Source organism: Stegostoma tigrinum, chromosome 1, assembly GCF_030684315.1.
Source record: "Stegostoma tigrinum isolate sSteTig4 chromosome 1, sSteTig4.hap1, whole genome shotgun sequence".
NCBI lineage: Eukaryota > Metazoa > Chordata > Chondrichthyes > Orectolobiformes > Stegostomatidae > Stegostoma > Stegostoma tigrinum.
In genome coordinates, this window is record NC_081354.1 from 28080594 (window position 1) to 29080336 (window position 999743).

General features: G+C 41.1%; 2 protein-coding genes and 1 long non-coding RNA gene across 14 annotated transcripts; 2 read left to right on the forward strand and 1 right to left on the reverse strand.

The window, feature by feature from the left end:
* Positions 1-11900: 11900 nt before the first annotated feature.
* LOC125456096 (interleukin-15-like) lies at positions 11901-70291 on the forward strand. Of its 4 annotated transcripts, none has more exons than XM_048538807.2 (9): positions 11901-12700; positions 38500-38543; positions 38636-38745; positions 54298-54406; positions 54500-54526; positions 57497-57523; positions 60817-60849; positions 65022-65162; positions 70165-70291. In XM_048538807.2, the coding sequence occupies exons 2-9, from the start codon at positions 38538-38540 to the stop codon at positions 70261-70263; spliced, it is 552 nt and encodes a 183-aa protein (XP_048394764.1). In that variant the 5' UTR covers positions 11901-12700; positions 38500-38537; the 3' UTR covers positions 70264-70291. The 4 variants fall into 4 exon arrangements, with proteins under 4 accessions (XP_048394764.1, XP_048394793.1, XP_048394774.1 ...); XM_048538836.2 differs by having other exon boundaries at positions 70168-70291; XM_048538817.2 differs by having other exon boundaries at positions 11901-12666.
* A 97277-nt stretch (positions 70292-167568) lies between these two features.
* On the reverse strand, positions 167569-866400 carry inpp4b (inositol polyphosphate-4-phosphatase type II B). Of its 9 annotated transcripts, none has more exons than XM_048533444.2 (25): positions 866369-866400; positions 866166-866230; positions 642160-642244; positions 590874-591086; positions 586964-587008; positions 561668-561786; positions 525186-525302; positions 457512-457591; positions 383369-383480; positions 376239-376311; positions 352516-352663; positions 341464-341594; positions 338808-338915; positions 324391-324499; positions 305119-305296; positions 290390-290596; positions 287190-287328; positions 284311-284483; positions 268137-268260; positions 259281-259413; positions 251307-251447; positions 238988-239085; positions 235990-236102; positions 223589-223743; positions 169638-174678 (listed from the first exon to the last, which is right to left on the reverse strand). In XM_048533444.2, the coding sequence occupies exons 4-25, from the start codon at positions 590950-590952 to the stop codon at positions 174510-174512; spliced, it is 2751 nt and encodes a 916-aa protein (XP_048389401.2). In that variant the 5' UTR covers positions 590953-591086; positions 642160-642244; positions 866166-866230; positions 866369-866400; the 3' UTR covers positions 169638-174509. The 9 variants fall into 9 exon arrangements, 8 of the variants coding, with proteins under 8 accessions (XP_048389408.2, XP_048389401.2, XP_059498171.1 ...); XR_009443252.1 differs by adding an exon at positions 194929-195030 and having other exon boundaries at positions 174620-174678; positions 866166-866391; XM_048533451.2 differs by lacking the exon at positions 169638-174678 and adding an exon at positions 167569-169558 and having other exon boundaries at positions 866166-866391.
* Positions 721009-729112, forward strand: LOC132207224 (uncharacterized). Its single transcript, XR_009443363.1, has 3 exons — positions 721009-721047; positions 723449-723553; positions 728630-729112. It is a non-coding gene; the product is annotated as an uncharacterized LOC132207224 (long non-coding RNA).
* Positions 866401-999743: the final 133343 nt, after the last annotated feature.

Below are 999743 nucleotides of genomic sequence, written 5' to 3' on the forward strand. Positions count from 1 at the left end.
CTCCTACCCACCTTCCTGCAAAAATTCCGTCCCCTATTCCCAATTCCTTCGCCTCCGACACTTCTGCTCCCAGGATGAGGCATTCCACTCCCGTACATCCCAGATGTCCTCGTTTTCAAGGACCGCAACATCCCCCCTGCGTTTGTCGAGAATGCCCTCGACCGTGTCTCCCGCATTTCCCGCAACTCATCCCTCACACCCCGTCTCCGCAATAACCGCCAAAAGAGAATCTCCCTCGTCCTCACATATCACCCCACCAACCTCCGGATCCAATGCATCATCCTCCGACACTTCTGCCAGCTGCAATCCAACCCCACCACCAAAGGCATTTTTCCCTCCCCACCCTTGTCTGCCTTCCGGAGGAACCACTCTCTCCGTGTCTCCCTTGTACGCTCCACACTCCCCTCCAACCCCGACCCGGCACTTTTCCCTGCAACCGCAGGAGTGCTACACTTGCCCTCATACCTCCTCCCTCGCCCCCATCCCAGACCCCAAGAAGACTATCCACATCAAGCAGATGTTCACCTGCACATCTGCCAATGTGGTATACTGCATCCGCTGTACCTGTTGTGGCCTCCTCTCCATCAGGGAAACCAAGTGGAGGCTTCAGGACCACTTTGCAGAACACCTACGCTCAGTTTGCAATAAACAACTGCACCTCCCAGTCGCGAACCATTTCAACTCCTCCTCCCATTCCTTAGATGACCTGTCCATCCTGGGCCTCCTGCAATGCCACTACGATGCCACCCAAAGGTTGCAGGAACAGCAGCTCATATTCCGCTTGGGAACCCTGCAGCCCCATGGTATCAATGTGGATTTCACAAACTTCAAAATCTCCCCTTCCCCTACCACATCCCAAAACTAGCCCAGCTCGTCCCTGCCTCCCTAATCTGTTCTTCTTCTCACCTATCCCCTCCTCCCACCTCCAGCCGCACCCCCATTTCCCACTTACTAACCTTATCCCATCACCTTGAACTGTCCGTCCTCCCCAGATTGACCCATCCCCTCCCTACCTCCCTACCTACACTCACCTCTACTGGTTCCATCCCCGCCTCTTTGACCTGTCTGTCTCCTCTCGACCTATCTTCTCCTCTATCCATCTTCGATCTGCCTCCCCCTCTCTTCCTATTCATTTCAGAACCTTCTACCCCTCCCCCTTTTCTGATGAAGGGTCTAGGCCCGAAGCGTCAGCTTTTGTGCTCCTAAGATGCTGCTTGGCCTGCTGTGTTCATCCAGCTCAACACTTTGTTATCTCGGATTCTACAGCATCTGCAGTTCCAATTATCTCTCACTTTTTACATTATTGTACTTCAGTTGTCAAGTTTTTTAACTAATCATATATTTAATATTCCTTCAAAGACTCTCTGTATCCTCCTCACAATTTGATTTCCTGTCTATTATGGCATCGCAGAAAATGTAATGAGAATACAGTTAGTCCCTTCATTCAAGTCACTGATATATATTGTAAACTTTTGAGGCCTCAGCATTGATCTGTGTGGCAGTCCACCAGTTATGGTTTGTCAGCCTGAAAATGATTCATTTTATACCATTTATCTGCTTCCTTTCAGTTCGTCAATCCTCTATCCATCTTAATGTATCACCCCAAAACAGTGAATTCGTACCTGTGTGATAACATTTTATGTGGCACCTATATTGAATATATTTCAGAAATCCAAATATATTGTGATTCCTGGTACCCCTTTAACTATTCATTTTATTCTATCCTTAAGAAACTCTCATGAATACTTTCCTTTCATGCCTCATTAGTAATGATTCCAGCATTTTTCTCATGACAGATATTAGTTTAACTGGCATTTGGTCCCTGCTGTTTGTCTTCCTTTTTTACCAAAATCCAGGGGATTCTGAAGGATTACAATCAATGAGTTCACTGTTTCAATGACCTCTCCTTTGACAACACTCGGATACAGACCATCAATCCCAGGGGATTTATCCCATTAGTTGACTAACTATTTGTCTCCAGTGACCATGATTATTTTAAAATTCCTTCCTTTTGGCTCCTGATTTGTTACTGCTTTTGGAATTTTTTTGTATCTTATGATGTGAAGACAGATAGAAAAACCTGTCAGTTGGAAACCATTCTTGCGTCCCATGATTAATTGCAAAGTCTCACTTTGCCAGGAAACAAGACTCACTTTAGCTACTCTATTTTTTTATGTACCCATGATGTTTTTATTAACGAGCTGGGCTGGTTTTAGGATGCTGTGGGGCGGGTGGAGGATTTTGAAGCTTGTGAAATCCACATTGATACCATTGGGCTGCAGGGTTCCCAAGCAGAATATGAGTTACTGTTCCTGCAATCTTTGGGTGGCATCGTTGTGGCACTGCAGGAGGCCCAGGATGGACATGTCAGCTTTTGTATTTCTATGTATATCTCATACTTCAATTGCTCTCACTTTTTTGCCAGTTTCTCAGATTTTGCCACTCCTCTGGTCTGTCACAAATCTTCATAGCATTGTACATTGATTAGATTTCAATTTGATGTCATCTTCAAATTTATTAATTAGCCACTCATCCTTCTCATAGTCTTTCTTTCTCAATTAAATGTATCTTTGTTGAGAGTTGATATCATTTCTTAAATTATTCATCACTATTTCTCTACTATGTAACATTTTAACCAATTTCCTAGTTCACTTTAGCCAACTATTCTCTCGTAATTGCCTTAACATATATTTCAGACTCTAGACATGGATGTAAATTTCTAACCCTCAAACAAAATGTGGTATTGATCGCTTTAATCCATAGGATCCTTTACTACAAAGTTAATTGTAACACAGAAGTAGCTTAATAAGCCTAACTAGCTTGCCTGAACATTTATGATCCACATGAGACTCCCCTCATCTAGTCCAACCTGCATATCCTCCTTTTGCTTTCTTCCCCACATAATTATCCAGCTTCCCAGTAACAGCACCAATCAAATCCATCCAAACAATTCTACTTGGTATCAGAGATAATGGGAACTGCAGATGCTGGAGATTCCAAGCTAATAAAATGTGAGGCTGAACGAACACAGCAGGCCAAGCAGCATCTCAGGAGCACAAAAGCTCTGATGAAGGGTCTAGGCCCGAAACGTCAGCTTTTGTGCTCCTGAGATGCTGCTTGGCCTGCTGTGTTCGTCCAGCCTCACATTTTATTAGCTAATTCTACTTGGTAACAAGTTCCACATTCTAACTAGTCTTTGGCCAAAGACATTTCGCCTGAATTCTTGATTTTATTTGGTAACTGTATTATAGCCTTGATATGAAAACTCAACAGTGAAATCAACATATTTTCTGCCTTTGGGAGAGGAGGGTAGAAGCTAAGAAAAGAAACAGTTTTGAGCACATGCAAGACAGATTGTTGGATTTCCAGATCATGAAGCCATCAAGGAATATGGGGATAGTGTAGTAAAATGGCATTAAGGCAGAAAATTAACCATGATTTAGTTGAATGACAGAGCAGGCTCAGGGGTGTCAAAAATATCAGAACATTAAAAATAAATCACTGTTGTACACAATAGGTCAGAAAACGATTAATTAAATATTTTCTTTCAACCTTCACATTGTATTAAATGTTTTGCCTCAATTTGCTTGAACACAGGGTAATAATATGACCACAATGTCAGTTTCATTTCTGAGAGCTTATGTACATTGAACTCAAAAATCAATTTCTCTATCCTATCACTTGGCATAAAAACCTGCCAAAACCTTACACCCATGTCATGATTATAATGTGAGTGACCTATGATTTCTGGAAAAATTTTAGTCCAATTTTTAAAAAGTTGACAACATGAAAGAAACCTTTTAAAACATTTCACAACACGTTAGAGAGTAATTAGAGGTGCTTTGCTTTTACACGTAGAGAAAAGTCTCAAGATGAAAAGAAAGGTTTTCAGAGCTGTGCAGATGAAGATTGGCAAGTCTTTTTAATGGTGGACAGGAGGCTATTGAGGACATCAAGGGAGAGGGCTTTAAGGATGATATATATTGCTTTATGGGAGGGGCAGCAGTGACAAGTCACTCAACAATGTTTTGCCAGACAGACTAGTGCCATACATTGTACAACAGCATCATCAGAACTGGTATGAGAGGATTTCTCAGATAATTTTAAATTTGTCAGTCTGCCAATATACACTGAGGGGAATTAAATTAATTTACTAATTGTTTATTCACGGCTGATGCCGAAGGCAAGTGAGTCAGAAATGCTAGTTGACGTGGGAAATGACCTTTACAGACTGATGAATTTCACAGCTTAATTTCTACTGAAGAGAGACAATTGAGGTCACCAAGAGAAGCCTCTCACTGTCCTTGTGACAGTCTCATTTGTTTCTGCATACAAGGCTAGATGACACACACTGTATGTTGGAGACAAGTGGGATACTTATCTCCTGGGAGGCAGGGATCTGCAAGGCTTTTGCAATATGATAACATCACACTTTAGGTACAGATCTGGTCCTGGCAAAACTGAAACAACTGTTGGTGATGAGGGAAACCAAAGGGCCATCACAACCAGAATTGAAACGTTTTTGGATCCAGAGAGACCAGATCATGGTAGCGGGTGGCATATTATCATGGGTATAAGCAGTGATTGTCCCAAGCAAAGGTCACCACCACAAACAGACTGCACACCACCAGGGTCATCCAGGGGTTTCCAAAATGAAGACGCTGTCGAGGAGTTATGTCTGGTAGCCTTCAGTGGGGCAGTGCCCAGAGCACCAACAAGGACAAAATTTACCATCAGCAGTTCTCCCACATTCTTGGGAATGGCCGAGCAGTCGCTGGACTCAATTACACATCGACTGTGCAGGTCTTTCATTGGCTCAATGCTCTTAGTCATTACAGATGCCCATGCAAAGTGAATGGACATACATAGAGTTCATTTGTCAAACACAGGGATAATGACAGAAAAGCTGCCTACATATTTTGCAATACACGGATTCCTGGAAGTGTTAGGAACAGATAACAGGCCAACATTTACCAGCAGGGAATATGAATAATTCCTAAAGCTGAATGGTATTCGACATATAAGGACAGGTCCATACTATCCATCGTCCAATGGTCTGGCATAAAAAGCAGCCCAAACTTTGAACGTAGACATACAGCTTCAAAACCAAACTGTTCTTGGTCCTATTTGAGTATAGAACCACCCCACATGCAAGTACAGGGATAGATCCAGCAGAGTTGCTAATGGGGTGAAGTCTTCAAACCAAGTTAAAACTGATCTTCCTGGACTGTGGTGGGTGTGAAATGACATCAAGAATGCCAATGCTAGATGCAAGACTCAGTTAAGTGATAAAGAGGGTTTACTTCAGGAGATGAAGCTTGGTGTAGGAACCACGGGAATGACCCTGCATGACTAACAGGCATGGTTGACATGAGGTCAGATCCAGTGACATATAAAGTTTTGGTAGATGCAACAGTCCTGAACAAGTATGTGGACCATATGAAAGCTGCAAACTCACAAATGGTATGAGAGCAAACATTGTATCAGAGATAATGGGAACTGCAGATGCTGGAGAATCCAAGATAATAAAGTGTGAAGCTGGATGAACACAGCAGGCCAAGCAGCATCTCAGGAGCACAAAAGCTGACGTTCGAAGGGTCTAGGCCCGAAACATCAGCTTTTGTGCTCCTGAGATGCTGCTTGGCCTGCTGTGTTCATCCAGCTTCACACTTTATTATCTATGAGAGCAAACATACCTGGGTCCTCTGTGCAGTTGGAAACGCTGGCGAAACCCCATGGGTTTCACTGTCTGTCAAGTGTTGAAGATACCTCAGAACTGGAGATGGACAAGGCAGATGTCACCTCTTCGGTGCCTTTGCTGCCTGAAGTAAAGAACACATTTCTTCTGAGACACTCCAGGTGCAAGAGGTGAGCTATTGTGCATTATATGCTACCTGTATCCAAGATAGAGTTGTAGGAACTTGACTCAGTGTTAAAATGCCCCAGGAGGAGCAACAAGAAAAACAACCAGTCTATATCCTCAGACTCACGGAGGGAGGGATGTAGTGATTATAACAAGTTCACCTGAAGGAGCCAGCTAGCTCTGAGGGAGCTGGATCAGAGTCAAGGGCTTTCCATGTGTGGATAAAGGGTGACTAGTTGAGGGGATACTGGCCTCTTTGGAGTTATTTCAGTGGCGTGATACCCATTCTGGTCAGCTTCTACCCGGGTCCTTCACTCAACAGGCCTTGTACTCTTTGGTCCTTTTCATTAGCAACAACAGAACACCAAGTGGATAGGCAATTTTCTTTGGAGTATTACAATAGCTTTTTGCGAGACTCAGAAATAACTAGTTGCCTGCTGGAAAGAATATCTACTGTTTGCTCCCTTTCTGGATGTCTATAGTTTAGTGTCATCTAAGAACCATACACCATGCCATTAAAGGGATCTTTATGAGAAGAGGGTCCTTATTGGCCCTAATTGCTTTGGTGAGAATTATATTCTCATTGAGTGTATTTAAGATGGAGATACTTAGATTTTTGATTGACAAAGGGATCAAGGATTACAGGAAGAAAGCAGGACAAAGGGGTTGAGAAACTTATCAGCCATGACTGAATGGCAGAGCAGACTTGATGGCCTAATTTCTGCTCTTATGTCTTATGGTCTTCTTCATTAACATCCAATATCAGGCAGTTACATTATTGTAATAAAGTTCAATGGGGAGTTCATCTGCAAGAAGACAACTTTTATTCGAACTTAGGTGATGCTAATACTGGTTGAGTGGTGAAAACATTCAGCAAATTGTGGAAAGTCAAAATTCATGGCATACCTCTTGATCAGCACAATTTGCAACAATTTGTGAACTAATAGTACCGATGAATCACAATTTTCCTGAACATTTCTGGCCCAATTCCACAGTCAACTTACTCCTTAATCCATGAAAATGCACCAAGCTGCTTAATCACAAATTCAAGTGGAAAGTATGAAATGCAAAGTATGTTTGCATTGCAAATGTAACCTTTGCAATGTAGATTTAACCTTCGTATTGGTGCTACCCAAGCTCTAAATGTAGACATCTTTAGTTGATTTTCACAGTTTTATGGCAGGAATAATTGGTCTATAACAAATATCAGTTGATGAGTCAGAGGAATGCACAGAATATTTTCTAAGTATCATGCTCTAAGTCATATATTGCACATCTATTTTCCATCCAGTTATCTGTTCTGTAGTTTTTACTGTGGACTGAAATGAGAAAACACAGTTCTAAAAAACAAGGATGGCTGAAGGATTACTGTAAGCTTTGGAAACAAATAACTTGACACTCTTGGTAAGTGCCTACTACACGGTATGTGTTCAAGCAGTAGGCTACAGACAAGCTAGAACCGAGGGGTGTGTACAAATGGAGAATCAGCTGGCAATAAATAGCTGATTGGTAACTAGTTAGATTAGATTAGATTCCCTACAGTGTGGAAACAGGCCCTTCGGCCCAACAAGTCCACACCGCCCCTTGGAGCATCCCACCCAGACCCAAGCCCATCCCCCTATTACCCACACACCCCTGAACACTACGGGCAATTTAGCATGGCCGATCCACCTAGCCTGCACATCTTTGGACTGTGGGAGGAAACCGGAGCACCTGGAGGGAACCCACACAGACACGTGGAGAATGTGCAAACTCCACACAGACAGTTACCCAAAGCTGGAATTGAACCCGGGTCCCTGGCACTGTGAGACTGCAGTGCTAACCACTGAGCCACCGTGCCGCCCTGTGGTGGCAAATGCCCCTCTGCCTGCTGACAACTATGAGCTTGGCTCTCAGGTGGCTGAACAGCTTGCAGTTGTGAAAAAGGTACAGACAAACCTACAGATCTCCATTAGCTTATGAGTTTTCTCTGCACTCTGCAGTCAAAGTTACATGAAGAAAACCAGCACAGTTTTCCCCAGCAATCGCTGTAAGCTATGGCTTTTAATTAAGAAGTCAGAGATCTTTACTAGTGTGAACCAGTTACATTGTGACTCTTAAAACCAGTGAAAGCATCTGCAAAAGGAAGACTGAGGAATAGTTTCAGAAATAGTAGGAACTGCAGATGCTGGAGAATCTGAGATAGCAAGGTGTAGAGCTTGTTATCACTGAGGTAGTGTTCTGATCAGCCCAAGAATCAGCTCAGCAGATTTATGAACAGGGAATACTGCTTTCCTCGTATTTTTTTCCGCCTATGACACCCATACGTTTTTCCCTGTATTTTTCTGTCTGGAGAGAATTTATGAGGGATTTAAGTTTTATCTAGTAGAGTTACAGGCTGATGGTTCTTATTGTGTCCCTGTAGTCTATTAAGTACAGGTTGCGAGCAGGAATCTTGTTAAGTACAGGAACCTGGTCCACACCTTCAATAAACCTCGGTACGAAAGTCAGTCTTTTTTTATTCATTCATGAGATGAAGGCGTCGCTGGATTGGCAGCATTTATTGCCTATCCCTAATTGCCCAGCAGGCAGTTGAGAGTCAACCACACTGCCGTGGGTCTGGAATCACATGTAGGCTAGACCAAGTAAGGATGGCAGTTTCCTTTCCTAAAGGACATTAGCGAACCAGATGGGTTTTTCCTAACAATTGACAATGGGTTCATGGTCATATTTTTGGGATGCAATTTCCACCATTTGCAGTGGTGGGATTCGAACATTATCTGGGTCTCTGGATTAACAGTCAAGTGATAATATCACTAGGCCATCGCCTCCCCTTTGTTAAATAGGGAAATCTACATACTTTTAAAATTCTTTAACTTCTGTGATGATTCCATGATTTCTAGTGCACTGTCCCAGTGAGACGTAACAAGTATTATGATAGATTGATAAACATATATATATTTTTCAATTCTACAATACTTAGGCTTGAATTCTTCTTTATCTTAAAACCAAATACAATTGAACTTTTATGTCAATTTTCCAAGACATGGTTTAATATTTGCTATAAATATTATACTTTAAATGCATACATCACTAAATAAATTGTTCTCTCCAATGGAAAGTTGCCAAGGCTTGTTGGATTTTTTAAGCTGTAACAATACTACAGGTAAAGAATGTAGTCTACCTGTATGACTTTAGGCAGGTATGAGTCAATGCCCCTGGACTCAGGGGACCTGTTTGATTCTACAGGAAGATCTGCTTACCACTTTTTCTGTTGATAATCTCAAAAAGAATCTCTTGTTACTGCACTCATAAAATGGTCACAGCATAAACTCTGGCCATTTGGCCCATCATATCAATGCTGGCATCCTGCAAAATAAATTTAGCTAGCCCGCAATCTCCCTTTCTCTGCAGCCCTGCAAATGTTCTTTCTGCCCTTCTGAAAGCTGGATTGAATCTACTTCCACGACACTCCGCTGGGTGGAGCCACACCTAGCATAAAATAAGATGACTATGGTTGCTAGATATCAACAAACTCAGTGCCAGGACATATCTTTGGGACTCCCTCAGTGGAGCGTCTGAGGCCCAAGCATCTTCAGTTCCTTCAATGACCTTCCCTTCATCATAACAATCAGAGGTGAGGATGTTTTTTGATGATGTAAAATGTTTAGCTCTATTCATGGCACTTCAGATACCAAAGCCTTGTCTGTGTTCATGTATGGCATGATCTGAAGAATGTCCAAGCTTGAACTGATAAAAGGAACATGATCTTTATTCTACAGATATGGGTAATTAATGGAGGAGGCAGCTTTAAAAATGTCTTCATTCTCATTAATGGGTGAGTACAGCACATCAATGATAACAATAAGGCTGAAGCATTTACATTATCTTCAGCCAGGTGTGCTAAGTAGATGATTGATCACCATGGATGCTAGCAATCGAGCAATTTGAGTGAATATTACAAAATGGCTAAAAGCACTGGATAGTGCAAAGGTTATGAGCCTTGACAATAATCCAACTATAGTATTAAAGATGAGTGCTCCAGAACCAGGGGAGCACTAGATATTCCACTACTGTTACACTATTAGGATCTATCAAGCAAATGTGTAGAATTACCCAGGAATGTCCTGTTCACAAAACTGCCAGGCAATGACCATTTCCAACAAGGGAGAATCCAACAATCTTCACTGGCATTCAATAGAATTATCATCGCCGACTCCCTCACTATCAATAACCTGTAGTTACCATTGACCCGACTGCACTGGTAAACTCTACAGCAGAGGCCTAACAACACTCAATAAGCTTGACATCATCCGGGACAAAGCAGCCCATTTGAATGGCCCCCATCTGATGCTTTCAACATTCACTCCCTCCAGCACTGACACACAGCAGATACATGGCAACAACACCAAGTCTCCTTATTAGGCAACTTTCAAACCCATGACTTCTACCACCTAGAAGGGCAAAAGCAGCAGATACATTGGAACACTACCATCTGAAGGTTCTCTTCCAAGCCATATACCACCCTGACTTGGAACATTATTAGCATTCCATCATTATCACTTAGTCAAAATACTGATGCCTCTCTGCAACAGCACTATGGCTGTCACTGCACCACAAAGACTGCTGCAGTTCAAGGCAGTAGCTCATCATAAGTTTCTCCAGGGCAATTAGGGATGGACAATAAATGCGAACTTAGCATATCCCATGAAAGAATGAAAAAAAATCTCACGCAGTATATTGTGTTAAATACGTTAACATAACCAAATTTTAATAGTGAATCAACGGGTAGTTATTTGCATTAATGTCCGTGTATGTTTTAGGAGCTGTAAGCGAAATGTCAGTTAAGTACGTGATAATGGGAACTGCAGATGCTGGAGAATCCAAGATAACGAAGTGTGGAGATGGATGAACACAGCAGGCCAAGCAGCATCTCAGGAGATGACTTGCTGCTGAGATGCTGCTTGGCCTGCTGTGTTCATCCATCTCCACACTTTGTTATCTTGTCAGTTAAGTAATCTGGGTTTTAGAACGCTAAACACACTAAACGACCCTTGTACAAATGTACAATAATTTCAGGGTCATGCTAAAATAACGTTGGTTAGTCAATTTTCAGGTAGAAATGCAGCTTAAGAGCAAGTACAGTCACCTAAAAGGGTTGTCACATACATAACTGATAACTGGCCGATTTTTCATTTTGACACAGATATTTTCAGCTTCCTTGACTATTAAACATGGTTTGAGAGCTAATTTTAAAAAAAGACTCGAGATAACAAGGGTGTAGAGCTGGATGAACACAGCAGGCCAAGCAGCATCAGCGGAGTAGGAAAGCTGATTTGGTCTGGAATCTTTTCTGAAGAAGTGTCTAGACCCGAAACATCAGCTTTCCTGCTCCTCTGATGTTGCCTGGTCCGCTTTATCTCAGATTCTCCAGCATCGGCAGTATCTCTTACTAAAATCTCGCTCGTGTCTGTACTGAGGAGAATCAAGGGTGATTTTGTTTCCTTTTTAAACAAAAATAAACTCCCCTTTCTGCTTTTTTTTGTTTCAACCACAGACTGAATCATCAAACTTTAAGTTAGGGAGCAAGCCACTTGCAGAGGTTAGATCCGCAAACAGCGTTTAGTCCGCCTCCCCCGCCCCCGGCCCGTTTCTCTCACGGAACGGTTCAAATTTCTCGGTTCACAGAACGGTCAACAAGCTTTGCTCTGTCTCCACACACACCCCGTACTACATGACCAGCTGTTGTTTCAACAAATGAAAATATGAATTGCTGAGCTTCCCTTTAATTTCACATGATATCAAACTCGACACTGGGTGCCCAGCGATTGCGATCAATCTACAACAATGAAGAAAATAAACTGGCTCGGACATCAACCGTTCAAAAACAACACTGTGCATTTGACTAGTGCCTCTCATATAATGTTCCAGTCGCTTCATTCGGGGTGAAGATCAAACAGACGATGGAAGGACAGAAACAGTTCTTTTTCCTATGTTGGAAATCTGAGATGAGAAATGAAAATGGTGTAAATACTCAGCAGGATACGCAGCGAGAAAGAGAGTTCACGAGAAAAGCCCTTTCCCGCGTCCAGATATCCTTCTTTGCTCTGAAGAAGGATCACCGGACCCGAAACGTTAACTCTGATTTCTCTGCACAGATGCTGAGCTTTTCCAGCAACTTCTGTTTTTGTTCGTGACCCTTTGCTGTTTCGCTCTCTGTCTCTTTCCCCATAGGTGCTGCGAGACCCGCTAACTTTGCTTCAATTTCACATTTCCAGCGCCCGCAGCCTTACGGTTTTATTGAGTCAGAAGAGTTCAGGACCTGCCTATCAGCACTGTGACTGGTGAAGGAACCGGTGGAAGCAGGCACACGCGCAGTTGCGTCTGGTCGCGATACGTGATATTTCAGGCTTCCTCGACTTTGGTTTGCATTTTGAACTTTCTCTTTCACAAGTGTCTGAGTGGGGGCAGACAGACAAACAGACTGCCGCTGACTACATACACAGGCTGTCTCCAGCTGCAGTTCACCAGCCTCTTCCTATTGAGCTGCGGAGCCACCTTGACTTGGCGCTTGTCTCCTTTCCTCAGTGTCCGAGCGGCCCATTTGTGTGTGCTGTTTGCGTGAGTGAGAGAGAGTTAGGAGCTTGCCCTCCGTTGCTGAAGACCCATCCTGACACCGACAGTAGCAGCGCCGCCGAGATTCACAGGAACAGCCGGCAACACCATGAACACCGGCCTGCGGTCACTGCGGCCCCTGGCGTGAAGTCGGTGTGAAGGGGGCGAATGAACCCACTCGTGTGCATCTTCGCTTTAACTTTCTCCAGGTTGTCGCTTATGCAGTTCGCTCTGTTCACACAGGTGACTCGCTACGCGTTGGGGGGGAAAATAACATTTTGTTCTCCAGTTGACGCTTCTGTTTTGTCCCGAAAGGCACGAAATGAAAACTAAATGTCAACCGCACGCTTTCCTTGCCTAATTGAGCTGATTTCTGTTGTAAACTTGTACCGTGTATTATAATTCCTCGCCTCCCGGGCCAGCAGGCGCTCGGAAACTCTTGAGGGTTTTTCCATGGAGCACTCGGCAGTGGGTGATCGCTCTTGTGCTTAGGATCGGCGAGGGGCCTGGTCGAGGCAAATTGTGGGCATTTATTTTTCTCAGTCTCTCCCGGGCACCTAATGACAAGCGCGCTGAAGCCAGTCAGCTTTCAATGCTGCACGCTTTCCTGTTCTGTTTTAGCTTGTGTTAAGGTTTCAATTTGTTCCCACAACTAACATCGTCTGTGGTGGCAGTGACCCTACTTCCGAGCCAGGAGGCCTTGGGTTCAAGTCTCATCCACTCTAGAGATGTGTTATTGCTATCTCTGAACAGGTTGTTTCGAAAATATCCAGACTTTAGCAAGAGTTGTTATGAAACTTAGCCTCTCTCCCCTTCCAACAGTCATTTTTATTTAAATATCCCGTTTCAAATAAGTGCAATGCGTGTTTCTCCAGCGGTCAGACCGGCTGACATAGGAAGGGGGTGCTGAGGATAATTTTAACATTAGGGAGCGTGCACAACAGATATGGGACCAAAGTGTTAGCTCATGGAATAAAAGGGCCAGTGACAAGTGGATGCAGGGTTCCGTTCACTGGACTGGTTAGTGAGGTTAGATCACATGGGATCCAGGGGAAGCTAGCAAATTGGATGCAAAATTGGCTTGAAGGTAGGAGACAAAGGGCGATCGTAGAGGGTTGCTTTTCAGACTGGAGGCCCATGACCAGAGGTGTGCCACCAACACTGCTGGGTCCACTGCTTTTCGTCATTTATTTTGTCAGTGATTTAGATGTGAATATAGATGGCGTGGTGAATACTTTTGCAGATGACACCAAAATCGGTGGAATTGTGGACGGTGAAGAAGGTTACCTCCTGTTACAATGGGACCTTGATCAGATGAGCGTTTGGGCTGAGGAGTGGCAGATGGAGCTTAATTTAGATAAATGTGAGGTACTGCGCTTTGGAAAGGCAAATCAGGGCCGGACTTATACACTTAATGGTAGGGCCCTGTGAGTCTTACCAGACAAAGAGACCTAAGAGTGCATGTGCATAGTTCCTTGAAAGTGGAGTCACAGGTGGACAGCATGGTGAGGAAGGCATTTGGCACACTTGCCTTTATTGGTCGGAGCACTGCATGTATGAGTTGGGACGTCATGTTGTGACTGCACAGGACACAGGTGAGGCCACGTTTAGAGTACGGCACACAATTCTGGAATTCTGGTTGTGCTTCTATAGAAAGGATGTTGCTAAACTTGAAAGGGTGCAGAAAAGATTTACAAGGGTGGATGGTATGAGTTATAGGCACAGGTTGAAGATGCTGGGTCTGTTCACCCTGGAGTGACAGAATCTGCCGGGTGACCTTGTAGAGATTTATAAAACAAGACGGGCATGGATAAGTTGAATTGCCAATGACTTTCCCAGGGTAAGGGAGTCCAAAACTAGAGGGCATAGGTTTAAGGTTAGTGGGGAAACATTTAAAAAGGACCTAAGGGGCAACCTTTTCACACAGGTGGTGATGCATATATGGAACAAGTTGCCAGGGGAACTGGTGCAGGCTGGTACAATTATAACATTTAAAAGGCATCTGGATGGATACAAAATAGGAAAGGTTTAGAGGGATGTGGGCCAAACGCTAGCAAATGGGTCTGGGTTAAGATTGGGATATCTGGTCAATGTGGACAAGATGGACCAAAGGGTCTGTTTCCACGCTGTATGACTCTATAAAAGTTGACTGGGTGATAATAGAGAACAATGGTTAATTAATGCATGTTTTGAGGGCTGGGGCATGTTCAATGGTAGAGTTCCCAGCTCTGTGGTAGACTCTTGCTTTTTCCAACATGTATTAGCACTTTAGACCTTGGTGCACAGGGCACAAGTTACAAAACTTGGAAACATTTTAAGCTGAGTGGAAGGTTGTGTAGAACTTCAAAAGAGCCTAGACAAAAGGGTGGATGAATTGTACATGAAGATCAATGTGCAAAAATGCGAGGTCATGAATTTTGGTATGAAGAACATGAAGAGACAACATAAAATAAAGGATACAATTCTAAAGGAACAAAAGGATCTGGATGCACATTTGCACAAACTATTTGAAGTTACAGATCAGGTTGAGAGAGCAGTTTCTTAAGCATCTAGTATCCTAAATCTTTACTAACTCAGAGAAAAGTTCAAAAAATTACGTTGAACATTAGTTTGGCCTCAACCGAAGTTCTGGGAGCTGCCTTTTAGAAAGTATCTGAAGGTATTGGAGAAAGTGCAAAAGGGGGTTAATAGAATATTTCCAGGGTTGAGAAATTGAGGATTGTTGTAGAAACTGGTACTGGAACACTGGATTTCCAGTATTCGTAATTCTTTCAGCTTTTTTTTTAATAGAAGCTGAGATTGTTCTTGATGGAGAAGTGAAGGCTGAAAGGAGATCTGATTGTAAAAAATATACAAGATTTTGAATTCTTCACACTAATTGAGCATAAAATGTTTCTGCTCATGAAAGAACTGAGAACGAGAGGGTACCGATAATAATTAGTGAAAGAAGCAAGAGTGATAAGGAGGGAAAATCTTCACACAGTGAATGATTGGGTGTGGAATGCAATGCCTCAAAGTGTGGTAGAATCAGGTTCAGTTGAGACATGCAACGGGGAATTGGGCTGTTATTTGTAAAGAAACAATGAGTAAGGTTATAGGAGATGGCAGGAAAGTGGTATCTGAGATGCTGATTTGGAGAGCTGGTGCAGTCACCATGGGCTATGTTGCCTCTTTCTAAATTGTAACAATTCTATAATTCTTTTTAGTGGCTGTGTCTATAATTGTACATGGAAGAAGCAACATAACGTTTTAACAATTTTCATAATGCCTCAGGTTTTGGCATGTGAGCATTATAGTTTTTTTTATAAAATTACCCCGATTGTGCTGCATAATTGCTTTGAATAAACAAACCAGAATACATATTTTAACCCCTCTTGACTCTTGTCTATCTTTGCTCATTCCTATTCTTTTGCGGGGTGAAGAGGAAGAACTTCATACTTTAGTTTTGCTTTCAATTTGATGCTCGTTCAGGAGCTAAATCAATTTACTCCCTTTGCATTTCTTGAGGGGAGAATCCAAGACATAATGTGACATTATTCAGTTAAAATGCCTGATAATGTAGCTGAATACTGTGTAATATCTAGTTCTGGGTTTCATGGGCTGTAAAATTGAATTTCTCAAAATGAGACTCCTTGAGATATTAATACGGGGAAGGCTTACTCAATATATCCATAATCCTCAAATTTCCAACCTCCAAGTCTTTACTTTCCTTTAAAAGCTTACTTGATGTCTTGTACTGACATTTTCTATAACAGCACAAGCATGAAATTGCACTGATGTGCTTACCATAACCTGCATCTCTAGTTCATCCACACTCATAGCAATGGGAGCATTGTAATTCAACACTTGCGACTCGCAGTACTGCACTAGCAAGCCCAGTTTGACAGGGCATAAAATCCAGGAGCTATAAACTGTGAAGCGTTTTTTTTAACTTTTAATGTGCTTTATGTGCTTAATGACATCTATTTTAGAACTTACTGTAGGCTATAGAAAGTTCCAAAATAGAATTTCTTGTCCTGGAATGTCCACCAAATTAACAGACAGGAAAAGTTGCAATGTGGAGTTTCCCATTCTCCCAACCCTACAATCGCAACACAAAGAGAACTTAACGGAGATGGCCGAGTGAAGTTAAATGCACTCTGTGATTGCAGAAAGCCCCAACAGCAGCGTGTTTTGAGAAAATGAAAATACTAACATGCCAAAGTGTGACTTCACATATTACAAAAATGATTAAAATTATCTGGTGGATTCTTCCACATAAGGAAAGTGATATCTCCTCGTGCTGGAATTACACTTGATGTCTGCTGCCCACATTATGGCAGCCAGTTTTTTTTGTTGCAGAAACACATACTGCATGTCATTTTAAATCAAAATGATTGTTTGAAGGAGAACTTAAGTTTCAGGATTCCAGAAGAAACTTGGCGTTTTTTTTCGGGGTAGCAATTCTATACCCGACAATAGATGGCTTGGTAAGACCAAGATGGAAAATGCAACATAGATTCTGTTTTCAGGAGTGCGGTGGGTAATGGATATATTACTGGACCAGTCCAAAAACCCACTCTAGTAATGCAGGACATGACTTAAATAGCAGCGGAGAAAATCTAAATAAAATTGAAGAAAATCTGGAATAAAATGCTTATGTCGGTAGTGCTGACACCAAAACTATAGATTGATGTAAAAAGTCTTCTGGTTTGTAAACATTCATCAGGAAAGGTCGTTTGTACTCAGTCTGGCAATAATATGGTTCGAAACCCACAGCAGTGTGGTTATGTCTTAACTGCTGTCAAAGTGGTTTAGTAAAATCTTTATTTAGTTATATCCAAGAATGTGGTTAATCACCTTCTCAAATGCAATTAGAGATGGGTAGTAAATACTGTCCTTATTAGCAACACTTGTGTGTATGGATGGAAGAAAAACATATTCTCCTGATAAACACACTGTAATTTATGAAAATTGCATAGCAATGACAGACAGTCTGCTGCAAAACAAAACTTTCAAGCTCTCCTTCTAATGTTTACATTACAGATTTGGTGCAGTACGTTATTTCATGACAGAATGGTCTTGTCAGAGTTTTGTTTAGAAACCCATAGTTTAGCAGAAACATCAGTTTTGACCCTTTCCCTGACTAGAAGACATTACAAGAAGCCAACATCCCATGGGGAAATACCCAGCTCTTTTATTTAAACAGCATGTTGGACATCTTATGAAACACATGTGGCACAATGGGACTTGAATATTTTGACTCAGAGATAGGGACACAAATATTGTGGTACAAGATCCCCATGAGAACCCAAGACCTTGTTTATTTATCTGTTTATATACTTTTTCTTTCTGTCCAATGATACTCTTATGGACCTCGGATATCTTTTATTGCCACCATCAAATCACACTTGTTACAAATTAAGCAAACAATTATCAAGCTTTACTCACCAGAGCGAGTGTAACCATAAAACAAAAGGGAACGGCAAGGAAATAGGAGGGAACTAAATTAAAATAGAGTTGGAGGGTTGAATGATGAACTCCAGCTCCCACAGTGCTCAACTGTCTCTGAAAACTTCAGAATTTTAAGTATTGGTGGACGTCGCCTGCTTCCTCGCCAAGGATACCTGGAATGAACATTGCTGCAGAAGAGTGGAAGGCAGTCAGGGACTATGACCCCCTCCACTGTCTGCTGCCTGGCCCTGTTGAAAGTTGCACTGGCCAAGCCCATGAGCAGATCCCCTGACTTGACTACCCACCTCTGCACAGTGCCAAAGACCAGGAGCATGAGGCTAAAGTACAATCAAAACAATAGCAAAAGTCTTTTTTAAACAATTAGAAAGGGTGTAATCACCCACCACTAGTAAATACATGGTCCATTTAATCCACAGCACAACAAAATAAACAAATGGACTGTGAACCACTGTAGTCTGCAATTGTACAGGACTGCTGCATGCAACATCCTCCATCTCGGGTCCCTTTTGGAAAGCGGGGGGACTCCAGTTTAGAGAGCCCTCCACTGGGGATCCCTGTCTGGTGGTAAAACAGAAAGTTACAGTGTGCCCGGATTCTGAATAAAGGAGAAGTGGATGGTGTACAGCAGCAGCCAGACTGGAAACCCCCTCAAACCAGGCGGAAGGATGCAGAGAGCATTTCCATGACATGGCTCAGGCTGTTGTCCATTAAGTCCTGAAGGCAGCTCTGGAGCCCCAGGTCTGATGTGAAAGTTTGTATGAGAAGGGGAACATGCAGGCCGGACCCTGCTGCACATTAGAATGACCTCTGTTGAGTCCGAGCACCTGCGTGTTCGATCAGCTAATAGAATTGGCTGTGAGCTGGGCATTCACCACCACCCTGTTTGCCAATTCTGGCTTCTACCACCCAGCACGTTCCTGACTGTGGTCACCCCTCCCTGCCTGCACCAAAGTTATCTCCTCCGCCTGCCGCAGGAGCCCGCGATGGTGAAGGTGCAGATTTCTGAGTAGAGGCTTTGTAGCAGCTGGTAGAACTGATGTTGAGAAGACCTGACATGAGCCAGCCGTCCATGTTCCAGACATTGATCTAGTCCTGCCAAATGGCAGGCAGTGTCTGAGGGAGACCTAAAGATGCTCACAGCCCTGACCAGGAGCTTGAGAGGAGGTTTGATGTGAAGGTACTGTTGTAAGGTATGAAGGTGGAAAGTCACCACCTGATTATGGAGGCATATTTGTGACTGACTGCCGTCCTCCATGGGGGGACTCTCGTACTCTGCAGTGACTCAGTGTATCTTGATCCACCATCTTCTGATCTTTCAGGATGAGAAGTTAAAGGAACCACATAGTATCACAGCATCGAGGCCACCTTCCAGCTTATGACTAGTGCTCAAGCCCCGTAAGATAACTATGGTTGGTTGGCTGTCCAAGCCGGTTTGTTGTTCCGCAGACATTTCATTATGCTGCTGGATAACGTCATCATTGCAGCCTCCGTTGAAGCGCTGATGCATTTTCCCGCCCGTTACTTAAACTCTGGTATCCATTGAGCTGAATTACCCCACTTCCAGTTTTCCTTCGCAATGGACTGGATATGGGGTCTAGCTCTATGTGTTTATTGATGGCTTTCTTAGTGAAGTACCATGCTGCTCGGAATTCCCGTGCTTGTCTCTGCTTTGCCTGTCCCAGGATCCTGGTGTTGTCCCAATCATATTGGTGGTTTTCCTTATCCATGTGGATGGAGATGAGTTAGTATTGGGTGTGTCTTTTTGTTGCCACTTGATGTTCATGTACTCTTGTGGTTAACCTCCTTCCTGATTGTCCAGTGTAGTGTTTGTCACAATCTTTGCAGGCAATCTTGTATATAACATTGGCCCTGTCCATAGTGGGTAGTGGGTCTTTGGTCTGGGTGAACAGTTGGCATAGGGTTTATGTGGGTTTGTGTGCTACTCTGAGGAACAAGTATTCAAAGACAATGGATACTCAATAAAGTGGGTCAGAAGATGCCTATCACAAGAACGACACCAGGCAGATACTACGTGCCCTGACACACCCTGCATGCTACCTTACATCAGGAACACATCTGAACTGACCAAAAGGCTCCTACGATCACTGGGCATCAGAGTAGCACATAAACCCACATCAACCCTACGCCAACTGCTCACCTGGACCAAAGACCCACTATCCACTATAGACAGGGACAGTGTCATATACAAGATTGCCTGCAAAGACTGCGACAAACACTACATTAGGCAAACAGGAAGGAGATTAACCACATGGGTACACAAACATCAATTGGCTACAAAAAAAATGACTCATACTCACTCATCTCCATCCACATGGATAAGGAAAACCACCAATTTGATTGGGACAACACCAGGATCCTGGGACAGGCAAAGCAGAGACAAGCACGGGAATTCCTAGAATTCTGGTACTCCACTAAGAAAGCCATCAATAAACACATAGAGCTAGACCCCGTATCCCGTCCATTGCGAAGGAAAACCGGAAGTGGGGTAATTCAGCTCAACGGATACTAGACTTTAAATAACAGGCAGCAAAACACAACGGTGCTTCATCGGAGGCTGCACTGATGATGTTACCCAGCAGGGAAGTGAAATATCTGCAGAACAATGAACGAGCGCGGCGAGCCAACCAGCCACAACATCCACAACCCGAGCTACAAATCTACTCTAAGACCTGTAAGATAGCATTCAGAGTAGTCTAGCACAGCACTCTAGGCAAATGGAGACTTTGGCCTCCAGTTCCTGCTGGTTCATTGGCCAGACTAAATAAGGAACCTACCTAGAAGGTAGTGTAAGGTGCTTTCTAATCAACCTATTCAGAGATGGTATTCTGGAGCGAGTGGGACTTGAAGTTGCTTCTTCTAGCTCAGAGATAGGGAAATGACCACTGTAGCACAAGATAGTCATGAGAACCCAGCTTTTTTTGAAGTTTAAGAACTTACCATCAATATGTCAATTCAGCAAATTTAAGAGCCCAGCTTCTTAAAAAGTTTAAAACACTGCAAGTAGCCCTAACTCTGGAATACATTGTCTATGTACAAATCCCACTTGCTTCAGAGGTGTGTCACTAATGTGACTGAAGAAATTGATCAAAAATAGCAAAAGTATCACCAGCTATTTAGTGAATCACCAGGTGACAAGTTATCAAACATTAACAAAAAGGCTGTTTTGGTTTTAAACTCATCATCAAATCACCCATTTTATCAATTACATAATTAACACATTACAAGCACTGCCCTCAAAGCTATTGATACCTTTAGAGCAAGGTGGGTACCATGGGATATAACAGTGCTTTATTTTCCCCCTCCAACTCCATTTTGATTTAGCCCCTTCTGCTCATTCCCTCACCTTTGATTGTTCACGTTGTCCATCATGGGTTTTGCTTTTCAATACCTAATTGGCTACACGGGTGTTTACTGATAGTAGTTAGTGTTTTAAATAGGTAAACAAGAAAAGAGTCACGGTGATTTTGGTGATGGGCAAGTCACAGAGTTGTGTGTGATGACCCTTGTGGGTATAAATAAAGAGAGAAAAAAAAATACAAGCACTGCTCACCTAAGTCACAAACCCAGCTTTTTACTTTAATCATTCTGTTCAGACATTTTGCGACATATCTCTGGAGCAGGTGGGATTTAAACATTGGGCCTTCCAACTCAAAAGTAAACCATTGAGCCACAAGAGCCCTGAGAACATTTTCTTTTTGATTTTTTTGTATCCAGAAGTGTTCTTACACACAATAGAACATTATTTTCCCATTCACCAAAACATTGGTGGTATTCTTTTTCATCCAATAACTATCACCAGTAAATTGCCTGTGTTTGTGATTGAATAACGTACATGCAAAGCCCATTAAAGGCAATACAAGACATTACAGGCAAGGGGGAGGGGTCTAAATCAAAATGGAGTTGGAAGAGGAAATAAAGCACCTCACTCCCTGCAGTGCCTCTGTCTCTAAAGACACTGAGAGTAATATTTTTAACCAAACTGTTCTGACACACTTCTGGAGTATGTGGGAATTGAACTCAGACCTCAAGGCTCAGTGGTAGCAACATTATCACTGCACCACAACAGCCCTTTTTTCTTTTGAAAACCTACCTTCAAATTAACTAATTCAAACAACTAATGATCATAATTAACAAGCAGTGTCTGCCAGATGCAATGCAACAAGAACTGAAATCAAAAAGGTGAGGAAAACAAGGGAAAGACAAATTTAGAGTGGTCTTGGAGGGGGAGATAATGTACCTCAGTCCCCATGGTGCCTGTAAGAACTCTGCTGTCTTTTTTTATAGCCACCACCAAATTAACTGGTTAAGTTACTAATTGATTAATAATGAAGAAGCACTGCCTACCGGGGTGGTTACTTTAATTACCACGTATGATTAGTTCATCTCTACCTTCAAATGAGAATCTAGTTAAAGAGGTTATGGGGGCATTGGTGTGGTGGCTGTGAAAGACATATTATGGCACACCTGTAGAGCAGGTGAGACTTGAAGCCAGGACTCCTTACTTAGGAGTCTGCAGACCAGGTGAGGACAGAGGTCTCCTTCCCTAAAGGATATTAGTGAATCAGATGGTCTGCACCACAACAGCCCCTTAGTTCCTCAGTGTATAGTTTTTTTTCCAATCAAGCTCTACAGGAATGTTATTACACAGTTCTGGAGTAGGTAGGATTTGAATTCAAGCCTCCTGGCTTAGCGGTAGGTACATTACCATGTGCCACAAAAGGGCCTTGCTGGTAGTGTCCTTGGTCCAACTGTCTTCATCGGTTTCATCAATGATCTTCCCTCCATCATAAGGTGAAGAGTGAGGATATTGCTGATGACTGGAAAATATTCAGTGGCATTTGCAACTGCTGAGATACTGACACAGTCATATTCAATTGCAGCAAGATGTTGACAATAGAGATAACAAAGTGTGGAGCTGGATGAACACAGCAGGCCAAGCAGCATCTTAGGAGCACAAAAGCTGATGTCTCGGGCCTAGACACTTCATCAGAAAAAACAATATCCAAGTTTGGACTGAGAAGTAGCAAGTAACATTCCTGCTATACAAGTGCCAGGCAATTACAGAATCTAACCGTCATTCCTCATCCAGTGCGATAACTATAAATGAGTCCCCGATTATCAACATCCTGAGATTACCATTGACCAGAAACTGAACTGGACTAGCCAAATAAATACTGTGGGCTCATGACCTTATCAGAAGCTAGGAATCCTGCAAGTTGATGGTTGTGGTGGAAATTCTCAACACTTTTGAAAGAAATCTGGATCTGCACTTGAAACACTGTAACCTGGACTTCGTGCTGGAAAGTAAGACTAAATTGGGCAGCAGTGTGGAGGCAGTGGCCTAGTGGTATTATCAATTAACGATGCTTTGACCAAGATAATGTACTGGGAACCTGGGTTTGAGTCCCACTATGGCAGATGGAGAGTTTGAATTCAATGAAAATCTGGAATTAGGACTCGAATGATGACCATGAATAATTGTCAACTGTTGTAAAAACCCATCCGATTCACTAATATCCTTTAGGGAAAGAGACCTCTGTCCTAATCTGGTCTGGCCTACATGTGACTCCAGACCCGCAGTAATGTAGTTGTCTCTTAATTGCCATCTGAGCAATTGGGAATGGGCAGTAAATGCTGGTGTAGCCAGCAATACCCTCCTCCTGTGAATGAAATTTTAAAAAGCTAGTTTATTCTGCTGGTGCAGAATCGATGGGCTAAATGGTCTTGTTTAACACCGTAACTTTTCGATAGTCCTATGGATGGGTGACTGAGAGCAAAAGTGAAGGATACCAGGTGGGGAGGTAATCATAGTGGAAGGTCTGCCTCATACACTGCACTGTGTTGAGATCCTCTGTAAAGAAAGGACAAAATAGAGCACGGCTCAGACAATCCCTGTGAAGCCCAGACTGAATTTTTTTGACAGGAAAACTGTCACTAGATTGCAATGGCATGAATCCCTGGACTTGCACTAGACCAACTGCTTGACTGTGGCCTGTCTGCTAGAGTAGAAATGGCCCAGCCCATGGACTGGCCCCTGAATGACTGGAGTCTGCCCTCACCTCAGTGAGCATTCTCCTTCTCATATATTACCGTGCTGTTGGCACATGCATCACATCAACACCATATTAGACTTCAACATGTACGCCCCTTTCACATTGACTCTTCATTATGTTTTACACCCATACTTGCCTGCCTTTCCACCTGTGCCGAAGTACCACTTGAGAAGCTGTAGCTAGTGCATTGTTATTAATCAGTTGGGTACAGATATTCCAGGGCCAAGTGGTATGTTAGGGAACATGGTGGTGCCCAATGCAGTTGTAGTTGCTTCCACAAAAGTGAGGGGAAGGAATATTGTAAAGATATCATTAGAGGAAGTGAAAGCTGTGTACTCACTTGAGCAGATATCCGAGAGCTTCATGCTTGGTTTCTGCAGTTGAATTAATGAAGTATTGAATATCTCAATCGAATGGAAGTTATTTGGGAAGAAGAAGTTAGTTCAAGTGTTTGGGGTATTAATGAGATGCATATATATGTATATCAACTTTTCACCATCCAGTGTTAAGAAAGTGACCAAATGAGAGTTTACTTGTAGAAGTTTAACTTGGTGGTGAAAATCTGATTTTTAGACATTTGCCTGATTTAGGTAATCATACCTAGCATGATTCATTACCCGAGGGATGGGGAAATCCTTCCTTAAATGTTGTGACAGAAGTTAATAAGGCCATGACAGAATCATATTAAGGACCGGCTTTACTTGCATTAATGTGTAAGAGCAGGTTGGGCATTGACATAACTCCACAGAGGCCAAATCACCCTTTATTTACACGTGCATAGTACTTGATACTGGCTTCCTCAGAGCCAGCTCTCAGAGTGAACAGAACTGACACTCCTGTTTATATATGTCAGCCAGGGCTCCCTGATTGCAGCTGTTAATCTGGTCCAATCGTGAATTCATGTTCTATGAAGCGCCCTTGACTGACCTTGTTCTAACCATTGCAGGTATATGATTCATGGTAAGGAGAATATAGGGATATAGGAACAGGGCAAGCGCATGAAGTTAAAAATAGGGTTGACATGAAGGATAAGTATCAATGAGTTCTGGTTGGGCTGTGGCTTGTTTCTGTTGAAGTTTCAAGTGCTGGCCATCACAGTTTCCCACAAAATACTTTGTAGGTTATCCCCTTCTTCAAAGGAGCTTTTTGTCTGAAATTGATAGTTCTCAAATAATTTGAGTCATTTGATTTCTAGGTGCATTGAAATGAAGATGTATTTGCAAACAGAAAATGAAGTTTATATAAATGTTGGTCAGACATTGATAATGTTTAAGTATGATGATATTTATATCTAGATAATGTTGAATCTAGTTCTGACATTGAGAAATTTAAAGCTGCAGTAAAATAAATGCATAATGAACAGTGAAAATCCAAAGTAACTCTTGAAAGAAAAACCCTTGAACAGTGAACTAAATTTGGAAGGTAATGGACCAAGGCTTCCCAAACTAGGAGCCGTGGAAGCGGTACCCATCCATCGTGTCACAAGATGAGATTTCTGGTTTGCGAGCTTAGCGGGAGCAATGGTTCCCAGACTGAAGCTCTTGTAAGCCACTTAAAATCAGGAAATGAAATATGCCAATTTAAAACAATGTTAAAGGATGTCAAACTTTAGTGGGATAATTAATAATTAATAATTGAACTTAAGAATTAATGATTACTAATGTGATGCTAATCATGTGTGGAAGTGAGCTCAGACTGAATAATAACAGCTGTGAGACCCCTTTAAATCAAATTGTGGGTGACCTAACTAACCAATCTTGAGGTATACTTCTTGGTCCAAAGGAACAATGAGAACCCTGCTGTTTAAACACTTTGCTGTGCCAAATCTCTCCTGTTCTTTGCATCTAGAATCTCCTTCTGACACAACCCACTCTTAGAACTCTTATCAAAAAGATATATCTTGGTATCCTCTTATAGTCTGTGCTACCAGCTACTGGAGCATATTGGTGAAAAGCACTGGAGAGAAAATAAATAATACAAAAAATGGTATGAAAGCATGATTGCAGGAGGTTTATTGTAACTGCACTTAACTACAGTCTTTGCAAAGTTTTAATTGTGTAACTATGTCCACATTTGAGCCTAAGGGGAAAAATGCAACAATTATTTATTGTAATCTTAGCAGGTAGATTGACTGGAATCCTTTAGCCTCTGGTTAAATAAGGGAAGAAAATAAATCAGTTTAAAGTAATGGGTGGATTAGACCAGAAATGGCACATCAACTTTCCATGCGGCTGTGACATGATGCAATATGATGACAAAAATGCTTAAATTCCATTAGATTTGAAGCAGGTACAGGAATTTCTTTTGGAAGGGAGGAGGGGACTGTGGAACAATCATAAATCATAACTGATTTTAGTTCAATTTCTTGCAAAATTACAAACTGAAATAGGACTCCAAAAGTTACAGAGATAACATGGTGTAGAACTGGATGAGCACAGCAGGCTAAATAGCATCAGAGGAGCAAGAAGGCTGACACTTCGGGCCTAGACCCTTCAAAATGACAGCCTTCCTGTTCCTCTTACGCTGCTTGGCCTGCTGTGTTCATCCAGCTCTACACCTTATTCTCCAGCATCTGCAGTTCCTACTATCTCTATCTACAAAAGTTACACTTGTACTTAGAGGTGAGCAATGAGTAATTGAATGATGTTTATCTATTAAAGTTCATGAGAAAGTTAGGGTTCTTTCCTGACCTTCGCTATGACTGTTGCCTATCAGGAGGATAATGGAAACAATTACTGCTATTGTTGTAAATAAATTCAAAATAATGCGGATTGTTAATTCTACCAGGTAACTTTGTTCATCCAGCTGAATTGTGATTGCTTGAGCATGTGGTTCATTCACCTATCATGAAGCATTTTGAAGCTCAGTGTTCTGGTGGGCGGTAAACATGGTTTTGGTCAAAAAAAACTCAGTTTTGCCAGACTGCTAATGACCTAGATTCAAGTCTTGATAGACATGAAACTATGGACGCGGCAATACTAGATTTATCAAAAGCTTTTGACAAAGTTACTCATCAAAAGCATATGTCCATAATTCACTACTATTGAATCGGGGACATTTTTAAATTGGATCTGCCATTCCATGTCAGCAGAAGACAAAGGGATAGGAGACAGTGTGATTGGGGAATTGTTCATCTGAAGGCGATCTTCTTTGGCAAATCTCAAGGGACTGTGTTTAATTGATAATGTAATTATGTAAGTTGTCAGTTGCCAACCTTTCATACTTTGACCTCCTTTTGCTAAATATAGTCATTGTTACAATGCAGCATCAATTAGTGTAATTAGTCCAAAGATAACATGTTTAAATTGGAATTATACGTATGTGATTCTGTATCTATGCGTGTGCTACTATTGTCACTCATGGAGATAATGGACTAAGATTTATGCTTATATAATATAATATTTGATGTGATGTCTAATTTGGCTAATCAGTGACCCAAGCGTAGACTTATTCCATTAAGATATCAGCTGCAGCCTAGCTAACAATCAATAATATAGTGGGACTTCATTGCATTTTAAATGTTAGTTAAACTCCAATCTTTCAAGGACTTGACAGCATATGGTCCAGTTTTTAGCCTAACTCATCAGAATTCATTTGGTGCTATGTGCAATAAAATTGACCTAGATTTTATGGTGGCCTGATGTTTATTTCTGAAGCATAGATGGAAATTATGGGTGTGGACTTTGCGAAGTCCCAGATGTAGCACATTCCAAAGGAATTGCCCAGGGATTGGCAATTAAAGCTTGGGCGATTCATCTATGCCTGGAAACTTTAAAATGCAACTGTTTAGATCATAGAATATTGGAGGATTCTGCTGTGGTTAGTTAAGTAGTTGCTTGGGGAAAGTTTAATGATTAGATATCCAGACAACCCCGAACAATTATTCAACTAGCCTCCCAATTTAAACTCTAATACTCAAACTGCACCTCCTCCAGACCATGACCTGTCACCCCGACCTCTCTCCTGTACCAGTCCCAAACCTCCTCACTTCTAGGACCTGACTACTGTGGTCCTGCTGCTGGACTTGAGCCCCCATTGCCCAGTTGGTATTCCTGACACCAGCCCAGTGTGAGCACCATGTCTTTTCCCCCTTTTCCCCGCTTCTGGACCCTTTATGCCAATCTTCCTCCACCCCCAACCCCATTTTTTCATGTCCCAGACTGAAGCCCCCAACCCTGCTGCCAGACACCCCCCCCCACCCAACAACCACTTCCTCCACCTTGTGCATAGACCCAATCTCTACCTTCACCCACCTTTGGACCCAATAACAACTCTACCTCCCTAGGACCTGATATCACCTGCCACACCCTTCCTCGCTCCTGCCAAATTTGATATTTCCCTACCACTCTAACCGACCCAAAATGGGCTCCTATTTCCTTGTCCCACCCCCAACACCCTCCCCTCAGCACTAGACCCCTGTCCATTTGCCCTGTAGCTTTACTTGCCTGGCACCCTATTTTCCCAGGCTCTTAACATAGAACATTAGAACATAGAACATTACAGCACAGTACAGGCCCTTCGGCCCTCGATGTTGTGCTGACCCGTCATACCGATCTCAAGCCCATCTAACCTAGACTATGCCATGTACGTCCATATGCTCATCCAATGACGACTTAAATGTACCTAAAGTTGGCGAATCTACATCCGTTACAGGCAAAGCGTTCCATTCCCTTACTACTCTCTGAATAAAGAAACTACCTCTGACATCTGTCACCCCTCAATTTAAAGCTATGCCCCCTCGTGCTCACCGTCACCATTCTAGGAAAAAGGCTCTCCCTATCCACCCGATCTAACCCTCTGATTATTTTATATGTTTCAATTAAGTCACCTCTCAACCTTCTTCTCTCTAATGAAAACAGCCTCAAGTCCCTCAGCCTTTCCTCGTAAGACCTTCCCTCCATACCACGCAACATCGGCCGCACCAGAGTTTTGTACAGCTTCACTATAACCTCTTGGTTCCAGAACTCGATCCGTCTATTAATAAAAGCTAAAACACTGTATGCCTTCTTAACAGCCCTGTCAACCTTGGTGGCAACTTTCAATGATTTGTGTACATGGACACCGAGATCTCTCTGCTCATCTACACTACTAAGAATCTTACCATTAGCCCAGTACTTTGCCATTGGTTACTCCTACCAAAGTGCATCACCTCACACTTGTCCGCATTAAACTCCATTTGCCACCTCTCAGCCCAGCTCTGCAGCTTATCTGTGTCTCTCTGCAACCTACAGCATCCTTCATCACTGTCCACAACTCCACTGACCTTAGTGTCGTCTGCAAATTTACTAACGCATCCTTCTACGCCCTCATCCACGGCTCCTGCGCTATACAGCTTCCTCCCTGCCTGACAGGTACATACTTATCTAGGACACACAGGAGCTTTTCCTTGAATAGGATCCACATTTCTAATGTGCCGATCCCCTGCAGTTTCCTTCCCCATCCTATGCTCCCTAAATCTTGCCTAATCTCATTGTAATTGCCTTTCCCCCAGCTATAACTCTTGCCCAGTGGTATACACCTATCCCTTTCCATCACTAAAGTAAACATAACAGAATTGTGATCGCTATCACCAAAGTGCACTTTGCACTTATCCTTGCACTTATCTTACATCGCTGTTGACAGCAACTGGGCTATTACATTTCAGGTGATGACAACTAACTGCTGTGAAAATGGGTCTGTTTTCCTTTTCCTCCCCCTCTTTAACTGTTCTGTTCCACAAAAGACCTGTTACTTTGGAAGTATAGCTCAGCATTTCTGAAAGAACCCTGATCAGAATCTTCTGTCAGAAATGCAGACTTGTTCATTTTGTTAAAAAAGGAAAGGAACAAAGTGGGAAACTGCATGTGGTGGCCACTCCTTGAGAATGTAGCATTAGTATGGCATGTGTTCACTTTCATATAGTATCTGTGCTGAGCAAAGTAAAGCTTTTGTAATTTCAATTTTCCACTCATTGGCTGACTGAATTATGGATTTGCACTGGCCTAATTTGAATAAATATTTATTACTTGGATTAAAGTATTCTGAAAAAAGTACCATTGTTATTTATCTGTCAGCTGTCTTAAAAATAATAAAAATGGACAACCACAAGCATTAAAAGTCTGTATTAGAAACTGGAAATTTTAGAATTATGAGGCAGCTCAGTAGAATTAAGGGATTCAAAGGAAAATATGCATTGTGGTGAGGTTGGAAAAGTAAGTTATAAGGAAACGTCAAGAGTCAGCAGATACAACAGTTGCAAAAAGAGGCATGTCGGTTTTTTTGTGTTTGTTCAGAGTGTGGGCATTGCTGGCTGGGCTGCCCATCCATAATTGCCGAGAAAGCAGTTAAGGGTCAATCATATAACTGTAGGCTAGACCAGGTATAGAGAGCAGATTTCCCTTCTTTAAAGGACATTTTTGTTTTATGACCATTGACAATGGTTACATGGCTGCTTTTTAAGGTAGTGCTAACCCTCCTTCTACTGACCCCTTCTCCCACTTCCAATGCAAACCCTCCTCCTGGACACCACCCCAAGGCCTCCTACCCTCCCTTGACCTCTTCATCTCCAACTGCCGTCGAGACATCAATCGCCTCAACCCCTTCACCCCTTTCACCCACTCCAACCTCTCCCTGCAGAATGGGCAGCCCTCCGCTCCCTCTGCTCCAATCCCAACCTCACCATAAAACCCACGGACAAGTGAGGTGCAGTTGTAGTATGGCACACTAGCCTCTATATCGCTGAAGCCATGCGCCAACTCTCCGACACCACCTCCTACCATCCCCGGATCATGACTCCACCCCCCTGAGCACCAAACAATCATCTCCCAAACCACCCACAACCTCATTACCTCAGGTGACGTCCCACCCACAGCCTCCAACTTCATTGTTTCCCAACCCCGCACCACCCACTTCTATCTCCTTCCCAAAATCCACAAACTCGCCTACCCTGGTCGACCCATTGTCTCTGCCTGCTCCTGCTCCGCTGAACTCATCTCCACCTATCTGGACTCTATTTTCTCCCCCTTGGGGTCCAGGAACTCCCTACCTACATCCGTGACACCGCCCACGCCCTCCACCTCCTCCAGAACTTCCAATTCCCTGGTCCCCAAAAGTTCATAATTACCATGGACATCCAGTCACTATACACCTGCATTCCCCATGCAGATGGCCTAAAGACCCTCTGTTTCTTCCTGTCCCACAGGCCTGATCAGTCCCCCTCCACTGAGACCCTCATCCGCTTAGCCAAACTCGTCCTCACCCTCAACAACTTCTCTTTTGATTCCTCCCACTTCCTATAGACAAAGGAGGAGGCCATGGGTACCTGCATGGGACCAAGCTTTGCCTGCCTCATTGTAGGTTATGTGAAACAGTCCCTCTTCCATACCTACACTGGCCCTAAACCCCACCTCTTCCTCCGTTACATTGATGACTGTATCGGCACCACCTCATGCTCCCACGAGGAGCTCAAACAGTTCATCCACTTCACCAAACCCTTCCACCCCAACCTTAAGTTCACCTGGACTAGCTCTAACACCTCCCTCGCCTTCCCGGACTTCTCTGTCTCCGTCTCAGGCAACCACCTAGAAACTGATGTCCATTTCAAGCCCACTGACTCCCACAGCTACCTAGAACACACCTCCTCCCACCCACCTTCCTGCAAAAATGCCATCCCCTATTCCCAATTCCTTCGCCTCCGCCGCGTCTGCTCCCAGGATGAGCATTCCACTCCCCCACATCTCAGATGTCCTCGTTTTTCAAGGACTGCAACATCCCCCCCGCAGTGGTCGAGAACGCCCTTGACCACGGCTCCCGCATTTCCCGCAACTCATCCCTCACACCCTGTCCCCGCAATAACAACCAAAAGAGAATCCCTCTCGTCCTCACATACCACCCCACCAACCTCCAGATCCAACGCATCATCGTCCGACACTTCCGCCATCGGCAATCCGACCCCACCACCAAAGACATTTTTCCGTCCCCACCTTATCTGTTTTCTGGACGGACCACTCTCTCCGTGACTCCCTTGTCCGCTCCACACTAACCTCCAACCCCACCACATCCGGCACTTTTCCCTGCAACCGCAGGAAGAGCTACACCTCCCCCCATACCACCCCCCTCACCCCCATCCCAGGCCCCAAGAAGACTTTCCACATCAAGCACAGGTTCATTTGCACATCTGCCAATGTGGTATACTGCATCCACTGTACCTGTTATGGCCTCCTCTACATTGGGGAAACCAAGCGGAGGCTTGGGGACCACTTTGCAGAACACCTACGCTCGGTTTGCAATAAACAACTGCACCTCCCTGTCGCAAACCATTTTAACACCCCCTCCCATTCCTTAGACGACATGTCCATCCTGGCCCTCCTGCAGTGCCACAATGATGCCACCCGAAGGTTACAGGAACAGCGACTCATATTCCGCTTGGGAACCCTGCAGCCCAATGGTATCAATGTGGACTTCACCAGTTTCAAAATCTCCCTCCCCCCCCCCCCCCCCCAACCACATCCCAAAACCAGCCAAACTCGTCCCCACCTCCCTAACCTGTTCTTCCTCTCACCTACCCCCTCCTCCCACCTCAACCCCCACCCCCATCTCCTACCTACTAACCTCATCCCACCCCCTTGACCTGTCCATCCTCCATGGACTGACCTATCCCCTCCCTAGCTCCCCACCTACACTCACTTTTCCTGACTCCATCCCCGCCTCTTTAACTTGTCTCTCTCCTCTCCACCTACCTTCTCCTCTATCCATCTTCAATTCGCCTCCCCCTCTCTCCCTATTTATTTCAGAACCCTCTTCCCCTCCCCCATTTCTGATGAAGGGTCTAGGCCCAAAACGTCAGCTTTCGTGCTCCTAAGATGCTGCTTGGCCTGCTGCATTCATCCAGCTCTACACCTTGTTATCTCTGCTTTTTAAGGTAGCTGTCTTTGAAATTCCAGATTTTTATTCATATGGCACTGTCCTCCACTGTGGCATTTGAACCCATTAGCCTGACTTTCAGGATTGCTAGCTCGCCACCATAGCTGTTCACAAATCATTCAGTTTATTAACTGCTCTTTTCTGACTTAACCTATTAACTCCAATTTTCCAATTAGTACATCTCTGTTTTCGGTTTCTGTTTCAATGTACGCTCTCTTTTGCAACACCTCAAATAGTTCAGAGTTGGGCAGCAAAATAACTTGATGGCTTGGTGAAATGGTTTTGCCAATAATGAATTCTCCTGAACCTTAGGATGACATCACATATTCCAAAAAAACCAAACACAGATAATAAGATGTAAAGATTGTGTGGCTTTTACAAACAATCAGGCCTAGCAGAACGCAAAAATACCTGTATATAACATGGTGACACTACCGCTATGCTACTAATCAGGTTGGGCCAATTACAAGCCCACTGTCAGAACAAGCATGAGCTAATCTCAGCATTATTGACACTGTCAAAACCCGTGGTATATGACCATTCAAAATTGTGCCCAGACATCTTGCTTCAAGGTTAGAAACAATCCAGAATACTAATAGTAAGGGCTGTACTATATGCTTTATATGCTCAACTGATCAGACAAAAATTGGACAAAGCTTGTGAATTTCAAAACACAGAGGAAAGAATTGAGATTTTAGCAGATCTACCAGTGCAAAGGCAACTGCACCATTCTCACAATTTACAGTGAAAGAGAAAAGATCCCATCCCTGAACATTTTCAATTCTGCACTGTCTTTGCCTGCATTAGAGTGCACCTTCGCAATATTCAATCACAGAAGGATTCTGCCATGGGAATAACTAAACTAGTAGCACTGGAATCCACAGAAATCCATCACCACAGACCATTATAAACGGTGGAGCGTCAGATGTAAAAGCAATCTAAAATGCCACTTATTAGCGTGTTCTAATCTGTATCCACAGAATATTTATCTTAAGTAATCTCTGCTTGGCTGAAGGGCATTTCTTCTATGAAAGTATTAAATCGTGCATCAACATGTAAAAAACATTCCTTTGGCATATTTTCCACAACCACCTTCAAAACTGATTCATTTTTAATTCTAAACCATGAAGTAAGCACTTCATCTCAGATAATCTGACCATCAATAACAAAAATATCTGCTTAATCAACCATTTAATTGATGCAAGCCGTGCCTTAGAAACTGACATTTCAAAAGTAGAAGTATTTGTGATTGCACCTGCACGTGCAGGAAGATGTATTATTGCTATTAATTTTGTCCTCAGGATTTTAATTTGTATTTTGGTTTTTTGCAAGATTGTGAATGTTGTAACCTCATTTTAACCATAACCTGCACATTCACTTTACTGACACAATTCTTTGAGAACTGCCGCCCGCAAGAAGAAGTGCAGAAAGCAAACTGGAGAAAAGAATGTAAAGAATCCTAAAGTCAACGACAAATTTCATCTTCCAAAACACTTACCAAGTGTGTGGTCGGGGTGTGAATCTTGGATTGGGATCATCAGTTGTGCAAGGATTCACAAAACTTGTGACGAATGACATGGAATTTGCTTAGTGGCCAATGGTACTCGTTAGTGAGTGATTGCTGCTATCGATGAACACTTCGGTACTTTCTGAACTATTTTGTTAGTACCAGCTAAAAGGATGAATTATTGGTTATAATTTCCAACTTATGATTTCAACGTATTTCAAATACAAGACTGTTACAGCCCGATTTTTAGTAAAAGCTGAGACCAGCTAAGTGAAACATGGCTATGTGATCAGCATTGGTATTTGAGTGTTGTAGGTTGTAACATATGTAATAAGGGTTTGGAAGGAAGAAGAGTAGGTGGCTGTGCTAATTAGAGACAACATAATGGGTCGTAAAGTAAAAAAAAGTAAAAAGTAACAAGAATCAGCACCCATGTGGATTGAAATAGAAAATAACGATTGATCATACGTGGATGGTTATGCAGCTGGAAGAGGAAAGCTGTGAGTAAATTTGTGAAATGACTCAAGGCCATTGAGTAATAATAATGGGAGACTTTATCTTGTCCCAAATAACTATCTGGAAAGATAGGGTGCATTAAGGGAATTGAATTTTTGCAGTGTGTGCAGGATTTCTTTCTTAGCCATTATGTATAAATGAATTAGATTGGTTCTGGTAATAAATAAAGCACAGCATCTGTGAGAAATCAACATAGAAGAACTTTTAAACAAGAGCAACCCACACCACCATTAACCTAGAATAAGGATTTACAAAATACACAAGTGAAACAATGCCAAAATAATAGGTTGGGGGAAAGAATTTCATACTTTTGTTTATGAGAGTGGAACAGGGGAACAAAACTGGGCCAAAAAGTAAACAGAACAGAAATACATTTTAAAGGGTGACCAACTAATTTCATGAAAAAAAGTCCTGCTGATACATTATTGGCCAATATGGATGTGTATAGCACCATGACTGTACAAGGAGGTAAAACTAAAACTAATGAAAAAGGCATTCATAAAACACATGAACAATGGGGGGAGGTGGAGAAGAACAACTAAAGAATGCAAAGTTATTTAATAAGAGAAATAAAAAAGATACAACTTAATTAATCAATCATGAAAAATGCAGTTAAATCCTGAAGCATTCTACAGACAAACTAAAAACTGGGAATTGGACCATCAAGGAATGCATACAATAAGGTCATGGACAATGATAACAAAACGGCAGTAATATTATTTCCTTCAATTATTATCAGAACAGCAGGGAGGCTTTGGCATTATAAATGTTATTGGCAGGGGCAATACTTGATGAACAAGCTAAACCCAAGAGACAATAAAACACCTGAATTATATTTGCACAGATTAGAAGAAGCACAGAAAGAGAAAAATGGTTATATTTATTCAGCAGAAATCAGCACATGTTATGATTCCAGGCAATTGGATGACAGCTCAAGTTATTTCTATATTTTAATAAGTGAGTTAGAACGAGTCCAGGGAATATAGCCATAGATCCAAATGTCTATGATAAGGAAAATAATGGAGTCTTTAATCAAAGATGTAATGCAGAAACATGTAGAAACAAAAAATATAATAGTCAACCTATATTGCAAAACGAAATATCATGCTTGATCAACCTTTTTGAATTCTTTACTCATGTCAACATTGTTACTTCTTTAATTTACTCGAAGGAATATCCTTGGAATTTCAGAGGACCTTTGACTGAGGAGTGGATTTGTGTGTGATTAGAGCATGAGAGAAAGGGCTCCTGTGGTGCAATGGTAGTCATTGTTCCCTCTAAGCCGTGCCTGGAGTTGCTCCAAGGTTCCTGCTTCGCGATTAATATCGGCGTGCCAATTATGGCACTGACATCTGTTTCTTGAAATCACTTCTCGGCACGGCCTCGGAAGCTAGCACAGCTGGAAAGAAAATTGAATGGAACACTGTTGTAGCCAAGAAACCTGGGTTCACCAGTTCTAGAGGTGTGCCATAACATCTCTGAGCAGTTTGATGAGAAATCATCTAGAGCATGGACCAGTACCAGCATAGATTAAAGAAGAAGGCATATTGAAATCTTGAAATGCCAAATGCTGCAAATGTACAGCTGAAAGAGTGATGTAACTTTTTATTCAAGTTCTTTGCATATTTTTGAGCCATTTAGAAAGACTATGTTTTATGGGCATATACATGTGTAACATGCACTTGACTCAAATTTTAATATTTGTAGATGTTGCCTTATCTGGTATCATTCACAATAAGTCTAATTGTAAGGAGAGAAGTTTAATACCAGTTAAAACATAATGTTACCTGTTTAATTGGAACTCTGCCCTGTTAAAATAATAAAAATAAAGGAAATCTGAGATTAATTGTTGGTTAGTGAGGAATTTCACATTCTGCTGCAATTTTGACTTTGGATAATGGTATCAAGTGGATGATATTGAACCAATCAATAAGTTTTTGGAAAAAAAAAATTGGAAGATTTATGCAGTAGTCTGAGAAAAACAGTCTAATTTTATTTTTAAGTTTAAAATGCAAGTTTATAATATATTCATTTTGGGTGGACATTATCTCAGATACGTTCTTGTAACTGCGTTGCTTAACAGTTATCTAACCTGAACTGTAGTTCACACTTATCGGGCACTTGCTAAAATGCCTATATTCCTCTTTTGCTTTCCAATCTCCAATCATGAGAGCACCATTCTGTTAACTCCAAATGTCATTTTCATGTGTGACATCTTATCAAGTATATTTTGAACATCCACTTAACCTGCATTAACTACATTTCTTCTCTGTGAAAAATTAGCAGAATATAATCTTTATGTTTGGCCAAAAATAACCTGCATTTTAAAACAGACTATTCGACTGGGGTTGGTGGGAACTTCTGTTTCTCCAACTCCTTAGCTATTTTCCTTTTGAAGAAGACTTCAAGTTGTTCTTCTCTCACAATATCTTTTTATGTACAATTTCGGAAAATTATAGTTGAAGCTCCCTCTATTTTTTCTCTAAATTCCTTAGGAATCTTTTATGTTTCCATCATGGTCCATTGATCTGTCTGCTTGAAATAACTTCTTTAGGCTGAATTCACTTTCAAGTAATGAACTCCACTAACTGTTTTATACAAATCTTGACTGTGCTATAATCTCAATACACGAAAGTACAAGAAAGTTGAGAATTCTTAATTACAAACACACTTGCCTGTATTATGTTTTCACAATGTAACCTGCAGCATTTCATGGTCTTATACCATTCTGAAGAGGAGTGATCGCAATGTTGAAAACATTAACTCTATTCCTCTTTCCGCAGATACTACCAGTTGAGTTTCTCTGCCAAGTTTCTCCTGCGTTCTCTGTGTTTGTTGTGTTAGTATTGTTCCATGGCAATTTGGAGAATATGCTGAAGCATTTTTATTTGAAAAAGACACCAGGCAGATGGTGTGCTGAATGTTTGCACTGTCTACTTAACGGCATTAGAGAGAAGTCTGAACCATCATCATTGTCAGGGGTCCTTTCAAGTTGAATGATGAGCTGCCAGTACTTAACAGTGTGGGATGTGCAGGTTTGGAAATCTAGTAGCCCCTCTGTGCAGCAACATTAAAATAAACCCTTGTTGGAAAGACAATCCTGGGGAAGGAGGGCATTGAATACCTAGAAGTAAATGGGAAAATGAATGCTACTTTCCCCTTTTGTGATGTTTTCAAAGGGGCCTTAAGTTTTTTATTTAAGGATTGTTAGTTAGGCCCCTATATCAAATAGCAAAGCAGCAACAGGAAATGTCGATTTTTAAAAAATAATTTTGACATTTTGAAATGTAACTTGTGTTCTTCTGAAGACATGTATATCTGTTTTTATTCGTTCATAGGATATGGACATTGTTGGCTAGGCCAGCATTTGGTTTGCATTCCTAATTGTCCTTGAGAAAGTGGTAGTGAACTGCCGTCTTGAACATTGCAGTTCTTTGGGTGTAAAGACACCCACCATGCAGCAGTTCCAGAACTTTGACAGTGAAGGAACAATGATATAGTTCCAAGTCAAGCCTGTAAGTAATGCAGAGTTTCAAAGAATTTTTGAAGTGCACTGGTCCTTATTGCCAATTCTCTTTGTTTTTTTTTAGGAGACAGCTCCCCTTCGTATAAAAAACAGTCACTACTGATGAGGGTAATGTGTTTACTTTTCAATGGCAGTGTGGATTTTGTTCTGGTCAAGATTGAAGCATGAGATCTTTATTACATTTTCTTTTCTCTTTGCAGAGAAGGCAAGTGAAACGAGTTTGTTTCTACTGTTACCTCCATCTTAATCTGGACTGCCATATTTTCACATTCATAAACACTGAGACTGGGATTTCTCTGCTGTTATTATGGTAATTTTTTTTTCTAGACATCTATCACATTTAAGTATATAATAAAATGCTTATTGAAATGGTAAAATGCACCACACTGTAGAAAATTGATAATTGCTAACCTATTGCAGTCATTAATTTATTTGACCATCTCTGATCTGAAGATTTCCTGATTATTTATTGTAATCCAGTTGATGTTGCCTGACCTGCTGTGTTCCTCCAGCTCCACACTAGTTTGAGGTAGTGTCGCAATCAGAAAGTTTGTACAATTTCTTTTATTGTTTGGGGGTACTGCATCATTTACATATAGTAGAACAAAATATTCATATTAATAACAGTCTAGGTGGTTTGACTGATAGAGAGTAAATGAGATCCAAATTGTTTTGCATGTTTAAAAAAATGAAAAATAATCGAGATGTTTTCGCCTGAAGACAAAGGCTTATGTTCTAATAGTGGATAGACTGCAAATCTCCAAAGTCCTAACAAGATGTAGAGGATGTCCAGCTATGAACATTTGTGCTCTCATATGTCAACTTACTTCCAAAATCAAAGACAGCTAGAGCTTTAAGCTTAGCTGTTAGTCTCAGCTTGAATACAAGACCCGTGTGATCTGTATTGCCGTGATGCTGGGCTTTGTGATGGGAGCAATACAGAAGAAACTATTGTAATGTTGAGTTGTCGGCTTTTGTAAAATATCACTAAACATTACAGAAAATTTAATCTGGCATGATCCAGAAGAAAAAGTATAGCCAGTGATTAAAGATTGTGCAGTTCACTATCTCTGTTCATGCAGAGATTAGAAAGATCAAATTTGTGAGGCATTAAAATAAGGCTGGAAGATCTGTCTAATTGTGGGAAATTCTGTATTGTCAAAGTTGTCTCAAGAGATATCCTGTCTTCCTCCAGCAGAGGCAATGGGATGGTTGTAATGCCATTGGACTGGTGATCCAGAAACCCAGGATAACATTTTGAGGGCACGAGTTCAAATCACTCAATGGTGGATGATGAAATTTGAATTCAGTGAAAATCTGATATAAAAAACTAGCCTAATGACAACTAATGTCTGTCAATTGTCATAAAAACCCTTTTGGTTCACTAGTATATTTCAGGGAAGGAAATATGCTATCCTTGCCTGGTGACTTCAGAACCATGGCAATGTAGTTAACTTTTAACTGCTCTCGGGGCAATTTGGAATGGGCTATAAATGTCAGTCCAGCCAATGGCATCCACATCCATGGCTGAATATGAAAAGGTTAAACGTTTCCAGTTTAGGAAAGGAAAAGAGTTGATTAAAAGATTAAACACTTGAGAGCTAAGTATCTATTTGGAATGATTTGGGAAAATTGAGTGTATATTTAAAGGATGATGTAAAGTATGGTGTGAAGTGTAAAGTGTAACGTGAAGTGTATTTTAACAGTTATGCTGAAATTTAAAGGGGAAATTTTATGAAGTGTGGTTTAAAGTAATAAGTCACTTGAAATTATTAGTAGTTTTGGAGAATGGCACTTGACTGTTATATCCAGCAAGCAGGTTACCACATGCAAGAAATTAGTCACCCTTTTAGACCCAAGTCCACAGAAAATGACACTCCCTCTGAAATTCAGAAGATCTAGTTGCTAAAATTGCTGCTGGACTGTGAAGCAACTATATTGTTTTGTAAAGTTGTAGCGCGCATTTTGGTTGAAGGCCGCAAGATTGGACATTCTTTCAGTGTGGTATTTGGCTTATCATGGTGAAGAATGTGCCATCTTGTATGCCTTTATATTTTTGACTGATTTTAAATTTTTGAAAGAGGGATTTGAAATGTTTTCTGAAGAAATGGATATTTAGTCGTTAAATAATGATGGGATCATTGCTACGAGATTGCAGTGTTTGAATGTGTACAATTGTTGCACAATCCCACTTGGACAATTAACAATATTAGAAACAGGAATAAGAGCAGGCTTTTTCATTGCTTAACTCAGCTCCACTGTCCAGTAACATCAGCTGATCTGATTGTAACATTCAATGGTTGAAAGGGTGCTTGAGTTATGAAAAATCTTCCTCAATTTATTCTCCTTAACCATCAAATCCTACACTAGCATTGTTTATGCCACACAGTTACTGTTTTTAGGAATTTCTGTGCAACTGTGTTGTTCAATACATTGTTTCAGTCTTGTTGATTAAAGCACAAAGACACTGACGACTGCACTTTTTTGCCGGCCCTGCCTCATAATCGTGGATTCCCTAGTAGTTCAAAAATCTGTCCATCTCAGCCGATGAATCCACAATGAAAATCATGTGGGGCTGATACTGCTAGAAAGATCCTGGATTGCAACGTTAGGAAATAGTGTAACTTGTATTTCTGTGTTGAAAATTTTGCACTTTGTGACCTTTTACAACTTGCATTCCTACTTATCTCTGTGTCATGAACAATCATCTAAAGACTCAAAACTTGAAGTGGTATTCATAGAGTTAGCTGACTGCAGATAACTCAAGGCAGTTTAATTCTAGTATGTGTAAGAAATCCATTTGTATGGAAATTTTACATTTTACAGCAAATAGAATCATTGAGTCATACAGTGAGGAAACAGTCCCTTCGTTCCAATTTGCCCATTGCCAAACAGGTATCCCAAACTAAATTAGTCCTATTTGCCTGCATTTTCCCCATATCCTTCTAAACCCCTCCTATTCCTGTACCTGTCTGAATGTCTTTTATATGTTGTAACTGTGCCTGCATGTACCACCGCCTCTAGCAATTCATTCCACATATGAAACACTCTCTGTATGGAAATGTTGCCCCTCAGGTCCCTTTTAAATCATTTTCCCTTCACCTTAAAATTATGCCGTCTAAGTTTTGAACTCCCCTACCCTAGGGAAAATATATTTGCCATTCATCCCGTCCATGCCCCTCATAATTTCATAAACCTCTGTAGGGTGACCCCTCAACCTCCGGTGCTCCAGGGAAATTAGCCCCTGCCTGTCCAGCCTTGCCCTATAGCTCAAACCCTCCAACCCTAGCAACATAGTAACATTCTTGCAAATCTCTCTGAACTCTTTCAAGTTTCACAAATTCTTTCCTATAGCTGGGAGACAGTTGGTGTTCTACATCAGCTCCTGGCCTCATTACAGCCTTGGTCGAAGCATAGACAAAAGCGGTGAATTCCAGAGGGGAGAAGAGCCAATGTCTTGGAACCCAAGGTAGTTGTTGAGTGATTGTGGTGTGAGGGAACCCGAGCAATACTGGAGTCAATGGGAATCAAAGAAAGCTGTCCACTGATTGGGATCTTAATGAGCATGAAGAAAAGTGGTTGTGGTTATTGATGGCTAATCATCAAAAAAAAGACTGTGGAGGCTGGGTGTTGGGTAAGGTAAGCTTTTTTTTCTTTCTCTTTATCTCATTTAGCATTCCAGTATAGAGTGGTGGAAGCTAAGACAATTGCATGCTCCACTTGTGGGATGTGGGAGGTAAGCGTCACTACTAGTGTCCCTTCTGACTTCACCTGCATGAAGTGCACCCAAGTCCAGCTCCTCACAGACCATGTTAGGGAACTGGAGCTGGAACTGGATGAACTCTGGTTCATTTGGGAGGCTGAGGGAGTGACAGATAGGAGTTATAGGGAGGTTGTCACACCCAAGTTACAGGTTAAAGGTAGCTGGGTGACTTTCAGGAAAGGGAAAGGGAATAGGCAGACAGTGCAGGGATCCCCTGTGGACATTCCCCTCAATAATAAGTATACCGCTTTGGATACTGTTGGAGGTGTTACCTACCGGGGAAAGCCATGGCAATCAGGTGTCTGGCACTGAGCCTGGCTCCGTGGCTCAGGAGGAAGTGGGGAGAATAGGAGAGTGATAGTGATAGGAGATTCAACGGTTAGGGGAACAGACAGTAGATTCCGTGGTCTCGAACAGCATAGTATGTGGCTTCCCGGGTGCCAGGGTCGGGGATATCTTGGATAGAGTCTTCAGGATTCTTAAGGGGGAGGGTGAGCAGCCAGAAGTCGTGGTACACATCAATCCTAATGACATAACTAGGGAGAGGGATGAGGGCCTGAAAAGGTGTTATAGGGAGTTAGGCTGGAAGCTAAAAGTTAGGATGAGCAAAATAGTAATCTCAGGATTACTACCGGTGCCACAGGCTAGTGAGGCTAAGAATAGAGAGCGAGTGCAGCTGAACTGGTGGCTACAACTCTTGCCTGGGAGGAGGGCTTCAGATATGTGGATCATTAAGATACCTTTTGGGGTATGTGGGACCTGTACAAGAAATACGGGTTGCAAGGACTGAACTAGAGCGGCACCAATATCCTGGGCAGGAGGTTTGTTAGAGCTCTTCGGGAGAGTTTGAACTAGTTTGGCAGGGGTTTGGGAGCCAGAGCTAAAGATCAGAAGATGGGTAAGCCGTTGTACAGGCAGATAGAGCATGCAGAGAATCTGTGAGGAAGGATAGACAGTTGATAGGGCAGTCAGCACGATGGGCTGAAGTGTGTCTATTTTAACGCAAAAGTGTCAGGAATAAAGGTGATGAACTTCGAGCGTGGATGAGTGCTTGGAGCTATGATGTTGTGGCCATTACAGAGACTTGGATAAGACACGAGTGGTTGTTGGATGTTCCAGGGTTTAGATGCTTCAAGAGAAATAAGGAGGGGGTTAAAAGAGATGGGGGAGTAGCATTGCTAATCAGGGATGGTATCAGCTGCAGAGAGGGAAATTGCCGAGGAGGGTTTGTCTACTAAGTCAGTATGGGTGGAAATCAGAAACAGGAAAGGAATAGTCACTTTATTAGGAGTTTTCTATAGACCGCTCAGTAGCAACAGAGACATTGAGGGACAGATTGGGAGGCAGATTGTGGAAAGGTGCAAAAGTAATAGGGTTGTTGTCACGGGTGACTTCAATTTCCCTAATATCGACTGGAACCCCCTAATTCCAAATAGTTGGGATAGAGCGGATTTTCTGAGCTGTGTCTAGGAAGGATTCCTGACTCAATATGTGGATATGCAACTAGAGGGGAGGCTGTATTGGATTTGGTGCTTGGCAACAGGTGTCAGATCCCTTGGTGGGAGAGCATTTCGGTGATAGTGATCACAACTCTGTGACCTTTACTAAAGTCATGGAAAGGGATGGGACCAGACAGTGTCAGAAAGTATTTAATTGGAGGAGGGGGAATTGCTGAATCCCCAACAATCAAAATTCTGGAGGTTACCTCTGACCAGAAACTGAACTGGATTGTTTGATTGATTTTATTCTCACATGTACCGAAATATAGTGAAAAGCTATGTTTACGAGTGGTACAGACAGATCAAGGCAAGCAAAGGATGGACAGACTGAAAAGAGGCATACAGGTTACTTTGTAGGTTACATTATTTGAGGCTAGAGTCCATTCAACAGCCTGATAATGACTAGAAAGAAGATGTTCCTGAACCTGCTCGTGCATGTGTTTAGGCTTCTGTATCATCTGCTTGATGTAAGAGTTTGTAGGAGGTCATTACCAGGGTGCCAAACAGATCCTGAAGCAGGGTTATACTCAAAATGTTGACTGCTTCTTTCCCCTAGATGCTGCCTGGCTTGCTGTGTTCTTCCAGCCTCCTGTTTGTCTACCTTGGATTCTAGCATCTGCAGTTTCTTTGTTTCATTACCAGGATGCAGTGGGTCTTTGATGATGTTAGCCGCTTTTCTGCGGCTGTGTAAATAGATGGAAGTGATAATGGGAACTGCAGATGCTGGAGAATTCAAGATAATAAAATGTGAGGCTGGATGAACACAGCAGGCTCAGCAGCGTCTCAGGAGCACAAAAGCTGACGTTAGTATGGCGCACTGACCTCTACATCGCTGAGGCCAAACGCCAACTCTCCGACACCACCTCCTCCTGCCCCCTCAGTCATGACCCCACACCCGAGCACCGAACCATCATCTCCAACAGCATTCATGACCTCATGACCTCAGGGGACCTCCTACCCACAGCCTCCAACCTCATTGTTCCCCAACCCCACACGGCCCATTTCTATCTCCTTCCCAAAATCCACAAACCTGCCTGCCCTGGTCGACCCATTGTCTCAGCCTGTTCCTGCCCCACCGAACTCACCTCCACCTATCTGGATTCCATTTTCTCCCCTTTGGTCCAGGAACTCCCCACCTACGTCCGTGACACCACCCAAGCCCTCCACCTCCTCCAGGACTTCCAATTCCCTGGCCCCCAACACCTCATTTTCACCATGGACATCCAGTCCCTATACACATGTATTCCGCATGCAGATGGCCTCAAGGCCCTCCGCTTCTTCCTGTCCCGCAGGCCCGACCAGTCCCCCTCCACCATGGACGTCCAGTCCCTATACACCTGTATTCCACATGCAGATGGCCTCAAGGCCCTCCGCTTCTTCCTGTCCCGCAGGCCCGACCAGTCCCCCTCCACCGACACCCTCATCCGCCTAGCCGAACTCGTTCTCACCCTCAACAACTTCTCTTTTGATTCCTCCCACTTCCTACAGACTAAGGGGGTGGCCATGGGCACCCGCATGGGCCCCAGCTATGCCTGCCTCTTTGTAGGTTACGTGGAACAGTACCTCTTCCGCACCTACACAGGCCCCAAACCCCACCTCTTCCTCCGGTACATTGATGACTGTATCGGTGCCGCCTCTTGCTCCCCAGAGGAGCTCGAACAGTTCATCCACTTCACCAACACATTCCACCCCAACCTTCAGTTCACCTGGGCCATCTCCAGCACATCCCTCACCTTCCTGGACCTCTCAGTCTCCATCTCAGGCAACCAGCTTGTAACTGATGTCCATTTCAAGCCCACCGACTCCCACAGCTACCTAGAGTACACCTCCTCCCATCCACCCTCCTTCAAAAATTCCATCCTCCACTCCCAATTCCTCCGCCTCCGCCGCATCTGCTCCCACGATGAGGCATTCCACTCCCGCACATCCCAGATGTCCAAGTTCTTCAAGGACCGCAACTTTCCCCCCACAGTGGTCAAGAACGCCCTTGACCGCGTCTCCCGCATTTCCCGCAACACATCCCTCACACCCCACCCCCGCCACAACCGCCCAAAGAGGATCCCCCTCGTTCTCACACACCACCCCACCAACCTCCAGATACAACGCATCATCCTCCGACACTTCCGCCAACTACAATCCGACCCCATCAACCAAGACATTTTTCCATCCCCACCCTTGTCTGTTTTCCGGAGAGACCACTCTCTCCGTGACTCCCTTGTTCGCTCCACACTGCCCTCCAACCCCACCACACCTGGCACCTTCCCTTGCAACCGCAGGAAATGCTACACTTGCCCCTACACCTCCTCCCTCACCCCTATCCCAGGCCCCAAGATGACTTTCCACATTAAGCAGACGTTCACCTGCACATCTGCCAAAGTGGTATACTGCATCCACTGTACCCGGTGTGGCTTCCTCTACATTGGGGAAACCAAGCGGAGGCTTGGGGACTGCTTTGCAGAACACCTCCGCTCGGTTCGCAATAAACAACTGCACCTCCCAGTCGCAAACCATTTCCACTCCCTCTCCCATTCTTTAGATGACATGTCCATCATGGGCCTCCTGCAGTGCCACAATGATGCCACCCAAAGGTTGCAGGAACAGCAACTCATATTCCGCTTGGGAACCCTGCAGCCCAATGGTATCAATGTGGACTTCACCAGCTTCAAAATCTCCCCTTCCCCCACCGCATCCCAAAACCAGCCCAGTTCGTCCCCTCCCCCCACTGCACCACACAACCAGCCCAGCTCTTCCCCTCCACCCACTGCATCCCAAAACCAGTCCAACCTGTCTCTGCCTCCCTAACCTGTTGTTCCTCTCACCCATCCCTTCCTCCCACCCCAAGCCGCACCTCCATTTCCTACCTACCAACCTCATCCCACCTCTTTGACCTGTCCGTCTTCCCTGGACTGACCTATCCCCTCCCTACCTCCCCACCTATACTCTCCTCTCCACCTATCTTCTTTTCTCTCCATCTTCGGTCCGCCTCCTCCTCTCTCCCTATTTATTCCAGAACCCTCTCCCCATCCCCCTCTCTGATGAAGGGTCTAGGCCCGAAACGTCAGCTTTTGTGCTCCTGAGATGCTGGTTGGCCTGCTGTGTTCATCCAGCTCCATGCTTTGTTATCTTATATACTATAAATAGATGGAAGGTTGGGTTCCGTGATTTCGGGGCTGTGCACTCTGCCTTCTGTAGTTTTTTACTGTCCTGGGCAGAACAGTTGCTATACCAGGCCGTTATGCATCCAGACAGTATGCTTCCAATGGTGCATCTGTAGAAGTTGGTGATGGAATTTATGGACATGCCAAATTTCCTGATCCACCTGAGGAAGAAGAGGCATTGTTTTGCCTTCTTGACTGTTGCATTTACATGGCAAGTCCAGGACAGGTCGGTGGTTATTGTCACTCTGAGGAACGTGTCGCTCTTCATTGTCTCAACCTCAGTTCCATTGATGTAACTGGGGGTGTGTGAGTGGGCCAGAGACTAGGATTTCTGTGATGAGTAACTTAACTCCTAACTCTCAAGAGTTTGTCCACCATCTACAATGCACAACTCAAGGATGTAATAGTATGTTCTCTGCTTGAAGTGCAGATCAAACAGATCTCAAGAAGCTCGGCACCATCCAGAACAAAGCAGTCTGTCTGATTTGAGCCCATCTACTACCTTAAACATGCTCTCCCTCCACTACTGAAACACAGATGCAGTAGTGTGCATTGTGTACAAAATACGGTAGAAACTCACCATGCATCTTTCAGTCACACCTTCAAAATCCACATTCATTGCCATCAAGAAGGACAAGGGCAGCAGATTTTGGGAACACCACCACCTGCAAGTTCTGATACAAGCCTCTCACGGTCCTGACTTGGACATATATAAGTGTTCTCTATCTTTTACTGAAGAAATGTTTCAGTCCTAAATGGTCGATATTATATTCCGATACTGTGTCTCCTGTTTCCAGACTCCACAACCAGGGTAATTTCACTCTGCGTCAAGCCATATCAGACTTTTATACATTTCCATCAGATGCCCCTCATCTGTCTAAATTCTAGTGAATACAGGTTAGTTGAACTAATCTACCTTCACAGGATATTCCTGCCATCTCCAATATCAGCTTAGCAGACGTCCTCTGCGTTCCCTCTATAGCAAGTACATCCTCTCTTGTGTATGTATACAAGCTTTTATGGTCAGTTTTGATATTCAGTGCAGTTTGGCTGTTGTACTGTATTTTCTTTCTCTTCCAGCTTGCTAAGTTCTAAAATACTCCTGATCCTGAGGCTTGCTGTTCTATTTTCTAGCAATTTTACACGTTTTCTGTTTGGATTTAATACTAATCTAATTTATCTAACACTGGATCTAAATTGAAATTAGCTTCTTTTGTACGCCATGGTTGAACCACCTTTCCTGGTTAATTCTTGCGCCAGGGAGGAATGGATAATTGTGGTAATTCATACACGTATTCTTTATGTATGAACATTGCCAACATCGTCAACTCCTTCCATAAAATCCATCCTTGCCAATCTTTGCTTCATACCCTCTTAATTCCCTTCATTTAGATTCAGGAAACTAGTCTTAAATTCAACTAATTCATACTCCACTTTAATGAAGAATTCTATCATATTATAATATTATAATAGCTTTTCCCCCAGTGGACTCTGCACAACAAGATTGTTCATTTATCCTTTCTCATTACATGATTCCCAGTCTAGAATAGCCTGGATCCTCAAAGTAGTGGTCTAAGAAAACACCATGTGCACTCTCTAGGAAATGCTACTCCACAATATCATTGCTAGTTTGATTTGTCAAATCTGTAACTAAATTAAAGTCACTCATGTTTAGACCTGTACCTTTATTGTTCTGTATCTTTGATTTCTAGGGATGTAAGGGAAGGCACTAAACAAGAAGTGCTTGGGGGCTTATAGATAATCCTCAACAATGCTTTCTGTCCCTTGATGTTTGCTATCTCCGTCCATACAGGTTCCACAGCATGATTTCCTAAGCAAAAATAAAGATTGTTTTTTGAAAAATTATAAATCCCAGATCTTGAGAGTAACTAAGGGTAATGCACAATTTGCTAATTTACCTTGAAGGATGACTGCACCGTTGGCATTCAGATCCAGGCCTCTGATAAGAAGGATAATATCACAGTTCACTCTTTTAAGAAACATGCTTGTCAGAACAAGATTTTACAATCAGAAAAGGCAAGGAAATAAGTTTCAGCAACCATCTATGCATTAGTCTTCACTTTCCAATTTCATCTAGTTATTGTTAGTTAGCTATTGAAGATGAGTAACTGCCTCACTTTTTTCTTGAATGCCAATTGTTTTATGACTGGGAGGACTTGAAGAGTAGTAATCCCACAAAAGATTTTTTCAGCTTGTTTCTTGTAGAAAGCACAATGGACTTGTTCTATTAGTTGCTTCTAAGCAGGAGTGACAGGAAGTTTTCCCATGTCATAAGTCCTTCAGAAGCTCACTCACTTCTATAATTTTTTTTGCTGAAGCACAAAGTCAATATCCTGGTCAGACATATGTATCAGAATAAATTACAAGGCGTTTAGGAGACAGAAAATTAAGGAAGTCTTTCTACAATTATATAGGATGTTGGCAATACCACGTATGGAGTACAGCACATAGTTACAGTCTCGTTATTTTCGGAAGGGGAAACTTGTCTTGGAGCAGATGTAACAAAAGTTCACAAAATTGGTTCCTGAATTGATAGGGCAGTTCTGTGAAATAGACCTACATTGTCCAAAGTTTAGAAGAAGGAGACGTGATCTCATTGAAACATAATGTGTTAGATGATCAACAATTAACTTATTGCTTGATAGTGCATGTTCAAAAGGCAATTTGCCTTTCTCTTACTCCTTTACATTCTTAACACCTAATTATCTACTGATAATTATTGAGAAACCTGTTTCATAACTCACATGCCTACATTGCAGAATGAAATTTTAGCTCTGTCATTAACCAGATTATAAATTTACAATGTTGACTGTTTGCAAAAAGAGCTGGGTGATGAACGATAATATAGGACCCAATAACCTAGAAGCTCTAGCTCACCAGCAGTAGACTAGATGGGTTGAATGGCCTGCTTCTGCTCCTATGTCTTATGGCCATTGGGTTCAATTCCTGCAGCAGACACCCTGAAGGGAGCTTTAGTGTAGGTAAGTTTGGTGAAGATTTGCAATGTTTGACAGCAGGTCTCAGGTAAATGGTGAAAGGGGGAAAGACAGTCAGTTTAGGAAGTAACAGTGATCAAGGTGGGGATGGTAATGGGTGTGGCCAAATTTCTACAGTAACGTTTAGAATCCTGTTTGGAACAGGGGTGTATAATCTGTGATGTGTTTTTAGTTGAAGATTAAGGTAGAATCGCACAGTTGAGTGGCTGTATTAAAATCCTGGAGTTGATCAGTCTGTGTTTTCTCATTCTTCTTTCTTTTCACCCTTCTTTCTTTCTCCCGTTCACCTTTCTTCTCTTTCTTTGCTTCTTTGTCACTTCCTTATTTCTTTCCTTTGTATTAACTTGGGTTTCAGTGTCCTGACCCATTATCAAGACCATAAGATGCAAGTGCTGAAGTAGATCAATTAGCCCAGTGAATCTGCTCCACCGTTCAATGAGATTATGGTTGATCTGATAATCCTCACTTCACTTTCCTACCTCTTCCCTGGAACCCTTGATCCCTTGTTGATTAAAAATCTATCTCAATATTGCATATACTGAGTGACCCAACTCTACAGCCCTTGAAAGAAGAAATTTCTTTTCATCTCTGTCTTAATCTGAGGCGTACCCTTGACCTGGACTTACCCACAAGGTGAAAGAACCTATCATATCTACACTATTAAGTATTCTAAGAATCTTGTTTGTTTCAATAAGGTTGTGTCTTATTTTTCTATATTCCAAAGGGTACAGGCTCAAACTATTCACCCTCTCCTCATAAGACAGTCCTTCCATACTGGTACCAGCCTAGTAAATGATCTTTGGACTGCTTCCAATGCCCATATGGCTTTCCTTAGATAAGAAGCCCAAAAACAAACTCAAAGAGTACATCTCACACTATGTGGGTGGCATGGTGCCTCAGTGGTTAGCACTGCTGTCTCACAGCCCCAGGGACATGGATTTGATTCCACCCTTAAGTGACTGAGTTTACACATTCTCCTGTGTCTGTATGGGGTTCCTCCAGGTGCTCCAGTTTCCTCCTACAGCCCAACGATGTGCAGGTGAGGCGGATCAGCCGTGCTCAATTCCCCAAGTGTCTAGGGTGGGAAATGCAGGGGCGGCACGGTGGCTCGTGGTTAGCACTGCAGCCTCACAGCACCAGGGACCTGGGTTCGATTCCGGCCTCGGGTAACTGTCTGTGTGGAGTTTGCACATTCTCCCTGTGTCTGCGTGGGTTTCCTCCGGGTGCTCTGGTTTCCTCCTACAGTCCAAAGATGTGCAAGCTAGGTGGATTGGCCATGCCAAATTTCCCATACTGTTCAGGGGTGTGTGGGTTATAGGGGGATGGGTCAGGGTGGGATGCTTCAAGGGGCGGTGTGGACTTGTTGGGCCGAAGGGCCTGTTTCCACACTGTAGGGAATCTAATCTAATCTAGGGTATAGAGTGAGTCTGGGTGGGATGCTTTCTGGAGGGTTGGGCATAGATTTGATGGGCCAAATGGCCTGTTTCTACACTGTAGGTGTTCTACGGTGATTTCCAAACCATTAAATTTCAATTTTGAGCATTTTAATCTTTTCAAACAAAACCATATTTTGTGATGGAGTCTCTTTTGAAAACCTATCAAGGGTACTCCTGTATTTTCCACGTATTTCTAAAATTTCATGTGAAAGCCCGCACAGCAGACCAGAGAATCACTCTCATTAAAGAGAGAGATGACTGGTAGTGGTTTAAGGTGATGATCACCATGCCTCAAGGAAGGGGAGATGTTGAGAAGGAAAGTCTTTCATGATAACCTCATCCAGTGCAAGAATTGAGCCCACATTTTTGGCATTACCCTGTATTACAAAGCAGCCATCTAGCCAATTGAGCTAAACAATTATCATGACTGATGCTCCTAACTTTTCTGTTAAGTATTTGTTAGTGGCATTCTGGAATATTCCAGTGCCATTGTAACTTCCTGTTTTACTTGATGTGTTTTTACTTATAATCTAAGACTGCTGTTTCTGTGCTTTGAAAACTTAAAATCCAATTAAACTACTCTTATTATATTCTGAGGGTTGGTTAGTAACACCTTCTCTGGCGTAGTGGGCAGTTGCAATTCCTTTAACCGGACTTGCCTTCTCCCCATACTCAGTTGTTAACTTTTCAAAGCTCCCTGAATTCACCTTGCTCTTTACCTTCACCAGCTGTAACTACTGACTTGCGGTTTCTTCCTAAATTACCATTAGCTCATCTACATAGTTGCAAATATAAATTATCCCCTTTTGTTCTTATCCTTCTTCTGATTCATGTACTAACATTTATTCCCCTTTAGCATTCTCCCGATTATTTTTGACTGTTCTTCGGCTAGAAACCTCTTGATGGAACAGTAGTACCCATTCTCTCCATTCTTGACTGTGTTTTAATTTTTTTCTTATAATCAACGAAAATACCACCAGTAAATTACTTTCTGAAACCTGTGAGAGTTCTACCAATGCAGGTTCAGCTTAACTCTGATTTCTATGTGAATTCAGGCAACATGGAGTTTGACTGAACTACAGTATCTGCACAAATACTACCAATGCAGTGTTTCAGGCTCAACAATGATTTCTGTACAAACTCTACCAACACAGAACCCTCATTAGCAACCTCTCCCTTCTTAGCATTTCTACACTTTAGTGCTCTTCCAGGTTTTTTGACACTCAGTCTGAAATGTCTTTTGGTTGGCTTTCTGTACTAGCTATAAATGAAAAACACACTATACTATTTTACAGTGCCACCCAATGGTCCCTACTCGCAGCACCAGATGTTCTGGTTACAGATTTTTGATCATTTAATCAAGCACATGCAATAAGAGTGTATTCAAGTGCCAGCTCGAAGAACTGTGAGGAATACAGGAAAAGGCAGTATTTTTACTGCAGGATTATCTCATTTTCTAAATTTTCCAGTATAACTCCTTGAAAACATCAGTAATCAATGTTTACTCTAGGTCATAGACTAATGTCTTTGAAGTTCACTCCTTCACCCAGTCAAGATTCATTTAGTCAGGTGTTGTTTTTGCACCCCTAACCTTTATCGGTGTTTGTCATCTCCTGGTCTCTCCCCAAGGTCTCTCTGGAATGTTTTGATGCCATTAATTATTGTTAATAGATTCCTGCTGACAATATCCCCTGAAATGTATAAGGTTAATCTCGTATAAGGTTGATTAATTGAAAACTGTTCAACTTTTTCCCTATTTAACCCTTACAACACAATTCCTCTAATAATGATGCTTCCTTATGCAGTATCATTAGCATTGAACTGAGTAACTTGTGGAGCTACAGTCACCAGCCCAACTTCTACCGTATTGTGGATGACAAATCCTTCTGTTTGGTATATCATATGATTACTTGGAATGGTGCTCCCTAAATTAGAAAAATGTCCAATGCTGAAGAAGTCCTTCTACTGAAACTGTTAAGGTGCTCCTGAATGTACGAATTTAATTAATGAACATCTACTACCATTCTTTGCAGTCTTTTATTTCCATGTACACTTGGAATTCTGCCTGAATTGAGCAGAAGCACAATATTTTCATTTGAATTCTGAGTTTTTGGCTGGTAGCTGTGAGCTATACTTTGATTTTGGAATAATTGACAAGAATGTTGGGTCACCTGGTGAGGCATTTGCTCTCCATCCAGAACATGGTGAACATGGTTGGATGCCAATTACAGTGACATGCCCTGTGTCAGTGTTGAGTTGTTTTGGCTTGTTTACCTCTGGCCTGAATTGGATATTCTGAGGAATCAAGCTGATTATAATTATCGGTATCCCCACCACCACCATACAATGTTTGTTTCTGGTGCTCCTACGCTGCTAAGGCCCAGTAATTTCACACATGTTGCACATAATTGTAACCTATGAGCAATGACCAAGGAAGTAAAGCATGCAGACAGAGCGATCATAAAAAGTAGTTGATCATTCTGCTTTACATCCAGCCACGTTAATAAAAGCAGACAAAAAAAAATATAAGCTGCTTGGTGCAAAAACATGGATTGTAATAACCTTTCAGCTAATACTGTTGTAGTTGGTGTTTTCTGAGAGAGGTTTTCGTGTTTGAGGATATTATTTTAAGTGAACATCAGAACTGTATGTAATTAGATGTACGGACCTATTAATGAGTGACTGAGCATTTAATGTGCCCACAATGTATCAATGTTTGTCATATCATTACTTCAAGATGGGAGGGAGGGGTGTGGAGAATAATTGTTCAACTGTGCCTGCAAGCGATGAACTCTAACGGTGTGAATTGAAAAATTAAACTGGACAATTTAAACAAAGACTCATTCAAGATCTATAATGTTATTCATTACAATAATACAGCAAGATCATAACTTGGCACTTAAAATACAAAGGCCATGCGTGTGGAAAAAGCAAATCTGGAGGTTAGTTGTATGTTCTGATTTAAGTATTTTTTTTCCTGCATTTCCAGCAATTTTGCTGCGTGTCTACCAAAAACAGATGTACCTCACAATCATAATACAGGCAAAGTGAAGCCAGCAGCGGTGACTGAAATGTTGCAAATGGTGACAGGGATGCAAGTTAGTATTCAGTGTATTTCTAAAATCATTTTGCTTTATATTTTTTGAAGAAAAGTTTTCATTTCACTAAAACTTCTTTTTTATCTTCTTTAGAAACAAGTGGAGGAAAAACGTAAAGAAGTGAGTACGAAGTTTCCTCCAATTGGAGAAAATTACAAAGGCGAACGTTAGTTTAATATCAACGGTTGCAACTGAAAAGTGTAAGATTATTTGCAGCATTTCATAAAAATTGATTATACAAGGGTGAAAGTAACATGGTAAAATTCATCACAGTTGAGGAATTTAAAATTAAATTGTAAATTTGAATCTGTGCTCTGTTTCATGGGGAATGAAAATTAAAGAGTGCTATGTTATCTGAACGTGTTGGGCTTATCCACTAAGAGTCAATTTTCTTCAAAAGAATTAACTTCCTGTTTCAACTTTTTCGACTGATTTTTATTGCAAACTTCCTCCCAAGTTGTCTTTGACACACAATTGGGTGATCTTGTAAATGCTGCTTTGTGATTTTGCACTTTTTTCTGTAGCCATTCCATTGTAAAATATTATTGACTTCAAATTATCTTCTTTAGTTGAGGGGTTGAATGCAGTCTAGGGTACTGAGCATTATCATTTCAGTGTAGACATTTCACCCACATATTTTACTTGTGCCTTGAAGATTAAACAACTGGTTGTTAGTGTACCCCTCAGTATTTTTGATTCAAGTAAAAAAACGGTTTTAGTACTGATCTAGGAAAATTTCTATTCCTTACAAACTCAGTCCCAAGCAGAAGTGAGAATCAAAATTGCAAGAACACTGGACATAAATGTCTGGTCTTCCCCAGTCTTGGTTGAGAATATAAATACAGCTGTTACAGATCTATAATTAGCAGTCAGATGGTAAAATATGGGGTGGTTACAAAGATCCAGCATGGATTTATAAAGGGGAAATCACATTTGACTGTCTAGCTGGAGTTTGCCTTGAAGAGGTAACAGTAGATGTCATTGAGGCTAATGCTATTGATATGGTACACATGGACTCCCATGATGTGAGAAGCTTTTTTATAAGTGGTTTGGGTCTGGGATACACTGTCAGAAAGTTTGATGGAAGCAGGATCAATGGGAGTATTCAAGAGGGCATTAAATGATTACCTGAATAGAAACAATGCGCAAGGGTATGGGGAAAAAGGCAGGAGAAGAGCACCATGTCACAATGCATTTTGAACACCTTGTTTGGACATGAAGGGCTAAATAGCCTCCTTCTTCTGAGTCGTGACAATTCTGAGAAGTAAGGATAAAGGTGCCCTGGTCAGTAGTTGCTCTGAAGAATTCAAGCAATTGCATTGATTAGGCCATTTTCTGATCAGTTCCACTTCTTAATTTATAATCAGAGGGTGGCATGTGGTTCAGTAGTTGGTTTGCTGCTTCACAGCACCAGGAATCCAGGTTTCATTCCACTCTCTGGCGACTGTCTGTGTGAAATTTGCACCTTCTCCCCGTGTCTGCATGGGTTTCCTCTAGGTGCTTCAGTTGTCTCCCACTGTCCAAAGATGTGCAGGTTAGGTGGATTGGGCATGCTGAATTGTTCATAGTGATCAGGGATGTGTAGATTAGATGGGTAATGGGGGTTAGGTCTAGGTGGGATGCTCTGAGGATTGGTGCAGACTTGTTGGGCTGAAGGGCCTGTTTCCATGCTGTAGGGATTGTATGATTCTTGTAAGAACTGTTCAAGCTGCTAAGTGTTTTGTCACCTTTAATTTTTAATTCTTGAAATTTTTAGTTCATTCATTTGACTGTTGAAAGTTGCTGTTAATTCACTGAAATCAGCAGGCTACTGTATTTTAAAGAAACCCTTTTTCTGGTGTGTTGCACCTTGCATCTTATCTGCTTTGTATGTTTCAGTTTCCTCCAGCTCTGCTTCCTCCAAAGTCAGCAATTAATGTGTAAATCACAAAAGCTTTGTACTTGGAGTCTTTAAAAGACTGTTTAAGATGTTAGCCCCTTTGTATGTTAAAAGGGTTAATGTTCCAAGTGATTGCCTCTCTTTTCATCCTCCAGACCTTTATACTTCTCTCCCACCAAATTTGGCAGAGGCCATTTCTACAATGCGATATTTTAAAAATTAATAAATGAGTTCAATCTTTGATGGATTTTAAACATTTTTTCATGAGTGCGTTGCCAGATCTGATTTAGAAGATACCACGCAAGGCACACATGTTGCACTGAAGTGGTTTAGACCTGTTAGTGACTTCTTGTGGTGTTCACCATAAAAAGCATTCTATCCAGATGCATCAAGGGTTGGTGGGGCAACTGCTCTGCCCAGGACCATAAGAAGCTACAGAGAGTTGTGAACACAGCCCAGTTCATCGTGCAAGCCAACCTTCCATCCACTGACTCCACCTACACCTCTCTCTGACTTGGGAAAGCAGCTAACACAATGAAAGCCATCCCCCCCAAGCCCCACCACCACCACCCTGGTTATAATCTCTTCCAACCTTTTACATTGTGTAGAAGATACAAAAGCTTAAACACATGTACAAACAGGTTGAAGAACAGCTTCTTCTCCACTGTTATTCGACTTCTGAATGGATCTCTCAAATTTTAAATTTAATGTTGATCTTGCTGTTTATTACTCGGGTGCACTTTGTGTGGTATGATCTGTCTGTACAGTACGCAAAACAAAACTTTTCACTGTACCCGGGTAAATGTGACAATAGTAAATCAAATCAAAAAATCTATTAATCTGAATTTGATTAATTTTTATTGACCTTCCTTTTGTTTCTCCTCCCTCTCTCTTGTTTTTATTGTTTTTGTGTGCCTCTTTTCCTCTCTCCTCTCTACCCCCAACCCTGCCTCTGCTTCTTCTCTGTTCCCATCACCTCCAAAACTTTCCCTTTCTGTTCTTGCAGAATCTTTCCATAACACACCCTGCTGGCAGCAAAACACTGGTTCTATAGAAGTGGAGAACGGTTTTGATAACTGATATATGAAAAGACCCTAATTGAAGAATATGATGTTACATCCTTGAACCTGCAAATGAAGATAAAGTGATTCCTGCACCACTATGAGATATTAAAGCCATTTTAGAGAATAACCCTTCCTTTTTCTTTTTAGGGTCTATTCCCTCCTAAAGACATACCTGTAAGTATTAGACAATGGAATGCCAACTTTTTCTGATCTATTAAACAGATGAAATGTTGATCTCTTTCACTGTGTAGTTTATTAGCCAGTAGAACAATAAAACTGACAACGTAGTCCTATAATATCATGTAGCTACTGAGTAAGTATTTGACCCTTCTTCATTGTCTTACTGAACATGTGTAGCAGAAGTAGGTGGTGAGGTTGTGTGTGTACATGGATGCAACACAAATTGCTAAGTTGGCATTTACAATGAAATTGTAGATTTTACACTGCAACTTCATCCTCCTAGGGAGATAGTGGTTCAAATGTGATAAGTAGTTTCCACGATAAATGTGCACATTGAAGTTTCTGATGGGGTAAAAACGTTGACAGGAATTGTACATAAATATAAGTGATCAACAAAAATGCAGAAGAAAAAGTGCCAAATAAAAGCAAAAGAACTGAGGGGAAGAAAGACAGTTGAATCTAACATGGGAAAAAATAAAAAGCAGTGAAGAAATGGTTTCATAACTAGATGGTCAAATGAAATCTGACAGCTTATTTTAGTGGAGCCCTTTCCAGAAATAAAATTTGAAGACTAATGAATCCGTTGAAAATTGTCAAGATGTTTGGACAGTACTGCAGATCCCCAATGTTCTTGCTGATTTTTATTGATTGCACTCATAATTCACCCATTATTATGTTATATTCTGTCCTTCATTCTCCTCGCCCAATTTCTTATATGCTTCCATTCTAAGCAGCAGTAACACACCATTTCTGAACGATTTTATTAGTTTAAGAAGTCCAATGCTAAAAATCTTTTCAAATGATTTCGGTTTTTAAAATTATCAATTTAGTTTTTATAAATTATCAATGTACATAGTTTGTTTTTAGTGACCCACCCACCACTCAGTGATGTCAGAATTCTTCTCTGTTCTTCTTTCCATTAATTCACCTTATTCACGACCTCTCAGTATGTTCCAATCCCTATTATTGTAAATTAGCTGGCAGCGTCAGTGGAGACAGAAATAGAGTTAATATTTTGGGTGTGATACGATTCTTCTTCATGGCAGTTCTGAAAACGTCAAATTGGACTTGAAATCTTAACTCTTTCTCTTTCCACATATGCTGCTAAAGCTGCTGAACTTCTCTTGCATTATCTATTTTTATTTCAGATTTGGAATATATTGCTGCTATCAGAAGTTTTACACAAAGCCACAATTTTCACGTTTTGCTATCTGTATTCTGATGGCCCTCCACCAAATTTCAAACTTCCTGGCACCACACAATGAATTCATCATTACAACTCTAATTCCCAAATATTCACTAAAATGCACTCTTGTACCTAGTCATAGATTCGTTGACCTTTTTCTCCCTAACTAGACTGCTTAAGTAGGAACAATCCCGTCCTTCAACTAGTTGGTGTTTTCCAAACTGCACACTACTTGATACTGCCTCACCTTATCTATCCAATTAACTTTTTCAATAATCTTACAACAAGTTCTTTTAAATGCAATAAACACCAACCACTAATCTTATTGCAAGAAAATGAGTGCCAAAAGATTCTTTTTCATATTAACACATTACACGATCATGATAACATGTTGTGTATTTGTATTTGATAACATTAGCAAATTTAATGTGTTGTAATGAGGAACGAACCTCATATCATGTTAGAACATAGAACATTACAGCACAGTACAGGCCCTTCAGCCCTCGATGTTGTGCTGACCCGTCATACCGATCTCAAGCCCATCTAACCTACACTATTTCATGTACGTCCATATGCTTGTCCAATGACGACTTAAATGTACCTAAAGTTGGCGAATCTACTACCGTTGCAAGCAAAGCGTTTCATTCCCTTCCTACTCTCTGAGTAAAGAAACTACCTCTGACATCTGTCCCGTATCTTTCACCCCTCAATTTAAAGCTATGCCCCCTCATGCTTGCCGTCACCATCCTAGGAAAAAGGCTCTCCCTATCCACCCTATCTAACCCTCTGATTATTTTATATGTTTCAATTAAGTCACCTCTCAACCTTCTTCTCGCTAATGAAAACAGCCTCAAGTCCCTCAGCCTTTCCTTGTAAGACCTTCCCTCCATACCAGGCAACATCCTAGTAAATCTCCTCTGCACCCTTTCCAAAGCTTCCACATCCTTATAATGCGGTGACCAGAACTGTATGCAATATTCCAAGTATGGCCGCACCAGAGTTGTGTACAGCTTCACCATAACCTCTTGGTTCCGGAACTCAATCCCTATTTAATAAAAGCTAAAACACTGTATGCCTTCTTAACGGTCCTGTCAACCTGGGTGGCAACTTTCAATGATTTGTGTACATGGACACCGAGATCTCTCTGCTCATCTACACTGCTAAGAATCTTACCATTAGCCCTGTACTTTGCCTTCCGGTTACTTCTACCAAAGTGCATCACCTCACACTTGTCTGCATTAAACTCCATTTGCCACCTCTCAGCCCAGCTCTGCAGCTTATCTATGTCTCTCCGCAACCTACAGCATCCTTCGTCACTATCCACAACTCCACCGACCTTAGTGTCGTCTGCAAATTTACTAACCCATCCTTCTATGCCCTCATCCAGGTCATTTATAAAAATGACAAACAGCAATGGACCCAACACCAACCCTTGCGGTACACCGCTAGTAACTGGTCTCCAGGATGAACATTTCCCGTCAACTACCACCCTCTGTCTTCATTATCTCGCTTCATTGTCTATTTTCTCCATCTACTATTCCACAGCTGCCCTGCTTTGTTAACAAGGCTAGCTTATATAATTGTGAACAGAAAAGATGCAGGAAGGATCTTTGTCCTGGTTGGGGTGCCGAGAACTAGGGAACATTGTCTCAGAAAAAGCACTATGTTACTTAGAATTGAGATGAAGAGGAATTTCTTCACTTTTAGGATGGTGATCCTTTTTGAGTCTCTACCTCAGAAGGCAGTAGAGACTCAGTCATTGAATATATTTGAGATCAAGATCAATAGATTACTACATATTAAAGATATTAGGGGATATGGGAATACTATGGGAGAATGGCATAGATGTAGGAGGCTAGCTAAGACCTAATTGAGTGATGGAGCAAATCTGGTGAGACAGATGACATTTTTCTGCTCCTATTCATGTATGGTTCTTAAAAACCATCACATTAAACAAGCAATCAAAATAGTTACTGATGGAATTCTGTGATCTTTCCATATGGAGATAAAAGGGCTGATTTGCAATTAAGGTTGTTTGCACACATTTTAGAAGAATAAATATGCTTTATATTTTCATCAAAGCACTTTTTTTCTCTTTTAGGAATTACGATTATACACTCCTGAACAGATATCTGTAAGTATTAGGCACTGGAATGCCATAACTTACTGCAATAAAATAAGCTGAAGGTTTGTACCCTATTATTGAGTAGATAATTTGCTGCTGGATTAATAAATAATGGAATAATCAAACTGATCTTGTAGCCCGAAGAAATAAATAGTCGCGGTTGTAGCACAGGCTTAGGTATAAGCAATGAGTGTGAGATAATGATGGGGGAACAGGTCTAATGGTACACATCTATGTCTCTACACAAGTCCCTGTATCCTCATTTATGATGGAGCTATCTATCTATAAATAGATTTATAACCTCACAATAACACCTCAGGTTCTTTCCCTCCACACTTCTTGATTGGCCATTTTACTGAAGTGTTCTAACTTTTTTTTTGCTGGGACAACGTGCACAATTCAGAATCGTAATGAATGACCAGATATAGGCAAACCCAGGTTCCAAATCCAGAACTGCTAATGAATGACTTCCAACATATTGCTGCCGTATGAAGGAAGTTGACAATTTATGCTGGAGGGTAGGCTGATTTATAACCTAGTTAGAAACAAAAAAAACTGCAGATGCTGCAATCCAGGCAGACAAACAGGAGGCTGGAAGAACACAGCAGGGGAGACAGCATCTGGAGGAAAGGAGCACAGGTCTTGTCCAGGAGCTGCGGATAAAGAGGGGCAGGGTTGGAGGTTGAATGGTGGTGAGAGGTGGACACTTGTAGTAGGTACCATACCTGTAGTACCAGTGTCCACCTATCACCACCATTCTGTTTCCACCTCTTCCCCCATCGCTCTATCTGCAGCTCGCCCTATCCCATGTCCAGTCCTGAAGAAGAGTAATACCCGAAATGTTGACTGCTCCTTTCCCCCAGATGGTCCCTCCCCTGCTGTGTTCTTCCAGCCCCCTGTTTGTCTACCTGACTTATAACCTAGTTTTGTTACTGGGTGACCTATCTTGGTGTTATTTGTGATAGGACTGAAGTATAGCTCTTTGTAAGCACTTGTACTTTAATGTCTAATAAAGTTAGGGGGAAGTGTTGATTCCTTGAATCTGTCCTTTCTTGGCACAGAGTTGATTGTTCTTGGCATGATTTGGGGATTTTAATTGATTTTATGATGGGAAAAGTGTATAGTGATTTGGAGATATTAAAATTACCTGTCTCATAATTCAGCACCAAGTTTTTGGGAGTAGAAGACTGCAACAACACTGCCATTATTTGAATGGGCGGAAGGTCAGACTACTTACACATGAGTTAAGGAGCTGTATATGGTGCTGAGCATTGTGTAGTCATAGGTGAACATCCCTGTTTCTGACCTTATGATGGAGGGAAGGTGAAGCAGTTAAGACAATTGGTCCCAGGAGACGACTCTGAGGAACTCCTGCAGAGACGTCCTGGAGCTACGTTGACTGACTTCCAACAACACAACCATTTTCCTATGTGCCAGGTATGACTGCAGACAGCAGAGAGATTGCCCCGTGCCCATTGATGCCAACTTTACCAAGGACCCTTGATGCCACACTGGTCGAATGTGGCCTTGAAGTCAAGAACAGGCTCTCTCACCTAACCTCTGGAATTTAGTTCTTTTGTCCATATTTTAATCAATGAGGACAAGAGCTGAGTAGCCCTGGCAGAGCCCAAACTGGGCATTGCTGAATGGGGTATTGCTGAACAGGTGAGGCTTAATGGCATGGTTGGTGACATATTCCATTATTTTACTCATGGTCAAGGGTAGACTGACGGAGCAGAAATTGGGACAGGTTCGATTTGTGCTGCTTTTTGTGTATAGGACATCTCTGGGCAATTTTCCAGATTGTTGGATTGATGCCAGTGTTGTAAGTGTTTTGGTACAGCTTGGCTAGGGATGTGGCAGGTTCTGGAGCACGAGTCTTCAGTGCTATTGCCGAAATGTGGAGCCTCCTCCTGCAGTGAGTTGTTTTAATTGTCCACCACCATTTATGACTGGTTGTTGCAGAACTGCAGAGGTTTGGTCTGATCTGTTGGTTGTGGGTGGCTTTGCTCTGTCTGTCATTTGCTACTGATGCTGTTTGGCATGTGAACAGTCCTGTTTGGTAGCTTCACCAGGTTGACACCCCATTTTTAGGTCTGCCTGGTGCTCCTTCTGGCATGCTGTCCTGCACTCTCCATTTTTCCAGGGTTAACTCTGATGGTAATTTTTGAGTGGGGGATGTGCTGGGTTTAGTGGTTGCTTTTTGGGATGGGATATAATTCTGCAGTTTTTGATGGCCCACAATGCCTCATTTATGGTCAAACTGGAATTGTTCAATCTGTTCAAAATCTGACCCAATTAGTACAATGTGAAGGCAATGTGAAGGCAAGATTTGTCTCCACAAGGGCTGTGCAGTGGTCACTGTTACCGAAACTATCATGGACAGATGCATCTGCAGCTTGGTAAAGTATGTTTTACTCACTTCTTGGTCCCCTTGAGACCTTGTGTAGACCCTGAGACATGGATTTGAGACGTTAGCACTGTCTCCCTTTCACAGATGCTGTCAGATCTGCTGAGTTTCTCTAATAATTTCTGGTTTTGTTTGTTTCGAATATCCAACATCTGCAGATCTTTGTTTTATATCCTTTCCAATATTGCATCAGCTAGTTTTAAGCTTTCTTTATGTAATGCTAAAAGAAAGTTGTAAGTTGTAGAAGATGGTAATTAAAAATAAATGCTGTATTGTTTTTTATTTGTTCATTTGTGGGATGTGAGTGTCACTGACTGGCCAATATTTCTTGCCTGTACTTAGCTGCCCTTGAATGGAGTGGCTTGCAAATATACTATGATTCAACAACAACACGAGGTCAGCAATACTAGGGGAATGCTTTCTGCACATACACAGGCACTTGCCAGTGTCTTGATTTCTCTGAGAGCGATATTCTGGACAGCTAACCTTTAGTTAACTTGGATAGATCTGGGGCGTTTCCCAGAGCAATTCAATACTACCTTAAGAATTATTAACTGGTACAACATTTGCAGAAGATTTTTATCAATCATCTTTCTTCAGGCAACATTTCTGTTGAATGTCTCATTCAATTAATTAATAATACTACGATTATAACTTTGAATCTGGCAGCACCAGTTATGTGGGTAATAGCACTGAGTCAGTCAGAATTAGGGACTAGGCAATTACTCATCTGTTTAGAGAGAAATGACAAAACACTGCTCCAAATATTGCAGTACCAGTGCCAGTTAGAAAATGAAATTTGTGCATTATTTACTGGAGCAACTGTACTGTTTGATGCATAGCGTTGCAAAAATATCTGCATTTCTTTGGTTACCCTAAGAGTGTCAAAAGCTTGAGAATTTATCTGAGAGCAGCTTTTCCTCCTCCCTGCTCCCCTCTCCATTTCTTCTTACTTGCTACTGCTCTGTCACAATGCTTCTCACTGTATTCTTTGCTGTTGGTTCACCTCCAGAATGGATGGCAGGGAAGCAGAGAAGTTAATGCAACAGTGAAGCACTCTGTGACTGGGTTGATGCTTGGAGAGCAGGGGAATGTAAGACGAAATGGCAGGGAGAGTAGTGAGCCCATTAGGAAAATAGGAGAAGAGTGCAGAGTTGGCGTGGGGGACTTGAAAGAAGGGTGTTGAGGGATGTAAGAGGAGTGGAGGGTGCAAGAAGACCATTTGTGGGGGTGGGGGGAAAACATGAGGAGAGCAGTGAGGTGTTTGGGGGTAGGGGATGTGTGGAAATCAGGACAAGGTGATGATGAGCCTATGACTGAAGTGAGAGCTAATTTCTTGATTTCCATTTCCTGGAATTAAAAGAAAAATGATAAAGTATTACACTTCTAGGAAATTCATGATTTCACTGAGAATCGACTTAAAATTATTTCTGTTTTTTTTATTTTTCGTTTTGATTCCAAATTGCATCAGTTTAGACCTATTCAGCCTGGACCATCCATTTCCATCCATTCTTTGTATGTTGCCTGGTTTGCAACTGGCAGGAAAGAAGAAAAAATATCTAACACTTGTTGTTTTATCTTGTCATTACAGCTGACTTAGTGATTGCGTGTTGAGATGATACAAACTAATGTGTTTCTGGTCATAAGGATCTGTTAAAATTGCTTTTTTTAAAATTAAAAATGGTTGATAAACATACAAATTCTTTTGAGATGCATACATAAGTAATAAAGAAACCATTCTGATGAACCAATTTGCTTATCCTCCCTCCAGAATGATTGTTTTGAAACTGCGTTGACATGCTTCATTCAAGAACTGAATGTTTTGCGGTTTGAATTTGCGCTCGAGTCTTACGAATTACGAAACATGAACAGAATGAATAGGAATGCAAAAGCATTTTCTAAACTTAAGCAGGTAAGTTTCTGACTCACTGTATCTGTGAATAACCTTTCATGGTAAGCTATCTGCAGTGCAGAATTCTTTGAGTACCAGGGAATTAGTTGAAGAAAGGAGTTGTTTAATATCTATCCCAATCTCTCACATGTCCTTATTACGTATGGCAGTAGGACCCCTCACATTCATCAAGGCAAATAAGCTGTGTTATTTTCCTTCCTTAATCCAAATGATAGTTGTTTCTTTTTTCCCAGAGACAGGTATTTGAAAACACGTCTAGTTGCTTCATTAAAGAACTGAATGCTTTACTGTTTTTGAGGTAGTACTGTGGAGGATTGAGGAGAATTTTCTCTGATTGATAACAATGATGAAATTATGAACAGGTGTTTTTATTCAGAAGTTTTGTCAAACCTAGATTCTAGCTAGTATATGTCCAAACAATAAATAAGTAATTAGTTTCAAATTCATTTTATTGTCAAAAATGCATGCAAAGGGATAGTCATTAGTACCTCTGTAATTTCTCTAGTAGGAAATTGGTTGATAAATGAGACACAGTGAAGGACATTGTACAAGAAGTATTTAAACTGGACCAAAATCAGGTAGTCTTTGAGCTCGAGTGATTTTATTTTAGTTCCTAGTAACGTATTTTATTTAAGAAGTGTAAAATGGACAAATTATTCAGAGATCCTGTGTCACTGGTGCGGCCATGCATTCAATAGGCACATTATCAGAACGTTCTGCATATTTCATCCTTTTGAAACCTGTGGACTGAATCTCAAGCAGTGTACCCATGCTTTTCCGATATGTTGGAATGCTTTGAAGTTTGGAACAGTTTTAACGTTTTAGTGACTTGCAAAGAACATTGAAAATCATTGGATACAATATGTAAATAACCTACCAAAGAATATTTGACCCTGTCAGTAATATAGAATAGAGAGCTGTCTTGTTAGATTGATTAGATTGTGGAGTATTATCCATTTATATCATCTCTCTTCTTTCTTTCTTCTTCTTCCTGCATTTTGTGCTCTTATCATGTGAAAAGTCATTTTGTGATTAGAAATCAGAGACACTTCTTCCCTTCAATATGACTGATGAGTTTCCTGTGAATCTGTGCTCAGGAACATGCATAATCAGGGCACAAAACAAATAAATAACCAAAAATATCTAAAGAAAATTGAACATAATTGATTTAGGGGTATAATTACAGTGTGTCCAAATCTTAATATTTTAATGATCATAGTTACAGAGCCTAGTAGCTTACTGTCAGTTCCACTTGTTCAGAGCAGGTATATATTGAAGGTTAGGTTTGTGGGCACAGATGCAGTTATTGTCACATGAATCAGGTACAAACCGCCTGTTCTACATTGCCCTGAGGTCGTTAATATATTAATATCCCAGTGCTTGTTTGAAGAGTTGATTGTATACCTGCTGTACACGCAATGCACAACAATCAGATGTACACTTAACTATAGGCTTGAAGATCACAACGACCCATAATTACAGACCTTTATCAGGAATTGATGAAAGCCTCGTGTAGTCCTCTTGAAATGAATGTGAACATTGCATTTATCTTCCTAACTGCCAACTGAACATGCATGCTACCCTTAAGAGAACCCTGTAGTAGGACCCTTAGTGTTTCAGATTTCTGAAGCCTTTACCCATTTAGAAAATATTCTATGTCATTATTCTTCATGCTGAAGTGCGTAGTCTGTCACTTTCCTGCATTGTATTCCATTTGCCTAGCAGCCTCCCCAGTTCCTCAGTCCCGGCTGTCCCTCCACCTACCTTTGTGTCCTCTGCAAATTTAGCATTAATGCTTTCAGTTCTTTCATTCACTTGTTAATGTATACTGTAAATAATTGTCCCAACACAGACCCCCGTGGAACTCTGTCAGTCGTGAGCTGCCATTCTCCCCATTCTCTGTCTTCCACTAGTCAGGCAATCCTCTAGCCAAGCCAGCACCCTGCCCCTAAAGCTATAGGCTGTTGTCTTATTTAGCAGCATCCTGTGCAGCAGCTTGTCAAAGGCCTTCTGGAAATCCAAACTGATCACATCCACTGGCTCTCCTTTGTCTAAATTGCATGTTAACTTCTCAAGGAATTCAAACAGACATGACCTCTTTGACAAAACCATACAGACTCAGCCCTGTTTTACCATGTACTTCCAAGTACTCTGCAATCTCATCCTTAGTCATGGACTGAAACCTTACCAACAACCAAAGTCAATTTCATTGGCTTATAGTTTCCCATCTTATGTCTCCCTTCCCTCTTTAACAGGGGTGTTACACTAACCGTTTTCCATTCCTCTGGGGCCCTCCTTGACTTCAAAGATTCCTGATAGATCACCACCAATACTCTACAATCTTCTAAGCTATTTCCTTTAGAACACTAGGATGTAGTCCTTCTGATCTAAGTATGTTATCCATCTCCAGACCTTTCAGCTTCTCCAGTAGCTTCTCCTTCGAGATGGTCACTACACCCACTTTAGCCCACTGACTCTCTTGAAGTTCTGTGTGCTGCTGGTATTTTCCACCAGGAAAAGTGATACAAAGTACCCATTCAGTTCCTCTGCCATTTCTTTGATCCCCATTACTTCAATAATACAAAGCAAAGAGTGGGGATGGTGGAGACCTGATACAAAAACAGAAATTGCCAGAGAAACTCAGCAGGTCTGGCAGCATCTGTGTGAAGTAATCAGAGTCCAATGTTCACTCTTGCCTTCTTCTTAGCTTTTATATATCTAAAAAAATTTCTGCATTCTTCTTTATATTACTAGCTGGCTTATCCTCATACTTCATCTTTGTTCCCCCTTATTGTGTTTTTAGTTATCCTGTGTTGGTTTTTAAAGTCTTCATAATCCTTTGGTTTTCCATTAACATTCAGCACCACATTGTATGCTTTGTCTTTTGTTTTTATGCTGTCCCTGACTTCCCCTGTCAGCCCTGGTTGTCTTGTCTTCCCCTTAGAATGTTTCTTCTTCCTTGGGATGAATTCTGCTATGCCTCTCAAATGATCCCCTGAAACTTCCACTGTTTTTGCTCTACATCTTCCGTCTAGGCTCCCCTTCTAATCAATTCTGGCCAGCTCTTCTCACATGTCTTTGTACTTACCTTTACTCAATTGTAATACTGGTATATCTGATTCCAGCTTCTCCTTCTCAAACTACAGGGTGAATTTTATGGTCACTGCCCCCAGGCATTCCTTCACCCTGAGTTCCCGAATCAAGTCTGCCTCATTACACGGCACCAAATTCAGAATTGCCTGCTTCCCAGTGGGCTGTGCCACAAGCTGCTCCAAAAAAAAATCTCACAGATGTTCCACAAATTCCTTACCTTGGTATCTGCTAGCAATCTATTTTTCCCAGTCTTCATGATTATCATAATGGTATCTTTCTCAAATGCTTTTTCTATCCTCTCGTTTATTTTCTTTCCCACATCCTGACTACTGCTAGGAAGCCTGTACACAACTCCCATCAAGGTCTTTTTTCTTTTGTGGTTCCTTAACTCTACCCACACAGATCCTATGCCTTCCAACTCCACATCAATTCTTGCCATAAATTTAATTTCATTTCTGACCAACCCATCCTTCTGTCCATCTGCCTGTCCTTTCAATAAGACACATAGCCTTGGATATTTAGCTCACAGTCCTGATCCTCTTGCAGCCTAATCTCTGTGATACCCACAACATTATACTCGCCAGTTTGAATCTGCTCTACACGCACATTTACCTTGTTTCGTGTACTATGTACATTTAGGTGCAACACCCTCCCCCGTCCTGCACTAACTGACCCCCTTCTCATAATTGTCCGCCATATTTGCTGTTCCTGATTGCTGAGCCTTTTCACATTCTCTGTGCTATTACTTGTTACGGAAACATTAGTAACCTCTGCTGAGTCCTCCCCCTTTAACAATTTCCATAATTTTCCATGTGGCACTGGCAATATGGTGGCTCGATGGTTAGCATGCTGCCTCACAGCGTCAGAGACCCAGGCTCGATTCCAGCCTCGCGTAACTGTCTTTGTGGACTTTGCACATTCTTCCCATATCTGTTTGGGTTTCCTCTGGGTTTCCTCCCACAGTCCAAAGATGTGCAGGTTGGGTGGATTGGCCGTGTTAAAAAAGAATTATCCCGTAGTAGCCAGCGAGGTGTAGGCTAGGTGGATTAGCCACAGTAAATGCAGGGTTATGGAGATAGGGTGGGATGCTCTTTCAAGGGCCAAATGGCCTCCATCTGCTCTGTAGGGATTCAATGCAATTGAACCCACTTTCCCATTATTTAGTTTAAAATCTTATCCACAGGCTTCGTTAGGCATGAGCTCACAAGTTGAGCAAGGAATTTGAGTATAGTTTGACGTCAGTAGAATGGGTGTAATGTTGTCTCCAATTTGTGTCCCTGCAAGAAATTTAAGAAGTAAACCTAGAGAGGCACTTGAATGCTTTGGCACAAGTTACAGAAGGCTCATAAGTGTCTTTCTGTTTAATTCCAGATTGTTCCCCTCAGTTTTCTGAGATTGTGAACACATGTATTAAGACCATATATACGTTATCACTTTAAATAGATCAAATAAGAAATATTTACACTATAACAGCAACATTTTGGTTCCTTTTTACTGTTCACCGAATAATTGGGTTGTCTTTCAATTGTAATAGACAACTTTCACACTTCCAGTTCTTACCTCAGATCAATGACATTACAATATAGTTAAATGTCTCATTTGAGTAGCTTTTTAGTGTTCTATGCCCTGATTTATTTTTGATTAACATTTAGAACCTATTTTATGCTTATCCTTTCATCCCTTTTTCTATTCTGCCTTGTCTGTTTACATGCACATTTGTATCAAAGTTCTCTCACCAGTTCTTATACTTGCACTTTAAACCCGTCCTGCTGCTATTTAGTTGATGTGCCGTATTTTAAAAGTAGGATGTGCTGTGTTTCAATAATTGATTAAGTTAGTCACTGTTTATTACATTAAAATTACTATTTAAAGTTTTTGTTGTTATCCTAAACTTGTGTTTTTAATACAGAAGAACTGCAAAATGTGTGAAACATTCCAAGAAAAAAATGCAACACATTTTCTCATGGCTTTTGAAAATCTTCTTCAAAACAAGTATAGACAAACATAAACCATGTTTTATGGTATGTAAATAATGAATTGTGAAAAGCTATTTTTATAAATGCTCATTTGTATTTAACTTAGCCTCACTGTATTGTATGTAAATATGGAATGTCATGTTTATAGTTTTTATTAAAATGTATACAATATAATCTTTGTAAATAAAGAATCTATGAATTCCATAAAATGAAGTTTGTAATGTGTACAATACTTAGAAAGTGTATTAAAGCCTGTTAAGTTAAAGATTGTATACTAATTGAGTCATTAAGGAAATGAAGGCATCTCAAAACCTCTTCTATCCATACCAGTCATCAGTGTTTTAAGGAGTTTCCAGGCCTGGGGGTGGGGGTTTTGGTTATTAATTTCTGTTAGTCCATCTATTTAACAATCAGGTTGAGATATTATTGGGATGCATTTTAGTAAACAATTAATTTAAAAATGCTGAGAGTTTTTCTCTTCCGAAGTAAGAATTGTGACCTCCACTGCCGCGTCCACCCTCCACCCTCCCACCACCATTTTAATTTTAACCTGTGGGCAAAAGATGATGGAATCAGAAGGAGACCATTCAGCATATTTTGTCTAGACAGGAATGGGGAGGTTTCAGTACTGTACAGTAAACCGTAAAACTTTACACCATCCTGTGGCTCTTATTTGATAAAGCCGCTTCTGCTCCTTCAGGTTTTAATATATTTCTGCATACTTTGGACTCCTTACATAATGAGCAGGATTTTTCAGATGATGGACTTGCTCGCACCACCAGCTGATGAGTTGGTGGGAATGCAGCTGTTTAATGTTCCATGATGATGTCTGTCCTCCCATCTCAGAGTGCTGTAAGCCAGTGTGATCGGCCACCAACTCTGTAGTCCCAGCAACACCACTGGTCGCAATGACCATGACTGGGGCTGCGAGCAGCCCTCAATTTCCAAATCCTGGACTTCGGGGCCAGGTAAGTGTAGGCATGGTACTCACTGGGGAGGGTGGTGTCAACAGAGAGCCTGACGGGGTCTTGAAGGAGGGCAGGGAATGGGAGGGAGCCCCTCAGCAGACTGTTCATGGTGGGGAGTGCTGGGGCATGCCCAATGTAAAAGGGCTGCCTTTGAGGCATGTGCCCCACAGAGTTTTGCTTGTTATTCTCCCTACAGGGCATGACCTGTGCCCGTTAATGTCAATAATGGCAGAAAGAAGCACTTAAGTGGGCATTAGTTGTCTACCTAAGAATCTCAGTTAGTGGGGAGGTGACTTTAAGTGGGATTAAATGACACCCCTACCATCAAACCCATCATGGGTGAAGGTATTAAACTCCACCCATTGTCTTCAGTTTATACTATTTTGCAGCAAACAAATCAACTAATGACTTACGTGACTGGACTTTTAAATCATACTGCTGTTAGTAGGTCACAAATTACTTCAAAATTAGACTTTAAAACCAGACTGTGTTTTACATTTCTACACTACTCATGCAAATCATGATGCCCCTCACCCCAGAAATTTTTCTTGCAACATTTTTCGTAGCTCCACTACATTTCATATCCTTCTTTTATGTACAGTATTAAAAATTGTTATGATGTGGAGGTGCCAAGTGTTCGTCTCGGGTGGACAAAGTCAAAAATCACACGACACCAGGTCATAGTCCAACAGGTTTATATGAAATCAAATAAACTTGTTGGACTATGACCTGGTATCGTTTGACTTTTGACTTTAAAAATTGTTGGAGATGACTTTGCCTTTAAAAGTAAGTTTCCCATTGGGCAGTTCAGAAGGGCAAAAGCTAAATACATAGTCTGGCCTATTGTTAGCTCAAAAGCAGGAATTCACATTCCAGGAATTTGTGTTCTCATTGAGATGGCATGCATCGTCAGTAAATACATTCCACCTGGCTCATACAGACAAGCGGAGAGTCAAGAGCTGATGTAGTTGTCAAAATTATTTGTGTTATCATTAATCTATCCGCTCCAGTGATGGACTACACACCAATGTAATGACAATCCACCAATCTTTAATTGCCAATTTACAATTCAACAATAGGCTGTTAATTTAAATAGAATGGAGCCAGGCTGAACAATGAGCCTGACACGTGCACATGCTTGTTGTAGACACCTGCGCACCTTGTTAGAATTGTTAATGAGCCCAGCAAAACATTACATGTTAACTAAGTGGAAAGAAAAATGGTGGGGCACGTGGCTTCAAAAGTGAAATGGTTGAAAACTCCTATGGTAGTGGAGCCATAAATGTAGAATTTTTTGCTCTACATCTTGCACAGTAAAGAAACTTATAGTCCTAGAAAGAATAATTGATGCTCAAATCTATCCATTTTATATTTCAACAGTTTCTGCAACTTTGTGTTCAATCCTTTTCATCCTTGTTTTCTCTTTTCTTCCTTGTACTTTGCCTGACACTATTCTAAAGTTTACTGTTCAGTTCCCTCCATAGCTGGTGCTTATTCAATCTATATATGTATAGGCACATGCACTAATCTTCCCTTAAGTTGCATTCCTGAAGAAGAAACTAGACCAGTCATAAAGCTATCAGAGATAATGGGAACTGCACATGCTGGAGAATCCGAGATAACAAAGTGTGGAACTGGATGAACACAACAGGCCAAAGGTCTAGGCCCGAACCATCAGCTTTTGTGCTCCTAAGATGCTGCTTGGCCTGCTGTGTTCATCCAGCTCCACACTTAGTTATCAGTCATAAAGCTACAGTTTCGTTTAGAATCCAAGGTTCGCTGCAGTCTTCAAAAGAAAATGCTAATTTCTTCATTTATAGTTTTAGTTGGATTTTCGGGACAGCCATTCGCAATTTGGCATTTAAACTGTCATCTGAATTATTAAATGTTTTTATATTAATCTATCATAATCACTTTTAATTCACTTTTGTAGGGTCCTTTTAAACAATTAGGAACAGTTGGTTGTGATGTGTACAGCATTTTCAAAACCATACCTTACCTAAAAACTTAATCTTAAGTAAAAGGTGTATTTTAGTTTAAGATAATTAATGACCTATTCATATTTATGCAGTAATATTATTGGTGCTGGAATTGAATGTGTTTTTCTATATAAAATATGGCAGTTCTGAATTGGAATGAAAACAATGTTATTCATTATTATGAAATCTAATCCTGTGCCATTATTGATGACTTTTTATCACAGCAGATAAGGAAATGTTGAAACTTTTCCACTAACATTACATAAGATTCCTTCTTTAATTCAAAACTGTGTTAACATGAATGCAATCAGCTATAATTTGTATTGAATTTCAGCCATTGCTGGTTCACAAATTTGATTTCCATAGATAAATAATTTGACCAAAAACCAGATAATTTCAATTGATTCTGGTTAGCTGAAGGAAACAACCAGCTAAGGCTTTGTACACTTGATGCTTAGGAGAATAACAACAGCAAATCTTCAGTACTTTAAAAACAAATTTTGTTGCAAAAACAGATTTTTTAAAAATTGTTTTTTCTTCAGTTTTCATGATTATTCACGCCAATGAGAAAAATTCAGAAGTAATTTGAAAGAGGAGGTCTGAAGTATTATTCTTAGATGGCTGTGAAGAAAATGTGCCTGTAAGAACGATTGCGATTCAGTTGTTTTAAGATTGAAATAATACCAGTTGTTAATTTTGAAGGGACACAACCATTATTCTGTTTGTAAAATTGGATTCTGAGTTAATTTCATGCCAGGGGTTACATTCAAGAAACTAGAACCTACCCATGTGTATGTGATGAAACCAAACACGATATGCACAGTACCAGAATATATAACTTCAGATCCAGGTATGCTGCTGGGGCTGTCCCCAGATGTTGATATTTATCTAAGTCATTAAATCAGCCACATCATACAGGCAGAACTGTACAAGCTCATGTCAGATACATTTGGTGAATGGAATGTGCTGTAAAGATCAAAGTCAAACTTCAATTAGGCTATGATGATGGGACGATTGAAAAATACTTGGACGTGATAGCAAGCAAGAAAAGCTCATGTTAGAAAACAACAGGAAGCAACAATTTTATTTACATACTCCTCCTTGTATAAGTATTGAGGATGCACAAGATGTCAAACTTGGAGGAGCACAGAGTTGTAGGCCTGGAGGAGGTTACAGAGATGGGAGAAGTGGGCCATGGAAGGAGTTGAATATAAGGGTGAGAATTTTAAACTTAAGGTTTTGCCAGATGAAGAGAAAATGCAGATGCAGAAGCTTAGCAGCAATGGGTAAATGATACCTCGAGTGAGTTTAAAAATGGGCAGTAGAATTTTTAATGAGATCGAAGTTTATACTGAGTGGAAGATGGGTGGCCATTCCAGAATATCTGGAATAGCTTATAGGTAACAAAAGTCATGAATGCAGGTTTTAGCAATGGATGAACTGAAGAAGGATGGAGATGGGTGATGCTACAGAAGGAGTCTTAGCAATGGGGTGGATATGTGGTCAGAATGTCATCACTGGGTCACACAGAAACCTAAAGTTGCAAACACCCTGGCCCAATATGAATAAACTACCAGAGAGAGGGATGGAATTGGTGGTTACAGAACAGAGCTTGAGTGGGGATGAAGACAAATGGCTTTGACCTTCAGAATACTTAGTTAAACAAAGTGGTTGTTCATCAGTTCCTGAATGTTGAACAATGTAACACACAAGAGGCAATAGCAACGTTAAGAATGATGGAGAGACAGTGTTGAATATCTTCGGTGAATACCTGGAATTGGAGTTGGGGCAGGAGTTTTCCAATTGGCTTGGAAGAAACAAGGGCTGTAGTGGAGTTAGTTCATGGATCAAACTTTGTGACAGCAAAGAAAGTACATAAGAGTCTTGCATTTGTTACTGAGGTGGGGGTTTAGGATTTCATGGGGTTCAGGATAGCAAACCACACTGGAGAAAAGAGACAGGACTTATTGTTGCACTTCCTGGGTGATTCTTGATGTTTTAGCAAATGACATTTGGGAAGGGTAGGGCTTTATGTGCTGTAGTCAGATCTGGTGATGAATAGAGCAATCAATTGTTTGCCATAGACATTCAATTCTGCACAATTGAATTTCACAGTGGATGAGGGCCATACTAGGGGGCACAGACAGGGTGAGTATGTGTTTTAATACCTTCAAATGTGGAGTTCATGATGTAGTTGAAAAGATTGAGAGCTGTTGAAAGCTCAGTGAATGAAAGCCAAGGCCTAGACAGTTGGAAATTTGAAAATGTGGTTGCAAGTTACTTGAGGGTAAATTTGCTTCAGTGTCAGGCACAAGGATGTAGCTTTATGAAGGGTAAGGAAGATCTGGGTGGAGACACAAGAAGGGTCCCGACCTGAACCATCAACTTTCCTGCTCCTCTGATGCTGCCTGGCCTGCTGTGTTCCTCCAGCTCCACACTGTGTTATCTCTGAAGTGTGATTAAAGTTGACTGTAACTATGAATGATGAGCAGTGAGGCTTTGAGAAATAGTGAGATTGAGGGAATAACTATGAATATAGCCAGAGTACTTTTAATGGTGGGAGAAATTTAGGAGGGGGCAAATGACACTGACTTCTGAGGTGAGAGACCATAATAAATTATAGTGTTATAGAGTCATAGAGTGTGGAAACTGACCCTTTCATCTAATTCGTCCATGCCGACCAGATATCCTAAATAAATGTAGTCCCATTAGCCAGCATTCGGCCCATGTCCCTCCAAACACTTCCTATTCAGATACCCATCCAGATGCCTTTTAAATGTTGTAATTGTACCAGCCTCCACCACTTCCTCTGGCAGTTCTTTCCATACTCACAGCACTCCCTGCATTAAAAAGTTGCCCATTAGGTCCCTTTTAAATCTCTCCCCTCTCACCTTAAATCTCTGCCCTCTAGTTTTCCACTCCCCCACCCTGGGGAAAAGACCTTGTCTATTCACCCTTTTGGAGTTGAGTAAGTTTTACCCCCATGAAAACAAGAAGTCGCACAGCAGAGTCCAAGTGAGGAAAAGACAATAAATGGCTTGATGGAAATCTTGGCGTGTGAGTGATAGGGCCCGAAGATTTTAAATGACACATATGAGGGATGGAACAAGACCAGAAGATCAAACATCAAAGAGGAGAAAGGAGGCAAGTGAATTTGTGCCAGTGCAACAGTTGGAGTGGGGCAGTGTATAGCCAGGCAAGCTATAAGAGGAAATCTATTAAAAACCATGGTACTGATCACATCATACATAGTAAGGTCCTAGATTTCAAGACACTTGCTCATAGCTGAGTACGCTGTACAAGAAGTATAGAAAGGCCCTTTGAGGCCTGCTGCCAGAGAGACTACACGGTCACCACTGATGTTAATAGTGGAACAAGTGGGGTGACACATTTATTCACCAGGCAAAATGCTGGATGAGAAACTTGGACAGTCCAGGATGAGAAGGAGCCACTGATGCATTGAACCCTTCAGTGGCTACCCAGCCAAAAGATCTAGAAGGAAGCAATAGAATTGTTCAAGAGGAAGCCAACACTGTAATGATGGTAGAAAAATAAGAAAGACATCTTTAAATTACAATGTAATCCAAAATCAGCATGGTTTTATGAAAGAGAGTTCATGTTTGACATTATTAAACTTTGAGAATTTAACAAACAGGGTGGATAGCAGGCAACTAATAGATTTGCTGTATTCAGAATTCCAACCTGCATTCAATAATATGTCACATAAAAAACTACTGCACAAGATGAGAGATCATAATGTTTGGGGTTATACATCGATAGAGATAGAGGACTGGCTAAGCTAACAGGAAGCAAAGCTTGGATACAAGTTCAGGTTGGTTAGCTATAATTAGTGGAATGCCACAGGAATCAGAACTGGGGCCTAAACTGTTAATGATCTACACTAATGAGTTGGTGGCACATCATTGTAGGCATATATGCTGTCAATGCAAAGATAGTTGGAGAAGTAAGTGAGGGGGTACTGATTCTAAAAATGAATGCAGATGGATCTACAGAAATATAATACAGGCAAAATGTTGTTAGATGGAACTTAATGTGGAAAATGTGAAGCTGTTCAGTTTGACAAGATCAAAAGAAAAGCAAAATATGACTTAAATGGAGAAAAGTTGGAATGCTACAATAAAAAAGGCCATGGGTGTCGTTATATATGAAAACCAAAAGGTTAGTATGCAGGCAAAGCACGCAATTACGAAAGTAAATGGAATGTTGGCATTTATTGAAAAGGCGATGGAGTGTATAAACAGAGAAGTCTTATTATAAATGTGTAGGGCAATGGTGGCACCATGCCAAGACAAATGAATACAGTTTTGGTTTCCTTACCCAAGGACATTGGAGGCAGTTCAGAAAAAATTCACAAGGTTGATTCTTGGAATGAATGAGGAAAGGTTAAGTATGTTGGGACAGAACTCATTGAAATTTAGAATAATGACAGGTGATCTTTCAGCAGGCTTAATGGCTGAGTGTTCTGTCCTGCTTCTGTAAGACCATAAGATAAAGGAGTAGAATTAGGCCATTTGGCCTGTCAACTTTGCTCTGCCATTTGATCACGGTATGGGCTGAGGTTACCAAGGGAGGTTTGTCGACTGAGTGAGTATGGTTGGAAGTTAGGAACAGCAAGGGATCTGTCACCTCACTGGGGGCTTTCTACAGACCCCCAAATAGCAGTAGAGAGATCGAAGAACTCATTGGCTGGCAGATTGTTGAAAAGTGCAAATGTAGCAGGGTTGTTGTTATGGGTGACTTCAACTTTCCCAATATAGATTGGAACCTCCTCAGTGCAGATGGTTTGGATGGAGCTGTTTTTGTCAGGAGTGTTCAGGAGGGTTTCCTTACTCAGTATGTGGACAGGCCGACGAGGGGGGAGGCCATTTTGGATTTGGTGCTCGGCAATGAGCCAGGACAGGTGTCAGATATCGCCGTGGGAGAACACTTTGGCAACAGTGACCACAACAGCCTCACATTTACCATAGCCATGGAAAGGGAAAGGAACAGTTACCAGGGGAAGATATTTAACTGGGGTAAAGGAAACTATGATGCTATCAAACAAGAGTTGGGAAATACAGATTGGGAGCAATTGTTCCACAGAAAGGGCACAGCAGACATATGGAGAGAGATAATGGGAACTGCAGATGCTGGAGATTCCAAGATAATAAAATGTGAGGCTGGATGAACACAGCAGGCCAAGCAGCATCTCAGGAGCACAAAAGCTGACGTTTCGGGCCTAGACCCTTCATCAGAGAGGGGGATGGGGGGAGGGAACTGGAATAAATAGGGAGAGAGGGGGAGGCGGACCGAAGATGGAGAGTAAAGAAGATAGGTGGAGAAGGTGTGGGTGGGGAGGTAGGGAGGGGATAGGTCAGTCCAGGGAAGACGGACAGGTCAAGGAGGTGGGATGAGGTTAGTAGGTAGCTGGGGGTGCGGCTTGGGGTGGGAGGAAGGGATGGGTGAGAGGAAGAACCGGTTAGGGAGGCAGAGACAGGTTGGACTGGTTTTGGGATGCAGTGGGTGGGGGGGAAGAGCTGGGCTGGTTGTGTGGTGCAGTGGGGGGAGGGGATGAACTGGGCTGGTTTAGGGATGCAGTGGGGGAAGGGGAGATTTTGAAACTGGTGAAGTCCACATTGATACCATATGGCTGCAGGGTTCCCAGGCGGAATATGAGTTGCTGTTCCTGCAACCTTCGGGTGGCATCATTGTGGCAGTGCAGGAGGCCCATGATGGACATGTCATCAAGAGAATGGGAGGGGGAGTGGAAATGGTTTGCGACTGGGAGGTGCAGTTGTTTGTTGCGAACTGAGCGGAGGTGTTCTGCAAAGCGGTCCCCAAGCCTCCGCTTGGTTTCCCCAATGTAGAGAAAGCCGCACCGGGTACAGTGGATGCAGTATACCACATTGGCAGATGTGCAGGTGAACCTCTGCTTAATGTGGAATGTCATCCTCACATTTTATTATCTTGGAACAAGTTCTTTAAGGACCGCAACTTCCCCCCCACGGTGATTGAGAACGCCCTTGACCGCGTCTCCCGCATTTCCCGCGACACATCCCTCACACCCCGCCCCCGCCACAACCGCCCCAAGAGGATCCCCCTTGTTCTCACACACCACCCTACCAACCTCCGGATACAACGCATTATCCTCCGACACTTCCGCCATTTACAATCCGACCCCACCACCCAAGACATTTTTCCATCCCCACCCCTGTCTGCTTTCCGGAGAGACCACTCTCTCCGTGACTCCCTTGTTCGCTCCACACTGCCCTCCAACCCCACCACACCCGGCACCTTCCCCTGCAACCGCAGGAAATGCTACACTTGTCCCCACACCTCCTCCCTCACCCCCATCCCAGGCCCCAAGATGACATTCCACATTAAGCAGAGGTTCACCTGCACATCTGCCAATGTGGTATACTGCATCCACTGTACCCGGTGCGGCTTTCTCTACATTGGGGAAACCAAGCGGAGGCTTGGGGACCGCTTTGCAGAACACCTCCGCTCAGTTCGCAACAAACAACTGCACCTCCCAGTCGCAAACCATTTCCACTCCCCCTCCCATTCTCTTGATGACATGTCCATCATGGGCCTCCTGCACTGCCACAATGATGCCACCCGAAGGTTGCAGGAACAGCAACTCATATTCCGCCTGGGAACCCTGCAGCCATATGGTATCAATGTGGACTTCACCAGTTTCAAAATCTCCCCTTCCCCCACTGCATCCCTAAACCAGCCCAGTTCATCCCCTCCCCCCACTGCACCACACAACCAGCCCAGCTCTTCCCCCCCACCCACTGCATCCCAAAACCAGTCCAACCTGTCTCTGCCTCCCTAACCGGTTCTTCCTCTCACCCATCCCTTCCTCCCACCCCAAGCCGCACCCCCAGCTACCTACTAACCTCATCCCACCTCCTTGACCTGTCCGTCTTCCCTGGACTGACCTATCCCCTCCCTACCTCCCCACCCACACCTTCTCCACCTATCTTCTTTACTCTCCATCTTCGGTCCGCCTCCCCCTCTCTCCCTATTTATTCCAGTTCCCTCCCCCCATCCCCCTCTCTGATGAAGGGTCTAGGCCCGAAACGTCAGCTTTTGTGCTCCTGAGATGCTGCTTGGCCTGCTGTGTTCATCCAGCCTCACATTTTATTATCAGCAGACATATGGAAGCTGTTTAAGAAGCAGTTGTTGCGAGTGATGTATAAATTTGTACCTCTGAGACAGGTAAGAAGGGGTAAGATTAAGGAGCCTTGAATGACGGGAACAGAGGCGCTTCTTGTCAAAAAGAAAAAGGCAGCTGATGTAAGGTGGAGGAAGCAAGGGTCTAGCACAGCTTTAGAGGGTTACAGGCTTGCTCAGAAGGAGCTCAAAAGTGGACTGAGGAGGGCCAGGAGGGGGCATGAAAAAGGCTTGGCAGGAAGGATTAGGGAGAACCCGAAGGCATTTTACTCATGCGTGAGGAATAAGAGAATGATCAGGGAGAAGGTAGGGCCGATCAGGGATAGCATAGGGAACTTGTGCATGGAGTCTGAGCAGATAGGGGAAGCCCTAAAGGAGTTTTTTGCTTCAGTTTTCACTAATGAAAGGGACCTTGTTGTGAATGAGAACTTTGAGGAGCAGGAAAACAGGCCTGAACAGATCAAGATTGAGGAAGTTGATGTGCTGGAAATTTTGGCAAACATTAAGATTGATAAATCCCCAGGGCCAGACCAGATTTATCCTAGGTTGCTCCAGGAAGCGAGAAAGGAGGTTGCTAAGCTGCTGGCAAAGATCTTTGCTTCCTCACTCTCCACGGGAGTCGTACCGGAAAATTGGAGGGAGGCAAATGTTGTTCCTCTTGTCAAGAAAGGGAATAGGGAAATCCCTGGAAATTATAGACCAGTCAGTCCTATGTCTGTGGTCAGCAAGGTTTTGGAAAGAATTCTGAGGGATAGGATTTATGGCTATTTGGAAAAGCATAGCATGATTAAAGGGAGTCAGCATGGCTTTGTGAGGGGCAGGTCATGCCTTACAAATCTTATTGAGTTCTTTGAGGAAGTCACGAGACAGGTTGACGAGGGTCGAGCAGTGGATGTGGTGTACATGGACTTCAGCAAGGCATTTGATAAGTTTCCCAACGGCAGGCTCATTCATAAAGTCAGGAGGTATGGGATACAGGGTGATTTGGCTGTCTGGATTCAGAATTGGTTGGCTGACAGGAGGCAGAGAGTGGTTGTAGATGGTAAGTATTCTGCCTGGAGGTCAGTGTTGAGAGGTGTCCCGCAGGGCTCTGTTGTTGGGCCTCTGTTCTTTATAGTTTTTATAAATGACTTGGATGAGGAGGTTGAGGGGTGGGTTAGTATGTTTGCTGATGACACAAAGGTTGGAGCTGCCGTTGATAGTATCAAGGGCTATTGCAGGCTTCAGCGAGACATTGACAGAATGCAGAGCTGGGCTGAGAAATGGCAGATGGAGTTCAACCTGGATAAATGCAAAGTGATGCATTTTGGAAGGTCGAACTTAAATGCTGAATATAGGATTAAAGGCAGGATTCTTGGCAGTGTGGAGGAACAGCGGGATCTTGGTGTTCAAGTGCATAGCTCCCTCAAAGTTGCCACCCAGGTGGATAAGGTTGTTAAGAAAGCATATGGTGTTTTGGCTTTCATTAACGGGGGATCGAGTTTAAGAGCCGCGAGGTTATGCTGCAGCTCTACAAAACCCTGGTGAGACCACACTTGGAATAGTGTGTCCAGTTCTGGTTGCCCTATTATAGGAAAGATGTGGAGGCTTTGGAGAGGGTGCAAAGGAGGTTTACCAGGATGCTGCCTGGACTGGAGGGCTTTTCTTACGAGGAGACGTTGACTGAGCTCGGACTTTTCTCTCTGGAGAGAAGGAGGAAGAGAGGTGACCTGATCGAGGTGTACAAGGTAATGAGAGGCATGGATAGAGTCGATAGCCAGAGACTTTTCCCCAGGGCAGGATTGACTGCCACGAGGGGTCATAGTTTTAAGGTGTTAGGAGGAAGGTATAGAGGAGATGTCAGAGGGAGGTTCTTCACCCAGAGAATTGTGAGCACATGGAATAGTTTACCAGTGGTAGTCGTGGAAGCGGAGTCATTAGTGACATTTAAGCGTCTGCTGGACATGCACATGGACAGCAGTGAATTGAGGGGAATGTAGGTTAGGTTATTTTATTTTGGATTAGGATTATTCCACGGCACAACATTGTGGGCCGAAGGGCCTGTACTGTGCTGCACTTTTCTATGTTCTATGACTGATATGTTTCTCAAGCACATTCTCCTGCCTTCTCTCCATCACCCTTAATCCCCTTACCAAGCAAGAACGTATTTGTCTCTGTCTTAAATACTTTAAAAGACTTGGCCTCCACAGCTCTCTGAGGCTCGGAGCTCCACAGGTTTACCACTGGCTGAAGAAATTCTTCCTCCCTCAGTTCTGAAGGGTCATCCCATCGCCGAGGCAGTGGCTTCTCAGTATTTTGTAAGTTTCAATCAGATCCCCTCTCATGCTTCTAAACTCCATTGAGTATAAGGTCAGAAATCACAAAACACCAGGTTATAGTTCAACAGGTTTATTTGAAAACACAAGCTCTCAGAGTCTTACTCCTTCTTCAGATGTCAGTGAGAGAGGCTGTATCAGACACAGAATTTATAAGTAAAAGATCAAAGGGTCACATTACTTATGTGGATTTACTAAACAAACCTTAACTTTTTAATGTTAGGAAGTTTTAATTGATTAATATGTATATGTAAATACCTGAATTCCTTTGAAGCCACTGTCCTCAGAAAACTAAAGGTTTTATCAGTGTAAAGAAGAGGTGACATTTTAGGCCAGACAGTACATGTTAGGTGTGAGACCTTGTTTAGAATCTGTTTGTGTTTTGGTTTAGAGTCAGACTGGTTTTATTCCTAAAGTAGGAACTTACAAAGTTGCTGTCTGAGGATCTTTGGTGAATTTCTGCAGTGCATCTTGTAGATAGTACACACTGCTGTTATTGAGCATCAGGAATGGCGGGAGTGAATGCTTGTGGATGTAATGCCAATCAAGTGGGCTGCTTTGTCCTGGATAGCGTCAAGCTTCTTGAGTGTTGTTGGGGCTGCACTCATCTGGTCAATGCGGAGTATTCCATCACACTCTTGACTTGTGCCTTGTAGATAGTGGACAAGCTTTGAGGAGTCAGGAGGTGAGTTACTCGCTGCAGTATTCCTAGCTTCTGGCCTGTCCTTTTGCAGCCTTCCTGCTTCCTCAACACGACCTGTCCCTCGCCTGTCACTCAACCAATTTCTCTGCCGTGTTATTACTTACCCTCAGTTTCATGGGCTTCTATATTAGTTAACAGCCTCTTATGTGAGACTGTATCAGATGCCTTCAGGAAGCTCATATAAATAACACCCAAAGATATTCCCCTGTCCACTATCTTGGTCACTCTTCAAAAAGATCCAATGAGGTTTGTCAGGCATGACTTAACTGTCACAAATCCATGTTGGTTCTCCCTGATTAACTGAAAATTTGAGATAGTCAGTTACCCCATCCTTGATTACTGACTCCAACAATTTCCCCATGCTAGACTGACAGGTCTTTAATTCTTAGTTTTCCCCTTTCCTTCTTAAAAAGTGGAGTGATGTGCAATTTTCCAGTCTAGATGGTGACTCCTGTATCTAGGAACTCTAAAAGATAGTTAGAGCATCTACAATGCGCTTCTCCTATTTCCTTTAACATCCTTGAATAAAAACCATGAGGTCCTGGGATTTGCCACAATAATTCTGTTAATTTACTCTTGACTGATGTTTTACTCACATTCATTTTATTCAGCCCCTATTCCCCAATCCACTATTAATTTCCTTGGACTTCTGGCAAGCTATCCTCCTCTTCTATTGTACATACTAAGGGAAAGTAATTATTCAACATGTCTGCCATTTCTCCATTGTCATTTACAATATCCCCACTTTCAGTCTTTAGTGGGCCAACATTGCTCATGAATACCCACATTCCCTTTATGTAACTATGAAATTTTATCTTATGGATTTTGATGTTCCTGGCAAGTTTCCTTTCATGATCCCTTTAGTAGCTTTTATTAACTGCCTTGTGGCCCTTTGCTGGTCTTTGCATCGATCCTATTCAGCAGTATTGTTTACATCTTTTGTAAGCTCTTTCTTTTAGTTTCATGCTGTCCCTTATCTCTTAGTTGTCCATGGAAGTCCAAGCCCATGATATTTCTGTGAAGTGGAGCTTTTCCCTCAGGGGTATAACCTGGTTTTGTATTGTGTTCCTTTAAACATCTTCCATTGTTCTTCAGTTTTTATTGCCTATTAGCAGGTTTTCCCAGTTTACTGTGAACATCTCCGTCCACCTTACCCAAGTTAGCCTTATCCAAATCTAAAAGTCTAGTTGCTGATTCATGTTGTTCATTTTCAAATGCCGCATTGCACTTGTCATGTTATGATCACTATTCAATAAATATTCATGCACGTTTAGGTCACTAATTGAATCTGGTTCATTACTAAATCTGATATTGCTTGTCCCCTTGAAGTATTCCAGAACATATTGCAGTAGAAAACTATCTCTGACACTCTCCAGAAATTTACTACCTTTGTTATACCTTGTCAGCCTCTCTCAGTCTGCATTAAAGTTGAAATCCTCCATTAACACCACAATTTGCTGCACTCTTACCCAGTTTCTTTGTTTAAAACATCTAACACTTCAGAGGTGCTACCAGGGAGTTGATACCCAAGGGCTAGTTACAGCTTTAGATCCTTTAGTGTTCCTCAGTTCCACTCATATGTTCTCCACTGAAAGCTTTCCCTTCCTTTCATCCTCCCACGCTGCTGAAGTACTATTTTTTCTAATCAGTAAGGCTACACTAACTTGTCTGCCAATTTCCCTATCTGTCTTGTAAACCTTATAACTTAGTATATGCAGTTCTCAATCCTACAGCCAAGTCTCAGTAATAGCTGCTATATCATAATTTCCACTTTGAATATGTGCCTGCAGCTTAATTAACCTACTCCTTACTCTCCATTGAGTTTGTATGTAGAACTCTTGTTCAGGCCTTACAATCTAACTTGTCCCTCAGCTTTCTACGTCTGTTTATTATTTTCTCTTTTGGTTTAATCAATAACACTTCTTATAGGTTTGCCATTATCTGCCATACCTGAAGTAGGATTCCTGTCTGTTCTTTAACTCTCTGTCATGTTCCTTGATTTTAAAACTGTGTTAACTTCCCTTGAGCCTCCTCCACACTGCCCCCATTTAACTCAGATTTAAAATTAATAATTGAAGAAGCATTAATTGCTGTTGTGAAGAGAATTCCAAACTTCTGCCACCCTCTATATTTAGACACAGTTCCTAATTTCATTTCTGAAAAATTAAACTCCAATTTGTAGACAGTGCCTTCTGGTCCTAGACACCTAATGGTTATAAAGGTTTTATTTCTATTGATTCCCCATTATATCTCAAACTTTGAGTGTGTCCCTTACCTTGTTAAATTCCACAGACCACATTACCAGCTTGCGTTAACTCTTTGAGTGCAAATATCATTCCAATAGTCTATGTTATGCTGATCTGGCAAGATGGTAGCAGGGTAAATAGCTCCAACTGGTCCTCCACTCTGCTTGCCAGTTCCCTTTACTTTTCCTTTCTTTCTCTCTTCTTCTTCTCTCTCCTCTCTGCAGAATTCTAAACCCCATCCTTTTAACTACCTACCAAAGGAGTTGAGATGAGACCGGGAAGCGTGTAGCGGGAGCTGAATGTGTAGGTTGTGGCCTGCAGTAATGGCAGATCAAGCGTGGGCCAGTTGAGAGTGGGCCCGTTCGGTGTTGAGAGCAGGCTGGTTCAGTTGTGAGAGCGGGCCAATTCGGTGGTGAAAGTGGGCCGGTTCGGTGTTGGGAGCAGGGATGGTGAGGTGACAGCAGTCAGTTGGAGCGGGATGGTGAGAACGGGACGGTGAGAGCGGGATGGTGAGGCGGTGATGGCGGTGAGAGTGGGGCTGGTGAGGGGGTGACAGTGGTGATAGCGGGGCTAGTGAGGCGGTGATGGTGAGACTGGGACCGGTGAGGCGGTGACAGTGAGAGAGGGGCCGGTGAGGCGGTGACGGTAGTGAGAGAGGGGCCAGTGAGGCAGTGACAACAGAGACAGCAGAGCCGATGAGGCGGTGAGAGTGAGACAGTGACACCGATGAGAGCAGGATGTTGAGGAGGTGATGGCGGTAAGAGCAGGGCTGGTGAGGCACTGATGGTGAGAGCGGGGCCATTGAGGCAGTAACAGTGATAGCAGGGCCGGTGAGGCAGAGACCGCGAGGCGGTGACGGTGATGAGAGTGGGATGGTGAGGTGGTGACTGTGAGAGTGGGATGGTGAGGTGGTGACAGTGAGAATGGGATGGTGAGATGGTGACGGTGATGGTGGTGAGAGCGGGATGGTGAGGTGGTGATGGCGGTGAGAGTGGGATAATGAGGCGGTGACAGTGAGAGCAGGGCTGGTGAGGCAGTGACGGCGGTGAGAGCGGGGCCGGTGAGGCAGTGATGGCAGTGAGAGCGGGGCCGGTGAGGCAGTGATGGTGGTGAGAGTGGGATGGTGAGGCGGTAACAGCAGTCAGAGCGGGGCTGGTGAAGTGGTGACGGTGAGAGCTTGAAGGTGAAGCAGTGAGAGCAGGATGATGAGTCGGTGACGGCAGTGAGAGCAGGGTGATGAGTCGGTGATGGCAGTGAGAGTGGGGCCGGTGAGGCATTGATGGCAGTGAGACTGGGATGGGTTGGCAGTGATAGCAGTGAGAGCGGGGCTGGTGATGTGGTGACGGCAGTGAGAGTGGGATGATGAGGTAGTGATGGCGGTGAAAGCAGGGCTGGTGAGGCGGTGACGGTGAGAGCTTGAAGAGGTGGTGACGGTGGTGAGAGTGGGATGGTGAGTCGATGACGGCAGTGAGAGCAGGGCTGGTGAGGTGATGGCGGTGGCGGTGAGAACTTGAAAGTGAAACAGTGACGGTGAGAGCGGGGCTGGTGAGGTGGTGACGGTGAGAGCTTGAAGGTGAGGCAGTGACAGCATTGAGAGTGGGATGATGAGGCAATGACGGTGGTGAAAGCCGGGCTGGTGACTGGGGAGAGGTTGAAGGTAGGAGGATAGGGAGAGGTTCTCAACAAGAGCAGATTGAGTGAGAGTGGGATGGTGTGGCAGTGACGGCAGTGAGAGCAGGGCTGGTGAGGCAGTGAGAGTGGGGCCGGCGACGTGGTGACAGGGGTCAGAGTGGGAAGGTGAGGCGGTGACAGCGGTGAGAGCAGGATGGTCAGGTGGTGACGGCAGTGAGAGTGGGATGGTGAGGCGGTGACGGCGGTGAGAGTGGGATGGTGAGGCAGTGCCAGGGCAGACCTACACTGCTGACCATTCTGCATGTCTTCATGACATCAGTAACTTTAGATATACATTTCTTTTCCTATACTTAAGCCACAGATAAACGTGGTAAATAGTTGAGGCCTTAAGATAGATCCTTGTCGGATATCACAGGTTGCTTGTCATGTCCTGTCAATCCTTCAATCCCCAACCCAGTTCAAAATACTTATTTTGTTCTAATTTCTCTTTAATTTCCCTTAGTTCCCTCAGTGAACGCATCTTATCCATGAGACCCGCCGTTTGGTTCTCTCAGCCCTATTTCTACATGGAAAAGCTAAGCTGACCTGGCAACATCTTGAAGAAAAAGTCAGAGTTAATGTTTAGGTTCCAGTGACCTTTCCTCAGAACCAGTTCCGAGGAAGGGTCACCACACCCAACATGTTGACTCTGATTTTTTTTCTTCACAGATGCTGCCAAACCTGCTGAGCTTTTCTAGAAACTTCTGTTTTTGTTCCTGATTTACAGCATCTGCTGTTCTTTCAGTTCCTATTTCTACATGTCTGTTTGCGACATAACATCCAATCCCATTCCAAGAGTCTAGGCCCAAAACATCAGCTTTTGTGCTCCTGAGATGCTGCTTGGCCTGCTGTGTTCATCCAGCCCCACACTTTGTTATCCTGCATTAACTGATATTGTTCATGGTACTTTGTCTTCAGGCACTGCCACTTCCTCTTTTAAATCTATTATCACCCCCCACCTCTCAAAACATCACACTGCTACCCACCCCCCACCCCACTGTCCTTGCAAACATTGTTTTCATTGATCTTTCTCTCCAATATCCTTGAATGTTTGCTTGCCTCCTAAGTTCGTGTTCATTTTCTTGAAACTCTTTATGTGAATCCCTCTGATCAGTTTTCCATGCTTGTTGCAGTACAGAAAATGTTCCTTTTATTCATTCATGGAATGTGGGCCTCGCTGTTATTGCCCATCCTAAACTGCCCTTGAAAAGGTGATCTTATACAAGTCACAAATATTACCTTATGTAATTGTGACAAAAGTTGACTTTTGTCTCTCTTGACTTGTCTGCAGTTTTAGACTTGATTGACCTCCCTTTCCTCCTCCATTGCCAATGCATCATTGTACGGTTGGGTGGAACTGCTTTCAAATGCTTTCATTTTTATGTATGTATCTAGACAAAGCCAGAGAATAATTTGCATTGATTTTTCCTTCTGCTCCAATACAATAATCTCTGATGTTCTCCCTACAGTCAATTTTCACCCTGTTCTTATTTCTCATCTGCAAACAGCTCTGCTGCGACATCATTCAAGTGGTTTGAATGTTCATGCAAATGTCGCTCTGCTCTACCTCACCAACATCTCTCTCGGTTCTCCCATTGTTGCTTAATTATCAGACAGTTAATCTGACGTTCGCTACTGGAGAAACAAATTACCTTCACCTAAATATAGGGAAATCTCAGGCAATAGACAGCCATTGACTTCAGTCTTAATTAAAAACTCTTATCCCCAGCCATCAACTTCATCTCGATCCACCAGAGTGAACCAAGACCTCTCCCACATCCATTGCAACATTAGCATTCACTTAATTCCAGCCACTTGAGCACCATTATTTCACTTTTGATGGTCTTGATATCAGCTGCCTATGCCATAAAGTTAAGAATTTCTTCCCTAAACTGGGGAGTTAGGACTCTCAAATGTATTAGTGATCTCACAGGTTCTCCAACCGAAGGATCATTCTCTGGTCAGATGGCCAACTGACTGGAATAGGCTATAACAGCTGGTGTCAAGAATCGGGCTAGACAAGATCACTCTCAGGGTGATTTTGAGCAGAAGGAAGTTCAGTCAGGAATTTTAAAAACGGAGGCATGATCAATTGAGATTCAAAAGGTGAAGAGCGAATGAGGAGCTGGATCAGAAGTCAATTAGATGGATGCTAAGAAGGCTGATTTGATTGGGCAGAGGTTGAGGGTAGGAGGGTAGGGAGAGGTTTTCAACAAGAGCAGATTGAGGGAGCACTGTGTGGGGTTTCAATCTGGAATAAAAAAAACAGAACTACTTGTGTGACAATCCATATAAGTAGCAAGTGATAGAGCTAAGCGATCACGCACAATGGGTCAGATCTAGCAACTCAAGACTGGGCATCCATGAAATATTGTGCGTCTTCAACAGCAACAGAATTATACTCCAACACAACCTGCAACTTCATAGGAGGCTGGAACCAAAATCATACCCTTAATCTGTAACAGTTCCCCAGTATATGTTCTCAGTCTGGCCTAAGTCTTGCACGAACTTAACGTTTAGAGTGCAGAGAAAATCTTGTTAAAGACTGATTCTGCAATCACTGATACAGCTATGCTGGGATCAACCTCCACTAGAACCTGGAAATCATTTGACCAGTCATTTATTTTGATTGGTTCTTACTTGGATGTTGCTAAGCAATTTACCTGTTCCAAACCACGTGTTAAGTGGACTTTTCAGAGTGTGCACTCTCCTGGATACCGGCTTATGACTTCCCTTACTCAATTTAGTCCGTGGAACTCTTTTGCTGTCTCAAATCCACATAGCAGCAGCAACTACAATGGCTTGCTGGCTCAGATCCTGAAGAAAATTTTAACCGTTTGGCCAAGATTTGGCTTTGTTCTGAGATTTCACTGTGGGCTGAACTAGAGTCTGTCTGTCCAGTAAATGTCCTGAGGGAGGCTATGCAATTGCCTTCACCTAAGTGGTGTTCCTGAGCTAAGTTGGATTGCTGAGGGTGTCTGCTTCCAATGGGATGAGCTGTAGTTCATATGCTGCACTTGCCTCATTTTCTTTTGATAAAGCCAGTTGTAATGCTTGTTTGAAGTCCAGTTGGGCTTCAGCTAGTAAGTGCTTTTGCATGGTTACATCATTAACCCCACATACCCAACAGTCTCTCAGTTTCTCATTAAGGGTTAAACCAAAGTCAAATGCCTCTGCCTGTCATCTTAACCTCATCAAACATCTTGATACAGATTCCCCTGATTCTTGAATGGTTGAGTAAAACCGATAGCATCTCAGAAGAACAACAAAATAATTACTGTCACTTCTTCATTTTATGCATGTCAGGCTTGCTGCCTAGGTCAATAGTGAGTGGTCTATTTTATTTTAGCCCTTTTTATCACTGTTTGTTACAACCATTTGCCTTGCCAGGATGTTTCAGAGGGAAGTTAAGAGTCAACCACAAGTCAGTGATTCTGGAGTCAAACTATTACACCACGTTAGGGCAGCAGATTTTCGTCCGTAAAAGAGATTAATGTGCTGATGAGCTTTAATAATAAGATAGTAGTTTTATATTCCACTTTTATTTATTTAACTGAGCATTTCAAATGTGTAAATATATTAGCACTGTATTTAGTAACTAGGCTTGTTAGAGACTCATATTGCAGGCTCAACTTTAATGTGATAATTCTAACTACATGTTGCTATGAGAAAATGTGTACTCTTGCAATGTGGGCATATCCATGAAGTAATAAAGGAGAAGCAAATTGGTACTTAGTAATGAGTTGCTGTCCAGATGTAACAGTGGGATATTCGCGTTGCCCATCATAAACCATAGTTAAATGGTTGTAAAGTGTTTTGGGATGCCCTGAGGCCATGAAAGCTATTGCATAAATATATGTCTTCTTTCACTTATTTACTCAGTCTTGGCCAAATATGGTGTCACTTGATCTTGGAAGTGATTTTAAATCTAACAACTTCTTTCTCATTTGACACAGATCTTCTGAGTGATGGACACAATGTTTATCTTCTCTGCCACTTCCCATGGAGTTAATCAACAGTGTTTTCTGTTGTCGGTGGTCTTTCACTATATCAATACTGGATCAAAGACCAAGAGGCTGATCAACTCACCAGACAACACATCCATTCAGTTGCAGAAGACTCACTGTGGGCTAATAAAAAAATAAATTCCAGACAGATATAGTTGCAGGAGCATGAGCAGGAGATGGGAACATGGGGGAATAAAGACAACACTCCCATTAAACTGTACAGATATACAACTTACTGAAAATTACTATGCAAGCCTTATCCTGCAATAAATAGTGCAAGTGTGTGACCACACACTGAAAAAGATGAAGCCTGGTGCAAAAACTAAATTCCAAAGAAAATATTGGAAATGGAGAATTAAGATTAGAACAATACAAGTGGAATGTTTCTATAATTTAGTTTGGGATATATATCTTTTAAGAAGCTCTTCCTCATGAGAAGTGATGCTCTGCCTCACTGTTTCATGGAAATGCTAATCACTTCCTAGCTATACCATATAAAATGACGTGTCCTATCTGTTCTGGGAACTCCTGTCACTGGACACTCAAAAGAAAAGCATTTCTCTTCTCACAAAACATGCAAAGATACACTCTGAAGCATAATGAGTGTGTCTGCTACCATCACTGATTGAGTGAAGTGGTTTTCTTGTTTTTCTTCCTCATTTGATGTTATTTGGTGGGTTTAAAGGCTGAAAGCGGTCGGTTAGGTCAGTTGAGTGGATGGTGGTTTGCAATACCAACAGTATGGGTTCAATGCCCATTGTGGCTAAGCTAGCCATGAAAAGTTATCTTTCTCAACCCTACCCCTCCCACCTGAGGCATGGTGACACTGTGGTTAAACCACCAGCAGTTGCCCCTGTCTCTAATGTGGGAGCAGCCCTCTAAGCCTGGTAAAACTACCCTTCATTGGTTGTTTTAAAATAATGGAACTGCCAACCCAATGTAAGTACTTAAATATTAATGTGGTAGTTGTAAACAATTAGCCTGACAGAGTTTCTTAAGTTTTTGCCAAAGTAAGAGTTCAAATTTATTGATTTAAAACTGACCTGGGTAAAAATATTAAATGGTAAAGACAGTCCCCAAAGCGCAACACAAACACTTAAAACCCATGCATACAGTTACGAATTGAATGTAATGGTAGGTAAAGCTAAAGGTATGTAAATTATCCTGTCTCTGAGATAGGATTGCAAGTCATACACAATGACATAGAGTTGAAACTTTACCATCTTCAATGCAAAGTCAACTGCACAATAACATTACAAATTGGCTGCCACCACATGCAGAATGGAGCAAAGCTACAATATCTCTTTGATGGTGAGGTAAAATTGTTTGAATATAAGGCCTCTTATCTTCCAATGTTAGGGACCTGGGCATCAATGTACACTTCATTGGCAGGTCATTAATTGTCCAAGAATGTGCATTGCAAATGATGATCTCAAGCAATCATGACCATTACAGTAACAAAAACAAAGTTGCTGGAAAAGCTCAGCAGGTCTGGCAGCATCTGTGAAGAGAAAAACAGAGTTAATGTTTCGGGTCCAGTGACCCTTTCTCGGAACTGATGGTGGCTGGGAAAACATCAGTTTATATGCAGAAAATAGGGAGGTGGGTGGGGTAGGGAGTAAACGATAGGATAGAGCCCAAAGAGAGAGAAAGACAGTTGGATAGACAAAGGAGTTGCTGATTAGGCCCTCGTTCTCACACGCCACCCCACCAACCTCTGGATACAACGCATCGTCCTCTGACACTTCCGCCATCTACAATCCGACTCCACCACCCAAGACATTTTTCCATCCCCACCCTTGTCTGCTTTCCGGAGAGACCACTCTCTCTGTGACTCCCTTGTTCGCCCCACACTGCCCTCCAACCCCACCACACCCGGCACCTTCCCCTGCAACCGCAGGAAATGCTACACTTGCCCCCACACCTCCTCCCTCACCCCCATCCCGGGCCCCAAGATGACTTTCCATATTAAGCAGAGGTTCACCTGCACATCTGCCAATGTGGTATACTGCATCCACTGTACCCGGTGTGGCTTCCTCTACATTGGGGAAACCAAGCGGAGGCTTGGGGACCGCTTTGCAGAACATCTCCGCTCGGTTTGCAATAAACAACTGCACCTCCCAGCCGCGAACCATTTCAACTCCCCCTCCCATTCTTCAGATGACATGTCCATCATGGACCTCCTGCAGTGCCTCAATGATGCCACCCGAAGGTTGCAGCAACAGCAACTCATATTCCGCTTGGGAACCCTGCAGCCCAATGGTATCAATGTGGACTTCACCAGCTTCAAAATCTCCCCTTCCCCCACCGCATCCCAAAACCAGCCCAGTTTGCCCCCTCCCCCCACTGCACCACACAACCAGCTCAGCTCTTCCCCTCTACCCACTGCATCCCAAAACCAGCCCAGCCTGACTCTGCTTCCCTAACCTGTTCTTCCTCTCACCCATCCCTTCCTCCCACCCCAAGCCGCACCTCCATTTCCTACCTACTAACCTCATCCCACCTCCTTGACCTGTACGTCTTCCCTGGACTGACCTATCCCCTCCCTACCTCCCCAACTATACTCTCCTCTCCACCTATCTTCTTTTCTCTCCATCTTCGGTCTGCCTCCCCCTCTCTCCCTATTTATTCCAGAACCCTCACCCCATCCCCCTCTCTGATGAAGGGTCTAGGCCCGAAACGTCAGCTTTTGTGCTCCTGAGATGCTGGTTGGCCTGCTGTGTTCATCCAGCTTCACACTTTATTATCTTGGATTCTCCAGCATCTGCAGTTCCCATTATCACTGATACAAAGTATGGATTTGAGTCTGTTTAAGAATATTAACAGTGGTGGCCAAGGATAGTTGGACTGAAACATAATTTTTAAGAATATGATTACCCGTGCTGTTTTCTGAAAGTGCGTCTTATGATGAGTGGAAGGATGAAGTCACAATGTGGACCTGCCAAAGAGAACTCAAGGCTTCCTCACTTCTGTTACCGTATAGAAGTGGGATAGAAAACAAAGCTTTTTTTTCAGAAAATGGAGCCAGATGATTTGAATACAGATGAAGGTTTGGACAGATTGCTAACTTTAATGGGTAAAGATTATCAAAAATATATTTATCAACTGTCCTGAGGCATGGTCAGATTTTGACAGATTTAGAAAGACTGATCATAGTATCGTGTAGGAATACATAATGGTATTCAGTAGACTGGATGCCAGACTGCTGAAATTTCATTTGGAAATTCCCTAATCTGAGTCGGCATTTAATGTATTGGATCACCAAAGTATCAAGCATAGAGAGAGTTTAATTTTGACAGGAGCTAAATTTGCAAATAAACGTACAGTGCTGGAACAAAAGTCAGAAATGGTAAAAAAAAAATTCTACCATAGCTTTCCTTTCTAGCAGCATGAGAAGTATAAAGTAGATGATTGGTGATATGACACAATGGAGGGTGCAACCATCTAGTTATAGGTCACAGGGCACAGTATGAAAAGAATGATATAACTAAGATACACAGGGACAGAAATGCTATTGATAATTTTAAGAAGCAAAAAGAATTTGGTATTTAGAGTAAGTGAAACTTCAATTCTAAGTTTGTCAGAATTATTAAAAATGTTCTCTTAAATCTATTTTCAAGTTTAAAGATTCTATGACTGACAAGGCTCCACTAACCAAGCTGGAACTGCAAGCCCAGGGGAACTAAGGGCCTACTGGCTTCCTGCAAACCTGTCCTTCTAAAGAAATGCAAAACCGAGGCCCAACCAGTATAGGAAACAGACCTGACCTCATGGTGGCCTGACATCAGACGGACTGCAATACCCCCCACCGCCAAGCACTCATGAAAAAGATTAGCACCCAGGACCCCCCCACACACCTAATTATTTTGCCGACCTCCTGAAACTCTGAAGGCCATGACTGGTGTGCAGGAGCCCATCGGGAGCACATACTTACCTCTTGGAGCAGCAGACTTCCTTCACAGACGCCCAGGATCGACTAAAAGGAGCTATCTACCCAGGAAACATGGGAGACAGGCTGGACTTCAGGTGAGACTGGAACTTGAGGTTTTCAAGTCCCTAACCCCCAGCATAGTCCAGGCAAACGTCCAAACTATTGAGAACAAAATGGATGAACTTAAAACTAGACTCCAAAGGGGATTAAGAGACTGCTTTGTGCTCTGCTTTACAGAGACAAGGCTCACTCCTGCTACACCTGATTGTACCTTACAACCTGAGGGATTCTCAGTTTACTGAATGGACTACTTGGGCAAGGCAAGAGGCAATGGGGTCTGCCTCCTAATCAACAAGGCTTCATAGTCAGCCCAAAGATTGAGTTCCTAGCGGCATGGTGTTAAGACAACAATCTCTGCATAAATGTTAGCAAAATGAAGGAGATGGTCATTGGCTTCAGGAAGCAGACTGGAAGAAATGCACCTGTCTCCATCAATGGTGCTGAGGTGGAGTTGGTTGAGATCGTCAAGTTCCTGGGAGCGATGATCACCAACAAACTCTCCTAGTCCACCCACGTCAATGCAACGGTCAAGAAAACACAACAACGTCCTTACTTCCTCAGGAGACTAAGGAAATTTGGCATGTCCACAAGGACTCTTATCAATTTTTAATGATGCATAATAGAAAGTATCCTATTTGGATGTATCACAGCGTGGCGTGGCAACTACTCTTCCCAAGACCATATGAAACTACAGAGAGTCATGAACACAGCCTAGTCCATCGCGCAAACCATACACTTGCTGCAATGTTGGAAAAGCAGCCAATGGAATCAAAGACCCGTTCAACTCCAGTTATACTGTCTTCCACCCTTCTCCATCAGGCAGAAGATGTAAATGGTTGAATACATGGACGTAGAGATTCAAGAACAGCTTCTTCCCTGCGTTACCAGACTTTTGAATGAACCCCTCAAGTGTTAATTTCGACCTCTCCCTCTCTCTCTCTCTTTCTCTCTCTCTCTCTCTCTCTCTCTCTCTCTTTCTACCTCCTCTGTGGCTGTAATGTTGTATACTGCACACAGTGCTAGTGCCCTGATGCACTTTGTATGGTACAATCTGCCTGTATAGCCTGCAAAATAACTCTTTTCATCTGTATTTCCATACATGTGATAACAATAAATCAATCAACTAGAATGAAAGCAGAAAACCTGAAAGTATCATCAATGTTTCAGGTGTGATTCAAAGTATCATTACACCATGAACTATCCCAAACAGCAGAGTATTTTAATTATGTAGTATTAGACAGTGAATGCACATCCTCAGTATGTGGTATGGCCAAATTTCCATCTAGACTGTGTGAGTAATTAGGATTAGGACAAACTTAAGGAATTTAAGAGTTTTAGATTTGAGATGACCACAAACTAAAATATTTGAAAAGTGTGGGCATGTAAAATAGCCAAAATGAATCATTTTATTAGCGCAGATATAATTTCCAGTGAATTCTGATTAAGAAGATAATTAATAGAGAAAGCACCTCTGAAGTCAATCATAGAAAACAACGGTGTACCTGATATCAGTGATAAGGAAGCTATTGGAGAAGATACTGAGAGACAGGATTTATTCACATTTGGAAGTGAATGGACTTGTTAGTGAAAGGCAGCATGGGTTTGTGCGGGGAAAGTCATGTCTTACCAGCTTGATTTAGCTTTTTGAGAAGAAGGCAAGAATGCTTGTTGAGGGACGGCAGTAGATGTTGTTTACATGGCCTTTACTGAGGCATGTGATAAGGTAACTCATGATAGACTGGTACAGAAGGTAGAAACTGATGGGGTCCAGGGTGAGTTGGCTTGGTCATAGAAGGCAGAGAATAGCTGTGGGAGGGTGCTTTATGGAATGGAGATCAGTGACTAGTGGTGTTTGTAGGGATCAATGCTGGGATCTTTGTTGTTTGTAATATATATATAAATGATCAGGAGGAAAGTGTAGATGATCTGATTAATAAGTTTCTGGTTGACACCAAAATTGGTGGAGTTGCAGATAGTGAGGAGGATTGTCAAACGATACTGTGGGAAATAGACAGACTGCAGATTTAACCAGAGAAATCGTAGATGGAGTTTGATATGGACAAATGCGAGGTGTTACATTTTGGAAAATCAAATTCAGGTGCACATTATACAATAAATGGCAGAACCTTTAGTAGCATTGATATGTAGAGGCATCTGGGCATACAGGCCAACACATCTCTGAAGGTGCCAACACAGAGAACGTGGTAAAGAAGGCGTATAGCATGTTTTCCTTAATCAGCCAGGAAATCGAATATAAATGGTGATAAATTATATTAAAGCTGTACAAAACTTTAATTAGGCTACATTTGAAATATTGTGTGCAGTTCTGGTCACCACACGACCAGAAGGATGTGGATGCTTTGGAGATGGTGCAGAGAAGGTTTACAATGATGTTACCTGTTCTGGAGAGTTTTAAGTTATGAGGAGAGGTTGGATAAATTCGGATTGTTTTCACTGAAAAGACAGGCTAAGAAGTGACTTGATGGAGGTTTATGCAATGATGACAGCCATAGGTAGAGTGGATAGTCAAAGGCTTTTTCCCAGGGTGGGAAAGCTAACTACAAATCGGCACGGGTTCAGGGTGGAGTGGTGGGGAATGTTTAGGAGAGATATGTGGGGAAAAGTTTACATACAGAGAGTGATGGGTGCCTGGAACACACTGCCAGTGGAGATAGTGGAAGCAGGCACGTTAGCAATGTTTAAGTGTATCTTGGTAGACACATGAATGTGAGACAAACAGAGAAATAGAAACCACGCATGGGCAATAAGTTTACATAAGGACTAGGAATCATCACAGGCTTGGTGGGCTGAAAAGCCTGTGCTTGTGCTGTATAATATTGTATTTGTATTTGTATTGTATTGAGGAAATCTGTGAATTTGTAGTTCACACAATTATTACACTGTTGTATCCTTTTGGTGAAACATAACCTCTCCGCTAAAGAATTAAAGACATCTAATTTCCACTGGGGTGTAGGAATTTAGATGACAGAGTCAATTGTGTTAAAATTATGTAGGGAATTTGCTCAACCATCCTTAAAGGTTAAAAAAGTGCAATGAATGCGGGAATAAAGGATGGAGTGTATGATAAACTCATAGTAGAGATGTCGTAATGTGAGATTTTGCAAGAAATACCCAAAGGTGTCATTAGAGCTTATAGTAAGTCAGGCCTTAGCAAAAGATTTTAACAGGACACTGACCATGAATTTAAACCTTTCCTGTGGATTGCCACCTTGAGTGTTCCATTGATCCCGAGAATGATACCATCATGAGTTCTCAATTCTTTGCACAGTCACCCAGGACAGTGAGGTTGAAGGAAGGAACCAGACAAAGCACAATTCAAAACAGGTCCTCCATGACAATTCAGGCAGAAGATGTTTGTATGATACTGTGTGATATTCATGTGATGATAAGTGCAGCAGGGGACGAAGGCTGCAACAGTAGAGAGGTCCCCAGTCATTGAAGTTTCCTTGCCACTGGAACTGAATCAGGCTCTGTCAAGGACCTGCTCATGTGCAGCAGCATTCCCATGTTAAAAGATGTACCGCACAAGGTATCTACCTAGAGGAATTAAACCTGCTCACACACATCACACAAATCCTGCAGTGATGAGCAAGAGTTAATGGGGACAGCATTGTGAGATCTGGAAGTCTCTAGCTTCAGACCAGCGTTTAGGTGGTGGAATTTGACTGAGCTGTTTTGCTGTTGAAAAAGGAACAGAAGAGCGTTTTGGCAGCTTTCTTCACGACTGAGCTGCCATCTTCCAGATCCACCGCATAAGGAAGGTGTTACAAAAGGCGCTCTAAAAATTTTTTTCTGCACCTGATGGACCTGTGGTCTGAAAACCAAAGTCAAGTTCAGTCTCAGAAGCTGGAATAGTCCAGAATGGAGAATTGCCCTTGTTCCCCATGAGCTCAGGCATCTTAATGCTGGCACCGCTGCCCTACAGAAGACTTGAAGAGCAGGCAAAGGGCAGCAGGGAAGAAGGTGATTACACATTCTGGAGAGGAAAACCCAAGGATCAATCTAGGATGTATGGAATTGGATTTGCTATCAAAAACTCGTCAATTGCTTCTCAGAGCTCCCTGTTCACATCAATGATTGCTTCACAACTCTCTGTCTGTAACTCACCACAAACTAAAAGGCAATGGTTGTGAGTGCCTCAATTCCAACTCTTGGTGCCACAGATGAGTCCAAGGAAGGCTTCTATTCCTCCCTGGACACCAGACTCACCAATATTCCTAAGGAAGATGTAATCGTTCTCCTTTGATACTTCAACAATATGTTGGAAAAGGTGTCCAACTCTGGAAAGGAACCATCGTAAAGGAAAGAGATGGAAATTGCAACACCAAAGGGATTCTCCTGTTTATCAAATGTGCAGAATGCTAGCTGATCATCAACAACATACTGTTCCACCAAAAAGATGAGTTTGAGGCTTCGAGGAGACATCCAAGATCAAAGCACTGGCACATGATAAATTATGTCATTGTTCAATCCCAAGACCAGAATGTATGCCCTCATCACCAGGGCAGATGATTGCTGAAAAGACCATTGGATCATCTGCTCCTCAATGTCTGTCAAATTCTACCATTACAAATGAAGGTGAAGCTACAGTTTAGACAAAAAGTCAATGTTGAGTGGCTTCAAGGACCAAATAGACTTGCATATTTCCAACAATGTCTTCACCAAAATCACCAAAGAGTTAAATTTAGTGAAGTGGAGGAAATCTGGAAAGAGCTGAAAACAGCCACCATGTCATGCTGTGAACAAATCATCAATAAACCCAGAAAACAATAAGTCTGCTTCGATGAAAATGACTAATCAAGATATTATCAACAAGAAAAGAAAATAATATCATCAACAAGGCAAAGAGCAGAGCTTGTCAAACAGCAAAAGCAGAGTTACCAAAGAAGGCTTAGGAAAGTCAAGAACCAATGGCAGACTGAAAAAGCTAAGGAGCTACAACTCCTCGCTGACAAGCATGACCCCAGGGATTTCTTTAGTGTCACCAAGTTCATATTCAGATCCAACACCCCGGCTCCAAACCAGTGTAAGAGACAAAGAAACATTTGCTTCTAATGGAGAGAACACTTCAAAGAATCCTTATACCATGATACAATCATCGATGAGAACATGTTTGAGAAAATCTCCCACTTTCCTATCTAAAATGGTCATGCGTTCTCACCTAGTGTGACAGAAGTTGATGCCTCCATTAGACATGAAGAATGGAAAAGCTGCAGGAGTAGACGGGATTCCAGAGGAGACCTTCAAACTTGCAGGAGCAGAGCTTACCCATTATCATTATCCCTGTTCCTGAAAATCTGGAAAGCAGAAGAAATTTCTGCCGATCCCCGGGATGCTGCCATTGCCACCATCTTCAAGAAAGAAGACAAAGTGCACTGTGGGTATTGCTGAGGAATCTCTACAGTCTCCATCACTAGGAAAGTCAGTGCCTGAATCTTCATTAGACACGTTCTCTTAAGCTCTGAGGAAATCTTTCCTCAAAGCCAGTGCAGCTTCCAATCAAACTGTGGAACTATGGACAAGGTTTTCACTGCTTGACAACTCCAAGAGAAATGCCAGGAACAACATCAGACACTCTACATGACTTTCATCAATCCAACTAAGGCTTTGACTCAGTCAATTGAGAAATGCTATGCAAGACCCTGTCAAAGGCCTGCTATCCAGTGAAATTCATCAACAATTTCCTTCTCCACCATGACAGGTGTGGTCCTCACTGACAGTATTATCACAGTGTCATTTGATTAGGATGCTTGAGTAATGACTACCGGAGCAAATCTTCTTCACCCAGCTCAAGGAAGGCATTTGAACAAGAGAAGGACACAGAAAGTGTTTTAAAGACTTCTTGAAAACCTCCCTCAAGAAATACAACACAGATGTCAACACATGGAGACCCTCATTTGGAAGAACTGACTTGGAGGTAATCGTTGTATGAAGGGACAATTATTTGAGAACATTTGGCAGTAAGAGAAGGTATGGGAAGAAAAACAACAGAAGGAATGGCAGTGATCTCAAGGCCAAGGACCAAGCCCACCTCCCTGAAACACCTATCAAATGTACGGTGGGCGATGTGGCATAGAAGCACACAAGGAGCAATGGAACCCATGCATCAGTGACACAGAATTTCCTAAGTAGACAATCATATTAGAACTTAGAACATAAAACATTACAGTACAGTACAGGCCCTTCAGCCCTCGATGTTGTGCCGACCTGTCATACCAATCTGAAGCCCATCTAACCTACACTATTCCATGTACGTCCATATGCTTGTCCAATGACGACTTAAAGGTACTTAAAGTTGGCGAATCTACTACCGTTGCAGGTAAAGCGTTCCATTCCCTTACTACTCTCTGAGTAAAGAAACTACCTCTGACATCTGTCCTATATCTTTCACCCCTCAATTTAAAGCTATGCCCCCTCGTGTTCGCCGTCACCATCCTAGAAAAAAGGTTCTCCCTATCCACCCTATCTAACACTCTGATTATTTTATATGTCTCAATTAAGTCACCTCTCAACCTTCTTCTCTCTAATGAAAACAGCCTCAAGACCCTCAGCCTTTCCTCGTAAGACCTTCCCTCCATACCAGGCAACATCCTAGTAAAACATTCATTAGTGAGCGATTGCCAATGACAGATTTAAAGTTGTGATAAAAAAATTGTTATGCTTTTATAGTTTGGCAACCCAAGCTTTTTTCATTCATCAAACATACATACTAATGATGAGAAAGTAATTGTGGATGAAGTCATGGAAAAGTGAATAGGAACTGGATTTGGACCACCACCAAGATTTCTCACCAATAACAGTGGTGGAGGAAAAGAAGTGGTGAATTTGCTAACAATGAATTTAATGATATAGTATGAATATGAACATAATAGTTATGGATATGGCAGTACAAAGCCCCTTTAGCCATGGGTTTGTGAAAGGAACCATGCAATAATAGATAAAAGGTTCATAAAATGTTAGCACATCAGCTAAGCTGTAAAGTGTCACTTGCATTGGCCTGGACTGTACATGTTAAAATTTTTTGTGGATGGTTAAAGGACAAAGTCAATATCAGGTTTTGATAAGAATCTAAAGCTCTATCAGCACCAAGTGATTAGCCCCCACCTTCGGAAGGCATTACACGTAGATGTATTAATTTGGAGTATTTGAATCACTGCATGCAGGAAGAAAGGCTTTCATTAATGCAGAAGTTTCGTAAATAATTTGGTGATCCTTCTTTTACGAGGAAAGGCAATTGAAAACTAGCTTCAATCAAGGAAATATGGTTTATATTAAGAGAGGAACTTAAAGAATGGAAAGGCCTGGGGCAAGTTTACTGGCAAGGACACAAAAATAATAATTGTAGAGCATGGGAATCAGACTGCTTGGGTACACTCAATTAAGACTGCTTGACATGAATTACATGTTTGCAGATTCTGAAGGAGTTATAAAAAAATGACAAAAGACAGGTAGCTCTCACACCTAAATATCATGCAATGTTAAGAACCAAACTGCCACAATTGACAGCTTGTAATGGTCAATATGAAGCTATTTGTTCCGAAGGACAACTACCAGAAATGGGTACATTTGTACCTGTACTTAAGTCAAATATTTGCCAGAAGGGGCTGGTCAAAGGAGAAATACATCTATTATAAGTGGAGCAAGGAGTGCCATTGGAAAATATAAAACTGGATGAATGCGTGGGATGAGGGACAGGGGGTCAGGCTGATGGATTAGGAACATGAAGTACAAAGGTGGGAGGCAAGAATATGTGGTGTAAACTCATACAGTGGGCCTGGGAACAAGCATGCTCCTGGAAGGCAATCACAAGCCATTGAAATGAGTTCCAATGATAGCTAAAGCTTCGAGTCCAATATGACTCTCCTTCAGAACTTCCATGCTGATTATACAATGGATTCAAAGTTTCATCTTTGTTTCTCTCTCCAGAGATTCTGCCAAATCTGCAGAATGTCTCCAACATTTTTGTGTTAGATTTCTTGCATCCACATTATTTTGCTTTTATTCATAATTGGAAGTCTATCTTCTGATGCTTTTAAAGATATTGGATTGGAAATCAAACAGAGTGGATCAAGTGTCATTTTGTATCAACAATCTTATTTCGAAAACATTAGCCCCATTATTATTCGTCAAAATGGACCCTCAGCAATACGCCTCCCAACTCATTTCAGAGATTTTGTTACCATGGGACTATCTCTCCAACAACATTGGATTAGATGATGAAATTACTGACTGCTTGATAAAAGCAACCTTAGCATTTGACCAGCTCACCCACAGGCTTTTGACAGAGTACGTAATTCATTTGAAAATGACAACCAAAGTGTTCTCTCATAACTTCTCTGTGGCTGAGAACTATGGACAATATTCCAGAAATAGATTTCACCTTCAACACTTCTTGCCTCATATAGATCTTTGATTACAGGAATAATTCATAAGTGCTGAAGTTCTTGCAAGTTGTTGCATACCTTAATACTGATAGCATGTTCATTAGAGCTCAGTTTGGCTGGGTCAGTTATATGGTTTACATGGAAGTTTCCTACACACCAAAAGCAGTACCCTGCAGCCAGTTGACCACAGAAACCCACACCACCGGATTTGTAAAATGGAGGGACAAATGAATCACTGTTCAGATCAAAATAGAACATAGAATATTACAGCACAGTACAGGCCCTTTGGCCCACGATGTTGTGCTGAACTTTTACCCTAAACCTAAGGTTTATCTAACCTCCACCACTACCTTATACTATCATCCATATGCCTATCTAATAGCCACTTAAATTCCCCTAATGAGGCTAAATCCACTACCCTCTCTGGCAATGCATTCCACACCCCTACCACTCTCTGAGCAAAGAACCTACCTCTGATGTCTCCCTGATATCTATCACCTTTCACTTTAAAACTATGTACCCTCATAAAAGCTACCTTCACCCGAGGAAAAAGTCTATGGCTGTCTACTCTATCTATACCTCTGCTCATTTTGTACACCTAAATGATGGCAGAGATTCCACCAAGCAGTTTCAATATTTGAAAAGAACAAACTCAGGCCAAGACAGTACAAGCAGCCATGCCACAAAAACATTGTCTTTATTGATCCCTCTGAAAGTGACTTCACATGTCAAACATTTGAATCTGCAAATCAAGATTTAGTTTAAGATTACATATGAAGCAACACCAACCTAGACAGTATAAAAATTAATTCCTTCACATCCTTTCTGAAGTCCGGTGCCCAGAACTGAATGCAATCGGAGGTTAACATTGAACTAGAGTCTTATACAAATCCAGCATGAACTTTTTGCTTTTATACACTAAGCTCCTATTAATAAAGCCCAACGTACTGTATATTTTATTAAATGCTGTCTTAACCTGGCCTGCCACCTTTAATAACTTATGCATGCACACATGCAGGTCTGCCTGCACCTGCACTGCCTTATAGATGTGCCCTTTATTTTGTATTGCCTCTCCATGTTTTCTCTACCAACATGTACTATCTGTCACTTCTTTTCATTGAACTTCATCTGTCAACTGCCCAATAATTCCACCAACTTGTCCTTGCCCTTTTGACATTCTATACTACCATCCTCACCATTTACAATCCTTCCAAGTTTTGTAAATCCACAATCATTCATCCACAGATTTTGGTGTTGTGCCCTTACATTAATGTTGAGTTCATCAATATGCATCAGGAAAATCATTTCTCCAGCACTGACCCCTGCTGATCTTCACTACAAACCTACCCGAAGCCTGCAAAATATCCATATATACAGTACTTATTAAACACAGTCTATTGCACTTAAAATGAAGCTGTACTCATGCAAAAGTAATTGCTGTAACTACTTAGCTGGAAGAAAAAACAACTGAGTAAATCGATCAACAGACAAAGGAAAAGGCTCCTTAGTTTGCTGATATAGTGCTTAGGAAATCTTGCCAGATTCCAACTGATTCTTCACCCAGGCTGTGTAACAGACTGGGTAGAGGTCAGCATAGCACAAACATTAAATCCTGCAGAACCATTACCTTCTACAATGTCTCCCCTAAGTTTTCTTCTTACCTTTGTTGTATAATCAAGTGTATAATTAGATTGCATTTACCATTAACTCATCTCCCTCTAAATATCTGACCTCATGAATTCAATTGGTCTGGGCTATTGTCCAAAACACCTCAATTTTGGACTCTTACTATTAATAGGTCGTTGGTTTGAGGATTGACTATGACTATGTTATTTCTCCACTGAAGAATCTTTTGTCCTTCACCTAGGTTGCTGTGCTGTTTAGATGCTGAAGTTGGCCAATTAGGTTTTTAATTTGGGGCTTTTAATTTGGTAAACATCTATCATGGAAGACATGCCAACTATTGAAACAAATACTTTCTTCCTGCAGGATCCAGGAGTTTTAAATCAGGCAATCTGTTCATAATCAGAAGAGGTAGTCTTTTTTTGTGGTGACCTAGATGATTAGACTTCTAATGGCTTCTGATGAAGATGGTGATCCACTGTGTACAGTTCTCTGCTTGTGGTCACTAGTACTTAAGTTGTTCTGGAACTGCATCTGATTTCTGCACATCTTTTGGAAGTGACTTTTTTATGGACACAACTGTTTAGTGATAACTGGACACCACTTTTGCTGGCAAAGCTTCTTTACTCCACAGCTTGGAAAATGATTCTTAGTTTCTGATGTTTTGTTGGCTTGTCATGTGTCTCTTTGGTGCTTGTAATGCATAAAGTTATAGGTTCTGTTGTTTTGCTATGGTAGGGCTGTACTTTTCCTCTCAGAATTTCTCTATGATTCTCCGTGGCCACTGAATCCAATACAATTTAATAGTGTTTTCCAAACAAGAATCTTCTTTGTACTGTAATCCAGCTGGCAAAGATTGATCAAAAATTCCACAAAAGTTCTGTCTCTAATGGATAAAACAAATAATCACGGATGCTGGAGATCTGAAACAAACAAAAACAGAAAGTAGAGGAGAAATTCAGCAGGTCTAGCAGCATATGTGAAAACAGTCCAGTGATCTATCTGTGTTTCTCTCTCCATAAGTGCTTTGAGACTGTATAAATGTCTCCAGCATTCTTTGTATTTATTTAGACTTCCAGCATCAGTTTGCTCTTCTTTAAAACATACAAATTTAATTCCAAGTGGTCCAGTGATTGCTGGTTGTATGTTCCAAGTTGCAACCAGTTACTCATCTCTCCGTTTCAAGGCAGTACACATCGTTTAATCAGGGAGTGAAGCCTTAATTTATTTTAAGAACAATGCCTATGCATAATTCGCACAATGTTTATTACTATAAATTAGTTACAGGTTTTGATTGATTTTTAAGTTAAAAAAATGCAACCTCCCTGCTTATTCCATCTATTTCTCCTCTCCCCCTCCACTTGTAGTTGGTGAATTCTTGCAGCAGTATTTTCTCTGGATGAGTGCCGAGTCAACGTGTTTTACATATTTACTATTGCAGTATTTCACTTTTCTATTTAGCACTTAATTCACCACAGTTTCTCCTGTAGGAACAGCGAGGGGAATATGCCACTGCCTAGTAATCCAGAATTCCAACTAATGTTCTGGGGACATAGGTTCAAAACCCATGAAAACTGAATTCTATAAAATCTGTAATTAAAAGTTGGCCTAAAGGCAACTATTGTCATATAAAAATGAATCTTGTTCACCCATTGAAAATCCTGGATGTTGAGGGATATATTGCTTTGGATAAAAAAGAAAAAGTAAGCATATGATAGATATAAAACGCTCAAAACAGCAGATGACTTAGAGGGGTATAGGAAATACATAGGGTCGCTTAAAAGAGGAATTAGGAGAGCAAAGAGGGGACATAAAAGTAAATTGCCATGCAACATTAAAGAAAATCCAAAGGCATTTTATAACTGCATTCTAGAAAAGGGAATAACAGGGGAAAGTGTTAGGCCCCATTAGAAACCAAAGTGACAATCTTTGTGTGGAGCCAGAATACATTGTGATGTTTTAAATGAATGGCTTACATCCCTATTCACTGTAAAGAAGAACAATGTGAATGTGGAAAACAGGGATGGCTGTGTGTGATATGCTTGAACTAATTAGGGGCGAGGTGTTAATGGTTTTAGTAGGCTTGAAAGTAGATAAATACCCATGCCCAGTTGGGATGCATCACAGCAAGGGAGGAGATTGCAGGGGCTCTGACATTAATTTTTACATTTTCCAGCTGTGCTGCATTGGTGGACAGACACCTGATGATTGGGGGACAGCTAATGTCTTATTATTATTCAAGAAGGGTGGCAGAGGTAAACTAGAAAGACAAATAGGTTAGTGAGCCAAACATCTGTAGTAGGGACGGTTGGAAAGATACTGCAAACAGCATTGATCTCCACTCAGAAAGACAATGACTCATCAAATATAGTCTGCATGGCTTTGAGAAGAGGAGATCATGTCTAACAAACTTGATTGAATTTTTTCAGGAGTTTGTTGTTTGTTTGGATTCCAATGTGGCTTTTGACAAGGTCTCAAGTGGCAAACTGGTTAAGAAGCTAAGAGTCCATGTGATCCAAATTTGGCAAATTGGATCCAAAATTCACTGAGTGGCAGGAAGCAGATGGTGATGGTGGAAGGATGTTTTCCTGACAGGAAGCTTAAGTATAATGCTACACCATAAGATCTGTGCCGGTTCTCTTGCTTTTTGTTGTGCACATTAATGAGTCACACATCAGTAAGTTTGCAGATGACTTGAACGTTAGTGGACCTTTATTATTCAAGATATTGATTACAAGGAGTTTAAGATGGAGCTGTATATAAAGCTGGTTAGACCACAGTGGAGTGCTGTGTGCAGTTCTGATCTCCACGCTACAAGAAGAATGTGATTGCACTAGAGACAGTGCAGAGGAAATTCACAAGCTGTTGCCTGGACTGGAATGATTCAGCTGTGAGAAGGTCAAGATAGGCTGGTGTTGTTTTCCTTTGAGCACAGAAGGCTGTGGGGGAATCTGATTCAGGTGTGCAAAGTTCTGAGGGGCATAGAAATGGTGGATAGTGGGAGACTTTTCGGTTAGTAGCGGGGTCAATAATCAGGAGAGGGGACACTGTTGCAAGGAGTAGGACTTGCAGAAGGCATTTGAGAAGGGATTTATTCCACCAGATACCTATCTATATATCTACCTATCTTCTTTTCTCTCCATCTTCGGTCCGCCTCCCCCTTTCTCCCTATTTATTCCAGAACCCTCACCCCATCCCCCTCTCTGATGAAGGGTCTAGGCCCAAAACGTCAGCTTTTGTGCTCCTGGGATGCTGCTGGGCCTGCTGTGTTCATCCAGCCTCACATTTTATTATCTTGGATTCTACAGCATCTGCAGTTCCCATTATCACTATTCCACCAGATAGTTGTAATATCAGAAATTCACTGCCTAAAAGGCTTGTAGACGTGGGAACTCTCAAGATGATCAAGTATTATTTAGATGAGCATTTGAAATACAACAGCTTTTAAAGGCTATGATCCAAATGCTGGAAAGTGGATTAGAGTAGGCCGTTTGATGACTGTACTGTCACAATGTGCTGATTGGTTTCTTGCCATGTTGTAAAAAATCCCTATGACTCTACCGTTTTGAACTGTAACAATGTTCTTCTAATAATACTTCTAAAGTTTTCTTTGTATTTCAAAAGTTGAAAATTCCCTACATCAGAGAAAAAACCACCAGTTTAATCTTCTTGATTCTTGGAATCAATATGAAATATTGATTTATTTGGTTTTATCTTAGGATCTTTCCTGACTTAATGAACAATGTGCAGAATTCTGCAACATGCACCATGCAAAATGCAGGGAGGCAATAACCTATTGTATTATTGCTGGACTGTTAATCCAGAGACCCAGATAATGTCCTGGGAACCTGGGTTTGAATATTGCCACAGCAGATGGTGGAATTTGAATTCAATTAAAATCCAGAATTATAAGTCTAATGACGACCATGAATCCATTGCTGATTGTTGGGAAAAACCTATCTTGTTCACTATTGTCCTTTAGGGAAGGAAACTGCCATCCTTATCCGGTCTGCCCTACATGTGACTCCAGACCCACAGCAATGTGGTTGACTCTTAAACTGATTACACTTCAATTACAGATGGGCAATAAATGCTGGACTAGCCAGTCATGCCCTCATCCCATGAATGAATAAAAAAAACTCACGCTTCTCTTCTTGTCTCTTTTGTTTGCTAAAAAAACATTGCACATTCATGCTCTTCCTATTATTAAATCATATTCTAAGTTTTTAACTTTCTTCTGGCCTCTGAAAAGCTTTATTGATGTTTAGCTTATTTGGCAGTGGACTTATGATATTTAAATTTGTTTTCCTTATTGCCAAATTTGATATAAATCAAAGTTATAATCAAGTTTTGAATATTACAGATAACCCTTACATTGTCTCTTTGAACAATGCTCTTTTTATCAGCAAATGCTCCCATTTTATATTTCTAGCATCCTGGCCTTGCAATTGTGTCACTCAGATAGGGTTTTGACATTTGCCCCTCAGGTATTTAATTTCCTGCTGTAGTGCTCAATGTCCATTCACTGTACTGCCAAACCCCAGCTCGGATAAGCTTCTTTTGGACCCAGGTCCAAGTGTGACTCTGCAGCTAAGATTGGCTTTCCTCTGCTTTTATCCTTGAATGTGACTACCTTTGCACCTCAGAGTGTAGCTACTAAGCAGTTACAACTTCCATGTATCTGTACTGACTGATGTCTGTTTAAATGCTTTCAGCTGCTGATTGACTTGCTGAGACTTTGTTAAAACTACAATGCTCTTAAGGTGATAATTCCCTTGTCTGCAGAAAAGAAATCTTCAATTTCTTCAGGTTCTTCTGGGTTCTTTTCACTGTTAGGTCTCTTTTGGACTAACTACAACAATGTGCACCACAGGCAGAATGTTGCAACATACTGCAACGTTTGGGTGCCAACCATCAGTGGCCAACGTCCGCTTTAATTTATTTCTCTGCTTTGTGGAGTTCTGAGGTCCATGGGCAACAGCAGTTTCCAGAAGCACAAGCCAACGTGTCTGCACCATCTCTGCTGCCTATGATTTGTAGGCAGAAAGCAAGCACCAATCCTCCTTCCTATGATCTAGGTGTCTTGTACATCAGTCAATGAAAGCAAGCATGCAGATACAGCAGGCAGTGAAGAAAGCTAATGGCCTTCATAACAAGAGGAATTGAGTATAGGAGCAAAGAGGTCCTTCTGCAGCTGTACATGGCCCCGGTGAGACCGTACCTGGAGTATTGTGTGCAGTTCTGGTCTCCAAATTTGTGGAAGGACATTCTTGCTATTGAGGGAGTGCAGCGTACGTTCACAAGGTCAATTCCCGGAATGGCGGGACTATCATATGTTGAAAGATTGGAGCGACTGGGCTTGTATAGACTTGAGTTTGGAAGGATGAGAGGGGATCTGATTGAGGCATATAAGATTATTAAGGGATTGGACACTCTGGAGGCAGGAAGCACGTTTCCGCTGATGGGTGAGTCCAGAACCAGAGGACACAGTTTAAAAAATAAGGGGTAGGCCGTTTAGAACAGAGTTGAGGAAAAACTTCTTCACCCAGAGAGTGGAGGATATATGAAATGCTCTGCCCAGAAGGCAGTGGAGGCCAAGTATCTGGATACTTTCAAGAAACAAATGGATAGAGCTCTTAAAGATAGTGGAATCAAGGGTTATGGGGATAAGGCAGGAACAGGATACTGATTGTGGATGATCAGCCATGATCATAATGAATGATGGTGCTGGCTCGAAGGGCCAAATGGCCTACTCCTGCACCTATTGTCTATTGTCTATGCTACTGTTAGGACTGTTCAGTAGTCTATGGTGGAAAGTGAACCATAAATACGTCTCTGTAGACAAGACACATCTTTCTTTACAAGATGTAGTTTATTATGCAACAGTAATTATATAAGATGGTCAAACAGCTTAGTTTTAAAATATTTCATTTGTCTTTACCTTTAATCCAAACTCTCATGACGGTTTCAATTTTATTTAATCTTAAATCTCGCTTTAGCTTGACTAATGTTGACTTTCAATTCTGTAACCAGAGTGCAAATTACATCCTGTATAATATCTTTGGACTTTTGTCTCTTTTTTTTGGGGACCAATGCCCAAAATTCATTCTTTTTAGATAGTTCTTGACCCCTTGTGAACTGGAGGGGACTCTTTGTCTGGCAAATATCAACATAATCATTACAAACATAAATTCATGTAACTAAGTACATGATATGCCTGATATGATTTCTATGGCTTTTCAATAGATATTTAAAAAACCTGACTCAGGTCTATGACTCAGGCTACAAATTTTCAATGTTATGTAGCAAAGACAGAAGATTGATTTATATTAACAAATAAACTGGCCATTCAAATTTAGAGTATAGAGGATGACAAACAGTTGTGTATTCTTCTTGAAACCTTATGGAAAATTATCATCACGTAACTGAATTTTGTCTCCACTGAGTAATGTGGGCGATGGTAAGAAATTTGGGAAAATGCAGCAAAAATGATAAGGCAGAATTCAACATTGAGAAAAGAAATTCGAATTTGCCCATTAAAGGTTAAACAGGAAGTTCAGAATCTCACTTAAGAAGTACATATATAACTTATCTGCGTGTATTTACATCTCATTAATAGCCCAATTCATTCCAATTCTCTTTTGCTAGGAAACTAAATAGTGCCAATTCCTGACATGAAAGTCAAAGCTATAAGCTGGCAGCTACAGCTCACTGCTTCTCAGGCCTTCATCCAAATTTGTCTTCTTGACAATGTCCCTGCATGCTCCGTGGACACTGACCTCCTCCGTCTTTCATCCACACAAATCAGCACAGCCAAACAAACAGCCCCTGGCAGCTCTTGGACCAACTCAAATTCCACTTCAGCCCTTCAAGACTTCCACTTCAGAGCTCAGGAATGAATCATAGGATCGTAGAATCCCTACAGTGTGGAAACAGGCCCTTCAGCCCAACAAGTCCATACCGACCCTTGGAGCATCCCACCCAGACCCATCCCCCTATAACTCACCTAATCCACACATCCCATGCTTCTGCCAGGTTGCTTTGTTCACAGGTACACACATGCATCTCATGGCTGTTAATTTACTTTGTTAACATTCACTCACTTTGTGTCTTCTTGGGGCCAGCTTCTTTGGCATGCAATGTTTTTCAGCTGATAGGTTCTTCAGTGCTAAGTTACAGGCTGACAAAATTTCTGGCTTGCATTGTTTTTTACTACAGGCCAAGGAGACAGACAGTTTGTCATAGTTTAGAGCACTGAACAGCCAAGGGTGTGGTCCTGTTCCTCTATGGCACCATGCCACGTCAATGTCAAATCTACAGCATGTGTCAACAACTTACGTGGCAAATACATGCATGAACTTCAAACAACTGGCTATGTGTGAAAGCCAAAGTGTTTTTTTTGCAAAAGGGACATTCTTGTGATCAAACTGGACCTTGCTTTTGCTTGTCTGTTTTCCTTTGCTCCATTTGTTGGACAGTGACTCATAGAATCAAAAGATTTGAACACTTTGTTTTGATTGGCTATGTGATTTGAATTAAAGTTAGAATTGGCTTTATTTTCACATGTACTCGAATGAGTACAGTGAAAGTGTACAAGTCACTGCTTACATCTCCATGATACGTATGAAGGTCCCTAGATACAGCTACTTCATATAGCCCTGAAGCAATTTTGTAGCTCATAAATAACACAGCGTGGAGTTGGAGGAACACAGCAGGCCAAACAGCATCAGAGGAGCAAGAAAGTTGACTTCCCTGCTCCTCTGATGCTGCCTGGCCTGCTGTGTTCCTCCAGCTCCACACTGTGTTATCTCTGACTCCAACATCTGCAATTCTTGCTATTTCTTTGTGTCACATAAGTTGTGTTTTCCATGCTGAAGGTGGTGGATAGCATGCCAGTCAAGCATACTGGTTTGTCCTGGATGGTGTCAAGCCTCTTGAGTGTTGTTGGAGCTGCAGTCACCCAGGCTGGTGGAGAGTATTCCATCACTTTCCTGACATGTATCTTGTCGATCTTGGACGTGTGCTGCTGGGGAAGGAGGTGAGTTACTTGCCACAAAGTTCCCAGACTTTGACCTGCCCTTGGAGCCACAGTGTCTATATGGCTAGTCTATTTCAGTTTCTGGTCAATCATATCCCACAGCATGATGACATTGGGGATTCCCTGTGTGAATGCCATTAAATATCACATTGAGATGGTTACTTTTTCTCTTTTTTGAGGTAGTTATTGCCTGGCACCTCTTTGGAGCAAATGGTGCTTGCTACTTCTCAGCTCAAACTTGGATATTTGCTGCAGTTAGAGCTTAATTGGGGAAGTTTGTTAATCCCAAAATGTATCAAATTCCAATTAGGCTACAAAGGCTACTAAATTGTCCAACTGAATGCTGTTGAGAACAAAAGCAATTCATGCCAAGTTTAGTCAGTAGCAACAAGGTAACTACTTACTGTAACACCATTAACTTTAACAAAAATAAAATGCATTTCTAATGTATTGCAATGCTACTTAACTGTACCTCTTCAAAAACTAAAACCTAGGTATACTCATTCATGATTAAAACAGGTAACAGGCTAACAGTTTAATGCAGATAATTTGAGTGGAAAAATAACGTTGAGTTGGAGACATTATACCCTCAGGTCACATGCTATAATAGTGATGATGTCACAACCACATGTCTTAAATGATATTGTATTAGCTGTATCACTAGCTGTGAGACATGATACAATAGCCCCCTTTTACCAAAGGCGAAAAATTGTACTAAATGGACAGACAAAACTTCAATGTAACATTTTGTATGTTTGACAACTCAGCCAACTCTGGTCATTGTACACCCATTTCGAGAGGTATGTGTTATGTTTGGATTTTCTTGGTGGTCACCCTGGTCTTGCTGCTTGTTGCTGTCACTCATCATTGTCAAACATTTCTTCTTGGTTTCTTTGTGTTCGGTTAGCATGTTGTATATTGGTCTGAGTTGGTTTCTGTTCCTTTACAAGGTAATACCATCAATCATGATTTTGTACAATCTGGGCTGGCTACATAATCTGGATATCATTGCTATTATTCAAGGATGACTGTTTGAATTTCAGACCTGCACCCTTTGCCCAGTGCAAGTTGTGGTGGTTATCAAATAGCTTGCTGGTCATGTATTGTTTTCATTCTCCAATATCTTTAAAGAAAACTATCCTGTTTTTCAGAATGGTTAAACAGTTGGTTATTGGGAAAGTCTGATCAGACTTGCCCTCTGTGTATAATTTGCGCTGGAGTAGTCCCATTGGTGATGCATGTAACTATAGCAATACAAGGTGAAAAACTTGCATTGTTTTTTAACACTTGGTGGTCATTGATTTGACAGTATGTACCATACATTCTGTTAGACTGTTTAAGTAAGGATAATATGGGCGACAATGTGATACAGGCTGCTCGTCACTGAATGCATGTCTTGAAATTCTTTGTCAGTGAACTACAGTATGTTGCCAGACACAATCCATTTTAATAAGCTTAATAAAGTCAAAATTGTGGTCAGCATGTCAGAGAAGGTTGTACTTATTGTGTTTTTAATTCATTGAACAATGGGAAATATGGGGAAGTAATGTGACATTGTGACACAATCTTTACTGTGCATACTGAATAAGTATGTTACTATTTTTTTCCAAGCAGTGGATCGAACATTGAACATTGTGCCAATGTAAAGGCTTGCCCCACTTCTGGGCTTGATACACTTGACATGTGCCACATGCATTCATGAGTCATTGAAAATTCTGACTTATCTCAGGTCAGTACACAAATTCACATGTTATCTTTCTTGAGCATTCAATGCCCATGCATCCCTAGTATGATGTAGACTTTATATTCTGGCATAATGTTTTTGATATTAGGACTAGTTTTCACTTGGAAATGACTTGTCATGATATATAAAGTTCACTCCTGTATTGCCAAAAATTAATAAACCCTCTCAGGTACTTCCTTAATACTTCCAGGCCATCCTGGAGTTTTGCATTGCTTGTAGTTGTTCAACTTTGGAATTTTCTACTTTTACAACTTTTTATACAGGCTCTAGCTGAAGAATTACAGATCTACATCAAGAATGTCTTCAACTTTAGCTGACTTGATTGAGTCACATATGACCGCACTACCACAATTAGCACGGCTAGAATCTTGGGAATTATGACAATACTGAGCCTGGTGCACAGTGGAAGTCCTACTGCAGCTGGACCATTGGATTATAAGGGAGATGTTGACTTAGGAAGTTGCCCTGCAGTTCCTCAACATTGACTCTGGATGTCATTAAGTCTCATAACACCAGGTCAAATATGGGCAAGGAAACCTCCTGCTGATTTTTTTTTCATTCATGGATGTGAACGTCACCAGCCAGGCTAGTATTTATTGCCATCCCTAATTGCCCAGAATTCGGTTGATTACCACAGACTGTCCTCCCTCAGTATATGAATCAGTTCACTTCTATGTTGAGGAGGAACCCAGGAGGAAGCAAGGGCAAGGGCACAAAATGCACTCAGCGTGAGGAATTTCAATGACCATCACCATGAGTGGCTTGTCAGCAGCACTTCTGATCAAGCGGTTGGGTCCTAAAGGGCATAGCTGCTAGACTAGGAGAGGTGACAGTGAAGGAATGAACAATAGGGAAAGACATTCTTGACTTCATCCTTGTAATTTGCCTGCCAGAAGTGCCTCTGTTCATGACAGTATCAGTAAGAATGACCACCATACAGGCCTTGTGGAGACAAAATCTTACATTCATGTTGCAAATACTTTACATCATGTTGTGTGGCACTATCAATGTACTAAATAGGACAGGCTTCAAACAGATCTCTAACAACACGAGGCAGGGCATCCATGAGATGTCTTGGGTCATCAGCAGCAGAATTGTATTTGAAAACAATCTGCAAACACTGGCCTGACATTTTCCTGATTGTAATACTGTTAACCTTCTTTTGCTGCTTGTGAATCCTTTCATTATCTTGAAGATCTCCATCATTACAACTCTCAGCAATTTTTCCAACAAAAAGAGACTCAAGCCAATCAGTCCTCCTCAGTAACAGTTATCGAATCTTAATTCTGATACCATAATTGTGAACTCTTTGTACAGCCTCTCGTGTATGTAGATCATTTTATTACAGCAAGATCAGAGTCATGCAAAATACACCAAATACCGTTTGAGCAAGGTTCTTGGCCAGTCACCTGCTTTTCAAACTAATTCCTCTGGAAATGTGTCTCAGTGTGTGCATTTTATTTTTAATGGCATCACTGAGGTATTTTTACTTTTATAAATTATTTTTTGCATATTTGCACTTCCAGATCCCGTTACTCTTGGTCCCATTTATATTCTTGTAATCTAAGCAGTAGATCGTCTCCGTTACCTCTGATCCAAATGCATCATGTCATACTTTATTAAAATTCATTTGTTATCCTGTCTACAAGTATTTTGATATCTTCTTACTTTATTTTTATCTTTCTGGTAATTACAGTGCCCCAATTTTTGATATTGCCCACACTTATGTTACAAGCATCTGATTATGTATCTAATAGCATATTTGGAAGAGAGTTAAGATGGGAGTCATTCGTTTGGGCCACTGTCTTTAAAATGAAACAAAAACAGGGACTTTTTTCTCAAACTAGACGCACTTTTCTGAAAAGTAGTTGTAAACTAGTGCCTTTGAGATTTGTCAGAAGAAGTTTAATTTTCTGAAAGCTTAATCTACTAGCGAAAGAAATGCCAGAGCTGGGTGCAAAATAGATTCTGCAGTGGGTGAGGTAGAGAATTCTATTAAAGGGATAACAGAATGCATTCATGGTTCTAATGTGCTCATATCAAAGCACATATTGGATGGAAAATAGATGTAAATTACATTTGAGGCCTTGTCAGAAACAAACTTCTTATGACAGTCTGAAATCTTTGTAACATCAGTCATGCAAGGATTTTATGTACACACATTCTGTGCCAAATTGCAAAATGACTGGGAGAACCGATGTAAGATTAGTTGTGCAAGATTTTTATTTAATTCTACTTTGCACCATTTTTCACAACTGGGTTTAGAACATTTGAAGGCTGCTTATTTTATAGCTGTGTGGTTTGTTATGAAACGAACACAACAAAGAACCACAATGTACTAGTGGTAAAGACAAAAGCTGTTGAGGGAAATGCATGAACATATGGTGTATATGCACATATAGATAATGAAGATTTTATGCATGTCTTGCCATTTTGGAACTCAATTTTCCTGCTAATGCCTCCCTTAATCATACATGGTTTACAGGCATTCAGCTGATGGAAGGAATCATCAACAGAGTCATGTCTCAGCTGTTCGCTTGCTTCTGAGTGACAAATGTCTGGGTTCAAGTCCCACTTGGGGTCTCAGCACAAAAATCTGAGTTAGCACCCCAGAGGAATGCTTTACTGTCAGAGGTGCTATCTTTGGATAAGATGTTAAACCAAGTCTTCATCCACCTGCTTGGATGTAAAAGACCCAATGCACTGTTCTGAAGATGGTCTGGGGAGTTATGGTGTTCCGGCCACCATTTATTTCTGATTAAAAAAACTGCTTATTTCTGTTTGCTTGAGTTTGCTGAGATGATATTGGCTGTTGCACTTTCTTTTTACATTATAACACTTTGTCAAGTATTTTACTGGCTAAAGTATTTTGGTGGTTGAGAAAGCGCGATATAAATTTAAGTCATTCAAGTTAGCTCCTGATTAATTTCTGTGTGTTGCAATGTTTTCTAGAATTCTTTGTCATTGTTGAGCTCTACAAAGAGCATATGGTGCACGCTGAAGGTCTTGGCCTGAAAGATTATGTGCAAATCAGTTGTTCCCAGGTATTCATCATCATAGAATCCCTACAGTGTGGAAACAGGTCCTTTGGCCCAACAAGTCTACACTGACCCATGTTGAGGCTGTTGGGTATGTCAAATGAAAAATGCACATTGGTAGATTCGTAAAGATGATGTAATGTGGAAAAGTGCCTGCTTAAGTTACATTCCCCTGCCTTTTACTGCAAATCAGCTTAACCAAGAGAAATGTGTCAGTGATTATGGTGCAGTATTTATGTTTGATATGGCTGCTTTTGGTTGAATGGCTGAAAGTGCTCGCAAGCTGTGAAATGCAGGTGTAAGGCACGCAGTCATTTCAAGCATTAGAGGATAAGATTTGGCGATAAATGCTAAATATGTATCCTTATATATAGACAACAAAAACAGAAATTGTTGGAGAAACTCAGCAAGTCTGGCAGCACCTGTGAGAAGAAAACAGAGTCCCATTTCAAGCCCAGTGAGTTTTCATTTAAAGGGATTGTTGGTAGCTGCGCAATAACAGTGTGGTGCATTGAACGGATGTTGTGTTAATTTGTGTGTGACACTGGTGGGATGTGACATTTGAAAATTCATCTGCTAATCCTAATCATGTGTGATTAGATTGAACTTGTTGGTAGCACAATATCCAGGTCCTTTGCCCTACATGTGTGGCATTGACTGACATAATGATCTGGTCTTACTACTTTCTGAGAGTTTGTCTAGAAAGCTCCTTTTGGATAATGCACATCTCTCTTCTTCTCCACCTCAATTATCATTTCGTTTTGCATGTGAAATTGAATTTCACAATAACTTCTACTACCTACTTTAACAAGAATGCATTTCCCTTAAAGGTGCAGGCTGGCTTTATTCAATGCTAGGTAACTCTAAGTAGTAACTCTAGCTCGAGCCTTTCAAAATTATGGGACTTCTGCTGAAATGCATATCAAACAATATTGCACTTAGAGTTGACATCACATTTGTTGAAGCATGCTGTCTGTATCAAGGACTTTTAAAAAACCCTGCCCTGTAATCACCATACCATTTTTGGGCTGTGAAATTTAGTCCGCTCAGAGTTTAACTGTTTTGTTTCTGCATGCTTTGGATTAATTGCACATGGAAAACGATTTCAAAACTTCTAACCAGGTTTGAAGTTCATAAAAATAAATAGTTATGTTTTATGAAGTTGAAATTTCTTTTCACCTTACTGATAGAGTAATTTGCCAAAAATTAGTTTCTTGTGTAAAAATATCTCTGCAAGAATGTACCTATTTTGGTGCTTTACACCACTTCCCACAACTGGTCTTGGACAATTTAGAACATAGAACGTAGAACATTACAGCACAGTACAGGCCTTTCAGCCCTCGATGTTGTGCCGACCTGTCATAGCGATCTCAAGCCCATCTAACCTACACTGTTCCATGTACGTCCATATGCTTGTCCAATGACGACTTAAATGTACCTAAAGTTGGCGAATCTACTACCGTTGCAGGTAAAGCATTCCATTCCTTTACTACTCTCTGAGTAAAGAAACTACCTCTGACATCTGTCCTATATCTTTCACCCCTCAATTTAAAGCTATGCCCCCTCGTGCTCGCCGTCACCATCCTGGGAAAAAGGCTCTCCCTATCCACCCTATCTAACCCTCTGATTATTTTATATGTTGCAATTAAGTCACCTCTCAACCTTCTTCTCTCTAATGAAAACAGCCTCAAGTCCCTCAGCCTTTCCTCGTAAGACCTTCCCTCCATATCAGGCAACATCCAAGTAAATCTCCTCTGCACCCTTTCCAAAGCTTCCACATCCTTCTTATAATGCGGTGACCAGAACTGTACACAATACTCCAAATGCGGCCGCACCAGACAAGTAAAATAATACAGAGCCAGTCACAACTAAAAGAATAGTAAATAAAACAAATATGATTTTCACAAGGTTAGGACTATGTGCAGAGTACTCAAGATCAGGTTTTATTTGTTTTGGAAATATTTAATGGTTAGATGTTTTGTTGACAAATGCAATACAGAAAAGCCCTTTAGGAATGGCCTCTACTGCACAGTAAACTCTTTATAAGGCATCTAGCTTTCAATAGTGAAGCAATCCCAGCTTAGGGTCATAAATGTTTACATTACAAGGGGAGACCACTTGACTCCTTGCACCTGTGTCAACGAAAAAAACAGCTATCTAGCGTAATTCTATATTCCAGCTCCTGGACTGTTGCTTTGTGGGTTATAACACTTAATTGTTCAAATATATTGGACCTCATGGCCCTCATTTTAAGATTACAAAATAGCATCAATTAAATTCAAATTTGGGGGCCAATATAAAATCACATACAAGCTACCAGAAAAGTAAGCCTGGCAACTAGAAACTCTCTCAATATTGTTACAAAGGCTGACTAAAGCAATGGAAGTATTTAACTACCTAACGTAGTGCTAAGATGCTAAGATGGGTGGGTTTGATGAAACAGTTAGTTACAACTAATTAACCCTATTTTCAATTTTCACCACTTTACACCACTTGTTGCAAAATATTTGCTGATTTTTTAGAGAATGTTCAGTCATGATTCCACCAGCCAAAGTTACCATGAATGATCCTCCTTTTCAAATGCTCCCATACCTGAAATATAGTGACCCCCATGTTAAACCACTACCAAGATAATAAAATGTGAGGCTGGATGAACACAGCAGGCCAAGCAGCATCTCAGGAGCACAAAAGCTGACATTTCGGGCCTAGACCCTTCATCAGAGAGGGGGATGGGGAGAGGGAACTGGAATAAATAGGGAGAGAGGGGGAGGCGGACCGAAGATGGAGAGTAAAGAAGATAGGTGGAGAGAGTATAGGTGGGGAGGTAGGGAGGGGATAGGTCAGCCCAGGGAAGACGGACAGGTCAAGGAGGTGGGATGAGGTTAGTAGATAGCTGGGGGTGCGGCTTGGGGTGGGAGGAAGGGATGGGTGAGAGGAAGAACCGGTTAGGGAGGCAGAGACAGGTTGGACTGGTTTTGGGATGCAGTGGGTGGGGGGGAAGAGCTGGGCTGGTTGTGTGGTGCAGTGGGGGGAGGGGACGAACTAGGCTGGTTTAGGGATGCAGTAGGGGAAGGGGAGATTTTGAAACTGGTGAAGTCCACATTGATACCATATGGCTGCAGGGTTCCCAGGCGGAATATGAGTTGCTGTTCCTGCAACCTTGGCATCAAGGGGTGGCATCATTGTGGCAGTGCAGGAGGCCCATGATGGACATGTCATCTAGAGAATGGGAGGGGGAGTGGAAACGGTTTGCGACGGGGAGGTGCAGTTGTTTGTTGCGAACTGAGCGGAGGTGTTCTGCAAAGCGGTCCCCAAGCCTCCGCTTGGTTTCCCCAATGTAGAGGAAGCCACACCGGGTACAGTGGATGCAGTATACCACATTGGCAGATGTGCAGGTGAACCTCTGCTTAATGTGGAATGTCATCTTGGGGCCTGGGATAGGGGTGAGGGAGGAGGTGTGGGGACAAGTGTAGCATTTCCTGTGGTTGCAGGGGAAGGTGCCGGGTGTGGTGGGGTTGGAGGGCAGTGTGGAGCGAACAAGGGAGTCACGGAGAGAGTAGTCTCTCCGGAAAGCAGACAGGGGAGGGGATGGAAAAATGTCTTGGGTGGTGGGGTCGGATTGTAAATGGCGGAAGTGTCGGAGGATGATGCGTTGTATCCGGAGGTTGGTAGGGTGGTGTGTGAGAACGAGGGGGATCCTCTTAGGGCGGTTGTGGCGGGGGCGGGGTGTGAGGGATGTGTTGCGGGAAATACGGGAGACGCGGTCAAGGGCGTTCTCGATCACTGTGGGGGGAAAGTTGCGGTCCTTAGTCGCAAACCATTTCCACTCCCCCTCCCATTCTCTAGATGACATGTCCATCATGGGCCTCCTGCACTGCCACAATGATGCCACCCGAAGGTTGCAGGAACAGCAACTCATATTCCGCCTGGGAACCCTGCAGCCTAATGGTATCAATGTGGACTTCACCAGTTTCAAAATCTCCCCTTCCCCTCCTGCATCCCTAAACCAGCCCAGTTCGTCCCCTCCCCCCACTGCACCACACAACCAGCCCAGCTCGTCCCCCCCACCCACTGCATCCCAAAACCAGTCCAACCTGTCTCTGCCTCCCTAACCAGTTCTTCCTCTCACCCATCCCTTCCTCCCACCCCAAGCCGCACCCCCAGCTATCTACTAACCTCATCCCACCTCCTTGACCTGTCCGTCTTCCCTGGACTGACCTATTCCCTCCCTACCTCCCCACCTATACTCTCTCCACCTATCTTCTTTACTCTCCATCTTTGGTCCGCCTCCCCCTCTCTCCCTATTTATTCCAGTTCCCTCTCCCCATCCCCCTCTCTGATGAAGGGTCTAGGCCCGAAACGTCAGCTTTTGTGCTCCTGAGATGCTGCTTGGCCTGCTGTGTTCATCCAGCCTCACATTTTATTATCTTGGAATTCTCTAGCATCTGCAGTTCCCATTATCTCCCTCTCTTAAACCACTACCAGTCATCTCTCACTAATGAGAGAGCAGCACTATGGTCCAGCAGGAATAAGGTTCCTTTTCTTTACTTCATGGATCCATTATTAAGTTAGCCTTTTGGAATATCTGATCAAGTTTCCAATTATAAGTAAAATGCTAAAGCATAGTGGACATTTATTTTACCTAACATTGATTTCCAATCTATAATGGAAGATAAAATGCTTTAATTGCAATTAATCAAAACTGTAAACCCACATGGACTTCAAAGGCATAATGGTTGCCTTTTCAATTTCTGATTCATTTAGATCAATTGCAAATGCAAGACAAAACCAAGCTTGGGGGATTTTGCTTCAAGGTCTCTGATGTATAGCTATTCCTGAGGCCAATAATAATTGAAAATAGAACAGACTAAACATAGGCAATTTAGTAGTCTGGCAATCAATATTAGTTTTCTGCGTCACATGTCAGTTCTTGATCCTCCGGCCTTTTTTTATCCATTTTTGGGATGTGGGCATCACTGGCTGGCCAGCATTTGTTGCCTGTCACTAGTTGAGAAGGTGATAGTGAGCTGCTTTCTAGAACGCTGCAGCCCATATGCTGTAGGTTGACCCTTAATGACATGAGAGAAAGAATTCCAGGATTTTGACACAGTGACAGGAGAGGAATAGCGATATATTTCCAAGTCAGGATGGTGAGTGCTTTGGAGGGGAACTTGCATGTGGTGGTGTTCCCATGCATCTGCTGCACTTGTCCTTCTAGATGGAAGTAGTGGTGGGCTTGGAAGGTGCTGTCTAATGATCTTTGGTGAATTTCTGAAGTGCATGTTGTTCGTAGTGCACACTGCTATGACTGAGCATCAGTGGCAGAGGGAGTGGATGCTTGTGGAGTGGCACCAGTCAAGTGGTCTGCTTTGTCCTGGACAGAGTCAAACTCTTTAAGTTATGTTGGATCTGCACTCTTTCAGGTAAGTGGGATTCCATCACCCTCCAGACTTGTGCCTTTTAGACGGTGGATTGGTTTTGGGGAATTAGGAAGTGAGATACTCACTGCAGTATTCCTTAACTCTGACCTGATCTTGTGGCCATTGCATTTGTGTGGCAAGTCCAATTGTGTTTTTGGTCAATGATAACCCCAAGGCTGTTGATAGAGGGTAGGTCAGTGATGGTAACAGCATTGAATGTAAGATAGTGGTGGTTAGATTGTCTCTTTGGATGATGGTCAAAGCCTGGTATTTGTGTGGATTAATGTTACTTGCCACTTGTCAGCCCAAGCCTGGATATTGTCCAGATTTTTCTGCATTTGGACACGGTCTGTTTCAGAGTCTGAGGAGTCACGAATGGTGCTGAATATCATGTAATCATCAGCAAACAATCCCACTCTGATGGAAAGAAGGTCATTGTTGAAGCAGCTGAAGATGTTTGGGCATAGGGCACTACCCTGAGGAGCTCCTGCAGAGATGTCCTGGAGCTGAGATGGCTGATGGCTGATATCCAAGAACCGCAACCATACTTATATATGCCAGGTATCCTCCAACCAGTGGATATTTGCCTCTGGTTCCAAATGATTCCTCTTTTGCTCAAGGTCCTTCTTTGCTATACTCAGTGAAATGTGGTCTTCCTGTCATGGGCTGTCGCTCTCACCTCACCTCTGAAATTCAGCCCTTTTGCCATATTTGAACCTGGGCTATCGTGAGGTCAGGAGCTGAGTGGCCCTGGTGCAATCCAAACTGGGCATTTGCAGGTTATTGATGAATAGGTAGCAGTGTTAATGACACCTTCCATCGCTTAACTGATAAACAAGAGTAGATTGATGGGGTGATAAATGACCAGGTTGGATTTGTGCTATTTCTTGTGCACAGAACATACCTGGTCAATTTTTCACCTTGTCTCATAGATGCCAGTGTTTGATCTGTGCTGCAAGATCTTGGCTAGGGGCGCAACAGGCTCTGTAGCATGAGTCTTCAATATTATCGCTGGCATGTTGTCAGGGCCCATTGCCTATGCAGTATTCACTGTCTTCAGCCATTTCTCGATATCATGCAGAGTGAATTGAATTGACTGAAGATGGATACCTGTGATGCTGGGGGCCACTGGAGGAGGCCGAGATGGATCATCTACTTGGTACTTCTGACTGAAGATTGCTGTGAATGCTTCAGCCTTACCTTTTGCACTGATGTGTTGGGCTCTCCCATCATTGAGGATGGGGATATTTGTGGAACCTCCTCCTTCAATGAGTTATTTAATTGTCCACCACAATTCACAACTGGATGTGGCAGGACTGCAGAGCTTAGATCTGATTCATTAATTGTGGGATTGCTTAGCTCTAAGTATCACTTGCTGTTTATACTGTTTGGCAGGCATGGAGTCCTCTTTGGTAGATTCAGCGGGGTGACCTGTCATTTACAGTTATGCCTGGTGCTGCTCCTGGCATCCCCTCCTGCACTCTCCATTGAACCAGGGTTGATTCCCTGGCTTGATGGTAATGGCTGAGTGTGGGATATGTCAGGCCATGAGGTTGTAGTTTATGCTGGAGCACAATCAATGGAAAAGAGTTAAGTCACTCACTTTTAAATAGGTGTATATATATAAGATATGGTTGTGCATCCCTCAATATCCTCAAATGTGCAAAAATAATCTCATAGTTGTTACAATACTGGAAAAGGAACAGGTTTCCAGGATAACATTCCAGTGGACAGATGCTGTTCTGGTGATAGAGTGCACAAATTCTATATGCTATTCAAAATACGAATTTTGAAGTTGGGCTTAAAAGACCGCAGTAGACAGAAGAAATATGCAACAGTTTTCCCAAAAACATCCCTGGTTAAATCTTAAATAATACACCTGGAGTAGTACCTTTCGTTAAGCGCCATATATTATCATGCATTTAACCACCATACCATTGCAAAGTACAATTGTATTGGTATTCTAACGGCAGAATAAAATTGGCTGTTTTTTTTAATCAGAAAATAATACAAATATAATGATCCTTTATATCAGAATATTTGGAACACCTTGACAAGAAATTAAAAACATTTTCAATTTCTGGTAGAAAGTCTCTTCAAAATTGTTCCACTCCAATGGAAACTAAACATTTTCATTAAAAAGAAGCTATTCTTAAAAAAATGTAAAAATATGGGCATATTGTATTACCTTTGTGCTGGGAAATGAAATGCACACTGCCAGATTTTCACTGTCCCTGCCTGGAATGCTGAAGAGGCTGAATACCTGTTCAGTGCAAGTGTGCGGCAGAGCAAGAAGAACCACATTCAACTGTAAGGAATAAATTGCTGTATAAAAGGTCCCTGTGATTTACTGGCAGTCATACGATCACTTCCCTACATATATCATAATTACCATGTAAATAGAATTTTTTTGAATCCCAGTTTTGGCTCCTTGCCATATCAACTCTCTGCTCGATAGTCATTAGCATTCTACGCACTCAGTGGCATGCCTTTTTACCTCCCATATCTACCATCCTGTACCATAAATGAAACACACAGTCCAGTGCCAAAGTTAGGCATTCCTTAGAATGAGAGTGTGTGCCAAAATACTTTACAATGACAATATGTTCACAGATCTTAAAACACAAGCGGTCTGTGCCTTTATAATAGTTGGTGCCTTTTAAAGGGTAATTGTCTACCAGCAATGGTGCCTGATACAAAATACTTCAGTTTTGGAAGAATGTCTCACCAGCCAAGGGAAAGAGTGTTCCACTTTAGCTGCATTTGAAAGGATACTGTCCGAGATACACTACAAGTAGGAGGCAATGGGTAGAATCTTATCAGCCCTGAGAGGCCACCTTTACTGGTAGCGGTGTAGGGAAAATTAGTAAGTTGTTCTCAGGTTGCTCCTTGACACTCTCCTGACTCCAGGCAATTTTCCCAAGAAGGGATTGCTGGAGGACTTGCCAACTTGCTCCTCAGAGGTGGACATGTAATTCAGACTATTTTTAGAAGCTGTGGGTATTGTAGGCGCATTAATCAGACCCCATGTTCAACAGCAGAATCTAGCAGTTGCTGCCATGTGCCTTCCTGGTGCGGATCTGGGGTGAAGGGTGGGGTCAGTGGTGCCTCTCCTCAAGCCCCCTATTTTGGAACCATTTGGGTGAAAGGCCCCACAGGCATTTCACAATCAATCTCATGGACAGAGGGCTCCCTTCAAAACAACAGAAGCGGTACAGTGGCTCAGTAGTTAGCACTGCTGCCTCATAGCACCAGGGACCTGGATTTGAGCCCAGCCTCAAGCAGCTGTCTGTGCAGAGTTTGTAAATTCTCGCTGTGTTTGGGATATGATTGGATTGGTCCACCAGTAAGCTTTAATCAAAAACTCTCCAGTCCAGAAGAAAGAAACATCAAAAAAAAACCTGCTCCTTCTGATTTTTAAGAGGAGGCGTCTCTGTCTCAGACTTCACTCTAGCAGCAGAGAACTCGAGCTTTTAGCTCAGTAGCCAGCAGAAACTTTCTCACACACTGAAAGCAAAACTAGGAGCCTTCGTGGGTTTGTGTGAGCCCTGACCCCACCCAGGCGCTCTGGTTTCCTCCCATGGTCCAAAAATGTGCAGGTTAGGGTGGATTGGACGTGCTAAATTGCCCACAGTGTCCAGGGATGTGCAGAACAGGTGAATTAGCCATAAGAAACTGAGATAGGTTAAGGGGTGGGTCTGGTTGAGATGATCTTTGGAGGGGCGCTGTGGACTTGTTGGCCAAATGGCCTGCTTCTAAACTGTAGGGATTCTATTTTATTCTAAGAGCACATTTGCAGATCTTCTAAATAAAAATTAATAGTTTCAACAGGTTGGAACAGCACCAGCATTTTGAGATACCTTTATGGTCCCTACCAATTCAGCAATAGCTACTTTTTTCAGTTGGGCTGTCAGATATCAATACCTGCCATCTTGTGCTGGCCATTTGCTCATCCAAAGTTGCTGGTCATCCAGTGCTTCAGGCCTTCCCTATGAACCTGTGGGCTGTCCTTAACTGAAGGGTGATCATGAGGTGGATTCTCAATTAGCATGGCCAGTATGATCGTGAAGGAAGATGCACTGGAGAAGAGAGTGGCATCTCCAATTGATCCTGATGCTTGAAGACTTTGAAAGTTGAAAAAAGTTTCACCTAATGTTTTGCTCTGTGGGAAAGAAGTTCTCCAAATTCACCCTTTAGAACAAATAGTTGCCTCACACACAGGGGATGAAACACCACGATCTGACACCACTGCAGGTAGAAATGCAATGACTTCACGTGGCTCAATGCTCACAGTAAATTCCCTGCCTACCTCATCAATTTCTTACCCTACTCGATGCACCACACACCTATCACTTGCCCAGAACATTCTCTGGCACTTGGGACTCATCAGGACATTGTGCACCTCACCCACACATTATCTACTAAAGCTGTCACCCTCACAGCCCATCTCTGCCTGTCTCTACAACCCTCCAATTAGTCATCTATAACAAGCACATCACACCTAAAATCATGGTCACTGTTCCCCTTCTTTTGCAGTAGTAGATTGACCATAATAAAAGGTTCAAAATGTGGACGCCACAAATCCATCACCTCAGCAAATCGGAAGAGATGATACAACACAGGAGACAATGCATACTTTGGTACATGGAATCATAGATGCAGTTTAGAAATGCACCTTTACAACTCTCTCCTCACCCTCATCCTGGGATGCATAAACTAAAACCTAAAGAAGGCGTGACCACGCATCTCCTGCTTTCCTTCCCATCACTGTTCTAAGACCTAAAATCTCTCCCTCTGCTCATATCCTTTCAGATACAGAAGAGCTAATGCCTGGATTCACACAAGTGAGGCAACAGGAAGGGAAGGAAGTACCCTATGAAAATGATAAGGTACATTGTCTCATGATCATACACTTGTAGCCAGCAGCTCAGATACTGGCCCTGCACCCTTCGAAGGTAATACAGTGTCACAGTCTCACTCAACATGAGGGAAAGAATAGAAATTTATTGTCACTTCTACATGAAAAACACAGTGAAAAGTTTTATGAGGAGCCATTTCATAGTACCTGTATTAATGACAGAGCTCATGTACAACAGTAAAACAACAAGTAAAATTAAAACAAAGTTCATCACAGTTCAGTTAATGGCTGTGGGCTTGGGGAAAGCCGATTAAGGAGCAATAGAAGGCACAGCCAGGATGAGACTGCCATTCAGAATGAGAATACCATGCATGGTGCTCAGTGAATAGCACTGCTACCTCACAGTGCCAGGGACCTGGATTTGATTGCAGCCTTGAGTGACTGTCTAGAATTTGCATGCCCTCCTTGTGCATGCATGGATTTCCTCTAGGTGCTCCAGTTTCCTCCTACAGTCCAACAATGTGCAGGTTAAATGGATTGACCATGCTAAATTGTCCATAGTGTCTAATGGTGTGCTGGCTTGGTGGATTAGCCATGGGAAATACAGGGACAAAGGAATAGACAAATAGGACTGGTTTAGTTTGGGAAATCTGGTTAGCATGAATGAATTGGAATGAAGGGTCTATTTCCATGCTGTTTGACTCTCTGGCTCTACAACAGGTTATCAGCCTTTTCTGACTCAACCTCTCATTGCTCAACATTTGACCTTTCCCCAAATTCACAAAATTTTACCGAAAGCCAAGTTATTTTATATGCTTTCATACAAAGAAGCCACATATTTTACACTTGACACAAACCAATCTGCAGAATATGATCATTTTGTAACTGGCAAGGATCACAAACATGTCACATTTTCCATGTCAGTTTCATCAATTATTTCATGAAAACCTGCTTGTGACTCTTGTAAAAACACTTATTTCTGACAAGGAAGACTGGGTTCAAGTCCCAACTGTCCCAGATGTGTTTGAACAAGTTGATATAAAAGACAGGATTCAAACACAGAGAATGTGGGAGAAACTTGACAGGTCTGGCAGAAGCTGTGGAAAGAGATGCAGAGTTAATGTTTTGAGTCCACTATGATTCTTCCTCAGAACTGAAAGGTTTTGGATATTTTAAATGCTTTTAACAGAGGCAGAGAAAGTGCAAGGGGGCAGATGGTGTAGAGGCCCAGTGCAAAAGGCAAAGGTGTTGTTAATGGTGGTGAAAGAGAAAAAGAGAGATGAAATTGGTGTGAATTATGGTGTGAAAGGAACAGAATTGGTCCACTCAACTAAGAGCAAAGTAAGGAATTCATTTGGAGTCTGCTACTATGGAAATCCCGCAGAATCCCCTGCTGCAGCTCTCATCGGCACTGGAAGAGCAACTGTCTGACCTTTGGAAAATCCAGGACCAATGAGACTCACATTGGAAATTTCTTTAACACTTAAAGACATGACAAGTTAAGAGTTTGGATGATGGAATAGCACATAGTCTCTTTTTATATTGTTGATAAAGCCAAGTGAACAAAGAACAAAGAAAATTTCTTTGGCCCTTTGGCCCTCCAAGCCCACATCACAAACTAAACCCCCTACCCTTTGGGTACCATATCCCTCTATTCCCATCCGATTCATGTATTTGTCACCTTAAAAGTCACTGTTGTATCTGCTTCCACTACATCCCCCGGCAGCGAGTTTTAGGCACTCACCTCCTTCTGTGTAAAAAAAACTTGCCTTATACATCACCTTTAAACCTTGCCCCTCACGCCTTAAACCTATGCCCCCAAGTAACTGACTCTTCCACCCTGGGAAAAAGCTTCTGACACACTACTCTGTCCACGCCCTTCATAATCTTGTGGATTTCTACCAGGTCACCCCTCAACTTCCTTCATTCCAGTGAGAGCAACCACATTTCTCCAACCTCTCCTGATAGATAATGCCCTCCATACCAGGCAACATCCAGGTAAATCTTTTCTATACCCTCTACCTTTTGGTAGAGTGGAGACCAGAATTGATATAATATTATACCATAATATTCCAAATGCAGCCTAGATCTATGTCCTATCATATTCTCCGATGGGCCTCATCGCTATCTGCAATTCTACCAACCTTTGTGTCATCCGCAAACTTAGTAATCAGACCAGTGACATTTTCCTCCAAATCATTTACATATATTAAAAATAGCAAAGGTCCCAACACAGATCCCCAAGGAATGCCACTAGTCATAGCCCTCCATTCAGAAACATACCCTTCCACTGCTACCCTCTGTCTTCAATGACCAAGTCATTTTTTACCCATCATGCTCACCTCTGACCCCGTGCGACTTTACCTTCTATATCAGCCTACTATGAGGGTCCTTGTCAAAGGCTTTACTGAAGTCCATGCAGACAACATTCACTGCTCTAACTTCATTGATCATCTTCATCACTTCCTCAAAATAATCAATCAAGTTAGTGAGGCACGACATCGCCTTCACAAAACCATGTTACCACTCACGAATATGCCCACTGATTTCCAAGTGGAAGTAAGCCCTATCTCGGAGAATCTTGTCCAATAATTTCCTTACCACTGATGTAAGGCTCACCAGTCTGTAATTAGCTGGATTATCCCTGCCACCCTTCTTAAACAAAGGAACAAATATTGGCTATTCTCCAATCCTCTCAGATGTCTCCTGTAGCCAGTGAGGATATGAAGATTTTTCTCAAGGCCTCAGCAATTTCGTCCCTTGCTTCTCTCAGTATTCTCGGATATATCCCATCAGGCCCTGGGAACTTATCTACTTTAATGTTTATCAAGACCCCCAATACCTCCTCCCTTTTCATCTCAACATGACCCAAACTATCTACACTTCCTTCCGCAGGGTCATCATTCACCAAGTCCTTCTTTACAGCGAATACTGATGTAAAATACTCATTTAATAACTTGCCCATTTCCTCTGGCTCCACAGATAAATTCCCTTCCCTGTCCTTGAGTGGGCCATTTCTCCCTCTGGTTACCCTCTTGCTCTTTATATGCGTATAAACGCCTTGGGATTTTCCTTAATCCTGTTGGCCAATGATTTTTCATGACCCTTTTCTGCTCTCCTGACTCCTTGCTTAAGTTTCTTTTGACTTTCCTTGTATTCCCCTCTTTGCTTCATGTGTTTGCGACCTCCAAGCCTTGACAAATGCTTCCTTTTTCTTTTTGACTAGCTCACAATATCTCTTGTTATCCAAGGTTCCATAAACTTGTCATACTTATCCTTTATCCTTGGAATGTCAAACTTTATCGTATAGCATACATCATAGTTGAAAAGAACATGAGAAATGAGATAAATCCAAGAGAAATGGGTAGGACATATTGTAGAAAGGCTGGGAGCTAAAATGGTTCAGTGAAAAGGCAGCTTTTTTTAAATCCATCAGTGAAAACCTTTGAGTATCACTCCCCAGTGGAAACATAGCGCTGTCCCTAATGTGCCTCATTATTTCCCAACCATGGAAATACCAGGGTAATGATTTGACTTCATGTGAGTAATATGGCAAATATCAGAAACAACAGATGCCAATTGGAATCAAGCCTGGTGCTGTGAGGTAGCAGTGCTAACCACTAATCCACTGTGCTGCTCCAAGGGGTACAGATGGCCTAGAAGTCTATTTCATTATCAGTGATGATATATTTCTATTTTCTGACGGTGTTTTGTAAATGTTCTTTTCTGCAGAAGAGCTTCTTCAAACTAAAAAACTAAAGAATCAGTCGAACTGATACCATTACCTACAGAAAGTGACATTCCCACCCTAGGAATAGAAGGGAAGTTTTCATTCCCTCAACAGCAATCTGCTCTTTGTCCTTTATCTTCCCTCAACCAGATTTATCCATGCCTCAAAGTGCACCAGATGACAGAGGGAATTGCCAACCTTTTCAATGAATTGTGATAATACCAGAGCGTTGTCGTTTCAAACAATTTTTCTCTGATCGACTGCTACACAGTCCAAAACCTAACTGACCTGAGAAGCTGTCATCCTACTCCACCTATGCACTCACTTTCCAAGACTATGACACAGGAACACATGCATCATTTAAGAATGTTGAAAACATTTTGGAGATTAATGCCTTAGGCAAAAGAGACATGTGAGGTTGATGGTGGCAGAGTGGCTGTTGGAGATTATGGAGGGAACATGCGAATAAAGAGTTAAACATTTAGTTAAATGTTATTGGTTATAAAGGGGCATCATGAATAGTGCCCTCCAAGCTCCCACAAGCAGAAATGGAAGGCAGATGACCATCTGTTTTCATGATATTGACTGAGGAATTAATATTGGTCCAGACACTATATAATTCCTATGCTCTCCTTGAAATATGCATAGGATCTTGTATGTCCAATTGAGAGGCAAGAAAGCCTCAATTTAATGTTTCATCTGGAAGTGCAGTACTTCCTCAGTACTGCAGTAGAGCATTAGGCCAGATGTTTAGGCTCAAGTCTGTGAACTGGAAAATGATCCCACAAGCATTTGGCTCAGAGGGGACAGTGCTACTAACATTTTCATAGCTGATGCCTCGAGGTACATTATTACTGAACAATAACCCGGAACATCTTACAATGATTTAGGGATCATAAAATAGTATTCGGTACTAAAACCAGGATTCTGTCATGTTGCAATCCTTAAATTCTAAAAACTTACGAAGAAACTAAATGAATAGCCCAGGGTTACAGCCTGGTCCAGTCTATGAGCTGGGTGTGTGACCCTGAGCGCTACGTGTCCTTGCTGCTGCATTATATTGATAGTTGCCATTTAGCCCTGATGCACAGTGTGAAAGTGCAGAAATGTACTATATATAAGTGGATTGAAGGTGTGCCACAAGAGATCTTAGAGACTAGTACATGCCAGATGCCAATGTCTGTGGTCATGGATGACATGCTCTGAAATGTTGGTGCCTGGTGGCCAAGGTGGAAGTCCTTTGGAGTAAGCAATGAACTAAAGTCACCAGATACCTGTGTTGACTTCTTTGTCGAAAATGCTCAGTTTCTAGTTTGCTCCAGGTGAGTGGCAATTTATGAAGCAAGATGTGTAATTAACAATGTTGTTAACAAGCAATAATCTCCTGTAATAGGCAACACAGCGCTGCCATGTGAGAATCTCACCTTTACACACAGAACCTAATTAAAGTTGTAGTGAGTTGTTCCTGAAGATTGAGATTGACCTCACTGAACTTCTCACTCGATATTGCCATATTTCTCACCATAACCAACATCACTTAGGCCCCTATGATGTTCTGTCCAGAAAGTTCCTGGCTCACATCTTACAGTCTGGGTCAGAAATAGGGATTTTGACTCAGGTCAGAGTAATAATTACACGGTTAATTATGTTTGAAATTTTGAATATGCCTTTCAAGGTAGGATTGTGCAAAACTCATTAAGTATTGGAATCTTCACAGATAGGCAGTCAGGAAAATTTCTTGGAAGCCATGCCTCTTTTATTTTATGGCACTAGTTGCAGTATTCTGGTAAGTAAACATAGTTTATATGCCCAAGGCATGGTTGGGAAGCTACAAGGAGAAGGTAGGTGTCTAAGTTAAGTGAGTAAGACATTAGGGGCAAGACTGTGAGCAAGGGAAGATGTTGCAGGAATTAATGAGAGTGGTAGAGCATGACCCTTGGTAGAGTATGACCAGAAGCAGATAGAAATGGGGTCACTTCTGATAGCATAACGAAGAGGATCAATGACCATCTTACCTTGCTCTGCATTCCTCCAGATGGCTGAGACTGCATTGAACCAGGTGGCAATTTTGGGCCAAGTTGGCTTGGTCTGGTGTTCTGACTTCTTCTCCTGGTCCAGGGGGAAGACATTATCTTCCACTGCACCGCCTTGTCCTCCAGGATCTCCATGAAGTCCTCGCTCCGCAAAACAGGGCATAAATTTTCCATTGTCCTGCCATATCCATGGGAAAATGTCAGGAACTGGGTGTGGCTATTCTGAACTAACAAAGCTTGTCTTGCTGCACAACAGGCTTTCAAAGAAAGTGCTAGTGCCAGAAATGCCAGGCCATTAAGGGATATCCCAGCAAGGGCAAGTTAGTACTGTGAGTGGTAAAATGGAGCTAGAATCAGATAAGAGGGCGTCAAAGAGGGAGGGTAGATAGTTAATTAGCCAGGATAATAAAATGTGAGGCTGGATGAACACAGCAGGCCAAGCAGCATCTCAGGTGCACAAAAGCTGACGTTTCGGGCCTAGACCCTTCATCAGAGACCTCTGATGAAGGGTCTAGGCCCGAAACGTCAGCTTTTGTGCTCCTGAGATGCTGCTTGGCCTGCTGTGTTCATCCAGCCTCACATTTTATTATCTTGGAATCTCCAGCATCTGCAGTTCCCATTATCTCTGAGTTAATTAGCCAGGTTTGGCAAGATGTAGTGATAAAACCTGCAGGGCCTCATGGAGAGACAACTTTCCAAATAACTCAAGAAAACTAGCAGCTAAAATAATGTAAGATTCAGGCCTCTGCATCTCTATACCTGCTGAGTGACTCCAGCTTTTGCAATCAAAATTGTTTAATCTTAGGATTCCAATAGCCAAAAGGTCAGGTACAAATTTAAACGCAATCCGGCAGATTACTGGTAGTTTAACAAGATTTTAATTGACATGCAAATCAGTTAACCAGGGAAAATTTTGGTGTAAATATCTCTCCATCTGATTTTTTTCCCATTAGTATAAAACACATTTCAGTTTAAAAATAAATTTCTTGGTCATTTTCATAGCATTTTAATGTTACACGGACGCATCAACAAGTTGGAAATATGAAGGACAAGGCTGAACATATGGATTTGTTAAAAAGGACTTCAAAAGAAGTCATTCAAGAGTCCAAAATGTGAATTCTGTTGAACACATGCGAACAAATTCTGTCAGGATGAGTTTCAGTAGCTCTTCCTACTTTTCCTTCAGTTTCCCAGGGTCAGTATTTTGCTTTTACTTTGTTACAATGTTCCCTTTTATCAGTTTTCAGATTCAAGAAGAGCAATGACATTTTCATTCAGTGCTGGGAAATCCAACCCAGAATTGGCAAAGTTGGAATTCTCAGCTGCAGCTGTGTCATTTCACAATAAGGTCAGAGTGACATTACACTCACAAAGCAGGAAAATTGAAAAGTATAAACTGAATAATTGTGAATTACATAATACAAGGCTCATTATTTAGTTAATCACTGCAAAATTAGACTTCTTTGGCAGAATTTTTCATGCCTTGAACAAAGTTGGCAATGACAAGCAAAATAACTCCACAGAGGCTAGTATGCCATTACCAAAGCACCCTTTATTTACATGTGCACAGTACATGCATTCTGACCAGCTAGCTCAGAGCCCATCCCTAGTGAAAGGGGAATCTCTGAGACTCCTGTTTATATCTATCAGCCAGGACTACCTGATTGGCCCAGGTTAACAGCACCAGCAGGTAACTCATACTCATTGAGGTCCACCTGGCCAACCTTGTTCCAATCACTATAGCAAGAAAACTAAGAAATTACTGTGAGATTGAAAAACCCAGATCCCTGACATGGAGAAAAGGTTTTCCTGTTTAACGTTTGAACAGCAATCTGAATCTTGCAAATGAACAACAGTTATCTTATTTCCACATCATTTCATTTCATTAGTAACTAATCTTGCCTCATTTCTCTTCAGTTCCCAATTCTCCTCTCCTTCCCTGAGAAACTAGGTGGACCAATTCCCAACATGAATATCAGAGTGGTTACCTGGTCACACAGTGGTCGCATGCTTCTCTGTGTCTTCATCCAGCTCCACCATTACCACCACTGAGTGTTTTTACTGCTTCCCAGCTTTCTCCATATTCACTGTCCTCTCCTGCCCCTTCGCCATGGAACTGAGAAATCACCAGCCTCTCAATATCATCATGGCAGCTTTCAGACCAACTCACACAACATTCCTGGCCTTTAGGACCTTACATTGGAACCCATGGACATTTACACTTTGCATGCTACTGCCAGGTCACTGCATGAGCAGGGACACACATCTATCTTTATAGGATCCACCTTATTCCTCTTGGCTTGATTTCCTAGCACTCACTCATTTTGCATTGACTTGGAGACTGCCATTCTCTCTTGGTGGCTTCCATTGCTTTTCAGCAAATAGGCTCTTCAGCCATAACTTACAGGCACTTTGGCTTATATTGCTGCTAAAGAAGAAGGAGAGGCAGGTGGCGTGTCACTGTGCAGAGTGTGGAACTGTCAATTAATGGACACGTTGCTCTGTGGAACCAGGCCAGGTGAACATCACATATGCAGCATGTGTCAGCAGCTTCCATGGCAAACACACTGCTTTTGCCTTAACCAAAAGGCCATGCCAGGAAAACAAACATAATGGGAGACTATAGTCAATTAGTGGGTGTCACCACACTCCAACACAGAGCTTGTCTGATCTCCATCTAGGGGATTAACCACATTCAGTCCAGCGCTTGGTTTGACTAGAATCTGGGATTCAGTGTCCTTGTAGCCTGGGAATTGGACCATGGTCAGAATTTCAGTTCAAGAACAGTCAATTCAGGGATCACAAGAATATCAGTTGGGGTGCTGGGAATACATCTAACTGAGGTCTGGGTTGTGCTCAGTCACAGAGTCGGAGTCATAGAGTCATACAGCACACAAACAGTCTCTTCGGTCCAAATTATCTGCACCAACCAGACATCCCAATCTGACCTAGTCCCATGTGCCAGCATTTGGTCCATATCCCTCTAAATTCTTCCTAATCATGTACCCATCCAAATGCCTTTTAACTGTTGGAATTGTACTAGCCTCCATCACTTCCTCTGGCAGCTCATTCCATACACACACCACTCTCTGTGTGAAAAAGTTACCCCTCAGGTCCTTTTTAAATCTTCCCCCTTGCACCTTAAACCTATGGTCTCTAGTTTTGGACTCCCCCAACCCTAGGAGAAAGACCTTGGCTATTCACCCTATCCATGCCCCTCATGATTTTATAAACCTCTGTAAGATCACTCCTCAGCCTCTGACACTCCAGGGAAAATAGCCCCAGCCCATTCAGCCTCTCCCTATAGCTCTAACTATCCTGTCCCAGCAACATCCTTGTAAATCTATCCTGTACCCTCTTGAGTTTAACAATACCCTTCCTATGAAAGGGTGACCAGAATTGGACACAGTGATCTAAAAGTGGCCTCACTAATATCCTATACAGCGTCAACATAACATCCCAACTATTATATTCAGTACCATACTTGGAAGTCAACATTTGGGCCAATGTCACTATGGGAGTTTAGATATTAACAGTCAGGGGCTCATCAGGGCATCCTGTGCAATCCTGGAGAAAGCAGGAAACTCCCATCTGAGGTTGGGGTTCATGAGACTGGGTCACTGAGGCAATCATTATGATGAAAAGGGATAAATTTGAGATAAAAGGAGGGGAAAGGAAACCATATGAGGACCAATCACATATTTTACAATCTTGCTAGTCTCAATTTGGATGTGAGTGTATGACCGACATGGACAAAGTAATGTGGCTAAGGCTCAGGGATTAAATGGGGAACATTAGCAGTATTTTTTAATTAACCTGTTTACAGATGTAGTTACATGCCTCAGGAGCAGGTGGGACTCAAACCTAGGTCCCTTGGTTCAGGGGTAGGACACTAACATTGGCAATAATATAAAGTAGCTGATTAGAAATGAGGGAGGCTGAATGTAATCAAGGACCCAGGGGCAGTAACACAATAGGGAACATTGTAGATGGGGAGATCATCTTTAGTCTCAGGCAAATCACTAACAAGGATACGGAGCTGAAACTTTGCTACCTTCGCACAAAACTAATGTGAGTAATAATGAGACAAAATGCTGGTATCATGTGCAGAATGGGTGAAATAATTTGCTATTTTTCTCTTCAAGGCCTGGGTATTATTTACATATGAAACCTTGGTGGGGACAATTGCCTTAACCATGTATCCACTGTTTAAGTAATGTTGGTCCTCTGTCATCCAATTGGATTCTACTGAAATATAATTTGTTCAACAACTATTAACATTATAAATTATTGTCTCAAGCAATCATCATCATTCCATCGTTTGCATCATTTGGCTCCCTGTCATGTCAGAGTTGCAAAATGATGCATGAAGGTGTCACTTGGCTTTGCCATTCCTACATCACTTCTCATATTGGGACGCTTGACACTAGGGAACCTTTGTGCTGCCACATTTCACACCTAACCGTAAGCATGTGGAGAAATGATCCATGACATAAAATAGGGGCTTTTTTTGAGAGGGGCTGCTATCCAGTGGAGAAGGAGCTGTACTAACTCTCCTAAAGTTGCATTTGCACCTTGGTTCTGCAACATATATCTGTGCAAGATTACATTGCTCAGAGCTCCTTATCTTGGCAATGACATTGGCCTCCTCACAAAGACAGCCTCTGTACCACAATGTGTGAGGTAACTGCCTTTGTTCTCATCATTGTGAGGGATCAGGACTACATTACTGACACAAATACAGAAAGCGCTGAAATATGGCATGTCTGCCAGCATTTGTAGAGAGAAAATCAGAGTTAACATATTGAGACCAGTGACCCTTCACCAGGACTAAAAGCAACAGGAAAAGGATGATATTTGTGCTGATGCCTGGGGTAACCAGTACAGAACAGGACCTAGGGGTGTGTAGGCAGGCAAAGAAGATGGGGGAGGGCGTTCGTATTCTGAGGTTGTTAAACTCACGGATCAGTGTTGAAGCATGTAAAGTATGTAGGCAGAAGATGAGGTATTGTTCCTCCAGTTTACAGTGAGCTTTGCTGGAGCATGGCAGCAGGCCTGAGACAGATGTTGCCCAGGAAATGTGGTTGTGTGTTGAAGTGGCAGGCAACTGGAAACTCATGGTCATTTTTACTGATAGAATGCTGATGTTCCATAAAGCAGTCACCCAGTCTTCACTTTATCTCCTCAATGTAGAGGAAGTCACATTGATAGCAGCAAATAAAGCAGACGAGATTGAATGACATGCAGCTAAATTGCTGCTTCATCTGGAAGGAGTGTCTGGAACATGGTTTTAATGAGGGAAAAGTTAAATGGACATGTGTTGCATCTTTTGCAATTCCAAGAAAGGTGCCATGGAGAAGTGGGGAAGTGGAGGAACAAGGGGACCAGGATGCCCCAAAGGGAACAGTTCTTGCAAAATATTAACAAGGAGGAAATGTTACTATTGGTGGCATTCCATGAAATTGACTGAAATAGTAGCTATGATCCTTTGGATGTGGAGGCTGCTAGGGTGGAAATGGAGAACTGGGGACCTTATCGGTGTTGAGGGAGGGAAGGAACAGGGTGAAGGCAGAGGGTGAGGAAAGGGGTTGGACACGGCTGAAGACCCTTAACGACAGTAATGTAAATGTTTTGAAAAGGAAATGGAGATTTCAGATGTTCCCTCTGTGAAGCTGGCATCATCAGAATAGATGTGATGGAAATGGAGAAACTGAGAAGATCAAATGGAGTCCTTGCAGAAAGCTGGTTATAAGTTTACAAGATCAGGTCAGGGGCTAGGAATATGTGGGATGTAACTCACCTTCTGACTCTCCACCTACAAGATACAAGTTGGGAGAGTGATGGAATATTCCCCATTTGCCTGGATGGGTGTAGCTCCAAACAACGCTCAAGATAAATGGGAACACCACCACCTGCAAGTTTCCCTCCAAGCCACTCACCATCCTGATTTAGAAGTTTGTTTTCTGATGGCTGAGTCAAAATCCTGGAATTTTTCCTTTGTAAGGGCATTGTGGGTCCACCTATAGCATATGAACAGCCACAGTTCAAGAAGGCAGCAGTACACCACCTTAAGGGCAACTAGGAACTGGCAATAAATGCTAGTCAGCTAGTGATGCCCGCATTCCATCATTTAGATTGAAATGCAAATATAAAAATGTCTGTCTAAACTGCCCTAGTTATGCAACCTCTGCCATGTGGTAGTGATAGCACAGTGATTCAGTGATTAGCACTGCTGTCTCACATTACCAGGCATCTAGGTTTGATTCCAGCCTTGGGTGTCCAGGCTGGGTGGATTAACTATGGTAAATGTGGGGTTACAGGTTTAATGTAGGGCAACTGGGTCTGTGTAGGATGCTCTTTGGAGAGTCAGTGCAGACTCAATGGGCCAAATAGCCTCTATCTGGACCATAGGGATACTTTGGTTCTAAGTACATGTCCCGGAAGCTTCACTTCAATAAAAATCTTCCATTGAACATGGAGCCAGACTACACTAAACAGTCCCCTCAGCCCAGATTCCCCATTTCCTGCAATTAGACTGGAGGGATTGATTATGATGGAGGTAGCTGGGAGAGCCATTGGTGATGATAGAATGTCCGGAAAGGTGGATCCTCAGTGAATGAGTACAAAGCACTGAAAGCAGGTAGGAGAGCATGAGGTGGGTGAAAGCCACTAAGTGGACATGATACATGCAATAGTAGGAGTTGCAGTCTATGAGCCTTAGTGAGAGGTGATCAGAGATAGGGTGAGTAATGGTGGTTCTGAGATTGAGGTTGCATAAAGATGATGGTGACATCTGCCCTTGCAGGAACAGAGGGTCATTAACCATCTTTCGACACTGTGGGTGTTTCCCTTAACCGAGGGCACACTAAACTGACCCAATTGACTAACTCTATCCAGGCTGGCTACGCTTGGCGATGTGGCCTTATTTGATGTTCTGGAGGAAACTGCCCTGTCCTTTTTTTAGCCACATCATCTACCAACCCTGTTGGAGAAATGAGATGGCAGCTTCCCCTTCTGAGTCACTTGCTGAGTTCCAACATGGAGGACTATAGTGTAAGGGGAAGTTCCTGTTTTGCAACAACTGAAGTACTGCACAGCTGGGGCATAAAGATGGAGAAGGCGACGTGAACTTAACGAAGTTCTGACAGAGTGAGCAACTCCACCTGTCCTGCTGCAAAATTCCATGGAAGAGGTTGGTGGCAGAACCAATGAGCTGAAGAGTGGCCTCATGTGAGAAACGTTGACATGTGCTACAGCAGTCCGCGTGCTGTGATTCTACCCAAAAAAAAATTGCCAAAAAATGGGAAATCCAGCTGTAAGTATTTTTGCTGGAATGGTACAGACGAATTGTGCAGTCTAATTTTTGATCAGCATCTCAGACATACCAACACCAATGAATTTTACAGGTGAGGTACAGTTTAAAAGTGAAATTCAGCAGTTCATTTTCAATCTCACAGAAGTGCTCTGAAATCTCAGGATATTTGACAAGAGAATACTTGAAAGTTATATTAGTCCCTCTATGCATGCAGACCAACACCTGTTTCAGGACTGAGCATATGTATCCAGCTGGTGTCCCCGTACTGTATGTGGCTTGAACACAGACTACCTAAACTTCAGATCTGATTGCAACTTTATGTTCACTTTTCCAGTTGCCCTAATCTGTACAGCTCCACCCACGGACCTTGATTTCTTCGAGCACAAAAAAATTGTCTAACTCAGCCTCGCATAGATTCAATGACCTTCTCCTCTTCATTTCAAATGGGAGACCACATATTTTGAAATTTTGTCCCATAGGCTCTGGATTCCTCTCCTGAAGGAATTCTAGCATCTACCTTGCTATGCCTCTGATTCGTAAGTGTTTCAATAAGATCACCTCTCATCATTACTGTAGTGATTGGAACAAGGTCAACCAGGTGGACCCGTAGAATATGAGTTCCCTGATTGGGGCTGTTAATCTGATCCAATCAGGGAGCCCTGTCTGACAGATATAAACAGGAGTGTCAGAGGTTCTCTTCACTCTGAGAGCTTGCTCTGAAGAAGGCTGACCACTGTTAACTATTCTGCATGTGTAAATAAAGGGTGACTTGGTGATGGGATACCAGCCTTTGTGGAGATATTTCAATCACTGGCACCACAGGACAAATACAAAGTATCTTGGAAACATGCATGACCTCAGTATAAACTTGTACCTTTTTTGTGAAAAAGGAAATCTGAACTCCCAGATATTTGTTGAAAACATCAAGCCACAAGATTCCGTGGATTAAAACAAAGTTATTTTTACAATATCAGAGTCAGATGAGGCAAAATCTATATTCTATATGAGGTAATCACTTACACTTTAAAATCCAAAATTGGCATTAGTCAATGGTGAATCAACAGGTAAATTGCAGTCAATTGTAAACTGAGTTACACATTAAACATCAGATACAACTAAGATATCGCCAATTTTCACAGCAGTGTACTCAGCATATAAGTCATCAATATCAATCATAAAGTTATTTAAAACTCTGTCTTTCACAAGAAGAATTGCAGCTCCTTTTGTTATCTGAATTATTTCACTAAAAACAGCACATGTCTGCAGAACTTCCTCAACTCTGCTCACGATGGTCTAGATGTCTTAGGGTCGACCAATGTTACCTTCAAGTGATAGTAATAACTGTAGCAACAGCAAATTTGCCTATTCGCAGCTTCCATCTTCTTCAGTCTGTCTGTACTGCGCCAACGTGAATATCATCTGAGTTCCAATGTCTCTTTTAATTTCTTCTGTGTGGGATGTGGTATTGCTGGGCTAGGCCAACAGTTATTGCCCTTGAACTGCACATTTCAAAGGATTTTTGAATCAATCAGATTGCTGTGGATCTGGAATTACATGGAGGCCAGACCAGGAAAGGATGGCAGATTTCCCACCTTAAATCCTTCAGAGGTTTTGCAACAATTGACAATGTTACATGGTTTCCCCATTAAGCTAGATTTTAATGTTTGACTTTTTAAAAATGGAATTCAAATTTCACCACGTACCGTAGTAGGATGAAGAACAAGAACAAAGACATTAACTTGGGACTCTGGAAGCATTAATTTCCTTTCCTTTTGTTTCCCTTTTTCAGTTAATGTCTGACACCCAAAAGCAATAAGCTTTGAAAGCATGATTACATCACAAATAACAAGCTAAAGATTGAGTGAAGGCTCGGAGAGCACAAAAAGACAAGAAGGCAAGTGACTATTTTGGCTTCTCCAGATATTTTCAAAGTATAAAATGTTTGCTGAGCATTTTGTGTCAAATGTTGCCATTGTATTTATGAATCAAATGTGTGTGCTTTTTGCAGCTCATTACAAGCACACATTTCCTGCAGTTGGGATGCATCGTGTGGCTTTTAAAAATTTTTAAAATTTTGCATAGCTCATGATAAAGTTATCAAAAAACCAATTTAGAATTATGACCTTGATTACTTGAGGTTCAAGACCTTTGGAATCCTGTCATTGTCAGCAAGAGTCTACTGCTTCAGGCAGCTGTGGAACAGCGGATAATGCTGTACAATGGATCACGTTAAAATAAACATCAAAAATAGCTAAAACTGTTGGAACGAGGGACCGGTGAGAAATAAACAGTACTACTGCAACTTTGGTGGTGTTGAGAAGAAGGAAATTTAGTTCATCCAAGCGTTTGTACAGGACAGGCAATTAGATAATATTACATCTGGCAGAGTGCATTTATTAAAGGTTTTCTTCAGCATTAACTTGAGGACTATAGATGACAATGCAGATCAGGAACAGTGGTAGCTGAAGGCTTTTGAAGAAATGCAATGATTGTGGCTGCACATTTAAGAACAAAATCAAGAAAGCGATACAAAGGATGGTTATGGATGTTCAGAAATAAAGCAGTGTTTAGTGCTAAATTCAGCATTCAACAGCTAAAAGCACTTATGCAGTTTAGAAACAATTCTATAATTGGGAAAGCAGAAAAAGATTGTTGCTTTTCTTAGGCAGTTCCTTAGGATTGAGAATGATTTGCTTCCATTCCTCTTCTAAGATGGCTGATAAGTCCAAAGCATTACCTGTAGACTCTTCCATGTGTGATGGATGGTGATTTAAGAGCTGAACAAATCGGGTTTTTAGAGGCTTGCACATACTCTCTAATGCCGCAACATCACCTTTGCATGTTTCTGACAAAGTTTCTCATTATGTACTATACCTTTACAAATGAAATCTCTCTATTTTAATCACTAACATGCTCGTGTTGATGGAATGTTTAAAACCTTCAGGATGCTCCAAGAGCATGCCTAAAACAATTCCACTGTCTTTCTGGATGTCTTGCAGTGAGACTTAATTCCACTTTTGAGAGTCTGGTGTCAGGAATGTGAACAAAATTGTGAAATTTCACACCACAGTGCTAGGAATCTGAGATCCTGGACAAGGAGAAACATTATACAGCACATACACGACAGCCAAGGATACAGAAATTGGATATCACTGAGACTGAGCCCTGTGTCTTAGCTGTATTTAATTATTTATATACCAGTATCCAAATATAAATTGGACTGGAAATCTCCTCTAAACTCCTAACTGTTCTATCAGTATAGGTTAGGCAGTTGTTTGGCATTAACTTTGGGGTAATATTGCCAAGAACTGGAAATCCAGAATGATGTTTATTGCTAGTCAACCAAGTATTATTCATATTGTTTAAATGCATATGGGAGCTTTCCTCATGTAAATTAATCACAGGCTACAATTAGGAAATCAATGAAGGTTGGTATTTGAACTATTGTTTCAGATTACATTTACAATATGGTGAAATTAAAACTTTGAACTTACACCTTCGCTCAAAACTTGCTCAGAAGATTTTTCAACTTCCTTGACTTTTGAAACATTTGCTAACTTGTGGAATTGTATATCATTATTTAATTGTCAATTGCTTAATATCACTAATCTACTTTCTTTAAATTATTGATGTTTATAGAATTGTGGAAACTTTGTTGCAATCTTAGGTAGTATAGTTTGTGCATTTGTCTGCTCAGTGTTAATCCCAATCTGATGCTTTGTGTTTTAGAAATTTAGTAGGTAAAGACCCAAAAACTTTAGGAGTAACACATTCCACAATAAACATTTTTCAACTTCACTCATTAGATCCTAACTATTTTTTGCTGTAAATTTCTAGAAATGCAAGGAAGAGAAATTTAAATTTGGAGTATTGGGAAGCCAGGAGCCAATATAAGAGGTGATGGGTGAACAGGAGTTGGTGTGGGATCAGATATGTGCAGCAGAGCTTGGAGTGTCTGAGATAGGAAATTGACTGGGAGAGTTTAGAATGGTTGAATCTGTATATGTCAAATACAAGGATAAGGGTTTCAACGGCAGATTTATTAAATTGGGGTGTTGGAGAAACTAATTTTAGAAATCATGAGATGCATGGATAGGGTAAATAGTCAAGGTCTTTTTCCCAGAGTAGGGAAGTCCAAAACCAGAGGGGATAGAGTTAAGGTGAGAGAGCTAAGATATAAAGAGGACCTAAGGGACAATTTTTTCATGCAAAGGGTGGTGCACGTATGGAATGAGCTGCCAGAGGAGGTGGTGGAGGCTGGTACAATTACAACATTTAGAAGACATCTTGATGGGTACATGAATAGGGAGGGAATAGATGGATATAGGCCAAATGCTGGCAAATGGGAGTAGATTAATTTAGGATAGTGTTGGCTTAGGTAAATTGGACCGAAGGGTCTGTTTCCATGCTGTACAACTTTATGACTCTAAATGGATGCTGGCTGTCTTTTGGTGAATCAGCAACCAAGAGAGATTTACAAACTTGCTTTTGTTTGATGACTCCAGACACAATAGGCCAAAGGGCCTTTTTCTGTGCTATTAAAAGTACTCTATGACTTCTAACTAATACAGAGGTACATATTTCAAATGTAGAAACTTCACTGATAGTATTTTAAGATTGCAGCAAAGGCAGACAAGTCTTTTGAGGAAGCACATTTGGAGTTATCTACCTAGGAGATACTGCAAAGAAAGATATCTTTGTGATCACGTACATTGAAGCAGTATTTCCCATGTACAGAACAAAAACCAAGTTGCTAGAAAAGCTCAGCAGGTCTGGCAGCATCTGTGAAGAGAAAAACAGAGTTAATGTTTCGGGTCCAGTGACCCTTTCTCGGAACTGATGGTGGCTGGGAAAATATCAGTTTATTTGCAGAAAATAGGGAGGTGGGTGGGGTAGGGAGTAAACGATAGGATAGAGCCCAAAGAGAGAGAAAGACAGTTGGACAGACAAAGGAGTTGCTAACCATGAGACTGGGACAGTGAGTAGTTGTTAATGGGGACTGCCAGTGACTAACAACAGGGGGTGTGTAGTGGTAGGCTGTGTGGTAACAAGGCCTGGTGTGTGGGGACAGAGACAGAGATGTTGGCTAGAGAGCAATGTGGTGCATTGAAGTGGAAGGCAACAGGTAGTTCAGGGTCTTTTTTGTGAGCAGAACGTAGATGTATCTCTGTCTCTTGCTTGCTACAGTGTTCCAATGAAGCCCAATGCAACCTGGAGGAACAATGCCTCAGTTTCCGCTTGGGGACACTACAGACCTCTGGACTCACTATTGAGTTCAATAATTTTAGAGACAAAACTCTCCCACGTCCCAGCCCCCCACCCCCCCATACCCGGCCTTGTTACCACATAACCTATCACTACACACCCCCTGTTGTTAGTCACTAACAGTCCCCAATAACAAATACTCACCCTCCCAGCCTGATCGTTAGCAACTCCTTTGTCTGTCCAACTGTCTTTCTCTCTCTTTGGGCTCTATCCTATCATTTACTCCCTACTCCACCCAACTCCCTATTTTCTGCATATAAACTGACGCTTTCCCAGCCACCATCAGTTCTGAGGAAGGGTCACCGGACCAGAAACATTAACTCTGTTTTCTCCTTCACAGATGCTGCCAGACCAGCTGAGCTTTTGAAGCAACTGTGCTTTTGTTCATGATTTACAGCATCCACAGATCATTTGGTCTTTATTTCCCATGTATAGGAACTGGAAACATGAGAAATAATTTTTCAGGATGAAAATTTGGCAAGGTAAGTGCCTTTCTTCCTAATTTAGACATATAGTCATGCAATAAATGGCAATCCGTGTGCTACTTTACTGGGATACATGCACCACGCTCAGGAAACCTCTGCTGGTAATCAGACCTACAATGCTAGCACACAAGACATGCCAGATATTACATGAAAATCTTGCAAGTCCAAGCTGACTTAACATGAACATGAGTCATATTTCTGGCAAAGAACAATTACACTCCCACAATATCCTTCCCAGTCCTGCGGGCCAACATTTTAGAATAATTTTGAGATTTTCCTTTGAATTCTTTTTGTTTGATGGATTCTGCAGATCTGTTTTTATTCACACATGGATGTCATTAGCTGGGCCAGCATTTATTGCCTTTCTCCAGTTGTCCTTGTGAAAGTGATGGTAAGCTGCATTCTTGAACATGTTAGGTGTTAATTTCCAAAGTGCTAGCACTTTTATAAGTGCCAAATATCAAACATGGCGTATGGGAAACACAGACTTTATGTTAATTCAATAACATTATTTGATACAGGAACAGGAGTAGGCCACTTTGTAATCCAGTAACATGGCTGATATAATTGTGGCCTTAACTTCACTTTCTTATTTATCTTCCATAACCCTTGACACCCTTATTATCAAAAATCTGGTCAATATTCATGAATAGTAGAAGTAGTCATTCTCATATTTTAAAAAATTCTTTCGGAGGCAATGGGTGTTACTGGCGATTCCTAAATCTCCAAATTAAGAGCCAACCACATTGCTGTCCGTCAGGAGTCACATGTAGAGTAGATTGAGTATGGATGGCAGATCTCCTTCTATTAGTGAACCATATTGGGTCTCTCCTGACAATAAGCAATGACTTCACAACATCATAAAACTTGTATTTACAGATTATTATTGAATTCAAATTCCACCATCCATCATGGCAGGATTCAAACCCAGGTCCCCAGAACATTAGTGATAATGGGAACTGCAGATGCTGGAGAATCCAAGATAATGAAATGTGAGGCTGGATGAACACTCAGAGATGAAGGTCTAGGCATGAAACGTCAGCTTTTGTGCTCCTGAGATGCTGCTGGGCCTGCTGTGTTCATCCAGCCTCACATTTCATTTCCCCAGAACATTACCTGGGTCTTTAAATCAATAGTCTAGTGACAATACCACTTGGCCATCACCTAACTTATTATCATTCAGCTGTCATTTGACCAAGGAACAGTCAATACACTGATCACTGAAACTTTCCAAGAAATTACCACAACATTTTCACAGCTTGGGCAGTTCTCCTTCCTTTACTTAATGGAGGAACAGGATTTGGCTGGCTAATAGGATAAAGGGGATGATCCACTGCATCTGTGACTGCCAATTACACTGTAAGCCCCTTAAAAGCAATAGGGTACTTCAGGAGTGGGCTTCACAGCATATGGTATTATTTCAAAGAAAGTGTGTCATGTAGCTTGGATGCAGTTGGGATAAATTTACACCGGCTTTTTTCTGCTTTGCCACAGTCACAACATCTTGCTTTTCTGAGAAATCCTTGGAAAATGCACTTCATATCCATGAAAAATGCATATAAATTGAAACAATGCTTCAAATGGTGTCTCTCAGAGAATGTAGCATTTCTCAGTTTAGGTTCATGCTATGGTTAATAATTTGATAAGATAAATTCCAAAAATAAGGAACAGACATAGCCTTGTTTTACTGATGATACCGATAAACTTATGCCTTCCATTGATGCAATTACCAGGAATTCGATGGCTATATTAACCTACTCAACGACCGCCTCTTGCAGTTTACACCAATGTTTTTCCTGGAGGTAGTCTTTAGCCTACATTCAGCTATGGTACAACTTTTGAAATAGGACCTACAAACTTTCAGGATTAAATTCTTCTAGACTAGATTTAGGTCAATGGAGAGAGTAAGATAGGGGTGTTCCACGGCATTTTTCCTTCTATTATCAATGTGGAGGTTTTATCATTTTCCCCCTAACTGGAGATTGCATGGCAAGACTAGCTGGGGATGAGTTATAGTTTCATGCAGCACGAAAACAACTCTTTGGTTCAACCAGTCCATGCCGAATGTAATCCCAAATTAGATTAGTCCCACCTGCCTGCTCCTGGCCCATATCCCTCCAAACCTCTTCTATTCATGTACTTACCCAAATATCTTTTAAATGTAATTGTAGCCATCCCCACCACTTTCTAGGGAAGGTCATAACACTCCAACATCACAAGTGCAAGGCAGCAATTTCTTCAGTTTCAGACTCAGCAGACCAGCTCGGCCAATTGTTATAGGCAAGCTTCCTCTTCTATTAGTAGCAACAGTAATGGCTTTTTGTAAAGTTGTATAATAGGTAATCAAGTATAATGATGGCACAGACTTTGGCATTAATATGATTGTGACATCTAACCAAGCATGGGAGCCTGGATTTTCTGCTGGTCAGAAAAGTCTGAGACCATAATATCATGAAGCTGTAAGACATAGGAGCAGAAGTAGGCTATTCAGTTGACTGAGTCCACTCTACCTTGAAATCATGGCTAATCTGACAATCCTCAACTTCACTGCCTTTAACCCATAACTCTCGTTTCCCTCACAGATTAAAAACCAGTGTATCTTAGCCTTGAATATACTTTTAGACCCAGCCTCAATAGCCAACTGCAGTGATGAGTTCCACAGATTCACCATCTTCTGAGAACTAAAATGTCCTCCTCATCTCTGTTTTAAAAGTGTGACACTTCATTCTGAGATTATACCCTCCGGTCCTAAACTCTCTAAAAGAAGGAAAAAAACATCCTGTGTCCACCCTGTCAAGTCCCTCAAGAATCATATATATTTCAATAACATCTCCTTTCACTGTCCTAGACTCAATTGAGTACAAACTACCTACTCAATCTCCTTCATAATAAAATCCTTCCATACTCGGAATCAACCTAGTGAACCTTCTACGGATAGCCTCCAATGTCAATATATTTTTTCATAGATAAAGTGACCAGAACTGTTCACAGTATTCCAGCTGTGGCCTGCCTAATGCCTTGTATAGTTTTAGAAAGAGCTCCCATTTTTGAAATAAAGGGAGGCATTTCATTTGCCTTCCCTATTCCCCACCGAACTTGGATGCTAACTTCTTATGATTTGTCCACTAGGATCCCAAAATCCCTCTGTGCTGCAGCTTTCTACAGTCCTTCCCTACTTAAATAATATTGATCTATTCTATTCATCCTGCCAAAGTGCATTGCCTCATATTTTCCCACATTATATTACACCTGCCAATTTTTTGCCAATTCACGTAATCTGTCTATATCCATCTGTAAACTTCTTGTGTCATCCTCATTATTTGCTTTCCTATATATTTTGTGTCATCTGCAAATCTGGAAATATTACTACCATCCAAGTCATTAATATATTGTAAATGATTATGGTCCCAGCACTGATTCCTGTGAAAATTCACCAATTCCAGGTCACCATCCAATAAAGTAAACTTTTGTCCCAATTCTCTGTCTTCTATTAGTTAACCAGTCCTCTATCCATGCTAATATACTATCTTCAACATCATGGGTTCTTTTTAAGTAGTCTTATGTACAATACCTTATTGGTAGCCTTTTGAAAATCTAAATATATTATATCTACTGTTTCCTCCTTATCTACCCTGCTTATTACTGCGTTGAAGAACTGTAATAAAGTTGTCAGGCATGACTTCACATTCATCAGGTCATGATGACTCTGCTTCATTATGTAAAAGGTTTTTAACGGCTACTATACCCTTTATAATAAACTCTAATGCTTTCCCATCCATAAATGTTAAACTAACTGGACTGTAGTTACCTGTGTTTTTTTTTGTCTCACTTCCTGTTTCAAAAAGGTACTTATATTAGCAGTTTTCCAATCCTTTGGGATTTTTCTAGAATTTAGGGTTTCTTGGATGATTACTACCTGTGTATCCACTCTTTCAGTAGCATTTCCTTTAATATCCTGTGATGCATCACAATTTGTCAATGGGACTTACTGGCATTTAACTCAATTAGTTTCTCTAGAACCTTCTTGCTAGTGATTGTTATTGAGTTTATTCCTACTCCTCCTTAGCCCCTTCATTAATTAGACTGTTTGGAACTTTAGTGGTTGCGTCTACTGTGAAGATTGATGCAAAATAATTCATTCAACTCATTTGCCATTTCCTGACTCCCTATTATTATATCCTCAGCCTATTTCTCTGAAGAATCAATATTCAATAATGCCTCACTTTTCCTTTTAACATATTTAAAGAACCCTTAATCTCTGTTTTTATGTTACTTGCGTGTTCGCCTTCATAGTTTTTTTTCCTCTTTATTATACTTCGATCATCTTTTGTTGGCTTTTAAAACTCATCCAGTCCTCTGATTTACAACTAATCTTTGCCATATTATACACTTTTTTCTTTCAATTTGATATTGTTCTTAATGTCCTTGTTTAACCATGATTGGTTTGTTTCCTTTCTAGAACACTATGGGGCAATTTACTATGACCAATCCACCTAACCCTGCAAATCTTTTGACTGTGGGAGAAAACCCAGCAGAAACCCACCAAGACACGAGGAGAATGTGCAAATTACATACAGACAGTCACCCAAAGCTGGAATTGAACCCAGGTCCTTGGCGCTGTGAGGCAGCAATGCTAACCACTGAGCCACTGTGTTGTACAAAACTAATGTATTATTTCCATCTCACACTAACAATCCTAACACACCCTTCCTTTCCTGTGTGTCCTTTCAAAACTTGGAAACTCTTGAAATTTTAGTTCCCAGCTTCAATTTCCTTGTAACCATGTTTCCGTAATGACTACAAAATTGTTATCATTAGTCTCTATTTGAGCCACTAATTTGTTAATTTATTCTGAAAACTATGCATATTGTGGTAAAGAGTCATTAATTTGCCTTGCTATCTTTTGTTCCCTTTTGTCCCTATTTGCTGCTTTATTTTATGCTTGCATATTCATTCTCGCCGTATCCTGCTCTAGGTATCATAGGCAAGATAGATGCCCTGCAATGCTGCCTTATCCAATTGATTTGAAAGGCAATATTACCCTCTTCTCAAACTCTTTATCTTCATTATTCCAGTGTGGAAGAGAGATGTGCATGAGGATCCCGCTGAATCTTCATCATAGCAGACTGTATAGGAATTGCCCAAGAAATTGACGATTCTACTGGGCCGTTTCCATTTGCATGGAACTGTCTGAATGTCTCCATTTAAATTCAGAAGGCTCTGAAAGAATTAAGTAAAATAGTTACTCAAGAAAAGTTAAATATTTAATCGAACTTCTGAGTAACAATTCAACAGAACTCATGCCTATTTCACTCATCCCTAACCACCCAGAAGTCACCATTGGGCCTGACCATTCTCCCTAATAGGTCATATCCAAGCTCATCCCAATCTCAGACTAAACCTGGCACAGCCCCTTGATGCCAGACCAAATTCATCTCCTTGCCATCCACTGGAGCAGACTGGGACTGGACCGTCATCTCCCTTATTCCAGCTCCCATGGGACCCAACCTGACCCCAAACCCTACTCAGCTGTTGACCCAAACCTTGCTACCAGCTCACCAGATTGGTCCTGACAATTGTGCTGCCCAATTAGAACAAATGACCCCAGAACTGACATCCATCCTGTCTACCTTTTCTGCCTGACTGAACAGGACCTGACTTTCCATTTGCCATACCAGGACACCTCCCCCACCAACCTACAGGTTTAACACCGCCTCTTCCTGTGTTCCAGTGGACCTAATTTCTCCCACGGAACATGATCAACCTTAAACAATGCATCACTTACTCGGCCCACTTGCCAACTTGCACATGACACTCTATACCTTTCTCACTTGGAATCCTAGCCAGCTAGCACATAACCCCTTCTTGGCTGGAACCCTACCTCCTCCTCATTTGGCATAATTTCCCTTTCAGCCTACCACTCCCCAACTGGCACTATATATATCTGGCATTTTACCCTGTTATCCATTTTGCTCATCTTCCTAGAACCCTACTCAGCTGGCATCCTACTTAACTGACACTCTATCCATCTGGCACTCTATTCCACATCTACCTAGCACCTTACCCTCCCAGCAACAGAAAATCACAATTACCTTATGGATTTACCACTTGACAGGAGTTGTCAAAGGCTGTCAGGACCTTTACATTTCAGAATTGGGAGCTGACTGCTGTGAAAATGGGGTGCAGTCTGCCTTCCTCTAACAGTTCTGAGCATCATCAGAATGGAAATATGGCTTTGCATTTCTGATGGAGATCTGATCAGTTTTGCCTCTTAGAAATGCACAGCTCCCTTCTTTTGTCAAAGAAAGGGCCGAAGTGACAATCTGCATGCGCTCATCACTCCTTAGAAAATCCAGTCCTGCTGGTTTAACACGTTGATTGAATCAAAGGCTTGTAATCTGTAAACAGTCATTGATAGATTTAGAAATGGAATGGTTACACAGCCCATATGATTGCCAACGTTTCATGATGTGGCAGGATAATGGTTTGCAAACTGGAATCTATGGAATCCTGGTAGTCGATTGGCATTTCCTGGTTTTATACAAAATAATCTATTCTGAAGAACAGTCACTGGACCTGGAACATTAACTCTGCTTTCTCTCCACAGATGCTGCCCAGCCTGCTGAGCTTTTCTAGGAGTTTATGATTTTGGTTCCAATTTCCAGCATCCACAGTTTCTTGTTTTTTGTGCAATAGAATGTCCATTTCCACTGATACCAAATACTGGGTCCTATTTACTGGAATAAGCACCAAGGATGCCATTGTTTATAGCAGTGGCATTAGCCTTTACTTCCAGGAGGAGTGGAAGGGAGGTGACAGGCATTAGATTTGGACACCTGCAGTGAGCTAGTATTATTATAACACTGCCTGCATTTCTAATACATCTTGATAATATCAATCTCTGGTTAGATAACAACAATCTCTTGTTCTAATCATGGAAACTTTGTCTGTTTGACGAACTTAAACTATCTACCTTGTTGTAATAATGTAAATTCCTTGCCTGTTTAAATAACGTAAGATTGGGTTTGCACAGGTCTTTAAACTATTGCTGAAAATGTCTTAATTGAGGGTGTCATAGAATTGAAAGGTAGCAAACTCCTTTGTTCTGGGAAGTTATTTTTCTAAGTTCGTAAATGCTAAATCATCTTAATATATTGAAAATGCAGTTCATATTTGTTTGGTAAATAGCTGTTTACATTGGATGTGAACCCAGTGGGTATTTGGGAGATTAACAAGCAACCTCTATCCATATTAAAGGTAATTTAGTTGGTATACACTAGAGTTTTACTCAAATTACACTTATCCCTTACGTCCAGTTTGTCTGGCCTGTCTCACTTTCTATTTCAGTGAAGTACTTTTTAAATTGGTACAAACATAGAACCATGTAGAACAGAAGAAGCCCTTTGGCCCATCGAATCCAAAATATACTATTTGCCAAAATATACTATTACCTACTTTAGTTTCACTTTCCCATACTCGGCCCATAGCCTTGAATGTTATGACATTTGAAAAACTTGTCCAAGTACTTTTAAATGGTTGTGAAATTTCCTGCCTCATCTGCCCTCCCAGGCAGTGCATTCCAGACTCCCACCATAGTGGGTGAAAAATCTTTTCCTCAAATGCCCTCTAAACATTTTGCTTTCACTTTAAAATTATGCCACCTTGTTATTGATCCTTCAAATTGCTTTTTATTCACTTTAGTCTTATACTCATCTATCAATTTCCCCTCAGCCTTCTCTGCTCCAAAGAAACAACTTGAGCTTCATTGCTGAAATGCTTTATCCAGGCAACACCTTGGTGAATTTCCTTTGCATCCTCTCCAGTGCAATCACATCCTTCCTATAGTGTGGTGACCAGAATGACATACAACATGCCAGTTAGGGCCTAACCAAAGTTCTGTACAGCTGCAACATGACTTTCCCACTCTTACAATCTGCGCTAAGGGCCCCATGCGTCTTCTTAACTATTTTATTGACTGTTCTGTGACCTTCAGGGATTTGTGGACAAGCACCCCAAGATCACCTCTGCTCCTTTGAGCTTCTTAGCATTTTGCCATTCATTGAGTTATTCCTTCTCTTTTTCTTCTTCCAAAGTGCATCATCTCATATTTATCACAGTTAAATTCCATCCATCACTGATCTGTCCATCTGACCAATCCATTTATATCCTCCTGCAATCAAACACTTTCCTCCTCACTGTTAACCACCTGCCTAATCTATGCATCATCTGCAAACTTACTTATCAGATTTACCTAATTATATGCTTTCGTAAACACATTATGAAAATTCGATGTATATGCAGTACTTTTGTGTTATGAATATTATATGGTATTCTATTTTAGATTAGGGGTCTGTGATTACTAATCAACTTGAAAAGTTATTCTTCAAACTAAAATGTTTGCGAACCACAGTATTAAAACGGCAGGGTCCATTAGGCTCAAGGAATTATCCTACTTCTAAAATAAGCACTGCATTCACCCGATTAGTTGTGGTTGCCCTAAGATTATCCCTTTACACAAGGATAATTCTAAATATTAAATAAGGGGAGGCAATGGCCAGTGGTATTATCACTAGACTATTAATCCAAAGACCTTGTTATGTTCTGGAGACATGGTTTCAAATCCTGCCATGCTGGATGGGGGTATTTGAATTTAATAAAATAATCTAGAATTAAGAGTCTAATGATTATCATGAAACCATTGTTGATGGTCAGAAAACCCATCTAATTAACTGAAGTCCATTAGGAAAGTCTTACCTTCATGTGACTCCAGACTCAGTACAATGTGGTTGACTCTTAACTGCCGTCTATAAAATTAGTGATGGACAATAAATGCTGGTCTAGCCAGCAATGGCAACATCCCATGAATGAATAAAAAAAATCGACATTGGTCTACCTTTCTCTGTTAATATTAAGGTGACCCATACAGATGACACTGTTGCTTGTCAGACACACAGTTAAGAATTCTTTGGTCTGATGTGCTTTGTCAGTAACATTTATTTGAGTTTATGAAAATGTAAGACAAGACATTTCTGTGTCCTTTGCCCTAATAAATGCATTAGTGCAAGAATACCACTTACCAATCCCTGTAAATGCTGGTTACTTTAGAAATCCCAGTGTTCCTTGCTTAAAATAACATTAGATAGAAAAAGAAATTGGGGGCCTAGCAGCACAGGATGAAAACATCTTTGGAATTAGGGTAACTAAGTATGAAGCTGGATGAACACAGCAGCCCAAGCAGCACCTCAGGAGCACAAAAGCTGACGTTTCGGGCCTAGACCCTTCATCAGAGAATTAGGGATGTATTTAGAAAATTTGAGATCATTTGTTACATTCAATGGCAAAATGCACTTTACAGAGCAAGCCTTTTCAGTAGAAGTCAAACCAGCCAAAGCAGGGTAAGAAACAAACTTCACCAGTTGGAGATTATATTAACTTGATGAAATGGTAGGCATGATGGCTTTGGCTTCTTGCCCAGCAAACTTTGTTGCACATGAAATATTTAAGGAATTGAAAATGACAGCACCTGGCAACTCTAATCTTTAATTACCATTCCAATATTAACATAAATGCTATGTGACTTGGCAGTCTTTTATCATAAAAGCTTATAAGTTAGATAGTAAGTGCTCACTTCCCGTTAAGCTATTCAGATATTAATTTGTAGGTCTTAGTGCCAGGTCCACTTTGTCACTTGGATCCAACTAATTCTCTTGCCTGTGCGTCTTAATTTTTGAAACAATAATCTTTACGTCTACAAATGTTATAATTGCGATCCATTTTATTATTATTGTTACATATATCATAATTATCCTTTAAAAGTTGAATCATAACAAATCAAATGATAGCTTCAGAGACTGTTACAGGTTACTGTTACATTAATAAATGTATTAATTCTTCCTGCTGGAGAAATGAGATGTAAGAACATGAGAAGTGGAGGGTACAGTCAGGCATACAGATATTAAACCCTTTACCTTTTATCTTCTGATGGTGCAATGTCCCTAAGAAAAATCCTTCTTTGGAAAGCTTCCAATTAGGCAACTCCCTAAACCCTTACAATCATTTCTTGGTAACACTAAATACCAGAAATCTCTCATCATGAATGATTAAAGGAAGGCACTGATAAATTTTGGTCAGATTGAAGGGAATAGATCTCAATGCGTCTGAAACTTCAACACAGCAAAGGATGTACCACCTATCTCATTTCTGTTAGTTCATTTCTACATTGAATTGGCTAATTAGATTCCAGTCTCATTGAGGTACACTCGTTAAGACACCTGATCTGAGCTGTTTCTAATGGCTATTGTATCTCAACATTTGTTTGGACCTAAGAAATACCTTATTTATGACATTTGCTTGCAACATTTTGGGTGGTCATGCCGTTTATTTATATTGCAGGATTACAAACCTTTATTCATGACGCTCCACATAATTGAATTCAATCATTTATTGTCAGGCGTATTCAATGTATCATAGTGAGAAGTGTGTATCTTCGCCGCACATACATGGCACCATTCACATTAACTTAGAATAAGATAAGAAGAAAAAAATAACTTAAGATAGTCCAACCCTCCTTTCCACTGCTGCAGTCTCACTCCAGTCTCGCCACACCACCACCTGCGTCCTGCTCTGCTCACGGCTGCCTCATTGGCCCGATCTTGACATTTGAAGTGGAGATGGTTTTGAGCCAAAAGGTTGTTCACATGTAGCCTTAAAGATCAAGAAGGTCGTCTTTGTGTTGAGCCTCAGGAGATGGGAGAGATACTAAATTAATACTTCATGTCAGTTTTTACTGTAGGGAATGAAATGGAGGCTAGAGAACACTGAGAAATAGATTTTGATGTTTTATAAACAGTTCACATCACAGAAGAGGAAGTTTGAGAAGTCTCAGAGAACACAAAGATGGATAAACCTCTGTGACCTGATCTAATGTATCCCAGAACATTGTGGGAACAGAGGGAAGTGTGAAACACCTTGCAGAAATATTTGCATTATCTATAACTACAAGTGAGGTGCATGATTACTGGAGTGTGGCTAAAGTTGTACCTTTGTTTAAGAAAGGTTGTAAGGAGAAACCAAGGAACTATAGACCTATGAACCTGAATTCGGTTATGAGTAAATTGTTGGTGGTGACTTTAAAAGGTAGGATTTCTGGGCATTTAGAGTGACAAAAACTGATTAGGGATAGTCAGCAATGGTTTTGTGTGAGAAAAATCGAGTCTCACAAAATTGTTTGAGTTTTAGAAGAAAGTTAACAAAAGGATTGATGAGGGCAGAGCAGTAGGCATTGCTTACTTAGGTTTTAGTAAAGCCGTCAACACGGTAGACTAATTAGTAAGGTTAGGTCATATGAGACTCAGGGTGAGGTTGCCAATTAGATACATAATTGGCTTAATGGCAGGAGACAGAGAATGGTAGTGGAGGGTCACTTTTTGGACTGGAGGCTTGTCACCTGCAATATTGCAAAGGAATTGGTTCTGGCTCCTCTTTTGTTTCTCATTTATATAAATGATTTGGATGAGAATATAGGTTAGTAAGTTTGTGGACTACACCAAAATTGGTGTCACAGTGGACAGTGAAGAAGGTTATCTAAGATTACAAAGGGATCTTGATCAAATGGGTCAATGGGCTGAAAGATGGCAGAAGGAGTTCAATCTGGATAAATGTGAGGTATTGCATTTTGGTAGAACAAAAAAGGGTAGGGCTTATATAATTAATGGTAGGGCCTTGGGTAGTGTTGTAGAACAGAGGGACCTACGGGTTCAGGTACATAATTCTTTGAAGTTTGCATTACATATAGACAGGGTGGTTAAAAAGACATTTGGCACACTTGCCTTCATTGCTCAGTCCTTTGTGTACAGGAGTTAGGAACTCATGTTGAGGCTGTACAGGACATTGGTGAGGCCTCTTCTGGAATGCTGTGTGAAGTTCTGGTTGCCCAGTTATAGGAAGGATATTATAAAGGTGGAGAGGGTTCAGAAGAAATTTATCAGGATGTTGTCGGGTATGGAAGGTTTGAGTTATAAAGAAAGACTGAATAGGCTGGGACATTTTTTCACTAGAGTGTAGGAGGTTGAAAGGCAATCTTAGAGAAGTTCATAAAAATAATGAGGCGTATAGATAGAGTTAATGGTAGTTGTCTTTTCCCATGGATAGGGGATTTCAAGACCGGGGGTACATTTTTAAGGTGAGAGGAAAGAGATTTAAAAAAGACTTGACTGGCAATTTTTTTACATGGAGGGTAGTTCGCGTATAGGATGAACTTCCAGAGGAAGTGGTGGACGCAGGCACAATGTTTAAAAGGCTTTTGGATAAGTATGTAGTTAGGAAAGGTTTGGAGGGATATGGGCCAGCAGCAAGCAGGTGGGACTAGTTCAGTTTGGGATCATGGTCAGCATGGACTGGTTGTACTGAAGGGGGTCTGTTTCCATGCTGTATGATTCTATGACTTGTAATAAATTGTCATTCTTGTTAAGAACAGAAACACGGCCCGTGACTTCATTTTGTGGGCTTTGCAAAAATCAAAATTGACTCGGCGCCAAGTTCAAAAGGTCTTGCTGAGGTCATGTTTCCCTTCTTTGCGAATGATGCCTTCTGACTTATCCCCATTGTCTGAAATTGGATCAGTTGAAAATGGGGGTAGGGCTTGCTCATTGTGGTCCAGATGTTATTTTGAAAGGCCTGTGAAGTGTTCCAGAAGATTTCAAGGGCTGCTTAAGCACAAGGGACAACTTGAGCTATAACCAAGTCACAACACGTTTGATACTTCTAGACAAGCCATGACACGTTTAACACTTCTTGACAACTTTGACAGCTTCTCAGAGGTTTTGAAACGTTTGACTTCCTGACATGTCTTAAACATTTGACATTTCTTGATGTGCCATGATATGTTTGACATGATTGACACTTCTGGATACTCATGACAGGTCACAAAAGTTTTGACACTTCTTGACAGGTCTGGAAAAGTTATACAGAAAAACAAAGCATTGGTGAGACCATGGGTAGAATCTTATTGAAGTGTGTACTTGAGCTAAGGTGAAATATGTGGCAGAATCAAGCAACAAGTGTGATAAGACCCATCTCAACACTGAGTTAATCTCAGTCAAATTTTCTATGTTTTTCAGAAGCAGCGTGGTGAGACTCGCTCGGCAGCAGCAAACTGTCAGTTGACAGGATTTAACATTTGTTGACCATCTTCTTAATGACATAAATAGCCCTATTCATATTCTAAAATTGACAAGAAGCCAGGGCATATCCTTGGTGGGTTTAGCTCGGCATTTGCTCTGATCAACCCCCATGCTGTACAGACAGGGGTAACAGCTCAGGGCATGAAATGTGGATACCAGCTGCATGCATCACTCCCCTATGGACACTGGCATTGAGCATCTGATGACACTTTGTGGCCATTCTGGCACTCCTCCAATGCACTGGCACTCCAATGCACTGGCAGTGCACTCTGGAAACACAGACTTGTATTGCAGGATGCAACAAGCTTTGAACTGTTGCAGCAGAGATACTTAGTGCACAGGGACTAGCTCTCAATTTGCAGACTGGACCAGGCTGAATCTCAGGGATGCTTGTTCTCTTACCACCTACCTGTATGCTCAGAGCATCCCTGCTTTACCTCGTTGAATCAATTGGTGCAAACACAGGAACAGGAAGCCAGCCTTGCTACTAAGCAGTCCTTAATCTAAGGGGCATACATCTTACTGTACAGCAATGTACTACATCAATCTCACACATACTCCATGAGCTAAGCAGCTTACATAGGAAATACATTGCATTTGCAGCAAGTACCAGTCATGTAGTCAACTGATGGAAGAGCAGTCTTCACTGAAGCCCATGTTACTGAAGAACCCATCAGGTAGGTCACCCTGGGAGAGTAAGTCAAGGGCAGCCTCCCAAATCAGGGGTTGGGCCATGTCAAATGTTCAGTCAGGGTCGGGCGTTCACTCTCAGGGGTTCTCTGCCACTGTTGTCCAGGGAGTAAGCCACAATCTGTTCATTGCTCTGTCGTGGCAAGTACATGAGTTAGAATGAATGTCACAGGGAGATATATAGGCACCAGTCAGGGGTCTGATCTGGCTGTTACTTCAGTTGATGAGGTGGGCCATGGTCGGGCCATCATGTCTGTTCACAGAAACTGATAGGGAAGGATATGGAAAAGCACGTCTAGTGCTGCAGGATTGAGCCTCAGCTCAGGTTAGTCTTTGGGAGTGAGGTGGTGGGGGAATGGTGGGTGCTGCAGGCTCTGAGCAAGGGCACAGTACATTTGTGAAGGCAGGGGGATTGCAGCAGGACTGGCAAGGGGCGGACATACAGTAAAACATGGTTGGGGAGGGAGATAATGTGGGAGTAGTTGGGACGGGGGAGTGGCAGTGGCACACATGGTTAGGGAGCATCCTTGCTTTGATGGGGAGAACAGCGAATGATCACAGTAGCTATGGTCACCTCATATGCTAGGGTCTGGGGGGGGGATGTGTAGGCAGATGTAGGAGCATGTAGATGAGTTGCGTGAGGACTTGGCGAAGTGTGATTAATGGGATGGATTATCAGGAAGGGTATGTGGATGTTTGGGGGCTCACTGGTACATTCAAGCAGATGCTGGGAGTCACTGGCAGAGTAGCGTTTACTGTCCTTCCAACGCACTGGAAAATGTTGTGGCCACACCTGGTGTGGGTGGGATAGTGACTAGACCTGTAAGGGAGGGAGGGGCTATGGTACACACTGATCATCTGGTTTTTAAAGGGACAGAACATTGGTCACAGGGCCATGCAGTATACAACCCAGGCATGCAGACTGGCTACTCCCATTGCATCCTGTTTACCTACATGCCGTAGTTGCCCCACCCTGTGCACATGAAGGATGGCCACAATTGCTGACATTACAATGTCATCTCCTCTCTGGGGCTGAGCAGGTGCCTGGTCTCCAGCAATTCTCCAAGTGTTGATAGCTGGGTCGATTCTTTCTGGCTGAGCTGCAAAGCTGCCACTGACCAGGCTGTGTACCCACACTTTCTATTCAATTGTTCAGTTTCTGGGTGAGTACTCCTTTGAGGCTTCAGTACTCTCATGCTCAGAAGTCAAAGATGGCATTGTTGGTAGACAGGGGACACAGGAAGGCTAACAGGACTTGCAAAACCAAAGAGAGAGAAAGCATAGCAGCCAGAGGTTAGATGTGGTGTGCAATGATTGAGAATAACTGCGGGGTTGCAGCGGAATGAACGATGGTACTTATTTGTTTGGCTGGGCAAGGATATTTCTGCATCCCTGCAGGAGCAGTCCCAGGCTTCTCCTATGAAAGCCATGATTCTCTCTTTGCAGTAGGAGGAGGATGATGTTAGGCATCCTTCCACCTCCCTGGTCTCTCTCTGCCCTGGTATGGACTGTCTTCTCCTGAAAAAAGGTAAGGTGGATTCAATAAGTAAGATTTCAGTGAGTGGCACATTGGTGCATGTGAGGAAAAGTGGTAATGTATACTGGAGAACTGAGCAGGTCGGACATTGGACATGCACAGCTAGTAGGAGGATGGAGGTTGTGGGGTGCAGGGGAAGCAAGAGTGATGAAGGGAAGGTATTTGCAACAGTAATAGGTGGGAGATGGGTCCAAGACCAGAAATAGAGTGAATTGACATGACAAGGAAAAGAATGTGGTGTTTATCCTGGCAGAATGAAGAAGATTATTGACTTTCTTTGTGAAACGTTGGCATTCCTCCACATCTTGGACACTGCACTCAACTGGGTGACACCTCAGTTAAGGGTTGCCTCCTCTGAGGAAAGGATACTACTCCTCCAGACCATCCCATCTGTCAGGCCTCCACGTTCCTGTTGGAGAATCGCAGTGCCATCTTCTCTTTCTCCACCATGTTCTGACTCTGAGTGTCAATGACCAGGATAGACTCAGAATGTCAGTGCCTGTCTGGGTGCACAGCTGCCTTTCAAAGATAGTGGTCTTTGGGTGATATCCACTGAGTGGGCAGAGTTGTTTAGAGAATGGCACATGGTAAGATGCTAATAGAATCTGACATGAAAGAACAGTTAGCGGTTAGTGCAACAAGTTGGTGAGCTAGACAAGAAAACATGTTAGACTCACGGTGGAAAAACTTCCAATAAACTTGGACCTAGCCAAACAAAGGTAAGCTTAAGGCCCTGCGGTTTGAATCCTGTAAGCAGTTTTAGCTTCTTTATTTAAAGAAGGATGTAAACACTTTGGAGAGTGTTTAGAGGATTTTTCCTAGGTATATACCAGGAATTAGTGGTCTGTCTTATGAGGATAAGTGGACGGCTGGGTTTCTTGCCCCACTGTAAATTAGACATGTGAGGGTGATTAGATTGAAATATGATATCCTGACTGGATCCAACAGGATAGACATGGAAAGGATGTTGCTGCTTGTAGATGAGTCCAGATCAAGTGAGCATTGTTTTAAAATTAATTGTTATACATTTAAGACAGAGATGAAGAGATTTTTCAGATAATTGAGAGAGTTTGGAGCTCACAATTTCAGAAAGTGATGGAAGCTGAGTCACTATTTTTGAGGTGGGTGATTGATTCCTTTGCCTAACAGAATTTGAGGTTACTGCGGTATATCAGAATGTGAATTTGAAACACAAATACTGAATTACAAGGCAGACATGATGGGAAGAATGATGTAGATCTATCTCTATTTTTGTATTGTCATAACCTTGACAGTTCTTAACAATGTTTTTTTCTTAACAATTGTTCCTTCTTGCACGTTTGACATTTCTGGCAAGTTCTTGACAAGTTAGAAAGTCAGTGGCAGATCTTGACAAATGTGACATATAACAGATTTGGAACTTTGTGATAAATTATGACACTTCTTGACAGTTCATGAAAATCCTGTCATGATTGTCACTTGACACAACTGGCACACCTTGAAACCTTTGACCTCTATTAGCATGTCTTGATGTTTGACATATTTGACAAGGTTTGAAAAATATGATAATTCTCAACAACTCTTGACAATCACTATCTGACACATCTTGAATAACACTGACCCTTCTTGACAGGTCATGTTAGGTTTGATATGGCTTTATGGGTCTTGGCAGGTTTGACTTATCTTGAAAGGTTTGCCACTTCTTGACAGGTGTTGAAGAGTTTGACACTTAGTTCTTGACAGGTTTGATGCTTATTAAGTGGCTTTGACAGGTTTGACCATACTAAAGGCTTTATACAATTTTTTACTCAAAATCTTCCAATTTGCTGATAAACCTAAAGGGTACCTGACCTCCATCCCCCAAAGGATTCTGACTCCTAATTCCAAGGTCCCCTAGTAGCATATTCATATGGATACCTAAGATCTGTAAAGACGTACCTTCGGTTTCCAAAAAGATACACTAATAGTTTGCTCTTAACAGGAATTCCAAAATATGACATGACTAAAGGATAATTTAAATAGTCTGGTCCATGAACTGCTCATCCATGAAACACATTCTATCCTCAACTCCACCCACTGAAAATCAAAATGGTGCTTTATGGACATGACTTAGGATAACCAGCAACTTCTACCATTTTTACCATGACAGAAAGGGTCTCCAACATGACAAAATATAGGTCACAGACTTCCAATTCACATAAGGATGACTGCAACACAATGCTCTTAAAAACTTTTAGAAAATTAGGTTTATTTAGATTATCAATTAACTCCAAAAAATGTGTGCTCTTTTCTGTTGTAATTGTTCCAGTGATCATGTGAACATAGTGATGCACAAATGTTACAAGAACACCATAATTCAAACAGTTAATCTTCACACACACACACACACACACAGATAACATTGCTCTTTATATCATTGTGATAAATAGATTATACTGAAGATTGGATACAGATGATAGCCTTTTACTGGCTTCAGCACTGTACCAAGTTATGCTTCACTGTCTGAGAATTCTGACCAACATTTCTCCCTGTCCTGAAGATGCAGAAACCCTCGATGGGCCCATGGATATCTTTGCAAGAGTCTTTCTGAAATGCCATTATTCATTTCAGCTTGGTGCCTTACTTGCTGTGATTGCAGTTGTTACAATTATCAGTCAATTTGACTTGGGGAGCCAAAGAAATCTAACCTATGAAGGACCACTTGGACAAAAAGGCATCATTTATTCTATGAATTCAGTATTGAATGCCTTCTATTATGTATCTGAGTCTATTTTGTAAAGTTCAATATTGCAATAATAGTTTTCAGCCTTTCTTTCATATTATTTAACAGAGATGTCCATATTTTAGAGTCATAGTCACAGAGTTGTTCTACAGCATATAAAAAGGCCCTTCATCCCACTACATGTGTGCCAGTCAAAAACAACCACCTAGCTATTCTGAGATAACAACGTGTAGAGCTGGATAAACACAGCAGGCCAAGCAGCATCAGAGGAGCAGGAAGAGTGACGTTTCAGCCCTAGACCCTTCCCAACTAACTATTCTAAACCCATTTTCCAACAATTAGTCCATAGCCTTGTATGCCTTGGCATACCAAGTGCATATCTAAGTACTTTGCAAAAGTTATGAGAGTTTCTGCTGTTACTGCCCTTCTTAGGTAGTGGATTCCAGACTCCCATCACCCTCTGGGTGAAAATGCTTATCCTCCAATCTCCTCTAAACCTTCTGTCCCATACCCTATAGCTATGCTCCCTAGTCATTGGTCATTCTATCAAGGCAAAAAGTTTCTTCCTGTCTACCCTTTCTATGCTCACCATAATTTGATACATCTCAATCATGTACTGTCTCAACCTTCTCTGCTCTAAGGAGAACAACCCACCCCCCCACCCCCAGTTTGTCCCATCTCTCTTCACAACTGAAACACTCCAGTGCAGGTAGCATCCTGGTAAATCTGCTCTGCACCCTCTCCATTGTTATCACATCTCTCCTATAATGTCAATTCCAGAACACTAGATTCTCGAACTCAGAACAATACTCTAGCAATGGCCTAACCATTGTTTTCTACAGTTCCAGCTTAACCTCCCTGCCCTTAAATTCTATGCCTCAGCATATAACCGCAAGAATTCCATATGCATTCTTAACCATTGTATCTACCCATTTTGATACTTTTAAGGGATCAGTGTACATGCACACCGAGGTCCTTCTGATGCTTGGTCCCTCCCAGGGTCCTACTTCTTGAGGTTGAACCTTTGGAAAGTGACAGGCCTGGAAGGAGTCCCCAGCCTTCCATGCAGATCCTGCATGAACCAGCTAGTGGGAGTATTTGCAGACATCTTTAATCTCTCTTTACTGTGAGGTGAAGTTCTCTGTCACTTCAAGAACTCCATTATTATCCCGGTGCCAAAAAAAATCAGGCAACGTGCCTTGATGGCCACCACCCAGGCTCTGACATGTATCATTATGATGTGCTTCAAGATGTTAGTAATGGCACACACCAACTCCAGTTTTCCAGATTGTCTTGACCTGCTACAGTTCACCTATCATCTCAATATGTCCACAGCAGATGTCATCTCCCAGTCTCTACACTCATGCTTGTAACATCTGGATAACAAGGACACCTATGTCAGACTGTTATTTACTGAGTTTCCAGACTCTGAGACGCAGCACTCTGCTCCCCACTCTGCAATTGAATTCTCAACTTTCTGACCCACAGATTGTGAACAATAAGGTTAGGAGATAACACTTCCTCCACAATAATCTTCAACACGAGTGCCCTGCAAAGCTGCGTACTCTACCCCTCGCTATACTCCTTTTACTTTCCTGACTCTGTGGCCAAATTCAGTCTAACTCAATCATTTAAAAATTGCTGACGACACCACCACAGTGGGTTGGATCTCAATCAACAACGAGACAGAGTATAAAAAGGAGATAGACAGCTTAGTGGCGTGGTGTAAAGACAGCAATCTCTATCTCAATGTCAGCAAAACGAAGGAGCTGGTCATCAGCTTCAAGAAGCAGAGTGGAGGACACACTCCTGTCTGTACCAATGGTGCTGAGGTGGAGGTGGGTGAGAACTTCAAGTTCCTAGGAGTAAATATTACCAATGATCAAACTGGGCCAGCCACACTGATGCTACAGTTAAGAAAGCACACTGATTCTTCTACTTCCTCAGAAGGCTAAGGAAACTTGACTTGTCCACAATGACTCTTACTAATTTTTATAGGTGAACTAAAGAAAGCAATCCTAACCAGAGGCACCAACGCTTGAAGAACAAAAATAAAGTTGCTGGAAAAGCTCAGCAGGTTTGGCAGCATCTATGAAGGAGAAAACAGAGTTAACGTTTCAGGTCCGGTGACCCTTCCTCAGGACTGAGGAACTTTCCCAGTTCTGAGGAAGGGTCACTGGACCTGAAATATTAACTCTGTTTTCTCCTTCACAGGTGCTGCCAGACCTGATGAGCTTTTCCAGCAACTTTGTTTTTGTTCTTGATTTACAGCATCTGCAGTTCTTTTGGTTTTTATTTGGTACGGGAACTGCTCTACCCAAGACTGCAAGAAATTGTGAATTGAGCGTTGTGAATGCAGCCCAGTCTATCACAAAAACCAACTTCCCTCCATTGAGTCTGTCTACACTTCCCATTGCCTCGGGAAAGCAGCAACATAATCAAAGACCCCTCCTATCCTGGTTATGTGCTCTGTGATTCTCTTCCATAAGCCAGAAGGAACAAAAGTATGAAAATAAGTACCATCAATTTAATAACAGCTTCTTCCCTGCTGTTGCAAGGCTTATGAACAAACGTCTCAGATTAGAGTTGATCTTTGTCTGCACATTCTCTGTAACTGTGACAATTTATTTTACATTCTGTTCTATTACCTTGATCTGCTGTTGTAAGCTATAATTTGTCTGGTTAGCACACAAAACAATACTTGTCACTATATCTTGGTACATGTGACAATAGTAGATCAAATCAAACCAAATCAATTTGATTTGGGAATGCCATCAGTTGAATCATGTTGAATGCATATTTCCTGCAATTTATATTCTTCTGTGCATTTTCTATTCAACATCCTTCTCTGGTAAAAAGGAAAAAAAAATACACCTCATAATATTACCATAAAAGGAAAATTTGTTGATTGAGATCCAACCCACTGTGGTGGTGTCGTCAGAGAGGAATTCAAAAATTGTCACAAGTGTCCCTGCTATTTACACCCTTGCCTCACTCAACAACTTGGGAAACATTTCATCTGGACCTGAAGGTTTAAGTCTACCTGATCACTAAAAGCCTCTTCTCAATCTATGCTAACACTTTAATTGTATCACAGACTTTCTCCCTGATTTTCAGTCACATATCGTCCCTTTCACAAGTGAACAGTGACACAAAGTATTAATTTAGAACCCCACCTACATCCTCCGACTGTAGTCCTTAATGGGCCCTACTCTTTCCCATGTTATCATTTTACTCCTAATGCACCTGTAAAACAACTAAGGATTAGGTTTTGAAAACTGATATGGGCTTTACTGCGTTAAAGAAGCTATTACGGCAATTTCAGGAAAAGAATGCACATTGAAATCCTGTGACTCATGCCCCTACATTTTGTTTGGGTGAATGAGTTGCAGAAACTCTGAAGTTCTAACATCAATGTTTAAGCATCAGCACACAGATGTCAATTAGAGCAACACACACTATGATCAGAGGCAGGAACACATTATACTCATTCCTTTGTGAGAGTACATTGCGCTGATTACTGCTAATAAAATGTTTGGACATAAATATCACCAGTAAATACAGTAATTTCTTCAAGTCACAGATTATCTGTATTGCACTTGAGCTGGGTATACTGTTTAACCCTGGCACATCTGGTAATGAATATTTCCTTGAAGTAATGAACAGTTGCTTTTAAATATTACTTGTTAACTTTAAACAGCAATCATAAAATGTGAAGATGCTGCGCTGCAACAAGCATTGTCAACATAATTTGTACAAAAAAATTTCATGTACAATTGTTTTTTTGGATAGAATTGCATTGGCACATTTTATCATTGGTGCTCTTCATGCAACATCAGCAAGGAGAATTGACTATGTCCTAGTCCTCAAAAATAAAAATAAATGAAAAGGGCTATACACAAATTCTAAAATTTCCATTGACATGAAAAAGATCACTAAAGAATTTCAATCTGGGTGGGTGCTTTCAGCTGAAATCACTCAGTCACAAGTAGTAGATAATTACTCTTTCTATTTAGAGCTAATTAAAACCTGAATAATTTTGTAAACTGTCGGCTTACAAATGTTACTATGTTTAAGTGTCTGCTTTTCCATATGTTCCATCAGGTGGCCTGTAGTATTTTGGGAATGCCATCAGTTGAAACATGTTGAATGCATATTTCCTGCAATTTATATTCTTCTGTGCATTTTCTATTCGACATCCTTCTCTGGTAAAAAGGAAAAAAAAATACACCTCATAATATTACCATAAAAGGAAAATGGTTTCATTTATTAAACATTGGCTGCAACATTTTCAATAAGTAAAAATAACTAGGTAATCATCTACATTTATTTAACACAAGTGATGATACATCTTACACAAGTCAATCTGTAGAGCAGACCAAAATAATCAATTGTTCATTGAATTGGAACTTTTCATTACATAATTTAGTCTCCTAAAGAAAATTTTCATAAGCACAAACAATCATAGTGCTTTGTTTTGCAAATCAAACCAACAAAAATCAATGGTGCACATTTATGTTACTCAAACACTATGATGTAGACTTTCTGCCTCAAGCACCAACCTACTCTATGGATATTTAGCATGTCTGTGTCAGGTATGTGTAAGTGCTCTGTGGTAGATGCTGGAAATACTCCTGAGAGCAAGAGAACCTAGAACAGTATAGCACAGAAACAAGCCCTTCAGTCCACCATTTCTGAACTGACCATGGTGCCATTCTAAACTATTCCCATCTGCCTGCCTGCACACAGTCCATATCCTTTGATTCAGTCCATGCGTCTGTCTAAATGCCTCTTAAACATTGCTAACGTGTCTATTTTTACCACCTCCCCTGGCAGCGCATTCCAGGCACATACCACCCTCTGTAAAAAAACTTTCCCCTCTCACCTTAAACCTAGTCCTCGGTAACTGACATTTCTACCCTGGGAAAGAGACTCGACTATCAACCCTATCCATGCCTTTCATAATTTTATGCACATCTATCAGGTTGCCCCTCAGCCTCTGACACTCAAGTGAAAATAAACCAAGTTTGGCAAATCTCTCCTTATACCTAATACCCTGCAATCCAAGCAACATCCTGGTAAATCTCTTTTGCATTCTCTCAATGACTTGATCGATGAAGGCAAGCATGCCATATGCCTTCTTTATCACCTTATCCACTTGTATTGCCACTTTCAGGGAGCTACAGACTTGCACCACAAGACCCCCCTGTATATTGAAGCTCCTAAAGGGCGTCTCATTACTCCAAGATGGCGGCAGAGCAGGGTTGAGCCCAGGGCTTGGCCACCTCCACAACAGCGGCAACATTGCCAGGACAAGCCGGATATGCTCCATCTCAGCCTGGCGAGCAAAGAGCAGGTCTGGGTGACTACTTCAGCCCAGACTTGCAGGCTGAGGCAAGGCTTCAGGTCTGAGGCTAGGCCTGGGCACCTGAAGGAGCAGAAGCATCAGGAAAAAGGATGGCAGAGGACCCCGACAGCCAATGGCTGGCAGGAGTGTTGGAAGGGGAACAGAAGAGACAGAATCTGCACATCCCCAGGCCCATAGCTCAAGCTCAGACACAGCAATCAAGATTATGATGGTGGTAGAGGCCCAAGAGCCTATTTCACAAATTCCAGCCAAGGTCAAACAGAGATTGAAGGAGCAGCAGAGGAGGAACAAGAAACAGAGAACAATGAACTTGACTGCAGTAAAATCTTGCATTACGTTCAGTGCTTCAACTTGGCTGGTAGGGCCTTGGGTAGTGTTGTCGAACAGAGAGACCTAGGGGGGCAGGTACATAATTCTTTGAAGTTTGCAGCACATGGACAGAGTGGTTAAAAAGTCATTTGGCCTATTTGCCTTTACTGGTCAGTCCTTTGAGTACAGGAGTTGGGAAGTTATGTTGAAGTTGCATAGGACATTGGTGAGGCCTCTTCTGGAAGAGGCTGTCTAGTTCTGTTCATGTAGTTATAGGAAGGAGATTATCAAACTGAAGAGGGTATGGATGTTGCCGGGTACGGAAGGTTTGAGTTACAGAGAAAGGCTGGATAGACTGAGAATTTCTTCACTGCAGCGTAGGAGGTTGAAAGGCATCCTGAGAGAAGTTTATAAAATAATGAGGGGTATAGATAGAGTTAATGGTAGTTGTCTTTTCCCTAGGATGGGGGATATCAAGACAAGGGGGCACATTTTTAAGTTGAGAGATTTAAAGAAAACATAAGAGGCAATTTTTTACACAGAGGGTGGTGTACATGTGGAATGAACTTTCTGAGGAAGTGGTGAATGCAATTACAATGTTTAAAAGACATCTGGATAAGTATGTGAATAGGAAAGGTTTGGAGCAATATGGGCCCGGAGCAGGCAGGTGGAACTAGTTTAGTTTGGGACTATGTTCAGCATGGACTGGTTGGACCGAAGGGTCTATCTCCATGCTGTATGATTCTATGGAGCCAGAGTGTGGCTGCATTTTGTGTAGAACATGCAAAAAAATTTATGGTATTTTTATACAGGTGATAATAAATCTAAATCTAATTTATTGCACACTTTCCTCTTGCATTTGACTTCCCAAAATGCATTACCTCAGATGTGCCCAGGTCAACAGATAGAAAACAGAAAATCTGACAGGTTTTCAGGTGGGCTTACGATGTGAATGGAATGAAATTATGGTTTATCTCTGTGACATTTCCATGGTCATGCTGATTCTGAACTCATTGCGTTTCACTCATGGTATCATCAAACGTAATTTGCAAGGCTCACTGCAATTGTACCAGGCATGAATAGCAAAATTGCCCAATAAATCACATGAATTATAAATTGTACTGAACAAGAGCCTGTTTCCTGGTATAACAGCAGCCTAAATAGTGATGCTGTACATTGCAGCATTGAAAAACATGGGCATAAAGGGTTAGATTTGCCAAGAAGAGGTAATTTCACGCAGATTGCCACACTGGTCCTTTTTTTTTAATGAAGGGAGATAGCTTCACAATTCTGAAATGATATTCCAATCAGAGGTACCTTTTCCGAGCAGTCAGCTGCTATAAGCTGAAATTTAAAGGTTCTGACAGGTGCTGGGAGAATAGGGTGACAGATGTTTTTTTGGAATAGGGTGCCATGTAAGTGGGGTGCCAGCTGGAAAGGATAATATGGTGCTGGGGTAAGAAGCCAGATGTGTACAGGGTACTATGATAGGTTAGTAATGCCAGCTGAGTAGGGTGCTAGCAGTAGGGTGGGGGGAATAGGGAACTAGGGTAGGGTGCTGGATGGGAATAGAGGTAGGGTGTCAGGTAAGTAAAGTGAAAGGAGGGCAGGATGCCAGATAAAGTAGGCTACTAACCATGTAACTTGCTACCTGAGTAGAGGACAGGACGCCAAGTGTGAACAATGTAGGCTGCAAAGTGGCAAGGCAAATGATGCCATACCAAGGGTACAGCAGGTTGTACGGGAGAAATTAGAATGTCATGACAGGAGGGGTGGATGTTAAGTCTGGGGCTGTGGGTTTGGGTCCACAAATGGTAGTGGTGCTGCTGGTGGTTTTGGGGATGGGAGTTTGGATTGTCGTGTCTCGGGTCTGGGCTGGTGTGGTCTGGTCCAGCAGGGGTTGGACTAAGTCAGGTCAGATCCACTGTGGGGTGGGGAGTGAGATGCCAGTTTTGGTCTGGTAAGAAGGGCAGGAGCTGGGTTCAGCAGACAGGAAATGGGAAGCATGTCATCTCCGAGTCAATAGGTAAGTGTGGGATTAATTTAGTAGTCATTCAGGAGTTAAACAATGTATTTCATAGCCTAAATTTTGCTGAGTAAATACTTTATTTAATTTAATCAAAACAATCCAAAGTCTCCAATTTGGAAGGAGACATTTGGTGGATCCCACTTATAGGGGGATTGCCCAGCAAATAATTCAACTTCCAGGCAATTCCTTCGGAATGTGTAACAAGGGGATTCTCCAGGGTCCCTATCTATTTTTGCATAGTGGCTATCCGGCCATTGGAAAATGTAGGCCATAACGTAGTTGGAGAACTAACTACATTATTCTAACATGTATGACTAAACTATTTTGAAACAGGTTAAAAACCACAATTTTGCATAGCTAACTTCTCCTGATATGTAATGTTCCCAAGGTATTTGCATCAATGTTACTTAACTGCAGCTTTCTGGCAGTGTCAAGGTCATGTGGGGCAAGCAGAGGCTTTGTCAACTTGATTGAGTCCAAATAAATTTAAAAAGCATTCAGACCTGGTAAAGTCATGAAAATATCCTTTAATAGCCCCTATCCTAAACTTCTTTTCTCACTCCTGCAACCACCATTGGTTCTGATCAGCCCCACTTTCGCCCTCATCCCTCATCTGGCCAGGGACTGTCTACCTGTACTGCAGAGACTATGTATGTATATAGAGATATTTATATGAATACGATATATTTTTGGAATTAAAAAACGTCTACGAGCCAAATCCAGCTTCCTGATGTATGATTTCCTGCTTACACTCATTGGTCATCTGATCATTAACATTAGCTTAGTGAGGTCAGGGGTTAATTTCAAAAAAATCATGCATATCTCATGATTTTAAGTGTCTTTTCAGTATGAATAGAAATCAGGCAAACAAAGGAAACACATTAAGTATGTGCTCATATTGCACTTTCTGGAATGGCGCCATAATATTTAAAGCTCATTAAATTTCATAGATAAAACAGACCTTGCATCTCTTTTCATGTACATCAAATCAAATATATAAATTATTTACAATGATTTTCAGATTCAATGAACTTTTTTTTAAATTTAGGACTACCCCCAATAGATTTCTGACCAAAAATATGGCATGATTTTATACATTCACTTGTTTTTAGAATATTTTGCTATTTTAAGAAAACAAATATTTTTTACAATTACTGTAGTCACCCGTTTAGAATAACAGACCAGGATTTTATGGCAAACACTTGAAAGTAAATCTTAATAGTAGTACAATACATAACTCGAGCTAGAAGCAACAAACTGATACAAAATAAGCAACAAAATTATTGACACAAAGACATTGAGATAAAGTAAGTTGTTCAGACAGTTTCCCAAACAAAAGGAGTACAATTACTTAAGACTTACAAACATGTCAGTTCTGTTACAAACCAAGTCATATATATCTACATGAGTACATTGTTAGTTACAAAATGATATAGTAAACAAGTGCATTTTATTGATATTTGGCCAAGAGTAAAGCAAGACTTAAAATCAGCCACACTACCAACAAGTGTGAACTGACAAGCAGCAAGGCGACAGGATAGAAGTGGCTTGAAGTTGGTCTGTTATCAGAGACTGCCTCAGGGTCATCGGTGTCATTCATTGCTCCCTTGGCATAACTGCTGTTAGTCAGAGAGGAAGGCCAGTAATGCATAGCAAAAAGTGAAAAGAAAACAATGTTACTTCAAGATTATTCATTAATTAGAGGCGATTGTTGTGCTCCAGGAAAGACAGGCATCATATGCAAGGCATGGGTAAAAGCTTGTAAAGGACACTATGACTAAAGAAAATTAGATTTGAACATTAAAAGAGGAAGCTGCATGAGGAAATTTACCCAATTTGTTCAGCCACAGACTGATATCGATAAATTCTCAGGCAATCCTGTAAGATTCAGAGCCCACTATTGGAAAAAAAACTTAAAGTTGACACTGCACAAAAAAAATCACATGGAAAGCTGATAGATTAAAGCAGCCAACAACTTCAGCTCTCACTTGTTATTGATGGTACTACATAATGTTGAAGAACAGCTAGCTCAATGAAACTCAGTACTGGGCAAACACGAAGCAGCACAGAGGTGGTGATAAAGTATAGGGCAAAGATTGAAAGTTAGAGCTCAGAGTCCATAAAAGATTTGTTACGTTAAACATATTTCTATGGGAAATTTCAGTGGGGGAATTATTTACTTGAGAAATAGAAAGGAGGCAAAGATGAAGTTTGAAATATTCCTGGGGTGACAGGATGTGGGCGGAAGTAAAATTATTGTAGATAATGTCCTGGCTATTCTGGTATGGACAGGGATTTTATGTAAAACACCTGAAAGTAAAGCTTAATAGTAACACAAAGCACAACTCAAGCCAGAAGCAGCAAGTTGCTACAAAATAAGCAATGAAGTTATTGAGGTGATTCCAATGGAGATGGACAACAGAAATTAGTGGCAATGGAAAGCGTGGTCAGTTGTATAAGATGGCAGTAGTGCCCCTGCACTAGGAGGCCCAGATTCATGTCCTGTCTGCTTCAGAACTGTGTAATAATACATCTGAACAGATTGATCAAAAAATAAAAATACCTACAAGATGCCAAGATGTTGTTGAAGAGCATACCAAGAACTAAAGTGTTAGAAGGGATTATAAGAGATAGGATTTGTAATAATCTAGAAGGGAATAATTTGATTAAGGATAGTCAACACGGTTTTGTGAAGGGTAGATTGTGCCTCACAAACCTGATTGAGTTCTTTAAGAAGGTGACCAAACAGGTGGATGTGGTGTATATGGATTTCAGTAAAGCATTTGATAAGGTTCCCCAATGTAGACTGTTGCAGAAAATACGGAGGCATGGGATTGCGGATGATTTAGTGGTTTGGATCAGAAATTGGCTAGCTGTAAGAAGACAGAGGGTGGTGATTGATGGGAAATGTTCATCCTGGAGTTCAGTTACTAGTGGTGTACCACAAAGATCTGTTTTGGGGCCACTGCTGTTTGTCATTTTCATAAATGACCTGTATGAGGGCGTAGAAGGATGGGTTAGTAAATTTGTGGATGACACTAAAGTTGGTGGAGTTGTGGACAGTGCAGAAGGATGTTGCAGGTTACAGATGGACATAGATAAGCTGCAGGGCTGGGCTGAGAGGTGGGAAATGGAGTTTAATGCGGAAAAGTGTGAGGTGATTCAATTTGGAAGGAGTAGCAGGAATACAGAGTACTGGGCTAATGGTAAGATTCTTGGTAGTGTGCGATGAGCAGAGAGATCTTGGTGTCCATTAGCATAGATCCCTGAAAGTTGCTGCCCAGGTTGATAGGGTTGTTAGGAAGGTGTGCGGTGTGTTAGGTTTTATTAGTAGAGGGATTGAGTTTCGAAGCCATGAGGTCATGTTGCAGCTGTACAAAACTCTGGTGCGGCCGCACTTGGAGTATTGTGTACAGTTCTGGTCACCGCATTATAGGAAGGATGTGGAAGCACTGGAAAGGGTGCAGAGGAGATTTACCAGGATGTGGCCTGGTATGGGAGGGAAGCTCTTATGAGGAAAGGCTGAGGGACTTGAGACAACAAAGTGTGGAGCTGGATGAACACAGCAGGCCAAGCAGCATCTTAGGAGCACAAAAGCTGACACTTTGGGCTTCAGATTGGTTTCACAGGTCGGCGCAACATCGAGGGCCGAAGGGCCTGTATTGCGTTGTAATGTTCTATGTTCTATAAATTGTAAATGTTGGAGGTACAAATAAGATCATCAGTGAATTTCACCATGACAACCGAAATACAGGAAGCAAAAATATAAACTCGATGAAGGAACTGCATACTACAGTGATTTAATATGCTGTGCTGTTTTTCTGTTACCAAACTCACTACACTTTAGCAACAAAACCAAATTTAAATGCTTGTCATCAATTTAACCTTTCTCAGTAAATGTTCTATCTTGCGGAGTTCTAAATCATCTATCACTCAATGACAATACTCCTTCAGAACAGTTGCAGGAATTTCAAATGATAGGTGGACATAAGAATTAAATTTCACTTATTATTTGATCCTAGTTTGGAACTGGCGCTGGTAACTCATTGTACCGGAGAATAGAGCAGTGGGGGAGCCAACTCTTGAAAGGCAGCAGTACAGTTTTAAAAGGATATTATCAAAAAAAAATGGCCACAATAAAATTAAAAATAGTTGACACCTTTCCAAAGAATATAAAACACAAAAGAGGCCACCGCAAAAGCTGATGAATAACAAAACAGGCAGGAAACAGCTTGGCAATGATCACAGAGCACAACACATTAACACCTTCCTCCCACAAGAAAGAAATGCTCCCTATTATGGAGTAAACCATTGTGCACAATATCTGCAGAACCTGCAAACAAATGTGAAGTTAGTGCCTCTGCATTTGGAGTTATCAATGTAAGAATAATTAACTGACAGACAACATATATTAAGCCAAAGTGCACAGATTCATTAATTTCATTCTGAACAATGACTCAAACATATATGCATAACTGAAGGAACAGGGCATACAGATATAAACACCTGCCTTATACACTTGCTCATGAATATAAAAGTGAATTTTTATTACAATATCTGTGATATTTCCTCAACCACAACAGCAAGATTCCCTTCTTCATTTTGAAACAGCCTATTCTTTGTCTGAATATCATTCATTCTGACACATTAAAGGCTTTAGAACTTTTCATTGGGTGGATTTTTAAAAATCTTTAAATTACTTTGAACTGTTCCTAGCCCATCTTTTGTTTTTCTTCTATATTTAATTGTTCTCGTTTTTGCAAGCAATATCCTCAACACCTACCTTTACCCTCAATCTTATTTATCTATAGACTTAGCCTTTGGTTCACCATTAATTAGAAAATATTTTATCAGGACAAAATGCATATTTTTTACATTATATGGTTTTTACATTACAATAGTGACAGCATTGACTATAGAACTTTACGGTGTCATGAGTCAATAAAATGACCTTCATAAAGTACAACCTTTTCAAAGAACTCTAAAATATCTTGGAGGCATGTTCAAAATTATAACGAATTACAAGGTGAGTCAAAGCAAAACCTATTTTCACTGCTAAGAGAACCAGTGAGAGCCAGTAATGAGAAGCCTTGAAGTGAATTTTGATATTGAGGATCAAATTCTGACTGCAGGGCTGAATCTGGGAGCTGACCAAACACTTATGAGCTCCAGGACCCTGGAACAGCATTTTACTGGTGGTGCGAATTTACAGGCTGCTGCTAGTCTCTGAGGAAATTTTTGTCTTTTCCCTCAACAGAAGGTTGGAATCTCAGCAGTCTCACTGGTATGATGGAATCTGGAAGAAGCTAAGGCCAGTCATGGATGGGAGGAAGCTAAGAGGAGTTTATTCCTGCCACAACGATGCAAGCACAGGGATGGCCATTACTCGTGGAGATCCCTCGTGGAGCCACCAACTGACCATCAAGGAAAGTAGTTGCTGGACACTCATTGGAATGCCACCAGGACCTCTGACGTAGGGAGCCTGTTGGGGGTGGAAAGTTCTAGGGAAGGTGATGGCTCAGTGATATTATTGCAAGGCCATTAGTCCAGAAAATAAGCTGATGTTTTGGGGCCCAGATTCAAATCCCATCGTGGCAGACGGTGGAATTATTTGTTCCATAATTATCTGGAATACTCTCAAATAGCTAACAAATCACTCAGTTGTAACATTTGCAATGAAGTCGTGGAGTGCAGTGGACCAAGAAGGCAACTTGCCACCAAAGGTAGAGACAGACAATAATTGCTGGCCCAGACAGTGAAGTCCAAGTTCCACAAGTGAATTAAAAAAACGTTGTTTGCAAGTGACATAATTCGAAGCTTGACGGACAGCTATGAGCTGAGGTCGCCACCTAGCACTGCAATAGAGGGAAGTGGTGTAGAGGGAAGACATTGTGTATGCCCTTGATGCCTTCTTCTGCTATCTTGCCAGCCCTATCACCTCCCAACACAGGGCTGGGAAAATTCAGCTCAAAAATTTAATACAACCACCATTAGAACAAAGCACATTTTTGACGCCATTTGTGCCAGATGGCAGGGAATTCAGAGGCTCTCAAGGGAAATTCTGTCCATGAAACAACACTAATCACATTGCAAGGCTGAGGAAGTAGCTGTAGCTGGGTATTGGGCTGGGTGCTAGGGCTGTGGGGAAGACAGCCTTCCAAGAACCACATATCAAGTGATCAGAAAGATAGACCCGTGCCCCCCATGACACCAAATCTGCCAGAAAGTGCCAGTGCTTTGTCCACATGGCTCATTCATATAGTATAGGTACCCTGAGCCCACCGCTCCCCCTTGTACTGGAGAGAGGTGGACTACCAGTTGTGCCAAAATGAGGCCTTTAAGTAGCCATTGTTGGCCACTTAACCACTTCAGTTAGCTTTCAGGTAGGAAGGCCTTCCTCAATTCTTGCTGCCCCGACTGAATTTGACTGAGTTGGGAGGGTATCAGGCACTCCGCATTTTGTCTTCCTTCTGATTCTACAATCAGCCCACTATCAAGGTGGACTTTAATTCTTCCCATCATCTGCTACAGCACATTGTTGGAATTGGGCCACCTGACCAAATGACACTTTGTCTTTTCCTTTTCTTATCATCCATTAATGTTGTATATGATCATCATAATACCTGTGATACATGGGCAAATGTGAACATGTGCTAATGTCAAAATGTCCAGAAACACTTAAGGACAGGGATGAAATGTACATTGATCTTAAACATGCCAGATCCAGCAGTTCACTGTCCCCTGTTAGAATAGTGTTGCTGTCTAGTGATGACCACCACATCACGCTCCCACATTACCACTTTCCCTCCAATGTTCTATTGAGGTTTTCCTAAAACCACACAAGGCACTAGTCAGACCTCAGCTGGAATACTTGTGAACAGTTTTGGGCTCCTTATCTAAGGAAAGATTTGATGGCATTGGAGGAAGTGCAGAGAAGGTTGTCAAAACTGATAACAGGTATGGTTAGATAGATTTGACAAGAGTCTTGAATGCATTAGCCAGTACTCATTCGAATTTAGAAAATGAGAGGTCATCTTTTTGAAACATACAAGATTTTTATGGGGCTTGACAGATTGGATGCAGAAAGGTCTATCCCATTGTGGGAGACCTTAGGATCAGAATAAGGGGTCACACATTTAAAATAGAGATAAGGAGGAATTTCTTCTATCAGATGATTGTGAATCTGTGGAATCATTTACTGCAGAGGGCTGTTGGGGTTTGCCCATTAAATACATTCAACACTGTGAATGAGTAACAGAATTTAGAGTTATGGTGAAAAAGTAGGAAAGTGAAGTTGAAGATTATCAGATTAGCCATGATCTCATTAAATGGTGGAGCAGACACAATGGTTGAATGGTCTGCTGATGCTCCTACATCTTATGGTCTCATGTACTGAGTTGCCTCTTTTCTCAATTGTAATCCCTTCTGCATCCCAGCGTTCTATCTTCAATACCTGCAATTAAGTTCCCCAGCTTCCCTCCTGCTGCCCCAGCCCCTGATAACTTCCCACTGAGCTTTAGTGGACTGACTCCCAGGAGTGACAGTGGCCCACTCCCTGGACTTTAGAGATATGGGCATTATGGCTCTGAACACCCTGACTGGTAGACTGGATGTGCCCAAGCTTGTAGAACGATATCAGAGATAGCTCTTGACTTGCTGTGCTGGGAGCCCGGACTGAAGGGCATATCATAGGATTGATAACTACTGACAATTTAACAAGTTACCTGGCTTTATGTATGTGCTGAAAGGTAAGGCAAAATAGAAATGCTGTGAGTCTGTTTGACTTGGCTGAGGAGTAAAAACAGAAAAATGCGAAGTCAAGACAAGCATGCTGTGAGTATCCAAGTACAAAGTGAGTGAGTGGTAACAGAGTAACTGAGTAACCGTGAGATGCAGTCTAGTCCGATTTGTGAACTGAGTGCCTGTCCCTGACTGCAAGGTCTCCTGGCAGCAACAATACACTAAAAGATAACAGTACACTTCAAAGAGCAGCATGAAAGAGTAGAGCCGTACTTTAAGTAGATTAGAGATGTGCCAAAATGATGTGGTGAGACTGGTACATGTCAGATACCAAATTCTGTGAACGTGAGATGAGTACATCTGCTGCTCATGGAGTGTGCCCTGAGATACTGAGTGCCCAAAGTGGGGATCCAGAGGAGCAAGCAGCAAGATGGAGTCAAGAGATTACCACTCTGACTTTCATGTTGGGAATCTTTGGCATCTAGTTGCTATGCAGTGTGGGGCAGAATGGGCAACTGCGCATTAATGAGGCAATATGAAGTAATAATAAGGCCATTAACTAGAGATAATTCATGCAATTAGGCTTCTCCCCACCTACCAGTGAGAATCCAGTCTCACAGTTCTAATCTTAATTGCTAAATTGTCATTTTTTTTGTTGTTAATGTTGAGAAGACCTTTGTTGGACATCTCCCTCAATTTTTCCATGATTCTTGCCATGGTCCACATCATTCCCAGGCCAAGAAGATTGCACCAAATATATTTATCAAAAACGTACGATAGCTTGCACCTCAGCTAAGTTTGCAGAATTTTACTGCCAGCAGAAAGCAATTTATTCAATTCAAAACTCAGGTAAATCTACGAACCTTCTAAACTGCAAGAGTTGTCAGCAGGAAATTCTGTGGATCTACAACTCAGACTATATCCACAACTTTTCTGGGCCCAAAACATCAGCCTTCTTGCTCCTCTGATGCTGCTTGGCATGCTGTGTTCATCCAACTCTGCACCTTGTTATCTTTGACAAAATAACCTTGCCTTATGTGCATCCAAGAGAAAAGTACCTCCTCCAGGCTGAACCTTACTACAAAATTAGTTAAATGCCACTTTTCTTGAGTTTCATGGACAATTTCTTCCACACAGATAAACATGGATTCATCCTAAACCTTAACCCCTGTGGCACCTGGCCTGTCCGATGCTAGCCCAATTCTCCACTCATCGTAACCTGAAGTACTCAATGCTGCTGGGATTTCTGGTACTGGCATAAATGATACTGGCCATTGTGCACCTGGTCAAGCAGCATAGGTTCCAGAATGGCTTTGCCCATTTTGATTTGCTTGCCCCAGACATGGCAGATAAAGGGAAATTGGTACATCACTTTGTGGAGAGAAACCCACACATCCTGGTGAATAGAATTGTGTAGAGGGGATACATCCTCTTTTTCTGGGCCAGTAGAGGAAATCACACCTTAGACCATGTTAGCCAAGGTTGATCTGATGTCATTTTGGTTTCCGCAGTCTGGTGGAACTGCCCAGCCTTACTGTGCGAACATTAGTAACATCAACTGCTCCATTAGGTCTCTCCGCTATCTCACACTCACTCAATCTCATATACTACACCCATCTCCCACCAAAACTCTTGCTCTACCACTCTCACTATTACTTGCCACATCTTCCTTCACTCACTCTTTCCGACCCGCAACAGCAGTAACCCTGCATGCCCTGTGCACTGCCTACTCACTCACTCAGGACACTTCCCCTCCTTTCTCCCATCGTACTCTAAATGACCCTATATCTGCGTGTCATCTGCCCTAGAGATGTGTCATGTCATGTCTGAATAGGTTGGTTAAAAGTATTTTTACCTCTTGGAGGAGCAGGAAATTTGTTGTGATATTACCCTGTAGAGTATTTATTTTACTATAATTTTTGACAGTTTGTCGAAAATGTAAATAATTTGTGATGCAAGTTAATGCATGATATGGTACTTGCAGCAGAGTTGATAATCAAGTAATATGTGAATGAACAGTTCTCCCACAATCCTGTCATTCTTCAATAAGCAACCCTTCATTTAGATCACCAATGATTCTTACAGGGCTGAAGCTGACATTTATTGCTTGAGTGTCAGTTTTGTCATATTTCATGGACAGTATCTCTGTGTTAGGCCAAACAAGTTTTCTCATAGTTTCTTATCAAACTCACCTATCTATGGCAGCCCTCCAGTCAGTTCTGAGGAAGGGACACTGGACCCAAAACATTAACTCTGATTTTTCTTTCGTCACAGATGCTGCCAGGCCTGCTGAGATTTTCTAGCAACTTCTGTTTTTGACCCAGAATGGATTGACATGCCTGGTGCTAGTGCTATCCTTAAAAGGGCTTTGTGCACCTGAAAAATGACCACTGGTGCAGAGCTGCCCTGCACAAAATTTTCCTTGAATATGGCAGGCAAAGAGTCTTGCACGCAGGGACCTGGAGGTCTTGGTGATGCCTGGTGAGGACGGATGTTTTCTTCATCACAGGACCAGCAATGGAGGCTATGAAAGAAGACCATGCTGGCCTGGTCCGTGGTTGCCACTCGGGTCAGTCTATGCCATTCAGCACACTGTAAGAGGAAGGTTGCCAGGGTAAGTGCCACCTCCTTCTGTCCAATACCTCTCACTCACTCAATCCCTACTACTGCGGCCACCTCCAACCAATGGCCATGTCATATCTTTCTCATAACATGTAACCTGCAACATCTTTCCTCACTTACTCCCACCCACCCCAAGCATGCTGCCCAGTCATTCATTCAGAACACTTCGTCACACATCAAAAGCAACCGCTGTGCCACCCACTTTCAACTCCCTACCACCTTACTCTCTCTCATTCCGTAAGCTGCAAGCCCAGAGGTCTTCCCGACTGTCACATGCCCAACCTCCTTGACCTTGTGGAAACCCAGAACTAAGGCCCGAACAGCACAAGGACAAGACCAGACATCAAGTTGGCCTGAATACACTGGCCACAAGACCCCTCCAGAACAATCAAAGCTGCAACTGGTGCCCAGGACTCCATTGGGAGCACATGCTTACCTCTCAGAACAGTAGGCTTCCCTCATCGACACCTGGGATAAACTAGGTGGAGCCATCTATGCAGGAAATGTGGGAGACATGCTGGACTTCAGGTGAGACTGGAACTTCTGGGTTTCAAACACCACCACCACCACAACCATCACACACCAACCCCACCATGCCACCCCCCGCCCCCCGCACGTCCCCACCCCCACAACCCAGCCAGTGTACTGCTGGCAAATGTTCAAGCCACTGAGAACAAAATGGATGAACTTAAAGTTAGACTCACCAAAGGCAACTGTGAGACTGCAATCTGCTTTGCTTTACATAGACGTGATTTACTCCTGCCACATCTGACTGTGCCTTACAACCTGAGGGTTTCACTGAATGGAACCCTCACCATCCTTGGACAAGGCAAGGGGGCAGTGGGGTCTGCTTCCTAATCAACACATCCTAGTGCTCAGATGCAGCAACCCTGGTGAGTTACTGCTCCCTAGACCTAGAATATTTTACAGTAAAATGCCATCCTTACCACCTGCTGCATAAATTCACCACTGTTATCCTAACAGCGGTCCACATCTCACCCAATGTGGAAGTGATGAGTGCACTTGACAATGTATACAATGCTACAAACAGTCTTGAGACAGAATACCCTGAGACCTTGTCCATAGTAGCTGGTGACTTCAACCAGATCAACCTCAAGTACATGCTACCAAAATACCATCAGCATGTCTCCCGTCCCACCAGAGGTCTGAACATCCTTGACCATTGCTATACAACCAAAGATGCCTATTGCTCCATCCCCCGTCTACATTTTGGAAACTCAGATCACAACACTGTTCCTCCTCCCAGCTTACAAGCAGAAGTTGAAGTGTGAGGATCCTGTACAGAATGCCATTTAGGTCTGAAGCAACGGAAATGCCTCTATGGGACTGCTTCCAGTTAGTGGACTATTCCATTTTCAAGAACTCAATGGCCAACTTAAATGAGCATGCCACTACCATCACAGACTTCATTAGTAAGTATGTGGAAGAATGCATGCCAAATAAGTTAATCTGAACGTTCCCCAACTGTAAAGCATGGGTGAACCGGGAGATCTACTCCCTACTGAAATCTAGGTCAGAGGCAAACAAGTCAGGCAATCCTGACCTATACAGGAAATCTAGTTATGACCTTAAGACCTTCACTGCAACGCTGTGTTCTACAATCCATTCTGCTACCTTGATGCACATTGTATGGTACGATCTGCCTGTATAGCATACAAGTCAATACTTTTCACCGTATCTCAGTACGTGACAACAATAAATCAATCATTCCAGGAGAAAAACAACCCCTAATAGGGTAGAAAGAATCAAGATAGATGGTGAACTGCCGAACCTTCTGCTCCTCACCCCTCATAAGGAGAGGATCCTGATTCCGGCTGCCCTGAGTGGCTGACTAATTGCGTCCAAGCCCTTGAACTAGCATTGGAGACCGCACCTAACTTACTGTGGGGAACACTTGAATGAAGGTTAAGTCCTTTGACTCCATTCTGACTTGCATAGCAAGGCTGGCTATACAACACAGCAATACAGCACTATGGAGAGTCTGGTATCTTTGGCTGAGAGACAAGGTGCAGAAAGGCCATGAAAAGCAGTGATGTTGCGAGCAAACATCTTTGATCTGCGAGCAAAGCATTACAATATTAGTTGTGTCATGAGATGCAGTGGTGAAGTGCAGAAATGTCCTGTGAGTGGATTGGAGATGTGGCATGAGAGTTCTTAGAGGCTGGCACATGTCAATGCCATTGTCCATGGATGGAAAGTATGTGTCTTTGATGTCCTCTATAAGTTACAAACTCTCTTAATAAGCAACTCACACTGCCAAGGAAGAATCTTGCCTTGATGCCTCATCCAGGTGCGCTATGGTTTATAAAGCCACGATACCATTTTTTTTAACCATCTATGATCTTGTCCCACCACATTCAAAATCATGTGTATGTACATCTCTCTTCCTGAACTGGCATTATATTGACTCACACAATTCTTCCAACTAAATTAATCACTTCAAAGTTCACTGCATTATATCTGCAAAGAACTTACCAATTTTATCAGTCTGTGAAATGTTAATATTCTCCTCTGAAATGTCTCGCTATTCCCATATTTCTGAATTTTACACCACCTACAAAATTTGAAAATATATTCCCAGATTCACATTAATAATACAGCAAAAGGATCAGTCATTTACTTTGAATAATATGAGGCTCAATTTTACCAGAAGGTCCAATATGGTACTTTATGAAATATTTTTTAAAACTGCCCAAATATTCTGCTACAATGCAGTCTTCTGCTTATGTTGCCAAAATGGTGTGGGAATAATAAAACTGAATTATTGGCTCTTGTGGGAGGATTACAATTAAAATTGACAGAAGACTACAGGAAGCATATAAGCATCTTTATGGTATGCATCCCCTGAAGTCAAGGCTTCATGCCAAGAGTACAAACAAGCAGAACTGCCTTTTGAAGTTGATAAGTTACACTGCCCTTTAACATACAGAAAATTTTAACTATTTATAAAGTCAGCTGAACCTTTCATATTTTCAAAAATATTTTCACAATTTACAATAATTCAGATATTCTCTATCTGCCTCAAAATCCAGTCATTAGATCATAAGGTGTAGACAAAGAGCCCGGGACAGGAGCAGCATCTGGTTTCTGTCCACGGCTCTGACACAAACACTGATCTGCCTGAATCAAAAGTAATTAACTGCATACTTTTAACATTTTGTTACCTAATTAGAATTTATACTTTTCTTTGGTAACTTTTGTGTCTCCAGTTCCATTATTGAATAATTCACATACTTTCACAGAGTACCACCTCTTTAACAGAATTACTAAGCTACAAAGTCAAACTGGCCACACTCTATCAGAACAATTGTCAGAACCCCAACCATGGTACAGAAATTCCTATTACACCACTGTGATATTTCCATTTTCTGTGTCACAGTTTAGCTCCTCTAAGTCAGACTGTCAACTTGCAACAAATCAAGAGTAACTTTGAACTGTAAACTAGTTATTTTAGAGGTGAGGTGAAAGTGACAGCCCTTGACACCAAGGCCACATTTGACCAAGTGTGGCATCAAGGAGCCCTAGCAAAACTGGAATCAATGGGCATTAGAGGGCAAACTCTCCACTGGTTGGAGTCATGCCTGTCAGATAGGAGTACAATCAGCTCAGTTCCAGGATATTTCTATCAGAGTTCCTCGGGCTGGTGTCCAAGACACAAACATCTTCAGCTGCTTTATCAATAACCTTCCTTCCACCATAAAATCTGAAGTGGGGATGTTTCCCAATGACGGCACAATGTTCTAGACCATTTGTGACTTCCCAAATGCTGAAGTAATTCAACAAATGCAACTAGATCTGAAGAATATCCAGGCTTGAGCTAACAAACGGCAAGTAACATTCATACTACAAGAAACAATATGAACACTATCCCTTTACACTCAATAGTATTACCATCACTGAAAACACCAGAATTAAAATCCTTGGGGTTGCCATTGGCCAGAAACTCAACTGGACTCATCACATAAACCCAGTGGCTGCATGAGTTAGTCAGAGGCAAGGAATGCTGGGGCAACTCATCTTCTGACTCCCCAAAGCCTGTCCACTATCTACAAGGTATGGGGCAGGAATGTGATGGAATACTCCCCAAATGCCTGGATGAGTGGACTCCAACAACACTCAAGAAGCTTGACACTATCTAAGATAAAGTAGCCAACTTGATTAACACCACATCCACAGGCACCAATCCCTCCACTACCAACAGTTGGTAGGAGTGTGAACTACCTACAAGCTACGTTGTAAAAATTAATGAAAAATCTTAGACAACACCTTCCAAACCCACGACCACTTCCATTTTGAAGGACAAGGGTGGCCAATACACTATCACCTGCAAATTCCCTTCCAGGTTGCTCTCTATTCTTGGAAATATGTCATCGTTTCTTCACTGTCGCTGGGAAAAACACTAGATTTCCCTCCTTAAGGACAATGTGGGCCTTCATACTGTGTACGGATTGCAGCAGTTCAAGAAGGTAGCTCACCACCAAAGACAGCTAGAGACAGGCAATAAATGCTGGCCACCCAGTGATGTCCACTTCCCAAAAGTGAATAAAAAAGAGAAAAGAGATATAGATCCTATTAATTACAGGCATGCAAATTCCTTATAAAGCCCATAGTCCTCTGACTTGTCTTGCCTGAACCAGTCCCTTCATAAACTTATCTTTTACGTCTGATAAATTGTAAATCCCTCCAACAAAATAATGTCTACAGTTAAGAATAGCCATTTATGAATTTCCTGATGTTTATGGCATGAACAGCAATAGAAGTGAAAATCTTTTTTGATATAGCTGTTAATTAATTTTTTTTCTAGGACACAGTGTGGGTGAACGTGGGGAGAAGTTTGAACTGTATTATTGCAAGGGTGGACCAATTGATTGAACAAGTTAACACAGGACAAGAATGTGAGGTTGAACCTTCAGCAGCTAATCAAATCACCTTTTCAGTATCTGGTAGGTTCTGAATCTCACAAACTTCATAAAGACCAGGCAAGTATTCTTCTGTGCATTTTTCATCTACTGTCCTTTAACCGTCTATACTGTTTAATTCCTCAATTTACATTTGCCATGAGTGGCATGTCATTTATGATTGATTTGTTTCCTTTTCCACATAAATGGGTAGACAGTTGTGGGCTGATAAGAGCTGGGAAGGAAGACTGCAGTGTAGTGTTTCATTAAAGCACTTAGACTGTGAATTTTGGCACCACTTCCCAGCACTTTGGATGGCATTACAGCTCTAAAATGGTGCATGCTCAGATGTGAGCTACACCAGATGTCATTTTAGTAAGGGCAAAAGTGTGCATGCAGGAAGTGGCCACAGAAGTACACTGATTATGATAGCAATCAGTGTGTAGCGCTCTTATGCCATTCCAGCTCATGCAACTTCTTAAAGATGCACAGCTGAATTTACAATTAGTAGCAGCCAAAACCCCCCACATATTATTTAAAAACTAAACATTTATTTGCTGATGGATATCTACTTAGTTCTACAAGTAAAAAAGCTTTCATATATTTTTAGAACTTTTTAAAGATGTGTGCATCTATGGGCACAAACTGAAGGTCTTTGTCCTGACTTTCAGGATTCAATGCAGATCAGTTGCTCCTAGACACTTCCATAACTGTGCAGAGTTTGAGCAGAGTCATTCTCCTTTCTGTGCCTCAGTGCGGAAAGTGTGAGAGACATCTGACCATCAAGATGAACAGCTATTGATAAGCCACCAAAGCTGTAACCTCAGAACAGGACAATGATACCATTTCCATTTGTTTTGAAGTTGATCGTGGACACAATCTTTTATGAAGCTTCCAGTCTTGGGTATGTAATTTTAACAAATTTCTACAAATGTTTGTCCATGTTGTTCCCAGAGGCTCTATATTTCAAGAGAGCTCCACGCTTTTAATTCTCTCTTGCCAGAAAGAAGCACATGCAACAAACACACGCCTTCAAAAACATATCATGCATCCCATGAAGGAGGATCCTGTCATCAACATGAATGCTTTGTAAATATTAACTTTGAGAAGTACCATGTGCTCTGGCTCCAACTGGGCTGTGACTATACATAGTGTACGATGCAGAGAAATGTCTGGTATCCTAGCATCAGATGCTTTCACCCTGTGAAGCTCTCTTTGCCATCAGCCTATGAATCACCATGACAGTGCAGAGGGTGTTAACTGTATGGCAAAGGCTATCCTTTGAAGCAATCTTACCACACAAAATGGAGCAGGCCAGAGGGCTACTGAAATCAAGCTTCTGTTTCCTTGACCACTCTGGACAAATCCTGCGATACCTGTAGACTGCTTGTCAAAATCCATCCTAGTCTGCTGCAAGGTGCCCAACCATACCATTATGAGGGCACAGCATTTCTCATCAGCTAAATGACAACAATTTAACGTTGTGAGGGAACAGCAGGAGGAATACATAGAAGCCCTTTTCTGGCTGGGCTGTCTATGACCTACTCATTCTATTGCAGTAAGAGAAAACACAATCCCAATTTCTTATTTATCAACATGACCACATCTACCCTTCTCCTAACACTGGCCTGTCAGATGCAAAAATAAAGTGCACCACAAAAGAACATTTCCAAACCAGATGCTTAAATTAACTCATGCGTAATCACAAAAGCATCAACAAATCAACCTTACTGCATGTCTTCTGTTTGCCAGCACTGGTTGCCTAGTGTTCAATGCAGTACCACCCCAGTGGCTGCAACATGACTGGTGAAAATCTGGTGTCTTTCACTTGGGAGAATGCAGACAATAATTCACAATGACCTCCCACGGTTTAGTGAAGAAAGCCTAACTTTGGACTATATCTTCACTGCATGGTGCAAGAAGCATGGGTTGGCTGACATAAACAGCAAGCATAGTGTGGCAGTGATGGGAGGACAAATGGGAGGACAGTAGATTCAGTTCCACATAGACATTGCATTTCTTCTACGACAGGACCTCAGCAAATCTAATAATATAATGGAAAACAGATAGCTAGAGTACTGTAAGCCCATCATCAAGCCAGTTTCAGCACTGGTATCTGCAGTCATTGTGACAGTGGTCTGTGTACATAGCAACGAGCTCCTCTTAGAAAAGAGAAATCTGTTCTTGCACAGCAACATTCAGAAGTTGGCTTCTGCATGTCTTATAAAGGAAACTGAGACATCTGCCATCAGTCACTGCATCATGGTTAGATCTAAAAAGCATTCTCCACCACCTTTTGTTCTTCTACCACTACTTGGACCACCTGAAGTTCTTGGGTATCTGAAATGGAAAAGCTGCAGCGTAACATTGTTGTGAGGGGAAATGCAGGCCAAAGTAACATGTAGATGCTTACCCTCACACAGTTTGTAAATGAGAACAGATTCTGAGATGAAGGGGAAGTGGGATGTGAGAAGGAGGATGAGGTACTTTTGCAGGTCACAACCTTAGTGATGGTTGATCTAAATGTGAACCTGTCTCCTCCATCAAGGAAGGATATGTAATTGTGCCTGACCCCCAACCAGATGTCCTCTGCCACCTCCAATGATAAACCGACTTGTCCTGAAAGAGTGCAGTGAGTGTGTTGCAATCAATATTTTTGCATGATGTGCCTGTCTTAATTGAATAGCTGGTAGTTTATCCAAGCTGTGACATATGCTTATGGAACTTGCAACAATGCTGAGTGGGTGAGGGTGACGTGAAGCTAAAATACGAAGAATGAATTGTTATTGAGGGGGATTGTTGGCAGGTGGGTGAAGGAGGTTCGGTACGTCAAGAATAATATGAGCCTAGTGGTGCAGTTGGTAGGATGTGATCATTGAAGATGATTTCACTGATCTTAACTATTCTTGTGAGGTCATTGAATTGACTGCAGCACTGCATCCACGTCCTCAATGCTTGATATGTGGCATTGCTTTCACAAAGTTTGTTTTGACAGCCTCCTGACATGCTATGGATAAAGCATGTCTTTCCTTTCCAACTGCTCCACCGAGGTATCTAGTGGAGTTTTTGAGAAATCTGTTCACTCATTTATTCGGTCAATCTTCCACAAACAGTCCCAGCATTAGCATCGACCAAAATGCACTTGAGTTTCCAGAGTAGCTTTCAGTGAGGGCAGTCTGTGTTGGAGATGTTATGGACAAATTACTATAAGCCACCTTTTGTTAGACTTATTAAGAAACCGCAGAGGCATTCAAATATTTCAACAATTATTTAAACTTTATTAAATGTGGCAACCAAATAAGATCCCTCAAGTAAGCAAATTAAGCCTCACAAGTCAATTTAGCTATTTCTTGATCAATGGTGAAATTTAGCTAAGATTTCAACTGAACAGTGCCTGTTTCTGATGTCCAGGGTTTGCCCCTTGAGCAGTGTTGCTCTTCAAAGCTCTGCTGGTGAAGAATCCGAGAGTTGAATTCTTATAGAATTTTCCTGTCTTTCAAAGTTGAGGTATGACAATTATTGATGGTCTTTTTGATTCTTTCATTCAAAATATTGATTACTCTTCAGGAGTCCTCAAGTCTGTAGCTTGTTGTCTTATCAGAAGTAGCTTTCCTGTTCCTTGTCACATTTGGTGTTAGCTAGTTAGCTGTCTTTCAAAACATAGCTTGTCCTGACATTAACACTTCACCTCAGGACATTCTTTCTGAAGGCAATCTTAACTGCCAACAGGTTATCCAACAGATACTATCTCTTCTCTCCCAAGAAACAGTTTGCTGTCTTTCTTCCCAGGAATAGCTGATTGCTTTCAATTCCTGTAAGCAACAGTTTGTCTCCTAACAGTTTAATCCTGAAACAGCTACTGTTGATTCCTTCAATCCATGAACAGTTAGTAAAGTTCTGAAGCTTACATTTTACAGAGACAATGGGCATGAGTTAATCATGCTTCACAATCCCTTTGCAGGGAAATTATATTTTCCCTCTTGAAATTATAATTGAAATGTTTTTTATTTTGTTATAACATATGTAAAACTATGATATGTCATTATCTATTAAAGGTAAGCCTTTAAGAAGTAACCCTTCTGTGAATGTCCATGTTAAACTCACATTATTGCTAAAATGAGTATTACATGAAATTAAGGACTCTGGTAATAAATAAAAAAATTGAGATATCATACATTAGACAAATAACGGGAGGAATGATAAGGAAAGGCTGCGGGACTAGTACAATCAGGAACATTCCTTTAATCTTGGGAGTGAGGAGCGATTTCTGGAACCAATTAAATACTGGCAGCCGTTATATAGTTAGGTTCAATGAGAGGGTGCAAAGTGACAACGAAGATAGTGAATCAAAGATAATAATTCCAAGACTGGAAACAGGCAGGATAATAGCTTGTAAGTGTGTAACGCCTTTAACATAGATAAACATTTCAAGGCACTTCATAGAGGCATATCAAGGAGGGATATTTGACTGGGCAGAAATTTAATGGAAGGGAATTTAAGCCTGGGGACCAAAGACAGGGAGACAGCAGGACGGGGATTCTGGCATGCAACCGTGTCAGGAGACACCTGACCACAGGAGGAACCATATACACACCCCTCAGAAGTCTCCAATCTGGACAATCCACAGGTGGCCTTTATGCAGTTCACCACTACCTCCTCCACCAACCTGCTCCTCCAGGAACAACAGGATCCACTGCCAATGGGCCCCCAATTCCAACTGAGGAACCAGGGAGTACACTAAGGTGTAGTGGGAGGAAGAGGTAGAAAAAAAAACTTATTGAGGACTCTGGTGATGCATGTTACATTGCACTGCACTCTATTTGGCATTTTAAACAAAGGTCACTGCTTTCACCTAGACCTGGTGTTTTGTCTCTATGTGTCTCTCTGAATGTAACAGTGCATGAGGCACAGACTTGTTATCCACTTGGACAGAAACTTCAGACTGCTTCAATCCAGAGGCATCTGGGTGTCCTTGTGCATGCATTGCAGAAAACCTGTATGCAGATACAGCAGGTAACACGGAAGGCAAACGGAAATCTGTCATTTATTGTTGCAAGAACATAGTATAAAATTTGGGAAATGTATACCACAACTGTATAAGGCATCAGTGAGATTGAATCTGGAGTATTGTGCACAATTTTACTCCCCTTACTTGAAGAGGTAGTTGTATTGGAGGCAGGTCAGAGGAGGTTCACTAAATTGATTTCAGGGGCTTGTCTTATGATGAGAGATTGAGTAGTTCAGGCATATACTCTTTCAAGTTTAGAAGAATGAGAGAAGATCTAATTGAAGTATATAAGATGGTCAAGGAGATTGACAAAGTATATGTAGAAAGGATGTTTCCCCTTTTTGGGCCATCTAGGATGAAAGATCATAGCTTTAGGATAACAGGTAGCAGACAGAAATGGAGAGAAATTACTTCTCATAAATGGTCATGAATCTTTTGAATTCATTACCTCAGAGTGTGACAAGATGCCAGGATACTGAGTAAATTTAAGGAGCAGATAGATAGATTTTTATAATTAGTAATAGGTTGACGGGTTGTGGACAACTGGCAGGAAAGTGGAGTTGAGGCTGAGATGAGGTCAGCCATGATTGTATCAAACATAGGAGTAGACTCAAGGGGCTTAATTGCCTACTTCTGCTCTTGGTTCTTATAACTACAATGTCATGAAGGGTATACCATGGATTGATGTCCGTGTTGAGAGCCTTCTGCTGCATCTGGAAGAAAGAGGAACAATGTATGTCCAGAGAAATGGGTACTGCTGGCACCTTTGGATCTTCTCCTACAACTTGGCTGTTCTTTCCCTGGCTCGTGTCCATATGTTTGATATGAATGAGTTGGTCAGCAATATCTGGGACGGGGATGTGTGGAACAAAAAAATGGGCAATACATTCAGATCACCAGGGACTATGCATCCCTCAGGTCTGTGTCCTGAACACTGCATTGGTCTGTATGTAACATTACTTTTCTCTAAAGTACCTTGTGTCAGTGAGTCTTGCAGTCCCTCTCTCACAGATCAATATAGTCACACTGCCCACTTGCGTTCTTCTGTCTTATCTCCTTCAAATTATAAAGGCAATATTCATCCCTTCCTACCACTTTACACTCATGCATGCCGAGCTACATCTTTCCTCTCATCCCAAATTTCTTCTTTCTCCGCTCAGCAAATGCCGTTACTATCCTTTCTTCCCTTCCCATTTCCAGTTACTACTGATTCTTTTTGCTTCCCACCCATCATAAGTATTGTGGTTATAGATGTGCATGCAAAATGTGAAGAATTGATGCATCTGGATACTGTAAAACTTCTAATTTAACTTCAGTATGATTGTTCAAGGTATCTCAATTAAAAGAGGTTGAATGTGAGGTGGGGCGCAATTCTAACTGTACATCAACGGATTCACTGGTAGGCTGTGATTTTATACAGGACAAATGTTTGCCTGTGCTAAGCTATGTTAGAATCAGTACATCAAGGGGTTTAGGCCACAGAGTCCAAGTGCAACACAAAAAGAAACTTGCATGCACAAATTCCTGAAAGAAGAGCAAAATGTAGATCTATTTTCTGGATGGGTTTCTTAAATAGTTACCTGAGTTACATGACTCTTCAATCACTGGTGAATAATAATAACTCTTGCTCATGGTCTGTGAGCTTTCTGAGGTAGCAACACTGCCTTCAACCTGCAGCAATACTGTGAAATGAATGTGACATTAGATAAGCTTTAGCTTGGTCCAGTGCCTATTTGCAAGAATCAGGCAGTGGAATAAATTTCATAATTATATTAAAAATAGGAACAGGAATAGGCTATTCTGCCCTTCAAGCCTGTTCCACCATTGAACTAAATCATGAGTGATTCAGTGTGCCTCATGTCTACCTTCTGCTTTTCCCCCATAACCTACTATAACTCCCCGGCTAATCAAAAATCTATCTATCCATTTCAGCCTTAAAAAGGACACTGCCCCACAGCTCTCTGTGACAAGGAGTTCCAAAGACTTACAACTCTCAGAAAAATTCCTCCTTATTTTAAATTGGCATCCCATTATTGTGAGACAGTGCCTTCTGGTCATATTGTCACCCGTGAGGGGAAACATCCCTTTAGCATTTACTCTGTCAAGCCCCTTAAGAATCCTGTATGTTTCAATCAGATAACCTCTCTTTCTTGTACACTCCAGTGAGTACAGTCCCACCTTGTTTAGCCTTTGCTCATCAGACATCCCTCCATCATGGATCATCCAAGTGGATGATCAGAAATGCTTCCAATAAAGTGATATCTTTCCTTGTGTAAGGGAACCCAAACTATGCACTGTAGTCCAGTTGTGCTCTCACCAGCAGCTTGTACAGTTGCAGTAAGACTTCCACACTTTTAACCTCCAGCTCCCTTGAAATAAGGCCAACATTCCATTAGCCTTCCTGATTATTACCCGTAACTGTGTGCTAGGCTTCTGTTAGAAACAGCTTTGCTTAAGTTGGGATGTACTGTAAATGAAATATCAATTAGATTTGTGGATATCATAAATAAAGGCAGATATAAAGAGAAACAAGTGCTGAATAAAATGCTAATAATGTGCAGGTTAGGGTATAGCACAGAGCTTTACTGCTATGATAATTGGTTTAGAAAATACAAAAGATTATGATATTACACTTGTAATCAGGATAACATGAATCAAATACAAGGTATATTTATCACCACTTCAGTTATTAATCATGCAGTATGTTACCACAAGTCAAGAAACGTTCAGGCTTAACGCAAAGTCCCAAGATTGAATAGTCTGCCAAAATAATCTGTCTTATTTCTATGTGGAGGACGTCTTGTGGTGCACTGTGTATCATCCTTGCCTCTGAGTCAGAAGCTCAGGATTCAAGTCCCACTTGAGGATGTGATAGCCAAGAAAGGCACACACATTTTTTCAGAGATAGTAGGAACTGCAAATGTTGGAGAATCTGAGATAACAAGATGTAGAGCTGGATGAACACAGCAGGCCAGGCAGCATCATAGGAGCAGGAAAGCTGACGTTTGGGCCTAGACACTTCTTCAGAAATGGGAGAGGGGAAGGGGGTTCTGAAATAAATAGGGAGAGAGGGGGAGGCAGACAGAAGATGGATAGAGGAGAAGATAGGTGGAGAGGAGGCAGACAAGTCAAAGAGGCGGGGATGGAGCCAGTAAAGGTGAGAGTAGGTGGAGGGGCGAGGAGGAGATTGGTCAGTCCGGGCATGGACAAATCAAAGGGGCAGGATGAGGTTAGTAGGTAGGAGATGGGGGTGGGGCTTGAGGTGGGTGGAAGGGATAGGTGGGAGGGAGGACAGGTTAGGGAGGCAGAGGCAAGCTGGGCTTCAAAATCTCCCCTCCCCTACCACATCCCAAAACCAGGGCAGCTTGTCCCCACCTCCCTAACCTGTCCTTCCTCCTAGCTATCCCCTCCACCCACCTCAAGCCCCACCCCCATCTCCTATCTACTAACCTCATCCTGCCCCCTTGACCTGTCCATCCTCCCTAGACTGACCTATCTCCTCCCTACCTCCCAACCTATATTCACCTTTATTGGCTCCTTCTCCGCCTCTTTGACCTGTCTGTCTCCTCTCCACCTATCTTCTCCTCTATCCATCTTCTATCCACCTCCCCCTCTCTCCCAATTTATTTCAGAATCCCTTTCCCCTGCCCCATTTCTAGGGTCTAGGCCTGAAACGTCAGCTTTCCTGCTCCTATGATGCTGCCTGGCTTGCTGTGTTCATCCAGCTCTACATCTTGTTATCACACACAATTTTTATTCATTTGTGAGGCATGTCACTAGTTAGCCAGCAATTTATTGTCCCTCGTTGCCCTTGAGAAGGTGGTGGTGAGCTGCCTTCTTGTGCTGCTGCAGTCCTCGAGCTATAGGCTGACTGACAATGTCCTTAGGAAGGGTATTCCAGGATGGTGACACAGCGACAGTGAAGGAATAGCAATATATTTCCATGTTAGGATTGTGAGTGGCTTGGGGGGGATCTTGAAGGTAATGGTGTTCCCATGTAACTGCTGTCCTTGTCTCTCTAGACGAAAAAAGTTATGATGTGGAAACAGCTGTCTAAGGATCTTTGGTGAATTTTTGCAGTGCATCTTGTAGATAGTACACATTGCTTTTACTGAGCATGGGGGCGGGTGGAGGCCTGGATGCTTGTGGATATGGTTCCATTCAGCAGATTGCTTTGACCTGGATGGTGTCAAGCTTCTTGAGTGTTGTTGGAACTGCACACATCCAGGCAAGTGGGCAACATTCCATCACACTCCTAACATGTGCCTTGAAGATGGTGAACAGGCTTTGGTGAGTCAGAAGGTGAGTTATGCACCACAGTATTCCAAGCCTTTGACCTGCTCTTGTAGCCACTGTGTTTATGTGCAAGTCCAGTTGAGTTTATGGACAATGGTAGTCCCAAGGATATTGATAGTGGGGGATTCAATGATGAATGTTATGGGGTGATGGTTAGATTGTTTCTTATTGGAGATATTCATTGACTGGCATTTGTGTGGTGCGAATGTTGCTTACTGCTTGTCAAACTGAGCCTGGATATTCTTCAGATCTTGTTGCATTTGAACATGGACTGCTTCAATATTTGATGATTTATGAAGGGTTCTGAACTTTGTGCAATCATCTGTAAATCAATCCACCTGACTTTACGATGCAGGAAAAGTCATTGATGAAGCAGCTGAAGGTGGCTGGGCTGAGGACACTACCCTGAGTAACCCCTGCAGAGATGTCCTGCAGCTGAGATGATTGACCTCCAACAACCATGACCATCTTCTTATGTGACAAGTATATCTCCAAACAGCAGAGTGTTTGTTCTCTGTGATACCCACTGATTCCAGTTTTTCTAGGGCTCCTTGATGCCACACTCAGTCAAAGTGATTGCCCTTGACGTCAAGGACCGTCACTCTCATCTTAGTTGAGTGGCCATGGTGGAACCCAAACTGGGCATCGCTTATGAGATTATGGCTGAATAGGTGCTACCTGACTATACTGATGATCAAGAGTAGACTGATGGGCAGTAAGTGGGTTAGATGTGTCCTGCTTTTTGTGCGTAGGACACACCTGTGCAATTTTCTACATTGCACGAAAAGCTAGGCCAGGGGAGCAGCAAATTCAGGAACACAAGCCTTCAGTATTATTACTGGAATGTTGTCAGGGCCCATAGGCTTTGCATTATCTAGTGCCTCCAGTCATTTTTTGATATCACATGGAATGAATCAAATTGGCTGAAGACTGATATTTGTGATGCTGAGGACCACTGGTTGAGGCCAAGGTGGATCATCCACTTGGCACCTGACTGAAGATTGCTGTGATAATTTAGCCTTATCTTTCACACTGATGTGTTGGAGTCTTCTATCAGTGAAGACAGCGATATTTATGCAGCCTCCTATATCTCCAATGTTTAATCTGAGGCCATGTGACTTCATAGGGTTTGGAGTCAATGTTGAGTGCTCCCAGGGCAACTTGCTCCCAACTATGTACCACTGTGCTGACACCTTTGCTAGTGCTGTACTGTCAGTGGGACAGAACATATCGAGGTGTCTGGGACAAAGTCATACTCATGTAAGCATACCTTACAGACAACGTCAGGCTGCTGCTTGACTAGTCTGTGAGATAGCTTGCCCAATTTAGTCCCCAGAAGTTCATAACTTGGTCAAACAGTATGAATATCAACTTGGAAATAATTCTGACAGCATGCCAATGGCATTTTATAAGAATGAAAGCACTATATGTAGAAGGCAGCAAACCACTGCTGTACTCTGCCATACATAATTATGGAACTACACTGAAGTTTATTATTGCCAATATCCTTTCTAGGCATTGTACTTGAAAAGACAGAGACAATGTGTAGGGAAAGGATTTCACATGGAAATGTCAGTCCAGCTGATTTAAGGCAGATAGGAGATTAAACCTTGAACCTTCATGGTTGTAACCAATCGAATAAGCTATTGGTGAACGGTTGTCGGTTAGGTCTCAGGATAGTGGCATTACTTGCTATCACTGCCATGTGACACATCCACACAGAAGTATCAATCATTATATGATCTGCGTAAGTCTACATATGAATGTTGATTGCTGGGATAAAAGTTGGGCCAATACAACTGAGAGTGCAATAATGGATAATAATGAAATTTGATATGTGGATCATGCATTTTATTCAGAACTCATGTTAAATACCCACAGTATCTGTTATTATTTAAGGTGATGTTGCCTTTAGCATTGAAAATACCTAAGGCACAACACTGTAACATTCATAGAATCCTTACAGTATAGGAGGCCATTCAGCCAATCAAATCACACTGACCCTCAGAAGAGCAGCATCCCAAGACTAACTCACACCCCCACTCCCCCAACCATATCCCTTTATCCCTGCACTTCCCCATGGCTAATTCACCTAGCCTGCACATCCCTGGACACTATGGGCAATTTAGCATGGCCAATCCACCTAAGCTGCACATCTTTGGATTGTTGGCAGAAACTAGAGCACTCAGAGGAAACACACACAGATATGGGGAGAAAGTACAAACTCCATACAGTCACCTGAGGCTGGAATTGAACCTAAATTCCTGCACTGTGAGGCAACAGAGCTATCCACTGAACCAACATGCCACCCATTCAGTAGCTACTATATTATAGTTTTAACATTAGCCTGTTGTGAGGATTCTTGACTACTTCAGTTAGAATGAAAGATATTTTTAGTTGCTAACTTCTTCCTCAGTAAATGAACTTCTTGGTGTTCAAAATAAGGGTTTGAAAAAATCTTTAGAAATTACATATTTCATAACATCATTGATTGACAATAACCTAATTACTTTTAGTCATCAAATGATCTTAAGTGTTTTTCAGTACCTTCATTAAAGTTTTATTTTGAAGACCTCTGCCTTAACCATTATCAGGATTTATACATGATATCCCTGTCCTGGGCTAGGCTCCATGATATTTCCTGATTTTCCACAAGGAATCAATAGATGGGTGTAGGTCAGTTGAGTGCAAAAACAACAGCATAAATAATTTGACAGGATTGTTCAAAACATAGAAGGGAACTGATGAGATAAGTGATCAGGAAAGCAAAGATGCCAAATATTCAAAGATAAAAATTAAATAAATGTAAGTGTATCCATCTCATGAGGGGAGGGGAGGGACAGAATATGGGAAGGAAGGGAAAGCTTGCAATTATACAGTGCTTTTATGACAAGTCTCTTTAGGAACTTTACAGTTAATTAATTATTTTTTTCAAGGATTGTCACTCTCGTAATATAGGAAAATAAGAAAATTCAGAAATAAACCTGCAAAAGCTCCTTCCCCAATCCTTGTCCCTCTCCATGTCTGATATTCCCACAGATAACATACAAATTAGGAGAAGTAGTCTATTTGCCCCCTTGAGTTTGCTCTTCTGTTCAATAAGATCATTCTTGATATGTGTTTCAAATTCCGCATTCCAATCTATCCACGACAATCTTACACCCAATCATACTTACCTCTATCTTAAAAATACTTCTAAAAAACCCTCTTGAGGCAGAGAGTTCCAATGTCACACAACCCTCTAAGAGGAAAAAAAAAATTCTCATCTCTGCCCTAAAAGGGTGATTACTAATTTTGAAGTAGTGCCACCATGTTCTGGACTCAACCAAGTGAGCGAACATCTTTTTCATGTCCATGCCATTCAGGATCTGACAGAATCATTCTTTTTCATGTTGATGACCTGCAACCAGTGGAGTTCCAGAGGGATCAGTGTTGGGATTGCAACTGTTTTTAATATATCTTAATGACTTGGAAGAAGGAAGTGAATGCCAAATTTACAGGCAATGGAAAAATAGATGGAAAGGCAGGTTGGGACACAGTTTACAGTGAGAAATTGATAAGTTAAACAGGGAAAACATTGGCAAATGGAGTATAATGTGGGAAAATGTGAAGTTATTCAGATAGTATGGATAAACTAATTATTATTTAGATGAGGGAAAAAGTTGCAGAAAGCTGTATGCAAAGGGATTTGGGGGACTTGTGCATGAAACACAGAAAGCTAGCACACTAGCGCAGCAGGTAATCAGAAAGGCTATTGGAATGTTGGCCCTTATTTATTATTTCACTGGAGGCAATTATAGAGTCATAGAGCTATACAGTATGGAAATATGTCCAACTCGTCCATGCCAACAAGATATCCTAAATTAATCTCGTCCCATTTGCTAGCATTTGGCCCATATCTCTCTAAACCCTTGCTATTCATATACCCATCCAGATGCCTTTTAAATGTTGTAATTGTACCAGTCTCAAACACTTCCTATGGCAGCTCATTACATATACACATCAGCCTCTACATGAAAAAGTTGCCCTGTAGGTTCCTTTTAAATCTTTCCTCTCTCATCTTAAACCTATCCCCTTTAGTTTGGGGCACCCCAACTCTTGGTCACAGAAGGTTCACTAGGATGATCCCCATTTTAGAGGGACTGCCTTAAGAGCAAAGATTAAATAGGTTGACACTCTACACATGCAATTTCGAAGAATAAGAGGTACTGTCATTGAAAGATATAGGATATTTTCAGGGCTTGATAAAGTAAAGGCTGAGAGGATGTTTCCCTTCAAGGAAGAGTCCAGGACCAGACGGAATAGTTTCAGAATTAAGGGGCATCAATTTAAAACTAAATAGATAGATTCTTGATCACAAAGGGAATCAAGGGTTATGGAGAAAGGTCAGGAAAGTGGATGTAAAGCGTGTTGGATCAGTTATGATCCTTCTGAATGTCATAACATGCTTGAGGACCGAATGGCCTACTCTTGTCCATATTTCTTGTGGTCAATCTAGTCACTCTCACTCTTCTATAGCTCAATGGAAACAGGGTGCGTTGGTCAAATCTTTCCTCACAAGGTAAGAAAAGGTATCAATGTCTAAAACCTCCTCTGAACTTTACATCCTTTTCCATTTTTACACCCTTTTCCAAATTAAGATCCTTTCTGTCATTGATGGTACTTTTATCTTTAGACTCTCTTCATCCTGCCTCACCTCAAACTACTGAGAGCTTAAAATCGCAATTAAAGTAAACCAGATCATTAAAAGCACTCAGATAATAAAATGTGAGGCTGGATGAACACAGCAGGCCAAGCAGCATCTCAGGAGCACAAAAGCTGACGTTTCGGGCCTAGACCCTTCATCAGAGAGGGGGATGGGGAGAGGGAACTGGAATAAATAGGGAGAGAGGGGGAGGCGGACCGAAGATGGAGAGTAAAGAAGATAGGTGGAGAGAGTATAGGTGGGGAGGTAGGGAGGGGATAGGTCAGTCCAGGGAAGACGGACAGGTCAAGGAGGTGGGATGAGGTTAGTAGGTAGATGGGGGTGCGGCTTGGGGTGGGAGGAAGGGATGGGTGAGAGGAAGAACCGGTTAGGGAGCCAGAGACAGGTTGGACTGGTTTTGGGATGCAGTGGGTGAGGGGGGAAGAGCTGGGCTGGTTGTGTGGTGCGGTGGGAGGAGGGGACGAACTGGGCTGGTTTAGGGATGCAGTTGGAGAAGGGGAGATTTTGAAACTGGTGAAGTCCACATTGATACCATTAGGCTGCAGGGTTCCTAGGCGGAATATGAGTTGCTGTTCCTGCAACCTTCAGGTGGCATCATTGTGGCCTATACTCTCTCCACCTATCTTCTTTACTCTCCATCTTCGGTCCACCTCCCCCTCTCTCCCTATTTATTCCAGTTCCCTCTCCCCATCCCCCTCTCTGATGAAGGGTCTAGGCCCGAAACGTCAGCTTTTGTGCTCCTGAGATGCTGCTTGGCCTGCTGTGTTCATCCAGCCTCACATTTTATTATCTTGGAATTCTCCAGCATCTGCAGTTCCCATTATCTCTGATACCATTAAAACAACTCAGTCAGCTTTACAAAGCATAGACTGCGTCCAATAATAAAATATCCTTAAGCCTTCGCATTTTAAAAATCAGCAACACTATCGCAGGAGAGAATAAACCTACAAGTATTCAATACCAGAAACAACTTTTTTTTACACTTAACCAATGTCAGCAACTTAGCATCCTAACTGAAGGTTTCTGGGATGTTGTCATCTAGACGTGGGATGATGTGATTTAACTATGAGGCTACAGATCTTTTAGATCCGCTTATGATCATTTATTTTTAAAAATCAACTACAAATTAAATTACAATTATGATTATTATAGTATAGAGTATCATGTTTCTGACACGTATTGCCTTTATAATTTGTCTCTGTAGTGGTAACTGAACGGCTCTCTTTGCTCATTGCATATCAATAAAAAAAAACTGTGTTAATTTTCTTCGTCTGCTTTGTCCATCAATTCTTATGGCTCAACTAGCCTTGTGTGCATCACATATATGGTTACCTCCCAAGGTCCTTAAAAGTTCCCTACTTTTCTGTACATTGCTTCATGGTATCCATTGAAATGCTGTATATAGTGCATTTTAATTCAAGCAATTCATTTTTAAACTTAACTAACCCTTCAAGTTTTTTCATGAATTGGTCAAATCAGTCAGTCAAATACAGCACGGAAACAGACCCTTCAGTCCCACCAGATCATGCTGACAATAGTCGTTTTACACTTGAATAACAAAACTAAACTGCACACAGTAGTTGAGATGTGGTCACACAATCTCAAAAGAACTGATACATAACACCATTATTTTTATGTTCAATTTCTCTTGTAATAAAGGACAACAAATGTAAAGTCACCACTGTCTCAGAGGACTATAGGGTTCCTTTCTCATCAGAGGCTACCATGCCTCAGTTGAGGGGTGAGGTTGAGAAAATGGGGCCTTCATTGTACCTTCAACAGATGCAGGGATTGAACCCACACTGACAGTTTCACTCTACATTGCAAACCATCCTCCAGCTAAATGAACAAACTAACTCCAATAATAAAGGATAGCATTCTGTTAGCCCTCTTAATTACTTGCTGAATGTGCACACCAGTCTTTTGTGACTCATACACTATAACAATAAGATCTCTTTGTACTTCAGAATTCTGCAGTCATTCTCCATTTAAGTAATTCTCTTTTTTTAAATCTTGCTGCCAAAGTGAACACCTTCACTTTGTTCTGCATCATTCTCTACCTACCAGATTTTTGCCAATATGCTCAACCTAGCTATATAAATTTTATCTATATCATTATATCCTCATCTCACTGTATTTTCCTACCTATTTTTGTGTCATCTGCAAATTTAGTTATCATGCTTTTGCTCCCCTCACCTAAGTCATTGAAATAAATTGTGAAAAAAATCTGACATCTCAGTATGGATCCTAGTTGGACTCATTTACAAATACTCTGTTTTCTGCCATATAGGCAATTTTCTATGTACAAACAGGCTTCTAAATGGCACCTTGTCAAACTCCTTTTGGAAATCCAAGCACAATATTTCCACATGTTCCTTTTTATCTACTGTGCATATTATTTCTGCAAAGAACTCTAATAAATCCGTTAAACATTGTTTCCTTTTCATTAAACCATGATTAACTTAGGTGTTTCTAAGTGGACGTAGAAAGACCTCTTCAGCCAATTCCAGAAGCCTCGCTCTGCAATGCCGCATATATTAACAGTACCATTCCCAGACTCAAACTTTATTCGACAGTTTCATTTTCCCATCCAGTCTTTATCCCACTCTACCTTCTATAACTGCTCAATGTTCCCCCTTGTCTCTACTTACTGGCAGCCTGGCATCTACAAATCTTTTACTTTTCACTCTTGAGTTTATAACCCACTGTCCTTTATTCATAACTGTCATATGTTGCACACCAACCACTGGAAGCAGATCCTCCCTTCTATTTTTTTGTTAAGTAAAACTTTAAACAGGTTAGACAGTTTGTGGTGGGTTACTACAACATAAATAAAAATCAAAAGGTTAATGGAAATTTACAGAAATCCTGTGCTGATGCTAAGGGCCTATTTAATTGTGGTAGAGGATAAACTATTATTGTGTCTTAACAAGAAACAGCAATTTTCGTATGCCTGGTGTAGTATATTACATCATAGCAATAGATACAAGTTAAATTGACCAGTTAGGCATAATTACAAAGACACTCTCCAGCTAGATACGGAACAGGTATCTCAATGGGGATCTCATGCTAAACTTCCTTTCCATCCAAAGACTGTCACATCTTCAGATGAGGCCGAACTTGATGTAGCTTAGACATTAAACTCTTTCAGAACCATTTCCTTATACCTAATTTCCTTCCAAGCTTTTCTCCCCCACTTACATTTACACATTCAGGTATATAGCTACATGTAATACTACTCAACTCCATCCCAAGTTTCTGAATTCTCAACTTCAGGCAATCTAAAAGTTTCACAATTCTTTCAGAACATATTTGTTTCTGACTTAAAAGGTTGCTAAATTCTTTGTTTAACTGTTGATACTGATTCTGATCTTGAGGTTAATTGGTTGTGAACCGTTGATTTTCTGGAGGCTCTTGTGTCTCTTGGATAACCACTAGATCCAATATTTGCCTTCTTTTGACCTCTGTGAATGTGTTCACAGTGAGTTAGGCATTTTCACATCCTCAGTTGTGATACTGGAGGATCGCTGCTGACTTCACATTATCCTTGTGTCTGGAACTGATAATTAAGACAAACAACTTAAATGTTGCTTTGTGTCAGCTCAGCGTAGGGTATCAAAGTTAAACCTGCTATATCAATTGGTTCAGTAGCCTGTTTTGCTACTTGAAAGACCTCTGTCAAAGATTCATCAAGCTGCTCAAGCACTTTCTTCTGACAAAAATTGCTGCTTTCTGTGTTCTGATCCATTTACAGTAATGGCCAGAGAATCCCTACAGTGCAGAAGCAGGCCATTCAGCCTAGTGAGTCTGCACTGACCTTCCAAAGAGCATCCCACCCAGCCCCATCCCATTCCTGCACTTCCCATGGCCAATCCACCTAACCTGCACAGGGGAGGGGAAACTGGAGCACCCAGAGGAAACCCTCACAGGCACGGGGAGAACGTGCAAATTCCACACAGGTAGTTGGCCAAGGGTGGATTGAAACCCAGGTCCCTGGTGCTGTGGGGCAGCAGTGCTAACCACTGAGCCACCTGAAGTGTTGACTGTAAATTACGTAAACATTTCTAACCATCTTATGGTCATTGTGTAGCAGTATTACCGAAAGCATACCTTTACTCTTAAGATTTATTTATGTAGTTTCATGTCTGTAAGCTGTTATCTCTCTTTCTGAAGCCATGGTATTTATCTGAGACATCATGAGCAGTTCTAAGACACCACATGCTGAGTGAGACTCAAATGGAGTGTGCATATGAATCTGGGAACTTGGAGCACAGTGAGAATTTGATGCAGTGGGGAAAAGGTGCCTTTTGATCTTTCTCCTGGTTTATTGTCTGTAGGGTCTTTTTGTGCTTTACAGTTTTGACAGACTATATTCTACAGTAATGAGGGCCAGCGAGTAAGGACCTAGGGTAATTGATATTATTTCATATGAAGCATGTTCCAAAGTGTTTAAATTAAAGTGATAAGGCATGGTAGGAAAACTCAAAACTGTGGCCTGCGGTCTTTGTATTCTCTATATCGAGCCCAGCACTAGCAAGTGTGTAGGAAGTGTCTCCAGCTGCAATATCTGGAACCAAAACAAAGTTGCTGGGAAAGCTCAACAGGTCTGGCAGCATCTATGAAGAAAAACAACAGAGTTAACATTTCAGTCCTGGTGAAAGTTCTGAGGAAGGGTCACCGGACCTGAAACGTTAATTCTGTTATTTCCCTCACAGATGCTGCCAGCCATGCTAAGCTTTTCCAGCCACTTTGTTTTGGCTCCTGATTTACAGCATCCTCAGTTCTTTAGGTTTTTATTACCCAATATCTAGAAGTTCAGTTTTTAGAGGTAAAGCGGCAGCTTGGAATACTGTGGAGCCTTCGCAAAGCTGGGGATATCATCGATAGCACATATAATGAGGTAGTCACACCGCAGACTAAAACTCCACAGGCAAAAAGGAATGGATCATCACCAGGCACAGCAAGATGTCTGCATAGGCGATACAGGAATCTCCTGTGGTGATTCCCCTGAAAAATAGATATAATGCTTTGAATACTGTTGACGGAATGGTTTCTCAGGAGAAAGCAGCAACAGCTAAATTCACTGTGCCACAGTTAGCTCTGCTGCACAGGGGAGGAGTAAAAATGGTGGGAATGCAAAAGTTATAGGGGATTTAATTGTAAAGAGAATAGACAAGCATTTCTGTGGCTGCAAATGGAACTCCAACTGACAAATTGATTTCCTGGTGCTCGGGTTAAGGATACCTCAGAATAGTTATAGGACAGTCTGGACGGAGAGAACAAACAGCCAGTGGTTGTGGTACAAATTGGTACAAATCACATATGTGAAAAAAGCAATGAGGTTCTAAAAGCAAAATATGGATGTTAGCAAGTAAGTTGATAAGTAGCACCTCAGAGGGAGTAGTGATTTCAGGATTATAACCAGTGCCACTTTTTAGTCAGGGTTAAAGAAGCAGGACATACCAGCTGAATGTATGGCTGAAGAGATGGTGTGGGGGTGGAGTGGTTTAAGGGGGAAGAGGTCGGACAATAAAACAGCAGGAGGGTTGGGAACCTCTGCAAGGAATCATAGAAAGGACAAGAACAAAAGACAGAGAAGGGAATAAAAGTGATTGGCACAGAACTTAAGAACCAGGATCAAATGGGGCCAAGTGAAAAATAATGGGAACGGAACAAGTAATGTTAAAAGGGTAAGCTTTAAGGCCTTGTTGTTATTGTGCATAGTTTAAACAAGAAAGTGGATGAATTAATTGCACAAATAGATAAAATCAGATTTGATATAGTCAGTATTATGGAGACATGGAATCTGAACATTCAGTATTTAGGAAGGACTAGACAAAAAGGAAAAGGCAGTGGAGTTGCATTGCTGGTTAAACAAAAAAAACAAATTAGTGAGAAAGGTTATCGGCTCCAATGTTGTGGAATCTGTATGTGTACAGCTGAGAAACACTAAGGGTCAAAACCATTAATAGGGATTGTATAAAAACTCCCAACTGACGGAGTAATGCTGAGAATGACATTAAATGGAAAATTAGATAACTTTAATCTGCAAATAGACTGGGGAATTAAATCGGTAACAGTATCATAGAGGAGGAATTCCTAAAGTGTATATGGGATGGTTTTCTGGACGAATAGATTGAGGAAACAACTAGAGAACAGGCAATCCATGGGTACTCGAGATAATGGGAACTGCAGATGCTCAAGAATCCAAGATAATAAGGTGTGAAGGTGGATGAACACAGCAGGCCAAGCAGCATCTCAGGAGCACAAAAGCTGACGTTTCGGGTCTAGACCCTTTATCAGATGAAGGGTCTAGGCCTGAAACGTCAGCTTTTGTGCTCCTGAGATGCTGCTTGGCCTACTGTGTTCATCCAGCTTCACACTTTATAATCCATGGGTACTGTTTTAATGAAAAATGAATAATTGCCAACCTAAATATGTGAAGCCCCTTGGTGATAAGTAACATATGACAGAACATGTAATATAGATTAAGTGATGTAGTTGATTCTGAAACTAAGGTCCTGAATCTAAACAGAGCGAAGTATGACAGCATGAGGTGCGAGTTGGCTATGAAAGATTGGAGATAGTTACTTCACGAGATGACAGTGGGAAGACAATAGTGAACATTCAAAGAGCACATTAAATCTTCTAAGCATTTCTAGCACTTGCCTCACTGTCAGCGTCAGGCTGACTGGTCGAAAAGTAAAAATGGGAAACGTGGCCAAATCGTGGCTTACAAGAGAAATTAGATAGTTTTACATCCAAGGAAGAGGTATACAAATTGACCAGAAAAAGGAGCATATCGGAGTGGCAGCCATTTAGAAATCAGCAAAGGAGGACCCAGGGATTGATGAAGAAAGGGAAAGTATAGCAGGAGAGTGAGCTTATGAGGGCCATAAAAATGAAACAGGGAGCGTTATAATGAAAACCAGAGATAGTTGACCAACTGAAAGCATACTTTGGTTCTGTATTCACTAAGAAGGACACAAATAACATACTTGAAACGTTGGAGAAGGGTTTAATGAGCAAGAGGAACTGAAGAAAATAAGTATTAATAGCGAAGTGTGTTGGTAATTGATAGAACTGAAGGCTAATAATTTCCCAGAGCCTGATAATTTGCATCTGACAGTATTTAAGGAAGTGGCTCTAGAAATAGTGGATGAATTGATGAATTCTTTTGACTCAGGATCAATTCTTACAAATTGGAGGGTAGTCAATGTAATCTACTTAGGAACGCAAATGGGGAAAAAAATCCAAGAATTATAGGCCAGTCAGCCTGACATTGACAGTGAGGCAAGTGCTAGAAGTGCTAAAAGATTTGATAGCATAGCACTTGGAAAACAGTGGCAGGATCAGACAGAGTCAGCAGGGATTTACAAAAGGGAAATCTACCGGTAAAAGATGCAACTGGTAGAGTTGATGATGGCGGAGCAGTGGATACCATTTACTTAAAAATTTCAGCAAGTTTTCAAGAAAATCTCACATATCATAGAGTCACAGAGTACAGGACAGAAGCAGACCCTTCAGAACAACTCATCCATACTGACCAGATGTCTTAAATTAATCCAGTCCCATTTGCCAGCATTTAGCCCATACCTCTCTAAACCCTTCCTATTCATATACCCATCTAAATGCCTTTTAAATATTATGATTGTACCTGCCTCCACCACTTCCTCTGGCAGCTCATTCTATACACGCACCACCACCTGTGTGAAAAAGTTGCCCATTGGGTTCCTTTTAAATCTTTCTCTTCTCACCTTAAACATATGCCCTCCAGTTTTGGACTCCGCCACCCCAGGGAAAAGACTTTTTCTTTTTATCCTATCTACGCCCCTCTATAAGGTCCATGAGTCTGTAAGTTCACCCCTCAGCCTCTGATGTTCCAGGGAAAACAGTCCCAACCTATTCCGTCTCTCCCTATATCTCAAACCCTTCAACTCTGGCAACATCCTTGTAAATCTTTTCTTAATCCTTTTAAGTTTTACAACATCCTTCCCATAGCAGGGAGACCAGAATAGCACACAGTATTCCAAAAAAGTGGCCTAACCAATGTCCTATATAGCAGCAATATGACCTCCCAACTCTTATACTCAATGCACTGCATACCACATATAAAATAAACGTACACAGGATTGGGATTAGTGCATTGAGATGGATAAAAAAACTCATTGGCAGAGATAAAACAAAATGCAGGAGTGAACAGTTTCTTTTTCCCCAATGGCAGGCAGTGACTAGTGCGTAATCACAGGAATAAGTGCTTGGACCCCAGCCGTTCATAACATATATATTAATGACTTACATGAGGAACAAAATGTAATATCTTCAAATTTTATCTTCAAAAGTTGACACAAAGCTGTGTGGCAGAAGAGCTGTGAGGAGGATGCAGAAAAGCTTCAGTGTGGTTTGTACAGGCTGTGTGAGTGGGCAGATGCATGGCAGATGCAGCATAATATGGTTAAATGTGAGATTATCCACTTTGGTAGCAAAATCAGGGAGGTAGATTATTATCTGAATGACTGTAAATTCAGAAAGGGGAATATGCAGTGAGATTTGGCTAATCCATATGCAACAGTCGCTGAAGGTAAGCATGCAGGTTCAGCAGGCAGTAAAGAAGGCAAATGGTAGGGTGACCTTCATAGGCAGAAGATTTGACTGCAACAGCAGGGAGGTCTTGCTGCAACCACACAGGACCTTGGTGAGATCATACCTGGAATATCATGTGCAATTTTGGTCTTTTTATCTGGGGAAGAATGTTCACCAAATTGTTTCCTGATACATGAGGAGAGGATAAATAGTTGGAAATGTATTCATTGGAGTTCAGGTGAATGGTAGGGTGTGGGGTGTCACAGAAACCTATAAAATTCTAACCGGTCTAGACAGGGTAGATGCAGGAAGGTTTTCTGGATGGCAGGGGAGTCAAGAAAACAGTCTGAGGGGTACCAGGTTTCGCATTTAAGACTGAGATAAGGAGACATTTCTTCACCCAGAGTGTGGTGAGCTTATGGAGTTCACCACCACAGAAAGCAATCAAGGCCAAAATATTGCATGACTTTAAGAAATTGGATATAGCACTTGGGGCTAAAAGGATCAAAACACAAGTTATGGTGGGTGGAAACAGACAATTGAGTTGGATGACTAGTCATGACCATAATGAATAGTGGAGAAGGCTCAAGGGGCTAAATAGTCTATCCCTACTCCTACATTCTATTTTTCTACATTTCTACACATTGAGCTTCAAATTAATGGGACACCTATTGACATACATAAGTTCTGTCAAATTTGAATCAAATGAATCTTTCATTTTTCCTACAAATTCCTCGGGTAACTTTTCTGATGAAGACATCTGACTGATGTGCGTATCTATTTAAAGGCTATATCCAGTGCAAATTCAGTGGTGATGTTCAACTGAAGGCATAAATGAACGTGAACCAGCAAGTTGTTTCAAAATAAAATAACAAATGTTTAATGTTTTAACAGTAAACAAATGTTGAACAGATTGAACGTGCTGGTGCTTTGACAGACTGGAAGTTATTTATTGTACACATGCAACAATATCAAAGCAGGAAACAAGAAACAGAATAGCAAATGTAATACTACAAACCCAGAGGAACAAACATATGGGCATCAGAAACACAACCTGACTCTTTAGCTGGTACAACCTGTACATCCTTCTTTCCCATACCTTAACAGGACTGTAGAAGGTCAGTGATATTGTATTATGGGACATCAACTAATTATAAATTACACCAACCTAAAGTAGAGTTCTGGATTTGCAGTAAAACGTTAGCTGACATATTTGTGCTCAAAACATTGTGACTGATAGCAACACCATTTATAGATACAATCTCTATTCAAGTTTAAAACAGATATATTAGATTAGCTGCAAATTGTCCCAAAATAAATGAAACTTGGCAACATTACCTAAGGTTAGTGGATTTATTGGCAGCAAGAAATTTACTTACTTTCATTCAGGCATCATTACACAATGATACATTGATTTCATGTTAGAAATAAAGCAAAGTAATTATTTTAAACAACAGCATTGAAAATGATCCAAACCAGTTTCACTGTATTCTGCACAGAGATAATGGGAACTGCAGATGTTGGAGAAGCCAAGATAACAAAGTGTGTAGCTGGATGAACACAGCAGGCCAAGCAGCATCTCAGGAGCACAAAAGCTGACGTTTCGGGCCTAGACCCTTCATCAGAGAGGGGGATGGGGTGAGGGTTCTGAAATAAATAGGGAGAGAGGGGGAGGCAGACCGAAGATGGATAGAGGAGAAGATAGGTGGAGAGGAGAGTAAAGGTGAAGAGGGGATACGTCAGTCCGGGGAGGACGGACAGGTCAAGGAGGCGGGATGAGGTTGGTAGGTGGGAGGAGGGGATATGTGAGAGGAAGAACAGGTTAGGGAGGCGGGGACGAGCTGGGCTGGTTTTGTGATGCAGTGGGGGTAGGGGACGAGCTGGGCCGGTTTTGGGATGCAGTGGGGGTGGGGGAGATTTTGAAGCTTGTGAAGTCCACATTGATACCATTGGGCTGCAGGGTTCCCAAGCCGAATATGAGTTGCTGTTTCTGCAACCTTCGGGTAGCATCTTTGTGGCACTGCAGGAGGCCCATGATGGACATGTCATCCAGGGAATGGGAGGGGGAGTTAAAATGGTTCATGACTGGGAGGTGCAGTTGTTTATTGCCAAACGAGCAGAGATGTTCTGCAAAGCGGTCCCCAAGCCTCCGCTTGGTTTCCCCAATCTCAGGCAACCAGCTAGAAACCGATGTCCACTTCAACCCCACCGACTCCCACAGCGACCTAGAATACACCTCCTCCCACCTACCCCCTGCAAAAATTCCATCCCCTATTCCCAATTCCTTCGCCTCCGCCCCCAGGATGAGGCATTCCACTCCTGCACATCCCAGATGTCCACGTTCTTCAAGGACTGCAACTTCCCCCCCACCGCAGTGGTCGAGAACGCCCTTGACCGCGTCTCCCGCATTTCCCGCAACACATCCCTCAGACCCCGCCCCCGCAATACCCGCCCTAAGAGAATCCCCCTCATCCTCACATACCACTCCACCAACCTCCGGATACAGCGCATCATCCTCCGACACTTACGCCATCTATAATCTGACCCCACTACCCAAGACATTTTTCCATCCCCACCCTTGTCTGCCTTCCGGACGGATCACTCTCTCCGTGTCTCCCTTGTCCAGTCCACACTCCCCTCCAACCCCACCACGTCCAGCACCTTCCCTTGCAACCGCAGGAAGTGCTACACTTGCCCGCACACCACCTCCCTCACCTCCATCCCAGGCCCCAAGATGGCTTTCCATATTAAGCAGCTATCCACCTGCACATCTGCCAATGTAGCAGATTGTATCCACTATACCCAGTGTGGGTTCCTCTACACTGGAGAAATCAAGCGGAGGCTTGGGGACCGCTTTGCAGAACACCTCCGCTCGGTTTGCAATAAACAACTGCACCTGCCAGTCGTGAAGCATTTTAACTCCCCCTCCCACTCCCTAGACGACATGTCCATCATGGGCCTCCTGCAGTGCCACAAAGATGTCACCCAACGCTCGCAGGAATAGCAACTCATATTCCGCTTGGGAACCCTGCAGCCCAATGGTATCAATGTGGACTTCACAAGCTTCAAAATCTCCCCCTCCCCCACTGCATCCCCCAACCAGCCCAGCTTGTCCCCTCCCACCACTGCATCACAAAACCAGCCCAGCTCGTCCCCGCCTCCCTAACCTGTTCTTCCTCTCACCTATCCGCTCCTCCCACCTCAAGCCGCACCTCCATTTCCCACCTACCAACCTCATCCCGCTTTCTTGACCTGTCAGTCCTCCCCAGACTGATCTATCCCCTCCCCTCCTCCCCACCTTTACTCTCCTCTCCACCTATCTTCTCCTCTATCCATCTTCGGTCTGCCTCCCCCTCTCTCCCTATTTATTTCAGAACCCTCACCTCATCCCCCTCGCTGATGAAGGGTCTAGGCCCGAAACGTCAGCTTTTGTGTTCCTGAGATGCTGCTTGGCCTGCTGTGTTCATCCAGCTACACACTTTGTTATCACTGTATTCTGCAAATGTCTGCAATACTTATAGGTTGTGGCATTATTCATAAAGGTTTACCACATTTCCGTCAATTGAAGCATTTTATATTTAATATTGCAGTGAGAAGGAAAAGCTCACACATTCAAACACAATCGTACATTCCTTGTAAGAACATTAATCAATATATATATACTAGCTGTAAAATAAGCTGTATGACGAAATCTGCAGTTTTGCAAAACTCCCCATCTACTCTAGAAGGACTGACATATTATTATCCCATTTCCCATGATTATTTTTATTTCCATTACGCAACATACTATTTGTTATAATTAAGGTGGCTGAAAGGTCTGTTTTAGTTCTCTTTCAATGTTGTAATCCATTTGATAAATTTGTGCTGTAATATTATTCTGTCAATCTTGGCAAAGAAAATATGAGTAACATGTGGAAAGGAGTAAGCTATTCATCCTCTCAATCCTGTCGTCATTCAATCAATTATCGTTATTTGGCAGGCCAATTCCGAGTTTTCTGTCTTTGATTCATGCTCCTCTCAACTTTAATCTAACTAAAATGTATCAATTTCTGTCTTGAAAATTAGAATGACCCTCTCACCTAGAATCTTTCGCAAGTGGAAACTCCACGGGTAGGAATTGGCATTTTACGTCTGGATGCTGACAATCTGTTAAACAGAAGTCCCAGCACTGCATTGCACGAGGAACAGTCACCCAGAGGAAGGAGAAGTGGGGGGGGGGGGAGAAGAGGGAAAGCGGGGGAGAAGGGTTGGCCCAGGAAGAAAAGACTTGCTGCTTGCCTTTGGCAGTCAAATTTTGCCCGTCTATCTCTGACAATTGGCCTTAATTGCTCTTTAACCTGTCACTTGCAGACAGCCAGCCCACCTGCCCCAATTCTGACTTGGGAAAATGGCTGAGAAAGTGCTTGAAAACTGGCACACGTGATGGTGATGGAAAACTGTGTAGTCACCCACGTCCATTCTCATTCCCATATTGATGTAAATATTTTGCACAGAATTCTAGTTTTTCTGGAAAAGGGGTCATCCTGATTTCACTCTTGAATGGCTGAGTTTATTTTTAAGTTTGTATTGTTTTGTTTCGAATTCTTCAAAAGGAATTAATTTATTGATAATCATCTTATCAAATTCATCTGTCATTCTAAACACCAGGATTAGTTTACTATATTTTCCATACTCAAGGAAATATAAGCCAAATGTATACAACCTCATAGTACTACCTTCTAATCTCTATTCTGATCCTACTGAATCTTCCTGTATTCCCTCTAAAACCAAGATGTCCTTTCTGGCGTGTGGTACCTAGAACTGGATTCAATACTCCACATGGTATTTAACTAAATCCCTGTATTATTTCTGTCACCATGACGGTCCCTACCTTAGGTATATAATCTCTCCATGCATTTTTGGATTCATTGGGCAGTATTTTCAAATGATAGCCCCACCAAACACAGCAGTAGTTGTAGCAGACTTTGCTTTGCCTTTTAAGTGAGTCACAATGCTATCAATCCTTTTCTGCATGTCTAAATGGATCAAAACAATTTGCCTCAGAGGCACTAGGAACTGCCGATGCTGGAGTCTGAGATAGCAAGGTGTAGAGCTGGATGAACACAGCAGGCCAGGCAGCATCAGAGGAGCAGGAAAGCTGACGTTTCGGGTCTGGACCCTTCTTCAGAAATGGGCGAAGGGAAGGGGACTCTGAAATAAATAGAGAGAGGGGGAGGCAATGTTCAAGGAGGTGGGGATGGAGCCAGTAAAGGTGAGTGTAGGTAGGGAGTTGGGATGGGGGTTGATCAGTTGGGAGGGAGGGAAGACAGACAGGTCAAGGAGGTGGGGATGAGGCTGGTAGGTAGGAAGTGGGGGTGGGGTTTGGTCAGTGAGGTGGGAGGAGCAGATAGGTGGGAGAGAAGGCAGACAGGTCAAGGAGGTGCGGATGAGCAGGGCTAGTCTTGGGATGAAGTCGGGGTTGGGGAGATTTTGAAGCTTGTGAAGTCCACATTGATACCATTGGGATGCAGGGTTCCCAAGCGGAATATGAGGTGCTGTTCCTCCAGCCTTCAGGTGGCATCGTTGTGGCACTGGATAAGGCTTAGGGTGGATAAGTCATCCAAGGAATGGGAGGGGGAGTTGAAGTGGTTCGCAACTGGGAGATGTAGCCATTTGTCATGACCAAGCCTAGGTGCTCCACAAAGCAGTCTCCAAGCCTCCACTTGGTTTCCCTGATGCAGAGGAGGCCATGTTGGGAACAGTGGATACAATATATCACATTAGTAGATGTGCAGATTTTCTTGGGTCCTGGGATGGGGGTGAGGGGGTGGGGGCAAGTGTAGGGCAGGTGTGCTTCCTGCGCTTGCAGGGAAAAGTACCAAGGGTGGTGGGGCTAGTGGGGATTGTGGAGCAGACGAGGGAGTCACAGAGAGAACAGTCTTTTCGGAAGGCAGATAAGCATGGGAAGGCAAAAATGTCCTTGGTAGTGGGGTCAGCTTGCAGGTGGTGGAAGTGGCAGAGGATGATGCATTGAATCTGGAGGTTGGTGGGATGATACAGGAGGACAAGGGGAATTCTGTATTTGTTATTATTGCGGGGAAGGGGTATGAGCGTGGAGTTGCAGGAAACGCGAGAGATGTAGTCGAGGGCGTTTTCCACACTGTGGACGGGAAATTGCAGTCCTTGAGAAGTGGAATGCTTCATCTTGGGAGCAGATGCAGCAGAGGCAAAGGAATTGGGAATAGGGAGTGGCATTCTTGCAGGAAGGTGGGTGAAAGGAGGTGTATTCTAGGTAGCTGTTAGAGTTGGTAGGCTTGAAATAGATATCAGTTTCCAGATGGTTGCCAGAGATAGACGTTCAGGAAGGAGAGAGAGGTATCAGAGATGGTCTGGGTGAACTTAAGGTTGGGGTGGGGAATGTCTTAGTAAAGTGGATGAACTGCTCAAGATCCTCATGGGAGCATGAGGCGGCGCCGATATAGTCATCGATACAACAAAGGAAGAGGCGGGGAAAATGGGACCTGTGTAGCTGCGAAACAGGGACTGTTCCATGTATCCTACAGAGAGGCAGGCATAGCTTGGGCCCATGTGGGTAGCCATGGACACCCCCTTTGTCTATAGGAAGTGGGAGGAGTTGAAGGAGAAATAGTTAAGGGTAAGGATAAGTTCAGCTAAGCGGATAAGGGTGTCGGCGGAGTGGGACTGGTCAGGCCTGCGGGAGAAGGCTTTTAGGCATCTGCACGGGGAGTGCAAGTATATAGGGACTGGACATCCATGGTGAAGAAGAGGTGTTGAGGACCAGGGAATTGGAAGTTTTGGAGGAGGTGAAGGGCATGGATAAAGGTGGGGAGTTCCTGGGCCCGGGGGGAGAAAATGGAGTCAAGATAAGTGGATATAAATTCGGTGGGGCAGAAACGGGCAGAGATAATGGGTCGACCAGGGCCATGCTGGGTTGGGGAACAATAAAGTTGGAAGCTGTGGGTAGGAGGTCACCTGAGGCGATGAGGTTGTGGATGGTCTGGGAGATGATGTTTTGGTTATTGGGGGTGGAGTCATGATCCCACCCAAGTGACCAACCCTCATCCCAAATCCTCACCTACACTCACCTTTACTGGCTCCATCCCCACCTCCTTGACCTGTCCATCTTCTCTCCACCTCTCTACTCCTCTATCCACCCTCCATTATCACCTCCCCCTCTCTCTATTTATTTCAGAGTCCCCTTTCCCTCCTCCATTTCTGAAGAAGGGTCCAGACCCAAAACAACAGCTTTCCTGCTCTTCTGATGCTGCCTGGCCTGCTGTGTTCATCCAGCTCTACACCTTGTAATCTGAAACAAACTGACTGACCTCGACACGGATTCTTTATGCAGCAACAACAGACATGCAAGGAGGACCTGGAAAGGCTCCTTTCCCAAGGTCTCTCACTCTTACTCCTGCATGCTGCTGTAGAATCTGAGAGGCTGGAGAAAGATATCTTTCCCAAGAATGCAAGGCAGGGAGCTGCTTCACAAATCAAACTTGCATGCATGAGGCCAAGGAGATCAGCAGCAAGTATAAAGTGTGCCCCTATATGTGAAGTCAGTACATCATCAAGAATCAAAGAAATTTTGAAGGCAGGAATGGTGAGAATTATAACACTTTCAGGTGCTGTCCTGCAGTCTAAATTCCATGGCTGTAGAGCTGGCCACTCCAGGCCCCTGCTCATATTTCCAACTAAACAAGCAACACTCACATATACCAACTTATACCCTCTCCCTACAACGGCCCTGCAGAAATCAAGACATATATGAATTTGGAGGTGTGGGACGAGGTGAGGACAGAGGGGGTGAATGAAAATGTAGCACACATTCAAGGTACACCCTTTGTACAATTCAATTTTCATGGTCACTAGTCAAAAATCACATGACACCAGGTTACAGTCCAACAGGTTTATTTAAAATCACAAGCTTTCAGAACAGTACTTCTTCATCAGGTGAAGTGAACTGACCAATTCACCAGAAGGAACGCTGCTCCGAAAGCTTGTGATTTTAAATAAACCTGTTGGATTGTAACCTGGTATCATGTGACTTCTGACTTTGTCCACCTCAGTCCGATACTGGCATTTCCACATCATGGTCACGAGCACTGCCTGCTGCCTCATTAACTGGTAATGCTGAATAGCATCTTGATGTTTTGTGATTATGTTATCCAGTAAGGCCTTCCTTTGTTTCTTTTTAATGTCTTGAATTTATACTTGTGGTTAAGTGTAACCAATTGTAAGGTGGGTCAACATCCTGAGCTCAAAATGGGGTGTTAGGAAGACAGAGTTACAAAGCAAAAAGAATCAAACAAAATATTGTTGGGGAGCTATGGTTATCTTTAACTAAAACAGGAACACACACCCACTAAAGGAGATTTCAGAGGATATTTTTGAGGCAATTGCCTAACTACCAGACATCTGTCTACAGCAGCCAATCTAAATACTGGACTCTCAGCTGCATGCGGATGGCTTTCTTCCCGCCTTAAAGATACAGGAATCAGATCTAATGCTCGGATGTGTACCCGGATACAATGTTGCTGAGCTCAAGATGTAACCACATTTAAGTAGTTTTGCATTTTGCCTGGAGAGTAAAATAGGTCAACATTTTAAATGAGTGATCCACTTGATCCAGACAACAAGCGCATCATCTCTTTCAGTAGATATGTTGATGATGATCAATAATATTTTTAATTTTTGCTGCTTCTGATTAAATTTCTTCTATCTGAAATTTAACTTTCTTCACAGGTGCCAACTGGCCATCTTATTTTCAGTTTTTTTTTATTTTTTCAAGTAAATCCAGAGTAATTTGCTGTTTTACTAATAGAAAAGAAGTGAAGAGCTGAGGATGAATTTTACTAGATATTAAACCACAGATGAATACAGAACAGTGGAGCACAAGAATAGGCCCTTCAGGCCACCATATTTGTGCCAATTATGATGCCACTACACTCACCTTTACTGGCTCCATCCCCACCTCCTTGACCTGTCCATCTTCTCTCCACCTCTCTACTCCTCTATCCACCCTCCATTATCGCCTCCCCCTCTCTCTATTTATTTCAGAGTCTAAAACTAATCCCAGCTATCTGTATCCTTCCGTTCCCCGCACGGTGGAGTTTTCGACACCTCATTGTAAAATGTATCGTAAAATTTGTGTTATTTAGCATGCGCTGGGGGTGCTAGTAAACTAAAAATGCCAGTTCACCAACTGCAATTGGTGATAGGAATCAGACAAAGTCATGCCTTTATGTAGACAGGAAAACCTGCACAGGTTTTGAGCCTCTTCACGTTTGGTTTATTCACTGTAAGCACCAACAGAAAGGGTCTTTGGCACTATGTGTTTTATTGTGGGCTAATTTCTCCCAGAATGACAGAAAAGGAAGAATTTAGTGAGATCAAGGCACAGCTGTTTTTATTGGTACAAGTGGGGGAATAGTGGTGAGAAATCTCAACTGATTGAGTAGGCAGCAGAGAGTCCATGCAGGGTCAATGGAATGTGGGACCTGGGTGGGTATGAGTGGAGAGAGGAAAGATGTTGCATGTAATACTGAATGTGAGGTATTGGAGAGAAGCTGGTGGCAGTGAGATGGTCAGTGGCCTTCTTATACTGCCAGCCATTTCCTCAGAAGGCTGAGACTGTATTGATGGGGATAGGAACATTGGAACAGGCTGGCAGGGTCTGGTGTTGTTGTTCATAGAATCCTCTAGTGTGGAAGCAGGCCATTCGGCCCACTGAGTTTACACCAACCCTCTGAAGAGCATCCTACCCAAACCCACCACTCTACCCTATTTTTTAGCCCTACATTTTTCATGGCCAATCCACCTAACCTCCACAGTTCATAGTTCCTTGAAAGTACAGTCCGGGTAGACAGGAAAATGAAGAAGGCATTTGGTATGCTTGCTTTTATTGTGGACTGAGTATAGGAGTTGAGAGGTCATGTTGCGGCTATACAGGGCATTGGTTAAGCCACTTTTGGAATATTGCATTCAATTCTGATCTTCCTGATATAGGAAGGATGTTGTGAAACTTGAAAGGGTTCAGAAAAGATTTACAAGGATGTTGCCAGGCCTAGAGGATTTGAGCTATAGGGAGAGCCTGAATAGGTTGGGCTGTTTTCCCTTAAATGTCAGATGTCGAGGGGTAACCTGATAGAGGTTTATAAAATCATGAGGGGCATGGATAGAGTGAATAGCCAAGGTCTTTTCCCAGGGTAGTGGAATGCAAAACGGGAGGACATTGGTGAGAAGGGAAATGTTTAAAAGATTCTTCAGGGGCAACTTTTTCATGCAGACAGTAGTACAAGTATGGAATGAGCTGCCAAAGGAAGTGGTGGAGGCTGGTACAATTATAATATTTAAAAAGCATCTGGATGGGGAGATGAATAGGGGAAGCAATATACTGCTAAAAGCTGGCAAATGGGACTCCACTCCTCCCACCTCAAGCCCCACCCTCACACCTACCTACCAACCTCATCCCCGCCCTCTTGACCTGTCCATCTTCCCTGAACTGGCCAACTCTCACTCTATCTCCCAATCCACACTCACCTTTACTGGCTCCATCCCTGCCTCTTTGACCTGTCTGTCTCCTCTCCACCTCTCTGCTCCTTTATCCATCTTCCATCCACCAACCCCTCTCTCGTTATTTATTTCAGAATCCCTTTCCCCTTCCCCATTTCTGAGAAAGGGTCCGGGCCCGAAACATCAGCTTTCCTGCTCCTGTTTAACTATATCGCTCTTTTTCATTGCTACTGGGTCAAAATCCTGGAACTCTGTTCCTAACAGTTTTGTGGGTGTACCTACACCTCAAGGAATACAATGGTTCAAGAAAGCAGCTCAAGTTCTCCAGGACAATTAGGGATGGCAGATTAAAAATCATGGCTGAGCCAGCAAAAGCCTCATGCTCTGAGCAAGATTTTTTTAAAAAAAGATAAGAATAACGGATTGTCACAAAAATCCATCAGATCCACTCCCAACTGTTACCAAGTTGTCCAAAAAAATCTACACGGTTCACAAATGTACTTCAGGACAGGAAATCTGCTGGGTATTGAGCTGGTGCTCCAAGCCAGTGACAGCTGAATCTAACTGAGCCTCTTATACAATGACAGGCTCCCAGCCTCATCTGACCCCAACTGAAGCTGCACATTACTAATTCTACTTTTATTTCAAACATTATTAATATTCTGGCATGACTTACGGATGACTCCACATACTTGACTTTTAACTGCATTCTGAAATAGCCAAGTAAGGCACTCAGTTGTATCAAAGTTGCTACAGAGAAGTCATAGAAGAATAAAGCCTAGTGGACTAACTGTACTGAACTCCCTCCCTCAGAACATTATGGGTGGCTGTACTTATCCATGGCCTGCAGTGAATAAATAAGGTGGCTCATCATTATCTTTGAGGGAATTGAGGGATAGCCAATAAAGACTTGCCTTGCCAGCATGTTTCCTCTCCACAAAGTAATCGAGAGCATGTTCTATTAAGTACGTTTCCATGCCATTGGCCTCCTTTAAAGCTACGTCCATTGCTATCCCTCTTCCCACAGGTAAGTGAATCTTTATTTAGTTGACGGTTCTTCCTAATTTACTTTTTTCTCTTGATCAGTTTGCATGTTTCACAGTTTTCTTGCACTATCCTCCTTAATAGCAATGGCCTCTTCAGTCACTATTCAATCATTTTCATTTTTCTTTTGCTGACTTCCCCGTACATTCCACGATTTTCTTCACGCTACATACCTTCAGCGCACACAATGTTCATTCCTTGTGTGGTGAAATCACACAGGCAATGAAAATTTGTCTTCTTTCAGAGAATTCTGTTCAGCTTATTTTTCTGCATTATTGCTAAAATGATTGCTATTACTTTATTTATTCCACGTCAATAAAGTCATTATATTACCAGTGTGCAGCTTCCTCTGATCCTTATAGTATTTCTATACAAAGCTAAGAACTCATTTGCACTGAGTGAAGGATAATTTACAAGAGTAGTCCTTGGCATAGAACACAAAATGCTAACTTCCCTTGCCAATTTGGAGACTGGAGCTCAGTTGAAACATGCAGGCAAGTTCTTTGCTTTCCAGTGTGAATCATGATGTAGAAATTATAGACTAAATGCCAATGAAATTATACACTATCAAAACAATAATCGATGTGCAAGATGTAGCTTTAATTGAATGCTTTAGTTGATCAGGAAACTCTTTGCATTAAACATAAGATTCTGTCTTCACATTTGTATCTTTATTAAGAGGGATTTTGGACTGAAACATAATCACCCTATTTTATAGATAAAATTAAACTTTTGGCAAAGGACAAAATTGGTGGTAATGCGTTGGCTGCCTCATGTTTTCCAAATCCAAAATATTTACTTAGTTTCAGGAACTGGGTACCCGAGCTTTATGAGTATTTTGACCCACAAGCAAGCTTTGTAACACTATTTCCTTTCAGATTACTAGACTTTTTGAGGAATATATACAGAAGTAAATATTCCAAATCTTATAAACCTATTTTCTAAGTATTTGCATTACCAATTATTTTTTATGCTTCGATGCAACAATTTTACTATTCTTTTTCTGTATAAATTGACACAATTTTGTTAAACTTTGCTTATTATGAAGCCCTACAATTGTGCGCTGGCAATTATCCAATTATTACTTGAGAAATGCCTACCTCCTCATGCAGTCCAATGCTCTGGCAAAATAGTCCGGGTGTAGACTATGTTCTTCTTGAAGAACCACACATTGTTCCAATGTGACTGACATGGATGTCCTGTCTTTGGCACTTTTACAACTTGTGAAGCGTATTCCGTTTAACCTTCGGCAAATCTAAACAGGATTTAAAACAACTTGAATTACTGAAACTGTTCTATGAATACTTTCATTGTCTTTGTCAAACAACAAATTTGAATAAAATTGTAAGCAAGAGGTGTCAGGAGTCCAAAATTAAAGACCATAAATATAAGACAATCAGCAATAAATCCAGTAATGCACTCAGGAAGAGTTTCATTTCTTTACTTAATGTAGTTAGAATATGAAACTTGCTACTGGGATAGCAAATCAGACCAAATCAGATGTACCAACATGAATTTGTAACACAGTGAAATTAAAACATTTGATGACCTTCAAAATTGCCCAGTTGTTCCTGGTCAGACTTTACGAATGGCAGATATCATGCACCAAGTTTATAACTTAAACAGAAATTAACCATTAATTATTAATATTGGAACTTCAGTACAGCAAAGCTAAACAACAATCTAATGTCAATGATATAAACATAATCGTTTTTGGTTGTAATCTCCATTCAAATAAATATACAGACACACAGATAGACATTAAGGGATAAATTTAAAAGAAAATAGAAAAGTTGTAAATGTTTGAACAATGATTATCACACCTTTTGAAATTCCTTGAATAATGGTTAAATTAAAGGTTTGAATTCTGAAGTCACAGGTCAATACGAACAGCTTCCAGCAGGGTCCAAGGAATATTCACTTATTTCCTATAAACTATGACTCCTCTCAGAAAATTCAATAATTCCTCAACTGAATGTAAAACAAGGCAGAATAAAACTCAAACACAGCTTCCCAGTCCAGCAGCTTCTGAGTACACAGTCTTCTGTCAAAAAAAATCAGTCAAACCAGTTCAATCTATGGTTTCTCTTTCTTTTTCATTCTCTGTGGGTGGTTGACCAGCACTAGCTTCTCTCTCATTGACCAACGCAACATTCAGCCAGCTGCCAGTTCTTGAGAATAGCACATGATGCTGAAACATCTGCAATGTTTTTAAGAACCTTTCCAATCTAGTTCCCATGAAGAATCACCAGTTTGCTTGCTCTCTCCTCCTTTCAAAAACAAGCCGTTGCTCAAAGTCCAAAGTTCAATTCACAACTCAAGCTTCAGAAATTAGACCAGAAATTGCCGTAAAAATGCAGTAGGTCAGGCAGCATCTGTGGAGGGTAAGTAAACATTTTGGGTGCAGAACTTATTTTAACTAGGAAATGGTTGGTATAGATGCTGAAGATGAGGTAGGCGTTTTGTGGGGTAAGTAAATGATAGGTGGGGCTGGAGCCCAGAGAAAGAAATACAGGCAGACAAAGCAATGGCTAAATGTCAGTCTGGAAGAAAGCGCCAAATGGAAACCATTAGTTGACAATATGTTGTTTGTGTTAGCAGCTCATGTGATGGCAAGACCTGTTGTGAGAGGATTCAGGCAATGTTATGGAAAAGGTGCTCAGGCTCTAAAATTATTGAACTCAATATTGATTCCTAAAGACTACAGGAGCCCCAAGTGGAAAATGAGATGCTGTCCTTCCAGCTTGTGCTGATCTTCACCTTTACTTGCAAGCCTAAGACAGAGAAGTTGACCAGGAAACACAGTGGTGTGTTGAAATGGCAGGCAACCAAAAGCTCAGGGTCATTTTTATAGACAGAACGTAGATGTTATGCAAAGCGGTAATTCAGTTTGGGTTTTGTCTTCCCAGTTTACAGGACAGCAGCGAATACAGTAGACTAGATTGAGTGAAATGCAGGTAAATCACTGCTGTTGTGTCTGGGATCCTGGATAATGAAGAGGGGGGAAGTAAAAGGGCAGATGTTACACCTTCTCTGATTGCATGGGAAGATGCCACGTGTGTACCATGAGAAGAAGTGATGTTCCAGAACAAACAGTCCCTGCAGAAGACTGACGAGGGAGGGGGGTGGTGCAATATGTGTCTGGCGGTGGCATCCCACCAGAGGTGGCGGAAATGGCAGCTAATGATCCTATGGATGTGGATGCTGGTGGGATGGTAGGTGAGGATCAGGTTGATTCTATCGTTGTGGTGGGAGAGAAGACAAGTGGTGGGGACTGAAGTGCAGCAAATAGGTTGGACACGGCTGACAGTCCTGTCAACCATAGTGATGGGGAATCCTCAGCTGAGGAAGAAGGTGGACATTTCAAAGGTCCCCCAGTAGAAGCTGGCATCATTGAACAGACGTGATGGAGATGGAGAAACCAGTAGAATGGAAAAGAGTCTTTACAGAAAAGCAGGGTGTGAGGATGTACAGTCAAGGTAACTGAGAGTTGGTTGGTTTGTAGTGGATATTGGTGACTAGCTTATTCCCAGAAATAGAAACAGAGATAGTGAGGAAGGAAAGGGACGAGTCAGAGATGGACCCAGTGAAGGTGAGAGTAGGTTGGAAATTGGAAGCAAAGCTGAAAAATGTTTCCAATTCTGGATGACAGGGAAAGCAGCATTAAAGGTGTCATTGATATACCAGAGAAAGAGTTGTGGGTGGAGACCTGAGTACGTCTTGAGCAAGGAATGTTCCATGTACCATCAAAGAGAATGGCATAACTGGGGCCCATGTAGGTACCCATGGCCACACAGCTGAACTGAAGACAGTGGCAGAAGTTAAAGGAGAAGGTGTTTAAAAGGAGGGCAAGCTCAGCCAGGCGGAGGAGGTTGCTACTGGATGGGTACGGTTCAGGCCTTTTTTCCAGAAAGAAGCAGAGAACTCGGAGACCATCCTGATGGGGGAATGGACACGTAAAGGGATAGTATGTCCACGGTGAAGGGGAGTAGCTGGAACTCGCAAATTGGAAATTTTAAAGTGGATGTAAAGTGTCAGAAGAATCGTAGATGTACATGTGAAGGGACTTGACAAGAGGAGAAAAAAGTCAAGCTGAGGTAAGAAAAGAAGGGTTCTTTGGAGGAGGGGCAAGCAGAAACAATAGGTCTGCCTGGGCAGTCCTATTGTGGATTGAGTTCAATGATTTGACAGCCTGTGTACATTCTCCCATGCCCTTACCCCAACCCCCAAAACACAGCAGACCTTGTCATCACATTGACTACTACCATAAACAACTCACTGTCAGCCACTAGTGGTCTCCATTGGCATCTACTGAATCCCCCGAACTGACCTGTACCCATTCTTTTGTCTTCTAAAGTTCTCTCTCTCCCTCTGGGCTCCAGCTCCACCCATTGTTTACTCCAACACCAACCCACCTTCAGCATTTATACCATATTTTTCTAGCTAAATTCAATCCTAGAGAAGCGTCACTGGACCTGAAATCTTAACTCTGCTTTCTATCCACAGATGCTGCCAGACCTGCTGAGATGTTCCAGCATTTCTGTCTTTGTTTCTCAACTTAAGCCCACAGTTCCAAATGAAATATGAGAAAAATAAAGAAAAACAGTGATGGTGCCTATATATGGAGTAGCAAATAGAATCGGTACATTGAATACAAAGCTAGCCAAAGCATTAGCAGTGAAAGAATAAACAGAAGGGCATGCAGAGACCAATTGTGGGTCAGAGGAGTTACCAAAACAATACGCATGTTAATTTTAAATGAATTATTCGTAGGCATGAATTTTTCATAAAAGTTTTAAGCACTTGTCGAAGGTATGTCCTGCAGCTTAGCTTCATCACCAGGATTTTTCCAGCCTTATGTGAAATTGTTCCTAATTGTCTCAATTTTAGCTGGTGATGTTAAAACTATGAAAACTATGTGCTTTACTTGTTATTGTTATGTACATGTTCACAACTAAGCACAAGTGCCCTGTATCTGCCTTTAAATTACTACGTAACTAGTCTTGCAAATCTGTTATATAGCTAGAAAAAGGCTGATCTTCAGCAATTCAATGAGAAAGAGGAGGACAGAAATCTGCTGATTCAAACAAGTGCACACAGAGGAACAAGTTCTAGGAAATTATCGGTTTGGTTATTCTAGTAATTACTGGGGAAACAAAAGCCAGAACTGAAAGTGATGCTAGAATATGACAAGCAACCAAACTGAGATTCTTGTGCATCAGTGTCCTGCTCACAAGATTTATTTTATTTCTGGGAAATGGTTCTGATCATGAAGATATGTAACAGATGGCATTATTCATTTGTCTATGACAATGAAGTTGCAGCATTAAAAGTGGCACAATTTAATTTTTCAAATGTCTGTAAACAAATGTTTCAACATGAACATTTGAAGGAGACATGTGACAGGAAATATTTTTCGATAGTGGCGTTTCACAAAGTGTCTGCAGGGATTGGAACAGGCCTGCAGCCACTTGGTGCTTCAAGGGCATTAAGTGACAAGAGGAAGAAAATCCCACCTCAGAGAGCCGGTGGTCTATCTGACCGGCTGGCTGATTGTTAGTCCTAGCAGTATGAGTGGCTGCAATGTCCAGGACTGGAACTACAAACAGAGCCCAGATTCTAAAGCTGGGACGTTAGAGTAGCAGTGAACAAGTTTTATGCTGCCAGTTCTGCCATGGATGCAGAAGGCATTATCTGATGTAACTGTTCATCTTATCTCATCATTTATGAAAGGGAGATGTTAGGCAGGTTACTCGTCGAATTTCACAATGAGACACAGAGCCCTGTCTCACTGCAGTCAGGACCTTTCAGCTTCTAATGCTCTGGTGTCATTGTTAAAGACCAACTGGACACCACTTCAGGTGCTGTAAGCCAGGAACTACCTGTCATACTATGGTGCTTGCCTCTAAACCCTCAACACATGGTACAGAAGAGAAAGAAGTCAGCCCCCCCTTTACAGAGAAAGGTCTCGAAGTGCTGGTGGATAGGGTGATGGTGTGAAGATGTAATGTAAACTGCAGCATTTATGTATTATATTATATAAGTAATATATAATATCTATCTGATTTCATTATATTCATTATAATTTTCAGTTTTTGAGTTAATAACTGTCTGAAGTTAATAATTAAGTATTATAAGCTGTTTCTGTAGCCATCGACATTTCTTTAATACAGTTTTTGAGGCCCAGTTTTAAAGTGAATATGTTTGTGAAGCACTAACGGATTTCTCTTTATTTTACAATATTTTGCAACCCAGCAATGTAAACAGTGGGACCTGAGGATTTGTTAGAGACTTTGGAAATTGTTTTAGTAAGCTTAGGGAAAACACTCATAGCTTAAGGGAGGCTTTTGAGTTTCAGATTTTCTTTGAAGCAGTCTTGTGAAGTATTTGGAACAGAACGACGGAATTGATCAGTGATCCTGAGATGGGATGGATAAACAGTGAACTAGGTCACCTTACAGTGAGAAATTAATGTTTGTTCCAGATGAAATCCAGAACTGAAAGTGATACTTGAAGGTGAAAAGTGACCAAATTAAGGTATCGTAGATTAATGTCCTATTCAGAAGATTAACTTACTTCTGAGAAATGATTCTAATTACAGAGACATGTAACAGATGGCCTCAATCCTAATCCTAACCTTTATTTTGCTTCTTTTTAATTTATAAAGGAATGTTTTGGGATCATATTTTAACTTACTAAAGACATTTGAATCTGTTACAAATAGGTGATTGGTCAATTATATGTTATCTTTATTTCTTCCATTAAACTTCTACTTTATTATTAAAGCAAAATCTGCAGCATTGTGGGCCCACCTTTCAGTGAGGGACTACTTCATTAGAACGAGAACAAAATGAAATATGATCTATCAAGCAAGGTTTCTGTCGTATCTGACTTGTCATGCAGTAACATAAGCTGAGTTCACAACGAAGGTAATTTAAACTTTAAAGTTCTTTCTAAAATCCATTAACATCCATAATTTTGTTAATAATTACATGGACGAGTTTAACGGACTCAGAAATGGGGCAGATGCAAAACATACTCAGCCCCACAGAATAGCTGGAAGGGCTGTCTGAACACATGGGTTCTCCCCTTCTGCCCCATTGTCATTTGCCCAGAAAAAGTAACACAGTCTTTTCACATACTGGACCCAGTCTTCAATGGCAAGACCAAATGAGTCAAGCTTCTCAAATAGCAGCATGATGCCAGAAGTGTACCAGTTTAACAACCCCAATCAGGGAACACATATTCTATGAAGTCCACCTGGCTGACCTTGTTACAATCACTACAGACTGATTTACGGTTAGGGATGGAGATAGGAAAAGATGGACACAATTTTGGCATGATTATAGAAAAGTAACATCACCATACTGTCCAGTGAGGATGAAATGCATTCATTTCCAGAAAGATAGACATGAGGATAATTCTAATCAGGAAATGTGTGTGGACTGTGGGTAGGTGGGTGAGGTGATTGAAGTAATTAAAAATGCAAATACACTGAAATTCAACTACATATCAACTTCTACATTTAATTTGGCCAATTGGAGAGGTATGCCAAATTTAATAGCACACCTCTGAATTTCATAGACATTCTTAAACTTGCCCATGAAGGCAAGTCCAGAACATCGTTGCAATTGAAGTGGTTTGAATAAAGCAGCCAATAAGAACATGAACAGAAATTGGCTGAGGGACAGACATGGGAGTCATGAAGTTTATAAAGTTATAAAGGTTCAGACAGAAAACAGGAGCTAAAATACAACCAGATCGGCGACGATCTTTGAGAATGGTGTAGCAGGTTTGATGGCCAAATGGACTATTCCTGCTCCTATGATCCTAATAAATTGGAATAAAGTGTTTCTGTTGATAAAAGGATGAAGAATCAGAGGGAGAATCAGAAGGAATGGATTTAAGGTAATTGACAAAAGAAGCAAGTGACGTGAGGAAAAATGTCTTCAGGTAGCAGGTGGTTAATTTCTCGAATGCAGTGCCTGAGAGGGTACAGGCAGGATCAATTAAGCTTTTAAAGAGGATTATTTGGATTATTTTCTGAAAACAAAATGTTTTTACTTTCATGAAGAAAAGACAAATAGAGCAGGAGGTGAATTGTTCCTTCCAAGGGCCAGCTCAGATGCGAAGGTTAAAAGGTTCCCTTCTGTGCTGTAACCATTCTATGAAACTCATTGAGATACTGCAATCGATACTCAACATTGACAACTATTTTCTTAGCTACTAGTGGGAAGGGGTTAGTTGACAATACTTTTGCTTCGACCTTGCTTTCCACACTTTGTGTGTTTTCTGAATCACATCAGGGTGCTGGAGTTAAGGTTGCCTTTGACTGAATTGAATGAGGACCAAATTACCAGGAGCAGCAGCAGCCTGTATTTGAGACCTACAGCTGAACAGCAGAAAGGACAACAAAGGAAAAGAGAGCAGCAGGAAGGAAGGAGCTGAGAAGAACACTGCTGAAGCACGTAGTTCACAGTTGACACTATGTACAGTGCAGGGTGTACAAGTAGACACTGAGATTTCTTGATATGTCTGAACAGAAGGGTCTCAAACTCAGATTGCTTCACTAAGTGGTGCCAAAAATCTCCAGCCACCTGAAATGTCACCAGCTATCTGCTGGTCCTGGTGCCCATGTGCAACTGGTGAATGTCAATGTCACAAATGCCTTAAAAAGCAGAATAACATTTTGCAGCTGCTGCTAATGACCTACACGAAGGGTCGAAGTTCATGCATTTTTGGCCACACAGGACGCACCCTGGATCAATGTCTGTGTTGAGAGCCTGCTGCAGCATGTGGAAACAAGATGAACAAAGTGTATGCAGGCCAATTGGCCCAGCTGACAACATTGCCCCTTGTCCTATTGCATTTCTATTTATTCATTGCTCTCTGTGTCCAAAAGTGTTGGCATAAATGAGGTGATCAGTTGTGTCTGAGAAGGGAAGTATGCAGCACACAAGGAGCCAATGCATTAGGAGTGTCAGGGAATAGAGACTCTGCAGCTTTGCACAATGCGTGGGGTTGTGATTAATGTTGTTTCCCATTAAAGGACATTACTTTGGTAAGTCCATATCTCACTGGTGTAGATGCATATTCCATCCACTCCAGGTGAGGTTACAACCATGTTCTTTCCCATCGCATACTTTCAATTTCTACCAACCTCTACCTCTAAGTGAGTCCCCAAATATCCAAATTCCTTTCTTCTGAACCTCCATTTACATTATACCACCCCAGACTCAATCTGTCTACATGACCCTGCATCTTCCTACCTTTGCCCCAGTCCCTGGCATATGATGCAGTCATACACTGTCCCCACTTTGAGGACAGGGTGATCCTGACCATGGATGAAACCACCCGCCCCACCCCCACCACACATTCCCGTATTACCCCATTCCCAATAATGTTTCATTGTACTCTTTCCTTACAAAGGCAGTAGCCCCTTCACAATTGCCATCCTCACCATTCCCACAGGCTCCAGTTCAAAAGAATAGTGTCTGAGTTTCCGCCTTATGGCAACTGCCTGCTTTTGACACCCAAAATCTTTTTTCCCTGAGTTTATGTGAATGGACCCAACGGATTGCCTGTGGCCAATCCTCTTGTGGGAATTAACTGGACAATCCCAGATGAGGGGTGCCCAGAACCCCAGTTGATGACTATGCTTCTGAGTGCACTAGCCTAACTCTCGTGCTGACCATAAAGGAATCAGAGGTTTCACTATGAACGTTGGACTGCAGAGCTCCATGGACCCCCTCACTGACATCACCCCAGGTATAATGTAAGGCCATAGCAAACCCCCGGATTGATACTGGAACTGCTCCTGACAGGGAATGGCTTGGTCATATTATTCTTAGACTATTAATCCAAGAGACCCAGGTAATGCTTTGGGGACCGAGGTTCAAATTCACTATGGAGGAATTTGAAATCAATTTGAATCTGGAATTAATTGCCTAATGATGGCCAAGAAACCATGCTGATTGCCAGAAAAACCCTTCTGATTCACTAATGCCCTTGAGGAAATAAAACTGCCACCCTTACTGGGTTTGGTCTATATGTGACTCTAAACCCACAGCAGTGTGGTTGATTCTAATTGCCTGCAAGGCAAATAGGAATGGGTATTGAAAGTTGGCCTAGCCACCAACTCCCACAATCTTGTGAAAGAGTTGCAAAAAAAAAATTTACTGTGTTGGGAACCCCTGAGTGATGGGTGCCTACATGGACTTCAGCAAGGACAACTTCCTCTAAGACTTTGAGACGTGGATTCTTGCTCAGTGCACACAGTGTGCTTGTGGTGGAAGTGGCAGTGAGAAATTGACGAAGCACACTGCAATACTGAGGATTGCTGACGAGCAAGTCAAGCTTCTTGATTACATGATCGTGCTAATTGGTTTTGTAAGACAAGGACAGTTAAGGCTTGGGTACTGTAGTAGGCAGGTCACAACTAAACAAATGAGCGTAATAACAGCAAGTGAGAAATGCTGTGAGGTAGCGTCGACGAATCTGTGAGCTGGGTGCTTGTCCTGCATGCAAAGCGTCCCTGCAGCGTTGATTTAATGCTAGTTACCAGGTCACCCTGCATTTCAATGCTGTGCGTCCTAAGTAGCCTTCAAGTGGATCAGAGGGGTACCATGATGGTTGTGAAGGATTGGTAGGCATTGGACGCAAAGTCTGTGGATTAATGGTCCATGTGGCTGATGCCAATGAGGTGCTGAACAACATGAAGGCTAGATAAAGCCAACACCAAGCTGAATTTGCCAGGTACCTGCTCTAGATTCTCTATGTCCAGCTTGTTTGCATGTGTTTGTTAAGATGGAAAACTGAATATTAATGAGGTAAGTTGCAGCATTCATAAGGCATTTAACAAGCTGCAATTCCCCTTCATTGGCTACTTACTATTGCCAAAGAGGAACGTACCTTACGACTCAACAAATACATGAAAGTTACAGCCAGTCATCCTGATGTTCAGATAAGCCTCACTGGACTTCTCACCCCTCCCATAAGATTCTACTCCTGGATTTTAGCCCTAGCATAAAACACAGTGGTTGTATTACACAACAAATCAGAGCATGTCCTCAGTGGGTAGGCAGAACCCTCAGTGCCCTTGCTGTCAATGCTTCTTCATATCATATTCATCTAGGCAGAGTACTGATCCATTAGTCAATGGACAGCATTGGTTTGTAATCAGCAAATGCCACATTCACTATGTCCATGTATATCATGGCTACAGCCAAGAAGACTACTACATGTCTCAAGAGGAAAATCTTTGGAAGTGTACTTTCTATTGCAGTGTAGAAAATGCAGCTCCAAATGTGCACATTGTGTTGACTGTTAACAGGCAAAAACTTTCTTCTTTTCATCTTGCTGGCTTGAGCACTGGAATAGATATGGTCAGGTGGAAAAGAACCACGTATATCTAGCCATTTTCATTCTCATTGTTTATGATTTTACTCTGTTAGCTTACCACAATTATGATGTTTTAAGATATAAAATACTTAGAAAGGAGTTTGTTCTTTTGAGTTGACATCTAGTTGGTTTGGGTTTCCGAAGTAGATTTTATTGCGTGATCAGTTAAGAAATATAGCATAATTCACTGTTTACACAAACAGGAAGAATTTATGAGGAACTAATTGAAACCTTATAAAAAAGCTTGGAAGGTACAATGTAGTCTTCAAAGTTTGAGAGAGCATTTTAAGAGTTTAATGTTAGAAAATGTAGCCTACATAGTAGAGAAGTAAACTGTCAACAGAACAATAGGTGATTCTAAACATCTGAAGAAAAGTGAAGGTGCAAGACTAGCTAAGCTGAGAAGAAGGAAGATAGGGAAGTAAAATGAGGATGACAATTCACCAGGGCACACACCAGGTCAAACCCTCAAGCTGAAGGCAGGATGTCAGTTCAATAATCATTAGTTGCTTGGTTGGGATCGGCAGAAGCATAATGGCGGACCTTCAATGTTTGATGCCTTTGAAAAGTAAATGTTATGCTGCATTTCATCGAATTGAATCGTAAATCCAAGTATAGTACATTTACTTATCCACCCAAGTACTTGCATCGTCTAAAAGCTCTCATATTTGTCTGTCATGATTCCCTGTCCTAATATGGTGATGTCTTTGCAAGATTATGCAACAATTTGCTACGTTAATTCTTAAGATTCCCTTCATATTTGATTCCAGAACTTTCAGGCTAACTGATCTGCTGTTCCCTGCAATTGGTCTCCCTACTGTCCAGAATAGCAGGGTAATATTTATCAAACTTCAATCTGCTCACAACATTCTCATTGTAAAATACAATTCTTTCATTTGTGAACGACAGTGTCTCTGCTATTAATTTAATTGATTGTTCAGTTATTAGTATATTTCAATGTGGATTATTCCAAAGTGAACACAAATTGGAAATTACACAAATACACAACTAAGAAATGCAAATCTAATTTTTTCTGATAATTTGATGCATCTGTTATTCATTTGCTGATACAGATAATATATTAGAATATGGAATACAAATTTTGAATATATTGTGGTTTCCTGTACAGGATTTAGAATCAGTAAGTCCTACCTGTAAACATTTAAACAGTAAATATTTAAGAACAATTAGCAAGGTTGTTGAGGAGGCAAAGAACCAAGGAAAAATATTACAAGGAATTAAATATCACATAGATGAAGATAACTCAAAACTTAAAGAGCTCATGAAAACCCAATAATGGTATTTGGCAATAATTATGATGATTTGTAAAGTAGATTGCCAGGGAAACCAAAAACGTAAGCAAATGTCTGGTGTGAAGTAAAGGACATTTTAGAAGAATAAAATACAGTACAAGCAATATGGACTCAATCAAAGCAAAACAGGAATTATTAGCTTGTAAGGAAAATATCAAAAATCAGAATGCGTAGGTGTGGCACAGACTGGAACTGAAACAATTTGATTGACTTGTGAAAAATGGCCAAAGGACAGGTATGAACATAGCCTTTCATAAATCAACAGGAAATACACATCTGTGGTTGGCAAAGAATAAAGTCCAGAATAATTGACGATTTTAAAAAAAACTGTATTTTGTACATGGAAGAAAAACACATACAGATGTGCAGGTTAAAACATTTCCCAACGTGAAATTTGTTGTAGAACTAAGGAGATACGACTGAGTGAGAATTCAAATGTTGTGCTTTACGGAGGGGGTGAGCTTGTTAGGGCATCTATGAGTGAGACAATCATTCAGAGTGCGTTAAGGATAGGAAGCCAATGGGGGTCAGGGCTGAGGAGTTATTTTTATTTGAAATGGTTTTTACAACAGGAACAAGACAGGAGACATGTACATATTTAACTGAATGTGATACAGGTGCTAAATATTAATTGGTCAAACTCAGAGGCTATTGCCAAGGTCAGAGTTGAATTATAAGGTGATGCATATTGCTTTGAATGAGATACATAGCTTATTCTTATTTAAACCAGCAATTTATGCATTTATAACTAGGAATTTTTAAAAGTCAAATAAACAAAAGGAACTTACCAATGCAGCAAGTTTTAGGACTTCCACATTTTTTCTTTTCCGAACTTGGATGTTTTGGCTAAGGCTTTGAAGTAGTTCTTTTATATCAATCTGAGTTTGAAATCGAGGCTGACCTGCAGGAAAGGAAAAATGTTTGAATCATAATCATAATTTATTGAGTAATTACAAAGGTCAATAGATTTTCAAACTTCAGTGTCAGCATTTAGTGCTGACCACTTCTGCAATCAATATTATTTGTCAATATTAAAGCTGGTATTCATAATGAAAGGGAATTATGTCTATTAAATAGAGAAATTGACATAAAATATTGATATTCTAACTAATTAAACAAATAAAAGAGATTTTTAAAATTGATTGCTTAGACTTTTTGACGAATGAGACATTCCTCTTCTGAAAGATATTTTAACAACTTCCCTCATTTCCTTACATCTTTACTCCACCTAAAGCTGACAACTGGTCAAGTGACTTAGTAAACAGATTCCACGCTTTCTAAGTCAGCGATTCCCTCACATCTACAATTAGCAACAGTCAAGAAAGGTCCACAGTTTTCTTAACCATTTCAGGCAATGTCTGAGACACTTTTTGGTGCTTCTACAGAAATAATTTGATATAGGATAGACAGAATGTGTAAATCCATATCCCATTATTTAATACCTAGGCTTACACTGTTTACCATGATAAAGAACGGCTTCTGCTCTATACCTGAGGGGAAGTTTTAAATGCTGAAGTTATAGTACAAATCTTGTACTTAAGATGTTTACTCTGTAAAGTCTCTCAGGATTGTACAAAACAAGTTACTAAAATGTGAATCTCTTTAACAGCTGTGGCTAAAGTTCATGCAATGTGTTTGTTTAAAAAATTATTTTAAACTTAAAACCTCTGGTTAACAATTTACTTGCTGGAGAGAATAGTTTCTTTCTACTTGCTTTAGTAAGACCATTTAAATTGAAAATCTGTTTGGGTCCCCTAGATTTCCTTGCTCAAAGCAGAAATTTCTATAAAATTAATCTGAATTTGCTTTTCTATTTCCTTCCTATTTACTGTGGAGTATATAGTAATATTCAACAATTTATTATTGGTGTGTATTATTTGCACCATACAGATTCCTAATCATGAATTTCTGAGTCAATATTGTTTCTCACTATTATACTGAGCTCACCCTTATTAACAAAGTTACCCCACTCTCTTCCAATTTTTGACTGTCCTTCTGCAATAATGAATATCCCTGGGTATCCAGTTCCCATTCCTGGGCATCCTGCAGATATATCTATGTAATCATAACTATGTCATAACAGTTTATATCTATTTGCATAGGTACAATATTTATTTAATTGAACATGCTATTAAAACATAAAGCCTTTAGACTTGTCCATTTAACCTTGCAGTTTATTAGTCATCTTCGCTTTATTTTGCACTACGGCCCTTTTTGGATTTTGTCTTTGTTTTTCCTGACTTCCACTTTTGGTTCTTACCTTTCTGCCTTTTGTTTCTACCCAACTTTCTTTTCTGCCTCCCTGTTCAGATTCCCATCCTCCTGCCATTCTAGACTAAAGTCTTGCTTAAATGTAACCCTTCATGCTTTTACCGATCCCAACTTCCTCAAAACCAGTTGAATGTGCCAAAACTCTAAATCTCTCCCTCCTACACTATTTCTGTGACAACATCAACATCTGGTATATTTTGCTATTCCTATACTTAGTAACATATGGCACAGGTAGCAATCATAAGATTTCTACGTTTGAGGTCTATTTTTTTAATTTATGTCCTGACTCCTTATATTCTGCTTGTAAGATCTCATCCCCTTTTTTTTAAAAACCTATTAAACTGGTACCGACATGTACTGTGACTAGTGGCTGGTCACCCTACCCATTCAGAACAGCCTGCAGCTACTCTGAGAAAGCCTTGATCCTAACGTCAGAGAGCCAACACACCATTCTGGACAATCTTTTGCAGTAGCGGAAGCGCATGTCTGTTCCCCTCATTATTGAACCTGCTATCATTATAGCTCTGCCAATCTCCTCTTGTACACCAGCACCATCCATGGTGGCCATCATCTCTAGTAGTTCCCCACCACTGACATTAGACTGATTAGCATATAATTGCTAGCTTTATCTGCTCCCTGTCGCAGCTCAATTTTTGAACCACTCATAATCTTCCAGTCCTCTGGCACCACTCCAAAATCAATGGCAGCTTAAAAGTTTGCGGTCAGAGCTTCTGTTATCTCCACCCCAGTTTCCAACAGCAGAATAGGTGATAGTCTATCTGTACATGGTAGCCTGTTACGACTGAGTGAAGTTCCATACCACTGCTTTCACATTTCTCTGAAATTTGCCTACAGTTTTGTTTTTCTATCCCCTTGCTACTATTTATGGGTTCGCATAAACTCATAGCAATATAACACATCCTTTTCTGTTCCTTTACTTCAACTAAAATAGATTTAGTCTGAGTCTAATATGTTATCCTTCTGCAGAACTATCGTGTTATCATTATTATCAGTGTCCCTTTATTTTTACATATCCCACTTCTCAAGTAACTTGTGACGAAGAATTTTTAATTCTCAATATGTGCTATGTTTAACAAGACTTCTGTAATAGTCATTTTATCATTACTTAATGTTAGCGAGTTTTGAGAAGATTTGTACCTCAGGTTGAGTTTCTGGATGTGAGTTTGCTCGCTGAGCTGGAAGGTTAGTTTTCAGACGTTTCGTCACCATTCTACATAACATCATCAGTAAGCCTCCGATGAAGCTTCATCAGAGGCTCACTGATGATGTTACCTAGAATGGTGACGAAACGTCTGAAAAATAACCTTCCAGCTCAGCGAGCGAACTCACATCCAATTATTTAATGTGGAAGATTGTGCTAGTACTCATCAACATTTTTTCATAACGTTAGGAAAATCATATTTAGGAATTTTAAAACTAATGAGGCTGGAACCTCACAGTGACACTTAGCTATTTGCCTAATAATTAAGAATATTGAACAAAGTGAATACTTACAATTTGATATTAGTTTTTCTTGAAATGTTTTATAATATTTATTGAGTAATTTAAAATTCTCTTGATTGATAATTTCCTGCAGAGAAATATCCCCAAACCTAAGGATAAAGACACATGCTGATCAGTCTATTTCAATTGATCATAATATTTAAAGTAAACCTAAAGAACTTCTAAAACTTGAGTTTATTAAGTAGCTTTCATAACTTTAATGTATCTAAAAATATTTCGTAGATAACAAAGTACATTGGAAGGCACAGGTATAATGTGGCAAAGTGCTGGAATTAGTTTGTACATAACAAGGTTGCCTCAAACTGCAATAATGAGGAAAAAAGAAAATATTCTATTTTTTAAAAGGATAATAATTAGACAGAGCACCACTGCAATTTTACATAACTAAATACTAAAATCTGGAAATTACAGTGTACAACATTGAAAGAACACTAAAAACGTTTCCCATTGAACAAACTTTTAATGGACGCATTAAACAAACAGTTATGTTCATACAACGGCAGCACACGGGGCAATTTCCAGTTTAAAATGATCAAGCATCTATTTACTTTATAATCTAGAAGAACACTGGCACTACATTTGTAATTCTTCAGTTTTGCCCAAATGGTTTACCAAGTGCTGGGAACATATATAAGGACAGTCTGGGAAATACTTGACATTTTCTGCATTGAGAATGGTTTTACCACGTGATTTGGTAGGAGTACCAGTGAAAAGGATTATTACTTGAATGGTAAAAAGTTGCAGCATGCTGCTCTGCAGAGGGACCTGGGTGTCCTTGTGCATGAATCACAGAAGGTTGGTCTGCAGGTACAACAAGTGATTAGGAAGGCAAATGGAATTTTGTCCTTCATTGCCAAAAGGATTGAGTTTAAAAGCAGAGAGGTTATGTTGCAGCTGTATAAGGTGCTGGTGAGGCCATACCTGGAGTACTGTGTGCAGTTTTGGTCTCCTTACTTAAGAAAGGATGTACTGGCACTGGAGGGGGTGCAAAGGAGGTTCACTAGGTTGATTCCAGAGTTGAAAGGGTTAGCTTATGAGGAGAGACTGAGTAGATTGAGATTATATTCATTGGAATTCAGAAGATTGAGGGGGGATCTTATAGAAACATATAAAATTATGAAGGGAATAGATAAGATAGAAGTAGAGAGGATGTTTCTACTGGCAGGTGAAGCTAGGGCAAGAGGGCATAGCCTCAGGATTAGAGGGAGCAGATTTAGGACTGAATTGAAAAGGAACTTCTTTACCCAGAGGGTTGTTAATCTATGGAATTCCTTGCCTAGTGAAGCAGTTGACGCTACTTCTGAAAACGTTTTTAAAGCTAAGGTAGATTTTTTTTGAATAATAAAGGAATTAAGGGATACGGTGAGAGCACAGGTAAGTGGATCTGAGTCCACGAAAAGATCAGCCAGGATCTTATTGAATGGTGGAGCAGGCTCGAAGGACCGGACGGCCTACACCTGCTCCTAGTTCTTATGTTCTTATTATGGCTTATCAACTCAGCTACTGGGCAGATAGTATACTAAGATTATCAGGTTCATCCAAAAGTAGTAGCTGAAGAAGGGACTGAAATCTGCGGCAGAGGAATGGAGTTTGTGACTTCAGTCTTCTCACGTTTACTTGAAGGAAATTGCAGATTACCATAATTTTGTTGATATACAGATTTAGTGGAGGGGTCAAAAGAAGTGGTGGAAAAGTACAGCTAACTGCTGTCAGCACTTATATGAAAACTTACTTCTTACCTGTCCATATTCATGAGGGACAACATATGGATGAGCAAGATGAGTGTTTAAAGGTCAAAATCATTGGATATTTCTGAACTAACAGAATGTTGATGGAAAGAAAGATCATTGCTAAAAATTACTTTCATTCATTCTTGGGCTGTAGCCACCACTAACAAGGCTACAATTATTGAACATCACTCGAGATCATGTTGGCGAACCTTCCTCTGGAATTGTTGTAGTTTGGCTGCTGAAAGTAGATCCTCAGTGCTGTTAAGTATGAAATTCTAGGATTTTGATCAAGTGAAAATGAAGAAACAGTCAGGCATATTTAGTGCTAGACACTGTGTTGACTTGGAGGGTAACCTGAACCTTATGATGCTACCATACCACACTGCCCACCTTTCTTCTAGTTGCTGGTGTTTGTATATTTGGCAGGTTTTAACAAAGAATCTTGGACAATAGCACAGCACACCAGTTATTTAAACTGAAAGACAGGCTACCAGTCAAGCAAATTGCTTTTTTTTTGGTTATGCATCATTGCAACTTCACCCATCCAGAGGGCAGTAGGTGTAGCAATATCATTATAATTTATGCTTTTAAAGGTTTTGAAGAGTCAAGAGGTGAGACCCAGCCTCTGGCTTTTCTTAGCCACAATATTTATGACAACAATTTCTGATCGATGACTGGTCCTTAATGTAAACACTGGAGGATTTGATAATGGTAATGAAATTGAGTGTTAATGGAAGGTGATTAGATATTTATTGTTGAAAGTATTTGACACTCATGTGCTGAAAATATTACAAACAGCTTGTCAGCCCAAGTCTAGTATTTGTTCAGTTATCACTGTCCTGGTACGGGCTGGTTTACTCTCTGAAAAATTGTAAATGGAGCATAAAAACATGGATCCTTCAGTAAACAACTCCATTTTATGGTATGGAGGAATGCTCATTGACATGTAAGGACAGTATCTTACTTTTTGTGTCTTTAAAAAGAATGGACTGCAAGGAGGAAGAACTGATTTTAAAGACAAGGATTTACCAGGACAACTGCATAATTTCACAGCAAAATATTGAATACCTATGTGAACTATGTTTATTGCGGCAATGAGTTCCTGCAATGCACAAATGATCAGGAGCTGAGGAGTCTTTTTTTTAGAAAACAAGTGAAGTGGATTGGTTCTCAGCTAGATGAACATGTTGGCACTGTTGTTGTCTCCGGAACAGTGCATGTTCTCAGCACTAAAAAACACCGATTAAACTTGAGGGAAACTACTTACCTCTTCTGCAGCAGTTGTTATAAGCCATGATTTTTGAACTAATAATTCAAAGATATTTTTCAAGTGAATCAGTTGCACTGTACTTCTTACAAACTAACAAAAGCTTCCAAACAAATATAACTAAATACCAAGGGTCTGGCTAACTGAAGGAGCATCCTATTGACATTGCAAACAGGAAGCAAAGACAACTGAATTGACTTTTCAGCCTTTTTCCACCTCTGCTAATAATCTAATTTCCCTATTTGTGTCTGTGTGCGTGCGTGTGTGTGTGTGTTTATCTATAGCTGTAGTTTAAGTAACTATGATAAATGATAATTTTTGTACAGTTTGGAAATCTGTTCTGTGCTTTCCATCAAGTTTTGTTTGAAAATCAGGTAAAATGGGGTAATGCATCTTTATGAAAACAATTTTGATGTTTGGTACAACTTCAGAAATTGCAGGCATAGATTTACAACACATTAGCCTTGTGAATCATAACAGATATCGCTGAAGATATTTGTGCCCAGGGCTCTGCCTTGATGATCTCCTGCAGTACTGTCTCGGTGCTGTGATGACTGGCCTCTGAAAACCACATTCATCTTCCTTTGTGTTATATATGTTTCCAGCTGCTGAAGCATCCTCCACTGACCCCAAACCCTATCGACTGAGTTTTAACAGGGTTCCTTTGAAGTTTCATGCAGTCAAGTCAAATGCTGGCTTGATGCTAAGGGCAGTCACTCTGATATCAACTCTTTTACCCACATTAGGAGCAAGGCTGTAATGAGGTCCAAAGCTGAGTGCCTTGGCAGTATTCAAAATGGGCACAGGACAGCAGATTGTTGGTAAAGTAGGTAACATTTTTCATGCTTTCCTCCATCATGTGGTTAATGATTGAGAGCAGGCTACTTGGTCAGGTTGGATTTGTCCTGCTTTCTATAGAAACAAAAAAGTTGAACCAGTTTGCACGTTGTTGGGTTTATGCTTGTGCTAAAACAGTTTAAGGTGTGGCTATCGTGCTGAAGCAGAGCTCTTCAGCAATTAGGCCAGAATATTATCAGGAGACTTACGTAACCATTGCGATGCAGTCAGCTCTTTTTTGATTTTCTGTGGATTGAATAAATGCAGTGAAAGATTGGTGATGCTGGAAATCTCAGCAAGATCATCTGCTTAGCACTGAAGTTGGTTGCAAATGCCTCAGCCTTTGTACTTATGTGATGGACTCAAACATCATTGAAGGTGGGGATGATAATGGAGCTTTTCCAACCCTTATACTTCTATGTCTACCACTATTCATGACTAAATATGACAGGTCGACAGAAGTTCAACTCAATCTATCAGTGAGATAACCACTTGGCTCTGCCAATAGCACATTATATTCGTTATTTTAAAAGGCACATAATTCTTGTCAGGTTGGCATGCTGTTCTACATTCTTCATTGACCCAAGAATGGTCATCTGGCTTGACTGTAATGGAACAGTGAACAATATGCTGACTAAAATTACACATTGCGTGAAACACAATCGTGCTGCTGCTGATTGTCCACAGCACCTGCTGGATCTCCAATTTTGGACTGTCAACATTACACCTAACCTATCCCTTAAAGTACAACTGTGTATAAGAAACAGTAGCAGGAATAGGCCATCCCACCTCTAGAATCTACCATAACATTCAACAAAATCATGGATAATATTTGACCTCAATTCCATCTTCTCACATGGAGTTACAGAAAGTACAGGCATATATTTGAGGAAGTGACAAGGTATTTAAAGAACTTACAGAATAAAGAAAGTTTGGATTAGTAACTTACAAAGTTAAATGAATGGAGACTGTTTATTTTATACGAAAGGAAGTGAATGATAGAGGTTTTAACATGAGAGAAAAAATATCAAACGAAAAGGAACCAGCAAAACATTTTGAATTTTACAACAAACAATTTCCACTGATGATATTTGGCTTGAGCTGAGCACAGGAAACATCAGCTTGGTGACACATATCTCAATTCTCCAGGAACAGAAAGCACCGCAAGTGACTTTACTATTGGTTGAATATTAGAATTAAATCTGAGCACTGAGGAATACAAACCCACATCTGATTTTGTTTCATCTCTAAATTATTACATTGTAATAATTTATGTGTTATAAAAATAAGTGGGACATGACTGCCAATTTTGAATAGAACCAAACTAAATAAATCAGAAAATGCAAGAAATCCTGAGCAGATCTTGCAGTGTCTGCTGAAGGCGTTTAATACTTTGTCTTTATTTCAAATATCCACTATCCAAGTATTTTGCACTATTTAATAGCAGCTGTGTAGTAAAGCATTCCCCTTTTATATCTCATAATGGTGGCAGGATAACAAAAATGCATCAGTAAAATATATGAATTGGAGATGTTCCATCTAAAGTTTGGACTTTGCGGTTTACTTCATGTCAAACAATTTTTACAGCCATGTGAGGCCTGCTGAATCAGCCCTCCACTTTTTAAGGCCCCATCAACAAAGGTTAATAATTCTTTTTCACACGTTAACTATCTGACAATTCAATTAAACAAGGTAGATGTCAGAAATAAGGAGCCACTTGCAGGTTTTCTTGACTGAAAGAAAAATAATTTTTATTATTTAGTGTCCAAGAAAAATAAAAATGTGACAAACACAGTCATATATATGATTATAACATATAAATGAAAGGAAATATAGAATAGAATAGTTCACATCAACCCTCCCAAAAGCATCTTACCCTGAACCACCTCACTAACCTATCCCTGTAACCCTGCATTTCCCATAGCAAATCCATGCAGTCTGCACATCCCTGGACGCTATGGACAATTTAGCATGGCCGATCCACCCAAACTGCACATCTTTGGACCATGGGAGGAAACTGGAGCATGGGGAGGATACCCACACAGAATATAATGTGCAAACTCCACAACAACATTCGCCCGTGGATGAAATCAAACCCAGGTCCCTGGTACTATGAGGTAATAGTGCTAACCACTGAGTCACCACGCTGTCCCATTGACTAGTACAAAAAGGAAAATAATTGGATTATACAGTTTAAATGTCTTTAGAATATTTGAGCTGTTAGGTTTTAACCTGAAACCATGGTGAGATCATAAGATACAGGAGCAGAAGTAGGCCATCAGTCCACACAGTCTGCTCCACCATTTAATGAGATTACACCTTATCTGATCATTCTTAGCTCCAGTTTCCTGCTGTTGCCCTATGACCCTTGATTCCTTTCCTGATCAAAAATGATCTGTCTCAGCCTTGAATATACTTAACAACCACCACCCCGCCTTCAGCCTCAACAGCTCACTGTGATAAAGAATTCCGTAAATACACAGCCTTCTTAAAGAAGAAATTTTTCCTCATTTCTGTTTTAAATGTGTGACACCTTATTCTAATATTATGCTGGCTGATCCTAAGCACTCCCACAAGGGAAACAAACTTTCTGCATCTATTCTGTCAAGTCCTCTAAAGAATCTTGAATGGTTCAATAAGGTGGCCTCTCATTCTTCATATTATCAACTAATACAGGCCAAATTTACTCAACCTCTTCTCATAAGATATCCTACCATACCTGGTATCAGCCTAGTGGATCTTCTCTATACTGTTTCCAATGTCAGTTTATTTTTCCTTAGATAAGGGGGCCAAAACTGCTCACAGTACTACAGTGGTGCTGATTAGTTCCCCATATAGTTATAGCAATGTCTCCTGACTTTTATACTCCATTCCCTTTGAAATAAAGGCCAACATTCTATTGATCTTCCCTATTATTTGCTGAACTTAGTTGCTAGTTTTCTGAATCATGGACTAGGACACCCTAATCCCTGTTCTGGGCCGTGTGCAGTCTCTCTACATTTAAATAATATCTAGCGCCTCTATTTTTCCTGCCAATCACACATTTTCCCACGTTACACTCCATCTGCCAGGTTTTTGCCCACTCACTTAACCTGTCTATACCCCTCTGCAGAGTCTTTTTGAGACCCTCACCCCTTCCTTCCCACTTATTTTTTGTGTCATCCGCAAACTTGGCTTTAGTACATTCACTTTCCTTATCCAAATCATTAATATGTATTGTAAATAATTGTGGCCCCAGTATACTCACTGTGGATCTCCCCAGTTATATGTTACCACCTTGAAAATGTTCCTCTTATCTTGACTCTGTTTCCTATTAGTTACTCAATCCTCTACCCTTGCGAATAAATTACCTCTAACACTCTAATCTTATTAAGTTGTCTAATGTGTGGTACCTTATCAAACACCTCCTAAAAATCTAAATACATTATATCTATTTCCCTTTATCTATCCTGCTTGATACCTCCTTCAAAGAATTCTAGAAAATTTGTCAGTGATGATTTCCCCTTCAAGAAGCCATGCTGACTCTACTTGATCATTTTATATATTTCTAAAAGCTCTGCTTTTAGACTCTAATGTTATAATAGAATAACAAGTTTTCCCAATAGCAGATGTTAAGATAATTGGCTTAGGTGAGAGGAGAAAGATTTAAAAAGGATATAAAGGGCATTTTCTTTTTTTACACACAGAGTGGTTCACGTGTCAATGAACACTCTTTTAGAGAAAGTGATAGATGCAGGTACAGTTACAACATTTAAAAGCATTAAGAAAAGTTCATGAATAGGAAAGGATTTTGGAAGAAAATGGGCCAAACACAAACAGGTGGGACTGGTTCAGTTTAGGAACATGTGGACTGGTCAGACTGAAGGATCTTTTTCTGTACTGGATGGCTATGTTTTTCTTATCTCCTTACCTTTTTAAATAAAGGTGCTACATTGACAGATATATGTAAGCATAATAAGTTTGTAATGGTGGGGGATTTTAATTTTCCAAACATTGACCAGAACTAACATAGAGTTAAAGGTTTGGATAATGAAGAATTTGTTAAATGTGCTCAAGAAAATTTTCTTCATCAATATGTGGATGCTCCTACTAGAAATGGAGCAAAACGAGACTCTCTTTTGGGAAATAAGGCTGGGCAAGAGATGGAGATAAAAGCAGGGGAACACTTTTGGTCTAGTGATCATAATTCTATTACTTTCAAAACGGTCATGGAAAAGGATAAGCCTTCCATAAAAGTTAAAGCTTTTAATTGGAGTAAGGCAAATTTTAATGATACGAGACAAGAACTTTCAAAAGTTGATTGTAGTAGACTATTCGCAGGTAAAAGGACATCTGACAAATGGGAGGCATTCAAGAGTGTGATGACAAGAATTCAGAGACATTATATTCCTAATAGAGTGAAGACTAAGGATGGTAAGATTACAGTAAAATATATGAATAAAGATGTTGAATTTCTAGTAAAGAATAATAAAGATTTTTAAAAAAGATATAGACAACTTGGTTCATTCGAAACTCTTAATCAATATAAAGAGCGTCGTGGCATTCTTAAAGAGAGAAATCAGGAAAACAAAAAGGGGATAGAACATAGAACATTACAGCACAGTACAGGCCCTTCGGCCCTCGATGTTGTGCCGACCTGTCATACCAATGTAAAGCCCATCTAACCTAAACTATTCCATGTACGTCCATGTACGAGATAGCATTGGCTGATAAGGTTAAGAATAATCCAAAGAGATTCTAGAAATACATAAAGACCAAGAAGGTAACTACAGAGAGGGTTGGGCCTCTTGAAGATTAAGGAGGTCGTCTTTGTGTTGAACCCCTGGAGATGGGACAGATACTAAGTGAATATGTCGCATCAGTTTTTACTGTGGAGAAAGAAATAGAATCTAGAGAATGCAGAGAAATAAACCTTGATGTTTTAAAAACAGTTCACATTACAGAAGAGGAAGTTCAGCAGGTTTCAGAGAACATAAAGGTGGATAAATCTCTGGGACCTGATCTAATGTATCCCAGAATGTTGTGGGAAGCAAGGGAGGAAATTATGAGATGCCTTGCAGAAATACTTGCATCATTTATAACTCAGGTGAAGTCCCTGATGTTTGGAGGGTAGCTAACATTGTATCTTTGTTTACAAAAAGGTTGTAAGGAAAAACCGGGGAACTATAGATCCATGAATCTGACATCAGTTGTGGATAAATTGTTAGAGGCGATTATAAATGATAAAATCTACAGACATTTACAGAGGCAAGACATGATTAGGGATAGTCAGCATGGTTTTATGTGAGGAAAATTGTGACTCACAAATGTGGTTGAGGTTTTTGAGGAAGTTACCAAAAAGATTGATGAGGGAAGAACAGTAAACATTGTTTATTATGATTTTAGTAAAGCCTTTGACAAGATTCCACATGGTAGACTAACTAGTAAAGTTAGGTTACATGGGCTTCAAGGTGAGCTTGCCAATTGGATACAAAATTGGTTTAACAGCAGGAGACAGAAAGTGATGGTGGAGGGTTGCTTTTTGGACTGGTGCCCTGTCACCAGCAGTGTTCCACAGGGATTGCTTCTGGGTCCTCATTTGTTTGTCATTTATATAAATGATTTGAATGAGAATATAGATTGCATGGTCAGTAAGTTTGCCGATGACATCAAAATTGGTGGCATTGTAGACAGTGAAGTCGGTTTTCTAAGATCAGAAAGGGATCATGATCAAATGGATTAATGGGCTGAAAAATGGGGGATGGAGTTCAATCTGGATAAATGAGGGGTATTGCATTTTAGTACAAACAGGGCTTAAACAATTAGCGATAGAGTCTCAGGTAGTGTTGTAAAACATAGGGACCTAGGGGCGCAAATACAGACAGGAACTATGATAAAGGCTTTTGGCACGCTTGCCTTCATTGTTCAGTCCTTTGAGTGTAGGAGTTGAGATGTTATGTTGAGGTTGTACAGGACATTGTTGAGGCCTCTTCTGGAATGCTGTGTCCAGTTCTGGGTGCCCAGTTAGAGGAAGGATATAATCAAGCTATAGAAGGTTCAGAAGAGACTTATGAGGATGTTGCTGGGTATGAGAGTTTGTGTTATAAAGAAAAGACTGGTTAGGCTTGGACTTTCTTCATTGTAACACAGGAGGTTGAGAGTTGACCTGATAGAAGTTTATAAAATAATGAGAGATAAAGATAGATTTAATGGTAGTTGTCTCTTCCCTAAAATGGGGAATTTCAAGACTAGGGGGTGCATTTTTAAGGTAAGAGGATAGAGATTTAAAAAAGAAATGAAAGGCAAACTTTTTTACACAGAGGGTGGTTCACCTGTGGGAATGAACCTCCTGAGGAAGTGGTGGATGTGGGTACAAATATAACTTTTAAAAAGACATTTGGATCAATACATGAATAGGAAAGGTTTGGAGGGATATGGGCCAGGAGCAGGCAGATGGGACTAGTTTAGTTTGGGATTATGTTCAGCATGGACTGGTTGGACCAAAGAGTCTGTTTCTGTGCTGTATGATTATGACAATTTTCCAATCCTCTGGGGCTTTTCCAGAATTTAAGGCTTCCCAACAGATTACTACCAGTGCATCAATTCTCTTAATAGATACTTCCTTTAATTTCCTAAAGTGCATCCTATTTGGTCCAGGGGACGTATTGGTCTTCAGATCCTCTATGTTTATCCGCAGCAGCAAAATCTGTCAATAGTTTTGAATCCACTGGAATGAATGTTTCTCTCATTTGCTTTTCCAAACTAACTCAGTTGTCCAGTTTCATTGTTAGTTCAAGCTAGGTAATCTGCAAATGACTTTCATCCCATTAGGTGGAACTTCCAGAAAAGCATTAATCAATCAGGAGTCACAGATGTTAATTTCAGTGCTTTCTCAAAATGATATTAGTTTCAGTTCAGACCGATTCTTGTTTATTGATAGTTTCACAGGCTTAGCTCAACCTAGTCAGGTGACCACTGTTGCATCTTAAGTCAATGTTTTCCTTTTTCTAAACAAAAAAATCATCCTTTAAAAAGTTCCCAAGTATTGAAAATCAGACTATGGCATTTGAAAATTGATAATAGATATTTACCACTATCGTAACACATTTCAGGACATCACCTATGTTCCTTCAAGAGAGGTGGAATGATTAACTTTCACAATTTTGTTCTTCATTATCTCATACCTTGTTGGTCCTTGTTCTTGTGTTTAGCTCATCAAAAGCCACTGCAGATGAATCTATCATATCCTCTGTGTTCTGGTCTTGAATCATAGAATCCCTACAGTGTGTAAATTGTCCCTTCGGCCCAACAAGTCCACACTGATACAAAGAGCATCCCACCCAAACCTATCCCCCTAATCTATACATCCCTGAACACTAGGGACACTTTAGCATGGCCTATCCGCCTAGCCAGTACATTTTCAGACTGTGGGAGGAAACTGGAGGAAACCCACGCAGACACAGGGAGAATGTGCAAACTCCACCCAGGCAGTCATGAGGGTGGAATCGAACCCAGGTCCCTGGTGCTGTGAGGCAGCAGTGCTAACCACTGAGCCACCGTGCCGCCCTATCTTCACAAAAATCTTCATGAAAAGTGAAAAACTGCTCTTTTTGAGGAACAATTGGTGCCAGCTTTAACCTGGCTGGGTCACAATGCCTCAGATTTGGGGCAAGGTTGAGGGGGGTATATCCTTCATAGTGGCCTCAGCATGGGAATTGAACCTATGCTGTTGACATCATTTTGCATCACAAACCAGCCTCCCAGTCAACTGATCTAAGCAATTTTATTTTCGGTGCAATGACATCATTATTCTTCACATTTAAATCCTTGATGCCTTCTGATTTCTGACGTGATAGATTCTCAAAGAAATAGTTGTAAACTCCAAAAATCTCTTGTTCATTATGCCTTTATCTGACCTTCCATATAGGGATTTGCTGGTGAGACTTTATGTGTACAACCTTTTCTAATAATGACGTTTATAGTATAGAAGGAAACTATCCATCCTTTCAGATGAAGTCAGTTTTTTGTTAATTTTAAGTTAGTTTTAGAAAGTGCAAGACTCAAAATGTAACTACAGTATTTGAAGATATTCATTGTCATTATATTTACATGTCTGCTATGGTCAGTTCTAGCATTCTTGCGTTAGTCTGAGATGGTGGGTCAAAATCTCACCTCAGACTACAGCACAGAATCCAGGCTGATAACCAGACAGAGGATTGAGGCCTTAATGGCAGGGAGAAAGAATAAGTTGAGTGGACAATTGATTCAGGTGTTTAAAATGCCAAAAAGAACAGGTAATGCAGATATGAACAAACTATATAACTTGCCCTTCAGTACAGATTTATACTACAAAATTGGCAAATGTGCAACAATTCAAAAATTCCAACTCCAATGTTCCATTGCACAGCAAACATAATTCTCATTGAATTAAGTTACTCAAAAACAACGCTGTACACAATCTGGGACACACTGTACAAACAAATTTATGCATATGTACCTCTCTGCCAGAGTCTGTTGTTCATTTATTCCAATATTAAAAAATACTGGGTACACACGTAGCAGCTTTCCATCTTTAATCTCTTGCGGCAGAACTTCAAACAACTTACTGGGAAGCTGAATCTCCACTGTGTAAAAATCTCTGCAATAAAGAAGAGAGAAGTGAAGAGACACAGATATTTAAAATAGTATCCAATCTAGATGTTCACACACGCCAAATGATGGAGCAGACTATAACTCTAGGTTGGTTCAGTGTGTGTGGATCCTAAAGCAGGCAGTGCAACTAAAGACAGAGATAAGTAAGGACCAGATGTTAACAATAGGCCTCAATTTGCCTTTACCTATGACAGTTAGGATTGGTGCAAATGTTGGAGTGTGGGAGGTGGAATTCAAGTGATCCCAAGGAAAAAAGGGGTATGGAGGGTAGGCTAGGTAGAGAAAAGATTTACAGAACCAATGCTATTTCATCTGGAAAAGAAAAGACTAACAACCATAATGTTCAGAATTACTTGTTGGGCCCTGAGGATCATTCCTTCCAAGAATTAAAGAAATTCCACATACTCTGATCTCTTCTTGCCACTGAAAGTCCCAAACAAGTTTCTGTATTAGGCATGTGACTAGGTACTCCTTCAACAGTCCAGCATCAAATCTGTCATGTTGCCAATGATATCACTGGGTGGCAACATTTACCTTTCAATTCAGCCCCAACTATCTTTAGTTGGAGCCTTAGTTGGCTTGAAAAAAAGCGAAGATATAATAAAATGGCCCACAGTAAACAAGCCAACTTGCCCAATCCTAAACATCCCCCATTTGGCCAGCATCTCACATTGTTCCCAAATACGGTCAGAATGAACATAACTTCTCACAAAGTAATGTGTTTATTATGCAACACTGAGGTTTATAGCAGCAGAGCAAAAATACAAATGTAAGCAAAAGGTAGTCTGAAAGCCCAAGTATAACAGCTTAATAAGCAACAATTAAGCAATTAGTTTTAAGATGTTAACCATGGTCTTTCAGTAACAATTAAACAGAAATAATTTTTTCTTAAATTTATAAACTATTAATAAATAACAACATTCCTTATATTTCTAATTTCAAACTTGAGTTTCTCTGTCCTGACGCCATATATTGATTAGATAAGGTTAAGACAACTGTTTGTCCCAAGCATCTGTTGTTGCTAAAACAGGCACGGTTTATCCCTGAATGAACACTTAATCTCTTTGTGTAAACACACAATTTCCACCTTGCACCTTAGGCAACAGTGCAGTCTAAAGCTGGAGTTCAATAACTGGAAGGACTCATGCGCACAAACCACAAAATAGCTGGTTTATGGTGAAATATATTGGTACTCCACACATGGGAATATGAGATTGTTTGCAACTTTTTGGTTCCTTTTTCATTTATCTAAGTTAAGTTTAATAATGTCAGGAGATCTCACACCCGTGTTGTGCTCCTCTTGCTCAATGTGGGAGCTCAGGGACAGTGCAAGTAGTGTGTCCAGCTGCAGCTCTTGTTAGACCGCATGACGGCTCTGGAGCTGCGGATGGACTCACTTTGGAGCATACGTGATGCTGAGGGGTTCGTGGATAGCACGTTTAGCAAGTTGGTCACACTGCAGATTAGGATTGCTGAGGGTGATAGCGAATGGGTGACCAAAAGGCAGAGGAAGAGCAGGAAGGCAGTGCAGGTGTCCCCTGCGGTCATCTCCCTCCAAAATAGGTATTCTGTTTTGGATACTGTTGGGGGAGATGGCTCACCAGGGGAAGGCAGCAGTAGCCAGGTTCATGGCACCATGGCTGGCTCTGCTGTACAGAAGGGCGGGAAAAAGAGTGGAAGGGCGATAGTCTTTGGGGATTCATTGTAAAGGGAGTAGATAGGCGGTTCTGCGGTCGAAAACGGGACTCCCGAATGGTACGTTGCCTCCCAGGTGCACGGGTCAGGGATGTCTCCGATCGGCTGCAGAACATTCTGAAGGGGGAGGGCAAACAGCCAGTTGTCGTGGTGCATATAGGCACCAACGAAATAGGCAGAAAATGGGATGAGGTCCTACAAGCAGAATTTAGGAAGTTAGGAGCCAAGTTAAAAAGTAGGACATCAAAAGGTAGTAATCTCAGGATTGCTACCAGTGCCACGTGCTAGTCAGTGCAGAAATGAAAAAATAGCCAGGATGAATGCGTGGCTTGAGAGATGGTGTAGGAGGGAGGGGTTCACATTTTTGGGACATTGGAACCGGTTCTGGGGAGGGTGGGACTATTACAAATTGGACGTCTACACCTGAACCGGACTGGAACCAATGTCCTTGGGGGTGCTTTTGCTAATGCTGTGGGGGAGGGTTTAAGCTAATGTGGCAGGGGGATGGGAACCAAATATTGGACAGAAAAGAGGTAGAAACGAAAGCCTGTAGGGAACCAGATAATGGAGTCAGTGAGACTAAAGGGAATAGTAGTCGGGGAGCAGATGATGAACACAAAGGGACAGGTGGTCTGGGGTGCATTTGTTTTAATGCGAGAAGTGTAGTAGATAAGGCAGATGAGCTTAGGGCTTGGATCGGTACCTGGAAGTATGATGTTATTGCTATTACTGAGACTTGGTTGAGGGAAGGGCATGATTGGCAACTAGTTGTCCCAGGATATCGATGCTTCAGGCGGGATAGAGAGGGAGGTAAAAGGGGTGGAGGAGTTGCAATAATGGTCAAAGACGATATCACAGCCGCACTGAAGGAGGGCCCCATGGAGGACTCAAGCAGTGAAGCAATATGGGTAGAACTCAGAAATAGGAAGGATACAGTAACAATGTTGGGGCTGTACTACAGGCCTCCCAAAAGCGAGCGTGAGATAGAGGTACAAATATGTAAACAGATAATGGAAAGGTGTAGGAGAAACAGGGTGGTGGTGATGGGAGATTTTAATGTTCCCAACATTGACTGGGATTCACTCAGAGTTAGGGGTCAAGATGGAGCAGAATTTGTAAGGTGTGTCCAGGAGGGTTTTCTAGAGCAGTATTTATGTAGTCCAACTCGGGAAGGGGCCATACTGGACCTGGTGTTGGGGAATGAACCCAGCCAGGTGGTTGATATTACATTAGGGGACTACTTTGGAAATAGCAACCACAATTCCGTAAGTTTTACAATACTCATGGACAAGGATGGGAGTAGTCCTAAAGGAAGAGTACTAGACTGGAGGAACGCCGACCATACCAAGATTCGGCAGGATCTGAGGAATGTAGATTGGGAGAAACTGTTTGAAGGTAAATCCACATTTGATATGTGGGAGGCTTTTAAGGAGAGGCTGATTAGCGTGCAGGAGAGACATGTTCCTGTGAAAATGAGGAATAGAAAAGGCAAGATTAGGGAACCATGGATGACAGGTGAAATTGTGAGACTAGCCAAGAGGAAAAAGGAAGCATACCAGTCAGCATAGGTGACTGAAGACAGACGAAGCTTTGCAAGAATATCGGGAATGTAGAGTGAATCTGAAACGAGGCATTAAGAGGGCTAAGAGAGGACATGAGATATTGCTGGCAAGCATGGTTAAGGAAAATCCCAAAGCCTTTTATTCATATATAAAGAGCAAGAGGGTAACTAGAGAAAGGGTTGGCCCACTTAAGGACAAAAAAGGAAAGTTATGCGCTGAGTCAGAGAAAATGGGTGACATTCTTAACGAGTACTTTGCATCGGTATTCACCAAGGAGAGAGACATGACAGATGTTGAGGTTAGGGATAGATGTTTGCTTACTCTAGGTCAAGTTGACATAAGGAAGGAGAAAGTGTTGGGTGTCCTAAAAGACATTAAGGTGGACAAGTCCCCAGGTCCGGATGGGATCTATCCCAGGTTGCTGAGGGAAGCGAGAGGGGAAATAGCCGGGGCCTTAACAGATATCTTTGCAGCATCCTTAGACACGGGTGAGGTCCTGGAGGACTGGAGGCTTGCTAATGTTGTCCCCTTGTTTAAGGAGGGCAGCAAGGATAATCCAGGTAATTATCGACCGGTGAGCCTGACGTCAGTGGTAGGGAAGCTACTGGAGAAGATACTGAGGGATAGGATCTATTCCCATTTGGAAGAAAATGGGCTAATCAGTGATAGGCAACATGGTTTTGTGCAGGGAAGGTCATGTCTTACCAACTTAATAGAATTCTTTGAGGACGTGACAAAGTTGATTGATGAGGGAAAGGCTGTAGATGTCATATACATGGACTTGAGTAAGGCGTTTGATAAGGTTCCCCATGGCAGGTTGATGGAGAAAGTGATGTCACATGGGGTCCAGGGTGTGCTAGCTGGATGGTTAAAAAGCTGGCTAGGCAACAGGTGACAGAGAGTAGTGGTAGAAGGGAGTTTCTCAAATTGGAGACCTGTGACCAGTGGTGTTCCACAGGGATCTGTGCTGGGACCACTGTTGTTTGTGATATATGTAAATGATTTGGAGGAAGGTGTAGGTGGTCTGATCAGCAAGTTTTCAGATGACACTAAGATTGGTGAAGTAGCAGATAGTGAAGGGGACTGTCAGAGATTACAGCTGAATATAGATAGACTGGAGAGTTGGGCAGATAAATGGCAGATGGAGTTCAATCCGGGCAAATGCGAGGTGATGCATTTTGGAAGAACAAATTCAAGGGCGAACTATACAGTAAATGGAAAAGTCCTAGGGAAAATTGATGAACAGACAGATCTGGGTGTTCAGGTCTATTGCTCCCTGAAGGTGACAACGCAGGTCAATAGGGTGGTCAAGAAGGCATAGAGCATGCTTTCCTTCATTGGACGGGGTATTGAGTACAGGAGTTGGCAGGTCATGTTGCAGTCGTATAGGACTTTGGTTCGGCCACATTTGGAGTACTGTGTACAGTTCTGGTCGCCACATTACTAAAAGGATGTGGATGCTTCGGAGAGGGTGCAGAGGAGGTTCACCAGGATGTTGCCTGGTATGGAAGGTGCTAGCTATGAACAGAGGTTGAGTAAATTAGGATTATTTTCATTAGAAAGACGGAGATTGAGGGGAGACCTGATTGAAGTCTACAACATCATGAGGGGTATAGACAGGGTGGATAGCAAGAAGCTTTTTCCCCCAGAGTGGGGGACTCAATTACTAGGGGTCATGAGTTCAAAGTGAGAGGAGGAAAGTTTAAGGGAGATATGCGTGGAAAGTTCTTTACACAGAGGGTGGTGGGTGCCTGGAATGCGTTGCCAGCGGAGGTGGTAGACGCAGACACGTTAGAGTCTTTTAAGAAATATTCGGACAGGTACATGGATGGGCAGGGAACAAATGGACAGACCCTTAGAAAATAGATGACAGGTTAGACAGAGGATCTTGATCGGTGCAGGTTAGAGGGCCGAAGGGCCTGTTCGTGTGCTGTAATTTTCTTTGTCACAAAACTCAACAGCAATACCACAGACTACATGGTTATACAGTGCATTCTTGGAAGTAAATTGAAGCACTTTTGTTGTTGGCACAGAAATGGTTATGTAATCTTCAAGTATTATTTAGATGAAGTGTGAAGGAACTTCTATGCGTAGGGTATTGTGATATGACTGTGGATGATGGTAACTTGGAATGATGTCATTCAGAAAGTTAAATTCAATTAATTAAAGCGGTGTTGAAGAAAAAGTTAAACAATAAGTAATCATAATAATGACTGATCATGAAGTTAACGGATAGTACAAAAATCTCTTTGGTTCATCTATGACCATCCGGGAATGAAACATGCTGTCCAGACCCAGGTATACCTTTCATGCGACTCTCGACAAACAGCTATATGGCTGACTCTTAATTGCCCTTTGAAATAGCTGAGCGAGCCACTTAGTTTCTCAAGTTGCTGTTGAAAAGTTATACACTTGAACCAATTGCCATCAACTTATTGACTGGAAATGACAAAAATGCACTCTGCCCAGTTAACCCTGTAAAGTTCTAGTAACATCTGGGGACACATGTCAAAATTCAAAGTGATGCCCCATAGACTAGTCAGGAAACAGCCTGACAGTCATTTTCACTGTCCTACGACCAATACCTGATTTCTCGATCACCATTTCTGGGCATATCCTGTCCCATTAATAGGTTAGACACACCTAAGATGGCAGCAGAGTTATATAATCAGGAAAAAATCAGAAAGGAGTCACTGAGGGACCCCTCAATATTGATGTCCCATGGCATCAGGTAAAACATGGGCAAAAATCTTCTTGCTGATTCCCATCTCCCACTCACCCTCAGCTGATAAATCAATGCTCTGCCATTCTGAGCAGCATTTGGAGCAATATGGTTGATAGGCGGAGCACAGAAAGTAGTCTGGGTGGAGGACTTCAATTTCAAAAACTAAAATGGGAAGTTCCACAAACCTTTCCATCCCCAACGACAATGATGCCCAACAAGTCAGTGCAAAAGGCACCGCTAAAGCATATGCGCCAGCTTAGTTAGTTCAAAAGTTTTTAGCCAATTCAAGTCACTCTACATGATTTTAAGAGGTAGCTAATTACTACAAAGACTATGGGCTCTAACAACATACTGTGTGCCCACAGAAACACATTAATTAGGAGGAGTAGGCCACTTGATCCATCAGGCTTACTCTGCTTTACAACAAGATCATGACTGATCTGGTAACTCAACCGAACAAATTAAAAACCTCTCGCCTGCCTTCTATAAACTTTCAACTTTTGCTTCATAAGAATCAATCTATGCCTTTTTAAGTATTCAAATGCTCTGCTTCTGCAACCTTTTGAGGAAGACAACTCCAAGGACTCATGGCTGTCTTTAAGAAAAACATTTTCCTTATCTCTACCTTAAATGGGTGACCACTTATTTTGGAACAGTGACTGCTACTTTTAGATTCTCCTGCGAGAGGAAATATCTTTTCCATGCACCTCCTGTGAAGACGACTCAAGGTCTTATATGTTTCTGACAAATCACCTCTTACTATTCTAATCTCCAACAGATAAACTGCTATCTTTATCTGGTTTACCTACATATGACTCCAGGCCACAATAACGTGGTTGACCCTTGGCTGCCTTCTATAATGGCCTACTGAGCCACTCAGTTGTAAAAATGCCTGGAGATATCATTAGGTTTGGCATCAGCTGTCTCAGTTGCAACAAGGGTCTTTCTGACGGTTTTAAGTTTTGTCAGTAATCAAATGCTATACTTTGTTTGGATCTTTATTGTCTGTCGGTCAGTTAAAAAAATAGACAGCTCTCTTTTGCCTCAAATTATCCAGTAGGACTTTAAATGCAATAGCTGCTAATGTAAAACTACATTGCCAAGAACAATCTACTGTTCAGAAATATTGGCAGACTTAAACGTTTTTCCCTTGTCTTGCAGATAAGACTGTAATTGTTTAAATTCCTGAAGTAATTTCTTATCTTCTGTGGAAGTGCTTCTTCAGGGAGGTTAATACATTGGCAGCCCACATATTCAACAAGTTATGTGAATTACAAATCTTTGGTTAAAAAGGGTCAAACAAATTTTATGAATGGAATTCCTTGCAACATTTCATTCCTATTCAAAACATTTAAACTGCAAATTTCACTTCATAATCACTGGTGCAGGCTTGGAAAATTTGAAAGATTAGGCAATTTGTGTTTTGGCACTTGCTGGGATTGAATATTAAAAAAAAACTGAGGTACATGATCCAGTTTTCAACATTCAACAAATCTAGTCTCCTTACCCCAGCAGCAGACTTATTGACTAGGTTGGACATTTTAGAATGGTATTTCAATTCCAAAGAAAGCATACAACATGAAATAGTTTCATCTCCTCATGTGGGCAATAACAATCTGGTTCCTACATGCACCCATCATTCTAATCATGTCCACAACGTATCATGTACACAATGTCTCAATTCAATGATCTATTATCAGTTTTAACTTTGATTAGAAAATTCGATACAGTATATTTTGATATTGTATCATACTGTATGTAATTGCAGCTTATTGATCAAAATGAATGTGGTAAGATTATGCAACTCCTTGTTTCTGTTCTGAAGAATATTACTTACCTGATTCCAGTCACAACAGGATAAAGATTGGTACTAGCATTCTCTTCCAACTGTGCTTCAACAACTTTGAATGCCACTTTCTGTAAATCTACGATTGCAACTGACATGTCCTCTAGCATTCCAATCTCTTCACCTGAAAGTTAAGAAAATCCTTTAAATGTCAGCAACTTTTCTAAAGACTCTACAAAACTGTGTCAAAAGTGAAATGCTCTTGGTTAAATAGGAATTATCTTAAAGTAAGCTTAACAGAACATATTACTGTGAAATCCCAATTATCTGGCATATATTTGGAATGGAGGGTGCCAGCTACATAAATCAACTAGTTACATAAGAAATAAGGGTGAATGTATGAATATATTAGCACGTAACTTCAAACTGACGTTTTTCAGGAAACTTTATCCAAATGGTAATTTTTTTGAAATTTTTGCCATTTGCATGAGAATTCTGGATGCTTGGCTACCACATGACTGGGACTTTACTGTACAAGACCTTTTGCGCCTTTTCTGCTATACCTTTTGTAAAAAGTCCAGGGTTGCTGAGTTACCTTGTTAAACAAACACATTAGTCCATCTTAAGAGGTAACAACAGGCAGCCCATGCCCTGGTCTGCTGAAAATAGTCTGAGGTACACGGAAAATGACCCAGTACCGAAAAGGTCATGTACATACAGAGACTGAATCAAGATAATTGGGTGACATGGTGGCTCAGTGGTTAGTACTGCTACTTCACAGTGCCAGGGACCCAGGTTTGATTCCAATATTTGGTGACTGACCGTGTGGATTCTGTATGTTTTGTCCATGTCTGTGTGGGTTTTTGCCAGGTACTTTGGTCTCCTCTCACAGTCCAAAGATGTGCAAGTTAATTTGATTGGCCATGTTAAATGGCCTGTGGTATCCAGGAATGTTCTGGCTAGATGGATTAGCCATGATAAGTGCAAGACAGAGTTAGGGTTGTGGGTCTGGAGGATATGCTCTTCAGAGGGTCAATGTGGACTTGATGGGCTGAATGGCCTCTACTTGCACTGTAGAGACTCTAAGAGTCTAAGTTTTCCAAAGTTTTGTTTGGTTAATAGCAGATTGGCAAACTATTGCCAAATGCAGCAGAAGCATGAGATTTCCAGCGCTTTGAAAGACAAATTGTAATTGGTTTGGAACCTTTCAGGACCACCTTTTCTTTTGAAAAAAAGACATTAAAAGGATCACTAAGATGTCTAAAGGTCAGCCGAGTTTTATGATTTTGTCACAGGTTACTGCAGGTCTTCGGAAAGGTCATAATTGAATAATTTGGTTGGGGCGTGCTGTGTGTGGGTTGGCACTTCCTCTTGGATGGAAACACTAAGATAAAACCCACCTGTGGAATTTACACTCGTGTGGTTTATGGGCTTAACCAAAGCTTAGTTTATAGAACTTAAACACTATGTCTCTGAGCTAGAATACTGACAAATGAAATATAAACACAGTACAGGAGTAGGCCATTCATCACTTTGAGTCTGCTCTGTCATTCAATACGATCATGACTTAACATCATACTCGGTTCACTGTTCTCATTTTCTCCCTGTGCCTTTTGATCCCTTTAGTCCACAGAACTATACATAACTTCTTCTTGGAAATATACATTGTCCGGGCCTCAACCACTTTCTGTGGCAAAGAATTTCACAGGCTTACCAGTTTCTAGGTGAAGAAATTTCATCTTATCTCAGTCCTAAAAGGTCTATCCCATATCCTTAGACTGTGACCCCTAGTTCTGGACTCCTTTGTCATCATGACTATCCTGACATCAGAGTAAGAGTCAGCAAAGTGCAGTACTACATTGTACCTGCTGTTTCAACCCATCACATAAGGTCAATGAAGTTTGGAAACTGAAAATCAGCTGATTTCCTATATGAATGCTGATCTACCAATAAACACTCTCATAGAGACCATTCATAGCATTAGAGACAAAATGCCAACGATTATGGCTGAAACTTTTGAATAACAGCTTCAATTTTATTCTAAAATTTCAGACGTTTCTGAACAGTCAGGTACATTCCCAAGCAGTAAACTGCATTAAAAAATAAAGTACTAAATGGCATAAACTAGGAATATCTCAGCTTCAATCACCAGATGAGGCTTACTTAACATGCCTCAAAGAGGGCTGTATTAGTCGTCCTAGAACTGTACTGGAAATTTTTTAAATGTAGGTACTTTAAAGCGTTTAGCTGTAATGCATGGAATTTCAGCTCTTCTACAGGCTGCAAATATCTCCAAATGTTAACCAGGCTTTCCAAAAACCTAGATAGTACAAAAGAGGCAGCAACGCTTTGTAATTAAATTCCAGCTGACTAAGAATCTAAGCAGGGAGTTGTTCTTGGTCATTATCAAAAGCTGCAGATTTGACAAGTGATAATAATGGGGAAATAATGGAAGGGTATTTGCTCAGGTAGGCAGTTAGCTCGCACAAAGTTCAAACCCTATTCTAGCTGTACATGTGGGCCCTATCTCCTTGCCCTACCCATTGTAAAACATCATGGGCACTTTGCCAAGACTTGCTGAATAACCTCAAATGATTTGCCTTTGGGTGGTGAACTCAAGATGATGATGATGAAAATTGGAGGGGTTAGCAATCTACCTCTGGTGCTTGATATCCCTAGTTAACGTTTTACAAGTTCTATAATGAGTTACAATATATGGGTCATTTCAAAATCAGCTCCCCTTCATGAGCTATAACTACATTTGTTGGTCATTAAGGATTCTTCAGTTAGACATGTTGTCAGTCCCTGAGCTCCTGTACAAGTCAGATATGAAACACAGATGTTACAAGTCCATTAATTTTATACATTTTTCATTTCCGATGAAACACTGTGAATGTATCTAAATATTTCAACTGCACTTTGCTTTCAAGTGATTGAGCAAACAATTGGTTACTTATTTGTAAATACCTACAGTTAGGAAGAAACAGAATCTAAAGGTAGAATACTAACAGTATAAATTTCAATAGAACTGTTATGTGGGTTATCTGAATTTTCACTGAGCATTTGAAGAAGTATCAAATACAAATCTATGGTAAAGATAATGGTGTCTGAAATTAAAAAGAATAAAGCACATCAATAACTTATAGTTAGTGGGCAGAAAGAAGCCATATGTGGAAATAGGATACTCTCAGAATGTGCCAAATCATGTTTCAGAAGGACTTGTGTTGGGACTGATTTTATTTCCTGTATACACCAATAATGTGTACTTAAGAATTGAAGACATAATATCAAAATTTGGTTTGACACCACATAAGAAGTAAGGCAAATTGAGACAGTCAAGAAAGCACAACAACACCTCTTCTTCCTCAGGAGGTTCAGGAAATTTGGCATGTCCGTAAGGTCCCTCACCAACTTCTACAGATGCACCATTGAAAGAATACTGGATAATAAAGTGTGAAGCTGGATGAACACAGCAGGCCAAGCAGCATCTCAGGAGCACAAAAGCTGACGTTTCGGGCCTAGACCCTTCATCAGAGAGCTCTCCGATGAAGGTCTAGGCCCGAAACGTCAGCTTTTGTGCTCCTGAGATGCTGCTTGGCCTGCTGTGTTCATCCAGCTTCACACTTTATTATCTTGGATTCTCCAGCAACTGCAGTTCCCATTATCATTGAGAGAATACTGTCTGGGTGCATAACGGCCTGGTGTGGCAAATGCTCTGCCCAGGACTGAAAAGAAACTACAGAAGGTGGTGTGCACAGCCCAGACCATCACAGAAGCCAACCTTCCATCCATGGACTCTGCTTGCACGGCCTGCTGCTGTGGAATGGTGGCCAACGTCATCAAAGAACCATTGCACCTTGATCATTGCCTTATATGACCTCTTTCATTAGGACACATGCATAAGCAGTTCAGGGACAGTTTCTTTCTGGCTGTTATCAGACTGCTGAATGGAGTTTAGCCCAAAATAATGTAACCCGCATGCCTGCAAGTCTTTTTGATCTGTACATCTTTTGCTTGCTGTGATCTGCCTGTATCGCTTGTAAACAAAGTTTTTCAATGTATTTCAATACACATGACAATAAAATCAATCAAATCAAAAAGTTGTGATCATAATTGGATTCAGTAAAGATTTACAAGAATATTGTCAGAGTTGGATGGTTTGAGCTGCATGGAAAGGCTGAACAGGTTGGGGTTATTTTCCCTGTAGCATCAGAGGCATGGAGGTGACCTTATAGAGCTTTATAAAATCATAAAGGGCCTGAATAGGGTGAATAGTCAAAGTCATTTCCCCAGGGTAGGGAAATCCAAAACTAGAGGGTGTAGGATTAAGGTGCGAGGGAACAGATTTTGAAGGGACCTCAGGGGCAACTTTTTCAAGAAGAGGGTGGTGTATTTATGGAATGACCTGCCAGAGGAAGTGATGGATGCTGGTAAAATTACAACATTTTGAAAGGCATCTCAATGGGTACTTGAGTAGGAAGGGTGTGGAGAGATATGGGCCAAATTTTGGATAATGGGAGTAGATTAATTTAGGATATCTGATCAGCATGGACAAGTTGGATCAAAGGGTCTGTTTCCATACTGTATATCTCTATGACTCTATGACTACAGAAGTTTGCAAAAGAATATAACTATGTGGTAGATGGAATTTAATATATATTGCATCAATTTTTGCGTACCTTACTTTAGGAAGAATGTCAAGGCCATGAAAAAGAAATAAAAGAAAACTAAGAAGATATGAAGGATGACAGACTTTCATTATGAGAAGTAATTGGAATTCATTTCCAATGATGAGAGAGGAATAAGATCTGTTTGGTGTAGTGTTAAAATAAGTTTAATTAGATGGATTAACGCTTTATAAGGTAAAACAATCTATCTTTCAGCTGATGCTCAACAACATTAGGAAACAGTCAATGGTAAGACTGGGAAAGAAAGGGAGAACAACGCTATTAAGAACATCTATGATGTATAATACATTATGACACTTGTGAGGGGCTCTCTTGAGGCAGGGTGGTAGTATCCTCACTCCTAAGCAAATGGCTCCAGATTTCTGACAGAACAAAATCATTAGAAAGAGAATGGCAAAGCACAGAGATCAAGACAGATGATTAGAAACAACACAAAAGATGACCAGCAAAGAAAAAGCTTTAGAAGTCTCAAGTAGAAGACCTTTGGTGTCATCTTCAGGCCTTGACATGCAGTTACAACAACACAAAACAGCCGTAAAATTTGTTATTCATTTGAAACCCAATGTGCATTCAAATAATCATGGAAATTAGACTAGTGTGGAGCTGGAGGAACACAGCAGGCCAGGCAGCATCACAGGAGCAGGAAAGTTGACGTTTCAGGTGGGGATTTCAGATTCCTGGAGAAGGGTCCCAACCTGAAAAGTCAACTTTCCTGCTCCTCTGGTGCTGCCTGGCCTGCTGTGTTCCTCCAGTTCCACACTGTCATCTCTGGCTCCAGCATCTGCAGTTCTTGCTATCTCTGACGGAAATTAAACTGACCTTTTTCTTTTCAAGAAAGTAAAACATAAGGAAGTTGTGAAGTGCACAAAATAAAGACTACAGAAGGGATTTATATTTTTGTAAATGTACTATATTACCTTTAAAGGTAGAAATACAGGAGTTTTAAAGAACTTTAAAATTTTATTGTTACACCCTCATGGCAAAATAAAATTCTAGAAACAAGTATCATGGACTTTCAGTTTTGTTCAAACAGTTCCTGTTCCAGTGCAATAACTTCATCAGAAGCGATGCTTATATATGTGAACAGGATTTCTTGCTTATTGGCAGTGTTAGAGAAATTCAGGACCATGATCTCAGAATTATTTCGTTTTTGTTATATACAAAGTGAAGCACAACCAAAGGAAGTTGCTAGGAGCTATTAATGCTATTAATAAACGTATTAATATCTAAGATTGTACTCATTCTTAAATAATCCTTTAAAAGCAATTTTACTTTGGTTTTTAATCTTGTTGTGCCATAGACATTTAAAATACAAAACCAAAGTCATGCTATAGAGGAGGCCATTTGTTTCCCCCATGTCTATACAAACTCTGCAAAAGCAATCTAAAACTAACCCCACTTCCTCTTCATATTTGTGTACCTTCCTTTGTTCAAATATCTCTTCAAATCTTTTGTAGAACATGCTGTGGTCTTAACCATGTGTTAACCAGTCTCTCTGTCAAAGTACGTAGGCTTTAACAATCTTCCATGAAAAGAAATTTCTTGTAATCTTTCTCTTCAATATGTTTGCGGTGACATTAAATGAATAACACCCTGTATCCTCATCAGTAACTTCCTGTCAAGGGGAAACATCCCCATTTCCTCTCGGTGATAAGTTTGAAAATATGCTATTCGAGAAGTCACATAAAATTAGTTGGTGAAACACAGTGTTTCCAATTTCTTCATTCTAAAGTATTCCCTCTCAATTTCTTGGGCAACTTCATTCATCAATATCCACATTTTCTGGTAGACTGACACCTGGGAAAAATCTCTGGCATTATACTGGGAGAATATCCAAAATAGAATATATGCAAAAAGAGGTAGGTGTAAATATACAAGATATTGGAAAGAACTATAAACTGACAGCAATGTCTATTATTTATAATAATAGATTATGTAGCGTTCAAAAGCTGAATTTGTTACCACAGCACTTGGGAGTGGTGACACCATAAATCTCATCATCTAAATTCGCAAAACTATGTATTAAAAAAATCTTTTCAGATAGTACATTAAAACCCCAACATGAACAGCTTTTAAGAATCTCATTGTATGAACGTTGGCAGGCACTATAAATGAGAAGATAACAAAGTGTGAAGCTGGATGAACACAGCAGACCAAGCAGCATCTTAGGAGCACAAAAGCTGATGTTTCGGGCCTAGACCCTTCATCAGAGGGGGTGGGGTGAGGGTTCTGGAATAAATAGGGAGAGAGGTGGAGGCGGACCGAAGATGGAGAGAAAAGAAGATAGGTGGAGAGGAGAGAATAGGTGGGGAGGTAGGGAGGGGATAGGTCAGTCCAGGGAAGACGGACAGGTCAAGGAGGTGGGGTGAGGTTAGTAGGTAGGAAATGGAGGTGCGGCTTGAGGTGGGAGGAAGGGATGGGTGAGAGGAAGAACAAGTTAGGGAGGCAGAGACAGGCTGGGCTGGTTTTGGGATGCAGTGGGGGGAGGGGATGAGCTGGGCTGGTTTTGGAATACGGTGGGGGAAGGGGAAATTTTGAAACTGGTGAAGTCCACATTGATACCATTGGGCTGCAGGGTTCCCAAGCGGAATATGAGTTGCTGTTCCTGCAAACTTCGGGTGGCATCATTGTGGCAGTGCAGGAGGCCCGTGATGGACATGTCATCTAAAGAATGGGAGGGGGAGTTGAAATGGTTCGTGACTGGGAGGTGCAGTTGTTTATTGCGAACCGAGCAGAGGTGTTTTGCAAAGCGGTCCCCAAGCCTCCGCTTGGTTTCCCCAATGTAGAGGAAGCCACACCGGGTACAATGGATACAGTATACCACATTGGCAGATGTGCAGGTGAACCTCTGCTTAATATGGAAAGTCATCTTGGGGTCTGGGATGGGGGTGAGGGAGGAGGTGTGGGGGCAAGTGTAGCACTTCCTGCGATTGCAGGGGAAGGTGCCGGGTGTGGTGGGGTTGGAGGGCAGTGTGGAGCGAACAAGGGAGTCACGGAGAGAGTGGTCTCTCCGGAAAGCAGACAAGGGTGGGGATGGAAAAATGTCTTGGTTGATGGGGTCAGATTGGAGATGGCGGAAGTGTCGGAGGATGATGCATTGTATCCGGAGGTTGGTGGGGTGTTGTGTGAGAACGAGGGGGATCCTCTTTGGGCGGTTGTGGCGGGGGCGGGGTGTGACGGATGTGTTGCGGGAAATGCGGGAGACGCGGTCAAGGGCGTTCTCGACCACTGTGGGGGGGGAAGTTGCGGTCCTTGAAGAACTTGGACATCTGGGATGTGCGGGAGTGGAATGCCTCATCCTGGGAGCAGATGCGGCGGAGGCGGATCTTGAAGAACTTGGACATCTGGGATGTGCGGGAGTGGAATGCCTCATCCTGGGAGCAGATGCAGTAGAGGCGGATATAAATGAGAACACTTGAACTGAAAACCCTGACTTTTTGTTGGAGGATAATAATGTCAATGTACTCACCTAAAAGTTCTCTGTCATTTCAACAGATGCATTAACTTGTTAAAAGCAAGTCACCAAAATCATAGAACAAAATTCCATAGTCAATTCTAAGGTTTGACTGATTTTTTTAAAAAACATATTTATAGATAATCCATTCATTAAGGCAGAAAACACCAGTCTTTTTTTAATATGCCACAAACAATGTTCACAATGACTTTGTTAATTAATGAATCAGTGGTTCTAGTAATGTAAGATCAAACTCTAAAAGTAAAACTTTAACACTAAAGCAGTTACAGTAAAATTATACAACCTACGTAATTATATAGCATGTATTTATACGTGGGCTATGAATTTTTTTTTTCTTATCCAGGGCTCATATGCTTGAGGCAACATTATCTTTTATTGTCCAGTCCTTAGTTAGTTGTTACATGCATGCACTGTGTGTCTCGTTTGCCCAATTCACCACTCTACTTTTACATTTAATGCTCCTGAAAGCGGTGTTCTAGTCACCAGCGAGGCAAATTGACCACATCCAACAAGCACCTTAAACTGCTGACAAAAAACAACATGGATTACTTACTGAGATAATGAAATGTGAGGCTGGATGAACACAGCAGGCCCAGCAGCATCATCTGATGAAGGGTCTAGGCCCGAAACGTCAGCTTTAGTGCTCCTGAGATGCTGCTGGGCCTACTGTGTTCATCCAGCCTCACATTTCATTATCTTGGATTCTCCAGCATCTGCAGTTCCCATTATCACTGGATTACTTACTGTATGTGCTGAGAAGTCCTTCAAACTGTACAAGCAAACCCACAGTGTGAAGCTGCAATAGGAAGTCCTGGTCACGTAAACACGTGTGCAGCTTGATCACAAAACCACAGACGAGACCGGCAAGCTGATGCAAAGAAATGTAGTAAAGTATTAATTTGAAAATAAATTGTGTAGTTTTATTTAATAAACAAAATAATTTTCAGGTATAATTTCTTCAAGACTTAATGCAAGTGTTACAGGGCAGGATGAAATTAACAGTATTACACTTCCTATTTCAAACCTATGGAAGCAACAGGGAAGTCGTTCTCTGAAATATGGAATTCGTAATAGCACTAAAACAAAAAATTGAAAACTTTCTAATGCAATGGACATTATCTTGAATTGTCAGTCAAAATAGTTTGGTTGGGAGAGCGTTAGACTGAAGATCTAAAGGTCTCTGGTCCAATCCCTGCTTTTGGCAAAATGAGCGCTGGCTGATCATGTTAGCTGGGCGTAGTGGCGTGCACCTGTAATCCAGTGACTCGGAGGCTGAGGCAATCGGATTGCTTGAGACCAGGAGTTCTGGGCTACTGCCAACTATGCCGATCAGTTGTCCTCGCTAAGTTGGAAAAAAAATATTTTTAAGAGGTCCGCGATAGTGTAGTGGTTAGTATCCCTGCCTGTCACGCGGAAGACGGGTTCAATTCCCTGCCGGAGAGAATCCAAGCATTTTTGGGGCCTTTCCACAAAAAAGGAACCAAGCTTTGATTGGGGCGGCATGGTGGCTCTGCTGGCTCACAGGTCCAGGGACCTGCGTTCAATTCCACTCTCGGGCACCTGTCTGTTCAAACTCTACACGTTCTCCCTGCATCTGCGTGGGTTTCATCCGGGTGCTCCGGTTTCCTCCCACAGTCCAAAGATGTGCAGGCTAGGTGGACTGGTCATGCTAAATTGCCCTTAGTATTCAGTGATGTGTAGATTAGGTGGGTTTTAGGGGGAGGGTCTGGGTGGTATACTCCAAGGATTGGTGTGGCCTTGTTGGGCGAAAGGACCTGTTTCCACACTGCAGGGATTCTTTGACCTTTCTTTATAAAACCCACTGCAAAAGCAAAAAGTGGCAGATAATGGAACGTTGAAATAAAAGTAGAAAGTGCAAGAAATAATCAGTCAGTCTGTCAGTCGGGCTGACAGCAACCATGGAGAGAGAAAACAGAAATAACACTTCAGGTCAAACACTAATGGTGAAACACTTTCTGTTTTTGTTCCTTTTACAATCTTGTTCAGTTTCAAAACTGAAAATTTTGCAGTGGCAATCTTTAAATAGTTATACAGCAGGATTGGATGATCTCAATTTATAGTTATCATGTTGTCCAAATGCATTAAAAAGCAATGACTGGATCTCCCAAGGTGCTGTCAACATTATCAAGAATGAACTGATCTGTGTGTGACAATAGACAATAGGTGCTGGAGTAGGCCATTTGGCCCTTCAAGCCAGCACCACCATTCATTATGATCAGGCTGATCATCCACAATCAGTATCCTGTTCCTGCCTTATCCCCATAACCCTTGATTCCACTATCTTTAAGAGCTCTATCTATCTCTTTCTTGAAAGTATCCAGAGAGTTGGCCTCCACTGCCTTCTGGGGCAGAGCATTCCATATATCTACCACTCTCTGGGTGAAGACGTTTTTCCTCAACTCTGTTCTAAATGGCCTATCCCTTATTTTTAAACTGTGTGAGAAAATAACTAAACATTAATCCATATGTACTGCTTGGCAGTATGGAATTTAAATACTGATAAAAGGAAACAAGTGAAGATAAATGAGAAGCCAGAAGTTTGGGAAGCCTCTAAAATCCAGCTGACAACAATTAATAAAGCAACCTGGGGAGAAAATGAGTAGGAAGATAAGCTAGCTAATAATATAAAAGAAGACTGCAAGCGTTTTTTTAAATATATAAAAGGAAAAAGAAAGCAAAAGTGGACATTAGACCACCAGAAAATGAAGCTGGAGAAGTCATTATGAGCAACAAAAAAATAGTGGAGGAACTGAATTTGCATCAGTGTTCAGGGTGGGAAGTTGGAGTAGTTTCAGAGAGTTAGGGAGCAGAGATGAGTGTACTGGCCATCACTAAGGAGAAGGTACAGAGGAAGCTGTCAGGTCTGAAGGATAAATCACCCAGACTGGACGATTCTGAAGGAGATAGCTGAGGAGATTATGGAGGCATCGGTGATAATCCTTCAGAAATCACTGGAGTCAGAAGGTCCCAGAGGAATGGAAAATGGGTAATTTAACATCCCTGTTTAGGAATGGAGGGAGAAAGCAAGAAATTATGGTCCAGTTTCCTTGACCTCAGTTGTTGGTAAGATTTTAGAGTCCACTATCAAGAATGAGATTGTGGAATACTTGGAGTGCGTTGTAAAATAGAGTTGGTCAGCATTGGTAAATCAAAGGGACGTCATATCTGACAAATCTGTTTGAAATCTTTGCTCATTACATCTTCAAAGGAGGACCAGTAGACATGATCTATTTGGATTTCCAGAAGGCCTTTGACAAGGAGGCTGTTAAATAAATTAAGAGCCCGTGTTACTAGGGGCAAGATACCGGCACGGATAGAGGATTATCTGATTGGCAGAAGTTGGAAACTGGGGATAAAGGGGTTTTTTTCAGGATGGCAGTGGGTGACAATGGGAGTCAGTGTTGGGACCACAACTATTCACGTTACACACTAATTATCTGGATGAAGGAACTGAAAGCATTGTTGATAAGTTTGCAGATGGCACAAAGATAGATGTAGAGACAGTACTGGGGAGGTGGGAGACTACAAAACAACTTAGACAGGCTAGGAGAGTGGTCAAAGGAGTGTCAGATGAACTCTAAAGTGGGAAAGTATGAGGTTATGCACTTGAGTAGGAAGAATAGAGACGCAGACTATTTTCTAAATGTGAAAAAGCTTTGAAAGTACAAGGGGACTTAGGAGTCCTAGTTCAGCATTCTCAAGGTTAACGTGCAAGTTCTGTTGGGAGTTAGGAAGACAAATGGAATGTTAGCATTCATTTCAAGAGGGTGTACAATACAAGCGCAAAGATGTACTGCGAAAGATTTAGAAGGCAGTGGTCAGAACATCTTTAGAATATTGTCAGCAGTTTTAGGCCCTGCATCTAAAGAAGATTGTGCTGGCCTTGGAGTGTGTCCAGAGGAGGTTTATAAGAATGTACCCAGGGTCTTTAGAAGAATGGGGGAGGGGGTGGAGGGTGTAATCTCATTGCTGTTTACAGAATATTGAGGGGTCTGGATAAAGTGGATGTGGAGAAGATCTTTCCACTAGTACCAGGGACAAGGACGTGACGGCACAATCTCAGAGTAAAGGGACAAACCTTTGAAACTGAGATGAAGGGGAATTTCTTCAGGCAGAGGGTGGCGAATTCATGGAACTCATTGCTACAGAAGGCTGTGGAGGCCAAGTAACTGAATGTATTTAAGGCAGAGATAGATAGGCTCTGGATAGTAAGAGGATCAAAGGTGATGGGAAAAAGGCAGAAAAGGGTTGAGAAACATCAGCCATGATTGAATTATGAAGCAGACTCGATGGGTCAAATGGCCAAATTCTGTTCATTTCCCTTGTGGTCTTAAATAGAGAAATATTTCACAAATCAACATAATTGTAATAACATTCAAATATCATGAGGGATGTTGCTCACAGATTTATATTCAGCAGATGATGCATAGTGTTATGCAGAATAACTTTAAGCGGAGTCCTGCCATTTTGCCTCAAAGCAATATTAAGCTCATTAGGTTCATTCTTTGCCCTAATCTATGCAGTTACTACCATGTTCCACTTTCCATTTATTTTTCTTAAATGAGTACATAATGCAGTAGCATAAACCAATTCAGGAAGTCATCTCACTAGTTCTTCCATAAGTTGTGCTTGGCAAGAAAATTGAACTTTCAGAAACCTACTGGCTAATTTGTAAACAAATTGGATTTTTGACTGGGGAGTAGCTCCTGGCAATTGTCACCTTCTTAGGTGGGGGGGGGGGGGGGGGGGGGCTCGCTTTCTTTTCCAATACAGATCCTAAAAGGGAATTAACAGTCATGGACTTCTGTATTATCCATGGTTATTTCTGACACAGTACTGCAGTGGTTGCTGTTGCCTCTGTTGCACTGGGCAATACACACAACCCGATTGCAAGGCTTCCAAATATGCAGAATTGACGAGCTGGGCACATACCATTAAGAGTGAAAGGGAAAGAATTCAGGGCATTCAAAAAGACAGATTTATAGGTGTTTGTGATTTGTTTCTGGTAAATATTTTCCATTTCTCGTAAATGTTATTTTTAGAGAAATAAGAGGAGGTGGATTAAAGAAAAACAAATAGTGGAGAAACTCAGCAGGTCTGGAGCATCTTTGAAGAGAGAAACAGAATTAACGTTTCAAACACATGACTTCTTCAGTTCAGCATCCGCAGTATTTTGCTTTTATTTGAGGTGGATATAAGTTATCTTGTAGTTGTATCTTGGAGCATTTTATTTGCTGGGATAAGAAATGACACAATTAGTGCATTGGAATCTGAGTGGATAGGAATTCATATTTGTCTTAAGACTGATGAATGATGCAAGTGAAAATACTGAGGCAAAAAGATGGACTTAATATTACAAGTAGGTAAGAAGAAAATTGTCCAATGGTTTGATGTCATGAACAAACATAACGTACTTAACCTGACGGAAAATTATATTCAATTTCTGATAACCAATGGTATAAAAGGTTATAGGGATTTTATGGGTAAAAGGCATTGAAGCATTCGATCAGCCATGATCACGTTAAATACAAGGGCAAGCTCAATGGGTTGAATGGGCTACTTACATTCTGAAGTAAAAAATAAATTTTGTATCATTAACAAAACATCTATTAATTGATTACTGTTCTTTATTTGATATGTTATTCCAACAGTAAATTGGATTGCAGTGCAACACCTTATTTAAAATATTGATAACAACATAATAATGTTTTCAATTTTTAATTGTAATGGATGGAATATTTGGTTTTCTGCAAGCTGAATTTGGTCTACAGGATTTTATTTGCTTTGGTAACAAAAGCCAAGTCAATCAAACAATTTTAAATAATCACAAGTCAGAAGTGTTTCACAGGCAATTAAATGATCAAACAAGAACAAGTAGCATTTTACTTCAGTTTCAGAGATTGGCAAATTGTAGTTGGGATTCCTGCCTTCTTTGGAACCGAAACTTGAAGATTTCATTTGACATGTTTGAATTCTTTTTTTAGAAAATGAGATGGCTTGGAGTACGAGTGTTCCAGAGTCCTGATAAGAATTGCTCAAATGTAGCATTTACAGAAAATGCTGAACTCCCAAGTATTAGAGCACTACAATATATCAGTCTGATACTGACACATCTGTATGTACATTCCTTCTGTGCTATTATCACACCTCAGATAGTATTGTCCTATGACTACTCATTATGAGTATATGAGCCTACAGGGGACAAAGTTATTGAATGACTTAGCACTTTCACTTTTGATTTATGAGTTAATGAGGTTAAGTACCACTCCAGAATTAGAACACACACCTAGGAAGGAATACAATTGCAGTATTCTGCAATTCTTTTATGATCCAGACTTACATTATGAGCTGATTTCATCATGACTCACATTGACTTTTCTTATGCCATTTTCCACTCCTCACCTGATTAATTATCCATCTAGTCTGACATCCTTCTTATGCAATAATACTGTGAGAGAGATGAAATTCACACTACTGTCTTCACCTTCCAGCTTAAAAGTCATTGGTGTCATATTTAAAGACCAAATGCAGACCACTTCAGATGCTACAAGCCAGGAATTCCCTCACACATTCTCTTCTTGGGAAAGCAATATGTCTCAGCACGGGAAGCTGGCACCCTACAGTCCAGATGGAGACCTGAAGCTCCTGCTGGTTGAGAGAAGGGCCATCATCTACTTGGAGGACAAGCAGAGGGAAAAACATCAAACACAGGCAGCCTGAACACAGAGTGGCCCAGGACAGTCCTGTCTCCAGACTCAGATGGAACGCACAGCAGTGCAGGAAAAAGGTCAATAACCTTCTCTGCTGAGCAAAGTCACCTTTCCTTTGCTACTCTTACTCCTACTTTTAGCTCTGCCATTGCGTACAAACCTTATTAATATTCATGGAGTACCAACTTCATTCTGCATGCAGCATCTCAATAGTCCTCCACAATTACAAATCCTTCCAGCCCTCTGGCTTAAAAGCAGTGCATTCCACGGTGGCTAGCAGCCTCCAAGTAAACACAAAGTGAATAGGTGCTAAGGATTCAAGCTAAATACCTTTCTGTCCTTGAATTCTACAAATCACAGATTTCTGGCTTCAACACTGATGTAATGGATTGAATATTAAAAAGAATTCAACCTAATTGTCAGCATTCTTATTTTTCAGATGAGACAAAAAACTGGGTTTTGATGCTTGGCTCTTTTTCACTCATGGTGCTGGCTCGAATGGCCGAATGGCCTATTCCTGCACCTATTGGCTAATCATAAAAAAAATGATTTCTCCTTGTCTTTAGGCCTTCCTCTCAATAAAATTAATTAAAAACAGATTAACAGGTTAGTTATCACATTTATACTTGCAGAATTCAGCTAACCAAAGAATGGTTACCCCCTATAGTTCACTATTGCACAGGAGGAATTTTGAGCCTTTTCATTAGAATATATTAAAGGCTTTTCTTCTGTGCATTATAAGATGGGGATTTCCTGATCTAGATGGCTCTGTGCCACAATGTTGATTATAGAATGAACTGAGCCAAAAAGAAAAAAATGATGTCTAGTCATTTACTAGGGTGTTTTTTTTTAAATTATTCAATCAGAGGATTTGGGGATTGTCGGCCAGGGCAACATTTGTTGGCCACTCTTAATTGCTCTTGAGAAAGTGATGGCTGAATTAACTCGAGAGGCCAGTATCCCACCGCCAAGTCACTCTTAATTGATACACGGAGAGTCAATGATGCTGATCCAGCTCCCTCAGAGCCAGCTCAGAAGCTGAACAGGATGTCTGATATTTGTGTACTTATCAGGGCTCCCTGTCTGGACCAGATTAACTGCCACAATCAGGGAAGTCAAATTCTGTGAGGTCCATCTGGCCAACTTCGAAAGGATCACTACATCTCTCCCCCTCTGAGTCCAAGGACATTGGCTAGTTTTTTTTTAGTAGCTCATCCAGGGGCATTTTAGCAGCAGATCAGGTTTCTCCAGCTCTGCCTCTGATATGGGCAGTGTATAACACATAGTAGCTTGCCTCTTGAGCTCAGAATGTCTCGGAAGAAATTAATTCTCTTCTTCAGGTGGCAAAGGTGTTGAGGTAGTGATATCTGCAGTCTCCATCTCAGATTCCCACGTATCTTCACGCTTCACGGAGAGTGAGAACCCATGGGTTCCAGAACAGTTGGAAAGGCGGTCAAGTAGTTGGACATATTTTTTTGAGCACCATTTGTGAGTTTGCAGCTTTCATATGGTCCATGTGCTTTGAATCATAGAGCTATACAGCAATATAAACAGACACTTCAGTGCAACACGTTTGTGCCGACCAGATATCCCAAATTAATCTAGTCCCATTTGCCAGTATTTGGCACATATCCTTGTAAACCCTTTCTATTCATGTTCCTATCCAGATGCCTTTTAAATGTTGTAATCATACCAGCCTCCACCACTTCCTCTGGCAGCTCATTCCATACACACAGCACCCTCTGCGTGAAAAAGTTATGCCTTCAGTCCCTTTTCAATCTTTCCCCTCTCACCTTAAGCCTATGCCCTCTAGTTTTTGGGCTCCCGTACCCTGGGTAAAAGACCTTAGCCTTTCATCCTATCCATGCCCCTCATGTTTCATAAATTTCTAGAAGGTCACCCCTCAGCCTCTGGTACTCATGGGAAAATAGCCTCAGGCTATTCAGCCTCTTCTTATAGCTCAAAATCTCCAACCCTCACAACATACTTTTAAATCTTTTCTGAACCCTTGCAGGTTTCACAACATCCTTCCAAGAGCAAGGAGGCCAGAATTGAATACTGTATCCCAAAAATGGCTTAACAGTGTCCGATACAGCCGTAACATGACGTCCTAACTCTGAACACAATGCGCTGACCAATAAGGACAAGCATACCAAACACTTTCTTTACTATCCTGTCTTACCAGCGACTCCAGTTTCAAGGTACGAAGAAACTGCAATCCAAGGTCTCTTTGTTCAGTAACACTCCCCAGGACCTTACCATTTGCAACTTGATCTCCCAACAGCTTCCAATTTATAATTATACGCACCTAGAATTAGTGCCCATCTTGGAATTTGGCCTGAAGTGAAGGTTGGCACTGCCTTGTCCTCTTTAAGTAGACCTGGCAGGGGTCTGACGTCTATTAATATTACAAATTTACATTCATAAAGATATTAATGTCCTTTCCAGGCTGTGCACTCTTCTGAATACTGGCCAATGAGTTCACTTAATCAATTTAGGTTCAGTGGGACTCTTCTGCTGTGTCAAGCCCACGTACTAACAGCAACTGCAATGGCTTGCTGGCTCAGATCCTGAAGAAAATTTTAACGTTTTGCCTTTTGCTGTCGGCTGACGTTTGTTCAGGATATATCCTGAATGAGGCTATGCAATTGCCTTCACTCACAGAACATAGAATAGTACAACACAGTGCAAGCCCTTCGGCCCACGATGTTGTGCCGAACTTTTACCCTAAACCTAGGGTCTATCTAACCTCCACCACTACCTTTTCTAACATCCATATGCCTATCTAACAGCCACTTAAATGCCCCTAATGAGGCTGACTCCACTACCCTCTCTGGCAATGCGTTCCACGCCCCTACCACTCTGAGTAAAGAACCTATCTCTGACGTCTCCTCGATATCTACCTCCTTTCACTTTAAAACCATGTCCCCTCGTAAAAGTTTTCTGCACCCTAGAAAAAAGTGTCTGGCTGTCTACTCTATTTATACCTCTGATCATTTTGTGCATCTCTATCAAGTCACCTCTCATTCTTCGTCGTTCTAAAGAGAAAAGCCCTAGCTCTCTCAACCTTTCCTCATAAGTCCTTCCCTCCATTCCAGGCAACATCCTGGAAAATCTCCTCTGCACCTCTTCTAACACTTCCACATCTTTCCTGTAATAATGTGACCAGCACTGGACACAATACTCCACATGTGGCCGAGCCAGGCTTTTGTATAGCTGGAGCAAACTTCACGGCTCTCGAACTCAATCCCTCTATTAATGAAAGCTAACACACCATACAACTTCTTAACAACTCTGTCCACCTGGGTGGCAGTTCTCAGGGAACTGTGAACATGAATCCCAAAGATCCCTCAGCTCCTCCACACTGCCAAGAATCTTTCCGTTAACTCTGTATTCTGTTTTCAAGTTTTTCCTTCCAAAATGAATCACCTCACACTTCTTAGGGTTGAACTCCATCTGCCACTTCTCAGCCCAGCTCTGCATTCTATCAATGTCCCTTTGTTACCTAGAATAGCCCTCCACACTGACCACAACTCGACCCACCATTGTATCATCCACTAACTTGCTAATCCACCCTTCCACTCCTTCATCCAAATCATTTACAAAAATCACAAATAGAAGGAGGACCCAAAACAGATCCTTGTGGTACACCACTCTAAACTAAGCACCATGTTGAATATTTTCCGTCCACTACCACCCTTTGTCTTCTAAGGGTCAGCCAATTCTGAATCCTATCTGCTACATTTCCCCGTATCCCATGCCTCCTTACCTTCTGCATGAGCCTACCATGGGGAATCTTATCAAACGCCTTACTTAAATCCACGTATACCACATCCACTGCTCCACCTTCATCTACATGTTTGGTGACCTCTTCAAAGAATTCAATAAGGTTTGTGAGGCATGATCTGTCCCTCACAAATCCATGCTGACTATCACAAATCAAACTCTGCCTTTCCAAGTGATCATAAATCCTGTCTCTCAGAGCCCCCTCCAACAATTTGCCCACCAGTGATGTAAGACTAACTGGCCTGTAATTTCTGGGGTTATCCCTATTCCCTTTTTTGAACAAGGGAATGATGTTTGCCTTTTTCTAATCTTCCAGCACTACACCTGTGGACAGTGAGGACAAAAAGATCATCACCAAAGGCCCTGCAATTTCGTCCCTTGCTTCCCATAGCATTCTTGGATAAATACCATCAGGCCTGGGGGACTTATCTATCTTCAACTTCCTCGGAATTCCTAGCACATCATCTTTACTGATCAACCTCCTCTAGCCTACCTGCCTGTTTCACAATGTCCTCCTCTGCAATGAGGTCCCTCTCAGATGTGAATAGTGAAGAAAAGTATTCATTAAGGACTTCTCCTATCTCTTTAGGTTCTGTGCACAAATTCCCTTTACTATCCTTGATCAGCCGTACCCTTTTTCTGGTCATTCTCTTGTTCTGCACATACGTATTTAAAGCCTTGGAGTTTTCCTTGATCTTATCCGCCAAGGTTTTCTCATGCTCCCTTATAGCTCTCCTAAACTCTTTCTTTGGCTCCTTCCTGGCTAACTTGTATCCCGCTAGAGCCTTTTCCGTTCCTCTTTTCCTAAACCTTACATATCCTTCTTCCTCCTAACCAGTTGTTCGACCCCTCCTCGAGAACCAACACTTGAACGCATCTTCTCTGCCTGCTAGGGACAAACATATCGAGCACATGCAGTATGCATTCCTTAAGCAATCTCCACATTTCTGTGGTGCTCTTCCCTGACAACATCTGTTCCCAATTTATGTTACCCAGTTCTTGCCTAACTGAACTGTAATTACCCTTCCACCGATTGTAAACTTTACCCTGCCATATGTACCTCTCCTTATCCATGACTATCGTGAAAGAAACAGAGTTATGATCGCTACTGCCAAAATGCTCTCCTATCAACAGGTCTAACACTTGGCCTGGTTCGTTGCCAAGCGCCAAATCCAAAGTGGCCTCTCCTCATGTTGGTCAATCTACATACAGTGTCAGGAATCCTTCCTGAGCGCAGTGGACAAAATCTGCTCCTTCTAAACTATTACAACTAAAGTCTTTCCAACCAATACTTGGAAAGTTGAAGTCACCCATGTTTACAATCCTGAGACTTCTGCATCTTTCCAGTATCTGCTTCTCAATCCGCTCCTCTACTTCTTTGCAACTATTCGGGGATCACTAAGAAAAACTCCAAAGTGACTGCTCCTTTATTGTTCCTGATCTCAACGCAACTGACTCCGTAGACATATCATTCTCGAACTGCCTTTCAGTAGCTGCTATACTCACCCTGACTAGTAATGCCAGTCCCCCACCTCTTTTTCCACCCTCCCTATTTCTTTTAAAGCATCTAAATCCTGGAACTTCCAACAACCATTCCTCTCCCAGAGTTACCTAAGTTTCTGTAATGGCCACAACATCGTAGTTCCAAGTACTGACCCATGCTCTCAGTTCATCCACTTTATTTCTGATACTTCTAGCATTGAAGTATACACGCCACAAACCATCTCGGTGTCCTCAATTACATTCCATCAACCGCATTTCTTCATAAACCACCTCACTCCCTGTTGTATCTGTTGGAAGACCGAATATCTCATCCTCTAAATTATAAATCCGGTTTCCCACCCCCTGCCAAACTAGTTTAAACAATCCTGTACAGCTCCTGCAAACCTTCCTCCCAGGATGTTTGTGCCCTTCTGGTTCAGGTGCAACCCGTCCTTACTGTGCAGGTCCCACCTTCCCCTGAATGTGCTCCAATTATTGACATAATGGAAGCCCTCCCTCCTACACCAGCCCTGTAGCCATGTGTTTAGCTGCATTCTCTCCCTATTTCTTACCTCGTTGTCACGTGGCACTGGTAGTAATCCAGAGATCACTACCCTGTTTGCCCTGGACTTCAGCTTCCAACTTAACTCCCTGTACTCGTTTTTCACATTCTCAGTCTGTTTTCTACGTATGTCATTGGTACCGATGTGTACCATGACTGCTGGTTGCTTACCCATCCCCTTAAGGATCTTGAAGTCATGATCCGAGACATCACGGACCCTGGCACCCAGGAGGGAACATACCATCCTTTCATCTTGTTCGTGTCCACAGAACAGCCTGTCTGTGCCTCTTACCATTGAATCTCCCACTACAATTGTTCTCCTATTCTTCCCCCTTCCCTTCTTTGCCACAGGCCAGGCTCAGTGCCAGAGACCTGTCCGCTATGGCCTTCCCCTGGTAGGTTGTCCCCCGCCACAGTATCCAAAACAGTATACTTATTATTGAGGGGAACGGCCACTGGGAATCCCTGCATTGTCTGCCTATTCCCTTTCCCTTTCCTGACAGTCACCCAGCTAACTTTTTCCTGTGCCTTGGATGTGACCACCTCCCTGTAACTCCTCTCTATCACCGCCTCAGCCTCCCAAATGATCTGGAGTTCATCTTGCTCCAGTTCCCGTTCCCTAACACGGTTTTTGAGGAGCTGGCGTTGGGCGCACTTCTCGCAGGTGACGTCTGAGGGGACATCCGCAGTGACCCTTACAACCACTCAAGTGTTGTTCCCCAAGCTCAGCTGAACTGGTGAGGGTGTCCACTTCCATTGGAATACCTTGTAACTCTTGGGCTCCACTTGCGTCATTTCCAATGATAAAGCTAGTTGTAATGTCTGTTTAAAATCCAGTTGGACTTCAGTTAGTAAGTGCTTTTGCATGGTTACATCATTAATCCCACATACCAGTGTCTCAGTACCTCATTAACGGTTAAACTAAAGTAACATGCCTCTGCCAGTCACCTTAACCTAGTTAAAAATCCTGATGCAGATTCACCTGGTTCTGGAAATGCTGAGTAAAAGTGATAGCATCTCAGAATTACAGGAGAGTTGAGATCAAAATATTCCTTAACTAAATCCATCAACTCTTGAAAGGTTTTAGTATCTAGTGCCTCATGGAAAGTTAGGCTCTTAATAGCCAAAAAAGTTACAGGTCCTCAAGCTGTCAGGAGAATACTTATTGCTTTTCATCTGCCCCCATGCCACCTGCCTGGAAAAAATAGAGCATTCTTTTCACATTCTGGTATGGTGATGCAGTCACTTCACAAGGTTACTTGTCCGGATTTCTTTGAAGAGAGGTTGTAAGGCAGAGGTTAAAAACTGGCTACTGGAAGACGACTTAGGTAAACAGCTTATGAGGCCTTTGGGTATTTTTTAAAGTTGGAATGATGGAAGCAGCCTTAATCGAATGTGGCTAGCTCTCAAATCCAGATTTCTGATTTTGGTCTTTTATAATAACATCAGAAGCTGTTTAAGGTCTCAAAAAAGTTGGAAGCTTCAGCGAATGTCTCTTGGCTTCTACACTCCCTGAACTTTCTCTTGATGTCTCTTCCTTCTGGATTGGAGACAAGAATGTAAGAAACTGTGACTGAATTTGCCTTTTTGCCAAGGAGTGTGTTTATGGGATATTACTATATTGGAACAGTTCATTACTAATGCTTGGGTCTGTGTGGGTTTCCTCTGGGTGCTCCGGTTTCCTCCCACAGGCTAGGTGGATTGGCTATGCTTCATTGCCCATAGTGTTCAGGGGTGTGTGGGTTATAGGGGGATGGGTCTGGGTGGAATGATCCAAGGGGGTGTGGACTTGTTGGGCCAAAGGGCCTGTTTCCACACTGTAGGGAATCTAATCTAATCATTAGTGTATCGATGATTCTGTTAAGTTTTCCAATAGTTAAGTTATTCTACATTCAGCTTTCTTTTGTTTGTGTTTTAACTATAGTGTTTAAATAAATTGTTTTCTTTTACTGTTGAATAGTTTGACCAGTCACATTGTGCCAGGAACACAAAGCTTCACAACTTCCTTTCAAATAAGAAAAAGTTAGGGTCTAATTTAAAATATTTTGAAGGGGTCTGGTCTGGTCCATAACACTGGGCCCAGTCGTCAATGGCAGGATTGAATGTGTAAAGCTTCCCAAATAACACCATGATGCCAGAAATGCTTACCCCCAACTCAAAGAAGATTATTGCGAGCAAATTTCTTCAGGAATGTGCTTTTTCTCTCATTTCCACTGAATTAACTCTATAGATGCTGGTATCCCATTACCAAGTCACTCTTCATTTACACGCAGAGAGTCCTTGTCACTGATCCAGCTCCCTCAGAGCCAGCTCTCAGAGTAAATGGAACGTCTCACAATCCTGTTTTTATCTGACAGCCAGGGCTCCCTGACTGCACGAGATTATAAACCGCAATTAGGGGACTCATTCTATGAGATCCACCTGGCTGACCTCTTTACAATCAGTATGGTGGTCAGTTGCCTTACTGAACAGTTGCAATATTTGGGATGGAGAGAAAACTGCAGTTCCGACAGGAAAGAAATTCCAAGGTTTTGACCCAATGACAGTGAAGGAACAGTGATATAGTTTCAAAGTCAGCGTAGTATATGGCTTGCATGGGAACTTGTAAATGGTGATGCTAATTTGCATTTGCTTCCTTTGTTCTGGTAGGAGTTAGAGGTTTGGGTTTGAAAGGTCCTTGGTGAGTTAAAGCGGTGCATCTTGTAGCTAACACAGGCTATTGCCACTGCCAACGGTGAGGGGAGTGAATGCTGAAGGTGATGAATGGGGTGCCAATCATGTGGGCTGCCTCATTTTATAGATATTAACCTACTTGGATTTTGTTGGAGCTGCACTCATCCAGACTAGTGGAGAGTATTCAATAATGCTCCTGATTTGAGTATTGTAGATGGTGGACAGGCATTGGCAGTCAGGAGGTGAGTTACTTGCTGCAAAGGTCAGAATATCCAACCTGCCTTTCTCGCTACAGTTTATTTATATGTTTGGTTGAATTGAGCTTCAACATTAAAGGATAGCCCCAGAGTATCGACAGTAAAGGATTCAACAATTGTAATGCCAATGAATGTCAAGAGAGGATGGCCAGGTTCTCCTTTGTTGAAGATGGCCAGGTTCTCCTTTGTTGAAGATGGCCATTGTCTGGTACTCATGTTGAATGTTACTTGCCATGTACTGGGAGCTTTGGTATGTACAGAGATTGTTAATGTAAAACTTTCAAGTTTTTACTGGTAGATTCTGTTACTATTTCTATTGTCCTGCCTTTTACTAATATGATTAGTTTCTATATTTATTTCTCCTGGTGTTTCAGTTTTCTTTACCCAAATAAATAAAATGTATTTTACCGCAACATGTGATGAGATTTCTTTGTAGTTAAAAGCAAGGAGGGAAAATTACATACTTGTATATCAAACAAAACGTAAATCCCACTAGACAACATTGATTATATGTTCTAAAGACATTCTTATCTGGAAATTTGAGATATTTTTATACGTTTTCAGAACAGCAGACCAAAGGAATTTATAATCTACATGACAGAGATCCACAATGAGATCAGTAGATGATAACTTTACCCCTCATGAGATATGTGATCCCATTAAAGACAATCCATTATTGAAGTGCTGTAGTATTTTTCCAATTCAAAATGGTCTTCTACTCGTCTAATGTGGAACATTCACTCAATATGCTGGCAAAAGTGAACTCAAACTCTGGCAGTCAAGTAGAGCCTTTCATAGTTCTTTTACTGGACTTGGGCAACTTATGTTTTAAATCAACACCCAAATATATTTCCTGATGGCTCAACAGGAAATTGCACAAACTAACATATATAAACTAGAATTATCCGATTGTCAACCACAGATCTGAGTCACATTCCCCTATGTCAGCCACAGCCACAATTGTTTGCAGGGTCCAGAGGATGAACTAGTATGACAGGGTACTTACTAATCATTATCAGTAGTTCCGATCAGAACAGGTTCATATCTGTGCACTAAAGGAGTACAAAGTCAGACATGCTGTGACATTGCTTGTTAGTCAGATATTCACTGCTTGAGTCTACCTGTTCATCATTTTTGAATCAGATATCATATGAAAGCTGTGACTGTGGAAATATGCTGAAGCACGAATCAATGCTCTTGAGAGAAAGGCAAAAGATTGGAGGGAAGCAAATTAATGCAAATGCTCATTGTTAATAGCAATTTTAGATAGCCACACCCAGAGGCTTATGATTATGTAAGTAATATGTGCTTGATTATCATGACCCTGAGTTCCTACTGTATGCTGTGGAACATGTAATTAAATGGGTTCATACCATCTAATTTATTCCCTTTGTATTGCATTATGAGGTGATGAAATATGCACTTACTGCTTGGCTGAAGACAACATCTCTCCTCTGATGCAACGCCAGGGCCTGAGATATATTGGAACCATAATCTTGAAGAACAACAAATACCATGGCCTTCTTTGCTCTGTCAATCACTTCCTTTACACAGTCCTTTAAAGTAACTACCAGAGGGTACAGCTGTTCATACCAGTCATCTTACAAAATAAATCCAGCACAATGAATTAGCAAACCATACCTTAAAAGTGCTGCTTTGTTCTTATATAGATGAAAGCAAAACAATTGTAAAATGGCAGAAATATAATAAACACTGGTTTATTTCAAGATTTCCAGGCCGGCCTAGTTATCTTTCCCACATTTGAATTATACTTCCCACTGAATCGCTAAAAGAAAACCTCATAATGAGAAACGTTTAAAGAAATTATTAATTGGTTTCTTCAAGTCCTCTGGAAAACAGAAGTTTTACAGCACGAATACCCTTCAAAATAAATACAGGTTAAGAAACAGCCTGTACTACAAACTAACACATATTAAATAGTTCAATTCTTGTCCTAAATGAAACTTAACACAAACACTTTATAAAACAAATGGAACTGCAGGAGTTTACAACGTAGATGGAGGCTTGTTACTCTACCATTTTCTGCCTGGTCTTGGTGAGAGGATTGAAAAATTAATTTCATGGGTCAGTACTTTTCCCACAGCATTTTGTTTCAGATATTGCGGAAGCTTTCCCTTAAAAGTCTCTGTCTCAGTTGCTTCCAACAATTTGGAATGAAATTTTTTTATGACATACTTGAATACTTACATACAAAATTTAGATTGATGATCTCTCATCAATGACACTCCAACAGACAAAATAGACATTCCTTATTCCGCATTAAAGCCCCCCATGATTTTTTTTGAAGATCTAGGATGTAGGTCATTAGAACTCAGTGTCTTATGCACTTTGAGCTTTTTTAAAAAACAAAAACAATTCATTTTAAACAGTTATTTGTATCATTGTTTCGTATCAAAGTCGAATAGATTTAGTCCATTTTGATAATCATCTGTGAAACGCAATGTAAAATATACTAAATGATTGCCATAGCTTCACCTTCTGCAATTAGGTACTTTCTACATTACCTTTCATTCTTATTGTTAACTCCAACTGTCCTTTTCAGCTTATGTAACTTTGATCGCTTTGTAAGTCTATGGAATTCTATTATTCGATGTACACAACTTTCATTCTATGAGAATATATTATTTGGTTCTAAATTGATCTCTATTTTAAAAATTACTATTGCTGTACCATCAGCCTGTTTGCTAACTTAACTACCCAGGCAAATATCCTTCTCCTTGAGTATGCCTCTATGAAGTCTATGTTAAAGGCATTACACAATTACAAAGTTATTATTTGGTCTGCTTCCAGTCTTGGGTTTATCATCTTTGATTCACTATCTCCTTGCACTCTCTGGTTGAACCTCAATATGTAATGGCTGCCAGTATTTAGTTGGTTCCAGAAATCACTCCAACTTCCCAAGATTAAGGGAATACTCCTGATTTTAGTCATCGTGCAGCCTTTCCTTACAATTCCTCCCTTAATTTAACTACTCTATGATACCCCAATTCTTTAATTTATTATCATAGGCCTTAATTTCTTATGACATTCTCAAAGTATTTAGCTTTCTGCTAATTTAAAGAGAAATTTAATTTAATGTGACAATCACAGATGGCTAGCTTCATATTCGATTATCTTCACTGAAGTAGTGAATAACACATCATAGTTTGCAGATGCGTTATAACAAAATAAAAACATTGTAAAAGTAAGTTCAAGAGGGAAAATGTAATTTCCCTGCAAACGGATTGTGATGTATGATTAACCAACATAGGAAACACATCAACTTGGCACTGCCGTTCATCTGTATAATTAATTGTCAGATGCAGTCAATATGGTGTGAGACCTGCATGCTTCAACAGGGGTCCCACATTTGTGCAAACCAGCCCAACTCAAAGTTAGTCTGGAAGGTTAACTGAATTTTGGTTGTACACTTTGTTACGAAGAATGGAAGCACAGACAGTATTTTATATTGAGAAAAGGCTCTGGAAATCTGAAACATAAAGAGACTGTCAAAGTTAACATGTAGGTTCACTTGGCAGTTAGGAAGGCAAAACAATGTTAGCATTCATTTTGAGAGGGCTAGAATACAAGAGTAGAAGTAGACTGCTGAATCTGTGCATGGTTGTTGTCAGATGACATTAGGGATGTTGTGAGCTGTTCTGAGCCGCGTATCTGAGGAAAGATGTGCTGGCCTTGGAGAGTGTACAGAGAAGGTTTAGAAGAATGATCCCAGGGAATAAAACGCTTGTCACATGAGTGGTGGTTGAAGACTCAAGATCTGTACCCAATGAGGTTTAGAGGGATGAAGGAGGGGGCTGATTGAAGCTTACAGAATTTTGAGAGGCCTGCACTAGAAGGACAGACTAGGATCCAAGAACACAGCCTCAGAGTGAAAGGATTACCCTCTGGAACTGAGGTAGGAGTTCAGCCAGAGGGTGGTTAATCAATGGAACTCACTATCAAAGTCTTTGAGTGTATTGAAGATAGAGATAGATAGGTACTGAAAACAAAAAATGTCGGAGATCACAGCAGGTCAGACAACATCCATGGAGAGAGCAAGCTAATGTTTAGAGTCTAGATGATGCTTCATTGGAGCTGAAGTGAAGGGTGAAGGGGACAGCATTTAAGCTACAGTTGGGGAAAGGGGGCAGTGTGTGGGTGGTGGGTGCACAGTGCTGGAAGAGAAAAGATGTTGATTGTTCAGATTAATTGATCAGATTCTCACAGGAGGCAGTTAAAGTAGATATACATTGCAGAGGAGAACAATTGTCTGTTCATTATATGGTTTGTGTGATTTGAAACCTACCAGATGCTAAAGAGGTGATTTGATTAACTGCTGAAGGTTCAATCTCACATTCTTGTCCTGTGTCAACTTGTTCAAGCAGTCGGTCCACCATTGCAATAATGCAGTTCAAACTTTTCCCCACGTTCACCCAAACTCTGTCCTAGAACAAAAAAGTCGTTATATCCAGAACAAAAGTGGATCTACTGTACCGCTGTTATGCTGTACATGTCAGGAAATTTATTAATTTATTAAAATAAACATTGCCTTAACGGAGGGACTTACAATATATCATTCATAACAGAAGCTCATGGAAGGATGACTAGTCAGATGATTGTGAGCTTCATTAGAAATCTATGTTTTTAACTGGTAGGTTTGAGGCCTTATCTCTCTGTCAGTTGTAAAGTTCTAAATTAAATGAATCTTGAATTTCTTGTCAACAGTTCAAAGTTATCCGTGATTTGTCATGAGTTAACAATTTGACTTAGTGTAGCCACAAAGTAACATGAAAAATGGAGATGTCACACCAGTGTGTTAAGAATTTCTTCACTGAGGTCAAGGTTATGACAGATTGTTCTGATAAAGTATAGCCAATTTGACTTTGTATCTTGGTAGTTCAAGGGCTGTTACTCTATGAAAGTAAGTGTGTATGGATTATTCAATACTTGCTTTGAAAACACAAAAGTTACCAATGTTTAACCAAGAAATAATCAACAAAATGTTCAAGGTATGCAGAGAAATACTTTTGATTCAGGCAGGCTGGTGTTCATGACAGGGCCAGGGACATGACAACCCCCAATATTGCTCCTGGCCCACAAGCCCAGCTTTTGTCCTGAGCACAGTGTCCACTCCCTGACAGCCAAGCCCACCAGGCCCACTCCCAACAGAAACACAGCGAGCCCAAGCCCCACCATGACAAAGCACATCAGGCCTACTAAAGCCCAGGGCCTGGTTATTGGACTCCCTGATGTACTCCAATATACCAGGTTCTGGTTCTCGTAAGGTGAGTACATACTGACCATCAGTTGATATTAATGTAAACACTGAGTGGTGCAAAAGATGTCTCCCTTTATGAGATATAAATTATATTGTGGGAAAGTACACAGTTTGTTAATGATATTTGTCATTCTGTGTTTCTCCAGAGGGTACAGTGTTGAAATTCTTATATCAGTGCAATCCCTAAACAATCAGCAAATTCACATCATGGTATAGCCCTTAAAAAGTTAACACTGCTAATTTGGGTACACCTACTTTTAACAAAGCAGTAACTCCATAATTATTAATAGTATAGGCCCCCAGCCTTAAAAAGCTAACTTTATATTGGAGAAATGTCAAGCTGTCCATTACAATAAAAAAGTTACACAAATAAAGATGTTTCAAAATTTGTTCATAATGATACTTCATTTTGGCTTCTTCTAAATTCAATTGTAATTATTTATTTCCCTGTCCGGAAATGTAAAATAAAGACCAAAGGTTATAATGTTAACTTCGTGGGATGCCACCTGAGAGAATACTTCAATATTCAGCTATTTTGCTGCATGACTGGAGATTCCCACCAAATTTGTACTCTGTTCAAGAAGGCAAGTCTGCACAACAGACAACACTAGATCTGTGTGCGCGGTTTTCTTTGAGGACAGCAGTGAGAACCACTGCTTTACCATTGTCCACAAAAGCAACATGATTTGAACTGAGTTCTGAGGAAGGGTCATTGGACCCAAAATATTAATTCTGATGTTTTTCTTCACCTTTCAAACAGGTAGATGAGAGTAAACCGGTTGATGTGGTGTATATCGATTTCAGCAAGGCGTTTGATAAGGTTCCCCACAATAGGCTATTGTATAAAATGCGGAGGAATGGAATTGTGGGAGATATAGCAGTTTGGATCGGAAATTGGCTTGCTGAAAGAAGACAGAGGGTGGTAGTTGATGGGAAATGTTCATACTGGAGACCAGTTACTAGTGGTGTACTGCAAGGGTCGGTGTTGGGTCCACTGTTGTTTGTCATTTTTATAAATGACCTGGACGAGGGCGTAGAAGGATGGGTTAATAAATTTGCAGACGACACTAAGGTCGGTGGAGTTGTGGATAGTGACGAAGGATGCTGTAGGCTGCAGAGAGTCATAGGTAAGCTGCAGAGCTGGGCTGAGAGGTGGCAAATGGAGTTTAATGCAGACAAGTGTGAGGTGATGCACTTTGGTAGGAGTAACCGGAAGGCAAAGTACTGGGCTAATGGTAAGATTCTTAGTAGTGTAGATGAGCAGACAGATCTCGGTGTGCATGTACAATGATCCTTGAAAGTTGCCACCCAGGTTGACAGGGCTGTTAAGAAGGCATACAGTGTTTTAGCTTTTATTAATAGAGGAATCGAGTTCCGGAACCAAGAGGTCATGCTGCAGCTGTACAAAACTCTGGTGCGGCCGCACTTGGAGTATTGTGTACAGTTCTGGTCACCGCATTATAAGAAGGATGTGGAAGCTTTGGAAATGGTACAGAGGAGATTTACGAGGATGTTGCCTGGTATGGAGGGAAGGTCTTACAAGGAAAGGCTGTTTTCATTAGAGAGAAGAAGGTTGAAAGGTGACTTAATTGAAACATATAAAATAATCAGAGGGTTAGATAGGGTGGATAGGGAGATCCTTTTTCCTAGGATGGTGACGGCGAGCACAAGGAGGCATAGCTTTAAATTGAGGGGTGAAAGATATAGGACAGATGTCAGAGGTAGTTTCTTTACTCAGAGAGTAGTAAGGGAATGGAACGCTTTGCCTGCAACGGTAGTAGATTCGCCAACTTTAGGTACATTTAAGTCGTCATTGGACAAGCATATGGACGTACATGGAATAATGTAGGTTAGATGGGCTTCAGATTGGTATGACAGGTTGGCACAACATCGAGGGCCGAAGGGCCTGTACTGTGCTGTAATGTTCTATGTTCTAGATGCTGCCAGACCTGCTGAGCTTTTTCAGCAATTTCTGTTTTTGTTCATGACTTGAACGGAAATGTGATTACATAGTATCACTTGATACTATAGTAATATCAGATGCAATCTGATTACACAATATATATTCACAAACTATAAAGCTGTACCAGTGCACAGAAAAGTCTTTTGATTATTTTCATATGAAATTATTTTTATTGAATAACTAATTAGAGAAAATGGATCAGAAGGTATAAGCACGGTTAATACGTCAGGTGATAAAATGCAAAATTCTTCTAGGTATCACTTGCCCAATCTTCTTCGTCATATTCAGCATGATGAGGTATTGAATCTTTGCTGGACCTGCGTTCACTGCTTTCATACTGTTGTTCGCTGCCATCTGGATTATGGATAGGATTGGGGTGTCTTTTGTTGATGTAGCTTGGACGAGCCTTATGTAAAGCTAACAGGGCACTTCTCAGCAACTGGTCTTCAAAAGCATGTATAAACTGTTCAGTCTGTGGAAATATATGTTCACAATGTTAAGTAACAGGTTTGGATTTTATGATGAACAAATCTGTCAGTCATTCTCTAAAATGGGATGATAAAGCTATTGCTCCCCTCACTAACCAGATGATAGCTGAACTGTTGATCCACTCAAAGTCTTTTTGTTTAAATAAAGAAAGATCTGCTGCTATCTCAGCAAAAGTTGATGGTGTGAATTACAGAGAAAATAACATTGTGATGAATTACATGCCTGTCAGACAAGTTTCTTTTAATTACTTATTGTTCTTTCAAAAGTAGGCAGTAAAAGTGAGCGCACCAGTAAGAAAATCAGCAAGCTAAGCAACATCAGGAGGCACACAGCAGAATCTAATTCTGTTCTTAGGTACAGACATATTCAGAAAGGATTGCTGCTCAGGAATTATGACCGAACTGATTTGTACCTAAGTTGATTAAATCAATTGGGGTTCTCCCTCTGACTGAATTCAACTAAGCAGAGAATTTCAAATTTTAGGTCTGCATCATTCAATTATTCACAAAATAAACCATCTGCCATTAGTTAGACTAGTTTTGATGTTTTAATGGCAAAACGATTGCTGGAAAAAATATTAAAATCAGACAAAACACTTGGCATTCTATTATATCTTTCATATTCTATGGATGCTCCAAAACATTTTGCAACCAACTAATTACTGCTGAACTGTAGATGTTGCTGTTTTGTAAGCAAACGCAGGGAGTTTTCAAACAAGCATCCATAAATATCAAATAAAACCATTAACAAAACATGCTCTATTTTTGGCTGTGCTGGTTGAGAAATGAACGGTAGCCGGGATATTGGGAAGACTTCCTTCTTTAGAGCTATGGATTTTTTTTTGCATGTGCCTGATAAACCACATTGTCAGATTTCTCAATCTAATCACCATTTAAATAACATATGGAGATAAACTCTGATAACAGTCTACTCATATAAGTTCCACTCTGGCAGCAGAAGGTTGTCAGTTCTGCCTGTAAAATGGGGATAAATTGTGGTTAAAAGCTGCAACTGCCCAAGTTTTTCAAAAGCACTTGAATCCAAAGTGTGCAATTTATCTCTCTGCATTTTCAATACTGTTTTTAAAAATCTGTTCAAGAAATGTGGGCATCATTCTACAAGATTAAGCAGAGGAAATGGATGCCAGCATCATAAATGTTATAAGAAAGCACTGTCAAAAAAATCATTATCCTTCCACACTAACAGCATGAACGAAATTTCATCTGTGGAAGATATTAAGTGTTTTTCTTTTTCCTTGAGACATTGTACTTGATAATGGAAAATTCCTGAGTTTATTACATGTTAAATCTATTGATAAGCATTGAGAAAACTTCAGTTAGGTGCACAAAAGCAAGAAGACTAAAATTATACCAACAGAATTTGAAGGTCAAGTTTCCAGAACTAGCAATCTAAGACTGCAGCAGAGCTGACAATTTTCTTCCCCAAAAGTGAATTTATATTTGAAGGACATGAGAATGTAGCTCCTGATGTTGTTACTTAAATGGTGTTTTGACTGTCAGCTTTTTCCAGGATAGGATTTGTTAGATTGAGTCAGTTCATTATCACCTAGAAGGTGGTGATTGCACAAAACAAGTATAGCATTATTTCTCCCAATTATAAAACTGAAAACCTGTTTGCATCCTCTGATGCTACTTGGCCTGCTGTGTTCATCCAGCTTCATACTGTGTTACCTGTTTGCTAGACCCTGCTTTACCAGCTGCTAATCAAACAGCTATCTGGCATTTGTTCCTTATTATTTTAATGATTTAGCATCTTCCTAAAAACAAATACTTTTCAAGCTATTACCTTTATGTTCTAATATCATACCTTGAATTTTCACCCCAAAAATGCCATTCAAAGTTCACATTTTATAAGCAACTTGTAGTGGGCAATCCTTTGATATTTACCAATGGTTGTCTTGTATTCAGTTTCCTTTTTCAAAATAACACAAACTCTTTCCAACATTTATGTTGTACTAACGAAGCATGTCTGATGCAATTCATTCAAAAGTCATTTTATGTGATAACCTGTTCTGCACACAGGTAGGAAATAAGGTACAGATTTAATCATAACTCTTATGTGCTGCTAAAACTATTTTGTTGTTTATCAACCAGAAAGCTTGCTGTCAGCCCTATTGATGCACTGTTAATATATCACAATGCATCCGTTACAGGTAAAAACACATTATCACAAAACATTATAAATTACAATCAAAAGAAAAGATGAGAGTTTTTCTCAATGCTGAATAATATCTCATCATTTAAGGAAAGACTGCTAATTTGTACTACACCTTGTCAGTTAATGTCTTCCTTTGCATCTCTAATCTGGCATGAGAGTACCAAGGCCCACTGGATGGCCAGTTAAGTTTGATTCTAAATGTATTTAAGTTGATGCTTATCAGATGATGATGAGGCTTCATCAGTTTAAAAATGAAGCTAAGGTGGAGAAACATTGGAGAACAATGATTTCTGGTAAGTATTATTTGCATTAATAATTATAAAAGCAAAATGAATATATAAAAAAGAGTTGGAAACAATTACAAATAATTGTCCTAACATATTGAAAAGTCATCACTTCAAAAAAAAATCACACTTTGCACCATCAATTTTCTTGACCTGTACTGAAGTTATCAGATGTAACTATCAAGGAGAAAAACCTTCAGAATAGACAGCATCCTTAGGTAAACTGATGTTCTGATCTGTAACGTGGCACATGTAGATTTGTTCACATTCCTTTAACATTTTAACTTCTTGAGAACAATAATGAAATTTCACAAGTGCCTGATTAAAGCTTCTACTGAAAACTAAGTGTAAACAATTAAAATTGTTCAACTTCAGTTTCTGCCATTTCGGATTTTCTACACACTAAAGGGTAAAAAGTGACTAGCTTCAGCCCTGCAGTCTTCCACCAATAAGAAAATTAGGGCTGAGCCTTACCCTGTTTTGGCAAAGTGTCATTTTCATCATGTTGCTCTCCATGAGACCTGGCAAGTTTTCTCATGCTATCATTCTAAACTCAGCATATTAATTATCCAACATGCCCCTACAGTACCCCTCCTGTCCAATGCTAGTGTGATTCTCCCACTCACCATTGTCAGAAGTACACAGCACTGCAAGAATATTCCAGGATCTCTGGCTCCACCTTGATCTTTAAAATGCCGTTATGTGCCCAAACAAGAACCACCAGCCTGGAGCTGCGCTGATATTTGCCAAAGAGGAAATTGGTGCCCTACTTGGTATGTAGGGATCTGGAGAGATATCTATTTTACACTTGATCATCAGAGGACGCCATAAAACAAGACCCTGCTGGCCTTGTTTGGGATTGCCATTGCTTCTATACATTCTCAACCATCCGAGGGACTGCCTAGCAGGGTAAGAAGGTCAATGACCATTACCCTGCCACCTCTTTCTCTCCAAAACCTCACACTCAGTATTGCATGCAACATGTTTCGTCTGTCTTAACCAATTGCAAGACTGACATAGCATGATGCCATACTGCAACATGTCTAATCTCTTGACTGACGAGACTGCTAAATATGACAAGTTTCCTGGCTTTGTGTCAGTACAAAAAGGCAAGTCAAGACAGAAGTACTGTGGACCTGTTTGCTCTGGCTAAGAGGGATGAAATGCTAAAAGGCAAGGCAAGGAGATTCTGTGAGCATTCAGGTAGGTGCTAAGGTGAATGACTGCTGAGAAAGCAAGTGAACAGCCCTGAGATGCAGGCTGGTTCAATCCATGAGCTGTGTGCCTATCCTTACATGCAATGTGTCCTTATAGAATCACTCCAATGCTAGTCATTGGTGAGGTCCAAGATGTAGCACTGTAGTGCAGAAACATATTATAAGAGGATTAGAGATGTATCATGGTGCTGCAGAGGCACTGGCATGCATGCTAATATTTGTGGATATGGGCTGAATGCAGCTATTGCTCATGGAGCATGATTTGAAATGTTGGTCCCTGGTGCTCGAAGTGTATCCAAAGATCCTGGCGGTCTGGAGGGGCAAGTAGTGAGCTAGAGTTGCCAGGTACCAGTACTGACTTTCATATCAGTGAATCTCACTGTCTAGTTTCTTTCCAATGGGTGGTAAATTAGAGATTGCATATTAATTAGGTGAGGTTAGGTAATAATGAGCAATAATCTCTACTAATAGATCTCTCACCATTCACTCATGGGAATCTTATCTCAATGTCTGGAACATAATTGGAAAATGTGACTTGTTGCTCCCAGTGGCGAGACAGTCCTTGCTTGACTTTTTGCACAATTTTCCCAGATTTCTCTCCATTTCTCTCCGGGAAGATTCTGCCCCTAATAACAGTTTTATTTTTGCTACATGCAGTCAAATATGTGCAAAAAGGTTTTAACTGACGTAATATTTGTTCTAGAAGGCAAGCATAAATATAAGCTAAAACAAACTATACTATTTTCATTAGAACAGAAGTGATTTGACAGAGTTGATTTGAATTTGTGTTTAAGACTTTGATGGAATGGCACAAGCGAAACAGAAATGGACAGCTGAGCGAGTATATATATGAAATGTAAGAAATTTAGAGCATTTTAGTGCAAGCCTTTTAAACAAATAAGACTTTGAGACTGTGGAAAACAAAACCCAAACCTAAGGATGAAGCTGATACCATGAGCACATACTTACCAGTCACCCATTGCTCATTTGAAATTTTGTGAACAGCATTCTAACTATTGCCAATGTGCAATTTTCCATAAATCTTTGCAAATGGGTACACATCAAGTCTATTATACAAGATAATGGTTCGGAAAAGGTTAAGGCTCGCGGTACTTCCACTCCACACATTCTATTAAGGTCTCATATGATCTCTGAGAGGCACCCCAGACTTCAACTCTACCTTTCAGAGGGAGGAGACGTACCTGTACCAGTTCTCTATGGTCCTAGGAATTCTGATCAAATGGAGCTGCTGACATATAATAATTTCTTAATGACATCAAAGTACAGTGCCTTTTCTGTAGACATTCTATTGTGGAACATTCTACAGCACCAATCACTAGATAGGCCCAGGACAATGTGATTGCAAAGGAAGACTGGCAACAAACTAGCTCATACAGCCCTTAACTGGTACCACACAACGACATAAGTGGAAAACACCATAAAAGGCTAGTAGAGGCTAGGTGAAGGGTCTAGGCCCGAAACGTCAGCTTTTGTGCTCCTAAGATGCTGCTTGGCCTGCTGTGTTCATCTAGCTCCACGCTTTGTCATCAAAGGCTAGTAGTGATCGTTTGGAAAATACTACAAGGTTTCAGCAGTGGCACCCACCATGAGGAGAATAAATCCAGGAGGGAAATAAAAACCACAAACAATTGCACTTGAGAGATAGTAGGAGCTGCAAATGCTGGAATCTGAGATAACAAGGTGTAGAGCTGGATGGGCACAGCATGCCAAACAGCATCAGAGGAGCAAGAAAGCTTATGTTTCGGGCCTAGACCCTTTTTTAGAAATTTCTGAATGGTCTGGGCTGAAACATCAGCTTTCTGCTCCTCTGATAGTGCTCGGCCTGCTGTGTTCATCCACCTCTACACCTTGTTATATCAAACAATTGCATTTATCGCTTTAAGTGCATTACAGCTTTAAGAAGAGTCAAACAAACAAATCAGCAACAGAAAGGCAATAACTGGCAGTGAGAGACAGAAGCAAAATTGCAGGCTCAGAACTCAAAAGGCACTTCGTTCAGAGGCTGGCAAGAAGCACTGGGGCAACAATATGGGAGAGGGAAAGAGAAAAGTCCACCTTGCTTTAGAAAACAGAGGCCTTAATGAAAGAGGATCTGTGTGGAGAAAATTGAGACTCTAGAAAGTGATCACTAAGGGGAAAGGGTATAACATGATGCAAAATGGCCAGAACTAAAAGGCAAACAAGTATAAAAATGTTCTCACCTCTCAGGACAAGCATCATGAGATTAGGCATCATGAGCTATACCTGCATGAAACAGTGAAAAGGTCCAAAAGGTCCAGGGCCAAGGAATTGGAAAGGCATTTAAGATGAAAAAAAAATACACTTAAACAAATGTAGTGAAAGAGAAAGAAGAAAAGTCAGAAAAAGCATTGAAAATCTGACAGGACTGGGATTCAATAATAATATAGTTATTTTGGCAGGAAGATGTATGAAGGCTATAGACTGAACCTTTTAAAAATATTTGTGCAGAAGAACCTGGTTAGTGTTTTCAGTTATGAAAGATGGGAGAGCATCCATTTAATCAGAAAAGGAGAAAGCTCTACTTAAGCAGCAGAAAGCAGGAAAACAAAGAAAAACATAGCAGGGAGCAACTATTTTGATCATTAATAAAGTGGGAAGACCATAAAAAGGCGGGAAAGTCCAGTAAGCAGTGCAGAGATGTAATATTACATGGACACAAATTTAGAAACTTTGCAAGTACAGAACAGCCAGTAACAAAGTTAAAAGCTTTATTGAAGAATTAAATACATTATTACAGAATTACAGAGTTTAAAAAGAAATCTGGCATATAAAAGAAAAAGAGTCTAGCAACTTCTACAGTAATTTAACTTAAACCAGAATACAAAGCTTAAAAGGTGGAAAATTAAAGCAATATTGAAGTTGCAGATTTAAGGTTCCATCATAGTAATCAAAATTAATCAGCATATTGAGAAGAAATGAAAGAAAAACTTCCCAGCAGATTCAAGGTCAGAGAAGAAATATAGAATATACAAATTTGGGATTTATATACATGACAATTGTTAAGGTATAGCATTGACTCAAAATCAAATGCCAAGACTGAAGCTCAACAAGTTAATAGGCAATTGAGCGTCTCTGATCGCAGATGGTGCTATTTATAGACAAAATATTAAAGAATATAAGGTCAATTTAAGAACAAATAGAATTCTTTACTGAGCAAGATTTAACAAAGGACTTCATCTCTACAGATTAAAAGGCAGCATTTTTGATGAAACTTTGTATTATTTCTAACAGTACAAAGAAGATTAAACTATTGAGAAAGATAGTCAAATTGTGCTGGAAGCAAAAACCAGAAAGACACTCATGCATATCCTGAGAGGAGAATACCAACACTACCTCAAGAGGGAAAGAGCATTCATTCTCTTTATAAGGTATGGATACTCCACAGAGAGACCTGACAAGCACACACAGAGCATAAACAAAACAACAGTGCAAAACAATGTCGTCACTGTGGGACAACAGGGCTCACAGATACAGACAATATTTACCCCCAGAGGATTTGCATAAGAAGACATTGTTTCAGAAGTGGAAGTACTGGTGGTTACTTATGTAAAGATGTTCACATGGTGGAAACACCTAATACTATTAGAAAAGATTCCTGAATTGGAGGAAATAGCTCCATCAGAGATTATATCCAGGTATTCCTAACGGGAGTAGTGAATCAAAATGAGCATGTTGAGACAAAACCTGTCTACATCAATGGATATTCTATTGATTTTGTGCTCAATGAAAGAAAATGTAGTACTGTCTTATTAGACTAGGTACCAAGACTGAAAAAAAAGTTTTAGTCAGAGATTAATTTACATGGTGCAGGTGAAATAACTGTCAGAAGGATAGGAATGCTACAGTTACTGCAATGCAACAAACATAAGAGAACTGAAAATGTGTGCAGTGTTTGCAAATAATCAATTTTCCTTCTTGAACCTGCACGTATGCTTCAACCTCAATTTTATCTGAAGAGTTAGAGGAAACTGACAATCTCCTGAGAGAACCACTGCTGCAGCAGCAAACACCTATCCAAACACTGGTCCATGGTCAAACCATTATAAACCAAACAATCCAAAAGACAGCCTGGAGAAGATTTTGCTGTGCTTACATCAAAAAAGAATAAAGAATCAAATGAGACTACTTATTTTGGCACAAGAGAATTAACTTAACATTGCCAATGTAGTGGAAGTCACAAACTTCACAGGACCAGTCAAAATATTTAACTCTTCATCTTCTAAATTCAATAGTCAATTTCAGTGGCTGTAGTAGAGTTGAGCAAGCAGAAACCTTCAATAACTTGACCCAGTATGTAGCAACATTTCAGTGTCAAACAACAGAGGTAAGTGAAGATGTCCTACATAATCGACAAGTGGAAGAAATAAATTGTACACAGTTTCATAGGAGCCCAACAGACATCTACAAATCGGGGACATGATAAAGAAGAAAACATTGTCTAGCTGAAGTAGACATGTTATTACAAAAATGAGACTATCTATTCCAACTAGAAAGCAACTGTCCTAGAAACACAGAATCCTATAGAAACAAAACATTTTTCAAAAGTGCAACTATCTTCCAGGAAGCAAATTTTGAAAATTAAAGGTTCTCCACATTAAGTACTGGATCAAATATTTCTACAAAGAATAAGATCTTTCACAAGGGATTTCCAGGAAATAAAAGACCCAACAGAGAAATGATCCACAGATCAGAATCACAATCAACTCTCCAGCAACATTCTATCTTCAGTCGTGCAAGTGTTTACTGAGTAAGTGTGAAACATTGAGATCACCTGCATTCATAACGTCAGGGACATGAAGGGAATTGTAAGAGTGCCAAATGCACTATACTTATAGATATGATTGTATAATGGGTTAACTAGAATTAAAAGGCTTGAGGGAGGATGATATGAAGTAATGGTTCTGTAAGGATTAATGTGCAAGTTGCCATAGTCTTACCAGAGCTGTTCTCTTGTTAGAGAGAGACAGGACTGGTAGTGGTTGAACCTGAGGGTCATCATGCTTTAGGTGAGGGGTGAGGTTGAGAAAGAGAATCCAGAGTAACCTCAACCGATGCAGGAATTGAACCCAAGCTGCTGGCATCAGTCTGTATCACTAACCACTGTCCAGCCAACTGAGCTAATGTTTAGTGGGCCATAGAGAAAAGGAGTTTTATTTAAAACATAGTGATAAGTTATCAAAGAATTACTAAAATCTAGAAAACAACTTTTGATTTGCATATCCACTATACAGTTCATACACAGAGGGTGAATGGATATGGAAGTGACATATCCTGGCACAGGGGCATTGGTGTGAATGGAGAAGCACAGTATTCTATGTGAGGCATTTAGGTTGTTTTGGGAATGTACCTTGGCTTTGGGGTCACAAGAGATGAGAGCGGATAGGAGAGAGAATAAGGTAAAACAGCTGCAGCGGAGAGAGGAAGGTTGTGTGAGAACTAAGTGCTGGACAGCCTTTTTATTGGTAGCACGAAGTCTCACAACAAGGCAGGTCTTTAAAACTGTCTTCCTTAGCACCTGGCAGTTTCTGTGGTTGCCGCCAACATTTTTCCAGTTAGTGTTTTATACAGTTTCATTATCTGCTCTGATGATTTCTATTCAATTTCACTTATAATACAATCAAGCAGGTTATTTGTCATTTTGTCTTAATTCTTCTTAATATGATTACATCGTATCTTACTATTTGCTCCATCTTCACATTTAGCGTTATTTTCAAACTGAAAGATATGGGTTTCAATACTATAGTTACAAGTAAGATTTTACTAATCACTTCATTTAAGGCATGTGGAAAGTTGTTATTTCAATCTCGTATTTGCTGGCTGTCGGTAATAAATGTTTTTGTAACCTTTTCCATTCTTATCCATTCACTTATGGCTCCCTGAAATCTCATTTCCAATATCAGCTTCTCTTCACCCTCCTCTCTGTGCTGACAAAATGCAAGTAGCCTTCAGAAACTCTGGAGATCATTATCCCTGCTGTCAATCAGCCATCAGAATAAACTTAACCTGGGAGATCCATACATTGAAGTTTTCAGTCATTTATCCCACTCCAAACTTCAGGCTACATAACTGTAGGGGATCACTGGGAAAAAGGCCAAGCATGAAACCTGTTCATGAACATTGAGGGTTTCAACACAAAGCAGTTAAAATGGTCCTACAATGCCATAAATTGAAAGACAAACAAGATTAAATATTGGCAGATGACGTATGAGTTTTCTTTTCTCATACTTTTCACCGTATTTAAATGTGACAAGCAGAAACTGGAAAATGAACTAAGATCCTCTCTGGCAAGTCCCTGTCTATTCAGGCAGTAATTTCAGCTGAAAGTGGGAGAGACAATTAGGAGATCTCGCTAAAGGATGGGTGAGTATATTCGAATTAAACTATAAGACAAAACAATGTTACATTTTCCATAATTAACACCCAAGCAACTCAGAATATTGAAACTGCCTATACACATCAGGGGTCAGGCTTTAATAAAAATGATAAAATGCTTTTAAAAATGATATAACCCACAACTGGCTGTGCAAATCATAACTGCGGAGTCTTCATCTCCAATAAGTAAAAACTCCTGAGGATACCAGCTAACTTATCTAGTTAACGTGGTGCAAGATATTCTGGCAAACAATCCAGTTTAAAAAAAAGTATTCTCTATGACTGAACAGAATCTCAGGTAAAGAAATAGTTTGTGACAACATGTAGGAAGGGCTGGATAGCAGCCATGTTGATAAATAGTAAGTAACATTCACATCACAGAAACACTAGGCAATGAGAATCGCCAATAAAATGTTGGATCACATCCGCTTGACAGTCAACTTCATTACCATCATCATGGAGGCCACCATTGATCAGAAACTTAGCTGAACCATGTGCATAATACAGTAACCACAATAGCATGTCAAAGGATAAGTATTCTGCAGTGAGTGAATCATCTCCTAATTCCCAAATGCCTTCTCACCACCTGTAAATTACAAATTAAAGTTTTGATGGAATACTCTCCATAGATGAGTGCAGTTCCAAATGAACATCAAGAAGGTCAATAATATCCAGGGCAAAGCAGTCTGACTGACAGGCACCCTACTCAATACTTTAAACATTAACTTTCTCCACCATCATCACAATGTGATTACTTTAAGTAACATCTAAAAAATAACACTTTGGCAATTTTCAAATGTTTTTTCAACAGCAGCTCCAAACTCAAGGCTTTCGTCACCTATACGGACAACAGCAGGTGGCTGGAAAATCACCACATCAAAACACTCCTCCAAGCTCAACAAACCTCTGACTTGGAAATATATTGATCTTCCTTCACTAATGCTGGATCAAAATCTTATACTTTCTGAAGAATAGCTTTGTCGGCATCCTTTCATTACATCTACTGCAGTGCTTCACAAAGGTTCCTGATCACTTGCACCGGAGATGGTGCATAAACTCCCTGCTTAACAGCACTGTCCATATCTTGTGAATAAACTAAATGAAAAGCAAAATCATTGAATTGTGGACCTTATCTTTGACCTTAAATAAACGATAGTGAGCTGGAATATCAGCTATTATCATACTAAATGGCAGAGCAAACTCAATTGGCCAAATGACCTACTCCTGCTCCTATTTTCCATGTACCTTATATGCAGTGCGAGTTGTGATAATCTCAGATTTAGAACATGACATATTCATAAACGTATTTTCTCAAGTCCAAGAAAAACAAAGATTGCTGTACTTGGAATTATGTTTTGTTTTTCTTGTGCGTTGTTACAGATCTTTTGTCTGGCATAAGCTTTGTTGATTGCTGCACAATCAAATAAATGAGTTACTTGCTGCATCACTACAAACATTTGGAACATCAACAGTCTACATGCTTTCCACACAATGATAGTCAGTCAATGCATAAAAAAAAGGGATGAGAGATACTTGGAAAGCTGGTAAAATATTGGCTTCTCTCAAGTGAAAAGTTCTTGGCAGTAGTACTGGTGATAAAAATGACATCCACTTTGATTGGTATACATGCAAGCTATGCCTACGTGTTGTGAACAGGTTCATATTAGGTCAAGCTGAGGGTTACAGCAAGGTTTAAAATGCTATCGATAACTTGTGAAATCATAAAGCTGGAGAGGGTTCAAGAAGATTTACCAAGAGGGTGCTGGGAATGGAGAGTTGGATTATAAGGAGAGGTTGGATAGGCTGGGACTTTCACTGGAATGTAGGAGACTGAGGGGTGATGTTATAGAAGTTTATAAAATCATGAGGGGTATGGATAAGGTGAATGGTAGGTGTCTTTTCCCTGGGGTGAGGGATTTCAAAACAAGGGGACAAATTTTTAAGATGAGAGGAGAAAGATTTTTTTAAAAATGACAGAAGGGACAACTTTTTTTTGACACAGAGTGGTTCATGTGCAGACTGAATTTCCACAGGAAGTGGTGGATGCAGGTATAGCTACAAGGTTTAAAAGGACATTTGGATAAGTACATAAATATGAAATATTTGGAGGGATTCGCGCCAACTCAGGCAGGTGGGACTAGTTTAGTTCGAGGTTATGGTCAGCATGGACTGCTTGGTCCAAAAGGGTCTGTTTCTGTGCCGTATGACTCTATGATTCTAAATGACGCACCATTTATAGACCTAGGCCACATAGAATCCAATGGAATAACATTTATGATTTATCAACAATTTGCCATGTCAGATCACACAATGAAGACAACTCTATCCTGCTGGGTCACTAAAGTAAAATATCAACTTAGTTTTAAAGGAAAGAGTGTCTTTTCTTTGATGACTTTACCAACATACCCTGGTACTAAGTAGGGATGGAATGGAAAGAAAGCCATTCTTTAATGTACTTGCTTTTTTTTTCTTCAACTGCTCTTTCTGGGCATTCCTTTCACTTTACACATGCTAACTTCAACCAAAAGCTGGACAGGTGTCACCACTCATGGGTTTCATCAATTTCAAATTTGGAAAAAAATGGCACCAGGAGATATATTAAATACTACATTTCCCCTGATTTTCTCTCTTCTGTGAAGGTATGCCAACAATTTGCTTTACTGAACTCTCTCCAATTTAATAACATTCTTCCTATAACAAGGCAACCAGAACTGTACACGCTACTCCATAAGATACCTTACCAACATTCTGTACAACTTCAACATGATGTCCCAACTCCTTCAATCAATGGCGTGAGTCACAGCTTCTTAACCACCCTGTCCATCTGTGATGCACCTTTCAAATAACTATGTTCCTGAGCCCCGAGGTCTCTCCGATCGATAACACTACCCAGGGCCCTATCTTAACGGTATCGGTCCTGCCCATGTTTCTTTTACTGAGAAGCTGAAAGGCTTACTTCTATTCCCATCTTTCACCCAATACTCCTGCTCATTATACGGCAATAGTGTGCCACAATAACATATTACATCAGAAAAGGCATGTGTGTCTTCTTATTCTCATCAAGCATGGCATTCTTTTTATTCACCTTTCCTTTAAGCACAGAGCACTGCTCAAGTGGACACAAAAAAAATCCCATAACAATATTCAAAGCAGAGCAAGGGAAACCTCCAATTTCCTGACCAACATTTATCACTTCCCACCACTGGGTGAAGAGAAGAATTTCTGCCATTTATCTCATGCTTCTCATTACTTTTAGTAGAACTTTGCAGAAGATAAAATGGCCAGTGCAGTTTGGCAACAAAACTGCAATTCAAAAATAATGCATTGACAGTGGCACATGTGGAAACAACTTACTAATATGAAATACCGTCATATTTGACATTGACAACCTCAAAATGGGATTAGTACAAGTATTATCCACTGCAGGCCATCATTGCTGTCGTCATCATTTTTACAATGGTCATTGCTGGCTATTTTAATCACCTACCTGCATGACACGGCAGATCCCACTTAAGATACACATGGAGGTTGTTACGCAGTACCTGGATTTCTAGTGTAGGACAGAACTGGTTGAATCATGCACTATTCACATACTGTATGCATGTTGGCAATGCCACTGAAGATTAGCCAAAAAGTAAGTTTTTAATTACTTTAACTACTTCTGTTACTGACAGATGTTTGCTTCCTACTGAAGGTGCAAAGTGAATCTTGAAGCAACCACCCATAAATTTTATATGGCCATTTTGCCTTCAGTCCACAATGCACATGCACACTACTGTTTGCTATAATCCTCCAGTTGTTGGTAAATGCAGCTTTTATGCCTGGCATTGGAACACATGTACAACATTACTTACCCAAGAAGTAGGATGAATGTCTTTTGTCTTGACAGTAGCATGGAATTATGAAGAAAACCACTCGTTTGCGACTGCATTTTGCCACTGTAGCAGCATTTTATTTGTTACTCAAGTTTTGGAGCCACCTTACCCTTAACGTACTTTGGGAAGAATGAGCAATTTTCAAGAAAGAAACAGCCAGCCTTAGGCTCTTGTGCAATAGACTGAGTAGTGAACTGACTGAGTAGCCATATGATAGCTTCAATGTTTCCTATTATGGCATCAAGTCAGCAATTTTTTTGAACCCTATTGAAAAGGCTGCTAGCAAGGCTAATCTTACAGTTTTAACAAATTTACAACTATGTAAAGAGTGCAAAATTCACTTCAGAATCTCATAGCAATCTTCATTGAAACTGTTGACAGGAAATTTCTTTCTTAACCCTGAAATTCACTCCCACCGCAATACTTAACCAATTGTGAGCTGTAGAATGAAAAGCTGGGAGGGCATCCGGAATAAGACCAATCAATAACACAGACTTAGCGTTCCTTTACATTAAAGTGAACAGTCAAAATGCTTACTATTTCACTGAGAGTTTTCAATGAATCTTTGAGATTGTCACTGGAGTGTTGCCTTGTTGCAGTTAGCAGAAGCTCTGTGTTGCTCAATATGAGTGGTTGAAGTTTATAAATGTTGGTTATCACTTCTTTTGCTTTGGTCGTGTCTTCAGGTGAGTAGTAGATATACTGGTATGCTGAACTGGAGAAAGCAAAACAGAAAACATGATGCACACCAATTCAAACTAAGATTGGAGCAGAAAAAAAACACTTTCACTAACCATGAATAAATCAATGCAACTTTTAAAAAAAAACTGACAACCTAAATTTTCTCCCCTCCTTTCCTGAGGAGGCTCATGCAGGAGGATTGCTCCTTAAGATGTGTGCCATGTTGAACTGGACATTCTACCCTCCACATGATCTGTTGAGCTATTACTGTGCAGTTTTGCACATTAAAGTCATTTTTTGAAACGTCATCTTTTGCAGTTTGCTCACATCACATAATCTTTGCTTATGGATGCTAGTAAGGCTGCAATAAATTATCACAAGCAGATTGGCAAATATCACTTAATCAAGTCACTTAGCAGAGTGACCACAACACTTAAGCTCAATTCTCCCCTCATCTGACGTACACACATGGTTTTCAATAGGAGTCATTGGATAATAATTAGAAATGGCTATCTTCACTGATTTTACCTTCTTTAAACATGAATTCTGATTTTATAATTTACAACTGATGAGTTAACAGCAAATGTGTTACAAACTGCTATTTAACACAATGGCCCAGAATTTGCAGATAAAATAATCAAGGAAGGTAGAAATTGGACAGCAACTTCCTCCATGCAACACAAATTTCCTCTCTCCATGACTCCAAAGATCACCCTGATGAAGGCGCAGATGTAATTCTTTCATACAATCCAGACAGCAGGTGGACAGGTCTTTTGCCTGTTTTGGTGCAGAATATTGGGCTCCCCAAAGCTCTCATTAAATTTTGTCCAATCAAAGTGGATGGTTCTTCTCTAGGTCTGGGCAAGTTTGACTCATTATAGTCTCAATTTTATTTTATTATTTCCATTTTGTCTCTTTCTTGAATGTGTTAACTCATACCAATGTATGGTTTTCAATCTATAGCATCTGTCTGGCATTTTATTCAACTTACTGGCCTTTATATGCAAGTCTTCATGAAAGTCACAGTGGGCTACTCAAACCTGATGATAATTAACTAGCCCACACTCATCTGATTAAATGAAATGCTGAAGCTCTAGTTATGAGGAACTGTTATTTCATGAAGGCCTATTTCTCCCTCTGGTTTTCTACACTGTCATCAGATCAAGAGGTAAACACTGAGTAAAGAGAGATGGTGTCCTCACCGGGTCTTTTGGAAAGTGCCGGTACAAATCATAACACGTGTTAAATGTTTGGAGAAACTTCAGCAGACAAAATCTAATGTTAAGTTGAATGATGAGTAGGCTTATTTCTATTTCCTAAATTCTAAAAGTTTTGATTATTTAGTATGTGCACGTTCATCAGGAGGAATAAGGTCAGTTTACTTCTAGACACTGGTACTTGCTTGATTACATATGACTACAAGAGATAGATCATAAGGATAGATGCATCATTTGTGCCAAAATAGAAGTTGCCAATTGGTGAAATCACCATTGCTTGAGGAAAGGAAGCACTTCTAGAGACCAATGAAGGCTGAAGTCCAATTAAATAATTATGACCCAGAATAGACAGTAAGTGGAAAGGACACAAGATGAGGTTCATCAACTTGCTGGCAACCATGACGTGTGGATTCTGCAGCATTGTCAAGACCTTCTTTGGCCCAAGCACTCAAGGACCTACCTACCTATTGATTGAGAGGTGAGAACAGAGTGATACACATCAAAGAGAAAGTGGCAGTCAGTGCTAGATGGAAGGAGCACTTTGAGGCTCTCCTCAATCAAGATTCAATTCTTGAACCTGATGCCATTGACTTCATCCAAGAGAATTCTACCCTCCACCACCCCAGCTCAACCCTAGCCCGCTGTGGGGTTGAAAAGGCCAGTCTACAGTTTAGAACCAACAAGGCTGCTGGTGCATCCCTACTGAAACACTGAAACCTAGCAGAGAAGCAGTCTTGGCATGGATAGTGCATCTTACTTCCCACATTAGAATTTTCTGAACAACTGAATCCTCCACCCATTATTTAATTTAAAGCCCTACCCACAGCCCTAATTACGTTATCTACAAGGACTCTCACCCCAGCATGATTCAAGTGGAGGCCATCCAATCGGAACAGCTCCTCCTTCCCTGGTACTGGTGTCAATGCCTCATGAATTCAAACCCGTTTCTCCCACATCAATCTTTGACCCACACGTTTGCCTCTTTAACTTGTTGACCCTGTACCAATCCGCTTGTGGTTCAGGTAGTAATTCAAACAGTATTACCTTTTTGGTTCTGTGTTTTTTTTTTAAATTTAGCCCCTAACTGCTCATATTCCCTTAGCAGACTCTCTTTCCTCTATGTATATTGTTGGCACCAATGTGGATCATGAGAATTGGATCTTTCACCTCCCACAGTTCTTCTGCAGCCCAGATGAGATATCCTGAACCCTGGCACCAGAAAAGCAATACAACCTGTGGGATTCTTGATATTGGCCACTGAAAACAGTATCTATTCCCTTTTCTGTACCATCCCTATGTTCAACCACAGTTTTCTTTTCTCCCCCCATCACGAATAGCTCCCTGTACCACAGTGCTACAGTCCATTTGCTCATCCTTCCTATGTAACTGCCTATCCTACCCAAACCCCTCTCTTATGTGCACATGGAGCAAGAATCTCAAACCTATTCAACAAGCTGAAGGGCTGAGGCTCCTTCAGCACTATCTCATGAATCCCTGTACCTGCCTCTCTCATTGAAACACCTTCTTGTCCCTGACCACTGACCATATTTGAGGCAGTTAATCCAAGGGTGTGACTGCCTCCGGAAACATAGCATCCAGATAACTCTCCCCCTCCCTGCTGTGTCGCAGTGTTGGAAGGGCAGATTCCAGGTCACCAACTTTGAGCTGGAGTTCCTCAAGCAACCAAAACTTGTTACATGTGGTCTCTTTGAACCACATAAGGTCCACCAGCTCCCACATCATGCAGTTACAACACATCGCCTGGCTCAGCATCTGTTTGAATTACTTAGTTCCTAACGCGCTTTTAAAAATTTCATACTGGTCTTTTAGTTTGTTACCCGCAGGTATTTCCCCTATTTACCTTCAATCTGAAAGTAATTTATAATAAAGATAAGCAAATTAGTAACTATCACCAACTATGATTTACCTATGATGTCACCTGTTTAGTCACCTCAGCACCCACAAATTCAGAGTGGAAGTCACTGTCAGTCCCAAGGGACTGCCTAGGAAGATAACTTTCCAATGTACTTTGATTTTGTGTCAGGAATAGTAGCCATCATCTGAGACGTGGTATTAGAGGTGTAAAGTTGAGATTGTTGGAGCTGCAAGATAGCCTGGAGCTGCAGGAAAACAGCATGGAAGGACAAAAATTGAGTCTGCGACCTCAAAGTTCTAAATGAGTCACACGACTTCAGCTATTTTTAAAAAGAAAGGAGGCATGAGACAAAATCTGTATTATTTTCACCCCAGTGGCAAAACTATAAACTAAACTACATATTAGCAAAATGACTGACAAAATAGTGACCATGTCATCAGTGCCTGGGAATGAGTGCTGCAAGTTGTTTTGTACCCTAAACCTCACAGGAGGAGTAGAAAAGCCAGATGGAGTACATTTCGCAAGTTTTAAAGACACTTTTTGAATTCTATAGTAATGTTACCTGAAGTAACCCCATAGAGGCATGTATCCCATCACCAGGTCACTCTTTATTTGCACATGGAAAGTCCTTGACACTGATGAAGCTATCTCAGAGCCAGCTCTCAACTGGAACAGAAGCTCTGACACGCATGTTTATATCCGTCAGCCAGGGCTCCTTGATTCTATGAGGTCCACCTGGCTGACCTTATTACAATCACCACATCCCTCTCCCTCCGAGTCAGAGAACATTGGCCAGGCTCCTCTTTTTGTAGCTCCTCCTGGGCGTTTTAGTACTGGGTCAGGTTCCTCCAACTTTGCCTTTGATACGGGCAGTGTGTAACGCATAGTAGCTTGCCGCTTGTGCCTGAAATGTCTTGGAAGAAATTCATTCTCCTCTTCAGGTGGCACCAATGTGTCCATCTCGGATTCCGAGGTATCTTCATGCTTGATGGAGAAGGAGAACCCATGGGTTCCAGAACAGTTAGAAAGGCAGTCAAGGAAGCAGGTGTGTTTTGCTCCTGCACTGTTTACAAGTTTGCAGTGTTCATTTGGTCCATGTGCTTGTTCAGGACTGTCGCACCTACTTGAACTTTATACATGACTGAACTTGACTTTGCATTGACCAAGCCACTTTCTCATGCAGGGTTATTCCCATGGTACCTACACCAAACTTAGTCCCCTGAAGTAAACTGTCTCTCTCACTTAGTGAAGTCTTGTGCCCAGAATTTACATTCCTGATGCCATTTCACTCTTCCCCCACTGAACCAGGTCCAGAATGATCAGATTTAATCTGGTGCAGCATCTTCTGCGAATTAGCAACTGTGCTGGGCGTATCCCTGTAGTTGCATGAAAGGTTGTCCTATAATCAAATAGGGGCCGGGACAGTTTGGTGTCTAGTGAAGTTGCAGAGTGTTTCTTTTTAATCTTGCCAAAAAAGTTTGGACTGCTCTTTTTGGCCAGACCATTGGATGACAGATGGTATGGAGCTGTTCTTATATTTCCACTTAAGGGAATACCCTAATTCCTTGCTGGCAAACAATGGCCTGTTTTATAAAACCTACACTTCCAGGAATTTGTGTATTGCAAAACATACACATGATTTTTCTATCGATGTCCCCATGTTTGACAGATCGGCTCTGAGCATGTCCAGCCACTTTGAGTGGGCATCCCCAATGACTCAGGACATTGAGCCCAGGACAGGTGCTGCCCGTTCCGCAAACTGAATTAGTTTGATGATTCTTTCACTTATCACACTTTTGATTTCTGCCTCTAGTTTTGCCCACAAGGCAAATGGCAATGGATGAGCCCTGCAGAATTGCGGGATTGCTTCTTAGTCAACATTAAGATGGCCTTAGCTTCTTTGATAGTCCCTAGACCTGCCTGAAAAGCTTCCAGTATTTAATTAGAATTTTACTCAAGCAGCTACTCTGTAATGGAAAAATGTTGAGCCAATCTAGGTGAATCTTTTTCAAGCAATTTTATCCCATCAAACTTGGACTCAAGTTTTTTTACGATAATCAGTGGTAACTGAACCAGTTGCTTCTCATAAGAGACCCGAACATAGAACATAGAACAATACAGTGCGGAACAGGCCCTTCGGCCCTCGATTGAACTGACCTGTGAACTAATCTAAGCCCCTCCCCCTATACTATCCTATCATTATCCATATGCTTATCCAAGGACTGTTTAAATACCCCTAATGTGGCTGAGTTAACTACATTGGCAGGCAGGGTGTTCCACGCCCTTACCACTCTCTGAGTAAAGAACCTGCCTCTGACATCTGTCTTAATCTATCACTAAGAACCAAAGATGTACTCTTAATCTTTAACAGTTCCCTGATATAAGTTCACAATCTCACTGAGGTCTTGCACAAACTTAAGGGTTGGAGTCCAGAGCAAATCTTGTTGAAGACTGATACTGCAATCATTGATACAGCTGTACTGGGTATCGATCTACATCAAAAACTAGGTGAGCATTTAAGCAGATTTTGATTACTTCTGGTTTGAATGTTGCTACGTAGTTTAACTGTTCCAAACCACATGTAGGTAGACTTTCCAGGGTGCGTGTACTCTCCGGGATACCAGCCTATGTGTTCTCTTACATCACTTAGCTCTAGTGGGACTCTTTTGCTGTCTCGAGTCAGCACACTGGCAGCAACTACAATGGCTTGCTGGCCTGGATCCTGAAGAAAATTTTAACTGTTTGGCTGAAGGTTGGCTTTGATTTGAGGTTTTGCTATGTGCTGACCTAGAATCTCTCTGTTCAGGAAATGTCCCGAATGAGCCAATGATAGCACTAACAAATATAGCCAAATGCCAGATGGCAACCCAAAAAATAAAGCCATCAAAGGTGAGGTTGGGCTGCGTGATGCAAAGGTATTCATTCTAAGATGATAAGCCAATCTGAGAGCCCAAATGTGATGGTAAGATCAGGAGTTTCAGATAGCAGATGTTAAGTGAAACCTACTTATCTCAACTAAAACAAGTCTAAGGTTTAGACTGGTAACTCTACACAGGTCAGAAGAGAACTGTAGCATTTCACAGTCTAAAAAGCCATTGAGGGATAAACAAATACTAAAAAGATTATAAAGACATTTTTACTGGAATTGATTGCTTTCCTGGTCAACATTGTCCTAAAGTAGATGACAGTAAGAGACCAACCCAGCATCTGCTAAGGACAATTCCAGCTGCCTGCATGTCCAGCCTGAAAGACAAGATTGAAGAGCTGAAATAAGGAAACAGTCAAAATGTGTCAACAGAATGGTAGCAATGAATAAACCTGGAAAACTGTGATTATGCATAGATCCAAAGGATGTCAATAAAGATTTGAATAGATTCCACTACTCCACGCTGACCTTTGAAGAATTTTTTTCAAAACCTACCAAGGCAAAGGTCTTTACTACCTTTAATAGTAAGGATAGTTACTAGCAAGTGAAGTTGGATGAAAGTAGCCATTTTCTACTTCCTGGTTCAGGATATACCAATGGTTGGGCATTGCATTTACCATTTACACTGCTCCAAGACAGAATTCACACAGAAAACACAAGTTCAGTTAAAGTTTACAGAATGGAAGTTCATGTAAGTGTCCTGTAAAGCTATGGTATGGAGATGTAATGGAAGAAGCCCTTCCAGACCAGGATCAAAATCTAGAGCAACTGCTCGAGAGAGGTCACCAGATGAACGTGATATGGTCAACAAAAATATGCAAGTGAAGATGCCTGAAGTCAAGTACATGAGTAATGTACTGACTAAGAACTTTGCCTGGAATCTGACAAGGTGGATACTGCAGTAGAGATTCTACAGTCAACAGGTTTGAAAGCATTGTAATGATTTGTTGAATTTGTGATGTGTTTATCAAAGTTCTTGTCAATTTGTTTGGTGAGAGTTTGAATAACTACATAAGCTCACTGCTAAGGGTATGTAGTGCTGTTGGTCACAGAACATGAAGAAGAGACAGTAGGTACTGCAGATACTGGAGAATCAAGGTGTAGAGCTGGATAAACACAACAGGCAAAGCAGCAGAGGAGATCCTGCTAGAATCAACAACAACTAACAGCAAAACAATAACATTAGTAATATCAGCTTGCTGACAATACTAGTGCTGAGTCTGATCTCAAGACACTTCAAAACACCTTCTTCCAACTGCTTCTATCTGCTTCAAATTGTTTGCAAAGAATGTTGCTGCAGTTGCAGAGATATTATTTGGACATAACGTACAAACAAGGAAAACAGATGCGCAGTGCTGACAAGCTGTCAAGAGCAGCACGGCCTTTTAAGAAAATTGACAAAGCTAAAACACATTGGGAATTCTTCCAAATTAAATGAGAAATGGTGTGATACACTCTAGAAGACATCGACACAGCACAGATACTGAATCTGAAAGGTAAGCTTCTTGATCTGATCAAGCATTTAGCACATGAATGACACTCTCCAGAGAGGGAACTTTGATGAACAAACAAAAATCAGACAAGCTGATAATGTCAATTGACACAAGTACTACTAAAAAAATTCTGAATGCTTTAGCAACCTTGTTTGAAATGCATGGGCTGACAATTCTCTGGGTCCTGGTAGACTCCATTCTAGATCTTACAAGAAGGTTGTTAATGAAGTACTAGATATGTTGGTGCTAGTTTTTCAAATTTCATGATCAAATATAGGAAATGTTTCATCAGACTAGAAAGTAGCAAATACATCCTTTCTATTCAAAAAGGGAATAAGGCAGAAAATAGAAAACTATAGGCCAGTTATGTTGATGTCTGCAATGGGAAAGATATATTTGATCATTAAAAGAGATTATAACCGCATATTTAGAAAACTCAAGATAATCAGATTGAAGACATTTGACAAAGTGCCACAACAAAGGTTATTGCAGAAAATAACAGCTAGGTGTAAGAGGTAATATATTAGCATGGATAAGAGATTGGCAGAAAACAGAGAGCATGCATAAATTAGGGTAATAAAGTGTGAAGCTGGATGAACACAGCAGGCCAAGCAGCATCTCAGGAGCACAAAAGCTGACGTTTCAGGCCTAGACCCGAGGCCTGAAACGTCAGCTTTTGTGCTCCTGAGATGCTGCTTGGCCTGCTGTGTTCATCCAGCTTCACACTTTATTATCTTGGATTCTCCAGCATCTGCAGTTCCCATTATCTCTAGCATGCATCAATTGTTTGATTGGCAGGACGTGACAAGTGGGTTTGTGCTGGGGCTTCAAAATTTTGCAGAGGTTGTGTTTATTTCCACTGAACTTCAGAAGAGTGATAGGTGATATATTTGAAATGTATAACATCCTGAATGGGTTTGCAAAGATGGACATGGAAACAATAGTTCTTCTTGTGCGTCAGTCCAGAACTAGTGGCACTGTTTTAAGATGAGGGAATGTGCTTTCCAAACATAGCTGAGAAGATTATTTTCTCTCAAAAGCTTCGATGGCTCTGGAACTCTCTGACTTGGAACACAATGAAGCTGGGGCCAATTAATATTTTTAAGTCAAAAATGGATAGATTCTTGTTAGGCAGAGGAATCAAGGCATATTGAGGATAGATAGGAATGTGGAATTTGAAACAGAACCAAATCAGCCATGATCTTTTGAATGGTGGAACTAGTTCAAGAGGCCAAATAATCTACCTATGCTCCACTTTCATATGTTTGCATATACAAAGACGGATGAAAGTCAGGCAGACTAAACTTAATACAGTTTGTTAATGATCATTCCTTTGTTGACTAAGGACACTGTAACTTGGGTAACTTGTGACAGTAAATGACAAAACGCTTTTTATGAAACAGGGAGTGCTTGGAGGAATGCACGTGTACATAGTGCACCGGCTGGTTTGTTATAATCATGGGACATCTGTCTTCTTCTATAGCTACTTTCACATTGGAAATATTAGCCATTACACATGTAATGTGAAATGCTATATTTTAAAATTGCTGGGTTTAAAGGTAGCAAAACTCCAAATTTCATCAGTTCTATGGCAACTCCAAGTTAAAATGGAGAGCTCTGCCACTGAAGCGGAGTTGACTTTTTTCCACCTAACAAATGTATAATCTAAGCAGATATAAAAGTTGTTACAAATACCAATTCTACTTATTGGCTACTAGATGGCTCAGCAGCATTTTTTTTTCCCAAAACATCATGTCCCACCTGCATCTACCAAAGGATATTTGGATTGCAGGCCATCAGGAACAGAAAGAAACATACAAAGCAGAGGGAACTGCAGTTCTCCCATCATTAGCTGCTGGAAGTATTTCCCATCTCTATAAAATGAATAAGCATTGGATCATTATATCTCAATTCCCCTCCCACTGACATTACTTCACAGCATTACTTCACATGCTCCTGCTCTGAAAATACCCTTCCAACAATTCTCCAATTTCCATACCTACTATCATTTGCTCTTAAGGTTCTGATCCTTCTCCTCTTGTTGAATTCCTTAGTTTCTGTCTCTGATCCACCTTCAAACTTCCTACTCCCTTGTCAGCACTGAGATTGCTTTCTTGTCATATATCCCGATTAGGCTCAACCCTGCCTCAGCCATTCAACACTTAATTACAGGGATAGGACAATTGATTGTTGGTGTCAGGGCTACAGTCCCTCTTAAGAGAAAAGGTCCCACCTTCAGGATCAGCTGGCCCACCAAATAACTGGCAACTCTTAAGACCTCGCAAACTACCACAAGTGGAGATTACTGCTGCAACTGCACTGAACCCAGAGCAACATCATGGATGTCAGTTTGAGACTACAGTGGGGTTAGAGTTGTCGGAGCCAGTCAGGGAGACCCTGGGGAAGAGGGGGAATGGTGATCATAGCACATGTACCTACTCCCAACCCCAGAGAGCTCACAGGAAATTACTTCGTTGACTTCCCATGTAGTTCATGCTCAGGTAGATTGTCCACAGAGGTGGGAAAAAGTCCTTAAATGTCCCTGAATTGTACCATATGGGGCCTCAGTTGGTCTCTTGGCAGAATGGCAGTCCTGCACTTTTCCAGCTCCGAAGAAACTTTTACAATGTTGAAAAAACAACAGGCTTTTCTACCCAAACTCCATCTTCACTCAAAATTCTACAACTCTTCCATCTCCCACGTGAAGGCTCCATTAATTTCTGTCTGCCGTGAGAATACCACAGAAAAGAAAGTAGTAAGAATGAATATGAATGAATAAACTGAAGTAAATAACAAACAAGTGAGTGGTAACTTCTCTGTCTCACTGTACAACTAGGAGGCAAAAAATTGGGTAGAATCTTCTGCCCATCCTGTCTTGATTTTGATGGTGGGCAACAGTTAACTAGTGAGGATTGCAGATGGGAAACCCACCACCTATCGTCATCAATTCTAAATAAGTTCCTTGCGAGAAGTTCTCTGGGTGGTCTCTCCATTCTGCTGCCAAATAAAGTCCTGAAGTGGGCAACTAATGTCCATTCAGAGTCCTTATTCTGCTGCTGCTCATTTTCCTTCAGCATTGGGTTCAGTCTGCAACACCACCCCCTTCCTATTATCACGTAGCTGTGCCAGGGTCTCTCCTAGATCCAAAGCCACCCCAGAATACAGAAGACCTGCCAGCCTATGATGGGTGTGCAGGACACATTCTGCTCCCCCAGGTCTGAAATCCAGGAGAAAGGTCCACTGTTAGCCTGTAACAGTTTGAATGGCACAAGATGCAGTGGGCCTTTATGAATAAAGTTGATGGGGAATCTCAATAGTACTTTCACCAGAGGCCAACATGCCCATCACTTCCACAAGGTTCTGCCCATTACTCCTCTACTACCTGTATATTAACTCAAGTTTTGTAAAAACTCCCAGTACTAAATAGATCAAAGATAGAAAGCTTAATTTATCAAATGCTGTCATTCTACTTCAAATTAGGGCTATTCTTCAAAATAAGTCAGGTGAATTTTATTTCATTTAATGAGATTAAATGGAAAGAAAGAACAGCTGAATGGAAGAATGAATATGTTTCTTTTTATTTTTATCAGCTTTTCAGCATTACTCGGAAGGAACACAATCTTTGTTATGTCCCAGGGTAAATACTTCATCTGGATCAGGTGTAGGATTAAAGAATATGCAAGCAATTTTCCTCTCACAATTTGTTTTGGAGCTAAACTGTTAAAATAATGAGTCAGAAGCACAACTGCTCCCAATTTCAAACTGTCCCCGAAGGAATATCTTTCATTTCATGCAATTCTAATTATGTAAATTATTTGTACAGGAGAATCAAACTTTATTTCAGCTCAATTTTGGCACTAGAAGCAGGTTATTTTAAACAAACACCTGCGGTGTGGAGCTGTTTTGTGCTATTCCTATCCTTTCTTTAAAACAGCTAGCAATATTATTTAAATACATGATAAATTAATTTTTGCAAGTTTATTTCTGCTGAAAGATTTGTCAGGGTGCTGTAGCTTTGAAGTACAGTATGAACTATTCATGAAGCTATTTCTATATTTTTCAGCTCTCTTTAATCAGGCACATCCTGTATTGAACCGGAAGTACCTCCTGATATTTATTTCTTTGCTCAAATTTCATACTTCAATTTGTCATGCAAAGCCAAATGAATACATACCAGCAAGGTCTGTAAATGCTTTACAAATCTAAGAGTATGCATGTCTGTCTGTAACCATAACTGATAAGTAATCCAGTAAATGCATCAGTGAATTTCCTAGAGGAATGACATTTGACAAAATATTTTAAGATTATCACACAAAACAATACTCCCCACCATTTTTCAAACAATTGTCAAAGATAAATCAGAAACAGGTTTTTGAAGAGCCATTAAATTTTGAAACTAATAGTAAGTTTTTGAGATTTCCACACGGATCTCTGTACATCTTTCTACACAGTCAGGGTTATGTTCTGAATGACTGAATCAATACGCAGTTCAAGTCGAGTTGGAGTGCAAAATCTCTGTCCAGATATGACACACTAGGAGAAATTTCGTCAGTGGCTGATCGCTCCTGATGGCAAATGCATCAAGAGCTGAACATTATTCAGCATTGGCTGATACATGACAAGCAATATCCATGCTACATAAGTGGCAGACAATGACTACCTCAAACTAAACAAAATCTAACCATTCCCCTGACATTCAATAAGATTGACAATGCTACATATACTGTTATCTGTATCCTGGAGGCATACCATTGACCACAAACTGAACTCAGCTAGCAAATTAAAAATTATAGCTACAAGAGCAGGTCAAAGGTGAGGGATTCTACAGCAAATTACTCACCTCTCTTTTCACCATACCTGTCCACCACCAAGAATTCATAAGTCAGGAGCATGACTGAAGACTCCACATGCCTAGGTGGATATTGCTTCAACAACACTTAGATAACTCAATATCATCCAGGATGAAGCAGGCAACTTCATTGGCACCCTATCCACTACCTTCAACGTTCATTTCCTTCACCATCAAAACACAATGGCAACAGTGTATACTATGGCAATATGTACTGCTGCAATCACCATATTTCTTGCAGCAATACCTTTCAAACCTGCAATCTCTAAAATCCAGAAGGACAAGAGCAGTGAATGCATGGGAACGCCATCACCTGCACAATGTCCTCCAAGCAAGACACCATCCTGACTTTGAACTATAGTTGGTCCTTCACTGTCATTGGGTTAAAATCCTGGAACTCCCTCCTTCACAGCAGTGCAAGGATACATGCATAGAAAGGAGTGCTGCACTTCATTAAGGCAGCTCACCACCATCATTTCAAGGACAATTAGATACAAACAATAAATGCTGCTTAGTCAGCATTAGCCCATCTCATGAATTAATAAAACAAATACAAAAAAATAGTAGGAACTGGTGTGAAAAGGTCATTATAAAAATGATGTAGACCTTTAATTCTAATAAAATATTGGTATATTAAATTGAAGAACTGGACTGAAAGACAAATTAATGCAATTCATTCAAAGTAGGTTGTGAGTACAACAGTGTGGAATGAGCTATGGGCAGGTTATTTTAGATTTTGTATTGAGTTAGGCTTAATAAGTAACATGACAACAAAGAATCCAATGGGTGTGTGGGTCAATCGATTACATAAACAGACAGAAAATTAAATGTTGGACAGCGCTAATCACTTTAAGATAAGTTAAGTTTTCTTTCCCTATCTCAGGAGGAAGTCCTGTCAGAGACCTCTGTAGTCCTCCAGCATCAGTGGGAGTACTGGCAATCATTGGCAATTCCACGACACTGTGGAGACCAGGTGAGTTTGGAGTAGGGGATCTCAGTAAAGGAAGTGAGGACCCAGGTAAAGGAGGCCGGGGAGGGTTAGGGGGACAATGGCATTTGGGGTTGGAAGGGTATGGCTCCAATGGGTCAAGGGGGTCTAGAAAATAGGTTACACCCTTCGTTGTCCAGCACCATCAGTCCAAAGCATATTATAGTCCCTACTATGAGTAAAATGTCAGAAGGGATAGGATTAAGCTTTTCAATGACTGTTATTAGGCCACTTGAGGCATTGATAGGCTCAAATATCAGGAGGCAGACTGACATCTCCCTTGCCCAGTGTAATTGTTTTTATTTGTTCATGAGATGTGAATAGCACTATCTCTAATTGCCCAGTGGACAGTTCAAAGCTAACCACCTGGTTACTATAGGTCTGGAGTCACATGTAGATCAGACCAGGTAAGGAAAGCAGGATTCCTTCCCCAAAGGACATGAGTGAATAAGATGGGTTTAAAAGTTTAAAATTTCAGATAAACAAAAGAGACTGATGGGTATTTGGCAAGCAGAACAAACACTGGGTTTTATATACGTATCTACCTTCAAATGCATGAGTGAGGGAGTGCAATGTCCAGCCCACAAAATTCTGAGGAAATTTAGAGTCACTTAGTCATAGTCATACAACAGGCAAACAGACTTTTCCGTCCAACCAGTCTATGCCGATCATAATTCCAAATTAAACTAGTCTAACCTGCCTGCTCCTGGTCCAAATCCCTCTAAACCTTTCCTATTCACGTACATAACCAAATGTCTTTTAAATGTTGTAATTATACCTGCATCCATCATTTCCTCAAGAAGTTCATACCACATGTCAATCACATTCTGTAAAAAAAAACTGCCTTAAGTTTTTTTCCCCCGAAACCTCTCTCCTCTCACCTTAAAAATGAGCCTTGAAAACCTCCAACCTAGAGAAAAGACAACTACCATTAACTCTATCTATTCCTCTCATTACTTTGTAAACTTCTTTCAGGTCACCTCTCAATCTCCCATGCTCCACTGTAAAAAGTCCCAGCATATCCAGACTTTCTTTATAACTCAAACCTTCCATACCTGGAAACATCCTGGTAAATCTCATCTGAACCCTTTCTGGCTTGATAATATCCTGCCTAAGGTGGACGACCAGGAATTGATACAGTATTCTAGAAGAGACCTCACTGTAAGGTATGTATCTGGACTGCCATGAACTAGAGAGCATTGTCTCAGTATAACAGGTCAAGTTATTTAAGTCTGAGTAGAGAAGAAAAGCTTTCATTGAAAAGATTATGAATAATTAGAATTTTCTTCTCTAAGAGGGCAGTGAATGCTCACGCATTCAACACATTCAAGATGAGATATACAAACATTTGGACTCCAAGCAGTCAATAGCTTTTTAGCCAAATGCCCATAACTGAGTGAAAAATTAAGCATGATCACACTGAAGAGCACAGCAGGCTCAAGGGGCCTGACTAATGATTACTGCTCCTGGTTCCTGTGTATTTATAATGACTGCTACTGTATTTTATTTCATGGCATCACTTTTTACCCGGCACAGCACAGTAATGTTTCAGGCCTTTGTAATTCTCCATTATAAGTGAACAAATAAAATGCAGATCCCTACTGTCCAGATTATAATAACACTTAAATCAATATACATCACAGAATATAGAGTCAGGCCAGTATAGAAACGAGCAAATCAGCCCTTATGGTCAATGTCAGTATTTGTAAACAACACCAGTTTCTATTCAATCTTTTCAGCTGGCCTTAGCAGCACAACCCTTCTACTTCAGTTACATTTCTTTTTCCCATTAATGCTTTATTACATGGATAAAGCTTAATAACCACGAAACCACAGATCACACATTTCATTGTCAAGCCTTATTTTCTCTACTTGTGTGCCATGATATACCAGCTAAAAATGTGTTAGAAACCAGAAAGAAAGATCTTATACAACCTTCATCTGTAGATTTGCAAAACACGAAACAAATTATGCATGTTTCATATAAGTAACATACATATTACTGTGTTTGTATATTAATGCACATTTTTCTATAAACCAGCACTCTGTGTGAAAGGTAAACTTTAAGAAATGATTAGTTCTAAGGGTTTACTACATTTGACTCTAAAATATTAGTTAAATTTAATTCTGCCTAGCAATAGGAGCACAAGACTGTTGCAAATATTTCATTAGGTCACTCAGGACACTTAAGGGGGTCACAGTTTGTTGGGGAAGGAGACAGGGACAGAGACAGGCAAGCAAGAGGGAGAGATAGAGCAGATTCCATGTTAGGTAGAACTGCTGTTAGCCATGCTGCTAAAATTGAACCACAGAGATGCCACACAGTTATGGCTTAGTAAAGTCCTGTAGCAGTCAAATAATTCTGTATTGTGAGGGTTCAGGGTCATAAATAACAGGGAAAGCTTTGAGAGAAGGCCGGATGCAATTAGTAATTAGGAACTGAACCACATGGATTCAGTGTAGGTGGAACTCAGTGATGTCCCAGAGTAATGAGGACTCATAGGAGCTTGAAAGAATTTGACATATAATTGATGGTGCTGCTGTACTAAACTATCAGTTGAATGCCAACAGCAGTACTTATGTAAGGTAATTGAGCAAGATAAGAGCTCAAGAAAGAGCTCAGTGCCAGAGGTTGTACTCATTTGGTCAGGCTCGCTGTTTTGAAAGAGCTAGTATAAGTAGAACATAGCAGCAGCAGTAGGGCATTCAGCTGCAGTATCCATGAATTCAGGGAAGCATGGTTCCAGGAAGGAAAAACAGACAGCCAGAACATGAGCAATCGCTAAGGCAATTCATGACAAAGTTTTTTTTGGGGATTTTTAAAGATGCTGAGTTACAAGGAATCATAATCCCTTACACAGGAACAAGGGTAAGCCATTTAACCCATTGATTCTGTCCTGTCACTCCGTGGGACCTGGATGATCTTCTACGTCAATGCCACTTACCCACACCATCTCCATATCTCCTATTGTCATTAGTTGCCATAAACCTAGCAACTTACTTCTAAAAGAAATTTTTAACAAGATATTGATGACCAAGTCTCACTAACGTCTGTGAAGTACTGCTAAGAAATCTATGGGATCTGTTTTGACTGTATTTGCTAATTTTGTGTTCCGTAGGATATTCAACCATCATTTGTTTGTCAACCATATTTGCATCATGCTAAGTTTGGGATGTTACAACACGTTTTATCTGTCTTTGCAGTCTGAACCCTTTATTGGTCAATAATGTTTGCGATCTTGTTTAAGTCTCATTTGAAATAAACTAGTTATTCTTTGCTAATGGAGAAACCTGGCTGAATCTAAGAAGTGTATAATTACATAGAAACATAGAAAATAGGAACAGGCCATTTGGCCCTTTGAGCCTCTTCCACTCTTATATGATCATGGCAAATCATACCACTCAGTACCCTGTGCCAATTTTGTCATATGAACTCTATCTATCTCCTTCTGGAAAACATCAAAATTTTGGACTTTTTTTTAAACCGTGGTAAAGAATTCCATGGGCTCACACTTTTTGCGTGAAGAAATTTCATGTCAACAGCATCCTAAATGGCCGACACTGTACCTTTATACTTTAACCCCTGGTTCTGGACTCTCCCGGGCAGCAGTAACATCCTTCCTGTGTTTATCCTGTTACCCTAATTGACTCTCTTCAAAATAAGATTTGTTATCACCTAAGGAGGAATGGGGCTACATAGGAATCAATGCACTCCTCTAACCTGTCATACCAGACTCAATTTTTGTGGTATCCTGTATTTATTGCACAGACAATGAGTTAGCAGTCGGGTCTTTTAGTGAGACTTACAATTATTTTGTGTAACATGCAGGGTGGTCTCAGTGTTAAATTTGCTTGACAATTCAAGAGTTGCATATATGTTCCCCGCTTTCACCTGACCTGATGCCAGGACAAGAGGCAGAAATATTATTTCAAAGATAACCACTTGCCCCTCCAAAGTCAACTGACATTGAGTCATTACAGGAAAAAATACAGGACAGCTTGGGCTATGCATATTACAAACACAAGAATATTGTAAATATTTCCACATTGTGCTCTATTTCATAATTCACAGGTGATTAAATTAAAACCGTGCATTCAGCAGCTCGAACTGTTCAGAAACAGTACCAAGATGAGATACATTGTTTGGAAGTTTAAAAACTAAAATGGCTTGCATTTTGCCATGAGCAGCGAAGCAACAGGGCCCATCATTGGCCTGGGGGAAAAGCTAAACATATAATTCTATGGATTTCTGTGGCATGGCTTCCCCAACTGCAGTTTAAATCTGATAGCACATCCACCAGTCTGATAAGGATCAAACAGTGGTGGGTGCTACACGGACCTGAGAAAGTGTAGGAAGAATAGTCATGTTTAAGTAGTCCTGGCTTTTCGAATAGAGAGGATTGGACAGCAAGAGAGGTAGAACAGGGGCTGCGGAGATGGGTTCTATAGGGAAGATGTAGGGGTATGGGGTAGGTGTAATCCCAAAGTTTGTCTTATTGTGCAAAGTGCACCCCTGGGTTGATGAGCACGCTCCTCCATTCTGCTTTGGAAAGGAGTTCTCTCAAAAAAAAGGGACATTTGCATTCTAGCCTTCCTGCTACTGCCCAGCATTTTATGGCAGCAAAGGTGAATTGAGGCTTTTACTTGCTAGTTACTTGAGCAGTTAAGGTCTCAATAGGAATAAAGGCAGATGGCAAAACCTACACCAGATCAGGAGCAGGTAGAAAAGAGGTGGACTGTGTACTGGATATACATGACCTGCCCTCCCCCACTGAAAACACAACTGCCAGGGAGCAATAATATGCAGTCATATGAAGATATTACACGATTAAAAACCAAGTTTGCTCCTTTTTCATCACCGTTTTCCAGGATTTTTATGTAGTTCTAACAGCAATGCAGCCCAAGTTTTTGATTGCAGGCTGTGAGCGGGTTCTAGAGAAATATAAATTTATTGAGAGTAACTCTTAGATGTCAGTGTTATTCTGCACATTGACTGACACCAGGGCCAGGATTTGCAATCACCTCTATGGCCAAGAATAGGACAGGTGAATTTTGAAAATAGAGCTTATGGACGATCGGCAACTGCAGAATTTCCAAAGAAATGGCAGAAACCGATGTCAGAATCCTGGTGACTTGCAATTATTTTCCCATTGAGGATCTCATTAACTGACAATGGAGAGCTAGAAGGAAACTTTGAAGGGGTCAAATCGAAACAGTCTGCCACACAAGACAACACAGCTGTCAGTTCAAAGTGGAGAAAGATCAAATTTTCTTTTGTGATGAAAAATATTTGGCAGTAGGATTTGTCCTGGTTTGGGCACAATCTCTTTTAGGTGACAGTTGTGTCACTTGCATGCATGGTAAGGCTGCTGGCCTTTCAATGAGCTGCCTCCTCTTTCTGCAAGGCAGTGATAAGTCCCATCATGTCCACAGTCTGATGTCTATGCTCAGCAGAAGGTTCCCACACCAATAACTGAGCTTGTGGTCATCTTATTTAGAAAATCAACATTTGAAGATTGCATTGTGTAAGTAATATAGCTGTGATGTAAGATCTAGGCTCAGAAAATATCAGGGCATTAGTTTCCTGACCCAGGATTGAAAAATAAAACCCATGATGTTGTAGTCAGTTTCAATAGACCAAGGGCAGCAATTCCATTGGCATTAACACCTCAAGTTGCAGACCAATCAGAAGCTAATAATAAATACTGCAAATTTGTTTAATGTGAAGTATAACCAAATAGTCATGCTTATATATTAAGTAGTTAATCTTTTAACTTACTTCCTTTTTTCTCCCTCAAATCTGTATAGTTGCCTACGAAGGCCTCCATTTCGAAACCCCCGAATATGGGCTGCTGGAGCTCCAATGGTAACAACATCATAGATGGCATCTAATCAGGAGTAAACACAAGAAACATCTTGAATTTCTGCCACTGCTTTTCCTTTCAATTTGCATGTTGCTAAATATTCAGCTGAATGCGGTCAAATGTGGCCTTTGCGGGAAGTTTGGGTTGGATCACAGCAAATCTAACAGGCTGTTTTTCTTTTCTGTTGACTTTCTTCTATTTTCAGCAACGAGTGAAGACCAATTTAAGCCCCAGTAAGCCCAGACAACCATACACAACAAACTGAAATTCTCTTCTTTTAGCCTACTGTTATGAATAAAGCTCAGTCTACTAATTTATGCCTCTAGTAACAAATAAGTTATTGCATAAGTACCATTTCAGAAAAAAGGTAGACTGACTGTCTTAAATTTCTTATGAGACTCTCATTATAGAAGCACAGAACAGGAACTTAAGTGCTTTGTCACGGTCCATCGAGTTTTAAGTTCACTGACTTCAGTAAAAACACTCCCAGTTTTCAAAGCTCACACCAAGAAACTGAATTTGCAAGTTTTACCATTATCCTTCCAAAAGGCTTCTGCATATTTGCACATCTGATGAACTTATTAAATAATATATCCTTTTTAACTTCCTTATTGAAATTAAACTATTAATTCTCTCAAAAGGATGAAATTCAAAAAAGCTTTAAAAATAACATGAATTTCATTCTTAGCCTTCTGTGAACGAGTTTGTTCAATTACGTGAGATTAGGATTTATGGTCAACTAAGAGAAATTGACCATGGGATTTTGACTGCAGTGGCTTTTATAGTTAGTTTTCAGCCGAATAGTCACAATTCAGTTAAATTACTTTTACTATGAAATTGGCAGTATAAGGAAATAACACAAGTATATAAAAGTCGGCATTCAAAAAGAAAAAATTGTTAGGAAAGATTTGGCAATTAGAGCTAAATAAAACTGGCAAAGGGAATGAATAGCAAAGTGAGACAAAAGGAAGACTGAACAAACAAAATTAATTTGCTTATACGGTAAATTTTCCAACCAAATCATTTTGAGTGCTTTGCTGAATAAGAAGCTAGCATGTACATTTTAAACATATTACAGACTGAAGGATTTAGTTCAAATACATTGTGTTTTCACTAGATCTGCACCAGTCAGAAAAATTATTAAACATTTCAAATTCATTTAAAACTGGGATTTATTTTGGTAGCAATAATGCTACTAATAGTAATAACACAATAATGAAGTTATCCTTCGTATCTCTGTAGCTTAAAAACTATATATTAATGGTTATTTCAGCACCACAGTGTGTAAATGGAGCAAGTTTAAAAACCAAACATTTGCAGCCCAGTACAAGGCTGTAATAAGGTCAGAAGCTGAGTGGCCTTGGCAGAACCCAAACTGGGGTCACTAAGAAGGTTATTGCTGAGCAAGTGCTGCTTGATAGTACTGTTGCTGACACCTTCCATCACTTTACTGATGATTATCAGTAGACTGATGGGGTGGTAATTGGCCAGGTTGGATTTGTCTAGTTTAGTTATGTACAGGACGTACAACAGTTTTTGATTACTTGTTACTTTTCTTACACCCTCGTCATGCAATTCTGATGCCTATTTATGTTATTCCAGCCAATTGCTTTGTCTCTAGCACCATTTTACTTTTGATTATTTGTAATTATATCTCTGCCTTAGTTGATCAGTTCATAGATCATCCCTTCACTTGTAATTCAGCTGTTGACACTTTATTCACACCGTTTGTATTAAATGTTGACACTTTTGATTATCTGCAAAGACTAGTTATTCAGCCAGTCAACACGCTACTCACACTATTTGTACTAATCTGCTGACGTTCTTAATTACGTGGAATTATCTTGCCATTATCTCTCTGCCTATATATTCTGTGCCTGTGCGCTTCTCTCCACATCACTTGCCAAAGCAGCAACACTGCAAAAGCTTGTGATTTTAATAAAACCTGTTGGACTATAATCTGGTGTTGTGCGGCTTCTGACTTTGTCCACTAGAATTGTGAAATGGATAAACATGTCAATTATATGTTTAGTTGTATTAAAGATCATTAGCTGCCCTGTATTTACTGTCAAAGATGCTGTTTGCCACAGGTTATTCACAAGTCTTACTGTGGAATGGTAACAGTCCGAACATGAGAAGCAACAAATAAATCAAAACAAGAGATAGTAGGAACTGCAGATGCTGTTGAATCTGAGACAACAAGGTGGAGAGCTGGATCAACACAGCAGGCCAAGCAGCATCAGAGGAGCAGGAAGGCTGACATTTCAGGCCTAGACCCTTTTTCAGAAGTGGGGGAGTGGAAGGGGGTTTTGAAATAAATAGGGAGAGATGGGAAGGCGGATAGAAGATGGACAGAGGAGAAGATAAGTGGAGAGGAGACAGATAGGTCAAAGAGGCAGGGATGGAGTCAGTAAAAAGGTGAGTTTAGGTGGTGAAGTAGAGAGGAGATAGGTCCGTCCAGGGAGGACGGACAGGTCAAGGCGGTGGGATGAGGTTAGTAGATAGGAGATAGGGATAGGAGGAGGAAATAGGTGGGAGGAAGGACAGGTTAGGAAGGTGGGGGCAAGCAGGGCTGGTTTTAGGATGCGGTAGTGGGTGGGGAGATTTTGAAACTTGTGAAGTCCACATTGATACCATTGGGCTGCAGGGTTCCCAAGCAGAATATGAACTGCTGTTCCTGCAACCTTCAGGTGGCATCGTTGTAGCGCTACTGGAATCCCAGGATGGCCATGTCATCTGAGGAATGGGAGGGGGAGTTGAAATGGTTCGCAACTGGGAGGTGCAGTTGTTTATTGCAAACCAAGCGTAGGTATTCTGCAAAGCGGTCCCCAAGCTTCCACCGGATTTCCCTGATGTAGAGGAGGGCAAAACAGGAACAGCGGATACAGTATACCACATTAGCAGATGTGCAGATGAACATCTGCTTGATGTGAAAAGTCTCCTTGGGACCTGGGATGGGGGTGAGGGGAGAGGTGCAGCCCTTCCTGCGGTTGTAGGGAAAAGTGCCGGGTCTGGTGGGACTGGAGGGGAGTGTGGAACGGACAAGGGAGCCATGGAGAGACAGTGGTCCCCCCGGAAAGCAGATAAGGTGGGGAGGCAAAAATGTCTGTGGTGGTGGGGTTGGATTGCAGATGGTGGAAGTGTCAGAGGATGATGCGTTGGATCCGGAGGTTGGTGAGGACGAGGGGGATTCTGTTTTGGTTGTTATTGGGGAGCCTCCAACCTCATCGTTCCCCAACCCCGCACCACCCGCTTCTATCACCTTCCCAAAATCCACAAACCTGACTGCCCTGGTCAACCCACTGTCTCCACCTGCTCCTGTCCAAGTGAACTTATCTCCACCTATCTGGACTCCATATTTTCCCCCTTGGTCCAGGAACTCCCTACCTACGTCCACGACACCACCCATGCCCTCCACCTCTTCCAGAACTTGCAATTCCCCGGTCCCTAACACCTCATTTTCACCATAGACGTCCAGTCCCTATACACCTGCATTCCCCATACAGATGGCCTAAAGGCCCTCTGCTTCTTCCTGTCCTGCAGGCCCAACCAGTCCCTCTCCATTGACACCCTTGTCCACTTAGCTGAACTTGTCCTCGCCTTCAACAACTTCTCTTTCAATTCCTCCCACTTCCTACAGACAAAATTGGGTGGCCATGGGTACCCACATGGGCCCAACTTATACCACCCTCTTTGTAGGTTATATGGAGTCAAGTCCCACCTCAAGCCCTACCCCCATCTCCTACCTACTAACCTCATCCCACCCCCTTGACCTATCTCCTCTCTAACTCCCCACCTACACTCACCTTAACTGGCTCTATCCCGCCTCTTTGACCTGTCTGTCTCTTCTCTACCTATCTTCTCCTCTCTCCATCTTCTATCCACCTCCCCCTCTCTATTTATTTCAGAATCCCCTTCCACTCCCCCACTTCTGAAGAAGGGTCTAGGCCCAAAATGTCAGCGTTCCTGCTCCTCTGATGCTGCTTGGCCTGCTGTGTTCATCCAGCTGTACTCCTTGTTGTATCAAATTAAGAAGCCTTGACGTTTCCACCACCTCTGGTACTACATAGTTTATCCACAGCAGCGAAAGTTTAAGCTGAAAAGTCAACAAGTGGTTAAGAAATACATTTTTTAAAAAAAGATAACAAACTACAATTTTCAAAGAAAACTTAGGTCAATTGCAATGGATTGGAAGGATAAATCATCTCTCAAAGCTGGAATCACACTCTTGTCAAAATTATATAATGATTGATTAGTGCACAAGATGAGTGCTCTTCCTATTGAATTTAACATTTTGAACTAAAAAAACTCCAGGATGTTTTAGTTCGGAAGATCTAAAATTCTGTGCAAATAAAATTTGCTCCAGTGTTAAATATGCAATTAATCAGATTCATTCTGCAGCAAGCAGCACTCAATATCCATACAAACTTGATATAAATCAATGGTTATGGTAGCTGAGCCAATAAGCCTGACATAATAGGAAAGTAACAACAGAAAATCAATGACTTAAAAGTGAGACACTCTGCTTGCCCATTTTCTTCCAAGTCCAGTGCAGTGTTTAATCAACTCTGAGTCAAAAACACAATTTGCAGTAATCTGCCGACCATCATACAAATGTCAAGGATGACCACACATTTGAACAGAATTCAGCAAAACAGAGGCACTCTTGCTGCAACTATATGTTGGAACCATAAGCACTATAGCATTGCAATTTGTATTTATAAAACACAGCATGGCCTGTACCTCTGATCTTGAATTTCTGATTTTGTAATGTTAGACGTTGTAGTGATTGGGACTAGGTTGTCCTCATTAATTACAATGTTCTTGATTGCCCGAGTTAACAACTCCAATCAGAAAATCTTTGGCGAACCAATATAATCAGTACAGTAGAATCTCCTCAACTGAACACTGACTCTGAGCAGGCTGACCACAGCCAGTGTACTGGGCACCAATGAATAAAAGGTTGACTTGATAATGGGGCCCAGGCACTATACAGTTATTTCGGAGGTAAAAAGCCATATTTTATTTTTTTTTCCCAAATTCTTTCATGAGACGAGGTTGTTGTTGCCAGGCCAGCATTTATTATCCATCCTTAACTGCCCAGAGGGCAGTTAAGAGTCAACTACATTGCTGTGGGTTTAGAGTCACATTTAAGCTACACCAGGTAAGGATGGCAGTTTCCTTCCTAAAGGACATCGGTGAACCAGATGAGTTTTTCCTGACAATCAGTAATAGTTCCATGGTCATCATCAGACTTGTTTTCCAGATTTTTGTTGAATTCAACTTCTACCATCTGTCATGGCGGGATTTGAACCTAGGTGTCCAGAAAAAGTATCAGAGATAATAGGAACTGCAGATGCTGGAGAATCCAAATCACAAGGTGTAGACTACATCTTGTTATCTCCAGAAAAAGTACCTGGGTCTCTGGATTAACAGTCCAGCTATAATACCACTAGGCCATCACCTCCACATATGTACATATTCCAATTTTAACAGCACCATGTTATCTAATAATCTTACAATCTACAGTCAATATTATACTATACTTCCTTCTATTTATTTTCCTGAACCACTCTGAGAAAGGTTACTTATTGAAAATGAAACTACCTACTTCATGGTTATCGAAGATAGTGACAAGTTGAAGATTGCTATGCTATTAATGTCTAGAAGAGCAATCTGGTGCTCTTGAATGACCAGTCATTGTCACTCATTGCACTACACAAATGAGCTGTCAAGTGTCAATTATTTGAGATGGCTTTCAAGTATGCTGGGCACACAGACTAGGGTCACACTTCAGTGCATGACTGAAAGGACCTTTTTGTCGACATGGCAACCTAAAAATCTGTTCGATCTCCCAGGTGGTATGTTTGAGGCAGCACAGAGCAGTTTTTCCAGTGCCCTGACCAACACAGCTCCCTCAACAAGAGAAATTATTTATTTCTTCACCTCATTAATTGTGGTATGTTGCTGTGTATACTTTCTGTGTATACTTTCTGTGAAGCACTTTAGACTGCGGCATGGCTGGTACGCTATCAATTAAAATATTTTAATTCTTTTAAGTATATGGTCTCTTGATATATTTCACTTGAAGAATAAACACATTTCCATTTGTTTACAGTAAGCATTATTCATAACCAGGCAGAAATGTCAATCTGAACATTATGTTACATTGATAGAAAGATGCATAAACATTGTATAATTCAGGTGAATCCATTCAAATCAATCATTCTATGCCTAAGTTCTTATTATATGCTTCTGCTATTTACTTCATCCCTCTGTAACCCTTACAATCTAAATCATTCTGACAGCACAAAGCTCAATGGTACAAGAACCTAAATTAAGAAGTACTGGTATATATAAAATAGCGAGCCTTTAAACAAACAGCAACATTCACAAATTGATAAAATAAAAAGATCATTTATGAATTTGTGTGATGATCAAGTTAAACAGAGACAGTTGCTTCCTAAAGTGGTCTGTTTCTTATCATTTCATGAAAGTTGCTTCCCACTGTCCTGAGCAGTGAGCTCAGGAGTGAATAGACCGAAGAGCGGCAAATAGGCTTAAGAATCCAACATCAAACTTTGTTACAGTGATGTGATTTATACGATGTGAAATTAATTAAGACAGTATCCAAAATTATAAGGCAAAACGAACGGGACTGTGTGACCTGTTCTGAAACCTGTGTGATTTGATTGTTAAAGATTAAAGGTTCCAGACTGTTTCACTGTGATAACGTGCAAGTATTTTTTTTACATTTGGAGACAATGGCAGAAGCCTGTGTGCTAGATTTAGATTTTATTGTCAGGTATATTCAAGTAAGGGGTATAAGAGTACAGTGAAAAATATATAATATCGTCACTCATGGCGCCATCTTATGTACAAAATACCTAAACTACAGAAAAAAGTTAAGCAGTTCAGCACCACAGTCTTCTTAGCATAAAAGCAGAAAAATAAAGAAATGTGTTGGAATTTTTATTCTGTTGGCTCATAGCATGTATTGGTGAATACCTATTTTAGGAGAAACCGTCATAAATGATGGGAACCTCATTCCAGGGTGGGAAGGACAGGTGAGAGACGAAGTTGGGTCCAGATGCAGATGGAAGATTGCCATGGGGGCTGCCAATTGCTGATGTGGGCTGTTTAAAAGGCCCACTTTGTTCCAAATTATTTTCCTTGTACTTTAGACACTCTAGCGCATACACCTCACATTCTCCTTTCGTTAGAGTCCCCATTTCAAATGACCCCTTCCACTCCTATGGGTCTTATATCAATGTCATCTTAATGCCAAATAATAGCAATCCATTCACTACCCTTTTTCCTTACATCTTTCATGCTAACTGAGTTATCCACAATGAGCAGAACTTAGGAGACATTTTGAGATCAAATCCTTCCAGTCCCATAACCTCTCCTGTCTAGAAGAGTTGGGGCAGCAGATGCATGGGAACACCACCAACTACATATTCCCCTCCAATTCAGAGTCTATCCTGACTTGTAATTATTTCGCCGTTCCCTTAACTGCAACTGAGTCAAAGCCTTAGAATTGTCTTCCTAACTTTGAGTATCCGTACACCTCAAAGGCTGCTGCATTTCAAGAAATTTCACCATCACCTTCTCCTCTCCAAGGCAACTATGGATGGCCAATAAATGATGGCCTGGTTAGTGACATCCACATCACATGAATCAATTAAAAAAGGTGTAACAAAATAAAACTCACGGTATTTATTATTGCTTTCATTATATTAAAAATGTCTCATTCATGAAAGTCAATCTGAAAACTTTAAATTTCCGCAATACTTAATCTCTTACAAAAACACATTTATACTCATGACCTCACAAAAGATAACTCAGAACTTCTTTTGTTGTTAATCAAATAATGATCCATAATTATGGTTATGGAAAGCAGACAAGAGTCAAAACTGACATAAGGAAAGCAGTTAGGGAAATATCAACATTAGGATATAACATTAAATCAGAATTTTGACCATTCACTGACATAAGCAGCCTATTTATTTTCATTCTTAATGGGATGTAGCACAAATGTTTCAAACACAGTTAGGGATGGCAATAAATGCTGGCCTAAATAGTGATGTCCACATTAAAACTATAGAGAAATAAATTGCTAGTTGGTTGCTAAACATGCATCATCTTTAAAATTTGTTTGTGCTATCCTCATGACAAAACAAAACTTAAATTATGTACATGGCTATATTATGTTCATGCTGACCTACAGGCCTGAGTGGGGTTGGTGGGAAGGAAATCAGGAAGAATCTCATGGATGAGGGATGTGGGTCAAGGAGCAGGATTCAACATGACTGGCTCATATCAAGTAAGGAACCAATAAGAATGCTGCAGAGAAATTGTACAAGAACAATTATTCTTTTATAACTGTTCATTCTTTTATAATGTTAAACGGCAAATATTTAAATAAACATTGGAGACATCAAATATTTAGTGGAACTTCAGGACAGGAACCTAGAGAAATTCTAAGACCAGATGGCATAATCTCAAAGTAAGGGGTCACCATTTAAATAAAATATGAAGAGGAACTTATTCTGTCAGATGGCAGTGAAGTAGTGAACTTCTTTCCATGTCAGTGATTTTTAATGATATTTTAGGAAAGCCTGTAACTCAACAGCACATGATGATCATTCTGTCTGACAATTTGAACAATGGCTCTTGAAATAGCAACAGTGTTTCAAACACTGATTAATCTTTCATTGTATTGTATGTGTGAGTGACATATTAGATCTTGACAAAAACTCATCTCTACTTACTGAGCAAGGACACAAGAAACAGAAGTGGGATAGATATATGGCCCATCAAGCCTTGTCTGTTATTCAATGCAACTGTGACTGATCTTGGGTTGAGATGGAACTTTACTGCCCATTCCCAGCATCCCTTAATTACTTGAGAAACCAAAAAATTCACTTAAAGCTCACCCTGCTTCAAATCCTTCCATGGCCGGTTTCTTCTGCACCTCATATATTCCTCTACTCCAATAATGAGATACCTGTGCTCCTTTAATTCAAGCCCCTTAATTATCTAAATTTTTGACTAGTCAATGTTTGGCGGCAGTATCACTAGCTGGGAAATTCTTACCTATACATTCCAACTCTACTTCTCTTTTATCCTGAATGATGCTCCTTAAAACCCACGTTATTAATCAAGCCTTTTGTCACCTATCCAAACAATTCTTTTTGTGACTTGATGCTAAATTTTGTTGAATCACGCTTCTTTGAAGTGTTTCGGAGTGTGCCATTGCATTAAAGGTGATACAGAAACAGAGACTGTCATTGTAAAGATCAGATGTATTGAGTTTCCGGTTGGAGGTTACTTCCAATTCTTTTCCCACTGTAACACTTACCTTCTCAATCGCATCTCAGGAGTGGGTTTGAGAGTCTTACTCCTGTTTCTTTGCATATTTGGAAAAGTCCCCAATTTATACATTTTCCCCTTATTAATCAAAAACATTTATATCACATACAATTAAACACAAGAGCTTAGATGAATTTGAGAAACAGAGAACATTAACTGATAGGAGATAAGAGATTTTCCTGTTTACAACGGTGAAGATGAGGCCCTGGCAATAGGTAATTACAGTGTGACAAGTTTATATTGAGTCTTACTGCAAATGTTGATGTGGGAATTTGGATTCGAAACACACAGATCTAACATTTTTAATAAATTGCACACCCACACAGATACAGGCCAACAGTCTGAGGAGTGATTGAGAATGTAAACCTTGTGGCAGGAAATAGGTACAGAAGAGTCCAGTCTTAAGTCAAAGGGCAAAGCATTTGTGCATACTGGTAGTCTGAAACATCTTGGCAGGGAGGATTCTTGGTTACAAAGTTAGAAAAGATGTGAAAATCCATGTGCCAGACAGAGGGAGCTCTAGTATACAAAAGGCTTGTTTGTGGATAACTTTGTAATTGTTTTAAGAACTTTGAAATTATGAATGATTTATATGAGCAAGTTAATTATTAAGCAAAGAATGTGCAGCAGGTCAAATACCTTAGGCTATTAAAGAAACTTCTAAGTTTTAAGTATTTTGCTTATTTTGTGATAGATTGGTTGCCTTTTTGTTTTAGAGTTATTTGATTGGATGATTTTTTAGATTGTTGATTCCTGACTATTAGTGGTTTTTGTATGTTTGAGAAAATCAGCATGGTTCATTGACCAGATAGTTGCTATCAATTCCAACCTGAAAAGTATACTACATTTTGCACCATACGTCCGTGACACTTTAGATATATACTAAACTTTAAAAAGTAGTATGCATGTATAATAAGGAGATAATTAAAAGAAATTGTGAAGTTTTTTTTGAAAGCTATTACACATTTACTTTAAGATTGCTTTGAATCTCATCAGTCGGTGTCAGAGCATTGCTGTGGACAAAAACTCACAACATATCAAGGTTAATCTTGTACATTAGTTTATGCCCCGGTCCTTTAGGAAAACACAAAGATTGCTTCGCCACATCCCATGAAAGTCAAAATTCAATGTTGATTTCTAGGAATTCCTCTTGTGATGAATAGCATGAAAGAGTTATGTGAGGTCACCGATTTAAAAAAGATGTAGGGCACAATCTTCACAGACGTCATGCACCATAGCAAGAAATTTGGGAAAAGTCAGGTGAGATGTCCATTTCCAGCAAGGACCTTCCTGCCATCAAGATAAAAAAAATCTTATTTTCTAACCAAGTATAGGACTTCCAGACAAGATTTTCACCAGTGGGTCATGAAAGGCCTAATTGTAAGGAGTATCACTCATTATCACCCTCATTACAACACAGTCTGGTCTCACTTAAACGCAGCTTCCCATTCTCCCATCACCGGATACAAAGTAGACGCCAAGAATTACCGACAAAGTCAGAGCAGTTAGTAGTGACTCCAACTTGCTGCTTAGGGTGGAATGTTCTTAGGATTTGATTGATTTTTGACTGGAGGTTTGTCACATGTACCTAGATACAGTGAAAAGTTTTGTTTTGTGTGCTGTACGGGCAATTTGAAATTTGATTTCAAATTCACTCCATTCAGAAGTCTAACAACAGCAGGGAAGGAACTATTCTTGAACTTGTTGGCATGTAATGATTAAGCATTTCTATTTTCTGCATGAAGGAAGAGATTATAACTGGAGTGGCAGGGGCCTTTGATGATGTTGGCTGCCTTTCTGAGGCAGTGAGAAGGGATCTGTGCAGACTTGATGGACCGAATGGCCTCTATCTGCATTCTAGGAATTTTATGATTGCCATCTTGTATAACCACCAGCAACATCTCAAGGCACACTACATGTGCAGTGGCTTCACTCAACCAACATTGGCATCTGACATGAAACAGTCCCACCATATCATCGTGGCACATATCTGATTCACTTAGGTACAGAAGGTAGGATGCTGCTTTCCCCAAATCTACCACGTCTAGGGCAAATATCACAAATCATGTCGGGGAAACTTCAAACTGCCAATGCTCGACAGGGTGCATTATGGCCTTTTAAATACGACGAGGAGGCCTGGAATTGCAAGATGTCTCAGTGGTGGCAACTGGAACTACCTACAGTCAATGAAGAGGCCGTTATCAGACAAGTGAGGTGCCATACAGGCATGATACTTAGTTAATGAGGTGAGACTGGGATAATCATGAGAGAAAGGTTGTTCGGCCTGGCATCCACAAAACTTGACACAAATGATATTTAGCTTATTTCCGGTCAGATTTAGCTATTGAGCTGTTTACAACAAACCTAACTTTTCCTCAAAATCTTCAACAAATGGTAAACAAATAGAAGGCCATTACATCTTGTCATGTTCAGTGCAATATATCCATTTAACAAAACAACCACAAAACTAGACATTAAAAACTCAGCCAATAGGTTGAATAGGTAAGGTAGAGAGAAGGCAAATTTCTTTAAAATGATCGGTTTGCTCGACGTCACATAAAATTGCCGTGATCCAGAAATCAAAATATTCTTGCTCTCAAAATTAGAATTTGCAACTTCTGCGGTTTATTTTTAGAAAACTCTGTAGAAATTGGAATTAAGTTGTAATAAAGATATAGAGTTGAATTTGGCCAAATGAAGGTTCCTGTCTGTGAGCTCTCATGCAGTTTTATGATACTCACCTCTTAAGTGTGCATACTGTATCTTTGCAGTGATGGTCTCATACAATTTTACACTGAGCAGTGGCTGAAATGCTCAGTGATGCCAAGAATGGAACTTTCCAGCAATTGACCAGCTGCACACCAGTTCAAAGATTGCAAGCCAGGAGCAAACATTCACAATGCAGGTGTTTAAGGATGCCCATGTAATGAGGATGATAGAAGCAAAACAGCACCCCAGTTTGCCGGAAGGGACCGGGAGGTTCTGAAGGATGCACTGGAGGAGATGAGGGCTGTGCTCTTCCAGCAGGAATATCAGAGACACCATGTATCAGGCTCTGCTGAAGATGTCACACAGGTCAGTGTTGATTTCATGTTAAAATGAGGCCAGAAACCTGCAAGACATGGGAATCTATCATCTAGCTGTGATTCCCCTTGGATAGGCCAAATAGTGGCCACAAGGCAGGGAAAATGCTACTAGAACGACAGCAAGTTTTTAGGTGAGAGAGGCAGAGAGAGAGAGACAGCGAGAGAGAAAAAGAAAAAAATGAGAAAGAAGAGAGAGAGAGAGAGAGAGAAAAGAAGCGTGATTGAGAAAAGAAGTGTGTGAGAGAGAAAAAGAGTCAGAGAGAAGGAGAAAGAGAGTGAGCTTCAAATGGGGTGCTATTGCATAAGGGTTTCCTTTGGATGCAGTCTAAGCCACACAGTGCTGGCTTCCTAGTCTGCTCCAGGTAGTTGGCTTAATCCTCCGGGGGGTGGAAGGCTGACTGGAAAATTCCAGCCAGCTTCCGATAACATGTCTCCTTACATCTTGAAAGAGCCATATTTCATGACTTTCTATGTGTTGGTAAGTGGCTCTGCCATCCAAATCCCATCTCTAACAGCAAGGTTTGATGCTGGAAAACTGCTAAACTGGTCAGTCATGGGAAATTTTCTATCTTCCCTTCATTATGCTCACTCCCTGAGTAGGAATAAAACTCCAGACCTTGGTCTGATCTGTAATAAAATATGTACTTTTCAAATTAATGATGCAAGTACAAATTGTTACTCATGTTCTTCACAATGCTCTTGTCCTTTCGCTTTTCAGTACTGTTTGTTAATCCTTTATTTGAAACATTGGACTCAAAGAAGAGAAAACATAGATAACCAAACTGCTAAGGTTCCTTTATGATATTGTATTGCCATTAATCTACACATGCTTCTAAATAAATTTTGAGAAGCAATGGAAATATGGCATTCAGCAGTTGCAATATACAAGGAATAATGAAAAGTGTTCCATTCCTTAGACAAATCACATGCATGGGAATATATGAAGCTATGTCAACACAAAACTCACTTCAACATGTTTATATTTACTGTATTTTCTGCTTTCCCCTCTGCAGGCAGTGACTAATTCTGACCTACAATTCAATAGCAGCAGCATCTCTAAGTGTATGTCCTTGTCATACAAAGTACTGAGTACAGCAGCCTTGTCTTTTTGGGCTGAGGCAGTTGAGGTTGATTCTGTCCTCACCTGACATTTACATCCTCATTTTCCACTAGGACTCTCAAGAGTGTCAATCAGGGCTGAGTAAACTGCAATAAGAGATAACAAAGTGTGAAGCTGGATGAACACAGCAGGCCAAGCAGCATCTCAGGAGCACAAAAGCTGACGTTTCGGGCCAAGACCCTTCAGCAGAGTATCTCTGAGTAAACCGCAATGTTTGTTTTATGCCTTTCTCCAAGGCAGTGCTCCAAAAACTCATTCAAACATAGAAAACTAATCCAGCACTGAGCACAGGATCTGGATTCTTCTTGGATGACATAGCTCAACATCATTTGCAACACTTAGCAATTGAGACATTAGGAAGCCCAATTGTAACAGATTGATCCAGGACAAAAAAACTTGATCTCTAAAGATGCCTTTGTTTCCCCACCCACAAGAGATACGATTTCTTATATTCATATGGACCTAATGCTCCAAAACTGTACATTTCCTACAAATTGCAAGTGATTAGAATGTTGGATTCTCAAATATCACGCTAAAAGCACTCAGAGGCAAGTTAAAAGGAATTTTTCTTATCTCACCCAGGAACATTTGTAAAAGTAATGGAGGCTGGCATGGTATATAGAAATATAAAATCATTATAGTGAATAGACGTAGACATCAATATCATTGAGCAAACTGGTGAGCTTTGAGATAAATAAAAACATAGGCATTATACAAATCGGAAAAATTATAAAATTTAACAAAACCTTACCAGTTTTGGAAGAACTACTCTGAACATGCATTCTTTGTAAATGCAGATTAACTGGAATAAATTCAAGCTTCTTCTCTCCTCTGCTGCAGCTTGGTTTAAATGATGACCCTGCAAATTAAACATACACTTCATGATTTTGTCAGCCAGCTGAGGTGCATAACATTTAACAGATAGCCTGGTCTACGTTGATATTGAACAGCTGCTTCAAGATGAGGGGGTTCTCTAACAACACAGATAGTCAGTACTGAGCAGATTCCACTGCCCAAGAGTGACAACAAGCAATGTGCATGTTTTGCCGTTCATGATTAGTATTTTCTGGCTTTCTGCCTTTTCCCACAATCTCTTGTTTAATTGCATTAAACACTCAATAGAGAGGAACCGCAATAAGCAAGGTGACTGAAACTATCCGTGCCCATTTATCTGAAGTATATTTAGGCTAGTCAGGGACTTGGTGAACAAGTCTCTACTGACAAAATTGAAGACAATATGAAGACTAACTAACATAGTAGGAAGGTATAGGCACAAACTATCAGATGAGCAGGATGATTAGTAGCTATTAGACTGAGGTAAGCGATATGAGACCATAAGAAAAATGAAATGTACAACTTTGATCTTTTTTTGTGCTTACTTTCAATATTGTAGTTCTAACTGACTATTTTATAACACAACCATATCTTTAAAAAAGTAATGTCAGGGTATAAACAATGCCAGCCTATTTGTCAGCAGTGTTCATTAGATGTCATACAATGGTCAAAACTCTGCCAGTGAAAACATTTAATTGGAGAACAGAAGAAACAATAAACCGGGGCAACAAATGCACTAGTGTGCTTCAAGCCCCCGCATTCTGCTCTAATCTTTAAAAGATCTAACAAGCCTCAGCGCTCCCTACATTGTAGCAACATTGTACATTGTAATATTACATTGACAAACTACATCAGGAATCTTAACAAGCTTTTGATGGTGATAACTTTGGGCATTTGAGGGATAATCCAATAAATGCCAGTTTATTGGAATAAACAATTTAACTTAGAGGGTCTACATTATCCATGAAGAATTAAGAATGTTCTTAGCTTTAGGTCATAATATTATGTGAATTCTAATTTATCTGCCTGCACAATTCAGTGTTTCAAATGTCCTATTGTCAAATACATGAATGCTTGTAATAAAACATTTTTAATCTTTATCATCTTAAGTAAACAAATCTGTTGGAAAATGTATACACTGAAAAAATAATACACTAAAAGTAAACCACCAAGAATACAAAATATCAAAGATAAAATTCATCAATAAAGATTTATATGCTCTCAAACCACGAAGACAATGCAAATGAATAATAAGAAATTAGTTCACAAACTTAAAAAAAAATCAGTCAGGACAAAAAAAAACATCGGGAGGGAGTTCTTAGTTTAAAAAAATGAAATCTAGTGCTCTGGGATAGCAAATAAACATGCTATCATACACTCCACACTCAGATTGACTTTATCCTCTGGCCTTGTCTCAGTGAAGAACTCATCAGTTAAGATCATATGCAGAAATACCTCTGTACTGAACTGGATTTGATACACAATCACTGAAATTGTACTTTCATAATGACAAAGTCTAAAATATTCATCAAATTGTTAATTCTCATCTATAGACAAAACAATTACAAAACTAAATAGTGGACAAAATTTATAGCAACTTAAGTATGTTTAATACACAAAACAGCAAAATTAATTTATACAAGTTAAAACAATTGCATCTGTGATTGTGAAACCTATATTTTAGAGATGATCTGGCCATGCTCAAATAGGCAAGAACAGAACCAAGCAAAGGTGGCACACCAATCTGGGCAAATAAGGTTCCAGAGTAGTGTATAAAATAAGGCTCCAGGGTAGTGCAGAACAACATGGGACACTGCATTCTGGTCAGTGATACGTTGTTTGTGACTTCTATTAGATACTTTCTACTACTATAGAAGGGGCTTGGGTTTGACTGAAGGAAATTAAACAGGATGTTATGTCAGAAACAGGCATAGATCTGGGAAATGGCAGCACAGTCAAATATTCGGACAAGATAAAGGTGAAGGGACACAAAACAGTCGTTTGTGAAGGTAGATTAACCGAGCTTTATCAGAGAAAGCACTTTGGTTTAGAAGAGAATTTTGTACTTATGATTCCTACATGATATATCTTAAAACCAGTAATGAAAGTGCAAATCTGAAGAATTTTTTTTCAAACTTACAAGGCTAAGATATCTAAGTAGATTGAAAAACATTAACAATTTGACTAGCATTCTGAGCAGTGTGTAAACACATGCTCAAATTGGAAGAGCAATTGCTCCCCTTAAATTGTTGATTTTGAGGAGAGGAAGGATACCTTCTGTAGAACAAATTTTATGGGAATGGGTGTCCAAAACAACCAACAAGGATTCAACAAAGTACAATGTTAAAATAAAGTTTAATCTCCAGCATTCTTCTAAAGTCTTCAGCCTTCTTTAGATCTCAGGTGAATAATTAAGAAATGTTGCAGTCATGATATCTTTGCAGGTGAATATTGCCATTCCCCTTGCTCCATAAATGTGACAAAGAAGCAGTAAATTCTGAATTTATCTTACTGGAATTGAACAGCCAGACAAATTAACCTCTTCGCTCATCCCTCACTCTGGTGCGTTATACCTGAGAATTTATTGAGTTCCGTAAGCATTTCTTTGTAGCTGCTAATCATGTGCTGGTAATGGATGGTTACATTTTGTCGCAGTGTGTCCCAGTGAGCGGAAAGCTCCCCCAGCTCTTCCAGATCCTGCAACCTGATACATATATTGAACAAGAACAATTTTGATCATCAATTTCAATTACTGTATTACCAGACAGCAGTAAATTTCCATTAAAAGCAACATGTTATGCAGAACAAAAACATTACAATATGAAATGAAATACAAAACCCTAACATGTGACAGATGGTCTCGAAATGTTTCTATTGCACAGCTGCTGAAATTGGAACTTATTATCTCCTAACATGTCACTCCCTACAACAAGCACAGATCTGATTCTCACAAGTCAAGAACACAAACCATAAATATATTTGGTCAAAATGAAATTAACTTTAAGTAAGCAGTTTACCATTTTCTTTTCTCTGTCTATGAAGAAGTCAGCTTAAGTTATCAGTATAGCTACAAAAGGGCTTGCACATTTTTCAGTGTTTCATCCTTGAGATTCTGTCTTGAAAATGCTTTACTCATAGAATGTATAAAAGTACATTAGAAAATGCAATAATATTAAACTTCTTGACATACAGTTTGTTCCATTTCAATTGCACCTACACAATTGCAATACTCTTGATATGCATAGAGTACATTCCATATCAAGCATGCAGCCAGCGGCATAACATTTCAGATGGAATGTTACAGTAAGTGCAACAGAATTCAACTTTTCTTCACACAGTATGTTGCACACGAGGAACTTCAAGACAATATCTTGAAACTCTGAGACACACAGGTTATTTGACTGTAGAAAGCAAATCCAAACTTCTCCTTTGCCAAAATTCAAACACTGAAATTTTCTAATCATTGTTATTAAACTATGATTGAGAGAAGGAATCCTGCCTAATTCATCACCTCGAAGATCCAAGGAGGGATCAACCAAAAACTATCTCTAAACTATCCTAATATTCCTACTATCTGTAAACCAAAAACTTTGTTTGGGACAAGTTAACTTGGATGAGACTTTGCAACTTGTCTCACCTGCATGGCTCAATTATACAGTAAGAAGAACAGTACTTAAAGAAAAAAAATGAGAACTCCTGCAGTAAATTTTCTTTACTTGTTTCTTCAATGTTAATGAAAATTGTTTACAAGAGCAGCATAATTATACTCATAAATTAAAATGCATCCATTGCCAACTGGCCTTGTGTCAAAATCTTCACAATTCAATGAGTTATCACAAACCCAATTTAAATTATTAGTCCCAGCTTATGTTCCCTTTTGAAACGTCTTTGCTATTTTAGAAATGAAAACTAATGACGCTTAGTCTTATGTTCAACAAAGTTCTGCCCAAGTCCAGAAAGTTTTTATATAATTCAACATTTTGGAAATTAACTCTTGGTCTGTTTCAATTCTGTATGTACAGTGGGTAAGAGGGCATCTTTCTTTTTGCTTAATTTTTGTTTAGTTCATTAATTCCTCTTTTCTCACAGAAACTAGAATTCTCCACTTGTGATGGAAGTTACGATTTGAATTTTCATTTTATGTTAGCTATTCCTCAACAATTCTATTGTGATTTCTACCTGATTTATTTGGGATTTGAATCAGTTTTTTTCCAGGTTGTCTCTGGCTTCTCCATTCCAGATCTAGCTCTCATCTACGACCATAAGACCATAAGATCTAGGAGCAGAATGAAGACAATTGGTCGCTTGAGTCTGCTCCATTCAATCATAGCTGATTTGTTTCTCAACAACATCGTCTCACCTTCTCCCCATAACTCTTGATCCACTCACCAGTCAAGAAGTTATCTATCTCTGACTTAATGCAGTCAATGACTTGGCCTCCACAGCCCACTGTGGCAATTAGTTCCATAGGTTAACCACCCTCTGGTGGAAGAAATTCCTCCTCACCTCAGTTCTAAAGGGTCATCCCGTCACTCTGAGGCTGCTCATGAAGAGTTCAGTAAACCAGAAAACTTGATTCTGACACTGACGAGGAGCCTGAGAATGCAGGCTTGTTATAACGTTAATCCTGTTAATGAACTGATATTTATCCCATTATTTTTGAACTAATTACAACATTGATTGCTTTGCCAGAGTTACATATGCACTATTCTATGAAGGACAATAATCAATTTAGAACAATCAAGAACTTGGATTTTATGACCACATCTAAACAAAATACTGGGTTTTATGATATCGTAGAATGTTAGAATCCCAACAGTGTGGAAAAAGGCCATTTGGCCTATCTAGTCCACATCAACCCTCTGAAGAGTTAATGTTTCAAGTCTCGTGACGCTTCAACAGAACTTCATTGGTTTTGTTGAACAGTCACCCTACTCGTAATGCTAACTTTGTTTTCTCCCCACAAATGATACCAGAACTGCTGACTACTTCCAGAAATTTGTTTTGTTTCAGATCTCCAAAGTCCACAATTCTTTGTTTTTCCCTAAAATATTAATGGCATCACAATAGATAAGGGATAAGATTGAATGAGATACCAGAATAGTATTCAACTTGCAAAACCATGGTACAACAGCAATCAACAAGGTAAACAGAGACGTTACCTATTAAAGAAAAAGGAGTACAGGACAAGTTAAGCAAATTGATGTTTATTCTGTGCATTGTTCTGTAGGCCACTTCCAATACTACACAACACTTCCAAAGTACTGTGTCTAAATCTGGTCACAGAATCACTTAATGGAATATCAGGATAGGTGATAGAGCAGTAGACCTTAAAGTGCACCTTAAAGGAGAAGAGAGAGGTAGAAAGATTTATCAAAGAAATTCTAATTCTTGGACAGCCAAAGGCAAGGCCCTCAACAGTACTGCAAACAAAATTGGGAAAATGCAAGCAAGAAGAATTATATGAGCACAGACATCTCACAGGAGGTTATAGCGATGGGCCCACAGAGGGATCTGTAAACAAGGACAAGACCTTCAAAATCAAGGTATCAAGTTGAGTGGCAATCCAAGGATGATGGACAATCCTTTGAAAACATGGGCCAATAAAACATTCATCTGCCAGTAACAGTTTATGTAGGTATCAATCTCAAAATGACATTCGCAGCATAAGTGAGAGCATAACACATTAAAAAAAAACAATAAATATGTATATTCTTTTGTACCTTATTCAACTGACCTTGACTGTTGGAATCCAATCATGTCAAACAGACCAAACAAAATGCATTGGTGAATAGTAACTCAAAAACATAATAATTTACTGTTTTACTGTGAAATTTATTTAACTGAAAAAATAAATATTTCTCAAATATCAATAAAACCTGCAATATTTTAGTACTGAATATTCTCAATTCAGATTATGGAGTTTGGGGAACAGTTGGAACTTTAAGTGCCTTTGTCATATCATTGAGCAGCAGAAAATTTCAAAATATAAACTGACGGCATATCATTATGTGGTCTACTCCAAGTAATTATTGACTTGTCAAGCGAATTATGCAATGCTGAATATAACATACTTGTCAGCCATATATCAGTTCCATCTCTGCAGCTGTTTTGTTTTAAACAGTCGTTCATCTACGACAGTGGTGAAAAATTGCCCAATAAAAACAAGTGCCTTAAATCTCTACTTCTGTCCCTACCAATATTAAATTATTATTTGAAATAGTGGAAGGTGAACAGTGACCAATTTTTATTTGCTTAGAGCTCAAATTGTTTCCAGTATTTTAAAATGTAGTTTACATATATAGTATGACAAACAAAGAATGATTTACAACAACAGATGTAGATTGGCACTAATTTAAATAAAATATTGATGATAAACTCTTTGATTTAGGACCTAAACCGCTTGGATATTATGATTAAAATTAGTGGAGTTTTTAAGACATCTGGTGAAGTCTTCATTCAGTAGTCAAATAGTAAAGGCTCTCAATTCTGACCAACTCTCACCAATAACATTTTGTAACACGTGGGGGTGGCACGGTGGCTCAGTGGTTAGCACTGCAGCCTCACAGCACTAGGGACCCAGGTTCAATTCCAGCCTCGGGTGACTGTCTGTGTGGAGTTTGCACATTCTCCCTGTGTCTGTGTGGGTTTCCTCTGGGTGCTCCGGTTTCCTCCCACAGTCCGAAGATGTGCAGGCTAGGTGGATTGGCCATGCTAAATTGTCCATAGTGTTCAGCGGTGTGTGGGTTATAGGGGGATGGGCCTGGGTCTGGGTGGGATGTTTCAAGGGGCAGTGTGGACTTGTTGGGCTGAAGGGCCTGTTTCCACACTGTAGGGAATCTAATCTAATCTATACTAGAGTAAATATTATATCACTGATTTCCTGATTCGTGATGAGCAAATGTCTATTTGGCCTTAAAAAGAGACACACATCAAAACACCATTTCAAAATTGTAAAATGTGCAGTTAAAGTTAACCAAAAAACAACCATACCAAATGATGGTTTTTGCATGTACTTTGCCTCACATTGTGTTGGTAACCTACAGGAAAACCGGCCAATTAATAGAGAGAATGTTGAATTATTTGAAAAATAAAGTAGCAATTCTTTTCTTTTTAATACTGAACTGTTCCAAGGTAAAATTCTTTGCAAACAGAACCCCTCTGGTTCCTTTTAGAGTGTCCATTCTTCATACCCGAGCCTGCTCTTACATGTCAATAATCTGTTTGGCCAAAGAATGCAAAACAAGTTTGAACTTGTACACAACTTTTTAAGATTGTGATCAGGAATGGAAACCTTGATGGATGTGCTTCTCCTTAAACTCAGGAAACTTAAGTAAGTTTGGGTACGGCACCAGCATCCTGCTAAGCCAATGAGCATAGACCTAAGTATAGAATCCCTTTCAGTCAGTACAGATCACTATATGAAGCATTTGTTTACTGGTTTTTAAAGTGTTGTGACTTGATGGATTTAACTATAGGATTAGAATTGGAAATATTGATCGTGTTTATGCCCAGGATTGAGATAACTGCTCTATTGCAGCGAATTACATCACCAGTCACCCATGTTAATTCTTTACCTATTCCATAACTTTAAATACTTTTGATGCATTCATAACAAGGATTGTTCTACATATTAAACCGTGTACATTATTTGTTAATGTATGGCTTCTAAATTAGCAACAGACTTTTGAGAATACCCAGATTGTTGACTTTTTCATAGCTTTCTTTCAATTAAAAAGATTCCATTGAACTGTTCCAGAAGCATCACAGATCATGGCTGTTCAGTATTCTACAATCAAATCTCTTCAACAGATTATTGGTAATGGCCTGTTTGATTAGCTTTTGCTTAGCCATTTTTCCACAAATAATAGTTTTACTGATAAATGAATAAATCTGTAGTACAATCCAAACTTTTTAATTTAAAAATACACTTGCTTCGTTGTGCAGGAATCAAGCTGTTCATATGATTGTGCCCAGATGTTTAACTGCCAGAAAAGTGAAATTACTCTGAATTACAACTAGTGTGCATTAGAAGTGCCTTAATGTTGAATAAATTGGTGTGCTAGCTCTAATGGAGCATTAGAATAATTTTTCCTGGGGTTCCAAAATTCATCTTGGTAGGAGTTCAAAACATAGAAACCCCAGGATGCACTATGGTTTAGGAAAGGCTTTTACAGCAGTAAGGAAAACGTACAAATTTACTTTATTCCAAACTAATCTGTACTCATAGTGAGAAGGAACAATCAAAGCCGGAAAAGGAAAATAATGTACATTGTTACCACAAATAGCAAAATAAAGTTAAAAAAAGTAACCAACAATAAAATGTAATTAACCAGCACCTTTAATGTAATAGACTTCCCAAGGCAATTCATTTTAAAATGAAAAATGAAGCAAGCTACATAGGAAAATACTACAGCAGATTGCCAACAACCTGGTTAAACAGGTAGGTTTTAAACAGTGTCTTAAGGGAGAAAAGATGACAGAGATCAGAGAGATGAAGGATGGAATTCCAGAGATCGGCACTGAGGAACCTGAAGGCATGGCTACCAATGATGGAGCAATTAAAGTCAGTAGTAGTCAAGAGGCCAGTGTTCAAGGAGTACAGGCATCTTAGAGGCAAGAAGCAGCCAGGCTATTGAGGGATTTGAATAGAAGGATGAAAATTTTAAGAATGAGACATTGGTTGCTCAGTACAGGTCAGTCACCACAGCGGTGATGATTGAATGACACTAGGTGCAAAATAGGATAAAGGTAACAACATATAAATTTGGAAATGTTAAAAATAGGACCAAGAGTAGGCTAATCAGCCCCTTGGGCCTGCTCTGCCATTCAGCATAAATCAGTGGTTGTTCAAACAACGCAGTACACTTTGATTCCTTTCACTCAAAGAACTATAACTAGTTCCTTCTTGAAAACATTCAATGTTTTGGTCCCAAATGATTTCTGTGGCACAGAATTCCATAGGCTCACCACTGTCCGGGTGAAGAAACGTCCTCTCATCTCAAATGCCCATCCCCATATCCTTAAACTGTGACCCCTGGTTCTGGATCCCCATTTGCTGGGAACATTCTTTCTGAATTTACACTGTCTAGTCTTGTTAGAATTTCTATGCAACCTCCCCGCACCCCCAATTCTTCTAAGCCCTCATGAAAACAGTCCCAACTGATTCAGTCCCTCTTCATATTCATACAACAGTCCTCCCAACTCCGGAATCAGTCTGGTAAACTGTTACTGCATTCCATCCATGGGCAGAGCATTCTTCCTTAAGTAAGGATGCACACTGCATCCAATACTTCTAGATGTGGCTTCGTAAGATCCTGTACAATTCCGGCAGAACATCTCTACTCCTGTACTCAAATCCTCTTGCTATGAAGGCGAACATACCATTTTCTTTCTTCACTGCCTGCTGAACCTCCACACTAATTTCAGGGACTAGTGTTCAAGGACACTTGTTGCACCTCTGGCTTTCCCAATTTCTCACTTTCAGATAATAATCCACCTTCCCACTTTTAGAACATAGAACATAGAACATAGAACAATAGAGGTATACAAGATAATGAGAGGCATAGATAGAGTCGATAGCCAGAGACTATTTCCCAGGGCAGAAATGGCTAGCACGAGGGGTCATAGTTTTAAGCTGGTTGGTGGAAAGTATAGAGGGGATGTCAGAGGCAGGTTCTTTACGCAGAGAGTTGTGAGAGCATGGAATGCGTTGCCAGCAGCAGTTGTGGAAGCAAGGTCATTGGGGTCATTTAAGAGACTGCTGGACATGCATATGGTCACAGAAATTTGAGGGTGCATCCATGAGGATCAATGGTCGGCACAACATTGTGGGCTGAAGGGCCTGTTCTGTGCTGTACTGTTCTATGTTCTATGTTCTATGTTCTAGAACAGTACAGCACAGAACAGGCCCTTCGGGATAACCTCATAATTACCTACATTATATTTCATCTCCCACTTACTCAACTTGTCCAAATCACACTGACACATCTCTACATCTTTCTCACAATTACCCCCTGCACTCAGCTTTGTGTCATTAGCAAACTTGGAGATATTACGTTTATTCCTTCATTTAAATCAAAAGTATGTGTTGTGAATAGCTGGGATCTAAGCATTGATCCCTGCAGTATTCCATATCCCACCAGTCACTGTACGCCACTTGGTAAAGGTCATATTTATTCCCACTCTTTGTTTCCTGTCCGTGAATCAGTTCTCTAACCATGTTGGCATGCTGCCCCAATCCCATGTACTTTAATTTTACATACTAATCTCTATGTGACAACTTATCAAAAGCCTTCTGAAAGTCCAAGTAAACCACATTCACTGGGTCCCCTTTATCAACTCTCCCAGTTAGATCCTCGAAAAACTCTAGTAGATTTGTCAACCATGATTTCTTTTAGTAAACGCATGCTGATTCTGTCTGATCCTGTCTTTATTTTCCAAGTACTCTGCTGAGAAATCTTTTGTAATAGAGTCTACTATTTTCTCCATTTCCAATATCTTAGATTGAGGCGTATAAGAGTATTAAGGGATTGGGCACTCTGGAGGCAGGAAGCATGTTTCCGCTGATGGGGGAGTCCAGAACCAAAGGATACAGTTTAAAAATAAGGGGTAGGCCATTTGGAACAGAGTTGAGGAAAAACTTCTTCACCCAGAGAGTGGTAGATATATGGAATGCTCTGCCCCAGAAGGCAGTGGAGGCCAACTCTCTGGATACTTTCAAGAAAGAGATAGATAGAGCTCTTAAAGATAGTGGAATCAAGGGTTATGGGGATAAGGCAGGAACAGAATACTGATTGTGGATGATCAGCCATGATCATAATGAATGGTGGTGCTGGCTCAAAGGGCTGAATGGCCTACTCCAGCACCTACTGTCTATTGTCTATTGTCTATGTTACTCTCCGTCCTAATGAAGAACTCCATTATATTATGGTCACTCTTCCCCAAGGGTGCTTCACAATATTAGATTGCCAATTATTCATTTCTCAATATAGAATAACAAGTCTAGGATTATCTGCTCTCAAGTTGTTTTCTCAATGAATTGATTCAGAAAATCATCCCTTAAACACTACTCAGCACAATTATAACTGATTTGTTTTGCACAATCTTAGAAAATTGGGCAAATTCAAAGTTCTGGAGTATGTCAGGTACAGTGGGTACAGAATATGGGAGTCCAGCCAGCAATGCATTAGACTAGTAAGCTCAGAAGTAAATCTGGATGAGGCTTTCAGCAGCACAGTAGCTGAGGCAGGGCTCAGGCAATATAATGGAGATGAAAATAGTCATCTTAGTAATGTTACATAAATTGGTTGCAATCACATTTTCGGGTCAAATACGCCCAGCGTTTACCTGTTCAGTTGGCTTAACTTCAGATAATTGTCAAGGGAGGGTGATGGAATCTCTGGTGACGTAGTAGTGAAATCTGTGGCGGGACTGAAGCTAATAGTTTTAGTCTTCCCAATTTATAGTGAAGGAAACTTCTGGTCATCCAGTACTGTATTTTGAGTAAGCAGAAGAATGTCTGACAATTTAGAAATAGTGCAGGTTTCAAGTAATGGCTGAGTAGAGCTGGTCTTCATCAACACATATGGGGAAATTGATGTGCTTTTAGATGTTCTTGCTGAGAAGTAATATATGGGTGAGAAATAAAAAGTTTAAGGATAGATCCTTGTGGGCCCCAAACCTGTGTAGGCATGAGGAGAGGTAATTGATATCAATTGCCTGACTATAATTAGATAGACAAGAATGGAACCAGGAAAATACAGTCCCATCTAGCTGAATGACATTGGAAAGGTGTTACAGGGATTTGATGTGATGAACTGCATCAAAGGGTGTAGGCAAATTGACAATGATATTTGTCAACCATGATAGCTTACCTTTATCATAGTCAATAGAATGTCATTTATGAGGTTATTAAGAGCAATTTTGGGGTTTTCAGTCTGCTGTAGCACCGAGTGGAGGGAATCAGGTGTGGAGCTGAGAGGACATATTCAAGGACTTTGGAGAGGAAAGGAAAATAGAAAATACTTATCAGAGTTTCTCCAGCATTTTCTGCATTGGTTTCAGATTTCCTGCATCCGCAGTATTTTGCTCTTGCTTAAATTACAGAGGTTGTTACGCAGCGCTCATAAAGATATCAACAAGAGCCAATTTACTGACATATAGGAGGAGAATGATATGAAGCTGAAGCAAGGAAATCTGGAGTATTGGGTAGGGACACAAGATCAACTACTCATACAGGCATTGAAAAATCTAGCTTGACAGCAATGACAGGCAATTAGTGCGGATGGAAATCTCACTTAAATTGTTACAGATGAACTTTGTCAATTCCTTGAACAAGAGCTCTACCAAAAAGGAACCGGCAGTAACAGTAAAAATAACAATGATACTTCAGTATTCACAGAGAACAAAACATAGTCATGTGCACCCCATTTACTCATTCAATCTATCTGCAAACTTCAATGCTTTTCCCTCGATAAGAAAGTTACTATAAACATCCAAGTAATCTGCACCCATTGTATATGAATTATGCATATATCTTGTGAACCGAAACAGATATTTGCGCCTTTTGCACATGTTCTTCTTTCATCATTTCAAATAACTAATCAAGTATTCGGTGCAATGAGGCTTGATAGGAATTATTAGCTGCTCGATTTCACAGAATTAAGCAACAGATCAGCAATTATAATTAAAATTGCTTAGTTACGTAAGAACAAATTATTTTGCTGCAATGATACAAAATAAAGAGCAACCTATGCCGCTCCATATGAATTTTAAAAAACACTATTACTTAAAGTAACATTTTCTTCAAAATCCTCTCTGTGGGGAAATTTGTCAAAAATCCTGAAATGTATAAATGACTCATAGCCGTGCTACATGATCCACATTCCCAAAGGTCTTGCTAAAATACCACAAATGCATTTTAAAATTTTAAATATTACTTAGCATTTGCCTGTGCATTCGAATAATTACACCATCTAGAGTTGGCAAGCATTCAAATTGTTCAAACATGCAAATATTCGTATATTAATTTAGGCTGGTTGGTGGTGCTACTGATCATATTACCAACATCTAATATAACTGTAGCCAGTCTTGGTACTCTGTAAACCTCAATCATTGCTTGTGATGAAATACCCTGAGAAGCTACATTAATGTGCTTAACAGAAAAGTGAGTTTCTTTTCCCAAAATCAGTGGTGCTGATTGAGTAGTTACAATCATAATAATAAATTTTCCACTGGAAATCTTCTCAAGGAAAGTAATAAAAAAAATACCAAATTACAATTGCAATATTACGAAATACTAAGAAAATCTAGAGCTAAAATACTGGAGTACAGCATAGATTATGATGTGATTTAGATGTTCAGAAATGATCATTCAGTGAAGCTTACAAATTTTCATGCACCTTAAATCAGGTTACTCCAGAATACCAATAGCAGGTCTATATGAACGTTAGTCAAGTTACTAATACACCAATCAAATAACTGAGACTAGGGTAGAGGTGTTGGGAGGTAGGATAGGATTTTCACTTTGCAATATAATGTATTTACTTGACAATTTGTGGTGTTAGTACAATTTTGTTCCAATAGAGATCAAATAAAATCATGGTCAGGCTGTTGCACTATACCTTCTCATATCTTCCTGGATGAACAGTGCGATCATTTGTTTAGGGATGAGGAAAGACAGTGTTGTTTCAGCCATCTGTTCCCTCACACATAGCCACCTACCATTAGCTGTGGGCAATCTGTAGACTTTCCATATGATATTTTTAAAGACTGCAATAAAAAAAGAGATCAATAAACATATTATAAAGTAATTTAAGTTAAAATAAAATAGGTAAAACTCTAATTACAGATATCTATGTGGTCAACAGTTTGGCTGCTCAGTAACTGTACTGGTCTATTTGACCAATCAACCCTAAAGATAGCGTGTGATCTGTCAATAACTGGTACAAAGGGCTTCAGCAGCTCATCCATTAAATATTCATCTAATGATCTTACAAAAGTTTATTACGCACAATGCAAAATACAGATCACCCTTCATTAGTAGGCCAACATGTACTTAATTTGTAGGATATGCAAAATGTCTGCTCTCAGTTTATAAATCCTCAGGAAAAACACCAACAGAACATTCAATTATACAGCTGTGTTCACTGTTTTTCTTTGTTCCTACAGCTCTCACTTTCTTCTTTATTGTCAATACCTTCCCATCTGAAATGGCATCCAGTTTGCAGATAACTTTTAATTACTGACTTAGAGAAGTTTGAACATTCTTGAGTCCTAATCCAGCATCAAATGACAACACTTGGGAGTGTCTCATTTTCTTATTGTGTTTTCTTATTTATTTTGATTTAAAGATTCTGTCCCCTTATACTGTCCAAGTATTAAGGACTTCGCAAACAGATAATGAAAGCAAAAAAAAAGTTTGAAATACTCAGCGGGTCAAGCAGCACCCTCGGAGAAAAACAGTTAATATATCACATTCATGATGACAATTCTTGAAGCTCTCCACAGATACTGCCACACTTCAGCTTTTATTTCTGATCCATAATCTACAGTATTACACTTTTCTATTACAGAAACATGTTTGGCAAACCCAATAAGATCATTAATTAAAGATAATCATAAAACCACAAGCTGTTTGGCCCACTGAATCAGCTCCACCTTTCATTTATGGCTGATATATTTCTCAACCCAATCCTCCTGCCTTCTCCCCATAACCCATGATCCCCTTACCAATCAAGAATCTACCTATCTCTGTCTTAAATATACACAGTAACTTGGCTTCCGCAACCCTCTGTGGCAATTATTTACACAGATTAACCACCCTCTGGTTGAAGCAATTCCTCCTCATCTCAATTCTCAACAGTCATCACTTCACTCTGAGGCTGTGCCCTGGGGTCCTAATCTCCCTTACTAATGGAAGCATTTTCCCCACATCAAGTCTACCCGGACTCCTCATTATTCTGTAAGCTTCAGTCAAATTGCCCCTCATCTTTCTAAACTCCATCTAGCACAGGCCCAGAGTCCTCAATCACTCCACATATGACAAGCCCTTCATCCGAAAAATCATTCTTGTAAACCTTCTCTAGACTCCCAATGCCACCACATCCTTCCTTTTATACAGGGTCCAAAGCTGCTCACAATGTTCGAAACGTAGTCAGACCAGTCTTACACAGCTTCCAGCTGTACATTTCTATTTTTGTATTCTAGCCTTTTTGAAATAAATACTATCATTGCATTTGCCTTTCTACTTGCTAACTGAAGTTGCAAGCTAACCTTAAGAAAGTCCTGACCAGGATTCCCTTTGTGCTTCAAACATTTAAAGGTTTTCTCATTTAGAAAATAGCCTATGAATCTGTTCTTCCTACAAAAGTGCATACTCTCATACTTTCCAAAGTTATATTCCACATGTCACTTCTTTGCTCACTCTCCTATCCTGTCCATGTCTTTCTGCAGCTTACCTGCTTCTTCAACACTGCAGGATTCTCCACTTATCTTTCTGTTACCTATAAACTGAGTAACAATGCCCTCAGTTCTTTCATCCAGATTGTTAATGTACAACATGAATAGCTGTGGTCCCAACACAGAAATCCACTAGTCACCAGCTGCCATCCTAGAAAAGATCCCTTTATCCCTACTCTCTGCTTTTCTGCCAGTCAGCCAATCCTGTATCCATGCAGAGATAATGGGAACTACAGATGCTGGAGAATCCAAGATAACAAAGTGTGAAGCTGGATGAACACAGCAGGCCAAGCAGCATCTCAGGAGCACAAAAGCTGACGTTTCGGGCCTAGACCCTTCATCAGAGAGCCTGCATCCGTGCAAGTATGTTTCCCCTAACACCATGGGGTGTTATTTTGTTTAGCAACCTCCTGTGCAGCACCTTGTCAAAGGCCTTCTAGAAAACCAAAGAGACCACATTTACTGCATTTCCTTTGTCTAACTCGCCCATTACCTTTGCAAAGAATTCTGTCAGATTTGTCATGCATGACGTCCCTTGATGACTCCATGAAGACTCAGCCATATTTTGCCATGGACTACAAAGTACTCCACAAACTCATCCTTAATAACGGACTCCAAAATCTTAACAATGACCAAGGTCAGACTATCCAGCCTGCAGTTTCCTGTCTTCTGCTTCTCTCTTTCTTAAACAGGAGTTAGCCATTTACCAGCCCTCTGGGACTCTTCTTGACTCCGGTGATTCCTGAAAGATCACCACCAAATCATCCCCAATTTCCTCAGCTAGCTCCTTCAGAACTCTGAGGTGTAGTTCATCTGCTCTAGGTGATTTATCTCCCTTCAGACCTTTCAGCTTGCCCAGGACCCTAGTGATGGCCACCATCTGCCCCCTGTCTCTCTTGAAGTTCTGGTATGTTGCTGGTGCCTTGCACTGTGAAAAGTGATGTATGTACTTATTCAATTCCTCTGCCATTTCTTCATTCCCCATTACTATTTCTCCAGCTACATTTTCCAGCAGTCCAATGTCCACACTTGCCTCTCTTTTACCTTTTAGATATCTGAAGAAACTTTTGCAATTGTCTTTGATTTTATTTACTCAATTACTCTCGTATTTCATTTTCTCCCTCATTAATGTGTTTATAATTATCCTGAAGAAGGGTCTAGACCCAAACATCAGCCTTCCTGCTCCTCTGACGCTGCTTAGCCTGCTGTGTTAATCCAGCTCTACACCTTATTATCTCTATAATTATCCACTGTTGTTTTTTAAAGCTTCCTAATTCTCTAGCTTTCCACTAATCTTCACCATATTGTATGTTTTTTTGTTTGTTTTTATGCTGTCCCTGATTTTGTCAGCTGTGGTTGACTTACCCATCCCTTAGTATGTTTCTTCTTCCTTGAGATGAATTTCTGCTGTGCCAAATTATGCACAGAAACCTCTGCCATTGCTGCTCCACCATCCTTCCTGCTAGCCTTCCCTTCCAATCAACACTGGCCAGTTACTGCCTCATATCTTTGTTGTTTCCTTCACTCAGTTGTAAAACTGTGACATTTGATTCTAGTTTCTCCCCTCTTATGGTCACTGCCCCCTACATTCTATCTTGATTTATGTCATTGCATAGGTACTTTTTGAACGTTTCATGCAGAATGTATCTCTTAGTTCTGCTCATTATAACCCTTTTCTAGAAAGAGCTTTGGTGTTATCATTCCAGCTGCAAAAACACTATTCTTTCTACTGCGTCACAGATTTAGGAAAGCATGATGATTGGCTGACCTGGAAACCCAGGCATTTTGCCCCAACCTAAGAATCTGAGACTTCAGGGATTTAAAAAAAAATGCAATCTGCAAAACTATTACAGATGAGAAAAGCTAATCAATTCATTACAATCATTGAACAGAACAGAACAGAAAAGTTACTCCACTGCAAAATGTTTTTCCCCCATCGAGAAGACCATTGCACATAACAATAACTGCATGTGAAGCAGAATTTGCCAATTATTATCCAAAATTTACCTCTTCATGTTTTCAAACTATATTCCCCTACTAAGTGTCAAAAATTAAATTTAAATAATATTTACCTTTTTCACTCTCTACACACCTTGTATCACTTATCTTTCATGTTCCTTTCTGGATTGAAAGATCCAAGTTTCAACAGCCTTTCCTCAAAATCCAGTCTTTTGACAATAAAGGTCAGCCTTTTATCTTTTATATGCACTGCCTTCAGTGTCTGATTGCCTCTGTTGCATTTCATTAACCAGACTGGATGCATTACTCATTGTACAGTTCAACATGAGTACCGCAGAATTTTATTGCAATTTCCTTTTGCTGATAGTTAACTGCTTGGGGATGTCTATTAGCTTTATTATATGATGTTCTGAATTGATTATACATGCTGAAGACCTGCTACGTCCCTTAGATCTTAAGTTTTATTTTAGCTATTTCAATAGATCATAGAATCCCGACAGTGTGGCCCAACACATCCACACTGATCCTCAGAGCATCCCATCCAGACCCATCCCCCTATAATGTACCTAATCTACACATCCCTGAACACTATGGGCAATTTAGCATGGCCAATCCACCTAGTCTGACCATCTTTGGACTGTGGGAGGAAACCAGAGCAGCCGGAGGAAACTCACTCAGATATAGACAGAATGTGCAAACTCCATACAGACAGTTGCCCAAGGGTGGAAGTGAACCTAGGTTCCTGGTACTGTGAGGCACCACAGCTAACCATTGAGCCACCATGCTGCCCCAATAATATTCAAAAAATGTCTTTTTGTTTGGACAAAACCCAAAATCAAGTTAAGCAATGGCCAAAGATAATATTTTTGACAAACATCTCAGCACATTTTGTATAGACGTGATATAAGACAATGTGTGGCACAGTTACATTAAGGATTACACAAAAGGATGTAGGGAAAAGCCAACTGCATTTTTTTGCAAACATAAGTTTTTAGATACAGTGTGCCATCATCTGAGTCACCAAAGAACCCACAAAATGTTTAATTCTTTCTTCTCTCCCACTATGTCTCAGTGTTGTTGCTGTTCTGCAGCTGGGGTGGAGGGAACCTACTCAGCAATGGCCTTGGAGGTTTGTTCCAGTGACCTTGAGAGCATATGGATCTGGATGGCCCTAATGTACCAAGGCATGCTTGTCCTTCCCAGGGTTGGAGAGGGGCAGGCAGGGTAGAAGCGGAGGGACTGGCCACCTCTGGAATGTTACAAGAGGAAATTTCTGAGGGATTTGGCTGTGCTTCTGACACTGTCCCCTGTCTCCTTGTGTGAAGAGGACACCTGGAATGAGTGTCAGTTTTCCCAGTCGCCATGCTTATGATCATGAGGACCAAGGGCTGGGGCTGTGAACTGCAGGTGGGTATGAGTGCCCCTAAGATCCTGAGGGCGCTGGACTTGGTTCATCTGGCAGCTCCTGACTTGTCCATAGAGGCAGTCAAGTGATCACATGCATGAGGCAATTGGGTCTACACTTACAACATTTGGGTTCTGAGGGCCATGACCTCCTTCATGCCCATTTGCCACTCATGCTCCTCCCCATGTACATGGACAAAGTCTCTGATTTCCAATACCATAGAGTCCTCTGTTGCCAAGCAAATGCTTGGTCTCTAAAGTTTTTCATTGGCCAGCTGCAGAGCTGTAACAGTGAGGTGCTCTCTAGCCTGTGCTCCCAAACTTATAAATGTGCTGTCAGTATCTGAACTGGTGGGGGCGGATGCAGGACTTTGTACTGTCATTCTCAGAGTTCAAGGTGGTGGCTTCTGGGAGAGCAGCTGTTTCTCCACTGACTCCCTGGATATCCCACTGGCATCTAAAAGATACAGGACAGGAGGTGTTGTGGCCAATAGTTAGAAGCGAAGTACAATCAATTACACTGATATAGAAATCATACGAGCATGGCCATGGATTGAAAAGTGGTATTTACTTGGTTGGTAGGGCATTTACATCTTGGCATACTACTGCAGGAGCGGTTCTAGCCTTCTCCTGCAAGGGACAGGGTTCTCTCCTCATAGGATGTGAGGAGCCTGATGGCAGGTCCTCTCCACCCATCCTGACTCTTATAGGCTGTTTTCTCCTCAATAAAGACAAAGGAAGGATTAAGGAAGATTAAGGGAGATTAAAATAGCACCTGCCCCTACACCTCATCACCCCCTCACCTCTATTCAAGGCACTAAACAAACCTGCCACATTAGACAGAGATTCACCTACATATCATCAATGTGGTCTATTGCATTCACTGCTCCCAATGTAGCCTCCTTTACATCAGTGAGACCAAGTGGAGGCTCAGAGACTGCTTTGTAGAGCACCTGTGCTCTGTTCTTGACAAACGACAACACCTTCTAGTCGCGAGCCGTTTCAACTCCCCCTCCCACTCCCTGGGTGACATGTCCATCTTGGGCGCTCTCCAGTGTCACAATGATGCCACCCGGAAACTGGACGAGCAGAACCTCATATTCCACTTCGGGAGCCTACAACCCAATGGTCTCAAAGTGGACTTTACCAGTTTCAAAATCATCCCACCCCAAGCCGCCTCTCATCCACATCTCCTTGACCCGACACAACATGTCCATCTTATCTCCCACCTCATTGACCAATCCCACCACTCCCTGCCTGCATGCACCCATCTCCTCCTCTCTCTATTTATTTCTCAGGTCCTCCGATGCTGCCTGGCCTGCAGTGTTCCTCCAGCTCCATACTGTATTCCTACAGCTCCACACAGTGTTACGTCTGACTCCAGCATCTGCAGTTCTTACTATCGCTAAAATAGCTGTTAGCTCTGGAGGAAATGGTTGAAAGGTGCAAGGTGTCCAGGGAAATTGAGTCTGCAGTGCAAAAGCAATGGAGGACTGGTGGTGTTCGAGGCTGGGGACAACAAGATTGAGTGAGGTAAGATGCTGCAGGCAATAGCAAAAATGGTATGGCATGGTACAGCATGAGCCTTATTGGGAGGTGGTTGCAGTAGCAGAGATAGAGTGAGTAACATAGCAGAGAAAAGACAATGGCACTTACCCGGGTGGAGTTGAGAAGGTCATCTTCCCCATGCTTATCCTCCCCTACCCTTGCACATTTTTAATCCAAACAATTGTTCAATTCCCTCTTGAATCCTTAATTGAGTCCTGCCTTCACCACATGACTAGTCTGGCAGACTGGTTCCCTCTGCCAGTCCAGTGATAAGAGAATGGCCCTCCTCTGGGCCACCCCATCCACTAAAACCTCCAGATTCTTGTTGCAGAATCACTGTACCATTATTCCCCTTCTCTGACATCCATATGACTGTTCATATCCACTGAATGGACAGTTGTTCTTTGAATGGAAAATGGTAGGAGGCAGCTGTCACTGGGTGAGAGGAGCAGAGTAGGTAGTTAATGAGCCAAGTTTGGTAAGATATGGTGAGAGATCTCACTAGGTCTACTGAAGCGAAACCCTATATGAAACTTAACAAAATTGACACTTAGCCAAAAAGAACATAAGACTCAACTCCAAGAAGCAGCTAGCAACTGATGATGAGAAGCAAATGAAAGCAGAAATGACAGTTATCACAGAACAAAAAAAAAGCAGAGTATGAAGAAGGGAAAAGTGTGAAATCTTTCAGATTCAATATTTAGCAACAGCTCAGCATATTCTATAAATTATTACATTGAGCTGAAAGATAAGTGATTCACTCGTGTCACCAAACAACTCCTTCATTGCCAAAAAACTAAAGCCAGAAGTAGTAACATGTTCGAATGAGAAAATCAAAGTAAAATAACAGAAAGCCAAACTTCACTTGATAAAAGGTCATTTCACTTTGATAAAACTGCTAAATCATTGCCACACTGAGTAATGGAGAGCCAGCCAGCTTATAAAATTTCAATTCTTTCTGTAAAAGTAAGCCCACATTGCAACATGGGGCCTGAGTACAACATATGCAGTGAACATGATGGACCAGCTAATTCATTACAACTGTTTACAACGAGAGAAGATATTCCTTCATCGCTGACAACTAATTAGAACAATGTGAGGCTACCAATTCCACAGAGTGGCAGAACAATCATCAGTCCCATAAGTACACCATTCCCCATCAGGGCCAACAGAACAGCAACAGTTACCATGGCAACAGCACTCATCATACGAATGACATTCCCAGGTGACAAAGAATAACTTCATGATATCAAACAAGCTGCAAACAATGCATGTGTACCATTAGAAAGCTTGCACACTTTAAAGATTATATGTGCAATGCATGTGAAGGTTCAAATGGAAGTGGTCCAGAATATTGTTTTTTTTGTTCATGCATGATAATAGTCATTGTTCACGAGTGATAGCTTTCTTTGTTGATCATGTACAATGCTAATGAAGCTATATTTTTTTTTCCATTTTTATTACGTGAAGGTGATGTTTGGAGAAATGATTTATACTGACTTGCCATATGATATCTGATGTAGTTGTTTTCAATTTAAGCAAGAGTCATAAAACACAATCCATGAAACAGAAACACATTGGCATGAAACTGGACAGATAGCTGAGCTAGATAAGACATCTGCAAAGAAGTAAACAAGACACAGTTACAAGGCGGTGAGATAAAGGGCATTCATTCGATACTTGAACATTTGTCTAAAATGTGCATTGATGATATTGAATATAGACTGCACTTAGAGAAGCACAGTTTAAAAAACTATAAGAACCACAATGAAATATTATGTTTAACTTCATCCAGTATTATATTGAAAGAGTTCTATATTTGTTCAGAAAGTAGAAAAGTACACTTTGTGAACAGACAAAAACCACAGTTTCCTTAAAACTACTGAACAGTTTCATTTAGGATAGCTAAGTGTGAAGCTGGATGAATACAGCAGGCCAGCAGCATCTTAGGAGCACAAAAGCTGACGTTTCGGGCCTAGACCCTTTCTGATGAAGGGTCTAGACCCGAAACGTCAGATTTTGTGCTCCTAAGATGCTGCTTGGCCTGCTGTGTTCATCCAGCTTCACACTTTATTATCTTGGATTCTCCAGCATCTGCAGTTCCCATCATCTCTGAATAGTTTCATTTCATAGGTTAACCTCCCAGTCATCAATTGCCCCATTTTAAGTTATCACCCACACTGAAGAAATGCTTCAAATGGGGATTGAGACAAAAGTCATCATTGCAGCAGTCAAAGTAGTGCTCCCAGTGGGAGGTTTGAACAGAAGAGTATCAAATGGAAAGCATTTTGTCTGCAATTGTTGAAATTGTTGAGAAATGCTCATAGCATACAGTGTGTCATCACAAACACTTCAGGGGACCTTATGGAATTTTCTCTCAGTTCCATTTCGTCTGATTAATAGCAAAATTTTTTGTCTTGTGGTTCTTTCCTGTTTGAAGTTTTATTTGTCACTATAACTTTTAAGTAAAATCAAAATAGCTTTAAGTACTGATATTTATCTCCAACAAAGGCCACAAAATTGCTCAAAGCAATGAGATTGAGTCATCAAAATGACATAAGTAGAAGAAAATTCTAAGAAGATAACAATGATTCAGCTCAAATTATAATCATCACAAGAAGGTTTAGTCCAATAACAAATACTTGAGTTGCAGACACCTTTAAATGTGAAATGCTAGATGGTGAGTGTAAAATCTTTTCAGCTCTTTCTGCCACAAATTCATGCAACTCTAAGTCAATCAACAAAAATGCTGCATTGTTGGAGGGCAATACTTTTCAGAGAGAAGTGTTTCCAAGGTTACACAAACTGCGGATGAAGTAGCAGAAGTATGGAAACTGAACAATATGTATACATCCTGATGTATCTTTCCACCGTGTGGCATTTTTAGCAAGATTTGTTTTGCTGAAATCAGTTGTGTTCAATAAAATCAAATCCTGCAATGCTTTCTTTAGCATTGTAAAAGGGAATTGTCAGGCTTGGTGACTTCTTTGGGGTTGGTAATATAGAATTTGAGAAATATGTCATTGGTAAGAACAGTGTAAAATTTAAAACTAACAATCAGGGTTGTGGGGAATTTAGCTACATTGATTTAGATATTAAATACAGTGAGTCCAAAAACAACTGTAAAACATCAATCTTATTTAGAATGTTACACTTATCTTAGTTGATGCATGATTTCTTAGGAATCCTCCTTCTCATTGATGCCAAAATAACTACAAAACAATAAGATACAAGAGCAGAATAAGGCCATTCGGCCCATCATCTCTATTCTGCCATTTCATCATAGCTGATATGTTTCTTAATCCCCTTCTCCTTCCTTCTTCCATAATTTCTGATCAAACAAGAATCTATCTATCGCTGCCTTAAATAAACTCAGGACTTGGCTTCCACAAACTTCTGCAGCAATGAATTCCACAGATTAACTACCCTCTGGTTCAAGAAATTCCTCCTCATCTTAGTTCTTTCACTGAGGCTGTGCTCTTGGGTCACAGATTCTCCTGTAGAGGAAATATCTTCGCCAAGTCCATTTCTATCCCGGTTTCTTAGTTTTTTGTAAATTTCAATCCAATTCATCCTCAGCCCTCTAAACTCCATTGAGTACAGATCCAAAGTCTTCGACCACTCCTTATATGTAAACCTTGCATCTCCAGGACCATTCTTGTAAAACTCCTTTTAATGCCAGAACATCCTTCCTAAGACACAGGGCCCAAAAGGTATTCCAAATGCACTCTGACCAGCCCCTTATACAGACTCAGCATTACATGTCTGCTGTGTTCTACAGCCTCTTGAAATGAATGCTAAAATTGTTTTTGCCTTCCTAACAGCCAAGTGAACCTACATGTTAACCTTAACATAATCCTGAACTTGGACTCCCATGCCCCTCTGTGCTTCAGACTGCTAAAACCTTTCCCTTTGAAAAAATAATCAATGCCTCGTCTTCCCATCAAAGTGCACAACCTCACACTTTACACCGTTGTATTCCACCTGCTATTTCTTTGCCCAATCTCTTACCTGGTCCAAAACCTTCTCCAGCCTTCTCAATCCCTCAACATTACCTGCCCCTCCACCTCTGTTTGTGTCTCCTGCAAATTTAGCAATTATGCCCTCAGTTCCATCATCCAGATCATTAGCATCTAATGTAATTAATTATGGTCCTAACACTAAACCCTGCACAACTCCTTTAGTCTCTTGCCATTCTGAAACAGAACCCTATATCTCCACTCTCTTCCTTCTGCCAGTCAGCCAATTCTCTATCCATGCCAGCTCCTTACCCCTAACATCATGGGCTCTTTCATATTTAGCAGCCTCTTGTATGTCAAAGGCCTTCTGGAAATCCAAATAGGTAATGTCAATATTGTCTCCTTTTCCTAACTTGCTTGTTACCTGTTCAAAGAATTCTAACAAATTTGTTAAGCATGATCATTTGACAAAGCCACGCTGACTCAGCCCTATTTTACCATGCACTACATACAATCTCACCTTTAATAATTGACTCTAAAATCTTACCATTGACTGAGGTCAAGCTAATGAACCCATAGTTTTCTGCCTTCAGCCTCCATTGCTGCTCAAACGAGGGCGTTACTTTAGCCATTTTCCAGTCCTCTGGGGCCCTCATTGAGTCCAGTAATCTCTGAAAGATCACTACCAATGCCTCTACAATCTCCTCAGCTATCTCCTTCAGAACTCTGGGGTGTAGTCCAACTGATCCTGGTAATTTATCTACTTTCAGACCTTTCAGCTTCCAAACGTCTCCTCAGTAGTGGTCACTATACTCACCTCTACCCCAAACTCTCTTGAAGTTCTGGTCATGTTGCTGGTGTTTTCCACTATGAAAATTGATGCAAAGTGCAAATTCAGTTCTTCCACTTTTTCTTTGCGCCCCATTACTATTTCCCCAGCCTTACTTTCCAGCCAGCCCATTCTTTCCTCTCTCCGACCTTTTAGATATCACAAAAAACTTCTTGCAATTATCTTTTATATTATTAGTTAGTTTACCGTCCTATTTCATTTTCTCCCCTCTTATTGCATTTTTGTTACCTTTTGCTGGTTTTTAAAGGCTTCCAAATCCTCTGGCTTCCCACGAATCTTCACCACATTGTACATCTTTTCTTTTGGTTTTATGTTGTCCCTTACTTACCTTGTTAGCCATGGTTGCCTCATCATTGCCTTAGTATGTTTCTGCTTCCTTGGGATAAATTTCTACTGTTCCTCCCAAATAAGTCTCAGAAACTGCTGCCACTGCTGCTAGGTTCCCTGTCCAATCAACTCTGGCCAACTCCTCCCTCATGTCTTCGTAGTTACTTTTACTCAATTGTAATATTGATACATCTGACTCTAGTTTCTCCCTCTCAAACTGCAGGTGAATTCTATCATACTATGGTCACTATCCTCTGGGGGTTCCTTTACCTTAAACTCCCTAATCAAGTTTACCCCATTACACATCACCAAATCCAGAACTGTCTACTCCCCAGTGGGCTCTACCACAAGCATGCACTGGAAAACTATCTCACAGAAATTCCATAAATTTCTTTCCATGAGATTCACTATCAATCTAAATTTTCCCAGTCCACTTGTATATTGAAGTCTCCCATGATTTTTGTAATAATGTCTTTCCTACATGACTTTTCTATTTCCTGGTTTATCTTCTGCCACACGTCCTGACTACTGCTAGGAAGCCTGTACACAACTCCCATCAGGGTCTTCTTTTCCTTTGCAGTTCCTCAAGTCTATCCACACAGATTCTACACTTTGACACTATGCCACTTCTTGCTATTGATTAAATTTCACTTTTTTACTAATTAGGCAAATCCACTCCCTTTTTCCCATCTCCCTGTCCTTTTGATAGTATGAGTATTCCTGAATACTTAGCTCCAAGCCCTAATCACCTTGCAGTCACATCTCTGTGATCCCCACATCATACCTGCCAATTTCAATCTGCACTACAAACTCATTTACCTTGTATTTATACGGCATGCATTTAAGTATGATACCCTCAGTCCAGCACTGGCTGCCCCTTGTCTTAGTTGCCCCTTATCTATTGTGCCTAAATTTAGAAACCTGGCCCTTTCCAAACTCCCTGTGCTATTACATGTTCTAGAAACTTTAACAATCTCTGCTGAGCCCTCCCTATCTTTAACTATTTACACAATTTGCCATGCAGCTTAACCACTAACTATTTCATTTAAAGCCCTATTCATAGCCTTAGTTATGCAATTCACAAAGACTCTGGTGTAAGCATGATACAGGTGGAGCCCCATCCCATCAGAACAATTCCCTTCTTCCACAGTGCTGGTGAAAATTTCCCACGAATTCAAAGCCATTTCGCCCACACCAATCGTTCAGCCACACTTTCACTTTTTTAAACTTGCTGACCAAGTGGTTCATTTAGTAATCCACAGATTGTGATCTTTTTGGTTCTGCTTCAGGTTTGGCACCTAGCTGCCCACTTTCCCACAATAGAACCTCTTTTCTGTTTTTGCCTATATCACTGGTACCTCCATTGACCGTCCCTCCCCCTCCAACTTCCTCTGCAATCCAGAGGAGATATCCTGAACTTAGGTACCAGGCAAGCAACACAGCCTTTGGGCCTCTTGATCCTGGCCACAAAGAAGTGTCTATTCCCCTGATTATACTATCCCCATTTACAGTTGCATTTGTCTTTTCTCTCCCATCTTGAATGGCTCCACGTACCATGGTGCTGTAGTCAATTTGCTCATCCTTCCTACAGCACCCCACTCTTCAATCGATTTTAAAAACTTTCCTATTCGTCTTTTAGGTTGTAACATATAAATATTTTCCCTGTTTATCTTACACCTGAAAATAGCCTATAATAACTAGTCAAATTAGTAGCTTTCACCAATTAACTTATGATTTACTGTGATATCACTATTTTGTCCTTGATCCCTGATCCTGGGCTTCAATTTATCCAGTTGTAAAAAACTTTACAAACTATGCGCAAAAAAATGCAAGCAAAAAGCATCTCTTCCCCTCACCAATTTCCCACTCTGCCTGCAAATTCCGCAAACTATAAACTCACCCAGGCTGTGTCTCACTTAGGATGTGATCCTTCCTTCCTGACTGTGCAAAGCTCACTTCCAAGTTGTGCAGGCTAGCTCAATGTGGTGCGAGACCTGCATGAACGTGGATGCCCTACTAAAATGCATAGCCATTCAATAGCTATTTAGCACTGGACTGCTCATCACTATTATTATAACTAAAAGTCAGTACAATGTTTATACAATCCCCACCTTATTTTCAACTGGTGCAGGCCAGTTACACAAGTCTGTTTGAGAGGATAGGTCTACTGAATTTTTAGCCCAAGGAAATTTGGTTATTTATGTGAATTTATGGAAATACATTTGGAATGCTCTTGATATATTTGCTAGCTTTCATTTAGATTCTTATTTTGTCTCACAGCAACTCATATTCAATGAAATAAAACCACTACGTTATGCGTGCAGCTGAAAGTGTTTTTGCGTGCACAATCAAATACAAACAGCATGGAAACAAATTATCCATTAAAGGAAGATGCTTCACTATCTCTAGTAGCTAAAAAATTTTTGAGTTCTCATCAATATCAATGAATTTCCATTTTCCTTTAGTTTCAATTTTTAGCGACAATAAGCAAGTATGAAAACTTGTGAGTCTGCAGTTACAAGGTCAGTCTTAAAACAGTGAAATATTTGAATTATTGAGAATAGGCTATTTCTGTCCTTGGAGTAACTGAGTCTATTTGGAACACTCCCTGAAGTGATTTTGTGCCTTTACAAGTGTTGAGGGAAACAACAGTAAATCACAACACAGACAGCATCAAATAACTGCAAATAATGACAATCTAGTTATCACCAGTGTCTTTGTATCTGTCATCTGTATTTCTAAAGAACAGACTTCCATCAACTGTTATTGTATGTACATGAAACCATGCTTTTGAAAGAAAGGAACCGATGCGATTTTGTAAAATGTTAGTTTCCAAGTGGATTTACAATGTAGGAGGGGAGGCAGAGTCTGCAGTCCACCATATCTGAGTTAAAACTCAGGTCAGCATGCAAAAGTTTCTTGTGTACGTCAAATGCAATGAAGCCTGAAACATACTTTTAAAAGGGCAAGTTTTTACAACCTGTGCACACAGTAACTAGGGAGCATCTTTCCCTATTGTTTAGCACATAAAGTTGGAATGCAAATAGAACCCAAAAACATTTTTATCCAGCCATGTATATGCATAATTGTTAAGGAAAATTTCTTTGAAGTCCAGTAAATGAAGATCATTTTAAATTTTGGACATAAAAAAGCACAAAAAAAGTAAATAAATTGCTGTTCATTCTGTGTTTATGTCATGGACCGGGCAGCATGGATAGAATCTCCTCTTTCCTAGAGGTTTCAAAAGAGTGGAATTGCAGGGGTGGTCTTCCAGCAAAAATCACCCAGTGGCACTGCTGGATGCAAGAATGCCAGCTTGAATGGCCAGCAGATCACATACAGGCATCTCCCCACCCCCACCAAGGGTCTTGAATCCTAGGGTCACGGCTGCTGGTGGCCAATCCAATGTCCGATTAGCATGTGATTTGGCGGCACTTCCCCGAAAGTGATAACAACTTTAAGCAGCTATTAAGTGCTGTTCACCCTAGTGCAAGCTTCAAATGGCTGGGAGTTTCCATTTCAGAGTCAAAGAATGGCACTGGGGTACATTAGAGATAGTCAGTTCTGCCACTGTCGAAGGCCCAGGATTTCTCATGTCTCAAGCTCTTTTCATTTCAATACATGTGCCTACAAGTTGTTATGCAAGTTAAGTGGTGAATCATGGAGCAGGCAACCAGGAAGGTTACACTTTTATCAGCACCTGTTGCTGGAACCCCTGTTAGCAGGGATGGTGGGAGGCACCTATGTCTCAGGCCAGACAAAAATCTGGCCCCTCTGCTCAGCAATGCCTCGATAGAAGTTAAGCCCCAAGGACATCCTGTAAAAAAAGGGAGTTACTCCTTTCCAGGCAGGGCAGACTAGGGACAGAGGTTGTACACACGTCAGCACTAGTCATGATCAGTAAAGAACCAAGATCCACTGTAGAAAGAGAATGAAAATTTCATGGACTCTGCCATACTAAGTTGCACCCTGCACTGCAAATTGACACACACAGTGGCATTGCTCAGACTACCTGTACCACAGACCTACACCTGCAAGCCACAATATCCCATAAATGATTTGCCCTAAAAGTTTTACAGTCACTTCATAATGTAAATGTACTTCCTGGGCATTGTGCTTCCACTTACTTACAAGAATCCTTACAGGATTCAGATGCTGACACAGCTATGCATGCTTAAAAAATTCTCATGCATCCATTGCCATGACAATCAATCCTTCCCTTTCTCTTTTTGTGAGATAACTGAGTCCACAACAGGAGATAGAGGACCGAGAGCAGTCTGACAGTGCCAAAGGTTCAAATCATCAGCCCTGTTGAAGATTAGGTCTTTCAGTGGGCAGGGATGGATCTTGACCTTCTATACTCATTAGGAGACAGGACTGTAACAAGAAGTCAATAAGAAACACTCCAGTCTGTTGTTCTCATATTTGTAGGCAGTATCAGAAATGTAACTGAGTGCGTGTTTATCCCAAGTTACTCCCTTCCTTCTCCACACAGGTACTGGCAGCCACCAGAGAAGGATGAAGTACAGCAGGCCACATCCTCCTCCATGATTATCATTACTTCTGAGGCTCTAATGTCTTTGAAACATCAGAAGTGACACTGGCACGGCACTTATCTGCTGCCTCCGCCAGCACAGAGACACTCTCTTCATTGGGTCCACTATCTAGAAGAGGTGTTGGGCACAGTCTGGTCAGTGCCCTACTGACCTACTGATATAGGTCCTCAGCCACTGTAGGAAACATTGTCCGAGGTCTTTGTAACTCAGAGGTCCGCTCAGCCCCATGTGGATGATGTGCCTCTGTAGGTAGCCATAAATGGCATGATAAATACGTAGAGATTCCAGAAATACTAACTTTATTAGAGTGAAAGATGAAGGAGTCTATCAAAATTCACCCTACTATGGTGGCTTGGCACATGAGTGCTTGACTAGCATCAAGGAAATGTCACGGTCACCTCGGACAACCACATCTAGACACTGAGTGGCTGCAAACATGCGCTCACACCTGCACTCTATGCAGTCATTGTAAGGTGAGAGGGAGATTTTCAAATTTTAACTTAATTGAGATGCCTCTTTATATCAGGGAGACAAGGAAGTTCCAGCATGCACCTACAGCAAGGAGGAGAACCAGCCAAGAGCCAGTGCAGCATAATCTCAAAACATCCCGAAGGTATCCTGCCATTCCACTTCCCCTCTCCTGGTGATTCCATGGTCTATAGCAAATTGACCAAGTACAGTGCATCGACTCTGAGTAGGCAATTTTCAGCAGGCTATCTAGGCCCTCTAATCATCACAGCATCAGGGTATAACAGTCAATAGGCTCTTGCCACCTCATCTGGGAATGTCAGGGCAGCCCTGCACATAATGATCAGCAACAAAAGAGTGAAATATTTTGAGTGCAGATGGGGTATCGTGCATTCATTACATGTACAGTTGGTTCTGCTTTAATGCAATAGTTGCGTTCCTGCACAACATTGCATTATAGAAACTCACACTATAGAAATAACAGGGCCAATGGCCCACCTCAGGGAAAAAACACCTGCCATTCACCTTATCTACACCTTCATTTTACAAACCTCTATAAGATCACACCTCAACCTCTTATTCTCCAGTGATAAAAGTTTAGCCTATCCGGTCTCTCCTGATTACTCAAACCTTCCGTTTCCAGCAACATCCAAGTAAACTTTTATGAACCCCTTATGGCTTAATAATATCCTTCCTGTAACAGGGTGATCAGATCTGGACATAGTATTCCAGAAGAGGCCTCACCAATGCCCTGTACCACCTTAACCTGATGTGCCCTAGGACTTCAGGGATAGTAGGGGACTAAGGTAACGACTGACATCAGGTAGGATGTGGCAGAAATGGGGGGCATTCTCCAAGGTAGTTTTCCCTATTTTGTCTCTTATTTGCTTGATGCAAGGGCCATAATCCTGCTTCACTCCAGGAGCTCGTTTTGGTGAGTGTTTACACTATGGTGCTGTTACAGTTGTGCTAGTACAATGCACAAGAGACAAAGTCGAGCCTCGTCCTCACATTTTGATGAGCTCACAGTACTAGCAAAGTGAATTGTAATAACCTTTATTTAAAACAATGGTGCGAAATGAAAAGGTACTCAATTAATGAGCTATATCCCAAAGAACAAGTAGTGACCCTTCAACCAGTTGTTTTCTCAAATAAAATATAAAAGTAATTGATGATAAATCAAGAAAGTCCAAGTCTCATGCTCTCTTTGAACAATTTTGAGCTCTTTGTTCAAAGCTATTTGATAATTAGCCAGATTGGAGGGCAGGGGGTGGGCTATGAGTTACAGCAAGTAGGATCCCAATCTTAGACAATATTACAAGGCATTTTACAATGAATAGGAACATAATAAACGAGTAGATCACTTAGTCCCATAAGCCTATTCAACGTTGACTGAAATCATGTTGGTCTGTGACTTAAGTCCATACATTCACTGTTACTTCAGATCCCTTCATGATGTTGGTGAATAAAAAAATCCAACAGCAGATTCTGAATTAACAATTATCCAAGCACCGATTGCTGATTTCAGGAAAGAATTCCCAAGTCTGTGTGTTTTTCTAATTTCACTCCTAAAAAGCCTGGACTTTATTCCTAAACTATCCCCTGAGACAGGCTTCCAAATCAGGGGAAACGGTTATTTTCTGCCCACCTTCCCCATTCTCCTGGATAACATGGCTTCTACCTCCCAGAGGGTGGTGGGAAACTGGAACTTATTGTCTTAAGGATGTTAGAAGCAGAAACCCTCAACAATTTAAAAATATTTAGATGTGTGCTTGCAATGCCAAGGCCTGCAAGACTGTGGGCCAAACACTGAGAAATGGGATTACAAAAGTCAGGGGCTTGTTTTACGCACAGGCTCAATGGGCTGAATTGCCTTTATTGGCAGTGTAGACCTCAACAACTGCATTTGTATTTTAGACCTTGGTATAAAGGCAGCATTCCAATAGCTTTTCCATGCCTACCAATAAGGACCGATAGTAACCCCACTGGAACCCCAGTAAAGAAAAGTTCGCCCATGACATATCAACAACCAATTGTCTGACATTTCAGCTCCAATTCAATTTGTTGGACTATCAATCGGAGCACTTATTATTGAGGTAAACAATAATCTAAATACTACTCAATGCATTATCAAACCATTCTTATGATTAAAAGTTTCTGTTGCCATATTACATAAATGTACTCTGATAAAGTATTGTCCCTGTTAGGCAATCATTAACTTGGATGAGAATCACATCTTTCCCTCTGTCAGCCAATCCTGGACCCAGCTGAGGCTCTTAACTGGGCAATTAAATCACCAAATGTTGGCTTGTGTATAATCTCAGAAGTTTTCTTGGTTTAATGGCAGAAGCATAGAACATAGAACTTTACTGCACATCAGCCCTCGATGTTGTGCCGACCTGTCACACCGATCTCAAGCCCATCTAACCTACACTATTCCATGTACATTCATATGCTTATCCAATGACGACTTAAATGTACCTAAAGTTGGCGAATCTACTACCGTTGCAGGCAAAGCGTTCTATTCCCTTACTACTCTCTGAGTAAAGAAACTACCTCTGACATCTGTCCTATATCTTTCACTCCATAATTTAAAGCTATGCCCCCTCGTGCTCGCCGTCACCATCCTAGGAAAAAGGCTCTCCCTATCCACCCTATCTAACCCTCTGATTATTTTATATGTTTCAATTAAGTCACCTCTCAACCTTCTTCTCTCTAACGAAAACAGCCTCAAATCCCTCAGCCTTTCCTCGTAAGACCTTCCCTCCATACCAGGCAACATCCTAGCAAATCTCCTCTGCACCCTTTCCAAAGCTTCCACATCCTTCTTATAATGCGGTGACCAGAACTGTACGCAATACTCCAAGTGCGGCTGCACCAGAGTTTTGTACAGCTGCAGCATAACCTCTTGGTTCCGGAACTCGATCCCTCTATTAATAAAAGCTAAAACACTGTATGCCTTCTTAACAGCCCTGTCAACCTGGTTGGCAACTTTCAGGGATTGGAAAATTCTACATGGATTTCTCTTCTCCATTTCAGTGCTCATAAAGAATAATTATTTGATGCAAGGGGAGAAGTATCCAATATCAGTAAACAACAAATTGTAATGCAAATCTTTTCCTTAACCAAATAAAAACAACTCAAATTAAACACTGCTTGCCAAGAAATACCAACAAGGGAAGTTGACACAATATTTTCATATGTACATCAAAAAACTAATTCACAGACTGCAATGATGAAATCACCTGATGGTAAGTCTCTGAGAATTAACAAACTTCACATCTCGAATTATACTACCACATGATAATGTATGAAGAAATTAGACTGAATCGTTTTATTTCAACCAATAATATTGGAATTATATACAACGCTATATCACTATATATTCTGAAAGATTTATATAATAGGTGAGTAGAGTTGAATTATTCTCCCCAGGGTAGAACTGTTGTGTCATGACTACTACCTTCATAGCAGAGATGTTTAGTAACTTTACAAAGGAAGCCAACAGCCCTTACTAACATGAATAAATTATCGATTGTACATAGACTTTAAAACTTCTCCAACAGATGGACTGGAAATCTTGATAAATATTTAAAGTTTGAGATTAATAATATCAGTGTATATAAAAAGGTACATTTTTCTCTCTTTGAAATGATGACAAGCTTCAAACATTTTCATGTGTGAACCAGGAAAATTTCTGGGTTCTCTGAGAACTATCACACAACGAATCTTACTGCTGGACAGACATCACTGAGATCGCAATCTATGATCTACACGAAAAGAACCTGTAAAATTCTCCAGGTAGCCATATCAGGGCCATTTACCAGCCAAATCTAAATATCGAGACGTGTGAAGGGGCTTAGGGACAAAATAAACCATTCAGCCTAGGTCTTAGGTTGGGGGATGAGAGGAACCTCCAACACTGGCTCCCTTTTGAAATCAAGAAGCCCTCCCAAAGTTAGAGCTCCCTGGGGTGCCAACTTCTTGGCTTCCTTTCCCATTTCTGCCAGAACAGGACAGACAAATCTTTGTTCTGGGGCTCTGGAATTTTAACAATAGGGACTGCTTGCTGTCTGTAGCCCAGCAGTGGCCCAGCAGCTCTCAGACATGGGACTTCCGCCCAAGGAGCAGTCAAAATAGTGAAACTATGCTATTAGGAAAAAAAGGCTTCCTCATTCACAAAGGGATTGTGTAACTGTACAAGTTTTGTCATCAGCCATTCCCCGAGGGCATTTTTGGTTCATTATTCATTATTATCAATCAACCCTCTTCTTGGAATCTGTTAGAACCATGCCCTACTCATATAAGGTAAATCTTGCAGAAGCACCACATATATATTGGTTTTTGAGACCTAACCAAAGAGGCTAACATTTTCAGGGGGAAGGGGCATATTGTCTCATCTCCCATCTTCAACTCGTCCATTTCTTGGAAATTATTAGACAGGGGCGCATATGGCACTATAGCCTGTATTGTGGGCCTCATTGACCTGTAGGTGTCCAGCAGCAGGCTGAAAATAGGATGGTAAATTTGCAAATTTTTATTTAATCTCTATGCTCCTCAGATGAAGTATTCAAGGTTCCTTGGTTGCTGATCTCCATTAACAGAGATTCAGTCATCATCTTTGTGGAGTCCTCAGCTGGATGCCATGCACGTGTTGGAGCCAGTAAGGGGGTCTTTCCCCAGGCAAGACAAATATCAGCAACTAGGTATTCAGACAGCGTAGCTCAAATTTGTTAGAGTGATTCTGCTTAGAAAGAAAAATTTACCAGTATACATAGAACAAAGGGCTGTGGTGGGAGTGTTTCTTTTCAACCCTACTCCTTCCACAGATAACGTAGCAACTAAGAAAAACTGGTGTATAAATAATTCCTCTAGCCAATAATGGGGAACACAGGAGTTAGTGAAACAGAGGAACTAAAGAAAATCTGCATTAGTAGAGAAATGTTTTTTGAGAGATTATTTGGAATGAAGCCTGATAGTTAACATCCCAGAATACTTAAGGAAATGGCCTCAGAAATAGTGGATACATTGGTGGTCGTCTTCCAAGATTCTTCAGACTCTGTAACAGCTCCAACAAACAGCAGGGTAGTTAATGCAACTCCACTATTTAATGAGGGACGAAAAGAGAAAATGGAATTATGGACCAATGAGTCTGATATCGGTAGTGGGAATCATGCTCAAGGTTATTACCAAGAATTTAACAGCAAAATGCTTAGAGAGCAATGACAGAATCATCTCCAGTCATCATCATCATCACAAAAGTGAAATCATGATAGACAAATCCACTAGAATTCTTCAAGGATGCAACTAGACAAGCTAATTGGGAAACCAGTAGATGTGGCTTATTTAGACTAACAGAAGGCTTTTGACAAAGTCTCACATTATAGATTAATGTGTAAAACTAAAGCACATGGGATTGAGAGTCGTGTATTGAGATGTATATAGAATTGGTTAGCACACAGGGAAACAAAGAGTAGGAATAAATGATTCTTCTTTCTGATTGGCAGGCAGTGACAAGTGGGATACTGTGGGGATCATTACTAGGACCCCTGCTGGTCACAATACATGACTTGTGATTTAGATGAGGGAATTAACTGTAATATCTCAAAATTTGCAGATAACACAAAGCAGGTAGAAGGGTTAGGTGTAGGAGGATGCAGAGTAGTTGCAGTGTGAATGGGTAAACCATGGCAGATGTAGTATAATATGGATAAATGTGAGGTTATCCATGTTGGTAGCAAAAATAGGAAGGCAGATTATTACTTGAATGGCTATAAATTGAGACAGGGGAATGTTCAATGAGATCTGGATATCCTCATACACCAGTTGCTGAAACTAAGTGTGCAGATATAGCAGATAGTAAAGGAGGCAAAACGTATGTTGGCCTTCACAGCAAAAGGATTCAAGTACAGGAACAATGATCTTTTGCTACAATTATACAGGGCACTAGCGAGGCCATATCTTGAATATTATGTACGGTTTTGGTCTCTTTATCTGAGAAAGGATGTTCTTGCTATTGAAGGACTGTAGCAAGGGTTCAGTGAATTGTTTCCTGGGATGGCAGAACTGATGCTTGAGAAGAGTTTGAGTCAGTTAGGATTGGAAGAACAAGGGGGTATTTCATAGAAATCTATGAAATTCTAACAGTGCTAGACAGTTTTGATGGAGGATGGATGTTCTCGATGGTAGGGGAAGTTCAAAACCAGGGTCACAGTTTAAGGACAGGGGTAAGCCTTTTAGGATTGAAATGTTGAAAATTTCTTCATGCAGAAAGAGAATAGTGAGCCCATGGAACTGACTCACAAAGTGGTTGAGGCCAAAACATTGTGTGTTTTCAAGAAAATGGCAAATATAACTGTTTTGGTGAAAGGGATCAAAGAATATGGAGAGAGTGCAGCATTAAGGTATTGATCTGGCTGATCAGCCACGATCATATGAAAGGCACAGCAAACTCGAGGGGTCAAATGGCCTACTCCTGCTCCTCTCTTCTATAATACTATGCCTGCAATCGAGAATAAGACATTTTAATGCCTTGTGCTGGAGTAGGTTCTGGTAGTAAATTAATAATTGGAACATATAAACCATTATGCCTTGAATATAAATGTTTTGTGAAATTTTCAGTGATGCAAGTCACATGAAGGGAAAAGATACAAAGAAGAAATATTTTGAGCTGTTACATTTGGCAAAAGATATTTGCGTAAACACCAAAAATGCTAATTTTATTTAATAAAGGGCATCCAATTAATGACTCATGCATGTACAGTGAGTCTTCAATTAATTATAAATAAAAGAAAAGAAGTAAAGAATAAACATACCTGAATCAAGAAGTGAGGAATTTTCTGGGTCTTTAATGGTTCTGTGCAACAGATTGCCACAAAATGAAGTTGGCTGGTAAAGAAGAGATTACAGGGAAATCACTATAATCATATAAATACAGAACATTATTCGACAAGAAATTGTCACTGGTGATATTAAAGGAATGAAGGCTGAATGCATTTGTATAACAACATACAATTTGCTTTTTCATTCCAAATACTAATGCATTTGAATGGAATAATAGCCCCATTAAGATGCCAGAAAATTGACAAATAGATGTGTTAAGCTTTCAGGTGCTAATATCATGTGTTGCAATATCCAGCCTTCTATCTCTAAGCAAATTTATTTTCAAATACCAACAGATTTCAGTTATAGTGCAAAATGCACAAAGGACTCAAACTTCTAATCTTACGGGTTAAAATATTTTTTAATAAATTTAATCCTATTCAGCAAAAAATTGTATTAAATGTCATTCATATTAATATTAAATTAAATTAAACTTGTTTTGGCATCCATTGTCAAGAGAATTAGTAAGGTATTGGTACTTTTCCTTTGCCTCTTTTTTAACCTATCTCCAACTAAACTTGCTAAAAAGAATCACTCTCATGGAAGAAACTGTCATAACATTTCATATTTCAACTTGATACATCGAGCAGGCAACTGATATTTACAGATTCTGCTTTAAAATATCTCTTGAATTGGACTTTCTTTTAACCATGTGAAGTTATGCATCGATATATACTGGTGCCTGTAAATATGTAATTTTAAAATATAGTCTCCAGACATCTTGGCAAATTCACCATAATCCAGAGTTATGTCAGTTACTGATACTGATACTCTTTCCTTAGTTATACTGTTACAGCATTGTCGTCATAGCAAATTCTTTTGAGAAACATTACTATGTCAACAATTGTCAGACAGAGTCATAAGTCAGGTACCTGTCACATCCAACTTCTGCAAATTGAAAATATGGTAATTGAATCTATCACCATAATTTCTAGAAATTGATCATTTTCAGAGTACTCCAATATCACACTGAAGTAATTAATTTCTCTCAAGTGTATGGCCAAAGCTTGTGAATTGAAATTTCTCTTGCCTCCTTGACAACTGGAATAATAAACCTTACCCGATGTCAACTAATACAGATTTCAAACTCCAGTCTCTGAGCAGGAATTGGGAATATAAACCCTGCTTAATTGTACCCTCACCAAACAGAAGCTAACTGTAAAAACCCCACTGCAGCCAGCTGAGATCAATTATGTTGTACTGAACAAGGATGTAAGTTTGAATGTTCATAATCATTGTCTTTCAGTTGGGAACTGAATTAAGAATCTGTCATCAGTCATTGCTCTGAAACAGAAATAATTGTTCTCTCGTTGTCACAGAGCAGAGATTTTTCACTTTTATGGAACTCTACTCAAGGAAAATACAAGCTTTCTATTGTCTGAAGCAAAATTCCATTACTTTTTGCTTTGAAATGGCTTTCCACCCATCATAATAATCAATAATAGACTGCACCAACTGTTTTTTCAAAAATGCAGGTAAACTGTGAGATATATTCAGCAATGGATCTTCCATTTCTCTAAGCACATTGGGGTACAGTTTTTTATTTACAAAAATGGGCAATCTCACAACCTGCATATACCTTCACACTACGAAGGAATGCACAGCAAGCTATATGACTTTCACCAAATGGGGAGAATAACTGGGCAAGCAAAATAATAGGAACAGAAGAAAAGTAAAAGGCAAATCATCTCTTGAAAATGTTCCACCATTTAATTAGAAGACTGCTGGCTTGTAAAAAACAAAACTAACCTATTTTTCTAATCACCTGTTCAGAGATGTTATTACACACCTCTGAAGCAGATGGGACTTGAATCGAACCTCTCAATCCAGGGCTAGGGACACGATCACTGTGTCATAAGTCGGTCCCCAAATGATTGCTGATTGGTATATTAACTCTATTTCCTCAACCGCCTTTGTTCTGAAATGCTTAACACTCCTACCAAACAAAACTATATTGCACTCATTTATGAAATTTTCAAATTACATGGCCTGAACAACTTATGGAGCAACGTTTGACAATTGCTCTCTTCGTTGTACAAAGTGTTCACTGACACCACGTGATTGCCTCACTCAAATTCCAATCTTACACTCACTTGTTTCTGACCTTCTCATTCCCCACCACCAGAGGAAATAGACTAGACAGCTAAATACCATCGAACATTTTTTAGGCACTGTAATGGGACTAAATTAAAAAACACAACCAATAATGTCTGACTTACTACCTGAGCTATGAATAAACTGGCATAGCATACAAAGAATTAGAGAGTTGAATGTATGGCTCAAACATTGGTATGGAATAAATGTGTTTCCATTTCTAGCATGCTAGCAACAGGCAACTGTTTATAGAAGCCATTTCAAACCAGCTACGCTAGGCCCTGCATCCTGGGGAATCAAACAGAATTTGTGTGGAGGGTTTTAAACCAAATAAAGAGGGGAGTATTCATTGAGGGAAAATACAGTAGCACAGATTATAGGGTGTCTATACAATAAAGATAATGACTATACGACAGGGAAGAGCAGAATGTAAAAACATAAGAATTAATGAGCAAATAGGGTCAGAATAGGGAAAAATTAAGCAAAAACGGTGGTTTCTTGACTTTACAGAGCTTAAGTATGGCTGAAAAATGACATTTTGTCAAAACCTTTCATTTTGCACTTATCAGTACAATTCATAATTCAGAACACACTGGAGTATGAATAAGGGGAAACCCAATATTTGTATTGTATGAGGTGAGTGCGCTGACTGGTTGATTCAAAGTGTGTGGACACTGATTGTTAAATAGACTCTGGTAGAATTGTTCAGAGAAAGCATCAGATAATAATGATTCATAGCTCACCTGCCAGGTTTTGTTTAAATTTAAAACCAGACAGATCAAAACTGATTGGTCAAGGCATTGCCAGGCTGTCACCTGTTTTGCAGAGTTGAAGCAGGCACAGTGCATGTGTATGTTCTTCCTGTCTGCAAAGAACTGGACCTTTGTATTAACATACATAGCTTCCAGTACACCCAAGTATGTCACACTGCAAGCCTGATTGGTAATCTTAAATTAACAGACAGGGTAATTCTTTGCAATCAGGAATATATAGAAAATGTTGTACAACTGCAGAATCAGTTGTGGGTTTTACAAGTGCAGGCTGGTTGGGTAGTCACAAATAATCAAAGGGATACACTGTTCAATACAATTTGGAACATACAGACTATATACCTGGCACCAACCAGCATTGAAATTCATGTGCCACATTGCTCATTTGTGTGATCAGCAGAACATTTTTTTGACATGACGACAGCATCCTGTTAGTGATGAACGTTGTGTGTGTTGTTATTGCATAGCAGTAATATAAAACAGCTAGCTTCATCCATTGCTCAAATCTTGGAGATACTTTACTCTTCCTGTGTAGTTGGAGGTAGATTGGGCACTCTTCAGAACCAAAAATGATGGTATTAGGGCTGTTTGTGTGTATGCATGATATGCAGTGAGAAACGCTCTTATCAAGGTAGTAATTATCTTGCAGGATAGATTTAATGCACCCTATTTCAACATTGAACAAATGGCTCAGTCCCTATTTACAGGGTTGTCAAATGAGCAATATTAAAGTATGTCAAACTGAAGGAATCCCAAAGTATATGTTGAGTAGTGAAGGTAGATTTGCAGTAGACATGGCCCTTGGCCTATTTATTGATTAGAATGTTAAAGAAAGGGAGATCATCGTCTGTTCCACTTCAAAGATGAATTTGAGCACAGAAAGGAGCCCATGTAGGGAAATTCTTACATGTTACTGACAGATTCAAATGTAGCAAACGTATAATCTACATATCAGGAATACGCAAGCGGTAGATGGTTAGGTGCCATTCCATCGAAGATATGCCTCTCAGAGAATCCAGCAAAGATGTTTGAGAGAGTTGAGTTTAATAGAGATTCTTTGTCAATACCATTAGTTAGTCATGTATTATGTTAAGGCTCAACTGTGTGAGTTGATGAGTTTGTAAGTTCAAAGAATACTGCTTCATGACTGGTGGAGGGTCTGGATCACCACAATATAAAGCTGCCGTGCTGATGTCTAGAGCTTGTTTGTGTGGAATGTTGTTTATGGGCTAGCAATGTCAAATGAACATATGGACACTGCAAGTTCTGTCAAGTCCCTGAAAACGAGAAGGAATCTTTCACCTTGGGATGGAAAATTTGGTCAAAACTGGCATAATAATTCACCCAACCATTTGGTCAGTTCATGTTGTGCCAAGTGTCTTGGGGAGCCCATAAAAACGCAGTCACTGTTAGCCATGATGACGAACGCTATTGTGTACATAAACAGGCTGCCTGTTCTACTTATACAAATCCAACAAATACCTTTTAGCTTGCCTACAAGTAAGGATGTCCAATGGATACAAATATGCACTCATCATTAAGAAGTGTGTATTTTGTCACAATTGTAAAGCAGACTATTCCAGTGCCTTTGTTGAGTTTACCTCCAGTTTGGCCATGGGCTTCACACCACATGTGAAAATCAGCCAAGTCTCTGGGAATATGGCAACATACACTAGATCAGTCAGGCCAAACTTCAGGGATTCGCTGTCTTCAGTAGAAATTGGTTTGTGTCAGGATAGCTGGAAATAGAGGAATTCTACAGCAAGTCTACCTGCACTGGTCAGTCTACACATTGGGATTCTTACAGTTTTACACATGATTAGATTGGCATTGTCAGCAACCCCAAATGTAACGTCAGAGACAGATACAGGCATGAGGCTTAAAGAAAGTGAAAGAAAGCCATAGTCCTAGAGAACCACAGCCTGCTCTCTCAAATTCAATAAAAATGACTGGTGATGAGTTTAACCTAGAGGACACTACACCTCTGGTGAAGGGTGAGGACCAGCAGGCAGGATGTTTCAAACTGACTTTAGCTCTTATATTAATTGAACCTGTGGTGTTGGCATCATTCTGTATTGCAAACCAGGTGCCCAGAGAACTGAGTTTGGTGCATCAAAGCCTTCCTACAACATAATGGGTACCTTAATCAGATTATTTCTCACTGTATATTACGGAAATACATTAATGACTCTAAAACTATTTTTTGTTCATGAAATGCACCCAGTCCATCTCTGATTTTCCAAACAATTGGCTACATATGGTATTAGCAGGATGCTGTCATCAAGTCAACAGTGACCTTCTGTATACCCTATAAATGAGTAACATGATACTTGGAATTTCAATGCTGATCTGATGCCAGATATGCAGATTGTATGGCCCGTGGACTGGCAGAATGTATCATATTCACCTCAGTTATTGACAATTGGCAATGCGCTTAGCCTACCCGACTAGCTTACACTTGTAAAACAGTGACCAACTAAATGTGATTCTGCAGTTCCTGGATAATCTTTAATGTAGCAGGAATTATACTGACAAAAGAAAAATTAGGACTGTCAGTTGTCAACCCAACTAACCTCACCAAGAGTGTGGTAAACTTATTGGAATCTACATATATTAATTCACAGGACTCTGTTCTTTGCAGGCAAAAGAAGCAGTCCATGTAAGATGCCTATTTCACTCAAGTACGTGACAGCCATTCACTAGTTAATTTTTCAAGGCAATGCCTTAACCAGAGTCAACCAGTCTGGTTTGAAATTCAAACAAAGTCTGGCAGTTAATTGTCAATCATCATTATGTGCAGCACTCGCCATGGCAACCTCTCTACTAATCAGAGTCAACTTGCAACCAATCAGCACTCTGCTCGTACAGTATTAATGTGAGTTTTCCCCCTTTGTTGGTATTCTATTGATGAGTGAAATATAAAAAAACTCAACAAAATGTATCTTTTCTCAGTAATACTTAAACAACAGCAATATAGACTCATTATTTAAATGTACACAGCATTCATCATAAATTAGACAATTCTATGGCATAAATGGAAACAGTCAATAGCAAGAGCAGGCTTGCCAAACTGAGCAGCATGACCAAGCCAAACGTTGTCTGTGGACTCCTTGGTTGAAGGGATCTAGCAATGGGTAGAGGAGGCCCGTTGAAAGCTAACCTACTGCCCTTGCTGCTGAGCCTCCTCTCCTGAGAAACACCTCTCACCTGTGGCTTGACATCTAATGACTATCCTATGCAGTCATACTTGGCAGTAGCTAATGCCCCAACAGTTGTACTGACATTTAATAAAGCTGCCAGCCTCTGATTGGCCAACAAATCTTGGCAAATGGGAGTTCTGCTCCCTCTCCTTCCCCATTTTCCTTGATCCCAGAGAAGGCCTGCCATTGTCCAACTTTTCACCAACTCTCCAGCTACCAGGCAAAATGCACATGGCTTCCATTAAATATTGTCCAGCATCTTGCTATCAATTATGCTAAAGAGACAGGTGAGGAGTATCAGGGGTAAGTGAGCAAAATTTTAGACAAGACTTGGAATTAAACTAAAAGTAAATTAAGTGAATATTACGTTTAATCATCATGAAAAACATGCTAGACAGATGTGATGGAAATCCCATGTTAGAAAAGCACGTTGGAACAAGCATATTAGGAAAATGTTATCATAAGTTCTGCCTAACAAATGTTGCACACATGGAAGGGCCTTTATACGTTACAGTTAGAGATTGTTGTAAATGAATGGCGATACTCTATTATTGTAAGTAGTAAATACTTTCTCATCCATCAACAGAAGATTTAAATCACAATTAAATAAGCTAAAAGTTATAGAGATAGTATGAACTGCTGATGCTGGAGAATCTAGATAACACAGTGTGAAGCTGGATGAACACTACAGGCCAAGCAGCATCAGAGGAGGAGGAAAGCTGACGTTTCAGGTCGACACCCTTCTTCAGCTCGCTTGCTCCTCTGATGCTGCTTGGCCTGCTGTGTTCATCCAGCTTCACTCTGTGTTATCTAAGCTAAAAGTTATGTTCATTCTTCAAACGATGACATTCCATTGAAACATTTACTTTGTATTTAAGTGCTTGCTCATGTCGAACCTGCTAGGTAAATAAGACAAGAGAAAGGTAATTATGAAACATTTTTACTCAATTGAATTTAAATAAACATTAAACATATATTTACACAGGCATTAGTTTTTACCTTTGGCCTCGAAACCTCACCAGGGGTTTGGTCTGTTTCTTCATTTTCATTCTCTCTCATTTTAAGGTTGCTGACCACTATGGTCCCCACTTTGCTGGAACCATCTAGAGGGCTGAAACATAAAAAATATCCCCTTAATTTAAAAGGAATTCACAACAGCATTTCACTGGCAGCTGCACATACTCAAATTGATATGCCACATAAGATCTTTAAGAAGTTATTTCTTTCAAAGAATTATTTTAGTCATGCCTGCAGAATTCAGTATCTGTTTTAAGATGCCTTTGTTTCGTCATATTTATAAATGGATAACATATTACCCAATGAAGGTCAGTATTATCGGTGTCATTTTTAAAAATTCTGATGTCCAACAGAACAGCAAAATGGACCACAATAATATAACTATTACATTTGTTTGTTTGATCCAAGCCTTCTAGTCTTAAAAGCATTTGAGAATGTGACCTGTTCAACTCTTGACTGTAAATATAATCAAGTTGCTTAATCTTGTAAGAATTAAATATCAGAATAGATGATAAATCATACAAAGTGTTTAGGTTTCTAAATTCCTCAGCCCTATCAATTCTAGGATAATATTTCCTGAATAAACACAGGCTTGCCCTGGCTTCAGCAGTAACACGGGAAACAATGAACTGTGACAGGCCTCCAAAGAATCTGAGACAACCAAGCTGTAAACTTTCCTGGTGTCCGATGGACAGAGCAGCACACCTGATGTATACAAACAAGTATGCGGATATTTTCCTCACTGGCTGTATGAATTAACTACAAGCAACGGGGACAGAAACTAGGTCATGAACTGTGCAGTAAGATTTCTTCTCACTGCTAGATATATCTTTCACCTACTTTTCAGGCAGCATATCTCAAATTGTCAGAACTTGCTTGTATTTAATGTTCTCCTCATTTACTTTTCTGTTCTTTTGTCAATTACTTTAAATGTTACCCATCCAAAGACTTCCACACAGCTATCATCTGAGCCATTGACTCTGTAGCTGGACAGAATTATTTCATCCCAGGACTTCCTTCACATCTGCACCTCAATAGCTAGTGCTCATTCTCATATGTAACCTGACACCTCTTCTCCAACTTCATCTTTCAACCCATACACCCACTCTACCACCAATACCGCTGACCCCACCACAAACGCACCTCTATCCAAAGAAGTCGCCTAATTTCTCACAGCCTTAACTCTCAGCCTTTCCATGTAGCAGAAGGAAAAAGTCAACTGCTACTGAAGAGGCAGAGAAGCAAGAGTGAACTAGCATTTATGGCCATTCTGACAGTAATGGAGACTGCCAGAGTGGCAGCTGTGAAGGCAATTGCCAGTGGAAAGATGGGGTGGCACATAGTGAAAGTCATAGATATTACATGGCCACAGCACTGAACAGTCACTCATTTTGAATCTACAGTCATTCCTCTGGATATGTGGGGGTTTCATTCTTGAGCACCATTGAGAATGATGAAATTCGCAAATGCAGTGTTCAGCAAAAAAGGTTAAAATGGTTAAAAACATTGTAGATAAGTTATTTTTGTTGTTACTTGTCTTTTTGTGCAGATAGGCAAATTTGATATTTTGTGGATGCAGAGGATTTACTATATACAATAATATATGAGCCATTGTGGGTTTAACTTGGAATCTTGTTTTTCCTACACATAGCACTAATGACCTGACCAGTTAGCTAAGTTGACATAAATGTGCAGTAAAAGTTATCTGATCAACGGCTGTACAACATGAATTAATTATAGATTCATGTTTCACAGCGCTGTAAGAAATAATTTCAAACCTCCCTTCTTCTTAAAGTTTACATTTAATGCGATATGGTGATACTGAGGAGAGCTTTAATCCTCTACATTAGAATGAAATTTACAGGAACATTTGTTGCAATGTATTATGAGAACACCAGAAATAAAAACAAAGACATCAAGGTGAGAAATTTAGAAGTTTGGCTAATGTATTGTGCTTAAAAGGGCACAATAAAGAAGAGAGAAATGGCACCTCAATTACGTTACTAAGTATCCGTAAAGAGATTAAAAAATGATGAAATAAACTGATGCAAATTAAAATCTCATTGTTCAAAACACTCTTAAAAAATTCACTCATGGGACATGGGCATCGCTTGCTGGGCCAGCATTTGTTGCATTTCCCTAGATGCCTGATTAGTAATACACCAACAATCAAGGTGAAAAACTTTGGCTATGCTTTTCTGCTCAAGTTTGACAGGATGTAGCTAAATTAAGAACTTGAACCACAATCTTAGGTGGAATCACATAGAATACATTGCACATAAGTATATTATTCAGCTCAATCAGTTCCCATTCCCATTGAGCCTCTGTATAGATCTCCTTAAAAACATACTGAAAAAGCCACAGGAAATTAAAGTGATATAAATGCACAACACCTCAACCAACTACAGAAAAATAAATGGCAGAATTGTTCCAGTCTGACTCTTCAGTAAACTAAAAAATCTGCATGCACCTCTTGATTTAAGTTTCAAACATCTCAGATGCACAGTTATGTATTCCACTCTAATGTTTCAATGTATTGCATACCACAAATTAATTTAGAACCACAGCAAACATCATCTTCATTCATTGATAACACTTAAGTCTGCATCAGAAGCTAGTGGGTTTAATTTCCACCCTGGATTTGACACGTAATGGATACAGGTACTTCAGTGTAATCCTAATTATTGTTCTTTAGATGAGATATTAAACTTAGATTCCGGATATCTTTTCTGGTACTTCAGACAGAAAAGACACATCAGAAATTTCTGCAGAAAGGCAGGGACTGCAGTCTTCTCCTCCTCATGCACAATGTTGGCAATAGCACAAATTCGGAGAATCATGTAAGTTCACGAGTGGAAGAATGGGAATGAGGAAAGATGATATAATGAGATGTTAACTCACAGTAATATCAGAAAATAATCTCCTCACTGCAAGAATCAGTGAGGAGCTTCCCACCATTGAGGCAAAAAAATCTCATTTTTCAATGAAGTGTTGAATAGTGAGACAAGATTCTTACTACAGAGTACTGAGATTATTTTCGTACTTTATATTGCATTAACATCTCATTATCATATCATCTCATCTCATCAATGTGTATTTCCCTTTCTCCCACCCACTGCATAGGAATTAAACAGTGACAATTCCCAGCATGAATGTCAGGACGACAGCCTGGCAATTTCAGCTTGCCACTTGCTCCTCCAGCCCTCCGTCAGTCACTGACATCTCAGGGTACAGTCCATGAGCATTGGCCTCATGTACCCATTGTTCAACTGGACTTTCAGACACAAAACCAGGTGTCAATTAAATGTCCAGGTCACATAAAATGAACTATGCAGGTTGACTGTATGCTGCTATTGCTTGACCAGGGTGCAAGGCTGAGCTGCAAAGATGGTGCCTACATTAGTAATCACAGGTTGTCACAGCAGTGACCTCTGCTTCCATCCGCAGTCAGTGGGAGATTATGAGTGAGGCACCATTAGGGCATGATACATAGGTAATCATGTCAATGTGACAATGCTGTCACTTTACGAGGTTATTTAGTCCTGGTTTTTTTTTAATGAGTTTGTAAGGCAGAGATACTGAGCTGCGTCTAAGAAAGTAAATAATTTGTGAAGCCTTTGAGGTCTCAAATGAGTTGGAAGCTACAGTGAATGTCTCAAAGGTTTGGGGTAGATTTCTAGCTCAAGTTGTGGATGTTGTGGTCGGTTAACTCGCCGAGCTGGTTCGTTGTTTCTTGGCAGACATTTCATTACCCTGCTGGGTAACATCATCAGTACATCCTCCAATGAAGTGCTGCTGTGTTTTCCTGCCTGTTAGTTGAACACTGGAGTCCATTGAGCTGGATTACCTCACTTCCAGTTTTCCTTTGCAGTGGAGTGGATGTGAGATCAAGCTCTATGTGTTTGTTGATGGCTTTCTCCGTGGAGTACCAGGCCTCTAGGAATTCCCGTGCTTGTCTCTGCTTTGCTTGTCCTAGGATCTTGGTGTTATCCCAGTCGAATTGGTGGTTCTCCTTATCCATGCGGACAGAGATGAGTGAGTATTGGTCGTGTCTTTTTGTAGCCAATTGATGTTAGTGTACCCTTGCGGTTAATTTTCTTCCTGTTTGTCCAATGCAGTGTTTGTCACAGTCTCTGCAGGGAATCTCGTATATGTCACTGATCCTGTCCATAGTGGGTAGTGGGTCTTTGGTTCAGAGGAGCAGTTGTCATCTGGTTGACGTGGGCTCATGTGCTACTCTGATGCCCAGTGTTGTAGGAGTCTTAGAAACGTCTGCGGAAAAACAACAAAGCAGCTCAGCGAGCCAATCAACCACAACAGTGAATTCCCTTAGCTTCTACTTCCTCTGAATTTTCTCAATGTTGTTTTCCTCCCGGATTGCATGTGAGAATCTGTGTCTGAATTTGCCTTTTTGCCAAGGGATGTATTTCTAGGAAGTTACCAAATTGGAACAGTTAATTAGTAATAACTACTGTATCTACTTATTCAGGTGAGTTTTCTAATAGTTAAATTATACTAAATTCCTCTTTCTTTTGTTTGTATTTTCACTATAGCATTTAAATAAATTGTGTTTTGACTAACGTCAAGTAGTTTGATCAATCGTATAGTATCTGGAACATAGCACTTCACATCTACCTTTAAAATAAGAAAATGTTAGGGTTAGGCTGCCTTTTTAAAATATTTTGGGGGGTCTGGTCTGGTCCATAACATCAGTTTGGGACCACTGTGTTAGAAAAATGCTAGCTCACCAAGACAGACCCTCCATGTAGCTCACCAAAAATTACACTTAGCTGGTTTCTGGTAAGATTCAGCCCAGGTGCCGTTCCTGGTTTATCAGCTAACATTAATCCCTTAAGCAACCGCACCAAAACAGAACAGTTGGCAATTCACTTCCCTGCAGTTTGAGGGACCTTGTGTAGCATTCACCTGAAAATCAATAATGACTACAACTTACAAAATAATTAATTAGTCATGATTAATGAACAGATTATGAATGAGACATGAAGTAGCAATACTGTACTAATTTACATTTGCTAAAATGATTGCTCATGAAAATTGGATCTCACTGTAAATGGCAAATCAAAACCATGACAATCATTATATGTTATAAAGAGAGTGAAAAAGTAAAAGGAAATCAAGAATCTTACTAAAACTATAATAAATACAGTTCTGTAAATAAAATGCATGCTAATTCTGCTCCAAATTATGTAACACAACCATTCCTGCAATGTGAAATATACAATTTGTTATCATTTTGAACTGGATTAATTTTCAAATAATTTAATTGCATTGTTAGCTAAGTAATTGCATTTGCCTTTTAGAAAAAAGGAAGAAATCCTTAATACACTTCATTTGTTAAAGACAATTTAGCTAATCATTCCTTACCAACTCATCTAGATTATGCACCAAAGGATGACTGACCCATTAGAATCTAACCCCTGTGTGCTCAGATCTTCAAGAGAGGAGACAGGCAAGTGTGACCTGGCAGGAGTCAAATGTTGTTCAGTGGAGCAAAAAAATAGTAGTGAAAGGAAATAGCACAGCAAGGTACTTTAACATCGAAACACATGCTAAAATGCCTCACAAAGACACAAGGCAAAAATAGACCTCAAGGTGAAGAAGGAGATATTACAGGAATCTTCAAGGTAAGGCACAAGCACCATGGGGATTTGACCCCAAGATCTGCTGCTTACTAGACAGATGCTTTAACCAACTAAACTACAATGCCACATCTTGCCACATCTGAGAAAGCAACTTCTGCTTTGTGTAAGAGATATTAGAGATGGGATTGGAGTAGTTGTGGGCTGTTGGAAGTTTTCTTTCACAGTCTGTTTCTGAAGTAAGTCTTAAACATATGCAAAGATGAAGAGACAAAGAACTCGATTAAAGAGTCCCCTGTTTTCATTGGGGGACTGCATGAATTAGGTCATGCAGCTAGTCAGTTCAGAGGGCACAAGGACATGGCCAAACCTGGATGAGTAATAATAAACAATTAATGGGGATAAGAGCATCAACAAGATAGAGAATGAGCAAGTTGACAGTTGCATAAATATTAGGATGAATGAATGACCAACCTGAAAATGACAGTTGTATGTGACTTGAGGGAGAGTTTTCTTCCCCTGGGGCAGTCAGAAAAAAAGAGTTTAGAAGGTGATGGGGTATCATGATTAAAGATTATGAGAAGTGTTTGGAGAAGAGATACTTTAGATTTCTAGGAACAGAGAGGCTTTGTGAGTTAGCAAGCTCATTTGCACCAAATTTAGGAAAATATTACTGTCAAAAGTGAAAGCAGAAAGAATGTTGTGGAGATAGGATAATCCCACAGTCTATAGAAATTTCCCCAGAGTCTAGTGAACTGAAAAAACAGTATTAAACTCAATTTTTCAATAATGTAGAAGAGCAACAGCTTGCTTTCACCAGCCAATCAAATGCTTCTGAAGTGTAGTTACTGTTGTTGCATTGAACTACTGTATTTCCCATAAACAGCGATGAGATAAATGAGCAATAAACCAGTTGTCTAAGTTTGGTAGAGGCATTGATGTTTGGCCAGGGATTGAGAAAAACTTCTATCCACTTCTTGATGACGTAGGATTTTCTACACAACAGGGGAGAAGGGATCTTTCATGTTTCATTCAAGATATGGCAGTGCAGTGGTGGCTTTGTTCTTCACTGAAGTACCATTGCAGATTTGATTCTGTGTTCAAGTCTCTGCTATTCAACATAAACCCATGATCGTCAATTCAGACTTGAGGGTGCCAACACTGAGCAAAGGCTAACACAACAGAGTGCTTACATTACCATTCAGAAGACTAGTATCATGGCTGGTTTTGCTCCTTGGCAGATGAAAACGATGAAAATCTCAACATTCTTATTGTATTCTATACTTTCCATTGTTCTGGCCCCCAGGATTGATTTTGAAGTCAAACACAAAGCAGGCAATGACTGCAGGATAGCAGGGAGTGTTGATTTAGATCAAGCAGGTAGGGTAGATCGAGGCTTAGCAGACAATAAACGTACTTCAGCCTATCAACAAATGTTATCGGCTTGAATTCCTCTGAGTAAGCTTTAGGATTGGCTAACTGCTTGCTCCAACTGCTGAACTCATTATATTCTGTTGTCAGAGATAACAAAGTGTGGAGGTGGATGAACACACCAGGCCAAGTAGCATCTTAGGAGCACAAAAGCTGACGTTTCGGTTCTAGAATCTTCATCAGAAAAGGGGGATGGGAAGAGGATTCTGAAATAAATAGGGAGACAGGGGGAGGCAGACCGAAGATGGATAGAGGAGAAGATAGGGGGAGACGAGAGTATAGGTGGGGAGATAGGGAGGAGATAGGTCAGTCCGGGGAGGATGGACAGGTCAAGGGGGTGGGTTGAGTTTAGTAGGTAGGAAATGGAGGTGCGGCTGGAGGTGGGAGGAGGGGATAGGTGAGAGGAAGAACATGTTAAGCAGGTGGGGATGAGCTGGGCTGGTTTTGGGATACAGTGGGGGGAGGGGAGATTTTGAAGCTTGTGAAATCCACATTGATACCATTGGGCTGCAGTGTTCCCAAGCGGAATATGAGTTGCTGCTCCTGCAACCTTCGGGTGGCATCATTATGGCACTGCAGGAGGCCCAGGATGGACATGTCATCTAAGGAATGGGAGGGAGAGTTGAAATGGTTCGCGGCTGGGAGGTGCAGTTGTTTATCGTGTACTGAGCGTAGATGTTCTGCAAAGTGGTCCCCAAGCCTCTCCTTGGTTTCCCCCATGTAGAGGAAACCACAACGGGTACAGCGGATGCAGTATACCACATTAGCGGATGTGCAAGTGATGTGGGATACTACATTCGCTGTACCCGTTCTGGCTTCCTCTACATTGGGGAAACCAAGCGGAGGCTTGGGGACCGCTCTGTAGAGCATCTACGCTCAGTTCACAATAAACAACTGCACCTCCCAGTTGCGAATCATTTCAAGTCCCCCTCCCATTCCTTAGACAACATGTCCACCCTGGGCCTCCTGCAGTGCCATAATGATGCCACCCGAAGGTTGCAGGAACAGCAACTCATATTTCACTTGGGAACACTGCAGCCCAATGGTATCAATGTGGATTTCACCAGCTTCAAAATCTCCACTCCCCCACTGTATCCCAAAACCAGCCCAGCTCGTCTCCACCTCCCTAACCTGTTCTTCCCCTCACCTATCCCCTCCTCCCACCTCCATTTCCTAACTACTAACCTCATCCCACCCCCTTTACCTGTCCGTCCTTCCCGGACTGACCTATCCCCTCCCTATCTCCCCACCTATACTCTCGTCTCCACCTATCTTCTCCTCTATCCATCTTCGGTCTGCCTCCCCCTCTCTCCCTATTTATTTCAGAATCCTCTCCCCATCCCCCTTTTCTGATGAAGGGTCTAGACCCGAAAAGTCAGCTTTTGTGCTCCTAAGTAGCTTGGCCTGGTGTGTTCATCCACCTCCACACTTTGTTATCTTGGATTCTCCAGCATCTGCAGTTCCCATTATCTATGATCACATACTGTTGTCAATTAACATTATTGCTTGCACTCATCTTGAGAAAATAGTTCAATTCAATCTGCTGTTATAACCAATCAGGTTTTTCATTGTATGAAACTTAGTTGAATTGCCAAAGCCTGTTGTCTACCATAACCAAATCTAGCTCACTTGTCAAGAATGAAGCTTGTCACTTATCATGTACTAACAGGAAATAATTCTTATTTTCAAAATAAAGTGACTTGTTTTCATGTGTATGAGCTGTTTGGTTGGAAAATAATTCATCAAATAGTGATAGCTCCTCAGGAAAGCAAACGAACTGACTGTGATTTTAAACTAAAGGCTTCCACAACTCCAGAACAGCTGTTCATTGCACAATAGTCACGAAACACTAGAATTTATAGGTATAGGAATCACTCAGTCACGGCAGCCGAACACCAAAATCACTTGCCAGATAAGCATGTGAATCCAAGGGGATAATAAGCTAAAATTTAGCACTGATCATTTATATTCCTTAGGGTTTCTCAGTTGCCCTGGTTTAGTGCTAATGTCATCAATTATGTCATTGACTATACTGTTTCAGGACTTCCCTTTTCTTTGAATAGATTCTCTCAGGATATTTCTCCTCATTCATGTTAATCTACACTACATAAGTCACTCCTAACTGTTATAATCTGTTTCTTTTACTTTGGCTTCAGTTTCACCAAGCTGTCTTCAATTTATAATTTCCAATGCACAACAGTGAATTGAAATGATTTATGAAACTCCTGGTGTGTTAATTTCTTTTTGCAAACAACAGAAACTGTTATTGAGAACATAAAATAATTTCTCAATTTTTTATTCACGCTAACCTGTTTATTCTCATTAGTGATTAGAGAAACTCATGCTCAAAATCATATTAGAAGTCCCATGTACTGAAAAAGATTTACCTTTTCAGTAAACATCATAAGAATCCCACATTAAGAATCTCTATATAGATGGTATCACAGCTGTGGCTCATATCCAAACCCTCTGCTTAGATTCCCATGCAGCTTCAGAAAACAGATGTATCATTCACAAACGTGTCCACCTTAGAGGCAAAAAGACTGCCTTTTGGGTCATAGCGCATGTTGCCATGCTGTATACAAAGCTGAAGTCTGGCAAAAATTTGAAATATATTGCATCTCAAGTAATTGCTGCATGAGAGCTGAACTATCCCAAGCAGCTGTAATCATTATCACAAGATGGACAGCATTGCTTTCAAGTCTTATCCTCTACAATCAGCAACTGTTCTTTTATAGTCCAACTAGAGCACAATTTTAGAACAAGTGTCTACAGTACACTTTGCTTTGCTGAACTTCTTAATGCACATGAGCAATTACTTGAGACGGAACATATTTTAAAAGTTCTCTAAACTCCCATTTTGGTTGTTTTATCAGACATCACAAAATGTGCTGTGACACTGTATCACCAAAAAAAATCTGTTTCTTGTAAATGGCTAGTTTCTTAGTGCTGCAGAGGCTTGAGGATGTGGCAATGGGACATAGTAAAACATGTGTTGAGCATTAATGATCTATTATGTTCTTAAACATAAAAGCATCTAAAATGGTATCAGCTAAACAAATCCTATGGGAAGAAACCACACAACTTTGGGTTAATAATGCCTATTTTAGCAAATGATTTAAAAGTACTAATTTTTCCAATGGTTTTGTACCTGATTGCATCGTGTGGTGTGTGCTGAAAACCAAATAGACAAGAAAGCTTCTGATTCAAACATCAGTCTATTATGTAGTTGATCTGAGGTGACAGTAGAAATGTGAATAGAAGAGAAAACATTTGTACTTAAGTTCCCGCTCATGATCTTTCTCCAACGATTCTCTCAGATACCTGCAAATGCCTTCGTGTGAGCATCAGACAAATAAATGCTCTCTGATGAAGGGTCTAGGCCCGAAACGTCGGCTTTTGTGCTCCTGGGATGCTGCTTGGCCTGCTGTGTTCATCCAGCCTCACATTTTGTTGTCTTGGAGTCTCCAGCATCTGCAGTTCCCATTATCTCAGACAAATAAAGTGTTAGGTTTCATTTTGATACCAACATAATAGAATTGTCTATCAACTCTTGGGGCTGGAATTTTGTGGAAGAGATAAGAATTGGAAAACTTCCAAATTTAGCAGGCCTCCCGCCTTAAAATGATATACTTTTCCTCCAATAAAGAAAATGCAGAAATAGAGTCAGGCTTGCCACTTCAGCCAGTTGGCCAGACACCACAATGAAAGCAATAAGGTGTAGAGCTGGATGAACACAGCAGGCCAAGCAGCACCAGAGGAGCAAGAAGGCTGACATTTCAGACCTAGAACCTTGGCTAGCAAAGCTGACAGAGTGGAATGCTATCCTTTTACTAGAACATCAGCTCACACAATGAAGAATGTCAGACCCTCAACCACTAATCCCTCATACATCCAGATGCCCTCTGTACCTTTTACCTATTATGGGTCAAAGTCATCAGAGAACTATTCTCTCATTAGAGAGAGACAACTCGTAGTCATTTAAAATGAGGGTCACTACAACTCAGATAAGGGGAAAGATTGAGAAGGTTGAACCTTAACAGTGACCTCAACTGGTACTGGAATTGAATCTGTATTGTTGGAATCACTCTACATCACAAACCAGCTGTCTAGCCACCTGAGTTAACCAACCCAAGTGCCCTCAATACCCTCTCCATGATCATCCTTCCCAAGACCCATCTATTCACCCTAAAACTCCCCATGTTCCACCATGCTCCCTTCATGCCTCTTCCTTGCCATTTGATGAATATTCAACTATGGATAGAACTCAGGACCTATTTGAAATGGACAATAAAAAAATTGTTCTCACAATTTTAAGAGCTTTCATTCAAACACACTTCATACTGACAGAAAACTCTCACTCAGTAAAAGCCACTGAAAATGTATCATAGCCAGCAAGGGTAACAGCTATAGTAAAAACAGGCATCTATTCAGTCAACAGATGGAAACAGATAATCTTTGAATAGCCATAATTCAAATGTGAGATACATAGTTCATTAGCTTTTGAAACTCAGTCAGCTATTCATATCAGTATGCATACCAAAACAATCCTTGGTAAATCTAAATAATGGATTATATCAAGACTGAAATTATATTCATCTGTTCCATTGCCACTTATATCAGATATCCTGTCAAAGTAGCCCAGGAACTGCAGATTTTTATTCATTAAGTGAAAATTGAAGGGATTCTTTTCCAATTTTGAAGCACTCTTGATATTAAAAAAAACTTCAGATTACTACACTAGAATTCCCAAGCAAGGATATATGATGCATAGGGACATCTTTTCTAATAGGAAAAATTCTTTAATACATCCTAACACTAACAAAATGTTGAACAATGTAATTGTCAATTTGCCTTGTGGCACAGAGCCCTATAATCAAAACGATTTATTAAAAATATATGTTAGTAACAGCATCTAACTATTGGAACTAAAACAAAAAACCTTTGTATTTCAAACTATTTCACCCTGGACTGCAGGGCGCAGGGCCACTATCCATATCCTTATCCAAGCGCCTTAAAAATGCCACATAACTTAGAACAGCAGAAAGAATCCTGGGACTGGGTCTGTCCCCATCATTTTTAAATCCCACCCACTTCTGTTTCAATATGGACATGGGATACTGCTTTCTGTTATTACACATTAGGAATGGATGCTTGCGTGAGGTACCAGAAGGTAAACGTGAAATTAAAACTGACCATGAAGTCTATTGCATTAAGCCAGTACAGAAATATCACAGATTTGTAGGTCAGGTATAAAATTGATTAGATTCTGGGTAAAGGTTTCCTAAAACCAAAATGTGGTACAGGTGGCCCAAAGCACATGTGAGCCATCTCTGATGCTGTGGAGGTTTTTTTTTCTCCATCTAATAGGGAGGCTTGCCAGCTTGGTTCCAGAGAATTACTCAGCCAGCCCAGGAAGGGGTTGTTGAGTTGCAAGTTCTTTGATCAGTTCAGCAGTGTTGAAGATGTTCTTGCCTTCATTAATTGGTCACCTCCCCCTATGTGAGCTCTTGATTACCTTCACTTAACAATATAAAATACAGGCCCTGCTTCCTGCCCAAGAATACCAGCCATCAAAACATTGAGTTATTCTGGGGTCTCCCTATTTTTAGGATGAAACTTTGCTTTTATTCCCCACTGACATATCAAGTTGATCTTAGGTACATGAACAGGAAAGGTTTAGATGGCAAGGGCCAAAGACAGGGAAATGGGACAGATTTAGGATTCCTGGTTGGTAAGGACAAGTTGGACCAAAGGGTCTGTTTCCAAGCTGAATGACCCTATTATTCTATTTTTATCCTAGTTTCAATGAAAAGCTGCACCTGAACTATTAACCTTCCCTTTTTGTTCAGATGTTCATTAACATTCTGTATATTTCTGTTTACTGTACATTCTGTTTGTCACTGGACATCAACCTTAGTATGTATCAATTCCCTTATTTCACAGCCCTAATAATTCACTTCTAATGAAACTTAAAAATGACCTGTAGTGTATTCCACCTCAATGAACAACTCGTAATTACACCTCTGCAATTAGTGCTTAAAGATGAAGGAATATTTGAGCCGGGAATGATTAAATGTTGATATCAAAAAGATGTCGAAATATTTTATGTTATTTATCTCTTTTAAACAAAGTCCACAAAAAGGGAATGAGATTAATTTAAAAGTTGTTTAAAAAGTAGGATGCAGCCGTGAAATACAAGATAGATCAGTGAGCAAATGCATTTGGAAGATGGAACTTAACAAGTTATTTGTTAATGAGTTACTGAGAAGAACTGATTAAAACTTTAATGACTGTAAAAGAGAAATTACACCTGAAATATGGCAAATGAGCAGCATTGTAAAGATGACGAGAAATATTGGTTTCAAGTCCTATTATGGGTCTGTTGCACTTATGAAATCCTGCTTAGTTAGGCAAAGTGATGTCAGTTCTTGCATGCTGATTGTGCTCAATTGTTATTAGCTTGTTTTGGAAAACAATCAGCACTTTTACATTGACATTTATGGATGCACCATTCCGCCACTAAATAACCTAAAGCTAACAGTAATGCAACCATATTGAGAGACACACATTCATTGTTGTTCCATGATCTTAAAGACAGGAATGTGAGAAATAACTTGCACTCATCCAGATGAGTGCAGCTCCAACAAGATTCAAGAAAGTTTATATCATCCAAGTCAAACCATCTCACGATTATCATCCAAGTCAAACCATCTCACGATTACCATCCCGTCCATGACCTTAAACATTAACTCGTTCTACCCCTGTCACAACACGTATTTGTCAAAACATAGAAAATAGGTGCAGGAGTAGGTCATTTGGCCCTTTGAGCCTGCAATGCCATTCAATAGGATTATGGCTGATCATGCAATTTCAGTATTCCACTCCCATTTTGTCTCTGTACTCTTTGATCCTTTAGATATATTCAAAAGGGAGTTCGACAGGGCTAATGAACTAGTCCCAACAGATTTCTGTGGTAGGGATTCACAGGTGCACAACTCTCTGAGTAAAGAGATTCTTCTTCATCGCAGTCCTGAATCGCTTACCCTTCATTCTTAGAGTGTGACCCCTAGTCTTGGCCTTCCCAACATCGGGAACATTCTTCCTACATCTAGCCTGTCCAGTCCAATCAGGATTTTAGGAGTTTCCATGAGAAACAAACCCCACCCCCCACCACCTTATTCTTCTAAATTCCAGTGAGAATATGCCAGTTGATCCAGTCTTTCTTCATATGTCAGTCCTGCCACCCTGGGAATCCACCTAGTGAACCTCTGCTGGACTTCCGCAATAGCAAGAATGTCCTTCCTCAGACTGGGAGACCTAAACTGCACACAATACTCAAAGTGTGGCCTCACCGAGGCCCTGTATAACGGTAGCGAGACATCCCTACTTTTCTCAATTCCTCTTGCTATGTAGGCCAGCATGCCATTAGCTTTCCACACTGCCTGCTGCACCTGCATGCCAACCTTCAGCTGTTCCACCCTGATATCCAGGTCTCGTTGCGCCTCACCTTTTCCCAAACAGTCACTGTACAGATAATAATCTGCCTTCCTGTTTTTTTTGTCACCAAAGTGGACAACTTCACATTTATCTACATTATATTGCATTTACCAAGTATTTGCCCACTCAGCCAGCCTGTCCAAGTCATTCTGCAGTTTCTTAGCATCCTCCTCACAGCGCTCACTGCCAACCAGTTTAGTGTCATCTGCAAATTTGGTAATATTGAATTCAATTCCTTCGTCCAAATCATTGATATATAATGTGAACATCTGGGGCCCAGCACTGAACCTTGCGCTACCCCAGTCGTCACAGCCTGCCACTCTGAAAAGGATCTGTTTATTTAAACTTTCTGCTCCCTGTCTGCCAACCAGTTCTCTATCTATGTCAGTACATCACCTCAGATACCATGAGCTTTAATTTTCCTTACTAATCACTTGTGTGGCCCTTGTCAGAATCAACTTGAAGGTCCAGATACACAACATCTATTGACTTATCCTTATCCAATCTACTGGTCATATTCTCAAAAAATTCCAGAAGATCTGTCAGGCATGATTTTCCTTTAGTGAATCCATGCTGACTTGGCCCAATACTGTCACCAAATGCTTAGTTATCACGTCCTTAATCATTGACTCTGGCATTTTCCCCATCAATGACGTCAGGCTAACTGGCCTGTAATTCCCCATTTTCTCTCTCAATCCTTTTTTACAAGATCGGGTTACATTAGGAACCTTCCAGTGCATTGGAAATTCTTCCAGAGGCTATAGAATGTTGGAAAATGATCACCAATGCATCTACTATTTCTAGGGCCACTTCCTTAAGTATTCCAAGATGCAGAGCATCAGGGCCTGGGAATTTATCAGGTTTTAAAACTAGCAATTTCTCTAATTCCATTTCCTGACTATTGACGATTTCCTTCAGTTCCTACTTCATGTTTCAGTGTGCACCACCTAAAAGATCATAGCTGCAACTTGCCGAAGCTTCTTTGAAAACACATTCTAAACCTGCAAACTCTGCTATCTAGAAGGAAAAGAGAAGCACGGAAACAATATGGCAGAACCACCACCTGCCAGCGCCCCTCCAAGTCACATATTATCCTGGCTTGGAAATGTTTCACCATTTTCTCATTGGACACTAAATCAAAATCTTGGAAGTCCCTCCCTAACAACACAATTATGCATGACATTTATGAATTAGCTGATTGGTCTGGACGAAGAAAGGATTTGGGTTATTAATATTATATTAATTAGACAGTGAAGATGTGCAGCTGCAGTGCTTTATTTAATTAAGTATGTTTAAAGATGGAAGGAAGCTCATGACATAGTGGTAACATCCCCGCCTCTGAACCAGGACTGGTTCAAGTCCCACCTGCTCTAGAAGTGTGTCATAACATCTTGGAACAGATTGCTTGAAAATATCTGTTTAAAGAGGGAGGGGAGCTAAAGTGCATCATCATTTCAGAAACGTTATTTTAATATGACAGGTTCCCTTTAAAAACTTTTTGATTGTGATGCAATAAAGCAAATTGACCCTTTTAAAACAGGTAAATCATTTGCTTATTTCATTTCTTTATGATTTATCAAAGATCGTAAAGAGGGACGGCTAGAGTAGTGGTTAGGGAGCAAACATTGTGATTCTGCATTCTGTAAATAAATCTATCACTGACAGAAGTATCAGTGTCTAGCTTCAAGCTTTACTAATTGGTTTAGAATGCATTAACATGGGCCCTAGCTAGTATCAGTTTTGCGATAGTCTGAAAGATTTATGCACTGGAAGAAGCTGCTTCCCCTGCAAAACTACCTACCTAGAAAACCATCGTATATACAATTAGTTCAAGAATTGCAACAGATCAAAGAGATAACACATTAGCACCTTCTCAAAAAATGGATAATAAACAGTACAAATCTTTTTATTACCATATCCTAGCCAAATAAAACAAGTAAACATACGGCATTATTAATGACACAACAACAGTGAATCAAAGGAATTTTCTGCTTTGTAGTAACAAAAGAATGGTAATATAGCAGATAATATATAGAACATAGAACATTACAGCACAGTACAGGCCCTTCGGCCCTCAATGTTGTGCCAACCTGTCATACCGATCTCAAGCCCATCTAACCTACACTATTCCATGTACGTCCATATGCTTATCCAATGACGACTTAAATGTACCTAGAGTTGGCGAATCTACTACCGTTGCAGGCACAGCGTTCCATTCCCTTACTACTCTCTGAGTAAAGAAACTACCTCTGACATCTGTCCTATATCTTTCACCCCTCAATTTAAAGCTATGCCCCCTCGTGCTCGCCGTCACCATCCTAGGAAAAAGGCTCTCCCGATCCACCCTATCTAATCCTCTGAAAAGTGCATTAAAAAAACAAATTACATCTTCAAATTTTTTAGGATTGTTTTGGTTCTGTAAGAATTGAACTTCACAATTCTATCCATCATTCTATGAAAGTTCAAGTTAATTCTCCTTGTAATATTATGTATGACTGTCCTCTTTTATTATCCAATATAATATTTAAAGGATATAAAACAAGGTGGTCTGAAATCAGTACAACAGAGTGGGAGTCAGCATTTAACTGCACCTAGGAATAATTCAACACTTTGGTAGCAAGTGATAAAAGGTCAAATGATTAACATTTAAATAGTGTCTTTGGTGACCACAGGATGTCCAAAATCACTTTAAAGCCATTTAGATACTCCTGAAGTGTAATCCCAGTAGTAATATGGGTAACATGCCAAGAAATCCTGCAGAGAGAAAAATCCCACAAGTAACAATGAGTTAGTGACCAAAATAATATGCTCTGGTGATGTTAGTTCGTGGTATTTCTGTTTCATGTTACTTACAAATTTTGGAATTTCCCCTCCACACCCGAGTCAATGTCATTAACGTATATATCAAGAAAAGCTGTGGTTTCAGTACACCCACGGTAAAACCCATTGTACACCTTCCTCCAAACGATAAATAACCATTCACAACTACTCTAAGTTTCCTGTCTCTCCTTTAATTTTATATCCATTTTGTCTCTGTCCTTTTTATTCTATAGGTTTCAGCTTTGCTGACATGGTCATTACATGTCTGACACTTGATCAAATCCCCTTTGAAAGTCTATTATTTACACAACATCTAGGGTAACAGTCAATTGAGGCATTAGGGAGTCATTAGCCCTGCTCTGTTATGAGTCCCCAAGGACAAGGTAAGGCCCCCATGCTCATGGTATGAAACATGCCCAACAGCTAAACCTTTTCTGTGCTAATGCCAAAGAAAAAGAACCTCAGGGGCCACTAGTTGTTTACAAACTGCATTGTACACATGAAAAGGCACCTCATGTATTCTTTTCCTAGTCCTATTGCTCATTGAAATAAAAAATGGGAGACACTTATGAGCAGATCAAAAGGTAAACACAAGGCCATGAGGAGTAGAGAAACAAGCAGAGAAGAAAGAACAGTATAACACAAGAACAGGCCCTTTGGCCCACCAAGGCTGCACTGACACATGATGCTTTTCTAAACTAAAAATATTTTAAAGCGGTAAAGAAAGCGGAACATAACACCAGCGCTTCACTGGAGGTTCACTGATGATGTTACCTAAAATGGTGACGAAACATCTGAAAATGAACCTTCCAGCTCAGCAAGCAAACTTGCATCCAGAACCTCAACCTGAGCTACAAATCTTCTCAAAATTCGCTAAAAACCTTTTGCTCCTATGCAGTCAACATCATTCTATTCTCTGCCTATTCATGTATCGGTCAAGATACCACTTAAATTGACTATTGTAACTACTTCTACCACTTCCTTTGGCAGTGCATTCCAGGTACTTATCACCCTCTATGTGAAAAAACTTGTGTCTCACATCTCCTTTAAACTTCCTTCCTTTTACCTTAAAACTATGTTCCCCAGTTATTGACATTTCTGCCCTGGGAAAAAGACACCAACTATCCACTCTATCCATACCTCTTATGTTTTTGTAAAGTTCTATCAGGAAGTCCCTCAGCCTCCGATATTCAAGTGACAACTACAGTATTTGCAACGAGGTCAGCCAGGTGGATTTCACAGAATTCAAGTCCCCTGGTTGGGGTTGTTAACCTGGCCTAATCAGGAAGTCCTGGCTGATGGACAAAAACAGGAGTGTCAGGCTTTCTGCTCACTCTAGGAGCTCTGTGTTATCCGGGTCAGTCAGGTACATACTATGCATGCGATAGAGGGTGACTTGGTGATGGGATACCGGCCTTTGTGGAGTTATTGCAAGAATAAACAAAGTTTAGCCTGCTATATCCAGTTATGAATAATGGTAGACAGTTAATAATTAACTAGAAGAGGAGGCTCTCCAAAATTTCTTGAGAATCTCAGTGCATCTATGGATAATACAAAATTAAAATATTTTCAAAGCATCTTCAGCTTGGTGTATTGAATGAACAATCCATCTTGTTCTCCCTTCTGCTGTCCATACCATGATTAATGCCGATCTTCAGCCAATCTGACTCATTCCAAGTAATACCAGGAAGCAGCTGAAGGCACTGAAAGGAAATGGGCCCTTATAACATCCTGACTGGAGCACTAAAGATGTGGTACAGAACTTGCTGCTCCCCGAGTCAAGCTAATTTGGTCTAGTGCCAATACTGATTTTAATTTGACTATTTGACCTGCCCACAAAACATAGGATAAAACCAATCCAGTCAATTGCTGTCCCATGAGTCTACTCTTAATCATCGAAGTGATGGAAAAAGTAATTGCAAAGTGCTAGAAAATGGCCCTAAATCACTAACAACCTATTTACCAATGTTCAGTTTGTTCTCACCAACGTTGATCAGCTCTTGACCTCATAGGTGAAAAAATAGACAGAAGAGATGCATTCCAGAGGTGGGGTGAGGGTGACGGTCCTTGACATCAAATTGTAAAATCCCTACCACGTGGAAGCAGGGCATTCAACTCTTTGAGTCCACATTGACCCCCTGAACAGCTTTCTACCCAGACCCACCCCGTATCCTATCCCTGTAACCTTGTATTTCCCATGGCTAATCCACCTAGGTTGCACATCCCTGGACACAATGGGCAATTTAGTATGGCCAATCTATCTAAACTGTACATCTTTTGACTGTGGAAGGAAACCTGAGAACACGGAGGAAACCCATGCAGACTAAGGGTGAATGTGTAGACTCTACAGTTGCTAGAGAGTGGAATCAAACTCCTGTTCTTGGCACTGTGAGGTAGCAATGCTGACCACTGAGCTGCCATACCACCCCATGCCAAATGTTGCATTAAGACATTTCACTGAATGTTGGCATCAAGGAGTCCAAGTAAACGTAAAGTCAACAGGAATCGGGGGTGGGGTGGGGGGGGGGGACTCACTCATTTGGAATCATTAAACAAGAAAGATGGCTGTGGTTGCTGGAGATCCAACATCCCAGCCAAAGGACATTGTTCTTGAAGTAATTCAGAACAGTGTCCAAAACCTAACGATCTTCAGTTGCTTCATCAATGGTTTCCTTCATCAAAGGAATACTTCAGAACGGTGTCCAAAACCGAACCAATTTCAGTTGCTTCATCAATGCTGTTTCCTTCATTAAAGGATCATAAGCGGCAGTGTTTTTGCTGACGTTTTCACATTCAAAACTTCTCACATACATAAATAATTGGTGCCCACATGTAGCAACATTCTGATTTGGAACATTTGCACCACGTAACTGTCAGGCAATGATTATCCCTAAAAAGACAGAACTGTCAGAGCTTCCCACCCAGACCCATCCCCCTATAATCCACCTAATCTACACATCCCTGAAAAATACGGGCAATCTAGCAATGGCCAATCCACCTAGCCTGCACATCTTTGGAATTCGGGAGGAAACCACAGCACTTGGAGGAAACCCATGCAAACACAGGGAGAATGTACAAACTCCACAAAGACAGTCGTGTGAGGCTGGAATTGAACCCAGGTCCCTAGAGCTACAATGCAACAGTACTAACCATTGAGCCACCCTGCCGCCCTTTATTACCACTAGGCCATATCTGTAAGATACAAGTTAGTGTTATGCAACTACTTTTAAAATCAAGAATTTATTTTGGGTTGAAATCACGGGTTGAGTTTTAAAAGGCAGAACAGTAGTACTACAGTGCCTTAAAACAGAATCTTTTAAGATACCCAATCATTTAAGATACCCAATCTTTTGCATAACACCCACACATCCAAAGCCACCAATTTAGAACCAGGCTGTCTAGAACAGCCCAATGGAGAGGATTTTGAATGTCACATATCCTGATCAATTTACAAAACATATTCATTGTCTTTGTATTTTCTACCATCTTTCAGCAGTCTGTCAATTTCATGACCCTTCTTTGTCTCCAGCAGGTCTTTTTTAGAAAACTTTAATAGATGAAGAAATGACTAGCTCAAAAATCGTCACAGCTAGTTAAATCTCTGAAATAAATCATAGCACTTGCCTTTTTCACAGCACTTACTAATGAAATGATCAATTGATTCCTATGATTTTCCCCTGTATGACATCAGCTCTAGATGGTGAATTCTAAAGTTCACTTTTACTCTAAAGTGATTAGATTAGATTAGATTACCTACAGTGTGGAAACAGGCCCTTCGGCCCAGCAAGTACACACCGGCCCTTGCAGCATCCCACCCAGATCCATTCCCCTATAACCCACACACCCCTGAACACTACGGGCAATTTAGCATGGCCGATCCACCTAGCCGGCACATGTTTGGACTGTGGGAAGAAACCGGAGCACCCAGAGGAAACCCATGCAGACAAGGGGAGAATGTGCAAACTCCACACAGACAGTTACCCGAGGCTGGAATCGAACCCAGGTCCCTGGTGCTGTGAGGCTGAAGTGCTAACCACTGAGCCACCGTGTTTTTCATAACTAATCAAGACCTCACTGGACCTCTTGTGACAGGTCTCAAATCTTGATTCTGCGCATGACTACCTTTATTCACACAATTTGCTCATTCAATTCTGAAGCAAAATCTAAGAATTATAGCTCAATCCTCTGATTGAATCCCAAATCAGATGGAATATCCAGGGGCATTCTATCCTAATTCAGGGAGTTTGGTGGTCAACTTCCTGATATTTCCTGCCCTATCCAAATGTTATTGATGTGTAAGGAATTTATAGTAGAAAGATTACAAGAAACTCCATGCGGAGTTTCAACAATGCGGTTCCTGTGCTTCTTTTGTTTTTCCACATTCTTTTCAACTGTGGCTCGAGCATTTTGTTTCATAAGGAAAGCAGCCACGTTTCTCTCAATGACCTGTAGCTTCTACAGCCCCCTTATACAACCACTTGTGTGGTCTATTGATGCTCACTGGAGGTTCATTAGTATCTTTTAGCAGTGAGTAGAATGGGAGTATATGAATCTGGCAGCGGTGATCAGAGCAAGGGAGATGAATCCCATTCCAACAGCAAATTATGAACTTGGCACTGCCTAACTGTTTTTCCATACTCGTTCCTGTGTCAATTTCACAGCTATAACAAAATGTAACCATTCTAATTACTATCATCCTATTGTAGTATTGGTGCATTTGAAATTAAACCTATTTGCCTTTAATTTTTACAAAAGAATGAGGGAAAGGACCTCATGCAGCTGTTAAGATTTAAAATATGTTCATTTTCATTAATGAGAAAGGGAAATAATTGAGATAATTGGAGCCTATTTGTTTCAATATGTAACTTTTAAAAATAATGAATTCAATAACAGTGAGAAATACATATATTTAATTTAAAGTTATATATTTGTTCTCTAACTTTTCTCAAAATAATTGTGAGAATCATTTGAGAATTTTCCAACATTGATTGAGGGACCAGGATACACATCTCCAGACTGCATAATCAGAACTCAGCTCAAAATCATACAGAAACCAAACAGATTGAATCCAAGTCAGGGATTTTGAGTAGGTCTATGATGCTCAAGTAAAAATGCCAAACACTTATCAGACATTTGGGAGTTCGATTACTGAGATAGATTGTAGACAAAACTAAGCTCAGAATGTATTTTGAGAAATTTGGTGATCCGATGGAAGGTAATTGTATAGTCACCATAAAATAGCAGCGACTGTAAATAACACAGTTTGTAACCGGGAAACATTACACTTTCAATATTTAAACCTTATTTTAGAAGCATCTACTGAAATCAAAGTCAGCATTTAAAATACATTTTCAATAAAGCACAGGTTGTGTACCAAGTTTTTGATCTATTTATTGGCTATGGACCATGCTCCAAAATTTGGGGCGGCATAGTGGCTCAGTGCTTAGCACTCCTGTCACACAGCAGCAGGGACCTGGGTTCGATTCCACCCTCGGGCAACTGTCTGAGTGGAATGTGCACATTCTCCCTGCATCTGCGTGGTTTTCCTCCCACAGTCCAAAGATGTGCAGGCTAAGTTCATTGGCCATGCTAAATTGCCCGTAGTGTCCAAGGATGTGTAGATTAGATGGGTTACAGGGGATGGGTCTGGGTGGGATGCTCTGAGGGTTGGTGTGGACTTGTTGGGCAGAAGGGTTTGCTTCCATACTGTAGGGATTCTATGATTTATTGCCAATTGTCGTGTGACCCAGTAGCTTGCTAGACCGTCTCATTAGGCAAATATATTTAATAGATGACATGTAGATAGATAAAATAAGCATTTTCCATTAGCTATTTCTTACAAATACTATTAGACATATGTGAACAGATTACTTTATATGCAAGCTACCTTAGACTTTCCCTTTTTTAACTCAGAGTTCAAAGTGAAGTGGCGAAGTGGTACAAAGTTTATTAGGATTATATAGATCAAGAAGTGATGAGTAAGAAGAAGAAATCCTGCTGCAAATTTCTGGTATCTTTCAACACATTTACACAAGCTTTGTACATCCAATGGTTCCCGTCTATCCACATCAGATGTTACTTCAAGTATCTGTTCAATTTATCAATGAGTGCAATGAAGCAGAGAGGAGCATGTGGCACTTTCACTGGTGCAACAGAGAAGCTCTCTGACCTTCTTGTGGCACTGTTAGCCACTCCACTGAGCAGTGGAAACAGCACTGATTAGAGTGGCAACCTCTAAGCAGGCTGCCAGAGTCTGGAGTTGTGGCCTCCTCTGCTCATCCTCCTATGCAACACTTCCACCACAAGGGTCTCCAGGTATCTTGCAGAAAATTGCAGTGCCATCTTTCCCTTCTCCGATATTTTCAGATCCGTCCATCAACAAGCAAAGCAGTTTCAGAATACCCGTGCCCATCTGGGTCCAAAGTGGCCTTCTGAAGACGCCAAGGGTGTAAAACTTTCAGCAGATAGTGAGTGGAAAGACGTTATGAGAATGGTATGCGCCAAAAATGGGGTGGAATCAGATGTGATGGATGCCATAGTAGCAGGGTATGTAGTTCATGAGGCCAGTTTGTTAAGATACAGTGAGAAAGCCCACTAGGCCTCATGATGGAAATCCCTCCAAAAACTTTTATTTAACTTAGACTTCACCGAAAAAAACATAAGATTCAGCAATACTCAATTTTATGATTATCAATTTATGGTTCTCACCAATTTTATGATGTTTGTTGTTGTTTTTCTTTTACAGTTTTTAAGGGGTTTATAATTTTAAGTTTTAATCCAAGTATACTGAAAAGATTTTTTGCATTATATCAATAGATTATTAAATCAGATTTTACTTGTCATCAATTTCCTTTCTATGCTCTTTTAAATTGTCTTTTTTCAATGTGTGGGCTGCTGATTACATTTTATGTCAACTCGTACTTTTGAGAGCTTGAATGATGACTCAGAGGCTTTTATGTTGATAGAGTTGAGAGTTTTGATGTGTTAGTTGAGAGTTTCTGTTATTCTTTGAAAGCTTCCACATTTCGTTGTCATTAAGGACTTATTTAATGTCTAAGATGTCTGACCAACATTCTGACATCTCCAAGTACTATCACTCATTCAATATGAGAACATTTGACAGTTAAGCAATTTGTTGTATTGGAAGTAAAGGCAACGTCAGTTTTCTGATAGGGAAGGCAGAGGTATAAAGAGCTGTACCGTTTTGAATGAGTTTGAATATTGGTGACTGCAAGTATTCATAATTTGAAAACAGAGAAACATTAGGAGGGAAAAGAACATGTAGAAGTTTAAGTCCAACCTAGGAGAAACTGAAGGGAGATGTTTGGAGGATTACTGAATAATCGATATGAGACAAGGCAAGGCTGTGTACACTGTGTTAAATATAGAGGGACTGTCCATCAATGCAACAAGTAGCTGTTCAGGGGTACGTGACAACCTTCTAAGCCATTCCAACTTCAACATAGACATGGTGCCTGAAAAGACAGAGTTACATCCAAAAACACTGTATGGACAATGATTGCCCATTTATAGAATGATGAAGCACAGAAGCAGGTTACTCACACACACTGTGCCTGTGAAAGAACAAAATAATTGTCTTGTTGATTGAAATTTGATGGATACTGGAAAAGAAACATTCTAAAAGTTACTATTGAATCTGCTTCCACTATTCTTTAGGGCTGTGTCGGCCATCATAACTTTTGCAATAAATATAGTTCTTGTCTCTCCCCTGTTTTTTTGAATAATTAACACAATTTTGTATACACTCATGACCAACCTCTTGCCAGTGAAAGCAATTCTCCTCATGTACTCATTCAGAATTTTGTACACCTTCACTTATTGTTCTCACAGAATTAGAGCCCCGTGTTCCCCATTCCAGTAAATCTTCATTGTGCCCTCTTAAAGGCCTTGAGGTTTTGCATATGAAACACATAATTCACTGTGCCTCAACCCCCTGACTGATGGGTACCTCCATGGAGTTTGGTGAAGACTATCTAGACTAGAAGCCTTGGAGACACTGGTACTTGATAATTGCGCATGCGGTGTGTTTGCCACGTAGGCTGTTAGCACATAGTGCAGGGGTGAGGTTGACATTGCCTTGGTGTTGTAAGGCAAGATGCACATCCCTTTGATTGAAGGTTGTTGGCCAGCAAGACAGTAATCTGGTCGTGTGACTGTGCCAGTAGACAAGGCAAGACTAGACAAGGCTAGGCAACGCAAGAATGCTGTGAACATGGAGGTAGAAGCTAAATGACCAAATATGAGACGGCAAGAAAGCAGCCAAGAGGCAGCCCACTCCAATTCATGAGCTAGGTACCTGCATGCAGAGTGTCTTTGCAGCCACTTTTCAATGCAAATAGCTAGGGCGCCCTGAAATACAGCTCTAATCTTTGTAAGCATCTGCAACTGGATCAGAGAGGTGTCATAAAGTCACTGAAGGGCTAGCAATTATTGAATGCCAATGCCCACGGATGAAGGATAGTGTGGCTAGTGCCCATGGAGTGTGCCCAGAGAGGCTGCTGCACACTGACCAACATGGAGGTTCTTTGGAGTAAATAATGAGTTGAAGTTGTCAAGTATTCACTCCAATTTCCATGTCATGAATTCTCAGCATTTAGTTTGTTTAGCAAATTTGGAAAGATAGAAAGCTGCATGTTAATAAGTCAAGATATACAGTTAATGAGGTTCTTAGCAAGAAATAATATCCCCTAATAAGCACCCAATTGTTGCTTAGTAAGCATATCATGTCAACTCCCAGCAGTTGCATACAAGATGCAGCACTTTACTCCCAACATGGAGGTAAGGTTCTGCAACAGCCCATGTTGCTTAGACTCTTGCACGATTCTGCCCAGTGACTTATTAAACAGGAGCTCTCCGGATCAACCATGTGCAGAAGGGAGATAAAAAGTCAGTGCAACAATCGTGTCAGGGAAATCTGGGACAAAATTGATTGCTACCTGATACAGTATGCATTAATAAATGACCGCTGAGATGGATTCGTGAAGACAATTATTTCTGACAATGAAATTGTGAAGAGGATTAATCAAGGGAGTACAGTTGTTGTTGTGTATGGCCTTTCAAAATCATTTAGCAAAGTAATAGACATGATGTTAAGGTGGAAAGCCACGGTGTAAAGAGAAAAAGGTAGCAAGTAGAAAATCTGGCCAAGAGACCAAAAGCAGAGAGATATGGCAAACAGTTAACAAAACAGTCAATATAAACTTGAGGGACAGCATCATATTTTGTGATAATGAATAGCACAAAAGTCAGTTCAACAACTGCAGCACAATTCACTACCTGAAGACACGGTGGAGGCAGGTTCAATCAAGGCATTCCGGAACGAAATGGATCTTTACACAGAAAGGAAGAAAAATTTCTCATCTTCTATTGAGTTACATCGATATGATAATCTTCATGCACTGGAGATGAGACAGCTACTTCATTGGCCAGCCTAGAAGCAATAATTTTCATTTGCATTGAACAGTCTCCCTTATTAATGCTGTGAGTTTATGTGCTTGTGAGGGCCTATATACTTTAAGTAATAAATTTCTTTATCTTCAAAGGTAGCAGGTCATACATTTGCTCTTTAACTTAAGAAAACCTTGTGATTGTCTTTTTTTGCGTACAGTTAAAAAAGTCAACTAACTTTAACTGTTTTAGCCTAAAAAAGAACTGAAACTTTTGTGTGACCAACAAAGGAGACTGAAAAGAGGGGAACTGTTTCAATAATTCTCAGCTAGTCATGACAGGCTTTTTGTGCATATCGATTTTCAATGTTTGACCAACTTACAGCTGATGTAGTGGAGCTTTTTATTTGTGTCACATTGCCTGCATCTCTTTTTTACCTTTTAGGATACACTTTAACAACTGCCTCTGACCAAGTGGTTTCCAGTCTGGCTGGTTCCCAAACTAGCTCAGTATAAAATTTGATTGAACTTCTTTACATGTCTTGGACTATTTTAGTATTTTGCAGCAATAATGAACTGCATATTTCTGTTTATTTACTCATTCTGAGATCCAGTCTTAATATCCTAGATGATGGACGTGTGGTATTATCACAAGACTATTAATCCAGAAACTTGGCTAATGTTCCAGGGGTTAAAATTGTTTCAGAGATAATGGGAACTGCAGATGCTGCAGAATCTGAGATAACAAGGTGTACTGCTGGTTGGACACAGCAGGCCACGCAGTATCACAGGATCAGGAAGGCTGACGTTTCGGGCCTGGGCCCTTCTTCAGAAATGGGGGAGGAGAAGGGGGATCTGAAATAAAAAGGGAGACGGATAGAAGATGGATGGAGGAGAAAATAGGCGGAGAGGAGACAGACAGGTCAGAGACGCGGGGATAGAGCCTGTAAAGGTGAGTGTAGGTGGGCAGGTAGGGAGGAGATAGGTCAGGCCAGGGAGGACAGACAGGGCAAGGGGCGGGATGTGGTTAGTAGGTAGGAGATGGGAGAAGGGGATAGGTGTGAGGAAGGACAAGTTAGGGAGGCAGGTATGAGCTGGGCAGGTTTTGGGATATGGTAGGGGAGGGGAGATTTTGAAGCCTGTGAAGTCCACATTGATACCATTGGGCTGCAGGGTTCCCAAGCGGAATATGAACTGCTGTTCCTGCAACATTCGGGTAGCATCGTTGTGGCAGTGCAGGACGCCCAGGATGGACATGCCGTCTGCAGAATGGGAGGGGGAGTTGTTTGATTCAATTCCTCCCACTTTCTACAGATAAAGTGGGTGGCTGTGGGTACCCACATGGGCCCACGCTATTCCTGCCTCTTTGTAGGTTACGTGGAACAATCCCTCTTCCATAGCTAGACTGATCCTAAACCCCACTTCTTCCTCCATTACATTGATGAATGTATCGGTGGTGCCTCATGCTCCCACGAGGAGCTCAAACAGTTCATCCACTTCACCAACACCTTCCACCCCAACCTTAAGTTCACCTCCTTCCTCCCACCTATCCCCTCCTCCCACCTCAGGGCCCACCCCCATCTCCTACCTACTAACCTCATCCCACCCCCTTGACCTGTCTGTCCTCCCTGGACTGACCTATCTCCTCCTTACCTCCCCACCTACACTCACCTTTACTGGCTCCATCCCCACCTCTTTGACCATTCTGTCTCCTCTCCAACTATCTTCTCCGCTATCCATCTTCTATCTGCCTCCCCCTCTCTCCCTACATATTTCAGATCCCCGTTCCCCTCCCCCATTTCTGAAGAAGGGTCCAGGCTGGAAATGTCAGCCTTCTTGCTCCTCTGATGCTGCTTGGCCTGCTGTGTTCATCCAGCTCTACACCTTGTTATCTCTAATGTTCTGGGGGCTTGAATTTAAACCATGCCTCAGCAGATGGTGTAATTTGGATTCAATAAATAAAATCTACTGATGGCCATAAAACCATTGTCATTTGTCAGGAAGAAAAACATCTATTTCACTTGCCCTTCAGAGAAGAAAATCTGTCCTATGTACGTGGTCTGGCCTACAAATTCCAGAGCGTATGACTCTGGACACATGGCAATGTGGTTGACTCTTAACTGCCCTCTGAATGGCCCACTCAGTTATATCAATCTGTGCAAAGTCTCAACAAAGAAATGAAAACTGGACAGACCACCTGGCAGAGGCCTACCAGAAAAGACAATGGCAGAAATAGCTCTGTCAACCCTCACTAACATCTCAGGGCTAGTGTCAAAATTGTCTGTCAGACTCTACCAACAACAGTCTGACTTAGTCATACCCATGAAAGCTTAGCTTACAGACAATATTCCAGACAGTCCCATCACCATTCCTGTGTATGTCCTTTCCCACCAGCAGGATAGCATTTGCACCCAGGTCAAGATTGGGTCCAAGCTCCCGTCTAGGATTAAAGTATGTAATTGAGATGGAGTGGTATTGCCAGACCATAAATGTTTAATTAAAATGTATTTAGCTAACTGGGTAGAAGCTCTAATTTCTCTCAGTCATTTTAATTGGCAATAAAGCAGCAACTCGTGAAACCCACAAGAGCTGAAGGACGAGCTGCCATATTCATGAGACTATCAGAAGGAAACCTGAATGTACGGCAAGTTCTGGTATTCATAGTTCACAGGGAGATTTTCCTTGCCACAAACAGCTGACACTTTACACATTAATAACAGTAAGGGCTACTAAACCAGCCATTATTTTGCCAACAAATTCTGAGCTTATATTCTTAACAAATGTCTCTATGTTATATCAACATGCATAAATATAGGGATTACTGCTGATAATATCAGTGATTAGTGCTTACTGTGTTAATTGACAAATGGTATTCATCAGAACATTTATTTTAAATGGGTTAAAACTACAGTGCAGGGAGTATGTTCTATGAATTCATTAAAAAGGTGTCTGTTAATATTTTAAATAATGATTTGTGGGCTGCAACCTTCACTGTCAATTGCGAGGCAAAACTCTAAAAGGCTCAATTTCATAAAATAAGATATACAAAGACAGCATTTCATCAGCATTAATTCCATTTACAGCAGATGAAATGGAGGGAAGAAAATAATTTACTATGTTGCATTCTGATGAGAAACAAAAAGAAACCCTCTGCTAAGTCCTCAGTTGTCACATTAGGTCCCAAAGTTTATCTTTGCTTCTGGCAAACAGTTCCAGTCTCAGTAATCCCACAGCAATCTTCTTATTTATCTAATAAATTACTTAATAAATACAACCTGACAAAACAAATATTAAATGGTAATTAGCTTCCAATAACACTGTAAAGCAGTTATGTCAACATTCTTATATTTAACTCAAGAAGCATAAACACCATGCTTAAATATAAATTGCCACACCACTAATGTATTTACGCATTTAATATACTTAATGACATGTACTGGGCAGAATTTTATAAGGACCTGACTGAAATGGGCCGAACTGAATTGCCAATCAAGGGGAATTATTGCTTGCTAATGGCTTTATTAACACATCTTTCCTCATTAACATGTGGCTGCCTACGTTACCAGTCTTGCTGTGCAAACTAGATTCTGAGAAATATTGACATAGAAGTCAGAGGAAGACCTGTGACTTCAGCTTGCCACTTGTTTCTAAGGTCCTCCATATTGGGCATCAAGCACCATCATCTCAGGGCACACATCCCACAACCACAGACAGTGGCATCTGACATGTCCCATTTCTAAGAACACTCATGGCACATTTCTGATCCACTTAACATGCACGTTGACGCCTCAACATTGCACCTCAGGGCGTGACAGCAACTATCACTGTAATGCTGCAGCAAGGGCACTGTGCACACAGACACTCGCCCAGTTCACAGACCAGACCAGGCTGATTCTCTGGGCTGCTCACTTGCTCTTATGGCATTCACTCACACTGATTCTACCTGGATGCTCAGAACACCCCTGCCTTTCCTTGACATTTTGTAGCTTGGTTCTCAGACAGCAATACCAAGCTCACAGTACTGAGAACTTCTAAGGAAGAGTCACTTGACCCGAAATGCTAACTGTGACTGCTCTCCACAGATACTGCCAAACCTGCCGAGCTTTTCCAACAATTTTTGCTTTTGTTTCTGATTTACAGCATCCGCAGTACTTTCAGTTTTTATAACTCTGTACTACCTATTTTCACTGTTATACAAATGAAACTAGTCAACCCAGTGTTGCTGGTATAGCTTAGAAAATTGAGACTGTACAGTAATAAATTACATAGAAATAAATGCAAGTGCAACAGATGTCATGGAAAAATGGAGGGGATTGTAGAATGTGTTTTAAAAATAGTAGTTTATATTATAGTATACATTTGTTATGCCACTATAATTAAACCAGCGGCCCTGATGAGGAGAGGCTTAAACCTGGAACAAAGTCAAAATTCCATTGTTCATCATATATAATCTCGATTGACAGGCACGATATGCATTTAAGAACAATGCATTGCTTCAAAAGGGCTAACATTAATGCATTCAAATTTTTGAGTTCTTCTGACTTTAGCGTAGGAACATGAAGGTATACCCGGGCTCAAACGTAAAAAATGGTCACTTTAGTGATGTGTTAGAAGCTAATCAATATACGCAGCTGTACAGCTATAATACTCTACAACATTAGAAGGAAAGGTTGAAAGGATCGAGGATTGAAGGAACACACAAAAATAAGTAAAGTAAGCAAAACTTCAAATCTGTTTCTCTCATGTGAAATCTGTTGGTAATTTGGGATTAAACAGTTACCTGAGCAACCTCACTGTTTTACACAGTTACTACAGCTATAAAAGACAATGGGTCTTATTTCCTGTCTTACTAATTGCATAAACCAGCAAATAGACTAACAAATGTCCAGAGAATAACCAAATTTATCCCTGCTAGATATTAAGAATGTAACTACCTCTGCTGCAGTGAAACTCTGGGCTATGCTCACAAGCTGTGTGCATGTAAAGAATTAACATTTAAACAGGATGGGGGGAAAATACTCAACAAAATTAATTGCCTGCAGCTGTTTAAAAACAAAGAAAAATGACCTTAAAAATCACCACATCCATAAACTGTGCTATGAATTAGGAAAGTATAGATTTTCCCTCACAATATTAGGATCATAATATCGACTGAATAATTTCAGAAAGGTATTTTGTGAAATGAGCATCCAGAGAGAGAGAGAGAGAGAGAGAGATTAGTTGATGATTTGACCTGTGATTGCCAGTGACAAGACAGAGTACTAACTTATCTGACCACACCTACAATAGTATGTGCCTGAAAAATCAGAAAATTAGCAGAGGAGCAATACTATTTCTTTAAAGGAGAGGAATATTTCATGACAACCTAAATTTTAGTGTCTTTCATGCAATTAAAGTCCTCAAGGTGTTTCACCACATTGAAAAATAATATGGCAAATGACGAAAAGTTTAATCAACCAAGTAGATTTTAAGGAGAAGAGGAAGATACAGTGTCAGAGATTTGGGAAGGCGTTCTAAAATTTAGGGTCAAGGCAGCTGATGGTCGCTAACGACAATTAAAATTTCAGAGATCAAGAGATCAGAATTATAAGATTGCAGGTGTGTCAGCGAGTTGGAAAGCTCAAGGGAATTATAAATTTGGAAGAGAACAAGACTGTGGCGAGGTGTGTGCAAATTTTAAAATTCTGATGCTGCGTAACCAGATGCCAGTGTTAGGTTAACAACCACAAAGTTAATGGGATTTGGTGCAAGTCAGGACATGGTGCTTCAGGAAGGGTCCACATTCTGTTGTAACATCTGCTAAATTCTTCATCAGGGAGTGCTGTATGTCAGTGCTGTACATCTGTTTCCTTTGTTTGTATGTCACTTCCAAAAGAAATCTCTATAACCAGAATAATACTCTTCACAGAAGAACAGACATTAGCACCATGATAAAAATGATGTGAAGTTATTGGTGGTCAGACTTGACTGTCACTTTGTCACTTCTACTTGAGTACTGATGAAAACATTCACGATGTTTATTGATCTGAGTGTAATGTCATTTTGTTTCTGTCGATGCCTTGGAAGCAAATGTGACTTGTTGCCCTTACTCCATGAGGATTAGTCCAAGAGCTGTCTCATTGCTGTCACATTGCAGGGTGACTTGATTGCTTATGCCATAGCATTTCTACACTGGCATTACCCTCATCAGTTGCTAGATTTTAATGAACGACACTACTACTGCGTGTCCTGGATACTGAGTTGGTGTAATGGTTCACATGCTGATGATAAATTGGACAAGAATTTTGCTGCATAACTGTTGAATGCAATAAATCATTGCAATGTTTTTACATCTGTTGGTCACCACATTTCTGCTACAATTCTCACCTTCTTGCAACCTTGGGAATGACATTTTCTTTTGTCAGTTTATGGCCAATATATTAGACATAGGCATCTTCAATTGCAAGTCATTTTCTTGCTCAGTTTCAGTTTCATCTAATTAGCTACATCTAACAGTCACACGAGGTTTTGATCATGGTTAGCAATGGTTTCTTCCATGTGCCTGTGCATATATAAATAAGCACACCATTTACTACAGCTTTGACACTGGCAAAGTCACCCATGATCTCACGCTCTCTACATTAATACTCCTCTGGAGGCATGGAAATGTCAGCATGCAGAAACATCTATATCTCTTGAATGCCAACAACTTCACTTGCCAGCAACCATCTTTTGCATCTAGGCTTGTAAGAAGATTTTTTGCTGTTGAAAGTTGTGACTAAATTCCTTTGACAGTTGGCAAGGAGCGAGAGCTCTTCAGAGCTTATATCCTTTGCATTAATAAATCCTCTCAGTTTTTTAGGCTATTCCACAGATACCATGCTGCTAACCCATTCTGTTGGGATTATCACTGTCTTGATTTCTCATTTCTTTTCCAGTTCTTCTATCTTGTCTTTCAGGTTAGTGTTGAGGACAGCTGAAACTACAGTCAGCAGGTTCTGAATTGGTTCACAATCTCACGTACTTTGAGATGATATTCTCCAGAAAAACATGCTACCTCTGTGAACACATCATCATACTCATCTAAAATTCTCTGGAGGTCACTAAGCTGTGACACATTGCAAACCTTTTTAACAAGCTGAAGGTTACGAGACCAAGCTTTAGATTTGCTTCACCCTAAGTGAGTGACATTTGCTTACATATATATTCTGGAACTCATTCTAGTCATGGCATAGGGTTCTCATAGTAAACTGTCCTCCTGGAAGTGTTTAGTCTCTCTGTTTAGCCTCAACCTTACTTCTGAGGGCATCAATTTAGAATTGGTATGTAAGCCACTTCATGTGTGTCTGTGATGGTGAAGATGTTAAATGGTGCACCGTGTCCATGTTGACAGTAGAGGAGAATTGAAGAGAAACCTTTTCGCTCAGGGAGGGATCTGGAACTCAATGCCCGAGTTAGTGTTCTCACAACGTAAATGTGTAATCTAACTCAGTTTTGTTGGAATGGTCTCCTGTGTGCTTTGGTAAACGGAAGAAGGATTTGTGTTAGGGAACGAAGATAAGTTGGTGACACTGCACTGTACACTCAATAAATGTTTGGTGATAAACCAGTCCTTAATTAATTTATTATTCAAGAGAAGCTGAGCAGCAAGGCGAAACAGCACTGATTGTGTGAAAGACATGCAAGTTCAGTTTGGTAAGTGGAATCTGTTAGCACAAATTAAGAACATCAGAACACAAGGAAAGCATTGTAAAATCCAGTTAACTTTTATCGTTAAGCATTAATACGTTACAGGAAAACTCATACAAAAGCAAAGCACAGACGCTAGAAATATGAAAGTTGGAACAAAAGAAATGTTGGAAAAACTCAGCAGGTCGGGCAGCATTTGCGGAGACAAGCAGAGTAACATCTCAGGCTAAGTAATCTTTTATCATAATTATGTAGAAACTCTTAGTTGGATACCTTTCAGAGGAATGCATGACATAAAAACAGAAGGAAATAACGATGCTTTTAAAATAATAACATCTATATTCCACTCTGGTGGTTTGGTTAGTAAGTAAACTCCAGTTTGGAACAGAATCATACAGATTACAGTGGTCTGCTGAGTTAGTTGATGTTGGTCAGAATGCTGCTTGCGAGTTTCACAAATGAAGTCAAAATACTAACAGAGGAGAGAGGTAAATTAGCCATTGCTCAGCTCATGACTCGATCTGCATGTGTGAGAGATACAGAAATAGACCAGTAAATTTACTGAATCCCAAGAAAGCCAAAGATGTACCAACATTTGATCTAGATTTACATATGGAGTACTAGGGAATGTTTACACATTTTTTTCTGAATAAACCTAGCAATTATTAACATCCTTGAGCAAATAATAGTCAAAAACCCCATTTCTGGAAATAGAATCTTGTTTGTATGGATCTTATTTTTATGATTTATGATAATACAGTAAGAAGGCATAAAGTCTCATTAATTATACTACATTATCAATAATTATTCTGTTTGTTGTCAGTAGTAACTCAATATAATTCAAAGATACTGTTTTGGAGCTCCTCTACTTTTGATTTTTCTAAGAAATAATATTCCTTTAAACATTAAAGAAATTAATCTATACTTTGTTTTATATAATTACTGAAGTGATCCTTATATAGATTGTGGTCAACAGCTAAAAATAATTGGCTGAAAAACAAATTGGCATGCTCTTGCAGCCAGCCTGCAGTCTAATATTGTTATATTAACAAAAGCAGTTGTTGAAACTGTTCAGACAGAAAAAGAGTTGAATCTAATAATTAATGCTGCAATAATTCTGTATTTAGTACATCATTTTTTTAAAAAAAAATCATTCACAGGCTGAGGGTGTCACTGGTTACACTTGCATTTATCAACTGTAATTGCTCAGTGGGAAGTTAAGAGCCAAACATATAGCTAAGGGTCCGGAGTCAGATGTAGGTCAGTCCAGGTTAGGATAGCAGTTTTATAGAATTGCTACAGTTTGGAAGCAGGCCATTTGATCACACCAATCCTCTAAACAGCATCCCACCTAGATCCACCCCCTATTGTGTCCTTGCATTTCCTCCTCTAGACACAATGGGTAATTTAGCATGGCCATTCCACCTAACCTGCACATCTTTGGACTGTGGGAGGAAACCACAGCACCCGGAGGAAACCCATGCTGACATGGGGAAAATGTGAAAACTACACACAGGCAGTTGCCTGAGACTGGAATTGAACCTTGATCCTTGCTGCGGCTAACCACTGTGCCACTGTGTCTTTCCCTAAATTACTGAACCAGATGGATTTTTCTACAATCAACAGTGGATTCATAGTCATCACTGTACTCTTAATTCCATTGTGGGATTTGAACCCGCAGTCCTGGAATGTCACCTAGTCTCTAGATTAACAGTTCAGCAATAATACCACCAAGCTATTATCCACCCCTCCCCCCATGTAGTCATATCACATTTGTTCCCTCTGAGGTCCATGCACAACAGCAGCACCTGGAACTGAAAGTCAATGGGTCTTCACAGAAATGGCACGAGGACTCCTCTGAGGGCCTGCATGGCCATCCAATTTAGCAGGAACATAGCAAAAGACATACACTTTTCATTGTAGATACTTCATTTTAAATTACATATCTCATATGTTACTGATTTTTATTCTATAGTGCAACTGTATTTAATACAGCAAATCTAGCAATAATTCAGTCGGATCAAGCATTATTTGAAGTCCTTTGAAACAACAATAATGAAGCGTTGAATCATTGCCCATAGCTGTTTTGCTCAGCACCCTGTCAATCTCTGTACAGCCCACACATCAATCCTGTTGTACAACTGTTCACGTGTGATTACCTGTTTGCCAACATATGATCCAAGCCGATCTGTTGCTGAGAAGTGGTGATATTGCAGAGTGCAGCTAGACTGGGATAAAGTATTGACAGAGAGAGAGAAAAAAGTGGAGGCAATACACAATATGGACAAAAGGAAAAGAGAAGCAGATTAGAGACAGGGAAGGAGGTGCTGCAATCTAGACTGATTACAGTCAATTGCAACACAGAACCAGAAAATAGGGATTTAAAGAGCAAGCAGTGGTCACCAAATGTGTTCGCACTACATCCATTGCACTGGCAGAAAGTTGTCAGCTCAACATGGCGAGAGAAGGATGAACACTCATGATATATGCAGTACCCATGCTTGGCCCTAAACCCCACCTCTTCCTCTGCTACTCGTCCTCACCCTTAATAACTTCCCATTCAATTCCTCCCTCTTCACACAGACAAAGGGGGTGGCCATGGGTACCCACATAGGCCCTAGCTATGCCTGCCTCTTTGTAAGTTACGTCGAACAATCCCTCTTCCATACCTACACTGGCCCTAAACACCACCTATTCCTCCGCTACATTGATGACTGCATCAGCAGTGCATCATGCTCCCACGAGGAACTCGAACAATTCATCCACTTCACCAATACCTGCCACCCCAATCTTAAGCTCACCTGGACCATCTCTGATATGTCTCTCTCCTTTCTGGACCTCTCTGTTTTCATCTTAGGCAATCACCTGGAAACCAAAATCCATTTCAAGCCTACCGACTCCCCCAGCTACCTAGAATACACCTCCTTCCACCCACCTTCCTGCAAAAATGCCACCCCATTCCAAATTCCTTCACCTCCGCCGCATCTGCTCCCAGGATGAGGCATTCCACTCCCGTACATGTCAGATGTCCTCATTTTAAAAGGACAGCAACTTCCCTCCTGAGTGGTCGAGAATACCCTCGACTGTGTCTCCCGCATTTCCCGCGACTCATCCCTCATAGCCCCTCCCCGCAATAACAACCAAAACAGAATCCCCCTCATCCTCATGTACCACCCCACCAACCTCCGGATTCAACGCATCATCCTCCGACACTTCTGCCATCTGCAATCCGACCCCACAACCAAAGACATTTTTCCCTCCCCATCCTTATCTGCTTTCCGGAGGGACCACTCTCTCTGGGACTCCCTTGTCCGCTCCACACTCACCTCCAGCCCCACCGTACCCGGCACTTTTCCCTGCAACCACAGTAAGTGCGACACATGCCCCTACACCTTCTCCCTCACCCCCTCCCAGGCCCCAAGAAAACCTTCCACATCAAACAGATGTTTACCTGCACATCTGCTAATGTGGTATACTGTATCCGCTGTTCCCAATGTGGCCTCCTCTACATCAGGGAAACCAAGCAGAACCTTGGAGGCCGCTTTGTGGAACACCTACGCTTGGTTCATGACAAACAACTGCACCTCCCAGTCGCGAACCACTTCAACTCCCCCTCCCACTCCTTGGACAACATGTCCATCCTGGGCCTCCTCCAGCGCCATGACAATACCTCCCAAAGATTGCAGGAACAGCAACTCATATTCCGCTTGGGAACTCCTGCAGCCCAATGGTGTCAATGTGGGCTTCACTAGCTTCAAAATCTCCCCTCTCCCGAACGCATACCAAAACCAGCCCAGCTCGTTCCTGCCTCCCTAACCTGTCTGTCCTACCTCCCACCTACCAACTCCTCCCACCTGAAACCCCACCCCACCTCCTACCCACCTACCTGATCCCACTCCCTTGACCTGTCAGTCCTCCCTGAACTGACCAACACCCATCCTACCTCCTCACCGACATTCAACTTTACTGGCTCCATCTCCACCTCTTTGATCTGTCCGTCTCCTCTCCACCTATCTGCTCCTTTATCCATCTTCCATCCACCTCCCCTCTCTCTTGATTTATTTCAGAATCCCCTTCCCCTCCCCCATTTCTAAAGAAGGGTCCAGTCCTGAAACGTCAGCTTTCCTGCTCTTCTGATGCTGCTTGGCCTGCTGTGTTCATCCAGTTCTCCACCTTATTGTCTCAGATTCTTCAGCATCAGCAGTTCCTACTATCTCTGAGTCAAATGAAGATTGTATGTATGGATATTAATCACAGGACCACTGGAGTATTAAAAGGGATGTGAAGCACTTTCTGTTGACTAACTGTGTTCTTTTAACTGGTATTGTGTTACCTGCAGTGTTGGTTAATAAATCACATTTTTGTTTCACATTTTCAGTATTTACCGTAACTTTTCAGTCTCTCTGAGCAGGAATTAATTCCTTTACTTTGAATATACTTCAGAGATTCCAGAGTCAGATTCATCAACTATGTTTAACAAACTCAGCTGTAGTTTACAACAGATTGTATTTATGCTGATTGCCTCTAAATTTGATAACCATATTCTGACATTTTGCTGTTAGTTTCTCAAAGACATTGTCAAAATGTTGCTATAAATAATTGTTTAAAAATGCCATAGCATAATGTTTCAAAGTGAAAATGTAATTAGATCCCAAAGTAAATTTATGTACCTCAATATGATTGAGTTCTTTGATGACAGAGGATTGATAATGATAATACAGCCAGTGTTGTGTAAATGGACTTTGAAGAGGTATCTAGTAAATTGCCACTTAACAGACCTGCCAGCAAAATTTAAACCTGTGGAATTAAAGGGCCGATGACAATTTCAATGCAGACAAAATCGGAAAGCCGCGGTCAAATTTTTTTCAACAGATTGAAAGGATGTATACATTTATGCCCCCGAAGGATCAATCTTATGACCACCGCTCTTTTTGATATATATCAGAGACCAGAAACTGAACTGGACAAGCCATTTTAATACAGTGACTATGAGGTCAGGTCAGAGGTTAGGAATCCCACAGCAAGTAACTCATCTCCTGACTCTCCAAAGTCTATCATCTACAAAGCACAAGTCAGGAGTGTGATGGACTACTATCCATTTGCTGGATGAATGCAACTCCAATAACTCTCAAGAAGTTTATGCTCTCCAAGACAAGCTACATGCTTGATGTCACATCCACAAACATTTACTGCCGCCCTCCATCAACGCTCATTCATAACAGTGTGTTCCATCGACAGATGCATCACAACAACTCAGAGTCCTTAGACATCACCTTCTAAACCCATGATCACCACTACCTATTAGCCACTTTCTGGGTATGTTCCAGAGGTCCTGCAGAATGACACCACTTCTTTTCCCTGGACCAGCAGTGGAGACACAACTCGAATGAATAGGAAACAAACTCAAAGAGACAAACAACTCACAGTTGTTCCAATTTTTATAGTCTTCTGAACAACAGGAGGCTGGCCAACGAGGTTTCAGGAGATTAATTAGCAAATTAAAAGCTGTAATGAAGCCAGGAATCTCATATTTAACTTCTTTTAAAAGTTTTACCCAGATCATCTGGGTTTATTTCAGCATATATTTCTGGAGGTACATCTGTGGATTTTTTCCCAAGTAGGTACACTCGTGAATAATATAGGCACAAAGTGCACAATCCACATTACTTGTACGAGCTGCTTTTACTGTAACTTCCTGACATGGCTTTGTTACACTTTGCAGCTTAGTTGCATGAGAAGCTATGCTGGATACTAACACATAGACCAAGACAATTTAACGTATTGCTACAGCAATAATTGGACTTTGAGTGAGGAGAGCACATTTACAACTAACAATCAAACCCCACCGTTTATAGATGATGCTCTGTAAGTGTTTTGGGAGGAATTGAGTAGAAATGTTGCACTTCCTTCATGTAGATCACATTTTACACAGATTAAAAGTGTAATATATTTGAGAGGATAATAACCACACATATTCTACTTGCACATAGGAGAAGTAAAGAAGGAGTCTATAAACCTGAAGAGGTTTCCATGCTACTCAGTTGTGTCCTGTGCTAAGTATATTACCACCAATGAATCAATGCCATAGTTCGAGTCAATATGTTGACAGTGACAGCCAGCTCTTTCAGTGTTCACCATGCACTGCTGTCTTACACCAGCTAACAAATACAGTGGAACTTACCACAGGACCCTTATTACAGTGAGATTGATATAAAGTCTCAATAAAAAAAAGTCCACCAGTATAAAATAGTAGCATAATATATCTTCCCTTACTCTAATATGCAGCAGAAAAGAAATTTATTGTCACGTGCACTTCTACATGAAAAATATAGTGAAAGGTTTTATAAATTGCTACACCATGGCCTATAATAATTAGAGTAAAATGAAGTCGAAGTTCAGCACGGTTCAGGTAATGGCTTTTGGGCTTGGGGAAAGCTGATTAAGGAGCAATGGAATACCCTTAAGTCGCAACCAACAGGACAGCCATGCTGGGCTGAGACCGCCACGCCAGACCAGGAGAACCCTCCTATCTCCCATATGACACTCCTCCAGACACTGCCGCCTGTGCATTGTGTCTGTCCCTTTCGCCAATGCTTCCACCCCTTCAAGCGCCCCTGCCTGGGTGTGAACATGGAGCCTTAGCCCATCCTGTGAGTCAGGGCTGGGGAAGTCAGCCCTGGGCCTGCTCCTTGTTCAACAGGACACTTCAGGCTGCGGTGGAGCTGTGTCCAGCTCATTCCTGGCGTTGCCGCTGCCACACACCTCCTCCTTCACCCAACACTCTCCAGGCTTTAAAAAGAAAGCAAAGAAAATGACCAAAAGTGAAAAGAAAGAAAGCTGACAGGATCGAACAAGCTGAGATATCAAGGAGTTGAGCTGGATGAACACAGCAGGCCCAGCAGCATCAGAGGAGCAGGAAGGCTGACGTTTCTGGCCTAGACCCTTCTTCTGAAGAAGGGTCTAGGCCCGAAACATCAACCTTCCTGCTCCTCTGCTGCTGTTTGGTCTGCTGTGTTCATCCACCTCTGCACCTTGCTACCTCAGATTCTCCAGCATCTGCAGTTCCTACCATCTCAGGAGCGGACAAGCCCTGGGTTCAGCTCCCCTACTCCACCACCATTTTGGTCCAACATAGACGCTGAGAACTTGAGTATCACCTTAACTGCTCATGAAAGTTGCAACACCTCAGTGCTACTTGTGGGACGAGGTTGAATGCAGGAAACTAAGATAGGACAAGGCCCAGGAAATCCAGAGCATTAATACTGTTCCAGGAGGCTGTACTTAAAATATCAGAGGAGATAGTGTTGTCCTGATATTACTACTTTGCCCAGTACTCAACCATTCACATCCATTCAAGCAACTATTCAACTTGGAATGAGGTTATGTGGTAAACTCCCAACAGGTAGAAATGCTTTAAGGGTGTCCTCAATACACCCTGGAAAGATCAAACCGCTCCATCAATTCTTGGGAGCCCTTCATTTGTGACCTATCAAAATGGAGTTCATTCAGGGAAGCATCATTTATATTGAGTATGGAACTTATAGAGGTGAAGGTTAAGAATTGTAAACAACACACAAAGCACCAAACACCTCATCTACCTGGTTCTTCCATCAACACCTGTCCTGCATGTGGCAGAGCCTTAGAACCATCTAATATGAGTGAAAGCAAATAATCCCTGATTGTGAGATTGTGCCTAAGAAGGAAATACTATTACATTTCCAACCACTGCACATTCATTGATACATTCAAATATAACAGCACAATGTACAATAATTCAACTTGCTGTGAAAGGGTGCCACACATCTAGAGCTTCTATTTTCTTCTGATCCTGTAGTTATCGACGTAGCTCAGTGTGAGATGACAGCAGCTTAAAGAAGCCAAAGGTTTATCACAAAGCATCACTTACATAAATCTCTCCTAAGTACTGGAGCAGTGACATCAACCTCAGGAATTTTAGATGGTGAACTTTAGGCATGTGACACGAAGTAAATCAAGTGAATGCATAGGTGAGTAAAAGTGTACATCACCAGTAAATCCTAGGACTTGCTTGAATTCAGCAACTGTGATGCTTTACTTTTCTTTAGGGAAAGTAAGGAACGTGTTCACACGTGCTGAGCTTCTCCAGCATTCTTCTGTGTTTGTTTCAGGTTTCTAGCATTAGCAGATTATGGTTTTAAAAGGTTCAGATTCATTCCATTGCAGGACAATACATCTTTAATTACTTGATGCATAAGTGTACTTCAAATTGGCTTAGCCCACTGATGTCACTTGTGATAGCCGAGTGAATGCTGAAGGTTGAAAATTAATTGCTATAATGACCTTGACTATTCGTGCCAAAACTGCAATTGTGATGAAAGTAATTCTATTACTCACCAGATATCAGAAGTCAATAACAACCCTCTACTGTAGCGAAACCTGTAAAGTAAACTTAACTCTAACCTGCCAAATAGTTGTCCCTTCATGCAATATACATCTGATGCACGTGAATGTCCCTGCTTATTTTTTGTTCTCTAGTAAGGTCAATTAGACAACAGAAATTAATGCAAGATCCATTACTTTACACTGCAGAAAATACAGATGTAAAACTAGCATCCTAAGAAAACACTTCAAAGGTTACAATGGACTAATATTTAATACACACAATAAGTGCACTGTATGAGTCCATGCCAAGCCTGCATTAAAAAGAGATATTGTGTTTGATCCTATTGTACAACTATTTGAAAAAGTGCAAGTAATTAAATGAAAGAATAGTAGATCAGATCCAGAAGTGGAATTACTGACTCATGAATAATGGAGCTGGCAAGTTGAAAAACTTATAACTCCTAGTCTTTTGCTGGCCCATTTTGGGTGATAACACCATTCAGATATAACAAAATACAGGAATGGTCGCAACCAAAGCAGGATGTCCAAGTTTAAATTTTCTTGATTTGCAATTTCTCCCTACTACTTCCTTACACTGTATGATTCTGTTTGCCATGCACTTTTAACATTTTGTATGCCTGAATGAAGTGTTGTACTTTGGAGTTAGGTTGATTCTATCATAGCTATGTCTTTTCCTTCTGTTGCACATTCTATAAAGGATTGTATTATAAAATGATGCATTAATTTAAACCCAAATGCCAAACTGGACCCCGAATATGTCCAAACACTTTGCATATTTGGATGCCTCACAAAATTTAACTTAATTCAGAAACTTAACCATTCTGCATTCAATCCTATACGCCAAGATCAGGAATAAACATGACAATACAATACAAGGGCTGACTTGTTTGGGCTCCATTGGTCACTGTTACTAATCTTGAATAACTGCCATTTATAACTACTTCAGCATCTTAACAATCTAATGTTACATTAATTTTCAGTTTTTTTCCCCTTGTTACAGTGAATCATCGTTTTGTCGAGAGATGAAAATTGTTTTCAGGTAGTTCACAATTAATACACTTAACAACTACTCAATTTCTTTTTCAGTCATCTGTGGGATGTTGGCAGTGCTAATCAATAACTACAATCCCTAAATACTGTTGAGAAGGTAGTACTGAGCCATCCTCCTTAAAAGGATTGGTGGCAACTAGCCCATTTCAGAGACAAGTTCAAAATCAACCTCATTGCTTTGAGTCACCTGTAAGTAAGGCTTGGTATGGATGTTCAGATTCCTTTTCCCAAAGAATAATAAAGAAATGGGTTATTAAGACAATCTAGCAATTTCATGGTCAATATTGCTACTATTGGCATTGTATTCCAGAATTTAAATTCTCCAAATGCCATGATACAAGTTTCACTTGAGTGACTGAATAATTAATTGAAGCTCACGGATTACCAGTTTGGTAGGATAACTACTGTGCAAACATTCCCAGGGCACAAGACTTTATGCTCAAAGGATACCAATGCAATTATCAGATTGAATTTCCCCTTCGTGTTGAGCTTCACATTTTTTTCATAATATTATTTTATAGGGATTTCTTTATAGCGTGCTCATTTATTTTTCAACTTCTGATTTATAAAACAATGGTTCATAACATAGAAATAACAATTATTTAGCTATTGCAAATACTCAAAACATTGGACAGCCTGCTCAGTTTCCAAGGTTCACATAATTAATCCACCATATGGACTGTAGACAGGACACTCCTTAGTGATGTGTAGCATTGTTTGTGTCCCTCCCAGTACATTAGGGGTTTGTTCTGAGGTTCCAGTGATGAAGTTTGGCTGCAGTGTCATGACCTATCCTGAGCATGTTTCACAAGGACCTCTCTCGCAATGGCAACTCACAGCCTGTCATTTAACAAACAGGTTTGTCATAAGAAGCTTACTAGTATCATCCTGGACTGGAATTTACATCCCCACTGTGCAGGTTTTCAAAGGGGGAGGATGGGAAATATGAGAGTTGTTTGCTCACTACCTCCTGTCTGTCCCAAAACCATGCCCACAAAATAGAACGGGATCAGGGCCAAAATTGGCAGACTAACACCATTTTTAAAGAGGTAATTAACAAGTTCTATTGTCCATTAATAAGCCAATTGAATATTGCTGAATACTAAACTGCCAGCAGCATAATACTAATGATGTGGAGAACCACACGGAAGTGGTTAAGATGTTTCTTAATACAAACTGGTTAAACAGGCCTTGCGGGACAATGGAAGTGTCCCTATCGTTGAACCGAGAGACCTACTCCAGAGGTGTGTAATAACATCTATGAGCAGGTTGATTAGAAAAATAGATTATAAACTGGTAAAAGTTTGGACAAGGATGTATGTCCTATTGAGGGAGGAAGGGGGATGTTTGTGGTGCACTGTGCAGATTGGCAGCACCTCTCCACAGGTTGGTACCTTCACTTACTTTGCCATTTCCTGCCTGGAAACCAAAAAAAACCTCAATTCCTTGTTCTTACCCTTTACCCACCCCCTCCCCGATCCTTCCATCCAAGATTCAGGACTTAGTCCAACTAAGATGCTGCCAGACCTGCTGAACTTTTCCAGCAACTTCTGTTTTTGTTTCTGATTTACAGCATCCGCAGTTCCTTTTGGTTTTTTTTTAAGTGGTCACTACTCACTTTGACACCACTATAAGCAATGTTGGACACAGGATTGAAATTATGATGAAGACTGTCGCACTCAACTGAATGTCAACACAATATGCGTCTGATGGTCTTTATCAGACAGGTGCACAGAACTATGCTGCAGAGTATGACAGGTCAATACTGAAGTCCAAAGTGCTACGTTTATAGTGTTGCATGTAGATATAACAAAATTGATTAATTGCTAATTTTTTGGTTTTGATCTTTGCTGCATTTTGTTTTAAATGTTCCCAGAAGAATGATCTAGAATTACTTCCGAGTATCTTGGATTGGGTTTATGCTTTGGTCGCTGGAACTATGCCAATAGGCAACTGTCTTTTAGCACTGGCACTATGGGGATGGAATGCACCAGATATGGTTTTGCAGATTTTCAGAATGGGACACCAGGTATTGCAGCTGCCCTTCAACTTAACATCTTCACTAACATTAAGTGCCTTCCAGAATTCAGAATGGTGGAGCTTGATTGGCACAGCAAGTGTCATAGTACTGATGAATTTGCAGGAAATATTTCTGGCAGGTCATTTGTGTACATGTTGAACAGCACTGGGGCTAGCACTAAGCTCTGTGATAGTCAATTAGTCTGTCTTCTCCATGCACTTCTCCCTTGCCCAAGGGGTACTCTGAATCATTTATTGTGACAAATGTTTAAACAACTGTTCGGACACAGGCTAGGATGACAGCATGTGCCTCCCAGAGATCCATATCGGACCTGAAGAAGCAGTCTGTTATCAGTTCAAAGGCTTTGACCTATTGCGCTGCTCCCCATTTACTAAACATGGCCATACCATGAATGTTTGAGTGATAATGGGAACTGTAGATGCTGGAGAATCCAAGATAACAAAAAGTTGAGCTGGATGAACACAGCAGGCCAAGCAGCATCTCAGGAGCACAAAAGCTGACGTTTCGGGCCTAGACCCTCTCTGATGAACGGTCTAGGCCCGAAACGTCAGCTTTTGTGCTCCTGAGATGCTGCTTGGCCTGCTGTGTTCATCCAGCTCCACACTTTGTTACCGTGAATGTTTGATCTGACTTTACTGGCGTGAGGTCATCAACCATGTTCTGTGACATTACACGGGTAAACAATTTCCATATTGCAAACATGCACAAGCTTCAGTGCCTGTTAGGAACAGCAAGTGCTGTCAATACTGCTTCATCCAGCCATCCAGCACCAGAAAGTGCTATTGTTCATAGAGTGCATCTCCACTAACCTCCCAAGCAATGAGGAGGGTTCCATTCAGCGAGATGTGGTTGGTAATACACTCTCAACTCACAATGCGTTAGTTCCTTAATGGTCACTCTCAACAAACACAGCCCCTAGTCCGAGACATAGTCAGCAGTGTCCATCATTCACTCACTCATTCATGTTGGCCTTTTGTCTTCCAAGTATCAACAGCACAAGGAAGATCAATAGAACTTCCATAAAGCAAATTAGCCAAAACAAAATAATACTTGGACTAGATCATTCATCTCATTGGACCAGTAGGTACCTAGCATTGTATAGGTGGAACCAGATTAGATCCAAAAGAATCAATGCACTTGGAGTACATGGAAGGCAGCACACACAATTCCAACACACTTTATGCTGTACTCCTTTCCCTAGCTCATGTCCCATAAATTAGCCTTCCTTTCTAAAAACATTGAATTGTGATCAAGAACCAATAACTGTGAATCTCAAGCACAAGGAGGAAGGATTGGATTCCTCATTTTAGTTTTGCCTTATTTGTTAGCTTTCTTGGGATCAACACTCAACTTAATAATTTTAAGAATCATTTTGTTTATTTTCAAGTGTTGACCATGAAATGTCACATTTATGTCCCATTGGAATAGGGGGTAAAAACGTGTTGACGTAGCATAAGCTAACTGGTCAAAGATGCTTCTGAGTTGCTGAAGGGTAACAGAACTCAGATGTTTAAAACTATAAAGGTATTTAACAGTGTATTTTTAAATTCATTCTCGGCATGCGGTCATCAATGACTAAGCCAACATTTATTGCTGACCCCTAATTGGACACAACAAATGGTTTATAAATGATTTCCTTTTGTGAAGATAGCACAATGACACATAATCTTGATATTAAAACAATGCCATTAAATAATAAAATCAGTAAATGCATCATCCATATAAAGGGAAGCAGAAATGTGCAATTCTTCCCTGCAATCTCCATTCCTCACTCTCTCAACATCTGCCCTCACCTTGCAAGAGGGCTAATCAAAATTTTCAAATCTAGGACCCATAGATTTAGTAAGGTGCAGTATTAAATGATATTGAAGTAAGGCAAGTATGCAGAGGACAAAGTAGGGTTCAGGCACAGCCAAACTGAAAATGGAACAGCTCAAGTAGATCTCTATTGATTTTTGTTCCTCTGTTTAAAGAGTTCCTATGAATGTTTTTTCTCATTCGAGTGGGTGATATTAATACTTAATTATGGACTGAAGAAGTGGACATTGTGGTTATTCACATGATGAGTTACTTCCAGAAATTCAGGGTGAAAGAGGTTAGCAAAATTAATAGCGTCCCATACTTACTGTTCTATTCTGGTCCTAGGGTGCTGTCTATAACCACAGATCTGGTTGCATCAGTTTAGCACAAAGCACAAAGGATGTATGGTGAGAACTCAATATTTGCTGCAAATACTGGGACATCAGACTCTTTACCATATCAGATAATGATAGGTGATTAAGGATTATATGGAAAAGGACACTGGTACCCAAATCTATGTTTTGGGTCATATTAATAATAATGGCCTTTATATAATAAGGTTCAAGATTAAAGTAGAAGCAAAAAAAATGGTAGCACATTGGAAATGGACAGAGAATGACAAAAAGTGAAAAGTGATAGAAAGATAATTTGTCATAATTGGTTGTGGTGTCCCCTCCACTACCACCCCTCCATCTTTAAATGGCCTCCTTCCTTCTGGGTGACTAATAATTTGTCACCTAACATCTAATTGGGCAAGCTAATAGTGGCAGCATGGAGAGGGGACTGACCGACCTTTTATTTCTCATTCTGCCTCCCTTAACTCACCAAAAACCAAGTTGTTCAGGGCTACATCAAATTTCAGAATACCATGAATAAACAAAGTTTAGAAATTAATAAAGACACAAGAATGCATATGGGAATGACAAAAGGTAATAATGATAATAGAAAACATGGAAAAAAGAATGGCATGAGGGAATATACAAGGAGAAAATTTCAAATAATTTAAAAGGAAACATATTATATAAACTTAAAATTGGATCATCCACACAACAAAAAATGTTTAGTAGAAAATAAATAGAAATTTGCAAAATCTTTAATAAGTACATTATTTACTTAAGAGAAGAAAATTGTAAGAAGGGAAGTCTTCAATTGTTTAAAAGTAAAGAACATATTGCAATAAAAGGAGGCAATTAAGATATTACATAAGCTAAGGAACGAAAAAAGTGCCAGGTCCAACCTGATACATCATGGGATCCCAAGAGAAATAATGCAAGAAATATTAGAGGTGCTACAAATTACATTTCTGAACTCTACAAGACTAGAGAATGACCAATATAAAATTGATTTTTGGAGAGGAAGAATTTACCTGGTTAATACAAACTGAAAGGTTTAACATCTATGCTAGAAAACATTTTGGAATATTTTAATAAAGATGGCATTACTCTACATATCAAAACCAAGAGAAAATTATGCTCGTAATTAAAGATTGTGCTGACAATTTTTATCAAGTAATGACTTATAAGGAATTAAGGGCAGTTTCTCACAGTACATAGAACCTGTGCCTAGCATGAGCACTTCTGAGCAGTATTTACATCAATGATTTCAATAAACCGCAACAGAGAGTACAACTTTGCAGAGAATGAAATACATTAGGGAACAATTTTGAGGAGAATATTGATTAGTGATAGACTAGGTAGAACCATCAGGTTAGAATGTCAAGTTTGTTCGTCAATGATTATACAGTGTTCAATTCCATTCACACTTCATCAGATAAAGAAGCAGCCATGCCCATTTTGAGTAAGATCTTTCCAACATCCAAACTCGGGGTAGTTTGTGATAATAACATTCATATCACACAACTACGAGGCAATGTGCATCTCTAAAAAAGTCGGATAGAACTTCAAAATCAAAAAGAAACAATCAATTTGCTGGAAGTGTAAGATGAAGCAAATAACAGTCTAGAAGAAAAAGAGTAGATATGTTGGAAAATTTCAAAGAAGTGGACTTCTTTCTCCTGGTTGACTACAAATTGGCCACCCTACACTTTAGCGGACACTTTGAGAGCGGCAAGCTGGTATTGTGACGGGAGGGGTTGTCAACTTTCCCAACATTAACTGGGGAAGTCATTGTGTGAAAGTTTTATAGGGAGTAGAATTTTTGAAGTACATCTGGAAGAATTTTTTTTAGGCCAATATGTAGAACACCCCACAAGAGAGGGGTGGCTCTGGATTTCAGTTTCAATAATTAAGCTGGGCAAATAGTTAAAGTAACAGTGTACAGTATTTTGCAGCCAACGGTCACAACAATGTTAAATTCAAGATTGTTTGGAAGAGGTTATAAACTGGGAGAAAGCCAATTTTAAGATCAGTTATGATTTGTCCAGGGTGGACTAGGAGCCAATGCTTTGAGGCAAATCTGTGGCAAAACATGGCAAGCATTCAAGGAGAAAATAGGAAGAATACAGGGTCAACATGTTCCAAAAACAGAAGAGTGGCACCAACAATTCAAGGGAATCCTAGCTATCAAAGGGTATATAGAATTGGACAAGGAAGCTTAAGGCAGAAACTGAGGGCTCAAATCAGCAGAAACTCCATCAGAATACAGAAGTGCAAGGGGAAACTTAAAAAGGAAATGAGAGCAAAATGGGAGCATGAAACAATAATGGCAGGTAAAATAAAAGAAAATCCAAAGTTATTTTCCAGGTACATTAAGGGTAAAAGGATAACGAGAGAAACAGTAGGGCCCATTAAGGAACAGAGTGACAATGTGTGCGTGGAGCTGGAAGACCTAGGTAGGATTCTAAATGTATACTTTTGTGTCAATGGTCACTTGAAAGAGGGAAGCTATGGGTATAGAAATCAGGGAGACGGTATGTAATGCAAAGAAATGATCGCAGACAAATAGGAGGTTTGGAGTTGTCTGGCAGATTTCGAAGTAGATAAATCACCAAAACTGGTCAAAATGTATTCCAGGCTGTTAAATGAAACAAGAGAAGAAGTAGTGGGGATGCTAGCAATAACTTGTCATTCGTCTCTAGCCACAGGAAAGTTGCTGGAGGACTGGAGGACAACCAATTTGGTACCATTATTCAAGAGGAGAGCAACAGATGAGCCAACAAACTACAAGCCATTCAGTCTAACCTCAATAGTGGAAAATATTCAAAGCAATTCAGAGGGACAGAATTAATTGGCATTTGGAGAAGCAGGGATTAATCAAGGACAATAAACATAGCTTTGTGCAGTTCAGTAATGTCTGACCATCTCGAATGAATTTTTCAAAGCGGTAAACAGATGTGCAGATAAGGTCAATGCATTTTATGTGTTCTACTTGGGCTTCAGCAAGGCTTTTGATAAAGTTCCGCACAGGAGACCATAAGTGAAGTTAACGGATCCAAAGAAATTTAGCAAATTGGATCCACAATTGGCTGAAAGGCATGAAGCAGAGGGTGATGGTCAAGTATTGTTTTTGTGATCGAAAGCCTGTATCTAGTGGTGTTCCGCAAGAATCAGTCTTGGAGCCCTTACTATTTGTGGTGTACGTAAATGGTTTAGACTTGAATATAGGAAGGTTGATCACTAAGATTGCAGATGATACAACAATCAGTGGAGTGGTAAATAGAGAGAAGAATAGCCTTAGATTAGAGGAGGATATAGGTGGGCTGATCAGTGGCAAACAGAATTCCATATAGATAAGTGAGGATGTACTTGGGCAGGACAAACAAGGCAAGGCATTCATGGTGAATGATAGAACCCTGGGAAGCACAGAAGATCAGAAGGATCTTGGTGCGCATGTCTATGGGATGCTTACCTTTATGTTGATTATTTTGGAATTGCATAAAAATGTTGCTTAGGCCACAAACTTGAGTATTGAGAAGTTCTGGAATCCACATTACGGAAGGACGTGATAACACTAGAGAGAGTGCAGAGGAGATTTACCAGGCTATTGTGTGAACTGGAGAGTTTTAGTTATAAAGAGAGATTGGGCAAACTGAGGTTGCTTTCCTTAGAATGGAGGAGACTCAAGGGGGAACATGATTGAGATGAATAAAATTATAGGGGGCATAGACAGGGTAGATCAGATGAAACCATTTGTAGAGGGATCAATGACTGGTGCATAGATTTAAGGTAAGGGATAGAAAGTGTGAAGATTAATTATTTTCACCCAGAGAATGATGGGAATCTAGAACTCAATGAGGGTGGTAGAGGCAGAAACCCTCATAACATTTGAGAAGTATTTATATATACACTTGCAATGCAATGGCATACAGGCTATGAGCCAAATCATGTGCAGGTGCACAGCAGTAAGTTGCCAAGTCTTACTCAACATCTCCCAAACATGACCCCTAACACCTCAAAAGACAAGAGAAACATGCACACGAATAGATTAACACCTTAAAGCGACACAACATATTAACTTAGAAATGTATCATCATTTCTTCACTGTCACTCCGTTAAAATTCTGGAACACACTAGCTAACAACTCTGTCAGAGTGCCTTCACTACAGGGACCAAGAATGCAACTTATTTCTAAAGATGGGCTATAAATATTAGCCTTATTTGCTACCATTGGCCCCCACATCCTTTGAATTAACGAATATAATATTAAATATCTGCAAGTGAAGTGGTAGTCCAGAGGGAAAAGCCTATTAAAAAATACAGTAATACCTAGAAATAAACCATACTGGAGCTCCACCTTGAAGTATACAAGGTGAGTCTCACAAGTATGTGCCATTCAGAAACTTTACCTTTCTCCATTCTGCGAGATTTTTGATATAGACAAATGCAAACATCAAAAAAAAAGTTAGCCTATCCATCAAGTCTACCACATACTTTCATGTTGCAACTAAACATCATTACATCCATTACACACACACAAGTTGCTGGAAGGGCTCAGCAGGTCTGGCAGTATCTGTGAAGTAAAATCAGAGTTAATGTTTCAGGTCAGGTGACCCTTCCCTAGAACTGCTCCCCCCTCTGACGGGATCCATTCCAATCTCTCCCCTTGTCCACTAAAGTTAATTTCACTGTCACTTCTCGTGATCACTCCAGATATTTGCTAAAACTTGTTTACAAAACCATATCACATTCCTCAGTGACTGTCTTTGGCTCAGACTCATTCCTCCTGTATTCCAACCAAAGTTTCATCCCTCATACATTGAATCCACCCAGGATCACAGGTACCTCCAGGATGTTGAACGTTCCACAGATAGCTGCTGTCGCCACATCCCAAGATTCATGCTCAGTGCAATGCGGTGTCACATGCACACTCTTGAACTCTCTCTCCAATCGCATTGTATCACGCTGATTCAGAGCTGCACCACTCCATAGTTCCACTTTATCCTCCAGCTCATTTGCTATGCTAAGCAGAAACCTTTTTTTTCTTTTTCTTTCAGGCATCAAGGCCCACTCATAAGAGAACAGCTCTGAGGCATGTTACCAACCCCGAGCCATTAACTCTGATTTTTCTTCACAGATGCTGCCAGACCTGGTGAGGTTTTCTAGCAATTTCTGTTTTTGTTCCTGATTTTCAGCATCCACGGTTCTTTTGGTCTTTATTATGTCGACTACCAAGGCTAATGGAGGGAGGCAAAAAAAATGGAGAAAGAAACCAATGAAATTTCCTGTTAGGAAATTCTTCATAATCCCAAATACAAAGGAAACCACAGGGTCAATAAAATACTCAACAAGCCTTTTGTATTCTGTGATACCTGCCACAGGTAGAAACACTACAGATCCTTCTAAACACTTAGAAAGGATCTCCATTTGCTGCACGAGCAGAGGTTTGTTTCATATATTAAAGACCCACTGCCATAAGAGAAACTTCCTGGCAGATAAACAAATTCTATGCTATTGTTATGTAATATACTTATCAACTTCAAATATCTAATTTATCAAACTCAAATAGTCTCTCTATATGTACATGATCTAGTTCTTTTGTTATTTTAATCACCACAACCAAATCATCACAAAGTCTATACTTATGTAGAAAAAATGATCTGGCTCTCAATAATAATTGTGCTAGCCAAAGCACTTAGCACTAGGTCTAAATCTCATGATCCTCCAGCAAACGTCTGTCAAGTCACTGCATTATACTCTCCAATATTCTCCACTTGCCTGGATGAGTGCAGCTCCAAAAACACTTAAGGCTAACACAATCCAGGCCAAAGGAACCTGCTGGATCAGCATTCTAGCCACAATGTTTAAAATAAATAAATCATGTAATTAGCACTCACTTTGGTAGCATGGCAAACATTTGACATTTATTAAGGGAAATAACACATTTTAGTCCTTTTCAATAATCATGTCAGTCACATATACATATTCTAACATTCTTGAAATTTTTGTGAAAACATCTTACACACTTACTTTTAACTGTCGATCAATCATTCGGATTTTGACTTTGATCATCTCATTCTCCTAGTTAGACATACATTATGCTGAATTTTCATCCCTTGCAGATAATAAGATGCAATTCATTATAAATAATTATTGGAAGGATATAATTTTTATAGTGTTTTTCGCTTCAGTACACCCATTGAAACAGTTCATTCTAGCCTCTTCCACACCGTAATCTATTCTGGTGAAAGTTGGTACGTTTATTTTGATAATTACTCCTGCACCAGTATAATATCAGATCTAGTGATAAAGTCATTATCAGCAATTAAATGTTCCTTAACATATCCAGTTCACTGGAAAACGTTAAATCAAATACACACTGCATTCTCCTTCCTTGTTTAACATGCTGTGCCAAGATACATTCTTGCATAAACTCACTTTGAAACTGAGTTCCAATCTGGCCATTTTAATTCAGCATAATTACTCTAATTATTAGCTTCCTTTTTTGCAGAAGTTGTCTCAATCTACTAAAGCATTCCTTTTAGGTCAGTTGCCAACACCACCTACAACAGATTTCTTTTATCAGCTGTCTACATTTTTCTCTTGGCAATTTTCCCGATATTGTTTCAAAAACTTAAGACTACTGACTGGGCTCATGTGTGTTGGTTATCTGAAATTACCTTTACCAAGCAGCTACAATTTATGTGGGCACTCAGCAACATGGATCGGCACTATTTATTTCCAAGGCCAACAGAGGCATCAACCATCCTCATTCTATTTTCACACTTCAAGTTCCAACAGGGGGCAGGATAAGAATAATCAGCCTTGTGTATCTTTTTCTTTCAAGAATTAATGGTCACCGAAGCCTAAAGACTGATCCATAAGAGAGAGCAACCTTGTCGGGACAATACCATAAATATTCATCCGTTCTGACCGTGAAATCTACTGTAGATGAGTCTGCCCTTTTTTACATTTTGGATGTTCCGTTTCACTGGGACACTCCCTGTCACAATGACGCTTCATCCCTATTATAACTTCTCCTGCCCCATTTCCTTATTCAGTGTCTAAAGCTTCTATTAATTATCATGTCTTTAATGAACAATAACTATATCCAACTTTTCAGTTGAATCTACATTGCATGCCCTTATCTTTAAGCCTCAGATTAACCACACGAGTGAGGAGAAATTGCATGTTGGGAGTCAAGATCAACTAATTTCTATGCCTGGTGAAATATATCAAAGATGACAACTGAGCTCTAGATAATATTTGAAGGGCTGCAACGTGGGAAGGGAATGGGTTGCAGAATGAGGTAGTGTTAGCAGGTGTCAAGGTAGAAGTGTAGCTATTTTCTAATAAACTTGATCAAGGATGTTATTACATATCTCTGGAGCAAGTGGTATTTGAACCCAGACCTCCTGGCTAGAAGTAGGTTCATTACCAGTGTGCCTCAAGAGTCCTAAGCCTAGAAGTGTGTGAAGTCATTATGTTGCATTACTGAGATAGTAAATTTTCAAGATAACTTTTAGCATTTTATAACAGCATAATTTACTATGATACCTACCTTAATCAGATTACTCATATACATCAAAACCAACCTTCAAACTGAGATGTGTGCACATTGAGCTGAACTTCCCATGATCCAAAAACTAATTATTTTAGACAGGCTCTTGAAACTGGACAATCAGTAGTCATCCCTCCAGCACCAAAGAGTCAGAAGCTGACCTTTCAAGCATGGTAGCACATACTCTCCAACTTTTCAGTACCCGGCAAGTACTGCTAAAGCAGAGTAGCAAGGATGGGCTCTAAGCCAGACAGCAACACTGGTCCCTCAGCTGCTGACAGGAAGTCATCCTGCTCTCACCATGACCACCAGCTTCCTCCCCCAAATGACCCGCTACCATACCCCTTCACCTTAAACTTCCAGGTAGTAGATGGAGCAGATATGAAGATGATGTTTCTACTATCAGGAGAGATGAGGACCCATGATCACTGCCTAAGAATGAACGAATAACCCTTTAGAGCTGAGATGAGGAAGAACTTCTTCAGCCAGAAGGTGATTAATCTGTGAATACCATTGCCACAGAGGGCTAAGGCGGCCAAGTCATTGACAACAGACTAGTCATTTCTTGATTGGTAACAGGATCATGGGTTATAGGCAGGAGAATGGGGTTGAGAAGGATATCAGATGTGATCTAATGGCAGAGCAGATTCGATGGACCGATTCTGCTCCTATATCCTTTGGTCTTAAAGAAACATGCCAGGAGATACCCACAGTCAACACCTCTTACATGGGTATCAAATTTGGTAGCTCTGCAGGCGCTTTTCCACCACCACTTCTGATAAAAGGGGCCTGTGATTGTAGGAAATTGCATGGCAACCAGCACGTCACCTTTCAATGGCTGATGGCACCCTTGGTCCTCCCTAATGTGGTTTAAAAATTCAACTTCTTATGAAGGGCCAGTATGGTTCAGAAAACATTCACTGGAGAATATTCACTCTACAGCTCTCCAAAGTGGAACAAGATCAGACAAGAAAACATTGCACATTAACAAACTGGAATACAATTATAATAGTGTCTGTTTAATAACTTGAATGAGCCAAAAGGATCACTCAAGTGTTTGCCATAAGTTACTCAAATATTGAAGTTCTCTTGCTCAATGAGAGAGAGAACTCACCCAGAGGAATAGCCTGAAGAAATGAACTAAAATATTTAGAATAAATATGCAATTGTGAGGGCTTAACATATAAATATATTGTTGCTGACAATATCAGAAAAACACAAGCAGTTGTATACAAAATGTTGCCAATGTAAAATGTTATTGAAATTAGTGACTTGTGAAATGTACTTCTGATCAATTTCACATTTTAGCAGAATGAAAACATACAAGATCTCCAATAAGGTACATACAATATCACTAAATGCATGGTTTTAGATGATAGTCTCCGAGTATTCGTAGCTTTCTGGTTAAATATTTAATTCAAACCTCTCTGCCTTTTCTTTCACCAATCGCAGATGGCCTTGCCTACAGTTCAATTATCTGACAGAAATCTTTTGCAAGCACAATTTAGTAGAAAGCCCCCTAATTTTTCAGAGTTTTCATGAATTAAGTTATAAATAAAACAATTTAGGGAAATAAATACAAACAGAGGTTATCAAATGATTCAAGTCATTGAAGTGAAATAATCACTTTTGTTTAACTCTATTTCAACTAAACTACTGTCCATTTACACCTTTGCAGAGGAGAACTCTCACCGTAAATCGATACAATGCACTGCATTAGGACAGCATACAAAAGTGAAATGAAAAATTCCACAGTCACATTTGTGATCATCTATTCACAGCACAAGACATAGAGCATGAAGATGTGTTAGTCTGCAATATTCAATAAACCACACACAGTTAAGAAAGTTGCACTCAACAGATGAGGTGTTCTTACAACACAATCTAAATCCTCAATTTAGGATGTTTGCATTTCAAGGCAAAAAAAAATTTGCAATATGAGCATTTCAATTTGAATGTACTTTCAATGAAAATCTAAGGCCTGTTTTATCAATTGACATTTCTGGTCAAAATGCTTATGCTTCAGGAGATGGGATGATTTTAATTTCTTGAATTCCAGCCCTGCATCAAACACTCTCAAATTAATCATAATATCAACACACTATTTCTTTTTACAATAATTCACACCAGCTCCAAGCTAAGCAGATCATCAAAAGTGTGAGAGTGTGAATGTTTCTCCCTAAATGAAATTACAAGTTTACAACAATCTTCCTGACATTAAAACACAGTGTGGGCAGGGTTTTCCCTGAGGTCTACCAGGGTAAAATGTGAGTCAGATGGCACTGTGTAGGAAGCATTCAACAAAGTGCCACAAAACAGATTTGACAGAAAAATTATAGCTTTTGGAATAAAAAAGACAGTAGTGACATGATTACAAAATTGGCTGAATAATAGAAGACAGAGTCATGGTAAACAAATATTTTTTCAGATTGGAGAAAGATTTGTAGTGGAATCCCCAGGTGTTAGTATTAGGGACCTTGCTTTTCCTGATATATATTAATGGTCTAGACCTAGATTTACAGGGAACAATTTCAAAGCTGGGAGATGACATAAAACTTAGAAGCATTGTAAATTGTGAGGTAAATATGTAGAATTCCAAAGAGATATAGACAAGTTGGTAGACGAGTGGGCAGATATATGATAGATGAAGTTCAATGTGGAAAAGTGAGAGAGCACATTTTGATAGGAAGAAATGGACTGTAGTATAATAGATATACAATGCTTAAGGGGTTTTGGATTAGAGAGTCCCAATGCAATGCACAGACATCACTGAACTTGGCACAGCAGGGAGACAGGGTACTTAATAAAGCATACAATATCCTGGGATGTATCAATGGGCACAGGGAAAAGAGGTTTTGCTGAACTTATAGAATACATTGATATATCTCAGTTGAAGTATTGAAGCATGTGAATGGATTGGAGAAGGTGCTGAAATGGTGACAAGATTGGTCGAAAGGATGAGAAATGTTAGTTATAAGAATAGATTAGAAGGTTAGGACTCGTCCCTTGGAAATAAGAAGGATAAAAGTTAGTGCAATAGAAGTTTTTTTTTAAATCATGAGAGACCTGATAGATAGGAAGGAATTGTCTCTGCTTGGAAAAGGATTAAAATCATGGGCACAGATTTAAAGTGGTTTGCAAATTTGATGAGAGAAGAAAAACATTTTCACATAACAACCAGTTCTGATCTAGAATGCACTGCTTGGAAATCTAATACAGGCAGAGACAATTTAGGAATTAATGAAGACACTGATGGTTATTTGAAGACAAACAACGTGTAAGGGTATGGGAAAAGGCTGGAGAATAGCACTAAGTCATAATGTTTGTTCAGAAGCTAGTGCAGACATTACAGCCTCCTTCTGTATTGTAGCAATCCTGTGATTCTGTGAAGCAGTGTGATTTGTCCTAGGACAGCCAAATAATGGTCAGTGAGAGGCTCACCATCCAGCTAAGTTAGTTGAGCAGGCTGTCAGAACTGAAGACCAATAAGAGGCCTTCTAACTTGAAAGGAACAGGAGACTGTGGTGGGTAAATAGGGAGAAGACAGTTCATTATGAAAGTAGTCTCTTCAACATTTTAAAATTTACATTAAAAAATACTGACAGGCCACCACTATGGGGTGTAAAGAGCTCAAAAGGACAGCCTACAACTGCTGCAGCACTCAGGAAAACAGGAAAAAGCCTGAAGATTTGTGTAAACCACTGGCTCCAGTCTGCCACTGGCAACAAGATTGTGACTATACGTCTAAACTGGCCCCTACTACCTCTAGGAACCTGAGGGCCATCTGAGAATTCCCAGTCAGTCTTCTTTGATTGACCTTGTATGACCCTTAACAAGCTATGTCAGTTACCCACGATTCTACTGATACATATCTATGCAAAAATGCCCTAGGGAGAGGTGAAATAGAGCACTAGGCTGACCATTTTCAGTTCTCACCGGCCTCCAATTCTTGTTGCAATGGAGCCTAAATAAAATCCCCATTTGGCGATGATGCACCATGATGATCTGAACTTAAGCTACTTCAGAGCAAACATTTCCATCTAATATCTGGGATGGAAACAAACCTAAATCCCAAGAGTGAGAGAATAATTTACTAACTGACTGCACCACTTAGATAGCAACACTTCAAAGGAAAGATGACTGAAAATTACTGAATCGTTGCAAGTTTCTATGAAAGTACCTCCCAAGCATCATCTCGTAACTATATCAAAAGCATAATTAAACTATTAGCAGAATGAGTTTATTTTTGGCATTGGCAAAAAGAAACAATTTGACTGAATGGAGCCAATTCAAACTCTTGATGATATCCTATGTCTGATGACATCATGTCTGATGTCTGTGTGATATGTTTCTGAAACAATAGTGTTGAGTTGAGCAGACAAAATACAGATGCCACATGCAACTCAACCTCCGGTTTAAGGAGTATAAAATATTAAGGGGTAGTTAACTTCAGTCAAGTGGTTGAGTGGAGAGGAATTTTTAAAGAAAATGAATTGCATTGATAAATTCAGTTACAAAACTATGTTGGTTTATCATAATAAGCTCTAAAAAGTGGGTGTAATTAAAAATAAATATTTGGAATGCAACCTCATTTAATTTCATTTCCTTTGTTTAGTTTTATTTGTTTCCCTCTTCTGTATTTCTTCAAATCGGTGAAACCCAGATGATATCAATTCAATCCACAAAATTGTTACAGTCAACTGCAGTATTGGTGGGTTACATTTGTTACTTAGCAATGCTACAATTTGCTTTTGCAATTTGAATTTGTTCACATTTTTAAAAATTCAGTCCCTGTTAGGTTTTAGTAGGAATGGAGTTTTCAACGAAATAATAGGGAATGGTTCCAAGATAACAAAGTGTGGGGGTGGATGAACACAGCAGGCCAAGCAGCATCTCAGGAGCACAAAAGCTGACGTTTCGGGCCTTGATCCTTCATCAGAAAAGGTGTTATCTTGGATTCTCCAGCATCTGCAGTTCCCATTATCTCTGAGGGAATGGTTCCAGCCATTTCAATACAGTTTTGGACAATGATACAACGTGCAGTTATCATGACTAATTGATAAGCTAACTGCTGGCATTATGCAAGTCCTTTAACTATAGATTTTAAAGAACTTCAGACTGTATTACAAATTATTTATCTAAATATTTTAAGAGGCATGTAATTAATTCTCACTAATTTTATTTAACATGTTTAGGTTTATTTGACTATGGTAAAAAAATTTTTTTTTCAGAGAATTCCAAAACATAAATAGAGCTTTACTACTGAACCAAATAGAGTAGTTGTTGGAAATCTGAAATGAAAACTGTGTTGGAGATACTCAGGCAGCATCTGTGGAGAGTGACATTAAAGCAGAGTAGGCAGAGCTGCATGTCAGCACAATGAGAAATCCTCAGTGCAGTTGATTCCATGGAATTGCCTGTGGAATTGAAACTTCTGATGGTCAATTCCCTCCGTTTCAGCACCCTCCAAGAAAGTCCCTTGAAGTCAGAGAATTTTGGAGAGTCCCAACTCATTTAAGCTTGAAAGATACCCAGGAAAAGTTAGAAAATTGAAAACCCATTCTAATTCCTGGATAACTATTAAACTAAAACCTCAACTCACCATGGACCTTTCCCAAAGACAATTCTGGGAAGAAGTTGGGAGCAGGCTGCGCAGGGTCCTTTCCAACTCTCATCTGGAATTGGAAAAGTGTATGTATTTTGCTTTTAATTTCCATCCCACTGTTATGCTCATCTGGTCCATCACTGAATTCTCCCTTCATTTCCTCAACTTCTCTGCTTCTATTTCTGGGAATAGTTGATCTCCAATATCCACGACAAAACCCCATCTCCCACAGTTACCTTGACCATACAGCCTCACACCCTGCTTCCTGTAAATACTCTCCCATTCTCCCAATTCCTCTATCTCTGCTGCATCTGTTCCAATGGTGCCAACATCAACAAGGGGACCTCCGCAATGTCTACCTTCTTCCTCAACCCAGAATTCCCCACCACCATGATTGACAGAGCCCTCAGCTGTGTCCAAATCATCTCCTGCACTTCTGCCCTGAACCCTTCTCTTCCTCTCAACAACAATAGGGTCCCCCTCATCCTCACTAACCATCCCACCAGCAGTCATATTCAAAGGATTATCAGGTTCCATTTTAGCTACCTCCGGCAGGATGCCAGCACCAGATGCACATTCTCCTCCCCATCAGCATTCTGCAGGGACTGTTACCTCCCAGACACTTTGGTCTTCTCTTTCTCCAATTCCAACACCTCACCAAATACCACAGTACCTTCCCATGAAATCACAGAAGGTGTAACACCTACCTGTTTATTTCTATCTTCCTCCAAGGCACATGCAAGGTGAAGTAGCGATTTAGCTGTATTTTACTCAATTTAGTCAAATGTATTTGCTCTCACAATGTGGTCTTCTCCACTTTGGGGAGACAAAATGGTTGATTGCTTTGCAGAAAACCTACAATCTGTCCAGAGAAATAACCCTAGGCTTCAGTTGTCTGCCATTTCAACACATCACTGTGTTCCATGGCCAATACCTCTATCTCAGACTTGCTGTAGTGCTCCAGCAAAACTCAGCACAAGCTTGAAGAACAGCATCTCAATTTCCACTTGGGAAAATTACAGCCTTCTGGACTCAATGTTGAGTTCAATAATTTTAGGGCTTGAACATGTTCTTCCATGTCCTTACCCCAACCCCCACACAACAGGCCCTGTCATCATATAGGGTGCTATCACAAACAACACATTGTCAGCCACTAAAGGCCCTGATTAGCAGCTTTTCATTTTCCCCTGCTGATCTTTACCCATTCAATTGTCTGCCCAAGTGTTTCGTTCTCTCCGGGCTCCATCTCCATCTATTGTTGACTTCTCCCCCTCTCCCAATGCATTTTCAGCATATATACAAACATTTTCCTAGCAACTGAAGAATGGTCACAGGACCCAAAATTTTAAGTCTGCTTTCTCTCCATAGATGCTACTGGACCTGCTGAGTTTTTCCAGTAATTTTTGTAGAAATGTAACAGGTTTGGTGCTGCCTCAGTTGTTGAACCTGCTGTAGCTTTCAGCAAATGGCACAGAAGTTATCAATTCTAATTGTTACAAAAATTCAATCATAAATACTGATCCTCCAACTTGGTTAATATGTGCACAATATGTATGAGTTATCAATTCAGCGAACAAACTAAAGTGGTTGATAAATTCTTTAATATATCACAAATTCTACTTCGTATGAATTGCAATCCCTGTGATCAAGTATCACCCTCATATCACAATAATATGATTATGCAGATTACCAATCAATATACATTTATACAGTCAGCACAATAAATATCAGCAACTGTTGACCCTCACACTCCTGGCCAATACCCTATCTAATCACTAACTTCTGCTTTGCCTTTCCCAGTCCTCTACTACAGTTACTTTCACTCATTTTCTAACTGTTCATTGTACCCCCCCAGTCAGCATTTAACACTTAACTGTGAGGTATTGTTGGCATCACAGCAGCCAGACCTCCAAATCTTTTTATAAAATACTGTGATGCCAGGAATCTGAAAGAAAATCAGAAAGTGCTGGAGAAACTCACTAAGACTGGTGACATCTGTGCAGAGAGAAAGAGGATTAATCTATCAAGTCCGGCATGAATCTTCCTCAGAACTGAGAGGTTGGGAAAAATGCTGTTTTTATGCTATAGATATAGGGGAGGGAAGAGTAGGTGGAAAAAATTGTGAGGGAGCCCAGAGCAAAAACCCATGACAGTGCTAATGGTGGTGCAGGAAAGTCAGGTGTAAAATGGGTGTACATGATAGGAGTGGAAAGGAGAAATAGGTCCACTCTCCTGAGAAAAAAGTCAACAAGACACAGCAGGTAGTTGCACCACTTTGATATCAAAGACACATTGCCCTCCTCAGGGTCTCCAGCTCTGCCCTAATCCACAGGAAGAGTCATGCCGGACTTGAAAATTTAATCCTCTTTCTCTCTGCATAGATGTCACCAGTCTTAGTGAGTTTCTCCAGCACTTTCTGGTTTTATTTCAGATTCTAACTGAAGTCCCATCTTTCATATTTAAAATCTAAGTTTACAGGGAAATCGAAGATATACAACACTCTTTAAGCAGTTCCTGCCACATTCTGACATCCACATTCAGTATCACGTTCCAAAGCATGCACACTCTTTAAACCTCTATCTATCAGCACCACTATATACTATTTCAAATCCACCCCAGTCCTAAGTTCCATTTCATTCTTCATCTCATTCAATGCTCTTACAAGACCACATCTGCAGCAAGTGCTGGTTGCTGGAAGAACTCCGGATCAGAGTAAATGATCTGGAATCTGAGCTTCAAACTCTGCTGCACATCTGGGAGGGGGAGAGTTACCTGGGCACTTTGTTTCAGGAGGCAGTCACACCTGGTAGATTAAATAACTCAAATTCAGAAAGTGTTCAGGGACAAGGTGTGACTGTAAGTGAGGCAGGTAGGGGGATTCAGAGTTCAGGAGTGCAGGAGGCTCAGCCCTTGACCTTGACCAACAGGTATGAGATTCTTGTTCCCCGTACGGATGAGGAAAAGGACTGTGGACAGGATGAGCCAGCTGACCACAGCACCGTGGTGCAGAAGGTCAGTCAAGAGGGGGGAGCAAAAAGACAGGTAGCTGTTATAGGATACTCTATTATTAGGGGGACAGATAGTATCCTATGCAAGCCGGATCGGGAGTCCTGCGTGGTGTGTTGCCTACCTGGTGCCAGGGTACGGGACATCTCCGACTGGATTGAAAGGATATTGGAGTGGGGGGGGGGGGTAGGATCCAGTTGTTGTGGTCCACGTTGGGACTAACAATATAGGCAAAGCGAGGGTAGAGGGCCTGTTCAGGGATTATGAAGCACTAGGAAAGAAATTGAAGTACAGGTCCTCAAGGGTCATAATCTCCGAATTACTGCCTGAGACACGTGCTAATTGGCATAGGGAAAAGAAAGTTAGGGAAGTAAACACGTGGCAAAGGGATTGGTGTGGGAAAGAGGGATTCCATTTCATGGGGCATTGGCATCAGTTTTGGAACTGGGGGATCTGTATCGTTGGGACAGTCTCCACCTGAACCAATCTGGAACCAGTGTTCTAGCGAAAAGGATAAATAGGGTGGTCAGTAGGACTTTAAACTTCTGAGTCGGGGGGAAGGGAAAGTGAAAGAGATAGGGAGTATGGAGTTAAATGGAAAGATAAGCAACAGGATAGCATGTGTACAGGTGGGTTTAAGCTCGAGGCAGACTAGGAATACAGCAAAAAGGAAGGATAGCTTAAGACATCTTGGGATTTCCAACCTCTCTAATAATGATAAGAAAGTTAGCATTAAGGCACTTTATCTAAATGCTCATAGTATTCACAACAAAGCAGATGAATCAACAGCACAAATCCTCTTGAACGATTATGATGTTGTAGGCATCACAGAGACATTGTTGCAGGGAGTTCAGGGCTGGCAGTTAAACATCCAAGGATTCACAACATATCGAAAAGACAAGGAGGTGGGCAGAGGGGGTGGGGTTGCCTTGTTAGTTAAGAATGAAATTAAATCTACGGCACTGAATGATATAGGGTCCGAAGATGTGGAGTTTGTGTGGGTGGAATTGAGGAACCACAAAGGCAAAAAACCTATAATGGGAGTTACGTACAGACCTCCTAACAGTGATCAGGACCAGGGGCACAAGATGCACCGAGAAATAGATACGGCATGTCAGAAAGGCAAGGTCACGGTGATCATGGGGGACTTCAATATGCAGGTGGATTGGGTCAATAATGTTGACGGTGGATCCAAAGAAAGGGAATTCATGGAATGTTTGCAGGTTGGCTTTTTGGAACAGCTTGTGATGGAGCCCACAAGGGAGCAGGCTATTCTGGACTTAGTGCTATGTAATGAGCCTGACTTTACAAAAGACCTTAAAGTAAGAGAACACTTAGGAGGCAGCGATCATAATGTGGTAGAGTTCAGTCTGCAGTTTGAAAGAGAGAAGGCAAAATCGGATGTAATGGTGTTACAGTTAAATAAAGGTAATTACAAGGGCATGAGAGGGGAATTGACGAAAATCGACTGGAAGCAGAGCCTAGTGGGGAAGACAGTAGACCAACAATGGCAGGAGTTTCTGGGTGTAATTGAGGACACAGAACAGAGGTTCATCCCAAAGAAAAGAAAGATTATCCGGGGTGGGACGAGACAGCTATGGCTGACAAAGGAAGTCAGGAAATATATCAAAGAAAAAGAGACAGCCTATAAAGTGGCCAAGACCACTGGGAAATCAGAATATTGGGAAGGCTACAAAAACAAACAGAGGATAACAAAGAGAGCAATACGGAAGGAGAGGATCAAATATGAAGGTAGGCTAGCTAGTAATATTTGAAATGATAGTAAAAGCTTCTTTCAATTCATAAGAAACAAACGAGAGGCAAAAGTAGATATTGGGCCGCTCCAAATTGATGCTGAAAGGCTAGTGATGGGAGATAAGGAAATAGCTGAAGAACTTAATAAGTACTTTGCGTCAGTCTTCACAGTGGAAGACATGAGTAGTATGCCAACAATTAGGGAGAGCCAGGGGGCAGAGTTGAGCATGGTAGGCATTACAAAAGAGAAAATGCTACAAAAGCTAAAAGGTCTAAAAATTGATAAATCTCCTGGCCCCAATGGGCTACATCCTAGAGTTCTGAGGGAGGTGGCTGAGGAAATAGCGGAGGCTTTGGTCGTGATCTTTCAAAAGTCACTGGAGTCAGGGAAAGTCCCAGATGATTGGAAAATTGCTGTTGTAACCCCCTTGTTTAAGAAAGGATCAAGGCAAAAGACAGAAAATTATAGGCCGATTAGCCTAACCTCGGTAGTTGGTAAAATTCTAGAATCCATTGTCAAGGAGATTTCTAAATTCCTGGAAGCGGAGGGTCAGATTAGAACAAGTCAGCATGGATTTAGTAAGGGGAGATCATGCCTGACAAACCTGTTAGAATTCTTTGAAGAGGTAACAAGTATGTTAGACCAGGGAAACCCAGTAGATGTTATATATCTAGACTTCCAAAAGGCCTTTGGTATGGTGCCTCACGGGAGGCTGCTGAGCAAGGTGAGGGCCCATGGTGTTCGAGGTGAGCTACTGGCTTGGATTGAGGGTTGGCTGTCTGACAGAAGGCAGAGAGTTGGGATTAAAGGCTCTTTTTCGGCATGGCAACCAGTGACGAGTGGTGTCCCGCAGGGTTCAGTGTTGGGGCCGCAGCTGTTCACCTTATATATTAATGATCTAGATGAAGAGACTGGGGGCATTCTGGTGAAGTTTGCCGATGATAAGAAGATAGGTGGACAGGCAGGTAGTACTGAGGAGGTGGGGAAGCTGCAGAAAGATTTAGACAGTTTAGGAGAGTGGTCCAGGAAATGGCTGATGAAATTCAATGTGAGTAAATGTGAGGTTTTGCACTTTGAAAAAAAGAATACAGGCATGGACTATTTTCTAAACAGTGAGAAAATTCACAAAGCTGAAGTACAAAGGGATCTGGGAGTGTTGGTCCACGATTCTCTAAAGGTTAACTTGCAGGTAGAGTCCGTAATTAAGAAAGCAAATGTAATGTTGTCGGTTATCTCAAGAGGGTTGGAATATAAAAGCAGCGATGTGTTTCTGAGGCTTTATAAAGCTCTAGTTAGGCCCCATTTAGAATACTGTGTCCAATTTTGGGCCCCACACCACAAGAAGGACATACTAGCCCTGGACCGTGTCCAGCGGAGATTCACACAGATGATCCCTGGAATGCTAGGTTTAACGTATGATGAATGGCTCAGGATCCTGGGATTGTGCTCATTAGAGTTTAGAAGGTTGAGGGGAGATCTAATAGAAACTTACAAGATAATGTACGGTTTAGAAGGGGTGGATGCTAGGAAGTTGTTTCCGTTAGGCGGGGAGACTAGGGCCCGTGGGCACAGCCTTAAGATTAGAGGGGGTATATTTAAAACGGAAATGAGGAGCATTTCTTCAGCCAGAGAGTGGTGGGCCTGTGGAATTCATTGCCACGGAGTGCAGTAGAGGCCGGGGCGTTGGATGCCTTCAAGGCAGAGATCGACAAATTCTTGATCTTAGAAGGAATCAAGGGCTACGAGGAGAGTGCAGCGAAGTGGAGTTGAAATGCCCATCAGCCATGATTTAAATGGCAGAGTGGACTCGATGGGCCGAATGGCCTTACTTCCACTTCTATGTCTTATGGTCTTATGGTCTTGAGAGACATACTCTTACAAGTATTTTTTTCTCTCCCTTTAGGACGTTAAGGAATGCAATTGTCAAAAGCTCAGAAGTACTCCTGCCCCTCCAGAATCTTCCTCCCTTTCTCTACCTCCAACTCCATTTCTTCTTTTAATCCCTCCTCTTGCCGTGTGTTTACTAAAACTTCTGATCTTCCCCTCTCTGATGCTGAGCGCAGATCACTCAAAGGACTTATCCCTTTACACCCAACCTCAATGAATTTAAGGCACATCATGACATTCCTTCATCACCTTTATCTCAATGCCCACTCTCTGAACAGGAGTTGTCTTCATGATACACAAACATTTTTATCTGTCTCCAATACTCCGCTAGACCTTTCCCTCTGGACTTATATCTACATTTGATCTCTTCATCAAGAACTCTTGAAGTGACATTGGATACCTTAATTTCTCACCCCTCATATTTAAATCCTTCTCCCTTTGAATATGCCGCATTACGTTCTCTCAAGTTGAACCCTGACCTTGTTAATAAACCTATCAATAACGCTGATGTCAATTTCTACCATGCAGAGGCTGAGTGCCAACGCTCAACACTTCCTTGTATGGTCCCCTGGATCATGAATGCCACCACTCAACATCAAACTGTTATTTCCAGCATTGCCAATGACCTCATCTACTCTGCTGATCTTCCAATCTCCACTGCATAAACCTACACAGCCTACTTCTACCTCTCTCCCAAAATTTACAAATAGGACTACCATGGCAGACACATTGTTTCACACAATTCCCACCCCATGGAACTTATTTCTTCCTATCTTGACACTATTTTTCAGCCCTTGTTCAGTTTCTTCCCACTTATATTCATGGCTCTCTGATGCTTTACACTGGATCCACAATTTCCATCTTTCTGACCTGAACCATCTCCTTGTCACCATGGATGTACAATCCTTCTATACATCCACTCCCATCAGGATGGTCTGAAATTCTCCAATACTTCTGTTAAAATAAATGAATAAAACAGTCTCCATCCACCAGCTCCCTCCTTCGTTTGGCTGAGTTCATTCCCACTTTGAAATCAGCTAAAGCAAAACTTGTTCAACATTTTCACATGAAACATATGACCACTGTTGATACAACAACTATTAGAGGCCTGGAATACCTGAGCAATGGCATAATGAGAGGTGCAGAGCCGGGGTGTCGGTAGCAAGGATAGGTGAATAATTCTCAACAGGTCAGCTCTTTCCCAGTGATGACTTCCATAATTTGCCTTTGAATAAGGAGCAGACCCTGGCACCACTCCCCATCAGCCCAGGGAGCCACAAGCAGACAATGTACACTTAAATGGTCTCCGCATAGGGAGCCTTCATGCCACCGCTGAATTAATACCAGAGGTGGTGTGAAAAGGCCCTGAAGTGGACATTAGTTTGCCAGTGAGGCCTCAGTTGGTGGGAGTTATAAGGCTACCTACAAACCTTCCCACTAAAAAAATGATCAAGGTGGAGCAAAAGAGAGATAGCGAGAGAGAGAGATTTAAATATTCTTGTATTTCCCAGAATATAAGGTTGGAGACAATGACTAACAACACCTTTCTGGGACATCCTATGCTTGTCGCATTACCAGAGGGAAAGATTGTAGGGACTTGTCACAGAAATACGCAATTAAATTTTGGGCCAGTTTTGTGTTGAAATACAGAACCTTGCAGCAGATTAGTGTTCAGAAACCAAGAGTGCTTTCTGATTTGGAGTCACTAAGCAGGAATGCAATGAGACTCATGCTCAAACTAAGGATTCTACAATCATGAGGGGTTGAAGGAGAGTCAGAGAATGTTACCATGCCAGATATTAGTGAAAGAAACCCATGATAGCTTAAAACTCAGAAAACAGTGGGTGCATTAAAGAGAATTGAAATGAATTGATGAATATTGTGGGGCTTGGTCCAGAAGAAGTGAAAGAACACTCAAGATGAGAGCATAATTTTATTTCAGGTTTCTCTTAAAGCCTGATCATTGCCATCCTTACTAACGCATTCATTATCTTTTAAACACATGTTGACATATGAGACCTTCAGAAATCATGGATATCCTCAATAATTATCAAACATCTACTGAAGCTAAAAACACAATACTTAAGCAAAACATAAATATTCTGGACACTACAGTATTTAAATTGCACATGGCAACAAAAGTTATTCTGCATTTTTTTTTAAATAATAGATACACCTTCACAGATAAAAAGCTATCACTTAACACTCAGCTGACAGAATTCCATCACATATTTACAAAGCGAGAAAATTTCAATCAAGTGGTTACTACCCTTTCTACTGTATCACAGATCTCAATCTCAGATTTAAACCTAACAGTTGACTGAGCGTATTGTACCTCCTAAACAAATGCATTCTTAAACTAGAGATTCCATTTTCATTTGCAAGTAATTAATGACTTCTGTAATTTCAAGATTTCCAGGCTTCTCATTAGTAATGTTCCTTTGTTGACACATTTAAATTTATTCTGTATGTTACAACTATCTTCCCTCAGTTCTGTAGGCTCCATTTCACTCCCACCCCCTTTTGCGCCACCTTGCCATCCCACCACCTTGCACTTACCCATATCTCCCACAACTAATGAAGTTCCACTCATTTCCCCTTCCCCAGTTCCTGCACTCTCCCATCTCCCCTGTCCCCTCCCATCTCATTAACCCACTTATACCCCATCTCTCCACAGACCCCTTGTGCACCTATCTGTCCCTCCACCCTTCTTGCATGGCATCATTCCCCACCCAGTTGCACCCACTCTCTTCTTCCCACCAGCCCACTCCCTCTATTATGGCCTCCTACTAAAATCGCACCCACCCAGCCCCCACCCCTCCAAGTTGGCCAAGCCAGCTATGTGAATGTGGTAGTATGACATTTTGGCTGCTATGCATTACACTGTCGGTGAGGAACAACAGTGATTGGCCAACACTCGTCAGGGTGCACTGTAATCTTTTAAAGGTGGCTCATGGAGAAGGGATGCTAGACTTCTAACTGGGAATCGCATAGAATCCCTGCAGTGTGGAAACAGGCCATTTGGCCCAACAAGTCCACACCGTCCCTCTGAGAAGCATCCCACCCCGACTCCCTGACCCCTGCATTTCCCTATGCCTAACCCAAACATCCCTGGGCACTATGGACAATTTAGCATGACCAATCCACCTAGCCTGCACATCTTTGGGTGTGGGAGGAAACCCACGCAGACACAGGGAGAATGTGCAAAGTCCATACAAACAGTCAACAGGAATTGAACCTGGGTCCCTGGCGCTGTGAGGCAGCAGTGTTAGCTAAAGAGCCACTTTGCCACATGGTCTGAGAACAATGTGTGGTAAAATAGGGCCAGAATTGATGTGAGGGATGCTAATAGGAGCAAGGTGGTAGTTAATGAGGTACAGTTGGTCAGCTAAAGCAGGGAAATATCATTAGGCCTAGTGTTGGGCATCTTTGGCGGGGGGGGATACCCTAGTGGTATTATCACTAGACTGTCAATCCAGAGACCCAGATAGCATTCTGGGGTAACGAAGTGTAGAGCTGGATGAACACAGCAGGCCAAGCAGTATCTTAGGAGCACAAAAGCTGAAGTTTCGGGCCTAGACCATTCATCAGAAAAGGGGGAAGAGCAGAGGGTTCTCAAATAAATAGGGAGAGAGGAGGAGGTGGATCGAAGGTGGGTAGAGGAGAAGATAGGTGAAGAGGAGACAGACAAGTTAAAGAGGCAGGAATGGAGCCAGTAGAGGTGAGTGTAGGTGGGGAGGTAGGGAGGGGATAGGTCAGTCCAGGGAGGACAGACAGGTCAAGGGGGCGGGACGTGGTTAGTAGGAAGGAAATGGAGGTGTGGCTTGAGGTGGGAGGAGGGGATAGGTGAGAGGAAGAACAGGTTAGGGAGGCGGGGATAAGCTGGGCTGGTTTTGAGATGCAGTGGGGGGGAGGGGAGATTTTGAAGCTGGTGAAATCCACATTGATGCCTTTGTGCTGCAGGGTTCCCAAGCGGAATATGAGTTGCTGTTCCTGCAACCTTCGGGTGGCATCATTGTGACACTGCAGGAGGCCCAGGATGGACATGTCGTCTAAGGAAATGGGAGGGAGAGTTAAAATGGCTCGCAACTGGGAGGTGCAGTTGTTTATTGCGTAGGTGTTCTGCAAAGCGGTCCCCAAGCCTCCGTTCAGTTTCCCCAATGTAGAGGAGGCCACAACGAGTACAGCACATGCAGTATACCACATTGGCACATGTGCAGGTGAACATCTGCTTGATGTGGAAAGTCATCTTGGGGCCTGGGATGGGGGTAAAGGAGGAGGTATGGGGGCAGGTGTAGCACTTCCTGCGGTTGCAGGGGAATGTGCTGGGTGTGGTGGGTTGGAGGAGAGTGTGGAGTGGACAAGGGAGTCCCAGAGAGAGTGGTCTCTCCGGAAAGCAGGCAAGGGTAGGGATGGAAAAATGTCTTTGGTTGTGGGGTGGGATTGCAGATGGCAGAGGTGTCGGAGGACGATGCGTTGGATCCGGAGGTTTGTGGGGCGGTATGTGAGGACGAGGGGGATTCTCTTTTGGTGGTTATTGCGGGGGCAGGGTGTGAGGGATGAGTTACAGGAAATGCAGGAGTCACGGTCGAGGGTGTTCTCGAGCACTGCGGGGGGTTGGGGTTGTGGTCCTTGAAAAACGAGGACATCTGAGATGTATGGGAGTGGAATGCCTCATCCTGGGAGCAGATGCGGCGGAGGCAAAGGAATTGGGAATAGGGGAAGGCATTTTTGCAGGAAGGTGGGTGGGAGGTGGTGTATTCTAGGTAGCTAAGGGAGTCCGTGGGCTTGAAATGGATATCATTCCAGGGCGCAGGTTTTAATTCCGCCACAGCATATGATGGATTTTGAATTCAATAAAATATCTGGAACTAAGAATCTAATGATGATCATAAATCCATTGTTGATTGTTGGAAAAACACACCTGGTTCACTAAGATAATAAAGTGTGAAGCTGGATGAACACAGCAGGCCAAGCAGCATCTCAGGAGCAAAGATGAAGGGTCTAGGCCCGAAACGTCAGCTTTTGTGCTCCTGAGATGCTGCTTTGCCTGCTGTGTTCATCTGCAGTTCCCATTATCCCTGGTTCACTAATGTCCTTTAAGGAAGGAAACTGCCATCCTTACCTTGTCTGCCCTACAGACCCACAGCAATGTGGTTGACTCTGAACTGCCCTCTGGGCAATTCGGAATGGTCATAAATGCTGCCTAGCCAGCAATGCCCTCATCTCGTTTATGAATAAAGATAAAGGAACTCTGATGCAACTCACGTTCAGCCAAAAATATGTATGATTCAGCCCACAGTGTTCAAACAGCAATTTGGTTTATTTTACACTTATACAGTTTAGGTTTTTATTTCAAACATGGAATATCGTGGCATAATTCTTTTGGTTAATGGCTGGGTGTTTGCATTTCATTTTAAAATGTAGTGGTCTCCATGGATCACAAAAGAAAAGGAAAATGCAGGAAATGCTCAGCATGTGAATCTTTCAAATCAATGGCCTTTCAAAGTGATAAGGCATCAAACTAAAATGTCACCACTGAATTTTCCCAGTACTTTTTGTGTTTTGTTATATGTGTTGAAATATTGTTTAAATGTAAGTAACAAATAGCTGATATATATGTATGTGAAAAAATATGCTTTTTATTTTCCAGTGAAAAATACTTAAATGGGGAAGAAACTTCTCCACCAGTATCCATGGAATTAAAAGTGCCTTTTTGTATATAAACAGGTTAAAGTGAGGCATAAACTCACTAGGAAAAAAGTAATTCCTTGCACATCATTATCAAGTGACAGTACCAAGTATTCCCAGGTCAGATATACTGTAGAGGTGTCAAACATAACACGAGGCTTCATCGCATTATTCCTAAAGTGTATTTCAACAGCAAATGCAGAGGCAAGCTTGTTATAATCACTTGCATGACACTTCCCAGTACTAATAATACTTATTCATGTGGCCTTGCAGCATGTAGATTTGTTAATTGATGTAGAATCTGAAAGACAGTTCTGGCCTACTGGATTATTGTCCACTGACAACTGAAATAACGCTGCCTAAATCACTTGCAACCATAATAGCTATCATAAATAATTACTGCAGCTGCTCACATTTTCTCCATTTATCTCACACATCTCTAAGTATGTTGAATACAAGTCACATCAGCAACGAGGGTTTAGAAATTGCCAATTAAATATCTACCTAACTAGTGCATTTATATTTTGTGTAATCAATATTGCAAAGACCCAAGTTGGTACTTCTTTTTAAACTCTGTACACATACCTTAGGTTAATGGTTAACGTTTGCTCATCTGATTTCAGCAGATCACCTACAGCAAATGTAGCAGAGCCCAGGAAGCTTCGCTGCAATGCAGAAAAGAAAGTCTTCATTACTTTCAAAATCCATAAACATGACAGCTTCATTGCAATGTCTGTAAATCTGTCTTAACTTACAAGATAGCCTGAGTGTAGGAGGAAACAGCTGGATAGATCCATTATCCTGTAGAATTCACCAGGAGATCACTGACAGTTATCAATAACACTAAGCTTTATTATTTTCTTGACAGCAGGCTTCTTCATTAAAACCCAATACAAACTTATATGGTACAACACTAAATAAGTAATAGAATTTTAATATTTTGTTTGGATGGAGCAAAGATAAAGATAATGTAAAAACAGGTAAGATGTTTATATAAAAAAAAGTTATCATGGAATCTCTAGTGTGGAAACAGGCCATTCGGCCTAACAAGTCTACTCCACCCCTCCGAAGAGCATCCCACCCAGATCCATTCCCCTACTCTTGCATTCCCCTGTCTAATCCACCTAACCTAAACTTCCCTGGGCACTATGCACAATTTAGCATAGCCAACTCACTACCCTGAACATCTTTAGACTATTGAGATTATCTAGAATTGAGCTATCACATCATCGATCTAGAAAGTAAGAGAACTGTGTTTTTCAGTCTTAGACATCAATTTTCTTCACTAGCCTCTCTTTGTCTCCAAGTGCTGGATTCCTTGAAGTACTTTCTCCACAGCTGCTGGTATACCCCAATACTTCAATGACTGCTCCTCGACCACAAGTAAATTTTCAATTTGGGAAACCATTGCTGCCAATTTGCATCTTGAACCCAGCAAGTGGATCTACCTTCCATTAGGTGTCTACGTATCAGGATGAGAAATGAGATATTTTCCTAAAGGCCAGTGACAATGTCTACGCTTAGAACAATTTTCTCAGCAGAGAATGAGATTTGAACCAGGAACTCCCTTAGTCTGCATTCTGCAGATACTCACTGATTAATAATCTGAGCTATCAGGCTTACATTCTTCAAGTAACAGATTTCCCCACAGAGCTTCAATATTCTGGCTCATATTGACAGATAAACCTCAAGTAGTTATTTTTCCATTGGAAGCACGCCTCATATATTGGTAAGTGAGCCTCAGGTGACATTGTAGAAAATATGCATTGTCTGCATGAACTGTCAACTTCACTGAAGGTAACAGAACAGATTAGTTACCGGTTCAAGCTTTGTGAAATTCAGCAATACTCCACAGCAACAGCATGGTTTAGACCATTGTCTTGAACTAAGTTGACACTCAACATTGCTCATGCAAAAGTTAATGCATCATATCCTACGTATTAAAAGCTTATATAGAAGGTTGCAGTTCTTGCTTTTGAACTCCATACTGTTCAAAACTAATCAAGATTTGAAAAAAAAAATCCTATCTGCAATTTCAGATTGACATGGCTGCTCTGTTACTAATTTACATGATTATAACTGAGGCAGAATCACAAGTATTACAATGAAGATTATGTGGAGATCAATATTATTTTTCTCTTATTTATCACATTTTTTGGTTTGGAACTGTTTGAGAACTGAAATTTAAACAACAGCCGGTTTTAACAGGATGAAAACAAAGACATATGTTTTCTGTTAGGGACTGGCCTGGAAAGATAATGCAACTGAATTACTGATCTAAGGAGATTGCTGATGATCAGCACTGAGCTGCTGCTACTCTCAGGCTGGCAACTGGTTGGATGGCCAAATGGTCAATCAAGAGAGAACCTGCTCTGAGATAATGGGACCTGCAGATGCTGGAGAATCCAAGACAACAAAATGTGAGGCTGGACGAACACAGCAGGCCAAGCAGCATCTCAGGAGCACAAAAGCTGACGTTTCGGGCCTAGACCCTTCATCAGAGAGAGGGATGGGGTGAGGGTTCTGGAATAAATAGGGAGAGAGGGGGAGGCGGACCGAAGATGGAGAGAAAAGAAGATAGGTGGAGAGAGTATAGGTGGAGAGGTAGGGAGGGGATAGGTCAGTCCAGGGGAGACAGACAGGTCAAGGAGGCGGGATGAGGTTAGTACGTGGATGGGGGTGCGGCTTGGGGTGGGAGGAAGGGATGGGTGAGAGGAAGAACAGGTTAGGGAGGCGGAGACAGGTTGGACTGGTTTTGGGATGCAGTGGGTGGAGAGGAAGAGCTGGGCTGGTTGTGTGGTGCAGTGGGGGGAGGGGACGAACTGGGCTGGTTTAGGGATGCAGTTGGGGAAGGGGAGATTTTGAAACTGGTGAAGTCCACATTGATACCATTGGGCTGCAGGGTTCCCAAGCGGAATATGAGTTGCTGTTCCTGCAACCTTCGGGTGGCATCACTGTGGCACTGCAGGAGGCCCATGATGGACATGTCATCTAAAGAATGGGAGGGGGAGTGGAAATGGTTGGCGACTGGGAGGTGCAGTTGTTTATTGTGAACTGAGCGGAGGTGTTCTGCAAAGCGGTCTCCAAGCCTCTGCTTGGTTTCCCCAATGTAGAGGGAGCCACACCGGGTACAGTGGATGCAGTATACCACATTGGCAGATGTGCAGGTGAACCTCTGCTTAATGTGGAATGTCATCTTGGGGCTGGGATAGGGGTGAGGGAGGAGGTGTGGGGGCTCCTATGCGCGTCTGGCCTTTTCTCTCCTTTGTTTTCTTTCCTTTTAGCAGTCCCCGCACAGCAGGAGGGAAAACAAGTCCCTGAGCAGCATGAGGAGAAACAGGTTACGGTGTAGCACGGGGCGAGGGGGGAGCAAGCCCTGGAGCAACAGGGAGGAAAGAGAGTCCTGGTGCAGCACATGGAAAAGTGATTCCCAGTGCAGCCTGAGGGAAAGTGAGTCCCAATGCAGCGTGAGTGGAACGAGAGATGCAGCAGAGCGGGGGAAAGCAAGTCCCAGTGCAACATGGGGAGAAGCAAGTCCCAGTGTAGCATGGGGGAAATGAGACTTGGAACAGCACAAGGGGAAGCAAGTCCCACTGCAACGTAAAATACCTTGGTGCAGCTGAGTATCGGTACAGAGCAGACTGGACGCTTGGAGCAGAGTGGATCAGTTGTTGGACTGGGATCTGGTGTGGGCAGTCAGACCACATGCTCACTGCAATGGCTGCTGCAATGTAATGTCTACATGAAACTGTTTACTGGACTGTAATGTCAATCCTTTAACGATGTTACAAATATCTTATTTCTACTTAGTGTCTAAAAAATAAGTTAATGCTAGTCCTTCTCCTTTTATTCCTCTTTGTATTCAAGATTTGTATCTAGGCACTTTTACCTAAGATGGTGCCATTAGACATAGCCATTGTAAAAACTTTTCATTATACTACTATACTTCTGTATCAGAATACACATGACAATAAAAGATATTCTATACTATAGTAATTTAGCAAGCCCAAAAATGATCGTAGTTAGTTTACATTTTTAGGTGCTGGCACCTCAGTAACAGCTTTAACTTTTGAAAGTGACTTGTGTAATGCCTGAGCATCAATGACTTGGCCTAAATATTCAATGGAAGAATTTTTTTAAAAATTGCATTTGTCTTTCCTCTCTCTTAGGCTATAATCTTTAAGACCCTGCGGAGTACCATCCAAATTGTGGAGTTTTTTTTTCATTTCTCCTAAACTATCTAGTGACTAAACTATCATCCAGGTAACACTCGGCTTCTTCCAAACCACTTAGAATTTGATCCATGGCATGCTGGAATAGTGCAGATACAGATGTGGCTCCAAATGACAGTCTCATGTATTTGAATTATCCTTTATATGTTACAATATTCATATACTTCTGTAACTCAGGATCTACACTCATCTTGAGATAGGCTTGACTAAGGTCAGTTTTACTGTAAAGCTGACCTCCAGATGGTCCAACAAAAAGGTAATCAATTAAAGGTAAAGGATACTGCTTAGCACACAATACCAGAATAATAGTAACTTTAAAATCAGCACAGAAGCGCACCAATCCATCTTTCTTCATCACTGCTATAATAGACATGGCCCTATACATGGCACAGATTTATGGATTCAATGACTCACGTCTTGACCAGACTCTCAAATTCTGCCTTGACATTTGGTCTGATTTCATTAGATACAGTATAAGGCTTGCAACATTTTGTTTGATTCTCATCCTTGATTTTTAATTTCACAGAGATCTTTTCCATGCTTCCCAGATCCACATTGAAAACAATGGTGTTTTGTTTTTCAGATTTTGTGATAGATCAGTCTCAGAATCTGACAATTGATTTACTTCAGCACTGTTGAGTTTGATTTTCTCCAACCATGTCTGGAATAAAGTCTGTAAGATTTCCTTTGACAACGTCTGGACAATTCTTCAGTCTGACTGTATATTTGAATAATCACTTTGATACAACACCTGAAAGGCATCACTTCACCTCCATATGATCTTAGTGTAATTGTTGAGTGGTACACAGCAGCATGACTAATTGGAGATAACAAGGTGTAGAGCTGGATGAACACAGCAGACCAAGCAGCATCGGAGGAACAGAAAAGCTGACATTTCGGGCGTAGACACTTCTTCAGAAAATAAAAGACTAATCTGCTGCTTAAACACACTTACAGGCATCAATGAAATCAGCACTTTAGTGTCCACCTCCATTAATACTGATTTGCTGTTTAATGTATTGGAACCCAGTAGTGGATTGTAACACCGGCAAAGGCCAGTATGTTTAATAACAGCTCGTCTTTGTACTAAGCATCTGGCCATTCTTCATGCCCTTTATTTCAATGCAGACCTTTCTCCTCCTTCTCATCAGTTTCTGAACTTTTACTTTATGCCATTTACATTCCTTCCTCAAATATATCCATTCAATGAGCTCTTTTTTGCTGCAGTTTCTGCATATACCTTCTTCATACCAGCAATTTTCTGCTGTATGACCAATTTTTCCACACTCATGGGAGCTTTGAGTTCCTATCGATGGTCTTCTCTCAGCTGCCATTTTATGAATTATCATGCTCGAGCTTAGTAGTTGAGCTTTGTTGGCTGCTAGCTTAATTAAGGTCGCTATTTCCTGTGCTTCCTTTAAGACTAGGTTCCTTTCCATCAACAATCTTTCCTGGATTGCTTAACATTTCAAACTACATACCCACCTGTCTCTGATAGCAACATTTAAATTTTTAATGAAATTGCAGAATTCTGCTAACCTCTTTAAAATTGCCACAAATCAGGAAATCGATTCACTGTCCTGATCGTTGCATTTGTGCAATCTGAACCTTTCAGAAATCACCAATGGATTTACTGAAAAATAGCTCTGTAGATTTCTATTGTTTCTTCGTGGGTTTTGGAAGCCAACTTCTCTGGCCATACCAGACTCCTTAGGGGGTTAAAAGATTTAATCTCCATTACATACAGAAACACAGGGACAACTGTACCTGCTTCAAATTTGTCAGCCCACACAAAATAATGGAATGCCTCTGTGTAGGTGGTTAAGCTTTCTATTTTCATCACACGATTTCACAGTGCAAAAGGTTTTCTGCCATTTTTTCTTAAATGGGAAGGGCCTAGCAAGATGTCCCATAAAACATTTAAGCACTATCTCACTTCTTACTGTTTAAAACAAGGAACACCTGGGACTGCCCATTTCTTTCCAAGTCTACAACCCGAGTTCAAAACATTACCCTCTCTGTAGGCTGTTGTTCTTCACAGTGGTCCTTCAGGATGGAGCACACAGCAAGTTTCTTCTGCGTTCTTTCCTCTTTCCTAGGGTGAGCTTTTTAAAGCAGTTTTTATCCTCATCAATTTTTTTTTCTTGCGTTATGCTCCAATAAGGACTGAGAAGCCAAAGCATTGAACAGCAGGAGTTTTATTTCAAAGGCGTTTACTCAATAGGTAGCGAGGTTGGATCAAGTTGTTTCCACCCAATATGGCCAATGACATCATTGTTGTGTCACATGATCAGACTCAAACTAACAACCACCGCACTTACACAAATACAAAACAGTGGGCACAACATTATAGGAAAGATGTGATTGCATTGGAGAGAGTGAAGAAATGATTGGCAATAATGGTTCCAGGAATGAGAAAATTCAGTTGTGAGGATAATTTGAAGAATTCGGGACTGTTCTTACTGGAAAGAAGGAAGTTAGAGGAGACTTGATACAGGTTTTCAAAATTATGAACAGGCTGGATACAGTAGATAGGGCAAAGCTAATCCTGATTGGAAAAGGAACAAGAATGAGAGGGCAAGGATTTAAAGTGATGTACAAAATAAGCAAAGGTGATTCAAGAAAAACCTTTTCACATTGTAAGTAGTTAGGGTATGGAAATATGGTGGAGACAGATTCAATTGAAGCATTCAAGATGTTATTAATGATTATTTAAATAGAAATATTGTGGAAGGGTATGGGAAAAACCTTGAGATTGGCACTAGGCCATGTTGTTCATCTGAACTGCCAGTTTTAACCGGTCCCTTAACATACCCATATCCTTCTTGTAGACTGTTTTAAGCTGAACTTAACACTTCCTTGGCCCAGTCTGAATGGCTTTGAATTTTTTGGAGTGATTTCCACTATGAAGCTGAATGCATTTTCTTACTGTATCTGATCAATGTTGCTTCATCGACTACCTAGTTCACCTGTAAGGTATCCACCAAGTCTGATTCTAACCCTGTCTTAACATGTACTGTCCACATAACAATTTTCTACTCAGCAGATATCTGCCGAAAGACTGACATCTCTTGCATCCACACAATCTTTGGAAGGTCCACTGTGCACCCAGACAAGTGTTGGTAATCCAGTGTTCCCCCCTCCATCAATGATATCATGGTGTAGCAGCCTCAGAGCCACACTGATCATGGCACATTGCTGTCATAGGTTGACACTCCCTTGCACATATAACTCCATCGTCGAACTCTAGTTGCTGTTTAACCACCACACCGCGTACTATTCCTGTCCAATGCTCCATCACATCTGAACATCTAAATCACCACTACCCCATCCCCAGTGCCCTCTCTAGATCCCTAGCTTGTCATTTTCTAGTTTGGGAACATCACACAGATACAAGCATTTGGACAAATTCAAATGTGAGTTTTTATTTAGTAAAAGTGAATGCAAACAAAAAACCTGACTGGACAATGGAAACCAGGCTTTGGCATCATGAAAAACAACTATTTTACAATCCACGATGGTTTGCTGCACCCAGCTCCTATGTATTGGAAATGAATGTCAGTGAACGTCTGTCGAGCTTGTGGCGTTAGATGCACCTGAGCTCTATCATAGACAAGGATAGCTTCCTCTTTCCTGATACTCGTCATCCTCCTCAAAAGACTGCTCCCACTCCCCTAATTCCTTAGTATTTAGTATGTCGCCTCATTGTCTACTCCAATTGTCCAGTGTACAGCACACCAGGGTAATGTAGCACATTCTCTCCAGACCGTGAAGTGAAACAGTAGAAATCTATCTTCGGCCATGCTATCCTCTCCTCCTGTTCAAAATAGGTGCATTATATCTACCGAAACAGCTGTGGACGCTTTAAATCAGAAACAGAAATAAAGGTGGCTGGAAAAGTTCAGCAGGTCTAGAAACATCTGTGAAGAGAAATCAGAATTAATGCTTCAAGTCCATTGATCTTTCCTCAGAACTAGAAAAATGTTGGTTTATATGCAGAAGATAGGGTGGGGAATGGGATAATGAGTAAATGATAGGTTGGGATAGAGCCCAAAGAAAGTGAAGAACAGTGAGTTTTGAGAAGATTTGTAGCTCAGGTTGAGGTTCTGGATGTGAGCAGCGTTAGAAGCAACACTGAAAGACAACGAACTCACAGAAGAAACCCAGCAAACCATCAGACAGACAGTCGCACCAACACTAAGCAGGAAAAAGGAAGAAAACACACTCAATACACAAGAAAGGAAAGCCCTAAAAGGACTCAAAAAAGATAAAAACATCGTTATCCTACCTGCAGACAAAGGACGCTTGACAGTCATCCTAAACCGAACAGACGACATTGAGAAAGCGAATGCACTGCTTGCAGATACAGACACTTACCAACAGGTGGTGATAGACCCACCCCACAACTAGAGAACCGAATCACAGCCTTACTCAAAAAACTTCAAAAATCTGGAGAATTAAACAAGAGAGACTTCCAAAAAATGAAACCAGATGGATCCAACACACCACACTTCTACGGACTACCAAAAATTCACAAACCAGGAGCCCCCCTCAGACCCATAGTGTCGCTAACTGGAACACCAACCTACAGATTAGCCAAGGAACTACACCAAAGACTAAAACACCTAGTAGAAGACTCCCACCACTCCATTCGCTCCACCCAAGAATTCCTGAACACCAAAGACACCAAGATAGAAGAGGATGACATAATGGTCTCCTTTGATGTAACAGCCCTGTTCACATCCATCAACATCAACCGGGCCAAAGAAACACTGACTACACTATTAGAAGAGCTGAAGACACATACACCAGACACCACCAACCTCATCAGCAAGGACAACATCAAGCTAGTGGACCTATGCCTCACCACCCACTTCACTTTCAATAACAAAACCTACAGACAAACCAACAGTACACCCATGGGATCTCCAATATCCAGGGTTCTTAGCAGAGGCAGTAATGCAGAGACTCGAACAGACAGCTCTGCCAATCATCCAACCCAAACTTTGGGTCCACTATGTGGACGACACCTTTGTCATCACTAAACAAAACAAATTAGAGGAAACCTTCAAGACCATCAATAATACCCTGACTGGCATAACATTCACAAAAGAGGAGGAAAACAACAACAAACTGCCATTCCTAGATGTCACAGTAGAGCGAACAGCCAATGGAGAACTTCAAACCAGCGTCTACAGGAAAACAACACATACAGACCAAATACTGAACTACAGGAGCAACCATCCCAACACCCACAAACGAAGCTGCATTAGAACATTATTCCAACAAGCCACCACACACTGCAGCACAAAGGAACTACGCAGAGCAGAAGAAAATCACCTATACAGCGTATTCAAAAAGAATGGGTACCCTATGAACACAGTCCGCCGATTTCTCAGCAACAAACCCAAACAAACAGACAAAATGGGCTCAGAAACCATAACCACTCTCCCCTACATCAAAGACATTTCCGAAATGACTGCCAGACTACTCGGACCCCTTGGCATCAGGGTCGCCCACAAATCCACCAACACACTAAAACATCAGCTAATGAACTTAAAAGACCCTATACAGACAACAAACAAAACCAACGTCATCTACAAAATACCTTGCAAGAACTGTGACAAACACTACATTGGACAAACTGGCAGAAAGCTAGCCACCAGGATACATGAACATCAACTAGCCACAAAACGACATGACCCACTATCACTCGTATCCTTACATACAGATGAGGAAGGACACCACTTTGATTGGGACAACACATCCATCCTAGGACAAGCCAAACAGAGACATGCACGAGAATTCCTAGAAGCATGGCATTCCAACCGGAACTCCATCAACAAACACATTGATTTGGAACCAATCTACCATCCCCTGAGAAAAAGAACCGGAAATGACATCACCAACACAGGAAATGACATCACCAACCCAAGGAAACCTAACCAGATAAATATAAAGCGGGACATAACACCAGCGCTTTGTTGGAGGCTCACTGTTGATGTTACCTAGAATGGTGACTGATTGCCTGGGAACAAACCTTCCAGCTCAGTGAACCAGCTTACATCCGGAACAAAATAAAGACCCACTCCTTTGTGGACCGAGAGGAGGAGAGCGCTGTGTTGGAGGTGGAAGGAAGACGTCGGGTTGGCTGTGCACCCTTGCAACCGGTGGATCTTAATGCTGGCTTCGGCCTAACGCTGGTTCAGGGGAGCAGCCAACCTGCAACGATGGCTGCGGCAAGTGCTCATGCCCCAGGTCAGGGGGTCCGGAACACCATCCGTGTTTCCGTGAAGAATGTGGATGAAGGTGCACCTGTGGACCGCACCTTCTTCGTGAAGAGGGTCCTATTCGACTGTTGTGGGTTCGCTGCTGCGGACATTTACTGCCTGCAGGATTTCCCTGGAGGAGGTTTTTACGATGTAACCTTCAGGAGTGCCAAGCTTTGCGAGCGCTTCCTGGAGGTTTTCAAGGAGAAAAGAGGTGAGGGCCCCCTCTCTGTATTGACCGCTGTCCCGCTGTTCGTGATGCCAGCGCAGAGGAGCCGTATGGTGACTGTACACATGTACAACCCGCATGTGCCAGCAGTTGATGTCCTGACCTTCCTTGGAAGGTACGTGAAGGTGGAAGGGGACCTAGCCGACATCATGGACCCCTTCGGGATCTGGACCAGTAAGAGCAGGTCAAGGTGACGCTGAGGATGGGCGCGAACAGGAACATTGTACACCCACCATCTAGCTTCGCAATCGGCGGGAGCAAGGGCTACCTGACCTACACAGGGCAACCTAAAGTCTGCCATGCCTGTGGTAGCTCAGGTCACGTTGTGGCCGACTGCAAAGCCACCATCTGCAGGAACTGCAGGGAGGAGGGACACCTTGCAAAGGATTGCCCACAAGAAAAAAGCTGCAACCTTTGTGGGGAAGCGGGCCACCTCTATAGGGCATACCCGTGGCGGGGGACCACCTACGCCCAGGTCGCCGGCGGGGGCAATGCAGGCCCAGCCCCCCCGGAGGAGAGGAAGGCACCAGGGCCCTGCAAGGACCCCACCAATGTGCAGGAGGGCCAGGTCGTGCAGGAGGGCCCAGCCCCGCAGGATAGGCTCGAGGCCAGCAAAGCGCCCCTGCAGGCTCCGCTCCCCCCCGCCCGACAACCCGGAGTCGATGGAGGAGGCGACAGGCAACCCAGGGGAGTGGACGACGGTCCGGAAAGCGAGGAGCAATGTGCGTCGGCGGGCCCAGGAACCGCCACCATCAGGCGGGAAGAGGCAGCTACAGGGGGGCTATAAGAGCTCCTCTGATGAGGGAGATTCGGAAGGGGCCCGCCCAAAGCAGAAGCTAAAGATCTCAAGGGAGAAGGAAAGCAGCACCCCGCTTGCAGGTGACGGGAGGCATCCTGAGGCTCCCTCCGACACCAGTCACGTGCCTCTGGGGCCCTGAGGCCCCCCCCGGAACTTCCAGGCGGGAAGGAGGAAACAGCGCATCCCCAGCCTGACCCAGAGCCGGAGTCTCCTGCCTCTGTACCCCCGACAGGGGGGATGCCACCCGGAAGGCAGCAGGGATGGTTTCCTGAGCCCGGAGAGCGTCCAGTATGTAGCCCGGGCAATGGGCATGAAGGGACAGATGGAGGGGCTGGACCTTGGACTTGGGGAGGGTACTGCGGTCACTGCCCACAATGGGGGTACGAGTTGTGAGCATTAATGTGCGCAGCGTCAAGTCCACCACAAGATGTGGGTCCACGTTGGCCTACCTGACCACCGTCAAGGCGGACCTCCTGTTTCTGCAGGAGTGCGGGATACCACACCTCAGCAGGTATGGGAAATGGTCCGGCGCCTGGATCTGTGGGCCTTCGATCTGGTCGAGGGGTAACGACTGTCGCTCCTCAGGCCTGGCTATTCTGCTGCGGGGGCGCAACTTCACCATCTCTCAAGTTCAGGAGGTAGTGGGGGGGGGGCGCCTCCTAGTGGCTGATGTCACCTACAGGAACGTTCCCCTGAGGCTGATTAACGTGTACGCCCCAGCGGTATGGAGTGAGCGGTTGGCTGTCCTGCAGCGGCTTCCACCCCTGCTGGCTACGTCCAGGCCGGTCATCCTAGGCGGACACTTCAACTGCATCATCGATGCAGATGGAAGATCCGGCGTGGGGACAGCGGGTGGGGGGAGTCAACTGGACATCACATCCAGATTCCTGGTGGGCACAGTGAAGGACGCCAAGCTGCTCGACGTCTTCAGCGCCCCTGCAGACGGAGCGCAGCGGAGGTACACCTGGTTGCGGCCAGACGGGTCTATTCGCTCAAGGATAGACTTCCTGTTTGTGTCACGGGCGTTCTCGGTCAGGTCCACCGGCGTCGAGCCGGTGTTCTTCTCTGACCACTGCCTCCTGCTGGCCGACTGTCATTTACAGGACAACCAGCCGGCCGGCAAGGGGACATGGAAGCTCAACACGACTCTGTTGAGCCCAGAGAACATCGAGGAACTTAAGAGGAAGTACGCCGGTTGGAGAACCGTGAAACCCCTCTTCGAGTCTCCGGACGACTGGTGGGAGACGGTGAAGGAGAACGTCAAGAAAATCTTTGTCCTCAAGGGTGTTCGGAAGGCAAGAGAGAGGCGGGGAAAGCTGTCGCTACTCCAGAAAAGGGTGTAGAACCTGCTCCTTCTGCAGTTGATGGGGGTCGATGTCACGGAGGACCTCCGCGAGGGGAGGGGCCAGCAAGCCTCGCTCTTCACCGCGGAGGCTTCCAGGATAATCTTCCGGTCCAGTGTCCGCTCTGTGGAGCGGGATGAGATGTGCTCGCATTTCTTCTTTCAGAAGGTGCACAAAGAGAGCTCTCTGCTTAGCCGGCTGAAGGAGGACGACGGCTCGGTGACGTCATCTCGGCCCGACATTTTGAGGATCAGCAGATCCTTCTATGCCAGACTGTACGACACAAAGCCCACGGACAGCACGGCCTCCGAGTCGTTCCTGACATCTATCACGGAGGTCTTAGACGATGGCACGAGGGAGTGGCTGGACCGGTCGATATCCCTGGACGAGCTTACCAGAGCCCTCATGTCCTTGGAGAGGAATAAGACTCCCGGGAGCGACGGCTCACCGGTCGAGCTATATTCCGCTCTGTGGGACCTGGTCGGCCAGGACCTGCTGGAGGTGTACGATCGTGTGCTTCGGGCAGGGGAAATGTGCAAGTCCATGAGGAAGGGCATCATTACCCTCATTTACAAGAGGAAGGGGGAGAGGGAAGAAATTAAGAATTGGCGTCCCGTTTCACTATTGAATGTGGATTACAAAATCCTGGCCAAGGTCATAGCCAACCGGGTCAGGTCTGTCCTGGAGTCGGTGATTCACCCTGACCAAACGTGTGCTGTGCCGGGCAGGAAGATCGCTGACAGCCTCGCGCTCATCAGGGATACGATCGCCTACGTGCAGGACAGGCGGGTGGATACCTGCCTCGTCAGCCTGGACCAGGAGAAGGCTTTCGACAGGGTCTCTCATGCTTACATGAAGGATGTCCTCTCCAAATTGGGGTTCGGGGAGGGCATCCGCAATTGGATCCGGCTACTCTACACCAACATCGTTAGCGCAGTCTCGATCAACGGGTGGGAATCGGACAGTTTTCCCGTCAGATCTGGAGTCAGGCAGGGCTGCCCACTCTCTCCTGCCTTGTTTGTGTGCTGTATGGAGCCCTTCACCGCATCCATCAGGAAGGACGTGAGGCTGAAGGGCGTGACTATCCCAGGCAGCGGAGGCCTTCAGGTCAAGACCTCCCTGTACATGGACGACGTCACCGTCTTCTGCACCGATCGTCAGTCGGTGAGTAGGCTGTTGGACATCTGCGGCCTGTTTGAAGTGGCCTTGGGTGCCAAAGTCAATAGGGGTAAGAGCGAGGTCATGTTCTTCGGGAACTGGGACGACCGCTTCTTCATCCCCCTTCACCGTCAGGACAGACTACCTGAAGGTGCTGGGTGTTTGGTTTGGTGGAGCTGGGGTGTGCACTAAGACTTGGGAGTAGCATATCACCAAACTCTAGCAGAAGCTGGGCAGGTGGACGCTCCGGTCCCCCTCCATCGCGGGTAAGAACCTGGTTGTCAGGTGAGAGGGGGCTTTCGGTACTGTTGTATGTGGCGCAGGCCTGGCCTATTCCCTGGACCTGCGCCGCTGCGGTCACCCGGGCCTTCTTCCACTTCATTTGGGGGTCGAGGATGGACCGGATCCGCAGGGACACCATGTACAAAGACCTGGAAAATGGGGGAAAGGGCGTACCGAACGCCACCCTTGCCCTGACGGCTACCTTTGTGTGCGGCTGCATCAAGCTGTGCGTAGATCCTCAGTACGCAAACACCAAGTGTCACTACTTACTGAAGTTCTACCTGTCCCCGGTGTTGCGAAGGATGGGCCTGGCCTCATTGCTGCGGAATGCTCCGAGTAGTTGGACCGTCCCGTACCACCTGTCCTTCGTGGAGAAATTTTTGAAAGGAAACACCTTTGACCACAAGGCCGTCAGGCAGTGGTCAGCACGTAGTATCCTCAAGACCCTTCGGGAAAAAGAGAGGGTGGATCCCGTCGTGTGGTTACCCACGCAGACTGCCAAAGTCATTTGGCAGAATGCCTCATTGCCAGAACTTTCAAACAAGCACAAGGACATTGCTTGGCTGGCGGTGAGAGGGGCTCTGCCAGTGAGATCCTTTATGCATGCCCGGAATCTCTGCGCCACCGCACGCTGCCCTCGAGGTAGCTGCGAGGGGGACGAGACTGTCGATCACCTTCTTCTGGAGTGTGCCTATGCGCAAGAGGTCTGGAGGGGGATGCAGTGGTATTTGTCGACGTTCGTCCCGAGTAGCTCCGTGACGCGGGACCCAGTGCTGTACGGGCTGTTTCCTGGGACGCACACTGAGACCAACATCAACTGCGCCTGGAGGACCATCAATGCGGTGAAAGACGCTCTTTGGTCTGCCCTCAACTTGCTGGTCTGCCAGCTGAAAGAACTGACCCCGACCGAGTGTTGCAGACTGGCGCACTCCAAGGTCCAGGACTACGTGCTGAGGGACGCGCTAAAGCTTGGGGCAGCTGCCGCCAAGGCACATTGGGGAAAGACCACCGTATGAAACCCCTCGTCCAGAATGGAACAAAGGGCCCTATCTGGTAACTGGGCCCAGCTGGTGCCTTCCCCAACTGGTCGGGGGCCAACAGGGACTGTGCGGGGTGACGACTGCCGGGGTATTTTCTTTGCTTTGTTTTTTTTCCTTTAGTTGGTGTACATACCCCCTGGATAACCCAGAGCGGCTTGCATGACTGGGTAGGTGTATAAATATGTTTTATTTTTTGTACATTCTATGAATAAAGTATATTTTTTTTCAAATTAAAAAAGTGACGAAACGTCTGACAACTAACCTTCCAGCTCAGCGAGCAAACTCACATCCAAAGTGAAGAACAGTTGGACAGACAAAGGAGTGGGTAATGATATAGCTGAGAGGATGTGTTGCTGCTAACAAGGACTGTTAGTGGCTAAGTTGAGTGTAATGGCAGACCATGAGAAAACAGGCCAGGTGTGTGTGGTTGGGGCCTGTGACACTGAGTGTGTTCATCCCCTAAAATTATTGAATGCGATATTGGGTCCAGAGGGTCACAGGGTCCCCAAGCAGAAAATGAGATATTGTTCCTCCAACTTTCGTGACCGCTTCACAGAATATCTACATTCTGCCCACAAAAAAGACCGAGTTTCCAGTTGCCTGCCATTTTAGCCTGTTCCCTGGCCAACATCTCTGTCTCAGGCATGCTACAGAGTTCCAGCAAAGCTCAGCAGAAGCTGGAGGAACAACACCTTATCTTCTGCTTGGGGACCCTGCAACCCTCCAGACTCAATCTCAAGTTCAACAATTTTAAGACCTGAAATCTCCCATGTCCTAACCCCCAACCCTAATATAATACTTTCCTATCAGTCATTTTCTGTATTTTTGCAATAACAATTAGAGATTTGCAAAAACAAAAAAAATCATGGATAGGGCGTGACAGGATTTGTGATCAATGTTATCCAAGATATAAAACAGCTGTTAAATGCTTAGAACTATGCTTAAGATACTGATATTATAACAGAAAAATAAATTAGAAGCTGATCTCAGTCTTGTAATTCTCTACTAATCTCTCATCCAAGCAACAAATCTGGTATCATTCATTTGCACTTCTCCTTTGAATCATCTTTTAAATATTAGAGACGATTCCTACTTTGTGAAAATGTTTGGTTTGAGTAGAAAACAACAGAGCACAGTTAACATCATCCACGATCACATCATGTGAGATAGCATGAAGTCAAGTTCACATCCCTTTATCTCGGAGCACAGAAAGAGGACTAGGTTGTTCAGTTCTTTGAGACTGCTCTATTATTCAGTTCAATCATGGCTGATCTGCACCTTTCACTCCATGCTTTCTAAGAACTGACGAGTTACTAATAAAGAGAAAGTTGTATTAGAGTCGAATTTCTTTGTCACAAAATTCAAGACCCTACTGGAAAATGGTCAACAATACCATTAAAGAACAAGGTAATAAAATGTGAGGCTGGATGAACACAGCAGGCCAAGCAGCATCTCAGGAGCACAAAAGCTGATGTTTCGGGTCTCTGATGAAGGGTCTAGGCCCGAAACGTCAGCTTTTGTGCTCCTGAGATGCTGCTTGGCCTGCTGTGTTCATCCAGCCTCACATTTTATTATCTTGGAATTCTCCAGCATCTGCAGTTCCCATTATCTCTGATACCATTAAAGAACAATTTCAGTAGTTAAAGTTATACTTATCTCAGCAAGTTGTTGGACAGAATTGCAGATCCCATTCATTTAATGTGCTTCTTAATTTCCCTCCTAAATGGCTTAGCTGTGGATAGTTTGTAAACACCATATTCAGATATGTTATTACACACTTCTGGAACAAATAGAATTTAAATTCCAGCCATCTGGCCCAGACGTAGGGACACTACCACTGCACCACAAGAGTCCATGAGGCCTTCCCTTTGTCATAAGAATATGACCCTACCATTCTTGATAAGAGCATGTTAAAAATATTTCTTTGTATTCTTCAATATTTTAAGTTTTAAACAACTTGATCAGATCACACCTCTATTATACTCAAGGGAATACAAGCCAAATTCATACAACCTTGCTTTGTAATTTAACCTGCTAAACTTCAGAATAATTCTGCAAAATCGGTGCTGCACCCATTCAAAGGCTAATCTATCCTTCCACAGGCACATTTCCTAAATGTGAACACAGTTTGTATCTCATTGCAGCAGAACAATGCCATTTTAGGAACTAGCTTTGAGTCACATCAAATCAATTCATTGCTAACTTTGATCTTTCATTCAGATATTTGTGACATGTTTCAAGTAGAAATGCCTCAACAAAAATTGAGGACCAAAGTTAATATCTAGATTTTCCCTAACTGTATCCCAACACGATCTGGTTTTCTTTGCAGTTTACATCAGGGAGCAGAGGACGTCCTATTACTAGCTGAGTATGAAATAAATAATACATTTTACAGAGCTGACACAAAGCTCATCATTTCAATATAATTATTGGTTGTATGTTTCATGAGCTTAATTCATATTCTGTGCAACCTTGCTGATGCATCCAAGTTTAGCAATATCTATCAGTCATTATTAAGGAGTTCATTGGAGGATTCTTTTATTTTGAAAGAGATGTCACTATGATACTTTCTTGCATGTCACCTATTCACATTTAAAATACAAAGATTGACAATGTGAAACAATCATTCTATCACTACACATTTGTTACCTTATTTGTAATGTGATGGCAGGTAAAGCTGGAACTGTAGGATTTTGCAATGTGGCAGATAGAACAATTGCTGGTTGCAAAATGGCTGTGACAATGTAGTACAATAAAATTTTATTAAACTGAAAAGGCCATCAGGCGCAACAAACCAGCTCTTTGAGGAAAACAATGACAATAAGGCATACACAACAGGTGGTTTAAGGAATTCAGCCTTTGCAAAACACTTAACAATACACCAGCAAACCTTTGCATCTTGCTATAATCATTCAGTTTCTTTGTTTTAAATTTTCTAATATTACAAATACATTTTTGAAAGTAGCACATGCAAAATCAAAATCTGCTAAATCATTCAAAAAATATTTAAAATTTTGACAAGGAACTTCAGTATATGTACACAACAATAATTCTCCATGGTATATTTGATATATGGCTGCAGTACTGAGTAACATGGGTCAAGAGGATATCAGTTTAAAATCATCTAGTCTTCGCTATTTACAGAATTCAACCAAGATTTCTTGGGCATATTGCAATTTCCTTAGAGTCCTTAATTTGAGACATGAAAAGAGAAAAAACCAGAGTTCTTGTTTCTGATTTCCAATCCAAAGAGCCTGCTGCACATGCCCAAGTGAGAGAATGTCTTGTGTAGAACGTGTAACAATGCTACAGCTTTAAGAGCTCTATTTTGTCCTTGTTTAAAAACAGGTTTTAAGGCAGAAGGAACAAGCAGTCTCCACAGAACAACTTGAATAAACTGTTTATGAGGCCTTGGATTTTTTTAAGGTTGGAACAATAGAAACAGCCTGAATGGGTGTGGACAAGCTCTCACAAGGATTTTAAGTCTCCTGGTTTTTCAGTAATAGTTGCTATTAGGGTTTTGAAGAAGTGGAAGTTACTTTTTCCCTCTCTCGGTTACAGCGAAAAGCTGGGAGTCCTCTTCCTGCTGATGGAGCTGCATGTGAAACAACCTGTTTTCTGAATTTGCCTTTTGACAAGGGTGTGTTAATGGGATGTTACTATACTGGAACAGTTAATTAGTAATAGCTACTGTATCTATCATTTTGCTAACCATTTCCAAAATAGTTATAGCCAAGCCAATTATTTATTTTTTCTGTAAAATAAGAAAAAAAATAGATTCTAGACAATCTTCTTAATGTATTTTGAGGGGTCCGGTCTGGTCCATAATATTAGACAACACTTGACATGTCTATGATATCAAGTACATATTAATACTGATGAACTAATTAGACAGATTTGTCTTGCTAATGTTAAATAAAGGGAAAAGTTTTATTTTATACGGTTTCCAAATGGTCAAACTTATAAGATCTTTCTTTGCAATGCATTTATTACATCGTAGCCAGGAGAAAGATAAAATGCCCATATTTATGTCAACCAATTTCACGCCATAGTCAGGTTATTCACACTGATCCAAAGCTTTAAAAAAATTACACTGATGTAAAACCTATCTTAGACACAAATTACAGCGCAAGGCCTACTTCTTGAAACAGACTGCCTAGAAAATTCCATCATGTTATTGCTGACAACATACTCACCATCACAACATGGCACTGGTAGGAGCCACACGTCCTGCATTAATCCAGGGCCAGAAAGATTTGTGTTTCCCGTTGCAAATCATTAATATGATCGGAGGGCACACAGAGCATGCTTCTCCCAGAAAGGCATAACACTATGAAAGTGGGTTTTAAAAAAAGTCTACCACAGTGAGATATTGCTCAGGCCTGCAAATATGCTCTTGGCTACCAGCTTTGAGACTTTTTATCTGCTACTGATTGATCTTCTGAGTGATTGATTTTTGACTTCAAGAATGGTTATTCCTGAAAGTGAAGGCCATGATAGTATTATTTATAGGGGAAGAGTTATCTTCTGTGATATTAGTGGATAAACACTGAGGCACTGACCAATGTTCTAATGCAGGCAATTGCCTGAATCTTACATGTTCTTGGATAAATTCAAGTTTTTAGGGTTTTTGAGAGGAATTTCTGCCATGAGGCCTTATGTGCTTTCTCACCGTATCTTACCAAACTCACCTAATCATCCAATACACCCCTATGGCGACCCACATGTCAGATTTTGGTCTAATCTTATCATACATGACCATTTCCGGAACAGCTTGCCACAAAGTAGATCTCTCTTTAGAAACTTGTTGTGCATCTGAGCAAACACCGTCAATCTGAAGCTGCCCTGCATGACCCATGACATCCACTCCAGGCATTGCAAATGAGGGAACTTGGTGCCCCACTTTGCTGGCAAATATCTGGTGGGGCACGGTGGCTCAGTGGTTAGCACTGCAGCCTCACAGCTCCAGAAACCCGGGTTTGATTCCAGCCTTGGGTAACCGTCTGTGCGGAGTTTGCACATTCTCCCCGTGTCTGCGTGGGTTTGCTCCGGGTGCTCTGGTTTCCTCCCACAGTCCAAAGATGTGCAGGCTAGGTGGATCGGCAATGCTAAATTGCCCGTAGTGTTCAGGGGTGTGTAGGTTATAGGGGGATGGGTCTGGGTGGGATGCTCCAACAGGTGGTGTGGACTTGTTGGGCCGAAGGGCCTGTTTCCACACTGTAGGGAATCTAATCTAATCTGGAGATCCTACTAGATGGGGTGGTGCTGACATGGGACTTCCTCCCTACACCCATCCCCAACCACCCTAGACCAATAGTGCAGGTGTTGTGAACTAGACCAAATTTCTTCAAAATGTGTTAAGATAGCCAAGACCCTAACTTTTTCTTACTTTAAAGGTAAATGTAAGGCACTGTGTTCCAGATGAAATTTGATTGGTAAAGTGACTTGACTTTAAGCAAAGCACACTTTATTTTTACACTACAGTTGAAATAAAGACAACATAAAAATAAAAATTGGCTTAACTGTAACTCTATCGAAATCTTAATAAAATATATACATATATGAATTACTACTAATTAACTGTTCCAATGTAGTGACATCCCATAAACACACCATTAGCAAAGCGCAAATTCAGAAAATAGATTGTCTCACATGCAATTCCAGCAGCATGAAAAGAACCCCAGCTGTTAGCTGGAGCAGTCAGAAGAATAAAAGCTTCCACATTCAGCTTCAAGACCCCAGCAACTGCAGAAAACTAAAATTAAAAATGTTGGTTCAGTGGGAGCTTGACTTTAAAAAAAAATCCCAAAGTCTCTTAAACTGTTTATTTTATTGATTTTAAGCAGACTGTTCTATACCTCTGTCTCTAACAGCAAAATGGACTATGTTTTAAATGGTAAAAAACTGCAGCACGTTGCTGCGCAGAGGGACTTGGGTGTCCTTGTGCATGATTCGCTAAAAGCAGAATTGCAGGTGAGCAGGTAATTAAAAAGGTAAATGGAGTTTTATCTGCCATTGCTAGAGGGATGGAGTTTAAAAACAGGGAGGCTATGCTGTAGCTGTACAGGGTCCTGGTGAGGCCACACCTGGAGTACTGTGGCAGTTTTGGTCTCTTTACCTGAGAAGAGATATACTATCACTGGAGGGGTACAGAGGAGATTCACTCGGTTGATTCCAGAATTGAGAGGGTTGGATTATGAGGAGAGGCTGAGTAGACTGGGATTATACTAATTGGAATTCAGGAGAATGAGAGGTGATCTTATAGAAACATATAAGATTATGAATGGAATAGATAAAGTGGAGGCAGGGAGGTTGTTTCCGCTAGCAGGTAAAACTAGGATTAGAGGGCATCGCTTCAAAATAAAGAGAAGCAAATGTAGGACTGAGGTCAGGGTAACTTCTTTACTCAAAGGGTTGTGAATCTTGTGGAATTCCCTGCCCAGTGAAGCAGTTGAAGCTACCTCACTGAATGTTTTCAAGGCAAGGCTAAATAAATTTTTGAACAGTAATAGAATTAAGGGTTATGGTGAATGGGCGGGCAAGCGGAGCTGAGTTTCAAAAAGTCAGCCATGATCTTATTGGTGGGGCAGGCTCGAGGGGCCAGATGGCCTACTCCTGCTCCTGGTTCTTATGTTCTCAACCTTTTCTCATTTAAAAAGAAACAAGACAAAATATACCTCTGAAAGCTACAGCATCATCACCTCACAGGCCATAACAAAAGCCCACATTAACCTGGTCAAAGGTTACTACACAGATTAAAGTGGTTTTAGTCATCTGGAGGAATGCACAGTACTAGTTAATGACCTTCTCCACTTTACCATTATGAGTGCCACAATATTCTCCCCAATACCTCACATTGTCTCTCACTGCTACTGTACCCGCCTCCTATCAAAGGTCATGCTCTTCCACTCTCACTATTGCCTGCAACATTTTCCCTTGTTTGCTATCACCCACTCCAAACCTGCATCATTTCTGTGTTGCCTACTCACTTGCTTATGCACCAAAAATAACAGCTGTGCTACTCCTGTTCATCTATCTGAACACTTGCTTCTCTCTCATTCCAAATGAATGTTGTTCCTCTGGCTGAGCAGGAAAAGTGCAAAAAAGCTATGCAAGGCTGGGATGCTGTTAGCATCCAGGTGCGCTCAGGGTGAGCAAGTATGGCAGCAAACAAATTCTACCATAATCCACATTTCTCAGAAGGTTGGTATTGTATAACAAACATTAATTTGGCAAACCACAGTGTACCAATTTCTTCCTTCTATGCCATATTAGTTGTGAATTCCGCAAGTCTTTACACATAGCATTTCACCATAGCAATACTCTAACACTTCAAGTAAAGATGCTTGAAATGTATTTTCTACTACTTAAGTGGGTTGTTCACGGATTCAATTTTCTGGGTACATCATACTGATATTGGAACAGAAGGCATGAATTTTCATTCGTGAGCCAGGATAGCAGATTTGAAAAAAGTAATGGCTCCTAAAATCCTGCCAGAGACAGTGGGTTTTGTTACTAATTTTTGGAGGAGAGTGATGGCTTGATGAGGTTTGTAGTGTTTGTTGGCAATAACTGGATTAGAGACGACCAATCTCAGAAAGAGCTCAGAGGCAGATCTGGCAAATATGCAGACAGGCTGAGGGAAAGTTCCACCTCAGCAAATTTTGTCAAGACTGTTAAAATTAAAAAAAATCCTCGAAAAGAGCCGTCCAGCCCCCATACCTTTCACCAATCCCCCTGACACACTTACTAACCTGCACAAACACAAAACACTTTATGCCCTCACCCATTTACATGACTCCCAAATCATCCATGTCAACTTATAGCTATCTCCCATGACCATCTGTAACATCTAAGCCAACCCAGGCTCCCCATCCATTACCCTTTGAACTTACATCTCTATGTTGCCTCACACAGTATCCAACACAGGCAGACTCCAGAACTCAGGTTGATATAAAATAAAGTCCTTAAGGAATTATTGACGAATTATTTATATTTTTTAAAAAGTTCTAATTGATTTTTAAAAAATCACTACATTTAATTTCCTTGACTGCAAATTCCATTATAAAAAAAAGTTATTTGTATTCATAGCAACAATTCAAAGACTTCACAAGCAACTGAAGTGTCAAACTCTGAACTGACAGGTACTCCACTGTGAGAATGGTAGGTTTAAAAATCGGTTTTATAGCACAAACCCTGTCATGCTAACTGTACATTAACCAGCCAGAGTGAAATAGCAAACACTGAGTTTCTCTTATACTGTAGCTTTGTCAAAAGAAATAAAAAAATTAAGACAGGAATTTTAAATCCCTCCATGACTCGACAGTTCCAATTACCCAACTGACATTTTGCATACAATCAAACATCCAAAAGGACACCTGACCTCTCCTAAATGTGCGAATGGACCTCTCACATTGAGGTAATAAGACCTCTCCAAAAGGTACCCTTGCTGTCCAAAGAACTCTGGTAGTTTTAGAACCTTTCCTCAAATATGCAAAATCTACAACCTGTGTTTTGGATGACCTACTCTTGGATCTGACAGATGACAGCTGCATTTGGACATGTGCTGCTGTCCTTGTGAATAAGAGGCGTGCACAATACAACCCATGCTGCTCACATAGTCTTTCCATTGGCAAAATTCATGGGTTCCAACTTCAAGGGCAGAACTCCCAGAATCAGGGCTCCACTGCCAATCTAGCTGAGTAAAAGACCATCTCTGACATTACAAAATATCAGATCAGTATTAACTTCCATGAATGAACAACAAAGCCAGAAAAGATTTGTTTTTATTCACCCTGCTTATGCCAGTTTAAACGATAATTGTTTTAAATCTACTTCATTGCTCCTACTTGTTCATACACATGTTCATATTCCTAAAACATTAATGAACATATTGATTTAACTTGCCCTTCCACAATCAAATAGAAAGAAGCAGCAAATGACTTCCAAACAATTTAGAAACACTGGCGACAACTTTCCCGAGCCTACATACAAAGCAAAAGCAGATATATCGAATTTTTTTCGCCTCTGTCTAATATTCATGATCACTTGCAAACCTAGACTTGAATCACTAGAAAGTTAAACAACACAGCAGACCTGCCATCCAACAGATATATCTCATAGGAAGTGTCTAGTCTGCTTACAGTAAATAGGACGTATTTAATTTGGATAAGAAGGAAACTTCTCATTACATTACTAGGCCTATAGTTGACATACAAGACGATCAGAGAATTAGATAGGGTGGGCAGTGAGAGACTTTTTCCAAGGGTGACGTCAGCTTGTACAAGGGGGCATAGCTACAAATTGAGGGGTGATGGATTTAAGGCAGATGTCAGAGGCAGTGGTAAGGGCGTGGAATGCCCTGCCTGCCAATGTAGTTAACTCAGCCACATTAGGGGCATTTAAACAGTCCTTGGATAAGCAGATGGATGATGATGGGATAGGGTAGGAGGATGGGCTTAGATTAGTTCACAGGTTGGCACAACACTGAGGGCCAAAGGGCCTGTTCTGCGCTGTATTGTTCTATGTTCTATAAACAGCTTTTGCAGTTTTTTTGCCCTAATTTGGCTATATTCATAAGTAACGTATGTTTGGTCTTCACATGCATAAGACATATTAACTCAAGTAACAATAATCCAACCAGCTAAAATTCAATAACAAAGTAAAACAATTCTGGAATATTCAGAAACATTTCAGTCCATGTCTTTATTCTTTATTCTTACTAGGCCTATTGTTAACATATGTGATACACTTCTTGGAAAAACTAAATATTAATTTGAAGATATCAGAGGATCGAGCATGATGTTTAAGGAGCTATTATCATTTAGAGTAGACGCATTCACATCCTTTGCTAAATTATTCAGGATAGCTACTTGACAGAATGGCTGAAATAGGCTGTGATGGGCTGCAAACCCCACACCATGTAATAAGTTCACTACATAATACAACTTCCAAGCTGACTGTTTTCAGATGCAGTTTTATTACAGTTCTATTATAGTAGCGCATTAGCCAAGTGACTATGATTCACGAGTGTACATTGAGAATATATCATTGGGAATGAATGATTTTGGACTACTCCATCACAAGGGTGATACCCAAGCATGATACTGACATTCGTTCACACGTGCTGCTAGCAGGAGTCATCATATAGCCATTAGGAATTAGAATCCTTGATGATCTGTCCAACCTCCCAAACAACATCCTTTTGCCATTTCATAGAATCAAAGAATCCCAAAGAGTGGAAACAGGCCATTCAGCCCAACAAGACCACACCGACCCTCCAAACAGAATAAATCTGCATTTCCAAAGCTAATGCACCTAAACTACACCCCTGAACACTTTGGGTAATTTAGCACGGCTAATCCAGCTAACTTGCATATCTTTGGACTGTGGGAGGAAACTGGAGACCACAGCAGAAACCCACGCAGTAACAGGAAGAATATGCAAACTCCACACAGACAGTTGACTGACGCCAGAATCGAACCCAGTCCCTGCTGCTGTGAGGTAGCAATATTAACCACTGATCCACCGTGCCGCCCATGTGAGTTAGTGATACCTAACTGTCATAATTGCTCAAAGCAGTGAGTATAGGCCAGAAGATCTCTGATCTGTGTTGTTTAACTGTTTATTGGATAATCCATTGAAGACATTAGAGGAGGTTGGCAAACATTTAAATTGGACACATCTCTTAGAATGGACCTTTATTATTTTGTTGATCTCTGGGGAAACTAATCCCCACTGTGCAGAATATAGGGTGCATACTCTGGCAACATGCACAGCCTTTCTACTCCATTTATATATAAAACAATATTAATATGCAGCAACCAAAATGTGCATACATAATACACCTGAAAAAAATCATTAAAGTTTGCATTGCAGGGGTCAACGTCATTACATTGCAGCCATACAGGAAATTATTGATAAACCAAATCAATTTTATAAGTAAGAAGGTTGAAACGTATGATACAAACAAAAAAATTAAGGCATATATATCATTTTTGATTATTGTAGGAAATGAGGACACTAGGATATTCTTGGAAGCATGTTTTCGGAGCCATAGCATATCAAGTTGCTGAGCATCTGTTTATTCTCTACCCATTTAAACCTTTAGTAATTAGTTCATTACATTTACAAGCAAAGTTAAGGAAACTTATTTTGAGATCATTCTTCTTTACCTTACGGAGCCCACTCTGACGTCCAAAGGTCAGAGGCAGAGCTGTTAAAATAATCAACATTGTTTAAGGACCAAATTGATATAAGGTATTTTATTGTAAAATTCACTTCAGATATTAATCACTTAGTATTAAGTAGCACCAGATGATATTGAGCAGAATTTAGTTTATCACCATGGGAGTGGGCTGGAAGTTGGGAGGGGCACTGAAGTGTGCACGAAGAAGAGGTAGTGAACATGTCGCCTTCCCAAGTTACTTCTCTCCACCAATCTCCCCTCCAATCCTCCACAAAATTATGGATTGGGAAGATCGAGGTCAGCCTTCTCTCTGAAGGCTAGTCGAGGTCCTTACATATTCAATTGAAGGGACTAATCTGCTGCCTTTTTTTTTAGAAAAACCAATAGCTGGATGCCAAAGGCCAAATGGGAGGTTTGTCCTATAAATGCTGGAAAACAGGCAGTGGGTCAGAGGGTGGCAAACACTATTGGGTGGGGGGGTTTAAACTTTCACCCTTAAAGAGACTGTCAATGCTGCATTGCCACTAAATTCTACCAAAGGCTTTGAATTTGCTCACAGTGACATTGCGCCAGCTGGTAAGTTCAATCATTTGCAAAGAAAGATTTAAAATGCATATAAATGAGTGAAGGCTTGGAGGGCTTCTATGTTATCTCAGTTTACAGCTTGAACAGAAATTAAAATTATATTGCACCCTGAAAGACTCAGAAGTCAGTAGTGGCACCAGAGTTGTGAGCACACTTCAAATCAGAATGCCTTCCAGAGATGACTACACATTTTGAATCCTGAGAACAAAGGCGAAAAAAAATCCTGAATTTGACTGGTTATAACTGCATAAATCAAAGGAATTTTAATGAAATTATTATTTTATATCAGGAACACCAAATGCTTTGGAGCAGAACATGTGACAAACTAACAAGTGGTCAATGTACAAAATTTGTATTTTAAATTTCCCCGCATGCTTCACATGACTATAAACAAATATACCCCGTTTTTGTGCTCAAGGATAAAAGGCGGGCACTCACCATAGTCCTTAAAAGAAGATCCCCACAAAAAAACCTAACAATATTTATTGTACACATTTCCTCTGTCTTAACATTAATTTTAAACTAATCTCCAGGCATCCCGCAACTCTGGTGTCATCAAACTGTGCTTTTTCCTCCGTCAATGTTAAAATATTAAGGCAAATTTGATGCCACTCATTCTGTTTCCCTCAGATTTGCAGCCTTTTTGTGCTCAGTGCAATTTCCTATTTTATAATCTTCTCTCATTTCCTCACAATTTTATTTTCATCAGTTCCTTTCTTTCTGTGCTTACTGGTCTTTGATTTAAACCCTGTTTGCAATTTCCATCTCCTCTGTTATTTTTGTATTGGCTCAATTTTCTTCTTACCAATACAGTATTGCTGTTATTCCTCTGGCCTTGATGTTGATATCCATCATTCTGTGTGCTACAATTTTGCACTGAATATTGGTCACACACATCCTCTTTTTTAAAACACTGACTTCATCACTGATATGCAGTCTAATTCAACCACTTCTCAGACAATAAAGGCAGGACTGATTAAGTGGATGTAAATGTGCAGAAATGATGGCGTGCATGCCACAAGTCCAAATAAACATTGTGGATGTCATTGTTTTGCCCACACCCCGAAGTCTAAGTATATTGAAAATGAAACATTTACATACATATTTGAACAAATACAAAGCAAAAAAACTGAATAAAGACACTTCGTTATACATAGCATCTTGCATAAAATGCATAAGGAGCACAACAGACTTATTGAGCTTTATTTGCAATTCAGTAAGATCACGGTTGAGCTTCTATACCAGATCCGCTTTCCCACTCAATTGCCGTTATCCTGTTTAAATGCATTTCACTAACACATCCTCCAAACTATCTTTACCAGTTTGGTTTGTTCCACATACATAAAAATCAAATGGCCTCCTAAAAATAACATGTTCACTTAATTTCCAGGCTTGTGTTTTGTTCAAAACTATGATCACTGTTAAGGCCGCTACAAGCTACTCCCATCAAAGGCGTATGTACTAATCTTAGCTAATGCTCAGACCTGCCATTGTGATTCAACATCTGGATTTTCTGGGATATACAGTGGTCACTTTGTTTAAAAAAATTAAATCATTTTTGAAAATGAAACATGCCAATTATCATCAGTGAGCTAATAAAAGGTTAATTTTAAAAGCTTCCTCAAAAGCTTGCAAAACAGATACTATTAATGGAAACTTGCCATGAAGATTAATTTCATGTGATGGCATGACCACTTTTGTGGGTGAGGCTGAATTCCAGTGCAATTTAATTCAAAACAGCAGAAACACAATGATCCTGGGTGAAATTTACATTTGGCTGTTGATCTTGTGTGTCAATTCAGGCACTTACAGGTAAATTACACTGAAAAATTCACCAAAATCTAATGGAGACTTTATCCAATTGCTTTGTGGTTGGAACACAGGTATAAAACTAATTCCAAACATTCAGAAGACTGAACAAAATAGCACAGGATTTGCTGAGGTGTCACAGTGAACCAGCGCTCTTTAACTTCACGTTTCAGGTCATACGAAATTTGCGCCGCAAGTTGATGAGCCTGTTGATACTTAATGAACATCGTGCCAAAAGGTCTTTCTCAAAGGTCTAGCCAATGAAACAAAAGGGATCAGACAGAATGACAAATAGAAATAGTATAAATTAAAATTAGTATAAAGCAGATATTAAATGTTTAAAAGTGGGAAAGAAGGAAAAAGAACTAAATGCCAGAGAGAAAAATCAAGCTGTTTGAAAACCATTATATTGATTCTTCACAAGTTGAGTTGCTGGCTGGGGCAAGTGCAAAAAATACACCACTATGTTTTGATCCATGAAATATTAAACCACCTTGGCTGGAAACAGTAGAATCACTTTCACAGTGCATATTAAACTGGATTGAACAATATCAAGATCCATATCATTTATTTTCTACTATTCACATAAAACAATGACAATGGAGTTATGGTCTCAAGACAGTAATCGTAAGTCAATCATTAATTTTACATTGGAAATGACAAGGAAAATCCCAGTGATAAAGAGCTTCAGAAACAGTAGGTCCAACATCATATTTTGCCTCTTAAGCATAGTACATTTAGCATGTCATATCTGAAATTTCTCAATATACATGCACCTTATTCAAAAATGTCATTTTATCAGAATAAATTCATTTCTGATATTTGCATTTCAAAACAGCTTTGCATCATAAAACACTAAAAGGAGCATTTCAGTTTTTAGACTGAAGCATTTTGTCACTATTTATTGGGGTAGTGTACTGGTTCTCAAGCTCTTTTTCCCTGAATAGTTATCAAAATGCACAAAGTCTTTGATTTACCTGTTGGATAGACCCAGGCTAACAAAAAAAAGGACCAGTTTCTTTACTTAACAGGAACTACCATTTATTCCTGAAAGCTATGACAATTTAAATGAATATCTTAACCCTGTTAAGTGTTACAAGCTTATGCCCCCTTGTCAGGAAATGAGGTCCAACCCTTCAGAGTTAAAGACATTCTCTTCATCTCCTCTTAGCCTTCTACCTCTTCAATCCATGGGCCCTAGTTTTTAACACCTCTACTAATGGAAAAACCTGCTTTCTTATCCACTCTATGTCCCTCATAATCTTATATACCTCTATCAGGTCCCCTTTCAAACTTTGCTACTCCAAGGAAAATGATTCCAGTCTGTCTAATACTTCTTCGTACCTAGATTTGCCAACACAGCAGCATCCTGTCAATTATATCTGAATGTGTGCAGTTTAAAGAATAAGGTAAATGAGCTTGTGGTGCAGATCGAAATTGGCAAGTATTGATGCGGTGGGCATCACAGAGACATGACTGCAAGGGAACCAGGATTGGGAACTGAATATGCAAGGATATACATCCTATTGAAAAGGTAGGCAGGTGGGCCGAAGGGTTGGGGGTGCCTTATTAGTAAGAAATAAAAGTAAATCAATGGGAAGAAAATGAAGTAGGGTCAGATGGTGTAGATTTGTGTGGGTATAACGGAGGAACCGCAAAGGTAAAAAACCATAGTTGACGTTGTCTACAGGCCTCCAAACAAGAGATAGAAAAGGTGTGTAAGAAAGGCAAAGTTACAGTGATCTTGGGACATTTCAATATGTAGGTGGACAGGAAATTTCAGGTTGGTAGTGGATTGCCAGGAGTTTGTGGAATGTCTACGAGATGGCTTTTTGCAGCAGATGGTAGTGCAGCCGACAAGGGAACAGGCAATACTGGATTTAGTATGGTGCAATGAGGCAGACTTGATAAGGGACCTTAAGGTGAAGGAGCCCTTAGGAGGCAGTGATCATAATATGATGGGATTTAATCTGCAATTTGAGAAGGAGAAGATAGAATCAGAGGTAACGGTATTGCAGCTGAATAAAAGCGACCACAGAGGTATGAGGAAGGAGCTGGGCAGCACCGACTGGAAGAGGAGCCTAGCAGGAAAGACAGTGGAACAGCAATGGTAGGAGCTTCTGGGAGTAATTCAGGAGACACAGCAAAAATTCATCCCGAGCAAAAAGAAGCATGGTACAGAGAGGATGAGGCAACCATGGCTGACTAAGGAAGTCAGGGATAGCATAAAAGCAAAAGAGAAAGCATATAATGTGGCAAAGGGCAGTGGGAAACCAGAGGACTGGGAAGCTTACAAAGACCAATGGAGGGCAACAAGAAAATAAATAAGGAGGGAGAAGGTTAAATATGAGGGTAAGCTAGCCAGTAATATAAATGAAGACTGTAAGAGTTTCTTTAGATATATAAAGGACAAAAGAGAGGCAAAAGTGGGCATTGTACCACTAGAAAATGACACTGGAGAGATAGTAATGGGGAACAAAGAAATGGATGAGGAACTGGATAATTTCTTTGCATCAGTCTTCAAGGCAGTAGACATGAGTAATATCCCAAAAATTCAAGACAGTCAGGTGGCAGACCTGAGTATGGTGACCATCACCAAGAAAAAGGTACTAGTAAAACTGATTGGCCTGAATGTGGATAAATAGTGGAACACCAGACATGACCTGCCTTTGACAAAGCCATGTTCACTGTATAGTACTGGCTTATTTTTCTCTGAGTATATTTACCTTATCCTGTATTATGGCTTCCAGCAGTTTTCCCATTATTAATGGCAAGCTTGCAGATCTGCAGTTTCCTGGGTTATCCTTCATCATTTCTTAAAACGGTAGTGTCACATTTGTAATCCTCAGTCCCCTGCAACTCATCCAGCATTCAGAGAGAGAGAGGAAAATTTCTGACAATGGCAAGTCAATTTGCTCCTTTAACACTCTCAGCGATTTAAGAAGCATCCCATCAGGGCCTGGTGAATTCTGTACCTGGAGTGTTGCCACCCTTTTTAGCATCTCTTCTTTATCTATCAGTATGCTGTTCAGTTGCTCAACACCCATGTTTTCAACTAGGCGATGGGGGCTGATATCAATGAAGGATAATTAATTGTGGTGATATGGGCAAACAGTGTACTATATTCGCCCTGAACCCCGACCAAACATTCAGAGAGAGATAGATGATCAAATTTCAGAGGTATAGTGAGGGATTTTAACTGCACAATTATTTGCTGGATTGCTTCTATTGCGCAAGATCAGGAAGGAACAAATCAGAATGTTTTTAACCAATGCACAAAATGTCTAACAAAGGAGCTAATATTCTGGACTTAAATATTTAGCAATGAGCCTAGATAGTCAGAAATTTAACAGTGGGGGAGCATTTTGGAGATGGTAATCATAACTCAGATTTAGAATAGTTATAGAGAGGATTGTGATGGACTGGGAGTGAAAGTTTTGAATTGGGTGAGGCTAAATAAGAAAAGACAAGATAAAATTACTAAAATGAGATACAATCTGGTCCAAGTGCACGAAATGCATGTACTCGCAGATAAAACTGTGTCAAACTAATGGGAGGCATTCAGGGAGAAATTAGCGAGAGTATAGTGCAGATATGTTCCCATAAGGTCATAGATTGGGACCAAGACATACAATCCTGGATGTCAAGGGACATAAAGATTAGGATTAAGCAAAAAGAGAAACTTGTGGCAGATACTGAGGGCTCAATGCAGTAGAGTTACAAGAGAAATGTAAAAACTGCAAGGAGAATTTGGAAAGGAATTTATTAAAGCAAAGAGAATGTATGAGAAAGCATTGTGAATGAAGAAAAATCCAAAGTTGCTTTTGAATATGTAAAGAGCAAATTAATGACTGAGGAAACAGTAAGGCCATGTGAGTGGACCTGGAAGAATGAATATTAATGAATATGAATGTCCTTAATGAATATTTTGTGTTGTCTTCACAAAAGAAAAGGATAATGCGTGTGTAGATCTCATTGCACTGGACTGTGAAATATTTGAAAAATTGTGGGAGAGAGGGAAGAGATTCTCGCAGCTGTAGCAGCCTTAAAAATGGATAGATCCATAAGACTGGATGAGGGTGTTGAGGGAGGCAAGAGAGAAGATATCAGGGGCCCTAGTAATAATTTTCAAATTTTCTTTGGTTACAGGTGAGGGATCTGAGGACTTCTAATGTTACCCCATTGTTAACAAAGGGAGGAGAGAATAGACCATGAAATAACAGACTAACTAGAATTATTGATGAGGGCAATACGTTTGGAATGGCCTACTTAGACTTTAGCAAGACTTTTGAAAATGACCTTCATGGTAGATTTGTCAAGCAAGTAAAAGGTGATGGAATTCACGGGAAAGTGACATGTTGAATTCAAGTTTGGCAGAAAGCTGAGGGTGATTATAGAGGTAACAAAGTGTAGAGCTGGATGAACACAGCAGGCCAAGCAGCATCAGAGGAGCAGGAAAGCTGACGTTTCAGGCCTAGGCCCTTTTTCAGAAATGGGGGAGAGGAAAGGGATTCTGAAACAAACAGAGAGAGATGGGGAGGTGGATGTAAGATGGATAAAGGAGTAGATAGGTGGAGAGGAGGTGTACAGGTCAAGGAGGCAGGGATGGAACCAGTAAAGGTGAGTGTAGGTGGGTAGTTAGAATGGGGGTTGGTCAGTCAAGGGAAGACGGAGACAGGTCAAGGAGGCAGGGATGAGGCTGGTAGGAAGGAGGTGGGATGGGGGTTGAGGTGGGAAGAGTGGATAGGTGGGAGAAAGGAAGGACAGGCCAGGGAGGCAGGGATGAGTTGGCTGGTTTTGGGATGCAGTCGAGGGTGGGGAGATTTTGAAGCTTTTGAGGTCCACATTGATACCTTTGGGCTGCAGGATTCCCAAGCAGAATATGAGGTGCTGTTCCTGCAACCTTTGGGCGGCATCGTTGTGGCACTGGAGGAGGCCCAGGATGGAATGTTGTCCAAGAAGTGGGATGGGGAGTTGAAGTGTTTCGCGACTGGGAGATGCAGTCATTTGTAGCGAACTGAGCATAGGTGTTCCACAAGGCGGTCTCCAAGTCTTTGCTTGGTTTCCCCGATGTAGAGGAGGCCACATTGGGAACAGCAGATACAGTATACCACATTAGCAGATGTGCAGGTGAACATCTGTTTGATGTGGAAGGTTTTCTTGGGGCCTGGGATGGAGGTGAGAGGGGAGGTATAGGGGCAGGTGTAGCACTTCCTGCAATTGCAGGGAAAAGTGCTGAGGGTGGTGGAGCTGGAGGGTAGTGTGGAGCTGACAAGGGAGTCGTGGAGAGAGTGGTCCCTGCGGAAGGCAGATAAGGCTGGGGAGGGAAAATTGTCCCTGGTAGTGAGGTCAGATTGCAAGTGGCGGAAGTGGCGGAGAATGATGCATTGGATCTGGAGGTCGGTGGGGTGATACGAGAGGATGGGGGGGATTCTGCTTTTGTTGTTATTGCTGGGACGGGGTGTAAGTGATGATTTGTGGGAAACATGAGAGATGCAGTCAAGGGCATTTTTGACCACTGTGGAGGGGAAGGTGCAGTCCTTGAAAAACGAGGACATCTGAGATGTCCGGGAGCAGAATACCTCATCTCGGGGGTGGAGGTGTAGGAATTGGGAATGGGGATGGCATTTTTGCAGGAAGATGGGTGAGAGGAAGTGCATTCGAGGTAGCTGTGGGAGTCAGTAGGCTAGAAATAGATATCAGTTTCCAGGTGGTTGCCAGAGATGGAAACAGAGAGGTCCAGGAAGGAGCGGGAGGTATTGGAGATAATCCGGAGGAACTTAAGGTTGGGGTGGAAGGTGTTGGTAAAGTGGATCAACTGTTCAAACTCTTCGTGGGAGCACAAGGTGCCCCGATACAGTTATCGATATAACAGAGGAAGAGGTAGGAGATAGGGCCGGTGAGGCCAGTTCCTAAATACTTGCATTCCCTCTGCAGATGGCCTAAAGGTCCTCCACTTCTTCCAGTCCCGCAGGCCCAACCAGTACCCCTCCACTGACACCATTGTCCACTTAGCTGAATTCGTCCTCACCCTCAACAACTTGGCACACTTGCTTTCATTGCTCAGCCCTTTGAGCACAGGAGATGGGAGGTTATATTGAGGTTATACAGGACACTGGGGAGGCCTCTTCTGGAATATTGTGTCCAGTTCTGGTCACCCAGTTGTAAGAAGGGTGTTATCAAGCAGGAGAGGGTTCAGAAGAGATTTACCAGGATGTTGTTGAGTGTGGAAGTGTTGAGTTATAAAGATCGGCTGGATGGTCTGGGCCTTGTCTCACTGGAGCACAGGAGGTTGAGAGGTGACCTGAGAGAAATTTATAAAATAATGAGAGGTATGGATAGAGTTAATGGGGGATTCCAAGTCAAGGAGGCACATTTTTAAGGTGAGAGAAGAGAGATTTTAAAAAAGACACGAGAAGCAAATTTTTACAAATATTTACGTTCGTGAATGGATTGAACTTCCTGAGCAAGTGATGGATGCAGATACAATTGCAGTGTTTAAAAGACATTTGGATAAGTACATGAATAGGAAAGGTTTGGAGAGATATGGGCCTGGAGCAGGCAGGTGGAACCAGGTTAGTTTGGGATAATCTTTGGCATGGACTAGTTGTATCAAAGGGTCTGTTTCTGTGCTATATGACTGTATGACTGGCCGGGTGGGAAGAACAGTGGCAAATAGAATTTATCTGAGGTCATGCGTGGGTGAGAACCAACAAGGTAAGGGATTAACATTAAGGTTGGGACCCTGGTAAGTACTGAAGATCTGAGGGGATCTCAATTTGTGTAGCTACAGATTCCTTAAGCCAGCCAACACGTTGATGAAAGGTGTTGAGAAGGCAGATGGGATGCTTGTTTTCATTAGCTGAGGCATAGAATGTCAAAATGAGGGGTTCATGCTTGAACTGTGTACAATGTTAGGTCACAGCCAGAATATACATTCGATATTGCTCACCTGGTAGGAAGGATGTGATTGTATTACAGGGGAGAGTAGACGAGATTTATAAGACCATAAGACATAGGAGCAGAAATTAGGCCAGCCAGCCCATTGAATCTTCTTCACCATTCAATCATGGCTGATAAGTTCCTCAACCCCATTCTCTTACTCTCTCCCTGTAACCCTTGATCTCCTTGATAATCAAGACCCTATCTATTTCAGTCTTAAACATACTCAATGACCTGACTTCCACAGCCCTAAGTGGCAGTAAATTCCATAGATTCACCGCACTCGGGCTGAAGAAGTTTCTCCTTATCTCTGTTCTAAAATGTCTTCCCTTTTCTCTTACGCTGTGCCCTTGGTCCTAGTCTCTTCTACCAATAGAAGCATCTTCCCAACATCCAATCTGTCCAGGCCATTCAATATTCTATAAGTTTCGATTAGATCACCCTCATCCTTCTAAGCTCCAATGAGTATAGTCCCAGAGTCGTCAGACATTCCTCATATGTTAAACTTTTCTTTTCTTGGGACCATTCTTGTGAACCTCGTCTGATCCCACTCCAGGGCCAGTATATACTTTCTGAGATTTGGGGCCAAAAACTGCACCAATATTCCAAATGAGGCCTGACCAGGGCCTTATAAAGCCTCAGTAGTACATCCCTGTTTTTATATTCAAGTCCTCTCAAAATAAATCCCAACATTGCATTTGCCTTCCTGACTACTGACTCAACCTGCAAGCTTACCTTGAGAGAATCCCGGACTAGAGACTCTTTGCACTTCAGATTTCTGAATTTTCTCTCCATTTAGAAAACAGTCCATGCTTTTATTCTTCTTACCAAAGTGCATGACCTCACACTTTCCCACGTTGTACTCCATCTGCCACTTCTTTGCCCACTCTCCTAACCTGTCCAAATCCTTCTACAGCCACCCCACCTCCTAAATACTACTTGTTCCTCTCCCTATCTTTGAATCATCTGCAAACTTAGCCAGAATGCCCACAGTTCCTTCATCTAGATCATTAATATATAAAGTGAGAAGTTGTGGCCCCAACACTGACCCTTGCAGAAAACCACTTGTCACCGGCTGCTGTCTTGAGAAAGACCCTTTTATCCCCGTTCTCTGCTATCTGCCAGACAGCCAATCTTCCATCCATGCTAGCAGCTTGCCTCTAACACCATGGGCATGTCAGGCATGACCTCCCCTTGATGAAACCATGCTGATTTTCTGATATTTTTACCATACACTTCCAAATATTCAGAAATCACAATGGACTCCAAAATCTTATCCACAACCAAGGTTAGGCTAATCTGCCTGTAATTTTACGTCATTTGCCTTACTCCCTTTTTTAAACAGGGGTGTACCTTAATGATTTTCCAGTCCTCTGGGTCCTTCCCTGACTCTAACAATTCCTAAAAGATCACCACTAACACTTCCACTAATTTTTCAGGTGTTGGAACCCTTGGTTTTTCTGATTTATTTAAACGATTTGGAGGTGGGTGCTGAGGGCAAAACCTCTAATTTGCAGATGATACTAAACTAGGGAGAATATGAATTGTGAGGATGATTTTGAACGACTTTAGAGGGACATTTACAAGTTGGCCAAATGGCCAGACACCTGGCAGATGAATTTCAATGTAAAGAAATGTAAGGCAACACATTTTGGTAGAAGATTTACAAGGGACAAAACAGGCTGTACTACTTGAGGGAGTACAGGAGCAGAGGGACTATATGCACAATTCTCTGAATTTGGCCTGTTAAGTTGAAACAGTTGTTAAAAAGGATTATAGGATCCTTGGGTTTATAAGTACAGGATACAGTATAAAAGGAAGGAAGGGATACTACACCTACAATTCATTGGCCACACCACATTTGCACTATTGTTTTCAGTTCCAGGCACCTTATTTAAGGAACAATGTTAAAACCCTGGAGAGAGTTCAAAGGAAATTTACTAGGACAATATCAGGCATGAAGGATTTCAGATCCAAGGAAAGATTAAAGAGATTGGGCTTATTCCCTTTCAAGCTGAGATGAATAAAAAAGGACATTATTAAAGTGTTTAAAATTATGAACAATTTTCATGGAATAAATGAGGATATTCTATTTCCGCCAGTTGGTACGTCAGTAACGAAAAGTCAAAACTTCAAGATTGTCAGCATGGGAGCTAGGAGAGAGATGAGGAGAAACCTCTTTACTCAGAGAGGTATTAGGATTGGAATACACTGCCTGGGAGAATGGTGGAGGCAGATTCCACAGGAGATTTCAAAAGAGAGTTGAATATATATATATTGGAGGCTGGAACGTTAAGTGTCTTCAAGGCAGAGGTTGATAAATTCTTGATCTCACAAGGAATTAAGGGCTACGGGGAGAGTGCGGGTAAGTGGAGTTGAAATGCCATCAGCCACGATTAAATGGCGGAGTGGACTCCATGGACCGAATGGCCTTACTTCCACTCCTGTGTCTTATGATCTTATGGTCTTATTTTAAAGTGACGAAGTTAGAGAGCTACAGAAATAGGGCTAGAGATTGGGACTAGCTGGGTAGCTCTTTCGGGGGCTAGTACAGGCATGATGGGTCAAATGGCCTCATTCAGTGCTGAAAAATTCTGATACTGTAACTGTGATATTATTTTCCCACAAGCCTATGCTGTCAGTTCATCCATCTTAGCCCTGAGGCTCCTTGCATTAAAATATATTCGGATTAGTTTTGCCAAACTCACTTTTTTCTTATATGCTTTATGCTTCCTCTGCCTTCCAGACTCAGTTACTCATGTTTAACTTTTAAATCCATTTCAGCTTCTCTCCCCTCTGAATTACTTGGCAGGATCCCATCTCCCTGCCAAACTAATTTAAAATCTATTCTGTGTAGTTCCAGCTGTTCTATTTCCAATGTTTATCCCACAGTGCGAATGCTTTTGGATTGGTTGCTTAAATGTCAAAATTACTTGACAGACTAGTTTACACAAGCTTTTCAAATTCCCTGTAAGTGACATAATTGAGACACCAAATATGAATCATAATGCTCTAAAATTAGTGTTGAAACCCAAACGATTGATAAACTACAGAATGTTCAAAACATGAAAAGAAATATTAGTTTCATAATACGTTATATTTTGAAAACACTGATATAATTGGACAACAATATCAGTTGAGTACAAATTTCTTTATTCAATTCTGTCAATGGCTTTGTGAGAAAGAATCTTTCAACATTGCACGGTATTAGCAGACCGACATGCGGCTGCTACAACCAGTCTCTGCAATGCGCCTCACGTCCTGGCGGGCAGGGAATTAGTATTTTGTATTCATTAAGAATAACCACAAGTCCCCTTGACATCTAATTGCACTGTGTCAATAATTCAAAGCCATAAAGTTTAGAAAACTGTTGGTTCTCACTGCTACTGAAGAGAATAATGGGCAATGACCAGGGAAGCCACAAAAAAAAAGGAAACAAAGGGATAAACTCTCAACAGAGGTTGGTGTCAGCAAGGAAAATATCAATTCCAACAACCAGTGTTCTGTCACCAAAAATGGAAGAGCTGGTGTTGGACTGGGGTGGACACAACGCCAGGTTTATTTGAAACCACACAAGCTTTTGGAGCTCAGCCCCTTCATCAGGTGCAGTGAGAGAGCACAGCACCAGACCCAGAATTTACAGACAGAGAGATCAAAAGAACATACAACTGATGTGAGTGGAGTGTCAAATGACAAGTCTCTGCAGGTGACCAAGAGTGTGAGAGAGTGAGTAAAGCGTCAACAGCTGAATAATTAGCAAAGGGATGACCTACAATCCGATTAAGGGAGGCACAGAGATAATTACAAAAATTTGAAAGTGAGGTGGTGATGGAGACAAATTAAATGATTGGAATTGTATGCCGAATTCAAAATTGTACAAACTAATTCAGATAGAGAAATTTTAACAGTTTATCAAGGTGATGCTGTCAAAACAGGACAGTTAGGAAGCTGGCTATCAGTCTCTCTTCAGCGATTCTGCATCATGTACCACGACTTCCGACCTTTAGGTAAGCATCTTCCAAGACGGACTTCGAGAAACACAACAACGCAAAATCGCGAGCAGAGACTGATCTGTACCCATGAAGGCGACCTCAAAGGTGATCTTGCGTTCATGTCACACTACAAGTGACCCCACCATACTGTCCTTAATGTGTAAAATTTTCCTTACTCTCCTGTTTTGACAGCATCACCTTGATAAAGAGACTTACCATCTGACACTCCACTCACACCAGTGGTATGATCTTTTGATTTCTCTGCCTACAAACTCTGGGTCGGTGTGCTCTGCCCACTCACTGCATCTGACAAAGGGGCCACGCTCTGAAAGTTTGTGTGATTTAGATAAACCTGTTGGATTATAACTTGGTGTTGTGTGATTTCTGACACTGCCACCAAATGCTCAGGCTATGCAACAACTGTTTTGAAGACTATTACAATTATTGGTCTCGAACTGGTGTCTAAACATTCTGTTTTTTTAAGCTATTATAAGTGACAAGATGGACTTGAACTACAAAATAAATATGTTGAATGGCCATATCTTTGTTGTTAAAGACAGCATCCATCAAAAGTCAGATTTGAATGCCACTTTTATTGGCTGCGCTAAGCACATGCAATGACACTTGTCTTTCTGAAATCATTTAGATTATTGTGCACTATCAATATCATAAGCTAGGCTTGTGGCTTATAAAGGCACATGCTCAAGTAGTTCATCTTCATTGTTCAGAAAGTTTCAAGAAACAATCGTCTTCTGACCCACATGAGAATTGTAGGGCAAACCTACAAGATGGAATTGCTACAGAGATAGAATGCAGTTGCAGGGTGAGAGAGCTTTCATTGATCCAGATCAATCTTCCTTCACTAAGGAGCTGACAAAGATGCCATCCCAATGACAAAGATTCTGATTATGACTTACACAGTCTGATACTACCACAAGGCAAACTCCAGAATGTGGCTGATGCTTTTTACTGCCTCTCTTGTTCACTTTTTGGGATGGGGAATCGCCTACACAGAATGTTTATTCATTTAAGATGTGAAGTTCTGAATGCATTTGTCAACCAAGTTCCTCCTGGCAACACTGGCGGAATGGAAAATGTCCACGTAGCTCAGAAAGTGGTCGTGAAATGTGTATCCATATGGCAGTACTGAGTCATGGGATGGGCAGCACGCATTCCCATCAAATGCATTCTAAGGCCTTTCTCTGAGCAAAGCAACCAGCTCAGGCTGCTGGACAATTGCTTTAGTCTGTAGCAACCACTTTGTTATTCTCAGTATCGTCAGGTTGGACATTGTCCAATGCTCCCTTGGGTATTTCCAAGTGCCATGTACAAGTTTATAAGTCTATTTGGTGGTCTGATAAATCTAAGGCCATTGAAGACATGATTAGATTTGATTTATTATTTTCACATGTACAAAGTACAGCGAAAAGCATTATTTTGCATGCTATCCAGACAAATCATATCTTACATACTATGTAACATTTTTGTTGGTGTGTCAATTCAGCCGCGTTTTGTGCAGCGTTTCTCTACATTTGGCCCAGCGTGTTTTCTTACACTTTTGTTCCAAATTCACCACATTAACTACCTACCATGGCCTATGGTACCTCTCTTGTTTGATGCCAGCTGGATTCTACCACTCCTCATACCCAGAAGAGCTCACCACTGGTGGGATGTCCTCAAATAGAATGGTATCCCCGGTGCCCAATTTGAAAGGTCATTGTGACCGGAACAAGTACCATCAGTTTAGAGTTGCTCTCCTGACATTTTCTCTGGATGTGGCAGATAAACATAAAATTAGCACCCCACCTGGGGCAGATCTCCTACGGTCCTGGTGGTTAGGATGGTATACAGCAGGGTCGTCCCCTTCCTGCTAAGAATAGTACAGGTCACCATGCAATGAAAATTTACCAAACTGGTCCAAGTTGCCGCCCGAGTCATTGCTGTCTCAGTCACCTGCAGGACTGCCCGACAATGAAGGAAGATGATCAATGAGCTTATCCACAAGGCCGGGGTAATCTTCTCTCTGCCACCTCGCATTCACTTTATCGTTGCTAATGCACGCACTTCACACCAAGGCTTATGCTCTACCACTCTCACTATTACATGCACCATTTTCCCTGACTTACTCTCAACCACCCGAACCCCTCTTCCCTCCTGACCCTGCATGGCATCTGCCCTGCTTACTCACTCACTCGGAACACTTTACCACTTTTCCTCACCAGCATCAGCATGAACAATAATGCCAACGGCTTTCATTTCACTCAGTCCCTTCCTTCTTCTCTGATATTAGTCCAGGGGTGCAGGTATTGTCATTCAATTACTTAGTGTGGTCAGGGCCAGGATCTTCTCATACAGATGAAGAGCCAAATGTTGGGCATTTGGGCGAAGAGCCAAATCTCTCACCTCTTTCTGCCCTATTGTGGGCCCTGTTTTTAACCTTCCAGCAGCCACTGAGACCTATTAATGGGGATTATTGTTTATTGTCAGCTTCATTAACATCAAATCACACCTCATTAATATACAGCTTCCTATTCTATCAACTGTCATGAGTACACTCGACATTGACAATTGTCAACATGAAACAATCGTCCGTAGACAAGAGCCCAATAAATCCTTGATATCCTCACCTTCCCCTCTCATCTCTGGAAGGATCTGTTAGCCTTCAAAGATTTCCTCATTGTGGTTGACTAAACATTGTTTTCTAGAGGTCAAAGGACTATAGTCCCCACTTCGCTAATTATAATCACACTTAAAGAGAATTTCACCACACATGGCATTCCTGAGATGGTCATTTCAAACAATGTCCTGCCATTCACTAATCATTTCTTCAAGGACTTCACTGAATCATACAGATTTGTACAGATTACCAGTTCACCTTCATACCCCAGTAGTGATGCTGAACAGGGTGCTAATACCGGCAAGGCCCTGTTGTAGAGAAACAATATCAAACTGGCCTTTCTTCATTACTGACCCACAACTTTACACAACAGTAGGAGTCTATTAACCTATTATGGATAGGAGATTATACTCAGTTTGTGAGACTCCCACATACTCTCCAACCAGGTACCAGAGAGATGAATGTGGATATTGATAAGGTTGAAGGAAGATCGCTGATGTATAAATTAGGTTGCCAGTAACCACTCGCATAAAGTATAGAAACTGTAAAGACTCTGCTCTTGGAACACAGTTTGGGCCTGGAACTAGAACCAACCTAGCCAGTCCAGTCCTGAAGAAGGGTAATGCACAAAACATTGACTGCTCCTTTCCTCTGGATGCCGCCTGGCTTGCTGTGTTCTTCCAGCCTCCTGTTTGTCACTCTGGATTCCAGCATGTGCAGTTTTCTTGTGTCCAGCCAAGTTTTGATTCCTTAAGTTCATCCTCACTCTTACTTAGTAAACATTAACTGTGGTGTCCACAAATGCAACAGATTGAGCATTGGTTTCTGCCAACAGGAGATCTTTATTAATCTAGATTGACAGCTTGGATGAACAGAAGTTACTCGTCCAAAGCCTTAATCATATTCGATTGTTTTTGTATAGAGGAAATACAGCAATGCTTTTCATAACATGTACTGAATCTGTCAAAATATAACATAACCACGTAACTCTTTATAAAAGCCAATGTTGGTGACAGTTTTCAATTGTTATATTTTAAGAGATTTTGTTCATACCTCTAAGAAAGTTATCTACTTCTAATCTCAATCTTTAGGCAGATGCATCCGCTTAACTCGTCAAAATAATTACATCTCCATGCTTACTATCTGCGATCACAGTCAAAACACAAGTAGGTTTCAATGATAAAACATTAACTGCTTCTCATGTTAGACCTCACAGTGGTTTGTTTTTGCCAGTTGAACAGCTACAAAAAAATGGTGGTACATTGAAAAGCCACATGAATTTACGGAGTGTTGAATGCAGAAAGAATCTTTTGATAAGTATATGTGCTGATAAACAAAACCAAATTTTGTTAGTATCCATTCTACTTAAGTAAATTTCTGACATAGTTTAGATCTTTACAAATTAGAGTTTTACAGTTCTATGTTAATTATTTACTTCTCGTTCTCACTAGTTTATCTAAAATTCATTCACAAAAACTATAACATTAAAATATAAGATGTATATTATTTTTTGCAGTCTCAGAAGCCTCTACTTCCTATTATACACAATGCATTACTAACATCAGATTTAATAAGATACACCTTAACAAGAGAAAATAAATTTTGTTAATTGAGGGATTCCATTATCAACTAATACATTCTGGCCTTAATGTTGGAACACTCTCAGAGTGTATGCAATTTTAAGAAAGAATAAACTGGCACACAACTTCTTGGTAACGCTGTTTTTGCTCACATAACTGAAAAATGTACCAACTCAGGTTAACTATTCTTTCATTGACACATGCCTCTCAGTTTATTGCCTGTTATTCTGCTATGTGACCGCTGTGTCCCCAACACCTCAAATTGTCACCAGTTTGAATCCTTTTCTTAAAAATTGATTAATTGAAACTGGTCCCCAGTCCACACTGGGCTTTAAAATACTAAAGTAACACTTACCAGGAGTAATCACCTCTAATTCTTGACAAATTATTTTAAAATTAGAGTGACGAAAAATTCATATTTACGTTCATGCTTTTAATGTTAATTTGAAGAAAATATTTTTATAGCCAGTTTTGGCACCCAAGCAAAAAGTAGTACCAAAATTGCTATACAACAGAAACTGACCACCTTAAAAGTACGTAGAGTGGTTTCATTCAATAGAGTCTGGTAGCATTGTTTCTTCTTGGGATCAAGATGGCTCTAGATCAGCATAATCAAAACAAACTCCAAAACAATGGGTGCCCTCTCAATAACTGCTGGCCCCAATTTTGTTCTCAGCTGCAAAACAACAATAGTAGTCATGCACTAACATCTCAACTACCCACAGATTATTCACAGGTTTGTTAGTGGCCATTTCTATTAGTCTGGCATCTTTCTCATTGTGATCTCTACAGGGCATATGAGGCAACCATGAACAAGGAATTGTTTCAACCAGTCACATTAAACTATCCTCACCAGTTACATTGCATTCCTCCATTCCACATAAACCATTCTTGACACTCTGCTTGTAGAAGAGAACACACAATTCCAAGGATAAACTGATGATCCTCCACTGCTAAGTAATTAAGTCTCTGATTAAGTGTACCCATCTTGTTTATTTTGAAAGACACCATACCTAGAAGCTTGCAGCTATCTTTTAGTGATGAACTGGTTGGAAAGGATAGCGCATTCATGCCATTACATTCAATTCAACATCAAGTTAAAAATAGCATACCCTACAGAACAGCAATGCAACTCTAACAGCAACTTCTGTATTTCCATGTTTACTATCAGAATTTGATGTCAGATTTTGTTGTATCAGAAATGTCGATTGTCTCACTGCTATTCTCATTGCAAGCTCTGGGCAAGGACTCACCAAGAGTCTCTCCAGATTTCCAAAATCCCCCGTAAAAATTGCATTTTATCCATTCTGCTGCTGATGCAAGATCACAAAGTCACACAAACAGGCCCTATTGAAAAGTAATCAGTTTCATTTGTTAACGTAAAATGTGCATAAAGTTATATATTTTGGTTCTTTGATCTTTAAATCGTCTCCTGAGAGCACTGGTAGTTCTGTGTGTTCCTTTAGATATCTGGCTCTGATTCATTGTGAACACTGAAGTGATGAGGGCTTACAATACTCGCAAGCAGAGAGGAGGAATTCCATGGAGTCTGACCATATATATAAATAAATCTCATTCATAGACATTTTAAAGTACTTAGTGCTGGATAGTAATCGGGAACAGGATCCCTCCTCAATGTTACTTTCTAAACCATAAATACCAAAGCTAATTATAGCACCACATCATAACAACTTATTTATTTAGTGTCTTTAGCAGTGCAATATGTTTTCAGGTTCACCACAAGAACTTATCAAACAAAATTTCAACTGAGTTACATAACATGCTATTTGGACAGTTGACCAAATGCTTGGCTAAACAAGTAAGCAATAAGGAGCATCCTCAATGGAGAACAGAAAGATAGAGATGGTTGGGAGGGAATTCTAGAGCTGAGGACCTCAGAAATTGAAACCAGAGGTGTCAAAAGCGACACAATGAAAATCATGTATAAGCAAGTGGCTAGAATTGGAGGATCCAACACTAACTCAAAGGATTGTGGGCTAGAATACTAAATATGCCAACTGTTCACTAAAAACAAAACAACTTGGCAGCTTATTTGCTACAAAATGACAGATTTTATAATGAACTACAAGAATAATTACAAGAAGTGTAATGGCCACAATTGACAATACCGGCACCCATGGTCTCTGCCACCTCTGCATGCGTTTCACAGCAAGAGTTGTTTCACGTAGTTCACTGCCATCAACTTCCTGTGTCCAACTAATGGTTGGTGGCACAGGCTACACAACCATACAGTTGTCACAGAAGCAGCCCTGGTATTAATCAACAAGTTGGTTCATTGCATGATAACAAGAAGCTCAACTACACTGTTCATATGGCATAATTGTCAGAACTCCCAAGAGCTGTCCCAAAGTCTAGCATAGAACCCCCTGTCTCTACATGACTGTATGTCAGCAAAGAATGAGTCAAGCTCAATGGAATACGAACATGGATGAACAATTAAGTTGTACATCAGCCACTACAATGTTCACCTGAAATCATTCCTCACTTCCCAAAAAGCACAATAAATTCTCAAGAACTGGATCTTTCACAGATAGGAGAGGAGGAAGAGGAAGAAAGCACTGAGGATAAAAATCATTTCCAATCAGAAGCTCAGATGTCGACATTTTAGAAGTGTGGAAAGGAGAGGTGAGTGGAATGCACAAAGGAAAGAACAGCACAGATGCCAAATCCCAAAGGACATAGTCTCACAGTAGATCTGTTCCAGCAGAATTCTGCTGGGTGTACAGATCCAAGTGTTTCACACACCAGAGATCTGCTGATCCTGCACACTCAGAACCAAAGTCCATGGAGACATCCAGAAGCAGTTTTATATAATGTGTTAAGAACATCTTGGGCAGTAGCACTGAAGAAAGACTTTTTGTGACTTTTATTAAGCGTCAATTTGGTGCTTTTGCAAGGCAGAAAGCTGATCAGGATTCGGCAGATTCACGGTCTTTGGAGAGCGAATTGAGGTAAGGGATGGGATTGTAATTTGCAAAACACAAGGGGCCAATGGCTTTTCTTGAGAAGCTGTCAGATGGCAGTAGGTTCAAGGATAATGGGACCGTACTGATACTTAACTTTGCATTCCAGGATGATACAGCCAGATCTAGCAAGGAAAGCCAGCTCTCCAACAAACATACAAGTAAGTATGCATCTGTTGAATTTAGCAGGGTGGAGATGAGGGGCATTCTGCTAGAGTGATCAGGATGAGAGGACGTAATGGTATTAATGCGGACAGATGAATTGACAGTGGAGATGATGGTACTGAGCAGATCAGAAGCTGTAGAGATACTAGGAACTGTCGATGCTGGAGTCTGAGATAAAACGGTGTGGAGCTGGAGGAACACAGTAGCTAGGCAGCATCAGAGGAGCAGGAAAGTTAATGTTTTGGGACTGGAACCTTCTTCATAAAGGGGGGAGGAGAAAGGGGCTCTGAAATAAATCCAAAGAGATTACCAGAGGGTTGCAGTGGGAGAGAGATCCACTGAGGTCCTTCCAGAGGGAGAAGGGTAATGTCTTGAAGGTAGGCATCCTTAGAAGACGCTTCGCAGTGGGGTTAAAACTCATTCAGAGATAGTAGCAATTACCGATACTAGAGTCTGAGATAACAAGGTGTGGAGCTGGCGGATCACAGCAGGGCCAGGCAGCATCAGAGGAGCAGGAAAGCTGACGTTTCAGGTCTGGATCCTTCTTCAGAAATGGGGGAGGGTAAAGGGTCTATGAAATAAATCCAAAGAGATTATCAGAGGGTTGCAGTGGGAGGGAGACCCTGGCCTGCTGTGTTCCTCCAGCTCCACATCTTGTTATCTCAGACTCCAGCATTGGTAGTTCCTACTATCTCTGAATGAGTTATAACCCCACGACGAAGCTTCTTCCAAGGATGCCTACCTTGAAGAAGTCCTCCCTCTGGAAAGACCTCAGTGTATCTCTCTCCCACTGCAACCCTCTGTTAATCTCTTCGGATTCATTTCAGAGATCCCTTTACCTCCCCCATTTCTGAAGAAGGGCCCAGACCCGAAATGTCCTGCTCCTCTGATGCTGCCTGGCCTGCGTTCCTCCAGCTCCACACCTTGTTATCTCAGTAGATGTAGAAATGCTGCGTTGAATGGGTGGCCAAAGTTTAGAGTGCAGGGATCTTAGGAAGGGAGTTGCTAAATTAATTAAGAGAGAATTCTCATCTGGGGCTAATATTGAAGGAGTAGAGTTGTGAGGAGGATATGGATGGGGGCTGAGAGCAATATAAGGCAGAGATCTAAGGTAACTTGATCTGTAATTGGCATGAGGACATGGCAAAGCCAAGAAAGTGGCTGCAAATATGGATTGAATGTGAGCATACAAGAGATTAAAGAGGGGATAGATGGGGAAGTGGACTCAGTTGAGGAAGAATATGAGAAGTACAAATGAAGGATGAGATCACCAAGGATGAGATATCAGTCAGTTTACAGATGAGGGAGGAGGAAAATGACGATACAGAGCGAGAAAACTAGCATGGTAATTTGGTGCACTGTAGTGAATAAGAATTACAAATGAAATCCAAGAGGGATGAAACAAAGTGAGATGTTCAAAGGAAGAGAAGATGCTTAAAGAAGTTGGAGACAGACAGATTATGATTTGTTGTTAAGAGCCATACCACCACCATATTAGTCTGGGTAAGAAAGCAGGTAAAGTTTTAAAAAAACAGAAAACACTGGAACATTACTCAGCAGCCACGCAACAGAATGAGTCTATTCTGACAAACAGTCACACTTGACCTGAAATGTCAACACTGTTTTTCTCTCTGCATTACAAGGTTTGCTGAATATTTCTAGAGTTCAGTTTTTGATTCAGATTACCAGAATTTTACTGGTTGAAGGAAGACAGAATACTTCATTAGGGAAGGTGTCATCACCCGCTACCTGCAATCTGTGATGTCAATGAGATCATCTAAAATGAGATTATGGATGGCTTTGTTTATGAGCGAAAACATCATAGAGGCAGAGGTGGCGAGGAGCTTCGACAGCAAAATCAAATGATGAGTCCATAATAGGATGCTAGAGACAAGAAGGAAGAGTGAAAATTAGCCTCCTGGTCGCACATGTTGGTAGGATGACCTGAGGAAGACTTTCATGAGTTGTTCACAAGTAAGCAATGCTGTCAGCATGGTGGTTCAGTGGTTAGTACTGCTGCCTCACAGCACAAGGGGCCGAGATGCGATTCCACCCTTGGGCAATTGTCTGTGTGGAGTTTACACATTCTCCCCATGTCTGCGTGGGTTTCCTGTGGGTGCTTCGGTTTTCTCCCACAATTCAAAGGTGTGCAGGTTAGTTGGATTGGCCATGCTAAATTGCCCATAGCGTCTATGGTAGGGAATGGGTCTGGGTGTGATGCTCTACGGAAGGTCGATGTGGACTTCATAGGGCAAATGGCCTGCTTCCACACTGTAGTGATTCTATGATATGTGCTTCAACAGGTCTGGCAAAGGATGTTTATCGAAGTGAAAGTCAACTTGAGACACCAGCAAGGAAGTATGAAAGTCAAGGATTGAAGTCTACAGGCATGGATTGGCGTGGTGACGTACCCTAGAGGACAGAAATTAAAGGGTAGATAATGAAAGCTGAATATAGTAGTGGGTAAAGAGAACAAAATGGCACAAAAAGAAAAAGAGTCTGACCAGCTTTAGCCAGGGTGAGGAATCTCCAAGGTCACCCTCCCCTATAAATGTAGTTTGGGTATTAGAATTTATCTGGTTGTAAGAAGTCATGAAATTTGAACTCTCATCATGAAAATCCTTTAATTTGGCTACTGGGAATTCAAATTTATTGATCTCTTTGGGACTTGTAACAGCAAATATGGAAAACTTGTGAAAATGCTTGCAATTGTTCCAGCTACCAGACAACATAAATGCAGCAACTAACCTGTAAGAATTTCGTAATTCCTTCAAATAGTTTGGTGGGGAACTCCTTCAAACTATTTAGCTTCATGTCCAACTTCTTCAGGTTGACAAGGCATAGATGAGAACTTAGCATTTAGAAATTGCAGTGCTGATAACAAATTAACATTGCCATTGCTTGATGCTGTCAGATACAGCATGTAACCACAGAGTGTGACGTGAATGCATCATAAATAGAATGAAATGGTAAGAATTTGGTCAGAGCGGAAATTCAATGCTGAGGCATATAGAAGAGCTCCCCTGCCTTCATAGTTTGCTCAATTTGAGACAGTAAGCATTTGAACTAGAAACCCATAATTAATGCTTCATTAAATTAATAACTTAAAATAATTAAGTTAGATTTTTGAAAATACTGAACTAAGTAAAATATTTAAATAAATTGTTCATTTATTAATATAAAATAAGATTGAATAGAGATGGCAGACAGAAGATGTGCTGCATCAACAGTGGGGAAGTTTATGGAGAGCTTATGAAGCCAGATTAACCCACTTGCATTGTGCTAATAACTCAAGGAACTTCAGCTCAGAATTCTGAGTCTATAGGTATGAAGCTGCAAAAGCACAGTGGATCAGGCAGTATCCAAGGAGCAAGGTAAGTCAACATTTCAGGCTGAAACTCAGTCCTGATGAAGTTTTTGACCTGAAACATTGATTTACCTGCTCCTCGGATGCTGTCTGATCTGCTGTGCTTTTCAAGCCTCACACCAATAGATTGAGGCTTTCAGCATCTGCGACCTTATTGTCTTCAGCTCAGAATTACTGCGTTGGGAATTGATTTTACATATGTTCACATTAGGCTTTTATTCCGAAATATCATAGGATCAATGCTATCATTTAAGCTGCCAGAGAAGGTGCAGATAACGTTTGACTACGATAAGGCAAAGTAAATTGGATTACTACAACACAGTATGATTCAATGCAGCACAGGAACAGGCTCTTTGGCCCACCAAGCCTGTGCCAATTCCTAATCCTTACTTTGACTCACTGCTTACTGCCCCTGCACAGTTTCCAATCCTCTGTTCACCACCTGTTCATGTGTCTATCAAGATATGCCTTAAACATTGTTAATATCCCTGGGGTCACCACCTCCACTGGCAGCATGTTCTGGGCACGCACTGTCCCCAATGTGAAAAATCTTCCCTGCACTTCTTCCCCTAAACTTTCTCCATCTCACCTTGAATCTGTGCCCTCTTATGGTTGACCCTTCCACCCTGGGAAAAAGCCTCTGACTATGCACCCTATCTATGCCTCTCATAATTTTGTTGATCTCTATCAGATCACTCTTCAGCCTTCATCTTTTCAGTGAAAACAATCAAGTTCATTCAACCTCTCCTCATGGATAAAACCTCAGGTCTAGGCTCAGGCCGAGACCGGAGGTATGCTTCTTTTTTTTTTGACTAAACTAATAATTTTCTGTCATCCAAGGTTCCTGAGTCCTCCCACTCCTGTCCTTCATTTTCACAGGAGCATGTGTTGCCTACATTCTTATATACTAGTTGATTAAAGACTCCCACATGTCAGATGTGGACTTACTCTCAAACTGATACTCCCAATGCACATTCTCCGATTCTTGCCTAATTCAGTCATAGCTGGCCTTTCTCCAATTGAACACCTTCACCTGAGGTCCACTCTTGTCCTTATCCATAAGTATCCAAAAACTTACAGAATTAGTCACTATTCTCAAAGTGCTCTCCCACTGAAACTTTAATCACCTTATATATTCTCTAATCAACCTGCTCAGAGGTGTTATTACAGACCTCGAGAACAGACATGAAACTGAGCCTCCAGGCTCAGAGGTAGGGACAATACCACCGCACCATAGAATCCCAGCAAAATACATTGTGCTATTAGCCCTGGCAGAGTTCACCTGGGAGTACCCAAAAAGAAATTTACACTTTGCTACTCTGTTGATCATATATTTAACACCTCACTGTGTCATGGAATGGTTGCCACGGGCTGCAGAGAACTTCAGGTAATTCATTCCGTGGAAATAACAAAGACAGAAGCAGAAAATTACAGGCTCATTAACATAATTTCAGTTTTTAAAAAACCTGTATAGGGAACTGTTCAGAAACAGTTCTGAGGAAGGGTCACCCCGGAACCAAAACGTTAACTCTGTTCTCTCCTCCACAGATACTGCCAGACCTGCTGAGCTTTTCCAGCAACTTGGTTTTTGAACTGTTTCTAAATGCAGTCCTGCAGATATCAGTGTTAGGTCTGCAGATCTTCGCCAATGATCTGGAGGAATACATTGGAGAAAAGTTTGCTACACAGATACACTTGGCTATGAGGAACTTGTATGCGAAAAATAGATTTTGATAAGTCTGGGTATGATTGGTCAAAGTGCCCCATCTACTAGAAGTCTTTTAAAATATACAAATGTAGTGTTATAAGACCATAAGACATAGGAGTGAAAGTAAGGCCATTCAGCCCATCAAGTCCACTCCGCCATTTAAATCATGGCTGATGGGCATTTCAACTCCACTTCCCTGCACTTTCCCTGTAGCCCTTGATTCCTTGTGAGATCAAGAATTTGTCAATCTCTGCCTTGAAGACATCTAACGTCCCGGCCTCCACTGCACTCCATGGCAATGAATTCCACAAGCCCACCACTCTCTGGCTGAAGAAATGTCATATTATGCATTTATATGCACATTATCCAGGGAGTCAGAAACACAGCCACCATAATTAGATACAGTAAGACACATTTTTATACAGGTTCCTGGCTAGGTATCAATTAAAAGACTGCATCTCATTTTGGTCCTCTTCCATGACAGGAGATACAAGTGTCCCGGAAAAAGTTCTATTATGTATGCCATCAACCTAATTTCATACATTAGCAAAGTGATGAAAAGACACATCAATTGTGCTATCAAACTGCAGTCAACAACGAATTGATTACCCATGTTCAGTTTTGACTCTTCCTATATTTCATAACAATCTTTGTTTAAACACAGACATGAAGCTGAATTCCACAAGCAGGTGAGAATGGCCACACTTGACATCAAAGCAGCAAGTGACCCACTGTGGCATCAAGGACCCGATTAAATTAAATTCAACAGGAAATCAGGAGAAATGATCCATAGGAATCATAAAAACTTTAGAAGTAGGAGTAGTAGAAGACAATTAGGCTATACAATATATTCTTCCACTCAACACAATCATGGTTGTTCTTCTGCTCAACTCCACTTCCCTGCTCATTCCCCATTTCGGTTGATGCCCTGAGACACCAAATATCCGTCTCTTTGAATTTAAAAGAATAAGGTAATCTCACTGAAACATAAGATTCTGAGCGGGCTTGACAGGTTAAACAGTAAGAAATTGGTTCTTTTGTTCTGATGAAGAATACAAAAAGTTTATTCTGTTTCTCTCCTTATAAATGCTGCCCGACATTTCTCTAGCATTTTCAAATTGTATTTCAGTGTTCGCAGTGCTTTGTTTTTTTTAAAGAAGTCGCTTCCCTAACAGAGTCACAGACTCAAGATAAGAGGCTGACCACCAAGAACTGCGATGGGGGTATTATATGATATCATATTAAAAACTTTAAACAAAAGAACATCCACAACTCCAATTCCAGCGATGCACTAACCCTCGAATAAATGGATTTCTTATGACTGTGACCCTCTGTTGTGGTCAGCAGTAATTTCAATGCAAGCTTCTTTGACACAAGCTAGAATGTTTTCTGTGTTAATACATTCATTATTTTACATTTTTTAAACCATTTTTGGTTTGGAACTGTGAACTCAAGGTGACCAGCAGCTTTTGTTTAAAAAAAAACAAAATGTGATATTTGTTTATGAGAGCAGTCCTAAAAGTTAATTTCAAATTGATTCTTGTTCAAAGAACACTGCGGATATTTTAGGTCTGGAGAAGAATTATGCTTAAACAGATGGCAGGCATTGAATGTTAACTGGGGTCTCATAAATAATCAACCAATCTAACAAAAAGAAATCAAAATTTGAACTGGTTCTGAACTGTATTCAAGTCAGAAGTATTGTGCCTGCTAGAGCCATTGGATAAGGTTTGATTGCTCCCTGAATGTCCTATTATCATCAACTTCTTGAAAATTCACAGAAAAGAATCTCAATGATAAGTATGAAGTGACTATCCCTCAAAGCCTACTGGAAGCTATTTGCATTTATCTTCAGAATGTCTTCAGAATGCAAGTAAGATACAACCCCATGCGCCTGTGATGTTATGGATCATGGAGTCTGCTTATGTGAACTGGCCAGTTACATCTAATTTATTTTTACCCTTTATTAATCCCTTACCTGAGTCTTTTGTCTGTCTCTGAGGGAGTGGGGCTAGAGTTAAAGAGGATTGGTTTCAAATCATAAACATTAATTAGAGTACCATATTGTTCAATTTTGTTAAAGCTGCTGTTTTGTTAATAAAAGTTGTTAATACTTTTGACTAAGCTATAGATTTGGAATCTATTATCAATTATTCACAAAATCTAGTTTTAGTGATTCAAAATTTCTGGTTAGGAGCCACTGGAATTAATTTTGAGGGTCATTGAGTATTTCAATTTTATCAGGTTGATTGGATTTGGCATCATTCTTGATGCCATAATATCTGTTACAGAATAATCCATCAAAAACAGATCTCATATCTTTGGGGCAAATGTTAACACACCCTTTGAGGACAAGTTTTGCTTAGCTTAAGACTAGCATTGATAGCAAAGTAAGAAAAAACCCGCCAAAACTGATAACAGTGAATGATGCCTGAGGCAGGATACTTAGGAGAGTTCAATGTTTCTGCCTAAATGGCTATAAATTGGGAGAGGGGGGTGTGCAGCAGGACTGGGTGTCCTTACGCACCAGTCACTGAACATAAGCATGCAGGTGCTGCAGGTGGTAAAGAAGACAAATGGTATGTTGGCCTTCATTGTGAAAAGTTTTGAGGACAGCAGCAGGGATGTGTTGTGGTGATTAGATAGGGCCTTAGTGAGGCCACACCTAGGATATTATGTGTAATTTTGGTCTCGTTTTCTGAGGAAAAATGATCTTGCTCTCAAGGAAGTGCAGCAAAGGTTTACCAGGCTGATTCTGGGGATTGCAGGTCTGATGTATGAGGAGAGATTGACTAGGTTGAGATTGTTTCTGCTAGAGTTCAGGTGAATGATGAGGTATCACATACAGACTCACAAAATTCTAACAGAACTGAACAGGGTAGATGCAGGAAAGACATTCCCAACGGTGACTCTGTCCAGAACTCACTGAAGGAGGAGGCTCCATAAATATCCCTACATCCTCAATGATGGAAGAGCCCAGAACATCAGTGCAAAAGATAAGGCTGAAGCAATTGCAGCAATCTTCAGCCAGAAGTGCTGTGTGGATAATCCATCTTGGCCTCCTCCAGTAGTCCCCAGCATTACAGATATCAGTCTTCAGCCAATTCCATTCACTCCATGTGATATCAAGAAACGGGTGGAGACACTGGATACTGCAAAGGCTATGGGCCCTGACAATATTCCGGCAATAGTACCAGGACTTGTGCTCCAGAACTTGCTGTTCCCCCAGCCAAGCTGTTCCAGTACAGTTACAACACTGGTATCTATCCGACAATGCGAAAACTTGCAAGTATGTCATGTACACAAAAGCAGGACAAATCCAAACTGGCTAATTATTGCCCCAACAGTCTACTCTCAATCATCAGTGAAGTGATTGAAGGTGTCATCAGCAGTACTATCAAGCAGCACCTGCTCAGCAAAAACCTGTTCAGCGACGCACAGTTTGGGTTCCACCAGGGTCACTCAGAGCTTGATCTCATTCCAGCCTTGTCTCAAACATGGACAAAAGAACTGAATTCCAGAGGTGAGGTGAGAGTGACAGCCCATGATATCAAGGCTGCATTCGACCAAGTGTGGCATCAAGGAGGCCTAGCAAAACCAGAATCAATGGATATCAGGGGGCAAACTCTCCGATGGTTAGAGTCATACCTGACACATAGGAAGATGGTCGTGTTGGTGGTGGTTGTTGGTGGTCAGTCATCTCAGCTCCAGGACATCTCTGCAGGCATTCCTCAGAATAGTGTCCTAGGCCCAACCATCTTCAGATTTTTCTCAATGACCTCCCCCTCCATCATAAGGGCAGAAGTAGGAATGTCTGCTTATGACTGCACAATGTTCAGCAACATTCATGACTCAGATACTGAAGCAGTCCAAATTCACATGCAACAAGATCTGGACAATATCCAGGCTTGGGCTGAGAAGTGGAAAGTTGCATTCACGTCACACAAATGCCCAGCTATGACCATCACCAATAAGAGACAATCCAGCCATCATCCCTCAACATTCAATAGTGTTACCATCACTGAATCCCCCACTATCAACATCCTGGGGGTTACCATTGACCAGAAACTCAAATGGACTCACCAGATAAACACAGGGCTACAAGAGCAGGCTAGAAGCTAGGAATACTGTGATGAGTAACTCACCTCCTGACTCCTCAAAGCCTATCTGCCATCTACAAGGCACACGTCAGGAGCATAATGGAATACTCCCCACTTGCCTGGCTGAGTATAGCCCCCAACAACACTCAAGAAATTGACACCATCCAGGACAAAGCAGCCCGCTTGATTGGCACAACATCCACAAACAGTCACTCCTTCCACCACCGATGCTCAGTAGCAGCAGTGTGTACTATCTACAAGATGCGCTGCAGAAATTCACCAAAGATCCTCAGACAGCACCTTCCAAACTCATGACCACTTCCATCTAGAAGGACAAGGGCAGCAGACATATGGCAAGTTCCTCTCCAAGTCACTCACTATCCTGACTTGGAAATATATCATTGTTCCTTAACTGTCACTGGGTCAAATTCTGGAATTCCCTCCCTAATAACAGCTGTTCAAGAAGGCAGCTCACCACCACCTTCTCGAGGGCAACTAGGGATGGGCAAGAAATGCTGGCCAGCCAGCAATGCCCACATTCCACAAATGAATGAGGAAAAAAAAAGGTCACTGTATGAAGATTCAGGGTAGACAATTTAGGACGGAGATGAGGAGACATTTCTTCACTCAAAAAGAATGGTAAGCCTGTGGAATTCATTACCGCAGGAAGTAATTGTTGCCAAAACACTGAATGTATTCAAGAGGTGACTACATATAGCACTTGGGGCAAATGGGATCAAAGGTTATGAAGAGAAAGCATGATTAAGTTACTGAGTTAGACGATTAGCCATGATCATGAAGAATGGCAGAGCAAGCTTGAAGGACCAAATGGCCTCCTCCTGCTCCTATCTTCTAAGTTTTGATGTTAACCAGAGGGTTCATTGTAGAAAAGCATCAAGACCAGAAAATGAAGTATAAGGTTAGAGCTATTATCAAAAAAAAATCTAGGTGGACTCACGTACTAGTGAATTTTAGAAAGAGACTTGGGTCGGTGTCATGTAGATTATTTGTTTGAAAGAGGAAATTTGACAAATGGAGAGTATTCCACACCTCCCAACATTCAAGTTCCTCCTACAAGTGAGAGTTAGAAAGAAAGCAGAATTGATAACTGAAAGTTTGCATATATCGAAGAATGCATTGGTAAAATCAAGTGAGGGTCTTGGTTAAAAAACATCAGGCAATGTCACAGTCCAAACCATTAAATGGAGTTGATAGTCAAAATCAAAGTTCAGTTACGACAGTCAGATATTTTTAAAGAACAGATTCAATCAAATAGAAATGAACGAAGATACTCAAAGAGAAAGAAGAAAACAGATACATTAATTGAAAGTGTGTAGGAAGGAAGAATACAAGCAGTTTTCTATTTATTCTCCTTTGTAAATAAAGATAGCACCGTAATGGCTGCTGCAATATGTGATTGACTCTTAACTGCTGTCTGGGCAATTAGGGATGCGCAATTAATGGTGCCTGGCAAGTGACGCCCTCATCCTGTGAGTGAGTAAAAAAAGGTTGTGGATTCACATTAATCTTCTTTTGCTGCAATGCACAATAGACACTATTCTTCCTCTAAAAAGGCAGGTTTGTCGCTGAAACAACTATCGACCTAGGAGGAAATGGCATAATGGTATCATAGTTAGACTATTAAACTAATGATTCAGGTAATGCTCCAGGGAGACGGGTTCAAGTCCCACCATGGCTGATGAAATTTTTCAAAATCTAGAATTAAAAGTGTAATGATGATCATCAAACCATTGTTGACTGTTGGAAAAAAAACATCTGGTTCACTAATATTCTGTAAGGAGAAAAATCTGCTATCCTTGCACGGTCTAACTGACATGTGGGAGTCCTGAAAATTGCCTCCAGTGCCCATGAAGTCTCATGCCATCAGGTCAAACATCACATGAGGCCAAGAGACCAAACAAAATAGCCTTGAGCCTGTTCTACCATTCAATAGGATCATGGTTTATGCGACATTTCTCACATTTAGCTTCCTACCTTTTCCCCATAACCATTGATTTCCCCCACTGGTCAAGAATCGATCTGTCACAACCTTGAATACATACAAGAACTCTACCATAAAGCTTTCTGTGGCAAGGAGTTCCAAAGACTCTGAACCCTCTGACAGAACAAAATCTTCAAATCTCAGTCTTAAATTGGTGATCCTCCCCCACCACCTTATTCTGAGACTATGCCCTCCAGCCCTAGAAACTCCCAAGAGGACAACTATCCTCTCAGCATTTACTCTGTCAAGCCCTTTAAGGATTCTATATACTTCAATGAGATTACCTCTCATTAATTTAAATTTCAGTTTAGCCTTTGCTCATAAGGCAATCCTTCCACACCAAGTTAACCTTCTCCTGAACTCACTGCAATGAAATAACTTTTTTCCTTAATTAGGAGGACCAGTTTAGAGGAGATCTGAGAAAAACTTTTCCAACTAGACAATGATAGAAATATGGAACGCACTGCCTGAGAGAGTTTTCATTTGCTCTTCACTGTGGCATGTCAGTCAGCCATGAGCCGCACATTCTTTTGTTATGCAGCTCTGGAGCAATCCTCTACAAAGAAAATCTCACAAGTGATCATCCTTTTGTCTTAATTGAGGCTGGGAATCTCTTCACATTGAATCATTTCCCAGTTGGAAATACTACATGCTCCTTTGCCTTAGCTATTTTAATCTTTCCATGAAAATAATTCCAAAGATGTTGTTGAACAAACACGATTAAGAAATTGAGCAAGATCTGAGCAAGAAAAAAAATCGAATGATTAAAAATGCATCATGCAGGGTCCATGTAGAATTATCAGTCATGCATTTCCTGCTGATACCATCTATATTACAGAATAACAGTTTTCTTCCTTGAATTGAACTGAAATAAAAATCAATTAACATGGTTTAATATTTCTATGAATCTGAATCACAGACCACAACAGATATTCATATTTTCTAAAAATCATGAATGGCCCCAGAATAATAATTTTTTTCTGCATGTTTCCCAATAATGGCAAATGGTAGCACAGCATTCAAGGTGTGTGATTGAAAACTACTAGAGTTATAACTTTCTCTGAAAATCACTGTACCTCTAGAATTATTGACCATAAGACATAGGAGTGGAAGTAAGGCCATTCGGCCCATCAAGTCCACTCCACCAAATAAATCATGGCTGATGGGCATTTCAACTCCACGTCCCTGCACTCTCCCCGTAGCCCTTGATTCTTTGTGAGATCAAGAATTTGTCGATCTCTGCCTTGAAGGCATCTAACGTCCTGGCCTCCACTGCATTCCGTGGCAATGAATTCCAAAAGCCCACCACTCTCTGGCTGAAGAAATGTTGTCTCATTTCTGTTTTAAATTTACCCCCTCTAATTTTAATTGAGTCAGTAATGTTTTGAGGCATAGGGCTGAAAAGCATTTTTGTGACAGCTTTTTAATCAAAAGCAATAAAATTCCACATTAACTGACGGAATCACCTTTCTGTGTGGAGACTGAAATAATTGTTGCATCTTTGTGGAGCAGTCATCTTTTCAATTGGGTCTGAAGAATTTTCTGAAGGAAGGTCTAGGCCTGAAACATCAGCTTTCCTGCTCCTCTGATGCAGCTTGGCCTGCTGTGTTCATCCAGCTCTGCACCTGGTTATCTTTTCAATTGGTGTCTTTTGTTAAAAATGTAGATTTCTTCTTTTTCAGGAAGTTTACTGAACTTCATTAACTTGATTCCTTTAGTATTCTCTGGCCTACAGAATCGCTTTCATGTTGCTATAATGGTCACTCAGCCAAGAACTTCACCCATATTGATGGTAGGCTATTCAAAATTATAGTCAAATACAATAATTTTAGTTTTGCCCATGGGCAAATGTAGCATTCTTATGAAATGTAGCACTGGGACTTGACTAACAATTTTAATGCATCAGAGAATTTTGCACAGCATTAGATTTTATTAACTTTTTTATGCCACCAATAATATTTAATATTCTATAATTTAGCATGAATCAGAGTTAACATTTTCATGATATACCTTCTTGCAGCAGAATAGGAATATATGAACAGCCAATTTTATCAATGATGCCTCTTACATTATTATGCAGTACTGTCCACTTGTATTTGGCATTATGTAAAGCTGCTACTCTTGACAAAAAGCCTGTAGTGGCAGAACTGCACAGAGCCTACTTGATATTTAGGTCATTCTGTTTTATATCTTAGTGTCTAATAGACTTTGAAGCAGTTCTGAGACAACACAATTGGATGTAGAAGTATCTTGGAACATATAGAGTGGGAATTGGTCCAGCATTCTCCTCTGCGCATGGCATTAATATTGACCAACGTAGTACCACTGTTTCAGTGGCATTCTTACAGATCTTAGAAATACATTGATGCCTTTTATCATATTATCTAACTTCACAATAATGTCATCGCCAATCCTAACCCTGCAGTACCTCCCTCTTCTGCTTGGTTGCATTAGAAGAAAATATAGCCATGAGATCCTTCATTAATTGCAGCCCAAAAGTCAGTGTCTTCCTCTTCATTGTGAAAATGGTGACTCTAATAATGAAACATACCAATGCTTGTCACAGGGTTCTCTGCTCATTATATAGTTTACCTGTCATGAGTATTTGATATTTTGTCAAGTCACTGTTAATTCATATTTTCATATGCTAGGTATGCTTAACAAGGTCTTTTCTAAAATCCTGGTAATGGTCAGACCAACCTTTGTAGCTTCTCCTTAAGCGGTGAGTAGGATGATCATCAAATTGAGTTGATCCTACTCTAGTTGAGGATCATCAACGTCAATCACAAAGACTGACTCAGTAGCATCATTACTGCCTTAGCTGGCCCAGTTCTAAAGACTGAGTCTGCAACAAGTAGTATAGGAAACAACAAGAAGGAAAAACAGGCTTAACATCATCAATGCCAATGCATCTATCTGTAACACTATTAGTAGGGGTGATCTTCGCATAGTTGTTGAGGAGACAGAATCCTGTCTTCACAATGAACATACTCTCCATTACACTATGTGACACTACCATCCATGCTATATGGTGCAGATTTCAAACAGGTCTAGCAACTTAAAGCTGACATCCGTGAAGCCCAGTGGACCATCAGCAGCAGGAGCAGAAATGTATTAAATCATAATCTGTAACGTCATGGTCCAGTGTATCCCAAATTCTATCATTACCATAGAGCCATAGGAGTCATCCTAGTTCAGTGAATTGTGGAGGAAAGCAAACCAGGAACACCTTTAGCAAACCTAAAACAAGATGCCAACTTGATGACGCTACAGCACAGGACCACTTGCATGTCAAACAGAAGCTGCATGCAATAGATATGAATAAGTGATCCCACAACCAAGAGATCAGCTTTAAGCTCTAAGTCCTACCACATCACATTGTGAATTTTGGTGGATAATTAAACAACTCAGTGAAAGAACAGACTCCACAAATATACCCATCGTTGACTATTAGGAAATCCAGCATATGAGCAGAAGGCATAATCTTCAGAATTTTCATCCATCTTCAACCAGAAGTGTCAAGTAGATGATCCATCACAGTCTCCTCCAGAAGCTCCAGCATTACAGGTGGCAGTTTTCAGCTAATTTGATTCACTCCATGTGATTTTAAGAAATGACTCAACACAATGAATTCTGGAAAAACTATGGAGCATGACAACATTGTGGGAACAGTATTATAGGCTTCTGCATCAGAATAAGCTGCATCCTAACCAAGTCTACCAGCACAGTTACAACACTGGCACCTAGCTAACAGTGATATAAATTGCTTCAGTATGTCCTAGCCACACAAAACAGGAAAACATCCAACCCAGCATTAAACCACCTCATTAGTCTGCTCTCTGTCATCAGCAAAGTGATGGAAAGGACCACCAACAGTGCCATCAAGTGACATTTTCTTACCAAAAATCTGTTTATGGAAATAAATGCTAAATCTAAACAAAGAATTGCCGGTGTTGGGGATCTGAAACAAAAACAATAAGTGCTAGACAAACTCAGCAGGTTGGGCAACATCTGAGACAGACAAACAGAGTTAATATTTTGAGTCCAATGGCACTTCATCAGAACTGAAAGCAGCAGGGTGGTAATAATGCTGATGACCAGGGGGTCAGAGTGGATGAACAGAGATGAATAGATGGAGATTGTGCCGAGAGAGCAAGAAAAAGAAAGAGGGAAGCAGACAAAGAGATTGTACCTAGCACAAAGAAAGATGGTTATAGTTGTTGGAAGTCTGTCATCTCTATGTCAGGACATCATTGCAAGAGTTTCTGAGGTTGGTGCATTGATCCTAACCATCATCAAATGCTTTTCCAATGATTTTTGCTACACCACATCATAAGGTCAGAAATGGGGATGCTTGTTGATGTTGACAGAATGTTCAGTACCATTCGAATCTCTTGAGAAACTGAAGCAGCCCATTTCTATATGTGGCAAGACCTGGGCAATATCCAGGCTGAGGCTGATAAGTGACCAATAGCATTCGCAGCACACAAGTTCAAGGCAATGACAATCTCTGACAAGACAGGATCGAACCATTGCCCCTTGACATTCAATGGCATTATCAACACTGAATCTCCAACAACCTAAGTAGAAAAATAAACTGACAACAGTAATATTTGGAAATGAATGCACTCGTCATACTGGATCTCCATTTTGAAGCATTGTAATATAAGGTGTATCACGACAGTTTACTTTTGAGTTTAGATGTCTGAATTTTGACCAAGTGTCTTGTGAGCTTTCTGTGAGAACGAAGGGGTTTAGTAACTAATCTGTAAGTAGTTCTGTTGACACAATATTGTCTTTTAAAGAGATTGGTATGTTTGGCTAAGAGGCAAGGTGCAAAAATGGCAAAGCAAGGCAAGACAGAGATGCTGTGAGCACGCAGATTTGAGTATGCACTAACAGAACATGAAAACAGCCTGCAGATGCATCTTGATCCAGTCCATACGATAGGTGTGTATCCTGGAGTGCAAAGTGTTCTTACTGTAGCCTGATAGTTGGCATTGCACCCCAAAATGCAATATTGAAGTGCAGTGTAAGTAAATGTGGATGTTCTATGCAGGCTCTTAGAGGTTGGCATATGTCAGATGACAATGTCCACAGATATTGGGTGCATGTGACCATCGCCCATGGGGCATGCCTCAGACATTGGCACTTGGTATCCAACATGGAGCAAATAGTGAACAAGTCACCAGTCACCCATTCTGACTTTCATAGCAAGAATTCTTGGCACCTAGTACACATATGGTGGTAGTATAGGAACATGCATATTAATAAGGTGAAATATGCACTAATCAATATTGTCAACGGCAATATTTTCCCCTTAAATTGTCAACTTGCCACTTCCTAGCAAGAATCTTACCTCGACACCCAGAACTTAGTTAAAAGCTGCAGAAAGTTGCATCCAACATCGAGATAGGCTTTATGGGACTTCTCACACAATTCTGCCACATTTGACAACAGAGTCCACTTTATTCTGGGTGCCTATAAGATTTTGCTTGTGTTTCTTTTTCACATCTCCTGCCCATGGCGAAACAAGACAATAAATGCTGTAGTTCTTCTTGTTGACAGGAATCCTTCAAAAATAGGACGCGTGTATTTCCTAGATTGCTATGCAAGTTCATCTTTATTTAGTTTTTACTTCAGGTTCAGAATCACCTAGAGCGGATCCTGCCAGAAGTCACCTGATTTTTAATGGCATTATAATTATTTGCATTTAATGTTTTAAGATATTATCGGAAAGTTTGCCAAATACTGGAGCAAAAGGGTTAGCTGTCCAGTTAATTAAACTTTTCAATAAGCCTTTATATACCATGTGATGTTTCTAAACAAAATCCTGTTACAGATTTTCTCAAAAGCAGGCTTCTAATTTTTGGAGTACAGGCAAATGAAATTTATAGGGAAAAAACTGTTGGAAATTTAGTTATACAGATTTTCAGGTAACACATTTACATAAGTTGCTTAGGAAGATATATTTATTTTAATCACCAGAACAGCAGGAGGAAGAAAACTACAAATCAGAAGACGAAACGACAATGTGTGGGAAAGAAAAGAACAGATAGAACAGCACTGAGGAGTAGAGATAACAAAGTGTGGAGCTGGATGAACACAGCAGGCCAAGCAGCATCTCAGGAGCACAAAAGCTGACGTTTCAGGCCTAGACCCTTCATCAGGGGCCCGAAACATCAGCTTTTGTGTTCCTGAGATGCTGCTTGGCCTGCTGTGTTCATCCAGCTCCACACTTTGTTATCTTGGATTCTCCAGCATCTGCAGTTCCCATTATCACAGAATTGAGGAGTAGCTGTGAGAGCTACTTTCTGGTCTGGCCTACATATGACTCCAGAACTACTGCAACTTGGTTAACTCTTAAATGCCCACTGGGCAATTGGGATAGGCAATAAATGCTGGGCTAGGCAGTGACACCCACATTCCATGAATAAATTTTAAAATATTGACTCTGGCTGATTATGTCAAAACTCCCTAAAAGCCTTCCTCTAAAATCTTGAATAATAATATGTCACAGGGAAGATGCTATATGCTAAGCAAAATACCCTGCAGTTTCCTGCTTACTGTTTCCCTTCCTTCTGAATAAAGGAGTTACATTGACTATTTTCCAATCTTTTGGAAACTTCCACAAATCACATGAATGTAAAATCAAGATTCTGTCTGTTCGAAGTGGACAATTCCAGGGAAAATAACAATTATTGGACACAATTACAACCAAACCAAAGCCAAAACTGCTCTTGGATGAGTGAAACAATTAATAGAACAGAGGATAGCAAACAGTTATGGTGTTTGCAGGAAAGCTTTTTGACTAAACAATGATTCTGTGGGACAGATAAGAAAGGTTTGCAAGGCACAGCACAGTTGGCAAATTACATTAATTGATCATATCATATCATTCATGGCTAGAAGACATGCTGTTAAAATTGCTAGCATCAAAATTAATTAGGGTGTCTCCTGTGGCTGATTAGTGGAGCTACTAGCACTGTTATCCACCCAAAGATCTTCTGAGCAACTGTATCCACATGTCTAATAGATTGCTAGATTCCAAGACATAATAACAGCAAGTACTGGGGAAATGCAGCAAGTCTAATGCAGGAAGTCTGGCACTTTCTGGTCTTTCTCTACAGATGTTGTCACACCCACTGAGTTACTTTAGAACTTTCTGTTTCTGTTTCAGATTTCTAGGATCTACAGTTTTTTTTAATGCTAGATTCCAAGTTGGTCCTTCAAAGTAGAAGGATGATAATAAAGTGTCAAATTTTAAAAAGCTGCGATAAGGCAGAGGTAGGTAACAACAGGTGCATTAATTTGACATCAATACCAGCTAACTTTTGGAAGGTTTATAAGAAATACCCTATCAATCATTGTTTCAAAGGTCTTATGAATGGTTTATTCTTTATTTTCTTTCTGTCTGACCAGTTAAATTGAGAAGATGCCACAAGAGAACCTCAACGTGGCTACTGGTAAAGAAGTCTGTGTCATTTGAAATTAAATGAATTCTTCAAAAATGTCACCAGTTTAGCAGATGATGGAAACCAGCAGACAGTTTCCAGCTGGACTTTCAGGAAACCTTAGACAAAATATCTCACAAGAGCGTACACTGTCAGATAGAACTTTGTAGAAGAATGCCAATTAGCAGCAATAGGTTAAGAATTGACTGAAGGACCATAGATACAAAGTGGCTGTGAATAAATGTTATCACGTTTGCAAACTAGTTACCAGTGATGTTCCACAAGTGCAAGATTAAGAGCTTTGCTTTTTATCAACTTCAGAAATTATCTAGATGTAAGTTTTGATATTTATTTGTTATAAATCTACAAGTGAGTGTGAGGACATAGAAGATGCAAAACTACTACAAGCAGGTCTTGATGAGTCTAGAGAATGGACCTTTTTTATTATTTAGAAAAGTGTTTCACAACACAGTTGTGATACTGAATATCACCTTTATTGAGAACAAAAAAAGATTAGCATGCTTGAGAGATAACTCTGTAAATGTATATAACCAATCCATATGCTATGTCTAGAACTAACAAGATAGCAGATTAACTTTCCTGCTCCTCTGATGTTGCTTGGTCTGCTGTGTTCATCCAGCTCGGCACCTTGTTATCTCAGAGTCTCCAGCATCTGCAGTTCCTACTATCTCTGGCAGATTATATCTATAGGATGTGGGTGTTGCTGGATCTGGTAAGGCCAGCATTTGTTGCCCATCCTTAACTGTGGTTGAACCTAATTGCTTTTTGACCATTTCAGAGGGCTATTAAAATTCACCTACATTGATGTGGCTTTGTTGTCACATTTGTAGGCCTGACCAGGTAAACATTTCAGACTTTCTTTTCTAAAGGACTTAGTAAGCTGGAAGAGTTTTTACAACAATTGACGACAGTTTCAGAATTAATTGAATTTCAATTTCACCTGCTGCTGTGTTAAATTTATGAAACTCCTCTTCATAATTGAATGTTGGAGTACTGGTGAAATTGATGAATTTGTATTCCATGTTTTCCAACTTCAATTTATTCTTTTTAAATTGTGGCACCCAGGTCTGCAGGCAGCACTCCAAATATCATCTAACCATGATTTTCTGCAGCTGCCGGAAAACATTATCCTTTTTATAACCAGCAGGCTAAAATAAAAAGGTTAATCTCTCATTCGGCATTTTGATTTCTTTGGTGCTGGGATATTTTCGTGTTTTGGTGCTGGATTATTTTAGTGAGGGGCATATTGACATGCATAAGTTCCTAACTTTTCACTATTTGAAACATAATCGGATCTATCTTTCTGAGTTCAACATGCTGAGCTCATTACTTACTATGGCACCAATCTGTGCATTTTTGCAAACCTCAGTGTACAACTCTCTATTGTGTTATATAAGTAACTACCAAATATACTGAAACATCAAGTACAGACTCCACTGGGACATCACTTATCAATTCCATCCAAATGGAGTGCATACCAGCTATTCATTTGCTTTTCTGCAAAACCATGTCAATAATTTGTCATCATTTTCCATGAGATTTAGATTTCACTAATAAACTTCTGTGGAGCCTCTAAAAGTCCATATAAACCATTTTCAAATGCATTCCCCTTCAACTACCTTAATTAGTTCTCCAAAAAAAATGCAGCCAGGTTTGTTTGTCATGATCTAACCTTTACAAATCCATAATTTCTCCAAGTGCTAAGTTGGTCTGTTGCTAATTACAAATTCCAATAATTTGCTCGTATCAGATGCAAGACTAATAAGTCTATAATTCTGTGATTTCACTATTTCACTTTTCTTAATTAAAGTTATACTTGTAATTTTACAGACTAAATCTTTCCCTTCGATATAATGAACATCAGAGGAAACCTTTCCTTTTTTCTGCATTCTTGGAATTAAGATAGCACAAATACATTACAAGACTTTCCACCAACAAATTAATAAAATGACAGCACAAGCAACAATGTCAAGGTCTGGAAAGCAAGTGATGCAATCTTCTTAAAGTGAAATGAAATAAATCTCCCCAAAAACAGAAGGGAGTACAGACAGTGAAATTTGGTAATTTTCAGACTGATGCAATGTCTTTTCCTGACTGGAGTACATCAGTGCATTCCATATGTTTGAAGGTTTTAATTACTACTGCTCAACAAGGCAACTGCACAATATTATACACAGAGACAGAACTCAGGCTAAACATGGTCTGTCTTTCATTTGATGAGCTGTGCCAGACATTTTCTATTCTGTTTAACTCAACATAGCGACTCAAACTGTCAGCTAAGCAAATATATATTAATTAGTCTGTTTAGACACCTTAGAAAAAGGTGAAGTTCTTCGCTTTTACATTTTTGTGTATCGAGAAGATGTAAATCATTGAAGGAATTAAATACTCACGGTTTCTTGGGATTTCTCCTTGACATCGTAGACAGTTAACTTCACCAGTGTTTCCTCATAAATGGGATAGCCCGGTGGGAAAGCAGCACCAGTCAAAAACACTGGATCTCTTGTTCCCTGCATGCCACAAGCAAACAGGCCTGTCTCAGTAAGCTAACAGCTGTGCACCAGGCAGCATAGAAAGAAATGACAGATGATTGTACCAAAAATGAAAACAGAAGCTTTAAAAGCAGCAGCTCAGTAAAAGGCAGCTAAATCAGTGAAACCCGTAGAATATTAACAGCATTACCTTTAGCCATTATAGAATCAGTATCATTTTGAAACCCATCATTATTCAAGCAGCAGTTTATCATGTGTCTAGCAGTGCCTCTAAATGGCTTTGTCCATAATTGTCATTTTTTTGTTAATGTTCACTTAATGCACTTTATTCTAATACTATGTATGGAAGGATTGCATTTCCTTCCTTACTGTAACTGTGTTTTTTAGCTACTTTGGAGTCAATACCAGCACTCAGATTGGATGCAGCAGCTTTGCTACAACCCCGTTATACTCATGTGGAAAGCTTCTTTATTTTAATTGCACCTGTCATGCACCACTGTCCATTGTTGATGCAACTGTCATTCTAATTTTAAAGCCTGATGCAAAAAACTCTAACTCTTATAGTTAGAGTTCACCTCTATTCTAAAAGAGCTTTTCTTAGAAGAACAGGAAATGGAATATGGAAACTTATAGGAAAGAAGATTTTAAGACGTGAAGCCATTATGCAGATATTTTACTGAACCATTATTTTGAGCTTCAGCTTCATCCCATCCAAAACCACTATTATAACACAAGCCATCCAGTAAATGTCCATATTTACACTGAAAGTCTTTCAGAATGACTGGCGAGTTTAATTCCATTGAGATGGGCCAGGTACAATTTGCACAATAATACCAATGGGCTGAATATTTTATTGCCAAAATACAAGTACAAGCACCCAGGCTGTTAACAGGGGTCAGCTTCTTGGACTTGTGAAGCATCTACTCAAAGGAATCCATCCTGGGAGCTGCTGGGAGTCAACTGGCAGGCCCTCCTAGCATAGGCAAAACACCAATGAGAGACAGAAGTGGCTCTTACATGGGACTTTCAGTGTCCCGCCTGACTACTTGATGTCTGGCTACGCTGTTTATGCTCTCACACTGGGAATATCCCATGACATAAGGAAAAGGCTGCATTCCCCATCCAACATCTTTCTCTAACATAATTCCAGTCCTCCTGCCTCCTCACTCATCTCCAGTTAGCTGAAAAAATTAACCCACTCTGTTTGCATTCAATTTTTATTTTTGTTTATGCATGAATTATGGCAGTCATTGGCAGGGCCAGCCTTTATTGCCCATCTGTAATTGTCCCTTAATCTGAATGACTTGCTAGGGCCATTGAATAGGGCACTTAAGAGTCAACCACATTGCTGTGGCTCTAAAGTCATACATAGGTCACACCAGCTAAGGACAACAGATCTTCTTCCTTTAGGAGGGATGTGGTAGCACTGGAGAGTGTGCAGAGAAGATTTACCATGATGCTACATACACCGGAGAGTTTCAGTTATAAAGAGAGAGTTTGGATGGACTGAGACTGTTTTGCTTACAGCAGAGGAGATTAAACATATAGAATTATGAGCAGCATAGATAGGGTAAACTATCTTTTCCTTTGATGGAGGGATCAATGAGGCGGGTGTGGTGAACAGATTTAAAGCAAGGGGCAGAAGATGTGAGGGGATCTGAGGGAAAACTTTTTCACCTAGAGAGTGGTGAGTATTTAGAACTCACTGCCTGTAGGGGTGGTTGAGGCAGAAACCTCAAAGTTAAGAAGTATTTAGATATGCACTTGGAATGCCAAGACATACAAGACTGGACCAAGTGCTGGAAAGTGGGATTAGAATAGTTAGGTGATTAGTTTTGACTGGCACAGCCAGAAGGAATCAAATGCCTTTTTTAGTGCTGTAGATCTCTATGGCATTAGTGGACTGTATGGCTTTTAAAACAATCAATGATATAGTTGCCATTAATTCCAGATTTTTACAGAATTCAAATTCCACAATGCGCCATCTCCTGGAACATTAACCTGGTTTTCTGGATTACTGGTCCAGTGTCATTACTAATACACCACCAGCTTGCTGTTTGTGTCTGCAATTGTTGACTGTTCTCCTTTTCCATACATTCCCAGTACACAGTTCCATTTGGTTGAGGTGCTTCTTGCTGTTTCCCTTAAGTGACCAAGGTTTAGGGGTAGAGGATAACTGTAGTGTAAAAAAGACTGTTCAAATCAGGAAAAATCATAGCTGAACCCAACTTTGTCCTTTCCTAGCTAGCGCATGCATTTTCCAGCCCAAATCACTGGGAAAAAAATCCATCAGTAAAGGGAATACAAGACAAATTCCTTTCCCTAGGCTAAGGACACAGAATCTATCTAAATGTTTACTTGGTAGAGGACCTACTCAGCATAAACTACAGACCTACTCTAGCTATTCACTACCTTAAACCATCTTAACTATCAGGGAAAGCCAAAAGCTAATTGTTAACTGGGATTTAACCCGCAACCACACTTCCATCCATTCACCTTCCCTTAATATTTAAATAATTATGTAATTAATACAGTCAGAAGTATTTGTTTCACTCCACTCCTGAACATTTTCCCTTTGCCTTTTTCCAAACATTGCTGGTTCTTCCTTGAGCCATTGGTACCAATTGTTCATTGATATCTTGCCCATATGATTATTCTGATTATAGAAGCACATAAAGAATTGGCAGCCTATAGCAGGAATTACAGTCAAACCCAACCCCGTGTTCAGTGGATGTTTTTATACAAATCTTGTTTCCAACAGAGACGATGAGTAATCTGGGTCATTTCTAATCTGTGAGATCACAGTGCCACACCAGTACCTATATTTTTATGCAGTATGAAGATGGTTCAAAATGGATTTAATGAAAGTGACAACCCAGCTTGTTTTTAAGCAAAGTCCGGAAGATTGGGTAAAAATGCTGCTAATCTTGCATTGTATTTTGATGTACATGTACACAATTCTTGCTCGAGCATTATGTGATCTAGGTTCTGTATCCAAGCCTCTAATTACTTCTTAATAATAATATTTATTTTTGTATCGCCTTGCAGCTTACACAATACACCACAGCAAATATTGGTTTTCACATTTTAGCAGCAGCAAACAGTGAATATGTTTCACTCCAAGCTGTCAGTCACTCGAACAGAATAATAATTCTACCAAAAGCAACACTGAGCCACATTTGTAGAAGCAACAACAAAAGGCTTTCGACAACATATTACTCTGCCACAGTGTAGCCTTGCTGCAAAAATGAAAGTGCGCCTTACTGCCAGTCGGAAATTTGGAAAGCTTACAAGGGCCCTGGACGGCTTTACATAAAGAGAGATCAAGATTCAGTAAAACATGTCATTTTCAGTCCATTTGCAGCCCTAGAAATCTGACGATTTCTAACAGATCTCCTTCGACAGTGTCTCCCATCATTACGAGCTAATGCATTTATAAAAAAAAACTTTTACAGACCTGCACTATGGCGACTCTTGCTTTCGAATTCTCTCCCACTGAGCTCTGTTGGTCTGCTTTATACCACATTAATACTAAAATCTAACACCATAAGTCATGTGGGCTGATCAAGTGCAAAGGCTGTACAACAGCTCCATTACTATAATTTAATTTTAATATTCACTTGGTTATGCACACAAAAGCTGCCTTTGTATGTGTATAAATTCTGATATTTTTTCCCTTGCTGTAGGGAGAACGGTCTGATTTATTACACAACAGCCAGAATAGATGGCTGGCATTATTAAACAGATGTAGCAGCTGGTATGGGTTGTCAGCTTATGATTTTTATTGGTTTACATCCAAATTAGTCGTAAGATGAATTCTACCTTAGTTTGATCAGTTTAAACTTGACATATATTTGCGAAATACAAATACAACATTTACACTGACAAATGGAGACTGCATTTGGAGTTAGATTCAAACTCCAACTGACAAAATACAGTATTTTGTCTCTGTGCAACTATATCTTGATCAAGAATTGTTCCTAACATCAGCAAGTTATGATTTTTGCCATAATTGTTGATCTTAAAGAGGCTCCTCCCTCATTGCTATTTCCTAAATTAGATGGAATTTCAAGAGACTGAAGGGGGCTGACTTCAATAGCCCTGAAATCTGATGCAGAAATCAGAATTCTGCATTAACCTTTGCCCACTGACTCCAATGCAGGCAACGTACCAATCTTGTGCCAGTTGCAGCTTTAAATGATTTCAGCATCCAGCCAGCACTAAATAATTTGTTGCTTGGCTATCCTCCTATGCAGATGGCAATATCCTGAGAGGCAGGCACCACCTGAAACTGATTTGTATTATTTAAAGCTAAGCTGTCCCTCTTAAAGGCATGGTAATTTGTGGCTGGAGCAAGTACTAGAAGTCATCAGGGAGCCAAATCTGACCTGGTAAAGACAAAATAGTGGCCCAACTTGGGACAGAGCATGCTCCGAGATTTCTGAATTGCCACTCCAAAGTGTAGGAGTGAAAGGGAAGGGAGATGTCCTGTATTTGGAACAGGTCAGAAAGCCCTCTAGATCAATGCTCAAGAGTCAGTGGGAGGAGATCACTCTTACCATTGGCACCATGGCCAAGAATAAGGACCTAAATACAATGTGCAAAAATTTCAGTGATCTCACACAAAGAGTCAAGGTCAATGAATGCATCTTCCAAATACATTTCCTACAAACTATGCCACTAGCTTGAGGTATTATTTAATTCACCACACCCTCACAATTCATCTACTAAAAAACTCTATCAGCGCTGATATCAATAGAGTTCACACCTCACTTGCAAACTAAACACTGATACCCTGACCATAGTGGAGGAGATACTGCTGGCCTTCATTCAGCATAATGTATTTTTCAATTATTTGAAATCATTTGTTTAAGCAGATGGGCTCATGCAATTAATATTTGCAACTGTGCATACATAGTAACTTAATAACTTGGATCCATGTGTGGTCTACTGGAGAGGTTTCAGGTTTCTGTGAAACTTTAAAAATTGATTGAGATATCCATTCCTGAGGCTGTGACCACCATATGGTATAAAACCATCAAAGTTGCTAGCATCCTCATAGGTGATCCTCCTTCCCACATCATAGCTCTCACTCATCCCACACATTCTCCTGATTTACAAGTTGCAATCACCATAAGTGTGCATTTCCTACCTTTTCCCTCCTCTTCCACATTTCAAAACTTTACTCTTCTGTCTTTGTTCTTTCTGATAACCAAGGTGTTCAACTTAGCCAAGCAATTATAGAATAAGAAAACCCTATTGATGAAAATGTACATTCACTTGATTGCACACTTGCACTCACTGGCTAAGATTTTGACAGTGTACATAATTTATAGGATAAGATAGAGGCTGGAAATGTATGGGGTAAGATCAGTATTAGATAGAAAAGGTTGGAGTAAATCAAACAAGATGCTTATGTGAGTCTCTACTAAAACTATTTGGATCAGATCTTTAATAAGTATACATATAAATCAAATCTTAGTTTTATTCTTGAACTATGAATTTTGTGAATTAGCAGCCATACATTCCCAATACATTCTAAGGTGGTCAGTATGATGGTGCAAAGTAAGTTGCTTTGGTAAAACATTCGCACTTAGCTGCAAATAACTATATGTTACTTAAAATTTTTGTGCAGCTCCAATCTAAAAAGTCTCACTTCCTGTTGTCACATTCTGTCAACATTTTACCATTATAAATTCTATTTATAAATCTTAGTGTATATTTACAGCTACGCGTGATTCTGTAAATGTGCCTCTGTGTAGACGGTCAGTTTGATATCTTAAGCATGCAGATTTCCCCACAAATTACACAGAAGATCACCTGATCATTTCAGATTTCCTGTTGTTTTCTCTTCAACTGAAATTTCTAACATCCAAAATAAAAGGTGTCACTTCGCAGAACCCTTTGGTCATTTCCCAAAGGTAAAGACTTGGATACAAATTATTTAAAAATGCATTTGAAGAAGTTATCTAACCAGTATAAGTGGTTTGGGATGACCTCATGCTAAATTACTGTTCTGTAAGCAGACAAAATGTTGTTGTATGTGCAATGGGAAGTGGTCTGGCAAGTGACTAGAAACATTTGGTCATTCAAGAAAATGTGTAGCATTGTCATGTAGGTTGACATTTATGATTTTCATGTTTGAGGGAGAGAGCCTTTTGAATGTATCAGCAGGACAATGACAGCATACAATAATTTCAGTTTTGAAAGCCTGGAAATGGAGGAAAATGCTGTCCCTTGTGCAGTAAAAAGGTAAAAATCGGCAACCTTCTCTTCAAATCCCTCTCAGTTGATCACTACAAACATTTTGATTTCTTTTTAAGCATGCAGTCATCACACACCATTTCAAATATAGTTGTTAGCAAATGAAGGAATCAATTGCCCAAGTATGAAAAAAGGAGGGATTTTGCTACTAACTAACCCCAAAGAAAAATAAAAGTACAACACAAAACACAGAAATTGAGGTAATAAATTTAAATGGGTGATTGTTTGATACAGACAAGGAGAATAAAGATTACACAGTTACACAGGTGGAAAGGATCAACTCTATGGTATAACGTCCTATGCCTGATCAGCACTAGAGGTACAGGTGGGTCATGTTGAGAAAAGGAGTTTCCCAGATGTGCACAAAAGAACTGGCATTTGTCTCAGTGAATGTGGAAATTATAAGTCTAACCCAGATTTGCACTGGAAGCAGTTCAGAAAAGGTAGTGGGTTCATTATGTGGATGAAGAGGATACCTTATAATGTTAGATTGGGCAGGTTGGGCCTTTACTCATTGGGATTCAGAAGAATAAAAGGTGATATTATTGAAACATCTAAGGATCTGAAGAGGGCTTAACAGAGTATATGCTCAGAAGATGTTTCCCACCATGGGGGAGACTAGGGAGCACAGAATCACTGTGAGAAGTCACTATTTAAGATGAAGATGAGAATCTAATATCAGGGAGCATGGAATCATTATAAAGGAGTGGCTGTTTAAGATAGAGATGAGAAGGAATTTCTCCTCTCAGGGATTGTGAATCTTCAGATTTCTGTACACCAGAGCTATGGAGATTAGTTGATTGTGTCTACTTTGAACAGATTCAGACAGATTCCTGAACTATAGAGGGTCAAAATACACAGAGAACAGGCAAAAAAAACGGAGTTGAAGCCAAGATCAGATCAACCATGATTATAACAAATGCTGGAATAGGCCAGAGGACTGCATTGCATATTTGTACTACTATTTTCTATGTCCTTATTTAGGATCACTGCCAAAAAAATGTCAACAAAGTATTGATTGTACTGTGCTCTTAAAGATGTGCTTTCCCCAGTCCTACAGCTGTTGCACATTGGACTGAAAGGACCTGGGAGGGTTAATACCATAAGCACCACCCACATGGATATCACATGGACATGCTAGTGAATCATTTGATAGTCCCGGATCAGTAAGACCTCACATCTGCCTTTCCTCAAAGCCTCTATAATAATGTCAACTGTATCAATATAATCTGAGTAGTTACTAACGTGCAATAAATTATGTCTTGTTAACTATAAGGAACTCTTAATTCAACCAGTTTTCCTCTAACTCCTGACACTAAACCAAGCAAGCCCTGTAGTTTCCTTAAAGAAGAGAGAGGCAGCAACCCACATCATGTACAGCAGCTCACACAACATTATGAGCTGGCATGTCCGTTTAAAATGGTAAGCAGCAGTGCAGATTTCATTTGACTGCTCATACAACTCATGGTGAGCAGCAATGTGAGATTTTCAGATTCAGCTTTGAATTGCTGGTCTACTAGGCAGAATCTGCAGCAGGGAAGAGCTGAAGGTTTTAAGAACCTAACAGAAGAATTCTGCTTGGTAACCCTCAACAATGAAACGTACATCAGTGAATGGTAAAAGCATTTCAGACCTGGTAACAGATGTACTGCAGTAAGAGAGTTGTGGCTTCCTGTCAAACAAGAGCTAGTAACTCCAAAGCAGATACTGGCAGTGGTATGCAGGAGAGGTCCTGAATTAGAGTTTAGCACTGTGCAAACGGACATTGGAGGCACCAACATTAAAGCTTAAATTTTCTGATAAGATAGGAAAAACTTTAAACGGCACTGTACTCCAGGCTAGGAAAGAGAGAAGTTAAAAACGATTTATAGCTAAGTTTCAGCGCAACTGCCAATGCAAGCAGGCATGGCAGTAAGGAAAATGAGGCAAAAGAAGTATTAATCCAAGGTCCTAAGCCTGGTATGTTCACAGCCAGTAATTAAATCAGTAATGTCGGGCAGATTTAAAGTATAAGGGGATCTGGAATAATAGGAAAACGTTTGGGGACTTATAACTGAGGCTGCAGCGAATGGGGAAGACCCTTTGAACTCTACGGGCTCCTGCAGTATGAAGACCATGAGGAGCCGAGGAGTTGTTTACAAGTGAAGCTAATTGGTTCTCAGCAAACTAAGCAGGTTGTAAATGGAAACAAGTTACACAGACACCGAGACAGAAAGACACAGAAGGGCATCCTGTTGTTCTCCCCAGCAGAAGCTGACTGTTGTCCACAGCATGACACTTAGTTTAAACTTGGAAGAATACCAGTTACCTTTCCAGCAGCTGTTGCTTAAGCTATGACTTTTGAATTGATAAATCAGAAGCATTTTTTGAAGCGAATCTGTCACTCTGTAACTAAAACCCAGAAGAAGCTTCCCAAGAAAGACAACTGAACATGAAGGGCCTGAATGGCCATCTCAACATCAGAACGAGGAAGCAAAGACCTCTGAACTGACTTTCTAATATTGTTTCAGAGATAATGGGAACTGCAGATGCTGGAGAATCCAAGGTAACAAAGTGTGGAGCTGGATGAACACAGCAGGCCAAGCAGCATCTCAGGAGCACAAAAGCTGATGTTTCGGGCCTAGACCCTTCATCAGAGAGGGGGATGGGGAGAGAGTTCTGGAATAAATAGGGAGAGAGGGGGAGGCAGACCGAAGATGGAGAAAAAAGGAGATAGGTGGAGAGGAGAGTATAGGTGGGGAGGTAACTACCTTTATCAATAACCTAAGTTTGTGTGTGTGTAAAGGATGAGTTTGTAAAGGAATTACAGTTTCAGTTAGTAGTGACATATGCAAATGGTTTCTGTTTGCTTGTAGCTATATCATAATTACTCATGATAAATAATAATTCTTGTTTAGTATGAGAAACTGTATAGCACTTTCTATTAATCTTGGTCTGAAAGTCAGGAAATTGTGTTGCCGTGTCATCTTAATCAAATATTAAAATCCAGTCTGACTTCAGGAATGCTGGGCGATGATTTATAGCTACCTTTTGATTCCTTTATTCATTCACAGGTTAAGGGCATCACTGGCCAGCCAGCATTTATTTCCCATCCTGAATTGTCCAGAGGGCAGTTTAGAGTCAACCATATTGCTGAGAGTGTGGAGTCACATGTAGGCTAGACCGGGTAAGGATGGCAGTTTCCTTCCCTAAAGGACATTAGTGAGCCAAATGGATTTTTCCTCTGACAATCAGCAATGGATTCAAGGTCATCATTAGATTCTTAACTCCTGGTACATATTGTACTCAAATTCCACCATCTGCCGTGACGGGCTCCAAACCCAGGTCCCAGAACATTGTCCGGGTCTCTGGATTAACAGTCCAGCGATAACACCACTAGGCCATCGCCACACCTCAGTCGGTTGTAACAACATCTTGGAGAAAACCATTTCTGTGATATAGAAAAGTTCTCAAATTAGATACTAAATCAGAAAGTAAACAAGTAAATCACCTCGATGCACAATTGAAAGGATAGCTGATGATGGTTAAGACAACAAGGTGAAGGGGGTAATTCAGCTTGAGTCTTTATTAATTCCCTCTTGGTCATGACAAGAATCATAGAATCCTTAATAACAGGGTTTTCGGTCCAACAAGTCCACGCCAATCCACAGAACATCCAAGCCAGACCCATCCCCCTATAACCCACCTAATCTAGATCCCTGAACGCTACAGGTAATTTAGCATGGCCAATCCACCTAACCTGCACATCACTGGACAATGAGAGGAAACGGGAGTACCCGGAAGAAACCCATACAGACAAGAGGAGAATGTGCAAACTCCACACGGACAGTCACCTGAGGGTAGAATTGAACCCGGGTCCCTGCCACTGTGAAGCAGCAGTGCTAACCACTGAGTCACAGTGCCACCGTGAAGGTAGATTCTATAACAAATAGTTTATTATGATTTTTGCACACAGATACCACATTTCAATTAAATCATGGCTGCAATCAAGATAAGGAGTCATTTGCAATATTTTCTACAGCGATGTAAAAGGAATTTTATTATTTTTTAATTCCAAGAAAAACACTACAATGTGACTTCAAACATACACAAATATAATCGTTGAGTTTGAAAACAAAAAGAATATCTAGTACAGATAGGCTGATTAAAGATTATACTGTTTAGAAGCTCTTACAGCCCTACAGGTGTAGATTTTCAACTGAGACTAGAGATGCTTAACAAGTAATTGTTATCATCTTCAGCAGTGAATTTGCGGATATCCTGAGTTTTCATTTGTATTTTTGTTTTTCTTTCTTATTGACTGTTATTTTTTGAGCTGAGGAGGAGGAGAAAACAGGGAGAGGACAGATGGAAGAGGAATGAGATAGACTTCCATTCCTTGCTGCTATTAATTTTTTTCTTCTCCTCGTCTGGTCAAAAGTAAGTATCATAATAGTATTGGATACAGGTGGTTCTGCTATAACACATGTTTTGTTAACATGAATTGGCCGTAACGAGATTGATGAATAGTGGACGCTGTTTGGATGACACTAACTTTCTGCTGCACAGATATAGTAATTTCCCTATAACACAATTTTCTACGGTGACTTTCCACAGCGTAAGGTCACACATCAACACAACCATCACATTATGAGAGAACTACCTGTACTCATAAGCAACCTCTCATGATCAATCGGTGTAATTTCTCAGACACATGTGAACTGAAACACAAAGGGCTAATTTCTCGATGCCTAACTCAGCTGATTGGTATCTTTGCATTTAGATATTATGGTAATTTCAGTTCAGATAGGTTTTTTTTCCTCATTAGTTTCCTGAAGTTGCCTCAATCTATGATCAGGTGATTGCTACAGCTCTTTCAGGTCAGTATTTGACCTCTTAAAAATGTTTTGGCCTCTCACCCCATTTAGAGGCCTTGGATCGGAATTGGTGCCAGGTGCTGGAGGGTTGACGAAAATAAGAAGTCAGGATCTAAGCAGGTAGTTCAAAAGGGAAGAGGTATTGATCAGGATTGAAGCGAGTGAATAATAAGGTGGTCAAAGAATTCTGGGAAATGATTGGGTAAGAGGGCAGCATGCGGGGGAGTGAGAGAGGTTGATACAAATCAAGGATGAAGGAAATGAAGCTTCAGTGATTATGAAAGAGGATGGGAAATGAACTGCAATTCTAAATGCAAATGTCATTCTTAGCTATTGGGGTCTATTTTCTTTACATCCCATATGTCACTCACTCAAAAAAGAACAGAAATACAGAACACAGAGAAGGAAGGAACATGTAAAGAAGAAAATTAAGTTAAACTATACAAGTTGTGTTCTCAGGTCATTCCACAATGCTTCACATCCAGCAAACACTTTTATAAGAACAGTTGTTATGTTGCTAAATACAACAGCCATTCTGTTCACACTAAGGTGATCCCAAGATATCTACAAACATCAAGAAATAAAACGTTTTTAGTTAAGTTCTGTGTTTAACTTGCCATCTGAAAAAGGAGCATTCAGCAAAGCAACACAAATTTGAAGTAATAGTACAGATAATCTGCTAAAAGAAATTCTGAAGTCAAGTTGAACCTACTGACTGCCAGCTTGAAAGGTGAGAGTGTTAGAACATAGCCAAATGAGCAATGAAATTAAGGGGAAAGGACTTTGAGAACTGTCAATGCAAATTTTTAAAAAAGACAGGGAAAAAAAAGTTCTGACATTCTGGGTTGCACCTTTAACTTTGGGGTGCAAAACTGGTGTTCACAGTTTGGTGCCAATTATAAATGAAAGTCAGAGCTAGAACTAGTGATTCCAACTGAACATTTGCACCTGCCAGCATCCCTACCTTCCAAGACATCAAAGTCTCAGCGCACATTCCATGGGCAGCAAAATCTTGCATTATCATTCAGTAGGACTTTCAAGTCCTCATCAGCAAGGTAGGCTGCCAATTACCATCTTTCCAACATGTCTGGGGCAAATGAAATAAACCATACAGGGTAGCTGTGGACTGCCATTACTCGACTGAGTACATGTCTGGACTTTAAAGGGGGTGTCAGCATCAGGAATCCTGGAAGATTCTGACAGTGGTCAGTACTTCCACCAGAGAGTGTGAAAATGTGATCAGTGGGGCACCACAGAGGTGTGGTATATGGATAACATAGTAAATTTTCTCCCACTAATTCTCACAATTTAATAGCATAAGAGCTGGTGACAGATTTTGCCATTTGTGTGGCTCTCATCACTCAAATTAGCTGCTGGATTGTTTACAGCTAGTTGGAAACTAAGCCTTCATCAATGAGAGACAGCAACTTTATCAATTATAATCAACTGGAGTATCACACAGTAGCCTAACAGCGTTAGTTCATGAGGTCTGCTACAGAAAATTAGCTTTGTTCTTTTGTTGCAATTTATTTTCATTAAAGCAAAACAAAAACTCATGACTCCCTTGTGATATGGTTCTGACTAAAAAAGTTACATGGAGTCAAGCGGGCAGAGCAGATAGGTCAACAGAGAAGGAAGGCAGTTGAGGTGTGGTTAGATTTGATTTTAAAATATCATTTTAAGAAATATTATTTTAATAACTGGGCAAGCATAATATTGGTTATATTAGGTTGAAACATACATTGTTTCTCTTGGCTATTACCAGGATTCTCTAAAGATTCTCTGAACATACTTTTCTGCCAACACTGTGTCTTTCTGCTGTTTTCTCCTTGCATCTTTGACACTTATTATCTTGGCATAATTTTGTGTGTTTTGTTTTGATGTCCTTTATTCATTTGTCAGTTCATTGTTGCTAATTATCTAGAAATAGGTGCTTAGGTGAAGACTTTAAGTAGGTTGTTGGTAGAGGGAACAAATTTGCTAGGACAGCTTTCCTGCATGTAAGAATTTTAAGATGCACCTGCACCTACAAAATGTTATGAGAAAACATTAGAACCACGGAAGTGGTCAATGCAAGTTATGTTTGAGACTTTGAGTAGAATTTAATAGATAATGGAATTAATCAAATCAAGCAGTTGGCAGTACCGACAAATTTTCAAACAGCTTGTCACGGGATGTTTCTCCAAAAAGCTATAGGTATACCATGTAACATAAAATGTGACAGCATTGACAAAAGGTTGAGTGATCAATAAATAAATGGACGCTGTTCAGATTGGGCATTCATATAACTTGAAATAGCACTTGGCCCACTTATCTCTAGAATTAGGCACAGCAAATAATGATGTTGAAATCTGATTATACAAACTATATGCAAGGTCCTAGGAAGACAGACAAATCAAGAGTTGTAGTTTAATTTAGAGATAATTTATTTTGCAAGAAAATATAAATGTATACTCAATGGAATGGCTGTGAAGGGAACAGATGAACAGGGAAAACAATACATTCAAATACAGCATCCCACGAAACCCAATGTGTAGTCCATATATAAAGCCATAGAAAAGATGAATTATAATTTAATTAAAATAAATTGAACACAAAATAAATACAGGAAGGTTGTGATAATAAAGACAGTAAGGTTGTGATAAATTTCTACCAGGCACTGATTAGGCCCCCAATAGAATACTGTGTACTAATGCTAATCAGGGAAGTAACAAACCTGCAGTGAAGCTTCCCTCAAGGCTTAGGATCCAGAGGCAGAAGTCCTGCCTACCAAAATCCTTGACCTGTCCGTCTTCCTTGGACTGACCCGTCCCCTCCCTACCTCTTCACCTATACTCTCCTCTCTACCTATCTTCTTTTCTCTCCATCTTCGGTCCGCCTCCCCGTCTCTCCCTATTTATTCCAGTTCCTTCTCCCCATCCCCCTCTCTGATGAAGGGTCTAGGCCCGAAACGTCAGCTTTTGTGCTCCTGAGATGCTGCTTGGCCTGCTGTGTTCATCCAGCTCCACACTTTGTTATCTTGGATTCTACAGCATCTGCAGTTCTCATTATCACTGAGCCAATCAGGCACTGGCAGCTCTTCTGTACTCAGCAGCAGCATCAAGGAGACAGCACCTGCTAATACTACATCCACCTCAAGCTTCAAATCAAGGTGGGACCCAGGGAGTGATGGCATGGAAGGCTTTGCAGACCTGATGAACAAATAGCCTCTTCTTTAGTTCTCTGCATCCTGGTACAAATTTTCAATATGTTTTTGAGATGGAAAATTCTGAACTAGTATGCCAATTTGATTCCTTGTCACTCTACCCATACAAAACCACCTGATGTCAGCTCTGAGAGATTATACTAAATTTAGGACAAGCACAGTCAAAACCTGAAATTGGATATGAGTGGCAAAGTAATTTACAGTAAGGCTTTGAAAAAAATTACCTGCATTGGCGGGGAACTTGAACTCTAATTTATAAGTACATAATTTATCACAACAGCTTGTTAAACTAATCCAAAGATGTCAATACAAAACAGACAAAATTTTATATTCCAGCTCTGCAAAACAAGTTGTAAGTTGACTTATTTTAGTACCTGCAGTTGGTGAAGTAGCAAAGTAGTTTTCAAAAATGACTTGTGATCTCAACCACTTCTTTGTTGTCCTTTCATATTTCATCTCCTGATCAATTGGCTCAGTATAATTCCAGCAAAATATACAATGTCATGGGACCTGAAATTTCCAATTGGCACAAAGTAATCTCACATGGAAAACTGCAATAATAGATTCTGCTCTCACCACGGGAAGGAATATATTAGCCCCATTAATAGCCCGGTACCTCCTTGAATTATATTCTCCAACAGATATGAATTCAAGTTTTCATTTGATTTCTTTCTCAAGTGTTCCAAAAAAATTCCCATTTTTTTCATAATACATCATTAATTTAAATTCTTGTTTCCTTTCCAGGAGGCATTAACTCCTTGCAGAATACAACTGGACAACTGTAAGAACTGTAGCTGCCAGCCACGCCTTGCCTAAATCTGTTGCATGAAGATGAACTTTGAGACTAAATTTTAACAGGATATTCAGTTTTATTGCAATCAAATACAACTTTGCCCTATGCAGGATGCCATAAACTTTCGTCAGAATTAACCAGATGACCCTGATGATCTTTAGATAAATTCTTCTTTCCTGGTGCCTGGAACCAACTGGAACACCCTACTGCTGCATCAGTTGAGATCAATTAAATCAACAGTTCAGGGAATGAATTGGGACGTTCTGGATTTTCGTGATTTGGAGGCTACAAAGTAAGGGAAGTATTTCAGATAATATGCAACCACACCTGAAAACAAATCACACCTTTATAAAGATGGTCAGCCTTATTTAATATTCAGTGTGATTTCTCACTGTGCATTGCAATACAAATCTGCTAAGAGAATAGGGAAGACTGTCAGTTACGTCAGATCATTAAAGATTCTGAGGTTCCATACAGAAACAGATTTTGATGGCATCAAATTTATGGAGCTGCTAATTATTGACAGGCTTTTCCACAATCATGAGACTCCAAAATCAGCTAATGGTAAAACAATGACTGAAGCAGAAAACAGAATGTGTTGACAAATTATTGAACAAGCTTCACCACATGTTTAAAGTCCAGTGCAGGGGAATTTCAGCAATGACTGATGGACCAATTACATATTTTGCAAAATACTGCCTGTGAAGTTGCTCCATATTTACTACAGAACACGCCAATTTTATAGATCATTAATTGTTTAATCATGGAATTAAGATCATAAGATCAATAGAAGTACAAGCAGGAGTATGCCATTCAGCCAATGGAGGTGGGATTGAGGTTCACACGGAAGAAGTATTAGAAATCCTACTTGGAGAAGACCCACCCAAGCTAGGGAGTTATATTGGTTGGTCAGTGGGAAAGGTGGAAAGGATTGGTGAGTAAGAAGGTGGACAGGTTGGGGGTGAAGAGATTTTGAAGCTGACAAAGTCAATATTCAGGTCATTGGGCAGTAACTCCCAAGGGGAAACAGTAGGTGTTGTTCCTCCAGTTTACACTTTTCTTCACTCTGACAGTGAAGGAAGCCAAGAATGGATGTCACCATGGGAGTGAGAAGGGAAGTTAAATTGGATGGCAACCGCACGGTCGGGTTGGTTGGTGCGTGCAGATGTTCCACAATCCTGTCTCCAAGTCTGTGTTTGGTCTTCCAATATACAGGAGGCCACATTAGGAACAACAGATACAGTAGGTGAGGTTAGATGAAGTGCAGGTGAATCTCTGCCATATTTGGGAGGATTGTTTGGGGTCTTCAACGCAGGCATGAGGAGAGGTGTAGCACCTCCCATGGTTGCAAGGTAAGATACCTGGTGTGGTGGAGGGATTGGTGGGGAGTCTGGATCTGACAAGGGAGTCGCAGAGTGAACCGTCCCTGTGGAAAGTGGACAGGGTGAGGCGAGAAATATCTTTTGGTGGTGGGGTCTGATTGTAAGTGGCAGAAATGTCAGAGGATGATGCATTGTGTTTGGAGGTTGGTGGTGTGATATGTGAGGTCCAAGGGGACTCTATCCTCATTGTTTTGGGGGGAAGAGGGTTTGAGGACTGAAATGTGGGAAGTGGGATGTGGTTGAGGGCATCCTTAATGCAGAGGAGGGGAAACTACGGTCCCAAAGTAGGAGGACATCTGGTAAGTCCTACAGTGGAATGCCTCATCCTGGGAGAAGATGCAGCAGAGCCAGCGGTATTGGGAGTGTGCGGTAGCAATTTTGCAGGAGGGTGGGCGAGAGGACATGTAGTCGAGGTAATTGTGGGAGTCAGCAGGTTTGAAATGGATGTCAGTGAGGAGTTGGTTATGGGAGATGGCAACGGAGAGGTTCAGGAAGGGGAGGGAGATGTCAGAAATGGACCAGGTGAATTTGAGGGCACGGTGGAAGGTGTTGACAAAGTTGATGAACTGTTCAAGCTCCTCACAGGAGCACAAGGCAGCACTGATACAGTCATCAAATATTGTTGGTGCAATGTTTTTGGACTCTATCACGAACTCTATTCCCAAGGAACTCATTCCATCTCCACACATAGCAATTTTCAGAGGGTGAATTAAACTGTTTACAACTCTGTCGCCACATCTAGCCAAAAGATGGCCAGATCTGTATCTGTACTATCCTTAATACTGCAAATTTCCACCTCATTCCCTGACTCCTCCATACCTCAGTTCATCTGCTGCATTGTTACCTCAGTATCCCAGATGGAAAAATGAGTAAAACTAATGAAAGAAAGAAACTGGTATGATTCATCTTGTATGCTTCAAAATGAAAGTCCAATATGACTGATGTGTTCAATTCCAAGTATTACTGGGTTTTCACTCTGGAATAGCAATACACCCCTGCCTGACCTACCACCTTCCACCCTCTTTATCTGTTAAGGCACGAGTCTTTGAAGTCCACTTTTTGAACTCTCTACTCCTTTATCCTCTTTCAAGGCACTCCTTTAAAAAATATATTCTTTGAATTAGCTTTTGGTCAACCAACCTAACACCTCATGGTGACTCAGGTATTAGCACTGCTGCTTTACAGTGCCAGGGACCCAGGATCGATTCTATCCTCCGGTGACTGACTGTGTGGGGTTTGCACATTCTCCCTATGTCTGCATAGTCCATCAGCACTGACAATGGCACAGATGCTCAGAATCAGGCATTCCTTTCACCAACATCTGAAACTCCATAACGACTACACAAATTTTTAGGGTGTAGTTACAGAATTTGAAAAGATTACACTCAAAGTCACAATACTTAAAAGACAAAGGTGGCACAGTGGCTCAGTGATTAGACACTGCTGTCTTATAGCACCAGGGACTCCTGTTCAATTCTATCCTTGGGTGGCTGTCTGTATGGAGTTTGCATATTCTCTGTGTGTCTGCATAGGTTTCTTCCCACAGTCCAAAGATGTGTAGGCTGGGTGGATTAGCCATGCTAAATTGCCTGTTCGGGGGTGTGTAGATTAGATGGGTCATAGGGGGATGGGTCTGGGTGGGATGCTCTGAGGGCCAGCGTGGACACGTTGGGCCGAAGGGCCTGGTTCCACACTGTTGGGACTCTATGAATGAATATCTATGGAAAAGGTAGATGAATCTGCTGCCCATCTAGATAAATGGCTCCTATCAATCAATCTCTTTACTTTTGGAAACACAGCAGAGTGGTAAAAATGGGCATGGTTGTATTGCTTTTCAGAAAAATATACTTTTAATCTTTTGTGATAAAGATTTACAATGTATTATCATTTGGAATTTGGATTTTCAAGTAGAGAAAACATAGAATCATAGTTTCAGTTCTGAGGTTTTTTTTGGAAAAAGGTCAAAAGGTTACTCAGAACAGAGAACATAATTATATCATTTCCAAGAAAGCATGTGATTTAAATCAAATGCTTCAATCAGATACCTGTGGAGTTAATTGATGATGCACTTACAAAGCTGAACTTCTGGAAATGTTCAACATACTGAAAAAAAAGTCCATGGGCCATTAGTAGTTTCAGTTCAGTTCAAAAGAATCAGGTTTCAGTTAAGGATCAGTTTCATCCTGCCAGAGGACAGTTTGTTAGGTTTGTAGATTCTTCAGATTGTGAGAGTTTGTCGAATTCTCCTGGACATCAGAACTGAAGAAAAATCTCTGACCATCAAACTAGACTGAGTCAGTTAAGTGAGAAATTAAAGTGTTAAAATAAGTTAACATTTCTCTGGGACTGAGTACCACACGTAGTCAGGAAGTCTAATGGGATCGGCGGAATATCGAGGGCCGAAGGGCCTGTTCTACATTGTATTGTTCTATGTTCTATGATACTTTTCTTTATCATAAGAGGAAATGAACAAAAAAGTAAGGATATTATGCCCCTGTTATACAGAGCGTTAGTGAGACTACAGCTCAAATACTGTGTGTACTTTTGCTATCAGTATTTAAGGAAGGATATAAGTACAAAGAAAGTGGTTCAGAGGAGGTTTACTACACAATAGCTTGGAATGAGTTGGTTGCCTCATGAGGTTATACTGAATATGCTACCCTTTGTTTATTGGAGATGAGAAGAATGATGAGGGACCTGATTGAAGTGTATCAGACCCTAACAGGTCTTGACAAGATGGGCATGCAAAGGATATTTCCTCTTGTGGGTCATTCCAGAATTAACAACCACTGTTTTAAAATTAAGGCTTGCCCATTCAGGATAAAGAGTAAGGGATTTTTTTCCTCTTTCAGATGTTTATGTTACTTTGGAACACTGCCTCAAAAGACAGTGGATGTGGAGTCACCAAATATTTTTAAGACAACGATGGATAAATCATTGAGAGAGATAATGGGAACTGCAGATGTTGGAGAATCCAAGATAATAAACTGTGAGGCTGGATGAACACAGCAGGCCAAGCAGCATCTCAGGAGCACAAAAGCTAGACGTTTCGGGCTTAGACCCTTCATCAGAGAGGGGGATGGGGTGAGGGTTCTGGAATAAATAGGGAGAGAGGGGGAGGCGGACCGAAGATGGAGAGAAAAGAAGATAGTTGGAGAGGAGAGTATAGGTGGGGAGGTAGGGAGGGGATAGGTCAGTCCAGGGAAGACGGACAGGTCAAAGAGGTGGGATGAGGTTAGTAGGTAGGAGATGGAGGTGCGGCTTGGGGTGGGAGGAAGGGATGGGTGAGAGGAAGAACCGGTTAGGGAGGCAGAGACAGGTTGGACTGGTTTTGGGATGCAGTGGGTGGAGGGGAAGAGCTGGGCTGGTTGTGTGGTGCAGTGGGGGGAGGGGACGAACTGGGCTGGTTTAGGGATGCGATGGGGGAAGGGGAGACTTTGAAGGTGGTGAAGTCCACATTGATACCATTAGGCTGCAGGGTTCCCAAGCGGAATATGAGTTGCTGTTCCTGCAACCTTCGGGTGGCATCATTGTGGCAGTGCAGGAGGCCCATGATGGACATGTCATCTAAAGAATGGGAGGGTGAGTGGAAATGGTTTGCGACTGGGAGGTGCAGTTGTTTGTTGCGAACCGAGCGGAGGTGTTCTGCAAAGCGGTCCCCAAGCCTCCGCTTGGTTTCCCCAATGTAGAGGAAGCCACACCGGGTACAGTTGATGCAGTATACCACATTGGCAGATGTGCAGGTGAACCTCTGCTTAATATGGAATGTCATCTTGGGGCCTGGGATAGGGGTGAGGGAGGAGGTGTGGGGGCAAGTGTAGCATTTCCTGCGGTTGCAGGGGAAGGTGCCGGGTGTGGTGGGATTGGAGGACAGTGTGGAGCGAACAAGGGAGTCACGGAGAGAGTGGTCTCTCCGGAAAGCAGACAAGGGTGGGGATGGAAAAATGTCTTGGGTGGTGGGGTCGGATTGTAGATGGCGGAAGTGTCGGAGGATGATGCGTTGTATCCGGAGGTTGGTGGGGTGGTGTGTGAGTACGAGGGGGATCCTCTTTGGGTGGTTGTGGCGGGGGCGGGGTGTGAGGGATGTGTTGCGGGAAATGCGGGAGACGCGGTCAAGGGCGTTCTCGATCACTGTGGGGGGAACGTTGCAGTCCTTGAAGAACTTGGACATCTGGGATGTGCGGGAGTGGAATGCCTTATCATGGGAGCAGATGTGGCGGAGGCGGAGGAATTGGGAATAGGGGATGGAATTTTTGCAGGAGGGTAGATGGGAGGAGGTGTATTCTAGGTAGCTGTGGGAGTCGGTGGGCTTGAAATGGACATCAGTTTCTAGCTGGTTGCCTGAGATGGAGACTGAGAGATCCAGGAAGGTGAGGGATGTGCTGGAGATGGCCCAGGTGAACTGAAGGTTGGGGTGGAAAGTGTTGGTGAAGTGGATGAACTGTTTGAGCTCCTCTGGGGAACAAGAGGCGGCGCCGATACAGTCATCAAAGTAACGGAGGAAGAGCTGGGGTTTGGGGCCTGTGTAGGTGCGGAAGAGGGACTGTTCCACGTAACCTACAAAGAGGCAGGCATAGCTGGGGCCCATGCGGGTGCCCATGGCCACCCCGTTTGTCAGTAGGAAGTGGGAGGAGTCGAAAGAGAAGTTGTTGAGGGTGAGGACGAGTTCGGCTAGGCGGATGAGGGTGTCGGTGGAGGGGGACTGGTCAGGCCTGCGGGACAGGAAGAAGCGGAGGGCCTTGAGGCCATCTGCATGCGGAATGCATGTGTGGGGACTGGACGTCCATGGTGAAAATGAGGTGTTGGGGGCCAGGGAATTGGAAGTCCTGGAGGAGGTGGAGGGCGTGGGTGGTGTCACGGACGTAGGTAGGGAGTTCCTGGACCAAAGCGGAGAAAATGGAGTCCAGATAGGTGGAGATGAGTTCGGTGGGGCAGGAGCAGGCTGAGACGATGGGTCGACCAGGGCAGGCAGGTTTGTGGATTTTGGGAAGGAGATAGAAACGGGCCGTGCGGGGTTGGGGAACAATGAGGTTGGAGGCTGTGGGTGGGAGGTCCCCTGAGGTGATGAGGTCATGAATGGTGTTGGAGATGATGGTTTGGTGCTCGGGTGTGGGGTCATGATCGAGGGGGCGGTAGGAGGTGGTGTCGGAGAGTTGGCGTTCGGCCTCGGCGATGTAGAGGTCAGTGCGCCATACTACCACTGCGCCACCCTTGTCTGCGGGTTTGACGGTGAGGTTGGGGTTGGAGCAGAGGGAGCGGAGGGCTGCCCATTCTGCAGGGGAGAGGTTGGAGTGGGTGAGTGGGGTAGAGAGGTTGAGGCGGTTAATGTCTCGACGGTAGTTGGAGATGAAGAGGTCGAGGGAAGGTAGGAGGCCTGGGGGTGGTGTCCAGGAGGAGGACTTGTGTTGAAAGCGGGTGAAGGGGTCAGTGGAGGGAGGGTTAGGCTCCCGGTTTAAGAAGTAGGCGTGGAGGCGAAGGCGGGCTCCTGAGATGCTGCTTGGCCTGCTGTGTTCATCCAGCCTCACATTATATTATGATGGATAAATCATTGCTAGGCAGGGAAATAAAGGATCGTTGAAGGAGATGGGAACGTGGAATATGAAACACGTCACAACAGCCATGATCTTACTGAATGGCAGAGATGCCAAATGGTCTACTTTTGTTCCTAATCTGCATGTTCATGCATATGCTGGTACCTGTAGTGAATATTGCTGAGAAAACAGTTGAATTGTTTTTAAGATAGTAGGAACTGCAGATGCAGGAGAATCTGAGATAACAAGGTGCAGAGCTGGATGAACACAGCAGGCCAAGCAGCATCATTGGAGCAGGAAGGCTGATGATTCAGGGTCTAGGCCCGAAATGTTAGCTTTCCTGCTCCTCTGATGATGCTTGGCCTGCTGTGTTCATCCAGCTCTGTGCCTTGTCATCTCTGAATTGTTTTTGCACTGATTGTACTAAGATCTTTCTAAACTGTATTTTGCATATATATTATGTAAATATTTACTTTTTTACCCAAATATGGAATAAATTGTGACCTTTTGAAGAGTAGCAAGCTCGCGTGAATATGTTTAATCACTAATCACCACAGCAACTAGCCACATTTCACTGGGATCTGACTTGCCCAGTATGAGCTGGGATCAGAATACTTTCCTTTAGTTTCACGTTCCAGCCTGATCCTGTCAATTGCTTCAGCTACTCAAATTTTGGGATACTAATGACAATATTTAACATTAAAACAAAAATTCATTCAGTGTATTGTAGAAACAGTATTGTGGACACTTCAGAATAGACACTGGACAAAGTTCCAATTCATTAGGAGCACAGTGATGGCAAGGAACATCCTGTCATTGCACTTCTAAATGGGTGAACAGAAGGCACAGCTGAGGTCTGTCGTAAACAGGCAGGAAATCATGCCAGGGCACTGTAATCTGTTATAAAATACATACAAATGAAGCTCCACACATTTTATGAGAGTGCTGTCTAGACCAGCTAAAGTAGCTAATATGGTGGCCTAGTGGTTAGCAGTGCTGCCTCACTGTGCTAGGGTCCTGGGTTTGATTCCACCCTTGGTCGACTGTCTGTGTGGAGTTTGCACATTCTCCCTGTGTCTGCATGGGTTTCCTCCGGGTGCTCCAGTTTTCTGCCACAGTCCAAAGATGTGTGGGCGAGGTGGATTGGCCATGCTAATTGCCCGTAGTGTTCAGGGATGTGTAGATTAGGTGGTTTAAAGTGGGATGGGTCTGGGTAGGATGCTCAGTGTGGACTGGTTGGGCCAAAGGGCCTGTTTCCACACTGTAGGGATTGATTCTATGAGGAAGTCAATGCTGTAGCAATTGAGGAAGGATTCAGCAGAAAAATGTATCGATCACCCCCAATTTCCTTCTGCAATTCTTGGTGAATTGATCCCATTGGCTGAATAATAGACTGCAGTGGCTCTATGTGTAGCTTTTAAGGAAGGTCTTAATCAAAATATAAGTAGACATCTATTACATTATATACAAACTGTAAGATAAGAATCTGTTGATGAGAAACTGTATTCCCATTAGCAAGTCAAAATGGAAACTTGAGCACTGCAAATCAGTTCATCGTATTTCAATGGAAAAGAATTTGATAATATTCATGTATAAATTCACCTACATGCATGCAGTGAGAGAGCGCAGACAGGTTTCTGTAAATTGCTCCTCAGTGGGAAACTTCAGCTATGAAGGTAGACTGGAAAAGTACAGACTGTTTTCCTCTGACACGGGAATTGAGGAGATTTGACTGAAGTCTGCAAAATCGTAAGATGTCTGGACAGAGTAGACAGGAAATGCTCACACTCCTAAAAGGATCAGGAACAAGGGTGCAGAAATTTAAAGAGCATTACCAAAGGAGTAAATGCATTTTGCAATTAAACTTTTGCAAACATCAAGCGATTTAGGTCTAGAGTGCACTGTCTGGAAGTACGGCAGGTTAAATTGATACATTTTGAGATTACATCAGATGTTTATTTAAATAGAAATAATTACAAGACGATGGGAATAACGCAGAACAATAGCATTAAGCCATGGTGCTCATTCAGAGGCATCCTGAATGGCATCCTTCTGCACTGTAACAATTTTGTTATTCTGTGATATGCATAAAAAAAGCCCAATGCAAAAAAGATGATGATTTGAACACTACTGCTGAAAACATTTGTGTCAATTTGCCAGAAAAAGTGGACATTCAATTTGTCTGCTGTAGTAATAGCCTCCTTGTTTCAATTTTTTGTTTACAAACATATGAATTAAGAGCAGAAGTAAGCAAGTTGAGCGCTCGAGCCAGTTCTGTTATTAAGCAAGATCACAGCTGATCTGATTATGACCTCAACTCCATATTTCCACCCTATTAATATTACAACTCCTATTAATTATTGCTTCCCTTGTTTGACTCCAGCACTTTGTGGGGAGGGAGTTTCAAAGACTCATGGCACTCAGAGAAAATGTTATCATTGCTTCCATATTTTTAAAATTTCTTAATGGGATGTGGGCTTTTGCCCTTTAGAAGGTGGTGATGAGCTGTCTTCTTGAAATGCTGCAATCCATGTATGGCATGAACTGCATAAACACGTCAGTGCTATGAGGGAAGGAGATCTGCAATTTTGACAAAGCAGCAGTGAAGGAATGGTTATGCAGTTGGGCAACTCCTTATTTTTAAACTGTGCACCTAATTTTAATGCCCCCTACAAGGTAAAACATCTACCATGTCAGTCCCTGCAGGATTCTATGTGTTTCAATAAGATTCTTCTCAACTCCAACAAATACAGACCCAGCCTGTCCTGTCACTGCAAAAAAAAACAAAGCCACATGCTGGGAATTCTGAGGAAAGTAACTTACCTCTTGACTCCTCGATGCCGTACATCATATACAAAGCACAAGTCAGAGTGTGATGGAAAATTATCCACTTGCCTGGAAGGGTGCAGCTCTTACAACACTCAAAAATCTTGACACCATGCAGGGCAGAGCAGTTTGTCTGACTGGATTTTCATTGAATATCTACAACATTCACTTCCTCCACCAATGACACACAGTGGACTAACAGCTACAACATCTGTGAGATGCACTGCAACAAACAAAGATCTTTAAACTACACCTCCCAGACCAGTGACCTCTGTCATCTAGAATGACAAGGGTACTTGATACGTGGGAACGCCAAGACCTGCACATTCTCCTCCAAGCTACACTCCATCCTGATCCAGACTCAGAGGCATATAGCACGGAAACGGAAACTTTGGTCCAACCAGTCCATGCTGAAATTAGTCCCAAACCAAACTAATCTTACCTGCCTGTGGCCCATGTCCCTCAAAAGCATTCCTATTCATGCACCAATCCAAATGTTTTTTAAATGTTGTAATTATACCCACATCCACCACTTACTCAGGAAGTTCATTCCACATGCAAATCACCGTGTAAAAAAAACTGCCCATCATGTCCTTTTTAAATGTCTATCCTGTCACCTTAAAAATATAGCCTCGTGTCTTGAAATCATCCATCCTAGGGAAAAGACAACGAACATTGACTGTATTTATACCCCTGATTATTTTATAAACTTCTATCATGTCACCTCTCAACCGCTTACGCTCCAGTGAAACACGTTCCAGCCTATCCAGCCTTTCTCTATAAATCAAACCTACCATACCTGGCAACATCCTGGTAAATGTCTTCTGAACCCTCTCCACCTTAATAATATCCTTCCTATAACTGAGTCACCAGAACTGAATACAGTATTCCAAAAGAGACCTCACCAATGTGCTGTCTCAACATGACTATGACTACCCAACTCCCATACCCAAAGGACTGAACAATGAAGGCAAGTGCGCCAAAAACCTTTTTTAACCAGCCTGTCCACAAATGTAAACACAGAATTATGTACCTGCACCCCTAGGTCCCTCTGTTCTACAATGCTATCCGAGGCCCCACCATTAATTGTATAAGCCCTACCCTTGTTTGTTGTACCAAAATCCAATCCCTCACATTTATCTAGATTTATCGTCTGCCATTTTTCAGTCCATTGACACATTTGATCAAGATCCCTTTGTAATCTCAGAAAATCTTCACTGTCTATTATGCCACCAATTTTGGTGTCATCTGCAAAGTTACTAGCTATACCTTCTATATTTTATTTATATAAATGACAAACAAAAGAGGACCCAGAACTGATCCCTGAGGAACACCTCTGTGATAGACCTCCAGTCCAAAAGGCAACCCTCCACCACCACTCACTGTGTCCTGTTGTTAGCTCACCCTGAATCGATGTGACCTAAATTTAATAATTAGTTTATCATGCGCAACCTTGTTGAAGGCTTTACAAAAATCTAAATCAACAACGTCTACTGCTCTGCCATCATCAATCATTTTGGTAACTTCCTCAAAAAACTCAATCAAGCTTATGACATTTGTTTTTCCTCACTCAAAACGCTGCTTGCTATCCCTGATCTATTTTTGACTCTTTAAATGTCCATAAATTGGAAAACAATATCTTTGTTCCTTCAATGGATAAGATCCTGGAACTCACTCCCTAACAGCACTTTTGGAATGCCTATACCACACAGATTGCAGTGGTTCAAGAATGCAATTCACTGCTACCTTTTCCAGGGCTATTAGTTGCATTCTAAAGGAGTTCAGGGTGTCAAGATGAGATTCTCATTAGGGAGCATCACAATGCCTATTAATGGGTTCATTGCTTGTTAACATCCTCATTAACATCAAATCTGGCTCATTAAATACAGGTTCCTATTCTGCCATCTGTTGGATAGAAACTAGGTGCCGAGAATTCCCAACATAAATTCTGAGCAGGTACATGGTGACTCCGGCTCACCACTTGTTCCTCTAGTTTGCCATCTTGAAACCCTGACACACACCAAAATCTTGAGGTATGCTACGGATAGTGGCCAAATGCACACATGTCCAAAGACCTTGACATCTGACATATATCAGCTGCTCTGCACCATTGTGGCACATCTCTGATCCACTTAAAATACACTTCTGCAGTTGGCACACACCAGCAGGCACCCACCAGCTGATGGATTGGATCGTGCTGCATATCAGAACGCCTCGCTTGCTCACTTAGCTCTCACATTGTGCATACTTGAATGCTCACAGTAGCTCTGCCTTGCCCAACCTTACTTTTTAGAGTAGGTATAAAAACAGGCAGTTATTCACAGCTGTCAGCAGTTACCATTTAAGGGGTTAGACATGTTGTTGCAGGCCATCATGCCATGTTAGTGTTACACCTTTAAAATGTTCTAGCAGCTTACATGGCGAAGACACTGCAGGAGCCTCTAATAACAATACAATGACTTGGGCATGGTCAAGCAGCTTGGGAGCGGGGGGAGGCAGGGTGGAATTGATGTTAAGGTGATGGCCCTCTCCTCATAGGGAATGAGGCTAAGTATCAGTCACCCCACCATCCTCTGTGACTCTTTCTACATTATTATGGGTCAATTTTCATGGACTGAGTCAAAGGGCAGGATTAAGTGAGATCAAGTGGGTGGCACAATGATTAGTGCTGGTACAGATGGGGAAAGGTGATGACATTTCCTGAATGAGTGAGAAGAAAGTGCAGAGGCCATGCACGGTTACTGACCCAGGGGTAAACAGGTGGTTGAGCACAAGTGAGGAAAGATGTTGTTGCAGGCAGTAGTGAGTGTGGTAGAACATAAGCTTTGGGGGAGGTGCATGCAGTGGCAGCATTAGAGAAAATGTGATGTAGCAGAAAGATGATAGTGACACTTACACCTTACAGAACAAAGAAAATCATTGACCTTTTTCCTACCCTGCCAGGTGCTTCTTTGGGCAGCCTAGACCAGGTTGGCAATTTTGGACCAGGCTGGCAAAGTCTTGTGTTAGACTCTCCACTGCTGATCCTGAGGTAGATGGATCACCCTATCCATCAGGATCTGAAGTTCCCTGTCCGCAAAACAATCAAAACAAACAATCAACTGCAAATCAATTTCCCCTTCACTGCCATGCACGGGATAAATCTGACAAACTGCAGGGTGGCTCCTCTGCACACCACTCTCCGCAGCCTTTAAAGGTTTCACCGCCAAAGGTATCGCAGCAAATGGGGAATTCTCGTTCTGCGGAGTGGTAGAATCAGACTAGCAATAGACAAGAGGGACTGCACAGGATTAGGGCAGATTAATTAATGAGGCAGGTTTTTGGACAATGGTGTGACTAATTGTCTTTGGCCTCACAAAGAGAAGCCCACCATGAAACTTGATGAAAATGGCACTTAAGTCAAAATATCATTACGATTCAACTCAATATTTTTTGAATGGAGCAGTCAACATCCTAACTTGATGACACAAACAAAATAAATCAATGAAATTAGAAGTGACATTTTTTTACAGCTCAAATCAGAAAAATGAAGAAAAGTCACTTAGGCCGAAAACAGTTTAAAACAGAAATTATTTGTGAACCACAAAACTGTGATATTAGTGGCAGAATAATGCTGCCAAAAATACACTTCCTTTGATTGGGTCTAAGGGCGCAAATGATTTACAATGGTAGAGGATCAACCACTTTCCAGTCTTAACAAAAGACCTGTAATCTTAAAAAAATTGTTTAGTGTGTTTACGTGATAACTTTAGGACCAATTTACAACTTAAACATTTAAGATTGAGGAGGTCTGTAGACTAAAACGAGATACTTTGCCTTATCATCACCAAAACATTTATTATGTCATAGAAGCATAGAGATATACAGCACAGAAACAGACGCTTCAGTCCAACTCATCCAAGCCGACCGGATATCCTAAATTAATCCAGTCCCATTTGCCACTATTTGGTCCATTTTCTTCTAAACTCTTCCTATTCATATACTCATCCAGATGTCTTTTAATTGTACCAGCCTCTGCCACTTCCTCTGGCAATTCTTTCCATACACATACCATCCTCTGCGTGAAAAGCTTGCCCCTTGCATCTCTTTTACATTTTTCCATTCTCACCTCAAACTTATTACACCTATTTTGAACTCCCCTAACCTGGGGAAAAGATCTTGACTATTCACCCTGTCAATGTCCCACATGATTCATAAACCTCTATAAGGTCACTCCTCAGCCTTTGACACTCCAGGCAAAATAACCCCAGCCTATTCAGCCTCTCCCTACAGCCCAAACCCTCTAACCCTCGCAACATCCTTGTACATCTTTTCTGCACCCTTTCTACTTTAACAACATCCTTCCAATAGCAGGGGGACCAAAATTGCATGCAATATTCTAGCTGTGGCTTAACAAATGTCCTGTACAATTGCAATATGGCATCCCAACTCTCATACTCAACGCACTGACCAGTAAAGGCAAGTGTACCAAACACCTTCTTCACTACCCTGTCTACCCACTACCCCACTTTCGAGGAACTATGAACCTGCATCCCAAGGTCTCTTTGTTCAGCAACAATCCCCAGGACCCTACCATTAAGTGTATAAGTCATGCCCTGATTTGTCTTAACAATTTGCAAGACGTCACATTTATCCAAATTAAATGCCATCTGCCACTTCTTGTCATCTGATTCGTTGGAGCATGATGAGTCTGCCCTGATGCGGGCATGTGCTACTTTCTACATTAGTTAAACTTACAATGAGGTAGTCAATCTACAGTCTCATTTGTGCTTAGTAATGTTACTCAGCAATTGGGTTGACACCAACTTTTCCAGAGCACATTTACTTAAATATTTTCAGAAACATCAAATTCCAACTCAATTTTTATACCAGACATTTATGTAAATATATGCCTGCTTATACAAGTCAGTTTTTCTTAGGTTTGTTGTAAACATTCAAAATATTGTTGATTAAGATTCTAATTTGGTAACACCCCAACATTCACACAAGTAGTACCGATGAAGGTATCACCCGATCACTGTGATATACTGAATCTTGTTTTATTACCCTCAGGGGCCAGTAAGATTTCCTAAATTTATTTTTCTTGCTATTTTGGAACGCTGTTTTATTATCTTATTTTGCCTTATCTAGCAGATTATTGACAGAATGTGGGATGAGGAGCCATAAAGAAGTGAAGTGTGGAGCTAGTTGCACTTTAGTACAGGTCAAACTTAATAAACCAATTGGTGTCCTCCTTTCAATTATTTCTATAATTATTTATAATTAATGCAAAATGAAAATATCTTTGGTACCTGCTTCCAATAGTTGTCTCTTCATCCGGGTAACTTTCTATCACTCAAGTTACTCATGTGGAACCACAAAATACTGTGGTATGTGAGATCAGTACGTACAGATCATATATACAGTTTCTATATCACGCTTTCCTGTTTTTTGGAAAATGTATTTAAAATGACTGTGGAAGAAAAAATAAGAGAACTTCTCTTATGAGCAGCACGGTGGTTCAGTAGTTAGCACTGTTGCCTCATAATGCCAGGAGCCTAGGTTTGACTTCCAGCCTCGGGTGACTGTTCACGTGGAGATCGCATGTTCTCCCCAGGTCTGTGTCGGTTTCTGCTGGATGCACCAGTTTCCTCCCACACTTCAAAGATGTACAGTGTGGAGTAGGAGGAACACTGCAGACTAGACAGCATCAGAGAAGCAGGAAAGTCGACATTTAGGGTCGGGACCCTTCTTCAGAAATGGGGAGAGGGAAGGGAGCTCAGAAATAAATAGAGAGAGGAGGAATGGGGCTGGGGAAGGTAGGTGGGTTGTCGATAGGTGGGTGCAGGTAGGAGTGGTGGGGATTAGTCAGTAAGGTTGGGGGGAAGGGGAGATAGGCAGGAGAGAAGACAGACAGGAAGTTTGTAGTTTCACAGAATGGTAATGGCAATGATGTAGCCAAGGTCTAAACTATTTCTTTTTTCTATTTTAAAGTAAATTTTCACACTCTCCTTTGGACATCCCAGTACTTTTCCTGGGATCATTAAGGTGAGTATCCGTCAACACAAGAAGCTGAACAGTATACCAGTGTTCAACTTAACAAGCAGCTGCTACAAACCACATTTCCTCTCTCGGCCTCTATATCATTGCTCTTCCTGTAGCTCAGATCACATATCTGCCACACAGGGAACTTCTGTTTTACTGTTCTACAGCACAACATGTAAGATTGTCAAAGCAACAGTCTACCATGCTGCTCTGAAATTCCTCCCTTGCTCTTCTCCAATCACTTTTTGTTAATTTTCCAAGCTAGCAAAGTAGCTATAATAACAATATTCTGTTTCACTTGAACAGTCAATAAAAGGACGATAAAAGGGCCAATGTTGACAGTAAGTATTTTGGTTGCCTCTTGATTTAAAAAAGCCAAGTAAGAAAAACCATGCTTCTTGTTTTCTAAGATAAGCTAAACAGTAAAAGTCTTAATTTTTTCACAATTTATTGAAACTATGACAATGAGTCATAAAAACTAGCACTAGAAATCACATTTTGAATTTTGGAAGCTAAAACATTTAATGGGTTAGTCCCTGAATGTAACCTAGCAATGGAATGAGTCTGACAGAAAATCTATAACTCCTTTTAAAGCACAGGTGAAGAATTCAACACAAGTCAATGAGTGGAATCTTAAAGGAGACTAATGACGTGGTCTACGGCCAATGTGTAGTAAGGCTCATCTCAATGTCGATATCATCTCAATCTGTCTTTTATGCCTTTCTCAAATGGAGAGATTCTCCCTGGACAGCGGTGAGTTGCAAATTGATGATCATTATTGATTGTAAAAAGCATTGTTTAACAACTAGCCTCATTAATATGCAGACTCTCATTTTACCAAACTCACCAAAGAAGCGAGATGTCAAGAAAACACAGAAAGGAAACCTGTATGTGGAACTGGTGGATTCAGCTCACCTCATGCTCTGAACCACCTCCATCTTGAACATAGGGCAACAATGTCTCAGGGCACAATCTGTAGTACATCCTTCATCTAAGGTCACTACCATCCCATTTTAAGCACCTCTCCAAAACACTGGCAGGTTGCTCATGATGTGTAGGCATGCATCAACAAGGTTGCAGCAGGGATACTTTGCATTCATGGATAGCAACCTTGCTCACAAAAAAGACAAAGTTTAATCTTCCGCATGCTCAATTGTTTTCATAGTGCTGGGTCATTTAGGGTCTACTTGCAAACTCACACCATCCATGTGTTGCTTTGGTGTGCCTCGAATACTGTGTCATGTGCATTGGCATTTGGCTAGAACCAAAGGCTGCTACAACTGCCATATTAGTGGGTTCCTTAGCACAGACACAGATAGACTACTTACCGTGCTTAATGCTGGAACATGATGGGGATGTGAGCATCTTGGTAAATGGCACACCTAGATGGCAATCTAGCATCCACACATGCCTACTGCCTGCATGGCAAATACAGTGCATGTTCATTCAATGAAATTAGCTTGTTGGAATCTGGTTGGTGGCAGTCCTCATTCCAGCCAGGATGGAAAAGTGCCTGGAAAGGCCAGTGGGTGTGTTTTGCTGTCCATCAGAAAGCTGGTACCATCAGTCACAGGCGCAGTTCTTAACAGAGTCCAGTGCTTCCATCATAATTAATGGCCCCTTTTGGAAAATGTTCCAGTATGGTCTGGGGAGTGTTCAGTGGTCAGTCCTGTAGGGCAAGTGAAAGCAGTCAGCAGTCTGGTCAGGCATGTCTAGGAAATGATCAGTGAAGCCAGCCACAGTCTAGAAAGAATGCTGTCATTGGTGTCCATCCATCAATATTTCTGGAGGGTTTGGGTGAGGCTCTAGGGGAATCAGAGAATCAATGGCAGATGCTGGGCGAGACATGTTTAGTGGTACGACTAAGGACAATGATGGGGGGTTTGAACGGGTCGAGTTCAGAATTACTTCAGAGGGTATAGTAGGCTATGGGAGGGGCTTTGTTAACTAAGAACAATCATACCTTCAGTAAAATGTAATGAAAATATTTCGTATTTGGACCTAAATGGAAAGGATTGTGATATGTGGTACAGTTGACAACATGCATGTAATCCTCCTGTTACCGACAGCAATTTTTAATATATGTGGCACCACAATGGCCTTCACAGGGGGAACATAAGAGAACAGGGTGGGCATCTGCAAGGTGCAATTCTGAGGTTCAGGTGAGGGAGGACAGTTATACCCGAAATTCAATGTGAAGTGTTGCTGCTCTGGGGAAGCAGGCTGAAATGGGCTGTTAGGTGTATTGAGAGGTAATACAGAACAAGCAGCTTAGGTGGGGATGGGAATTAAGTGCCAACTCAACTGGCCCAGCACTTATGATGCCTAGCATCAACTCAGTTGTTAGCCAACTTTCCTTTCTGTATGCGCTAAATGTTACCGATAAATGGGTGGAACAATGCCCAAGGTGGGTGGGATGTTAGTTTGACAGCTGAAAGTGCAAGATCCAATGTTGCTGAAATCCAGTATACTGTAGTGACAAAAGCATTAAGCGGCTGTTTGCAAAGCGCAGGTACATTGCATTTGCAATCATGGCATTGCCCATTTCATTTGCATTCAGGTTGAAGGTGTTTACTGGTCAGATGCCGGACAAAGGTGATCGCGCAGCCATATCGATAACACTGAAGTTATCAGCATATAAGCATGAAGAGCTGCTCCTGGCTGAAGGGAAACCACTATTCATGCAAATTCCTTGGGTCATGTGGGAGGCATGCAGGTGCAAGTCTTCTTCTGTCATGTATGTGTCATAGCTGTTCTGCAAGCAGTGTCAGTTGACCATATGGTGTGGGTGAATGATGGGGAGGTTGTAGAGAGATGCACACAGCCCATTTTTGCTAACAATTTGTGGTTCCTCAGTCTCTATGGCTATCCTATTTTATGGATAGAGATTGAGTAGGTTGGGCCCATACTCATTGAAATGTAAAAGAATGAGAAGCAACTTTATTGAAACATACAAGATACCCGGGGTACTTGACAGGGTAGATGCAGAAAGATTCTTTCTCCTTGTGGGAGATTCTAGGACCAGAGGGCATAATCTTAGAATAATGGGTTACACATTTAATTCAAGAGATGAGGAGGAATTTCTTCTCTCAGAAGGGGAGAGCCTGAGGAATTCTTGGCCACAGAGGTCTGCTGATGCTGAGTCGTTGTAAGATGCTTCAAGGACAGTTCATTCTAGTGCTTAGCAAAAACAAAATTATTACAAGAAAAAAGGAAACTTACACATTAACTAATTTCCATTGTAAACATGAATAAGGTCTAAATACTCAGACCAGAGAAAAAGATAAAATTCTGAAATCTTTAGTTTTAGGAAAGTTCTCTCAGTGACCGTGATGGAAAATATCTACTGTTGAACTCAACATAATTGGCTTCGGTATCCATGAATTGAAGTTGGGATAAGAATCAACCGTTATTCATGCTTCTTTTTGTTGCCCATAGGGCAGCACAGTGGTTAGTACTGCTGCATTACAGCGCCAGCGACCCAGGTTCAATTCCACCCTCAGGCAACTATCTGAGTGGAGTTTGCACATTCTCCCCATGTCTGCGTAGGTTTCCTCTGGGTACTCTGGTTGCCTTCCACAATCCAAACATGTGCAGGCTAGGTGGACTGGCCATGCTAAATTGCCTGTAGTGTTCAGGGATGTGTAGTATTGGTGGGTTGTAGGGGATGGGTCTGGGTGGGATGCTCTAAGGGTCAGTGTGGACTGGTTGGGCCCAAGGGCCTGTTTCCATATTGTAGGGATTCTACGATTCTGAGAATCTATCCCAGCATTAGCCAGCAATCAGAGGCGTGATAACTGAATGGCAATTAGAGGTAAAAAACAAAAATTTTAAATTTACTTGATCTTACACTTCCTTCAAAACTATGTAGTTGAAGAGTGTGAATATAATTAATCTAACACTTCCTTCAAAACTATGTAATTGAAGAGTATGAATATAATTAATTCATTTGAATAATGAACTTTTGCTGAAAACTAATATTTCTTTCTACTTTATGGATCAGTTAGATAGCCTACAAATTCCAGAAAACACATCAAATCCTACCAAGAAAGATCAAACTTTTGCTCTAGAAATGGACTTCCTGCACTGGTTCTTGCAGAAGTGCAACACTTCCTATCACAGAAATCTGGAAATCCCGAAATGGAGATCACTAGTTTCATTGAACAAATCTCTTGTTCTTCAAAGAAAATTACTTCGCTGCATTTCAATTATCTGCTGAAATCAGTGAAATCAAAACTGCTTTCACACTGTGAAATGTTGCAATCAAAGAGAACAGTGAGTGGTTTGAAATAAGAAGTCACAGTCTCAAAGTGACCAAAGGTTTAACTTGCAGCAGCTGTATCTGCAGTCGACAGCGAGCTTGGTGATCAGGTAAAGAATCTTCAGCACCTGTCACTTTTTCCTCGATTTAAAGGAGCTCATCAGTTTTCAAGCTTTGTTCTTGGGGAAATATATTTTGCGCTTGAAAAAGATCTTTTATCACTTTTTTTCAGTTGCACAGCTAGAAGCTGCTCAGTTTGTTTCTATTATGGGCAAACTGTAGCAAAAATAAATAACTGCCCTTGAATGGCATCCAAAATTTTGAGACATACATACCTTATTCAACTATTTACCCTGTATTTGCATTTTGGAGAAGCATAAAAGAGTGCCTTTTCATGCTATTCCTGGATTCTGGTGTAAGTATTATGTAAACAAGAGGCCTGCCATCCTTATACACCACCCACTCTGTCTTTTGCATTCTGCCATCACTAATATTGTTAGGTGTTTAGAGACAGCATTTATAAATACAAATTATGCAGTGCGCATCAGCAGGTCTCTCCTTTGTACACACAGAAATCAAAGAGTACTACAATATCATAGGCCATGAAGCACATTGGAGAGCTTAGTGATCAACTCATCATCATGCATTAGCACATCTTAATTCATGCAAGTGGATTCCCAGAATCAATGATGTGCAATCAACAGAGATCCAGGAGAAACAGGATCAATCAACTGAGTTTACAACGCATAAAAACCACTGGAATAGCGTAGAAATCTGTCAACCGATACATATAATCCGTTAGCAGAATTCAATGCCACTTACATTAGAAATTGTTGTCAGTAACAGGAGGACTACATGCATGTTGTCAACTGTACCACATATCACAATCCTCCCCATTTAGGTCAAAATATGAAATATTTTCATTACATTTTACTGAAAGTATGATTATTCTTAGTTATATGAAATATGAAGTTAGCTACTAAAAAAGCTACTAATCAATCCATGCTTCCAGACCATATGATTCTTCGTTGCATCAAAATTGTGCTAATATGGATTTTTCAGAGCTTCAAAGCTTTGAACTGTTAACTACTAAAAGGTTACGTTTTAACTCCAGAATACAGTCTTCTTATTTTATGGAGTGACAATGCTGTTTTCAGAACATCAGAAATGTGTCAATACAGATACAAGGAAAATCTATATACAAAAGGCAACTAAAATTAAGTACACACAAGACCACTTACCTCCACTGTTTCAGTATTAGAGTATTTGGTCAGATTCTGTCGTGTAGGATTTATGACAGTGATCTGCACAAAAGAATTTGGTTTCCGATCACGAATTGTTGCCACTAGTTCCTTGCATGCTGGTAAAAAAATGCAAAAAAAGAATTGTAAGCTTATCTTTCTAACAGAAAACTCGGGGGGAGAAAAAGACCTCAGCTTTGGACAGACTAGATTTAGCCTCAGCAGAACACACTGCTGTAGAGAGCAACTTTCCAACTAAAGGAAGTCCTTGGAAGCAAAGCTTATTGAAGGAAGTCACATGTCAAAGCTTGTTTAGAGACTTTTCCATAAACGATATCATCCTTTATTTGATTTCGTGCCAATATTTTACTGCCAAATGTTCTTCAGTTGTCTGATCTGAGTGCACACACATACAATGTATCTTTGTATTAATTCACTACCCAAGTTTTATCAGGAAATAACTCACTTCACCATCTGTTACCCCATAACGATCTGCTATAATTTTAAGCAGCAATAAAGAAAACCTTCCAACAGAATGGAATAGTTTCTCTGTAAAGAAACACTGCTTTAGTACTATACTGCCTTTCATTCAATTCCATTACACATACAGGAATGATTCTACAACTAGCAGAATAAAATCACTCACAGGCTTCAAATAACTGTGTGTGGTTATTTTTTAAACAAATGATTCACAGAAACAAAAGCTTTGCCCATTTAAAAGTAAGCTAAAGGAACAGGAAACATTTTGGAAAACCGACTCGGCTGGTAACAAGCTGGTGCAGATCAATCTGCTTAATGCATTTGCCAGAAGGAATGTGGTTCAGGAAATGAAATCTGTGCCTCAGTGTAGTTTAAACAGAATGCTCTAAAGTACTGTTAAAATAACATTGCACAGCAATCAAACACACATCAGTGAAATGTGATATCTGGGGAAGAGAACATGGAGGATTTTAAAGGAAAAATACTGTTTGGTAATAATATCCAAGCGGTTTGTTTAAATCTATACTGTAGGATTAAAAGTTACATACAGCTAGCATGATTTGCTTAAGTTGATAACACTGACAATTCATCTATAAGGGAAATAGCTAATGAAATAAATAAGTAATATTCTTCCAGCACTGCCTACCTACTTTGCCTGCCCCTTCTATTAACCCCATAATTATTTTTTTCTTGCCATCTTCCCCTCAGTTTACTGGTCAAGAACATAATTTTCTTTTAAATGATAAAGCTTCCTGCTAATTAAGGTCTTTGTTTAAATGGAATTATAGTGTCACCTTTCTATTCATGTGATACTTCATTTCAAAGTATTTCCTCTTGTTGTTGGTTGTGGCAGGATGGTACCTATAGAAAATAAATGGATCAATTTCATCCAAAAAAAATTAGTCTCAGGTTGTTGGTGCTGTAGGCAAGACTGCATTTTATAGCCCTGAGAAAAAAAATGGTGACGGCCTCCTTCTTGAACATTTCATTCTTATATTTTACAATTTAGAGGTTTACTAAATTACTACAGAGGTCACTTAAGAGTCAACCACATTGGTCTGAAATAAATTCCACATTGGCTACACAACACCAGTGAACTAGTACGGATTTTACGTCACAATCTAACAACTTCAAGATCACTAGCTTTTCATCTCCAATTTATTTTTCAAAATAAAAAACCAAAACAAAATTCTCATTCTGCCATATTGGAGTACATTTCTAATTAGAATATACATAACATAGTGATCTCTTAAGACGAATTAATGAAAAATTATACTTTGAAAAAATAAAGAAGTCTTTTACTGTAAGTTTTACTAACCTTTTCATCTTTAAGGAAAATACACATTTACCAAAAAGAGTCAGGTGTAGTCAAGTTCATTGTTTCTTATTGGAGTAAAAATTTATGCCTTCAGTAGTGAAAAAAATAGGATCATTTACTCATTTCTCCTCCCACCTGTAAAGATCACAAGCTCACTATATAGGATGAGGTTCCAAGGAGATTATGTAGCGATACTAGACAGATTGCTAGACAAAAAAAAAGCAGTAACCCCGTTTCTTTTTGTGGACTCATGACACTGCCGCTGTGAAATTTAGCCCTTCCCCTAACAAGAACATAGCAAGGCTAGTTTCATAAAATATTTTGACATCTTTCACAAAGCATCCCCCTCCACCCCCCCAACCCACCCACATACACACACCCCCCCATTCTAGTAAATCCAACTTGCTTCTCACTTTCTTTCTCAAAACAATTATTATTAGTTCATATTTTTGAGGTTTACTGGGGACATCGAGTGTGAACAACCAAGATTCAAAGTAATTACCCCTCCAAAACTGAATGCAACCTCAAGTTATTGGACATGCTCAGATTAGTTTGGAAATCCTGAAGTTGCAGAGTAGGGCTCTGATACAGGCTGCGTCATGAAATCCAACCCATCCTCGCAGCCAGCAATCATGATACTATTAAGAAATTAATTTTCTTGCTTCCATTTTACTTTTAGAAATTCCATTAGAAGTTCAACTAGGCATTTTTTTAAATGAAAATGTGATTAATAAAATTAATGAACAACTAAATATGTCCAAAATATCTTATATATTTATGAGTGTTACAATGAGTTCTGAAGAAGTGTTCCTGGACCAAAACAGTGACTCTGCTTTTTCTGGACAGATGCTGTCAGACCTGCTGGGTTTCTCCAGCAATTTCTCCTTTGTTTCAGATTTCCAGCATCCATAATTCTTGGATTTTTGATTACAATCAGCAATATGTACCCCTCAATGACTTAACTAGAGCGCATGTACATTTCAGTTCAATGCATTACAATAAGGATGCAATCACATTGAAGAACAGAGAGGCATTTATGAAGCTGCAAGGACTGGAACGTGATAGCTGTGAGAAAAGATAGAATAGTTTAAGATTGTTTTCTTTAGAACAGAGGATACAGGACAGAGTGTTAATGAAGGTGTCATAAAAATATGACAAGCATTACAACAAATGATATGAAGGACCTATTTCCCTAAGCAGAGAGGTCAATAGCCAGAGAGTATACATTTAAAGTAACTGGCAGAAGGATCAGAGGCAAGTTGAGGATAACCTATTTTATCCAGAGGCTGGTGAGGCTCTGGAACTCACTGTGTGAAAATGCGATAGAAGCAGAAAATCTCATCATATTGAAAATATACTTAGATATGCATTTATTGTTCTCAAATCTAATCAGGTCAAATGTTGAAAAAGTGGTTTGTTCCAATGGCTCATTTTGGGCTGAATGGCCTCCATCTGTGCTGCAAATTTTTAATGCTTTGCAGCTGGTCATTTATCTCATTGGTGTTTGTGGGCCCTTGCTGGGTGCAATTTGACTGGTGTGGTTCCCAACATTACACCAAATGACACAAGAAGTTAAACCCAGAAGGCACCAGCAATGCTATTTCTTATATCAGTCTCCAGCTAAATGAAAATCACTTACTTAAATAGAATCAGTATCCCTTTTCCTTGCAGTAGAAATTTTTATTCCCTTTGAAATTTGCTTTTGTGATATTCTATCCTGATGAGTGCAAGATGAAAAGCTGTGACAGCATGTCTCTTGTTTCAGCAATACTCAAGCTCTGCAGTACCAGGCAACTACTTGAAATAAAATCATTCTTTACCCATCCTTAACTGAAAACAACCTCAAATATGAGCTGTCTTTGAATTCTAAATTCAGCTCAACCTTAACACAAAATTTAACCTTAGGAGAAGAAACATTTTACTTAATACTTCGTTAATAACACGGTGGCAACACAGTTCAGAGGTGTAGCAATGAGGCTGGCAAGATTAACAACACAGTTGACTAAGTGGCTGAAATTGCAATCTTCAAGAAGGTTTTGAGACATTTGTGTCACAGAGCAGCAAGTGAGCAAGCTTTGAAGATTTAACAGCAAAATAGCAAAATAAAATGCTGAAAAAGCTATGAATTCTTTTTTAAAAGTATGCTTAATTGTAATAGTATGACGGAAATTTGTGTACATCTGACAGTAGATCAGAAAAATACACAAAACAGTACAATCTGGCAAGATTTGACAAGTATTGAATAAAGGACAATTTTGGAAATCTGCTGAGAAGTATCAAGACCAGTGCTCTACTCCTCATGACAGGAGCTGGAATAGGATCCTGAGCCATCCCTGCACGCTTTACCTCCTGTTCATGAATTAATTCAGCAGTAAATCTACACATTTACATACGCAGAGTGAAAGCAAGCCACTAAATTGTGGGAAGAATCATGACTGTCAGATTCTGTAAACAGACATGCACAGGAATAATCGGATACAATCAGAATCCAGCAGGAATAATTGGATACAATCAGAAGCTGCATCCACCCTAATTTCTAACTCAATTCACTATCACTGCAGCCAACTGTTGAGTGTCTATTGCTATCCTGTATGATAATGTGCATTAAGCCATAATTTGTAACAAACATCTTCAATCAGATTACTTATCTAGATTAGATGAGATGAGATTCCCTACAGTGTGGAAACAGGCCCTTCGGCCCAACAAGTCCACATCACCCCTTGAAGCATCCCACCCAGATCCATTCACCTATAAATCCACACACCCCTGAACACAACGGGCAATTTAGCATGGCCAATCCACCCAGCCTGCACATCTTTGGACTGTGGGAAGAAACTGGAGCACCCAGAGGAAATCCACGCAGACACGGAGAATGTGCAAACTCCACACAGACAGTCGCCCAAGGCTGGAATCGAACCTGGGTCGCTGAAGCTGTGAGGCTGCAGTGTTAACCACTGAGCCACCGTGCCGTTTATGATTTGGAAGTCATTTACTCCGGACAATTTTAGCATCTTTGTTTCAAAATAGTCTTATGTGTCAGCCCTATTTTTGATATCATTTAGACCAGGCTGAAAAACATCTCTCAGACACAGATCTGCTTTCTTATTGATGGAGACTAGATGAAGTTGAGCAATAACCATGGAAAAAAGAAGTTTGGAAAAGAAGTCTCAACAAGACAATGAACAAAACAAATCAATGGGATAAACCTTTTTGTTTTATGCAATGTTAGTTTTGTCAGGTTTCATGGTGGATTTCTCACTGAGAGGACTAGTGACGTCTCATACCATATCTTACCAAACACACCCTATTAACTGCCTATCCTGTTTCATGGCACACCTCAAACTCAATGCTAGCCCCATTCTACCACTCGCTGCAACAACTCAACACTACCAGGACATCCTGGAATGGACTCGCATCTCTAGCGCTATGCTTAAAAGCCTGACCCAGACAAGCACCATCAGCTCACAGCTATCCTTCATGGCTCCTCTCGTTTGCCTTGAACATGGCTTGGAAGGAAAAGTGGAACCCTACTTTGCTGGCATGAACCTGGAGGTTCTTGTGGGCTGGGTGACTGGGATGTGGGACGCCCTTTTTCTCCACAATAGCAGTGGAGGCCTTGTGATTAAACCATGCCAGTGTGTTTGGGTCAGTGCAGTTTTAGTTAACTGGAAGAATGCACGACAATGTAGAATGAAGGTCAATGACCTTCTCCACTCTGCCAATGCAGTGTTACACTATCTTGTCTCTACCACCTATCATCCACTCTATGCTGCTGTTGTACCCATCTACCACCAAGGCCAGCGCTCTGCCACTGTTACTATTGCCCGGAATATTTTACTTCAGTTGTTGTCATTCAGTGCAACTCCCAAAATCACTCACTCGGCATTACGCCTGCACTGTCCATTCACTTGCCAAGGACAGTTGCCCACCTTCACTAAAAATAACAGTTGTGCCTCTAACTTTCATCCGCCTTATTCATTACGTCTCTCTCATTCCAAAAGAGAAATAGCCCACAATAGAGCAGAAAGTGTCGAGATAGTTGGGCTGCCTGAAATTTAACTCCTCACCCCTTCTGTGGAGAGCATCCTGACTCTCTGCCCCAAGTGGCTAACTGACTGTGTGCAAGCCTCTAGACTGGTATCAGGCTGCCTTTGACTCAGTGTGCCGGGGCTCCCTTCATGAAGTCTATTTTCTTTGACGTAACTGATGACTGCTGATAACCATGACAAACTTCCTGGCTTTGTGTCTGTGCTAAATGGAAGAAAATACAGCAGTTCTAAGTCTCTGATAGTTCTGAAGGGCAAAACACAAAAAGGTGGTGGAAGTCAGGGATCTGTGAGCATCCCTGTAGGCTCAAGTGTGAGTGAACGCTGTCAGCAAGCGAAAAGGGCAAAAGATATAGCCTGGTACAATCCATTTGCTGGGTGCATGAGCCTGAGCAGAAAGTGGCCCTACTGCAACATTATTACAACAGTTGTTGCCTTATCCCAAGGTTTGGACTGAAGTGCAGAAGAGTATTGTAAGTGAGTCAGTGAGAGGTCATGAGAATATTTACATGAAGCTGATTTGTCGGATGCCAATTTCTGTGGACATGTGGTGCTTAAGGCCAGAGCACATCGTGTGTGTCGTGAGATGTTGTCCAACACGGAGGTCTGGAGGGGCAAGGTGTGAGCTAAAATCTCCAGGTACCCATTCTGACTTCCAAGTAGAGAATTCTCAGCATTTAATTTGCTTATGGTGGGGAAAGCACACTACTGTTCAGTTAATAACGTTGTTAAGAATCAAGGGCCCCCTTAATAGGCAACTCTCTCTGCTGTCTCCTGAGAACCTCGCCTTGATGCTTACAACTTAGTTAAAAGGTGCAGTGAGCTCTTCCCAACATCCTGATAGATTTTGCTGGACATCTTATATGATACTGCCATTTTAAAAAATTCATTCAGGGGATTAGGGTGTCGCAGGCTGGACCAGCATTTATTACCAATCCCAGAAAGCAGTTGAGTCAATCACATTGCTGTGGGTCTGTAGTCACATGTTTTCCAAACAGGTAGGGGTGGCAGTTTCCCTCCCTAAAGGACATCAGTGTACCAAAAAAACGTGACTGAACTGTAGATGGTGTAAGTTAGGAACACAAACAGAAGTTGCTGGAAAAGCTCAGCAGGTCGACAGCATGTGTGAAGAAAAAACCAGAGTTAGCATTTCAGGTCCAATTACTCCTCCTCAGAACATTAGTGAAACAGATTACTTTTTTCCAACAATCAACAATGGTTTCATGAGCATCATTAAAATCTTAATTCCAGGATTTGAATCTGGGGTCTCCAGATCATTACCTGGGTCTCTAGAATAACAGTCCAATGATAATACCATTAGGCCATCATCTCCCCAAATTTCTTGCTAAAACCCACAATATTCACACTCCTGTATGATTCCTGCACAAGTTTGATTAATATTACTGAAGTGGAATGGCAAATTTAAATCTTATTTTTCTGAAGTTTGATTTTGAATTATTTCCACCCTGGCTTAAGTGAGCACCTAAAGGTCAACTCACTGAGCTCTTGTGCACGAACAATGCAGAGCTTTGTAATATTTAACACTAACTTATTTAATGAACTATTATTTATATGTTGCAGAGTCTTCTCTAAATTCAGTAAAGATGACTGCAAAGGAAACTAAAGCCAAAAAAAACTTTGTAAAGTCTCATGTCTAAAAGAAAAAAGCCATGTGGTAACAAATCTAGCTCCACAAGTGTTGTTTTCCAACGTATCAGATGATGTACGTAGAAACATAATATGCTTCTAGTCGAGTGGTAACCAATTGAATGGAACAAATTTAAATGACAGTTGCAGATTTATTGACCATATTTTCCATTGAAAAGACTATTTGGGCTCATGTTACCATTGCCTGTTTTGATCACTCAAGCTTCCTGTAGCCAATATTCAAAGCAATAAAGTCATTAACTTTCTTTCCCCCTGTATTTTAATTTGCAGTTTACTCCCAACCAAGCGTGTCCATGGCCACATTTCTATTCCATTTGCGTGCATTCTTTTCATCATTAGAGGAAACTTACAGCTATTCTTCATTTCTTTATGTTTATTAGTAATTAGGTGAGGCAGCATGCAATTTATACTTGATGGTCATTTTAGCCATGTCCTACAGAAGCGCTCTTCAAAATCTATAAGAATTCTCAATGGGGATAAGAGTAGTAATTATACAAAAAGGCCGATACCAACAACCAAAAACTGCATTCACCTTACCACCTACCTCTCTTTAGAACTGTAAAAAAGAAGCAACTTGATGAGGAGCCAAAGTTCCTTGCATGCGTCTCACTTTTTTTTTGTCATTAGTTACAGCAATGATGAAGTCTCTTTTTGTACCAGCACAAAACTTCTCCATAACTGTCATCATGTCAGTTCAAAATAATTTTGTTTCTTTTGTATTCCCTTTCCCAGTGCCATCACAGTTGCTTCACTCTTGGAAATATCAAAGTATATGGAGTGGGGAAAATGAAATAAAGGCTATTGCGAAGGCAAAGCAAAATTTGTTGGTAATACATTTAAGCAATTTTACAGTTTATCATTTATATTTCTTCTAAAAACAAAAGGAACAATGGAACAATGCAGAAAAAATTAAGTTTGCCTTCAAGTATTGATTGTCTTAATTAACAGGGCAATAGTTAAACCATCAACCAGGAGGCAGTAATAAAGAAAGGGTATAAAAATGGGTAAACAATTTGCAGTTGAGTTGAGCTGATATTTTTTGTAATAAAATATAATATTCTCCTAAACGAGCGTCTCCTGTCTCCACAATGATATTTACCTTTGTTAGGAGGGCCATTGTTTCAAATGATTTGCCTAATAACTGCCAAACACTGACACAAAGGCATGCACTTAGAATGTAAGTAGTGATCACGTGACTACATTAAGCCAGCCAGTACATGAAATGCAATTACATCTTTCCAAATAGTGTCTTTTTCATCAGGAACTAAAAAAAATGCATGCACTATTATTCGCAGTGGCTAGGTATGCAAGTAATGTACAGTGTCATAAACAAAACATTAACAAAAGAAGTGTATGAACTCTAATCAGTTCCACTTTCGCTTGTATGCAAAGTCTGTGCAGAGGTTTAGGTTTGAGTTTGCTCTAAATGTTATTTTTGACTAAGAGTCCTCAGTACATAAGATGACTGTATATTCCTCAACATGCAGCAACCTGGCAGAAGCACTGCAATATAGGGCTTTGGTAAGCTCCAAAATGCAGTAGCGAAGCCACTAAGTGTCTGCTAAGTTAGTCATCAGCCATGATCATTTATTGATGTTTTGCTAATGCCAACATCCATGGATGAAGGGTTTGCTGCAAATCTGCCATCATATGTTGATGAATGAAGCTGAGCTCAGAAGTCCAGAAAAGCAATTGGTAAGCTTCATCTGTCTAGTAACCACTCAAACTTTCAAGTCGAGAATTGGCAACGTCTAGTTTCTCAGCAGTGCCTGTGAAAATCATGAACTGCTTAGAAATGAGACATGTTTAGCTAAAAATTAGATGCAAATACATCAAAACAAAATCCTCACTACTTACTACTAAAACACTCTTCTGCATCTGGTGGAGGCTATTCAGCTTCAACTGCAGGTTGTTGCTGGTCCAGGGCTGACTGGTGCAGTAATATCTCCTCCAACATGGTCGCTCAGTAGTTAGGACTGCCACCTCACAGCACCAGGGACCCGGGTTCAATTCCACCCTCAGGCGACTGTCTGTGTGGAGTTTGCACATACTCCCTTGTCTGCATGGGTTTCCTCTTGGTTCTCCGGTTTCCCCTCACAGTCAGGCTAGGTGGATTGGCCATACTAAATTGCCCGTAGTGTTCAGGGATGTGTAGATTAGGAGGATGGATCTGGGTGGGATGCTGTGAGGGTTGGTGCAGAGATGTTGAGCTGAAGGGCCTGTTTCCACACTATAGGGATTCTCTAATTCTATTATATGAATTCCTGCACCATTATGGCATGAAAGCAACTGTGACAACCACACATGCTGTGGCTGGACAATTGGTCATACCAGCAACCCACATGTGTTAGGAACGTGAGGTGCAGGAAAGGTTCTAATTAATGAGGACACTGAACAGTCTCCCATCTCTTGTAAATGATGGCTTAATACACTACTCCACAGAGTGAGTCATGTTGCATTCTGATGAGGAGGGCCATGGAATGATTTATTTTGTCACTTTGGCTTGGGACCTTATTTCAAGTCATGCTGTAAAGAGATAGTAGCAGATTGTAAGTGCTGTATGATCAACAATACCTTCTGTACCAGCTCCACATCACCCATCAAAACCATCACTGCATATAAGACAACATTCTGTTATACTGACAGCTGGAGGGGAAATCAGATCTGTACCCATTTGTACCCTAGGACAGTTTGCCTCAGTTGCGTTATGGGTTTCTATCTGGTGGGTGTGAGAACAGGAATCTACATATAAATTAGGTGAAAGTCAGTGTTAATGAGAGTGTTTAAAGGCCTTGTATTTCTTTTTTCTCTGCATTTTTAGAGTGCTGTTTTTAGAGCTGCTTGTACAAGCTGGTATGAAATCTAGTTCCAGACAAATGCAAACTAGGGCTATACATGAGTGAAGATTTGGCTGGCAACATGCTGTTGATTGGGCTATGAACTTCTGACCAGCTATCCATATCAAAAGCCTCCTGCCTGCCAACAGCAATATGACTGGCTTACAGGTAGCTGAACAGCTTCTGGATATGAATGTTTGTGTCAAAAGCCTTCTGACCTCTGCAAGAGGAAGATTTCTGTTTCTGTTCTGCAGTAAAAAGCATCTCAAACCTGAAGAAAGCCAATTTTTTCCCCTCATCGGTTGCAAAAAGCTATGATTTTCAACAAATAAGTCAGGACCTCTTACAAAATGTGGAAGTATCGAGAGAAGGAAAATTGAGAAACAGCATTTTGATCAGCAAAATGATCATCTCAGCAAACCATCTGGACATGGACCATTGAACTGTTTGCCAAATCTTTCCCTTCAGCATAACATCCATGCTTTGTCTCCTAATTGTAAATGTGGATAGGGAATTATAAATGAGTTAGAATTTTAACTAGTCGAGTTGTATGTTGACAGTTCATAATTGTTTATCTGCACTGAAAATTCTTTTGTTTTAAAAAAGCAAACTTGTTAAGTACAGAAACCTGGTCTGTGTTTTCCATCAACCAGGAGCTAAAAGACTGAAACTGGGGAATTTTGCTTTCTTTCCCAAGGTCTTTAGCTTTTGTGATGGTTGCAGGAGTAGCAGTGCTTGATTTCCAGTGCAGTGTCCCAGTAGTGCGTAACGTGTGATAACTTCCAATAATAGTCATCTCACAGACCCCTTGCAAGAATATTGTCTCAATATTGTTGGATAATACAACTTGTTGCTCCTAACACTGAGAAAGGAACTGGAGAACTTTGCCATGATTCACTTAGATTTCTCAATGAAGCACACGCTATACAGGAACCTACAGGATTCTTCTCGTCTTTTTGTTTTTGGACTATAAACTGAAAATGAGTGAAATAGACACAGTTTTAAAAGGGAAGGATGTACAAGGTGTTGATTGCAGTTTAGTGTTTGGAAAAACAAGTTAAACCAACCGATGAAAATGAGACTATGGATAAAAATCTTTTGGAGGTCTCAGTGACATGGGCTAAGGCTAGGTTTTGAACAGAATCAGATCAGGAGTCCAATGAGGCTTTTGTGGATGTCAGGAGCATCTCACAGCATCGTTTATGTGAGTTTCTCACTAGGCAGCAGAAGGTTGCCAACTAAGGAGAATCTGAGCTTGGTAAACAGTTTATTCATACCACAGCTTGCCAATTAATATTCAGCTTCTCCTCCCAAAGATGCCAAATATGCAAGATATCAGGGATTCTTGAACTGAAAGTCAGAGCCCCTGACTGTACCAGGACACCCTGACTGACAGCAGCCTCCTTGACTAGACTGAGGACTAGCCTCCATCCAGTTTTCAATGTAGTACCTGGTGACTGCAACTCATCGTTGGCCATGGCCTCATTATTCAGCACCAAATAGAATCTTAAGGCATGATCCGTGTGGACCAGCCACAGGGACGCCTTGAACCTGAACATTGGCATCCGATATTTGCCAACCCCTTATGATCACAGTGATTCATCTACATTACACATGCAGTCCTCTCAGGAAGTACAAACCTGCACCGCAGGACACATCTACAACTAGCATTGAAAGGCTACAACACGGTCACTTTCTGGTGGGACAGGAATCCAGTTCAAAAGTTTTGGCAAAGATCTGTGGATTGGGTTGTGAGTGAGGTTGTTGACTTGCTCATTGAGCTGGCTTGTTCTCATTCAGACGTTTCGTCTCCATGCTCGGTGACATCATCAGTGGAGCCTCCAATGAAGCGATGTTCTTCTACTCCACTTGGAATTTATACTGTTTGGTACATTATGGTGAGTAGTGTCATTTCCGGTTTTGGGTTTGTATATGGGGTCCAATTCTGTGTTTGTTGATTGCATTACAGGTGGAGAACCATGCGTCTAGGAATTCCCATGCATGTCTACCATCACATCAACAGAGTATTCATAGGGATTAAATTCACAAGGGAAGAAGAAAACAATAATCAGCTTCTGTTTCTGTTGAGTGTATGACCAACTGGAAGTTCCAAACCTCAGCATACAGAAAAGCAACGCACACTGATCAAATCCTCAACTTGCACGGCAACCACCCCAACACTCACAAACAAAGCTGCACTGGGATACTATTTAAACGGTTCAAGACACACTACAGCACTCCGGAACTACACAGCAAAGAGGAACAGCACCCATATAAAATCCTCATAAACAGATATCCTTGCAACTTCATCCACAGAGGCCTACTAAACAGACAGCAACAGAAGGACACAGTATGCCCTAACGCACTGGCCACACTGCCATACATCACGAACATATCAGAACTGACAACAAGACTCCTAAGACCAGTAGGAATCATGATGGCCCACAAGCCCACAGCCACTTCATGACAAACAAGTACAAGGATTAAAGACCCCATTCCCACATTCCCAGAACAAATGTGGTTTATAAAATACCATGCAACAACTGCTACAAACATTACATTGTACAAACAGGAAGGAAACTAGCCATGAGAATACATGAACATCAACTAGCAGCAAAACGGCACGACGAACTCTCCTTAATATCAGTACACTCAGACAATGAAGGCCATCACTTTAACTGGAACAAGGTCACTACAGTAGCCAAGCCAAACATAAACACACATGGGAATACCTGGAGGCATGGTTCTCCACTCTTAATGCAATCAACAAACACATAGAATTGGACCTCACATACAAACCCATACAGATCAAAACCAGAAATTACATTACTCGCCATAACAGACCAGACAGTATAAATTCCAAGCAATGTAGAATAACACCACTTCATCGGAGGCTCCACTGATGATGTCACCTAACATAGTGATGAAATGTCTGAACAAAAACAAGCCAGTTTGGTGAGCAAATCAACAACAGGAACCCGGTTCATAATTAGCTGCATCTCAAAGCTGCTTGCTCACTCGCTCAGTCTTCATACATCCACCTGCATTCTTTGTTTTTATTCATGCACATGACAAGGGCATTGCTAGCTCAGCAAACGTTTATTAACCAGAGGGCAGTTATGGGTCAATCACATTGCTAAGAGTCTGGAGTCACATGACAGCCAGACATGGCAAGAATGGCAGTTTCCTCCCCTAAAGGACAGTAGTGAGCCAGATTGTTTTTTCAACAATTGATAATGGACTCATCGTCATAATTAGACTCTTAAGCCCAGAATTTTTTGTTGTTGAATTCATATTCCTTCATCTGCCATGGTGGGATTCAAACCTAGGTCCCCAAGACATTACCTGGCTCTCTGGAATAACAATCCGATGATAATAGCATCGGCCATCACCTCCCTTACAGATTTTCACAGCATCATGCCTTGCCTTGTCATGTCTGTCAAGGCACTGGTGCTTCAGCAAGAGTAAAAAGTTATATCAGTTCTGCTGTATCACTAAGCAACTTTGTGCAGACACACAGACAGGCTGCTGGTCATGCTTATCACTAGTTAACTACCTGAAGTGGGGACATTTTGATGTATAGCACACTGAAAGAACAGTTTAAACACCTACACAATGCGATAGCTGTCTAAACAGCAAACACACATGTGTATTCAATAATTTTGAAACTGGGTGGAGGCTAGTCTTCAGTCCAGTCAAAGGGGCTGCTGTTGGTCAGGGGAGGTCAAGCTACCATTGTGCAGGGGCACAGTCTGCACAATCTAGTGGGTCAACAATGGTCAGTTGTCAGCTTAGAATGCTCACTATCATGGATTTGGTTTAACTGCAGTCTGGGGAGTGGGCAATGAGTTGTCCTGTAGGTGCAGCAGAAGTCAGAAAGATTGCATATTGCCACTTGGGGAGCCTGAAAGACAGTAGTTGGGATCTAGTCAATCATACCCTTCAATGTCAATGAGAGGACTAGGGTGAATACGCTCCTAGGTGTTCATCAGTGGGTTAAGGAGGATGCAAGGGGTCCTGTTGGGGCAGTGTGGGAATCCTCTATAAAAGAGTGGAAGAGTCAAGGTGGGGTGGAGGGAAACAGAGGTATTTATGGAGATGGGAATAAGGATGGTGACATGGGGAATCTCAAGGCACACGGAGTTACGCGAAACAGCATGAGAAGGGGTTAGGCTAAAGGGTGGTGGGAAGAAGTTATTGGCAGTAACCGCTACCATCACCTACCCAGGGGAGTACAGAAGAACGGGGGGGACATTATTAGGCTGTATAATATGGAGTTGAGGGGGCATGGAGGACAGCTATAGATGAAATTCAATGTGGTGGATCTCAACTTTGCAGGGATGGATAGAAATGGGCTGTCAGGGCAGAGAGAGGTAAATGGGGCATTAAGGCCCTGAAGGGTACTTGGCACCCAGGTGGGGCCTGGTACTGACGGTAACCATCCTCCCATCACTTGACATTCTCTAGATTCAAAATGCAACTGAGAAATGGCTTGGACAACACCCAGGGTGAGTGCAATCAGTGTCATTTTGATGAGCGATAATGTGGGATCAATATTTGCTAGAAGTTAGCACATTGTAGGCGAAAATGCATGAAACACAAATTTCAAAACTGCTGTTACACATCATTTGCAAACATTTCTTCACATACACAAAACATATGTAAAGTGGACATGCTTAAGTGTCAAATGTTGTTCAAGATGGATTGTAGCATGCCACTTGTCCTCACTGAACTACCGTTGTCAACTCAGCGAAGCAGAAGTTAGCAGTAGTAACTTAAATGAAGGTGAATGGTAGTCAAAAGCATTTCATGATTGTAGATTTCCAAAGATCCCAAGGGACAAGGGGAATATCACGAATCGTAAGTTATGTAAGTATAACAGTAGACTCTCAGGAATGCAGTAAAAGTGGAATGGTTGAAGTGGGAGAGATAGTAGGAACTACAAATGCTGGAGAATCTGAGATAACAAGGTGTCGAGCTGGATAAACGCAGCGGGCTAAGCAGCATCAGAGAAGCAGAAAGGCTGACATTTTGGGCCTAGACCCTTCTTCAGTAGAATGGTAGTTCAGTAGAAGGTCTAAGCCGGAAGCATCAGCCTTACTGCTCCTCTGATGCTGCTTGGCCTGCTGCATTCATCCAGCTCTACACCTTGTTATCTATGGCTGAAGTGGGTCTGGGAATGAAAGGGATTGGAGTGTAGCAGGCACTCGCATTTAGAAGTAATATGTCAGTCATTTAGCCAACACAGTGCCCCACTGAGTTCATGCACATGCTGCAACCAGGACAGACAAAAGGGCTGCTGAAGATGCAGGTCCAAGGCTTGAAACAGTCTGGGAGGGCCCTCCAGTATAATCCAAACAAAATATGCTGCTCCTTCCTGGCATGCTGGATTCTGCACAAATAGAGCGGGCAATAAGGCTATGTGAGTGAGGCCAGGGGGTACAGAAGTACTTATCCAAGGAGAAGGAGTGAGAACTTTGTGCTTGAGGAAGCCCTCTTTGATGACAGTGCTCAGCTGTACTAGGTGCTATGAGACAGACAGGACCTAATTGACATTCAGTTTCAGTTGATGACAACTGGATACAGAAGATCATCATGGACAGTCAAGGTCAAGATGCCAGTGCATGGTTTGCAACGTGGGGGTGGGGCTTTGTAGCCGTTGTACCATTACGTAGCTATTGAGGGTCAATGCTGGATTGGCAATGCTTGTCTGGGTGTGCAACAGCCTCTCAAATATTGTGTGGATGTAAAGGATGCAGGTCCTTTCGTGCCACTCTGATACATGCAGAGTTGTTCTGGGAACAGTGCATGGTAAGACAGGGCTAGAATCTGATGCACAGGATGCTTAGGAACAGTGTATGAGGCTTGTTCAGTAAGATATACCAAGAAATCTTACTGGGCCTTATAGGAAGAATCCTTCCAAAAATTTCCATGTAATTCACACTTGACAAAAATAAATAGTAAAATTCAGCCCAATATTGCTTTTTGGAGATATTGAGTCCAGATGTTCTGACTCCTTTGTCATAGTTCTAGGAGGACTCAGCATAGTAACAATCTTCTGATTGGTCAGTCTCTAATTAAACACAGATTCTGAGAGGGAACTGAAACAGAGAAACAAGGCAACCTTGAATGGTGGGCTGCATCATTCTTTCTCTCTTACCCTTCTCTGTAAAGTTACTCTCTCTAATTTTTGATTAAAAAGACACCAAGATTATAATTAGAAAAAGCCCAAAGACAACCAAAAAGAATGAGTCCAACCAAGTCACCAATGAACTACAGACTGATTAATCAATGCTAGCAGGTATCAAAGAATTGAAAGGATTGCCAAATACATCTACTTTTGTAATTTAGAGGGGTGATTCAAAAATGTTCTTCTGACATTTTGTTTTCTCTCCACTAATATTTGTGTTTTGTTGGTTTTCTTTTCCTCTATGTGTCTGTGGGACAGTTTTAAAAGTGATAAAGTTTAAAGTGCTTGAATTGGATATCCTGTTATTTTATTTTCTTGTTCAGGTTATGCATATTACAATTAACAGATTTTTTTAATGTTCCACAAGAACTATTGTGTAGTATGTCTTTTATCTTAGATAGCAGTTACAGGCAAATTGGAATTTTCAATAGTCGCATTCACTTATGTGGCAACTCCATGAATAGTGGTGTCTAATTTCTCGTGCAATTCCCCCAAGAATCATGACAGTATTGTTTGGGATTCCAAATCTTTATTCTATCCATTGTATTGTGCTCTCACTACCTATGTGGAGCCAATTGATCTGTGATACTCACCAGGCTACATGAAGGACTGATGAGTATCCGATAGCTCATCTTCACTTCATGCACTTCTCCCACTTTCAGCATACTATCAGTTACAAACTATTTATTATTTTAAAACCTGATGATGCCAACTAGTGTAAAGTGGTTGGCTAGAATCATTGACTAGCATCTCACCAGTGGCTCTTCCGGCTTACTTTACCTCTTAATTATTAAACACTTCATGGGAACTAAATATCCAAGGATACACATATTATTGAAAGGACAGGCAGAGGGGGAAGGGCTGCCTTATAAGTGGTTCTCCTATAACACGATACTTGCATTCTTGCATAACCCTGTGCTAAGAAAATAATGCTACAGAAAATCACCATTAAAAAATCACATTGTAGGGAAATCGCAATGGAAAATCGCTATACCTGTACAGCAGAAAGTGCACATTATCCAAACGGCATCCACCATTCATCAACTGAGATACAGCCAATTCACGTTAACAAAACATGCATTATAGCAGAACCACATGTACTAGTAAAGGAATGACATTAAATGAATAGCAAGTGATGTAGATTTGGAAGGTGTACAACGTATGTGGGTATAATTGAGGAACCGCAAAAGGTATAAAAGACCATGATGGGAATTGTATTCAGGCTTCCAAGCTGCAGTCAAGATGTGGAGAAGAAAATAAATCATGAAATAGAAAAGACACGGAAGAAAGGCACAATAATCACAGAGGACTTCAACATGCAGGTGGGCTGGGAAAATCAAGTTGATATTAGATATCAATAAAAGGAATTTGTGGAATGTCAACAAGACCTTTTTTTAGGAGCAGCTTATGGTACAGCCCACGAGGGAACAGGCAATTCTGGATTTGGTGAGTCTAATGAGGCAGACTTGATGAGGGAGCTGGAGGTAAAGGAAACCCCACGGGGCAGAGACCATAATATGATAGAATTCACACTGTAGTTTGAGAGAGAGAGCATTGAAACAGATGTAATTTGATGAATCAGATGCAAACTTGATCTATAATACATTCGAGTAAAGGTAATTGCAAAGACATTAGGGAGGACCCGGCCAAAGTAGGTTATAAGGGGACCCAGCAGAGAAGACATTGGAGCAGCAATGACAGGAGTTTCTGGGGTAATTTGGGAGGCATAGCAGAAATTCATCCCAAAGAAGAAGAAACATAGCGAGGGGAAGATGAAACAACTATGGCTGACAAGGGAAGTCAGGGAAAAAATAAAACTGAAAGAAAAAGCATACAATTTGGTTTAGATTAGTGGGAATCCTTTAAAAAATCAGCCCACCATAACTAAAAAAAGCAATAATAGGGAAGAAAATGAAATATAACAGTAAACTAGCTAATAATGTAAAAGAATATTGCAAAAAAATTTTTTAAAACATCTAAAAAGTAAGAGAGAGATAAGAGTGGACATTGGAGGGAAGAAAATTAAGCTGGAGAAGTAGTATGAGGAATAAAGAAATGGCGGAGGAAGTGAATAGACACTTTGTATCAGGTTTCACAGTGGAAGACATGAGCAGCATTGCAGAACTTTGAGAGAGTCACCGGGTAGAGGTGAGTATAGTGGCCATCACTAAGGAGAGGGTGCTGGAGAAGCAGAAGAGTCTGAAGGTGGATAAATCATCTGAACCACATGAACTATACCACCCCACCCCGTCCGCCCCGAGTTCAGAAGAAGATATCTGAGGAGGTTGTAGAGGCATTGTGGAGATCTTTCAGGAATCGCTGGAGTCAAGGAGGACTGAAAAGTGTTTAATGTAACATATCTCCATAAGAAGGGAGGGAGGCAGAAGGCAGGAAACAATAGGCCAGTTGGCCTGAACTTGGTTGTTCGTAATATGTTAGAGTCCATTATTAAAAATGAGATTGTGGAGTACTTGGAAGTGCATAATAAAACAGGACTGAGTCAGCACAGTTTCACCAAGAGAAGGTCATGCCTGACAAATCTGCTTTAATTCTTTCAGGTAATGAGAAAGTTAGACAAAAGAGAGCCAGTAGACGCGATTTATTTGGATTTCCAGAAGGCCTCTGACAAGGTGCTGCACAGGAGGCTGCTAAATAAAACAACAGACTATGCTGTTAGAGCAAGGTACTGTCATGGGTAGATGATAGGCTGACCAGTAGAAGGCAGAGAATAGGGGTAATAGGGTCTTTTTCAGGATGGCAGCTGCTGGCTAGTGGAGTTCTGCAGGAGTCTTGAGACCACAACTATTCACACTCTACATTAATGATCTGGACAAAGAAAAAGAGGGCATTTTCATTAAGTTTGCAGACAACACAAAGATAGATGGAGGGGCAGATAATGTTGAGGAAGCAGGTCTTGGATAAGGTAGGAGAGATGGAATATAAGGTGGGAGAGTGACTAGTTTGCTAGGGAGAAGAGGTACAGACTATTTTCTAAGTAGACAAAGTTTTCAAAAAGCACAGAGTGACTTCAGCATCCAGGATTCTCTTGAGGTTATCATGCAGATTCACATGGCAGTTAGGAAGGCATATGCAATTTTAGCATTCATTACAAGATGGTTAGAACACAAGGGCAGAGATATGCTGCTGCTGAGGGTGTATAAGCCTCTGATCAGACTGAATTTAGAATATTGTGTGCAATTTTGTATTGGTGTGGAGTGTGTCCACAGGAGGTTTATAAGAATGATCGCAGGGATGAAGGCCTTGTCATATTTGGAGCAGTTGTGGATTCTTGAAACCTACAGAATATTGAGAGGCCTGGATTGAGAGGATGTGGAGAAGATGTTCCCACTAGTAGGACAGATGAGGATTTGAAAGCACAGCCTCACAGAGTGAAGGGATGACCCTTTAGAACTAAGATGAGGAGGAATTTCTTCAGCCAGAGGTTGGTGAATCTGCTCAACTCATTGTTGCAGAGAGATGTGAAAGCCAAGTCATTGAGTGTATTTAAGACAGAGGTAGATAGGTTCTTGATTGGCAAGGAGATCAAGGGTTATGAGGAGACAGCAGGAGAATTGGGTTTAGAAATATATCAGTCATGATCGAATCATGGAGCAGCCTTGATGGGCTAAATGGCTTAATTATGCTCCTGCATCTTTTTATTTTATGGAGAGAGATTCAGCTTCATGCAGTTAGAACACTAATTTTGTCACATTGGACACACACGCTTGTCTTCTTTATTATGACCCATGCCATATTTATATTGTGTCCTTTGTTCTTAATCTTCCATTTGTCTGTTCTGTAAATATGTTTTCTAGTTTCTTCCAATTCCTTGGTCTCATTTGGCCTAGATCGTGTTTCAGCATACCGCAAGTCTCATTTGTTCTCCTATTAAAATGCTCCAGCTGATGACTGACAACCTCAGAACATCAGCATGTTGCATCTCGAAGGTTTTTCCCTCTCTCAGTAGACATGCTATCATGACAGGGTCTCTAATGAGTAAGACCATCCTATCTCTGACTGCACCATCCTTTAATTGTCCACACTCTTGAGTTTCAACTTGATGTGCCAATAGAGTCATAGAAATGTACAGCAAAGAAACAGAGCCTTCGGTCCAACTCATCCATGCCAAACAGATGTCCTAAATTAATCTAGTTCCATTTGCCAGCATTTGGTCCATATCCCTCTAAATCTTTTCTATTCACGTACCCATCGAGATGCCTTTTAGATGTTGTAATTATACCAGCCTCCACCACTTCCTCTGGCAATTCATTTCATACAAGCACCACCCTTTGCATAAAAACACTGTCCCTTAGGTCCCTTTTAAGTGTCTACAAAAATGCAGCAACTGTGTCTAGATTAAACTCCATCTGCCACTCCTCAGCCTATCAGCCCATCTAATCAAGATCCTGTTGTACTCTGAGATAATGTTCTTCACTATACATTTCATCACCAATTTTGATGTCATCTGCAAACGTACAAACCATATCTCCCATACCACAGTGATCAAGTTTCGGGTTCCCTGACCTGTGATCTTGAATTAATATGGGGTTCAAAGTATATCTTCAAAGCCTTCAGAGCTTGTACTCATCTGCTCTTCAGTGTGATTTATGTTGCAATACAGTTTGTCGCAATCTCATCTAGTACTAACACTTAAATGTTTGGCATGTCTTATTCAATTTTGTTGCTATTTCATGCATTTGCCACGAGGAGTATTAAAAGAATCACAATTCTGTTTCACATCTCCTTCGATTTCACCAATAATTCACAACATTTTGACTCATCCAGGCAAATTTGCATGGGCTGTTGTTTTTTATAACTTTTCCTTGCTGTTTCTTTCAGTTGATAGCTCTCTTACAGCTCTTAAAATCCATACATTATTAACTGCATCATTCCGGACATCATGACTCAGTGGTATGCCTAATGATTGGCACAGGCTGAACACAAACGCATTGGAGTTGGAGCTCACATGTCTATGGCAAGACAGCCAAGTACAGTAAGTACAATTTCAATTGCAGTGACACTGTCTCCAAACTACCATCGCTACTCTTGACAGCAGATACATGATCATTGCTTTAACATAGAACATTGGAATAAAGTCGTAATGAATATTCAACCAGTGAACCTAACGTTTGCAGCAATAATGGTGCAGATATATAAAAGTATTACCCTTGAATATAAAGGGTCACAAAGCATCGCAGTTAATTTTAGTCTCTGCTATTCAGTAGCAGTTAAATGCTATGGGAGTCTTAATACTGTGTTTAAACTATAGAAATACCTGCATTGTATTAATAAGTTGAAAAACAAATGACTGGCTGGTAGATTTTTAATGCATAGTGAATGTGATAGATTATGTAGCAGCTACATTAAAAGAACAGGCTGCCTCAATCAAAGCGGAAGCTATTTAACATGTTTCAACTAAACATTATTTCAATTACTTTAAAAGAAGCATGTACACATTAAGTAGCATTTTAAATAAAATGCATTGGCATGCCTTCCATACATAAAAAAAATAACTTGGATTATACGTCTTCAATGTAAAAAATCAAAATATCCCAAGTGCTTCACAGGAGATCTTCTGAGTCAAAATGGACTGCAGTGGCTCAGGAAAGCAGCTCACTACCACCTTCTCCAGGATAACTAGGGCTGGCCAACAAATGTGGCCCAGCCAGCAATATCCACGTCTCAATGAATTGTTAAAAAGTATCATTACCAAAAAAATTCTTACGGTGCCATATAAGGAGATCCAAAGGTAGGTGATCAAAAGCTCAACAAAGAGGGAGATTTTATAGAGTTTTCTCAGAGCTTAAGACTTTCACACCTAAATCCATGGCCATCTAAAGTACAGCACATAAAATCAGCAGTTTATAAATGAAACATAACAAAATCTGAGAGCTGGAGGAATGGTGAAGGTTACAGAAATTCCTGAATGAATAACAGTTTAAATATGGCAAGTGAGCTGAAGCAGGGACAGAGGCCCTAAGACATAAGAGCAGAAGTAGGCCATTTGCCTCATTGTGTCTGCGCCACCATTTAATGAGATCATGGCTGATTTGATAATCCTCAACTCTATTCCTGTCTTTCCCCACAATTCTTGATTGTCTTACTAAATAAAAATCTGTCTATCTGTTTTGAATATACAGCAAACTGTTTCAACCGCCACCTTATCAACCAGCACCGTTGATAAATTAGCAATAATTCATATATGCAATGTCCAATTATTATGCTGTAAATAAAGTATAACAGATGTGTATATTCTCTGCATTACGTTTTTTTTTACTTACTGTGTGTTTTTACATAGAGATTTTTTGAGGCATTTTGAAGTCCCAAAGCTTCGCTTGGTCAGGGTTTACTGCAGTTATGTGCACCTTGTGATTAGTCAGAATATTTGATCAACCTGCACAATCCTGGTTCCTTAGGTGCTGATTAAGAAAACGTTTACTATATTTGAATAGCTTTCCTTAGTAAAGACTTCCACAGATTGACTACTGTCAAAGAGAAGAAATTTCTCCTCATATGTCCGAATTCGGTGACCCCTTACCTGGCATTATGCCCTCTGCTCCTAGATACTCTTGCAAAAACCTTCTGTGCTTAGGACTGACCTCTCTGGGCTGCCTCCCATGTCAGCATATCTTTCCTTAGATAAGGGAACCAACACTGTTTGCAACATTCAAGGTATAGTCTAGCTGTGCCTTGTCCAGTTTGATCACAGCATCCCTGTTTTTAATATTCCATTCCACTTTGAAATAAGTGCCAATGTTACATCTGCCTTCCCTATTACCTGTTGAACTTGAATATTAGATTTTTGTAATTCATGGACAAGGACCCCCAAAATCCCTTTATGCCACAGATTTCTGCAGTTTTTCTCCATTTAAATAATACTCATCTTCCAGATTCTTCCTCCACTCCCTCACATTTTGCCACATTATTTGCCATCTGCCAAATTTATGCTCATTCATTTAATGTTGTATCCTAGACTCTCTCACATAGGAAACAACTTCACCACATCTACCCTGTCAAGCCCCTAAGAATTCTGTGTGTTTTATAAGGTCACCTCTCATTCTTCTCAACTGTCTGGAGTATAGAGCCAAACTAATCAACCTCTTATAAGAAAATCCTGCCATACCCCAGAATTAAGCTGGTGAACAGAAATTGGACAACATTAGACAAGTGGAATAAGTGATCTTAATGATGGCATTTCTTTGCATTTAGAAATTCTTCACAGGGTCAAAAATGGCACTAAAGCTGAGAACAATCTGGTTCAGCTTCAAGCAGGCAGAGGGCAGGAGTCAGCAACTGAAAATCAAATTTTTTTGGCTGGCACCAAAAGTAAAGTCTTCAACCTTCCTAATATTTCATCACACGCAATTTCTGTTCATGCTGTTCTGCACACCAGACAAGTGGAGACAGTGAAGGGATGCAGAAGTGAAATAGAATGGAGCCACAGATACATTTTTGGTGACAGAGATAAGGGTCCCCATTATCAAATGAAAAGCATAACAATGAGCTCAGTGCAATATGTTGCTTTTGGAAATGTAGTCCTGTAAACAGCTGCAACTCATTTTATCTCAATGCCGAAAGGAAGATTTACAATGGCACCAGAGGTCAAAAATGTTGGGCATTATTAATCTAGCATCTTTATACTTTAGAAATTATCAAAATATTTTGCCAAAAAACAGGCATAAATAAAACTGGAATAACACAGTATGGAGCTAGGGGAACACAGCAGGCCAGGCAGCTTCAGAGGAGCAGGAAAGTTGACATTTTGGGATGGGACCCTTCTTCAGAAATTTCAGAAATGCTGCCTGGCCTGCTGTGTTCCTTCAGCTCCACACTGCGTTATCTCTGACACCAGTGTCTGCAGTTCTTACTATCCCTAAATAAAACAGCACATTTTGCTATTTGCCTTGACATGTTGCATGGCAACAAAAGGGATTAGACTTCATACTGACTTGAAGGCAGATATGGAGCACATAAAATCCTATGGGTGGCCCTCCTGCTACCTACCCTCTTGCCCCGACTTGTCTGAAATTTTGAGATTGGGGGTGGCCATTCACCAGTGTACTTTTAGAGAATTAATAGGGTGAGGCTCACACCAGGCAATCAGTCAGCAGTTGGAACTGCATGACTGGTGTCAGGAGGTTGGGAATTACCTCTTTTCCAGTTACACTGGAACCTTCAGAGACCAAGCCTACCAAGGTTATTCCCCCACTGTCCTTTAACACTCTGGAATCTTAAACTCAGCTGCATTCATAGTCACTGAGACCCTGATCTTAGATATTCTTAGGTTGCCCAATAATGGTGGGCGGGCCTGCAATCCATGTAGGGCCGCCATTTCTGGTTAGTGCATCAGAGACCACGCAGCGCCCACCATTTGATTCACTGGCATTTCTCCAAGGTGGAGTTTCGTCCTGAGAAAGAAACTGATGTTCCACCTTAAAGCAACTAATGTTGCTTTTAATTTCACATTGCAGCAGCCAGCTCTGCATTCATGACTGGGATTCTACCTTCCTGACTTTTCAACATAGGATGAGGCAGGAGTAGAGTCTGCAGCATCCTGATTAATCTAGCCCAAGCATGCTGTAAATATGTACACTATTGAAAAAATATTCAAAACACTTGAAAGCAATAATTCATTATTACAGGAGTTCATTTGAGTCAATTTATGAAAACTTTCTGTAAAACCAAACACAGATTTGAACATGATATACAATATTATTTGTACTTGAGACATTGAGATAACTTTCTTTTTCAACTTACCAAGACTGAATTCCAGCTTTGGTTCAAAAGGAGTTTTGTCATTACCTGTAGATCAACGTAAATAAAGAGAACTTACTAATAACTATCTTATTTTTCCACAATTAAAAATAAATATACTTTAGCATGAGTTACAAGGTAAACCCTTGTCATGTTTATGTACAAATCATTTTTGCCTGTATTTACTATAAAAGCTGCAGTAAACAGGCAATTTTGTAAAATTCTGACAGGAAATCAATAAATGCCCTTTAGACAAAAATCCAAAAACCATTTATTTTATGTGTCACTTGTAAAAGTATTGCAGGCTTGCAGAGCATATGATTTTCTTCCCACTATCACCTAATTTTGCTTATTTATTTTTAATTTAGAGGGGTAGGAGTAGTGATGAACCAATATATTGAAATACTAAAGCCGATTCAAATAATCAAAATTTTAAGACAATCTAATTTATATTTTTTCATACATTGATTCAAAAAACAATGAAATAAGTAATGGAGAATGATGATGCAATTTTAGAATTGCAGAATTTCACTTCAATATAGGTCTCACCAGAATGTGTGTTCCGTGGCTAGTGATAGAAACAACAGTGCATCCATTGTTTCTGTCCTCAGACTACAAACAATCACAAAGCCAGAATCCAAAACCAGGTAAAAACCAGAAATGGCTACATAAAGATGCCTCTTTTGTGGCTAATATTCAACCAGAAGAAGAAACCTGCTTTAGACATACCAGCTGTGATCATGAGATAAGCGATTTCTGAGTTAAATTTAGACTCTCTCCTGAACTTGTGAAATACAAGAAAGAACTTTAGACTTATAGAGTCATAGAGTTGTATCGGATGGAAACAGACCCTTCAATCCCACTTGTCCTTGCCCACCAGATAAACAAAATTAATCTAGTCCCATTTGCCAGCATTTGGCCAATATCCCTCTAAACTCTTCCTATTCATACTCATCCAAACGTCTTTTAAATGTCGTAATTATACCAGCCTCCGCCATTTCCTCTAACACCTCATTTCATATATGCACCATCCTCTGTGTTAAAAAGTTGCCTCTTAGATCCCATTTATATCTTTCTACTGTCACCTTAAATGCCCTTGAGGTTTGGACTTCCCTACCTGGGAAAAAGACCTTGGCTAGTCACCATATCCATGTCCCTCATGATTTTATAAACTTCTATAAGGTCACCCCTGAGCCTCCAACACTCCAGGGAAAATAACCCTAGCTTATCCAGCCTCTTCCTCTAGCTCAAACCCTCCAAACCTGGCAACATCCTTGCAGAAAAGTTTAAGAACATCTTTCCTATAGGAGGGAGACCATAATTGAATACAGTTTTCCAAAAGTGGTTTAACCATTATTCAATACAAGGTTAGTTTTCAGACATTTCGTCACCATTCTAGGTAACATCATCAGTGAGCCTCCGACGAAGCGCTGGTGTTATGTCCCGCTTTCTATTTATCTGGTTAGGTTTCCTTAGAAAGCGGGACATAACACCAGCGCTTCGTCGGAGGCTCACTGATGATGTTACCTAGAATGGTGACGAAATGTCTGAAAACTAACCTTCCAGCTCAGCGAGCAAACTCACATCCAGAACCTCAACCTGAGCTACAAATCTTCTCAAAACTCGCTATTATTCTCTACAGGCATAACATGACATCCCTACTCATATACTCAAACGCACTGAGCAATAAAGGCAAGTGCACCAGTCGGCTTCTTCAGTACCCTATTTACCTGGGACTCCACATACAAGGAACTTTGAACCTTCACCCCCAAGTCCCTCTGTTCGGTAACATTCCCCAGCAACTTACCATTAATGTATAAGTCTTGCCCTGATTTACATTACCGAAATGCAATACCTCACATTTATCTAAGTTAAACTCCATTCGCTACTCCTCAGCCCATTTGCCCAGCTGATCAAGGTCCCTTTGTACTCTGAGATAATCTTCTTTGCTGTTGACTGCATCAATAGTTTTGGTGTCATCAGCAAACATATTAACCATTCCCATGTTCACATCCATATCATTTCTAAAAATGACAAAAAGCAGTGGATCCAGCACCGGTCATAGGCTTCTAGTCTGAAAAGCAATCCTCCCCCACTACCCTTCGTTTTCTGTCTTGAAGCCAATTTTGCATCCAATTGGCTAGCTCTCCCTGGATTCCATGTGATGTAACCTTGCTAACCAGTCTACCATGTGGAACCTTGCAGCACCTTGCTGAAGTCCATGTCGACAACATCCACCATTCTGCCTTCATCAATCTTCTTTGTCACTTCTTCAAATAAACTCAATCAAGTTCGGGAGATATGTTTTCCTGTGCACAAAGCCATGTTGACTAATCCCTAATCAGTCCTTGCCTTTCCAAATTCATGTAGATCCTTGTAACAATCCAGTTACAGATGTGTACCCAATCAGGGGCTGCACAAATGTAGACAATTGGTCACATCCACACAAATGTTTGTACTCTTAGAACATACAGCTGACTGTAGAGGTAACCTAAAGAAGGGCCTATCAAAGCTTATTCAAGTGTAGAACCTGAGTGAAGTTGCTCCTCACAGGAATTTATACGATGTGTCAAAGTATGATTCCTATAACTCTTACAGATTCAGACACACTCTGGGAGTCATGTCAGGAGACAGGCGTGACCTTCCTCTGTTCAGCCCTCAAAATGCTAGTTTTGACTTTAATAGTTTACCACAAGCAACACAGCACAATAACATGCTTTGATCATCAAAACGAGGACTTCTCTACCCTCCCTCTTTCTTTTCTTCCTCTGACACTACAGGTTTTAAACATCCCAGGTCACCAAAATCTGAGTTCTATTTTTTCACGTAGTTCACCTGGTCTGCTACTCTGTCCAATTCCAATTCTGATTTGCACTTGTGGGCATTACTTTTTCTCAAGGTTTCTCAAGCTTATGTGCAAAACCAATCACTCACTTCCTGTATATGCGGTGAATAGGGAAGGAATAGTTAGTTCCTTGTACAATATATAAAAACGTGAAAAAATTACATTTTAGGGCCCTTGGGCCAAGTTCAGGGAAATATAGCAAATTGATAACCATGATTACACCTGGTGACAGGTAGGTTTTGTATAGCTTTTCAATTGTCGTATAAGTTTTGTAAAGAGCTCTAAATTATTAAAGATTTAGTAAGCCATGAATGATGCTTATTAACTAGCTGTCAATCAATATTGTTCAATGCTTTTAAAAAGGTCATGATTTTTATAACATATATCTTAACTTCTAAGAGTTTGAATCACGATTTTTGGGATAGTGAGGTTGGTATCCCTACCTGAGGAAGAAAAGTTATGCCTTCTCAAAGAAGTGATTGATTAGAGTGTTTACTAAAGGAATAAGTTAAAAAGACACAACAGAACCTCGACTACAAAGTAAATCTATTTGAACAAAAGACCATGTAGAATCAATCAAAATAATAATAAACTGAATTATATTGCAGTTACAGCTATCATTTCAGAGCTAAATGATCTAAGTACATACTTATTCTAATGTTAACTTGAGACAGCAATGATGGGATTGATTATTGTAAAATAAACACCTAATTAAGTTGTACTAATTTTTGTTTAGCAATATTTTAAAGCAGGTTTTTGCGGAAACAATTCTGTCAGTGCTTATAATTAATGATAAATGCCATCCTTATACCACTTGTACCATTTAAGTCCTATTGGCCAAATTTCATTTTTAAAATCTATTTTTAAAAAACAAATCATTTTACCTAAGATGCATTATAATTTATTTCATCTGATTTGATGAAAATTAACTTTGATGTATAATTAGAACATTGTAATTTTCAATTTAATTTTAATCAGATTATTAATCAATCCATAAATGTAGCCTTAAGGCTTTTAGGTGGTTTAACTCATTTTTAATCAGTACGTATCATGCACTGTAAATCTTACTTATCAGTGGAGATGGTATCTCTGGTAGAGGGAGAATTTGGTTGGATCCATCTGAGCTTGTATTCGCTTTGATTTCCATAATGAAATACTGGAGGTGTGCAATTCTCCTTTGCAAGCCTTCACAGTTTGCCTCGCAGAGTGCTGCAGTCCAGTCTTCACAGTCTGGCTTTGAGATAGCTTCAAGATAAATCTCTGGCTCGCCACTCTCAAATTCTGCACTCAGAAAATCATTTAATACATTCAGTAATCACAATTTTCACGGAAAGGTAACAGGATTAATGCTGTACTGTGTGTAACATTTAGAACATAGAACACAGAAAAGTACAGCAGAGTACAGGCCCTTCGGCCCATGATGTTGTGCCGTGGAATAATCCTAATCCAAAAGTAAAATAACCTAACCTACATTCCCCTCAATTCACTGCTGTCCATGCGCATGTCCAGCAGTCGCTTAAATGTTACTAATGACTCCGCTTCCACGACTACCACTGGTAAACTATTCCATGTGCTCACAACTCTCTAGGTGAAGAACCTCCCTCTGACGTCTCCTCTATACCTTCCTCCTAACACCTTAAAACTATGACCCCTCGTGGCAGTCAATCCTGCCCTGGGGAAAAGTCTCTGGCTATCAACTCTACCCATGCCTCTTATTACCTTGTACACCTCGATCAGGTCACCTCTCTTCCTCCTTCTCTCCGAGAGAGAAGTCCGAGCTCAGTCAACCTCTCCTCGCAAGACAAGCCCTCCAGTCCAGGCAGCATCCTGGTAAACCTCCTTTGCACCCTCTCCAAAGCTTCCACATCTTTCCTATAATAGGGCGATCAGAACTGGACACAATATTCCAAGTGTGATCTCACCAGGGTTTTGTAGAGCTGCAGCATAACCTCGCGGCTCTTAAACTCGATCCCCCTGTTAATGAAAGCCAAAACACCATATGCTTTCTTAACAACCTTATCCACCTGTCATCTATCTTCCCTGCCTGTATTTGAGAAAGCTAATACACCTCTGCAAGCTACCCTCTGCTGTTTTTATATTCAATGCACTTTCTCACAGTAGCACAGCAGTTCTTAAAACAATTAAGAGAATATAAAACTAGGTTGCATACTTATCAAGAAAAGAGGACTCAGCAATAGCACTTGCTGTTCAGCTGAAATCAGTAACATTCATTTTCTTAGACTTAAATGCACTCAGCAACAGCGCTTGACAAAATGCTGGCAGAAAGTCCACGGGGATTTACTAAGGTGAATGTGCCCATCTTCTCAGCAATAACTGCTGTACTTTAGACTTGGTTAACCTTCCATTCTTATCAGAGAAATACTCATCAGTTTCTGATGGCAACAAGGCATGACAACTTTCATGAATATTAAGGCAACAAGTTGTATGGATCATTACAGCCATTTCTGCTACCTGAGGAATTAGCAGAGCAGGGTATCACACTTGGTTAAGGGTAGGATAGCCATAAAACTCATGCAACTATCTAGCTGCATTCTTATGCTTGAGCATCCAAATAAATGAACAACTATATTTGATACACGTTTCAAAAGATGCAAAATTCAGCAGGAATTGGGAATCTGATCAGTCAGTCATTGTCAGATAAATAAAAATTTATTGTGATGCTTAGCCTTACCAATCAAGAAAGAACCCACAGGTCAAAGCAGCTCCAAGCAAATCCCTTACAGCACTACATTCATGTGTAAATTTCACTCTCAAACTCAGCCAGTAATACCTGAAAATGTAATACTTTATAACTGTCAACTCTCTCATAGCTGCATGTCTGTGGGTTAGGAAACCTAACCAACTGACAGTCATTACACAATAATATAAAGTGCACCATTCATTTGTATAAATCACTGTTTTACTCAGAGACAGACACAATGGAGGCACTTCATTTTAGCCGAGGACATTTGGTGTGAATCTGCTACAAGTGAGTTTACCCCCAGTTTTACAGGCAGACTGATGCTATTTTCCATACGAGAAATGAATAATGAACAATCAGTCTGATCCAATCAATTTCTCACTAGGTAAAATAGATAAAATGATCACAATGAGATCACTATTGCACCTGTGACTATCGTTAAGTACACAGGCAGATGGGCCTTTCAATTTGCGCTACTTGAAATTTCCCTAATTATTCTGTTTTATTGAAATGCCAATTACAGTTTTAAGAGTGATTGATTATATTGAGCATTTGACTTGATTAAGATATTGGAACTGGAAAATAACACACAATGAACAACTTCAATAAGATGCTTCTGAAAAGATAATGAATTAAGTGATATGAAAGAAGGTGATTTATATATTTTATTTCATCAAGCTACTCATCACTGCTTGGAACAAGACCTCCAATTTAAGAGCAAACTGAAGATTATGTTGTGGAAAGATTTTCTTCCTGAAGAACCAGTTGAGTTTGTCTAAAGCACTGTTCACATAGCCAACAGGGAGTTTTATGCAAGTAACCTAAAGTCCCAAAGGAAGCTTCCCAGTGTCTAAAGGAATGGCCATTTACATGTTAATTGATTTCAATAATGTTTAAGAATGGCTTCACTTGCATTAAAAACTCAGCATGAAAAAGGATAAGAAATAGGAGCAGGAGCAGGCCATTCAAGCCTGCCTAGTATTCGAGAAGATCATGGCTGATCTGCCCCAAGCCTCAATTCCTTTACTGTGTTTTTCACAGCCTCCTTGATATTTCCAAAATCTACTTACCTCCTCTAGATACTTTCAATAATCTGGCCTCCACAACTCTTTGGAGTAGAAATTCTAGATATTCACTAGTGTTTGAAAGAAATTCCTGTATGTTTGAGTGTTACTTTATTCTGAAACTACATCCCCTAGTTTGAGATTCCCCCTCGGAACCAACACAATCTTAATAAGATCAGCCTTCACTCTTCTAAACTCTAGTGGATAAAGGCTTAGCTCTAACCCTAACTATGTTTGGCCATTCATTATACTTCACTGATTCATTCCAGGAATCAGCCTAGTGAAGCTCTTTTGAATAATCTATTAACAGACTACAATGCCATACAATGTCACTTTTTCCTTTTTTAAACAGGGAACCAAAATTGGACACAGTTTTCCAGCTGCGGCCTCAGCGACATTCTGTATGGTCATATCAATAATTCCCGGTTTTTAAACTCCAAAATTCCATTCGCCTTCTTAATTACTTGCTGTACCTGCATGCTATCATTTTGTGTTACTTGCACAAGAAAACCCAGGTTGACTGGTGTTGCACTTTTCTGGAGACTCTCTTCATTTAAATGAAAGTCAATCTTGATTCTTCCCATCGAACTACATATACAAAACTCAATTTGTCAAGTTTTCCCCCTCCAACAACCTATCTATATTCCCACATAGCATCCTTATGTCTTCTTCACAACATGTCCACCCAACTTTTTTGTATCATCAGCACATCTGGATACTTATACTCTGCCCCCTACTTCAACTCACTAACATAGGTGACAACTAAGCGAGGCCATAGGCACCTTTTGAACCTTGTGGCACTCTGTTAGTTTCAGAATTTCCAACCTGAAAAAACCTATTAATCCCGGTTTTCTGTCTTGCTTGTTAACCAATCCTTAATCCATGCTAATACATTACCTAAAAAATAACAAGTCGTAATCTTATACAATCATTTTTATGTGAAAATTTATCAAATGCCTTCTGCAAATCCAAATACATTGTATGATTTAATATTTTGCAAGGACTAGACCAGACATATCATAAAAGGGTTGAGTTTTCCTAGGAAAGTTCCATCGAAAAGCCTCCCAACCCAGCAGATCCAATTTCTTAAAGACCACTTGCCACTATATTTACCAACACCTTTTAAAGGTAGGCACGTGACCAGTCAGCATGCTAGAACTTCTATTTCCATTTGCTGGGGCATTGTCCTACTTTTAGTGATAAATATCAGACTCTCAAACCCTCATTGATGCATCCATTCTCCCTCATAGCCTAATTTCCTCTCATATCTATCATGCTCTCTCATGCCTCTAAGTATCTTCCATTGCCATTCACCCATTACCAACAATGGGCAGACACTGTCATGTCTTTGAAATTGTTAACTAAAATAAGCTAAAAAGCCAATCTCTTTTTAAAGGTATTAGCATATTAAAATAACATAAAATTACTCCTTCAAAACAACCAGTCCAAAACAATTTAAACCTTCTCAAGTTGTTAATCTGCTGTGAAAGCAAATAGACATTAATTTTACGAATCACAAAGATATCTAATGCTTTAATAACATTTTAAAGTTGTCAATGTACCATATACAGTCCGTGGTTGAGATCAGTGGTTTTGTCCTGTTGGAACTTTGCTAAGCATTCATAATGGGCTCAGCTATCATAACAAATTCTGGAAAATATAAACAATGGAGTTCATTAATACTGCAAAGCAAATGGGTTTCAATGGCCTAAGTTTCACCTCACAACCGATCAAACAAAGAACCCAGGACTAGTGGAACTTTTCTCCTAAGTGAATGCTGCAAAGCTATGTACTCCTATCATTTTAAAATGACTGGGCGTTTAAATCACTTCAGACCATTACACTGGAGATTCCAATCACTGCAGTAAAAACACATTTAATTACAGTACATTTTAACTACTGAACCAGAAAGGGAAAAAACTGTTATTTTTTAAGTTTATGTTTAAGAGACTGTTGATGAAAGAACTCTAGGAGAAAATGACAATTTTCCTCACTCCCCACTTGTAGGGTTCTCCTGCGGTTCACATCTGCTCTAAATGCTCACTGAAGGGACTAATCCCATGGGTATTAAAAAGCCTATTCCCACAATGGAGTTAACAAGCTTGTGAGGGCTGTGTGCAGGCGGGTTACCTGTATCTTTACCAGCATTATGAAATAACATGCTGATTTCTTCCTGTATGCAGTAAAATGTGAAAAGTTGGTGCTAGGAAGTGAAATTCTCTCTTTTGAAAGCAAAGAGTCAACAAAATGTTCTTCACTACGCACGACATTATTTAGGCGCAACTAATACCACAAATTTTAGTTTCAATACATTCAGTCTTTCACCCATCATTTTGAATTAGGTTTGAACACTGATTCCCGAGTCTGGAATATGCTATTCTATCTTTTCCTCAATCCCTTACTATATCACTGTGGTCTAGAAATAAATAGTTGTGGATGGAAATTGCTGGAGAAACTCTGCAGATCTGGCAGTATGTGTGGAGGAGAAGTTGAGAGTTTCCAAAATAAGTTCCGGTTTTGTTTCAGATTTCCAGCATCTGCAATTCTTGTTTTTAATTTATTACAGTCGGAAAATGGCTGTACTTTTAGTACTGTGGTTAACTTTGGGTCTTGGAATGCCAGTTATGATCATGACCTGATGTGTGGTCCCCAATTTTGGCCAGACCTGTTCCTTTGCTGGAAAGCTTGGCTGCTAGCAAAATATTATGACAGAGGCCTGTTGTCAGTTATCTACAACTGAACACAGTATTTCAAATATATTTGTGTACCACCTGTGGGAGAAACATGGAAAACACTGGCATTTATTTCGTCAGCCACCCCGAGGTGGTAGTAAAGCTTTTCATGGTCATTGTGCCCCCATAATAATGTCAAGCTGAGAACTGTAGAATACCGGCCAAATACCAATGGAGGAAAGCATTAAATTTCTAAGTTGAGATGGTACATGATGTAGCAACGAACTTGGAAGTAGTAATATTCCCGAAGTTTTGGGGTCACCGCATCTTTTTAAGTGATAGAAGTTGCAAGTTTGGAAAGTGATGCTGAAGTTTTAAGGTTCAGGTATAGAAAGAATATTCTATAAAAACAGTGGATACTCATTCCAGACACACTGACCAAGGGAACCAATGTCTTGGATGATATGACACTTCAAATTCATTGCAGATGCATCCATCAATGGTAAGTGGTTAATTCCATTTATCGTTTAGCCTTTGTTGGATCAGAACATGAAACATGTGCAACAGGGCATTCACTATTTGTACTCACATTGTTCTTATAACAGATCCAGTGAAGCAACTGATACATGCTCCTTCTATGCTTTGAAAGTTTGGCTGGGGGGGTTGGGGTATGGAATTTGATGATGGAGTTGCTCAAACTCAGGGGTGCTACTTGGACCTTGTCTCATTAAAGTTGGTGATTACCAAGCACTTGCAAGGTGAGTGATCCGCGAATTACAATTTCAAGCGCGGACCACTTAGAATGATTATATAAATAAAAGGAATTGCGCATCACTTACGCCTGCATCCTCCCAAAATATTTTGGATATGACGTAATTTTAGCTGTATGTTTATAAGACTTTGTTTACCTGTTCATTACATCTTTTGTTCTTCAAAACCAGACAACCATCTAACAATAGAATAGCATAGAGTCATACAGCATTTCCGCATGGATCAGACCATTCAGTCCAACTCGTTTATGCCAAACAGATATCCTTAATTAATCTAGTCCAATTTGCTAGCATTTAGCTCATATCCCTTTAAACCTTTCCTATCCATAGACCCATCGAGATAACTTTCAAATGTTGAAATTATGCCGACCCCCACCGCTTCCTCTGGCAAGTTGTTCCACACACGCACCACCCTGGGTGACGCTTCAGGGAAAACAGTCCCCACCTATTCAGCCTCTCCCTGGAGCTCAAACCCTCCAACCCTGGCAAGATTCTTTTAAATCAAGACTGATTCGGACTGTTAGATCCCAGGTGATTAAGCATAGAGCATTGGCTTCAATTAAGGATTGACCAACTGATAGAAAGCAGAGGGTCAGAATAAGTGGGCCCTTCCCTGATGGTAAACTGTAACTAGTGCGGTGCTGCAGGGTTCAGTTCTCAGACCTCAACCATTCACAATCTATACAAATGCTCTGCCAGCAGGGACAGAGTACAACACAGCTAAATTTGTGGATGATCCTAAAATAATTGAGAAAGCAGGCTGTGGTAAGAAGATAAAGAGTTTACAAATGGTTACAGATGGACATTGATAGGCTAGGACAATGGGTAAGATGAGTTTAATGTGGATAAGTGACAGGTTGTTCATTTTGGCCAGAAAAATAAAGGAGAAATTATTATTGAAATGGGAAGCAGAATTCAAAGTGTGTCAGCACAGAGGGATCTAGACACCTTTGCATGAATTGCAGAAAGTGGGTGCGCAGGTGCAGTATATAATAAGAAAGGCAAATATAATCCTGGCATTTATTGCAAAAGGACTGAATTATAAAAGTGAAGAATTATTGTTACAATAATATGAGGTGATAGTGAAACTACAGCTAGAATACTGTCCAGTTTTGGTCTCCTTACTTGAGGAAGGATGTGGTGACACTGGAGGCAGTTCAGAGGAGGCTCACCAGATTGATTTCAGGGATGAAAGGACTGTCATATGAGATATGGTTGAAAAGCTTGGTCTTATACTTGTTGAAGTTCAGAAGAATGGCGGATAGGGGACTGGATCTGATTGAAGTATATAAAATGCTAAAGGGGGATTAATAAGGTGGATGTTGAACAAATGTTCCTCCTTTTGGGATGGTCTCAGACAAGAGGTCATAGATATAGGGTGAGAGGAGATAGATTTAAAATTGAGATGAGGATAAACAACTTCTCTTACAATAGTTGTGAATCTGTGGAACTCACTATCACAGAGTACAGTGGAGGCAGAATCAATCAACAAATTCAAGCAAGAAATATATATGTTTCTGATGAAAATCAAGATAAAGGGCTGGGGGGGGGGGGTGCGCAGCAGGTAGGAAAGTGGAGTTAAGACCAGGGTAAGATCAAGCATGATCATATTAAGTGGCAGAGCAGTCTCAAAGGGCTGAATTGCCTACTCCTGCCCCTAATTCCTATATCCCAATATATTTTCTTGACTTCACCTGAATTGTAAATTTGAAATACTGGGAAATAATTTAAATAAATTAACCAAGGCTCTTGCCCACAAGGTGGACAACCAGTGGAAACTCTGCATTGCCTCTTTTGACAAGGCCCTCTTCATTAAGTGACAATCTGGCAGTTAGCTGGGCACTGGCATGTCTTCTTGGGATTGATGTATGCTGTATTTCTAATTGTGGACTACAATTGGAAAAGAGCTGTTTTAAAAGCCAAGTATTGGTGGAGGATTGTCAAGTGGTTTGAAAGCAAGAAAGCTGATATTCATTCCAAGTGTTATTCACAGAGATTTTCATTTAAGCAATGATTAAAATATGGATGCAGACAAACGAGAGGCTGTTTGTATACAGTTGGAGCCTTCGTTGGTACAAGTAGCTGATTGGTCTGTGGATCAGTGATCAGTTATTGATGATAAATACCCTGTACCTATCAACAACTAGGTGATTAGCTCTCAGGCAAATGAACAGGATGGGGCTGTAAACAAGATACAGAAAAACTAAAGACTCTTAAATGCAGTTGCAGCATTCCTATTTTTGAGCCAGGAGGCCCAGGTTCAAATGCATAACATTTCTGAACAGGGTGATTTAAAAAAAACAGAAATGCTTTCAAATCTCCACCAGCGCAGAAACTCACTCCATACTCTGCCACAAAAACCATTTTAAGCCTGAAGAAAACCAATTTATCTTTCCTTCAGCAGTTGTTGTAATCTGTGACTTTTAATTGTTCAGTGAGATCTTTTAGAAATGAACCAGCCATCTTGTTACTCTTTCAAAGCAGTGGAAGCATCTGAAAAAACATGATTGACAAACAGTATTCATACCAGCACAAAAATCGTCTCAGAAACTACTGGACTGCTTTTCCAGTCTTTCCCTCGGTCCATAACACACAATTTGTTTTGTATGCACGTAAAGGCAAGTTTATAAAAGGATCAGAGTTTAATTAGTGCAGTTATACACAGATGGTTTCTAACTGTGTAACTTAGCAGGTATAACTCCTGGAAGTGAGTTGCAGCTGGAGCCCAGAGCAGAAGCAGAATGGTCAGGGCCAGCCGAAAGCATGAGTCCTGGAGGGGAGTGTGAGACAGTGGACAGCGCGTGGAGGCAGCGAGGCCTTCTGTTCTGAGTCTGGCAGGTACAGACTCAGTGGAAAAGGACTATATAACCTGAGTACTTTAAAGATACTTTATTTATTATCATTCTGGGATTTTTAAACTCTGTATTCCCATGTTAGTCTATTTTTCTAAAAACGTAGAACACAGAACGGTACAGCACAGTACAGGCCCTTCGGCCCACAATGTTGTGTCAAACTTTTACCCTAATCCTAAGGTCTATCTAACTTCCACCCCTACCTTATACTATCATCCATAAGCCTATCTAATAGCCGCTTAAATGTTCCTAATGAGGCCGACTCCACTATCCTCTCTGGCAATGCATGCCATGCATTACCACTCTTTATTGAGTAAAGAACCTACCTCTTATATCTACCTCCACACACTTTAAAACTATGCCCCCTCGTAATAGCTACCTACAATCCAGGAAAAAGTCTCTGTCTATCTATTCCTCTGATCATTTTGTACACCTCTATCAAGTGACCTCTCATCCTTCGTCATTCTAAAGAGAAAATCCCTAACTCTCTCAACCTTTTCTTGTAAGACCTTCCCTCCATTCCAGGCAACATCCTGGTAAGTCACCTCTGCACCTTTTCCAATGCTTCCACATCTTTCCTGTAATGAGGCAACCAGAGCTGTCACAAAACTCCAGATGTGGCCGAACCAGGCTTTTGTGTAGCTGGAGCATAACTTCATGGCTCTTGAACTCAATCCCTCTATTAATGAAAGCTAACACACCATATAAATTCTTAACAACTCTATCCACCTGGGTGGCAGCTTTCAGGGAACTGTGGACATGAACCCAAGATCCCTCTGCTCCTCCACACTGCCTAGAATCTTTCCATCAACCCTGTATTCTGTTTTCAAATTTTTCCTTCCAAAATGAATCACCTCACATTTTTCAGGGTTAAACTCCATCTGCCGCTTCTCAGCCCAGCTCTGCATTCTATCAATGTCCCTTTGTAACCTAGAACAGCTCTCCACACTGACCACAACGGGACCCACCTTGTATCATTCACAAACTTGCTAATCCACCCTTCCACTCCTTCATCCAAATCAGTGACAAAAATCACAAATATAAGAGGACACAGAACAGATCTTTGTGGTACACCACTTGTAACTGAGCACCATGTTGAATATTTTCTGTTCACTACCACCCTTTGTCTTCTAAGGGTCAGCAAATTCTGAATCTGATCTGCCACATTTGCCCCTGTGCCATGCCTCCTTACCTTCTCCATGAGCCTACCATGGGGAACCTTATCAAACGCCTTATTTAAATCCATGTATACCACATCCACTGCTCTAACTTCATCCACATGTTTGGTCACGTCTTCAAAGAATTCAATAAGGTTTGTGAGGGCATGATCTACCCCTCACAAATCCATGCAGACTATCACAAATCAAGCTGTGCCTTTCCAAGTGATTATAAATCCTCTCTCTCAGAGCTCTTTCCAATAATTTGCCCACCATTGACGTAAGACTAACTGGCTTGTAATTTCCGGGGTTATCCTTATTCCCTTTATTGAACGAGGGAATGACATTTGCCTCTCTCCAATCTTCTGGTACTATACCCTTGGACAGCAAGGATGAAAAGATAATCGCCAAAGGCCCTGCGATCTCTTCCCATAGAATCCTTAGTATAAATCCAATCAGGCCCAGGGGACTTATCTATCTTCAATTTCCTCAAAATTCCTAGCGTATCATCCTTACTAACAGTGACCTCCTGTAGCCTACCAGCCTGTTTCACACTGTCGTCCTATACAACTAGGCCGCTCTCAGTTGTGAATACCAAAGAAACTTTTTTTCTCCTATTTCAATTCTGAAATAATACTTAAAGTATTAGTACCTAGATGTCCCATATGTAAGATGGCACCAAGAGGCAACATTACCCTTTTACTGCATTCATTTGAGTTCATGTGACAATAGAGGCTATGCTACTCTAGCTAGAGTCTATTTACTTGCAATGTGTAGCGGTTCCTATTAAGTATAGAAATCTAATCTGTGCTTTCTGTGAACCAAGGTCAGGTTAATCAGATGAATTGGGGAACTTTACATACTTGTATAAAATCTTTACATTACTCTCTACTAGTGGAAATAGTTTCTCTCTATGGACTTTATCAAATCCTTTACTCATCTCAAATACCTCAATAGATTACCCTTAATCTTCTACAATCAAGGAAATAAGCAACTTCTCCACACAAGTTAACACCTTCAACATTTTAGTGAATCTTCACGACAAACCCCTTCAAGGCAAATGCAGGCAAGACTCACAACTGAACACAATATTTCGGATGTGGTCTATCCAGAACTTACACAAATGTATCATAACTTCCACCTTTTTATATTCCAGCTTCCTTGTGACAAAGTCTCATATTGTATTAGTTTTTTTAAAACCATTAAAAATAATTTTTGTACTTGCTTACTAGTTTTCAATGAACTCTGTTCATGGACCCTAAATATCATTGCTCCCCTACAATTCCTGGTTTTCCAAAATTAAAAAAGTATAGATGAGGGTATTCTCAAATGTTCATGGTGATCAATATTGAACCAACCAATACTACACCAGCCAATATTGCATTCCAACGTTGTTTGACCAGCAACTTAAACAACCAATATCATTTTGCAACACGTTGCTCATTCTGACATTACTTAGTATGCCACCTAACTTTTTGTCATCAGTAAACTGGTCATTCAGCACTTTATTTCTTATCTATTTTCCAAGTCACTTCTAAATGTGCTGAAAAGGTGAGCCAGTGGGATGCCATTGGTCACACTCTCTCAATTGCAGTAATTATGATTATCCGTATTGTGTGTCTCCTACCTCCTAAATCATTTTTTAATTTTGTCAAAGTTCATCTTCCATTCAATTTGTTTCAATTTTTCACCTCCTCAAATCTTCATTGAATGCTTTTTAGTTGTTCATAAAATTAAATTTTATATGCATTTCCTAATCTGTCTCATTAGAGATCTTCTCAAAGATTCAACTAGTTTACCGATTAACTATTTATCTCTGCAAATTTAGACAAAGTCTCCTTAATCAGTTCGCATTTGACCATTTAATCAGTGACACTGTCACTGCTAATAGATACTAATTTAACAGCAATAGACATTGAACTAATAGATGTTTGTCTTTTGTTTGTCTCCCACTCTCTATCTTTGTCTCTCTCACCCTTATTAAATAATTGAGTATCATTGGCAGTTTTCCAATCTAACATTTGATCAATTGTCGGATCCAAAGAGCTTAAAAGGTTATGACTAAAGCATCTCCAATTTTCTCACTTCCTTCTTTCAATACCCTGGGGTGGAAATCATTATTTTGGATATCTATCTCCATTACATCACTTAAAGTGGTAAAATAAATAATCTCATTGCAGATCATATCCATTTAAGCTCCTGAGATGGCTTTGCGACTAATCATATTCCCTACTGCAAACCATGCATACCAAGATGTTCCAGATAAACTTCCGAATCTTTCGACCTTAACGATCATAGTAGTTTAACCTCAATGACACATATTGCTTGGGAGGAAGATAGTAAGGGTGAGTAAAAATAATTTAGGATTGCCATAACTCCTCCATTCAGCCTCGTTTGAAAAAGTATATGCCAATGAAAAGGTAGAGACTGACTGATTTTTAATTGCTCTTCCTCACTTGACTGTAATGAGTACTTGTGTACTGACACTTATTGCCCTTTTAAAAACGTATTCCCAGGACATGGACATTCCTGGTTGGACCAGCATTTATTGCCCACCTTTAATTGCCCTTGGGAAGATGGTGATGGGCTATTTTCCTGAACTGCAGTCCATTTGCTGTAGGTACACTCACAATGCCATTAGGAAGGGGATTCCAGGATTTTGATTCAGCAACACTGAAGGGATAGTAATATTTTTCTGAGTCCAGGTAGTGGATTTTTTGGAATGGAACTTGCAGGTAGTAGTACTCTCATGTATCTGACAGACTAGTTCTTCTTGATGGCAATGATCGTGGATTTGGGAGGTGCTGGCTAAGGCTTCTTTGTGAATTTCTGCTGTGCATCTTATAGATGGTAGACACTACTGCTATGAAGCATTGAAGTGAAGGAACTGAATGTTATGGATGTGACACCAATCAAGTGGGCTGCCTTGTCTTGGATGGTGTCAAGTTTCCTGATTGCTGCTAGACCTGAACTCATTCAGGCAAGTGTGAGTATTCCATCACACAGCTGACCTGTGTCTTGTAAATGGTGGACCATCTTTGATAGTCAGAAGGTGAGCTACGCACTACACGATTCCTAGTCTCTGTCCTGCTCTTGCAGCCACAGTACTTACTTGTCCATTCCAATTCAGTTTCTGGTCAATGGCAATCCCCAGAATATTGTTAATGGGGAACTCAGCACTGGTGATGCTATTGAATGTGAAAACACGATGGATAGATTCTTGTTGGAGACTGTCATTACCTAGCACGTCTGTTACTTGCCATTTGTCAGCACCAACATGGATATTGTCTAGGACTTTCTGCATTTGATCATGGGCTAGTTCAGGATCTGAGGAGTTGCAATGTTGCTGAACATTGTGCAGATATCAGCCAACATTCCAACAACCAAAATTATGTTGGAAAGAATGCTCACACATGAAGAACAGTTTAGAAATCTAAAAAGGGAAAACTGAGGCAAGAGTGGACATTGGAGCATTAGAAAATGAAGCTGGAAAAGTAGTATGAGGAACAAAGAAATGGCGGAGGAACTGAACAGCTACTTTGTGTCAGTTTTCATTGTGGAAGACACCGGAATTAACTTCAAGAGAGACAGGGGGTAGACGTGAGTCCAGTTGCAATCACTAAGGAGACAGAGCTAGGGAACTGAAAAGTCTGAAGATGGATAAATTACCTGGACCAATATGACTACACCCAGAGTTCCAAAGGACATAGCTGAGGAGACTGTAGAGGGACTGATGGTGATCTTTCACGAATCACTGGAGTCAGGGACTGCAAAATAGTTAAACATTTAAGAAGGATGGGACGCAGAAGACAGGGAACTACAGGCCTTTTGGCTGCAACTTGGTCATTGATAAGATTTTAGAATCTATTATTTTGGACGGAATTGTGGAGAAATTAGAAATGCATGGTAAAATAAGGCTGAGTTGGCACAACTTCATCAAGGGGAGGTCATGCCTGACAAATCTGATAGAATTCTTTGAGGAGGTAATCAGCAGATAAGATAAAGAAGAGCCAGTGGATGTAATTTACTTGAATTTCCAGAATGCCTTTGGTAAGGTGGTGTGCAGCAGACTAATAAGGTAAGGGACCCTGATGCTTGGGGCAAGAAGTTGGTATGGATAGAGGATTGGCTGACTGGCAGAAGGCAGACAGTAGGGACCAAAGGGCCTTCTTCACAATGGCAGCCAGTGATTATTGAAATTCCACAGGGGTCCATGGTGTTACCATAACAATTCACATCATACATTAATGATGTGGACAAAAGAACTGAAGACATTGTTGCTAAGTTTGCAGATAACACAAAGATAGCTGGAGAGACAGGTATGTTGAGGAAGTGGTGAGGCTGCAAAAGGACTTGGACAGATGAGGAGAGTTGGCAAAGAAGTGACAGATGGAATACATTGTTAGCGAGTTTTGAGAAGATTTGTAGCTCAGGTTGAGGTTCTGGATGTGAGTTTGCTCGCTGAGCTGGAAGGTTAGTTTTCAGACGTTTCGTCACCATTCTAGGTAACATCATCAGTGAGCCTCTGACGAAGCTCATGGAATACATTGTAGGAAAGTGTGAGGTTATGTGCTTTGGTAGGAAGGATAGAGGCATGGACTGTTTTCTGAAGGGGAAAAGGGTTCAGAAATCTGAAACACAAAGGGACTTGGGAGTTATAGTTCAGGATGCTCTTAACGTTAACATGCAGGTTCAATTGGCAGTTAGGACGCAAATACAATATTAACATTTCATTTTGAGTGCTAGAAATGTACTGCTGAGGGTAGATAAGGGTCTGGTTGGACTGTATTTGGAATACTGAGAGCAATTTTGGGCCGCTTATCTAAGGAAAGATGTGCTAATGTTGGAGGGGGACCAGAGGAGGTTTACAAGAATTATCCCAGGGATGAAATTCTTGTTACATGAGCAGTACTTGAAGAATTTGGGTTTGTACTTGGAGTTTAGAAGGATGAGAGGTCATCTCATTACAACTTACAGAATACTGAGAGGCCTGGATAGATTCAGTATGGAGAAGATATTCCACTAGTAGGAGAGATTAAGACTTGAGGGCACAGCCTCAGAGTGAAAGAACAACTGTTTAGAACTGTGATGAAGAGGAACTTCTTCAGCCAAAGGGGAATCTGTGGAACTCCTTGCTGCAGAGAGATTTGAAAGCCAAGTCATTAAGTGTATTTAAGATAGAGATAGATAGTTTCTTCATTTGTAAGGGGATCAAGGGTTACAGGAAGAAAGCAGGAGAATGGGACTGAGAAACATATCAGTCATAATCAAATAGCAGAGCAGACCTCATGGGCTGAATGGCTTAATTCTGCTCCTTCTGTCTTATGGCATTACCTTGTTGACAAACAAGAGGATCAGCAATATTCACAGCAAGATATATAAAACATATGAGCATCTCCAAAAAGCAAGCCACTACATTGTAAAAAGATCATTGGAGGGGAAAAAAATTCTTCAAAACATGGAATTGTCTCCATTTATTTCCGTGTTCAACTCAAGTCGTCAGTTCTCATCTGACAAATCCTACTTCAATATAACATAAAGACAAATACGTAAAAATCACAATTTTCTCCTTACTTCAAAGCCAAATTAATGAGCAGTGGTGAACTAAGAGAGAGTGAAATAAATCTAGCAGAAAATTGTACGCATTTGCTTGTGAATATATTTCAGGATTCTGTGGTTTAAAGAATAAAAACATCTTTGTACCCTTACATGCATGTTGATTATATACTTTTCTTTTACTTGACTAGACAGATAATAAATTCTGAGGCAGCTTTTCTGAATGTTATGATCCCAATTGAAATTACTAGTTGGCAATTAAGATAGATGCCAAGATAAAATCTGGTTTCATCAATATATTTTACCTCAACTTGACAGCCTTTTGCTGAAACCTAAGCACATCAGGGTGCAGATTCAGCTTTAACAATCAAACAGAGGTTTATTATGCAAAAGAAATAATCATAAAATAAAGTCAGCCATCTGATTATAACCATGTTACAGTCAATAAAAATGCAGAAGAATTTTCCTTCCCAATCCAGTCTGTAGGTTTGATTACATTTTTTTCTCAGTTGTTGTCATAGAGTCATAAAGATCTATACCACAGAGAAAGCCCCTCTAGCCCAGGGAACCCATGCCAATCAAAAACAACCATCTAACTATTCCAATCCCATTTTCCAGCAGTGGTCTCATCTAGATTGGGGAAATGAAGCATAGACTTGGTGACTGCTTCGAAGAACACCTACGTTCTGTTTGCAAAGCAGATCCTGAGCTTCCAGTTGCCACCACTTCAACACACCTCCTTGTTCCCTGGCCAACATATCTGTCTCAGGCTTGCTGCAGTGCTCCATCGAATATCAGTGCAAGATGAAAGAACAATACCTCACTTTCTGCTTAGGAACTCCACGGCCTTTTCGACTCAACAATTGAGTTCAGCAATGTTGGGGCTTAAGACACCTTTACCCTTGTTCGTACCAAACCTCTACAGACCAGGCCTTGTTATCACATGGTCTGCTATCACACAAAACGCATTGTTGGTCACTAATAGCCTCTTTAGTAGCCATTCATTCTCCTAGGATAATCGCTATCCTCTCCTTTGCCTGTCCAACTGTTCTTCTCTCTCCTTGGGCTCTATCTCCACCTATCATTTACTCTTTAGTCCCCCTTCCACCCACCCTATCTTCTGCATTAAAAAAACAACCTTTTCCTAGCTACTGTCAGTTCTGAGGAAGGGTCATTGGACCTCAAATATTAACTCTGGCTTCTCTCCACAGATGCTGACAGACTTGTTGAGCTTATCCAGCAATTTCTGCTTTTGTTCCCTTTTCCAGTATTTGATCAATAACCTTGTATACTTTGGTATCACAAGTGCAGATATAAAGGCTTCTTAAATGCCACTACCACAGGTGCCGAGCTCCTGATTCCCACTTCCATCTGGGTGAAAAAGAATTCCCTCCCATTTCCTTTAAACTGTCTGTCCCTTACATTAAATCTATGTCCCTTGCCATGAATTTCTCTACCAACAGGAAAAATTTCTTCCTGTCTATCCTCTTGTAATACCCCTCATAATCTTATACATCTTATTCACATCCCCACTCAATCTCCTCTGCTCTGAAGAAAACAACCCAGTCCAATATCTCTTCACAACTGAAGCTCTCCAGCCCAAGCAATATCTTGGTAAATCTCTTCTGCACCCTCTCCAGTGCTATCACACCCCTCTATTAAGATGGATTCCAGAACTGCACACAACAGTTTTGCTGTAGCCTAACAAAAATTTTATCCAGTTCCAATATATAGCAAGTGGGTATGAACTAGACCAGCTGGTTGGCATGTGAAGATATGGTAGAAGTTAATAGGATGAACAAGCAGTGCCAGTTTAACGAACAAGTCAGGATTGTGAAAAGGGTATCGACTAAGACAGAAGGGAACAATAATATAAAAAGATGCTGACAGTTAGGATCAAGCGCACAGCCAAAATTTAGAGTTCCTTAAGCAAATGTACAGACGCAAGGAACAAATTAAATGAGCTGAAGGCCTAAATTCAAATTGCAAGTTATGAAGGAGCGCTGTTACGGAGACATGGCTGCAGGATGGTCAGGACGGGGAATTAAACATACTAAGCTATAAGATTTAAAGTAACAATAGAGAAAATGGTAGAGGGGGTGGAGGAGCATTAGAAACAGAATCACTTCTATGGTGAGGGAAGATGTAATGACAGGAAAGCACAGGAGACTTTATGGGTGGACCTGAGGAACTGTAAAGGAATTAAAACCACAATAGGTGTTATACACAGATTACATGGTAGCAGATCAGAAGTACTAGACTGTACTAATGCTGAAATAGGCAACAATGTAGCAAAGGCAGAGTACTATTAATGGGGGATTTTAATCTTAAAGGAGACAGGGAGAAACAGACAAGTGCCTTCCAAAAATGTCATGAATTTGTAGGGTGTCCAGCATAGTTTCCTATGGCAAAATGTCTTAGATGGAATAAGGAGTCAAGCAATATTGAAGAACGAGCAATGAGCCTAATTTAATTAGTGAACTAGGTGTTAATGAGCATTTGTCAAATAGTGATCATGATTGAACTTGCATGTAGCATTTGTAAAAAATAAGCAAAGATTGAATACTAGAATTTTGGACTTTGGAAAGGAAGAGTTTAACGGGATGAGGCAGAGACTGTTCACAGTAAGCAGGGAAGCTCTGCTAATAAGTAAAACAACCAAGGAACATTGGCGGATGGTCAAAGAAACATTTAAAGCTATTCAGAAGCAAATTTTACCCATGAGATGGAAAAGATCACCGCACAATAAACTTGGATGGACATCTAAGGAGGTAAGGGGCAATATAACATTTTAAAAAGGACTTATAAAAAATGCAAAGAACAGTACAGGTCCCACAAAATGGGACAAATACAAAGACCAACAAAATTGGTTTATAAGAGCAGCTAAAAAGGATTATGAAAGGAAACTTGCAAGAAGAAAGTTTGCAGTTGTCTAAAGGGAAAGCAGCTAGTTGAGCGTATTATTGGACCATGAAAATCTGAGTGTGGGCAAATGACAGGCACACTAAAGGATTACTTAGCTTCAGTATTCACAGCAGGAAAAGACGATAGTTTGCCAGAAGGCCCCGTGAAGTTAACTGATTATCGGGGGACAAAATCTAAATAAAATTAGCTTATGTAGATCATCTAGGGTGTACACCAGAACTCTGTGGGAAGTGAAGGAAGAGATTGCTGGGCCCTTCCTGAGATACTTGTATCACTGACAGCCACAGCTGAGGTGCTGGAAGATTGGAGGTTGGCTAACGTGCTACCATTATTTAAGAAGGGTGGTAAGGAAAAGCCAGGGAACAACAGACCTGTGAGCCTAACATCCATGGTGAGCAAGTTGTTAGAGCGAAACTGGAGGGACAGGATTTACATGTATCTGGAAAGGTAAGGGCTGATTAGGGATAGTCAACATGGCTTTGTGCGTGGGAAATCACGTCTCACAAACTTGATCGAGTTTATTGAAGAAGTAACAAAGAGGACAGATGATAGCAAAGCAGTGAACATGAACTATATGTACTTCAGTAAGGCGTTCAAAAAGATTCCTCATGGTGGGCTGGTTAGCAAGGTTAAATCACTTAGAATACAGGGAGAACTAGCCATTTGGATACAGAACTGGTTCAAAGGCACAAGACAAAGGATGGTGGTGGAACACAGTAGGCCAGGCAGCACCAGAGGAGCAACCCGAAACGTCAGCTTCCCTGCTCCTCTGTTGCTGTCTGGCCTACTTGTTTCTCCACCTCCACACTGTGTTATCTCTGACTCCAGCATTGGCACTTCTTACTATCTCTCATGGTGGTGGAAGGTTGTTTTTCAGACTGGAGGCCTGTGACGCGTAGCATGGTCCACTGCTTTTTGTGATTTACATAAACAATTTGGATGTGAACATTGGAGATACGGTTAGTAAGTTTGCAGATGACACTAAAATTGGAGGTATGGAGGATAGAAAAGAAGGTTACCTCAGAGTACAAGGACTAGCAGATGGTGTTTAATTTAGATCAATGTTGAGATCATGCATTTTGGAAAGGCAAATCATAGCTAGACTTATACACTTAATGGTAAGGTCCTGGGGAGTGTTGCTGAACAAGAGACCTTGGAGTGCAGCTTCATAGTTCCTTGAAAGTAGAGTCACAGGTAGATCTAACAGTGAAGGCAGAATTTGGTATGCTTGCCTTTTTTCATCAGTGCATTGAGTATTGGAGTTCGGAGGTCATGTTGAGGCTATACAAGACATTGGTTAGGCCACTTTTGGAGTTTGCATGCAGTTGTGGTCTCCCTCCTATAGAAAGGGTTCACAAAAGATTTATGAGGATGTTGCCAGGTTTGAGCTTGAGGGATAAAGACTGAATAGGCTGGGACTATTTTCTCTGGAGCATCAGACGCTGAGGGATGACCTTACAGAGGTTTATAAAATCATGAGGGGCATGGATAGGGGTAAATAGACATGATCTGTTCCCCAGAGTGAGGGAGTGCAAAACTAGATGGGCAGAGATTTAAGGTGAGAAGGGAAAGATATAAAAAGGAGCTTGAGGGCATCTTTTTCACACAGACGGCAGTGCGGGTATGGAATGAGCTACCAACGGAAGTGGTGGAAGCTGGTACAATTACATTTATCAGACATCTGGATGGGTACATGAGTAGGAAGTGATAGAGGGATACGGGCTAAATGCTGGCAAATGGGACTAGCTTTATATGGGATATCCGGTCGGCATGGATGAATTGGACCAAAAGGTTTGTTTCCATGCTGTATATCTCTACGACTCTATCAATAATAGGGAAATTAATGGATCCAAACAGTGCCAAAGGACCTGATGGCTTCTAACCATGGCTTAGGAAGGAGGTAGGACAACACATTGCCAAAGCCCCAGACACAATCTTTCAAAGATCCCTGGATGCTGGAGTTGTATCTCTGGATTGGAAATTTGTTCATATCACTCTGTTCTTTAAGGCAATTGACAGGAGGATTCCTGGGAATTACAGACCAATTAGCCTGACATCAGAAGTGAGGAAATTGTTGGAGTCTATAATCAAGGATAGGGTAAATAACCACCTCTAAAAATTTCAGTTAATCAGGAAAGTCACGAATGGTAGATCATGCCTTACAAATCGCATCCAGCTTTTGGAAAAGGTGATAAAGGTGGTTGTCAGAGATAAGTCAATAGATGTTGTTCGTATGGATTTCTACTTGGCTTCCAATAAAGTCCTGCATATAGCTAAGATGAAAGCACATGGACTTGAGTGCAAATTACTGGTGTGGATGGGAAATTGGTTGAGTGGCAGGAAACAGAATTGTGATAATGGGAAAACACTCAAATTGGCAGGATGTGATTAGAAGTGTTCTGCAGGGACCTGTGTTGGAGACTCAATTGTTCAAATATTCATTAACAACGTGAATCATGGCATACAAAGTAAAGTATCAAAATTTGATTTTGTGATGTTGGGTTTAAAAATTATATCTCCATTAAAGGGGTAATTGCTCATGGTAATAAGCAATTGAAGGAAAGTTGGAAACATAGATCTGAAAATTAGACGAATTGCAAAACCAGGCTGTTTTGACTGGGAAGCAAGCATGTGACAGTGAAATGTCTCAGACAACAGTCCTGTTGTGCTGTCATATGGAGCCACGAGGATTGTTTAGTCCGCCTGTTTTGAAGTTTGGAAAAGTACTGCAGTCATTATGAAATGGAGATTCAGCATGTAGTCTTAGATTCAGAGTAGTATTAATATCACAGACTTTGCCCCATTTTCATATACTGGCAGATGGAACAAGGGAGTCAGAAGCATGGTCACAGATAAGAAATTGGGGTAATATTCTATTATAGCACATGCATAAAAAACAGAAGAAGGTAGAAACAGAAAATTTGATATCAAATGTATTGAAAGCGAAGGAATAATACTGACAGAAAGGCCTGAGGAAAAACAGCAAGTTAAAAATATTTCAGTATTAGCTCATGGTCACAGGAGTAACAACACAAAACAAAACAATAGATTTGGCTTAAATTGTGTTGCGACATTTTCTCTTTGCATTCTGGTTAGTGTGTATGTTCAATAAAGTTAGATCTAATTTTTTTTTTATTTGACCTGTAGAAAAAATCTGATCAAGAAATGAAATTCAGAGAAAATATCAGTAAGGTCAGTGAATGAACACTCAGCTGAACTGATAAAAAAAAAGCTGTTTCTAAACACGCAGAGAAATAGAAGATTGTAAGCTTGTCAGCAGAACATTCTGCTTCACATTAGAACATAATTGGCAGTGAGACAAACTGACTGCTGGTGTTTTCCTCTTTGGACCTTTTTATGAAATGTTTGCATAATAATAAAAGGTATTGGTGGAATTGAATATTGCTCTCAATAAAAACTTGGTTTCTTCACATAGGTGATGAGTTCCAACCAAACAGCCACATTGAGAAATTAAATATTTCACATTTCCTGTGCTAAGAAGAGTGGCCTTATAGAGGTTTATAAAATCTTGAGGGGCATGGAAAAGGTAAACAGCAAGGGTCTTTTCTCCAGGGTAGAAGAGTTCAAAACTAGGGGGCATATTTTTAAAGTTGAGAGCAGAAAGATTTAAAAAGGACATAGGGGGCAACATTTTTCACATAGAGAGTGGTCCATGTGTGGAAAGAACATCCACAGGAAATGGTGGATGCAGGTATAGTTACAACATTCAAAAGACATTTGGATAAGTCCATGAATAGGAAAGGTTGAGAGGGACATGGGCCAAATGCAAGCAGGTGAAACTAGTTTTGTATGGAAACATGGTCAGCATGAACTAGTTAGACCAAAGGGTCTGTTCCCATGCTCTATGACTCCAAACCTTTCAACACAATATACGCTGGTGGTAAAGTTAGTGTAATTGATAAAAAGCAACATAAATAAATGAATAATGTCCTAATGCAAAGTCTGGTCTTCCATGATGGATTGCCCCAGCTATTAGCTCAACCATGTGGTGGTTAGTTTGAAATGACCATCCCACGCTAAAGAAATCCATGCAATGGCACCTTCCAGCCCCACACCTCCCCATGCCCCCAAAGGAATTCTGGGACATGGAACATGAGAATCCTAATGGCCAACCTCAAGGATGATAGAAACTGTCAGAGTTTGACAATTCCATTGCAACAACAATGACATTGTTTCCCTAAGTGAAATAGACTGGCAGGTGAAGGCCAGCTTTAAGAATAAGGTAGCACTTACACCTCCTGCAGGAAAGGCCAACTGGAAGAATGTAATCTCTACAGGGTCAGCTTAATCAGGTTGGACATCTCAACACATCCTCTGTAGATTAAATGAGCACCTCGCCTATGCCTCAACCCTAAACACAACAGATCAGAGGCATTCCACACGAGCCATGACCAATCATTGTCCCATATTCCTAAGGAAGAAAGGTTGATTCTCCTTGGCAACATCAATGCTAGAGTCTGGAGGAATGCAACTTTGGAAAGGTGCATTAGGCAAGGAAGGCATAAAGAAGGGAAAACTCCAACAGGGTCCTCTGCCTGATGAAGTACCTAGAACATGCCCCCATCATAACGAACACCCTGTTCCCTCAGAGGGACAAGCACAAGACCTCATAGCAACACACTATCCATTGCCATCTCAGTGAACTTCCAACGAAGGCCATCCAACAGATGAAATACAACAAGGTCTCTGGTGGAGATGAAATCCCTGCTTAAATATGGTAGGAGAATGGTACTCTTGACATGAATCCATGAACCCATCACCTTGTGTGGTAAGAGAACATGCCTAGATATCTCAGAGATAATTGTGACCAACCTCAAGATGGAAATAGGTTCAACTTTGGATATTACAGAGGGATTTCCCTACTATCTGAAACCAGAAAAGTCATTGCAAGAATTCTTGACTGGTTCCTCCCAGTAGCTGAATAGCTCTGCGCTAAGTTTCAATACAGCTTCCACCCATTGAGGTGCACAATGAACGTGATTTTCAGTGTGCAACAAATCAAACAGAAATGCAGAGAACAGCACCAAACTCTGAACATGGCCTTCCTTGATCTCACAAAGGCATTACACTTCATTCAGGATTATGGAATATCCTCCTCAAATTTGGCTGGCTGCAGAAATTTATCACCCTTTTCTGCCTGATAATATGCAAGTCATGATACTCACTAATGTATTGACCACAAACCCAATACAATTGCAAACTGGGGTCAAGCAGGGCTGCATCATTCGCACTAACACTCTTTTTCATCTTTCTCCCTGCAACACTCTGCCCCATCTACATGAAGCTCCCCACGAGAGCCAGAACCAAGCCAACCCCAAGTTCTGTTACTGAACTGCAGTATGGTCACACATTCAGCAGCTGAGCTATGAACTATCACCAATACATTCACTGAGCTGTATGAGGAAATGGGCCTTGGACTAAACATCCAGAAAACAAAGATTTTCCATCAGCTTGCTCCTGCCATACAATACTCTCCCGTGATATCAAAATCCACAGCGGGACACTGGACAAAGTTGATCACTTCCCATTCCTTGGGACTCTCCTCTCAGTACAAGCAGACATAGACAAAGAAGTCCAACGTCAACTCCAATGTGCTTTTGCTGTCTTTCGATGTCAGTGTTCAAATTCCAATGCTTCAAATGCAGCATCAAGCTCATGGCCTATAGATCAGCTGTAGTCCCCACTATCCTTTATGCATCAGAAACATGGACTACGTGCAGTATACACCTCAAATTCCCTTCATGATAATTTCTTAGACCAGCATGTTATGGCACCAAACATACAGCAGGCTATACACTAACTTAAGATAACAAAGTGTGGGGCTGGATGAACACAACAGCCCCACACTTGGTTATCTTGGATTCTCCAGCATCTGCAGTTTCCAATATCTCTATACACTAACTTATTTGACCAATAAGATAGGATTAATTTCTGACATCAGTGACCTGAGTAGCAGCTACCATAACATGATTGAATTTTTCATACAATTTAATGAAGAGAAGTGTGGGTCCAAGACTACTATTTTGAATTTAAAGAAGAGCAATTGTGAGGATATGAAAGCAGAGGTAGTAAAACTAAACTGGTAATTTAGGTTAATGGATAGGGCAATAGAGATTAAGTGGCAAACATTGAAAGGGATATTCCAGAATGCACAAAACAGATAGATTCCAATATATTAAGAACAACTGTAAGGAACATTCCTACCGACCAAGGTTAATTAAAAGTCAAAGATAGCATCAATCTCAATGAAAAGACATATAAAAGGTGCAAAGATAGGTGGCACATCAAGAGATTGGACAGAATAGACATAAACAGCAAATAATTACTGAAAGATAAACACGGAGAGAAAAACATGATATTATTTGGAATCATGTGTTCTAAATGGGTCTTTAGTTCTGTCAAGGTGATTTTGTTTTTAAAAGCAGCAGAAACTCATGTTTTCAGCTTTGGATCAAAGCAGCACTTCCAAGAAATCATGAGATTCAAGCTAAATGATTAGGCAAGCTGTCTGCTGAAATAATTGCTGAAGGGTTTACTACGTTGAGTTTTTACATTTCAGAAAGAAAGAGACACCAGAATGACATTCAATTCAGAAGATCCATAACAGCATGTGTTGTTTAGCTGCCTAAAAATAGTCAAAGTAATTGAAAAAACCCACACGTTTGTTCCTTTGGGTTCTGTAAGAAGAGTCAATGAGTTTCCCTGTGTCCATATATTCCTGGGAGGTGAACAGAATTATAACTGGTAATGTGCAGAAATTTGCTGAAAGGAAAAGCTTCCAGATTTGTCAGTAAGGTAAGAAATTAAGAGTGAAGATAGGTGTAATACTTCACTGGGATTGAATGTTTATGAAGCATATTGTTGGAAAAAAAAGTTGAATCTTTCTTTTTGTTGGTCATAAGATATTTCCAAAAGTGTCTCATAGCTTCTTTTTATTTCTTTTGTTGACTTATTAAAAGTACATTTTCACCCTTGTGTGAACATGCTTGGTGACTGACTACCACTTTAAACAATTAGCAAAAAAATCTATAGTCAGCCAAGCCAAATTTCATTTTGGAATCTGCTTGTTACAATGTCATAATTAGCTGAGGCCACAATAAAGAGGGGCTGTTGGCAGGACAGAAATCTGTTGAATTTATAAAGGAGCTGTGAATATTTAGAGAAACAAGAATATGGAATTATTAGATATAAAAATGGAAGACTTGCTCTGAAGTATGTTACATGGGTGCAAATTTCAATTCACTTTGACTATTGGGAAGACTTTAAAATGAATAGATTATGTAACTACATTATTTAAAACCTTGTACTAATGCTACATTGAGAAAGTTAATAGACAAATTTAGGTAGAAATAATAGCAGGATCTCAATGATTAGATCCTTAGAGTGAATACACAGCATTTAGATTTAAAAGGAGGGAATCCTGAAACCAATATGTGACCACTAGAATTATCAGGGATTCATTTAGAAATGAAATAAGTAAATTAGGTGGAGAATGCAAAATGAAAAACTTGAATTGAAGAATAAAGAGAAAGCAAGAGAAATTAGAAGAAAACAATTAGACAGAAAAGAGAGAAACTGGAGAGGGTAGACAATGAAAAGAAATGAACAATGGAAAGGGAGGAGAAAGAAAGCAAAAGACAATTAGAAAAAAGAAAACTGAAAACAGCAAGGAGGAGATGGAAAAAGGAAGATAAATAGGAGGAGTTTAAAAAGTTTGAACTAAACAAAAAGAGAAAAAAATCAGACAATATGACTTGGCTAGAGAACTAAGTTTAGATTAAAAGGAGAAAAGAAGAAAAGATAATTTAAGATGATTCTGATTCCAATGAGAATTACAATTTAATTAGAATTCTGCATTGTGTGCCTAAGATTGCAGAAGATGAATTTGAATGATATTAGCAAGAAGATGAAATGGTCCAAACATCTTTCGACCTTAATGTAACACAGCATTTTGATAGGTACAGCTATTCTTATATTGCATTTGTACATGGGTTTGTCAGAAGAGCAACTTCCAATCTAGGTAACTGTTAAACAGCAATATTCAAAGCTTAAGAGAGGTCCCTAATGTTTATCATTTAAACTTTAGTACTATAAAAAGCCTAATCAGACATCTGTAGAATTTGCAAGAGAATAAGAAATGCTGTGGGATCAGCAGTTTTAATCACTGAAGTTAGAGAAAAACAATGAGAACATGACAGAAAGCACATTTATGGATAAAAGAATTATTTAGACAAGTGTGGAGTAGCAAAAAATCAGGAACCAGCAGTTCCAGAAGATACCTATGATATGTCACACAGGCAGTTATACATGGGGAAAGAGTTATATGGGAATAAACAAGGAAGCTGGAGGACAAGAAAATCTGAGGATGGAAATGATGTTAGTTTTATGGAAACAGAAGTGCACCAAGATAATAAAAGGAGAAAGGCTAGAATCAACCATATATATAAAGAAAATAATATGTTTCTATTTTATAATGGACTTACTAAAGCTAATTACTGGAAGTTAATTAGGAGACTGAATGCAGAAAGAATCCTGAAAAATTGTGTATTAGGGAATGAAATGGGTATTATAACTGTAGCAGTGTTACAAGTGGAGCATGTTCCCTCAGAACATACTAGAAAGAAAGAAATGACTCAAAACTTCAAACAATTCTTCCTTCAGAAAGCTCATCAGGCCAATGGAGGTTCTGAATATTTTATGTCAAAGGGAGAGGTATTTCTTCTTTTTCTGCTTAAAGAAGCAAACTAATAAAGATATTGACAGACACTGGAACAAATCTGTAAAGGATCTAGCTGGCAATACACTTCCTGAGAGGCTAATGAAGGAAAAAAAATATTAATTAGAAGTATACAAAGATGTTATAAACCAGGTCCGTTGTATAAAGTTGGATTAAAGAGTGAGTTAGTAAGTGTAGACATTGTATTTGGAGTAATACAATTTCTAGAGAAAAAAATGATTTCATCTTGGGAAATGATTGGCTGCTTCAAAAATATTGGTTCCTCTGGGGGTGTTAGAACGTATGGCGAAAATAAAGAAACTGGGATGCTACATGAGTAGCATCCTGGATTTTATTTCTCTGTGTTATGAGTATGTGTCAGTCTCAGAATTAGACTGGATAAGGAAGTCTATGAGAAAGGGTGATGGCTTAAAAATAAAGATATCTGATACATTTTTTTTTAAAAAGCAAGTAACTGAAAAGGATTAAGTTTAAGAGAATGAAACTGATATGTTTATCCCATCTTCTCTGACAGAAATGCAACCAGTGGTTCCTAAATTGAGATAGCATACTCAGAAACTGAATTAGAACCAATATTCAAGTACTAATGCAATTACCCAAAGAAATACAATCAAATCAAGGTTCAAATTTTATGTCACAAATATTCAAAGTAATGATAGTTTGGGGATAAAACAGTTTATCTATTCTCCTTGTCATCTAGAATTTCAAGGAACATTGTAAAATGGCATCAAACTTTAGATACCTTGATGAAAGCTTATTCTTAGGAATGTTCTAATAGTTAGGATAAAAGAATTCCCTTGTTATAGTTTGCCATTAAGGATGTTCTGATGAGTTCATGTGATTCAGATTTTTTTTTAAACTGATAAATGGATGTGGGGACAGAGGATCACTTATATCAAACCAAAGCTCAGAGACTACATTTCTGACTAATCAAAGCATTTGTGCTGGCCAAAAAGCAATTGAAAACTTCTCAGCAAACAATGAAATGCAGATGAAAAAGGTGAAATTTGCGAATTTTGTCACCTGGGAAAAGTTGTTAATATTATGATGTGCCTTTGGGAAGCCATAAAAAAAGGTTGGCTGGACCTTATCAAATTAAAAAGAAACTTGATTATGTGAGTAATATAGTATTTTTGACAGGAAGAAAAAATAAAACGTGTGTGAGGTTAATATGTTCAAGCAAAACTATGATAGGGAGGATAGTCAGGAAAGAAATGTATTTGCTAATGTGAAAGAAATAAGAAATCAAATAAAAATATCAAAATGAGCGGAACATGGGTCAGAAAACTGACCTCCAGTAGTCAGATGGAATAATGTAAAGATACTTAAAATGTTCAATGAAATATAGTGTTCTCTGAAAAAAGCTAAGAAGTCATTTATGGAGTCTATTACAAACTCAAGTGAATTAGTGTAAATAGGCTAGGGCAAACATATTTGGTTGCACGTGATGTTAATTTAGCAGATATAGTACACATAAAACAACATCCATATATCAATGCATGGAAATTAGCACAAATGAGGGAAGAGATCAAGTTTATGATGGGCAATGACTTTATTCGACCAAGTCATAGTAACTGGAGCTCACCTGATGTAAAATGGAGCACAAGATTGTACATAGGTATCACAAAGTCACTGTAGTAACAAAGACAAATTCATATATGATTCCATGATCGACAGGTTATATTAAGAGGATTTGACAAGCATGATTTATTACAAAAATTGACTCATTAAAAGGATATAGGAAAATTCTATTGGCTGAAATATCAAGTTTTCTAGCACTAAATGGATTTTATCAATGTAAAATCATGTCATTTTAAACAAAAAGAAATCAATAATCATTAACTAAGAAGGCCATCAAAAGATTGTGCAACTATGCTACGTACATAGGTGATTTGATAATGTTCAGCCATCTGAGAGGAATGTTTGCATCACTTGAACAAATTGTTCCAAAGAGCTAATTTGTCCACACATTTAGCTAAAAGTTAATTTGCTAAAGGAAAAATGCCTTGTTTGGACAGTTTTATAGGACAAGAAAAAATATGAGGTACCTAGACTTTCTAAAGCCTAAGACACAACTTGAAGAGACCTTATTGTGTATTGGCATGAATGTATTCTTTCAGAAGAACATTTTAAATTTCAATACTGTATTAGCTGTCCTTAGAAAACTTATTAAAGAACAGTAAAAATTTGAGTGGGCAGAGGAAGGTCAGAGTGTCTTTGACATCTTAAAAGCTGCATTGATTACTACACTAGTCTTAATTAAATTAGCTAAGCTAGTTTACTAGCTCTTGAAGCCAGTGACTTTGGTGTTCATCTGGTGCTGTTACAGGAGGAGATTGGAAAGTAAATTAATTATGATTCTAGAAAATTGAATTTGTGCCAATAAAAATACTCAACAATGGTGAAAGAAACACAGACTGGTGTTGGTTCTATAATATTTTGAAGTCTACATAGCCAACAACTCTGCAAACACTTATTTACACCAATCATCTTCCTTGCACTTTTCTGGAACAATTCCATAACAAGTTTTGTTGGAGTGCAATGCTACAATCATATAATTTGAAAATTGTTCTTATGACAGAAAGAGACAACATGAGACAATATAGGTGGATGCGCTGTCAAGAGCAAATATGGAGGAAAACAGATGTTGTGATCAGGGTGGACTTCCATAGAATATGGCACTTATGTAAATACTTACGGTAATAAAGGCACATAGATTATTATTATCAAAACAAAATACGAAAAAAGTGATACAATGAAATTTTCATAGAAAATTAAAAGTCCTCATGCAGGCTGCTTTACATTTTTAAAAGAAAAGGTGTGATGAAGGTTTCTAACATATCAATATCGGGATCGTGAGTTCTTGTACAGGCTATGAAACTAGGTTATTAATGTTTTGAGAAGGTAACTTGTCTTTTAAAGTGTCAGAAAGTCATCATTTTACACATTGGATCAAAACAGCATTTCCAAGAAATCATAAGATTTAAGCAAAATATTTAGGTCTGTTTCCTGGTGAGATAATTAAGTGTTTAAATTATTGAGTTTTTATGACCCAGAACATGAGCCCACGTGAACATATAGTCAGCAGAAGTCAGAACTTTCTGCTGATTGGTCATGGCAGAGGTCAGTCATCTCATCTCCAGGACACAACTAAAGGGTTTCTTAGTGCAAAGGCCCAAGCCCAGCAATCTTCATTTTCTTCTCTCCATCATAAAGGTGAGGAGTGGGATGCTTGCTGGTCGTTGTATAATGTTAAGCATCATTCATGACTCAACTGATACTGAAGTAGTCCATATCAAAATGTAGCAAGGCTTGGAAAATTTCCAAGCTTGGGCCAACAAGTCGTAAGTAAAATTTGTACCGCACAAGTGCTAGTCAATGACCATTTCCAATAAGAGAAAATCTAACCGTTGCCCCTTGACATTCAATGGTATTTCAATACTGTTCCCCATCATCAATATGCTGAGGGTTACCATTGACCTAAAATTGAACTAGACTAGTTAAATAAGTACTGTGGCTTCAAGAGCAAATGAGAAGCTAGGAATCTTGCAGCAAGTAACTTACCTATCAACTCCCCAATTTTGGTCCACCATTTACAAGGCACAAACCAGCAGTGTGCTCGAATATCTCCAACCTGCCTAGATGAGTGCAGCTCCAATAGCAATAAAGATGCTTGATATCATCCTGGACAAAGCATTCCACTTGATTGGCATCACATCCACAAGTATTCAATCCTTCTATCATTGATGTGATTAGCAGCAGTTTTGGAAGGAATAGAAACCAGCTGTGTGGGACTGGGAGACGATCAGCTTAGAGGCAATTGGGGGGGAGGTCACCAGATGAAATTAGATCAGTTACTGTAGTTGATACAATGGCCTGATATGTCATGGTGGGGTCATGGTCCAGGGAAAGATAGGAGGAGGTATCTCAGAGCTGGAGCTCAGCCACTGCAATGGAAATGTCAATATGCCAGATGACAACAGCACCACCCTTATCTGCAGGCTTACTAATAAATCAGGGTGATATCTAAGCACATGGCACGCAGTCAGTTCAGAGGGAGAGCACAGAGCACTTCCACCTCCTTCCAAAAATCCACAAACAGGGCTGTCCGGGCAGACCCATTACTTCAGCCTGTTCCTGCTCTATAGAACTCATCTCTTCTGACCTTGACTCAGTCTTCTCTCCACTGGTCCAATCCCTGTCCATGATTCCTCAGATGCTTTACGCCGGTTTCAAAACTACCAGTTTGCAAGCTCCAGCGGCCTCCTCTTTACCATGTATGTGTAATCACTTTACATGTCCATTCCCCACCAGCAGGATCTTAGGGGTCTCCATTTCTTCCTGGACCTGAACCGTCCCCATCACCCTCCTCCACTTGATCGAGCTCGTCCTCATCCTTAACAACTTCTCTTTAACTCTTCTTATTTTCTTCAGGTCAGAGGTATGGCCATGGGCTCCAAATATGCCTGTTTCTTTGTAGGGTTTGTGGAACATTCCGTGTTTCAGTCCTATTGTGGCCCCCACCCACAAATCTTTTTCCAATATATTGATAATATCTTCAATGCTGCTTCCCTGCCTCATCCAGAATTGAAAAAGTTCATCTATTTCACTTCCAATTTCCACCCTTCCCTCACTTTCACCTTGTCTACCTGACTTCTCCCTTCCCTTCCTCAATATCTGGTTCCATTTCTGGGGACAGACTGTCCACTAATATCCACTATAAATCCACTGACTCCCACAGCTACCTGGACTATACATCCCCACCCCTTGCTTCCTGTAAGGACTCCATCCCATTCTCTCAGTTCCTCCATCTCCGTCGCATATGTTCAGATGAGGCCAACTTCGACAAGGGAGCCTCCGAAATGTCCAGCTTCTTCCTCAATCGAGGATTCCCCAGATCCATTGTCAACAGGGCCCTCAACCGGGTCTGACCCATCTCCTGACTTCAGCCATCACTCCCTCTGTTCCCTCCCACAAGTGATAGGGTTTCCCTTGTCCTTACCTACCATCCCACCACATTCAGAAGATCATCAGATGCAATTTCCGCCATCTCCAGTGAGATGCCACCACCAGACACATATTCCCCTCCCATCCCTTGTCCACCTTCTTTCTGCAGGGACCATTCAGTCTGGGACACCCTGGTCCACTCTTCCTTCACCCCCAACACCGCACCACAGCCCCACCGCACCTTCCCCTGCAACCGAACATGCAACACCTGCCACACCTGCCCATTTACTTCCTTCCTCCCGACTATTCAAGGGGCCTAACATACCTTCCGGGTGAACCATCACTTCACCTGCATTTCTCAGACTCTTGCCTACTGCATTCTGAATTCATTCCTGACTCCCGACTATTCAAGGGGCCTAACATACCTTCCGGGTGAACCATCACTTCACCTGCATTTCTCAGACTCTTGCCTACTGCACTCTGAATTCATTCCTGTCCCAAACCCATACCTGTCATTCAACTCAAACAAAAACAGAAGTTGCTGGAAAAGGTGAACAGGTCTGGCAGCATCTGTGAATGGAAAATCAGAGTTAACATTTCAGGTCCATTGACCCTTCCTCACAAGGTAGCTGGGAAAACATGTGTTTATATGCAGAAGAGTCATTGTTGGCATATCTTGCAGGCAAGGGTGCACACACTTCTCCACACAGTGCAACATGCTGCACCTGATAAGGAAGGCTATGCCTCCATCATTCATTCAGCTTCAGTCTCAGCATATGAACCAATTTGGTGAATGTGTTGCACTGTTCCAGTCATTGGCACACTTCATCAAACTCTGTTCCAGAGAAGCTCAACGCAAGCTGGAAGAACAACACTCATTTTCTGCTTGGGGACCCTGCAGTCCTCCAGACTCAATATCGAGTTCAACAATTTTAGGTGCTGAACCCTTCCATGTTCCAGCCCCTAGCCCACATACCAGGCCTTGTTATCACATATCCTGCCAGTACATACTACCTATTGTTAGTCACTAACAGTCCCCATTGGCAAGTATTCACGCTCCTAGCCAGATTGCTTCTCTCTCTTCGAGCTCTGTCCTATCGTTTACTCCCTACCCCTCCCCTCTCTATTTTCTGCATATAAACACATGTTTTCCCAGCTACCTTGTGAGGAAGGGTCAATGGACCTGAAATGTTAACTCTGATTTTCCATTCACAGATGCTGCCAGACCTGTTCATCTTTTCCAGCAACTTCTGTTTTTGTTTGAGTTGAATGACAGGTATGGGTTTGGGACAGGAATGAATTCAGGGTGCAGTAGGCACTCCTTGTTTGATGAAGTGTGCCAATGACTGGAACAGTGCAACACATTCACCAAATTGGTTCATATGCTGTGACTGAAGCTGAATGAATGCTGGAGGCATAGCCTTCCTTATCAGGTGCAGCATGTTGCACTGTGTGGAGAAGTGTGTACACCCTTGCCTGCAAGATATGCCAACAATGACTCTTCTGAGACCTGTCTTTCATTTCTTGTATTTCCGACATAGTCATTTCCACTGAGAGGCCTGTTCCTAAGGTTTTAGAGTAGATTTGTAGCTCAGGTTGTGGATGTTGTGGTTGGCTGGCTCGCCAAGCTGACTTGTTGTTCCGCAGACATTTCATTAGCCTGCTGGGTAACATCATCAGTGCAGCCTCTGATGAAGTGCCATTGTGTTTTCCTGCCTATAATTTAAACTTTTAGAGTTTGTTGAGCTGGATTACCTCACTTCTGGTTTTCCTTCACAATGGAGTGCATGCGGGGTCAAGTTCTATGTGTTTGTTGATTGCTTTCTTCGTGGGATACCACGCTTCTAGGAACTCCTTTGCTTGTCCCCGGATCTTGGTGTTGTCCCTGTAGTTCTGTTCCCTGTAGGCCTGTTCCCTGTAGTTGTGGGGTCACTATGGCAGCCTTCCCAAGAAGTTGGAAGCAGATACAGGAGGGGTGACAGTGGGCCACCACAGAGGATGAGCAGCACCCAGGTCAGGGAGAGATCACAGAAGCCATGCCGTCCACATGAGGACCAGAGTTTTTTGAGAGTGAGTCAATTTCCAAAGGATGAGGTAGGTGCAATGTTGACAAGGGCTCTGTATGTCCTGGGACACTGTGACAGAACATATTGGCTACTAGAGCCGTTCTGAGGGCTGCAGGAGTGAGAGGCCATCTTCTCCTGGTGGTTGTGAAGGTGATCCATACTTTGAAATTCTATGCAACTACCTCCTTCCAGGGAGTTACAGGTGACTTGTGTGGCATCAATCAGGCGTACATCCAAAAATGTGTCAGCATAGGATCACGTCCATTTCATTGTTTCATGATCATGAGGTCAGTGCTACATCCTTGTTAGCATTATTCAGGAACATAGCTATGTTTCCAAGGTGCAAGGATGCCTCACTTTGGGTGGATTGGCCATGCAAAATTGCCCCATAGTGCCTCTGATAAGCAAGTTAGGTGGATTCGCCATGATAAATGCAGGGCTATGGGGATAAGGTAGGGATAGGTGTTGGTGGCTTGCTCCATGAATAGGAGGTGTAGATTCGATGGGCTGTTTGGGCTCTTTCTGCATGATAGGGATTCTATGATCACATGGCACACCCTGGGCACAAAGCGGGCTTTATCATAACGCTGCGGGATTCATCAACAGCAAGAAGCTTCATCCCACAAAATTGCAGGTGATCAGTGAATATCATGACCACTTCTAGTCCAGTCAGAATCTGCTACATCATCCTGGCCTGCTGTTCTCTTCGAGCAGGCAATGAAGCAATGCGCTGGATGCTAACGAACTGGAGGTATGGGAGCAATGAGTATAATGAGGAAGATCTCTTCATTTTGAGTCCTGAAGGAGGGTTACCAGACCTGATACATTAACTCTGCTTTCTCTCCACAAATGCTTCCAGGCCTGCTGAGTTTCGCCTGCAATTTCTGTTTTGTTTCAGGTTTCTAGCACCACAGTTCTTTCCTTTCCTTTGGCTCATGAAGTGAGTTTGGTAAGATACAGCCAGAAATCAAGCTGTGTTTCAGGGTATTAATCTGTCTAAAAAGCTCATCATCCTTGGTACTTAGCCAAAAATTGTAAAATACATCCCCAAGACACAAATATTATGCAACTGCATAAAACGTAAGAGGTCCATGCCAGATACCAAAGCCACTTTTTTTTTGCTCTTGAAGTAGTAAATTAATGAGGAGTGTAAATATAAATTGACAGAACACGTGGACAAAATTTACTTACAAAGTCTTTTTCCCCGGGTAACAGAATCCAAAACTAGAGGACATAGGTTTAAGGTGAGAGGGAAAAGATTTAAAAGGGACCTTACGGGCAATTTTTTCATGCAGAGGGCGGTGTGTGTATGGAATGAGCTGCCAGAGGAAGTGGTGGATGCTGGTACAATTACAACATTTAAAAGGAATCTGGATAGGTAAATGAAAAGGAATAGTTTAGAGGGATATGGCCGAAAGCTGGCAAATGGGACTAGATTTATTTAGTATATCTGGTCAGCATGAACAAGTTGGGCTGAAGGGTCTGTTTCCATGTTTTCCTTTAGTTATTCAGTTTCCATGTCACTACAACCCAGAACCTTACACATCTATGTGAAGTTCTATATACCCAAGTGGTGTCTTCATTCCTGCACTAACAGATTCACCATCTTCTTCACATCTGTTGTATTGAATAAGAAGTTCTAACTTGCCTCGTCTATCTGAGCATCCTCAAAATAAAATTCCAGAATAATTGCCAAATGTTCCCACTCCTCATTACTCAGACATTGCAATGCAGTGTCACAACCACAGGTCAGAACCTGGAAGCACCCTATTTTGACATTTTTATTCTTTAATTCCAAAACGTATAAACAGCTTTTGTGTGTGACTGATGAGATTTAGCACCTAAAGTATCAAGGAAATTTAAAACAGTCTCTGGACTGTGACCTCTCTTGACTGCAAGAAAAACAAAAAGGTTGACGACATGCCCATCCGCTCAACAGCAAGACACCCTCTGCAGGTTTTGTCCCAAGCTGCGCACACATTTTCTGTTAATCCCTTTGAAGAAAGCATGATTTAAAAAGTCAGTTTCCATGCTACTGGAGTGGAGTAATGGGTTGAATGCTCTCGGATGCTCCTTCCTGGTTCAAGCATTAGCATGCTGTGAAGTCATAGTCAAAGACAACTGTCCACTTGTTGCCTCTGTGTTGCAGTTAAATGAGGGGCCCTCTCTCACTTTGAGTGTTGCAAACCAGCTAATAAAAAGAGAATCAGGTCAAAGAGGCTTCAATCATTGAGAAAAAAACGAAGAATCTTGAAAATTGGCTGTTCATTTACCAATGTCAATTCTATTGGTAACCTCCATTACAACGGTTACAACTTTCAACTATCTCCCTTTCATGAAGGGTTCCAAGACTGGTCCACTTTTTTAATGCTATTATTCTTCTGTACTCACCCCTTATTTCTAATGTCTTTGTCTGTTTATTGTGTTAAGAATTATTCACGTGTCTAGTAATTAATAAACCCATTCTTTATTAATTCAAGAAAACCTATTTAAATTAGCTCTGTTTAAAACATAAGCCCATTTGGGTGTAAGAGAAAGGTATCCACAAGGGAAGCATTCTTTTATGATTTAACCCTGTTGGAACCATCTGAAAGGATGGGTGAAAAAAGGCGGAGCCATTACATTAAAATAAAACCAAAAACTGCAAATGCCAGACATCAAAAACAAAAACTGATGGAGAAATTCAGCAGGTTTAGCAGCATCTTTGAAGAAAATACAGATTTAACATTTAAGGTCCAGTGCCCCTTCATTAGGACTGTCACTGGGCCTGATACATTAACTCTGTTACCCTGGCTAATTCACCTGGCCTGCACATCATGGGCAACTTAGCATAGCCAATCCATCTAACCTGCACATCACTGGACTGTGAGAAGAAACCAGAGAAAACTCATATCGACACAAGCAGAATGTGCAAACTCCACACAGACAGAAACACAAGGCTGGAATCAAACCCAGCAGTGCTAACCACTAAGCCACCATGCCACAACTGTGGGGTCTAAGCTTCAGCACACATTTTCTAACACATTTGCTAACATATTATCATCTCACCCAGTTCATATTGAGTTCTTGCCTGTTTCCTGATATTTATCATCCTGAAATTAGTGCAATTTTTAAGATTTGAAGATTAAAGGAGAGACTGAAGAAATGTCAAGAGTAATTAAGTGCAATATAATAACAAAGGTAGTGTGGATGTAATAATGACAATCAAAGGAGCATTAATGTTCTGTCCATAGTTGTTCATTAGAAGGTGGTGGTGGGCTTTCTTGAACCATAGTAATAAATGTTGACCAGCCAGCGATGTCCATGATGCATGAAAAAATACCACCCAGTTTAGAATGGCCTGTCCACTAGGTTCCTCAAAGAATGGATCCAGAAAACCATCTCATATATAGTTTAGCATTTCCTCCTCTATGCTATCATGATCAAATTGGTTTGCCCAATCTATTTGCAGATTAAAGATGTCCATAGTTACAACTGTACTTTTATTGTTCGAGTCTCTAATTTTCTGTTGAATTCCTTTCCCAATATTACTTCTACAGTTTGAGGGTCTATATACAAATCCCACTATCACTTACTGCCCTTTGGTGTTTCTTAGCTCTATCCATACAGATCCTAATTCACCAGAGCTAATATCCTTTCTCACTATTGTAGTAATGTCCTATTTAAGTAGCAATTGTATTTCTTTTCTCCTTTTCTGTCCTTCCTAAAAACCGAATACCACTGGATATTCAGTTCCCATTTCTGGTCACCCTGCAGCCATGCTTCCACAATCCAATCATATCATACTTATTGCACGACTAATTAATCCACGTTATTGTGAATGCTCTGTGCATTTAGACATGAAACCTTAAGTCTTGTTTCCTTAAGATTTTTAGTCTAGCTGACATCATTTTGTACTATGACTTGAATTCTTGACCTATCACTTTTCTTATTTCCAATCCATTTTTTTTTCCTTTTATGCTCTCTACTCTACTAACTTCAATAGGTTCCCATTCCTCTGTTATTTTTAGCTTAAACCCTCCCCAATTAGCAAATAAGTCCCCCTATGCCTATTCCTCTTTCCCTGCATGGTGGTCATTCATGTCCTCCCTGCAAGTGGAGTCTCAGTTTACACAGTGACAACCTCTCTGTGCCTGCTATCTACAACACTCTCAGCCTTAAAATGATCCATAGTGTCCCTAGCCATCACTTCAGCTCCAAAACTTGGGCTTCCAGGAGCTGCAGTTGGGGGCATTTTAATAGGCAATTTTATTTTCGCTTAGTGCACTTTCTGAGATTCATTCTGTGGATACTAGGGGTGTTGGCATGGACAGGAACAAAGCAACATTGCTATACAGAAAGTGTGATTTAGCATTGGATCTATAAAGGCAAAAGGGGATGATTATGGACATGGGCCATAAGGTAAGGTTGGCCTGGAGGGTGCACGGGTTTGGGAGGGGGATGCTATGCTATAGGGCATACAATGGAATGTGTTGGCAAGAAATGGGTATAGAAGGTGATCGGATGAGAGCAGGAGGGATATAATAATCTTACTTTTAAATTCTCAATATTGTTGATCAGTGCTGAACTGCCCAATTCAGACCCTACATCCACCACTCCATGGAATGAAAATGAGACCTGCAAGCAGTCTGTTTTAAAAGGTCGGGTCAATGAAGCCAGGATTCTTTCCACCTCTGAGCACTAGTCCCGGTAACAAAACTCTGAGCTTTGGAGGGGAACTCTGGAATAACAGATGTTCTATTTTCATAAGTGCTGCCAAAGAAACCTTAGCAAGTTCATATTGTAGTTAATAGATAATGGACAATGAAGTCACAATGTACTAGGGATTAAGAGGATAATGTTTTGATACTGATGAAGCACAATACTTCACTCTGCAATGTGATTCTGTCAGGAACCACTAACACTTGGAGAAATCCAGAAGATTTTACAGTGTTAACAGAAAACAAAATGTGTTGTAAATAGAACAAATCAAGCAAAGAAAATATGATTGTATTAATACCACAGATTATACCAACAAAAATCAGGTCCTTAGGTTTAATTCTTACTTCCCCCAAAAATTGTTTTATTTGCCAGGATATCTTGAAGTTATTCATTTGTATGGAAACAACCATAATTATGCCACTGTCATCTGGAAATTTTTAAAAATTCTCCACAGTTCAAACTGCCCTCAGAGGTAAAATATTAAGTTCCCACCACTTGACTGTGACTACTTCACATCCTTGTTCTGATTAATTTTGCTTTTATTTCAAGCTATTCTGATGGTTGTTCCCATTGTCACAAACAAAATGAGAATGGCTGTAAATTTTTCAACTTGTTTCAAACTACGCAAACTTCCAACTTCTGTTCCCTCACAAAATTCAGACAGAGATTAAGCCTCACCCAAGTTCCACCTGGTAAATGATGGATTTAGTTTTTTTTAAACAGACTCTGTTTACTCAGTGCATTTCTAAATTACAATAATTTTCTTCATCTCTCTTTTAGTAAGTTACAAACTACACCAGGCCCAAAATGTAATTACTGCTTAGATTGATCTGTGCCCTTTTATATCCCTTAAACAAGTTTTTAAAATTCTTGTTTCTGTGGAAAATACAGAGGGTCAGTTTCCTTTCTATTTTTCTCCTTTCTGTTAAGTACTGCATTACTTTCGTTTTGAAAATTGTTGTGTTGTGTATCTCTATATCTTTTATTCTCATCTTTTCAATATAATGACCTTCCAACTTATTTACATTGCACTTCCCCATTTTCTGCAGTTAAAACTTTAATTCTTAAAACTACAAATTATACTCCAAAACAATTCTAAACCCACAAACCACAAAACACACAATCTCTACCATTTAAAAAAGGGAAATAAACATATCAGAACACCACCACCTGAAAAACTTCCACTCTCATCCCCCAAGACACCTACCATCCTAACTTGGAATTATACCACAGCTCTCTTGTAATCACTAAGTCACAATCCCCAGAACTCCTTTTCTAACAACATTTTGGGTGCACTTACACCCCTAGGGTTGCATGGGCTTCTTAAGTGCAGCTCACCACTACCTTGTCAAGGGCAATTAGACATGGGCAATAAATCCTGCTATGGACAATAATACCCATTTTCTTTAATTGACAATGGTTATGCCAATGAATATCAAAGTGAAATATTTAGGTTCTCTCTTGTTAGAAATATTTATTGCATAGCACTTTTTTACATCATAAATATCATCCAAAGCCTGAATGCCGTCAATGACTTGCTGAATTTGACTAGTTCTATGTTAATGCAATCTAATATTTTCTCAATGTCCTATTCTATTAAAATCTTAGTGATGCAGGGTCCAGAGGAATCAGATATTTAACTTCCCAAGTCTGCTTCACTGTGATCTAAGTTCAAGTAACTGCCTTTACCCCACATCCCTTCAAACCTATTATTAACAAAAATCTATCAATCTCAACTCTAAAATTAACAATTGATCTAGCATTAATTGCCAATGATAGAAGGCAAACTATGTTCCAAACTCAACCTGCAGTTCACAAGCAGAGTTCCCAGCTGTGCTGGCACTGATCTAACATAAATGGCCCCAATACATGTCTGTGGCATGCCACTAGTCACATACTTATAACTACTCTCCATCTCTTGCTACTCAGCCAATCTCCTTGCCATATCAATAATTTCTTTCAATTCCATCCGTTGAATTGTTTCTCGGCTAAGTCCAAATCACAACATGTTTATTTGGAGTGATTATCAGCTGATGTCTAGAGGCTTTCTCACCCTATTTTAATAAACTCACCTCATTAACCATCTACCACATCCTATGGTTTCACTCACACCCAATTTCTGCCCATCTTACCAATGACTGTTCCTAGAGCAACTTGCCGCTCACCGAATATCAGGGTTGGTGTCACTTAATTGGGCATTTAATTGGAGCAACCTAGGTTGCCATTGTTGGCAATATGCAATGATGGCAGGAAGTTCTCACACACCTCTCTCTTACTTATTGGCCATGATTTCTCCACTTCTAACCTATCTCTTAGAGGTGGTGAAATCTAGTCCATTGTTACAGAAAACTGCCTTGAACATTTGCAAGGAACACTGCTTTCTAAAAGTAGTTATCCATTTTTTTAACTGTTCAGAAAGATATGCCTCATTCAAACAATTTTGCCTTTTCTACATGCTTGTTAAATGTCTGTTACAACTGAGGTTTACAAGATTTTGGGAATATATCTTTAATTTATTGTAAAAAGGGGTTCATTTGACTTGTTCTGAATGTTGCCTGGAAACAAAACCTGATGTCATGATTGCTAAGGATGAAAGGGGAATGAATGTCACTAAAAGGTGCAAAGTGTTCACACTATATACAATGGCAGAAGCACCTGATGATACATAAATTGTTAGTCTCCAATGCCTGGTGAGGTGCCAGAAATATCAGGTTGCAAATAGTTGTACACATAGGTAATCTGCAATCTATCTGAAAACAAAGCCCATGTGATTCACATTATCATGGAGAAGGCCAAAGAGTCATAGAGGTTTACAGCACAGAAAAAAGACCCTTTGGCTGACTGAGTCCATGCTCATCATAAACAAGCACCTAACAATTCTAATCTAATTTTCTAGCAATTCATCCATAACCTAGTATGTATTGGCATCATAAGTGCACACCCAAATACTTCTTAAATGTCATAAGGGGGTTCCACCTCTACTGTAATTATAAGCTATGAATTCTAGGTTCCCACGACATTCAGGGTGAAAAATCTTTCCTCATGTCTCCTCTGAACTTCCTCCATCTTACCTTAAATCTATGACCTCTAGTCATGATCCTTCTACCAATGGGAAAAGTTTCTTCTTGTCTACCCTATCCATGCTCCTCATAATTTTATACTTCTCAATCATGTTCTGCCCTCAGTCTTCTCCGCTCCAAGGAAAATACCACCAGTCTATCCAAACTCTCTTGATAACTGAAACTCTGCAGCCCAGGCAACATTCTAACAAATCTCTGCTATATCGTCTTCAGTGATATCACATCCCTCCTATCATGTGGATTTCAGAACAGCACACAGTATCCTAGCTGTGACATAAACAACATTTTGCACAGTTCCTACATTGCCTCCTCACCCTTAAACTCTATGCCACAGTTAACAAAGCATCGTCTATGCTTTATTAACTACATTTTTCCATTACCTTTGGGGACCAGTGGGACCTATGCACTAAGGTGTGTCTGATCCTCGGTGCTTCCCAGGCTTCTTCCATTCATCATGTATTCTCTTGCCTTGTTCGTCCTATTCAAGTGTATCACCTTTAACTCACAGGGTATATAGGAAGACTGTGTAGGATTAGAATATAAAGTTCTTCCAAAAGATAAGAAGGTGTAAAGCTGGATGAACACAGCAGGCCAAGCAGCATCAGAGGAGCGGGAAAGCTGACGTTTCAGGTCTGGACCCTTCTTCAGAAATCATGAAGAAGGGTCCAGAACAGAAATGTCAGCTTTCCTGCTCCTCTGATGCTGCTTGGCCTGCTGTGATCATCCAGCTCTACACCTTGTTATAACAATTAATCTAAATTAATCTAAATCTAAACAATTAATCTAATTTTTATCCTTTAGATTCTATTCAGCCTAAATTGAAATGCCAGGATTTTCCATTATTGTGCCGTTCAATCTATAATCAATTGTATAATCAACACTAATTTGATCATATTTTTAAAGTTTTACATTGTGTATTTAGTATTTTCAATTTAAGAAGATGTACTCACAATCTGAATGTGGACAAATGAATCCAGGGAAGGCCTGGTTCAAATCATTGCCTATCAACATGCCATATCATAAGTTTGTGAACAAATGAAGACAGCGCTCAGTAGGCCTTATAGCTCAGCCATGCTGTGATAACTTCATGTTATTGCAATGAGCCAGCTTCTCCTTGATGCTTTTCCCTGCCGAATTGATGCTCTGTAACTACAAAGTTGAAAAACAAATTTATTAAGAGTTTGCATCTCACCAAGGATGCTTCAGGTCAATTGCCATCCAATAATCTGCAATGACTAATTCCAGCATAGCAGCTGAGATATTCCACTAAATTCCAAAAACATCAACGGCCTTATGAAAAAAAGTCGTCATTACATCTCTAAATTTATTGGATCCTTTAAAAATATCCCAGATTTGGTCCACATGCTTGCTAAAAACAAATCAGTTCCTCTTTGAGTTATGCCTTGTTTATCAAATATTTGCAAACAAGTTAACATTTAGAGGGAAAGAAATTACCTCTACTCTTCTTCAGCGGATATAGTGAAATGTAAATATCTGAATTTTGCAGCTGGACTTTACTGACGTTTTGGAAACTAAGAACATCAATAAGGCTGACAAGATACATGGAAAATCAGCAGGAAGATAATAGACTGCTTTCCTGGCCGGAGGTTAACCAGAGGATTTAAGAAGCCAATCAAGAGTCTCTTCCCACCTCTACTGAGAGTAACAACTAAGAACCTCGTCATCAGTAGGAGCACCACCAAGTAAACTCTGACAGCCTCCCAGCGTGATATGAGTGGATCACCTCTTTTTTTCAGTCCATGGTAGGAACCCCAATAGCAATGGCTGCAGATGCACCAACTGTTCTGCCTACTATCATAAAACCATCTTTGGTGACTGGCTACCTGTTCTTGATACCCTCACCACTCCTAAATTCTATTTTCCCAAATTTGAGGCTGTCAAGCTGTCGGTGCAGTCCCAGCAATAGGGGTGATGCTGCTGGGCTTGAACGGTCAGCACTCTGATTGGCTGATGGGTCTTTGAGGCAGAATGTTGTTCTTTATAAGGATGCTATCCCCAGTAGCAAACATTTAATCAGCTACTGACAAAATGCAGCCCACAGTCCATCTGGCCAACTAAATAGGTTTGTTCCTTGTTCTTAGCCTGGAAGCAGAATTCAATCATCTGAGTGAAATTCAACCTTTGATTTCTAAGTCTTAATTGACATATTTATTCTTACTTACTGCTACAAAGTTCACTTGAAAAAAAATCACTAAAATGGTTGCTATGTCCTAGATTATCTTATTTGTACAACAAGGGTCAACAAACCTCAATTCTTAATTTGGAAAACACAGCAACTATATCAGAAACGCTAGAAACTATTTTCTTCTGATTACTGTGATCCATGCACTGTGCCGTTCCTTCTGATCCTTTCACAAGACTGCCTCGTTCAAAATCAGCTTCAATTCTCGCAACAATCTGCTCAACAGATAATGTCATGGACCACAGGAACTTCAAACAAGAGCCAGAGAGCAAAATATAACTGACCACAACATTCCTGGTACCTGCAGGGTATCAAATCTGAAAAACTGCAATTACAGTTACATTGAAATGTAGAAGTAGGCGCAATAAATAGAAAGTATACTGCTAACTTGGTAAATTATTTTGAAATTCTCACATAAAGTCTACAAAATTGCCATTACTGGCTTCAAATTGATATCTTATATATTTAATCCTTACAACCAGCACTTCATCTATCAGTCAATTCAGTCTATTATGTTTAAAATGGAAGACACTTTGGCAACAGATTAGACCGTTCTTAGAGCTCAATTCCTGATATGTGTTCCTGACATCAGTAAGTGATTAGATCTACCTCAGCACAACAATGGCAGTTGCTGCCATCACTGTTAAAAATTAAAAACAGTCATTGTCTCTATACCTCATATTGTACAGAATCATTTTTTTAATTATTCATTTTCAGGATGTGGACAACAGGATAACATTTATTGTCCATCCCTAACTGCTTAGTGGTGGTGTTAAACAATCGTATTCTTGAAACATTGCAAAACATGACTGAACATTTAGGCGAGGCACTATCAGGAAGGTAATTCCAAGATTTTGACCAAGTTACAATTAAACAACAGCACTTAATTCTAATATAGAAGGGTAAGTGACGTGGTGGGAAACTTGCTCTCATATCTGTTGCTTGTGGTAGAGATCACAGATTTGGGAGGTGCAGCTAGGTGCACTACAAGTGGGAAGTATGCTAATAGAGGCAGATCCAGTGCCCAACAAATGAGCTGCTTTGTCCTGGAAGATTTACAATAACGGTTGGTTGCGACTTCTGAAATTTTTCACAAATTTTACACTTCTTGCCAATACTCTCCATCAAACACGCCTGTATTGTTGTCCATTTTTGATTTCGTTGCACTCAGTGATTATTATTACATGTCTAAAAACTGACGAGAAACAGCAGATTTTATTAAGGATTTCCAATAATATTCTGACAGTGTAAAGTACAGAAGTGTAGAGTTTCCAAAAATCTCCGTCTTATCAGACTTTATGTCAAGTTTCATTTATGCCTTCTTTCTAGGTAGTTTGCTAGAGAATACATCAGTGCTTACAAAATGGCTTACTATAGTTATATTATGTGAAGTATGGAGGAGACACTGGCATAGTGACAAAGTAACTGAGCTAGTAATCCAGAGTGACAAACATTCAAATTTTGCCATGGTAGATGGTGAATTTTGAATTCACTATGAAAAGAAGTATAGAATTAAAAGGTAGTCTAAGGGCAATCATATAAACATTGCTGACTGGCCCGAAAGCCCAGCTGGTTCATCCATGTCCTTTAAGCAAGAAAAGCCCACCATCTGTTTAGGACGGGCTAAAGGGTTAAAAGTTAATGATGATATTCGACAGTTGCATGAGAAAATAGATTGCATAGGATGAGAAAATACACCTGGAAAGTTAGTCATGATATTCAACAAGCTGCATGACCTTGAATGAGTCCTGTGAACATTCCTTTTTGGGCCAAAGATGGCACCTGCGGCTTGTCTTTCTGTAGCTGTGCTTTCTGTACTAGTAGTTTTGTCTTCTGCAGCTGCTGATGTCTGTGCTGGCTGTTTGTTACACTGCATAAGACAGAGAGAGAGAGTTTCGTTCCAAGAGTTGAACTTCAACTCGGACCAGGATCACGAACGCAGTCAAGAACAACCTCAGCCTCCAGACCAGCCATCAACTGAGGGATCCCTGACGGTCAAAAGGGTGTAAGGCGTATTGTTTTTCCTTCTCTTTTTCATTCCTTTTATTTACTTAATAAAATGTTCCTTTCTTTTTGCCATCTTTTATAATCACCCAATAAATGTTCATATTTAAGCAAATCGTTGTTGTCGAGCTTTCTCTTAAATGCATTTAATCAAATCTGAAAAAATAACGCTCGGATATACTCTGTGATCCAAGACATCATCCTAATCTAGTCTGGTCTACATGTGTCTCCACAACCACCGCAATGTGGTGGACTCAAGTTAATATTCAAATGATCAAGTAAGCGACACAGCTGTATATAACTGCTACAAAATCTCAAGAAAGAAATGAAGCTAGATAGGTCCACCCAACATCAATCTACATGCTGAAGACAGTAATTGTTCCTGTCAACCCTGCAGCTCTCTCTGCTGACAGCTCTTTTACCAAAATTGGAAGTGCAAAGCCCCCAACCCCAGATCAGTCAGCAAAGGCCTGACGATCATTCACTCAAGAGTCATATCTTGCAGGCAATGTCATAGAACCCATCAACAGGTCATTCCTAGATTGGACTTAGCCTCCACAATGACTGTAGTGTGCTCACTCCTACTGATACTGTCATACATACATGCATCTGCATCAAGCAAAGATGAAGTTAAGCAGGTTTTTGTTGGTTCCCTCACCACCTGCCACAGATGCAGTTCAGCAGCAATATTCTTGTGAATGTAATCAGCATGATCCACCACACTGGAAATGGACATTCTGAATGCTCACCCTCTCACTCAGTACTTCCTCCAAATGGTGTTCAACACGAAGCTGTACTATTTCATCACCCAACAAGGATAGTAAGCGGTAATCAGCAGGAGGTTTCTTTATCTATGTTTGAACTGATGCCAAGGTTGTGGGATCACTAAGCCTTATCTAATGCATTCCATTTCTGCTACTTTGCATGCAAACAATCATGTATGGTGATATAGTGGTATAGGTGAGGCAGAGTGGCTCTAGTCTTCAACATAGATGTCAGTCTTCAGCTAATCTGATTAATTCCTTGAGATGTCAAGAAAGAACTGAAGAGACTGGATACTACAAATGCTATGGGCCCCGACAACATCAGGACAGCAATAGTCCTAAAGACTTGTGCTCCAAGCCTAGCTGCATCCTTAGCCAAGGTACTCCAATATATCTACAACACTGAGACCTACTCAGCAACATGGAATATTGTCAACTACATTTTGTCCTGTTTTGTCTACATTAGGCAGGATACACTCAAACAACCTTTAATTATCAGCAGCATTGGAAGATATCATTAGCAGTGTTATCAAGCGGCGCTTTCAAATCGTCACTGAATTGGAGACAAAAACAGAAATTGTAGGAAACTTCAACAGATCTGACAGGATCTTTGGAGAGAAAGCAAAGTTAATGTTTTGAGTCTCCAAGGCATATTGGACAGCGAGTATCACTGCCCAATCTCCGTTTGAGATGCTGGTCCTCAAATACTCTCTTCCTCAGTCAGCCAAAGTCTGAGTATGCAAGAGGATATGCTGGTGGATAATGTAAGGGAGGAAGCAACTTTCTCAAGGGAAAACCTGCACGAGGAGAAAGACACAGAATATCACTTCAAAGTTACATGCTACATAAAGAGTCTAATAATTATAGTGCAACATATTTTAACCGTGCTGCTCAACCTGCTAATGAACCTTTAAGTCCTTTATTTTCTCACTCTTCTCTGAGGATTTAAATTATACTTGTGCAGCTGCATGGTTTAACAGTAGCCATTTCTCACTGGACAACAAACTTTGCAAAGTAATTGCATAGAAAAAGTATCAGAAACCCAGTCTTACTATTATAAAAATAACTACATCAACTAATCAGTTGATTTTGCTCAAAGAAGAATAATCCAATTGCTGTACCCTCACCAGCGCCATCTGTGATCAGGTGATTTAGCAGTTTTGAAACAAAACGCTAGATCTTCCTGGTCCGTAAATTTCAGTACAAAAATAAGACATGTTTCTTTACTGAGCCATTAATTCATGAAATCTTAATGTACTTCAGACATATATTAACCTGGGTGTTATTAATTGCTGTTTTCAATTATGTTTCATAGTTTTAGCACATTCAGCCACTTCATTGAGCAGTAGATTTGTTAAAAGTTTGAAAAACACAACCAACTTTGCTCCAAAACAACCTAAAGCTAGCAGATTCTAAACTAAACTAAATAAGATTCAACAAACATCTGTACAACAGGCCCCCTAAACTGTCACAGGAAGATAAAGAATTAAATACACAACCACGTTTCAAGGAAGTGTCAGAATAATAAGTAATATTATGTTATTTTAACTACCCAAATATTAACTAAGATCGTTTTAGTGCATTACATAGGGAAGAGACAAAACTCTACTGGCATTCAGGAGAACATTTTTAGTCAGAAAAACCCCAAAAGGGAGGGGGCAAATTTGGGCCTAATATTCAGATAGGAGCCTGTGCATATGGAAGGTGTCACTGTAGGGAAGCATTGCAGATAATAACCATTGCTCAGTTAGGTTCAGGATAGTTATAGAAAAAAAAAAGGATGGGTTAAAGTTCAAATCTGGGGAAAGGCTAATTTACCAATTTACCAAGATAAGGTACAATTTAGTTCAAGTGGACTGGGAGCATCTTCTTGCAGATAAAACTGTCAGACCATTGGGAGGCATTAAAGGAGGAAACAGTAGGAGGATAGAACTAACACTTTCCCATAAAAACAAAAGATTAAGACCAAAACCAGAAAACCCTGGAAGTCAAAGATATAAATGTTAGGATTAAGGAAAAAAGGAAAAGTTTATGGCAGATGCCATGGTCTCAAAACTATAGAGGAGCTTAAAAATATAATTAGAAAAGTTAAGATAGTGCATAAGAAGACATTGATCAGCAGTGTAATGGAAAATCCAAAAGGTTTTTATTTTATAAATTTATAAGCAGCAAAAGAATAACTAGGGAAAGCGGAAGGCCCATCAGGGACCATCAAGGTCATGTGTGTGTGGAACAGGAAGATACTGACACAGTCCTGAATAATTAATCTGCATCGGTATTCACAATGGAAAAGGACAATGCAGTTATGGACATAAGAGTGGAGGACTGTTAAATAAGAAGAAATTAACAGTGAGCAGGGGGAGAGAGAGAAATGAGGAGGGGGGAGAGAGAGAGAGAGAGAGAGAAGGGGAGAGGAGAGATAGAGAGAGAAGGGGGCAAGAAAGAGAGAAAAAGGAAATGTTAACAGGTTAAGGAGCTTTAAAAGCAGATAAATCTGCAGGCCCAGATGAGATATATTTTAGGTTGAGGGAGAAAAGGTAAGACTGATCAGGGACCCCCAGCAACATCAAATCCTCTCTGATCACAAGTGAGGTTCCATTGGCTAACATTGTTCCATTATTGAAGAATGGAGGAAGGGATAGACAAGCAAATTACAGTCCAGTATGGTCATGTTTCATAAATTTGATCTTTTTCTTTGAGGTGATAACCAGGAATGTCGTTATAGGCAATGCATTTGATGTAGTCTACGTGCTTTTAATGAGGCTTTTAATAAGACCGCTCATTGCAGATTGACCAAGATAACAAGAACCCAAGGAATCCACAGCAAAGTGGCTTGGTGCATTCAAATTGGTTCAGTGACTGGAAGCAGAGTGTGAATGGTAGAGGGATATGCCTATGACAGGAAGTCTGTTTGAAGTAGGATTCCACAGGGTTCAGTGCCGCTGCCCTTGATGTTTGCAATGTTTATTAATGATTTGGATGTAAATTTGGACTTGAATGATCAAAAAGACCATGAATGTCAAGAACATTGATAGAGTGGTAAATAGTAAGAGGGATAGCCTTAAACCACAGGAGGATATCAACAGGCTGGTTGAATAGAATTCAGTCTGCACTGGAAAAGTGAAAGTTAATGGGTGTGGGGAGGCATTAACTAACTTCACACTATAAATAGTAGGGGCCAAGGAAGTACTGAACATCAGAGGCCTTTGTAAACATATCCACAGATCCCTGAAAGTGGATAGGCAAGGCGACAAGGTGGTTAAGGCAACATATGGGACACTTGATTTTATTGCAGAGGCACAGAATGCAAGATCAGATGGGTTATGCTGGAACTCTGTAGAAAAAGTTAGGCCACAAGTGGAGACTACGTCCAATTCTGGCCACCATATTATTGGAAGGATGTGACTGAGTGCAGAGGAGATCTGTCAAGATGCTATCTGGACTTGAGGGTTCGGGATATAAGGAAACATTGGAGGCTGGAGTTATTTTCCTTGAAGTGGTGAAGGTTGAGAGAGAAACTGAAGGAGATGTACAAGATTAAGAGGGACATAGAAAAGATGGAGAGAGAGGTACTTTTTCCATTAATAAAGGAGTCATTAATCAGAAGCACAGATTTAAGGTAAGAGGCAGAAGAGTAGAAGGAGAGCTGAAGACAATTTGTTTCACTCAGATAGTGATGGGAGTCTGAAACTCACTGCCTGAAAAGGTTATCCAGTTTGAAACATCTCATAACACTACAGCAGTATTTAGATGTTTAACTGCATTGACATAGTCTCCAAGACAATGGGCTAAGAGCTGGAAAATGGAATTGATGTAGTCAGTTGTCAACTGATATGATCATGATAGGCCCATGGCCTCCTTCTGCTCTGAAAATGTCTATAGATCTTTCCCTAGCACTTCAATTGCATTCATGATTTGGATTCTTGTTTCAAGTAAAATATTTTAACCAAATGCAGCTGAAATATTTGACATGAAATTTATTACAATGTGGTTACTTGATTATTTTAAAATAGTCTTGTGATTTTTCATTATAAAGGACTACAAAACTTAGAAAATAATCAAACATGTTAAAGTGTTTCACGACACTAAAAGTCAAGCTAAAATCATTCAAAACGATTTTTGGCCAATACTCACTGATAATGAATGCTGCACTCCTGTTATCTCTGCACTCCACAATGTCACATCGTTACAGGACTATTACCTCAGCAAGGTCTGATGTCTGCAAGAAATGAATGCGAAAAATTAAAAATCTGGGCAACCCCACTAAACTCAGAGATGAATGCCCATTCCATTGACAATATGCAGCAGCCATTGGTTTAGTCCACATCTCTTGCAATCAAATTAATGACTCAGATTAGAAAAAACCTATAAGAGGGTAAAGTCAACAGACAAATTCATTTAAGATAACAAAGTGTGGAGCTGGATGAACACAGCAGGCCAAGCAGCATCTCAGGAGCACAAAAGCTGACATTTCGGGCCTAGACCCTTCAACAGAGAGGGGGATGGGGAAAGGGAACTGGAATAAGTAGGGAGAGAAGGGGAGGCGGGCTGAAGATGGAGAGAAAACAAGATACGGAGAGAGGAGAGTATAGGTGAGGAGGTAGGGAGGGGATAGGTCAGTCCAGGGAAGATGGACAGGTCAAGGAGGTGGGATGAGGTGGTAGGTAGGAAATGGAGGTACGGCTTGAGGTGGGAGGAAGGGATGGGTGAGAGGAAGAACAGGTTAGGGAAGCAGAGAAAGGCTGAGCTGGTTTTGGGATGCAGTGGGGGGAGGGGAGATTTTGAAGCTTGTGAAGTCCACATTGATACCATTGGGCTGCAGGGTTCCCAAGCAGAATATGAGTTGCTGTTCCTGCAAACTTCGGGTGGCATCATTGTGGCACTGCAGGAGGCCCATGATGGACATGTCGTCTGAGGAATGGGAGGGGGAGTTGAAATGGTTCGTGACTGGGAGGTGCAGTTGTTTGTTGCGAACCGAGCACAGGTATTCTGCAAAGTGGTCCCCAAGCCTCCGCTTGGTTTCCCCAATGTAGAGGAAGCTACTCCGGGTGCAATGGATACAATATACCACATTGGCAGATGTGCAGATGAACATCTGCTTGATATGGAAGGTCGTCTTGGGGCCTGGGATAGGGGTGAGGGAGGAGGTGTGGGGGCAAGTGTAGCATTTCCTGCAGTTGCAGGGGAAGGTGCCGGGTGTGGTAGGGTTGGAGGGGAGTGTGGAGCGGACAAGGGAGTCGCGGAGAGAGTGGTCTCTCCGGAAGGCAGACAAGGGTGGGGATGGAAAAATAGCTTGGGTGGTGGGGTCGGATTGTAGATGGCGGAAGTGTCGGAGGATGATACGTAGTATCCGGAGGTTGGTGGGGAGGTATGTGAGAACGAGGGGGATCCTCTGGGGGCGGTTGTGGCAGGGGCGGGGTGTGAGGGATGTGTTGCGGGAAATGCGGGAGACGCGGTCAAGGGCGTTCTCGACCACTGTGGGGAGAAAGTTGCGGCCCTTGAAGAACGTGGACATCTGGGATGTGCGGGAGTGGAATGCCTCATCCTGGGAGCAGATGCAGCAGAGGTGGAGGAATTGGGAATAGGGGATGGAATTTTTGCAGGAGGGCGGGTGGGAGGAGGTGTATTCTAGGAAGCTGTGGGAGTCAGTGGGCTTGAAATGGACATCAGTTTCTAGCTGGTTACCTGAGACGGAGACTGAGAGGTCCAGGAAGGTGAGGGATATATTGGAGATGGCCCAGGTGAACTTGAGGTTGGGGTGGAAGGTGTTGGTAAAGTGGATGAATTGTTCGAGCTCCTCTGGGGAGCAAGAGGCGGCGCCGATACAGTCATCAATGTAACGGAGGAAGAGGTGGGGTTTGGGGCCTGTGTAGGTGCGGAAGAGGGACTGTTCCACATAACCTACAAAGAGGCAGGCATAGCTTGGACCCAAGTGGGTACCCTTGGCCACTCCCTTTGTCTGTAGGAAGTGGGAGGAATCGAAAGAGAAGTTGTTGAGGGTGAGGATGAGTTCGGCTAGGCGGATGAGGGTGTCGGTGGAGAGGGATTGGTCGGGCCTGCGGGGCAGGAAGAAGCGGAGGGCCTTGAGGCCATCTGCATGAGGAATACAGGTGTATAGGGACTGGACGTCCATGGTGAAAATGAGGTGTTGGGGGTCAGGGAATTAGAAGTTCTGGAGGAGGTGGAGGGTGTGGGTGGTGTCACGGACGTAGGTAGGGAGTTCCTGGACCAAAGGGGAGAAAATGGAGTCCAGATAGGTGGAGATGAGTTCGGTGGGGCAGGAACAGGCTGAGACAATGGGTTGACCAGGGCAAATTCGTTTGCTGTTTATTGTTCAAAGGGACTTTGTTTCACTTATGTAATTTTAATAAGACTTAATAAAAAATAATTTTCAAGGAAGAAACTGACATTGTTGGTTAAAAATAAGCATTTTCTAATACAGAACTTGCATACTACTGATAAAAGACATTTTGTCAAAGTTTTTCATCATTTACATATCAGGAAAATTTGCAAGATACTGACGTAAAGGAAAAGAAATATCTATACTGTGCGAGAGGACAGTGTTGATTGGTTAGCAAGCGTATCTGATCGGTTGAGGCAGTGCTTTGGAGAACACGCCAATTAGATGATGACCAACACACCAATTAGATGATGACCAACACTCAACTGGCAAGATTTATTTAAAGTCTCAAACAGGCAGCTTCATTTTGACAGGTGACGATATTGCCCTGAGAAATGAACCAGAGAATGGTTGCATATATTTAAATGAAGTGAAATAAGCACAATGATAATGGGGACTGCAGATGCTGGAGATTCCAAGATAATAAAATGTGAGGCTGGATGAACACAGCAGGCCAAGCAGCATCTCAGGAGCACGAAGGGTCTAGGCCCGAAACGTCAGCTTTTGTGCTCCTGAGATGCTGCTTGGCCTGCTGTGTTCATCCAGCCTCACATTTTATTATCTTGAAATAAGCACAATGTTCATTTATGTTTTTTTCTGTCTGCAAACAACAGGGTCCTGTGTATTGACATAGGCAGTTTTCAGTATGCAAAACTGCACAATACTGCGAGTCCAACAGACAACCTTAAATTGGTTGTCAATATAATTCTGTGCAGATATATTATTATCACGCAAATGTTGTCCAATTGCAGAATCACATCTAATGTTCTACACTGCGTTTTGAGTTTTACAAGCATGGGCTGCTTATATTGCAAATAGCTGAAGGGACGTCTATTTGATGCAATCCGTCAGTCATTGGGAGGTATAACCTATATAGTTAGTATCACATAGGCTCCGAAACAAATATGCAAATTACTTGTTTGTGCCATAGGCAAAATTCCATTTTCACTTGAAGACTGCATCCTGGTTGCAGAAAACAGCACTTAAGTTTCTACTGCACAGTAGTGGGGTGAAACAGCTAGCTTCACCTATTGCTTAAATTTATGTGATATCTTACTCTTCCAGGATAATCTGAGATAAACTGTGAACGCTTCAGGACAAAATATGACAGTATCTAAATCCCACCTATCCTCCTCCTCTAACCAAAAAAAAAGGTTCTGTCCGCCTGATTGGTAAGGTAACAAAGATAATGGGAACTGCAGATGCTGGAGAATTCCAAGATAATAAAATGTGAGGCTGGATGAACACAGCAGGCCAAGCAGCATCTCAGGAGCACAAAAGCTGACGTTTCGGGCCTGGACCCTTCATCAGAGAGGGGGATGGGGAGAGGGAACTGCAATACATAGGGAGAGAGGGGCAGGCGGACCGAAGATGGAGAGTAAAGAAGATAGGTGGAGAGAGTATAGGTGGGGAGGTAGGGAGGGGATAGGTCAGTCCAGGGAAGACGGACAGGTCAAGGAGGTGGGATGAGGTTAGTAGGTAGATGGGGGTGCGGCTTGGGGTGGGAGGAAGGGATGGGTGAGAGGAAGAACCGATTAGGGAGGCAGAGACAGGTTGGACTGGTTTTGGGATGCAGTGGGTGGGGGGGAAGAGCTGGGCTGGTTGTGTGGTGCAGTGGGGGGAGGGGACGAACTGGGCTGGTTTAGGGATGCAGTAGGGGAAGGGGAGATTTTGAAACTGGTGAAGTCCACATTGATACCATTAGGCTGCAGGGTTCCCAGGCGGAATATGAGTTGCTGTTCCTGCAACCTTCGGGTGGCATCATTGTGGCACTGCAGGAGGCCCATGATGGACATGTCATCTAGAGAATGGGAGGGGGAGTGGAAATGGTTTGCGACTGGGAGGTGCAGTTGTTTGTTGCGAACTGAGCGGAGGTGTTCTGCAAAGCGGTCTCCAAGCCTCCGTTTGGTTTCCCCAATGTAGAGGAAGCCACACCGGGTACAGTGGATGCAGTATACCACATTGGCAGATGTGCAGGTGAACCTCTGCTTAATGTGGAATGTCATCTTGGGGCCTGGGATAGGGGTGAGGGAGGAGGTGTGGGGGAAAGTGTAGCATTTCCTGCGGTTGCAGGGGAAGGTGCCGGGTGTGGTGGGGTTGAAGGGCAGTGTGGAGTGAACAAGGGAGTTACGGAGAGAGTGGTCTCTCCGGAAAGCAGACAGGGGTGGGGATGGAAAAATGTCTTGGGTGGTGGGGTCGGATTGTAAATGGCGAAAGTGTCGGAGGATGATGCGTTGTATCCGGAGGTTGGTAGGGTGGTGTGTGAGAACGAGGGAGACATTAACCGCCTCAATCTCTCCACCCCTCTCACCCACTCCAACCTCTCCCCCGCAGAACGGGAAGCCCTCCGCTCCCTCCGCTCCAACCCCAACATCACCGTCAAACCCGCAGACAAGGGTGGCGCAGTGGTAGTATGGCGCACTGACCTCTACATCGCCGAGGCCAGACGCCAACTCTCCGACACCACCTCCTACCGCCACCTCGATCATGATCCCACACTCGAGCACCAAACCATCATCTCCAACACCATTCACGACCTCATCACCTCAGGGGACCTCCCACCCACAGCCTCCAACCTCATTGTTCCCCAAACCCGCACGGCCCGTTTCTATCTCCTTCCCAAAATCCACAAACCTGCCTGTCCTGGTCGACCCATCGTCTCAGCCTGCTCCTGCCACACCGAACTCATCTCCACCTATCTGGACTCCATTTTCTCCCCTTTGGTCCAGGAACTCCCCACCTACGTCCGTGACACCACCCACGCCCTCCACCTCCTCCAGGACTTCCAATTCCCTGGCCCCCAACACCTCATATTCACCATGGACGTCCAGTCCCTATACACCTGCATTCCGCATGCAGATGGCCTCAAGGCCCTCCGCTTCTTCCTGTCCCGCAGACCCGACCAGTCACCCTCCACCGACACTCTCATCCGCCTAGCTGAACTCGTCCTCACCCTCAACAACTTCTCTTTCGACTCCTCCCACTTCCTACTGACAAAGGGGGTGGCCATGGGCACCCGCATGGGCCCCAGCTATGCCTGCCTCTTTGTAGGTTACGTGGAACAGTCCCTCTTCCGCACCTACACAGGCCCCAAACCCCACCTCTTCCTCCGGTACATTGATGACTGTATCGGCGCCGCCTCTTGCTCCCCACAGGAGCTCGAACAGTTCATCCACTTCACCAACACCTTCCACCCCAACCTTCAGTTCACCTGGGCCATCTCCAGCACATCCCTCACCTTCCTGGACCTCTCAGTCTCCATCTCAGGCAACCAGCTTGTAACTGATGTCCATTTCAAGCCCACCGACTCCCACAGCTACCTAGAATACAACTCCTCCCACCCACCCTCCTGCAAAAATTCCATCCCTTATTCCCAATTCCTCCGCCTCCGCCGCATCTGCTCCCACGATAAGACATTCCACTCCCGCACATCCCAGATGTCCAAGTTCTTCAAGGACCGCAACTTTCCCCCAAAAGTGATCGAGAACGCCCTTGACCGCGTCTCCCGTATTTCCCGCAACACATCCCTCACACCCCGCCCCCGCCACAACCGCCCTAAGAGGATGCCCCTCGTTCTCACACACCACCCTACCAACCTCCGGATACAACGCATCATCCTCCGACACTTTCGCAATTTACAATCCGACCCCACCACCCAAGACATTTTTCCATCCCCACCCTTGTCTGCTTTCCGGAGAGACCACTCTCTCCGTGACTCCCTTGTTCACTCCACACTGCCCTCCAACCCCACCACACCCGGCACCTTCCCCTGCACCCGCAGGAAATGCTACACTTTCCCCCACACCTCCTCCCTCACCACCATCCCAGGCCCCAAGATGACATTCCACATTAAGCAGAGGTTCACCTGCACTTCTGCCAATGTGGTATACTGCATCCACTGTACCCGGTGCGGCTTCCTCTACATTGGGGAAACCAAGCGGAGGCTTGGAGACCGCTTTGCAGAACACCTCTACTCAGTTCGCAACAAACAACTGCACCTCCCAGTCGCAAACCATTTCCACTCCCCCTCCCATTCTCTAGATGGCATGTCCATCATGGGCCTCCTGCAGTGCCACAATAATGCCACCCGAAGGTTGCAGGAACAGCAACTCATATTCCGCCTGGGAACCCTGCAGCCTAATGGTATCAATGTGGACTTCACCAGTTTCAAAATCTCCCCTTCCCCTACTGCATCCCTAAACCAGCCCAGTTCGTCCCCTCCCCCCACTGCACCACACAACCAGCCCAGCTCTTCCCCCCCACCCACTGCATCCCAAAACCAGTCCAACCTGTCTCTGCCTCCCTAACCGGTTCTTCCTCTCACCCATCCCTTCCTCCCACCCCAAGCCGCACCCCCATCTACCTACTAACCTCATCCCACCTCCTTGACCTGTCTGTCTTCCCTGGACTGACCTATCCCCTCCCTACCTCCCCACCTATACTCTCTCCACCTATCTTCTTTACTCTCCATCTTCGGTCCGCCTCGCCCTCTCTCCCTATTTATTCCAGTTCCCTCTCCCCATCCCCCTCTCTGATGAAGGGTCCAGGCCCGAAACGTCAGCTTTTGTGCTCCTGAGATGCTGCTTGGCCTGCTGTGTTTATCCAGCCTCACATTTTATTATCTTGGTAAGGTAACAAGTTTATTTTTTATTCTTTATTTTTTAAGAATCTCTTTGGGAATTTAGAATAATGGGAACGGAGGTCAGGGCAGTTGAATGTCACTCCTGCAGAATGTGGGAGGTCAGGGTCATCACTAGTGTCCCTGCTGACTACATCTGCGGGAAGTGGACCCAACTCCAGCTCCTCGAAAACCGCGTTAGGGAACTGGAGCTGGATGAACTTCGGGTCATTCGGGAGGCAGAGGGGGTTATTGAGAGGAGTTACAGGGAGGTAGTCACTCCTCAGGTCCAAGTAAAAGGCAGATGGGTTACAGTCAGGGGATGGAAACGGAACCGGCAGGCAGTGCAGGGATCCCCTGTGGCCATTCCCCTCAACAATAAGTAAACCGTTTTGGATATTGTTGGGCGGGGGAGACTTACCAGGAGGAAGCAGTGGGGCACAGGTCTCTGGCACAGAGTCTGTCCCTGCCTCTCAGAAGGGAAGTGGGAGGGGGAGCAGAGCAGTAGTCACTGGGGACTCCATAGTTAGGGGGAGAGATGGGAGGTTCTGTGAAACGAGAGAGACTCACGGTTGGTGTGTTGCCTCCCAGGTGCCAGGGTGTGTGATGTCTCTGATCGTGTTTTTGGGATCCTTAAGGGGGAGGGGGAGCAGCCCCAAGTCGTGGTCCACATAGGCACCAATGACATAGGTAGGAAGAGAGATGGGGATTTATGGCAGAAATTCACGGAGCTAGGATGGAACCTTAGAGCTAGGACAAACAGAGTTGTTGTCGCTGGTTTGTTGCCCATGCCACATGCTAGCGAGGCGAGGAATAGGGAGAGAGAGGAGTTGAACACGTGGCTACAGGGATGGTGCAGGAGGGAGGGTTTTGGATTCTTGGATAATTGGGGCTCTTTCTGGGGTAGGTGGGACCTCTACAAGCAAGATGGTCTTCACCTGAACCAGAGGGGTACCGATATCCTGGGGGGGATATTCGCTAAGGTTATTTGGGTGGGTTTAAACTAATTCAGCAGGGGGATGGGAACCAAAATTGTAGTTCGAGTATAGAAAAGGTTGAGAGCAGGGAGGTCCAAAATAAAGTTTCAGGGACGCAAGATGGCACCGGCAAGCAAGAAGTTGGTTTGAAGTGTGTCTACTTCGACGCCAGGAGCGTCCGGAATAAGGTAGGGGAACTTGCAGCATGGATTGGTACCTGGAACTTCGATGTGGTTGCCGTTTCGGAGACATGGACAGAACAGGGACAGGAATTATTGTTGCAGGTTCCGGGATTTAGATGTTTCAGTAAGAACAGAGAAGACGGGAAAACAGGGGGAGGTGTGGCATTGTTGGTCAAGGACAGTATTACAGTTGCAGAAAGGATGTTTGGGGACTCGTCAACTGAGGTAGTATGGACTGAGGTTAGAAACAGGAAAGGAGAGGTCACCCTGTTGGGAGTTTTCTATAGGCCTCCGAATAGTCCCAGATATGTAGAGGAAAGGATAGCAAAGATGATTCTCGATAGGAGTGAGACAGACAGGGTACTTGTCATGGGGGACTTCAACTTTCCAAATATTGACTGGGAACACTACAGTTCGAGTACTATAGATGGGTCAGTTTTTGTCCAGTGTGTGCAGGAGGGCTTCCTGACACAGTGTGTAGATAGGCCAACAAGGGGTGAAGCCACATTAGATTTGGTACTGGGTAATGAGCCCGGCCAGGTGTTAGATTTGGAAGTCAGTGAGCACTTTGGTGATAGCGATCACAATTCTGTTATGTTTACTTTAGTGATGGAAAGGGATAGGTGTATACCACTGGGCAAGAGTTATAGCTGGGGGAAAGGCAATTACGATGAGATTAGGCAAGATTTAGGGAGCATAGGATGGGGAAGGAAACTGCAGAGGATGGGCACATTAGAAATGTGGAGCCTATCCAAGGAAAAGCTCCTGTGTGTCCTAGATAAGTATGTACCTGTCAGGCAGGGAGGAAGCTGTAGAGCGCGGGAGCCGTGGTTTACGAATGAAGTGGAATCTCTGGTCAAGAGGAAGAAGAAGGCTTATGTTAGGATGAGATGTGAAGGCTCAGTTAGGGCACTTGAGGGCTACAAGGTAGCCAGGAAAGACCTAAAGAGAGAGCTCAGAAGAGCCAGGAGGACACATGAGAAGTTGTTGGCGGATAGGATCAGGGTAAACCCTAAGGATTTCTATAGTTATTTAAGGAATAAAAGAATGACGAAAGTAAGATTAGGCCCAATCAAGGATAGTAGTGGGAAGTTGGGTGTGGAGTCAGAGGAGATAGGGGAAGCACTAAATGAATATTTTCCGACAGTATTCACTCTAGAAAACGACAATGTTGTCGCGTAGAATACTGAGATACAGGTTACTAGACTAGATGGGATTGAGGTTCACAAGGAAGAGATATTAGAAATCCTACAGAGTGTGAAGATAGATAAGTCCCCTGGGCTGGATGGGATTTATCCCAGGATCCTCTGGGAAGCCAGGGAGGAGATTGCTGAGCCTTGGGTATTGATCTTTAACTTGTCATTGTCTACAGGAATAGTGCCAGATGACTGGAGGATAGCAAATGTGGTTCCCCTGTTCAAGAAGGGGAGTAGAGACAACCCTGGAAATTATAGACCAGTGAGCCTTACCTCAGTTGTTGGTAAAGTGTTGGAAAAGGTCATAAGGGATAGGATTTATAATCATCTAGAAAAGAATAATTTGATTAGGGATAATCAGCACGTTTTTGTGAAGAGTAGGTTGTGCCTCACAAACCTTATTGAGTTCTTTGAGAAGGTGACCAAACAGGTAGATGAGAGTAAACCGGTTGATGTGGTGTATATGGATTTCAGCAAGGCGTTCAATAAGGTTCCCCACAGTAGGCTATTCTACAAAATGCCGGAAGAATGGGATTGTGGGAGATATAGCAGTTTGGATCGGAAATTGGCTTGCTGAAAGAAGACAGAGGGTGGTGGTTGCTGGGAAATGTTCATCTTGGAGACCAGTTACTAGTGGTGTACCGCGAGGGTCGGTGTTGGGTCCACTGCTGTTTGTCATATTTATAAACGACCTGGATGAGGGCGTAGAAGGATGGGTTAGTAAATTTGCAGACGACACTAAGGTCGGTGGAGTTGTGGATAGTGACGAAGGATGCTGTAGGTTGCAGATAGACATAGATAAGCTGCAGAGCTGGGCTGAGAGGTGGCAAAAGGAGTTTAATGCGGACAAGTGTGAGGTGATGCACTTTGGTAGGAGTAACCGGAAGGCAAAGTACTGGGCTAATGGTACGATTCTTGGTAGTGTAGATGAGCAGAGGTATCTCGGTGTCCATGTACACAGATCCTTGAAAGTTGCCACCCAGGTTGGCAGGGCTGTTAAGAAGGCACAGTGTTTTAGCTTTTATTAATAGAGGGATCGAGTTCCGGAACCAAGAGGTCATGCTGCAGCTGTACAAAACTCTAGTGCGGCCGCACTTGGAGTATTGCGTACAGTTCTGGTCACCGCATTATAAGAAGGATGTGGAAGCTTTGGAAAGGGTGCAGAGGAGATTTACCGGTATGTTGCCTGGTATGGAGGGAAGGTCTTACGAGGAAAGGCTGAGAGACTTGAGGCTGTTTTCATTAGAGAGAAGAAGGTTGAGAGGTGACTTAATTGGGACATATAAAATAATCAGAGGGTTAGATAGGGTGGATAGGGTCAGCCTTTTTCCTAGGATGGTGACAGCGAGCACGAGGGGGAATAGCTTTAAATTGAGGAGTGAAAGATATAGGACAGATGTCAGAGGTTGTTTCTTTACTCAGAGAGTAGTAAGGGAATGGAATGCTCTGCCTGCAACGGTAGTAGATTCGCCAACTTTAAGTACATTTAAGTCATCAGTGGACAAGCATATGGATGTACATGGAATAGTGTAGGTTAGATGGGCTTCAGATTGGTATGACAGGTCGGCACAACATCGGGGGCCGAAGGGCCTGTACTGTGCTGTTATGTTCTATGTTCTAATCAATGTGGCCACTGTGACTGTAAGATATTTTAAGGAGGCCTATTTCAGAATCAAACTTGCAGAGTCACCAAACGGCTTGGCTATATTTATGAGGGTCCCAGTAAGGCCAATCTTACAACACACAAAACTGCAGGAATCCCAATACATATGATGACTAGTAAAGATGGGCTCATGGTAGACAGAAGTAGAATCCTATTCCCTGGCCCCCAACAGCTCATTTTCACCATGGACGTCCAGTCCCTCTCCACCTGCATTCCTCATGCAGATGGCCTTAAGGCCCTCCGCTTCTTCCTGTCCCACAGGCCCGACCAGTCCCCCTCCACTGACACCCTCATCCGCCTAGCCGAACTCATCCGCACCCTCAACAACTTCTCTTTCGATTCCTCCCACTTCCTACAGAAAAATGGGGTGGCCATCGGTACCTGCACGGGCCCAAGTTATGCCTGCCTCTTTGTAAGTTACGTGGAACAGTCCCACTTCCGCACCTACACTGGCCCCAAACCCCACCTCTTCCTCCGTTACATTGATGACTGTAGCGGCGCCACCTCTTGCTCCCAAAACGAGCTCGAACAATTCATCCACCTCACGAACACCTACCACCTCAACCTCAAGTTCACCTGGGCCACCTCCAACACATCCCTCACCTTCCTGGACCTCTCAGTCCCCATCTCAGGTAACCAGCTAGAAACTGATGTCCACTTCAAGCCCACTGACTCCCACAGCTACCTAGAATACATGTCCTCCCACCCACCCTCCTGCTAAAATTCCATCCCCTATTCCCAATTCCTTCGCCTCCGCCGCATCTGCTCCCAGGGTGAGGCATTCCACTCCCGCACATCCCAGTTGTCCACGTTCTTCAAGGACCGCAACGTCCCACCCGCAGTGGTCGAGAACGCCATTGACCATGTCTCCCGCATTTCCTGCAACACATCCCTCACACCCCACCCACATAATAACCGCCCTAAGAGAATCCCCCTTGTGCTCACATACCACCCCACCAACGTCCAGATACAACGCATCATCCTCTGACACTTCCGCCATCTACCATCTGACCCCACCACCCAAGACATTTTTCCATCCCCACCCTTGTCTGCCTTCCGAAGAGACCACTGTCTCTGCGACTCCCTTGTCCGCTCCACACTCCCCTCCTACCCCACCACACCCGGAACCCTCCCCTGCAACCGCAGGAAGTGCTACACTTGTCCCCACACCACCTCCCTCACCCCCATCCCAGGCCCCAAGATGACTTTCCATATTAAGCAGATGTTCACCTGCATATCCGCCAGTGTAGTATACTGTATCCACTGTACCCGGTGTGGCTTCCTCTACATTGGGGAATCCAAGCAGAAGCTTGGGGACCACTTTGCAGAACACCTCTGCTTGGTTTGCAATAAACAACTGCACCTCCCAGTCGCAAACCATTTTAACTCCCCCTCCCATTCCTCAGATGACATGTCCATCATGGGCCTCCTGCAGTGCCATAATGATGCCACCCGAAGGTTGCAGGAACAGCAACTCATATTCCGCTGGGAACCCTGCAGCCCAATAGTATCAATGTGGACTTCACAAGCTTCAAAATCCCCCCCTCCACCACTGCATCCCAAAACCAGCCCAGCTCGTCCCCTACCCCCACTGCATCACAAAACCAGCCCAGCTCGTCCCCGCCTCCCTAACCTGTTCTTCCTCTCACCTATCCCCACATCCCACCTTAAACCGCACCTCAATTTCCCACCTACTAACCTCATTCCTCCTCCTTGCCCTGTCAGTCCTCCCCGGACTGACCTATCCCCTCCCGACCTATACTCTCTTCTCCACCTATCTTCTCCTCTATCCATCATCGGTCCACCTCCCCCTCTCTCCCTACTTATTCCAGTTCCCTCTCCCATTCCCCTCTCTGATGAAGGGTCTAGGCCCGAAATGTCAGCTTTTGTGCTCCTGAGATGCTGCTTGGCCTGCTGTGTTCATTCAGCTTCACACTTTGTTATCTATTGTAGTTAAGAGCTCCCTAGCTGATTTGTCAATTAGTACATCAAGGAAACAAAGCTTATTTGATCACTCGATTTCAAAAGTGATTTGATACAGGATGAAGCTCATTAAGACATAAACGAGTTTCTACGTGCAGCTGTACATTCAAATATAGCAAATTACAAACTGGATTCTGGAAATATGCAAAATGAAGTTAGGTGTCATTCCATCGAAGACACCTTTCTCATACGGCTCAAATAAAGATGATGGAACAGCTGGACCTAGGAGGGAGCCCATGGTAATACCACTTACTTGGGCACGCAGAGTGCACTTAAAACAGAACTCAAATGTGCAAGTTACTGCGTTCATACATTCAAGGAATACTGATTCATACAGCAGTGGAAGGTCTCGATCACAATGATATAATTCTGCAGTACAAATTTCAATGGTTTCCTTGAATGGTACATTGGTGAATAGACCAGCAAATGAGCATATGGATGCTATATTAATATCGATATGCAAGTCCTGTATGAATTTCACAAATGTGAAGGATCCTTCATAATGTAAGTGGTAAAGCTAGTTGTAGAAATTTGCCCATCCATTTGGGCACTTCATGTTGTGCAGAAACTGAAACAGATGAGATAGGGCATCACTTGTGTGTGGATAAGATATAGGAGGAGGAGTAGGTCATCAAGTTTGTCCTGCTTTTTGATTAATTCATAGGTGATCTGATAATTCTTAATCCAATTTATCTACCTTTTCCCTATAACTCTTGATTCCCTGGCCAATTAAAAATCAAATCTACATTCGCATTGAATATTCTTAATGAACCAGCCTCAACATGCCGAGCAGTAAAGAATTCCACAAACCATCTTCTAACAGAAGATATTCCTCTCAAACTCTGTTTTAAATGGGCAACTTCTTAACCTGAGAATACATGCTCTAGCCTAGCCTTCAACAACATAGGCACTTATTAAGCAGACCAGCATGATGTAATGTATAAAACATCTGTTGGAAATCTGAATACATTACAACTATTGGTTCTACTATCAGAATCCTGCTATACCCCCACAAAGAATTCTAATAAATAATACAGGCATGATTTTCCCTTTATGAAGCCATGCTGATTCTATTTGGTTATATTGTGTATTTCTAAATACTCTATTAAATCTATCATAGCCTAACATTTTGCCAAGAATAGATGTTCAGCTAACTTGCCTATAGTTGCCTGTTCTTTATGTCCTTCCTTTTAAAATTAGCGTGATACTTTGGCACTTTTCCAATCCTCTGGGACTTTGAGAATATAAAGATTTTTGGAAGACTACCATCAATACTTCCTTTAATATCCTAGAATGCATCAAATCAGGTCCAGGGGACTTACCAAACTTTCACCTCATTAGTTTCCCCAAGTACTTTTTCTTTGGTAATAATTATTATCTTTAATTCCTTTCCCACCTTTTCCCCTTAATTATTTAGTATTTTTGGAATAGTATTTGTGTTTTCTACCATGAAAATTGATGAAAAGCATTTATTCAAATCCTCTATCATTTCTTGGTTCTCCATTATTTCCCCAGCCTGAATCTCTAACGGCCTAAGTTCACTTTGGTCTCTCTCTTCTTTTTAATAAATCTAAGAACAACTTTGCTCTTAAAGCTCTTTTATATTTTTTAAAGAAGTTCTTGGTTTGACTTGCTAGTTTTTTGGTCATCTTTCATTCTTATGTGAAGTCCAATCCTCCAACTTACTAATTTTTTTTGCCACTTTTTAACGTCTTTTTCTTTCAATTTGATGCTATCCTTAACTTCTCTCATAAACTGTGGTTGGTTTATCCCTTTCATAGAATCCTTCCTCATTGAACTGTAGGTTTGTTGTGAGTCATAAACAATTTTCTTAAACATCTGTCAATGTTGTTAAGCTGCCTTTTCTGTTGAACTCCTTTCCCACACCACTCCAGCTAACATTCATTGTTTTGCAATTACCCTTATTTAAGTTTAACACAGTTGTTTCCAATGCAAGCTTTTTACTCTCAAAGTGAATGCTGAAATCAAACGTGTTCTGGTCAATGTTTTCTAAGGGATCTTTAACTCCAGGATCATTCATTAAACCTGCCTCATTACATATTACCAGATCCAAAATAGCCTGACCCTAGTTGGTTCCACAACATATTGTTCGAGCAAACTGTCTCAAATTCACTCCATTAATTCTTTCTCATGGCTACCTTTATCAACCAATGTACATAAAGACTGAAGTCACCCACAATTAATGTACTTACCTTTTTGTATGCCCACATTATCTCTTCGTATGTTTTCTGTCCTACGGTATTGCTAATGTTGGGGCGAATAGACAACTCCCACCAGTGTCCTCCTGTCCTTGATATTTTTTATCTCCACCCTTATGGATTCTACATCTTCCAATCCAAAATCATTCCTTGCTATTGCACTTATTGCTAAGAAAGCTACCCCATCCCACCAATCTCTTTCTGCCTGTTCTTTGAAAAAGTCTCAATCCCGAGAATTTACTTCTCAGTTTTGACCTTTAAGATCATATCCATTTACCTCTATTTGTTCTATTAATTTATTGTGTTCTAAATGCTGTTTCAGTAAAATGCCACTAATTTTGTCTTTTTAATCATGTTGTCCCACAATTTGCTGCTATTTTTCTATGTTTCTACACTGTCCCATTCAAGCTTCATTATCCAAATAACAGTCCTGCAATGCTGCCATATCCATTTGCTTTGTAAGGTTATGTTCCCACTCTTCCAAATCATCTACCCTTCCAATCAGTTTAAAGACTGTTCTATAGTACTAGTTATTCAATTTTCCAGGGCACTGATCTCAGCATGATTCAAGTGAAGCCCATCCTACCAGAACTGCTCTCTTCTAACCCAGAGCAGAATAATATGATGTCAACCGCACCAATCAGTGTGCCATGAATTTAACTCCTTGACTGGAGCTACCTTATGGCAGCTTGCTAACGTTGCAAACCTGATATTGTTAGAGATTACCTCCTAACTACTCGAACTCTTTTGGCAGAACCTCCTTTCTCATCTTATCGATGTTGTTCATACTAACATTGACAATAACAGCTGGATTCTTCTGCTTCCATGTCAAATTCCTCGCCAGTTGTGAAAAGATGTCCTAGAACCCTGGCATTAGCAGGCAATACAGCCTTCAGGACTCGTGTTCAAGACTGCAGGGAATAGATCTATCCCCCGAATTGGACTGTCCCCTACCATGACTATATTCTTATTGCTTCCCTGCCCTACCGACCCCCGCACACCCAAATTGAATGACTTCCTGTACTACAGTGCCATAGTCAGTTGTTCATCCTCCCTGCTGTCCCTGCTCTTGCCCGTACAGCTTGCAACAGTCTTTTAACTATTGGACAATTGCAGGGTCCAAGGCTCCTCCGGCACAACCCCCAGATCCCACTTCCTGCCTGATCTGCAGTCAAACACTTCTGTCCCTAATCACAACTAATTAGAATTACTTAGTGCAAAGGATGTGACTACGTTCTGGTGTTCAGTTGTTATCTGCTTCCCTGATGTGGGGCAACATCTGCAACTTAGACACCAGCACGTCAATTTGAATCTGAAGTTCCTTAAGCTGCAAACACCTACTGTGGATGTCCTGGACTTGGTTCGGTTTACTACAATGTCCCGGGTGACCTGTCAATAAGTGATCGCAATGAGCAGTGAGCACAAATCCTATCATAGATAATGGGAACTGCAGATGCTGGAGAATCCAAGATAATAAAATGTGAGGCTGGATGAACACAGCAGACCCAGCAGCATCTCAGGAGCACAAAAGCTGACGTTTCGGGCCTAGACCCTGCACCTGAGATGCTGCTGGGCCTGCTGTGTTCATCCAGCCTCACATTTTATTATCACAAATCCTATCATATATCAATTAGCAGCTCATTGATCTTCCACAAGTACAGCAGGCAATTGGAACAAATGCAAAAATTGCTGAAGAAACTCAGCAGATCTGACAGCATATGTGGTGAGTAAGCACAGTTAACATTTCTAGTCTCATGACACTTCTTCAGAACTTACAATTTCTTTACTTGTGTTTAAGTCAGATTGTCAAGTCATGCTAAGAGGGAAGTCCAATGGATACGAATTTGGGGGACTTATCATTAAGAACAGCATGCATTCTATTGTTAGAATCATACTTGTTCACAATAACTATTCCTGTCCCTTTGTTGGGTTTACAGATATGTACGCTCGAGTTGGGCTTAAGGATTTGCAATGCTGCCAGACATTGCAAACGTGAAAAGTTGGAAAATCATTTAGAATCCCACAACTTGCAAGCCCTAAATCAGCTCAGCAGAATTTCATTGTATTCCATCGAGGCTGGGTTATGGGAGGATAGGTGGGAGTAGTGTAATCCAAATTAAGTAAATGCCTCTTCCACTTTGAAGTTGAATGAAGATACAACAAAATTGAAACAACGCATGAGGAGAAGTTGCTCGCATTCAGAAATTACAATGTTAAAAAAATTCAGTTCTTAAGGAAATGCAAATAACAGAGTCAAGCTACGGGCATTTAAAATTGAAACAACATTGGGCTGTTAACTGTCAGTCTGCATCTAACTGTGCATTTTCAAATGTAAAATTTCTACTAATCAGTATCCAGGGGCCAACCAATCAATACTGTCCTCTCAAACAACACAGAAGTTGCTTTTCCTTTATATTGGCATTTTTAACAAATTATCCTGAACAAGTGCAAGTTGAAAACTTTGTCAAAATGTCAAAACACAAACACTGTAGATTTAAAACCACATTTATAGAAATATCCCCAATTTTGTGAAGACGTTGAACAAGGTTTACTAAATTCTGCATTGAAATAACAGGGAAAAAAGCAACATGAACGTCAAACGATAATGTTTGAAAATTCCTGATACATTATTCAAACAAATGGAAAGGGTGCAAGAAATATTTTTAATTTCAAATTGTTTCAATATTCTATACCAAATGATTATTTGCAGTATGCCAAGGAAGAGAATTCAGAAAATAGTTACCTTAAACATAAAATCAATGCCACAGCAAAGTGCGTTGAAGATTAGTTTCTGCATAATAATAGGTTCTCTAGTTATATTTATTTTCATCAATAAAGGACGTGCAAAATTATGAGGGGTTAACCATTAATAACTAATGGTTATTAGGGGAGATGGCGAGACACTGGTCTTATTGCTGGATTAGTAATCCAGATCCCCAGGTAATATTTAGCTTCAAATCCCAGCACAGCAGATGGTGGTGTATGTTTTTTTAGGCAGTACATACAAATTTCAACAATCATCAAACCAGTCATAGACTCCTATCAGGTAGGAGCCCTTTAAAAACAGTGTACAAGTCCTGAGTCTAGGACTCCTGACCCCAATTCTGGGCTTTCCAATTTCCGGAAATGCCTTTTAACACTATTGGTTGGTTTTGGTTGCAGGGCCTCACCCAGCACCCTAATCTTGTTTAGTTCCATTGTGGAGCAGGGCATTACAAACTCCTGTGCAACTTTCATGGAGTTGACCTGGCTTTTTAAAGAGTTGTGGTTCACAGGACCCCAGAGATGTTGTGAACTACAGTGTGCATTAGGCAACATTTTAGGCTCAATTTAGTTTTATTTTATCAATTACAGCCTTCAAATATGAATACTTACTGGTGAAGGAGGCACTACCCTTATTAATAATGCCTCAATCAAGTTATAAACCCAGTTTCATTTGCATTAACAATCACCCATAACAATAGCAACACATTTAAGTGGAATACGAAACTAAACAGTTGGGTTCTATTAGATTGCTCTACCGTGCTTAATCATTGAACATATTGTGCTTAATATTTAGCAAATGTTGGCCCAGTGTCAATTTTGGGGAGTTTCATGGAGAGCTTCTCTCTTTGAACTCTATTGAGTTTTCTGGCATAATTTTCCGCAGATCACCTCATTATGTATGCATCACACCTCTGTGGCAGTCTACTTATGCTGTTGTGTGCTTATCAGTGGTGAAAGTGCTTGACTCTGCTCAGATCTTTCAGGATTTTTACTGCAGCATCACATTTAAAGACAAGCCATGGACCTGGTGAAGAGCTGTCAGCCAAGAGTTTCCCCTCAGTGCATGTAATGGGTGGGGAATAGTGAAGTCAAACTTCTGAGTGCACATGGTGGGTGACACTTCATTACAAACTCAAAATGACATTTGTAAATGGATTGATACTTTACATTACCTCTCAGATCGACTGTCATCGTACATGCTTTTACAAGAATACTGACTACCTATCTTTAACCCAATACCATTGTTGTAATCCTGTCTAAGGGAGTGCTATCCTTCCCTAATGCCCAGGGTTGCAGAACATTTTATCAGAGATAATGGGAGCTGCAGATGCTGGAGAATCCAAGATAATAAAGTGTGAAGCTGGATGAACACAGCAGGCCAAGCAGCATCTCAGGAGCACAAAAGCTGACGTTTCGGGCCTAGACCCTTCTTCAGAGAAGGGGATGGGGTGAGGGTTCTGGAATAAATAGGGAGAGAGGGGGAGGCGGACCGAAGATGGAGAGAAAAGAAGATAGGTGGAGAGGAGAGTATAGGTGGGGAGGTAGGGAGGGGATAGGTCAATCCAGGGAAGACGGACAGGTCAAGGAGGCAGGATGAGGTTAGTAGGTAGGAAATGGAGGTGTGGCTTGAGGTAGGAGGAAGGGATAGGTGAGAGGAAGAACAGGTTAGGGAGGCGGGGATGAGCTGGGCAGGTTTTGCAATGCAGTGGGGGAAGGGGAGATGGCTGCTGATGTCCACAACAAGCTGCATGGCCTCACGTTTTGTTGTCGATGCTGCTTGGCCTGCTGTGTTCATCCAGCCTCACGTTTTGTTGTCACATCAGCTTTTGTGCTCCTGAGATGCTGCTTGGCCTGCTGTGTTCATCCAGCCTCACGTTTTGTTGTCCCACTGCACCACACAACCAGCCCAGCTCTTCCCCTCCACTCACTGCATCCCAAAACCAGTCCAACCTGTCTCTGCCTCCCTAACCTGTTCTTCCTCTCACCCATCCCTTCCTCCCACCCCAAGCCACACCCCCATCTACCTACTAACCTCATCCCACCTCCTTGACCTGTCCGTCTTCCCTGGACTGACCTACCCCTCCCTACCTCCCCACCTATACTCTCTCCACCTATCTTCTTTTCTCTCCATCTTGGGTCCGCCTCCCCCTCTCTCCCTATTTATTCCAGAACCCTCACCCCATCCCCCTCTCTGATGAAGGGTCTAGGCTCGAAACGTCAGCTTTTGTGCTCCTGAGATGCTGCTTGGCCTGCTGTGTTCATCCAGCCTCACGTTTTGTTGTGTTGCATGGCTTTGTGTTTGCATTAAGTAGCAAGACAACACAGAAGTAATATGAGCCATTAAGATCTGAATGAGGTGATGAGTTGCGAAAAGGCACGACACGGCAAGGTAAAGGTGCTGTGAACATCCAACTAGGTGTGAAGTGAGTAACTGCTAAGACAGGAAGCAGCAAGCCCTGAGGTGCACTTTGTTACAATGCATCAGTTGAGTGCATGTCCCTGCATGCAAAGTTATCTGGCAGAACCATCAAGACCTTTGTGAACTCCAAAGGTCAGTTTTGAAGTGGAGAACTGTATTCTAAGTGGGTCAAAGCTGTACCATGAGCACATGGTGAGGTAGGTGTGAGTCTGACACCAGCCTCCATGGGGCAGTGGTGGGGGGTTCTTTGCAGTCACTGACCTTGGAACTATACTGAGGTATTGGGCCCGCTGACAAAAAATGGAATCCCAGAGGAATAAATGGTGAGCTGGAGCTGCAGGTGCCTGCTGAGAGTTTCCTGTTGGGAATTGTTACCATCTAGCTTCCTCTGTTGCATGGAAGAATAGTAAGCTGCATTTAAATGAGGTGATATTAGGATGTCAATTCAAACAAGTGAGCATCTGATCACTCACTAACAAGATTCTCATCTGGCTGTGAAAATGTTGGGTGGAAAATTGAAATTTTAGATTCCTAATGTTGAGAAAAATGAGTCCGATCTCATCATATTTTCCCAATGGACTTGTCATTGCCCAGATCATGTAAAGTCTGGGAAAATTCGGCTCAATCTGTCAGAGCGGACTCTTTTTGGAAAGAGTTGATGAGTATAGTCCTACAGATTAGTTCTCCACCTTCCACCCCTCCAATCTGGCGCATTATGCCTCTTCAAGTTTATGTTCCATTATTCAGTTATCCTGTGAAAATTCATATGGGGTCTGATTTTATCAAACTTTCAGAGGATGTATTCCAATCGAGGTCTTAATCATCACTTTTTGAAAAAATGTTCTCTTTTTCTCTATATTTCTTTTGTCAATAGTTTTTAATCTATGACCTCTGCTTGCTGGATGAAATGGTTCCAGCATCCTCTTTAAGTGTACAGATCCACAAGAGCTGCTCAATTTAAGTGATAGATGAAATTCGCTTACTGGTCTAACCAAAAGAAGCTTTTGCATTGGAAAATAAGTAATTTATTATAGGTTTGTAACTAATTCCACACTACAGTACATTATTAGGATATACATTGTCCTGTAGACTATGAGTCAGACCTGGATATTACATCTTAATCATGTAAAATCTTTAGTTGGTCTGCTCATAAGTCTGTATGGTTGGTGGTGTTTATGGCAGTGCACAGTTTTAATCCTTTCAGACCCATATACAATGATCTAGACAAATTGTGCCTTGTTAGCAGTTTGTTTAAAAAAAAGATACATACCTTATGTTCACATAAAAGTTTGGACAAAATAATTCTTAGAAGCAATTATATTCCACAAGGCTGTTACAAACCTTGTACACAAATAACATCAAGTGATTTAGGATCTAATGGCACAAGATGATAGTGGAGAAGCTGCAATGGCAACAGAGAGGGTACTATATCAATCTTATTGGAAGAATTTCTGAGACAATATGTCCCCCATGGAGTGTTGGAGGCTGAGGGGTGATTTTATAGAAATTCTTAAAATCATGAGGGGCATGGATAACATGAATAGCCAAGGTCTTTTCCCCAGAGTAGGGGAGTCCAAAACGAGAGGGCATAGGTTTAAGGTGAAAGGGGAAAGATTTAAAAGGAACCTGAGGGGCAGCTTTTTCCACACAGAGGGTGGTTGAGTTTAGAATGAGCGCCCAGAGGAGGTGGTGGAGGCACGTACAATTATAACATTTAAAAGACATCTGGATGGGTATGTGAATAAGAAGGGTTGAGAAAGGTATAGCCAAATGCTGGAAAATAGGACTAGATCATTCACGATATCTGGTCAGTGCAGATGACTTAGACCGAAGGGTCTGTTTCCATGGATGTCTAACTCTATGCCTCTATGAAGGATGTGATTATGCAAGCTTATGAATTATGCATTTTGTCTCTTCAAATGATGCCTCAAAAACTGAGACAATTGTGTATGATTGGATATTGTGAAACAAGAATGTGCTTGTCTCTGCAGGGATTTGATCAGAGATTTTAATTAGTACAGCAGTCTGGAACAAGATAATGTAACGCCTGTGCACCCAACAGTCACTTCATGGAAGAATGTTCAGTTATTTTTCACTGACAACTCACTAACTAACAGCTTTGATCCATCATAGTGTGACATCGGTTGACTGGCATCGAGCTGACAGCATAAAACTAGCAATTTGCATTTATTCACTGTCACATCCGTATGACTACAACATTTTCAGATCAACTGTTGCAACCTTGACAAGTCCGCAAATGTGAAAAATGACTGCTCGGAATTGGTTTTACGCAATATAAATTGTATAAAAACTGCAGGGATCAATCCCAGACTTGTTCGAAGGGATTGCGCACTGTCTTTGGTGAATATTTACACAAGTTAGTCAGGTCATACAAACTGTCCCACAAACATTCAGAAATACATGCCAGAAATGGAGTACATCATGATAATTAAGAATTCTGATATTTGAATGAGCATTTGGACGTTTCCAAAAAATTTGCTTAATCAGCATGCAAAACAGGTCAATGTTTATTACTAATAATTCTTAGATGTGTTACAAGTCAATAGAAAGATTCAAAATTGAGATTAATACCTTTGCCTAACAGAAATATACCAAAGTTTGAGGAATCAAGTTCAACCCTGATGAAATGGAATAGTGAATGAAGTTTGGTAGGTTGAATGACTTTTTCCAATTTCTATGTTAATTTTACTTCACTAAAACATCAGTGAAAACTCACGATGTTCAAAGTTAGAAATTTTGACAAAATGCTCTACAATAAAAATTACATGCCATACAGTAAGAGACAGAGAAAAGAAATAGTAAAGATAACACCTCCAGGCTTCATGGTTGATCTTAATCTATTACAAAATGGAACAGCTTTTTGAAGAACATTTTCAGATTTCCAGTGGTACAAAAGGTGAAATAAACTACGCAGAAAGAGCTCAAGGCTATCATTATACAGCTGACATCACTCACAAGCTGCTGTATTGATATTGCAAGGATGAGAGATACAGTTTTAATAATTTGCATAAAGATGGTAGGAGTAAAGCAAAATGAAGATATATTACATACCATATCTCTCTAAACTGAACTTTGGCATCGTCACACTTGAATTACACAATGTAATGCGCCATTGTTAAGCTGAAAGTGCTTCATACTGGGTCACAAATATGTCAAATAACCAGCCATAACAATTTAAGGTATGTTGTTTTATGCCTTAGAATTTTTTCAACAAGGAGCAACCAGATTGGTGCAGACCAAAACTAATTTAGAATACTGTGTCCAATTTTGGGCCCCACACCTCAGGAAGGACATACTAGCACTGGAGCGTGTCCAGCGGAGATTCACACGGATGATCCCTGGAATGCTAAGTTTAACGTACGATGAACGGCTAAGGATACTGGGATTGTACTCATTAGACTTTAGAAGGTTATGGGGAGATCTAATAGAAACTTGCAAGATAATGTATGGTTTAGAAGGGGTGGACGCTAGGAAGTTGTTTCCGTTAGGCGGAAAGACTAGGACCCATGGGCACAGCCTTAAAATTAGAGGGGGTAAATTTAAAACGGAAATGAGACGACATTTCTTCAGCCAGAGAGTGGTGGGCTTGTGGAATTCATTGCCGCAGAGTGCAGTGGAGGCCGGGACATTGGATGCCTTCAAGGCAGAGATCGACAAATTCTTGATCTCAAAAGGAATCAAGGGCTACGGGGAGAGTGCAGGGAAGTGGTGTTGAAATGCCCATCAGCCATGATTTAAATGGCGGAGTGGACTTGATGGGCCGAATGGCCTTACTTCCACTCCTATGTCTTATGGTCTTATGGTCTTCTGGTCTAATTTTCTGATAATTTGGCAAAGCAGAACAAAAGAACAGATACTGGTGCTCAACAAAGTCCTAGATGTTCCATGCCATTATTAGCTCACATTTCCAAAAAGTCAAATTATACCCACCCTACATATGTAGCAAAAGGTCAAACACAATGGCCTAATTGATGTCACCACATGATTTCAAAGACATGGAGATTCAGTGAGGTACTTTTTGTTGTATAGGGAGTGTGGGATTTATTTTCTTCAAGAGTCATAGTGATTTCATTAAGACATATATATTTTGTTCATGTTTTTCATCTTTCTTTACTTTGAAAGCAATGAAAAATTATGTGGATTGTTTATAATAAATGTACATAATTCAAGTCCAGCATTTAGGATGAATGTCAATTCAAATAAAGAAAACCAATGGACCAACTCAAATGGCTCAAACAGGCAAACAGACGGGGAAAAACCTGATCAGAAGAGAAGTAGGAAAGAAGAAATTAAATAATTAAATTTATACGGAGCATTTGTTTCAATCTGTTTTACAACTAAGTACACATGTGCCATTCCATTGACTTCAAACCAGCTTGAGATTTTGTACACAAAATGCTTAGTATTCATTTTCAATTATGCAGAAACCTCTACGTAACTCAAACAGAAAAGTCATATTTTACCACTGAATCATTCCAGTCATCTTCATTTTCAAACTAATCACTCAGCTTTTTTATTTATCATTTATAGACTTTTGTTATTTCTCATTTGCATTTTTGAAACTGTCACGGCTTCATTTGGTTAGTTAAGATTTGTTCAAATAACCTACAATTTCAGGAACTTTTATGTAGTATAGTGAAGTACCTCCACATCATAGATTTTGCTTATAAGTTAATGAGTAAACTATCATCCACTTCATTTCAGACTAAATACTTAACCTCTTGCAGATTTACTAACTCTGTACTTCTCGCTGAAGCATGTGGTCAACTTTCACATAATGAGGTAGCTGGGATGTACAAAGCAGAATCAAAATGTTTCCCCAGAGAAATGATGGAAACATCAACAGAAAGGTTACCTCAAACCGTTCTCACATGTTTTGCACAATGGCAGTGGTATAACTTTGTCAATAGCAAGAGATTTGCTTCACTTTTGGAACAGCAAAAAATCTAAAGAGGAAGATTTATTTCCTTGGAGCCAAATCTATATTTTGTCCATGTTTGCTCAGAATTTTATTATATACCTCACTACGTGTTGTAAATTAAAGAATATAAGGCAGTACAGCGTCAAAATTAGCAGGCAACTTTGTATGGTATCAGTCTTTGTAAATTTTGACTGTATCAAGTTTCAATTGTGTCAATATCCAAATTACAATGTACCCATAGGTACAAGAGAGATACACTAACGACCTCCATTGTAGAATATTTGGTTGACATACGACATGTCTCATAGCGCAAAAACATTGTTCAGATATAAAATCTCTTTACTTGCATGATCAGAATAGAATATATTTCAAAATCTTTACAATAGGCATTAGAATATAACAATTAAGTCATTAGTCAATGAAAAGAGTGTCCATTTCTAATTAATTCAGTTCTATTCGTTTTAGTAGATTTTGTTTACATTTTTATTTGAATCTTGAAATTCAGTTTCTCACTTGCTAATTATATATTCTACCTACCCTGCAAAACGAGGTCTAAATGAGAAAAAGCAACTTGTTACATAGAAATTTACAGCAATGAAGCAGATCGTGTAGCCCAACTGATCATTGCTAGTTCTTTATGCTCTACACTACCCTGCTCCTGTAATACTCTATCTCACTCAACCAACAGATCTCTTCTGCCTTATCTTCTGATTTCCTTCTAGGCATTTATGCCTCCAGCATTCTTGCAAAGCAAGATGAACATTCTCATCAGTCTCGAAGAAACATCTCTAATTCCTTACTCAAGTTATTAGTGACTGTATTGTAGTTGGTTCTGGTCTCATTAACACATAGAAATAACCTCTCTCCATTTTTTCCTATCCGATCCTTCCAGTTTTTTTTTTCTGAATTAAAAACAAAAAAGAGATTGAACCTATTCATTTTTTCCTAATGATTGTGTCCTTACATGTCTGATATTATTCCTATAAATATTTATTGAATCTTCTCCAGTGCTTTTAGATCATCTTTTGTAATTTTTTAAGACTATGGACTCTGATCTGTATAACTTCTACAATTTATATTTTTCGATTCTATTGCTTAGAAGAGGAACTCTAATGCATTGTCTTTCCTTTTTGTGGCTAGTGACTTGGTTGCTACATTTTATGATTTATGAATCTGTACCACCTTTTGCACATCTACCTCACTTAGACTCTACTTTTCTAAGGAATAGACAATGCCCTTTTCTCTTCCCTACAAAATGCCCAAAAATAACTGATATTGAAATTCTTTTGCAAATTACTAGTCCACGCCAGCATGTTGATGTTGCATTTTGGGATATTTTGATCAATTTTCCATAGAAAAGATTGAAGAGAGAAAATGACAAGTTAGTTTTGAAGAACAATTGATCCTCAGAGCTGAAGACTGAGAATGTACATCATGTTAACAAATCAGAAAAATAAGGAGAGATAGAAGGAAGAGTGGCTCAACATAAGAAAAATGTAGATACAGCAAAATTAAGACAAATGTTACAGGAGATACAAATAGTGCTTCAAATTGCCTTTCATATTTTGGCAAAATAAGCACAAGGGTTTGTTGACTTATTGAAAAGGAGATTTGAACTGGAAACAGGATTATAAGATTTGGAAGGTAGGGAAGTAGGGATAGTTTGATGCACGATAGTGGGGTCTTAAAGTGATGACCTAAGGCACAGGTAGGGGGAGCTAGATGATGGATGAATTCTGGAAGTCAGTAAAGGAAGCAAGTGGAAAGTAGCACAGCAGAAATCGTTAAACAGAAAAAGGGTAGATTCGATCACAACAAAATCAAAGCTAGCTGCATGGATAGTGCAAGATGCTCTATGACCACATACATGTTGCTACAGTAAGGAATACTGCTTTACTATCCACAACAGTACGTCTCTCTCATTTTCCTTCATTAACCTACAATCCTTGCACCATATAAACTTTACTCTCCTCACACTTACATAAGCAACCTTTACTTGCCCACAATCTTAGGTATTGCATATCAACTATTTGTCTGTATTGGGTACTTTCACTAATCAAGTATAAATATTTGCATTAATGTAGCACATTTAACATCAGAAAACATTCCAAGTCACTTCCACAACTCTTCTTCTGTAATTGTCCTCCCACAACTCTTTTTCTGTCGCAGGCAAGCTGCAATGCTGCAGCTACCATCAGCATCAAAGAACAACACCTCATTTTCCACTTGGGTACCCAGCAGTCTTTAGGATTCAACATCATGTTCAACAATTTCCGAGCTCGATTCCATCTATCCATGTTTTTTTACCCACCCTACACACAATCCTGTTACGACCTGGGTTTCTTTTAGCACAGTCACCCATTCCCATGTACTCCTAGGCCCATTATCACATGATACTGGCTACATTTAGTACAGCTAACTAATTTTCTCACGCTTGGCTCCTATTTTCTCTTATTCAGCATTTGTAAAAAACATAGCATACATAGAGTACATAGAAATGTCCATACATACATTGACTTCCGTCCCAGCTTGCTATTCATTTACCCCTTTCATGTCATCCTCTCTCTGGGCGCTAGCTCCACCTACCCAGTCACTTTTCACATTCCCCCATCACCACTTCGGCTTCAGCACAAATACCAGTTTTTCCAAGCTACTGACAGCTCTGATTAAGTCACTGGACTCGAAACATTAACTGTTTTCTTCCTACAGATTCTGCCAGATCTGCTGAGTTTCTCCAGCAATTTCTGTTTCCTGTTCCAGTGATCTTGAAGGTAGGTTCAAGTGGCACCTACTATAAATCATAAATCGAGATGAAAGCTCAGACATATTATTAATCTTTTTAGTATCACCAACCTCCTACTTGTTTCAATTCACCCACTGCTGAAACTCACATCCATGCACTGGTTATCTTCAGACTCAAGTATTCTAATACTCTCTTGACTGACTTCCTATTCTCCATGTTATCTGAACTTTCAAAACATCATAGACCCTTGACCTTCATTGTGATGATCTTTGACACAGAGGAAATTCATAACTTCGTGAACAGGTCCTTGGAATCTATAATCACATTCATGAATGTTGAAAGGGACTTAAGAATTCACAAGTGTGAGCAGGAACAATTTTAATTTTCTTGAATAACAAGAAATACTGGTCCATTTAAGGGGAGGCAATAGCCTAGTAGTATTATCGCTGGACTGTTAATCCAGAGACCCAAGTAATGGTCTGGGGACCTGGTTTCAAATTTCATCACGGATTCCAACAGAACATCTGGAATTAGGAATCTAATGTTGACTATGAATCCATTGTTGATTGTTGGAAAAACCCATCTGGTTCACTAATGTCCTTTAGGGAAGGGAATTGCCATCCTTACCTTGTCTGGCCTATGTGTGATTCTAGACCCATAGCAATGTGATTGGCTCTGAACTGCCCTCTGGGTAATTAGGGGTGGACACTTTTTGCAGCGGAGAGCGGCGCGAGCCGGGCGGACATGAGGTCAGGGCAGAGAGGCAGTTGGGAAGGTAAGTGAGTGCTATTTAAGTACTTACCCCGAAGCCAGTGGTCCTTTTTGCAGCGGAGAGCGGCGCGAGCCAGGCGGACGCGAGGTCAGGGCAGAGAGGCAGTTGGGAAGGTAAGTGAATGCTATTTAAGTAGGTGTGTTCTCCGCCCCAGGTCCTATATGGTAGGGCCTCCCTTCCACCCTCCTCCTCTAACCTAATTAAGAGCCCACAGACTCACAGCAAAAAACAAGGGTTGAGGGAAGTGCCTGGTGAGTAAAGTGCGATCTTTGACTCAGGAGTTTTTGGCGAAGAGGCTCAGTGAGGAGATTACAACACTGTTGAAGACATGACTGCCAAGCTGATTCACTGTGCTGCATGCATGATGTGGGAAGTCAGGGACACTGATGATGTTTCTGGCTCATATAGCTGTGGTAAGTGTGTACACATTCAGCTTCTGAAGGAGGTTGTTGCGCCCTGAAGAAAAAATTAGATGACCTCAGGCTCATCCAAGAGAATGAGAATTTTCTGGACAGGAACTTCAGCGAGGTCATTACACCGAGGATACCTGAAGAGAGAAGGGGTATGTCGATGCTGAAGGAAGACATGAATGAAGTACAAGAGATCCCAGGGGAAGCACCTATTGTAAAAAGGCTGACTGTCTTGGAAACTGTCGAGACAGACAACACTACCAGTCCGAGAGGGGGACAGGTCTGTAAGTCAAAAATTGGTGTAGAGGCAGAGCCGAGAAGTCAGACATCACGGAGAGCTGTGGTAATAGGGGACTCCATAGTGAGAGGGACTGACAGGGGTTTCTGTGGCAACAGGCGAGATTTGAGGATGGTGTGTTGCCTTCCTGGTGCCAGGATCCAGGACGTCACTGATAGAGTGCAGGGAATGCTCAAGGGCGAAGGTGAAGAGCCAGAGGTAGTGGTGCATGTCGGCACTAATGACATCGGGAAGAAAAGGAGGGGCATTCTACAGCAGGACTTCAGAAAACTCGGAAGAAGGCTGAAAAGCAGGACTTCCAGGGTGGTTATCTCCGGTTTGCTTCCAGTTCCTCGGGCTGGAGAGGGCAGGAACAGAGAGATAACGGGGTTGAACGTGTGGCTGAAGGACTGGTGCCGGAAGCAAGGATTTAAATTCTTGGATCACTGGGGTATGTTTTGGGGTAAGAATAAATTGTACGAGAGGGACGGTTTGCATCTTAATAGGTGGGGGGCCAGCATTCTGGCAGGCAGGTTTGCCACTGCAACACAGGTGTGTTTAAACTAAGTAATGGGGGGGAGAGGCCAAACTGTAAATTTAAGAATCAAGTTAAAGGGAAAGTGAGAATAAAAGAAGTTTAGAAAGACAACAGAATCAACAGAGCAGAAAACTCAAGAAGGGATCGTACAGTATAGCCAAGTGAAATAGGGATTGATAGGAAGGGTGAGGGGAGAAACAAACTAAAAATATTATATATTAATGCACGAAGCATGAGAAAAAAGGTGGATGAGCTTGAGGCTCAGTTGGAAGTTGGCAAGTATGATGTTGTAGGGGTAACTGAGACGTGGCTTGAAGTGGACAGGGCCTGGAAAATGAATATTCAAGGCTATATGTGCTATCAAAAGGACATACTGGTGGGCAGAGGGGGTGGGGTGGCCCTGTTGGTGAGGAATGATATTCAGTCCCTTGTGAGGGGGGACACAGAGTCAGGAAATGTAGAGTCAGTATGGATAGAGCTGAGAAATTCTAAGGGTAGAAAGACCCTAATGGGAGTTATCCACAGGCCCCCAAACAGTAGTCAGGATTTAGGGTGCAAGTTGCATCAAGAGTTGAAATTGGCCTGTCACAAAGGTATCACTACAGTTGTTATGGGAGATTTCAACATGCGGGTAGACTGGGAGAATCAGGATGGTACTGGACCCCAAGAAAGGGAGTTTGTGGAGTGCCTCCGAGATGGATTCTTGGAACAGCTTGTACTGGACCCTACCAGGGAGGAGGCAATTCTGGATCTGGTGTTGTGCAATGAACCGGATTTGATCAGGGACCTCAAAGTAAAGGAGCCATTAGAAGGCAGTGACCATAATATGATAAGTTTTAATCTGCAGTTTGAGAGGGAGAAGGGAGAATCGGAAGTTTCAGTACTGCAGTTGAATAAAGGGAACTATGGAGCTATGAGGGAGAAGCTGGTCAAAGTTCAGTGGTACATTACCCTAGCAGGGATGGCAGTGGAACAACAATGGCAGGTATTTCTGGATATAATGTAGAAGGTGCAGGATCAGTTCATTCCAAAGAGGAAGAAAGATCCTAAGGGGAGGCAGGGGCGGCCGTGGCTAACGAGGGAAGTTAAGGACTGTATAAAGATAAAAGAGAAGTATAACATAGCAAAGATGAGTGGGAAGCCAGAGGACTGGGAAGCTTTTAAAGAGCAACAGCGGATAACTAAAAAGGCAATACACAGAGAAAAAATGAGCAATGAAGGAAAACTGGCCAAAAATATAAAGGTGGATAGTAAAAGCTTTTTTACGTGTGTGAAAAGAAAAAAAATGGTTAAGACTAAAATTGGGCACTTGAAGTCAGAAATGGGTGAATTTATTGTGGGGAACAAGGAAATGGCAGATGAGTTGAATAGGTACTTTGGATCTGTCTTCACGAGGGAAGACACAAGCAATCTCCCAGATGCAATAGTGGCTGAAGGACCTAGGGTAATGGATGAACTGAAGAGTATTTATATTAGGCAGGAAATGGTGTTGGATAGACTGTTAGGTCTGAAGGCCGATAAGTCCCCGGAACCTGATGGTCTGCATCCCAGGGTACTTAAGGAGGTGGCTCTAGAAATTGTGGACGCATTGGTAATTATTTTCCAAGGTTCTATAGATTCAGGATCAGTTCCTGCGGATTGGAGGGTGGCAAATATCGTCCCACTTTTCAAGAATGGAGGGAGAGGGAAAACAGGAAATTATAGACCGGTTAGCCTGATGTCAGTGGTGGGAAAGATGCTGGGGTCAATTATAAAAGATGAAATTACGACTCATTTGGATAGCAGTAACAGAATAGGTCAGAGTCAGCATGGATTTACGAAGGGGAAATCATACTTGACTAATCTTCTGAAATTTTTCAGGATGTGTCTACGAAGATGGATAAGGGAGAACCAGTGGATGTAGTGTACCTTGACTTTCAGAAAGCCTTTGATAAAGTCCCGCATAGGAGATTGGTGAACAAAATTAGGGCACGTGGTATTGGGGGCAAAATACTGAGTTGGATTGAAAATTGGCTGGCTGACAGGAAGCAAAGAATAGTGATAAACGGGTCCCTTTCGAAATGGCAGGCGGTGACCAGTGGGGTACCACAAGGTTCGGTGCTGGGACAGCAGCTGTTTACAATATATATTAATGATATGGACAAAGGCATTAAAAGTAATATTACAAATTTGCTGATGACGCAAAGTTGGGTGGCAGTGTGAAATGTGAGGAGGATGTTATGAGAATACAGGGTGACTTGGACAGGCTAGGTGAGTGGACGGGTGCATGGCAGATGCAGTTTAATGTAGATAAATGTGCGGTTATCCACTTTGGTGGCAAGAACAGGAAGGCAGATTACTATCTCAATGGAGTCAAGTTAGGTAAAGGGGAAGTACAACGAGATCTAGGTGTTCTTGTACATCAGTCAATGAAAGCAAGCATGCAGGTACAGCAGGCAGTGAAGAAAGCTAATAGCATGCTGGCCTTTATAACAAGAGGAATTGAGTATAGAAGCAAAGAGGTCCTTCTGCAGCTGTACAGGGCCCTGGTGAGACCGCACCTGGAGTATTGTGTGCGTTTTGGTCTCCAAATTTGAGGAAGGACATTCTTGCTGTTGAGGGAGTACAGCGGGACTATCATATGTTGAAAGAGTGGAGCAACTGGGCTTCTATTCACTTGAGTTTAGAAGGATGAGAGGGGATCTGATTGAGGCGTATCAGATTATTAAGGGATTGGACACTCTGGAGACAGGAAGCATGTTTCCGCTGATGGGTGAGTCCAGAACCAGAGGACACAGTTTAAAAATAAGGGGTAGGCCATTTAGAACAGAGTTTGAGGAAAAACTTCTTCACCCAGAGAGTGGTGGATATATGGAATGCTCTGCCCCTCTGGGCAGTGGGGGCAACTCTCTGGATACTTTCAAGAAAGAGATAGATGGAGCTCTGAAAGACAGTAGAATCAAGGGTTATGGGGATAAGGCAGGAACAGGATACTGATTGTGGGTGATCAGCCATGATCATAATGAATGGTGGTGCTGGCTCGAAGGGCTGAATGGCCTGCTTCAGCACCTATTGTCTATTGATTATAAATGCTGCCTAGCCATTTGCATGCGATCCTTGACCTTCAGCAATATGAAACAGAAGGAAAATACAATGAAAGCTGGTTGACAGAAACAAAATAAGCTGTAAAGAGCTGTACATGTAATATACTTAAAAGAGACAGAGAGCTGAAGACAGGATTAAACCAACAGTTGTGAATTAGAGAATTTCATTGCTGCTGTTTTCAGTTTTGCCAGAGCCAACAAGATCATTCAATGAAGTTTATAAGGCCTTCCTGTGGTGCAATGGTAGTATTCCTCCCTTGGATGGAGACACTGGAATTCAAGTCCCATCTGCTCCAGAGATGGGTAATAACAAATCTGAACAGGTGGATTAGAAAAACAAATTAAATAAAAGGAGTCAACTAAAGGGTCTGTGGGGTCTGTTTCACGGAGAGCATAATTTGTTAATAATCTTCAGTTCAGATTTGTGTTGAAGTACAAATTATGAGAAGTGAAATCTTGTTGATAATGTGGACGCAGAGAGTTTACGCAGAGAGTTGTGAGAGCATGGAATGCGTTGCCAGCAGCAGTTGTGGAAGCAAGGTCATTGGGGTCATTTAAGAGACTGCTGGACATGCATATGGTCACAGAAATTTGAGGGTGCATCCATGAGGATCAATGGTCGGCACAACATTGTGGGCTGAAGGGCCTGTTCTGTGCTGTACTGTTCTATGTTCTATGTTCTATGTTCTAATGTCTTTATTATGGGTAACTCAATCATTTTTTGGTTATTCTCATTGATAATTCTCTCCCCCCACAACACCCCCAATAACAGCGACTGTAGCAAAGTCTTTTCCTGGCCAAATCCAAGTCACCCTTAACTCCTAACCTTTCTAATTCTAATAGCTCCCAGGCCAACAATGCTCCCAATTTCACATTTTCATCCTTGCAGGATCTCACCCTTCCCTATTTCTATAGGCTGCTCCTACAGGCCCACGACAACATCTACTTTTAATGCTCCTGGCCTTCTTTGTACCCAACTCTTAGAGGTATTGCCTTCAGCTGTCAAGGTACCACAGACTGAAATTCCTTTTAAACTTTCCATTTCTTTATTTCCTCAAAACGAATCTCTGATGAGGTTATCGGTTACCCATTCTGAAGTCATTGATTTTGTGTCAATTTTTCAAAAAGTGTGGACGCAGTAGGGTTGTTGTAATGGGTGACTTTAACTTTCCTAATATTGATTGGAACCTCCTCCGAGCAGAAGATTTGAATGGAGCTGTTTTTGTAAGGTGTGTTCAGGAGGGTTTCCTAACGCAGTACGTTGACAGGCCGACGAGGGGAGAGGCCATTCTAGACTTGGTGCTCGGAAACGAGCCGGGGCAGGTATCAGATCTTGTGGTGGGAGAGCATTTTGGTGATAGTGACCATAACACTCTCTCATTCTACATAGCTATGGAGAAGGAGAGGATTAGGCAGAATGGGAGGATATTTAATTGGGGAAGAGGAAACTATGATGCGATTAGACACGAGTTAGGAAGCATGGACTGGGAGCAGTTGTTCCATGGTAAGGGAACTATAGACATGTGGAGATGGTTTAAGGAACAGTTGTTGGGAGTGATGAGTAAATATGTCCCTCTGAGACAGGCAAGACGGGGTAAGATAAAGGAACCTTGGATGACGAGAGCGGTGGAGCTTCTAGTGAAAAGGAAGAAGGTAGCTTACATAAGGTGGAGGAAGCTAGGGTCGAGTTCAGCTAGAGAGGATTACATGCAGGCAAGGAAGGAGCTCAAAAATGGTCTGAGGAGAGCCAGGAGGGGGCACGAGAAAGGCTTGGCAGAAGGAATCCGGGAAAACACAAAGGCATTTTACACTTACGTGAGGAATAAGAGAATGGTCAAAGAAAGAGTAGGGCCGATCAGGGATAGCATAGGGAACTTGTGTGTGGAGCCTGAGGAGGTAGGGGAAGCCCTAAATGAGTTTTTTGCTTCTGTCTTTATGAAAGAAACGACCTGTGTAGTGAATGAAACCTTTGAAGAGCAGGTGTGCATGCTGGAATGGATAGAGATAGAGGAAGCTGATGTACTGAAAATTTTGTCAAACATTAAGATTGACAAGTCGCCAGGCCCGGATCAGATTTGTCCTCGGCTGCTTTGGGAAGCGAGAAATGCAATTGCTTCGCCACTTGCGAAGATCTTTGCATCCTCGCTCTCCACTGGAGTCGTACCTGAGGACTGGAGAGAGGCAAATGTAATTCCTCTCTTCAAGAAAGGAAATAGGGAAATCCCCGGCAATTATAGACCGGTAAGTCTCACGTCTGTCGTCTGCAAGGTGTTAGAAAGGATTCTGAGGGATAAGATTTATGACCATCTGGAAGAGCATGGCTTGATCAAATACAGTCAACACGGCTTTGTGAGGGGTAGGTCATGCCTTACAAACCTTATCGAGTTTTTTGAGGATGTGACTAGTAAGGTTGATGAGGGTCAAGCTGTGGATGTGGTGTATATGGACTTCAGTAAGGCATTTGATAAGGTTCCCCATGGAAGGCTCATTCAGAAGGTCAGGAGGAATGGGATACAGGGGAACTTAGCTGCTTGGATACAGAATTGGCTGGCCAACAGAAGACAGCGAGTGGTAGTAGAAGGAAAATATTCTGCCTGGAAGTCAGTGGTGAGTGGGGTTCCACAGGGCTCTGTCCTTGGGCCTCTACTGTTTGTAATTTTTATTAATGACTTGGACGAGGGAATTGAAGGATGGGTCAGCAAGTTTGCAGACGACACAAAGGTCGGAGGTGTCGTTGACAGTGTAGAGGGCTGTTGTAGGCTGCAGCGGGACATTGACAGGATGCAGAGATGGGCTGAGAGGTGGCAGATGGAGTTCAACCTGGATAAATGCGAGGTGATGCATTTTGGAAGGTCGAATTTGAAAGCTGAGTACAGGATTAAGGATAGGATTCTTGGCAGCGTGGAGGAACAGAGGGATCTTGGTGTGCAGATACATAGATCCCTTAAAATGGCCACCCAAGTGGACAGGGTTGTTAAGAAAGCATATGGTGTTTTGGCTTTCATTAACAGGGGGATTGAGTTTAAGAGTCGTGAGATCTTGTTGCAGCTCTATAAAACTTTGGTTAGACCGCACTTGGAATACTGCGTCCAGTTCTGGGCGCCCTATTATAGGAAAGATGTGGATGCTTTGGAGAGGGTTCAGAGGAGGTTTACCAGGATGCTGCCTGGACTGGAGGGCTTATCTTATGAAGAGAGGTTGACTGAGCTCGGTCTCTTTTCATTGGAGAAAAGGAGGAGGAGAGGGGACCTAATTGAGGTATACAAGATAATGAGAGGCATAGATAGAGTTGATAGCCAGAGACTATTTCCCAGGGCAGAAATGGCTAGCACGAGGGGTCATAGTTTTAAGCTGGTTGGTGGAAAGTATAGAGGGGATGTCAGAGGCAGGTTCTTTACGCAGAGAGTTGTGAGAGCATGGAATGCGTTGCCAGCAGCAGTTGTGGAAGCAAGGTCATTGGGGTCATTTAAGAGACTGCTGGACATGCATATGGTCACAGAAATTTGAGGGTGCATCCATGAGGATCAATGGTCGGCACAACATTGTGGGCTGAAGGGCCTGTTCTGTGCTGTACTGTTCTATGTTCTATGTTCTATGTTCTAATGTCTTTATTATGGGTAACTCAATCATTTTTTGGTTATTCTCATTGATAATTCTCTCCCCCCACAACACCCCCAATAACAGCGACTGTAGCAAAGTCTTTTCCTGGCCAAATCCAAGTCACCCTTAACTCCTAACCTTTCTAATTCTAATAGCTCCCAGGCCAACAATGCTCCCAATTTCACATTTTCATCCTTGCAGGATCTCACCCTTCCCTATTTCTATAGGCTGCTCCTACAGGCCCACGACAACATCTACTTTTAATGCTCCTGGCCTTCTTTGTACCCAACTCTTAGAGGTATTGCCTTCAGCTGTCAAGGTACCACAGACTGAAATTCCTTTTAAACTTTCCATTTCTTTATTTCCTCAAAACGAATCTCTGATGAGGTTATCGGTTACCCATTCTGAAGTCATTGATTTTGTGTCAATTTTTCAAAAATCTGCTTCTTTGAAACAGACTGGGATGGAGGAAAGCATTACAACTGCTACTGATGTGCTTTGGAAAAACTACTCAAACTTCTAATTGCTTTACAGCTCAGTCAAATTTGGAACTGCTATTCCAGTCAATGCAATAAGGGAAGAGGTAGCATTCTATATCCTCTGGGGACTAATCTTCATACGCAGTTTAAAGAAAAAAATTATACGATACTCATACTAGAAGTTTGAATCAACTCACATGAATTTCTATTTTCTGTATCCAACCAATAAGGGCACAAAACAATCTGCATTTATACGACATTTGCTATGACAATAGGCCATCTTAAAGCTCCTCTCAGTCAATTGGGCACATATTTTAAAATGTGCCCATTGTTACGTCAGGAAACAGATAGCCAATTTGCATAAAGCAGCAGTCCCAAAGACAGAAATAGGATAAATGATCCAGCAATTTATCTTTGTAATATTATCCGAAAGGCAACTGTCAATCAAGAAACCAAAAGAATTCTACTGGACTTCATCTAAATATGTCAGGAGAATTTGCATGGCGACCTCAGAATTCAAATGTGGCTTCGGAAAGTTTTGCTTCTTTGAGTCCAAGGTGACATCACTGCACCAAGGCTAACAGTCTACTAAAAAGGGCAGTTTTTATTCCAAGCTATGAGTGTAAATAATTCAACGCTACTACACTGATCACTTAATGTGATCTAAACATGTACCTACAATGAATACAATCGGCTATAGACAAGACAAACACAAACAAAGGGCCAGATTTTCCATCGAATGTCAATCTCAGGCAGATTGCTACTTTGGCCAGGGTCATAGAGTTTTTACAGCGTGGAAAAAGGCTCTTCGGCCCATCATTTCTGTGCCAGTCATCAAACATCTAATTATTCTAGTAGGAGCAAATTACTGAAGATTATAAATTTGAATTGAAAACAAAAAATGCTAGAGATCACAGGCGGCCAGGCAGCATTCACGGTGAGAAAGCAAACTAATATTTTAATCCCATTTCACAGTATTCGGTCCATAATCGTGTATGTTATGGCTTTTGAAGTACTCAGCTACACAGTTCTTAAACATCTTGAGGATTTCAACCTTTACACTACATTAGGCAGCAAGTTACAGATACTTAGAATCCTGGAGTCATAGAGGTATGCAGCATGGAAACAGACCCTTCAGTTCAACTTGTCCATGCTGATAAGATACCCTAAATAATTCTAGTCCTGTTTGGCAGCGTTTGGCCCATATCCCTCTAAACCCTTCCTATTCATATACAACATTCAGAAGGCATCTGGATGGGTAATTGTACCAGCCTCCATCACTTCCTTTGGTAGCTCAATCCATGCATGCACCACCCTCTGCATGAAAAAGTTGCCCCTTAAGTCCCTTTTATATCTTTTCCCTCTCACCTTAAATCTATGCCCCCCCTAGTTTTGGACTCCCCCCCCCACCCCCCGGGGAAAAGGCCTTGTCTAATGCCCCTCTCCATGCCCCTCATGATTTTCTAAACTTCAATAAGATCAGCCCTCAGGCTCTGACGCTCCAGGGAAAATAGTCCTAGTCTATTCAGCCCCTCGCTATCGGTCGAACCCTCCGACAGTGGAAACATTATTGTAAATCTTAACCAGGACACTAGAATTGCATGCAGTATTCCACTAGGGCATAACCAATGTCCTGTACAGCTGCAACATGACCTCTCAACTCCTATAGTCAATGGACTGACCAATAAAAGCAAGTATACCAAATGCCCTCTTCACTATCCTATCTACCTGTGACTCCACTTCCAAGGAACTATGATCTGCACTCCAAGGTCTCTGTTCAGCAACTCTCCCCGGGAGCTGACCATTAAGTGTATAAGTCCAGCCCTGATTTGCCTTTCCAAAGTGCAGTACTTCACATTTATCTAAATTAGATTCCATTTGCCGCTCCTCAGCCCATTGGCCAATCTGATCATGATCCCATTGTTCTCTAGGTAACTTCTTTGCTGTCCACTACACCTCCAATTTTGGTGTCACGTGCAAACTTACTAAGCATACTTCCAATGTTCACATACAAATCATTTACATAAATGACAAAACGCAGTGGACCCAGAGCTGATCCTTTTGACACACCACTGGTCACAGGCCTCCAGTCTGAAAAGCAACCCTCCACCAGCACCCTCTGTCTTCTATCTTCAAGCCAGCTCTGTATCTGTATAGCTAGTTCTCCCTCAATTCACTGTGATCTAACCTTGCTAACCAGTCGACCATGAAGAACTTTGTCAAATGCCTTACTAAAGTCCATATAGATCACGTCCACTGCTCTGACCTTATCAATCCTCGTTGTTACTTCTTTAAAAAAACTCAGTCAAGTTAGTGAGACATGATTTCCCATGCACTAAGCCATGTTGAGTCAGTCCTTGCCTTTCCAAATATACGTAAATCCTGTTCCTCAGGACACCCTCCAACAACTTGCCCTCCACCAATGTTAGGCTCACTGGTCTATAGTTCTCTAGCTTTTTCTTACCATCTTTCTTCAATAGTGGCACGACCTTAGCTGCCCTCCAGTCTTCTGGCACCTCACCTGTAGCTATTGATTGGTACAAATATCTCAGCTAGGGACCCAACAATCTCTTTCCTTGCTTCCCATAGAGTTCCAGGGTACACTTGATCAGGTCTCAGGAATTTACATACATTTATGCATTTTAAGACACCCAGCACCACTTCCTCTGTAATATGGACAGTTTTTAAGCTGTTGCTGTTAATTTCCCCATGTTCTCTATATCCATATCCTTCACCACAGTACAAACTGATGCAAAATATTCATTTAGAATCTCTCCCATCTCCTGCCGTTCCACATTTAGTTGGCCTTGCTGATTTTTAAGAGGCCCTATTCTCTCCCCAGTTTTGTCCTTAAATGTATTTGTAGAACCCCTTTGGATTCTCTTTAATCCTTTTTGCCAAGGTTATTTCATGTTCACTTTTTGCTTTGTGCATGTTGGAGTGGGTGGGAGAAATTCAGTCTGGTGGCTAGGGCAGGGGAGGCAAATGGTGGGGTTCAGTCAAAGGAGGAATGTCAGGTTGGATCCTGGGGAAAGGGTTTGTTGGGCCCAACCAAGGGGAAGTGAGGTTGGTTCCTGGGGGAAACACAGTAAGTCAGGCTTTGAAAGTTTAAAACATCTGGAGAAGAATAGTTGGTGGGGGTTGCAGGTGACACAAGCATGGAGTCTGTTGAATAATTACTCAAGCGTTAGACTATATATTTAGTACTCTTAACTTTTCCTGTGTAACAATTTACTTCATTTCAATATAATCAACCAAAATTTCTCATAAATGGAATTTTCCATGCTTAGAGAAATTGTCCAATGGAAAATTCTTATTTTCAAATAATTGTTTCCAAGTGTGCTACAATGTGAATTCTACAGGTTCCCAATGTGCAACTCCTGTTTACACTGGCATAACAACTGACCAGCTAGTGGAAAATCCAGGTCAATTTGTTCTGCAACTACAGTGAAAATTCCATTGCAGATAAATAGGAATGAAATAGAAACTGTATAGTTTGACATTAATGATATTAGCCATGTCTATCAAGTCACTATTTGAACAGCCCAAAAGTATGAACAGAAACAAACGTTGCATCTATCAGCAATTTTTTTTTTAATTTCTTTCAAATCTGCTGAAATTCATGTTTAATTATGATCAAAAAAAACCTGCAACAATTCTTCAGAATTTCTTACAGAACATGTTGTGATTATTATTTTACACCACCTGAAAGAGAATTTTGTTTCAAATTACATTAAGACAGTTTTGAGAAGTAAGCTGCATACTTTGCCTGTTGTATCAGCATTGGAACAACGGAAAACATTGAACCCACTGAGGTCAAGTCACACCCGATGTAAGAATGAGCTCTTATTCAATGAATTAGTCTGGCAGGGAGGCCTTGCTGATCACAGGAATTTGAGAGCAGTGTAGATCATTCAGGCTGTGGAGTCTGCTCTACCATTCAGTTTGCTTGTTGCTGATCACCTACTTCCATATCATTTTCCCACACTGTTGCCATTTCTATTTGCATCATTGGTGTTTAGAAATATGTTCATCTCTACCTTAAATGTACTCAATGACTGAGTTTCCATAGCCCTCTGGAGTACAGAATTCCAAAGATTCACAATCCTCTGTGTAAAAATATTTCTCTGCATGCCAGTCCTGAGTGGCTTCTCCTTGTTTTGAAATTGTGTCCCCAATTCTAGATTCCTCACCCAGCAGAAACATCTCCTCATCTGTGTTTACCAAAAGACCACAAATAAGGACAGGAATAGGCTTTTCATGCTCTCAAGTCTGCTCCATCATTCATTAGGATCATGACTAATCTGGCATTCCTCACACCCACTTTTCTCTATTTGCTAGTTCTCAATTCTCCTACTGATCAAGTATCTCTCAACCTTAAATATATATGAGTCTGCCCTCAAAGTTCTCTGTGGCAAAGACTTCCAAAAACTTATAACCTTCAGAGAGAAGAAATTCCTTCTCATCTCAGTCTTACATTGATGCCCCTTTGTTGTGAGACTATACCCTCTGGTCCTACATTGTCCCAGGACGGAAAATATCCTTTGAGCATTTACGCTGGCAAGTCCCTTAAGAATCCTATTGTTTCAATGAGATCGCCTCTCATTCTCATAAACTACAATGAGTAGAGACCCAACATGTTTAGCCTTTGCTCATATGACAATCCTTGCATACCAGGGATAATTCTCGTGAATCTTTTCTAAGCCACCTCCAATGAAATGATATACTTTCTTAAACAAAGGCACCAAAACTGCTCACAGTACTGCAGATATGGTCGCATCAGTGTGTTATATAGTTGCTATAAGACTTCTTTACTCTTATACTCCCTCCCTCTTGAAATAACAGCCAACATTCCATTAGTCTTCCTAATTACCTGTTGCACTTGTATGCTAGATTTCTGTGTTTCATGTACATACCTCAAGTCCCTTTGTGTTGCAGCTTTTCTACAATGTTTCTTCATTTAAACGATATTCTGTTCTTTTGTTCTCCCTTCCAACATAAAAATTTTCACATTTTCCCACATTACATACCATTTGTCAACTTTTTGGCACTTGTATAACCTGTCAAATATCTCTGTGTAAACTGCATGTATCCTTCCTGCAACCTGCCTTGCCACTTTCTTTTGTGTTGTCTGCAAATATGTCCTTCCTTCATCCAAAGCATTAGTATACATTGTAAACAGCTGTGATCCCTATGGAACTTCAATAGTTAAAGGCTATCAACCTGAAAAAGAACTCCTCATCCCCATTCACTCTTTCCTGCTCATTAGCCAATTTTCTATCCATGCCAATATATTACTGAACCATGGGCTTCTGCCTTGTAACTTAACTGTTTGTGATGTACCTTGTCGATTGCCTTCTGGAAGTCCAACTTTTTTTTAACTCACTTAAGACGCGGGCATTGCTGGCTGGCCAGAATTTATTGCCTCTCCCTAATTGCCTTTGTGGTGGTGATGAGAAGTTGCCTTCTGGAACCACTGCAGTCCATGTGCTATAGGTTGACCCACAATGTCCTTAGGAAGGAATTCCAGGATTTTTCCAGTGATAGTGAAGTCAGGATGGTGAGTGGTTGGAGGGAAGCTTGCAGGTGGTGGTGTTTCAATGTATCTAGTGCCCTTGTTCTTCCAGGTGGGAGTGGTCACGGTTTAGAAGAGGCTTTCTAACTATCATTGGTGAATTTCTGCAGTGCATCTCGTACGTAGTACACACCGCTGCTGCTAAGCGTCAGTGGTGGAGGGACTGGAAGGGGTATCAATCAAGCCAGCTACTTTGTCCTGGATGGTGTCAAGCTTCTCAAGTTAACCCATCCAGTTAAGTGGGGAGTATTCCATCACACTCATGACTTGTGCCTTGTAGACGATGGACAGGTTTTGGAGAGTCAGGAGGTGAGTTACTCACTGTAGTATTCCTAACTTCTGATCTGCTCTTGCAGCCACTGTGTTTATGTGGTGAGTCCAGGTGAGTTGCTTGTCAATGGTAACCCCAAGATGTTGGTAGTGGGGATTCAGTGATGGTAATACCATTGAATGTCAAGGGGGAGTGGTTAGATAGTCTCCTATTGGAGATGGTCATTATCTAGCATTTGTGTGGCACTAATGTTACTTGCCACTTGTGAGCCCAAAGTCAATCCTGTTGCACTGAACATGAAATGCTTAAGTATCGGAGAAGTCACAAATGGTGCTAAATATTGTGCATTCAGCAACTAACATCCCCACTTCTGCCCTAATGATGGACAGAAGGTCATTGATGAAGCAGCTGAAGATAGTACTGAAGACTTGTGCTCTAGAGCTTGCCAATCCCCTAACCAAGCGCTTCCAGCACAGTTACAACACTGGCATCCATCCAACAATGTGGAAATTGCCCAGGTATGTCTTGTACATGAAAGGGCATTTTCTTTACATGGAGAGTGGTTCCTGTGTAAACTGAATTCCCAGAGGAAGTGGCAGTTGTGGGTACAGTTGCAATGTTTAAAAGACATTTAGTACATGAATAAGAAATATTTGTAGAGACATGGGCCAAGTGCAGGTAAGTGGGACCAGTTTAGTTTGGGTTTATGGTCAGCATGGACTGATTAGGCTGAGGGCCTGTTCCTATGCTGTATGATTCTATGACTGTATAAATCTAACACAGTCAAATAACCAACCATCAGTCTACTTTTGATCATGAGTAAATTGACGGAGGTTTCATCAACAGTACTATCAAGCAGGGCTTGTAAAGTTGAATGACTGGTCATGAAAACTTACGGCCAGGGTTTTTAATCAATACATTTTATCAATGCACATCATCTACATACAAACTAATATGATAAGTAATGTTTTTAATCTGTGCTACATGAGTGCCCGTTTAATGCTATTTCTCCTTGAAGAATGCCACATTGCACAAAGGTACCGACGGCTTATTTGGAATAAAACACTTACTTTACCTACTCTAGCTACGAATGCAGCCATTTTTCAACCTGATTGAGGACCTGGCATTTAGATTGGGATGAAAACAACACATCTATCGCTTGATGGCGTGAGTCATAGGCATAGAGCTGCTGATAAATTTGGGTGACCTTCCAAACCTTCATATTTCTTTCTGCCTTTCCTTCGCTGTCAACTTCACTGGCTTTGATCACCACCGCCCTCCACCTCACCACTCCGCCACCAACATTCCTACCCAACTCTACTTTTTTAACTGCTCATCTCACCGCTTGACCTCCAAGCCCCAAGCTTACAGTTTAGCTATGCCAAACGTAATAATGCACTACACACTTCCACAAAGCCACAGTGGTGTTGTCCATCTATTAATTATCTCACCCTGCAGTTCCACTTGTCTCCCATGTTCTATTATCTCCCATGCTTAAATGTTCACATGACCTGGCAGCAGTTTTGCAATGAAAGATGGTAGTGTGCTCCAAAGTGCAATATTGAAATGATGATCTGTATTCAAAGTGAGTTGGAGATGTATTTATAATGATGTCATGAGACTGGTGCATGTCTGATGAAGCTCCATGGTCAAAGGATGTAAGTGGTCACCCTCCTCATGGAGCATGCTCTTAAGTGTTGGGAACTGTTGAGCAAGGTGAACACATGGAGGTGCAAACAGCAGGCTGGGTCCAGCAGATATCCATTCAGACTTCCAAGATAGTTGTCTTGCCATTCAAAACTTGGGTGAAAACAACTTTTTTTGCAACATGAGAAGCTCATTTTTCCAATGTTGCCATATTTTATGAACTCTAACTGACTCAACATTGCCTATTCATACAGGGCTGGGATGATTATGCACCAACTACTCTTTTCAGAAATTTTGAATTCTATTAGGAAGTCTGCTGTGTCAATTCTATTAGGAAGTCTGCTGTGTCGTAACTTTGAAACAGAGTTTTACAACACAGAAAAGAGGTCCTTTGGCCCAATGTGACCACACTGGTTATCAAGGCACCTACTTAATTAATTCAATTTTCCAGCACTTGGCCCATTGCCTTGAACTTCAAATGATCATGTAAACACTCCTTTAAATGTTGCGATTGTTCCCACCTCAACCATCCTGCCCGACAGTGAGTTCCAGGTACCAACCACCTTCTGGTTGAAAACATTCTTAATTAAGTTCTCATGGGACACAGGCTTCCAGTCATAAAAACAACCTTCAACCATGACACTCCACCTCCTGACATTCAACCATTGTTGGATCCACTTTGCAAAATTAAGCTGGATCCCTTAGGCTGTTACTTTTTAACCTGTCTCTCATGTGATGTCTTGTCAAAAGACTTACTAATATCCTTGTAGACAATATCTATTGTGCTTACCTGCATTCACACATGGAGTCGCATGATCTCATTCTGACAAAGCCATGTGGAGTATCTGTAATTAATCCTTGCTTCTCCAAGTGGAGATTAATTCTGCCCTTAAAATTTTTTTCGATAATTTCCCTACCATTTAGGATAGACTCACCAGCCTACTGCTCCATGGTTTATCCCTACCATCCTTCTTAAATAATGGTACAGCTGTCCTCAGTCCTTTTGCACCTCTCTTGTATCCAGACGTGAAAATTACTATCACAGCCTTGTACTCTCATCCTTTGCCTCCCAAATGGGATAAGTCTCATCTGGGTCTTAAGTTCTACCTATTTTTAATTGTTGTAAAACCACTAATACCTTCTCCTTCACAATTTTAAGTTGTTCAAGTGTATTATAATCCTCTTCATTTCTATATCATCATTCTTCTCTATCATAATACAGATGTAAAGAACTCATCTAAAACCTTACCTATGTCTCTAGGTTTCACACAAAGTGTGCCACTTAAGTCCCTACTGGACCTGGTATTTTCCTGATATTTTCTGCTTTCTTCCCACCACTAATATATTTATAAAATGCCTTTGAATTTTCCTTTATTTTACTTAGCACTGACGTTTCATGCTCCACCTTCACTTCTTTTTTAAAACTAACTCCTGCACTTTCTAAACACCTCTTAAGCTTCTAGAGCTCTGAACCCCTCAGTACCTATCAGAAGTTTCTTTTTTCCTCTTATTCAATTCTATACAGATATCCAAGTTTCTCTGACACTTTTGGCCCTACTTTCCACCTTTACAGGAACAGAAGGTCAATCTTTATCCTTTTCGATAACTACCTTAAATCTTACTGAGCTATGGTCACTACCACAGAAATGTTCTCCCATTGACGATTCTCTGTTCTCTAAAATTAAGTTCAGCACTATCCTGTTTCTTGTAGGATTTTCTACATCCTGCCTTAAGCTCTCCTGGATGCATTTTAAGAATCCCATCCCACCTCAGAGTTTCATATCTTATTATTAGCGATGTTGAAATACTTTACACAAAAACCGAAAGAACGGCGCATACTGGAAATCAGAAACAAAAACAAAAAATGCAGAAAAGGCTCAGTAAGTCTGGAAAGCATCTGTGGAAATAAATCAGAGTTAATGTTTCGGGATCAGTCACCTTTCCGTTTTTGAAATCTTTTACTACTCCAACTCTTAATTTTTATACTTCTCTGAAATTTGCCTTCATTCCTAACCCTCTCGCTCTTCCTCATTTTTTGGGGTCTAAAATATACTCCCAATAACATAATTGCTCCTTTTTTGTTTTTAAGTTCTACATATATGGCCTCAACTGAGGAGCTTTCTTCTACTGCTATTTGACTTCTTGATCAACACTGCAACATCCTCTCCTTTTTCATACTCTCTCTCTGTTTCAAAAGAAAAGTTGGTAAATACATAAAAAAACAAAAACTGGTTAGCTAATGGAGAAAATTTAGCAGAACTAAATTATAGTTCTTTTAAAGAGTCTACTTAATAGGCTATTTTTTGAACCGGGCGTTTCTATGACTCTATAACTAAGAAGAAGTAAGAGGTTTGGGAAAATGAAATTAAACTGTCATGTCATAATCAGTATTTATAAATTAAAAGGTAATGGTATCAAGATAAATCTGAGGGGTCAGCTGTTACATTTGCAACAATGATTCAGTCCTGCTGCAGTGAGACAGTGTAAGCAACGAAACAGAATATCAAAAATCAAACATCAGATTCCATACCTAACCAGAGCATCATCACACAATATCACAGATTATTAATAATAAATTATTCCTAAGGGAACTGCATGTTTCATGAGATTTTGTTTTATGCAAGTAATAGATTTTGGACCCTATTTTCCTCTTTCTTTTAATGCCTGTTCTCTCTGTACTGCCAGAGAAACCAGCTCCCATTAGTACACAGTTGTCGTATTCTTCGTTCGTCTGCCTAGAAAGTAAAGCCAATATTTTCCAATTATATTTTCCTCCAAAGGTTTGGTGATGTTATTGTTGAATAAGTGCCCTTATTGCAGCTTCCATGCAGGAAATACAGAAAACTTGAGCAGTGACATTATGTGAATTTAACTATCCCAAGAAAGGTAATGCAGTGGAGAAAATTGGGATGAGTTTTACATCAGTACAAAGTTATTTCAGCTTACACCAATAATGCAAAATGAGACGTGATGAATCTTTGGCACATTTTGCATTCTCCTGATTGGCACTTATATTGATTTCTAGGGAAGTGGAAATTTGGATATGTAAAGCAAACTATGAATTTATTATAAATTTCTCAAATTAGCTGAGTCAAGTGCAGGAGTTGGAAAAGAGGAGCTACAGTGTAGGCACAATGTGAAAACAGAATTATTAATGAAGAACACAGTGAGTAATGCTACAAGAATAGAAAAAGGTAATGTTCAATGAGCTGAAAAGGAATTTGCAAACTGGTCAATTGCTTGATACAAAATATAAAATAATATTTAATTAATATACTTGTGTCAAGCAAACAAGGGACCAAAATGTCAAGATTTGTGGAAAACTGGAAAGGTTTAACTAAAACAAATGTAAACGGGATATATGACATAACGTTAGGACTAAAGATACTGAGGACAATAATAAGAAATAGGCAGTCTTACCAAGGGAGGAAAAAGAAACATAGGTACAGGAGTAAGTCATTGATACCATGAGCCAGTTCAGCCATTCAATGACACCATGGTTATCTGTGACTCAATACGATGTATATGCATTTGGCCCATGACCCTGTCATATTTTTGGTGAAAAAAAATCTTTATTAGCTCTTATACTAATCTATATTAGCTTTAGGTTAATTAGTTTTATGCCAATCATGCATATACTCTTCAAATCCCACCATCCTATCTTAAATTATTAAGCATTTAAAGACACATGAGTTAGTTGATCAGGTCTGTTAAACATAGGTTATGTTGAACATATGTGGTGATATTTAGACAAAGGAAATTCAGGAAATGTCATGGATATGTATTTTCAGATGACATTTGATTACGTGGTGCAAAAACATTATATTAAATTATGTTTTGAAATGTGGTTAGAAAGTTGGTTAAAGGGCAGCAAAGAGTAAGGCGAATGAGAATTACTCAGATGATTGGGGAAAGTGTGGAATTGATGCACCAAATCATCATTACCAGATCCACTTCAATTCAGGGTTTCTAAACGATGATGGGTACTTTGGGAACCGGGAACATAATTTCAGCATTTTCTGATAACTCAAAAGGAGAACAAGGAAAAGTTTAAAAGCCTTCACAACATGATCAGGTTGGAGATGCAAATTAACATGGAATAACATAAAGCAATAGATTTTCGGAGCAACATTGAGGAGTTCAATACACTCAATAGAGAGATGTTAAATAAAGGGTATAAGTGGCAAGGTGTACTTTCCTGATAGCTGAGTGAAAGTAGATAAAGGCATTTTTGAAAGGGAACAAGGATGAAGTTTATAAATGGCAATATAGTTATAAAAGAAAGCTGGGAGAAAGAAAAAGAAAGAGGAAATAATGACAATGAATTATGACAACATGTTATTCAAGCCACACTTTAGACTCGCGTGTCATGTTGGGTACCAAATCATGGAAAGCATTTTATAACCAGAAGAACTCACCGTATACATGTCCTGAGGTGATGCCAGGTGTAGGATGATTATGGGAATGGAAAACTACAGTCAGGAAGGAGCGATTTGAGATATTGTACAAGACAATTTCCACTGGAACTGAAAAGGTTCATGGGAATTTAAAATCATGAAGGATTACGATAAAATTAAGCATGAACTATTTCGTCTAAATGCGACGTCAGTGACAAGAGGTTATCAGTTTAAAACATCGTAAAGAATTATCATTGAAGTTAGAGGTTAAGTGGAATTTTTTACGCAGGCAGCTGTTTTATCACGAATGGATTGTTACAGCGAATAGGCGGCGATATAACATCAGCTACTGTGTCATTTATAGGGAACATTTTCTCAAGTCCAAATGAGAGGCAATATAGGGGATTATAGAATGCAGTCAAAACCATAACAAATATTTTTTTCAAATTGTTCCTGCAATCAGTCTGCATAGAAATGAACAATCAAATAGCTGCTGTCACTTCTACAAGCATTCCTGGTTCTTTCATGAAACCGAACATAGGATGAAATGTAAAACTTCTCAGGAAAACCTCTCGATTTGAATCATGCCTAAACGACTACACCATGGATGGCTCAAAAGGTATTAAACCCACATGACTGGATAAATTAAAAGGTAGTACTGCAGGGAAAAAAATTGCTACTGATGAGTTTTTGATCTGTTTAAAGTTATTTACCGTAACTACTCCCAGAAATTTAGAATTACCACATTAAGAACTGTTTTGCTATGGTCAAAAGTTCAATGATTTATTTGAAGAATGGAAAGGGAAATAAGTGGTAGCCCATTTCCATAAAATAACAGTGAAGTAACAGACTGTGTGGTGAACTGGGAGAACTCAACTTGATTCCTTGCAAATAGTTACAGATTTCAAACTGATTACCAATTCAAGTGAATGAATTGAAACAAACAATGTTGCCACACTTTACAGTCTATACTTCCAACAGCCCAGAAATTTATAAACTACCACCTCAATCTAAAAAAACACGAATGCATTTGTATGTTGTAACTGATTACCCGGGCTGAAGGCACTAACCCCACATTAAACCAGGAAGATGTACGACACCAAAGGTAAGCCAGACGTCTGGATACGACAATTTCTGCTGAAACTGATAACTTTTATTAGAAACTTAAAACATCCAATTAAAAGCTAAAAGGATGAACTGTCACAATTTTGCATTTTATAACTTATTAAACTGCAACATTATTTTAATAGACTGAACTTTAGAGAAGAACATTTCCTTTTCTTATACATCACGCTCACTATGGAATTATGGTCCTGACAGTCCACAGTTGCTCCCAGCTTTCAAAGGGTTCCTGTCACAAATTCATTCTTAGTCAGATTGTCAAGTAGCAAACCTGACACTACTTATTTTACCAAACGTTAGAACTATTTACAAAATTGTTTAATTAGACAGACAGACGTAATGCTCAAAGTGTCTCAGCACAAATTTTGTCTTCCTTTTGAGAAGAATTACAAAGAACATTCAGCAGATTGACAACATGTGAAAGAAGCAATTAGGATAATATATGTTGACATTGCTAGAAATGCACACATTCCATGAACAACTATTTCTAAAAAACTCCTGCTATATTTGTCTAACACCTGTTAACCATGAACAGGTGTAGCTGTAACACCTTCAGGTAGAAAATCATTTGGTATTTTCTGATTTCAGTTTGAGATATGTTCAGAAAACTCATGGTGCTCAGAAGAGCTTTATGGTTGTCATAACAGAAGAGGAGGTAATGTCATCATTTTCACGTAATGAAGTGTTAGATTCCAAAATTAGATCAAGCATAAAGGATTCAAACTAATGAAATTATTGCTGTTTCATTCAGACATGTATCAGGACTTTCAAATATTAGCAAAGTATGTAATAGATACAGTATTGTATAAAATCAACTGGAGGAGAAACATTATTTTCAGGAAGGACAACAGTGAAGAGCACTGCTTTAGAAATTGTTATATTTACTTTGTTGAGGTAAGCTTCTTGGGTCAATGGCAGCTAAGTTTATGAATTTAGCAAGGGCAAAATCACAGCTAGACTGCTGATAAATGCATTATTCACTGGTGCCACCATCTGTCACACCACCATCAGGGTATTACTTTGTTTGGTTATCAGATAGCAGACAGTGATGTTTCTTTAAAATGTCCTTGACTGCTGACATGGATATCGAACTTATACTCAACAATGGCTTTTCAGAATGTTGCTTTATTTGTGTAATATATATACACACACACTCACAGTCATTTTTTAAAGACACATGTTTCAAAGTATATTATGATACTTCAAAGGTTTTTTTGTCAAGCTAAATCAAAATTGATATGTTTCGCTATCATAACAAAAACATTTCCTTTTATTCCAATTATACTTTAAATTAATTATTTTGCTTGCCCTCAATCCAGATGTACAAACTAAAAGCAGAACTAAGCAACTGGGTCCTTCCAGCCATCTCTGCCATTCAGTAAGTTCACAGCTTAACTGAATACTCCACATTCCCATTCACAAAAGATTCTAGACAGTCTAACAGCAATCAGTGGTCATGTTTTGACCAATACTGTAGCACAGTAGAATTGGAAATAAATTCTTCTATTTAAGGACTATGAGGAACTAGAATATGTAAATTTATGTAATTATTTGGATATTCTTTTTTGGAAAGATTTTACCAAGGTCTTGAAGAGTCATGTAACATCTTAAAATTGTTCAGCAGTAGTGTGAGCTGTGATTCTCTTGCTAATTACTGAAAAATCTATTACTGAGGGAATGGAGATGAGCAAACCTTTTAAGGGAGATAAGGGACAAAGTTTATTACTTCAATTACTGCACAAACTTGAATTAGAAGAAATGAGGCCTATGTGCTGTAGGTTGCCTAGTAATACACTCCTGTCAAACACTGCATTTGAACAAAGAGGTAATCTAAAGGAATTGTGAAACTAAGTCAAATTGTACTTCAAATACAGAAATGTTTTAACTTAAAGCATCACTTCCATCAGATGCAATCACATTATCAAAGTGCTTGCTGTTTTGAAGTTCATATAAGGATCCAACACTAGAACAATTTAGCAACAGAATTTCAAGAACAACACTCCACAAGGATCGGACCCTGGACACTTCCTGGGACAGACACCATTGGTGGAATCGTAGCTAAATTCCACCATCAATCAGGTAATAACCAAGTTGAGTTGTGAGGCTTAACTTGAGGGGGTATTAATTTGTTTGCTATATTCAGTAAAGTTTAAATCATTGTATCAGTGCTTGATTGTGAGATTTCTTAATAAGTAGATGAATTAAAGGTAACTTGTGATGATTTACCTACAACAATCCTGAGTTAGTTGAAATATTGGCCTTTAAAATTAATTAACAGCCACAGACTAGATTTTAATGCTCTGTGCCCCTCCTTTAACAGAGATGAGGAAAAATGACACAAGCTGAAAAGTTGGAAAAAAGTGTCAGTCAGAAAGAATTGAATTAATTGAAGCAGCTACTACCTTAAACATGACCAGAAATGTGTTATTAAATGCTATCTCATATTTTAGACAGGATGAAAAGCTGTGCATATTTGATTTGAAGCAAGTAAAAATATAACAAGAAGATCAGGTAAGTGGATATGGTGGATGGTGTAGCATCGTCAGGAGAAGAATCGAGCTTCAGTGCTTTTCCACTAAGGCAGCAAAACAAATTTCCCAACAAAAAGTCTCCTACAAACATGGGTTTATGTTTCAGCTTAGTGAGTATTAGCAGTTTCTCTTGCAGTAAATTTGCAGCATAATTAGTGATTTTTGTTCATAACATATGTTAAGTTGTACTGAGCACTGGATTAAAATTGCATTCTTACCCTAACTTTATTAAAAGCAAAAATCACTTATCATTTCCCCCAGCTACCAATCCTGGCTGCAAGGGATCTTCCAATTAGTCTATGCAGTCCTAATTCAATTCCAAATCAATATTGGCCACAAGCACAAAGCGATCCTTAATCCAGCACCAAACAGCAACCTCATAGAAACAGGCAAAAGGATAATGGATGAACTTTCATTGTTGTTTTTACAAAAGATTAATGACTTCACAAGGTAGCTACATTTCTCTGTCCACAGATGCTGTCTGCTTTCAGGAGTTTCCTTTTGTATAAGAATAACGGAATGAGAACTAGAAAATGGTTACGTTAGTGCAGTAGGTCAGGCTTTTCTGAGGTTTGGGAAAAAAATATGGCTGCAGTAGAGCACATAATTATAAAATTATGTAATACAAGAACTAAAGCAGTGTAAGGCTGGCAGATTAAAATATTCAGTAATCATTTGAATCGCACTTGAACACAGAAATTAGAAACAGGAATAGAACTATTGGTAAGTTGGACTTATTTTCAATTTTGCCTATTCCTTCTTTTAACAGGGTGAAGGAGAAGATTTTCATTCACAAATTGTCATGATTCAGCTGTAATTTCTGGTGGCCAATCAATCAAATCAACTAAAAGACTTTGTTTCAGTTTAAGGTTGTAGCAATGGGTATGTCTTGGCAGTTTTTTGCGCAATTTGCATTATCAGCTCATACAGAAATGGATAATTCTGCAAAGCAAATGGCAGGAGGTACAGTGAAAACAGCTCTTCACCAGATGACACAGTATTAAAAATGTAGTAATTTGAAACAGAGGAACCTGTTCAGAAATAAAAGAAGTTAAGATAGGCCATAAGTCTAGAACAGACTAGAACTAAATATAATTATTTAATGGAAGAGGGTTCCTATACAAAATAAGGGCAGGAGGACATCAAGAAAATGAACTAGCTAATGATAGATGGAGAAGTGAAACAAAAGAACTGCAGATTCTGGGGAAATGAAACAAAATCACATTGCTGGAGAAATTCAGTAGGTTTGGCAGCATCTGTGGGGAGAAAGCAGAGTAAAGTTTTGAGTCTAGTAACTCTTCATCAGAACAGACAGGTGGATGATGGAACCAAAATAAAATTATAAATAAAAGTGACAAACAAACCGTCCAGAATAGTAAGATTGTAGATTTATAAACAAATTCCATCTGATGCATATTTAGAAAAATGTATTTAAGGTGGAGTTAATGAATCAATATGGCAGTCTACTTATCCCCAACAGACACTATAAATTTAAGCATCGAGACTTACTAAAAAATCTACGTAGGTGATTTTTTCAGAAGTGAAGTGAAAGAAATCTTCAGCAATTTCTTTAAGATATTTATTTTAAATCCCTCAAAGGCAGAGACAGGATATAAGCATCCCATCCTTAATGACGTCAGATTCAAATCTTCAAATATAAGAAGAAAATTAATGGAAATATCTTTCTCCCAATAATAGACAAAGTATTCCCTCTGTCAGTAGCAATAAATTAAGTCTTTTCAATGAAGTTGAGTCTATTCTTTGTGCATCAAAAAATAACTACATCTCAGTTTAATACTGCTTCAGTACTGCTTTAATAGCTTAAAGCAATACATGCTTATTCTATTCAAGTGATATAATCCTTCAGTACTCAAAGTTTTGATCTGAATAATGTGTACTGTAAGCTTTTACAAGTGAATATCAAAAAGAGTGAATTTACTGATCAAAGTTGCAAGCATTTCAAAACATCGTCCTAGCAATCTTTTACCTCTAATTACGTATGCAACAATCTTATAGACTTTTCAGCTCCTGCACTGAAATTATCTATGCAATTGGTTCTGCTGCTACCACCCCATTTTCTCCAGCTCATGTGTTCCATAGCTTCACACTGTCCTGACTCATTTCAGTCTTGTACACAAGTATCCTATCTCTCTGCATTCCTTCCATTTCTCCCAGCTGCCTCCAAGTTCATTTTTTACATTTCATTCACCTGTGCTCCCTTCATGTAATTCCCAATGAATTAGCTCCTGTCCTGCGTCATGGCCAACATCAATAATTCTTTCACCGCTAATGTCCTCTTATATATCGCTCTTATTAAAACCCAACCTTAATTCACTCAGCTACTGTTGCAGTTTTAACTTGCTTCTCCTCACTTAAAGCCCTTGAATGAGTTGTCACTTCGTATTTTGTTACCTGCATCTATACATTTGGAATCCTTCAATCTAGTGTCTACCCCTTTTAGAGCACTTCAACTGTTACAGTCAGTGTTATAAATGGCATCCCTGGTCAAACAACAGAGAACGATATAGAATTCTTCTTTAAGTCTGCTCAAATCCTCTTGCTCATTACCTTAAATCTAACCCCCCAGTTATTGATCCTTCTACTAAGGGGAAACGTTTCTTCCTATTTAACCTATGTCTCTTGTAATTTTATTGCCTCAGGCAGGTGCCCCTTGAGCCTTCTCTACTCTAAGGAAAGCAATCCCATGCTTCCTACTGTCTCTCTAGAGCTGAAATGCTCCGGCCCAGGGTTCATCCTGGTGACTCCTCTCTAGTACAATCACATCCTTTCTATAGTGTGGCAACTAGAACTGCACGTAGTCCAGCAGTGGCCTAATTAACATTTCATACAGCTCCACCATAATCTCCCTTCTCTTGTATTCAATACCTCAACTAACAAAAGCAGTTGATCTTTATGCTTTCTTGGCTACCTTTTTCACCTTTCCTGTTGTCTTCAAGGATTTGTGTAACTGGTGAAAGAACTAAATATCACTTACCCGTATGAAATGCAGTATTCGCTCATGATGATTTAATGCAATTTGCCAATAAAATACGGGCATGTGTACAACATTCATTCACAATCATTGTGAGAATAGTCAATCGCCAGTCCTCCTTTTCTTCTTTATATATCACTTCTTAATTAACAACTGGCCTTTAATATGTTATTGTTTACAAATATATCTTGTGTTTGATTTTGAATTAACCTGTAAGAAGAAATGCTGACAACCCATTCTGAAGATGGGCCAACCTGCTCAAAAGCAGAAAAGTGGTCATCTTGCCACTTCAGCCCATACATATTGTCCTCTGCTGTTTATAGAAAATATACTATCATTATCCACCACTTCCAACTCTTCTGGGTAGTGTGACATAATTTGGAACTTGTAGAATTAAGCAATGTCTTTAATCTCCCTCAGGAGGTGTGCATCTAAAGAAAAATGTCTCCCAAACTCCTGTCACTAACTCTGAGGATGCACCATCACAAGATTCATGCAGCACTTGTTAAAACTCATATATTCACTCCTTGATGGAATTGATCATCTGGATGGCTGGATTTTCAGGTAACGTCTTATGCATCACAAGCAGACAATAGTAGATGAAAGATACTGAGACAGCAGTGGAAGTTTCCCAATGTATCCAATGACTTCAAGATATACTCAGGAAGATATAGATCAAAGAGGATAATTCTACAGCAGTAAAACTGTGAGGTATAAGCAAGATTTTCAACGGTATTGTGAATGCTCACAGAGTGACTAGATGATCCATCTCAATCATGGATATCATAGCATCACAGCTCTTTATGATGTATTTTTCCATGGAACAGTTGAGATCATCATGCATCAAGCAAGGCTGCAAAGCGTTTATATATGGCCCTCGCCTATGGTTTTCACACTCTCTCTACTTCAAATATGACAAATTAGAATATTTCCTTGGCCTGCCAGTGATCCATTGTACAGCAAAATGCTCGCCAGCTCATTATTAGTCAGAAAGTGCATGTGAGCCATGAGAGGTGGTGAAGAAAAGGGAAGCTGGAGAAAGGAGATCTGGAAGTGGTGCTCTGTTCACACACCTCATTTTTTAGTCCTCACCTCACTGATATCACATGCTGCTTTGTGTTGATTGTCAAGATGTGAAGGGAGGTGAACAGCTTGTATCTTCTGCTCCTAAAGTGCCTGCACAATTCAATAAAAGCAGAAGGAGAATGCAGATTTGTAGCTGCACGAGGATGCACATTTGTGCAGAAAGTTAGATTAAGTTTTTTTCTGTGACGTCTTTTTTAAGGTTTTGGAGTAGATCTATAGCTCAAGTTATGGGTGTTGAGGTTGGTTGGCTCACTGAGCTGGTTTGTTGCTCTGCAGATGTTTCATCACCGTGCTTGGTAACATCCTCAATGCAGCCTCTGATGAAGCATCAGTGTGTTTTCCTGCCTGGTTTTTAAACTCTGGGGTCTGTTGTGATGGATTGCCTCATTTCCAGGTTTCCTCCGTAGTAGAATGTATATGGTGTTGAGTTGAATGTGTTTGTTAATAGCATGCTTCATGGAGTGCCATGCTTCCAGGAATTCTCATGCTGGTCATATTGTTTTAAGTCATATAAAAATCACTTGGTTGCATCACTTTCCCGTTTTGCACATTTAGCTTACTATCAGGCTAAAATCCTTCTCATTTGTGATGAATTCCAAGACAACATTTCAAGCTAAGCAATGCGCACCCATGATTGTGACATTTCATTGATTGCAAGATTGGCTGAAAGAAGTATAGCAAATGGGTTCAGATGTGGCTGCCAGCTAATGGTGCAATGGTGGAACTTACGAGTACCATGATATTATGAGGACATTACAAGCAGCAAATGCATAACTGCTGGTGTCATAGCTACACCTTCCCCCGTGTCAACATTTGCTCCTCCTGCAACCAACCTTTGTTACTCCACTGTGTACTGCAAAGCGCAGCACATTGATCATTCTGGATACCCTGGCAGATGCATATTGAATCCAGAACTATTCAGTTGCCCACTAGAGCTTTCAACAATTCTAATTAATTGTTTGGGGAGATCACACAGGCAAATCTCCAACTGTAGTAAAAAGACTCTGCTGTCATAAGTAATGTGAGCAATAGCTTTTACTTGGGCAAAGAATCAGCTGCGAAAGCTCTTGTGCAAATGAGATTTACTGCTCATCACTTTGGGAGTCCCTGCTTCCCACCCTCCCCTGCCCTATTTACATTAGCAATTTCCAGGAAGCGAAAGAGATCTGTACGAATTACTAAAGTGCTGTAAACCGCTGTTAAAGCAAGTGTTCATAAGGTATTAGTATATGTAAATCAGCAATCTGCCTCTCCTGAGGAATTCTCTGACCTCTGGCTGAATGGCAATGCAATTGTTTGTCGAAATGTCCTGTCATGCTTCAACACTTTTAGCCTCCAAACAGTTTCTAAGATCCTCACCCTTAAGTTAGAACTTAACCCAGCTAACTTATTGGTGCTCTGTGATCCAAAGCAACAAGTTTCAGTCAGCCTCCATATCAATGCTAATAGGTCCAGGTAGAATAAAACATTCCCAAATTTAAATAAGACCAAATTCTGAAATGGCACCAGCCTTTCACTGGCACCATTTACAGAAGTGTTGGTTTCATGTATAGCACTAAAGTTCCCAGTCATATCCAACAGCATGGATGTCAATCCATATAAGTATAATACTAATATTTTGGTTACACTTACAATGTACAATGTTCATTTTTAATTATAACTTCCACTCTAGGTTTAACAAAATTATGAACTGATTTGCTAGGTAATTGGCAAAGACAGTAAAATAATACTTTCTTTCAGAGCAGCACCACCTTAATGAATTCTATTAAATCCACCTTCAAATCAACTGAAATCCATGTGGGACCACAGTAAGCATGTTACTTTGAAAGAAAGAAATAACTAAATGAAAATAAAATATACTCAAGTTTATTTATTGTGCAACTCTGAGATACCTTTTAGCCTCATTTCATACCAATTTCTTCAAATTCATAGACTTGCATGTACTATACGTATGTTAACAAAAAGCATCAAAGCCTTTCATTGGATAATCCCAACATCAGGCATTGTCATCATTAAGGCCTGTAACAATACCGTTGATCAGTTCACTTGCCCCATTACCCCAGTAGAAATCTATCAATGTCTCATTCCGTTTTAAAAAAAAATCACACATTTTGGATTTGGACAAAAAGTTGCAATCAATTTCTCAATGTTTTAATTTGTTAACTTGCATTGCAAATTGCAAAATGCTTAAATTTCAAGTATTAATATTATTTAGAATAATCACTCAGTTTTGTTCTGTTTGTAAAATACGACATTTAGATGGCAAGAGACTTACTATATGGAGTCTTACTAATTCATGGATTAATCCATGGACAATGTAGCTAAACCAATTAATTAATGCTTCCTGGTGAAATATTTAGAGGAAACAAATGAAGAGAGTCAGAAAGATTCAGATTCCTAAACTGTCATCCAATTACTTTGACCCATTCATCATGAATAGAATATTATTCCCAATTTACATACATAAATCACTAAAAAGTGTTTTTCTGTGTCATGACAGAAATGTCATGCCTTCAAATATACTAAAATCACAACAGATGTCATATATAGACCATCTGGTAGCAGCTCAGAAGTGCTACATTGTATACGTGCTGAAATTAGGCAAATACATAGCAAAGGCAAAGTATTATTAATGGATGAATTTAATCTTAATGTAGAATGGGAGAGACAGACAAGCCCATGCAGAATTATCGTGAATTTCTAGAATGTATCTGCAATAGTTTCCTACTGCAACATATCTTGAATTTGATATTGAGACTAGCAATATTGTATCTAGTAAGGAGCAATGAGCCTGATTAATTTGTGACCTAGTTGTTTGAGACCATTGGTCAAATAATGGTCATAACACAATCAAGTTTTATGTATAATTTGGATGAGACAAGCAAAGATCAGCTGCAAGAAGCATGGATTTAAATAAGGCAGACTTAAATGGGATGAGGCAGACAGCATTTACAGTTAACTGGGAAGCTCTGCTAATAGGTAAAATAACCAAACGAACGGCGGAGGGTGCTAAAGCACTCTGTACCCAGCAGAAGGAAAAGCTTCACTGCACAAAAGAAACCCATTCAACCACGGATGTGTGAGGTGGTAAGGGATCACATAAAATTAAAAGAAAATTCTTATAAAAATACAATAAACTGTATTGGATCCCACAGAGTGAGACAAATACAAAGACCAACACAGGGCCACAAAATAGTTTATAAGAACAGCTAAAAAGGAATTAGGAAAGGAAACTTGCAAGGGACATAAAAGGCAATAAGAAGAAACTTTATAGTTATCTGAAGAGGAAGCAGCTTGTTAAGAGTACTATTGACACTCTGAAGGCTGAGTGAGGATATTGTCGATGACCAAGAGGAAATTGAAGCCATGCTGAATGATTATTTTGCTTCAATATTCACAGCAGAAAAGGAGGGCAGCTTGACTGAAGTCCCAAAGAAATTAATAGGGGATCAGAAACAGGGTCCAAATAATATTAGCTTAACCACATCATCAACAAGGTATTAAAGTACGTAAGACAGCACATAGAAAGATTATGGCTGGGACATTGGCAGAGTTCCCCAGATTCAGAAGTTGTACCGTTTGATTAAAAATTTATTTATGTCATTGCATTCTTTAAGAAGGGTGACAGAGGGAGACCAGGGAATTACAAACCAGTTAGCCTGACATCTGTGGTGAGGAAGTTGTTGGAATCCATAATCAATGATATGGTAACTGATCACCTTAAAACTTTTCAAATATTCAGGGACAGTCAGCATGGATTCATGAAGGGTATGTCAAGCCTGTCAAAGTTCATAGAGATTTTTGAAGATATGACAAAGGTGGTGGACAGATCTAAGTCAATGGATGTTGCTTATATGGATTTCCAGAAGGCTTTGGGCAAAGTCCCATACACGGGACTATCAGCTAAGGTGTAAACCCACAGAATTGAGGGCAAATTACTGACATGGATAGGAAATTGGTTGAGTGGCAGAAAAGCGAGTTGGGAATAATAGATAAGTATTCAACTGGCAGGATATGGCTAGTGGTGTCCCGTAGGGGTGTGTGTTGGGGCCTGAATTATTCACAATATTCATTAATGACATGGATAATGGCATAAAATTTAGGCCACAGATCAGCCATGATCTTACCGAATGGCATATCAGGATCAAGAGATTGAACAGCCTACTCCTGTTCCAATATACCTGCATTCCTATGTTCTCAGCCACATTAAAGACAATGTTACAACTACAGCGAAGCAACACCTTAACAGGAGCAAATTTGAAATTGCATGTATTCATATAAAACACTTCCTCACTCTTCTATGTGTACATATCAAGGAAATTCTACAGACACAATTGCCTGGAAAATTTGGGAATTTGCAACTAAACATTGTGCATTCTACTTCATTTATAATAAGTTTTTAAATATAATATTAAAAGCCACCAAAGGAGACCATTGAACACACTTTGTCAGATTTTACAATAATATTTCGAAAGTAATTATATTCCCCCACTGCTTCTACATGCCCTCGTTTTTCTCAGCATCAAATGTTTATTCAGTTTTCCCTTAGAAATTACCATTATATCCATTTCAATTATGGTTTGCAACAATATATTTAGCAAACAATCTCTGTTGAGTTGATGGATTTTCAAATCTGGACAGTTAAAGACGTGGCATTTTAAACACATTCATATTCAACAGACAACCAGACCATGATTTTCTCAAATTTTCTTATTGCCTTTGCAAAGGCACTCCCATCCCTTTATCAGTCTCCCCTTAATTTTAGGAAAAACACTCCCCTCTCCCAAACACGTACTCCATACTTTGTAGCATTCCTCTCAATAATACTAACACTCTTCCTCCCTTACTAACTCACACTGAAATGCTTCCTTTCATTAATGTTGCTGAATTCCTTTCCTTTGCAATACCATCCCACAATTCTCACTGGTAATTTTGAATTCTCTTAATTCACACAGTAACTTCCTTGTCCTGTCAGCTCCCCTCAATTTCCACTAGTATTTTGTTCCATTCCTCTCTTTGACATTAATGTACCCATCATACAAGAAGTGGTAACCAACGTGTGTTCTTTATTTGATTATAAAACTATATAGAGACGGAGTTACTCAGGTTAAATTCATTTGATCACAACTGCTGCTGCTTGCAGACGAACTACAACTTCATGGTACTGACCGCACATCCTGTTGGGGTAATAGTTGTTGAGATCAGTTCAATAGGAATTTAAATCATAAAACTTCATTTTCTTAATTTCTCCCTCAGTTCACATTTTTCAATTCTGTCCATTCTCTCAACCCTCAAAACAATTTTCACTACCATTTTCCTTCCATTTCAGGGCAGTCTTGCTTTGTAGATGTTACAGATAGGGTTAGAAGGTTTGAGATTTCAGTTTTCCAAAGCTCTACAAGTGCTCCCACTGATAATATTTCATTCTTTGAAAAGAAGATCAGACCATGGACATTTGGCTTTCAGTATCCAAATACTGCAGTTAACTTCACAGAAATCATAGGTTTACAGTTTCTAACTCAGTCTTGTAAATAGCTTTAACATATTAAGTATTATAACATTTCTGATCCCTTAGACAGGTATCAAGAACAGACACTATTTGCTGTCTTACTGAGGTTTGATAAAGGCTTTTGCATCATGCATTCGACATCACAGCTTTAGCAAAACCAAAATCTAAAACATACCCAGCTTGAATCTTCAAATGCTCAAAGTATAATTATGAAATGCAAATTACAACAAACTGCTACAAAAGGACTAATTGGAAATTTTTCTGCCACTTTTCTCAGTGGCTCTCAGCCACCTCAACCCCCGGGCTACTAAATCTTCATACCCTCTGTGCTTCCTACTCCTTCACTCGGGACATCTCACTAACTTTCCGCCACCTGAACCAACACTAACAGTTGTGCCAGTAACCTGCATCTCATTCAATCCCAGTCCCTGTTCCTTTATAGGATAAAAATGCAGCCCATAATAGGGCAGAGAGGGCCAAGATTAGTAGTGGGTGTCCAACACTTGCCTGCGTAGGTCCCACAAAGGCAGAGTCGTCACGTTAATGGGTCTTTGACCATTCATACGGAATGCTGAAAGCTCCATGTCCCAGCAATCCAGCAAGATTTACTGTCATGAGCTAGACTGCTCTTTTAGTACCACCACATATTCTTATCATGATCAAGCTTCTACACTATGCACATCTCGTTCTCACTTTTATCTTCTGCAAGTGCAAGTGATACCCACAACATGTCCAGAATGAAGAGATCTGTTCCTCCAACTCACATTTCCTCCTTCAACTTGTACAAAGGAGACACTGACCTCTCAGGGGAAGCACAGGCAAGGTCTTCTCCTTCATCCTCAACCAGCTCAGATATTGTGTGGATATGTTAGCCAGAATTAGGACCACAATTTGGTCAGCACATTACTGGTACATCTCCACAGCTGACTAAGGGAGAAATGCCTCAGGTCACCAACACTAAAAGGACTGCTAGACACCAAGCTTTTGCTCAGCCACAGGCAGAAGAGGATTCCATGATGTCAGCCATTTACTAATATAATTAAAATGCAAAGACAGACACAGAAAGCAGATTTGTCAAAGGCACCCAGGAAATGGGATCAAAAATCAGCGCAATTCATAAACATCATCTGTACCATGCTGGCTCTGCAATGTATGTTTCTTGCTGTTTCCATAGCCATACAGAGCCAGGTCCAGAACAGTGCTCATTGACTGCCAGAGATGCATAAGGACTTTCACTCCTTCCTTTTCATCATTGGTGGTCAGCACCATTGCGAAGGCATCAGAAAAACAAGGGAATTTGACCTCAGTCCAGGTGCCTTTACCTCACAAGGAGCCAGGGTAGTGATAGTAGGCATGCAGTGAGAGATGAAATCATATACTTGTGGCCTAGAAACCTCCTCTCAGGACACTCCAGAAGTGCCTGACCTTCATTATTCCTGTGGCACTCAGCCCTATGTAAGTTCAAGCTGAGAAAGGATGCCTACATGCAGTCGGGACATTGTCAGCGTATCGAGACTCTCTAGCTACAAATGCACCTGGGGCCACCTGTCCAAATTTGAGAGACCAACTGGCTCCACTGTAGGGCAAGTTCCACCAATCATCGCTGCAGACTTCAGGACTGCACGTAGACATAATGGGAGGAAAGTAAAGAGGAAACATTCTGAGGCCACATGGGTAACACCTTAATGTAATGGACATAGTTGGCACATAAATGAAAATGAGGTAAACATAAAGAATTTTTTGGTTACAGATGGCTTAAACCTGTACTGTATAAATGCCTTATTAATGAAATTTGCCCTTGAAGGGCCTCATATTTTTTGTAAGTGGAGCCTGCTACCCAGCTAAAGGAAACACTGACTCCACATGCTCCAGGTGTGCCAACAGCTGCGTTTCCATTTCACTGCACACTTGCAATGTGCTTGAGGCTGGCAGGCAATGCAGCTGACACTTTGAAGAGTAAGCTGCAAGTTCAGTCTATCAATCTAGGTGAATCCCTCTCCTCCCCAAGTCTTCATGGTCTGTTCTGGCCTGTACTTTCCTGTCAATCCCCTCAGGTTGAGTCTCTCCACGATCCCACCCAACTCTTTTATTCAAATCTTTATTTCAAGGTTTAATTATATTCAACATTGTGATGCACTGTTGGAAACCCCGAATCAAAACTAACGTCGTAGTGACGATGACCATTGATAAAGCGCACTCCCCCAAATTTCCTTACAATCCCTTACCTTCTCATGCTCTATTGTCTCTCAGCCTTATATGTTGCGTTGCCCCACTTCACAATTATTGTTCCTCTGCATCCCAGCACGCTGCCTCCAATCCTCACAATTGTTTTCCCAACTTCTCCACCACAACAGCTTCTCCTAATAGCCTCCCTTGGCTTTCAGTGAACATATGCCCTGGACTGACAAAGTCCACCTCCCTGAATGACTTGGAAGTTGAAGTCCTAACCAATGATAGACCAGGTCCATAACAGATCTCTATGCTGCTCCCCAATTTATTTATACTAATCCACAAAATGGGTATAACTCATCCTGGGGGACAGACTGCGGCCTGTTCCCTGGTCTGCAATCAGCCAGATTCTGTGAGCCTGGTCACTTTAACCCCTGGGCTGAATTTCAACTCTGCCCTTGTCTGACCATAGTCACTCTTGACTAGACTAAAGACCATATCAGTGATAATTTTTCAGACATGGCCACGTGGTTGAAACACGTTCAGTATGTTAACCATATAAGCCACCTGCATATAGTTTGGTTGTGACATTGACATACCACAGTGCCATATAACACAGACAGCCTGAATGTGGCCTGAGTTTGCTCCACTTTCAATGAGATCATAGCTGTTCTGATCATCCTCAGCTCCACTTTCCTGCTTCGTCCTCATAACTCTAGATTCCCTAATTTTAAAAACTGTACATCTCAGTTGTGAGTATACTTAACAACCTAGCGTCAACAGCTCTCTGTGGTGTAGAATTCCACTGATTCATTGCTCTCAGAGAAGAAATTCTTTCTCATCTTTGTCTTAAATGGCCAACCACATTCTCTGAGATATATGTTCTCTAGCCCTTGATCTGAAAAGGGAAGCACCCTCTCCGTATTTTTCCTGTCAAGCCTCCTCAGAATTTTACATGTTTCAATAGGGTCATTTTTCATTCCTATAAACTCCAATGAGCATAAGCACAAAGTATTCAACCTCTCCTCATGCCCAGATTCAACCTAGTGAACCTTATCTGGACTATCCCCAGTGCCAGTGTATTTCCCCTTTAATAAGGGATACAAAAATATTCACTGTATTCCAGGTGCGGTCTAACTAGTGCCTTGCATAGTCTTAGCAAGACATCCCTACTTTCATACCAAGGAGGTCGCGGCTACCTCAACTGACTGGACTGCTCGTTATGATGAGGTTATGAGTAAAGACCCTTTTTCCTATAACTCTTGATTTCCTCACTGATTAAAAATCTGTCTGTCTCAACTTTGAATAAACTTAAAAGCCCCAGCCTCAACAGTCCTCCAAAGTTAAAAAAAAATGACAGATTCACTACTCTGATAGAAGAAATTCTTCCCATCTCTGTTTCAAATGTGCGACCCCTTATTCTGAGATTATGCCCTCTGGTTGTAGGTTCTCCTGAAAAGTGAAACAACCTTTCCTCATTTCCCCTGTTAAGTCCCCTTAGAATCTTGTATCTTTCATTAAATTCCTTTCTCAATCTTCTAAATTCCAACAAGCACAGACCCAATCTATTCAACATCTCCTCATAAGGTAGTCCCTCCATACAGGCATCAGTTCAATATATCTTCTCTGGACTGCCTCGAATGCAAAAATATTTTTCCTTAGGTAAGGGGCCCAAAAATGTCCACAGTATTCCAGCTGTGGTATGACTACTGCCTTGTATAGTTTTAACAAAATCTCCCAAATTTTATACTCCATCCCCTTTGAAACGAAGGCCAACATTCCATTTGCCTCCCCTACTATCCGCTGAACCTCTTGCCAGCTCTGTGTGCTTTATGGTGAGGACTCCCAAATCTCTCTGATTTGCAGTTTTCGACCATCTTTCTCCATCCAGTAACATGGTTCACTTTACCTGAACATCTCAAAAGAGGTTTACTTCAATGACAGACTTACAACTTGCTGTTACAGAACAGCTGATGTTCCACATCTGTACTCCTGCATGCTGCTGCTTGCAGTTCTCAGAGCAGTTTGTCACATTGTGTCATCCAGGCCCTTGCCTCATTAGTACACTCAGTGCCCAAAATTTTTGTACTTGTTATGCAACTTCTTTCTCATCCTGTGGATACTCTAAAACATTTCAGAGTAAATGAACTAAGATTAAATTAAACCATTTTGTTTTGCATTCAACTTCAACAGCAAAGTTTACATAATCAGATTCCAGAAATAGCAACAAAATAAACCACCAATTACTCAGCAATTATAATGTTGTCTGAGGGATAAATATTGGCCAGAACACTAAGAACTACTGAATTCTTCTTTAGCTCATGGGAAATTTTATGCTTAGCTCAGAAGACAAATTGAACTTTCTAAATCACTCAGCCCCTCTCCCTTGCTTTTTATTTCCTTCAAGGCATTTCTTTAAAACTACCTATTTGACAACTTTAAGTCTTTTGCCCAATATCAGCTTGTGCTTTAGCATCAAACTTTATTTTATAATGCTCCTGTGATATGTCTTTGTTCATTGTACATTAACTGTACAGAAATGTATAAATGAAAGATATTAATTAAATAATATTGAAGTATAATTTCAGATTGATGCTACTTATTTCAACATGGGTGGCAGTATATTTAGAATTAATAAAGTTACTGAGTTCTTTATTCTGGAAAATGCTTCTAATCTCACTAGTTGCCAAATATGTTATCCCAAAGATTTATAGAAGCATAGTTGAAATTAGGCCTTGTATACAGGGAAAAATCATAGATCTGATTACTGGTATCCCAGCTGGAGTAGTATTAGCTCCAAATTAGAGTCCTTCTTACCCCTGTTTAGTCATTCACAATACAAGAAGCCTTAAGCAAATTCAATATTCACATACCTGATACAAGGACAGGCATGTGGGTGTGAGAGCAGGATGTTGTATAAAAATGGTCAGCTACAGGAAGAACAGGATCCTGCTTGCACGCAGATCGGAGGTGTTCCGCAAAAGCGGTCACCCAATTTATGTTTGCTTTCTCCAATGTAGAGTAGGCCACATTGGGTGCAGCAAATATAATACACAAGATTGGAGGAAGTACAGGTGAAATGTTTCACCTGGAACAACTGTTTAGGCTCTTGGATGGTGAGTATGAAGAGTGAAGGGCAGGTGTTGTACCTTTGGCGGTTACATTGAAATGTGCCATGGACAGGAGGATTGGTTTTGGTGGTTGTCAAATGGACTAGGGTGTCCCAGAGGGAATGATCCCTCCAAAATACAGACAAGGGGAGTGAGGGGAAGCTATGTTTGGTGGTGGTATTCTGCCAGAGTTGTCTGGAATGGCAGAGAATGATCTCTTGAATGCAGAGGCTGGTGGGATGAAAAGTGGGGACAAGGGGAACCCAATCACGCTGTTGTGATTGATGGGAAGGGACAGGGCGGAAGTACAGGTGATGGGTCGGATGCTATTGGCGTGGCTAGTCCACCTAACCTGCACATCTTTAGACTGTGGAAGGAGACTGGAGCACCCAGTGGAAACCCACACAAACACAGAGAGAATGTGCAAACTCCACACCGACAGTCACCCAAGGCTAGAATCAAACCTGGGTCCTGTGCCATTAGGCAGATTGCTAATAACTGTGTTACTATACCACCCCAAGATGCATCTCCTTTACCTGAATGGCCCCAACAATCACTCAACAACCATTATATTTTCCTGGGTTTATCTCCCTCCAATCTCATCTAAGCCTGTAATTTCTTCTCAACACACATCCTAATCCCCCTCTGCAAGTTTTACATATTTGTTTTAATGTCCCCGAACCTATCAAACTCTGTCATCACCCCAATCACTCTCTGTGGCGCCCATGTTCTCTAATCTTAACAATTAAACCCATGCTTGATTCTAGGTTGTCGAATGCTGCTTTAGTAGAGTGTTCCTGCTCAACAAGGAGATATGCCTATCAATTAGGGTTGCTTCCAGATGGAAAGTCTTTAAAACAAACACAATGCCATGAACTGAACACTAGGGAAGATGTGCCAAGAAATTCTCCCCACCCCCGTTGGAAAAAAAATAGTTAAGTACTTCTTCAGGAGAGTTATATGGAGCCTTAATTCCACAGGACTTCCTATTGTATCTCTTATGGAAATGGGCAGTCAAGCAAAGAGAACTGAAAAGCCAAGGAAACACCATAGCTCTTACATAATTATTCTGATACTCCAAAGGGAATATTTTCATATTTTAAACCAACAAGACTCTTTCGCAATTGTCAGAGAATCCTTATATTAATCAGCATTAGCAGATTGATGCAACAGCAAACTCTTCTGGCTTTCAATAAAGTCACTTCCTCCTGGCATCTTACAAATTCTTAAAACGCTACATCATAATTTCAACTGACATGAAATTCCTTTGATGGTTCAGCAATCCAAAGAAATGAGTTTTACTTCTTCTGCAGTTGGCAACATTATGTACTTTAATATTTCAAGGATGTGAGGAGATTTCCAAATTAGCTCATGATTGATAGCAATGGGATCCCTGAGGAAACGAGTTAGGTAGAAAGACTCCCATACATATGTAACTATTTCCATGTAATTTAGTACATTGTTTATCCTGAATATCAAGGGACAAAAAATGCTTCAAGTAGCTGTACTTTTTAAAACAGTCTTCAAATTTCAAAGCTGCATTAACAAAAGTTGCAGAAATATTATTGCCGATGTATAACTGAACTCTGCTTTGACCACAGACACCATTGTGTTGAACTTTCAGGTGAAAGAGGTGATAGAAGTATTTTCAACAAATACATGATTGCTATTATACAATAATTACTGACAGCAAGAGACAGTGTAATTTCATTCCATTACGGACAAGATTTTTTGAGTTTTTCACCACATTAAAATAATAATTAAAATACAACTCTTCCAATTTGATCCAAATTTGTTCAAATCAGCATAATTATTATAACCTTAGTTAAGATTTATTCTGTGTGTATAGAACGACTGTATGTATAATCAGTAAATAATTTCATTCTTATTTGTTGTATACTCACGGTACCAGCAAGGAAATTTCTGAATTTTTAAAATGAACAAAACAAAAAACTTATTTTCACCACTGTCCAAAAGTATGAGGATTTTCAGAAATGTAGGAAAGCTGACGATAAGAAAACTCTAAGGGTGAAGCCTGTAACTTTGAAGTACTGGGTGACTCAGAATGGCAATAAATTTTTCACTCCCTATGGGAAGTAAGGAAAATATGAAACAGAATTGGAATAGTTTTCACTCTGTTGAAAAACTATGAAAATACTACAGAATTAAATAAAAAGATTCAATAAATAAGAGGAACATCCCTGTTTCAATCTGGAAGAAGAATGTGACATGGTGTAAAGCACTCTAGAATTTACCTCCTGCTCCTTCAACCCTATTCCCAATAAACATAAGACCATTTTCCCTTCATGGTTCTGTATTAGTTGATGCTATTAGCAGTTTTCTCCCTTCTGGTACTCTCTCACATGCCTTCAAATGTACATAATTCTCCCTCTCCACAAAAATACTCCCAACCCATTGATTCCTGCAAACCACTGCCCAATCCCTAATCTTTCTTTCCTTCCAAAGTACTCAGACATGTTGTTGCCTCCCAAACCTGTGCCATTCCTTCTAACTTTTCAATATTTAATTCTGTCCAATCACTGTAGTCTAACAGCTTTTACCAAAATCATATTGAATATTCTATGTGATTCTCATTATAATAACCAGATACTCTTCATCTTGTTCAATCTATTAAAGCTTTCAACAAGGTTAATGACATGTGATTTCGATGTCTGACCTCCATCATCCAATTCTGTGGGACCACTTTGATTTGATTCAGTTCTGATCTACTGAATCACAGTCTAAGAATCTTTTCTGGGCACTCTTGTACCATTACCTCTGAAGTCTACCACAGATCTAACTTTGAACTTCTCCATTTCTTTTTTTATCGCTATATTGTCCCTCAGCTACAGCGTCCATCATCTGAAAACATAGAAGCTATCATATGTAAACCGACAACACTCAGCTCTCATGGCAATCACTCTTCAAAGTCTCCAGCTTGTCACACTGCCTGTCTGATATCCAACAATGTATGAACAGAAATTTCTTTCAACTAAATATAAGGAATACGGAAGCCATTGTGTTTTCTAATGAGGGTCAACAAACTCTATTCCCAGGCCAACAACTCAATCTCATTCCCTGGCAATTGTCTCAAGCTAAGCCAAAGCATTCTCAACTTTGCTACCTTTTTGGTGCCAAAATGAGCTTCCAACCACATAAATGGTCCATCACCAAAACAACCTATTTTACCTGAGGAATGTTACCCAATTTTTGTCCTGCCTCAGCTTGCCTGTGGCTGAAACCCTCCCTCATTTATTTATTATTTCTACACTTTACTAAGCCAATGCTTGCTTGGCTGGACTTCTGTCTCCCATCCTATATAAATTTAAAACACTTGCCTTTATCTGAATTTACACCAATTCCTGTTCGTCCATCAGCCATGCCTGCTGACCTATACCAAGTTACTTGGGTGGCAACATCTCAATTTTAAGATCCTCATCCTTCTCCTCAACTTCCTGCAACCCTCAAGTTCCAGCATTTGTGTATCCCTGATTTTAATCACTTCATAAATGACAACCTTCCAACCCCTTCCTTAAGTTCTAAAATTTCACCCCTAAGCCTTACATAGATTCGCATAAATGTTCCATCATAGAAATAGGCCATTCAGCCCATCATGTCTGCCTTGTCACTCCAAATGAACATTCGGACTAAGTGTGATTCTCCTCTTTTCTTTGCTTTTATTCAAATTATCAACTAATGCAGTCTTGAATGCCTCAATTGAACCTACCTCCACACAGTTCCAGACTGATCTAAACACCTCATATGAATATTTTCCTACATTACATTTGCTACATTTATAAATGTGTCCCCTTGTTCCTTTATACAGATGGAAACAGTTTTTCCCTATCAACTTTTTACAGACCTCTTATGATCTTGAAAACTTCTATCAGATCTCCTTTTACCCTCTTCTCCCAAGGAGAACAGTCCCATACTTTCCAAGCTATCCACATAATTATGTTTCCATTCCTGGAACCATTCTCGTAAACTTCTTCTGCACGCTGTCTGATGCATTAATTTCCTACCTGAGTGCATAACTCAGAATTGTACGTAACACCCCAGCTGAGGTCTAATAAATGCCATGTATAAGCTCAATGTCATCGCCTTGCTTTTGTACTATGTGCCTCTACTAAGAACCCAGGATATTATGTGACTGATTAACTGCTGACCTGCGATAGGGTTAGGGTTACTTAACCTGCTATCTTCAAAGATCCATGCATATTTATAGTTCAGATCCTTCTCCTCCTGAAACCCCTTAAGAATGCTATCCCATCTCTTGTATTGCCTGTTATTCTCACAAAAATGCATCACCACACATTTCCCTGCATTAAAATGCATCAGCCACCAATCTGTACACTCCACCAAATTGGCTGCGTCCCTTCGGAATTCTCAGTGTCCTTCTCACAGTTTACAATGCTTCTAAGTATTTTTTCCCCATCTGCAAGCATGAAATTGTTCCCTGTACACTAAGATCTAGATCAGCAATATATTATCAGGAAGACTACGGGTCACAAAATCAACCCTTCATGAATTGTACAGCAAACTTTTTTTTATTCCTTTTCTTTTGTGAACTGTAATCTCTCTCACATGTCTGTTGTATGGAAGTGTATTGAATACCTTTTCAAACTCCATGTTCACCACATCACAGCACTTTCCTCATTGACCCTTTTTGTTACATCAAACATGGTTTCTCCTATAGGAATCCATGCTGCTCTTCCCAAACATCTCACCTTTCACCATCACTAATAGTTGTCGCTAGAAGATTTCCCATCACCAAAGTTAAACTAATTGGTCTATATTTGCTGTCTTCTTCTTGAAGGAGGATAGAATGTTTGCTATTCTCCAGTCCTCCAGAACCTCCCCGAGTCCAGATTGAAAATTTGTGGCTAATGCCCATGCAATTTCCATTCTTACTTCCTTAAATATCCTTGGATGCATCTCATCTGGTCCTGGTCTTCTGAACTTTAGTGCTGACAGCCTATCAAATAGTTCCTCCTTATCAATTTTGTGACAGGCTTACCTCCTCAGTTACCCCGGCCTGGGTATCATCCACCTCCTTAATAAAGACAAATAAAGGTATTAATTTAACTCTTCAGCCCTGACACATACCTCATGCAAATACCCTCATGCCTTTTTGATCCTTCAGCCCGACTCCTTCTTTGACTACCTTTTTACAACTTTTATGCTTATAGAAGGCTTGGGATTCCCCTTTCTGTTGGCTGCCAGTCTTTTCTCATAATCACTCTTCATTTTTTGCTTTCTAACTTCACCTCAGAAGCTTCTGTGTTTGTCTTGGTTCCCAATTGTAGTTTCGACTTGACAGCTGTCATAGCACACCTTTTCTTCTTTAACTTAACGTCTGATTTCCTTTTTCATTCAGGAGCTTTAGATTTGCGTGACTTACCTTTCCCTTTGAAAGAATATACCTCAATGGCACCTAAATCATTTCTTTTTCAAGGGCAACTCATCGTTTAGATATAGATTTTTCTATTACTGCTAACTTTTTGTTGTAGTGTATCTTGCCCCACTGAAGCTGACTCTACTCAAGTCAGCTGTGGTTACTCTGGATTGCCTATACTCCTTTTCTATCATCATCCTAAGCCTTAGATACAATTATCTCTGTTTCCAAAATGCTCCCCCATTGACACTTGATTCACTTAGCCCACTTCATTTCCAAGAAACAGGTTCAACAGCATAACAGTACTGGCACAGACTGCCACGGAAAATGTTCATGAACACAATCTAGGAATCTTTGCTCCTCACCGCACTTTACAGCACCACTGTCTCAGTCTATATTTATGTAATAACATTCCTGATTACAACTACTGTGTTATGTTGATATCTCTCCATAATTCCTCTGCTACTTTATAACACACAAAATACACTACACTATCTAAGGCACCAAGACACTAATTTATCTTTTCCAATGCCATCTGGAATCTTACTGGCTCTTTCTTGGTTTCCAGTCAAGAGCTAGGCATACTACTTGCAGTAATATTCTGAACTGATATTAAGGAGGTGAGCCTTTATTCCAGTTGATCCTTTACCGACAGGAAATGGATAATTTTTCCATGGACACCCTTAACAGAACAGTGACAAGTAATACAAACACATGAATTTAGAGTAGAAATAAGCCATTAGCCCCTCAAGCCTGCTCCACCATTTACTAGGAGCATGGATGATTTGACTGCTACCCTACCTCCACATTCCAGGCGATCCTTGATAAACTTCCACCCCCTCGTTTGATAAAAGTCTATCCATCTCTGCTTTAAAACTATTTTATTTCTTCCACTGTTTTTTGAAGAAGGCAGTTCAAAGAGAGAGAAAATATCCCTTCTTCTCTGCCTTCAATGAGTGACCCCTTATTTTCAAACAGGATTCCCTAGCTCTAGATTCTTCCACAAGAGAAAATAGCCTTTCCATATCCACCCTGTCAAGATTCCTCAAGGTTGTATCCGTTACAATCAATTAAGCTCCTACTCTTCTAAACTCTAGTGAATATAAGCCTAACCTGTCCAAAACAATCCTCAGGACTACACACTCATTCCAGGTATTAGTCTAGTAAACCTTCTCTGAACTACTTTCAATGCATTTATATTCTTCCCCAAATAAGGAGACCACTACTGTACCAGATTATAGAATTGGTGTCACCAGAGTCTTGAATAACTAAGGCAAATTTTCTATCTTTTTACTCAATTGCTCTTGCAATAAATGTTAGCTGTCTAGATTTCTTAATGACTTTCTATACTTGCACATTAGTCTTTTGTGATTCATGCATTAGGGCATTCAAATCCCTCTACGTTTCAGAGTTTGATAATCTCTGACCATTTAGATAATATTTCTTTTTGTTCTTCCTGCTAAAGTGAATAATATCACATTTTCCCATACTATTGTCAATGTCCCAGATCCTTTTCCTAGCATATTTTCCTACCTATCTTTGTGACATCAGTAAAATTAACATCCATGATTTTGGGTTCTTCATTTAAGTCATTTATAGAAATCTAAGCACAGTATATTAACTGCTTCTCCTTTATCCACAGCACAGCATTACTTCCCATTTGCAACAAAATCAAAGTTGCTGGAAAAGCTCAGCAGGTCTGGCAGCATTTGTGAAGGAAAAAACAGAGTTAATGTTTTGGGTCTGGTGACCCTTCCTCAGAACTGAGGAAGGGTCACTGGACATGAACGCTTCCCATTCAGTTGGTTACTGCTGAACTTCAGAAGCTGATTCTTACCAACCTTGTACTCTACAAAAAAATCTCACACAACACGTAACTTGTAAATACCAACTGAAAGAGATCATAAAAAGACTATTTCCCAGATTTTTAAAGGGTAACAAGCTGAATGGCTAACTTAATCGTTTCTAGTTGAGCTCATTTACATATCCAGTTGCATCATTATCTTGAATGGACCAATATTTCTTCCATACTTAAAATGACAGAAATAATTCTGGGCCTTTGAAAATATATCATTAATAATCCTGAACCAGAGTTTACATGAGAAGCACATTATAAGTTAAACCAAAGAGTCATGCTTTAGACTCAACATCTCTAGTAATTGTTGGATCTCATGTAGATATACCAGTACAAGTATCAACTAAATGACTCAACGAGAATCTTAATGAATGGGACATTAGCTAAAATTTGTACATTTCAAAAGGCTCAGTTAGAACTGGCCTGTAATTCTTTCCCTTCCTTTACTGATCATATGAACAAGTTTCCAGTCTTTCAAGAGTTTGTGTGGATACAAAGTATATTTAGAGGGGTCTTATGATGCAGTGGTAGTGTTCCTACTTCTAAGTCAGATTCAAGTCCCACTGGCTCGAGCAGTATGTAATACATCTTTGAACAAATTGATCAGGGAAATATCTTTCAAGTTGATTTACAGCGCATGTTATCAATTCCTTCATCACTGTCAACACTGCGGCACGGTTACCTCAAAGTCTCTCATTGCAGTACAATTAATACAGCATGCAAAAGGCAGGTGTCACAGGAAGTTGAGATAGAGTCATCCAGTCCAGTTTAATTTTGTTTCCAACTTTAGTTGTATTGCTTTGGTTGCAGATATATTCAAGAAATAGAACTGGGTAAGGCATTTAGCAAAAATATACTGTTTTATGTATAAAAATCTATAGCTCATTGGATCCATTCCGAATTCAACTCACCATTTCTCAGGTCCTGAAGATGACATATTCACTTGCTGTTTTTGGTCTTTCACTCCTCTGACATACTATAATTTTTAAGGCTGAAGTCTCATTTAATCACTGCAAGTGTCACTTAATCATGACATTTTAAATTACTTCAACTTTTCTCAGCCCTCTTCAGATTTTATAGTGTTGCACCAATGGGCTTTCTGATTTTTAACTAAAAAATATATACATATACGTTTAAAATAAAATCAAACTCTAAATTCTTGCTAAATTTTTCTCACTTGGCCTTGAAGTCTGCACCGCACACAGTAGGTTTGCTGTCAATGAAATTTGTCAACGAAAAAGTAAACAATGCCCAATTATCAACCAATATTATAACTTCTGATCTTATAAAGGAGAGAAAGTCATTCATGAAGCAGCTAAAGATGGTTCTGCCTAGGAGACCCCCCTGAGAAACCCGCACAGTGAATATCCTGGAGCTGAGATAACTAACCTCTAATTACCTCCTTTGTGTATTAGTCCAAGTTACCAAGTGGGGAAGGCTGTGGAAAAGGTAGGGAGAAAGAGAGAGGACTAAATCAAAATTGAGTTAAGAGGAAATAAGACACTCTATCCTTTGTTGTGTCCACTTCTCTTGAAAGACATTGAGAGTATTTGTGGATACTACATGCTCCCTCTCCCAAGTAGCTGAGCACAAAGGTAGCCACAGTAGAGGTCAGGCACTTGGGAACTACAAGGGGATGCAGTTCTTATGTGTTTCCCAATCAACCTGTATGAAAATGTTATTACACACCTCTGGAGCAAATGGATCTTGAACATACGCCTCCTAGTTCAGAGGTAGAGACACCACCACTGTGCCACAAGACCCGTAGACATTGCTATTACAGCTTAAGAGGTAAAAGTAAGGTCAGCACTCTCTTACCAAACAATAGTGCGCTCTCACGTGAGTTTTTTTAAAATTCATTAACAGGATGAGGGCATCACTGGCTAGGCAGCATTTATTGCCTATCCCTAATTGTCCAGAGGGAAGTTCAGAGTCGATCACATTGCTGTGGGCCTGGAGTCACATGTAAGCCAGGCCAGGTAAGGATGGCAGTTTCCTTCCCTCAAGTACACTAGTCAACCAGTTGGGTTATTCCTGATGATCAACAACTGATTCATGGTCGTCATTAGATTCTTAATTCCAGGCATGTTATGGAATTCAAATTCCACCATCTGCTGTGGCAGGATTCAAACCCAGATCTTCAGAACGTTATCTGGGTCTCTGGATTAGCAGTCCAGTGATAATACCACTAGGCCATCGCCTCCTGCGAGCGAGAGAGAGTGAGAGAGAGCAAGAGCAAGAGAGCGAGAGCGAGAGAGAAAGAGAGAGAAAGACAGACAGTGATCCAAGGGTCCCTATGCCTTAACTGAAGGGTTGGGAAGGACAACCCTTCCTGGTAAACTCTGTCAGTGTAGGACTCAATTGTAAAGGGAATTGACGAGCGGTTTAATGGCAGCAAACGAGACTCCCAAATGGTAGGTTACTCCCTGGTGCCAGAATCAGGAATGTCTCAGAACGGCTGCAGGACACTATAAAGGGTGAGGGTGAACAGCTGGCAGTCATATATGGTACATGTCGGTAACAACAGCATGGGTATAATAAAAATATGCAAATAGAAAGTTAGATGGCAGATTAACGAGGAAGACTACTAAGGTTGTAATCTGTCCTTTCCTGTCTGTTGTATTATATGACTTTCACACTATTATAGGTTCTGGGATAAATGTCCATATTGAATTTACCATTAATAAATAATTGAGGTTACTTTTAATAAATTTTTTAAAATCTGATCTGCATATCAAGATATTAATACGGACTCAGATCAATCCTACAACTGTCAGAAATAATTCAATAATTTCTGAACATTGGCAAAGACTAGACCTTTATTTCACAGATAAATGATCTAAAAATGTCACTGCAGCAGTATATTGTACTCCAGGTGGAAAAAAGCTTTATAGGTTTCAGTACATAAAAATTCATTCACACTTGGGTGGTAATATGCTGCTGCTTTGAAATATTACTGTTAAAATTCTCTGCCTTATTGTAGAACTATAGAACTACTGTGTGTATCGCTGCATTTCATTACAAAGCACTGAAACTCAAAATGATGTAATAGAAGCAAACAGGACAGTAAAAAACTGCCCTTTCCTACATCAGCCCTAATAAATTTAAAATTTAATTTCAGTCTTAGGCTTGCTAGTTTTTCAAAGAGAATTTTATAAGCCTTCACCTCGTATAAACAATATTTAAGGAAAAACTTATTTGGTTATGATGGCACTAACAGTAAACATCAGGTATCATGCAGTGATATAGACAAGCCTGCTTTTTTTAGGCAGAAGTGCATCTCTATTAATTGGCATATATTGATTACAATTTTGGGATAAATGGACCTAAAGTGAGCCAAGTGAAGTCATATCAGGTTATACTTGATTGAGTTCTCATCTTTGGCAATTTTACGCTGCCTTATTCCCTTTCTCTCACTGTTGTTATAATTACAAATCATTACAAGTAACAATTTGCCCCAAAGATATGTCAGGAAACCATGGTCTGGCAGTCAGAGATAAGCCATACCTAATTAAATATATCTTTAGAACCAATACCTAATACTTAATATCCCACCCACAGAATCTGTTCTAAATGTGTGATCTGCATTTCAAGAAGAACAATCAATTTTAGAAGCAGTTGGAACACTTAAAGGTAAATTCTCCCAACTCAGTATTGCCGAAGTGATCTAAGGTGCCTTATCTACATGTTACAAACCTTGCATTATTCACATGCATGTTATGAGAGTGCTTAAAGCAATCATTCAGACACAGAGCAAGGTGTTAAGGAAGTTTATCACAAATCTAATTACAAGTCTGTGACCCACAGTTATCAGTGACATGTGACATCATCCAATGAATTATGGGGGGAATTTGAAAACGCAGGGTTTCTTGGAAAGCCAATGAATAAATGTGTGCAATCCATATATGCCATTAAATATGGCTTAGAAAAACAAGCCACCTCATGAAGGATGCAGAGGTTTGTTCAGAGGCTTCAAAATACAGACATGGCCAGAATGGATTCAATTGCCAATGATTAACGTTGTTCAACTATGCCCTATTTATGTAATGATGTTCACATCAAATACAAACGGACTCCAATAAAGCCAAGCCAACTAGTAAGTACAAAAATGTCAGTTATTTTTTCATTACGTGTGCTATTTTGTAGTGGAGGAATAGTTCAGAAATGCTTTAAAAAACGCAGAAGTTTGCAGACCATAAAATCTGTTGACAATAAAATTGGTCGAATTCGCAGGTGAAATGAAAGATTTAAAATAATATGTGGGTGAAGCTGAGAAAGCAGTAGTTATTAACCCTTCCTAGATGGCCTGAAGGTAAGAATCATTCAAAAAATTACAGGCTGCAGTTCTGTGTAAGCTAGGCTAGTTAAGTATATTCGGTTACTTCCTCTGAAGGACAGTAGTAAACCATTTCTTTGACTTTAATGACAATTTTCTGCTTTCACAGTCATGTTGATACTAATTCACATATTCAACTTCACAACTTGCCAAAAAACACTGTGGACTCATGATCCTTGACTCATTAGTGAGGACCACAACCACATAGTTATCTAACCTTTCACAGTTCAGTCGTGATATTGTATTTTGAATACCATAAGTAATTTGAAGTACTGTACTTCAAATAGCGACAGCCAAAGATGACTGTGGGATTGAAGAATGTAGGCTATGACAGCTGACTTAAAGAACTTGGCAGAAAGATGAAGGGCTGAATCTTACATCTCTGATTTGTGTCAAGGTTTTGGAGGGATTTACATGGCGAGACCCAGAGAGTTTTCTTGTTGTATCTTACTGAAATCGCCTTATTAATTCCTACGCTTCTCAGATAGGGTCCTTCACATTCAGTTTTCACTCATCTTACATGCCATTCCTGGAAAAACTCACCACTCAGCAGATATACCTGGATTCGCTGGGATCTCTTACGCCTGTGCTCGTTGTACACCCATAAAGGCACTGTTAGTCTAGTGATACTCTGCACGGTTTCTGACATTTGCTCCAGGCATGGCAGTCAAGGGAAGTCATTACCTGCTTCGCAGATAATGAACTGGTAGTCCTACTGGATGGGTGGTGTACCGGTGGGATTACTTTTTTTTATTCCAGGGTTAGCACTGTAGACCACATCAGCCTGGTCTGAGGTTTCCACCTGGGTTAAGGAACTCACAATCACCTGAAGGAATGACAACCACTGTAGGAAGAAGGTCAATGTTACTCTCCACTACAGCAGTGTATCACCAATACCCTACACTCACTCTATCTCAGCTACTGTCAAGGCTAATGCTCCACCACTCTCACTATAGTCTCCAATTTATTTTCTCACTTGCTCTCACCCTCTCCATCGAGATAGTACTGACCCTGAATGGCCTCTGCACTGCCTAATCATTCACTCCCCATCTGCACTATAAGTAATAGCTAAGCCACCAAATTTCACCTCACAAAATATCTGCTTTTGTTTCAGTCCAGGAGGAAAGCAGCTTCCAGTGGGGTAGAAGGAATCAAAACATGTCATGGCTGCCAGAAAATTTGACTTCTCACCACCTAGTAGGAGAGCATTTTGATTCTATTCACCCTAATTGAGGTTATGTTGACTGATTATGTCCAAGATCATAGTGTTATAGTCCTCACTGATTTTTTTTATTACTTTTATTTTATTGTTTTATCCATTTAATTTTGAAGATGTGACCTGGGAATTTTCAGACCATGGGCAACAGCTTGTGCTAAAAGGAAAATAGGCCAAACAAACTTTTGCAGGCCAAGACATTAGTGAATCAGATGGGTTTTTCCATAAGTTGGCAATGGATTCATGGTCATCACTAGACTCTTAATTCCAGTTTGGTCTGCGGGAAGGGTAGGGCAGGTAGGTAGGGAAGATGATGGACAGGTTATCCTACCTATCCGCCCCAGCCACTCCACCAGCCAATTCCCCACCACTCCCTCCCTGCATCTACCTATTGCCATCCCACCTACCTTTTACCTCCCTTTATTTATTTCCAGTTCCCTTTCCCCTCCCCAGTTCTGAAGAAGGGTCCCGACCTGAAACATTAACGTCCCAGCTCCTCTGATGCTGCCTGACTTGCTGTGTTCCTCCAGCTCCACACTGTTGTCTCTGACTCCAGCATCTGCTGTTCTTGTTATCTCTGAACAATATTTTATACTGGCTATCACCTGTATAAGCAGTGGTCCAAATTGTTTAAATATCTTTTTCTTTGTTCTATACTTTCCTGACTGAACTACCAAGTGATGAAATACAGTTCTACACCGCATTTTGATCAATCAAAAGTACAGAGCAAATATTAAGATTTGAATGACAATTATAGTTTGGCCTTAATATGAAATTGAGAGAGATGTAATTTTAACCATCAATATTAAATTGAGTGAAAAGTTACATTTCACTATATAGCATTGAAACTGAGCTTCTTCTGCCCCTGCAGAAATAGTTTACTGATAGTAATACAGTTGATATAGCCATGATAAATTCTGTGACACATCTTTCTCCATTTCATAGTATCCAAATAACCTTTGAAGAATGGAATGGAAGAATTCTGCAGGAGTTGTCAGAGCAATCATCTTCTTATCAACAGGACTCTGCCAAATTTCATTGCTAATGTTTGTGAGTTTGCACAAATCAAATCAACTGAACTATGATCTTTCAGGCTAAATTCAACTTTTTAACCTATAATGATCAAATAAGCCTAATCCAGGCGTTTGTATTTAATATTCCAAGGGACGAAAAAGGTCTCAAATATAGTCTTAAATCAAATTCAATTGGAAATGTGAATGTTCAGGATAAACATGGGTCACCTTAATTTATGTGAGCCATACCTCAAAATACTATGAGAGGCATAGTTTTAGTTCAGACTCCTAAATTCTGAATGATAGCAATTGCCGTGGTGAGAAAAAGAATTTTAGCGATCAATTTGACAACAATAAATGCAATAAAACAGACTCATTATCAGTTAAACCTACTTCTTTAAAGCTCATTTATTATTACTCTGACTTCCCAAGTAATTAGTTGCAATTAAAATGGCATATTTTCTTAATAGCCAGGATTTTCTGTTGAGAATATCAGTAAGACTAAAAGTGTTTACCATTATTATTCAATAAGTCAAACAACAATTTCTGAGGTCTGGCAAGTTCAGTTAAATACAGTAGTCAGGAATTGCAGTCCAAAATAATAGAGATTGCACAACAACACTGATGGGCACAGCATTGATTTTTTTTTCCCTAATCAACACTGTTCAGCAATGTTATTATATACCTCTGGAGCAGGTGGGACTTGAACCCAGGCCTCTACGTTCAGAGGAAGGGATACTACCACTGTACTACAACATTAAAGTCTTGGCTGGAAGCCAACAGGCTAAAACAGCATTGAAATCACTGCAAGGTCATTAAGCTCTCCTACTTAAACTCATCACCTCCTAAATATGACAGAAAATGTTACAAGTCTATTCAGAGGCCATTGGATGTTTAATACTCATAATTAGTGCCATACCATCATCCTAGCCCTGAAAATTTATCTTTAGATGCATGGAGTCTCATTCCTTCAGATAATCATCAGGCTTTTAAAACATTAAAATCCACATTTTATTCACTTTCTGTGTTTCCTGTATCTCTCTATTTCAGAATTCCTTTAATTCTCTCTTAATTTTTATTTTGCTTTCTATATACATCTTAAATGTGATTCCTGGGTTATGATTCCTAGATTAGACACAGCAGGAGAAAAATTTGATAATGCCTGTTGTCTGACACTGCAAACCTGATGCCTGATTTTTAAGTGCCCAGTCATGTTGAAATGGGCAGCCGCAAATGTCCTGCTGACTATTCACCTAAATTATTTCAGAGTACACCTCAGAATGAAATATGCTTCTGTCTGCCCCCACGCTCAACAGCCGTGACTAGCACAATCCACAGCTAGCCTCAGCCTCAACCTTATTAAAGGGAACATTCAACAAGAGCTGCTACAGGCAGTCTGTGGAAAACATAGCTAGGAGAAAATATATAGCAAATAGATCAACAGCAGAGAGAGAGAGAGAGAGAGCTCCACATATTCTGACATGCTACTGAAAGGCATTACTAATGGAAGTGAAAAGGAAGCGAGACATTGGGTCCAGTCTTATAGGGGCCTGAATGATGTGGACCATGGTGAGATTTTGTTGCAGAATCATGTGAGAAATCCAGAATGGCATAGCTCAATGTAGGGAGCAACTCAATAAAGCTTTATACCTCTGATAAGTAACAAGACATCTTTCTCAATAGGTTAGTTGTCAATTAAAGGAGATAATAAATTGTTAAATGCCTTACTAACAGCACTATTCACCTCATTAATGCTCAGCTTCCTACTAAATGCACTGAACAAGTTAGATGTTGAGAATTGTCAACTTGCAGTCAGAGGATGGTACCTGGTGATTTCAGTTTGCCACTTGATGCCCACTGCTCCATGTTGGATGCTGGGCACCAACATCTCAGGGCATACTCCTTGAGCACCAACCACATGAAAACCATATCCATGGACATTAGCGTACAAAATGTGCAAATTGCTAACAATCCTCCTGGCATATCTCTAATCCATTACAAAACATTTCTGCATATCAATACTGCAGCTCCAGCTATAACAGCAACTATCATTGTAATGCTGCAACAAGGACCCTCTAAATTCAAGGACACGGACACAGCTCATGACTTGGGCCAGGCTGCATCTATAACCTGTTAATTTGCTACCACAGCACACACTTGCTCAGAGTCTACCTGGGTGCCTACAGCATCCTTGTTTTGTCAGCACAGTAAGTTAGGGCAGCCTCTGATACCAGTCCATAAGTTTGGACGTGGTCAGTTACCCACTTCGGATTTTCATGGTCAGGATGCCATCAACATAAGTAGTAAAGAACAGAATGCCAGGCAGCCCAGCATCCATGGTGACTTGTCTTTCCCTATTGTGAACTCTGGCGGAGAACAAAGTGGCCTATAGCCACAGGATTCAACATTAATTTGATGAGAACAGGCAAGCTGTTTTGGGGTTGCCCATGGCTGAAAGCAGCAAAAAATGGCTGAAAATGGTTTCCAGCTGACTTAGAATAGCTTGTTTTGTAATATGTGTCATGTGACCGTGGTCAATTTGCATTCTACTACACAGCTCTCTTCCCCAAACGTTCCTTTCTGCACTTTTAACTTTAGAAACCCAAGAACTAATGACCAGTCAGTCACTGTAGTCTCAGAATGAAGAGCAAGGTTAATCTCACCTTTGGTAAAATAGCACATTTACTTGATCTGGCAGACACAGGCACTGACTCAGATGATGGAGTTGTCTGAACTTTGGAACACAATATTGGGGCAGGATCAGCAAATGCAGAGTGATCACATCCAGGACAGTGCTTACAAGCAGACTCATGATGAAGTAACTGGCAGTACACATCTCAGCTTTGACTACAGCTGGGACCAAACCCAGCAAAATCTGAATGGTGCTGCAGAAGCTCAGATTGGGGATATAAGATCCATTTTATTCATACTGTTGCCATGGCATTCACAGCCAGAAGCCATTCAGAATCAGACTGTTGGTATCATGGCAGAAAATACTTCAGTCAAAAGGGCGGGTCACAGGCTCTCAAAGTGGTCCAACAATTCATGCTGCCACAAATTACTTCAATTACAGAGATGCTGCTCCAGAAGAAATGACAAAGATATGAACTTTCCAACCTATCTCAGATCTGTCCTTAGGATCTCCACAGGTCCACCATGCCCTGTTGCCCATCATACAGACAGTCCAGATTGCTATCATTCTCTGCTTGTACCATTTTAGATGGTTTTCAGGACCTTTCTCTAGTTCTGGCCTATCAGGGAGATTCACTTAATAGTTTGAAATAATGTCAATCATTTGGGTGCCTTGCTCCTGTTTGTTTCTTTGTGTAGCAGGGCCCGGTGCCCTTCTATCCGAGCCCTCCTTTGTTTGGTAAATAAATTGTTAGAAATATGTCTGTCCAGGATAACTGCTGCCTTTTACATTATGATATCATTAGCACCAAGGTGCTATGTTTGCACTGTATCTGGTGTTTGGGCTTTGTGTTTTCAGTGTTTTACTTGGCCAATGTACCCAGCATCCCATACTGTTTGGCTAAGTTAGCAATCTACCATATTTTAGCAGCCTGGAAGCCAATACACCAGTGACTGTTCAATCCAGGCTCATGTATTTTCAACAAGATACCACCTTGCTCCTCAACTGTTACTTACTGAAGCCTGTTTCAATTTTCATTGCACTGGCACCCCTTCCAGCCCTACCTCCTCCCTTGCATTCCACCTTCTGACCCTCCCTTCCAGCCATCAGCCAGATTTATCCCAAAACATTGACTTCTTCTCCTCCAGACGCTGCCTGGCTTGCTGTGTTTTTCCAGCCTCCTGTCTGTCTACTTTGGATTCCAGCATCTGCATTTTTTTGTCTCTAACCATGTTGATTTCCCCACTCTATTTCCATCATGCATGCACACAAAACAGAATTCCCACCTCAAAAAATTGTCATATTGCACTACATCCAAAATGATAGCCTAATTCTAAAATTCTCCATTTTAGGACAATAGAAAATTTAGTTAATCATAAACATATCATTTTAAAAAGCACAATTCCATATAATAACAGTGCAATGTTTGATAAAATTGGCGGGGGGCCTTTGAAAACAGTCCTTTCACTTCTAAAAAAATGCCATATCCCTCACTGTCTTGTAACTGTAGGACATTTTTCAGCTTGTATGACAGCCTGACTTAGAAAATCAGTGCTGAGGCACAGGGGGGGTAATTGTGTTGCTTTTAAGAACACCTGGTCAGAATCTAATTAGTCTACTACATCCTTGGTTCCACAAAATAGCACATTTCCGTGTCTCAGAGGATACAGAAGTGCAGTGAACTAATCATAAATATGAAACAAATCTTAAAAAAGATTAAGTAAATTACTGGAAGGTTAAGAGGTACTTCAGTGGGATACTTAAGTTGTCAACTATATAAGGTAACTTTGACATATTAATTCAAAATGAGGCCAGAAGTAAAATTAAAGCAGATATCTAAGGAAGAACATCTGTACAGAAATGGTGCCTGATGACACAATCATAATCAGTCATCACTGACAGCATGAGTGTCAAACTGCTGCCTCCTGCTACAAATTCAATCATTGATAGTCACAGAATGAGAGATGTCAACAGCGTAGTAAAAGGAGCTTCAACCTATCGACTCTGTGCCAAAGTGAAAACACTAACCTAATGAATCTAATCCCATTTTCTAGCACTTGCCATTACACATATACATCTAAGTAATTTTTAAATGTTTTGAGTACTTTAGGCTCTACCATCCTTACAGACAATGAGAAAAGAAAAGAAAATATCCATTTGCTTGACAGCTATTTAATCTTTCTAGATTTATTAAGGGGCTCTTCATTCTTTTATTAAATTGAGACCCTGACAATCCTTCACATCTTCAACCAAGCCAGATTCATTGCTTGATATTGAGCTGCTCTGTGTCTTTGATGTCAATGTCAGAGTCATAAGATCAAGAAATACAGCCAGTCAAGGATATAGGCATAAAGGTTGAATTATCTATTCAGGGCTTTGTTCAAATTACCTTTCAACGGGAGAGGAAAACTTTTTAGAATTCATGAGATCTTGTGCAATGAATAGGATTGATTAATGAAATGGATGTTCTTGCTATTACAGGATTCTGTGAAAATCCTTTAATGTGATTTGGCTGCTTGGATAGCCCAATAACTTCAGTCAAGTTCTACATTATGAATTCCCAATGAAGAACGTTTCACACAGTAACAGTACCACTACGTACTGGTAGGAAATGAAAATACTAGACTTACTTCATGGACAACAGCAACTGTCATTGCTTCACCACTGAGTGAAAATTTAGATCATAACATATTGAAATCATTATAACAATAATCTCCATAATAAAAGTTGAAATATGTTATTTTTTAAAATATTCATTCTCGGGAAATGAAAAATCCTCACTTGTTCCAATTAAATTATGTTCACTCGAGTGTGTCAAGTACACAGATATATTGGCACAATTTACCAAGTGCAGTTTCTGCTGTTTTAAGTCAAAGCAAAATCAACTGATGTATGTTCTTAAGTTGACTAATATTGATATGATCAGAGGACACTCAAATAGAGACTGACCTTGCACCTGAAAGATTAATGCCCATGACAGAGCTTCCAACATGACTTTTAGCTTGGTTATTTAGTCTGGAATTTCTGTCCATATTCTAACATTTATGACAGAATATGATGATAATTTTAGTTAATTCATTAAATTAAAATGATGGACTTTAGCTTAAATTGACATTCAGGAGTATTTATTATTTGTGGTGCAAAGCTTTCAATTTCATACATTAGAAAATTTTTTGAAAACCTACAACGTTCTGAAAAGAATTTGTGCTTTGATGAGTATTGTTCAATAATAAGCAAACAGATTACAAATTACTTTGCTGTTGAATGTGGGTCGACCCAGATGTTTTACAATGGGAAAATGATGATGGAGAAAGAGAATGAAGGAGGAAAGGAGACAAAAGCAAGAAGAGTAACAGAGTGTAAGAGGGGTGAAAAGGGAGGTGAGTGGTGGAGGAAGGCAAGGGAAAGGGAAAGGCAATAATGAATTAGGGAGCAATATGAGGAGAAACAAGAAGAGAGAGGAGAGAAATGAATTCTGGAAATGTGATAGAAGTGAGAGGGTCAAGGAATGGGAACAGAAGTGTGAAGGAAATGCAAGCAACGGGGAAAAGATGCAGAGTATGGGCATACGAAAAGAAGGAAGGGGTTGAGGGTAAAGAGGAAGATGGGAATGAATACATATTTAAGGCAGAAATGAGGAGGATTGTGTTCTCTCTAGTGTAGGCAATCTATGTAATTCTTTACTGCAGATGGCTCTTGAGAGTGGATCATTAAGTATATTCAGGATTGAGATCCTAAATTTTTAATTAGCCAGGGGATCAAGGGTTATGGGAATAAAATAGGAAAGGGGAATTGAGAAGTCTCTGATCAGCCATGGTCTCATGTTTAATAACGACAATTGTGTGGTCTTCGTACCAGGTCCACAGTTTAGGTTGAATGTGGAGAAGGGTGATGTGTTCTAGTTTCATTGCAGAAGTAGACGTGCAAAGATGAGACACACAACCCTCCCCCACATTCAATCTAAACTGTGGATCCAGTACGTAGACCACACATTTGTCATTATTAAATGCAACAAATTAGAAGAGACCCACAACCTCATCAGTGGCGTATTCACAGGGATTAAATCCTCAAGGAATGAAGAAAACAATAATCAGCTTCCGTTTCTGAATGTTAAACTAGAACGATTGACAGACGGGGAGTTCCAAACTTCAGTATGCAGAAAAGCAACGCATACAGATCAAATACTCAACTTCCACAGTAACCACCCCAATGTCCACAAACAAAGCTGCATTAGGACATTATTTAAATGGGCCAGGAAACACTGCAACAGCTCAGAACTATGCCGGGAAGAGGAAGAACACTTACACAAGATCCTCGCTTTAAACGGATATCCCCTCAACTTCAGCCACAGATGCTTACAAAACAGACAACAACAGGAGGTCACAGCATGATCCAACACACTTCTGTACATCAGGGACATGTTGGAACTGACAACAGGACTCCTAAGATCACTAGGAATCACAGCGGCCTACAAGCCCAAGCAACTCAGCCACAAATACTTACAAGGATTAAAGACCCCATTCCCACATTTGATGCACACAGAGAGATCTGGGTGTTCAGGTCCATTGTACCCTGAAGGTGGCAACGCAGGTCAATAGAGTAGTCAAGAAGGCATACGGCATGCTTTCCTTCATCGGACAGGGCATTGAGTACAAGAGTTTGCAGGTCATGCTACAGTTGTATAGGACTTTGGTTCAACCACATTTGGAATACTGCATACAGTTCTGGTTGCCACATTACCAAAAGGATGTGGATGCTTTGGAGAAGGTGCAGAGGAAGTTCACGAGGATGTTGCTTGGCATGGAGGGCGCTAGCTATGAAGAGAGGTTGAGTAGATTAGGATTATTTACATTAGAACGATGGAGGTTGAGGGGGGGCCTGATTGAGGTCTACAAAATCATGAGGTCTAGACAGGGTGGATAGCAAGAAGCTTTTTTCCCAGAGTGGGGGACTCAATTACTAACAGTCATGATTTCAAGGTGAGAGGGGAAAAGTTTAAGGGAGATGTGCATGGAAAGTTCTTTTAGACAGAGGGTGGTGGGTGCCTGGAATGCATTGACAGCAGAGGGGGTAGAGGCGGGCATATTGGCGTCATTTAAGATGTATCTAGACAGATACATGAATGGGCAGGGAGCAGAAGGATATAGATCCTTGGAAAATAGGTGACAGGTTTTGATAGAGGATCTGGATCAGCGCAGGCATGGAGGGCCGAAGGGCCTGATCCTGTGCTGTAATTTTCTTTGTTCTTTGTTCTTTGTTCTATCATGCAGAACGAACATGGTTCACAAAATACCATGCAATGACTGCCACAAACATTACACCGGACAGACTGGAAGGAAAGTAGCCATCAGAATACACGAACATCAGCTAGCAGCAAAACAGTACGATGAACTCTACTTAACATCTGCACATTCTGACAATGAAGGCCATCAGTTTAACTGGGACAAAGTAACCATTGTAGCCCAAGCCAAACATAGACACACATGGGAATTCCTCCATTCACCTTCAACCTTCATTCCTTCAATCAACAAACATAGGCAATTGGACCCCATACATAAACCCATACAGATCAAAAACGGAAATCACAGTACTCACCAGAACGGATCAGACAGTATGAATTCCAAGCGGAGTAGAATAACATCGCTTCATCGGAGGCTCCACTGATAATGCCACCTAGCATGGTGACGAAACATCTAAACAAAAACAAGCCAGTTCGGCGAGCAAGTCAACAACCTCATCCACAACCCAAGCTACAGATCTATGCCAAAACTTTAAACAGCAACTATCATTGTACACATCCACCTCATAAGCTGCTCCAGGCTCTTCACTCTCTGCCATAGCACTCACTCACTCTGAGTCTACCTGGATACTCAAAGCACCCTGCCTTAAATTGTCCTACCTTGCCTCTTTGTGTTTTGCCCCTCAGCGAGAGATACCACTCTCATATTACTGTTATCCTGCCATGCTATTTCCTGCAAATACAAAGCCAAGATGTTGTCATAGTTGTCAGAAGGGATCAGTCAATCAAGGGGTTTTGCTTTGCTTTGGGATTCCTGGCACAGTAAATCAGGAGTTGCCTGAGGTACAGTCCAGGGCCTGCTCAGAGCAGTCAAATTCAGGATCCTCACCTCAATGAATGAGAAGCCAAATAATTATCAACATTAACAGCCACCTTGTCAGCTTTCCCTTTAGTATGGATTGTTTTTCTCATGGAATGAGAGTGAGGCAGGTGTTACAGGAAATGAAATTGAATGGCATAGCTATTACTCTTTGTGCTAGTGGACAAATTGAGCAAATGAGTCTGTAGCTCAGAGGGCATGCAGGGTTAACACCACTGTGGTTAGGATGGGTGAAAGCTAGTGGGAAAGATGTTGCAGACATTAAGCCTTGGTAAGAGATAAGACTGTAGTGGAGATAGAGGATTGTCAGATATCTGAGAGATGGTGCTTACGTTAGCAGAGTAGAAAAGGACTTCGACTTTCTTCCTATAGTGTTTGCAAGATATTCCTCCAGATGACTGAGAATATGTTATCCTGGGTAGCAACCTTAGATCAGGCTGGCAAAGTCTGGTGTCATGGCCCAAACTGACAGTCCTGTGGGAGGAGCAAGTCCCTTATGTGCACCACCCCTTCTATCCATAAAGCCAGTCCCCAAATTCCTTCTGTCTTCCACGTTCAGAACAAATATCAGCATCCATGTAAAGCAGTTCAGGGATGCCAGTTAGTTTCAAGATATCCAAGTGAGCAGTGAGACAATCCTGAGAACAGCAAGTGATAAAACGGGGCAGAAATCAGATGAAGTAAGGGCACAGCATGTAATTATTGAGGAGAGTTTGGTAAGATAGGGTGAGAAAACCTGCCGAGCCTCGTAGCAACACGCACGCTAAAAACTTAGTCAAAAATACACAAAATTCACCCCATAGTTACTAATGGTAGCGCAAAAGATATCAGGATACACAAATATTGAACATCTCAGAAACTTGCAGAACTCAAAGAGGTTACAGAGGTATAGAGATGCAAAGCATTGGAAGATCTGAAAGCACAGATGGGAATTTTAATACTAAGATATTGACAAACTGAAAGCCAAAGTCAGTCAGAGAGCATAGGAACAGTGAGTGAATGGGACTGGTGAGAGTTAGAACGTGGGCGGCAAAGCTTTGAGTGAAACCAACTGTATGAAGGGTGCAAGGTGAAAACTAGGGAGCTTTAGAACAGTGAGTGTTGAGATCACAAAAGCATAGATGAGGGTTTCTGCAGCAAGTCAGTTGAGGAAATGGCTGAGATAGGCATTGCTACAGAGGTGAGTGTAAGTGATCTTTGTAAGAGCTAGAAGGATGGGGAGAATATGCAACTTTCCCAGTCAAGCTAAAGAAGAAGCTTAAACAGCTTAGATGTCATAAAACCCAGAACCCATGGTTTCTCATCTGAAAGGGGCACTGCTCAATGAACATCACATCACTGTGCAGATTCTGAGCTTAGTCTCGAAAGTTTGCTACACCTGAAGATTGGTTCAAATGAAGAGATCTCATTTGTGGCACCATCAGGGTAACACTTTCTCCAATGCACATAGCTGTGGAAAAGGGTGCACATGATCAAGCGTTGATTACTGGCACAGAATAAACGGAATGGTGAAAGCTGGGAGACAGCAAGAACTGCAGATGTTGGATTCAGAGTCAATATAAAGTGGATCTAGAGGAACACAGCAAGTCAGGCAGCATCAGAGGAGTAGGAGAGTCAATGTTTCGGGTCTAGATCCTTCATCAGGACTGGGTCTATGGCAATGGGGTCTAGGCTGAAACATCAACCCTCCACACTATTGATGGTGAAAACTGACTCTGGCAACCACTGCACCTTAAAATTTTCAGCCAAGGTTACTACCAGAATATTGCAAATACAAAGCAGGAAGCCAATAGCTACATGGTCACTGAATTTCACTGGAAATTACAAATTAATTCACTTAACGGGTGATTCATGAGAGTGTTCAAAGAAAATAAAATAATTTAGGGCAACAAGGCATTGAGCTGGATGAACACAGCAGGCCAAGCAGCATCAGAGGAGCAGGAAAGCTGACGTTTCCAGTTGAGACCTGAAACGTCAGCTTTCCTGCTCCTCTGATGCTGCATGGCATGCTGTATTCATCCAACTCAACACCTTGTAATCTCAGATTCTCCAGAATCGGCATTTCCTCCTATTAACATAATTTAGGGGATTGATTTCAGGTAAAAACTGTCCTGGAAGCATTCCAAAATTAAATTACCTTCCCTGATTATATACTTAAATCATGCTGAAAACTGTATTGGAAGTTTCTCCTCAAATTGTAGCATTATAAATCTCAAAATGGCATCCCAACTTACAAATTAGGTTAAGCTTTTTGGCCCCTTAAGCCTGCTGTATCATTTTGTAAGATCATGCTGATCTGATTATAATCTCAACTCCACATTCATGCCTATCCCTGATAACTTTCATCCCTTTGCTCATGAAAGAGCTACTCAACTCTGCCTTAAGAATATTCAAAGATGCTGACTTTGGAGGAAGACAGTTGCAAAATATCATGAACCTCACAAAACCTCTAAGCCTCAATGGGGTAGCATATGCATGAAATCAAGTCCCGCTACTAGCAAAATTGTCACAAAAGTTAAAGATTTTACAGAAGTGCACATAGTGCTCCAAATTAGCTGAATCTTAAACCCAAGTTAACAGAAAGCATGGACTAAGTTTTTGCACTTAACAAGAATTACCATACAAGTAAATAGACTCTAAAACAAAAACAGAGTTGCTGGAAAAGCTCAGCAGGTCTGGCAGCATCTGTGAAGGAAAATAACAGAGTTAACGTTTTGAGTCTGGTGACCTTCCTCAGAACTATTCGGAGGAAGGTTCACCAAACCCAAAACGTTGACTTTTATCTTTCACAGATGCTTCTGATTTACAGCATCCGAAGTTATTTTGGTTTTTCAATAGACAAATACACACACACACACACACACACACACACGCGCACGCGCGCAAAATAAAGAAATGTTGATTTGGACAGAGGAAAAAACTGGGGAGGCAATACAGTGATCTCTGTTTACAGCATCTGTTGAGACTGTTCTTGTTCTGATCAGGGTACTGCTTCTCAGAACTGTCTTGTTCACAGCCCCAGGCTGTCCAGCTATCTAAGAACCAGTAACAGTAGTTAGGGGTGAGAGATAATGGGAACTGCAGATGCTGGAGAATTCCAAGATAATAAAATGTGAGGCTGGATGAACACAGCAGGCCAAGCAGCATCTCATGGGCACAAAAGCTGACGTTTCGGGCCTAGACCCTTCATCAGAGAGGGGGATGGGGAGAGGGAACTGGAATAAATAGGGAGAGAGGGGGAGGCGGACCGAAGATGGAGAGTAAAGAAGATAGGTGGAGAGAGTGTAGGTGGGGAGGTAGGGAGGGGATAGGTCAGTCCAGGGAAGACGGACAGGTCAAGGAGGTGAGATGAGGTTAGTAGGTAGCTGGGGGTGCGGCTTGGTGTGGGAGGAAGGGATGGGTGAGAGGACGAACCGGTTAGGGAGGCAGAGACAGGTTGGACTGGTTTTGGGATGCAGTGGGTGGGGGGGAAGAGCTGGGCTGGTTGTGTGGTGCAGTGGGGGGAGGGGACGAACTGGGCTGGTTTAGGGATGCAGTGGGGGAAGGGGAGATTTTGAAACTGGTGAAGTCCACATTGATACCAAATGGCTGCAGGGTTCCCAGGCGGAATATGAGTTGCTGTTCCTGCAACCTTCGGGTGGCATCATTGTGGCAGTGCAGGAGGCCCATGATGGACATGTCATCAAGAGAATGGGAGGGGGAGTGGAAATGGTTTGCGACTGGGAGGTGCAGTTGTTTAACTGAGCGGCAGTAGTTAGGGGTTATCAGTAGTCAGGGGCCTTTGTTTTGAGAACCTGCTCCCTAGTCCACAGACCAATTAGTTACTTGTTGCTGACTGCATCTCCATTTGCACAAACCCTTGGCTCCTGTTCATTTGCATTTTCTCTTTCTACTGCTTGAAGCAGCAGTTGGGTAAACAATGCTCCAAGAAGTGCCAAGTTACTTTTATTTTAAAGAAACCTGCAATAGTTCTCTAGCAATCCTTGCTTTTTAAAAGTGCTTTTCTCATTTCAGCCCACAAGCAAAAAGAAAAAGGAAAAGAAAAAGAAAAAGACACAGATTAAAAAGATGTTTACCCCATGTAAGAGAAATGAATTCTCCACATCTCTGTCTTCAAAGGATTATTCCTTATATTTAAATAGTGATCGCTGGTTCCAAATCCTACTACAAAATAAAACATCTTTTCCATATCCACCTTGTCAAGACTGTTCAGGATCTTACATGCTTCAATGAAGTCACCTCTTCATTGTCTAAACTCAGCAGATACAAGACGAGCCTGTTCTACGTTTCCTAATTAGGCAACCTACTCATTCCAGATATTAGTATAGTAAACCTTCTCTGAACTGCTTCCAAAATACTTCAGTTCCTCAAAATTATATCTAGAGATGATCAATAATTTGTACAATGATTTGTAGTATTGGACTTCTGGTACTCAGTCTAAACCAAAGGGCCCTTACTTTTATGTAGCAATGTAGTTATGGAATGGTTCAGAATGATTCCACAATGGTTACAGGGCCTTCTTTGAATTATTCTTTTCATGGAGGACATTCCATCACAACAGACCAGAGGATGCATCAGAAACAGCTGCAACCACATCGTTCTTTAATATTACTTCTCTGCAGCCAAAGCAGGTATCCCATGTCCACTGAAAGGATGTGAACATGTGCTATCCTAACTTTACACAGCCAAATGGCTTATGAGAGGTAAGGACTTCAATACTGGCCTTGCAGGTCCGATGTACATCTGTTAATTGCTTTTCAAGATCCATTGTGAAGCTGGAAGATAAGTCCTGCGCTAGCATTCTTGAAAGGGAGGGGCAGCCAAATTGAAGGTAAGGTCATTTTTGATAACATTTTCTACTGCAAATGTCACAGGACTATTCTGATGTCCTTCAGCACCCAGATTTATGACAGTAATTGTTTTATTCTAACAAGCAGGGCAAAGGAATTTCCATAGCCATTGAGATATCTTTTAAAAATTTGGGGAGATAGCCTGCAAGAGCTGATAGGTATTTGTTTTTTGGGAGAAATCCTGAGTGAACAAAATACACCGCGTTTTTCTGATGGAAAGTTCTGAGTGTGTTTATTTTTGCTTGGGTCAGACACCAATAGCTTAAAAAGAAACCTTTCGATTTTAGTTTCAGTTTAAGGCAATTCATCAGGATTCTGAACTGAGGACATACAGAGCAGTTACTCATGAGAAAGGAAACTGATGGTTTAGACTTGTTGCAAATAGATTGCCTTAACAAAAGAAGTTTAGTAACAGTTTCAGGCTAGAAGTGTTTAGATAAAACCCTCAAGTTTAAACTCAGGTGTATATAGGCTCCAGAACAAGGCTATCAGATTCTCAAGATTAAGAGTTGATGGCACAGTTAAAATAGAGGCAAAAGTTTGGGGACCGCTTTGCAGAACACCTCCGCTCGGTTCGCAATAAACAACTGCACCTCCCAGTCGCAAACCATTTCCAATCCCCCTCCCATTCTTTAGATGACATGTCCATCATGGGCCTCCTGCAGTGCCACAATGATGCCACCCGAACGTTGCAGGAACAGCAACTCGTATTCCGCTTGGGAACCCTGCAGCCCAATGGTATCAATGTGGACTTCACCAGCTTCAAAATCTCCCCTTCCCCCACCGCATCCCAAAACCAGCCCAGTTCGTCCCCTCCCCCCACTGCACCACACAACCAACCCAGCTCTGCCCCTCCACCCACAACATCCCAAAACCAGCCCAGTCTGTCTCTGCCTCCCTAACCTGTTATTCCTCTCACCCATCCCTTCCTCCCACCCCAAGCCGCACCTCCATTTCCTACCTGCCAACCTCATCCCACCTCCTTGACCGGTCCGTCTTCCCTGGATTGACCTATCCCCTCCCCACCTATACTCTCCTCTCCACCTATCTTCTTTTCTCTCCATCTTCGGTCCGCCTCCCCCTCTCTCCCTAATTATTCCAGAAACCTCACCCCATCCCCCTCTCTGATGAAGGGTCTAGGCCCGAAACGTCAGCTTTTGTGCTCCTGAGATGCTGCTGGGCCTGCTGTGTTCATCCAGCCTCACATTTCATTATCTTGGATTCTCCAGCATCTGCAGTTCCCATTATCGCAAAAGAGGAGGAGATTCTCTCTAGTGTGAGTACTGTAAAACTTTTGGGATCTGTAAAGCAGTGTTTAGGATCCATAATAGTGTTTTGGGGTTAATGGGATTCTTTTCTACTGTGTGTTTCAAATCTTTAAGTTTGATGTTATATATAAGCAGTTTGGTTTATTGTATTATGACTTGATTTTGTTTGAATAGTAAAATGTTTTACTGTTATTGTCTTGGATAATTGGGGCTCTTTCTGGGGTAGGTGGGACCTCTACAAGCAGGATGGTCTTCACCTGAACCAGAGGGGTACCGATATCCTAGGGGGGAAATTCGCTAAGGTTATTTGGATGGGTTTAAACTAATTCAGCAGGGGGATGGGAACCAAAATTGTAGTTCGAGTATAGAAAAGGTTGAGAGTAGGGTGGTCCAAAATAAAGTTTCAGGACCCAAGATGGCACCGGCAAGCAAGAAGTTGGTCTGAAGTATGTCTACTTCAACGCCAGGAGCGTCCAGAATAAGGTGGGTGAACTTGCAGCATGGGTTGGTACCTGGGACTTCGATGTTGTTGCCATTTCGGAGACATGGGTAGAGCAGGGACAGGAATGGTTGTTGCAGGTTCCGGGATTTAGATGTTTCAGTAAGAACAGAGAAGACGGAAAAAGAGGGGGAGGTGTGGCATTGATGGTCAAGGACAGTATTACAGTTGCAGAAAGGATGTTTGGGGACTCGTCAACTGAGGTAGTATGGGCTGAGGTTAGAAACAGGAAAGGAGAGGTCACCCTGTTGGGACTTTTCTATAGGCCTCCGAATAGTCCCAGATATGTAGAGGAAAGGATAGCAAAGATGATTCTCGATAGGAGTGAGACAGACAGGGTACTTGACATGGGGGACTTCAACTTTCCAAATATTGACTGGGAACACTATAGTTCGAGTACTGTAGATGGGTCAGTTTTTGTCCAGTGTGTGCAGGAGGGCTTCCTGACACAGTATGTAGATAGGCCAACAAGGGGTGAAGCCACATTAGATTTGGTACTGGGTAATGAGCGCGGCCAGGTGTTAGATTTGGAAGTCGGTGAGCACTTTGGTGATAGCGATCACAATTCTGTTATGTTTACTTTAGTGATGGAAAGGGATAGGTGTATACCACTGGGCAAGAGTTATAGCTGGGGGAAAGGCAATTACAATGAGATTAGGCAAGATTTAGGGAGCATAGGATGGGGAAGGAAACTGCAGGGGATGGGGACATTAGAAATGTGGATCCTATTCAAGGAAAAGCTCCTGTGTGTCCTAGATAAGTATGTACCTGTCAGGCAGGGAGGAAGCTGTAGAGTGCGGGAGCGGTGATTTATGAAGGAAGTAGAATCTCTGGTCAAGAGGAAGAAGAAAGCTTATGTTAGGATGAGATGTGAAGGCTCAGTTAGGGAGCTTGAGGGTTACAAGGTAGCCAGGAAAGACCTAAAGAGAGAGCTCAGAAGAGCCAGGAGGACACATGAGAAGTTGTTGGCAGATAGGATCAGGGTAAACCCTAAGGATTTCTATAGGTATTCAAAGAATAAAAGAATGACAAGAGTAAGATTAGGGCCAATCAAGGATAGTAGTGGGAAGTTGTGTGTGGAGTCAGAGGAGATAAGGGAAGCACGAAATGAATATTTTTCGACAGTATTCACTCTAGAAAACGACAATGTTGTTGAGGAGAATACTGTGATACAGGCTACTAGACTAGGTGGGAGTGAGATTCACAAGGAAGAGGTATTAGAAATCCTACAGAGTGTGAAGATAGATAAGTCCCCTGGGCCGGATGGGATTTATCTTAGGATCCTCTGGGAAGCCAGGGAGGAGATTGCCGAGCCTTTGGCATTGATCTTTAACTTGTCATTATCTACAGGAATAGTGCCAGACGACTAAAGGATAGCAAATGTGGTTCCCCTGTTCAAGAAAGGGATTAGAGGCAACCCTGGTAATTATAGACCAGTGAGCCTTACCTCAGTTGTTGGTAAAGTGTTGGAAAAGGTTATAAGAGATAGGATTTATAATCATCTAGAAAAGAATAATTTGATTAGGGAATCTCAGCGCGGTTTTGTGAAGGGTAGGTCGTGCCTCACAAACCTTATTGAGTTCTTTGTGAAGGTGACCAAACAGGTAGATGAGACTAAACCGGTTGATGTGGTGTATATGGATTTCAGCAAGGCGTTCGATCGGGTTCCCTACAGTAGGCTATTGTACAAAATGTGGAGGAATGGGATTGTGGGAGGTCTGGCAGTTTGGATCGGAAATTGGCTTGCTGAAAGAAGACAGATGGTGGTGGTTGATGGGAAATGTTCATCTTGGAGACCAGTTACTAGTGGTGTACCGCAAGGGTCGGTGTTGGGTCCACTGCTGTTCGTCATTTTTATAAACGATCTGGATGAGGGCGTAGAAGGATGGGTTAGTAAATTTGCAGACAACACCAATGTCGGTGGAGTTGTGGATAGTGAAGAAGGATGTTGTAGGTTACAGAGAGACATAGCAGAGCTGGGCTGAGAGGTAGTAAATGGAGTTTAATGCAGACAAGTGTGAGGTGATACACTTTGGTAGGAGTAACCGGAAGGCAAAGTACTGGGCTAATGGTAAGATTCTTGGTAGTGTAGATGAGCAGAGAGATCTCGGTGTCCATGTACACAAATCCTTGAAAGTTGCCACCCAGGTTGACAGGGCTGTTAAGAAGGCAATCAGTGTTTTAGCTTTTATTAATAGAGGGATCGCGTTCTGGAACCAAGACGGTATGCTGCAGCTGTACAAAACTCTGGTGCGGCCACACTTGGAGTATTGCGTACAGTTCTGGTCACCGCATTATAAGAAGGATGTGGAAGCTTTGGAAAGGGTGCAGAGGAGATTTACTAGGATGTTGCCTGGTATGGAGGGAATGTCTTACGAGGAAAGGTTGAGGGACTTGAGAGTTTTCGTTAGAGAAAAGAAGGTTGAGAGGTGACTTAATTGAGACACATAAAATAATCAGAGGGTTAGATAGGGTGGGTAGGGTCAGCCTTTTTCCTAGGATGGTGACGGCGAGCACGAGGGGGCATAGCTTTAAACTGAGGGGTGAAAGATATAGGACAGATGACAGAGGTAGTTTGTTTACTCAGCGAGTAGTAAGGGAATGGAACGCTTTGCCTGCAATGGTAGTAGATTCGCCAACTTTAAGTACATTTAAGTCGTCATTGGACAAGCATATGGATGTACATGGAATAGTGTGGGTTAGATGGGCTTCAGATTGGTATGACAGGTCGGCACAACATCGAAGGCCAAAGGGCCTGTACTGTGCTGCAATGTTCTATGTTCTATGTTAAAATCAAATTTGTAGTAGCACATTTTCATGCTTCAGTGACAAATCAAATAAAAGCAAAATATGATTTATCAAGCCGTTTTTCAGACTGGGATTTAACTTATCGTGTAATGATATCAGGAATGAGCACAACACTATCAACATACTGGGGATACCAGAAACTGAACAGCACCAGCCATTTTCATACCATGACAATAACAGTTGGTCAGAGAGACAGGTCATTGATTGCATCTAACAGCTCTGAATGCAGACTGATCATTGTTCTGCGTGCTGTAGCAGTTTCAGGGCAATCCCCAGTTTTAAAAGGAAGAACTGAAAGAAAATGGCCTTTTATGAAGAACTGGTCAGCCTGGCATCTGTGCAGGCATCTGGGGACGGAGATCTTCAGGGGTATGAGACAACTCGACCAACAAACCGGCACCCGCCAGACATCATATCAAGGGACAGGCATTGAAATGGTAATGAACACGAAACTGTGAATAATGGAGCCTATCTAGTTAATGGGACAACGATTTACTCTAATCTTAAAACAGTTTGGGAGGCTCCATGAAGTTATCAAAATTTTAGTTAAGTAAATTTGAGACAGTATCAACCCTTTTGTTTCCACGAATGATGAGATTAAACTAGCCCCAGCAATCGCCGGAGATGCTTGAGATATGGAATTACCTGAGGGGCAGAGCCAGCCAGCCCTTTGGAATTGCAAGTGTAAAAGGGGCAGCAGGGCCAGCTATCAGGGCTGCTCTTCTTCTTTTTCACTCTCCTCGCTCTGAGCTCACTGCTCCGCTGGACATCAACCTCTTGGGGCTGAAGACATCGACCCTGTCTGCAGCCTCAGACTTCGGAAGTCCGCAACAACACCCAAGGCAGAGAGGGAACCCCACCGGACAAGCAACAAGTCCCTCTGAGACCATAAGAACTCTTTTCAGGCCTGGAACACTCGTACTCTGGAGTAGTTGGTTCGGCATGGGAGAGGGTGGTTGTGTGATTCTTAAAGTATAAGTACCCTGTAAATTGTCTAAGGTTAAAGATTTACGTTGCGTCTGCTCCAGGTTTCTTATATTTTATATCATAGTATAGAGTACAAGTTTTATCGAGGTATTGTGCGGATTAGGCAAGTTGAGTTTTCCTGTAATAAAGTTCACTGGTAATTTTGAACTCATATTTGAGTCCATCTGTGCTCCTTCTGGATACACCAATTTTGGCTGAGTTCACAGCAGATCCCAGACTATAATTCCAGTGTCAAGAGCCAAAGGGTGATCCAGGCAATTTGAACCACCCACTCAAGGGGGATTGCTGGCCAGGATAAGCAATTCGATCTCTCTTTTTCTCTCTCTTCGGGGTGCTGCCTGAGCGGGTAGGTACCAGGTGGCTGTTGTCTCACCAACAAGAGAGGGAATCGCCCAGGCATTGGTGGTGGTCGCGATTGCTGTGTGGAGATAAGTTCTGACTCGCTGGTCAAGCTATAAACAGTGAGTTTGGTTCAGCGCTCTCTCCAGCAGAGTTGCCCTAGTGTGGCATTCCGGGTCTTTGAAGTTTCAGAGCCTGCTGGAGAGAGGCTACCACAGTAATCGGGGAACTCCTGACACCGGCCTGACTGCGGAGTAAAGGAAAGAGGCCCCTCCATAGTGTTGCGCCATCAAGATCATTACAGCCCTCTGCAACAGAACCCATTTGTGACTTCACCCAGTGAGGAGCTTAGAAATGAACCATCCTTTACTCCTGGTCTGGTTGCAGTTCGTTCATGGCTAGACGAGCCATCAGGTGTTGAATCCAACTCTACTTTAATTTGCCAGTATCTGAATGGGTGCCGGGAACATCAGTTCAACTTCAGCAGCACTCTCTCAAATGCTCTCACTTTCCTCACACTTCTACGGCTGTGTTGGGGACAGTTCTTGATCCTCTGAAAGCAGGAAATCGCAAGAGAAAACTGTTGAGAGGAGAGTTTTACATATAAAGCAAGGGGTCCAAGGTCACACCATCATTGGTTTCTCATTGCAGATTGCAAGCTGAAGGTATTCTGGAGTTAAGTGGGGGCAAGAGGCATGAACATTCCACTATTCTCAGATGCTCTCAGGATACCGAATGCCAGGACTCCATTATGTGGAATGCCATTCCTCCATTCAGTTTAGATAATGTTGGTATCCTTATTCTTCGTCAGTTCTACTCTATTTTCTTCTATTGTGTTTCATCTTGTCATGCAAAAGAGATCATACAAAAGAGGGCAGAATGTCAGTGATTGTGGAATGTGGCATTTGGGTGATGTGCCTGCCATAGCTGATTAAATAGAAGAATGTGGGGTAGCAAAAAGTGAGTGAGAGCATTGGTAGATGTAAGAAGCTAAAGTGGAGTAACCGGATGTTAGGCATGAGTTCCAAGTGCCAGAGAGAGTAACGAATGTTTGGTGCATTGACCAGTATAAGAGGTTGGTGGTGTGGTAGATAGAATATGTCCCATGAAAATGAATTTCCTGACATTGGGCACCTGGGTGAAGCTATTAGACAATGTGTAATATCTCTGCCCATTTCTTTGGTCTAGAACACAGGAAGTGATCTCGTGGCCATAAATGCAATATTTCCAAGGATGGCCCTCAGGTCCCCAGGAATCCATTACATCTCTGTCCCTCCCACCTTCATATTAATGCTTACACTGTTGTTCGGGAACATTCTCCTTGAACCTTTCATTGTTTTTATCATAATGTTCATCTGTGAAATTCCCCTTTAAAAGGAACAGTTTGTCTTCAAGAAGAGGAGACTGTTTGTACTATAATTTCAAAATAATGTTGACTGACTCTTTGATAAACACAAAGCTAGCATTTAGGAGAGAACAGCCAATTGGGCCAATAATTAATTTGTTTATATGAGTTTTATGGTGTTTGAATAGTCAAGCTCCAAGTAAGGAGAATGCTAAATTGTCAAATGCTTACAGGTTGATTGTACAGGAGAAACATCCTGCTCAAACTGTAACCAGTTCATACTGACTCTCAGCCAACGTGTTTATTGAGGTGCAGCTGTGAAAGTTCTCCCCACCTTGATACACTTGACATAAATGATCCTAGTTCCTAGCTCTAGTGCATTACAGCATGTACAATATATCACAGCCATGATCATTAAAATGATTGATACACCAAATTTCTGTGTTTTCCATCTCAATCTGAAAAAGTGTAGCCAATTTCTGAGTCACTCCCACAGTAGGGTTTGTGATTAGGAATCTCACAAGACTTTTAAACCCAGATTGTCAGAATGCCATTGCATTGACATTCAGACTGTCGGTCACCAATGTCTGGAAGGTGTGATGATGGGACAAAGCGAAAGCTTTACATAATGGATATGAAACATATGAAACACTGAAATATGAAGGCCCTTTGTAAGTTTGATAAATCTTGATTTGGAAAACAATGTACAAATCTACATTATATTAGTGGCATTCATCTTTTGCTTATTTTTGTTTCTGATTACTGCTGTCACTTACCAAAAAAAATTGTGATTTAAGAAAGACTCAAATTTAATATTATTCAATTTTCCTCAGAAGAATAAACAAAAATGTGAAGGGAGAAAATATCTGCGTGAAGCACTAAGTTAATTCTACCTTTCAATAAATACAAAATCTGTACAGCTACAAGGGCCATGAGAAAAATACTGAAGAGTACCGTCTTCACTACAACTAGGAGTAAATTGTGATAATCAGCACAAAATTACCACTTTACTTCTGTAGTAATGTAACACATTATTGCTTTAAGTAGTGTATTCATACTCTGTGGTACTGATGTGATACGGAAAATTAGGCTGGATGCCATTTTATGATAAATTCTTTTCAATTGAAGCTCTGGATAATACATTATTTTGATTGAACTTACCAACAAATTTAGAATCTATTTGACTTTTGCAAAGGAATTTTTTATAGGTTAGAATGGATACAACCAGCATCTCCAAACTAAAGGCTGAGATTTTTAATTGAAGAAAACATTTCCAATATAATTTTGACATGATTACAAATCATTGGTTTTGAGTGTTCCTGAATTTGCAAATGGAATGCTTTTAAGTGTCCATTATACAAATGGGAATGGTTTCATAATATGTGTTGAAAGATAAGATCAGATAAATTGGCTACTTTGGGAAGATCTGCTCATGAATCTATGCACACGTACACTCAATAGCAAGTTATGTACATACAATAGGTGGCACAAATTTAAATGGTATCACTTATCTCCATTTCTTGCAACAAATGTATACTTGAAGAGTTTTCAAAGCAGGTAATCTACACTAAATACAGTTTTAATTTAAAAGAGCAATTCTTCTTAACCAGAGTTGATTTAAAAGCTGTCGCCAATATGCAATATCAGCTTAATGATTCATAAGGCACTGAGGCCAAGTCACTTTCTTTCAAATAGAACCTTCAGTCTCCCACAAAAGTTAACATAAAATTGCCTTGAAAATTAAGAGTGACAGTAATGATCAAAAACAAAGAAAAAGCAAAAGATGAATGCCACTGGATGCTGTGCTTCTGCAATCTAATTAGCCCAACATGACTTGCAACTCCATTTACCTATCAAATCTTCGAACCTGGTGTAAAGGGTAGTTTTCATTTTGCTTCACAAGTTGACAGATAAGTCTAAATATAGAGAGATACCCTGGAATGAGGTCAAGATGTTACCTCTCACCCTACCTTGAGTCAAAAAATTCTGCTTCACTTTGATATGCATGCTGTGATCATAAATATTTTTATTTTACATGAATTGGGATTTGAAAACTATTTGAAGATACATCACTGTCTCTCTCAAGGATATTGATTCCCCAGGTGTTAATACCAAATTTATGAACAAACTCAACACAGTAGTATCATCCTAAAAAGCCATTTTAGTCATATGCATAGATATCACATAGTAAAACAAAAGTCATCATCCCCATTCTTCACAGAATTACAGTATTATTCCAGGGCTGAAGGGGGCCACGTGAGTTCACCTCATGCCATCCTCTAAATTTCTACCTGTAACTCTGCACATTGTTACTTGAAAAGGAACGGTCTAATCTCCTTTTAAATACATCGATTAAAATGCCTCTAAAACACGGGCAGGTATTGCATTCCATTCATAACTTGTGCTTTTCTCAAATTACTTTTGCATCTTTTATCAATTACTTTAAATCTCTGCCATGTTTCCTTAATCCTTTCGTAGGAAGGGAAAGATATGACAAGAAGAAAGGGAGAGGTGATGATATTGGTGAAGGAGGGCATTTCCTTGCTGGATAAAGTGGTTGTCTCAGAACATTCAGCAGCAGAATCAATTTTACTGTTCTAAAGAACAAGGGGGATGCAATTACATTGCATGGTGTTATCTACAAAACATCGAGTGAGAAAAATGTAGTGAAATAAACATGTAAGGAAATTACAGGAACGTTCAAGTACGATGGAGTCATTATAATGGGGGGGGCTTCCATTACCCAAATATAAATTGTGTTAGTGGTAGTATTGAAGGAATGGAGGGGCAAGCATTGTTAGACTGTGTTCAAGAGAATTTTCAAACACGTTGCTTGTACAGTCCAACAATAAAGTAGGCATTATTAACCCTGGTTCTTGGGAATGTGGTGGGACTATTTAGGGAAAGTGATCATTGTATCACAGGTTTAAGAATGATGATGGAAAAGAAAATGACCAATCTCGAGTAAGAATAATTAACTGGGTTGGGAGTGTTGACGGGTAACAAACTTCAGTGGGGTAATAATAGAGTTGGGGCAGATAGATTGGAGCCAAGGATTAACAACAGAACTATAGCTGAACAATGGGTTATCTTCAAAAAAAGAGATCACTCAGATCATCCAGTTGAGCTACAGTCTCTCAAAATGGAATGGTATTGTAAACAAATTCAGGTTGTTTAAAATAAAAGCAGAAAGAACTGTAGATGCAGAAAATCAGAAACAAAATCAGAAATTGCTGTATAAACTCAGCAGATCTGGCAGCATCTGTGGAGAGAAATCAGAGTTAACATTTCGGGTCCATTGTTACTCTGATTTCCTCACCACAGATGGTGCCAAACTCAGGTTGCTGCTGAGGGATACAGTTTGAATATTTTTTGCTGATATTTGTGCTGAGTACACTTCAAATATAGCTTGTGTAAATGTAAAAAATTCTGTGTTTATTTTCTTTTAGAATGTAGTAAACTTTCTTCTTTTATTAAAAGTATCTTGGCAGCCTCTTGCAAATATGTTCAATTACTGACAACACAGTATTCAAACAGCAAAAATAAAACTTAGGGACTATCAAACCAGGATTCAGTCTGTAATCTGACTAGTCCAGTATTAGTAACAATCTAAAAGAAACGGCATGCAGGAGCAGAGAGACCTGGGTGTATATGTGCATAGATATTTAAAAGGTTCAGGACAAATGGAGAAAGCAGCTAATAAAGCATGCAATATTATTATTGTATTACGCTTTATTAGTCGTTGGATAGAGAACAAGATATATTTTGCAATTAACTCACCTCCTGACTCCTCGATGTCTGTCCAACATCTAGAAGGCACACGTCAGGAGTGTCATGGAATACTCCCACTTGCCTAAATGGGTACAGCTCCAATAACACTCAAGAAGGTTGACACCATTCAGAACAAAGCAGCCTGCTTAATTGGCACTGCATCCAATCCCTCCAGCACTGACACTCAGTAGCAGCAGTGTGTACTATCTATAAGATCCACTGCATAAATTCACCAAAGGTCTTTAGACAACACTTTCCAAATCCACAGCCACTTCCATCTCGAAGGACATAAGCAGCAAATACATGGGAACACCTGCAAGATCCCTCAAGCCACTCACCATCCTGATGTGGAAATACATCTATATTCCTTTACTGTTACTGGTTCTAAATCCTGGAATAACCTCTCCAAGGACATTGTTTTACTAAAGCACATGGACTGTAGTGGTTCAAAAAGATAGTTCACCACCATCCTCTCAAGGGCAACTAGGGTCGGGCAATAACTGCCAGCTAGCTTGCCTACATTCCAAATGTGAATAAAAAAGGGCACAGAGGTTATATTTTATCTGTATAAAGACACTAAGTATACCTTAGCAGGAGTATTGTGCACAGTTCTAGATGCAACACTTAAAGAAGCCTGTGAACACATTGGAGTGCAGCAGAAAATTAAAAGAATGGTTTCAGCAATGAGAAACTTCAGTTATGCAGAAAGATTAGAGAGGTTAGGATAGTTTACGTTGGACAGAAAAAGGGTAGGAGAATACTTGATGGAAGTATTCAAAATTGTGGGACTTCTGGGCAGAGCAAACAAGGAGTAAGTATTCCTGCTCGTGAAAAGATCAAGAATGAGAGGAAAGAGATTTAAAGTAATTTGCAAAAGTAGAAAATATGGTATGAGAAAAAAACTTCCACATAATGAGTGACTAGATCTGCAACGCCTTGCATGTAAGTATAGTGGTGGTAGGTTCAATTGAAGCATTCAATTTTGTATTAGATGTTTATGTATGTACAGATTAGTGCAGGGTTACAGGGAAAGGGCAGAGAACAGCATTAGGTTGTAATGTTTATTTGGAGTGCTGGTGCAGATGTGATGGGCCAAATGGCCTTCTTCTGCATCATAACAATTCTTTGATTCTGAATCTCCCCCTTCCTACTGTACCCAGAAACCTCATGATTTTGAATACCTCTGTTAGATCCCCTCCCGAAGAAAGTATTTTTTAGCAAAGTAGATTCAAGTTACTTGATTACCTTGTCTCAAAAGGTGAGCCTGTACCTGTAGGAGACTGTATTTTCCTTCTGAATTACTGATAACCATCATCTCAGTTATTTATTCACTGGTTTTTGATCTGGACTGGTAACTTCCATATTGATAGATGACACTAACTGTTTCATTTGCCAGCAGTTCTTTTCTATAACAGTTGTAATTATGCTGGCATACTGCAGCTTTAGTGTATTTCCCACAGAGGGAACAATGCTTTACAATACAATCATTCTGGGGAATGATGAAGTGCAGTCTCAATTTGATTTGCAACAAAGCTAAGTTTACAGATGTTAGGCATCATTTAAGATCAACTAAACACAACTTGGAATGATTAAAACTAAGACATGGAAACCAGTTTCTGAGAACATACTGAATCTAATTTCTGGTGCTACCGAAGCTCTTCTTTACTGCTACTAGCATTTTCAAAACATCATTTAAAAAAATAGTTTTATGAAAACAGCCACAACCAAATATTAGTTACATCATCATTAGTACAAAGCCAATTGCTGGGATAAGCAATTTTAGGAGGCAGTTATTTTTTGATAAAGTCCATCAATCTTGCATATTTAATAAACACAACTACAGATTACAACACAATTAGAACATATGGCTACAGTCATTTCTATGACCTTAAATTTCACAATTTTAAGACACACAGATCAGCACTGCAACATACCCAGAGGATGTGACCAGGCACACAAAATAGTATTCTACATTCACAGCCTCTTTAGCTTTGGTCAAATCTCAAATGGTTGTCCATGTGAGCTATGGGGATCACCTTGAAGATACAGGTATCCAACTTAGAGTCATGAGAAGATTAAGTTAGATTTACTTTAGATTTAAGTTAGATTTTCCCTTCCCCAGAAGTGTCAGGAAGGTGGCACATGAAAAGGCAGCTTGGAACTGAGAACTGACTGTCCCTTTCCTGCCACGTCAGGAATTAAGTTCTGAGTACACGGGCCCATGGTTGACTTTCCCATTAATTAAGACCTCTAGTGGTCAATTAACATCACTTAAGGACCTCTTCACACCACCATCCCGATTAACTTAGTTCCCAACAAGCGAGAAAAGTGGCACTTGCCCTACTGCAATAACAGGGCTACCTATGTCCCTGTCTGCCAGATTAACAGCAAAGGTCTCTATTTTCCCCAATCTGTAATCTGGGGCCCAAACAGAATGTTGGATGGTAGCCACTAAAAGCCACTTCATGGCCCTTTTCCCTTCCCACTGCCCATGATTCTGCTGATTGACTTGCAGCCGAGGCCTTCAAAGCTACTATCCTCATTACAGTACCTCTCTTTGGCTGGCACCTGCAAGTGGGGTAAGACATCACAGTTCCAAGAACTGATTTGTCAAGAAGTCCACTGGGTCACCACCGAAGTGATTGGGTTTTGATCTGCACCTTCGTGCTAGTGTAGTGGGAGATTATCTCACTCTTAAAGATGCTTGTCCCACACTAAGGGGAAAAAGAGCATTTCCAGCCTGACAGTTAGTTTCTCTCTTCCCAATGGGGAAGGAGTCTTTAGTAATGAGGTACCATGCCAGGCTTTTTATCACTATTAACCTTCATGTTAAAATGGTGGCCAAATCTGATGAAAAGACATTGACCTGAAACATTGCTTGTTTCCCTGCCCATAGATGCTACTTGATCAAGTGAATATTTTGAGCGCTTTACACTTTTTTATTTCAGATTTCCAGCATCAGCAATATGTTGCTTCTGAGTTCACATAGCACCCAATCGATCTATTCTGAGGAGGGAAAAGTAAGTCTTATTTTCATACTTTCACCACACAACAGCCCAATTTGCCCTGGTAAACAGTCTTAAAATTGAGGCCATTATCAGGCTTTCCAATAAATTTGTATGTTTAATACATAGGCATAATCAAGCTCTGAGCTGTACCTGTTTTGCTTATAATGCATACATTAAATTTGGACTAATTTATGCTCAAATCTATATAAATCTCACAATAATATCTAAACATGAAACAATTGAATCAAGCTGATGACTCAATGTCTGTCATAATGTATCCTATTAAGTGAAAATTTACCTTCAAGTCTACTACATTGCAAGTGTAATCTGCGACAACACGTAACGCCACAATGTAAATTGTGACCCCATCAGTAACTCACATTGATAGAAGATCAGTTGCAACAATAATTCATCGCCCGGTCATGTTAACATCAAAGCCTTAGCTTCTTCTGAAATTCACAGCACTACTACACATGTAAAAGCAGATAAACAGCACAAAACACTGGGCAAATGCCCCAAGCACAGTGCTGTTGAGATTCAAAGGAAGTTGAAAGACCCAGTGTTTACAGCCAACATAATGAAACATGGATGACTGAGTTACCATTCTTTAAAGTGCCAGTAAAACATCTGAGCCAAGACCAAGACCTGATGTCTTAGCATTTTCCAAGCCCACAGAATTTCATGCTGACTCTTTTGAAAAGGCATCAAAACTAATTGATTTTTATATTTAAGATTTTCTCACAATCTTGCCGCATTCATGTAGATTAAACACTGTTGTTGTTCTGTCTCAATTATAGATGTATTCAGCAGTATTTTAACAGGTAACGGTAGTAGTTTTATCCATTGGCTATGTTATTCTGAGTGATGTTGGAGCTGTACTCATCCAGGCAAGTAGAGAGAATTTTATCATGCTACTGATAATTCCTTGTTTATGGTGGATAGGTAATGGGGATACAAGAGGTAAATTATTCACCACAGAATTCCCAGCCTGCAACCTGCTCTTGCTGTTGCAGCATCTATATGTCTAGTCCAATCCAGTTTTTGGTCAATGGTAACCCTCAGGATGTTGATAGTAGGAGATTCAGCAATGTTAGTGTCATTAAATGTCAACAGATAATGGTTAGATTCTCATTTCCTGGCACTTGGGTGGTGCATATGTTACTACCTTCTCATGAGCCAAAGCCTGGATGTTGTCAGTTCTTACAGCATTTGGTCATGACTGAAGAGCGGAAAATGGTTCTGAACAATGCATGATAATCAATGAGAATCCCCACTTCTGATGAAGTAATTGATGAAGTAGCTGAAGATGGTTGGGCCTGGATGGTGCCCTGAGGAACTCAGATAATGATTTCTGGGGACTGATATAATTGGCCTTCAACAATCACAATTATCTCCTTTTGTGCTTGACATGACATGAACCATCAGAGAGTTCTTCCTCCTGAATACCATTGACCCCAGGTTTGCTAAGGCTCCTTGATGCCACTCTTAGGTTGCTTTGATATCAAGGAAAGTCACTCACCTCACCTCGACTTCAACGATTTTGTTTATGTTTGGACAAAGGCTATGTTAAAGTCAGGAGCTAAGTCATCCTGACTGAATCCAAACTGAGCATCAGTGAACAAATGCCACATGACAGCACTGCCAATGATCTTCTCTATTACTTTATTGATGATCAACATTACACTGACAAGGATTTGCACAGGGTACAACAGAATAGTCTTGGTCTTTGCCAACTAGAATTAGAATTAGATTTATTGTCACATGTACTCAAGAACAGGAGTACAATGAAAAGTTTACAATGTTGCCCCTCATGGCACTTAACTTAGGTACAAAGTACCTCGGTACAAATTTTAGATGCAAATAGAAAAATAAAGAGAAAAAGTTACATTACTTTACTGTGAATCATAGTATAAGTCAAAGAATAAACATTATAGTCATAAACATTACATTGCATTAGATCAGTGCAGGGGCTTCCACAAATGGTCTGACCTAGCTCTCAAGCTGATGACCACCTGCACTGATCCCCTGCCCAACAACCGTCCCTGCTCTACTCTGGCCCTCAGCCACTCTGCTCCACTCTGATCCAGGCTTCAAGCTGTCAGCTGATCCCCTCCGGTCCAGGCCTCCAACTAGAAGCTGGTGTTGTGAGTTTACTGTAACAGCTTGACCATAAGATAATAAGAAAAATATTGGAGCAGAATTAGACCATTTGGCCTTTTCAGTCTGGTCTGCCATTTGATCTTGGCTGAAATGGCAAAGGACAAGGCTAGCTCCGAAGCACAAATATGATTGCCAGATGTTGTCTGGGGCCACAGCCTTTTCAGTGTCCAAAGCCTTCAGCCATTTCTTGATATTCTGTGGAGTAAATTGAATTGGCTGAAGACTGGCATTTGGCATCTGTGGAGGTGGGGACCTTAGGAATAGGCTGAGATAGATCATTAACTTAGCACCTCTGGCTGAAGATGGATGCTTTAGACTTTCTTTTGAACTGATATACTAGGCTTTCCCACTGTTGAAATGGGGCTAATTGTGAAGCGTCCCCATGTCAATCATTTAATTGCCCACTAGCATTTACTGTTAAATGCAGCAAAACCATAGAGCTTAGATCTAATCCACTGGTTGTGGGAATGTTTAGCCCTGTACATTGCATACAGCTTCCACTTTTGGCACGTAAGTAGTTTTGTGTTGCAGCTTTATCAAATTAATACATTTTTAGATATGCTTGGTGCTGATCCTGGCATGCGCACCTGCTCTTTTCAATGAGCCTTCACTGCTTGATGGTGTTTGTATAGTGATATTTATGCCAGGCTATGAAGTTACAGCTCGTGGTCGAATATAATACTGTTGCTACTGGCCTACATGCCTTTTGGATGCTCTGTTTATGTGGTTAGATCTGTTTGAAATCTATCCCATTTAGTACAGTGGTAATGCTATATAACATGATGGAAGTATATTAAATGTGAAGATGGATCTATGAGACCTTAAGGACCTTGCAGGTATCATCCATATTAATACTGTCATGGATGATACATCTGTGAGAGATAGATTGGCAAGGACAAGGTCAAATAAATTTTTTCCTCTTCTAGTTCCTCCATGATCTGCCAAAGACCCAGTCTATCACCTATATCCTTTATGACTTGGCCATTCAATCAATAGGCATTGAATTCCAACATCCAAAGAACTTTCTGTACTTGTCACCCATTGTCCTCCTTCCGCAGCGGGGAATTACATTGAGGTTCCTTGCCCATGTTTGACCCGATGTCATGACATTTCAGGAGGCTCTGTGTCAATATTAAGGGCTCGCAGGGCAAATTCTCTCCTGACTGTATACCACTGTGCTATTGCCTCTGGTGTGTCTGTCCTGCAGATATGATCGAAAGTACACAGAAATGGTGATGTTGGTGTCTGATTCCATGAACATGATTCTGATTCCATGACCATGATTATGTCAGACTGTGGCTTGATGAGTCTGTGGGGAAACTCTTCCAATTTGGCCACAAGGCCCCAGAGGTTAATAAACAAAACTCTGCAAAGTGAACAGAGCTTGTTTCACCATTGTTGTTTCTGGTGCCAAGATCCATGTCAAGTGTCTATCCAATTTAATTCCTTTCTTTGGAATTTGTCAAGATTTGATACAGCTGAATGGTTTGCTAGGCATATAAGGATTAGCCACATTGCACTGTGTCTGGAGTGCAGAACAGATAAGGGCAGTGATTTGCTTTCCTCATGGGCACTAGTGAACTAGATGAGTTTTTTTAATGACAATTGGCAATAGCTTCATGGTTACCACTGTACAGGCTTTTAATTTCAGACTTATTAACTAAATTCAAATTTTACCACTTTCCACAAACCCAGAGCTGGGGACGAGCTGAGCTGGTTTTGGGATGCAGTAGGGGGAGGGGGGATTTTGAAGCTTGTGAATTCCATATTGATACCATTAGGCTGCAGGGTGCCCAAGCGGAATATGAGTTGCTGTTCCTGCAACCTTCGGGTAACATCATTGTGGCACCGCAGGAGGGCCAGGATGGACATTTCGTCTGCGGAATGGAAGGGGGAGTTGAAATGGTTCATGACTGGGAGGTGCAGTTGTTTAGTGTGAACCGAGCGTAGGTATTCTGCTAAGCAGTTCCCAAGCCTCCTCTTGGTTTCCCCGATGTAGAGGAGGCCACAACGGTCAAAATCTTCACTCCGTCTACTGCATCCCAAAACCAGCCCAGCTCGTCCCCACCTCCCTAACCTGTCCTTCCACCTAACCCCTCCTCCCACCTCAAGCCCCACCCCCAACTCCTACCTACTAACCTCATCCCGCCCCCTTGACCTGTCTGTCCTCCCTGGACTGACCTATCTCCTCCCTACCTCCCCACCTCCCCACCTACACTCTCCTTTACTGTCTCCAACCCCATCTCTTTGACTGGTCTGTCTCCCCTCCACCTATCTTCCACCCGCCTTCCACTCTCTCCCTATTTATTTCAGAACCTCCTCCCCCTCCCCCATTTCTGAAGAAGGGTCTGGGCCCGAAACATCAGCTTTCCTGCTCCTATGATGCTGCTTGGCCTGCTGTGTTTATCCAACTCTACACCTTGTTATCTCAGATTCTCCAGCATCTGCAGTTCCGACCATCTCTGTAACATTATCATGTACCATCTTATAAAAGAAATGCCAAAATTATAGATTATAACAAACTACTTATAGTTAGCTGCTTTATTTCTAAACACTTAGTTATTGTGGCCAGTACAAACACTTTCAGTTAATATTTCACACAAACAAGCTATCAAGATGGTTACTGCAAATCACATGACTTTTGGCTTTTGGACTACAGACAATATTAAATCTCCGGCAAATACTGAATGAAAGATGTATGTTGGTGAGAGAACCTCTCAGCCAGCTATGAAATTCACACATTTTTGTTCCTTAGGAATGGCCAAACATCTAATGACTTTGGAGTTTCCAAACTGTCTGTCTCTAAGATTACCAGCAAATGAAAAGATTAAAACTCAATAGCCACCAACAACTTCCCATTGTATCACAATAGCCACTCACATCTGAATTATACCAGGTTGTTCTCAGAAGTGTTAACCCAGCAGTCATGTGATCAAAATTATTGTGGGCACTGCATCCCTATTACTCCAAGCCCAGCACAACCATCGATTGTCAGCCATTCTGAAAACTAGACTCAAAAACTACTAGCAAATCATCAAACATCCAAAACACCTAACCTGTTCCAATTTCAGTGTTCATCTAATAATCAACCTCCTAGAAATTTGATTTTAAGAAAGCTCACAATCTACAGTAAATACTTCAATTCACATGACCCACACTTTAAAGCGTTGAATCCATTCAAGAAACTGTAGGCTTGTCACATGGAGGATCAAAGATCATAAACAAAGCCTTATTATTTGATTGGCATACATACTTCAAGCATAAGATGTATCCTTTTCGATCCAAAACATATTTATCACCTCCACTGAAAAGACACAAATACTCTGCTTGTGACAGAATGTAAAAATGTTTTAATTTTAATATTTTATGAATTATTGTTGCATTGGTTGAAAATAAATGACAATATCTTTACTGTAAGAAGTAACTATTTATATTGTTTATAATTAGTTTTCTCTAGAAATGCATTGTAGCTTCTTAGGTCAGATAGCAAAAGAACTATAACAAGAGAAAAATGCTAGCACTGTACAGCAATGATTCAAATTTAATGAATTGGTTGCTGAATGAATAATGACCTCACATTGTCTGTCAAAGCAAAGACATCAAATCATGCAGCACGCACACACACAGTGTTCCTCAATGAACTCAAACTATCTAATGTCGACACCCAGCAGAGTCACTGCATTCTCAATTTAATGGGAATAGAAGAGAAATCATGAAGGTTAGGTTACATTAAATACTTCAAAAGCATCTTCCGTAGTACTTTTAAAAAGTGGCAATAGCAAGATCTGGAAGATGGTATTTGCTCTCTTGAGCCATGGTCCTATTATCTAAAAACAAGCAAATCCAGAAATATTTACCCAATGCTGGTTTTGTGCACAGCTTATCAGAATATTACATAAATGGAGAAGCTACTTCAGGTCCTCAAAACAACCTTAAGAATTTACTGTATAGTTCCCTGATGGAGTTTGTGCTTGTTGTGCATAATAATGGGATGTAGGGGATGGATTTGGCATTTTACCAATGACGGGGAAGATTTCAGGTGATTCCCTGGCCCTGAGGCAAACTGAAGTCATTGAATGGCCAATTAAGTGACTGCGTGAGTCCCACATATCTACATATATACTGGGGCCTCCTCCAAATGAATAGAGGTGGTTGGGCATTAAAGGAGTGGTAGCTGAAGAGACCTACTCCACAGACCCTTCTCCCTAGCCTCCATTGCTCCCTTCTGTACAGGGTGGACCAAAGGACTAAAAGATAATGATGATATTCCACAGCTACAAGATGGGAAAATAAGCTGGGGAAGTTTAGAATGATATTCGACAAGCTGCATGGCTTTGAATGAGTCCTGTGAATATTACTTCATGAGCGGAAAGCGAGACCTGCAACTTGTTTTCCCACCTTGTGTTTTCTGTACCAGCCAGCAGTTTCATTTATTTTGTATCTGCAATCTTTGTGCTGGCTGTTTGTCACACTGTACAAATGAGAGGGTGTTTCATTCCAAATTGCAAGCCTTCGCCTCCACTTAGCATCGTGAATGGTGCCAGAAACGAATCTAAGCCTCCAGACCAGTCATCAATCAAGGGGCCCCAAATGGGCAGGAGGGCATGAGACTTGTTGCTTTCTCTAGAAGGACGTGAGGCTTTTTTTTCCCCTTTTGTCTTCCATTTATTATTGCCACTGTATTCATTTATTATTACTTAGTAAATGTTGATATTTAATCAAATTGAAGGGATTGAGTCTTCTCTTAGTTATATTTACCCAAATCTGGAAAGAACTGCTTGGATACATGTTGTGATCCAAGACAGCTTTCCCCTACCTGATGAATCAGTGGCACATGGGCACCCAGACACGTCGTCCAGCCTGTAACAACCATATTATGTCATGGACTGCGTCTGTGCAAGTGTAAGGGCCATTTTGGCATTAAGTATAATCAATCTATTTTCCAATCGGTGTTCAACATGGAGAAGCTGAATTATCAGTTTGCAGAGAGCCTGATGGGATGCTTCCCAGATGTTAAAGGATGTAGCTACAGAGATAGAGGATGCACTGTAATCTTCCAGGAATCCTTAGATTTAGGAAAAGTCCCAAAATATTGGAAAACTGCTTTATTTAAAAAGAAAAGGACACAAAAAAGGTAACTATAGGCCGGTTAGCTGTTATTGGGAAAGTGTTATGTTACGGAAGATGTGATAGCAGAGCATTTGAATATACATAATATGACCAAGTAGAGTCAGCACGGCTTCATGGAGGGGAAATCATGACTGACCAATAACTCGAATTATTTGAGCAGGTAACAAGCAGGATAGATAAAGGGGGAGCAGAGGATATAATGTATTTGGATACTCAGAAGGCGTTTGTTAAGGTGTCATACGGAAGGCTACTTGATTACAGCCTGTGAAATGGAGGTAGTATATTAGCATTGATGGAGGACTGGCTAACAAATAGAAGACAGAGAGCTTGGATAAGGGGGCATTTTCAGGCTGACAATCTGTCACTAGTGGTGTGCCACAGGGATTAGTGCAGGAACCACAATTATTTACAATATGTAATGACTTAGATGAGGAAGGTGAATGTACTACAGCCAAGTATGTGGATAACACTGAAATAGATGGGAAGGCAAATGGTGAGGATGACACAAATAGTCTGCAGGGGCATATGAACAGCTTAAGCAAGTGCGCAAAAACTTGACAGACGGAATATAATGTGGGGAAATGTGAGGTTATGCACCTTGGCAAGAATATAGAAAAGCTGAATATTGTTTAAATGGGAAAAGATTACAGAAAGCTACAGAAGACTGGGATTTGGGGGACCTTATTCATGAATGATGGCCAGCCATCTGGGTTCAGCAAGTAATCAGGAAAGCAAATGAAATGTTGACATTTATTTCAGAAGGATCAGAATATAAAAGTAGGGAAGTTTTGCAAAATTGTACAAAGCACTAGTCAAACCACAGTAGGAATACTGTGAACAGTTCTGTGCTTCTTATCTAAGGGAAAATATACCAGCATTGGAGGCAACCAAAGAAAGTTCACTATGCTGATACCAGGTGTGGAGGGACTTCCTAACGTGGAGAGGTTGAGCAGATTGGCTCAGTAATCATTGGAACACATAAAAATGAGAAGCAACCTTATTGAAACATACAAGATTCTTAGAGGGCTTGACAAGACAGGTGTGGAAAGGTTGTTTCCCCTTTTTGGAGTTTCTAGGGCAAGAGGGCATAATCTTAGAATAAGCAATTACGTTTAAAACAGACGAGGAGGAATTTCTCCTATGAGGGATGTGAGTCTGTGGAATTCTTTAACACTGTGGGCAGTTGAGGCTGGGTCATTAAGTATGTTCAAGGCTGAGAAAGATAGATGTCTTGAAACTTCATAGGGACAATGTTGAAGATTTCCTGGAACAGTGCTTCTTGGCCGCATGGCATTGTGGCTTCACCCAGGGTGGACTTGTCTTGCCAGTAGGACAAGGCATATCTATGAATGGTGATCCAAATAGGATCCAAAACTAGAGGGTATAGGTTTAAAGTGAGAGGAGAAAGATTTAAAAGGGATCCAAGGGACAACTTTTTTACGCAGAGGGTGCTGCATGTATGGAATGAGCTGCTAGAAGAAGTGGTGGAGGCTGGTACAATTATAATTAAAAGGCATCTGGATGGGCATATGAATAGGAAGGGCTTAGACGGATATGGACCAAGTGCTGGTAAATGGGCTAGGATATCTAGACAGCATGACAAGTTGGACCGAAGGGTCTGTTTCTGTGCTGTACATCTCTACGACTCTATGATGGAAGGTTGTGGATATTGGTTTTGAAGGTTGATGTTATAAGTGTGGCTATCAGGCAACCACTCGTCTCATTTGTTGGACAACTTCTGCAATTTTGATACAGGTCCCATATGTTAGTAAGGTGGGCTTTGTAAGGCTAGTGACACCTTTGTGTTTTTTCCCACTGCTCAAGCTAATGCTTCGTAGTTCATCTCATGTTATTCTGGTTCAATTCTTCTGTAGTGGTTTAACACAACTGTGTGGCATCCTAGGCCATTTCAGAAGGCAGTTGAGAGTCAGACACAATGATGTGGATTAAGATGGTTAACAAAACAAAGTATTTTTCTGTTAGTTGTTATCGGCAACTCAGGAATTATGCATAATGAGATTAAGTGCTGTATTGGGCAATGAACTAGAATGCTGATTGATTAGCATTAACAATCACTGCAATTTGTGCTTCCCCAGAACAATAAAGAGCGAAGTGCTAAAAATCGATAAATATTTAAGACTCCAGTATCATTGCAAGTTGAAATGTTTCAAAGCATTAATTGAAGAAATTCACTAAAAATGTTAAACAAGAGATAATTTAAGCTATCAACCAAATGGATCAGTTGGAGCACAGTGAAGGGGCAAAAAGCAAAACATAACAATAGTGCAACATTCCTCACATCAGTCATTATTAATATACCATCATTAGTAATGAAAAGCAGGCTGTTCTCTCGGCAAACTATCACAACAAAATAACTACATATTCTTATATTGAACAGTGTACTGTATTTAATACACCTTACACAAAATAACATTAAATCTTCTGCAATTTTAATATCAATTGCTATTTACAATTACATTCTAGCTCTTTTAAAAGGGTCGATAGCAAGCTAATGAATCACAGTATGAAGGATAAAATTAGTCTCAGAAATAAGTTGTAGAAATAGCAGATTTCTTTTCAGGTTTCTGAGTTCTAATGATAACATGATTCACATATGAGACTTCATTTAATAAAATCTCAGCGGGAAATTGACAGTCCTGTGCATGATATACGTATTTGGAAAAATTATAATCTCACATGGAACAAGTGCAGAGCCAGGGCAGTGGCTAAATTTGCACCAGTGGTTAGTGTGCCATTTTGCCAAATTCATCCTACTATCTGAGATAACACAGTGTGAAGCTGGATGACCACAACAGGCCAAGCAGCATCAGAGGAGCAGGCAAGCTCGGGGTTTCGTGTCAGGACCCTTCTTCAGCGCCCCAAGAGGATCCCCCTCGTTCTCACACACCACCCCACCAACCTTCAGATACAACGCATCATCCTCCGACACTTCCGCCACCTACAATCCGACCCCACCACCCAAGCTATTTTTCCATCCCCACCTTTGTCTGCCTTCCGGAGAGACCACTCTCTCCGCGACTCCCTTGTTCGCTCCACACTGCCCTCCAACCCCACCACACCCAGCACCTTCCCCTGCAACCGCAGGAAGTGCTACACTTGCCCCCACACCTCCTCCCTCACCCCCATCCCAGGCCCCAAGATGACTTTCCATATTAAGCAGAGGTTCTCCAGCACATCTGCCAATATGGTATACTGTATCCATTGTACCCGGTGTGACTTCCTCTACATTGGGGAAACCAAGCGGAGGCTTGGGGATCGCTTTGCAGAACACCTCCGCTCGGTTCGCAATAAACAACTGCACCTCCCAGTCGCGAACCATTTCAACTCCCCCTCCCATTCTTTAGATGACATGTCCATCATAGGCCTCCTGCAGTGCCACAATGATGCCACTCGAAGGTTGCAGGAACAGCAACTCATATTCCGCTTGGGAACCCTGCAGCCCAATGGTATCAACGTGGATTTCACAAGCTTCAAAATCTCCCCTCCCCCCACTGCATCACAAAACCAGCCCAACTCATCCCCTCCCCCCACTGCATCCCAAAACCAGCCCAGCCTGTCTCTGCCTCCCTAACCTGTTCTTCCTCTCACCCATCCCTTCCTCTCACCTCAAGCCGCACCTCCATTTCCCATCTACTAACCTCATCCCACCTCCTTGACCTGTCCGTCCTCCCCGGACTGACCTATCCCCTCCCCACCTCCCCACCTATACTACCCCTCTCCAACTATCTTCTCCTCTATCCATCTTCGGTCCACCTCCCACTCTCTCCCTATTTATTTCAGAACCCTCTCCCCATCCCCCTCTCTGATGAAGGGTCTAGGCCCGAAACGTCAGCTTTTGTGCTCCTGAGATGCGCTTGGCCTGCTGTGTTCATCCAGCTTCACACTTTATTATTCTGGATTCTCCAGCATCTGCAGTTCCCATTATCACAAGAACTGTGACAAGCTTCCTACCTTTGCATCTGCACTAAATTTCAGAACAAGCCAGCAGCAATATGAGCCTGGTATCTGTGGCTATGGGAACAAAGCACAAAAAAAGCAAGGCAATTCAAGGCATGGTTGCTGTGAGCATATTGGTAGACTCAGAGTACACAAACGTTGTGACACTACATCCCCTCCAAACTCCAAGACCTAAGTCTTCAATCCACCCTCTACAACTGGATCCTCAGCTTCCTGACCCATACACCGCAATCAGTGAAGACCAACAACTGCACCTACTCCACGATAACACTCAACACTGCCACCACCCCCACCAAAACCACCCCCCCCCCCCGCCAAGGATGCATTCTCTGTCCCCTACTGCACTCCCTGTACATGCATGGTTGTGTTGCCAAATTCTGAACAAACGCCATCTACAACCTTTTTGAAGACACCGGTGTGGTAGGACAAATATCAAACAATGAGTCAGAATACAGAAAGGAGACAGAGGGCTTGGTGACAGATGCAATGATAACAACCTCTCTCGCAATATCAGCAAAACTAAAGAACTGATCATTGGCTTCAAAAAGAAAGAAGAACATGCCCCCATCTACATCAACAGAGCAGACATTGAGAGAGTTGAGAGTGTCAAAGTCCTAGTAATGATAATGACCAACAACCTGTCCTGGACTTCCCACGTGATACAACAGTCCACAAGGCACAACAAAGCCTCTTCTTCCTCAGGAGGCTCAGGAAATTTGGCATGTCCCTAAGTATCCTCAACAGCTTTTACAGGTGCATCATTGAAAGCATTATGTTTGAGTGCATAACAACCTGGTATGGCAACTGCTCTGCACAGGACAATAAGAAACAATGGAAGGTTGTGTGCACAGCCCAGAATATCATGGAAGACAAACTCCCAACTATGATCTCTATCTACTCATCTCATTGCTGTGGAAAGGCTGCCAACATCAAAGACCTATCCCACCCCAGCAATGCTCTCCTACAACCTCTTCTGTCAGGCAGAAGATACAGAAGCTTGAACACACACACCAGCAGGTTCAAGAACAGCTTCTCCCCTGCTATTATTAGACAGATAAATGGACTCTCTAACTTCAAATAATGCTGATCTTGTTAATGTTGACATTGCCTACCACACACCCTGTGCGGTGTAACCTATATGCCTTACACTGTCCAAGTATTGTTTTCACCCTATGATCTGCATGTCCTTGCTTACTATGATCTGCCTGTACTGCTTACAAAAAAAGCTTTTCACTGTACTTCGGTACATGTGACAATAAATCAAATCAAATCAACGAAACAGTCCAGAGATGCAGCTTGGTCTAGTCCATGAGCCGGGTGTATGTCCCAGAGTGCAGAGTGTCCTTAGTGCAGTATTACAATGATGCAGCTCTTGAAGCTGCCTGAGACATAGCATTGAAATGCAGAATTGTTCTTAAAGTGGATTTGTGTTGTGTCATAAAACGTCTTTCTCACCATGTTGGTAAAGGTGAAGGTGGAGGGAAATGAACTCAACGTCAAGACAGACCTCATCGTACTTGTCACCCAATTCTGCCACTTTTCACTATAGCTCATGTCATTCAGACTCAAATAAAATTGCACCCAGGGAGGAAACAGGTTTTAAGCTTGCATTGGAGGCAGTCCAGAGAGGGTTCGTTAGGGTGGTCCAAAGTGTGGAATAAATTTAACATAAAGACGATGAGTAGGTTGGACCTGTACTCATGGGAGTTTAAAAGGTTGATAGGTCATCTTACTGAAATATACAAGGCTCTTTGGGGGCTTAACAGAGTAGATGCTGAGAGGTTATTTCGTCTTGTGGCACAGTCTAGGACCAGAGAGTATAATCTCAGAGAAAACAGAAAATGTCTATTGACACTGCAACTCAGAACACTCAGAAACACACATGCACATGGTTCCAGACACTTTCTCCTGTTGTCCCCCCAACTCACTCTTACTACACACCACCCCCAATCCAATCTACCCACCCAATTCTGAACTGCCCCACCCCTACTCCCAGGTCCTGATTGCACCCCCTCCCAATAGCACCCCCTCCCTCTCCCAGGTCCCAATCTCCCATACAACACCCCCACCTCAGCGTGTGTCTGCTGTAACCATTTGTATGTATGATTTAAAGTGGTGCATGTGCTGGTGACAGCAAAAGCAGCCTTGCGGAGAAAGGCTAGAAATTGGATTTAGGATAATCAAATTAGCCCTGATCTCATTAAATGGCAGAGTAGACCAAACAGACTGAATAGTCTACTTATGTTCTTATGCCTTATTGTCTTACATATACAGAGGCAAGGAAAGGTAGTTGGTAGCAAAAGGGAAGTTCATTGAGTGGGTAGATGGCAGGAAAAATTAAATGAGAAAATGGATCACAGTGTTTCTATCTCCAGTATCCTCTGTGCTTGCGAAAGGAAACATATTGCAGGGCTTAAGGCAACGTTAATCAAACAAGTTAAGAAACAAAAGATGGATTTAGAAGAGGAGTAAGTGAGGAAATGCACAGTCATCACCAACTGCTATCACAGAAACAATGTGAGGTGAGGATGGGATTCACGGACTTGAGTTTATAGGGTTTATTTAAAGCAATAAAACATCACAATTAAGGCATTTCACATGCAAAATATAAGACAAAGTATAACAAAATCCCTATAAGGAGATATTAGGTCAATGACAAAAGGTTTGGGCAGGAGATAGGCTTTACAAAGTATCGTAAAGAATGCAGGAGGTAGGGAGACAAGAATGTTTTTGAAGAGAATCCCAAAGCTTTGACCTAGACCGCAACACAAGCTCACAAGAACGATGCTCAGATGGTCAAATTATGAGCACTGGTTACATTAACTTGGCTTGCATTCACTTGAATTTGGAAGATTGAATCAAGCAGTTTTCAAATATTAAAAGGATCAAATATATTAGGCACAAAGAAATTATTTCCTCTGGCGGAAGAACCATGAATAAGGGAGCACATTCTGAAAATTATAGCCAGTCCATTTAGGATAGGAATTATTTTCACATCAATGACGGAAGAAATCAGTTGATAGCTTTATCAAAAGCTTATTGTTACAAGGATAATTGGACCTTTTAAGACCAAGATAGATTTTTGTTAGGTGGGAAGAGCTATCAAGGATTATGAAGATAAGGTGGGTTATTGGAGTTAAATACAAATCAGCAATAATCAGCTGAATGTCTTATTCTAGCTCTTATGCTTCAATGACAGTGCAAAATTTGCCAAGTGTCAATTAGACTGTTCCAGAAAGGAATTTTTGGAAGAAACTGTAAGAGGAACTGAGTCTTTACTGTCTAAAATGGGCACCAATGCCCAACAACTCAACATTTTCTCCCACCATTAACAAAAGCAGTGGAAATCTAATTGTATAAAAAGATATGACACTTCAAAGTTTTGCCTCAGGTCTGCTGAGAGCGCCATCGTTCCTGTTATGTGTTACGTACCACTATCTAACAAGTCAGCTAGCTTGAGGAAATGCTGTTAATGGGTTTGTATGTATTTAGTCATTTCATGCAACAAAATTCCATAAGGATGCTGTATCCTGGTGAAGGTTTTCCCCGATAATATTTCCTTCTGCAATTATGAAAAGTAAAATAGAAAATTTTATTTTAGCTTTCCCTTGTGTTTTTACTGTTCTGTGTAAAGGATTAAAAGAATTTCGGCATTGCTCTATATTTAATTTTTATGATCTCGAAGGCTAGGGATTAACTGACGATCAAAATTTTCAGGTGCTTGCTTTATTTTCCAATTTATATTTAATGACAAGCAAAACTGGCAACACAACCAAAAATAGTTAGTTAATAAATTGACATTATGATAATATATTAATACATTATGAAACTGCCTTTGGTTTCTGACTGTGCAAATGAATACAAAGATGCCCTAGTATTCTTAAAGATTACAAAATAAGTTTCACTCCTGAAAGGAGTGATTTGAATTTTAATATGTATTTTGTCCTCATCACATTACAGCCTTCACATCTTTCAAAGGAACTGCATTTTGATGAGTTGAAAAGGTTTGCAAGTAGCGAATTTTGAGAAGATTTGTAGCTCAGGTTGAGATTCTGGATGTGAGTTTGCTCGCTGAAATGGAAGGTAAGGATGTGTTGTCCCAATCACTACATTGGATAAACAGGCAGAAAGCTAGCCACCAGGATACATGAACATCAACTAGCCACAAAACGACATGACCCACTATCACTAGTAGCCTTACATACAGATGAGGAAGGACACCACTTTGATTGGGACAACACATCCATCCTAGGACAAGCCAAACAGGGACATGCACGAGAATTCCGAGAAGCATGGCATTCCAACCGGAACTCCATCAACAAACTCATTGATTTGGAGCCAATCTACCATCCTCTGAGAAAAAGAATGGGAAATGACATCACCAACGCAGGAAATGACATCACCAACCTAAGGAAACCTAAACAGATAAATAGAAAGTGGGACATAACACCCATGCTTCACCAGAGGCTCACTGTTGATGTCACCTAGAATGATGACAAAACATCTGGGAACAAACCTTCCAGCTCAGTGAACCAGCTTACATCTGGAACAAAATAAAGACCCACTCTTCTGTGGACCGAGAGGAGGAGAGCGCTGTGTTGGAGGTGGAAGGAAGACGTCGGGTTGGCTGTGCACCCTTGCAACCGGTGGATCTTAATGCTGGCTTCGGTCTAACGCCGGTTCGGGGAGCAGCCAACCTGCAACGATGGCTGCGGCAAGTGCTCGTGCCCCAGGTCAGGGGGTCCGGAACACCATCCGTGTTTCCATAAAGAAGGTGGATGAAGGTGCACCTGTGGACCGCACCTTCTTCGTGAAGAGGGTCCTGTTGGACCGTTGTGGGTTCGCTGCTGTGGACATTTACGGCCTGCAGGATTTTCCCGGAGGAGGTTTTTACCATGTAACCTTCAGGAGTGCCAAGCTTTGCGAGCGTTTCCTGGAGGTTTTCAAGGAGAAAGGAGGTGAGGGCCCCCTCTCTGTATTGACCGCTGTCCCGCTGTTCATGATGCCAGCGCAGAGGAGCCGTATGGTGACTGTACACATGTACAACCCGCATGTGCCAGCAGTTGATGTCCCGACCTTCCTTGGAAGGTACGTGAAGGTGGAAGGGGACCTAACTGACATCATGGACCCCTTTGGCATCTGGACGAGTAAGAGGCAGGTCAAGATGACGCTGAGGATGGGCGCGGACGGGAACATTGTACACCCACCATCCAGCTTCGTGATCAGCGGGAGCAAGGGCTACCTGACCTACGCAGGGCAACCTAAAGTCTGCAATGCCTGTGGTAGGTCAGGTCACGTGGCGGCCGACTGCAAAGCCACCATCTGCAGGGAGGAGGGACACCTTGCAAAGGATTGCCCACAAGAAAAAAGCTGCAACCTTTGCGGGGAAGCAGGCCACCTCTATAGGGCATGCCCGCAGCGGGGGACCACCTACGCCCAGATCGCCAGGAGGGACAATGTGGGGCAAGCCCCCCCCGGAGGAGAGGAAGGCACCAGGGCCCTGCAAGGACCCCCACAATGTGCAGGAGGGCCAGGTCGTGCAGCAGGGACCAGCCCCGCAGGATGGACCGGAGGCAAGCAAAGCGCCCCTGCAGGCTCCGCTTCCCCCCACCGACAACAACCCGGAGTCGATGGAGGAGGCAACAGGTGACCCAGGGGAGTGGACGACAGTCCAGAAAGCGAGGAGGAAGGCGCACCGGTGGGCCCAGGCACCGCAACCATCAGGCAGGAAGAGGCAGCTACAGGGGGGCTATAAGAGCTCCTCTGACGAGGGAGATTCGGAGGAGGCCCGCCCAAAGCAGAAGCTAAAGATCTCAAGGGAGAAGGAAAGCAGCACCCGACTTCGAGGTGACGGAAGGCGTCCTGAGGCTCCCTCCAACACCCAGCTACACGCCGCTGGGGCCCTGGAGGGCCCCCTGGAACTTTCAGGCGGGAAGGAGGAAACAGCATGTCCACAGCCTGACCCAGAGCCGGACTCTCCTGCCTCCGTACCCCTGACGGGGGGATGCCACCCGGAAGGCAGCACAGACGGTTTCCTGAGCCTGGAGAGCATCCAGCAGTTAGCCCGGGCTATGGGCATGAAGGGACAGATGGAGGGGCTGGACCTTAGACTTGGGGAGGGTACTGCAGTCACTGCCCACAATGGGGTACAAGTTGCGAGCATTAATGTGCGCAGCGTCAAGTCCACCGCAAGATGTGTGTCCATGTTGGCCTACCTGACCACCGTCAAGGCGGACCTCCTGTTTCTGCAGGAGTGCGGGATACCGCACCTCAGCAGGTACGGGAAATGGTCCGGCGCCTGGATCTGTGGGCCTTCGATCTGGTCGGGGGGTAACGACTGTCGCTCCTCAGGCCTGGCTATTCTGCTGCGGGGGCCCAACTTCACCATCTCTCAAGTTCAGGAGGTGGTGGTGGGGGGCGCATCCTAGTGGCTGATGTCACCTACAGGAACGTTCCCCTGAAGCTGATGAACGTGTACGCCCCAGCGGAACGGAGTGAGCGGTTGACCATCCAGCAGCGGCTTCCACCCCTGCTGGCTACGTCCAGGCCGGTCATCCACGGTGGACACTTCAACTGCATCATCGATGCAGATGGAAGATCCGGCGTGGGGACAGCGGGTGGTGGGAGTCAACTGGACGTCACGTCCAGATTCCTGATGGGCACGGTGAAGGACACCAAGCTGCTCAACGTCTTCAGCGCCCCTGCAGACGGAGCACAGCGGAGATACACCTGGTCGCGGTCAGACGGGTCTATCCGCTCAAGGACAGACTTCCTGTTTGTGTCACGGGCGTTCTCGGTCAGGTCCACTGGCGTCGAGCCGGTGTTCTTCTCTGACCACTGCCTCCTGCTGGCTGACTGTCACTTACAGGACGACCAGCCGGCCGGCAAGGGGACGTGGAAGCTCAAAACGACTCTGTTGACCCCAGAGAATGTCAAGGAGCTTAAGAGGGAGTACGCTGGTTGGAGAGCCGTGAAACCCCTCTTTGAGTCTCCGGGCGAGATTCTTTGTCCTCAAGGGTGTTCGGAAGGCGAGAGAGAGGTGGCGAAAGCCGTAGCGACTCCAGAAAAGGGTGCAGAACCTGCTCCTTCTGCAGTTGATGGGGGTCAATGTCACGGAGGACCTCCGCGAGGTGAGGGGCCAGCAAGCCTCGCTCTTTGCCGCGGAGGCCTCCAGGATAATCTTCCGGTCCAGGGTCCGCTCCGTGGAGCAGGACGAGACGTGCTCGCGTTTCTTCTTTCAGAAGGTGCACAAAGAGAGCTCTGTGCTTAGCCGGCTGAAGGAGGACGAAGGCTCGGTGGCGTCATCTCGGCCCGACATTTTGAGGATCAGCAGATCTTTCTAAGCCGGACCGTACAACGCGAAGCCCACGGACAGCACGGCCTCCGAGTCATTCCTGTCGTCTATCACAGAGGTCTTAGACGATGGTACGAGGGAGTGGCTGGACCGGCCGATATCCCTGGACGAGCTGACCAGAGCCCTCGAGTCCTTGGAGAGGAATAAGACTCCCGGGAGCAACGACTTACTGGTCGAGCTGTATTCCGCTCTGTGGGACCTGGTCGGCCAGGACCTGCTGGTGGTGTACGATAGTGCGCTTCGGGCAGGGGAAATGTGCAAGTCCATGAGGAAGGGCATCATCACCCTCATTTACAGAGGAAGGGGGAGAGGGAGGAAATTAAGAATTGGCGTCCCATTTCACTATTGAACGTGGACTACAAAATCCTGGCCAAGGTCATAGCCAACCAGGTCAGGTCTGTCCTGGAGTTGGTGATTCACCCTGACCAAACCTGTGCTGTGCCGGGCAGGAAGATCGCTGACAGCCTCGCGCTCATCAGGGATACGATCGCCTACGTGCAGGACAGGCGGGTGGACACCTGCCTCGTCAGCCTGGACCAGGAGAAGGCCTTCGACAGGGTCTCTCATGCTTACATGAGGGACGTCCTCTCCAAATTGGGGTTCAGGGAGGGCATTCGCAATTGGATCCAGCTGCTCTCCACCAACATCGTTAGCGCAGTCTGGATCAACGGGTGAGAATTGGACAGTTTTCCCATCAGATCTGGATTCAGGCAGGGCTGCCTGCTCTCTCCTGCCTTGTTCATGTGCTGTGTGGAGCCCTTTGCTGCATCCATCAGGAAGGACGTGAGCCTGAAGGGCGTGACTATCCCAGGCCGCGGAGGCCTTCAGGTCAAGATCTCCCTGTACATGGACGACGTCGCCGTCTTCTGCGCCGATCGTCAGTCGGTGAGTAGGCTGTTGGACATCTGCGGCCAGTTTGAACTGGCCTCGGGTGCCAAAGTCAATAGGGGTAAGAGCGAGGCCATGTTCTTCGAGAACTGGGGCGACCGCAGAATAGAAAAAAGGGCCCTATCTGGTAACTGGGCCCAGCTGGTGCCTTCCCCAACTGGTCAGGGGACTGTGCGGGGAAACAACTGCCAGGTATTTTCTTTGCTTTGTTTTTTTTTTCTTCTTTGTTTTGTTTATGCCTTTGGTGTACATACCCCCTGGGTAACCCGGAGTGGCTTGCATGACTGGGTAGGTATATAAATTTTTTTTTTATACATTCTATGAATAAAGTATATTTTTTCAAATAAAAAACAAGTGACGAAATGTCTGAAAACTAACCTTCCAGCTCAGCGAGCAAACTCCCATCTAGGTTTGCAAGTTCCTATGACTCAAAGCAAAGCTGGCAGCAATCCAGCTCTGGGATGTCCTGGCAGTGGTGAGTTTTACAGGGAACAGAGCATGGTAACATGAGGTATGAGCTTGCCTAATTAATGAGGCAAGTTTGTTCAAGAAACTTCGCGCGCTCTCACATGAAAAACCCTGCAATGAACATACTCTTAGCACAAAAAATGTAAGATTTTGCCTCTATCTTTACCTGAATGATTGGAATTGGAATAAGATTCTGAAGTTAGAAATTGCAGCAATTATACGAACATAAATCACACCAGTGATTGGCAAAGATAAGAGTGGCCAAAAAACATATTTGAGAAAATTTGAAACTAAGCAACTGGATTGATGTTAATGTGAAAGTGAAAAGTATAAACTGAAGGCGCTCAAATGGAATCAAACATTTGTAAATAATCATTTTATTTTTTGACTTAGTGAACCTGAATTTAAATCTGTAGGCATGATTAGGCTGTCACTGAGTTAAAGTTGGGCCTACTTAATAAAATGAAGATCAGACTGAGGCTAATTTATTTCTCAAGTTGGTTCTAACAAGAAATCATAATAACTTTCATAACGTGAATGTAGCTGAACAGTTGGGATCTAGTGCACTCTGAAATAATTTCACAGAGACCAGTATCCTGTCACCAAGTCACCCTTTACACTTGAAGAATAATTGACTCAAGTACTGTCTTCAAAGTCAGGTCTCAGAGTACCAAAATCTCTGACACTTCTCTTTTTATCCATCAGCCAGTGCTCCCTGATTGGGCCAGATTAATAGCTCCAATCAGAGGATTTACATTCTGCGGAGTTTGGCTGGCTGACCTCATTACAATCACTACAATTTCAATATGATTCAATTTGAGGAATTTAAAAGTTATCAGTAACATAAAATGACATAAAGTCAAAGAGGCGCAAATAAAATGGACTGAGATATTGGACTAGATTTTCATTCACAACATGGGAAGTAGAACGTTTGGATCAACCCATCCAACTCGGAAGAAAATGTCCACAGGACATGATTTTCATTGTGGAGTGATGTGTGCAGACCAAATTCCCCGAAAAGAATTTGGAGGTTGTTGCAGCAGCAGCCTAGCTGATGTGGGCTGTTTAAAAGGCCCATTTCAGTGCTATGCCCATTACAGTCCCAACTGTAACAAAAACAGAAGACCTCTTTGTTTTCACTCCTCCCCCACAATGCAATCCCCATTCCCTCTCTATGTCACTTCATGCATTACCACCAAACCTTCATCGCTTCTCAAACGTCCCTTGCCAGACTATGCTTTCCAATCCATCTCTATGCCTCTTTATACCACTATGCCAGGGTTTGGCCCACTGAACACCATTGCCCCTCATATGCTCTGTCCAAAGCAATGACACTTTTATGCCCTATAATCTATGACACACAGCATAGATCAAATTAACAGATTTGTGACAATGCGATGTGTTAAAAAAAAGGCTTTTCAAAATTTAATCATTCAAGATTTCCATTTTCTTACAGAAAGCTTTTCATTACAATAGAAATATTAAACTGGGAACCTAGACATTCATCCAACTGTTGAAATGGCTGAGAACCAGGGAAAAAAAAACGATGGTTTGTTTGATAGCTCTGGCTGCTGGTCTTTTTTGTCCATTGTACAATGTTTATCTACACAAGATAAATAGGTTTAAAGTGTTTGTAGTCTCTGCTGTTAATACTTTAAAGCGTCTGGATGATTTATTGGCCTGTAGTGAAAGGAGATTTTTTAAGTGGAAAATAATTTTTAACAAGAATTTTTTGATCACACATCATACAGCCACCATAGTTTCTTGTTTTTACATTGAATGTACACTGAATGATTGGGCATGGAAATGTCATTAGCATGAGGGACCATGAGGGAAGTGCTGCACTATGGTTACCCTATGAACACAGTCGGCCGATTCCTCAGCAATAAACCCAAACAAACAGACAAAATGGGCTCAGAAACCATAACCACTCTCCCCTACATCAAAGACATTTCCGAAATGACTGCCAGACTACTCGGACCTCTTGGCATCAGGGTAGCCCACAAACCCACCAACACACTAAAACAGCAGCTAATGAACTTAAAAGACCCTGTACAGACAACAAATAAAACAAACGTCATCTACAAAATACCTTGCAAGAACTGTGACAAACACTACATTGGACAAACTGGCAGAAAGCTAGCCACCAGGATACATGAACATCAACTAGCCACAAAACGACATGACCCACTATCACTCGTATCCTTACATACAGATGAGGAAGAACACCACTTTGATTGGGACAACACATCCATCCTAGGACAAGCCAAACAGGGACACGCACGAGAATTCCTAGAAGCATGGCATTCCAACCGGAACTCCATCAACAAACACATTGATTTGGAGCCAATCTACCATCCCCTGAGGAAAAAGAACAGGAAATGACATCACCAACCCAAGGAAACCTAACCAGATAAATAGAAAGCAGGACATAACACCAGCGCTTCGTCGGAGGTCCACTGATGATGTTACCTAGAATGGTAACGAAACATCTGAAAACGAACCTTCCAGCTCAGCGAGCAAACTCACATCCAGCAGACAGTAACGTTGAAGGATCTTCTTTCAATTTTGAGGGAAGCATGCAGTGGTGTTCCCAAGCAGTTTGTTTTAACTTCATTACAATTTTAAATGTATATGAGCCATCAGGGCATACAAGGATGCAGAAAAAGTTTACTAGGATTGTACCAGTGATGAAGGGTTTTGGTTATTTACAGAGACTGATGAAACAAGGAAAATTAAGAGCTAATTTGATAGAGGCTTTTAAAATCAGGAAGGGTTTTAACAGAATAAATAAAGTAAATAGTTTCCAGTGGCCAAAGTGTTGGTAACCAAAGGGCACAGATTTATGTTGTTGAGCAAAAATAGGTAGCTTGAGGAAGAGGAGGCGATGACCTACTGGTACTGATCAGTAGACCAGAGACCGAGGTAATGTCCCGAGAACACAGGTTTGAATCCGGTCATGATAGATGATGGAATTGAATTCAATCAACATCTGGAATTAAAAGCCTAATGATGACCATGAAAGCACTGTCACAGAAAAAAAGTCTTGTTCATTATTGATCTTTGGGGAGGAACCTGCTGTCCTTGCCTGAGCTGACCTACATGTGACCCTGCCCTACACCAATGTGGCCAACTCTCAGCTGCCCTCTGAAATGGGCTAGCAAGCTATTCAATTGTTTGACTGCTAAACTGTCTCAAATCAGATGGGTTAACTGAAATCAATTAAGGCAGGAGAAAGGATAATGCCACACATAGCCATGTCAGCCCTGCAAAGTGCTGATTACTAACATTCGGGACTAGTGCCAAAATTGGAGGAACTGTCTCACAAACTAATCAAACAAAAGCCTGACATGATCCTACTCATCAAAGTATACCATACAGATAATGTCCCAGACAACACCACCACCAGTCCTGGGTTTGTCTTTATTTTTAGGTGTGCCTGGTGCTGCTCCTGGCATTCCCTCCCGCACTGATATCAAGATATAACTGAAGGTACAGAGGGTTGGATAACTCAGTTGACTGGATAAATGGTTTGCAATGCCGAATGACACCAACAATTCCAGTTCAGTCTCTAAGCAACTCAGATTACCAAGAAGGTGCTACATTCTCAGTCTGTCCCCTTATCTGAGATGTGGTGGCCCTCAGGTTAAACCACCACTAATCAACTCTCAAATGAGACAGCTTCCCTATGGTCCTCTGGGACTTTGGAAACTTTACCTTTACTAGATCCCACAAAGTCTGTGGGGCCCCAGCAGTGGTACTGAAGAATCACGCTTGAGAACTTGTTGCGTCCATGGACAAGTTGTTCCAGTCCAGCTGCAACACTGGCATCTACTCGACAATATAGAAAATTTCCCCAGAATGTCCTGTGCACAAAGACCAGGAAAAATCTAATTCTAACAATTATTGTTCAGCAGCCTACTCTTGATCATCAGTAAAGTTATGAAAAGTGTCATAGCTATGTTATCAAGTAACACTGACATAGCAAACACCTGCTCACAAACTCTCAATTTGGATTCTGCCAGGTCAAGTAAACAAATCTAGCGAAAAGGATAAATAGGGTGATCAGTAGGACTTTAAACTTCCGAGTCGGGGGGAAGGGAAAGTGAATGCAACAGGGAGTGTGGAGTTAAATGGAAAGATAAGCAACAGGATAGCATGTGTACAGGTGGATTTAAGCTCGAGGCAGACTAGGAATACAGCAAATAGCAAGGATAGCTTAAGACATCTTGGGATTTCCAACCTCTCTAATAATGATAAGAAAGTTAGCATTAAGGCACTTTATCTAAACGCCCGTAGTATTCGCTACAAAGTAGATGAATTAACAGTATGAATCCTCTTTAATGATTATGATGTGATAGGCATCACAGAGACATGGTTGCAGGGAGTTCAGGACTGGCAGTTAAACATCCAAGGATTCACAACATATCGAAAAGACAAGGAGGTGGGCAGAGGGGGTGGGGTTGCCTTGTTAGTTAAGAATGAAATTTAATCTACGGCACTGAATGACATAGGGTCCGAAGATGTGGAGTCTGTGTGGGTGGAATTGAGGAACCACAAAGGCAAAAAAACTATAATGGGGGTTATGTACTGACCTCCTAACAGTGATCAGGACCAGGGGTGCAAGAAGCACAGAGAAATAGATAGGGCATGACAGAAAGGCAAGGTCACGGTGATCATGGGGGACTTCAATATGCAGGTGGATTGGGTGAATAATGTTGACGGTGGATCCAAAGAAAAGGAATTCATGGAATGTTTGCAGGATGGCTTTTTGGAACAGCTTGTGATGGAGCCCACACGGGAGCAGGCTATTCTGGACTTAGTGCTATGTAATGAGCCTGACTTTATAAAAGACCTTAAAGTAAGGGAACACTTAGGAGGCAGCGATCATAATATGGTAGAGTTCAGTCTGCAGTTTGAAAGAGAGAAGGCAAAATCGGATGTAATGGTGTTACAGTTAAATAAAGGTAATTACAGGGGCATGAGAGAGGAATTGGCGAAAATCGACTGGAAGCAGAGCCTAGTGGGGAAGACAGTAGACCAACAATGGCAGGAGTTTCTGGGTGTAACTGAGGACACAGTACAGAGGTTCATCCCAAAGAAAAGAAAGATTATCGGGGTGGGATTAGACAGCCATGGCTGACAGAGGAAGTCAGGAAATATATCAAAGAAAAAGAGACAGCCTATAAAGTGGCCAAGAGCACTGGGAAATCAGAAGATTGGGAAGGCTACAAAAACAAGCAGAGGATAACAAAGAGAGCAATAAGGAAGGAGAGGATCAAATATGAAGGTAGGCTAGCTAGTAATATTTGAAATGATAGTAAAAGCTTCTTTCAATACATAAGAAACAAACGAGAGGCAAAAGTAGATATTGGGCTGCTCCAAATTGATGCTGGAAGGCTAGTGATGGGAGATAAGGAAATAGCTGAAGAACTTAATAAGTACCTTGCATCAGTCTACACAGTGGAAGACATGAGTAGTATGCCAACAATTAGGGAGAGCCAGGGGGCAAAGTTGAGCATGGTAGACATTACAAAAGAGAAAGTGACAGAAAAGCTAAAAGGTCTAAAAATTGATAAATCTCCTGGCCCCGATGGGCTGCATCCTAGAGTTCTGAGGGAGGTGGCTGAGGAAATAGCAGAGGCTTTGGTCGTGATCTTTCAAAAGTCACTGGAGTCAGGGCAAGTCCCAGATGATTGGAAAATTGCTGTTGTAACCCCCTTGTTTAAGAAAGGATCAAGATGGAAAATTATAGGCCAATTAGCCTAACCTCGGTAGTTGGTAAAATTCTAGAATCCATTGTCAAGGATGAGATTTCTAAATTCCTGGAAGTGCAGGGTCAGATTAGAACAAGTCAGCATGGATTTAGTAAGGGGAGGTCGTGTCTAGACTTCAAAAAGGCCTTTGATACGGTGCTTCACGGGAGGCTGCTAAGCAAGGTGAGGGCCCATGGTGTTCGAGGTGAGCTACTGGCTTGGATTGAGGATTGGCTGTCTGACAGAAGGTAGAGAGTTGGGATAAAAGGCTCTTTTTCGGAATGGCAACCAGTGACGAGTGGTGTCCTGCAGGATTCAGTGTTGGGGCCACAGCTGTTCACCTTATATATTAATGATCTGGATGAAGAGACTGGGGGCATTCTGGCGAAGTTTGCCAATGATATTTAGATGGGTGGACAGGCAGGTAGTACTGAAGAGGTGGGGAAGCTGCAGAAAGATTTAGACGGTTTAAGAGAGTGGTCCAGGAAATGGCTGATGAAATTCAATGTGAGTAAATGTGAGGTTTTGCACTTTGAAAAAAAGAATACAGGCATGGACTATTTTCTAAACAGTGAGAAAATTCGCAAAGCTGAAGTACAAAGGGATCCGGGAGTGTTGGTCCACGATTCTCTAAAGGTTAACTTGCAGGTAAAGTCCATAATTAAGAAAGCAAAAGTATTGTTGTCGGTTATCTCAAGAGGGTTGGAATATAAAAGAATTTGTCGATCTCTGCCTTGAAGGCATCCAACATACCGGCCTCCACTGCACTCCGTGGCAATGAATTCCACAAGCCCACCACTCTCTGGCTGAAGAAATGTCGTCTCATTTCACTTTTAAATTTAAATATAAAAGCAGCGATGTGCTTCTGAGGCTTTATAAAGCTCTAGTTAGGCCCCATTTAGAATACTGTGTCCAATTTTGGGCCCCACACCTCAGGAAGGACATAATAGCCCTGGAGCGTGTCCAGCGGAGATTCACATGGATGATCCCTGGAATGGTAGGTTTAACGTATGATGAATGGCTAAGGATCCTGGGATTGTACTCATTAGAGTTTAGAAGGTTGAGGGGAGATCTAATAGAAACTTACAAGATAATGTATAGTTTAAAAGGGGTGGATGCTAGGAAGTTGTTTCCGTTAGGTGGGGAGACTAGGACCCGTGGGCACAGCCTTAAAATTAGAGGGGGTAAATTTAAAAGTGAAATGAGACGACATTTCTTCAGCCAGAGAGTGGTGGGCTTGTGGAATTCATTGCCACGGAGTGCAGTGGAGGCCGGTATGTTGGATGCCTTCAAGGCAGAGATCGACAAATTCTTGATCTCAGAAGGAATCAAGGGCTACGGGGAAGGTGCAGCGAAGTGGAGTTGAAATGCCCATCAACCATGATTTAAATGGCGGAGTGGACTTGATGGGCCGAATGGCGTACTTCCACTCCTATTTCTTATGATCTTATATCCAAGTTAGGGCTGACAGTTGGTAATAATATTCCTGCCACATAAGTGCCACTCAATAATCCTCTCTAAATTAGAGGCCCAACCATCACCTCCTTCATAATCAAAGGCATAATCATGGACTCTTCTACCATCCATATCCAGGAAGTTACCATTGATCAGAAACTGAACGGGATTAGCATAGAAAAGAGGCGCCACAACAGCAAACTAGGAATCCTGCTGGATTAATTTACCTCCTGACTCCCCCAGAGCCTCTCCACCATTTATATGGTACAAATCAGGAGTGTGATGTAATACTCCCTACTTGGCAGGATAACACTTAAGGTTCGCACTATTCATCACAAAGTATCTGCTTAATTGTCACAACTTCGTAAGTATTCACTTCCTCCATCCACCTCCAATTGTTAATAGCAGCAGCATGTACTCGCCTACAAGATGCTCTGCAGAAATTCATCGAAGTTCCTTAGATAGCACCTTCATAACTCATGACCACTTTCATCAAGAAGGAAAACGTCAGCAGATACATGGAAACATCAGCAGATATACAGAAACACCACCTACAGGTTCTCCTCCAAGCCATTCAATAACCTGTAAATATATCACCAGGCTTTCAATGTCACTGGGTCAAAATCCTGAAACTCGTTCCCTAACAGTATTGCGTGCAACAACCCCCCTATGCTGTGTATCTGCGCTCCAAATGTCCGTGCATGTTGATTAGCATGTAAACGTCATTTCCAGCTTTGACTGATGGCTTCATAAGTTGCTGCTATGCACAAACCTCAAAGGTCCATGCAGAAGAAAAAAGAATTAGAGGGAATGTGATTACGGGATTATCTACATCAAATGGACTGCAGTGGTTAAAAAAGATAACTCCCCACCATCTTCTCGAGGGCAACTACGGATAGGAAAGAAATGCTGGCCTGGCCAACGATATTGTCTTCCCATGAATGAACAGTAGAAAGAAAATATGTTATGGCTCCTAAATTGTTCTGCCTAAAGAATGGTGGAATCAGATTTAATAGTAACTTTCAAGGCAGATTTGGATAAATTAATGAAGGGGGGGAAAATATACTGCTATGGGAAAGGGACTAATTGGTAGCCCATTCAAAGAGTTGGCTCAGTTCCATAGGTCAAATGTCCACTTCCTGTGGAGTTTTACTTTATGATTTTATAAAAGACTCTGGAGACGACAACAACTAACCTTAAATTTTCTGCCATAAAAGAGATAACAAGGTGTAGAGCTGGATGAACACAGCAGGCCAAGCAGCATCTTAGGAGCAGGAAAGCTGACGTTTCCCTATGATGCTGCTTGGCCTGCTGTGTTCATCCAGCTCTACACCTTGATATCTCGGATTCTCCAGCATCTGCAGTTCCTATTACCTTTCTTACATTTTCTGCCACTGGTTTTCATTGCATCAGTCAATACAAATTCAAGATTATTAAATCCATTCATGCTACAACAAAATTAAGAAGAACAGCAAGAACTAGAATATAGCTCAAGACAGGGTTATTTATTATAACAAGCAGAAAAATTACAAGTTGAATTTATTAACAACAAAGACAAAACAACACAGTGGACAGTCTAACTGGTGGCAAATGAATTAAACAGAATTAGCAAAAGAAGATCTTGAAATATTTATAAGTCACGACATGATAGGGCAGTTGCAAAAAGGAAAGCTGACAAAATGCCTGGATACCTAGCCATATAATTAGATAAAGCTGACGAATGACATCTCCAGGTCGTACAATGGAGAATATTATTGAAATATCGTGTACAGTTCTGGTTGTCATATGCAAAAAGAATGTGCAAATATTGGAGAAGTTTCACAAGAGTATGAAGAATCATTCAACAGTATTAAGAAATAAATCATAAGATATAAAACATGACCAGAGGTTGAATTTGTTTTATTTAGATATGTGAAGAGAAAAAGATTGGAGAAGACAAATGTAGCTCCCTTGCATTTAGAATCAGGTAAACTCATAATGGACAACGAAGTGATGGCAGACCACTTGAACATATACTTTGGATCTGTCTTCATTAAGGAGGTCACAAATAATCTTCAGGAAATATTAGGGGAAAGAAGATCAAGCATGAAGGAGGAACTGAAGGAAATCTGTATTAGTCAGGAAATGGTATTGGGGAAATTGATAGGATTAAAACCTGTTAAGTCCCCAGGGCCTGATGCTCTGCATCCCAGAGTACTTAAGGAAGTAGCCCTAGAAATAGTGGATACATTGGTAATCATTTTCCAGCATTATGTAGTCTCTAGAAGGAATCCAATGGACTGCAGGGTAGCTAATCTAATTTCACTCTTTAAAAAGGGAGAGAAAAATGAAGAATTAAGGGCTGCTTAGCCTGACATCAGTGGTGGGGAAAATGCTGGAGTCAATCATTAAGGATGTATTAACTGAGCATTTGAAAAGCAGTGACAGAATTGGTCATAGACAGCATGGATTCACTAAAGGGAAATCATACTTGTCCAATCTTCTGGAATTTTTTGAGGATGTGCCCAATTGAGTAGGCAATGGTTAATCAGCAGATGTTGTGTACAGGTTGTTCTTCTATAACACAATAGGTGAGCTCTTGTGCAACCTTGTGCTATAGAAAATCGTACCATAGAAAATTGCCATCGAAAATCGCATTATAGGAAAATCACTATCCTATACAATAGAAAGTTCATGTTATCCAAACAGAGTCCACTATTCTTCTTTCATGTTACAGCAAAATTCATGTTAACGAAACATGTGTTATAGCAGAAATACCTGTATCCGGACTTTCAAAATGCTTTTGACAAGGTTCCACACAAGAGATGAAGACGGAAAATTAAAGCTCATGATATTGGAGGTAATGTATTGACAAAGATAGTGGTTGGCAGACGGGAAGCACACAGTTGGAATAAATGGGTCCTTTTCAGAGTAGCAGGCACTGGCGAGTGCAGGCTTCAGTGTTGGGATCTCAGCTGTTCACAATATACATTAATGATTTGGACAAAGGAATTGAATGCCGTATCTCCAAATTTGCAGATGACACGAAGCCGAGTGGCATTGTGTGCTGTGAGCAGGATGCTAAGAGGCTATAGGGTGACTTGGCCAGACTGGCTGAGTGGGTGGATACTTGGCATATGCAATTAAATGTGGATAAATGTGAGGTTATCCACTTTGGTCGCAAAAACAGGAAGGCAGATTATTATCTGAATGGCAGCAGTTTAAGAAAAGGTGGTATGCAACGAGTCATGGATATCATGGTGGAACAGTCGCTGAAGGGTGGCATGCAGGTGCAGCAGGCAGTGGCGAAAGCTCTTGGCATGCTCTCCTTCACAGTGAGAGGATTTGAGCACCGGAGTAAGGATGTTTTGCTGCAGTTATACAGGAACCTAGTGAGGCCATATCTTAAGTACTGTGTGCAGTTTGGTCTCCTAGTCTGAAGAAGATCATTCTTACTATTGAGGGAGTCCAGCGAAGGCTCACCAGGCTGATTCCCAGGATGGCAGAACTGACATTGGAGGAAAGACTGGATCAACTGGACTTGTATTCGCTGGAATTGAGAAGAATAGGACGGGGGTGTGGATCTCACAGGAACATAAAATCCTGATGCAGGCAGCATGTTCCCCAATGTTGGGGAAGTCCAAAACAAGGGGTCACAGTCAAAGAATAAGGAGTAAGCCATTTAAGGCTGAGATGAAGTAGAATTTCTTCACTCAAAGGAGTTGTGAACCTGAGGAATTCTCTGCCACCAGTAACTGTTGGGACCAGTTCATTAGGTATGTTTAAGAGGGAGCTGGAAAAAGCCTTTCTGGCTAGAAGAGTCAAGGGATATAGGGAGAGTACAGGAATGGGATAGTGAGATTGCATGATCAGCCATGATCATATTGAATGGTGTTGCAGGCTCAAAGGGCCAAATGGCCTAATCCTGCACCTATTTTCTATGTTTCTATGTTTATTTATGGGAAATGGGCATCACTTGTTAGGCTCTTTATTGCCCAAAAGGCAGTTAGGGTCACATGTAGGTCGAGGCAAGGATAACAGACAGTAGGGACTATAAGACAGTAGGGAACCAAATGGGTTTTTACAATAATCAGCACTGGTTACATGGCTGCCATTAGACTAGCTTTTTAGTCCCAGGTCTTTTTTTTAATAATTTATTCAATTCAATTTTAAATTTCACCACCTATAGTGGTGAGATTTGAATCCATGCTGCCAGAGTATTAGCCATGCGTTCCAAATTACTAGTCCAGTGACAGTATCACTATGCTATCACATCACTCTGGCAAAAAATGAAATATTTTAACACACACTGAGATATTCCCTCTGAAGAACGGTGGAATCACAATTCTCACATTTTTCCACTATGATACTAGCTATGTGACTTCCTTGGGGTGTTTATGTACATTTTGTCAATATTACAATGTTGATTTGGAGAATGGCAAGGAAACTCAGCCAGTATAAATTCAGTTGGATGTTTACAGTGAGCTTAAGATAACATCACTTGTATCGATGTGATATCTACAATCTTAAAAATGAAAAGCAACAAGCTTTATTGAATGTAACTAGATATAGAAATGCTAAGACAGTATTCCTTCTGACATCATAATGACATGGCTCCTTTCACACGCATTCATCAGCTTCCCTAGGTGTAATTCCCTTTACACCGCTTGCATTATGTGTCGCTCTAAAAATGGTAAAATATACATTTCGGAGGAAAGCAAGGAATGCATGTTGCGTAACTGAAATTTGAAAAAGTATAAAAAGTTTCAAAGAAGCTTCAGAATTTTTAGAAGGCTTTCTGAGCTCAGCACTGAGAAGGCAATGTCAGGGCTTTACGTAGGTAGTTGCAGGGGCTAAGACTGAAATCACTGAAGAAACTGCTACCAATCATGAAATTGAATCAGGTGATATCAAAAAAAAGAGGGTATGAGAGAGATTCTAATGTTAGAATCAGGCCTTAGACATACTTGTCCTTGAGGACAAACTGCAGTGACTGTAATGAGGTCAGCCAGGTGGACCTCACAGAATATGAACTCCCTGGCTGGGGTTGTTAATCTGGTCCGATCAAGGAGCCCTGGCTGGCAGACATAAACAGGAGTGTCAGAGGTTCTGTTCACTCAGAACTGGCTCTGAGGAAGCTGGGTCAGTGCTGAGGACTCTCCATGGGTGATCTGGTGATGGTCTATCAGCGTCTATGGAGTTATTTCACAAATATTATAAATTAAATGTTTTGGTGTCAAGGAATCTGTGTAGGTCAACAAAGATAGATAAATTACATACGGTGTGTGCAAGAAGCTAATATTTGAGCTTTGAGCAAGATAGATATTGTGATAGTGTGGAGTGTGGGAGCCTTGGACAAACTGAATCCAAAAGAGGCAATGTAGTAGATAAGCATTTCAACAAACATGATATACTCTGATGATACAGTGCCTTTGGTGATACAACTTAATGTCAGATCACTGAGGTTAGATGCATTTTGTGCACTGACTCAGAGCAAAGGATGGGCCAATTAACAGGTAAAAGGAATATTTAGTGTCTCCAAAAATGAAGTTGTCATAACATTTATTGTTGGGAATCATGTTTCCCCCGCAGCTTGATGTAAGACAGGCAGTCTGAAAGCAAAAATGTACTCAGTGGTTGAGGAATATGTTGGAAAAGTGTTCCTGGGTGCATCAGACCGGATAGGAAAACTGATCCAACACAGTGGATAACGTAAGGAAGGGTCAGATGTTGCGGACAGAAAGACCAAGGACAGATTCTTAGGGATAAGAGAGAAACTTGAGTTGGCAAAAAGGCATTTTCTTGTTCTTGACTTGCATTTACCTAATTCATACCTTAAAACAATAACTAAACAATTTCAAAATAAATTATTTCAATATCCCTGGCAAGCACCATTTTCCTGTAATTTTTTCCAAATTGCTCCTTGCAGCTAGATATTCACTCAGATACCTGGTATTCCATTTGCCTTCCTATGTTAATTAAAAAGTGTATCGTTCAGCTGAAAATAACTTGGCAACAGTCTTGCTATGGGGCACCACTCGATGGATGTGTGGATTGGAGGCTGGGCTGGATTAAGGGGTAGGCATTTGCTGAGTGGTATTATCGTTAGACTATTAATCCAAAAACCCAGCTGATGTTCTGGGGATCCGGGTTCAAATCCCACCATGGCAGATGGTGGAATTAAAAATCTACTAATCACCATGAAATCATTGCCAATTGTTGGAAAAACCCATCTAGCTCACTAATGTCCTTCAGGGGAAGAAATCTGCCACCCTCACCTGGTCTGGCCTACATGTGAACCCAGACCCACAGCAATGTGGTTGACTCTCAACTGGCCTCTGAAATGGCCTAACAAGCCACTCAGATGTACCAATCGCTAGAAACACTCAAAGAAATGGAACTGGATGGATCACCTGGCATCGACCTAAGCACCAGAAAAGACAATGGCAGAAACAGATCTGCTGGCCATTCAAAGTCCTCCTCACTAACATCTGGGAGTTACTGCCAAAATTGGGAGAGCTGTCTCTCAGACTAGTCAAGCAACAGTCTGACATAGTCATACTCACAGAATCATACCTTACAAACAATGTCCCAGACACTGCCATCACCATCCCTGGGTATGTCCTGTCTTACCGGCAGGACAGACTCAGCAAAGGCGGTTTAACAGTGGTATGCAGTCGGGAGGGAGTTGCTCTAGGAGTCCTCAACATTGACTCCAGATCCATTGAAGTCTCATGGCTTCAAGTTAAACATGGGCAAGGAAACCTCCTGTTGATTACCACATAACATCCTCTCTCAGCTGATGAGTCAGTACTCCTTAAATTTGAGCAACACTTAAAGGAAGCACTGAGGATGGCAAGGGCACAAAATGTACTCTGGGTGGGGGATTTTAATGTCAACCAAGAGCGGCTTGGCAGCAGCGCTACTGATCGAGCTGGTTGGGTCCCATGGAGATAGCTGCTTGACTGGGTCTGCAGCAGGTGGTGAGGGAACCAAAAAGAAGGAAAATCATACTTGACCTCATCCTTACTAATCTGCCAGCTGCAGTTGCATCTATCCATGACAGTATCGGTAAGAGTGACCATCACACAGTCCTTGTGGAGACGAAGTTCTGCCTTCACAGTGAGAACAACCTCCATTGTGTTGTGTGGCACAATCACCATGCTAAATGGGCCAGACCACGCAGATCTAGCAACTCAAGACTGGGCATCCAGAGGCACTGTGCGCCATCAACAGCAGCAGCATCGTACTCCAACATAATCTGTAACCTCATGGCCTAGCATATCCCCTACTCAACCATTACCATCAAGACGGCAAAATCAACCCTGGTTCAATGAAGAGTTCAGGAGGGCATGCCTAGAGCAGCACCAGACATACCTGAAGATGAGGTAACATCTGGTGAAGACACCAAACAGGACTACCTGCACGCCGTACAGTGAAAGCAACAAGTGATAGACGGAGCAAAGCAATGCCACAATCAACGGATCACATCTATGCTCTGCAGTCCTGCCACATCCAGTCATGAATGATGGTGGACAATTAAACAACTCACTGGAGGAGGAGGGTCCACAGATATCCCCATCCTCAATGATGGAAGAGCCCAGCACATCAGTGCAAAAGATAAGGCTGAAGTATTTGCAACAATCTTCAGCCAGAAGTGCTGAGTGGATGATCCATCTTGGCCTCCTCCAGTGGTCCCCAGCATTACAGATACCAGTCTTCAGCCAATTCCATTCACTCAATGTGATATCAAGAAATGGTCAGAGACCCGGGATACTGCAAAAGCTACCAGCCCTGACAACATTCAGGCAATAGTACTGGAGACTTGTGCTCCAGAACTTGCCGCTCCCCTAGCCAAGCTGTTCCAGTACAGTTACAATATTGGTATCTTATCCACAATGTGGAAAATTGCCCAAATATGTCCTGCACACACAATGCAGGACAAATCCAACCCAGCCACTTCTCCTCTAGAACATCAGTTAAGTAATGGAAGGTGACATCAACAATGCAATCAAGCAGCACCTGCTCAGAAATAACCTGTTCAGCGACACCCAGTTTGGGTTCAGCCAGAGCCACTCAGCTCCTGATCTCATTACAGCCTCAATTCAAACAGTGGCAAAAGAGCTGAATTCCAGAGGTGAGGTGAGACTATCAGGCCTTGATTTCAAGGCTACATTTGACCGAGTGTGGCAGCAAGGAGCCCTTACAAAACTGGAATCAATGGGTATCTGGGGACAAACATTCCAGTGGTTGGAGTCACACCTGACACATGGGAAGATGGTCATGGTTGTGGAAGGTCAATCATCTCAGCTCCAGGCCATCTCTGCAGGAATTCCACAGGGTAGTGTCCTAGGCCCAACCATCTTCAACTGCCTTATCAATGACCTTCCCTCCATCATAAGGGCAGAAGTGGGGATGTTTGCCAATGATTGCACAATGTTCAGCGCGATTCATGACTCCTCAGATACTGAAGCAGTCCATGTTCACATGCAACAAGTTCTGGACATTATCCAGGCTTGGGCTGATAAGTAGCAAGTGACATTCACCCCATACAAATGCCAGGCTATGACCATCGCCAATAAGAGATAATCTAATCACCGGCCCTTGACACTCAATGTTGTTATCATCACTGAATTCCCCACTATCATCATCCTGGGGGTTACCATTGACCAGAACCTCAAATGGACTCACCACATTAACAGAGTGGCTGCAAGAGCAGGCCAGAAGCTGGGAATACTGCAGCGACTAACTCACCTCCTGACTCCCCACAGCCTGTCCACCATTTACAAGGCACAAGTTAGGAGTGTGATTGAATACCCCCCACTGGCCTGGATGAGTGCAGCCCCAACAACATTCAAGACGCTTGACATGATCCAGCACAGGCAGCCCGCTTGATGAGCACTACATCTACAAGCATTCACTCCCTCCACCACCAACGCTCAGTAGCAGCATTGTGTACTATCTACAAGATGCACTAGATAAATTCACCAAAGATCCTCAGACAGCACCTTCTAAACCCACAACCACTTCCATCCAGAAGGACAAGGGCAGCAGATATATGGGAACACCATCAGCTCCAAGTCACTCACCATCCTGACTTGGAAAAATATCACAATTCCTTCACTGTCGCTGGGTCAAAATCCTGGAATTCCCTCCCTAATAGCATTCTGGGTCAACCCACAGCAGAAGGACCGCAGCAGTTCAAAAACGCAGCTCACGTCCATCCCTAGTTGTCTTTGAGAAGGTGGTGAAGGAATGCTGGCCAGCCAGCGATGCACCCATCCCACAAATGAATAAAAAATAAAATCATCAAGTACTGCATTTTGCATTCAAACTGGGGTCAGAGCTTCACAAAGGTGTCCCTAACATCTTTCTATTAATGTCCACATAACTATAAGTTGAGTTACACATCACCATGCATGGCTTTCTGCAATTGAATTAATTTGGCATGACTTTCAGAATCAGCGTCCTGATCTCACAGCGGCAGATTTTTGATCATTTAGACTGAACTAACAGATTTCTAATCCAGTTAAGTAAACAATAGTTTCGCTCCATTGCTTTCTCCTGGTAATGTTTGGATATTTACAATGAATTTCTAGTTTATCTAAGTGGAGCATTTTGAGTACTTCTATTCTCCCCCAAAATATTCCTTGAAGATTTCTCATGCTCCCTGCTAGAACAAAAGTATTCACACGGTAGTTTAATGTAGAAATAAGTCTCAAGTCTCCACACAATGCTGACAGAATGGAAACAAATCCAAAGAAGGTAAAATAATGGATTATGTGAAGTATGAGGTAAAGTTAACATTGGTCAAAAACATAGTAAAGGAGAGATAGTGACAGAAGTATTGAAAAATAAGAGCTCAATGTCATCACTGCATATGTGAAAGCTGACGTACCTCTTCAGATGTTATTAAGGGACATCGGTGTGACTTTAGACCTTGCAGAGGAATCACTGACATGGGCAGGGAGTGTGGTGGTGCAGTGCACCAACAAAGTTTTCCCACAGCTTAACACATTGTGGGTGGGCTGAAAAGTGGAGACTGATATTCTGTTTCTCAGTGGAGGATGTCTTGCCCTCTGGAATATATGGCTCCAACACCCCAGCCACCGCTGGGGTGGACATGGCCAGGAGTATAGAAAGAAGACTGAAGGGGATTGTCGCAGTTCCAAAATTATAAATCCATGGCTTTTCATTGGGGAGGAATTCTGCAACCCAGGGAATTGGAGTGAAGGGCCAGATATTGTTGGACAGGCGACACGGAAAAATTCAGAAGTGACACCTTGTGGGAGGTTATGTCCCTCCGGCGTGCACAGAACAGCTGCCATATGATGTGCCGTGGTGTCCCCGCTTTCTCCCCTGACCCCCACCTTCCGGCCTTTTCCCAGGTAGGCCATTGAAAGAGCTCTATTCACACCCACCCATCTGCCAATGCCAGCCATATTCTGGCTTGAGCAACTTGTTATTCAGGTCAATAAGCCTGTTAACAAATGTAAGTTACCCTTAATTATTTGTTTAAATGCAGTTGGCAGGCTGCTAATTTCAGCACTTCCCCTCCTCCAGCTTAGTGTATACGGGGTTCAGTTTGGTGGTGGATGAAAAATTGTTGGCCTATTTCGTGTGACCTTCCATACCAAAACCAAAAGTAAAATTCAGCATGTCGTCTTTGTTGCCAGATAAGTCCACAAAAAAAATAAGACTGACACCAGGAAATCCTCACTGCACGTCTACCTGACCAAAGCAACCAACTCAGTAAATCATGAGGTGCTGTGGCTTGTGCCCCAAAGATCTGAATGTTTCTGAATTTTCATTACAAGCCTACAACTGCTTCATGATGATACATGTTGTACCTCTGTAATTCGGCAATCTCAGGACAAAGCTTTTGCAGGTCCTTAGAACTGACCCGAAGCACGGTAGTCAGGTGTCATGATCAGCACAGGAGTTTTTAAACATGTTTTATAAACGACATGCAAAATAAATGAGATGAATTTTAGAGAACATGGACACTATCTATATCTGTCAATACTATTCCAGTTGCATTGTCAGTGTTATAGATCTCATGTTGCTCGCAATCCTTCCATTGTGCGCAAACACAGATCAAATATGCACACACCTCGTGGCCTAAACAGTCATTTTACATGGACCAATTACACTTCTGTTTCACACATGTGAAGACCACCTGGAAGCTGGCCCAAACAAGTTTATTGAAATGAAATGAGAAAGTGCTCAGGAAATACCACTGCTTTGACAGCAGCTGTGAAGAGAGAAACAGACTTAACATTTAGAGTCCTCAGCAAGACTCCGGATGATCAGTATTTTGAAATTGAGAACCAGCACCTACTGCCTTACAAGCAGCCTAATATGCTACAGTTAAATGCAAGGGTTAATGAGTTGTAACTGACTTCCTCATTCATTTTTAATATCTCTGAATTTGCTACTCCAACTGCTCGAAAAGGTTAACTCTTGCCAAAGATGTTCTCCGGCCTGCTGAGTTTCTCCAGCAGTTTCAGTGTTTATTTCAGATTTCCAGCATCAGCAGTATTTTTCTTTCATTTGAAGTTTATCAAAATGTTTACATTAGCACAGTAAGAAAAACATTTTGGAGAGAAGAGAACAGAACACTGCAGATTCTCCACAAAACCAGAAGTAATGTTGGTGCCAAACTACAGAAGTTGCCGGGCCAAAGGGTGGAGTGGGAGGTTCAACCTCTCCGACTGCAGCTTTCTTGAGTGGGAGATCTGAAATAATTGCCTTCACAGAAAGCCATATCCAAAACAGTTGGTCCACACAGAGGGAATAACCATCCTTGACAGATTAGAACACCTGCATTCCAGGAGGCTTAAGGTCTCATGTCTAGGTCTCATTTTCAGCCAGTTGGAACAGGACCTACTGCCAATTAGTGAATCTAATGGCTATGCTTTATCAATGGTTGAAACATGGGACAGCTAACAATAATAACAGATGACATATTCATGAGGAAGAGGAAAAGAAGGAGACTTGAGATAGCTCCTGTGGGAATTCTAGAGACAGTGGGTTGGGAATAGGAAAAGAAGCCATTCCTGGAGATGCTTTGGTTGTAATTATTTTAGGTCAGATTCTAGCAAGGGAGGAAAGCAAATAGGTTGTGTTGGGGAAAGATGGTGTAATCAACCATATCAAAGTCTGCAGGAAGGTCAAGGAGGAGAAGAATTCTTATTGCTCCACAGTTATAATCACAGAAAACAAGAGTTGTAATATTACAGTGTGATATGGCAGGTGTTGTAATCTGACTGAAGAGATTCAAACACGAAGTTGCAGTAAAACTGTGCTCAAATATGAAGCTATGGTGTCAGCTTCCAAGGACAGAGTAGTCAAAACGCTTCTTTTGGTGGAGGGTTTTGTTCAATTTTTCTTTGGAAGGGAATGAAAGAGTGCCTGATATTTACAACATCATGTAGCACAGAGATTGGATGGGGCTTAGAAGCAGCAACAGCAGCTGAATGAATTATCTCACAATTAACATCATAGTCTCACATGATTTCTTTGCACCTGCTGTGATGTGAGGATGGAGAGTGTAGGGGACAAGTATCTAAGCTGGTGCTACCAGTAGAATCGTTCACAATGACCCTGGAACTTTGAGCAGTTTTCACAAACGAGGCTAAGAATGTTTAACATGATTCAGCTCAATATAGTGGCACTTCCCAAAAGCACAGTTGAGGGAGCAGTTATGAAGATTGATAACTGAAGTACCATGGTAAATTTTGATGAAGGGTTGGCAGTTGATAACTTGAAAGTGTAATTTCAAGTGATTACAGTAAAGCTTCTTCCAGGTATAGGTACAGAAGGAACTGAGTTCAGAAGGGAACATGAATGATGAAAGGAATAAGATGAGCAGAGAACTCTTGATTAAAACTTGATGGATTGGCTCTCACCACCTGTGTCGTGAGTGCTGCCTCCACTGGAAGAGTCCAATCTGCACTTAACAATAATGCCTGCACCTTTCCAGGATCATGTCTGACTGGACCCAGACAGCCTGCATCACACCCTTTCTTCTGACACCTTCAATGTTGCTGCACTGCATCTCCTGCAGACTTCAGATGTTGCCACTACTCCATGCAGTAGACATCTACCTGATTGTTTTTGTTCATGATTAAATGTCAAAGTTGCAGAAAAGCTCAGCAGGTCTGGCAGCATCTGTGGAGGAGAAAAAATGAATTACCGTTTCAGGTCTGGCGACCCCTAGAATGGAAGGATCACCGGACCCGAAACGGTAACTCTTTTTTTTCCTCCACAGATGCTACCAGACCTGCTGAGCTTTTCCAGTTGTTTTTGTTCCTGATTTACAGCATCCACAGTTCTTTTGGTATTTATTTGACATTTAATCATGTCAGGTGCGGTGAGGTTGCCATCTGCTTTTCCTAACTAAAGGATAGAGTAATTGGCATGACCATTAAAGTCAATGTGCTGCATGATCTCACGAGGTTCCAGGTTTATTTTCTTGTGTTTAGTTTTAGGCATCTTCATTCTCAATTGCCATTGTTATGTATTTGTTATTAAATTGTTACTCTAAAGCAATTATTTTATTTTTCTGGTCCAACTTTATTATGTAAAATCAATATGACATGCAAAAATCATCAAGTATTTAATTCAGAAAGCTGAAAATCATGATTGAGTATATAATTGCTAAGGGCTCTAATTTCAACAAGGGCTACAATATACGGTAAGATGTTTACAAGCATTATGTTACAACTAATGGAGTGAAGTGCAGCTGCATGGTGATTGGTTAAAGCTTGTAAGATATTGAAGGAGCAAGATCATGTTTTTAGTTGACAAATTTTCCTATTCAACAGACTACAGAGGAACACTGGTCATACTTTTATGTTGTTTGTTGTCCAGATCTAAATTAGATATAAAGAGTTGATTCTTTTCCCAGTGAATAATTGATTGATGGAAGAGAGTGAGCCATAAATATCTTCAAGGGAGAACTCTTCTGCGAAGGTGAAATGGAAACGTGCTAGAAAAGGTAATCAGCTCTCCCAAATTTCATTTAAATAAGAAATAAACCTTGTTTACTTAACAGACACCGTTATAGCTACAGACCTCTACTGCACCAATATCCCGCCCAAGGATATTGAATGCAACTAAACTATGCACAGAATTGGGAAACTGACTAAATACAGCAAAGAAACATTTTTTTCATGTTTTCGTTTGTTAGATCTTTTCAAAGTATGATGAGACAGTGCCAAAATTTTATTGGAACCCTTGTGAGATTCCACATTCTTAAATATAAATATGAGTCAGGTTATTCTGGGGATTACGTTCAGTCCAGAATTAGAATCCTTTTCTCCATTTGTAGTTTACATGACAATGTTAATAAAAATCTCAAAGCACTAATGTAAAGCCAACTAGATATCACTGAACAGCAATACTACCCTAGAATTTGCAGTGAACAGTACGCAAATAGTACTCATTTTTGTGGGGTTTTGTTTGGCAATATACAATTGTCAGGAGAGCCGTACAGCGCAACACACTCTACAGCAAGGAACTACTCTTCAATCAGGATGCTATAAAAGCCCTTTCTGAGCAGTCTGTAGTCAAAACAAGTAAGTGTAGGTCAGAATATTTACTTTAATGTGCAGTATGTAAAATAAAATGGTGGAAAGAAAGGTTAGTTTTAAGATAAAACCACAAAAGAGGCAAAAATAATTCTTCATTGATATTAAGTTTACAATAACAATAGAAATCTGAAGAAATGAGATACAACAAATGTAAAAGTACATTTTCAATGCCATTGAAGGTACTTGATAATAGCTTAGAATTAAAAACTAATTTACACTCAAATGGACAGTGTTGATTTTTTTTTCTAGTGTTCCTGGCATACGTATTTTCTGGCCAAACTTCATGCTCCTCCACATAAATCAGTTATTTGCTGGGAGCTTCAGCATCGATGAAGTGAAGCCTGTGACCATATGGACAGCAAATTCCTGATTTCCATCTTTAATTATACAGGAACAGTTGCAAGAAATTGCTCTCCAATTGATTGAAGATAGTCTCATCATTATTTTTACTACAAAATGAGTTATTAAAAATATTTCAATTTGATTTGATTTATTTATTGTCATGTGTACCTAAGTTCGGTACAGGCAGATCATAGTAAGCAAGGACATACAGATCATAGGATGAAAAAAGCTACACAGAGGTACATTGTGCAGGGCGTGTGCTAGGCAAGATCAACTTAATAAGATCAACATTATTTAAAGTTAGAGAACCCATTCATCAGTCTCATAATGGCTGAGAAGAAGACGTTCCTGAACCTGCCGGTGTGTGTTCAAACTTCTATACCTTCTGCCTGACGGAAGAGGCTGTTGGAGAGCATTATTAGGGTGCAACGGGTCTCTGGCGATGTTGGCAGCCTTTTCACACAATGAGCTGAGCTCTTCAGAGGCTTGGTGTTAACTCGATAGGCCTTCAACAGGGATTCAATTCTACTCTATTTAAACTATTTTCTGGCCCAAAGTACGGGAATAACATTGAATTACTATTTGTAGTTAGATATATATTTTGTTGCATATTTTTCCACAGTTATGTTCCTTAGAAATTGTTTGTTATTTTACCAAAACTAACTTTTATAAGAGATAAAAGTTGTTGCAACTTAATCGGCAACACTCACTTCTTTCCATCTCAAGATTTGAGTTGAAGACCCACTCCAGGATTGGAGCAGAAAAATCAAGGCTGACACTCCAGTACCGAAGGAGTACTACACTACCAGAGGTGCCGACTTTCAGATAACTCATGAAACTGAAGCCATGCTTAACTGTTCAAGAAGGCATATAATCGCATTGTACTTTTCCGACATGTGTTTGGAGTTTTATTTCTGATTTCCTGACAAATATTTGTTGTTCAATAATCATTACTAAAACAGAAGTCTAGTCATTGCGACAGAACTATTTATAAGACCTTGTTGCACACAAATTGGCTGCTGCATTTCCTAGATTACAAGTGCCTCAAGTATCACATTGGTTGCAAGGTTCTTTGAAGTCTTCAGTGGTTATGAAAGAGACAATATAAATGCAAGCTAAGGGAAAAAAATGGATTGAAAAAATGGATTAAAAAATAAAAATTAAAAAGATGAGATTGGGGATAAAAATAAGTAATGTAAATGTCATGAAAGTTACCTCGGAAACTATAAATAGGCTCATTTTGCGCAAGTGTCATTTAACAAACATTCTGTTATTCAACGAAAATAACTTGTCATTCTTTTCAAGTGCTGATATGAGAGATAACAATGTATGTTCCATGTTTAAGTGGATTAAACACAAAAAAAATTCCAAGATGAAAGATTGTATACACAACTGCTGTACTATCAGAGTGCTGCATGCTTATGCACTGGCTTTTTGAATTGCTCTTTTAAGTGTTATGCTAATGCTCAACTAGAGACTAAAGGCATAACATCCATGGTATACCATTTAAGAAGAAAATAATACTTAAAGTTAAAGAAGGTGACATACTTCTCAAGCCTCGAAACCATACACTGTTAATCAACTCTAATGGGCAAGGCAAGTAAAAGCTTTAATATAACTGCTTATTCAGAAGATGACAGGCAGACAAAAAGGAGGCAAAAGGAACCAAAGTCAAATGCATGTACAATAACTGGAAAGGGATTTTAAGGCTCAATTCAAATAAACAAATCAAAAACAGATGAGGTAAATTTGTAAATATTACATTAGCATGCAGAGCACTGTTAATTAGTTATACCACACCTCCCAATATGCCTGTTGTTTTATGCACGGTGTTCCAGGCACTCCTTAAGTCTGCTGGACACCATTATACATGCAATGCCAAGTCAATGCCAATTGCAATTATTTCACATCAATATTTGGCAGTGCTCAAGAAGTACTTAATGGACGTAATGCTTGTGTCTTAAGTGTCATTCGAACTGTGTAAGCATGCAATTTTGGGCTGTTGTCCTTGAAATCTGTGAGGAGAATGCTGAATGTAGATGTGCCTTACAAGCTTACAATTTGTATTAAAAAGGAAAAAAAAGAATTATCATAAATTTGTAATACAACTCCCTGGGCCTTGGACTTTGAGGTGGGATGAGTCTTCAACTCACTCGCATCATGCTACAAAGCATAATTTTGTCATTGTTATAATAATGGTAAACATTGACTATCGATATTTAACTTCTATCTTCTGATTTTAAAACACAAGATTCTAAAAATGGTTTTCAAAAGGACAAATGCTGACATAAAATGGTGGCTGTGATTACTTGGCCACCGATATCAAGCATGTCCAAGGAAGCCACATGGAACACACAAAGTTGGCTGCATTGCGATTACCATAACATGTAAAGGTTGAAACCAGTGTCTTGAGTCAGCATCAAGAAAATATGTATTTCTTGTTTAATCTATACTTTATGATAAGGTTAGCTCAATTGGCTGGACATCTGGTCTGCAATGCAGAGAGTTGCCAATAGTCTGGGGTTCAATTCCCACACTGACTGGGACTACCCTGAAGAACCCTACTCTCAGCCTCTCCCCTGGCCTGAGTTGTGGTGACCCTCAGGTACCAACCACCTCTCCTTCTCTCTACTGAAGAAGCAGACTATGGTCCAGTAGGGCAATAGCAACTTCACCTTCAAGATAAATTGCGCATATTGAATATCAAAGGGTTACCTGTAACTTTGAACTTGGAAGAAAAATAGGGCAGACTAAAGAATATACAAATGGATCTATACTAAATGTCTTAATCAGGTAGAAAAGTTTAAAGGAATAAAATGAGTTAATACCAACAAGAAGCTGCAAATCTGTTCCTCCCCGTCTTCTACAACTTCAAAGTCAGTGCCAGTGAAAAAGCAGCTGAGGATAACAGACATTAAACAAGAATTCAAGAATGACAAACTCCTTCACCATTACAAAACATGAGTCAACAATTAAACAACTGGCCTCAGGTTTAAAATCTGCTTGATTTCAAAAACACTGGGTAACATACTCTTCCTGTCCATACCAGGAGTTTCTCCTTTTCTCAACAAATTACTTGAGCTTGCGTGGGTTTGTTGGTGCATTTTTGTTAACATTCTTTCACTCAAGGAAATTTTGTAATTTGGCAGCTTCACCTCAATCTAGTTAATTAAATTTTAATTGAAATTTAATAGCTGTGTGTTCCTAAAAGAATTAAAAATATTTATTGTGAACGATATAGAGGGAGCAATTGTCACTCTTCACCTTATCACAGCAAAGTACTGGGCCTTAAATGGCTCAGAGCTGGTCTGCCACCTGTCTTTGACAGATCTGGCCCAAAAATGAAGGCAGGCCAAATCTAGAGTGGTACCAAAGGAAGGCCACCAACTTCCATGAAAATTGTGAAGTCAATTTCAATTGGTGACGAAAGGTGTCAAGTTTGCTGAGAAGTGTCATACTCTGAGCTGCAGCTGATTATTGATTTTGATACTTTATTTTCTACTTGCTTTTTCAATACAGCCTAGCAAAATTGAACTCTTATGAAATGGTCAAGCCGCTGCAGACTCCCACACTTATATGCTGCTGTCTCAGAGACCCCTCACAATTATACTAACAGCCTAACCTGTCCCAACTTTGACCAATAATTCTGTCCTCCACAGCTTCAGCAGTTGCCAGCAAAGTGCTGGAATTGAATACAACAGCCCACTTCAGAGACTGCCAACCACATGCATCCTTGAAGCGAAGTGTCTCTCCCACCAGCTGCCTTGGGAACTGTCAACTTAGTCCACCTCTCTGTGTGCCGTAAATATTCTGTGGGCTGGACCTACTTTCTTCTTTCCTGAAGTTGTGCATTCTTGCTGCTTTCACAGCCATGTGGTAGTCTGACCAGCCTCAGAGTTTGTCTTCTGAACTCTTAGTGCATCAGATGGCAGTAATGGCTTCCAAGGCAGACCTTGCTGTGCAATCCAGGCTAAGTCACCTTCATGGTTACCCAGCCCCATCTCACACAACCCCTGCCCAGGCTCATCCTCCAACGCTATTGTTCATTATGGGTTCGGAAAGACATGAAAAAATTAACAATTGATTGAGAGCAATAAGCACCAGCCACACAGTGAGAATATCATGAAGTTGTGGCGGGACAGTAAGACAGGATCTCCTGGGAGATAGGTAAAAGGCTATGTTATCCCAACAGTCTTTGTACTAATGTAGAGCCTGTTCCTAGAAACTGTAGATTCTTACAGAGATGCAATAAACTTTCGACAAAGCTTTTCTTGGTAGATCCGAAGATGGATACCCTCAAAAACACCAGACATCGTAAGTCTCTCAAGAACCCATGTAAGAAGACACAGGTGACAGCACACACAAGAGCTGTCATACCCGCCTCTGTCTCTACCTCCTCAAGGACGTTCCCAAGGCTACCAGGTAGAAAAGCATACAAAAGACCTTGAAGATGAGAATAAACCCTAGATGGCGAGTATTGTAGGGAGACACGCAAGTAGTCCAGGAAATTAAAGCACATCTTGGGCTGGTGTCTGGAATCTCAGTGAAGGTTCTTGCCAGCAAGTGATTGTCATTGTAAAGCTATTGAGGAACAGTTCATGATGTGCATAAGGGGTTAGAAGCCATCATCTTAGAGAACTGTCATTATCACCTACAATCCATTCATGCACCTAGGGTTGGTATTAGAGGGTAGTGGAGGGCTTGATTGGCTGCCTCCTGACAAATGTGCAATCCAGGGGAATTTTATTTGAAATATTTGTGACTTTTTCAGTTGGCTTTAAGCCTTTCAAATCTATTTCACGTCCTCTTCATCAGCAGGTGGAAGGGTGACTTCTAAAAAGCAGCCTGGGCTCTATTTAAAACCATCTTACCTCTAATTTTAACAACCCTGTATCTTAATCTCACTCTTCTACATCAAATAGCTCCATAAAATGGACTTCCTTGGCCTAACATTTGGTCGGTCATCCTTTTCTCCCCAACTTCTTACTTTGTACTTCTTTATTCTTCTAAATTAAAGACATTATGTAAAAACAAGTTGTTATAATTTCGAATTTGAATTGTAAACTAAAGGTAAATTAGGTTTATTGTTCCAGTTCTGTCAAGGTAATTCTTTTTAAGAAGTCAGAATGTCCTTTGGAACAGTGAACAAAAGGCTTCCAAGAGAAAACTGATTTATGTTCCCAGAAGAAAACTGTGGTATTAATCAATGAAGTTCAGCAGGGTTGCCTTTTATGACATACAGAAAAAACAGATCAGGGCACATTTTTTTAAAAATTCAATTCAGAACCAGATTTCAATTCGGGGGAAAGTTGCACTCCAGCAGAAAGATTTCAGTTTGTGAAGTCTCCAAACTGAGACAGCTTATATTGAACTGTGACGATTCTGTCAGAACTAAAAACTAGCCATCAAAAATAGAAACAGTCAGCTGGATAAGAAATTAAAGAGTTAAAGTAGGAGTGGTGTTTCATTGGGATTGAATATTTGCAAAACATATTGTTAGGAAACATGTTGAAACTTTGTTTTGTTGTTTATATCATTCTAAACTGTGGCTTTGGTTTTTGATCTCATTTCTTCTGTAATAAAATTTTGCTCTTTTGTTAAAGAATATTGGTGGTCACATGTCAATATGTTCAGTGACTAACCATCATAGAAACCAACTTAAAAAATTAAACTTATGATCTATCAAGCCAGATTTGGGATTTAACTTGTTTAGCATTACCATCAGTTAGCATCATAACTAACTAGGTCAGATTAAAAGCATTGATTGGATTTTATGAATAGGATTTTTTTTCACTATCAAGTGTACACAGGTTTTAAATTAATTCATGTGAGTGTGGATACCATTGCACAGACTAGCATTTATTGTTAATCACTAATCCCTTTGGAGCAGATTGATGAGTTACCTTTATCTACTGCTGTAGACCTTGGGGTGGAGGTACACAGTGCTGTGAGGGGGGAAGTTCCAGGACTTTGAGCCAGCAACAACAAAGGAACAGAAACATGTATGCAAGTCAGGGTAGCATGTAGCTTGGAGTGTTCATGCAGTTACTGGATTTCACATGTATTTGCTGCCCTTGTACTTCTAAATGGTAGACATTGTGGGTTTGTAAGGAGCTGCTGGAAGTCCTTGTTGTGTTACTACAGTGCATCTTGTAGATGGTATATTCTGTTGCCACTCTGCATGTGCATTAAGCAAATGATGATGGTAATAGATGGGGTGCCAATCAAGCCAGTTGCTATGTCCTGAACAGTGTCAAACCTTTTGACTGTTGTAGGAACTGCACACATCCAGGAAAGTGGGGAGTATTTCTTCACATTCCCGACTTGTCCTTTGTACATGGTGCTTGATAGGCTTTGGAGAAACAGAAGGGGGATATGTCACAGAATTCCTGCCTCTGACCTGCATGTACAACACAGTATTTCTATGGGTGGTCAAGTTCAATTTCTAGTCAATAGTAACTCCTATAATGTTGGATTGTGGGGATTTCAGTGATGGTAATGTCAATGAAAGTCAATGCAAATAGTCAGTTTGTCTCTTGTTGGTGGCAGTCATTACTTGGCTCTTATATGGCACAAATGTAACTTGACATTATGTAACCATCATCAAGAACTCTCTAACCAGTACGTGTGACGACCTAGGAAATTCCATGTCACTGGTCATGGGTTCTGTGGGTTCTTATGTGGTTGATGAGATTGATCATACAGCCACATTTCTGATAACAGATCCTGAATGTTGTCCATGTACTGCTGAACATAGACATGGACTGTTTCAGCATCTAACGAGTCTCAGTGCTGAATACTGTGCAATCATCAGAAAATATCCCCACTTCTGACCTTATGATAGAGGTGTCGCCATTACTGAAGCAGCTGAGGATGGTTCAGAACTGGACAGTGCCCTCAGGATCTCCTCCAGTAATGCAGTTGACATGTGGAACCCAGAGTGTCAACGCGTTACCCTCTTGCAAATGCTGCTTGATGGCATTGTCAATGATCCTTTTCATCACTTTGCTGATGACTAAGAGTAGACCTATAGGGCACCTTGAATCTGCCTTCCTTTGCAAGCAGGACATACTCATGACTTTTTCCATACTGTTGGGTACATGTCAGTGTTGTTGCTTTCCTGGAGCAGCTTGGCTTTGGGCCTGGCTAGCTTTGGAGCACAAATCTTCAGTACTATTAGTATGAGTTATAGCTATATACAAATTTTTTAGATTTTTATTTCATCTCTCATGACATTTGCCCAAAGGAAGTTTTCTTCAGGCTGACGCCTCTGTACTAATACTGTATAAACATTGTGCATTGAAATAACTTAACGGAACTTGGTGTAATGAAAAGTAAAAGGGGAAGATGATTACTGAAGGAGATTATTGTCCCTAAAGAAAAGAAAAAGCAGATAATATAAAAGCACCTTCTATCTAGTCGTTTATTATATATTACAGAAGCACTTGAAAGAACATTTCTGCATTATTGGCTAAAATTCCCAGTGCAATGGAAGCACGTCCACTTTTACTGCAAGGCAAATCCCACAACACTGATAAAAACTTTTATGGGCGCTTGCATTCAAAATGCTGGCAGTCTTTTTTCAGAGTTAGGGGATGCCACATGCAGAGAAATAACTTGATAAATAATAAATCACTGCTCTAAGTTATCTGGCTGAGGTGCTCAGCCCACATGATTTCATAAAGTATGAGGACCCTTATTTCCAGAATGAACATTTACATTGTTTGAATGCTCACGCACACACGGAAGCCCTCCCCATCATCCCATTGTCTGACCCCTCCAGGAAACTTCCCTCTCATCTGTTTATCTCCCTTTACCACAAGTGACATTAACCTCCCTTCCAGCCTAAGATCCAATCTGCAGCAGTCTACCTTCCTGGGATAATGGCTGATTTGGCTCAATTACTGCAACCAAGTACCAATTTGCAGCTTGCCCTATAGTGTAGATCGGCTGGGATCATCCCCAAGAGGCTTCTGGCAGCAAACTAGCTAACGTACTTGAAACACAATAAAAATGATAGTGATATCCTGCCACATGTTTCCTATACTGGCAGGCCTATCATCACATTTGGCTTCGATTGCAGACTCCCTCGAAATTTAGGATTTAGCATCAGAATTGTTGAAACTTTTGTTGCTGGGCAAAACTTCAGGAGAAAAAAATGCATGACCTCTTTGAATGAAGGGGAAAGTTTGCAAATGTTGGAAGCAGCAGAAACACAGCAGCAATTTGCACTCATATAAGCTTACTTTAATATAAAAAAAGAAAAACAACGCCATCTTCCAGTATCCCAAGACTGAATAAACATTTTGACGTAGATTATTACTTCAGGGGTTTAATTTAGATAAATGTGAGGTGTTGTATTTTGGTAAGGCAAACCAGGGCAGGACTTACACAGTTAATGTTAGAGCCCTGGGGAGTGCTGACAAACAAAGAGACCTACAGGTACAGGTGCATAGTTCCTTGAAAGTGGAGTTGCAGGTAGATCGGGTGTTGAAGAAGACATTTAGAACACTTGCCTTCATTGGTCGGAACACTGAGAATAGGAGTTGGGACATCATGCTGTGTACAGGACATTGATGAGGCCACTTTTAGAATATTATGCATATAGCTATAACTCATACTAATAGACTGAAGGTTTGTGCTCCAAAGCTAGCCAGGCCCGAAGTGGTCTTTAATTGACATTTAAATATAATGCCATTCTGCAAATGGAGATTTGAACACTTTACAAAAAGCAAAAATGCTCATGCAAATTGTACATGTGCTGTAGCAGATAACTTATTTTAGTCTTGTTTAATACTTTTCACAGAAATGTAATCAAACAAAACTGCAGCAAAAGTCAAGGAAGGAGTTCTTCAAAGTACTGCCCAAAGCTGTACTTGAAGGACAAACTTAAAAGAGGTGACAGCATGGGGCTTAAGTAACAAATGTGTCGAAAATGTCAGACCTAAGGATATTACAGACATAGGGATGACAAGACCTTATTCTGTTGAAATTTGTATACAAAGGTGAAAACTTTCAACTGGTGGGCTGGTGCTGATATAGGTCAGCAAGAAAAGTAGTGATGGATGAGCAGGAGTTGTTAAGTGGTTGGACAGGAACAGGACAGAGTGGCTGCAAGAGTGGTGAAAATTTAAGCCTGGAGGCAACAAATGCACGTTGCAGCAATAAGATTAAGGCAGGAGGAGTAACATGACAGGAATAAAAGATACCATGATTTTCCAAATACCACATTCACCCAAATATAATGTGCAGATTTTCAGGACTGAAGAAGCAAATTTGCCTTAACATCAAGTAAAATAGAAAATTAAACTTTTGCAGTACTTCAGTCAAAGTGCTATAGTCTTTAAGTACAAAAGTAGTGATCAAAGGCAACTAAGTGGAATGGTTTGATCCCATCCTAGTTGCTAAGCAGCAGCTCCCAAGCCTATACAAAATTTGCAATACTTAACTAGACTAGGTTAACCACTAGCCAAAGTTTGGGGTAAGGCAACCACCTAGTGGTATTACTGCAAGATGGTTAATCCAGAGACCCAGGTTGTGTTGTGGGGACCTGAGTTCAAATCCCAGCAGGGCAGAAGGTGAAATTTAAATTCAATTTTGAAAATACCTGGAATTAAGAGTCCAATGTTGATTGTCAGAAAAAGCTCCATCTGATTCACTCATGCCCTTTAGGGGAGGAAACTGCCATCCTTACCTGATCTAACCTACATGTGACTCCAGGCCCACAGCAATGTGGTTGAGTCTTAATTGCCTGCTGGGCATTTAGGGATGGACAATAAATGCTAGCCTAGCCAACAATGTCCTCATTCCAAGAATGAATATTTTAAAAATGAGCCAAAAGTGTTTATCAATTGATTGAGCATAGTCTGTGAGGCACAGATAACTCTCTCAAGCTAACTTGGGATTATGTTTTTTATGTAGGGCATTTGGAGGCTCTCATCTGAATATGCATGGAATCAAGTTGAAACACCAGTGAAAACAAGAGATGATTCTCATTCATGACTAAAATAAGAATTGAAAATACATTCAATCAAAATAGAATATTTCTACAAAGCATGAATCATTCATTCACATTGTATCTGGAAAAGGTCTTGACCAGCAGCAAAAAACAATCTGTTACCATGTATAATATGCACCTAACTAATGGATAAATCTTGAGGGGAATAAACTGTGTATACTTCTTAAAAATTCATGGAATGCAATAGTTGCTAGTAAGGCAGCAAATGCTGCCCACTCCTGATTCCCCTTGAGAAGGTGTTAAATAATAGATACACCTACAGTGCAGATAGGAAGGGAGAGCCAAGCTTTTAGCCTGACAATAGTGAACAACCAGCAATATAGTTCCAAGTCAGGATTATCTGTGACTAGGAAGGAACTCCCAAGTGTAGTGTTCCTGTGCATCGACTGCCTTATTATTTTAAGTGGGAGAGGTTTGAGTTTGCTGGATGCTATCAAAGGTGGATAAGCAAGTTGCTGAAGAGCATCTTGCAATGGTAGACATTGCTGCTGCAGTACACCAATGGTGGAGATAGTGAATATTTAAGATGGTGATGGTATATAAATCAAGCAGGCTCCTTTGTCCTGGATGATTTGAAGCTTTTTGAATATTACTGGAGATTCTTTCATTCATGCAAGGAGACAGTATTCAACAATCCAGTTTGTGCCTTATAAGTGGTGTAAAGACTTTCTGTGGGGTTACACTTTACAGAATTCACAGCCTCTGAATGATTCTTTTTCCTTTCTTGTCAATAATAAGCCCCCGGTATGTTGATGATGGTGACTCAGTAATGGTAATACAGTGAAATGACAAGGGGAGGTGGTATTATTCTGTCTTGCTGAAGACGGTTATAGCCTGACACTTCTATGGCACAAATGTTACTTGCCGTTTATTGTCCGCAGCCTGACTCTGTACATCCTGAATGGGAGCTCTGCTTCAGTATCTAAGAAGTCACAAATGGTACTGAATACTATGCAACAATTGACAAACATCACTTCTTCTAGTATTATAATGGAGGAAAGTAATTGATGATGGATCATCTGAAGTAATGCAGGACAAAGAAATCTCAACCAGAAGCTGAGAGACCAAGAAGAATCCTTCTAAACCTGAGACAGTTCAGGGGAAAAATTACTTCTGGCATTTTCTACCAAACAGCTGGCATGACTACAATGGGCCAAATGGTCTCATTTTGAATAAATTAAGGCAGTTCTCCAACCTAGGCTTATTGGTGAAGAGAAGCAAAATACTAAATAATAATTTAAAAATTACATAGAGCCAAAGCAAGTTCAAACTTGAGAAAAGTCAATTAGAACACATTCTGTAAGTACATAATGATTGCTGTCTATTTGTAATATATAATTACTTTATGAACAACTCTTCAGATTCATACTGCTGGTAGATTACTGTGTTCCAAACATTTGTCATTGTAAGATAATAAAGTGTGAAGCTGGATGAACACAGGAGGCCAAGCAGCATCTCAGGAGCACAAAAGCTGACGTTTCGGGCCTAGGTCTAGGCCCGAAACGTCAGCTTTTGTGCACCTGAGATGCTGCTTAGCCTGCTGTGTTCATCCAGCTTCACACTTTATTATCTTGGATTCTCCAGCATCTGCAGTTCCCATTATCTCTGATACAATTTGTCATTGTAAAGTAGTTCTTTCAAATGCCCGGTTTATTGATTTTGCATCTGATTTCAGTTACATCCTCTGTTATCTTTTTATTTACTGGTTTACCTTATGAATATAATTTAATAATTATGTACGGAGGGTGGCTAATTCAGATGGCTTGACAGTTGGTTTGCAATAGAGTGACATCAGCAGCGTGAGTTCAATTCCTGCAGCGGTTGAGGTTACCTTGAAGGTCCCGCCTTCTCAATCTTACCCTTTGCCTGAAGCACAGTGACCCTCAGGTCAAACTCACCGCCAGTCATCGCTCTCTCTCTCTCTCTCTCTCTCTCTCACTCTCTCTAAGAAGACAGCAGCCCTAAGGTCCTCTTGGAGAACGGTGACTTTACATTTCTTTACTTAAATATTGTTCACTCCTCTACATCAGGAACAAATTTCATTCTGGATTATACAGTTGGTACAGTCACACATCATGTAAACAGACTCTTTGGTCCAACTCGTTCATGCTGACCATAATATCAAACTAAACTAGTCCCATTTGCCGGCATTTAGCCCATATAACCTAGAGATGGAAGTACTTTGAAGTTTGCATCACATATCGACAGATTGGTTAAAAAGACATTTGGCACGCTTGACTTCGTTGCTCAGGCCTTAAAGTCATGCTGAGGTTGTACAGGACATTGGTGAGATCTCTTCTGGAATATTGGGTCCAGTTCTGGTTGCCCAGTTATAGGAAGGATATTATTAAGGTGGAGATGTTTCAGAAGAGATTTGCCAGGATATTGTCAGGTATAGAAGGTTTGAGTTATACAGAAAGGCTGGATAGGCTGGGACATATTTCACTGGTGTGTTGGAGGCTGAGAGGCAACCTTATAGAAATTTATAAAATAATGAGGGGTATAGATAGAGTTAATGGTATTTGTCTTTTCCCTAGGATGAGGAACTTCAAGACTAGGGGGCACATTTTTCAGATGAGAGCAGAGAGATTTATAAAAGACATGATGGGCAATTTTTTTATACAGAGGGTGGTTCACATGTGGAATAAGTTCCTGGGGAAGTGGTGGATGTGGGTACAATTACAACGTTTAGAAGACAGTTGGTTAAGTACATGTTAGGAAAAATTTAGGGAAAATGAGCCAAAAGCAGGCAGGTAGGACTCGTTTACTTTGGGATTATGATCAGCATGACTGGTTGGGCTGAAGGGCCTGTTGCTTTATGACTCTATTCATGAACCAGTCTAAATGCATTTTAAATGTTGTAACTGCACCTACATTAAACACTTCCTCTGGCACTTCATTCTACATACAAATCACCTTCTGTATGGAAAAGCTGCCCCTCAAGTCCTTTTTAAATCTTTCCTCTCTCACCGTAAAATTATGCCCTCTAGTTTTGAACTCCCATTGCCTAGGTAAAAGATCTTTGTTATACACCTAATCTTATCCCTCATGATTTTATAAACCTTTCGGGTCACCCCTTAACCTCCTTCATTCCAGCGAAAAAAGTCTCAGTCTATCCAGCCTCTCCTTATAACTCAAAATCTCTAGTGTGGGTAATATCCTTGTAAATCTTTTCTGCACCCTATCCAGATTAATAATATCCTTTCTAAAGCAGGGCAACCAGAACTGCATACACTCCTCCAAAAGTGCCCTGACATCCCAACTCCTGTACTCAATAGTCTGAGCAATGACTGTAGGAACTGCAGATGCTGGAGAATCTGAGATAACAAGGTGTAGAGCTGGACGAACACAGCAGGCCAAGCAGCATCAAAGGAGCAAGAAGGCTGATGTTTCAGGCCTAGACCCTTCTTCAGAAATGGGGGAGGGGAAGGGGGTTCTGAAATAAATAGGAAGGGAGGGGGGGGGTGGATAGAATATGGATAGAGGAGAAGACAGGTGGAGAGAAGACAGGCAGGTCAAAGAGGCAGGGATGGAGCCAGTAAAGGTGAGTGTAGGTGGGGAGTTAGGGAGGAGAGAGGTCTGTCCAGGGAGGATAGACAGATCAAGGGGGCAGGATGAGGTTAGTGGGTAGGAGATGGGGGTGAGGCTTGAGGTGGGGAGGAGGGGATAGGTGGGAGGAAGGACAGGTTAGGGAGGCAGGGACAAGCTTGGCTGGTTTTGGGATGCGGTAGGGGAGGGGAGATTTTGAAGCTTGTGAAGTCCACATTGAGACCATTCGGCTGCAGGGTTCCCAAGCAGAATATGAACAGCTGTTCCTGCAACCTTCAGGTAGCATTGTTGTGGTACTGCAGGAGGCCCAGGATGGACATGTTATCTGAGGAATCTGAGGAGCAGTTGAAATGGTTTGTGACTGGGAGGTGCACTTGTTTAGTGCAAACCGAACGTAGGTGTTCTGCAAAGCAGTCCCCAAGACGCCACTTGGTTTCCCAATGTAGAAGTTTACGTCAGCCTTCCTGCTCCTCTGATGCTGCTTGGCCTGCCGCGTTCATCCAGCTCTACACCTTGTTATCTTAGTTATCTTATCTGAGCAATGAAGTCAGCTGTGCCAAACTCCTTCTTTACAACTCAATCTCCCTCTGAGGCAACTTGCAAGGAACTATGCACTTGAACCCCTAGGTCAACAACTTGTTCAACAACTCTACCCAGGGATCACCCATTAAGCGTATAAGTCCTGCCTGTTTGTCTTACCAAAAAGCAAAACCTCACATTTATCTAAATTAAACTCCATTTACCACACCTCAGCTCATGAACCCAACTGCTCAAAATCCCTTTGTATTCTTCACCACCTATACCCTTGACAAATGAGACCAATCTTCATGCTCTTGTCTGCAACATACCACATACCTGTACATTTTTGTGCTTAATTTGAATATTTAAATTATTTAACCTAAAATAATTTTAAAATATCTGTTTTATGCAAATTGCTATGATCAAATTACTGAATAATTCATATAATTTTTAGAAAATAACATATACAAATGACAATTTTATAATGAAGAACAATTTCTCTAATTATGTTTGTACAATTCCTACCTTGAAAAGAGATTAACAGATCCTTATTTGATGACACCAATCTCATCGTCTCAAAATTCCCCACTCAAAGCACCCTGTTCGTTTAGCTTCAGTTTGTGTTCTCCTAAGAACTGTGGTAATGATTTCTCTTCATTACCACATATATCAGTAGATATTTTACTCTGGGCTTTGCAAACCGTTTGAGTACAATCTGTACTCTGCTCATTATGAAAGAACAAGCTGTTTGATTTTTTTCAGCCTGTACTTCAAATGTACAGCTTGCAGACCTGGGCACTCATAGGCACCCAAAGCAAATAGTTTACTCTTGATTCCATGATTAGGCAGCACTTGCTGAGTAATCCTGATAGGTGGTTGTTAGTGCACCTAAAGACAATCGGTTGATCTCATAGCTTGGCTCATTTAGACTTGCTACAAGCAACAGAGTTTCTAAACAGGGACTCATTTCCTTCAAACAGAAGGATTATGATCACTACCTTGCTATTTTTAGAATGACCTGGGAGCTTCAGAAGCATTTTGCTGTCTTGGTGTGAACCTATTTACTTCGTGACAAACAGCTCACAAAATCAGAGTTGACTTGTTAACCAATCAATAACCAATTTTTCTCGCAAAAATATGAATTATTGAAATTTGGTATTTTCTGTATGTCTTGATAAGTCAATGACAAAAATCATCAGCAATATTGCTTTCTTTTGAGCAATATTCAAGTTCAGTACTAACAGACCATATTTTTAATTCCTTGTCAGAGCACGTGCAGCCCCAGCAAGGACAGTATTTACAGACTATCTTAGTTATCCCGAGAAAATTATTGTGCAGCCTTTTCAAATAACTGATAATTGTTCCACATGGCTGAATAGCTTTTCTACAACACCTCACAGTGTGATCAATATTCAATTATGCTGAGCCAGAACTCACATTTCCCAGGTCAGGCAAGGTAGTCAGGTAAATCCTGAATGACAATAGTGAAGCCAGTTGGTCACTTAAATTACAATCCAATTCCATTTTTTGATGACCACCCAGATTCATTGTCACTGCTACTTATACAAATTACTTGGAAAAAACTGAATTGAAACTGTCAAAAAAGCTTGGTACAATGGTGTCCGAATTACTAATCTAATAACAAAAGCACTGCACTACCATATGCTATTCTCCAAATTACCAGAATATATCACATGCCATCAGCTCTGGCCAATGGAAGATAGAAGAATTTACAGACAGGCTATAAACTAACAGACAAACTTAGCCAATATTGGAAAGGTAAGTGAATAAATGAACACTATATTTATTGTGACTACAAATTGTATTTTCCTCCACTATTGGCATAATAAAGGTATCTTTCGTGTCATGACTCTCAACTCCAAACTGATGCTGGAAGGTGAGTAATTTGATGAAATACTACAATGGAACTACTGTTTTCCTGTTGCCTTAAGATTTGCTGCCTCTTAACTGCAACTCAACCTTGATATACCCTGAACTCCATTGAAGATGACTCCAAACATAGGATATTAAAACTCTTTTCTCCATAAATCTCCACACAATAAGTCAAATAATACTTGATCCAATTGCTTTTGAAGATTTATGATAGCTTAGAAATAATGTTCTGGCAAGTCAGCAATGAGCGCCAATTCCCAATACATCCATAGGAATAGCTCTACACTCTTCCTGGTCAACAGGAACAAACTACAGAAGTATAGTAAAGCATCTGGCACACCAGACTGAATATGCCTACAGCATGTTTGGAGATGCAGCTCGCTATAACCATTTTCAATCCTGTGTGCATCACCAGGAAATATCTCAAAGGGAAATAAGAAAAACTACTTGTGAACAGAATTAGAAGTTTTGTGTTAAGTTTGCAAGAGTAGCCCTCCAGCAATTGGCTGCAACATTCTTAAAGTTCAGCAAATATTTCTTCTCAAGAGATTGAAATCTGCTTATAGTACACTCCACCAGTGAAACATAATAATGGCTCATTAAAACTGAAAGAACCGCAGATGCTGTAAATCAGAAACAAAGGCAGAAGAAAGCTCAGCAGGTCTGGCAGCATCTGTGAAGAGAAATCAGAATTAACACTTCAGATCCGGTGACCCTTCCTCAGAACATATCTCATTGTTTTGCCTGTAGTTTAGTTAAAAGGAACAACTAAATAATCAGAGAGTCTGTATTTAGTTATGAAAACAAAAATAATTATGGATGCTGCAAATCGGAAACAAAAACAAATTGCTGAAGAAGCTCAGCAGGTCTAGCAGAAGAGTTCTGAGGAAGGGACACTGGACCCAAAATATTAACTCTGTTTTCACTCCATAGAGGCTGCCCGATATGCTGAGTTCTTCCAGCAATTTCTATTTCTGATGTTAAAGGTATGTTATGACCTGTAAAGCGATTTCACAGAACCAACAAGATCTGTTAGTCCAAAATAACATTTTCCCTGTAGCTGATTTTGCTGATACTATGCACTCACTTTAAGTTTTCACTATTATTTCCAGGGTGCAAAAGGTCTTCCTCTTTAGGTATTGCCCCTCGCTTTTTCAGATCTGCTGCCATCACTTCTTTGGCCAAAAAAAAATCAGCACATGACCTCATTACCCTTACAAACCAACATCCCATCTCTAACCACTCATTCCTCTCCAAATTCCTTGAATGTGTTGTCGCCTCCAAAATTTGTGCTCAACTTTCCAAGAAGAAATTGTTTCAATTCCTTCATTCAAGGTTCCTCCTGTGCCACAAACAAAATAGCTCTCAGCGAAGTTAGAATGTTATCTTGTGTGACAAAGATAAATTTTCCATCCATATCCATCTCGGCCTATCCTCAGTCTTTGACACAGTTAACTACTCTGACTTATTATCTCTTTATTTTGTTCGGTGTTATATATTGTTTCTAATGCCCTTGTAAATGCCCTTGGGATACCTCATTATATTTAAGATGCAAATTGCAGTCTCTGTATTAGAATCTCTCTCCAGGATACACTTATCAGTAATGAGCACAATACTGAAGGTCTCAAACATTGCCTGACCTATTGAGGATTTTCAGTATATTTTGTTTTTATTTCACATTTCCAGTATCCTCAGACCTTTGGCAATTGTATTGACAGTGAAGCTTGATTAGCTCAGTGTTACAGCCTGACTTACAAGTCAACAATTTGGCAGTCTAGCTCTGTGCTCAATTTGCTTTTTTAATTGCTGCTCTGCAATGGATTTCCCAGATGTCTTCCAATCATTGCCTTAGCCAGTTTAATGCAACTTAGTAAGCAATTAACCTTTTTTTTCCTATAAAAGTAGCACAGAGAATGAGCAGGGGTATGATTTCTATTGGAGAAATTAATCAGAATGGAAGAATACAATACAGCATGAAAACTTCACCTCAAAACAAACAGTATCTTGCATTTCATTAATCTATAATGCAGTCTTCTGAAAATACTGCAATGATCATAATGTAATTATTTGGCTGCTTCTGATGCTGTACTCAATGAGTTGACAAGTAGCAATTTCAATTTATTTTACAATTAAATAAGAAACATGGACAATACCGATGAATGATTAAATAATAGAATGCTTCTGTAGATAGACTAGTATTTTGTGAATTGCCTCAAAGACCACTCTGGTTTCCAAATTTCCAAATATACAGGGCTCAATGTTATATCTTTCTTACTTCTCAGTGCAAGTTTCATTAGGATTTTTGGAGGATTTCTAACCATCAGGCTTAGTGAATTTTCTTGATGTATTTTACCAAGCTTGCTTCATTGTCAACCTGCCCAGATCCATCGGTGTCGATCACATCCAATTCCAGCCCCATCTTACCATGTGCCATATCAGGAACAACTTGTTAGTGCCTGATGTCTTTCATGTGAGAAACATGGTGAAGAGAAAATATATATGTCCAAATCTTATTTAAACCTCAAGTAGCTTAAAAGTCAAATATGGACGGGCTGATTACTATAAGACTCAAATGAAAAGGTGGTGCCATATTACACACTTTCCATCGCTTGCACTGCAGCAGACGTTAGAGGAAAATCAGGACATTATATGCCCATATCATTTCTACAAGAGAATCACAGAAGTGACCTTGGGTACCGGGGAGTCAAATTAATGGAGCCAGTGGTCAGCCAACTGAAATTAATTTTCATTCCCTTGGTTCACATTCATATGACTAAAAGAAATTCATCCACGAATCTAAGAAAGAGATATTGGAGTAAACTTCATCCGCTGACTTTGGGCATGGTGCAATCTCATCTCATTGTATTGGAGTTAAAAATCATTATATCTTAAATTTTGTATTCTCATATCTGTAATTATTTCAGAAGACCAGATCAATTAAGGAACATAGAAACAATTTTGATTCTGAGCTATGTTATGGTAGTTGATGGATGAAGATCCAGGTCATGAGCAGCCGGAAAAGAAATGATAATTTTATTAACCACAATCACTATGTATAAAACTTAAGTTTGGAAATTAAACTCTGAATGATCTATAGGCTTAACTTATCACTAATTTTGGACCATTTCTTTCTTTCTGAACATCACCCAATATGAAAACTTTGAAAGGTCAATGTACTGTTATAACAAACTTTATTTCAGGTCATATATTCTGCTACTGTATGAAACAATCAGTATCACTTTCAAATGTTGGACTTGTCCAAAGAAAACTGTGAAGACATTCTGGAAGCACACTGGCCTGATACTGAGGGCAGAGATAACAAAGTCTGCAGCTGGAGAAACTCAGCAGGCCAGGTAGCATCCGAGGGACAGGAAAGCGAACGTTTCGGGTCAGGACGCCTCTTCAAGTAAATTAACACATTCACAAGTAAATTAAGTCATCCTTTGAAGGAGGTGACTGACAGCAATGTTTAATACAAAAACAAACACCTGTGTCACCCTACATGAGAATTCCTTTCAGACTTATTAAACAAACATTTTTGCCAGCTTAAGAAAATTTAACATTAATAGGTCCATATGTGATAGCTGTTGTGACAAATGCTCCTTTTCTTATGATTTATACTAACACTTTCTGTGCTTTGATCATTCTTCTATATCCAAGGCATTTTCTACCATCTGCTGCTGCAACTGAAGCTAAGCATCCTGGTGGTGAGTACTCCATTAATAACATTGGACAATTCCAAAGTGCACTGGAGAAGAAGTTGTGTCTCTGAGCCAGTACGTGATTTGAATGTGGAGCCGGGAAGTGATTGTTTTCTCTTAATATTACTGTTTTAATCTTTGGTCGTGACATCACAAGTAAGGGACTTATTCTTGAAGTAGCTTTTTTTTTGAGGCAGTATGTCGTTTAAATTATAAATGCTGCAACCAGAGTGCACTGACCCAATCTGGATCAGTTTGAGTTTCTCGAGTGAGCGTTTTTACGTGATAAATATTCCTTCGGACTTCTTTCTTGAGCTTTGTCTACAGGAAGTTACTTTGTATTGTCTATGTTTGAAAGGTTTCTTTAGGTAAAATTGCAGCTGCATCTTGTGAGTAGGATGGATGTCTGCACTGATACATGTAATATTCTACTGCAGCTAGCATTTGGGGGTTTGTTTTTGGTGGACTATCCATCCAAGTTGTAAAGCAAAAAAGTGGTTAGCTATTTCCCAGATTCTAAGTTAGATCTTAGAGGTGGAAGATAAATTAGTTCAGAAATGATGAGACCCAAGTTTCAAGATTGAATATCTCAAAGAAAAATCTTACATAGAAAAAAAATGAAGTAAGCGAATTAATTAACAACAAAAATAATTGTATTGAGTTTTTTTAAAAGCACTTTAGAGTGCTTCATCACATATGGTCCACTTCTATTTATCTCCCATTATATACTTCAGAAGAATTAATGTACATTAAAATCTGCCTGACTCATTTCATTAAATTGTCTTGTCGTCAACTGAAATCTAGTCAAACATCTCAGCCTTTAGTCGTAACAAACATCTCAGACTTTAATGTTGTAGTTCTGACCCCCAAAAAAATTGTACACCCAAGTCCTGGTCTCACCAAAGACATTTTATCAACAAACATTGATGTCAAAAAAGGTGATCTTGCATCAATTTTGCTTTGCAAAATTCAGACTAAAGCTACTTTAAACAACAAGTCAACTAGCGTTTTGTACAGTTGCAGCATGACATAATGGATCCGGAACTCAATCCCTCGACCAATAAAACCTGACATACTGTAAGCCTTCTTAACAGCACTATCAACCTGGATGGCAACTTTCAGGGATCTATGTACATGGACACCAAGATCCCTCTGCACGTCCACTTTACCAAGAAACTTCCCATTGATCCAGTATTCTGCCTTCCTATTATTCTTCCCAAAGTGAATCACTTCATATTTATCCGCATTGAACTGCATTTGCCACCTTTCAGCCCAATTCTGCAGCTTATCCAAGTCTCCCTGCAACCTGCAACATTCTTCCACACTGTCCACCACTCCACCGACTTTAGTGTCATCTGCAAACTTACTAACCCGTCCACCTATGCCTGCATCCAAGTCGTTTATAAAAATGACAAACAGCAGTGGTCTCAAAACAGATCCTTGAGGCACAGCACTAGTAACCCGAATCCAGGCTGAATATTTTCTATCGACCACCACTCGTTGTCTTCTTGCAGAAAGCCAGTTTCTAACCCAAACTGCTAAATCTCCCTCAATCCCATGCCTCCGTATTTTCTGCAATAGCCTGCCATGTGGAACCTTATCAAAGCCTTTACTGAAGTCCATGTAAACAACGTCAACTGCCCTACCTCCATCCACATGCTTGGTCACCTTCTCAAAAAACTCAATGAGGTTTGTGAGAAACAAACTGCCCTTGACGAATCCATGCTGACTATCTCCAATCAAATTGTTGCTTGCTAGATGATTATAAATCCTCTCTCTTATAATCCTTTCCAAAACTTTCCCTACAACAGATGTAAGGCTCACAGGTCTATAATTACCTGGGTCATCTTTACTGCCCTTCTTGAACAAGGGCACAACATTTGCAATCCTCCAATCCTCTGGTACTAAACCTGTAGACAATGCGGACTCAAAGATCAAGGCCAAAGGCTCCGCCACCTCCTCCCTGGCTTCCCAGAGAATCTTTGGAAAAATCCCATCCGGCCCAGGGGATTTATCTACCTTCACACCTTCTAGAATTGATAACACCTCCTTCTTACAAACCTCAATCCTTTTAATTCTAGTAGCCCGTAACTTAGTCTTCCCTACAATATTCTCCTGTTCCTCAGTGAAAATAGATGAGAAATAATCATTTAGCACCTCTCCGATCTCCACAGGGTCCACACACAACTTCCCACTTCTGCCTTTGACTGGCCCTATTCCTACATTAATCATCCTCTTATTCCTCACATACCTATAGAAAGCTTTAGGGTTCTCCTTTATTCTACCTGCTAATGTCTGCTCATGTCTCCTCCTTGCTCTTCTTAACTCTTTTTTTAAAGGGAGAGTGTGAAGGATGGACAGCATGAAGGAGGGAGTGAGTAAACGAGAGGGAGTTATCCCTCTGTTCATTGTATTCCGACATACTGTTTGTCGATGACACAAACTGTGTAATAATATGTTACTCACTGTGCCTTTATCCAAGTCATTTGCCCCATTACAGGAAGGATGTGAAAGCATTGGAAAAGGTGCAGAGGAGATTTACCAGGATGTTGCCTGGCCTGGAGCACAGGCCCTATGAAGAAAAGTTGAGGGACTTGGGCTTGTTCTCATTGGAGAGAAGGAGGCTACGAGGGGATTTAATAGAGACATACAAGATGGTCAGAGGATTAGATAGGGTGGACAGTGAGAGTCTTTTTCCGAGGATGATGACTTCAGCTTGTACAAGAGGGCATAGCTACAAATTGAGGGGTGATAGATTTAAGACAGATGTCAGTGGCAGGTTCTTTATTCAGAGAGTGGTAAGGGCATGGAAAGCCCTGCCTGCCAGTGTAGTTAACGCAGCCACATTAGGGGCATTTAAACAGTCCTTGGATAAGCATATGGATGATGATGGGATAGTGTAGGGGGAGGGGCTTAGATTAGTTCACAGGTCAGCGCAACATCGAGGGCCAAAGGGCCTGTTCTGCGCTGTATTGTTCTAATAATTGTTGTTCAACTTTACTCTAAGAACACAAATTCTGCATAAAATTCTTCACATTGTTACTATTAATGGAGGCAATGGATAAAATTGCCCCAGCAAGTTTTGAGAAGATTTGTAGCTCAGGTTGAGGTTCTGGATGTAAGTTTGCTCGCTGAGCAGGAAGGTTCGTTTTTCGGAAATGACATCACCAACCCAAGGAAACCTAAACACATAAATAGAAAGCGGGACATAACACCAGCGCTTCACCGGAGGCTCACTGATGAGGTTACCTAGAATGGTGATGAAACATCTGAAAACGAACCTTCCAGCTCAGTGCGCAAACTTACATCCAGAAAATTGCCCTCTTATGAGATCACAGCTGAACAATTATTGCAGAAAAGTCCTCTTTTCAGACTATTCCTAATCTGAAAGCACTAATCAGATAAATAAGTTAAAAGGTCTCAAGAAGGGTCACTGGATCTGAAATGTTAACTCTGATTTCTATCCATAGATGCTGCCAGCAATTTCTATTTTTGTTTGTGTGTATAAATAAGAAAAAGCCCAGAGACAAGTCAACTTGTGGAAGTTTGTCTTTTCAATACATGCAAGAATACTGCAATTCAACTAGATGCAGTTCCTCTTCAAAATTGTCCCTTGTGTGCTAAAATTTACAAAATGTCATGTTTTAATCTTTATTATTTGATTGTCAAGTTATTGAAACAGCCACACAGGGAAAATGAATTAATCCTTTTCTTGTTTGATATAGTCACTCCTAGAACCAACTTAGTACGTTACCAGTCAACTGTCAGCTCAAGCAGGGGGTATTATCTAAACATTGTTGTAGACCAGCGTCTTTAGAGAGAACTTAAGAATGGAAATGAACACTGTTAATGAATACTCATCACTTTAGGGTCATATGAAGGAAGAGCATTGATTAAGAGCTAAAGATGGCTGGACTAAAAATTCTTTAATGAGAATATGCTGTTGAGCAGATTCTGAGAACCACAATTATTTTCAACAATTTCAGGTTTATCAGGTATTATTCTAGTCAATGAAAGAGATTTTCTTTTGCTTGATGTCAGTTTTGTTCATATTCCCTGATGCCATAATAAGTCAAAACCTGCCTTGATGTTAATAACCTCTAAATCTTCCCTGACATTTAATTCTTACCTTTAGATCAAGATCAATGCTGCAACGTACCTCCAGTAAAAGCCTTTATTGAGCATCAGTGATAGATTATTAATGAGTAGTTATTATTTGATTGCACTAAATTGAATACGGGGAAGACTATTTTATGATCAATGAATGTTGGGCATGGACAAGTTGGGCTAAAGGGCCTGTTTCTATGTTGTGTGACTCTATGAATCTATGACTCCAAATACTGTACTTACTCATTTCAATTTCCTTGACCCTCTTGCAGGCTTATATGTAGTAAATATGTCCTTCAGGAATAAGCCAACTTGGTTAGCGATGCTAAAACCAAACCAATGTCCATGCTAAACACTGGAATTCCTACCTAGAGAACATTCTGTTCCCTTGTTTGGCTCCAAGCTGTCTCTGTATAATGTTCTACATCATACTGACTCATTATTTACAAGAATAGGGAGCAGTAAAGGGAGATTTCCTTACCTTTATTTGACTTAAAATGCACGTAGAATTAATTTTGAGGACTCTACGTCCCACAGATCTACATTGCAAATCTTTGCAACTTTGTTCTTACAAGCCATTTTCAGCTGTTCCACAAAATGTGTATACGTACGATCACTGACATGTAAAGAAGTGACCACCACCCCTCCCAAAGATGAAAGTAACACTGAACATTCAGATTCAGCTCTTTTTAAACAGGCTTTGGTCATATGCGCTCCTCCAGTTTGCTGTTTCTGATGGAACTATGAAGAAATTTCTGTAACAGGGAAAAGATTTTTGAAACGTCAGAGATACATTCTACTTAGGCTTTATTTACATTATGGTAGCAACTTTGCTTCAACGTAAAATGAGAAATGTAATGTATCTAAAGTACTGGCATTAGGAACTGGTGATCACGTGAACTTTATTATTGCCCCTGAAGATATTTCGTATCATCCTTAATTTCATTTTGGAGATAATTGAACACTGAAATACACATTCCCGTTATATTTTGCTGGTAAATTGTCTAAACGTTTATTGTTCATGTGTAAATCTTTAAAAGCAGGCAAACATCGTAACTGAGCTTGATCATGTTCTTATGCAATTCTTATATACATCCATTTGCAATAATAATCTCTAGATTACAACTGTTATGAAATAACTTTGGTAGACTTTTGTTCTGTGTTAAATCGCAGCAGTTGTAGCAGCTTTGTAACAATTTTAGTTAGGGAAAGACCTGCAGGCTATCCGGCCCTCCTGTCTTCAGTTTTCTAATAACTGGCATGAACGCATGTTGTACTTCCTTGAAAATCATTAACGTTTCTTGTGCTGTCATCTATGCTGGGTAGTCAGATCTGCACAAAAATGACTCTGAAAATTTAAAGAAAACAAAGAATTGAAAATGCTGGAAATATGAAACAAAAATGGAAATTCTTGGAAGAACTCAGCAGATCTGACAGTATTTGTGGAGAGAAAGCAGAGTTAATGTATCAAGTCCAGTGACCCTTGAAAACAGAAGAATGGATGTAAAGGCTGAGTCATTAAGGATATGCAAGGTGGAGGTAGACAAATATTTAATCAGTAAGGTAATCATGGGTCATACATTAAAGGCAGGAAAGTGATGTTAAAGATTATCAGATGAGTCAACATCTCATTGAAAGATGGAGTAGACTCAAAGAGCTAAGTGGTTTACTTCTGGCTCTTTGGTACAATGGCAGAAAAGCTTATTTAGAATGAGTTCATCTAAAGTTTTCAGGATTTTATACTCTTCTATCCTTTCCCTTCTCAATCATTTTTACAGGGAGATGTAAATGACTGTATAACTAGAACAGCTACATTTTCATCTTACACATCATACGCTGTAGACCTGGGATCAGCTCCTAGTTCTATCCCTCCTGTAATTAAATATTCCTTTTGAAGTAGGAGGGTCAAAGCCACACATGGTGGTATCAGATGTACTATCAAGCATGGCCAAATATTTTTAAGATCAACTCTCTGGAATCATATGTTTTGTTTCCTAAATTTCTGTGTGCTATTTTTTAAGAGAAGCAGTTTAGATGCATTGTGCAAACCGCCATGATGACCTATGAGCTAAAATCCCACAATTTCTCCTCTTCTGAAGTATACTCTTAATTAATACATTCATAATCCAAAAACAGCATTCCCTCTGTCAATTGCATTACAATTTCTTTTCCTGTATTTAACTACAGGTGAAATGTGCCGGTTCCCTGATTGAGTTTCTCACAATCCTTCTGACTGCATATTAAAAACTGGGTTTATTCAACACAGCTTAAGGCTAGCAAATCTTTCATTAGAGATTGAAGTGCTGTCATTCTGGTTCACATTGCAGCCCAACTATTGAAGAGTATAGCACACATATTATACTTATCAAATGCTACTTCAGAGTATTTTCTCTGCAACTGTAGTGACTCACAGGAACTGCACACCCACAAGCACACCACCTCCACGTCCAGGTACAACACCCCACACGCCACCCTCACCGCAGCTGCCGCCACCCACCCCGATCCTCCAACCGCCGACGTAACCCCGCCCACGGTCGACGCCGACGGAACCCCGCCCACGGCCGACGACCTCATCGCTCCGCCCACAACCTCCACAGCCAGCAACCCCAGAGAAGAAAGCCACACTGAGCCCTGCCGCATCTTCACCATCCCCCCAGACCTCCCACTGACTGAGGACGAACGGTCAGTCCTTAGCAAGGGGCTCACCTTTGTCCCCCTACAACCACACATCAACGAATACCAGTCACGGTTGGACATAGAGCAGTTTTTCCGCCGTCTTCGCCTCCATGCCTACTTCTTCAACCGGGAACCCAACCCTCCTTCCACTGACCCCTTCACCCGCTTCCAACACAAGTCCTCCTCCTGGACACCACCCCCAGGCCTCCTACCCTCCCTCGACCTCTTCATCTCCAACTGCCGTCGAGACATTAACCGCCTCAACCTCTCCACCCCTCTCACCCACTCCAACCTCTCCCCCGCAGAACGGGCAGCCCTCCGCTCCCACACCAACCTCACCATCAAACCCGCAGACAAGGGAGGCGCAGTGGTAGTATGGCGCACTGACCTCTACATCGCCAAGGCCAGACGCCAACTCTCCGACACCACCTCCTACCGCCTCCTCGATCATGACCCCACATCCGAGCACCAAACCATCATCTCCAACACCATTCACGACCTCATCACCTCAGGGGACCTCCCACCCACAGCCTCCAACCTCATTGTTCCCCAACCCCGCACGGCCCGTTTCTATCTCCTTCCCAAAATCCACAAAACTGCCTGCCCTGGTCGACACATCGTCTCAGCCTGCTCCTGCCCCACCGTACTCATCTCCACCTATCTGGACTCCATTTTCTCCCCTTTGGTCCAGGAACTCCCCACCTACGTCCGTGACACCACCCACGCCCTCCACCTCCTCCAGGACTTCCAATTCCCTGGCACCCAACACCTCATATTCACCATGGACGTCCAGTCCCTGTACACCTGCATTCCACATGGAGATGGCCTCAAGGCCCTCTGCTTCTTCCTGTCCCGCAGGCCCGACCAGTCCCCCTCCACCGACACTCACATCCGCCTGGCTGAACTCGTCCTCACACTCAACAACTTCTCTTTTGACTCCTCCCACTTCCTACAGACTAAGGGGGTGGCCATGGGCACCCGCATGGGCCCCAGCTATGCCTGCCTCTTTGTAGGTTACGTGTAACAGTCCCTCTTCCGCACCTACACAGGCCCCAAACCCCACCTCTTCCTCCGGTACATTGATGACTGTATCGGCACCGCCTCTTGCTCCCCACAAGAGCTCGAACAGTTCATCCACTTCACCAACACCTTCCACCCCAACCTTCAGTTCACCTGGGCCATCTCCAGCACATCCCTCACCTTCCTGGACCTCTCAGTCTCCATCTCAGGCAACCAGCTTGTAACTGATGTCCATTTCAAGCCCACCGACTCCCACAGCTACCTAGAATACACCTCCTCCCACCCACCCTCCTGCAAAAATTCCATCCCCTATTCCCAATTCCTCCGCCTCCGCCGCATCTGCTCCCACGATAAGACATTCCACTCCCGCACATCCCAGATGTCCAAGTTCTTTAAGGACCGCAACTTTCCCCCCAAAGTGATCGAGAACACCATTGACCGCATCTCCTGTATTTCCCGCAACACATCCCACACACCCCGCCCCCGCCACAACCGCCCCAAGAGGATCCCCCTCGTTCTCACACACCACCCTACCAACCTCCGGATACAACGCATTATCCTCCGACACTTCCGCCATTTACAATCCGACCCCGCCACCCAAGACATTTTTCCATCCCCTCTCCTCTCTGCTTTCTGGAGAGACCACTCTCTCCATGACTCCCTTGTTCGCTCCACACTGCCCTCCAACCCCACCACACCCGGCACCTTCCCCTGCAACCGCAGGAAATGCTACACTTGTCCCCACACCTCCTCCCTCACCCCCATCCCAGGCCCCAAGATGACATTCCACATTAAGCAGAGGTTCACCTGCACATCTGCCAATGTGGTATACTGCATCCACTGTACCCGGTGCGGCTTCCTCTACATTGGGGAAACCAAGCGGAGGCTTGGGGACCGCTTTGCAGAACACCTCCGCTCAGTTCGCAACAAACAACTGCACCTCCCAGTCGCAAACCATTTCCACTCCCCCTCCCATTCTCTAGATGACATGTCCATCATGGGCCTCCTGCACTGCCACAATGATGCCACCCGAAGGTTGCAGGAACAGCAACTCATATTCCGCCTGGGAACCCTGCAGCCTAATGGTATCAATGTGGACTTCACCAGTTTCAAAATCTCCCCTTCCCCTACTGCATCCCTAAACCAGCCCAGTTCGTCCCCTACCCCCACTGCACCACACAACCAGCCCAGCTCTTCCCCTCCACCCACTGCATCCCAAAACCAGTCCAACCTGTCTCTGCCTCCCTAACCGGTTCTTCCTCTCACCCATCCCTTCCTCCCACCCCAAGCCGCACCTCCAGCTACCTACTAACCTCATCCCACCTCCTTGACCTGTCCGTCTTCCCTGGACTGACCTATTCCCTCCCTACCTCCCCACCTATACTCTCTCCACCTATCTTCTTTTCTCTCCATCTTCGGTCCGCCTCCCCCTCTCTCCCTATTTATTCCAGTTCCCTCTCCCCATCCCCCTCTCTGATGAAGGGTCCAGGCCCGAAACGTCAGCTTTTGTGCTCCTGAGATGCTGCTTGGCCTGCTGTGTTCATCCAGCCTCACATTTTATTATCTTGCTATTGTCTTTGGCTTGGCTTTGCTTTTAAATGAAAGATGACTTGGTGAAAAAATGGAGTGCATCCTGATGAGTAACACAAGAACTAAGGCAAGTCAGAAGAAATGTCACCCACACTGAGAAATGTAAGAATTAAATACTTTCACAAGTTACATTTGATACAAAGACACTATCATTCGGTCATCTTTTAAGTAATAAGTGTTTGAAAGGAGAGTAGGATTATTGTAGACAGCAGTGACACATGAGATGGGTCAAATGGCATTTTCCATGGTGTAAATTCTAAAATATCAGCTGTGTCGCTACAACTCTATTTGTGCATTAATCATCATTGCTTTCAGTCTATCTGTTGTGTTGTGAATGTGAAGTAGCTTGTCTTAGAAATCAAACATTGCCTTTTAAAAGTACAGTAATCTGTTAACTTATCAAGTGCTTTTCAAATATTCAAGGTTGATAGATTTTTTAAAAATAGATTTTCTTATGGTTGGGCAAGGTCAATAAAACTAAAGCTCTTAGCCTCTACTTTTTATAAACTCAAATTCCTGGTGAGACTACAGTGTGGGTATGAAAGGGTTATTACCAAGGTATGCCTTAGCACTACCCACTATGATGACGTCATGTGAACTTGTGAATGGAACAGTTTAGATTCACAAAGCAGTATGATTTTAGTTACTTCTTACTTAGGTACATCTTTTAGACTCTGTACAACATTGAATTCAACCCAAGACTAGGTCTGTCAGTGTGGTGTGGGCTTTGCTCCAGCAGGTAACTGTACCTACTGTGATTGTGTTTATGTCCATTCCCATAACATAAAAAAAAACTAGATGTGGGTAAGAGACAACAAGATGTACAGCTGGATGAACACAGCAGGCCGAGCAGCATCAGAGGAGCAGGAAAGCTGACGTTTCGGGTCGGGACTCTTCTTCAGAAATGAAACTTTTAGTTTTTACATAATTAAAACAATACGCTCTTCATTGTCTGGGCTAATATTAGGCTACCTGGTTACAACAAGGTGCACTTCTATTGGTATATCATGCTTCAAGTGTTCCAGTAAAGACAGAAACTGAAGCCTTTGTACCCTCAGGTCATGTGCTGTGAAATGGTGTTGATATCATGAACATGCCTCTTATCTTGCACAATAGCTCTGGAGATATAACACAAAAATCAGTTGTTAACATGCCAAGTACTTAAAATCATAAGACATGGTATCAGAAATAGGCTTTTCAGACCATTGATTCTGCTCCATCATTCAAAGAGATCATATGATCTGATGATTCTCCACTCTTGTCCTCCTACATTTTCTCTATAAACCTTGATTCCCTAACTGACTAAATGCCTGTCCATCTCAGCCTTGAATATACTTAAAGACACAGCCTCAACAGCCCTCTGCCGTAAATAATGCCACACATTCATTACCCTCACAGATGAAATTCATCCTCACCTCTTTTTTAAATGGGTGACACCTTATTCTGAAAACATGCTCTCCAGTCCTAGACTCTCCCACAAGGGCATCTACCCTGTCGAGTCCCTTAAGAATCTTTAATCTTTTAATAGGTAACCTTCCATTCTTCTAAATTCCAATGAGTACAGGCTCAACTTTTGTTCAATGCAAGAGTATCTCCTCGTTAAACCAATGAATGGTTTTCCACTACCACATAATACCAAGAAGGCTAATTCTGCACTTAAAGGTGCTTGTGACAGCAAACTTAACATATGGAGAAGTGCAGATTTGTTTTGACTGTGCATATTCAGTACTGAGTAAAAAGCCTTTTTTTAAAAGGCATTTCTTCTGAGATCAGTTTTCTTGATAGAACAAGGTCAAGCTTCAGATTATGATACAACAAGGTATACAGCTGGATGAACACAGCAGGTCAGGCAGCATCAGAGATGCAGGAAAGCTGATGTGTCAGTCTGGACCCTTCTTCAGAAATGACCCAAAACGTCAGCTTTCCTGCTCCTCTGATGCTGCCTGGCCTGCTGTGTTCATCCAGCTCTACACCTTGTTATCTCAGACTTCAGCATCGACAGTTCCTACTATCTCGAAGCTTCAGATTACACTTCCACACTCATTTCTTGCTAAATTCTTCAGTGAATCCTCAAATCAGTTAAAGTAATGGTGTGGTCAAACCAAACTTCAGAAATTGAGCCAAAATTTTGCTTGACTCCACATATTATTTTACAAATGAGAAGCACTGAAGAATTGGACCCTTTACTTGAAACAGAAACTGTCCAAAATAAGCTGAGAAAGAGAGTCCCTAATCCTTAAGGCTAATGCATATAGACTATTGAAAAATGATCACATTTTGTTATAGTGTCTTTGTCATTCCACAAAACAGAAACTGTTAGAAATGACTCTTCAGCTGAGGTCATCATTCAAAATTGCAAACAATTTCCTGTTCAAGCAATGTGCAGAATTAGATTATAAGGATCGGTCTTCTAATTAACCTTTTAACCACAGGAGACAAAAACAAGATGGGACACTTGGAGTTGACTAACAATAAAAATTGAGCATTGGTATAATACGGTTATTGCTTCACATTGACACCAAACTTGTATTAGCATTATTTTAGAGTTCAAGATTAGGTCCTGACGACACATTTAAGGTGCATGTAAACACATTTTATAGCATTGTTATGAAAAGAATTTACTTTATACCAGTCATGTGAATGCACTAGAGTATTAACTACGTTGGTGTCTGGGCTTTTTTATGCTGTTGATTGACGCAATGTACTTGAATATTTAGAGTATTAAGTATTATGCTTCATATTGCAAATTTATTTTTATTTGTTCATGTATTGTGGGCATCTCTGTCAAGGTCAGCACTTATTGTCCATCTCCAATTTCCCTGAAGAATTTGGTACACAGCTGCCTTCTTGAAAACCTTCAAATCTCTTCCAGAGAACCCACAGTGCTGTTAGGTATGGAGTTATAGGATTTTGACGCAACAAGTGAAGGAGCAGCAACATAGTTCCAAATCAGGTTGGTATGAAGCTTGGACGGTGTTGTGCATTTATGTTAGTATGGTAGACTGTCACTTTAAGAGTCTGATCACATGGCATGATATCATTGGCCTTCAGGGCAGACAAACCGTTCTCTCTAACCTTTAGAGTGAATGCCACCATAATAAAGCTCCTGTAATTTAACCCTTCAGCCTCCTGATCCTTCTTGGAACTTAACACAAGATAACTGGCAACAAGGATTAAAAACTGCTTCAAGGTCAATCAACTGATTCTTTTCTTTTCTGATGAACATTGCTCTCATTGCAGACCCTGGAGGTGTTTGATAAAAAGAAAAACAACTCAAAATACACCATTGCTATGCCAAAAAAAGTACAGAAAAAAGTACATCATTGAAGAGCTCTTCAGGTGCTCAAGCCTAAAGAAACTCTAAAAAAAACTGGCCTAAACAGTAGGAAATGTCTTGAGCTGGGCATGTGGATTTGGAAACAAACAAACAGCATCAAGAATACTTTTTCTTAAACAGGATTTTTTTTCATGATACATCATGTCATGTTAGGCCTTTCCCATTTAAAAAAGACAGGAAATTTTGACACTGTGGGACCATATGATGAAAAGAGAGAGAACTGGAACTCCTCCAAACAGACATTCCATTACTTTGTACTTGCTAATTAAATTGGATCTAGTCACCCCTGCACTCCTGAATATTATAAGAGTACTTAATGAAATACAACGCAGAACGTCTCTCTCAGTTTGTAGCAATTTTTAAAAAGGTTGAAAGAATTCTGCAACTTTGGAGACAAATGATGTATTCAGAAAGAGATTGATTGGAGGCTGAAGATGCAAAGTGATCCAGAAATGGTTATTGATAGAGTGGAATCTAGGTTTAAACAAAGCACTGGAAATAGTCGTCTTGATGGAACAAACAGCCAAAGAAATTCAATCGCTAATTCAAATATGAATTCCCAAAATGATGTCTGAGAGAATAGCACCAACGCAGACTCAAAACTTCTCAGACGAGAAAAACAGGTCAAAGATCAGCAAATTATTGGTACAAAGAAACTGTGCAGAAACTGAGGCAATTAAAGGCATTACTGAACAGGCATGTTTGAGGAATAATCATGAAAAGCGTACCAGAGGAGAAATACCAGAGGATTGGAAAACTGCTAATGTGATACCATTACTCAAAAATGGAGGGAGGGAAAAAGCGGGTAACCAAGGCTGATTAGCCCAACATCTATTGGTGGAAAGGTATTGCAGTCAATTATCAAGTATGTAGCAGCAGGAACATTTGCAAAATCATAATTTAATCAAGCATAGCCAGTGACAATTCATGAAAGAGAAATAGTGTATGATAATTTATTAGAGTTTTTCAAGAGTGATAGAGGGTAACCAGTAAATTATTTGAACTTCCAGAAGTCATTTGACAAGATATCTTACAAAGGTTAAGTCACAAGATAGGAGCCCATTGTGTTACAGGTGGTAGACTGGCAGAGATACATAAATGATTAATGGGCAGGAAACAGCAAGTGGGGATAAGTGATTCATTTTCAGGTTGGCAACTTGAGACAGTGGAGTTTCACAGAACTCAGTGTTGGGACCACAACTGTTTACAATACATATTAATGACTTTGAAGAAGGAAGCATGTGTGTTGTAACCAAATTTGCAGACATCGCAAAAATAGGTGGGAAGACAGGTTGTGAGAGGGATACAAAAGGGTTGTGAGAGGGAGTGGCTGTTTCTCACATATTACCCAATGGTGAAGAGAAGCCAATAGCTTTTGCATCAGGATTGTTCAACAAAACAGAAATGAACTGTATACAGATAGAGAAAAGAGCTCTAGGAAGCATTTTTGGTATCTGGTGATTCCACCAATACCTGTATGGTTTGAAATTTACCCACTAACAAACCACAGACTACTGACCACAATATTTGGGCCTCATACAAAGGTACCTTTTCTAGCAGCAAACCATGTGCAGAGATGGGTATTGTTATTATCAGACAGTGAACATTCCTTAAGGGTAACTCGAGAACAAAGATCACTGTCAAAAAGACAGGGCCAATTTTAGTAAACATTTGATTTGATTTAGTCACGCGTACCTAAGTACAGTGAAAAGCTTTGTTTTGAGAGCAGTAGAGGCAGATCATAACAAACCAGGATATACAGATCATAGAGTACTTAGGTCAGAGCGAGGCATGCAGATTAAAATGCACAGGAGGTACACAAAGCAAGATCAGCATTAGCAAGAACAACATTAGTAAGAACAACATTGGTAAGAACAACATTATTTGAAGTTAGAGTGTCCATTCAGCTGTCTAATAACGTCAGGGAGGAAGCTGTTCTTGAATCTGTTGATGCGTGTGTTCAAGCTTCTGTATCTGCTGCCTGATGAAAGAGGTTGTAGGAGAGCATTACCAGGGTTGGAGGGGGTTTTGATGTCATTGGAAGCCTTTCTGCGGCAACAAGAAATGTAAATGGAATCCATGGATGGGAAGTTGGTTTCCATGATGGTCTGGGGTGTGCACACAATCTTCTGTAGTTTCTTCCAGTCCTTGGCAGAGCAGTTGTTTATACCTCACCTTTATTCACCCGAACAGTATGCTTCTTTGGTGCATCTGTAAAAGATGGTGAGGATCCTTATGGACAGGCCAAATTTCCAAAACTGCCTGAGGAACAGGATAGAATTGTTGTTCCTTCTTGACTGTCACATCTATGTGTGAAGTCCAGAACTGGTTGTTGGTTATTGTCACTCCTAAGAACTTGACACTCCCAACCCATTCCACCTCAGCTCCATTGATGCAGATGAGGGTGTGACCCCATCGCAGAAAGCACACCATTCAAAGACTCTGGTAGTTCTCCAGTATTGCTTATGGTAAAGTGTCAGTTGCACACAGCATCTGAATTGCTGAAACCATTCATTGCAAAAGACAATGTGACAGGACACAACAGAATCAGATTATCCAAAAGTGATCATGGCTAAGTGCTGTATTTTCCAAAAAGGTCATGAAGTATTGGCAAGGAATTACACCACTGGCAAGAAAAGTGTATCAGCCATCACAATAGCACAGACTAGGCCGGTCATACAGATCAAGAGATGATGTATTGAGAAGACATGCAGATCAACTCTTGGCAGCCAGAACAAATGTCCCAGAAACATTCCTGCTTTGTTCTAGACAACTGAAGGATGCAATGTGGCAGATGATGAAGATCCATGAACACTACAGCAGTTTAGAAAAATGAGAATGCTGTGCAGAAATAAAAAGCAGCTTCAACATCTGACAGCATAGCAGTATTGGCCAAAGCAACCCAGGGAGGATCGCTTTGTGGTTCTCATTTAATGGAACTGAGTTCTGTGAAGTCATTTCTCACTGACTGTATATGTTTTAACGCGGCTGAGAACAACTTTTTTTAATCCCATGTGACCATTTTATGCATATCCCCTTGCTTAATAAAAGGCAAAGTTACAACCTGAAGAAGTCTTTGAAACATCAAACAGTCCCTTCTTCAATCATGACAAAGTTTCATGCTATTATAGGTGCTACAGAAAGAATGACAATCGCTCAGACAGGATGAGGACATGTTGTGACACTAAGGATGGTTCATCTATCTATCCTGACTTATGTCATTACAGCTGCTCAGGCAGCTGATAATGAAAGATGAATATATATACTAAAATGTGTTGATGTATATACAAACAAGGCTCATGTATGATACTCATGACTCTTTGGAAAGTTTTATGTTTTCTTTCTCTCACACTTCATCTTAGGTGCAGTCCCAAGATCAAGTTAGAACGGAGACATCCAGCCTTAAAGTGGACTACATTGGCCTTGGTGTTTTCGCCAAGTGACTCCGTGCCATTTGTGACTCCAGGATCCAAGCATGCTGAGTGTGTTCTGGTCAAATGTACATCAGCTTAAAATCCTAAGGCAAGAAACTGCAGACAGGGCACAGGTAGAGCAACTGGCACCTCAGGAATGTCCTAAGAGAGACTTCTTGGGAGCTACATGCAGTTTCTCTTCTAGCTGGCTGCCTACTGACACAATCTTGTCTCTTTGTGATGAAGGGACACCTGGAATGCAGTCAAAGTCCATTGGGCCCCATCAAAGGATAGGAAGAAAAAGTATGGGAACACTTTAGTAAAAGGGAATTCAACAGTAAAGGGAAAAGATGAATGATTCTGTCGCCAAAAATTAGACTCCAGGATGGGATGTTTTCTCCAGGGTGCTAGGGTCAGGCATGTCTCAGAATGGCTACAGGACATTCTGAATTGGGAGGGTGAACAGTCAGTGGTCTTTGTACATATTGACATGGGTTTAAAAAATGAGGAAAAAAGCAGAATATAGGGTTTTAAGAAGCAAGTTAAAAATAGGACCGCAACCCTCAGAATTGTTAACAGCACTATGTGCTACTCAGAACAGAAATAGCAAGATATATCAGATGAATACATGGTTGGAGAGCTGGTACAAGGGGAAGGGTTTCAGATGCCTGGGAAAAATAGGACTAGTTCCAGGGGAGGTGGCACCAGTACTTTTTGGATGGGCTGCACCTAGGCAGTACCAGAACTAATATCCTTGGGATTACTGATACAGTTGGGGAGGATTAAAACTAAAATGACAATGGGATAGAAGCCAATACAGGGAGGAAGATGACAAGAAAATAGGTCTAAAACAAAAGACAGTATAGAATAAGAAGAGTTGTAGGCAGGGAATTCAAAGGCTAGAAGAAGCAGGGCATGAAAGACACGTTTTAAAACCTCTCATGGAATATTCATAATGGATGAATTAGTCGTACAAATAGATCTAAATGTGTATGATATAGCGGGGATTACAGAGACCTGGCTGCAAGGTGAACAAGAATGGGAACTGAATATCCAGGGAGTTTTCAGTTTTTAGAAAGGACAGATGTAAAGGAAAAGGAGGAAGTTAGTGTTGCTGATTAATACAGAAATACATGCAATTTAAAGGAAGGATATTAGCTCTGGTGAAGTAGAATTTATATGGTTTGACCTGAAAAACATTAAGGGGGCAGAAAATGATAGTAGAGTTGTATATAGACGATAAAATCTTAAGAGCTAGGAATAGGAATAGGAATAGGTCATTTGGCTCCAATAGCCTGCTCCTATATTCAAAGGATCATGGTCAACCGACACTACACAACCCTTCTTCCCATCCTGATCAAGAAATTAAATATATCAGTCTTAAATATACACAAGAAATCTGCCCTCAAAGCTTTCTGTGGCAAGGAGTTTCAAAAACACTCAGCCCTTTAGGAGAAGAAATGTTTCTTCATCTTAGTCTTAAACTGGTGCCTCTTTATCCTGAGACCACACCTTCTGTTCTTGGACTGTCCCTTCAGGGGAAACATCCTCTCAGCACTTATCCTGTCAAGCTCCTTAAGAATCCTATATATTTCAGTGAGATCACCTCTTGTTCTTCTAAATTTCAATGAGTAGAGTCCCAAGCTCTTTGACCTTCCCTCGGAAGACAATTTCATCATACCAGGGATTACCCTAGTGGATGTCCTCTGAATTGTCTTCAATGAAATAATATCTTTTCGTAAATAAGGGGACCAAAACTGATCACAGTTCTCCAGATGTCGTCTCTCACCAGCACCTAGTACAGTTGCTGTAAAATTTTCCTAAATTATACTCCAACCCCCTGGAAATAAGGGCCAACATTCCATTAGCCTTCTTGATTACGTGCTGCACTTGTGTGCTGGTTCTGTGTGTTTTGTGCACAAGTACCCCCAAGTTGCAGCTTTCTGCAGTTTATGTCCATTTAAATAATATTCCGGCATGGTGGTTCAGCGGTTAGTACTGCCAGCTCACAGTCTAGGAACCTGGGTTCGATTCCACCCTTGGGCGACTGTCTGTGTGGAGTTTGCACATTCTCCCTGTATCTGCGTGGGTTTCATTCCCTAGTCCAAAGATGTGCAGGCTGCGTGGATTGGTCATGCTAAATTGCCCATAGTGTTCAGAGATGTTTAGATTAGGGGGATCGGTCTGGGTAGGATGCTCTGAGGGTCAGTGTGGAATTGTTGGGCCGAACAGCCTGTTTCCACACAGTAGGGATTCTATTATTTAATATTCTGTTATTTTTGAACATCTTCACATTTTCCCACAGTCTACTCCATTTGCCAACTTTTTGCCCACTCTTGAAGCCTATTAATACCTCTCTGTGAACTGTTTGTATTCTTCTCGCAACTTGCCTTTCCACATTTTTTTTGTCATCTGCAAATATAGTTAAGTCAATATATAATACAAGCAACTGCAGTTCTTGCACCTGTGGAACCCCACTGGTTACAGGTCTGTGGCCAGGTGGCAAGCAGCAGAACTGCTAACAAGAATGGTTAAGAGCTACAGTCAAGCATGCTGGGTGTTTTGGTTAAGCTAGTTTAAACTCTGGCCTTTGCATCCAGGACATGTTATGACATGCAGTTACCTGTGTTGACCAAATAAGACAGGTTTTATAATCATCTCGAGACAGACTGCACCATACTGCGTTATATGAGGTATGAAACGTGGCTGTTTAACATTTGTGAGCATTTTATCAGCGAGACTCTACTGCTTGGACTTGAACAATATGACCGGGCTTTGGTCAATTCATTGGCTGAGTGCCAGAGAAGCTTCTGGAAAAGAAGCCTATTTTGAGATAAGTTAGAGCAAAGGATTCTCTCAGAAGAAGCTTCCAAGACCAGCATTTGAGAAGTATGTTCAGGAAAAGCAAAGAACAATGAGGCAAGACTTATGTGGAGAAGAAAAGTTGGGCACATCACTCAAATCATGGTAATATCTGTTTTATGCCAAACTTATAGGGTTAAAGTTAGAGTTTGGGTTAATGCGAGTGAAGTTAAAGCTAAGGTAAAGTGAAGGTAAATGAAGCAAGTTAAACTTGAAGTTGTTAGATGAAGTAAGAAGTAAATGTTGCAATGATTGTATGTTTTGTATTGGTGAGTACCTAAAGTGTTAAATTAAAAAGGGTTTGTTTAATTAAATCCTGAGTCGGTTCATTGCCTTCTGTCTGTCACTCAAGGAAAGAATACCTGAGTAAAAGGTTTGAGTGCTCCTTTTCAGGCAACAGGTCATCAGCCTGAAAAGGAACCCCCTTATTTCCACTTGCTTTTTTTCTGCCCATTAGCCAATTCTCTGTCTATATATACCAGACCCCTAAACTGTAATATTGGGAAAGGCATTAAAAAAGAAATTAGAGATGCAAGTAATTGAGATATGGCTGTAATTATGGGTGACTTCAATCTACATTGGGCAAATCAAATAAGTAGCAATATTGCAGAACAGGAATTCTCAGACAGCATATGAATAGTTCTAACAATCAATATGTTGAGGAATTAACTAGAGAAAAGGCCATCCTTAACAGTGCATTGTTTAACGAGGAAAGAATAATTGACAATATAGATCTCCATGAGTCCTTAGGGAAGAGTGACCACAATAGAATGGGAATTTTTTGTTAAGATGGATAGTGGCATAGTTCGTTCTGAGACAAGGGTGCTGAATAAAATAAAAATAAAATAAAATAAAATAAAGGAATTTACAATGGTATGATGCATGAACTGGCTATGATAAATTTGGGATCGTTATTTAAAAGGTTAATAGTGGATTTGCCATGGCAAACTTTTAAAGACTGCATGGGCAAATTACAAAAGTTATTCAGTCCAATGTGGTATAAAAATAAAATGGGAAATACAGTCAGAACATGACAAGGGAAATTAGTATCAGAGATAATGGGAACTGCAGATGCTGGAGAATTCCAAGATAATAAAATGTGAGGCCAGCTCCTGAGATGCTGCTTGGCCTGCTGTGTTCATCCAGCCTCACATTTTATTATTAAGGGAAATTAGTGATGACATTAATTCCAAGGAAGAGGCATACAAATTGGCTTAAAAAACAACAGACCTGAGGACTGGGAACAGTTTAGATTCCAGCAAAGGGAGACAAAGAAACTAATTATAGAGGGGAAAATAGAATAACAGCATAAGTTCCAGGAAACATACAAACCAAAAGAAATGCTTCTTTAGGTAGGTGAAGAGAAAAGTATTGGTAAAGATGAATAGAAGTCCTTTACAGTCAGAAACAAAATAACTTATAATAGGGAACAAAGAGATGGCAGATGACAGATTAAGAGCAGATAATTCCCAGGACCTGATAACCTTTTTCCTAGAATCTTTAAGGTGGTGCCTATAAAAATAGGAGATGTACTTGTGGTCATCTTTCAAGATTCCACAGGCTACAGAACTGTTCCTATGGATTGGAAGATAGATAATATCACTCCATTATTTAAGAAGGAAGGCAAAAAGAAAACAGTGAATCATAGACCAGTTAGCTAGAAACTGGTGGTGGAAAAAAATGCTACAGTCCATTGTAAAAGATGTAATCGTAGAGCACTTCAAAGATTGTGACAGGATCAAATAGAGTCAGCAAGGATTTACAAAGGCGAATTCATGTCTGACAAATCAGCTGAAATTTTTGAGTATTTAACTTATAGACTGGATATGGAAGAGCCAGCACATGGGATTTATTTGGATTTTCAGAAGGCTTTCAATAGTGTAATAACAATGTAAGAGATTAAAATGCAAAATTAAAGTGGGATTGGAAGTCGTGAACTGCAATGGATTGAGAACTCGTTGGCACAGAAAAAACAAACAGTAGGAATAAATGGGTCTTTTTTCCTTATTTCTTTAAAATCTGCTCTCCCTTATCCCAAAACTATGACCTCTTTGTTCTAGATTGCCCCACAAGAGGAAACATCCTTTTCACATCTACTTTATCAATCCCCTTTAGCATCTTATACACCTCAATTCGAACTCCTGTCATTGTCCTGAACTGCAGAAGTTAAACTGCTTAATTTCTCTTTATTAAACAAAGCCCTCACCTTTGGAAGCAATCTAGTGAATCTAATGCCACTCAGATAGATGTAGAGATGACATGAAGAGGAATTTCTTCACTCAGAGAGTGGTGAGCATGTGAAATTCTCTGCAACTGGAAACTATTGAGGCCAGAACAGTGAAGGCTTTCAAGATGCAGATATGGTCCTTAGGACCCAATAGATCAAAGGATGAAAGCAGGAACAGGGTACTGAGTTGGATAATTAGCAATGATCCTTTGAATGGTAGAACAGGCTTGAAGGACCTACTCCTGCTCCTATGTTCTATGCTTCCAAGTCATGACAGTGATGAAGTACAGGTCTGTGGCACTTAGCCTTGCAGATAGCAGAAGGTCATTAACCTTTTTCCTTCATGGTTTCAACATTCCTCTGGACCATTTATTCTACACTGACGTGGGTGGCAACTTCGGACCAGGTTGGCAAGGTCTGGATCTGTGGTTATCCTCTCCCAGTCTTGGACCTGCTCCTCACCACCACATCCACCATGACCCAAGTCACTGTTGACAAAGTGGAGCAACAATCTCCCTTTCCCAGCTATATCCTTTAGATTTGTACAGTAACACAGTGTGAATGGCAGTTCCAGGCTTATATCATTTGACCAGTGCACTGCTGAGATTTCAAATATGGCACGAAGGCTCGAAGGTCACACAGTAGATTTTTCAGTAAAATTCAGCCCGATGATTTTAGAAATTGCTAAAATTGCAATGATCTCACCAAAATGCAATGATTAAACGAGATTTGACATTGAAATATTTTAGATGCATCTTGTGCTCGGCATAGCAGCAAGAGAACAGAAACTTCAGCTCTATTACTATGAATTTTATAGGTAGTTAACTCTAATGAAATGCATAAAAAGGCATGGGCCTGTTGGGGTGAAACACCTGTTTTTATACTATGAGTACTTGAAACATCATAACTGCAAAAGCCGTAAAAAAAATTTTTCATTTCAATATGGGCTCAACAACTTGTATTTATATTGCAATTTTAACGTAATGAAGTGTTCAAAGGTGCCTCACAGGAGCATTATAAGACATGTTTTGATACAGAGTCACATCAAGAAATGTTGGGTCAGAAAGCCTCAACAGAAGATTATTGTTGAGTCCCTCCATGCTCTCACTACTCCCTATCTCCACTATCTGCTTCAGTCCCACAACCCTCCAAATATTCTGTTATTATTTCTGGGTCAAAATTCTAGAACTCTCCACCTTGTGGCTCCTTGGATATATGTCACTTACCACGCATGCATTGCAGAGAGTCGTCATGGACAATATATTTTAGGATGTGAACACTGCTAGGAAGACATGGACAAGTAGTAAAACATGAAAGGACACATTGAATACTGTTAGAAAGAAGGATAAAACTGTTTGTGAGATTCTGAGCTAAACTCACTATCTAGAATAATGGAAACTAATATTATGACCTGATTGGCTAGATGAGAATATTGTTGGTCCTCATCAGGGGGAGGCAATCACTGGACTATTAATCCAAAGACCCAGGTAATGTTCTGGAAACTTAGGTTCGAATCTCACAGCAGCAGATGGTGGAATTTGAATTTAATAAATATCTGTATATAAGAGTCTAATGATGACATTGTCAATATCAGAAAAATCCCATCTGGTTCATTAGTGTCTTTTAGAGAAGAAAACCGCCACCCTTACTTGGTCTGGCCTACATGTGAATCCAGACCCACAGCCATGTGGTTGACTTTTAACTGCCCCCTGGGCAATTAGGGATGAGCAAAGAATGCTAGCCAGTGACCTTCTCGTTAAAAAAAAGATAAAATAGCTGCACCTCCCCAAATTTAAATATTCCATCATTGAAGGCTATGCCTTCAGTTGCTTAAGACCCAAGCTCTGGAATACCCTCTCAATACCTCTTTATCCCTCTAATTAATTTTCTTTCTTTGAGATGCTATTTAAAACCTACCACTCTGACCAAGCTAACGTCTCCTCGTACTTGGTTTTATAATGCTCCTTAATGAAGACCCTTAAGTGAAACATCTCAAGGCACCATAGAAATATATTTATTTGCTGTTTCATCATTTTGCAAATGATTGAGAGTAGAATGTTAGGACAGTATTTGGGTAGTTTGGACTTGTTTGGGTAATTTTTCACTTTGTCAGTGAGATGCCATTGATACAGCTGGAGCAACATGGCTATAAGTGCTGAGTACAATCTGAAACACTGCTCTATAGCACAACAGCCAGGATGATAGTCATGGTCCAAAGATTTCATGTGCTGCATGGATTTCATACAAGATAAATGAGACCCAGAGAATCAAAAGATTCAATACTAAACATTACTAATGCAGAGCAGTTATTGGAAAGCAAATGTTAAAATGCAGCTAAAAAAATACACGAGAAGATGTCACACACCACTCTTGTCTAGACATTTACCATAGTTCCTTCATTATTGCAATATTAATATACTAGGACTCCCTTCCAGTAGCAGTGCAGAGAAACCTTAGCAAAACCTCAAAATCAGCATCATCTCAAGGACAACTCAAGATGGACAATACTTGCTGGCCTCGCCAAAAGTTCTGAAGAAGTCATACTGAAATCAAAATGTTAATTCTGCTTCTCTCTTCACATTTGCTGCCAGAACTAATGAATTTCTCTAGCACTTTGTTTTATTTCAAATCTCCAGAATCTACAGTTCTTTGTTTTTATTTAGGATAACAACAATTTGCATTTATACAGTACTTTTAAAAATAGTAAACTATCCCCAGGAACATACTCAAAACAAAATTCAATGACATATGAATCACTAAGATATAATTTGGATGTTATCAGAAGCCTACTGAAAGAAGTAGGCTTTAAACAGCATCTTAAACAAAGAGAGAAGTATAGAAAAACACAGAGGTTTAGAGAAAATTACTCAGATTAGAGTTTATGCATCTTAAGGCGCATAGCCAACGATGAAGCAAGGAAAATCAGTGATGTGCAAAAGGCCAGAATTTGAGGAGTTTAGAATCCCCAGAGATTGTCGAGGTGGAGTGAACTACATAGGTTGAAGTTGTGAGGTCATACAAGGCTAGTATTAACATTTCACAATCGAGCAGCACAGTGTTTTAATGCATTAGTTACACAATTCCAGAAGGAACAATCTGAAAAAGATTTCAAATGCTCTTGAGTTCTCATATTTTTGTCAATTCTCTGGTAACTTAATTTTAAAGCACTTCATATCATGGCTTGAATATAGTCGTGTTCAACAGATGGACTATATTTAATGTGCATGCAACATTTACAAGTGTTTGCAAGAAATGTGTGCAGTGTTGACAACCCTGACATGCACAGTTACCCACTCATTCAGGCAGGCAATTGCCGATTACTACATCTACACTCAGTAATGTTGATTTGCATATTGCCATCACTACAATATCACGCCATCTGCAGAATAGGTGCATATGTTAGGAGAAATATTAATGTCACATTGTGATACATTTTCTTTATTCAAACTGAATCTATCCTCAACTGTAACAATATTTCAAATTATGTAAACCAAGGGAGAAAAAGACATAAAAGAATTGCTTTAATAGAGAATATATAAAGGCAGTAAGCCTTGTACTAACAAGCTGCCTATCTTAAGTTGATTTTATTTAAAACTAATTCAATTTGCGTACAATTCATTTGACGTGTGTTACTTTACTACCTTTCTGGTGGATTAAATAATCCAAAACAAATAAGCAACAGGCTACAGTCAGACCTGTTGCTCAACTAATGAGGCATGTTGGAGATAAATTCAGTTGCCGCATTGCTAAGGTTCTATCACCAATAACGCTGTACAGGTGATAACTTGTAACAGTCTCACAGATATATCTGCAATTTAGACAGAAACATATATTGCAGGTACTAGTAGTTTATGAATGCACATACAAGAAAGGCATCCTCTGAAATCTCTTAAATATAAACATTATTACAACAGGGAAAGTGGCTCCCTTCTTTTTCATCTCCCTCTCTGCTGGTCACAACACTTTTTAAAATTTCTTTTCTAGCATGCAGCTATCACACTACTTAGAGTGTAACTGATTAGACAACGAAGGATACGCTTAACAAGATTTTGAGAGTTAGTAAGTTTGCAGATGATGCCAAAATTGGTGGTGCTGTGGACAGTGAAGATGGTTATCTTAGAGCATGATGGGATCTTGATCAGATGGGCTGATGGGAAAAGAAGTGGCAGACGGAGTTCAATTTAGATAAATGTGAAGTGTTGCATTTTAGCGAGGCAGGTCAGAGCAGGGCTTATACACTTAATAGGGCCCTGGGGACTGTTGCTGAACAAAGGGGCCTTAAGGTGCAGGTTCACAGTTCCTTGAAGGTGAAGTCACAGGCAGACAGGGTAGTGAAGGTGGTGGTTGGTATACTTGTCTTTGTCGGTCAGTGTATTGAGTACATGACTTGGAATGACATGTTGTGGCTGTACAGGAACCTTTTGAACCTTTCATACTATGTTGAATTCTTGAAAGAGTGCAGAAAATATTTACAAGGATGTTGCTGGGGTTGGAGCTTTGAGCGAGAGGGAGAGGCTGAATTGGCTGGGGCTATTTTCCCTGGATCGTCAGAAGCTGAGGGGTGACATTATGGAGATTTATGAATCATGAGAGGCACGGATAGGGTAAATAGCCAAGGTATTTTTCCGAAGATAGGGGAGTCCAAAATTAGAGGGCATATGTTCAAGGTAAGAAGAGAAAGATTTTAAAGGGATGGTGGTGCTTGTATGAAATGAACTGCTAGTGATAGTGATGAACGCTGGTACAATTATGACATTTAAAATGCATCTGGAGGGGTACATGAACAGAAAAGGTTTAAAGGGACATGGGCCAAATGCTAGCAAATGGGACTGGATTCATCTTGGATGTCTGGTCAGCATGGAGGAGTTGGACTGGAGGATCTATTTCCATGCTGGACAACTCTATGACTGTAAGTGAAAGAAAGAGGAATTTTATTAACTACTAACCACAAGATAAATAATGAAACACAGCATCAAACACATATGCAGACACAAGTAATTTGAGGGGCATGTCCAGTACAAGCAGAATGATAAAAGTAAATACAATTTTAAATTCTTAAAGTCTTTGGTTGTGAGAGTGAAACTTAAATCCACAACTGTTCACTTGCTGGCCATTTTTGATCAACAGTAGTGAAATTTGTAGAACTTTGGAACTCTCAGTGAATAGTTATTATTCTTCCACTCCCACAGGCCCAACCAGTCACCCTCCACCAACACCCTCATCCGCCTAGCCGAACTCGTCCTCACCCTCAACAGCTTCTCCTTCGATTCCTCCCACTTCCTACAGATAAAGGGGGTGGCCATGGGCACCCGCATGGGCCCAAGCTATGCCTGCCTCTTTGTAGGTTACGTGGAACAGTCCCTCTTCCACATCTACACTGGCCCCAAACCCCACCTCTTCCTCCGTTACATTGATGACTGTATCGGCGCCGCCTCTTGCTCCCAAGAGGAGCTCCAACTGTTCATCCACTTTACCAAGACCTTCCAGCCCAACCTCAAGTTCACCTGGGCCATCTCCAACACATCCCTCACCTTCCTGGACCTCTCTGTCTCCATCTCAGCAACCAGCTAGAAACTGATGTCCACTTCAAGCCCGCCGACTCCCACAGCTACCTAGAATACACATCCTCCCACCCACCCCCTTGCAAAAATTCCATCTCCTATTCCCAATTCCTCCGCATCCGCCGCATCTGCTCCCAGGATGAGGCATTCCACTCCCGCACATCCCAGATGTCCGCGTTCTTCAAGGACCGCAACATCCCCCCCCGCAGTGGTCGAGAATGCCCTTGACCGTGTCTCCTGCATTTCCCGCAACACATCCTTCACACCCTGCCCCCGCAATAACCGCCCTAAGAGAATCCCCCTCGTCCTCACATACCACCCCACCAACCTCCAGATACAACGCATCATCCTCCGACACTCCCGCCATCTACAATCCGACCCCACAACCCAGGATATTTTTCCATCCCCACCCTTGTCTGCCTTCCGGAGAGACCACTTGCTCCGTGACTCCCTTGTCCGCTCCACATTCCCCTCCAACCCCACCACACCTGACATCTTCCCCTGCAACCGCAGGAAGTGCTACACTTTCCCCCACACCTCCACCCTCACCCCCATCCCAGGCCCCAAGATGACTTTCCATATTGAGCAAACGTTCACCTGCACATCTGCCAATGTGGTCTACTGCATACACTGTACCTGGTGTGGCTTCCTCTACGTTGGGGAAACCAAGCAGAGGCTTGGGGACCGCTCTGCAGAACACCTCCGCTCGGTTCGCAATAAGCAACTGCACCTCCCAGTCGCAAACCATTTTAACTCCCCCTCCCATTCCTCAGATGACATGTCCATCATGGGCCTCCTGCAGTGCCACAATGATGCCACCCAAAGGTTGCAGGAACAGCAATTCATATTCCCACTTGCGAACCCTGCAGCCCAATGGTATCAATGTGGACTTCACCAGCTTCAAAATTTCCCCCTCCCCCACTACATCACAAAACCAGCCCAGTTTCGTCCCCTCCCCCCACTGCATCACACAACCAGCCCAGCTCATCCCCTCCCCCCACTGCATCACAAAACAAGCCCAGCCTGTCTCTGCCTCCCTAACCGGTTCTTCCTCTCACCCATCCCCTCCTCCCACCTCTAGCCGCACCTCCATTTCCCACCTACCAACCTCATCCCGCCTCCTTGTCCTGTCCGTCCTCCCTGGACTGACCTATCCCCTCACCACCTCCCCACCCTGTCTGTCCTCTCCACCTATCTTCTCCTCTATCCATCTTCGATCCGCCTGCCCCCTCTCCCTATTTATTTCAGAACCCTCTCCCCATCCCCCTCTCTGATGAAGGGTCTAGGCCCGAAACATCAGCTTTTGTGCTCCTGAGATGCTGCTTGGCCTGCTGTCTTCATCGAGCTCCACACTTAGTTATTAGCCTAAGTTGCTTTTTCATTGGACATTGACTTTAGAGAGTTGAGAGAAGCGCATGCAGAGAGAGAGAGAGAAAGAGAGAGAGAGAGAGAGAGAGAGAGAGAAAGAGAGTAAGCCTCCCAGTTTCTATGTTCTACATCAACTTTTCTCCTACCTATACTCTGCAAATAAGTTACATAAATCTGTTTATATATTCTGACTCTATTATATTTTCAAAGTTGAATAATGTACATGCACACTCTCCCAATGTGTGAACTTATCAAACAAGTGTGAACTAAACAGGAGATTCAAATTTCATGACGCTGATTTAACTGTCTGGTTTCACTAAATTATTCTCTGTGGAATTCCTAAGAGTGCCTCAATTTGTGATCAGTTGATCACTGGGGCCACTTTAATTCAGTATTTGACAGTTCTAAAAATCATTCTATTCCATGAAGGTCTCAGGTATTAAAATCCAATGATGGAATGTGAATATCTATCATCCATAATTAATATTATTGTAATAATATTAAATAATAACATTGTATAATCCATATTGCAATTAGATTCACATAGTGACACTAGCTTAATTAAGCATTCCAAGGTGCTTCACAGGACCAAAATCAAAAAGATTCAATGTAAAACATACGAGGAAATATTGTTATAGCACATGACCAGAAGTTTGGTTAAGAAGTAGACTTTAAGGAGCACCTTAAAGAAGAAATATCAAGAGAGTAGTGAGGTTTAGAGGAAATTCTGGAGCTTAGCACTTAGGCAGCTGAAGGCATGTCCTCTGGTAACAAAGTTAAGAGAATCTTAAGTGTGAAAGAGACCTAATTTTAAGGACCTCGAAGTTCTCGAAGAATGTAGGGCTGCAGGAGTTGAAATGGGTAACAATGACAAGACCACATAGGGTTTGAAAACCAGAATGAAATTTTATACCCAAGGAACACGATACGTTCGCACTTTAATGACAAATCCAAATAAGAAGTCTGTATCAGAAAACAGGTTGTGAATTCTAACTTTTTTAAATCAAAACCTGGTAAATTAAAGCTCTTTATGTCATGCCCTAAAATAGTCATATTCAGTAGTTAGGCTTTATTTAATTTGAATGCAACCTTTATGATTATTTGCGAAGAGACATGTACGCTGTTACAAATTCTGACATGCACAGTTGCATGTTTATCCAGCCAGGCAATTGCTGATTACCACATCAATGCTCGGTAATGCTAATTTGCATGTTGCCATTACTGCAAAATCATAGCAGTTCCAGAACTGAAGTACACTCTAAGACATAATATTAATCATGTGTAGAGATACATTTTATTTATTAAATACATTAAATATGTAACCTCACTCTACCTGTAATTCAAAATTATGTATATAAGGAAAACTAGATACAAGACAATTGCCTTAATAGAGTATATTTAAGGGCCGTAAACCTTATGCTGACAAGTAACCTACTTTACTTCACATCTTGCTCATTCAATTAGCATCCAATTCATTTTTTATGTGTTATTTGACTACCTTTCTTAGGCGTTAAATAAACCAAAATAAATAAGCAACAGGGCACGGTCAGATTTGTTCCTTAACTAATGAAGACATGTTGCAAATAAATTAATTTGCCACATTATTATGGTGCTTATCACCAATAACAGAGCATTGGTGGTGACCTGAGACAGCCTTATAATGTATCTGCAGTTTAGACAGGAGTTATCTTGCAGGTATCAAAAGCAGACAAGTGCACATACAAGTAAAGTATCCTCAGAGATTTTGTGACATTATAAATATCTGATTATCCATATTACAATCAAATGCATAAACTATGATTGCTATCAAATTAATAGATTTTGCGGATAAATTTGTGACCAAGTGTTATATAATTTCAATGAAGTTTGTAGATTTGGCCGACTTCAATTTTTAATCTCAGTTTAGAGATATACACTTGTGACAATGTTTAAAAGGTGAATAATGATCTGTCAAATAATGCAAAAGTGGGTGTTTAATGATCTTTGGTTTAGGAACACAAACTTCTGCAAGGAACAGAAATACATTAAAATATGATTAGGTACATAAATAGATCATGCACAGGCTTTTATTGTCTTCACTAGGTAATAACACTCCAGGGAGGTATGTGCTCAACTGCATTGTCCTATGCTAATGTGAATTTCAGAAAGTTAAGGAAAAGTGTAGTAAAAATAGAGGGCAGTCACTATCTCAAAAGCTAACAAAGGAATAAAATAGAACAGATGAAATGTACAAAAAGCACAGCTCTGAGCAACTGAATCATTGTTTGATGCTTGGAAAACCTGTTAATTTAAAGTTGTTTGAATAGTGGTTGTGGGGACAGAAAGTCTGGCAGGGCATTGTACCCATTAATGAAATAAATATTGTAACTTAGAATGCAAGGAGGAAGAAAACTGTACAGGGCTGGCCAAACTGTCATATTATCTCATTATTCAATTCACAGTCACACTCCCTCATATCTCAATCTTCAGTCTTCTACCTGTAGGTTTTTTTTAAACTTCAAGTTCCTTAGCTTTTCTGTCCCACAGATTATAATGGCCTAAACACTAGTCATGATTATCAATGTTGCTTACCACAGAAAAAAACAATGTAGATGCAGTTGGGACAGAATGAAGGTTGGAATGTAGAAAGTGGAAATGGATGGGTGGAAGACAGGAGAGAGACATTAACAGAAAATTTGGCTGAAGGAAATAGAGATAGGCAAGAAACAAAAAAAATCTCGATATTTGCCTGGAACAGGTAGGCTGCTATTTGAAATAATAATGAACTAAGAAAAGAAAAGGAAACAAAATAGGAAAGTTTACAGTCTGAAGTTGTTGAACTCAATGGTGAGTCACATTTGCCTGTAAAATGCCTAACTGAAGGATAAAATGTTGTGCTTCAAATGTTATCACATAGTTGGGCAAGGATGGAAATACAAGCATGATAGCATTGGGAAGAATTAAAGTGACAGACTTCTAGAAGCTCTGGATTATGCTTGTGGCCATTGCCAGCTATACTTGGTTGTTGCATTTGACTCAAAACAATCGTGGTACCCATTCGTAAATTGCTCAATCCGCATAATTTGGAATATGTGCTCTGTCTAGATTTCTCCTGTCATATACTTTATTAATAGGCACTGAACTTGACTGTAGAGTAAATAATCATCTAACGCAGATTTTCCCTAGGGTGGAGGAGTCCAAAACTAGAGGGCATAGGGTTAGGGTGAGAGGGAAAGATTTAGAAGGGACCTGAGGGGTAACGTGTGCATGGAATGAGCTGCCAGACAAAGTAGAGGCGGGTACAATTACAACAATTAAAGGGCATTGGATGGGTATATGAATAGGAATGGTTTAGGTGGATATGGGTCAAATGCTGAAAAACGGGATTAGGTCAGACTGTGATGTCTGTGGGGTTTTTAAACAAACAGTAAACTGCTTTCCACAACTGGATAAATGCCCAATCCTCCGGATAGAGGATATATATGCAAAGCTGGCAGAAAGGCTATCCTTCACGACATCAGTCATGCTTACTTACATTTAGATCAGGATTCCCAGAAGTATGCTACAATTAATACCCCTAAGGGCTTGTACCAAGGCAGCCATTTGGGGTGTCAACTGTCTGTTTAATTTTTCAGCGGATGGTGGAGAACATTTTGCAGCATCCATCTGAGGTCACCGTTTGTCTAGATGATGTTCTAATAACATGGGAAACTAATAAGGAACGCTTAAAGACATAGTCCCAAGGCATTTTTCCAAAGCAGCCATATGCCTAAGAAGGGAAAACTGTGTTCCAGGCCTCTTAAGTCACCTGCTTTGATACAGCATTCACAAGACTGGATTACACGCGTTGAAAGATAAAGCGGAGGCTATCAAAGATGCCCCAATTTGCATGTCTATCCAGGAGTTTAGGTCATTTCTTGGGCTGGTAAATTATTTAGGAAAGTTCATGCATAACCTGAGCTCCGTCCTGTCTCCTAAAAAAGGGTCAGCCTTGGAAATTACCGCACAAGCAAGCCCTAGCTTTCAGCAAAGTAAAACAACAGCTATCATCTTCTCAGGTTTTGGCAATAGTATGATCCCAAGAAAGATGTGGTATTAATGTGATGTCTCATTGTACGGCACCAAGGTGGTATTAGCTCATAGGTGGCACAATGGAAGGGAATGCTCAAAAGCATATGCATCCAAGACTTTAGCTAATGCAGAGTATAAACATGCTGAGATAGAAAAGGATTGGTAGTTATATCTAGAGTCAGGAAGTTTCACCAATACCTTAATGGACAAAAATTTTTGATAATTCATAGACCACAAACTCCTACTTGGTCTGATTAAAGAACCATCATGTAGAGGTGCTAGTGTGGGACTGGGATGAACAAAGTCAGAAGTCACGTGACATCGGTTTATAGTCAAACTGGTTTATTTGACATCACAAGCTTTTAGATCAATGCTTCTTTGTCACGTGAAGTCTGGCTTGTCTGCTTGGCAGTGTTTGGTAGTTGGTCCACTGTGTCCTGAGAACAAGCTTAGAATATGGACTCTACCTTGATTTCAAGGTTCCGGCGTTTACTGTAGAGGAGATGTGCGAAATGACTGAGAAGTGTGAGGTGCGACGGCAGAGTTTCTCAGTGTAGCGCTTATAATTACAAGTTGGAACACTGTCCAGGAGGTCAAGTAGCAAATGCAGATGCATTGAACAACGTCCCATTAGCAGATACACCACCAGTGGTACCCCAATGGAACAATCTATAAGGATATTAAATCTTCTGACATGTTCCAAGTGACACCTGACAATATCAGACTTTGGATGCAGAAAGATCCAGTGCTTTCAAAACTGAAACAACTGGTGGTGATGGATGAAGCCACAGGTCCATCACAACTAGAATCAAAGCCTTTTAGGACCCATAGAGGTCAGCTGACATAGAGGGTGGCATATTATTATGGAGTGCAAGAGTGATTGCACCAAGCAAAGGTCGCCACCAATTACTAGCTAAACTCCAACAGGACCATCTGGGAGTCTCCAAAACGAAGATGTTGTCAAGAAGTTATGACTGGTAGCCAGGCCTAGACGCAGACATTGCCATGTTGGTGGGACGGCAGCTCACACACGTCTGTGGGAATGGAATCAGTTACACGTCGACTATGCAGGTCCTTTTGTGGACTCAATATTTTTAGTCAATGTAGAGACCCACTCAAAATGGTTGGATATGCGTAGAGTCCATTCGTCAAACACGGGGGCAACGACAGAAAAGCTGCACATATCTCTTTCAATACAAGGAGTCCAAGAATTGTCAGCCAAAGATAATAGTCTATCATTTACCATCAAGGAATTTGGGTATTTGCTCAAGTCAAATGGGATTCGACCTACAAAGACAGTCCTGTACCACTGGTTATCTAATCGCCAGGCAGAAAGAGTAGTCCAAACTTTGAAGGCTGGCTTAAAGAAACAGCCTACAGCCTTGCTAGATACCAAGCTGTCACCGTTCTGATTTGAATATACAATCATCCTATATGCAGCTTCAGGGATAGTACTATCAGAGTTGCATGTGCGTCAGCTCCAGGGTAAGTCTGATCTCTGCGTGTGTGTGTGCACGTGTGCGTGTGTGGGCGTGCTTATGCATGCATGTGCGCGAGAGAGAGACAGACAGAGAATGAGTGAGTGGAGGGGGTTTGATGGTAGAGGGATGCCTTTGCTGCTAGAAGAAGAGTGAAATTCTACCAATGTGTTCCTGGCACAAGAGGCGAGGTTCCATGCGTTGCAAGCCGCCTGAATCTGATGCCAGGTTGAAGGAACTTGACCCAATGCTATAACGTCCCAGGAGGATCTCCAAGAAAGAGGACTGGCCTGTGTCCTTGGAGTGGGTGGGGGGCGGGAATGTAGTGATTGTGGCAAAGTCAGCCCCTGCTCAGGGCTGTTAATCTGGTCCAATCAGGGAGCACTGGCTGACAATTAAAAAGAGGAGTGTCAAAGATGCTGCCACTCTGAAAGCCAACTCCAAATAGGCAGTACTAAAGTCAAGGATTTTATATGTGTAAATAAAAAGCTGACTTGGTGATGGGATACCAGCCTCTGTCGCATTATTTCAATACCAGACTCCAAAAGGAACACAGGAAATTGAAGATTCCATTGGGCAATTCCTCCAACCTGGAATTCTCCACGAGTTTCTTTTAAATCAGAGAACTCAGAGGGTTCTGATGAAATTAATTAAAATCAGTAAAATTATAAAAGGAGTTGAACCAAGTATTTAATATTCTAACTTTTCTTGAGTATCTATTCCACGAACCACATACTTATTTCACACACCCACAGCTACAACCTATAGATGCTAACTCAACAACACACCCAGAAATCTGACACACCTTTTCCTAGCTGCCAGACCCAACCTAACACCCCTTCTTTGCCTGACATCCACCTCTTCCCCCACCTGCTGGACCAGACCCAAAGTGAACCCCTCCAACACCGCCATATTAGAACAGATTCTCCTGCTGCTGGATCTGACCAAACACCTCAATCACCAATGGAATGTAACCAACACATCTACCTCCATACCACCGGTGATAATGGGAACTGCAGAAGCTGGAGAATCCAAGATAATAAAATGTGAGGCTGGATGAACACAGCAGGCCAAGCAGCATCTCAGAAGCACAAAAGCTGACGTTTCGGGCCTAGACCCTTCATCAGAGAGGGGGATGGGGTTGAGGGTTCTGGAATAAATAGGGAGAGAGGGGGAGGCGGACCGAAGATGGAGAGAAAAGAAGAGAGGTGGAGAGGAGAGTATAGGTGGGGAGGTAGGGAGGGGATAGGTCAGTCCAGGGAAGACGGACAGGTCAAGGAGGTGGGATGAGGTTAGTAGGTAGGAGATGGAGGTGTGGCTTGGGGTGGGAGGAAGGGATGGGTGAGAGGAAGAACAGGTTAGGGAGGCAGAGACAGGTTGGACTGGTTTTGGGATGCAGTGCCTCCATACCACCACTGGGCCTGACTGATCTACCCCCACCTACATTCATTTTAAACAGTTCAGGAAGTTATTCAAAATAGTAACATGAGTGTATCAACTCCAAGAAAGCATGTGGTTTTGGTTAAGTGCCTGGCAAAGCCCCTGTGTTGTTAACAGACTTTTGGATTCCCTTTTAGCTTGGATTCTAGTATGGTTCTCATATTCCCTCTTGGCTACAGTCATTATTTCTTCCATTGTCCAATGAACTTTATGTATTTATATTGGTTCTCACTTGTATTATCCTCTTACAGATGTTATACACTCCCTTTGTTCTGCTTTACTCTCTCTCTCTTTTGTAGCCAGGAAGCTACAGCTTTATTTTATAGTGTGGAGCTAGTGGAACACAGCAGATCAGGCAGCATCAGAGGAGTAGTAAAGTTGACGTTTCGGGTCGGGACCCTTCTTCAGAAATGGGGGAGGGGGAAGGGAGCTCACAAATAAAGAGAGAGAGGAGGGGTGGGGCTGAGGAACTGTTTAAAATAAATGTAGGTGGGTGTAAGTCAGTCAGGTCCAGTGGAGGTGGGGAGGTGCATGTGTTGGTTACGGTCCATGGGAGATTGAGATGTTTGGTCAAATCCAGCAGCAGGAGAATCTGTTCTAACATGGTAGTGGTGGAGGGGTTCAGTTTGGATCTGGTCCAGCAGGTGAGGAAAGAGGTGGATGTCAGGCAGCAGAAGGGGTGTTGGGTTGGGTCTGGCAGCTAGGAAAAGGTGTGTCAGATTTCTGGGGGTGTTGATGGGTCAGGATCTGTAGGTTGTAGTTGTGGGTGCATGAAATAAGTATGTGGTTCATTGAATTGAAGGAAGGTAGGTGGGATGGTGATAGGTGAGTGCAGGTAGGCAGTGGTGGGGATTGGTCAGTGAGGTGGGAGGAGCGGTTAGGTGGGAGAGAAGATGGACAGGTTGTGTCAGGTCAAAGAGGCAGGGATGAGAGTGAAGTTTCGTCGTGGGATGAGGCCAGGGATGGGAGATTTTGAAACTGGTGAAGTCCACCTTTAGTCCATTGGGCTGTAGTCTCCCTAGGCATGCATCTACTGCTGCCAATGTGGCCTCCTTTACACTGGTGAGACCAAGTGGAGACTGGGAGACCATTTTGCAGAGCATCTGCATTCTGTACACAACAAACGACAACACCTTCCGGTCGCGAACCATTTTAACTCCCCCTCCCACTTCTTGGGTGATATGTCCATCATGAGCCACCCACAACTGGAGGAACAGTCCCTCATATTTCGCCTTGGGAGCCTACAGCCCAATGTCTTAAATGTGGATTCCTCCAGTTTTAAAATCTACCCACCCTCTGCCTCATCCCATGTCCAACCCTCCCTCTGATCCTCGCCTCCTTGACCTGAAACAATCTGTCCATCTTCTCTCCGACCTATCCACTCCTCCCACCTCACTGACCAATTCATCTATCAGTGTCTCTCACTGAACTAACCAATCCCCATCTCTCCCTACCTGCATTCACCTATCACCAATCCACCTACCTATCACAGCCCCACCCCTCCTCTCTCTTCACCCTTCCCATTTCTGAAGAAGGGTCCCAAATGAAACATCAACTTTCTTGCTCCTCTGATGCTGCCTGGCCTGATGTGTTCCCCCAGCTATCACTAACGTATTTGAAGAACTAACAATTATTGGTGCAAGTGTATATTTTTCCCACAAGTAATCCCTGCAGAGAATTTTTTATTTTTGCTCTAATTGGTATGTGTATGGGGTGGGACTTTACATACTATAACGTCACTCTATCAGTTTAGTTGAGAACACAAAGAATGTGTCTTCTTTGCTAATAAATCTCTTTGTTTTAGATCAGTGAATAAATGTAGTAGCAATTCCAATTCCAATATACCCTGCCTGACAATCCCATAAAAAAACATGCTGTCGCAAAACTTGCAGGGTAATTATTTAGCTATCCAAAATATATAAAGACGTGAATTTTCCTTTAAAAACATGTCCTATTTAAATTAGAGATGATAGGAACTGCAGATGCAGTTGTAGAGCTGGTGTAGAGCTGGATGAACACAACAGGCCAAACAGCATCATAGGAGCAGGAAAGCTGACGTTTCGGGCCTAGACCCTTCTTCAGAAATTTAGGCCCGAAACAGCAGCTTTCCTGCTCCTATGATGCTGCTTAGCCTGCTCTGTTCATCCAGCTCTACACCTCGTTTTCTCCTATTTAAATTAATTGTGTGAACAATTCACATTTGCAAATAAAGTCAGTGACTAAAATAGCTCCATTTGGAAATAAAACCATTGAAAAAGAATCATGATTAACATTCTCCTGCATTCTTGCCACTTTTTTTTTAAAAATCAGTATTTTTAGTTTGGGACAGTGCGTACAGTCGATTATTTGCATTTACATCTTCTGGGAATTTGTTGAGAAGAGTTATCAATTTGACAGTGCAAATCAGATAAATTTCATCAGCAGACTCACTTCAACCATTAATCCAGGGGCACTTTAACTAAATACATTCCAAAAGCCAGTGCTTTAGTCCATGATCCATGTGCAATGCATGAACACCAGGCCATTTTTCCACAAAAATCACTTTGAATGTAAATGGAAAAAATTTCAGGTGCTGTACATTATTAGGAATTCCAATGAAACCAAACGCCCAAACACAAAAAAGAACTGGCAAAATATCTTCCAAACAGGTGGGGGCCAGTATTTTGAAGAAAAGAAAGGAAATTTGTAGGTAAAAAGGGAAAGATGAAATGCGAGGAACAGAACATGATGTTAATAATTTGGCGTCTGAGAAGAAACAATATTTTGGGATGTGCACTTTCAGGTAAGTAGGAAAATGCCACTATGAACTGAAAGGAGATGAGAGCTAGACACTTGTATTAACAGAGTAAGACAGGAAGAGAGGGGAACAGGCATTGCTTGACCTTTTGGTCAGTAAGGAGAATAACATCATGAAAGAAACATGTTGATTCCAATGACAGCAGATGGATAGTATCAACTTGAGGGAACGAAAAGGACATTGCAAAATCTGGGAGGATCGAAGCATCCTTATCCCCTAGTTTTAAAAAGTATAATTGTGCATGTATAAACTGAAATTTGGATGTAGGAGAGTGACCACAGAATAACTATTTATCGAAGTCACAGGTGCCTCTGGTAAAAATCCAAAGGTCACTCTCTTTCACTTCTGGAAGTCCATTGTCTTAGAACTCCTATAGAACGTCAGTAATTTTAGATTCTCCATTCTCCAGCTCCCAGCTTCATTATAATTTTTTTTTATCAAGTCTCAAATCAGCTTGGTACAAGAGATCCAACAGGCTTTTGTTAATATGTTAATACTTCTGCCTGAAATCTGTGTTCCTATACGTGCTTTCTGACGAAATACTCACAAAACTGATACAAATTTACGAGGGCTTGGGTACAGGATTAGAGCTACATAATTCATATGAATTTAAAGGCTGATGTCCAGCTTCACTGATGTTGTCTTTTTAATCTTTACTGCTAAAGCAAGTCTAAGAAAGATTGCTTTCCTCATATTGAGCAATACTTAGCTGATATCATGAATGGTATCATAAACACCAAGTGAATTTGATCATAAATGAGAAAATTGGCAGGCTTAAGGAGACCTACCACTGAAAGGTGCCTTAGAGTTTGCTTTAGCTGCCCAATGGCACATGAAAAAATTGTCTCCTCATTTAAGAGTATGATAAATGCTGGAAATCTAAAGTAAAAATACAAAATGCTATAAACACACAGCTGGTCCAGTCATGGACCAGGACAGGGTTCATCATGTCCAAATGACTGGAGCTTGAGGTACCAGTGGGCCCATTGTGCTTAGGTCAGAGACTCAGGGCAAGACTGGACAAAGCAAGACCAGATGCAGCAGAGAATCACGTGATATTTGCTCCTCCCCCTTACTGCATCTGTGCAGAGAGAGAGACAAGAATAGATGTTTCAGATCATGTGATCCACGGAAATTCAGGAAATTGGATACAGAATTGGCTGAAATGGGAGGAAGAAGGTGGTAATGGTCGAGGGGTGTTTTCTCTGACTGGAAGCTCATGTGTAGTAGTGTCCCACAGGAATCAGTGTTGGAGACCTTGCTGTTTGTGGTTTATACAAATAAATCAGGCCTGAACGTACGAGGGATAATCAAGAATTTTGCAGAAGACACAAAATTTAATGGTGTCGTAAGTACTGAGGAGGATAGCCTTAATTTACAGGAAATAATAAACAGGCTGATCAGAGGGCTGTTCAGTGGCAAATGAAATTCAATCTGGCTAGGTGTGAGGTAAATTAATTAGGCGAAGAAAACAAGGCGAGGGAATACATGATGATCAGTATGATCCTGGGAAGTACTAAGGATTAGATGGACCTTGGTTTGCATGCCCACTAGTCCCTTAACCTACTGGGACAGGTAACTAAAGTAGTTAAGAAGTCAAGATAACAAAGTATGAAGCTGGATGAACACAGCAGGCCAAGCAGCATCTCAGGAGCGCAAAAGCTGACATTTCGGGCCTGGACCGGGCCTGGACCATTCATCAGACAGGGGGATGGGGAGAGGGTTCTGAAATAAATAGGGAGAGAGGGGGAGACGGACCGAAGATGGATAGAGGAGAAGATAGGTGGAGCGGAGAGTATAGGTGGGGAGGGGACAGATCAGTCCGGGGAGAACGGACAGGTCAAGGAGGCGGGATGAGGTTGGTAGGTGGAAGGAGGGGACAGGTGAGGGGAAGAACAGGTTAGGGAGGCGGGGACGGGTTTGTGATGTAGTGGGGGTAGGGGACGAGCTGGGCTGGTTTTGGGATGCAGTGGGGGAGGGGGAGATTTTGAAGCTTGTGAAGTCCACAGTGATACCATTGGGCTGCAGGGTTCGCAAGCGGAATATGAGTTGTTGTTCCTGCAACCTTCGGGTGGCATCACTGTGGCACTGCAGGAGGCCCATGATGGACATGTTGTCTGAGGAATGGGAGGGGGAGTTGAAATGGTTCACAACTTGGAGGTGCAGTTGTTTATTGCGAACCGAGCGGAGGTGTTCTGCAAAGCGGTCCCCAAGCCTCCGCTTGATTTCCCCAATGTAGAGGGAGCCACACCGGGTACAGTGGATACAGTATACCACATTGGCAGATGTGCAGGTGAACATTTGCTCAATATGGAAAGTCATCTTGGGGCCTGGGATGGGGGTGAGGGAGGAGGTGTGGGGGGCAAGTGTAGCACTTCCTGTGGTTGCAGGGGAAGGTGCCAGGTGTGGTGGGGTTGGAGGGAAGTGTGGAGCGGACAAGGGAATGACGGAGAGAGTAGTCTCTCTGGAAGGCAGACAAGGATGGGGATGGAATGGGATACTTGCTTTTATTAGCAAGGTACAGTGTCTAACAGAAGGGCGGTAAACCGTATAATATGTTCATTAGCCCAAGATAGTATTACGTACAGTTCTGGAACCTACATTATAGGTGATTGCACCAGAGAGGGTGCAGACGAGATTTACCAAGATGTTGCTTGGACTGGAGAGTTTCGGGTAATGAAGAGAGATCAGATAGACAAGAGATAACAAGGTGTAGAGCTGGATGAACACAGCAGGCCAAGCAGCATCAGAGGAGCAGGAAAGCTGACGTTTCAGGCCTGGACTCTTCTTCAGAAAAAACCTTGTTATCTCAGATTCTCCAGCATCTGCAGTTCCTACTATCTCAGACAGACAAGGGCTGTTTTCCTCACAGCAGAGGAAATAGAACGTGACATGATTGAGATGTATAAAATTATGAGGGGCATAGACAGGGTAGATGGGAAGAAATACTTCCACTTGATAGATGGAAAGAATAACCAAGGACATAGATTAACAGAAAGAGGCAGGAGGTTTAAAGGCAATGTAAGGGAAAATGTTTTCTGCCCAGAGGAAGGTGTGAATCTGGCAACCAGTGCTCGTAAGGATGATAGAGGCAGTAGCCCTCATAACATTTACACATTTGGACATACACATGTGATACCAAGGTATACATGGCAATGGGCAAAGTGCTAGAAAATGGGATTAGGTGGCTGTCTTTGGCCAACACAAACCTGATGGGCCAAATAGCCTTTTTAAAGTATTGCATATCTCTATGACTCTGTGAGGCAAGTCACCAATCTGAAGTACGAACTCTTTCTGTTTCTTCATAAGCTCTCTTATTTTACTCTGAGCAAATTGGACATACTCATCCATTATAATTCTTAGAATGCTCACCACAGACAGGGCACTGTGACACAGCACAAATTCAAGCTTTAATTTGCAGCTGAAGCCATTATTGTTTTGATTCATTGAAAGATTTAAACACCCAATTGGCATGAGGCATGTTGATTTAATAATTGAAAGACTGGGACACAAGGTGGGGACCTGTGGTCTTTGTTCATGAAAGTTGCAACTTTCAAGCATAAATCTACCATTTGCAGCATTAAGGTGAAACAATACAAGACAGAGCATCAAAACTCTTGACTCACTTTGAATGTGATCACATAGGACAATGCAAGCAATGCAAACTTGCACGATGGAAGAACAAATAATGATGCCATTCAAACAGACGGAACGTATGGGCCAGGAAGCAAGCTTCCTTCCGTCCTCAATAGCCAAGTCGAGACATTTGAACATTTGGAGATGCACTGAATCACATCATGACTTTCAAGAAAGATTGTTCACCGCATTCACTTGAAACTGGCCAAAATACCCTGTCATATCAGGATGCAATAGGAGGGCTTAGTACATCAGGAATTGAAAATGGATCATGATAAGATTAATTCTAAAGGAATACTGTGGAAAACAAAGCATTCAACTTAGCTGGTGGCAAAATGCCAGTGAATAAATTAATATTAAACTTCAACCAGAAAATTTTATTACTTACCATTCAAAAAGTAATAGCAAAACAGCAGGTGATGTTAATTCACTAAGTTGCCAAAGGCACTTGGAAATATGTCATGCACGCAGCAAGGACAGCTGATGAACTTAGACATGTTTTTTAAGCAGCGCATCAATGGACTTCATGAGTTGGATTTTACTAACTGCTGCTGTCCCCATCCCTTCCCTCCCACTGGCAAAATATCAAGAATTGAGTACACATCACGACAGATGTCCTGTAGTAATTTAACACAGGATGAAACTTTATTTGCTTCATTGTGAGACCTCCACCACTTTTTTGGGATGAAACCCCATCTTGGACTGATGCCAGCTAATGAGATGGACAGCAGCTCTGTAATCTTAGCAGAGCAAGCCAGGAGCAGTGGCCAGAGCTAGGAATACAGGTCATACTCTGCATCACCATCAAGGAGACCATGTAAGTTTGAGAATGGCCTTTGCAAATGGGTTGAAGTGCCAGGTTCAGGAGGCCATGGAAAGGTCTTATAATTTTTTTAAGATAGCTTCGGAAAGTACCTCCTGTGGAGGCCAAGGGAGGACGAGCTCCACCAACCCCTAACTTTCCCAACTGCAGCCTACATGGTTAACACTTCCTAAATGTTGAGGACAGTCATCATCAACTGGCAGTGTTATCCAGTTGTGAAAGCTGGCTACAAGCCTATGGATGCAAATTTCCAACATTAATGATATCAATAAGATCTCAAAACAATAATGTTATAATCCTTCATGAAACTAACAATTACCTGAAGCCGTCTAATCATAGAGGCATCTCTTTTTTTTGATTTTGTTCATACCACAGTTAGCAGCAGCCTGGGAAAAAAGCTTGAAAAAAAAACCTTGAAATTAATTTACAGCAAAAATAATTGAACTTTGCAATCTGATGGATCCTTTATAGAATTGCAAAAAAAATGATGTCTTTCCATGTCAATTTTAAGCAATGGGCTTTCACACAATATAAAATGAAGCAATTCATAGAAACCTCCCTTGTCTATGCTGCTGATTACACCTTCAAAAACACCCTAAAATATTTGCCAAATGAAATTTTACTTCTGTGAAATTATATTTCCAAGTACCTTATTACCACATCTTAAGTTCTAGTGGTTATTCTACTTAATTGGTTGCTTGTGTTTTTCTCTCCTTCCTTCTTTGTTACCTGCCAATCCACCAGCAGTGTTCTAAAATCTCAGGAAATCTGGAAGATCAAAAACCGAAACCATCTGGGAACATCGATGGAACGACAGTTTAAGAAAAATGATGTCTCTGACAACGTAATACTCCTTGATAATAAACTGGAGTCAAGAGACTTTGTGTCACTGTAGTGGAACCTTAATCTACATCCTTTTCACTCAAGGGGAAAAGTGCTGCCTCTAAGCTATCTAAATGCAAAATTGAATCCTGCTCAATTCTTATGTCAAACTGTTCAATTTATGCTGGCAGAAGTACTTTTAGAAGTAGGAATTTCTAAGCACACATGATTGGTCTTCTTTTCTTCAGGGAATGCTGTGTTTGTTTTTATTCAAGAAACTTGATTGTCAATAATAAAACATTTATTGCCTATACTTCATTGTGCGAAGTGATGGTGGTGAATTGCTTTCTTTAACCACTACAACAGATCTGCTGAAAGTATTTCTGCTGTGCTGTTCATTAGGAAATTCCTGGATTTGGATGAAGGAATAACAATATATTTTCAAATCAGGTGGTGTATGACTTGAATTAAAAATTGGAAATGATTGCTTTCCCATTCATCTGTTGATCTTGTTATTATACTCGATGATAAGCTGTTTAATGAAGCCTTGACAAATTGCTGCAATGGAACTAGAATTGACCCAACAGTTATGTTGCACTGGTGGTGCAGAGAATAAATGTTTATGGTGGTGCTTGGGGTCCCAATCCAGGAGACTGTCTTCTCTTGGATGGTCTGGAGCTTCTTCAGTCTTTTTAAACATGTGTTTAGTTACAAGCAGATGGGAAATATTCCAACACATTCCTGACTTACTTTTTTCATCTAGTGTAAAAGCTTTGGGGCAATAGGAGAGGCATATTTCTGCACAAAAAACCATTCTGATCTGCACTTGTCATCAGTGTATTTATATGTCTGATTCAGTCAGGTTTCTAGATCCCAAGTTATTTATGATGGGTAATTTAATGGTGGTAAGGCCATTGAATTTCTTTTATCAAGACGTTCATGGGATATGTGGACCAGTGCTTATGGGAAAATTTATTGCTCATTTTCAGTAGCATGGGAAAAGGTGGTGGTGGCCATCTTGAAGTACTGCAGTGCATTGAGTGTGTGATGAAACAGAGATATGTATTTTACCATTGTTTACTGTGAGTTTGAATTTTTGGAGTTCTAGGTTTAACATGCAGGCTTGTCTGTGCATTTGGAGTTGACAACTGGCTTTTGAAGGTAAAAAAAACCTATTATTCCAAGTGAAATTAAGTTACCCAGAGTTCTGAGGGAAATAGCCAGAATGCTTAGCGAGCTAACTTTCCACAATAATTGAGTTTGGGTCAGAATCTGTTCAACTGAAAAGTATGTATCAAGCTCCAAAGTTCTGAGAAACCTTTCGGTGAAGTAACATGTGCTAAGTACCACTCCTGAGAAAAAGCATTAAATGTAATGAAATAATCTTAGATTAAGAAGCATTTATTAATCTCAGACCTGAGTGTTGGAATATAGTTGGTAGAAGATAAAGTTTTTGAAGTTTAAAAGAAGTAAAGGGAATTGAAGCTGTGGCAAAAATGGTATAGCACTGGAAGGAAACTAAGTCAGAAGCATATTAACAATTAAGAAAAAGTTACCTACAGTTCCAGCAGATAAGTTGAAATTTTAATCATTTCAAGTTCATTAAACTATTAAAACAATCAAAAAAAAACCCTCTCTCGGCAACGGGCTGCAATGGGTCTTGCTAGAAATGCAGTATTGGCTGTTCTTGGAATTGCAATAATTGTAAGCTGTACCATGCTTGGATTATTTCCACTGTATTTAAAAATCTTTGAATTGGTGTTATAAGGGAATAAAGTGTTTTTTCTCAGCTTGTTTATCTTTAACTTTGTTGCCAATAAACTTCTGTTTTGTTTTATTGTTGACACAAAGTCTGCAACATTGCAAACTTGTATTTTAGTGAAAGATCACTGCAATTTTTAAAATATGATTTATCCAGCTAGGTTCCTATTGAGAATGTGAGTTGTCTGATACTAAGATCAACTGAACATTCCCTCATGACTGAGGTCATGAGATCATAATAAACGTAGTGACACTATTGTTTGGAAGGGAGATACAAGATTTTGATCCAGTCACAGTAGAGGAGTGACACTATAGTTACAAGTTAGAATATTGTCTGTTAGGAGGAGATGTTGGTCCCGTGCATTTTTTGCCCTTGTCTTTAAGGCGGTGGAGATTTTGTCTTTGGAAAGTGCAGTCAAAGGAACCTTAGTGAGTTATTGCAGTGTACCTTGTGGATGGTGCACACTGTTGTGACGGATGGAGTGCCAATCAAGTGGGCTTTTTTTTCTTGTACGGTTCCAAGCGTGAGTATTGCTAGAGCTGAATTTATCCAAGGAAGAGGAGCATATTGCATCACTTTGCTAACTTGTAAGTTGAAGATGGTGGATAAGCTTTGGGGAGATCAGGTAATAAGTTACTCGTGGCAAAATTCCTAACCTCTTACCTGCTCTTGCCGCCACATTATTTGCCTGGCTGGTATAGTTCAGTAGTCAATACTAACTGCAGGGTATTGATTGTGTGAGGTTCAATGATGGTATTGAACATCAAGGGACAATGGTTTGATTCTCTTATTGGAGATGGTCTTTGTCATTTTGAGCACAAATGTTACTTGCCTCTCTTTCGCACAAGTCATGATATTATCTAGGTTTTGCTGCATTTGGAAACGGTTAGCTTCAATTTCTGAGGTTTGAGAATAGTGCTGAATCATATGTGAACATCAGTATCTTGATCTTCTGCCATTATGATGGAGAGAAGGTCATTGCTAATGCAACAAAAATGGATGGGCCTAAGATACTATCTTGAGCAACTCCAGACCCTAGTCCTAGAGTTGAGATGGCTGATCTCTAACAGCCACAACTATTTCCTTTGTGCTGGCTATAGCTTCTTCATGCTACACTCAGTCAAATGTGACCTTGATGTTAAAAGCAGTCACTCTCCCCTCTGTATGTGCATTGTCATTTTCAGTACTGGGGCAATGAAAAGTGATCTTCCAGGTATCATTCCCTTCTTTACAATTAGCAGTGGTTTGATACAACTGCCATTTCATAGGGCAGTTAAGTCACCAACATTGCAGTCAGTCTGGAATCATGTGTATGAAAAACCAGGTAAGAGTGCAGATTTCCCTCCTAAGAGGAACATCAGCAAACCAGATGGGTTTTATGACGCTTGGCCAGGTTTAAAAGTTACCTTTAGATTAGATTTTTTTGTTTAATTTCAGGTGTTAGTGAATTTAAATGCCCCCCAACATGATCAAAATTTGAACCCCAGTAAATTTTCCTGGGGTTCTGGATTACCAGTCCAGTGACGTCACTACTTCACTATAGCCTCTTGCTCCAATGTCAGGGGGAGTTTGTTGGGGTCTGATCTATTACAGATTGCCATTAATTCCACAGAAGTGGGAAGCAATTTTGCTTGACACCCATCAGTCCAAGTGTGAATGTTGTCTAGATCTTCCTGCATGAAGACACAGACTATATCATAACCTGATGAGCTGTTAATGGAAATTGTGGTGTTTGCCTTATTGCCACTGCTAGCACCTTGTGGTATCTGCCATCTTAGACAGCATGTGGCAGAGGATAAAGATTATTTGAGATTGTTTGCTGCTATCAATTCTCATTTATCTGTACTGTGTTTAGGGTTTATCTAACTATAAGCGGTGGAGGATAGCCCACTGGTGAATTTAAATAGAAGAGGCACTTGGTTAAAAAGGTAGTTTATTGTACGGCAGCAATAAGTGCAGTTTATGTTGATTAGACATAATTACTAAGGACACTTGGAAGCTTTACAGAATGCATCTGCTCCCTTTAGAAGAGCGTAGAACTCCCACATCCAACAAAGGACAGTGCGTGACCCCATCAGAATGGGTGAAACTGATGCAACTTCAACATTAATTCTTTCAGACTGAAAACTAGTACAGAAATAAATGTTCTGCAATCATCAGTGCACATCTCAGGTTGGAAGCAAAATCTTCCATGATATAGCTGAATACTTGCAGTCTTTACTCACAGCTAGCCTCTGAAATGGGAAGACACTCAGACATAGGTAAAACAAAGGAAGATGGCCATAGTTATTTAGGCTAATCATCTCAGCTGCAAGGTACTGCTGCAGGACTTCCTCAGCAAGTTTTTTTTCATAAAGCACATTAATGATCAAGTTTAATTTTCCAGAACAGTCTAGCAATTTCATGATTATCATCACTGACACTAGCTTATTCCAAATTCTATTTTCCCTGCCATGGTGGGATTTCAACTCAGCCAATAGATTACTAGTCTGGTGAGCCATTTCCTGTGCTAATAGGTGGCAGGGTTTATTAAAGCACAGTGAAGCAGGATTCCAACTTAAAAACGTGATTCATGATTTCTATTCAATCATGTTCTCCTCTAAGAGTAAATAAATCTTTGCACAATATGAATAATGAGGGAAACAATATGGTTATTAAGGTAATTTTACAATTACACCGTTCAGGTGTGGTTTAGAAATTGTACATGTGTCATATTTAAAATCAAACTGGAAATGGAAAATTGGTTCTTTACATTGACTAACTGCTACATAAAAATTGAAAGAGAGTGCAGGAAAAAGCCATCCTAAAACATCCACAGTTTATTTCTACAAGGTTTACAAACTCTGTGTGAAAAAGTAAATCAGTGTTTCTGATCACGTCGACTGCTGGCAGAGTGACAGCTGCTGCTGGGACTCCAACTACAATCCACAACCGTAATGTGAAACTGGATCATTGCTAATTTTATTATGATATTTATTTAGTGTTAGCAATAGGAAGTCATTTTCCATTGACATCAAGTCTGGTAAAATGAGAAAGGTAACAGATCTTTTGTGACTGACAGTTTTCTTAGCATATTCTTCATAGTATTGTTATTACAGGTAGTTCTGAGAGTGCCTTTTTCTCATACTAAGCATTGTTTCTGTCATTCAGTATTTTCATAAAGATCATTATTCATTCCTGATTTCGAGCAGATCATTCTGTAACTCACAATATTCTTGGCTAAACTAAAGGAAAACTGCAGTCTAATTTATGACCCTGCTGTAGAAATGCTGCCGCAGTCATCACATCACGTGTTAATGGTTCTCTCCACAACATAAATTCCAACACTGCAGCATTTAACAGGCTGAAATCTCTTGCCAAAATATTTTTCAGATATTTATTAGATTTTTCAGTGCATCTTTATGCTACATTATAGATTAATTTACAAATACATACAGGATGACTCTTAGATTAAATTTAGTACCGTGATCTATTTAATAGGGCCAACATTTGCCCTTGGCAGTAACAGGGCTTCTGGACGGAAAGAAGGGTGAATAAGAAATTGCATTGACTACTGGGAATAGTCGAGATATAGTTTTGTGAGCACTTCTTAGATATATTGATCTAAGTGGCACAAAACTGAAATCTCCCATGTTATTTGATTACCTGGGGATATTTTTGGTCGGAAAAATGTTGAAACTGTGGGGTCGAGAGAACAGTGTGTGTACTGCATAACGAAGGTAAAAGCTGGGTGTTATTTCAGCCATAATTCTGTGAAGTCAATGCATGTTCCAAAATTGCTTATCTGCATATTTGTTATGGCAAGTTGCATTTGAGAGATACAGCTTCATGCTGCTAGAAGTAAGAACTGAATCTCATTATAAATTGTGCTGCGCAATTATTCCTTGTACAGAAAGCCAAAAAGAAAACACATGAGCTTGATTCTTGCATAAAGGATTAGGAATTCCTTCCAAGATACTTGGACCAAAAATATAAGAACTACAAGCAGGAGTTCACCATACAGCCCATTGAGCCAGACTGGACATTCATTATGATCATGACTTCTCACCCCATTAAAAAGGCAAACTATTTGGAGTTGCCTGTTTGTCAGGCCAAAGTGAATTATGTGAAGTGCTTTTAAGAAAATATCTGGCAACAGAGAAAGTATTCTAGGGAGACTCAATAGTATTAAATTATGTCTATCATTAGTTTTGGAAACATTACATTGTTTAAAAAATTCTATAATGTATCTATAATACATTGTAACCAACACCATTTTCACAATTAAAACAATATTATTGAACTCACTTATTGTCCACTTCTTGCTTCTGTGTCCCTATTTCACATGAAAATCTACAACTGTAAACACGGTCACTGCACTTCAAAGAATGTTGAGAAGATTTACTTGAACAGGAATGAGAAACTTCAATGTGAACAGAGAAACTGGGATTATTCTCCTTAGATCAGAGGAAATTTAGTAGGTTTATTCAAAATTATGACAGGTTTTTACGAAGTAAGGAAGGAGAATGTGTTAATAATCAAAGAAAGAGATTTAAGATGCTTGGCAATGAATAACAATATTTTATAGAGATAATGGGAACTGCAGATGCTGGAGAATCCAAGATAACAAAGTGTGAAGCTGGATGAACACAGCAGGCCAAGCAGCATCTTAGGAGCACAAAAGCTGACGTTTCGGGCCTAGACCCTTCATCAGCGAGGGGCATGGGAAGACGGTTCTGAAATAAATGGGGAGAGACAGGGAGGTGGACCGAAGATGGATAGAGGAGAAGATAGGTGGAGAGGAGAGTATAGGTGGGGAGGTAGGGAGGGGATAGGTCAGTCCGGGGAGGACGGACAGGTCAAGGAGACGGGATGAGGTTAGTAGGTAGGAAATGGAGGTGCGGTTTGAGGTGGGAGGAGGGGATAGGTGAGAGGAAGAACAGGTTAGGGAGGCGGGGATGAGCTGGGCTGGTTTTGTGATGCAGTGGGGGGAGGGGACGAGCTGGGCTGGTTTTGGGATGCAGTGGGAGAAGGGTAATTTTGAAGCTTGTAAAGTCCACATTGATACCATTGGGCTGCAGGGTTCCCAAGCAGAATATGAGTTGCTGTTCCTGCAACCTTCGGGTGGCATCATTGTGGCAATGCAGGAGGCCCAGGATGGACATGTCATCTAAGGAATGGGAGGGGGAGTTAAAATGGTTCGTGACTGGGAGGTGCAGTTGTTTATTGTGAACCGATTTAAATATTTTATACATAATCAGAAACAGTCCATAGCTATTTTCAAAAATAAATTGGATATAAACTTAAAAAGAAAACAAAAGTGCATGACAGGGCAATCAGGAAGGAACGAAGGATAGAGATACAATAATAGCTCATTCAAAGAGTTTGCAGAGGAACTTGGGTTAATGATATTCGATGTGACAGAGCATCTTCAAATATGAGTACATTCTAATGACACACTGCAAAAATTGGTAGACTGACCAGAACATAGCGAGTGTAGTACAATCTATGATAACAAGTTGTGCATATCATGTTTCACTGATTTCAATGATCCCACTAGCAAAATCTAGTTTTTTTCAATGGAAATTAGCCCCACTACAAAGAACATTTGAGTAGTGGATGTGTAGCTTCTCAAAACTCGCTAACATTTGAGTAGGTTCTATCCAGGTGCAATGATGGGATTTAAGCTGAGACAAATTGAAAAGGTAGCCCACAGTAGTGTGGATTCTACATAACAAACTTGCATTCATTGTCTAATAAGATAACTTGCCAACTGTAAACAAACTGTAATGAAGCAGTGGGCATGAGGAAGCAGCTGCAAGGAGTAAACTTACACAGGGCAGAAGCATCCATATGGCATGCACAAAGACAGCAAGAAAGAGATCAACTTTGACTCTGAAAACAAAATCGGGAAATTCAGGTTCACAAAAACAAATTTGGACTGTGATTCATGAATCTCTTGATGACAGAGAATCTATTGCTGATTTGAGAAAGCTGATGAAAGTATCATTGTGTAAGTTTGGTTTTGTATTCCAAACTGGCCAGTCATTACCAGGAACAGCTGATACTTTTTGGATTGGTTTGACAAGATCGAATCACTGTGAATGAGTCAAGTAACATGAAAACTATCCTATATTAGTGGCTTTAAAAATTATGTTCAATTCAAATTAACTCTATCTTCATTTTCACAGTGCAGCAAATTCTACTGGAATAATTTTCTGCCGGTCCAGTGAGGATTCATTACAGGGAAGTTTAACTGTAATTCTATAGTGTCAGGAATCCACTGTCCTTGTTTCCAAACTAGAGCCCGATACCGGAACAAATTAATACTTTCATTGCAGAAAACTTTTTTTAAAACCAGCACACAACAGCAAAAATAGTATTCTTACTGGTCAATAAATACAGAAAAGACTGAGTCATATAAATATGGTTGCCTGGCTTCAGCATCAAAATCCCACTCCCGGCCCTCCAAATCTCTACATGGTTCATAGGCCAGCGTAAAAACCTCTGTTGTGCAATCCAATAATTCCAGTAAATGGAACTGAGAGATTGTTTAAAAACAAGTTATACCCACAAATTCAATGGATGTTTTTGATAATTGTGATTTATATTTTCCATTATTATGGTATCACTGCTTTATATAACATTAAAACTACCTATAAAAGAAATTATTTGAGTATACACTAGTCGTAAAGTAGTTTGAAAAATCTAAAGTACCAGCAAGTTATGCAGCCACAACTATTTAATTTTACTGAGTAAAAGTCTGAATCATTGGTAGTACATACACCAGTTATGTGGAAAAGTTGTTCCAAAAAATTCATCAGGTTATGAAAGCAAACACAATAAACAATCAAGCAGTGTTACAACTAAATGTCCACACAGTGATTTAGCTTCAGCACAAACATTCTGCACAATCAAATAACAACACATATTTTTAACAGGGCTTTTAAAATGTGCAACTTACTTGTACAGTACACACTAAAGATCAAGGCCATGCAGAATTTTGGATTTTGCCAGATTTCAGGTTGGGTGTTTTGGGCAGTGGATTGTCCAGGCTAATAAGGGTCAAATAGGTTCAAAGGTTTCTAGCCCTTAATAAAGTTAAAAAAAATTAAAGAAAGGATGCATGGCACATTCTAAAAATATCCATTTTTCAGGCAACCCCAGTTTTAGACAGGTAATTTGAGAGAGAGTTTATCTGTGGATAGATTGTTTAAACAAAATAGCTTTGTTAGGTGCAATGACAAGATATTTTTATTGAAAGCATAGGCCAATTGAAATTACATACCATCTTCAACGGTTAAAAGTGAATTTGAAAGCGGTGGCACAAGACAAAGTGGTTTCTGATACGAGTACTGTGACAACATTTTTTATTCTTAATGTGACAATCTTGAAAGCTCAAAATATGCAGAAGCCATTGCACATTGCAAATATCTTTTAATAGTCGGTCTAAGAAAACAATTGCTAATGAATTGCTTATTATTCCTGTCAACTTTATTTTCAATGAAAATTAATCAGAAAGTATTAGATGTCATTATATCAAGAATAGGAATAAAATACATATCTTAGAGTGTAATTACTACAATTGGCAACCCTTTTAGAAAGATTCTATTTTACAGAACAAATTTAATAGAAGCAAACCAGCATACCCAACAACAATTGAGTAAAAATACAAAATACAGTTCCTACCAATATTGAAAATGACTAAACTACAGCATAAAACTGAAAAACTTTAATGCATAATTAATCAAGAAAGAGGATGCAGGATATTCGGAAGCATGTAATTGTCTTTGTTTTTAACCTGTACGTTGGAAACAGCTAGAGTATTTATAAGATATTTATTTTGCTGCATCTCTGTCATCACACTTATCACCTAATTAAATTTTAAAGCTGTTTATATCACACCTTGGGGACACTCTCCACATGCACAGATTGAATTCAATTTACATGTAGTTTTTACAAATGTTTGCACTGTTGAATTGATATCTGACATGCATAGTTGCTTCCTCAGCCATCCCGACAATTGTTAATTAGCTCTAATACGCCTCATCCATACTTGAAAAAGCACATTACTTTGCTACCGATATCCTCACTAGTCAAAAATATCTCAAGAAACATCTGACACAGTTTACAAAACTAATCTCAGAAAGTTGAATTCAGCACAGAACTCTACGCTTTGTTAAATTACCATTAAAAGACACTAGGAAAATATTACGACCATAAAATGAAAAGCTTAAATTGGAAAACACAATAAAACCTAGGTAGAGAGAGATATGGTAATTACTTACACTGCTTCTATTTTTCATGAAGAAGAGCAGGTTTCCTTTCAAACGGCACCATCTTTCTGTTAGTTCTGCAGAAGAAAATGAAACATTAAAAAAATGGTATTTTGCTGGTGAAGGAAAGATGGTTCTGAAAAAAGATGCATCAATAATAAAGGTCAGGGAAGAAAATCATTAGAAAATTCCTGCTTCAGCCAGCAGCTGCATACATATGACAGCCTGCTAAATGCCAGATAACTCCCCAGAAGGCTCTTCTTACCCTGCAGCTGAGAGATTTGGTGACTGCAGCAGAAACCATCTGTTTTTTCATTGGCTTCTCATCTCAGAGGGAAGGAGAAACTGGAACTTGTGTGATTTTATGTAAAAGAAGACAATGGACTTTTTAAAAAATACAAGAAAAAGCTCACGATAATGTATTACTGCAAAAAAGATAAACTAGCTTCAGTTCAGACAGGGAAACAAAATCAATCTTCTTTTTTAAAAAAAAATGTGACCATGCTTTTTGGTTCAAATTATTTTCAGTGCAAAATATCAAATAATTTCTGAAGCTAATTTAGCAACACTCAACGTTTAAAGAGCAAATCAGAGAAGTATCTTCTCTGGCAGGCAGTTGAGAGGAGGTTCTTTCAAAAAAGAGCACAAAGTAAGAGAGGACAAAAATTCCCCATTTGAAACACAAGGGTTTAAGGAGAGTGCGGAAGCAGCAGGAGCAGGAAACAGACTTTACAAAATCAGACATGCATAAGGCCTGCCAATTTTCATGGGAGGGTTTCATTTAAATAAATCTACATAACATACCTCACAACTGGCCAGGTAACAGTCCAGCAGATAGGAACGTTCATCTATGGGAAAGAGGCCATACCTCGAGAGTTATGTGAATGAGCCATGGTATCAATGGATCCTTACAATGTGAAAGGAAGCTATTTGGCCCATCAGGTCCATACTGGTCCTCCTAATATCATCCCACCCTGAACCATCCACAATCCTATCTCTGTCACCCTGCATTTCTCATGGCCAATCCACCTAACCTGCACAGATTTGGACTATGGAGGAAACCGAAACACCCAAATGAAACCCATGCAGGCATGGGGAGAACGTGCAAACTCCACACAATTGCCAAGGGTGGAACTGAACACAGGTCAATGGCACTGAGAAGCCGCAGCTCTAACCACTGAGCCACTCTGCCACCCATAGTCAATGATGGATGTAAAGGTTTAAGTGGGATGGTAGGATAGCAGGAATATTAACACCTGTAAGGTCACCTCCAAGCCACTCATTATCCTGACTTGGAAATATGGTCTCTGTTCCTTCACTGTCATTGGGCGAAAATCCTGGAATTCCCTCCTTAAGGGCATTGCGGGTCAATCTACAGCATGTGGCCTGCAGCAGTTTAAGAAGGCAGCTCACCACCAACTTCTCAAGGACAACTAGGGATGGGCAATAAACGATAGCTAGTCAGTAATGCCTGTGTCCCGCAAGGAAACTAAAACATGGATGATAAGATTGGAAGGGGTACATGGGGACTTGGTGTAGAAGGCTCTGGACAGAATCGGGAGAAAGGAAAAAGATGCGTCAAAGATTAGAATTGAGAGCTAACCTGGGACAAGTGAGGGGCGAAAATTCATTTGAGTTCGGTTCCACGTTCAAGCGACTGTCTATGTGGCGTTTGCGCATTCTCCCCATGTCTTCGTGGGTTTCCGCCGGGTGCTCCGGTTTCCCTCCTACAGTCCAAAGATGTGCAGGCTAGGTAGTTTGGCCATGCTAAATTGCCCATAGTTTTCAGGGATGTGTAGATTAGGTGTGTCAGCCATGGGTAATGTAGGGTTACAGGGAAAGGGTTCGGGGACGGTTCTAGGTGTGATGCTCTTTGGAGGGTCGGTGTGGACATGTTGGGATGAAGGGCCTATTTCCACACTGTAGGTATTCTATCATTCTATGGCCCAGAGGAGGAGACATGGCCTCAAAATGCTAAAAATGAAACTTTTAAATTTATCTTTTGAATCACTTCTGGCTTATGAATTGGCTCCTAGAAGTTGGCACTGGCCCCTCATTCAATTCTCAGTTTGAAATTGCAGGTTCAATCCTAATGATATTTTGATCTACACATTTTAAAGTAAGACATACTTCCTTTGTGCTTACATCCTGCTTGCCAGTTTCAAACAGCAGCATATTGAGACATACAACAAAGGTAACAGGATGAGTGAAGGTTACAAAATTATATTGTATAATATTTATATTATATTATAAATGTCCTGTCCTCCAAACTTTTTCCAACAGGTGGGGGTTAATTAAAAATCAAGACCAAAATGCATCCTTCACAGTCAAAATAGACCTAACTTCAAGTACAGTTGTGAATGGGGAAATGCAATTTTCAATGAAGTACATTTGATGTTAGCATATTTTGCCAGTAAATTATTATCCTAAAATGAACACGGCACATTGACTAGTAATGCTATTTAATAGTGAAATTGGTCATTCTGAAATTCCTTATAACTTGAGAGCTTTTCGATAAGATTTTGTGAATTGGGGATATTCCAGGTTGTCTGAAGCAAGTTTGAGACATTCTAGGTACTTTGCAGTATCTTGCCACCTTTACAGGTATGAGGCATTGAGTATGGATTGTTTGAAATAGTTCACTGCCAGCAAATATCCATCTTTGCCTCATTTTGGGCTTAACTGGTGATTAAAAGGTAGAGGATATACCGCCATCAATTGTCTTTAGACAAAACATTGTTCTTCGATAACAAGCAGTTTCATCAATATCCTTACCTCAATCACTAGGTCAGAAATGGGGACGTTTGCTGATGATTGCACAACGTTCATCACCATTCATGACTCCTCAGATAATGAAGCAGTCCACGTTCAAATGCAACAAGATCTGGACAATATCCAGGCCTAGGCTGACAAGTAGCAAGTAACATTCACACCACATATTAATCTTCTCATCCTCAACTCTGTCCTTCTTCCATGTGCAACCAGGCCCAGGTACGATATTCTAGAGGATCTCTGCTCACCAATATGCCCAAACAAAATCTTTGCCTACTTGAACAATTCAGACTAAAGAGTGGTCATTTTTAATGGTAACTTGTTAGTTTGAAGTAGCAGTGGTAGATCCTGGCTATACTAAAGGTAGCTAACAGTTGTAATAAAGTTTATAATTTAAGATGATCAAAATTTGGATTTCAACACAGAGGCAGATGAGTGTTGGTAATGTTTGCGGAGGTTTTTTTTTGTAAGAATGGTAAGGGCCCTTCTGGAACTAAAATGTAAATCCAGTTGCTGTCGGGATGCAGGCAAGTACAAACTACTGTGGTGTTAAAGGAAAAATATTTATGCTACTGGATTTACAATAGATAGAGTAAACATACAAGGCTTAGTTTTCAGTTCAAAGTAATCTAGGATAAAGCACGTTTCTCCATTCAGTTCCGAAGACAGCAAGATTGAGTTCAGAATTAAGTTCAGCTCCCCTCTAAGGTTAGTTCAGGACAACTCTGGGAAACAGTTTACTTCTGCAGAAGGGTTTATTTTGATAAACTTCCAAATCAGGAGAAATGCAGGCTAAAAGAAGTGAAGATTAAAATTAAAGAAAATCTGCAATCTCATGCAAATATGTTCAACAAAATAAAACCATATTATCAGATATCTGACTTAGCCAGTAGTATAATCAGTTAGAATCACAAAACAACATGTTTATATGAATAGTCAACATAGTATCTATGGAGTCTTACTATCAAATAACGAGCCCACAATATTATTTCATCATTCCTTCTGTGAAATTCGTACATTTATGCCCAAGAGAAGAATGTAATACCTGCCTTCCTGTTTCCACACAATTAAGTTAATAGGAGGTCATGGATAGCTTTCCCTCCCAGACAATAAATGAAGCCCTGCAGTGTGAAGCTAATCCCTCTCAAGATCTTCATCATCCCTCCATGGTGTAAGTCGGATGCCTAACAGGAAGCTCAAAAAGCAAACCCTTGATGGATTTGGCTGTAGGTTTCTAGGCATGGGGAGAAGGGTAGAATCTTTCATTCACATTCACTCAGTGATTGCGAAGTGAGACATTGAGAGCTCCCACCTGCCATGGCATCTAAATTCATTCCTTAATCTCCATTTTGTCCTTGCTTACCTTTGGTGTCAGATCCCTTGCCAAACCTAGGCCTTAGGTGAGTGCATTACCAGCAGCCACCATTGCTGCCATTGTGATACTGCCCAACAGCTTGATTTCAATTATTGCACTACCTGAGATTACAACAAAAGGACTCTCCTTCTCAACCTCTCCCCTCACCTGACAAGAAATAATATCTCCAAAAGAAAGTGGAACTATCTATCTTGTCAAGCATGAAGTTAAAATATTAAAATACCTCACCAAAATGCAGCTAAGAATTGTTTACATAACATTCTTCCAACCATCAAACATATCCTGCAGCCCCTAACACCACTTCTAGGTATATTAAGCAGTGAAAAATTGGATCCTGAAAGTATCCTTTCTTTTTTAAAAACATTACTCATTGATGGGACATGGGTGTTGCTGGCTATGTCAGCACTTTTTGCCAACTGGGAAATGAAGAGTTAACCACATTTCTGCGCATCTAGAATCACATGTAGGCCCTACCAGATACGGAAGATAGATCTCTTTCCTTAAAAGGAGAGGAACAAACTAAATAGGGTTTTACAACAATTAAAAGTAGTTATACAGTCTCCATGAGGGTAGCTTCTTATTCTGGATGTTTATTGCACTTGAATTTCACCATTTGCCCTGGTGTGATTCAAACCTGTACCCCTGAACATCAGCCAATGTAGATTAGTCATCCAGTGACATTACCACTATGCCAACACTTCCCGTTATTTGTGCAAATGTCGATGCAGTTTTAGATGCATGCCAGATCAACTAGAAAGCCCATAAATTAAAACAGCATGGAGTCTGCTTCCAGTGGACACAGAGGATCCCCCTTCAAAAATGTGCAAACACATACCGGTGACCACAAATTGAACATTGTCCACAGTATCTCCATTAACTTCAAATATGTTAATTTTCAACAGTTACAACCTGCACTACTTGAGATATTAAAGAAATAATTACTGGATTGTTCATTGAGAAATATTCATTTGAAGGATTATTAAACAATGACAACCACTGAAAAATACTTGAATTAAAATCTCAGTGAACTTGTCACCATCATTAATTTTATTGTATCATAATACTTTCCCTTCAATCCTAAATCACTCTAGGTCTCATTGGTCCTAGAGCCAGGAGATCATACAAACAACCTGCTCTCTTGTTTTTCTCAAACAATGTTTGAGCAATTCATGGGAGGGATGACAATGACTCAAGACTAAGGCTTCCTCCTTCACCCCTCGCTCTACAATTCTTCCAAGAACACAAAAACTTTGTGTAACTTGCAATGTAGCTGCCAGGCCACTTCACACACAGGGGCAAGCATCAATATCATGCATCAGAACAGGATGTATCTCTTAGGCACATAGTTTAGAACTCACTTTCTGCCACTTGGATATTCATAACATTTCTGCTTAGGCTTCCTTTTTTGGTATATATTACAGCACATTCAGGACTCACAGTATCATAGTACCTTTGCCTTTTAATGCAGACACAAAGCTAAGTGGCTCGTCATGTTTGCAAGTAATGATCAGTCAAAAGAGTGGAAATGTTACTGTATGGTATTATGGTAACTCTAAGTCACACCTATAGCACGTGCTTACACAGCAAACACACTGCATGTGCTTCAGTCAGACAGCCATGTCAGAGAGCCTCAGGGATGTAGTCCTGAACTGAATCAGGGGGTTTACCACCAGTCAGGGAATCCTACCACAGTAAGGCAAGGGCATCACTAATATCAGTCAAACCCTTGGGTTTATGTTGTTTCCAATTTTGAGTGATCAGGAGTGGGGGTTCCACATCATTACAAACCAGGGAGTGAACCACAGTCAGTATGGCAGATTCAGCACAACCAGTCCAATGAACAGTGGTAAGTCAATTGTGGTGCTACCGAGATTGTCAGTTCAGAGTGTCTGTTCCCTGAAAATCAAGAGGGGTTATCAGGACCACTGCTGTGGTCAGGCAGTTATGAGAATTAAGTAATCACACTAGAGTCCAGAGAGGATAATAACTGCAAAAAGGAGGGAATGCAGCATAAGGGTTAGAGGTGATAAAGCACGAGGGGAAAAGGCTACAGTTACCAGTACCCTGGCTTCAGTGGAAGAATAAAATGCATAATTACGTTTGGCATACCTAACCTTATGCAGAGCTAATAGGATAAATTGGGAAGATAAATACAAGAGTTTGGAGAGGATCAAGAGGATCAGGGTTGATAGGAAAGTCAATGCATCAAGGAACATGAAGGGCTGGGGATTACCTAGCTTGACAGATGGAACCTGCAACTCACTGAAGCATTACCCAGGTTGCCTTTCAAATTGAAATCAAAATGGAAAATGTTGCCCTCACATCCAGATGGACACAGTAAGTGTTTTCTTTCTTAGAGGGAGCAGGCTTTACTTCCGAGGGCTGAGTCCCTTCAAGGGGCAATAGCATTATACGGACACTCACAATATGCATGTTAAAGGTATGATTTGTCTGTGTATGAACCTCAGGCTTTGACCAGCTGTCTAAATGCAAAATCCAGAACACACAAAATATTGACCTTATCATTCAACTTAAATTAAGCCTTGTAACATCATTGAGATTCAAGAAATGTGTAATATTTCACCTTAATTCCACAATTTACAAACATCTTACAAGTTTTTGTAGCTTAAACACAATTCAGGAGCTGCTCATTTCAAACTTTGGACAATGTAATAACCAAACCACTATCCTATATGCAATATTGCCTTTTTTGAGTTATGGGAGGATTGGGGGCTGGGGAAAGTACAGTTCAGTTTACAAGTTTTATCTTTTCTGCTTTTCCTGTTGTTTAATTAAAAAGTTAAAGTTATAAACTGATGGAAGCCTTGATGTTCTGATCTGATGTTCCCTCAATCAGTCAATCATGACAAAAGTGTTGGTGCATCTTTCTTCTTAGCAGATTCACAAAATCTTACAGAAGCAGCATTGGTGGTACTAGTCCAGTACTGTGAGGTGTCTGCTGCAGGCAGTCCACCTCTCAGAGCCATATAGGAGGACAGGAACCACCACAGCTCTAAATCATAGTCTTGGTGTCAGGTCTGATGATTGTTTCCTTGAACGCCCTTTACTTCAGGCAGGTGAAGGCCATGCTAGAGGCAGTTCTCTCCATCAATAGCTACTTTGGCCAACAGGGCACGGCCAAAGTGCCGGAAGTTGTCAACATCCTCTAAGGCCTCCCTGTGAGCCTTGATGATTGGGGGTTTGCTCCACAATTGCAGGCCACTGGGGGAGGATATCTATCTTGCGGATGTTCGGGGTGAGACCCGTGCTCTCATATGCCTCCATAAAGGTGCTGACAAGCGTCTGGAGTACATCCTCTGACATTGCACATATGCTAGCATCATCTCATCATCTGCATACTACAGCTCAACACCAGCATCCTCAACCAGGCTAAAATCCACAGTATCGAGGCACTGACCAGCCTTCATCGACTATAGGGGACAGGGCATGTCATCCACACGCTGATACAAGACTCCCCCATGCAGGTACTCCTCTCCCAGCTTTCAAACGGCAGCAAGCCTTAAGCAGACAGAGGAAACACTTGAGTGATACACTCAAGGCCTCAATGGCGAAGTGCGGCATTCCCACAGACACCTGGGAATCACTGGCCCAAGACCAAAAAATGATAGATATCATTCAGACAGGGTATTATGTCAGGTGGCAATAAGGATGGCAAACCCCTCAGCCTTCATTCATGTAACAGTAGATAAACTGACAGTGGAACCTATGAGGAAAAGTAAACACCCATTTAAAATTGTGATGATGTGGTTAATGAATTATCACCCATGCTATCCGTGCTCAGAATGTTTAGACTTATAGACATGTACTGCAAAGAAACAGACCCTTTGGTCCAATTCACCCATGCAAACCAGATATCCTCTCAAAATTTAGTCTTATTTGGCAAATATCCCTTGTAAATCCTTTCTATTCATATACCCATCCAGATGCCTTTTAAATGTTGTAATTGTACCGACCTCCACCAGTTCCTCTGATGGCTCATTTCATTCAAATACCACCCTCTGTGTGAAAATGTTGCCCCTTAGATCCCTTTTAAATCTTTCCCCTCTCACCTTAAAACCTATGCCCTCTAGTTTTGGACTCCCCACACAGGGAAAGCTCCTATTTATTTACTGTGCCCATGCCCCTCATGACTTTATAGACTTCTATAAAGATTACCTCTCAGCCTCCGACACTCCAGGGAAAATAAACCCCGTCTATTCAGCCTCTCCCTATAGCTCAAATCCTCCAGCCCTGGCAATATCCTTGTAAATCTTCGCTGAACCTTCTCAAGCTTCATAACATCCATCCTAAAGCAGGGAGATTAGAATTGAATGCAGTATTCCAAAACCAATGTCCTACCAGTGGCAACATGAGCTCCCAAATCCTATGCTCAGTGCCCTGACCAAAAAAGGAAAACATATCAACTGCCTTCTTCACTATCCTATCGACCTGCAACTTCACTTTTAAGAAACCATGAACCCGCATTCCACAGTCTCTTTGTTCAGCAATAGTTCCCAAGATAATACCATTACATGTATAACTCCTGCCTTGAAATGCCTTTCCAAAATGCAGCACCTCACATTTATCTAAACTAAATTCCATCTGCGACTCCTCAGCTGAACGGCCTTTCTGATCAAGGTCCCGTTGTACACTGAGGTAACCTTTTTCATTGTCTGCTCTTCCTCCAATTTTGGTGTCACCTGCAAACTTACTAACCATACCTCCTATGTTCACATCCAAGTCACCAATTCTATGGCATTCGGCTGGTCCCAAGCTCTCAGCCTGAAAAGAAACCTTCCACCGTCATCCTCTTTCTTCTGCCTTGGAGCCAGCTCCGTATCCAAATGGCTTGTTCTCCCTGTATTCCATGTGAAATAACCAGTTTTCTTTTTCTTTTCTTCCCTAAAACTATGCATAGTCTCAGGGTCTGCAGATGAGTGGTGGGAACCTGCCCTAGAGTGGAGGGTGAAGCCTCAGTGGGAGCAGCACAGTGGCTCAGTGGTTGGCACTGCTGCCTCACAGCACCAGGGCCTGGGTTCGATTCCACTCTCAATTGACTGTGTGGAGATTACACATTCGCCCCACGTCTGCTTGGGTCTCCTCTGGGTGCTCCCATGTCCAAAGATGTGCAGGTTAGGCAGATTGGCCACACTAAATTGCCCATAGTGTTCAGGGATGTGTAATTAGGTGGGTTATAGGGGGATGGGTCTGGGTGGGATGCTGAGAGACTTGGTGTGGACTTGTTGGGCAGAAGGGCCAGTCTCCACACCGTGGGGAGTATAGATCTAAGTTTTTTTCAGATGGGCCCCTTAGCCCTGCCATGTTGCTATTGGTGCTGAGCACCAATCAATACAGTGATAGAGTGCAGGTCTGCGTAAATCTGATACATAGATTTTAATGCCGGTCCTGGGCCTCTATAGAAGGCATTTACCTGTGCATGGAGAGAGACCGTTGCAAGCATGCCACAGCCAGTATGGTACAAGGCGCATTGGTGGACTCCTCCAACCTTTGATCCAGTTTCTGAGTGACTTTGACAAACCTGCCTGGTATTTCATGGGTGTTTCCTCTAAGCTTATACACTAAAAGTAGAATTTCTAACTGACCTAACAGGACAATAGTCCATCCTGCTAAATACTAAATACATTAGGCTTCCAAAAATAGCCCAACAAACACTTTTAAAAGAAATCACCATGGCTAAAGAAATACTTAATTAACAACTTCTGACATAGAAAGCTCATGTGACCAACTCAAAATTCAAAATCCAAAATGAAAATGAATCATATGAAAACTATATATAAATCAAGACAGCTTATATTACACACTCTTCAAGGGCAAGACTGCGGATACTGTTGCTGTAGCAGCATGACAAAATGAGTTGGACATGTTAAAAAACACTAGTGGCAATGGGAGGCTACACATCATTGAATGTTAATGATTTGGTCGCCAGGAACTGGGAAGTCTTGTCATCAACACATGAGGTGCCTCGTACCAATTTTTATATATGTCAATTTAGAGAGATATTACGAAAATCTCCTTTAGTTAACATTGTTTGGAAAACTTAAATCTTGTAGAGTTGTGGAAAATTGATTTATTTCAAGTTTTCGGAAATGTCACAATTTTTTTGGAAAAGAGGTCATCAAGTTCACTAAAATGTAACCAAATGCTGGATATCTGTAACAAAAGCACGAAAGTGCTGGAGCAATTCCTCTGGTTTGGCTGCATCAGTGGAGGCAGAAACAGAGTTAAATTTTTGAATCCAATATGACTTTGCTTCTAAATACTTCAGTTTCTCTCTCCACAGATGATGCCAGGCCTGAATTTCTCCAGCACATTGTTTTTCTTTCAACAGAAGTACATAGTAGACCTTGGAGATTTTCTTTTAAAAATGGGAGAGAATCCACCTAGCCTGCACATCCCTGGAGACTACAGACAATTTACTATGGCCAGTCCATCCAACCTGCACATTTTCAGATTGTGGGAGGAAACCAGAGCACCTAGCAGAAACCCCCACAGGTACAGGGAGAACATGCAAACTCCACACGGATAGTTGCCCAAGCTAGAATCAAGTCCAGGTCCCCTGCTACTGTCAGGCAGCAGTGCTAACCACTGAATCACTGTGCCACCCGAAATGCTGAATAACGAGCAGATCAAGCAAGGGTGGTGGGAGATAATTCTAAACAGGTCTGAGTCCTGATCAGCAGCAGAATCACAAATATTCTCCTATACAATTTCTTGATCTTTTCTTGTGCTTTCACCTTAAAGAATTCCCCATCTATTAATCTATTCACCAGATTGAGCATCCGCATACAAAACAGGCAGAGCCTCATGATCTAATGAATAACAGGGGAATAATTCATTCAGAGATTGGAAAATCCTCCTTCATCTGAGATTAATTTAGCCCAGCTGTTTCTCCCAAGTGGATATCTCATTCCTGCTGCAAGGCGGCAATTTTCTCATATCACATTCCCAATTGGTTCAACACCTGTGGTTTTACCTTATCCCTCTACAGGCCCCAAAGACAATAATTGTCTGGGCTTTACATTAAATCTCAATGATGCAATTAATAATTTGTTCTCAAATAATTAGGGTTTTTAGTATCCTAAAATGTGTTAATGTTGATCTTTATCTTTGACCAGCTGTGCATTGTAATGTGTGCCACAAATCATTTAATGTTCCCAGTTGTCTTAAATGATTCAAAATAGTGCCATATTTTCATCACTTTTTTTAAAATTTGAAAAACTGACAATCATAATTGAAGTGGTCACTCCCACTAGACGAAGGATAGAAAATGTTACTGAATTTTTTTCAAGGATGGAGTGTGCTCATTATTCTTTTGGATTTGCTCATTTTTCTTCTCTCATCCTCCATTGATGTCTGCAAGATCCAATTTCACGTATAATAATTGCACTACCATAACACGAACTGTTCAAGAAACCATTTTCACGTACAAGACTAAAGCTAAATGTTGCTAAGATTCTTCAGCAATGAAGGCCATCATATCTTGACACCATTATACAGTCACACAACATGGAAACAGACCCTTTGGTCCAACTCATCTATGCAAATCAGATTCTATTTCTTAACTAGTCCCATTGCCTGCATTTGACCCATATCCCTATAAGCCTTTCCTATTTATGTACCTTCCCATATGTCTTTTAAATCTTTAAATGTTGTAATTGTACCCATTTCTACCACTTCTACTGGCAGATATGCATCACCCTCTGCGTGAAAAGGTTGCCCCTCGGGTCCCTTTTAAATCTTGCCCCTCTTGAACAGTGTCCGTATGTCTAACACAAAGGCGCAATTTTCCAGTGAACTGTCAACTCATGGCTTCATAATGCTGTAGTGTGAAACTTCCTTACTGAGTGGAAAGATTAGTGTTTTCCATCAATCTGCTCTGAATTTCTTTCTTCATTCTTTTATGGACTGGAGGCACTGACAAGTCGGCATTTGTTGCCCATCCCTAAGTGGACTTGAGCTGAGTGGCTTGATGGGCTACTTCAGAGAGCAGCTAAGTGCCAACTAAATTGCTGTGTGCTTGGACTCAAGTGAATATTAGACAGGGTAAGGACAGCAGATATCATTACCTGAAAAGGAGATTATTGTTAAAACCGACTAAAGGTTCTCAAATCTATGATGGTATTATGGTAACTATTACTGAGACTAGATTTTAATTCCAGATTTTATTATCCAACGTTACCAGAACTTCAGCGTAGTCCTAAAACCCATCTGGTTCATTAATGTCCTTTAAGGAAGGAAACTGCCATCCTTACCTGGTCCAGCTACATGTGACTCCAGACCAACAGCAATGTGGTTCACTCTGGTCTGCCCTCTGGGCAATTAGGGATGGACAAGAAATGCTGCCTAGCCAGTGACGCTCTCATCCTGTTACTAAATTTTAAAAAAAACCAGCCTGGTCACATGACCACTATGCCTCTGGCTCCCTCATTTAATCTATTGCAAAGTAATATCCAAAGTATGTTTTTGTAATTGTAATAGAAACCAATGACTGAAAGAAGAGCCATTGGATACTGCATATTGGCAAATTCCATAATAATAAAACTTTATTAATTTTTGATAAAAGATCATTTATGCTTACGTTTCAGTATTGTTTGACTCTGTGTTATTACCCACACTTACCTTTCACATACACATTTCCTTAGCCCAAGAAAATATATTTACAAAACATTTGCAAAATCTGTATTTATATTCATACAGAATCAAAGCATTGCAGAAGTGCATCTTTTCCATATGTGAAAATCCCTGCAGGGATCTGCGCTGGGTCCTCCACATTTTACAATTTGTATCAATTACTGAGACAAAATGCTCAAAGACATGGAGAAAAAATTTGCAGATGGCATAACATATTTCCTATCTATGTTGTGAAGATGTGCCTCTCATGTTTCAATAGGGAGTGTAGTAGAAATCAAGCCTTGATATTCCCAAAGTCACGAAAATTAAAGATTTCAAAGGAAATACACTAACTCCCCAAAGTAACTGATTTTTAGACCCAGCTTGACAAACCACCAACCAGATTTCTGTATTTAACAAGAAATAATATTCACTCTAGGTTATTCTAGCTACAGGTAAATAATTAAACTAAATTAACTTAATGCTACAAAATAAAACCCTAAAGCTACAATAAACACCATCGTACACAGATACTCAGGCAAAACACAAAATAACACATGGGTACAGGGAAAACAGGGGGAAAATATAGGTCCATAGTATTTGATGAGATCTGTTGGGTTGGTTCTTATTGTTGCCCATGATTTGGACATTTGGACAACTTTACGTATTAAAACATTACGAAAGCGCTCTTGAACGTGAGGCGGAAAAAACAGACACTAATCAGTTTGCGCATCAACTTGATTTTATTAACAAACTATTCCTTATTAAAAACACCATGTGAGCATTTCACAAAATTCCACCGTATTTACTCTCTATCCAGCTACATTTGCATGAAAAAGAATATTATCCACAATGATCCATGTGTTTGACCCAGGCCTTTGGAATATCCTTCCTCTCCAATGGAGGGCTGGCTTTCTTCCACAAAAGTGGATCTCCTCCCGTGTCTGAGATAATGGGAACTGCAGATGCTGGAGAATTCCAAGACAACAAAATGTAAGGCTGGATGAACACAGCAGGCCAAGCAGCATCTCAGGAGCACAAAAGCTGACGTTTCGGGCCTAGACCCTTCATCAGAGAGGGGGATGGGGAGAGGGAACTGGGATAAATAGGGGGAGGCGGACCGAAGATGGAGAGTAAAGAAGATAGGTGGAGAGAGTATAGGTGGGGAGGTAGGGAGGGGATAGGTCAGTCCAGGGAAGGTCAAGGTGGTGGGATGAGGTTAGTAGGTAGATAGGGGTGCGGCTTGGGGTGGGAGGAAGGGATGGGTGAGAGGAAGAACCGGTTAGGGAGGCAGAGACAGGTTGGACTGGTTTTGGGATGCAGTGGGTGGGGGGGAAGAGCTGGGCTGGTTGTGTGGTGCAGTGGGGGGAGGGGACGAACTGGGCTGGTTTAGGGATGCAGTTGGGGAAGGGGAGATTTTGAAACTGGTGAAGTCCACATTGATACCATTAGGCTGCAGGGTTCCCAGGCGGAATATGAGTTGCTGTTCCTGCAACCTTTGGGTGGCTTCATTGTGGCACTGCAGGAGGCCCATGATGGACATGTCATCTAAAGAATGGGAGGGGGAGTGGAAATGGTTTGCGATATACTAGTCACGATTGGACATAGAGCAGTTTTTCCGCCGTCTTCGCCTCCATGCCTACTTCTTCAACCGGGAGCCTAACCCTCCCTCCACTGACCCCTTCACCCGCTTCCAACACAAGTCCTCCTCCTGGACACCACCCCCAGGCCTCCTACCCTCCCTCGACCTCTTCATCTCCAACTGCCGTCGAGACATTAACCGCCTCAACCTCTCCACCCCTCTCACCCACTCCAACCTCTCCCCCGCAGAACGGGCAGCCCTCCGCTCCAACCCCAACCTCACCATCAAACCCGCAGACAAGGGTGGCGCAGTGGTAGTATGGCGCATTGACCTCTACATCACCGAGGCCAGACGCCAACTCTCCGACACCACCTCCTATCACCCCCTCAATCATGACCCCACACCCGAGCACCAAACCATCATCTCCAACACCATTCATGACCTCATCACCTCAGGGCACCTCCCACCCACAGCCTCCATTCTCAGTGTTCCCCAACCCCGCACGGCCCGTTTCTATCTCCTTCCCAAAATCCACAAGCCTGCCTGCCCTGGTCGACACATCGTCTCAGCCTGCTCCTGCCCCACCGAACTCATCTCCACCTATCTAGACTCCATTTTCTCCCCTTTGGTCCAGGAACTTCCCACCTACGTCCGTGGCACCACCCACGCCCTCCACCTCCTCCAGGACTTCCAATTCCCTGGCCCCCAACACCTCATCTTCACCATGGATGTCCAGTGCCTATACACCTGCATTCCACATGCAGATGGCCTCAAAGCCCTCCGCTTCTTCCTGTCTCGCAGGCCCGACCAGTCCCCCTCCACCGACACCCTCATCCGCCTGGCTGAACTCGTCCTCACACTCAACAACTTCTCTTTTGACTCCTCCCACTTCCTATAGACTAAGGGGGTGGCCATGGGCACCCGCATGGGCCCCAGCTATGCCTGCCTCTTTGTAGGTTACGTGGAACAGTCCCTCTTCCACACCTACACAGGCCCCAAACCCCACCTCTTCCTCCGGTACATTGATGACTGTATCGGCGCCGCCTCTTGCTCCCCACAGGAGCTCGAACAGTTCATCCACTTCACCAACACCTTCCACCCCAACCTTCAGTTCACCTGGACCATCTCCAGCACATCCCTCACCTTCCTGGACCTCTCAGTCTCCATCTCAGGCAACCAGCTTGTAACTGATGTCCATTTCAAACCCACCGACTCCCACAGCTACCTAGAATACACCTCCTCCCACCCACCCTCCTGCAAAAATTCCATCCCCTATTCCCAATTCCTCCGCCTCCGCCGCATCTGCTCCCACGATAAGACATCCCACTCCCGCACATCCCAGATGTCCAAGTTCTTCAAGGACCGCAACCTTCCCCCCACAGTGATCGAGAACGCCCTTGACTGCGTCTCCCGTATTTCCCGCAACACATCCCTCACACCCCGCCCCCGCCACAACCGCCCAAACAGGATCTCCCTCGTTCTCACACACCACCCTACCAACCTCCGGATACAACGCATCATCCTCCGACACTTCCGCCATTTACAATCCGACCCCACCACCCAAGACATTTTTCCATCCCCACCCCTGTCTGCTTTCCGGAGAGACCACTCTCTCCGTGACTCCCTTGTTCGCTCCACACTGCCCTCCAACCCCACCACACCCGGCACCTTCCCCTGCAACCGCAGGAAATGCTACACTTGCCCCCACACCTCCTCCCTACCCCTATCCCAGGCCCCAAGATGACATTCCACATTAAGCAGAGGTTCACCTGCACATCTGCCAATGTGGTATACTGCATCCACTGTACCCGGTGTGGCTTCCTCTACATTGGGGAAACCAAGCGGAGGCTTGGAGACCGCTTTGCAGAACACCTCCACTCAGTTCGCAACAAACAACTGCACCTCCCAGTCGCAAACCATTTCCACTCCCCCTCCCATTCTTTAGATGACATGTCCATCATGGGCCTCCTGCAGTGCCACAATGATGCCACCCGAAGGTTGCAGGAACAGCAACTCATATTCCGCCTGGGAACCCTGCAGCCATATGGTATCAATGTGGACTTCACCAGTTTCAAAATCTCCCCTTCCCCAACTGCATCCCTAAACCAGCCCAGTTCGTCCCCTCCCTCCACTGCACCACACAACCAGCCCAGCTCTTCCCCCCCACCCACTGCATCCCAAAACTAGTCCAACCTGTCTCTGCCTCCCTAACCGGTTCTTCCTCTCACCCATCCCTTCCTCCCACCCCAAGCCGCACCCCCATCTACCTACTAACCTCATCCCACCTCCTTGACCTGTCCGTCTTCCCTGGACTGACCTATCCCCTCCCTACCTCCCCACCTATACTCTCTCCACCTATCTTCTTTACTCTCCATCTTCGGTCCGCCTCCCCCTCTCTCCCTATTTATTGCAGTTCCCTCTCCCCATCCCCCTCTCTGATGAAGGGTCTAGTTCCGAAACGTCAGCTTTTGTGCTCCTGAGATGCTGCTTGGCCTGCTGTGTTCATCCAGCCTCACATTTTGTTCTCCTCCTGTGTCTTCTTAGATTGCAGCACATCTTCTGCCACAAGTCTTCACTGAGGGGGCGTTTCAGTGTGTGCTTTTACACACATTGCCCCAGACCTTCCCAAATGTGTGGTCTTCATCCAATTGAGTCACAAGCTGGGTTGAAAACCTCCAATGCACTCACGCCAACACCCTTAGCTGTTGCTCTGCCAGGAGATGTAAAGTGCACGTCCTCAGGTGTCAGCTGGAGTCAAGGTGACCAGAAGCATGATTCAAAACTTCTTTAATACACAACCCTTGGGCTGGTTGTAACTGGTTCCCCCTGAATCTGTGACCTCTTTGACCTTGGTTACCACTGCTCTCTGCAGCCAATGTCTGCTGTTTAATTTAGTTTGGCCAATTTACTGTCAGGCTTGATTTCTCCAACTGTGGATTAAATAGAACCTTCAATTTTGGGCCCTGTGGTCACTTGACCACACTTTATTTTTTCTGAACGTTTCCATGAGTTTGTAAGAGGAACATGGTGGCTGGTCCATTTATGAAAGTGGACTTATACAATTGAAACTTACAATTTGCAGCATCTGCTGGAAGAAAAATCAGTTTTCTTCAAGTTTTCTACTGCGAAGAAAAATTTTGACCGCTGCAAATTTGTTAGTTTATCTTGAAGGTCTGGAAAATTCAGGGGTTCCTCCAGTATCTCAAAGTTTGCTTGACATTCTGCTGGTCACACTACTTTTGCTCATCACCAACAGATTAATTGAAGGCACGGCTATCGCAAGTACATTTCTAGTAAATGCCAAACATCCCAAAAAACCTCATGATTTCACAGAGATAATGGGAACTGCAGATGCTGGAGAATTCCAAGATAATAAAATGTGAGGCTGGATGAACACAGCAGGCCAAGCAGCAACTCAGGAGCACAAAAGCTGACGTTTCGGGCCTAGACCCTTCATCTGATGAAGGGTCTAGGCCCGAAACATCAGCTTTTGTGCTCCTGAGATGCTGCTTGGCCTGCTGTGTTCATCCAGCCTCACATTTTATTATCTCATGATTTCTCATTTAGTTTTAAGAACATGGAATTCTAAAATAGTCTTCAGTTTTGCTTGTTGTTATCCAACAATGTCATAAACTCATCTTCTCTAAATTCTCCAACGTTGTATTAAACAACCCAACTACAATTGATAAAACAGGACTTCAACTTATCCCACATGCTCTTCCAATATGTCACTACTTAGTACAGCATCATCTAAATAGACCATGCAATTACAAACTCCAACTACTACTTGATTCATAAGCCTCATGGAACGTAGAAGGGCATTCTTTAAAAAGCTTCACATGATGTGTTACACCAAATGAGTTATACCAAAACTGACATTTCTTTAGCCTTTGGTATTAAAGGCACTTTCCAGTACCACATCAATAGAGGAATCGTTGAAAGGAATGTTGCACTAGCAATGCTACCAATGCAATTGAGTACGAATTGAGTATGCCACATTCACCTCTCTATCATGTATACAAAATCTAGTTGATTCATTCTGTTTAAGAACCAACACTACAGATGGACTCTAGCTGCTTTGACTAGGTTCAAATGAGTGATTTTCCAGTATGTTCTGATCCTGTTTCCAGTCAAGCTTGTTTTTCTGTGCTTACCCAATAATGTTGTTATGGCTCTCGCATATTTGCATCTAGCTAATCAAGTTGTATCTCCACAGAATACTCTACGTTTCCTTAGTAATCTTAAGATCCCCCAATTACCTTTAACTGTAAGAACACAGTGCCTAGCAATACCAATATTTCACTGTTAGATAGTCAAGCTGTAGGAGGCTCTCTGAGAACTGTCTACTTGTTCTTCTACCTCACTCTTAACTCCATCATCTTCCAATAAATTCCAGCCTGACATACTCGGTCATTTAATGAGGATCATTTCAGAGAAGTCAGTTTACTAAAAGGACTAGACGAGTTACATACAAGAAGAATGTTCCTGATAGTGGGGGGAGTCAGAACTGGGGGTCACAGTTTAAGGATAATGAGTAAACCTTTTGGGACTGAGATGAGAGAAATTTCTTCACCCAGAGAGTGGTGGCCCTGTGGAATTCATGACCACAGAACGTGGTTGAGGCAAACATTGTGTTTTCAAAAGAAGATGAATATCTTTTGTAGCTAAAGGGATCATGGGATATGGAGGAGCTGGAGATTAGGTTATTAAACTGGAATGAGCAGCCAAGATCATATTGAATGGCGGGGATGGCTTAAGGGGTTGAATGGCCTCCTCTTGTTCCGATCTTCATTATTTCTAGGTTTCTAGCCCTACTAATAACTTTACATTAACTTCAGAATTTCACGTTCAGAGGTTCACTTTGTAACATCATTCCCAATATTTCATCTGCTGTTTGAAAACATTCTAGTTTTCTAATTTTGCTTTCATTTTCTTTCTTGGCTTTTTGTTTTCATTCTCTTATGCTCCAGTCTTTCCAATTGTAATTGAATATCAGCTGCTTCCAATGCTTCATTTCTAAGGCACCCTCTGCATTTCCTCTAAACCCAAGTGCTATGCTAATAGAGATAATAGGAACTGCAGATGCTGGAGAATCCAAGATAACAAAGAGCTTTCTGATGAAGGGTCTAGGCCCGAAACGTCAGCTTTTGTGCTCCTGAGATGCTGCTTGGCCTGCTGTGTTCATCCAGCTCCACACTTTGCTATGCTAATACCTTGATTATTTCTGCCTTTCTGGTTGTCAGGCAGATCTCCTCCAGTTTGATCAGCAAGTCTGTCAATGTGGATTTCGAAAATTCCCTTAAGACTACCACAGAGAACTCTGTCACCCACAGGAAAGCTTTTGCAATTTTACTGATATGACTTAAATGCAGTCCGGAACCTGTGTTATTTATTGATACCACACCCAAATCTTCAATGTCTGTGTTTCTAATCCAATTTAATCCGGGCCACGAGGCCCCAAATTTTGGAAGGACTGTGCAAACTGTTACAGTTCTCTAAATTCTCCCCAGATAGCTGGTGTCAATTTCTGACATCTGAAACAAAAACAAAGGGCTGGAGAAATTAAGCAGATCTGGCAACAGCTGTGGAGCTAAAAAAGAACAGAGTTCAAGTTTCAAGTTCAGTGACCCTTCTTCAGAACTGAAAGCAACTGAGAAATGATGGTATTCATGCTGATGACTGAGGCTGGAAACGAGTAAGATGAATAGATGAAGACAGGGCCCAGAGAAGATAGGCCCAGAGAGGATAAATTAGAACCACACAAAGGGTTGTTTATAGTAAACCATGTGAGAAGTAAATGCTTAATGGGTGATATTGGGAAGTGTGAGTAGATGATAATGGGTTGTTTGTGCTGAGACCAACCCATATAGAACAGGACCTGGGGTGCAGGGCTGGGTAATGGACATGGGAGGGGGAGAAAAAGGTCTTCACACTCTGAGATTGTTAAACCCAATGTTAGGTTCTGCGGCCTGTAAAGTACCTAGGCGGAAAATGAGGTGTTCCTCCAGCTTGCATTCAGCTTTGCTGGAGCACTGCATGGAAATGTTGTCATGGGTACATGGTGGTGTGAGATGGAAATGTTGATGTGGGAACATGGTGGTGCATTGAAGGACCAGGCAACTGGAAACCTGGGGTCATTCTTACAGACAGAGCAGAGGTGTTCTGCAAAGCAGTCACCCAGTTTGTGTTTCACCACCCCAGTACAGAGGATTCAACATTGAGAGCAACAGACTAAATTGAATGAAGTGTAAATAAATCGCTGCTTCATCCAAAGGTATATCTGGGACCTTGGATAGTGAGGAGGGAGAAGGTAAACTAGCAAGTGTTGCACCTTCTAAAATTGCATGAGGAGGTGACGTGGGGTAGGGGAGGCATCTGGAGTACAGTATGAGGTGGAATCAAGGTATCAGTCTTTGCAGAATGCTGACAAGGGAAGGAAGGAAACATGCGGCTGGTGATGGCAACTGGGAGGGAGAGGAAATGGCAGTTTATGGTCCTCTAGATGTGGTGGCTGATGTGGTGGGAAGTGAAGACAAGGGGTACTTATCATTGATAGATAATAAAATGTGAGGCTGGACGAACGCAGCAGGCCAAGCAGCATCTCAGGAGCACAAAAGCTGACGTTTCGGGCCTAGACCCTTCATCAGAGATTGTTGTGGAATAGAAGAGCAGGGATAAGGGCCAAAGTGCGGGAAATGGATCAGACACAGCTCATGGTCATATTGACTGTGACAGGGGGAATCCATGGTAAAGCAAAAAGGTGGACATTTAAATCCCCTGCAGAAGGTAGCCTGATAAAAACAGATGCAATGAACAGAACAGAGAAAGTGAAATGGAGTCCATGCAGGAAGTTGGATGTGAGGATGTACAGCTAAGGTAACTGGAGCCAGTGGGCTTGTAGTTCAAACTGGTAGCCAGCCTGACCACAGAAGCAAAATCAGGGATGTCAAAGCAGAGAAGGGGGGAGTCAGAGGTGGACTAGGTGAGAAGGACAGAAATTTTGATTGATTTATTGCTGTCACACGTTCTAAGATACTGTGAAAAAGTGCAGTTTTGCGTGCTGTACAGGCAGATCATAATGTACAAGATGCATCAGGGTAGCACAGCAGAGTGCAGAATACAGTGTTACTGTCGCAGAGACGGTGTAGTGTGCATGAGAGGTCCAAATTAACATTTGAGATGAGTATGCAAAAATCTGATAACAATGGGAAAAAACCATTGGAAATTAGAAGAAAAATTGATAAATTTTTCCCAATTCCAGTCAAAAGACAGAAGTAGCACCGATAGCAAGGTGTAGAGCTGAATGAACACAGCAGGCCAGGAGGCATCAGAGGAGTAGGAAAGCTGACGTTTCGGATCTGGACCCTTCTTCAGAAATGGGGGAGGGAAGGGGATTCTAAAATAAATACAGAGACGGGGGAGGCAGATGGAAGGTGGATAAAGGAGCAGATAGGTGGAGAGGAGACAGACAGGTCAAGGAGGCGGGGATGGAGCCAGTAAAGTTGAGTGTAGGTGGGGACTGGCAAGGATGAGGCTGGCAGGTAGGAAGTGGGGGTGGGTGTTGGTCAGTGAGGTGGGAGGAGCGGATAGATGGGAGAAAAGACAGGCAGGTATAGGAGGCGGGGACAAGCTGGGCTGGTTTTCGGATGAGGTCGAGGGTGGGGAGATTTTGAAGCTTATGAAGTCCACATTGAGACCATTGGGCTGCAGGGTTCCCAAGCGAAATATGAGGTGCTGTTCCTGCAACCTTTGGGTGGCATCATTGTGGCACTGGAGGAGGCCCAGGATGGACATGTCGACAAGGAGTGGGAGGGTGAGTCGAAGTGGGTCGTGACAAGGAGGTGCGAATTGGGCATAGGTGTTCCACAAAGCAGTCTCCAAGCCTCTGCGTGGTTTCCCCAATGCAGAGGAGGCCACATCAGGAACAATGGATACAATATATCACATTAGCAGATGGGTAGGTGTACATCTGTTTAACGGGTAAGGTTTTCTTGGGGTCTGACACGGGGATGAGAGGGGAGGTGTAGGGGCAGGTGTAGCACTTCCTGCAGTTGCAGGGAAAAGTGCCAGGGGTGGTGAGGCCTGTGATGCTGCTTGGCCTGCTATGTTCATCCAGCTCTACACCTTGTTATCTCAGATTCTCCAGCAATGGCAGTTCCTACTATCTCAAAGTAGCACCGATGATGTCATTGATGTACTGCAGAAAGAAACAGTTGTGGGGAGGTGCATGAGTAGGATTGGAACAAGGAAAAACTTCCAATATCCCACAAAGTGACAGGCATAACTGGGGCCCAAACATGGCCACACCTTTGATCAGAGGAAAGTGAGAGGAGTTCAAGGAGAAATTGTTCAAAGTGAGGAAGACCTCAGCCAGGTGGAGCAGAGTGACAGTGGATAGGGACAGTTCAGGCTTTCCTTCAAGGAGAAGCAAAAAGAGTTCCAAGGCCATCCTGATGGAGGTAGATACGTAAAGGAATTACAGTCTATAGTGAACAGGGGAATGTTGATGCCAGCAAACCGGAAATTCTGAAGCAGATGTAAAGCCTTAGAAGAATGCAAGGAGGGAGAGATAGGAGAAGGGGAGAATAAAAAACAAAGTCGGAAGAAATAAGATTAATGGGGCAGGAATAGGCTGAAACAATGGGTCTGCTCAGGCAGTCCTATTTGTGAATTTTGGGAAGAAGGGTAAAGTAGAGACTGAGATGTATGCTGTGAATTTGAGGGGTGGAATTGCAGCGAAGAGAGCTGCCCAAATGAAATAAGGTTAGTGTCAATAACCTGTTGAAGCCTGGTGAACATCAGCTCCAGTTGTTGTCTCATATGGAGAGGAAAGGAGTTGCTTTTACCATAACTGACTAATCGCTTTTATTTATGTATTATGAAAAGGTACATGTATGGCTTATACATTAGACAATACACAAATAACTCAGTTGTTTTCCTGAAAGAACTAGAACCTATTTGTACACCACAAAAGGCCACTAACACTTCCAGAATTATCACAGGATATAAAAGCTAATACCCATGCAGAAAAGCTGCTGTGGCTGTGCGGATTGACATTAGCCAGATATCGCCCTCGATGCCATCACATCCTGAAATGAGGGGTGCGCTTCTACTAAAGATGATCTCTGGAGTTTTTGCTGGTTGCATGCCCCAAGGGTTATTTTCTTCTTTTTCCTGATCTTTCTCAAGTCATGTTGTCTCTTTCTTATGATTCAGGCTAATTCAATTATCACATCTTTATCTTATTGGCCCTAGACCAGAGATTTAGGTAGCATTACCTCATTGCTCCTTGTACAAATAAGGCTTTTGCATTGCCTCATCTTTCTTACTTTTTTGCAGAACTTCGCTGGCACCAAGTGGTTCTGACCAGCTCTGGCCAGCTCCTAGATTATCCTCAGTTCACAAGCTGCTTCTTTCTTTATGTCAGCATTTTTTTTTACCTTCAGTATCTCTTGTTAATAATATTCGTGACTGACAGCCCCTATTTTCAACTTTCTCTGCAGCTTCTGGTCAGCATCTCCCAGGCAGTGATGACAATGGCTGGCATGCCTGCCTCTCTCTCTCCCCCGCTGCAGCCCCTGGCTAACAAGCCAAAACAATAGCTGCTGTTCAATGATGGAGTCATGGTCCGGGGGAGATAAGAAGCTATGTCCAAGAGCCAGTGAGGATGCATTACACTCAAAATATGAAATCTATTTCTCTCTCCACAGATGCTACCAGACTTGAGTTTCAGAGCTCCATCATCTGGACTTCTTTGTTTTAGAACATAGAACATTACAGCGCAGCATAGGCCCTTCGGCCCTCAATGTTGCGCCAACCTGTGAAACCAATCTGAAGCCCATCTAACCTACACAATTCAATTATCAACCAATTGCCACCCGAAGGTTGCAGGAACAGCAACTCATATTCCGCCTGGGAACCCTGCAGCCTAATGGTATCAATGTGAACTTCACCAGTTTCAAAATCTCCCCTTCCCCAACTGCATCCCTAAACCAGCCCAGTTCGTCCCCTCCCCCCACTGCACCACACAACCAGCCCAGCTCCTCCACTCCACCCACTGCATCCCAAAACCAGTCCAACCTGTCTCCGCCTCCCTAACCGGTTCTTCCTCTCACCCATCCCTTCCTCCCACCCCAAGCCGCACCCCCATCTACCTACTAACCTCATCCCACCTCCTTGACCTGTCCGTCTTCCCTGGACTGACCTATCCCCTTCCTACCTCCCCACCTATACTCTCTCCACCTATCTTCTTTACTCTCCATCTTCGGTCCGCCTCCCCCTCTCTCCCTAATTATTCCAGAACCCTCACCCCATCCCCCTCTCTGATGAAGGGTCTAGGCCCGAAACATCAGCTTTTGTGCTCCTGAGATGCTGCTTGGCCTGCTGTATTCATCCAGCCTCACATTTTGTTGTCTTGGATTCTCCAGCATCTGCAGTTCCCATTATCTCAATTATCAACCATCTGTTTATCCAATGACCATTTAAATGCCCTTAAAGTTGGCAAGTCTACTACTGTTGCAGGCAGGGCATCCCACGCCCTTACTCCCGAGTAAAGAATCTACCTCTGACATCTGTCCTATATCTATCACCCCTCAATTTAAAGCTGTGTCCCCTCATGCTATTAGTTTAGTATTCCATGTCTTCCCCTTCAACTGCTCCATTTGAACCTTATAGTCACATTCTCTCTCGTCATCTTTATAGGTTCATAATCCTGAGAAAACTCCTCTAACAACAAAGCATAAATTTCCTATGCTTTACCTATCAATTTACTCATTTGCCTAATTAATTTGAGAATGCCTCCAAATCTTTTTCCTCAAATTTAAATGGAGTATTAGCTACCCTAAAATCCGTTTGAAGTATTACTGTGACCTCTGGTGATGGACTTTGTTTAGCCATGGCTCTGGTCACTACTTATGGTGGATTAACACCTGTAACCTGATCCTCCAAATTGTTCCATCTCCTCAGCCTCAACTTAGCTTTGCATGATTACAGCTCGTATGCAGAGGAAAAGAGTCGCTTTCACCATAACTGACTAATTGCTTTTATTTACATTTTGTGAAAAGGTACAAGTATGGCTTATACATTAGACAAAACACAAGTAACTCATATGTTTTCCTGAAAGAACTAGCACCTTGTTGTCTCAGATTCTCCAGCATCTGCAGTCCCTGCTATCTCTGCATCCTGTAGGTTTCGCTTTCAACTTCCAGAATTGTGAATAAATACATTGCAAGTTGTTACAATAGAAATGTCTTGGTTTCTAATTTACACCTCCACTCTCAGTATTATCCCTTCCAACCGTAGGAGGGGACATTGAGGTATTCCCAGCTATCCATTTCTTACCTTGGTTACTGCCTTCATTTCATTCAATGTACATCCTTTTACATTTGAATGTGAGACAGAATAAAGGATTAGTTTTATTGTTTAATTCAAACATCAGCTTTTTTTTGTTGCCTATCTACCAACTGCAATCCCTTGGCGCTCAATAAGAGTTCTTATTAAAGAAGGTAGTGTGTTTTTAGATTCCTCTAAGAAAATAATCTAAAAACTTCATTGATCATTTCAGTTTCTAATGCTCTTAATTACCTGTTTAACCATTTTGAATTCAGTATAGGTTTCCCCAGGCTGATTACTTAACTTCTGGAATCTTTGCTTATTTGCCTCAGGCACAAACTCATGTGGCAATAGTTTTGAAAAGCACAAAAATAAAAAGAGACATTGGTCTATACTGGTCTGCATTCTTGTTATGTGAGCAGGCAAAAATCTAGCAGCTGGAATATAATGTAAAATTATTCACTCTGGCAGGAAGAATAACAAAGCAGCGAGTTAGTTAAAAGGTAAACGGCTGCAGAATTCTGATGTGCAGAGGACTTTAGGTGCTCTCATTCATGAGTCACAAAGAGGTTGGATGCAAGTATATATGCAAGCGATTCAGGCGGCAAATGAAACGTTAACTGTTGTTTTGACAAGAATTGAACATAAGTAAGAATATTATACTGTTGTAAAATATAAGGAGAGAACTGCCCTGGAAGTCCTCAACATTGACTGCAGACCCTATGATGTCTCATGGCTTCAGGTTAAACATGGGAAAGAAAACCTCCTGCCGATTACCAAATACCATCCTCCTTCAACTGATGAATCAGTATTCTACGTTGATCAATATTTGGAGGATGCAGGATTTCAAGTTCTACCACCAAAAGTGGCTTGGCAGCAGCATTACAAATGGTCAGGACCTAAAGAATGTGGTTGTTAGATTAGGTCTGCAGCAGGTGGTGAGGGATCCAATAAGAGAACGTACGAAGTATCAAAGTAATAAAGTATCAAGATTTTTTGAAGACGGGTCTAGGCCCAAAACGTCAGCTTTTCGGCTCCTCTGATGCTGCTTGGCCTGCTGTGTTCATCCACCTCTATTCCAAATTTTCTTACATTCTATAACAGTTCGATTTTGCTGGTTCATATAAAAGTTTATGAATACAGAAATTATTTTTATTAGAAACCTGAACTTAATCTGAGAAAGTTAAACACATATCCCAACTGTATCCAAGACGGTGGCTCTGCTGAATAATTTTCTTGACAGATGTGCTGCAATTAGAGAGTTTTTCTGTTATTGTTATGGAATATTGTTTTGGAATATTGCAGTTAAACTTTAAGGTGAGAGGGGAAAGATTTAAAGAGGACCTGAGGGGTAACTTTCTCACAGAGAGGGTGCTGCATATCTGGAATGAGCTGCCAGAGGAAGTGGTGAAGGTAGCTAAAATAATGACATTTAAAAGGCATCTGGATGGGTATATGAATGGGAAGGGTTTAGATGGATATGGCCAAAGCTGGCAAATGGAACTAGGTCAGATTGGGATGTCTAGTTGGCGCAGACAAGTTAGAACAAGGGTTTATTTCCATGCTGTATATCTCTATACTCTATTCATTTAGCTTCAACAAACTTCCTTTCTTCCTCTTCTTTTTATTTCCTATTTATAGGGCCTTTAAGTCTGTGAGCTTAATTTAGTGGAAACACTTCAATATCAATATCCTTTCATTGCACAATATTCAGAATGTATTCTGCAAATTTATTACATAAACATGTCATTTTATTTACCAGACAGATGGTCACGTTTCTGGATCTGTGACAGTGAAAAGAAAACTTTTGAAACAGAAGCAGGGTTCCCCCTTCTTTCCCAGTTTTATTTTTGTTCCAAGTTATTAGCTCCAAGGTAAGCCGCATCATTATTAGTGCCAACCAGAATTTACACAAGCAGCCTTGGTGACTCTTTCACGATTGAAAGTAAATCACTCAACAGTTATCAGCTCAACACTCTCAGGAGTTTTCTTCTTCAATATCTCATTTGCAATTGTTTGAATAGCTACTTCAAGTAACTGAGCATAAAAATCTTCTGGATACAAGCAAACCACTACTTCTTGCTAAAGCAGAGATAGTTTACATTCAAGACAACAAAATGTGAGGCTGGATGAACACAGCAGGCCAACACAGGAATCCAAGTTTACATTCAACTTTCTTCAATCCAAATCACCCTTTCAGGGTTTCAGAGAAATAGTAAAATGAGAACAGGAGAGGGCCTTTTGGTCCTTAAAATAAAAGGCCGACCATCCTGTTTCACCTTTTACCTCCAATCTTTTGATTCCTTTAGCACCAAGTCTTAAATCCAACTCTTTCTTGAGATCATATAATGTTTAGCTTCACTGCTTTCTGCAATAGCAAAATTTCACATGCTCATCACTCTTTGGGTGAAGACATTTCTCCTCTGTCCTAATAGTTTACCCTATATCCTCCGATTGTTCCAATCTCATCTTGCCAAATACTGAGAATGCCACAAAGCTGAAATTTACTTCCAGATTATCCTCCCTTGAAGTCTGTCCTTCATGTCCAAATGTAGTGATCTGGCAATTGAGTCAATCTTAGATGAACATCACAAATTTTCCTGCTTTGCTCCAAGTTTTTTTCCCCATTCTTAGGATTTTGGTGCCACTATTCCTCAACTGTAATTTCCCTTAAGATTTTTGACTGACTGTACCCCCCATGGGTTGATATCCCCACACAGTTGTTAGGAAGGGAGTTCTTGGATATGAGTCTTCAACGGAAGTTTCAAAAGAAAAAGAGAAGTGGGTCATAATCTGAATGTAAAGCTTTTCAGATATGAAGGGAAAAGGCAGGGACTGGCATTAAGCGAATATTGCCTTCAAAGGTCCTGTGTAATATGCAGAAGTGCCTCCTCTTCAGTGCTGCAATCACTGTTCACAGTATGTGACAGTAAAATACGAAACAGGGATGGAGACTCAGAGAAGCAAGTGGATATCACCCCATAGAAAAGCTGTGAAAACAAAAAACACCCAAAAGCATTATTTATTGAGTGAATGGAACAAAGATGCATGTAACGAAAAGTTGGCCATGAACCTGCTGCTGTGTTCCAAACCATCTCAAGGTCATAGTTTTATTGCTCATAATGCTGATTACTCAGTTATTGGAAAAGATTCTCATGGGTAAGACCTATACGCATTTAGAAGCGAATGGACTCAGTAACAAACAACATGGTTTTGTGCATGGGAGATCATTCCTCACTAACTTTGAGATTTTTTGAGGTGATGAAGATAATTGATGACAAGAAAAGCAGTTGATGTTATCCACATGGATTTCAATAAAGCCTTTAACAAGGTCCCTCATGGAAGACTCATACAAAAGATGAAGTCACATGGCATCGGTGATGAGCTGGCAAGATGGATACAGAATTGGCTAATCGTAGAAGACAGAAGTTAGGGGTGGAAAGATGCCTTTCGGAATGAAGGGTTGTGACTAGTGGTATTCCACAGAGGTCAGTGCTAGGACCTCTACTGTTCGTGGACTACACAAATGATTTGGAAGAAAACCTGGCTGGTCCAATTAGGAAGTCTGTAGATGATGCAAAGATTGGTGAAGTTGCAGACAGTGAGAAGGATTGTCAGAGGATACAGCAGGACATAGATCATTTGGAGGCATTGGCAGAAAAATGGCAGATAAAGTTTAATCCAGATAAAATGTGAGATGACACATTTTGGAAGGTCAAGTACAAGAGAATGGCAGAACCTACAGGAGTATTGATATGCAGAGGGATCTTGATGTGCAGGTCCCCAGATCACCAAAGGTGGCAGGACAGCTAGGTAAGGTTAGTTTAAAAAAAGGCCTATGGCATGCTTGCCTTCATTGGAAAGGGCATTAAGCATAAACGATAGGCAAGTTACGTTGCAGCTGTACGGAACTTTAATTAGGCCACACTTAGAAAATTGTGTACTGTTCTGGTCACCACACTACCAGAAAGAATATGGATGCTTTGGACAGGGTACAGTAAAGGTTTACCAGGATGTTACCTCTGAACCACCTATCCTGCCATTGGATTTCGAGGTTTTTATACATTTTGCCATTTCTATCTTTATAATATTTATCTCGGAATTTGACATGCCTATTCTATATTGATCATATCTGACATATACAAAGTGAAGTTAAATAGTGAAGCCCTGTAGTCCGTAGGCTTGAGGTCTTTGTCATCAAATACTGTTCTCTAGAATACCAAAGATGTGCTGGTAGACTGGAGAAATGTTGAATTTCACAGTTTGCATTTGTCCTCAATGGAAGACATCTCTGAAGGTGTGAACATTAATCTATTGCTGTAGCATCCCCATGGATCTTGGGTGGTTGAGTGTTGCACAGTGTGTGCAAGCTAATGGAAGACCTTTATCTTTTAGATCTTCAGCCTAAGGTCCAGTCACCAATGATAGTTTAGAGCTCAGCCTCAGCATATGTGCACACAAGTACTATCTCTGTGACAGAGGTTGGACTGGTTTTCGTGCTGGATGAAAGGTCACACAGTTTGAACAGTTGTCTCTTGTCCAGCAGAGAAGGTACACTTCAACTGGAGACTTCATGAACATGAGGTGCACAGTTCCAGCGAGAAAAATCAAGGAGAGCGTTAATGCAATGACACAACCCTGTTTGACCAAAAACCCACCATCCACACCCCAGCAATGCACATATCTGGTCTGTGGTGGATCCAATTAAAAGAAATGCAGCTTGCATGCCATCATCTAGCAAGTGGAAAGATTTCCTGACAATTGTGAACTAGTACTGTCCTTAATGAAAGCCATTCTTTTCTTAGTTCTCTATGGGATAAGTTCTTGGGTGCTTGGACTGTAGAAGGACTTGGCAGTGCTGAAGAATCCACGTATGCTTTTGGGGAATACGGTAACAGAGAGAGCGCACCTACTAGTTGAACTGCCCCTGTAAAAGTAGCGAAACCTCACTGCTGCCACAACAGCAGGCTGCACAAATGGTTCAGTCGCCACGCCCCTCCACCTCTTTCCACACCCACAATGTTGACTATATTTGTACTTAAAGTGTATTCACTCCATCCCCAAACAAAAGTTGTGGCTGGCTCCTACTCGTTTCTGGTAGTCTTTCCCTCAGCAAATCATCAAGCTGCTCTCTTTTGAGTCATAAGTCAAGCTCGTTCCCATTGGCAACAGTGGCAGTCACAGCTCCTCCACAATTATCTTGTGGTTTCTGCACCAATTTTAACCCTCGCTTCTGGTCTCACTTTATAGCCCTGTCCCCCATCTGCATGTTCGTCATCTCTGCATTTGAACAGCTGTGGTTCAAAATCCCACGTCAAACAAGCAACCATGGTATTCATTAACCAGATTTTCAGTAAACTGGAGCACAAGTAGTCAACAGCTGTAAAATGTGTCTGGTAGTTACTCAGGACATTTTGGATCTACTTGAATGGAATTTAGTTTTAGGTTATGTTAATTTATGTGATCTGCTGTTCTTTTTTGCTGGTCAAGTACATCTTACCCCTGGATTGATGGTGTCAATACCTTTCCACAGAGGGCTCTGGAGGCCAGGTTATTGAGTGTAATTAAGACAGAGATTATTAGTTTCTTGATTGGTAAGGGGATTAAGGGTTACAGGTAGAAGGCGGGACAATAGAGTTCAGAAACACATCAGTCATGATCAAATGGCAGAAGAGACTCGACAGGCCAAATGGTTTAATTCTGTTCTTACATCTTAGGGTGATCATTGATTCAGAAAATCAATTTTGCAAGGCAGCTGCAAAAATGGAAATAGATTTGATCCTCAGTAAGGACAAACTTCAGACAATGACAACATGTTGAGGATAAAAATCCAATTTTTAGTAATACTTGCTAGAAAACAAATCAAAGGAGAGAGAACTTTATAGCCATCCAATGAATGGATGCCTCAAGTATCAAAATAAAAATCCAAAGCTCTGATAAATTTTTTGTCAGTCCAAAACAATGAAGGGTTCTTGGTTATGTGACAAGTTTGAAAACCACCACAGTAGACACATACAGAATTAATGGTTGCTATAATAGCTTCAAGTTTAATTGGGTTCATTAGTCTCTTTCCACAATCCAAAAGTAAACTTTACGTGTTGGCATGCCCTGGGAAAAGGCAGCTTATGTAATTACTCACAAGTTGGTGCAATTAAATTCTATATTTTGGCCCCTGGTGGACCAGCCATCTGGTTGAGCTACACCATTTAAAAATGCAGCCATTCTTTCAAAAAAGATAGGCTAAGTAATTACACATCAGTCAGCCTAAACTCCATGAAGAGTAAAATTATTGAAGACTGGATGAATTGTACAGACTATATGAATTACAGAAAGTCATGAATTAATCAAGGATAGTCAGCACAGACTTAATAATGACAGGACCATGGCTGACCAGATTGCATTTTTGAGGTAATAAGGAAAGTCATGTGGGCAACACATCTGATGCAGCTCACATTGATTTTAAACAAGGCTTTTGACTAGATTACAGAGCTGAATGAACCACAAAGTAAAAGTCCATAAAATCTAAGGGAAAGTGGCAAATTTTATTCAAAATTGCTTTAATGACAGAAAGCAAAGGGCAACAATTGAGTGATGTTTTCTTTTCAGGATTGATAGGCTGTTACCAGTGGAGTTACACTGACTTGTACTCAGTCCCTTGATTTTTAAAAATCAAGTAAGTGTCTCAAATCCAGCTATTCATAAGCTGGAGTTTGAAAGTTGGGCACCTTTTTGTATCAATTTTAGTTGAGTTGCAATTCAAAAATATTACTCAACGATTCAGATAGGAGCTGCACTAGGGCAATGTAGTGCCTGACTAAATATTTGCTTTACAATTTACTGTAACCTCTGCTTCATGCAACACTTGACCCCCATCCAAACAGGCTAATCCCAAACAACGCAGGGTCTGGCTGTCTCACCAGAAATCCAGTAACATCTTGAAACTAGCATGACCTTGGACTCAAGGCTGTGGGATTAGAGGGTTTGTACAAATCAAAGACTTTGGCCTGAGTAGAGAGCCTATGAGCCTGCATAATTACAAAAATTTGGCTGAGTGGCTGATCATGAGGGCAAAAAGTTGTAGATTGACAGAAGATATCGATGGTGAGGTCAGCAAAAGGTCATGGATGGAATTCAAATCAATCATTCTAAAGAAGAGTCAAACTGGACACAAAACATTAACTCTGCTTCTTTCTCCACAGAGGCACACTGAGTTTTTCCTGTACTTTTTCTTTTGTCTCCATGAATCACCACAACTGATAAAGAGATTGAATTAGTGCTGTTGGCTTTATTCTGCACCATGTTCTAATCATCTAGCCAACAGAGCTAACTGACCCTGCAAGGAGAAGGGAAATGCAGTAGTAAGATACTGAGATAACACAGTATGAAGCTGGAGGAACAAAGCAGGCCAGGCAGCATCAGAGGAGCAGGAAAGTTGATGTTTTGAGTCAGAACTCTTCTTCAGATACTGAGAAGTGTTGAGGAGCAAAGAAATCTTGGAGCACATGCTCATTGATGCCTGCTTTCTTAAATTCATTACACACATCCACTGATATTATTTTATTAGCCGAGGCAGTGGTGGTGCAGTAGGTTAGCAATCCTGCAACCTCAGGCTAATGTTCTGGGGGCATGCATTCAAATCCACACATGTAGTAATGTCCTAGATTAAAGAAACAGGGATTTTTAAAAATACAGATAAAAAAATTGAAGATATCCATATTACTTAAATATGTATTTGTGTTTTCCTCTGCCTTTTTATTGCCGATTTGAACAAAGCTACTTGATCCCCTAGTGAAATGCTGCAGTACATTGTACTCAACACACACTGTAAGGGTTTATGGCTGAAACACTGTGAAACTGGCAAGGTTAATTTAAAGCAGCAGAAAGGGCTGGAATTAACATTTTTATAAATAAAAATAACCATTAAATAACCAGAAAAGCAATGTGCAACTCCTGTCAGTGCACATCCAGGCACAAGCAGCGTACTCATCTTGTAGTTACCTCAAATTTACTTGAATTATGTATTTATTTTTGGCAGAACTGAATAAGCATCTCACCATTCAAGGATGATTAATGATGTTTCATTTAATATTTGTCTCAAAACTATATCCTCTACATGCAACACAGTGGCAGGATCAGTTTGTATACCTGACATGTGAGCACAGATCACCATTATACTAGAAGATGCTTATAAATGGTCAACATTGACAAAGAATGCAAAACATTTTGGCTTAGCTAACCTCAGAATGGATCAGAAGTTTCTGGGATTATAAAGAACCATGGACAGAACCTCATTATTAATGCGCAAAAAACACAGCAATTTGCAGAGTACAGGAGGTATACCACGAATTTTGATTCTCTGCAGATTGCTTGATAATTTGTGTTGCTCTACTGGTCTCGCTTAAGCTGATGGAAGTCCCAACTCCCTGTGAACCTCCCTATTGACATTAATGACAATCGTAAAATTGCTGGGTTTACAAAGTTAGTACTAATTATTCCAACCATAGCACATAAAGCATGGTAATTAACATCACTGGAGACTCTGTTAATAACCTGATTTATGGTCCTGACGTGACAGTCAACCTTGGAGGCGCAGAAACAGTAAAGCTGTGGCTTCTTCCTGCAGAAGGTAGCAAACTGTTCTGGTGAATGTAAATTCACTAACATCCCCTCTCCCTCCTATCATCTGATTTATAGCTATTACAGGATTGTTTGCTGTATCCTCTATAGTGATCACAGATGCAAAATGTGTTTTGTTTGAATCTGCATTTTCTATATCATCTATTAACTCCCCAGAGGACCAAGACTTACTTCACACTTCTTAAAAACACCTGTACCAAATCTTGATATTATTCTTGCATTTGAAATAGTTATTTTCTCAAAAAGGGGAGTCAGATCATACAGCATGGAAACAGACTCTGCTGTCCAACTTGTCCGTGCCAATCGGGTAGCTAAGGTTTTCTCTTAAAGCAGGGATATGTAAAAGCTTTTCCGGTGGTTATTCCTGCATATTCAAGGGAGATCCAGATTCCACCACTAGCCCCCCACCCATCCCCCCACAGGAAGAGTGTATCTCCCTGCATAGTTACAAGTCATTGACTTTGCACTAAATGAACTAAGGAGAGTCTGAAGGGTTACTGGACTAGCAACACTAACTATGCTTTCTCTCCACTCATGCCACAGGACCTGCTGAGTTTTGCAGTAATTTCTGTTTCTGTTTCTAATTTTGCCCTACCTGTATATGGGTGTTACATTATTCAAAATACCAAGCACCTATAACATGTGAGATTCCATTAATCCAATCATCACTAAATTCTATTTAGAACATTTAATTAGTAAATTAACATCAGACAACGCAGATGACAAACTGCTGTGCCTTTAGTCTCATTTTGAAGGGATACCTAATCCTTAATTTGCTAGAACATTTCATGTGCTATTCCCCCGACGCAAAGGCTTAAAGTCTCAGAATGGCATATCTGGCTTTCTTCTCTTGAGAATGTAAGGTTATGATTTCAATGAAGTTTTTCTTTATTTATTATTATTTCTTTATTTATTATACTTGCTTTAAAATATCCCCTCAAAATTTTTGCCGCTGCCTCTCTACTGATCTATCCCTTAGGCTAGTATGCTAGTTCATTTCAGCAAGGTCAACTTCCATGCCCACCAGTTACCCTTATTTAGATTTAAAATACTATTCTTAAACCCAAACTAATTTTCAAACTGGATGTAAAATTTAAAATCATATTGTGTCACTGTTACCCGGTAGTGCCTTTAATCTGAAATTAATTAGTATTGTGCAATACTAATGAGTGAAAAGATTAAGTCTAGTATAGCCTGCTCTCTAGTTGATTTCAGAATGTATTACTAAGAAACTCTGTCAAAAATATTCTATGAACAACTCATCAGGCTACTACCGTCAGTCTGATTTTTCCAGTTTACACGTAGATTAAAATCACCCAAGCTTATTGCCATCTGTCACAAGAACTCAATACTTTTCCCACATTGTGGTTACTGTTTGGAGATCCCCAGACCCACTGCACTCCCTCCCCTATTCCTGTAAACCTGCATTTCACGTGACTAATTCACCTAACCCGTACATCTTTAAACTGTGAGTGGAAACAGGAGTACGTGGAAGAAACCCACACAGACACAGGGAGAACGTATAAACTCCACACAGACAGTCACCCAAGGGTGGAATCGAACCAAGGTCCCTGGCTGCAAGGCAGCAGTGCTAACCATGAATGGAAAAAGCAGTGGAAACAAATACCTCCCCCTTCCTTGAACTCCATACTCACCAAACTCGCAGATTGCACTCAGTTTCTTTAACCGCACCTGTGGCCTTGGCTGCACTAAAGAATTCCATTCATAGCCAGCTGATCTGGACTTGAAGTAAACCAGATTCAATCAGTTACCTAATTAACTGTTCAGCTTTATCAGCGGGATATGTTTACCCTGTCAACATCATAAGAAAGAAATAAACTGTCTATTTACATAGTACTTTTTTGTTGCTGCTAATTACAGACAAGGTTAGATTTTAAGAATGAAATTTAAGAACTTGAAACTAAAAAAGTACTTTTGTGAGTCCTTGCTCATTAGTCACTGAAAATGTTAACATTCGTGTACGGCAAACAACTAAGGCCACAATGGCACATTGCCTTTTGTTACAAGCGGATTTGAGTATTGAAGTAAAGATGTCTCATTCCAACTGTAGAGCATCTTAGTGAGACTGCACCTGGAGTACTGTGTACAGCTTGGTTTCTCTTACCTTTAGAAACAGGCTTGCCATATGGGGAATACAATGTAGGTTCACAAAATTAACTCCTGAGATGAATGGATATTCTAAGAGGAAAGAATAAATGGACCTGGTATATATTGTCTGGAGTTTAAAAGAATGAGAGGTGATCTCAAACAGCCAGCAGAGCAAACCCTGGGGGTGAACAGATTCAGCGTTTCCTGCTGGAAGTCTGAATGGCAAAGCCCCAATCAAATTCAGTCTGAGAAGCAGCATGAGTGCTGTGCAGCAGTGTAAACCTTCACTGAATCTAGAGGCAGACCTCAGAGGTGACACCAATGTCCAAAAAGTTGGTGAAAAATGAAGCAGCTGATTGGATGAGTATGGTCTGCTGAATATATAGCTTAGTCCAGTTAAGGTATCTTCAAGACTAAGTATCTAGAAAAGTTGGCAATGTAAGTTCAGGTTTGAGATAGCACAGGGAACACAAGTTGACAGGTATGTGTGACCTGTCATATGTGCAAATTCATGGGCCTTATCAGAGTTCAAGATGATGTATGCAGGAAGTGATTCCAACTGACAAAATTTAAGCTTCATATTTTGGAGCTCGAGCGATGGCTAGAAACACTGCGACACATCCATAAGGCTGAGAGTTATGTGGATAGGTCATTTAGTGAGGTGGTCACACTGCAGATAAAAGGAACTAGGGGCGAAAAAAATGGGTGACCACCGGGCAGTCCAAGAGAATCAGGCAGGTAGTGTATCACTCCACTGTGGATTGCTCACAAATTGGTTTGTATTTTGGAAACAAGTGAGAGATGTGATACCTCAACAAAGTGCAGAAAGAGACAAGCTTCTAGCACAAGCAGCCTGACTGGACAGGAGGAGAGGAAGAAGAAAGCAGTTGTTTGTTAAGTGACAAAATTGTATTCACTTTAAACCATTACCTCTGGGAGCCTGTTCCAGACATTCGCCACCTTCCGTGCGAAAAAAATTTGCCCCTGTGCACCCTTTTATACCTCTTCCCCTCTCAACTTAAACCCATGCCCTCTAGTTTTAGACTGCTCTAACATGGGGAGAAGCTGTTGGCTGTGTCCCTTATCTATGCCTCCCACGATTTTGTAAATCTCTATTAGGTCACCTCTCAGCTTCCTGCGCTGGGAGGGAAAAATGCCCCAGCCTATCCAGCCTCTTCTTATAACTCAAACCTTCCAGTCCAGATAGCATCCTTGTAAGTCTTTTCTGCACAGTTTCTAATTTAATATTATCCTTTCTATAGTAGGGTTACCTGAACTGCACACAATACCCCAAATGTGGCCTTGCCATTGCTGCTGTATAGCAGCAACAAGACATCCCAACACCTAAACTCAATGCTTTGGCCGATAAAAGCATGCATGCTAAAAGCTTACTTCACCACCTTGTCTACCTTTGACTCCACTTTCAAGAAGCTGTGAACCTATACCTGTAGATCTCTTTGTTCTACAACACTCCCCAGGGCCCTACTATTGACTGTGCAAGTCCTGCCCTGGTTTAAACAACCAAAATGCAACATCTTGCATTTATCTCAATTAAACTCCAGCTGCCATTCTGCAGCCAACTGGCCCAGTTGATCAAAATCTCGCTGCATTCCAGATAACCTTCTTCACTATCCACCATATCACCAATTTTGGTGTCATTCACAAACTTACTAACCATACCTCCTAAATTCTCAACAAAATAATTTATATGATTGACAAATAACAGTGGACCCAGTACCAATCCCTGTGGCACACTGCTGATCACAGGCCTCCAGCCTGGAAAACAACCGTCTAGCACCACTGTATCTTCTATGTTTAAGCTAATTTTGTATCCAATTGGTTCGCTCTCGCTGAATCCCATGTGAATTAACCTTATTCTACGACCTACCTAGTAGTACCTTATCAAATTCACTGGTTAGGGGAACTAATTTCATGCATTTCTATTCAGGACAGTATTTAACATCAACATGAAGATGGTCCTTCAACGTACAGCGGAGAGCACTGGACCAAATTCTGGGAAACCAAGCCAGACAGGTGTTCAAGCTGAAAGTGGAGGAGCACTTTGGTGATAGTGACCACAGCATCATATGTTTTAAGTCTGGCATGGAAAAAGAAAAACATAGTCTGCAAAGAAAGGGCTTAGGATTGGGCAAAGGCAGAATTTACTAAAATAAGGTATGATTTGTTCAAAGTGCGGCTACTTTTGGATAAAATCACAGCACAATAGTGGAAGGCATTCAAAAGGAACTGGACAAAGTACGGGCCCAAAATGTTTCCTTTAGAGTAAAATGTAAGAACAAAATGCCCAAGGAACCCTAGATGTCTACGAATATTCAGAACCGGATAAGAAGAAAATGAAAGGCACGTAACACATGCAGCAAGTTGAAATAAACAGAGACCACAGTGGAATATAGAATGTGCAGGAGGATTCTTAAGAAAGCAATTACAAGAGGAAAGAGGAGGCATGAGAAACACTAGCGGGCAACATTAGGGAGAATCCTAAAATATCCGACATGTGTAGCAAGGGGGAAGAGAGTAACCAAAGAACAAAATGGGCCCATTAGCAACCAAGAGGGAAATCTATGCATGGATCGACAGGACTGGTGATAAATAAGTACTTCACAACTGTTTTCACTTTGGAGGAGGAGGTTCTAAGTACAGTATTCGTGAAGTTGGGCTGTGAGGTTCTTGAGAAGTTTGACACTGAGAGTGAGCAGGTACTGAAGGTTTTCATGGGCTTACAACTGGATGAATACCCAGGTCCAGGTGTACTGAATCTTAAGCTGCTACGAGAGACAAAAGGAGGAAATCACGAGTGCCATTACCCAAATTTTTAATTCCTCGCTGGCCAAGGGGAATTACCGGAGAATTACTTTTAAAGGTTCCACTTTTCAAGAAGGATGATACAAATAAATCAAGGATTTACAGACCAATGAGTTACTCAGCAGTTGTATGGAAACTATTAGAGAACATTCTGCAGGAACAATTTAATCTCCATTTAGAGACTGGCTTTGTCAGTGAGGCTATGCCTAACAAATTTGGTTGTATCTTGGGAGAAGGTGGCCAAGCTTGTACTTGAGGGTAGGGCAGTTGATCTAATCTAAATGGATTTCAGCAAAACATTTGACAATATCCAAAATGGAAGACTGACAGAGAAGGTTAAAAGCACATTGAATCAAAGGAAACTGGCAAGTGAACTCAAAACTGGCTTCTTGATAGGAGAGATGTTGGTGGTAGAAGGCTGTGTGACTGGAGACCTGTGTCCACTGGCGTACAAAGGCGATCTGTGCTGAGTGCCTGACTGTTCTTGCTATGTATAAACTATGAGAAAATCGATAGTGGTGGTTGTGGGAGGGTGGGGGTAATAAGTATGTTTACAGATGAAATGATTGGCTGGGTGGCTGACAGTGAAGTCCTAGACAGAGGAAGTCCTAAGTAACAGGAGACTATAAACTGGTAGGTTACATGCACAGGTCAGTGGCAGGTAAAATTTAACCCTGGTAAATGTGTCTAAGGCGATGCACTTTGGAAGAAGTAACAAGACAAGGAAGTACTCAACAAATGGTAGGATATTAGGAAGCTCAGAGGCACAGAGGGGTCTTGGGATGTGTGTCCACAAATCCCTGAAAGTGGAAGGGCAGATTAATAGGATAGTTAAGAAAGCATATAGGACACTTTTCTTTGTCAATCAAGGCATAGATTATAAAAGCAGTGAGATCATACTGTAGCTGTACAAGACGTGAGTTAGACCACAGCTAGAGTGCTGTGTGCAGTTCTGGTCACTGCACTATTGGAAGGATATGATTGCACGTGAAATGGCACAGTCGAAATTCACCAGGATGTTGCCTTGGATGGAGCACTTTAGGTATGAAGCTATTATTTGATAAACTCAGGTTGTTTTCTTTGGAGCAATAGAGGTTGAAAAAGGAATTGATTGAGGTCTATATAGATTATGAGAGGCATGCACAGGATGGATAGGAAGTAGCTGTTCCCCTGTGTAAAAGTGTCAATAACAAAGGGGAACACCTTAAGATGTAGGCAAAATGGAGATTTAGAGGGGAGCTAAGGAAATATCTTTTTGTCCAGAAGGTGGTAGGAATCTCGAGTGCATTGGGAGGGTATTAGGGGTGAGCAACTTCACAAACTTTAAAAAGTAATTGGATGACATCTTGAAACGTCATAACATTCAAGGCTAGTGCTGCAAAGATGGGCTTGAGTAGAATTAGCATAGATTTGACTGTACAAACCCAATGGACCGAATGATCTCTTCTGTACTGTATGATTCTATGATACAAAATTCATTGAGGGAACAACACACAAGATAAAGTAAGATGTTTCCCTCAAAGACTGGGTGTGGTAGGGGAGATTACAGGATGAGGAGGACACAATCTTAAAACAAAGGGGAATACCATATTAGTAATAACTTTTTTACTCTTTTTAAATATTGGCAAATAGAGTTGTTCAGCACAGAAATAGGCCCTTTGGTCCAACTCATCAGCATCAGACATCCCAATGTGACCTAGTCCCATTTCTCAGCATTTGATCTCTATGCCTCTAAACCTTCCCTTCCCACATACCTATCCAGATGCCTTTTAAATGTTGTAATTGTATGCACCTTCATCACTTTCTCAGGCAGCTGGTTCTATATATGCAGGAAAAAGTTACCTCTCAGGTCCTTTTCAAATCATTCCCCTCTCACCTTAAACCTATGCCTTCTAGTTTTGGACTCTCCCATCCTAGGAAAATGACATTGACTTTTCATCCCATCCATGGCCCTCATGTTTTTATAAACATCTGAAAGATCACATCTCTGCCACCAACACTCCAAGGAAATAAAGCCCCAGCCTATTCAGCCTCTCCCTAAAGTTCAAACCCTCCAGTCCCAGTAACATCCTCGTAAATCTTTTCTCGAGTTTAACATCCTTCCTAAAGAAAGGCAACCAGAATTATATTAAGTATTCTAAAAATGGCCTCACCAATGTCCTGTTCGGCCATAACGCAACTGTATACTCGGTGTACTAACCGATGAAGGCCAGTGTGCCAAACACCACCTTCATCATCCCAACTACCTGTGACTCTACTTCCAAGGAACTATGCACTTGCATTCCTAAGAGTCTTTGTTCAGCAACACTCTTCAGAACCTCATCATTAACTATATAAGTGCTGCCCTGGTTTGCCTTACTAAAATGCAACACCTCACATGTAAGTAAATTGACCTCCATCTGCCACCCATTTGCCCATCTAATCAAGGTCCTGTTGTACTCAGATAATCATCTTCCCTGTCCACTATACCACCTATTCTGGTGTCATCTGAAAACTTACGAACCATACCTCATATATTCACATCCAAATCAATGAGCATTTTTCAAACATGAGATAGGTTTCTACGTATTAAAAACCTTGACAGATGTGGGGAACAATGTAGGAAAATGCCGCTAAATAGAATGACCTCACTCAATGGCAAAGTAGGCTCAAAAGGGCTGGGTGGCTTACTTCTGTACCTATTGCTTATGTTGTATGTTCTCTGCCAGCAAGGCTGAAGGAGGCCAGAAAGTCTGGTCTGGTACAATTCAGTAGAATGTTTTCCTGTTCTACCACAACAATAGGAAGAAAAAATTAAAAGTGATCTTTTGCTTAACACAACAGCTCCAAATTCAAATTGAGATGAGAATGAAAATCTGCATATACTCATCATGAAAATTTAACCAAGTACTGCATATCTTTATTACAGCATGAAAACAAAACACATTTTCACAAAGTATAAAAATGTTACAAATTACTTAAAGAATTATTTAACTGCAGAAAAATATCAAGAAAGACTGAATAAAACAGCAGCAACAGGACACAACAATGAGTATGACCATTAGAAAAACAGTCAAACTATCTCTAGGAGCCAGGGCAAACTCTGCAGCAACGAACAACACTATTCCCATTTGTATCTCATTCACTATAAAGCACAAACCCATTTGCTTTGAGTACAATCTCTATGCTTGGCTTGAACCCATTGAGCCAATGGGTTCAAGGACACAGGCTCATGATCTTTCTCCAAGAAGATGTGGAAAGTAGGTGGGCTGTAACTATTGGCAACTGCCTCCAGTGAAAGGTCAATTACTGACAGCATCCCTGGAGGATCATCGTCTGCAACTGGGCTTTGCAAAGCCTCTCTATGTAGTATAAATAATGGAAGCTGACTTTAGCTACACGTCCTGCACGAGTCTAGATTATGCTAGAGTAGTTGGTGAAGAATTGACAATATTTAAATCTGGCAATGGTGTAAAAATACTGTTGCAAGCAATTTTTCAACTGCCCAAACAACAAAATTGTTTGTAAGGTAAAAGGTGGCCATGTTTCATCAGTAAAGAGGGCTCCCTGGGTAATTGAAAAGAGGCTGTCTTTGGTCTCGCACCCTCCAACCCCATGGTGGTACCAAAAATGAACGCTACAGTTCCAACCCAACACTGCCTGTCCCATCCTCCTTTAACCACAATAGGAACATCGCCTCCTCATCCTCCTGCTTAGTCACCATATAACTGCCTGGTACAGCTCCCAATTCTCAAGGGGCTCTGGTCCACTAAACTGAACCAACAAAAGGTTATCAATGTTCAGCATGTTAATTTGCCATCTTTTTGATCTTCACATTCAATGCATATAGAAAAAAGGTCATTCAAAAGTGCTCACCTTCAACATGAATATCCACTACGCAGCTGGAAAAGATTTTGAACATGCAGCCACTGAAACACACGCATTTCACAGATCTCAAATATCCCTTCCCACTTTGTTATCTTTAAGCATTGACTAATCTCTGGATAAATCAGGGGGATTATATGCTCAAATGGGTTTCACCAACAAAGTTCTAACAGCCATAAGGACATCAATACACCACCCTATGGAAACCATGTCAATCTTGCCTTCATGGATGAGAAAATTATTTCAGAAAGAGAGCATCTGCAGCCATCCGTATGTGTTCTCGTGTAATCTTTTCTGCTTTTTGCTCTGGGTCAAACAAAAATAACAGAGTCACTTAAATTGATTACTCTGTGAAACCTCTTTTTCTGCATTCAACTGTTCTCTCCAGCATCTATAAAGCTGTGGCATTCATCTTAATGGAAAGGCTGACTCCCAACGCATTTGAAGTATCTTACTTGTCCTTGGTTCCACTTAGAGCAAACAACTGATTAACAAAATAACCTTATTTCACCAAAAGCAAGAGGTTTATATTTTAGCAAAGGAGTTTTGAATTGAATTCTTAATATTCTGCCTTGGTCAGCTCATTTGTAATCGTGTTCTTGCCAATGGAGAATGTTGTGAGGGCCTCTGTCACCACCTGCATGCACTGTGCTTATCGTCTAATGAGCTATCATCTTGGAAGTTCCTGACAGCTGCTCACACCTTCACTTCAAGCAGAACACTCCACATCACATCCTTCCTTTGAAGTTCTACAGATGCTTTCTAACTTCCTGGGGCATTTGTCTGTGGTAAAGTGTGTTTGCAGAAAACTGTTAATTACCTTTTTACTGCATTGATGAATAAGTTTACTAAATTATAGGAAAACATTTTGTCTAATCTTAAAGTTCATTTAAGGTTATTTTAAAAGGTTGCTCACCTCTCAGTGCTGTACTTTAATTGAATTATTACAGCCTTTTTTACAGTTGCATGTAGTTGTTGAGGAACAAGGCCATTGGATACCATGCTGACAAGGTCTCATTACTGAGATATCACCATAGTGTCCTTCCCAAATGCAAACTGTAATCTGAATGGTGAAGTCACAGTTCAATCATCATTGTGCACAATAATTTACATCACATCAAATTTCAGACCAATTAACTTAGACTCACGGGTTGTGGATGAGACCATTGATCTAATATTACAGAAATCACCAAGTTAAAACTTGAAATATGGATATTGATCAACATTGCTCAAAAAATTTGATCCTAAACATTTCAATTCCCAATTCTCTGATTTGACTGGTGCTTGATAATTCAATTTATTTAAGTTAATTTGTGAATAGACGATTGATGCTCAGTAAACCCTTGCAAGGATGCAATACATTAATTTACCCTTTTTGCGTTGATAAATATATACTCAAAACAAATGCACTGCAAAAAAAGCAGGCTGTTTGTTTTTAAGAAGAAATCAATATTTTCGGGCATATCATGACACACCCTAGGCCTTGAATCAATTGACCCTAAAGTAGAGACATAACCACTGTGCCCCAAGTCAGTTTACTGGTTACAGAATAAATCAATGTGGTCTTTCAAACTGCTTTAACATCCCAGCTATATCAATTCTTCACTGTAGTAAAGCAGGAGACAGTCAGGCTAGTCCCAGCCTAATCCTGATAATTTCCGGTATTCTTTTGTTACACAATCAACAGAAGCAGTACAAAGGCAGAAGAGGCCATCAACAAGGTCAACTAAAACCAGATAGAAAGTAAATTGGCTTGCAATTTCAGCAGGAAACCATTGGATGGGAAGCGTCTGGCAGCAAAGCTGGATAAACAATAAATGGAGCTCATTGAGAACTTTTCAGATCTTGCAACATCCAATGTGAAAATACAATTTTGAGGTAAATGAAAAACAAAATGCTACAAACACACAATGATACAAGAAATTAAATGACTTTTCAGATTTGTGTGGTCTGTTAGAAATCCTGCTGGTGATTTGAAGGCTTCCACAAAAACAAGTGGCAATTCAGCAATTTACCAGAATATTTGCAGAAATGTTGGTATCCGAACGGTCACTTCCACTGACAGCATAATCTAGAGGGCCAACTTATCATGGTAAATAATTGTATGCGGACTGTTTGCAATTTGGTTTATTAAAGCCGGCTGCAAAAATAAGATTTTGCAAACATTTAAGGGCTGTTTCCTTTGAAATTTTATTCCCATGCTACTAAATTTGTTCAAATTTAGGAACTATTGTTTTTAATTACATTGAACCAGATTTAGAAACTATCTTCCATGCATCTGGGCCTTTACAAGAGGTTGACTTTATTTTTAATATCCTGGTAAAGTTCTGACCGTTTTACTCACACTAAATAGAACTGTACAGCATCAAAACAGACCCTTGTTATGCCAACCAAATATCTTAAATTAATGTAGTCCCACTCGCTAGCATTTGGCCCATGTCCCTTCTTATTCATATACCCATCCACACGGCTTTTAAATGTTGTAATAGTACCAGCCTCCACAACTTCCTGTGGCAGCTCATTCCACGAACGCACCACCCTCTACATGAAAAAGTTGCCCCTTAGGTCCCTTTTAAACTGTTCTCCTCTCATTTTAAACCAATGCCCTCTAGTTTTGGATCCACACGCACCCCAGGGAAAAGACCTGACTATTCGCCCTATCCATGCCGCTCATCATTTTATAAACCTCTATAAAGATCACCGCTAAGCCTCTAATACTCCAGGAAAAATACTTCCTACGTTCACATCTAAATCATTTATATAAATGACAAAAAGAAGTGGAGCCAGCACTGATCCTTGTGGCACACCGCTGGTCATTAGCCTCCGGTCTGAAAGCAACCCTCCACCACCACCCTTTGTCTTCTACCTTCAAGCCAGTTCTGTAACCATATGCCTAATTGTCCCTCTATTCCATGGGATCTAACCTTGCTAACCAGCCTACTATAAGCAGCCTTGTCTAACGCCTTACTGAGGTCCATACAGATCACTTCCACTACTCTGCTCTCTTCAATATTCTTTGTAACTTCTTCAAACAACATGATCAAGTTTGTGAGACACGATTTCCCACACATAAAGCCATGTTGCCTTTCCAAATACATGTAAATTCTGTCCCTCAGGATCCATTTCAACAACTTGCCCACCAGTCTATAGTTCCCTGGCTTTTCCTTACCAATTTTCTTAAATAGTGGGACCATATTAGCCAACATCCAGTCTTCTGGCACCTCGCCTGTAGCTATCTATGGTACAAATATCTCATCAACAGGCCTAACAATCTCTTCCCTAGCTTCCCACAGGGTTCTAGGGGACACCTAATCAGATCCCAGGAATTTATCCACCGTTATACATTTTAAGACATCCAGCACCTCTTCCTTTGTAATATGGACATTTTTCAAGGTATCGCTTATTTACTTTCCCACCTTCTTTATGTTCCATATCTTTCTCTAGAGTAAACACTGATGCAAAAAACCTTGTTTAGTATCTTCCTCCTTCTCCTGCAGTCCCACACATGGGTGGCCTTACTGTTCTTTGAGGGGGCCTATTCTTTCCCTGGTCATTCTTTTGTCCTTAACTACTTGTAGAAACTGAGATAACAAAGTGTGGAGCTGGATGAACACAGCAGGCCAAGGGGCATCTTGTAGAAACCCTTTGGATTCTCCTTAACTCTATTTGCCAAAACTATCTTGTGTCCCCTTTCTGTCCTCGTGATTTCACTCTTAAATAAACATACTGCCTTTATACTCTTCCAGGGATTCAGTCAATCCTTGCTGTCTAAACCTGCCATATGCTTTTTATTTTTGACCAAAACCTCAATTTTTCTCGTCATCCAGCATTCTCTACACCTATCGGCCTTACCCTTCACTCTAACAGGAAGCCATTGTCTATGGACTCTATCTTATTTTTGAAGGCTTCCCATTTTCAAGCCATCCCTTTACCTGCAAGTGTCCATCCCCAATCAACTACTGAAAGTTCTTGCCTCATACCGTCAAAATTGGCCTCCCTCCAATTGAAATCTGGTCTTTTAGATCTGGCCTATCCTTTTCCATCACAAAACTAATAGAATTATGGTCACTGGCCCCAAAGTGCTCCCTCACTGACACATCAGTCACTTGGCCAGGCTTATTTCCCAAGAGTGGGTCAAGTTTTGCTCCTTCTCTAATTGGTACATCCACTTACTGAATCAGAAAATTTTCTTGTACATACTTAACAAATTCATCTCCATCTAAGCCCGTAACACTATGGCAGTCCCAGTCTATATTTGGAAGTTAAAATTCCCTACCATAACCACCCTATTAATCTTATAGATAACTGTGATCTCTTTACAATTTGTTTCTCAAATTCAACTGACATTTTGGTGGGGGAATCTATAGTCCAATCCCAACAAGGTGATCATCCCTTTCTTACTTCTCAGTTCCACACAACTTCTGTGGACATATTCCTAGGAGTATCCTCCCCGAGTACAGCTGGAATATTGGCAATAATCACAAAAGGCCACTCCCCCTCCTCTCTTGGCCCTCTTTCTATTCTTTATAAAGCATCTATGCCCTGGAACATTAAGCAGACAGTCCGGTCCATCCCCGAGCCACGTCTCTGTAATTGTTATGATATGCTAGTCCCATGTTCCCAACCATGCCTGAGTTCATTTGCTTTACCTGTTAGGCCTCTTGCATTGAAATGAATGTAGTTTAATTTATCAGTCATATCTCGTTCTCTGCTTTGATCCTGCTTGCCCTGACTATTTTGACTTCGTCCTGTTCCCAACTGCACCAGTCTGAGACTGATCTCTTTTCACACAGTCTCCCTGGGTCCCACCATGGCCTCCCCACAACCCCCGCTTCTCCCGAGTGACTCTAGGAAATCGCCCCACCAGTATATTAGCCCCTTCCAATTCTCATGCAATCTTTCCTTCTAGTCCAGGTCACTTATATCCCAGAAGATATTTCAATGATCCAAAAATGTGAATCCTTCTCCCCTGCATCAGTTTCTTAGCCATGCAATCATCAGCTCTATTATCCTACTCCTACCCTCACGAGCTGATAGCACTCAGTGATCCAGATATTACCACCCTCCAGCACCTAATTTTTAAAATTTCTGCCTAACTTCCTACATTCTCTCCTTAGAGTCAGGTCCTTTTCTCTTCCTATGTCATTAGCTCCAACGTATACAATGACGTGCTGCTGTGCTCATATATTGTCTTAAAATAAAACTTTTCTGATACACTTCTTTGAAGACAATCTTATTAAACAGTATTTCATCGTCAACACAAGCTTTTAGAATATTACTCTTGGATGATTTTGTTAATGGTAACAAAGGCAATCAAGCGTTATGGGGATAAGGCAGGAACAGGATACTGATTGTGGATGATCAGCCATGATCATAATGAATGGTGGTGCTGGCTCGAAGGGCTGAACGGCCTACTCCAGCACCTATTGTCTATCGTCTATTGTCTATTTATGCTATTTCAGGATTCAGATCAAGGCAACAGATTTCTGGCAACTGAACGATTTAAATTCCATGGTATGGTCAAAATCCTATTGTTTCAGTGGGGATTGAATTCAGTGATTCTGAGAACCATATACAAGTGACTGCTAATTTAACATATCCCTTCAGCTTCATAAAGGAATTTTTCATCTTTTTGCATTTTAAAACCAAGCACAGACAACAAAATGCAACATGATACAGGGAGGTAAATCATATTAGCAGGCTCTTACTAACACCATGAACTGACACTAAATGTTGGTGCCAGTTAAAAAATATAATTAGAACAAGGATGGGATGCTGGAGTTTACCAGATTGAGGTGGCCAATTACTGTCCATCAATACCATGACAGTCATCCTCAGATTTGACAGAATGGTGCAAGAAAACCAGACTTAGATTCCAGGGGTCGAATGACAGAAGCTGTAGAATCTCGGACTTGGCAGCATCAGTGTGCAGGTTTTTTGAGATCACTGTAAGCATTGCTTTGATAACTTTGACATTCAAACATATTGGTCTCTCAAAATCTGTCACTGACTAGAACACCTACATTTTCTATTGATCATGGAATTTTCAGTCATCATTTCCCACCAGTGACCTCACTGAAAAGCTGACAGCCAAAACTTCTGTCAACTCAGCAAGATTTCATCATAAGTGTGGAAACCAAACCCTCATCCACTGTTCCACAATGCTATTGATTGATTTATCTTCTGAATTTAACTTACAAAGGTTTCCACCAAAATGCAAGCATATTTGACTTAGTGTGTGCAATAAGAACTTGTGACATAAGAGGTGAACTGGTTTTGCCTGTGTTGGGATTGCATGCTACAATGATGAACTTATTTAAGATACTGATAAAGAAATAAGCGTATACTGTCGGAGCTCTTTTAGTGATCCGTTCTTTGGATAAACATTAACCCAAGCCTCCAAAAAGCAGCACATTATTTCTAAGCCTATTAGCTAATCACGGATGACGTGGATGACAAAATTTGAAACTTCCTCAGGTGTGGCTAAGATAAAAATTGTTAGGTTGATTTAAGCGTGTCAAAAATATTTTTTGGAAATCATTTCTAAAGTTAAATTATTTTACCTTGACAGGTGTTACCTTTTTAAAAAATCCAATTTGCATTATTGGAAAAAAATAGACAAATTTGTTGGCCAAGTAGTACTGTCAATGTTTATTCAATACATGAAACAGAAACAAAAATATTTAAAATGTCATAAACAGAAAAACAAATATGCAAGGTTAGCAATTTTGTTAAACAGTCATTTTGAAAGTACCAAAGCCACTAACATTATAGAGAAATTTGCAAACCATCATTCCCTTGTAAAAGCTAAGCATCGATTCTAAACGGAGCTCATCCATGGATTATACAAATAAACATTCTACACAACAAAAATCAAAATACAAACATTACCAATTCCCAGTTCTCCATTTTGCAATGAAACAACTCATTAATACTCTACATTTTTCATCAGTGGCATTTTTAGCAGCACAACAATCAAACCGAAGTTAATTATTCTCGCACCGGGCATTCACACAGATAATCCATCATACCCACTCAGAGCTAAGAAATTTTACTGCAGCACTTCTTTCAGAGTTATTGCAGTTCTTGGCTCTCCACAACTGTAATTGATATTTTTTAGCAAAGTGCTCCTGTGAAATAAATGAAGCATTAGCTGCATCTGGCAACATTCTGTGAACAACATTCATAAAAGACAAAACAGCATTTCCTTTAGATATCTTCTGAGCAAATTTGGGTAAAAAGTAACTATTTTTTTCAATTATAAAGAAACACACTTTGGACATACATAAATTCACATTCTAGTTTCATTAAAAAATAAAGAATATAAAAACACAATTGCGTATAGTACTGAGGCTTCAAACTCATCTGCAACTCAAATACATGAATGTGAGGTAAAATGCTACATCACCTCCCACGCTGTTTTTTGCTCTCTGTCATATCCTTTCTCCACTTCCACTAACACTTCCATGTCCTGTTGGTCTTCCTTTTGATTGTTATGCTCACAGCATGTACATTGCTAGGCAACCAATCCAAGCATAATTTGCCTTGGCAACATTAATTTTGCACAACAGACATCAAAATAAATGTGCATCTCACTGAGAATAACATTTGTATACAAGAAAATACATATCTTAATAGAAATACTGTACCTTGAAAACATTAAATTTGCCTTCCAAAATATCAGGCTTAAACATATCAGAGATAGTCTATTACTCAAATTCATTAGTAGACACATTAAAATTTGAATCGACACAATCAAATTTAATCATCATGGTGTGTATTTATTTTTTTCGACAATATTCTTCCCTTTCTTTCTCAACAGCATCAACTTTGCATTCAACAGACAGGAGGGATCTTTTAGGTCTTCCAAAAACAAGTGTTCATTTGCAAGACTCCACAGAAAAAGTAATCAGGCTATTCAACTGCTAGTGCATCACATGGGAAATCAGCCTGACATGCCATCAGTCAGAATGTATTTCAAGCCAGAGCGACTGGTTACGGATAAGGAATTCTGAACAATCCAAGACCAAAAAGGCAAATATGACACATCTCAACCATTGTGCCAGATCTGATCAGCTATTTTGTCTGCATGAGTCAGCTGCCTAAACTCAAATATGGCACTGTAGCAGTATAATTTAAAATGAATACAGCATTGTATTTCACAAAAAAAGGAAATGCAAAGGGAATTTACCATAAAAATCTAATGTTTGCAGAATATATACATGTAGGAAAAAAAATTCACTTTCTTTTAACTTTAACGCACAAGTCCAAAGCTGAAGTCTAGTATTCTCTGCATTGTATGGCGGGCAGGCATCTTCAGAGGTGAGTTCTTGTTCTAATACACCAAGAAAGCTCTCTAATCAAGTCAAATAAACCACTCCAGTGCAGTGTGGCAGGCTTTTCAAAATATCAAGAACCTTGTCACAAATCCTGCCCCACCAGAGGCTGCTGGCCAGAGACAAGCAGCCAGACAGTGCTGGAAAGCAATGGCTGAAAGCAGTGGAGTTCCAGACTGTGCAGCCATGATAAGCTGTACCAACAAAATGATGAGTTTTTTTTGAGGGCTGGGGTTTTGCAGAGAAGGTCAAAGGCAAAGCAGGTGTAGCCTTCAATGGCTAACTTCTGGACCCTATCCATGCCATCAATTGCACCCAGATGGAGGCCGATCCCAAACTCTTTAGGTAGAATGTCGTAGATTCCCTGTTGGGAAAGTAGCCACCTTTCTCATCTCCGAGGGTGCAAGTAATTAGGCTGGTGGCAAGTTGAGGTCCTCAAATGACCAATATAATTGCACACTTAAGGGCCTTAAATCAGAGACAAATTAGAAAGGTCACCAGTAGACCAACTGCCCAAAAGTTTATTGTTGAGGTCACAGGAAGCCATCTCACTAGTTCCCAATTTTTTGCCCTCCTGCCACCTTCTGAGGAGAGAAAAATCCCACAAAGAAACTGAGTTTCTTGAGACAGACATGACAAGCTTTAATTTTATATCAGTAAGGTCTCCCGATTCCAGTATCGTTGAAAAATTATACAATCTTTCTCTTGTACACAAAAGAGAATCCAGTTGCTTGCCATGACACTCCATCAGGTGGGAGAAAACAGTACCTACCTACCTTTAAATACTGAGTGCATGCTCATGAATAATATCCTTAACTGCATTTTATAAAAGAACTTATGAAAATTACCTAAATCAAAATTAGACATGAATGAAACACCATAATTAAAAGTACAAGGGAAAATAAGGGCAAGAAATAAGGTATACACTAAGCACAGAAGAAAGAATAACAAGGGACACTGCAGAGAGACATGATGGGAAGCCAAAAACCAAAATTAGCAAGACAAATAGGAATAATGACATTAAATTATAAAGGAATGTAAAATAAAAATGTAAGAAATGTTTCATGGGAAAAGGAAAAACACTAAGTCAGTATGGGAGTAAATTCATTAAAGAATGATCAGGATAGAACAAATATTAAGTACTTGGCCTCACTGTTTACTGGGGAGGCTGACTAGGTAGACAGGACATTACAAGGTGAGATTAGACATAATATAACCGTCTTACTTATAATACAACAAATTGTTTATTAAATGTCTTTAATGTGATGCAACATTCCAAAACGCTTCACAGGTGCATGATAAAGCACAATATCATAATGAATCACATAAAGAGTATGTAAGTTAGATGACTTAAAATCTTGACTCAAAAGGTTATATTTTAATTGATTACAGGAGGAAACCATAATAGAGGAGCAGAGAGAAGTAGGGAAGGTGTGCCAGAGCTTGGGCAACTGCCAATGCAGCCATCAACAGTGGAGCAATTAAAATTGCTGAATAGATAAAGAGGCCAATATTTGAGGAGAGCAGATATCCTGGAGGGTGAGAGTCTGGTGGAGCTTACTGAGATAAAGGGAGACAAAGTCACGGAGGGATTTGAAAACAAATTGAGAATTTTAAAATCAGCACGTTATTTGACTAGGAGCCAAAGTAGGTCAATGAGCCCAGGGTATCGGGGAATAGGACTTGCTGCAAATTAAGATTTGAAACCGAATTTTAAAGGTCCTCCAGCTTACAAATAGTAATATGTGAAAGACCACACAAGTGAGGTTTTCAACAGAAGCTGTGGCAGAGCAAAGGCCAATTATAACAGAGTTGAAAATAAGTAGTTTTAATGACGCCATGAATGTGAAAGAAAAGAAATACTAAATCCAAACCAAACTCAGGATAAAACCCCCAATCCTGACAGATTATACGTGCACATCTTAAAAAGATTCTAGGGAAGAGGTACAAAGGCAGTACATTACATAAAAAGTACAGTACACTGCCAAGTGACGAGTGGATAGCTAATTTTATGCATCCAATTAATTACATGCCCAGCAAACTGTACATTAGTCAGTCTAACATCAATGATAATAATAGTATCCCTGCTGAAGGAGAAAAATGTAAGAAATCAAAAATACAATGAAGTGTCAAACATGAATTTGACAAAATCTTGCTAGGTCAACCTCATTGAGTTCTTTCAAGAGACTACAAAGAAACAAAGACAACATACTGAAATCATATATCTAGACTGTCATCAGCAGACTAATTAAGGAAGTCAAAGCACATGGACTCAGTGAACAAATATCACAACAGAAAACAGTGCTATAAAGGAATATTTGGAAACAAGAATCAAAATGCATTACAGGAGAAAGCAAATACTTTCAGGAGTACAAAATACAGAAATGCTTAAAAGCAGTGATATGGGACAACAAGACAGCCACAAAACAAAGCAAACTGTTGAATTTGTTTCTAGACAGATGGACTTGAAAAGTAAGACTTTCCATTAAACTTGTGTGAAATCTTGGTTAGACCACACCTGGAGTATTATACACACTTCTGGTCAGAAGGCTGTGGGATAGTGGGATTTACAGGTCCTCATGCATGAATCACAAAATGTTAGTATCCAATTTCAGTGCATAACAGGGAAGATAAATGGAATGTTGGCCTTTGTTTAAAAGGGAATAGAGAATACGGAGGATCTTGCTAAAACTATACAAGACATTAGTCAAATCACAGCTGGAAATATGAATAGTTTTCATCCCTTACACAAGGAAGGATATCCTGACATCAGAGGAAGTTCAGAGAAGATTCACTAGGTTGATTCCGAGTAAGGGATTTCCTTAAGAAGAGAGATTGTATAAGTTACACCAGTACCCATTTAGAAAAATAGCAGGTGATCTTATGGAAATACAAAAGATTCTTACAGGGCTTGACGGGGTAGATGCAGAGAGATTGTCTCCCTCGTGGGAGAGTTTAGAACCCAAGGGTATAATCTTAGAGTAAGACGAGATGGGAGATTTTTTCTTCTCAGGGTAGACCTTTACTCCAGAAGGCTGCAAAGGCTGGGTTGGTAAGAATATTCAAGGCTGTGATGGTCATATTTTTAATGAGTAAGAGAATCAAGGGGTATGGGCACAAGGCAGGACAGTGGCATTGATTAAAGACTGACCATGATATTACCAAATGCTGAGAAAGACACAGTGGGCTGAATGGCATACTTAAATGATACGATGACTATATATGAATATTGACAGAGATCCTGGAGAGGCTGCCACACAAATTGCGTAGTTGATATCGGAAGTGCAGTGTGTGCGCGCCCACGTGCATGTGTGTGCAGGAGGTGAGGGGGAGGAAGTCAATCTTCTAAAACATGGTGGAAGTATGCCCACTTGTGAGGAATGAGAGGCTATAAACATAAGATCATTGCAAATAAATCAGGTCAGAAATTTGCAAGAAAAACAGCTTTTACATCAGAGTGTGGCAAGAAAATTGAGAACTTTTTAAAGTGACATGCTATCCTGATCTAGTTGGGCAAAATGGACAGTTTCTACACTATCAATAGAATATTACTCATTTTGTAGTATGGAACTACAGTATCACTGAGAAAAAGATTTTTTACAAAACTTTTCATCTTTTACACATCAAGATGATTTGCAAGAATTCCAATTGAAGGAAAAATCAACATTAATATGAATTGGAAGGAGACAGTTGATTGGTAGTATTCCTTTCTCAGGACAATGCCTAAAATATCCTTTTTATCCTTATTCTATTCACTAGAAATCAGTTTTGAACCAAAAATGCTAAAATGTAAGGTGAGCAAGGTCACAACAGTTTTGAGGTGATTTACAAAAAAAGGCAAGAATTAACATGATATAACATGATGCTGAAAAGCATCAAGGAAAATTGAATCTTGGAACTAATCCCGTTACAGTGATGAAACTGACACTAGAACAATAAATGGGGTCATTAAATGTAATTAACTAAGAAGTACACAGCCGAGATACTTAATGGTTGTGATGGAGCACTAACTAAAATACAACTAACTTCCTACAGTTATTTATGCTTTCATCAGAAAAAACACACGTGTAATCTTGCTGTACAAAAATTGACATGTATTAAATATATATTGGAAAAGACTACAGAGTAGAGATCTTAATTAGTTCAGGAAACTCCACCACAATTAAAGTAATTATAAATTGAGCTGTAGGGGACTTAAATCATTGATGTTTATCCACATATATTGTATATTCTTCTGAATAATTGGAAGGAAACTATGTTTCTCCTGATCAGTTTTTGAAATTGGTATAGGCAACATCTCTGATGAAATCTCCGTTTTAACAGAAATATGACAATCAATTTTGGAAGGTGCTCTAGGATCACAAAAATCTTGAAACTTACTTGAAAAATTGTAAAATTTCATTGTGCCTTTCTAAATTAATTCATTCACAGAATAAGACCCTTACTAGCTAGGCCAGCAGTCACTGGCCATCCCCAAATACCCAGACAGCAGTTAACAGTCAGCCATATTGTTCTGGGTTTGGAGTCACATCTAAGCCAGACTAAGAAAGGGAGGTAATTTCCTTCCCGGAAGGGAATTAGTGATCCAGATTGGCTCTGGTCACGCACACATGCCCACTCCCCACTCACCCCACAGCAGCCCCCCACCCCCACAACAACCCTCCTCCTCCTCATGCCCCCATCCCCCCCCCGAACCCCACAACCCCATGCAATTGACAACACATTCATGATCATTAGAGACTTTTAATTCCAGATTTCTATTGAATTCGAAGTTTACTATTTGCCACGGTGGGATTTAAACCTGGGCCCCAGGATCAACAGTCCAGCAATAATGCTAGTAGACCTAATTCTGGGTCAGCTGTTCATTTTAATTAACACAGACTTCGCAGACAGTGAAAAACCAGGAATGCGGTAAATACAACTTCTACAGCCTCTGCTTCTGAACTGTCACCCCATCACCCCAATTTAAAAATCACTGCGTCTGTACTGCATTCTCACTGTAACTCCTTGCATTTGTTTAACTTTCGCTTTAGAAACACAAGTCTACACATAAAACTATACTTGAATAGCAATCTTATAATGTACTTGAAATGTGCTTGAAATGTCATGTACTCAATTAATTACAAAGATATTATTTTTGACCAAACCCAAAACAGAGAAAGTAAGATGACAAGAAAGCAAAGGTTGAATAAAGGGTGAATGAACCATCACCTTCACTCACTCTTTGTTCCGCGCTATCATGGATTCAATCAACCAATTAATCTGAAAGAAAAGTTCCTAATCTTCAAGCAAGCCTCTAGAAAATCTAGCCATCCTCACTGTTCATAATTTCCCATTATAACTCTGTTATCCTACAAAATACATCTTCTGTCACAGCCCAAGAGCTCAAGAACCATTATTCTTCATGACTGATGATCTCGGTCTAAGACCAATTACATTTCCTCAAACAACATTTATCTAGCTCTTGTTTGAATGAGTTTAATTAATACATCTGCTTGGAGACAATCTTTACACCACTTTTTGTGAAGGAAGGCTCAACTTCTGGAATGTTAACTTTAAGAATTTGGAAAGGGAAATTCTGCTGACTCCAGATTCACAGCAATGTGGTTTGTTCTTAACTGCCCTCTGAAATGGTCCAGGCAACTCTTTCTTCATTTGCATATCAGCACTACAGTGTCTCATAAAAGGTTTGAAATTTGACAAGTCACATGTCAACCTGACAATGGAAACTACAATTTGAAACTTAGCCTTGTTGACTTTCAAAAAAAATTTCCTTACTGATATCTGGGGTTTGTGCAAAAATTGAGAACTGTACCACAGACTGTTTAAACAACAGTTTAACACAGGCACACAAGGAAATTAGACCTTACAATGTCCGACGCTCCACCACCATCATCATCCCTAGAAATGTTCTGTCAAACCAACAGGATAAGCACAGAGGTGGCAGCACAGTTGTATGCAGTCACGAGAGACTTGCCCTTTCAGTCCTCAACTTTGACTCCGAACCCCATGAAATCTCATGTCATCAAGTCAAATATGGACAAGGAAATGTCTTGATCATTACCCTTTTCGTAACAACTATGACAATCAGAACTGATGAACGTGTCCATTATCTGAAGCATGTACAAAGGGTGGCAAGGAAGCAATATACTCGGGGTCTAGTACTTCATCATGATTTGGTATCATATGACTAACTGAACTGGCCATGTCCTCAAAAGGTCATAGCAGATACATTGGATCTGTGGCATGCAATGAGGGAACCAACAAGACAGAACAAACTACTTGATTTCTCCTTCACCAATCTACTTGTCATTTATGCATCTGTCCATGACAATGTTGATAGGAGTGTGCACCACACACTTCTTGTGGAGATGAGGGATATCTTTAACACCAAAGATGACGGGCATGTTGTGTAACACTACCACCTTGCTGGATAAATTCAAACAGATCTAACAACTCAAAACTAGGCATCCATGAGGCACTGAGAGCCAACAGCAACATTGGAATCGAAATGAATCATTCATGCATAACCTAACACATCTCTCACTCTATTATCACTATCAATCCAGAAGATTAGGCCTAGTTCAAAAAGAGTGTAACAGGGCATGTTATGGGCCCTGACAACATTCTGGCAATGACTGGTGCTCCAGAACTTGCTGGGCCCTTGGTCAAGTGATTGCAATATAGTTGCAGCTCTGGCATCTATCAGGGCATATGGAAAATTGTCTAGCTACATTCTATCTAATCCACAAAACCAGGAAAAATACTACCTGGCCGGTTATTGATCCCTCAGTTTATTCCCAACATTAGCAAAGTCTGGAAAAAAGGTTTTTGACAGTGCTATCAAGCAGTGTTTACTCAACAAAAACTTGCTCACTGATGCTCAGTTTGGGTTTGCCAGGTTTACTCAGACCCTGACTTCATTGCAGCCTTGGTTCAAACAGGAACGAAATAGCTGATCTTTCAGGGGCAAGTTGACAGTGACTGCCCTTAGCATTTAGTCAGCACTTGACTAAATGTGTTGAAGAAAGATAGCAAATCTGGAGGTGATGGGAATCAGGGAAAATTCTCAATTACTTGGAATCATATCTAGCAGAAACAAAACCTGTCATGATTGTTGGAGGCCAATCATCTGTGCAAGTTCTCTCCAAACTTTATACAGTTATTGCATTTCTGTAACTGCATCAAAATTCTGGAGTTCCCTTTCACAGAACTACAAATGTCCCTAAACTCTGGCTGTTGCAGCATTTCAAGAAGGCAGCTCACCACTTTCTTCTCAAGGGCAGTTAGGGATGAATGATAGAGCTTGACCAAGCCAGCCATGCCTAAATCTCATGAATGTAGTTTTTTTTTCCACTGAATCTCAGTTTCTGGACTCTCGATTTTATGATAGCATCTTAGGAAACCTGCTGCCGGCCGCCTTACTACTTCTGCAAACAAAATGAAAACAAGTTCATTTTTGTGATCTTTGCCTCACAATACAGAGCTGCAAGTTCCATGTTCAATCTCCAGCCTTTCAATGAATACAGTCTCCAACTCTTGAATATCCTTCAATAGGAATGACTGTAGATTGACTTAATCATCGAGATACAATATGGCTAGGGTGCCATATATTGTGTTAGCCCCTGATTATCTACATTAACAATGATAAAAGCTTCCAGTTAAGCTTCAGGATGCAGTCACATTTTGAAGATTCTGAAATAGCAGAAAATTGTAAGTCACATTAAATAGCTCAAAACTAAGATGCTGCTTGGCCTGTTGTGTTTATCCAGCTCCATACTTTGTTATCTCGGATTCTCCAGCATCTGCAGTTCCCATTATCTCATCTCAAAACAATACTGTTGCTTTGCATTATGAAACAGAAGGGAAGACAACTACTTCAACAAACTCAGCATAGCAATTTATGCATCGGCAACCACTAAAACAAGGAAAGCAGATGATGTGTAATATGGTAAATGTAAAATATATCTGAAAAAGCAAATATTTCAGAGCTCATAATGTATTACCAAATATGTGGCTCTCGAAACCTTTAACTAAATTACAAGCCCATGGCCCCAACTTTACATGAAGCATATCATAACATCAAACAGTTATAAATAAAACAGAATGAAACAACTTTTGCAGTTTTGATGTAAAATAATTTAGAGAAGAAAAGACAAATCAAACATTTTTTCTGGGAGGTGATTTCAGGTTTTCTGCTATCATTAATTTTTGGCTCTTTTTCATAAAGTTAGACAAACAAAATAATACTGAGTTAACCTTGACGTTTTCTCTGCCGAGTTCTGGATTTCCTACGTATTTTCAATTTGCCTTCCTTTTCAAAATAGATTGGAGGCTTCTGGACGAAGGAGGACAGTTCAGCCAAGCTGAATTTCATTTCATTATGGCAATGATGAAGTGAAAGGTGAAGAGTTAATGTAGCATCAACACATCGAGATCAGCCTCAGTTGCTAAACAAATTAAAATGAATAAAATCAAGTTATTCTACAAATAAAATATTCAAACTATAAAACTTGTGTCTCTTTTCCTTCAAATCTGTTTACTTCACTAACAGGATTGCATTCTGGGTTACAGAGACACTGTTGCCATAGTATAGTATCTTGAAAATTGTATCTTGCGTACTGAGCAATTCACAACAAAAAGAGCAGTAAAGTGGATTAATAATAGAAAAAGAAATTGTGAAATAGTCATACTAATGACATTTATTTCTCTTTTAATTTGGTGTCATGCTTCCCCATTCTAGCAACCCATCGCAAGCAGTGGCTAACATATCCACAGATAGCAATAGTTTGTATAAACTAGGGCATTGTGCCCCAGGGGGCATTCAATTGGGTGTGGAAGTAGCCAAATTTCGCTGATCATCACTTTGTAAACACCCAATAAAAACAGGAGCTGAAACTCTAAATTTATTTTGTTATCTAATCAACCACTGTGTCATGGGCTTTTGGCTTCAGTCAGCTATTTGTACCTGAAACTTAAGTTGTAGTTTGTACTATAACTTACGTTAGCTCCCGTAACAGAAAAAGTAGGTGTGTGTAACAGCGCTCAAACATTCAATAGATATTTATTATTGCTCCTATATATAGTCACAAACACATCAGCATCTGGACTAACATTAAAAAGGTGTTTGGTTACAAACAGGCTTATGAAGCTTGGTAGTGTCATTCTTCAAGTGTCCTGGTGAAGATTATGTCAGAGACCTTTATACCTATTGCCTGAGAATGCTGAAGCTAATTATATCACTACCTACTTATATTCCAAGCAAAGTCATCCAACTGAAACTAGCACTGTGCTGTACATTGTGGGACACTACTCTGGTAAATCAATGAAGATACTGAAGACATTTGTGTTGGATCTGGATGGGATACTCTTCGGAGGGTTGGTGTGCACTCGATGGGCCAAATGGCCTGCCTTCACATGGGAGGGATTCTATGAACTTCTATGCTTTCCCTGTGCTGATTGAAATGAGGCAACTACAACTGTAACTATACCTGTCACTCAAAATTTTTAAAAAGCTGTACATTTTTCAGAAAGATAATGCACTTCAATAACCACTAAATCTACACACAAATACATCAAGACACTCAGGTATACAGGCACAGGTTAAAAAGCTTATGTGAACAGATACACATCCTCCAAGTAGAATGCTCAGTTTTCACTTCAGACAAGACTGCACTTCCTTCCTGGCCCTAGCTAACTTAAAAGATGATGTTGGATATTCTTAAAGTTTTAATTTTATAGTCCCTCTTAGAATATGGGTAAAAACAGAAAAAAAAAGCTGCAGATGCTGTAAGTCAGAAGCAGAAATTGCTGGCGAAGCTCAACAGGTCTGGCAGCATCTGTGGAGAGAAAGCAGGTTTAACGTATTGGGTCGAGTGACCATTCCTCAGATCTGGGATATGGGTGTTGCTTACAGAATCAAAATTTGGTGCTGGTTAGGCTCTTCTTTGAACCGTTGTCCCATAGTGCTAGTGAGGAGGGTATTCCAGGATCTTAAATGAGCAAGGTTGAAAAAGTAGCAGTGTGAGTGGAAGAGAGAGAGAGAGAACAAATGAGAATGCACTCAAGCCAGCAAAAACAAACTGACAAACAAACGGAGAACTGCTGCAGTTCCTGTGTCAATGGTGTTTACAAGAAAATGCAGCATACAAGGCCCAATAATGAAACGCTGACTGTATTTATAAGTCAGAATGGATGGTGATTAACAAGAGAGAAAACTACCTTCCTGCATTCATTGCTGTTTTCTTCTTAGTGGTGGGATGAGTTTATGCTGAGCTAGGAAATACAATCTAAATATGACATTGCTGCAACACGCTTTTGTAGACAGGAGTACGTAACACTTCCTAATCTTGAACACTTGAACATCAAGTCAAATGCCAAGGTCATAACCAAGCAAACTTGCCATCTTTGAACTTCTTCCATAATTTACAAGCTTCTTTTTGTAACGAGAATGCACTTGTTCACTCAACTGATGAACACTACATCATATTTCTGACATGTTGATGTTGGAGGCACTCGGTGGGGTCAGGAGTCAAGGCAATAAATTAGAAACTTCAACTCGAGCATTCACATTGTTGATGACTATTCAGTTACATTTATGATCAATGGTAAGCTCAAGGATGTGGATAGTGACAGTTTGAACAAGAGTGGTGGCGTTGAAGATCAGATGGAATTCACCTTGTTTTTTCTTTATAGAAATGATCACTGCCACACATTCGTCAACCATGAGGTTGGGTGTTACCTACGGGCTATTATGCGATGTTTCACAATTACATGGAGTTGTAAATGGAGCTGAAAATAATGGAAGCAGCAGTGAACAGTTTCAGCATTGACCTTTACATTGTTAAAGATCTGTAAAACTATTCTGGAGCTGCAATGATTTGTCTCGTGAAATTCTACCTTGATTTCAGAATCCAGCTACTCCAGAGTTTCACCTGATCCTCACAAACATCTTATGTTCAGGCACCATAATGTCATTAATTAAAAAGCTGAATGCAGTTAATGCTAGAAAATGGAGGTTGAAAACATTAAATGCTGGAAATACATGACCAGTCAGGCTGAATCTGTGGAGGCAAAAAGAGAGTAAGCAGTTAAAGGTGAAAGGTGAGCTGAAACAGGGGGGATGATTTTCTCTTCAGACAAAAGTGAGGTTCCAATTTCCAGACATCTTATTTGAAAAGGCACCCAGGCAGCACTTCACATTCTGCAACTTATGAGTATCACTTAACCTCTGGTCAGCACCCCACATAGCCTGGAGATGTTACAGATGAGGCAAAAAGAGGTGCTACAACGCGAAGTTTCCTTAAACATTTTCCAAAAGACCATTCAGGAAAGACGTTCCACTCCTATGAGGTGACAACAAGAGATCTTCCTGACTGATAACCACAGCCCTAGGAGCTGGCCACAAAGGTCAGCATCTGAGAGTAGTTTAAGAGAATTTGGCTTCAATGTCATAACAGGAGGAACAATCTGCTGCTGATCTTAGCCAGAGAATTTGTACCTGTCTACTCAATGCTTCATGCTCCTCACAGCGAGAGTTAACATTATAAAATTGTTACTGGAAAGAACTATTGGAGATGCCTGGTACCCAAATCAACATCAGATATTTGAAGAGCAATCAACATCTGTCACTTCATTGCAGCTACCAATTTAACATTACTGGAGCCACAGGTGTTACAGCCTCTCATATCTCTGCCAGGATTCATACCTAAAACATAAAAGAACCTTCAACACTCAGCAGTACACTCACCATCACAATCACCATCTCTGACCTTTCATCATAACTAGGAGTATGTGCGCATCTGGTAGCTTTCCACCAAAGGCTTGCATGGGACGGCAACAAGAACAACAAAATAGACTATTTTTTTAAGTGAGCCATTTCTGGTTGCAGCAGCAGCGCGAGCTTGAGCTTGGAGCAGGAGCCTGTCTTGAATCTTTAAAAACCTCGTGAACAGGCGGAGATACGCTGAGCAGGAGCCAACACGGGACTGGTGAGTGAGTGAGGTAATATATTTGTGTGGTTGCGTTACCCGAAACACTACCCGGGTAGTGTCTCCCACCCATCCTCCTCCTCTAACCAAAAATAAAGCTTCTGTGTGCCTGATTGGTAAGGTAACAAGTTTATTTTTTATTCTTTATTTTTTAAGTCTTGGGAATTTAGAATAATGGGAACGGAGGTCAGGGCAGTTGAATGTTCCTCCTGCAGAATGTGGGAGGTAAGGGTCACCACTAGTGTCCCTGCTGACTACATCTGCGGGAAGTACACCCAACTCCAGCTCCTTGAAAACCACGTTAGGGAACTGGAGCTGGAGCTGGACGAACTTCGGATCATTCGGGAGGCAGAGGGGGTTATTGAGAGGAGTTACAGGGAGGTAGTCACTCCTCAAGTACAGGAGAAAAGCAGATGGGTTACGGTCAGGGGACAGAAAGGGAATCAGCAGGCAGTGCAGGGATCCCCTGTGGCCATTCCCCTCAACAATAAGTAAACCGTTTTGGATACTGTTGGGGGGGGGACTTACCAGGGGGAAGCAGTGGGGCACAGGTCTCCGGCACAGAGTCCGTCCCAGTAGGGAAGGGGGAAGAGGAGCAGAGCAGTAGTCATTGGGGACTCCATAGTTAGGGGGACAGATAGGAAGTTCTGTGGGGACGAGAGAGACTCACGGTTGGTGTGTTGCCTCCCAGGTGCCAGGGTGCATGATGTCTCTGATCGTGTTTTTGGGATCCTTAAGGGGGAGGGCGAGCAGCCCCAAGTCGTGGTCCACATTGGCACCAACGACATAGGGAGGAAGAGAGATGGGGATTTAAGGCAGAAATTTAGGGAGCTAGGATGGAAGCTGAGAACTAGGACGAACAGAATTGTTGTCTCTGGTTTGTTGCCCGTGCCAAGTGCTAGTGAGGCGAGGAATAGGGAGAGAGAGGAGTTGAACACGTGGCTACAGGGATGGTGCAGGAGGGAGGGTTTTGGATTCTTGGATAATTGGGGCTCTTTCTGGGGTAGGTGGGACCTCTACAAGCAAGATGGTCTTCACCTGAACCAGAGGGGTACCGATATCCTTGGGGGGAAATTTGCTAAGGCTATTCGGGTGGGTTTAAACTAATTCAGCAGGGGGGTGGGAACCAAAATTGTAGTTCGACTATAGAAAATGTTGAGAGTAGGGTGGTCCAAAATAAAGTTTCAGGGAAGCAAGATGGCACCGGCAAGCAAGAAGTTGGTTTGAAGTATGTCTACTTCAATTGCAGGAGCGTCCGGAATAAGGTGGGAGAACTTGCAGCATGGGTTGGTACCTGGGACTTCCAAGTTGTGGCCACTTCGGAAACATGGATAGAACAGGGACAGGAATGGTTGTTGCAGGTTCTGGGATTTAGATGTTTCAGTAAGAACAGAGAAGATGGTAAAAGGGGCGGAGGTGTGGCATTGTTGGTCAAGGACAGTATTACAGTTGCAGAAAGGATGTTTGGGGACTCGTCAACTGAGGTAGTATGGGCTGAGGTTAGAAACAGGAAAGGAGAGATCACCCTGTTGGGAGTTTTCTATAGGCCTCTGAACAGTTCCAGAGATGTAGAGGAAAGGATAGCAAAGATGATTCTCGATAGGAGTGAGACAGACAGGGTAGTTGTCATGGGGGACTTCAACTTTCCAAATATTGACTGGGAACACTATAGTTCGAGTACTATAGATGGGTCAGTTTTTGTCCAGTGTGTGCAGGAGGGCTTCCTGACACAGTGTGTAGATAGGCCAACAGGGGCAAAGCCACATTAGATTTGGTACAGGGTAATGAGCCCGGCCAGGTGTTAGATTTGGAAGTAGGTGAGCACTTTGGTGATAGCAATCACAATTCTGTTATGTTTAATTTAGTGATGGAAAGGGATAGGTGTATACCACTGGGCAAGAGTTATAGCTGGGGGAAAGGCAATTACAATGAGATTAGGCAAGATTTAGGGAGCATAGGATGGGGAAGGAAACTGCAGGGGATGGACACATTAGAAATGTGGATCCTATTCAAGGAAAAGCTCCTGTGTGTCCTAGATAAGTATGTACCTGTCAGGCAGGGAGGAAGCTATAGAGTGCGGGAGCTGTGGTTTACGAAGGAAGTAGAATCTCTCTTCAAGAGGAAGAAGAAGGCTTATGTTAGGATGAGATGTGAAGGCTCAGTTAGGGTGCTTGAGGGCTATGAAGTAGCCAGGAAAGACCTAAAGAGAGAGCTCAGAAGAGCCAGGAGGAGACATGAGAAGTTGCTGGCGGATAAGATCAGGGTAAACCCTAAGTCTTTTTATAGGTATTTAAGGAATAAAAGAATGACGAAAGTAAGATTAGGCCCAATCAAGGATAGTAGTGGTAGGTTGTGTGTGGAGTCAGATGAGATAGGGGAAGCGCTAAATGAATATTTTTCAACAGTATTCACTCTAGAAAACGACAATGTTGTTGCGTAGAATACTGAGATATAGGCTACTAGACTAGCTGGGATTGAGGTTCACAAGGAAGAGGTATGAGAAATCCTTCAGAGGGTGAAGATTGATAAGTCCCCTGGGCTGGATGGGATTTATCCTTGGATCCTCTGGGAAGCCAGGGAGGAGATTGCCGGGCCTTTGGCATTGATCTTTAACTCGTCATTGTCTATAGGAATAGTGCCAGATGACTAGAGGATAGTAAATGTGGTTCCCCTGTTCAAGAAGAGGAGTAGAGACAACCCTGGTAATTATAGACCAGTGAGCCTTACCTCAGTTGTTGGTAAAGTGTTGGAAAAGGTTGTAAGAGATAGGATTTATAATCATCTGGAAAAGAATAATTTGATTAGGGATAGTCAGCACGGTTTTGTGAAGGGAAGGTCATGCCTCACAAACCTTATTGAGTTCTTTGAGAAGGTGGCCAAACAGGTGGATGAGAGTAAACCGGTTGATGTGGTGTATATGGATTTCAGCAAGACGTTCGATAAGGTTCCCCACAATAGGCTATTGTACAAAATGCAGAGGAATGGAATTGTGGGAGATATAGCAGTTTGGATTGGAAACTGGCTTGCTGAAAGAAGACAGAGGGTGGTAGTTGATGGGAAATGTTCATCCTGGAGACCAGTTACTAGTGGTGTACCGCAAGGGTCGGGGTTGGGTCCACTGCTGTTTGTCATTTTTAGAAATGACCTGGATGAGGGCGTAGAAGGATGCGTTAGTAAATTTGCAGACAACACTAAGGTCGGTGGAGTTGTGGATAGTGACGAAGGATGCTGTAGGTTGCAGAGAGACATAGATAAGCTGCAGAGCTGGGCTGAGGGGTGGCAAATGGAGTTTAATGCAGACATGTATGAGGTGATGCACTTTGATAGGAGTAACCGGAAGGCAAGGTACAGGGCTAATGGTAAGATTCTTAGTAGTGTAGATAAGCAGAGAGATCTCGGTGTCCATGTACACAGATCATTGAAAGTTGCCACCCAGGTTGACAGGGCTGTTAAGAAGGCATACAGTGTTTTAGCTTTTATTAATAGAGGGATCGAGTTCCGGAACCAAGAGGTTATAGTGAAGCTGTACAAAACTCTGGTGCGGCCGCACTTGGAGTATTGTGTCCTATTCTGGTCACCGCATTATAAGAAGAATGTGGAAGCTTTGGAAAGGGTGCAGAGGAGATTTACTAGGATGTTGCCTGGTACGGAGGGAAAGTCTTACGAGGAAAGGCTGAGGGACTTGAGGCTGTTTTCGTTAGAGAGAAGATTGAGAGGTGACTTAATTGAAACATATAAAATAATCAGAGGGTTAGATAGGGTGGAGAGGAAGATCCTTTTTCCTAGGATGGTGACAGCGAGCACGAGGGGGCATAGCTTTAAATTGAGGGGTGAAAGATATAGGACAGATGTCAGAGGTAGTTCTTTACTCAGAGAGTAGTAAGGGACTGGAACACTTTGCCTGCAACGGTAGTAGATTCGCCAACTTTAGGTACATTTAAGTTGTCATTGGATAAGCATATTGACGTACATGGAATAGTGTAGGTTAGATGGGCTTGAGATCGGTATGACAGGTTAGCACAACATCGAGGGCCGAAGGGCCTGTACTGTGTTGTAATGTTCTATGTTCTTTGAGCCCCTTTAAGCTCAGCCTCTGCTTGTCTGCATCAGTCAAATTTGCTGCCATTGGCCAGCATGGCTGACTCGCATGGGCAATCCTGTACACCCAGTCAGGCTTTACGCCCAAAACCATTAGCATTTAGCAACAAACCAGCTTGCATGACTGAGCCTTATAAGCTGGTCAACCTGGAGATGCTTCACTCCTAATATTACACAAAACATGTGCAAAAAGAAACAGATAATGGGGACTGCAGATGCTGGAGAATCCAAGATAACAAAGTGTGAAGCTGGATGAACATGCTGCTTGGCCTGCTGTGTTCATCCAGCTTCACACTTTGTTATCTTGCAAAAAGAAACACCTCAGTGGCAAAGGAGCCAAGTTACAGAAAAATGTGCACACATGGGAACTTAGAGGATGATGGCTGTGAGCCAGGCATACATCTCATATAGTCAGGTATATAAACATATGTGTTTCCCATTTTTGACGAACATGATTGTGCCCATGAATATAATTCCAGTGGGCTGGGCTGTGCATGAACATTCATGACAGATTCTCAACCAAGCTGAACCATCTGAAAATGAACTTAGCAGCAAAATTAACTATAGAGAAACTGAGTTTTTGCTTCCCACCTAGTTAATCTCTACCACCCTGCCAGGTGGACCTTCAAGTTACCACTCATTAATTCTCTCTCTCTCCTTCACTTCGCATTTTCTGTTTTTATTCCACGACGCCTTGTTTGGTTGAATGCAGCAATGATGGCATTCAGCTAATACCCACACCCTTGATTATTTTGGAGTCAACCGGGTTCTGGTGGAACCTAAGCTAAACAATAACAAACCAGCTTGAGTATATTTCATGGAAATATCAATTTTTCAATGAAGGACATTGGAAATTGGAGTCCTCTTTAAAGCTGAATCCTTTTAGGTTTTCATATTTAGTATTTTCTATATAGGTTGAGTGTTACAGCAGCAACTATACTTCTACTAAACATAAACAGATCTCTAGTACATGAAAATAAAGGAAAGGACATCTGAATCACCGAGGCAATGACTCGCATCAAAGATTTGTTTGGTGGCATACAACCCTTTTATCATTCCTGTTTGTGAAAAATGAGTTTTTGTTCTTAGAAAGAGTGGCAAACTGAGCCTCAGATGAAGGCCAGCAGGGTTGGGCAGGAGTGGGTGCAACTGTCATCTTGGCATCATGAGTAGTTGATCACAGTCATTGGTCGTGAGGTTTTAGACAAGTTATTGACACAGAAAATGTTGCTAGCCCCAAGTAAGGTGTACACCTCAGCGGTGGTGTCAGGACTAGTTGTATTGACAGTTTGCAATGGATGAGGTTAGAAGTTAGCTTGCAGTGCTGAGCTTGTCTGGATGATATTCAACGTAGAATCTGTAGTTTGAGTATCTAAATAATATTTCAGAGTAGATAGCTTGCTGTATGAATTACTGAAACAGATTATGAATAGTCCATGATTAGTTTTGACGTCACAGACTCTTAAGATATCCTTCTGAAATTGAGAGCAATTCAGCTTGCAAATACACATGTTTACAATTGGCCTGCCATTGCAAAAACAATGGGTTACTTGTCTTGTCTTTTTACACAAGATTTTACACAAGAATGGCAGCGGAGCCAACCAAGCTACCGTCCATAACTAGTGAGGTGGTTTTCTCAAAGTTGAAATTAACATTTCTATAACTTGCTAACAATTGACATTTGATCTGGTGTACGGCTGTTTCTGTGATGTAGTCCATTCCTACTCAGTGATCTACTGTCAGAATTGCAGGGGCATAGGGACAGCAAGTATACCAATGTCAAAAGTGAAGCGATCGGTTCTAAGAAGACTTGGGACTTCCTGCATGTCTGTAGGAGCTACAACAACTGCAATGGTTTGAACTTCCCATGAATCAGGTGACATTTCTTCACTATTAAAAATGTGACCAAAGGATTTGATTCTGCTTTCACTAAGACAGTCATCTTTGTTGAAGGTAAGGTCACATACTCTAACAAATCATATACATGCAACATGTCTCCAGTTCACTTTCAGTGCAACCACAGATAAGAATGTCCTCACTGATATTCAGTGTGCTTAAATACAGGCTCGATCACAAGCTGAAAACCCAAAGCTTTTGAACTGAACCCAACATTGAGCTTTAAGGTTTTTGCAAAGATTTGGAGCTTGGGCTGTGGGTGAGGTTGTTGACTTGCTCACTGAGTTGGCTTGGTTTTGTTCAGACATTTCATCACCGTGCTAGGTAACATCATCACTGAGGCCTCTGATGAAGCGACGTTGCTCTACACCACTTGGAATTTATACTGTCCAGTCTGTTATGGGGCGTTGTGCCATTTCTGGTTTTGTTCTGTATGGATTTATATATGGGGTCCAATTCTGTATGTTTGCTGATTGAATTATGGGTTGAGAACAGTGCTTCTCCAAATTCCTGTGCATGCCTACGTTTGGCTTGGGCTACTATGGTTACCTTGTCCCAGTTAAACAGATGGTCTTCATTGTCTGAGTGTACCGATGTTAAGGAGAGTTTGTCCTGTCATTTTGCTGCTATATGATGTCCATGTATTCTGATGGCTAGTTTTCTTCCTGTCTGACCAAAGTAATGCTTGTAGCAGTCGTTGCATGGTATTTTATAAAGTACATTGGTTCTGTATGTTGTGGGAATGGGGTCTTTAATCTTTGTGAGCAATTGTCATAGCATGGTTGTGGGCTCGTGCGCTACCATGGTTCCAAGCGGTTGTAGGAGTCTCGTTATCATTTCCGCTATGTTCTTGATGTAGGGTAGTGTGGACAGTGTGTTAGGGCATATGAAGTTGCATATACATTCACAGTGAAGATTTTGTATAAGTGCTCTTCATCTTTCCTGCACAGTTCCGGCGTGTTGGCATGGTGGCCGGTTTAATGCCCGAATACAGCTTTGTTTGTGGGCACTGGGGTAGATGATGTGGAAATGGAGGATTTGGTCAGTGTGGACTGCTTTCCTGTATACCAAGGTTTGGCACTCCCTGTTGGGCATACATTCAACTTTGACATCAGAAACAGAAGCTGATTGTAGTTTTCTTCTCTCGTGAATTATTGATGAGGTAGTGTGTCTCTTCTAGTTTGGTGCGTTTAAATGATGACAAATGTATTGTCCACATACCGGATCCATAGTTTAGATGAATGAGGGGGGAGGGTAGTGTATTGTCGTCTTTGCATGACTGCCTCTGCAATGAGTCCTGAGATGGGTAACCCCATGGGTGTTCCATTGATCTGTTTGTACATTTGACCATTAAAGACAAAGTGTGTGGTGAGGTGCAAGTCTAGCCATTTGAGTATGTCGTCTTTGCTGCTGGTCTGCGTTCCTGCTTCCTCTAGTAATGTGGCCAGTTTTTCTTTGGTTACTGGGATGTCAATTGACATGAATAATGATGTGATGTCAAAGGATACCATAATCTTGATTATTTTTATGTTCTTGAGGGTAATGAGGAATTCTAGGGTTGAGTAGATGGAATGAGTTGATCCGCCAACTAGGTGTTTCAGTCTCCGTAGGTCCTTGGCCAGTTTGTATGAAGTTGTGTCCAGTAGGGAGAAGGCAGAGGGGGATGTCTAAACTGTGTACTTTAGGAAGTCCATAGAAGCGGGGGATGGGGGGGATGGTGCAGTGTTCATGCCTCCTGGTTTCATTCTCATATAGTCCAGCTTCGTTATCTGTCCTGCATCGTTTAATCTCTTCGGTGTCTGGGTGATCCTATTGCCTAGCTGCGGTGTTGGGTCTTTCGCCATCCAATAGTAAGTGGTTGCATCTGCAAGCAGTTCTTGTACTTTCTCAACATAGTCCGGTTTGTACACAAACGGTCATGCCACATCTGTCCTCTGGTAGGATTATAACGTTCTCATCTTCGAGTTTTTCTAGTGCTTTTCTCTTTGATGTGTTCAGGGTATCCCATTTGTTCCTTCAACTTAGTGTGGAGATTATAGTTTGTCGGATGGCTTGTTGTGTTTTTGTGCATGAATCGGTTGTCTTTTAACGTAATTTCCAAGGCGGCCATGAAGTCTGTTCTGTTTGCGTCTTTGTGGTTATAGCTCAGTTGGCGTAATAGGACAGCCTTCTCAGTTTCTGTGAGTTGTCTGCATAAGTTTCTTATCCATGTGTCCAGTTGGTTGTTGTCGTTGTCGTTGTTGTGGTGGATCAGTTTGGTAAGTTTCTCCTGTAGCTTGTGTCTCCTCTTTGTTTTGGTTCTGTGTTGCTTGATGGTGAGGGCCTATTTTAGGGTTGTAGTCCATTGCTGGTCTGTACTGACAACATATTCAAACTACTAGAGCACTAGGCCAACTTTCCTGTTCCTCTGATGCTGCCTGGCCTGCTGTATTCCTCCAGATCCATACTATTATCTCTGACTCCAGCATCTGCAGTTCTTGCTATCTCAAACTACTAGACCAGTGTCTCACAACACACTTCATTTTTAATGGTCAATTATGTGGAATTTATATATAGTTTTTAGTGAAATTGGTGGTGAAGCAGCATCTCATTTTTTTAGTTAGTAACTGGTAGGATTTTGTGTGTGCCCGAGTTATTTGTTAACTTTTGTTTCCCAAAAAAGCACAAAATAAAACAAAAGGTCTTTACAACATTTAGTCCAAATTATACCGAAATTTCTGGCAAAAACAGACGTTGCTGGAAAAGCTCTGCAGGTCTGGCAGCATCTGTAAAGAAAACTCAGAGTTAACGCTTTGGGTCTGGTGTTATCAGCCAGACCCAAAACATTAACTCTGAGTTTTCTTTACAGATGCTGCCAGACCTGCTGAGCTTTTCCAACAACTTATGTTTTTGCTCCTGACTTACAGTTCTTTTTGTTTTTAAAAAACTTCTTGTACTTCTGCCCAACTCACAATGCAACTGAGATAACATGGTGTGAAGCTGGATGAACACAGCAAGCCAAGCAGCATCAGAGGAGCAGGAAGGTTTGACGTTTCGGGTCAGGACCCTTCTTTCTGAAGAAGGGTACCGGCCCGAAACATCAAACTTTCTTGCTCCTCTGATGCTGCTTCGCCTGCTGTGTTCATCCAGCTTCACACCGTATTATCTCAGATTCTGCAGCATTGGCAGTTCCTACTATCTCTGTCACAATTCAACTGATCCTGCTTTCGCAACCGTCAGTCATGCAATAACAGTTCGCTAGGATAATCTGTACCTACTAACAAAAGCGACTTGTCTATATAATAAGATTTTGGAAGTCCATGTCCTAAAGATCTTGGGTTGAGTTTGCTCCCCAATGCATTATGAATGAACAAAATAAAAATTAGACAGCAATAATCTGTATTGATGTAGCACCTTTAATGAACAAATAAGACCAAAGCTCAGCAGTTAATTAACAACAAGTATTAGGCTTGAATAATAGTTGTCTGAATTTGAGGCAAAACAATCTCAGGAGGCTTCTGCCAAATTACAAAATCAACTTTCCCATATTCTAATGCTCAAATCCTATGACTAACATTTTAAGCTGTTCCTTAGCAACAAGCAAACATTTCACTTGCAATCTGTACCTTGCTGTTGTATATTGCTGCACTACAGAGTACACACAATTCCAAGCATTTAAGAAACCGACATAAATAAGACAACAGCTAGGAATGATCACATCAGTTATGCATCACAGTGCCAGTTCAAAAACAATAAAAGTATAGAAGTAATATAGACTTTAAGTCATCCAATTAACTCTGTGAAACGGGAAAGTATATTTTCATATATAAATCAAAAAAAAGCACATTTCAAGGAGAAGAGGTTTGGTAAAGCATCTGAAAAACAATTCTCAAATCTGTAAAATTAGATACATCCAGTGTTTCAGTTCATGACCAAATTACGTAAATTACATCTGGCTATACAAATATCTTCCAATCTTGAATTTAATCTTGCTGCTGAATACTTTCTTTTGAACTGAGATATACCATCCACAGCAGTAAAATTTTATTTCACCCCGGCTGAAAGGGCAGAACTTCTTTCCCCAAAATCAACTAATCCTAATGGATCAAAGAATAAAATCTTTATTAAAAACCAGCCCTGAAACAGCACTCAAACTCCAATGTGATTACTGCTCCAGCTGAAACAAAACTGATCTAGCATTTTTCATAGGTAAAAATAGGGGATGTGCTTATCATTGGATTCTTAATCTAGAAACCCAGATAATGTTCTGGGGACCCCAGTTTGAATCCCAGCACAGCAAATGGTGAATTGTGAAGTCAATGAAAATAAACTGGAATTAAGAGTGTACAGATGATCATGAATCTACTGTCGATTGTTGGAAAAAGCCATCTGGTTCACTGAAGTCCTTCACGGAAGAAAACTGCCAGGCTGACCTGGTCTGGACTACATGTGACTCCAGACCGACAGTAATGTGGTTGACTCTATACTTCCCTCATGCCATGATGTATAAAAAACATTCTATTCAGTGCCTTGACCTTGTCAGTAACACCAGTTGAGATACCAGATTTTGCTGCAAGTAATAACTGATAAATCCTTCTCTACTACAAAGAAATATCCTTGAAATATTTCCTAATATTTCTAATTAAAAGTTTTATTTATTATACTTCACTGGTCAGCCTGGCAGAAACTTCAGTTTTGCCAATAATTCTTTATATTCAAGCCATTCTTAACAAGGGTAGGATGATTGTTCTCACAATGTGTGCAGCAAGAGTTGAGGAAAGTAAAAATGAATAAAATTATATGATTGGAAAGGCCATATTTATACTTTTTCACCTTAAGCCATGTTGCTTAACAGACTGTTACTGAGAGTTTGTGTTACAGAGTGAAGCCTGCAAAACTGACTGTTGTTTACTGACAGCAAAGAAAAGAAGCAGCGGCTTTCAAATAAGGAAGGGAATGCCACAAAAATTTGCTTAGTCATTTGAAACTATCTTTTCTCTGCCTGCATTTAGAGACTGAAATCAATGTGACAAAGTACTCAAGAGGCTATTTAATGAGGAGAGAACTACAAGCCTGTATTATTTTAAAGTCCTTTGGATTGATTGCAAGCACTCATGTTTTGATCATAAAAACTAGTTCATCCTGCAATTTTGCTTTGTATTGATATTATAAAAGGACTGAATTCCAGTCTACAAAATGGCAATGTTATAATGGAATAAGTTTTCTTAATCTTTTCTATGATCTCTACAATCAACACCTTCTTTGCTTTCTTTTTCCATTGTGCACAGTCGGTTTTCTTTAGTAATAAGCATTGTATCTTTAAATATTTTTGCACAACTCTACACTTAGAAGAGAAAAGTTACAAGCATCTTGCATGGTACCTTAAGAATTCCGGCACAGTTCACATCCACCTGCTTACAGGTACCATTAGAACATACAAGCTCAACAAACAAGATAAATGCTTGCCTTCTGCCAAACAAAGCTATGAGGTATCAGTTTGATTCAGTGCGCATACTGAATCAACAAGTCATGGTTTTAAGCTACATTCTAGGAATTGTGCATCTACAAGTTGTATTGAAGAGTCATAAGAAAAAATAGGCTAATCATAATATTTACATATTGGCCCTAAATGGGCCAAAGCGCATACGGCAAAAATAGCTTTGATGTATAGTTTTTGCGTGAAGTAGGAAAAGCAACAGACTATTTGTGCACAACAAGCTCCCACAAACAGCAATGTGATATTGAGAATTTTTTTTATGATTAATGTTTGAGTAATAACTCTTAGCCAGGACACCAGGGATAACTCCCATATGCTCCAGCATTGCGCTATGGGACGTTTGTACATCCATCAGACAGGTCAGCCAAAATCTCAAAAATGTGTAAAGCTTAATTTTTGGCTTGAGTCAGGACTTGAATTGAATCCACATGCCTTTGGAGGAAACAGCATCACATGAACACCAAACAAAGACACTTCAGATTAAGCAAGTACCACAGATTTTGTTAACTGTACAAGTGGAGTCTAGCCATGGAAGAATCTGCAGCAGATACAGTGACTCAGCAACAAATAAGTAGCAAAGGAATGGGGTACCTTATTGTTGCTGGTAGTGGCATGTCAGTGCTGCATCTTTTTTAAAAATTCATTCATGGGATGTTGGCATCACTAGTTGGGGCAGAGATAACAAGGTACAGAGCTGGATGAACATAGCAGACCAAGCAGCATCACAGGAGCAGAAAAGCTGATGTTTCAGGCCTAGATCCTTCTTCAGGAAATGGGGGAGGGGGAAGGGGTTTCTGAAATAAATAGGGAGAGAGGGGGAGGCAACTAGAAGATGGATAGAGGAGAAGATAGGTGGAGAGGAGATAGACCGGTCAAAGAGACGGGGATGGAGCTAGTAAAGGTGAGTGTAGGTGGGGAGGTAGGGAGGAGATATATCAGGCAAAGGGAGGACAGACAGGTCAAGGGGGTGAGGTCGGTAGGTAGGGGATGTGGGTGGGGCTTGAGGTGGGAGAAGGGAATAGATGGGAGGAAGGACATGTTAGGGAGGTGGGGACAAGCTGGGTTGGTTTTGAGATGCGGTAGGGGGAGGTGAGATTTTGAAGCTTGTGAATTTGAGGTGGGAGAAGGGGATAGGTGAGAGGAAAAACAAGTTAGGGAGGCAGGGATGAGCTGGGCTGGTTTGGGGATGCAGTGGGGGGGGAGGGGAGATTTTGAAGCTTGTGAAATCCACATTGATACCATTGGGCTGCAGGGTTCCCAAGCGGAATATGACTTGCTGCTCCTGCAACCTTCAGGTGGCATCATTATTGCACTGTAGGAGGCCCAGGATGTTCAAGTCGTCTAAGGAATGAGAGGGGGAGTTAAAATGGTTTGGAACTGGGAGGTGCAGTTGTTTGTTGCGAACCGAGCGTAGGCGTTCTGCAAAGCAGTCCCCAAGCCTCCGCGTGGTTTCCCCAACATTTAGGAAACCACAACGGGTACAGCGGATGCAGTATACCACATTGGCAGGTATGCAGGTGAACATCTGCTTGATGTGGAAAGTCATCTTGGAGCCTGGGATGGGGGTGAGGGAGGTGGTGTGGGGACAAGTGTAGCACTTCCTGCGGTTGCAGAGAAAACTGCTGGGTGTGGTGGGGTTGGAGGGGAGTGTGGAGTGGACAAGGGAGTCCTGGAGAGAGTGGTCTCTCTGGAAGGCAGACAAGGGTAGAGATGGAAAAATGTCTTTGGTGGTGGGGTCGGATTGTAGATGGCGGAAGTGTTGGAGAATGTTGTGTTGTATCCAGAAGTTGGTGGAGTGGTATGTGAGGACAAGGGGGATTCTCTTTTGGTTGTTATAGCGGGGACGGGGTGTGAGGGATGAGTTGCGGGAAATGCGGAGGACACGGTCGAGGGCGTTCTCGGCCACTGCAGGGAGGGAAATTACAGTCCTTGAAGAACGAGGACATCTGGGATGTACGGGGGTGGAATGCTTCATTCCTGGGAGCAGATGCGGCGGAGGCGAAGGAATTGGGAATAGGGGATGGAATTTTTGCAGGTAGGTGGGTGGGAGGAGGTGTATTCTAGGTAGCTGTGGGAGTCGGTGGGCTTGAAATGGACATCGGTTTCTAGGTGGTTGCCTCCAGCCACCGCCTCCACTTCTACAACCAACACCACAAACATCACCGTCACCGCTGCTGCCACCCAACCCGCTCCGCCCACTGCATCACCCATCCCGACGCAACTCTGCCCACCGCCGACACAACTCTTCTCCCTTGACCTGTCTGTCCTCCCTAGACTGACCTATCCCCTCCCTACCTCCCCACTTATACTCTCCTCTCCACCTATCTTCTCCTCTATCTATCTTCCATCCATCTCCCCTTCTCTCCCTATTTATTTCAGAACCCTCTCCCCCTCCCCCATTTCTGATTAAGTGTCTAGGCCCAAAACATCAGCTTTTGTGCTCCTAAAATGCTGCCTGGCCTGCTGTGTTCATCCAGCTCCACACTTTGTTATCTCAACAAAATAAAGCATTCTTTTGATTCCAAATGACCTCCAACTGGTATAAAACAAATATTTAGAAGAGTGCTGCCTGAATTGTAGTAGATCTCTTGTACTGAAAATTAACTATCAAATACAAGAAGTAAATACTATGTTCTAGATTTACGTCTCCACTACAGAATATACTACATTCTGATTGGCTGGGGGGAGATTCCCATTTTAAATTAGGTGGCCTCCAACACAGAAAATTTTATTTTTTAAATGTAAAAATGTTTCCTTGAAACAGTCATTGAGCTTTTTCTTTTAACAATGTGAATACACTGATCAAAGTTTTTCATCCTATTTTCTCTATTTTAATCAGTTTAGTGTACCTATCCTGACCCAAAGTAATCTTGCACTCTACTGCCTCATTAGCAACTCTGCTAGATGCAGACTAGTTTTCATTGCTTAGTGGATTGAGCAGGAATGGGAGAATAAAAAGGCAGTTGATATTGTGGAAAATCCTAAAGCCTGCATTCTAAATCTACGCTCCCACTAGGATTAGAAAGAATAATAGAGAAGCAGAAACTATTATAGTAAAATTAAGTTTGAAGCCATAAGATAAAGCAATAAGCTTATCATAAGAAGTAATAGTACCCCTCATCTAGAGTGATAAATATGAATTTTGAAATAAATCATTTGAATCAAAATGCTGTTTATTGCAGAGGGTAGTCCAAGGACATTTAGAGCAAGAATTTTTTTTAAAATCAAGAGGCCACGCAATAGAGAGGAATATTCAAGAAGATGCAAGGAAGTCTGCTAAAAAAATAAGAGCACCAAATAAAAACACAGCACATTTCAAGGTCACGGGCAAGCAAACAAAGAGATGAAATGAAAAATGGGCTACAGGAAAAGGGGCAACTTGATATCGCAGTCATACACCAGATACCTTAAAAAAAATCCACTGAATATATCTGAATAATCCTTCATGAAGTAATCATGACTAAGCAAGTGTGTTCTGGGCACCTGAGAAACTGAGTTACTCCAGGTTTGTTCAATGAAGACTCTATTCCAGAGCATCAGTAACCATGGCATCAAGGATAAATCCAAATAAAGCATCGGGTACCGAAACACTAAGCAAGTCATATATCTTAATTTCCCTCATGTAATGTGGGATTTTAAGGATTGTTTGTCATGTATTTGATACAAATGCATGGGGTCTTTATAATTATACTTTAATTCTTAAAATATATCAGAATTCCTATAGGGCAGAAACAGGCCACTCAGCCCAACAAGTCCACACTGACACTCTGAACTGCATCCCACCAAGACTCACTGCCCCCAACCTATCCCTGTAACCTTGCATTGTCCCATGGATAATTCACCTGACCTACACATCCCTGAACAGTAAGGGGCAGTTTAGCATGGCTAATCCACCTAATCTGCACATCTTCGGACCCAGAGGAAACCCATGCAGACATGGGGAGACATGTGGAGTCAGCAAAGTCACCCAAGGCTGCAAGTGTACCTGGATCCCTGATGCTGTGAGGCAGCAGTGCTAGCCACTGAGACATCATGCCACCCCGATGACTCCTTTTTGAAAAGGAGGATGCTCAGCCCGAATGACCCTGCAAAGCCCCTTTAATTAACATCTGGAAAACTGTTTCTTTTTAAATTCATTCTGGGAATTCAAGCATCGCTGGCTGGACCAGTATTTAGATTCATAGTCATGGAGCTATACAGCATGGTAATAGCCTCTTTGGTCAACTCATTCATTCCAACCAGATATTCTAAATTAATCTCGTCCCACTTGCCAGCATTTGGCCCATATCCCTCTAAACTATTCCTTTTCATCCACACATCCAGGTGCCTTTTAAATCTTGTAATTGTACCAACCTCCACGGCCTCCTCTGGCAGCTTATTCCATATACCCATCCGGATGCCTTATAAATGCTGTAATTGTACCAACCTCCACCAGTTTCTCTGGCAGCTCATTTAATTCAAATACCACCCTCTGTGTCAAAACCTTGTCCCTTAGATCCCTTTTAAATCTTTTCCCTCTCACTTTAAACCTATCCCCTCTATTTTGGACTCTCCACCCCATGAAAAAGACCTTGTTTATTTATCCAATCCATGTGCCTTATGATTTTGTAAATGTCTGTAAGATCACCTGTCAGCCTCCTAGGGTCTAGAGAAAATAGCCCCAGTCTGTTCAGCCTTTCCCTACAGCTTAAAAACTCCAATCCTGCAACATCCTTGTAAAATTTTTCTGAAACTTTTCAAGTTTCACAATATCCTTCCTACAGCAGGGAATCCAGAACTGAACACAATATTATAAAAAGTGGCCTAACCAACCAATGTCCTGTACAGCTGCAACCTGACCTCCCAACTCCTATGCTCAGCACCCTGACCAATAAAGAAAGTAAATGCCTTCTTCACTATCCTTTCAAACCTTGAAGGACTTGGCAGATGATGATCGAGGGAAGGGTGTGTAGATAGTTTGAGTTATGCTTATATCAAAAGGGAGTAGGTACTGGGGGTCTTGAAAAACACTAAGGTAGACAAGTCCCCAGGGCCTGATGGGATATACCCCAGAACACAGAGAGACAAGGGAGGAAATTGCTGGGGTCTTGAGGGAAATCTTTGTATTCTCACTGGCTACAGGCAAGGTCCCAGAGGATTGGAGAATGGCCAATGTTGTTCCTTTTTTTAAGAAGAGTGGCAGGGATAATCCAGCTAATTACAGGCCAGAGTGCCTCACGTCAGTGGTAGGGAAATTATTAGAGAGGATTCTTTGACACAGGATTTATTCCCACTTGGAATCAGTGGGTGTATTGGCAAGAGGCAACATGATTTTGTGAAGGGGGTGTCGTGTCTCACTAACTTGTTTTTGAGGAAGTGACAAAGATGATCGATGAGGGTAGAGCAGTGGACATTGTCTACATGGACTTCAGTAAAGCCTTTGACAAGGTCCCTCATGGCAGGCTGATACAGAAGGTAAAGTCTCTCGGGGTCAGAGGTGAGTTTGCAAGATGGATTAATAGACTGGTTCGGTCATAGAAGACAGACAGCAGCAATGGAAGGGTGTGTTTCTGAAGGGCTGTGACTAGTGGTGTTCTTTAGGAATCAGTGTTGGGACCTTTGCTGTTTGATATATCTAAAAAATGATTTGGAGGAAAATGAAACTGGTCTGATTAGTAAATCTGCTGATGACACAAAGGTTGGTGGAATTGCTGATAGCAATGAGGACCATCAAAGGATATAGTTGGATATAGATCAATTAGTGACTTGGGCAGTGAGATGGCAGATGGAGTTCAGTCTGGAAAATGTGAGATAATGCATTTAGGAAGGTCTAATCCGGATGGAAAATATACAGCAAATCACAGAATCCTTAATAGTACTGATAGGCAGTACACTTTCTTAAATAGTGGCACCACGTTAGCCAACCTCCAGTCTTTCGGCACCTCACCTGTGACTATCGGCAATACAAATAGCTCAGCTAGATTACCGCAAGTCCCTAATTGCCCTTGAGAAGGTTATGGTGAGCCATCTTCCTGATCTGCTGCAGTGTGTTGTACAAATGCCCACAATACCACTATGGAGATTGTTTCCTTCAGTGTTGTTAGGGAACTATGATAAGTTTCCAGTTCAGGGAGGTAAATGGCTCGGAAAGAACCCAGCAGGCAGTGCACCCATTCATCTACGGCTTTTGTCCTTCAGGTTGTAAGTGTTCATGGGCTTCAAAGATGCTGTCAAAGGAGCCTTGGTGATTTTCTGCATTGCAACTTTTCAATGGCACACTCCACTTGTATTGTGGGAGGGAATGGTGGACGGAGTAGCTGTTTGTAGTTGCAATGCAGAGTCAAGCCAGCTTCTTTGTCCTGGACTGTTTCAAATTTTGAATATCATTGATGTGCCTAATTGATCAATTGGGCAACTGGGGAGTATTCCATCACATTCCCAGCTTGTGCCTTAAAGATGATGGACAGGATATGGAGGAAATCAGGTGGCGAGGTCTCACTGTAGTACTCCTAATCTCTGACCTAATCTTGCAGTCATTTTAGTTATGAGGCTAGTACAGTTCAGCTTTTGGTTAACAGCATCTCCAAGATTTTGATAGTGGGGGGATTCAGTAACAGCAACACCACTAGCCATCAGGGGATGAAGGCTAGGTGTTCCCTTGTCTTTGATGATCTTTGCCTGACTATTGTGATGCAAACGTTAGCAACCATTTTTCAGACCATGCCTCGAGGTGCCCAGTTCTTTCCACATTTGGAAATGACTGCTTCAGTATCTGCATAATGTTTAGTGCCATTCACAACTCTTCAATCAGCAAAAATTCCCACTTTTATGTTGATATAAGGTCTTGTCTACATGTGACTCTCAGCAATATGGTTAATTATGCTTTAAAATGGCTTATTTGTATCAATCACTGGAGACTCTAAACAAATAAAAACATGAAAGTAGACACTGCATCACACAACCAGCCCAGCTCTTCCCCTCCACCCACTGCATCCCAAAACCAGCCCAGTCTGTCTCTGCCTCCCTAACCTGTTCTTCCTCTCACCCATCTCTTCCTCCCACCCAAAGCCACACCTCCATTTCCTACCTACTAACCTCATCCCACCTCCTTGACCTGTCCGTCTTCCCTGGACTGACCTATCCCCTCCCTACCTCCCCACCTATACTCTCCTCTCCACCTATCTTCTTTTCTCTCCATCTTCGGTCCGCCTCCCCCTCTCTCCCTATTTATTCCAGAACCCTCCCCCCATTCCCCTCTCTGATGAAAGGTCTAGGCCTGAAACATCAGCTTTTGTGCTCCTGAGATGCTGCTTAGCCTGCTGTGCTCATCCAGCTTCACACTTTATTATTATGAAAGTAGACAGACCACTCAGGCATTGGAAAAGATAATGACAAACCCAGCCCTGTTGATCCTGCATAGTTCTGCTTACTAACACCTGGGGACGAGTGCCAAAACTGTCTCACAAAACAGTCAATCACAGCCTGACATTGTCCATAAGCTATGATTTCATGAGTGTAAGTATATCCCATATGCTGCCACCATCATCCCTGGATATGTCCAGTCCCACCAGCAGGAGAGGCCCAGCGGAAATGGTGGCGTAGTGGCATGCTGTCAGGTGGGAACTGCTCTGGGGCTCCTCACCATTGACTCTGGACCACATGAAGGGCAAACATGAACAAAAGAAACCTTCTGAATACCACATACCACATATCATCCTTCCTTGGCTAATGAATCATCACTGATCCAAATTCAGCACGAATTTGAAGGAAGGACTAAGGGTGATGAAGGTGTAGAATGTACACTGGGTGAGGGATTTCAGTGTCCACTCCCACTAATAACCATTTCAATAAATAGTGCTGAAGTTAAGTCTTAAAGAATGCAGCTGATAGACTGGATCTGCCATAGTGGTGAGGGAATCAACAAGATGGAAAAACATACTTGACGTCATCGTCACCAAACTGCCTGCTGCATATGCATCTGTCCATGACAGTATTGGTAATAGTAACCACTGCATAGTCCTTGTGGAGATGAATTCTGTCTTCACATTGATAATACATTACATTGTGTTGTAAGGTACTATCACCATGCTATATGGGATTGACTTCAAACAGTTATAGCGATTTGACAAAGAATCCAAGAGGCACTGTGGGCCATCAGCTGTAACTGATTTGTATTCAAATACAATCTACAATGTCATGATATGGCACATTCCGCCACTCAACCGATACCATTTAGCCAGGAATTCAACCCTGGCTCAATCAAGAGTGCATCACCAGGCATACCTAAAAATAAGGTTCAAAATTAGAAGGTACAAAACAGGACTACATGCATCCCAAAGAGCATAAGTAGCAAGTGATAGAGCCATGCAATTCCACAATGTATCAAATCTAACCTCTGCAGTTCTACCACATCCAGTCATGAATGGTGATGGACAATTAAACTGGAGGAGGATGTTGCACAGATATCCCAATTGTCCAGAGAAGGGGAGCCATGTAAATCAATGCAAAATATAAGGCTGAAGCATTTGCAACAATCTTCTGACAGAAATGTTAAATGGATGATCCATCTCAGCCCTAGCATCACAGGTGCCAGTTTTCAGTCAATTAAATTCACTGTACATGATGTCAAGATAGATGCACTAGACTACACCAAACTGACAACATTCCAGCAACAGTACTGATGACATGCTCCAGAACTTGCTACACCCTTAACCAAGCTGTTCTCGTAAGCTACAACACTGACATCTTCCTGACAATGTGGGAAATAGTCCAGGAATGTTTTTATCCTGGTTTGTGTACACGAATCCAACACAGCCAATTAACCCAACACATTTTGTCTACTCTTGATCACCAGTTAGATGATGGAAAGCACCATCAACACTGCTATCAAGCAAACATCTTTTTATCAACAACTTGTTCACTTTTTTTTAAAACCATCGTGGCCACTTGGCTCCTGATCTTATTACAACCTTGGTTCAAGCATGAACAAAAGAGCCGAATTTGAGAGGTGACAGGAGAGTGACTATCCTTGACATCAAGGGTACATCTGATCAAGTGTGGCATTGATGAGCCCTGGCAAAAGAGGTATATGTGTGCACACCCACACACACACAGGGAATGCTCTGCTGCTTGCAATCATATCTGGCACAAAGAAAGATTGCTGTGGTTGCTAGAATCAAAGTCATAGAGATTTTATGGAATGGAAAGAGTCTCTTTGGCACATTGTTTATTGATAATTTAAGCATCTATTGTCTAGCATATGGCCACTGGCCCTCTGTATGCTATGATGTTTCAGGAGCTATCTAAATAGTTCTTTAAATGTCTTCAGGGTTCCTGCCTCTTGCACCTTCTTTTCTGGGCCGTGAGCTCCAGATACCCATCGCCCTTTGGGTGAAACATTTTTTCTGAAAACTCCTCAAATTTCCTGCTCTTTATCTTTAGAATTGCACCTGGTTATTGATCCCTCTAAGGGGAAAGTTTCTTCCCATTTACTGTCGATCCTGTTCATCCCAAGAATTTTGAATACCTCATACTGATTCCCACCAGCACCACCCTCACCTCCAACCCACATTTCTGCTGTAAGGAAACCAACTCCAGTCCAACTACAGAAACAAACTAGTCGCTCTTCGATACATCATTGTAGCCTGGCCAATATCCTAGGAGATCATTTCTGCACTGTCTCTCGCTCAATCATGTCCTTCCTATAGTGTGGAGACCAGAATTGTACACAGTACTCCATCTGTGACTTAATTAATGTTATATACAGCATGCTTTAAAACCTGACCAACCAACCTGCTACATTTAAGGATCTATAGGCATATGCACCATTGCAGTTCATAGGTTCCTACTTCAATGCGTATTTACTCCATTACCTCCAAAAATGCAACACCCCTCACTTTTCGTAGGAATAAAGTCCATCACCGCCCATCGTGATGTCATATGCATTTGATGAGAGTAAAATAGCCTTAGGTCTGTCTCCCATTACGTGAATAATCTTTGAATTTCTTTGGTCAAGTTAATACTTGGCATTTTCATAGACTGCAATTGTTTTCAAGAGACCAAAGCATGGACTTAAAAATGGTCACGTGAATACCCTGAACCATCCAGGTTGATCTTTCATGAAATCAATGTGGAGAGCTGAACTTCACATTTCACCCAAGGGCAATAAAACCAGGCAGCCATACACCTCTCTCCACACCCAGCGTGAAAAAATTCCTCATCTCCTATTTGATCTAGTCCATTATAAAAATATTTACTTGTTGGAGATGAAATATCTATCAATTATCAAGTCTAAACACAATGAACTCAGCACACAATATAAAAGCAAGCTGTTATTTTAATGATTTTTGTGGAAAAAAGAAGGTGGAGCTCAAACTGTAGACCTGAAGACAGGCTACAACAGGGTCTCCCCATCTGTCAAGAAGAAGAGTAGCCAGTGACAATGTAACTGGAAAGAAATATAGGAAATTGAGAAGATAATTGCAATGTTCACAAATGCCAAGAATCCAAAAAGAAATGAACCAATCAGTCACAGTATCAGGGTGAAACCTCACATCACAAAAAGTACCCAACGGGTCCATTAACTGTACATTTTTCAATCTTCTGTTTGGACTTGACACCATCTCCTTTTAACATTATACCAGTATGTGTATGCATGGGATCAAGAAACTGTATGAAGAATGCATGTTTGACGTCCCATCTTTATTCTTGGATAGCCCAGAAAAATTACTAAATTTATTCTCCTGCTAATTTAAGTAGACGTAATTGGTTCCTGAACTACATTTTAAATGAGCAAAAGGTGTAGCTTCATGCTAAAAAGTACATAAAACTTTTGTTGTAACCCAGAATGTTTCAAAAGAGGGAAGCCAATTCACCTCTTCTCATTTGGTCGTAAGTGAAAGAAGCAATAAGTTCTCTCATGCTGAATGAGCTGAATAACGTTCAGGTTTAGGTCAATGTGATAAGTAAGATTTGTGCCAAACAGATACCAGATAATGACCATCTTTAAACAGAGAATCCAACCACCTTCCCTTGAAATTTAATGAAATTACCATCCCCAAAATACCTCACCATCAACAACTGGAGGATTATCATTGACCAAGTACATGGGCCAGCCACATGTAAATTTGTAGCTACAAGAGCAAGTCAGTGCCTGGGAAGTCTATGGAGTAATTCCTAACTGCCCAAACACTGGTCCAACATTGACAAGGCGTAAGCAGACATGTGATGGCATATACTCCACTTGCTTGGGTGAATACAATTTTAACAACAGTCAAGAAGCTTGACACCATTGTGAAGCTCTGATGAAGGGTCTAGGCCCGAAACGTCAGCTTTTGTGCTCCTGAGATGCTGCTTGGCCTGCTGTGTTCATCCAGCCTCACATTTTATTATCTTGGAATCTCCAGCATCTGCAGTTCCCATTATCTCTGACACCATTGTGAAGCTCACCTGATTGGTGGTGGTGGTGGTGGTGGTGGTGGTGGCGATGTCAAAGGAGCAAGTAGTGTGTGCCATTTACAAGATGCACTAGAAACTTGTTAAGGCTTCTTCGAAAGCACCTTCTAAACCAGTAACCGCGAGAACAACAGAAGTTTGGGAGCATCACCAGCAACTGCAGTTTTCCTTCAAGTAATGTAACATAGAGGCTTGGAGCTATCACTATTTCTTCACTGTCGCTTTGTCAAAATCCTGCAATTCTCTCACTAAAAGTATCCTACTTGCATCTGTAGTACATGCTGTTATCTTTTAAGTATCTGTGTTCTTTAGGGGGTGTTGTCTATTGTAGGCAAGGGCAACCACATTCTGATCTAATGTCAAAATCATGTAAAGTGTGTTGCATCTCTGCAATCACTTAGAAGTATACAATCTACATTGCTAGAAAGTCTGGTGAAGGGGCACAGCCCTTAGGCCTATCTCCCAATAGATCCTACTTCACTCCCACAAAATGCACATGGCTTCACAACTGATGGTGCTTATTGCACTCAACAAGCATTAACACTTACTGTTATATATCAAAGACTTGAAAAACATTCAAGGCAGCAGGTCATCAACACCTTCAAAAGGAATTAGGGATAAACATTAAATGTTAGCCTTGGCAGCAACCCCAAATTCAACTGAATCTTTGTTTTTAAAAATTGATTTTTATCAGAAGAATAAAAGTTACACGAGGCAACATGTAGATTATACCAAGTTTTGAGATCGGGAATTTCTGCCTTGCAACATGTAGCTTGGAGAAGACAGCTTTCCTTCTTATTCACATCAGTGCACACTTGCATAGACAAAACCAATTGCATTATTTTCTTTCAGAAACTGAAGCAAAATCAAAACTGTAGTGTTATTGTTTGAAAATGTTTCAATACTTTAGGATTCAACTGATACAGCATTTTGCAAAATTACACTTTGGTGAAAGTGGAAAAGCAATAACTTCACATCATAGAATATCATGAGCATAATTTAGTGGAAAATTTAAGTGTCAGTTTAAAAAGTGAAGAAGAAACAGTCATGATCATTGAATGCGTTCCTTCACACATAATCTGTTCAGAAATTAGGAGAACAAATCTTAATAGTATTAGCGTAACCTTAGAATCTACACTCTTTACAAAATTATTCCATAGTTGGCTTATTGGTGATCCAAGCAGCACATGACCAATCATGTTCTACACTGGAATGTAAAAGACAAACATTTGTGAGAGAAGACGGGGGAGTGTTGTCAGTGAGGCATCCCTGATAAAGGAAGCTGAGACGAAAACCTTTTTAGCAAATTCAGGTAAAAATTCCCAATTAATATAGAGTAGAAAGGGAAACAACCCACCTAGTTAAAACATTTTCGTGTAGTCGTAAATTACATAAACAAGCACACACTATATACAAAATATTCGTACAACAATAGTGGTAGCTTTAGTTTGCGTATGATGTGGAGGTGCCAGTGTTGGACTGGAGTGGGCAAAGTCAGAAGTCACAACATCAGGTTATAGTCCAATGGGTTTCTTTAAAATTGCAAGCTTTCTGAGCGCTTTCACCTGACAATAATCAAAACTCTTTGGGTAATTGCCATTACATGAGGAATCGTATTTGTATGTTCAATATAAGTACTTTGTAACAATATTCACCGTGGAGGAGAACATAACAGATGTAGAGGTCAGGGATGAATACTCTAGAGAATGTCAATATATTAAAAGGAGGAAATTTTGGGGATCCTAAACTGCATTAAGGTAGACAATTCCCCAGGCCCAGATGAGATCTATCTCAGGTTGCTGCAAGAGGCAAGGGAAGAAATAGCAGAGAGCTTCATATTCTCCTTGCCCACAGGCAAGGTTCCAGACGACTGGAGATTAACCAATATTGCTCCCCTATTTAAATAAGGCAGGAGGGATAATCTAGGAAATGACAGGCCAGAAAGTTTGACATCTGTGGAGGGGATACTCTTGAGAAGATACTGAGGGACAGGATATATGCACATTTGGAAGAAAATGGACTAGTTTATGATAGGAAGCATGGTTTCTTACAGGGAAGGTCATGTCCCATCAACCTGATCAATTTATTTTTAAGAAATGACAAAGATAATTGATGAGGGAAATGTGTGGATTTAGTTTATATAGACTTCAGTAAGGCATCTGATCAAGTCCCACATGGCAGATTGGTACAAAAACTAAAATTGCTTGAAATTATGGTGGGCTGGTTAGATGGATACAAAATTGGTTTGGTCATAGAAGATAGAGGATAGCAGTGGAAGGTGTTTTTCAGAATGGAGGCCGGAGCTAGTGGTGTTCCACAGGGATCAGTCCTCAGAATTGACGGTGACTGGGAAATCGTCAGTTTATATGCAGAAAATAGGGAGGTAGGTAGGGTAGGGAGTGAACAATTGGATAGAGCCCAAAGACAGAGAAAGACAGTTGGACAGACAAAACAGCTGCTAACCATCAGGCTGCGAGGGTGAATAGGTGTTCATGGGGACTGTCAGTGATGAACAACGGGAGGTGTGTAATGGTAGGCTATGTGGTAACAAGGCCTAGTGTGTGAAATAGGGGACTGGGGTATAGGCACGAAAATTATTGAACTCAACATTGAGTCTGGAGGGCTGTAGAGTCACCAAGCGCAAAATGAGGCGTTGTTCCTCCAGCTTGCATTGGGCTTCGCTGGAACACTGCAACAAGCCAGAGACACAGATGTTGGCCAGGGAGCAGGGTGGTGCTGGCAGGCAACAGGTAGTTCAGGATCTTTTCTGCGAGCAGAATGTAGATGTTCTGCAAAGCGGTCGCCAAGTCTACACTTCATTTCCCCAATGTAAAGGAGACCAAATTGTGAACAGCAAATGCAGTGGACTAGATTCTGGGGAGTGCAGGAGAAGTGTTGCTTCACCTGGAAGGTATGTTTGGGCCCTTGGATACTGGGGATGGAGGACGTAAATGCGCAAGTGTTGCATCTTCACCAGTTCCAGGGGAAGGTGCTGTAGGGCTGTGGGGAGGTTGGGGGTGAAGGAAGTGTGGACCAGGGTGTCCCAGAGAGAATGGTTCCTGCGGAAGGTGGACAAGGGAGGGGGGGAAATACATGTCTGGTGGTGGCATCTCGCTGGAGGTGGCAGAAATGGTGTCTGATGATCTTCTGGACATGGATGCTGGTGGGATGGTAGGTGAGGATAAGGGGAATCCTATTGCTGTTGCAGGAGGGAAGAGAAGGGGTGAGGGCGGAAGTGTGGGAGATGGGTCAGACCTGCTTGAGGGCCCTGTCGACAACGGAGCTGGGGAATCTCAGTTGAGGAAGAAGGTGGACATTTCGGAGGCTCCCTTGTCGAAGTTAGCCTCATTTGAACATATGCGACAGAGACAAAGGAACTGAAAGAATGGGATGGAGTCTTTACAGGAAATGGGGTGTGAGCAGGTATAGTCCAGGTAGCTCTGGAAGTCAGTGGGTTTGTAGTAAATATTAGCAGCCAGTCTATCCCCCAAAATAGAAACAGAGATGTCGAAGAAAAGAAGGGAGGAGTCAGCAATGGATCAGGTGAAAGAGAGGGCAGGGTGAAAATTGGAGGCAAAATTTATGAAGTTTTCCAATTCCAGGTGAGAAGGGGAAGCAGCACCAATGATATCATCAATGTAGCAGAGAAAGAGTTGTGAGTGGGGGCCGGAATAGGACTGGAACAAGGAAAGTTCCACATACCCCATGAAGAGACAGGCATAACTAGGGCCCTCACATGTACCCATGGCATCCCCTCTTACCTGAAGAAAATGAAGGGAGTTGAAAGAGAAGTTGTTGAGGGTGACAACAAGCTCAGCCAAGCAGAGGGGGGTGGTGGTGGGTGGGGATGGTTCAGGTCTTTGTTCCAGGAAGAAGCGGAGAGCTCTAAGGCCCTCCTGGTGGGGAATGGCTGTGTAAAAGGGTTGCTTGTCCTGGTAAAGAGGTGGCTGGAGCCGGTAAACTGGAAGTTATGAAGCCGGCATAAGGCATCAGATGAATCGTGGATGTATGTGGGTAGGGATTGGACCAGAGGGGAGAAGACTGAGTCAAAGTAGGAAGAGATGAGTTCTGTGGGGCATAAGCAGGCTGAAACAATGGGTCTGCCCGGACAGTCCTGTTTGTGGATTTTTGGCAGGAGGTAGAAACAAGCTGTGCAGGGTTAGGGGACTATAAACTAGGAAGCGGAGAGGGGGAGATCACCAGATGAAATAAGATCAGTAACGGTAGTGGATACAATAGCCTAATGTGTCATGATGGGATCATGGTCCAGAGGAAGGTAGGAGGAGGTATGAGAGTTGGCGCTTAGCCACTGCAAGGTAGAGGTCAGTACGCCAGACGACAACAGCACCACCCTTATCAGCAGGCTTGATGACAAAGTCAGGGTTAAATCTGTGCGCGTGGAGTGCAGTCAGTTCGGTGGGAGGGATTTGGCAAGGGGGCAGAGAAACTGAGGCGACTGATGTCACATCGTCAGTTCTCAATGAACAGATCGAGTGCAGGTATAAGGGCGGAGGGAGGGGTCCAGGTGGAGGGAGAGTGTTAGAACTGGGCAAAGGGGTCTGTGGGACAGGGAGAGGACTCTTGTCCAAAAACATGAGCACAGAGACAAAGCCGGCAGAAGAAGAGTTCGGTATCATGTCGTGCCCAAAATTTGTTAAGGCTGGAACGCAGAGGAACAAAGCTGAGGCCTTTGCTGAGTATGGAGCATTCAGTATCAGAGAGCGGAAGGTTAGGAGTGATGGTGAATACCCATCAGGAGGTGAGGGTTGGGAAAGGGGATAGAGTCAGAGGGGAGGAGAGGAAGGTGGCAGAGGGCCATGGTTAATTTTAGTTGTTGCATCTTGCGGGCCTTGGTGCTTGAAAGGAAAAGGAATAGTTTCTTGTTAGCATGACAAATGAGCCATAGGATGAAATGCAAGTGCAGAACGGTGCAGCCCTGAGCCAGTGTGTTGTGATGCTGCTGGACAGAAAGGTTGAGAGTGTGCATGTGGCACCGCATGGCGCTGAGTGTAGAACTCCGGATACAGCGAGAGCAACTGCCTGTGGTACACTGAACATCCCCAGTATCCAAGGGCCCAAATATACCTTCCAGGTGAAGCAACACTTCACCTGCACTTCCCAGAAGCTAGTCCACTGCATTTGCTGTTCACAATTTGGTCTCCTTTACATTGGGGAAATGAAGTGTAGACTTGGCGACCGCTTTGCAGAACATCTACGTTCTGCTCGCAGAAAAGATCCTGAACTACCTGTTGCCTGCCAGCACCACCCTGCTCCCTGGCCTATATCTGTGTCTCTGGCTTGTTGCAGTGTTCCAGTGAAGCCCAACGCAAGCTGGAGGAACAACGCCTCATTTTGCGCTTGGTGACTCTACAGCCCTCCAGACTCAATGATGAGTTCAATAATTTTCGGGCCTATACCCCAGTCCCCTATCTCACACACTAGGCCTTGTTACCACATAGCCTGCCATCACACCCCCATGTTAGTCACTAACAATCCCCATAGCAACTACTCCCCCTCCCAGCCTGATGGTTAGCAACTCACAATGTGGTCTCCTCTACATCGGGGAAATGAAGCATAGACTTGGCGACCGCTTTGCAGAATATCTATGTTCTATCACAAAAATGACCTTGAACTACCTGTTGCCTGCCACTTCAACACAGCACCCTGCTCCCTGGCCAACATCTGTGTCTCTGGCTTGCTGCAGTGTTCCAGCGAAGCCCAACGCAAGCTGGAGGAACAATGCCTCATTTTCCACTTGAGGACCCCACAGCCCTCCGGACTCAATATTGAGTTCAATAATTTTCGTGCCTAAACTCTCCCATTTCCCAGCCCCCTATCCCACACACTAGGCCTTGTTACCACGTAGCCTGCCATCACACACCCCCTGATGTTAGTCACTAACAATCCCCATAGCAACTACTCCCGCTCCCAGCTTGATGGTTAGTAACTCTTTTGTCTGTCCAACTGTCTTTCATTCTTTGGGCTCTATCCTATCGTTTACTCCTTACTCCACCCACCGCCCTATTTTCTGCATATAAACTGATGTTTTCCCAGCCACCATCAGTTCTGAGGAAAGGTCACCGGACCCAAAATGTTAACTCTGTTTTACCTTTCACAGATGCTGCCAGACCTGCTAAGTTTCTCTAGTAATTTTTTATGGATGGCACTCAAGAGTTGGCAAACAATGTTGCAGCTATATAAAATCTTTGTCAGGTTGCATCTGGGTGTTGTGCGTAGTTCTGGTCACTGCGGTACCAGAGGGAAATGGAAGCTTTAGAGAGAGCAGAGAGAAGGTTCGAGGGCATTGGCTATGAGGAAAGTTTAAAAAGGACTATGATTGTTTTCTCTGGAAAGATGATGGCTGACAGGAGATCTGATAGCTGTCTACAAAGTTATCAGAGGAATAGATTGGGTGGATAATCAGAGGCAATTTCCCAAGGTTGAAATTTTAATTACAAGGGGATACAGGTCCAAGGTGAGAGGGCAAAAATTTAACGGAGATTTGCAAGGAAAGTTTTTCCACAGAGTGTGGCAGGAGCTTGGAATGCACTGCCAGAGGTGGCAATAGGAGAAGGCACGTTGTAGACTTTTAAGAGGCATCTGGATGGTTACATGAATAGGGAGGGAAAAGAGGGATATAGATCAAATAAGAACAGAAGGTTTGTTTTTTAGTTTAGTCAGGGCATGATGATCGGCACGGGCTTGGAGGGCTGAAGGGCCTGTTCCTGTGCCAGACTTTTCTTTTGTTCTTTTTTGAATATTGTGAAATTAAAAAAGCACCCTACAAACTAATACAAAGCGATTTAGCTGAATTCATATGAGCAGTCAACCTTACTCGAAAAGATAGAGTGACAAATTGGTACTTCGGGAAAATGAACAATTACAGCTTCAAAGCTCAGCAAGCAGAAAACTGTGAAAGTGACTGAATGTCATCCTCATTAATGGAATTTGAATATGCGTTACCTTGTTTGGTGGGGAAAGCTAGTGTGATAGGTGTTTGAAGTAAAGACAATGGGGTCCACCTGAGAGTCAAATTTCTGTTCTGAACCTACTTGCAGCTACAAGATAAACTGACTCTGAGGTACTAAGAACGGCCAATGTTGGAGTCTGAGATAACATAGTGTGGAGCTGGAGGAACACAGCAGGCCAGGCAGCATCAGCGAAGCAGCCTCTGATGCTGCCTGGCCCACTGTGTTCCTTCAGTTCCACACTATACAAACAGACGGTGTCTGTTTGATCTCCCAAGCTTATGACAGAAGCTGCTCCCGATGTGTGAGCTTGGTCAAAGAATTGTAACATTTGATATAATGTAAAACTTCACGTATAACTAACTTTTTATTGGAACTGATATTACACATTTCATAGTAATTGGTAGAAACTAGCATTCTGTTGTATCTCCTGCAATAAGGTCAGTCGGGAATACAAATTACCTAGCAGAATTTGAAAAAGTCATTTGTGATAAGCCAATATCCAATTTATTGGCAATTCATATGAAGCAGCTGGCAAATGTCTGGGAAGGAGTATAACTGTCATTAATGGAATGTGGTTGAATGAGATGTCAAGTGATATCCCAAGGAATGAAGATAAAAGGTGTCTGGTAAAGATCATTAGATCATGGGAGCTCATATGGCTGTCTACAGAGATGTCCATCATTAATTATGTGTTAACAGGATTGGATGTGGAGATTAGGGGGAGGTGGCTAACAATGACATTAATGTTGCATGTTATCATTGTATTGCGTAATGTATGAAAATGGTGTACTTGACTAAGAGAACCAGAGTATCCATTGGGAACTGATCCTAAGGGCCTCTCCCATGTTACGCTGGTAAAGAGCTCTGAATAAAGATCAACTGGTAGTGCTAGACACAGGACTCAAAACTCCTCTTCAACATGTTCCCCCAACACTGGTCCCCTTGTACATCTTTTATTCTCCAATCTAACACCATTTAAATAATACTGCCATTCTGTTTTTCCTACCAAGTTGGATAACTTCACTCTTATCCACATTATACTACATTCGCCATGCACTTGTCTACTCACTCAACTTATCGAAAATCACCCTGACGCCTCTTCACTGCCCTCCAATTCAAATTACCATCAAATTTTAAATCTTCAGCAAACTTGATACTATTACATTTGATTCCCTCTAATCCAATAAACTGCTGACATACTATATAAGCTAGAGCTCAAGCACTGAACCCTGCATTACCCCAATAATCATTTTCCATTCTGAAAAAGACCTATTTATTCCTACTCCATTTCGTGTCTGATAACCAAAACACGCAATAATATTACCTGTCATGTGTTTGATTTTGTACAATAATCTTTTATGTGGGACTTTATCAAAAGCTTCCTGGAAGTTCAAATACACCATATCCACCAGTTTTCCCTCGTCTATTCTACTAGTTATATCCTCAAAAACTCCGTCAAGTTTATGAAACACGATTTCCCTTTCATAAATCTATGTTGGCTTAGAAAATGCCAAACAGTTTATCAGATCCTTTATTATAAACTCCAACATTTTTCCTATGTCTGATGTTACGGTAACTGGTCTATAATTCCCTCCTCCCACTTTTTCAAATTACAGAATTACATCTGTCAACCTCCAATTTGTTCCGAGGAAGAATCACCGAACCCGAAACGTTAACTCTTATTTTTCTTGACAGATGCTGCCAGACCTGCTGAGGTTCTTCAGCAACTTCTTTTTTGCTCCATTTGTTATAGGAAAATTAGAATGGCAGTATTATTTAATTGGTGTTAGATTGGAGAATAAAAGACATACAAGGGGACCTGAATCATTGTTTCAGAATCTAAAATTTTGGAGAATGACAACCAATACATTCATTACTTCCACAACCACCTCCTTTAGTACTCTGGGATGTAAATTTCAGAACCTGAGGAACTTTCAGCTTTCAGGTAGAGGTGGCTTGACAGATCTATGCTGTCAGCCTTCCTCCTATTTTCTTACTGCTGTACAGGTCTCCAAGGCACATGCATGGCAGCAACTACTAATACTTGAGAGTCAATGCTACAATCAGCAGGCCTGTTTCTGATCCTATGTCTCCTATTATGTGAATACTGTCATGCAAGTCAACATAATGAAGGAGTAAGTGTTGGGTGTCTTGAAATACATTAAGGTAGGCCAGATGGGATCTTTCCCAGAATACAATGGGACGCAAGTGAGGAAATAGCTAGGGCTTTAACAAATATGCTTGCATCCTCTTTGACTGTAGGTGAACCTTCAAAGAACTGGAGAATGGCCAATGTTTTTCCTTCGTTTAAGAAGAGAAACAGAGATAATACAGGTAATTACAGGCCCGTGAGCCTGATACCTGTAGTGGGGAAGCTGTTAGAGAAGATAATGAGAGTTAGGATTTATTCACATTTTGAAGCAAGTGATCTTGTTCGTGATAGACAGCATGGGTTTGTGCAAGGAATGTCATGTCTCACCGGTGTGATAGAGTTTCTTCTGAGGAAGTGACAAGAATGATTCATAAGGGAAGGGCAGTGGATGTTGTCTACATGGACTTTAGTAAGGCATTTGATAAGGTAACTCATGCCAGGCTGGTACATAAGGTAGATTCTCATGGAATTCAGGTTGAGCTGGCTAGATGGATATAAAACTGGCTTGGAAATTGAAGACAGAGAGTAGCAGTAGATTCTCATGGAATTCAGGTTAAGCTCGCTAGATGGATATAAAACTGGCTTGGTAACTGAAGACAGAGAGTAGCAGTGGTGGGTGCTTTTCAGAATGGAGATCAGTGACTAGTGGTGTTTCACAGGGGTCAGTGCTAGGACCTTTGCTGTTTGTAATTTATTTATAAATGATCTGGATGGAAATGTCGGTGATCTGATTAGTACATTTGCAGATTACACCAAAATTAGTTAAGTTGCAGATAGTGAGGAGGATTGCCAAAGGATACAGCAATATACAGATAGGTTGCAGATTTGGACAGAGAAATGGCAATGGAGTTTAATCCAGACAAATGCGATGTGATGCATTTTGGAAGATCAAATTCAGATGCAAATTATACAATAAGTCTCAGAACCCTTAAGAGCATTGACATAGAGAGGGATCTGGGTGTACAGGTCCACAGATTCCTGAAAGTGACAACAGAGGTGGATAAGATGGCCAAGAAAGCCTAAAGCATGCTTGCCTTCATTGGCCGGGGCATCAAATATAAAAGTTGGAAAGTTATGTTGCAGCTGTGCTAAAAACCTTAGTTAGGCCACATTTTGAACACTACATGTAGTTCTGGTATCCACACTACCTGAAGGATGTGGATGTTTTGGAAAAGGTGCAGAGAAGGTTTACCAGGATGTTGCCCAGTCTGGTAGGATTTAATTAGGAGGAGAGATTGGATAAACTTGGACTGTTTTCACTGGAAAGACAGAGGCTGAGGGGTGACCTGATAGAGGTCCACACAATTCTGAAAGGCATAAATAAGATGGATATTGACAGGTTTTTTTCCCAGGGTGAACAGGTCAACTACAAGCGGGCAGAGTTCAAGGTGAGAGGGGGAATGTTTAGGGTAGAAGTGCAGGGAAGATTTTTCACAGCGGGTGGTGGATACCTAGAACTCACTGCCAGTGGAAGTGGTAGATGCAGGCACTTTAGCACAGTTTAAGGCATACCTTGATAGACACATGAATGGAAGGCAAACAGAGGGATAGAAATCGTGCATCGGCAATATGTAGCAGGTCTAAATAAGGATTTGAATCAGTGCTGGCTCGGTGAACCAAAGGGCCTGTTCCCATGTTGTATTGTATACTGATTGGAAAAGACAGGATAGATAAAGATTAACTATTTCCACTGAATTGGGAATTCTAAAACTAGGAGCTGCGTCTAAAGTTTAGGATCAGATCATTCAGGAGAAATGTTAGGAAGCATTTCTACACACAATGGTAAATGTTTGGAATGCTCTTGCACAAACAGCAAAGGATGCTGGATCAATTGTTAATTTTAAATCTGAAATAGATAATTTTGTTATAGATTTAGGCCACAGATCGACTATGATCTCAATACATGGCAGAACACATTTGAGAAGCTGAATGGCCTGCTCCTGTTCCTATGTTAAACTGAATCTTTTACTACAGAGAAAGATAGCTTCTGCTAGAACATCTGCACACACTGCGTCCATGTCATTATAACTTGTTTCCAGCTCCAAACTGCTCCATTAGCAGAGAACCAACCAGTTTCATTTATGAAAAACACTCCACATTGCAGGGACCCATAATCAAAAAAACAGAGTTTGCAATAAGTGTTAAATTCCTTGCTATGAAATTATGCAGGCATCCTGGTCAATCCTGATTTTTAAAACACGGTTTCTTGTCATTGTAATCCACAGTTTTCAAAGACATTAAAATGAGACAAAATCTTTATAATACGAGGAAATTATCTACACTTGCAGTAGGGCCAGAGTACATAATTGCAAAGTAAAGGGTTAGTCATTAAAGACAAAGATGAGGAGGAATTTCCTCAGAGAATATGGAATCTGTGAGAATTCTTTACTACAAGTGATACCATTTCCAAAATGTCACAACTGGCCCATGGCAGATGCCACACAGGACTAAAATTCCAACAAAACTCATTTCCAAACTCTGAGACCTAGGACTCTGCTCCCCAATCTTCAACTGGATTTTTGTGGCCTGCAGGTTAAGAAGTCAGTTAGAACAGGCATTAACGCCTCCTCCATAATAATCCTCAATACTGATGCACCGGAAGGCCAAGTACTCAGCACTTAACTATATGTATAGTCATGACTGTTTGGTCAAATTCAGGTCTAACTCTATTTACATATTTGCTTTTGACACTGGGGATCAGATCTCAAACAATGACAAGACAGAATACAGGAAAGAGATTGACAGCTTAGTGGAATGATGTAAAGACAACAATCTCCCCCTTTATGTTAGCAAAATGAAGGACCTGGTTGCTGACTTCAGGAAGAGGAGTGGAGGACACCCTCCTGTCAGTATTAATGGTACTGAGGTGGAGGTGGTCAAGAGCTTCAAGAGTTCCTAGGAGTAAATATCACCAACAATCTATCCAAGTCAATGCTACAGTCAAGAAACCAATGCCTCTACTTCCTCAGGAGGCTAAGGACATTTGGCATACCTACAAAGATGCTTATCAATTTTTATAAACACACCATAGATAGCATCTTATCTGGGTGCATCACTGCTTGGTATGACAACTGCTCTGCCCAAAACAGCAAGAAATTACAGAGTTGTGAATGCAACCCAGTCCATCACGAAAACTAGCCTTCTATCCATTAACTTAGTCTTTACTTCCCACTGCATCAGGAAAGCAGCCAACATAATCACGAATCCATCTCATCCTGGTTATACCCTCTTGCATCAGGCCAAAGATACAAATATTTTAAAACAGAAAGCGAGAGATTTAAGAGCAGCTTCTTATCCGTTGTTATCAAACCGAAGAATGGACCTCTCATACTAGAGTTGATCTTTCTCCACACCTTCTCTGTAGCTATAATGCTACATTCTGCATTCTATTCTATTACCTTTATGTTCTTATGTAAGGTATGAATGGTTACCCTTAAATACTTATGTAAGGTACGGTTTCTCTGGTTAGCACGCAAAAGTAAACTTCTCACTGTATCTTGGTACATGTGATAATAATAAATCAAATCAATTTAATCTCTTAAGGGAATGCTCAGCAACCTTCTGTCCTTCCAAAACACATTATTATAGCAAATATTATGATGGGAAGATAGCTCCTCTTCCCTCCCTTCCCCAGAGGATCAAAGACAATTTAGCATCCCACTTCTCATCAGATTAAATCAAATAAACTTGCATGTCCATTTAGCACAGTATAAAATCACAGGGTCCATTTCCCTAGAAAGCAACAGCAAAGCTACAACACTACTATTTTCAAATTAGCAAAATTACTATCCACCTACATGAAAACCTTTTTCCATTCATGTCCACTTTGGGCAACCTGGGGCAATACAGTCTTCTTCACTCTAACAGAAGCTTCAGTCTGTCAAAATTTATTGTAAGCAGGCTCTACAGTGAATTACAGACCTGCATCAACTGATCTGTGACTCCAAGTGATGCTCATTAGTGACAATACTGGTTAAATAACCACCATGCTGTATGTTTCCGAAATAATCAGAAAAATAATGAATTTACAAAAGCAAGATAAGTATTACAAGTCTGTCTTCAAGATGCAGCTGCAGAAATCCTTCAAACTGGATCACCAGCACCATCCACTGGTGGCTTATAGTAATTGTTTTTACTTTATCAAAATTAATAATTAAGGAGGGTGTAGAAAATCTAAAGGCCATAATACTATATGGTGCATAAGCAATTCAAATTACATAGCAGTATTTGTGAACAGAGGGGACAGGTTTTCAGGTGCTGATTCTCCAAAGAACTTTTAGTTTTTTAACAAAAATGTTGTATCAGACCCTCAGAAAGCAATTTCTTGGACCAGCCTGTGGAAAACAACCTAGCGAACAATGTGTAATATAAATTCAAGCCAACACCTCTTAGATTACCCTTCATTCATTAAATTTGGATGTTACTGTACTATGTAAATAACCAAAGCTAGTTTGGGGATTTTGCTAAAATATGCTACTAAATTATTTCAAGACCAGGAGGTGAAAAAAAATGTAGTAAAGTACATTGATGGCTTAAGTACCACAAACTCATTTATCATTTTAATTAAGATAATCAAAACAAAAATAAATGCCAAAAGTATGTGATAAATAATCTGTTGGGAATCTAGCCTTGTATTTAGTATATGCGCCATTAGTGTGCAATTTGTAAATAAATAGAGGAAGTTGGTCCAAATTGGTACGGGATTTGCATCGATCTGCTATTGGCTTTGAAAAAAGCTGCAGTTTACCTCAAATTCCCCAGAATATTATTGCACAGGGACTATCATGAAACAACTTCAATTTGCCATATACTTAAAAGAGAAGCTCTTTTCATGAATGCACCAGCAACCGACCTGCCTCAAACTCTCCTACACAGTAATGGAAGAATTTAAACTGAGAAGTCTCATGCCTACAGGTAGCACATTCATGCTAAAGATTTCCAAACTGTTTTTCCTGCTGTATTTTATAAAGAAAATAACAACACTACTTAAATATCATTTGTTAAGGAGTCAGGCTCTTGACTTTTCGGCCTCTCCAACCTGCTCAGCTATTCATGGCTAATCTGACCAACGTCAAATCTCCATTTCTTGCCTACCAAAATATTCTTTCATCCCCTTGCTTATCAATTATCTTTTGTTTGTTTAAAAAAAACACTCACTCATTGGACATGAGTGTCGCTGGCTTGCCCACCAGCACTTATTGCTTGTCCCTGGTTGCCCTTGAGAAGATGTCATCAGCAACCTTCTTAAACCGCTGCAGTCATGTGCTGTAGGCACACCTACCATCCCATTACGAAGGGAATTCTAGGATTCTGACCTAGCAACAGCGAAGCAACAGTCATATATTTTCACATCAGGATGATGAGCAGCTTGCAGGAAGATTCACAGTTCCCATCTTGTTCTTCAAGATGGAGCTGGTTGTAGGTTGGGTGCTATCTTGGTGAATTTCTGTAGTGCATCTTCTAGATAGTGCACACTGCTGCTACTGACCATCAGTGGAGGAGGAAGTGGATATCAGGGCAATCAAGTGGACTGTTGTGTTCTCGATGGTGTTAACCTACTTGAGTATTGTTGGAGTTGCATTCATCAAGGCAAGTGGCGCTATGCCCACAATTTGTGATTTGTAGACATTGAACAGGCTTTTTTTTGGGGGGGGGGGGACGGAAATCAGGAGATGAGTTATTCACCGCCATATTCCTAGCCTCTGATCTGCCCTTGTAGCCATTATGTTTTTGTGGCAAGTCCATTTAAGTTTCCAGTCAACGGTAACCCCCAGGATATTAGAAGTGTGGAATTCAGTGATACTAAGGCCACTGAATGTCAAGGGGTGGTGGTCAGATTGTCTCTTACTGCAGATGATCATTGCCTGGCATTTTTGTGGCATAAACATTATGTGTCACATTTCAGCCCAATCCTGGGCATTGTCCAATTTTGGTTGAATTTGAAGATAAACTGGTTCAGTATCTTAGAAGTTGTGAATGGTGGACATTGTGTAATCATCGATGAACATCTCCACCCTGACTTTATAATGGAAGGAATATCATTGATGAAGCAGCTGAAGATGGCTGGAACGAGGTCATGCCTGCAGAGATGATTTGGGCCTGAAATTACTGACTTCCAATGTCTACAACCATCATCATATGTGCCAGGTATGACTTCAACCAATAGAGAGTTCTCTCTGATTCCAGTTTTGCCAGGGCAGCTTGATGCCAGTCAGTCAATAGCAACTCTGATGTCAATGGGACATTACATTTACCTCACCTCTGAAATACAATTATTTTGTTCATGCTTGAATCAAGGCTTTAATGAGGTCAAGAGCTGAGTGGACATGGCAGAACCTAAAATGGGCACAGCACCTTGATGACATTTCCATTGTTTTAATATCGAGTGTAGACAAATAGGTTGTAATTGGCCAGGTTGGATTTGTCCCACTTTTTAAATGTTAAACTGTGTTTATGAAAATATTTTAATGCTTTTCAACATTATCTGGCATTTTTCTGGATTCAGTGCAGGGGTGGTGGGTGAAGCAGTATCCATGGGAAGTCTGTGTCTCTGTTCCTCATGGAATTAAAGTCCCCTCTGTCCAAGTAGACCTTATCCTTTTAGATTCACTACAAAACCTCTCTCTTTGATGAACTTTAGTCATTAGTCTTTATTATCTAGTCCTTGGATTGGTATAATTTTTAATTGGATTACAGTCTATTAAGTACCTCAAGACATTTTCCTAGAGTAAAAGATATTATGTGAAAATGTGCATTGTTACTGTTTTCTATTCAACTGTGCCATGTCAACATTCACTGCAGAGCTCTCTTAGTACCAAGCTTTTAAACTAATATCATGTTTTCTTAAGCCGTATCTTGAATCAATCAATCAATCTTTCTTCAGTCAAGTCAACCCTTGGTTGCAATCTAAACTGATGACCTAAACTGCAGTCTACTATATAAAAATATCTTTACCAATTAACAAGAAATTTTATAACGCACTACCTAAAACAGAATACTGGAATATTTCTCACAACCTTGACACATTATCCACACCTCACATTAATTTTAAAATTAAGTAGTCTTAAATCAGCTTTATTTAATACTTATTGATCAATTTGGACACATTGATGGCTGAATAATTCTACTGATTGAATGAGTTGAATGGTTTATTGGGTCAAATCCAAAACAATTGAGTTATAGCAGCACATAGCCAATAATATTTGCACATTAGGGGAAAAAATGGGGAAAAGTTTTGCTACATTCAAACTAAACCTTCCATTAATTGCAATCATACACACAATTGGAGGAACTCCTTGTTAACTGCTCCAACTGCATGCAGGGCCAAATAGCAGTCCAGATATTCAACGGCTAAAACTGAGTTGCATGAAGGAATCTCAGAGGCAGCAGACTATGGGGATAGCTAGGGGAATTGCTCATTGTAGTGGGCAATTCCACTGCATCTGGAACCTACCAACAGGATCTACTAATAATCAGACAATTCAGAGGGTTCTATTCTCGTTATTTTAATAGTTATCCATGAAAAGTTACAGGCTTAGAAACTGGGTATATCTACTTGGTAACTATTGAACACCCACTGCTGTTCGTCATTTTTATAAACGACCTGGATGAGGGCGTAGAAGGATGGGTTAGTAAATTTGCAGACAACACTAAGGATGGTGGAGTTGTGGATAGTGACGAAGGATGTTGTAGGTTACAGACAGACATAGATAAGCTGCAGAGCTGGACTGAGAGGAGGCAAATGGAGTTTAATGCGGACAAGTGTGAGGTGATGCACTTTGGTAGGAGTAACCGGAATGCAAAGTACTGGGCTAATGGTAAGATTCTTGGTAGTGTAGATGAGCAGAGAGATCTCAGTGTCCATGTACACAGATCATTGAAAGTTGCCACCCAGGTTGGCAGGGCTGTTAAGAAGGCAATCAGTGTTTTAGCTTTTATTAATAGAGGGATCGAGTTCCGGAACCAAGAGGTTATGCTGCAGCTGTACAAAACTCTGGTGCGGCCGCACTTGGAGTATTGCGTACAGTTCTTGTCCCCGCATTATAAGAAGGATGTGGAAGCTTTGGAAAGGGCGCAGAGGAAGTTTACTAGGATGTTGCCTGGTATGGAGGGAAGGTCTTGCGAGGAAAGGCTGAGGGACTTGAGGCTGTTTTCGTTAGAGAGCAGAAGGTTGAGAGGTGACTTAATTGAGATATATAAGATAATCAGAGGGTTAGATAGGGTGGATAGGGAGAACCTTTTTTCTAGGATGGTGACGGCGAGCACGAGGGGGCATAGCTTTAAATTGAGGGGTGAAAGATATAGGACAGATGTCAAAGGTAGTTTCTTTATTCAGAGAGTAGTAAGGGTATGGAACGCTTTGCCTGCAACGGTAGTAGATTTGCCAACTTTAAGTACATTTAAGTTGTCATTGGACAAGCATATGGATGTACATGGAATAGTGTAGGTTAGATGGGCTTCAGATTGGTATGGCAGGTCGGCACAACATCGAGGGCCGAAGGGCCTGTACTGTGCTGTAATGTTCTATGTTCCATCATGAATGACCTACCCACACACACCTCAGCTGACTCCTACTGCATACCCTCCATCTTTCAACCCCCAACATATTCCATGCCCCACGCTGGTAACAACATTTCCTGCCACTGTCCTGGACCCACACCATATCCCCACTGACAGACCTGGCACTGCCAATTCCCTGCCAACCCTATCTACCCTCAACACTCCATCACATAACCGACACCCCCTCCTCCACACAGCTACACACTTAGGCTTTTACAGGAACTTTCAAAGTGACTGACTGTGCTGCTAGTCATTTAAAATCACAGGATACAGCATCTAAAACAATGAGAAAGGGATACAGGTGAACTGCCCCAAACACCCTTACATTGAGGGAGCTACTGGATTTCAGGTACACTGTATATTGCTAGTGGAGCCAGGGCCAGAAGTGCAAGCCAAAATTGCAGAGCTCAGTCTTTACACAAAAAGTAGAAGTGCAGTGGCAATCCTGCTGGGATACCAAGGCCAGTGTTTACTGCTACCAAAACCAGACTAGTTCGGTACATTCTCATCTGAAATCGTACTGGACTACAAACATTAACTCTTTCTCCCACCACAATCTGCCAAGTCCTTCATGGGTAGAAAGGATAGTGAAGAAGGCATTTGGCACACTTTCTTTATTGGTCAGGGTACTGAGCATAGGAGTTGGGAGGTCAAGTTGCAGCTGTACAGGACATTGGTTGGTTAGGCCACTTTTTATAATATTGTGTTCAGTTCTGGATTCCCTGCTGTAGGAAGGATATTGTGAAACTTGAAAAGTTTCAGAAAAATTTTACAAGGATGTTGCAGGATTGGAGTTTTTAAGCTGTAGGGAAAGGCTGAACAGACTGGGGCTATTTTCTCTAGACCCTAGGAGGCTGACAGGTGATCTTACAGACATTTACAAAATCATAAGGCACATGGATTGGATAAATAAACAAGGTCTTTTTCATGGGGTGGAGAGTCCAAAATAGAGGGGATAGGTTTAAAGTGAGAGGGAAAAGATTTAAAAGGGATCTAAGGGACAAGGTTTTGACACAGAGGGTGGTATTTGAATTAAATGAGCTGCCAGAGAAACTGGTGGAGGTTGGTACAATTACAGCATTTATAAGGCATCCGGATGGGTATATGGAATAAGCTGCCAGAGGAGGCCGTGGAGGTTGGTACAATTACAAGATTTAAAAGGCACCTGGATGTGTGGATGAAAAGGAATAGTTTAGAGGGATATGGGCCAAATGCTGGCAAGTGGGACGAGATTAATTTAGAATATCTGGTTGGAATGAATGAGTTGACCAAAGAGGCTATTACCATGCTGTATAGCTCCATGACTATGAATCTAAATACTGGTCCAGCCAGCGATGCTTGAATTCCCAGAATGAATTTAAAAAGAAACAGTTTTCCAGATGTTAATTAAAGGGGCTTTGCAGGGTCATTCGGGCTGAGCATCCTCCTTTTCAAAAAGGAGTCATCGGGGTGGCATGATATCTCAGTGGCTAGCACTGCTGCCTCACAGCATCAGGGATCCAGGTACACTTGCAGCCTTGGGTGACTTTGCTGACTCCACATGTCTCCCCATGTCTGCATGGGTTTCCTCTGGGTCCGAAGATGTGCAGATTAGGTGGATTAGCCATGCTAAACTGCCCCTTACTGTTCAGGGATGTGTAGGTTAGGTGAATTATCCATGGGACAATGCAAGGTTACAGGGATAGGTTGGAAGCAGTGAGTCTTGGTGGGATGCAGTTCAGAGTGTCAGTGTGGACTTGTTGGGCTGAGTGGCCTGTTTCTGCACTATAGGAATTCTGATATTTTAAGATGTTGCTACGCTTGAGTTTCTCCCGGAATTGGCTGTTTGCCTCAATTTTTGGGAGTATCAAAGTTATTATAGTTACAGCACAGCAGAATCCGTTCAACGCATCGAGTGTGTTGGTTCCAAGGTACAGTTGGCAGGCTGTCCTGAACTCTGTTGAACTCTACACAGTCTTCCCTTACAGAGGCTTAGGAAATACAGAAAAACCTATGGCACGGATGGGAGGCCACTCTGCCCATCGGGTCTGAGCCGGCCGACCTTCCTTAAAAGTAAACTGAACAAAAGCATTTTTTTTTCATTAGACTACTTGATCTTAGTTAAACACAACTTCCCTCAGATCTACTGCAAAAGTATTCACACGAGCCGGAAACGATCTAAAAACTTAATAGCCATGAACTCTGGAAGATTCGGCCTCAAAATAAAAGCCAGATATCGTTCTTCCCCGCCATTGGAGGCACATCTAGTTATCTGCGGCATTTTAAAAAAAAGGACTTTATTGTATACTATTGAAGAAATGGTTTCGGTTTCGTTTTCGTCGTTAAATATATAAGCATTTACAAATCAGGAAGAGATCACGAAACAGTCGACTAACCTGAACTCGGCCACTTTAAGAGAAGCGAGTACCTGCAATCTGCCCCCTCGCGGCTGGCTTCAGGTGGGCGCTCTCCTCCAGACAACCGTCACCCAAGCGCGCGCTCTCCTCCAGACAACCGTCACCCAAGCGCGCGCTCCCCGCCTGCGCCACAGGTGAGCGCTTCAAGGAACACGGTGGCACAATATCGAACCCAGGCAGACGGCTGAGTGAGCAGCTCTTCCAACCACAAGTCCCACCCCTTCCACTACCCTGAAACTTAATGAGTCAAGCACGGTTGTCAAAAGCACACGGAATGGGATGTGTGTTTATAAAATATAAATCAGAAGCTATCATTTAACTCCACTCAAACAAAAGCGCAATGTTAAATGTTCCTCGGTACAGCCTGGCTAAATGCACAGCGCCCTTCGAAAATTAGCCAGTAATTTTGACCATGACAAGCATTTATAACCGTTCTTCCGTTGAATAAAGATAGTTTTGAAATGTTGGAATTCATTTTTCAGTCCCTTGAAGAGACTCACCAATTTTAATTTTGGAATGCACTGGGCCCTGCTGCAGTACAAGTGGCTGAATCTGACCGTGTTGTTAGAACGGGAATATTAGATTTGCCTGTTGCAATATTATTTCTATGTAAATTACAATTACATGTTTTAAATAATTATTTTATTTCAGCTTCTCGCGTATTATTTTAACTAAAATTATCCATTAGAGTACTACGATGAGACTTAGCTTAGTCGTTTTGAGCCTAAATTGAGTACAGTGTAACGACGCAAAACGGGCGCAAGGGATCATAAGGCGCGGTAAACCTGTAACTATGTAACATAACGCCACCGCTGCGCTGTCTGATTGTTTGAATAATTGCTGTAAGCAGCCAGTGCAAGCTGTCCTCTTCATGAATTACATGCCACCAGTACGCAGAGTTCCAAAATCGTCAACGCCTACGTTACTGGAAGGGGAAGAGCACTGCAGTTGCAGCATCACGATGGCGATCATGTGGGAAGTAAATGTGCACTGGGAATTGAATAATATGGCAAAGTGTGGGCTCCAAGGCTTGAGGATGTTTCTTCATGACGGGGAAACATGTTCCCAATGCACAGTAAAATTGCATTAAGTTGAATCGCAGGGGTCTGGCCTACACATTGTTGTTGAGCAGGCTTCAAGATAACCGTGGAAGTCTTTATATCATCCAATTTGCCAAGAAATGTGGACACTGTCAAAAACATAAAAATAATGATCAGCAAAATGCAAAAGTCTATATTTTTCAATTTATTCATACCTTAAGGCGTCACCTTAGCTCTGAAAGCACTGAGTGATCTTTCTCTGATAAATATAATCTTTCTCTTATATTCTCTGATAAATCTTTTTCTGTTCTCTTAATGACACATCAACAATAGATGGTCTTAAGCCTGAGAACACGAGACTTCTCATCATTAGTGTATTGTAGTTGCTGTATGTATTATCGACAGGATGGTCAGAAGTAGCTTGCAAATCTTGACTTAACAGCATTTCTTGCCTTCACCAAAAAAAAGAACAGCAAGATCTTGCCAAAACAAACACTTTCAATTTTCTGAGATAACAAGGTATACAGCTGGATGAACACAGCAGGCCAAGCAACATCAGAGGAGCAGGAAAGTTGACGTTTCTGGTCGAGACCCTTCAGAAGTGGGGGAGGGGAAGGGGATTCTTAAATAAATAGGGAGAGAGAGGGAGGTGGATAGAACATGGATAAAAAAGAAGATAGGTGGAGAGTAGGGAGACAGACAGGTCAAAGAGACAGGGGTTGGAGCCAGTAAAGGTGAATGTAGGTGGGGAGTTAGGGATTGGATAGGTCAGTCCAGGGAGGATGGTTTGTGAGTGGGAGGTGCAGTTGTTTGCAATAAACAACTGCACCTCCCAGTCGTGAACTATTTTAACTCCCCCTCCCATTCCTCAGACGGCATGTCCATACTGGGCCTCTTGCAGTGCCACAATGATGCCACCCGAAGGTTGCAGGAACAGCAACTCATATTCCGCTTGGGAATCCTGCAGCCCAATGGTATCAATGTGGACTTCACAAGCTTCAAAATCTTCCCTTCCCCCACTGCATTGCAAAACCAGCCCAGTTCGTCCCCGCCTCCCTAACCTGTTCTTCCTCTCACCTATCCCTTCCTCCCACCTCAAACCACACCTCCATTTCCTACCTACTGACCTCATCCTGCGTCCTTGACCTGTCCGTCTTTCCTGGATTGACCTATCCCCTCCCAACCTCCCCACTTATGCTCTCCTCTCCACCTATCTTCTTTTCTCTTCATCTTCGGTCCGCCTCCCCCTCTCTCCCTATTTATTCCAGAACCCTCTCCCCATTCCCCTCTCTGATGAAGGGTCTAGGCCCAAAACGTCAGCTTTTGTGCTCCTGAGATGCTGCTTGGCCTGGTGTGTTCATCCAGCTTCACACTTTGTTGATAATGAATTCCTTGTCCATTTTACATGCTGTATTGTCATCCATTTTTACCTCACGTTAAAATTTATTCTTAATTCAAGTAACAGCTGTGGAAGAAACAACACAAAGACAACCACAGGATGATATTGACTTACTATGTGTAATGTAATGTGAAATCCATGTGTTACATAGTAAAAGATTAAAGAATAAAAATTTATATCCACCCAATTTTTACTGTTACCAAATTAGATTTTGTAATTTCACAGAATAATGTCAACTTCAACTTGTACAAATCTTTCAAAACATTTGAATAAACAAATGTCAATTTTGTATCTTTAATTTTTCTAACATCAGTAGCGTTATCACACTGAACGACCTATGATTAAATTGACGCCTTGTAATCACTCCTGGGTATTTGTTATTCTGTATTGATTTGTTTAGTTGTGAAGTCTCGAATTCATTTTCCCTATGGAGTAAGATACATACAATCAGATTTCATTATATTGAACATGATTCAGAGCTGGCAGAGCTTGTTGTATTTGGATGATCATAATTGTAGACTTTGGCAATTTGCAACTTCAGGAAAAAAGATACAACAAATTTGTATACTATTTTATTCTATTGAAAAACAAAACTATGCAGCATGGTTTGCACCATGTTATTTTGACAATGTTTTCCAAAGCATGTTGGTTCTAACTTGTTGAATAGTCCAAAAAGAACCTTTTGTTGTGATACTGTGGATGTTTGCACAGTTGCAATTACTCACAGTTGCAATTGGAACTCAACCAATGAAGGAATTATTGATTCTGCACCTTCCACATCCTTGTCATCAGAAATTTCATAATTTTCTTCTAATTCAATGACTCAGACATTGATTTTGTAATGTCCTCATCATCCATAGCTGTTCATGATGGGACATCTTCATGCATGTTGTCTGACTGCAGTCATCCCTTGCTAGTTTCCTTGTAGTTGCCCCCTCATGCTTGTTAACTTTGTGCAGATGGTGGGAATCCTCATGAGACAAAAGAGGCATATGCCATGTAGAATTTATACTGTAATAGGTAAAATTAAAACATGCAGAATCAAAATAGGTTATTGAAATATCTAATTATTAACATACAATACAAAGTAGCAGCTACTGAAGAGAACAAAATTAAACCATGGAACTAATTTAGTATTAATTTAGTTTGTTACTTGGCTTCAGAAACTCTAGGATTTTCTTAATCAGTGAAATGTGATTTGTCACCTTACTTCCTTGACTATTAAACAAACATTGACAGAAACATTGGAATTTGTAGCGTGAATAAGTAGTTGTGTATACCATTGAATCAATAATCAAATTTGGCTTAAATAATTGTGAAATGGAAAGATAGCAACAGAAAAATAGCTTAAAGGCAAATAGCAAGTAAGACTAGTTCTGAAGTTCATATCTATCATAGTAGTAGCTTCTGGACCAAATTTGTGCATTCTTATTTCATGATCTAATTAGAACATATAAGAATTCATGTGCTATAAAATGTGCCATGAATCTAAGTTAACAACTTGGATTTGAATTTGAAACTCAACTTAGTTATGGGTTCAGAGATAATAGGAACTGCAGATGCTGGAGAACCTGAGATAAGGTGTAGACCTGGATGAACACACCAGGCCAAGCAGCATCAGAGGAGCAGGAAAACTGGCGTTTTGGGTCGAAACACTACCTCAGAAACGGGGGAGGGGAAGAGGATTCTGAAATAAATAGGGAGAGCGGGGGAGGCAGATAGAAGATGAATAAAGAAGATAGATGGAGAGGAGGCAGACTGGTCAAAGAGGTGGGGTTGGAGCCAGTAAAGGTGAATGTAGGTGGGGAGTTAGGGATTGGATAGGTCAGTCCAGGGAGGATGGTTTGCGACTGGGAGGTGCAGTTGTTTGCAATAAATAACTGCACCTCCCAGTCGTGAACTATTTTAACTTCCCCTCCCATTCCTTAGACGGCATGTCCATCATGGGCCTCCTGGAAACCCATGCAGATATGGGTAGAATGGCAAACTCCACACAGATAGTTGCCCAAGAGTGGAATCAAACCTGGGTCCCTGGCGGTGTAAGGCAGCAGTGCTAACCATTGAGCCACCATCTGCTCTGCTATTCAATCATGGCAGATAAGTTTCTCAAGCCATTCTCCCCATGATGTTTGATCCCATTGACAATGAAGAACTTATCTATCTCTGTCTTAAATATACTCAAAGACCTGGCCTTCACAGCCTTCTGTGGCAATGAATTCCAAAGATTCACCACTCCCTGGATGAAGATATTTCTCCTCATCTCTGTTCTAAGGAGTCTTCCCTTACTCTAAAGCTGTGCTCTCAGGACCTAGTTTCTTCTACTAATTGAAACATTTTCCCAATGTCCACTCCCTAGAGGCTATTCAGTATTCTCTAAGTTTCAATTTGATACCCCCTCATCCTTCTAAATTCCATTGAGTGTAGATCCAGAGTCCTCAAATGTTCCACATATGTTAAGCCTTTCATTCCTGGGATCATTCTTGTGAACCTCCTCTGGGCCAGTACATCCTTCCTGAGGTAAGGGGCCCAAAATTGCTCACAATACTCGAAACATGGTCTGACTAGAGCCTTATAAATTGTTAGAAGAACATCACTGCTTTTACATTTTATTCTGGCCAAAATAAATGCCGACACTGTATTTGCCTTCCTAACTACCAACTCAACCTGTGAGTTTGCCTTCAGAGAATCCTGATCTCCCAAGCCCCTTTGTCCTTCAAAATTTTTGAATTTTCTTCGCATTTAGAAAATATTCTATGCCCCATTCTTCCTACCAAAATCCATCACCTCACACTTTCCCATGTTGTATTCTATCTGCCACTTATTTGCCCACTCTCCTAATCTGTCTAAATCCTTCTGCAGCCTCCCCACCTCCTCAATGTTACCTGTCCCTTCACCTATCTTTGTATCACCTGCAAACTTAGCCAGAATGCCCTCAGTTCCTTCATCTAGATCATTAATGTATAAAATGAAGAATTGTGCTCCCAACACTGATCCTTGTGGAACACCACTAGTCACTGGCTGCCATCCTAAGAAGGACTCTTTTATCTCTGTCTGCTTTCTGTCAGACAGCCAATCTTCTATCCATGCTTGTGCCTTATCTCTAACACCATGGACCCTTATTTTACTCAGCTGCCTCCTGTGCAGCACCTTGTCAAATACCTTCTGGAAATCCAAGTAGATAACATCCATTGCCACTCCTTGACCTAAGCTGCTCATTACCTTCTCAAAGAATTCTGACAGATTTGTTAGGCATGGCATTCTCTTTATGAAATCATGCTATCTTGGCCCTATTTTACCATGCACTTCCAAATATTCAGAAATCTCATCTTTCACAATGGACTCTGTAATCTTACCAGCTTCTAGTACACACAAGTGTGCCACACTAGATGGCTGACTGACAATCTTAAAATCGTCAGCATAATTCTTCAAATGCTGAGGATTATCCAGTAAATGGTGACATTTAATTAAAAAATCACATCTAATGTTGTATGCAGTGGTGCAATCTTTACAATTACAGGCTGTCAAACTGCCCATCTATGTCTACAAGCCTGCAGCATAAACATTGGCAACATCAGTGTCTCCATTCATGGGTACAATGTAATATAATTGGGTTAGAAAAATACCTTATTACTTTCAGATCAATGTACTGTAGATCTATAATAAGGCTGCTAACCTTGAAATCTTACTTAATTTTTTGTCCATATTTTCAATTTTCTTTTAAAATTTTCTCTTGGGATGTGGGTTTCATTGGCAAGGCCAGCACCCAGCAACCTCTACTTGCACATGGAAAGGGTTCACAAGGTTGTTGTCAAACAAATGTGACACCAAGCTACATAAGGGTTTACAACAGTTGATGACAAAGGTTTGGTCAGTGAGGTGCGTTTTATAGGAGATTTCTAAGGAAGAAGGCAAGATAGGCAGAGAGGTATAAGGAGGGAAATTGAAAGCACAGTTGAAGGCAGGGTTACCAAAGTTGAAGAAATCAAATTCGAGGGTGTACAGGAATCTGCGACTGAAGGAGGACAATGATCTTGGAAGGGTTGTAGGGCTAGATATAGATTAGCAGGAATGAGAGATTTGTAATCAAAGATGAGAATGCTGAAATAAAAACACTGCTCAGCCAGGAGCTAACGTAATTCAGTGAGCATAGGGGTGAAGGGAGCAATAGGATAGTGTAAGTTAATATATGGATAGCAGAATCTGGATTACCTTAAATCTATGCAGGGTGGAGCATGGAAGTTTGGCCAGAATTGTGATGGAATAATTACCTCTAAAAGTAATCAAAGCACTATTGCAGATGACTTTGGCAAGATTTAATTTCTTCCTCTTTACATGCAGAAATGACTTCTTACAGACCGCCAATGATCACATGTTTGCTGCAATCTATATCATCCGTTTGTAATATGTTAGGACATTAAAGTTGTGATTTGCAATCTATACATCACAGGGAATGGAAAGCAATCTTCAAGGGCAGCATAAAGAAGGCATTAAAATTAACGAAATGACATAACAGTTGATAGTCCATTTTCACAAAACATAGAATTCTTTCACAATGCTTTGACTTATGATGAAAGATTCTATACAATTGAGTTTTTTTTCATAAATATCATGTTAAGTATCCTTCTCCACTGAAAATGATCATTAATGAACTTTTATAGAAACAGGAGCAGAACAGTAAAAGTGTGTATTCTTCATTTGTGACATGCCCGTAACCTTCAATTTCTATGGCAATTATGTGGGAATTAAATCTGTACAAACTGGATTAGATTTGCTCAGAAAGCATATTGGAATCCAATGTCTTCATTAAGCAATGAGAATGTGGTTGACATCTAATTTTTAAAAGTGAATAAGGCTTAATAAGTACACTGTTCTTGATTAACTCACTTTTTCAAAGCTTTGATAAAGATCTGTAGCTTGGCTTGTGGGTGAGGTTGTTGACTTGCTTGCCAAACTGGCTTGTTCTCGTTCAGATGTTTTGTCGCCATGTTCGGTGACAACATCAGTGGAGCCTCTGATGGAACGTTGTTATTCTACTCTGCTTGGAATTTATACCGACTGGTCCATTATTTGTCATTTCCAATTTTTGATCTATATGCGTTTGTATATTGGATCCAATTCTATGTTTGTTCATTGCATTATGAGTGGAGAACTGAACAGAACAGACTTCTTGGACGCCCTGGAGACTACATTAAAAGACAACAGGCTCAAAGCCAAATTGATGATGTCACCTAGCATGGTGACAAAACACCTGAACATGAACAAGCCACCTTGGTGAGCAAGTCAACAACCTCACATTTTCAGACAAAACACAACAAGCCATCTGACAAACCATAATCCCCACATTACACAGAAGGAATAGAGGGGACAACGTGAACACATCAGAGAGAAAAGCACTAGATAAGCTGAAGAAACACGAGAACATCATAATCCTACCAGCATTCAAAGGACACATGACCTTCATTATGAACAAACCAGACTACATTGAGAAAGCATGGGCATTGATAACAGAAGCAACCACTTACCAACAGGTGGCAATACACCCAATACCTCAGCAAGGTAATAGGATCACCCAGACACCAAAGAGACTAAAGGATGCAGGACAGATAATGAAAATGGACGACGCGAGAATGAAACTAGAAGGCACAAACACCTTCCACACACCCCACCCCACTTCTACTAACTTCCTAAAGTACACAAAAATCCCCCCCAGACTCATTGTTTTCCTACAGGGCACACCTTCACACAAACTGGCCAAGGACCCACAACAGAGATTGAAACACCTAATCGACAGATCACCCCATTCCATCCATTCAACTCAAGATTGCCTCAATACCCTCAAGAAAATAAAAATCAGCCACAACGAGATTATAGTATCCTTTGACGGCACAGCTTTAGTCACATCAATCGACATCCCACTAGCCAAAGAAACAATGGCCACATTACCAAAGGAAAGAGGAATGCAGACCAGCAGCTCCATCAGTAATGACAACATACTTAAACTACTAGACGTCCACCCCACCACACACTTTGTCTTTAATGGTCAAGTACACAAACAGAACAAAGGTACACCAACAGGGTCACCCATGTCAGGATTCATTGCAGAAGCAGTCAAGCAAAGACTAGAACACACCACTCTCCCCTGAATTTGACCTAAATTGTGGATCCAATACATAGACAACACATTTATCATTATTAAATGCAACAAAGAGACCCACCTCCTCATCAACAGCATATTTGCAGGGATTAAATTCATAAGTGAAGAAGAAAATGACAGTCAACTTCTGTTTCTGGATGATAGAGTCGAGTGTATGACCAATGGGGAGTTCCAAACTTTAGTATACAGAAAAGCAACCCACACTGATCAAATCCTCAATTTCCACAGCAATCACCCCAACATTTACAAACAAAGCTGAATTAGGACACTACTTAAACGGTCAGGACACACTGCAACATTCTGGAACTATGCAGGAAAGAGGAAGAGAACCTATACAAAATGGTCACTATAAACGGATATCCCTGCAACTTTATCCACAGATGCCTACTGAACAGACAACAACAGGAGGACACAGTACACCATAACACATTGGCCGCATTGCCCTACGTCAAGAATATTTTGGAACTTCCAACAAGACTGCTTAAGACCACTAGGAATCATGGTAGCGCACAAGTCCACAGTCACTCTATGACAAACACTCACAAGGATTAAAGACCACATTCCCACAAAATGCAGAACCAATGTGGTTTACAGGATGTCATGCAAAGACTGCCACAAACATTACATTGGACAGATGGGAAGGAAACTAGCCATCAGAATACATGAATATCAACTAGCAGTAAAACGGCATGACCAAGTCTCCTTAATATTAGTACACTCAGACAATGAAGGCCATCAGTTTAATTGGGACAAGGTAACCATAGTAGCCAAGCCAAACACAGACACGCACAGGAATTCTTCGAGGCACAGTTCTCCACTCATAATGCAATCAACAAACATAGAACTGGACCCCGTATACAAACCCATACAGATCAAAACCAGAAATGACACTACTGACCATAACAGACCAGACAGTATAAATTCAAAGTGGAGTATAATAATATTGCTTCCTTGGAGGCTCTACTGATGATGTCACCTAGCATGGTGACAAAACACCTGAACATGAAGAAGCCACCTTGGTGAGCAAGTCAACAACCTCACTTTTTCTGACAATCACGAAAATAATAAAATTCAACATGTCATTATCTAAAATGTTCTGTGAGAAATTAAGGGTTTGGGCCCTCTTGAATTGTAACCCTCTTCTATAGGTCTTCATACAATATTTTGCATGTTGAAGAAAAACAGAAGCAAAATGCAATGAGGCTTCATGTATGTATAAATGAAACATCCTCATCTTGCTTCAAATAAGTGTTTCTTTTCACTGTGCAGTTTAGTTTAGTTATTGAATTAATAGGGTTAACTTTCCTCAATTATGTGATGATGAAAACAAGAAGACAAGGTAGGCTCAACAGCAACTTGCATGTGACTTTTTTGAAATTTTGGTGTATATACAAATTGTCTTAGAGTTTAAAATGATGCTAAGTATATTTTGCAATTATATTACACAACAAAATTGTCGTTTCTAGCCAGCTTTCCTTGCACTCAAGTATTGAAAAAACAAATCATTTCATTTGTCCCACATACGTTCAAGAAAGTTGTTGCTGTTGAGAATTCACTTGTTTTTGCAGAAAGATAAAATCTCCCATTAGAACTTCTCTGATTTTTGCCGTTATGTATCCCACTAACAACTCTCAAAGTCTTGCATCTTTTCTATTCTTCAATCTTACATATAGCATTTCTACTGCCTCCACTGATACCCCTTTTTTGAAATGCTGTAATACTGCCTTTTATCAATAGTGTTCAATCTCCTTCCTTCTCGTTTTTAAAGATCTCGTGAGCTGGAATAGTTATCTGCTAGTCATATATAGTTTGTAGCTAGGGCTCGGTAATAACTGTAATCCTGTTCAAGTTCAATTTGCTCATCCACTTATGAATGAATGCATGATTTTATTGTCACGTATCCTACAGTGAGAAAACAGTAAAATACAGACAAAGTTCTTCTACTGTTGCCACAACCCAGTGCTTTATTGAATTGTATAAAGAATTAAGAAAAAAAGATAAAGCTGAAAGACAGTCTATCAGTTCTGGGGCAGCTCATCATCAATGGCGCCTGCACCACCATCCCTCCTCCATCACCTCACTGCCATATACAATGGACCCAACCAATAATGAAGTTTTAGCACTCTTCAGGCACCACCTTTTGCCGCTGGGCCACTATTCGTCTGCCGCTGCCTGCGCCGGATCCACCAACGTTGGAGTCGCTGCTGGAGCCACCTCAACGCTGTTGCTGTGATACCTTTCCGCCGCCACCAGAACTGGACCCAACCAACAACGGAAGTTTCTGATCCTCAGTCACCATCTTCCACCGTTAAGCGTATCTTGCCTTCGACAATATAGTGGCCACCAATTCTGATGCTAAGTCCTATGCTCGCTCCAGAAAATTAAGCAGGGTCTTACTCGAGTCTGTGCTGGGCTCACTCGAGTTCACACTGGGCCCACTTGCTGCCGCGGAAACTATGTGAGTTCAGGACAAGAGGTAAATAAAGGAAAGACGGGAATAAAACAAGAGAAAAGAAAAAAACAGGCGGAGCAGACAAGTCCCGAAGATTTATTTCACTTGTCATATGTGCATCAGTGTTGAGTCTTCTAATTGGTGAGTGTCTGTATTTAAGTCCTCGTGATCTTAACACACATTTTGACTTATGATACTCCTATTTTCAGTTAATTTGGTGTTATTCCCAACAAAGGTATACACCTGAAGAGCTTTCACTACTGCTTACACTATCGATGACAAGTGCCTCTTTAAGTTTACTGTGAGGTTTTGCTATCTCTGGCATTCATAGGGATAAATACCCCAGATTGTTCGATGATAAAACATTTTCGCAAAGGTATGGATCAGAAAAGCATAAAGACCCAGTGACACTGAAGGAATAGCAATATATTTCCAAGACATGATGGTGAGTAGCTTGGAGAGGAACTTGCATGTGGTGGTGTTCCCATGTATGGAAAGCCTTTGACATTCTAGATGATAGTCGACATTGATTTTGAAGATACTATCTAAGGAACATAAGTGAATTTCTGCACTAGTTTTGTAGCTGATACACATTGCAGCTACTGTACGTCTGTAGTGCAAGTAGTGATTTTTTTGTAGATGTTTTGCCAGTCAAGAGGGCTGCTTTGTCATGAATGGTGTCAACACTGTTGTGGCAAGGCAAGTGGGGAGCATCCCATTGCACCCCTGAATGGCGCCTTGCAGAAGAACGACAAGATTTAGGGAGTTAGGAGGTGAGTTACCTATTGAGGAATTTCCAGCCCCTGACCTGCTGTTGTAGCCACAATATTAAATGGCTATCCTAGTTCTGTTTGCAGTCAACTGTAACCCCAGGATGTTGATAGTTGGGAAATCAGGAATGGTAATGCAATTGAATGTCAACCAGAGATGGTTAGATCAGTTCCTAGCAGTTCTATGGCTTGTATGTTATTTGACACGTATCAGGTCAAGCCTGTACGTTGAACAGCATCAGAGAAGCAGGAATGAAGAAGGATCCCAACCCGAAATGTCAGCTTTCCAGCTCCTCTGATGCCGCCTGGCCTGCTGTGATCCTCCAGCTCCACACTGTACGTTGAACAGATTTTGCTGCATATGCACATGTACTGCTTCAGTAGCTGAAGACTTGCACATAGCGCTGAACATCATGAAATCAGCACCTCTTACCTCTTGATGCAAGGAATGTTATTGATGTAGCAGCTGAAGATGTTTGGGTCTAGGACACTACTCTGAGGAACTCTTGTAGTACTGTCCTGGCACTGATATAATTGATTTCCAACAACCGCAACAATCTTCTATGTACGAAGCCTGGCGCCAACCAGCTGAGCGCTTTCCCCTTAATCTCATTAATTCTATTTTGCTACAGTTCCTTGTGCCACATTCTGTCAAATGCAGCCTTGTTGGCAAGGACAGTCACTCACACATCACCTTTGGAGTTTAAAATTGTATCAGTGATAATGGGAACTACAGATGCTGGAGAATCCAAGATAATGAAATGTGAGGCTGGATGAACACAGCAGGCCCAGCAACATCTCAGGAGCACAAAAGCTGTCGTTTTGGGCCTAGACCCTTCATCAGAGAGGGGGATGGGGTGAGGGTTCTGGAATAAATAGGGAGAGAGGGGGAGGCGGACCGAAGATGGAGAGAAAAGAAGATCGGTGGAGAGGAGAGTATAGGTGGGGAGGTAGGGAGGGGATAGGTCAGTCCAGGGAAGACGGACAGGTCAAGGAGGTGGGATGAGGTTAGTAGGTAGGAGATGGAGGTGTGGCTTGGGGTGGGAGGAAGGGATGGGTGAGAGGAAGAACAGGTTAGGGAGGCAGAGACAGGTTGGACTGGTTTTGGGATGCAGTGGGTGGAGGGGACGAACTGGGCCCAAAATGACGTTCCACATTAAGCTTAGGTTCACCTGCACATCTGCCAATGTGGTATACTGCATCCACTGTACCCGGTGTGGCTTCCTCTACATTGGGGAAACCAAGCGGAGGCTTGGGGACCACTTTGCAGAACACCTCCGCTCGGTTCGCAATAAACAATTGCACCTCCCAGTCGCAAACCATTTCCACTCCCCCTCCCATTCTTTAGATGACATGTCCATCATGGGCCTCCTGCAGTGCCACAATGATGCCACCCGAAGGTTGCAGGAACAGCAACTCATATTCCGCTTGGGAACCCTGCAGCCCAATGGTATCAATTTGGACTTCACCAGCTTCAAAATCTCCCCTTCCCCCACCGCATCCCAAAACCAGCCCAGTTCATCCCCTCCCCCCACTGCACCACACAACCAGCCCAGCTCTTGCCCTCCACCCACTGCATCCCAAAACCAGTCCAACCTGTCTCTGCCTCCCTAACCTGTTCTTCCTCTCACCCATCCCTTCCTCCCACCCCAAGCCGCACCTCCATCTCCTACCTACTAACCTCATCCCACCTCCTTGACCTGTCCGTCTTCCCTGGACTGACCTATCCCCTCCCTACCTCCCCACCTATACTCTCCTCTCCACCTATCTTCTTTTCTCTCCATCTTTGGTCCACCTCCCCCTCTCTCCCTATTTATTCCAGAACCCTCACCCCATCCCCCTCTCTGATGAAGGGTCTAGGCCCGAAACGTCAGCTTTTGTGCTCCTGAGATGCTGCGTTCATCCAGCCTCACATTTCATTACCTTTGGAGTTTGGCTGTTTTGCCCATGTTTGAACCAATGTCGTAATGAGGTCAGGAGCTGAGTGAAACTGGTGGACCCCAACCTGAGCGTCAGTGAGTATAGTATTGCTACGTAAGTGCTGTTTGAGAACACAATTGATGACTTCTTCCATTAACTTACAGCACGGATAGTGGATTGGTAAACCAATAGAGTACAGAGACTTGGGTTAGTGGAGGCACTTTCAGGTTGGCTACATTGATAACTATATCGATGCTCCCCCATGCTCGAACAGTTCATCCACTTCACCAACACCTTTCACCTTGACCTCAAATTCACCTGTACCATCTCTGACATCTCCATCTCCTTCCTAGGCCTCTCCATCTCCATCTCTAGCAACAGTCTCAGCACTGTCATCTATTTCAAACCCACTAAATCCCATAGCTACCTTGACCACACTTCCTCTCAACCACTCTCTTGCAAAAATGTGATCCCAAACTCCCAATTCCTCTGCATCCACCACATCTGCTTCCAGGATAAAGCATTCCACTCCCAGACACCCCAGATGTCCTCCTACTTCAAGGACCGCAAGTTCCCCTCTTCCGGTGATTCATAAAGCCCTTAACCACATCTCCTGCATTTCCCACACTTCTGCCCTCAAACCCTCTTCGCACAACAACAATAAGGGTAGAGTCACCTTGTGGCTTGAATCACAGCGTATATCCAAGCAGTTCTTTTCAGATTCAGATAACTATAATTAAGAGAAGGCTCAACAACAGCAATTTGCTTAAATATGAATGTTTATTAAGTAATAATAAATGATTATAATGGTAATAATAAAAGAATATAGTGATAATAATAAATGGAATAGAAGAGGGAAAAAAACAACAAGTCTCATGTTCTTCTGCCTGTCGGGGACCCCTCCATCAATGGCTAGTCTGGTGACTTACGTTCGTTCCTGGCACTGTTCACGATCCTGGTCCGAGGTGTAAAGTTCAGTAGCAGGAGCTTGAAATAAAACTCTCCGTCTCTTATACAGTATCACAAACAACCAGTACAGAAAACAACAGATACAATAGACAAAACTGCTGGCTGATGCAGACAACACAGCATGGGAAAACAAGTACAGGTGTCATCTTTGGCTTGTCAAGGAATGTTCACTGGACACATTCAAGATCATGCAGCTTGTTAAGTATTATTCTAAATTTTCCCATCCTGTACAGTCTATTTTCTCATGCAGGTGTCGAATATCATTACTAACGTTTGGCCCTTCAGCCCATCCTATACACCTTGGTCTCCACAGATCACCCCACCAACCTCCAAATCCAATGCATCATCCTCCGCAACTTTTGCCACCTACAATCAGACCCCACCACCAGATATATTTCCCTCCTCACCCCTATCTGCTTTCTGTAGGGACCACTCTCCCCACCAACCCCACAACACCCAGCACCTTTCCCTGCAACCACAGGAAGTGCTACACCTGTCCCATACCTCCCCTCTCACCTCTGTCCAAGGCCCCAAACAATCATTTCCAAATCCAATGGGGATTCACTTGTACATCTTCTAACCTGGTCCATTGCATCTGTTGCTCCCAACGTAGTCTCCTCTACATCAGAGAGACCAGGCGTATACTCGGTGACCGATTTGTGGAGCACCTGTGCTCTGTATGTTCCAATCAATACCACCGTCCTGATGCCTGCCATTTCAAGTCCCCCACCTACTCCCTTGGCAACACGTCCATCCTGGGCCTCCGCTAGTGTCTCAACGAGGCCACACGCAAACTGGACGAACAACAACTTATATTCTGTCTGGGGGCTTTACAGCCGAATGGCCTTAACATAGAATTCACCAGCTTCAAAATCTCCCCACCCTCAGCCTCATCCCATGTCCAGCCCTCCCTATCATTCCTGCCTCTCTGACCTGACACAACCTGTCCATCTTCCTTCTCACCCACCACCCCACCCTTCCCATTGACCAATCTCCACAATCCCCTACTTGCATCCACCTATCACCATCCCAGCTACTTTTCCTCCAGCCCAACCCCCTCCCTCTGTTTATTTCTGCACTCTCTCCCCCTTCACCAGTCCTGACCAACCCAAAACGTTGACTCTCCTGCTCCTCTGATGCTACCTGACCTGCTGCAATTCCCCAGCTCTACACTGTATTGAATCTGTAACTAGTGGTGTGCCACAAGACTCAGTGCTGGAGCAATAATTATTTACCATCTATATTAATGGCTTGCATGAGGAAAATAAATGTACTGTAACCAAGTTTTCAAATAACACGAAAATAGCTGGGGAGGCAAGCGATGAGAATGACTCAAAGAGTCTACAGAGGAATGTAGACAGGTTAAATGAGTGGGCCAAATCTTGGCAGATGGAATATAATGCAGAAAAATATGAGTTTATATATTTGGCTGGAAGAATAAAGGATCTGAATTTATTTAAATAGAAAATAACTTCAGAATGCTACAGAAGAGAGGGATTTGGGAGCCCTTATCCATGACCACAAAAAAAATTTGCACCAAAGTTCAGCAGGTAATAGGAAAGTCAAATGGAATGTTGTTTGTCATTTCAAATGGAATGGAGTATAAAAATTGGGAGGTTTTGATAAAACAATACCAGGCATTAGTCAAACCACAGCTGGAATGCTGTGAACAGTTTTGGTCTGACTACCTAAGGAAAGACGTACTGACATTGGATAAAGTTCACTAGGCTAGTACCTGATTTGGAGGGACTGTCTTATGAACATTGAGTAGATTGGGGCTGTACCGACTGGAAATTTTAAAAAAATGAGAGGTGACCTTAGTAAAACATCCAAGATTCTTTGGATGCTTAATAGGGTAGATAGAGTCATAGCATGGAACCAGACACTTCGGCCCAACTAGTCCATGCCGACCATGTTCCCAAGCTAAACTGGTGCCACCTGCCTGCGTTTGGTTGTATCCCTCCAAACCTTTCCTATTCATGTACTTATCCAAATGTCTTATGAATGGTGTAATTGTTCTTGCATCCACCACTTCCACACACGAACCACTCTGTGTAAAAAAGTTGCCCCTCATATCCTTTTTAAAACTTTCTCTTCTCACCTTAAAAATATTCCCGTTAGTTTTGAATTATCCCCCGCTAGGGAAAAGACACTTCATATTCACCTTATCTACTCCCCTCATGATTTTATAAACCACTAATAGGACACCCCTCAAACTCCTATGCTCCAGAGAAAAAAGTCCTAGCCTATTCAGCCTCTCTTTCTTACTCAAACCCTCCATTCCTGGCAACATCTTGGTAAATCTTTCTGAATCCTCTCCAATTTAATAATATCTTTCCTATAGCACGGTGATGAGAACTGCACAGTACTCTAAAAGAAGCCTCACAAACATCCTGTACAACCTTAACATGATGTCCCAACTCGTTTATTCAAATATCTGAGCAATGAAGGCAAGCATGATAAATTCCTTCTTAACCACCTATCTACCTGTGATCCAAACTTCAAAGAATTATGTACTTGAAACCCTAGATCTATCTGTTTTACAATATCACCCAGGGTCCTACCTTTAATTGTATAGTCCTGCTGTTGTGTGTTTTACCAAAACACAATACCTCATACACATCCAAATTAAATATGTCTGCCGCTCCTCAGCCCATTGATCCAATTGATCAAGATCTCTTTGTAATCTTAGATAACCTTCTTCATTGTTCACTCTGCCACCAATTTTGGTGCCATTCACAAACTTACTAAGCATGCCTCCCACATTCTCATCCAAATTGGTTATATAAATGACAAAAAACAGTGGGCCCAGCACCGAACCCTAGTGGAACACCACTAGTCACAGGCCTCCAGTCTAAAAAGCAACCTTCCACCACCACCCTCCGTCTCTACCACCAAGCCAATTTTGTATCCAATTGGCAAGCTTACCCTGAATTTCATGTGATCTAACTTTACTAATCAATCTACCATGCAGAACCTTGTCAAAGGTTTTACCAAAGTCTATGTAAGCAAGATCTACCACTCTGCCCTCATCAATCTTTTTGATTAATTTCTCAAAGAAAATCAGGTTTGTGAGACATGATTTCCCTTGCACAAAATCATGCTGACTATCCCTATTTAGTCCTTACCTCTCCAAATGCGATCCGCATGTAAATCTGATCTCTCAAAATCACCTCCAACAATGTATGCTAAAAGATTGATTCCCCTTTTGTATGAATCTAGGACAAGAGGATGTAATCTCAGAATAAGTCCATTTAAGACAGAAATGAAGAAGAATTTCTTCTCTCAGAGGATAGTGAATCTGTAGAATTCTTTACTGCATGAGGCTAATGAGCTGTGTCCTTTAGTACATTCATTGCTGAGATAGACAGATTTTTTAATTAGTAAAGGAATCAATGGATATTGAGAAAATGCAGGAAAGTGGATTTGAGGATTATCAGATCAATCATGATCTAATTGAATGACAGTGCAGGCTTGATGGGAAAAAAAATTAATTCTGCTCTTATATCTTATGGTCTTATGACATAAATATCTGGCTCTGGGAGAGATGGCACTTGTATAAAGCGGACAGGTTGCATCTGAACAGGGCCGGAACTGAGTTCCTTGTGAGTTGTTTCGCTAGTGTTGTCGGGGAGAGTTCACACCAACTCACCAGATGTGTGGCAACCAGGAAAGAATATGAGAAAGTTTTATCTGAGTATACAAAATTCTGGGAGAGGCAGATCAATAAGTGTTAATAGAGTTAATAAGTGGAGTAAGAGACAAAGTAAGGAAGGCTAAATCAGGGTTACAGTGCACGTATGTGAATGTATGGATTGTAGTTAATAAGATTGTGGAGTTACAGGCAGTTTGCCTTGTGGGATTATGATGTAGTGGTGATAATACATTCTTGCTAAATTGTATGTTTTTTTCCTTTGATTTGTTACTGTATTTGTTTTGTTAACCATGGCTAGTTTACCCCTTTCCTAGAATCCTTTTTCCTCATGACAACATATCTTTGTTGTAAGACATAACTATTTTCTTAAATGTCTGCTATTGTTCAACAACCATCTTTTCAGCTAAACTTATGTCCCAAACCACCCACCAAACTCTGCCCTGTTTTTTGTAATTACCATTTTTAAAGTCTGGAATAGTTGTTTTCAACCCAAGTTTCTCACTCTCAAATTGATTGCTACTATGCTATGGTCACTGCATTGTGGGAGGTATCTTTACTTTGAGATCATTTTTAAAGCTGTCTCATTACACATAGAGTCATACAACATGGAAACGACCTTTTGGTTTAACTTGTCCATCTCAATCAGACATCCCAATCTGACCTGATCCTATTTGCCAGCATTTGGCCCATATCCCTCTAAACCCTTCCTGTTCATGTACCCTTTTTCTCCATCCAATGTCACAAGTTTAATTCAACCAATGGATCAATCTGAAAATGTTTTACCACCATGATTTAATGAGAAAGCTGACAAACCATGAAAGAAAACGTTACAAATTTCAGCCCATGTACCCTATCAAAGACATCATTTTTAACACATCATCTGCATGGAACCATATGAAAAGTGAAACTTCATGAAGATGCTGGTGAAACCGATGGCCTCTTGTCATGTTTGAGGAATGATTTTCTGATGAAGAACAAATTTTTGAAGGATTTTGTGTCCAATAAAACAGGCAAATGAAAACTGTGCACAATGAATCATGGAATTGGTTGACCATGCTCGTGCTGTAAATGCACTGACCAACATTTCTGGAGAGGAACTGGAGGAATGGCTGGATCTTGCCAAGGATGTTTCTGTTACAATGTCACTAAATACAGAAGAAATTGCAGTGTTTGAATTATGACAAACCTAAAATCCAAAAAGAGGAAAGAGTTTACGAGGGGGAGCAGGTTGAAAAGGTTTCATGTCATACCACTGCTGAAGGAGTGCGCAAACTGAATGTAGTTTCACCTCCTGCATTCTCTATGTTTAAGATTGTTTATTCAAAGGATACTGGAGTGCACTGTCTTAGGTTTCGAAAAGAGCATTTCTCATGCAACAAGCAGACTCGTGTCACCAGAAGTCATCATTACCAATACATGCTGAATAAGGGGGAGATTTCCTTTGTCAGTCTCACTATACTACTTGGCAAATTTTTGTCTCCATAATTTTTAAAAATAATTTCTTAGCTGTCAATATATTTTGAATATTTATAATAAGCTAATTCATTTTATTACAGATAAAATTGTCCTGAATATTTTGTTGCTTATTACAAATTTTCTTGAAATTACATATTTAAAGCCATGCCAATTAATCTGTTCAATTACACATACTGTGTTCTGTTCAAAAATAGCTTTGCCAAAAACAATGGCTAAGATATTATCTTGCCATGATAATCTTTCCATGCACAAAACAAGCATATAATCAAAAGAAACAAGGCAGTGAACAATCACTTCAAACCAACTGATGTGTTTTTATTTCAAATTTGCTAAGCAGGTTTTAGAATTAAAATTTGTAAATGTTACTAGTTCCATTCAGAGATAGCAAGAACCGCAGATGCTGGAGTAAGAGATAACACAGTGTGGATCTGGAGGAACACATCTGGCCAGGCAAGAAAGTTGACGTTTTGGGTTGGAACCCTTCTTCAGAAATGGGGAGGGGTGAAGGGAACTCAGAACTAAATAGAGAGAGGGGTGGGGCTGGGGAAGGTAGGTGGGATGGTGATGGGTGAGTGCAGGTAGGGAGTGGTGGGGGTTGGTCAGTGAAGTTGGAGGGGCAGACAGGTAGGAGAGAAGATGGACAGGTTGTGTCAGGTCAAGGAGGTGGGGATGAGAGGGAGGGTTAGTCGCGCAATGAGGCCTGGGGTGGGGAGATTTTGAAACTGGTAAAATCTGCATTTAGGCTATAGGATTGTAGGCTCCCGAGGCGGAATGTGAGGTGCTGCTCCTCCAGTTTCCAGGTGACATAATTGTGACACTGAAGAAGGCCCAGGATGGGCATGTTGCCTAGAGAGTGGGAGGGGGAGTTGAAATGATTTGCAACTGGAATGTGTTGTCATTCATCGCCAACAGAGCGCAGGTGCTCTACAAAGCTGTCTCTGAGTCTCCGCTTGGTCTCACCAATGTAGGGAAGGCCATATTAGGAGCAGCGGATGCGATAGACCACATTGATGGATGTGCAGAAGAACCCCTGTCTAATGTTAAAGGTTTGATTGGTGCCTTGAATGGAGCTGAGGGGGAAGGTGTAGGGGCAGGTGTAGCACTTCATGCGGTTGCAGGGAAAGGTGTCAGGGGTGGTGAGGCTACTGGGGAGTGTGGAGCAGATGAGGGAGTTGTTGAGAGAGCAGTCCCTATGAAATGCACATGAATTGGGGAGGGAACTATCTCTTTAGTTGTGAGGTTGAATTGTAGGTGGTGGAAGTGGCAGAGAATGATACGTTGGATCTGAAGGTTAGTGGGGTGATATGTGAGGGTGGTGTGAGAATTCTGACTTTGTTTTTGTTTGGGGGAAGAGATGTGAGGGCAAAGGTGCGGGAAATGCAAGAGATGCAGTTGAGAGCATTTTCAACCACCGAAGGGGGTAAGTTGCAGTCCTTGAAATAAGAGGACATCTGGTATGTTCGGGAGTGGAACACCCCATCTTGGGCCTCTTGTTCTATTTATGGCTTTATTCATTACATCAGAGATATGTTGCATCCTCTTTTGTGTTTCATTTTATTTCTAAAATGTTTTAAATACAATTGCAAGAATAAGTAATATGGATTTCAGTTATTTGATTTTATTATGACTGACTTCTTAGCTTTGGCTGAATAAATGAGGCACGGTTAGCGTAAAGCTTTCTTGCACCTCAAATTAGCAGTTTGAGTACAGAATAGAAAAACAGCTTGACAGCAGGTGACCAACTCACTGTGTGACTGGCATAAGAGAAGCAGATGTGAAGAAAATGAAAGAAAATGTTACTTTTGAAAAACAAAAAAGAATTCTTTAATTGGGTAATCCTAACTAACTCAGTGTCACCTTGGATCAGTGGGAGACAGATATCAGGACATTGAAGACAATAGTCACTGAATGATAGTCGCTTGCTGGAAAATGAGGTTAATGGAGGTTTAGAATGCAGTTTTGTTCCTGCCAATCTCTTATTATGTCAACCTAGCTTGGAAATATCCAGAATCTGCCCAAAGCCTTCGAATAAAACAGTAAGCTCAGAATTAAAATTAAACTTCATTGTTGCACTGTAGAATCTCTGAAGCACCAAACCAAAGTTGCAACTGCAGTTGAGTTACATACTGATTCCAAATAGATTGACTATAAGAAATTAAATACTTTGGCATTTTAACAAAATATTTACATTTTTTTAAAAATCTCAACCACAAACTCACAAATTCCATCATTTTTCACAAATGGGTAAATGTTTTAACGCTGCTGTCATGTATTTTGGCCATGTTGGAGTACACTGGGCGCAGTAGCATAGTGATAATGTTACTGAACTTGTAATCCAATGTTCTGAATCAATGAGTTCAAACCTTATGTCAGCTTAGAAATATAAATTCAGTTAATTAAATAAAACTGAAATTAAAATTGAATATCAGTGATGAAAAGCTGAAAACTACCAATTTCTGATAGAAGGCCCCCTGACCCCACAATCTGCCTAGCAAGCCACTCAGTTTGATCCAACTTTTATGGAAAAGACAAATAAGTTTACTAAGTCTGTAAAATTTAATAACATCATGACAAACAATTTAGCTGCCTCCACCCGCTAAATACCACTGGTAAATAACGACATTTGCATTTCACAGTAGATTAACGAAATGTATCACACTGTGGTTGGTTTGCCCACCACGCTGGTTCATTAGTTTGCAGATGTTTCATTATCCTGTTGGGTAACATCATCAGTGCAGCCTCCAATGAACTGCTGTCGTGTTGGGAAAACACAACAACATTTCACCGGAGGCTACACTGACGACATTACCCAGCAGGATAATGAAACATCTGCAAACAAACGGACCAGCGTGGTGAGTGAACCAGCCACAGCATCCACAACCCGAGCTACAAAACTACTGGCAACAAAGAGAGGAGATTACAGGGTTTTTGACATTTATTTTCAAATTTTCTCTGGCTGTGAGAAGGATGCCAGAGACTTCAAGATAGCTAATGTCATACTATTATTCAAGGAAGGTGGTAGCAAAAAACTGGGAAACTACAGGCCAATGAGTTAATCTGTGGTAGAGAAACTATTAGAAAAAATTTTGAGGGATAGAATTAATTTCCATGTGGAGAGGCAAGAATTAGTCAAGGATAGTCAGCATAGCTTCATAAATGAGGAAGATCATTTCGAACAAATTTGATTCAATATTTCATTAAGGTGACTTGGTGTGTAGAAGGGGGTAGAACAGTTGATGTAGTCTATTTGGACTTCAGTAAGACTTTTGACAAGGCCTTGCATGGCACAGAATCATAGAATCCCTACTGTGTGGCAGCAGGCCATTCGGCCCATTGAGTCCACACCAACCCTCTGATGAGCATTCCATCCTGCTCCACCCCCCCCACCCTGTCCTTTAATCCTACGTTTCCCATAACTACTCCACCTAGCCTGCATATCCCTGGATATGATAGGAAATTTAGTGTGGCCAATCCACCTACCCTGTATATCTTTGGACTCTGGGAGGAAACCAGAGCACCTGGAGGAAACCCATGCAGACATGGGGAGAATGTACAATCTCTACAGAGACAGTGGCCCGAGGTTAGAGTCAAATCCAGATATTTGGTGCTGAGAGGCGGCAGTGCTAACCATTGAGCAACCAAGCTAGAATACCGAATGAATGAATGAAAGAATAATTTATTGTCACTCATATTTAACAAATAAGTAGTGAAAAGTGTAACATTTCGCCATGCTCTGGCGATGTATTAAGTTACATTAGATATTAAAATATAGCTAGAATATAACTAAAAACAGACTTCCTCCTCGCTTCTTGTGCTGTGCTTGACATTGTGAGGAGGAGGAATCAACAACAGGCTCTGGACCCACCAACGCCCCCACATCACAGTGTATTCCAAGACCCCCACTCCAGGACCACCACCACCGTGCCACCAGGAGCACCATACCGAACAAAGACCCTACCACCGATGCAACTGCCACTCCCATTCATATGCCAGGAGTACTAATTCAGGTCTACCGCAGTTGAAGCCCAATGTCCTGATTCTGGCGATGACTGCCGATGCTACCTTCGCTGCCAACCACAGGCACAACCATCTTGAAACTGCCTTGAGTCTTGCACTGGTGGATCCACCAATGTTGAAGACGCCACGGTCTAGTGCCATCTCTGACCACTAGGCTCACATTAACTGCCGGCACAAGCTTTCTAAGGGCTCGTTCTCCCAAGGGACCAACTCTTGCCACTGCTACCGCAGATGATCAGAAAGCTGGCCCTCTTTCACCCTGCCAATGAGGCTGAAAAGGCTTTTAAAGAGAAAAAACAAGAAACAATAGCAAAACTAAAAATTAAAAGTACAAAGAAAAACAAACATAGAAAGCAGGCAGAAGCAGACAAGCCCCAGGCCAGGAGCTCAGATGTAGAATTGCTACTAGGCTGCCATCTTGGATGGGCATTGATGTTTAGTGAGGATTTCATGATTAATTCCAGGAACTGTAATCAAATCGAGGGAACTAGTCACATTGAAATTACACTGAAATCCACTGTCAACTGATAAATAGCTCAAGAATTCATCATAGTTTCAGAAGGAAACTACAGAACGCGCATGAAGATAGTAGTCAAATTATGTGTAAAGATCAGGCTGCAGGTTGGGATTGTTGTGTGATAAACATTGTGGGTGTTTCAAATCTGAAACACTAGAGTAAATGCGAGTGACACTCAGAACGTCAGGACGTAAATCTGGCACAGACACCGCAGAAGATCACTAGGGAATGGGGAGAAATTACTCGTTAAACAGGGAGATGCGGACAACAGCAGAAAGGGAAGGGAGCAGCAAGACAAAGACACATCATTTGGTCAGAGAATGGGGTACAGCACAGTGAAGTTCCCTGAGATATTCACCTTGGACTGCATACTAGTTAAGAAACTAAGAGCTTATGGGATTTCAGGCAAGTTGGCAAACTGAATCCAAAATTTGATGGCAAGAAGCAGAGGGAAATAGTCAAAGGGTAATTTTGTGACTGGAACCCTGTATCACAGGGTTCAGTGCTAGGACCCTTGCTTTTGTTGTGTACATTAATGATCTAGACATGGGTGTGGGAAGTATGATCAGTAAATTCACAGATGGCATAAAATTTGTGGTGTGACAAACAGCAATAAGGGTATCCTTAGGTTTCAGGATAGTATAGACAAATTTGTCATATGGGCTGAACAGCAACAAATGTAATTTAATTTTGACAATGTGAGTTGATGTATTTTGGGAGGCCTATCAAGGCAAGGAAGTACACTTTGAATAGTAGGACTCTAGGAAGTACAGAGGATCAGAGGGACCTTGGTGTGCACGTTCATAGATCCTTGAAGGCAGGAAGATAGGTCAATAAGAATGGTAAGAAGTCAAATACGATATTTTTCTTTATTAGACAAGGCATTGAATATGAAAGCAAAGTGGTTCTGATGGAGCTGTACATAAACTTAGCCATAACTGGAGTTATAAGTGCAATTCTGGTCATCGCATTAAAGGACGGATATTATTGCACTAGAGTGGATGGAGAGGAGATTCCCAGGTTGTTGCCTGAGTTGTAGCGATTCATCTATGAGGAGAGATGAGATAAGCCAAGGATTTTCTTTCCTTAGTGCAGAGAAGGCTGAGATGGGGTGGTGGGACAGAAGAACCTAACTGAGCTGTACAGACCTATGAGGACCTTGAATAACATAGATAGGGAGAAATATTTTTCCTTAGTGGAGAGGTCAGTGACCAAGGGGCAGAGTTTTAAGACAAGAAATGGAAGATTTAGAGGAGATTTGAGGATTTTGTGTTTCGCCCAGAAGGTGGTTGGTACATGGAACTCATTGCCTAAAAGGCATTTTAAGTATTTAGATGAGTACTGGAAATGCTATTGTATACATGGGCATGGGCCAAGTGCTGGAAAACAAAATTAGAATAGATGGATGTTTGATAACTGGTACAGATACAATAGGTAAAGGGCCTTCAACCATGCGACAAAAACTCTATGACAATATTTATAGTCAGCAAGTGACACCAATTATAAATACATTTAAACAACTGAAGTTTGTGTTTGCACAAATTACATAAAACTAGATCTTTCTTGTACTAATATGTGTGCATGGATGACACTTCTCAGTTTTGTGTTATTTATTGTCATACATTTCGTTATAAAATACAGTCAAAAGTATACAGTCAATACTCTCTGGCAACATCTTAAAACATAGAAAAATAACCCAAAACATTTATTTTTAATTAATTCATTAGTATTCAGGTTGCATCTTCAATTTATCATCACTCCTGATCCCCATGGTACATAGCAAATAGCAAAAAATAACAAGATCAGAACAACAATATTGACCTTAATTATAGATTAAGCTGTGAATGAACCTGATGCAACATGGACTCCTCATTCTTGAAAGAAAGCAAATGAGGGAGATCACCTTGTAAAGTATACATTCTATAAGTGGAAAGGGCTGTTCTGATACAGTGGTAGTGTCCTATCTCAGAATCAGGAGATCCAGATTCAAGTTACATCTGCTCCAGAAATGTGTGGTAACATTTCTGAAGAGTGATTAGAAAATATCTATGATACAGATAAATAATTACTCAATTGTAAGCTCTGTACGGGACATATGCAAACTGATGCATACATACACAATACATAGATACACAGCTGGTGGTATATTTTAGGGGCTTTTGTGATACACTAGTAGCATCCCTACCTCTGGGCCACAAGACCTGGGTGCAAGTCCCATGTAGTCCAGAATTTTTTTCCTATAGCCTGTTTGAATAGGTTGATTTAAAAGGTTTAGAACACATAAGTAGGCTAAGAAAGTCAAACCTGACTATCAAATCAAGTTCAACAATGTAGAAGTTGAAGATACATGGTACCAATAGGTAAAAAGCAGGTTCAAGTTTAGCTGCAGAAAGTAATGGCTTTGCATAAGCAGTGATTAATATCTAAATAAATTGTGGATACAAAAATTCTGTGGAGTCATTACAAAAACAGATGCATGCTTTGGTGGGTGAGAAACCCACAAGTTCAGTCCACAGAAGGTTAATTTTACTTTATTTCTGTGCTTTTAGCCCCAATGCCCTTTAACGTGTTTCCTTTGCCACATTTATACCAGATAACTGTAATTGTACTTACGCCACATTGACCATAGCAGTTCTCAAGGGTAATTAGGGACGGTCAATAATTGTTGCCCTGCACACAACATAAGGAATTATTACACTCGCTTTGGTAATTTCACTAATATACAAGCGAGGTAAACATTGTTAAGGTAATATCGATGGCAACCATACACTGAGAACACCGTGTTTATCT

Bases quoted from the DNA above. Each gene is read 5' to 3' on its own strand.
- LOC125456096 (XM_048538807.2), top strand. The intron at 54,407-54,499 runs GTTAGTATTCAG...TATCTTCTTTAG, and splicing joins AAATGGTGACAGGGATGCAA to AAACAAGTGGAGGAAAAACG. The intron at 65,163-70,164 runs GTAAGTTTCTGA...TTTTTAATACAG, and splicing joins CATTTTCTAAACTTAAGCAG to AAGAACTGCAAAATGTGTGA.
- inpp4b (XM_048533444.2), bottom strand. From the start codon at position 590,952: ATGGAAATCAAAGCGAATACAAGCTCAGATGGATCCAACCAAATTCTC. The intron at 587,009-590,873 runs GTAAGATTTACA...GTTGATCTACAG, and splicing joins GATACCATCTCCACTGATAA to GTAATGACAAAACTCCTTTT. The intron at 290,597-305,118 runs GTAAGCATTTTG...ATATTTCCACAG, and splicing joins TGAAAACTCTCAGTGAAATA to ACTGAACAGTTTATACATGC.